General features: G+C 39.1%; 5 protein-coding genes, 4 long non-coding RNA genes and 2 pseudogenes across 29 annotated transcripts; 4 read left to right on the forward strand and 7 right to left on the reverse strand.

The window, feature by feature from the left end:
- Positions 1 to 1,952: 1,952 nt before the first annotated feature.
- On the reverse strand, positions 1,953 to 46,370 carry Mtmr6 (myotubularin related protein 6). Of its 2 annotated transcripts, XM_004854830.4 has the most exons (15): positions 46,114 to 46,370; positions 31,580 to 31,696; positions 28,233 to 28,395; positions 26,791 to 26,948; positions 26,471 to 26,599; positions 17,823 to 17,957; positions 16,929 to 17,042; positions 14,368 to 14,500; positions 13,651 to 13,760; positions 11,953 to 12,078; positions 10,211 to 10,260; positions 9,484 to 9,684; positions 7,378 to 7,509; positions 6,596 to 6,722; positions 1,953 to 5,259 (listed from the first exon to the last, which is right to left on the reverse strand). In XM_004854830.4, exons 1-15 carry the CDS (start codon positions 46,135 to 46,137, stop codon positions 4,999 to 5,001), a joined length of 1,980 nt encoding a protein of 659 aa, XP_004854887.1. In that variant the 5' UTR covers positions 46,138 to 46,370; the 3' UTR covers positions 1,953 to 4,998. The 2 variants fall into 2 exon arrangements, with proteins under 2 accessions (XP_004854887.1, XP_004854888.1); XM_004854831.4 differs by lacking the exon at positions 16,929 to 17,042 and having other exon boundaries at positions 46,114 to 46,368.
- A 17,610-nt stretch (positions 46,371 to 63,980) lies between these two features.
- On the forward strand, positions 63,981 to 133,742 carry Nup58 (nucleoporin 58). Of its 7 annotated transcripts, none has more exons than XM_021236338.2 (16): positions 63,985 to 64,322; positions 69,810 to 69,949; positions 71,112 to 71,147; positions 74,338 to 74,487; positions 75,128 to 75,265; positions 77,757 to 77,867; positions 82,368 to 82,392; positions 84,348 to 84,413; positions 84,798 to 84,972; positions 88,474 to 88,553; positions 90,739 to 90,857; positions 91,542 to 91,624; positions 94,565 to 94,766; positions 100,079 to 100,177; positions 101,734 to 101,829; positions 133,645 to 133,742. In XM_021236338.2, exons 1-16 carry the CDS (start codon positions 64,216 to 64,218, stop codon positions 133,725 to 133,727), a joined length of 1,710 nt encoding a protein of 569 aa, XP_021091997.2. In that variant the 5' UTR covers positions 63,985 to 64,215; the 3' UTR covers positions 133,728 to 133,742. The 7 variants fall into 7 exon arrangements, with proteins under 7 accessions (XP_087055563.1, XP_021091998.2, XP_087055562.1 ...); XM_004854828.4 differs by lacking the exon at positions 133,645 to 133,742 and adding an exon at positions 102,946 to 105,059 and having other exon boundaries at positions 63,986 to 64,322; XM_021236337.2 differs by lacking the exons at positions 63,985 to 64,322; positions 133,645 to 133,742 and adding exons at positions 64,482 to 64,674; positions 102,946 to 105,059.
- LOC106010224 (RNA-binding protein with serine-rich domain 1 pseudogene) lies at positions 78,637 to 81,966 on the forward strand (annotated as a pseudogene).
- LOC110343912 (uncharacterized) lies at positions 128,381 to 142,202 on the reverse strand. Of its 2 annotated transcripts, none has more exons than XR_015446610.1 (4): positions 142,034 to 142,202; positions 132,453 to 132,486; positions 129,064 to 129,399; positions 128,381 to 128,540 (listed from the first exon to the last, which is right to left on the reverse strand). It is a non-coding gene; the product is annotated as an uncharacterized LOC110343912 (long non-coding RNA). The 2 variants fall into 2 exon arrangements; XR_002386171.2 differs by having other exon boundaries at positions 128,381 to 128,575.
- An 11,378-nt stretch (positions 142,203 to 153,580) lies between these two features.
- Positions 153,581 to 163,633, reverse strand: LOC110343911 (uncharacterized). Its single transcript, XR_015446602.1, has 4 exons — positions 163,588 to 163,633; positions 162,765 to 163,103; positions 155,302 to 155,447; positions 153,581 to 153,952 (listed from the first exon to the last, which is right to left on the reverse strand). It is a non-coding gene; the product is annotated as an uncharacterized LOC110343911 (long non-coding RNA).
- Atp8a2 (ATPase phospholipid transporting 8A2) lies at positions 162,983 to 804,018 on the forward strand. Of its 12 annotated transcripts, XM_087199398.1 has the most exons (38): positions 163,492 to 163,617; positions 244,797 to 244,913; positions 251,204 to 251,348; positions 311,762 to 311,861; positions 312,415 to 312,513; positions 313,505 to 313,550; positions 314,227 to 314,267; positions 319,775 to 319,848; positions 322,097 to 322,166; positions 323,248 to 323,375; positions 324,649 to 324,760; positions 329,469 to 329,634; positions 340,101 to 340,228; positions 346,421 to 346,498; positions 350,443 to 350,531; positions 350,878 to 350,922; positions 353,951 to 354,026; positions 365,284 to 365,389; positions 366,106 to 366,188; positions 369,172 to 369,221; positions 376,415 to 376,484; positions 378,365 to 378,449; positions 379,420 to 379,559; positions 381,488 to 381,626; positions 402,058 to 402,122; positions 491,948 to 492,120; positions 556,942 to 557,125; positions 561,409 to 561,519; positions 612,829 to 612,903; positions 618,597 to 618,719; positions 621,208 to 621,286; positions 646,914 to 646,975; positions 647,597 to 647,653; positions 649,906 to 650,013; positions 747,893 to 747,981; positions 754,918 to 755,022; positions 791,816 to 791,907; positions 798,075 to 804,018. In XM_087199398.1, the coding sequence occupies exons 3-38, from the start codon at positions 251,248 to 251,250 to the stop codon at positions 798,170 to 798,172; spliced, it is 3,447 nt and encodes a 1,148-aa protein (XP_087055524.1). In that variant the 5' UTR covers positions 163,492 to 163,617; positions 244,797 to 244,913; positions 251,204 to 251,247; the 3' UTR covers positions 798,173 to 804,018. The 12 variants fall into 12 exon arrangements, 9 of the variants coding, with proteins under 9 accessions (XP_087055525.1, XP_087055523.1, XP_087055522.1 ...); XM_087199399.1 differs by lacking the exons at positions 163,492 to 163,617; positions 244,797 to 244,913 and adding an exon at positions 162,983 to 163,123; XM_087199392.1 differs by lacking the exon at positions 244,797 to 244,913 and having other exon boundaries at positions 163,402 to 163,617.
- Positions 242,214 to 250,454, reverse strand: LOC110343909 (uncharacterized). Its single transcript, XR_002386167.2, has 5 exons — positions 249,447 to 250,454; positions 245,125 to 245,248; positions 244,060 to 244,080; positions 243,675 to 243,774; positions 242,214 to 243,074 (listed from the first exon to the last, which is right to left on the reverse strand). It is a non-coding gene; the product is annotated as an uncharacterized LOC110343909 (long non-coding RNA).
- On the reverse strand, positions 396,922 to 406,683 carry LOC110343910 (uncharacterized). Its single transcript, XR_002386169.2, has 4 exons — positions 406,526 to 406,683; positions 401,080 to 401,396; positions 400,780 to 400,936; positions 396,922 to 397,706 (listed from the first exon to the last, which is right to left on the reverse strand). It is a non-coding gene; the product is annotated as an uncharacterized LOC110343910 (long non-coding RNA).
- A 4,843-nt stretch (positions 804,019 to 808,861) lies between the features above and the next one.
- Shisa2 (shisa family member 2) lies at positions 808,862 to 816,870 on the reverse strand. Its single transcript, XM_004854825.4, has 2 exons — positions 815,584 to 816,870; positions 808,862 to 811,923 (listed from the first exon to the last, which is right to left on the reverse strand). The coding sequence occupies exons 1-2, from the start codon at positions 815,915 to 815,917 to the stop codon at positions 811,370 to 811,372; spliced, it is 888 nt and encodes a 295-aa protein (XP_004854882.1). The 5' UTR covers positions 815,918 to 816,870; the 3' UTR covers positions 808,862 to 811,369.
- Positions 816,871 to 875,205: 58,335 nt separating this feature from the next.
- Positions 875,206 to 876,675, forward strand: LOC101703508 (microspherule protein 1 pseudogene; annotated as a pseudogene).
- Positions 876,676 to 909,794: 33,119 nt separating this feature from the next.
- On the reverse strand, positions 909,795 to 919,650 carry Rnf6 (ring finger protein 6). 2 transcript variants are annotated; one of them, XM_004854823.4, is made up of 5 exons: positions 919,334 to 919,650; positions 918,588 to 918,670; positions 916,737 to 916,947; positions 915,665 to 915,760; positions 909,795 to 912,556 (listed from the first exon to the last, which is right to left on the reverse strand). In XM_004854823.4, exons 3-5 carry the CDS (start codon positions 916,927 to 916,929, stop codon positions 910,815 to 910,817), a joined length of 2,031 nt encoding a protein of 676 aa, XP_004854880.2. In that variant the 5' UTR covers positions 916,930 to 916,947; positions 918,588 to 918,670; positions 919,334 to 919,650; the 3' UTR covers positions 909,795 to 910,814. The 2 variants fall into 2 exon arrangements, with proteins under 2 accessions (XP_004854880.2, XP_004854881.2); XM_004854824.3 differs by lacking the exon at positions 919,334 to 919,650 and adding an exon at positions 919,114 to 919,238.
- Positions 919,651 to 928,618: the final 8,968 nt, after the last annotated feature.

Genomic DNA, 928,618 nt, shown 5'->3' on the forward strand with positions numbered 1-928,618 from the left:
GTAAAAAAGGAACTTTGGGTTTTATATGAAGGATTAGTGCTTTCCCCCAAAATATTATTAGTTATTAAGTGAAAATAAATAATTTTACAGCAAGGAAGCCTGGAATATATCATTTCATAACAAGGAACATGACCAGGAGCAGACTGAATTGAACTATTCTGATTTAACCTGATAGGATGCAAGGAAATGAAGCTTTACTTAACACTGACAAACTGTTCCTGACTGAAGAAGTTAGAGACTTGACAACCAAATTCAACATGTGCTTCTAGATTGAATTTTTTTATTTAAAAAAAGGGGGGGCACAGGCCTGGTGCTGCATACTTGTAATCTCAGCACTCTGGGAAACTGGGGCAGGATTGAAAATTCAAGTCTAGCCTAGACAATTTAGCCACTTAGTGAGATCCCGTCTCAAGATAAAAAAATAAAACAGGGTGGAGGGTTGAGGTGTAACTTAGTGAGAAGGCACTGGGTTCAATCTCTAGTACTGCAAAACAAAGAGTAAAGGTCATTTGAAAGACAAGTGTAAACTCTGAACGGGATCTGAGGATTAGATAGTAGTAATGTTAGCTTCCTGAATGTGACTGTTTTATGTGGTTATATGAAAATGCCTTTGTTTGTAGAGGCTGCAAATATAAAAACATATGAGGGAGATGGGGCATCCTATCAGCATCTTACTCTCAATAGAAAAAAACCAAAAAACTTCAACTCTTTTTACATACTCGAACAAATTCTACATAGGTCAGACAGTCAAATATAAAAAAATAAACCCTCTAAGTATTAGAACATGGGTGAATTTTTTATGACCTAAGACTGGAGAAGTCTAGATGTGATGCAAAACATGAAGCAACAGAAGATTAATAAGACTCTAAAATTGAGTATCCTGCATAGTAAAAAGTATACGAAGCAATAGAAACAATGGGAAACTATTATTTGTAAATATGTAAAAAAGAGTTAATCTCCCCTAAAATGAAACAAATGCTTAAGAAATACAGCAACCACTCATTAGGAAAGCTGACCAAGAGTCACAGATAATTCACAGAAAAATATAAATGACTTTACATGTATGAAAAAATGGGGAAAAAGATGCTATATCCATTAGTGCTACATTATCTTTAAAATGCCTGACATACGGTTTTAAAATTACAATCAGTTTTACTAACATAAAAATAAGAATACTGGGTGGAATTTAAGATTTCCCCAAAGTTCCCATCCTTATAAATATCCTACCAAGAATGTACAGTTAGAGTAATATATTCAAAAGTCACTTGAAATAATTTGTTTGCATCAATAGTTTGATTTGCAACTGAGGTATTTTGTTTTCAATTTTAGGATTTGCTTATTTCTTCCTTTTGGATTTAATGCATGTTTAAATAGGTAAAACAGTTCAACATTCAAACTTACATAAAAATATATGTAGAAGTCTTGCTTTTATTACTTTCCTTCCTGTTTCTTCCCACTACTCCTCCATCCTGACCACTGTAAATATTTCTCTTTCTAGTTTACATTTTCTACTTTCTTTTTGCAAATATATGCGCTTGTATATGTATATGCATAAACATATTTCCTTTTTCCTTAGGCAAAGGATACATACACTGTTCTATACTTTTTTTAACTTAACAATGAAACTTGGAGATTACTAGAAATATACTCACTTTGTGTTTATGACACTCACTTTGTGTTTATGGCTGCATTATACTTCATGGCATGGATTTTATTAAAATGTTCAAATAATTCTGTTTTAAAAATTATTATGCAAGTACTCAAATAATCAAAATGATTATTCATTTGTTCACCCATAGTTGATCATTAATAGCATTCTGCCAATTCCATTTTATTGCAATTCTCTTTTTGTTAGAATACATTAAAACAGAGTTTAGACATGTCATTTTACCTAAATAGTTCAGTGTGTACAAAAGAATATTTTACTTTCCTAGAAATAACTCAAGTAGCACTGTATATTGAAAATGGTTTATTTTGATTCATGGTTTCAGTCCATTGTCAGAGGGCTTCAAGACAGAAATATCAGAGGAAGGGCATGGTAGACAAAGCTACTTATGACAGCTGGGAAGCACAGAGGGCAAGTAAGGAGAGACGATGGACAGTGAGTGAGTCAAGGGCTAGTGACAGAATATATCCCTCATCGCTTCTCGGCCTTTTGGCTAAGATCAAGTGCAGAATATATCCTTTAAAGCCACACTCCCAGTGACCCCCCCCACCTCCTCCAACCAGGCCCCACCTCCTAACAGTACCTTCAGTTATGAACTCACCAATGGATCAGTCCACTGATGAGGTCAGTGTCCCCATGATCTACTACCTTCCAAAAGCCCCACCTCTGAACCTTCTAGGGAACATTTTTCTAAACCATAATATATCAGATAGGTGGGAGGCTGAGACAGGAAGATCACAAGTTCAAGGCCAGCCTCAGCAATTTAGCAAGACCTTGCCTCAAAAATTAAAAATGGGCTGAGGATGTAGCTCAGTAGCAGTGCAAGCACATGGTTGTGGGTTCAATCCCTAGTACTGCAATAAATAAATAAATTAATTAAAACCTGACCTTCTGCATTCACAAAGACTAGACATACCACATTCCTGTCTGTTTTCTTGCCAAATACACAGAAGGAAAAAAAGAGTGCTTCATCTTTTTAACTCAAGATTTCCCATGCTGCTTCTCACCTACCCCCAGCAAGCTCTGCTCCTCTTGGCCGGCCATTTTCTTCTCTGTAGTGACAGCTAGATCTGCCTCTGGAGAGACAGTTCACCTCCGATGCAGGTGCTCACTGACGCTGGCTTTCCAACAGCCAGCAAAGGCACAATGAAGTACTGGCTGCAACATAAGCTCCTGCACCAGGGGCCAAAGGAAAACTTAACAACATTATTAACTGTATCTGCTAAGTCTTTTAGCCCACGCTGCCTATTTTTAAATATTTTTGGAATTTAAAAAAAAATACATATAAGAGGAATTATTTATCAACAATCTTTTGGGAAATGAAATGCCAAAAACTTGCTCTGTTACATTACTGCACTATAAAAGCCCATTTACCTAGGTGAGAAAAAAAGACAACTAGATCTCTTCTCTTTTTTTCCAAAAGAAAACATTCAAAGTAAAATATGAACATTTAATTATCTTTAAATAATACATGAAATAATTTACATGCTATACATTCCCAAACATGATGAACATGAATCCAATTTTATAAAACAAACACAAACCACTTTTTGCCAACATATAACCTATAGGTCCTCAGGATGTTATCTGATTTCTCAGTCCACATGTGAGCACATAAATACATATATGTCTAAAGTTGAAGATTATGACAAAAAAACAAAGGGTTGAACGTAAGAAGTCTGACATAGACAATTCCAAATCCACAGTCTGACTAGAACCAAGGTACAAAAGCTTCTTGTGGCCACAGACATTAAGTTCCTTTCCCAGTGCTTAAATATGCAATAGATTGGTTAATCCCACACTATATTTTATATCCTTATTGTTTAAAAAGAAATACTTTTCTTATTATATAAGATATTACAGAAATGCACTGGAAAAATAAACAGGATCAGATAAGCACTCTTACAATAAAGCATTTTTCATTTGAAAAAGATGTATATGTTCACATCTAGCAGATACAGGTGTAATAAAGAGATGCATGAGGGATCCTATGCAAATTTCCTAGTACTCTTGAATTGTACCTCATGCCAACCATATTACTTACATTTTCAATTTTAAAGCCATTTGGATAATACTACCAAATATGGTGGACTTTTTGTTAATTTAAAGATACGTACTAGTATACAGAGTAAATAGTTAATATAACATGGCAAAATGAAATTCTCCCCCAGAGTTTAAGTTGCTTTTGTTAAAGATTAACGAGGATTTCCTTAGTTTTCCTTTATTTCTTCTATATTTCAGAGAGGAAATATATGTTGCATATAGAAAACACTGCTTTAAAATTCATGCAACCAAGCCAAACCTAAACTATCTACACATCCCTTTTTACTTTACCCAAAAGGTTTTGGGTGCATTGAAAGTCAAATATTCTAGGAATGGTAATTCCTTGAGAGATAAGGCAGTGGAAAAAATATATGTACTATTCATTGTTTCTACTAACAGTTTTAAGAGCTTTAGCTCTTCAAGCTTACAAAGTTATGAAAGGATTAAAGCCAACCACAAAGTAAGAATCAATAGAATGCAGTAATCCATATGTAAGACAGTCAAATATGCTTATACATAAAATCAATAATCTGTAAATAATAAATCATCACACCCAGCACTAAACAAATTATAATCAGAACAAAACTTTCAGTTGCATTAATTTCAAATATGGAAGTGGGCCAGCTAAGCATGAACTAAAATGAGAACTTCTGTGACTGTTTGTACAGGAGTACTGAGGCATGCAACTCCTGCAGTGTGGAAAGTGCAATGCTAAATGAACAAAGCATGGCTGGCCAAAGGAAAACAAGCAAAATAATCTGTTCTATGATATAAAACTTAAGGGTAAAGAATAAACAGAATTTATTTTAAGGCTCTCTTGGAAATATTTTTCATGGCACTTCAATATTCAATATTACTAAAAGGCAAAAAGATGTAAATACTCATAGTTACACAGTTACATAACTGAAAGTACATGCCATATCAATTAAAGGGTCATTTTGTCTGTCAAATTTCACTTTCTTGCAATTTAATTACCTTTAAGAAAGCTGTTTATGTTTGTAATTAACATAAATCATACAGAAATGTCAATTCACTAGTGTAGAGTGCAAAATGTTTTGAGTAAACCTACCAGATACCAGTTATTTCCTACAGAATTGATGTCATTTCTGTCCAGAAATGCAATTAACCAGACTTACTTCTCTTGCAAGAGTACTTATTACCCATTCTTCAACTATTCGCCTACTGTTAAACCCCAAGATCATTATTAGACAAATCCTTTTTTGGTCATGGGCACAGACCATCCTCACTGTAATTTCTTATGCTACACTCGGTCCAGAAAATACTCTGATCTAACAAGTCATTCTTGCCACACCGTACTCTAAGCTGACCACAGTAGGTTCTGATTTGGAAAACTCTTCTGCATAGTCACTGTAACGATTATCTGCTGGGTTGCTGCCCTCTATAGCTCGAAGTGCATCATTCACGGGTAGCAAAGTCTGCTCTTTAAGACACAGGGAGGTTTTGAGGGCAGGTGATTCCGGATGAACTGAATTTAACAATTCCTTAGTAAGAATGTCTTCTGTTTGCTTATTTTTGTGCTGTTTAATTTTCTAAAACGAATAAAAATTTGAAAATAAAATTACAACAGATACTTCATGGTCAATATATATGTTGGGTGAAAAAATATACTTTTGCATGTATGATGCAAAACTAAACCTCAAAAACTTAACAAAATCTAGTATATCTAAAGTAACTGCAAATTCTAATAGTTTACAATTTTTGTAGCAGAAAATCCTTAGTTATGTTTTTATATTTATCAAACAATCCAGTTAGCCAGACTTGACTGCAAATGGCTACTAGGCCTTCACATTTTAAAAGGATACACATGATGTAAAAGTATAACACATAAACATTTCATAAAAAAAGAAATATATTTGAGACACCTTGAAATCATAACTATGTAACATAAAAATCGCACTTATTTAGCTAAAGGTCTTGCTGATTGTAAAGAGCTTTTCTTACAGAGTCTTCCTATAATGGTTCATTAGGGGAACATAACAGGCTTTAGATTGAAACAGAACTTTTTTTTTGGTACCGGGGATCGAACTCAGGACTCTGCACTTGCAAGGCAGGCACCAGAACCACTGAGCTAAATTCCCAGCCCAGAACTTCTTTGTAATACAACAGAATATTTTAAACATGTCCTTTGGCAGAGTATCATGCTTCACAAAGCCTCTGGCTGATCTCCAGATAACCATCTTGTACTACCCATATATTGGACCTGCCTTTCTTTTAACATACCCTTCTATAAGTCACTCAAGCAGTCACTACTTCCTTACGTAAGAGATGACAAGAGACATCTGCCTGAGGAGCAGACAAAACAGCCTCACTGTGTTAAAACATCTCCCTGGGATTTTAAATAAATAAATATATATATGTTTGTAAATACACAAACACACACATACTTACTGATCCTTTTTGGTTATATATGACAGCAAAGAAAAGATTACAGGACAGTCAGGGTGGAGAGGGATCTTAAGACACACGCACTAAATAATACATGAAGATGGATCAATTTGACATGAAAACTTGAAACATCTCTATAAAATATACCATAAGTAAAGTGGAAAAAAGAACAGACTGGACAAAGCTATGTGCAATATGCATAACTGACAGAGAATTACTTATTGTATGGTATATACAGAACCCCTACAAATCAACAAGAACAAGGTAAATGAGCCAAAAGGAAAATAAACACAAGTGTGAATTCTATTCATAGAAAAGGAAAACCAAAAGATATGAAAAATCATTCAACTTCATTTGTTATCAAAGAAATCAAAAAAAAAAAAAAAAAAAGAAATCCAAAACTGAAAACAATTTAAATACAGAAAATTAAACTAATTTAATATTCTAAATATATTACAATAGATACTTCAGAATACTTACAGATTCTAGGTCTTTAATGTCTTCCTCTAACTGTTTATTTTGCTCATTCATATTCATGATTATATTGAATACAGACTGCCTAGGGTGCAATGTTCGATCAAACTGGTGGTACATGTTTCTCCAAAACCTTTATGACAAAATAAAAACTTTTACCAAAACACAGACAGAAGCAATAAGCTCTAGCATTCTACAGTAGAGTGGGTGACTGCAATTCACAGAACCTTTCATACATTTTATTAATCAATAGAGGAGAGAAGCTCAAAGGCTTTAAACACATAATGATTAAGGAGATGGAAACATTAATTACCAATTTAATCACACACACTGTATATGGTACTGAAATATCACATTATCTTTTATAAATATATACAATTATGTTAGTAAAACATTTTTTAAAATATGGAGATACAGAAACACTAACTACTCCAATTTTATCATTATACATTGCGTACATGTATTGAATTATCATGCTGTCCCCCATAAATACATATAATTAAAGTAACAAGGGATTTTTGTTTTGTTTTGTTTTTTGCTTTTTTTTTAAATACTAGAGATTGAACCCAGGGCCTGTGCACATCCCTATTCCCACCCATTTTTTAAATTTTGAGATAGGGTTTCAGTAAGTTGCTAAGTTGTCCAGGCTGGGCTTGAACTTGCAATCCTCCTGCCTCAGCCTCTCAGTGCTAGGATTACAGGCATGCACCACATCACCCAGCTAATAATTAACTTTTACATTTTTTTGAGAAAAAGAAAATATAAACATCTTAACAATACCAACTTACTTAAAATTGAAAGATACTGTATTTGGCTCCAAAACCATAAGCCTCTGAGATTTAGAACTGTAGAGAGGATTTAAGTATTTCTTTTGGTCATCCAAAAGAAATGGCCACAGGGAATAAGTCTTCTCCTCCAACCTTAACATAATGAGAAAAACACAAAGATCTTTCATGGAGCTGCAAAGTATTACTGTTAACACTAATTTTTATAAATCAGGCAACGGTCTCCAAAGTAGATTAGGTTTTAGTTTTTCATTTGTAGTCTAACCTCTTGTCTTTGTATCGTTTTTTCCTTTTTCATTCATAAGCGTGTAATAAAGTCATGTCTCTTGAACACAACATAGGTATGTCATTTTTCTTTTAACTGTACACTTAAGGGATTCCTCTCAATTCACATGATTTCAAAAATTTGATCTCTATTTCAAATTACCACACATAAATGCAGAGCCACGTATGAATGTAGCTCTGTTTGGCCTTAATCTCTTCACTTTGGATCTGGGCTGTGGTGGCAAGTATCACAGGCAGGACCATATGCACGAATGAATTAGAAATGGAAAATGTGGGGCCAGGGATTTAGCTCAGTGGTTCCAGTGCCTGCCTCACAAGAGCAAAGTCCCAAGTTCAATCCCCAGTACCAAAAAAAAAAAGAAATGGAAAATTTAAAGGGAAATAGGCAAAATCAAGGCATTATGCAAGAAGTGCACATGCCAGTTACCCTGCAAGTCTAAGACCTGATGGGAACGGGCAGAATGGTGGTGGAGGGCAATGCAGACTGGAAGTTAGGGAACAGTGGACAGTCTCAGTTTTCCATGACTCTGCAGAGCTGCGTTCTTAGAGAAAGACTGCTAGGAAATACTCCCATTTCTGAGGACTTCTGGCACTAATTTAAAAAATTAGTTTTTTCTAAAATGGTTCCAAGAAACTCCAAGAGAAGTTTCCTGCGCCAAATCACGATAAACAATTGTGAATGACTGTAGCACAAAACTAAAAGCTTGGCGTCTTTTGATTTGTTCATCTCTACCATACTTTCCTCATTTTTGTTTTTGTTTTTTTTTCTGGTACCAAGGATCGAACTCAGGGACCTTGTGCTTCCAAAGCAGGCGGCGGCACCACTGAGCTAAATCCCCGGCCCTCATCTGTGTTTCTTTTACTTACCTTTAGCATTCTCCAAGTGCTCTCAGTTCTGCCACTGACTCTCTTATGAGTGTGAGCACATGACTGTCTCCAAACTACTATGAGATTTAGCTTCTCTACTACATCATTTGCAGATTTTTTTTTTTGGTACCGGGGATCGAACTCTGGTCCTTGAGCTTGCGAGGCTGGCAGCAGAACCACTGAGCTAAATCCCCGGCCCTCTACATCATTTGGATGGTCAAGAATCTTAAACTGCTCTTTACTGCTACTGTAAGAGCTAAACTCAGAAGCCAAAGCTAAAATACATACACCATCTTTCAGTCTTACCCCAGATGTCTCCTGCATCAAAACATAGCTAAACACTCCTACTCTCAGACTGGTTAGGGAAAAACAGGTGAGTTAGGGTTTCACCTGCAACCACACTGCAGCCAACATAGGTACACTTATTTTCCCCCAAAGAACTGTCTGTTTAGGAATATGAGAAGAGCAATAAGGCTCCCTCTCAATTTAAAATAAACCAACAGTTGTAAATCGTTTATAAACTTTAAAACTAATAATCAGTGATTTCTAGGGAAAAAAAATAATATAAAGCTTCCTCTGTCCTGAAATGAAATCTGACAAGTATTAAACCTGAAAAGCAATATGAGGAAGTTTCTAAGGTGCTGGGTTTCTTGTTCTGGATGCTGGTTTCACAGGTATGTGGTAAGATTTATAGAACTGCACACTTATGCTACATGCATTTTTCTGTACATATATTACACTTCAAAATATATTTAAAATGTATTCTTACTATTTCCCTGAGGGGGGAGGTTATGTTAGAAGGGTACTTAACTTCAGAAACACAGACAATAAGATCTACAATAAATTCAGTTCTATTTCATATTGTCAGGACATTTTATTAAGTCGACTACGATTTATAGTTGTAGGACTTTCACTATAAGGGGGGAAGGAGACCCCATTTTCATCAAATCATCTTACTTGAGTTCTTCTCTTTCCTTCTGACAATTTCCAAGGAAGTTTCCAAATTGGCATGAATGAATATGTTCATGGATCTGAAGAAGAAATGCTTCGTTGAATTCAAAGGCTTGTGGAAACTGTTCCGTCAAATGCCACACACATTCCAAGAACTGAGTAAACACTGGTGAGACTTCCTTTGGGTCACCATCCAAATGGCCACACCTAACCCCCCAGAAAGCACAAGCTTTTAAAAATGCTCTGAAAGAAGTCCATTGTGCAGGTGATGCTAAACTTAAACATACTTACAAAAAGTAATCCTAAAACACTGTTACATTAGCAAGTGAAAAACAAAACAAAAAAAACCCCTAGCCTTTCTTCTGTTTAATTGCACCCATGTATAACTGAGTTTTGCAACTAAATTTTTTTTTTTGGTACCAGGGCTCAAACTCAGGACCTTATGCTTGCGAGGCAGGTGGCAGAACCACAGAGCTAAATCCCCAGCCCTGCAAAAAAAATTTTAAAGGATCTGTTGCCTTCTAAATATTACAATCCAGAAAAAAGAAAGGTAATAAATAGCCACAAAAATTACAAAGGTATTAGATTTGAAAGAAATGACAGAAGATTAAATCTCATATTCTATACAGCACAAAATCACAGCACACTCATCTCCCAAGTCATGTGAGTTCATAAAGAATAGATACATAATGGTACTCTAATTGAAAGTCATAAATGTGTAACTGACACTCACCTCTCTGAAAATTTATGTCCAAACGAGATCCAATCTTTTTCTATTAAAACCTTAATGAAAAAAGGTAAAACCCACTTTTCAACATTTTATTAGAATGGATTCAATTCTATTAGCTTAAAAATAGTATTTATGCTTTTAATGTATTGAACTAAACAAAATCTCCCTCTCCGCCCCAAAAAATATATGCAAAAGATGGCCAAAACCTGGGATTAGAGGTGAGGCTTAAAAGGAGTGAAAATATATAAAAAGGAATAGAGGAGTCTCATGACAAAATATGTCAGCTGTACTACATTGTAAAGGAATATGCATGTTATAAATCAGTATTGCACTTAAATTTTTTTGTGTACAAATAAAACACAAAATGGAAGGAAAATGTAAACTAAAATGCTAACAATAATTAACTCAGTAGAAGACGGAGTGAACATTTTAAACCTTTTGGCTTATATGTACAATGCTTATGTAAAATTTTTTCAAGAAAAAAGTCAATGATAAAAATACCAATAAGTCTATATTGAAATCCAAAGTCGATATTCATCCTCCTGAAGTGCACTATCTTTATCTTTCCTCACTGTCACAGCTTCTCTACTTATCAACTCCACTGAAATAACAGATTTCCAATGTTTTCAAATCTAAGAAAAATGTATCTTCTTAGTATTTAATATACCTTTAATTTCATTACATGAGCACATTGTTTTCCTAGTGTCAAGATGATCAGCTTGAGCTTCTCTGGTTCTGTCTTAAATCTCTCTGAGCTGGGCAAAATGCTATATATCTTGATGGTCAAGGATGCAGATTCTGGGTACATGCGAAGGCTCACACCCTGGCATTGCCACTTCTACCCCTGTGTGACCTTGGGCAAGTGATCTTCAGGCTGGAACTGCAAATTTGACTCCGGGTCCTCCATATTCTTCTACATACTGACGTCTAAATTTTAACTTGCATCTTTCTGAAGAAAACTGTTCCTCTGCTTAGGTCAGTACACAGCAGGAAAGGTCCAGGAAACTAATTTAGAAACCTGGAAATCCTCCTGTAGGAGGACCCTCTCCTCTAGGCCATACCCAATCTGTGACCAATTTTCACTCATTTTTATTTTTATGAGTACATGTTTGCAGTAAATAATGATTATATTTGACCTGGGAAGTTGATACAGCTCTCAGCACCACACAAAGGGGGAAAGGGTGTAAATGGAACATTATTTTCTTATTAGCATTATATTCTCATAATTTTCTTACCTCTATTTAGCCTGTCCCAGATTCAACGTTAGTACAGAGTAACAGTGCTAAAAAGGGGCTAGTGATTTTACGTCTCAAGATGATACTGTATTTAAAAATGTAAACACAAAACCTTTCTAATATGCCTTCTTTTACACAGTGAGAGTTAAAATGTAAAGTCTGAAAATCAATCTGATCATATGGTGAAAAACAAATAAAAAACAGAAACCAGGACTTTATCTTCACAAAGTGAAAACTCTGTTCAATTAGAAATTTAATCTTCCTATATAAAACATGCTTAGCATATTATTCACTTAGTAAATGAATGTGTTTTAAACAAAAATCCCTTCTAGAATAACTTTTACGTATCTGTGGCTTGTTTTACTCTGTCACTTAGGATGTGTAGCAATATTCCTGGTCTCTACCAGCTATAGGCCAGCTGCACCACTGTCTTCTAACACTGCAAGGTCCCCTGGGAGGACAAAACCCCTTCTCTTTGAGAACCACTTGCTGGACTGACTAAACCCTTACCATGAATCCTCTGATTGTCCTGTAGTATGAATCCAGTAAAAGCGAACCAAGGGAACAAACCTGGGAAGTCCTATCCCACCCATCAGAGCAATGTACCAGTACACTTGCACTTTCAGCCATTACTGCCTGAAAAGAAAATCACAGACTTAGATTCTAGCAGGACACATGTTGCATAAACCATTTGATCTATTTACTTGAAACCCACAATAACAAGAATTGCACTGTAAAGAGCTATACCTGCAATGATTATGTTGCCATAGCATAACTTAAAAGCAACAACTACAATAAGGCAAACAAACAAAAAAGAAAGTCAAAATTTGTTTCAAAATATTTGGGCATTTCTTTCTAAGTTTCTACATTAAATGAGTATCTTTTTTTTTCAGAGTGAGATCAGTGTTGTTTTTGTTTTTGGCAGAAAAAGCATGAATATGGGCCAGTTGCCCCAGGAATTTTTCTTTTTTTAAATAGAACTTTAATTTTTAATTGATGCATAATAATTATACATATTTATGAAGTACAGTGTGGAATTTAAACACATGTATACAATATGTTGTGATCAACTCAAGGTAACTGGCATATATATCACTTTAAATACTCATTACTTTATACTAGGAACATTCAAAATTCTTTCTAGGAGCTATTTTGAAACATGCAATTAATAGTTGTCAACCATAGTTATTCTACCGTGCTACAGAATATTGGAATTTACTCCCATCCAATTACAGTTGTGCACTAACCATCTTCTCTCCAGAATCCTTCCTTTTACCCTTCCCAGGCCCTGGTAACCACTATTCTATTCTTTACTTCTATGAAACCAATACTTTAGCTTCTACATCTAGTGAACCGTGCAGTATTTGTCTTTCTGTGCCTTATTTTAATTAACATAGTGTTCCCTAATTCTATCCACATTGTTGCAAGTGACAAAGTTTTATTCATTTTTATGCTAAACGATATTCTGCAGTGTATATATACCACACTGTCCTTATCCATTCATCATTCACTGATGAACCCTAGGCTGATTCTATATCTTGGCTAGTGTGAATGATGCTGCAATAAACACACCAGTGCAGATGTATCTCCAACACACTCATTTCATTTAAAGTATTTTGGGATAGACATATCCAGTAGTGGTACAACTGGAACTTTTCGTGTTTCTATTTTTTTTATTTTTTGAGGAACTTCCATACTATTTTCTACAAAAGCTGTACTAATTACATTCCCAACAACAATGTATGAGAGTTTCCTTTTCTCCCCATTCTCACCATCATGTGTTGTTTATTGTCTTTTTGGTAATAGGAATTCTAACTGGGGTGAGATGACATTTCATTGTGGTGTTAACTTACATTACCCTGATGATTAAAGATGTTGAGTATTTTTAAATTAGTGCTATTAGTAATAAAGAAAAACAAGATTTGTTTCAGTATATTAGTACAGGCATATAATATTTTGATTATTGCTACATATCTTTTTTTCCAGTACAGGGAATCGAATTCAGGACCTTGCACTTGACAGGCAGGCAAGGTGCCACTGAGCTACATCCCCCACTGCTACATATTTTTAAAGGTCAAATTAAAGAGAACCTCATTAAAGAGGTAAAGAATAATAAGTTACCTGAACAGAATGGATACCAGTACCCAAAAAGATAAATCCACTCCTTCCCAACCCTATAAACCCCAAAACGAAATATGAGAGCGTTACCTTGGCTAAGAAGATTGCAGCATCCATAACAGCTTTGATGTGGCGAAGCCATCCTGAGCTCTCCAAACCAGAGTAGAAATCACTAACACAAAGTCCCTTGGCACCATTGACTAACAAAAGAAAGAAAATTTTCCATTAAAATGGGGCTAGAGTTACCACCCCTCCTTTTCAGTATCTATCTGATGAATGAACTCAAAAAGAGGAGGATAAAATAAACAGGCAAGACTCTAGATGCTGTTACAGAAGCATAATAATGAATTTTGGGATGCATTTTTCTGTTCTTCCTTATGCTTAAGAGAAATGCTCCAATCTCTTTAAAAAACCGTAGCACAAATGTTTCAAGTCTTATATTTTAAAATTCCACATGATGATACCTTAATATTTAAATAGGAGACTATCATAAATTAATCTTTAATGTACTAACTACTCCATAATCTCTACCTAACAGCTATAATTTTTTGTAAAACCATTAGAATAGTACTAACACAGTAACTGTTATCTAAATGTGGCTACTAAAAAATTGCAATGTGGCTAGGCCAAAGAATAAAATACACCTGATTTCTAAGATTTGATGAAAAGTAAAATATTGCAATATCAATTTTTTTTTTACTGATTATGTGCTTTTACTTTTTAAAATGTGACCAGAAAATTTTAAATTATATGTGACTAACATTATGTTTCTATCAGATAAAGGTCACTAAATAAGCAAAATCATACCTTCCAATAATTTCTGAAGGCTGGACCTCATGACATGAATATTTTCTATTCCAACAAACTGGAATCTAATATTAGAATAGTTGTCTTCATTTTCATAACCTTTTCCCGCTGCTCTGTTGGCCATAGCATTTAGCTGAAATTAAAAATTTTAGAAATTAAGAATCAAAATTCTTTAATCTTTTAAATTAACTTACTAAAATTTCATGAAAACAGTAAGCCATACTTGAGCTAGGAGAGAATGTAAAGGAACTTATCAAAACCGAGTAAGCTGTCATTTTTAATAAGCAAAGATGTCATGTTATTAATAGTAAATGACAGTGATAAAGTAACAAACTAATTGTTATACAGAGGAAAAGTCTAGATAGGAAGATCCCACAGATTCATGAAGCAAATTCATTTATGTTTTTAGTCAGTTTTCCATATGTTGATAATATATTCCAAAATTAAAAAGAAATTATCTCCTATCTGAATCCTAAATGATTCAGAGATGAGAGAGCTACAATTTTCTTTTTTTTCTTTTCTTTCTTTTTGGTTTTTTGAGATAGGGTCTTGCTCTGTAGTTCAGGCTGGCCCCAAACTCAGGGAGCCTCCAGACTCAGCCTCCTGAATGCTGGGATGATAGGCATGCACCACCACACACAGCACCAGAAATTTTCTTTTATACAACAAAACTATGAGATTCACTTCTGAACAAACCTAGAGTGCATGACTATTCAGAAGCCACAGGGACCCTAAAATTCAGTTCTGAAACATGCTTCCAATTACCTGAGATCCTCTGCCTGAGGTCCTCCATGTTAGAGATTACTGGAGGCCCACAAGCCATGTAACACAGTGTACAACTTGCTATCTACCTTCAAGAATTGGGCCCTAAATAAAATGGTCTGCAAAGAAAAAACAGCCTGTTGATGGGCCTATCATCCTTGGTTATTATATCAAATGTTATCAGAGATTAATTTTGGATTTGACAGCTTACTCTTCTCAGACTAGGATTTCAGGTAGCATGTTACTACTACATTTACTAGATAGTCTTTTGTAATGAATTTGGATGAAGGGACATGTAAATTGGAAGAAAAAAATATCTTTTGATTCAGTGGATTGAGTCCACAAGTTGATAGCAAGTATAGTTTAGTTATATCTACTGAGTCATTGGTTACTCAGCACCTATTAGGATTAAAATAAAATTAAGAATTAGATATCAAAGGCACTATATCAGGAGTCTTAAGGGCATTGTGTCAGCAAACTAAAACATTTCTTTTCTGTGCTTTTAATGTATCTCTACATGATCTGAGAGAAGATTCCAGCTTTCAGAGAGATGGCTGAAGAAAAAGGGAAACATCTATGGTGATATTTTAAAAAGAAGGAAATTGCAATGGATTGAATGTATAGCTTTCATATTTACATTTCAATAAATTACCATTGTAACTTGATAAGATGATTTATTTTATGTAAACACTGCAAAACAAGGTGTAGAAGCTCAGCTAGATTTATTACTGTGCATGAGAGTAAATACCTATCAATTATTCTTTTTTTCAATATAAAGTTTGCTGAAGGTACAAGAAAAGTTTATTACTCAGGATATAGAAATTTTTTAGGAGTTGGGGGAGGGGCTCTGTCAGGAAATTGTTACCTATAAACAAAGACTGTCTTGGGCCCGGGACTTAGCTCAGCAGTGCCTCTGCCTGCTTCACAAGCGTAAGGTCCAGAGTTCAATCCCCGGTACAAAAACAAAAACAAAGGCTGTCTTGATTTGATCCAAAAAAAAACAAAACAAAAAACCCACCATAAAACTCTTCTTGAACTAACATAGAAAAATAAAATAGCTACTGTTTTAGAAATGATAGAAATATATTGTTGACAGGATACGAGTTATTTTCTATAAACCGTAATTAATGACTTGGATAATATCTTCATGCTTCTGTACATGGGGGGAGGGGATAATAAATATAATTTCTAACAACAAAAAAGAATTGGATATCAAAAAGGTTTCCCATTACTACTTGACTTTGTTTTTTTGGAGAGAGGTTCTTGCTTTGTAGCAACACACTGGCCTCAAACTTGGGGCGATCCTCCTGCCTTAGCCTCCGGAGTGCTGGGATCACAGGTGTGCATCACCACACCCAGCTACTATTTGACTTTTAAATTTAACTAGTAAAGCAAGCAAAGAAGGATGTATTCTTCTGTTCAAAGACAACTGTATAAATAAAAGATATTAGGTCTTGAGACACAAATAAGAGTCAGATCTCACCTTCAAAAAGTCTCATATTATAATCACTTTTTATTTCTAATATTACCTAAAGAGTTCTAACCAATTAATCAATCCAGATTATACAAAGAAATAGGAACCATTATAAACACTCTCAATGCCTATGAAACTCTTCTATTTTTAACAAAATAAAATATGACTTAATTTCTAATCTTTAATATTTCCTAGTTACTCGAATTAATCTAATCTGTATTCTCTATTATCTTTGGGAGACTGCATAATGACAAGAATTACTTTAACACAGTGACCATTCCCTTCACAAAGCTGCCTAAAATTGCTTGTGTTCTGTATTGCTCACTCGCTTTTTCTCATCGCTTTCTCTTATTTTTTCATCATTCCAGATTTTTGAAGAAATCCTCACTATAATTTTGCCAATGTCCTTTTGTGTAGCCCACCAGCTCTGCATGCGATGCTACAATAAAAAAAGTAAAGTTAGCTATTACATTGAATATTTTAATTACCTTAATTTCAGGATCCTATATGAATTGGCTGTTTAACTGCTCATAAAAAGAAAACAGGATTCTGACTTCATCCCAATGATGTTACACCATAAATGCCTAACAAAACAATAATTTCTTGCCACTTTAATTCTCTAGTTCATATTTTCTAAGGCATAATTTTTCCTATCTTTATGAATATTTCAAACTAACGTCCATTATTTTAATACAAAGTGATCAATTAAAAATTTTATAGAGTTCTAAGAATTTTTATTCACAACACACATACTATTAGGTACTTCTTCACAATAACATAAAACTTATAATACACCATCAAGAGTTTCTGACAGCTTTTCTAAATAAATACAGTGGTACCCTGGTTCATGAACTTAATTTTTTCCAAGGTTCTGGTCACAAACAAAATTGGTCACAAACTGAATCAAATTTCTCCATAAAGTCAACATTCAACCTAACCACTGAATTTGATGTGGTCTGAGACCAATTCAGTTTGCAACCAGAATCGTGGAAAGAATTAAGTTCGTGATCCAAGGCACCAATGTATACATATCAGAAGATATAAGAAATCACCATGTAGGACACTGAGAACTGGTCTTCTAAGTTGGTGTACCTTAAAGAATATTTCCTTTGTATCATTAGCTACAATTGATCTATACACAGAATTCATATATTTTAAATATGGAAAAACTCATCAATTAAAGGTAGTTAATAGAATCCAGTGTCTTTACGATACCTACTTTGGGCCTGGTGTCCACAACATACATGTAGCGACTGGCTGGATTGGCTTTACCAATGGCTTGAAGCAAATGCTCATCCTCCAGGCACCTGGCACTGAATCCTGACAGTGGCTGACTACATCGACAAATGGCAGCCTAATTTTAAAAAGACAGAAAATAGATTATGAAAAATACTTCTCTCTTTGGGCAGGGAGGGTACCTAGGATCAAACTCGGGACCTTGTGCTTGCAAGACTTGAAAAATACTTCTCAAAAACATGCTTAAAAGGAAAAACTCTAGTAAAATCAAATATGTAATCTTTCTAAAAGTTCACAGAACAATTAGAAGGCATTAACATTGAAATCCTATCTGAATTAAATACTATTTCAATATCCTGATGTTCCCTAAATTTTCCCAATATTCTCTTCTAAGAAAACTAAATGCCTCCTTAACTAGTTCATGAAAAAACAAACAAACTTAGAGCTGGGCACAGTGGCTAATCCCTGTAATCCCAGCACTTTGGGCTGAGGCAGAAGGATCACATCGTGGGCAAGTTAACAAGATCTTGTCTAAAACTTTAAAAAATGGGGTAAGGAGTGGGGATGTAGCTCAGTGCAAAGTCTCTGGTTCGATCCCTAGTACTTCCCCTCTCTCCCCAAGGAAAAACACTTAGATTTTTAAGAAGTAGCACTTGGTCAATTCTCTCAAGTAATCTAGACTAAGATACCTACATCTTGTGCTCTACTTGGACTATGGGATACTTTCAACTCAAGTTCAATAACGAAACCGTTAATACATGTAGAACAGGACCTTTAAAAATAGTAATACTTGGAGGGAGAAAAGAAGGGATAAGAAAAAAAATTAAAATAAAAGGAAAAATGGAAACAAAGCTTTTTTACATAGGGAAGGGAGAGGGCTTGAGGGGGAGAATGGGATAAAATAAAATAAAATTTAATTTAAAAAAAGTAATACTTGAACTTTGACTTTTCAAAGGCTTTCAGATTTCTAATTAGAAATCAGCAATCTTTATATAAAATGAGAAAAAATAAGCTTCAATTCAAAATTGGATTAAAATACAGTCAATCGAAGCGGGAAAGAATATCTGTAAGTAGCAAATGGCTAAATTAGGTATTTATGTTTAAAGTCCTAAAACTGACTAAAAAGACTTAGACTCACACCCTTTTCTTCAATCTCATCCATACCATGTCCAACTTAACATCCACCCAAACATTCCAAATACAATTTCATTAAAGGGGAAGAAAGAAAATATAAATACACATTTTGCACATTTTAAATTCACACATAAAGCAAAACCATGAAAATTTAAAATAGCAGAAGGAAATGATTATTTTATTAAATTATTTTCAAACATACTTTCTTATTTCTGGTAGGCTGGTCACTGAATATATATTTTCAGCCCAGTTTTCTAATCAACAATGTATATAAACATGGATGGTAAAACAGGGGCCATAATCAGATAATTTCCTTATGACTTAATTATGAAAAGCAGATTAGAAACTTCTGTTTAAACATCTACCTTTTATCTCCACTTCCTGTTCCAAATTCCAACGACAGGTTTGAACAAATACATTTTTTTTTTTTAGTACCGGGGATCGAACTCAGGACCTTGTGCTTGCGAGGCAGGCAGTGGCACCACTGAGCTAAATCCTGTGAGCTAACTCCCCAGCCCAATAACAAATAAATTTAAGAGGTATAAAGCCAAAAGGACAAAAAGAATGGAAAAGGATACAATGGAAATGGCAATAAAACTTAGGAAGATAATAATAGATTGGCCAGTGATAACTGATGTAGCAGGAGAGAAAAAACAAAAAGTGTCCAATTCCCTTAAGTCAATTAGAAGATATTTTGAACAGTATAATGCCAAGGAGCCTGAGGAGTTTGTTGTACCTCTGAAAGACTGAGCAAAAGCATAGCTAAAAACCGGAAGGCAGGTGGAATGCCTACAAAAGGACTACTGCATTTTCCCCAAAATAAGACCTAACTAGAAAATAATCCCTAGCATGATTTTTCAGGGTGCTTATAAGCCCTACCCCAAAATAAGCACCAGTTAAGATGGATGCATGTAGTCACTGCGACACACAATGGATGTACTGAATTATAAATACTAATATATAACTAAATATAAATAATATTAGACATTAATACTTAAAATATATAACATATATTATAATTGAGTATTTGGAAATACCAAAGTGGGCACCTTTGGGCGACAGGCAAACATCTAAATAAACAGATGAGCTGGAGACTTAATGCTGAATGACAAATCAGAGCATAGACACAATGCACGCATAACATGCCCACTTGATAACGAACAGATGTGGTTGTGTACTATGAATCTTCATAATTCAATGTGTCATGTGTTATAACAGACATACTTAATGCACTCGTGTGAAATAAATGTTTTCTGAATTTCAGTGCCTGGAATTTTTCTATGCTTTTGTTTAGACCATCATTCTTAACTGTCATCGTTTTTGCTGCCACTCCTGTCTCCTAAGTTTTCAATTAACACTTGATTTAATGGAAACTTTGTGAAGCCAGCTGCAAGAGGTTGTAACTTGGGTGAACAATTCGTGGGATAAAATCACTGACAGCTGTGTTGCCAATGCACTGCGAGCAGGCCACATGGATAAGAACTGCTCATCTAAGGAGGGCTCTATTGTTGGACATGAGATTGTGGCCGTGGTTCAAGAGGAAGTGGGGGTTGCCAGAAATCAGGGTTTGGTGAGTATGACGATGTTCCAGAAGATGGCATGACTGTATTTGAATAAATTTAGATTTCTGTACATAAAAAAATGTGGATTTTTGCACATGAAAAAATAAGACATTGCTTGAAAATAAGCCCTTTTCATTTTTAGCAGCAAAAATACAAGACCCAGTCTTATTGGGAAAATACGGTACTTAAAATTTCCAGATTTTCCCTTGCTCTTAAGACAAAGCTTATTCTATTTAGAAGATTAACCCAAAGACTCTGGAGAATAGGTACAGCTGTAAAAGAATGAAGCCACACACCCTGCCCTCCACCAAAAACAGGATTAAATATAGTCTACATAACAAAATATGAGATCCAACCATCCCTCTTGACCATGCTTGGATCACAGCCAGTCTTACTATATACACTGGTAAAAATCAGAAGAGCCCTTTTTAAGGAAACTATTATAGTTTGGATCTGGAATGTACCCCCAAAGACTCATGTGGTCAAGGCTTTGTCCCCGACATGGCAGTGTTTAGAGGAGGAAAATGGATCTTGAGGGCTCTAACCTCATCGGTGCATTAATCCATTGATGGATGCATAATTAGATGGCACTACTCCAAGGTGCTGGAAATTTCAGGAGGTGGAGCCACAGTGAAGGAAGGTCACAGAGAGGGTGCGTTTTTTCCTCAACGCCCCCACCTCGTTTCCTAGGTGTCACGAGGTCAGACCTTTCCTCTGCAACCTTTTCCTGTCATGATGTCTCTGCCTCACCACAGACCTAAAAGTAATGGAGCCAGCTAACCATACACTGAAACCTCTGAAATCATGAGTTAAAATAAATCTTTTAAGTTGATTTTCTCAGGCATTTTGTCAGAGCAGCAGAAGGCTGACTTACACAGAAACCAACTTACACAACAGAAAGAAACCAAAGACAGACAACTGCATGCCCACAAACTTTCCAAAAACCAGCTATTTCAAAGACAAAAGAATGAAACTCTGAGGGGAAAAGATAACTTATGTGGGGAGCACAAGACTTCTTATAAAAAAAATTCTTATCCTCAGAGAACTAAGATACCGCATCCAACAAATGAAAGCTGACTAAAACATTCACAAAAAATAGGAAAGAGCTCTTGAATATGAAAAATAGTGTCACAAAAAAAATTCAAGAGTAGATTGAAGATAAGCTAAGGATCTTCTAGAAAACAAAGACATGGAAAGCAGGAGAGAAACTCAGCAAGAATGGAGGTTTTTCCTAGGAAGCTCGATTGTCAACTAATACAAGGTTTTACTTTTTATACTAAATTTTAACTTTTATTGGCACACAATTACAGTACATAATGATTACATAATAAAACTCAATTCCTTTATTTATCCCATTCTCCTCCTTTTCCTCCTCTCTCCTTCTATCTCTTAGTCCCCTTTCCTTTTACAAAAGATCTATTACCCTATTGGCTATTATCTATATTTCATTTTGCTCTTTAATTACAGTATTTATGCTTTGGGATTCCCATATAAGAGAAACTACGCACTATCGAAGCTTGTACATCTGATTTATTTCACTTATAATTATGGTCTGAAGGTGCATCTATTTTCCTACAGTGACTCAAGTTTATCCTTCTTTATGTAAATAAATGCCACATTTTCTTTATCCATTCAGTTGTTGATTGGCTGCTTCCAAGATTTAACTATTATGAGTTGTGCTGCTAAAAACATGGGTATACATGTATCACTGTACTATGTCTCTTTTGGGAAGATACCTAGAAAGGGCAATAGCTAGGTCACATGGAATTGCTATTTTTACTTTTCTGAGGAATCTCCATACTGAATTCCATAGTGGTTGTAGTTTACATTCCCAAGAGGTGTTCCTTTTTCCCTGTGGCCTCACCAGCACTTGTTATTTGATTTCTCCATGACAGCCATTCTTTCTGGAGTAAGGTGAATCTCAGTGTTCTTTTCCTTTGCATTTCTCTCATGGCCAGAGATGCTGAACATTTTTTCATGTATTTATTGGCCATTTGTACTGCTTCTGAGAAGTATCTATTCATTTCACTTACCCTTTTATTGGTCTTGTATTTTAGGGGGTCTGATTTTTTGTTATTGTTCTTTATATAGCCTAGATATTAGTGCTCTTTGTAATGAACAGCTGGCACTCTACATTGTCTCTTCATTTCCTTTGCTGTGCAGAGCTATTTAATTAGATATGATCCTATTTATTGATGCTTAAGTTTCATTTCTTATGTAACTGGGGTTCAGTTCAGAAAGTTCTTGTCTATGCCTATGTGTTCAAGAGTTTTGCCTATTTTATCTTCCAGCAGATTGTTTCTGTTTTAACATTTAGATCTCCGATCCATTTTGATTTTAGTTTAGTACATGGTGAAAGGTGGGTGAATCTAGATTCCATCTTCTGATTGTAGATAGCCAGTTTTCCCAGCACCATTTATTAAAGAAGTTATCTTTCCTCCAGTATACACTTTTGATCCTATTGTCAAAGATCAGATAGTTGAGTGTACCTAGAGTTGTTCCTGCATCCTCTATTCTGTGCCATTGATCTATATGTACTTTGGTGCTGATACCATGCTGCTTTTATCACTGGAGCTTTACAGTATAACTTTAAGTCAGAAATTGTGATGCCTCCTACTTTGCTCTTGTTGCTCGGGATTACTTTTGCTATTCTGGGTCTCTTTGTGTTTCATATAAATTTTATGATTTTTTTTCTACTTCGGTAAGAACTATTATTGGTATTTTGATTGGGATTACATTAAAACTGTATATCAGTTTTGGAATTATGGTCATTGGTCCTGCCTATCTGGGAACAGGGGTGTCTTTCCATTTCCAGATGTCCTCTTTGATCTCCTTTTTCATAGTACTGTAGTTTCCATTGTAGCGGTCTTTCACTTCCTTGATTAGGTTCAATCTTAAGTATTTAACTTTTTAATGTTCTTGTAAATGGTACTGTTTTACTAATTTCTTTCTCAGTGTATTCATTATTGATGTACAGGATTAATTGTGCATTGATATTGTATTCTGCTATGCTACTGAATTTGGTTATTAATTCTATGAGTCTTTTGGTGGAATTATTCAGGTCTCTTATGTAGAGGATCAAATCATCTGCAAATAATAATTTCACTCCTTCCTTTCCTATACATATCCTTTTGATTTCTTTCCCTTGCCTGATTGTCCTGGCTAATATTTCAAGAACTATATTGAACAAGAGTGGTGATAGTGTACATCCCTATTTTCCTCCTGACTTTAGAGGAAAAGCTTTCAGCTTCTTTTCATTTAACATGATGTTGGCCATTGGTTTGTCATAAATGGCTTTTGTCAGACTGAGATAAGGTTCTTCTATACCTATTTTCTTCAGGGTTTTATCATGAACAAAAGTTGGATTTTGTCAAACAGTTTTCCTGCACCACTTGAGATGACAGTGTAGTTTTGTCCTTATTTCTTTCCTTCTTTTTTTTTTAGTATATTACATTTATTGGTTTGTGTATGTTCAACCATTCCTGTATCCCTGGGATGAAGCCTACTTGATCATGCCGTATGATCTTTTTGATGATCTGTTGCCTTCTGTTAGTATTTTGTTGAGGATTTTAAAATTTATGATGATTAAAGACTGGCCTGTAGTTTTCTTTTTTGTTTGGGTCTACTCTGATTTTAGAATCAGGATAATGCTAGCTTGGAGGAATGACTTTGGGAGTCCGCCTTCCAATATTATTAAAAAGTTTGAGGAGTACTGGTGTTAGATCGTCACTAAAATTCTTATAGAATTTATAAGTACTGCACTAACTGATTGCTATTGGAGACCCAGTTCTTGCAGAATTTAGCAGTGAATGCTACTGGAGACCCAGTTCTTGCAGAATTTAGCAGTGAATGCATCCTGGGCTCTTCTTATAGTAGTTAGTTTTTACTGCTTCTATTTCTTTGACTATTATTGAAGTATTCAAGATTTTTATATATTCTTGGTTTAGTTTTGGTAATTCATATGTATCTAGGAATCCATACATTTCTTCAAGATTCTCCAGTTTATTAGAGTACATCTTTACTATATGCTCTGGCTTTATTTGGGAGAAGGGAATGCTACAGGTTCTATCTGCTGGTAGAGAAGGGTGAACAAAGGGTTTGTCTATTTTGTTCACTGTTTCCAAGAACCAGCTCTTTGATTAACTGGTTCTCTGTATTGTTTTTTACTCTCAATTTCATTAATTTCTGCTCTGTTTGTAATTTCCTTCTTTGTACTAACTTTGAATTTGAATTGTTCTTATCTTTCTAGGACCTTAGTTTTAGGTTCATGATTAGGTTACTTATTTGAGTTCACTTTGTTTTTGTAATGTGGGCATTCACAGCTATAAACCTTCCTCTTAGGACTGCTTTCATTGTGTCCCATAATATTTTTTTATTTCAATTGTCACAATTTAATAAAAAATTGATTTTAGAAAGAGAATGGAGCTGCAGGATACATTCTCAGAAACAGAATGTACTGTTAAAAGAGAGCCACAATATTACTAAACCACTGCTGGCGTTAATAACAACAACAGTAATAGAAGTAAGAGCAAGAATTATTCATGTTTAAGAATGCAAATATAGATGCCTCCCCTAGCTCAGATATTGAGATACATAGTTAAGTGGACTTATTCCCAGGTGGACCTTCTGTGCCAGACACTGGGGCCCATCTCACAATCTTTGGTAATGAGAAAACAAAGTAAGGTATTAGAAGCCTGTGTGCATCCTACTGAGCTGGTTTAACAAGGTAAATATGGCAACTTGAATACATTTTCAATTAAGAAGTATAGGCTCAGTGATTTAAAAATATTCAAAAAAAAATGAAATGAGACAGAAAGTACAATATTATAAACACTTGTATTTTCATTACTACAAACCACCAATCAAGCTGTTACTGCATAATGGGCAGGTATGCTGTACTGGGATTATTATTTGATTCTAGGAACAGTATAACTTCTTCCTTGATTTCTTCTATGACCCACTGATTATTCGAGTGTATTGCTTAATTCCATGCATTTGCATAATTTTTGTGTTTGTCATTGATTCCTAGTTTCACTGCACTATGATTTACTAGTATGCATTGTATAATTTCAATTCTTTTGCAACTTAAGCATGCTTTATGAAAAAAGTACAAATAAAACTAATAGAAGAAAGGAAATTACCAAAGAAACAGAAAAGTAACTTCCAAATACTGAGATCAGAGTTTCCAGGTGGAAGTTTAAAAGTCATTTAAAGCCCATTACTGCAAAATTTCAGAAAACAGGGGAAAAAGAAGATAGTAAAATTTTTGTAGGGAGGAGAGAAAAGTCCACTAAAGCTAAATGTTAAAAATGCCACTGAACTCAACTTCCTTGCTATGAAATATACTTCAGTTTCCCCACTTGAAAGTCACAGGTACTTAGCAGAGCCTTACAGTATGAAGTCACCAAGCTATGCATATGAAGTACCTCTTGCCCTACAGTTAGTAGGTCACAAAGCTAAGTTTTATTATAACATGTGATCCCTATTACATCACCTCAGTATAAAGATCCTTCTTCCACCTTTTCATGTTGTAAAATCCTCATGATTTGAAGAACTTACTATTAAAATGGGACCCTAAAATGCCCTTGGTTCTCTCCCTTCATTCAATGGTCGGCTTGCTGAGCTATCTGGTTTTCCCAAATATAGTCAAGATGGACAGAGGACTACAAAAAAGAAGACTCTATCTGTTCCCTAATCTCATTATTTTCAAGTCACTACTGGAAGGAAGAAAGATAATAAATACAAAAAGTTCTACATTTCAAGGTAGTTTTACTTTAAAATTCTCAAAATGTAATTCTGTGAAAAGCTAGCACATTTCTATTAACATTATAATAATGACACCATAAAGTAAAAGTTAGTATTCTTCTAGGTACTCAAACCTAAAAAAAAAAAGAGTTGTATTATGTTAACAAAAATCAAAAGAGAAGGTTCCTACCTCCTTATCTTGGTGATAGTAAGAAAGAACTGGGAATCTTCCCTTGCTCCGAAATTTGGAACTACCAACAATTATTGGTTTGCTTGCTATCCGGGGAACATAAAGTTCTCTGGGATAAGTTTCACAAATCTGTAAATATCAAAACAAGACCGTTCTATCACAGTTCAAAAGCCATGAGATTAAAATTCACCTTTAAAAACTTTTAAACTTATTAAGTGCGAGAACAGCATACTGCAATACATAGACAACTTGCTGCTATTACACCCTCTCCCCTCTGGTACTAACATTTTCTGAATTTTCCCAAAAAGTTGCTAAATTACCTTGTATTCTCGGTTGGCATCAGACAACTGCCAGTTTGAATTTGGCACTCCCATCCTCTTATATTCTTCAGTGAGGTCAATGAGCTGCCAACCTTGTAGTCGTTCTGAATCATTTTGTTTGGGATTATAAGAGAATGCATAGAGATCTTCATATTTTGCTATAAAATACAACATATAAAAACATTAAAATGCAATCTATAAGACTTAACACACTATAATAAAAGTAATTTTTCCAATTTGCCCTCCATTTTTTCTTTGAAATTTCAGAAGATAGCTAGTATGTGAACATACTATACTTGAACTTAATATTTTCTAAATTCTGTGATACAAATGATTTTATCTGAAAGCACATATATGAATCTGAGATTCAATCTGTCATGAGCAAAAATTAAGCTTTAGACTTAGACTTTAAATCCTCTATTGCAATATTTTCCTAAAAGTTAAATTGTAAAAGCACAGATACTTCCTACTCATCACTTTTTGCAATGACATGTAAAATGGAAAGCACAATGCCATAATGAAAAACTAGAGATAGCGCAGAGCACATGAAATTGCATTACATAGTCCCACAGAAGAGTGTAGACCAAAAATAGCAACCAAACTCAGGAGCACACTTACTTCTGAAGAATAAGGCTGGAGTCACAGAAGCATCTTTACTATATGCTGTGGCTTAACTTGGAAGAAGAGAATGCTGCAGGTTCTACCTGCTAGTAGAGAACAATGAATACAGACCTGCTTCTAAGACCATGCATGCAGGCTGCTCAAGTGAAATCCAGTTCAACAAGTAATCTAAGTCATGTAGGGGGAAAAAGTGTCTCCAGACTCCTGGGGCATAAGCAGGAGAAGATGCCTCTTTAGAGCTTATATCCTTTTCTTAACCATACCTCTACTAAAATAGGATACACTCTCATGCCCCTGTTCATCTGCCTTTTGTCCAACCCTAATCTATTAAATATTTTAGTCCTATTGCTACCAGAGGAACTTGACCATCCTTATCTTTTCATTTAGTAATATCATTTTCCAAGTCAATACCCTTGTTTGTGGAATACCTACTTTTAAAGTGCTCCTTGCTACCAAGAGATTTTTAAACTATAAATATAATTATAACTATAAATATAAATAGATAGTTTCTTCAGTCTACACTGTAAATGTTTTGATTTGGACACCATTCTTTTTTTTGTTTTTGTTTTGGTACGGAGGATCAAACTCAGGTCCTTGTGCTTGCAAGGCAAGGGGCGGAACCACTGAGCTAAATCCCCAGCCCTTGGACACCATTCTTACAACTCAGATCAATAGTTTCTAATTATTTTTAAGGGGGGGGGGGTAGGAAGAAGCAGTCTGGATAACTTAAAGTACAAAATAACAATAATGAGACATTAAAAAGTACCTTGGATAATTCATCTCAAATTGAGCATGTAAACTTCGGTCTCTAAGAACAATACCTTGTTTTGACAGTTGTAGCAGAGAGTTATAAATATCATGGCAATCTCTTTCTCTGGGAACAATGAAATGGACAGTCCTGAAGTTCTTGCACTGAATCAAGAGAGGGCATCCAGAAGTAGTCAAAGGAAGTTTCTCTACTGAGGCAATATGGTGGTGTAATATCTACAGAATGAAAAAATTTAAGTCACCGATGCAGAAAGAACTAAATATTTATTCTCTCTCAGAATGTACGTTAGGAATGCACCCTCAAATAAGGTCTCAAATATTATGTTCTAAGCTTTCAAATATATAATTTTTTTTTTTGGTACCGGGGATCGAACTCGGGTTCTTGTGCTTGCGAAAAATATATAGTTTTTTAAATGACTGCATACCCCTAGCCAGAAATGTAGGCGACATCCCTCATACCTTTGTCCATCAGAATAAATGTTTACTAAGTAAATGAATTAAAATTTATTCTATAAACTCAATACTGAGCTGATTATCATTCCCACGTGCTACTAATACTTTGTTTCTTATTTTTAAAAGTCTGGTTTTTTTCAATACCATTCCTATTTTTTATGGCAGGGTAAGGGATAATTATTATATAATACACAGATATTGTATTACTATGTTAATATCATTAATTATATTACATGTTAAATCTAAAGTTCACATGCAAGATTAAATGCATTCAAATTATCAAAAAAAGCTTGAGAAAGAAGTGTAATGAGAGAACTTATCTTGTGAAAATTAAAACTATACATATCATAGATTATTAACATATACAGTACATACATGTAGCTCCTTTGTATGGCTAAAATTCAGCATCATTAATCTTTATATACAGAGCCTGTGCTAACTTACTAAAAATGATCTAATGTGACATCTCAATAGAGAACAAGGGACAATGCACTATCGTTCTGTGACTACTATGATCCTAAATAAAATCCAAAAGTATCTGCAAAAGAATTATGAAGGGATCTAGCTCTATTTCTACCTAGTTCATGGAACCCTAAAAAAACAGTAATCTGTAAAATGAGACAACAGGATAAAAGGTGAGTAAGGTTCCTTCTAAAGTTAAAATGCTATTTCTATGGATCTAGCACACTAAACAGACTTAATTCAGGAGGAATATACAGGAATGTACTAGTAAGACAGCACTTTAAAGACAACAGTTGGAGAAAATAACATCTTTTACTGCCTTTCTCTCCAACTATGCTCTCAACATCTAATGAATTTGAAGGAAAGACCTACTCATCCTTTCTGAAGGAATGACAAATCTATACTTCGTATGTGTTCCAAAGATGGAAAACACACAGAGAAGATACTGAAGCAGGTATACAAAGGAAGGATACACAGAGTGGATGATGATACGAGTACTGGTTTCACAAGGCACCATTCAGCAAAACTCCAGCCCCAGGGTAGAGAAGGGACCCAATGCCTCTAAGGAATACAACTTACTCAAGCTCACCTCTAGGGTGAGCACCTGAACTTCCTTGCTACAATCATACATCACCTGGATGGCCTTCTGGGGAACTCAAGAGTACAAAAAGAAGGAAGTGCCATAGCAGTGTACCTCAGAGCAATGTGGTTGCTCTAACCTTGACTCTATTGCTTAGAAAAACAGGGCAGCTATGATTTACTGACCCACTACTGTGCTTTAGGCCTAGATGCTGTTCCTATTTTCTCTCATTTAAGAATCACATGAAAACTGATGCTATGCCCATTTTATGGAGATATTAAGCTCAGTTATACACTTTGGCACAGACACTGTGGGTCTGTCATCCTCTCCCTTGTCCTTACAGGCAGTACTCACCTCCCTCAAGAGATCAATGATGCCCAAAATCTGCATTCTATTTTGTGCTACCTATGTGACACTGAACAAATCACTACCTCCCTTAACTTCAACTTTATATATAAAACAGAGGTTACAAAACCTGGCTTAGCCAGGGTAGTAAAGAAACATGCTCAAGCCTGTCTCTCTTAAGCATATACAAATAAACCCCACATTCTGTCCCTCTTTCCTATTTTTCTGCTGAGTACTCATCATGTATCTTATTTGTCTTTCCCCACTAAAGGACAAAATTCCTATTATTGGCTTCTATTTCCAAAAAATATCTAGAATAGCAATATGAGAGAAAATACACAGTAGGTGCTCAATAAATGTATGTGAAATGAATGAGTAAATAAATAAGGGGAAGAATAAAGAGCACAAAACAGTCAGAACAGTTTTGAAGAACAGGCTGAGAGTGGGCTGGAGATTCAGCTCAGTGGCACCCCACCTGCCTCGCAAGCGCAAGGTCCTGAGTTCAAATCCCCAGGACCCCCCCCCCCAAAAAAAAACAAGCTGAGAGGATTTTCTTTACTAGACATTAAAACTTCCTAAAGTACACTGTGGTGCTGGTACAGTATAGTCAATACCAAAAGAATAGAACAGAGAGCTCATACACAGAAGATTTCTTTATGACAAAGCTGGTTCTAAAGCCCAAAGGAATAAAATAGTCAATAAACGGTGCTGCATGTCCATATAAAAAAATAAAAGCTGAATCTCTACGTCACACCACACACCAAAATAGTTCCTAAATGTATTTACAACTTATATGTAGAGGACAAAACTTAAGCTTTTAGAAAAAATATAGAGGGCCGGGGATTTAGCTCAGTGGTTTCACCGCCTGCTGCTCAAGCACAAGGACCTGAGTTCAATCCCCGGTACCAAAACACAAAACAAAACAAAAATATAGAAGAACATTTATGATCTTGACATATGGATCTCTTAAAACACAGAAGAGCACAAGCCATAATAAAATGAAAAATCTCTAATATTAAAAATTTTAATTTAATTAAAAGACATATACAGTGGACCCTCAAGTTACGACTGGCCTGACATACGAATAATTTGGGTTATTTAGGTTAATGGAAGACTCATCTGCCCCTTAGTATCTATAGCCTGTACCCTGGTAAACATCCAAATCTCAGGTGTATTTTTTTTTTTGGTACCAGGAATCAAACTCAGGACCCTGTGCCTGCAAGGCAGGTGGCAGTACCACTGAGCTAAATTCCCCGCCCGATCTCAGGTGTACTGACTTACAACCAACTTGAGTTACAACCCCCTTTACTTGCAATCTACTCCCCCACCACCATGACATGAGCAGCTTCTCTTCCACTATGCCCCTCGGCAGTGCAATCCTGCCTTGGACAGTCAACCATGACTGTAAACTGAGTCAAAATAAACCCTCCCTCCTTTAAATTGTGGGTATTGGGCATTTTGTTCCAGTAATAAAGAAAGGGACTAAGACAATATTCAAATTAAAACACAGCAAAACACTGCTATTGCTACGGTAAGCAGTCTGGCTGTAGTCCTTCTTACCCAGGTTTCTTTTTGATGAGAGTCTATAAATAATAGATGTGTGGCTGTAAGATACAGTGTTCCTGTTAATGACTTGTTGCTGGTACTGAATCGGTCAAGTAATTTTACTTGTTCAACCTAAAAAGAAAAACATGTTAGCTTTCATTTTAAAAGTAGTATAAATCTTTTCTTACTCAAACGACCTATACGCATCATTTCCAATTGTTTTCTTCTCCTGTCCAAAAACATAACAGCTTATTTAACATTCAATATTAAATATCATCTGTCTTCTGGGGGAACACACAAGCCACAAACAAAATAGTTACAAACATAAATAACAAGGAAGAATGTTGTAAAAACAAAAATCAGTACTAATATTGAGAGGAGCAAGAAAAAGCAGTGCAGTATAAGGAAAAACTTTTAATGTCTAAGAGTCCATTTTATCTGAAGTTTGAAAAATCAAGTATATAAAGTTATTATCTAGAGTTCTAGAAGTAACTACTAGGAAAATTGTATCAGGAAACAGTTAAATGTTCACAAACCCCAGCTTAGTTTGTATAACCTCACCACCCCACAGCAGAACAATGATGCTTCTGTGTCCAGCTCTGGGCTATCACTCACAGTGTTCTTTCCTACATGGGTCTCTTCTGCTTACCAGAGTGCTAAGCATCTTCAAGGCTCACTGATACACTGCCTCCTAACACAAATCCTCCTCAGAAAATTAACCATTTATGTTTTAGCTCTGTATCCTTCACACATCTGAATTCCCTAACAAAGACTGTGTCATATGCTGCACTGGTCTCCTGTAGGCAGTGAGATACACACGTATGTCTTTATTAACACACAAACACACACACATTAAGACATACACTCAGAGTTGTCATGGGAGTGAAGACTGGGACTAGGATTGGTCAGGAATGTCCAAGAGACTGCTACTTTGAAATTTAATGTTATCTACCCTGATTGGGGAAAGAAGTACAATAACTACCAATTTTAAAACTTTAATTTACAGCTACAGCAGCAGTAGATAGTCCTTTAAATTGTGTGGCTCTTCAAAGCAAGATAGCTAATCATTATCTCTGTACTTAATCATTAATTCTGTACTTTTCTCTCACATACATTTTCTTTTCCCTTACTAATTGAAGAACAAAATGTCACTTTTATAAAATTATTTCCAAAGTAATCAATAACCACCACTTAAAAGTCTGATTAGCTTCTCTCTCTCCCTCACTCACAGAAACTTACTTCCATGGAGAGATTTTGCTTATAAGAGCATTGTTCAAATAAGTTAAAATTTAACATGAAGCTTTAACGTTTTTTATATAAAACTTAATTCATATGGTTAAGACAATAAATTAACTGTGAATACTTTCTTCTGAAAACTTAAAAATATGATCTAATTTGACATACAGAAACTGTCTGATGATTATATATTGACCTTTTAAGAAAATAAGAAGGCTCAGCTGAGCTAGTGGCACACACCTATAATTCTAGAACTTGAGAGGCTTAGGCAGGAAGTTCGTAAATATGAGGTTAGCTTGGCCTACACAGTGAGACCCTGTCTCAAAATAAATGAATGAATGAATGAATGAATGAAAAGAAAACAAAATATGAAGGAAGATTTCTCTTGGAAGTCAACATTTATTTCATTTTTCCCTTTGCCCTTTAGTAAAAATCTAACTTCATTATACCCATACAACAAATCAAACTTAAATGCTTTTTTAAGATAATGGGATCAACTACTATTTACTCCTCTCCAATGGTGCCAGTTTTGGCTGGAAAGGGCATTTAGTCAACAAACAGCAATATCACAACATAATTCTCACGTATTTTACTTCCTAAGAAAATACTGCAAAACAAAGTTTTAAGTCTCTAATAAAAAAAAAAGTGAACCTATAGGGAAATAATGGATATCCAAAAAGTATCAATACTACTCAAGCTAACAATCTGTGCCAACATCATTCTGTATACTTTGAATAGCTACTTGGAGTATATAAAAAAGTATACTGATGACTAGTTTTCTTCTAATTGATAAATACACTTTATTTGATTATAAAATAAACAACTAATAATCATTACAGCACACAGAACTTGGTGCCCATAGTCTATAAATCAGAAATAGTATGATCTTCTTCCAATCATTTTTGGAAGAAAGCTAAACACTCGTTTGCTTTATATCAAAACAGTCATGAAGTCAGAGAAAACAGTCAGCAGTCAATTGTTTCCCTGTAGCTAGACAGTCCCATCTAGGGTGGTGGGAGACAGTGATACCCTAAATGTGCTGCTTATGTCCAGTCTACTCCATAATCCTGTTTTGGTTGCTATCACTATAGAAAAATGTGTTTCACAAAAATAGGATGTTGGAAATGGAAGTAAGCTTTTCAATGCTTTTGTGGCATCTCAGGAACTGACTTTCATACATTCATTACAGGGCAGGCAGCTCTGATGGTACATGCATAACTGTCCTATCAGGGAGCATGAGACAATGCCATCAGGTGGTACAAACTGCCCAATGAGACAATCCTGCATTTACCTCCCTCTGGTGGTTCAAGGCAATGGGAACATTAACCTAGAATATATGGAGATTAGAAGCTGTCTCAAAATCATCATTAAGGCCAGCAACATTTGTGATCCTTAGCAGTTGATCCTCTTCTAGTATGAACAAAGTTGATTTACCTGGCTTATTACAAATGGATCTCAGACCCATTCCTTCCCAGTTTGGGGGGTCCCTGTGGTTGGGAAGTAATGCTCAAACTCTTTTGAAAGCTGAGATAGGTTATCATGAACCAGCTGGGAGAAAGAAGGCCATGGCCCAGTCTCTTTCAATAGATCTGCTAATGTTTGAAACATGTCAAAAATCCCAATGTTCATTCATTGCTCAATTCTAGTTTGGCTTCCAATGCAGCCACTTTATATGCCAACCTGAACACAGTTCTCATTCTCCCCTGAAGTGACAAATTAGTTTGCTGAGCAAGTTGAACATATCATGTGATTAAGTAGGTTGTATGACCCATTCTGTGTCAATGAAATGTGCTGCCAGTGTGACTGTTTTTCTAAAGAAATCGCTGGAATAGCTCTGGTAACTCAAAAACTCTTGCCAGTGATATGTCTTTAGAAAGCCATGTTTCTTCATTGTATAAAAGAAGACACATGTGCTCTGTATCCACTTCCTCACAGGGCTGTGCCAATAGATGTGAGTTAAGTGAATGTTCTTCAATGTGGCAGATAATTTTAATGACATTCTGCAAAATATTAAGTTCAGGTAACATTTTTGACTAGCCAGTTTTCCCACAGTGCATAAACTCACATCCAGAAGTGACCTCTTTGACCAGAACAGTGAAACCAGAAAGCCATCCAGTCAGGCATATACCAACAGAAAATGATTCTTTCAGCTTCCCTGATAGGTAATCATTCAAATACTTGAATAATTCTGCAGCTGTGATGTTAGATAGCAACAAAAGTGCACATCCTCATGCACATCCTCCTACACAGCATATCACATAAAAACAAGCATTGCTGCCTAGTTGTCAACATCCAGAGACTCATCAATCTGGATTGTGTGCCACAGTAACTCATTAATACTTTCAAACAATCGTGTCTCAGTATCCTCTGCCATTTCGTCAATTCATCTAGTTATGCTGCTAGCCAAGAAAAGGAACGTGTACCACATTTTCAACTGCAGCCTCTCTTAAAAGTTTACAATGGCAAGTTCGATCCCCAGTACCAAAAAAAAAAAAAAAAGTTCACAACGATATCCTTAGCAGCAAGCAAGATCAAGTTCACCAATAGTAAAGGGCTTCCTCGCTTTAACTATGTTGTAGCTACTAAGAATGATGTTCTTAGTGCAGACATTATTGATGAGGCAGTGGCCTTCAATAATTGCTTCTGTTCTTCATGTTCATGTCTTTTCTTTTGAAAAACTCCAAAGGCTTGTCTTTTAATGTGTGGTGTTTGGTCTTCATGTGGCAAAGTAGTATTGAAGGTTTCATGGCTTCAGTGGCTAGCTGCTCACCACATATTATACAAAGTGGCTTGGAAAATGTGAATCACTTGTGGCAATAAATCCATAATTTAAGTAGGACTCTTGGTATTTTCTTTTAAATGCAGCTTTCTTCTGCTGGCAGTCTTAGAGTCTTCTGCTGTCTTACTACTGGCTCTTTCCTCCTTTTCAAAGAAGACTAAAGAAGTGACATTTGTTTTTTACTCCTTTTGGCTAGGGTTAGCCAAGGCTTACCAAAACTTATCAAGACAAGTATACAGTGTGAGAAAGTGGATGGACATAAGTGGTAAATAAAATAATGGGCAAGTCACACACAGACTAAAATAAGTGTCAGATTCTGATTTAAATCTTGCCACCAGATGTAGGTGTTGAAGTACATCAACTCACTTGCCACTATAAATCCTGCCTCTAGCGGCAGCTTGTCAGTTGTCACTCACTGATAGTATTTCAATATGCGTCTGCAAGCAACTAATTTATTACGGTCTCTACGCAGTCAAACCCCTGCTAATGTTAATCTACACTTGCAGCCACTCCCCAGTGCATTACTGCCTCAGCTTCACATCAGATCACCAGGATTAGACCCTCATAAGGAATGTGCAACCTACATCCTTTGCATGCACAGTTCATATAGTAGGGTTCATTCTCTTATGAGAATCTAAGGCCGCTGCTTCTACAGGAGGCAGAGCTCAGGCAGTAATGGGGAATAGCTATAAATACAGATGAAGTTTCATTCTGTTACCTGTCACTTACCTCGTACTGTTTCGTTTGGTTCCTAACAAGACCAGTACCAGTCTATGGGGTGGGGGCTGGGGATCCCCAATTTATAGAAATCTTATCCACTGTCCTTTATTTAACCTATTTGTTAAAGACTCCCAAAAGTGTGTATCTATCTCTGATCTCTCCTGAGTTCACACTGTCTGCTACACATGTAACAGTGATTCCTGACATACAGAGGTTTTACTGTATGCCCAGTACTATGGAGATTAGCATACATCATTTATCTCATTTTTACAATTCCTATGTGGTAGATCCTACCATATTATTATGTCCATACAGCTTGTAGCAGCTAGTGAGAGTGCAGTTATGACTTGGTGTGGCCTACCCACCCTGTATGGTCTGATTCTAGAGATGCAATACCTTTCCTGTACTACAGTGCCTCCGCCTGGATGTCTCAGAGTTGTATTAAACACACTGAAAACAAAATTGATTTCCTCTCACTCTCCTCACAAATAGGATCATAATTCTGTCTTTCAGATGTGAATTAACGTTATTCAATCCCGACTAAGTCACCCACTGGAAATGTGGAAATCATCCTATGACTTTCTGACTCACAATGTTCAATCACCAATTCCTACCAATTTTATCACCTAAGTATTTCAAAATCTGCTCTTTCCACTACTATTAATTTCCATGGCAGAATGTAAGCATCTATTCATGTGTCCATCTCTTTCATTAAAATGTACACATATCTCAGGGTAAGAACTCTTTTTTATTTCTGAATACTGCCTAATGACTATTATAGCATTTGACATAGTAAACGTTTACTGAACTAAGATGAACTATCACAGAAAAATTATTTTCCACAGGGGAAAAATGGAAGGTACCCACAATTATTTTTCTTTGTTATACAGTGGGTAAACTACAGGTATGCATTCAGTAATTCAAGAAAAAATGAGCAGCAAATCTACAACAAAAACTACTAGCAGAACATAGTTATATTCAGCCTAATTATTTATTTGGGCAATATATGTTTGACTTCTAGTCCTTTATAACCACTCCATCACTTCATCAGGGCAAAATCTCTCTTCCTGGAAAACTATACAGTATTACATAGTTCTTTCGGGCTGGGTCTATATCACAATGGGATTCAGGTTGAAAATACTCTTTCCAATATTCTAAGCCTATTTCCTAATGCCTCCTAGTTTTACAATCAAAATGATCTGAAATTTCCTTTATTAGATTATTAATTTTGGTCAGCTCTATTCCAGATTCAAAGCCTGGCTGTTCATCAGAATCATCTCCAAAACTGTAAAGGTACAAGGCCCAAGCCTCACCCTCACTCCACTCAGCCATGTGAGGAGACGGAGGAGGAGATGGAGACCTAGACCATATTTAAGAAGCGTGGCTGCTCATTCTTATGCTGATTTTCCTCCTACTTTAATTTTGAATTAATTCCTCTTGCTCTTCATGACCTAGCCTCCTTCTCTACTTTTAAGGGTTTTTTCTCCAAATATTTAAGGCTCCAGCATGTCCAGTTTTCCCACTTTTCAAGTTTTTTACAACTTTGACCCTTTAAAATACACAACTGCAACACACACACACACACACACACACACACACACATCCTTAAAGAACATGGAAAGAGAGTTTATTAATTCACTCAACAAGAACTTACTGGCTATCAATTCAAGGCCCACACAACTGTGCCTTATTTTCTCATCTGTAAAATAAGATAATAATCTCTACTTCAGTGGGCTGCAGTAAGGTTGGATAATATATATCAGGTATTTTACCTACACTTGCCTAATAGATATAAGTAATAAAGTGGTCAAATGAGTATTTGTAAAAATTAGTATAGTTAGTACAGTAAGTCCTCAATTTATGAACGAGTTCCATTCCATTAGTAAGTCAGATTCATTCATAATCCAACAAAGTGAGTCTTTTACAGTACACCTGTGAAAGTTCTAAACTTGAATGTTCATAATCGGGACTTACTATAATCTGGCATCTTAGTTACTTTCTTGTCACTGGGACACAATAGCTGATATCCACAAATTAAAGGAGAGGTTTATTTTGGGTCACAGTTTGCAGAAGTTTCAGTTCATAGTCGGCAGGGTGGCATGCAGAGGAGGCTGGCTCTTGGTAAGGCAGTCAGGAAGCAGAGAGGGATCAAGGAAGGAGGGAAGGAGACAGAACCCCTCCAGGCCATGCCCCTAGTGACCCACTTCCTACAAACAGGCTTCCCCTCTCAACATTTAGCTATAAACTCATTAGAGGACTACTTCACTGGTAAATATCAGGACTCAAGACTCAATCACCTCCCAAAAGCCCCACCTATGAGCACATGAGGCTTTCAGGAACATCTAGATATAAACCACAGCATCGGGTAAGGGAGCCTGGGCCCTGCCAGTCCTATGTTATTATCCAGTTAAGTTCAAAGAAGAGTGCACATGGAGTTTAAAACACAAATCCTGTATGTGCTGTATATTTTGAGGGAAAAAAACTATTGCTTTTCTAAGGCAAAGTGTGTTAAGCACGGATCAATAAAACTTTCTTCACTAAAAGGAACAGAAAATGCAGAATTCTCAATAGAGGAGATAGAATACACATCTCAATAGCGAAGCCCAGCATTTTCTCAAGCAGAGCAGATGTCAGGGTAGAGACTCTATCAGCAGGAAAAAGGATATAAACAGAGGTTTTTAAGCACAGTAGTTTATGATGGGTATGTTTTTATAAAGATCATCGCAGTGTCACATGTGTAAATACTGAATAGTTTCTCTGGTGTGAGAAACTGAAAATGTAAATAAGGACTAAATGTATAATAGGTAATGTGAAATAGGAAGAAAAGGGGCAAAGGGGAAGGAAGTGGGAGGGCTAGGGGAAAGGATAGAAGGGAATGGGATTAATATGAGAAAATGGAAAAATAGGAACAAAATCTTTCTAAACAGGGAGGACTGGAGGGGTTGAAGGGAGGGCTGGGCAAGGGTGAAAAATAAGAACCAAGAGAGACTATGTGAAGGTGCAAATTTCCAATAATGAATGTCATTATATTGTATACCTAAAATGTACCAATGATTAGAATGAATAATCGATAATGTAAAATAGGAAGAAAAGGTCCAAAGGGTTAGGGGTAGTGGGAGGGACAGGGGAAAGGAAAGAAGGGAAAGGAAAAAATGATGGGAAATGGAAAAAATGGAAATAAAGTCTTTGTAAATAGAGAAGGGTGGAGGGTGTGAAAGGAGGGCTAGGAATGGGGAAAAAATAAGAACCAAGATGCATTATATAAAGGTACAATTCCCAATGAGAAATGTAATTGTGTTGTATACCTACAATGTACCAATAAAAGAATTTAATACAAAAAAAAAAAAAGAAAAAAGATCATCGCAGTGTCATTGTAGAGAAAATGCTAAATTGGTTAGGAGTAACCAGGTTAAGTGTCTAATGGAGCAAACTAGGTGTTAATGGGAAAAATATCAGAGCCTGAAATAAGCTGTGACAAGAGAATCAGTCTGACTTAGGCTAAAAGCATAGCAAACTTGATGTGGAAAAGAAGAAGAAACAGAGGTTGTGAAAAAGAGGTTTTAAGATTGTAAGGTTGGCTGCCATTCACTAACATCAGGGCATAAAGAAGGAAAAGGAGCCAGGGATGGTGACATACACCTTAATCCCAGAATGGGGGAGGCTGAAGCAGGAGAACTGCTTCAAGTTCAAGGCCAGCCTAGGAATCATAGTGAGTTCAAGGCCAGCAAGGCTGCAACAGTGAGACTGTCTCAAAAAACCAAAACTAACTAAATAAATAATGAAAAGAAAGTTATGAGAGAAAAGTATGTCTTTAGTATAATAAACTAAGGATCATTCATTACCTTAGTCAATGCAAAATTACATTCAAATGACAAAAATATAATAGTAGAAAATCATTATATATAACTGCTTTAATAGAGCAATCAGCACGTAGATGCAACAGATAATAAAATTAACCTGAAATTATTCCAAAACATTTACTTAGGACTTAAAGTTCTGGAGAAAACAGGGGTGTTTCTGAAAAATTATATTGATCATTCTGCTCGTTGCTGAAAATCCTCCCCACAAAAAGGAAAAGTGGATCTTTTTTTTTTCTTTGCACAAATCATTGGCATGCAAACTTCAAACCACAGATTTAATCAATTTTTAAAAACCAACAGCTTCATTATATTTCCCATAACAGTTAATATCAGAGGGTGTGGTCATTTTGGTAAATGCCAGTACAAGCTACTTTAAGAAAAACTAAGTGAAACTTGCTAACTTCAGGCCTCACTAAAAGGTACTCTAACTCTCTGTACAGGAAGTTCAAATTTTTGCCAACTGTAAAGTTGAAATTGGAAGACGCAGGGAATTACACATACACAGAATTACATTCAGAAAATTCAGACACCTGTTTATCGCTAAGGGGGAAAAGTGGCCTACTGGTACAAGCAAAGGACCAATGGCCTTCTCCAATCAAACTCCTATGACCAACAGCTATACTTATTCTACAACTACATGGCAACATGAGCAAAAAATGCAGTCACAGATTCTGCGGCTTGTTGTGCTCCCTCCCTATAGCCAAGCACCCACTTGGTACCCGCAGAACCGCTTGCTGTTCCACACTGATATCCTGCCAAGAATTAGCTATCAAAATCAAAGCACACTGGGCCAGGGATTTAGCTCAGTGGTACCGCGCCTGTCTTGCAAGTGCAAGGTCCTGAGTAGGATCCCCAGTACAAAAAAAAAACAAAGCACACCAAGAAGACAAAGCACACTGGGTGCATAAATTATCAACGAAACGTTTATGGACTTAAAAGTAAATTCAAATCAAAGAAATGCAGTGGAAACTTGTCAGTTATATCTTACTTTACCTTTCTGTAGTGTTGAAAATAGCTGATACTCCATCCATGTCTTCCTGCCTAACTCAGAGTAAAAGCAGATTTTACAAAGGCCTTCAAAAGTCTATAGTAATTTGCCTCTGTCCTCTCAACTTTAATCTTCTGTTCCTTTTCAATCCCATCTTGCTAGTTCTTAACAACCAGGCATGTCCCCCAAAATGGTTTATGATCTGCTGTTCTGCTGTGGAGACCCAAATCCTGCCCAATTTTAAGTCTGAATTACCCAATTTACATTTGTCCCTCCAACCCCAGCCAGCCACTCTCCAGAGCCTTTGTTCATTGTTCTGTTTTCTTTTGTCTTGTTTGATAAGACAGGGGCTTGCTATGTAATTCAGGCTGGCCTTAGAGCTCACTATATATCCTCCTGCCTCAGCCTCCCCCATGCTGGGATTACATGTTTGCTTTGGTTTTTTTCCATAGCACTTTTCACCATCTAACATATTGTATAGTTGACTTATTAATTTGTTTATTGTGGTATCTTCTCCAATTAGAAAATACATTTTGTCAGGGTAGGAGTTTTTGTCAGGTTTGTTTACTGCCATTTCCCTAGTACCTAGAACAGTGCCTGGTCCAAGGAAAAGAATGAAGCAGAAGATAGCAAAGGGGCACAAAAGGAAATCACAGTAGGGAAGACAGCTCCTTTCACACCTATGATTCACCTTTCTCAATGTTATACACACTACACTTTTCTCAGTTTCTCTCCCTCTTGTCCCCTTTTCAGACCAGGGCCCTAACCTTCCCACTCTCCTCTATAACATATTCCTTTTGCAAAAATATCTACAACAAAAATTTTCCAGATTATCTCAACCCAGAAGACTCCCAAGTCAGCTTCTCTGGGTCAGATCATTTCCTTAGGGTTAGATCCTTAAAATCAGCTAAATACGACACAAAATCTTACCTCCCTGTTCAGCTCTATTCCTACTCAGACTGCCCAACCTCACTATTCAAATCTCTTGACCAGGTATTCTGTGGTTAAGAGAACCAGGCCTGTTTATCAGGAACACGGAAAGCCAAGAACCCTGCTCCAGTGAGCTCTGAGCTTATCATTCCCAGCAGGCAGTGTGAGCCAGGTCAAGTAATTTAATCTCTACAAACTTCAGTTTTCTCACCTATAAAACGGGATAATACCAGTAACAGTCAATACCACAGTATTTGGGAAAAAAGTTCAGGCAGTCCTCAAAACCCATTGGCTCTTTATTACAAAGACAATTTAAAGAGTTATCAGTTTCTCATTAGTTTTAGATCTCTTTCCCTCTTTGTAACAGATAATCTATGCATGTATGATCTTACATTCTAATTACAAAAGGATAGAGCAAGTTGAAGAACAAGTTGGAGCACTTTTGGAATAACTCAACTGGAGCCCCAGTAGGATCAGATTTTTTAGGGGGATATTCAATTTTACAACAAACTCTAAAAAATGGTCTTTCTTGTATAGCTTAGGAAAATGTTCTTCTATCTCATTATATAAAGTTCTATTCACAGACAGCACAATATATTTGGCCATCAGTAAAGATGTGAGCCAAAGCACTGGAGCCTGGCAGGAAAAAGACAAACAATGCATAAAGAACTGTCTCTACATATTTCTCACTAAGTTTCTTAGTAAGAGCATCTCATTATGGCAAAATCAGAGCTCAAAGTGATAGGCAGTAGCTACCAGTGCATAAGCATAGCTTGAAAATGCTCCTCTGGAAATTCAAATTCAGAAACTTGTCATATTCATTAATGTTATACAATTAATAAACCAAATGTGACTAAAGCAAGATGATATATTTGTTCCTGAGTTTTACTGCTACAAATTTATTTAATTAGTACCCAGCTAAAATTCTAATCTCTAGTGAGAAGCCCATAAAACACATGATTCTAAACAATACAAGAAAACAGTAATAGTGCATTAATTATTATATACTTATAAAAAGAAAATATTTGGGGAAGTATTTTTTCTTTTTTTGAGACAGGATCTCACTATGTAGTCCAGGGTGGGTTTGAACTCACTACATAACCCAGGCTGGCTCTGAATTCAGAGCACTCCTCCTGCCTCAGCCCCTTGAGTGCTGGAATTATAAGCATGCACCACCACACTAGGCAAGTAAAAGCTTTTAGAATTAGTATTTGGATTTATTTTTAAATTAATACAAATTTAGCAATTAGAATAATACTGGAGACACTGGAAAAAGCATACACACTTTTTAGAGTTACATAAACCTTAGTTTAAATCTAAACTAGTCCTCATAAACTAATTAGACAGTCTACTCAAACTCTCTAAGCCTATTTCTTCCTCATCCTCATTTGGAAATGGAACTAAGGAAGCACAACTTACAGAGTTATTTGAAATATTAATGAAAACACTGTATAAATTAACATATATGTGAAATTGTGAACATTGTAAAATTATATAGTTGGCAACTATATTGCTATTTAATCGCTCAATAAATAGTAATTACTACTTTTTACATACACCTGTCTGAACAACATAAAAAAACACTAAATCATCATATGATACAATAGTCAATTCTTGATCATACTGACTAAACTATACAATTCAAAATGGTAGGCCCCACATGGCAGTGCATGCTTCTTATCTCAGCCCTTGGGAGGCTGAGGCAAGACAATCACGTGAGTTCCAGGTCAGCCTGGGCTACACAGTGAGTTCAAGTGCATCCTGAACTACATAATAAGACCCTCCCTGTCCCAAAAAACAAAACAAAAGTTAATAAACTCAAAGCAATCCATTTTTGGTTCTGAAATACTTAATATTATTTCTATATCGAATTAACTATGTCCAGGTAAAAGTTATACATAATGGAAACAAAAAGTTGACTATGTTCAATCTTCTGAAGTTCTTTTCACAACAGATTATTTACCAAAAATGTTACAGTATACACAATTATTAGAAGGCATTATGAGGTCCATGTCTATCTTGCTGTTGTATATGCAGTGTCTGTACAGTGCCTGATACATAATAGATAGTTAGCAAATATTTCTTTAATTACAATCTATATACACCCATTTAAGATGATTCCAAAATAGTGGTCCAATGCTAAAAAAAAAAATACAAATATAAAGTAATAAGCACATTTGAAATGTAATTTTAATAGCAAATTAGTCAGAAATATTTTAATCTTTAAAAAGGCATAAAGAGTGATTATTAAACCAACAGCATAGGCCCACTGTGAAAAGATAAGAATAAATCAGAAAATAAACTGAAGGAAAGTTCATTGGCTGGTAAAGAGGAACATCAGACTAAATGAAAGTCATCAATGACAATCTTCAAGGAGATAGTAAGAAAAGTTATAACTATATGAATAAAAACAAATATATATATTCATCATAAGGTAAGATATAAAATAATAAAGGGCAGTTACAGTGGCACCAGCTACTCAGGAGGCTGAGGCAGGAGGATCACAGTCAGGAGGAAAAGGGGTCAGAGTGCCTGGGATGTAGCTCAGTGATTCAGCACTTGTCTAGCATGCATGATGCCATCCCCAACACCACAAAGAAATTCCAAAAATTTCAATGTTTACTCTTATTATTCACTTAAGAATACACTTTATTTTATTTTATTAGATTCAGTTCACTTTTACTGGTTTTCTATTGTGTAGAAAGCATATGAAAAATGAGTTTCAAACAGTGTAGAAAGAAAGTGTACATGCTACTATATAATGCACATATGGAACCCTGTAATCAGGACAAGAACCTGATCCTATGCCCATTCTAGCCCTTTCATGCACCTTTGCACCTTCTACTAGTTTGGTTATTTAATCACCCTTCTGTTTTCAAATGTTCATTCGGTACTAGCAACTTCAACTTTCAAGTTACTGTACCCTTCTTCTCTTTAAAAAAAAAAAAGATTTTTTAAAAAGGGGTTAGTTTCTACCATCTTCCATTCTACTTAGCATATTGTGTTAAAAACAAGCTCTAATAAAAAATCTATGTGCACCTTAAAACAGTTATGAGACATTTTAAAGACACAAATCTCAAATTCTCTTTGGAACAACAAAGATAAGTCTGCTTATTCCTAACTGAGCTGTAACTTTAAGATGAGCAGCAACTCACTGATGGTTTTGGCTCTAGCTAAACAGGAGAGTCAGCTTTCACAGCGGGTCCTCCTCCTGATTAACAGATTCTTATCGGCCTAAAATGTTACTCAGTTTTTACTTAATTTCTGTTTTTCCTCCTCTAGAAGTTGAAGTTTGACTTAACTGTTGTTAAACAACTAATACTCTGAGTTATTTCCTTCCGTTTTTAAACTTGTAACAAAATCATAAAATAAATGTCTTTCAAACACGAAAGTTAGAATTGGATCTGATAAGCTCGGTTGAAGAAAGTTGCGTCCAACCCTTTACAACATGGTGTAACATTTTCCCTTTTGCTAACTCTTCTGTTAACTAATGACACTGAAGACAGTGCCTAAATTTGACGTACAGATACAGAAACACCAGTTTCCAAGGACTGGAACCCTAGACAAGAAAAAAGGAAGATGGAGCATCAGCTCCCAGAGATCTCCTCCAAAACGTGCATCGTTAACCTGTGGCACCTGACAATGAAGGGGAAGGAACGAGAGAAAGGACCAACCGTACAGCAAAGTTAGCGTGGGGACCCCGGTGTTTCGGTGTCCAAGGCAGCGAAGGGCTGAAAGCCCCATGGTTCAATGGCCCCAATTTTCCCCAAAAGAAAACACAGGGCTAAGAGGGCGGCGACCAATTTTCCCGGTCTTATCCCCCCAGCACCCCGAGCCGCTGAGATCCTGCTCCCACAGCTACAGGCCTCCACCGCACCCAGGACTCTAAATTACCCTGGCCTCTCAGACCAGGCCCCGCCAGGCGCCTCTGCCGCACGGGTCCCCGCCCCGGCCGAGCAGACCAAGCCTTCGTCGCCACCCTCCTCCGCCGGGAAGGACCTCGGCCAGAAGTGAACACCCTCCCGCGCCCGGCTACCTTGGTCGTTCGGATGTGCTCCATCCCGAGGAGACCTCAGCCGGCAGCCGGCCTCACAGGTGTACCATGGGGTGAGAGAAACCGGGTGGCAGCAGCGACCCACAGCCGGCCAGAGCTCCGTCTACCGGCCTGCGCCCCCGTCCGTCAGCCTGTCCCCGGCAGCGTCAGCCGCACAGGCGCAGCCGGTGAGCGTCGTCTCCTAGAAACACTCCCAAAACGCGACACCGGCCAGACTATGCCGGGCGGGCGGGCAGAGCGTCCACCGACTTCCGGGTTCGTCCGCCGGGATTCCACAGCGCCCTCAGCTGGTGGAAGACTGATACGGCTGGACGATCACTCTCGGGAAACCTTTGTCATGCAGCGAGACTAGGAGCAACAAAGCCGAGAGAGGGAGGGGAAGTGTTGAAAACATTTCTGCGTTTGAGAATGGATTCTGAATAAAGGGTATTTGACGGGTAAGGGGATACTAGATGTCTTTGACTCTCATCACCATGCCAGTGAACTGCCTCAAATTTACATACTTTGACTTTAGTTTAAGCAGCAATTATACTTACTAGAATTTATTCTAAGGAAACAATCAGGTATATGAAGTATAGCCTTATTTAAAACAATCAGATTCTTTACTTCTACAGGACTCGTTATGCAAAATATGGTCCATTCACTGTTAGGAGCTTCCATTAAAGAATGGCCTGTATACTGTATTACATAACAAAACTGCTGCTGCTGTATTACAAAGTAGGTGGAAAACTACAGTAGTTATGGTACAGTGAGTTCAACTTGAGCTTTTTTGTAATTTTTATTTATGTAAACAAAAAGTTTACTTTTCAAGATTGGTCGGATTTTTGTAATTCCTCTGATGCAGTAGCTATCAACCTGCAGCGTTTTCTTCCCAGCGTTTCTTGTCTGGTGAGATCTGAAGACATTTTTGGTTGTCCTGCGGTGCAACGGGAGGTATACAGATAGAAAGGAAACAAGAAGCACTGTTTTGGTCTTCCTTATTACCTTTAAACTCTGGGTCTGATTCTTGCTTAGCTCTGCAAGTAGAAATAGTGATTATTTAGGAAAAGTTGGTAAAACAAGATTTATCAACCTTAAATTTACCTAGTCTATCTCACCTAGCTTCAAGACAGAGTAAGGTAAGAGTAACTAATTTCCGGGGTTGCAGGGACACTTGATTGCCAGCTTTTAGGAAGTCCAGTTTCAGGTCTCCCTGGAGCCACACCCAGAAGCCTTCCAAACCTATAATCGCCTCATTCCAGGAGCAGCAGAGCCTAACAGAGCCACCCCATGAGGAGATCACTTACTCCCAACAGAAGCAGTTACCCCATGACAGAACTGAAGTAGCCCTTCTCTCTCGTGGGCAAGGACAATCATTTTGTGGGAAAAAAAAATTATTCCTCAAGCCACAAGGATTTTTTAGAGCTATGAAACCAGAACTGAAATAATGGTCAACTGGACCCTGGACCACCTCAGCTGATCCTTAAAAGTTGGACTCCTGCTTTTTTGAGTGATGAGTCTGAACCCCTGCATTAGAGTGATCCCCTCTAGTTACTCAGCAGGAGTCCTTTTCCTAGTCTCCCTTACTTTCTAACTCTACCTAATAAACCTGCTTGTGCCTCCCCTTGCCAGGTCTTGAAATTCTTTTTCCATGATGCAAGTCAAGAACCTACTCAGCAGGCCAAGGTGAGGTCCTTGTCTTCTCTTGGACATCTTTCTTGGACCTCATGCAGTGACAGTGCTGGTTAGGAGTTGAGGGGATGCTGCTAGCATCTAGTGGGTCCAGGCTGGGTCAGCTGCTAAAATGGACCAGACCACCCCACATAGGAAAGACTTATCCCGCCAAAGCCACTTCCAGTGCAGAGGTGGAGAAAGCCTGCTCCTTGTTTTCTAAGTTCCTCATTTGTAATCAGAAATCTTATTTTTAAAAGATCATAAAAGAAAAAAAATTTTTTTAAAAAGATCCTAAAAGCGGTTAAAAGGTGTAGGTCTGTGGTGGAGCGCTGTGCCTAGCATGTGTCTCTTGGGCCTTGGGTTGACCCCCAGCACAAAAAATAAATTAATTAGAATAGCAGTGTACGTCTATACGGAAGATCTTTTGAGAATAGAGGCAAATTACAGTGGACCTCAAGTTACAACCCACCTAATATACGAACAACTTGGGTTAATTACGTTAATGGAAAATTCAACTGCTTCTTATTATGTATAGAGTATACCCAGGTAAACATCAAGATCTCATCAGTATTGACTTATAACCAACCCTTCCTCAGGAACTGATCAAATTCATAAGTCAAGGGTCCACTGTATGTTATATAACACACAGCAGGACTTTTTCTGTTTTTTTTTTAGAGAGGGTCTCACTATGTAGTTCAGGCTGATCTTGAACTCACTATAAAGCCCAGGCTGGCCTCAAACTTGAGGGAATCCTCCTGCCTCAGCCTCCCGAGTGCTAGGACTACAGGTGTGCACCACCATGCCCAGCTAAGACTTTCTTAATAAAACTTTTTATATCATTTTCCCTCAAATTTTTGTCTTACTCATTCTGTTTCTGTACATGTCATCCTCACCCTTTTTATTTTTTTGACATTCGTTGTTTCCTCTCCCTTACCAATTCTCATAGAGAGATAGTCATAATAATGTTAGCAAACATTTACTAAGTGATTATCTGGGGTCAAAGTGTACTAAGTATAACTGTAATATTATTTTCCTCATCTCAAAAATGAGAAAAATGAAATACAATGAAGTAACCTCCCCAATATCACATATCAGATAAATCTTAGATTATTCACGTAAAGCCAGTCTGGCTCCAGAATCTGTATTCTTAACTACCCTATATTGATTTGCTTTTCAAAATCCATATTAAAGTTCCATTTATGGAAATATGATGGGCTAGAAAATTAACCTTTTTTTTAAAAAAAAAAGGCAAATAATGGACAAAATATAAAATTTAATTATAGAATCAAATAACTAACAAGATATTGCAAGATCTGAAGGAAACTTTATACCTAGGGAGGAAAGGACACTGAAATTGATGCCACAAGAGGACCACTTTCAAATCAGGTGAATTTATTATCTATTTTGATGCCCTCCCACGATACACAGTAGAAGTCACAGTGTGGGGCCCACTTCACAGTGAAAATCCAGTAGGGCCCCTCCCTACATAAAGCCAGAGCCAGAGGGAAACACCACCAATTCAGCCCAAGAAAACTGCAAAGAAATTGCCTTGATGTTGAGAAAAGTGGGGAAGAGGGTAACTGTCTGTCTTGGAGACATTACAACCATGAAGAGGTTGTTGGACAGATTTACATCCTAGATTGACCCAAAACTTTTGACCTGTGAATACAGTTTAGAACATTATTGTACCAGACATATATCTCTTTTGGTTACACATGCTTCTATAATAGGTCTCAATTCTTACAATTCATTTTCCAAGGAAAATTAAAATAAGGTCACAATAAAAATAACTAGCATATAACAAAACAATTCTCAAGATATGTAACTGCATTTTATAGAAGGCATTTGCGCATCCACATGTTTTAATATTCACAGAAGATCCTATAGATACCAAGGAAAGATTGTACAGAAATTAAAATGGACCAGGTGTGGTGGGTGGAGCACACCTATTACACCAGCTACTCCAGAGGCTGAAGAAAGAGGATTGCAAGTTTGAGGGCAGCCTGGGAAACTTACCAAGCCCTTCATCTCAAATTAAAAAATAAAAAGGGCTGGGGATGTCATAGCTCAAGTGCTCACTAGGTTCAATCCTCAGTACCACTCACACACAAAATTGAAATAGAAAACTCATTAATTGGGTTTAACACATACATTAGATAGGAAAGAAAAAACTGAATTTGAAAAGTGAAAGTCACTAAGAAAAAAAGTATCCAAAGAGCAATATAGAAAGGCAAGGAGATTGTAAATATAAAAGAAAAGTTAAGAGAAATGGAGAATATAGTGAAGAGTCTAACATAAATTGAATCAGTTTTATGAGAGAGAGAGAGAGAGAGAGAGAGAGAGAGAGAGAGAGATTGACAGGTTAAGTCTAAGATAATATTTGAAAAGAGATTATCTGTGATTTTTCAGACTGCAGAGAAGACTGTAGAGTAAACCCAACAAATTTCAAGAGGGGTAAATAAAAATAAATTCATATATAGACATATCATAGTGCACTACATATTCAACATGTTGAATTCACTATGGTATCACCAAGGACAAAAATGGAGATTATTTTCATATTTAAGAACTTTATTTTTTTGGTGTTTTAGTTCACAGAAAAATTAAGAAGCAGGTACAAGAAACTCACATATATTCCTTCCCATAACACACTTATAATCTCCCTCATTATCAATATTTTCACCAGAGTAAAACATACTACAATTAAGGAACTTACATTGACACATCTTAATAATCCAGAGTCCATGGCTAACATTGTGGTTTGCTCTTTATGTTGTATATTCTATGGATCTGGACCAATGGCATAAATGATACATACACATCATTATAGTATGATGTAAATTATTTTTACTGCCTTCAAACTCCACTGTGATCTGTTTATCCATCTCCTCTACCAACTAACGATCTCTTTATTGTCTCTGTAGTTTTGTCTTTTCCACAATGTCTTATTGTTGGAATCAAACAAGCTACAGCCTTTCAGATTTTCTTTCACTTAGTAATATCTATTTAAAGTTTCCATGTCTTTTTATAGCTCGATAACTCATTTCTTTTTAACACTGAATAATATTTTATTGTCCAGATGTCTCACAGTTTATCTATTTACCTACTGAAGGATATCTTGGTTGTTTCCAAGTTTTGGCAAGTATGAATATAGCTATCACACACATTTGTGTGCAGGCTTTGTGCGGAGATGATGCATTTTCAACACGTTTCAAAAAGTTCCAAGAACTGTGATTGCTGGATCTGTGGTATGAGAATGTTCAGTTTTGTAAGATATCACCAAACTGCTTCCAAAATTTCTGTGCCATTTTGCATTCCCCTGAGCAATGCATAAGAGGTCCTGTTGCTCCAGCATTTGGTGTTGCTTGGATTTTGGACATTCTAACAGGTATACAGTGGTGTTTCATTTTAATTTGTATTTGTCTGATGACATTTGATATGGAGGACCATTTCATATGCCTACTTTCATTCTGTATATATTCTTTCCTTAGGTGCCTGTTAATATATTTGATCAATGATAAATATGGAATTATTTTTTCTTATTCTAGAGTTTTAATATATTTTTAAAGTTACTTATCAGATGTATATCTTGTAAATATTTTCTTTCATGCTGTGGCTTGTCTTCTCATTTTTCTTCATATCTTTCACAGAGATGAAGTTTTAAATTTTAATTAAGTCAAGCTTATTTCTTCTCTCATGGATCATGCCTTTGGTACTATATCTAAAAAATTATTTTCATACCCAATGTATTCACAACTTACAAGGGGAAAGGTTTAATTTGGCTCATAGTTTGGGGAGATTCAGAACATAGCTGGCTTCAAGGCACAAGCATCATGGTGGAAGGGCATAGGACAGCAAAGCTGCTAAGTTCATGGTGGCCAGGAGGAGAAAAGGGGAAATGCAAGAGAGAAATGGGTGACAGACCATATACAGTACCCAAGGTCATGCTTCCATAACCCATCCAGACCCACCCAGATTTACCTAGGTATGTGCTCTAATAACTTGCTAGGCATTTCTTAATCCAATGAAGTTGATGTCAGGATTAACAGTCATACCCAAGTTCAAGGTCATCTAAGACCTCTCTCTCTCTCTCTCTCTCTCTCTAAGACCTGAAGCTGCTAATTCTAATGAGCTGTAGGAATGGAAAAACTTGACCTCTACCACCTTAGGGTCTCCAGGTGGGCCTGAGAATTAAGGACAAGATGGAATAGCAGGCAGAAAGCACACAGATTCTTTTACATTTATGTACATTGTGGCCCCCAGAGGAAAATGAAGAACCGAAGAACTGATAAACCCTAAATGCTTCTATACTAAATTGAACAAAGAGAAGCCCTCCCAAAGGAATTTTGTCACCAGAATTTGGGAATCAGCCTGGTTTGGGGGATGATCTGTGTTTGTACTGGCATCTTTGCTCTTGCATCTTCCTTGAAAAGATTTGTGAAGAAGTCCTCAGAAGGGACTCAGAGTCAGAAAGTAAAAGTTTTTAGAAGTACCTTATTGAGTAACAAGTAAGGTAGCTTTATTGGAGAGGGCAGTACACTTGGGAGAAACCCAAGCAGGCTGAGCCTAGAGGTGACAATTGCCAGTAATAAAAATATACCCTCAAGAAGGGAGTTTTTGTACTTATATGGTCTTTGAACAAACATAGTGGCCAAAGCTTATAAGGGAGCCAGAACTGTAATGAAAATGTATGTAAATAAGGCCCAAGAGAGTCAACATTTGTCAACCTGGAACCTGGGTCCCCTAGGTAGGCATGCAGGGGCTCCTGCATTAATGGGGTAGGTGTAAGGAACCTGAAAGGGGTATGAGGACCCATTTCAGGAAGCTTTGAAACTTAAGACCACTGTGTCACATATCCATTAACTCACCTATCAGTTTCTGTCTGTGCATAGGTATAGACTTCCTCCTTTAGCTCACCTACTATTTTCCTGGCTCCAGCTCATATCTAGATGGCTACCTGTGGGAAATTGTAGAATTCAGCTATCTAGTTGTAAGAATTGATCATAAGAAGTTTGTTAACTAAGAAATTAAGTCATTTCTGGGAAATTCCACAAGTCTTTTTTTTTAAAAGAATGCCAAAAAACTTTAAGAGACGTTGTAAAAGTCTCACGGGAGAAAAACAGGTTTTCCTAGTTTTCTTATTTACCATTTCCTGGGATCAGAGAACCACGACCCAATGACTCTACGGGTGGTGAGAGAGATACAACTCACTATGCACATCTGTGATGTTTGTGGTGGGCCAGTGGGCTAGATTTTGGCTGAAGTCGCCCTGCTCTCTTGGTACCATCTGATAAGAAGAGGGCTGTGGTGTGCTCTTTGATGTATGGGATTGGTGAATGGAAACAGGGGACTTGTAAATTTGCCTGTAGCTTTTATGAGTCACTTAAAGTCACTGGTTATCATCAGAGGTGAAAATCAGAAAGACAATAGCCAGAATAACTAAGCTGCTTTCCTACACGTATAAAAGCCTTGCTTCTTCCCTTTGTGACTGCCGAGTAGTGCCAGAGAATTAAACTGCTGTTCGTCCCCCAGGCTGTCTCCTTTTCTTTCTTTAAAAGTCAGTGCTTTCCGGGGTCTCAGGTCTCCCTCTAGAAAGACCACCAACAGCTACCTACTCTAACAATTACATTTCCTTTTTTACCTTCTAGAGATTGCCCACATTTCTTGATTCATGGCCAACTTTAAATCTAGAAATCTTGCATCTCTCTAACCATTCTTCCAGTCCTAGCTCTTTGGAAAAATGGAGATTTTTTTTTCATTTTCTGCAGGACTAGGAATTGAATCTAGGGCCTTTGCACTGAGCTACATCCCAGGCCTTATTTTATTTTATTTCATTTTTATTTTGGGGGACAGGGTCTCACTGGTTGCTAAGTTGCCCAGGCTGGAATTGAATGTGCAATCTTCTTGCTTCAGTCTCTCAGAGTCCTAGGATTCTGGCATATACCAGAACACCTAGAAAAAATGTAGATTTTAAAAGCATCCAAAGTACAAGAAAAAATAAATTATCTCCGGTAGATCAACAGTTAAAGTGACAGCTGACTTCTTATCAGCAACAGTGGGAGCCATGTATCATTGGACTGGTATCTTCAATACACTGAAAGGAAACATCTGCTGCTCTAGAATTATTCTCCCAGGAAAAATATGATTCAAGAAATAAAAATAGGAACCAAGAAAATATTTTCAAACAAAAACTGAAAGCTTACCATGACCCATATTAAAGCAAATTCTAAAAGTATACCTCAGGATAAGGACATCGATCACAGATTAAAGAACTAAGATTGGGGCTTGGATTTACCCCAGTGGCACCACACCTGCCTCAAAAGCACAAGGTCCAGAGTTTGATCCCTGGTACCAAGAAGGCCTAAGATAAAAAGGAAATAAGGATTTTTTTTTAATGTAAAGAAATGAGTAAATGTAATCAAACACTGATTACATAAAAGAATAATAAAGTTTGGTGAAGAAATCAAATATGTGAGTCAGAAGTGAGACCAAGTGTCCTAGGATCCTTGTATTGTCCCAGAAGAGTGCAGAAGTGTTGGTTAACTTTTATCTTTAAAAACTGATGTTCCTTATTTCCCCTTTCAGTTTCTCATACCAGAGACAATGTGATATTTACATGTGTCCGGTTTATTTCACTTAAAAGTATAGTCTCAAGTTGTATCCAATTAGCTAGAAATGTCTTCTTATAAATGTATCTTTCTTTATGGCTGAGTCAGTTGATGGGAATTTGGGTTATTTGGGGAGGTTACTTCATTGTATTTCATTTTTCTCATTTTTGAGATGAGGAAAATAGTATTACAAACTATTTCTACTTCTTTGTCTGAGAAATGTTTTCTTTTTCTTATATTTTTTTCCTTTCCCTTCTTTCCTTTCCCCTACCCCCCACACTTCCCTTCCCCTTCCCCATTTTGACTTTTTCTATTTCACATTATCTGTTATACATTTTGGTCCTCATTTAGATTTTCAGTTTCTTACACCAGAGAAACTATTTGGTATTTACACGTGTTCCTACTTATTTCACTTAAAAGTATGGCCCCCATGTGTATCCATTTAGCTATAAATGCCTCTAGTTTATCACTCTTTACGGCTGAGTAGTACTCCCTTTTATATAAAAAAACCCCACATCTTTATCCAGTCACCAGTTGATGGGCATTTGGGCTATTTCAAAAATTTAGCTATTACAAACTGTGCCACTATAAACATGGGTGCACATATATCACTGTGGTATGATGCTTTCACTTCTTCTGGGAAGATTCCCAGCAGGGGAATAGCTGTGTCAAATGGGACCTCTAATCCTAATTTTTTGAGGAATCTCAACATTGATTTCTACAATGGTTACACCAGTCTGCACTTCCATCAACAGTGGAGAAAGTTTCCTTTTGCCCCACAGCCCCACCAGCATCTGTTGCTGGTTCATTTCTTGATAGCAGCCATTCTTTCTGGGGTGAAGTGGAATCTCAACGTTGTCCTACTTTGCATCTCTCAGATGACCAGTGATGTTGAACATTTTTTCATACATTTGTTTGCCACTTCTACTTCTTCATCTGAGAAGTGTTTATGCATGTCAGATGTCCATTTTTGGATTGGGTCTTTAAATTTGGGGGGTCTGATTTTTTTCAATTCTTTGTATTTCTAGATATTAGTCCTTTATCTGAGGGGACTACTGATAAATTTTTGAGGGGTTATCTGTTCACTCTGTTGTTGATTTCTTTTTGTGGTGTAAACCCTTCTTAACAGGATGACATCCCAATTATTGATTCTTTGCACTATTTCTCATGCACTTTTGGTATAATAGGTAATATAAAATAGGAAAAAACTGTTCAAAGGAAAAGAGAAACTGTGAAGGGAAGAGGGGGGAAAGGAAGGGAAAAGGTGAAAAAAATGAGAAAAGAAGGAAAAAACAGAAACAACTTTTGTAAATAAGGGAGAATGGAAGGTTGACGGGAGGGAAGGGGATTGGGAGAAAAAGATGAATCAAGATATATTGTGTAGAAAAAAACAAAAACAAAAACAAAGATATATTGTGTAGGGAGAGGAGACCTCCAGGTTGGTGTGCCATGGCTCCCAGCCCAGAGGAGACTTCCAGGTCAGCACGCCATGGCTCCCAGGCAGGAGGAGGCTTCTGGGTAGGTGTGTCATGGCTCCCAGTGTAGAGGGGGCTTCCAGGTAAGTGTGCCACAGCTCCCAGCCCAGAGGAGACTTCAGGGTCAGCGTGCCATGGTTCCTAGGCAGGAGGAGACTTCCAGGTAGGCGTGCCATGGCTCCCAGCGTAGAGGAGGCTTCCGGGTTGTTGTGCCGTGGCTCCCAGAATAGAGGAGGCTTCCAGGTCAGCATGCCACAGCTCCCAGCACAGAAGAGACTTCCAGGTCAGCACACCATGGCTCCCAGTGCAGAGGAGACTTCCGGGTCAGGGTGCCACGGCTCCCAGCATAGAGGAGGCTTCTGGGTAGGCGTGCCAGAGCTCCCAGCAGAGAGGAGGTGAGCACTGCGGGTGCCAGGAACAACACCCCCGCCCCCCGCATCAAAATGAGAAGGTAGGTAAACAAGCCTCAGAACCAGACTTCCAGAATCACCTACAGCAACCCCAAAGGGAAATGAGATGGAACACTCTGATACTCAACCACATGGACTCTTTGAACTCACCACTAAAGAGGATCTGAAAAAAATGAAATCAGAAATAATTTCTCACATAACAGCAAAGATTGTGCCTATAGTGTAAGACATGATTAATAAATCTAAAGAGGATACAGATTAAAAAATAGAGGAGCTGAGGAACATGATTGAATGCCAACATAGGAAACAAATGGAATCCATAAAACAGATGCAAACAGATTTCCAGATTAAAAGCTCCACTGAAAGTCTATGCAGCAGAATGAGCCAATGTGAGGACAGAATTTCAGATATAGAAGATAAGATTACAATTAGTGAGCAGGAAAAGAAAAACTTCTTTAAAATTTTAAGGGACCATGAGAAATAAATCCAGCAGCTGCTAGATGATGCAAAGAAAAACAACATAAGACTGATTGGAGTCAATGAAGAAACAGGAGAGGTGAAGATGACATAAAAAAACTCTTTACAGAAGTGATGGCAGAAAACTTCCCAAGCAGGGGAAAAGAATTTGACATATAGATAAGCAAGACATATAGGACTCCAAATAGCCTTGATCAAAAAAAATCTACACATAGGCATATAATTGTTAAGATTTCAGAAACCCAACAGAAAAGCAAAATTCTACAAGTAGTTAGAAAAAAGAAACAAATCACATACAAAGGAAAGCCCATCAGAATTACGCAGACTTCTCAGTGCAAACCTTCAAGGCAAGAAGAGCTTGGAGTGATGTGTTTCAAGCCCTAAAGGAAAACAACCTCCAACCCAGATTAATGTACCCTGCAAAACTATCTTTCAAAATTAATGGTGAAATAAGATACTTTCATGACAAAGAGCACCTTAGGAACAGAGGTTAGGTAGAACTCTTGAAGACATTAGGGTAGGAAAAGACTTTATGAACAAAACCTCAGTCGCCGTGAAGAAGCACAAACAATAACAAGTGGGATCTCTTTTTACTAAAAAGCTTCTGCACGGCAAGAGAAACCACAATAGTGTGAAGAGACAACCCACAATGTGGGAAAAAATTTTCACCAGCTGTCCCTCAGACAAAGGTCTACTATCTCAAATCTATAAACTTAAAAAAATCAGATCTCCCAAATTTAAAAACACAATCCAAAAATGGGCATCTGAAATGAACAGACATTTTTCAGACAAAGAAGTGGACATGGCAAGTAAACATATGAAAAAATGTTCAACATCACTGGTCATTGGAGAGATCCAAATGAAAACAATGCTGAGATTCCACCTCACTCCAGAAAGAATGGCTGCTATCATGAAATCAACCAATAACAAACGCTGGCGGGGCAGTGGGAAAAGAGGAACCCTGCTCCACTACTGGTGGGAGTGTAGACTGGTGCAACCACTGTGGAAATCAGTATGGACATACTTCAAAGAACTAGGACTGCAAGTCCCATTTGACCCAGCTATTCTCCTGCTTGGTATCTTCCCCAAAGAAATAAAAGAATCATACCACAGTGATATATGTGCACCCATGTTCATAGCAGCACAGTTTGTAATAGCTAAAACTTGGAAAGAGCCCAACTGGAGCCCATCAACTGGGGACTGGATCAAGAAAATGTGGTATTTTAATAAAATGGAGTACTACTCAGGTATCAAATGAGAAATTGGAGACATTTATAGCTAAATGGATGCACATTGAGGTGATACTCTTAAGTGAAATAAACAGGACACACATGTGTAAATACCAAATAGTTTCTGTAGTGTGAGAAACTGAAAGTGTAAATAAGGACTAAAAGGTATAATAGATAATGAGAAATAGGAAGAGAAGGGGCAAAGGGGAAGGGGAAATGAGAGGGGTAGGGGAAAGGAAAGAAGGGAATGGAATTAATATGAGAAAATGAAAAACTGGAAACAAACTCTTTGTAAATAGGGAGGGATGGAGGGGTTGAAGGGAAGGCAGGGGAAGGGGGAAAAAATAAGAACCAAGAGAGTATGTAAAGGTGCCTATCTACAATGATGAATGTCATTATACTGTACACCTAAAATGTACCAATACAAGAATATACAAAAAAAAAAAAAAGATATATCATGTAGGGTTGGGGATGTAGTTCAGCAATACAGTGCCTGCCTGGTAACGGTGAGGTTCTGAGTTCAGTCCCTTGCACCAAAAAAAAAAGAAAAAAAAAAAGGAAAAAAGAGATATCATGTATAGGTATAAACTCCATTTGATGAATTGTGATCATTATGTATATTTAAATTGTACCAATAAAATTAATTTTTAAAAAGATGTGTAGTACAAATATAGTAATAAAATTTAAAAAGAAAACTAAAAAAAACTTATATTTATGTGTAAGTGTAGAAATAATAAAAACAGCAAAATAAGTCCCAAGTTAGTAGAAGAGAAAAATGGAATTTGCAAAAAATGTTTTTCATGGCATAAAGAAATCAAATGTCAATGAATAAATAATAAATATAATGAAATATGCATAAGATATTTATAGAGTACATTATAGAAATAGGTAGGTAGAGAGAGAGATCACATATACACAGGCCCACAGATGTAGAGCTATGTACTATATTTGTGAGTTAGAAAACTCTTTTTAAGTGTTAATTATTCCCAATATGATCTATCTATAAATTCAACATATTGCCAATCAATATCCTGACAGGCTTGATGTATGCGTATATTGCAGTTAGGGAAGCTGTAATTTCTAGGGTGTTATATATGTGTGATGAGAGGACTCTATTTAAATTCTACATTTGTGTGTGTGTGTGCGTATGTGTGTAAAGAGCCGAGAATAATCTTGAGAAAGAATAAGAAGGCAAGGATTTTTACAGTAGTATTGTGTTAGTTACTTTTCTTTTGTTGCTGAGGTAAAATACCTGAAATCCAAAGTTAAGAGGGTAAGGGGTTTATTTGTCTCACAGTTCGTAGAGGTTTCAATCCATAATCAGTTGGCTCCAGGCAGAATGGTAAAGAGGCAACAATTCCTGGTAGTGGAAGACACCAAAAACAACAAAGGACCTTACGGCAGAGAGACATGGGAGAGGAAAAATAGTTCATGGCACCCATACAGTAGCAAAAGCAACAAAGGACTTTAACAGGCTCTTTCTGCTCCTTTTATCTTATTCAGACTACTGGGATTAGGGTGCTGCCAAACCAATCACTCCAGCGTAGTGGTTTAGTAATCACACACCCTTAATCCTAGCATCACACTCTTGATCCACCCACCTCTGAAAAAGAAAGTTTTACCTCATTTGCATGAGGCTGTGGGGGGAATAGCTAAACACAAGCCACAGCAAGTATCAAGACATTATAAATCTATAGCAATTTAGGTGGTGTATTGCAATAATAGGCATATAGGGCTTCTGGCATAGTATTGCAACAGCAGAAATAGGATCACATAAATCTGATGTCGGATTTAAAAGAAATGCGGTATTTCAGATCAATGGGGAAAAATGTATTTCTCAGTAATAAGGTACTGACTAAATTTGGCATCTATATAAAGAAAAAAGTGAAATATTTGTTCTTACACCACACTATGCATTTCCACATTGATTAAAAAGCGAGACTTGGAAAGTAGCATAATAAAACTTTTGGAGAACATGTGAGAACATCGTCAAACTATTTTATTGTCAACTATTCAGTTAACCAAAGAACTAAATTTACTGAAACTTTCTTGGGGGGGGGCAGTTATTTCTGTAGAAGATAAGAATGTAAGTATTTTCATTCTGCTAATAGAACAGCAGAAGGTATATTAGGTATAAGGTCTTTGAAGACCAGTCTTAGGCTTGGTATATCTAGAGGTGTGTGGTAGAGTGAAATGCTGTTCATCAAATATCCCTAGTTTGTGTCTGCAGTGTTCTCGGTGGGGTTATGGGTTCTGTTATGGCATCTAGATGTCTCCCAAGAGTCTCAAGCCCTTGAAGGTGGGGCTCTTGGAAGGTGATTGGATTATGGGGGTTTATAGCTGACTTGTTATTAGGAGGTAAGGTCTGGTTGGAAAAAGCAGGTCACTGGGGGCATGTCCTGGAGGAGATTATCTCCCTCCCTCCCTCCCTCCTCCTGTTACTCTCTCTGCTTCCTGTCTACCACCCATTAGCAGCTCTCCTTCACTATGCCCCTCTGCATACTGTCCTGCTTTGGAGCCAGCTGACTATGGACTGAAACATGAGCCAAAATAAACCTCTCCCCTTCCTTAAGTTGTGAGTACGGGGACTACAATAGATTTTGGAATTGAGGAACGGAGTCTTGCTTGTTCCTGTGATGCCTTCGAGTCATCTTTTCTATTGTCCTGTTGTAAGTACTTGGCTTCTTTTTAATGCTAATCTTTTCAGCAATCAAGCTCTCCTCTGCTCCAATTTTATAGGTCCCAACTTTACTGGAGCATCCTTTCTGGACAAATTCTAAACTTTTAAAATCACCTGTGCCCTTTGCTCTTGATTTTCAATGTAGAGGTGGCCAAAAGCCCCCCAACAGTATCCATCCCACAGCCTCAGGCTGCCTTGAAATTCCTCTACCAGATTAATTAGTTCACTCCATTAGTCTCCTTCAAAGACTCAGGATATGTACAAAATGTAGACAAATTTTGTTACAGCATAACATATATGCCCTGGAGTTCAACTGCCAGTGGTGTCTTTGTTTTCAGCTGAAATCTCCCGAACTTTGTCTTTGCTGTCTGCATTTCTATCAGCATTCTGGTCTTCTGAGGTCTGGCCAGAATCTCCCCTCAAGCATAGCTTACAACATTCTAGGGGTTCACCAGTGAGCATTTCCAAACCTTTCCAAACTCCTCCCACAAACCACTACCAAAAGCTTCTTAGCTACACGGTTAGGTAGCATCACAGCGACAACTCCCACTCCTCTGGTACCAAAATCTGTATCAGGGTTCACTAGAGGAACAGATTTAATATTCTATATATATATCATTTACACATATATATATGCATATATGATTTACTAAGTAGGTTTACAATGACCACTTGCAGAATCAGAGCTGGGAGTAGGCAAAATGGCTAGTCTGTCTTGTGCTGGAGAGTCAGAGGATACAGTCAAAGGTCAAAGGCCTGGAGCTCACTGCAAAGTCTGGTGTGTGTCTACATCAGAAAGCCAAGAGGTCTGCATTGGTAAGCTGAAGAGTCTGAGCCAGAAGCCTGAAGAAACTGGAGACCAATATCTTAAGGCAACCAGAGCTCCTCCAAAGGAGCAAAAGGGGAGTTTTGTTTTCCTTCCCTTCTCATTCCATCCACATCTGGGACAGATCTTCCTTTCTCAGTTTGCAGCTTACATGTCAATCATCCACAGACAATACCCTGAACTATACTCTACCACTTTTTGAGGTGTTTCTTAATCCACTCAAGTGGACATCACAATGAACTATTACAGTGTCACTTGTTACCACAGCATATTTTAAATCTGCTATATACAAGGCAGCAATTCATACTAAAATTTCTACAGTATAAAGTTGAAAGAATGGTTTTATCAATTTGAATGACTCAAAGTTCAAACTTTTGAGTCAGATTTCCTTCCTTTTATACACTTTTTACATTAAAAGATATAGATTTACAGAATTATTAGTTTCCATGTAGCCACAGCCACTTTGTCCTATTATGAACATCTTTTATTAGTCCCTACTATTTTTTATATACTTTTTCCTTCCTTCTTTACATGTCTTGTTAATATATAATTCTTAAGTGCTAGACATTTTATTCTTATTCTATATTGATATTCTTCAAAAATTTTGGAAAACACTACTAAGACATAGAGAACTGCTGTCTTCCCACAAAAAAAAAAATCTCAAATTATTTTTTTTCCAGTCAAAAGAAATACAGATTTTATACCAACAGTCCTTCAGGTGCCAGTGGGGCTCCACAAGTCCTGCCACGTGGAGTGGGCCTCCAGTGGTGTGCAAGGGTATGTGAATCATTATTGATTGATTGCTCAATTGTCTAGAAGCCAATGTGCTCCCCTTCCTTTTCCAGGAGAGGGCAGTGGCCAACAAAAGCCAGTCCATCCAATTGCCATCCCTGAAAATAATGTTCAACAGACCACTGAAACTTTAAACCTTAACACTCTTGTATTTTTCTTTCTGTTCAATACCTATGAATTTTTTTATATCATAGTTCAAATATGTCTCTTTCCTGTTTCATCATTCCCACTGTGTCTTCCATAATGTTTAAAATACTATTTTAAATTACATAAACACACAAGTGATGTATCAGTTTGCTTGGGCTGCTATAACAAACACCACAGAATGGGGTAGCTAAAACAACAGACATTTATTTCTCACAGTTATGGAGCCTAGGAAGTCCAAGATCAAGGTACTAGATTTTGCTCCTGGTGAGATTCTTCTTCCTGGCTTTTAGAAGGCTCATCTTGCCGTTTTCTCACATTCTAGGGTGAGGAGAGATAGCTCTTTTGTCTTTTTTAAGGGTAACAATAGGAGATCCACTTTCTTGTCTTAATCTAAATTTAGTTTCCTCCCAAAAGACCCAAGAGGGTCAATATATGAATTCAGGGGAATGGTGGGTTTCCACTAATGAATCTGGGGGAGGGTATCAACACCTGAATTTGGAAGCGGGCATAATTCAGTCCACAGCAGGTGGCAATGCCCTGGAGAGAGTGCTGAATTAAGAGGAGCTGTGAGATAGGAGGTCCCCAAAACTGGTCATACGAAGGACAGGAAGTGCCAGACTTAGGGAGCCACTGGGCTTTTCATCAAGGAACTGTCCTGGTGAAAATATGCTCCGAGGGGTTGTTCAAGGGATGGATACCGCCCCCCCCCCCCGCCACATTGTAGTTAGGGCAGTATTGTAACAGTGCCTGACGGACTGGTAAAGATCCACATTACGATTGCAGTTCTCTCACCTACTACCGCCAGGAAGCCTTTCCTGATGCTTGCGGGGAAGCAGCATCTTTTTTCTAAACCCACATTTTACTATGTCGCTCAAAGCACCCTTGCATTTCCACCTTACATTTTACTTGTTGCTTTTGTCACGCCTTCCACTTGGCAGTTCCTCCCTTATTAACACAAGATGATAGAACTTGCGAGACAGCAACTGGGGGCAGCTTTCTGGGCTGGATCTCACGTGATCAGCAGCACGTCCCCAGCTCTTAGCCACTGAGACAGTGGCCACTGCAGACTTGTAGACTCCGTGCGAGGAGAGCAGGGGGCTTGGTCTAGTCTTCACGCAGGGTGCCCGGGCCGGCCGACCGCCCACCAGCGCCTCGGACCATGTCCTAGGCCGCCTCGCCAAGAACTGCGAGAGACTGGGCTCCCGCGGAGTGTGGGTGCATAAATTATTACCGATTGACTGCCCAAGTGTCTAGAAGCCGACACGCTCCCCTTCCTCCTCCGATGGGGCGGCCGCCAATCCAAAGCCAGACACGGCCGCCTTTTCTAGGAGGTTCATCCGGGGATGCTCACTAAGGCCCTCCCCAACTTTCGGGTTCTGAGCGTCTGTTGTGGCAGAATAGAGGCAATAATTGAGATCCATCAGAAGAACTAGGAAAGACGAAAATAGCTGCCTTACGTGTTTTGAACTCTGAGCGCCTACTCCTTTAAGAGAGTAGGTGGTGCTACCAGACCTCCGCCTCCCGGGGTTCCTTGCGCGGCGTGCAGCCCCACGAGTCCCCGCGAGGCAGGTTCACTTCCGGAGTGCCTGAGCGCTCGGCGGGAGACCGGCGTGCTTTTGCGTGATTGCTCCGCCCCTGTGGCCTCTGTTCTCAGGCGCTAGGGGTTGGAGTTCCCGCCAGGTCAGGGCTGGGCGGAAGCGATGCTGCCCGGCCCACCTCGGCTGTGAGGCCAGAGGAGCGTCCCAGACCCCTTTCAGTTTGTCCACGGCTTCGAATCTCGGACAGCCATGGCCACGGGGTTCTCCTTCGGGTCCGGGACTCTGGGCTCCACCACCGTGGCCGCCGGCGGGACCGGTACGGGTGGCGGTTTCTCCTTTGGGACCGGAGCGTCTAGGTAACCGCGCTTCCTTCCTCCCTCCTTTCCCGCGAGGCTCTCAGGTGCCCTCACTCCTCCCTTCCCACCAGCTTCCTTCCCGATGGCTCGGGGAGAAGCGCTCGCCGAGTCGCGGGCCTCCGCTCGCTGCCTTGTCCAGGCCCTGCGGGCGGCCTGCACAAACAAGGCGGTCTGGCCGTGTGCTGTGAGACCCCCTGCATCCACGGTGTCCGGACGTTGTTCTGCAGAATAGGGTCTGCCTGGGTGAAGGGGCGTGGGATTTCACTCCCACGCCTTAACAAAGCGTCAGTCTTAGGCATAGAATGAACGTTGAGTGAATGAATGAAATTATGGCGTATTGGGGGTTAGAAAGGTACAATGGAAAATTTTGAGTTTTTATTGCATTATTATGGATTTGGACGTTACCGCGGTTTTTTTTTTTATGATTTTGTGATTATCTTTTCATGTAACGAGTAAGCTTTTATGCCATATCGGGATCCTGTCTGATTTTTTTTTTTTTTTTTTTTTTGAGGCAGGGTCTCACTATGTAGTTTAGGCTGGTCTTGAACTCACTATGTAGCGCAGGCAGGCTTCGAACTCGTGCAATCCTCCTGTCTCAGCCTCCCAAGTTGTGGGCAGGGGTGCGCCACCATGCGCAGCCTCTTCACATAAGTAATTTCTAGTAATAGTTGGTGGTAGTCATATTAACGTATCGTAGGTACAAATGTGTTGTAATGAATCATATTTTACGAAATGTAGGTACTATGTTCAACGTTTTCATGCAACCTACTGGTTGAGGTGGTGACAAAAACGTAAGCAGAGGAGGTCCAGAAAGAGACAAAATGGAGAGATCGTTTTAATGAGAGATTCAATCTTTGGAACTCAATCTTTTGAAGATAAAGATGAAGGAATTCATAAAATCAAGAAATGTGTATGCCATAAAATCAAAATTAAAGTAGTATTGTAGATCAAAAAGGCAAAAATAACTTGAACATTACCTGTATTTTGAGAAAGGTGGAAAGAAGAAAATTTCTAAAGATGAAAACAACAGTTGCAAATAAAGGGGGTGGAGGCTCCACACTACACAGCCAAGCCAGAAATCTAGATGTGTTCCACAATATTTTTTATTCTTTTATTCAACAGTTTTAATCAGGAAGTCCTAATAATTTTACTGGTGCAATTTCCATTTGTCTTCATTTCGACTGATGAAACACTGTAACATCCAAAACCATAATAATGCGATGGAATTTTTAAAAATTTACCACTCTGCTCCAAGGTATTGTCATTCCTGTAACAAATACTTGTTGGACAATTCCTTTGTTTTGGATGGTAAGATAAATCAGAGCCCAGCTCTCTTGGCACTTACATTCTTATGAAAGTACTTGATTCCTGTCAGGGTCCTGTCTGCCCTTTCTTGTTTTGGGTAAAAACTGCTCGCATCAACTCCTGCATAGATTAGTTCGTGTCTTAAACTCTGTTTTTACACTTTCTAGCCTGTGACTTAAAAAAACAAAACAAAACCATTGCTCTCCCTGCAATCATTTCTCACTGTCCTTAAAATGAAATAGAAAAAGATCCCAAAATCTTAAAAGGCCAGTGTAATCTGGGACATCTCCAAATCCATCTTGGGCCCATTTTTTCATTTTAGTGATCCTGACCTACTGTCAAAGAAATAACATTAATTGCTAAGTACATGTGCATAAATATAAGTTGAAAGTTTCAGAAAAAGATATTCATACTTCATGGGATACATTTTGTTACTTTTTTTTTTTTTTTTTGGTACCGGGGGATCAAACTCAGGACCTTGCACTTGCAAGGCAGGCACTGGAACCACTGAGCTAAACCCCTGGTCCCGATTTTGTTACTTTCTTGGCTAGTCCTTTTCATTTTTAAAAATTCTGCTGTGACTTGCTGAGTTAACTTTAATACTCCTCTAAATGGTCCTAGTCTTAGTTTCAAAAGTACTACCCTAGCAACATAGTCTTTTCTCAGTTCCTCTGTGGCCTTGGCCAGTCCTTCCCCCCTTGAGGGCAGTTTCCTTGATTTACAGTGCCCCTACCTCCTCCTCCCTGTACCTAGCTAATTCCTACTTCCTTTTGGAACTCAGATATCTATAATCTCTTTCCAGAGAGGCCTTTTCTGACCTGCCAATCTAGGAGAGATTTCCATTCTCATAGTACCTGATAGTACTTGGCACATTTACCACATTTGTAACCAGTTTATATATTTATTGTTTACTTGTTGATGGTCTAACACCAGCCTTAGAATGTAATTTGTAACCAGTTTATATATTTATTGTTTACTTGTTGATGGTCTAACACCAGCCTTAGAATGTAATTTGTAACCAGTTTATATATTTATTGTTTACTTGTTGATGGTCTAACACCAGCCTTAGAATGTAAGCTCCATGATGGCAGAGATCTTTTCATACTGGTTTTCCAGTAGGCACGGTACCTGGAGTTTAGTATGTTTTCAGTGAGAGATGAATGATTAATATCTTTGCCTCCAGTTGTCTGGAAGCTTCAGAAGGTAGAGTCCGAGTCTTATTTACCACTCCATTCTCAGTTCGTAGGAACTGCTTGGTATAGAAAAAGATCTTTAATAAATACTTACTGAATGAGTAAGTGAATTATTAGTGATAAAGCAGAATTTACCTAAGCTTTAGAAAGGCTTGGATAAAGTAAAAAGGAGAGACAGTTTAACATGTGTCCACTGGGTGGTGGTTACCTGACTTTTTCAGTACCACTTGGTCATTTGGTTCCTTGAGGTAAATAATTTTGGGGAAGTTACTCTCCATGCTACAGTTCCTACACTTGGGAAAGGGATATAATAATATACACTGTATTTACTTCAAATTTGTTGAATCGTGTGAAGTATTTAGCATCAAGTCTGATACTTGCAAAGTGCACCATAAATGTAAGCTATTATGTTAGTTCCCACATCTACGTTAAGGCAGTCAGGGAAGTTCAAATAATTTGTGACCCCCTGGAGTAAATTTTGCTTTTCTATGACACATTCTATTATGACTTTGGCAGATAACACTGGATTGAGTGAATAATTGGTCAGGTCTAGAGTAGCTTTTGTTTTTCTTAAAGCAGTTATTCCACTTTAGTGTATTCCCTTGGTTAATATTTTCAACTTTAGGTAGCAGAATTATGCCTTCAAAATCTAAAAATACCCACTCTTCTAGCCCACATTATACACACAACAGATACAAAGTAACAGTATTTCAGATTACCACCAGTTAAGACAAATGTTTTTCCATGTTATTTTCTCTTTTTTTCTTTTTAGTTGTCTTCCGTGTTTTTTGAACATACAGCCATTTTATACTATGCTGCTTCTGTATAATTCTATTTTTAGGTTTGTAGTTTTTAAAAATTATAATCAACATCCTTGCTTTGTCAGCGAGACCTTGTAGTCTTACTGTGCCTCTCTGTGCTGTTCTTTTTTTTTTTTATTTTTATTTTTATTTTTTTTGTGCTGTTCTTTATACCCAAGGACTTCACACAAATTTTCATTTTTATTTATTTACTTATATTTTGGTTTTGTGAGATGGGGTCTCATTTAGTTCAGGCTGGCCTCGAACTCGCTACTCATGTAGTCCAAGCTGGCTTCAAATTTGTGACAATCCTTCAGCCTCAGCCTCCCGAGTGCTAGAATTATAGGCATACACCACCATGCCCAAATTCCACGCACATTTTTATTTTGGGGTGGGGACCAGGGGTCGAACTCGGGCAACAACACAGCTAAACCCTGGGTCCCTTCCACATGCATTTTAAAGCCAGTGGTGAACTAATGCAATATAGCATTCTCACTCCCTTTATCTACTCAGTGTTGACCCATCTTGGGTTCCAACTTCTTAATAAACTTCCCTGTCTCGGTGCTAATGACACTGATTAGCTCATTACCTAAAATTTCTGCAATATCTGAGTTCCATCATTTGGTACTTAATTATTTGCCTTATTGAAGGGTTGCATTTCTGCTACTTGAATCAGAGCACTCAATTTAGATGTCTAATGTGTGTAGAAAACTGTCTCTGGGTTGATTATGGAATTGATGGTACCTGGACTTAAGTAACTGTCTGGCTTGGATTGCAGTTATTTGTTATTTTATCCCCCATGCTCCTAGAATAAGAGCTATTTTAGTCAGCTTTGTATCCCTTTGCTATTTGTGGCATACTGTTTTATGTACATTGTGTTCATTTGAATTCATAAGTATTCCCAATAGCAGTAATAACAACATTATTGAATTTAATTTGCCCTGCATAATTTCTTTAAGAATCCTGGTAAGTAGGTATCATTGTGCTTATTTTACAGATAAAGAAATTAAAGCTCAAAAAAAAAAAAAATAATGTCATGTAATAACCAGCACATGGGGGTACTGGTACTGGAAATCAGCCACAACACTTCTGCCTCTTCCATACATTGAAACCTCCAGGGTTTTTAATATATTGGGGGAGGTGTTAATATTTTTAACATTAGGTTCTCTTGTAATGATTTATGTATTTATGGAGGGACACAGGGAATTAATAAATACATGGAATAATAGCATTTCCAATTATGTTGTGCCTGTTGTTGTCTGTTAACTCTCCTACATGATCTTTGAAGTGTCAAATTGTCAAAATTTTTGTTTATTTTCATAATTTATCCATTCCTCTGAAGATAGCAAATTTGAGCCTCTGAGGCTTGATAAGAACAGTTTTAAAGTTGTGAACTTTATTTATATTCACTTGTTTTTAGTCAGCTATCTTTTTAAGCTTTTCAGAAGCTCTCTGCAGAGAGTTTGTGCTGATTAACACATAATCTTGGCAGAGTAATTTTGCTTTGCTTTTAATTTTTGCCAGGATATGTTTACCACTCCCCATCCTTCCTAAAATTTTGCATTGGGGCGAGGCAAGATAGCATACTTCCCACTCCCATTCAAATGGTAATATACAACCGAGGGGTGGGAAAGACAACACAGAATAGCTTTTCTATTTGTTCCTATGTCTTTATATGAGTACTTGAGGGAACAACTGAATTTAAAACTGTGAACTGTACTTGAATAGTTTAAAAGGAAAATGATCCACATGTATAACATTCCTTATGGCCATTTTAAAATATATTAGGCTTTGAACAAATACCTATAAAAGCAGAATGTGTGTGATCCTTGCTCATTAAGTTGAGCTACAGACTGTGCTTTTCTTAAAGCCTGGTATTGTATTTTTTTTTTTTTTCCGTACTGGGGGATCAAACTCGGGACCTTGTACTTGTAAGGCAGGCGCTGGAACCACTGAGCTAAATCCCCCGCCCTGGTATTGTATTTTTTAAAGACTAATTTTACATTGGATTTAGAAAGAAAGATATTATAACTTGTTTGGTTAAAGGCAAATTTATCGTTACTTCCTTTTGGATCTTAGATGTGTTAGATATGTTATATAAAAGAAAACCCTAAAGAATTAAGTTTTATTTTTAAGTAAACGTCAGCTTTAGTAGACTTTACTTTTTTTTTTTTTTTTTTTTAAATAAGCACCCCTTCTTTGGGGCTCAATTTTGGAACTCTTGGAAGTACCACGACACCAGCAACTACATCTGCTCCTTCTGGTTTTGGAACTGGACTCTTTGGATCTAAGCCTGCCACTGGGTTCACTCTAGGAGGAACGAATACAGGTAAAAAGGATTGTCATATTAGGGGTAGACTTGGGATGTTTTTGGTTTCCATCTTATTATCTTCCTGTAAGAGATTGTCGTTAGTATTAGATCTAAAAAGGGAGTGAATACTAAGGTGAAAAGGATTCAGAGATTTGTAAATAAGATTGAATGATAAGCCTAGTCATCTGCCATGATCTATTCAAGTGTAAGGGAAGGAGGCAGTCAGTGTCTGTGTCTCTCTCTGTATCTCTGTCTCTAGCTCTGTCTTTCTCGCCATCCAGTAATTGAAGATCTTTTTCTTTAAATATAGTGATGTAAGGTAATTTACATTTTTTTATTGTATTTAATATAATACAGTGTTTTTCCTTTTCAAACATTGTTTAAGCCAACTTTACCAATTTGGAAGATTAACTAATGTACCATAGGTAGAACAGTTAGCATTTTTTTAGATGTTTTAAAATTCTGTATTAAAACCATTGCTTCAGTGGAAAAAGAGCAGGAGGTAAAGAACACAAAGGTTTCCGGTGGACATTTCAGTAATAGAAAGGGTTTTTTTAGTACTTAACAACTAAAAGAAAATATTTCACTGGCGATAACCATTTAAAAAGTTTGCTTTCTTATTTACATTTTATTCACTGTCCTCCAAGCCTCTTGACCTCTGTTGCCACTGTTGGCATTGACCTTCTGTCTCGAGCACAGCACTTTTCACAGACATACACAGAAAATAAAGAGCGAGCAGGGGAGCAGCTCTTAGAGATACTTCTGTGTGCCAGTGTTCTGTTTGTAGTACCTTTTTTTCCTCTTTGCTTAATTTTGTTATAAGCAATAATTGCTTACATTTCTAAACCTTATCCCCCTATTTTTTTTTTTTTTTTCCATCTTAAGTCATCTGTGGGTAAGGGCTGTATTCAGGATTTGAACTAGAACCATCTGGCTCCAGAGTCCACAGTCATTATGCAGTGTGTCTTCTCAAAATGCCCCTATTCTCTAATAAAACTGCACACAGTAATATGAAACCCAGTGCTCTAGGAAAAATGCTGGTGTGTGGGTTATGGTAGCAGAAGTCATGTATTGATCTTAGTAAAAGCATTATCACTCTCTGAGGGTGATTCCCTTATGATGAATCAAAAGAATGCCATATTCATTGATGTTTAAATTTTATTTCTCTTTTTGTCCCCAGGAATAGCAACAACTATAGCTTCAGGATTAACTCTGGGTAAGAAATTTTGAGGAAAGATCCCAGTGCAAATGAATTGAATGATCCTTCTATTCTTTTCTTTTTCAATATTTCACTGAACTGGGGTATAGAAGAAAGTATATAAAAAATTGAGTATAGATTTCAGATAGTGACTTTTCAAAGAAATTTTCAGAATTGATTAAAGAATACCTTTATATTATACACTATTAATTGAGAGAAGTGTTTTAAACACAGAAATAGCTTTTGATATGGAAGTTTATTTTACATTACTTTTTCAGTCATTTGACATTTTAGAGGACCGGGCACCAAACTATACTCCAGAAGTCTTGGAATTAAGCACACTGGTTGTACCTCTAAAGTAGTTGTGAAGCCTTATAATACCAAGGAGCAAAACTTTTAGGGAAACTTGTAGCTGGGTGTAGTGGCGCATGACTGTAATCTTAGCACGCTGGAGGCTGAGGCAGGGGGATTGAAAGTTTGAGCCCAGCTTGGGCATCTGAACAACTTAGTGAGACCCTGTCTCAAAATAAAGGGCTGAAGATATAGCTCAGTATAAAGGCTGTGGGTTCAACCCTCAGTACCACTAGAAAACAAAAAACACCATTGTAACACTGAGGTGGGGGTAGCTTAGGGAGCATTTGCCTAGCATGTGTGAGACTGGGTTTCATCCCCATTACTGCAAAACAACAAAATTGAGAATATTGGACTAAGTTTTTGGATTCCCATGCAACTCACAAATATGTTTTTGCAGTGGTTTGCTGAAGGAAATGTGAATAACTAGGGTTTAAAGAAAGAATGGAAGGATATTGAAAAATCCTTAAAATTGAGATTAAGGATTTGAAGATTTTATCGATGGATACAATTTGCCTGATCAGCATACCTGTTACCATCACTGAAGTTTTAGACAAGATTGGGTACAATCTTCTTTTCTAAAGTTATTGGACCTGTCTGTGCATGTTTTTGAAGGATTGTGCTCTAGCAGGAACTTCTAGTTGTGATCGGGGCAATCCATCCAGAACCTAGCTTTTGACTGCTTCTCTTTCAGTGATTTCAGGAGAGATTCCAATGTAGGTCATTCATGGTTTTTTTTGAGACAAGGTCTCACTCTGGAAATCAGACAGCCCTTGCACTCATGTGTATCTCAGCTTAGCCTCAAACTCACGCCAATCCGCCTCCTCAGTCTCCTGGGTGCTGGGATTACTGGCCTGTGCCTGGTCCTCATTGATGTTTTATTTATTTATTTATTTTGCAGTACCAGGGATCGAACTCAGGACCTGGCAGGCACGGTGCCACTGAGCCAAATCCCCGGCCTGATGCATTTTTAAACTTAGTATTGCTTAAGCAGTTACTGCTTCCTAAGTATGTGGCTGTGTGCCTACAAAATAGCTTGAACATTCAATATTGGCTGTATCTGCAGTGGTATTGGTGATGAGGATGGTACTGATGATGATGTCAGGACCTGTTAAATGCATAAGCAAGACATTCATCTGTTACAAAGAGAAGGAGTCAGGCAGAATATTAACATGTAATCTATGTTAATTACTTCTGTCCTTGCTGAGACAAAATACCCAGCCCTGGAGATTAGGGGAGAAGGAGCTTATTTGGCTTATAGAGGTTTCAGTCCAATCAGCTGGTACCAAGACAGGGATGGCAAATAGACATTGCAGAAGAGAAACAATATGGCACGCACAAGGTAGCAAAAGTAACGAGAGCTTAACAGCATCCATCAGCCCCTTTTGTCTTATTCAGTGTACCAAGGTTAGGGTGGTACCATACTAATCACTCAACATGTAGTGGTTTAGTAATCACATTACCTTAACCCCAGCATCACACATTCCAGATTCAACTACCTTTGAAAAAGAAAGTCTCACCTATCTGCATGAGGCTTTGGGGGGGCATCTAAACACAAACCATAACATAATCTGATAAAGGACACTAACAGGCATAAGAAAGATACTGAAGGCAGAGGAGAGAGTGAGTTTATTTTGGGGGCAGGAGCCAATCTAGACAGAAATGTAGAAAGTGGAAGAGCCTAGCCACTAAAGCGTCCAGGAGAATATGTAAAATATTTGTTTTTGGGGCTTAAGATTCAGAGATGGAAATGGTTGTAAGAATTGAGATCCAAGGAGTTGGGACTGGACAAGAAGGGAGAATTATGTGCCTGGTGTTCAGAACTATTTTAGGGACAGTCTAGAGCTAAGGGAATTTTATGTTGAGCAGAATTACCAACATTTTATTGTTGTTTTTAAGGTAATTGAGATAATTCTAAGAATAAATAGAGGTTGGAGGACACTGACATAGACCCTGAGAAGCTGTTGTAATAGTTCTTGAGAGAGAGAGTGATGACCCAAGTGAAGGTTTTTGAGAATTTCTGTAATCCACAGATGTTTCTGAAGTAGAAGTGACAGGATTTGTAACTAATGAAATGCAGAGGAAGAGATAGGAAAGTTGTGGTTTCTTTTTTTTTCAGCAGTTGAATGGACCAAGATGGGTTTAGCAAAGTTGAGCTTTTTTTCTTTACTGTTATGTTTTTGTTTGTTTTGGTGAGATAAGTAGGAGTCCAAAGGGATATCAAGATAGAGCCAGTCTTCGGAGATTCAGGTAGATGTAGATTGAGATTCCTGTACTTGTAGTTGGGATGATGAAAGTGGATGAGATCATTGGAGAAATAAAGGAGCAGAAGTAAAACCCAGAAGAGTTTCATTTAAGATAAAAAGAATAGAGGTCGCAGATCTACAAATGAGGACTGGAAACAAGTAATAGGAGTAGGAAGAGAGCTGCCAGTTGGCAGACAGAGGACCCAGAGAAAAGAGGATTTCTAGAAGTAGAGAATGGTTATTTACATGGTCTTGGAGAGGAGGGACAGTTATTCTGCTGAGAGTAAAGAGAGAGAAGAAGTAAAAGAAATGCTCTATTAGGTAAATCTACGTGTAGAATTGAAATTGATCAAAATGTTATATTGATTGGGGTCATTTTTGCTTTTCTTAACGTAAACAACTATCTTTTCTGTATTTCTATATTTTTTTATCTCATCTATACATCCTTCTCTTGACAGAAAATAGAATCACAAATTTTTAGGAATTTTGACAGAAATTTGTGTGTGTGTGTGTGTGTGTGTGTGTACGTGTGTGTGTACGTGTACAGACATACATATATCTCATATATATGCTTAGGGTAAAATGAGATTTTTATTTATTTTTTAAAACAGGAACGCCAGCTACTACATCTGCATCCACCACAGGCTTCAGTTTAGGATTCAATAAACCGGCAGCATCTGCAACACCATTTGCTCTGCCTATCACCTCTACCTCAGCTAGTGGTCTTACTCTTTCATCTGCTCTGACATCAACTCCAGCAGGTGAGACAGAATCTGAGGTTGGATTTCACGGTTAAATTTCAATTTTACTTAGCGAACTTAGGTGTACATTTTTATTAAACATAGCTACATTTTGGGAAGCATTTATTTTAGTCATTCAGCAATTTTGACTTACCAGTTTATTGATTCAAAAGAAGAAAAGTAGGCATTGGTCATTGTGGCAGAAAAGCCTGTCTTGGAAGATGACCTCCTGTCGGAGCAAAACCAGGGCCCAGGGTTAGATAAGTGAAATGTAAAGCTGTTAAATTATTAATAGCGTTAACTTTCAAGGACTGTTTGGTGCCCAGGAAGCATAAAGACTGCGTAAGTATTAAGACTGTGTAAATTTTACCTGGCTTAGGGTTCATTTAATTTTGACAGTGGGTTTGGTACCTGGGTTGAAAATACCTTCTCGCTATCTGGAGTCAGTTACCTGGTACTAGTTTAAGTCTACTGCCCTGTCACTCATGTTCACTTTAAAGTTACTGCTTCTCTGTATTTTTAAGTCTATATGATTTTATCTTTAGCAAGTACTTTTTTCAAAGGTCAATTTTGACATAGAAATCAGTTTTTAAAAAAATTTTACTTGTTTTTTTCTATGGTATATTGCCTTTTTATGGCTTATGGTCTCATTTTTTTATAGCATCTACAGGATTTACTCTAAATAATTTGGGAGGAACGACATCTACAACTACAACTGCATCTACAGGCCTTTCTTTAGGGGGAACCCTAGCTGGTTTGGGAAGTTCACTTTTCCAGAGTACAAACACAGCAGCGTCAGGTAATTGGTAGTATTTATTCTCTAGGATAGTATTTATATTTAAATTTATGTTTATATTGTGGCTTTTTGAGTTAATCACTTTTTAATGCTGTATTTTAGTATAGTATATACAAATATATACAAGTATAGTATATACAAATATATTTGTAATTTTAGTATAAAAATTGAATTATACAATAATGTTTTTCATATATAATTGGATATTTTAGAAATATATTGTTTTCTCAGTATTGACTATTAAAGAGGGGATTAAACCTATTTTGAGTTAGAAAACTATTCCAGAGAAACTTGTCTTTTTAATAAATATCAGGTAAATAGTCTTGGAGGGGGTCAGAGTATAGCTCAGTGGCAGAGTGCTTGCCTAGTATTCATGAGTCCTTGTGTTTAACCCCCAGCACTGGTGGGGAAAGGTCCTAGAATGTTTGTAGCCTAAACTCATGGGAAGGCAACTTGTTAATCCACAATTCTAGGAATACTTGTTCATTATAGAAGTCAGGAAAGGGCACTAGTGTGCTTTTGAAAATTATTTTAAAATATAGACATCAAATCCTTTCATTATATAATTAGGCAAAATACTAAAGTATTCACAAGGCACAGTATACTAAATATTTTAAATCTCTGATTGATTTCTCATTTCATGCTCATTATGGTATTTGCTGCATTTTAAGGATTCTATATATGTTTTGGTATTTTTTTTTTTTTTTTTTTTTTGCTACCGGGGATCGAACTCAGGACCTTGCGCTTTTGAGGCAGGAGCTAGAACCACTGAGCTAAATCCCCAGCCCTATTTTGGGTATTTTCTATGGCTAGTGCCAGTGTAAGAAATTCATATTTTGAAAGCCAGTGGTTCTATGGGAGCTTGAAAAGCTTTCCTGTTATTTGAAGAATTGTATAATTACCTCACATAACAGTGTAAAATCAAAAAGTGCTGTTTAACAGTTTAGGAGAAGTTGATATATTGAAATTACAGAATTTCCAATATTTAGGTGATAGCGGCTATTTACTTTCAGAATTTTTGTGGAATGCAACAATATGTGTCTAATACTTGACCTAGTTGTATAGGAGAGATGAAGCAATGTGACTTAGTATTGTCTATTAAAGAAGTTATAGTTCCTTTTTTGTCCTCTTATTCAGATACGAAGTTGATGAAAATATCCAAGTCATCAGGGATGAAAAGACATGGGCCTGGATAGAAATTTTTGGTGTTCAAATTTGTGTTAATCTACAGATTCTAATTTTTGTCATTGTCTAATTTTGTAGGTACTCAAAATGCCTTGTAATAACCAAATCATGAGATGACTATAATGTACATTTCTTTGCAGGATGAAATTAAATATCTCATAAAAATTCCTATAAAAGCAAAAATAATAGAAAAGAGAGGCAGAGCATCAGTTTGTCTTTTTCTTCAGTTTTTAAATGTACTTGGATTCTTCTTAAACTCGTGACGTAGTATTCAGTGCTTATTTTGTGCTTACATTAATTTAAAGTTGCCATTGATTTTTTTAAAGAAAATTATTGTAAGTTGAGTATTCCTTTCCAGAAATGCTTAGAGCCAGAAGTGTTTCAGATTTTTTTGAAGTTTTTCAATTTTGGTATATTTACATCGATGTTATCAGTTAAGCATCAAACAATATAGAATGCTCAAAAGATTTCCGATTTTGGAGCATTTCAAATTACGGATTTTTTGAATTCGGCTAAACTGGTGTAATAGTAGTTACTTATTTAGCTGTGTTTCTGTCACACATTTTCAGAATTTAAATCTAGTTTTCATTTGTCCCATGCTATCAACTAGTATTTCTTCTGCTTTAAAAATAGGTCACATCATCATGAAGGTGTTATCTAAATGAACAGTCGTGTCGGCTTAGAAATGGTGCGTTTATAAAAATACAGGTTTATAAACATAAGCTCTCTAAAGTTTTGCTACTTAACTCACAAATGCACATTAATGACTTATGATTATTAACTGTAGTCCTTTTGACTCCTTTTGCCAGTGAGGTGAGATTGAAATAAAGGCAATTTCTTTTTTAACTAAGTTTTCTGGAAAGAACTTTGGAGTATTTAATTGTACTGAATGTATATTATACATAAATCTTATAAATTCACACTACATTATTTTAAAATTTGCAGTTCCCAAATATGGTTGGAAAATAACATGTATTCACTAGAAAATATATGAACTGAAACTGCTCTTATAGAAAAAGTTTAAAAATAACAAAAATTGAATATCCCCATTTATCAAATTAACAAATACATCCTGCCCCTTTTAATAATGAAACATCACATCGTCCAGAATACTTATTACCATTGAATCTAAGCATGATTATCAGTCTTTGCCAAAACCATTCTCCAGACTTGCCCCTTACTTGCCTAAATCAAGTATAACGAAACTCTGGGACCTGACTTAAAAGTGTTTGAGTGCTCTAGTCAGTTAGGGAAAATTGTTCATAAGTCTTTCAGTGGAATTGGTAAATGTTGTTTGGTATATTTGCAGGACTTGGACAGAATGCTTTAGGTTTGACTTTGGGAACGACAGTAGCCACTTCAACTGTAGGCAATGAAGGCCTTGGTGGTATAGATTTTAGTAGCTCATCAGATAAAAAGAGTAAGTATATTATTATAATTTTATCTTCTAACAGTACTGTTAGGGAACTTCCAGGTTATTCAAATTTTCTATATCTGAAAGATCACTAGTTATATATTCAATAGGACACTTCACTTTTAAGTTTGTTTACATCATTAATATTTCATATACCGTGTTGAGCATTTAAAGTTTAGTTTTTATACATCCCTTAGATTTGTGTAAGTCTTATGTAGCTACCTTGATGTATGTATTAATATGTATTTTAAAATTGGGATCATGATGCATATATTTTATAATCTGTTCTGTAACCTATCAGATGCATTTGTCAGTGTTAGTAATTTGTGTTAGTAATTCAGTGAGGTGCTTGTTTCATTTGTTTTACTTTGGAAAGGAAAGAGAGTTAATTTCCCTTTTCCTTTGCCTCTCTTCCCATCACCTTGCTTTCATGGTATACATAAGCTGGAGTTGAGCAAAAAGAATAAAGTATACATGCACCACATCCCACTTCCCTTTAATCTCGTAGATCTGACAAAGGAATCTTTGTTAATCTTAGGGCAGTCTCTTTTTCCTACTAGCTGTATCAGTTAACTTTGGACCTGTGGTATCAGTGGGATTTAACCAGATAGCAATAGAAAATAGCATTTGGTAGAGAGGTATAGCAAGGAGCAAGGCCTAGGGATGAGAAGGGCTTGGCCTTTTTGAAAAACTAATAGGTCAGTATAGCTAAAGATTAGCTCCTGCATATAAAGATTATATGCAGAAAGATTAGGTTCCAGGGGTCATGTTTTAGATGACGTAATTGAGTTTTGTCATTGTACTGAAGACAATTGGCATCTGCAAAAAGGTTTTGATGAGATTTATATTTTAAGATTAAGAGTATTCTGAGAGCCATCTGGAAAGTACAATAATTGCAGAAAGGCAAGAATAGGCTTGGGGAACCATTAGGAAGCTTTTGTAGTAGTCCAGATGCAGTACTGAGGCAAAACCAGGTAGATAAATCCAGTGGTCTATGGTACTCTAGAAATATAGGTCCAAGTTGCACACGTTTGTTTGTACATAAATACATAAACATAAAATACAATGTAGAAATGAATTATCAAGAAGATAGTGAATTAGCTTAAAAATGAATTATTTGATAAAATTAAATCTGTTTTTATTACCATGTCCTATCAAATCTCATATATTATTTGTGAGGTTGCCAATTTCAAAAATTTTTAAATAAGGAAAAATTTTAGAATCAATGAAGTATTTCATATTTTTATGAAAACAGTTATAATCTGCTGGAAGAGGTAAAAAAGTGAAACTCCTTGTACAAAGATGAAAGGCAAATGATGATTAAAAGTAAAATACTTGAGCCTGCCTGGCAAGTGCCAAGGCCCTGAGTTCAATTTCCGGTACCAGAAAAAAAAAAGTAAAGTATTTGCCAGACATGGTGACATACCTGTAATCCCAGTTACTCAGAGGCTAAAGCAGAAGGATCACAAGTGAACTAAGTGAACTCTGTCTCTAAAATAAAATATAAAGAGCTGGAGATGTAACTTAATGGTAGAGCACTTGCCTCGCATGCACAAGGCTCTAAATTCAATCCCCAGCAGTGCCTCCATGCCAGACTAAAATACTTCATTTTCAGATGCTTATTTCCTGACATTTCAACATCTTTAAAATCAAGATACATTTTACATGGGCCTGATTTAAAAATAGACGCATGAGATATCTATATGAGACAATTCTTTCACTTAATGTTGAAATAGCTCCAGAAATTAATAAGAAAAAAATCTCAGAACTGTACAGATACATGAGCAGGCTGTTCACAAAAGAAGAAACACATTTATCTGATGAACATTTGAAGAGAATTTTTTACTTCACTAGCAGCATGTGAAATAAGCATTTAAAATTACGACGCCGGACAGGGCCACCTTCCTCTGACGACAGAGCGGCGCCCGCCTGAGAGGCTGAGGGGAGCAGGAGGAGGTGGTGGCGGCACCGGCAGGAAGATGCTGCTCATTGGCGTAAATTGCAATCGATTAGGGATCGTTTCTCAGACTCAAGTTAGAAGTGAGATTTCAGATAAGTGAGCACACCGTTGCTGCTTTGAACACCTCAGAAGGGGAGAATGGATTTATCAGAAGTGAAAAAGGAGCTTGCTAGGAGTCAACGAGAATAATAAAAAGTCCAGCACTAGGGCTCCTTCTACCAAACGCAAGGACCGCTCTGATGAGAAGTCTAAGGATCGCTCTAAAGACAAGGGGGCCGCCAAGGAATCTAGTGAGAAGGACCGCGGCAGGGATAAGACCCGCAAGAGGCGCAGTGCTTCCAGTGGAAGCAGCAGCACCAGGTTTCGGTCCAGCTCAACTTCCATTTCAGGCTCCAGCAGTGGCTGCAGTACCTCTTCAGCATCCAGCCGTTCTGGAAGCTCCAGTACATCCCGCAGCTCCAGTTCCAGCAGCTCCTCTGGCTCTCCGAGCCCTTCACGGCGCAGACACGACAACAGGCCACACTCCCACTCCAAATCCAAACCACCTGAAAGATGAAAAGGAGAGGAAAAGGCGAAGCCCTTCCCCTAAACCCACCAAAGTGCACATCGGGAGGCTGACAAGGAATGTGACTAAGGATCACATCATGGAGATATTTTCCACCTATGAGAAGATTAAAATGATTGACATGCCTGTAGAAAGGATGCATCCTCATCTATCCAAAGGCTATGCATATGTGGAGTTTGAGAATCCAGATGAAGCAGAGAAAGCACTGAAGCACATGGATGGAGGACAAATCGGTTGTCAGGAGATAACTGCTACTGCTGTGCTGGCCCCTTGGCCTAGGCCACCCCCCTGACGATTCAGCCCTCCCAAGAGAATGCTACCACCACCTCCCATGTGGCGCAGGTCACCCCCACGGATGAGGAGAAGGTCACGCTCCCCAAGACGCAGGTCCCCTGTATGCAGGCGGTCCCGTTCTCCTGGCCACCGCCGCCATAGGAGCCGCTCTAGCTCTAATTCTTCCCGATAAGCAAGACTACCGAAGCTCGCTCTTGTAACTTATGTCCCAGTCAGCTCAGTTTTGTCACTTCTGTAGCATAATGAGCAGCAGAAGAGGATCCCTCACTCAGGCAGACTTCAAAGGCAGCAATGGAGACACGTTCTTCAGGCGGGTTCTGGCTACAGAGGTGCTCTTGGTTCAGGGCTGTGCCCATAAATGCACCCTGCATTTTTCTGTCTAGGAAGCTCACCATTCACATCTCATGAGTCTGTTCAATGGCAGAGCCTGTAGGAACAAGCAAGCCTGCAGGTGGCAGATGCCCCAGCCTTTCCAGATGACTTGGGGGCAGTCTGGCAATGTGATCATACCTTGGGGACCAATTCACCATTCTCATTAGACCTGGCCCTTTGATCCCTGCTTGAGTCCTCTTCCAGCCTCTAGGATCAAACACCTAGAAAGACCCCCGTGCCCTGTGTTAGTTGTCATAATGGTTCTGTCTTTCTGTGTTCTCACCTATACACCCACCCCGTTTGTCTTCTTGACTCTCAAATGTTGGTGAGCAATTTGAGAACCAGCTTTGCAGGTCACCATGGAGCCCCCCCATTTCACCTGCCATTCATGGTGGTCTTGCAGGTTACGTGGGCAACATGTACATTGCTTTTTTGGCTTTTATTGTACAGTCAGTGCTATAAAATTTGAGTTTTGTAACTTTGTAGCATTTTAGATAAGGTTGTGTTTGTTCTTTGTTGTGTAGAGTAAAGGAATTGTATTGAATAAACCTAGGATTAGAATGCAGATTGAAAAAAAAAAGAATTTAAAATTACAATGAAGTGGCATTTTTCAGTTACATGACTAGCAAAGATGTATTTTAAAACTATTATGTGCATTGTTTAGGGAGTGCTTCCAGAGGTACTCTTACTCATTGCAGATGGAAAGGTAAAATGGGACAGCTGTTATTAGGGATTGTTAGACTGGAGTTCGGGTAATTTGACATTGTAGTATTTGATCCTGATAGGCCCTTAGATATAAGCTCTCCAGAGTTGAGCTAATAGGCAGGATTATAAACCCCATATCAGATATTTTCTATGGAAGATAGTTGAGAAAAAAAGATTCTTGTTCTTGAAAGAAATAAATGCAGGGCCAGGGATTTAGCTCTGTTTCCACTGCCTGCCTTGCAAGTACTAGGTCCCGAGTTCGATCTCTGGTACCAAAAAAAAAGAAATGAAAGAAATAATTGCAGATCAGCTACATAACCTGTCTACTTATTTATACACATGTCTCCATGATATTGCTGTGTTCTAAGTTTATGACAGTCAAGACATTGCAGAATGTTGTGGGGTTTTTTTAGTACCGGGGATCGAACTTGGGCCCCTGTGCTTACAGGGCAGGCGGCAGAACCACTGAGCTAAGTCCACGGCCCACATTGCAGAATGTTTTAAGAGAGAATTGCTTTCATTTATATTTATACCTTTTGTTAATTTAAAACATATTTAGAATACATTGTTAAATTATCTATTTATTCATGAAGTTTCTTGAATTTTCTAGGTGATAAAACAGGAACAAGACCAGAGTAAGTATATAACGTAATATATTTTGCTTAAGAGTTTTACATATTAAATTTTAGACAGATGTTATAGTGGAAAGTAAATAGAAACGCTGAGCATGGTGAAGCACACTTGCAGTCTCAGCACTCAGAAGGCTGAGGCAAGAGGATCGTTGTGACTTCCAAGCTACATGGTGAGTTCAAGGCCAACCTGAACTACAGAGCAAGACCCTGTCTTAGAAAAAAAGAAAGAAAAGTAAATATAACCAAGTACACATTTAGCAGAAAAACATTTTTTAAACTAGTGTTTATTAAGAATAAAATAAATATGTTTTAGAAAGATTATGAAAGGTCAGATCTTCAATTTTTAGTTATTAAGATTTAAAAACTATTCCTAGGTAAGTAATTGGCATTTCTACAAATAATACAAATAAGTGCAAAATACAGTGTATTTGTTGTTGTGAGGAGGTGCTAGGTATTGAACCCAGAGCCTTGTGCATGCTAAGCATGAACTCTACCACTGAGGTGTACCCACAGCCCTTAGAGCATATGCATATATAAAAATCATGCTGGTATGCTTTTAATTCCTGATGTCTTCAGTGAAGACAGTAGCTTCTGTATATGTTGTATATAAGCGTGAAGATGATCATTATTTTTATTATCAATTACATTTTCTCATCTAATTTGTATTACATTAAATAAAACATGTAAATAAATGATCAAGTTGAATCCTCACAAACATCTTGTGTATGTTGTAGTTTTATTTCAGATTACATCTATTATACAAAATGCTTAGGTCACAAAAAGAATTTCAGAATGTGGAGTTTTTGGATTTTGGAATTTTTAACAATAGAATTTACAAGTTGAGCATCCCTAATCTGAAACCCCAGAACTTTAAAAGTTTAAATGAAGAAGCTGAGAGAGACTGAGAGCTGTCTAGAGTTTTGTATCTTAACTTGTAATTCCATTACAGCAGGCCAAATTTTAGTTATCCTGTTCTCATTATTTGTGATTCTCTTAAACTACATCTCTCAGTCATATTTTTCCATTCCCATGTGTTGAAGAACAAATTAAGGTTACAGTGAAATGTTTTGATCATCTCATGACAAATTTTACAAATTTTAGTACAAATATTCCTCATTTAACACCTATCTTTTCAATAAGTATTTGAACTTATGTTCTACTCCTTGGATTTAAGACCGGTACTCAGACTTAAGACACAGGAACGTGAGCAGCAGTGTGGCCTTACGGTGGCTTCTTGAGTACAGTACAATATGGTACTGTAATTTTTGCTGATTGTCTTGTACAGTACTGTAGTTTTATGTTCTCATATATTACAGTACTGCCTGTAAGAGTTATGCAAATAAAAGCAAAGTTATCAAGTTGGGGTTTCTTTTGACCGTTTCTTTGTTCTGAATATCTTTTGGGGGTACTTGGAATTGAATTCAGGACCTTGTGCTTGCGAGGCAGGCGGTGGGGCACCACTGAGCTAAATCCCCAGCTTGGTTTTGAATATTATAATGTACATACTATATAAAATTCTTCATTTAGCTACTAATTTATTTAATGACCTAGTCCAGGGATGGAACTCGGTCTTTAAACAAGGAATGTCTATAAATGCTTTACTATTTTTGAACCGAAGAAAATATCAGAATCTTTGAGCCAGAGGGAAAACTTAGTTCTACATCTCATTTGTAATGTTTTGATTTTTTTGCTTAGACATTTAGTTAAATGCTTATAAGTGTATTTATAATAAATGTCAGTCTTACATAAGAAATCTCAGTGTCAAATATGTTGTGAAAATTATTTTGTAGATCAAGAAATTTATTTTTTTATAAAGAAATTTGAAATCATCCAATGAAGCTGTGAGTTGGGAATATTTGTTATATTTTCTCATATCTTAACACATACTCTTAATAAAACCGAGTTGTCAACTTTTATAAATCTCACTGGTATTAATATACTTGTGGCTTTTTTCTTAGGGATAGTAAAGCACTGAAAGATGAAAATCTACCTTCTGTCATTTGCCAGGATGTTGAAAACCTCCAGTAAGTGTCGAATACAATTAGATAATTAATACTAGAAGAATTCTAGAATACATTATAGGAGGAACATCTCTTCCTTCTAAACATTTTAACTGGTTAAAATTTTAATTCTTTTAAAAATCAGAAATTAAAAATCAGGAATTAAAATTGTGTAAAATGTGAGTTAATAAATGTTTTAGATTTTTTTTTAGGTTGGTATTATAACATTTATTAAAATAATGCTATGGGTTAATAGAAACAGCAGAGAACCAAAGAATTAAAATGCAAGCTATGTAAAGATTGTTTCTTAAAACACTTAGACTTTGACAAAAAGTATTTTAAATGTTTTTTTTCTGTAGAAGACTGATAGTGTATTTTTTTTTTAAATGAGTTTTATTTTTTTTATAGGAAATTTGTGAAGGAACAAAAACAGGTTCAAGAAGAAATTAGTAGAATGTCTTCAAAAGCAATGCTTAAAGTACAAGAAGATATTAAAGCTCTGAAACAGCTTCTGTCATTGGCTGCCAGTGGATTACAAAGAAACACTCTCAATATTGACAAACTGAAAATAGAAACTGCTCAGGTATACTGACTTACAGCCATTCTGCCATGGGATAGGATTTTTTTCTAAATTGGAAATAGAAATTTATTTAATTATTAAATTTGATACTATAAGAAAACCAGGTACTTCATATACTTTTAAATTGCCATCATAGTTATTAGTTTTTAATGAGTGTTTATTACTCACAAGACAGTATTCTGAACAGTTTATAGCTATTACCTAGTTTAGTTTTCATGACAGCCTTTTGAGATAAGTACTGTTATCCTTATTACATAAATAAGAAAACAGAGGTAGATCTGGGGATTTAGCTCAGTGGTGCCCTGCCTGCCTGGCAAGTGGAAAGTCCCGAGTTCAATCCTCGGTACCAAAAAAAAAAAAAGAAAACAGACAGGGAGGACTTTGTTAATAAGTTGGAAATCCTTAATTCAGATGCTGGTAATCCAGCTTTAGAGTTTATTCCCTTAACTACTTTTGTCTCGTAAGAGTATCTGCTAGCTAAATTGATCTTTTATACAAGAGGAGGGATACCTAGCCAGAAAATATTTTGTAACCTGTCAGTTATTAAATAGAAATTAAATGCTTTATAGATATTAAACTGGATGACTTGGGGTCCTGGATAAGATTTTAGTTAATAAAAATAATAATGAGCCTAGTATCTTCTGTCGCTTGTGCCTACTTGTTTTTCCCCCTCTTGCATAATACATAATATTTACTGAATATAATGTATAGTGAGGAGGAAAAATGATAGATGATTTTCTTGTAATTTATTTAAAAAAAATTTTTTTGTATTGGGGATTGAACTCGGGTCTTTGCACTTATGAGACAGGCGTTGGAACCACTGAGCTAAATCCCTGGCTACTTGTATTTTATGTATTGTAATTAGAAAATATACTTGATCTCATCACAAAGGTATAGACGCCCTTCCCTAAAATTATTCCTGGCCGGGTGTGGTAGCTCAGGCCTATAATCCCACCACTTGGGAGGTTAAGGCAGGAGGATTGTCACAAGTTCAAGGCCACCCTGGACTACATAGTGAGTTCAAGGACAGCCTGAACTACATAGTGAAACCCTGTCTTTAAAAAACTCCCAAAAAGAAAAATTGTTCCTGATCCGTTAATAAATTTGATGTGATAACCCTTTTTCCTATGGGTTTATCAAAGTGCTGTTCTCATCATAAATGAAATGATAATATTTTAACTAAAAATTTTAAAGGCACTTATATGTATTTTTGGAGAATACTCTGATCTCTTACAAATTCTCTGGTTGAATATGAATATCCTCCTTGTTTCCTTCCCACTTATTTTTCCTTTTTCATCAGTATCCTTTAGATGGGAGAATAGGCTCCGATTAAACATTACTTGAATTTATAAATTTCATGTGTAAAATAAGTTATAAATAAATGACAATTAGCAAAATAATGGAGGAGTTAAACTTGAGAGAGAAACAATCACTATATAGGACCTATTGTAACTAAAATTATATTATTCCATTCACAAATAATGAATGTGTGGAGTCTCTAATACGTAGTAAACTTGTTAATTGTGTTTTATAGATAAGAATCAATAGAGGGCAAATGAAATAATAGATTTAGATAGAGCATGAAGGTGGTAAAGAAAGAAGAGGGTTAAGAATCAAAGTATCCTTAAGGAAAAAAAAATTTGATCTAAGATTACTCTTAATTTCCAATATACAGAAGTTGGTACTCTACCCAGAGTCTAATATTGCAAAAAGTGTTGTGAATCCCTTGTGAAATTAATAATCTTATTTAACCACAGACATTTTCTTTAAAGCCATTCTGGGAAATAATAAGCAATATTATGGTGAGGACTGGTGTATACAGAAATCTTATAGAAGCCAAACCTCTTTTATATACCTCATTTTTGGGGTAATTATCTCAAGTTTAAGTAGGAGCATTCATTCTTATTTTTGTATAGAGTTGGTGCCAAATGGCTTAATATGTTATGTGTATTAAATAATGAAATTGAATTTAGTTGTCATGTCATTCAGTGAATTTTTTTTTAAAGCCTATGTTCCAGGCCCTTGAGACATTAGGAATCAAAAGATTTATTCTAGGTAGAGAGTAATGTTCCATTTACAAGGTATGGTAGGGACACAGAGGATTCAAGTGGGCATTTTTTCATCTATACAGAGTAGGGTATCTTCATGTTGAATAGAAACATGTGTCGGCATTCCCCAGCAGGGAGGAAGGAAAGAAGGCTATGAAGCATGTCATAGGTAAGCATTGTAGTATGAAGGGAGTCGGCCTGGCAAGAGCCAGTGCTTAGAGAACTGGGCAGGTGTCAGTCTTGAAAAATCCAGACTTTTTCAGGGCATTTGTATGACGGTTGATGGATGGAAGCTTGAGTTCAAGAGTAAAGAAGGAAGTGCAAATAATAGTAACACTTAGGCAGTTTAACACATTCACGAGCCATAATTTAGCTGCTGGGTGGCTTGGACCACTTGTTGAATATGTATGCTTTTTATTAATTTTATTAGTAAAAAGACCAATAAAAGTGATTAGATCTGTTTATACCACCAGTGGTATAAGCTGTCCAATGGGACACTCATTCATGTACCACCAAGTAGGAGGGAACATGTTAGTGAGGAAAATATGCTTCAGGGCATATAAAGTTAAAGTACTGTTTTTGAAAATAAAGGGTACATAAGTAGAGGTTGAAAAAGCAGTGAAATGATAGGAATGTGGAATGTGAATTGGTAGGCTAGAATATTAGTCATGAAAAACCATTGAGTAGAATTTAGACATGGCATTGAGGAATCTAGAAGGCAATATAGGAATGGTTCAGTGTGAATGCTCTAAAAGAATTGGGCTGCCTCTGTTCAGGTCTTGGGTCTTCTAGCAGCATGGCATTGGGCAGTTATGTCTTGTAACTCCATTTCTTCAGGTGTAAAAAGTAAAACATTTCCTAATGGTTATTATAGAGGGATAGTCAAGATAATGTAAGTAAAGCCTTCAGCCGAGTGCTTAGTACACAGGAAGCACCTGTAGGGTAATTGTTACTGGCATCAGTTTCAATGTTGATGTATCTGGTTGCTTTTTTAAAAAAGTGCTTTCTGCATTTGTATATTAAAGATTTTTGGAGAGTAGCATACTCTTTTTACTGTGGAGGAATTAATTTTGTGAATTTTAAAGAAACCTGTAATTTCTTAAAGTATATCAACCATTCAGTATAGTTTTATCATAGAGTTTGTTAAAAGTTTACTTTGTCGTTTCTTTTTTTTCTTTTTTTCCTTTCTTTTTCTTTTTTTTTATTGCTACTGGGGATCAAACTCTGGACCTTGTGCTTGTGAAGCAGGGAGCGGAACCACTGAGCTAAATCCCTGGCCCAGTTTGTTGTTTCTTGAAAGAAGTTTTAGAGACTTGTAAAAAGTAGCTTTATCCATACTGTTACTAAAGCATAAAATTTCTGCTGGTATTGTTTGAAATGTCAATCCAGAGATAGTTGGCATTTTTGGTATACTCTTAACTGTTTTTGTTGTTTTTCAAACTTTTTGGTATATTAGGAGTTAAAGAATGCTGAAATAGCTTTAAGAACCCAGAAAACACCACCTGGACTCCAACATGAAAATACAGCTCCTGCTGAGTAAGTTACTGGATTTTTAGAAACAAATATTTCTCATTTTAAGATAGCAGAACAAGCTCTAGAAATGTAACTCAGAGGGAGAATACTTGTCTAGCATATGTGAAGTTCTAGCCTCAGAATTTGAAAAGAAACCAGAATGGTAATAATAATGAGCAAGGTAAGAATTTTTAATTACTCTGTGGAAAGGCTTTGTTAATTAGAACTTTACATGGAATTTTAAATTTACTTCTAATAACCCCAAATTGATAGTTTGTTATCCCTTTTTACTAAAGGGTTAGTGAAAGCTAAGAGCTGAACTTTTAACCACTGTTACACAGTTAAACTTCTTAAATATTACTTAGAGGGTTTATTCCATTTATTCCATTTTTTCATATAATAGAAATAAATTTTTACCCATTAAAACTTTCAGATTAATAATTTTAATAGTTCTATCCTTTAAGCATACTAAATATAGTTTAACCCTTTCACTTGTTTGTATAGCTTTTTTTTTTTTTTTTTGAGATAGGGCCTAGACTGGCCTTGAACATACAAGGATCCTCCTACCTTAGCCTTCCCTTGTGCTACCACACTGACTTGCATAGCTTTTATTTACATAGGCAGTACATGTTCAGGAATAAAAGTTAGAAAATGTAGATAAGTAAAAGAAAAAACTCACTTACCATTGCATCACTTAGTTTGTATATCCATCTACTTTCTATATATATGATATAGATTTTGTCTTTCACTTTTGGTGTTTTTTTTGTTTTTTTGGTACCGGAGATCAAACTTGGGACCTTGCGCTTGTGAGGCAGGCGGGGGAACCACTGAGCTAAATCCCCGGCCCCTTGTCTTTCAGTTTTTTGAGACAGGGGTCCCACTATGTAATTCAGGCTGGCCTTTAAATCATGGTGATCATCCTGCTTTAGTACTAGGGTTACAGGCGTTTGCCACTGCATCCAGCCAGCTATCTTTGTTTTTATATCCTTCCATGTTGATAAAGAAGAGATAGCTGATACATGTCAAGTGCTTATTTTTTTCTAAACAGTGTGATCTGTGCTATCATACTTTACCTCATACCTTTTACAACTCCGGGATGGCTGTTTCTCCAATTTTAGCGATGGGGATCCACAAGCATGTAGGAGGTGAGTTGTGAGTGGTAGACATCCGTTTGACTCCTGATTCCTCACATTTTTCTCTTTTAACTTTTTGTTATGATGCTATTTCAAACTTGAAAAGTTTCAAAAATAGAACAAAAATGTCCTGTGTACCGCTCTTCCATATCCCCTACATATTAATGTTTCTACCATATTTGTTTTTCTCTTCATTTATGTATATAAGGATGTTTTTCTACCTGAACAGTTTTGGTTATTTGCAGACAGTGCACATTATGCCTAAGTACATTAGTGTGTATTTTTAAAAAATAAGAGTAGACTCTTATATAATAGTATAATTACTAAAATCAGGAAATCAGTAACAATGACAATCCTGTATCTTATTCAAATTAGCATGGGATGGGCTTCCTTGATGGACTTTGTCTAGTAATTTATCCCCATGTGTTGTTCTTCACACTGTCAGGAGAGCTGATTTTGCAAAAAAGCTTTCACAGTTGCCCATTTCTTACAGGAAAGTGTTCAGATTCCTTTTGTTACTGAAAGAACTGTAGGTACTTGGTTATAAAATCTGGTTGACAGTTGAGTTTTTTAAATTAACTTTATTTCAAACTTTAAACTTACAGAAAACCTTAAAAAATAGTGCAAAGAATTCCCTAATAACCATAAATCTATAGTATAATTATCAACAACAGGAAACTAGCCCTCATATGGTGTTACTAAACCATAGAACCTACTGGAATTTTACTGATTTTTTTTTCACCTATATATATATTTTTGTTCCAGAATCCTACTGGATTGCGCTTATTTGTGGATTTCTTCTTAGTCTCTTCCTGTCTGTAATAGTTATTCAATCTTGTCTTGGATGATCTTGTTACTTACGAAGACTTAATCATGTTATTTTGTGGACTAGCCTTACTTTGGGTTTATCTCCCATGATTGGAATAATGATTTACAATGTTTGGGTTTTTTGTTTCAGTGATAATATCTGTGGCATATGCTCAAACTAATTTGAAGAGTCTACTCAAGATAGGACATTTATTTATTTGGTATTTTGAATATTTTAAAAAATTTGATCTTTTTTGATGTGTTTATAGCTATTTCAGAATCTTGGTTCAGCAGTTTGAGGTACAGCTTCAGCAGTACAGACAGCAGATTGAAGACCTAGAAAATCATCTTGCCACTCAAGCAAATAATTCACATATAACTCCTCAAGGTAACCTGCTTACTCTGATTGGGTTTTCTTTTTGTTTTTTTGGTACCAGGGATCAAACTCAGGACCTTGTGTTTGCGAGGCAGGTGGCAGAACCACTGAGCTAAATCTCTAGCCTATGATTGAGTTTTTGATTAGTACTGTTATTTTATTGGTGAGAGAGATTAAATCATGGTTGTGTAGTAGGTATACAACTACATATAGCAAGTTGTCTTAAATAGCTTTAAGAAAAATTTCCTTAAAAGTCATTGATGAAATCTTTATTTCTTGTAAATAGAAAATGCTTTCTTAAGAAGTTACTGTGGTAACAAGGGCAGAAATCCTAGGCCTTCCCCCTTCTCAGATTACTATTTTAGTATATGTGCTGCCAACGCGGGCACCCTTCTCAGATTACTAATGCAGCCATTCTTTCAGTCTTTTCAGTCTGCTGTCTTCTCTAGCTGGCCATAGGAGCATTGCTGGAGGGTTTTTTGTCATTGTTTTGTTTTCCTCCTACATAATAACTTTTTTTTTTTTTCTCCTACCGGGCATTGAACTCTGGTCCTTGTGCTTGCGAGACAGGCAGCAGAACCACTGAGCTAAATCCCCGGCCCACCTACATATTAACTATACTCAAAATTGGACTTGAATAATAGAAAAGTAAAATTGATTGTAATGTATTTGTGATAATATAATTTTCTTTTATAGATTTGTCAATGGCTATGCAGAAAATATATCAAACATTTGTAGCTTTAGCTGCACAACTTCAGTCTATTCATGAAAATGTAAAGGTAAGTTTTCACTGCCAGTTCATCTATCTGCATATCTAGACCCAAGTATTTGTTCGTTTGGGAACCCAGGTGGCCTTGTACAGAAATAGATCAAATTACATATAAGGGAAAAGACTAAGACTACTACAGTCCATAATCATGCCCCCATACAAATATTGATGAAGTCTATTTTTAAAAAGATCCCAGTGGCTTATACACTCTGTTATTATTTTTTTCATTGATTGTTTAAGCTCACATCCTCTGTTGAACATTTAGATTGTTTCCATTTCATTACCACTATAAATAGTAATACAGAAAATAAGTAGTAGCAAAATCTTTGGCCACTGACTTAATTTTATATGTCTTAAATTTTGACTACTGTATTAAAAAGCTTGATTACATTTCTCCTTTTGTATTTAATACATGTAATTTAAATAAAATAATTTATCAGTGAATATTTTGATCCTCATATAATGTTAGTTTTTAGAATTTTTATGCAAGTGAAATGTTAAATATAAGTACTTTTTCCAACTAACCAAGCAAATGTAACCAAATTAATATTTAATATAGTCCAGAAAAAAACCTTTAAAATTCAAAGCAGCCAGACCTGAGTCTGAATAAGTTAATCTTGCTGGGCATGGTGGCGCACACCTATGATCCCACTACTTGGGAGGCTGAGGCAAGAGGATCACCATGGGTTCAAGGCCAGCCTGGGCTGCATAGTGACTTCAAGGCCAGTTAGCACTAATAGGGAGAACCTGTCTCAAAAAAAAGAAGAAAGAAAGAAAAACAAACTTAATCTTACAGAATAAATGGAAATTATCAGTGTTTTTATGCTTATTTTAATCTCATACACGGTAACAAACATTTTTTACTTAACCATTTAAATTTCATCATTTTTGAAACAATAGCACACTTTTATCCTTTTCCTTTAAATAGACTTTAAACCAAATTTTAAAAATAATTTTTAAAGGAGAAAATTTTATCAAAATTTCTTGAATTTTATTAGTCTATAATGTTACTTTAATTTTTAAAACTGCTAATGATGATTCTGTGTTGGCACTTTGAAATCAGTGTTATGCTGATTTTTTCCCTTAATTTTTATTATGAAAGCTTTCAAATAAATGTAAAACTAGAACACTATCATAATGACTGCCTGTGTACTACCACTTAATTTCAGCCATCATCAAGATCCTGTTGGATTTATTTTACCAATTCTCCATATACAGATTCTTTTCTGAAGTACTTTAAAGCACATCCTAGGTATAAATTTGTATGTTTTTTTCAGCAGACTTTCTCGTCTGTGGTTTGTACTTCTAACATGATCATAAAACAGGCCAAAATTTGCATGAATAAATTTAACATGATCATTTGACCTATTGGTTTTTTTTTAAATGCATTCCCAAAAACCAAAACATGTTCTATAATTAGATTTGATATGTTAGCATTTATTTTCAGCTTAGTTTAATGAGCAAGCCAACTATAAATTCTAGACTTATTCCTTATAGAAATCTTACAAGAGGTGTTTTTTTGTTCCTCTTGTTTTTCATCAATCTGTCGAAACAGACTTAAACACCTTATCCAGCCAGGCTCCAGTGGCATTAACAAATTTGAAAGTTTTAGGAATTATATATCATGGATAATATCAGCTTTTAAAATGTGTTTTCAAATCTCTAAGGCAGGCCATTTCTTCCTTACCCTAAGTAGATGTACAGTTTTTGAGACACTGATGCCGTACTTCCTATGGGACTGTGCACAGGGAAAGAAATGGTGGGTTTGGGGGAGATGAGCAGTGAGGTTTGTTTTCTTACGTCACACTCCCTGTTTCTGACTTCACATTTTCTCCAGTGTCCAGTTCTTAGCAGGTTCACTTTAGCCCATAATAAAGGTAGCAAAGTTTGGAACTTGAGCATTAAATATGGATATCCAGGGCCGGGGATTTAGCTCAGTGGTTCTGCCACCTGCCTCACAAGCAGAAGGACCTGAGTTCGATCCCCGGTACCAAAAAAAAAAATAAATAAAAATATGGATATCCACACAAAAGGGTGAATTAGCTTTAAAACTATAACAAGATTTCTAAGTCTCTGCTGTTTCAGCAAATTATTGAAAATTATTTCTATTAAGAAAGGTAATAGATATGAAAATTCTGCATCTCTTCAAAGAATGATATAAATTTTATCTAAATTAGGCTAATTTAAGTAACATTTAATATTTAACTATTTAATGAAAATACTTAAGAAATCTGGTGTGAAATAGAATCATTCTTTTAAAAAACCTTTGTCAAAGCGTATTTGCACCAGGTAAGTTGGTAATTTTTCTTGCTCTGGAGTTAGAAACTCAAAGTCTTGGAGTAGGGGAGGGACTAGATTTTCAAGTTACCATTTCATCGTACAGCAGTAAAGTAGAAGCCCTCCTTACACTCTTCCACTTCTGTTTGTGTGAGGTGTGCCATTTACTTTAGCATGTGTTTATTTGAGCCTTCTTAAAGAAATATACTCAAGTGTATGTGTAGTGCTGGCTTTTAAAGGTTATAAGAAGGTTGGGCATTTGAGGGAAATTTTTCATGAAAAATTACAGTACTTATTTAAATATTACTCAGTTTGCCTCAGACTTAGTTGAGGCTAGTCTAAACAGTTTCACAAAGCCAAAATATTTTAGGCAGCATATTGTAAAGATATATAACCAAAGTAGGAAATTAAATATTCAAAGGAGTGAGAGAACTCTCAAACTCATCACTTCTCACATAGACATAAATTACTAATTTTTAAACTTTTAGGTTAGGTGGAATGTATAATATTGTAGTGTCTGATCATTGGCAATTTATTTCATAATTATCCACTAATATTCTTAATTTTTAGTTCAGGTGGAATGTAATCATTGGTAATTTATTTTATACTTACACTCATTTACATATTAGGGTCAAAATGGAACTTGATTACCTTTTTACCCCCATTTCTTCAGGTGCTCAAAGAACAATACCTTGGCTATAGGAAAATGTTCTTGGGAGATGCCGTAGATGTGTTTGAGGCCAGGCGGGCAGAAGCTAAGAAGTGGCAGAATACACCCAGAGTTACCACTGGACCCACGCCCTTCAGCACCATGCCAAATGCAGCAGCCATTGCCATGGCTGCAACACTTACACAGCAGCAACAGCCTGCTACAGGTCTGAATGCATTCAAGTTATAGCTTATTGTTTCAAATGCAGAACATTTATGAGCATTTTTATAAGTCTTCCTTTTGTGTGAGCACTGAAGAAATTTCTATGAATAGCTGTTCCAAAACAATCTAAAAATTGTGATGGACACAATTATTAACATACCTGACAAATGCAGGGTAGTCTAGCAATAATTATACATCAGATATAGAATATTGTGAATTTACTTAATGTTATTTGCTGTATTGCTATAGTATTCTTTAGAACATGGTGTTTCACTACTGAATTACATTTAAAAATGACATTAGATTCTAAAATTGTGATTGTGTCATTGTTTTAAGGTCAGAGATCATCCATCCAACCACTTAATACTGATAGATGGTGCATTCTCATTTTCATCAGACAGTGATTGCAAAGTAGCCACATTCAGGATGAGTATGTTTTTACTGACTGAAGATATATTGAGGATCAATAGGTTTGTTTTTATGTACTTTGGAAACAGAGCATGGGCCCTTTAAACCAATTTTTAATGTACATGCTAGAGTATTTGTACCTTTTCAAAATGAACAGTAGCAAGAGCAGAAAAGATATTTTGAGATGTGTATTCAGTAGGAATTGGGAAGTTGAGCAGATGAAAATAATTAGTGAAATACTGGAATGCAGGTCCTTTTGTTCCTTGGTTTAATTCCACTTCTAAACAGAAACATTTTTGTGGTATAGTTCTAAATGTTCTGTTTGGTCTTTTGGAGGTTATTAGTTGTCTTAATACTCCTGCAGTCTCTTGTCAGGCTTGAAGTTGACATAGAAAAATAGTCTTTATGGATACTGATTATTTTCCATGAATCATTTATAAATTTTTGAGTAAAGCTTATTTATTCTATAGCATGTGTCTTTCTGAGAACTCCATATAGTCTACTAGCAAATTATAATACAGAAAGAGTAAAAAACACCAAAAAACAACATGTTTAGGTTGCATTCATGCTGCCCTGTACTGGAGAAGCATTCTCTGGTCACTGTTGGCATTTTAAAGAATTGTTCTTCACATTTGGAGATGACAGAAAATGACTTGCCATCAGTAAAAGGCTGATGATAGATTTATGCCAAATCTTCCACCTTCCGTGGCTGGACCCATGTGAATAGTGGCTTGCATAAGCACTGTCTAGTATCTCTAGCTGGCTTGAGTGTAGGATTGTATTCTCAAGTTGTGAAGGGGAAAACGTCATTATGGGGTTGATTGCTTTGAAGAATCAGTCCCATAATCCTGACCATTAACTCTCATGATTACTTAATCAGCTACTCAAACTAACCCTACTATCAGTTTACTATTTAGAGCCAGTGTTAATCCTAAAATAGATCCTAAAATGTGGGTTGGGTTAAGTGTTAAGTATTTGTTAAATATAATTGATTTCCATACAATAAATAAATAAATGAGAAAAGTCATTTAACTAAATGTTATGCTGTAAGTGAAAATATTCTATGGTGAATAACTAAACTTGAAGTAAAATCACCTGTCAAGGTTTTGTTTTGTTTTTAACTTATGTAGACATTCTAATCTTGAGAATTTCATAGGTTTTCACTCATATATTTTGGGCCCATGGACCTATGAAGATACATGTTCATTCTATGAGTGCTTACTATGTGCTAGGTTTGAGGGATGCAAAGGTAGATGATATAGATATGCTCTTTACTCTCTGTGGTGGGAGAGAATATTACCTTAATTTGATGTAATCATCCTGAGGAACCTTTTGCTCATATGCTTTAATTTGTCTATGACTTTTACCAGTATTTTTTTTTTTTTGGCCAGGGGACATTTACTACTTTCAGTGTTCTTGTAGTTTAGGAGTCTCCATAAGGACTTTCTAATCAGGAGGCAGGAATAGGAATTGATCAACCTAAATAGTCTTTTATAGTGTTTTCACTTTGAGTTGTATGAGTTTTTAAAATTGAGAAGTTAACAACAGTGACAACAATTTTGCATTAGGGCCCTCTCTTCCCTTTTGTCTCTCAAGGTCTCCCAGGCTCTGTAGTCCATTCCTTTATGCTTTCCCATTCAGAAGTGGGTCACTTTAGTCTTAGTAATGTCACTATTGTTTGCAATTTATTTTGTAACAGTTCCTCATTATGCTCTGTAACTTTCATGAAATATTTTAAGTGCCAATTACAAATTTTAAACCATTTAGATAAAGCTAGATGAGCTTGTGCACTGTTTTCATACATCACTGTTAATCTGCACAAGATTTGAGTTACCAGAGAGTTTTTAGTTTTATTTGCATATAGACTTCTTGATTTATTAATGTAAATTAATATGGGCACAGAGCAGATGACTTTTTAAATTTTTTTTTTCTTTCTTTTTTTTTGTATTTTTTGAAACAGGACCTCACTATATAGTCTAGGTTGGCCTTGAGTTCAGTATATATCCCAGGCCGGCTTCCAACTTGTGGCTCTTCTCCTTAGCCTTCAGAGTGCTGGGATTACATGTGTGTACCAACTATGATCAATCAGTTAGCTTTTCTTAGACTGCTACGTTCTGAAGGTAGTTTTCCTCTTGTCTTTCTTAGAGGTGGAGGATAGACTTAAATGACTGATTGATCCTCCATGTGTGTCTGTGTCTGTGCGTGTATTTGTGCTGGGGATTGGACCGAGGGCCTAGTACATGCTAAGTGCACATTCTTAAAAAATACACATGCTTAAGCATGTGTGATTTATGATGTTAGTACTGAAAGCTGAAGGGAATTGAAAAACCAGCAGGCTGTTTTTGTATGAAATGAGCATCAGTATATGGGAGGGCTGGATTTTGCTGTTGTGTTTTGACACTTTTCGAAGTTCTTGATGTTTACATAAGACTTTCTCACATGACTTAGCTGCTGTTTTTAAGGAGAGATGACACATTTTCCTACTTTCTAGCTTTCAATGAAGGTTTGGACATTTAAGGTATAGTGTTAAATAGAAAACTTTGTTTGTCTTTTAGTTTCTTGTGCTTTTGTTGTATTTAATAACCAAAGGAACTTTCCCCATTAAATCAGTTAAAAATAAAACTTTTCAAATTGGGGAAAAGGCAGTTTTGGTTTTTAAAGAAAAATTATTTTAAAAGCCAATTTAGGAGTTACTATACTAATTACGTTAGGTATTTTTAGTGATCTTGGAAAACTATAAAACCTTTTAGCACTTTAGTCCTTTTCCTGTGAATGCAGTTTTAAGAGAGTAGATTCTATTCTGGAAAGTATGAATTACAGTGCTAATCCTGATTTTGTTGTGTGTGAATATATCATATAATTTTTGTAAAATATTACTCTACATGAAGATTTCACTTTGGGCAGTCATTGGTATATATTGCTATTAACTTGATTTTATTTATTAAAGAGCCTCTCATTGAACGACTAATAAGATTTTAAAGCAGACTTGTATTGTTTACATAACTTTTGCCTGAAGGATTTAGATTCTTCTAATATTGAAACTAATGATAGCCAGAGTGTAATATATGAGTCTGATACTTTGGCATGGGAGATATTTATCATGAATTTTTACTATTAAAAATGTTATACATTTGCCTACTAGTTTTATAAATGATGCCTTCAGAATTTGTATGAAGGTACAAAACTCAAAAGTATCATGTATCTGTTGTTCAATGAAAAGTCTTGTCATTGTTAGACATGAGTTCTTGATATCTTGAATATTGATGATTTGAGAATTATGTTCTATTGCTCTTAAAAACAGACCCACACACAACAAAAAGAGTAACTCCTATGACTTGTAAGGCTGAGGGCTGTGGTGTGCATTATTCTGTAGGGTCTTCCACCAGCAGTGCCTCCTAATTACATGTGACACTTAAGTTTCTCAATGTTAAAGAAATTGGACATGTGTTTTTTACATATTATTTTTGTTAGAAATAAAATGATATGCTTGATTTCTTTTTCCTATGGTAACATTTTACAAAAGAGTTACTAGACAATTGTTTTATTCTCAAATTGATCTTAAACTGGATGTAAAAATTTGAATCATTTTTTAATTTATTTTTTTAATAGTAGTATAAGAACTTTGGCTCCTATTAGTTGTTACTCTTTATTTTCTAGATAGAAGCTATTTGAGAAGTCCAGTTTCTGTCCTGTATAGCAAAATGTAGTTTCTCAGTTTTTTGTTTTGTTTTGATGCTTTATATTTTACACTACCTTTGGAATAAACCTCATTCTTCATTGGACAACTTAAAGGCTTTGTTTCTTTAAAAATTTAAATTTTAATATGTATACTACTTTGGCATTCCCTTAATTTTGAGATGCACTGATCACTGTGCTTGAAAAAGACAAGACTGAAGATTGTACTATGAAATTTATTGAGTAATTTTCATAAATTTATCAAATGAGAGATTTTTAGATTTTTGTATTCTGCGTAGTTTTAAAATAATAGTAGTTAAAGAGAGGCTAGTAAGTTTGATGCTGTTCTTGCCAAACAAACTCAGCCAAAATCTTTAAAGTAACAAATGGGAAAAGGATGACTAATCGTTCTGTATCTGAGTACATTTTCCAAAATGTTGGAAAGGAACTTCTGAATTGAAATCTTGAATGTATTGAATCTGTCAAGGTACACAGCTGGTGCCTTTGTAAATGTTCATTATCTATCTTATTTAATCAGGTGATAAGTGGTGTAATGTAGCAAAGCTGAAGAATAGAACTCAGTTGTCACCTTTTGTGAACAAGTTGGAGTTGTCATGTTACTGTGTAATTGGTTTGCTTTAAAATGAATAATAAATTTAATAAAATACAACATTGTCTTGTTTTTTATCTACTTATTGCTATGATTTATACATAAGAAATAATGCCTAGTGTCTAAGGTACTTTTATGAAGTAATATGATAGTTTTTTCATGTTAGTGTCAGTCTCTCGATCAGTTGAGACTTAACACTAAGGAGCTTGTTTAAAAATAAATAGAAATAAAAACCTTTACTTGATTACACTAACTAGTTTTGCCGAAAACAAGTGAGGAGATCTAAAATAACTCTAGAAGTCAATCTAAAAGAACTATAATTTATAATACATTAAAGATTTCAAATTATTTAGTAGATTAAACTAACTTCTTTTATTGTGGTAAGCCTCTTAATTTATAGTTCAGAGCAGGTTAATTAAAAATTTTTTGGTTAGGTGATTCATTTGGGAAGTTAGGTCAGAAAGATCTTGAAAACACAAGATTTAACAAATGGAATTTGTTAAAAGTAATCACTGTTCAATTTTAAAATAATTTCATAAAAAAACTTTATTCTTGAAAGAGTAAGGCAAATTTGTTTTTTTTCCCCCCTCCCATTTTTTTTTATTTATTTTTTTTTATACCAGGGCCACAGCCATCTCTGGGAGTTAGTTTTGGAACGCCATTCGGCTCAGGTATTGGCACTGGCTTGCAATCAAGTGGCTTAGGTTCTTCAAACCTTGGAGGTACACTTTAACTTTTCTAATATTTCATTGAACTATTATACATTTGAAATGATACTAGCCTGTAAAAAGTTTTCTAAGAGGATCTGCTGCTATTTTGGAAGTTAAGATTCCATCTGGCAAAAATGATTCTCCAAACATAATCATTGCTTTCTAGTACTAGATTTAGAACTTAAAGAATCATTCCAACTTCTGTGATTAGTAAATATAAAAAAGTATTAAAATTAAGTGCTAGGGGTGTTCATATTTTCAAATCAATATGATGACATCATGAACTTGAGTTATTTAGTTTTAATAAGTTTAATTTTAATTAAATTTTTAAAACTAGTCTTCGTATTACTTGGAAATCCAATGTGCAGCTGATGGTATACATTCTAATCCTTGTCTTTTTTTTTTCCCTAAAAATGGAGCACATTAAATGGGGAATTCATTATAAAACAGCTTGACTTCTGTTCATTTCTAAGCACTTTTGGCATACTTGCATATATATGTATATATATATACTTGTATACATAAGCAATTGAGCATATTTTATTAGTTTCATAAATTAAGGCAAGTCTGCAAAAACATTAGATAAATACAAATGCATTCATAATTCTTTGGTACTGTTAATTGAAAGTTCTTTGTGTTTTGGCAAATGTATTGTAATATTATGCATAAAGTTCCCTTATTTCCACTAAAGTACATATAATAGGACTTATAAGCTATTATCATTAATTAATATAGACTATTCTATATTAGAAATTACTGGAATCCTGACAGGCAACCTAATTTCCATCATTTATAATTGTTTGCCATCCTATTTCCTAGAGTTATAGTTAGTGATAACTGTAAAACTCAATATTTTAAGTAAGCTATTGCAAAATCTGAAAAGAATTTGAACTATTTATATAGTGCACCTAGGGCTTCAAGTACTCTGAATATCTTCATTTACTTTGTGTGATGAAAAATCCTTCAAATTGTGAAAATTATCACGTCAAAAAACATGATGCCCCGCTGCTAGTTTCTCACTGTTAACATTGATGGTGGTATGACAGGCATCTATTGTTATGGTGGAGTATTATATTGTGAGCTTTTCAATGGTAAGGATTCTTAATGAAGAATGTTTTGGTAAATAGCAGAGTAAAATTATCTTAGTGTTTACATTGTTGTGCATGTTATGCTTATTTATGAAGTTAGTCTTTTTTTGTGTGTTTTGCAAATGAAATACCCATCAGGTGCATATATTTAAAACTCTAAAATCATATTTGAATAGTCAGTAGAATTTCTAACATATCTGGGGGGAAAATATCAATATGACCTTGATTTTTATGGCCTTATTCTTTAAAACTTACTGATGGGTCATAAACTTAGCCTAAATAGTTATAAATAAATGTTTTATTTCAGAATTAATCTGTTTCTTAAAATCTTATGCACAGGAATAAATAGCAGATTTCCTTAATAAGGCAATGTTTTTCAACAGTGTATTATGCCTTTGATACTTTTCAGTTTTACTTGTGAGCATCCTTTAACCTGTGTTTTATGTACCATTGTATATTTCTCTATTACCCTTCCACTAGGATTTGGAACTAGCTCTGGTTTTGGATCCAGCACCACAGGGGCCTCCACATTTGGATTTGGAACAACAAATAAACCCTCAGGAAGTCTTAGTGCAGGTTTGTGTGTTTCTGCCTGAGTTCCAGGCGAATTTAAAGGTGCAAGTTATTTAATTTAAAGGGATAACTCTTGTTATTTTCAGTAATCTAAAAAGGTCCCTGACTCAGTTTCCACTAGGTCCCTGATTCAGTTTCTACTCTCTTAATGGACCATTCAAGGCCTGATCATATAGCTTTATTTCTTAAAAACTAAAGGACAAGTATGTGAAGTATTTTTAATGAGACTTCTTAGTTTAATTTAATAATCATATCCTCTCTTAAAACTAAATACAGATAAATTTGAGCCCTAGTACTTCATGATAAAACAGTTTTCTTCAGTATTGCAAAAATGAACACATTATTACAGAAGTTTAATCCAATTTTTATCATTATTCATTCAACAGAACTATTTTTGTTCCAAAGAAATGTTCTTCAGTTCTAAGTCCCTTTGATTTTAAGAATACTGCCGTCTTATAAGTGATGATTAATTTGGTTTTCTTCCATTTTTGGAATAGTTGTGATCTTTTGACTGCTAGTAGAAAATTTACATAGAGTTTAAAATCAGCAATTTTTTAGTGGAGTAAGATATAAAATTTAGTGGTATCAAAACTATAATACATTAGTTGAGTAGGCAGTAAGAGTGCTTGATCTTTATTATACAAGGGCTCTTATAAATTTAAGTTTAAATACGTACTGCCTTTGGTGTGTTCATTGTCCTAACATTGTGAGTTGAAGCTTTCTTGGAGGATTTAAGATTTCAAGACTGATTCCAAATGTTGTGAAAGTCTCTCTTCCAAAAATTTTTGGTGAGGCTGAGGAGGAAGACGTTTGAAGAGTTTTAATTAATACGAAAGTGTCTGATAAATTCTGTGTTTTCTATAGATTTTATTTAATCTGTGCTGAGGCTTCTCTTTTGGCCTAATTACTAAGCTTATGTGTTTGAGGGTTCCTCTTAATTATTAAATTGTTTTTCTGTAAAATCCCATGTTAGAAATTCAAGTCCCTAAGATATTTGCTATTCTTACAAATTATGTCTTCTTTCAGAAAGAAATTTACTGCTCATCTGTTTTTTATATGATTTGTGTGAGTGCATGTGATTTCACTTCTGATATGAATATTTTCTTCCCTAAACATAAGGGTTTGGCAGCTCAAGTACATCTGGGTTTAACTTCAGCAATCCTGGCATCACGGCATCAGCTGGTTTGACTTTTGGGGTGTCCAATCCTGCATCTGCAGGTTTTGGAACAGGAGGACAACTCCTTCAGTTGAAGAAACCTCCAGCTGGAAACAAAAGAGGAAAAAGATAAACATGGGTGGATGTTTTGAGAGAATCCTTAGCAGCACCATTCATTCTATGAGTCTGTTTTTCTAGGGATGCAGCAGTTGAATTGCATCCCAGGAGATTTATAAAGTTTTGATATTTTTCCCTACTCTGGAATTTGAATGTTGTTTGCCATACTGAATATCTTTTTTCTTGTGAATTTAAAATCTGGCTGTGTTTTTTCCTTGTTATTTTTGATTCTCTATGTAAGAAATGTTGTAATTACATCACTATCAGTAGTGGTAAAAAACCATTAGTCTAAAACCTATTATTTAACCTAATGTTAATAGTAATGTCATTGTTCATAAGGTTTACATTCTGTGAATATATACACATTGGTTTCTTACACAGATAGTATGAAGTCCAGGGCCTATTCTAGAATTAGTTTGTTCCTTGATACAGGCCTTTTAAACGACACTGCAGGGCATCTTGTGAATGAATATATATGTAAATATATACAGAATAAAACAATTGTGTGTGCATATAAAATATATATTTACAGACCTAAAACTTTTGCCTCAGACTGTTCTCCCTTTTCAAGGGTATTCAATTTTTCAACTTTTACACTTCCAATCCTCACTGCTTATAGAATGATGAGCTAGAGATATTTCCTCTCATTTAATATGTTTGCTTAAAGACTTACTGAATGGTTACTGGTGTAGATATGTGACCGAGTCGCCCCAGTCTTTTCCATTTTTGTTTCCATCTTAACCTTTAGCAGCTGCTCCAAATGAGGAATGCTATAAGACTCATCAAACGGATTTTAACAGCTTTTATATGTATTTTCATATTGCTTCTGTGAGATCTTGCATATCTGAGATGGACGTTCAGGAGCATACATATTTGAACTCCAGACTGGTGTTCTGGGGGCAAAGAGCTATTAAGCCAAATTGATTCTATGCAGGTGAAGGATGCACTATTACTTTAAGTGAAAACTTTTCTAACTATTCCAATTCAGAGTTCTTTCTTATAGGGCTATTGATACTGACACCAAATGGAGTGGCTTCTCAGCCTCTTAAATGTCTTAAGTAAGTGCTTAATTTGGAATAGAGAAACAGTATATTTTAAGACAGAAAAATATTCTTTGTAGCAACTCTACTCTCCCTAGTTGTAACAGTGAACAGAGCTCCAGGTACAGGATAGACATGTCAGGTTGCATCTGTGTAATATTTATCTATATTCCCACTAGTGGTGACAGGTGGGTAAAAGAGAATGTTAGTCACAATTTCAAGAGAGAAACCGTTAAGTACACAAGCCAATTTATCTTTCAGGTACAGTTTGCAGATGGGATATAAACACGGTATTTCATTGAAAACAGTTTAATTTTTTATACAGAAAGTTTTGTACATAATGTACATCAGTGACTATTTTCAGAATCATTTTCACCAACGTACCTTTTTTTCTAAAATAGGTATTGCATATATAAATATGTATACACATATATATTTTTAGTATATCACTAGTTGGGTTTGATTATAAAAGTGCTGTCAGATCTGTTTTTATTTATCCGCATACTGCAATGATTGGCTTTTTTGAATGGAAACTTTTGCACCTTTCTGCATTAAAATTAGGAAAATTATTTGTCTTTGAGCACTAAACTTGTTTTATTCTTGCATATTTCTGTAATATGGTTATCTTCAGATCCAGATCATGGGAGAGGTTAGGAAAAAGGGTGTGATTTTGTATCATTGTCAGAGTTAGGACACAATTAGAAAACTTTTTAAAAAGGCATTGCATTGTACTGCAAAAATCTGAATATATATATTTTTTTCTTTATATATTTTACTCTTTAATATGTTGAACCACTGGAAATTTGTAAAAGATTAATTTGTGATGAGTTTAAGTGTTGTCATTGTCTCCATTGTCTTCATTTTGTCTAGAGCCTATTATAGAAACAATAAAATTTATTGTGTCAGTGGCTTTGAATCTTCATAGGTGTCGATAGTTATTCTTGATACATAATTTTATTGTCCTGTCATTCTGTTTGGTTGGTTAGTGTTTTCACTGGTTTATACATCTTCCTCTTTTTTAAACAAAGAACACAAGATAGATAATAAGTTCTTGTCACTTGTTTTTGTCTTTTCTCCAAATTACAAAAACATTAAACATTTTAGTTGTATGGAAGAATATTGACTATAAAGACCCCTTCAGCTCCCAGCCCAACCCCACCTCTTCCCTAGGGTGTTCTCTCTAATGGTTTGGTATATATCCTTGTAAACTTTTTAAAAACACCTTTTTCAATGTATGTGTTTAACCATCATCTTTTCTCTTTTTTCTTTTCTCTCATTTTCTCATTTTTTAACATCTTTCAGATCCTTCCCTTTTCTTCAACAAGTGGGGTAAAATCTACATATTCCACGAGTTGCTTTTTTTCCATTAATGGTGTATCAACATCTTCCCATGTATGGATGTCTCAAGTGTTCGACTTTCTCCTGTTGCTGGCCAGTTAGGTTCTTTCCACTTTGTTAATTTTACAAAAGAAATTCCAGTGCATGTCCTTACACATGGCATTTTGTGCTTATGTTTGATCCTAGAAGACAATTGCTGTGAAAGGGCACTTGTCAAAAGGCCTTCCAAAAAGGCTATATAAGTAAGCAGTCCTACTAGTATGCATGAATACTCAATTCCTAGCTTTCTTTAACCCTAGATATCAATCCTAATGAGTATTTGTGAAGTTGAACTTCTAAATTTAGCCTTCGTCTACTTTTTATACCAGGTTATTTAGGGATTTTTTTTTTTTTTTTTTGGTGCCAGGGACAGTACTCAAGACCTTGTGGTTACCTGGCAGGTGCTGTAGTGCTGAGCTACATCCCCAGCCCTCGGATTCTTTTAAATGATTTGTAGGAGCTCTGTTAATTGACTGATACTGCTATTTTTTCCTGAGATGCCTGGAGCCAGCTGAGTTGACAACCCTGCTTTGATCCTTTGTCTGTCATCCTGTGCAAATTACTTAACTTTTATAGATCTCAGCTTCATCATCTGAAAAATGGGCTTAATATACATGGGTGATTATATTAACAATTCATATTTTAAAGCACTTGGGTAGTATAACCCCTGACATGCTACAGCTTCATGCAACAGTACCTCATTGTAACCATGGTAGCTGGGTGCTTTATTGCAGTGATAAAGAAGCTGTCTTGTCATGTTTATTTTGGGGGATGGGGTGGGTATTTTAGGACACCTTTTTATTAGTACATGTTTGTAATTCATGCAATATATAATCATCTTGGGGAATGGTTACATGTACATATTACAGCTTGTCTTTTTTTTTTTATTAATCCTTATCCCTCCCCTTCCCCCTCCTCCTCTGGTTCCCCAATCACCTTTTTCATACCTGTTGATACTGTTTGTCTTAGTACATGTTATGGCTTACAATGTTTGCATTGGGGTTATTAGGTTCCTGTACATGGCATAGCTTTATTCCTCTCATTTCCCCTTCCCCTCTTCCTTTCCCCTCTCCTGTTCCCTTGGACCACTTCACTATTAGATGAGATCTGTCCCCTTGCCCCTTTCTTGTATCATTTTCTTTTGTTTGTACTTTGCCTCACTCAAATGAGGGATACTATATGGTATTCAAGCTTGTGTGTAGGACACTTACTCTTTATGATGAACTTCGATGCCTATTTTGTCAAGTTTGATTATTCTTTTAAAATTTTCAAACAAATAGTATACTCTGGGGAGAATTGCCATGTTAGTACGTTAAACATAGTATATTCATTTATTGTCATTCCTTTAATTAGGTTTTGCAGTTTTTTTTTAAAGATTGTTAATTCTTTTCCTTAATAGCATCATGATTTTATTTCTGAATTGGGTTTTTATCCAGCAGTAGGTATAAGAATTTGTATTAGACTCTACTTGATATTTTCCAGGATACTGGCCATGTTAGTCCCAGGGTCTTGTCACTTCATAACCCTGGCTTGGTATGTGCTTCAGAAAGTCCAGTGGAGCCAAGCTTAATGTCCTATTAATCACAAGTAGTGGTTATTATTCTATATTTTGGCAAGAAATGAATTTAAACAGTGCCTTTAGAAATACTATAATAGGATATTTTGTAAAAGATTTGGTATCAATGGTTTGTCAGAAGATAATTTGCTTTAACATCCTCTTTCCTCTCTCTTCCTGTGAATAAGCTTGTCTACACTGTACTTTTTGAGTGGAAGGACCTAATTTCAGTCTCATTCACAAAGTCCTTGCCTATCACAACACACCCCGCATTTACTGAGTGTATAGTTGTCCTGGCATGTAGTCATAACTTTTATATACTTCCCTTTCTGTAATCTCAGTGTTATTCTGGGGAGCAGAAATACCCACTTTATAATATAGAGGAACTGAGGCCTAGGTTAAGCAATTTTCTTGATGTCACATGGGTCTTCAGTTGGAGCTGAGGTTTGAGCCCAGATTTGTTGAATTCCAAGCACAGTGTTGACAGGGATCACATACTGATGCTCATGCCTCACCTTGACAAAGGAACTAAGGGTAATAGTGACCATACAGTGATGTGGGAAGTAAATGTGTGGTAGACTGGATAAGGGCAAGGTAAGGTGAGGACCAGGGGGTGTGGGATTTTAAAGAAAGGAGAATGTTATCTGGGGTGTAAAGATGATTGAAAGAAGCAAGAGCTGTATTGTGACCTTTTCCTGCTGTTTGCTATAAAGTGGTTCATGGAGAAAAACCTCTTGTCCCAGCAAAAGGGATGGGTCCCTGCACACATTAGAAATGGTAAAATGAGCAATTTTGATTGAGCCTTAGGAGCTGCCAAAGAGAAGTTTCCAAGAAATTTCCAGCAAAGCTTGTGTGACTCCTGAAACCCACAAGAGCACTTTTATGCTCTGACCAACAGACGAGGTCCCCTCCCCCCTCCTCCCCCTCTCTCTTTCGAGAGGGTCTCACTCTAGCCCAGGCTGAATTCAAACTCGTGATCTTCCTGACTCTGCCTCCCGAGTGCTGGGATTGCAGGCATGTGCTGCCATGTCTGGCCAGACTATGTCTTCTTGCCTATAAAGAGAAAAACTGAAACAGGTCTTTTTAACGAGAATGATGCAAACAGGTGAGAAGCCTCAGGTTTTGAGACAGCAGAAGATGGAGAAGTAGGGATTACTAGAAAAAAATTGGTTCTATCTCAGACTGGTTTTTGCCTTTTCTTGTTCATTCAATTGAATGCATTTTTTCCTCTTCTATTTGTCAGTAATAATTTTTTTAAAAGACTACCTCTTAAAGTTTGCAGTGCTAAAGAGTGTTTAACTTGGAGAGGATTTCTTGTCATTCCCATCCCTCTGAATCCCCTTGTACCTGGTAGCAATTGAACTTGATAAACATTCTGTATCATTCGCTGTGTGTAAGGCATTGCTGGGAAGTTAGGGGACAGACATACAGGCAGGATATTGTCTACACTTAATGTTAGCTAACACTCAGTGGCAGTGCCATTAAGAGCTCCTCATATATTAACTCATGTAATCTTTAGTCTTATGAGACCATTGTTTTTATAGATGAAGAAATAGGCACAGAAAAGTTAAACACTGCCCCTTGCACCCTTCACCACTCCCACTCCATACTGGGGATTGAACCCAGGCCTTTCTGTGTAGGCTCCCTCTATCACCAAGCTCCATTTCCAGCCCCAGCCCCACTTTTTGTGGTACAGGGGATTGAACCCAGGGAGGCACGCTTGCACTGAGCTACTTCCTCAGACCTAATTTTTATGTTGAGACAGGGTCAGAAGTTGCCAGGCAGGCGTCAAACTTGGGAAACTCCTGCCCCAGGCTCCCCAAGTAGCTGGGATTACAGGCACATATCATAGCACTGTCCCCAGCCCTTTCGAAATTAAAAAAAAATTTATATATAGTATATTTTGAGACAGTCTCATTGAATTGCCTAGGTAACAGTCACCTAACTAGTAGTGGATAGTCTGGAATTCAAACTGAGGCACAAATTGCTTTCTATCTGCAAATTATAAAGTGAGACTTAAGTATAAAAACACATATTCTTTTTAAAAAAAAAAAAATTATTGAGATTAGCCCAGCACCCGGAAGGAAGCTCCCCCACTGCCATCCCAAGCTCCTAGGGCAGAAAAGGTGAGCCACTCGGGCGCCAGAAGCACCCCGCCCCCCGCCATGGAAATGAGAAGACACATAGATAAGCCTCAAAAACAGACTTCCAGGTCACCTACAGCAACCCCAAAGGGAAAGGAGATGGAACAATCTGATACTCCGCCACCTGGACCCTCTGAACTGGCAACAAAAGAGGATCTGGGAAAAATGAAATCAGAAATAATTACTCAGATAACAGCAAAGATTGTGCTCATGGTGCAAGACATGATTAATAAATCTAGAGAGGACAGAGATTAAAAAATAGAGGATCTGAGGAACATGATGGAATCTCAACATAGGAAACAAATGGAATCCATAAAACAGATGCAAACAGATTTCCAGGAGATTAAAAATCCATCGAAAGTCTGCGCAGCAAAATGAACCAATGTGAGGATAGAATTTCATATAAAGAAGAAAAATTTCCAATTAGTGACCAGGAAAAGAAAAATTGCTTTAAAATTGTAAAGGAACATGAGAAATCAATCCAGCAGCTTCTAGACGATCCAAAGAACAATAGCATAAGACTGATTGGAGGAGAGAGTGCAGATGGACATAAAAAAACTCCTCACAGAAGTGATGGCAGAAAACTTCCCAAGGAGGGGAAAAAAACGACATACAGATAAGTGAGGCATATAGGACTCCAACTAGCCTTAATAAAAAAAAAAACTACACATAGACATATAATAGTTAGGATTCCAGGAATCCAACAGAAGAACAAAATTCTACAAGCAGTGAGAGAAAAGAAACAAATCACATACAAAGGAAAGCCCATCAGAATCACAGCAAACTTCTCAATGCAAACCCTCAAGGCAAGAAGAACTTGGAGTGATGTATTTCAAGCCCTAAAGGAAAACAGCCTCCAACCCAGATTGGTGTACCCTGCAAAACTATCTTTCAAAATGGATGGAGTAATAAGATACTTTGATGATAAAGAGCACCTCAGGAACTTCATGAATACCAAACCGGCACTCCAAAAAATTTTAGACAATACCCTAGGAAATGACAATGAGGATCACAACCCCAGGAAACCCAGCAGAATGAATCCATTGGGTGTGACAAATTAAACATAAAGGGGGAGAACCCAACAAAAAGAAAAAGTCATGACAAGGCATTAAAAACTTTTAACTTTGTCTCTGTAATGAGTGTATAATTCAGTCTTATTATTGTACTGATTAGTATTTTTCTGATTCTAGAGTTGCACACCTTTCCTTGTGCTATACTGGCTATTTAGCATCTTCTTATGTCTACTTTTTAATTGGGTTGTCTATTAATGAGCTCTAAGAATTCTTTATATATTCTGGTCATAGGTTATATGCATTGTAAATATGGTCTGTTTAAGGACTACTTTTCATTTTAATGATGTCATATGAAGTTCTAAATTTTGATGGACTCTCATTTATCAATTTCTTTCTTTTATACATCATGTCTTTTGTATCCTAGGTAGTTCTTGCCTACCTTGAATTCATAAACGTTTTCCCTTATAATTTCTTCTTAAAGTTTTATACTTTTAGGCTTTCATATTTAGGTTCATAGATCCCTTCAAGTTATTTTCATGTATGGAAAAAAAGGGTTGAGGTTAATTTTTTATATATGGATACCAGGTGTTCTAGTGCCATTTGCTGAAAGCACTGTCTCTTCCTCGGCTCTTGAATTAAGTTTATGTTCTATAAAATGCTAATGTTAAATAATCTTTCAAAACTCAGTGGGCCATATATGTGTGGTTCTATTTCTAGATTCTCTGTTTTATTCCAATGATCTATATGTCTTTCCTTACACCAACACTGCCTTGATTACTATAGCTTTAGAAGAAGTCTTAAAATTAGGTACTAAACATCTTCCAACACTTTTTCTTTTAACTTTTCTAGGTCCTTTGTACTCCTACCTAACTTTTAAATTTCAATATCCAGTTCTTCATTTATAGCAAGTAAACACCGACCTGAATTTTTATATATACCTTGTGTTTTCTAATCCTGCTAAATTCAAATACAAGTTCTAGGGGCTCCTAGAGATTTCTTAGTATTTTCTCTGTAGATGATCATTTCATCTACATATAAAGATTTTGTTTCTGTCTCGCCAATCCTATCCTAATTGCATCATTTTATTGCCAGATTATTTTTGTGGGGCCTAGGTTTCAAAGTTTAATGGACAGATAAAGAGTAAGCATATCTGCCCTTGTTCCCCACCTTAAGGAGAAAGCATTATATCTTCTCCATTCATATAAGGCATTTTTATTGGAAGTATGGAGTACATGTCTTTGATCTGTTGAGAAGGTTCTGTTCTACTTCTAGTCTCCTGATAGCTTTTACCATGAACAGCTGTGGAATTTAGTCCAATACTTTTTCTCCAACTAGTGACAGGATCATATGGCTTTTTCCTTTCCTCTGTTTAAATGATGACTTTTGGGGGTGGATCTTCCAATGCTGAACCAACACTGCCATCCCTGTAACAAAACCACTTTCTACATCCTGCCAGATCTGACTTCTAATAGTTGGTTTTGTTAAACAAATTTCTATCTATGTTCATATTTTTTTCTTCTATTATCTTTATCCAGTTTTAGGATTAGCACAATGTTAATTTCCTAAAATGAGGGGAGAAGTGTTCCTTCTTTTTTCTGCTTTAATTGTTTGATATAATTTATCAGTTAAAATGTATATGAGTCTGCAGTTGTCATATAGGTAGGTTTTCAAGCTAGGAATATACTTTCTTTAATAGGTGCTATTCAAATTTTATATTTCCTCCAGAGTTAGTTTCATTAATTTGTCTTCCAAGGTACTTCTTAGAAGTAGTCAAATTTATTTCAGAACAGATTTTTGTAATATGCTTTCTATATCCTTTTAAATTCTGTAAAATCTGTGGTAATGTCTCCTACATCTTAATATTGTAATTTAAAAAATGTATAACTGATATTGTGTAACAGGAAGAAAAGGTCTAAAGGAGCAGGGGAACTGGGAGGGGTAGGGGAAGGGAAAAAAGGGAAAGGAAAAAATATGAGAAGAGGAAAAAAATGGAAACAAGGTCTTTGCAAATAGGGAAGGGTGGAGGGGGTGAAGGGAGGGCAGGGGAAGGGGGAAAAAAATAAGAACCAAGATACTCATGTAATGGTACAAGATCCCAATGATGAATGTAATTGTATTTTATAGCGAAAATGTACCAATAAACTTAATGGGGAAAAAAATTCTTGAGATTAATTTAGCTTGGAACATTAAAACACTTAAGAGATTATTTTGAGCAATGAGTGTGGATATAATTTATATTTATGAAGTATTTATATTTTAAAGAGCTACTTATTTATTTAATTAAAAACATTTGGGACTCAGGGTATATATAGCTCAGTGGTAGAGTATCCATCTGGTGTGCATGAGGCCCTGGGTTTGATTCCTAACACTGCAAAACAGTAATATAAAATTGAACAACATAGAGGAATTTAAAATAAAAGGCCAATAGTACTTAAGTTTCTTTGTCTGGATACATACCGCTTTTCCTCATTCTTCATACTAGCTGCATTGCAGATATGTCCATATTTTGTTTAGTTCCTTTCAGTGAATGTTTAGGTTGTTTCTACATTTTTTTGTTTGTTTATTTGTTTGTTTATGGTACCGAAGATCAAACTCAGGACCTTACGCTTGCGAGGTAGGCTGCGGAACCACTCAGCTAAATCCCTGGCAGTACTTTTTTGCTATTAGAAATAATTCTGCCTCTCAGGTGATAATTTTGTTGGCATTTTTTAATGAGAGAATTTCTCATGTAGCTATTAGGCCATCTCCCCTCCCTCCCTTCCTTTCTATTTTGGTTTTTTGAGATGGTCTGACTATGTAGTTCAGGCTGACCTTGAATTCACTGTGTCCTCCAGGCTGGCCTCAAACTTGTGGCAATCCTCTTGCCTCAGCCTCCTGACTACTGGGATTATAGGTATACACCATCCTGCCTGGCTTATTTTTAAGACATCTAGATGTAATCATTTTTTATTTATAGAAATATTTGAAAAAATTTTTTTGACCTAATCTTGGACCTTGTAACTTCTTAAAATGAAAAATTTCCTTTTTCAAGTTGCTTTTAGATATATTTAATATTTAAAATATTTGTGTTATGAAATGTTTCACAGTTAATCTTTTCACTACTGCTTATGGAAGTTTTTTGTGTCATCATTTTTTTCATATCCAAAGGTTTATTTGACAGAAATACAAAGTGATATCATGAATAGAGAGAGAACCCTGCTTAGTGAAGTTTAAAGCTTGTCTGGTTTTAAAAAGCTGTCAAATACTACAAATGACACAAAGTGCAGGCCTGGGGATTTAGCTCAGTGGTTTTGCCGCCTGCTGTACAAGCTCAAGGACCTGAGTTTGATCCCTAGTACCAAAAAAACCCCCCCAAAAATAGATATGACACAAAGTGCAGAAATAAAATCACTATATATATATGGTACTGGGGATCAAACTCGGACCTTGCCTTTGCAAGGCAGGCGACAGAACCACTGAGCTAAATCCCCGGCCTAAAATGACAATATTTTGATTAAAAAACCAAAAAATCCTCTAGTAAATTTTATTTTCTATTATCTTTTACTTTGCTCCATATTGATATTTGGGTTTCTCATATAAGAGAAACCATGCAATATTTAAGCTTGTGTCTCTTATTTATTTCACTTAACATTATGCTCTCAAGGTGTACCCATTTTCCCACAAATGACTTAAGTTTATCCTTCTTTGGGGCAGTATTCCATTGTGTGTAAATACCACATTTTCTTTATCCATTCATCTGTTGATGGGTATGTAGGCTGCATCCAGACTTAGTTATTGTGCTGCTATGAACATGGGTCTACATGTATCACTGTAATATAATGTCTTCAACTCTTTTGGAAGATAGCTAGAAGGGAAATAGCTGCATCAAATGGAATTTCTAGTTTGAGTTTTTGAGGAATCTTCATACTGATTGTTCTACTTTAAATCCCCACCAGCAATGTAGAAGAGATCTTTTATTTCCCTTGATGTCTCGCCAGCATTTATTATTATTTGATTTCTTGATGATAGCTATTCTTTCTGGAGTAAGATGGAATCTCAGTGTTTTCATTTTCATTTTTCTAATGGCCAGCAAGACTGAACATTTTTTCATGTGTTTGCTGGCCATTGTACTTCTTTCTGAGAAGTGTCTATTTCAGTTGCCCATTTTTTTGTTTGGGTCTTTTGTTTTGGGGGTCTAATTTATTGAGTTCTTTATATATTGTAGATATTAGTCCTTTGTCCAAAGAATAGCTGGAAAAATTTTTTTCCCAATTTGTAGGTTGTCTTTTCACTCTGTTGGTTGTTTGCTTTGCTATGCAGAAACTTTTTAATTTCATATGATCCCATTTGTTGATTCTTTGTATTATTTATCGTGACATTGGGGTTCCGTTCAGAAAGCCCTTGCCTCTGCCTATATTTAAGAGTTTCACCTCTTTTATCTTCCAGCAGGTTGTTTTTCCATTTTAATATTTAGATCTTTCATCCATTTTTATTTTTGTTTAGTACAGTGATAGATACAGGTCTAGGTTCAGTTTATTGCATGTGGATAGCCAGTTTTCCCAGGAGCATTTGTAAAGTGGCTATCTTTCCTCTAGCAAAAGTTCTTCAATTTCTTTTCCAAATATTGGATTATTCAGGGTCCAGCTTTGGTAGTTCGTATGGATCTAGGAATCTATCCATTTCTTCTGCATTTTCCATTTTATTGGAGTGCAGTTTCTTTTTTTTCTTTCTTTTTTTTGGAGTGCAGTTTCTTAAAGTAGTTACCAATGATCTGAATTTCAATGGAGTACATTGTAATTTCACCTTTTTCATTTTTTTAAATTCATTAAGTTTATTGGTACATTTTTATGTATACAATACGTTGACACTCATCATTGGGAATTTGTACCTGTACGTGATATATCTTGGTTCTTATTTTTTTCCCCATTCCCTTGCCCTCCCTTCAACCCCTATGCCCCTCCTTATTTACAAAGACTTTGTTTTTGTTTTTTCTTTTTCTTTTTTTGAATTAATTTTATTGGTACATTTTAGGTATACAATATAATGACATTCAGCATTGGAAATTTGCACCTTTACATAGTCTCTCTTGGTTCTTATTTTTTCCCCTTCCCCTGCCCTCCCTTTAACCCTCCATCCCTCCTTATTTACAAAGACTTTGTTTCCATTTTTTCATTTTCTCATATTAATTCCATTCCCTTCTTTCCTTTCCCCTACCCCTCCCACTTCCCCTTCCCCTTTGACCCTTTTCTTCCTATTTCACATTATCTATTATACCTTTTAGTCCTTATTTACACTTTCAGTTTCTCACACCAGAGAAACTATTCAGTATTTACACATGTGTGTCCTATTTATTTCACTTAAGAGTATCACCTCAATGTGCATCCATTTAGCTATAAATGTCTCTAATTTCTCATTTTTTATGGCTGAGTAGTACTCCATTTATTAAAAAGAACACCCACATTTTCTTTATCCAGTCTCCAGTTGATGGGCAATTGGGCTGCTTCCAAGTTTTAGCTATTACAAACTGTGCTGCTATGAACATGGATGCACATATATCATTGTGGTATGATTCTTTTAATTCTTTGGGGAAGATACCCAGCAGTGGAATAGCGGGGTCAAATGGGACTTCCAGTCCTAGTTGTTTGAGGTATCTCCATACTGATTTCTACAGTGGTTGCACCAGTCTACACTCCCACCAGTAGTGGAGCAGGGTTCCTCTTTCCCCACAGCCCTGCTAGCATTTGTTATTGGTTGATTTCATGATAGCAGCCATTCTTTCTGGAGTGAGGTGGAATCTCAGGGTTGTTTTCATTTGCATCTCTCGAATGACCAGTGATGTTGAATATTTTTTCATGTATTTATTTGCTATTTCTACTTCTTTGTCTGAGAACTGTCTGTTCATTTCAGATGCCCATTTATGGTTTGGGTCTTTAAATTTGGGAGGTCTGATTTTTTTAAGTTCTTTATAGATTCGAGATAGTAGACCTTTGTCTGAGGAAAAGCAGGTGAAGATTTTTTCCCACATTGTGGGTTGTCTCTTCACACTGCTGGTGGTTTCTCATGCTGTGCAGAAGCTTTTTAATAAGAAGAGATCCCACTTGTTGATTGTTTGTGCTAGTTCATGGGCAACTGAGGTTCCCTTCATAAAATCTTTTCCTACACCAATGTCTTCAAGAGTTCTACCTAACCTCTCTTGCAGCCGATTCAGTGTTTCTGTTTTTATATTTAGATCTTTAATCCACTTTTATTTTAGCTTAGTTCATGGTGAGAGATATGGGTCTAGTTTTAATCTTTGGCAAGTTGAAACCCAATTTTTCCAGCACCATTTATTAAAGAGGCTATCTTTCCTCCAGTGAGGGTGTTTGGCTCCTTTGTCAAAGATGAGGTGGCTGAGTGTGTCTGGCATTGTTTCTGCATCTTCTAATCTGTTCCACTGGTCCTCAGGTCTGTTTCTTTGCCAGTACCATGCTGTCTTTATCACAGTAGCTTTGTAGTATAGTTTCAAGTTGGGGGTTGTGATACCCCCTGCCATGTCTCTGTTGCCTAGAATTGCTTTTGCTATTCTAGGTCTCTTCTTGTTCCAAATGAATTTTTGGATTGTTTTCTCAAGGTCCGTGAATCTGCTGCTGGGATTTCAATTGGGATTGCATTGAATCTATGTAGCAGTTTTGGAAGTATGGCCATTTTCACTATGTTAATCCTTCCTACCCAGGAGCAAGGGATGTCTTTCCATTTTCTGATATTATCTTCAATTTCTCTTTTCAAAGTGCTATAGTTTTCAGAGAAGAGGTCTTTGATTTCTTTTGTTAGGTTGATTCCTAGGTATTTCAGTTTTTTTGATGCTATTGTGAAAGAAATTGTTTGCCCTATTTCTCAGTGAGTCTGTTGTTCATGTAGAGGAAAGCTATTGATTTTTGTGTGTTGACCTTGTATCCAGCCACTTCACTGAATTTGGCTATTAAGTCTAGAAAGCTTTTGGTGGAGTTCTTGGGGTCTTCTATATAGAGTATCATGTCATCTGCAAATAATGACAATTTGACTTCTGTATTTCCTATTTTTATTCCTTTTATTTCTTTCTCTTGTCTACTTGCCGTGGCTAATGTTTCTAAAACTATACAGAACAGGAGTGGTGATAGTGCACATCATTGTCTTGTTCCTAATTTTAGTGTGAGGGGTTTCAGTTTTTGACCATTTAGTATGATATTGGCTGTTGGTTTTTCATAGATGGCTTTTATCAGATTGAGGTAGAGACCTTCTATTCCAATTTTGTGCAGGGTTTTCATCATAAATGTGTGTTGGATTTTTTCAAATGCTTTTTCTGCATCTATTGAGATGATCATATGGTTTTTGTCCTTGGCGCTATTGATATAGTGTATTACATCAATTGATTTACCTATGTTGAAACATCCCTGCATCCCTGGGATGAATCCCACTTGGTCAGGGTGTATGATCTTCTGCATTGTATTTGCCAGTATCTTATTAAGGATTTGCATCTATGTTCATTAGTGAGATTGGCCTATAGTTCTCCTTTTCGATTGGGTCTTTCTCTGCTTTGGGGATCAAGGTGATGCTTGCTTCCAGGAATGAATTCAGGAGTATTGCTTCCCTTTCAATTTCATTGAAGAGTTTAAACAGTAGTGGCAGTAGTTCCTCTCTAAAAGTCTTGTAGAATTCAGTGGTGAGGCTATCAGGACCTGGGCTTTTCTTAGTTGGTAAGTTTTTAATTACATTTTTAATTTTTTGATTGATATTGGGTTGTTTAGGATTTTTAGGTCTTCTTTGTTCAACTTTGGTAATTCATACATGTCTAGAAATCTGTCCACTTCTGTGTTTTCCATCTTATTGGTGTATAGATTCTCATAGTAAGTATTGATGATCCTCTGGATTTCTGCTGGGTCCATTGTAATTTCATTGTTTTCATTCCTAATTGCTTGGATTTGGGCCTTTTCTTACCATTTTCTGATAAGGTTGGTTATGGGTTTGTCAAATTTGTTGATTCTTTCAAAGAACCAACTCTTGGCTTCATTGATTTTTTTGTATCATTCTCTTAGTCTCCATTAGGTTGATTTGTAGTCTGATCTTTAGAATTTCCTCCCTTGTATGAGCTTTGGGTTTGTCCTGCTCTTGTCTTTCTAGAAGCTTGAGATTCAGCATCAGGTTGTTTAATTGGGCTTGCTCTGTTTTCCTAATATGAGTGTTCACTGCTATGAATTTCCCTTGTAAGACTACTTTCATTGTGCCCCATAGATTCTGATATGTTGTATTGCCATTGTCATTTATTTGAAGGAACTCTCTGATTTCTTCTTTATATTCTTCTGTGACCCATTGGTTGTTCAGAAGTGTGTTGTTCAATTTCCATGTGTTTATGAAGCTCTTTCAGTTTCTTTTGCTGTTGATCTCCAATTTCATTGCACTATGGTCTGATAATATACACGGGATACCTTCAGTTCCTTTGCACTTACCTAAATATGTTCTATGAGCGAGTATGTGGTCTATTTTGAAGAACGACTGTGTGCAGCTAAAAAAATGTGTATTCTGATTTTGTGGGGTGGAACACTCTGTAAACATCTGTTAAGTTCATTTGTTCAAGAGTTTGATTGAGTTCTAGAATTTCGTTGCTTGTTTTTTGTCTAGTTGATCTATCTATTTGTGACAGTGGGGTATTGAGGTCCCCCCTACTATTGTATTAGTACTTATTTAATTTTTCATTTCTGAAAATATTTGTCTTATATAGTTGGGCTCACTAGTGCTTGGTGCATAGATATTTATGATTGTCACTTCTTCCTGTTGGATTGTTCCCTTTACAAGAATGTAGTGTCCTTCTTTGTCTCTCTTAATCAGTGTTGGTTAGAAATCTACTTGCTTTGCAAAGAGGATAGCTACTCCTGCTTTTTTTTGGGTTCCTGTTGCATGGAGTATGTTTTCCGCCCTTTAACTTTCAGTTTATGAGTTTCTTTTTGAATTAAGTGTATTTCTTTTACACACCATATTGTTGGATCTTGCTTCTTGACCCATTCTGCCAGTCTATTTCTTTTGGTTGGTGAGTTGAGACCATTAACACTGATGGTTATAACTGATATGTATTGAGTTATCATTGTCATGACTTTTTCTTTTTGTTGAATTCTCCTCCTTTGCATTTAATTTCTTGTTGTGCTTAGTGGATTCATTCTGCTGGGATTCCTGGGGTTGTGATCCTCATTGTCTTTTCCTGGGATTTTGTCTAAAATGTTTCGGAGTGCTGGTTTGGTATTCATGAAGTTCCTAAGGTGCTCTTTGTCATGAAAGTATCTCATTTCACCATCAATTTTGAAAGATAGTTTTGCAGGGTTGTGCAATCTGGGTTGGAGTTTGTTCTCCTTTAGTGCTTTAAATAAATCACTCTAAGCTCTTCTTGCCTTGAGGGTTTGCATTGAGAAGTCTGCTGTGATCCTGATAGGCTTTCCTTTGTATGTGATTTGTTTCTTTTCTCTAACTGCTTGTAGAATTTTGTTCTTCTGTTGGGTTTCTGGAATCTTAACAATTATAGGCCTTTGTGTAGATTTATTTTAATCAAGGCTATTTGGAGTCCTATATGCCTCACTTATCTGTACGTCAAGTTGTTTTCCCCAGCTTGGGAAGTGTTCTGCCATCACTTCTGTGAACTGATTTTTTATGTCATCTGCACACTCCCCTGTTTCTTCATTGACTCCTCTCAATCTTATGTTATTCTTCTTTCCTTCATCTAGCAGCTGGTGGATTGATTTCTTGTGGTCCCTTGGGATTTTAAAGAAATGTTTCTTTTCCTGGTCACTAATTGCAATTTTATCTTCTATATCAGAAATTCTGTCCTCACCTTGGCTCATTCTGCTGTGTAAACTTTCCATAGAGGTTTTAATCTCCTGGAAATCTGTTTGCATCTGTTTTATGGATTCCATTTGTTTGTTATGTTCATATTCTATCATGTTCCCCAGCTCCTCTATTGTTTTTATCTGTGTCCTTTGTAGATTTATTAATTATGTCTTGCACTATGGGCACAATCTCTGCTGTTATGTGAGAAATTATTTCTGATTTCATTTTTTCCAGATCCTCTTTTGATCCCAGGTCAGGGAGTCCAGGTGGTTGATTATCACTCATTTCCCTTTGAGGTTGCTTTAGGTGATCTGGAAGTCTGGTTTTGAGACTTGTTTACATGTCTTCCCATTTCACTGGGGTGGGGGGGTGGGGGTGCTGCTGGCACCTGCATTGCTCACCTCCTTGGTGCTGGTGGGGAGGTTCTGCTCCTCTCTCCTGGGGGCAGTGGTACGGTGGCCCAGAAGGCTCACCTCGGTGCTGGGAGTTGCTCTGCTCCTCAGTGCTGGGGGTTGTGGTACGGCGGCCCAGAAGGCTCTTCCTGGGCACTGGGGGTGGATCTGCCCCTCCACTGTCATCTTTTTAAATAAGTCAGGTGTGTGGCTTTTGCTTTCTTCCCCTTCAATACCCTCAGGATCACTTTTAGGGTGTTGGGGTTTTGGGTGGCAATTTATTTGTCTTGCCTTCTCATGTTTCTATTTTTTGTTGTTGTTTATTTCCATGTTACGTGTTCAGGTTTCTTGGCACTTATGGTGGAATGACTTTGTTGCTATTGTAGTATGGAGATCTTTTTAGTTAGTCTGCTCTTCAGTTTTGTGGTCTGGGCTATGTAAAATCCTTTGCTTCTGCTCAAGATCCAACCAACTCTGTTAATTTAGGAGGAGCAGATGCTGTGCAATTGGCTCAAAACCTAGTTCTCTGAGAATGGACAACAGTATTGTTAGTGTCACAAAGGTAATCTGGGTGTTGGCATATAGAGAAAACCTTTTAGTAGCTGTAATTATGTGACTCTGGAAATAGTAATCAGTAACAGTAATGTTGTCCAAGACAAATTGGATATTGACATACTGTAAGAATCAATGTACTGCTCTTAACCATAAAAAAAAGAAATCCACAATTATAGTATAAACACAAAAGCAACTCAGATATTGACATACAGCAAATATGTACTAAATGCAACAACTATACATTTATTAATGATAGAAAATGATTCAACAGTAATAACATAGAGTTAACTATCTAAAGATTAATAAAACTTAGTGGCTATACTTGAAATATAAAGGTTTTGGAATGGGAGAATGTAAGAGGGAAACTTTGAAAAGGTAAACAGTGGAAGATAAGATACAGGAGAAAGAAGTGAGACAAGGGATCTTATTGAGGAGTAGAAAGATATTTATAGGATGAGATAAAGGTAACATAAAAAGGGAGAAATAGAAGAAAAAAGGAAAGAAGAAAAAGAAAGACCATGGAGAAGAAAAACAAGAAAAATTAAAAAACTTGGACCCATGGGCCTAGTGGAACACTTGGACCCATGTTCTGTTCCCTGAACAACTCTACAACTGTAGAATTCATGCCTTGGCTCAGTCACCACCAACTTGGAGCTGGCTCTGTATTGTTTCCTGTCTGCACGGGACAGCACAAGTGCCAGCCAAACACTGGACTTGATTTTGGATTGATCAAGCAAAAGCCTTGAATAGGATTTCATCATGGCTGACTAGAGGAGTAGGTCACATCATAGAAGCTGAGGAAAGATCTACTGAGAAAGAATGGTCTGGAAGACCCAACATGGCTGAGTAGAGGAGGAACCATGTCAGAGAGACTCAGAGAACATGAACAAGAAACACAGAGAGGAAGAAAATCTATCATAAAAATAAAGAGACATAAGAGATGGATTAACCAAGCACAATGTAGTGACCATGTCTGAATTCTGCTTTGAAGATTCCAACCCAAAGTATAGTATTGAGAGACAATGGTAGAACATTCACAAGGGAAAGAGAAGAACCACATGGGGACTGAGTCTCTGCAGCAGTTGGGACCTACAAGGAAAATGCCAAATACTGCTCCCAGAGTGGCCTTTCACAGTAAACAGTTGGTGAGTGACCTTGGTCCAGTGCCTGCCACCATTATGGAAGAAGAGCTGGCGGGGACACAATTGTGGGGAAGGGCTCAGTATTCGATCCTAGGTCCCAGAGCAGCCCTTTGGCTCCAAGCCACAATCGACACTGTCAAGTTCCCAGAGTAGATGAGGGAAGGACAGCCACAGGAAACAACTGGAGATTAGAGAGCAGAGTGGAGGGAGTCCTGCTGAAGGGCTGGAGCTGGTGAACATGGACCTGGTTCATGCAGTTGGAGGCCAGGTTCATCCTGAGTTATACAGAATTGGAAGTTCATATTGGCACCCTGTTCCCACTGTATGCAAATATCTGTGTCCAGCACTGTTCTAGGGGCAGACTGCCACCTTAGACTTCTAGCGTGAGCAGAGTCACATCTTGGCTTGAACTCTGCTCCTTATTCCTAGGCTGTGGAAAAGAGGCACATGTCCAAAACAATAGAAAACTTTCTTTTTGTTTTTTAATGTTTTGTTTGGTCATTTCCTCTGTTTATTTCCCCAGCACTTTTATTCCATTATTTGCCGCCCTTTTTTTCTTTTAAGATTGTATGTGAGTGTGTATGTGTGTTTCTCTTCCTCTTGCCCTTTTCTTCCAATATAGTTATAGAGGTTAAGGGACTTCTCCCTTTTCCCTTTTTATTTCTTCTACTTTTATCCATATCTTTTCATTTTACCTTTTTCTCCTGTTTCTTATCCTTCCTCTATTTTTCTTTTCTTTCTTCTCTTTTTTCTTTCTTCTCTTCCCTCATTCATTTCTTCCTTTAACTTTTTCTCTCATGCTTATATTAGCCATTGAATCCTTTCTCATCCCCAATTCCCACAGCCAATTTTTATGCCCAGTTTTACCTGTTAGCTTATCTAAGTATATAACATACCACTATTAGGATCCTCTGCCTCTCTCCTGTTTCCTCCTTCCCATACTACATGGCAAAAGATTTTTTTTTAACATGGTTTTTCCTTTTCTTCTTCCCCCTCTGGGATTACTCAGTCCTCAATCATGTGTGCTTTAGAGAATTGATTCTATAAAATTACTGTTGAATGATTTTTTTAACCTTAAGAGGAGACATTGCTATTGCACTTAGTGCATATTAGCTCTGGGCCAATACTTGGGCTGTTCTGATGCTTACACTATAACTGTGGATTTATTCTCTAGGCTAAAGGGAGATCCAAAATTGGATCTCACGATATGTTCTTAACTTGCACAGGTAGATACCACTGTAACTGGTTAGCTTGTTACTACTGTAGCTGATTTGATTACATAGGAATACTCTTGATTCAGTGGCCAATTTTGTGCCAGTGAATCAGTCTGCTGATTCCACCATCACTCCCAAGGAGAAGGACAGCAAGAGTTACTAATTCAATAACTCAAACTGGATCAGATTCTGCAAGAATCCCTGCAACCTGATGGAAAGAAGCCCTGAGTGTGAGTTAGTTTCGGTACTGCAGTGGAAGATTCATAGGAGTTGTTGGGGTGTGATCACTCAGACTCTCTGGCAAAGAAGCTACATGTGAATCTCATACACACTGTCTCATTGGAATATTTAATCTGTGTTTCCATTGGATACCTTATAGGTTAGTTTTTCATTTCTTGATTTATTTAGTAGTATGGGGTTATGATTTTTATTTGTGTGTGTGTTTATTAGATTTTTACTTTTGTGTATTTTTTCTTCTATTGACTCTGGTTTAATAGGTATCTAGGTTCTCTTCCTCATCCCAGCTCCCTAACTAACTTCGTCATCTCAACCCCCCCAAACAGTACTGTTACCATATTTCTTTATTCTTTTTCCAAATACATAAATTCCTCCTCCCAAGTTTTTAATTTGTCACACTTAGCTCCCCAACAATCATTCCTTCCATCTCTAGTATTAACCTTCAGTCTTTCCCTTAGCTCACCAAGGCATATCCTTATTAAATTACCAGATATCTAGCAAAAAACCCAAAATTTAAAAGTAGCCAGAGAAAAACAAAAATCACATATAAAGGCAAACCAATTAGAATCACAGCAGACGTCTCACCACAAACCCTGAAGGCAAAGAGAAGTATTGGAGTGAAGTACTGCAAACCCTAAGTGCAAATAACTTCCAACCCAGAGTAACTAATCCAGCAAAACTATCCTTCAAAATAGATGGAGAAATAAGGTATTTCCATTAAGAAAGACCAGCTAAAAAATATATGACTCCTAAAACTGCTCTTGAGAAAATACTTAAGAATATTCTTGACAGAAATCACAAAATGGACACAGCTAAAAACACAGAGGAAATTAGTAAGATCAATGGATAAACAGCAAAAATAAATATCAGGAAATGAAAAAAGATTCACTAACAGATAAAGAAGGCAATGATAGTAAATAACCAACCCATCTCAGCAATATCTCTCAACATTAATGGCCTTGACTCTCCAATTAAGACATAGATTGGCAGACTAGATTAAAAAAAAAAAACAGAAGCCAACAGTCTGATGCATTCAAGAAACTCATCTAATCCAAAATGATATTCATAGATTAAAAATTCAAGGATGGGAAACAACATTTCATGCACCAGGACCTCCAAAATCAGCCGGGGTAGCAATTCTAATATTAGACACAGTAAAATTCAAGGTAAAACTGATTAGAAGAGACAGAGAAGTCACTACAAACTACTTAATGGAACAGTCTAAAAAGAAGAGATAACATTGATAAACATATATGTGCCAAATACTGGAGCTGGTATATATTCATAAAACTACTACAATTAAAAGATCAACTAAACATTAACACAGTCATAGTAGGGGAATTTTAATGCCACACTTTTGCAAAGAGATAGATCAACTAAACAAACAAACAAAAATCAATAAAGAAATATCAGAGCTGAATCACACCCTTGAACATATGGACTTAATAGATATATACAGAGTATTTTACCCCTCTACAATAGAGTATACATTCTTTTCAGAAGCACAAGTTACTTTTTCCAAAACAGATCATAGACTAATCTACAAAACCAGCTTAAATAAATATAAAAGAATTGAATATCTCCCATGGATAGTATCGACCACTTTGAAATGAATACAGAAATCAATGACAAAAGAAATTTTGGAAAAAGAAAAACCTCCTGGAAAATGAACAACATTTTTCTAAACCAATGGGTCACAGAAGAAATTTTAAAATATCTGGAAATAATAACAATGACTGTACAGCTCAACAAAACCTCTAGGACACTATGTAAGCAGTTCTAAGAGGAAAATTCATCACAATCAATGCTTACATGAGGAAAACAGAGCAAGCCCAAATAAATAACCTATGAGAAATCTTTAGGTACTTGAGAAACTGTAACAAAACACCCCTAAACTGAAATCAAGGGAAATTATAAAGACAAGAGCAGAAATCATGTAATTGAAACTGAAATAACTGTTAAAAATCAACAAATTGAGTTGGTTCTTCAAAAGATTAAATAAAACAGGTAAGTCCTTAGCTAGACTCACCAAGAGAAAGAGAGGAAGTGCAATTAGAAATCAAAAAGGTGAAATTACAAGAGACACTGTCAAAATCCAGAAGACAGTAACTATTTTAAAAAATTGTATTCCAACAAATTAGCAAATTTTGAATGGACAGATTCCTTGACACACACGAACTTCTAAAACTAACTGAAGAAGACATAAATATGTTTAACAACCCAACAAAAAGCAATGAAATTGATACAATAATAAAGAATCTACCAACTAAAAAAAGCCTATGACCTGATGGATTCACTGCTGAATTCTATAAAATCTTTAAGGATGTCATATCATCAATACTCCTCAAGCTCTTCAAAGAAATTGAAAGGGATAGAGTACTTCCAAATTCATTCATGGAAGCCAGTATCACCCTGATCCTCAAACTGGATGAAGACCCAACTAAAGAGAAATATAGGCCAATCTTCTTAATGAACATAGATGCAAAAATACTTAACAAGATATTAGCAAATAGAATGTAGCACATTATCTAAAAAATGATACATCATTACAAGTAGGTTCATCCCAGAGATGCAAGAATGACTCAACATATGTAAGTCAGTAAATGTAATACATCACATAGACAGGAGCAAGGTTAAAAAACAATATAATCGGGCCAGGGTTTTAGCTCGGTGGTTCCACCACCTGCCTTGCAAGCGCAAGGTCCTGAGTTCGATCCCCAGTATCAACAAACAAACAAACAAACAAAAACAAAACAAACAAACAAAAAACAATATGATCATATCAATAGATTCAGAAAAGGCTTTTGACAAAATTCAGCCTCCTTAATAATAAAAACCCTGAAGAAATTAGGTATAGAAGGACCATATCTGAATTTGATAAAGGGTATTTATGACAAACTATTAGCTAGCATCATACTAAATGGGGAAAACCCAAAAGCATTGGCCTCTAAAATCAGGAACAAGACAAGGATGTCCATTATCACCTCTTCTATTCAACATAGTACTTGAAACATTAGTCAGAGCAATTAGGCAAGAGGAAGAAATAAAGGGGCTATATAGAGGAAAGGAAGAACTCATTATTTGCAGATAACATGATACTCTACATAGAAGACCCAAAGAACTCTACCAAAAACCTCTTGGAATTAATAATCAACTTTAGCAGTGTAACAGGATACAAGATCAACACACAAAAATCATTAGCATTTGTGTACACCAACAATGAATGGGATGAGAAGGAAATTGTGAAAATAATACAGTAACTTCAAGAAAAATGAAACCTAACCAAGGAAGTTACAAAGAAAAACTACAGTACTCTGAAGAAGGAGATTGAAGAGGACATCAGAAAATGGAAAGATATGTCCTGCTCCTGGATAGACAAAACCAATATTGTCAAAATGGACATACTTCCAAAAATGTTGTACAGATTCAATGCTGTCCCAGTCAAAATAACAACAGCATACTTTACAGAGCTAGAGAAAACAATACTAAAATTCATATGGAGCCAGAAGAGAACCCAGAATAGCAAAAGTAATTTTGGGCAATAAGAGCAAAGCTAGACGCATAGCAGTACCTGACTTCAAGCTCTACCAGAAAGCAATAGTGATAAAAATGGCATGGTACTGGAACAAAAACATATATGTGAACAGAATTGTGGATACAGAAACCTCCCCAGATATATTCAATATTGATCTTTGACAATGGGGCCAAAAGCATATATTGGAGGAAGGACAGCCTGTTCAACAAGCGGTGGTGGAAAAGCTGGTTTCTATTTGCAGAAGATTGGAACTGGATCCTTATCTCTCACCATTTACTAAAGTAAAATCAAAATGGATCAAAGATCTAAACTTTAAAACAGATACATTAAACCTACTGGAAGATAAAATCCCAGTAGTGATGGGATAAAAGGGGCAGAAAGATGCTGTTAAAGTCCCTTATGTTGCTTTGCTACCATTTGTCTGCCTTGAACAGTTGCCCCTCTGCCACCTTGCCCTGGAGCCTGCCAATTATGGACTGAAACCTCTATGAATTGTGAGCTAAATAAACTTTTCTTCCCTTTAACTTTGGGTGTTGAGTATTTTGTCTCAGCAATGAGAGAAAAGTAACTAAGACATGTGTTATCTATATATAATAGAATACTACTCAGCTATAAGGAATGACAAATTCAAGAATTTTGTAAGAAAATGGATGCATCTGGAAAATACAATGTGGAGTGAAATAAACCAGACACACAGGCTTAAAAACCGTATGGTATCTCTCATTTGAGAGAGGCAAAGTACAAAGAAAATAATAAAAGATGAATAAAAAGGGACAAGGGTATGGATCTCTTGCAATAAGGAAGAGGTCCAAGTGAACAAGGGTGAGGGATAAGGAGGAAGGGAAGGGAAAATAAGAAGAATAAACATATGCCATAACAGGAGCCTAACGACCCCAATCAATGTAAATATTATACGGTCTAACATGAACTAAGACAAACAATACCAACAGGAATAAAAAGTGGTGTAGGAAATTGGAGGAGGAGGGAGAGAGAGGGAAGGGTAAACACGCAGTAATATGTACATTAACCATTCCCCAAGATGACTGTACACTAATTGAACTGCAAACATGTGCAAATAAAATAAAAAATGAAACAATAATAATAGTACATTTTTTAAATTAAAAAAGAAAGGAAGAAAAATCATTAAACATGGAAATAACAAAGGAAAATTCTTCAGACTCCAAAACCAGTGAAGAAGAAAGAGGAAAGTAAAAGAAAAGAAAAGAAGAGAAAGAGTCCAAAACTCAAAAACCTTTCTTTGTATATTTGAATGAGTACGTTTATTTTTTTCTTTTTCTTTCTTTTTTTTCCCCTGGATCTGTGGTTTTGGAGTGCAGCATTTCATGGTTTGCTTTGCTCTTTCCTCCATTCCCTCTGCTTACCCCAGGTAGTGGCAGTGTCCAGGCTGAGACTTGTCCTTGCTTGTGCAGCTAGGGAAGGAAGGCAGTCAGACCCCAGATCTGTGCTGAATGCAGGTAGAAGGGAGAGTGCTCAAGTACTATGAATTGCTGACACTTTCAGACCCATTGCAACTCAAGCTTGCCCTGACCTCCCTCTGCTGGGAACTGGGTTTATGTCCTTCCTGCCCCAAGTTCAAAGACCTCATAGGGTCTCTTTCCAGCCTGATCCCTGTCTGCAGCTGTCTCCTGTGGCTCTCACCCAGACACTGTGGGAGGGTAACACTGGGAAGCCTGCAGTGAACCAACTGTTCCGAGTCGCAGTTAAAGCAATTAACCCCTTCCCAAAATGGCACCCAACCAAGTACCCTCCTGCAATTTGGTGGGCACCTGTGCTGGGATCCCTATCCAGCTGTTGCCTGCTGTGTGGAGGGAATCCCTTTTGGAGAAAACCCCACGCTGTCCCCGAAGGTCACAAAAACCGCAGGCTCTCCCTGGAGCCCACATCACTGGCCCAGTGAGCTGCTATCATTTCTCTGGATTCCCAAGCACTCACCTTGCTTCTGCAGAACCAGGCTCCCCTCCCATTGAGCTGAGAACCAGGAGCCAGGGAGAGCATCCAGACTGTTTCATTTTCCTTCTATGAATTGTGGTCTGTCTCTCGAACTTCTCTGTTGCTCTTAATTTTCCTGTCAGTTCCTTCCCAATTCCCAGCAACCCGCTTCTCTTTTTTTCTTCCTCAAGTTGTTGTTTTCCAGTATCTGGATTCTCAGTCTCAGAAAGGCTGAAATTTGTGGCCTCTCACCATTCCACCATCTTGATTCCTTGTCCTTGTTTTTATTGTACAAAGTTTTAATGTTTTATGCAGTAAAAATGTGTCTTTTACTAGCTTCTGGGAATAAATGAGAACCCAATGGGAAGAGAAAAGAGAGTAAGACATTTTAAGTTTTACAGTTTGTAAAAGCATTTTATATTTAGTATATCATTCTAACATCTTAACTATAAGGAAAGTGTTTTTAAAAGCTTAGGTATCTAGGATCAGACTCATCCTCATCAGAGGAACAGGAATGAAATAAGACTTCACACATACCGCTTCATTGGGTGCTGACTCTAACATAAGTGGATAATCCTTTCCCCCTTACAGATGAGAGAAGAAACTAAGCGATTTGGACAGAATTGCTTAGCTTAGAGTGAGTATTATTATAATGTGTTTTATTCATCTGATAGGATTGAGTTTGAGCCCAGCCTGGGCAACTTAATGACTTAGAGATACACTGTCTCAAAAAACAAAATTAAAAAGGATTGGCAGGGCCCTAAGTTCCATCCTCAGAACTACCACAGAAAAGAAAAGAAAGGAATAAAGAGATAAAGAGAAACAGAGACAGAGTGACAGAGAAAGAGAGAGAGAGAGAGAGAGAGAGAGGAGAATGTATCTGGCCACTTTTTGATTATCCCTTTTTGTTTATTTACACTTTAAAAAAAGCATATTCAACACACATATTTGTCATTGATAATTCCAATATTTAAAGTGATTAAGGGTCTGATTTGTTTTTTTTCTGACATTTTTCAGGTAAACTACTCTTTCCCTCTTTGTGATAATTGTTTGTGAACTCATCTTTGATGGGAGTTTATCTTGCAGAATTCTTTGAAGCTGAAGACATGTTTCTCCAGAGAGAATTTGCATTTGTTTCTATCAGGCACCTGAAAGCAATACAAACTCAGGACTACGTTAAAATAAAACTCACTCTAAGGGCTGTTGGGAGCTAGATGTGATACGAATTCATTCTGCAGTTCCTTCTATGAGCTAGCGAAAAGTAATGAGTTCTCAGGGTGTAGTTATCTTGTGAGAGCCAAAGCTACAACAGGCAACTTTTCTTTGTGAGACATGGTTTTCTTTGGTAATGATATTGGCAGGGAGTTGGCACACTGGCCTATGAGTCAAACTATCCCACTGCCTGTTTTTGTTTTTTCAAAAAAGTTGGGGTTTTTTGGTTGTTTTTGAAACAGGGTCATGCTATGCAGTTCAGGCTGGCCTTGAACACACTGTGTAGCCCAGCTTGGCCTCAAACTTGTGGTATTATTCCTGCCCTAGCCTCCCAAGTGCTAGGAATACAAGCAAAAAAAGTTTTATTAGAACACAACTAGGCAGGCCCCTTTGTTTACATATTCTCTATGATGCTTCTGTGCTACAGTAGTGGAGTTGAGTAGTAGGGACAAAGACTACAACCTACAAAGCCTAGGGTAATCATTGTCTTCTGGTCATTATAGAAAAAGTTTGCTGACTCCTAGTGCAGACCTTTGTTTTTCCAGTTGTGTAGGGGATTCTCTGATCTTGCATGGCTTAAATTACCAAGGATACAAAGCTGCTTTATTGAGAGACTCCAAACACAGTGCCTTAAACAAGATCATTTATTTCTTTTTCATATCATGGTCCAATTCCATGGACCTGTCCAGAGCTGATGGCACTGCTCAGTGGATTCGAAGGCCCAGACTCCTAATTGGGTTGTCTGCCAATGTGAAGTAACAGCCTTATTAGAATGGTTCCGTGTTTTTGGCTTCCAGCTCATGGGGAACGGGAAAGAATCCGATCCAGATGTTGCATCCTTTGCCTCTGCTCATCACACACTGGCCAAGACCTAGTTACACAGCTGTGAGGTGGGCTGGCATGTGTTATGGATAGGTGTCATGCGCTCAGCTAAAATGCCTACTGGTAGAGCAGAAGGGGAGGATCTGCTAGGAGACGGCACAGTGCCCCAGGCTGTCTGCACTTGTCTTCTCTACAGCTGCTAGAATCTTCAAGTCTTGGATTATTGACGTTCTGCTTCTTCACTGTCTCGCTTACTTTTGCTGTCTAACAGTTTACCTTATGTCTTTCCTAAGTCAGCTATATACTTAAAAGATGATTAGAAAATTTTACCCATCATTTTCATGTTTTGTAATAAGACTTTTTTTAAAGGAGATCTAATCCAAGCCAAAGGCTTTACTTTATGACTTATGTTCTATGATGGAACTTGCTTTCTGTGTTTTTATAGGCTTATTAATGACAAAGAGTGACTCTTTTGAATCACTGTTTCCATCTCTGTTCGCTGGACAAAGAATTGACCTAAGAACAATGTTCTTTTAAATAATTGAGCCAAAACCAATAATGTGCTGGCTTTTTATCCCTTCTGGCCTTATAAAGAATTCCTTCTGTTCCTATGTAGTGTTTTATATGCATTTGGCCTAGAACTAGTGACTCACCACTTTTAAAATCCTTTGCTCTTTGAAAATAATTGACATATTTAGTGGGTATTTGCAGTAAGGTAACCAGGAGAGTTTGGCAAGTCATTCTTCCTTGGTTGAGAAATAGTACATTCTATGTTGTCCAGAATGGTATCCACTAACCACACTAAGCACTTGAAATATGGCAAATACAACTAGGAACTGAACTTTTTCTTTTTTGGTACCAGGGATCAAACTCGGGTCTTTGTGCTTGCGCAGCAGGCGTCAAAACCACTGAGTTAAATCCCCGGCCCTGGAACTGAACTTTTAATTTTTTTTGAACTTTTAATTTTCAATTTAAATTTAAAGCTTGACACGATTCAAGTTTTAGGCAGCATTTAAGTTTGTTTGGAACAAATTGCATATAGCAGTCTATTTTCAGTAGTAAATTTTATAAAACCTAAATGCAAATCAAATAGTTTATAGGAAAATTTAGCATCCCAATTGAGAATTATTTAGGCGTAACATTCACATTGGATTTCAAAGATGGTGTGAAAAAAAAGAATGCAAAACATTTTGTTAGTATTTTTATATTGCTGTCACATCCAAATGATATTAGGGGAAATAAAATAAATTAATTTCATGTGTTTAGTATTGTCTTAATGTCTTAGTATAAAATTTAAAATTCTATAAGTAGCTCACGGTATGTTTCTGCTGGGCAATTCTGCTTGCGATGGTACTTACCATGCTCCTGGGATCACTGATGGGTTACATATACCTGAAAGAGGAATAAATCGCAGATATTAAATTTACTTCTTTTAAAATATTTCTTACATCAGTTGATTAAACAGCCCATCACCTAGTATCCCTGCTTTCATTGTCCTCTTGTATCTTTGTTCCTTATGAGAGTTCCTACAGTCATCTTTTTGAAATGCAAATAAGATCAGATGGACTCATCCTCACTGCTCTTCGTTATTCTAAGCCCTTTCACATAAGATATAAGACTTTTGGTAGTCTGGCTCTACTTTCTCTGCCAGCTCTTTCTTCTAACATTTAGACTAGGCTACTCCAGAACACTGCTCTTTTGTACCACTTTGCAGGTTCATTTCATATCATTGGTTATTTCTTTTCTCTGGAATAAATGTTAACCTTTCAGCGCCATCTTATCTTGCCCTTCTCCAACTCCTCCAGTAAAGTTAAATGGATCTGCTTCACACTGGTTGGACTTTTGAACCTTAAGGTACAGGCTTACCATGTTATAGGTTTTGTTATTATTGATAGTGTGTTTGTCAGCCCTATGACGGTGTAATTCCAGGAGGCCTGTCTTGTTATTTACTTATTTAATTTGTGATACTGAGGATTGAACCCAGTGTCTTTGCACTGAGCTACATCCTCAGCCCTTTTTATTTTTTTAAATTTTGAGACTGGGTCTTACTAAGTTGCCAAATTGCCTGGGCAGTGCCTGAATTTGTGATCCTTCTCTCTCATCCTCCCTGAGTGCTGAAATTACATGCATGTGCCACCATGCCCAGCTTGGTTTTGTCTTTGTATCATCAATATTTAGCATCAACTTGTATTCTACAAATATTTACTAACTGGACAATTAATGTAGTGGAAAAAGAGTTGATTCAGTGACTTCTCATGACCTTTTCCAAGGCAGGAATTGGAAACATACTGCTAGGGTTAGGATTTTAGCATTACCGCTTGGTAACTACTTGACCTTGGCTGAGTTATTTAACATCTTTGTACCCCATTAATAAAATGGAGGTAATTACTCATCTTAGAGGTTGATTGTAAGCATTCAAATGAGCTAGCATATGTAAGGTGTTTAAATACGTTCTCTGTACAAAGTAAGCAAAATTAACTCAAATATTAACTTAATAAATGTTAACTTATTGTCAAATACAGTCTAAACTTTTTTTTTTCTTTCTCTCAGGCCACAAATCAAAGATTTTAACTGGATTTCGAGAACCTAGCGTTACGGAAACCAATGAGCTAGGAAGAAAAATCCAGTTCTGAGCAGTCATTGAATAAACAAGTATCTACTTGGCAACAAACTTCTGAAATTAATTTTGTGAATCTCATTATCTAAGAATAACATATGATTTAGAGTGAATTTGGTTAAGATGCTTAGAATTCAGAATAGAAAATCTGACTTTGATGTTAGAGAATAACTTAATGGATCATGTACTGGGAGTATTAAAGGAGTTGAGAATTAGGTCATGAATTCAGGGTGTATAATGAATTATGGAAAATTCAGAGATGAAGGAAGAAAAGCTGATACAAAATAAAACTGACCCAGTATAGTGTATTAAATATTTATTAATTTTAGTTATACAACTCTTTTTAAAACACTTTTTTGAGCTGCAATTCACATATCATGAAGTTCACTTATTTGAAGTCCAAGATTCAATGGTTTTCAGCATGTTCATAAAGCTGTACAATATCATAATAGCTGAGTTTTAAAATATTTTTGTCTCCACAAAAAGGAAGATTAGCAGTCATCCCTCCTTCTCTGCCACTACCACCTTAAGTCCACTTTAAGCAGGCAACCATTTATCTGTTCTCTGTAGCTTTGGCCATTCTGAATATTTCATATAAATGTGACTTATTTTCTTCAATTAGCATAATGGTTTCAGGAGCCATCCATGTTGTAGCATATAGCAGTATTCATTCCTTTATATTGCTAAATAATATTTGATCGGATGGATTTAACAACACATCCATTCATCAGTTGAGGAACATTTGTATTGTTTCTACTTACTGGTATTAGCAGTGTTATTGCTCTGAATATTCAGGTAGATATTTTTGTAGGCAAATTATTTCAGTTATCTTAGGATGTATACCTAGCAGCAGAATTGCTAGGTCATACGGTAACTAACTATGCTTAACATTTTGAGGAACTGTCAACTTTTCAAAAGTTGCCACACCATTTTACATTCTTTTCTTTTTTCCTTTGGTACTGGAGATAAAATCCAGGGCCTCAGACATGCTAAGAGAGGCTTCCACTGCTCAGCTACATCTCCAGCCCAATATTTTACATTCTTTCCAGCAGTATATGAAGGTTCCAATTTCTCCATATCCTGTTATTGTTTGTCTTTCTTATAGCCATCTTAGTAAGTGTAAAGTGGTATCTCACTGTGGTTTGGTTTATATTTCCCTAGTGATTAATCATGTTGACCGTCTTTTCATGTCATGTGTTGTTAGTGTCATTTGCATACTATGCAGCTTATTATTATGCATACATCATCCCTGTATTCATTCTATTAGTCAGCAATTATTATGTTTCATACATTTTTTGAAGTGTTAGAATAATTAAGTGAACACATCAAACAAAATTCCAGCCCTCATGGAACATATATTCTCGTTAGGGAAATAGACAATATATAAAATAAATAAGTTAAATACATGGAATGTTAGGTGGTGAGAAGGGCAATGGAAAGAAATGAAGAAAGAGACTGCTGAAAGTGAAACTCACAAATTTAAATAAAGTAGGTAGAGAAGGTCTAAGGAGGAAGGTGATGTTTGAATATAGACAAGAGGACACAAAGGAGGGATCTGTTCAGAGACAAAGAGAACAGGGATGAAGAAATAATCAACTCCAAAGCTCCAAAGCAGGGCGATCCACTGGCCCATCAGAAGAGCATCTGTATAGCTATAATTGGAAGAAGAAGGAGAGTAAGAACAGGTGGGAAAAGAGAGGTAAGAGCAGACTGGACCATAGTGAAGACTGTGGTTTTCGCTTATGTGAGATCCTAAGGTTTTGAAGGATTTGTACAGAGAAGTGACATGACCTGTTGGAGGTATGCAGTACATGTCTTTGATCTGTTGAGAAGGTTCTGTTCTACTTCTAGTCTCCTGATAGTTTTTACCATGAACAGCTGTAGAATTTAGTCCAATACTCTTTCTCCAACTAGTGACAGGATCATATGGCTTTCTCCTTTACTCTGTTAAAATGATGACTTTTGGGGGTGGATCTTCCAATGCTGAACCAACACTGCCATCCCTATAATAAAACCACTTTCTACATCCTGCCAGATCTGACTTCCAATAGTTTGTTTTGTTAAACAAATTTCTATCTATGTTCATACTTTTTTCTTCTGTTATCTTTATCCAGTTTTAGCATTAGCACAATGTTGATTTCCTAAAATGAGGGGAGAAGTGTTCCTTCTTTTTTCTGCTTAAATGTTTGATATAATTTATCAGTTAAAATGTTTATGAGCTGTTGTCATATAGGTAGGTTCTGACGCTAGGAATATACTTTCTTTAATAGGTGCTATTCAAATTTTATATTTCCTCCAGAGTTAGTTTCATTAATTTGTCTTCTAAGTTACTTCTTAGAAGTTGTCAAATTTATTTCAAAAAAGATTTTTGTAATATGCTTTCTATATCCTTTTAAATTCTGTAAAATCTGTGGTAATGTCTCCTACATCTTAATATTGTAATTTTAAAAACTGTATGTGTAACAGGAAGAAAAGGTCTAAAAGAGCAGGGGAATGGTGAGGGGTAGGGGAAGGGAAAAAAGGGAAAGGAGAAAATATGAGAAGAGGAAAAAAATGGAAACAAGGTCTTTGCAAATAGGGAAGGGTGGAGGGGGTGAAGAGAGGGCAAGGGAAGGGGGGAAAAAAAAGAACCAAGAGACTCATGTAATGGTACAAGATCCCAATGATGAATGTAACTCTATTTTATACCTAAAATGTACCAATAAAGTTAATGTGGGGGAAAAAATCTAATCATCTGTTGTTGGATATACAGGCTGCTTCTAGTATTTTGCTATCATGAATTGTGGTGCTAAACATTGGTATGGATATATCAATGTAATATAATGCACTAAGCTCTTTGGGAAAGAGGCCTAGAAGGGGGATAGTTGGGTCATATGGAATTTCTAATTTTAGTTCTTTGAGAAATCTCCATACTTATTTCTATAATGATTGTGCTAGTTTACATTCCCACCAACAATGTAGGAGAATTGTAAGGGCTTTTTAAGATTGGATTTTTACATCTATAATCCACATTGAGTTAATTTAGCATCTGAAGTGAAATGTTGGTTGTTACTGTTTTTTCATAGATACCCAATTCTTTTGGTATAAAATACCGAACATCACATATAACCTCTACAAACTGTAAACTAAATAAACCTTTCCACCTTTAAAAAAAAAAAAGAAGGACATTGCATCCTTGTAAAGGGGACAATCCAATATGAAGAGATGACAATCATAAATATCTATGCACCAAACACTAGTGCACCCAACTATATAAAACAAATACTAACAGGCATGAAAAGTCATATAGGCACTAATACAATAGTAGTGGGGGACCTCAATGCCACACTGTCACAAATAGATAGATCAACTAGACAAAAAATAAGTAATGCAATACTAGAACTCAATTGAACCTTTGAACAAATGAACTTAATGGATGTTTAGAGAGAGTTCCACCCCACAAAATCAGAATACACATTCTTCTCAGTTGCACATGGGTCATTCTCCAAAATAGACCACATACTCACACATAGAACATGTTTAAGTAAGTGCAAAGGAATTGAAGTTATCCCCTGTATATTATCAGACCATAGTGCAATGAAATTGGAGATCCATAGCAAAAGAAACAAGAAAAATTTCATAAACACGTGGAAATTGAACAACACACTGCCGAATAACCAATAGGTCACAGAGGAAATTAAAGAAGAAATCAGACAGTTCCTTCAATTAAATGACAATGACAATACAACATATCAGAATCTATGGGACACAATGCAAGCAGTCTTATCAGGGAAATTCACAGCAGTGACTACACATATTAGGAAAACAGAGGAAGCCCAATTAAACAACCTGATGCTGAACCTCAAGCTTATAGAAAAAGAAGAGCAGGACAAAAACAAAGCTCATAAAAGGGATGAAATTATAAAGATCAGAGCAGAAATCAATGCAATGGAGACTAAGAGAATGATACAAAAATTTAATGAAGCCAAGAGTTGCTTCTTAGAAAGAATAAACAAAATTGACAAACCCTTAGCCAACCTTATCAGAAAAAGGTAAGGCCCAAATCCATGCAATTAAGAATGAAAAGAGTGAAATTACAATGGACCTAGCAGAAATCCAGAGGATCATCAATACCTACTTTGAAAACCTATATTCCAATAAGATGGAAAACACAGAAGAAATGGACAGATTCCTAGACACATATGAATTACCAAAGTTGAACAAAGAAGACCTAAAAATTCTAAGCAACTCTGTATCAACCAATGAAATTGAAAATGTAATTAAAAACTTACTCACTAAGAAAATCCCAGGTCCTGATGGCTTCACTGCTTAATTGTACAAGAAATTTAGAGAGAAACAATTGCCACTGCTGTTTAAACTCTTCAATGAAATTAAAAGGGAAGCAATACTCCCAAATTCATTCCTGGAAGCAAGATTGCCTTGCTCTGCAAAGCAGAGAAAGACCCAACCCAAAAAGAGAACTATAGGCCAATCTCACTAAGGAACACAGATGCAAAATTTTTTACTAAGATACTGGCCCATAGAATGCAGAAGATCCTCAAGAAGATCATACACCCTGATCAAGTGGGATTCATCCCAGGGATGCAGGGATGGTTCAACACATGCAAATCAATCAATGTAATACACTATATCAGTAGAGCCAAGACAAAGACCATAGGATTATCTACACAGATGGAGAAAAAACATTTGACAAAATCCAACATGCATTTATGATAAAAACCCTACAAAAATTGGAATAGACAATCTCTATCTCAATCTGATAAAAGCCATGTATGAAAAACCAACAGCCAATATCATACTAAATGGTCAAAAACTGAAATCCTTCACACTAAAATCAGGAACAAGACAAGGATGTCCACTATCACCACTACTGTTCAACATACTTTTGGAACATTAGCCACAACAATTAGACAAGAGAAAGAAGTAAAAGAAAAAACATAGGAAACAAAGAAGTCAAATTGTCATTATTTGCAGATGACATGATACTCTATATAGAAGACCCCAAGAATTCCACCAAAAGGCTTCTAGACTCAATAACAAAATTCAGTAGAGTTAGGTGGATACAAGGTCAACACACAAAAATCAATAGCTTTCCTCTACATGAATAACAGGCTCACTGAGAATGAAATAGGCCAAACAATTCCCTTCACAATAGCATCCAAAAAACGGAAATACCTAGGAATCAACCTAACAAAAGAAATCGAAGACCTCTTCTCTGAAAACTATAGCACTCTGAAAAGAGAGATTGAAGATGATATCAGACAATGGAAAGTCATCCCCTGCTCCTGGGTAGGAAGAATCAATATAGTGAAAATGGCCACATTTGCAAAATTGCTATATAGATTCAATGCAATCCCAATTGAAATCCCAGCAGCATTCTTCATGGGCCTTGAGAAAACAATTCAAAAATTCTTTTGGAACAAGAAGAGACCCAGAATAGCAAAAGCAATTCTAGGTAGCAGAGACATGGCAGAGGGTATCAAAATCCCCAACTTGAAACTATACTACAAAGCTACTGTGATAAAACAGCATGGTACCGGCAAAGAAACAGACCTGAGGACCAGTGGAACAGATTAGAAGATGCTGAAACAACTCCAGACACACTCAGCTATCTCATCTTCAATAAAGGAGCCAAACACCCTCACTGGAGGAAAGATAGCTTCTTTAATAAATGGTGCTGGAAAAATTGGGTTTCAACTTGCCAAAAATTAAAATTAGACATATCCCTCGTCATGCATTAAGCTAAAATTAAAATGGATTAAAGATCTAAATATTAAAATAGAAACGCTGAACCAGCTGGTACAGAAGTTAGGTAGAACCCTTGAAGACATCGGTGTAGAAAAAGATTTTATGAACAAAACCTCAGTTGCCAGTGAACTAGCACAAACAATCAACAAGTAGGATCTTTTCTTATTTAAAAACTTCTGCACAGAAAGAGAAACCACCAGCAGTGTGAAGAGACAACCCACAGTGTAGGGAAGAAATCTTCACCTGCTTTTCCTCAGACAAGGGCCTACTATCTAGAATCTATAAAGAACTTAAAAAGATCAGACCTCCCAAATTTAAAGACCCAATCCAAAAATGGGCATCTGAAATGAACAGACATTTCTCAGACAAAGAAGTAGAAATAGCAAATAAACATATGAAAAAATGTTCAACATCACTAGTCATTCGAGAGTTCCAAATGAAAACAATGCTGAGATTCCACCTCACCCCAGAAAGAATGGCTGACATCATGAAATCAACCAATAACAAATGCTGGCGAGGTTGTGGGGAGAAAGGAACCTTCCTTCATTTTTGGTAGGAGTGCAGATTGGTGCAACCATTATGGAAATCAGTATGCAGATACCTCAAACAACTAGGACTGGAAGTCCCATTTGACCCAGCTATTCCCCTGCTGGGTATCTTCCCCAAAGAATTAAAATAATCATACTACAGTGATATATGTGCACCCATGTTAATAGCAGCACAGTTTGTAATAGCTAAAACTTGGAAGCAGCCCAGATGCCCATCAACTGGAGACTGGTTAAGGAAAATGTGGGGTTTTTTTTATAAGGTGGAGTACCACTCAGCTATAATGATTGAGAAATTAGAGACATTTATAGCTAAATGGATGCACATTGAGGCGATACTCTTAAGTGAAATAAATAGGATGCACATGTGCAAATACTGAATTGTTTCTCTAGTGTGAGAAACTGAAAGTGTAAATAAGGACTAAAAGGTATAATGGGTAAATGTGAAAATGGAAGAAAAGGGCAAAGGGAAAGGGGAAGTGGGAGGGGTAGGGGAAAGGAAAGAAGGGAATGGAATTAATATCAGAAAATGGAAAAATGTTAACAAAGTCTCTGTAAATAGGGAGGGATGGAGGGGTTGAAGGGAGGGTAGGGAAAGGGGAAAAATAAGAATCAAGAAAGATTATGTAAGGTGCAAATTTCCAATGATGAATGTCATTATATTGTATACCTAAAATGTACCAATGATTAAAATGCATAACTGATAATGCGAAATAGGAAGAAAAGGTCCAAAGGGGTACGGGTAGTGGGAGGGGCAGGGGAAAGGAAAGAAGGGAAAGGAAATACGATGAGAAATGAAAAAATGGAACCAAAGTCTTTGTAAATAGGGAAGGGCGGTGGGGGGCGGGGTGAAGGGAGGGCAGGGAATGGGGAAAATTCTGATGGGCTTTCCTTTGTATGTGATTTGTTTCTTTTCTCTAACTGCTTATAGAACTTTGTTCTTCTGTTGAGTTTCTGGAATCTTAATAATTATATGCCTATGTGTAGATTTTTTTGATCAAGGCTATTTGGAGTCCTATATGCCTCACTTATCTGTATGTCAAGCTCTTTTCCCCTGCTTGGGAAGTTTTCTGCCATTATTTCTGTGAAGAGATTTTTTATGTCATCTGCACTCTCTCTTGTTTCTTCATTGACTCCAGTCAGTCTTATGTTATTCTTCTTTGCATCATCTAGCAGCTGCTGGATTGATTTCTCATGTTCCCTTTTAATTTTGAAGCAATTTTTCTTTTCCTGGTCACTAATTGCAATCTTAACTTCTATATCTGAAATTCTGTCCTCACATTGGCTCATTCTGCTGTGCAGACTTTCAATGGAGTTTTTCATCTCCTGGAAATCTATTTGCAACTGTTTTATGGATTCCATTTGTTTCCTATGTTGGGATTCCATCATGTTCCTGAGCTCCTCTCTAGATTTATTTATCATGTCTTGCTCTAGGGGCACAATTTCTCCTGTTATCTGAGAAATTATTTCTGATTTCATTTTTTCCACATCCCCTTTGTTGCCAGTTCAGTGGGTCCAGGTGGTTGAGTATCAGAGTGTTCCATCTCATTTCCCTTTGGAGTTGCTGTAGGTGATCTGGAAGTCTGGTTTTGAGACTTATTTATGTGTTTTCTCATTTGGACTGGGGGGCCCTGTTGGCGCCTACATGGATTACCTCCTCTGAGCTGGGAGAGGTGGGACAGGGGCTGGGAGCAGCGGTAGGGATGGTGGCCCAAAAGCCCTTTCCTGTGGGCTGGGAGCAGAGGGAGTGATGGTAGCCGGGAAGCCCCTTCCTCTGGTCCAGGAGCAGTGGGATGGCAGCTCAGAAGCCCCTCCCTCTGGGCCGGGAGCGGTGGGAGGGATGGTGGCCCAGAAGCCCCTTCCTCTGGGCCAGGAACAGCGGGACAGAAGTTGGCCCAAAAGCCCTTTCTTCTGGGCTGGGAGCAGCGGGAGGGATGGTGACCGGGAAGCCCCTTCCTCTGGACCAGAAGCAGTGGGACGACGGCTCAGAAGCCCCTACCTCTGGCCCAGGGACAGCGGGACTCAGTACCTTGGTCTGGTGGTCTAGTGTCCTCTGCGTCTTTGTAGTGTGGAACCAGGTGGCTGCCTGTCTGCAGCGGGGTGATTCGGTGTCTTCCGCGTGACTCAGGACCTCTGTAGGGCGTGCACAGACCTTCCTGTGTGCAGCGAGCCGATTCCGCGTGTGTTCTGTGCGACTCAGGACCTGCCTGTCTGCAGCGGGGTCGAGCATGTTTGAACTTTAAACAGTGACTATTGATTTACTGTTGTAAATAATGACAGCTAATAACTCCCATCCCCTTTCTCTCATTTTCCATTCCTAGTTTTTGTTAGTTACATTATTATTTTTACTTTGAGCACTTACATCTCTAGAACAATACTTTCATAGTTGCGTAATTGCAATTTTATAAGAATTTGAATTTCTGTCTTACTGCCAAGATTGGTGGTATGTATTCTATCTTGTCCCTGTATTAGTTGATTGAATTTTATCTCTAGAATTTTTTAGAAGACTCTACAAGTGCCCAACTGCCATGTGCTTATATTCTAATTGCCTTATATTTCTTTAAACTCTCTGACTTTATTGTTTATTTAATCCCCATATAGAATTGAATCTTTCATATCCCCATGTTTTTCTCACATGCATGCCTCCTGAAGAATTGACCCATTTGCATTGATATAGACAAGTTTCCAACTCTACACACTATTGTCAGATAGGACTTTTCTTCATTATTCTCCTGGGTAGTTTTCTGAGCATGTGAAAACATGATTCTTTTCAAAATTTAATTCCCTATTTTTCTGGAGTGAATTCTATATTCACTTCTCAACCAAAGACAATTTTAAAAGTAAGCTTTATGAGTCATTGCAAGTCTGAAAATTACATTATTTTACCCTTACCCATACTCATTTGAAAGTTTGGTTGAGTATAAAATTTAGGCTAAAAATAGTTTTCCACAGAAAGTTGAAGATGTCACTTCTTGGCTTTCTAGTAGAGGAAAATTATCTGTTTGTCTGAGTCTCATTTCTTTTAAAGTAACATTTGTTTTGGAAACATTATAGCATCTTCTTTTTTCCCTAATATTCTGGAATTTCACATTATTTTATATAGATTTTTAGTAAAAATTACCTGTGTTGGCCACTTGACTGTTGTTCTTAAATAAGAAACTAGAAATTCTGAGCACAACTTTAGAATGTTTTTTTTTAAATTGAAAAAACATTTTCCCCCTATTAATGTTCTCTTCATGAAACTGCCATTAATAACCACACTAGTTTTTTGCTTTTTAACTTCTTTGTTCTCTGTTCTCCTAATGCCCAGCTGCTAGTTCTATACACTGAGTAGGCAGGTGTCTCTGTGTATGTGTTGGGGCCCTTGTCTCAGTTTGTATCTATGCTTGTGTGCGCATGTGCATACACGTGTACACATATGTGTGTACTGTATCTGGTGTGTACACCCATGTAAGTGCACGCCCAGGCATGTATTCGTGTGTGTCCCTCTGTTTTGGCTATTCAGGGTTTCCCTAATTTCCCTGTCTGCAGTGTTTTCACACACCCTCCCTGGGCCTCACACTTTTGGGCTCTGTCCCTGCCTTGGTGCTGGCAAGCAGTCAAGCTCTGTCCTTGACCCCACCCCTGCTTGGCTACCCCAGAAGCTATAGCTTCTTACTCCTGGAAGAGGAGACTTGTTCATGGAGGAAAAGATAATGTTCAGAAATGGACACATCTTTGTGGAAATCCAGGACAGAACAGGGATCGCCACTACAGGTGACATTTCCTATGAGTGAGGAAGAAATGGCTAGTTTAGTTAGCACTGTGGGCATTGCTGCGTGCTATTTGGGAAAACAATAAAACTGCACTTTCTGCCTCTATCTCTAATACAAAACAAAATGGAATTAATTCCAGATGGGCTGAAGGGTCAAATGTGAAAAGGAAAAACCAAGAATGCTCAAATAAATGGATTGTTGTTTAAAAGTGCAATCTTGAGGTGAAGAAGGCTTTCAAAAACATCACAGAATCCAGAAAGCTTGAGGGCAACGCATATCAATAACTGGAGAGCCTGAACAGAAGTGGCTTGTCAGCAAGCTTTGGGCTCCTATGTCCTCTCTGCCCTGTGACTATGCAAACTGGCCTCTCTGTTCTACGCTGGTTCTGGCATCTATCCATCCTTCTGACCCATCCTTTTTCATGAAAGCGGTCCCAAAAGTATGACTCTGGGCCACAGTGGAAGGGAACCGAAAGTGGTGGGGATCCCCCGAAGGCACTGTTGGGTACTGGCCCCTTGGGACACTCTGGAGATTGTGTTCAGGCCTTTCAGGCCTGGTTGCTCTGTTCCACTTTCAGTCATCTGAGAGACCATGTCCTTTCCTAGATTTGATATTGGTCTAAGTCAGTCATAGTCAGTGTCAATTATTTGCATTCTGATAAGTAATGCGTTCAGGGAAAAACAACTTGTACCGTACCTAAAAAAATAGTCTAAACAAACTGGAAGAAAAGTGACAAAATTGGCAAATATTTACATTGAGAATAAAATGTCAATTAGAGAAAAATAAACAACCAGTTCACAAAAGAAAAATGCTAACCACCAATGAACATATGGAAAGATGTTTAATCTTTGTAATGAGCAAAGCTGTGCAAACTTTAAAAAACAGATATTCAGATTTGCCACATTGATATAGTAAGCCATGAGCTGTATTTTGAAAGGCCTGGCTGTCAGGTCTCCAGTGACTCTTCTCAGGTGAAAAATCTCTTAGCCTTTCCGGCTCTTTCTTCCAGCTCCTTTTAGCAGGCCCTCCTGACCTCTCTGACCTTTCCTCTTGCCTCTAAGCTGCAGCGCACTGCACTGATGAGGCCCCCTGGAAGGTCCCACTGATCATGAGCTAGGGGATTCAGTTTCTGGTTTTTTTTTCTTCACAGAATGGGCATCTTAATCTCCAAAATCTGAGGGGAGAGTTTTGCTAGACATATTTAGTAGATTTAGTTTTTCAAAGTTAGATAATAAACCAACTGGTGTATATTGCTATTGTCCTTCAGGAGGACACAAATCCATCCAGACTGACAAATATTCAAAGTTGCTGCATGGAAAGGGGTGCTCAAGAGTCACATAACTGGGGTGCAGTTGAGCAGTATCATGGCCAGGACACACTTAAGTGGCCTTGGCAACCGAGGTCACCCAGTTCTTGGGTGAGCTGCATCCAGGCGGGATGCACAGGCAGTGTAAGGGGCCGGGCCACACCCCATGTAGTGGTGCTTGAGGGGATCCTTTCTTTCTCTCTACTTTTCCATTTGGATCCTTTCTAGAAAAGGCCCCTCTCCTTCCTGACTGGCCTGCCCTAGGCCTGTGCTGACTAGACTTTGTTACTCTGCCAAAAGGCAACCTAAGGCATTTGGTGGTTAAATAATTCAGGAGTAGCACTGGTTGAAGAGTTCATCTTCTTCTATTGCTCCTCTTAAAAGTTGGAAGAAGAAAGAGGAAAACAGTACAGAAAAGATCCTGACAATTAATTCTACAGGGGCATCAATGCACCTGAGATATTTTGAACCCATGGAAGTGATGAAGCAGAAAATAAGCCAAATTTTAGTGTTGATTTCTCATAATATTGCCTCCAAGTTAGTCCAGGTAAGCATTTCTCCAGGAGCCAGGAGCCAGTGTGTCAGGATGGTGACATTTGGCTATTGGACTTAGCTCCCTTTGGTGAGGGCTCAGTGGGTGAAGAGGAAGTGAGCACCAGCCTTTATGTTTTTCTTAACGTGTTTATTGTTTTCAGGATGGCTGCTCCATTAGAGAACAGTGTTTAGAATTTTATTTCCAAGTCACATGAGGAAAATTCTGACCTGTCCTAAATTAAGCTTCAGACAGGACAATGGAAGGAGGAAAGAAATAAGTTTATTTTAACCCACAGCTTCAAGGTAAATCAACAAAGAAAAAAAAAAACTGCTTTCTCATTCCTTTCTTTTATACTGAAGATCAGCCATCAAGGCTGAATTCTTTTTCATGGGGGTGGGTGGGGCAGCACTGGAGATTGAACCCAGAACTGTTCTCATTGAGTTACATCCCTAGAACTTTTTTACTTTTTATTTTGAGACAGGGTCTCTCTAAGTCATTAAGTTACCAAGGCTGGGCTCAAACTCTTGGTTCTCCTGCCTCAGCCTCCCAGAGGGCTGGGAATACAGGCATGCACCACCATGCCCAGCACATTCTGCTTTTAGAATCACCCAACCAAGGAGCAACAAAAACTTTTCTTTATGCACTCACGCCCTAAACCAGGATTCTGCCCTCTTCATAATGCCTGCCCTTTTATCTGTAGCCAGTGTAAGTTCAACATGGACAGTTTATGTTTCCTCTCCCTGGACTTTCATTATAAAACACTCCAGCTCCTTGTGTCCAGTGAACATATTTTTCCAGCTGCTATCTGGTGGTGCTGCTGGAGGCTTAGGGAACTAGTCCCAGGACTGGTCCTTTTACTTTTGACTACCTGGGGCCTTTGAAGGCTGCAGATTTCAGGAGTGCTATTTTTGTCTCCTAGAAGCAGAATTGATGACCCCCACCCCCGCACCCCACACGCAGAAGACAAGACCAGGAGGCAGCTTCCTTTCCTGGACAGGATTCTTTGGTCACTTCCAAACTTAGGCTAGCTCCTTCCTTCCCTGTTCCCAAATCTCTGTCTCCCAGAATGGCAGATCAAAAGCAGAGGATTCACTTTCTTCCTTGCTATTGCCCCAGGGGTTACTGGGTGCCAGAGACGCTGGGGTACCTGGATCTCTAGGGCATCACAGCTTGGCGGGACAGGTGAAAAATTCACGTCCTTGAAATCCTGTCATTTTTTAGCAACATGGAGGAATTGTGCTAAGTGAAATCAGCTAACCACTAAAAGACAAATACTTCATGTTCCCACTTATACACAGAAGCTCAGTATGTTGACCTCATGTGTGTAGAAAATAGAACAGTTGGTTATTAGTGCCTAGGAAGGGGAAAGGGAGGATGAAGAAAGAATGACCCACAGGTATAGGAGTCCAGCTGGGTAGGAGGAGCAACTACTAATGTTCTATCCTATGTAAGCCAGCAGCAATTGGCAATTGTAAATTTCAAAACAAGGGAGAGGATTTTGAATGTTCTTAACACAAAGATATGATAGATATTTGAGGTGATGCATAGGCAGGTTACTCTGATCTGATCAGTAGACATAAACATGTGTTTAAATATCACACTGTGCTCTAAAGTATGTACTGTTACTGTTGTATCAATGAAGAAGGATGACAAAAAGGAGGAAGAGGAGAAGCAGAAGGAGAAAGGAGACGGAGGAGGGGGAGGAAAGAAGAAAGAAGAGGAGGAAGGTGGCTGGCTGCTGGGTCTGGTGGCATAAACCTGAGATGTGACCCCATCTCAGAAGGCTGAGGCAAGAGGATCCCAAGTTCAAGCCCACCCTGGGCAATTTAGTGAGACCTTGTCTCAAAAAAGAAAAGAAAAGAAAAAGAGGGCTGGGATGTAGCTTAGTGGTAGAGTGCTTGCCCTTTGTTCTATCAGCACACACAGAAGAGAGAGAAGAGGGAAGGGGAGAGAGAGGAGAGAGAGAGAGGAGAGAGAGAGGGAGAAAAAGGGGAAAAAAGGTGAGAAATATACAAAAGAGAAATTCCCATTCTTGCCTCTGCCCCACACACTGATGCAGTCACTCAGGAACATGTATTTTAAATGAGCTCCTCCAGGGTACAGTTTGAAGCTTCTGGAACTGCCATCTCAACACAGATTTTCAACTTGGGGTACCTGCCACTTGAGAGGTAAAAAGATTATCTAGAGATAGAAGAAGAAAATATTAGATCATCTTTCATTTATTTTCAACATTTGATATTTCATTTAGAAAATTTATAAATTTAAAATCTCAATTCTTCCTTAAATTTCTTCATAGCATTTTTGAAGCATAAATTACATAGGATAAAATTCACTCTTGTTTGTTTTTGAGACATCTTGGTATACAGTTCAGGCTAGCCTTGAACTCACTATGTAGCCCAGGCTAGCTTTGAACTTGTGGCAGTCCTCCTGCCTCAGCCTCCTAAATCCTGGGATTACTGGCATGAGCCACCAAGTCCAGCTAATTCACCCATTTTGTAGATTCATTGGCTCTTGGTAAATATTTAGGCTTAGGCAATCAGCAGCATGACTCCGTTTGAGGACATTACCACCCCCCCCAAAAGATACGCTGGTCTCATTTATCATCAGTCTCTATCTATCTCAAATCCCAGCTGCACTTAAGTTGCTTTTTGTTTCTATAGTATCAGAGGCTGATCAGTCTTCAAATCTGCCTAGAGAGGGGTGCAGCATGGGATAAAGAAAGACAAAGAGACACACTTTCAAAGTACATGGGAGGCTGGGAGGTCAATGCCAGAGTGGGCAAACACAGACACTCCGAGCTAGCCACCACTTATTGGGTATACACAATAATCAAGGGAGTATGGGGTAACTTATGCTGACAGGATCTTAGGTTCATGAGGATTATTATGTTGATGAGGATGATGAGGTGGGCAAAGCATTCTTACAATAGTAGACGGGACGAGATAGCAGGCTAGTAAGGAATTTGTCCTTTCTCCTAGGCAAAACCTCTCTCTCTCTCTCTCTCTCTCTCTCTCTCTCTCTCTCTCTACTTGGTTCTCAAAGAACCAGGATAGCTTCAGCTGATGTAATCTTGCCCTTGAGCGTCACAGCAGCATCATGGGACCATTGAGTGGCCTCAATTGTGACCAGAGGCACACGGAATTATGATTCCACATACCATAGCCAGCTTGCAGGCAAGAAGACACAGGCTTTAGATGAGTTCTGACCATAATTAATTATGGAATGATCCCCCCCCCAGATTATATAGAATGGCTCTCGACACTATAGGTTTTCCTTTCTGTAAATATCATATACTGTAAATGGAATCACTCAATCTGTGCTAATTCACATCTGGTTTCTTTCACTCAGCATGTCTGTGAGGTTCATCCATGCTGTAACATGAATTAATAGTTACTGCACGGGCCGGGGATTTAGCTCAGTGCCACCATGTCTGCCTCACAAGTGCAAGGTCCTGAGTTCGATCCCCAGTACCAAAAACAAAACAAAGCAAAACAAAACAAAAAACCTACTTTTTTATTGCTGGATCATATTCTATTATAGTGTCATACCATGTCACATTTATCTATTCATAGACATTTGAGTTGTTTTCAATTTGAGGCTATTAAAAATAATGCTGTTGGGGGGGATGAACAAAATATATGCATGTACAAATGTGCCACTATTTGTAATATTAACTAATAAAAAAGAATAATGCTACTATATACATTGGTACAGACGTTTTTCTATGTACAGATGCTTTTATTGCTTTTATTAAACTCTTAGTGAATTTCTGTGTCATAGGATAAGTTTTTAAGAAACTGCTGAAATATTTCTAAAGTGTTTCTACCATTTTACATTCCTATCAGCAGGGTGTGGGGATTGCAGTGCTGTTGAGAATCTTTTAATACACCTGTCATTGGTGAAATGTCTTTTCAAATTTATTGCCTACTTTTAAATTGGATTTTTGTACAGAGTACAAAAATAGATATAAGTTCTCTATGAGATGATTTGCAAATATTTTCTTTCAGCCTGTGGTGTGTAACTTCATTTTCCTAACAATGTTTTTTGAAGTGCAGTTGTTTTTTTGTTTTTTGGGGGGTTTTTTTTGGTACCGGGGATCGAACTTGGGTCCTTGATCTTGTTGCATTGCAACTCATCAATTTTTTCCTTTTTGGATGTATTTTTGGTACCTTACCTAAGAACTCTTTGCATAACTCAAAGTCCTGAAGATTTTCACTTTTGTTTTCCCCTGGAAATTTTGTTTTGTTGTTACATTTCCTTGTTGTATGTGGTAAAAGGAGAGCTCTAAGTTCATCCAATTATCCCAGCATCATTTGTTGAAAAGTACTCTTTTGAAATATATAAAGTAAAAGGAAATGTACCTTATTCACAACTACTGTGTGGACATAGGTACAGTGTCGCTGCTTGTTGCCCATCATGTAATCAGGTGGCTCACCATGTGGTTGTGTGTGTACCTAAGCTGTCCTCTGTTCTAGCAGGGAAGGGCGGCCACTCTTGCCTCTTTCCTGTGATTGCTTCAGCCTATTATAATGGAGTGCAATCTGTGTGTGCTCTGTAACGGGGAGGTGCTGGTCACCTTGCTTAACTACAGTGATCCTCACAAAGTTAATGCTACAGTAAAAACTGGGTGAAGACCGGGAAATCCAGCTGTCGTCTGTAGGTGGAAGTAAATTGCCAGTGTTTCTGCCAACTCTGAAGTAAGGACCCAATCTGCACCACTGTCTGTCACAGCACTCTTTTTTCTGCTGGAACTGCATGCTTCCTTTGTGTACACAGCCTCATCTTTCCTCTAAGCACAGGGGAAGAAGACTTCTCTAAGTTTTCCCGAGAGGAAGCCACAGAGGAAACGGAGTGTCACAGTTGCTTTGCAAGCAGAGGGGAAAGGATGGTGTGAAATGCTAGCTTTATTTCCATTTCATCCCAGGCCCTGCCTTTCTTAAGGCATGATGAGAGGAGTTCAAGCCTGTATCTCCTCGATTTCTCACTAGGGCCTGACACTGGGGAATGCATACCCTAGCCAAGCAAGGTTGTCCCCTGCTCTGCCATCTCCTCTGTGGTGAGAATACCAAGCCTGAGGTGTGCCCACATTAACGCCACTTCCCATGTTGTGTGCTCATGTCCATACACACGTGATCACACCTCTCACAAACTCTCATCTGCTTCCTCTGGGTCTCCACATACCTAGCCAGCTGTCACTCACGAGATCTTTCTGTCTGAGCCCATATGTGGCAATTCCAACTCTCAACTCATTTGAGGGCAGGGCTGTGTTAATAGTTGGCAGTTCAAGAGGTCAGGAGCACATTTGGGCCAGATCAATACAATGTCAGGTCCCTCTGCTTTGTGCTTAGGCAAAACAAAGAAAGCTGACTCTAAAGCAATTTTTTTTCAGAAGGATGCCTAGATCATGTATATTTGAATCATAGGGAGTGCTTGTCAAAATTCAGCACACCCGGACTAGCTAAAGACTTACTAAATTGGGTGGGAATAGGAAGTGGGAGACCTTCTATTAAGTGGCAGCTCCATAAATGCCCCCTTTTAATTAGTGGAGAAAGTCCTCTTACATGCTAAAGTTTAGCATCTATTGGCTCAAGGGCCAAGAAAGAGGAATATATGGATCATCCATGGTAGACGGCTACTGGTGCTACTGCAGCATGAGATATTTTATACCATAGGACTTCATTATTTTTCTAATAATTGAGTACCAGAGTGTGTTAGTGACTTTTCTCTCCTTGCTGAGACAAGATACTCAACACCCTAAATTAGAGGGGAAGGGGTTTATTTGGCTTACAGTTCATAGAAGTTCCAGTCCATAATTGGCCAACTCCAAGGCAGGGATGACAAACAGGCATGGCAGAGCAGAAACAACACGGCACACACAAGGCAGCGAAGGTAACGTGAAATCCTTAGCAGCGTCCCCCTGCTCCTTTTATCTTATTCAGACTTTTTAGGGCAGTAGCACTCACACTCTTAATCCTAGTGCCCTTGAGCCTAGCATTGCATCATGAATCAATTCCAGCTTCACACACTCTAGAACAAGCCTATGACCACGTGAGGCTTTGGGGGGACATCTAGATCCAAACCACAACACAGAGTATGAAGGGGCCTACTCATTCATTTACATATAGGCAAAATAAGGCCAAGAGACACATAGTGATTTGGCCAAGGAGCTCCATTTTCTTTATTCTATATCTCTGTAATGACATGTCCATATAAAGTCTCCCAATGGAACTCTAAGGGCTATAAACCCTTTACTCAATGACAGAGTCCAAATCTGAGAAAGAAAGGCTGCAGGAAAACAGACCAAGGTAGGGCTGAAAGAGCCACGTACCAGTTAGCTTTCACATGCACCAGAAGTGGAAGGTCAGCTTCCTGAGCTGGCATGGAACATTCTGGGATAAATGCAAAATGCTAATGTAAAAACTTGTGTGTGAATTTGTTTTACTCAGTATTGTAACTGAGTTTGGTTTCTCTTCAGATCATTTAAAAGAAATATACAGTAAAACCTTGACCTGTGAGCATGATTCATTCCAGATACATGCTTTGTAATCCAAAGTATAGCAAAGCAAATCATCATACTCCAGTGATATATGCATATTAGTGTTTATAGCAGCACAATTCATAACAGCTAAATCCCAGAAGCGGCTGTATACCCATCAACAGACAATTAGATAAAGAAACTGTGTGATCTATATGTAATGGAATAATGCTTGACTATAAAGAAGAACAAATTTGAGACATGTGTAGGAAAATGGATGCCCCTGGAAAATATAATATTGAGTGAAATAAATCAGACACACAAGCTTAAATATTTGTGTGGTATCTCTCATTTGCATAAGGCAAAGTACAAACTATGGAAAAAATACAGAAAGGATAGAAGGAAACAAGGGGATGGATCTCTTGCAGATAGGAAGAGGTTCAGGGAATCAAAGACAAGGGGAGAGGATGGGGAAATAGGTACAGGGAAGATAAGCCAGTAAAAGGGCCTATTAACCTCAATGAATGTGGTCATTATCAGCCATAAACATGAACTAAGATTAATAATATCAGCAAGTATGAAAAGAGGGAAAGGGGAATCAGAGGATGACAGAGGGAGGGAGGAAAGAAGGGGATTAAAATAAAAAGAGACAAGTTGTATTATGCACATACACCTACTCCCCAAGATGACTGTAAAATGCACGTACCATGAACATATACTCATAAATAAAAACTAAAGAAATAATGGAAACTCAGATGATTTAGGCAATAATCCAAAAATCCATATAAAATGGTTACAGTACTTTAACAGAATGCAAAATAATAAAGAAAACAAAATATAAAGAAAAATAAACAAATCAACCTGCACTTCTTTTTGAAAACCTTTGTGGCTGGTGTGAGGGAGGGAATAGAAAGGAGGGTCCCTGTGATTTTTGCTGCTACCGATGGAATCACTGCTCTCTATTGGCTCAGCGCAATCTTCACCTTTTTTGTGCAACTTTAACAAGGAACCTATCCGACCATACCAGCAATACTTACTTTTGTCTCCTTTTGAGGATTTTGCGGAAACGTGATGCTCCATTGCTGTTAAGCAGATTCATCGCTTGTACGGGCACACCCTTCTTATTTGCTTTTCTACAAAAGTTTGCACCACTTCTCACATTTTACACAGCTCCCTAACCTCATTGGAAGTGAGGGAGTCCTCTGCCTTTTTCCTCTCTTCCTCTGCAGACAAAATCACTATAGCCTGTTGCTGTGGGGAGACAATCACTCATATTCGGAGAGAGAGAGAGAGAGAGAGAAGAGAGAGAAAGAGACAGAGACGAAAGAGAGAGGGAGAGAGAGGAAGAGGGAGATGAGAGAGAGAGGGAGGAGGAGAGAGACAGAGATGGGGGAGCTAACTATTGGCTCACTTGTGATCCTCAGATATTTGGCATCATGTACTACTCGTATTGCAAGACATCACTTGATTTTTTTTGTGAGTTTGAAATATATTTATTAATCTGGAGATACACTTACGTTTAACCAGGAAAAAGACATAAAATGAATCAAAAAGTAGTAACCATCATATATTTGATGTATTTTCATCCATTTTTCTACATTTTTAAAACATAGTAAAAGAACTGTTATAAGTTTAAAATGCATGTTTATATGTTCATAAGAGAAACAAATCAATGTAAATATGATAGCTGTGTTGTAGGTCCAGGAGGTTAACAACGCAAACCACAGCTAACCATTTTATTGCTTCCACCAGTTCCTGAAACTCTATTAGCAATTCTTTAATGCCAACAACATTAAAACAAACAAATACAAACTTTTATTTCTCTTCTTTCTACCCTTTCTTCCTGAGTCATCCCAGGTCCTCTTCTTGGCATCTCTCTGTCAAAGATAAGAAGAATGGATGAGTAGAACAGAACAAACATTTCTCTCCCTTCCTCTCTTCTCCTTATATCCCTGAAAAGACACGGGTCACTGTCACTAGACAAAAGCTGATGACCCATGAGTATACAATTCTACTTGTCTGTGACAGTCCCACCGCTGTAGTTTCAGACAGATAAGATCAGAACTTTTACAGTAATTGCCTAATTTTGGAAAATGGGCAAAATATTACATTTGCTTTTGAAAACCATAATGTAAGACACTCTCGGTCCTTTGTTACAAATGCTAACTTTTAAAAAAATTTAGACATCACTTGTTTATCAAGTTAAAATTTATTAGAAATGTTTGCTTGTCTTGCAGAACACTTGTGGAATAAGTTACAATCCAAGGTTTTTCTGTATTTAAAAGCTTTTCCAATTCTCAGACATTTCTCCCTTGATATTTGAAAATTTATTTCTAGGTGAACGGTTACTGTGTGGCTACTTAGACTCTGAACTCTAAACTTTCTCTAAGAAAAAGAAATAATTGTGAAAATATTTGAGGAACTGTACCTTTACCAACGTTAGGGAGTAGTTAGTGTATTTGTGGAGAATTATATAAATGAAGACATGGGTGGAGAATGTTTGGCCCTATAGGCATTCTTTATGCTCAGTGTGGTCTTGACTGCTTTCCCAGTAAGCATCACACACAAGGAAATAAGAAGGTCCAAATAGATATACAGTACAAGATTAGGGATTTTTCTTTTTCTGTGATGGGACATGACAGCATGGTACACCAGGCAGCTCTTGTCTAAAATGATGTTAATCTGTCACTATTTAAATGAATTAGTGTTTTCTGGGAATGAGAGGTTTATAAGCCAATATACCAGTTGATGTTCAAGAGCACGTTGTTTTTATTTATCTATTTTTTGGGTAGTGGGGATGGAACTCAGGACCTTGTGCTTTCAAGGCAGGTGGCAGCACCACTGAGCTAAATCCCTGGCCCTAGCACATGTTATTTTTGAAGCCAAAAGTATTGAGAAACATTTTGAGGAGCACTGCTGTTGCTTCATTTTAGGTCAATGTCCATTCATTTATACACAGCATTTTTTATAATTCTATGTTCCAGGTAAATTTGATGACAGAGAGGGGAAGAGGTACAAAAAGGAAGAGGGACTTGAATTAACTTGTGGTATTTTGCTTACAAATGATACAATACCTATCTTTATCTCCTGGAAGTGGCTTGGGGGATTTAGTTCCCATTCCCCATTCATCTCTATACCATGAGTGAGAGCACAATGAATCTCCTTGCTAGCTAAGAGAATCTCTCCAAAATGGTGCCAAGACAGCTTCTGGAAGCCCCAAACTTACATGATCCTTATAGTTCATGACCCTCTGTTCTCAGGTGTTCCGCTCTGCCTCTGTAAAGCCCTCTAGTTGGTGATGCTTGTATCATCATGTGACAGATAAAGGTTTCAAGGGAGACTTACTGGTCAGCATGGCTCTCTGGGCCTCTCCTTGAATACAATAGGAGAATTGAGTGTGTGACATTATTGGCCTTTTCCCTGAAGTCACAGAGAGTAAAGAGAGAGCAGTTCAAAAAGATGAAAAAGCCACAAATTCCCCATAACTAGAGGGTGGATCAGAAACTTCAGAACTTAGTAAAATAGGAGTTTTTATTCATTTTGTATAGGACAGTGTAGGTGCTCAAAATTGTAATTGCCTCATTGGTCTTTGGTCAGAGGATGTGAAAGAAAAGACAGACGCTTGATTATATATAAAAAATTTATTTTTCACTTTCTGCTGCTATTATGACTAATGATAAATACTTCCCCCACCCCCACTTCTCCATTGAAAGACTTCTTTCAAGACGGAGGTAAGTAGAATTACTATGAATGTGACACTGGACAGACTGAAGAGTACTGGGGGGCCCTGAAATGATACTGGAAACCTCTGCAGTAGGCTCCATTCTCCTACTCAGTAGACAAAGCAGGCCTGAGAAAAAACCCTAAAAAACAGAACTGAGAGAGAGAAAGCAGGGCAGCAGGATAACCAATGCTGGTGCAGCCAACAAAGGCACTGGCCAGCCCAAGCCACTGATTTTTTCTGGTAATCAAATGGGGTAAAGGTGAGCTATGTCCAAGGGCAGAACTATGTGTGAGGATGCGCAGATGTGCGGTTTCTATGGAAATTAATGTAAGCAAGGCTCCTATTAGAAACGGAATAGACAAAATATATGATTGTAATTAGAACATTGTCCTTTTAGTTAGAACATTTTAGCTGTGGGAATGCAATTTGGGTGCATGTGGACTCCTAAAACAAGCCAATCGTGGGGTTAACTCTTTACGGCCTAACTTCTTACAGCATGCGTTGGGGCATAATCAATATTGTAGTCTTCCACAGATGAGAGCTCACATTCTGACTACGTAGCCGTCTCATCTCCATGGAGATGATTTAACTTCTCTAACCTGAGTTTTCTCATCCATAAGAGATGATATGTACTTATCTATTCGTATTGTCATGAAAATTAAAGGGGAAAATACCAGCTATTCATTTAGCTTACCTGACCCAGAGGAAGCTCTTAAAATGCTAGTTGTTATAATTATTATAAGACTAGCTCATGTGCTATAGACTAGTTCATTTGTCAGCAGGTTTCTGGGTTGGCTGTCAAATTCCCCAGTGTCTTGTGCCTGTATTGCATTTGTTAGAGAGATGTTTTGCTCTTGTTATGACATCGCTTCTGTTCCCCCCATTTGGCCTGGCAGCTGTGCTAGTCCACTTCTGTTGTCAATAACATATTACCACAGATTGGGTAAATTATAAAGAAAAGAGATTCACTGTGGTTTGAAAATGTGGTCCAGAGCCAAGGGGCTGCATCTGGTATATAGTCTTCTTGTGGGCAGACTCCCAAGGTGGCACGAGGGAATTGCATGATGAGAGACAGGGAGCATGCACTGTTTGCTCTGCTTTTGTCTCTCTTCTTATAAAGTGATCAGTATTCAACCCCAAAGGTCCCTTCTTTAAACACATAGCTGGATTAAGTCTTCACCTCTCAATAACTCACAATGGGGATTAAACTCCACTATGAGTTTGGGAGGAGGCAATGTTCAGACCATAGCAGCAACCAGCATTTTGTGGATACTCATCCTGTCTACAAGTTCAGGTGGTGTTCGATGGAAACAACTTTGGGCTGATGGACTCACTGTATTACTCCTACACTTCAATTAAGAAGATACTTTTCTTATTGTGTCGTAAAAAAATACTGAAGGATATGAAGAAGTATAAAGGAAATAAACATCACCATCTAGAGATTATTATTGCTAGCAATTCAGTACTGTATTTCTCTCTCTAGACATGGTTACAAGATATATGGTATGTAGTCTATTACAATTTGGGTCTTACATGTCCCCAGAAGCCATGTGTTGTGTAGGCTTGGTCCCTAAGGCAGCGGTCATCAGACATGGGGTCTTTGGGAGGTGACTGGATCATGAGGGCTCTGACATCATGAATGGATCAATCCATTCACGGATTCATAACTTAATGAGCTACTGTGATGTAGTGGAAACTGCAGCAGATAGGGCCTAGTGGCTTAAATAGGTAACAGGGGTTGGGAAGGGTTGTCCTGGAAGTGGATATTTTGTTTTCTGCCCTTTTACCTCCCTCTTGTCATTTTGCTTCCAGAGCAGCTTTCCTTGGCCACATGTTTCTGTCACAAATGACTGCCTCACCCTTGGGTCAAGCAACCATGAACTGAAACCATTCTTCTTGTAAGTTGAGTTTTTCTGATATTTTGTCATAGTGACAGAAAGCTAAAAAACACATACACATGTATTAATATAAATATTTATACAATTTACATATGTGTATTGAAAATTGGATCATGACATAGCTGTATCTTTTTCTGTATCCTTTCTTCATTAAATACTATAAATATATTCTCAATACACTAAATATTCTTCAAAATTTTGTATTCAAAGAGAATTAGGGTGTTTTGAGAAATAATTTTACCTTACTTGCTCATTCTTTTGTCATTAGGTTTGTTTTCTAGATATTTTACCATTATAAATACCATTCTGAATATCCTAGGACAAATACTTTAAAAATTCACTTCTTTCATTAGTATTTTAAAAAGTGAGATATAAAGTTAATGCATAGGTATGTATAGTTTTGATAGGTTTTTTTTGGTACTGGGGATCTAACTCAGGACCTTGCGCTTTCAAGGCAGGTGGTGGCACCACTGAGCTAAATCCCTAGCCCGAGTTTTGATAGTTTTAACAAACATATTCATCTGATATCATCTCTTTTATCAAAAAATAAAATCTTTCTATCATGGAAAGTTCCCTTGAGTCTCTTTCCAGTAAATCTACCAACCTGATCTTTAGAATTTATATTTGCCCTTTCTTAAATCTCACTTAAGTGGAATCAAACTATATATATCTTTTGTTTTACTTTTGCTCAGAATAATTTTGATGATGAAATGAATTTTGAGATTCTTCTATGTTGTTTGGTAATCTGTTCCTTTTTATTTCTGAGTTACATTCCATTATAGGAATAGACCATTGTTTATCTGCTTATTTATCTGTTGGTAGTATTTGGGTTGTTTCTAGTTTGGGACTATTATGAATATTGTTGCTGTTAGCATTATTTTAAAATATTTTTTAACAGACATATATGTTCATTTATTTTGGGTAAATAGCTAGAAGTGGAATTTCTCAGTTATAGGGCAAGTGTATATTTATGAGAAACTACAAGTTTTTAAGAATAGCTACAATAATGTACCTTTTCACCAGCAATATGTGAGTTCTGGTTGTTCAATGTTCTCTACAATATTTGAAGCTAATTTTTTTATTTTGACATTCTGGTGAGTGTGTGGTAGGATATTATTGTTTTAATTGCATATACTTAACAATTAGTGATTTCGAGCATTTTTTAATGTGCCTGTTGACCTTTCATATACCTTCATTTGTAATGTGTCTGTTCAAGTCTTTTGGCCTTTCCTTTAAAAAAGTTAGATTTGTCTTTTATGCATTGTGAGCATTTACCCTCAGTCTATGGCTTTCCTGTTAATTTTCTTGGTAATATGTTTTTTTAGTAGAAGTTTTATTTTTGATGATGATTAATTTATAAATGTTTTCCTTTATGGTTAATGTTTTCTATGTCCTTGCAGGAAATCTTTTCTCCATTGTTTTCTTCTGGAAGATTTGTACACTTAGTTTTTTACATTTAAGTTTTCAGTTCATTTTGAGTTAATTATCATGCTTGATTAAGGGTTCAAAGCTTTTTTATTTCCTTCATGGCTATCAAGCTGTAAAAGCATCATTTATTGAAAAGACAATCTGTTCCCTATTGCCTTAGGCCTTTGTCATACTCGTTAACTATGTGTTCTTGGGCCTACTTCTGGACTGTCAACCTATTTGCCTATTAATATGCCTATACCACCTGTTTTGATTAGTATTAGTCCAACAGAAACATTTGAAATCAAGTAATGTAAGTCTTTCTACTTCGTTCTCTGGGAGCCCAAATGCTTTGTTTTCAGTGTAAAAGCCTTGCACATCTTTCATTAATTTCTGTATAAGTATAATGATGATGGTGCCCTTATCAAAATTAAACTTGCTCCTTGCTAGTTCTGATAAATTCTATTTCCAAAAGTAGCTGCAACAATGTTTCCAACTCTTATACTCTTCTAGAATCAGGAGACAGAGTCTCTTTCCACCTGCCTTCGGCTGACTGGGCCTTTGAGACGGCTTTGATAATCAGGAGGTGGTGGAAGAGACACTGTGTGCTCCTCAAGGCCAGGTTAGGAAAGGTGACACAGCAGCAAATGACACTGTCTCTTGGGAATCCACCCTGCAACTCACCACCATGAAGTAGGAAGCCCAGGTAGGGAAGCCATGTGTGGGTATCCCAGTTGCCTGCCCCAACTACAGGCAGCTGCCAGCCAGCATTGAATGCCATATATGCATGTTGGTGAGTGAATGAAGTAATTAATGGGGACACGGTCTAGGATGATGGCCCTTTTTGTCTTTGGGAAGAGAAAGATTCACAATTCTAGTAAATATTTCCTCTATATGAAGTTTGAGACACTGCTTTCTAAAAAGTAATGTGTAAAAATAAGAATAATTCAGAGAGAATTTAGGTCATAGAAACAGATTTACAGAATGCTTAGTAAGAACTTCATAGAAGAATATTTTATTGAAATGAGCTTCCTTCTTGGATCTTTTGCCTAATACTGTCAAGGTTGATTTTTAGTTTGTTAGTCTATAAATAATAACAGCGAGAGAGGGGAGGTGTTCTATTAAAAAAGGATAAAAGGAAATTGGTCTGGAGGCACAGGGAAAAAATGGGTAAGGGATGGATATAAAAACACCTTCCACTGTGCCTGTACTGTGATGTTTCTTAAACTGGAGAAATGCTACATGGATTGCTATATGCTCACTTATATCTTTTAACATGCCACAGAAAATGTATGTAAGCATTTTCTTTTAAAATGTTTATATATAATACTTATACATAATATTTATTTATATATATGATGCAGATGCACACAAAAACATTTTTAAAAGAAATGGGGGCCAGGGTATAGTTCAATGGTAGAGCATGAATGGTCTAGCATGCCTTAGAGTCTTGGTACAATTTCCAGGACTTCAACGAAAATAAAGAAAAGAAATAGAACCTTTTTTTTTAGTACCGGGATCAAACTCAGGAGCGTGGTGCCACTGAGCTAAATGCCTGGCCTGAAATAGAACCTTTTTCACTTAGAAGAAAAAGGCTTAGATGACCTGAAGCTTTCGGATGTATGAGAGAACTTTTTGAGAAGGGCGATAACTGTTTTCTAGGGCCATGATGATTAAACAAGGAAGAATGGACTCAAATTCAAATAGAAGTTAAGAAGGTTATAGAAAGGACCTGTCGAGAGCCCAAGTTCTGGGACACTGGAACAGGCGGCCAAGAGAAGCTGATCCAGGTTCCTTCCTTGGAAGTCTCAGAGAAAAACAGTCACAGCTCCTGAGGGCTTGCATCCTCTCCTGGGAAACTGGTCTGTCCTGGCTGAAGGAACTGCTTACGGAGAGGGTCACACAGAACAGTGAAGGACAGAGAAGGCTGTTTCAGAGAAAGACAAGGAATTTCTCTTTGCCTGCACCCCATCTCTAGGGAGGAAAAGGGCTGCTCACGAGGCGTAGTTATGTTCCGTGATACTCGACAACCACCAGGGTGAGGTAGAGGCCGGTGGGTCCTACCTGGGACCTTCCCATTCTTCTTGATTTGGGAACACCTAGCATTATGCCTCTAAGAATTGCAGCAACTATCTTCTTGAGAAGTTCTTCCTTTTATAAGGCCAGAGATACAGTAAATTTCTCAGGCTCTCCCTATTGATCTGAATTTTATATTTGCTCTTCCTCCTTATGGGCTCCATCTTTGGTTCCTAGGCTGCTTCTGGGAGGGCAAAAAGGGTGCCTCTGGGTGATCCATACTGGCATTTGGATTCCAAGCCTAATAATAAATACTGGACATTGCTTGCTTTGGTCTTTTGTGTATACATTTTCCTTGAGCAACTGAAAGATAGGATTGAAGTCTGGATTCGATGGCCAACATCTGTCTATTCTCTTCAGTTTTCCAAGGGGCAGTCCGATTAGGGGAATAACCATGGCAATAACACAAGTTCAAAGGAAATATTCACCCTGCTCTTTGAAATCTATGCTGTGATCTTCAAGGTGTGCCAAGTGAACAACCTTAACATTGCTACAAAGTTGTCAGGCCAGTTTAGGTTATTGGGAGATAAACATATCCACAAGAAATGATCTTGTTTTGTGATAGGATTACACAAAATCAGGGTAGGATACTGGACCTATTTGTGGTGGTCTAGGCGAGTGTTCTACATTTAATATATTTTGGTTTTGTTTTTTTTTTTTTGTGGTACCAGGGATCAAACCCGGGTCCTTGCGCTTGTGAGGCAGGCAGCGGAACCACTGAGCTACATCCCCGGCCCCTTTTGCTTCTTTCTTGTAAAAAAAACAAAAACAAAACCTTTATTCTGTCTGTTCTTAGCTAGTTATGGACAAATATTTTTCTACTATTCTTAAAGTGTAAGGCTAGTAAACTTAAAAAAACATATTTTCCTTTCAAAATTCTGCTCAGTTCTCTAGGAGTTACAGGCAGAAAATGTACCAAACCATTAGTGACCCGTTCACGACAAAATCAAGACTAGGCTTAACCCCAGCTAAGATCCTCCTTAGCAGTGATGAAGACTCACTGAGGAAACATCTCTCACCTGGAACCTCAGCGTGCCACTTTAGAAATTTTCTTTTTTCTCACTTTTCTGCTAAAGATTAATTTCTTATCAGAGATATGTTTGTTGTTATTGTTGTTGTTGGTCGTGGTCCTGATTAGACGGGCCAAAATTTAGAGCAGTCTCTTGCCAGCCGGCAGTTGTCAACACAAGTTTCTCATCCCTCGTGGATTTTTCCTAAGAAAATCTCTGGCCCAGACAGAGGCCAGCCAGGAGCTGGCAGTGGTAGTGCATGCCTTGATTTCCCCAGCACTGCTTCTTTCTGCTGAATCAGTTCTCCTTGTCAGTCCCTCATGTTTACTTTATGGAAATGAAATTTAATGCTCACAGCAGTAAAGGCAGGTAAGGTTCCTCTGTTAATTTTTTTTATCCCTGAGGTCAGAATTTCATCAGATATGATAAAGATTTAGTTTCTCTCTCTCTCTCTCTCTCTCTCTCTCTCTCTCTCTCTCTCTGGAACTGTGCCCAGGACGGTCAAATACAGTTTAAACATTAACTAACAAGTAAAAGCAAACAAAAATACCTCGTGTGACCTTAGTCCACTCACCTTATCTATCAATGACTTGGATTCTGTGGAAGGAGGTGCGACTGTAGGTGTGGATGGGTGTGAATGTGTGTGGTGGCTGTGCTCGGGTGTTCCCTTAGTGTTCTGCAAGGTTTCTTAGGCGGCTGTAAGATGTCCCGGATAGAATTCTAGAAGGCTGTGCGGGTAGCGGGCAGGGGCTGCAGAACCAGGACTTCTGAGCTCCACGCGGCGCATCAGACACTGGAAATAGCTGCTCCGTGAGGAGCCTGCGGAGAGGGCCTCCAGGGGTGCACACGGATGAACAGAAACTAAGAAGGGAAGTCAGGAGGCCCGAACAGTCCCAAGGCCTGCAGTAGCGCCCTATGACAAGTTACAAGCAGGTAAACCAAACAGGTATTAGGCAAGCTCAGACCCCGAGCCACCCAGGCGCGCCGGTCTCCCGGAGAAGCCCCAATGCCCGAGCTAGTTCCCACCCCAGCAGCCCGCGCCGCCTTCCCCCACCTGGAAGCAGCTGCTCCCTCCCCGCCTCCCGGCCGCTCCTCCTCCCGGGGCCCCGCCGATCCCGGCCCAGCCCCCTCGCAGCCGGGCCGCGGGGCCGGCGCGGTCGTTCCGGGCGCTGCGGCAGTGGGCGCTGCGGCACTGACGGCGCAGCCTCGGGCTCCGGGCTCAGGCGCTCCGGGTCCCCGCCAGCCGCAGCGCCGCGCCGCGCCAGCGCGCCCATGGCCCTGGCGCCGCCGCCGCCGCTGCGCTCAGCCTCCACCGCTCTCCCCGGGCTGCCGAGCCCGAGACGCGGCTGCGATGCTGAAAAGTGCCAGCCTGGACAAGGCTCTTAAGATGTCCCTACCGCGACGGGCGAGGATCGGCTCGTCCGTGGGTGAGCGGGGAGGGGCGCGGCGGGGGTGGGCCGGTGGGGGCGGGGCGGGGGCCGCGGTTGGTGACACCGCCCCGCCCAGCTCGCTCCCCTCCCTAGAACGTCAGCTCTGTCTGCGCCTGGGGCTGGGCCCACTCCACCTGCCAGGCCTAGAGACCCGAGGCCCGGGTGAGGGGGTGGTGAGTGTCAGAGACCCCCTCTGGCCGTGGTGCAGGGGTGTGTGTGTGTGTGTGTGTGTGCGCGCGCGCGCGCGCCCACGCGCGCGAAAGCCCATGCACCCCTGCTAGAGAACACCGAGCGTGGTTCCCAAGCTGAAACCCTAGCTGCGGAGGGCATTGCAGGTTGGTGCAGGGAACGTCTCGCCTCCTCTCTGGCGAGGGCTTAGCCAGGAGCGGCATTTTCTGCAGAGCTTTGGGAGCCAGAGGGTCCCTCGAGTGTTTCTTACCACCTGGGGCCCAGAAGCTAGCTCACCGTGCGGCATGGAGGACACACACACACACACACACACACACACACACACGCACACACAGCCTGGGTTAGAAGCCTTTGTTATGTTATGTAACAAATTTGGAAACCGGGGTTCTGTGGAGCTGAATCTTCCGTGGTGATAAAACGCGGTGGGTTACCTGGACTGGTAGTTAATGCGGCATTGGAAGAGGACCTTGCCAAGGACTTAGTCTTAGCTCTGCAGGGCTCTCTGCAAGTGTGTGGATACACCTTTGACATGAAGAGGGTTTGGGGCTGGGGTTTGAAGCTGGAGTCACTTGTCATCTTTGTGTTTTTGTTTGGAGGTAATTGGCGTATTAAAAAATAATTGAATTTTGCATTTCAGTAGTTGAGTAATGTGACAGGGAACCAAGCTCTTTAGGTAATTTTGACCAATATTGGTTAAATACGAGTCACGACGCCTGCACCTTCCTGTTGAGGACTGTCCTTTCCTAAAAGGATCACCAAGCTCAAGGCCAACATTAAAATTTAGGGGGCAAGAAGGACTCTGGGAGGGACAGCAGAAATCTGGGGGAGAGTGCTAAGGTGCCAGCAGAGGAAGGGCATCTCCTGTTTTCCAAGTGGAGCCAAGGGTGTCTGCTCTGCTTTGAATGTGGGACTTGTAAAGGAGGAGCTCCAGGGAGGTTCTAAGGTCACTGAGAAACTGAGAGAATGCATCACTCATAGGATGGGGAGACTTGCAGAGGACCAGGGTTTTCAGGGAGCAGCATGAGGAGATTGATTGGTTTTTACCAGGTCGAATCTGAGGTGCCCTCTAGAGAACCCCATGGAAACCTTCAGTGCAGAGCTGGGTTCATGAACCTAGAGTTCAGGGGAGTGTTCAAGGCCAGAGGTCCAAATCCAAGGGTCGAGGCAGGATAGCCCCTAGAAGGGTCCAACCTGCACGTGCCAGGGCCCTACTATCGGGAGAGCATCTTTTAATGCTCTGCAGTTACTGCCTTCACGACTTCTGAACAAGGACCCACAACTTAGTTTTGTATTTGGCTCTAAAAATTACATAACCAATCCCACTATCAGGGCACATAGATGTTGCCTAGAAAAGAGGGATCTGAGGGCATTCTGGACATTCTAGTATTTCACAATTGGGGGGATTAGAGGTGACACAACGGGCCTGAAAGGATGGTCAGTCCAGACATGGCAGACTGGGAGAGAGGTACATGGAATTCTAGCCAGTAAGACAGGAATGCTGCCCAGCGCCCAAGAAAGACGAGGCCTGGGCACTGGTCCTTGATTTAGCCATATGGAGGGCATATGACCTTCAAAGAGCTGCTGTCATGTCATTGTGGGGACTAATGTCTGACAGAATAGGTGCCAGACAGAAGAAGAGGACAGGAACTGGCAACAGCAAATCCAGAAGACTCCTTAGGGTCAATTTTCCAGAAAAGGGAAGAAGAAGCAGATGGAGTTGTAGCTGGAGGAGGATGTGAGTTCAAGACAGCGTGTTTTAAGACTGATCTTATGGTGGAGTCGTGTGACAGCTTGGAAGCTAGAGTCAGGGTTTTATAGGCAGCAGAAGTCTGGGAACAACAATGAGGAGTAGGGTCCTCAAAGCAGAACAATAAAGACCAGAAGGTCCAGCAGTGTTCAAAGAGATGCGGGCCTGGGGTCTTGTTGATGACTAGTGCAAGTTCCAGAAGACAATGTGAGAGATTTTATGAGATGCAGGACTATTTAGGGGATTTACACAATATATGGACAGAGGGAAGGCCCAGGTAATGTGGGCTCTAGGAGTGACTCAGGGTAAATCCAGGTAAAAGGCCTAGATTCATGTGTTCCCATAAAAATATTAAAGTCATTATTCTCTTTTTTAAATTTTTTAAAAATTTTATTTTATTGGTACATTTTAGGTATACAATATAATGACATTCATCATTGGAAATTTACACCTCCACATAATCTCTCTTGGTTCTTATTTTTCCCCCTTCCCCTGCCCTCCCGTTAGCCCCTCCATCCCTCCCTATTTAAAAAGACTTTGTTTCCATTTTTTCATTTTCTCATATTAATTCCATTCCCTTCTTTCCTTTCCCCTACTCCTCCCACTTCCCCTTCCCCTTTGTCCCTTTTCTTCCTATTTCACATTATCTATTATACCTTTTAGTCCTTATTTACACTTTCAGTTTCTCACACCAGAGAAACTATTTGGTATTTACACATGTGTGTCCTATTTATTTCACTTAAGAGTATCACCTCAATGTGGATCCATTGAGCAATAAATGTCTCTAATTTCTCATTCTTTATGGCTGAGTAGTACTCCATTTTATTTACAAACCACATTTTCTTTATCCAGTCTCCAGTTGATGGGCATTTGGGCTGCTTCCAAGTTTTAGCTATTACAAACTGTACTGCTATGAACATGGATGCACATATATCACTGTAGTATGATTCTTTTAATTCTTTGGGGAAGATACCCAGCAGGGGAATAGCTGAGTCAAATGGGACTTCCAGTTGTAGTTCTTTGAGGTATCTCCATACTGACTTCCACAGTGGTTGCACCAGTCTGCACTCCCACCAGCAGTGGAGCAGGGTTCCTCTTTCCCCACAGCCCCGCCAGCATTTGTTATTGGTTGATTTCATGATAGCAGCCATTCTTTCTTGAGTGAGGTGGAATCTCAGTGTTGTTTTTATTTGCATCTCTCCAATGAAAGATTTTTTTCAATGAAGTTTGATGCTTGTCACTTTGTACAAACTAGCACTGCAAGAATTACAAATTACAGTCCTTTTTTAAGATTAGGTACTGATCATAATAATATTTAGTAAGGCCATTCTTGATTATTATTTTTCATTATTTTTGATGCCTATCTTAATTCTATCCCAACCCCTTTTCAGTGTCTTCCCTGTCCTCTTAATTTTTTTTTTTAAATTTTGAGACAGAATCTTGCTAAGTTGCCTACACTGGGCTTGAATTTAGGATTCTCCTGGCTCAGCTCCCAGAATGCTGGGCTTACAGGGTGTGCCAAAGTGTCCAACTAATCCTATCTTTTTTTTTTGTTACTGGGGATCGAACTCAGGACTTTCCACTTGCCAGGCAAGTGCTGTGTCACTTAGCCACATCCTCCACCCTCCAACTAATCCTATCTTAACCTCCTATATTCTATCTTAATTCTATTATACTTTTGTCAGTTCTACTTCTCCCCAAAGATTTATCTTGTGCCTCTGTGTCTCTGTTTACCAAATGATGAGAATCCAAAGGCTGGTAAGAGAGGTCCTTCTCATGTGGAGCTTATAATCTGTCCACAGTGGACCTTTCAGTCTAGTAAGAGAGACAAAATGAGAATGGAGCCATTGATTTCACAGGTATAGATTAACACCTTCTCTGTGCCAGGCACTGTTTGGTGTGCTGGAGATGGAGGAGGGACAAAACCGTGTGGTCTTGTGGACCTCATGGTCCGGGGGTGGATCATGAAGTATGTGGAGAGAGCTCTCAGTTCTCCAACCTTGAGTTTACACTCCCAGGCAGAGAATGTGGACAAATAGGGATGTTAAGCAGGTGCATGTGCCCACAGGGGTGCAGGGAGTGGGTAGAGGAGACAGAAAGGAAACTCCCCAGCTGTTTTCCAGGGACTTCCAGGGCTTCAGCTCTGTCTGAGGTGGAAGCTTCCTCACTGTCTTATTGTAAGAGTCTAGATTTGGCTAAATAAAAGATCAGTAATAAAGAGCAGAAAAAAAGTGCATAGATCAAATATAGAACCTGGATGACTTCATACGTTTCAAAAGCTGTACTTGTGGTTCTGTTCTAAATCCCAAACCCAGTCCCTCCATCTCTCCTGAAGTCCTGGTAGTTAAAGATGTTTCTGTTCTTTTAATGAGCCCCTGTGCAGACCTAGTTTTTCCAACACCCTGCCAGAAGTTTTCAGGAGAAGTAGAGCAGCTGTAAACTCGAGAAGCTCTGCTGTTAGAATGTAAGTGTTGGAAGATAAGCCAGAGATGGCTTATCTTTCATTCTTTCATTTCACCCTTGAAAAAACAATTCAGAGAAATTCTTTGCTTGCTTGTTAATTTCCAATAGGACCAGCTAATTCCCAAGTCCTTTTTACCATCTGCAGCCAGCCTAGTTCAACATCATATCTCAACTGAACGAAACAAGTCCATTCATTCCATATTGTTACCTCTTCTTGACATACATGAGTCTACACTCACCTGCTTCCATTTTTTGTATTATACAGTTGGTATTCAATAAATGACAGTTTGACTGAAGTCTGTCCTGGGTCATTTTCAGACTTGGTCTAAAGATTTAGGTTATGCATGAAAGTTGCGGAGAGGCAGTATATGTGAGGGCTAAAACACCAGAGAGAATTGAATCCAAATTTTGACACTGTCATTTACTACATATATGACATTAGAAAGATTCCATGGTGGCTGTAGTGGTCCATGCTTATAATCCCAGCACTGCAGGAGGCTGAGGCAGGAGGATCACAAATTCAAGTCCTACCTGGGCAACTTAGGGAGACCATGTCTCAAAATTAAAAAATAGAAGGGGTAGGCATGTATTTCAGTGGTAGAGCATCCTGGGGTCTGATCCTCAGTACCCCCACCAAAGTTTTGTTTACTTCTGTTAGAGATGAAAATAAAAGGTTTGCACTTGATGAGGTGGTTGTATGTGCATGATGTGCCTAGAAGTGCATGCTGTAATTATCTGATACATGGTCAAGCTTATATAGTCAGTATGTTATTATTTCTCGTGCTGCCCATCATCATTCAAGGCAGACTCCTCCACCCACCTAGATATTTATCCTGCATAATAGCAGAAAAGGCAAAAACTAGTTGCCATTGTCTTCCCCTCTAGGAGATGACCGAACAGAGGCATGATGGGAGGATTTAACTGTTCTGATAGCATCATTATTTGGGCATATGTGATTGCAGAAGTTAACAATCACCAGCCACTCTGATTTCAGCATCTTCCTCCTCCAGTGTCTCTGAAGGTCATACCTTTCATTGACAATAGTCTTTCTTGTGCCAGAGGTGGCTAATATGCACCTCAGATGATTCCTTCAGTTGTTCAATAATTGACTTTACTTTTACAATGGAAGCTTTATCTCACAGAGGTGCCCCTAGATAAACAGATTAAACTAAAATTATAATTATTCTCTAAAAAGTTTTCAAACATTTATGCTAGGATGTGTATACAGTGCCTCTGAGGATGGTCTCTGTCTCACTTTGTGGCTCTTTACATTTACTAAATATAACCTGTGGTCGATACCACAGTGATACAAGACATTATTTACATCATTTTAGGCCAGAAAAAGTGCTCAGAGCAAATGTTAACAACCATTAAGAAAGGCCAAAAATAAAAGTGACTTCATGTCCATGTCTTATAGTTGCTCCTTACCATTGTTAAAGAAGACACAAAACAGAATCCATTCAAGGCCAGGAGAGAGCCCTTCTGGGGACAGAGCAGGACTGAAGTGGGGGAAAAGGAATATCATACCCACCAGGCTCCCAAGTCTGCTTGCTCAGATGTGTCCTAAGAGTGCATGTGAGCCTGGACAGGGCAGTGTGTACCTATAGTCTCAGCTACTCCAGAGGCTGAGGCAGGAGATTCACTTGAGCTCAGGAGTTCGAGGCCAGCCAGGGCAATATAGCGACTTTTCTCAGAAAAAGAAAGTGCACATGTGATGTTCATTAAGCAGCTGTGCTGGTGGAGAACTCACCGTGTGGACATATTACCATATGCACACACATGTGTGTCCTGATCATGTGCCTGACTGTTGCTCTGCAGCTCATCTCTTATTCACCTCCCTGCCATTCTGTAAGAACCATAATTTGTTATCTTGTCATATTTCATCCTAAAAAATGGGACCTCATCCCCATTAATTTTGATTCAGAGATTTTGCATTTGGAAGTAAATTTTCCATTCTGGGGAATCTTATGCCAGTTTCATATATTTCAGAGAAGTATTTGAGTGCTACTTTCCCCCTTTCTATCTCTGGAGATACTGTACTAGCCAGACACAGCAGTGCGGATCCCAGGATTACTGTAAATATTTTAAGCACATTACTGAACCTGATTATGTGGGAAACTGGGGTAAGCAAACTACCCCATGAAGTGAGCATTTCTCTAATCTGACATTTGGGAGCTCATTGCAGACCCCAGGTTCAAAGACAGTTACTGTTTTCATGGTCATGACACCTTAATAATGGAGCAGTGCATTGGTATTCAAAGGAGAGGACAGTGGATTGCCTACTGATATATTCCGTTAGTGCAGCCATCGCATCAGGCGTTTTAGCTATTTTTAGCTATATAATGATTATCCTTATTTAAGACTCTTCAATTTTCTTTTTCCTTAAACTTTGAGGAAACATAACTTTGATTTTAAAACTACACGATTTTTTTTTCTGTTACTGGGAATTTCACTTAGGGCGTTTGCACTGAGCTGCATGCAACATCCCCAATCCTTTTAATTTTCTTTTCTTTTTTTTGTTTTTTCACTTGGAGACAGGGTCTCACTAAGTTGCCCAGGCTTGGCTAGAGCTTGAACTCCTCCTACTTCAGCCTCCCAGGGTGCTGAGATTATAGGAACAGGCCACCATACCCATCTTATAAATACATAATGTATTGCCTTTAAATCTTCACAGCAGTAGTTACTGAATATGTTGTGAACAAATTAGGCTATCATCTCTCCTCTGGAATCTCAGGAGACCTGCTCAGCTTATTGCTAAGTGTTTAAGACAGTGTGTCACTTCTGTGGAGAAAATAATAAAAATACACTTTCTGGGTCTATTTCACCTTGCCTTTTCTGGATGCTTGGGGATACATTGTTTTTTCAACTGTGTGTAACTCTTCCACTATCCAATTTTCTGCTGTTACAGTTTGGGTAGATTTTCTAGAAGGAAGGATCCCAATGTGGGCAGGCCACTGAGAAGGGTCCTCCTGTAAGAACAAATCAGGCTACTGCCGAACACAAGTGATAAGGAAGATTACATGAAGTGTGGAATTAGGGCCTGTCATAATACTCCAGGTGAAAAATGATGAGGATTGAACAAGGGCTGTACTGTACCAGGGAAAAGAGTGTGATTTTGCAAAACCACGGTTTGGAAGCAACACACCATAGAAATGGAAACTAAGGAGGTGAGTGATGAGGGAGGAGCTTTTCTTGACCATGGACAAATAGAAAGTGATATTTGTACTTTACTTGCCTAATATTTGTCTTTCAGAGAGCCTGAGATACTTTGTACAGAGTAAGCAGTGCTATATAGAGCCAGAGATAATCAAAGTTGAAGATACTTTCCAGGTCTGTACATCCAGTGTACATCCAAGCCACATCCACATGTGGCTTGAGCAGTGGCGAGTCAGAACAGAGTTGCGCTGTTCCTGTGAAATGCACACTGCTTCTCCAGGACTTAGAACAAAAAGGGAACTTAAAGTTTATTTAGCCTAATGTTTTATGCTTGCTACTTATTGAAGTAATTATATTTTGCATATTTTAAGTTAAATAAAATGCCTTATTAAAATAATTATCTGAATTTCTTTTTAGTTTTTCTACTGTGGCTACTAGAAAATCTTAAGTTGTGATGTGTAGCTTGCATTCTACTTATGTAGAAGAAATATATTACAGATTGTCTAAGTTGTATATGTGGCTTGCATCATATTTATGTTGGAGAAATATATTATAGATCATGTAGAGCAAACATGTTTAATTGATTTTTCATGGGATTGTGTACTTTGAGAAATAAAATGATCTGAGAATCAACACTCCCATTTTTAGGTGGGGAACCAAAAGCCTTAAAAGGATAAGTTATAGGCACTTGCCTGATGTACCGAGGATAGAGACAAATTGTAAGAAACTAGAGCCTGTATTCTTTAACTCCTTCAACATTCTTTTTAGGGTTATTTTGTCTTCCTCTTATCTCATATGATTATATCCTTTGGGTATGATCTAAGATACTCACCTTAAATTAATTTTGAAGATGAACTAGGCCACAGTGCTGTGAAATTATATTCTATTTATCTGAACCTAATCTCTAATAAACTCTAGTTGTTTCTGTGTTTGACTGTTGTCTGATATCATTGGCCATATTTGTGGAAAAGATCTTCAAATACTAGGTACTCTCCGTTTATGACTGCAGTGACTTTTGTCTGCATGTTGCACAGTCTTAGGGAGAGTAGCGACAACTATTCATGGTCAGCCACAAACCTCCTTAAGACCAGTGGGCAACTCAGCAGCAGGTTTTTTTTTCTCGGAGTCATTAATTTGAGTTAAGCTGGGTTCGTTTTGGGGAATACACTTTAAAATGTCTCTGTCTTCTTGCATATCTCCTCATTAATGTACTACTTTCTCAATAAGTGTGTCAGAAAAACAGGAAGCAGGTGTACTCAGATTTTTTTTCCTTATAAAGCCACCTGGTTTCAGTTATTTCATTATAGTGACACAAAATGGGCTAATACAATATTCAAACAGTATTGGGCTCTAGGTAGATCTGAGTCTTGCTGAGAAAACGAAGGTAGGTTTTATTATCAGAATAAATGGTAGACTTTCATTTTTAACTGTTCAGGATTTTGAGTGTATAGGAGTTTCTTTTAAACTGCACTCATACAGGCTGATACTAAGTACAGTGATGGGAACCAAGATGCTTGTGTAATTATTAGTAATGTGTGACGTTGTATCTACAGAGTATGATTACTATGGTTTCTCTTATAATCAGGAAGTCTATATAACAAAGACCTATGCTGTTGTCTGTGATGTGTTTCAGTGGAAATCTTGGCTTTTGAAGATGGGAATAGAGTACAAGTGAAGGTACCCAGCATGGGTGAGCTATCCCATAGTCCTATATGCACCATCAAGGCTTTAATGCAGGATGACATGCTGATAAATTACCACCTACTAAAGGACATTTGATTGCTTCCAGTTTAGGGGAGTTATGAATAAAGTTGCTGCAAGCACTTGTGTGCAGGTTTTTGTGGGGACATAATTTTAAATTCTTTTGAGTAAATACCAAGGAGTGCAATTGTGGACCATATGGTAAGATTCGGTTTAGTTTTTTTTTTTCTTTCTTTTTTTTTTTTTGTTCTTAAGTTTTTATTTAAAACAGATGAAAACACATATTCACACTACATTTGTACATACAAGTTGACTATCTCTTATCTTAAATTCTTGGGACGAGAAGTGTTTCAGATTTTCGTTTGAAATCCACTTAATCTGCAAAGAGGATGGCGACTCCTGTGTCGGTTTAGTTTTATAAGAGATTGTCAGACTGTTTCCCGAAGCGACTGTACCATTTTGCTTTCCCATTGGCAATGATGAGAGTTTTCTTTGCCCCACAGCCTCATCAGCACTTGCCATCATTTTGGATTTTTGCCATTCAGTAGGTGTGTAGTGGTGCCTTGTTACTTTAATTTGCAATTCCTTGATGAAATATGATGTTGAGCATTGTTTGTGCTTGATCATCATGTGTATATCTTCCTTGATGAAACATCTATTCAGATTGTTTGCCCAATTTTGGGGTTGTTTTCTTATTGTTGAATTTTAAGAGCTCTTTATATATTTAGAATTCAAATCCTTTATCACAGATGAGTTTTCTGAATATTTTCTCCCAGTCTGTGATTTTTCTTCATTCTCACTTACTAGTGACTTTTGTTGAATAGATGTTTTTTAATTGTAGCAAAATTCAGCTTATCAATATTTTCTTTCATGGATTATGCTCTTAGTGTTTCAAGTTTTCTTCAATAGTATTTTTTCTTAGCTTTTTGAAAGTTATACATGTATGCTTATTCTTCTACATGATATCCTGAATTATGAATGTACATACTTATTTTTGCCCCTAATGATAGCTAGAGTCAATTAGTGTAGATATCCTTTCCACTGCATAGTGACCTCTCAAACAAAAAGAAGACCTAAACTTTAACATGATTTTATTTCCTGCCCTCTCCCTACTCTGCTTAACTGTCTATCTTGTCATTGTTACCTCAATTGATTCTAGAAAGGAACTAATTTTCTCCCAGTAGACAGATATTTATGAATTTCTGTGCTTACCAGTGTTTGGTGTGTTTCATTTCTTTGAGTGAGCAGATCCCTAGGGGTCTTTCAGTGAGCATCTGTAAGTGGTAAATGGTTTGACTCTTTGTGTTCCTAAAAATGTTTTCATAATGTCTGCAATTAAGCGGGAGTTTTGCTAAATATGGAACTTTAGACTCTAAATCCCTTTCCTTCAGCACTTTACATATATATTTCGTTACCTTTCTCTTAGATTTGCTGATAATCTGATTATTCTTCCTTTGACACTAAGCTATTTTTCATTTTGATTAGTTTTTAATGCTACAGTCTCTTTTGATGTTGTAAAATTCCCACATAATGGTCTAAGTATTTTTTCTGCTTAGCACTGGAAAGCCCTTTCAATCTGAGAATTGTGCCTCTCCTTCTCTTCCAGGGAACTCTGAAGTCTCGCATCTTCAATCTGCCTGAGTGCTCTCTATTCTCTGTTCAGCTTTAGAATGGGACTGCTCTCTCTACTTCTGTCTCTCCCTCAGTTTTCTTAATTTCCCTTTCATAGCCTTCAACTCCTTATACCCCATTTTGGACAGATTGCTTGGCTTTATCTATTTGTTCAGTAATTCATTCTTTAGCTTTGATTTATTTATTATCTTTCTCTCTAGTTATTATTACCAATTCAGTTTTTATTTCAACAGTTAAATTTTATTATTTGAAAGAGCTTTATTTGATTCTTTTTTCAGATGAGATCAGGCATGTTCAGGGTGGTATGGTTGTAGACATTGATTTGTTTTTCGTAACTGTCTAGTTTTGCCTTATGCATTGATGACTTGCTCATTTCTTGGAGGATATGAATTAGTTATTTTAAAAGTTTTTCTGATTGCTTTAGCATTTGAGTGTGAATTCTATTCTGATTCTTCCTTTCCATGGTGTTTGTGTACCTTCTAGAACTTTTTATTTCTTTTCAGTTAAAAATTCTGGAAAGGGGAAGCTACAGGGAGGGACAATGGACAATGCCTTTAGTGAGTGCAGGAATGGGTGGGATGTGCTACTCCGTTTTTGCCACTTTACTGTAGCTGGGACAAAATACTCATACCCACAACTTAAAGGAAGCAAGGTTTATTTATTTTTTTGAGAGGTTTATTTTGGCTTTCAGTTTCAGCTCATGGTCGCTGGCTTTAAGGCAGACACAGCATGGCAGAGGAAAGCTGTTCACCTTGTGGCAGCTAGGAAGCAGAGAGAGTAGAGAGAGGCTGAGGTTAAGAATACAGCCTTCCACTTTACATCCCCAATGACCCCCGCCAACCAGGTCCCACCTCCTAACAACACAGTCAGCTACTAACTCATCAGTGAATTACTCCTCTAATGAGTGTAGCTCCTCATAATCTAGCCATCCTCCATATACAGTATGTCCCTGACTTATGAATGAGTTCTGTTCCAGTAGAATGTTCATAAGTTGGATTTGTTCATAAGTCCAACAAAGTGAGTCTTGTACACCTTGGATACAATTACAATGTAAAGCAGTAAAAACAAACACACACAAAAATACTGTAAGTAAACTATTTTTACTTTTACATACATCTATCATCTTTTTGCCTTCCAATCTCTTAGTTTTACTTTCGTTTCCATAGTTATTGCTTTACACTTCCTAGCAGTCCCCTGTACATCACCACTGCTTTTCCACTTGCTTCTAGATATCCTGGGCTCTGAGTGTACTCAGAGCCACTGTACTGCTGTACATTATTGCACTTTACAGTTAGCACACACCAGTACAACTGTAAAAAGGTCTATCAGACATGTGAGCTACTTCCATGATTTGTTTGTGTCTACAAATGTTCATAATGTGAGGTGTGCTCATATCTGTGAAAGTTTACAACTCGAATGTCCATAAGTTGGGGACTTTCTATAAATGAGACTTTTGAGGGGGTTAGATCTAAATCATAACATTCTGCCCCATACCTCTCAAAGACTTATGTCCATCTCAATATGCAAAATATATTTAGTCCATTTCCAAGAGTCACCAAAGTCTAAACGGTTCCAGCATTGCCAAAAAAATCCAAGCCCAAAAGTCTCCTCTGAGACCCAAGGCAAACTCTTAGCTGTGTCTCCCTATAAAAATCAAAGAGAAAGTTAGATGCTTCTGACATACAATGACACAGAGTAAACATTCCCATTCCAAAAAGGAGAAATAGAAGGATAGAAAGGAAGTGGGACCAAAGCAAGAGCAAAACCCAAGAGGGCAAACATTAAATCCTGTAGCAACTGGGGCAGTTTATGGTGAAATGTGAACTCAAAAGGGACCATATCAGTCTTACAAGGAGTTTATTTTACTCTTTCTTTTGTTTAGATGCATATTTAATGTTTAAATGCATGTAAATGTTAAATAAATAATTTGGAGGGGAAGTCAAACAGACTATGCTATTTAAAAAATTTTAGGCTGTAATTTAGCTAGATTCAGTACTTTCTTTAGGCAAGGTTCTTACCCAGATGACTCCAGGTAAAATAACTTTTGAGTTTGACACTGACAGTTACTTAGGTGTTCTTAAGGTAGTTCTGTAATTCTCTCAGCCTCACTTTCCATGTATTAAATATGGCTGTAATAACTTGCTTCATGGAATTATTGAGAGACTTAAGATAACATGTATAAAGCACTTAACATTACCTGAAACTTAGTAAGTGATACTTATCATTTTAAAATCAATTATTAAAGCAACAACTATTAATATGATATAATTATTTCCAGAATAATATACTAGGGATAGACAGACAGTAACCTCTTCCATTTATTTTGTCTGTAACTAGATTACTAACATCTCTCCATATCTTGAGATCTATGTGGATACAATGTTTTTGGGAAGTTTAATGATCACCATAGTAGGTGCACATATGCAAACACATGGGAGAATTTACCTCTTCCTGAGAAAGAAAACCAGTGTTCTAGGTGATTATGGTGCATTGTTAGTTAGAGGAACCCAGTTGTTATGCAGAGTCCTGTTTACCAGCCTCTCTGCTCTCATCCTGGTCACTAGAATGAATATGGAAGCAGGCTGAGTTGATCCCCATTGGTCTTGCATTTCAGCAAAACTATGCTAAACTGTGTGGTGGGTTGCACAGGAATAGAGATAGATCTCTGGAATTGAGTTTCATATCCTGTACTTAGTAGAGATGAAAGATAAGACCACCACATTAATGCCAGGTCCTCAAACAATTTACTACTGTCATTTTTTTCTGCCTGTACTTCCCCACAGAACACATGATTGAGAGACCCTTTGCCTTCTTGGCTGATCTTGTAAATACAGGAATCAAATAATCTCTGTCTCTCTGGAATGTTGTGGGCATATTTTTCCCACTCTTTAGTCTTTGGAAACAAAGAGAACAGGCTTATTCCGTGCTTAGACTAGAATACCAAATAACCAGAGAAAGCGTTGCTGAGGTGATTCTTCCTAGAAAGCAAATGAGGATTTCCAGGGCTGAGGTGAGCAGCTGGGATGCTCAAACTGCTACACTGGCAGGAATCAGGATAGTGCAGGTGGGTCTGCCCAGCAGGGTCTAAATGAAACTGTTTCCTGTGTTTTAAACTTTTATTTGCTCTCATTTGTTTGTGTACATTTACCACTATAAATACTTGCTTCTACTATTTCAGGCCACTCTCTGGTGGCTGGGTCCTGTTTGCCTCCTGGGTTATCAGTAGCACATCCTAGTTATTGTAGGTGTCAAGCTGAGCTCTTGGTGGTGTTGGCTTCCTAGATCCTGTGTGGAATGGCAGCTAGCATTATTGGTGGATGTGCATGGCAACACTGCCCTGGATTCCTCACTGGTCTCTAAAGTGAGAATCAGTAACAAACCCCTTTACCAAATTACTGTGGGCTTTATCTACAAAAATGGAAGAATTATTTAAGTCATTTAGAAACATAACTTCCTAAAATTGGAATGATAATTTTAAGAGTTTTGGGTAGGTACTTAAACATAAAAGTTTAAAGATCTTTCTTTAATCTATATATTTATACACTAATTAAAAGTTTTTCTCATTACTAATTGTGTTAGGTTCCTGTTACTATAAGCTTATAAAGATAATCAGCTCATAAAGAAAAACGTTAATTTTGGCTCATAGCTTTGGAGGCTCCATTGTATTACCTATTGGCCCCATTGCTTTGATTATACAGTGAGACAGCACACCATAATGACAGTGTGTGACAGAACAAATCTGTTCACTTCACTGCCAGGAAATGAAAAGAGAGACAGAAAGCATTCCACTGTCCCCTTCCAGGGCATGCCTTTACTTCGGGGAGACCTCCCACCACACCCCACCACATAATGCTTCCATGCCTCCCATAGCACTACCTTGGGGACCAAGCCTTTAACACTTGGGCCCTTGGGGAACATTGAAGGTTCAAACCGTAGCATGGTTTTCAGATATTTTTGAGGTCATAGTTGTTTTTTAAATTTTTTTTTTAATGCTTTTTTTTTTTGGTACCGGGGATTGAACTCAGGACCTTGTACTTTCGAGGCAGGCGCGGTGCCACTGAGCTAAATCCCCAGACCTGTAATTGTTTTTCTTGAAGCTACTATGTTATCTTTCTTGTTTAGTGTCAGAATTAAGAAAGGAAAGATGAAAGAGAGGGAGTAAGAAAAGAAGGGCCCTGCTTCAGCGAAAAGTTGGAAAACTGACTGTTGGAGAACAGAGTCTGGTTCCAGTGGTTAGAAGAGCTTCTCTCTGAGGAATGGCCAAACACAGTAACAGATACATGGGCCAGCAATGGATAGAAGGGAAATTTTATGTGAGGAAAGGTGTGCATGCAAAAGAGTGCATAAAAGAAATGTTGTCACACCTGTTTGATAGAAAATTAATACATTAAGAGGAACACTATGAAAAATCTTAATAGGAAACCAATTAAAGAGTCTCAGGCACAGGCCTGTGACACAAAAGGACCACCATTCTGCAGCTACTGAGTAATTAAATGAGCATTGGAAAACTGTCTCTTCCAGAGACTGATAAAGGTTAAATTTCCTCTTAAAAGAATTCGATGAGCCCAGCACCCAGAAGGAAGCTCCCCCACTGACATCCCAGGCTCCTAGGGCAGAGAAGGTGAGCCGGTCCCAGAACTCACAGGGAAGCTCCCCCGCCACCATCCCAAGCTCCTAGGGCAGAGAAGGTGAGTCACACAGGTGCCAGAAGCACCCCCACCCTGCCGTGGAAGTGAGAAGACACATAAACAAGCCAAAAACCAGACTTCTGGATCATCTACAGCAACCCCAAAGGGAAACGAGATGGAACAATCTGATACTCAACCACCTGGACTCTCTGAACTCGCAACAAAAGAGGATCTGGGAGAAATGAAATCAGAAATAATTACTCAGATAACAGCAAAGATTTTGCTCGTGGTGCAAGACATGATTAATAAATCTAGAGAGAACACAGATAAAAACATAGAGGATCTGAGGAACATAATGGAATCCCAACATAGGAAACAAATGGAATCCATAAAACATATACAAACAGATTTCCAAGAGATTAAAAACTCCATTGAAAGTCTGCACAGAAGAATGAACCAATGTGAGGATAGAATTTCAGATATAGAAGAAAAGATTGCAATTAGTGAGGAGGAAAAGAAAAATTGCTTTAAAATTGTAAAGGAACGTGAGAAATCAATCCAGCAGCTGCTAGACAATGCAAAGAACAATAACATAAGACTGATTGGAGTCAATGAAGAAAAAGGAGAGAGTGTAGATGACATTAAAAAAACTGTTCACAGAAGTGATGGCAGAAAACTTCCCAAGGAGGGGAAAAGAACTTGACATATAGATAAGTGAGGCATATAGGATGCCAACTAGCCTTGATCAAAAAAAATCTACACATAGGCATATAATAGTTAGGATTCCAGGAATCCAACAGAAGAACAAAATTCTACAAGCAGTGAGAGAAAAGAAACCAATCACATACAAAGGAAAGCCCATCAGAATCACAGCAGACTTCTCAACTCAAACCCTCAAGGCAAGAAGAGCTTGGAGTGATGTATTTCAAGCCCTAAAGGAAAACAGCCTTCAACCCAGACTGATGTACCCTGCAAAACTATCTTTCAAAATTGATGGAGAAATAAGATACTTTCATGATAAAGAGCACCTCAGGAACTTCATGAATATCCAACCGGCACTCCAAAAAATTTTAGACAATGCCCTAGGAAAAGACAATGAGGATCACAACCTCAGGAAACCCAGCAGAATGAATCCATTGGGCATGACAAATTAAACGCAAAGGGGGAGAACCCAACGAAAAGAAAAAGTCATGACAAGGCTTCTAAAACTTTTAACTTCATCTCCCTAATGAGTGTATAATTCAATCTTGTTATTGTACTGATTAGTATTTTTCTGATTCTAGAGTTGCACACCTTTCCTTGTGCTGTAGTGGCTATTTATCATCTTATGTCTACTTTTTAATTGGGTTCTCTATTAATGAGCTCTAAGAATTCTTTATATATTCTGGTCATAGGTTATATGCATTGTAAATATAGTCTGTTTAAGGACTACTTTTCATTTTAATGATGTCATTTAAAGTTCTAAATTTTGATGGACTCTCATTTATCAATTTTTTTCTATTATACATCATGTCTTTTGTATCCTAGGTAGTTCTTGCCTACCCTGAATTCATAAACATTTTCCCTTATAATTTCTTCTTAAAGTTTTATACTTTTAGGCTTTCATATTTAGGTTCATAGATCCCTTCAAGTTATTTTCATGTATGGAAATAAAAGGTTGAGGTTAGCTTTTTATATACAGACACCAGGTGTTCTAGTGCCGTTTGCTGAAAACACTATCTTTCCCTCTGCTCTTGATTTGAGTTTATATTCTATAAAATGCTAATGTTAAATAATCTTTCAAAACTCAGTGGACCATATATGTGTGGTTTTATTTCTAGATTGTCTGTTTTATTCCAATGATCTATATATCTTTCCTTACACCAACACTGCCTTGATTACTGTAGCAAGCTTTAGAAGAAGTCTTGAAATTAGGTACTAAACATCTTCCAACACTTTTTTTTAAAAACTTTTCTAGGTCCTTTGTACTCCTACATAACTTTTAAATTTCAATATCCAGTTCTTCATTTATAGCAAGTATACACAGACCTGAATTTTTATATATACCTTATGTTTTCTAATCCTATTAAATTCAAATACAAGTTCTAGGGGCTCCTAGAGATTTCTTAGTATTTTCTCTGTAGATGATCATTTCATCTACATATAAAGATTTTGCTTCTATCTTGCCAGTCTTATCCTAATTGTGTCATTTTATTGCTAGACTATTTTGGTGGGACCTAGGTTTCAAAGTTTAATGGACAGATAAAGAGTAAGCATATCTGCCCTTGTTCCCCACCTTAAGGAGAAAGCATTGTATCTTCTCCATTCATATAAGGCATTCTCGCTGGAAGAATGCAGTACATGTCTTTAATCTGTTGAGAAGGTTCTGTTCTACTTCTAGTCTCCTGATAGTTTTTACCATGAACAGCTGTAGAATTTAGTCCAATACTTTTTCTCCAACTAGTGACAGGATCATATGGCTTTCTCCTTTCCTCTGTTAAAATGATGACTTTTGGGGGTGGATCTTCCAATGCTGAACCAACACTGCCATCCCTATAACAAAACCACTTTCTACATCCTGCCAGATCTGACTTCTAATAGTTTGTTTTGTTAAACAAATTTCTATCTATGTTCATACTTTTTTCTTCTATTATCTTTATCCAGTTTTAGGATTAGCACAATGTTAACTTCCTAAAATGAGGGGAGAAGTGTTCCTTCTTTTTTTCTGCTTAAATGTTTGATATAATTTATCAGTTAAAATGTTCATGAGCCTGCTGTTGTCGTATAGGTAAGTTTTCAAGCTAGGAATATACTTTCTTTACTAGGTGCTATTGAAATTTTATATTTCCTCCAGAGTTAGTTTCATTAATTTGTCTTCCAAGGTACTTCTTAGAAGTAGTCAAATTTATTTCAAAACAAATTTTTGTAATATGCTTTCTATATCCTTTTAAATTCTGTAAAATCTGTGGTGATGTCTCCTAGATCTTGATATTGTAATTTAAAAAATGTATAATTGATATTGTGTAACAGGAAGAAAAGGTCCAAAGTTGCAGGGGAAGTGGGAGGGGTAGGGGAAGGGAAAAAAAGGAAAGGAAAAAATATGAGAAGAGGAAAAAAAATGGAAACAAAGTCTTTGCAAATAGGGAAGGGTGGAGGGGGTGAAGGGAGGGCAGAGGAAGGGGAAAAAAAATAAGAACCAAGATACTCATGTAATGGTACAAGATCCCAATGATGAATGTAACTGTATTTTATACCGAAAATGTACCAATAAACTTAATGGGGGAAAAAAAAGAATTTGATGAAACAAACAATAGCTTAAAATGGTGGCACTTAGTGAAGTTTGGTAGAACCTGGGAATGAAAGCAGCCATCAGTTTTAAGACTTGAAAATCAGCAAGTTTGGAAATAGGATAATCTCAGCATTTTAAATGTAAGGAGAATAAAATAAAATTGTTAGGCTCTGTAATATTAAAGCAGAAATGTGATTTTGTTAAGTTTCATGAATTACGTATGCCATATTTTCTCCTGAAAATATTAAAACTCTGGGCTTAGGCCAGTAATTGTCAGCCAAGGAAATAGGATGGTGGGCAGAGGGTGAGGTATCAGTGAGGCATCAGTCCAGACAGTGTCTTACCTCCTGCAGGGAGGCATGTCTGGCTGGTCCAGGTGTCCTTGGAAGTCTTCAGCCTCTTATATCACTGAGAAGTCAACTGGAGGGCTAACGGGGTATGAATATGTGAACAACTGATTTAGATTAGCTGAGAGGCTTTGAGAAAAGTTGTTTTTAGTTATTAATGGAGAAATACACTTGTGAGCTTATTTATTATATCTATCCAACTTTGCACTGAAAAAGTACCTAAAATGCCTTCAGTTAATAAGATCTTACTCAAATCTACAAAGACTTATGGAACATCTCTCATGCCTAAAGTGTGAAACATTGACATAGATACATAGTATGGGAAAAGAAAGTATAATACTGAACAATTCCTCTTTCCAAGGCATTTACCATCTGGTTGAGGAGATAAGAACTGAACATAAAAAAAGAAAATACTGGAAAATAAATTATATCCTAAGACTATCATAGAAGTGTCCAAAGGCATAATCAATTGCTTAAAAAGATATGAGGAAGATAAATGAACACTCAAAGCAGAGAGAGGTCATGGTAAGCTTTTAAGAGGAAGATGTGGGTTAGGGTTTCATTTTTTCACTTTTAAAAAGCCATGACTATTAAGGTATGGTTTGTATGGAATGAAATTTATCCTTTCCAGGTTTATAGTAGGCTTGATGAGTTTAACAAACATGTACAGGTATGTATAGTCAATATGGAATTATTTCCCTCACCTCTAAATTTCTCCCCTCTCCCTCTGTAGTCGGTTCCTCTCTTTTCCCTCAGGCTGTCAACCACTGACTTGATGTCTGTCCCTATAGTTTTCCTTTTTCAGAATGTTATTCAAATGAAATCATGTCATGTGTAATCTTTTTGTGTCTGGCTTATTTCACTTACTATATTGCTTTTAAGATTCAACCATATTGTGGCATGTATAATTAATTTAATTCCTTTAGATTGCTGAGTACTATCCTATTGTGCGGATGCATCATGAATTGTTTATCTATTTACTCTTTTCTTTAAGGTTTCTTGGATGAGTAGATTTAGGTGGAGAAATTGGTGGTGCTGATGGTGGTAGGGATGAGATAGTTTGAAGTCAAAGTAGAGTAGAGGAGAAGGGAAAATCTTCCCCTCATTGAAATGAAATTAGATTAAATAGAAAGGATGTACAACTTAAAAAATATGAACAGAGAAAATAGCACAGCATGGGAGTCATACGCAACTTCTAAGCCTCTCTGATGGGTCATATGATTGAAGCTTAAGTATCTTCCCAAGCTCCAGAGAGGATAGGAAGCTTGCATAGGGAAGGTTTTGGGATATCTTGGAAGGTCATGGGGACAAGCCATGGGAGAGATGAAGCGGGGAATACACACGAACAAAGGTTGTCTTATGTAGATAAAGCCTCTGAGGTCATCTCATGGAGCTGCCTTCAGAATACATGAAAAAAAAAAAATCTGTCCAGGTCGAGTGTTCTGGGCATGGAGAACTTTCTCTCTTCTTTCTCCATGGTTAATCTTTTCTGGTGATCTGAAATTTCATAACAATTGCATTCCTCTGGGAAGGGAGCTTTGTAGGAAATCTTTTCCTGTGTTTTGTGATTCAGAGACATGGTGAGATGGGGGAGGCCAGAGAGAAACCTTGAGGTTGTTCCTTTAGTTCAAAGTCACCATACTTTGAGGTATCTCTTTTCTGAGCCCCCACAGTGGGTTGTGGTAGAATGGAACAAATTATTGAAATATGACCTAACTCTGCTAGAACCAGTAAATCAGAGAGGAAGATTCCTGTATTTGAGGCTTTATCCCATTTTTATTATTTCTCCCTACCCTGAGCTCCCATCCATTGATTATTTGTACATCCATTCTTGCATCATCTATTTTATTTATTCATCATTTAGCAACATTTGTTGAAGGCCTCCAATGTGCTAGGCACTAAATTATGATCAGGTTAAACAAATTAAAACTAACAATTCCTATCCCCAAGAAGGTCTTACAAGTATAGTGAAGGAAATAGCAAGAAACTAAGAATGAACAAAAAGTTGTCATATATAGTAGTAACTGCTTTCCATCATTATTCATTTTCCACATGGGTCCTGTACCTTGAAAATCATTGAAAGTTCAACAAGTGCAAAAAATAGCTCAAATCAAAGCCCTTTAGATTTATTTTGGTTTTGGAGAAAGAAAAGAATCTTATATATAGGTCTGTTGAAGATTTTCCTGTTGGAGGGTGATATTCAGAAATCATGTAGAAGGCATACTGGTCAAGTGGGACTCTTGCACATTGCTGCTTTAAGTGGGTATAGGGTTCAGGGGAGAATGACAGTGTGAATCAGTTATATTGTCCTTATAAAGTATTTGTGGTTAAGAAAATGTTTTGAAAATGCCAACAGGCATGCATCTATTATAATGTACAATAGCTAAGTACATGCTCTGTTAGTGCTGAGGCCCTGCAATGGGAGTGTGGCAGCCCTGGGTCTCCTCCCTGAGGAGCCCAGGTGCTTGCTGCTAACCTTGCAGGCATAGTGGAAGCCAGCGACTGATAGTGACCACCATCCTGTCAAGTGGCTGGTACTCCAGTCAGAAGAAGGGTCTGTTTCTCCTATACACACCATGCCTTTCCTTTGCACATCAGCACAAGTCCATCCCAGCCCAAATGTCCCCTTCTCCTTGGGGCCCTTCCTCAGCCGATCCAGATGGATGAGATTTTCTTTTTTGAGCCACCATGGCAGTTTATCTGTATCACTTTTTCATTTGTAGTTATTTACTTTAACCTTAAACCCATTTGTATAATTTCTGATACCTGTATTGACTTTCATTGTCTTGAAGGAAGAATCTGAGATTTATTTCATTGTGTACACGCCTTGACCATAATTGATGCTCAATACCGTTATTGACAATTTAACCTTAGGCAGTAGGGTTACGTGAGAGGGGTCCAGATTTCCACATCAGGAAGATTGAGGTTGAATTTCCAAATTCTGGCCATAAGATCATGGAAAAACTATGAAACTTCTCAGAGATCAGTCCACCAACTTATAAAACAGGAATACTTTCTCAGGACCACTGAGAGGGACTAGACAATCTTCAAATTGCCTAGTTTTTGATAGTCCTTCCCTGAATGCCATTTTTGTTATTTGTATTGTTCTCAAATATGAATGACACCATGATTATCATCATCTTAAAAATGTGTCCTAAAAACAGGTTGCAAGGGCTGTGAGTGTAGCCTAGGTTGATCCCTAGCACTGCAACAAAACCAAACTTACAAAAACCAAAACAGACCAGGTGATTGAAACAGATTCCAGGTGCTCCAGTGTCAATCCCAGGGAAGATGCAAGCACGTTGGCAACGTTGTGCACTGGTATCCATCCACTTGCGTCAGTCTCTTGAGACAGAACACACCACTACACCGTGAGTGCACACTCGTAGGTGGGTAATGAGGGACAAGAGAAGCTTGGGCCAAGGGTGAGCCAGTGCTCTAGCCACTCAGGAAAGCTGCCCAGGGTCTACCAAGAGTTGGCTACACAGACCCCTCTTGTGCTGTAGCGGAGGGACCTGAAAGTATGCTTATCTCGGGCTTTATGCTTGGGGGCAGTAGGACTTGCTGGGCAAAGTGATGCATAAAACCCAGTCCCAGGATGATAAGAACAGAGCCAGCCTTATCTCAGGTTGCTGCATTCCTTGCATATTCTTCACTTATCCTTCAGAACTACAAGTGAGGAAGAGGAAGAGCTGGCCTCCAGCACCATGCAGGGGCATGCTCTGTAGCAATTGCAGAAAGACTTGTTTCTTTCTTACAAGACCCTAGGGAATCCCACTCAAGTCACCCAAATCACCAATATTCTGGTCTTTTGTATTGAGTTCTTAAGGACAGCCTCTGTTAAGGTCTATTTTCATCTGCTTGCTCTGTTGTAACTGTTATACAATGATTGGAGATTCCTATTGAGGCCCTCCCTGGGGGCTCTGTGGTCCTCACCAATCTTGACTCAGTGCACGCTCATACCCCAGGACTATCTAGCAACTTGCAATATTCACCAGTGGGAACCTATTTTTTTAAATTAAGAATCTTTTTCATATGCTCCTGGAATTTTCCTTTATAAGTCATCATTATGCTTTCCTGTGTAAAATTACCAGTTTGTCACTACTATAGGGCATCAGGTACACAAGGGCAGACCATGCAGTCCCTGCCTCACTGTCATGTCCTGGTGCTTGGCTAGGGACATGGCTGGCTGAACGCCCTGTGCTAAAGGTTCTGGAGATATAAATTTAAATGACACCTGCAATTTGAGGAACTTGGGAGGGAAGAAATGTTTATAGAACTATTTCCAATAAAATATGATATGTTTTCTTAAAAGCTATAGATAAAATCAAAAAGTAGCAGGAAGAGGAGAACGTTCTTTCTGGGAAAGGGCTGAAAATTCAAGAAAAGTTAAAGAGAAAGTAGTGCTGTCTGTTGGAAAGGACCCTTACTTAACTGGTCATTGATCTGAAAAGAAACAAGGCAGGTGACAGACATTATAACCCTTACGCTATACGGGTAGATAGGTGGATAAGTAGGTAGATAGACAGATATTATTAGTATTATTATTTTGCTCCTGTTGAAAAGTCTGCTGCAGTTTGCAGCAGTGATTATAAGACGCTAATGTACAGACTGGCAGAGACACTGTCTTAGCAGGTGGTACCTAGGTCTCTAATCTGCATGCTTAGTCAGCTCCCCAGGGACTGGATGCAATGCCAAGCCTGGGCTTGCTAGCGCACAGCAGGGGATCTCAAGCTGAAGCAGGCATCGAGTCACTTGAAGGCTTGTTCAGTGCAAATGACTGAGCCCCATTCAGGGCTTCAATTCAGGTCTGGGGTGGGATTGACAATCTTCATTTCTAACAGATGGCCAGGTGCTACTGCTGGTCTGTGATCACTCTTTTGAGAATCGCTGGTGTCTAGTAAGATCCCAATTTCTTGGCACTTCTGAGGAACTTAATGTTCTATATAAATGATTACCCAGACAACTAAAGCATATCTCTCCAAATGCCAAACCTTTGTTTCTCTCAGTCATTTGGAGAATGATTTGTAAAGCAAATGTTCCTTTCCTTTTCCTCACCAGAAGGTTCTGAATACTGTCAACCGTTTCTTGATGACTCAGGATTACTGTAATGAGCATCCATTTTGGTTCTGTGCAGAAATGCACACGCGTAGGGTATTGAAACAGTTGAGCTCCCGACTGTATGAGACCACCCCAGGCCTGCCATAACGGAGCCTCCTCTGAGAGGCTGGGGTCTCCTCTGATTTGGCAGACACCATCCTTGCAGTTGCTGGCTGTGAAGAAGACCCTGGGGCTCCTGGGGAAGGGTCTGAGGAAGTTGAACCTTGGTGCGCCCCTGAAGGGTATGGGATAGTGGCTCCTTGCCAGTTAGCACAGATGCATTTCAATATTTCAACCACAGTATGGCTATACTGTGTTGGTTAGCTTTCTGTTACTGTAACAGAATACTGGAGGCAATCAACTGATGAAGAGGAAAGATTTATATTGTCTCAGTTTCAGAGTCTTCAGTTCATGATTGAATGGCTCATGGCTTTTGGGCTTGAAGTGAGGAAGCACAGTGTGCCTGAGAGTGTGGGGTGGAGCAAAACTGATCCCTTGAGGGGAGTTGGAAAGTAAAAGAGGAAAATTCCCAACCACAGTCTCTTTGAGTGCACACCTTCGGTGACCTGAACCTCGAACTGGGCCCTACCTCTTAAAGTTTTCACAACCTTCTGATAGTGCCAAGCTGGGGACTAATCCTTTAACACAAGCCTTTGAGGGACATTATAGATCCAACTATGCATATCCTATGCATTTATACCATAAATATACATTGGTTGGTTCTATGACTGCCTAGTTGAATTATTGGTCATTTTTATTGTCTTATAGTTCTTCATTTCTTATTATCAAGCCCTGAGCTATTGTTTGTTAACTTTTATTCATCCATTAAGTCACTGTCAAACACTCTGTGTTTACATAAAGATGAATGAGGCATACAGGGAACTTGCTGCCCAGCTGGGAAATGATGCAGGTCCTTGGCTTTTCTGAGACTCAGTACTCTCTTGGTGAAATATAAATACATCTTACCCTTACAATATTGCACAGAACAAAAGGTAAAAATAAAGTATGCAAAAGCTCTTTAAAGTGGTTAAATAGCATACAAATGAAAGAGATTATTCTTTTTACCCAAAGCGTTAAAAAGAAGTGGCACTTCTCAAATATTTTCTACCAGGCATATAATAGCCAAAGCTTACATCTATCAAATTACAAATTCAGTCTGAAAAAAGGTCTGTCAGCAATATTCCTAATAAATCCTCACTCAGGATGCAGTGAGGAGACTTACTTCCTTTAAGTGGCGACAAAAGCTTTTTTCTTCCAAAAATAACCATTTCTTAATACTGTTCTCCTGCTTTGAACTGTCTTTTTTTAGCAATGAATATAATGTAGGCTAGATTGTGAGTGACAGAGATAAGTTCTATTTGGCTCAGAAAGGGGAAAAAAAGCAGCAGATCCATATATGAGAGCCAAGTATCAGTCGCAAAAACAGGCTTCGTGGCCACTGGCTCTCTGTAGGTTATGGTGCATGTGTCTTTCTCTGTGGATGGAAAGCATGAGACTGATTTCAAGGTCCTTAAAGAATAGCATCTGTGCTGCCTTGTCCTGGGGCCGACTCCTAGATCAGCATCAAAGCAAGTGTATAACTTATTGCTACATATCATTCTTTCCTCGCCCATTCAGTAAGTAGGGCACAGCTGAGCCAGGTTGGGACCAGTTAAAAAGACCCTCATGGAAATACAACAGCTAGTGGTTTGAGTGTGTTCGTGTTGAAACTTAATCCCCAATGCAGCAGTATTATGGGGTGGAACCTTGACAAGGTGGTTTCATCTTGAGAGTGGGGTATTTACCCTGTCTCAGTGTGTTTAGGATGCTCTAACATAATACTTTAGACTGGGTAATTGATAAATAATAGAAATGTATTTCTCACCATTCTAGAAGCAAGGAAGTCCAAGATCAAAGTCCTGGCAGGTTCCATGTCTGGTGAGGCCCTCATCTGCTTGCAAGATGGCACTTTGATGCTACAACATCACATGTTGGGTGGGACAGAAGAAATAGATGCTGAGTCCTCATACAATGGAAAAGATGTGAGGAAAGGCCATGTGCTTGGTCCCTTGAAGCCTTTTATAAGAGCACTAACCCCATCTTGAAGATGGAACTTTCTTGGGCTAATCATCTAATAGCCTTGCCTCTTAGTGCTCTTATACTGGGAATTACATTTCAACATGAGTGTTGAAGTGGCACCCACAAACATTCAAACCACAGCACTCCCCATTTTGTTCTTCTTCTCTGTGAGGGAGCAGCACTGAGGCACCACCTTGGAGGCAGACAAGGGATCCTCCTCAGACACCGAATCTTCAGGGAACTCTGTCTTGAACCCTCAGTCTTCCAGTGCCATGGGAAATAAATTTCTATTATTAACTACCCAGCCTGTGGTATTTTGGCATAGTAGTGGGAATGGACTAAGACAATGGTTTGCATTTTAACTTCCCCATATCTACCTAGAGGTTCTTCCTTGACAAAGTTGCTCTTGTTCTGTGGATCAGTTCAACTTGGCTGGTAATATTGAGTTAATACAGATATTTCTCATTTAATGACTGAGCTTTGATTCTGCTACTAGGTCATAAAATGAATTGGTATCTACATGAAAAATTGTATGTAATATGTACATTACAATATTCAGGACAAAGAAATGGTCAAGGGAAACTCCAATGTGATGACTTTGCTTTAATTTGCATAACTCTCACATGCAGTACTGTAATGTATAACAGAACATCAAACTATAGCACTATCAGCAAAATTTACAGTACTGTATAAAGAAGGTATGCTGTACAAAAAAGACATTAAGGCTCTATAAACAAGATGTACAGAATTGTACTCAAAAAGACAGGTTGTGAGTCTGAGCAGTGGATTGTAAGTCTGCAAGTTATTAAACAGGTAGATCATTAAATGAAGAATATTTGTAGTCTTGTTAAATTGGGCTGAGGAAGTGTAGCAATATATTGTGCTGGAGAAAAATATAGAAAAAGTCTCTAAACAGAGAATTGAAATTGAATTGTGAATTCTATCTTTAACTTTGCCAGAAACTCACAAGGTGACTTTAAATACAATTTCAACTGCTCTGAGTTTAGATTATTAATTCTATGTAAGGTGATTAGGTGCTTATCTCTATGGATGGTAGCCATATCCTTCCCAAAACCAATAGTAGCACATGATTTGGAAGTATGCTTTGCTAACATAACTTAATTTTTAAGGGAATTTTGTCTACTGCTTTGATTCATCTGGTCTAGTTGCAGCTATGGTACTTTGGAGATTGTGGGTATGAAAAAAATAGAGATCTTGACAATGGGACTTTCTGAAAAAATCTCATGTATAGATGATTGCATGAAAGTTGTCGGTTGCCTTTATTTATCACAGGTAAGGTGAATTCTAAAAGTATAAGAAATAGAGGTCCTGCAGAAAGGAATTTATTCATTTACTCATGAATCCATTCTTTAGAATGTTGATTTTCTTCCCTGCTTTGTGTCAGATACTGTGTAAGTGCTGAAGATATGCTGACGAGTAAGATATGATCTCTGCTCTCATGAAACTTATGGCCTAGTGGAAAACAAATTTTTAAAAAAGTGATAAATGCTATAGCTGGGAAAGTGAAGGAAGTATATGGGAAAGCACCCAGACAGAGTGGCCAGAGAAGGCTTCCCGGAGGCAATGATTTTAAGATTAAAGCCTTTGTTATACAATAAGGGAGCTAGAAAAGGCAAGCATGACCTAGACAAAGGTGGACAGAGAGCCTTAGAGTCCAGCTGGAAGAATTTCAGTATGACTAGCGCTTGTGGAAGGTGTTAGCTTTTTGTCACTGTTATAAAATACCTGAAAAAAACAACTCAAAAGGAGGTAAGGTTTATTTTGGCTCATGATCTCAGCAGTTTCAGTTCATGATCACATGGCTGTCTTGTTTCTAGGCCTTGTTTCGAGGCAGAAACATAACAGAAGGATGTGGTAGAGAGGGAAGATGCTTACCTCATGGTGAACGGGAAGTAGAGAGAACCTGAATTTGAGGGCTTCCTCCATCTTATGACTTTGTTCTATTCAGGCTCCTACACTCTGGGACAATGCTGCCACATTCAAGATGTTTTAAATGTCAGTTAGAAACACCCTCACAGATATACCCAGCATTGTGCTTTACTAATTTCCTGGCATCTCTCAATCCAATCAAGTTGACAATCAAAATTAACCATCACACCAAAGGAGACAGAATTGGCTGGATAGCTCAGCATTGTTAATTAATTTGAACTCCATCTCCAAGGTGGTGTAAAATCCTTTGAAGAATGTTGAAGTGCCACAGTGAAATCTGCATTTGAGAATTTTGACTCTGGCTTCACTGTGGAGAATGACTTGGAGTGCAGGGAAAGCACTAACAGGAGCAAGAAAAGGAGACCAAATGCAGGGGAGCAGCAGTGATGATAGAAGAAAGTGGATGCACGTCTGTGAAACCTTATTAAATATAGGTATCAGAGAAAACAGAGGAAGCATGGTGCTCAGATTTCTGGTATTATAGGCAACTGAGTTTGCCAGGAACATGGGAGGAGGGACAGGGCTTTGTATAGGTAATGACTTTCATATTTTGGCCGTGTTGGCTTGCAATGTCTGTGAGATGAGGAAGGGCAGGTGTCTGGTAGGTAGATGGATGTAACAGAGAGTTGTTGATGGTGCTCAAGGGTACCAAGTTTCTGATGATGGATGCATAGCCCCCAGGAGGAGAGTAGAATGAGGAAAAGAATGTCCTGAATAAAACTCTTGGAAACATCAAAATCTCAAGAACAGGAAGAAAAGGGAAAGCTATGACTTCTGTTCAGAAGTGGTGAAGAATTTTCAGGCTGCTCGATGGTCATGATACCAATGTGGCTATGTTCTCCATTGGCTCCACCCTGTTACCACAGCTTCCAGACTGTGGACACAGTGATGTCGTTGTTGAGAAGATATGCTTATCTGGCTTCCATGATATTAAGGGCCAGTTAAATATATCATGATTGATTTGGATCAAGAACTGTAGAAGAGATTGCCCAAGTGTCAGATGTCATGCTGGTACTCTTCAGTATTAACGCAAGGTGTCACAAGAGAAAAGGGTTTCATCATCAAACATAATTAAGCTAGGAAAACTGAGGAGAGAATGAATGTCCCATCATTCTGAAAGTATGATATTTTTCTTTGTGAGGTCACTTAGGAAAACAAAACTTAGACAATTTTTTTTTAATGAAAGGTGTATTCAAGATTTTTAAAAAATTGTTTCTCTGAATTCTGATATGAAGTTTGTGTCTAGATTGTATTTTGGACAAAGAGGATGAGAAACATATTTGTAGAGGGTAATTTGGAAGGCATGGTATTGCTCATGTCTGTATAGATCCTAGGATATATAAGAGGACAATAAATATTTGTTAAATCAATGAGAGAATGAAGGAAACCCAAGGTTAAGGTTACTATAGTAGTCATACTTTTCTGCTTTTGAACTTAGCCTGGGGCTCAAATAATTCTTATAGAAGCGTAACAAATAAACTAAATAGCAGCTTCTGGCTTTCCTGTTCTAGTTTAACAATGCTTCTCATCTTAGGATTTAGGAGATCTGTCTTTGTAGACAGGATTACTTACCCAGAACTATCTAGAAATCATAGCCATCCAGTGAGAAATCCAGGATATTTTTCAGTCTGTTTACAGATGAAACTATTGCTCTCTCTTACAGGCTTTATTTGCCTGTGCACCTGGGAAGAAAGGAATCACCTTCCTTTCCTAGGATCTTCGGGAAGCCTTGTTATCCAGATAAGGCCAATATCATGATCGTGTGGTACTGGAGGCAGGGGTGAGCTGTGGTTCATCACATCATCCTTTCAGACCCCAAGGTTCCCTACTGAAATGTAAGCACTTCTGAAAGAATCAGTCCCACGTGAGTTGCCTCTACCTTGGAAGGCTCTGTGAGAATGTGTTGCTGCTGAGTACCTGGGGCTCCAAGGAGGGAAGAAAGCAGTGCTCTCTGGGTAAGGTAGGAATGATGAGTTCTTTAACCCTCATCACTGTGCTTCTTTCCAAACCTGTCCCCAGATCCTGAGGGAGAGGAAGCCTAATTGAGTTTATGCTCCTTAGGAAGATCCTTCATCATTACTGAAAGTTTAAACCCAGTAAAAGAGAAAGCAATTTTTAAAAGTCAGACTCTTCCAACTGTATGTCTTTTGGAAAGTATAATTTGTATTAGTTACTGTGACATGGAAGCAATATCCATGAGAAGCTTGAATCTCACATATCCAGGGCTTTAGTCACTTTCTCAATGCTGGGACAAATATCCAACAGCTTAATTTAAAGGAGGAAAAGTCTATTTTGGCTCATGATTTTTGTCCATAGTTGGCCAGCTCCAAGGCAGGAAGGAATGGTAGAGGGCCTGGATGGAGAAAAGCTGCTCACCTCATGGCAGATAAGAAGCAGAGAGAGAGAGAGAGAAGGCAGAAACCAGGGAGGACGATCCACCCGACCAGGTCATACCCACACGGACCAGCCTCTTCCAAACAGCCCCCACCTGTTATCAAGTTGGCTGTAGCACCCCTGTAATTCAAGCACCTTCCAAACACACATAAGGCCTTGAGGAGCATTTTAGATCTAAACTGTAAAATCCAGTGAAATTTCTGAAGAGTAAGAAAAGGCTGTCTTCCCATTGCCTAGAATTTCCTTTCCTGCTGAGTGTAGTAGGGAAACGGTTAGGAGGTTGGCAAACAGAACTTCACCTTAGGGGAGATTATACAGGCACACTATGAGGAAAATGGTAAACAGCTATGAAAGCACTTCAGTGGGCTTGGGGTATAGCTCAGTAGTGAGCACTTGCCATGCATGCATATGAGAAAAGCCCTAGGTTTCATCTGCGGCAGTGGGAAAAAACAGCCTAGAAGAAAGTGGAAGAGGATGTCTGTTGTCAGGAAAGCCTTCTTGCCTGGATTTCCTACATAGATTTTCTCCTACAAAGGAGATCAGATGTCTCCTCCTGTGAATAATTTAAATAAATCAGTAAACACACAAGGAATGGATGGAAGGCATCAGGTCACTACCAAAGAAGGTATGGAGGAGTGCAAGACATGGACCCTGACCTGTGGGAGCCCACAGAGGGGGAGTTATGGAACCCTGGAGTCCAGGGGAACAGACTCCATAGCCTCTCCAAGGTGTCCACTCAACAGAATGATTTACTTTTCTGACAGTTTCCAAAAATGAGTATGGTAAAGAATATTTTACCTTCATGATTTGTGATTGTCTCAGGTCCTATTCGCTGGCACCAGCCCTCTTTTCTCCCAGCCACCTCCATCTCCTTTTCCTGAACTCATGACCAGACCTGGCCATGATCCCATTGTCCTCTTTTTGTTTTTAAACAAAACAAAACAAAACAAAACAAAACTGTATGAAGTATAGAACAAAACTGAGTGGAAAGTGGAGAGTATTTCCTAACTCCTGCCTCTAATCTCCTCCATTATTGTTATTCCAAACCAAAGTGGTACTTTGTAATCTTAATAGATTCGAGATAGTAGACCTTTGAGGAAGAGCAGGTGAAAATTTTTTCCCACATTGTGGGTTGTCTCTTCACACTGCTGGTGGTTTCTCTTGCTGTGTAGAAGCCTTTTAATAAGAAAAGATCCTACTTGTTGATTGTTTGTGCTAGTTCACAGGCAACTGAGGTTTTGTTCATAAAATCTTTTTCTACACCAATGTCTTCAAGAGTTCTACCTAACTTCTGTTCCAGCCAGTTCAGAGTTTCTATTTTAATATTTAGATCTTTAATCCATTTTAATTTTAGTTTAGTGCATGGTGAGAGACATAGGTCTAGTTTTAATCTTTGGCAAGTTGAAACCCAATTTTTCCAGCACCATTTATTAAAGAGGCTATCTTTCCTCCAGTGAGGGTGTTTGGCGTCTTTATCGAAGATGACATGGCTGAGTTTGTCTGGCGTTGTTTCTGCATCTTCTAATCTGTTCCACTGGTCCTCAGGTCTGTTTCTTTGCCAGTGCCATGCTGTTTTTATCACAGTAGCTTTGTAGTAGAGTTGCAGGTTGGGGATTGTGATACCCCCTGCCACGTCTCTGTTACCTAGAATTGCTTTTGCTATTCTGGGTCTCTTCTTGTTCCAAATGAATGTTTGGATTGCTTTCTCAAGGTGCATGAAGTATGCTGCTGGGATCTCAATTGGAATTGCATTAAATCTATATAGCAGTTTTGGAAGTATGGCCATTTTCACTATATTAATCCTTCCTACCCAGGAGCAGGGGATGTCTGTCCATTTTCTGATATCATCTTCCATCTCTCTTTTCAGAGTGCCAAAGTTTTCAGAGAAGAGGTCTTTGATTTCTTTCGTTAGGTTGATTCCTAGGTATTTCAGTTTTTTGGACGCTATTGTGAAAGGAATTATTTGCCCTATTTCTCTCTCAGTGAGTTTGTCATTTGTGTAGAGGAAAGCCATTGATTTTTGTGTGTTGACCTTGTAACCAGCTACTTGACTGAGTTTGATTATTAAGTCTAGAAGACTTTTGGTGGAGTTCTTGGGGTCTTCTGTGTAGAGTATCATGTCATCTGTAAATAATGACAATTTGACTTCTTCATTTCCTATCTTTATTCTTTTTATTTGTTTCTCTTGTCTAATTGCCATGTCTAATGTTTCCAGAACTATATTGAACAAGAGTGGCGATAGTGGACATCCTTGTCTTGTTCCTGATTTTAGTGGGAAGGATTTCAGTTTTTGACCATGTAGTATGATACTGGCTGTTGGTTTTTCATAGATGGCTTTTATCAGTTTGAGGTAGAGACCATCTATTCCAATTTTTTGTAGGGTTTTTTTTTTTATCATAAATGCATGTTGGATTTTGTCAAGTGCTTTTTCTGCATCTATGGAGATAATCATATGGTTTTTGTCCTTGGCTCTATTGAAATAGTGTATTACATTGACTGATTTTCATATATTGAACCATCCCTGCATCCCTGGGATGAATCCCACTTGATCAGGGTGTATGATCTTCTTGATGATCTTCTGCATTCTGTTTGCCAGTATCTTATTAAGGATTTTTGCATCTATGTTCATTAGTGAGATTGGCCTATAGTTTCCTTTTCAGTTGGGTCTTTCTCTGCTTTGGGGATCAAGGTGATGCTTGCTTCCAGGAATGAATGTGGGAGTATTGCTTCCCTTTCAATTTCATTGAAGAGTTTAAATAGTAGTGGCAGCAATTCCTCTCTAAATGTCTTGTAGAATTCAGCAGTGAAGCCATCAGGTCCCGGGCTTTTCTTAGTTGATAAGTTTCTAATTATGTTTTCAATTTCATTGGTGATATTGGGTTGTTCAGAGTTTTTAAGTCTTCTTCGTTCAACTTTGGTAATTCATATGTATCTAGGAATCTGTCCATTTCTTCTGTGTTGTCCATCTTATTGGTGTATAAGTTCTGGAAGTAGGTATTGATGATCTTCTGGATTTCTGCTGGGTCTGTTGTAATTTCACCCTTTTCATTCCTAATTGCATGGATTTGGGCCTTTTCTTTCCTTTTTCTGATAAGGTTGGCTAAGGGTTTGTCAATTTTGTTGATTCTTTCGAAGAACCAACTCTTGGCTGCATTGATTTTTTGTATCGTTCTCTTAGTCTCCATTGCATTGATTTCTCCTCTGATCTGCATAATTTCCTCCCTTGTATGAACTCTGGGGTTGTCCTGTTCTTCTTTTTCTAGAAGCTTGAGGTGCAACATCAGATTGTTTAATTGGGCTCATTCTGTTTTCCTAATATGCATATTCACTGCTATGAATTTCTGTCATAAGACTGCTTTCATTGTGTCCCATAGATTCCGATATGTTGTATTGTCATTTTCATTTAATTGAAGGAACTGTCTGATGTCTTCTTTAATTTCCTCTGTGACCCATTGGTTATTCAGAAGTGTGTTGTTCAATTTCCACGTGTTTATGAAATTTTTCAAGTTTCTTTTGCTATGGATCTCCAATTTCATCGCACTATGGTCTGATAATATACAGGGGATAACTTCAATTCCTTTGCACTTACTTAAACATGTTCTATGTGTGAGTATGTGGTCTAGTTTGGAGAATGACCCATGTGCACCTGAGAAGAATGTGTATTCTGATTTTATGGGGTGGAAGACTCTGTAAACATCTGTTAAATTCATTTGTTCAAGAGTTCGATTGAGTTCTAGTATTTCATTACTTATTTTTTGTCTAGTTGATCTATCTACTTGTGACAGTGGGGTGTTGAGGTCCCCCACTACAATTGTATTAGTGCATATATGACTTTTCATGTCCGTTAGTATTTGTTTTATATAGTTGGGTGCACTAGTGTTTGATGCATAGATATTTATGATTGTCAACTCTTCCTCTTGGATTCTTCACTTTACAAGGATGTAGTGCCCTTCTTAGTCTCTCTTAATCAGTGCTGGTTTGAAATCTACTTGATCTCCAAAGAGGATAGCTACTCCTGCTTTTTTTCAGGTTCCTGTCACATGGAGTATTGTTTTCCACCCTTTAACTTTCAGTCTATGAGTTTCCTTTTGAATTAAGTGTGTTTCTTGTATGCAGCATATTGTTGGATTTTGCTTCTTGACCCATTCTGCCAGTCTATTTCTTTTGATTGGTGAATTGAGAGCATTAATGTTGATGGTTATAACTGAAACGTATTGTCTTGTCATTGCCATGACTTTTTCTTTTTGCTGGGTTCTCCCCCTTTACATTTAATTTCTTGTCATTCCAGATGGGTTCATTCTGCTTTGCTTCCTGGGCTTGTGATCCTCAATGTCTGTTCCTAGGATATTGTGTAAAATTCTTTGGAGTGCTGGTTTGGTATTCACGAAGTTCTTAAGGTGCTCTTTGTCATGAAAGTATCTTATTTCTCCGTCAATTTTTAAAGATTTTGCAGGGTACATCAATCTGGGTTGGAGGCTGTTTTCTTTTAGGGCTTGGAATATGTCTCTCCAAGCTCTTCTTGCCTTTATGGTTTGTGTTGAGAAGTCTGCTTTGATTCTGATGGGCTTTCCTTTGTATGTGATTTGTTTCTTTTCTCTGACTGCTTGTAGAACTTTGTTCTTCTGTTGAGTTTCCGGAATCTTAACAATTATATGCCTATGTGTAGATTTTTTTGATCAAAGCTATTTGGAGTCCTATATGCCTCACTTATCTGTATGTGAAGTCCTTTTCCCCTGCTTGGGAAGTTTTCTGACATTATTTCTGTGAAGAGATTTTTTATTTCATCTGCACTCTCTCCTGTTTCTTCATTAAGCCCAATCAGTCTTATGTTATTCTTCTTTGCATCATCTAGCAGCTGCTGGATTGATTTCTCATGTTTCCTTATAATTTTGAAGCAATTTTTCTTTTCCTGGTCATTAATTGCAATCTTATCTTCTATATCTGAAATTCTGTATTCACATTGACTCATTCTGCTGTGTAGACTTTCAATGGAGTTTTTCATGTCCTGGAAATCTATTTGCATCTGTTTTATGGATTCCATTTGTTTCCTATGTTGGGATTCTATCATGTTCCTCAGCTCCTCTCTAGATTTATTAATCATGTCCTGCACTAGGGGCACAATTTCTCCTGTTACGTGAGAAATTATTTCTGATTTCATTTTTTCCAGATCCTCTTGCTGCCAGTTCAGTGGGTCCAGGTGGTTGAGTATCAGAGTGTTCCATCTCATTTCCCTTTGGGGTTGCTGTAGGTGATCTGGGAGTCTGGTTTTGAGACTTATTTACGTGTTTTCTCATTTCAACTGGCTGGGGGGGGGGTGGCTGTTGGCACCTGCACGGATTACCTCCTCTGAGTTGGGAGAGGTATGACAGGGTCCGGGAGCAGCGGTAGGGATGGTGGCCCAAAAGCCCTTTCCTGTGGGCTGGGAGCAGTGGGAGGGATGGTGGCCGGGAAGCCCCTTTGTCTGGTCCAGGAGCAGTGGAATGGCGGCTCAGAAGCCCCTTCCTCTGGGCCAGGGACAGTGGGACTCAGTATCGTGGTCTGGTGGTCCAGTGTCCTCTGCGTCTTTGTAGTGTGGAACCAGGTGGCTTTACAGAGGAGCGGGTGGGGGTGGAGGGTCCAGTGGATTTTTGCTGGGGCACGGACTGATTCAGCCTGTTCTGCATGATTCGGGACCTCGGCAGGGCGTGCAGAGACCTGCCTGTCTGCAGCAGGCTGATTTGGCGTGTTCTACGCGACTTGGGACCTTATACAGAATAGTTTTACTGTCCAAAAACTTCCCTCTGTCCCACCAGTTCATCTCTCCTTCGCTCTCCACTAAGTCCTAACAACCTCTGATTGTATCTTTGTCTCCATAGTTTTGCTTTCTTGAAATCCCAGAGTGGTACTCTACTGTAAGCAGCCTTTTAAGATTGGCTTCTTTCACTTAGCAATGTGCATTTAAATTTCCTTCATGTCTTTTCATGGCTTGACGGCTCATTTCTTTTCAGTGTTGAATAATATTCCACCTTCTCTTTCAGACCCTTCTCAGCTCCCAGTCTTTGTCCTGGTACAGAGACAGAATCAAAGGAGATATGGTTGTCTGGAGGGTCAATGTCCCATGGGCACTGAACATGAGAGAGTCACTCATGGAAGAAATCTTCAACCCTTTAAGAGCTGTGTCCCATTATGACATTTTAAAAAATATATATTTTTTTGGTACCAGGAATCAAACTCAGGACCTTGCGCTTGTCAGGAAGGCACAGAGCCACTGAGATAAATCCCCAGTGCTTGAAAAATATTTTTAATCCATTATAATGTGTAGATGATCCCCACGTTTATTATCATGATCATGTTGTTTTGGCTTTGCAGGAAGCTGAGACATTTTCCTCTTTTCAGGGTCTGGACTTGCAGATGCTGAGAGACTGGGACATCCTCCCACCCTTGCCTCTCCCCACAGACTCCTTGCTCTCTGCCACTTTCTGTGTCACAGCTCACTGTTGGTCTTGTTGTCACTGCTGCTGCCAGGTTTCACACCACCACATGGCCTCAGTCCCAGGAGTGTGGGCTTGCATGGGATGTGCTTGGCAGGCCTGTTTGTGGGCTCTGGCAGCATGCTGCAGTGTTGGTGTGGTTGGTGCAGTTGGTCTCATTTTATTGATGTAGAGCTGGTGTCTTTCCTGATCAAACATAACACTCTCACTGAAGCAAGAGAGGGTCCTCTCTCCTTGAGTGTTAAAAATCCTAGCCCAGCATCCCAAATAAGTTGGCCTTGTCCCCTCAGGTCCTGCAAGACAGGAGAGAGGGTAGTGGAGACTTCTGCCTGTTTTGCTGTGGCAGGCTCACATACACTGACTTATTCATTAGCTGACAGACGTGTTTATTCTATCTTCTGTCAGTGCTTATGTACCTGGGGACTAAGTTGTAGTACTGCAGTGGAAAAATTTGCAAAGTATTGTGTGTCTTATTAATGAGTGCTATTTATGAATTATCTATAGTAAGTCATTACCTTAAATTCTTCCCTCTCTGAAGATAATCTTATTTTAAAACAGCCTCCTTTTAAAAGGCTGTTTAATTAGGGAATCCTCAGATCTCTTGCACTTTGGGACTTCTGACTTGGTTCCTCGATCAGATAGTTCAAAGAAACTAATTTTGCATCTAATAATTTTAATTTCCAATTATAGATGAAGAACAGTACTATGATCCTCTTGGAATGCTGTGAAAGAAGCAGCTCAAACATAGAAATAATGGGCTTTCTGCATCCATGTGAAGAATTATAATAACATTTAGAGAAATGAAACATTTCTGTGATGCTTGATTTTAGTACCTTCAATTATAGTTTGCAAATTCATATATCATTTCATGGAATCATAATTTCAGACCTTTCTTCTTTATTTTTCTGTACCAATGTATAACCTTTTCTATTTTGATCATCCTATAAAGCTCTTTTTCTGCAAACAAGAATTTTTGGAAATAACACTCCTGGCTAGACCAGCAGGCCTGCTTTTATCTCTTCTAGGCCATCATGCACCACATCTGCTGAGGTATTGACATAAAGCCCGCAGGCTTGGTAATAATGTCTGTTGAGTCTGTTCACAGGAAAGGAATTTCCTTTTGGGGAGGAATGGATGATTATGGATATTTTTTTATCACCTTGAGCATAAGTGTACTGAATCATGAAAAAATATAAAACAAAAAGACAAGATCCCAGACATCTGGCACCCAAGATCTAAGATTTAAAATTCCAGGAACCATAGCAAATAGTCAACTTGAAATAAAAAAGAGATGATAAAATAGCCTAGAAGAGTAAATGGAAAAAAAGTGATTCAAGAGAATGATAATGTCTTATTTCAGGTTTTCGAATGGATTCATGCTGGTTAAAGAAACAAAATGTTAGAGCCAAAATCATGAAACTTGGTCAAATGTGGTCCTTCCTTGAAACAAAGCAAACAAACCTGGTGGGAAGAGGGAGGACAAAGAAAGTTAATTTACAACAATGAAACAGAACACTTTACAATTAGGAGGAATTACAAGCCATTTAAGTTTTATCAAAAGAGGTGTTACTTTATGGCAGTAAGGATCAGGAATAGTCTAACTCCTATTGGCTAAAGAGGTTGAACGTGTTAGCATAGTGATGTTCCAAAATAAATAGAATACAGTGTGCAGATAGCCTTTTGCATGGCTGTTGCTGTAGTGGTTTGGTTCGCAGTATAAGCACCATTAGCTTCTCCTGTCAGCCATGATGCTTACAAGTGCAAATGAACCTGTGCAGATATTCTTTCTGCCCCACCAAGTGCAAAATGTCCTACCTCCAGTTTCGGACTATTGAGTTTATTTTTGTCTCCAAGTCCTTGACAAATTTTACTTCCTCTATGAGGCTTTTCTTCTTTTATTCTACGGAATGCTCCCCCCTTTTTTTTAACTAAAAGCCTCATGGCATAGTTGTATATGTTTCTGCATAGAAGTTAGTTATTGCCTTATACTATCATTTACATATCTCTTTCTCTCGTTGTATTTTAGATTGTTTGAACTCAGTGACCATAGTTTATTCTTATGTGTAGTCTTAATGGCCAAGAGAGTTTATGGTACATATAAATTTGCTCTAAAGAAAGTAACAGGCTGGACACGATTGTGCACACCTGTAATCACAGCTGCTCAGGAGGCTAAGACAGGGGATGGCAAGTTTGAGGCCACCCTGGACACCTTAGTAAGATTCAGTCTCTAAATAAAATTGAGAGGGCTAGAGAGCCTAATGGTCAAGTGCCTCTGGGTTCAACCACTAGAACCATACAAAAGAAAGTAAAAGGACTAGCATCCTTGTACAGCACAGGTCATGTTAAATCCACACAGTTTTTTGGTACATTGCTGTGAGCAAGGTGCTAGGTAAGGGCCAGGTTCTGCCAAGCCCTGTGGTGGGGGGGGAGAGCTTGGGGGACATCATCTACTAAATGGATGACATCATCTGTTAAGTGAGGCTGCGCTGGAGATCCAGCTCTGATGATCCAGTCTCTTGCGTGTTTGGTATCTGACATAAGTGATCACCATTGTTGTCACTTGGGATTTCTCTCTGCTGTGATTTAGCTTCATCCCAGGAATTCCACTTCAGGTATTTCTCTGAACTGGATTCAGTTCCCTTCTGGGCCTGCAGCTTGCTTCCAAAGTCTCATGCCATTCCTTCCATGATTGTGCTGTTGATCTCTTTGTTCCTCCTGAAAGCAGCTCATTACAACGATATTAGCAAAGCACAGTGCCTATTGATAATGTCTTAACACTTATTAATGGTTGTTAGCCCAACATTAGTGGTATACCATACTATTCATACATTTGAAGAAGAGCAATTTCTTTTGCAAAGACTGAAGTTTTTCTTCTAGTGCAGCATGTGCTGTGTCTAGTCAGGCAAAACGAGAATACCCTGTGTGCTCCACATGGTCCCTGGTTACAGAGGGCAGCTTGGATTGGAGGACAGACCTGGACAGAGAGGGAGAGTTTGGCTCTGCCCTCATCAGATGCATGAGTTTTCACACATCACTTAACCTTCTCAGTGTTAGGCATAAAGCAGGAATAATGACCCTTAGCAGCCTCAGAAGGTGTCTGTCTTGTCAACTAAGATGTTCTATCCAATGTTTGGGAAGACTGGTTTAATAAATTGAATATATATGTAAATATATATTTTAAAATAAATTAAATATATAAAAATACATTTATTATAAATTAAATATGTAAAATATATATTATAGGATGCAAAGGTAGAGCTTGATAAGGTTTAATTTATAAATTATACAAAGTCAGAGATTAACAATAAGTAATAAATTATAACAAGTATAACAATGTACTTTATCATAGGGGATCTATATGTAGGAAAAATCAGAGTATGAGATGTGATCCAAATATATGATGGATGTTTAAATTTAAAAATTTGATTATAGTAAAAGACTCATTGCTATTAATCTCCCTTGCTTAGAACACATCCCATCATTCCTGCCACTTTCTGAAGCCATTCTGGAAGTCCTCTTTTGGGTCTCTAGCTGCTGCATTGTGGCTGTCTCCTTGTGGTGTACAAATTCAAAACTTTTAAATTTTAAGGTTATTTTTACTTTAGGGAAGAGCCGAAAGTTGTATGGTGCAATATCTGGTGAATAAAATGGATGAGGACACACTATAATGCTTTTATGAGCCTGTCTTTTCATTGGATGGTACTTGACAGCAGCATTTATTGTTTTTGATCACACCTCGTAAATACACTCATGAAAGAGGATTTTCAGAACTGCTTCAGAAAGTGGCAGGAATGATGGGGTAAGTGTGTTTGAAGTGTGTGTGTGTGTGTGTGTGTGTGTGTGTGAGGTATATTTCGAGAAGGATTGGGGCTATGCGTCTTTTATTGTAATAAACTTTTAATATAACATACACTGTATATTTTGATGACCTCTTGTGTACATAGGGCTCAGTACTATCTGCTTTCCAGCATCAGCCAAGTGTCTTGGAATGTATCCATCATGCCTAAGTAGAGACAGTTATATTAGTGACAGAGGGAACTTGATCATGGAGTCTGACTTTTTCTCTCTTTGGGAAACTGACGCTCTCCATGACCAAAGTCAGAGCTGTGATTGGAGCCTGACCCTCTAACTTTGTGACTACCTTATCGCAAGGTTTATATTTTTAAACAGATAGATGTAAATACTATATAATGGGTCTTAGGAGATTCCACTGGCTGTTTTTAACTCCAGGGCATAGTCTGGAAAGCCTCTAAAAACCAGGCCCTAGAGGTTTTAAGGGTGCCATTTTCCCATAAATGGACTGCTCCATCCACTGAATTCACCACTGAATTCATCTTCCTACATTCTAATAACCCTACATGTAATTGTAATTCCATTCTGCAGAATCTTAGAACACACATTACACAGAACTTCTTTGCCCATTCGTGGTTAATTACCTAATGCATGCTTTGTTCTCAGAGAACTGCCCTGGGTTGTTTTTGTATATTTGCCCTTCCTTTTGTGCTCTCACTGATGAACAGCTGTTATTTGTCTCCTCATTAGATCTTTTATCAGGTTCTGGAGGGAGGGCTTATGTAAAACAGGTGCTGGGTAAATAATTAGCCAGGAGGCAGACATATTTCAGATGTACCAGGCAGAAGACCATAGGGCTTTTGTAGGTCCAAATGATGATAAAGAGACAGTTTCAGAGTAACTGTCACTGTAAGCAATTGAATGCCGTGATAGGGTGATTTCAAAGATTTCTCATTAAATTTGCATTTTGACTGCAATAGGACTTATAGCACAGAATGTTATTCATGTTCATAAGTTTGACTGTGATCCTGCTGGAGTTGTTGGATGTCTATGCACATATTAAATTTAACAAGCCCACTTCCCCCCCGCCTTCTTCCTTGACAGATGGCACCACCTTGCATCCTGTCACAGAGCTCAATGTCTTGCAGCACTGCTTGACTGTCCTTTGTCACAACCACTTTTAGTCCAAGGAGAGACCCTGCTGACTCTGCCTCTGAGATATGGCCCCAGCAGAACCTCCTCTCCCCACCCACACAGCTAAGCCTCTGGGCCAAGCCACCAGCATCTCTTGGCTAGGATCTTCCCTGGCCTGATGTTAGTCAGCTTTTTGTCACTGTGACCAAGTACCTGACACACACACCTTCAAGAAAGAAATATTTATCGTTTCTGTCCATGGGCCGCAGGCATTGAGGCAGAAACATCATGATGGAAGGTTGTGGTGGGGGAAAGCTGCTCGCCTCATGGTAGCCAGAAAGCAGAGGTCAGGGGAAGAGCCAGAGAGGAGGGGCCAGGGACCAGACTGAGTCCCCGAGGTCCTGCCCCTGTGACCCACCTGGACACACCCAGAAGTGTGTTTTACTAATCCCCTAGGGGTCTCTCAAGCCAAATTGACAGTCAGGATTAATCATTACAAGCCCCTAACTTCCACCCTTCTTCAACCCCATATTTTCTATTCTGTAGTCAGATTGAACCCTTTATAATTTAGTCAGAGCAAATGATACTCCTGCTGGAATCTGCGAGTGGCTTTTTAGTTTCACTTAGATATAATCCAGAGCTTGTCCCGGATCAGGTTCCTACATGGCCAGCCCTCAGGGACCTAACTGGCTTCCTTATCTGGCCTCCACTTCTCAGGTTGTGCCCACAGCCTGGCTTCCTTGTGGAGCTCACACTAGACCATCCCTGTCTTGGCCTTTGCTGTTTCTCATTCCCCCATCTTGGATCCACTTGTCTCACAGGGCTTGCTCCTTCATTTCAGTAAATGTCATCTCTTCAGAAAGGCCACTTGGCTACCCCATCTAATGTTGAACTCCTTCGTCCTTCTTGATCTTTCTCTGCTCAATCTATTAAGCATGCATCTGTTTATTATGTGCTTCCTGAGATTACAGGCTCCATTAGATAGGCATAGTTCACTGTCTCTACTACAGAAAATAAATATTTGTCAAGTTAATTATTGGGATTATCTGAGACCTGTATTGCAGGGATTAAATTTCCTTTTAAATCTAAGACTTGCTGCATATGAGGACTAAAAGGACACTGGCTATATGCGAATAGTAAAACACTAAAGATTTTCACCTCATTGTCATTGGAATGATTTGTGTTGCCATTCCCTCCTCTCTGCACTTACTTTTTAAAAATTCATGTGTAGATTTCATACAAGTCTTTGGGAAGATTCCAGGGTAAGTCCTGGCACCAAAGTTGGAAAGTGAGGGCCCTGTGAGTGTCTTTTTGTTTTCAGATGGCAAACACAGACAGCATGTATTGATCCCGGGCAGCTTTGATGTCTTAAGTGTTTATCTGCTTTACAGAAATTTATGAATCTATATTACTTTCTCCAACTCAACTTAAAATGAATAGATTTTAAACCCTCAGGAAACATTAGCCGTGGACCATTACTGTCATTATTTGTTTAATTTTTTGTATCATAAGACTTGTAAGTCACCCAGAAGAAGCATACATTGTCAATAGCTCTTCCAGAATGACTAATATATTAACATTTATGATCTTATACTTTGTCTTTCAATGGTTTCTTTTAGTTTTTTTACTTTTATTCATGGGAGATACTAAAAGCAACTTTCCAGGTTGAAAATATTAAGACATGCACAAATTGAAGGCTTCTAATTTGCGCTTCTAATCTGGTTCCTTGATAGGTGAAGTGAAGCCTTGGGTGTCTTTGCTGGTTGTCCTGTGGTTTAAAACATGGGGGAAAGTTAGGACACTAGTTTCTAGGGTGAGTAAAGCCATTGCTCAATACTTTTATCATGAAATATTAAGGTATTTTGTTTCTTTTCATTTGTCTGAAAAGCTTGTCTTTGTCTTTTGGTGTCTTCTTTTGTCTCTAGCCATCTGTAAACTCTGTCTATTTAGGATGGTGGGTGTGGTTTAGCTTTTCCTCACTTTAAGCTGAACCTGGAATTTTCTGCCATCTTTAGCCTGTTAGTGTAACTGAGTCTCTATTATTCGTGAAGCGGTATCCTCAGTACACAGTAAACCTCTACTCAATTGTACTTTATTTTCTCCCTTTCCTCTGATGCCTGGCTGCTACGTTCTGCCTTCTTGGTCTAGGCTAGATTTTGCCATTGTCTCCTTCTGTGATCTGGGCTGAATTGCTTTACCATATTTTGCTTAGTTTCTTTGACTCTAAGATGAGGCAGTTGTATTGGACAGTCTGTAAGTGCATTCATTCATCAGCAAATGTGTGTGGAGTATCATCTCAGACACTGTATGACTTTGTTAGTTGACCCATTTATTCATTCACTTATATATCTTAATTTGTTTCTGGAGGGAGGGGATGATGAATGGAACTGACACCTGACAGCATTTTCCTGTCCACAGATAAGAATGGTTTTGCTTTGTCTTCTGTTATCTTTAATTCACAGAGCTCAAGGACAATAAAACACAGGAATCAAACATCCCAGAAGGGTGTAAGCTCAACAATTCATAGTTTAGTTTTCCACTGAAGCTCAAATTTTCCCTGCTTTGGCCTTATGGCCTTGTGTTGAACAGTGCCTGTGCAGGAGGGGTTCATTGTGACAGGATACTCTGAGAGATTTTCCTGGGCCCTTGTGTGAAAACAGAACCATGTCCTGTGATGAAGAAGACCTTCTGGGAGTGGACTAGGGAGAAAGGGGAAGAAGGATGTAGCAGAATTACCTGTAGGCCCCTGTTATGCATGTGTGCATGAGTGTGTGGGTGTGTTGTGTGTGTGTGTTGAAAAAGCTCCTCTCACGCTTGCTGAGAAACATGGCTGCTCCAAAGCTTTAGGTTTGCACTGTCTTCAGTCATGCAGTAGCTCCAGTTACTTGTCCACTCACTAGTCTTTGTCAATGACTTTTCCCCCATAGGGCTCCAGTCATATCATTAACTCTAGCTACCTTCGTCTAAAACATGGAGAAACACAGATGGGCCTGTTGTATGGGAAGCAAAGATTTCTTTTCCTCACCTATGACTAGGGTCATGGCTGGGGGCCTTGTAACAGTAGGCAGAATAACAAGAGAAAAGCATGCACATTTATTCAGTATAAATTTTACATGACCTGGGAGCTCTTACAAATAGGGACCAGAAGACACATTCAACCCATGTGATTTTTTTTTATGCTAGATTTGATGAAGTGGAGTCATGAAGAAGTGTAACTGGATAGAAAAGCATGAGGTAATGGTAATAAGCTTGGGGGAATTAGCAAGGCCTGTTTGTTCAGATTCTTCTTGTCCTGGTGTCATCAGAGATAAGGACATATCTTTTCTCTGGGAATAGGGAGAGCACTTCTCACCTGAGGATCTCCCTGCTTCAGAAGAGAAAGGCAGAAGAAGGTGAGAGTAACCTTCCTCCTTCTGCTGTTTCCTCAAAAGCCAAGGTGCCATAGTTTGAAACATTAGGTCCTGTACCCCATCCATATCATATGAACTTGAGGATATCTACTCAGATAACACATGATGAAATATTTTATATGTGGTAATATGTGGTCCTTATTCTCAATATCTTGTGATGTACTGAGTTTCAATTGGATTTCCTTTGTTCTTACTGTTTTTTTGTTTTTGTTTTCTTTTGGGAGGAGTCCTTTTGTTTTATCCCTTCACTCTATAAGAAGTAGAAAGGGCAAGGATGTGGAGTAATATATTACTATACTTTGCAAATTTCCTTTCTTTTTTTCTTTTCTTTCTTTCTTTTTTTTTTTTTTTGGTACCAGTGATTGAACTTGGGTCCTTGAGCTTGCGAGGCAGGTGGAACCACTGAGCTAAATCCCCAGCCCTGCAAGTTTCCTTTCTACTAGCTATGTGAACTTGGACAAGTCATTGAACTTCTAAGAGATTACAATATTCCCCTCCAAGGATCTTGTACAGTTTAAATGAAATGACGTGTGAATAACTTAGTAGATCCTCAACAAATATGAGTTTGCTTCCATTCTATTGCCTACTCAACCCACTCCCACTCTCTCAGCTTTATGTTCACCTGTCATGGAGTGGGAGGCTAAGAGAGGACATATACCCCCAAAACATCCAAATCACAAACTACCAAAAAGTCAAACTAATCTGACTTTTGTGTTATAGAAGGAATGCTGTGATTCAGAAAAGAAACTGCTGCTAGGAACAAATAGTAAAGTTTTTATTTTTGCTCATCAATTATAATGTATTTAGTTCCAGCATCAATCCTGTGGAGATCTCCAAAGAATTATAAGATATAATCCCTTGCCTTAGGAAACATATTTAATGGGAAATATAAGATTCATGGGTAGGAAACAGTAAGAGGAAGAGTGGAATATAATCCAGTGCTACAAAGAGGTGTGGTGTGAATAAATGATAAATGCCATAAGTGGTAAGGAAAGAATGCTCTGCAAAGAGCCCTAGATCTTTATTTATGTTTGCTAATGATCCGAATAATGACAATCATGACTGGAATTTGGCAAACTATTCAAAGCAGTAAAGAATTGAGATAAGTGTGTGACTAGTTCTAGAAAGAATATGATACATAATTCAGGGATAAGTGCACAGATTGGTTGTGCATAAATGATTTTTGCAGAGCTGTAGGCTTTTATCTTGAGCGGTTCCTGTAAAAACTGGTCCTGGAGCCTGCAGATTAGAAGCATCTCAGAATCTAACATCATTTTGAAAGATGGGGAAAGGGCTGAATGGGATTCCTCTTTTTCCTTTCAGATTTATTCCTTTCGTTCTCTAATTTATTTATTCGTATATTTTAAAAGCCATTTGAGAACCCTTTTAAAATTGACCAGCAGAAGAGGGTGAATGCAGACAGGAAGGTAGTCCAGCTGGGGCCATGGCAACTAGAGACAAGGAGCAAGTGAACCGAGAGCTCAGGAGTGGTTGTGTTTGGAAGAGCGAAGGCTTTGGAAAGGGGTTGTGCCTCTCTGATTAGCACCGTAAACAGTTTTTACAAAAATGTGATGTTCCCAAGGTTATTACTTTGCAAGAGGATGTGCTTTTAGATGTGATCTTGCAAATACAAGATAAAATTTTCAGTGATAATTGAATGGGCTTAGTATTTAACTTATAAAGCTAAATATCTAATTAATACAGTCACAGATAATTCTCAGTAAATACTGGTGGAACGCTGTGGTCGGAGTGGCTATCAGGTGCGTGATATGAGCACAGTAAGTACAGACCTTGCCAGGGGTTTGTTCTTTTAGTAAACTCAAGCTTTAAATGGTACCTTGAAGTTTTAAGATTTAGCTGGCATAGGTATACACAGCTCTGTACACACTCTCTTTTTTAGTTTTAAATTATTTCCCTGGGGTGTTTTCCAGCTTCAATCATGGCTTACCTTTATTTCTAAAACTTTGATTCATGTTCCAAGACTCCATGAAGTATTTAGGATTTTGTCTATTTTGTAGGGTGGGACATGACAGAGAGCTCAGATTCTTTGGAAATGTTATTAGATTGCACAGATCAAAGTTCCTTTCACATGGAGTATTCCTTTAACAGTTCTGGCACTGTGCTGGGCACCCAGATGATTACTCAGGAGTATATTATTTTGAGGGGATCTTTCAAGAGGCCAGCTCTGTACCGTGTGTGACACATGGCAACTATTCTTACTTGCATGGAACCAGAAGTACACAGCAGGGAAAAGACAATGAAAATAGTGTGATCTGAATAGTTGTATCAGGCTCTATTTGATGCCATAGAAATCTCTGGAGATGGAGTGAGTGTCTGCAGACACTTGGTATTGAACTCTGGGGCCTCAGGTCTGACAGGCAGCATCTGATTCAAGTTTATTTCGGGATATTTGAGTCTCCTTTTTTTGTTGTTGTTCTAAAATTTGCCATCATTTCCCCCCATATTGCACAGTACCTAGAACCGATCCTCTTGTTGCATCTTTCCCACCCCAGTCCCTCTAGGAGATAAGGAGCAATTATTGGAAAGTGAGCAGGTATAGAGCTCAAACTTTGATTCCTGGTTTTCAGAAAAGACAAAGCAGTATCGCGTAAGTCTGTTTTCTGTTACTGTAAATGAGCTCCCTGAGTCTGGGTAATTTGTTTGGTTTTGGTTTTGGTTTGGGAATTGAACTCAGGGCCTCATCCTTGCCTGGCAGGCACTGTGCCACTGAGCTACATCCCTGGCTTGGGGCTGCGTAATTTGTAAAGAAAGGGGTTTATTTGGCTGTGGCTTTGGAAGCTTCCAAATAGTATGGCCCTGGCTCTAGCTAGGACTGCTCTGCTGTGTCACTTCATGGGTGTTGCGTAATGAGAGGAGCATGTGGAGGAGAAGTGAGAATTCACACGATGGATCAGAAGCCAGAGAAAGACTTGGGTTCCACAAGAACTGCATTAATCCTTTTCTTCCAAGAGCATGCGCCCATGACCTGAGGACCTCCTAGTAGACCCCACTTCTGAAGGATCCCAAGTTTCTAACATATAAACCCTCAGGAGAAAAACCGTATCTGAACCATGGCAAGTATCACCCCTCTTTCTCCCCTGGCTTGTTGCTTAATTATAGTGTTACTTAAACTGACAAAACACTTAATCAAATGAGAACACTCATATGAAGAATTCCTAAAGACTTAATAAATACAAAGAGAGGCATCTTTGAAAGATGTCTTATGGCTCTCAGTAATATATTTTAGTATAAGCACTTGCACAGTAGACTAAGGAATGTTTATTTTTAAAACCATTGACTTGTTTGTAATGCTTCATATGAGGACGTAGGTGACTTTTTTAGGAGCACACTTGGTAGGATACAACAACTCTGTTAAGACGTTTTTGAAAAGTGCCAACAATCTTTAAAGTTGCCGACTTCAGTCAATATATTTTTCTTGTCTTTCCTGCTTTGCAGTTGGCATATTTTTATAATTGCCAAAAGATACTTGAATGCTTGTCATAAGAAAATTCCATTAAAGTTCATAAATAATATATATGTCTGCTGTAATTTTAAAAGGTAAAATATATTCCATAGTATATATAGAATGAAATGTAATGAAAAGTAAGAAAATGTTTCCCCCGTTGATAAATTCTTAAGGTGTCTAGTTTTCACAAAGCTTGCTGAGTGGTCCTTAAACATAGGTATTTTATGTGTATTTTTGAATGTTTTTGTAGGATAGTCTTGAGGATGGAATTGAGCTTTGAGTTTTGTTGTGTACTTCTGTATTATTTTTCCTAAAGGCAATCTATGAGAGCATCATTTCCACTTAGTCATTGCAAAACTGAGTATCATTCATCTTAGACTGTTTCAATCTAAAGGATGTCAAATGTATTCTTCTTCTTTTAGCCTATTTTTATTCTTATGGCTGCTATTAATATAGTAGAGCATCTTTTTATATGTTCATGGATTGGTTGTGCTAGTGGAAGATTAGTTGTTTGACATAGATCTTTCTTTTCAACAAGATAATTTAAGGTTTACCAGTAGATCACTTGCAAGCCAACTTTGGTACTCCAGGGTTCCTTCAAAGTTGTCACATGTCTCTGGCTCAACTGGAAGGGGAAGAAGAGATAGCATCTTGGCCTCATCCCAACTGGACATAATCACATCTGTTCATGTTCTCCTAGCAATAGCTTGTCACATGACTCACCAGCAATGTTGGGACATGTCCTCAGCTAGGCAGCAGGTGCTGACCCCAGGCTGTGGAGTAAAAGACATATAGTTTTGATAGATAATGAGCCCTCCCTACCATACCAGGAAAAGCAGAGTGTTACAGTCTAAAGACATCTCATATGCTCTTCTTTGTAATGAGTCCCCCACTTTGGGCAAACCTGTCCCGGGGGAGAAATGGAGAGGCTGAATGGGTGGTGGAGAGGGAATTATTTTTCATGCTACAGATATTTGTGCTCCTTGCATGTTTCATTTTTCTAATGTGTTAATTATTTCAAAAATGAGTAATCCTTTAGTTGCCAAGTAATTTGTGCTAACCCCTGTGACTCTGCAGGCCTGTCAAGTGCCCTTAGGGATATACAGGTGCTTTACCTGCTGGGATAAAATTGTCTTTGATGAGATGGGAGCCGTGACTTTGAGCCCAAACAGGAAGGACCTTGTCTGGATTGCTGAGACAGTTTGGCTTCTCCTGTAGGCCAGGAGAGCCTGCGATCATCAGGGAGCACTGGCCAGGGCGTGTAGTGGTGGGTCCGATGTTGGTGATGGGGGAGGCCTCCGGGAGGGGCCAGAAAGTAGGTAAGCAATGGTCAGTGCTCAGAGGACAAGACTCTGGAGGAGAGGCAAGACTGTGAGGACTGTCAGGGAGGCCAAGCTTTTAGAGAGTTTGGAAGTAAAACCAGGAAGACCTAGGGACCTGTTGTCCCAGAGAGAGAAAAGAAATCAGTGATGGTTTTGATGATTGTGGCGTGAAGGCTTAGATATGTTGAAAGACAAAATTTAACAATCAAACTGGCTTTTATTTGTAGGTGAGCCAAGCAGAAGTCTTTGGCTTTAATGACAGGAAAGGTTGGAAGAGAGCAAAAATGGGTGACAAAAACAGATCGTTCATTTCAAAGTTCTTATGAAGGTGATTTAGGTAGACTGGAATCTCTTCTTTCAAATTGTTTTTTGACAGCTGGCCCATTCCACAGTTCATTTTATGTGGATCGTACATGACTTAATTCTGTTTTGATTTGGTCTTCTGGGCTTAGTGCAGAGGCTAGTTCTGAAAAATGGCCTCCATCTGATGATGGAAAGATAGCAGATTTGATATGGAAAGGTAAAGAATTCAGTGCTTGATTTAGAAAGTTGGAGAAATATGTGAGACCTCAGGTGGAGATGTCTGGTACTACTAGAAATGTGAGCTTGTGCCCATGAAAAAGATCCAGGACCAAGCCAGGCTTGCAAAAGGAGGCCCCCACCTCAGGTGACTGTGCAGAGGAGAGAGTTGACATGCAACTGTGGGGAAGCTCCATGTAAGGATGGGGGGGCGCCTGTGTGGAGGAAAGGAAGAAAACATCAACTGTAAAGAGAATTCCTGCAATCAATCCCCCTTTCCCCACCACATATCCAAGGATTGTGGCCCAGAAAAGGGCATTGGCTCAAGAAAGGGGAAACCATGTACTTCAGGAAGGTTTTGTAGGAACAGGGCAAACATGCATGGTTGGATGTGGTAAATAGTTGTCACTGATCTTGAGCAGAGCAATTTCTGAACACAGTAGCAGGAGGCTGTGGTAGAGGGTTGAGGAATGAATGGTGGTTGGGCAAGAGGAGAGTTCCAGACATTCTAAGAGATAAATCTGATAGTAGCTCATGGTATAAACTTGAGTATGCTTATAGACCAAAGAAAGGGACTGGTTAGTATTGTCTCTTAAGTGGATATTCTTTCCTGAAATGTATTTTTCAAAGCATACATTCAGTGTATGATGAATATATATATATATATATATATATATATATATATATATATGCACACACATGTCTGTGTAATGTCAATAATAATTATAAATTTGAAAACACAAAAGAATTTATTTGGGGTTTTAGAAATTGTAATTTTGGAGACATAGATTTGGGTAAAACCAAAAGTGTATTCCAAAGAAAGAGCAAACGGTTTGGGTTCAAAAAGGAAAATCTTACCACGTTTGATGTAGGTGACTGCTAAAGGCCATGACTTTAGGACTGACTGATCAACTTGCCTTTCCCCCTGCAGGCAGCTATGCTCTAGCTTCAGGCAGCTCTGAGTTGGCCTTAGTGTGGTCTGGCAGATGGTCTCTAGCTCCATTTCGGTGTGCTATCTCCCTGCCCAAAGTGGTTCCATTCTAGGTGGAATTTTTTTTAAATGATTTTATAGTATACAATCTGTCTTCTGGCTATTTTGACAATATAACCTTTGAATGGATTAGAAAACCTCAACACTGTTATTTATATATGCTTTCTCTAGAAAGATTTTAATTGATGAATTATAATGGTGACTTTTACCGTGAAAAAAACTACTGTAGTTATAGTAGGATAGGAATCGATTTTTTTTCCTGAACTCTAAAAAATAATCCAAGATTACCTGTGACCCAATTTTAGTATTAGCTTGATTTCTTTTAACTAATAATTTTGCTTTAATATGAAATAATTCTCAGTATAATGTGAGCTTGTATTAGATTTTAAAGTTTAACTCTTAAAAATACAGTAAGTTATAATGTTTTCATTTGCTGAGTTATGAATCATATATCTTAATTTACTCTTCTAAAGTGTAAAATTTAGTAGGTTTTAGCATATTCACAAAGTCATTTAGCCCTTGCTGTTATCTAATTCCATGTTTTCATCACATCTGAAAGGAAACCCATGCCCATTAGCTGTCACTCCCCATTCCTTCCTCTCTTAGTTCCTGGCAATGACTAATCAACTTTCTGTCTCTGTGGATTTGCTTATTCTGGGCATTTCCTATAAATAGACTCTTGCAATATACGGTCCTTTGCAGCTGGCTTCATGATGTTTTCAAGGATCATTCATGTTGCATCTTTATTTATGGCTGAATAATATTTCATTGTATGGACATCCCACATCTGTTTAGCCATGTATCCATTGATGGGCACGATTGCTTTTTTAAAATGTTTGCAGTGATGGGGATAGAACTCAGGAGCTCATGCATGTACCAGTACTCTGTCACTCAGTTATATCTCCAGTATGGCCCTGAGTTTTTAATGTTTTCATTTTAGAGATCTGGGGTTTGGTGTATGCATGAAGAACCCAGGAGTCCACACAAGGGCTCCATTATGGGCCTGGCATACACATCCAGAAGACAGGTCCTGTGTTTTACCTGTAATGCATCCTTTGGGAACAGGGTGTTTCTGGGGACTCTGGGATGGAACAGAAAAACCAGGCCCAGCCTGTCAGATGAGTTTTAATGGGAACCTTTAGATTTGCATGAATATGGAGTGGACTTTTCCTCCAGGTATGAATACTGACCACATTACTTTGGGCCTTTTTGTAGCTCCTAGAAAAATTCTAGGAATGCATCGTGTCTGTGGCTGGTCTGAGACCTGGGAGGAACTCTTGGGTGGGAACTTACCATCTGTGAGCTGGGCTGCCCGGAACCAAGGTGATGTCTCCTGAATGGCAGGAAGTGGCTCCGTTTGCTCATTTGCTTCCTATCAACCTTTTCTGCAGATGATGTGATCTTGTTTACACTTCTCAAAAGAAAGCACTCCCGGGAACATCCCCACAGGATGTATCACTAAGAGGACTTCTCGGTATTTACAAGTTCTTAAATGGTAGATGTTCTTCTGTGGCATCTTTTTTTTTTTTCAATGTACGTATTTTATCCCTACCAATATAGAATTCAGGGCAGGGGCATTTTGGGACCAAGGCTTTGGAACATTTGTGTTATGATGACCAAACATTTGGTTTTCTTGGCTCTGTGTGGAATAGTTAATTTTAGGGATATTCCTTATGTACCTTTTCAATTTGGGGGAAATACTGATGATGAGAATTTATGGGAAAGTAGCCACACATACACATTTTCGGGCCTTAAAATATTTTTTTCTTGGGACCGATGCACCTATTTCATGCTGGGGCATTGTTGAATTCTTGTATTTTCATTTTCTGGAGCCTGGTAGACATTTATTATAACTTGAAAGTGAAAATAATGGGAGCCTTTTGAATTGTAGGAGTTCTGAGTATTGGAAATCTTTCATTCTACACTCAATTAAGTGAGATTGTGCTGTATCTACAGGGAGGTAAATAAAACCGGTAAAGTTTATTTTATTTTTGTCAATATAATCTTTGTAGGATGTTTTTTCTGTAATCATCTGGCTTCGAGCTTGATGTAGCACTTCTCTGGCATAAATGTCACCAGAATTGATGATATAGATGACTCTTTGTTTGGTTTGGGACTTTTTGTTCCTTTTTAGCCTTATTTGCACAGTTAATGAATCCTGTGGTTCTCCCCCTACTGGAACATACACTTATTGTATTACATATATTGATTTATGTCTCAGCTCTTAACTTTAAGAGGTCTGCATTAAGAAAATGTAATATAGACTATTAATTTTAGGAACTGCCACTGAACAAATATCTTACTTATTCCTCCCCTAATTTTATCTTAAAATATAGGATAAAATGAATTCATGAAAGATTTTGCATAGTTAAAAACAGCAACTTGTGTATGTGTGTTTCTTTTATGACTGAATCTAAGCTATTGTGGTGACTTTTTATTTTGTTGTGGCTGTAAAACTTGATCTAAACACCAGAGATTTCAAATTAGCCTGAAGTTAAGTTGTGATAACTTTATTTGGAATTTGTGACCAAAACTTTCCAGGTAAGGAAAAGAACTTAGTCCGTTGATGAGTTCAGGATAGTATTTAAATGGTCTTGACACTGCTGCTAATAGCTATTAACTTTAATGAAAACTCAGATGTTTACATATTTTGTTCCTTCCTACCCCAGGAATATATCCTTGCTAAGAAATCTGATGGCTTTTTAACAGACTAAAGCTTTATAAATTGAGTTGTTAACACCTTTGAAATTGTGGTACTTTCAGGAAATTGATGTATATAAAATCAATATGACTGTTTTAAAATAAAGCTTTTCCTGGTATTGCTGTGATTGTGTTTAGCAGGTCTGAAACATTCTTGATCATAGAAACCTTACCATCAAACAGGATTAAAGAACCATTTTATTAAAGCCAGTATTATAAGTAGATTTTAAAGAAAATTTCATTAAGAGAAGTTCTGTTTTACCTCAAGTACCTCCCTGCACCCCCGAAAGAGGGTAGGGAGAGAGGATAAGAGAGCATGAATTGTTTTACAGAAGTGAGACATGTTTTAACTAGTCTGCAATCTTTGTAATTCTCAACAGGATTCTTCTCCACTGGGTAATCTCCAATTTAGAGAGGATACTATCTGATGAAGATAAATTGTCATAATTTATTAAGGCAATGCTAAGAACGGCATTTTGTTTAAAGTAAGATTTAATAGAAAAGAAAACAAGCCTTTCATTTTATTTTTTTTCTAATCATAAAATGTGCTATTTTAAAGACTATGAGAACAGGAGCAGGAATAAAGAAACAAGTCATTGATATTAAGAAATATGGTTGAAGAAGGTAACTACTATTAACATTGTGTTATATGTTCTCTGACGAAGAAACTAATGAGTTTTTATTTTTTGTTTTCAGCAGTGTACTCTGGTATTGTTTACCCACAATATTCTTTTTAAAAATCTTTAATCAGCATTTGTCCTTGGGGAATTCTGTGATCTTCAGTTGACTTTTAACTGCAGGACAGTCCAACTAGGAGGACAGACCAGAGGCGAGGGCAGGGCTGGGCAGGAGACCGATAAATTAGGAAATCCAGTGAATTTTAAGAACAGGAGCTTGCCTATGAAAAACTATCTTCTCTTATTTTCAAAAGGGCTTTTAAGTATGTTATTAGTCTTTGTGTTGCTTTCTATGGGATTTAACTTTCTATAAATAATCAAAAAGAGTCAGAAATGACTTAGAAAACACAGTCTATCTGCAGCTTGGAACTAAATTTGCTAGCAAATTCAGCCTGTTGTGTGCCAGATTTTTATTTCTATACTGCTAATTGTTTTTTTTAAGCTGTTTGACTCTAGTCTTTCTTGTGTAAGAATTTTGATTCCATGTCTCAATATGGCATGGAATATTACAACTGCAAATAAGTGAGAACATAGGAGTGAGGAAGAGTGAGGCAAAATCAGAGGTCAAAGAGGAAAATGCATTTGGCTCAAAGCCTTTGAGCAGACAGTGTCAAAAGGAGGCACGATCCATCATGAGAATTTGTGCCCATTAGGGGAGAAAAAGTCTGCTCCAAGATGCAGTTATTTCTGATACTGAATCCAAAATTGAATTGAATTTCTCTCTTAGCAATCCAAAAAGACGCTATGGGTAGATACGGCAGCCCTTGGCAGTAATCCCAGTACTCTGGGAGTGCTGAGGCACAGAAGGATTGGAAGTTTGAGCCCAGTTGGGCAATTTATCAACTTAGTGAGACCCTGTCTCAAAATTTAAAAAATGAAAGTGAAAAGGGCTGGAGCTTTAGTTCAGTGCAAAGACCTTGCAGTACAGAAAAAAAAAAATCTGTGATAAGAAACCATATCCCTCACCCCCAAATACCCTTGAAAAGAAAGAGAGAATATAATGATAAGTTGCCTGGGGGTATCCAGGGCAGTCACCAGTCCAGTGCTTGAGTGGTGAAGGGGTGACTCCAGCCCAGTTCTGCAAACATCTTAACACTGGTGCTGTTGGAACTGCTGTGGTCAGGGCCTGCTGTGAGGTTCCTAATAGCCAAGTGGCTTGAAATCTTCCTGGGAAGCAAAGAGGCTTCAGGATGGGTCAGCTGGTCACAGAGCTTTGTTCCCTCTCCTGTTGACTTTTTGATATGTCATTGTGTGGGCTCTAGACTCTCTCAAGCCATTTTTCTTTAAATAAGAAGGAGATTTCATTATTTTTCCATCACGCAAAAGGATAGCATTTGTCATTGCCTCTGGATGCCTTGCTATTTGGCAGGCTTTGAAAATGTTGCATGTCCTAAGTTTCTACTGCTTGGATTTAGGTTTTTACCAGACGTGTCTTCCACATACGGTCTTATTAAACGTAGTGAACTGAGTTTGGGCACTTATACATGTTTTCTGTATAAATGTCAACCAAAAGCTGATGTGTCTGATATCATTGTAGGCTACCATTTGTTAAAATCCAGGGGCTGTTTTAGGAGCGAAGTTTAAGGAGGGAGAAAGTCTTTGGGGACACCTGGCATTGGCTTGCCCCTTCCTTATGATGCAGGCTGCTGCTTGTGTGGGTATAACCTGATTCTACACAGAGATGCAGTTAAAGGGAAGAGCTGCACAGAGGTGCTGGGGAAGCCTGGGCCTCTGTGGGGGTCCTGATAGTGCACTTGCACACTCCAGGAATGAATCTTCCAGGTACTGGGAAGTTAAAAACCCAAAGAGGAGTCCTATCCATTTATAAATTTTATTAGGGTATGCCGAGATACAGGACTGAGTATTTTTTTTCCTTTGCTAATTTGGTAGGTGAAAACTTTCGTGTCATGCATTTGTATTGTACAGAATGATTACTAGAGGCTAGAAAGATTAGGAGGAAGGGAAGCCACTGGCTTGAAAGTTTAAAACAATATTGTGACTCTGAAAAATAACATAGCACACTGGTTAAAAACAAAAAGTGAGAATTTATATTTGTTTTAAAGAGGACATATAACGAAATGTTAATAATTATCTTCTACTATTACGTTGACAGGAGAAATAAGTTGTAAAATTCTATGGCATAGTGTGGTGGCTATAGATCACATCAATTTATTATATATTTTATAAAGGCCTAGAAGGAGGAATTTGAAGTTTCCAAACACAAAGATATGATTAATGTTTAAGGAGATGGCAAATGCTACTTTCCTTGATCACTGTACATCGCGTACATATATCAGATTAGCACACTGTACTCCATAAATATGGGCAATTATTGTGTGTTAATTGAAATCAAACTAAAATTTAAAAATTGTTCCTCTTGACCCCACATAACTCTATTTCCAGTCTAAATTTCTTGTGTTCCATGGCAGTTGAATTAGAACAGGACAGTTATAGGCCATAATATAATTCTCCTGGATTATCACAGGATCAGCCCTGAGCTCTCTTAATACTTAGAAACCTGTGAACATTTCTGCTGCTTTGGTCTTCATGTCTTGGTGCACAGGACCAAGCCCCATGCCTCTCATCTGTGGCTAGAGAAGATGTGCTCCATAGGTAACGGACACCAACTGCTGAGCTTTCTAAAAATACCGATGTAGCCTCTGCCAGGCATGAGTGAAAAGACAATGGGGAAAGTGGCAATTTGGGGACAGATGATTACCCTGGGGCCAATAATTCTCCAATCCTATGGCTTTTAGGTGTAGATTATAGATCCAATAGCTTAAAATGAAGCAAAAACAGCCTAGATGATTATTTGGGGAATTCTTTTTCTGTTTGTAAATGTTAGCCAGATTTCTTTAAAATTTGTTGAAACCTTTGAAATAGCTTTTTGCATTAAAATTACGTAGATGAAGATTAAAATGAATAACTGGTACATGATAAGCAAATCAGCAGTCATGTGAAAGTGGTCTAATACTGTTCTGTGGTCTTGGAACAGGGTGTTGCTTAGGTGGTCACCAAAAGAAAAAGTATTGATCACAACTCTAAGCTCCTGATTGGGAACACGATGTTTAGCCTACTTTAAACTACCTTTTCTTGGGACAGGGCTATGGCTCAGAGGTAGAGCTCTTGTTTGCCCTTGGGTTTGGGCAAGGCCCTAGGTTTGAACCCCCGTATCACCAGAAAAAGTTATTTTCACTTCCCCAAAATTTGTTTTAAATCTTTTTTTCTAGTTTGAATATCATGCCAGGTTATTGTTAGGTGCTTCACTTGCTCTCACAGCTTAGAACAATGATGTAATGCCTGCTAAAATAGGAAAAGCCAAAGAACATGAACTGAATTCTGAATTTCTTCCCATCTTTTAAGTGGTAAAAGTTATAACTGATGGAAAACTATAGTTAGGGGGAAGAATCTAAAGCACTGTTTTTCAGAATAGATGAGTTTTGACAATTGAATATTTTTATCTTCAGCACAGAACTGACAGTGATTTACATCAAATCCACGATGTAATCCATGATTTACATCAAATCCCCATGCATGGGGAAATTCATGAGCCTGTTCACAAACCACTTGTAGAAATCTCCCTTTAAACTTATCTTCTCATGTCTTATGAATCCATTCACTGTAATATGTACTCAAGCTTTTGTTTTGTTTTGTATTTTGAGGCAGGATCTCACTTTGTAGTTCAGACTGGCCCTGAACTCACTATGTAGCCCAGGCTGGCCTTGAACTCATGAGGATCCTCCTTCATCTCTGAGTGCTGGGATTGTAGGCATCTGCCACCAAGCCTGGCTATACTCAAGTTTTGTAATCTAGATGTAAATTATGATTATTTCAGACATAAGAACTCTTTTCATGCTGGAAAATGAAATTCTATAGTACCCAGTAAGCACTAACTCTGCCTTCATTGCCCCAGCTGGATAACTACCATTTGTTCTTTTTGTCTCTATGGCTTTGACTACTCTAAGTTCCTCATATAAGTGGAATCATACAATATTTTGTTTGACTGGCTGATTTCACTTGGCAGAGTGTCCTCAAGTTCATCTATGTTGTACCATGTGTCAGAATTTCCTTCCTTTTCAAAGCTGAGTGATGTTCCATTGCATGCATACACTGCAGTAGCTTATCGCCTCATCCATTGTGGACACTTGAATTAATTATTTTTTGTGTTTGGGCTACCATGAATAATGCTGCTATTCACCTGCTGTGATCTTCCTTTCAATTTTTTTGAGTATATACCGTTCCTAGAGGTGGAATTGTTAGATCATGTGATACTTCTATTTTTAATTTTTAAGAACTGCAATACTACTTTCCACAGAAATTGTACCATTTTATATTCCTGACAATAGTTCACCAAATTTTCAACAACACTTGTTGTTTTCTGGGGGGGGGGGGTTGTATTTGTTTTTGGTACCAGAGATGGAACTCAGGACCTTGCACTTGTGAGGCAGATGGTGCCACTGAGCTAAATCCCCAGCCCCTTTTTTTTTTTTGATAGTAGCCATCCTATTGGGTGTGAGATGGCAGCCCATGGCCCCTCTTCCTTTCTTCCTTCCTTTCTCTTTCTCTTCCTCTGTCTTTCCCTTTCCCCTCCCTCTCTTCCTTCCTTTCTTTCATCTTCTCTCCCTCCAATCTTCCTCTCTCTCTCTCTCTGTCTCCCTCCCTCCAATCCTTCTCTCTCTCTCTCTCTCTCTCTCTTCTTTCTTTCTTATTCTGGGTATTGAGCCAGGGCCTTGCATAGAGCTTCATCCCCAGCCCCCACGGTAGTTTTGACTTGTCTTTCCCTGATGACTGATGTTGGGCATTTGCATATCTTTGGAGAAATGTCTTCACAAGTCTTTTTCCCAGATTTGAATTGGGTTGTTTTGTTGATGTTGGGTTTAGCGGTTCTCTATATATTCTGGATATGAATCTTAGCAGATATTTGATTTGTAAATATTCTGTCATTCTGTGGGTTGCCTTTTTACTCTGTTGATACACAGTGTTTAAAAATTTTATGAAGCCCAATTTGTCTATTTTTTTTCTTGTTGCCTGTGGATTTGGTGTCATATTCAAGAAATAACTGCAAATCTTTTAAACCAAGTTCCCTTTTCACAGTTTATTTCATTCTTATAACTCTGGGTTGATTGATATTTTTCTTCTTGTTTTATTATGTGTAGCAAATGAAACTTATGTAGAGTTTCAAGCTCTAGTGGCTATGATTAATCTTAAGATGGAATTTTATATCTTTTGTAAGGTGAAAGTCTCCTGGGGAGCAATACTATCATTTTATTGAGATATATTGAAGATGAAGTATGGGCTTTATAGGCTCCTTCCCTCTTGAGAGCTTTATAAATAAAAGAAACTCCACTTCACAAAGTAAAAAAGGATTGTTATATACTTGTCCAAATATGATAACTGCTAAAGTAAGTCTTACAAGTCAAAGCACATTGTAATACTTGAATATAGCATTGCCTGTTGAGCAGTTTAAGTGGACAGTAAAATTTGAGGTTCTTGAACATTGTAATTATGGTAAATGTTTGCCAGTCTTCTCTAGTTCTGTTTTTTGCTGTGGTGGGGATGGGACCCATAGCCTCACACATGCTTGGCAAGTGCTCTGCCACTGAGCTACCATCTCAGCTCTGAAATTCTGTCTTAAAACAGGGTCTTAAAGAGAGGCTGTCCTGAAATTCTGCTAGTGCCCTTTCTGGGACTTGTACTTCTCCTGATAGTGTGTTGTCTAGTGAGTGATCTGCTATAACGAGACTTTGGAGATGGAGCAAGCTTTTTCCTCCCTCCTTTCCCTCCCTACTCTCCCTTCTTTCCCTTCTTTTGATGGCCTTCCCCATCTCCAGCAAGTCTGTCTCTTCATTTCCTACCATTTCTCCTTTATTTCATTCTTATTTATGCTTTAGGTTTCTCATATAAGAGAAACAGTGTAGTCTTTAACTCTCTGTGTCTGATTTATTTCACTTAACATTATGGTCTCAAGTTCCATCTATTTTCTTTCTTGCAAATAACACGAGTTCCTTTTCTTAAAATGAAGAATAGTACTCTATTGTGTAGATAGACCCCATTTTCATCATCTGTTTATCTGTTGATGGGCATGTAAGATGTTCCCAGACTGGGAGGTTGTGAGTTTTGCTGTTATAAATACAGGTAGGCATGTATCATTATAGTTTGATGACTTTCACTCTTTCGAGCATACACCCAGGAATGATATAGGTAAGTCCCATGCAATTTCTATTTTTTGTTTTTTTGAGGGATTGCTACTGATTTGCATAGTGGTTTTACTAGTTTACATTCCTACCAATAACATAGAAGGATTTCTTTGCCCCTGCATCTTCTTCAGCTTTTGTTTTTTTTGTTATTACCAATCTGTCTGGGATAAGATGGATCTCAGAGTTGTTTAGATTTGCATTCCTCTAATGATTAAAGATGAGGAGCATTTTTTCATATACTTACAGTCTATTTGTACTTCTTCTTTTGAAAAGCATCTATTCAGTTCACTTGCTGATTTTTTTTCATTTGGGTGGGGATTAATTTTTTTTTAGTTCTTTATATATTCAAGATATTACCTCTCTGTCAGAAGAGTATCTGGGAAATTTTTTCCCCCATTTTTCTCTGTTGATTGATTCTTTTGCTGTGCATAAGCTTTGAATTTGTTGTAAATCCATTCATTGGTTTGTTTTTTTTTTTGATGCCAGGGATTGAACTCAGGACCTTGCGCTTGCAAGGCTGGTGGCGGAACCACTGAGCTAAATCCCCGGCCCCATTCATTGGTTTAAAAAAAATTTTTTTTCCTGTGTTTTTGGAGTCTTTTTGGTATTTCTTTTTTTTTGGATTTCTTTGTAGTAATTTTTCATTCTGTATTGAAGTTTCTAGATGTACATATTGCCAATAAATCTTTCATTAGCCTTTGTTTTCTATTTTCCAATTCACTGTTTCCTTATCGTCTCTCTCCTTTGCTTTTTTTGGTTAATTTGCTCTTCTTGTTTTAGTTTCTGAAGATAACACCTTAGCTCATTTATTTTCAACCTTTCTTTTCTAAGCATTTAAAGCTGTAAATGCCTCTCTAAGCCATGTCATGTGACATGTCCGGCATTACCCATTCTCTTATTGTGTGAGCTCTGCTTGGACCATCTTGCTTCCCACACTCTTCCCACGTAATGGTTCCCCATCTCCAGTCCACATCTGCCTCCAGTTTCTCTGTACAAATGCCCCAATGCATACTGTTTCCATTTGAAGGCTTCAAAGAAACCACAACCGAGAAATGTCTGACGAAAAGTGTTCTTCTTTCTCCAGCATCTCTTCTTCTGTTCTCCCCACCCAAATGTCATTTTTGCGAAGTAGTTAATGGTGCTGCCAGTGATGGCCCCTGTCTGGCACTACAGTATCATTCCTGCCTCTGCTTTCCACTCTCTGTGGATCACCTTATTGATTTCAGTGATTTAATATTTTCCCAAATTTTCCTGCTTCTGTTATTTCTGCCACAACCTGAATATGGGGCATTATTTCTCTCCTGTTTCATCCCCACCATGCTTTAACCTGTCCATCATCCTTCTCTAATCCACCTGGTGAATCTCATCACATCCTGTCACCCTGCCGCTTCTTCAGTGTCTCTCAGATGGTTTCTTCAGTCCAGATCACTTCCTTGGACTTCGAGCTCCTTTAGACTTGTGTTTCTGCTCTTTGCTCTCACATCTTCCTTCACACATAATGTACCCCTTGTTTTCTAGCCAGGTAGATCTTTTTACAACCTCTAGAATGTAATGTCCCCTTGGGGACTGTAAGTATATTGCTGCTTTTACCTAGAATGTCATTTTATACCCCCTGCATTCATCTTTCTTTTTTTTTTCTTTCTTTCTTTCTTTGAGACAGGGTCTCCTCGCTATGCAATTCAGGCTGGCTTTAAAATTAAACTCACTACATAGCCCAGGCTGGCCTTGAACTCACTGGGATCCTCCTGTTTTAGCCTCCTGAGTGCTGGCATTACAGGCATGCTGCACCATGCCCAGAACATCCTTTGTTCTCAAAATAGGGGCCTGGATACCTTCTCTGGGCATAACCCTCACCCTGCTCTGATCTGCTCTGGAAGCTACCTACATGCCTCTGTGGACTTCGGTACTTAAGCTCCTAGCAGCATCTGACCTCTTTGGAAATTACTCATGTCTTTGACTCCTTTAGCCTTGCACTGGAGGAGCCGTGAAGGGCAGAAACTCTCTATTCGTCCTTGTTCTAAGTACTTGCACTATTCCTAGCTCAAAGTGGGCAGTGGTTTTATTGACTGAAATGAGGTATGCTGACTTCAGTCAAATATTGATTTTTTAAATTTTAGACAAAAATCTACATCTGCAAGTTTTGGTGTGAAATTGCGCTCTATTTCTTAACTAGAGAGTGTATAATAAAAAGATAATTTAAGTTCTAAAGGGGGCTGCAGAGGAGTTGAGAGAAAGGACTCACTGGTCACAAACAGTGAGTGAGACTCTTGTAGAAGTGGGCAGAGCAGGGGCAAAAGCCTGAAGGTGCTTCAAGGATCAGTGGAAACCCAAGAAGCCTGGTGGGGCAAGGTGGTGGCAGCCTGGAGATGAGAGCCTAGAGATGGTGGCTGTTCCATGTGGGTACTGGGAGGGCAGTGGTGGAGAACTTGATTTTGCCTTCCCTCGCAGCTCTGCCGCACTAGGTACAGTCTCACACCAGCTAGTCCAGTGATCAGATTCAGTCTACAGGATGAGGGTAATGCAGTCCTTGTGGGGTTTAGTAAAGGAGAGAGAGAGAGAGAGAGAGAGAGAGAGAGAGAGAGAGAGAGAGAGAGAGGAGAGAGGAAAGAGGAAAGAGAGGCAGAGACAGAGGAGCAAGAGGAGGAAGAAGAGGAAGGAGACGAAGGAGAAGAAGGAATGGAGAGGGGAAGAGGAGCAGACAGAAAAGGTGGGAAGAAAGGGAGGAGAGGAGGGGAGAAGAAAGAAGGAGTAATAGGAGGAGAAGAGAGAAGGCAGACAGAAGGACAGAGAGGGGTAGAATATGTCCCTGAGCACAGCGAGTGCTCCTAGTGCCAGTGATGACAATGCTGTTTCCTATGCTTCCCTCCCGGCACATGCTATGGTTCTCACTGGACTGCCCTCTGGGTCACTGTCTTAGTTTCTCATTGCTAGGACAAAATACCAGAGAAATACAAGTTAAAGGAGGAAAGGTTTATTTCAACGTATAGTTTGTAGACGTTTCAGTTCACAGTCGTCTGGCTCCAAGACAGGGTAGCATGGCCGAAGGGGGTGGCAAAGGAGAAACAGTCCATAGCAAGGCAGGCAGGAAGCACGAATGATCAAAAGAGGAGGATATACCCTCCCAGGCCATCCCACAGTGACCCACCTCTTCCCAACAGGCCTCACCCTCTAGCATCGCACCCAGGTCTGAACCCATCAGTGGATAAATCGATCCAGTATCACACACCCATGATTCAGTCACCTCCTCAAAGCCCCACCTATGCACTCATAGGGCTTTGGAGGGCATTTTAGATATAAAACACAACAGTTGCTTTCTTCCTGTGTGTGGGCCACCACAGTCTTCTCCTGAGCACCCCACCCTAACACACACAGAGGTCTGGGTAAACTGTTAGGGAAGGCCTGGCACCTCTTATGGCACATGTAGTTCCACACTGAATGTAGATTATTTCATTCTCTTAACCCCCCACCCCCAACGAGAGCAGAACTTGTTCAAATCCTCTTTCTGTATTTCTTTCTCATTTTGTTGCTTTGCCCTGCCCCATTCCCCAAGTAAGAACATTACTAACTGTAGTAGGGAATCAAATATGTTGAGCAAGTGAATTTGAGACTTGTGTAACTAGGCAGAACAAAATGCTTCTGATTGGGGTTCAACATCTGTGTTGTTCATTCCATTTTTTGAAAAAACTGGAGCTGAATGACTTTGCCAACTCCATGTCTTCTAAGGGGACTACAGTACTGAGTCATTTGATATTTTATGAGGTTTCTCATCGAATGAAATATTTATTGTAGGAGGAACATTACAAATTCAAAATTTATCCAAAATAAATCTGTCTCACTACAGCAGAACAAAATTTTTTTTGCTAAACAGAAAAGAATAACACAATTTTCTCATTGGATGCTATGGAAAAAATTTTAGAGGTTCATATAATTTACTTTCTTAAACCTATTCTAAAAAACAGTTGGACAGCTAGACAGTTGATAAGTGATTGTATTAAATGTTAATTTCAAAGTACTTTTTAAGCTAAATGAACAAACTGAAAATTTAATTTTTACTCTAAGTAACCTTTCCTTCTTGTTAAAGCTATACAAATATGTAGGTTTTAATATACAACAATTTTTTAGATTAACCCAGAGTTTGTTTACTAGACTATCCTAACTTTACTATTACTTAAGAAATACTTTAATGGAACATTTTAGAAAGAATTTTCCCCACTTTTATAAATCGACATAGAAATTGTACATATCTATGGGTTATAGTGTGATGTTTCAATACATGTATATGACATATAATGATCTGATCAGGCTAACTGCAGGTTATATTTTTTCTTTTTTTTTTCATTGTTTATTGGTCCATTTTAGGTATACAATACAGTTACACTCATCATTGGGAACTTGTACCTTTACATGATGTATCTTGGTTCTTATCTTTTTCCCCTTCCCCTGCCCTCCCTTCAACCCCTCCAACCCTCCCTATTTACAAAGACTTTTCCATTTTTTCATTTTCTCATATTTTTTCCTTTCCCTTCCCTACCCCTCCCTGATCCCATTCTTTTCTGATCAGTATCCTCACTTTCACTTCAGATACTCTTCAAGGCTAAGCATTAAATTTATTCTGTAATACAGCCAATTGAATTATGAGATTTGGGTTTCAGAAAATTCAGCTCTATGGCTAATGAAGAGAAGATTCTCCATCAGGACACACTAAGAAATCTTTAGATTCCTTTTTAAAAAATTAATTTTATTGGTATTTTAGGTATACAATATAATGACATTTAGCATTGGAAATTTGCCCCTTTACATAATCTCTCTTGGTTCTTATTTTTTCCCCGTTCCCCTGCCCTCCCTTCAACTCGTCCATCCCTCCCTATTTACAAAGACTTTGTTTCATTTTCTCATATTAATTCCATTCCCTTCTTTCCTTTCCTCTACCCCTCCCACTTCCCATTCCCCTTTGCCCCTTTTCTTTCTATTTCACATTATCTATTATACCTTTTAGTCCTTATTTACACTTTCAGTTTCTCACACTAGAGAAACTATTTGGTATTTACACATGTGTGTTCTATTTATTTCACTGAAGAGTATCACCTCAATGTGCATCCATTTAGCTCTCTAATTGAGAAATAAATGTCTCAAATTTCTCATTTTTATGACTGAGTAGTACTCCATTTTATTAAAAAAACCCACATTTTCTTTATCCAGTCTCCAGTTGATGCTCCAGGTTTAAGCTACTACAAATTGTGTTGCTATGAACACAGGTGAACATATATCACTGTGGTATGATTCTTTTAATTCTTTGGGGGAAGATCCCCGGCAGTGGAATAGCGGGGTCAAATGGGACTTCCAGTCCTAGTTCTTTGAGGTATTTCCATACTGATTTCCACAGTGGTTGCACCTGTCTACACTCCCACCAGCAGTGGAGCAGGGTTCCTCTTTCCCCACAGCCCTGGCAGCATTTGTTATTGGTTGATTTTGTGATAGCAGCCATTCTTTCTGGAGTGAGGTGGAATCTCAGCATTGTTTTCATTTGCATCTCTTGAATGACCAGTGATGTTGAACATTTTTTCTTATGTTTCTTTGCTATTTCTACTTCCTTGTCTGAGAAATGTCTGTTCATTTCAGATGTCCCTCTTTGGATTGGGTCTTTAAATTTGGGAGGTCTGATTTTTAAAAGTTCTTTATAGATTCTAGATAATAGACCTTTGTCTGAGGAACAGCTGGTGAAAATTTTTTCCCAGTTTGTGGGTTGTCTCTTCACACTGTTGGTGGTTTCACTTGGTGTGCAGAAGCTTTTTAATCAGAAGAAATCCTGTTTATTGATTGTTTGTGCTAGTTGATGGGCAACTGAGGTTTTATTCATAAAATCTTTTCTTATACCAGTGTCTTCAAGAGTTCTACCCAACCTCTTTTCTAGCCAGTTCAGCATTTCTGTTTTAATATTTAGGTCTTTAATCCATTTAAATTTTAGTTTAGTGCATGGTGAGAGATATAGATCTAGTTTTAATCTTTGGCAAGTTGAAACCCAATTTTTCCAGCCCCATTTATTAAAGAGGCTATCTTTCCTCCAATGAGGGTGTTTGGCTCCTTTGTTAAAGATGAGGTGGCTGAATATGTCTGGAGTTGTTTCTGTATCTTCTAATCTGTTTCACTAGTCCTCAAGTCTGTTTCTTTGCCAGTACCATGCTGTTTTTATCACAGCAGCTTTGTAGTATAGTTTCAAGTTGGGGGTTGTGATACCCCATGCCATGTCTTTGTTGCCTAGAATTGCTTTTGCTAGTCTAGATCTCTTCTTGTTCCAAATGAATTTTTAGATTATTTTCTCAAGGTCCATAAAGTATGCTGCTGGGATTTCAATTGGGATTGCATTGAATCTATATAGCAGTTTTGGAAGTATGGTGATTTTCATTGAGTTGATTCTTCCTACCTAGGCGCAAGGGATGTCTTTCCATTTTCTGATATCCTCTTCACTCACTCTTTTCAGAGTGCTATAGTTTCCAGAGAAGAGATCTTTGATTTCTTTTGTTAGGTTGATACCTAGGTATTTCAGTTTTTTGGCTGCTATTGCGAAAGGAATTGTTTGCCCTATTTCTCTCTCAGTGAGTCTGTTGTTCGTGTAGAGGAAAGCTATTGATTTTTGTGTGTTCACCTTGCAATCATCTACTTTACTGAATTTGGTTATTAAGTCTAGAAGACTTTTGGTGGAGTTCTTGGGGTCTTCTATGTAGAGTCTCATGTCATCTGTAAATAATGACAATTTGACTCTTCGTTTCCTATCTTTTTTCTTTTACTTCTTTCTTTTGTCTAACTGCTGTGGCTAATGTTCCAAAACTATGTTGAACAGTAGTGGTGATAGTGGACATCCTTGTCATGTTCCTGATTTTAGTGTGAAGGATTTCAGTTTTTGACCATTTAGTATGATATTGGCTGTTGGTTTTCTGTAGATGGCTTTTATCAGATTGAGGTAGAGACCATCTATTCCAATTTTTTGTAGGATTTTATCATAAATGCATTGTTGGATTTTGTCAAATGATTTTTCTGCATCTATTGAGATGATCATATGGTTTTTGTCCTTGGCTCTATTGATATAGTGTATTACATTGATTGATTTGTGTATGTTGAACCATTGCTTCATCCCTGGGATGAATCCCACTTGGTCAGGGTGTATGATCTTCTTGATCATCTTCTGCATTCTATTTGCCAGTGTCTTATTAAGGATTTTTGACATCTATGTTCATTAGTGAGATTGGCCTATAGTTCTCTTTTTGGGTTGGGTCTTTCTCTGCTTTGGGGATCAAGGTGATGCTTGCTGCCAGGAATGAATTCAGGAGTATTGCTTCCCTTTCAATTTCATTGAGGTGTTTAAGCAGTAGTGGCAGTAGTTCCTCTCTAAATGTGTTGTAGATTTCAGCATTGAAGCCATCAGGACCCGGGCTTTTCTTAGTTTGTAACTTTTTACTCATGTTTTTAATTTCATTGGTTGATATTGGGTTGTTTAGAATTTTTAGGTCTTCTTTGTTCAACTTTTGTAGTTCATACATATCTAGGACTCTGTCCATCTCTTCTGTGTTTTCCATCTTATTGGCATATAGGTTCTCAAAGTAGATATTGATAATTTTCTGGATTTCTGCTGAGTCCTGTGTAATTTCACCCTTTGCATTCCTAATTGCATGGATTTGGGCTTTTTCTTTCCTTTTTCTGATAAGTTTGGCTAGGGTTTGTCAATTTTCTTTATTCCTTTGAAGAACCAACTCTTGGCTTCCTTGATTTTTTGTATTGTTTTCTTAGTATCCATTGCATTGATTTCTGCTCTGATCTTTATAATTTCCTCCCTTGTATGAGTTTTGGGTTTGTGCTGCTCCTCTTTCTCTAGAAGCTTCAGATTCAGCATCAGGTTGTTTAATTCGACTGGCTCTGTTTTCCTGAGTATTCACTGCTATGAAGTTCCCTCATAAGACTGTTTTCATTGTATCCCATAGATTCTGATATGTTGTATTGTCATTGTCATTTAATTGTAGGAACTGTCTGAATTCTTTTTTAATTTCCTCTGTGACCTATTGGTTATTCAGAAGTGTGTTGTTCAATTTACATATGTTTATGAAATTCTTGCGGTTTCTTTTTCTATTGATCTCCAATTTCATTGCACTATTGTCTGATAATATATACAGGGGATAACTTCAATTCCTTTGCACTTACTTAAACATGTTCTATGAGTGAGTAAGTGGTCTATTTTGGAGAACAACCTGTGTGTCTCTGAAAAGAATGTGTATTCTGATTTTGTGTGGTGAACACTCTGTAAACATCTGTTAAGTTTATTTGTTCAAGAGTTTGATTGAGTTCTTGTATTTCGTTGCTTATTTTTTGTCCAGTTGATCTATCTATTTGTGACAGTGGGGTATTGAAGTCCCCCACTACTATTGTATTAGTGATTATATGATTTTTCATGTCTTTAAGTATTTGTTTTATATAGTATGGTGCACTAGTGTTTGATGCATATATGTTTATGATTGTCTTCTCTTCCTCTTGGATTGCTCCCTTTACAAGGATGTAGTGTCCTTCTTTGTCTCTCTTAATCAGTGTTGGCTTGAAATCCACTTGATCTGCAAAGAGGATATCTACTCTTGCTTTTTTTCATGTTCCTATTGCATGGAGTATCATTTTCCACCCTTTAACTTTCAGTCTATGAATTTCTTTTTGAATTAATTGTGTTTCATGTATTCCGTATGTTGTTGGATCTTGCTTCTTGACCCACTCTGCCAGTTTATTTCTTTTGACTGGTGAATTGAGACCCTCAACATTGATGGTTATAATTTGTACTTATTGAATTATCATTTTCATTCCTTTTTCTTTTTGTTGGATTCTCCTCCTTTGTGTTTAATTTTTTGTTGTGCTCGATGGATTCATTCTGCTGGGTTTCCTGGGGTTGAGATCTTCATTGACTTCCAAGAATGTTGTCCAAAATTTTTTGGAGTGCTGTTTTGGTATTCATGAAGTTCCTCAAGTGCTGTTTGTCATGAAAGTATCTTATTTCTTCATCAATTTTGAAAGATAGTTTTGCAGGGTACATCAGTCTGGATTGGAGGCTGTTTTTGCTTAGGGCTTGAAATCTGTCACTTCAAGCTCTTCTTGCTTTGAGTGGTTGTGTTTAAAAGTTTGCTATGATTCTGATGGGCTTTCCTTTGTATGTGATTTATTTCTTTTCTCTAACTCCTTGTAGAATTTTGTTCTTCTGTTGGGTTTCTGGAATCTCAACTATTATATGGCTATGTGTAGATGTTTTTTGATCAAGGCTAGTTGGAGTCCTATATGCCTCATTTATCTGTAGGTCAAGTTCTTTTCCCCTGCTTGGGAAGTTTTCTGCCATTACTTCTGTGAACAGTATTTTTTATGTCATCTACACTCTCTCTTGTTTCTTCATTGACTCTGATTAGTCATATGTTATTCTCCTTTGGATCATCTAGCAGCTGCTGGATTGATTTCTTGTGTTCCCTTACTATTTTATTTTATTTTATTTTTATTAGTTTATTTTTTTGGTACCGGCAATTGAATCCCTTACTATTTTAAAGAAATTTTTCTTTTCCTGGTCACAAATTGCAATCTTACCTTCTATATCTGAAATTTTGTCCTCACATTGTCTCATTCTGCTTCATAGACTTTCAATGGAGTTTTTAATATCCTGGAAATCTGTTTTATGGATTCCATTTTTTTCTTATGTTGGGATTCCATCATGTTCCTCAGCTCCTCAATTTTCTTTTTATCTGGATCCTCTCTAGATTTATTAATCATGTTTTGTACTATGGGCACAATCTCTGCTGTTATCTGAGAAATTATTTCTGATTTCATTTTTTCCAGATCCTTTTTTATTGCCAGTTCAGGGAGTCCAAATGATTGAGTATCAGATTGTTCCAGCTCGTTTCCCTTTGGGCCTGCTTTAGGTGATCTGGAAGTCTGGTTTTGAGACTTGTTTACTTGTCTTCTCATTTCTTTGTGCTGCTGGCATCCATGTGGGTCACCTCCTTGGTTCTGGGTGGGGCTCTGCTCCTCTCTGCTAGGGGCAATGGTATGCCAGCCTGAAGGGCTCAGTTGCTTGGCGCTGGGGGCCTCTGGTCCTCTGCATTGGGGGTGGTGGTTTGGGAGCCCAAAAGGCTCACTGCTCAGTGCTGGGGGCCTCTGCTCCTCTGTAACTGCAGGTTATTGAAAGAAATTGAAAGCTTAGTTTTTGTTTGAAGAGTTTAAACTAACGGATTAAAATTTTATTAATTTCATAATCTAAAAATACTATATAGTCAATAGCAAAAAATTGAGGGAGATAGCTTATAAGGAAATCATTGTTAATAAGACTACCATCTAATGCTAGTTGTTGATCTTATATCTTTCTGATATTTAATCTGCCCAAAATAGCCTTTTAGAAAACCTGATAGCATCATGTTTTATAACCTGCTTTATTTGTTTAATATATCATCAATATTTTCCCAGGTTACTACATACCTATTTGTAACATTTTAAAAATAGCTGCAAAGTAGTATCATGCAAACAGCATAATTTATTAGAATTCATTCAGTAGTGTAACACAGTAACTTCTTACCTTGTTCTATTCTAAAACAACACAACCAAACATCATTGTGACTTCTATAAGACAGATTTATTGGCAGAAAATAGCAATTTTGATTTTTCTTTGTTGTTTGTCCCTTTCCCTTTCCTTTTCCACTGTTTCTCCTTTTTACTGTACTTTGAGTTTAATTTGCTCACTTTGTTTTTTAAGAAAGCACATTTATTTTAGAACCATTGTACTTTTCTAAGTTATGTCGCATAAATTTTGGTATTTTTATTCAGTTCAATATATTTCCTGATTTCTCTTTTGATTTTTTCTTTTACCCTACAGTTAAGAAATCAGTTGCTTAATTTTGCAAATATCTATGATTTTTCCAAATAATTTTTTATTATTGATTTCAATGACATAAAATCTCTTTTACATCATTTCAGTCCATTTAAATGAAGACACTTGTATGATATAGGTGGGAGATGATCTTTATAATGTAGATTTATCTTGATGAATGGCCCATACATATAATTGGATCTTGTTTTCTTAGTCCAGTATGACAATCTCTGTCTTTTAATGGGCATGTTTGGGATATTTATACTTAGTATAGTTATTACTGTGGTTAAATTTAAATTACCATATTTCTGTGAATTAGTGCTTTCCTACACTGTCTATGTTTGATTTCAGAAAACAATTGTTTTTTCTACTTTTTTCAGTTTTCTAATTATTGTAGTGGAAGAGCTAGTCTGGTCCTCCCTTCACACTCAGATATTTAAAACAGTAAATAGTTTCTTTACCTTGATGAGTAGATACTGAATTAATTGGGTAAAAGTTGATGCTTGAAGATGTTTTGATAAATTAAACATTTAATTTGGGAAACTTTGGAATTATGAATAACTTAAAGTAAAGCATCAGACCCATAGCAAAGTGTTATATAAACTTTTCTTTATGACTCAAAATGGTTATTGTGGACATAAGAGATTACATTGTGCCTGGTTAAGGCTAGCTTTGTGGTTGAGGTTTTAACACTATGCACTGCCTCAGGGTCACTGTTCTTAGTAAACGTGTATGTGTTTGTTGTTTGGGGCCTATTTTTGCTGTAAGCTTCACTTCTAACCGCCTGTCTGTAGTAATTTTTTTCTGTCTCTAATTTGAAGTAAGATTGTATCTCATTCATTCATTTTATTAGAAACTAGCATAAACTAAATATATTGATGTATTCCAAGAGTCTCAGAGTCATAGTATAGAGCCCTGTATATACTGTGTTTACAGCATCAAGCCCTGTGTTTTGTTTTTTCCTATGTACACATCCCTATAATAAAGTTTAATTTATACATTAGGCACAGTAAGAGATTAACAACAACTAATAATAAAATAGAACAATTGTTATAAATATACTGTAATAGAAGTTATTTAAAACTTTTGAATTTTTTATTTCTGGAATTTTCATTCAATACTTGCAGACTTGTGAGTGTTCATGGGGATAACTGAAACTATGGAAAACAAAGCCATGGATAAGCAGGAGGGGGTACTGTGCTAACCTCTAAGGAGACACTAAAGTTCTAGAAAAAAGGGTTTCAGTTTGATGGCGACTTGGACTTTACCACAGGGCTTCTGATCCCTAAATCACAAGTGGATGGATGGGAAGTTTTCCAGAAGGCTAAATCATAGCTTGGTGAGGTGTTAGTACTCACCTTTAGGATGCAGTGATTTGGGGAGAGGCTTGTCTTCTCTGTCGGGGTTTCCTCCAGCTAGTACTGAAGTTACAGTTCCTCCTTTAGATAAAACCTACAGGTTTAAATGAGGGATGGGGCGGGCTGTGCAGGGAAGAGAAAGGATTGGTTTGGTAATTGATATATAAGAAGCAGATTAGGGGTACAATAATTATTAATAATGAATTTGTAACTGCTAAACTAGTACAGTCCAAGAGTAATATGTGAGCATATTTATAATTTAATAGTACATTTTATTGAATTCAATATATCCAGAATATTATTCTATCGTTATCAATATAAAATTAAGACATTTGATATTTTTGTACTGTATCTTTGAAGTCCAATGTATTCTGCACTTACAACATGCCTAAATTGTATATTTAGATTAGCCATATTTTACATGCCCAATAGTCACACATGGCTCGTGGCTACCATATTGGATAGCACAGTATTAGTCTTTGGGTTTTTTTATGTGATCAACATTATTCTTAATATTCAAAATATATACATAAATGCAAATTGAAGTATAAATATTATGTTGATAGTTCACAAATGCCCATTTATTGCACTTTGAACAGCTATAATGAAATGATCTTCTGCAAGTTTTGGTCTTTGGTTACTCATAACTATGTTAACAGTACTCCAGTCTAGGTATTCGTACTTGTTTTAGTAACTGACATAGACTCTCTGTGACCCAGTACTTCTCTATGATAAAAATCTGTTGACAATCTTAGGTACAGTAAATATTTTTCCATGAGAATTGTACTTACACATTAGAAAGAGAACTTCTTGGGTTAGTTAATGCAATATGCAGCTAATTTGTGTGTGTGTGTGTGTGTATGTGTGTGTGTGCGTGTGCATGTGCATGTGTGCATGCATGCATGCAAAGAAAATACTGGGTTCAATTTAGAAGTCTAAAGTCCAGGAGTAATAGGGTAGAAGAGAATGATGGACATAAGGATACTCCTTAGGATTTGAAACAAATTTGAGGCTTGTAAGTGGGCCAGATAGCATTCCTTGGTGAAATATAAGATAAATATAATCAGAGAAATTCTGAGGAGTCTCTTGACAAACTCTGGGACACTAAGGTAACTGAGTTTTAGATATTTAGCAAGTAACCTTGTGCTAGTATACATTTTTCTTTTATCAACTATAATCATAAGTTAATAGATTTTTTAATTTAAAAACTTGTAATTATAAATTGTATAAGTAAATTCTGTAAGTTTCCTATTAACTATTTTCAGTTCCTCTCAGAAATAGATAAGCTTATCAGTGTTTGGAGTCTGGAAGATTAAGAAATAATACTAAGGCCCTGAGGTAAGGGTGAGGTAAATGCTTATGAAGGATGAAGAAAAGGCAGTGTGTCTACAGCAGAGCCTTGTAGCTTAGGGTGGGTGCTAAGGTTTGAGTGTGCCCCCCAAGTTCTTATTGTTAGAAACTTAATCCCAAATGTACTGAAAGGCGGAACTTTGAAGAGATGATTAGGTCAGAAAGTTCTGCCCTCAGGAATGGATTTATTCTGTTATCATGGGAGGTCCTACAAGGGTGAATTCAACCCCCTCATTTGCTTTCTTTTGGGCGTATGATGTCTTTTGCCCTGTTATGATGCAGCAACAAGGATCTCACCAGATGCGGAGCTTGATCTGATCTGGAACTTCCCAGCCTCTGAACCATGAGATGAATAAATATCTTTTCATCATACTTTACCCAAGCTGTGGTTTTACTACATGCTTCTACTATGAACTGGGAACGTCATCGTCATCCCAGGCCCAAATTGGTCATGGATAGAGGTTTCCAGAAATGTGATAAATAAAATAAATAAAATAAACCCCTTCGTTTTCTAAGTTGATTACTTGGCTATTTGTCATGGTGACAGAAAGCTAGCAACACAGGCATAGTAACCTCAACAGTCTGTCATGGTGAGAAGGGCACCGCCAGCCATTGCAGGGTTTCTTTCTATGCACTGTGGTCGAGGTCATGTTTCTCATCATCTGAACAAGGCTGAACAGGATGAGGTCAGAATCTAGATAATGCCTTACGTGCTGAGTAGTTAATGATTTTTAAATGAAATGTGTGTACTTAGAAAGATTTTGTGGCAATACATGTGAAACCATGCACATGAAAAGCATTTGGACTTCACTTGCATTTTTAAAGGAATGTATTTTAACAATATAAATTAAAATAATTTATAATCATCATCATTCTGCCAACCTCCTTTGGTGTTTGAAGCTAATGTGAGTGATTTCCATACATGTAAGGGCTAAAACTCTCAGAACCAAATGATTTCTTTGTGGCATGTATGTTTCTGACATTGCTGTCACTCAGCATTTGAAGAACTTTGCAGGACAGATGCACATGGCTGTGTCCATTGTGTGAGACCGAGAAAGACATTTCCTAAAATTGTTCTCTGTCCGGCCATACTTTGGGGTCCTTGGCATGGAAGAGGGGCATCTAACCCAATCTGAGGATGTGTGGGGACAGCAGGCTTCTCAAGGGAGAGAAAACCTAAGCTGTGTCTTAAAGGATGAATTGTAGGCAGCCAGAGAACAGGGTGAGAGGAAGGAATTCCAAGTGGCAGGAAACACTTCACATTCTGTCTGGGTGAGTTCTTTCTGCACTGGTTGGTTTCTACAGTAGGTCACAAGTTCTTTAAATGCAGAGATGATTTTTGATTTCTGCATTATGCACACAGAATGTTTGGACTTTCTGGTGATCAAATAACTTCCTGTCTGCCATAATCTTTTTCACTTGCCTCCTTGACTAGGTGGCTTCTTTATCATGTCCCTGACTCCAGGATAATTTCCTCTCTAATGACTGGAATTTGGCTTTCTTGGATTCAGCCCTGGGTACTGTCATTGATGTCTGGAGCTTAGAATGGCTGTTGAGACTTCTTTTCTTTCTTTTTTTTAAAGCGCATAGGCTCTGGAATTCTTTTTAAAAGAAGAAGAACAACAACAACCTCAAAACCTAATTAGGATAAAAGAGTCAATTAGCCAACAAATGTTTGTATGTTTTTGTATTTTAGGTAGCTTCTTGAAACTTCTTCTCAAAATTATAATAGTCATACAAATCACTTTCATAGTAACAAATAAAAAATTCAACTTGGATGTTCAACTTGTTGTTTAATTACTTTTTGCCTCATTTTATACTCTAAAATGAGGCTTGTTCTCATGTGATTGTCATAAGCATTGGATATTTTAATGCATATAGAATGCTTAGAATAATAATGGGCTTAACAAAAGATAGTTGTGTTTTTTATCATAATTATTTATGACCCCATAAGTGACATGGCAGAAAAAACAAACTGATATGGTTACATTGAATTTGATGAGGATGTTGGGCAGTCAGAGGATTCCATATACATTTCCTTTTTAAAGATTTTTCCATATTTTAAACATTATCCCTTCTGTATCTGAGAAGAGAATGTGTTACACAAAATTTCAGATCATTGAGAAATTCAGGAAAAGGTATCATGCTGTGAAATGTCTATTTCATGCGAATAGATTTGAGAATAGAGGTGAGCGAGTTGTCTTCCATTTTGACTTGCTGTTGTGCTTGGGATATGATGTGTCCCACAAAAGGCCCATTGTGGTTATTGTGTTGAAGATTTGGTTGCTGATGGGCTTTTGGAAAGTGATTGGATCATGGGGGCTCTAGTTTCATCAGTGGATTCATCTACTGATGAGATCATAATTGCACGGTATTATTGGGATGTGATGGAAACAGGAGGTGGGGTCTAGTTGAAGGAGTTGATCACTGGGATGTAACTTGGGGAGTGTGCCTGCTCCCTGGCCCCTTCCCCTCTGGCTCTTCTCCCTTTCTCTGATCCTTGGCTGTCATGAAGTGCACACTTTTGCTCCACCATGCCATACTGCCATGATGTTCTGCCTCACCTCAGGCCCACAGCACCAGAGCCAGCTGACTCTGGGCCTCTGAAAGCATGGACCAAAGTAAATCTTTTTCCCTTTAAGTTGGGTAAGACAGTTGCTCAAATCTGACCACACAAACTTTGAAGTTTATGTTAATATTGTTGATGGAAGCAGAGGCTAGGTTCCTAAGAAGAAAGTTAGGACCCTATGATAAGCTACCATAAAGGCTGCTGTGCATGTGAAACTGGAGTGGCAGTTGAAGCAAATTAATGTGCCTCTCTCTTGGATGCAAAATTGGACTTTCAGGCTCAGAGCCTTCACTTGCCTGGGAAAGATGAGAAGCAATGGCAAGAAACCTCAGGGCCTTTTCAGCTTATACTTTTCACAAATAGCAGGAAAAAGCAAGTGAGCCTTTTGTTCATAGAACTTGCTAGATTAATCTCCTACCCTTTTATCACATTTATAAAAGCTTGAATGGCTTGATTCTGAGCATTTTCTACATGAAAAATATACTTCAGTGGGATTTCTAGGCATTGTTTGGAATCTAGAAGAAGAACAGTGTTGGGAAATTACATTAAAAATCTTTTCTCTGCTTTTGACTTTCAAGATGTGGGAGGTAGAGAGAGAAGAAAGAAATGTGATGTGTCTTGTTTTTTCCTTCTCTGGAAAAAGAGTCCTTGACCAGAGGTGAAGTATAAGTAGTAAGTGAGGATAATACTGAAGGACAGAAAGTTTAGTTTTTCTGAACTCCTCACTTGTATGTTTGAGGGGCCCTGGGAGCTGATGTGAAAGATACTGGCCCTTGCAAGGGCTCCCTTTAGCAGGGTTGTAGATGATAACGGATGGACAGCCTGGCAGTGCTGTGGTTGCCACAGGCGGGGAAGGAATGCAGGTGAACCATGTAGAAAACATCAGTGCCCTTTGATGCCCAAGCCAGACCGGGCATACACTGGAGCCACAAATCCAAGCAGGGGTATCAGGAAAATCACTTTGTAGAGCAGAGGAGAGAGAAGCAACATCTCACACCTCCGTCCCCATCTTCCACTTACTCAGCACCATTTAAAGGAGAGAAGCAAGAGGAGGACAAAGTATCTTTATTCAAGAGAAACTAAAACTGGTTGCATGAACTTTTCAATTAGACTAAGGTCCAAACAAAATCTGACCTTTCCATTTTTTCCAGGTATTTATTGAGTGGTGCTTTAAGACGTGGTCACATTAGTTGCAGATTAGTTGATTCCTTTATTTATGGAGTTGCATTTTCCTCTATCCACTGAAGCAGAACATGAAATTTTGTGCTCCCTTGATTCCTGTGTTGAGCACATCTATTGAATGACTTGTGTGTCCCATGCCTCTGGGTGCAGAGGTAGCTATCATGAGCATGGGCCCTGCCATCCTGGAACTTAAGTCAAATGTTAGAAGACATAAAATGAATAGAGAAAGACGAATGAGTGATAGATAAGAGCAATGAAAGAAAGGATGTATGATATTAAGGAATAGCTCAGAGTGAGAATTTTGTAGTTAGGGTGAGGCTCAGGAGGTACATCTGTGGAGAAGTAAGGCCTGAGTAATGTGAAGGAGTTAGCAAGGCAAAGATGAGGGAAGAGGACTTTGGGTAGAAGGAAAAGCAGGTGCCAAGTCCTTGATATGAAGCAGAATTGTTTTTTGGGTTTTTTTGGTACCAGGGATCGAACTCAGGTCCTTGTACTTGTGCAGCAGGTGGCAAAACCACTGAGCTAAATCCCCGGCCCCAGAATTGATGTTTTTGAGGAAGGAAGAGAAAGCTATAAGAAGAACAACGTGGAATGGTCACCAGTGATGTTAGTTAGCTATGTGGCTAGATATAGTGAATCCATGTGCCTTTGGGTAAGAGTTAGTTGTACATCTTCAAAGTGCTTAGGATAGGCAAACCACAACTCCCAGAACTCCTGCACCTCTTCTAGAATTAACTTTTAAAGATTGCATAGTCGATTCTCCATATGTGTGGGTTCCACAACTGTAGATTCATTCAATCACAGATGGAAAATACTTGAAAAAATACAATAAAAATAATGTAAGTAATAAAACAACACAGCACAGCAACTACTTCCATGCCATAAAGACTGTATTATATATTATAGGTAATCTAGAAATGACTTAAACTCTGCGGGAAGATGTGTGTATTTTGTATGCAAATATTACATCATTTTATATAAAGGACTTGAACATTTGCAGATTTTGGCCTCCTGGAGTCAGTGCCCTGCAGATGATTGTGTTCATGCATATTAAATTGGCAATGGGATTTTAGAGTTGGAATTCCCACTCTGAGCTCATATTTAAGGTCCTAGGAAAAATGGAGAATATCTTTCCTAACACAGCAAGCTGCTATGGAGAAGTCACTCAGCTTGTATTTTTAACCCTCCACCAAAGCAGCCCATAAAGGAAAATCTCTGAATTGAATGCTTGAAACATAGCTGTTTTTATAGTTGTTTTTATATGTGAAATAAATGTTCCTTAAAAGCAGATTTGTCTTCACTTCATTTACATGATGCATTTTGATATAAAGTAAAGAATGGGATTCGAGGAACAGAAGCCCAGTTCCTATTGCCATGCTTATTGGAAACAAGTCTTCAAATTACTATGGCTCACCGTTTACCCAAAGTACAGGAAGCAGCGAGGTTTAAATAAAGGATCACTGGCATGTTTCTCTGTGCACGTGCAATTACACCTGGAATGTTCCGCTCTTTCTCTGTATGAAAATCAGATTCACTCTTGTAAGCCTAGCTCATCTGCTTCCATAATGAAATCATTCCACTTGTTTAGCCCTCCCATAGCCTGGCAGTCATCTTTATGCTTTGGAAATATTTGAAAAAATATTTCTGGGTCTTTCTTGCCAATAAATATTAGCTTATCCGTCAGAATACATACCTCTTCTTTCTCTACCCAAATGCCTAGTATCTAGGAGGTGTTTAATACTTGAATGAATTCAACACGTAGCAATATTTTAAATCATAAATAGTCTATAGCTTGTTACCTTTTTGGATCTTCTTTATCCCTGTAAAATGAGAAAAGCAAAACCAATAAGCATTTATAGAAATAAGAAATTCTGACCCTTTAGTGTAATTTTCCCTTTGTATTCTTTTATTTGAATTCTTGGGTAGAAGTGGATCACAGATGCTATATTTGGAGAGACACAGTTTGTGCAAAGTGAGGTCTTAAAAAGCCATCTGAATTGCATCTGCCAAGACTAGAATAATCACATTTTGCATTTGCACATTTTGCATTTTCATTGTGTATTTTTGATTAGGAGAAATAATCACTCCAAGTGCTTCTCCAATGGCTGGTCTGCTTTTAATATGTCTGTGTTACTAAAAGATTATGAGACATCTTTGTAAATATAGAACAGAGGCCAGAGTTGAACTTGAACTCTCTGATGAATGGAGTGTGTATGTGTGCGTGTGTGCGCGCATATGTGTGTATGCATGCCTCTGGCTAAAAGGCTCTATAATTATTACAGTGTCTGCCTAGAGATACATCTGGAGCCAGAGAAAACCACCTTTATGTGTTTTTCAAGGACAGTGCATAAAAAAGTAGGAGAAAGACATAACTGACTTTATAATTCATGTAATAAAATTTGAATACCTCCCTATGTAAGCTAGAAAATGTAAGCTTATAAAAATTAAGCTAGTATTTCTTTGAGGTGGGAGTTAGGTTATGCTCAGGTTGTTAACTGTGAAAGAACTCCCTGTATTTATTTTTTTTTGGTACCAGGGATCAAACTCAGGACCTTGCGCTTCTGAGGGAGGCGTGGTGCCACTAAGCTAAATCCCTGGCGAAAGAACTTCCGTTAAATAAGAGATCAGCAAACTGTGACTTGTGGGCTGTAAGGTGAGTTAATTGATTTTGGTTTCCAGGACAAAATTCTGGACACAATTTAAAGGAAAGAAAAGTGTATTTTGGCTACAATTTCAGAGGTTTCAGTCCATGGTCATTTGCCTTTGGGTTATGGTGACATCACGGTGGGAGTGTGTGGTAGAAGAAACTGCTCATCTCATGGCAGTCAAGATGCAAAGACAGGGGAATGGTCACAGTAACTCACCAGGGGCATACTCCCAATGACTTCACTTCCTTCCGCTTGGTCCCAGCTCCTAAAGCTTCACCACTTCCCAACAGCACCATTAGCTGGGGACCAAGCCTTCACACATGGCCTTTGGGGATCCAAACTATAACAAAAGATTTTTTAATATAAACATTTAAAAGTTTAAGGAGAAGAATTAGAAGGAGGAGGAGGAGAGGGGAGAAGGATGTGAGACAGAGACCATATGTGGCTCACAAAGCCTAAAATATTTTCTAACTCATTTTATATAAAAATTTGCCAACCCTTCATTTCTATAATTTCTATTTTGTGGGTAAAGAAATCAAGGCTCTGATGGGAGCTGCTTACCTAAGTTCACAAGAAACAGCCTGATCCAGTAGAAAGAGAACTGGATTCAAGTTTCTTCAAATCTAGCTTATCATTCTACCTTCCCTGGGAGTTAGTATGTTGTGATTCCTGAAAAGGTTTCCCTTTGGGCTCCATGTCATGGAGTAACATCTGCAGTACAATTTTAACAGTAACTGTGCAGAGTTAGGTGATCTTTGTGGGACAACGACACGGTCCGCTAGAAGACTGCACTCCTTTCAGACCCAGCCGCAAGCTCAGAGGCTCCTGGGCCTCCTGCACGTCTGACCAACTGGATATAAATCGTGACTTTTCACTATCCCTTCAAAAATTCAGGAAAATGTTATAAATTATTTTTTTAAAAAAGGATTAATTGAGACTGGCCAAATGGAGAGACACACAGCGTAAGGGCTGGGAAGTATCAAACATGAAGTTTCCATGACCTCAGGACAAGCTACCTTTACAGAACAAAACTGTGCATCGCCAATCTAGGTGGCTCACCTGAGCTGTCCTAGAGGTTGGAAGGTTGAGCTAATTCACCTGACTCCAAAGCCCTTGAATCACATGATTGGTCTTTCTGGCATGGCCACATCCCATGTAAAGCTTGCTGGGGACCCACTGTGAGATCCAGGTGTGGACCAAGGCCCCTGAGGCAAGTTACAAAGACGCTCCAATCACGTGGGAAGCTCTAAGGATCTAGTGACTCCCTCCCAAGAAAGTAGGACAAAGACCAGACAATTTCTTAGTTGTATAATAATGTCTAGGCCGGATCTGCCTCTCTCTCTACGTTGCGTTCTTCTGCATAAGGAGCCCAGAACTGACTTAGAAAAGTCTGTCTGCCCTAGGAAGACTAGTGCATTTCTTGAGATAGTATTAAATGGATGAGATAGATCTTGACCATCTCTTTGGAGTTTTGAACATTTTCAGTTGAGCTGAGGGAAAATATTACAGTTTGGAGTGAAGGATTTTGTTTCTGTGTTAATGAAATACTTTGTAATGATTTGCTTTAACTCTCCCTGTAAGTTTAATTTCTTATTTAAAGTTTTTAACTCCCTGCACTTATTTACAGTTTGCTATGCTAATATTTACTTCTGTATAGCACATACATTTCATAATGATAAATAAAAAGCATGGGATATATCATAATTATTACATTTATTAGGTCTAAAACATTTTAAAAGCCTGTTAGGACTTTTCATTTTCTTTCAAAAAATGATTTCCATAGAAAGTTTATCTAACAAATGGAAATGGGTGTCATCCTCCCTTCTGCCTGCTTACCGGCCTGTGAGAGCTCTGCCATCATCCCCACTTCCTAACGAGGGAGTGACACATCCTCATTGCCTGTGGTGAAGTGATGGCAGATTTGTGTGATGCAGTAAACCGAGAGTGTGACTACCACTGTGCCATGGACAAGCAGCTGGGGGAAGTGGGATTGCAGACGGCTCCAGAGCAGTGGGGTGAGCGCCCTGTCTCTCACGCGCCCTTTGTGCTCCTGGGAATCACTAGGGTGATCAACAGCGAATCTACTCTCCTCTGCCCCCTCCCTGATCCCCGCTCCTCCCCTTCTTCATGGTTTCCTAGTGGGCATTCTCTGCCGTCTCTCTATTTCATAACTTTCTGTCACTTCTCCAACCGTGGCAGAAACTCTGAAGGGAGGATGAGGACAGGAGTGCTTTTGTTTCTTTGGCCATTCCCCTTCCAGATACTTTTCAGTTTCATCCAAAGCAGCACACCAGATGGTATCATGGAGACTTTCCTCTGTGGCTCCAGGGTCTGGGCTGTGACATCTAATGGCTCCTATGCTAGAGGCATCTAAAACCTTGGTACCCCAAGGTGAACAATAAGTGCGTTGCAATTTATCCCTCCTCTTTAACCTTACTTGCTCTACTATCTTACAGGGCAGGATAGATTCTCTGTATGCTCCTTTATTGTTGGCTGAGGTATCTGCTTATGAGTAATAGAATGATAGTGGTGGACCACGGAAACCAATGACCCCAACACAGCTGGGATGGAGGAGGGGACTGGACTCCGAATTCAAAAAGCTGTTGGGACTGTTTCTTTGTCTTTCCTCTTATCTGCTACATGTGTATAGTGAAAGAAATCTTCCTCGGCCACTGGGCTACTCAGTGGGAGGAAGATGGCCCTCCAGGGGAGTCTCAGAGAACACATGGGTGTTCATAGGTCAGCCACAAGTAGCAATGGCCTCCTTTAGATCCTCTTTTTTTCCACTACCAGGGATCAAACTCAGGACCTTGTGCTTACGAGACAGGCGAGGTGCCTCTGAGCTAAATCCCTGGTTCCTTTGGATCCTCGATCAAAGTTCTCTGAAGACAGATTCCTAGTGACCGGGGGAGGTTCAGTAAACAGGGAAGGGAAAATTCACTGGTGCAGCAGCGGTGCAGGTACCTCAAGACACCTACGACATTAGCCTTTTATTTGTCCATTTGATGTATACTTTCACAGTGCTTCCTGCATGTTACCCAGCATTCAGGGCAGGGACAAACTGTGAGCAAGATACAGTTCCTTCCCCCATAACCTGGCCATCAACTATTTTGTCTGAGTTTCTCCTTTGTGGGGGAAAATTTAGTGCTTGTCTGTTTGCCTACTTTGGTTCTCTCAGTTATTTTCTGAGAGAAAATAACTCTGTCAGGCATTTTGCACTTTGGTTTCTTTCTCAACTAATAGATCTTTATTGAACTCCCACTAATTGCTGACACTGTGTCTATTTCTGTGGGGGAGTTGTAAGCATACACCCTCACTTTGTATGGTGACATTTGCAAAATGCATTAACTCATGATTTGTCTCAGGCGTCCTCAGGAAACCTTAGTCAGTACGTACTTTGCTATATATGGTATAGTGTTTTCCTTAAATGATACAAATTTGTGTTCTTTCAAAAATATTCGTGTTTTTCTTCAGTGCAGGGGCAGGTCAACTTGAGGCCACTGAGGAGGATGTTATCTAAGTCTTGGTGTTGGAGAGCTATTATCTATTTCTTACTAAAATGTCCAGGCCTAGCCCTGTTGAAGTATATAGCAGGGTGACCACTGATACCTGCTAGGCATGTGGGAGATGCCACATGGAGAATTATTTCCATTAATTCAGTCATCATTCCTTGTTTGTGTCCATAATTTTTAACCTCAGTATTTGTTAGGCAACATTTAAATTCTTGTTTGGAGAAACTATTTTCATTCTAATTTTTATCAGTGGTATTTTTTTGTTTGTTTGCTTGTTTGCTTTTGCACCAAACTTTTTCAAACCCTGGTTATCTAATATCCTTTCCTTTTCTAGTCTGCATATTCAACTCCCCTCCAACATCTTGCACAGTTTTCTTCTGCGATATTTCTTATGTTTTTGTTTTTTCCCATTCTCCATTTAATTTTATCATCTTGTTTCTAGATTGTAGAATTAACTTTCCCCCTGATCTTTTTAATTTGAATTTTTTTTTTTTGAGACAAGGTCTTACTATGTAGCTCAGTATGGCCTTGAAGTCACTATGTAGCCCAGGCTGTCCTTGAACTCACAGTGATCCTCCTGCCTCAGCCTCCTGAGCGTTGGGATTACAGGCATGTGCCACCACGCCTGGCCTTCCCTGAACTTCTTACCTACAGATTGTTCTTTTTCTGCTGCCAGCACTGCAGGATGCTCTTCTATCCTGCTTGGCTTCTGAGGCTTCTAATGACCTTCATGATGAAGTTTAGCCTTCAGCTGGCATTTGTCATTCACAGTCTGTGTTTTTCTGAGCTTCTTTTCTGTTCTTTCTCTGTTTGGGCCTTCAACACTGATTTGTAAAACTTGGTCCTTGATAAAATTGTGTGTATTTGGCAGAATTTGCTTAAGCTGCCTTTGGCCTCACCCACAATGCCCTCCTCTTTCCTGATACAAACCTTACCCATTCTTTCAAGCTTTTCTATCTGTCCCCAGTGCCCATCCTTGCCACCTTCCCACCCCAACCGAAAATAACCTGTGACTCTCCCTAGTACCTGCAAGCCCACTCTTAGTCACTTGATCACAAAGTGGAGACAGTTGTTCCTGTGGTTATAACTTTGCATCTTAAGGTAGTAAACATTTTAGAGGGCCAGAGCTGGATCTGTTGTTTTTTTGGTACCAGCTGTATCTAACAAGTGCTTCTCAATTGTGGCTCCCCATTCGAATCACTTATCGAGCTTAAAAAATGAGAATCAACCAGTAATGTCATCTGTGAAGGCAGAATCCAGGCACTAGACCATTGTGAGAGCCCCTGGAGCTGAGAGCCACCGAGGGATGAAGAAGTCTGGATAGGGAACTGTCTTGATCCAAACTAGTGTGCGTAGCTTGGGCTCCATGCATCTGTGTGGGGAACTCAATGGCATCCTTTATAGGACTTGGGTAAAGATGATCTCTTTCACCAGCAAACAGGAATGCCCATTATGTGCCAGGCACTTCTGGGGTGCTGAGGTCACTGCAGTGAATTGAGCAAGTTCCTGCTGTCTTAGAACTTATGTTCTTGGGTGTGGAAAGACAGACCATCAATAAGTAATGTCAGGTAATGGTGATAAATGCTACGGAGGAAAACGAGTGGCAGAAAGAAAAGCAGTTCTTTGATATAGGCTGCTTGCAAAAATATTATCCATCTATGGTAAATTGGCAGAAAGAAGGCTGGTGTGACCAGGGACCTGCTATCTATCCCAAGCTTGCACCCATCAGGGACAACTTGGGTCTTAGTCCGCTTCTGACTTACACTTTACCTGATATTCAGGACAGCATGGCCGCTCTTTATAACTGATTTTGTGGTTTGTTTGTCGATATCTTATGCTAAGGATTACAATCCTTATAATCACTTTAAAAAGACTGATTTAGCTAAAACTTTGTCTTTCCAAAGTTCTCTATGACAATGAACAGTATTCTTTGCAGTTCGGGGTTTACTCTAATAAGATGCGCGTTTTATTTTTTAAATGATGGCAACACGTATTTCTGATAGGTGGAAAAGATGGCAGGTTTTAGAGTGAATGCAGATTTGAGGAAAATGAGCCTTCATCTTTAGAGCGCTTGTTTTTCTGTGACCTCTCGTCTCAGGCGCTTCGCTCCAAAGGACAGTTCTCAGGGCGGGTCGCCCTCTCTGACAGGGACATTGCCTTGTGGTTGGAGAATGGGTGTGACTAAGCGTCCGTGCAGCACTTTTAGCAGCGAGTGCATCTTTCGTGCAGACGAAGGGAAGGTGACAGGCTGGCTCCGCCAGAGAGGATTCACTGTGGGGCTAACATAAAATCTTCAGGAGACTGGCTGGCGCGTGGGGTAACCACAGAAACAGTAAGGCGTGCGGGTCCACGGCTGGGTTGGCGAGACTACTACATTTGGGCGATCAGGAAGCCACTCTCTCCCGCGCTGTTTGCCTCTCTGTGACTAAGAACAATCCAAGCAACCTAGAAATCCCGGGGCGAGAGCGCGTCCCTGGGGCTCGCAGTGGCCCTCGGCCGGGTGGGGGTTAGGTGTCCTTTGGCTTCGCGCCCCTCGATTGCCCTGCCCAACGGTCTCCACCGTCCGCCCCGCGCCCCGCCCGCCGGTCCAGTCCCGTCCCGGTCCCGGTCCCGGTCCCGGTCCCCGGGGCTCCGAGGCCGGGAGGGGCGGGGGGCGGAGCCTGCCTCCGGGGCGCGGCGTCTCGGGGCCCAGGTGCCCGGGGCCCTGCCGCGCCGCGCATCCTCCCGCCTGCAGCTGATTTCTTTGTGTTTTGTTTTCTGCCCCGCGCCTGTCTCTGCCGCAGGACCCGTTCGTTCTTCTGCGGGCTACAAGAAGGCAGAGGATGAGATGTCCCGGGCCACGTCTGTTGGAGACCAGCTGGAGGCACCGGCCCGCACCATTTACCTCAACCAACTGCATCTCAACAAATTCCGCGACAACCAGATCAGGTAGGAGAGGCCGGCGGCAGAGGAGTCCTCGCTGGCCCGGGCTCGCTTCCCCGCGGGCAGCCTCGCCGCGCCCCTGAGCGGCCTCGCTACGCCCGCTTCCTCCACGCCCAGCGCCGTGTTCACCCACCCGGAGCCCCGCGCTCCACGCCCGCGCGTCCACCGCCTCATAGAGCACAGCCGCTGCCGCCCTCCCCTTTGCATTTGGGCTCTGCCCAGCCTGTGTGTGGGCCCCCAGGAGGTTTTTAGTCTACTGTCACCCGTGAAAGTCTTTTCATCCCTGGGGCTGCCTTCCAGGAATCCCCCTCCGTCTCGTTTGAATCTGATGGATGTGTCTTAGTTTGCAGACCAGAATGTGGGGAAGTACTTTACAAGGGAGTCCCACGGGCCGTCAGGACCCCACAGCCAGTCCTTAGTGGCATTCGCAAGAAGGTCTTTATTTGCTAGGAAACTTTGCCCACAGTTAGCGGATAGATTGAGGTGAGGCAACATGTAAGTATCTGTACTAATCTGGCTGCAGTGTCAGATGCCTTAACGGTGGCAGTTTTAGTGAATCTGTAAGGCCGCATGAAGTAGGCATTATTTCTTCCAGATCAGGAAACGGCAGTTAGAGATGCTAAATAATGTACCCATGGGCACATAGCTACTAAATGGCAAAACTGGAAATCGAACCCGCCCATCTGACTAGCAAGCCAAGTCTGCTGAACAAAGCTAGTTTTTTGTTTTTGTTTTTTGCATGGATTTTAGTACATTTTCAAATTTCATCAGACTTTCAGGTTTAGACAGTTTTATGCCTGAGAGTGACAGTGTAGCTCTGTGAGCTGCAGAGTATACCACACTCAGGTCCAGAGAACCTCAGTGATTGATGAGGTTGCATAGGGATTACTGACAAACCTGAATTCCAGCACAGTGTACTCTCTTGAATATTTTGGCTAAAGCCTTGTAGTTGTTATGTCTAAGTATCCCACTACTGTGTAGCACTTGTACTGGCTGCTGAGCTTGACATTTTTGTTTAGAAAGGTCTGACTACTGGGCAGTATTGTAGCTTGATAGCTTCTCGGCATTTTGGCTAAGATCAAGTGTAGTATTGTAGCTTGAAAAGATTTGAGATAGAATGACAGCATGTTACATGGAAGTAATGCTTTCAGATTAAAGGGATGCTATCTTGTGTTAGCCTTATTTTGGGTTTGAAGAGTGACCATTGAACATATTCTATACTTCAGAACTGCGTCGTGGAAGACTAGCTGGGTCCTCAATCTAGAATGAGTGGGTTTGTTTTAAGACACTGAGCATTAACCACAATGAATTACTGCTTTACAAATGAAGGTGGCTCTCTTCAAAAAGACAGGTAACAAATGTTGGCAAGGATATAGGGAAATTGAAGCTCTCATACCCTGCTGGTGGGAATAAAAATGATACAACTGCTTTGGAAGGCAGTATGGACTTCTCTAAAGACTCAGTGTAAAGTTATATGACCCAGCAATTTCACTCCTAGATACATTTAACAAGAAAAATGAAAACATACGTCCATATGTCCACACAAAAACTTGTACATAAATGTCCATAGCAACATTATTTATAATGATTGTGGACACAATCAAAATGTCCATCAACTGATAAATGAATAAAGTTTTGTATGTCCATACAAGGGAGTATTATTTGGCTATGAAAAGGAACGAAATACACATACTACAGTCCAGATGAACTTTGAAAACATTGTGCTAAATCAAAGAAGCCAGTTATAAACAGTATCTCACTGCATGAGTGTATTTAAATGAAATGCCCCAAAGAGGCAAATCTGTAGAGACATAAGGTAGATTAGCAGTTCCTAGGGCTGGGAAAGGAGGAAGAGATTGGAGGATTCAATATTAATGTACTTGGGCTTTCATTTGGGGGTGATGGCTGTTCCAATCTGTCAATATGTACTTAAAGCCATTTGGAATCCAGCACTGCTAATCCAGTTCCAGTTCCTTACACATTCTCATATGTTCCCATTGAATTACTTTTAAAAAGGTAAAGATTATTTTTAAAAAGATAAATACTGTGTAAGGATATGGAATTGAAGAGTTACTTTTCTTTTTAAACTTTGATGTGTTTTTAAAAAGTCTTTTTGTTTAGTTCCCATTGATTCCTTTAGTTTTGGTATACAACTGTGCTGGCTTAAAGCTGAGAGAATGAAATAAAGTCTTGGTTTTGTCTACATAGTTTCCATGGAATGTGAAGATTTTTAAGAGCTTTGGCAGTGAGGCTTCAGTACCTGTTCTGTAATCAAGAGTGAAAGATGACTTTTGAGACTTATTTCATTATTGCCAGATTCTAAGTGGCTGCTTGGACAATTTCATTTGTGCTTTTTTTTTTAAAGGCGGACAGGTAGGAGTAGTATGGGAATGAACAGTGAGTTGTTAGCAGTAAAATAAGCATATACTAACTATTCAGTTTAAAGCCTTGTATAAGTATGTAATTGAATTCACTAAAATATATCATGTTAAATACTAAAGTTTATACACTTTCTGACTTCATGGCTTACATTGTGAGTATAAGTTTCTGAATACACTGCGTGCAGGAGGTAAGAAATTACAATGTGGCCTCTGAGGTTCTATTGAGTATTTGATTCACTTTTAATGTGTGTTTAAGTGGGAATCACTAATGGTTAAGAGTGCCCTTTAGTTCATTAGGAATCAATTACAAAGCCTCTTAAGCATTAGAGTTTAAGGATTTTACAGAACATTGAGCCGTAGTAGTTAAGTACTTCAATGATTCTGAAATCCAGTTTTATTTGAAATACTTACTTTTTAAAAAATAACATTTTTTATTTTGACCATGAATGTTTGCTAAAAGTTGATAAAGCTATTAAAGGGAATATTTTCCTAAAAAAGAATTTATGAAGGATTTCTCTTTTTCAAAGATAATTTTCCATAAGAAAAGTTTTTTTTTTTCTTTACTGGCAGGGAGGGTTTATCTAAGTTTGTTTGCATATATATACATATAGGTATGTGCGTCTATGTATATATACACATATATATGTATACACACATTTTTTATTTATTAATTTTATTTTTTTTTGTACAGGGGATCAAACTCGGGTCTTTGCCTTTGCGCAGCAGGCAGCGAAACCACTGAGCTAAATCCCGGGCGCACATTTTTTACTTTCATACTTTGTTTTGTACTGCTGGGGATTGAACCCAGGACATGTATGTTGAGTATGTATTCTAACACCAAGCCACACCCCCACCTGTGCTTGCTTGTAAATTAAACTTTTGGGGAAGAAAGGACCTTGTAGGACAGCTTGTAGATCACACTAGCCTATTAAACCCAGAGTGTCTGATTTATTTAGATTATGTACACTTTAGGAGGCCTTAAGAACTCTTCAGAATAGACGTCTCTCATTCACTTCCCCCACCTCAAGTCCTTTCTGGCTTGGAACCTTACAGTCTTGCAAGTTGCCCTATGCCTGTGTTTTGACCACAGGACAGGGCCAGGGATGGGAGTTTGATGTTGAGGAAGGTTGTTGTTGGGCACTGTGGGGAGGAAGAGTGTGGGCAGCAGGACAAGAATTTCAGGATCCAGAGTTAACAGGTGGAACTGGTGTCATTTAACGAAGAGGCTGGGCCTTGGGAAGGGCCTGCAGACAGAGGTGCACAGGTGGCCTTTGGGATTGACTGACCCTTGGAGCCCCCAGAGAAGTGTGCTACGTGGGAGCTCTGAACTCTCAGCAATGTCTTGAATTTCTGGGAGGGCCTATGCCACATCTGCATTTGTCTCTTCAACCCTTGGTCTTACTCTTGACACTGCAAGGAACACCAGGGTCTGATCCGAGTCCTCATGGTACATTTACTGAAGTTTTCCATTATGGAAGCCTATTAATTTACATTGTCATAATGGTGAGAATTATGAAGTTTTTTACTCCTAGACAGTGATTCTTCAGGGTCCTAAGTGTGAAGACAGTAAGTTTCTTCACTTTCTAGAAATGAATAATAATTCCAGTGTTCATATATGTATGTAGGATTATGTCTGTGTCCACCTAACAAGATTCCATTTTTCTGAAGTGTACAGTCTTGTCTCCTTTTAAGTGCTTAAGTGTATAATTCAGCCATCTAAAGTTACAATTCAGTGGCTTTTAGTATACTCAGAGTTGTGTAACCATCACCAGATTCAGTTTTGGAATATTTTTGTCACCTTGTGAAGAAACCCCACCCCTGTATCATGTTCCTAATTTTGCTTCCCCTCAGATCTAAGCAACAGCTGATCTACTCCATATCTCTCTACATGACATTTCATATGCACAGCATCATATCTTTTTGTGTTTTAAGTTGAAAATATTAAATTTAATTGTGAATCTTTAAATTTTGTATATTTAAATTTTGAAAAATATTTAAACTTAAAATACTTCCCCCCTCCCAGGAAATATCTTGAAATGATTTACTGATTGAAGAAATAATCGATATTTATGTCATCATGATCAGATTATGTATTCTTTCTATGAGATTATCAGTGTATTTGAAGTAGTGAATTTCAAAGCTGTAAGGGATTTTCTTTCATGTTTGAAATGAGATCTTTAAAGCATGTTAGAAATGTTTCTAGATACTCAGTCTTGAATGACTCATTCAACTCAGGTGGGCGTTTTAGCTAGCAAAAATCTTCATTAAAGCAATAGCTTGTGCTCTGTCAGGTTACTGCATTTCTTCGGGTTGATTTGTCTCAGGAAAATTGCTTTATATAAATATTTTTTTGGCTTTGCCAAGGTAAGTTTAAAATAGGATATTACCTTTGTAGAAAAGGGGATGGAGCGCCGTGTGATAGGCTTGTATAGGATCATTGTTTTATACAGGTTAAACATCCTCAACCTGAAAATTCCAAATCTGCAGTGCTCCAAAATCCTCATTTTTGAGGTCTGACATGATACCACGAGTGGAAAATTTCACATCTGTCCTTATTTAGTAAGTCACAGGTAATATTGTATGAAATTGCCTTCAGGTCAAGGTGTATATGAAACAAATAAATTATATGTTTATTTTGGGTTTCATCTCTGGGATCTCTCATTGCACGTATGCAGACATTCCAATGTATTAAAATAAAGAGGAAAAACAAACGAAATCTGAAATACTTCTTGTCCTAACCATTTGGATAAGAGATACTCAACTTGTCCTATTATACTGGGATCTTAATATCTGAAGAATGAAGAGAACAAAATAATCCTCAATAGCCAGTTTGTTTATGGCTAGTGGGTATAGATGATACGTACTAGATTCAGTGTCATCAAGTATTGTTAAGATGAGTCTCCTCAAAGTTTTTTTAAAGCTGTAGAATTTAGATAGGATCTAGTCTTAATGGATAAGCTGTTTATAATAAAAAAAACAATACTAAGATCCTAGTAAGAATAATTTTTTTTTGATTCACAAAAAGATCATTGTCTTACAAAGCAGAGTTTATTTGTCTCAGCTTTGAGACAGTGGTCCTTGGAATTTGACAAAGGTAAAAGTATTCCTTGTGCACAGTAATTGCTGATGCTGAAAGCATTCTATCTTCCTACCTTCAGACAGCCTCAAGATTTCCCTTGGGTATATGCTATTTTTACTCTAGAGGCCTATACACTCTGTCATCTCCAAACTAGGCACCGTATTTTCAGAACTTGAATGTCACGATTGATCATGAGTCCTTATTTTGTACATACCAGCAACAGTTCATGTCATAGAAAAATTGTATAATTAGAAGAGTTACCTGGTTTACACCCTTGAACAGGCTTTTGAACCATCTTGCAGGTGAAAAAAATTGAAATTGAGGGACCCTTATATAATGTATTTCAGGTAACGGTTGAATGTGTGAGCTTTCTTGAACTGTATTTTTAGAAACAGAAAAGCATGTCAGCCTTGGGCTAGTTTTGTATTTGATGTTTCTAAGGAAACAGCACATGCCTGAGAGAATAGACTTTCACAGTGGATTTTCTTAGCAGGTTGACCCCAGTGTGGGTGAATAGTGGAGTTTGAATTTGACCAAAGAAACATTCCCATTCCCATTTTTACAAATAGGTAAAGGCGCATCTGGTTTGATTTTGTAATTTCATCAGTAACTTATTTTCCGGTCTTAACTCTTCAAATTCTATGAACTCTTATTGTTTTCTGTGAACTTGGGGCATTTCTAGTTTTTACTGAATTAAGCATCAAGTACTAATTAGTGAGATAGAAATAAAAGTTAACCAGAATTGGAGTAGACTAAAGAGGCATGGCAACTAAATGCACATGAATCCCTGCAGCAAATCCCAGAAAAGGAAAATTATATTGGTGGAAAGACTGGTAGTTCCTGAATAAAGTCTGTACTGTAAGTATACAACTTTCTCAAGATAAAAATAAATTCTAAAATTAACCAGAAGAACCTGGGGGGATAGGAAATAAATGCCAAACTTTTGTATATCTGTTGGATACATATTGGTAAATGTTTGTTTGTTTCCTTAGAAATGAAGTGAACTCCAAGGGATGGTGGTCAAAAAAAAGGATCAAAGTCTTCTTATGATTTTCACGCTAAGTAGATAGGACAGTACTGGGTCCTGGTGTCAAAGAACCTTCTCTGTGCTCACTAATAACACTAAGAATTTGTTTACCTGACATCTGATCTAGTTGTACAGAAGTTTAAAGAGTCACTAGCAATGTGGACTGGAGAGAATTGATTTTGCTCAGTTTGGTCCTTGCAGCTTCTGGATCATTATCTAGAAAGTAACATTGAAGTGTTTGTCCTCCTACTTATGGCTGACTTACTCAACAGACAGCAAAGACTTACTCAGAAGTAGCAATGAGCAATCCTTTCAAGAGGGACAATGCTTAGAGAGAACAAAAGGAGAGGTCCAGTCATTGTTGCTATGCAGGGATGTTTTTACAAAGCAATTTCCTGAAATCCACGAGGTTGGTGTTAATCATTTAAATGCTGACCCATTCTTTTCTGTTAAAGGAAAGTCAGCTCTTCAAAACCTCAATCACAGGTTTTTAATTACTCTTCCATTTTATAGTAATTGCAGTAAAAGTGATTTGAAGTTGACTTTGGGATACTGTTGCCCATTGTGATGCGTTCTTCTGTGTATCTTCAACACTTTTTTTATATATATCGTCACTAGAAAGGTTCCTGGAGAGATTGGTAGGTTTCAGTTTCCAGGCCTTCTGAAGGTTTGATAATTTTAATTTATGAAGTACACCAACAGCAGACAGATTCAGAGGGGGACAAGACTGTAACAAATTTATTTGTGTGCAGAAAGATGAGGGGCACAGGTGGCTGAACCTTATATACAGCTAAACAAAGGGTGAGGTTTCTGGACTTGCAGGGAAAGAGCTGATGCAGTGGTGGAAGCTTAAAGAGAGGAGGCGTTCAGGATGGAGGGGTTGCTTTGCGATCCAGGTGAAGTGTCTTGGGTTACAGCTCCCTTGGTCATCTCTGTTTGAGTCGGGTCAGACCTCCAGCCTATTTTTTCCTGTGAAAAGATCTTTCCAATGCAGAAAGGGAGTACCAGAAAAGCTTATTTATATCTGCTCACTGTTTCTTTCACTAATGTAGTTTTTCTTTAGGGCACCATAGGGCAGCCTCTCAGAGTTGCTCCTGTTTGCAGTTCTCAGGATAGCCATCTGTATTATGCCCAAGAAATGTACTTTAGGGACCTACACTTTGGGATTCTGCACTGTCATACAAGTTCTCTGTGTCAGTGATCTCCAAACTTTATGGATCTCACGCTTCCTCAGTAAAACTTTTTATAAACCTTTTATGTGGGCATTTAAATATCTTTAGACAGGTACTATCATGTTTAGTTATTATCTCAAAATTCATTATGTGTTTACCAAGATCCCATTTGAGCATTGTGGATGTAAATACTTACTGTTAACAATCTTGGTTAGTTTGAATACTTTTGGCTGACTTATCAGGTTTGATTAAAATTTCCTTATGTTTAGCTTAGTAAAATGGTTTTAAGAACCTTTTATTAGAAATGGAAAGGACAGTTTTGCTGTTTGTAAAAATTTGTTTATAATTGTAGAATTAGTATAATTTTTAGTGTGGTTTCATTTTATGATTCTTAAGCTACTTCTTTTTTGGAAGGGTTAGTTTAGTTGAAATAAAAGTAGTCCATAAATCCACCTATCTGGGACACACAACCTGCAGCCTGAAGTAGTCATAATGAGCAGACAGAAAGACAGGGGAGGGTACTGCTGTTATCTGCATTGGTCAGCCAAGGATACCACAGCAAAGTGCCATAGATAGAGATTTATTTTCTGACAGTTCTCGAGTCTAGCAGTTCAAGATTAGGTTGAAGGCCAGCATGGTTGGTTTCTGGTGAGGCAAAGAGAAAGAGAAGAGACAGAGAAACAGAAACAGGGACAGATGGATGGGTGGAGGGGAGAGGAAGAGAAGAGAAGAGACAGAGGGGAGAGGAGAGGAGAGGAGGGCAGGGGAGGGGAGGGGAGGGGAGGGGAGAGGAAGGAGAAGGAAGAGAGGAGAGAGAGGAGAACCTTTTTGAATTCATCTAGTCCTCCCTATCTCCCAAACATTCCAGCTCCAAACACCATCACCTTGAGGGCTTGGGGCTTCAACATATGAACTGTGGAGCATAGAGCTCACTCGTAGCACACCACACACACTGTCACCCTCCAACTGGGGAGTTTCTCTTTCAGCCACATTACATAAAACCATGTTGGGGCACCAAAGACAAGCTATTCAGTAAGTGTTACTAAAGCTTAATTTTTTTGAGTGTGTTACTGGGCCCCAGGCCAGTGGCCTGAATCTGGAGGACCAAAAGTTGGTCAGCTACTCACATCTGAAGTAAGACAGAAAAGAAGAAGGAAAAAGGGATTTATTCAGTTTGACCAAACCAGGAAGGCAACTTGTCTTCCTTCCCCTGAACTCACAGATGTGGTACTTATAGGAGGGACAATTTGTGTGGAACAAAAGCTAAGAAATATACATAGGTAGATTCAGCCTGGCTGTGGGCAGAGGATTATGTCACAATCCTGTTTTTTGGGGGGTTGTGCAGCACCTTTCTGGCACGAGGGACCTGGGCTTTGGGGGCAGGAAGACTTGGGGCTGGGTGGCCTGTGGGCGGGTTTGAAAGCTGCAGGCTAAGTCAGTCTGCAAGCTAAGGTGGGGAGAGGTGAGGTGGGTGTAGTAGCCAAGTGTCTGCCATTCCAGGAAAGATGTGGAAGAAGGAGGGAGGGCAGAGGATGTGGTGAGGAAAGCTACCCATCTGAGATGGGTCAGCTGTAGCCATCAGAAGATTTTACAGAGGCAAGTGACAAAGTGATCCTTGGGTTAGATGCTGTTCTTGCCTTGGAGAACCATAAAGCTGTAGCCTTAATGGAGGAGGAAGAGTCTCTGGGGTGGTCAGAGGGGGTTGTGAGGTGACAGGGGAATAGACTAATGTGTATCCCAGGGTTCCGGTTTTAATGACTGGGGAAGGCAGTGACACTGTTTCTCTTGATGTGAGTTTCATTTTATTTGGAACTGCTTTGCACAGCGGTTCTGGGGCAAGATGACTAACTTCAAAACAGAAAAACCCCTCTCACTGGGAATCAGATGCACACCAGGTGATCCCTGTCATCACAGCCCTCTCGTGTCTTTCCTCCAGCAGGGTGGGGGTGGCACTTCGATGGAGAGACACCCTACCTTTTCCCTGCTTCTAGATATGTTTGATGCCAGGACACTCCACTTAGTAAATAGGAACTGGAGTAACAGTATACCTCGTAGCTTAGTAAGTAGACCAGTAAGTAAGTAGAAAGCAGTGTGCCTGCAACCAGTGTGCAGCTTTGGTTGTACTATGTGAGAGTGTTTGGTGGTTACTCATCCGCACTAGTCATTGCTAGAAAGGTACTGCTACCATTCATGTTGCTCACTGTCTTAAACTTTGATAACCCAAACAATCAATTGATAAAAGCAAAGCAAAGTGGGTTTGAGTATTACTCTGAGCAAGGTATGGAGGTTGCTTAGCAAATAAACATGGAGGCTAAAGAATAACATGGTAAAGTATGGCTGTGGAGGTATTTTAAATATGTATATAAAGATATGTGGGGGGCTCAAGTGAGGATTATTATTCAGTCATGAAGTTGGTTCCTCCTTTTGTTGTACCTAGAGAACAAAAGTTGCATACAAGTTCTGGTTAAATTCACTGTTACCTCCTTCTGCAACCAAATGTAAACCAAGATTCTGTACCATAGAGTGGTTACAATCTTAAATTCCATCCACATGAGCAACTATAATTTTATTGAGTTGTGAATATCAAGTCTCTATCTTTCTATCTTCTTTTTTTTCCTCTTCCTTATTTGGACTATTCGATTTTTGGCCACTTGCATTTTGTTTGGAATATTTCTAATGACCTTGGAATTGTTCATAATATTTAATTTGAATATGCAGTTGGGATTCAGTGGTATAAAGGAATATTCTTTAAATTGTTGTGTAAAATTACATTTTAATGTTTATTTCAGTAAAAGGTAGAAGTTTCGAAAATATTATCAGCTAGCGTATGAAACTGTTCCCAAGCTCTTAAAATTTTGGAGCTCTTTAAAACAGTAAGATTATTTGCTGAGCAGGATCATAATTACTTCCCTAGTATTCTGTCTTTGTTAGAAGGACCTCATATTAATTTTTAATATTACCTTTACAAATTGGAGTTCATTAATCATTCTAGTGTCAGTGTACCAGAGTAAATTAGATTATCTCATAGAATGAAGATGCTGAGGGGAGGCAGAAACAGTAACTTCTCTCAGTATCATCATTCTGGCTGCCAGGTGCTATACACTTTGATCACCACACCTATTTTAGGGTTTTGTTTGGTATTTAAGCTTAGGCATTCCAGGAGAGGTAATTGTTTTCTTTTGTTGGAGTTGGGGATTGAACCTAAGGTCTTGCCCATGCTAAGCAAGTGTTCTGCCACTGAGCCACATCCTGAGCCCACAAGAGAAGTAAGTAGAGTCATATAGGATGGGGGGGGGGGGAGAGAGAGAAAAGGAAAATGGAGAACTATATTTATTCTCTCCATGGAGGTCTTGATATAGGTTAGCTAAATTTATGAGCCAAACATTGTAGATATTATAAAGTCAAGAAACTTCAAAGCAAAAATATACCATAAGGGAATTTACTTTCCATAAGGGAATCTACTGATAGCTTTGCCAACCTGCCCTACCCTATGTTGTATAAATGTGTGTGTTCATATGCACACACTGCTATTCTTACTTAATGCTTATAATCCATGTGGCCCATACATGAACATCAGTCTCTATGGGGAGCATTTTAATTCTAGGCCATGGTTAGCTGGTGTTCCAAGTTCTTCCTTAACACTGAAGCTCCCAGTGATTCCCAGATGTTGGTTCTAAGTTGTGGCCTCTACTTGAAAAGTAGCAGTGGCTCATAATCAATCATGCCCATTTTTAGTCACTATAACAAAATATTCATTCTATTATCACTTTTAACTAGTGTTTAGGAATTGTCATGCTCGCTTAATGGTTAGTGAAACAGTCTCAGACTCGTTTGTAGAGTAACTTTTCCTGTCACCCTTGGGAGCAGATGTTGGTTCCTCACACAATAGGTCTTTGTATTGCATCCTTGGGCAAGAGTGAACTTTCTTATTTCAGCAAGTTAATGGATGATGTCTTAAGTTACATTGCTACTATTCTTCAATGAAAAAAAATTTTTTTGTATGGGGAATCAAACTCAGGCCCTCATGCTTGACAGGCAGGCACTGTACCACTGAGCTATATCCCCTGCCTTTCAATGAAAATTTTAATGAGGGTTGAAAAATACTTTTAGCTTCTTGCCCTTAAAATTGTACCCCTAACCTTCAAAATTCTGTGTTAATATGTGTGAACTTTGAGGAAAAGTGGCAGGGCTGGAGATGACTGTCACCTAGTGATGGTCATCATATGTTCCATTTCACTGTCATAGGAAGATGGATTTCTAGTTTCATGGTCCACTTGCTAGTATTTTCTTTGGATGGTTCGTGGGAGCAATGAAGTGTTGCAAAACATTGTTTTTTAATCACATGTCCTACACTCTTACTAGACATAAGAAGCTATTTTCAATACAGTGCTGGTGTTTGCTATTGGTCCAAATAAGTGTTTTATAGACATAAGCCTGGGATATTTAAGGAGTTTGGATAGTGGATTGCTTTATAAGAAAATTAACTGAGTTTAATTTAAAATTACAGTCTTCTTATATAAGTAACTTGAAAATATTAATTTAACATTCTTAATAGCTAAGGATGTTTTCTCACATATCAGTTGAAGGTATGTTGATTATGCATCTTTTTTTTTTACTATTCTGCTATGGTACATCATGAATTTTGATGTTTAGAGATACTATTGTTAGAAAAATGAATACAGTAAGCATATCTGGCCTTCTAAGCAAACTTGAATGCTGTTTAATTTTTGAAATATATTGAGTATTTTAAAATGAGGACAGCATAATCGTGGGTCCCCATATACTTGTGGTATAATAATGTTTATAACAGTATGACTAAAGCTGTGGTTGGTTTCTGCAGAAGTAATAGATCTATGTAGTAGCTTCTAAGATGTATCCTCTGCTTATTACAGCTTTATTTTTGTTTCTTTTTTGAAATGTTTATTAGCACATGTTTCCAGTATATAATGATTACGTGTTCATGGGGAGCTGGTACACAATACATCTTCATTCATTTTTACTTCTGCTTCCCTTCCCTTCCCTCCCCTCTCCCCTCCCTCTATCACTTGGTCCCCTTTCCCAATTGCTAAAGATCTATCAGGTAGTCACTGATCCAAGAGTGAACAATTTTGTCTCTAAAATTTGCTGAGGATTATGTTTTCTGTAAAATTATGAAATGCGATTTTGCAGGATCTTTGTAAAATGTTACCAGTCCTCTGCTGCCTGTCTCTTGGTCTTGGGCATGTTTGCACTCCAAGGCTGTGACGTACCTCTTTTCCTGTTGCACACACAGAAAGCCAGTCTGGTTGGTGATTCCATGTAAGGTATTTTAATTGTTACCTTACATTGCATAACAAAAATCGAGGTGCCTTCCGGTCTGGAGCAGGGCTGTGATTGCTGTTTGAAACTCCCCCTCCCTGTGGTTTATTTTTATGTGGCCCTCTTGGGTTGTCATTCCCATCTTATGGTGCATATTCACAGAATTATGGTGAAGATTAAATAAGTTAACATGAACAAAGCACTTTCACCAGTACTAGCCCAGTGCGTTATAGATTTTGATATTTCCCTTGTTTGCATTTTTTATTGTGTTTGAGAATAACCCTCCTACCAGTCTTGGTACACACCATTTGAGGTTTCAAAAACAAGCAAGTTTTGTGTTGTATTGATAGAGATTAAAAGGTAATGTGCTAGTTGAGTAGGATGAGTGTATTCAAGGAATGAACAAGAAACATTTTCTTAATGCAGTGAGCTGATTTGGAAGATTATTTCTAGCATTTGCCTGAGGTTATCAAAGAGAACCTGAAGTTAAATTATTAAGTATGTAATGGAAAAACTTGCAGGGTAAAATTTTTTTTTTAATAGTCCGAGGGGGTGATTAGATATACTACAAAGGGCAGAGCTAGGGTGTAGCTCAGTGGTAGAGTATTTGCCTAGAATATGTAAGGTCCAAGGGTTAATCCCTAGCACCATTACACCAGCATCGGCAGCAACAAAAGAGGACTAAAACACTGTGTAAGTCTGGGCTCTGCTAGGGTTGCCATTTCCACAATCTCTCTGAGCTCTGATTTCCTTGTTAGTTGAACAGGAGGCATGCTTCCCTTGTAGGCTTGTTGCGAAACTAAATGAGATTATAAATGTGGAAAGGTCTAGGATATAATACGCCACAGAAATTGTATTTTTCATCATGTGTGACAGTTAGATAGGCTTATTGTTCTGTTTGCTTCTTTCTAAATATGATAGAATACACATAGCATAAAATTTACTATCTTAATCATTTCTAAGTATACGTTCACTAATAGTTAAGTGTATTTATATCATGGGGCAATCTCCAGAAACCTTTCATTTTGCAAAACTGAAACTCTACTTCTGCCTGTTAAACAACATTCCCCACCCCACCCTCAGCACTTGGAGCCACCAATCCTTCTGTCCCTGTGTACCTGACTAGGCTAGGTCCCTCATATGACAGTCTTACTGCTCTTTGTAATAATGATACTCTACCATTGTAAAGATCACATGATCACTTTTTAATGGTGCCTCTGTCTCTTTTTCTGTGTTTTGTATTGCATCTGCTGTGTTTAATAATAGATACCTAGAAAGAAAATTCTGACACCAAGCCCCCACCCCCGCCATGTTTGGTTGGCTTCACTGTTCTTCTCTTCTCCTAGGATCCATCAGGACCAGGATGGGGACTTTGAGTGCTGAGGAAGAAATGTGGTGGGTTTGGAGATGGAATTGTGAACCAGATGTGCTTTTGGTTGAGTGGATCTCTTTTCTGTTCAGTCTCTAAAGTCTTGAATTATTAGGGACCCCTGCTTCTACACCGCTTCCCTTCCTTCTTCTCCATGCTGATGCTTATCATTCCAGAACAGCTACAAGGCCACTCCTGTTCTGTCCCAGGCTAGCCGTTTCACCTCGCAAGTTCTTTCTCTTCCTGTGTTCTGGCTTCAGCCTTTGATCACACTACTCTCCCTGGAATGCTCTCTCTTCCCTCTGAAATCTTTCCTTCTGGGGAGCCTGCTCTTGTGAGGCTCAGGTCACATCTCCCTCTGTGCTCCACAGTGCTTCACATACTGTTCTGATGAGGAATTTAGCAGGTTGTGCCACGTCTATTTTCACGTGTCTCTGGCTTTCCTGCTCCTAGAGTCTTTGAAGACAAAGTCTTTTTCTCTTTGCATCTTCCCCAGCATGGGGCACAGTTCCTGGCCAATGGGAAGTACAAACTCTGAAACTCTTTGCCAAAGGATTCTGTTCTATAGGCCAATGTCAGAATTGTACAAAAAATAGGAATTGGCTTAATGATACGGGATGACAGGATCTTCTGGCCTGGAGATGACAGAAAGGAGACTGGGCCAAATATTGCAAGTGTACCCACCCTTTACAATCAGAGCTTTATCAGTGGTTGGGGGGGGGATGGAGGAAGGCGCTTCATCTTAATTTGGGCTTCAGCTGACAGGAATGAGCATTGGTTGAAAGAGGGACCAAGCTGCTCTCAGAGCAAAGAGAACAGTAGGTTTTTAGTAATACTCCGGGGTACAGTCTGGTCGTTCCTACCGGCCAGGAGCACAGTTCCAAGAAATGTTTCTTCTTGTGACAGGATTGGGCCACTAGGTAGCTGTGGTCAGTCTATCCTTTTATTATTATTATTATTATTTGAGACAAGGTCTTGCTGTGTAGTTCAGGCTGGCCTTGAACTTACAGTGATCCTCCTGCCTCACCCTCCTCAGTTCTGGGATTACAGGTGGCAACCACCATGCCCAGTTCCACCTGTCCTAAAATCTCTTGAATTTTCATGTGGCTGGCACCATTATCCTACACAAAACATCCCCACCTATGGGCCTAGGACTTGGAATAGGGCTGAAGGATTTCAGGTGCTTCAATTTTTGTGGCTGCTAAAGAAACACAAGGGTGGGGTTGGAAGAGGAGAAAAGGCAAATATACCAGTATACAGGAGCTAGGCCAACTTAACCCCTGTGTTATAATCTTGACAAAATGTTTTTAAATGATCAACAGCTCTGTGCAGAGCTGAGTAGAATCTGATCCAAGGATTGAGACAGCAAAAGAACCAGACAAAATATGAAGACAGGGATGCCAAGTTTTTTTATCCTGTTTTAGTCACCCATCAGACATCTGCAGGCCCAAATGAAAAAACTGTTTTCATAAAAGCAGCCTTTAGATCCCTAGGAAGTAACTAAGGCAACTGTTATTGTCACCCTCATGTCAGAGGTGTTGTCTGCAGCAGAGCTAGAGGGAGACTGATAATGTATTGCCCAGCTGTGTGGCTTTCAAAATTGGTGATTTTTAAATTGACTAATAGCAGGTGAAGCTAAAGAGCTTATTTAGGCTTTTCCTTCTTAACAATTTCTCATCTCATGCAAATATTCTGCTTCTGTGGCTTTATCAGGGCCTTACTGAACAAAGTAGAACCCCCACAGTAATGTGCAGTTACCTGAGCCTCAGAAACTGACATTATGCTTTGGCTTTGATGTTATGCTTTTGTATAAGCTACTCCTAAACAAAGGCCACTGAGGTAAATTCTTTTAATGTCAATTCTTCAGACTTAACAGATTGATGTCTACACTCAAATGAAGGTTTCTTTGGGATTTAATGCAAAAGCTGGCATCCATACACCATTTATATCATTTGAGGCTTAAATTTGTTCATTCAACAAATTTATTTTTAAAACCTAGTATATATCAGTACACACCAAGGACTGATGTGGGGGACACCACGGTAGAAGAACAAGGCCTTTCTTGACCTTTGTGGCTCCAGTCTTGCTGTTTAGCTTTTTGGACAGGTTGAGAGAGGAAGATGGCATAAGAACACATGGGTTGGAGGATCCATTTTTATAGTTAAGTTTTTTGCCCCCCTTTTCTGTTCTGCTCTTTGGCCCAGGTCTTCAGCTTCTTAAAAACAGGAGGTAGCTATGGGAGAGAGAGAGAGATTCAGAGGAGCCTTCCAACTATATGGGTCCTGCTGTTCTTTACACTTTAATTCTCATGGTGCTTTCTTTTTCTTGGGGACCAAACCATACAGACCAGAACTCAGGGTTCTCATGTCCAAACCTCAGTCCTCAAGGAGCCATCAGAAACCAGACAGCACCACTCCCACTGAGTGTCCCTACTGCACAGATGAGAAAATACACCGGAGGGCTGGGGATTTAGCTCAGTGGCACTGTGCCTGCCTTGCAAGCACAAGGTCCTGAGTTCAATTCCCCGGGACCAAAAAAACCTGAAAACCAACCAAACAAAAAAAGAAAATGCACTAGAAAAAGTTACACATGTCACCCAAATTCCCCGAAGTACAAAGGACATGCAAGGTGTAGGAGAGCCACCCACCCAACGCACAAATGAAAAGAGGGTGTAAACCATAATGCCCACTGAAGTCCATCTGCTTCTTATTGTTCCCATGCACCAGCAAGCCTTTGTGATGTCAGCAATAAAATACCAGGTGAAAAACTCATCAATTAGACTAAATCCTCAATGACTGCTATGATTACTACTTAGTATTGAAGATTACATATAATGTGTACATATAAAATATATACACACATTTTGCTTTAATTGAGCACATTTAGTTTCTTTCAAGTGATCACTGCATCCTCTGCGTAAGCCAGTTAGGACGTCCTAGGTACCCTATGACCTAAGTGCCCAGAATGGTGCTGTATGTGTGCCTTTTGAGAGCAGGGTTCAAAGAGATGGGGCTGGTTGAGATCTCACTCTGGGCCAACTGCTCTGTCTCCACAAGTCCCTCGATGCTACAGATTTCTGAGTTTAAACAGCAGGTATAAAATAGTGACTGCAGATCTGTGAACATGAAAAAAATAGAACTCGATTTATTTCAATTCTATTATTAATATTATTATTACTTGCAGTTCTGGGGCTTGACCCAGGGCCTCACACATGCTAGGCAAGAATTCTATCACTCAACTACACTACCAACTCAAGTCTGTTGGTTTATATATCACTTGGAGATTTCTCTGTGGAAAATTTGAAACATGGAAGCAGTATGCCCTGAGGGGTGCCATGTTCTGTTTGGTGATTGCAGACTTCAGTGTACATAAAAGTTCACTAGATTTAATAACTTTCTGGACATTGAAATTTATTGATAATTATTGGAATTAATATGAGAAAAGGAAAAAATGGAAACAAAGTCTTTGTAAATAGGGAGGGATGGAGGGTTGAAGGGAGGGCAGGGGAATGGGGAAAAAATAAGAACCAAGAGATTATGTGAAGGTGCAAATTTCCAATGATGAATGTCATTATATTGCATACCTAAAATGTACCAATAAAATTAACTTATTAAGAAAAGAAATCTATTGATAATTATTTATTGTTCTAAACATGAATACAACCATGAACATAAAATGTACGACTTGTGGTGTGATTTAATAGCTGTTCAAATTATACCTTTTGCAGACATGTTGGTTTTGTTACCTGACAGCTATCGACATAAATATTCTATCAGCCTGAAGCCAAAGATTGAAATTGAAACTGTTACATGGATATGAAAAATATTGAGTAAATAGTTGTGGTTTTCTTTTATTATAAAATGATAATTTTTGATTTTCTTACTGGCACAATCAGATACAATTTAATAAAGTTTTTTTTTGTGCTAAGGATTGAACACAGGTCTTCATGTATGCTAGGGAAGCACTCTGTCACTAAGCTATACTTCAGCTCTAATAAAGATTATTTTTACTCTTTCCTTTTTGCTGAATTTTATCTGTCTTTCATAATTATTCCTAAAAGAATTTTTGTCTCATAGAGCAGGGAAACTGTTAAAAAAAATAATAGGTAGGTCACTACCCACAGCCAATTACTGTGGAGCTCCGTTCTGAATTGTCACCTGCTGGTCTAATCATTGAGCATATGTCTTTCTGTAGTTGTGACACTTTTTCTTTCAAGGCCTGAGTTCCTCCTATGTGAGATAAAGGTGCAAATTAGGTTTTTTAAGGGCTCTCCCAGTTCTGAAATCCTGTGTTTAAGTGGCCCCTAAGCCACAATCTAACAGTGATAAAGGTGTTTGCATTTACCTGCTGCTCAGGAATTGCGATGACCCCTATTCCTGCTGGTCTGTGGCAGGGGGACCCTTTCGGGTTTTCCTTGGGTTTCTCTTGCCACTTGGGAAAGTGAGGAAGTGGTCTGTGGATCTGGATGTCTATCCCCTATTGCTTCCTGCCTGAAGCTAGGAGTGAGGGACTTATTCCAGGCTTCCTTTTGCACTTGGAACGAAGGTGCATTCTCTGTAGGCTCTGAAGTTCATTTGTTCAGACTTTTTAATTGTGTTTTTTGAGTCTATATTTTTAGCCTATCCAGTTAGTCTATTGGATACTAGAATTAGTCAGTTACGACTTTTTCAGCCATTTAACTCATGTATTTTGCTTTACATGTTTTTCTATAAATCAAAATTTACATTCATATAAAATTTAGTTTTATATAAAATAAAATCACAATGGTGATACTATAGTTATAATTTTTATTCTTGCCGTATGCATATCCATTACCTTGGCCTCAAGCTTGATTTCAATGTTAATTTTTTTTTTTTTTTTTTTGGTACCGGGGATGGAACTCGGGACCTTGTGCTTGCGAGGCAGGTGCCAGAACCACTGAGCTAAATCCCCAGCCCCCAGTGTTAATGTTTTAGCTTTTGGTTTCTTTTTGTTGATGTTTGTGTTATATGGCTTTGCTCCTAAGTTTGTTTTTAAATTTTGGACTTGAATAACAAGATCTAAACAGAGAACCATTTTCATTCCATAGGAGTACTTCAGCCTGTAACTTTGATGGTGTGTTCTTTTGTTTTATGCTTCTTTGCCTTTTTTCTAGACTCTGGCTTTGTTGATAAAACTGGGATTACTAAGAAAGGGAGGGGTGCTGGAGGTGATGATACATCGACTAGTTCTGGTGACATCAACTTGGGTAGTGGGACACTTCGGTATGTGCATTCAGGTGGGTTAGATGTAATCGTGGGCCACATAATGTTGTTGTAGCCAATGATGGACTTTAGGGTTCACATGAGCTTGTAAAGAGCTGAAAAAGTTTTGTTGCCTAGAGACATAACAACCATCCTGACATCTAGGGCAATGCACTCCTCACGTGTTTGTGGTGGTGCTTGTGTAAACAAACTTCCTGCACTGCCAGTTGTGTAAATGCATGATGCTTAACATTTATCACACATGGGCAAGGGAGCTGTCCAAGGTTTATAGCACAAAGGACAGAGGTGAGTCCAGAAACCACATGTATTAATGCATGTTAGAGGTCCCAATTAGTATTGCCACGTTGAACAATATACTTTTGTCTTTTGATACTTGACAAAAAGCAACTGTGCTTTTGCTGTGTATTTGCTGTAGTATACTTTTTATTGTCATTTTAGAGTGTACTCCTTTATTTATAAAAATATGTACTTTAAACAGTGTTATGTCAGGAATAGCTTCATAAATCTCACATATACTGCATGTCTTTTTTTTTTTTTTACTGCATATCTTGATTGAATCCTTTTCTCTTGTTCTTGATTAAGTGTTGTGTTGATTTGTTCATCATGGCCCTCCCTAGGAACAATAGGATATACTATGAATGTATATACCACCTAGCCTACCTGTGCAGGAGGCTGCGCCTTCTAGGCTGTGTAAGTATACTTAATGGTGTTTGCACAATGACAAAAGTGCCTAATGGTGCATTTCTCAGAAGGTATCCCCATGGTTAAATGATGCGTGACTGTGTATTAGTCCATATAGAGGTTGTGATATGGTGCAAGGCTGGGGTTGGATTTGATGTCCACTTGATGAGCTCACTTGTGGCCATTTGAGCCATGGGTGGAAAAGATGGTTTGGCACATTGAATAAAGTCCAAAGGAAGAACCTCAGGGATGATCCCTGTTTAAAGATCATGAAAAGGGGCCCGGAAGGGAGATTGCAAAGGAGCCATCATAAGTGAGGGTACCGACCAGGAAAGGCAGGCTGTGGGAAATTATTTGTGGAGGGGAGTGGTAAACAGTATCAGATGCAGACAGAAATCCTTCATTCAGGAAGCTGGATCACAGAGTGGTCTCAGTTAGCAGAGCACGGGAAGCAAGGGAAGCCAGGGGCAGTAGCTTAAAAGATGGATGAGCCACTGGGAGGAGGCTGGCTGGGATTGTCCTGGGCGAACTTGGCAGCGAAGGGAGATATTCTCTTGTAAAAAAGGGTCCTGAGGATGTTCACAGGCTGAGGACAAAGCAGCAGAGAAAGGAGATGGACAGAAGGAAGATGTTATGCACAGGATACTGGATCCTGGAGGAGACTCCTGTGCTCGGGTGCAGTTTATAGACTTGGGCAGCAAGAAGAGAGACTTTTAAAAAGACAGACTGGAAAGAGCCTAGGATAAAAGAAGGTAGTCTGTGTGCTGAGGATATCAAGGTGAATCAAGCCTGGCCAAACTCTTCACTTTACCCCATGAGCCAGGGAGGGGAAGAGAACTGAAAATAAAGTGTGATGAGGGTGGAGAGTTTGGAGAGACTGAAGAGTTGAAACAGCCAGTGTCCTACTTGGGAGAGAGCTGTCTAAGGTCTGTGGCCAGGCAGCCTCTGCCATTGGGCTTTTACATGTCTAGGGACCCACTTAGTATTTCTGTGTTGAATAATGTGCTTTAGTTTTTTTTAAGACTTTGGTGATTAAAAGACAATACAGTCAAAATGTCAGTCTGAGCTTGCTACACACTGACTCTTGTGTGTAATAGATGTGATCTCCAAGTGGGAGGCGTGAGGGTGGTGAGGATGGCTTTGACCTTTCTGCCGCTGTAGAGGTCGCTGGCTACCACTATTGAAATGTTCATAAATATTTGATTAGGTTTCCTGGGAGGAAAACCATGCTGCAAAGGGAGTGAAATTGTGTTTGGCAGGGATGAATGCAAGGAGGATTAAGGGATAAGAGAGGAGACTACAGAGAATACAGCCTGGTTATTTATTTATTTATTTATTTATTTATTTACTTACTTATTTATGGGAGCTGGATCTTTTGTGTCTGCATCCATAGTTTAGACGAGCTTTGTTGTTCTGATATTAACAGGACCTTTGTGTTTGAAAAACTGAAAACATAGACATGAAGTTTGATTCAAAGCTTGTGACATTTTCTTTTTTTTTTTTTTGACATTTTCTAATTTCAAGCACAGCTGACCCCATCTTCCTATTTATTTTGCAGGAGGTCTTCTGTTCGAATCCTTGTCTCTGGAAGCTAGTTTGACATTGTAATGTTATCTGATCGTGATGATGATGTCAGCAAGCCCATGCAGACCTGTAGGTTTTACCCTATATGCTCCACTCTGCTCTTCTAGTTCCCTGGTGGCTCTTCTGCCATTCAGTGTCCTTTGATTGCAATCTCTTCTTTTTACACCTTTGTTTAGCATTTCCATTCTTAAACTATCTAAGTTAGGTATCACCTCCAGATTTCCCTATGGCTCACTGTCTCCCAAACCGAACACCTGTGTGTGGTGCTCCCTTTAGTATTGTATGTAAAGACCTTTTGAGAACACCTTTGAGCAAATACAAGAAGGATGGGAAGTTGAGAAGGTTCCAGTCATATTCTTCCTCTTCCACCCATTATGGGTGGAGTTTATCTAACTAATTTCACCTTCACCCATCCTGGTTCAGGAAAGGCCATTAGCTTGGAAATAGTCTGAGGAAGATTTTAGGAGGGAATTTTAACTGGTCCTGAAAGGCAGTGGGATTGACTTTAGAAAGTTTATCAAGGACTGGACTAGGTGTTGGGCCCAAGTCTCAGTGAGGGGAGGAGCTGGGAAGCGTGGAAGGGGCTGAAGGAGCCTTCTCTGTCTGCTCCCTGTCCTCACTTTCCACCTGTTTTTATAGCTTGAAATCACTTTTTTTCTTCCCAGAGCCATGTTTTAACAGTGTCCTACTGTATGCACCTTGATCTGAGCTGTACAATCCACACCTCTTTGTTTGCTTATGTTTTGCCTTCCCATCTGGATGTGAACCGTTTGAACTCAGAGAGCATGATTTTTGTCTATTTTCTCCTAGGTGGTAACATGCAAAGTTACACTCAGCTTGATTGCTTCCAACACTAGTGTTCCTCCAGGAATCCCCCAACATTAATCAGGTTGTGTTGATTTCTTTGAAAAGTGCTGCCTTACCCTGTGTGGACATTTTTATTAGACTCTTATATTCATTTTTATTGTAGGGGGCCACTCTTACAATTAATGATTTTATATGATTAAAATGAATAGTTTTTGAAGAGGGTGGGGAAGAAAAGGTGGGCACCGTCTCTTCCTGAGCCTGCCTGTCACTGGCTCACTCCCCTCGTGTTGAGTGACTTGACAGCTTTCCTTTGCTTCTGGCTTATTTTGAACCCATGCATGAAATCTAGATTGAAAGGAAGAAATTTTATTTTATTTTTTTTACATTAACTACAAACAGGGACAGTGTTTATTTAAGGAAATTTGAGAAAAGTAAGTGGTGATCTAATGTTAATGGGCCTCAACTGCTTCACAAGAGAAAATGAGGAATTTGATACCTACTGAGAGAGGATTTTTGAAGATTAAGTAGATGATGCAAAAAATAAAATATGCACATGTACAGGGACATGCAGAGTGGAGTGTCTGGAATGCTTTGGATTTTCAGGAAATGCCCTAATGTCAGCAAATTGGGAAGAGAAGTGGCTTAGCAGTTGTCAGATAAAGTGCTGTCCAACAGCTCTTTACACAAAATTCTGCTTTTGAGAAGCACATTTCTATCTTTAAAATCAATGAGAGATGGAGTTTAAGCCTTTGTTTTCTTAGAGTAACAGCCTGTTCATGGGGCCAGGGATGGGGGGAATTGGGCATTACATGTATACAAGTCACTTTTTAAAGCATTTTGATACTTTTGTAATAGGATATTTAATATTATTATTAGGATATCAGCACAAAATTGTAAATATTAGTACAGTATAGGGGGTTTGATTCCAGAACCTCCAGGTATACTAAAATGTATCCATATGCTATATACCTGCATATGTTGACACACACACTGAATACAGGCTGAAGGTTTGGTGTGAGACACTGTACTCTATGATGAATCCAAAGATCAAAAGGGTGAGACTTTCAGTGTGGGAGAGGTAAGCAGATGTTTATACTGTCATGTGATGTTTATTTGGGAGAAAAGTATCAGTAGTATCCAGTAGCATGTATAACAGTAACACTTGTGTGCCTGGTTGGATTTTTAGATGATGGCCTATTGTTAATAGAATTAGAACTTTTATCTTTAAAATTCTCACCGTAAGAGGAAATCACTAAGCTGTGCAGTTTGTAAAATGAGTCTAGTTCTTCAATGATGATAGATCCAACAAAGTGCTTTTTCTACACAAGTATATCCATTTCTGATTGTCACAAATTCTCCAGTGATGGGACAGTCTCTCCAACGGGGGCTTTGCCTTTTTTTGGTACTGATGATATCCTTGGCATTTAAGCTTTTGCTTTTGGTTGTAGGATTGAGCAATGTAGGTAATCCTGGTTCTCTTAATGCTGTGCCTTAGCCTGGTCAGAAGACAGTGTCAGGATATGTGCAGCTCATTTTAAAAGTTTCTTTTTGAACCCTGAAAATACACTGAAGTAAAAATTGGGTGCTGGTATGTGGCTCACTGGTAAAGCATTTCTCTAGCATGAGCAAGGCCTTGAGTTCAATCCCTAGTACTGAAAAAAAATTGAAGCCACATGCTTAAATAAAATTGATCAGTGGCAATATTTATTGAGAATTTACTATGTACAAGCTGCTCTTGTAAACATTTTATTTCTATTAATTTGACTCATGACTGGCATTCTGGATGTGGAAACTGAGGCACAGCATGATTAAGTACTAGCCCGGTGTCCAGGAGCAAAGCTAGCAGTCTAATTCCAGAGCTCCTGCTTTCTACCACTGTGCCACATCTGTTAGTGGCATAGTACTGAGTCCTGAACCCATAGAGAATTCACACACAGGGTAGTACCAAGTTCTGTTCAAGTTAGTACATACAAGGAAATGATACTTTATTCAAGGAGAATGTGACTCTGATGCCTTATGTTTGATAATAAAATAGAATCTCAGCATGGTAGGGGATAACTGTCCCCCAGTGTCCAGTCCTCACCCCTGTGCTCACTGTTGCCACTATATTTTGACATGAGCAGATGGCATTACTCACTCAGGCTTTAGACACAGACCCTACTGTGTGGTAACATTCAATGAACAGAGTCTCAAACATTTAAGGACATCTAGGTGAAGGCCAGTGGCTTACAATACAAAGAGACATGCAGAAGAATATGATTTTTGAATAGGCTTTATGACTCTACTGTAGACATAGTTCTGGGTTCTTTTTTGTTTTGGTACCAGGGATCGAACTTGGGATCTTGTGCTTGCAAGGCAGGAGGAGGAACCACTGAGCTAAATCCCCAGCTCCATAGTTCCTAGTTCTTAACCTGTGTCCAGTAGAATATGTAAAATATGAGTTTTGGAGCCAGACATACTTGGAGTTGAATTTTGGCCTAGTTCTTGATAAGGTATGTGGTCCCTAATAAGTCAAGTACCTTCTTTTAAGGTGGGTAAGTTGGGAACCACCTAATAGATTTGTTTCAATGGTCAGTTGCCTGGCATATATTTATTACTAATTCCTCATCTTGGGTGCCATCCTCTGTGCTACCATTTAGGAACTGTATGTATGTCTGTCATCTCAAACTCTGCCAACAAGTGTACGGATCTTTCTCTGCAGTGTACTCTTTTATTTAATATTGATTTAATTTAATTTTGTTTAGTGTTAATTTAATATTCTTGAGTGTGTACTTGAACTTCTGGTTTAGTTAGAAAGACAGTGAACTAAAGAACTAGACAACTTCAGATTCCAAGAAAGGTTATTAAGAAAATAAACAGAGGACATAAAGAAAACTGAGTGTGAGGTGGAAGAAGATCAGTGAGCACCTCTCTGTGGAATGTTTGTGTTAAGATGTGAGAAAAAGGAGCCAGGTCCCCAGAGCAGAGAGACAAGGACACCAGACAGAGAAAACAGTGAGGGTAGAGGGTGTGAGCAGAAGTGAGTAGCTGAGCCTGGTGAAAGTAGGCAGAAGGAAGGTTTTCCCTTATTTTCCCTGTAAATGTGAAAGTCCAGTACCACTGCTGTCCAGTGTAGCCAGTTCTTGAGGAAGAAGAGCTTTATGGCAACAATCTGTCAGGTGGAAGATGGAGGACTTTCTCCCAGATCCACCTTGCCTGGGGTCACAGGCACAAACGTTATATGGATTTATGGGGAATCTAATCTTACCCATAGTCAGGTGAGCCCTGGAATTGTCACTAAGTCTTGCAGTAACCAATTATTTTTGACATATTTCACTGTGGTCCACAGGTCAACAGGCATTTCAGGCATTTTTGGTTCTTGTACACCTAAGGAACGATTATTGACCAGGGTATTGTATGACTAGTGTTGATCTTTGATGTTATCCCTTATTCTTCTTTTTAGGCAAAGCTGACTTTAATTATTTGTGGAGTGAGACACAGGGGGATGAGACAAAAACAGTGAAAGAGAGACATGTTAGTGCCAGGCGGAGTTAACCTGTTCGTGCGCTACAAGCTGAGAGTGGTTAAGCAGACAGAGGGGTCAGACCAGAGGTCTCACCTGAAGCCTGCCTCCATAGTTTTGAGGACCTTTTCCTTTGAGAGAAGGCTGTGAGGAATCGCTGTCACCCTCAGGGCAGGGTTCATGGCAATATGCTGTCACCCCCACAGTTCTGGGGCAGGATAACTGAAACTCCCCAAAGACGACAGTCGCATAGTTCACTAAGATGTACGTGTCATCGTGGTGAAGAGCTGATTGCTTCCCCACAAATGCTTTATTTTCAAGATATCAAAGAGCCCTCCAACAATGTGCAGCCTAATCCTTTTTTAGTTCAAGGTATGATAAAGATCAACAAAATTCCTGTTTCCCTGACTTTAAAAGGAGGCCTCAACTTGGTGAACAATCACCATCCAAACCATTAGAAATTGCTAGACAGAATATCCAAGCCCATTGTTTGCCCTGGAGAATTCAAATGAACTCGGTTATATTCCGACAGAGCTTCTCTGAAGGGATAATTGAGATATTCTGGTGTAACATCAGAGGATTTCCATGTAAGATTTATCTATTTAAAAAAACCTTCAAACTTGTAAAAAGGCTTTAAATGGCTTAGTCAATTTAAAAACTTCATTCATATTACACTGTTGGCATCCACCAGTCCCATGAGTTTGTGGGGAGTGTCTATGGAGTTCGAGGGATGCAGAGTAAATTGAAATTAAAGCATTGCAGAGTCCATGGGAGTAGTAGGATGATAATTTGAAGCTCCATATACAAATATTGAATTAAAACTATTACTTATTTTTATTTTTTAGGTATATAAATACACTCCTTATGCTTTTTTTTGATTTGTATGGCTTAACTATTTTCTCAGTTCTGAAGAACTAACCCTAATGTATCTTTGCTTCCATCTGTGTTTATATTTCTTTGACAGATTTGATTCTACTTGATGTCTGTGACACTCTTTTAAAAGTGTGTCTGGGTAGAAAGTGGGACTTGTGAAAGAGACACAGTCATGATGGGTTATCACATCTACCTGCCGTTTGTTTGTAATCAGATGTGTGAGATGTGGAGACCCAGGAATGACTGTCATGGAGGAAGATGTTTTTACTCGTAGGTCCTAGAAACAGGAGACAGGGCATACCTCCAGGGCCACAACGAGGGCACTGGGGTTGGCCAGGAGGCAGGGGAACCAGGAAATGCTTGTGCATCAGTTTTCATTTTGGTTTCCACTGGAAAGGCAAGACAACCGGGGTAAACAGATTTAGGGTTACTCATGAGTCATTAGTAATGATGAATTATCAATTCCTTATGACATTAGTTATTACAAATTATTCATTACTATGAATGATTTTAGTGGGCATAGGAATTGTCCAACTTGGCTCCTCTCTAGGCCTAGGGTGATCAGGGCAGGTTTCAAGTTTAGGAGCTGCATAGGTGTAGGGAAGGAAGGGGATGTTACCAGAACCTCTGCAGTAAGTCCTAGTCTCCTGTGAGCCACGGCAGCACACGGCGAATTACAGGAAAGGTAGAAAAATGAGACTGAGAAGAAGCTGAGCTTTGGGTCTGATCAGTGCTGCTCTGGGCGGCAAAGACGAAAGCCCCCAGCTTGCAGCACCTTTTATTCAGTACGTGGAGAAACAGATGTAACAAGTGAAATGCAGAGTTCAGTAGTTCACATTGGGATGAACAAGGTGTAAAAAGACTGGGGGCAGTGGAAATCTAAGAACAATGAGGAACTGTGCAGATGAAGATTTGGTCCCTCCCTGGCATCTCCCGTTGGTGTGGCCTTGCCCTGGAGCATCGCAGCATCACGGAATCACTAAGGTCTCAGTTGGGACTCGAGTCCAAAATGGAATTATGTGTCAGAATGGCATAGCTGGCCTGTAGGCAGAAGAACTAGGCCTAATCAAATGATTTTTCCCTAGAATTACGTAGCATTGCTCCCAGCACATAGGCGGGTAGGCTCTGGATTGAGTGGTTTGCATGTGAAAGATGCACTCCCTAAAAGGAAAAATGATGAGAAATGGAAAAAATGGAAATAAAGTCTTTGTTAATAGGGAAGGGTGGAGGGGGTGAAGGGAGGGCTAGGAATGGGGAAAAAATAAGAACCAAGATGCATTATGTAAAGGTACAATTCCCAGTGAGAAATGTAATTGTGTTGTATACCTACAATGTACCAATAAAAGAATTTAATACAAAAAAAAAAAAAAAAAGATGCACTCCCTAGAGAAGTGGCTTTCCAGAGGGGAGTGTGAATGCAGGGAGGTGGAGGAGGGTGCATGGAGAAGGACTGGTGTGTCAGAGTCAGGGTTGGTGCTAGAGAGGGCTCGATGGTCAGAACAAGGCCTGCAAGCAGAATATTGTACCTTTCAGTTACAGGTCTGGAGCTCAGAGAAGCAGTGTGTGCATCTTAACACTGCAGTCTGGATGCTCTGCCCAGATTTGCTTCTTGACTCTACTGCTCAAGAACAGAGATACAGATAACTCATCAAGTGTCTAGCACATAATGAGTTCTCGAGAACCAGGTGTAATTTGGATCCTGGGCCATTTTAGACGACTATGACATGAGGCATGTCAGAAAGTGCCACATGTAATTATATAGGTTTAGATTGAGGAAAATTAATTAGGAGATGTGTGTTGGTGATAAGAACTTCAACAGGACATGATGGCTCTGGGACTGAAAACGAAGAAAGCTGTGAGAGATGGTTGGCTATGTATCTAAGGAAATCTCAGGCTTTGTGCTTTATTGTAATATGAGCATAATTTTATTGGAAAAATAAATTTACCACTAATAGTGAAGACTAGAATGGTTTCAATGGGTGTATGTTAATATTTTTGATTCCTGAAAGTACTAGATCCAGTAAAAATTATTCATATTCAGAATGTGGGTTCAACAAGAGGGAAGTTGAAGTGTGCATATCGATACTGCTTTTTAGGTGATAAAGCATCTCAGCCTGTAATTGAAAGTTACAATATCCTGCTATTCTGCTTGCAGGCCTTGTTCTGACCATTGACCCCTCTCCAGCACCAGCCCTGACTCTGATGCACTGGTCCCTGTTTTTGGACTCATCATGGGACTTCTTCCCTCCTTTTATTCGCACTCCCCTCAGGGAACTTTTTAAGCTGATAATAGAAGATACAAATAGTAACAACAATGATAATGCTTGGAGAAAAGCAATCAGAATTGTGTTCATGGTGTGCTCCTTCTTCTACCTAGAACACTGACCAATTTACTTCTGTTTGTCTACTGGGTGTAAACAGCACTTTCTCTGGGTTGGTGTACTGTGAGCTTGTTGTGTTGTTCATTGTGTGATGTAGTAGCTTGTCGGCAGATCTCTAGACTCCACATACCTAGAAATCAGCATCATGTTTATTTTTGATACCTGATAGTGTGTGGATAGAGTGTGTTTCCTGGATATTGTTTTGCTATTTCATGTAAGAGACATTGCTGAAGAACCTGAATGGCCATGTTTGTATTGGTTTGTTAGTTTGAGAAGAGTCCACCCGGGGAAGACTTGACTAAGGTTTTGGGTAGTAGAGGTGTCCAGGGCAGAGTATTGTCACAGACCTTTCCACAAGGAGAGAGAGAGTCCAGTATGTGGGGAACCCACATACAGTCTTGGTGGAGGTGCCTCTGTGATGGTAGGTCTCGAAGAGATGTGAGATGACATCTGACTCATTCTTTCCACACCTCTGTGTGTAGCTCAAGGACTTATCTAGAACTGTGTGACAAGTTTGTGACATAGCCCAACTAGACGGAGCCTGGTTCTTCTGTGTAGCTTCAGGACCGAGTCAGAGCACTTCCTTGGAACTCCATACTGGTAATGTATCCAAGCAGAATGCCCTCTTGAGACCTGAAAAGAGGCAGTAACCTCATTAGATATTGGAGAAGAGGTCAGAATGGTGATAAGGAGCAAAGCTGTGAAGCAGTACACAAATTGATGCTTTCCAGTTTTCAGACTTGTTCTGAGGTGGGAATTTGCCTTTTGGCATCAGTGCTGTCGTTGGACTTTTGGAGAATCCAGATCCATAAGAAGTAAACATCTTTTCTACATGGCCCAAGGCAAGGCCTCATTTTATCTGTAAGAGGAAATAACTTCCTATTGGAAGTAGCAAGATGTTGGGAAAATAATTAAATACAATGAATATTCTTTTTATGATGGATCTTTCAGAATTTGAATATGGTATATGCCACATTCCCCAATGCTGAAAAGGATAGCAATAGAGTAAATTATGAAGAAAATTAGGTGAAACTCCCCAAACATGGCAGTCTCATGGTTCACTAGGATGTACGTGTCATCATGGTGAAGAGTAGATTACTTCCCCACAGATGCTTCATTTTGAAAATATCACAGTGTCCTCCAACAATTGATAGTCTAACCTCTTTTACTTCAAGATATGGTAAAGATCAACCATGCTCAGAGTTCCATGGATTGGGAGCCTGTTGCCAGCATTCAGCAGAGGTTGGCATAAAGATGTGCATGTGTGCACGCCGGGTACAATATAACAGCTCAGAGCCAAACCAGGGATGCAGATCTTTAAAAGAAACTTGCCAAGTAGGAGGTTGAGACTGATCCTTGCTAATGATTATCTAGATGTTTCAGAGCACCATGATGCAATGAACTATACCCGGATTCCTTCAGCTGTGAGAGAAGATGCTTATATTGTGTATGTGAGCATATTATCCACTGGAAAGCATGCTAGAAGGAAGCTGATGGGGATTTGTAGCATACTTACACTTCTTTTTACTTCACTCCAAAGGAAAGTAGTTTGTTAGTTTCTGTAACTCTATCACACACACACACACACAAACACACACACACACACAAACACACACACACATATGTACACAAGGCTTTAGACTAGATACTATCAGTATTCAGTATGCTGTATAAAAAGATAAGAGGGTTAGATATATTTGTAGAATTATTTGTGGATTGGTATATAGTTTTAAAAAAATATCTTCTTTATCTAACTGAATTCCATGTTTGAAGTTGTAGCTATTATTCAGAATAATTTTTTAAAAATTTTCCTTTTGAATGATTCTTTCTTTTTGATTTTATGCTGCTTAGAATAAATCATTTTGTAGTCCACTGGGAAAGAACACATATAATAATCTATGGTTCCCTTGTTAGTAATTGCACGCATGCAAATCCAACCATTATTTCATTACTTCTCAAATCTTTGCTAGGGGCAGTGGGGCTTGAGGCCGTCTGAAGCTGTTAACTTTTGTCTGGATTTTCTGAATTGTACTTTTATTGTGGGTTGACAGTGATTGGATGGTTATATTGAGGCAATTATGGTTGTGATCCATTTTCCTGTCGTGTATGGTAATATCCTGATGGTAGTCACTTTATCAAGAATATTATATGTTTTGGTTTAGGAATGATTGGATTGCAAGGGTATGAAATTATCTACCTTGACCCCTGCTGTCAAGTTTTTAGGTGATAAAACATTTTATTAAGTTTGATATCCAGGATTTCTTTGAGTGATGGTGGTGAACTATTTTCTCATCATTGGAAATGGATGTTAACCCCCCCCCCCATTATTGCCCTCCTTGGTCTTTATTTAACCTTAATGAAATGTACAAAATACATACTTGGTAATATATCATATTAACAGACAAATTCTTGTCCTTTTAGATATTCTATCTGTGCATCTTTCTTGTCCTAGAATGATAACTTAGCTATAACTTCACAGGACTGTGATACAGAAAGAAAAAGCAGCCTGTGCTCGTGAGTGTGATGCAGCATGGGTAAGTGGCTCCTATGAGCAGGATTTGGGGTGTGAAACCAGCATTTATTTCTCCCTGACCAGGCCTTTTAATCTTTATTATTCTTTATAAACTAGAGCTGGCAAATGTGTGATTACTCCTTAATACAAAGGACAATTACTTTTAGTTTTGCAGAGACTCTAATTTTGTATCTGCACTAGATAATACATAATGATGATGTCCACAGCTGTTCCTACTCTTATTGCTGAATGTGGTTATTTTCTAATCCAGTGAGGCTCATTTGAGGGAGCTGGCAGAGTTGTTGATTTTTTTCTGAATTTAGGTCATTTATCATATGGATGGTATAATGGACATGTAATTCTTATTCTTTTGTCATGTCCTAAACTGCAGCCATTGATAATTCTGCTCTTTCCTATCTACACAATGCATAGGACGGGTTCAGTTCACCCCTGAACCTTGTTCTAGCTGTTACTCCTTTGTGGCATGGCCCAGGGACCCTGTACCACCTGGACTATCTCTCATACATGAAACCTGGAGCCTGTGCTTGGACATGTGTTGCTTCAGAAAAAGGAATTACGGGCGACACTGCCCAGCAGTTCCAAACACTTTCAACTAGAAATAGCCAGTGAGACAAGAGCTGAGGATCTTGGAATGCTTCTTCCCTAGAGGAGGGAAGGAATCTTTGTCTTCTTCTTGTGTGGATCATGGCTATGAACCTGAAGGAGGAACAGCCATTTCAGGACAGTAATGTAACAGAGCCCAACAGTAATGCTGGTGGAGCTGAAGGAAGACACCAGGATATCAGCCCTTGGGGCACCAGTGCATCAGCACTGGATGGATCACCCACCTCTAGGGTTCCTATCCTGAGAGGAAAGAACCCTCTGGTGGATTAGGATGCTTCAGAGGAATGTCTGTTACAAGAACAAAATGAAATATTAAGAACATTTTTAAAAATTCTAACCTGTGTCTGCTCATTTGTCTAATTCATATGTATCATGAGTTATTTACCTTTCAAATTTTTTGTAGTAGTTCTTCTTTTTTTTTGGTACTGGGGATCGAACTCGGGTCCTTCTGCTTGTGAGGCACGTGGCGGAACCACTGAGCTAAATCCCCGGCCCTGTAGAAGTTCTTCTTAATAGCTTTCAATAAACTAAGATTATTTTATTTATGACATTTTGTCTGCATTTTATTGGAAAATCTAGAATATTGAGAAATTGACCAAAGTACTGTGTAACTATTGTGGATCAGTCTTATTTTTTTCCTTCAGTGCTGGGGATTGAACCCAGCGGTTAGAACAGGCTAGAAAAGGGCTCTACTACTTGAGCTGCATCTCTGGCCCCAGTGACTTTTTTGTTTTAATTATTTCCACAGCCATTTTGCCACTAGCTTAAAATGGCTCCTAATGTCCATTCTTCCAAATATATTTTTCAAAATAGTTTTCAAGCCAAGCATGGGGCATATAAATGTAATCTTAACCCTTGGGAGGCTGATCCAATAGGATCACAAGTTTGAGTCCAGCTTGGGCAACTTAGTGATTTAGCAAGATCTTGTCTCAAAATGAAAAATAATGGGCTGGAGATGTAGTTTGGTGTGAAGGCTCTGTGTTCAGCCCCTAGTACTGGGGGAAAGGTAGCGTTTTCCAAAGCATTACCAGTAATTAAAATTATTAATCAAAATGCAAAACTTCTGGAAAATGGCAGGTGTATATTCCCAAAATGATGACTTAAACAGTTTAAGAAACTACTTTAGAATGAAGAATGTAGTATAAGACTTTTAAAAAATCTTCAGAGGAGCAAGGATAGAACCACTTTTTCTGTATTGTTTCATCAAGTGATCATGTCCAAACCTGAGGTAACTATTTTCAAGTTTAGGAAGTAATCTCTTCCTTTAGCATTCCTTTTATTTGTGGATTTTGTTCATTGGATTTTTGACCTGGTCAAAAAGTACCTGATATAAACAACTTAAAGGAGGAAAGATACATGTTTGGGTCACAGTTTCAGAGGTTTCAGTCCATGGTCAGCTGGCTCCCAGGCAGAAACACAGTGGAGGGATGTGGTGGAGCAGAGCTGCTCTCCTCATGGCATTGGAGAAGTGGAGAGAGAAGGAAAGAGCCAGAGAGGAAGGTCAGAGACAAGATATAGTCTCCATGGTCATACCCCCATGACCCACCCCTTTAACTAGGGCCCTTCTTATTTTCTATCACCTCCCAATAATGCCGTCGAAGTATGATCTTATCAATGGATTAATCTGATGAAGTTAGAGCCCTCATGATCCAGTCACCCACAGAAAGCCACACCTCTGGACACATGAGACTTTTGGGGGCTATTTTAGATATAAACCATAATAATATATATGCAATAACATATAACATATACATATATTTGTATATAAAACATCATACCTTAAAAACTTATAAACAACCAAGTTAATAATTTAATATATATTAATATGTACAATTCAATTTTGTAAAAGAATAATATAAAAGGAGGCATTACTTTACCAAGAGTTAGAATATATATGAAACTACTATAAGTCACTATGACTTTGGATAGGAATCAACAAAAATATCCATGGAACTAGGCACATGGCAGTATGTTAACAAGTGATAGTTCAATTAAGTGGCATGGATAATTGTGCTGGCACCATTTATTAAAAACTACAGCTGTCAAGGTGGAGATAAAACTGGACTCTATTCTTTTTCATAAGAGGAAATAAATTCTAATTGCATAAAGACTGACACCAATAATATTTATAAAGAGAATCTTGGAGATTACGTATAGACTTGAAGGACAGATAAGAATTTCTTACTATTAAACCAAGTGGCTATAGTTTTTTTTGAACGCTTATATCATTCAGTACTAGTTTGTATGTCAAAGGTACCATTATAAGACTCAATATACAAATGAATGGTCTAGAAAACTATTAAATGCAAAATAGAATTTATCAATAATATAAAGACTTCTTACAAATGGACACGGAAAGACCAAAAATTCCAGTGGGAAAATGGGCAAAGTATAAGAGTTCATGATAAAGGGTCAAAGCTCTGTGTCGCACAAATGTATGAAAATGCATCCAGCTATTAGTAATCAAAGAAAAACATATTAATGGGACAATGATGCATTATTTGACATAACCATGAGTACTGTGAAGACTGTTAACACCTGTTGTTCACAAGGATGTATGTATAAAGAATACTTCCACACACTACTAGTAGAAATGTGAAGTTTAAAAATACTTTTGGAAAGTTATCTGCTAATAAAAATGTATAATCCTCTTAGAATAGAAAAAAAGATATTAGGTAGAAACCTAGGAAAGAAGAATGAAGTGTAGACTTTAATACTTAAAAAAATCCCACATGACCATTAGATTCATTAATCCCACTTTAGGTAATCTGTTTCACAAAATTAAGCTCACCAGTATTTCATGGTCATAGTCACATGAATATTTATTGTGACAGGGAAATAAAGTAGCTGTTCATGATAAGAGAATGGCTGAATAAATTATATAATATTATTTAGCCATTAAAAAGAATGAATTGAAAATATACCATTGACCTGCAAGGATTTTGTAGTATTATTGAGTAATAAAATAAAAATTCAAAAAACAGCATATTGCTTCGTGCTTGTGGAATACTGGTAACCCTTTGACTTTGTCTGAATACATATGTGAAATTGTATAAGCTTGGAGAAAAGTATGGAGGAGAGTGTATAGGTTGTTATTAAAATAACCACATGTAGATCACTTACATGTTTGTATGAGATTGTCTATCCATAGAAGCAGATTTACTTGAAGCTCATGAAGCTTAAGATTCAGAGTATCTGCCCATCCTAAGGCCCTGGGAGGGATGCTACACTGTATTTCCATGGCTTGCTCTGATTTGTGCCCCTATAACAAAGTGCCCCAGACTGGGTAATTGATAATGGATGGAAACTTATTTGGTTCCTGGTTCTGGAGGTTGGGAAGTTCAGAAGCGTTGGGAGGAGAGGAGAGGGAACAAGAAAGATAAGGAGTGGCCAGAGGAGAGGAGGGAAAGGAAGAAAAACAGAAGGAAGGGGAGGAGAGAAGAGATGAATATGGGGTCTGAATTAAGTCTTTAAAAGATAAGGAACCCACTTCCACTGTCACAGCATTAATTAATTCCTGAGGTGAAGTTCTCTTGACTTAAGCACCCCTTAAAAGTCCCCACTCTCAATACTTTGCCACTGGGGATTTTGTTTCCATCACATGGACTTCAGGACACACATTCAAACCACAGCAAAGCCCAATTATTTTTGCATAGCTTAGGAGACTAGAACCTTGAATGGGCAAAGATGTTGTCTCCTTTTTACTTAGACTGCCCCTTCTGTTATCTTTCTGGTTCTGTTAGGGAGATTTGGAGTGCCAACTTTGGGGATTTGGGTAAGTGAATGTGCATTGGAGATAAGATTTGCTTTGGATTTAGGGATATATTTATGGGATATGCAGTCACTTTTGTAAACAGGTGAATTATGAACTCAGTGTAGGAGTAGCAGAAATGCATCATCTGCCCATCACTCACCAGGAGTTTTGGTATGTAGGTATGACATTGTTAGGAATAAGGCACCAGAATGCTGTATCTGTGCAGCATCTTCTACTCCCTGCGAGTCATATTAGAGAGGCAGTGTTGAAATGCATGGGACTAGAAGCAATGTGCAAGAAAACCTTCCACATATCAAATCTTATTTATGAAGGAACTTTGATTAAAATTCTCTGAATTTGACAACAGTTATAAAAGTTATATGATTTTTTTGATGAATGGTGGAACAGAAACCAAAAGATCAATGGAAAATAGTTGATGAACCATAACTACAGGAAAGAATGAATTTTCTATTTTTTCTATTAAAAACGACTACAAAATTTTCATGTAAGAAGATACATAAACAGATAAATTAAAAATGGGGGAAGCATTATAGAGTAGCTAATAAAATACTGTTTTTTGGATAATGTAACATTTTTCAGCTTTCATGAATTTGTATAATATTGTGATTATTTTCATTCTAAATATTCACTATTGTGCCCAATTTTGTTTTAGCAATTCTATATTTTTCTTTAAGGTAAGATTCTCAGATTTTATGCATATTGTATACACATTGCATCCAGGCCCTACAAAATCTGATTTTAACTCTGGGTATAAAAATGATAGTAAAGTAAATGAAAAGATGAAACAAATTAGAATTTATCAGGAAAGATTTATAGTATTTTATGTGAAATGGCCATGAGTCAATATAGAAGAACCAAATGCAACAAATCATTCAAACTCTTCTTTAAACATAGCTTCTCTGAGGATTTGTATTGGATAGTTGCTGAAGAACTTGAATTTGGCCTGGCTGAATCTAGTGTGGTTCACATTGTAGAAAGCGCCGCTGTGATTACTGGCCAGCAGAGGGCGCTTTGCCTTTGGTCTGGGTTGTGTGGTAAGCTCTCAGCCTGCAATGTAATGTGCTTAGAGTTAAGAGAACAAATATTTAAAGTGGCCAGTTCAGCAGCTCACTAGATAAGAGAGCAACTGCTTTCTTTGCAGCCTTTCAGACTCTGATTCTATCTCTCGATTTTAGTCTTTGTCTCTCTCTTGCTCTCCTCTTTCTCTCTCTCTCCTCCCTCCCCCAGTATCAAATGGATAGGCGGATGTATGAGTTACACTCTGTACACTTTAGATAGACATGAATAGGAAAAGCTTGCTAAAGAAGACGATCCCTTGGGCTCTTGGCTCAGAAAAGGAGACGGATGTGGTTTAATGAAAGGAAGAGAGAAAGATGTTCTAGGAATTTGGAGGACAATGAAAGAAGTCAGAGAATTTAGTAAGCACTAGTACCCTTCAGAATAGAGTGATTTCTATTCAAAGGGCAAGAGCTGTGCTCTGACTTTCCCTGTAGGGTGAGTTACAGAGCAAGACTCCTGTGCTGATAGCCAGACTGCTCATCTCAAAGGAAGATGTCAAAGGAATTCATGAAAAATATGTACCTAGCGCCATAGTAATCTTGTTAGACTCTCATGGGGCCCAGTAGAATTTCCCCTCCTTTTATTTATGACCTGGGGCTCATTTGTGTGGCCACAGAAGTGACATAAGGAGTATCAGATATGAATGGTTACCAGACCTTCTGTGGTGGAAAGTGGTAATAGAACAAATTGCGTCTTTAGCCTAATGTTATGTTCTCTTACTAGCTCCTTATGACCATTCTTAAAATTAGCGAAAAGAACCAACTGTTCCTTGGTAGTTACACACCTGAATACTACTTATTTTGATTTACAATATTAAATTATTATTAGAACAACACATGTAGGTGGTTAAAATTTCAATTAGTTGTAAGGACTTGTCATGAAAAAAGATCTATAATCTTTAGCCCCTGGTCCTATTCTACCAATACAACTACTTTAAACTGTTTTTGTATTTTTAATTCTCTTGGTGGATTCCACCATGTTTCAAAGTTAAATTTAGAAATGTGATGATACACATGTGTGTGCACGTGTGTAGCTTAGGGGATCAAATCAACAGCCCTTGCATATGCTAGACAAGTGGTCTACTACTGAGCTATAACCCTAGTTTTTCACTTAGAAATAACTTTCTGAATTCTCTTATAGATAATTTAACTTTCTAACTTTAGAGTCAAAGACTGAAGTGATAAGTCATGTTTGCTTCATCTCCAGTATAACTTACTTTTCCACCTCATTTTTCAACTTACACATTTTTGCATATTAATTCTTATTTTGTCCATCAGATAAGTGTGTATAAATTATTTTTAAATTACTTTTATTGGTACATTCCAATGACATTCATCATTGGAAATTTACACCTTTACATAATCTCTCTTGGTTCTTATTCCCCTGCCCTCCCTATTTACAAAGACTTTGTTTCTATTTTTTCATTTTCTCATATTAATTCCATTCCCTTCTTTCCTTTCCCCTGCCCCTCCCACTTCTACTTTGCCCCTTTTCTTCTTATTTTACATTATCCATTGTACCTTTTAGTCCTTATTTACACTTTCAGTTTCTCATACTAGCGAAACTATTTGGTATTTACATGTGTGTCCTGTTTATTTCACTTAAGAGTATCGCCTCAATGTGCATCCATTGAGATACAAATGTCTCTAATTTCTCATTTTTCATGGCTGAGGAGTACTCTGTTTTATTTTAAAAAACCACATTTTCGTTATCCAGTCTCCAGGTGATGTGTAGTTGTGCTGCTTCCAAGTTTTAGCTATTACACATTGCACTGCTATGAACATGGGTGCACATATATCACTGTGGTATGATTCTTTTAATTCTTTAGGGGAAGATCCCCAGCAGTGGAATAGCGGGATCAAATGGGACTTCCAGTCCTAGTTGTTTGAGGCATCTCCATACTGATTTCCACATACTGATTTTTTCAGTCTACACTCCCACCAGCAGTGGAGCAGGGTTCCTCTTTCCCCACAGCTCCGCCAGCATTTGTTGTTGGTTGATTTCATGATAGCAGCCATTCTTTCTGGGGTGAGGTGAAATCTCAGCCTTGTTTTTATTTGCATCTCTTGAATGACCAGTGATGTTGAATATTTTTTCATATGTTTATTTGCTATTTTTACATTTTTATCTTAGAAATGTCTGCTCATTTCAGATGCCCATTTTTGGACTGGGTCTTTAAATTTGGGAGGTCTGATTTTTTAAATTTCATTATATATTCTAGATAGTAGACCTTTGCCTGTGGAACAGCTGGTAACATTTTTTTCCCACATCGTGGGTTGTCTCTTCACACTGTTGGTGGTTTCTCTTGCTGTGCAAAAGCTTTTCTAATAAGAAGAGATCCCACTTGTTGATTCTTTGTGCTAGTTCATGTGCAACTGAGGTTTTGTTCATGAAATCTTTTCCTATACCAATGTCTTCAAGAGTTCTACCTAACCTCTGTTCCAACAAGTTTAGTGTTTCTGTTTTAATATTTAGATATTTAATCCATTTAGATTTTAGTTTAATGCATAGTGAGAGATATAGGTCTAGTTTTAATCTTTGACAAGTTGAAACCCAATTTTTCCAGCACCATTTATTAAAGAAGCTATCTTTTCTCTAGTGAGGGTGTTTGGCTCCTTTATCGAAGATGAGGTGGCTGAGTGTGTTTGGAGTTGTTTCTGCATCTCCTAATCTGTTCCACTGGTCCTCAGGTCTGTTTCTTTGCCAGTACCATGCTGTTTTTATCACAGTAACTTTGTAGTAGAGTTTCAAGGTGGGAGTTGTGATACCCCCTGACATATCTCTGTTGCCTAGAATTGCTTTTGCTATTCTAGGTCTCTTCTTGTTCCAAATGAATTTTTGGATTGTTTGCTCAAGATCTATGAAGTATGCTGCTGGGATTTCAATTGGGATTGCATTGAATCTATACAGCAGTTTTGAAAGTATGGCCCTTTTCACTATGTTGATTCTTCCTACCCAGGACCACGGGATGTCTTTACATTTTCTGATATCCTCTTCAGTCTCCCTTTTCAGAGTGCTATAGTTTTCAGAGAAGAGGTCTTTGATTTCTTTTGTTAGGTTGATTCCTAGGTATTTCAGTTTTTTGGATGCTATTGTGAAAGGAATTTTTTCCCCTATTTCATTCTTAGTGCATCTGTTGTTCGTGTAGAGGAAAACTATTGATTTTTGTGTGTTGACCTTGTAACCAGCTACTCTACTGAATTTGGTTATTAAGTCTAGAAGACTTTTGATGGAGTTCTTGGGGTCTTCTATATAGAGTATCATGTCATCTGCAAATAAATGACAATTTGACTTCTTCATTTCCTATCTTTATTCCTTTTATTACTTTCTCTTGTCTAATTGCTGTGCCTGTTTCCAAAACTATATTGAACAGGAGTGGAGATAGTGGACATCTTTGTCTTGTTCCTGATTTTAGTGTGAAGGATTTCAGTTTTTGACCATTTAGTATGATATTGGCTATTGGTTTTTCATAGATGGCTTTTATCAGATTGAGGTAGAGACTGCTTCTTCCAATTTTTTGTAGGGTTTTTATCATAAATGTGTGTTGGATTTTGTCGAAGGCTTTTTCTGCATCTATTGAGATGATCATATGGTTTTTGTCCTTGGCTCTATTGATATAGTGTATTCCATCAATTGATTTGCATATGCTGAACCATCCCTGCATCTCTAGGATGAATCCCACTTTGTCAGGGTGTATGATCTTCTTGATGATCTGCTGCATTCTGTTTGCCAGTATCTTAGTAAGAATTTTTGCATCTATGTTCATTAGTGAGTTTGGCGTATAGTTCTCTTTTTTGGTTGGTTCTTTCTCTGCTTTGGGGATCAAGGTGATGCTTGCTTCCAGGAAAGAATTTGGGAGAATTGCTTCCCTTTCAATTTCATTGAAGAGTTTAAACAGTAGTGGCAGCAATTCCTCTCTAAATGTCTTGTAGAATTCAGCATTGAAGCCATCAGGACCCAGGCTTTTCTTAGTTGGTAAGTTTTTAATTACATTTTCAATTTCATTGATTTGATATTGGGTTGTTTAGAATTTTTAGGTCTTCTTCATTTAACTTTGGTAATTCATATGTATCTAGGAATCTGTCCATTTCTTCTGTGTTGTCCATCTTATTGGCGAATAGGTTCTGGAAGTAGGTATTGATGATCCTCTGGATTTCTGCTGAGTCTGTTGTAATTTCACCCTTTTCATTCCTAATTGCATGGATTTGGGCCTTTTCTTTCCTTTTTCTGATAAGGTTGGCTAAGGGTTTGTCAATTTTGTTGATTCTTTCGAAGAACCAACTCTTGGCTTCATTGATTTTTTTTGTGTCATTGTCTTAGTCTCCATTGCATTGATTTCGGCTCTGATCTTTATAATTTCCTCCCTTGTATGAGCTTTGGGGTTGTCCTGCTCTTCTTTTTCTAGAAGCTTGAGGTCAGCATCAGGTTGTTTAATTGGCCTCGCTCTGCTTTTCTAATATGCGTATTCACTGCTATGAATTTCCCTGGTAAGACTACTTTCATTGTGTCCCATAGACTCGGATATGTTGTATTGTCATTGTCATTTAATTGAAGGAACTGTCTGATTTCTTCTTTAATTTTCTCTGTGACCCATTGGTTATTCAGAAGTGTGTTGTTCAATTTCCATATGTTTATGAAATTCTTGTTGTTTCTTTTGCTGTGGATCTCCAATTTCAATGCATTATGGTTTGATAATATACAGGGGATAACTTCAACTCCTTTGCACTTACTTAAACATGTTCTATGAGCGAGTATGTGGTCTATTTTGGAGAACAACCTGTGTGCAGCTGGCAAGAATGTGTATTCTGATTTTGTAGGCCAGAACACTCTGTAAATATCTGTTAAGTTCATTTGTTGAAGAGTTTGATTGAGTTATAGTATTTCATTGCTTCTTTTTTGTCTAGTTGATCTATCTATTTGTGACAATGGAGTATTGAAGTCCCCTACTACTATTGTATTCATGCTTATTTGATTTTTAATGTCCATTAGTATTTGTTTTATATAGGTGGATGCACTAGTGCTTGGTGCATATATGTTTATGATTGTCATCTCTTCCTCTTGGATTGTTCTCTTTACAAGGATGTGGTGTCCTTCTTTGTCTCTCTTAATCAGTGTTGGCTTGAAATCCACTTGATCTGCAAAGAGGATAGCTACTCCTGCTTTTTTGAGGGGGTTCCTTTCCCCTGGAGTATTGTTTTCCACCCTTTAACTTTCAGCCTACCAGTTTCTTTTTGAATTAAGTGTGTTTCTTGTATGCATATTGTTGAATCTTGCTTTTTGACATATTGTGCCAGTCTATTTCTTTTCATTGGTGAATTCAGACCATTAACATTGATGGTTATAACTGATACATATTGACTTATCATTGTCCTGGCTTTTTCTTTTTGTTGTATTCTCCCCCTTTGTGTTTAATTTCTTGTCATGCCCAATGGATTCATTCTGGTGGGCTTCCTGGGGTTGTGATCCTTGTTGTCTTTTCCTAGGATATTGTCTAAAATTTTTTGAAGTGCTGGTTTGGTATTTATGAAGTTCCTAAGGTGCTGTTTGTCCTGAAAGTATCTTATTTCTCCATCCATTTTGAAAGATAGTTTTGCAGAGTACATCAATCTGAGTTGGAGGCTGTTTTTCTTTAGGGCTTGAAATACATCACTCCAAGCTCTTCTGGTCTTGAGGGTTTGCATTGAGAAGTCTGCTGTGATACTGATGGGCTTTTCTTTGTATGTGATTTATTTCTTTTCTCTAACTGCTTGTAGAACTTTATTCTTCTGTTGAGTTTCTGGAATCTTAATTATTATGTGCCTAGGTGTAGATTTTTTTTTTTGAACAAGGCTAGTTGGAGTCTTATATGCCTCACTTATCTGTATGTCAAGTTCTTTTCCCCTCCTTGGGAAGTTTTCTGCCATCACTTCTGTGAACAGTTTTTTTATGTCATCTGCACTCTCTCCTGTTTCTTCATTGACTCTGATCAGTCTTATGTTATTCTTCTTTGCATCATCTAGCAGCTTCTGGATTGATTTCTTGTGGTTCCTTACAATTTTAAAGAAATTTTTCTTTTCCTGGTCACTAATTGCAATCTTATCTTCTGTATCTGAAATTCTGTCCTCACATTTGCTCATTTGCTGCGTAAACTTTCAATGGAGTTTTTAATCTCCTGGAAATCTGTTTGCATCTGTTTTACGGATTCCATTTGTGCCCTTTGTTGGGATTCCATCGCGTTCCTCAGGATCTCTATTTTTTTAATCTGTGTCCTCTCTACATTTATTAATCATACCTTGCACTATTGGCACAATCTCTGCTGTTATCTGACAAATTATTTCTGTTTTCAGTTTTTCTAGATCCTCTTTTGTTGCCAGTTCAGGGAGTCCAGGTGGTTGAGTATCAGAGTGTTCCATCTCCTTTCCCTTTGGGGTTGCTGTAGGTGATCTGGAAGTCTGGTTTTGAGAGTTGTTTAGGGGTCTTCTCATTTCAGTGGGTGGGGGTTGGGGGGATGTGTGCTGCTGGCACCCTTGCGGCCCACCTCCTTCTCACTGGGGCTGGTGGTATGGCATCCCAGAAGGTTCACCTCCTCTGTGCTGGGAGCAGCTCTGTTCCTCAGTGTGGGGGCAGTGGTAAGGTGGCCCAGAAGGCTCCCTTAATTCTAAATTTATTTGTCCAGGGAGACACGGCCAGGGTAAAGCAGCAGAATTGAGAACCACATGGAGAAACTCATTTCCAAATTCTCAGATGTAAAAGCACATCTGATGACTTTTTCAAGTTGTCACCAGGCTTGGGTTGTATATAGTCTGTAGAAGTTTCAGTCCATGTCAGCTGGCTCCAAGGCTGGGTGGCATTGCAGAAGGGCAGGGCAGATGAGAGTCAGCTCATGGGATTTCCCATAAGATCCACATTAGTTTGTAGAAGTTTCAGTCCATAATTGGCTGCCTCCAAAGCAGGGTGGATGGCAGACAGGTGTTGCAGAGGAGAAACAACATGGGGCCCACATAGTAGCAAAAGTAACAGGAGGGGAGTGTATATAAATTATTATGCAACCTCTATTTTTAAACTTTTTGAATAATCTTTCAGTTGTACTATATTCTACCCTGGATAATGCCTTCCCAGATAAGCCGGTTGTTCTGTAGTTATGCTGTAAAGTGGTCATCCCAGAACATTTTTTTTTTCACTACTGAGGATTACAGTACTGGGGATTGAACCCAGAGCCTTCATACTGAGCTATGTGCCTAGGCCTTTATATTTTTTATTATGAGACAGGATCTCATTGAATTGCTATGTTTCCCAGGCTAGGCTTGAATGTGTGATTTCCCATCATTGGGACAGATTTCCTATCACTGGGACAAAATACCCAATACCCATAACTTAAAGGGAGAGAGGTTTACTTTAGCTTGTGGATGTTAGAGTAGTTAATTGATTGGCTCCATGGCACAAATATCATGGCAGAAGGGCAAGGCAGAGGAAAGCTGCTCAACTCCTGGCATCTGGGGAGCAAAGAGCTGGGCAAGAACTCAAGATGAAGGACCCAGGAGCCAGATATAGTCTTCAAGATTATTTTTTTCATGACCCACTTCCTCTAACTAGGCCCCTGCTAACAGCACATTGAGCTCCTGGGCTCATCAGTGGATGAATTCGTTTATGAGTATAACACCCCATGATATGATCACCTTCCAAACACAAAAGATTTTAGGAGGACATGTTACATATAAATTGTAACACTCTGTCTCTGTCTCCAAAAGGCTTATGTCCATCTTATTATGCAAAATGCATTTTGTCTATCTTTAAGTGTTACTGAAGTCTTAACAATTCCAGCATTGCTGAAAAGTCCAAATTCAAAGTCTCCTCTGAGATTCAAGGCAACTCTTAGCTGTGAGCCCCTGTAAAAATAAAAAAAGAAAGTTAAATTTTTCCAACATACAATGATGCTGAGTAAACATTCCTATTTCAAAATGGAGAAATAGGGGTATAGAAATAATTTGGCCAAAACAAAACTAGAAACCAGGAAGGCAAACATGAAATCATTCCTTTCAAATCTTAGTGGAAGTTTCCTTGTTCCCACAATGCTTGCATTTTGCTTGCCCCAAAAACCAGCACTGTGTGGACAATACCATGTTCTGTAGCCAATTCGAGCAGTTGGCAGTCCCCTATGAACAATGGCTATGGTGGCCTCTGAGTGCCTGGATGGCTGAACTTGGGGAAGCAGCCAGAATGAGCAAAGTACCTTGGTATCTTATCTCAAATGAAAGGTTTACAATTTTGCCTTTTTGATCCTGGAGGATGAGATCTTTTAGATTTCTCAGATACTGTCAAGCTATTTTTCTTATTGTCCTGATGCAAAATGTTTGGCTTCTTTTTTAGTGTTAGTCTTTCAGCAACCCTCTCTGTGGTCCCAACTTTGCAGGACTTTCCCTTCTGGTCAAGCTGCAAATTTTCCAAGTCCTTCAACTCTGCTTTTTTTTCTCCATGATTCTTAATATAGATCTGGCTAAAAGCAACCAGAAGTACCCATGTCACAGCCTGAATGTTAGGCTGCCTTGAAATTTCCTCCACTAGATGAATTAGTCCACCATCCTTAAGCTCAGTCTTTCATGAAATGGGAAACGGTAGAGAAACTCTCTGCCAGAGAGTAACGCCATGACCTGTAATACAATTTTCCATGGATCCCTTGTTCCCAACTGAAACCTCTTGAGCCTGACCTTTACTGTTTGTATTGCTATCAGCATTCTGATCTTCTGAACTTTGACTAGAACTATCCCTCAGACTCTACTTGCACCATTCTAGAGTTTCTGTAGCCTACATTTCCAAATCCTTCCAAAGTCCTGCAAACCAGTTTCAAAAGCTTCTGAACCACATGGTCAGGTAGAGTCATACAATAACACAATCCTGGTACCGGTTTTCTGTATTAGGTTTCTGTTCACTAAGACAAAACACTCAACACCCACATCTTAAAGGAAGAAAGTTTTACTTTGGCTCATACTTTTTAGTGGATTCAGCTCATGGTTGGTTGTTTTCAAGACAGACATGGCATTGTGAAAAGGAGTGTTAAAGGACAGCTACTTACCCCATAGAGCCAGAAACCAGAGAAAGAGACAGGAGGAGCCAGAGAAAAGAATATACTTTCTCAAGTCACACCTCTGAGGTGACCCACTCCCAACCAGACTCCACCTCCTAACAGCACATTTAGGTACTGAACTCAATAGTAGATGAATCCATTGGTTTTGTACCTGATTATCCAATCACCTTCCAAATACATGAGATTTTGGGGGTACATTTTAGATTTAAACCATAACATGATTTATATGGGTACACACACACACACACACACACACACACACACAACACACCCCTCCTATTGGTTCTACTTCTCTGAAGAACCCTCACCTAATATAGGGATGTTCTTATTAGAACTACATGACTCTCTCTTTCTCTTTTTAAAATTTTAATTTATTGATACAATTTAGGTATACATAATGATCACATTCATCATAGGAAATTTGTACCTGTACATGATGTATCTTGATTCCTCTTTTTTCCCATTCCCTTACCCTCCCTTCAACCCCTCTTCCCCTCCATACTTACAAAAGCTTCAGTTCTATTTTTTCCTTCTTTTCTCTTTTTCCTTTCTTCCCTTCCCCCTCCCTTCTCTCTAGTTTCCCCTTCCTTTTGAATAGTTTTTTCTTATTTTACATTGACTATTATACATATTGGTCCCTATTTACACTTTCAGTTTCTTATACTGGAGAGACAATGTGATATTTAAATACATGTCTGATTTATTTCACTTAAGAGATTTATTTCCTTTCACTTAAGATTTATTTCATTTATTTCATACCTTTAAGGTGCATCCATTTAGCTATAAATGTCTCAAATTTATCCTTCTTTATGGCTGAGTAGTACTCCATTTTAAGTACTCCATTTTATAGAAAAACCACATCTTGTTTATTCAGTTACCAGTTGCTGAACATTTGGGTTGTTTCCAAGATTTAGCTATTACAAACTGTGTCGCTATAAACATGGGTGCACATATATCACCATAGTATGATCCTTTTAATTCTTTTGGGAAGATACCCAAAAGAGGAATAGCTGGCTTAAATGGGACCTCTAATCTTAGTTTTCTGAGCAATGTCCACAATGATTTTCACAGCAGTTGCACTAGTCTGCACTCCCACCAACAGTGGATTAGGGTTCCTTTTTCCCCACAACCCTGCCAGCATTTGTTATTGGTTGATTTCTTGATGTTAACCATTCTTTCTGGAGTGAGACATTATCTCAGTGTTGTTTTAATTTGTATCTTTCAAATGACCAGTGATGTTGAACATTTTTTCATATATTTATTTGGCATTTCTACTTCTTTACCCAAGAAGTTTCTATTCATTTCCGATACCCATTTTTGGACTGGGACTTTAAACTTGAGGGGTCTAATTTTTTTTCAATTCTTTGTGTGTCCTCGGTATGAACCCTTTGTCCAAGGGACAACTGGCTACAATTCTTTCCTATTCTGTGGGTTGTCTCTTCACTCTGTTGGTGATTTCTTTTGCTGAGCAAAAGCTTGTTAATATGATGAAATCCAAGTTGTTGATTCTTTGTCGTATTTCCCATGCAGTCTGGGTTTTGTTCATGAAGTCTTTGCCTACTCTTATGTCCTCAAGCATTCTACCTATTATCTATTCCACCAGATTTTGTGTTTTTGTTTTAATATTTAGATCTTTGATCCATTTTGATTTTAGTTTAGTGGATGTCAAAAGACAGTGGGTCCAGTTTTAGTCTTTGGCATGTAGAAAGGCAGTTTTTCCAGCACCATTTATTAAAGAGGTTGTCTTTCTTTCACAGACCGTGTTTGGACACTTTGTCAAAGATAAGGTGGCTGAGTGTGTTTGGAGTTGTTTCTACATCCTCTAATGTGTTCCGTCAATCCTCAGGTCTGTTTTTTTTTTTTTTTTTGCCAGTATCATGCTGTTTTTATCATAGTAGCTTTGTAGTATAATTTCAAGTCAGGAATTATGATGTCCCCTGCCTTGCCTTTGTTGACTAGAATTGCCTTTGCTATTCTAGGTCTCTTATGTTCCAAACAAATTTTAGGATTATTTTCTCTAATTCTGTGAGATATGCTTTTGGAATTTTGATCAGGACTGCATTAAATCTGTATAACAATTTTGGAAGTATGGTATTTTCATTATATTGGTACTTTCTACCCAAGAACAAAGGATAATCTTTCCATTTTCCAATATCCTCTTCGATCTCCTTTTTCAGAGTACTGTAGTTTTCAATGTAGAGGTCTTTTACTTCCTTCGTTAGATTGATTCCTAGGTATTTCATTTCTTTCGATGCTATTATGAAAGGTGTTGTTTCCCTAATTTCTCTCTCAGTGAGTTTTTTATTTATGTACAGGAAAGCTATTGATTTTTGAGTATTGACTTTATATCCAGCTACATTACTGAATTTAGTTAATAAATCTACAAGACTTTTGGTGGGGTTTTTGGGTTCTTCTGCATAGAGTATCGTGTCATCTGCAAATAATGGTAATTTAACTTCTTCCTTTCATATCTTTAGTCCTTTTATTTTTTTCTCTTTTCTAATTGTTCTGGCTAATGTTTCCAGAACTATATTGAATAAGAGTGGGAACAGTGGATACCCTTTTCTTGTTCCTGATTTTATTCATTTCCTATTTTTTTTTTTTTTTTGGTACTGGGGATCAAACTCGAGTCCTTGTGCTTGTGCAGCAGGCGGCAAAACCACTGAGCTAAATCCCTGGCCCTTGTTCCTGATTTTAGAGTGAAAGCTTTCAGTTTTTGTCCATTTAGTATAATGTTGGCCATTGGTTTGTTGTGATGGCTTTAAGCAGGTTGAGATAGAGACCATCTATTCCATTTTTCTGTAGGGTTTTAATCATGAGTAGGTGTTGGACTTTGTCAAATGCTTTCTCTGCATCTATTGATTTTTGTCATATGGTTTTTGTCCTTGTCTGTTGATATGGTGTATTAGATTTATTGGTTTGTGTATGTTGACCCATCCCTGCATGTCTGGGATGAATCCTGCTTGATCATGGTGTATAATCCTCTTGAGGATTTGCTGCATTCTGTTTGACACTATCTTATTGAGGATTTTTCCATCTGTATTCATTAAGGAGGTTGGCCTGTAGTTCTCTTTTTTGGTTGAGTCCTTCTCTGGTTTTGGTAGTAGAGTAATATTTGCTTCCAGGAATGAATTTGGGAGTATTTCTTCACTTTCAATTTCTTTAAAGTGTTTGAGGAGTAGCAGCTTTAGATTTTTTCTAAATTTCTTGTAGAATTCAGCAGTGAAATCATCAGGACCTAGACTTTTCTTTGTTGGTAAGTTTTTACTTACATTTTGAATTTCAATGGCTGATATTGGTTCATTTAGAATTCTAATATCTTCTTGTTTCAGCTTTGGTGATTCATATGTATATAGGAATGTGACCATTTCTTCTGTGTTTTCCATCTTATTAGAGTATAGTTTCTCAAAGTAGGTGTTGATGACTTTCTGGATTCCTGCAGGTCCTCTTGTGATTTCACCCTTTTCATTCTTGGTTGCATGATTTTGAGTCTTTTCTTTCCTTTTTTTGATAAGGTTGGCTAGGGGGCTATCAATTTATTTAATCTTTCAAAGAATCAACTCTTTAATTCATTGATTCTTTGTATTGTTTTCTTAGTCTCAATTGCATTAATTTCTCCTCTGATCCTTATAATTTCCTCCCTTGTACAAGCTTTGAGCATGACTTGTTTTTCTTTTTCTAGATGCTTGAGGTTCTACATTAGGTTATTTATTTGAGCTCAGTCTGTTTTCCTGATATGAGAATTCACTGCTCTAAATTTCCCTCTTAGGACTGCTTTCATTGGATACTGTAAGTTGCCGTATATTGTATCAATATTTTCATTTAATTGTAGATACTGTTTGATTTCTTCTTTAATTTCATCTGTGACCCATTGGTTATTCAGGAGGGTGTTATTTAATTTCCATGTGTTCTTGGGATTTTTGTGGTTTCTTTTGCCAATGATTTTCAGCTTCATTGCACTATATTCAGATAACATGCATAGGATAATTTCAATGCCTTTGCATTTACCTAAGCATATTGTATGAGCTAATATGTGGTCTCTTTTGGAGAATGTCCCATGTGTAGCTGAGAAGAATATGTATTCTGAAGTTTTGGGGTGTAGACATCTACTAAGTCCATTTATTCACAAATTTGGTTCAGTTCTGACATTTCTTTGTTGATATTTTTGGCTAGTTGTTCTATTTGTGATAGTGGGGTATTAAGTTCCCCCTTTACAATTGTGTTAGTGCTTATTAGATTTTTCATGCCCATTAATATTTGTTTTATATAATTGGATGCACCAATATTTGGTGGATATTAATTTATAATTGTTATGTTCTCTTTTTGAAGTATTCCTTTAACAAGTGTGTAGTGACCTTCTTTGTCTCTTTTGATCAGTTTTGGGTTGAAGTTTATATTATCTGCAAAAAGAATAGGTACCCCTGGTTTTTTCTGGGGTTCTGTCACATGGAACATTGTTTTCCATCCTTTAACTTTCAGTCTATGAATTTCTTGAGTCAAATGTGTTTCTTGTATGTAGCATATTGTTGGATCTTTGTTTCTTGATCCATTCTGCCAGTCTGTTTCTTTTGGTTGGTGAATTGAGACCATTTACATTGATGGTTATAGTTGATATATATTGGTTATCCTCTTCATATTGTTTTCCTACTGTTGGTTCCCCATCTTTCCTCTCTTTTTAATTACTTGCCCAGCCTGGTGGTTTCCTTCTATTGGTGTTCTTGGAATTGTGATTTTCATTAGTATTAGAACACATTGTAGAGCTAGTTTTTTGGTTGTGAATTTCTTCAGTTGTTCTTTGTCATGGAAATGTTTTATTTCTCTGTTGATTTCGAAAGATAGTTTTGTTGGGTACATTAATGTGGGTTGGAGGTTGTTTTATTTTAGGGCTTGAAATACTTCACTCCAAGCTTTCCTTGCCTTAAAGGTTTGTGTTGAGAAGCTGCTGTGATTCTGATGGGCTTTCCTTTATGGGTGATTTGTGTATCTTCTGTAACAGCTTTTAATATTCTGTTCTTGAGCTGAATTTCTGGAATCTTGATTATTATGTGTCTTGGGGTGAATTTATTTTGGTCATGGCTAATTGGAGTTCTATGTGCCTCACTTATTTGTATGTGAAATTCTTTTTTCAAGTTTGGGAAATTTTCTGCCATTACTTCTTTGAATAGCTTTTGCATGGCATTTGCACTGTCCCTGGCATTCTCATTGACTCCGATCAATCTTATTTTTCTTTGCAATTGTTGGATTGATATTTCATGGTTTCTTGCTATTTTTAAGAAATCTTTCTTTTCATGGTTGGTAATTGCAGTTCTGTCTTCTTTCCTCACCTTGGTTGAAATGTTATGAATACTTTCGGTGGAGTTTTTAATCTTTTGTATATCTGTCTGAATATGTTTCATGGATTCCATTTCTTTCCTATGTTGGGCATTCATGGTTTCCATCATTTTCCTAATCTCCTCTATATTTCTGTTTGTGTCTGCTCTAGCTTCATTGAGCATGTCCTTCATTTTAATTGTCATTTCTTTTTTTAACCTGAAAGATTTTGTCTATAGCCTCATCTATTTGTTTTTTCACCTCTGCAGCTATCAATTTAGAAAGTTCTGGTAGGTGGCTTCTGATTTCCTCTATCTCATTGTCCTCTGATCTTATCCTTGGTGGGCTGGAGGTCTGGGGTTGCATTTTTCTTCTATGTCTTCTCATCTAGTTTTTTATTTATTTTGTTTTCTGAGTTGTTGTTCATTGTTTTCTTTTTTTTGGTACCAGGAATCAAACTCAGGACCTTGCACTTGCCAGGCACACGTGGTGCCACTGAGCTAAATCCCCAGCCCTCTTTGTCGATTTCTTATGATTTCTTATCACTTATATCGAGTTTTCTCTAGGAAATGTCTGTTTCTCAGGGATATTTTTTTGGTATAGGTGGTTCTTGCTGTTTCTGTCTATCTCAAGATTTTACCTTCCCAATTTGTTAAGGTTGTGAGGTTGCTATCTATTTAGCTTAGCACCTAGTCCTTTGGTACTGGACTCCAGTGATGGTTGTGACCACATACAATCACAGTGTTGTCATATAAGGGAGAACACCTGATTACAACAGGTATAACTTTCTGGCTAAAGTAATACAGTTAGCACTAGCAATAACATCAAGCACAGACTAGCAACTGACAAACTTCGGTGACTGTTAGTTTGGTATCTTTAACCATATAAGCAAGTTCTACTGTTATATAACAAAATCAAACCTAAACCAGGCACTAGTATGCAATGAGTTTCCCCTTAGTAGAGTGATTTTATCCTGTGGGGGAGAATTTAAAAGAGAAAGGGGATGAGAGAGAGAGAGAGAGAGAGAGAGAGAGAGAGAGAGAGAGAGAGAGAGAGAGAGAGAGAGAAAGAGAGATAAGTGAAAAGAAATACAGGAGAAGTGAGGCTGGATCGCACAGGATGAACACCTAGGCTTTGGGAGACTGGAGAAAAGGGCAGGAGAGAAAGAGTAGAGGAGAAAGCAAAAGAATATGAGCGGAACCAGAAAGACAAGAGACATTGTTCACTCACATGAAAATATCATGAAATCAAGAGAGATAATTGGAGAGAGAAAAAGGACAAATAGAACAGAGCAAAAATTAAGGTAAAAACCTAAACAACCACACACACACACACACACACACACACACACACACACCCAAAACCCGAAAACAAAACAACCAGACAGATAATGGAAAGCAAATCAAGCAAAAAAAGAAAAAGGAAAATAATAAAATTCTTCTGGTATCCACAGTTCTGTTAGTGTCATCGACAGATTTTACAGAGCCCCAAATTATCCTGTGTGACCCCGCCAACACCGCAGTTGGTGTTGGGTATGGGGCTGATTTTGGCCTCCAAATGTGGGTGCTGTGGTTCTTCAGCCAGCAACCTTCCTGGTATTGCTTGGCTGACTGGCCCAGGTCTCCCTACCCGGGCCATTTCCATGCCGCTCTCTAGCTGTTTTGGCGCCCCCCAGTGGAGCCAGCCTGAGGCTGCTTTCAGGTCGGTGCACAGCCCCTCCGGGACCCTGCTGCTTCCTCAGTTCCACTCTGTTGACTAATTTCGCACGCGGTTGTAGGGGAGGTAGGCGGCTCCCTTGTTAACTTTTAGTAGGCAACTGCATAAACATGTTCACTTTATGAAAATTTGAAGCTTGGCATGGTGGCTTGTGCCCATAATCCCAGTACTCTGGGAGGTGGAGACAGGAGGATTGTAAATTCAAACTCATCGTGGGTAATTTAAGAACTTACTGAGATCTTGTCTCAAAATAAAAAATGAAAAAGGGCTGTAAACAGCCCAGTGTGAAGGCCCTGGTGTCATCCCCTATGCCCTAAAAAAATTGGGCTGCATACACTGGTTTTATGCATTTTCTTATCAGAAAAATAACCCATAGCTTGCCTCATATTTCTGCCATCTTTATAAACTCTTCTTATAACTCTTTTCTACATGAAGGCCTTACAGATATTGCTTTCTACCTTTCCCTAAATTAAACGTTTCTGCTTCCCATATTGGAGATCACTATGGACCAGTCATCTCCCTCCTGCTCTTCTTCCCACTCCTGTGCACCTGTCTAGCTCTCCATCCAGACCTTTCTCAGTGTTGCAGTTCCTGATCCCCATCTGCCGGGGAAGGGGCCATTTTGAGCCCCTGGGGTCTCCTAAACTAGAAGCCAAGACTGTGAGGCACGAGCAGGTATGGGCATTTGTGCTTTGGTGACCCATGTCAGAGTCCTGTTCCATCAGCTGATGTGAAGCCTGGGCTACATCATGAGTGCAAGCCCAGCCCGAACTACATAGCAAGACTCTGTTGCAAAAAAACAACAAAATTCAGATTTTGGAGCATTTCTGATTTGGAATTTTTGTATTAGATGTTCAGTATGTTGTTGATATCTGGCCTGGATTGCTTTTATTTTGAGACAGGGAAAAATCAGGCCTGAAGCATGATAATCTCTTGTTTTTAAAAATATCTTTGTTTATATTATTTGTCAGATATTTTCATAACAAAAATATGTTGTTTCTTTTTATTAAAAATAGATCACTTATGGAAAAGGATCCACACTTAAAATGATCCCTTGAGCCTGGTAGTACAAAATTAAATCTCATGACTTATTCTTATTTAATCTTATATCATAAAGTTGTCATTTTTCTTATAAAGCACTCGAGTAAAGCCTACTTTTCAGTGGTGTCACATTTAAAGATATTTGCTATAAATGTCTGATATCTTGCATTTGGAATTGGTTATCCTGGCATTATGCACATTAGAAGATTTGCCTGGCAGCCAGATCAGTGATCAAAATCCTATCTTCTCAGCTCATGTTTCCATGAAAGTGTTGAGGTAAAATCCAAATGGATTGAATGAGAGAATAATTTTAGAAGTCAGACAGAAACAGGCCACTTGCACTGTTTAACAGTAATTAGAGGTATAGTCTGCACTTTATGAACTTATGTTCAAAGATGCATTATAAGTTGATTAGCGGCCAACACCTATTTTTCTCAGTGAATGTGTTTTATAACAGATAGGGTAAAAAAGCCTATCTGAGCTATGATAAAGGACTAAGATTTTTACTAGTCCTGGACCAGTAACATTCTGGGAACAGGCTATGAGAACAGCTAGTAGATGGCAATTTTCTTTTACCTGCTATGGACTAAGAAATAGGAAAATGGAAGTGTTAATGTTCTAAAGTGAGCTAGGTGGTATTTTATTTATAACCAAATAAAAAATGTAATAAAATGAAGTGAAAATTTCTAGTAAAGTGATCATATCCTAAACCAGTAAGAAATCTTTGAGATTTCTAGAACATAATTTGGGAGGGATGGATGAATGGCAAAGCCTCAGTGGTCACTGCCAGATGGGAAAGGCCATGGGCTTTGCTGTCCACTGACATTTCCTTGTGGATGACTCCCAGACATGCAGGTGATGTTCATCATCCATGAATGTGGCCAAAGACTGCCTAGGAGGGCTGTGGTGTTTCGTGCCCCACTCTTACCTCTTCTCTGGAGTTGTGTCAGTGCACTCTTAAGAGACGAATAGAAGCGTTTGTGAAGACATGAACAATCTTCTTAGGAAATTCATTGTTACCTTATGTTTTTCAATTTCCAGTAATCCAGACTCCTTGTAGAGTGACTATTCTAGAGGAGGAAGGTGACTGGTAACTTACGGGGAGCCAGGTGGGATGTGAGGCTTTCATGGCTCAATTCACCAAGTTAGCATGGTGTGGGGCAGTTCCGAGGGCCCTGGCACCCTTTCAGTGACTATTCAACCTTTCCTTTACACTGAGCAGACACAAGAAACATTTTCACACATGATTAAGGAGACTAGGTTATTGTTTTTGGCTGTCTTTACTCATTCATGTGTGTTATTTACTGTTCACATTCTAAAGATGAGTGCTAAGTGAGTTTAGTTTCCAGGTTCCTGGAGGCTTGCTTTAAGGGGAACTTACACTTTTAGCACCGCTGAAATTTAGATTTGCCTTTGGAGGGAGAGCAGTTGTCAACTTCAGTTCTCATCACTAGAAAATTAGACTCCAGTATTGTCTGTGGGTTCTTGGTTTTTGCTGCATTCTGGAGGTCAGACTCCTGTGGTACTTTGTGATTTGTGACACACTGATGGCCTTAGACCCATATTTCTGGGAGGACCCATTTTCTACTGGCTTGTTTCTCATACTTGCTAAATACTAAGAACTGCCAAGAGGATTGTGTGCAATCTAGATATAATAGGTTCCAGCCACAACAAGTCATGTTTCTCAGAGTAGGGGCTGCAGGTTGACATCATTGCTGAATCAAATCCTCCCTCTGATCCCTTACAAGGGCTCTGTTCTTGAGAGAAAAGGGCCAATTGGTGGGCATGAACTGCAGGGCCCTCATTATCACTTCAGTTCCAGCATCCTTCATACTTCTCCACATTCAGTCACACAAACTGGCCTCTTTGTTGTCCCTGAAGCGGGAGAAACATAGCGATTCTCTTGCCTCTGTGCTTTGGCACTTGCTGTGCCCTCTGTTGTACTTTAGCGATGAAGCCCTCCCAAACTCCCATGTGTTCAAAGATGAGGCTGTTGGAAGGTGCCTGGATCATGGGGGTGCTCTGTTCATCAGTGAATTGATCTGCTGAGTAGGGCTGATGAGTGGAAATGGGGCCTGGTGGGAAGAGCCGGGTCACTAGGGGTGTGGCCTGGAAGGTGTGTTCTTGTCCCTGGCTCCTCCCTTCTCTCTCTGCTTCCTGGCTGCAATGGATTGAGCAGCTTTCCTTCACTACGCCCTTCTACTGTGCCATTTTTGCCTTGGAGCCAGCCAACTTCAGGGTGAAACCACTGGAAATCATGAGCCACCTAAACCACAAAAACTCTTTAAGTTACAGGTATTCAGTATTTTGTCCCAGTGACAGGAAAGTGACTAATAGAGCCTCCATCCACGAAGCTCTTCTGGACCTCATGTGGCTCTTTCTTGCTTCTTCACCTTCTTTTTCCTATTTAGAAAAACAGTGCAGCTCACTGCCAGCATTTATTTAACTTTTAGCAATAAAAACTTACTGTATTTTGTAAATAGAAATACCACTACTAAAACATAATCATATAAATAGAATGATGTCTTTGTTTCCAAAGACAGTTACTATATATGATATGCCAAAATAATAAACATGAGATATTTCATGACAACTTTGGGGGTAAGGGTAGGACTGTAATCTGTGCGTTACCTTGGGAAAAACACTGAAGCCACAAGCTCCACGAGTATTTGCAGGGCAGACAGGAAATGGGTTAAGGCTTAGCTTCCAAGGCACCTTCTCAGCGAAGCCTTCCCCGATCACTTTCCTGAAAATAATCTCCTTCCCCACCCAACCAAGATGCCCTGCTCTTTCCACCTTGTGTTTCCCCTCACAGTATTTATCACCAACTGTTCTGTCATGTGTTTTATTTAATTTTTAAATTCAATTTCTTCTCTAGAATCAGTGTTCTCCTGGCATAGTGGTTGTCCACTCAGTTCACTATAGTCTTCCAGAGCCTGGCACTCAGAGCAGCTATGCTCAGTGTGCAGTTGGGGCTCAGCAAATATCTGTTGAGGAATGCATATTTGGATAGAAGTTCAGAAGGATAGGTAGTTGGATGGTTGGATGGATGGATGGTTGGATGGAAATGTGGATAGATGGATGGTTGGATGGAAATGTGGATAGATGGATGGTTGGATGGAAATGTGGATAGATGGATGGTTGGATGGAAATGTGGATAGATGGAAGTGTGGACAGATGGATGGATGGATGAATGGATGGGTTTTTGACAAGCCCTGTCATTCTTCACATAACCCATGAGTCTAATAGATGTTTAAAGTGAGCATGAGTGAACTGCAGGAAACGTCTGTTTCGTTAAGTTATTTCTCTCCAGTTCTCAGGCCCTAAGTATTGCCAATGCCTGGCACTCACATGCATCCATGGCTTCCTTGCTGCAAACAGGAGGTGAGGATAGTGACACTTGCATGGGTAGGAATCTTTTGGGTGTGACTTCTTTACATGGACAAACACACTGTTCTACTGGGAAGCTCTTTCATTTCCCCATTTCACACTATAGATTTTCTTGCCCTGGTGCAGTGATTGGTACATCTTATTCTGTAAGAAATCTTGTAGCATAAGATTAAACTTTTAAATGTTACAAGCAAACTATTTTGGAAGAAACTTTCTACACTCTTACCTTAGTGTGTGAATATTCATGTTTCCTTTACTGATAACTATTGGTTGCTTTCTGTCAATGGTCAGTACTGCCATAAAAGGAACATGTGATGATCCATTTGAATTTGTCTTCTAAGTGGTAAGTAAGACTTTTATACCAGAAACTATTGTGTACATAAGTTTGATATATTTTCCCTACTCTTTAGTGACCTTAATATCAGATATTTTATTCTGTCTGGCAAACTTACAGAAATATCCTGACACGCCATCTGACACCCCAGAAAGGCTTCCTGTAAGCAAATTTTCTGTCTAATTTAGTGATATCTCTTTAAGCATCAGGTTTTAAAAAAGTTTAAATTGTTTTGGAAGTGGTTTTCTTATAGTTTATCATATGTCTTCAGCACCCAGGCAGAAGGCTATTAATAATTTTGTCTTTAAGAACAACTCAGGGCTGGGGATTTAGCTCAGTGGTTCCACTGCCTGCCTCGAAAGCACAAGGACCCGAGTTCAATCCCCAGTAACCCTCCCCCACCCCCCGAAAAAGAACAACTCTGACCAATGTGTCTGTGAAATACTGGACTGTTGTACTGGAGGGATGATTTTCTCTGAGGCAGCAGCAGTAAATGCAATATGGGACTCCTTCTTGCTCCATCAGATGACCTTGAGATGTTCTGTTTTTTGAGTTGTCAGCTCTGGTTTTATTTTGTCTTTCCAGGACTGGTTGCTTTCTGGCATGTGCTGCCTCTTGAGCCTTTTACTCTTCTATTTCAGTGCTTCCAATTTGCTTTGCATTTGGAACCTACTAGATAATCCTGCAGGAATATATTTCACTTAAGAAAATGCTCAGAGTCTTACCTTCTGAGAGTAACTAGGAATCAAGATAGTACTATACTTCAGCAAATCTGGGAGCAGTTTAGGGTGGTATAGTTCATTTGCCTCATAAAGTTCTCTGTTTGTGTATTTCGTTTATTTTACTGTTCATTGATTACTAATCAGTGTGGTGGTGTGTTGTGTTAGGAACATAGGGAATTGAAGTGAACATTCTCACTGTTTCCATAACTATTCTGTGGATAAAGAAATAGATATAGTTAGTTCTCAGTGTCTCGGATGCATCAATTCCAGGACCTCCTGTGGACTCCTTAATCCAAGGTTGCTTAAATCCCTTATATAAAATAGCATAGCATTTGCACAAAACCCATATACATCCTTTTGTATTATTTAAATCATCTCTGGATTACTTATTACCTATTGAAATGTAAGCGGTATCCAAATAGTTGTTGGTTGTTTTATTGTTTTGTTTAGGGAATAATGACAAGGAAAGTGTCTGTATATTTATTTTATTTTTATTTATTTTTATTTTTTGGTACTGGGGATCGAACTTAGGACCTTGTGCTTTTGAGGCAGGTGGCGGGACCACTGAGCTAAATCCCTGGCAGGTCTACATATTTAGTACAGATAGAATTTCCTTTTTTTCCCCCGAATATTTTTGATCCATGGTTGCTGGAATCTATGGATGTAGAATCTGCAGATATGGAGGACCAGCAATATAATACAAGTCAAAGTAGAGACTGTATGATGTAGGTCTACTTACCATACTGTGGGCTTGAAAGAAGAAGAGCCGTTGTAAATTTGACCAAACTTAATGGAAGACAAGATATGGGAGGGTAAGATGGAAAGAACAGTTTACATGTGGGAATACATGCAGGGTGGAAGGGACTGGATGTCTAAGGTGAAGCAAAATGTGAGCAAAGGTGGCCAACTTAAAGGTGTGTGGAGGGGATGGAATTATCTGGGAGTGGTTGAAGTATAAAACTTCAGCAGTAGTGAGACATAGTAGCTCACACTTGAATCCTAGCACTTGAAAGGCAGAAGCAGGAGGATCAGAAGTTTGAGGCCAGCCTGGGCAACTTAGTAATATCCTGTCTCAAAATAAAAAATAAAAAGTGCTGGGGATGCAGCTCAGTGGTAGGGCACTTTACTAGTATCACAAAGACCTGAGTTCTCTCCCCGGCATTGTGAAAAAGAAAACAAAATATCAGTGGTACTTATCCATAGCACTGGTTGAATTATGATGCACATGAGGGTTGTTTGTAGCATAGAGGTCCAGATGAGGGAATGTCGCTCCCTATGTTACACAGAAACTGAACTTGCTGCTCAGATGAGCCCTACTGCAACATATAACTCTGTAGGAGATGCTAGGCACAGCAAGTTCCTTATCCTGAGTTTTGAAACATTCTGTTTTAAAAACTAGTCATAAAGTTTTTTGAAATCTTTTGTTTGTTCTTGTTTTTTAGGGTTCACATCTATAACTATTTTTCTTTCACTTACAGTACAGCCAAGTACAGCGTGTTGACATTTCTACCTCGATTCTTGTACGAGCAGATTAGAAGAGCTGCTAATGCCTTCTTCCTCTTCATTGCCTTATTACAGGTAATGCTTTTAAAAATTACTGAAAAATCTCACCCTTAGGCCAGGGATTTAGCTCAGTGGTTCTGCTGCCTGCCTCGCAAGCACAAGGTCCCGAGTTCGATCCCCAGTACCAAAAAAAAAAAAAAAAATCTCACACTTAGCTACATTCAAAATGAGATTTTGTTGACAGGTTCCTTAGCTGAAAAAAAGTTAAAATATTTGTATAGAATTTGTTCTCTTCATCCAGTCATAGATAGCACAACAAACATAACCTTTGTGTTCATGGAGACTTTTTATATCGCCTTAAGGATAATTGTACTTATTCAAAGAGACATGGAAATGGTTCTTGAGGGTCATATTTTAACATTTTTTCTAATCCTTTTTTTCACATTTTAACATGTGATCAATATTGGGTGATTTTAAAAAAAAAGTATGTCAAATATATAATTAGTTTTAAAAATAATTGTGTGAAAAAATGGACCAGAGCTGTGCAAAAGTGAGCAGCATGTGCTGTGTTTTCTTCTTCATGGCAAGGACTTTAATGTGCCAACTTCCTCCTTGTGATCTCTTGCAGCAAATTCCAGATGTATCTCCAACAGGAAGATATACCACCCTGGTGCCATTGATCATTATTTTAACAATTGCGGGCATCAAAGAGATTGTAGAAGATTTTGTAAGTTTTTGCTTGTGGATAATAAAAACATTGTATGGAACATAACTTATAATGTATGTGTTGCTTTCAGTGGTATATTTAAGACAGGAAATTAGGTTCTAGCTTAAGCAGCTCCTAGACTGATAGTAATTTTTGGGAGGGAATGTGCATGTACCCAGAGTGTCTTACACTCACTCAGTGATCCGGAAGCAGTTCTGACTGTTCTACCTTGCTTGAGTCTCGAGACCCCCTCTGATGTCTATCATTGTTGTTTCTTATATCTTATGCCAGAGCCTCTAATTTATGTAGCAAATGAAGCAGTGTGCTTGCTATGCCTGAGATCATTTTACAAGAATGTTTCTCCTCACCTTCACCCTGGACTATCTCCAAATTCATGGGCTAAAACTGTATCCACTCCCCTCCCCTTCCCTCCCCCTGCTTTCTCTCACATACACTTATTCTCCCACACATATTACATCTTTTTGGGAATAGGTAAATAAGTTAATTGTAAATTGAAAATGAAATCAGCTATTTGTTTTGAGGCATATTATATTGAATCATTCTTTTAGTTTGTTTGCAAATAAATGAGAAGTGAGCAGCTTCATAGTTGGAAGTGTAAGCTGATTATTAGAACCAAAACATAATAATCTAAATCAGAATAGATTACATCTAAATTTAAAGAATAATAGATTATAGAACCATCAAGTAGAATTTTACCGCATTAGTGTTGTTAGATTTTTATTTTCTTCTTTCCTTTATTTTTTTCAATTTTTATTTTATTAGTGCATGCTTGTAGTACATGATGATTACTTCGTTGTGGGGAGTTGGTACATGTACATAGCACATCTTAATTTATTTTTTTGTCCCCTTTCCCTGGCCTACCTGTCATTTAGAGGAACAGTTAGTTTCTTTGCTCCCAGTATTTTTCTGATCTTATTGTTTACTATTTCACTTACTCATTTGGAACTTTTGAATGTAAGTCAGAAACATTTTTTTTTTCTTTCCGTAACAGAAACGACATAAGGCAGACAATGCAGTTAACAAAAAGAAAACAATAGGTAAGATACCAGTGTCAATCATTTTTCCCCTATAGCTAAGAGTAAGACCTGCATTTACGGAACTCAAAGTAAATAGTAGTATTGAGATAAACTGAAAAAATAACCTGAAAGATAGTTTAAAGAAATCATAAAATAATATACAAAATGTTATCCCTGATAATTAAGATTTGAACAGGATTTGTGTATTTTAGGATTTTAGAAGGTTGTATTTTTCAGGAACTAGACAGTATTTGTGTACATACAAAATTCAAACATTCCTATCCTTGGTTTATAATCTCACCTTGCCTTTTCTTATTTCTTGTTGTTTTGGTTTTTATATTACCATTGTTATGTTGTTATTGTTATAATTGTCTGACATCAGGTTTATATTGTTGTTATTGTTATGATTATCTGACATCAAATTTTTTTTAAACTTCTGAGCTAAATATAAATAGATTTTAATTACATATATACATAAAGAGTTATGTACATGTATGAATGTTTACATGTGACAGAGATATATAGATCAGGGCTCCATTTGGGGGGTTGGTGCTGTTATACATTTCTGTCAAAGGATATGATAGTTGTAATTAATAAATGAAAGTTTACAAGAAGTCTTTTGGGTTTTTAGAAAGCTAATTTTTAAAATATTGATTATCACCAATATTAACTAGTACATTGTTTTTTTCTGTTTCAGTGTTAAGAAATGGTATGTGGCACACCATTGCGTGGAAAGAGGTAAAAACTAATTTTAAAGATAATAACAGAAAGTGTTGTTTTGGAGAATTGTAATGAGTTGCTGCTATTGATCACAGTATAGTTTGCCTTAAGGCCTATGTCATCTGTTTTATATTTGTTTTTCTGTGAGAGGTGCCTAGAACTGACTGTGTTTCCTCTGCTCTTGGCTGCTTGTCGAATGTGTACCCACTGTAGCAGTTCAGACTGACATTTATTGCTCTCGCTGGATAGTTCTCAATCTCAAAGCATTTTCTAATTTCTAAATCCAATTTGAGAAACATTTTCCTTGGTCTTCTGTTAATCTCTTCATCTAAAGTCAGATGTTCAATGCTGTTTTGTTTTTTTTAATACTTTTGAGATTTTTTTCACTTCTCATATTTTTGGTGGAGAAACTATCACTAAGCATAGAGTTTGAGTAGGAAATGCTGTCACTTCAGCTTTTGAGGCAAGGGAAGTTGAACATGACCAATGTGTGAGGTATGATCAAAACCATGATGAATTCATTATAGTAAATTCATTATAGTACAAGACGCTGTTGCTATTAATCCCCTCTCAAATACTCCTCCTTGCTTCAAACACACTTATTTCGTTGATCTTGCAACTTTCTGAAGCAGTTCTAGAAGTCCTGTTTTGTGAGCGTCTTTAGTTGTGCTGTCATGACTGCCTTGATGTCCTAAATCAATCCAAAATGTTTACCTTTTATGATCATTTCGACTTTGAGGAAGTGCCAGAAGTTATGTGGTGCCAGATTCAATGAATAAGGTGGATGAAGACACATTATAATGTTTATATTTGATAGAAATTGCCATAAATATTTGATAAATGAAGGGCGATCAAAAATGTGGTGAAGGCTTAAGTTTAAAATGTGTACAGTAAATGACACACTGTCAATTAATCTTCCCTAAAATACTCAAAATAATTCCCTTCACTTTGAATACACTTATTCAATTTTTCTTCACAATATTTTTTTTCTATAATAAATATTTTATTTAAACATGGACTGTCTTTCCATTACCCCTTGTAGTTACTGCTGTTAACATTACAGTAGCAAGAAGGGTTTTTCTTTTGTATGACTGGAGATACGAGATGTGCAGGTTTGAGAATAGTGTTTTTCTTTGGTTGTTTTAGTGAGGCACACACAATTTAGAAAAAAATCGTTGTGCCATTTCAGTATTTTTTTTATCTGATAAAATTAGCTTTGAAGTGGGTCTGTTTTAGCTGGGCCTTTTTTTTTTTTTTGGTACCAGGGATTGAACTCGGGACCTTGTACTTGCAAGGCAGGTGGCAGAACCACTGAGCTAAATCCCCAGCCCTAGCTGGGCTTTCTTAATGAGATGTTTCTTAGGGATGTCTCTCATTAGTCCCACATTCAAACTGATGATTTCAAGAGAAAACAACTGTTTTGAAGGGCACATTAAAGTAGTTTTTCTTGCTAAATACTTAGCAAACTCTTTCTTAAATGCCTCCTAGGACATTTTATATTTGAAAAATATTTCTGTGATAAGATACCTGGTAATTTACTTTAGGTTTTGTTTATTTTGCTTTATTCTAGGAGAACCACGTACCTTTAAAGAAGTTTCCCTTTTGTCGGTACTTTTGTTATAACACTTGGCCATCTAGAAGGCCTGTACTGCAGGGGTTTTTGGTCTGTGTTTCATTTGGAAGTGAAAGGTGGTGGATCTTGGTCAAGAGGTTGGGTGTTCTTGACTCCCCAGGGGAGAAATGCTGCCAGAGCTGTAGGGAGTCAAAGGTTCTCATGGCCCTGGGGCATTGCCCCTCCAGTTCCCCTGGGCTCTTCTTCCCCATCCATCACCAGAAAGGCACCAGTATTGGCCAGTGTGCAGAATGATTTAGATCCAGAGTGCCTGACACTGCTTGAAACATCAGGAGATGGAGTGATGTCAATGAGTTCTGGGTTCAGGAGTTGATGGCCTCCAAGACTCCCAAAGCTCATTACCGTTTCCAGCACACATTTGGGAGAAAAACACCAGCAGCAGCAGTACATCTGTATGTGCCTGGTCACATGCATTTTTGTTTCAATTTAAAATGCGTTTTGTGTGCTTATTTTGACAGAGCTCTTAGTGTGTGCCAAAGACCACTGCAGGCTGGGATTCAGGGTAGACCAGGTTCTTGCCCTTCCGAAGTTTTGGTGTATAGCAGTCCTCAAGCCTCAGCAGGCATCCCAGTCACTCATGGGCCGGTCACACACGGATGGGCCCCAAACCCAGAATTTCTGATGCACTGAGGCTGCTGCTAGTGATCTGGGGAGCACACTTAAGAGCCAGTGTAGCAGAAGACACAGGCAGCTGGCTATAGCACAGGGCCCCTGCTCAGCCGCACAGGGTGCCCTGGGGACATCTGGGAGGGAAGTTTGTCTGGATACACTGGTTTAGCTTAGGAGAAGCCTTACTCAAGAGGTGTTGTTCAAGACATAGGGTGTGGGACTATGAGGTGTCTGGACAGCCAGGCACAGTGTGTCACTGTGAGTTCAGGAGAAAGGGGAAGACACAGAAGAGGACAGGGTAACAGGTGTGAGGGCCGAGCCCCTGGGTGGACCAGCGGGTGAACCTGAAGGCAGCCCTGGGTAGCTCTGTAGCTTTGATGGACCTTGAGACTTCTTTTCCATTGTTTCACTGTTAAGAGATTTGAGGGTCTTCCCAAGGCTGGAGGGGATTCGAACCCATATGAGGACAGCAGATAGAAAGCCATCTTCAAACAAAAGTAGTTTCGCATATACAGGAAACCTCTTAGTACTTGGTTGCTGGGATATAAGTATTTCTTTATTTAGAAAGTAGAGATGAGAGAAAGCCATAATTTCCCTTGTCCTCCTACTTTGAATTAGAGAAAAAAAATCCTCTTCTTTTTTTTGAAAACAAGACTGATTTTTTCTAATGCTTTTTAAATTAATTGCTTCTACTGATATTTCTGTGTAATAAAACTATTAATGTAAAATATTTTTACTTGGAACATATTCATTTTATGTAAGTATTCTTTGCTTTTGTACTGGTGATTGTTAAAATGGTTCTGTAGCATTTGTTCTTTAACTTCTCTTTATTATGGAATATGTTATAATTATATGTTTTTTGCCTTAAATTGGACACTAACTTGTACCTTTGAACTGAGTGCTAACTTCACGTGCACATTCATTCTGGAATTTAATTTTTACCACCTCTCTCTGTGTTGAGTCCAATTATTTAGACGTTCCCATGTACTTTATGATAAGCAATTCACAGCACTAGTAGGACACCTTTCATAAAAGTCTCTTTTCCCAACAGAAAATTAGTGTTTGTGTGTTTGCCTGCTTGCTTGTTTTTGTGGTGCTGGGGATGGAGCCCAGAGCATTGCCCATGTTATGGTAGTAGTCTACCACTGAGCTATCCCCAGGCCCCAACAGAAAATTAACCCAGGCACCTGCTGCCTTATACAATCCAGTACTATTGTACCACTTGAAATTCTTGGATTCTAAGAGAATAGGAATATTATGGTTAAAATAGGAAGCACAAAACATTAAGTGCTCATTTTGTACTTTGCAGTTATTGTTAAGAGTGGTCTTTCTTCATATGTATCAAAGAATGCTGATGTCCTTCATGTCCATGCTGATAGCGTCCATTCAGTTGCTCATGCTGAGGAGGCCTATAGCTCACACCTCGTTATGGTTTCTATCTAGATGTTCCTGCAGAGCCTCATGCACTCATAGGCAGGGCTTTGGAGGGTGATTGGATTGTGGGGGCTCATAACTGACATGCTGTTAGCAGGCGGGCTCTGAGCAGAAGAGGTGGGTCCGTGGGTGTGGCCTGGAAGGGTTTATCTCCTTTTCAGCCCCTTCTTTTCACTCTCCCTGCCTCCTGGCTGCCATGAAGTGAGCAGTTTTTCCTCCACTCTACCTCACTGGAACACTTTTCTGCTCTAGAGCCAACTGACCGCAGACTGCAACCATGGCCAAAATAAACCTCCCTTTCTTTAAGTTGTGGGTGTCAGGTATGGTGTTCCAGTGACAAAGAAATTGACTAAGACACACGTGGTGTGTAGATGCCAGGTGCTGCATATGCATCCTTAGTCACAGTAAGGACCTTGTGAGCCAATAGTATTGTTTTCCCATTTTAGAAGTAAGGGGTCAGGGTCAGCATGGTAGTACGTGCCTATTTCCTAGCTACTTAGGAAGCTGAGGCAGGAGGATCACAAGTCTGAGATGAGCCTGGGAAATTTAGCAAGATCCTATTTCAAAATAAAATAAAAAGGGCTAGGAAGAGGGCTTGGTGGTAGTGTCCCTGTGTTTGATCCTCAGTGCTAAACAAAATGATGAGAGCAGTGGGGCTCTGCAAAGCAAAGCCGCAGTGGGGATCACAAAGCCATGTGGTGTCTGTGAAGCTGGGATGTGAACCCGAGCTTGCTGGAGTGAAGCCTCTATTTTCCTCTAAAGCAACAGTGTTGAAAGGACTCGGAGACATAGCCATGGGGCTCTTTGGAAATTAGGCCCTATTCCCTTGGCTTGTGGTCTTCTCTCCCGCAGGATCAGTTTCCCAAGGTGATCTCTGACTTTGGCCATAGCTTGCTTTTCTGGCAATTCCTTGAGGCTGCACAAATCTCCCCTTTCATGTGACACATGTCCAAGAGGCCTCTCAGATGCCTTACTCATGGGTAAATGCTGCAATGCCTTTGACTCTTCGAGAGGCCTTCTTGTCAGTCAATTTTTTCAGTGATCCCATGAAACACGCGGCATTATTCTCAATATATAGATGACAAAGATAAGGCGTACACAGTTTCCGTAAGTTTCTTGTGGCTATATAGCTAGTTAGGGGTGTAATGGGGACTCAAACCCAGGAACTTAGGCTGGCCTCAGAGATGCGTGGATGACTGCTCAACCCCGCCACATGCATCTGTGGGGACATTTGCACATTTGTAGATAGACAGATAATTCTAAGAAAATGGAATCTATGTACATGTAGTGGTTTGGACTTATCTTCTCTCTCTCGCTCTCTCTTGCTCTCCTCTCTCTCTCTTTCTCATTTCTTTTTCATGAAATGTCACTGAAAAAGCAACAGAATTGCCCCTCAGCTTCCTCAGGGATTGTTTCAGGATGCCTCACAGATACCAAAATACATGGGGGTTCAAATCTCTGTATAAAACAGTGTAGCATTTACGTAGGATGTCTGTACATACTTCCACGGACTTTGAACCCTTTCTGTAAGACTTTCCTAATGCCACGACTGTAAATGCTATGCAAATAGTGTTCTACTGTATTGTTTGGGGAATAATGATGAGAATAACATCTGCACATGTTCAGTACAGGCACAATTTTTCAAAAATATTTTCAATCCTTGGTTGAATCGCAGATGTGGAGGCCTTATCTGTATTACAAGTTGCATGAATTGGAAACATTTCAGTTTTGTTCTTTTAAGGCATGGCTTAGTTATATGAGTTTTCTTCTTCCCATATTTAACCACGCTTATCCCATCGTGCTTATTCTTTTTCTTTCATACCTTTCTATCCTGGTTCCTGCTCTCCAGGTGGCAGTAGGAGACATCGTGAAAGTTCTCAATGGACAGTATCTTCCAGCAGACATGGTCCTGTTCTCCTCCAGGTCAGGTGTGCTAGTGGGCACATTTTTTTGAATTGAATGTTAAAAACAATAAAATGTTAAATGACAAATGCAGAAATCTTGAGCCACCTTTCTGTTCTACCCTGAGTCACCATCCTTCTCTGACCATCCCATTTTCCTACTACGAGCTGGGTGTCCTTAACTAACTGTAATTTTGGAGCACTTTGTATTTCAAAATTTTAGATTAGGAGTTTTCATCTAATACTGCCTACAAATATTTCAAAATCCAAAACCATCCAAAACTGAAAATCTCAAGCACTTTGGATAAGGGATGATCATCTCTACTTTTGTCACTTCCCTTCTCCTGCTTTGACCCTTCACTTTCTTTCTCCAATTTGTTGTTTTAAACTTTTTCTGAACTCTACAAATACTGCCTTCTTTAGTTTATGACCATTCTGGGGCATTCCTCATAGATTGAGTCACCGCTTTAAGGGCAGTGGAGTGGTGCACTGAATCACATCCAGGTTGCAACATATCTGAGGCTTCAACGCCTGGCTCTGGTGAGTCCAGTCAGTAGTCTGTCCTGCAAGCCAGTGCTCCCAGTATTCATGGAACCACACACATTTTCTCAGTGTAGACATGACCAGAATACAGTGTTTCTTCTCCATTCTTCCACATTTCCCCCCTTTTCTGCCCAGTTACCATTGTCATGTTCTCTAATTTTGTGCAAGGAGGTTTTCATTACTTAATGGTGTACATGATGAGCCAACAGAGCTTTTGCCCTTCTTGGGTTGATGCTTAAAAGGTATATAGCAAAGAAGGAAAACCAAAATCAGGGTGAGAGTAACTCCAGTTCTTTAGTCCAAGATTAGATTATAACGTGTTAAGACTACAACTTCCTATATTTATATGTCACTGAGAACCACAGATGCTTGTACACTTTGCATTTTCTGTGATTGCAGGCAATGTTTCTTCTATTGGATTTGATCATTGATCATTAGGTTTAAATCCTTAACATTAGTTTTCTGCTATAGATAAAAAATTTTAAAATAGAACCTAAGGTTGATGGAAGGGAAAAGCTCTGTAAACATGGATCGAGATTTAAGTATGCCCATATTGGTTGGTAGCAAAGAAACTTACAGAAATATGAATCACTTGATAGTTTGAGTGATAAGTCTTGTCTGTGACCCTCAGAAAATGTGGCTTTGTTGTGGGAGGGTTTGCTTGAAGTGAGGTCATGTTTTCAGGATGCTCCTTGCATCTGAGTGTGTACTTTGTGCTAAATACATTATCCCATTTAGTCTCTTCAACCAGCTTTGATACTCTTCATCAGTGCGTGAGAAAACTGAGATATAGAAGTTCAACAGCTTGCCAGGGCCAGATAGCCCTAAAAGGCAGTGAGAGGGCATTTTAAATTAGACAGTGAGTGGCAGAGCTCAATCTCTTAACCATCAACTATGCTGACTCTCCTAAACTGGAAGACTGAAGTGTGAGTCTAGTACCTGATATGATTATTTTTATTCTTTTTGAGTATTCTGTCCTTAAAAGTAGGTGTTTTGATTAAAGTTTCCTTTTGGCATAGTAATAAATGCAGGGAAGCAAAGGCTTGCCAAGCTTATCCCTCAATCCTTCAGTTCCTGTGGTTGTAATTTTCTTCTAAAGGTGTGTTTGGCTGAGTGTGGTAGCACACACTTTTAATCCCCAGCCACTCAGCAGGTTGAGGCAGGCAGATCACAAGTTCGAGGCCAGGCTGGGCAAGTTAATGAGAAACCCTGCCTCTAAATAAAAAATAAAAAGGGTTGGGGATGTACTTCAGTGGTAGAGTGAGGCCCTGGGTTCAAACCCCTGTACCACAAAAGAAAAGGAAAGGAAAGATGCTTGTTCGAAGTTTGGTTTGGCAGCTTTTGTGGTCAGGTGTGGACCCAGCCTCAGCCTTTTGAGGGTCACCTCAACCCAGCAGTTGGGTCTTACCTGGAACATCAGGTGTTTCAGACAACTTGCTCACCCTTTTTGGTTCTTCCCCAGTCATTTGTGTCTGCTTGAGGCCAAGTGGTCATTATTTGGGGGCTCATAGGTGGATAATTAGTGCAAGCAGCTTTGTATCACTGTTGTGCCCTGAAGATAAGTGTGCCTCTTCCTCCTAATCAGTCACTAGGCTTTTTGTTACCAGTTGTCTGTTGAAGGGCCCATCAGCAGGGATATTTCCCTAGTGGAGAGTTCATGAGCTGTGAATTTGTAAAGGAGGACTTTACTGACTGCTAAACTCCCATCCCTTTTTCTCTCTCCTTAGTGAACCTCAGGCAATGTGTTACGTTGAAACAGCTAATCTAGATGGGGAAACGAACCTTAAGATACGGCAGGTAAAGTCACCTCTATTATGACTCGTGGTGTTATAGATGCCTAAGTTGCAATTATGGTCCCCTTGTGTACCAGTCAGTATCTTTTGTAGAGAAAACATTGTTCATTCATGAAGGTTTAGGCCTTCACCCTACTGGAATCTGTGGAACAATGTGCCTCTGATTATGAGGCGAACTGGTCCCGAGGGACAAGACATCTAGAAAAAGTGGGCTTTACTGAACTGTAGGTCCCACGGGTGTCATGCCTTCATTTGTGTCTTACTGCCTGTGTGTCTGTGAAGCTGAAGAGAGGGAGCTATGCTGGGCTGGGCACTGGACAGCACACCAGCTCCAGAGGTCAAATGGAAGATATGCACCCCAGGCCTCTTGATGTATATCACTGTTGGAATTGAGATTCTATTCTAGAGAGTGGTACCAGTATATTAGACAGAAAATTTCCATACCTTAAATAAAACTCTTCTTACTATATATTTTATTCTAGCATGAAGTATAGTTTTTAAAATATAAAAATGTTAACCATTTTGACACATAATTTTTGTGGCTTAAAGTTAATCCAATAATTCCGTCCACATGTCTTCCTTTTCTTCTAGAGATATTTGATTTAGGCTTTTTTCTTCTATTTAAATAAGGGTCAATGAGGTTAGTTTTGTTATTCTGTTTTTATGGGTGTTTGAAAAAGTTCAGAATAAAACATTTAAAATTTTTTAAAAAAGTTTACAAGTGCTAGATGGTGTGAAATAATGAGGAGTTACTATATTTTTTTAGAGGACCATGTTAGAGGAGAGCTAACAGTGTGTGCTTTCTGCAAGGGATTTGGGCGTGTTAACTATTACTGAAACTTAATGTTTCCAGTAGAGTAGAGGAATCTTCACTTTCTACTCTACTGAAATCTTTTGCCATTTTCTCATCAGATTGCTGGAGTAAAAGGTGTGGTAAAGGCTATCTTGCGGGGTGGTGGGGGCCTGGCAGTTAATTTACCCAGTTATTGTAGATGGCTCCTGATGTCCCTAGGACGGAATGCTGAATGATGTCCCTTAGACACAGAAGAGTGCGTTGAGTTTCTCTTGCGGTTTTGACATTTTAGGGCTTGAGCCACACTGCTGACATGCAGACGAGGGAGGTGTTGATGAAGTTGTCTGGAACAATAGCATGTGAAGGGCCCAGCCGTCACCTCTATGACTTCACTGGGACCTTGAACTTGGATGGGAAAAGGTATCATTCTTCCTTCTCTTCATTTCCTTTCCTACTTTTTTAGTGCAAATAAAAATTACTGGAGCTTTGGAAAATAGGTTTGCCTTCTATTTTCCTAATATTTGGAAATAGTAAAAAAAGCAAACAAAAAAAATAGTGTGTTTTCTTCATGTTTACTTAGCTCTGGGCTACTGAGTTTTTCTTGAAACACAATTTCAGTCCTTTTAAAACTTCCCTTCAGTTTAATGAAAGAAATGGCTTTTACCAAGAAAAGCCTCAGAGGAGGTTCACAGCAGGTGGCCTGTCCTTCTTAAGCAGGATAAATGGCTTTGGCTGCATCAAATGGTGGAGAAAAATAAAAGAGAGGTGTGTCTGAGGAGGACAGAACCTCATGTAAAAGACATGTGTCCCCTTTTTGAAGATTTCTTCTGAGTAGCTTTTGTTTTCACTTTATTTATTTTTTTGGTGCTGGGAATAGGACCCAGGGCCACTTGCTAAGCAAGTGCTCTGCCATGGAGCCACACCACCAGCCCTGCTTGTTTTGGCAAAGCAGAACAAAGTGAACATAACTCTATAGAATGTTCAGTGTGGTATTGTCTGTATTCTGTTGTCTTTGGCTCTTGGTGTTTGTTTTATTGTCTGAGTAATCTTTCGTCATGATGTTGGAGTGCAGTTTCTATCTGCTGCCCACCTTTTATCCGCATGCCTCTTATTCGTGCCTCCCACAACCTGTCTTGGGTCCTTTATGTTTTGAATAGACCCATGGCTTGGGAGGACCTCATCATAAGAATCCACCCGAAACGAATGTGAGAACCAAGTGCCACTGCTTCTTGGTGGTCACGCAGTCTGCATAGCCATTCTATATGTTCCCCATTTTAAATTTCTCAATTATCTAAATTAACTCATCTTTGGCAAATTTGATATGATAGGTTTATACTTCTATTTCCTTTTTTTTCTTATCAGAGCCCATACAATATATTTGGCTTCCTAAATGAATAATCTTCTGATTGTTATTTTAGCAATTTCCTATGTAGATATTGACTTTTATAATAGGATTATAAGAGATACAGTTCCCTTTAACATTTTATAGAAAAAACTTCTTTTGCTAAGGCAATGAGTAGTTAAATAGACATGTTTGTGGGTTGTTTCTTGATAGGCTAAGCCAAGTTTAACCTTTATTGCTTAAGTTTGACTGAAGGAATTATTTGATTTATTGTGGGTTTGTGTGTAAGGGGAGAGCTCATGCTTATTTGTCAGACTGTCATTAAATATAAATATTGTTTCTTATTTTTAGCCCTGTTCCCCTTGGGCCTGACCAGATCTTATTAAGAGGTACACAGCTTAGAAATACTCAGTGGGTCTTTGGCATAGTTGTTTATACTGGACACGACACCAAACTCATGCAGGTAAAATGTTTCTATGCTGAAAAACAATACTGACTTTAGCTCTTTTTGTTGTTGTTATTTTCCCCTTTCTGTTTTTATTGAGTAGAGGGTGGAAAATTAAGATACTGTACTTAGGAAGCTCAAGATTTTCTATGAACTAAATTTGGAAAGAAAATGTCCTTTTTTAGTTCCTTGGGTAGTTTCTTCTGGATTTTTGTTATGTCAGTCATTTGTTACCTCTTACCTGGAATATAAATGGACTTTGTCTTCTAGATTTAAGAGGGACAATTGATTCTAACTTATTGTGTCTTCAGAACTTAAAGGAGGATTAGTTTTAGTTTAATTTCCCTATCAACTTCTCTTCCCCCCATTAGTTATGATTTTATAGTAAACTGTTAACCAAATTCTAGGCCATTTACAATGAGTTATTTTTGAACTAATGTTTATTCTTCATATACTAAAGAAAAGAGTGTTAATTTACAATGATTTTTCTCTCTTTTCTGTTAGTTTTTTTGTGTTTGTGAATTTATATTCCACATTTATATTGTAACATATTTAGACAGACAGTTTTTGAAATTTTACGTAAAATCAGTATCCCTTTGTGTAATTACTTACATTTTTTTTGGTATCACTTGGCTTCTTATTTTGTAGTGGTAGCTATTAATGAGAACTGACTTCTTATATGATTTCTGAAGTACACATTTAGCTCTATTTCTTAATTAAGAAATAGTTAAGGATCACCATGCATTACTTCCTGGGATATGCCCTATGGATACAGCTATGAAAGGCCCAGTCCTACCCTTTGAATGCCGGGTAGACCAAGGAGTAATATGGGATTACAAAGCAGAGCTATAATTGTTGTAAAATGTGTCATTACTAAGTCCTAAAGGGTCACACAGTGCAAGAGTGCCAGTAGATGGGACACTATGAACAATCTCTTGGCAGATGCACATTTTAAATCCTAAGTTGGAGGAGGGAAACTTCTGTTGACTGCCTACTTGAGCCCAGATGATAGTAAGATGAGAGAATTAAACATTAGAACACATGAAATGATGGACCTGAGGGCCACATCCACTATGTGAAGTAGTAAAGACAGGGAAGAAAGTCAGGATCGGAAGAGTTGAGAGATGCACAGAAGGTGAAGAGGCTTGTTGGTGCCATCGAGCGACAGGCTGGTAAGTGTAGGAGCCCAATCTTGGAGTTTCTGAAGTTGAGGGTTTGTAGCGTGCTGAGACCTAGGGCTGAGCCATAGGAGCAGGGAGCTGAGGGCAGAGTTGCAGAAGCCCATTCAGTGCTGAGCAGCAAGAAGATGAGAGGCTAAGGCAGCTAGTGACGGGCTGATGCTGTGATTTTGAAGGTATTATGGGCACAGGCTGGGACAGAGAGTACTTCTGTGAGGTGGTTGCTCAAGTCCCCAGGAAGGGAGAGGGAGTGACTAAAAGGCCAGTGCCCCCTGATGAGGGGAGGGCAAAACGAGTGTGGCCAAAAGGCAGAATTTTATGAATGACTTTTAAAACACAGCGCAAGGGAATAAAGGCTAGGCAGTACTACAGTGTCTTGGCTATATATGCAGTAAAGCTACTCCCAGATACCAAGAGATGTGAGTTTAGGAAGCACTCTGCTATGTCTTTTACCAAACTCTAGGTCCCTCAGTTCATGCTTAGTGTAGTTATGTGTAGAAAGCTTCAAATCTATTATTTCTGTTGGTTGATTTAATAGGAAAGAGAGATTTCATTTTAAATACAGCAAGCATTAATTAAAACAAATCATGCATTGCTCTAAGTGGTTCACATATATTAGCTCATTTATTCCTCAATTACTGTTCTCATTTTATAGATAAAGGAGCTGAGGCATATTGCCAAAGTATTCCAACCTTAGAGATGGGGCTCCAGAATGATTGTTCCAATTAACATTCTGGTCCCTACTCTCTTAGGAGAGGATAAAATGTGTAAAATTCAGGTCTGAGGTCAGCTTTTTCAAAAATTGACATTTTGGTCTGTTTCTGTTTATATCAAAGAAGTGATGCTCTATGAATGTTATAGAAGAACTTAAAATTTCAATAGGAACTTACCAATAAAAGCTCATCACTACAAGTAGAAATCTTCAGGGGACGAGAGTGAGTGGGCAGAGCTTGGGTTTCCACAAAGTGCATGTGCTGAAGCCTGAAGTTTTGGGGTCATTTCTGTTGTCTTGGACAAAAAATAAATTTTTCTAACCCTGCTGATTGGCTGGAGTTCAACCACTGAGAATGATCAGAAGTCAATCACTAGTGGGGTCATGGAAGTAGGGCTTATTGTAACTTTTTTCCTGCTTGTGCATTCAATGAATGTTTTTTTTAAAATGATAAGATCAGCTTTGCTTTTTAAAAGTTAGGGTAAACAGTCTTGGAATAGGTCTTCTGGCTCTTGCTATGAGACCAGATGTGGATGTGTTGTCCCAGTCAACCTTTATGTGGTATTTGATTGATAAGATGGCCTTTACTAATAGACTTCCATTTACATTTGGGAGGGTTTTTTAAAAAAAAGCCTATAAAGTATAAATGATTTGAGAACTCAAAAGAGGAAAAAATATATAGAAGAAAATTCTGGTGTGTTACTTAGATACCTAAAGGACTTAGCTTCCCAAAATTTCCACTATAACAATTCACCATCTTCTCCAACTCTTAAAAAGAACAGACATGGTGATAATGGTACAGGACTTCTAGGTTTGGTGATAGAATTTATATGCATTTTAGTGACATTGTGACATGAGATTCTCTCTGAAGCTTAGGAATAAGTTGTCTCTCATTTTAGCTCAATTATATGTCTTGTTGTGACTTTATTTGTATTCTTAGTTTTGGAGATATTTCAATCCTAGCTCTTTAATAAACAGATAAATTCGAATGTTGACTTATGTTTGATGCAAGGTAGCATTTCTGTGGACAGTTAGTGCCTCACAAGCTTTCATGTGGCCTGAGTTTGTAAATCAGTATGGCCTCTGAAAAGCCAGGGCCCAAGGTTTATGAAAAGAGACTCGCAGACTGAAGCTCTGTTTATCCAGTACCTGGCTTCTGATTTAATTCGGGAATTGCCTCACCTTCAGGAATGGGTTGTCATAATTAATTTTCACCTGGCTTCCTTCTCCTGGTCTTCTTCGACCATCTGCTGTATTACTATATTTGCTTCCTATTGCTGTTTAGCAAATTTCCACAAAATTAGTAGCTTAAAAGTGCATAAAGTTATTATGTTGTGGTTCTGTAGATTGGAAGTTGGATATAGGTCTTACTGGACTAAAACTCAAGGTATGGACTGTTCTTTTCCGTGGGCCCTAGAGGGGTTTCTGTGTGTTACCTTTTCTGGCCTCTGGGGGAGCCTGCACTCCTTGGCTTGTGGTTCCCTGTCTCCATCTCCAAAGCCAGCAATAGTGCATCTCTCTGTCCATTTCTCTGTAGTCACCTCTTCCTCTGACCACAATCAGGAAAGCTTCTGAATTTGGAAATCCCTTGTGACTAGATTGGGCCCATTTAGATAATTCAGGATAATCAAATCCTCAATCACAAGGACAAAGTTGCTTCTGCTATATAACATAATCATAGGGACCAGAGATTTGTATGTGGGTAACATTGAGGGTCCATTATTTTGCCTATCACAGCTACCTTCACGAATTTTTTATAAAATGACTTCAGGTCCATACTTGTGTGTGTGTGGGTGGGTGTGCATGGGTGTGGGTGTCTGTGGTACTGGGTATTGAACCTGGGCCTTCACACCAAGCTACATATTTAGCCCCCCTTTTTTAATTTTTATTTTGAGATAGCATTTTGCTAAGTTGCCCACACTGGGCTCGAACTTGTAATCTTCCTGCCTCAGTTTCCCAGAGTCCTGGGATTTATATAGACCACCATGCCTGGCTAGGTACATAACTATCTTGCTCAAACTATTCTGCTGGCTTTTTCACTGCAGAGAAGACCTAGTTTCAGATTTCCAGCTTGAATGAATTGGTCCTTGAGTCCAGCTGTTGTGAATTTTTCTGTACTCCCCTCCAACATTGACTTTGGTTGTGGCTGGTCTAGTTTATCCTCCTGTAGTGAGACTTTCTTCTTCTGTTTTATTTTGTGTTTATATTCTGCCCATGACTCAGGTTTCTCTTGTCCACAAGTCCTTGCCTGACTTTACCTGCTCATTTCTTGTCCACAGTTTTCCAAGTGCATGTTCATTTATTTTGATACCTGTTAATGTTCTATTTTGCATCATTCATGTGTATGTGTGTCTATTTTCCTCAAATTTTCAGCTACTGGGGGTAAAGTGTATACTTTAAAAAATCTATTTGCATATTTATTATAGAGTTGTGTTATTACTTCGAAGTTTCTCTCTGGATGTTTACAATTTAGAGCCTCCAAGTTTATCATGAATCCGCAGTATACTTACTTCTTTTAAGTTGACATATATTATTTACAGCCTGTTGTGTTCTAAGATGAAGTGGCTAAATTAATGCTAAAATGTAAGCATGAGAAGTGTATAAGAATCAAGCAAAGTTGAAATGTGTTTTCTAAACTGGTAGACGGTCTTCTTTACTGAAAACTAGCTGTTGTTTCAATTATCTGATACATTTTTAAATTTCATGGGTTATTTGTAAAAGAAATATCTTTTTAGTTTTTTCTTGGTGAATTTGGTTGTCATACCTCCTTTTCTCCCTGTCCTTGGCCCCCAAATCTGATATATGACCTTTATTGATTTTAAATGCTGTTTTACAGAATTCGACCAAAGCACCTCTCAAGAGATCGAATGTTGAGAAAGTAACCAACGTACAGATCCTGGTGTTGTTTGGCATCCTCCTGGTCATGGCCCTGGTGAGCTCCGTGGGGGCCCTGTACTGGAACAGGTCTTACGGTGGAAAGAACTGGTACATCAAGAAGATGGGTGAGTGCAGCGGTGGGTGTTTGTTGAGGTAGGACAAAGCCTTCTGTGGAGAGCACTTCCACACGTGGTTTCCTGGGGTGGCCATTCCATCCTTCTCTTCCCTTTTACGTAATGCTTACTTTTCAGGGAGGATTAGGAGGTTGAGAATCACATCATGCTGTGAAAATGAGCTTATTTGGGAATTGTCTTATGCACAAATGATTATATATTTTTTAGCCATTTCCAAGGTATTTTTTTATGGTTCCTCTAGGGGTTACAACACTAGAATCCACTTTGGATGAATGTTTATTCCAGTAAAATACAGAAACTTGGCTCCAGCGTACCTCTGTTTTCTCCCCTGCTCATGTTATTGTTGTCATAATATCATATCTACGTTATCTCCTATAATGCTGTTATAGGTATATTGTTTTATATAATTGTTGTCTCTTAAGCTAAAAGGAAAAATATGTTAATGGAGTTGTTTTATATTAAACTACTTATTTACCATTTCTGGTACTCTACATTTCTTCCTGTGGATGAGTTACCAGCTGGTATCATTTCATTCCTGTGGATGAGTTACCAGCTGGTATCATTTCTTTCTTTGCCTCATGTGTCTTTCTTCTTTCCTATATATTACTCCAACTATTTTGTAATGAAATTTCATCATTTCTTTTTTAAATCTAAAAGGATTAAAAGCATATAATTATACTGTATTTTATAAGTACCTGTATAGTTTTCTTTACTGGTGCTCTTTTGTTTTTTTATACAGATTTCAATTGCAGTCATGTGCTATTTCTGTCTTCCTGAAGAATTTTTTTTCTGGTACCGGGGATCAAACTCAGGACCTTGCACTTGCCAGGCAGGCACAGTGCCACCGAGCTACATCCCCGGCCCCCTGAAGAACATTTTAATATTTCTTGAAGGCCGATGGACTAGCAACAAATTACTTCTGTTTTTATCTTAGAATGTCTTAATTTCTCCTCTGTTTTTGAATGATAGTTTTCCAAAATTCTTATAGAATTCTGATTAACATTCTTTTTTCCCAGTACTTTGAATATGATGTCCCACTGCTATGAATGAGAAGTCTGCTGTTAATCTTATTGCATTTTGTTTGTTTTGGTTAATGTTTGTGAGTCATTTTTTCTTTTTTTTTTATATTAAATTCTTTTATTGGTACATTGTAGGTATACAACACATTTACATTTCTCATTGGGAATTGTACCTTTACATAATGCATATTGGTTCTTATTTTTTCCCCATTCCCTGCCCTCCCTTCACCCCTTCTACCCTTCCCTATTTACAAAGACTTTATTTCCATTTTTTCCATTTCTCAGCATTTTTCCTTTTCCTTCTTTCCTTTCCCCCACCCCTCCCACTACCCCTACCCCTTTGGACCTTTTCTTCCTATTTTACATTATCGATTATTCATTCTAATCATTGGTACATTTTAGGTATACAATATAATGACATTCATCATTGGAAATTTGCACCTTTACATAATCTCTCTTGGTTCTTATTTTTCACCCTTGCCCAGGCCTCCCTTCAACCCCTCCATTCCTCCCTATTTACAAAGATTTTGTTCCTATTTTTCCATTTTCTCATATTAATCCCATTCCCTTCTATCCTTTCCCTTAGCCCTCCCACTTCCTTCCCCTTTGCCCCTTGTCTTCCTATTTCACATTACCTATTATACATTTAGTCCTTATTTACATTTTCAGTTTCTCACACCAGAGAAACTATTCGGAATTTATTCATGTGTGTCCTATTTATTTCACTTAAGAGTATTGCCTCAATGTGCATCCACGTAGCTAAAAAGGTCTCCAATTTCTCATTTTTTATGGCTGAGTAGTACTTCATTTTATAAAAAAAACACATTTTCTTCATCCAGTCTCCAGTTGATGGGCATTTGGGCTGTTTCCAAATTTTAGCTATTACAAACTGCACTGCTATGAACATGGGTGCACATAGATCACTGTGGTATGATTCTTTTAATTCTTTGGGGAAGATCCCCAGCAGTGGAATAGTGGGGTCAAATGGGACTTCCAGTCCTAGTTCTTTGAGGTATCTCCATACTGATTTCCACAGTGGTTGCATCAGTCTACACTCCCACCAGCAGTGGAGCAGGGTTCCTCTTTCCCCACAGCCCCGCCAGCATTTGCTATTGGTTGATTTCATGATAGCAGCCATTCTTTCTGGAGTGAAGTGGAATCTCAGCATTGTGTTCATTTGTATCTCTTGAATGACCAGTGACGTTGAACATTTTTTCATGTATTTATTTGCTATTTCTACTTCTTTGAGAAATGTCTGTTCATTTCAGATGCCCATTTTTGGATTGGGTCTTTAAATTTGAGAGGTCTGATCTTTTTAAGTTCTTTACAGATTCGAGATAGTAGACCTTTGTCTGAGGAAGAGCAGGTGAAGATTTTTTCCCACATTGTGGGTTGTCTCTTCACACTGCTGGTGGTTTCTCTTGCTGTGCAGAAGACTTTTAATGAGAAGAGGTCCCACTTGTTGATTGTTTGTGCTAGTTCATGGGCAACTGAGGTTTTGTTCATAAAATCTTTTCCTACACCAATGTCTTCAAGTGTTCTACCTAACCTCTCTTCCAGCCGATTCAGTGTTTCTATTTTAATATTTAGATCTTTAATCCATTTTGATTTTAGTTTAGTGCATGGTGAGAGATACAGGTCTAGTTTTAATCTTTGGCAAGTTGAAGCCCAATTTTTCCAGCACCATTTATTAAAGAGGCTATCTTTCCTCCAGTGAGGGTGTTTGGCTCCTTTATCAAAGATGAGATGGCTGAGTGTGTCTGGCGTTGTTTCTGCATCTTCTAATCTGTTCCACTGGTCCTCAGGTCTGTTTCTTTGCCAGTACCATGCTGTTTTTATCACAGTAGCTTTGTAGTATAGTTGCAGGTTGGGGATTGTGATACCCCCTGCCATGTCTCTGTTACCTAGAATTGCTTTTGGTATTCTGGGTCTCTGCTTGTTCCAAAGGAATTTTTGGATTGTTTTCTCAAGGTCTGTGAAGTATGCTGCTGGGATCTCAATTGGAATTGCAGTAAATCTATATAGCAGTTTTGGAAGTATGGCCATTTTCACTATATTAATCCTTCCTACCCAGGAGCAGGGGATGTCTGTCCATTTTCTGATATCATCTTCAATCTCTCTTTTCAGAGTGCCGTAGTTCTCAGAGAAGAGGTCTTTGATTTCTTTTGTTAGGATGATTCCTAGGTATTTCAGTTTTTTGGATGCTATTGTGAAAGGAATTATTTGCCTTATTTCTCTCTCAGTGAGTCTGTCATTGGTGCAGAGGAAAGCTATTGATTTTTGTGTGCTGACCTTGTAACCAGCTACTTGACTGAATTTGGTTATTAAGTCTAGAAGACTTTTGGTGGAGTTCTTGGGGTCTTCTATATAGAGTATCATGTCATCTGCGAATAATGACAATTTGACTTCTTCATTACCTATCTTTATTCCTTTTATTTGTTTCTCTTGTCTAATTGCCATGGCTAATGTTTCCAGAACTATATTAAACAAGAGTGGTGATAGTGGACATCCTTGTCTTGTTCCTGATTTTAGTGTGAAGGATTTCAGTTTTTGACCATTTAATATGATATTGGCTGTTGGTTTTTCATAGATGGCTTCTATCAGTTTGAGGTAGAGACCATTTATTCCAATTGTTTGTAGGGTTTTTATCATAAATGCATGTTGGATTTTGTCAAGTGCTTTTTCTGCATCTATGGAGATAATCATATGGTTTTTGTCCTTGGCTCTATTGATATAGTGTATTACATTGACTGATTTTCATATATTGAACCATCCCTGCATCCCTGGGATGAATCCCACTTGATCAGGATGTATGATCTTCTTGATGATCTTCTGCATTCTGTTTGCCATTATCTTATTAAGGATTTTTGCATCTGTGTTCATTAGTGAGATTGGCATATAGTTCTCTTTTTTGGTTGGTTCTTTCTCTGCTTTGGGGATCAAGGTGATGCTTGCTTCCAGGAATGAATTTGAGAGTATTGCTTCCCTTTCAATTTCATTGAAGAGTTTAAACAGTAGTGGCAGCAGTTCCTCTCTAAATGTCTTGTAGAATTCAGCAGTGAAGCCATCAGGGCTGGGGCTTTTCTTAGTTGATATGTTTTTAATTACATTTTCAATTTCATTGGTTGATATTGGGTTGTTCAGAATTTGTAGGTCTTCTTCGTTCAACTTTGGTAATTCATATGTATCTAGGAAATCTGTTGATTTCTTCTGTGTTGTCCATCTTATTGGTGTATAGGTTCTGGAAGTAGGTATTGATGATCCTCTGGATTTCTGCTGGGTCTGTTGTAATTTCACCCTTTTCATTCCTAATTGCATGGATTTGGGCCTTTTCTTTCCTTTTTCTGACAAGTTTGGCTAAAGCTTTGTCAATTTTGTTGATTCTTTGGAAGAACCAACTCTTGGCTTCATTGATTTTTTGTATCATTCTCTTAGTCTCCATTGCATTGATTTCTCCTCTGATCTTTATAATTTCCTCCCTTGTATGAGCTCTGGGGTTGTCCTGCTCTTCTTTTTCTAGAAGCTTGAGGTTCAGCATCAGGTTGTTTAATTGGTCTCGTTCTGTTTTCCTAATATGCGTATTCACTGCTATGAATTTCCCTCATCAGACAGCTTTCATTGTGCCCCATAGATTCCGATATGTTGTATTGTCATTGTCATTTAATTGAAGGAACTGTCTGATTTCTTCTTTAATTTCCTCTATGATCCATTGGTTATTCAGAAGTGTGTTGTTCAGTTTCCACATGTTTATGAAATTTTTTGAGTTTCTTTTGCTATGGAACTCCAATTTCATCACACTATGAGTCTGATAATATACAGGGGATAACTTCAATTCCTTTGCACTTACTTAAACATGTTCTATGTGTGAGTATGTGGTCTAGTTTGGAGAATGACCCATGTGCAGCTGAGAAGAATGTGTATTCTGATTTTGTGGGGTGGAACACTCTGTAAACATCTGTTAAGTCCATTTGTTCAAGAGTTTGATTGAGTTCTAGTATTTCATTACTTATTTTTTGTCTAGTTGACCTATCTATTTGTGACAGTGGGGTGTTGAGGTCCCCCACTACAATTGTATTAGTGCATATATGACTTTTCATGTCCGTTAGTGTTCATTTTATATAGTTGGGTGCACTAGTGTTTGGTGCATAGATATGTATGATTGTCATCTCTTCCTCTTGGATTCTTCCCTTTACAAGGATGTAGTGTCCTTCGTCTCTCTTAATCAGTGTTGGTTTGAAATCTACTTGATCTGCAAAGAGGATAGCTACTCCTGCTTTTTTTTGGTTTCCTGTCGCATGGAGTATTGTTTTCCACCCTTTAACTTTCAGTCTATGAGTTTCCTTTTGAACTAAATGTGTTTCTTGTATGCAGCATATTGTTGAATTTTGCTTCTTGACCCATTCTGCCAGTCTATTTCTTTTGATTGGTGAATTGAGACCATTAACATTGATGGTTATAACTGAAACGTATTGACTTGTTATTGCCATGACTTTTTCTTTTTGTTGGGTTCCCCCCCTTTACAGTTAATTTCTTGTCATGCCAGATGTGTTCATTCTGCTTTGCTTCCTGGGGTTGTGATCCTCAATGTCTGTTCCTAGGATATTGTGTAAAATTCTTTGGAGTGCTGGTTTGGTATTCACGAAGTTCCTAAGGTGCTCTTTGTCGTGAAAGTATCTTATTTCTCCATCAATTTTGAAAGATAGTTTTGCAGGATACATCAATCTGGGTTGGAGGCTGTTTTCTTTCAGGGCTTGGAATATGTCACTCCAAGATCTTCTTGCTTTGATGGTTTGTGTTGAGAAGTCTACTGTGATTCTGATGGGCTTTCCTTTGTATGTGATTTGTTTCTTTTCTCTGACTGCTTGGAGAACTTTGTTCTTCTGTTGTGTTTCTGGAATCTTAACAATTATATGCCTATGTGTAGATTTTTTTTGATCAAGGCTATTTGGAGTCCTATATGCCTCACTTATCTGTATGTCAAGCTCTTTTCCTTTGTTTGGGAAATTTTCTGCCATTATTTCTGTGAAGAGATTTTTTATGTCATCTGCACTCACTCCTGTTTCTTCATTGAGCCCAATCTGTCTTATGTTATTCTTTTTTGCATCATCTAGCAGCTGCTGGATTGATTTCTCATATTCCCTTATAATTTTGAAGCAATTTTTCTTTTCCTGGTCTCTAATTGCAATCTTATCTTCTATATCTGAAATTCTGTCCTCACATTGGCTCATTCTGCTGTGTAGACTTTCAATGGGGTTTTTCATGTCCTGGAAATCTATTTGCATCTGTTTTATGGATTCCATTTGTTTCTTATGTGGGATTCCATCATGTTTCTGTGCTCCTCTCTAGATTTATTTATCATGTCTTGCACTAGGGGCACAATCTCTGGTGTTATCTGAGAAATTATTTCTGATTTCATTTTTTCCAGATCCCCCTTTGTTGCCAGTTCAGTGGGTCCAAGTGGTTGAGTATCAGAGTGTTCCATCTCATTTCCTTTGGGGTTGCTGTAGGTGATCTGGAAGTCTGGTTTTGAGACTTATTTATGTGTTTTCTCATTTCAACTGGGGCAGGGGGCTGTTGGTGCCTGCACGGATTACCTCCTCTGAGCTGGGAGAGGTATGACAGGGTCCTGGAGCAGCAGTAGGGATGGTGAACCAAAAGCCCTTTCCTGTGGGCTGGGAGCAGTGGGAGGGATGGTGACCGGGAACCCCCTTCTTCTGGACCAGGAGCAGCGGGTCAGCGGGTCAGAAGCCCCTACTTCTGGGCCAGGAGCAGCGGGACTCAGTACCTTGGTCTGGTTGTCTGGTGTCCTCTCCTTTTTTGTAGTTTGGAACCAGGTGGCTGCCTGTCTGCAGCAGGGTGATTTGGCGTGTTCTGTGAGACTCAGGACCTCGGTAGGGCGTGCACAGACCTGCCTGTCTACAGCGGGCTGATTCAGCGTCTTCCCCGGGACAGTCATTTTTTCTTTTAATTCATTATGTTTACTAGTACATTTTAGGTATACAATATGATGACATTCATCATTGGGAATTTGTAACTGTACATGATATATCTTGGTTCTTTTTTTTTTTTTTTTCCATTCCTCTGCCCTTCCTTCCACCCCTCCACCCCCTCTCTATTTACAAAGACTTTGTTTCTGTTTTTTTCCTTTTCTCATATTTATTCCTTTCATTTTTGTATTGCTGCTTTCAAGATTTTGTCTTTGGTTTTTGACAGTTTTGTGTTTATTTTGCTTCGACTTTTATGGAACTTCTTATATGTGTAAATTATCTTTTTTCATACAATTTAGGACATTTTCAGGTATTATTCAAGTATTGTTTCTGTCACTCTCTTGATCTTTTCTCCTTCTGGTACTGCCATTGTGAATTTGTTTGTACACTTGGTGTGTCCTACAGGTGTCTGGGCTCTGTTAGTTTTTCTTTATTCCTTTTTCTTTCTGTTCTTCAGGTTGGATAATCTCACTTGACTTCTCTTCAAGTTTACTTATTATCTCTTTTGCAAACTCAAGTCTACTAGTGACTTTTTTTGGTTTGTTTCACTTACTGTACTTTTCAAGTCCAGAATCTCCATTTGGTTTTTTTTAATTAACAAAAACCCTTTTGTTTCCTTATTGATATTCTTTTTCTTTTTTCTTTTTTTTTTGGTCCCGAGGATTGAACTCAGGACCTTGATCTTGCAAGGCAGGCAGCCCAACCACTGAGCTAAATCCCCAGCCTTCCTTATTGATATTCTAAATTTGAGTTGTAATTATCATCATACTTTTCTTTAATTTTTCAGTTTCCTAAAGGGAACTATTACATCTTCGGTTGGCCCTTATCTGCGTGCCCCTCAAAAACAGCTCCTATTGACATTTTTCTGGGTTTTTTTTTTTTTTTGCAAGTCTCATAACTTTTTTTTTTGGTTGAAAACTGGACATTCTAGATAATATGGTAACTCTGGATTCTCATTTTTTTTTTTCACTGTAGGGGTTGTTGTTGCTTTCTGTGTTTGTTTGCTTATTTGTTTAGTGATTTGTCTGGACTAATTCTATAAAATCTGCTTGCTTCTGAAGTATGTAGTCAGTGACATTACTGATTAGTTTTATTTCCTTGCTTTTACTTCTCAATTCTTCTTAAATGTACAGTTTAGTACACACGGTGGTTTAGTACATTCACAGATTTGTGCAACTTTTACCTCTACTTAACTTTAGGACATTTTCATCATTTTGCAAAGAAACTCTGTCCTCATCAGCAGCAATTATTTGCTTTTTTTTAAAGTCAGTAGATGTTGGAGGTTAGCCCATGATTGGTCAGAGGTTGTACATAAACCCCTCCAGCAACTCAACTCAAGGTCCTACATATTATTGTTTGGTCTCGGGGTGACTTGAGGAATGCCTTCGATGTTTGGGGAGATTTCTTATACTCCTGAAGATGTTCCAGTCCTTGTGCCCATTCTACTCTAGGGTAGCAGCCTGCCTTACCCTGAAATTGAGTTTCTGAAGCATGGAGCTGGAGCAGAGGGGAGATGAGTCCCCTCAGTCTACCTCTTCTACATCCAGAATGGAATTTAAGTGATACAGCCTTGGGCGTGGGAGGGAGGAGCAGCCTCTGGCTTAAATGCCAAGATTCAGTAGATTTTCTCAAATATATTTATTTGTATATTTATATGCTTTATGATACGTTTCCTGAGACTTTAAAAGCTTTTTAAAAAAAATTGTCCCGTTTTATTGCTGCTGTTTTTTTTTGGGGGGGGGGATAAGAAAACCTGCCAATCTCTTTATATGGCAATTATAGAAAATAAATGAGATTTAATGACAAAAGATTAAATGATATATTTAAATATTAAAAATTTGGAGGGAGGGCTGGGGATTTAGCTCAGTGGCACCGAACCTGTCTTGCAAATGCAAAGTCCTGAGTTCAATCCCTGGTACCAGAAAAAAAATATTTGGAGGGAATTTTCCTGGGGTTATTGTTATTTCCATCTTTCACTATATTTTGGTTAAACTGATTAAAACACTTTTTTAATGTTTCTAATTATTTCAGATAGGAATAATTCATACATTTTGATCTGCGACCCAAGGAAACTTAACATTGTCACTTCATAGATGTGAGAAATATGACTAGGACTTCACTTGTAGTTGGATCAGAATCCCTCATTTCGATTTTTTTTTCTTTTTCCATTTCGATTCTTAACATTTGAATTTGTACCATGTTATCTAGCTTCAAATGTGAAGACTGACACTAATGTACACATGTAATTAGTTCCACAGTATCACAGTCTGAGAAATATACAGTATTGACATTATCTTGGTATATAGGATCTGTGGAAACAGAATGACATTTAAATTGCTAAGTTAGTGTTGAACTCTAGTATGAGCTATATGATTTACAGTGGATCAGGTATTTTTGTCCATCCATAAGGCTGTCTTGTCCTTGTAAGAAGAATCTGAGTAGCTCTGGTCAAAGCCATCAACTTCACATTTGCATTGTCACTATTGGAATTTTGTGTTTTGTCTGTCTTTGCTCATCTCCTCTTGATTATTATTATTTGGCCAAATTTTTTAATGTAAGAATGGGTCTCTCTTTTTTTGAATCAACTTCTCTTATTTCCTGGTTTTAGACCAGAGCCTTCTACTTGGGCTTGGGTTTCCTTCAGTGCACTCTACTTTTTGATACTATGATATGAAGCATTTTTGGCTAGGTTTCAAAAACCAGAAAATTTTAATTTTTTAACACATACTATAATTTTAGTTGGCCAATGTTTGCTTCTAAACAAATGCTATACCTTACCAGCATCTGTAACTGTTGACCTTTAGAGATCTTGTTTAGTGACTCGTTCATTCTATAAGAACAAGATACCCAAGAAATGTATCAGGAAGGAAAGCCATCAGCTGAAAAAGCAGAAGGCTTGGTAGTGAGTAGAGAATGAACAGATGGCAGAGAGGGGAGTCTACTGGCTGGCTTGTGCCCACTCACCTTATTCTTTCCCAGCACCTTGTTTTCCTATCACGTTACTATCCACAGCTCCAAGTGTGAATCAAACTACCACCATTTGCCTTCACCTTCCTTACGAAAAGCTCAATAAGTGTGGTTTGGAGCCACTACAAATTCCTAATATCCAGCCCTAGCCTTCTGCTTTCTTATTAAAAAGCCTGTGGTTTGCTTCCTGTAGTGGCCATTTAATAGCTCTGTCCCACTGCATGGTCACATTAAGAGACATGCTGTCTCTGCTTTCTGCACCCCCAGTCTCCTAACAGATGCCAGCTCTCTGCAGAGACTGTCTGGACAGTCTTGGTTGTCACAACTCCTGACACATAGTAGGTATTCAGGAACTTTTAAAACTTGAATCTCTAAATTAACCAACAGGCTTTTGTTGTGAACATCTTTTAGAAAAATCTGAAAGTAACAAAATAGAAAGAAAGGGTAACTAAAGCTGCATGAATATCTTGGTTTTCTTACACAGACACAAGCTCAGATAATTTTGGATACAACCTGTTGACGTTCATCATCTTATACAACAATCTTATTCCCATCAGTCTGCTGGTGACTCTAGAGGTTGTGAAATACACACAAGCCCTCTTCATAAACTGGGTGAGTATCCATACAGAGAGAAATGCCTATCACTACTTTCCAATACTTTCAGAGCCTTTGTCATTGAATTGAACTTCTAAGAAAAGAAGAATAGAGAACATTTATGATTAGGTCTGAGAGTTAAGCTGACCAAACAGATAACTGGCTTGAGATGCTGGTGAGGGTGTATCTGAGAAATAGAGAAGACAGTATGCCTACCTGTTCCAGAGGTGGTTGTAGAGACAGTATAAGATTGTAGAGGTGGGATGCTCAGTGGATGCTTAGCTATGGATGCGTCTCATGTCTCACCAATGCAAGGATGGCCACTTTGGGATGTTTGCTATTGTGTTCATTATATATAAAAATTCATTGTGACAATAAACTTGTATTTGACTGTAAGAATAGAATTGGGATATTTTTATGTTGGGAATTGAACCCAGGGCATCATGCATGCTAGGCAAATATTCTACAGTTGCAGTGAGTGACCACGAACAGTGTAGAGGATGAAAAAGATTACTCGGAGAGGATCAGAGGAGCAATTTCTCACCCAAGAGTGCCAAGCCATTAGGAGGACTCTCTGGAGAAAAAAAAGCCACTGAGCTGAGAACTCTCTGTTTTATTTAGACTATCGATGTAAGAGAAAAAAAACAGAAAGCAATTTGGGGTAGGAGCTATCTCAAGGCTAAGCAGTTTTTCTTGAGGAAAGGGGCAGGACAAATGGCCAGGCACAACATGTTTCATTTAATTTAAACTTTTTGTTGCTTGACCATTTGATTCTCACATAGCTTCTGTACTTTTGCCTTGTACTTTAACAATTCACTCCTCATAGGGCCTATGTGCTTTTGTCCTGCAGTTTAATCAGTCAGTTTAATCATTCGCTCCTGGCCAGGTCCCCCACATTTCCCTCTTTTTTGTTTTATAAAATCAGGGATAGGGAGAAAGAGAGAAATATAGTGTAGATGAGTATTTGTTTTGATGTAGGAAGGTCATCATGGCCTCGGCATGGAGCGTCTGCCGGAATAGTATATAAAGGGCCTTGAGGACGGTAAGAAAAAACAACAAACAACAAAAAGATAATTCCAATAGTAATGAGAATCCAAATGTGAAGGTTGAGGGCAGAAAACCAATTTTGGGGATTTAGCCAGTAGGCAATATCATTAAGGTGAGTTAAGGTGATGTTGCCAGCTTTCACTTGTAATTTATGAAGTTGGGCCTGTAGTCAGCCCTGGAGATTAGTAATATCTCCATCCAGATTTGTATGAAAGACACCATGGAGAAGTGTTGAACTTCCTCTTAGGACTATGAATTGTTAAATGGGATAGATATGATGCACACAGAACAGTAATCGGTATCACAACTAAGTTGACTGTGTGTCCAAACAGCTTGCTGATGTTTGTTGAGCCAGCCAACTGTCGCTTTAAGGACATCAAGTTACTATAAGATTTTTTATCAGTGTTGGTCTGAGTACCATAATATGAATAATGTTTGAGAGATATTAAAAATTATTTATATATCATTGGGGGAGGAAAAGGAATACAATAACTACTGTTGGTGATATTGGAACTATATATAGTGGAATTTCTTTTGTCAAGCAATAGCATTTGTGAGGTAACAGGTGCCAAATATTGTAATAACCAGAGTGGCTACACTCCCTCCTATGGTCCCTTAAGGGGCCAGGAGGTGGCAGTTAAGTTTTGTTTGTATATGAGGTATCATTAAAGGAAAGATGATTTTGGACCTTTCCATGTAACTATATGTAAGACAGGTGATGTAAGAACATGAGCCCAATAAACCATCTCATTTACTTGAGGTGCATATGTCAGCAAACTCAGAAAGATAAGGAACCTTTTTACCTTTGGAGTTGTAAGTCACTTATGTGATCTTTGTAAGAAACAGGCTTTCAGAAGTGAAAAAATTCTTGTGCTTTGCAGCATCTGTATAGCTTGAGTGGTGAGTTGCCTTTTGTACTGCTGTGAAACCTTCTGAATCACAATCTAGAAAATTTTAAATCTTATTAAATTAAATTACAGTCTTGGTCGATATATTGATCCATATTCCCCCTTTTTGTTTTACAAATCAAGTTCTGAGGAGCTCATTGGCTTGTTTTATAATGGCTCATCTCGTAAGGTTGTGAGGGATATTGGTGACATATTTAACATGTCAGAGTTGGAGGAAAGTTTATAAGGAAATTGGCGTTCCCCTCTATTAGAGGGCTAGGGAACATATGAAAGAGCATCTCATCATTTTTATTATGAATAAGGGCAGTTTTAATCACTTGTAGAGTCCCCACAAAATAGGCCAAATCAGCAACAATATTGAGAGGTTGAATCAGGGAATTGTTATTTTTTATCAATTATGGTTGTCTTAGAAGTTGAATTCCTGTAGAATGTTAATAGATAACAATTATAAAGTTTTATAGAGAAAATTTGAGGTCAGGGGTAACATGACACAGTTTCATAACAATCATGATGACATCGTTACATTAAATGATATGAAAAAATTTTATTCAAATTTGTCATTTTTCAATAGTGTCATAAGAAGAATGCATTAGTACATAGATGTATTTCATGTGATATTGTTTGGACGGTACAGTGTTTGAGCATTTTTAAGTGTTGTAACATAAATATATAACATACACATAATAATCATTTAGGCATAAATCTTGAAAAACTATTTGTATCTTTGAAGACCTGTACATTTGGGAAACAATATTTAATATATTTAATATACCATGAAACTAGCAATAATGAGTGTCACAAATTAGGCTGGAACTTCCCCAGGAGGCAGCTTTGTCTTATTTTTTGTCACTGATCAGTCTAAGTGCCTCCGTTAGTCGTGCAGAGAAATTCGTGTTTAATATTAATTTTGGAAACCTTTGTCAACCAGAGAGGAGAACTGAGACCTGGGAAGGAGTGAGTGATCGGACCAGGGCTATAGCCCCCTAATCTTTGAGCAACAGGGAGATTTCAGAAGAAATAGTCTGGGCTCCACCAAACTGACAAGCAAATATATATATTTCTTTCTATAAACTGCATACCCCACAAGATTTTTCTCGACATATTTGAGCTTTCTAGTTCTGTCATTATCTCTCTCTTTATCTTCCTGGCAAGGCAAAACTTTTATCATACAAAATCCTTTCATATCAAAGGTATATCTCTTATACTTATAGCCTTCTTCATATATTTTTCTCTGTCCTACCTACTACGAACTTCTCATGACAAACTTGGCTGTGGACACTTGGATTTTAAAGTGTTCTTCTCTGTCTCCCCACCTCCTTTGGTCTCAGATTGTTACCTTTTTAGATCTGACTAGCTGCCAACAGACTTTCAAATAATCTTGAATCAGTACTCGTTATCACCAGCAGAGAGCAGGGAGAAAAGCAAGTTAACATTGAAATTGTAATTTAAGAATTTATAACGCAGGGCCGGGGATTTAGCTCAGTGATTCCGCCGCCTGCCTCGCAAGCACAAGGTCCTGAGTTCGATCCCCCATACCAAAAAAAAAAAAAAAAGAATTTATAGTGCAAAAGAAATATTTTAAGCATATTAATTAAACAAAAATACCAACTTAAATTAGAAGCCAAAAGTAAATGTATCAGTTAGCTAAGATTTGTAACAATGGGCTCTCATGCCACAGCATGAACATTTTATGATTGACTCCCTGTTTTTATTGAGGGGTTGGGGAGCTGTGCTTTTCTTTCTGCTTTTTTTGTAAGAGGGTTCCCCTCATTATCAGATTTGGCATTGATTGGCTCAATGATATCATTTTTAACATTTAGGACATTTTTGTTTTGGCTCAGTCTCTTTATCATGCTCGTTTATTTTTATAGTCCTTTGAAGATGTCTCTTCTTGCCACAAGTATAACACATTTGAGGCTTTACAGCAGCAGCAAGCACCTGTGTCTTATAGATCTTGGTTCTCACACTTGATAAACCGTAATCATTTTAGCAATATTTAAAATTTTTAAAGGATGTTAGGACTCTTTGACAATCAGCATTGGCATTTTTGTATGCTAGTTGAAGTAGGTCTTGACCATCAAGAGGGAATGTCTATATATTAATATTATGTTGTGGCTCACAGATGAGGTCATTTGGTCACTCTATGTTTGTTTTAGTTTTTCTTTCTTGTGTTGGTTTTGTTGTTTTTAAAACAATGGTTGCAGGTGTTCTATAGCTTTTGCGTGGACGGAGTATCTAGGTGGAGCATACTTTTGAGGCCACTCAAAAAATGGGTGGGACACATCTCCCTCCCTCCTAGGACCAGTTACATGCAGGCACAGAATTTCTCAAGCAAGCCCCAGATTGTAAAAGAAATGAATTTATTTGTCTAGATCCAAATTGGATTCCAGAGGCAGCGAAAGTGAGGCCTTGGTTAATATTTTTGTGAGAGCAGTGCTGCTAGGCACACCAGAGTTGAGAAGCTGTGTGTGTTTTTATTTTTAATTCATAATGGTTTGTCCCTGTATTATAGGCTTTTAATCTCATTTTTATGTTAATCTCTTGAATACCAATGAAAAACACCTTTAAATTATTGCGTATAGACAATAGGCATTGTATCCATAAAACCAATTTTGATATCATTTTCATTGGCTAACAACCTGAAAAGAAACATGTCATCAACTTTAATGGCATTTTTACTTTTACCAACTAATTTAAATTACCCCACTGTTAAGCTACGTAAACCAAAAGGCATTGGGTTAATATCATGAGTCTATTTACCGATAAATCAACTTAGGTAGGACTTTTTGGAGGATAATATATATCTGAAAGTTAACCCTCACACACATGGAAACATATATATTAGCCTAAATCACATATAAGCTTTATATTGCCAAACTTCAAGGCTTTTATTTGTAAGTGCCCTTTAAGTCTATTAGTTGTTGCTCTGTAATGAGTTTCATTTTGGCTCATTCTCTTAAAAGCCAGAAGTATATAAGGGCGAAAATAAAAGAAAAAGTAAAATTGATATGAGCTCAAAAGTCTTTACTGAAGCAGCTGTAGGTGCCTTATCAGTTATTAAATCAGATTAACAGGCAGATGAACAGGCAAGATAACATACAGAACACATAAAACAGTTATACTACTTCAGAGTGCACTTTCAGATGTTTATACCGTGGCAGTGAACCTTAGTAACAATACTGATACGAGTTTTTATTTTTTTCATAGATATGTCCCAGTTTAGCATATTTTATGGCTTGATTTTCGTTGTCTTTAGCTTTTTTGGTTTTCTTTTCTTTAGTTTTTATTTTATTCTATTTTTTTGCAGTCAGATGTTTTTAAGAGACATTGTAAATGTTGCTTACATTGTTTTTCCTTCTTAAAGTTCAACCCATATTGTAGGGAAAGCAGGAAAAATGAAAAGTAAAAGAGCAAAGTGAGAAACAAATGAACTTTCCCCTCTCACTTAGCAATTGGACAGGTAAAAGGCCTCTGGGCTGATAAACCTAACCATTGACCTCAAAGTAGCTTACCAGGCTATTCCGTGGCTGTCTGTGTTCCCTTATGCGGGAGAAGAGTTGGAGGCATCCTTGTTCCTTTTCCATGCTTGGGAGGTTGGTCCGCTTCACTGATCTGCAGCAACATGTTTTGCCTCACAAGGGACACCACTTATTTCAGTGAGCGACCAATGGCAGCATAGAGGATGAAAAAGATTCCCCAGAGACAAGGCTTAGTTTAGTCACTGAGAGGCCCAGAGAGGCCTTTATCTTCTTCCAGAGTCTCCCTGATGGCTGGGCGCTCTATGCTGAGAAATAGCTCCTCTCCCAGTAATCCTTTTCACCCTCTATGCTGCCTGGTTGCTCACTGATACACTCTACAACTGAGCTACAGCCCTGTCCCTATACCTGGATTTTTAAAAAGACTGTCATGACCTTGAAGCACTGGACTCCAGCAGTCAGTACTTAACAGACCAGGCACAGATACATTCATCTTTATTTGATCTTTCTAGCAGTTCTGCAAATGATATACTAAGTACAAAATCAGGAGTTAGTTTAAGTTATGAAATGATGGTCTTGAAACCAAATCTTCTGTGTATAAAATACTGTTTCCCCTCTTATGTACACTGTATTTTTACCCCCAAATAAAAAAGCTAGCATGTATATTAATATGAAAGGTTTTAAAAGTTACCTGTTCTTAAGCTTCTGTGTTAATCTGAATGAAGCATCAATGATACACATTTTCTAAGGTTCTCTTTCTTTCTCTCTTACACTCTTAGGACACAGATATGTATTATATAGAAAATGACACTCCTGCAATGGCAAGAACATCAAACCTTAATGAAGAACTTGGGCAGGTGAGAACCTCTTTGGGATCATTGGCAACAGTGACATAAGCAGGAGGGGAGACGGGTTAGCAGAACTATGGAGAGATTTTGCAAGAATAGTTATCCATGAACGTAGTTATAATATCCGAAGAGCTACATGGTATTTGCAAGTATTAATAAATATAGATGTCACTTGCTTTTGGCTTGCTTTTTGAGACACAACTACATCTTATCATCTAGAAGTTACCTGCAAAAAACGTAGTACAAAAATATGGTAGAATATAATTTTGGACCCTTTTAAAAAGTGCTTATCAGAGGCAAATGGCAGGGAAAGCAATGCATAAGGTTGTTAGATATCGGGTAACTTCACAAAATGTATGGGGCTGTCAGAAGGACATGTAACCTCAAGATTTTGTCTGTATTCCAGGGAACCAGTGATTTTAGCACCTTTACTCCAAACTCTTCTTGACTCTCCCGAGTTATACTTGACATTAAGTCTGCCTCTTCTGTTAAAATTGCTGCAGGGAATAATTTCTTTTAAATACATTATAATGAAGATTAGGATTTCATTTTATACATCTTAAACCTCCAATTACCCTATGAGGTGGGTGCTATAACTTCAATGTGTAGATGAGAAATGAGTGATTTACCCCAGAATACCTGGCTAAGGAATGACAGATTGGGGACTACAGATTATCCAAATCTGGCCTTATTCTTCCCTTACTGTTGTAGAAATGTCTCCCCCATCCTGTGTCCCTCTGTGAAGATCAGGTGAAATGTCTCATTCACCTGAGGATTAGAAAAGTATCATATGGAGGTACTTTATTTCTTTTTTATTTTCTTTTTCTCTTTTTTAAAGAAATAAATATTTCTTTATTTCTCTTTTCAAAGATACTGATTTATGTAGCATTGATGAATTTATCACTAGAATATTGAAGTTCAAATTTGTGTACCAAATTGTGTAATGAAATAGAATTCTATAGGCAAAAATGGTTGTGAGTCTGTTTCTTTGATATTATTTTCCAAATCTTTTTAGAGTTAATAGTGAATTTTTTTTTCTGTGTTTTCCTGAACTGTGCACATTTGCAGAAGTGCCCTTAAGTTTGTAGAGTAACAAGTGGATTGTGACTAGAGATCATTCCTAGCACAAAGCACAAATCCCAGCAAGGCCAATGTCACTCCAGGTGCATGGGGCAAAGGACAGTACCCAGAGCAGGCCGTGGACTTCCACTCCTTGTTGCTGTTGCTATTTTTCCTTGCATTTTCCTTTCTATAAAGATTTCATCATTTATAAAATCCTACTCCTATTAAAATTTGTACATTCTTGTTAGGTTTCAGACTGTATTTGCCTTCTCTAGTTTTCCAGGCAAGATTAACTTGCCTGTCTTCTACATTCCCATAACAATCTTCCCAAACATATATACAGTAAAATAAGAGATGGCACTAATTATCATACATCTGTTTTGTTCCGAGGACTTTTGAGCTCAATGGAGAGCAAGGATGTGCCCTGCATAGCTGGCCCTCTGTGTCCGTGGGCCCTTCATCCACAGCTTCAGCCAATGCTCCATTGAAAATGCAGCTGGGCCTATGAAGGTTACGTCAGTAACAAACATGGACAGACCTTTTCTTGTCCTTCTCCCCTAAACAACACAGAATAAGAACTGTTTGCATAGCATTTGTGTAGCACTAGGTATTATTATAAGTCATCTAGAGATGTTTGAAGTGGTACAGAAGAATGCACTTCGATTCCATGCAAATACTACACCATTTTGTAAAGGGACTTGAAGCACTCACAGGTTTTGGTACCTTAAGGGATTTCCTAGAATCAGTGTCCTGAGGATACTAAGGGATGACTGTATGTGGTGTGTGTTGCCTTTTTAGTTGCGCACAGTGCTCAGCATATAGTCGCTCTCAGGTGCCACTGCACTGGGCCTGAATAATTGAAGACTGAAAGTACTCGAGAAGCCCCCCAGATGAAATCACTCCCCTAATGGGATGTGGAGAAGTGTATTAGTCAGTTTTCCTCTTGCTGGACAAAAATACCTGAATCTGCAACTCCAAGGAGGAGAAGTTTATTTTGGCTCACACTTCGTAGGTTTCAGTCCATGGCTCTAAGGCATCATGGTTGAGCAAATCTGGTTCCTCGTAGCAGGTGGGAAGCAGAGAGCAGGGAAGGAGACTGAGAGGAAGGAGCTGGCAACCAGACTCGGTCCCCCAAGGTCATGGCCCCATGACCCGCCCAGACACATCCAGAAGTGAGTCTTAGTAATCTCTAGGCAACTCCCAAACCTCTCAAGTGGACATTTGGATAGATTTGAGTTGAACTTTAAGGATGACCTAAAATAAAATTCAATAGAGAATTTGATAGCAAATCTTGATAATTTCTTATTATAAAATTTTCGATTTTAATATTTGGATATAACCTTTTAATTCTTTTTTTCAAAAGGCAGAAGAAACCACTGCTTATTGGAAGGCAGATTCTACTGCCTATTTATGCCCTAGATTTACTCTATATAAAACTTACATAAAATGTATTAACATATAGTAATGAAACATTAATTACCTTGATTTAATTAGTGTGTGTTTTGTACATTTTTTGAAATTTCACATTGTACTTCATTAATATGTGTAACTATTATATGTTAATTAAAAATTATAAAAATATTTAAGGAAATAGATATGCTGACAACCCTGATTTAATCATTATACATTGTATACATGAATTGGATTATCATACTATACTTCCTAAATATGTACAATTAAAATAGAATAAAAATTTAAAGAGATTATTAGTAAAGCATAAATTACCCCTAGCATACTAATTTTAAATTTGTATGTAATATTTACCTTCTTTAGCAGCTTTAATAATTTTTCTTTACTTGGAAGTCCTTTGATTGCTTTAAAAATAATTCTCAGTGTATGTGTTTACATTATTTTATTAAGAAAAATTACACAGTAAGCAATTCATGTTATTAATCTCTTCTATAGGACTATAAAATACTGTTTCCTTAGACCGGTTCTCTAGGCTCTCTGGAAGTTTTCTAGCATACATCTTGATTCCTCTCTAGAAAACTACTAAGAAACTGAAGTTTTCTCTGGGACAATCCTGTAATCACCATCCCTTCCTAACCCATACCATGACATCCAGATGTGGAAGGATGGTACATATCTTCTAGCCAGACCCTTTAGCTCACCATGGTGGAAACTGGGGCCAAGAAGGATAAGGAGAATTTGTAAGCGTCTGCATGACTAGAGGGGTATGAGCACTAACTAGTCACTTTCCTCATAAGCCTGAGTTCTTTCCTTCTTCTTCACTATATTATTGATATGAGAGAGCATAATTTTCCCACCACATTTAGATTTGGAGCATGGCTCTTTTCTATTCAGCTAATATTGTCAGGATGGTTACTTTTGGTCTACTCATTGACATCCTTTTTCACCTTTGTATATCAAGAATGTCATGTTTTTAATCTGTTTATCTTTGCATCTTGAAAAATTGTATCACTTATACCAGATCCATTCTATCTTTATATACATTTTATCTGTGCAATCACTCTCTTCCCTTTTGTGCAGTGCTGGGGATCAAACCCAGCCTTTGCACATGGTTAGGCAAGTGCTCTACCACTGAGCTATATCCCGTGTCCTCAAGTGGTATCTTGAGGAATGAAATATAGCACTGAAATACCATTTGAAAGGACTTAATGCTCTCACTTATAGATAGTTCCAGGGCTCCTATGAAGCTTTCTTTGCATATTCCAGGACAATTTGACTGTAGAATTAGCTACAGAAACAGGTTTGTAACTGACCTAATAATTAAAGTATTTTTGTTGTTGTTGTTACTAACTTTACTTTCAGGAAATCTACTAATCTAAATTTAATACGGATTTTGAAAAATACAGAAGGAAAAACTTCATTTATTGATCTTTGCATCTTATTACACTCTTGGTGTGAATTTCTTTTATTCTTTGATTTAGGTAAAATATCTGTTTTCTGACAAGACTGGAACTCTGACATGCAATATCATGAACTTCAAGAAGTGTAGCATTGCAGGAGTAACCTATGGGTAAGTGTGTTTATGTTCATTACTTACTGGAAATTTCACTTGTATTTTTCCAGCAAAATAAATTTATTTTTAGCTATTTCATCAAGTATCTTGATTTTTTGATGTTTATGAGGGCTATAGATATATAGTTATGATTTAATGTATGTACTACTTAAATGAGTCCCAAATGGTAACTTTGAACAGTTAAAATACAATTTATTTCTACAAATACTAACTTAGTAAGAAATTCCAGTGAGTCTATAAATTCATATAGCTAAGCTAATGCTTGTAAATTTCTTACCTGTGTCTTGATCTGAATGCCTGTCTTTTGATCCATTTGTGACCAGTGCATTTTCCTCTCTGGCAGACATTTCCCAGAACTGACAAGAGAGCCATCCTCAGATGACTTCTCGTAAGTAGATTCTCACACTTCTTGCCATGTTAGTGCAAAAGGCTTCAGAATAATCGTATATTAGCATTCCTTATCTGAATATTTTATATGTAAATAAAAGTTGCATATATGTTATTTTGAAAGAAAATCAGAATAAGATTCAAACATGAACACAGTTTTTAAAGTCCATACTGCACAGCTTTTAACAAAAGTAGTCTGCCCGTGGTCTAGTGTTTGCCATTTCCTGGAAGCACCCGACTTTAACTTTTTGACTCTTCAAAAAATTTATGCCTGTATTTCCTAATTATATGTTGCCAATTTAAACATGTTTTAAAGTTGTAGACATTTATAGATTTTTTTTAGCCACAGAAGAAGTTTTAGCATAAGCTCCTCTATGTGTGACCTGTCCCTTGGCCCCTGGTCCCCCTGTGGCAGCCCTGTGGAAGCATTTAACATTGTTCCCATGTCCTTAGCATACTAACTTGCAACCATGACCCTTGAGGTTTGTTTTCCTTCACTGTGTTGAGCATTTAGTGGACTATTAGTGAGTGATTTCTGTCTGTAAATTTCTCTTATTAATTTTGGGGAAATGTCCTTACACTATTTTTATGACAGTTTTCCCTCCCCTCAACCTCCCTGTTTTGTCTGGGTCTGTTGTTAGGCAAATATTCAGTCTTTGAGATGATCTTCCAACTTCATTAACTTTTCCTCTCACTTTTCTTTTTTGTTGTTTTACTTTCTGATATTTTTTCCACCTTTTATCCTTCATGAGAATTTTCATGTTCCCATTTGCAGCTTTCAAAAGCACTTTCCTAACCTTGCACGCTCTTACCCTTTCCATTTCTTTTGCTCTACTCTCCTACCCTCAACTCCCACCCCGTCCCTCACTGTGTTGATTTGTTAATTTTATAGGCTTCTTGAAAAGCCTAGTGATCATTGGCTGTGTGTACATATATATTAAAATTATTTTTCTTTGTGGTAAATACACAAAACATAAAATCGACCCTTTTAACCATCTTTCATGTATTCTTAAGGAGGAATTTTAGCGCCATTACAAATTAAGAAAGATGCAGAGATTTTTTTCATGTGATCTGTGCCAACCCCCACACCTTTCCCCATCTATCAAAATCCCCCATCAGAGTGGTGTGTGTGTTACAACCGGTGAACCTGCACTGCTACATCACTGCCACCCAGAGTCCACACTTAGCACAAGGCTCACTCTTGGCACTATCTGTAGGTGGTGTGTACACATCATTATCACATCATAGGGTATTTTCACTGCCCTAAAAATCCTCTGAGCTCTGGTTGTTCAAGGTCCCAAACCCCAGTCCTTGCCAACCATTGATTTTTTCAGTACTGGGGATTGAACCCAGGACCTTCATACTGAGCTATATCCCCAGTCTTTTAAAAATGTTTTTATTTTTATTTTGAGACACAGTCTCACTAAGTCGCCTAAGTGACCCTCTTGGCTCAGCCTCCCAAAACTGGGATTTAAGGCATGCATCACTATGCCCAGTTCGTGACCTGATCTTCTTCTCACTGTCACCGCAGCTTTGTCTTTTCAAGAATGTCTTTGTTCTTTCCAGTTGGAATCATACAGTAGAGAGCCTCCTTTTGTGGGCTTCTTTCACTAGTAATATGCATTTAAATTTCCTTCATGTTTTTTTCATGGTTTGTTAGCTTAATTCTTTTTAGTGCTGAAAATACACCATGCTGAGGCTACTCTGGTTTACCCTCTCTAAAGGATGGGACTTCCCCCTGTATGGGTGTGGAGAGTCCTGTTGTCTGGATGTGTGGGATGAAGGAGAGTTCTTGCAAGCTGAGGGTTCTGTAAGTGGACTTGGAAACTATCTTGTCACGTGCTTTCCCTGTATATGGAATTAGCTTTCTGTTGCTGTGACAAAATACTGGCATAAATCAACTTGAAGGAGGAAAGGTTTACTTTGGCTAGTGGTTTCAGAGGTTTCTGTCCATGGTCACTTGGCTTCATCATTTCTGAGCCCGTGACGAGGCAAGACACATGATGGTGGAGGAAAGTTGTTCACCTCATGGCAACCAGGAAGCAGAGACAGAGAGAGAGGTCCCAGAGAGGAAAGGTCCAGGAACAAGACACAGTTCTCAAGGTAACAAACCATGGCCCTCTCCCTTCAACTAGGCCCCGCCTCCTAAGTTTTCATCTCCTCCAAGTAACATCATTCAACTATGATTTTACCAGTGGATTAATCCACTCCATGAAGTGAGTACCCTCACAATCCAGTCACCTCTCCAGGCATTTCTTCATCCAATGAAGTTGACAACCATGATTAACTGTCACTCTGTACCTCAAAGGTGCTTCATGTACCTCCCAGGTACCTCATGATGTCATTTCCTCAGTCTCTATGGGGTTCTGTGGGGGCATCAGCTCGAATTTTTAAGTGCTTGCCTTTAAAAGCTGTTGGGTGCTTTTTTTCTGTCCTGTATTACTTGTTGATTGTATTTATTCAGAATTAAAACTGACGTCAGCTATACTACCATCTTCTCTTTTATTCTCTCTGTCTTGACAAAGAATTTAAGGAGAGAGTAAAGATAAATGAATATACTTACTCTTTACATTTCTTCAGTATGGTAGCACACTGCCATTACATCAAGTTTCCTTTCTGGCCTTAAATGATTACCCATATACAATTCAGTAATTCCTCTTGTCTGCTCTGAGAAGACCTTCTTGGATTTTTTTTTTTTTCTGGTAGAAGTGATGCAGGGACCAACTGAAATAACAAAGTCATAGTATCAGTCATTGGCTTTTGTTTCTTTCTCTTGTAACTATGCTGTTGTGTATAAGAACTTATAAAGTATTTTATTTATAGTAGGAGTAAGGTTTTACTATCTTAAGGTTTGAAATAACACACAGTATTCCAAATCTTTAAAAGTTAACTACAAATCTATGGAATTATTAGATGTGGCTCTTGAAGTCATATTCTTACTGGGTCTGAGATACTATAACAGGATTCTTACTAGGTTTGAGTTATGTATTATATTGAATTGAATATATATTTTTTGTTTTCTCTTGCAGTCGGCTGCCTCCCCCCCCTAGTGATTCCTGTGACTTTAATGATCCCCGGCTGCTGAAAAACATGGAAGATCACCATGTGAGTCCATCACTTTACTTCTAAGACATCAAATAGCTTATAGTTCATGGTTATTTATATAACATATATGCATTGTCTTGAAAGTGGCAATTTTGGAGCCTGGGAAAAGGGACCATTTCAATTTTTATTGTGTTAGTCCTTCAGGCAGGTGATTCACAAAAAAGCTTTGTTGTGAGCACTACATAAATTAGTGTAAAGCTGAATTTAAGTAGGTGGTGAAGTTATAAAGTGGCACACCAAGGTCAAATCTCACCACAGAATCCTGTGATAGTTCAGATTTCTGTTGCTTTGTAAGATTATTGCAGTAGCATTTCTTTGCAGCTGTTAATCTAAGAGGCCATGTACCTTGAAATATCACTAGATAGCTTTTGACAAAGATACTTTTAGGAAACAAAAGCAAGATATAACAGGTAACATTTACTGCATTCTACTCTATGCTAGACACTCAACCTGTGTTTCCCTTAGCATTTGAGTCTCCCCTGAGAGGTAAAAAGGAAGGTGCATAAAAAGAATGAATTGGTAAGCTTACAGCCTAGATCTGTCCAGTTTATGAATTTACTTAGTTTTTTACAGAGATGAATGTTACTGTGTTGCCCAGGCTGCCCCTGAACTGTGGAGCTCCAGTGATCCTCAGCCTCAGCCGTCCAAGTAGCTAGAACCGCAGTCACATGCCACCGTGCCCAGGTTATGGAAGAGGTCTAACCCTTGTTTTCCTCCAAAGGGAGGAATTTATCTACTGCAGAATTTTCATTTTTCTGGGTCATCATTTCTGACTTTCTTGGCCCCTCAGGACTCTTTTAAGTTAATTTGAACTGATAGCCACAACGGGATTTGACTCTTAGAGATTCAACCTCTGGAAAATTTCAAAGGACAGTTCGTATAATCCTTCAATTGCAGTGTACACCAGTGACTTTGTGTTTGTGGATACATCTCCAAATTGCCAGAAAGCAGAGATAGCTTTCTTTTGAATCATTATGCGTAGGACTTTTGAACTTCAGTGTTTTTTTTTAAATCATTTGTATCTATATATTACTTAGATCCTCTGTAGCTGCAGTTTGGTGAGGCATGTATAATTTTCTGCTGTATTAAGTTCATCAAATGGAAAATATTCATTTCTAGGTATATAGCATTTTGGGCATATTAAAGACTGTAAAATGAAAGACATATTATGTGATTTCACTTGTATGAGGTATAAAGAATAAGTAAAATCAGAGTCAGAAATCAGGGGAAAGGCTACTAGAGAGAAGAAGGGATAGGGAATTATGATTTGAAGGGTATAGAGTTTCTGTTGGGGATGATTAAAAAGTTTTGGGTATAGATCATGGTGATATAGCATTGTGAATTTATTCAGTGCATTGAATTGTATATTTGCAAATGGTTAAAGCGATAAATATTGCACGTACATTTTACAACCCCCCTACTTTTTAAGATATGCATGTATGCACATGTCCATATACAGATATATGCATCATTCTCCGATAAAAAACTAGTTCTTCCAAGTTATAAAAAATGTTTGTTTCTGGAAGTTACATAAAAAAGTTTACTTTCAAAAATGGAAAAATTTATTTTCAAAACTGGCTAACATATATTACAAAGATCTTCAGATTAATTTTGTCTCTTTTCCTTAATTTATTATAGAATGCCAAGTTAGAGAACTTTTGTAACTTTTATAACTGTCAGAAAATGTCACTATTAAGTTTATTTTTTTCCTATAAAGTCAAAAAGACTCCTTGTGTTGCTTCACCATGGAACAAGTGTAGTTTTTAGATGCAAGGGAAGACAATCCTGAATCAAAGCCCAGTTCTCAAATTAAAGTGCTTTGGAGTAAAATGTTTTGCAACAGTGGGCTCTGGGGAATTTGTGAATCCTCTAATCTCACTTATTTGACTTCACTGACTAGAATTTAATGTGTACTTTCTATTCATGTAGGCTGATAAGAAGTAGCCATGTGAACAGTGGTGATTTGCTTTCATGAAATTGCCCTTAAATCATAATAACAGAGAAGAAAGTAAAATCATTTCTGTGGCAGTCAGCATCTGTTTATCACTTTAAAAACTTCCCTGAAAAATAAGGAAGCATCTATGTGCTTGGTAATGTGAAAATACAAATTATCTCAAGTTTATAGCCAATTGCTTCTTTAAAAAGGTCACATTAAAGACATGAAATAACCTTGGGAAAAGGAAGCTTGTTAGCACTTTTGTCTTTGAACTTCATTATTAAAGTGCTAGCCCATGCAGATAGGGAAGAGCTGAAAGAAATATATATGGAAGAGATGGTATGTGGATGATAACATTGCCTTAAGAACCTTGGACAGTCAACTGAAATTCACAAAGCTGGTAAGAGCTGTTATAACTGCAGATTAAATTAACCTTAAAAAGATCATTTTTATGGTGCCACCACCTGCCTCGCAAGGGAAAGGTCCCGAGTTCGATCCCCGGTACCAAACCAAACCAAACAAAAAAATCATTTCAAAAACTTATTTGGCAAGAATAAACCACTGTGAAATAACAATGGAAATCAGATTCCCTTCATAGTATAAAAGCGACAGAAGGTTGGGGCGTAGCTCAGTGGTACAGTGCTTGCCCAGCATTTATAAAATCCCAGGTTCCATTCTTAGCACTGAGAAAAAAATGTAGTTTATTAAAAAAAATTTAAACAATAGATTAAACATGTCATACAATTGTAAAAAGGAAAATTCCTTAGCCCAATTAAATTTAGTAAGTCTATTTGAGCAAAGAAAAACAAAATAAGGCATATAAAAAAAATTGAGGGCTAGAGGTATAGCTGACTCACAGATCCCTTGCCTAGCATGTATGAGTGCCCAAGACTAACCCCCAGCATAGGAAGGAGGAGGGTGGCTTATTGAAAATCAGGCATCTCTCAGAACCAGGGCAGGTGCTATGAACTCCAACTAACAATGTAATCTGACAGCATTTATAGAAAAACAGAAGTGAGGCATAGAAAAACAATCTAATTGGCTACATCTTAGTCAATCAACCTATCTTTCCAGATTAACTAGTTATTTGGGTACAGCCTAATATTAGCTAATTGGCCACAGGGCTTCCTGCAACCTGCTAAGGTTCAGTCAATATGATTAAACTCAATATTGATTTGATCTGTTGGTGCTTAGTACAGGTACCCATGGCAAATTCACAGCCAAATTCATGGCCCACTGTTGTATTATTGAACACAGTGCTTCATTGACAGCCGTTACTCAAGTATTTGTTTTCTTTTTTGAAACTTTTATTTCAATGTAACACAAGTAGATATTAATAAATAAAATATTATTAAAACACTCTTCTTACCTCTATGAAAAAAAGCAAAATTTCATAACAAATTAAAGAATAACATTAGTTAACTAATAACTGTGCACCATAATCTTAAAAGAATTGCCAAAATGTTAGAGTTCAAGTATTTTTTAAACAAATAAAAATTAATAAGATAATACTATGTCTTACTACAAGATTTAGAAGCCATTAGTGAATAGGAAGACACATTGTATTCTTAGATGGGAAGGGCAGTGTTAGATCTTCATTTTCCTGCTTATTATATAAATAGTCTAATTTCAATGAAAATTGTGGGATTATTTCTTTCTGAGGAAGATAGGCGCAATCAATTAAATCCATATCTAGGGCAATTTTGGTTGTCTTTTTTTTTTTTTTTTTTTGGTACCAGGGATCGAACTCAGGACCTTGCACTTGCAAGGCAGGAGGCAGAACCACTGAGCTAAATCCCCGGCCTTGTCATTGTTTTTTATAGTAATGCGTGAGGGATGCCCTGCCTTACACGTATTGAGATTGTTAGGAAAGAGGAAAATAAATAGAGGTATGAGCTCAAAGGACAGGTTTTATTTCACAACAAACTAGAGAAGGACCACTTTAGCACTAGAGACTAGACAGGCTACTCTCATACAGGCTGTAGAGTTTTTATTGGGTCATGGGCATAAGTGTGGAGGTTTCAGTGAAAAGGACCTATGGTTACTTGTTAGGGACAAGGCTTTCGAATGCACAGGGAGTTGCTTTTACTTGTCAAGCGCAGGGCTGAGTAATGAGGGGAGTTATGGATTACATGTCTGGTTACTGGGCCTTATCAACTCATGCTTTGTAGCAGATACACAGGCACAAGTGTGTGTGGGGAGGTTAATGTGATCTCTGTTCAGCTCAGAATGGCAGCGGTCAGATTCTCTCAAAGATCGTAAAGTTAAAGATCAAACATGTTGTAGAACAGATGTCCGTGAGCAGATGGAAAGACCAGGAGTGTGTGTGTTTCGGTGATCCCATGTAGGCTCAGTGTCTTCTGCTTGCTGGCATTGGGGATACATCTGTGGGGCAGGCAGATAACCTGCTTGCCCAGCACCTTACAGAAGTGGGGAGCATGAACATAGGTAGCAGGAACATGGGGATGTGGGCCATGAAGGGGCTAGGGCTGTGGCAGTTGCAGGGAACTCACTGCTGCTCTTGGTTCTCCCCTGGGGCCATAGGTGGCACTCAGCTGCCAAGTTCTGAGACTTAGAACTGATGCAGTGACTGCTGTACTGAATCCACGGGATGAGTGTATGGGAGAACCAAGTACCAGCTCGGGAGGGCTGCAGCAATGGGGCAGTGGGAAAGGACATCTGACCAGAGTGACAGGAGGTGGAGTAGATGGAGAGCTGGTGTCAGGTCATGGGGAGCATGGGGTCCCGTTTAGGATCTGGGCCCTGTGCTGGGACAGCAGGGAACTATTACTGGATTTAAAGCAGGGAATGACTTGCATCCAGTCCCAATGTACGAGGTGTGATTTTAAAAATACAGTGAATGTTATACTCCCCTTCACTTGAACACTTATTCCATCACCTTTGCCACTTTCTGAAGCAGTTGTGAAAGTCCTTTTTCATTAGTGTCTTTAGCTGTCCTGTTATGAATGCCTTGATGTCCTGAATCCATTCAAAATGTTTACCTTTCATGGTCATTTTTGCTTTAGAGAAGAGCCAGAAGTCACACAGTGCCAGCTCTGGTGAGTAAGGTGAATAAAGACACACTGCAGTGTTTTTGGAGCCTGCTTTTCTGTTGGATGGCACTGGGCAGTAGCATTTTAATCACACCTCATAAAGATACTCACAAAAGAAGACTTCTAGAACTGCTTTAGACAGTGGCAAGAAGGGTGGGATAAGTGTGTGTAAAGCAAGGGGGAGTATTTTGAGGCAACCATATGTCTTTTACTATAGTAAGTTTCTTTTTAAGAGTAGGAAAACTTTATTGGGAGAAAGAAAGCTTCTGCCTAAGAGAGACAGAAGGGGGACCGGAAAGTGGGTTGCCCACCCACCCTACATTGCAAAGATGTTTTATACAGCAAAGCCATGTGGTGAGGCGGGTACAAAGTGGAACAAAACTATAAGACCCAATGGAAATTTACAAGGTGGGCATGAGGTGGGACAAAACCACAACTAACCAATAAGATTACAAGTACAGTCACCCAGGTAATACTGACCAAATGAGGATCAAATGGGGAAGCAAGTCATGTAGCAAGCTTACAAGAGTTTTCAGTAAGGGTGCGGGTCGGGGATATTTCCTGGAGAGGCTGGGTTAAGACCTTGGCCCCCCACCGAGGTGATTGACACCTGTTTAGAATATCAGTCACTGCTATTCATCCTACACGGGTGTGCTAATTTCTCTCCTTTTACAATGCTGGCCTTCAGTGAATATGTCTTCACTGTCCTCCATTTTGGCTGGTTGTGGGCTGGCCCTGTCTAACTGCCTACAAGATATCTAATTAACTTACCTATCTGCAGTATTCCCTCCTCTGAAGAAGGACCCCTAACTGCTGTGAGGGGCAAAGGGTGAAGATGGTTCTGGCTACTTACAAGCTGAAGAGGGTCGTAGTTGTGATCAGCAGTCAGAGTTACTCTACAGAAAGTCTATCTAAAGGCCTTTGACAGGCGCCAAGCATTGTCCTGTTGGTAGCTGTATAGCTTTGAGTCTGGAGGACACAAAGCCAATGAAAGATTCCCCATATTATATATAAACAACAATATGTACTGTATTTTTAAAACCAGTTGACATTATTTGGATCATTTGGCAACCTGGGGGAAGCATGTCTTTAATTATATTTCTTTATAAACCAACTTGAGTTACAGACAAACATCTTTAAAAATCCAAAATACCAAAGGAAAAAAGCTCAAACATAACAGCTCTATGTGTTGTAACAAATTGAATAGACAGATAGACACATAAGACAACTTGTTTATAAACCAGAGTGCACTCAGATGAATTTGGCCAAGTTGAACTAAATAACTTATAATTTTTAGGTTTATAACTATACAAAAGACTAGTCAGAACTTTGTAGATCAATTAACAGAGATCTCTTATAATAAGAATCAAAAAGAATAAAAATCTTTTGCACCCATGAAAGCAAAGACCATTTTAAGATGGGCCCTAACCTGATGGTTTATCTGACTGGAATACCCAGCTATACAGGCTTCTCATGGTTGCTTTTTTTTTTTTTTTCCTTAAATTCTTTTATTGGTACATTTTAGGTATTCAATACGTTTACATTTATCATTGGGTGCTTGTACCTGTACATGATATATCTTGGTTCTTATTTTTTCCCCATTACCTGTGCTCCCTTCACCCCTCCACCCTTCCCTATTTACATAGATTTCATTTTCATTTTTTTCTTTTCTTATAATTTTTCCTTTCCCTTCTTTCCCCTTCCCTTCCCACTTCCCCTACGCCTTTGGACCTTTTCTTCCTATTTCAAATTATCAATTATTCATTTTAATCATTTTAATCCTTATTTACACTTTCAGTTTCTCACCCTAGAGAAACTATTCGGTATTTACACACGTGTGTCCTATTTATTTCATGTAAGAGTATGGCCTCAATATGGATCCATTTAGCTGTAAATGTCTTTAGTTTCTTGTTCTTTATGGCTGAGTAGTACTCCATTTTATTAAATGAAACACATCTTCTTTATCTGGCCACTGTTGTTTGACAGCCTCATGTAATTGTTTCCTCTAAAGGGGCAGACCATTAAAGGTATTTTACCTATCTCCAGTGGGGGTCTGCTCAGGCCAGGTTTGCATGTAGAAGAGACTAGGTGACACTCTTTGGAGCTAAGTATGAATTCCATGCAGTCAGGGAAGAAGGCCTGCCAAGGCTCCAACCTGCTGTGCTGCAGATGTCTACCTAGGACAGTTTTCCCCATTTCGAAAAGAAATAAAGGGAAAGAAGGCATCCCTGTCTATCCCTCTTGTTCTGTGCCCAATCTAAGGTGCCCCTTAGACTTTATCTCATCCAGTGCCAGTGGCAGCTGACTAGAGGTGAGGAAGTGGCCAGAGCCAGGTTACCTGTTGTTCTTACCATTCTCTAATTTTGCCTGAGGGCTGAAAGGCAGATAAATCTGGACTAAAACTGTACATTTATTTCTTGAGAGTTTCAGGATTAAACCTAGACCAGTTTTCTGTATGGCCCAGAGATAAATGAAGGTCAGCTTTACTCTGGAGGGATTCCAAGGAGGGGAGACTCACCATTCTGGAAGCTTTGTCTTGAAATCCAGCAGCCACAGAAGAGGGAAGTGCCTCGAACCAAACACTGTTGAAAAATGTGTTATTTCTCAGGGGCAGGGCAGTGGAGAAGGGACAGAAGAGTGCCTTTAAGTGTGGCACAAGAACAAAATCTTAACCATCTCAGGTGTAGAAGGACATTTAACATCAGGAGCTTTTCCAGAGTGGATCTGCAATCCTTAGCAAAACATGTTTCTAGAGACAAAAGCTATGATTGACTCCAACTGAATTAGCAAGCAGGAAAATCAAACCAATAATCAAAGAACTCAAATGGCTGCTTTTTTGCCTCTTGAGAGAGAATAAATGTGTTCTAACTATATTGTTTAGGGCTTTTTTAAAGTAAATTATTTTGAATCTATAATATCTAATTTACAACTTAAATACCCTGCAGGCTGTTGAGCATCTCCCTGATGTTGTAGAAACACTCCCAAAGCCACGTTTCACCTTTTATTAACATACAGACTGAAATGGTGTCCTGTGGCAGGCACTTAGAAGTGCTTGTTTGAGCTTCTGGAATTCGGTCTGGGAACTAGGTTCCCAGGTTAAAATATGGCTGTCTTTTTTTTTTTTTTATAAGCTAATAGAGGGGTCACGCAATCTCACTATGTCCTGTTATCCGAAGGCCACAAAAGCCTGTTATTTTTAGAATCTCCTTAACTGTTTTAGAGTCTTGGGCTGTGGAAAGGAAAGAATCAGTTTAATTCTTTTTTTCCCCAGTCTTTGGGTTCCCTTAGATATAAGACCTAAATATTTTACCTCAAGGCCGCAAAGCTGTGCCTTAGATCTAGAAACATCATAACCCCTGTCTGTTAGAAAATTCAGCAGAGCAGATGTCTTGGCTAGAACGCTCTTCTGAGGGGGCACATAACAGCATACCATCTACATATGGCAAGACTGTGACTTGGGAAAAACTACAGTATTTCCTTTTATCAAATCAGGATCCTGGGACATTCTCAGCTTTTTTCCTGATAAATAGTTGACAATTTAAATTAACTGAAGGGCTTAGTTCTCATGTTTCTTAGACCTTCAAGAATACATGCCTGAAAATGTCTTCTATTTAATCTCCTATCTGATTGGCAGGCCAGTGGGGGTCTTATACAGGAACTGCTTTTGTCCCAGTAGGAATCAGTTATTCCCCTGGCTGCCTGTCTTTTGAGCTTCCAAAATTAAGATAATATTTGTCCCTACATGTCATAGCAGCTTGTAATACTACTTGTCTCTCACTAGAAATCAATATTTGATTTAAGAGCAACGTTATATCTTTCTACTCTAGTCCATAGGTCTGAATAAGTCCTCTAAAGACCTCAATGTGCATATCAGGGCAATCTGAAAACTTCTTAAATCTCATTTGATCTGTCTTAGATCACTGAGAGAAGAGACACGTGAACACAGGTAGTCCCATATGTGACATTTACTTCCTGCAAGGGATGTTGTCTTTGAGGGACCTGAAGAATTTAGCTAAGAATAGATACAGCTTCATGGAGGTTTTAATTATGGCTGGCCTAGAAACTCCACTCTCCGCACCTGGTGGTCAAGGTTTAAAGTTGTCTTGGAAACTTTGTTTTCAGGTTCTAAAGGGCGAGGAGTAGTCTCAGGCTTAGAGGTACTGAAGGTCTTAAGGGTGAGGTGTCTCTCATTTTTCTATGGCCCACATTTACATTTGAACACAAGCAAGAATTACTTCATAATGTAAAGAAAATCTCAACATAAGATGATTTTGACCATTTTCTCTCTTTTACAGTATAATTCTAATCGTGAGATAGCATCATAGTGCTTTCCTCTGTGTACTTGGCTTTAGGAGGTAGGCACATCACGCGAGGGTGTAGAGAAATACTAGATTGTTCCTTAGTACTTTCTAAAGGAGTAAGAGGTTCAGATACAGAACTCCTAATCTGAAACAAGAGAAAAAAATATGGCATTCCGTAAGTCTCTGCTTGATTCCTGTGCCCCCTAGGGTGTCCCCAGGACGTCCCCCAAGGTTTATACCACTCCAGGGTAGGTAGCTACTGTCTGGAGAGAGAACCAGAAAATAAAACTGGACTGGACTATTTACCCTTTACCAGCACACGATCTTATCTTCCTCAGGTAACTCATATCTTTATTCCAGTAGGTACTCTTAAAGTACAAGTTACAATTGACTTCAGCCATAACAATCATGTTTAGAGAAGGAAGTATTGCTAGCAAACCAAGAGATTTAAACCACTATTTTCTAGTTCCTTGAAAGAGAGAGAGGAAAATAAGTCAACAGTCAAATTAGGGCACTTTTTCTGCAAAAGAAATCAACTCCAGAGATGTTAAGTCAGAGATTCTGCCCTGGGCCCTAGGGCAGACAAAGCTCTGAGACATTTCTGTTGTCTATCCAGCCATTTAGGCAACTTTTATTAGCAGCATGACAAGCCTACTCCTTTAGGGTCCATTTTAAATTCATTCAGTATTTGAAACTCATAGGTCCTCCTAGCGGCCACAATCTACATAGTAAAGGCGCCTTTATCAACTTCCTATCCATGAACGAAGAGAAAGGCTGACGAAAATAGTCCCCTATCCTAGTTAGCATGTAAACATTTGTCTAGAGGTCTTACTGGTAGTAGAGAAAGCAGTCCAAACCTGTAGCTCAACTCCTAACAGAGGCTTAAGAAAGGGCTCTGCCAGCATCGTTTCAGGCCACTCTGAGACAGAGGATATCTGATGATCACTGACAGAGTTCCCCTTTCACCTCACTGAGGAGTCCAGATAGGAACGAGATGTGGAGATTTTCTGCTGATTACCCAGACGGGCTGTCGGGAGCTAGGTTCTTCTGCGGGACCTTTGGGTATTCGCCAGAGAGCAGCCCTGGCCACGACCCCTCAGTTGTTACCTCTGTTTCCCCTAGTTCCACAAATCCGAGATCTGTCTCCCAAAGGAACCCAATTGCCTTTCCGGTCAACATCCCACCCACCATGAGTGTTAATGGGAGTGAGGATTCACCAGAGGGAAACTGGAGAAACCCTGTCCTCTGCTTTGAGAGTGGCAGCTGCCCTAAAGGCAATTACTCGCTGGCAGAGTAACCACTGTTTGGCATTCTATAAGGGACAGATGAAAGCCTGAGCTGTCTTTGTCTGAGACAATTTTATAAGAGACCCATTTTACAATATTTTTAAGCAACTAAGTCCAAATGCAACATATACAAAATAAGAATAAAATGTAATTTTAACAAAAGACAATGCATAAGAAAAACAAGAAATGCAAACATTTAAAGCACACAGCTTAAAATTAAGACACTTTTGAAACAAAAATAGAAACATAGGCCAGAATTTATGAAACAAAAACCAGAATCTGTGAAATAGCCAGAGCCTATGAAATAAAAAATTACAATCTATGAAGCAAAAAGACCAAAGTTAGAACCTATGAAAGAGAACTCTTACCTCTGACCAGTAATCTCGGTGGAGGACCTCCAAAATGATATAGGGGGAAGAGATCTAACTCCCCAACCTACTAGACATCCGAAACGCAAGTTTGTGTTCTCTAAAATCAAAGAACGAATTCTGGGAACAATGGAGGTTAAGAGTAGGAAAAATTTATTGGGAGAAAGAAAGCTTCTGCCTAAGAGAGACAGAAGGGGGACCGGAAAGTGGGTTGCTCCACTGTAGTAATCATTTAAGCATTTACCATATATTTTGATTACACCCTGGACATCAGTATTGTAACTGAGGGGCTAACATGGTCTCTTGCTTACAGCCTACAGCCCCATGCATACAGGAGTTCCTTACCCTGCTGGCTGTGTGCCACACTGTTGTTCCCGAGAAGGATGGAGATGAGATCATCTACCAGGCCTCCTCCCCAGGTGAGGGCTCTTGGTGGATACGCCCTTCCAGCCCCTACCCCGGAGGTGAGGGTGTCTGGTGATTTGAGGGAGAGGAAGTAAACAGCGCCGTGCCCCCCCAGGGGCTGCTGGCCCCACACCATTTCCAGATTGGGCTGCAGGTGTGAAACTTGCAAGAGCTAGTTCTGGGCTCTCCTGACTTTCTTGAAGACACTTTGATGGCAGGAAGGACCCGAGCCATCTGGCATTTCCCAGCAATAGTTACTGGGTTTGGCAGAGCTTTCCAGAGAGAAAGGGTTGCATAGGCCACATGTCATGGATTTTCCAGCCACTGGGGAAACTGTGTATTGGAGCAGTTGCTCCTTGCCCACTTCTGAGTCTCTGAATCCCACAGTACTACAACTAAAACATGGCCTTGCTTGGAAGAGATGTTTAGTCAGTGTGAATACAGTATCAGGTTGATTAGAAGAACTTGACGCCACTGAAAGCAGCAGGAGTGCAGATCACTCTTCTACTGGTGATTTAGCTCTCAGCCCATATCTTCAAATCCTGTGGAAGGGCTCACTTCAGGCCCAGGTGGTAGGAAGAGCAAGGGTTCTTGCCCCTTGAGTACTTACTACTGAATGGTAACACGAGGCTTCCTTAGCCACCAGGAGTTTTAGTTTGAAAAATGGTCTTTAACAGAAGCCTGTCACAATGCAGGATTAGTGAGTGTTTCACCAACTTCTGCTTGACAGATGAAGCTGCTTTGGTGAAAGGAGCTAGGAAGCTGGGCTTTGTCTTCACAGCCAGAACACCATACTCCGTCATCATAGAAGCGGTAAGAGCCCGATCTGTGCACATTGCAGATCTCCCACTGTTTGGAAGATTGTACGTTTGAAATCGTGTGTCTGTTGTGAATGTTGTGGCCACATTTTTCTTTTCCTTTCAGTGAAAAAATAAACTCAAAATATTCAATTGTTTGATTTTATGTCATTGTATGAGCTTCTATCTATTTTGCATTGCTATAATTTCTCCCTTAAAGATGCTTCCCTACAAGTCTTCAATACACTGATGTAACATTGTGGCAAAGAGCTTTGCAAATCTTCTCCTCAAAAGTTGGGAAAATGACTACATTTCTGAGGCAGGTTCCATGTTTCTCTGTAGCTGCAGCACCCACGAGCTCGTATGCAGTGGGGCCCTCCATCCAGAGGGCTTTGTCTCTCCTTGTGAGAGATAAAGGTTAAAGCTTAAGGTCTTTTTTATTTATATTATTATGTTTCCCTACAGATGCCAAGGGGTTTCTGTGTTTTTTATTTTATTTTTTTATTTTTCCTCCCTGAGGACTAGAGGAAGAAATTTAGTGATAGGATAATTGAGTATCTATTATTCAAAATGTTTGGAACCAGAAGTGATTCAGATTTCAGTTTCTTTTTCAGACTTTGAAATATTTGCATACCCATAAAGAGATACCCTGGAATGGGCCCCAACTCTAAACATGAAATGCATTTATGTTTCGTAGATACCTTCTCCACGCATTCTGAGAGTCATTTTTATAGTAATTGTAGTGTGCCCGTGTTGTGACTGTGACTGCTCACAGGAGGTCAAGTGTGGGATTTTTCACTTGTTTTGGCATGTCAGTCCTGAAAACATTTTGGAGTTTGGATCTTCATATTAGGGATGCACAGTCTGTATCAAGAACAAAATCAAATAGAGACCCATGGGATGGGCAACAGGTGACAGTGGTGGTGAGGACTGGCACAGCACCGGTGTTACTGATGACCAGTGAAAACGGCCGTGCCACTCTGGCTCCTGAAGCCCTGCTGATGGTCACTGTCTTCCCTTGCTCTCCTTTCAATTTGGGGAAAACTGATGGATTGTTACAGTTTTTAGCTCATGCATTCCTAAATCCCTAGACCTTTTTAATGCACTTGAAGTTTACTTCTAAGTGGTATAATTGGTATTGTCCTGAGTTGACAGTAGTCAGTTTTTTCCTTTTACTTAGAAAATATCAAAACCTATACTATATCGTACCTTATACAAAGTGCCTATCTCCTGGCATCTTCAGTTTCTTTTGGAGTATGGAGACCAGACTGTGTTTATTTTTACTTTATTTCAATCAGCAGAGGGAATTTAGCTAAAGGAAATATGCAATCATTATTAGTGGAATGAAGTACTGATTGAATATAGAATTTCCTTCATAGTAACTTAAAAAAAAGTCTTTTTCTCTTTTGGGTTGAGCAGACTTTTAGCCCTGGTGGTAGGATTTTCAGGTGTGGGGTGCTCCTTGCATGTCCCTGCATTGCAGAATTGGGGTGTGGGAAGAGGGAGGGCTTTGGTAGTCTGAGCGTGAGCAGAAGAGCTGCTTGTGCTCGGTTCGCAGTGCCAGAGAAGCATGGGAGCAGAGAGCCTATGACATGTTGTCACAGTGTTAGATGCTGGACTGGCTCCCCTTTGCTATTTTAAAGTCTTATGTCCTATTTCTGGGAGTAAAAAAGATGGCCTGATTAGTTGGGTCTCACAAATAATAAATAAAAAATTCTATTCGACCTAATTCTGGGATACAATTGATCCATAAATTCTCCAGTTGATCACCAGCCACTTCCACAGAGGGCCCTTGCTGATCACTGTGACCGCTGACAAACGTGCTGCGTGTGTGTGAGACTGGTGTGACAGTGGGGCAGAGAGGAGGTGGCTGGTGGCAGTGAGCAGGGAGGGCTTTTCTGAACAGGAACTGACAGAGTTGGGACGGTCTGGGGAAGCAGGGACCTGGGACATTCAGAGGTGAATGAAAGACTGACACAACTCTGTTAAATGGACTATTAGGAGTGCTTTAGGGTCAGTGAGATGGGGTGCAGCACTGTGGTGGGAAGATGTTTATTGGTTCAGTCATGGACTTGATAATTTTTTTGTTATTTCATTGATTACTTATGTTAAGCCTAAGAGATTACTGTTGTCACCATTCATAACAAAGTCATCAGCTAGGACTGGGGATTTAGCTCAGTGGCACAATGCCTACCTTGGAAGCACAAGGTCCTGAGTTTGATCCCTGGTACCAAAAAAAAAGAAAGAAAGAAAAAAGTCATTTACTTAGTAGCAGGAACCAGATTCAAACTGATTATGATGTGTTATGAAATTTAAAAATTTGAAAATGGTATGCACACAATCTAAAACTTGTTTCAGATGGAAAAATTGTGAATACTGATGTTCTAACCTGAGAGAATCCAAAGAAAGAGGGCATTTAATTTGTTAATTGCCCTAAGACCAGATGCGTATTCATAATCCCTTATCTGCAACTCTAAATCACCAAGTCTTTGAATTCCAAGTTTTTTCTCTAAGTCTGAGGAACAGTCATTTGGCATTAAAACCTAATAAGAACTCACATGAGCCTATTTATGATCATTATGACTCTTATTCAGTTTAATAGTCTTATGTTTTCTGGCAGAAAATTGAGCGCTCTCATCCTTCTGGGGACATATGCTAATAAGATATATGCATAGACTTTTATAAAAATGTATAAAATCCTGGATTCATTAGCATCACTGGCCCCCCGGTTTCTGAGGGTGCTGGGTCTTTTAGCGTCATCACTTTGTGGCTGTCCCAGCCAAATGTTGAGCCATAAAGGTAACTGAAGAAAAAGAAACTTCTGCTGTACCAGAAGAGGGCGCTGTGATCCCACCAGATTGTTCGAAAACTACTCTGGGTGAAGAGGTAGTTACAAGAGGCTAGAGGGTGGGAAGAGAGTGTTTATGATTGAGGGCAGATGTGATTTTACTGTTTTGCACCTCAGGTAAAAGCCTTTTTTTTTTTTTTTTTTACTGCAGATGGGACAGGAACAGACATTTGGAATCCTTAATGTCTTGGAATTTTCCAGGTATGTTTTTCTTTCATACACTTAAAATTTTAACAACTCCGTCTGCATATTTGCATGACTGTTTGATATAATTAGTGCAAAAGCATTAAATATGGTAAATATACCTCCATCAACCCCTTTCTCCTGGGAATTTGTGACTTCAATGAAAGAAAGTGAAGTCGGTGAATTCTCTTTATTTTTTTCCAAAGGGTTACATATACTTCCACGTCCTCCCTTCCCCTTAGCACTCCAGGGCCTGGTGATCTTGCATAATCAGGGAGGGACAGGCACATCGACATGGATGGAGTGTGTGAGTGTTTCCATCCTCGTTGAGCAGATCCCTTGAGATCATGCCTCCTGCCACCTGAGAACTTCTGTGGGCCTGCAAAACAGACAAATGATGACAACTCCCATCAGTTTGTCCCATCAGAGACCTTGTCCATGTAGGGTGGTTCTCTTGGACATATTCCAGAGCATTCTACTCAGCTCAGTTTTTTTTAAGACCTAGAAATATCTGTTGGATTCTTTTTAAAAAAATTTCAATATTATTAACTATATCATCTTTTTTTAAAAAAATTAATTTTATTGGTACATTTTAGGTGTACAATATAATGACATTCATCATTGGAAATTTGCACCTTTACACAATCTCTCTTGGTTCTTATTTTTTCCCCATTCCCCTTTCCTCCCTTCAACCCCTCCATCCCTGATGCAAAGACTTTGTTTCCATTTTTCTCATTTTCTCATACTAATCCCATTCCCTTCTTCCCTTTCTCCTACCCATCCCACTTCCCCTTCCCCTTTGCCATTTTTCTTCCTATTTCACATTATATATTATACCTTTTGGTCCTTATTTACACTTTCAGTTTCTCACATTAGAGAAACTATTCAGTATTTACACGTGTGTCCTATTTATTTCACTTAAGAGTATTGCCTCAATGTGCATCCACTGAGCTATAAATGTCTCTAATTTCTCATTTTTTATGGCTGAGTAGTACTCCATTTTATAAAAAAACCCCACATTTTCTTGATCCAGTCTCCAGTTGATGGGCATTTGGGCTGTTTCCAAGTTTTAGCTATTACAAATTGTGCTGCTATGAACATAGGTGTGCATATATCACTGTGGTGTACTTCTTTTAATTCTTTGGGGAAGATACCCAGCAGGGGAATAGCTGGGTCAAATGGGATTTCAAGTCTTAGTTCTTTCAGGTATCTCCATACTGATTTCCATAGTGGTTGCACCAGTCTACACTCCCACCAGCAGTGGAGCAGTGTTCCTCTTTCCCCACAGCCCCACCAGTATTTGTTATTGGTTGATTTCATGATAGCAGCCATTCTTTCTGGAGTGAGGTGGAATCTCAGCCTTGTTTTCATTTGTATCTCTCGAATCACCAGCGATGTTGAACATTTTTTCATATGTTTATTTGCTATTTCTACTTCTTTGTCTGAGAAATATCTGTTCATTTCAGATGCCCAAATTTGGAAGGTCTGATTTTTTTTAAGTTCTTTATAGATTCTAGATAGTAGACCTTTGTCTGAAGAACAGCAGGTGAAAATTTTTTCCCACATTGTGGGTTATCTCTTCACATTGTTGGTGGCTTCTCTTGCTGTGCAGAAGATTTTTTAATAAGAAGAGATCCCAGTTGTTGATTGTTTGTGCTAGTTCATGGGCAGCTGAGGTTTTGTTCATAAAATCTTTTCCTACACCAATGTCTTCAAGAGTTCTATCTAAGCTCTGTTCCAGCCAGTTCAGTGTTTCTGGTTTAATATTTAGATCTTTAATCCATTTTTATTTTAGTTTAGTGCATGGTGAGAGATATAGGTCTAGTTTTAATTTTTGGCAAGTTGAAACCCAATTTTTCCAGCACCATTTATTAAAGAGGCTATATTTCCTCCAGTGAGGCCGTTTGGCTCCTTTGTCGAAGATGAGGTGGCTGAGTGTGTCTGGAGTTGTTTCTGCATCTTCCAATGTGTGCCACTGGTCCTCAGGTCTGTTTCTTTGCCAGTACCATGCTCTTTTTATCATAGTACCTTTGTAGTATAGTTTGAAGATGGGGGTTGTGATACCCCCTGCCATGTCTCTGTTGCCTAGAATTGCTTCTGCTATTCTAGGTCTCTTCTTGTTCCAAATGAATTTTTGGATTTTTTGCTCAAGGTCTGTGATGTATGCTGCTGGGATTTCAACTGGGATTGCATTGAATCTATGTAGCAGTTTTGGAAGTATGGCCATTTTCACTATGTTGATCCTTCCTACCCATTAACAAGGGATGTCTTTCCATTTTCTGATAGCCTATTCAATCTCTCTTTTTAGAGTGCTACAGTTTTCAGATAAGAGGTCTTTGATTTCTTTTGTTACGTTGATTCCTAGGTATTTCGGTTTTTTGGATGCTATTGTGAAAGGAATTGTTTGCCCTATTTCTCTCTCAGTGAGTCTGTTGTTCATGTAGAGGAAAGCTATTGATTTTTGTGTGTTGACCTTGTATCCAGCTGTTTTACTGAATGTGGTTATTAAATCTAGAATACTTTTGGTGGAGTTTTTGGGGTCTTCTATATTTTTAGCATATGTGCTGCCGAAGTGAGCACATGAGGTCTTTTGCATAGTGTATCATTTCATCTGCAAATAGTGACAATTTGACTTCTTTCTTTCCTATCTTTATTCCTTTTAGTTCATTCTCTTGTCTAATTGCTGTGGCTAATCTTTCCAAAGCTATATTGAACAGGAGTGGTGATAATGGACATCCTTGTCTTGTTCCTGATATTAGTGTGAAGGATTTCAGGTTTTGACCATTTAGTATGATATTGGCTGTTGGTTTTTCATAGATGGCTTTTATCAGATTGAGGTACAGACCATCTATTCCAATTTTTTGTAGGATTTTAATCATAAATGCATGTTGGATTTTGTTGAATGCTTTTTCTACATCTATTGAGATGATCATATGGTTTTTGTCCTTGGCATTACTGATATAGTATATTACATTGATTGATTTGCGTATATTGAACCATCCCTGCATCCCTGGGATGAATCCCACTTGGTCAGGGTGTATGATCTTCTTGATGATCTTCTGCATTCTATTTGCCAGTATCGTATTAAGGATTTTTGCATCTATGTTCATTAGTGAGATTGGCCTATAGTTCTCTTTTTCGGTTGGTTCTTTCTCTGCTTTGGGGGTCAAGGTGATGCTTGCTTCCAGGAACGAATTTGGGAGTATTGCTTCCCTTTCAATTTCATTGAAGAGTTTAAACAGTAGTGGGAGTAGTTCCTCTCTAAATGTCTTGTAGAATTCAGCATTGAAGCCATCAGGACCCTGGCTTTTCTTGGTTGGTAAGTTTTTAATTATGTTTTCAATTTCATTGGTTGATATTGAGTCATTTATAATTTTTAGGTCTTCTTCCCTCAACTTTGGTAATTCATATGTATCTAGGAATCTGTCCATTTCTTCTGTGTTTTCCATCTTATTGGCGTATAGGTTCTGGAAGGTAGGTACTGATGATCCTCTGGATTTCTGCTGTGTCCATTGTAATTTCATCCTTCTCATTCCGAATAGCATGGATTTGGGCCTTTTCTTTTCTTTTTCTGATAAGGTTGGCTAAGGGTTTGTCAATTTTGTTGATTCTTTGGAAGAACCAACTCTTTGCTTCATTGATTTTTTTGTATCATTCTCTTAGCCTCCATTGCATTGATTTCTCCTCTGATCTTTATAATTTCCTCCCTTGTATGAGCTTTGGGGTTGTCCTGCTCTTCTTTTTCTAGAAGCTTGAGATTCAGTATCAGGTCTTTTAATTGGTCTCACTCTGTTTTCCTAATATGAGTATTCACTGCTATGAATTTCCCTTGTAAGTCTGTTTTCGTTGTGTCCCATAGATTCCGATATGTTGTATTGTCATTGTCATTTAATTGAAGGAACTGTCTGATTTCCTCTTTAATTTCCTCTGTGACCCATTGGTTATTCAGAAGTGTGTTGTTCAATTTCCATGTGTTTATGAAAGTCTTGTGGTTTCTTTTGCTATTGGTCTCCAATTTCATTGCACTATGGTCTGATAATATACATGGGATAACTTCAGTTTCTTTGCACTTACTTAAACATGTTCTGTGAGCACGTATATGGTCTATTTTGGACAATGACCCCTGTGCAGCTGAAAAGAAGGTGTTTTCTGATTTTGTGGGGGTGGGATACTCTGTAAACATCTGTTAAGTTCATTTGTTGAAGAGTTTGATTGAGTTCTAGTATTTTGTTGCTTATTTTTAGTCTAATTGATCTATCTATTTGTGACAGTGGGGCATTGAGGTCCCCCACTACTATTGTTTTAGTGCTTATTTAATTTTTCAAGTTTGTTAGTATTTGTTTTGTATAGGTGGGTGCACTAGTGTTTGGTGCATATATGTTTATGATTGTCATCTCTTCCTGTTGGATTGTTCCCTTTACAAGGATGTAGTGTCCTTCTTTGTCTCTCTTAATCAGTGTTGGTTTGAAATGCACTTGATCTGCAAAGAGGATAGCTACTTTTGCTCTTTTTTTGGTTCCTGTCGCATGGAGTATTATTTTCCACCCTTTAACTTTCAGTCTGTGAGTTTCTTTTTGAAATAAGTATGTTTCTTATATGCAACATATTGCTGGTTCTTGCTTCTTGACTCATTCTGCCAGTCCATTTCTTTTGATTGGTGAATTCAGACCATTCACATTGATGGTTATAACTGATACATATTGACTTATCATTGTCCTGGGTTTTTCTTTTTTTTGGATTCTCCCCCTTTGCGTTTAATTTCTTGTCGTGCCCAATGGATTGATTCTGCTGGGCTTCCTGGGGTTGTGATCCTTGTTTTCTTTTCCTAGGATATTGTCTAAAATTTTTTGGAATGCTGGTTTTGTATTCATGAAGTTCCTAAGGTGCTCTTTATCATGAAAGTATCTTATTTCTCCATCAATTTTGAAAGATAGTTTTACAGGGTACATCAATCTGGGTTGGAGACTGTTTTTCTTTAGGGCTTTAAATATGTCACTCCAAGCTCTTCTTGCCTTGAGCGTTTGTGTTGAGAATTCTGCTGTGATTCTGATGGGTTTTCCTTTGTATATGATTTGTTTCTTTTGTCTAATTGCTTGTAGAATTTTTTTCTTCTGTTGAGTTTCTGGAATTTTAACTATTATATGCCTATATTTAGATTTTTTTTTTTTGATCAAGCTAGTTGGAGTCCTATATGCCTCACTTATCTGTATGTCAAGTTCTTTTCCCCTGCTTGGGAAGTTTTCTGTCATCACTTCTGTGAACAGTTTTTTTATGTCATCTACTCTCTCTCCTCTTTCTTCATTGACTCCAATCAGTCTTATGTTTTTCTTCTTTGCATCGTCTAGCAGCTGCTGGATTGATTTCTCATCGTCCCTTGCAATTTTAAAGCAATTTTTGTTTTCCTGGTCACCAATTGCAATCTTATTTTCTATATCTGAAATTCTGTCCTCACATTGGCTCATTCTGCTGCATAAACTTTCAGTGGAGTTTTTAGTCTCTTGGAAATCTGTTTACATCTGTTTTGTGGATCCCATTTATTTCCTATGTTGTGAGTCCATCATCTTCCTCAGCTCCTCTATTTTTTTAATCTATGTCTGCTCTAGATTCATTAATCATGTCTTGTACTATGGGCACAATCTCTGCTGTTATCTGAGAAAGTATTTCTCATTTTATTTTTTCCAGATCCTCTTTCGTTGCCAGTTCAGGGAGTCCAGGTTGTTGAGTATCAGATTGTTCCATTTCATTTCCCTTTGGTGTTGCTGTAGGTGATCTGCAAGTCTGGTTTTGAGTCTTCTTTACGTGTCTTCTTATTTCAATGGGTGGGTAGGTAGGTGGGTGGGTCGGAGAGTTGTGTGCTGCTGACGCCCATGTGGCTCTCCTCCTCTGCACTGGGGGTGGTGTTATGGAAGCCTGCAAGGTTCACCTCCTTTATGCTGGGGGCGGCTCTGCTCCTTGACTCTGGAGGTGGTGGTACAGCCTCTGTTGGTTTCTTTTGTTCTCCTTAAGCATTCGTGGTTTCTTATGAGGAACCACATCTTAATGCTAGTTTCCTTCTCCTATTTCAACATTAATAGTTCATGCTAGAGCAAGGTTTTGTTGTTACCTCAAAAGGTTATTTTCCTGTTATTGATATTAGAGGGTTTTTCAAAAACCTTTGTTAAGTGATTCACAGTTTGTCCTGTTTTATAAGCTGTTTGATGAAGGTCAATTTTTATCTCATTATAGGAAAGTCTTTCCAGTGCTAGTCTTTACTTTTAGGACTTTAAGCTTTAATTTGGTGGGTCAGTAGCCCTTGAACACTCAATGAGAAAGACAGGATGGGTAAGAACAGGAATAGTTCATGTAGGAAATGTGTGGTCAGAGACATACTACACATCTCTCTAGACTTTATGCTGCTCCCCAAAAGTTTCTTGTTGGAGACCGTGTTGCTTTGTGGCTGCATTATCTGGAACTATCAGTTAATGGTCAGTATAAAGGGAGTTAGATAAAAACAAATGGATATGGATAGAGATATGAGAATGTATTTTAAAAAGACCGTGGGAGAGGAAGAGGGAACAGATATATCATTTGTGGTTATAGTGGTGGTTCTGTCTTAATCGACTCATCATTTTCCTGATACCACTTAATCCTGTGATATCCTTTTAGGGTAGTTGGTTGGTAATCAATTTATTTATTGAGAAATTGAAACACAAGTTAGAGAATTTTCTAAGGTAGCTGAGGAAGGATTCAAATCCAAGTAAGAGAGTCCTGCAGGTCAGGATGGTGGAATTTATGCAGAGCTGAAGATCTAATGTCCCCATTCTTTGGAGCTTATAGTCCAATGGGAATCATCAAATGAAGCGTCCGTAAAGATTGGTGTCTGGGTCCCACTGGGGTTGGCATATGTTTCAGAAGGATGAAATGACAGGGAAGGTGTAGCAAGAGTGGTCAGGAAGGAAGAATGATGAGTCTTGTGCACGGTGAGCCTGGTGGTGTATGAGAGGGCTGGTGGGAGATGAGGCCAGCCTGCCAAAGTGGGTGAAAGCAAGAAGAGGAGGAATTTGGGCAATAGGAACCATGGAAGCCCAGAGAGTGGAAAATGGACCATGATGAGAGATGTGTGAGGAAGTGAGAGAAGAGGACAGAAAAAGACCCCAGGCTGAACTGGCACCTTCTATTCATTTATAATTTCTTCCCATAAAACAGACCAGTGACTTTTTTTTTTCTTACAGTGACAGAAAAAGAATGTCTGTAATTGTCCGAACTCCTTCAGGACAACTTCGACTATACTGTAAAGGAGCTGTAAGTATCTGCATAGCATTCCCAAACCATAGGGTTGTTGATTACTTCTTAAATCTGCTGTTTTTCCTAATTGCTGATCTTCTCACCCTCTAATCATTTGGTCAAAGTTGAAAAGCTCTTTCAGGCCTGATGTCATAGTGACAAGGCCACAGAATATACTGTGGTTCGAGGCAGCATGACAGAGGCAGTTAGTGCACAGTGAACACCCAGGTGGATGTTGGTTTCAGAAGGAGCAGTTTGGCATGTGAGACAAACTCTGTGGAGGATGAATTCTTATTCCAGTTTTACCCTCAATGTCTTGTGACTCCGTAAAGTACAAGAGTCTTTAAGTCATCTGGTAGATGGTGGATCTCTAGCAGCTATTCTTCCCAATCAATGTGATTTTTATTTTATTTTATTTTTATTTTATTTTATTTTTATTTTTTTATTTATTTTTTATTTTTTAATCTTACTTGTAAAATTATATCCTGTTAAATGGTGGTCATATGGGTTGAGGGAAAGAACTTTTAAACTTATTTTATGAGACTATGTCAAGCATATAATACTATCCCAGGGTCACTATTGGTTGAAAATCTCACTAATCTTTACCAGTTGTGGGGGAAAAGGTGGTTTTGTTTTAGTACACTAAGACTAAGGATTTTAAAGAATGAGTAGTGCATGGGACTTCTAAAGGCATTGTATCTGGACCCATAAAAGAATTCTGATTTTATGATAGCAACTTCAATTAAAATCACTGAGATGTGTTCTGTGATATATTTTTTAAAATTAGTATTTATTTTCCATTGTATTCTCAGTATCCCAGCAAGTGAGGTGGCAGAGAGACAAAGGCTGTAAATACAAAACAGTGCAAATATGAAAACGCTGCAAGGGTTATTTTATTTTTATGGAATTTAATTATCATATCTCCAAACCTGTCTCCTAAACCAAACTCGTTTTTTAAATCAGTGTCCTGATACTCTGCAATGTACAGCATATTTGATGGATTATCTGTGCATCCAGACCTCCACCCCTGCCTATCAGTCATGCAAATGGTTACAGGCGATGGGCTCTATGCACTTGTGTGTTTCTCGGAAGGAATGGGTTCAGTTGTGCCTTGTGTGTTATGCTTTCTCCCCTACCCCCCACCCCCATTAGGAGGACCCCAGCATTGTCAAGCATGGGTGTACTTGAGTAACTTAGGATGTGTATTTTACTCCTTCTGTTTCTGTAGGAAAAAACCTCTAATATTTTTATATCAACATTTTTATTTTATATTGTGAGCATCTCTAATCCAAAAATTCAAAAATTCAAAATGTTCCAAAATCTTAATCTTTTGAGCATTGACATAAGTGGAAAGTTCTACACCTGACCTCATATAAGTCAAACTGCAGGCACAGTAAATGCATTGTATAGAATCACCTGCAGGCTGTGTGTACGTGGAACATGAATGAATTTTGTGTTTAGATGTGGGTCCCAACCTGTAGATGTTTCATCATGTATATGCAAATCCTATTCTAAAATCTGAAAAAAAAATCCAAAATCTATAATACTCCTGGTTCCAAGCAACTCAGACAAGGGATACTCAGTCTGTACACGCTTTAGGATGAGGGTTTGCAAATTGCGTGTGAACCTAAGCACTGTCATGTCCTTGATCATTCTGCTGGGTCCTAGGGTGTTTTTACTTGCCTTTTAAGGTACATAACAGCTTTTGGTTTGTTGGACATGTCCAAGCCCACTTTTTTCAAAGCTCATGCCTCAGCCAAAGAGTCTAATATTACTTACTCACTCAGATATTTTCATGTTCATTAGATAAACAATTAAACCAAGCCATGTTTAGCATGCTGACTGGGAGATTTCCTGAAGGGTCTGCCGGTCACAAGCAGTGTTTCCCTATTTTATAGGATAATGTAATTTTTGAAAGACTTTCAAAAGATTCAAAGTACATGGAGGAAACATCATGCCATCTGGAATATTTTGCCACAGAAGGTAAGCAAAATTTGGAAAGGTTATTTTTGAATCTTAAAGCTGTACTTTCAAGTGTTTATGGCTGATGCTTGGGTAAGCAGTCTTGTTCTGAATAGACATATCCTTTTAGGACACACTTGGCTTATTTCACAGGAGTATATTCTTCAAGTGCCTATCCTATCCTGTCCCCTCTCGTTGCCACATTTTGTGCCTATGGCAGTGACAAAATAAGTGTGCACAGACCAAACTCAATTACCTGATGTGACTCTGCTAACTCATAGCCAGGCGTGCAGCAGGAGGGGCAGGCTAGCTCTGGACATGTAGTATCATTTTGACCCTTTTCTAGACAACTCATTGTCATTTCCCCGTGCCTCTCCTATTATCCTTATGATACTGGCTTATCCAGGATTTAAGGAAATAATTTACTGAACCCACAGAGAGCAGGAAAGGCTCTCTCTAGAAGCCTTGAAACAACACTGAGGTCGGATTTTCCTGCTGGAGGGTGTGTTGACAGCTGGAGCTGTGCTTCAGTGCTGCTGCTCTCTCTGCATGGTGTGTTCCTGTAGCTACACAAGAGTGTTCATGTGAATTAGCATGCACACCTACATGCTTACCCATGGGCATGGCTGCTTGAAAACTTGGATCTTTAATGTGATTGCATGTTGAGGTTTTTATTGTTGTCTTGAAACACACTTCCTGCTTTCTCTACTTGAAGATTCCTGCCTCAAACATGTGCGCTGTGCATGGCTCCTGCCCCCTCTGCTGTGAAAAATTTACAAAATTTATAGAAGAGTTGGCTTGTTTTAGAAAATAGTAGAGCCATCTTTAAATTCCCTCTGTAGATGTGTGAATGGTGAATTAGAGTGGCCTAAAAACCAGACTGTTTCTTTAATTATTTGAGCATGCTGATGTAAGAGAAGCCACATAATGTCTCTTAGGATGTAAATTACAGTATCCTTTCTGTCCCCATTCACTACTGCCTGTTTTGCAGGCCTTAGGACTCTCTGCGTGGCCTATGCTGATCTCTCAGAGACTGATTATGAGGAGTGGCTGAAAGTCTATCAAGAAGCCAGTATCATATTGAAAGACAGAGCTCAGCGGTTGGAAGAGTGTTATGAGATTATCGAGAAGGTAACCACACACAGAATAGTCTTTCTGTTCCTACTGAAGAACTTTGCCTATTGAACAACGTCTTTGAATAGGAATATGTTTGCTGTATAGTAATGCTTTCTTTTTTCTAAATGAACCCTTATCTTTGAATCATATCTTTGTTTTAGAAGCACTTGGTATTCAAAGATCTAGCCAATGTTGTCTTAAGAAATATCAAGTGAAAGGGCCAGGGATTTACCTCAGTGGTTCCACCACCTGCCTTGCAAGCGCAAGGACCTGAGTTCGAAAAAAAAAAAAAAAAGAAAGAAATATCAAGTGAAAAACTGCATCAGTTTCTTTCTGGGTTTGCCTAAGATTCATAAGATTAGGTCACCCTATTGAGAATGTTGTATAGTAGGCTGGTTAGACATTGTAGACACTTATTCTAATAATATTTACACGTTACTATTGCTATTCCCTATTGCCTACTTTGATTTTTTTGTTGTCATTATTTTTAGTTCAACTCAAGGCATTAGGTCATTTTTACTTATTTGGATTCCCTCAAATTTGGAAGCTAGATTTCAACTTTTCCCCTTTGATGTCAGCAGCCATGGAAACATCTATTTTCCAGGATCTGTACTTCTAAAGCCATCATTTGTTTGCTGTATTTCATTCCTTCATTTTTTTAAAATTCCCCTTTACTTTTTCTGAGTTTTTGCTTGGGCTTTATATTCAGTTGTTCACATTCAGTCATTTTAATGGAATTTTAACAGCAGTGATACTGAATTCAAGCATAGGTTTTGCCCTGCTTTACTGGTTTAAAAAAAGATGAGTAACTTCGTCAAAGTTTGCTTGAGCAAGGCAAACTTCTAAACAAAACAGCATTCCCGATGGAAGATGATGCCTAGAGCACACCTCATGTGCAGGCTGTATTTATGGCAAGATAAAAGAGAGTGATGTATAGAAACCACTGGATTGGTTTTAGTCACCATTTGCCATGTATGGACGTTTCAGTCCCTGATTGGCTGGAGGCCCAGCTTCTGTAATTGATAGAAGTTGGTTTCTTGGTTCCAGAGGTATACTTTTTGGTTGAACTACACTTTGCTTATCAATCTAGGTTACAGTTCTCTACCATAGAGAGTTCATTTGGGGCCAAATTTGATAACCCAAGTACAGAGACAGTTTTAGGCCAAATTTAATTTAACACTAGAAATATCCAAAATTAACTTTAATAGTCAGAAAAAAGTAATTAAATGGGTACCATGTCCATGTAGTACTAAGCATGTGGTGTGTGCTCATGAGGTAGCTGGATTTTCCCATGGTCTAGTTATAGAGAGCTAAAGTGCTGTGTCATAGAGAGACACAGGGAAGGTCAGTGAGGGATGAGTGGGCCATATGTGCAGCTTCCTTGGAATTGGTCAGACCAGTAGGCCTAGCCAGAGTACCTAGGGTTTTAAGCACATCGTCACCCATCCTCAAGATACTAAGATACTTTGATGTTTTCCCCTCTAGCTATTAAATGGTGCTGGGGATACAACCCAGGGCCTTGGTGCATGCACGGGTCTCTTACTGTTATTCCTGCAGATAAGAGTATCACTAGAATCAGTTCTTCTCTAAGTTAAATGCGGCTTGATGCTTTACTTATCAGAGGAATGAGAGGAAGGGCTTATGCACTGTTAAGTCGCCATAATCACTTCCATGTGCACTCGGGATGGTTTCAGTCCTGACATGCTCAGAACCAATGAATGAAAGATGTGTGCTTAGCTGCCTGTGTGTGTGGAGCAGTCCCAGCCTGGTGAAGAGTTTGGAGTGCCCCACACCGAGATATCATGAAGCATCTGTAGACTAGGGCTTGGTGTAGAGGATTAAGTTAACTGTCTCAGAACCTTTTGGTTGGCATTGTCAGAGTTGTCATTAATGCTGCTCTTGACTGTGAATTAATATCTAATTGAAGATGTTTTTCAACCTAGAATTTACTATTACTTGGAGCCACAGCCATAGAAGACCGCCTTCAGGCTGGTGTTCCAGAAACCATAGCAACTCTGTTGAAGGCAGAAATTAAGATATGGGTGTTGACAGGAGACAAACAAGAAACCGCAATTAACATAGGTAATCAATTTTAATATGATTTCTTAGCACTGGTGTTCAGTTTTAAATGTCTTCTAGACATACCTAAGTGTTTAGATGATGTTATATAGAAATCTTCACTTATAGGGTCACTGAGTTTGCCCAAATTCAGTAGTGATGCTCATTTGCATGCTGTCTGCCTGCTGCAAACACTGGGACCATCATAGCCTCTTGAAAAGAGTGAAACACACGTAGAGTATAGAATCTAAGTTGACAACCTTGCTTTTCTTATTTCTTTCCTCACAAAGTTTCATTCTGAGAAGCTATTTTTACTAGATTTAAATATGCATCATTGTTACAATTATAACCAATTTTAATAGTTTTACCAATGGATGTGTTTTTCTGTGAGTAGTTTCATGTCTTTCTCATCCCCGTCTTGGATGACAGACAGCCTTCCTTGCTGAGCTTCACAGAGGTGGAAACTGAAGAAAGGCAACTTAACTCAGAATCACTGTGTTAAAGAAGCACAATTGAAGCTTAAAAAGGAGTTGAAGCTACTAATTTTTTTTAAAAAATCTAACTTTGATCATTAGAAATATTTTGAAATTATCTCTACTTGGGTCACCATTATGATATAGGACCTGGTACACAGGTGATAAAATGAATACTGTTGTGTAATATAATGTCTTTATGGAAACAGTCTCTTGTTATTGGTGCTTTTAGAAAAAAGCATATTGGATACTCTGAATTTTAGTGACTGTAGTTCTGTTCACAGTAGATTCCTTGGGTTAAATATTTGGGTTTTGAGGCAACCCTTTTCTCAAAACCTGCTCTTTTGAATCAGTAACCTCAGTTATAGATAATACGTATCCTTGGGGTGAATTTCATTTTTTCAAAAAATGGACAAATGCCATGTAATCATTTCTTATGGATAAAGCTAATTAAGTGCAAGTCAGGTTACCAAACAACAGAAGTTCAAGTCACAGAGAATGATATGGGTTTTCAAGAACAATCTTGAGGCCTCAGCTGTAGACTTTGTCTCTGATTTGTGTTGTTTGTCACTCAAGTGCATGGTTTGGGACAAGAGTGTGATGATAACTCAGTGCAGACTCATCATTGCTGCTAGGAAATAAAAAGCCCCAGGTATAGCCCTTTGATGATATGTGAGTACTATCTTCCTAACTGAAGAACAACACATTTACTTTTATGTGCTTTCTGTATTTGTGTATAGGTTGGCCGTTCAGGTGTTGTTTCCCATGTAAATTTGGCCTAAAACTATGGCCCCTGTTATTCATAGAAAGCATGACTGCTGCCCTGAAATACTTACCTAAAACTTACTTAATATGATGTGCTTTCTGCCCTCTTCAAGGGATGTGAAATAAGTGGATATAACCCCTCAGGTTAAAAATGAGCAATAGTGATAACTTTTTAGTTCCCCAGATCTTGAGTGTTCCTACTGGACTAGTGCTGTATGGAATCTCCTTGCCCCAGACTTATCTTCCATAACCATTTGACCATGTCTGCTGTGGAAGCTCACAGGAGCACCTGTCAGTGGCATCACACTGTCTTTTGGGAGCACACATGCTCCTTTCCTTGCTTTGTTGTGTTACATCTGAGCCTATCAGTTGAGCTCAGTTGGAATAAACATAAGGGAAAGCAGAGGGCTGAAAATCAACCCAGAAAACACCAATGGGATTATTACTTGCAAAGGAAAGTTTTGCTTGCATTAATAAGCCTGCACTGAGCCTTATGCAATAATTGACAATCATCCAAATAGTTATTAGAAATATTGATTATTTTATACTTTATCAAAGAGGGTATGGTAATGTAACATGTGTGATGTTGGTAACAGAAATAGTCACATCCATTAGCTTTTTCTTAATTGATTTTTCATAGTGAATCCTCCTCAAGACCACTCAAAGATGATGCCTCCAACTTGAAAGCTGATGACATTGCCAAAGTCTTTAATTTATGATGGAAATTTTATCAAGTTCTATTTTATCTAGTGTTATCATTCACATTTGAACTCTTCTTTGATGTTAGTCAGTATGTTTCTAACAGCTAGGGAATCAGAGTTCCTTGAAGGAATGAGGTCTAAATTATTTTATTATTATTCCACCATTAGAACTCAAGCTTGTAACATTACTCAAGCTTGAGTAATGTTGAGGGATTAAGTGTCATTTTCTCATTTAGGTTATCTGTTGAGCCTACAAAAGAGCAAGAAGGCTCAGGAAAGTAGATCTGTCTGGACGTTTCATTAGAGTTACTGTTGAGCCACAAGTGGCAGTATCAGCAGCATGAGATCATTCTCTGGATAGAGTATGGGGTTTTGGATTGTTTTTAGTTGTATAGTCCTTTTTCTTCTCGTAATAGGAATCATATTTATCTGTCTCCTGGAACACTGTATATGTTAGTGCACTCTGTGTATGCTTTAGGGCATCTAAAAGCTAATTGAGAAGAGCAACACTTAAGTACCTGACAGTTCTGCTTCTAGGTAGAGGGAGAGGGAGAGAGCAAATTAGTAGTGTCTGGCTAGTGCCAGTTATGATTGCTGCAAGTATTCCCTGAAAACTCTCTTTTCTGTCTTTACATGTGAAATCTGTTAAAGGTCACAGAAAAAAATCGGAGTTTTTCAAGGTTTTACTTTACTTAGAAACTAAACTAGCACAGATTGAGCATCCATTGTGTCCCAAATGCGTGGGACCAGAAGTCTTTCAGGTTTTTTATTATTTTGGAATATTTGCATAGACATTACCAGTTGAACATTACTAATCCAAAAATCTGTAATCCAGAATGCTCCAAAATCAAAACTGATCAGATTTTGGAGTATTTATGATTTAAAATTTTTGGATTAAGGTGCTCCAACCCGTACTAAATCTAAATCTCAGTCTTCCCTTGACTCCTGATGCAGGGATTATTTAAAAAGAGTCACATAATTTTCACAAAAACTGTTATCTGAAATTTGAATTAGAAGACTTGGAAGAATTGTACTGTATTTCATCCATTTTAATATGCTTATTTTTTTAACCTTCTAATAGCCCTGAAATTGGGATATGTTGAACCATTGACCCTTACACTTTTAATTGGCAGCATTTGCTACTTGTCATACCCAAGAGTTCATCTTTAGATTTGGTGGGAGTTATGCTTTGTTTTGGGGGTTGTTAGCTCTCTTTATTATTTGCGTACACACATATATAACATAGTTCGAGAATTTCTTTTTAATATATGACTTTTCCTTCACATTTATATATACGTAGTCAAATTAAGTTTCAGGATATTTGTGTCTCCTGTGACCCAATGAGTTCTATGTAGATAGATGGTCATTTTGCCTATAGATTTTACTAGTTTGAAACTATCATGTTCTCAGATTTGTGCAGTGCTGGACTTGAATTTATGCTAACTCATTGTGTTTGGGGGAATTGGTAGTTTTCTTTTTTAGGTTAAAAACTTGGCACCAGCTAGTCTAATGTGAAATTTCAGGTGTGGCCTTTGTGAATCACTTGGTTGTCATTTCCTTGTTACAACCAGATAAAACATCTGTTAATAAGTTTTATACTACATGTGAAGTTCTCAGAGTTGATAGTTTTTTCTAATGGGTATGGAATGAGCAAAAACAAAATCCTAGTGTGTATTCCATCTTAAAGTTATTAAACTGGAAATTGCTATCATCTCAAATCATTTCTGAGTTGCAAATTTGAGTCCTTTGTGTCCCTGAATCTTACTATCCATCAGTCGATACTTTTAAAGCACTTTTTAGAACAGTCTTACAAATTTATTTGAAATATTTAAAAAATCTAGTTATGTATTCTAAGGTATATACTATAGATGATGTGAGTTACATGTAGGTGATCTCAGCTTACTTTTGAAAAGCAAGTAAACATGGCGCTTGCTCAGCCTTTTGCTGCCTATATACGTTGCCCTGTTCCTGAAAAGGAAGACAATTCCCCATTCTCAGGTGACGCTGGCTGTACCAGTTACAAGATTGGTGATATTCTCAATGTTATTGTTGCTTTTCATGGAAAATCCGGACTAGTATTGTTGCCAGATACCCCACAGAGGCTTGGGTTACTTTCATTCCCCGATTGGAGTGTGAGTTAATTGCAAGAAAATTAGCAAATGATATAGATGAGAACATTCTAATTTATCTGTCTTAGTTCCTATTTTTCTCATTGCTGAGACAAAATACCCGACACCCATGAGTTAAAAGAGGAGAGGTTTATTATAGTTCATTTTTTGTAGAGATTTCAGTCCCATATAGTCGGCTTTGCTTAATCCTTGCAGCTTTCCTCAGAGTCCATGTCCCTAGTTTCTCCAGACTTCTGGGGTCTCCACTGCAACTTCAGCTTCACATTCACAACTTCACACACACACACACACACACACACACACACACACACATACTTCACAAACACAGCTGCCCCCTCAGAGGCACATCGTCTGGCCGGCCTCCCAGGCCTTCTGAAATCTGGGTAGAATCTTTCCTGATGCCACAACTCTTGTATTCTCCATGCACCTAAAACGAGCACCTCATAGATGATGCCAAAGTCCAACACCAGCTGGATCACTAGCCAGGCTTCCCTTTCTCTTGGTTGTAAGGGCAGAGTGCCTGGACTGCTGAACACTATGGACCAAATCCTGAGAAACAACTTCCCTAGGCTGCTGCCATTTTGGAACCTGGTGTTCTGGGGGCTTTCTTCTCAAAGCAAAGTTTTTCACCTTTGCAATTGTGAGGCTGCAAGGGGTGGAATCCTGCTGATTCTTTTGCAGCCATCTTTTCTATTGTCCTCTTCCTTCTTAGCAACCAAGTTCTCCTCTGCTCCTTCTTTGCTACTGGAGCTTCCTTTCAGGCCAAACTCAAAATGTTTTAAATCATTTTGCTGGACTCTTTGCTCATAGATCTGGCTCAAAGCCCCCAATAGTAGCCATGCCACTGCCTCAACATTAGATTGCCTTGAAATTTCTTTTGCAAAATTAGTTAGTTGACAGTCCTTAATCTCAGTTTCAGGCAAAGTCTCTGGACAGGAGCAAAATGCAGCCAAATTTTCTGCCAAAGCATGATACACGTGGTCTGGAATCCAACAGCTAATGCAGTCCTTGTTCCTAACTGAAATCTCCTGAGCCTGGTCTTTACCAGCTAGATTTCTATCAGTATTCTGGTCTTCTGAGCTCTAATCAGACTCTCCTATCAAATTTAGCTTAGAGCATTCCAGGGCTGCTTTTTCAGCTGGCATCTCCAAACCTTCCCAAACTCTTTCTGCAAGTCAGTTCCAAAGGCTCCTGAGCCACATGGCTAGGTAATGTCACAACAACAATCTCACTTCTGTGGTACCAAAGTCTGTTTTAGTTACTTTTCTTACTGAAAGAAAATACCCGTCTCCCAGAAATTAATGGACGAGAGGTTTATTTCAGCTCACAGTTTGTAGAGATTTTAGTCCCTTGTTGGCTGGCTCCAAGATAAGGTGGCAGGCAGAGGGGTGTGGCAGAGGAAAAACAGCTCATGGCAGAGCCAGCAGGAAGCAACCAGCTGGCCTTTCCCTATTATTCCATACAGGCTACGAGCCTTTTGGGTGATGCCACCCAAAACTATGCTAATTCTAATCAGTGGACTAATTTAGTACCACACATCCTTAATCCCAGTATAACATGCCCTAGATCCAGCCAGATCCCAAAAGCCCCAACTATGAGCACCTGAGGTGCGGGGGGGCAGGGGGAAGATCTAGATACAAGCCGTAATAGCATTTTATAGGTATTAAGCATGATCAGTTCTTGTAATAGTTACTAGTAAATGTTATCTATTATGTGCCCAATACTGTGCTACTTCCTGTATACAGGACTGTAACTGAATTCCTATGTGGGTAGGCATTATCCCCATTTTAAAAATCAAGCTGAAGTGAATAAGCATATTAGGAAACAGAACGAGCCCAATTAAACAACCTGTTGCTGAACCTGAAGCTTCTAGAAAAAGAAGAGCAGGACAGACGCAAAGCTCATACAAGGGAGAGGAAATTATAAAGATCAGAGGAGAAATCAATGCAATGGAGACTAAGAGAACGATACAAGAAATCAATGAAGCCGAGAGTTGGTTCTTCGAAAGAATCAACAAAATTGACAAACCCTTAGCCAACCTTATCAGAAAAAGGAAAGAAAAGGCCCAAATCCATGCAATTAGGAATGAAAAGGGTGAAATTACGACGGACCCAGCAGAAATCCAGAGGATCATCAATACCTACTTCCAGAATCTATACGCCAATAAGATGGAAAACACAGAAGTGGACAGATTCCTAGATACCTATGAATTACCAAAGTTGAACGAAGAAGACCTAAAAATTCTGAACAACCCAATATCAACCAATGAAATTGAAAATGTAATTAAAAACTTATCAACTAAGAAAAGCCCGGGCCCTGATGGCTTCACTGCTGAATTCTACAAGACATTTAGAGAGGAACTACTGCCACTACTGTTTAAACTCTTCAATGAAATTGAAAGGGAAGAAATACTCTCAAATTCATTCCTGGAAGCAAGCATCACCTTGATCCCCAAAGCAGAGAAAAACCCAACTGAAAAAGAGAACTATAGGCCAATCTCACTAATGAACATAGATGCAAAAATCCTTAATACGATACTGGCAAATGGAATGCAGAAGATCATCAAGAAGATCATACACCCTGATCAAGTGGGATTCATCCAAGGGATGCAGGGATGGTTCAACATATGCAAATCAATCAATGTAATACACTATGTCAATAGAACCAAGGACAAAAAGCATATGATTATCTCCATAGAATCAGAAAAAGCATTTGACAAAATCCAACATGCATTTATGATAAAAACCCTATGAAAAATTGGAATAGATGGTCTCTACCTCAAACTGATAGAAGCTATCTATGAAAAAATAACAGCCAATATCATACTAAATGCTCACAAACTGAAATCCTTCACACTAAAATCAGGAACAAGATAAGGATGTCCACTATCACTACTCTTGTTCAATGTAGTTTTGGAAACATTTGCCATTGCAATTAGACAAGAGAAAGTAATAAAAGGAATAAAGATAGGAAATGAAGAAGTCAAATTGTCATTTATTTGCAGATGACATGATACTGTATATAGAAGACCCCAAGAACTCCACCAAAAGTCTTCTAGACTTAATAACCAAATTCAGTAAAGTAGCTGGATACAAGGTCGACACACAAAAATCAATAGCTTTCCTCCAGACAAATAACAGACTCACTGAGAGAGAAATAGGGCATAATAATTCCTTTCACAATAGCATCCAAAAAACTGAAATACCTAGGAATCAACCTAACAAAAGAAATCAAAGACCTCTTCTCTGAAAACTATAGCACTCTGAAAAGAGAGATTGAAGATGATACCAGAAAATGGACAGACATCCCCTGCTCCTGGGTAGGAACGATCAATGTAGTGAAAATGGCCATACTTCCAAATCTGCTATGTAGATTCAATGCAATCCCAATTGAGATCCCAGCAGCATATTCATGGACCTTGAGAAAACAACCAAAAATTCATTTGGAACAAGAAGAGACCTAGAATAGCAAAAGCAATTCTAAGCAACAGAGTCATGGCAGGGGGTATCACAACCCCCAACCTGAAACTATACTACAAAGCTACTGTGGTTAAAAAAACCAAAAAAACCCCAGCATAGCACTGGCAAAGAAACTGACCTGAGGACCAGTGGAACAGACTAGAAGATGCAGAAACACCACCAGATACACTCAGCCACCTCATCTTCGACAAAGGAGCCAAACACCCTCACTGGAAGAAAGATAGCTTCTTTAATAAATGTTGCTGGAAAAATTGGGTTTCAACTTGCCAAAGATTAAAACTAGACCTATGCCTCTCACCATGCACTAAACTAAAATTGAAATGGATTAAAGATCTAAATATTAAAATAGAAACGCTGAACGGGCTGGAACAGGGGTTAGGTAGAACTCTTGAAGACATTGGTGTAGGAAGAGATTTCATGAACAAAACTTCAGTTGCACGTGAACTAGTGCAAACAATCAACAAGTGGGATCTCTTCTTATTAAAAAGCTTCTGCACAGCAAGAGAAACCACCAGCAGTGGAAAGAGACAACCCACAATGTGGGAAAAAATTTATACCTGCTGTTCCTCAGGCAAAGGTCTACTATCTCAAATCTATAAAGAACTTAAAAAGATCAGACCTCCCAAATTTAAAGACCCAATCTGAAAATGGACATCTGAAATAAACACATTTCTCTGACAAAGAAGTAGAAATAGCAAATAAATAAATGAAAAAATGTTCAACATCACTGGTCATTCGAGAGATGCAAATGAAAACAATGCTGAGATTCCACCTCACTCCAGAAGGAATGGCTGCTATCATGAAATCAACCAATAACAAATGGTGGTGGGGCTATGGGGAAAGAGGAACCCTGTTCCACTGCTGGTGGGAGTGTCGACTGGTGCAACCATTGTGGAAATCAGTATGGAGATACCTCAAAGAACTAAGACTGGAAGTCCAATTTGACCCAGCTATTCCCCTGCTGGCTATCTTCCCCAAAGAATTAAAAGAATCATACAACAGTGATATATGTGCACCCATGTTCATAGCAGCACAATTTGTAATAGCTAAAACTTGGAAACAGCCCAAATGCCCATCAACTGGAGATTGGATCAAGAAAATGTGGTTTTTAAACAAAATGGAGTATTACTCAGCCATGAAAATGAGAAATTAGAGACATTTGTTGGTCAATGGATGCACATTGAGGCGATACTCTTAAGTGAAATAAATAGGACACACGTGTAAATATCGAATAGCTTCTCTGGTGTGAGAAACTGAAAGTGTAAATAAGGACTAAAAGGTATAATAGATAATGTGAAATAGGAAGAAAAGGGACAAGGGGGAAGGGGAAGTGGGAGGGGTAGGGGAAAGGAAAGAAGGAAATGGAATTATTATGAGAAAAGGAAAAAATGGAAACAAAGTCTTTGTAAATAGGGAGGGATGGAGGGGTTGAAGGGAGGGCAGGGGTATGGAGAAAAATAAGAACCAAGAGAGATTATGTAAAGGTGCAAATTTTCAATGATGAATGTCTTTATACTGTATACCTAAAATGTATCAATGATTAGAATGAATAATTGATAAGAAATAAGAAAATAAGAAATAAGAAAAGGGGTAGTGGGAGGGGCAGGGGAAAGCAAAGAAGGGAAAGGAAAAATTATGAGAAATGGAAAAAATGGAAACAAAGTCTTTGTAAATATGGAAGGGTGGAGGGGGTGAAGGATGGGCTAGGAATGGGGAAAAAATAAGAACCAAGATGCATCATGTAAAGGTACAAGTTCCCAATGAGTAATATAAATGTGTTGTATACCTAAAATGTACCAATAAAAGAATTTTTAAAATAAAATAAAATAAAATAAAATAAAATAAAATAAAATAGTCCCCCCCAACAAAATCAACCTGAAGGGCTGGGGATTTAGTTCGGTGGTTCCAGTGCCTGCCTCAAAAGCACAAGGTCCCAAGTTTAATCCCCGGTAAAAAAAAAAAAAAAAAAAATCAAGCTGAAGCACAGAGAGATGAAGTAACTTAGCCTAGGTTACACAGGTGTTAGGATGCTTAAAATCTGAACACTTAACCATGACATTTAATATTCCCTTCCCAGAAAAAAATATATGAGTTGCAAAAGACCAGGGGAAGCTTCATGGATGAGACAGGTTTAAAACTTGAGCCTTCAAGAATTTCTAAAAAAAATAAGAAATAATCATGGCATAGAGTGGGTCAGGATGACCCAATTTGGAGAAGAGCTTAAGAGATAAGGGCCAAGTCAGGGTGTTCTTTGATATGATGACGTTTTCTGACAAATGCCTGCCTCTAGAGGGAAAGATGCTCACAGATGTGGTTCTGTGAATGAATCTTCAGCTCTGTGATCTCTGGTGATGAAGACACTGAACTATATCTCCTGGCCTTCACCTAGAGCAGCTCATGACACAGCCTTTTGCCATCCATTCCTGGTATCTGCCAGTGTTTTTTCATCCATTCACACTGAAACATGGATTGGCCAGAATTTCTGTGAAAATATTTAGAACCAACACACACTTACTGAGGGTGGGTGACATGTGCAATTATAATAGTGGGTAGGTGGCCTGGTTGATGTGATCTTAAAATACATGGTAAGGAGAAGTTGTTCCTAATCTTTTCTAAAATGTCTCCAGAGAAATCTGGATTCAGATATCTTTGGCTCTATGAATTTGCCAAATAAATAAATAAAGACACTGGCTGAAAAATCTCTAGTTTGGTAATAGCATGAGGTATTATTGTTCTGTCTTAAAATCAAGTCCTGCTCTAAATACCATAGACTCTGTAGTATCTAGGTTTCTTTGAATATTGATTATACTCAGGTAGTAGAAAGACTAAACACTCTTGTAGTGTGTGCTCTTAATTTCAGCTGTAGTAAAAAATAAAATCCCAGAGATTCTCTTCTCAGTCATTATATGGCTGACCTGTTAGATTGCAAGATTAAAGAACTAGACCTCAATTTACAAGTGTGGATTGACTTTCCATGCCTGGCTCTTCTCCAAGAGTTGATCTCATTTTATCCAAAAACATTAGAAATCAAGCACACCAAACTTGGATTGACATAATTTAATTTGCCACATTAGTTAAGTCACAATTAACTAAGCTAACTTCTATGGTTTTTCTAGGGCCAGTGTTCTATGTGATAATTCTCTAGGCAAAAATCTCACTTCATTTTCCACATTAAAAAAAATCTGTTTCTTCTCGGAAGCTTTCAGCTTTGTGTACTTAAATTCATGAAAATGTCAGTAGTTTTATTTATTCCCCTCCTCCTGCCATGCCTTGAAAAAATACTTAGGGTTTCTCCATAATATCTTTGCATAGCTTCAGTTGTCAAATGGCATTTTGCTTAAATTGCAAAATATAAAATAAAGCAGAAAGCAAGGGCTTAAAAATTACAGCTTGCTCTGCAGCTGTTGTTCAAATAAAATACTACCAGTAAATCCTTTTGCATTAGTTATACTAAATTTGTAACAGTCTGTGTGGCATGAAGTTGCTGGAAGTCTCTGGGGATGAAGAGTAAAGCCCAATGTAGAAGAAAATTATTAAAGTTCCAATATCCCCTTTTGTAAGTGAAAATAAAATGTAGACCTCACTTCTGGACTTAATCTAAGGATTTATAGGAAGGAAGAATGCATTTTCAGAATCTCAATAAGAAAAATTCGTCATTCCATTTGGAGAGCATCTATTACTCATTATTACTGTTAAAATCAACTTTAAAATGTTTGAAGAATTATTTCTTGTTTACTTGCTCTTTTTAAAAACAAGAAATCTAGCAAGAATTTGCCTTTGTAGCATTGTGATTTTAAATTATTCAGTTTGTTTTAGTTTTTTTATTTTAAAATATTTATTATAATAAAGTATACATTGTCATTAATCCTCCTAAAAATACTCCCCCTTACTTTTTTTTTTTTGTATTAAATTCTTTTATTGGTACATTGTAGGTATACAACACAATTACATTTCTCATTGGGAACTTGTACCTTTACATAATGCATCTTGGTTCTTATTTTTTCCCCATTCCTAGCCCTCCCTTCACCCCCTCCACCCTTCCATATTTACAAAGACTTTGTTTCCATTTTCTCCATTTCTCAGCATTTTTCCTTTCCCTTCTTTCCTTTCCCCTGCCCCTCCCACTACCCCTACCCCTTTGGACATTTTCTTCCTATTTTGAATTATCGATTATTCATTCTAATCATCGGTACATTTTAGGTATACAATATAATGACATTCATCGTTGGAAATTTGCACCTTTACATAATCTCTCTTGGTTCTTATTTTTCTCCATTCCCCTGCCCTCCCTTCAACCCCTCCATCCCTCCCTATTTACAAAGATTTTGTTCCTATTTTGCCATTTTCTCATATTAATCCCATTCTCTTCTATCCTTTCCCTTAGCCCTCCCACTTCCTTCCCCTTTGCCCCTTTACTTCCTATTTCACATTACCTATTATACATTTAGTCCTTATTTACACTTTCAGTTTCTCACACCAGAGAAACTATTCAGTATTTATACATGTGTGTCCTATTTATTTCAGTTAAGAGTATTCCCTCAATGTGCATCCACTTAGCTATAAATGTCTCTAATTTCTCATTTTTGATGGCTGAGTAGTACTCCATTTTATTAAAAAACCACATTTTCTTTATCCAGTCTCCGGTTGATGGGCATTTGGGCTGTTTCCAAGTTTTAGCTATCACAAACTGTGCTGCTATGAACATGGGTGCACATATATCACTGTTGTATGATTCTTTTAATTCTTTGGGGAAGATCCCCAGCAGTGGAAGAGTGGGGTCAAATGGGACTTCCAGTCCTAGTTTAGAAGAAATATCATTTCTTCGAAATAACTTATTAAAGTGTTCATATGGCTTTAAAAAAGAGTATTTGGATTAAAAGCCATAATTTTGTGCCTTAAAATATGTGTTCTGAGGTAATGTACAAAATATTCCAAATAACAATCATGAGTGAAGACCATATTTTGTATATTACAAGAATAAACAAAAGCATTTATTGTCATCCCTTCCACACAAACAAAAAAGTAAATTTTTCTTGATACTCATGTTTGCCTGGCTTGAGATCTGCTTTGTGCTTTCATTAGGATTTCTTAATGACGAAAAAAGAACCTGTTGGGTAGAGAGGAACATAAATGCAGAGCCCTGTTTTTTATCCTTCTGTACAATGCCTGTCACCTTTGCTATTTCCACTAACATATGTGAGAGGTGATGTTCAAACTTTAGCTTGCCCGGGCTGCCCTGAAGGAAGAGGAATTGTCTTGGGCCAAGTATGAAAGACAATTAATGTATATAAGTAGCAAAACTTTGTTTTTTTGTATTATACTATAACATTAGCATGAATTAATACAAGCCTAGAATTTAATAAACAAGAAAGCTTTACATTTCTGCTTAATAACAAAAAACTCCTGTGTTCATAAGCACACACACATGCAGGCAGGTTGAAATACCGTTATCAGTAAACACTGAGTACAGGAAGTTGCACAATGGCATGCAACATCTGATACACATGGATTTCGACTGGACTGTGTGTGGCACAGAGGTGGAGTTAGCACTGCACTGTGGCCTTGTTCAGTTGTTGCCTACACTGTCCACACAATGAAGACATGAAAATAAGGCTAAACATATTCAACATAATGTTAAAAGCTTACAATTTTATAGGGCCACGTTACTAGCTGTCCAGGGCCACAGGTTTTAGACATCCCTGTTTTAGACATTCTGTGAGGAGTCCAGGCTTCTCTGCACTTCAGGACATTGTTGCTTAAGGTCATTCTTGGAGATTATCCCATACTTTCTCCAAGGTTAAGATTTGACACGTTGATGCTTTATTTCATTTTTCTTTAATCATTGACCTGTTATTTTGAGGTGCTGAGGAAAACCTGGATGGGAAGACCAACTTTCTAAATGGTTGGATTCTTTTATTTATTTATTTTAATGGTAGAAAAGTTTATTTGAAAAAATAAAAGTGAAGAGTGGAGGAGAAGCTGGCTCTGCAGAGTGAGCTCAGGCCTTGTAAAAGAGGAAAAGGCAAGATAGAAGTACACCCTGGAGGACGCAGGGTGGACTGTTATGAAGAAAGCCATGATAATGAGCTTTTCTTGGCATCTGTATCCTTTTATATTGTCCAAACTCAAGGAAGCCTGTGAAAACTTCTACATACAGGTCCTGAGAGGCAGTGTTGCAATCCCACACCCCAGGGTGATGTCAGGTCTGGGCCATCCTATTGAAAACCCACTTAAGTTCTTGAAGGGCTTTGGGAATTGTGCAGTGTCACACCTACTTCCCCAGCCAGCTTTGGCATGCCCTAATCTATTTTATTTCCCCTTGAGAGACACAGATCTCCGTAATTCTTAATGGGGGGCTGAGGATGTGGAGATCTCGGTCTTGAATAGCTTCTTCAAGCTGGAAGTGACTGTAGATTCTACCTAGATGGGATTATGTGCTCTCCAACTACCTCAGGGTGCTGGGGCTCACTGGCTGGGTTGAAGAAAGAAAAACCTATCAGAAAACAATGAGAAAAGTTAATAACCATTGAGCTTCACTGTTAGCCCAAATGTGAAGAGGAGGTCAAACTTCTGTGCTTCCTGTAGCCGCACTGGAGTTTTATATTCTGAAGAGAAATCTCTTCCAGAGGCTCACTGGAGTAGATTTCTCCTTTTGGGTGATCTTGTTTTTTTCAGACAGTTCTGATGGGACTGGCTTTATTCTAGAAAGATGAATGCAATTGTCTGTCTCTGCCAACCTTACTGCAGTGGATGTGGTAAGCATTACTGAGAGGGCGCTGTCTTAGTTCCTTTTCTCATTGCTGAGACAAAATACTCGACAGCCAAAGTTAAAGGAGGAAAGATTTATTTAGCTCATAGTTTGTAGAGGTTTCAGTCCACCACTGGCTGGCTCCAAGCCAGGGTGGCCTTGCAGAGGAGAAAGTTCTTGGTGGGCAAAAGGTAGCAATGCAGCAAGGGGCAACCACAGTTCTTTCTATCCCTCATATGTTATTCAGGCTACTTAGGATGGGTAGCACTCATAACCTTAATCCTAGTGCCCTTGATCCTAGCATTATACCATGTCACTTCCAGCGTCATACACTCTAGATCCAGCCACTTCTGAAAAAGCCCCACCTATGACTACATGAGGCTTTGGAGATTTAAACACAAGCTGTAATAAGGGCCCTTCCATTTTGGCTGGTCAGCAAAATGACCCCTCTCTCCAAGTTTTTAGGAGCACTTGGTCTCCAGAACCGATAGGGTGGTCTGTCTGGGGCAGGATCTGGGAGGACTGTGTGCCCATACATTTGGATAGCCTGTTGTACTTAGACTAGATTAATGAGATACTGTAAGAGTCTTATGGCTCTGGATCCACTATCATATTAGAGGATAGAAATGGCTTCCATGTAACATCTCAAGTGGGCTCAAACTTAACCCAGTTTTGGGCATGTTGTGAACCCTCGTGAGCAGTATTGGCAGCAGTCAGAGCCAGGACTCAGACTTCTCTTAGCAACATTTTGCCAGAGCTTGCTTTAGGGTCTGCTTGGCTCTCTGTACCTTTCCAGAAGAGTGAGGCCCACTTCCCATGTAGGATTTTTATAGCTTCTCATTATGTCCCTTGAGAAAGGACCAAAATAGATCCTTAAGAACTGGGAATAAAGCCTTCTTGCTTCCCTATCAGCTTTTTGATTTCCCAATGAATTTTTAGACATTTCACTTTTGTACCCTTTACAGTGAATGACCGAAACCTGCCCGGGAAGAAGGAGCCAGTGCTTTTAATAGTTGTACAATTTTCTGCCTGTGCTTTATAGATGATTGACAAGGCTACTTCCACCAGTGAACCACACCTCCTCAGGATTTTGAAGGGGCAGGTCACTGATGTCCTGCCCTCTTGCATAGGTCTGGGAGATAACTTGTTCACAAAGAGTGGCTAACAGAAATGGTTCACTTCTGGGGCTGTAGGCATCAAAGAATCAGGGTTAATAATAGTGTGGGTTTTTATAACAACCTCAGGGGTATTGAAGAGCATGGATCAATACTTAGTGAGCTGTTTCCCTGTTAACCACAAGTAACTTTGTCTGCAGAATAGCTCTGACCTGATGGGAAGTTATGACTTCTAGTTTCTGTCCCAAAATTAACTTTGCAGCTTCTTCTGTTAGTAGAGCTGCAAAGAATCTCTGATTAGGGGTCCCCTCAACCCCAATTATGGCTATAGATCCAAAGGAGTGTTTTCTATAGAAGTAAGTCAAAATAGAATGAAGTAATTGAATTGGTTCACCCATGAAGTCTAAGATGATCCAGGGTTCCTCGGAGGAGATGGTGATGTCTGTGGATGCAGGCATTACAGGTTCTTCTGGGCTTCTTCAGTCATCAGAGCAGGAAATAAGGGTTCTGGGTGATCTATCCTCTCTTTGGGAGTAGGGACAGTCAGACCACAAGTCAGGCACATTTACCTGCCTCACATATGGAGCAGGGCCCAGGCAGAGGGTTGGTACAATCTCATGCCCAGTTTCCAATCCTCTTGCACTTGAAACAGGACCTCTTTCTCCAGCCATCCCTGAGTTTTTCCTTGGACCACCTGGGTAGATTTAAACCATCACTAATTACAACAGCCATAATCCTAGCCCTTCTCTTTTGTTCCTCCTCTGGGTCCTGATTGTTGAACACAGAAAAGGCCATGTCCAGAAACTGGACCATAGGTGTCTGTGTCCCCATATGAAGTTTTTTAAACTTATACCACATATCTGGGGCTGATTGACAGATGAAATATTGTCCCACTAGTGCTTACTCTCTCTGGAAGATGGATATATAGTAGTATATTTATAAAAGACTTCTACTAATCCGTTATGGGAGACGGCTGGATTTCCTTTGCACCCTGTATGATCCCACTCACTGTATCATAATGAACAGACTTTAATGTACCTCTTTATTCCCGTGGTAAGAGCAGCCAGCATATTGGACATCATTTCTATTTCATGACCAGCCTTATAGACCCAGTTTGGTTCTGTTGAAGGGAGAAAAAGCTGTTCTAAGGTAGTTTCTTTCCCTTTTCAAAGCATATTGCTCATCTGCATAGTTCCTACCCTCTTGTAGGATTCTTTGTCTTTCATCTGGGATATAGCAAGTGGTCAAGATGAAATGGCCATCTAGTTATGATAAATCAAAAGCAAGGATCAAAGTTTGAAATCCAGCTTCAAACTTACTAGAGTCCTCTGACAGTTGCCTTAGTCATCCTTTGCAGTACAGGACATTGGCAACTGAAAAACAGATTTCTCTTAGGGGCAGAATAAGTTGTGAAGTTGAGTCCAGTGGCACCTGGGTTCACAAATTCAAGCCCCTCCACAAATCTGGTTGCAGAACTCACTCCATGACTCCAGCTTCAAATGAACCACAAGCATAGAATATGTGTGCTTGCAGTTCAGTTGCAGCCAGAATCATGGAACAAACTTTGGGACCAGAACCATGGAAAGAACCAAGTCCATGAACTGAGGCACCACCATAGTAAGAAGCACCACTTCAGGTTCAACCTGCATTGCTTAAAGCTGTCTGAGAAGCATGATAAGGGGGCTGAGGAATGCTGAGTTCCCCTGAGGCACTAGGCTCTAATGGAGTTCCTGAGTCACTTGGAGGGGATGGACTTGATTTATTGACCTGAGGACTATAAAAAGAAGGTTGAGAAGACCTCCCAGTCCCATCAAACAGCTCAGAGAGACCCACATCCCCCTGAGACACAAGTGGGAGGTCTTAGGACCACGTCTTCCAGTATATCTTTCTTCTCCTTGGGGGCCACTCTAAACACCGTATCTGAGCATTCCCTTTGATAGTCACAAAAACCTGAACATAAGGCATTTCATTCCACCTTGTATGTTTTAAGCAGAAACGCTATAAATGGAGAATAGTCTCATAGTATAAAACAATTAAGTACCATCACATACCCATCTCTAACCACCACCCAATTTGTACTGAACCAAACCATGTTGCAATAGTAGATAAGTTGTTCCTGTTTTAGATTGTCAAGATCAAACCTTTCCCACTCATCAAGAATATGGCCTAATGGCAAAGGTGGTGAAATCCATGTGGTAATGAGGTTCAAGAGATTTCCCATTGGCTTGGCTTGGAGCCTATAGAGAGAAGGAGTCAACTAGGTCTTGGCTCCTTCAGATGGCATCCCATGAAGAAAGAGGAGACCCCAGGGTTCCACAAAGCATCCCTTGTGAGACCCTAACACAGACTAGACAGATGTCTCTGTCCAGGTGATGCCAGCATCATTAAGCACAGAAGAAACCCCCTGATTGCTTTTGTCTCCATATTTGTACCCATTAACTCATTAGGGAAAAGGGGGCAAAGTCAACTTGTTGCCCTTACCTAGTCCTTTAACTCCCATGATGTAAGGGCATAACTTCCCCACGCCAAGTTCCCTTAGCCAGTGATGGTCCAACTTGCATTTTGAGTCCTTTGACGATTCTACTTAAGCAGAATGGAGCCAATTGGGAAAATTGTTTCTTGTATTTACTCTGATAGTAAAAAGGCTAAGAAAGGGGATGGCTCTGTTTTTGTGTACTCACAGTTTTTTCAATTAAATTTTAAACGTTGTCCATTCTGCTCAGGTTATCAGGCATAAGGTTTTAAATTGCCTGCACTTGAACATGGAAGAAATCCAGCCAGGATGCTGTAGCTTCAGATGGGATTTAGGACATGGAGAAAGTGGGTCAGCTAAAGCTGGCTTGAACAGGCCTTCCCCGCTGTTGCCCTCCTTCAGCCAAAGCCTTGGGTGTTTCCTTTTAAAACATACAGACTTTTTCTTTTCCATGTGGAAAAGACACATGGCAGTGGCAGTTAAAGTAAATAAATAAAAAAAAGAGCTTCCTCCTACTTGTTCTCCAAAATCAGGGACTTGGCTCATAAGGCCATTTAGAAGAAAGAAAGAAAGAGAGGGGGGAGGAAGGAAGAAGAAAGAAAGGGAGGGGGAGAGAAAGAAAGAAAAGAAAGAAGAAAAAGAAAGAAAAAGAAAGAAAGAAGGAAGGAAAGAAAGAAGAAAGGAGAGAGAGAGAGAGAAAGAAAGAAAGAAAGAAAGAAAGAAAGAAAGAAAGAAAGAAAGAGAAAAAGATGGTGGCAGTTGATGTAAGCCCACATCTAGATGTGTGAATCTATGCAGGCTCTAAGCCTGTTTATTGGTGCCACCCACACACAAGATGAGTCTCCCTTAATCCTACTGTTTTACCCTTAATCCCAGCATCACATAAACTGAGAAAGAAGCACCCAGGGTGGGGCATCCCTAATCCTAGCATCATACCAAAACACAAACTTAGAAGAAGAAAAGCCATTTACAAAACTGGAGTAAGCAGAGACCAGGTTAATCCCCCCCCCCCCCCCCCGCAAGGATAACAAATAAATGCAACACAAACCAAGAAAAGCAACTTTGAAAAGTGGGGTAAATGGAGAACAGGTTAATTTAGTGCAAGTAGCTAGAAGGAAAAACAACAGTCTACATTCCCTTCCCCTATCCCCATGGCTGGGCCAGGAAACCCATCCCTGGTACCTTGAGAGGAGTCCCTGGATTCCTGGCTTGGGGGAAAGAGTGAGGGCAAGAAGGAGTGAAGAAAAGAAGCCTCACCAAGAGAAACAAAAATTGTGCCCAATATGGGCCTTACCTTGACTTTGGTCTCCAGTTCCTGAGCTTTACTCCTGGCTAGCTGTGGCAAAATGTTTCCTGGTGGTCTCTTTCTAAAAGCGACTCATCAAATAAACGTTAGCAGGTTTTGTGGTGCTTATGTCTCCTTTTGGAGCTGGTTTCCAGGTTCTTCTCATCTTGAACAAAGAATTGGACAAAACGAGTGAAAAATAGTAGCAAAGTTTATTTGCAAAAGGAAAAGTGAAGAGTGAGGGAGAAATTGGCACTGCAGAGAGAGCTTGAGCTGAGTAAAAGAGGAAAAGGCAAGATAAAAGTATACCTTGGATGATGCAAGGTGGGCTATTGTGAGGAAAGGCAAGATAGCTGGTTGAGTTCTCTTTTTTCACCTTTTCTCAGTGAGAGAAATGGAGAGGGGATGAAAGGCCCTGTCCAGGCCAGTCCTCAGTGGGACAATGAGGTGATATGGGACGATTCTGAACACTGGAGCCCCGGCAGCCACTGTAGGTCTTCACAGTCACAGGAGCTGCCTCCTTCTCTGAGTGGGTAGACTCGAGGGACAGGAGCCAGGGTACTCTTGTCTTGATGTCTGAGTGGTCACCAAGTAGGAAAGCACTTCTTTGAAAACCTGTCCCCTTCCTGAGAGGGAAAGAAGAAAATATCTGTCTTAGCTTATAGAAATAATTTTATTTAAAAGTGAGTTGGAAATTGTTGATATTAATTGGGAATACTTCTGTTCAAAACAAACCTTTTTATTAAAAAAAACCCCTCAGATTTAATTCTTGCAATAGGGATTACTTTGAAGTTTTGGCAAGAAAAGTGAGTTCCACAATACAATAATACTCCTCCAAAACTCGTGTGAAATACCTGCTTTCAAAAAAGCAAACAAGGGTTCTTGCTATTCTAGTAAGCACATTTATGCTGTGTTAGGAGAGCATTGTTGGATTCTGGTCGTCTTCCTAAAGTGTTTGCTGTTATTTTAGATAATCCAAAGCTTATTTTAATGTTATAGAAGGAGAACAAGGATAAAGAAAGAGCCACTGAAATTTGACAAGTATTTATTTTAGCCTTTAGTTATAAAGCCCTTCTCAACCAGTTCTGTTCACACTGTCTGAAAAACTCAAAGTCAGTTTAGACTTATGTTTCCTGCACCCTTGTCCTATTACCCTGGGTGAATCAGTGGGCTTAAAATGGTAATAAGGTAGACAGAAGAAGAAAGGTTGAATTCCATTAGCCATTGATGGCATAGAGACTCATAGGTGGAATGATAAACTCACAAGTTGTACCTTCTCCACTTTAGGATATTCCTGTCGATTGGTGTCACAAAATATGGCCCTTATCCTCCTAAAGGAAGATTCTTTGGATGTAAGTAGTTTATCAAAAACTGTGTCTTAAATAGCTGTATTAAACCCTTTGATTGTACTATGATTGTTAATCAGAAGATTTTTGTCGGCTACAAGCTTATTATAAAACCAGTATGTTTATATTCATGTTATGAATGGCTATTATAAAACTTTATCCTTAAAAGTCAAAATACTAAGCTTGGACTACTGCCTCATGACAATATTTTACTCACCTACAATTGTGTATTTTAAATGTGATAGTATTAATCTGGTTTAGCTTTCATCGTAAAATACAAAGCAATTTACACAAAATAATGAGACTTATTATAATTTGCATTAAGTGAAGATGGTAATCCCCAATTTTACATTACTAAGGAGACAGAAATTTCATTCTGGAACAAAGCTCAAAATAATGACAACACTCAAGTGTTAGGAGTTGAATTAAGTACATATTCTCTTAATTCCCCAACACCCAGATACCACCAGCTCAAGAAGGGAGACTTGGACAACATGGTTTCCATGTATTTTAGAGACAGATTACACCCCCCACCCCACCCCGCCATTGTGGCCTAGAACCAATGATGAGACCAGGAGCAGAAGCTGACTCAAGGGTAGCCAGTGACCTGTGAAATTGTTGGATATGATAGTATGAGAGAAGTATAAGACTCCATTTGTCAAGACTTTTAACAAGTTCCTGGCAGTACCCAGAGCCTCCCATCTAGACAGGACATTTTGTACAAATGCTAGGAATAGATGACAGGAGTGGTTACACTTTTAAAGGAGGAAGATTCGATACAGAGGTTTCTATTTGTACAAATTGGGAGGCCATGAGTCCAGCTATGAAAACCAAGATGTTCTCTATCCCTTCACAACCCCAAGGGCAGAAGTCAAGGAGAGAGCTCTTGACTTTGTATATCTCCTAAGGTGCCACTGCTAAGATGCTGCCTATATTAGTCACTTTCTTGTCCCTAGTAAAAAATACCTGACACTTGCATCTTAGTGGAGGGGAGGTTTATTTTGGCTGACAGTTTCAGTGGATTCAAGACTCCAAAGAAATGGCACAGTGAAAGGGTATGGTGAAGTAAAATTTTTTACTACATGGTTGCCAGGAGGAAGAGAGCCAAGGAAGGAGCCAGGGATGAAAATATACCCTCACAAGTCATGCTTCCAGTGACTTGCCCCTTATGACTAGGTCCTACCTCCAGTCTTTGGAGGCCGTTTTAGATCTAAACCATAACAATATGCTCCTAGCCCCCAAAAGACTCAATTCTATCCCATTATACAGAATATATTTAGCCCATCTCTATGAGTTTCCAATCTTAACAGATTCAGCATTGCTGAAAAGTCCAATCCAAAGGATCCTCTGAGACTCAAAGGAAACTCTTAGCTGTGACCTTTTGTACAAATCAAAAAGAAAGTTCAAATATTTCCAATAAACAATAGCACAGGGTTAACATTCTCATTCCAAAAGGGAAGAATAGGGGGACAGAAAGTGATCAGACCAAAGTAAGACCAAAACCCAGTAGGGCAAACATTAAATCCTATAGCTGCATACAGGGCAGGCTGTGGTGAGATGTAAGGCCCAAAGGGTTTGGGCAGTGTTGCCCCTTTGCAGCCCAGATGGTCTTGATTTAGACTGGCTCCACTCATTGCCTGTGGCTTCCTGCAGCAGATGTTCCACGTTCTTGGCATTCCCAACTTCCTGGGTCTCTAGTACACCTTTGGCTTCACTCTCACACCTTCACACACTGCCTTCTCATGGGCTTCGGCAGGGGCTGTGACACTGTCACACATTTTCACTTGGCCTCTCAGGTGGCCTCTAGGTGAAAGCCTCTGTGACTCTATAGCCCTTATATTCTGCAAGATCAAACCAGCACAACATGGATGGCACTAAGATCAGTTTAAGCAGTAGCCAGGCCCCCTTGGACCATGACTGCTGTGGCCTCTGAGTTCCTAAATGGCTTAACTTGGGGATACACTTCCCTGTGCATCCCAGGGACTCTCTTCTTCCTAGGCCTGTGGTAGGTGGAGTCTCGTTGATTTCTGAGATGCCCTCAAGGCATCTTTTTGTTCCCTTAAAAGTACTTGGCTTCTTTTTAAGGCTAATCTTTATAGGAATCATGCTTTCTTTTGCCTCCTCTATAGGAAGTTCTTTTCTGGTGAAACTGAAAACTTTTCAAATCATTTAGCTCTGCTATTTGCTCCTAATTTTTATTGTGTATCTGGCTAAAAACAGTCAAAAGTACCTATGTCACAGCCTCTATATTGGGATATCTTGAAATTTTCTCCACTAGATTAATTAATCTGCTGCCTTTAACATGTTTCCACTGGCTTGAACCACTGGGGCTACATGCATAACTGTCCCATCAGGTAGCTTGTACCACTAGTGGTACAAATGGATCTAATCACTTTTATTGGTCTTTTTACTAATAAAATTAATAAAAAGTGTATAAATAGACTGAATCTAGTTAGTTTCTTGCATTTGAATAATTACTACCCAAATATAAATACTAATTAATACTATTCATACCAATTAAAATTATTACAATAATCAACAAATTTATTTCATTAAATTAAAAGACATTTATTATATTCTTGTATTTCTTTAAAACATTTTATACATATAAGTGGCTGATTTGTGCTGTGTGCTAAGAATGTCATATGTGTTTGGCCTTTTTTGTGGGCACAGCAGCAACCATTTTTTCTGGTAATTTTTGATAACATGATTGCTTATGTGTGTTTCTTGCCAATTCTAAATAAGTTTCTATAAAGTGAATGGTTTTTCAAGTAATTTGTGCCTGTGGCATTTCTTTATGGGTTAATAGTTCATCAGTAATTAATTCCCTAAATTTTAACATGAAAATCATACAAATACCCCATTGCTGGTATATATAATACATATGTACAGCTGCTGTACCCCAAATTTGCTGTATTACAATTTTTTATACCATTTTAATATTTTCCTTAAGGAAATGTAATATGATGACATCTGGTCTGCTAAATTAACACCTTTCTTTGCATTATTGTAATCAAAGAAAAGATCAGGTTTTATGTTTCCAAGTTTTCCTTCAATCATTGTACATGTATAATTTTTATAAGTTGGTAACATACAAATGGTTCTTTTATCAGTCCATTTATACCAGCATAATTTTCAAAGCTTATGATTTCACCATATTTTTGCTTTGTCTTTACTTGTACTGATAAAAATTTTCAATTTGGCTTTCTGTGCCACAAAAGTACATTTCTTTTTGTAGAATTTCTTATGCTAGGGGTATGTTTGAATAATAGATATATGCAAATAATGTACAGTGTTCAAATGATAAGCTATTCAGTAATTTCAAAATAATATCATAAGCATGCCCATGCATCCAAGGATTTTCACTTTTTCCAGCACAGACATGTAAATCATAAACATGTGAATCATAGACATGTAAATCATGTTTACATAGACATGTAGACTATTAGGCAAATATAATTTATAAAATTTTATGCTGTATTTGTGTCCTTTTATGTATTGGCAAAGATGCAGGTCTCCTCACTATTGAATCATATTTTCATCTATCACTGAATCTTTTTCAGGTTTTAGTGCATTTTTGAAAATACTAATAATTTCTTCCATGATTTTTCTAAATTTATTCAAGGGACTGTTGGTTCTGCATGTGATATTGTCACAGTAATGTGAACAGTTCAAAATAGCTAAAAATCAATCACATTGCATGGTGTTCTTTATATGTCTATTGGCAAGCATATTATTTTCAGACTAATGCAATCTAATATCTGGTAATGGTACTATCTCTATAATTAATAATACAGCTCTAAAATTTTTCATCTCATTAATTGTAACAGATTCCTAGCATTGCTGATATTTTCTTAAAGCTTCATTGAATGGCATATCTGTTTCTTCATCTGTAATTTTGAGTATATTATTTGATATAAATAATTTATACAATACAAAAGTATCACTGCAATTAATATTTACTAGTAGTTCTGTGTTTTGAAGTTCCTTGTGCTCACGTTTTATCACATTTCTTTCTATTATTGGCTAACATACTTCCTTTTGATCTTCTACATTCATTTCCAAATCCGCACTATGTTCAATGAATGTATTATTCACAAAATTACATTTGTCTACCTCTAATGCATCATCATCTGAAGACTAATACATTGGTTGTGAATTTTTCCTTTCATGAGATATAATTGCAGATTTATCTGACGAGTCATCCCTTTTCTGTGTTTGATACTTGCGTGGGAAAAATTTTACAAAACCGAAATACTCTTAAAATTGAAAAATTAATAAGCTATATTATACATATGCTTACTATTATACATATATGCATATAAAAATTATATTTTACTTACAAATGAAAGTCCCAAATGAAAATGAGAACCATCAAGGAACAACAAAGGAATAAAAGAGAAATTTACCACTGAGCTTTATCAGAGCCCCCTGCAGCAAGTTCCCATCTCCTGCGCAGTGCTATGGTGTAAAATTAAAAGAAAAACTCAAAGACAAAATTAAAGAGACAGAGAAATGGGGAGCCAGGATGACCAAAGCTTGTGCAAGCAAAGTTGAATAAACAAAAGCCCTAAACATCCAGAGCTGTTGATGCTTATTGGTGACATCACAATTGGATTGAGGTAAAATGGCTACATGGAGGGACTATGTGGAATTTCTACAGATACATTTCTGATTCAGGCAATACTTATAAAGGAAGAGACAAAGCATTCTTGAATTAGGAACAGAACAGAAAAAATATAGGTTGTCTTTTTAGTAAAGAAGGTTTTAATTTTGGGAAGAGAATTTGAGTCACTCTGACCTCAGCATGTAGGCTTTGGCCAGACTCACTTCTATAAAGAAGCCAGTTGCAGGGTTAACTCTTTATAGCCTGCACTGCTTACAGCCTGCTTTGGGCATAATCAGCAAGGCCATCCCCCACAGAGCTTGATAACCTAGCCATGAAATAAGAATGACTGTTTTTATTTTATCATATTATATTAACAAAAGAGCATACACAGATTAGCCATATAACATCAGATGATTGAATTCAAACCAGCAGTGAGACATGTGAATTAAATCAGAGACAACTGGCAATGAGACATATGAATTACGGCTCCATTGTGTGTGTGTTAATCTTAGTCTTCCACAGAGTCTCAGAACATGGGTAAAATTTTCTGCCAGAGCATAACACAAATGGCCTTTCATCCAACTGCCAGTGCAATTTGTACTTGTTCCCAGTACTGAGACTGGTCTTTACTATCTGAATTCCTATTAGCATTTTGAGCTCTCATCAATATCACACATGAAGCTGTTCTTACAGCATTCTAAAGTTTCTCTAGCCCAAATCTCCTTTCCAAACCTTTCCAAATTCTTTCCATAAACCATTTCTGAAGGCTTCTGAACCACATGGTCAGGTATAGCCGTAATAGTATATGTGCTGCTGAAGCAAGCACAGGTATAGCCGTAATAATGGCCTCATTCTGGATTAGTCACTTTCCCATTATTGGGACAAAGTATACAACACCCACAACTTAAAGAAGGAGAGGTTTATATTGGCTTACAATTTTGGTGAATTCAGTCCATGGCCAGCTAGCTCCAAGGAAGAACTGGCTTAACAGCATGGCATGGTGGAGGAAGGCTGCACAACATCATAGCCAGGAAGCACAGCGAGGAAGGAGCACTTGAGGATGAGGATATACCGTTTCAAGTCTTAACCCCCGTGACCCACCCTTTTTGGCCAGGTCCTGCCTCCAAATGTGAAAATTTTAGGGGAAATTTTAGATTTCAACCGTAACAGTACTTTTGGTTTAGGTGCTTTAGGATTTATCTCAGTGTAGCTCGTATCTTTGTTCATGTCATTGCCTGGACGTCAACTTTCTACCACTGTAAAAAAAAAAATACCTGTGATAATCAACTTGTAAAGAGAAAACGTTTAGTTTGGCTCGGCTTTAGGGGTTCCAGTCCATAATTGGTAATAATTGGTTGGCTCCGTTGCTTTGGGCCTGTGGAGAGGCAGCACATCATAGCAGGAATGTGTGACAGAGCAAAACAGCTTATCTCATGGCCAGGAAGCAAAAATAGGAAGTAGAACAGGCAGGGTTCCTATGATTCCCAGGTTGTATCTCATCTTCTGTACTCTACTGTTCACCTGCTCTGCAGTACCAAGGAAGCCTCACCTGTGTCCTAGGGTTCTAGTTTCCCAGCACTCCCTCTTGCACTTATTTTTCTTCTTCTCTGTAGAACTATTCGTCATTGGAAATATCACGTATGTATATATTCACTGTGATCAATACCACCTTAGCCATCTTGTCATCATCTCTGATTATTTAGCTATTATGAATAATGCTGCTCCAAACACGAGGAAATAAATATCTCTTCAAGAGCTTGTTTTCAGTTTCTTTGGGTATATACCCAGAAGGTGAGTTGTTGGATCATATGATAATTTTTAGGTTTCAATTATTTTTAGCCATACTGTTTTCCACAGTGCTTGGAGCATTTTACATTCCCACAGTGCCGATGAGGTTCCAATTTCTCCACATTCGCCAACACTTTTTGTTGTTAACAATTTAAGAAAATTATTTCATGATTTTGATTTGAATTTTCCTAATAATTAATGGTATTAAACATCTCTTTATATGCTTGTTGGCCATTTGTATAATCATCTTTGGAGAAATATTTTTTCAATTCTTTGTACAATTTTTTCAATCAGGTTATTTATTTGCTATTATGAAATACTTTATATTTTGTCTGTCTCCCTTTAGTCTCTTAGGATGTAAAGTCTATACATTAAAATCTGATTTTTGTTTAAACTGGGGATCTCCACCTTCAAGACAGTGTTTTCACATATTTGGAACTCAGTAAATGAATGAATGAATGAAGAAACTTAAGGGTAAGTTTCCCACTATCAAAAAGAAATTGTTTAAAAGTAACGCTAATGAGTGAGTGGCTACAGTAGCCATGATGGGCCAAGTGCAAGCTGAGGGTACTAGGGTACAGAAACTGAGTATGCCAAAGCAGCCTATTGGTGGAAAGCAGAGTAGAGTGCTGATGGAGAGAGAGTCCCAGTAGCTGGGGGGGGGGGGGTGCCTACCCAGAGTATTTGGACCTGAGGCTCCTTTGTTTCCTGATTATTGCCCAGTGTCAAGGAGCCTAAAACTTTAGATTACGGAGATAACTCAGAGATGGACATGTATTTTCCCTTCATATAAGGTGTCTCTGGAATCCAAGAGATGGACTGTCACTCTGCAGAGCTCCATCAGACTCGAACAGTTTTAGTCTTCTGGTTTACCTGACCTAAGTGGTGTGTGATGCCACACTAGAAAACTTTGTGGGTGTGTGCCTGACTTTCTTAAAGGACAACTTGTTCAGAATGATTCTTCCTTAACCAGTTTTGAACTTCATCTTTTAGTATAATGACATTAATATATTCTGTTGAGCAAAGATGAACTTTCTATGTATTTTTTGTTCATTGCTCAAACGGTATCAAAAATTTCAGTGTCCACTGAGGAGAATCCCCACCCCCCTGCTATTTTTTAGCTGTGTTAAAGGCATCCTTTTTCCATGAAAATTTTATTTGCTAAATGTGGAACGAGGCAAAGTCCTAAGACATTAAGTTAGATAAATAGCAGATGCTTAGTGAAGCTTGCAAGTTGAGTATTAAGATCTTAGGCCTCTGATGAGGAAGTAAACAGGACAGAGACAAAGGAAATGGCCTGAGAATGGGAAATTTTGGGGCCAGCCTCTTTGCATTTCTTCTGGAGGTTTGGCCTCCAGTGCAGCAGTATTCAGAGGTGGGACTTTTGGGAAGGTAGTTGGATCCCGAGAGCTGACCTCATCAGTGGATTGATCCATAGATTCAGAATTTGGAAGGTGGTGCTTACTCAAAGGGCATAGGTACTTACGGACTGTGTCTTGTGCCAAGCTCCTTTCTCTGTTGCCCTTCCATACTTTCTTTGCTTTCTGGTTGTCAGGAAGTAAGCTACATTCTCCTCCTTATACTCCTGGGCCCAAGTTATTCTGCTTTAGGCTCAAAGTAATGGGGCCAGCTGACCATAAACTGAAGCTTCTGAAACGGAACCAGAATAAACCTTTCCTCCTTTGGGTTGTTTATGTCAGGTATTTTGTCACAGGGATGAAAGATGAACTAACACAGTCTTTCATATAAGTGTGAGAAAATAAGAAGCTTATCTCAGGAAGATTGAGCTGGCGTGTATTGCCTTCGCTTGATCAGGAAGTATGTCCAGGTAGGACATAGGTGGTAAAAACAATTAGAAATCATCTCTGTTCAGAGTTTTTCTGTTGCCAACAAGATGACATTTAAGTTATGTAATATAGATGACATCAGTTGTCTTTGAAATAAGGCAGAGGATGGTGTTCACGCTGGGGGTACTAGATGATATGTTAGGATGCTAGCAAAACACTGCTGTGGTTTTCTTTGCTTTTCTTTTCTTTTTTTAGGTTGAGAAAAAAGCTCTGAGAGATTAGCTTTATTGAATTCCTCCTGGCACCTTTGACCCTTGTTTCTGGCATACTGACCAGAAATGGCTCTGGGGAGAATGCGTAGGAGCAGGAAGGTGTGCAGGTCCAAATAAGAAGGCTTGTCTCTGGCGCTTCAGCTCTTTTGTTTGTTTTTAGCCCATTGTGAGATATTGTCATTTGCATGTACTGCTTAAATGGAACTTGCACAGATACTGGTTTAAAAAGATGAGAGAAAGAAAAAGAAAATTGAATTGAGGGTAGGTAACAGCAGTAGTGTAAGCAAGAGCTACAGTGATGTGTCATTGTTGGTACTTGGCTGGTTCAGGCCGTTCTTCAGTTACTTGATGAGTTAAAATAATGATCAGTTTGGACAAATTTTAAAAAATTCATAGCTAAGCTCTTGCCCTAAATATATGGCATATGATATCTTAAAATGTTAGCTGTTACAATATAAAATTTTAAGAATTAGTGAGACTTTTAAAGCTGAAATTCTGAATATATGAACAAAAAGCAACAACTTTACTAGCAATTTGTTTAAAAAGAAATCAGTTACATTCCAAAATTTCACAAAATATACTATTAGTTATTGAATGATAAATGTCTTTTGATATTTATTAGTAAAAGACAAAAAGCATCAACCTATCTAGGGGACATTTGTTTTGCCAGCTGTGATGATACAGAGAATACAATATAACAACAATTAAATTGAGTATGGATGGAAGACCTACGAAAATATTGCTAGGAATTTCTAAGAAATAAATAATTGAACTAATTATGAAATATAGGGGATTTGGTATATTTTTAGATAAAAGTGCAGCTGATTTTAACACCTGTTAACTTATAGAATATATCCAATCTGCTATTTTTAACCAACCATCAAAAAAGGATATATTGTCAAAGATATATTTGCTCTTCATCAAGCATTACTTTCTTAACACAAATGTTTTAGGAAATAAGTATGTTTATCAGTGATACAAAGGCTGCTTAGGAATGAAAATGGAATCATGTAAAATTAAAGGCATTGATGAAAGAGGCTTCATAATCCAGTATCCAATATCCATATCCCAATTGCTGGACACGGCCATGAGTTTAAATTTTCAATTATGGAATGTGAGAAGTGAGGCATGAAACTTCTGCAGTACCATTGAGAGGAAAATCCCTGGCCTGAGTTCCGTGATTCTTCTGTTTTTCTGGCTGGAAATGGCAACTGTTTGAGCTACTCTGGAAACAATATGTTGAGGACAGTGAGTGCTCCCCTAGCTTAGGTCCCTCGACCTTGAGAAGCAGAACCTGCAAATTCTGTGTTTCTTGTTATGTAGTATGAAATACTGCGTGGAGAAGATCTCTGTTTATTCTGCTGATAATATAGAATCTGATCTAAAACTAGGGTCAATCAGTATAAGCCCTCCAAACACAGCTCAGTGCAAGCAAGATCTGCATGTGCTGGGCAAAGATGAGTCAATGGAGTCTGAAGATCAAGGTATCTAGGTTTTTTCACATCAGTACAGATGTCCTCATTCTGTTTTGTAGGGCCCTACTCTTACATCAGCCCTAACAGCAGTGACCTGCTGAGTCTCTTGTTGAATTTAGCAAGCTGGAGAAATAATTTTTTGAGCTTCTTGAGTGGTGCTGCTGCAGGAGAAGCAGTTCTCTGAGCCTGGCACAGGCACTCTCTGCTCTTCTGACTTTGTCTTGAGCTTTGATTGTGCTCCCGTTTGTAAGAAATGACCAACATATCCATCGTTTTTATTCTTCCTGTGCTATTGGTATAGTTCAGCAACTGCTTGATTTGCCAAAGACCTGGCCCTAGTAGCCATCTCTTACAAGTTGGCCATAGGTAATGATTTTAAATCAACTTTGTTGAGGTATGGTTTGCATACATGCAATAAAGTATAACCATTTAAAATGTAGTTTTGATGGGTTTTGACAAATGTATATACCTGTGTAACCACCAGCCCGTTCAAGATGTTGAACATTTCCATCATTCCAAAACGTTCCTCCACTGGTGACTACTGACCTACTTTCTCTAACACCATGGATTTATTGAACTTATCTTAGAATTTCATATGAAGAGAGCCAAACAATAGATTCTGCTATTGTCTGGCTTCTTTCATTCAGCATATTTTTACATTCATCCATGTTGCCTGATGTATCAGGAGTGTATTCCTTTTTATTATTAAATCTTTTACTGTGTGGATATACTACAATTTGTTTAACCATTCACCCATTAAAGAACATTTTAAGCAGCATTATCTCCTTTCTGTCTTTCCAGTCTTAAGCAAACACGTCTTATTATAGAATCCATCTAGAATCATGGTGCAATACGAAAGTCTGAGCAATGTGGCTTTAAGTTTCTAGTCCCTCTGAAACAGATAAAAACTTGGAAAAGGGGGCTGGGGATTTAGCTCAGTGGTTCTGGTGCCTGCCTTGCAACCGCAAGATCCTAAGTTTGATCCCCGGTACCAAAAAAAAAAAAAACATGGAAAAAGATGAGAATGGATCCAGAGAATCACTGGCTTATAGATAGATGAGGAATGGGAATCTGGGGGACACAGAACACTACAGGACCTCTTTGACAAAAGTCAACAAGCGAGGCCTTTGCCAAACAGTTGATTCTCCACAGTACTTTGTAATGGCATGTGAAGTGACTTAGGGACAACATAGAAGTTTACTGTTTTGTTCCTGTTCTTCGCATGGCAAAGAACTTTAACAACTGCCAGGTTTTAAGGTGACAAAGGATAGCAGAAATGGCTGGGAGGAAGACTTCTGGATGTCTTTTATGGCTCAAAGCCTACTCTCTGTCCTTAGAAAAGTCTTTGGCCCATAACAAATTCTCTTTGCAAGTCATAGTTACTAGTCTTTAAATTTTTATTTTCCAAAAGCCCTGTTTTCCAGTTTAATCTTTCTCTAATGACAAGTGGCTCCCTGATAAGTTACCTAAAATATGTTTAAAATATATAAATACATAAAAATGTACTGAGGCACAGGCATATTGGTATTTGCTGCTTCAGGATGAAGAGATACTTTAACATGTGATTTGATGAGGACTTTAATTTGGGGGTTGGAGAGAACACTTTGAATAGAAATGTTTAGAAATGCTTGTATTGTCATGTGATATTTAGTGCAGAAAATATAGGGCTCATATTGTAAGTAGTATACTAAGTAGCCTCTAAAGTAACAAAAACACATGTTTTGAAGCTACTTAAATTTAAAGGATGGAGACACTGCTAACCATTTTTTCTTATACGTTAGCAATGAGTGTTATTGAGGAATAAGAATCATGGTGAAGGGCTTGGACAGCAGGAAGTGTAGAGGTTATATTCTGTGGAATGACTGAGAAAGTCCTCTCAGATCTTGATATTTGTGCATCCTGCAGGAAAGGAGCTCAGGGGTGTGGATGGGAGGTTCATTCTCCTCTTTGCATGGGACAGGCTCAGTTTACACCTACTGTCCTGGAATAATTATAAGAGCATCTTTAATGACTTCCCTAAGTGCTCTGGTTTGCATGGTAAATAATATCATTACTCTGTATCTGAAGAAACCCAGCTTCAGGCAGATGGCTCAGTAAGTGTAAAGGCCCAAGACTGATATTTCTTACTTCTTTGAACAACCTGGGGCTGGAGAATCATAGGTTAGGGGGAAAGTCACGGGGAGAAGCTGAGAAATAACCTGATAAGTCCACGCTGTTGGTGGGAATGTAGACTAGTATGACCACTTTGGAAATCTTTTCTCCAAAAAGTGAAACTAGAAATTCCATTTGACCCAGCAATTCCTCTTCTAGTATCTTCCTGAAACAGTTAAAGGCATCATATTACAGTGATATATAGCCATGCTTTCAGCAGCACAGCTCATAATAGCTGAATCCGGGAAGCAGACTATATGCCTATCAGCAGACGAATGGATAAAGAAAATGTGATATTTACACATGATGGAGTACTACTCTGCCATAAGGAAAGATAAATGAATCACTTGTAGGAAAATTAATGCACTTTGAAACCATATTGTTAAGTGAAATAAATCAGATATATAAACTTAAATGTTGCAAGGTCTCTTATATAAGAAACTAAATGTATAAAGTATAAATCTTTATCCTTCTTTGTGGCAGTATACTATTTCATTATATGTATCTGACACACAAATTAAAATATCACATTGTTCCTCTTGTATGAGAAACCTAAAGGAGCAAAATAGAGGATAGATATTAGGAAATAAGAAGAACTTTTTCAAATGGGAAGTAGAACAAGAGATGGGGGAGTGAAGGAAGGGAAAAGGATTTAAACAAAAAAGAATTGAAGGAAAAAATGAAAATAGGGCTTTTGCAAATGGAAAGGGGAAGATGGTTTGGAAGGAAGGGAGGGGAACAGGACAAAAAAGAATTAAGATGCATTGTGTACATGTGCAAATTCCTCATGATGAATGTGATCATTATGTATTGCAAATTTGTAGTAATAAAAAGTATAAATCCTTATACTTGATGAACTATAAAGCTAGATAATAGGAAGAAGGGAAGTAGGTCTTTCTCAAAAGAAGGAGATCAAGAGATGGAGGGTAGGGGTAGGAGGGGAGGGCAAGGGGGTGAAAAAAAGGAATTAAGGTATGCCATACACATGTGCCAGTTCCCTACAAGGAATGAGGACATCATGTACTAATAAAAAATGAAAATATTCAGTAGGGCATCACTGATGGAATCTGAGAAGAATGACACGACCTGATGTGCCTTAAGTGGGTATCTGGCTGCTGGAGCAAGTATACACTGCAAGGAGGCGGGGGCAGCACGAGGGAGCCCACGAAACAGCTCTGCCCAAGATGGCGGAAGGCAGGGTCAGGTAGTATTGGTATGAAGGCGAGTGCTGGTAAGATTCTGGGTACAGGCTATTTTGACAGTGAAGCTGATAGGAGTTGCTGATAGATTGAGTGTGGGATAGAAGAAGGATGAGACTCTTAAGAGTTTGGATCTGAGCAGTTAGAAGGACCAAGTTACCGTTTCTGAGGTAAGGAAGACCATAGGCAGAGCAGCTATGGTGGGGAAATTGGAAATCTGTTTTGAGCATTTTAGGGTTGAGATTATTCTTAGATATCCCCAGAGCAGTTGAATGGTTGGGTCTGGGATGGAGAGAAATACTTGGGAATAGTCAATGTGGCATTTTAAAATCTAGGAGACTGAGATCCCACAAGTGACTAGAATTGGCAGAAGTCTTTAGAATTCAGCTCTGGGGGTTCAGTGAAGAAAGTCCAGAGACAAGAGGTTGGCCTTTAGAAAACCAACGAGAACAAAGTCTTTTAAGAAGAAATGAAGGCATAGCTGTATTAAATGTTGCTAGGGGTGCAGTGAGAAGTAATTATTGGGTTTAGCCATGTGGCAGTTGTTGGTGACCATGTCAAGAGCTGTGTGTGGGACATTGTAGAGATAAATGACTAACCTGGATGCAAGGGTGAAGAATGGAGAAAACAAAGTTTTCAGCAAGTTTTGATGAACGTTTTCTTAAGTCATAAGTTAATGTGTTAATCAGTTTCTGTATCCTTATGAGCAAGTTAATAGGTAACTTTTTCTATAATGCACTGTGAGCCATAATTTTTAAAATAATTTAACCAATAAAGTGAATATTATGTTATTACTATTTCTGTCTAGTTGAAAGTGAGATATTGCTAATGAGCTTGAAATAATTAGCTGAATCAATTCCAGTTTAAACTGAATGTATGCAACTCTTTATAATGTAACATGATTTTACTTACACATTCCACAAAACACAGGTGGTGTTATGTTTTAGATGTAGAGTGTCCCCCAAAGGCCTCATGCACTCACAGGAAGGTGATTGAATCATGAGGGCAACATTGCCGACTTGATATTAGGAAGTAAGATCAGGTGGAAGAACAGGACACTGCGATGTGACCTGGAAGGACATATCTCCCTCCCAGCTCCTCACTTCTTTTTCTGTTTCCTGCCACCATGACCTGAGCAGTTTTCCTCTGCCCAGGCCCTTCTACTGTGCCATTTCTATGGTTAAGCCTGCTGAACATGTACTAAAACTAAAATTACTAAAACTGTGAGACAAAAGAAACCTGTCCACCTTTATGTGTGCTGGGTATTGTATCTCAGAGAGAAGAAAGTGACTAAGACAGGTGGGCAGTAACTTTTGTTCTCCTACTGTAGCTACCTAATAAATCCTTCCTATCCAAGGGGTTATTTATAACAGATAATCTTTGTGGAACCCAGCCTTGGTGGGGAGGGGTGCTGAACTCAGAGGTCTTTGTGCCCCTCAGGGACTACTGGTGTCTTTGAAAGTTCTCAAATCATAGAGAAAGATGGCCGTTCATAACTGGCAGGGAGGGTGTCAACCTTTGACTTATCACTGTTGCTTTCATAAGTGAAGAAAATCAGTAGTTACATGGTGTATCATAAGGGTATATCATAAAAAATGGTTAATGTCCACAATGATGGTGGTTTTTAGGCTGAAATAACAAAATGCTTTGCTGTGGCCATGGAGCCCCAGGGAACCGTAAGAGTGACTTATTACACCAGAGGCCTCCGTCTGCGAAGTTTCCTCATCAGTGAAGTTTATTCTATGGTCAAATTTCCAAGCACTGTTGTTCCTCCATTGGTCACTTCAGTAGACCTAGACATGCTTTATGTGGAATGCTCTCCAGGATGGTGTAGTTCACTGGATTAATGGGATGGTAGCCATCAAGCTTTGTTCTGAGGATAATTTAGATTTTTTTATTTTTTGGTACTGGGGGGATCGAACTCGGGTCCTTGCGCTTGCGCAGCAGGCAGCGAAACCACTGAGCTAAATCCCCGGCCCTAATTTAGACTTTTTGCCGCTTAATAGATTCAAATGTCACTTATCCCTTATAAAAATGACCAAATCCATGGAATGTTTAAAAAAAATTATAGATGAGAAAAAAGAAAACTAAAAAAATTGTTTGAATCTCACTACCCAGAGAACTTAAATGAAAAATATGTCGAGGACTGAGAATTTTTTTTCTGGACAAGCCTATAGTTACACACTTTTAAATCCTCATTCACTAATATAATTGTGTGTACATGTATACAGTATATATGTATGTATATATATATGTATGAAGTAATTTTTTTAAAAAATAGAATTATATGCAGTTCGATGTTCTTGTTAACCTAGTTTTTTTTCTCTTGACTTGCATTCTATCTCTAGATAGAATAGAACCTCCAAATACGTAGTTACAGTCCCATTTTAGAGGCCTACATAGATTCTATTATATATTTTTGTGATTTATTTAATCCTTTATTTTGAGGCATTAAAGTTGTTTCTGACCCTTCACATGTAGGAAAATGCCTTATTTTGTTTTCTTCTGTGCGTTCCTAGAAGACTCCCAGGTCAAGAGAAATATATCTTCTTACATAAAGATTATTTATGTATATGTGTATATACACACACACACACACACACACACACACACATTCATCTTCTTCTTGCCTTCCAGGTAAGTTCAACCAACCTATCTATAGTTTATTACTGACAAATGAAAGAGCTTACCAAAATTTTATACAAGCAGTATAAATATTGAAAATATAAATGCTGTAATTTCACTCATCTATGGAACCTTTGAAAAGCTGAGCTCATAGAAGTAGACAACAGTATAATGGTTACTAGGGGCTGGGGAGGGGAGGGACTGGTGAGAGGTTGGTTAACAGTTATAAATCGAAACCAGGTAGGAGAAATAATTTCTGTTGTTTTTTATAAGGTTGACGGTAGTCAGCAACATTGTATCATATAATTCAAAATAGCTAGAAGAGATGATTTTTAAGTTTTCATCAGAAAGAAATGATGTTTATATTCAATCAACAGATACATTGAGTGATGTCAGTAGGTAAGGCACTTGCCAGGATTTAGACATAGGAATAAATGATAGCATATTCCCAACTATTCTACATGGAGTGGTGGCCATTAAATCTTCATTATACATTTAAGTTCCTTTTCCAACATTGCCCCAAAGGGAAAGTATATGATGCTAAATATATAGTTTAAATCATCACAACTCACATAGTAAATTTTTAAAATACTACAAATAATTCTGGAAAATATTTAGAACATAATGATTAAAAAATACTTCACATCAGAATTCCTGGGATATTGCCTGGGTGTGGTGGTGCACATCTGTAAGCCCAGTACTCTGGGAAGCTGAGACAAGAGGATCATGAATTTAAGCCTAGCCTGAGCAACTTAGTAATGTATCAAACCGTTGTATCAAATGCAAATTTTTTTTAAAGGTTTAGGGATATGGCTTAGTGCAAAAGTCTTAGATTTAATTCCTAATACCTCAAGAAAATTTCACAGATTATGAATACTGAAAAGGGTTTTAGCCTCACTAATTATATTATTTTAAATTCTTAAAATAATGAGTTATACATACACTTTAAGATGTTAGTAAATGAACAAGGAAAAAAATCAACAGAACCAAAAGCAGAGTCTTTACAAAGACTAAAGCAATAAACCATAAGCAAGCTGGGCAAGGGGAAAGACGGTAAAAATAAACTGTTTTAGGAATGAGAAGATAGAGCAGTGATTAGAACAATAGGAGAACAATGAACATCTTTAAGCAGATACTGTATAAAGCTTAGATGAAATGGGAAATTATTTTTGAAAAATTTGTAACTTTCAGAATTGGGTTTGAAGAAATAGAAAATAGGAGTAAATCTATAGTCTTTGAAGAAGTTGTGTCATTACTTATACGTTTTCCTACAAAAAGAACACCAGAAACCCTGTGATGTCTGTAGTTTAGTTTTTCAAGCACTAAATGAGCAGATATTCCAATTTTTCAGTGTTTTCCAGAAAATAGGGAAAAGTCAACCACTTTTCAATGTAGTTTGATACTAATGTAACCCTCAGACAGAAAGCAGCAGACACAATATGACAAAGTAAATTTATAGGGGAAATTCTTGAATGAAACACTGACAAACCAAATCCAATAATGTGAGAAAGCATACATTATTTTTTCTTCAGAAAACCCTGTCAATATATTTAACTTCATTAACAGATAAAAGGAAAAATCATGCAGTCTTCATTAGGCACAGAAAATACGTTAGCACTTATTTATCATCAACCACCACCTTCAACAAATGCTGTAATTTCACTCAGTAGATGTGGATTATATTAAACTGATAATGTACATCTACCAAAACCTGTATCACTCATCATTTTTCATGGTGGAGTGATAGAAATACCTTTTTAGAAAGTATGAGTTAGAGAAAGTAAGTATGAAGCAGACACACCCCTGTGCCGTTCCTTTTAACATTGTACTGATGGCGCGAGCTCCAGCATGCCCAGAGAAGGAAGCAACAGATAAAAGCTGGGAAGAGTAAAATAGAAAAGCATCATCTGTAATAAATAACATGATGCTACGATTGTCTACCTGAAAGATACAAGAGAAGCAGCGCACGAGTCATAGGATTTAAGGCAGATTGCTAAATATTCCATGAAAAGCAGAAAACCTTGGGGATAAGTGAAGCCCCCTTTGTTTTCCACTGTCCCATTGTCTTGGAGAAATCCACTATCCTGTTTTATACCTTTAGCATGTTGTGTTTTATACCTTTAGCTGGGTTGTGTATGTATCTGTAAGCTACTGATAAAGTTGTTTTGGATATTTTGTCTTCATGTTAATGTGATCATATTTTATCTTTGCTTTGTTGTTGTTGTTGTTGTTGTTGTTGTTGTTGTTTTCTGCACTCTGGGGATTGAACCTGGAAGCACTGAGCTACATCCTCAGCTTTCTTATTTTGATATGGAGTCTCCTTAATTTCCCTGCGCTGGTCTAGAACTATCTTACGATCCTCCTGCCTTTGGCTCGTAAGGACCTGTGATTACTGATGTTTGTCACTACCCGTAGCCAGTTTGTATTTTTTTATTCATATTTTTGGCTTTTATTTGAACAGGTAGATCAGCTTAAGATAATTGTTTGGCATTTTACCTTGGTAGTAGACATTTTGGTTGTCTTTCATTTTTTTATATTTTCACAAGTGTTACTCCTTGTGTACACGTAGGAGATGATGCTCAGAGGTAAACCTCGAAGCAATACTTGAGCCCCTCACTGCATTACATCTTCAGTGCTACTAGGTATTGCCCAATTTCTATCCAAAGTGGCTTCATCATTCTCACTTTTGCCAGGAGTGAGTGCAGGTTTGCATTGGTCCATATCCCTGCTAATACACAAGGCCCAATCCTTAAGGTAATAGGAAGAAAATTGTCAAGATTCTCTGCCATGTGCTTGCATCATCTTTTAATTTAACTTAATGACTCTACTTCCTGGCTGCTCAGGGAAAAAGTGTGCAGCAGGTAGCTTCACTCTGATATTTTACAAGTCCGCTGGGGGCTGAATGAAGAATTATGCTGTTAATGCTTGAAGCATGATTTCCTTTTCAGGAGTGTTGGACCCAGTATGCTTTACATACCTTTTCGCTGACCTGCCCATTGTTTTCCTTTATGGATGAAGTGGTTTCTAGGTGGTTGAACATGAATTCTTTATTTCCATACGTTAGTGACCATTTAAAGGAGTCTGAATTTTAAGAGCAATATTTGTGGCAGCTTACCTTGTCAGACTTTCCATGTCTCTAATAGTGTCCTATTTGATGATCTAAAGGGCTGCTAGTACTTCTAGAATGCTTTGATTCTGAATCATTTATGAGTACCAGGGGTCACCCTTTGTCCCTTAACATTTTCTTTTTGCAAAATCGTATAGGTTGAATTAGGTCATAGGATACAAATTGTTGGGGTGGACCAAGTCCATGTGACTCCCATTGAACATAATAACAGCCCTTTGACATGCATGGCAGCTGCTGCCAAAATTTTCAGCCAGGATCTGGGCTAGAGGGTGGTGCAGGTGTAATTTAAGCAATAACATGGAGATTAAATAGGTAATTGGAAATGATTTTGCAGAATAAAACTGAAGTTTGGTGTACCTTGAAAAGGAAATTATTGCAGACATATAAATAGCTTACTGTAAGGTTTAATTAGAGTTTAGTAGTTGGCAGAATTCAATTGATAAATCTCCACAAAGAGATTCAAAGAGGGAAAAATCCTGCTGCATTTGTATGAAAGGGCAAAGACTGTAGCACCAAACTGAAAAAGTATAAAAGCTTCATTTCCTTACCATATATGATTTGTATCATGGTGTAATGGATTCAATTTAAATCTTTTCTTTAATATTCACATCACATTTACAGGAGTCAGCTATTAGCTTTTGATTCTCGTGGTTATTTTTATAACTGAATTTATTTAAATTGTGGGATTTGCTATTCTTCTGAATCCACGAGGGGTGATGCGTGTTCTGTATTTCAGTTCTCTCCTTTGAGAATTGACAGGTTCATTTTGTGAGTAGGAAATTATTTGGAGAGTTTGGTCAATAACACAAAAATCTGATTTATCTGATAAAACTCTTTGGTCCAGTCAGAGATCAAAACTAGATACTGTGCTCATTTGTGGACCTGATTTTTACTTGGTGTTACCTCGGGTTGGTTGTTTATTGTGTTTTCATTTATGAATTATTTAATTTGTAATTTTTGAAAGAGTTCTATCATAAAATGTACCCAATTACTTAAAATTTTTTCCAATGATTTTTGTTTGTAAATGCGGAGCTAGAAAAATTAGAGTTGTTCTGGGAAGATTATTTTAAGAATCACAGCTCCTCTTTTGCTTTTCCTCTGAGCTTGTCCTTATCAATCTTACAATTTACCTTTAAAATACACACAGTGGGTAAGAATGGATATAGGGTGGGAAGGAAGAAGGTTTCTTGTCATTGTGCAAGGTAGGAGTCAGTGGTGTGATGCTTATGTACAGTTAGAATTGAATATGCTAAATCTTTTCTATTCAATTATGACTGCTGTGACCTAATGACTCGCAGTATTGATACTAGCTAATTTACGTGTTTCTTATTTTAGGTTACAAGTTTAGATGATGTGGAAATTGATTGTTGGTCTGAAAACTGTGTACATGTTCCCAACATGTAAGCATGTTACATTCATGAACACAGTGCTGAATTTCAGGGCTAAGTGTCCATCTTATTGAAACATGTTTAGGAACTGAACGGTCATAAGCATGTGGATGGATACTGAAGTACCAATTTGAAAGGAGATTTTTTTTAATTTTTATTTTTTATTAGCATTAGTACTTGTTTGTGGTATATAATGTGTATTCCCTCATGGGGAGTTGATACATGTGCATAACACATCTCAATTCTTTTTTTCATCTGCTTAGCCTTCCCTCCCCCTCTCTCCCTCCGTCTCTTGGTTCTCCTACCACTGGCAAAAGATCTGTCTTCCTATTTCCTATTATCTGTCTTTTGTTTTTATCTTTAATTTATTTATATGTTTGGTTTCTCATATAAGAGAAATCATGAGATATTTAAGTTTGTGTTTTTGATTTATTTCACTTAGCATTATGGTTTCAAGGTGCAATCATTTTCCTACAACTGACTCAAGTTTATCCTCCTTTATGGCAGAGTAGTATTCCATTATATATAAATACCACTTTTTTTAATCCATTCATCTCCGTAGACAGATGCTTCCAAGACATTTCTTGACATACTTAAGTACTTAATATGTTGATGGTATAAGTCTTGTGTTAATTTTATTTAGATTTATTATCATTTTGCTCCTCTTGGTATATGGTGTAAGTGGCATTATTTTACAGCCTGAAAGTCTTCAGCAATTTTTAAAATTTAAAATAGAGTAGGAAGGTGGAGAGTGATGGACTGCAGTTACCAGACCAGAATAGAATCGTTCAGGAGTGTTTGCTCATATGTGTGAGGGACAGTTGTGTGTGTGTGTGGGGGGGGGAGTTGCTCTCTAAACAGTGAGGAACAGAGGAACATGTAGGGTGGCCCAGGAGAAGGAGAAGTGGAGGAGTATCGCATAGATGACTCTTCATGGAAGGTGTGGTCAATGCCCTGACTGATTTGTCATCTGGGAGGAGAGACAAGCGGGCAGCAAGGAGCTGGCCCTCCAAGTGGACAGATTGCAGCTCACCCTATGTTGATATTAGTGAGTACCGTGTTTAAGATTCTTGAAAACTATCTCATCAGGAAATGTGTCTGTTTTCAGTTCTTGAGCAGTGAAGAAGAAAATGAAACCATGTCCTTCTTTAGAAATTATAGGATTTAAAGTTGTATTAATAATTAACATTTCTCTTTCAGCAGAATCCCTATGTAGTATAGGGAAATTTCAGGCTGTTGGGAGAAAGACAATCCTAGACATAGTTATGATTTCTCAGGGACACGTAGAAGAGCATGTTCCCGGACCACATCCTCTGGTGCCTTTTGTTAGCTTCTTGGGTAATCAGCCTCTCAGTAGTGACAGGAAAAGAACTCCAAGTTCTCTAAATGGCAACAATGTAATTCAAAACTTGAACTTGGATTTGTTTTCCAGTAATGGTAGGCTAGATTACCTTCCTGCTGAAATAAATACCGTTATTGAATAAGCTGTTTGAAAACATATTTTAAAAAGCATCAAAGGGAAGATGGGTGAAATGAAAGGAGGGCAGGAGCTTGGGGCAGCAAAAGGAGGAAACCTGACCACCGATGCACTTGGTGTAGAGGATGCTGACTGTTGGGGCTTCTCAGCTTCCATCCTGACAGGGGTGCAGGGAAGGGCAGAAGCTACAGCTTGGGTGTCCTCTCATGACCTGGTGGCCTTAAAGGGCCTCACCCGCAGGGTAAAGTGGCTCAGCAGCTAAGCTGGCTTCCTGCGGATTTGAGGTCTGGCTTCTCCTCAGCTGCGTGGTCCAGGGACTCTCCAGCTCTGCATGTATCAGAAGCTAAAGCAGATAATCTTGGTAGAAGGTGCTTTTATTCTAAGTACAAATGTTGAATTTACTTTCACAAATAGTAAAGCACAAGAAAAAAAGCCACCTCAAATAATTAGCAAAATAAGGAAGAATGCTAGGCATAAACAGTAAAGATTGAAGATACTAGGATAACTAGACATAGAGTATCAAACAACCATGCTGATTGTATTCTTTAAAAATAGACACGAGACCTCAGGGTATCTGTAGGGAACACTGAGCTATAAAATGTAGCACCGTAAAGGTGGGACGTGACTAAATAGAATTTCTGAATATTAAAGATATTATAACAAATACAAAGTTCGAAGAAAGGATGGAACTGCATATTTGGTAGCACCCTAGAAAGATTTAGTGAAGAAGATGAGTAAATTAGAGCAGAGGTCAACACACACTTTTCTGCACAGTGAATATTTTAGGCTTTGTGAGTCTCATGGCATAATTGCCCTTGTTTTCAGTTTGCTTCTATACACTTTTGAAAGTGTAAAAATTATCTTACATTATAGGCCATTCAAAACCAGTTCATGCGTTAGGTTTGTCTGGTGGGCCACGGTTTACTCATGCCAGCCTCTACGGTGTATAGTGTAGAACAGACCAATGAGAGAAAATATACAAGAGAGATTGAGGTACAGGGGTAGAAGGAAACATTACCATTTTCTTAATTAGAGTCTGAGAAGGGCGAAGAAAAAAGAATAGGGCAGAGGAGATGTTAGAAAATACTGGCTAGAAAGTTTCTACAAGTGGGGCCGGGTGCCGCCACCTGCCTCACAAGCTCGAGATCCTGAGTTTGATCCCTGGTACCAAAAAAAGAAAAAGAAAAAGAAAAAGAAAGTTTCTACAGGTGATAAATAGATACCAATATATAGATTCACAAAGCCCTGTGAATGGTAAACAGGATCAGTATAAATATCCTCACTGAGTGTATCACAGTGATCCTGCAGGACACTAAGTACAAATAAAAAGTTTTGAAAACAGGTAGGGAAGGACAGGGGTGTAACTCAGTGCTAAAGCACTGGCCTAGTGTGTGAGGTCCCCTGTTTCATCCCAGTAACCTCCACCCCAAATTCTTGAAAGCATATGGGGAGGGGGAGAAAGGCACTGATTACATCTGCAGAAAGACAGGTGGTGTCTTACTAGCAACAGTGAAATCAAAACACAGCAACATGGCATCTTCAATATTGAAGGAAAATATATGCCAATCTAGAGTTTTTGAAGAATGATATTAAAACACACTGAAGCAAGAGCCTAGAAATATTCCAAAATGAAATTTTGAAAATTGAATGTTGTAAAGACAGTGATTCTGGATGGAAGATCTGAGCTGTTCCAAGGGATAAAAAGCAAAAAACTGTGGTCCAGGGGTGGTGAAACTGAGATTAATATGGAATATATTGAACAATGTCTTGAGGGTTTAAAAAAATACTGACAATAAATACAGTGCAATAATGCCTTCTTCTAGTCATTTTCCTGTCCCTGGAATGCAATACCCAGCACCACAGCTGAAAGGAGAAGAGGTTTACTTTCACATGATCAGTTGGCTTCAAGGCAGAAACATCACAGTGGAAGGGCATGGGAGCAGACAGCTAGCTGCTCATCCTGTGGCAGCCAGGCAGCAGAGAGAGAAGGGAAAAGCCAGGCGTAAGAACACACCTTCCAGCTTTGTAACCAGGCCCCACCTCCATTCAGACTCCACCATTTAATAGCACATTCATCTACTGAACTCATTAGTGGATGAACCTGCTGATGAGTATAGTGCCCTCGTGGTGCAATCACTTTGCAAACATGTGAGATTTTTAGGACGCTCTTGTTTCTAAACCATAGCATGTCTGTAAATTGAGAAAAAGTGGGAAATAAATATTAAGTATGAAAATTCTTGGATTGTCTAGAAAATATTTTCCAGCACAGTTTTAACGTTGATGGGAGTCTTAAGACAAAAACAAAAACAACAGCAACAAAAACAAAACAAAACAAAAAAAGAATTCGCTCCATTTTTAATGAAGTTCTGGCTGGCATCAAATGTTAGAAGTAGGTGTGGTGAGGCATGTTGGTTGATTCCTGTAATCAAGGGGAAGGTGCGAATCAATGGACCAATGGAAACATTACTTTTTATTCAGTGAAATTGTATACAAATGGAGGGAAGACGACACTTAAAATAATATAGAAAACCTCAACAGATCTGTGATCATTATGACAGGGAGTTATTTTGAAGAAAGTTGAGAATTGAACACCTTCTCTGGGGACAAGATGAGAAGGGTTATTAATATCCCCATTTTGCATCTATAATATTGTTATTGGCCTAAGCAATTTCTTCACTAGTTCAGCATCCTAGGGAAGTCATCTCATCCTAGGGACCTTGATGTCTGTTGGCTCCTATGCACAAGAAGGTGCTTTGAAATACATGAAAGATGTTGATAATCAGGAAAGGTGCTCTTAGGATAATTCATTTTGTGAAACAATATGTATGAAATCTACATCACTATGTCAAATCTCAGGTTTATACCCTGAGTTGAGTGTTGGTGGGAACATTGGAGAGCAATTTAATGATATTTGTCCTATTGTGATGGAATATATATTTCTACTTCATTTTTGTGTTTTTCAGCTCTTTCTGCAACATGATGCTTTCGTGTCATTGTCTTGGACTTTTAAGAGTCAAATATATTTATTTTGTAATTAGTGTTCTTCCCAGTCAGAGATGTTATCTATAAAGATTTTCATTTCTTTTGTGGATATAAGGCGAAAATCATCCTACTTTTCAAAAGTGAGCCTATTTCTTTTTTACTCTGCCTAATCTTGATATTCCTGATAGTCCTGAATGTGTGAAAAGTTTTGTCACTGAGAAAACTGTGCAGGGAGTGGGTGGGTAAGATTGTTTATTAAACTAGTAGTCCCCATAAGGCTTGAAGATGTCAACATTGAAAGATGTAGAAATCAAATTTGCACTAAATCTGGACTAAATTTATCTCCAAATTTGATCCCTTTAAAATGCACAATGAGCCCAGAATTTTGTCCTATGCACGTGAGTCAGTCATACCTGGACCATGTGTTACTTTTATGAATTAAAACCTTCAGGAAATTTATATACTAAAGGGAGATACGTAAATAGAACCAAGTGGATTTTTGGCAGCTGCCAAATTTAGTTACTTATGAAGAGGAAAAAAGAAGAAATGAAAATAGAATGAGATAAGCAACAAGAAGGATGATGGCTAGCAGAAAGAAGGAAAAAGGTGTCAAAAGACTGTGGGAATATTGAAAGTTATTACATTTTGAGTGAGTCTTAAATTAAATAGTGAGTCTTGTCTCTCTCTTCACCCTCCCTACATACTTTGGCAAAGGATAAGATAATCTGAGACAGAAGCGTTTGTAGTACTTATTGTTGGATCATTACAGTTCTGTCATCATATGAAAGTGAAAAGTTGCTTCGCAAAAATCTGATTATTTTAAAATTAATAAAATTCACTAGAAATCTTGTAATTTAAATCTTTGAAATAGTCATTTGTAAGCAACTAAATCTTAAAGAATATACTCTTAGATTCACCTTTTCTTAGAAAATAGTTGAACAAATAAAACAAAGATTATGGTTGTTTTAAGAGTTTTTAGTATCAAATCAAAAGTATGAAAAGTTTTTTTAAACTTTATTTCTTATTTCACTTGTATTGTAAAGAAAAAATTTAAAGAGGTGAATAGAAAACTCCTATAAATTTACTATACATATGCATATATAGAGAGGCGTATATATTACACAGTAGTTTTTCTAATTAGTCTCATTTTCCAATTCTATCCTTATTGCCGATTTCTCTCTCTTTGCTCTGGATCTATCACCTTTGTGTACTTGTAGATAACAGGAGGTTTTAACCTTTTTGGAAATAAATCTACACTGACCTTGCTTAAGTTGTAGAAATCTTCTCAAAAACTGGTCTACGCCTAACATTTCCTCATTTTTTATCTACAGTTCTACATGGAAGTGTTACTAAAGAAATCGCTCCACATCTTATCCAGAGCATGTTGCACAGCACCTAACATTATCATAGGTATCAGGAAATTCAAAGCATGAATTTCCTGCTTTTTAAGTCTTATTCTCTGGTTCTCACATCTAAATAGCCCTAGCTCTGTTCGTGTGAACTGCATTTCTACCTGATCTTTTGGGACTATGTGCCCTATTTCTCAAATTCGATTTAGATCTCCATAATATATATTTCTTTTGGGAGTATATTCTTCCCTATGTCAATGGTTTATATAGTGGAGTGCTTGCTTTATTGCCCTCACTGGGCTGTAAGCTAGATATTTGTTTGTTTGTTTGTTTGTTTATTTAAAGACATTGTTTCTAGGTGGTGGAGACTTTCTCCATGGGGTGAGGAGGGATGCTGGGGATTGAACCCAGGCCCTCATATCTACTAAGCACACAATTTTTACCACTAAGCTATATCTTCAACCCCTCATCTTTAAAATAGTTTTTACCTAGGCGGTACTTCAAATAGTTACTAAATTGCAATCCCTAAGAAGGGTACTTCCTAGTAGAAAATCATGTTGCTTTTTCTTTTATTTCTTTTGTGCATAAGTAGTTGGTATCAGGCCTGTAGACAAGGCCTGTGGACTTTTTTGCTCTCTCCTTGTCTGTGCAAGCCATTGGTAATGGAGCCATAGGTTAAGTCAAAGAACTAAAACTCCTTAATCATCAACTGATGCTTTGTAGTTTACAAATATAGAAGAGAGAGACAGATTGGAAGGAAATTAAATTATAGAATTAGCCTCGGAGTGATTGAGTTATAACCTTAACTCTAATTTTTATAACTGTGGGCACATGCTTCACCTCTTTTATTTCATCTCAATAATTTATGTTAAGTTGTTAGGTGACTCAGTTAACCTTAAAAGATACTGTACTTAATTAATTAATTAATTTATTTATTCATTTGGTACCGGGGAGGGGATTGAACTTGTGTCCTTGCGCTTGCGAGGCAGGCGGTGGAACCACTGAGCTAAATCCCCAGCCCAGCTGTACTTAATTTAATGTGAAATAGCCTTTGTGGATATTTCAATGGCACAGATATTGTAGAATATTGGATAAAGGTTGAACAATGTACTTTCCAATCACAAATTAGAATATTTCTCAAAATTGTATGTTCTAAAGGCAATTCAGTTATGCATGCAAGTATGTGTTTATCAAGTTAGTGATTTGCTATTAGTTGGATAAGTACAAGTTGTGCAAATTACACTTGTCCAGGGGTGGTCTTTTCTCTGAGCTGCTTTTCAGAAAAGTACTCAATTTACCCAAATAAAGTAATTAGTGCAATTATCCTGATGACTGGCCCTCTGAGTTTTTCATTTCTATTTCAGCTCCTGTAAGTTTAACGAAGGATATCATTTTAAAAGAAATTCCTTCCATCTGCAGTGGTGTGTTGCCACTGCTGTATTGAGTCAGCTGAGATCTATAGGTGCATATAAACTGGCTCTAAATGTACTAAAAGATTTTGTTTTTCTTTAGTAGTGTAGAAAAAACCTTCAGCGTAACAGTGGATTATGCCTTATCATTTTTATGTGGTCACATTTTGGAGAAGAAGAACTTTAGATAGGCAAGGGTGGGCAATGAGAAAATGTACATTTCATGGAGGGAAGAAAGCAGGATCATGAGCACAACTAAGGACCGTTTTGGCCTCAAGTAGAGAACTGGAGGTACTCATTATTGACAGTGACATACAAGTTTGAGTCCAGTCATCAAGAGCCATGAGAAGTGCTATTTAATGAGGAAAAACCTTTTAACTTGGTCAGATCCCTTTTTGAGGAAGAACAATTGCAGTCTTTGAAAACATCGTGTTTATAAAAGGGTACAGAAATGTAGTACAAATGTGCCTTAAAATACACAGCCCTTTAGGTCCAAAGTTTCCACACAGGGAAAGTAATTGTCTAAAATTACAAGTGCTACCAGAACGATTGAACTCTAGTTGCTAATTGAACCTTCAGGTTTAAAAATACGCAGGCCTCAGCATTCAAAGATTATTAAATTACACCTTCTTGTGGGAACCAACATCCATGTGTGGGAGCAGTGAGCAGTGAAGGTCTTCTGAGAGGGAGGGGAATGGGTGTCTCATTACAGCTTTTGCCCCTACTACCTCTCAGAAGTTACTAAGGCTTTATTCCTTAGGATATTTTAAAAGGTGGACGTCTCTTGCAGTATACTTGACTGTTAATTCAAGTTTTGTGTTGATCTCTGCATAACTGAAAATTAAATACAATAACTTATGAACCAAAAGGCATGTATTGGTATATGACTCATTTATTTTTCTTTGACCCTCACTGTCCTATGGAATGACTGTAACACGTGCTACAGCATGACTAGCTGTTTCCAAATTTTACAGTGTAAAATTTCTGTTGGGCTCAGAAATGACTTATCAAAGGTCACACAGCTACATAGAATTGTTGAGACTAGACCTCCTGGCTCAAAAATGGTTGGTTTCCCTGTGTCTTGAGCATTGTGTTATTCCAAATGTTTTACAGTCAAAATTGATTCTAAAGTCATTTTGCTTGGCTGTTCCAAGGTGGAGAAGTGAGACTGGATACTGATTAAACAAGCAATTCATTCTTGGGTTTAGCAAATATGCGGAGCACCTGCTAGATGGTAGGCATGGTTTGGGGCAACTGGGAGTCAAGTAGAATTCACAGGTTAGTCCAGGGGAAGGTAGACAAATGAACAAGGCAGCAGAAGTGACATGAAGGGCAAGTGAGAGGATGGTGTGTGAAGGGGTCTTTAGGGATGAAAGAGATCATCTTGATTTGGGGTGTACAGGCAGCTCTCTGTGCACTCTCTTTGCAAACCCGCACCACCGCCACCACCACCACGCAGCTCCACAAACCCATCAGGTGAGGGCCCAACAAAAGTTCACTGTCTACAAGCCAGGAAGGAAGCTCTTACCAATAACTGAACCTCCTGACAACTTGATCTTTGACTTTCAGGCTCCAGAACTGTGAGAAATGAAGATGTGGAGCCAGTGGCATTTTGCACTGTGGTCAAATACCCGAGATAGAGGAAAGATTTATTCTAGTTCACAGCTTCACAGGTTCAACGAGCCAGCGTACAATGGTGTTATTTGACAGTGAAAATTTCATCTTAGGGGAACTGAGGATAATGACTTGTGCTGGCCATATTGTCTAAGAAGGTATGCTCTCTACCATAAGGTCATAAGGTCACTTGTTGAATTTGAACTCAAGTGGAAAGACACTCTGTTCTACAATTTAAATATTTAATGGCATCAGATAATGGCTATGTCTCCGTGACAGACTTTTGGGAAACCTGGCTAGTCACTCCCAGGCCACCCTCACTGTTGCTGCCTTAAACACCCATGGTGTCTGCCTCCAACACTTCAAGTAGTCTTTCATCTTTGACTGCCCTTTCTCTGGTCTATGTTTTTCTTTTTTCCCTTCTTTAATGTTAATTCCTGGATTCAAATTGTAGTTGAGGTACACAGGCCCCATAGCCATTCTTCCTCTTTAAGATGATGTCACACAGGGCCAGGGATTTAGCTCAGTGGTGCCACCGCCTGCCTCGAAAGCACAAGGTCCAGAGTTCGATCCCTGGTACCAAAAAATAAGATGATGTCCCACCGTTTCACATTGGTCCTTTGCATTAATTAATCTGGCTGCATTTTCTGGATCCCGAATAGCTCTCCAAGTAGCTCTCCACTCACTACCCTGAGCCTCACTTTCTTCAGTCCACGCTTGCTGTGGTGTCTTCGTTCTGATCCCTGTACCTAAATGCCCTCTGTTTTCCTAATTCATGCTGGACAGCGTTGCCTACATTAGCCTGCCGAGGAGTCCAAGACAGAAAACCATGCACAGTGTTTTCTTTCTTCACTCTGTCATCTGTCTGTGTCTGTGAGTCTGTCTCTCTCTCCCCTGCTTCTTTATTTCCTCTTCCTCCTTATTGTTCTCTCCCTCTCCTTCTCCCTTTTCTTCTCCTCTTCCTCCCCCAGTTCCCCTCCTTCTTCCCCACCCCTTTCCTTCATCTCCCCTTTCTTTTCTTCTGAGGATTGAACCCAGGCTCTTTACCTGAGCTACGTTACCAGCCTTTTACATTTTTTCCTTTGAGGCAGAGTCTCGTTAAGTTGCCCAGGCCAAGCTCAAACTTGTGTTCCTTCTCCTCAGCCTCCTAGAGTGCTGGGATTACACGCATTGAGCTACTATGCCCAGCCACTGGCTGGTTTTAACAATAGAAAGTTATCATCTCATAACCTGGAGCTTGGAAGTCCAAGATCAAGGTGTGGGCCGCGTTGCTTCCTTGTGAGGGCCGTGAGGGAGAATCTGGCCTAGGTTTCTCCTCCAGCCCTTCAGGTGGCCTCAGGCACTCTTTGAATGTAGATGGTCATCTTCTCCCTCAGTTTTGGCACTCTTTCCTCTGTACAAGACTTTTCCCTTTTTAATAAGAACACTGGTCATATTGGATTAGGACCTCCTCTAACCTTCCTCTGATTACCTCTGCAAAGAGCCTGTCTCCAAGTAAAGCCACATTCTGAGGGAACTAGAAATTAGAACTCCAGCATATCTTTTATCATGGGACATAATTGAACTTACATCACTGTCTCTTCCCTCATAGCTCGGTGTAAACATTGTGTCACAAATATCCTGAGCTCTTGTTTGATCTTTGGTGATGGATCACTGTAAGAGAGCATGATTAGTCATCTGTTAGACTAATAGGTCTATTATTCACTCTCCCTGTCCTCTGACATACCTCTCATGCTCCTTAGCCCTTAGTGTCTCTGAGGACAGGAACCAGGTGCAGCTTTGTTATCCTTCCTCAGGGCACCTAGAAAGGGTTCACAGAGTGAATGCATGGGTGCTACCAAGTGGACATGTCTGAATTTTTGGAGCCTGTAGGCCTCATTTGACTCAACAAAATCTTTTTTTAGAAAGAGTAGCAAAATCTTATACCATAAATTAAAAGTATACACAATGTGAGTAAAAACTACAGTGTGTTTAAATTTTTAAAAGCTATGATAGTAAAGCACACATGGCTATTGCTCTCCCTCAAATACCCCTCCTCACTTGGAACACACTTATCCCATTATTCTTGCCAGTTTCTGAAGCATCTCTGGAAGTCTTCTTTCTTGAGTGTCTTTAGGTGCCCTAAAATGTTTACCTTTCATATTCGTTATGACTTTGGAGAAGCAGCAGAAGTCACGTGGTGCCAGATCTGGTGAATAAGGTAGATGAAGACGCGCTGTAATGGTTTTATTGGACAGAAATTGTCATCAATGTTTTGAATTGATTTATGACATTGAAGCAGCCACGACAGCGCAAATAAAGACATAGACAAAAAGGGACTTCAGAACTGCTTCAGCAAGTGGCAAGAATGATGGGATAAGTGTGTTCCAAGTGAGGGGGAGAATTGTTAGGGGAATAAATGACAGTGTGCCTTTTATTGTAATAGATTTGTTAATTTAAACATTGGCCACGGTATTTGATCACACCTTATAGAGATTAAGTTTTTTATTAAGACTACTTAAAACACGGTAAGGAAGTCACAGTTTCCATAAGGTCTATTTTCTTGGTATAAAAGATAAATTATTTTCTTTAATCAATTTTTTAACCTCATACATAGTCCTCATAAACTCCTTCCAATCTTTTAAAATTTTTAAAAATATTTTTTATTTTTAAACAGCTCAAAGTATAAATATCTTTATGCCATTGGATATTTGAAGAGCTGCCAAATATTTAGCATTAGGTAACATGATGCATATATGTTTCAATTTTCTATAGCTTTTGGAGAAAATGTTCTGTTGTGGCAGGCGAGAATTCTACAACTGAACCACCAATGCTGATTAAAATGTTCTGTTGTGAAGGATATAGTATAACCAGGTGGTAGCATCCAGCAGAATGTCTTTCTTTCTCTTTCTGTTCTCTCAGTGGTCATCCTTCCCCTCCTCTCCCCTCCATCACCCTTACCTTTCCCTGCTCTGTTTAGACCCATGTGGCTCTATTTCCCAGCATAAAACCCTTTTTTCCTTTTTCAAAGGAAAAAAAATACCACTTTAACATATAGCATGAATTATTATGCTTTCTATGAAGTTTATATTAATATTTTTATTCTGATATTTGAGAGAGAATGTAAGATGTAGGGGAAAAGAGTAATATAATATTGCAGTTCATATGGCAGCCACTGTTTAATTTTATGGCAAAATCCATGACTTTAGAAGTGTTGCAGTGTGTATAGTACTAAAAGCTTTGTGTTGGCAATTGCTTTCAAAGAGAATGATTCTTATTACTCTACCCTGGACATATACGCTGCCCTCATGCAGTGAAATTCACTTTTTCTTCCTCCCCATAAGCAAGGAATTGGAAGGGAAAGCCAGACCTAGGACTGGTGTGTGCTTGCTTCTAATATTTTATTGCTAAGCGAATTGGGACCATATGGTCCCAGAAACCTGAAAGCTAGGTGATTCAGGAATTTAATGTTTTGGCCTTGAAGTGTTTCTAGTTTTCCTTGCAATTAGCAGGAAATAATGCATTCATAGAACAATTTATAACTTATGTGACCTGTCTGGCAACAAAACCCACTCCAGCGACTGTGGCATGTCCAAGAGAAGTGGCAGTACTGGCCTCTGCAGAGGTGACCAATTAGTTGGGAAGAAGCCCATCCCCTCTTTCCTATGACAACATTTATTTGTTGTGACACTGATTTCACTGTCAGTTTTCCCTATCAGTTACACTCCTGTCCTAATCCTCATTTCACATGCATCATGGTTCCTCCCCTCAGCTGATGAAACTTGGCTTGAGGCTAACAATTTTAAGTGATGGAGCTGTGGTTTGCTAAATGCAACTAGCTGATGCTCATGTACTCTTGTGAATAGGGAGACTGTCCAGATCTTTTCTTGAGGATATGGTTCCACAGGAAATCTTGAGACAGCTATTATGTTGATACATGTGAAACATGCTTCTTAATAATACATGTTGGCAATAATAAGATAAATGGAGTGTTGAATGATAACTTGAGCAATTTGATTGGCTAATGAACAGGATGTTTATTCTGTCTTAATACTCTGTACATACCAAAAGCAGCTGCATCATCTACTGAAAAAAATTCAGAGTCCTAATTCTCATCCTTCATTTTAATTTACTAGAGCAGTTACTGCTTCTGGGGCTGACTTGGAGTATTTTCTGGGGATTAAGTCTGGTTCAAAGGCCTTTGGCTATGCTGGAGGCAATAGACTTCATGTGTGAAATAAATGCCCAGGGGCCTCCGTTGTCCAGTTTTCTTAGCTTAATTACAGAATTTGCATCTCCAGTTGATGACCAAGTTTTTCTAGGACTTTGAGAATGCTAAATGTGATGTGCTTTTTATTTTCTGGACCAATAAACAAATAAATTTTCCCAGGTAATTGCTAAGTAAGAAAAACCAGATCTGTGGTTTTGGCTGGGTAAAAACTGGCCTTCGGAATTGACAGTAGCACTGTGTAGTGGACATTCTTAAGTGATGGCAGCATTCAGCTCTGCTGGCCCAAATGGCAATCTCTGGTCACAAGTGGCAACTGGGGAACTGAATTTTTCATGTTATTTAATTTAAGTGCAATTAGCCACATGCAGCTGGTAGGTACCATATTGGATGGAGTTGATTGAGAATATTTTATGACTAAAGACAGGTGTAGCTGATGCTTCAGAATAAATTTAATATACTAGGTTTAAGCCAGGATAAATTTATATTTTTGGTCCTAGATTGATTTGAGGGGAAGCTTTTGTTTTTGAAGTCATGTTATTTGTCAGGTGCTGGATAATGATTATATTTTCTCTAAAAGCAAATGCTTGTAGTTTATATGTGAAAAGAGTGATCTGGAGGGTACCAGTTTCATTCATGAGCTGGAAAGCACGGATGTTATGTCTGTTCAAGGTACTATACTTTCTCAGTTGACACTAATCTACCCTTTAGTCACCCACACAAGATTATTACATGGTTCTCCAGGAGTATGTGAGAAATGCTGGTACCATCTATATAGGTATATTCCTACTTCTTTCAGCTTTATGTATTCTGAGATATGGGAGAAAGCGCTTTTTTCTTTTCATATTTTCACCCTCATATTCAATGTGATACTTCTAGTGCCAGATATGTGACACTAACCAAGCAATTCTCTAGCAGTGGATACCAATTTGTTGTCTTGTTTAACTCAATTCTGACACTATCTACCTGGAGTCAGAGTCACTTCCCATAGGTTCAGGGCTCAGTGTCCAAGTCTGCCCCTCTCTACCTTATCAGGTATCAGGCACAAGCCTCAGGTTATGACCTGTATTTCTGACTGACCAACTATTTATAAATCAGTGGATTCCCACCACCCCATCTCTGTGTTGGTACTTTTCCAGGACAGCTCACGTGACTCAGAGAAATATTTTGTGTTGACTTGCTTGCTGTATAGAATTCTACAAAAGACATAGATGAAGAGCCAGATTTGGAGATGAAGCCTAGGAGAAGGGGCTTGGAGCTTCCCTACCCTCTCCAGGTGCAGGCCCTGCGGGAGCTTCTGCATGTTCAACCGTCCAGAAGTTCTCTGAACCCAGTCCTTTTGGGGTTTTATTACACAGGTAGGAGTGATTAAGTCACTGGCATTGGTAATTGCCTGAGGCATCAGTTCCTCTCAACTCCCCACAGATTGAGATTCAGGTAGGGCTGAAAATCTCAATCCTCTAATCATGCCTTGGTCTCCCTATTCTGAAACTATCCAGGGATCCCACCCAACTGTCATCTCATTAGCATAGCAGGCAGACTCTCAGCACCCTGGAGATGCCAATAGGTTTAGGAGCTGTGTGTTAAGAAGTGGAGATGAAGACTGCACTGCATTTCACAGTATCACCACATTGTCCTATAACTCCCTTGTTGTGTGCCCTAGAGCTTTGCTCTTTCACCTCAAGCTCCCTGTTACCTGGTTGATTCCTGCAGGCCTTGAATGAAATAGTGGCAAGAGAGTAGCTTGTTGGGTAGGGTGTGGGTGAGATAGAAGGAGGAAACCTGAGGTGCTGTGTGGGCTGGCTCCATAGGGAGTTTCTGAAACTTGGTAGAGACCCTGAGGCGAATCGAAAGTCTGCTGAGGGTACCTTTTAATTTTCCAACTAGCTGGGAAGCTGCTCTGTTCTGTGGGAGAAACTGAGCTCTGCTCACCCTCCAAGTTTGTCCTCACTTCCCCAGCAAGGAGACTCTGGAAGGTGCTCTGAAAGTCACATCATTGTTTACTTCTGGTAGTTTGGTTATGTACTTTGGCCTTTTAAGTAAACGTACTGAGTCACAGAAGCGTAGTTTGTATGGAAGAATGCTTGAGCCTCAAAGTGTTGAAAAAGAAGGTCCTGTTCATTGGCTTAGTTCAGCTTCTGTTTTATCCACATAAGCAAAGAAAAATGAAGTTATGTTTCTTATGTGCTTGGTGATATGCTTTATAATCATAACTGGAGATTGTTATAGAGCTAGTCAAATATGTATTTTACAAGTACTGTTGTACACCAATCAGCAACCTCTCTTTTCAGAACAGCATGTCAAGAAATTCATCATCTATTCCATATGCACTGCTCCCAAGTCTGCTTTTAATGTGAATGATCTTATATAGTAGCATCATTTCTAAGACTGTAAGGGCAGGTAATACACATCATCAGCCTCAGAAGAGCTTATTTGAATTCCAATCTTACCCTCTTTTTCAGAGAGAGAGAGAAAATCACCTTGTTGTCAGTTTAGAAATCTTAGATGTGGACACTAAAATTAGTTTACCATCTTCTACCGTGCTCTTCAGTAATAGCAACAAAATAATCATGATGACAGTAATAATGATGACAATGACTTAGTAGCCACTTCTTGTGAGTTTGTCTATGGGACAGTCTTGCATCCCCAAAATTTAAGTGTGAGATAAGTTGATTGTAAAATAACATTAACTAAATCAAGGCCACACATAAGTAAAGACTATCTTGAACACGTTTTTATTGTCGGAAAACCATTGAAAAGTGAGAGGATAAATATAAACTTTAATGTCATACCTAAAAATTGCCTGAAAACTTCACTGGAAAAGTGTATGAATTTTAAGTAGATTAACTCAGTCCAGCTTGCCAGATGTGAGCAGTCTCCACTTGCAGTTAAGAGCTGTTTCAGCAGACAGCATCTCTGAGTGAGTTTTCAGAAAAGTTGTCAGGTTTTGTGGGAGGACTGAGGCTGCACTTGGGAATTGTGCTTCTCATGGAGCAGGCATCAAATAAATCGGACCACTGAATATTAATAACTTCCTAAAAGCAAATACACTAACTCTAAATCACTAGCCCTCTAAAATGAGGATATCATGTCCTATCTTGGGTAGGTACAATTAGGGTCCACATTGTAATCATTCCTGTACAGTGCTCATCTAAAAGTGAAAAATCTCTTGCGTCATAATCTCAACCCCAAACTAAGCTATATGACAAATCAAAATCTAATAGTTCAGCTTAATTCATTTAAATCATGACCTACATGATTTAAGTCCACTCTTTTCTAGGAAGTTTGAACTGATGAGGTTTTCTTTTCACTTCTCCTTTACCAAATACCTTGAAAATAAGTCCGCACATCTTGGTCTGCCTCTGCTATTGCCTCATGCAGTTGCGTTTTGTTTATTTTTTTAAATCAAAAATGAAAGAAGACCTGTACCAAACATCTCTCCCATTTGTGTCCTCGACCTCTATTCACTTTTATTCAGAATTATAATTTAAAATCTTTGGTATCTAACCAGAGCATAGGGAGATGAGAACAGTGAAGGCTTAACCCTATGACACCGTAGGGTTTAGACATTAATTTGGAAGTCCTGAAAGCATTTAGCCAGTTCATTAGCCAATGTTTTCTTTCTTTTTTGGAGAAGCCTGTAAACTATCTCCTGAAATTGCTTCTAGGAATGTTCCATCTAAAGAAAAGGAGTGAAACCAGTGGAAACACATTTGCATTCCTGTGTGTGCTGTTTGGTGTCACAGTTGGAGTTGAGCATGTACAGCATGCCAGGAGCTTTGCTCTGTGCTGGGGACACAGGATCGATGTTCCTTTGCTCACAGAGTCCAGTCTCCTGGAGGATGACCCACCACATAATATTTTAAAAGCGACAACTCATAAATAGATTGAGAGTGTTGTAGAAATAAAAAGAAATTTAGGGCAGGAGTGTATTCAAGTTGAGCTTGAGAAATGAATTGAAGAGAAAGCAGGGGAGGGGATATGAAGCATGAAAACTACTCCTTAAGGGAAAATGCCATTGTTTGGGGAATAGTCTGCTATTTGCTCTAGGCTGTGTATAGAAGTATTCCGTGTACACACGTGCGTGCGTGTGTGGGTTGATTATGGATAAGGGAGTTTCAGGATGTGACATCTAGAAACCCCTTTTGGTGATTCTCAAGTCACATAACCATAGCAAACTCTCTGAAGTGTCCTCATGCCAAGAAACCAAGCAGACCACTGAGGTCCAGTTAATACAGGGTTTTCCGAACTTCAGTAAGTGTGGCATTCTTGTAGTATTCCAAGGAACTGAACGGTGGGGAGGGCAGCATCTCTCCTGAGGTGAAAGGGTGACTGGGAAGGCTTGCCGGGGCCAAACTGCAAGCCACACAGGCCACTCTCCAGATGGGAGTTTCTCTTCTGGATAAGAAGTTTAATGTCTTCCCTTTCCCTATTGGACAATGGATTGCTGCAATTACACTGAGGCTCTCTGCTTTGGAGAGACATAAAAGGACCTGCAAGGCTGTGGTCCTCAAGGCAATCATTGCATACTAGGGTGACAAAATGCAAGCTGTTGTGACGTGTGAGATAACTGCTTAAATTCCGCTTTTTAGGATGCTTCCACAAGAAGAATGTGCCCCCTGGCCTGCTATGGGAATTGCCCTGTGGGGCCCAGGTGAAGCTTCCAGGCTGGGTGTGCATGTCTGGAGGAAGGATGGGGTGGCCTCACGGGGCAGGGATGCCGTGTGTGCCAGGATCAAGAGATGATGAGTGCCCAGGGCCAGGCTGTAGCTGGCTGGTGTGGGAGATATACACGGTGGAACCAGCAGGACTGGGGGATGGATTTTGAGGACCGTAAGGAATGCCTTGGGATTCTGAAAGCTTTTTGTATCAAACGATTTAATATCAGATACTCTCCCTGGGGGCAGGGCTTTCTTTTAACCCTCCCTTAAGAGGAAATATGTGTTGACTAATTAAGTTATATTTTACAGTGTGCAAAGTCATTATACTACTGAGTTTTAAGCCCTATTTTTAGTTACCATAATAACATAATTTTTATATGCACCTGGGAAATGCACAAGAGAACCCTATGGTGAACACTGTCATTGATACCCCAGATCACACATAAATTGTAAATTCTTGCTTTTAGGTATTTGCTGTCTCTAATTTACAAAAACTTCTCTAGTTTTCCGGAAGATAAAAATCTTGTTATTGTTTTTTTTTAAATTCTTTTATTGGTACATTGTAGGTATACAACACATTTATATTTCTCATTGGGAATTGTACCTTTACATGATGCATCTTGGTTCTTATTTTTTCCCCATTCCCTGCCCTCCCTTCACACCCTCCACCCTTCCGTATTTACAAAGGCTTTGTTTCCATTTTTTTCATTTCTCATCATTTTTCCTTTCCCTTTTTTCCTTTCCCCTGCCCCTTCCACTTCCTCTACCCCTTTGGACCTTTTCTTCCTATTTCACATTATCAATTATTCATTCTAATCATTGGTACATTTTAGGTATACAATATAATGACATTCATCATGGGAAATTTGCACCTTTACATAATCTCTCTTGGTTCTTATTTTTTCCCCCTTCCCCTACCCTCCCTTCAACTCCTCCATCCCTCCCTGTTTACAAAGATTTTGTTTCCATTTCTCCATTTTCTCATATTAATTCCATTCCCTTCTTTTCTTTCCCCTACCCCTCCCACTTCCCCTTCCCTTGTTATTGTTTTTAAGAGACATAATATCAACACTGCACAAAGTTGATACAAGCCACAAAACATAAACAGCCATGAACCTAACATTCAAAGTGGGGACTCACGTGTGACCTTGCTGACCACAGCCTCTTTCTTCCTTTACTCTTGTCTTGAATTGTGTGTGCAGTATTCCCTGTTGTTTAGAAACAGTTTTATCTGCGTATGTTTTCATAAACAATTATGGCTTAGTTTTACTTGCTTTTAAGCTTTAAAAAAATGTTATGCAGGGCCAGGGATTTCGCTCAGTGGTTTTGCCTCCTGCTGCGCAAGCTCAAGGACCCGAGTTTGATCCCCGGTACCAAAAAAAAAAAAGAAAAATGTGAAATCTTCTGAGTTTTACTTATTTTCATTCAACATTATTTGGGGAAATGTATAATAATTATTATTATTATATTTTTGGTACCAGGGATCGAACTCGAGTCCTTGCGCTTGCGGGGCAGGCGCTGGAACCACCGAGCTAAATCCCCAGCCTGGAAATGTATAATCTTTAATATACATGGAGCTCCCCTTCACTGCTGGGTGTTGTTAGGTCGTAGGTCCTGTTTTCATCCTTTCTCCTCTTCACAGACAGTTGGGTGACTTCCGAGATTTTGCTGTTGGGGACAGTATCTTTGAGAACATTCTTTTCTGTTGCCCCAGTCGTGGGAAGGATTCTCGGCGCACAAACTCAGGAATGGGATTGCTTAGTCTTCAGGTTTGAGCACATTTGACTTCATGAAACGATCCCACCTGCTTTTTAAGGTGGTTATAGCAAGTTGTATAATATTGGTGTCATGGGACTTTCTGTTGCTCCACCTTCTGCCCCGCCCTTGCTATGGTGAGACTTCCGGATGTTTGGCCACCTGATTGTGGATGGCTTCACTTGCATTTGATTTTCTCCTGTGTGAAGAATCTCTTGGTGACTTTGGCTGATTGTTCTATTGGGTTATTGGTAATTTTCTTATGAATGTGTAAGACCTCTTTCTATATCTCAAATATTAAACTTTTATCAATTCATATTGTCAAAGACAGCCCAGTCTGTGGCTTGTCTTTTCAGTCTTTCTGTAGCTTCTTTTATTGAAAGGAAACTTGTAATTTTAATGCAGTGGTCAATTATTTTTCCTTTTCTGGTTTGTGCTTTGTGACTTAAATACTTTTCTTGCAATCATAAAGATATTTTCCAATATAGATTCTAGATTATTTTGTTGGGTTTTGTCTTTACGCCTGAGTCACAGGTTGAGTTTTGTAGAGTATGTAAAGTAGCAAAAGTAGCAGCAAAAGTCTACTTTTTCCGTGGTTATAAGTCATGGTGTAGTGCTGTGGCTGGCTGATTTTCATCCATGCCAGTTCTTTTATCAGCCAAATGCCCACATATGTGGGTAGATTTCTGACATTTCTGTTCTTTTCGTCAGTCAGTTATCTCTTGACTCATTGCACTCAGTCCATGGTGCTCCAGTGTTATAATCAGTCACTGCTTCTTCAGGAGGGGCTTGTCTCTTTACTCTTCTGTGTAAAAACTGGGGAGATTTTGAATATAATCATATTAAACATATTGGTCATATTTAAAAACTTGACATTGCTATGATATTAAGTCATAATAACCCACATGATCTATTTAGCATTTCCATAATGCCTTTCAAATAAAATTTTATATTCCTTCCTTAAAGGTCTCGCACATAGTTTTAGATTTATATCTGGGTGCCTCATCCTTTGCTATGCTATGATAAATTTTTAAAATTGAGTTTTCTACTTGTACACAGCTGGTTCATGTAAATGGAATTTATTTTAGTTTGTTATTTTGTAATCCAGGAATCTTAATAAACTCATTAACTAATATATAATTGTAGAAAATGTAAATAATGATCTCACTTCTGATGGACATATCTTTCCCACTTTTATAGTTTATTTCCTTTTCTTTTTTATCTTGCTGAGTAGGACCTTTAGCTCATTGTTAAACAGGAGTAGTGATCAACTCCTTTTTCTTTCTTCTGATCTGGATTCTTCTCATTTTATCTTTAAGGGTCATGCTTGTTGTAGATTTTATGTGGATAACCCATGGATGGATATTGAATTATATTAAATACTTTTCCTGTATTCAGTTAATATGATTTTGTGGTTTTTCTCCTTTAATCTTTTAATTTGTAAGCTACTTTTATTAGTTTTCTAATATTCAACCAGCTTCTGGCTTTCCTGGACATTTCCAACTGGATTATGTTGCCATTTTAAAATTCATTGTTGGATTTTGCTTGTACATGTTTATTTAGAATTTTTATCTATACTTAAATGTAATATATCTACAGTTTTCCTTATTAGACATGATATTAGAATTCCACACACAGTTTTTTAGGGAAATATTTCCTCTTTTTCTCTATTCTTGACTTAGTTTACATAAACCTGGAATTATTTCTTCATTGAATATTGATTGGGCTCACTTGTAACCTTTGTAGAAAGATTTAAACTGTTGAGTCATTTTATAACGTCATTATATAGTTATTCAGGTTTTCTTTTTCTTTGGAAGTCAGACTATTATGCTATAATTTTATAGATATTTGCTTATTCATTAAATTTTCAAGTTTACTGGCTCAAAATTGCCCACAACTATTATCTTTATGACTGTAGCGTCTCTCATATTCATCCAATTTATTGTTTATTTCACTCAGGTTATTGTTTATTTTCATCCAACTCACTGTTTATTTCAGATCTTATTTATTAGGACAGTGTGATAAGGGAGGGTCATTAGACTTGTCAGAGAACAAAATTTTGATAGTTATTCTGAATATACAAATTTTACACATCCATTTCTCTCTGTATTAAAATTTTATCTCTTCTAAATTGTGTCTTTATATGTTGAAGGTGTTCATCATTTAACTAATACCTTCATCATAAATAATTGTTTCTGGTTCCCTTTAATTTTGATTTTAGGTTTTGTTTGTTTATTTGTTTGTAATTTCTGCCATTACTTTTAATCTTAAAAGTCATCTTCTATCTAGAAATTTAAGATTTTAAATTTTTTTCTAATTTTAATTTCAGTTGAATTTCTATCTCTAATCAAATTCTAACTCACTTGTAATCTGGACTTTTATTCTTACCTGTGCTATGAAATAGGACTCTAAATCAGTGATTCTAAATTCCAACTTCATTATAGAATCACTTGATTCTATATTAGAGACCTTTTGTCCAATCTCTTTCTAGATTTACTGAGTCTTAAATTTAGCAGTGGGATGGTGAGGCTTCCGAATGTTTGCTCTTAAAAATTATCACCAGTAGTTCTCGATGGGCACCCAGGGGTTGATGGTCACTGCTTTTTTTTTTTTTTCTTTGTTCCTCATTTTTCTTTTTCAGTACTGGGAATCGAACTCAGGGCCTCACACTTGCCAGGCAGGTGCTGTGCCACTGAGCTACATCCCTGGCCCTGGGATTGCTGCATTTGTTTTTCTAAATAGCCTCATGATTGTTCCAGAACTATTTATTGAGAAATGTTTTTTCTCCTTTGCTGGATTGAGAGTCCTCCCTTACCATGTGTTAAACCTCAGGGCTTGTGAGGCATTATAATATGGTTCCTTGGTTCTATTGGCAATTGGCTTTTGTACCAATATCACAGACCTACTGATTATAGGTCAGTAACATGCTTTAGTGCCTATTAGGGTTAATGGTCCCTCTTCCTTCTTCTTATTTTAAAAACTATGTCTCATTTTTATTAGAAAATATAGCGGATGTAAAAAGGCTCAAAATGCGATATATATATATATGCATTGACATATATAAATATATATCCACACGATGAATATATTTACTATCAATTACAAACATATTAATGAAAATTTAAAAAAGAAAATACAGGATGTTTTCCCTTTTAAACGTGTTTTTAAAACAAGGTCTGTTGTATATTATCACCTGTTCTATGTAATTTGCACTCCTGTTTTGTTGATTATTTCTTCTGTATATGGATTTTAATTGCTGTGTAATTTTCATTTTTTAGTTTGAGTTGGTGAAAAGGATGTCATGTCCTTGATTTCTAACTGTCTAGTATTGGTGTATAGGAAAAATAATTGATGATTTTTCAGTAGAGTTTTGGCCTTTTGCCTCTGTTAAAGTTTGTTGGGTTTCCAGATTGTGCCACTCATCCTCTTACTAATTGTGCAACAATTACGTACATCCCTGCTAGACTCTAGGCTCCTTGAAGGCCAGGAAGATTTTAAGTTGCTTTTTTCTTTGCTGCTTCTCCCCAGCCAAGAGAGCAGATTGACATAAGTAGTACTCAATAAATTGGTGGAAAGAAGGCATGAATATTTGTTTTTGAGCATCACTGGCAATGTGGAAGTTGTAGTAGAATAGAAGATATGGAGAAAGCAAATGAAGTTTGTCTAGGCAGGAGGATGAGCATATGAATAAAAGTAAATCGACTCAGGATGGAGAAACAGGGATTAGAGAATTAGGAGTGAAGAGGGGATTGATGTGATTTAGGTGCCAATAGCATGCTGGTGAAAAAGAGAGAATTGGGTGAAAGGGATACTCTAGAGAGCTGGTTTTGGAAAGACAGGTGGGGAAAAAGTGACATTTGCCTTTCCCCTCTATGCCACGAAAGCAAGTCTTGAGAGATTCCACTTTACAGGCAAAGTGGCATATGCCTGTAATCCCAGCACTCAGAGGCTGAGCTAGGAGTATGACAAGCCTGAACTGGGCAACTTAGTGACTAAGTGAGACTCTTTGTCAGTATAAACAGTTAGAGAAGGAGTAGGGATGTAGTTCAGTGTGAAGACCCTGAGTTTACTCCCCAACACTGGAAAAAATGTCATTTGCCTCAAAATCCAACAAAATTGTTTTGGGATGTGAATATAGAGCAGTTCTACCTTGCCAATTCATGCTTTCCAGTGAATTGTTGCTAAGGACTGTTGTAGAGTTTTGAAGATAATTGTTATGATGTTAAGCAACTGCAAGAAGTCACTAGGCTATCCTTTGCCTTCTGAGACATAAAATGTGGAAGTTTTGTCTGGTGGCTACAGGATTTCCTCTTGGGTGGACAATTTTGTAATGGAAGAGTTAATTTCTCTCCTTAGTCTGTGCCCTTGGACTATAGATAAAGAAGCCATCTTCCCTTATTTTGACTTTCTGCCTTCTTTGTCACTGGGTAAACAGCATCTCCACTTGTCTCTCTGCAGGTGATATTGTGCAGGTGGTTCAATGAAATGCTCATCAGTGATGTGCACTTTGATCATGCTATATTCCTGAGAATTTTTCTGCATGTGTGCATTCTCACAGGTGCACTTTTAAGCACCCCACTGTGTTCAAGAGAAGCTTTTAAATTGGCACCAGCCCAAGGTTACTTTAACTTCCTGTTTTACTGACTGGTGGAGTGCACAGTCTATGAGTTGAAGTACCAAGAGTTTTAGTGTCCGTAGTGTTTAAATGAGTCTCATCCATGGAGAATGGTCTAACTGATGAGCAGCAGTCAAATGTCTCTAACTGGAGACAGAATCATCAGAGTCCTAAAAATTGACCATAAACATCAACATGTTGCTTCCCAAACTCATGGCTCCAAAGTAAGTCTCAAACGAAATAATATCCTATTAAATCTCATAATGTAATTACTTGACTATTCTCTGCAGTTTACATAAGCAATTGCTAAAACTTTACTATAGTGAATATGACATATACCTCTATGTAATTTATATTTTGCTTCAGAAATACTTGTGTGGAGAACTTAAATTAATTCATATTTTCTCTCTCTCCCTTTAAAGATTCCACCAAAAAACTGTTAGAACTAATAAATTCAGTAAAGTTGCAGGATAAGAAATCAACATGTAAAATTCAGTAGTGTTTCTAACTAACAACAAACTATCCTAAAATGAAGTCAAAAAAATAATTTACAACAGCATCACACATTTATGGTCAACTAACCACTGATAAAAGTGCCAAGAATGGGGAATGGAGCCTCTTAAACAAATAGTATTTGGGAAACTGGACATCCACATGTGGAAGAAAGAAGTTAGTCCCATAACTCACACCATATAAAAATCAACTAAGAATACAATTAATTTTATTGGTGTATTTTAGATATATATTATGATCACATTCATCATTGAGAATTTGTACCTGTACGTGATATATCTTGGTTCTTATTTTGTCTCATTCCCCTTCCCTCTCTTCAACCACTCCCTATTTACAAAAGCTTCGTTTCCACTTTTCCTTCTTTTCTCATTTTTTCCCTCCCTTCCTTTCCCCTGCCCCCTTCCCTAGTTCCCCTCCCCTTTGAACATTTTCTTCCTATTTCACATTATCTATTATACATTTTGGCCCTCATTTACACTTTCAGTTTCTCACACCAGACAAACAATGTGGTATTTACACATGTGTGTCCTATTTATTTCATTTAAGAGTATTGTCCAAGGTGCAACCATTTAGCTATAAATGTCTCTATCTTTCTTTATGGCTGAGTAGTATTCCATAAAAAAAATAATAACTTTTTTATCCAATCACTGGTTTATGGGTACTTGGGCTGTTTCAAGATTTAGCTATTACAAACTGTGCTGCTATAAACATAGGTGTACATATATCGCTGTGGTATGATCCTTTTAATTCTTTCAAGAAGATAACCAAGAAGGGGAATAACTGGGTCAGGTGGAACCTCTAGTTTTTAGTTTTTTGAGGAAACTTCACACTGACTCCCACAGTGGTTGCACCAGTATAAACTCCCACCAATAGTGGAGAAGGGTTCATTTTTCCCCACGGCGCCCCCAGCATTTGTTATTGGTTGATTTCTTGATAGCAGCCATTGTTTCTGGGGTGAGGTGGAATCTCAGTGTGGTTTTCATTTGCAGCTCACAAATGACCAGTAATGTTGAACATTTTTCATATGTTTATTTGCTGTTTCTAGTTCTTTGTCTGAGAAATGTCTATTAATTTCAGATGCCTATTTTTGGATTGGGTCTTTAAATTTGGGAGGGGGTCTGATTTTTTTTTGAGTTCTTTATATATTCTATATACTAGTCCTTTGTCTGAGGAATACCTGGTAAAACATTTTTCCCATATTGTGGGTTGTCTCTTCACTCTGTTGGTAGTTTCTCTTGGTAGGCAAAATCTTTTTAATAATGTATAACTAAAATGTACCAGAAAACTTAATGAATAAAAAAGAATATATTTTCAAAAGTTAAAAAAAAAACATTGAATTTGATAATTTTCCAAGTATCCTCTCCTTACTGTCACGGAGAAATGAATTTACTTAATGATTTAAGAAATCCTGCTCCCTTCCAAGAATTTGTAACAGTACTTCTTATGGTTATTCCAGGCCATTTTAAAACCACCAACGTTAATCTTTTTGAAAATTCAAAAAATTACTCAACTTGACTAACAAAATCAATGCAAATTCAATTAAAAATTGCAGTGCTGCAATTCTCAATCATGAATCTCCAGCTCTTTCCCATATGACTTCTGACCCTGGGCTCATTTCAAATACTTCTCAGATTTACTTGTTTTATACTGGGATGGACAACCTATAGTCCATGGTCTGTTATTCCACTGCCTGTAAGCTAAAAATGTTCTTTAATGTTCTTAAAAGATTGTGACAATAAATAAAGAAAAGGAAGATGAAAAAAGGGAATATAATGAAAGACCTAAATGTAAGATTGAAAACTGTAAAATTACTAGAAGAAAACGTAGGGAAAAGTTTCTTGACCTTGGCAATGGCAGAGAGCTTTTGGATAAGATTCCAAAAACAGAGACAACAAAAGGAAAAACAGACAAATGGAATTAAATCAAACTAAAAAGTTTGTGCACAGCAAACAATGAACAAAATGAAGATACAGTCTACAGAATGGGAGAAAAGAGTTGTAAACTGTATACCTGATAAGGGGTCAAAATTTAAAACATTTAAGGAACTCAAATAACTCAATAGCAAGAAAACAAATAACTATTTATAAATAGGCAAAGGACCTTAAAAGACATTTCTCAAAAGAAGGCATACAGAGGGCCAAAAGTATATGAGAAAATGCTCAGCATTGGAAAGTAAGCACATTGGAACCACAATGAGATGTTACCTCATACGTGTTAGGATGCCTGTTATCCAAAAGACGAGAGTTAATAAGTACTGGTGAAGATGTGGAGAAAAGAGAATCCATATTACACTGTTGTTGGGAGTTTATGTTAGTACATCCATTATCCAAAACAATATGGAGGAGCCTCAAAAATTAAAAATAGAATTACCAATTCTGCTTTTGGGTATACATGCAAAGGAATGAAATCAATATGTCAAAGGTAAGTCTGCATTCATATGTTCATTATAGTCAATTCACATTAGCCAAGATACGGAATCAATCTAGTGTCTAACAACAAATGAATGGATAAAGAAAGTGTAATATATAACAATGAAATCCTATTTGACCTTTTAGGAAAAGGAAAATCTTGTGATTTGCAGCAATAAGGATGAATTAATGAACATTACACTATATAAAATAAGCCATACAGAAAGGATGATACTGCAGGATCCCAGTCGTATGTGAAATTTAAAAAGTCGAACTCCTAGAAAGTAGAGTGGTGATTACCAGGAGCTGGGGGAAGGGAGGGGGAAGAATTGGGGATATGTTGGCCAAAGATACAAAATTTCACTTTGAGCAAAGATGTTCTAAAGATCTATTCCACAACATGGTGACTTTATTTCATAATGATATACTGTGTGAGGTGTGATCAAAAAATACTATGAGTGTTTCAGTAGTTCTAGAAGTCCCCTTTTGTGAGTGTCATTAGTCGAGTTTTTGTGTGGCTGCCACAGTGTGCTAAATTGATTCAAAATGTTGACCTTTCGTGGTCATTTTGACTTTGGGGAAGAGCCAGAAGTTGCATGATGCCAGATCCAGTGGATCAAATGGACAAGGACACATGTAATGAATTCATGGGCTTGCCTTTATTTGGATGGCACTCAGCAGCAACATTCACTATATTTTTTATCACACCTTATAAGAAAGAGGACTCTCAGAATTGCTTCAGAAAGTGCCAAGAATGATAGAATACATGTGTTTGAAATGATGGGGGAGGATTTTGAGGGGGATTAATGGCAATGTGTCCTTTACTGAAATATTTTTTTATTTAAACACTATACTTTTCTATCAGCTTTGTGTATTTGAAAATCACTGAGAGTAGGTTTTGAGTGTTCTTACCATACACATAAAAATAAGTATGTGAGGTAACAGATATGTTAATTACCTTGATTGTGTCATTCTGCAATATATAGATCTGTCACATACTGCAAATACAGACAATTTTTATTACTTTAGGAAAAGAACATTTATATGTAAACGAGGAACTCAAGCCACTTCTCCAGCTGGTCCGACATCACTTAATTGCAACCTATGTTGATAAACAGGCCCTTCTTGTCAATGGCAGCAGCACTTGGTATTTCTGAGTTTTGGGGTGAATGGAAAGGATCTCATCCTCATTGGCAGAGATGGTCTGAGCTGCATGTAACTCCCTGCTGTGTAACCTGGGACTCAGTACTTAAACTGTCTGTGCTCCCGATTCCCGTGTGTATAAAATGAGGGCAACAGTGGGACTCTGGTTGATTATGAAGACTAACTGTCTCTGTATGTGTGAAAGCCCAGAGAACAGTAACTAGTAGAGCATAAACACTCAATTCCTGGCCTTCATTAATTGTGAAGTAGTTCTGCAAATGTAGCTTTATGATCAGAATGCTAAGAAAATTACAGGATTCTTTGTGAATTATATTATTACTTATAGTTTGTTATTTTTTTATTAAAAATCTCATAGGATTCAGATCACTGAGACTCATAATTTGTTATGAAAATATGTTCTCCTTGTTTGGGATATAAATTGTCCAAGGGAGTTGGAAGAAAGCCTAGACACGGGAGCTAAACTTGCGTCTTTAACTCTAGAAAGACACATGAAATAAGAGGAGGATTGATCCCTGGCACTCAAATCAAGAAACCAAAGTGTGAAACAGGAGGTGTTGGCCGTGTCCTCCAGGCACCTCGCATAGAGGGTGTGTGGTGCTGAGGACAGTGAGCACTAGAAGTGGTGATGTAATGAGCACAACACAGTGCATTGGAGGAGCGCTTCCCCCGAAGCCTGAGAAGCTGACTATGTGGTGCTGAATCCTTTTCTGTGAAGATGAGAGGTACATGTTCCAGTGCCTGGAGAGGTGAGACAGCAGCACAAAGACTACGCTAGGTCAGGTCAGGTGGGGACGGTCCTGTCAGGTGGCACCGCTCGTTGCCTTCCTTTTTTTTTTTTGTATTAAATTCTTTTATTGGTACATTGTAGGTACACAACACAATTACATTTCTCATTGGGAATTGTATCTTTACATCATGCATCTTGGTTCTTATTTTTTCCCCATTCCTAGCCCTCCCTTCATGCCCTCCACCCTTCCCTATTTACAAAGACTTTATTTCCATTTTTTCCATTTCTCATCATTTTTCCTTTCCCTTCTTTCCTTTCCCCTGCCCCTCCCACTACCTCTACCCCTTTGGACCTTTTCTTCCTATTTTGCATTATCGATTATTCATTCTAATCCTTGGTACATTTTAGGTATACAATATAATGACATTCATCCTTGGAAATTTGCACCTTTACATAATCTCTCTTGGTTCTTATTTTTCACCCTTGCCCAGCCCTCCCTTCAACCCCTCCAGTCCTCCCTATTTACAAAGATTTTGCTCCTATTTTTCCATTTTCTCCTATTAATCCCATTCCCTTCTATCCTTTCCCCTAGCCCTCCCACTTGCTTCCCCTTTGCCCCTTTTCTTCCTTTCTGCAGGGTTCAGACACTACTTCGTACCAGTTGTTTCCTATCTGAATCTAGGCCCAGGGTCCCAAAATATCTGCTTTTTAAAAAACAAATGTAGATTTTTGTCTGCATATTCCAATTTTGACATGTTAAAAATTCACTCAAGATTTAAAGAGTAGTGCAAAGCCCAAATCATTAAATTAAATCTTAGATGAAAGGCCACAAGGTTGCGGTCTCTACCATGGGAACAAAATAATTTTATATAATAAATCTTCCCTTAAACAAATTATATCCTAAATGAAGGAAACATTTTAATATATAATATGTTGGAGGTAGGTATCTATTTTACTAGGATCTTTGAGTGAGAGTTATTATGCCTGCTTTCGGTTATCTTGGGCACACCTTCTGTGTGTGTTAACACATGCTGTGTTCACATTTTCCCTTTAGAGGAAGCAATTGTTATGAGTGAAATCTGGCCCAGAAGCAGCAATTTACCGTTCAGTAAAATATTTGAAATACCTGTCTTTTGCCTTATAATTTTGTTAATCTGGCGATGATAACATTACTTTTGGCACTTCTTTTCTATCAGATTTAATTAACAGTATCATTTTCTGTGGAGTAGAGTCTCAAATTCAGTTTAGGAGCTAACAGAGACATTTGGGTAGATTGGCCCGCTTGGCACCAAGCCCACTGCTCTGGACGTACAAAATGTTGCCTTAATAAGTCACACTTGACTAGATTACTAAATGATTGTTTCATTAGACAGATATTTAGCTTTTGCTATAAAATTTCCAAAGTTGGCTTGCTTGAAAAACTTAGAAGAATTTAAAATTTCCTGTAAGGCAGATGTGCATCTAGAATTACCTACATCTACGCCACAAAAAAAGAGAGCAAACATTCACCTTGCCTGCCAAATATGAGTGATTCTGCTTCTTTACCCATTACTGGGTTAACCTCACTTTGGTCTTTCCTTTTCTAGTTAAAATCATCTGGATACATAGTCACAGACTTGCCTCTTGCTTTTGGACACCGTCATGCTCAGAACAAAACAATGCTACTGTGAATATTTTGCAGAATTACTGAGCAATCCCAAATCTGTAACAAGTCCCTCCTAATTTTCCTTCACTTTGAGCCACCCCACACATCCCCCATAGCCTGCTGGCTCCCTGATTGCAAAGAGTCAATAAATAAAAATTTGTTCTTCTGCAGTCTGCTCCCAGTAACCTGTGAATGAATATCTAGATACCTCATGAGATTTTGTAATATTATGATGTGCTTACTTACTTTGGTGCTTGTGAAAAATGAAAAGTAGCAGGACCTACCATAAAAGACAAATTTATAAAGGAAGGACGATGGTAAAAACAGGAAGATTCATTTAAGTAAAAGCTATTTAACAAATAGTCTCCCTTAAATGTCACGTATGTGCTGCTTCTTCAGTGTCTGAGAAAGCCTGTAAGTGATTCTAGGCAGATTTTCAGATAGGAAAAAGAGATGACCCTTTGAAACCTACTTAGAAAAAGTTCTTTCTAAAAGCTATCGATTGCAGTGATTACAATCACAGCAGGTTTCAACCTGCTGTCCAAGTCTGGAACTTTAGACAAGTTAAAATCAACAACCATTCTGCGATCAAGTTTCATTTAATTAGAGTTTGCTGCCAAGTCATGGTTTTAAGGCCAACTTCCATGCCAGGTGCCTTTCAACAGAGGCCCGTGTGAGCTGGGGAGAGCCTGCAAGGATGGATGCCCTGGCCTTTTGTCAGTGTTAGTTTTAGACCAAATCCCAGAGGCTAGCCCTCAGATAAGCTATCTCTGTGCTTCTGGAAACAGAACGCTTTGCTGCTAATGCATGAAGGCAAAGCTAGGATATGAGACTGTGGAAGTGGGAAATCCAGTTTGGTAGGCTTTTCCCAAAAGCAAACGAAAAGCATTTGTAGTCCTTTATGGAGGAGAGGGGAAAGTGAACTTTGATTTTTTTTCAGGTCATTTTTCTAGTAAGTATGCAAGGACTTTTCTCAGCATTGCTCTCTTTTTGGGAGACAAACCTGAAGCTTTCCCTTGCCAGGTTTTTTTTTTTTTTATGTCATTGAATTAATAATGTTGTAAAGACCAGATCAGAAGTCAGTTTGGCAGCTGTGCCCTTGGGGAAATTTTTGGGAAAGTGACCTTCCATTTCTAATAAGCATGTTATTGCATTTAGAATTAAATTACTGAGAGCCAAAGTACTCTCTTGAATTTGCTATTAGCCATTTTTCTCCTTTCATTTTTAATGAAGCTGAACAAGTTGAAGCCAGTTGTTTCTAGCAGTACACAGTAAGAAAGTGGCTGAAAATCTTTTACTAACAGCCTCTTTATTTTGGCTCTTAACTCTTCTAAATGTGAAAATTTGTAAAAGTCTTCCACAAAGTATCTACCTTTCTCCACTAAGGATGGAACCCAAGGGCTTTGCACTGAGTTCCTTATTGATTGATTAATTGTTTTCTGAGACAGGGTCTGGCTAAATTGCTAAGTCACCCAGGCTGGCATCGAACTTGTGACTCTCCTGCTTCAGCCTCTCAGTATGCTGGGATTACAGATGTGCACCAATGTGCTGATTCAAGCATTCCTTTCTTTCTTTTTTTTTTTTTTAGCTGAAGTGGAATGAGAGAACACACTATATTACCTTCACCCATTTTCTGTTTGGATGCCTCCTCATACTTGAATTTTCTCCCTTTAAATCAACCCAGTATATTCATTGCAATCTCTTTGTGATCCCAAAATTTATGCGGACTATTAATGAGCCAGAAAGTTCAGTAATATATTCTGTAACAACAGACCTGGGAAGAAGGCTTAACCCATCACATCTTACAACCCCATGGAAAACACCCAGACTGAAGGCATTGTGGTGCTGGGACCCACATAAACTGGTAGAAATCTAGAAGGCAATTGAGAAATAGCCAGCTAGCAAGTTATATCTGTTCCAGTGTCAAATAACAATTCCAAAGAAGATAGAAGAATGTTTTAGGAATGATGTTGGCCCAGACAGATGGCAAATGGGAGCCAAATATTTAGATTCCCCACCCTAAGTCTAAAACAGACAAAAAAGGATATTGTAACTTAACTAAAGGTGACAAATTATCAAACTGTGGAAAACATAATACAAAAAAGCAAAATACGTTCATGTGTGAAGCAATAAACCAAGTCACTAAACTGCAAATACCCCCTTAGTTTAACAAAAACTCCTTGAGAGTAGGGCCTGCCAGTGATCTTTTGGTTTTTGGCACCTACTGTACCTACTTAGGAAAATCCTATGAGTTTGCTAAGGTGGTTAATGACCACTATCGATACACATGCCAGTGTGTGCACGAGCATGTGTGACTGTGTAAGAGAATATGCAGAAATAAAACTAAGTGTGCTAGAATGTGATATTGCGGATACCTCTTCAGAAAAATCCATTTAGCATATTTTCAGCAAAAGGGGGGGAGAATGGTGCAAAGAAAAGCAAGAAATATCACGGGCAGGTACAAATTCCCTGTGGTAAATGTTATTATGTATATCTAAAATGTACCAATAAATATTTTGCTTCAAAAAAATTAACAACAGACACAACCACATACGGTTTTTATCTTATGTGTCTTTTGACTCAGCAATATATTATTTTGTTACACGTTTCTCAGGTTGATGATAATGATGTTATCACAATAGACCTGATTTGTTGAGTGCTTATCATGTGTTGGATTTTTTAAATTAGTTTTTAGTTGTTTTGGTGATTAAATCAGATGGATTTGCATTATTTGAATATCCTAAAACAGCAAATGTAATTATGTCTAATTTTTGTCTTTGTACAAAGCTGGTTTATGAGAAACACTGAGTTAGCTCTATGGGTAGGTATGGTAGTTACAATCTCCTACTAGAATTTGAGTTTGTAAAGTTCAAGGACATTGGTACTCACCGGTTCTCTGATTTAGAAACACAACCTGGTTTACTTATCAGTTATTCACTGCAAGAACCATCTCTTCCACTCTTCCCTGTCCAAAAATCTGCCGCTTCCTATGGCTACCTCTACCAAGTCTATGTGTATGTATTATCTTAAAAGAACATGGAATTAAAGATTGAAGTTATTCTATTTGTACCTTTGTTGATTTGATAATAATCATTCCTTCATTTTGTTTATTGGTATATTGACTAGTCTTTTAGTTCGGCTAGGTTAACTAAATGATTTTTGCCTGTCAGTACTAATATAGACCATTGAAAAGAGCCTGAGATTGGTCTTGTGACCTAAAATTTATACTAAATAAAATGAAAATGCTTTAAACAGTGAAAAAATTATTAAGAATTTAAAGATTAAAAAAAAAGAATTTAAAGATTAAACCAATTTGGATAGCTCTGGAGAAACCCTCTTATGTTACGTGGTTAAAGCAAAATTTAAAAGATATGATATAATCATGAATGATGTGACCTACTCAGAGTGTCTATTTCTAATACTGCAGGGGGGACTGAAGTCTGATTCAGCACATTCTTATGGAATGAAGAATACATTTGCTATTTATATAAAGATATTTCAAACACAAGGCATCAGCTTTAAAGGTGAACAGAAATAATGAAAAGACAATTGAAGTGTTTGTGTGAAACTAGGATTTGATGAAATCATTCACTTGGAGATGAGTGGTGAGAACCAGTGAGAACAAAGAGGATTTTATTCATTGAGGATTTTTGTTTCTCAGGAGACTCAAAGCAGCATAAGGTAGCGATTAACTCAAGAATTCTGAAGTCAGACTCTCTAGATTTGAATCCTGGTTCTACTACTTCCAAGCTCCCTGACCAGAGGCAAATTATCTAGGTTTTCAATGCCTAGGTTTTTCTATCTGAAAAATGGTATTCATAATAAAACCTACCCACACTGATTATTGTGAGGATTAAAGAGAATTAATATATGCAGATGTCTTAAAAGAGTGAATAGCATATTGTAAGCACTGTTAATAGGTGGTTTGCGGTCATTGCTTTCTGTGACTATTGGGCAGAAGTTCAGTGAGACACAAAGGAAGCTCACAGAACCATAGATGGTTGTTTGAGGAGATCCTTCCTTGGTAAATTTTTATAGGCTCCCCAAGATGTTTTTCTTTATTTGAAGTAAAGAAGTCATAGGCCAAATATGTAGTTGATTTCAGCCTAAAGATTCTATATGGGATTCTGTTTTCCTGATTAACTTTAATATTCTAGCTTTACCTTCTGAATGTTTTTTTTCTTAAACTTATCAAACAGGAGAGAGATGTTACTAATTTTTGGATTATTTGGTATAAAAATAAGAATGTTCTTGGAAGGGTCTGTTTGACTAACAAAAATATGAGTGGAAATTAACAGTGAGCCACAGCAGACTGAAGCAATTATTCAGTGAAGTATGAGTTCATAGTCACTGGGCCCAAAATGAATTAGCAGTTAATCTGATAGGGGAAAAAATGAGCCTTTGGCAACAAGGCTTCCTCTTCAGGATACCTGTGTGGGGTTTTTTTTAGGCTGTAAATGGTCCTTGAAATTATCTATTAGCTGGTAGATCTGAGAAGGTACCCCTGAAAGATTTAAAGCCATGTGGTTCTGTACTGAAGCTATCTTTGGATGAAGAATCACAGCTGCAGGCAGTACCCTTTTATAACGTAGAGGAAAATCCTTATGTGCAAATACTCGCTGATTTCCAGGCACCTTATCAGTGAAAAGATGGATAGTAACAGCCTGGATACAAAGGAAAAGGGATAACCTAGACCTTAAATAGCAGAAGGGGGCAAGAAGATGGACATGTAACTCCCCACCTTGCCCTGTCCATTGTGCTGAGTGCCACGAGGGCACCACCTCTGTGAACATACACAGACATCTAAAAGAAGATGCTCTGCCTTGTTTGGCAGGTGGAGGACATTAAGCCTCAGGGAAGATAACAACAGTCTTGGTCAGGATCACATAGTAAATTGCAAAGCCAGGATTCAAATTTATTTTTGAATAATTCCAAAGCTGATGCATCTCCTGAATGTATCAGATGAAAAGGACTCAATATAATGCTTATAAAAGTTAATTCAGTGCCAGAATGATTTTGCATCACTAGTAATTCAAGTTTTTACTTAGAAGTTATTTCAAGTTCATTGTATCCCTCAAGTGTGAATGGAACTTTTTATTCTATTGCTGAGCAAGACTCATGTATGAGTTTGCACAACACAGGTATTCTTCAAGTTAGTTTTCATTTGAAGTTGAGTAATAGGTAAGCATGTCTCAATTAACCTTGTTACTTAAATGCAATATTCAAGTAGCTTCATAATCCATCTTCTTTTATATTCACTGAAGGTAATTTGGCTGCTGGCTTTTATCCCATGATGTCTGAAGTTACATCCCAAATTCTTTATCAAGGATCACAGACGAGCTGGGTTTTCAGGACTAGAATCCACTTTGTTCTAGCCCTGTTATTTGGTGATACAAAGAGATAAAGCATCTCTGACCCAATTAATATCTGGCAGTAGAATTTTAGCACTGCCAAATTGGAAATTTTGCCTCTACTGTCATCATTTGCTGAGAACACACAAGGTTTGGCGATCTCTGTAATAGGAATCTTTATTAATCATAAATTATTTAAAATCATTGTCAAACCTATAATGTTTAGAAGTTGTTGTGGTGCAATAAGGAAAAAATATTCTGAAGTTTCATTAGAAACTAACTATAGAAGTTAGAAGATGAATAATTAAAACAGTAGTTATTTACTATTACCACTCCCTTCAACTCAACCCTGCCTCCTGAAGCCCATTCAGTGACCCTGAAGGATCCAGTCATTTCCCAAAAGTCAGCTTGCCTTTGGGGGACACTTTAGGTCCACACTCTAACAGTGTCCCAGAGACAATTGGAGGTGCCAAGAAAGAGACTTGAAACCTTTATTCACATTCCCATTGCTGCCACCAGCTAATTCCCGGCCTCCTGAGACTTCGTTTTGATTTTCTCCCTTACATCTAGTGACTCTACGTCTTTTTCCTTTAGGTAGCATGTGACATCACCAATTTTATTGGATGGTAAGGAGTCATTATTAACTGTATCAGTAGGATTCACCAAAGGAACAGATTTTACATATGTGTATATATATATATATATATATATATATATATATATATATATATATGAAGGATTTGAAAAGTAGGCTTACGATGGAGTCAGGGGTAGAAAAATGGAAAATGGCCGTCTCAGTACTGGAGAGCTGGAGGATCCAGTTGAAAGTCCAAAAGCTAAAAGCCAAGAGCTCACTTTAGAGTCCAATGTGAGTCTGTATCAGAAAGCCAAAGGGTCTGTGTTGGAAGGCTGAAGGTCCTGGAGACGAATGGCCAAAGGTGATGGCAAAGACCAGAGCTCCTTCAAAGAAACCAAAGGGCCGACTTCCTTCTTCCTTCCCTTTTAGTTACATGACCAGGCCACAACCCTATTGGTTGGTGCCACTCACATCCACGATAGGTCTTCCCTCCTCAGTTTGTGGTCTGCAGACACAACGAGAACTGTGCTGCACTAATCTGATAGCTATTCGTTAATCCATTCAAGTTGACATCATAATTAACTATCACATTAACTGAGAGAATTTTGCCACTCGAAAATATCTATTGATATATTCAAGAATATGCACACTTGAGTTCAGAATATTGTAGTATTAAGAAAACAGTTTTCTATGGGATTGCAGATAAATGAAACCTTTAAGACCAGGAGCAGTGTGTCCATGAATTCTTGAGCTCAGATATACACGACAGTAGGAATAGCAAATGCATGGCCAGCAGAGCCTGGGTGGGTGGAATTCCCAATTCCCAGTGCACGGCATGGTGTAGCAGTAAATGCAACATTTCCTTCATAGGGGAGAGGAACATTCCCGATAAGGACTGGCTTTCAAGTTAATAACCCTCACTAATCAGGATTATACCAACCTACCTGAAATTAAGACAAAGCATTCATTTATGTACATGAATTTTGCAATATGTAGGGCAGAACTGGGGGGATGTGTTATTTTTCCCAAGCACAGAGCTGCTGTGGGCAGACTTTCAGTCCCTTTCAGACTTTCATTCTGGTATTAGCAACTTGTGTAAAATGTAGCCAAGGATATGAGGCTCATGGGGAAGAATGCTAATACATGTTTGTACAGTTGTGCCTCTGCCAGGTAAGGACTTAATCTGAATTAGTCCTCCTGTTATTTGATCTTGAATTTTGGAAACCATGGATACATACAAGAAGCATGTTGGCTGAAAACTTAAATCATAGTTTGCTTTTTAAGGCTTATGTGTCCATAAAATATGTGGTAGAAATGTTAAGATTAAGAATGCTGTTTCTCTCCCTTGGTTTTTCTTGGCCAACAGAAAGGACATCAAGGGTTGTTAAGCCAGATTTATAAAATGTTTTCCCAACCCCAGGCAGGTTTGCTTTCTTGTATCCAAGTATTGTCACAGTATGACACAGGTACTTAAACTTCATGAGGATCTATTCTTTGGAACATTTTAATTGTTAAATTTAAGGACACATTTTTAAATCAATGGTTCCAAGTTAAAGTTGGCTATATGAAATATAGGGTGAGGTTATAAGGAAAAAACCAAACTCAGTTTCACCTACTATACTTTAACAACAATCAACACAGAATACTTTACCTTTGATCACCAAAAAGTGTAAGGGGATTTCTCCCCACCAGGAACAATCATTTCTGCAACAAATACAAACTGGATATCCTCTTACTTAATTTATTTCTGATGCTATGTATCAGAGGTAAAGTCATATCCCACAGGTTGAGAGTTCAGTCCCACAAGACTTCCCCATCTCAGATGCCAATCCCAAATCCTAGGTTATTACCTATCAATTCTGGCTGATACGCTAAATTAGAGTTCCCACAATCCCCTCTTTAGGTTCAGTTGATTTGTTCACAGAACTTGAGGAAACACATTTACTATTTTATTACAAAGATGACTAGCCAGATGGAAGAGATGAATAAGGCAAAGGTATAGGAGAAGGGTGTAGAGCTTTCATGCCTACTATGAGGGAACCTGCACGTGTTATGGAAGTTTCATTACATAGGCATGCTTGATTATGATTAGATCATTGGCTATTCATGATCAATTTAGCCTTCTGGCCTGCTCCCTTTCCCAGGAGTTTGGAGGGTGAGTGAGACTGAAAAATTCCACTTTCTAATCCTGACTAGGTCTTTTGGTAACCATCCCCCATTCTGAAGCTATCTGGGAGGTGCCAGCCACAGTCGACTCATTAGCATAGGAAAGCCATCACTTTGGAGAGCTCATGAATCTTAGAAGTTGTATACCAGGAAGCAAGATAATGACCAAGTATATATTTCACTATATCACACAGAGATTGATTATTATAACAACTATTTGATTTGAGGAGGAGATTAAAAGTGAGTGTTTTTGGTGTCATCCTTACTATAGATGTTAAATTGACAACACCAAAAGGGCATATGCCAAATGAACATGCATTTAACTCTGCTTTAAGGGTAAGTGGGTCAAGGAAGTGAGCTCCAGAGTGAATGTGCAACTGATTAAAGTTTTCTGGGTAGAAGCAAGGTTAGATGATCCAAAACATGTCTGCTTTTTCTTTCCTTAGATGGACTCATTTTATTCAGTCTGTTCTTATAAGGAATAATCTGCTTATTTTCCTTTTACCACTAACAGAATGAAAACAAAATTAGAGGTAATTACTTCTTGCTAGCTTTTTGTTATTGGGGTGAAATTCATGTAACATAAAATAACCATTTTAAGGTGAACAATTCAGTAGTGATTAGCACATTTATAACACAATGCAACCACCATCTCCGGTATCAAGCTTTTAAATTACTGCTTTGATTTGATCAATTTTAAAGAACTTCACTTTGATCAGTTTTAATAACTTCAAAAGGAAGGCTCAGTTTCTGAAACTCACCTTCAGGAGCCTCTCTAGTCCAGCTGATGTGCCTTTGCATTCTTATTTCCCACCGATTCCCATTATAGTCCTTTCTTTTTCCACTGGATTAAGCTAGCCAGTGTTTCTGATGTAGAGCCAGATGTCCTCGTTCTGTGGTTTCCTTTATTCCATTGTCCTCTTCCTCACCTTCTTTTCATCCAAAGTCTATGTTCTCAAAAGCTAGCCTAGATGTCAACTCTTCCAGTTGTGAGAGATTGGAAAGGAAATTACTCTGATTTTAGCATTATCCAATGTACACATGTATTGAAAAATCACACTGTACCCCATAAATATGTACAATTAAAAGCAAAATAAAACTTTAAAAATTCCTTATTAATTAACTTTACCGCTGTCTTGACTCTTAAAACTTTAATACAATGTATTGTAGTTATTTTTTGGTACACATCCTATCACTTAGGCTTTAAGATGTATAAGGACATCATACATTGTTTCACTTCTGCATTCTCTGATTTCTTGGCATAAAGCCATACTGTCTTAAATGTTTACTAATATTTACCAAGTAAATGAGCTTTTAAGTCTAAATACTATTGAAAGAGTGGTTTACCATTTTTCAGAAGAGTGGTTTACCAGTTTGGGTTGGCTCACCAATGTAGCAAGCACAAATATTGTTTTAAATTTGAATTGATTTTTAAAAAAATTTGAATGAATTTGTTGAGTTTGTCTAGGTTATTAGTTACTTTCCCATTGCTGAGAAACATACTTGATACTCACAAGTTAAAGGACAAAAAGTTTATTTTAGCTTGCAGTTTGTAGAAGTTTCAGTCCATAGTCAGCTAACTCCAAAGCAGGGCAGCATGGCAGGGGGCATGGCAGAGGAGAAACAGTCCATGGCATAGTAGGCAGGAGGCAGCACAACTTCTTTCTTCTTTCCCTTTTTATTCCATTCAGGCTGCAAGTCTGTTGGCTGATGTCACCCACACCCAGGGTAGGTCTTCCCCCTTCAATGAATCCATCATCCAAACCCAGAACTAAACCTATCACACGCTCATGGGACACATTAAACCAATCACACACTCATGATCCAGTTATCTCCCAAAAGCTCGGCCTACCATATGAGTGCACGAGGCTTTGGGAGGACATTAGGAAAGCCCTTCCTGGGAGAAAAACAAGGTAGGACCACCTCCTGTCTTAGTGGATATTTTTGATGCCTTAATAAAAAACTTGCAGATTTCCTTGCAGCCTAGCCATGTGCTTGTATGCATTATTTGGTCTAAAGGTTTTGCCTTGAGTCACAACTGATTGTTGTCCATTTCACCCTGGGCCATCACAGCAGGCTTAGCCCATATTTGTAATCAGCTGTTTTGTTACTGAACAGACTGTTTATGTTATTTCCTGTTTACGGTTCAGTTATGTGCCCTGCCTCAGCTGCGCCTGGGTCTGTGGAGAGGTACAGAGGAGAAGAAGGTATATCTTGCCTGGTGAGGGATGTTGTTGCCACAGATCTACCTTGGATGGAACCAACGTGGAGACAGTGCCTGCCTCTCTGACATGTCCCTTTTTTTGCCTGTCTCTTTGTATGCTTCTGTCTTATTTGAAAATTATACTTTTTCCTAGAAAGACAATGCAAGATACTTCGGGGTACTCTGATTTGATTCTGACTTGTCTTGTAAGATGTCATAGAGAAGGAATCATTGGTCTTTGGGATTTTCAACCTGTGACAACATCAGCTTTTCTCTAAGTACAGGCTGCTTATCATGGCATCACCTCAGTGTATTGTTATGCTGGCAAAATCTTTCCATTTCTTTTTCTGGTGGGAATTAAGGACAGAAAGATGTTCTTTTCTAACACATTTGGTTAGGGGAGTTCAATTTCCTAAGTCTAAGGAACTGGTTTTCCACATAGGTGCCTTCTTTTATAAAACACCAAGAGCACTTCCCCTCACTTCCAAACTTCTAATTCAGGCTGCCATTTGTTTTCTTCATTCCCCAAATTCATTTCATCAGCAGCTTTTCTGAAGCCGCTTCCCCTGGTTGCCAGGTGCTGGCTTCACTCCCCTCAGAGTAAAGATGAATTTAACCTCAGGACAGGGTCAAAGTCTGTACATTGGGTCCCAGCTCTGCCTTTTTGGGCTAATGTATGCCATTTAATTTACCTTGCATATGATAGCTATTAAAACATTTTAGGACTGTGAACATGCTTATTTAAGACCGGAAGACACTGACTTACAGAGGAAGAAGGAGGCAATTACAGAGTGCGCATCGACAGGCTTGAGTGGTTTGAGAGAGCTGAATAATATAAGTCATTGGAAAAGAGGCAAGGAACAGGCTAGCAGCAAGCAAATCTTTGTTCAGCCGGTAGTTTTTATGGTCAGTATTCCCTGGAAATCTCTGCAGCTTTCTTTTTCAGAATGAAAATATAAATATGCATTAGATTGGAAAAAAAATTACAAGATTCCCAAGTTAGTGGTGACTTACAATTCAACCTTCCCTCTTTCTACCAGGATGAAAGATGGTAGGGAAGGAAGAGAGTGTTTTCTTCTCTACCTCTTGGTCTTGTGTTTTCTTGCTCTATTAGCAGAGTTCTGTATATACTAGAGAATACTGATGATCTTTTATAAACTTGTATGAAATTCTGTTTTATAATTCTTAACTTCATAAAGATCCTGGAGAGGTTACAAGAAGATTACCATACTGTAGCTATAAGGCTAGGACTGATTTCTATATACCACACAGGAAATTGAGTCTCATTACTCCAGTCCTATCTTGTATAATACTTAGGTAATTATAGGTATAAAAGTAAAAACTATTTTAACAAATCATGCAACCCTAGTAATTTAATTTAATTTTGTAATATTTTACAAATTGGCACTTATTGCTCCCTAGTTTGTTACTCTAATTTCCAACCCTAGCTACAGATATGACTGTAGTATTCCATATGCCTCTATTGGTGAATACTATTAGTGAATACTGAAATACTTTTGGTGAATAGTGAAATGCTTTAGGCTGATAAAAAAGTTAAAAAATGCTTCACACTATTGGAAATGGAAGGAAAGAAGAAAGAAAGGAAGGAAGGAAGGAAGGAAGGTTGGTTGGAGGGGAGGGAGGAAAGTAGGGAAGCCATTGAACTAACTTACACAAAGAATCCAGAAATGCAGAAGAAACATTTAGAATTTTATTTGCTTGGGTCCTAGTTATACTTGCTTGTACACAGGTTGGGTTTTTTTTCCCCACAAAAGAGAAAATAATGAGGGGAAATGATCAAAAAATATTTGGTGGAAATTTAAACAGTCTATACACTGTTTTATCACCATTAAACAAAAGTTTTAAACAAGCTTTTTTTTCTCTTTTTTTCATGGCTCGGCAGAGGAAACTCAGCTGCATGGTTGTGGTTACAGAATTCTGTTTGGTCCTGGCTGCACCTTGGCTATATGCTGCCGCAAGCATGAGATTTAGGAATGGTCTAGGAATTTTCATGGCGTTGGTGTCATAAGTTAAAATCCAGCCATGCAAGGATCTTTCATTTTTCTGGTCCGAAGTAACATTTCTGCAACCAGAGAAACGGCCAGCTCCTTGCCCCCTTTTGGGTTGGCCTGAACATTCATGCTGGCTGTGGCACCTTTCCAGAACTCCTATTGAGGGTCCAGATGTGTGCCCCCAAGGAGCTCAACTTGTTCTAGGAAGACCTGTGGTGTTCCCTTAGCTGCTTTTTCTTGTCTTTGACCATGTGTGGGAGTAAGTATACAAATTAGATCATTTTATTAAGTATGCATCCTTAAATAAATGCTATTTCCATCCCAGTCATTTTCAGGCTGACAGACAGTCATAGGGCTCTGGAATTGGTTGAGGCCGCCTGGCCTTTGGTGTGTCTGGTGGCTACTGACCCCATCCTTTGAAGAATGAGAAGGTTAAGATGGTTCCCTGTGAGGAACCTCTCCATGTTTGCTTTTCTGAGTAGGTAGTGTGTTTATTGATTTATAGTCCCTGCAATAGACTTAAATTTGTAATTCCTCCTTTCTGTGAAGAGTGAAAAATTCTCATCAAAGTAAATGAAATCCAAACTTCAAATCAAAGAGTGTTCTTAGGCATGTTCTCTTCGCTTCTAACTTATCAGCGGTACAGTTCCTCTCATTTATTGGCCATTAAGAGTGAAATTGAATAATTTTCAAAAATTATAATTATTTACTGTATAACAGTAAATACAGTAGAATCAGAGATGATAGTGAAGTGAAATGAAAGTATGATTAAGCTATATCCAAATCATTTCTCATTTGCCTTCAGAAGATGCTTTAACTGGTGACCTTTTGAACCTACCAGCTTCACAGTCATGTTTCTGAGTCGTTTGAGAGCAAACTGCAGTAGCTACATGAATATAAACTTGTCATAGCCCCTATTTCCTTTTACTCTTCCTTTCTTCTCCATTTTCATGGGAGCATCCTGCTTTTTCTCATTCTCTTTGATCCTAAACTTTAATTGCTTGCCTGAGTGTCAGACTGTTGGTATTCGCTTTTGTGTAGGTGAACATATGAAGTAGACAGGGTGGAGCCTTGAGGCCCTAGCAGGACAGACTCTTTGGAATGGCAACAGTGCATGTCCATGGAGGGGGTGTTGGTTATAGGATTTGCAAGTGACCTGTAATGCCAGGTGGCTGAGTGGGACCCATGTTGAATTTTTCTGGGGCCATTGTTCAGCAGTTGTCATTCTGTAAGTGCATAAATACACCTAGCATTCTTCCTTTCTAGAAGGCATCCTGTGTTTGCAGTTAAAATCAAACCTCGAGAATGGTTGAACGGGACTGACAGAATATAATCAGGCCAGGAGGAAAGTGACTCCATGGAGAAATAACCTCTAATTGTTTTCAGACACTTGTGAATATGTGGAAGTTGTGAATTTTATCAAGTAGCTTTTCATTTTAAAATTTTGGGAAACATGACAACACAACATTTTCTCACCAGTACCTTTTGTGTTTTTGATAGGAAGTGAAGTCATTCCACCGTAATTGGGAAAGGACTCGGGAAGAAGAGCATGTAAACACATTTTGAAAACCTGGGCTTTAATTTTGTTGTAATGAATGTATTTATATAAATCAAATTAATATAGTTAGATATAAAAAATTATACAGTCATCCCTCAGTATCTTTGGGGATTTGGTTTCAGGAGCCCCTTGGATATAGAAATCCACAGATGCTGAAGTCCCTTATACAGTACATATCTGACTTGTGAATTTTGGAGTTTCAAACTTTTACAGATACAAATGGACTTTGCATTATGAATATTTGTAAAAGTGAACAAATCACAGAAATAGATCACATGTGTGCCAGACATTGTCCCAGTTGTACTGCTGTATGCTTACTGTACAGTGTGATAGTGTACAATAGTACAGTGCTCAGTTAGAGCCCAGGATGTCTGGAAGTGTATCAAAGATGTATAAGACTCACTTTGTCAGACTTACTTACAAACAAATGTGACTTAGAAACATTCTCCTTAAACAGAACTCGTTAGTAAGTTGGGGACTATATTGTGCACTATTTACATAGAACCTACTTACATTTGCCTGTATACTTCAAACTGTCTGTAAGTTATTTATAGTACGTCATACAATGGAAATACTATGTAAGTAGTTACTACACTGTATTATGTGGGAATAGACAAAGTCTATACATGTTCAGTGCAAGTACGGGTTTTTCTCCTAATATTTTTAATGCAAAGTTGAGGAATATAAAAATCAATGGATTCAGAGGGCTGAGTTTATATGTGTGTATTCATTATTGATTTTTTACATGTAGTATACATGTGGGTATATGGTGTTAATGGCTTTATTACTGATACTTACAAAATCAGTAATGCTGTGAAGGATAAGTATTCTGACAGGAAGGTAGTTGTTACAAGCAAATGATTGGATTGGTGGCACACATCAGAGAATTGAATTTCAAATTAAGGAGTTTCTAACTTGAAATGTTCTTAATGTTCACAGGCATTTGAAGAAAGATAGGCTAGACTGGTTTTTGTCCTGTTTAGCTTAGATATTTTTGTTTGCTAGGCTCAGTAGCTCTTCCCCAACTGGAGTTGTATGGAAGGTGCAATTCCTTCTGAGAAGAAGAGGATGGTAAGAGTGTAAGCAAGTCATTTCAGGGCTTTGTTCAGAAGTATGAGAACTGATTAAGTTCACAGTACACACGGGATATTCTAGTCACTGTGTGGCCCACATTCCATTTTACATGAGAAAATCCTGCCACCCTTCTACTTCCAGCAGCCTCACCATACTTCATACTTCACCAGATATCTGTGATCTTAAGTGTATCTAAGTAAAAAGTTTGAGTTTTGCAGAAAGGAAAAGATAGGCAGCATATTAAGTGATTGTTTTTCATTTTGTATATTCTTTCTGGAAATTGCTTTGTGTTTGCCATGATGAAAGTATGCACATGTTAATAGGGATCAGAATCTGCCCAATAGAGCTTTTCAGTAGGAAACTCCCAGTTTGACAAGTTAATACTCTCAACAAAAAAGCACCCCAGGTTTGGCCTTTTGAAGGGGTTTAGGAAACTCCCAGTTCCTTGTTTTGTTTTTCTTCTCCTAGGGGCCTTGGTGATAGGAAGAGTAATTTCTTTGTTCTCCTTTGCAGAGAAAGGGCTACCTCTTGTCCACGTCAGTGCCAGGGGCTCCTACCTGGCTTTATCTGCTGCACCTCGCCATGCTGTCTGCCATTCTCCAGAGTCAGACTTACCCTTGTAAAATCTTTCACAATGTGGCCTCAACTATTCTAGATCTCTGCTTCCTACTATAGTATCCACTGGCCACGTGTAGCTTTTTAAATTTAATTGAAGTTAACTTAAGATATTAGTTCAGTAGAAGCATTGGTCCTGTTTCAGGTGTTCAAAACCCAAGTGTGGACAGTACAGAACATTTCCATTATCACAGAAAGTTCTACTGCACAACACTGGTCTAGACCCATAATAATTTTCTCGTTTTTTTTACAGACTTGAAAAGTGAATTTCTTACCCTGGCTTCCAAGCCTCTTCAAATCTTGCCATCTGTAAGGATTGAATATAGTATTAAAAGATACAGTATTAGAAAGAATGTAGACAATGGTCAAGGAGATCCACGTGCTGTAGCTCTATGATAGCAGTGACACATTCAATTCCCTTCTTGAAGAATGAATGGTGCTGTAATAGGCAAGAGGTCAGAAAAGGTGGTTCTAAAAAAGTGTATAAATGTGAAGATCAGTTTGGGAATTATGGAGAATCTTAGTTTTGTGAAGTATAAGCTGAATGAAGGGCACCTGGAGAAAGGCAGGTGGCCTGAATTCTCTGGTAGGGTTTTAGGAAAGTAAATGTCTTCTATAGTCCTCAATTTGTCTTTGTTTTGTTTGTTTGGTTGTTTGGTTTGGTTTTTTGGAGAAAGGGTCTCACTGTGTAGTTCAGGCTGGCCTTGAACTCACTATGTAGGCCAGGCTGGCTTCGAACTCCCTGTGATTCTCCTGCCTCAGGCTCCCAAGTGCTAGGATTGCTGACATGCACCACTACGCCCGGCTTCAGTCTATATTTTCGATCTTCTCTATCCCAAAGAAAAGACCATGAAAGAGTGTATTTGGTAGCTGCAACAAAAATGGGAACAAAGATGTCAGTGATAGTGTGGACTTCAGAGGGAAGACAGATGATGATTGCATCAGATGTCAGTACTATGATGATCTGGAGTAAAGGAGAAATGTGGGGGTAGAGGAGGAAGGGAGACAGAGCTATAGAGGGCTATGAGACAAGTGGATATCATTAGCAGAAGGCAGATTTTAATGATGTTTTTAATGATTCTGAGAATGCAAGAATTTAAGAAGCTAAAGATGATCGGGAGGTTATTCATGGTAATCAGGGATCCTCTAGACTACAGTGAATAGTTTACCGGAAGCCCAAGTAGGTTTTGATAGTCACCTTGATTTTTCTTCACAATGACCACCTTAGTTTCACAGCCCTCATTTATTCATTCATCCCAAAGAATATTTACAAATGTTCAGTGTGGCTAATAAGCATTGGGCGTATCTTCTGGACCCTATGGTGCACAAGAGTAATACAGTCCCTGTGCTCCCAGAATTGAAGGTATGTTAGGAATATGAGCAATTAACATGTAGTTGTAAGTATAGTAAGTTATCTGGCCATGATGCAAGCAGGTAAGGAGATTATAAATGTGTCAAGAAGACCACACCGACCACCAGAGGAATTTAAATTGCGTTATCTACTCCATGGGTCTTTCTTGGCCTCTCCTAATGCTGCGCTTCCACCTCGATGATAGCATTCGCTGCTGAAATCTCCAGTACTGCTTCTGGTGGGTGGTTCACTGCCCCAGCCCCAGTGTTTCCTTTGTGTTCATAACCAGACTTTCCTCTGGCCATTTTCTATCAGGACACAGTAGTACCCAGAAGTTACCAAGTCCGAAACAAAGGATAGCCTTTCCCTGTACTCCTCACTCAGTTAATTTTCCTGTCACTCCTACGTAATTCAAATTCAGAACCCTGGTATCTTTCTCAACTCTTCCTTCTCTTTATCTCACGGTATTCCCATGGCCACCATGTGTTATTTCAGAATTCTAACTAGAAATCTTTTTCTATCTAATGCCTTCTTAATTTTCTCATTACCACAACCTAGATTCATGTTGATTGGGTTCTCTTTCTGCAAATCTCTGCCCACTGAAGGCAAATTTACAAATAACTTGTGATTTTGTAGCACAATGCATTTTTTAAATGCTTTCATTACATTACTTTGTATCTTAATGGCAGCCTGTCATGACAGAGAAAACAACAAGCTTGGAGGTTATGAGTGACTTCCCAAGGTCACACAGGGAATGACACGGGTACAATTCTGTTCCAGGTCTGTTCCAGACTGTAGAGCTTCACACTGTAGTTCTGCCAGAATCATCTTCCCATAAAACATTTTGGATCCCTATTTTCTGCATGAAATATGCCTTTGGAAGCAAACCACCACATCATAAATGTCTTCCAGAGATGGCTATCGTGGTGGCTTTTCTACTTGGCTCCACCAGCCCTGGCCTCCTACCTCAAAAGCAGCCTGCCCACAAGTGCTGCTCTGGGGCCAGGTCTGGCTACAGGGAAGGGCTGCCAGACACAGATCCAGCAGCATTTGCTTTGGCACTTTGTGTCCAGGTAATTCAATCAACTCAGTGCTCCCCAGTAGAGCATATGATTTCCATAAAGCCAGCAGCAACTCCTGGTCACATCCTCTTTCCACTGGCAGCCCAGTCACTAAGGACTTAGACCTTTCTCCCCAGCCTACCCTCTGCCTCCTGTGTTCCATTGGTGAAATGCTCACCTGAGGCAGAAATCTGTTCAGCACCAACCTCCATAAGTATCTAACTTGATGATCCTAACCTTTCCAAGGGAAGTAAATGTTTGATACCATCTTGGTCAAGTGACATAGTATCACTTGAGATGAGATGAACCCATTGACATTGTGAACACCTCTCTTCTTTGGTGTTCTATAGATTAAGAACATGAGTTGTGACTTTAGACTGTTGACTTCAGATTCAAGAAAATGGACATGACAGGAAGTCAAGAGGATTATGACAGTATCAGTATCCTTGAAGCCCAGCATGGCTGGGCAGAGAGGTAAAACTGAGAACTACCTGGCTAGATGGTGAGCTGGCAGAACACATTTTTCAAAACAAGACAGGTGATATTGAAGAGGGGCAGAAAAGGAGAGAGCAAGCAAGAAAGCTCGTACTGTAGGCTCTTGTGTGTGACCATGATAATTGTATGGCTTTTGTGAGTTAAATTGATTGTCTCCCCTAAAAGATATGTCTAATTCCTAACCCATAGTACTTTAGATTATAATTTTGTTTGGAAATGGGGTCATTGCACATTAGTTAAAATGAGGTCATGCTAGAATGGGATGAGCCTATTATCCAATTCCTGGCAACCCTATGAAAGAGAGATACATTCAGAGAGGAAGATTGTTATGTGATTTCCCCATGATGACAAGCATGTATTGAAGTTAGTTGCAGCTGTACCTAAGGAGTTGGTGTGTGGCTAGGAACACACTTATCTCCCCTTTGTGTCTCAGAGGGAACATGGCCCTATGTTCGGAATTCTAGCTTCAAGAACTGAGAGAATAAGTCTGGTTTTTTTTAAGCCACTCTGTTTGCGGTACTTAGTTATGGTAGCCCTGGTACTGATTGTTGCTCAAGGGGAGAGGAAGTGAAGGTTGTAGAGATGGCAGTGGTGTAAGTCATGCATGCAGTACGGGAAGTTCAGAGAACCACATGGAACTGTGAAGGCAAGAAAGCAGAGGACATTGTTCTGGAGCCTCCAAGCCTGACTGGTCCTGTCCTCCTATTGTTAACTGTCTTTGCAAGCAAATTCATGGGCTTCTTTCTTTGTCATGAAGGTGCCTGCGTATTCGTGGTTTTATTCATCTCAGTGGGTCATACCTGTTTGTTCCTGAAATTTGAGTTTAGATTGTACTTGGTGTGTGTACTTGGTTGCTTTGGACGAATTACAAAAGGGCATCTGAACATCCCAGTAGCACTATAGAGTAAGGCTGGATTGGCTCAACGGGCCTGCAGCTTCCTAACCTCCGATTATTCTCATTGCAGGCACCTCAATTAAACAGTCCACCCTGACACATTTTTCTGAATAGAGGGTGTTGAAGTGACTAATTCGTTTTACAAAGTTCTTTAGGAAAACAAAATTTTAGATTGACTCTGGAGGAAAGATTCTTGAAAGATTGGGAGGCCATTTAGAAAAAAGAAAAAGAAAAATTTGTGTCCGAGAAACCAGGCTTGGTTATATTAAGGATGTAGAGAATGGGCCAGTGCCTAGTAGAATTCATTGCCTATCTCTCCCACATCTTCAGACAGTTTGGGTAAGATATTCATGAAAGTAAATGTCTTCAATTTGTTATTCTGGAGTTCCTGTGGGTGAAAAAGAATTCAAGTCAGTACTAATGTTTTGGGGGATTTTCCCATATTGAGTGCAAAATTAAATGTTTGTGGATTTAGTGTTTAATTTTTCCGTGTTCATGATTCTTTCAGAGGCTGACAGGTTGTATGTATTTTGGGTGATAGCATGAGTGAGCTGTGTCCTGAGGGTTGCAGGGCCCAGAGAAGAGCCTCTGGTTCTTGGAAATGTGGCAGCAGGAGCCAAGCTGCTCAGCCCACACTGTAGTATCCAGCAGTAATAGTTTGCTACTGGTGAAAAACGAGAAATAGAGCCAGTATGAAGTTGTGCACAAGTTTGTCTCCTCCTTCTTAAATATGAGTATTTAATTCTTCTCTTTCTACCTCCTTTCATTCCCTACCAAAACAAAGGGAACAACTCTTTTAAAATACCTTCCAAAGATTTACTTGCAGAAGAGGTGTGAAAATGGTGATCTTAAATGTTTTTTAAAAAAGGAAAGGATGCTCTGTGGCTTGTTCCGTTCTTGTACACTTTTTAAACTAGGTGGGACAGAGGGAGACTTGGGGCTGACAGCCTTGGAGTAGATGAGATCTGTTTTCTGTGTAACTGAGATAGAGGCATGTTACTACTGAATGAAAATGTTGGAATGTAATCCAGGCCAAAAAGAGCACTGCTCCTTGGCTGATGTGTGAAGTGTGTCAAACAGAGGCAGGAGGACCATATCTCAGTTTCTGTGTACAGCTGTACTTAAGAAAAACAAAATTTTAAAAAGTGTTCATTCATCCTTCTTTCTGATTTTGCCTCTTCATGAAAGGAAGAGACTCCATGTGGCTCTAGCAAAGATGCTGATATAGTTAGCCACGTTGCATTTCAAGGGCTGTCTCCTCAACATGGCTTTATTCCTCCCCGATTTCCCTTGGTAACTGGATCCTTCCTCCAGCTTCTTCAGCAAACCCCATGGAGTTTTGAGAAATACTAATCAGGAATAAGATCTCTTCCTGTGTCTAGCTTGGGGACCCTAGACTGAGAGACCCAGGTAGCCTGGTGCATTCTCTGCCTTTATTTTTCTTTGTTGTATTGCTGCTTTCAGTGGCCACAGTTCTCCTCATCTGTCATGAGTTCTCTTAAAAACTCATATGAGAGTGATTTCCTGCCCTCTTTACCACGGGTAATTTTCTATGGCCGGGGCATGTGGCTGGCCCTCTGGCGGACTTCTTGGCTGGCTTTTTTCTGAGCTCTGCTATTTGGTGAGTTTCTGCAGGCCACTGATTGAGTTACACCCTGAAGAATGTTGAGCTGGTTCTCAGCTGCAGAATGTCTTTTCCCAAAGTTCTTGCACTGGGAGGCTGGCCCTGAGGATTCACATGTGCATATTGGTTTACAAGAACATTAAAGCGCTCTCCTCTGATCGGTGGGTAAGTTACTTTAGGACTATGAGGTAGTATTCTCACAGGGCTTGGAGCTCAGAGTGGGTCCGGGATACAAGCCAATACCCTTTTGACCAGTTTAATGTCTAGCTACAGCTTTCTTTTACACCTAGAGTCTTGCTTTGGGTTTTTAAGAAGAAATTCTTCACACGGAGATTCTGTAGTCATTTGCCTTAAAAGGTTGAAAGCTCTACTAATGAAACACATAAACTGGGAAAGTAAGCATGAACTGAATCTCTAAATATAGCATTTGATGAGGCATAGTGAAAGACTATAAATAGAAAAATGACTTGCTAATATGCCAATTTGAATATTGTATATTTTAACAGTCCTGAATTATTTTAGTAAATGTGTAAGATGAAACAGACAAGGAAACAGCTCACAAGGAAGGAGGCCAGTACTGAAACACTGCCCTTAGGCATTACTCTGGTTGCAGCTGCAGTATCTAAGGTGAGGCTCTGGTTGGGATAGAGGTGAGCGATTTTTGTGCGTTTGCTACATCAGCACTGTCCCTAGGGCTGCAGTTCATCCTCATGGTTTTAAGTGTTCTAGATGCATACGATTCTCAAAATGCTTGATTGATAGTAGAATAATATACTTCTACTGGATTTTACATGTACATGTGTGTGTATACACATTGGTAGGTTTACTTATTGTTTCAGCCTACAGATTTGTGTTTTATTCTTATCATTAGAGCTCTGACATAGTTTTGCACCCGAGTTCACATCTCAACAGAACTGTCTAAGTGTCACTGCTTTCCTCTAGCCTGGAGGACAGGTGAGAATGAGTAGAATTACAAATAGTGGCTTCACACGAAATGTTGAAAGCATATTGAAATGTTCAGGGTTTTGAAAAAAATGCTATATGAGTTTTTTTTAGGTTTCTGATCATGCTTAGTTTTGTGCCAGATTGAGGGTTAGCGGGTCACGCTTAGCTAGCTGCAATGTGGTTGTGGTTGGAAGGCACCGTGAAGGACATTATGTTAGGCGGGCACTTTGCAGGTAACCATGGACCCCCACCACCCTTTAGTGTCCCAGCAGTACCTTTATTATCCATGTTGTGCTCTGAGATCATTTATCTGCGTGGTACTCAAAGTATATTTTTAAATGTCTTCCCCAAAGAGAAGCAAAGGGATAATAAGCAAGACTTCTATTTGATCTGTACTTTTGTTTTTTCAACTGTCTTGTGATTTAAAATGAACAGTGGAATGCTCAAAAGGCTCGAGAGGAAATAAAATTGCCAAGGAATAAACTAAAAAGGCCAGGATGCTATATTACTATTCAGCACCTGTGGCTGTGACATTGATCTTTGTGACTGAGTACAGCAGAATGTGAAGCTTGTGTGATCAAGTTTATTGTGTGAACAGTTCCAATATTGAATGATTTTGGCTTGCCTATTTCAGTCCGACTGGAAACACTTTTGCTCCTAGCTTTTCTTCATTGCCCAAATGTTGCTAAATTAACACGGACTTTGAAAAGCCCTGAAAAGTCACCTTCCTTTCACATACATCTCTTGTTTTTTCCATTGGAAGTGTTGATCTCAAGACAAGCTGAAGTTTGAGACCGGGTGCACTGATCTGATTGATTCTGCCCTGCATGCTGCTCTATGGCTGGGGCCTTCTTCTGGAAAGACCATATCGAGTTCATCCACTGTTGTGAATGAAAATAATCAGTTGGTGAAAGCACAAAATTAGAAACCTCTTGGTATATTTATTTCAGTGTCTCAAGAATTCTGATTTAAAGCAGACTTTATTTCAAGTAATGTGAACAGTAGGTCGTTCAGGAGTCTCGGATGAATCAATGTTTTCTTCCCTTCTCTCCAAGAAAACTATTTAAAGCAAAGGTCAAGTCTGTGCTGTGTTTAGAGCCTATTAAATGTAAGTCTGCAGAACAGAGGCACTTCTTTTTTATTCTCTACATAGTTTTGAGCACTGGAGACACTCTGGTCTTCTACAGATCATCATTTCCTGCACATTTCTGGCATCTGTGACTCTTCTTTTTTTCTGGAGTGTGGTGTAGAACCCACAGTGTATATAATGCATGAATCTGAGCCCTTGTGGCTCTTCCAGTTTATTAAATTTAGCCATAAGTTAAGCCGTGAAAATTATCTAAGAAGAGTTTAATGGGCTTTGAATTAAACCTAAGCAGAACATGTTAATACGCTTCATTTAGTTAACACCCTCAAAAATCAAGCTCATCAAGTCCACCCCTCCTTTCTCTCCCCTCTCATCTCTTCTTACTCCGGCCTTTCCCATTTCTATGACTTGTCAACCCTTGTCTCAGTTGTTAGCCCTGACACAGCCCCTCCCAGGGCATCCCATGCAGCCACCCACCCAAAACTCTGCTCCTGCGAAGTCTTCAGTTCTGATGTTCACTCTGGTTCAGGCCTTACTAGACATGTGGGTATTGGCGTAGTCTCTGAACTCAATTCCCTGACTCCCATTATGCCTTCTCTAAGCCATCCCTTCATTCCATAGACATTTGAATGTATTCTGTGACCAGGCTCTGCTGGGCCCTGACAACACAACAGTGAAACAAACAACCAAGAAATCCCTAAACCCCAGGAGTTCATATTCTACTGAGCAAAAGACAGAAGTAAATGATGCAGAAGACGGAACATGATAACTTCCCCTACCACAAGGGAAGAGGAGAGGGAAATAAGGATCATGCATGGAGAGATGTGATTTTGCACAGGGAAAGACAGGTCCTCCCTGGGAAGGTGGCATCAAGGAAACACCTTGATTGTCCAGATTGTGGTTGTGGGGCCTTACAGTGCTTTAGTGCACTGTGGTCAGGGTCTGGACGCATTTTGAAGCACAAGTGACATGATCTGGAGAGGGATTACATAAATGAGGTGTGAGACAAAGGAAGAAGAACGTCCTTAATGTTTTTGGCCTGAGTACTGGGAGGGATGGAGTTGTCCTGAAATGACAGATGCTCACTGTGGTGTGCCCATGGTTGGTGTTCCCTAACTGTCCTGAGCAAGAGAGAGCAGGCTAGGAGGAAAGGAATCAGGCCCTCAGTTGAGAACACACTGTGCTTGGGATGGCTTACTAGACAACCACATGGCGGGCAGATTAGGTGGTTGGATATTTGGAGCTGGAATTTGGGGGAAAGATTATACCTGGAAATAGAAATTTGAGATCTTAACATATTTAAGTTCAGACCAGATGAGATCCCCAAAAATAGAAATGGGAAAGGTCATTGGACTGAGACCTGAAACATTTTTCTTCAGAAATGCAGATTTCTTTTCTCATCATCTTTCCCTGTTGTCAGCCTGGCTTTCCAGGACTCTCATGCTCCTTCCGTATAGGGTAAACATATTTGTTAAGAACTGTTAAGTGATGGGAACTTTGCAGAGTTGTTTGTTGTGCTAGCATGCCTTTTTGTATATCCTCAAATCTCCATTATACTTTCTTGTATCACTCCTCTGCAAAGATAGTCTTAATTATAAACTAACCTTGAGCATTTTGGTAGTTTTCTCTTCTTCCTGATCCCTCCCCTATTAATAGTTATTTCTTCCATTTATGTGATTATTCTTTTTTAAAATCCTGTATCATAGCACTCGTCCTGTTTTTATTTTTATTAGTACATGTTTGCGGTATGTAATGACTATGTCCATCATGGAGAATTGGTGTATGTACATAACACATCGTAATTCTTTTTCTGTTCCCTCTCATCCTCCATCTTTTGTTCTCCTTCCCATTTGCAAAAGAGCTATCTCCTTGTTTCATATTATCTGCTTTTACTTTGCTCTTTAATTTATATTTTGCATTTTTCATATAAGAGAAACCATGAGCTATTTAAGCTTGTGCACCTGATTTATTTCACTTAACATTGTGGTCTCAAGGGGCATCCATCTTCCAACAGATGACTCAAATTTTTTATGGCAGAGTAGTACTCTATTATGTACAAATACCACATTTTAAAATCCATTCATCTGTTTATGGACATATAGGCTGCTTCCAAGATTTAGTTGAGTTGTGCCGCTATAAACAGGGATATATAGCAGTGTATCATTGTGATATGATGTATTTAACTTTTGGGGGAAGATACGTAGAAGGGGAATAACCAGGTTGAATGTCTTTTATTCCTGTGTCTTTGGTAGAAGATGAGCACCTTGAAGATTCAGGTAGGGTGGACAGGAATCACTCTGTCTTTACAGCTTCTGTTACATGCCTAGTAGCCAATATCACCTGCATGTGACAGTGTTGTAAATGTTTGTTGAATTGAGTCTTATGTTTGCAAAAGTAGTTCTATTATATATAATTTTTAAAATATATATTTATAAACATATATGCATGTATGTATGTATGTATATGAATACCCAGAAGGTTATGCTGAAAATATCGAGATGATTCTTCCTTTCTCTTTCACTTTTATGTATTTCATATAGATATCTGTCTATACATGTGTGTGAAAAATTATTCTCACATGTAATTTTTTTTTTGGTGTTACTGGGAATTGAATTCAGGGGTGTTTTAGCACCAAGTTACATCCCCAGCCCTTTTTAGTTTTTATTTTGAGACAGGGTCTTGCTAAATCACTAAGTGGCCCAGGCTAGGCTCAAACTTGTGATCTTCCTGCATCAACCTCCTAGCGTGCTGGGGTTACAGGCATGTACCATCACACCCAGATATTTTCACACATAATTTTTTAGCTTTTCTCTCAAGCATTTTGGGACTAAATCTTGAGGCACCCAAAATGTATATATAGGAAGAAGGAAGTTTTTTTAAGTACCCTAGAAATTGCTAATTCCATTCAATTTTCTACCCTATTCAAAGTTTTAAATAATAGCAGTGATACTTTATTTTTTCCCATAAAAATTCTGGCTATCTATAGAATCATGTGTGTTCATATATGTGTATGTATGTGTGTGCACATACTTGTGTTAGAAGATGAAATCCTTCCATAAACCAGCTTATATCTTCCTAAAATGACTCACAAGAAATCATACTTGTGGACACTGTTTTGGTTTTTATCTGGACATTTGATGCCCTCTCAGAATTACAAGTTTAATTTTGGAGGTGGAGCCTTCACACACTAGGCTAATAAACAATCTGCCATGGTGCCTACATTGGAAACCGTCCATAGCAACCCTGATAGGAGCAATACAGAGTCCTTGGGAGACCTAGTTTTTGTACAGGTTTTATCCCATTAGAAACTGAAGAACATGACACCCACAAGATGAGCAAGTACAGCACAGGGCTGTGGGAGTGGGAACACAATAGGGTACCCCACATAGACCCATGTCTACACACCAGAACCTATGACCACCTTAGAGAAGTGCTTACAGAGAAACAAATACAGTACATGCCTAGTGCCAGTGAGACTGTGACCCATGTCACTGAGGCAAGGGAAACTGGGAGATGTATAGTAAGCAAGCAGGCAAGATGAACAGACTGCAGCCTGGTGGGAATGTGGGCCCAAGGCTCCCAGATGGTTTGTAACTTTTCAAGAGAAGCTAGATATCAGAGTTTTTATAAGAAATTTTCTGGCTTCTAAATTTTAACATTGGCTAAGAATCTTTTCTTAAGATGTGGGATGGGTAATTAACCTTTCATCAAACTATTGATTATATTCCTAGCCATTCAAATAAATTGTCAGGATTTGTGCATCTTCTGCACCCCAGGCATAAACTGTTGCACTCCTGTCCCTGAGGTAGCCTCAGTCTTCTTCAGCACAGCCCTAGCTTTTCACTCTTCCAATGGGCTCCCACTTGTGGCACAGTGCTTATGATTTGTGACATTGCATCCTGCATTAGTATAATAGTGTCTGTATCCTCACTCACCTGGGGAGCGGAGCCCCCGGAGTCTGGGGGATTGCTGTGTCCCCATAGTCAGTATTCCATAACCACTTACTAAATGTATCAATGGCCCCTCAGGCTAGTATCTCAAATAATTTTTAAACTTCAGTGGAAGGCTGCTGTCTCAGCACAGAAGCAGAGGAAGTGACCAAGAGGAGCACATGGCCTGCAGCAGCCTGAGTTCCTCACCCTGGCAAGGTCAAGAGTTCAGGAAGCAGCAACTATTCCCCCAACTAGAGGTGGCAAGCACCTTTTCAGCACCTGCTGTTTGCTGGGTGACTTATTTGTTTGCTTTTTTCCACCCAGACTGAGTGGTAAGGAAACGAAGGAATAACTGACTCCTTTTTCTGTTCTTCTGCCAGCACTGATTGAAAGGTTATGTGATCCACAAAGTGACAGCTGCCGGATGTCCAGTTGGAATTTCCAGACGTTGATGGAAGCACAGCATTTGGAGTGAATTTTCCCAGGCTATGCTTCTGGATAGCAGCATCCCTGGAGGACAGCCCTGGGTGGTCCAGTCCTAGAGAGGCTTCTTACCACCCCACCCACCTCTGCAGAGCCATCCACCATCCTTGGTTGGGATCAGTAGTTTGCACTTTTTTTTTTTTACCTCTTTGAGACAGGATCTCCCTGTAGGTGTAGTCTCTACTGGTCTTGAACTCTTGATCTTCTTACCTCAGCATCTTGAGAGCTGGATTTACAGGCATGTACAACTACACCCATCTTAGCAGGTTGCCCTTAAAGCAGAGAGTAAGCCCTCTCTCTACCAAGGGAAATTCAGTATCCTCTGTTCTCTAATCACACACTATTCACCTCTCCTCCAGTTCTTCCCACACTTCTTTTCTAGGGATCATCTGCCTCCATCTACCTGGCTAGGGATTTATGACTTGTACCCATTCCCTCTATGGTTCTCTGACCACTGACCAAGCACTGCTGACTCTTTTTCTCAAGTGTGTTTCCTAGTTTTGTCTCTTATGGCATTAAGCGTTCAGCTAACAGCATCAGAAGCCTTCTTAACTGATCTGTGACAATTTTCCATGCCATCTTCCATAGTGTGTGGGGGGGATCTTCTGCAAATAAATATCCGAGTGTGGTGTTTTTATACACTCGAGCTTTCACAGGTTCCCTATAGGCTGTGGGATGAAGCCAGGAGCTTCACCCTGGCCTGCCAGGCTGCTGACTTCTGGCCCTTCTTGACTCTAGCCTGTGGTTCACCTGCCTTTCTGGATGCAGATATTGGCTTTCTGAACCCGCCAGACATGCAGTGATCTCTGGCTCTTGGTGCCTTTGCCTGTGTTGCTTGTTCTCTGTGGGAATCTCCAAGCCCTATAATCTTGTGCACCTAATAGGCTCTTACTGGCTAAAAGCTAATTCCAGGACTCTTTTTTTTCTTGTTCTATATTTTAGCATAAACTTTTATCTCTGTGATTTTGATTTCATGCCAGTCTGTGTAGAAAAAACAGCGAGGAGTGTCCTAGCCTACCCCAAAGCCCATCCTTACCTCCCCTGGTTGTTGCTTCTGCACAACTGAGGAGCCTTCTGGCCAGGGGCATGTGTCAGGGGACACTGTCCTCTCTCTCCCTTCAGTGTAAAGGATCCAGGAGAAATGAGACTTTTAAAAAATGCTTTGTACTCATTTATTTGACTTTGTTTATTTGTTTGCTTATAACATTTATATGTCATAGAATATTCTGCTGCCTTTACCAATTACAGGCCCAAAATAAAGTCAGCTCTCTGTAACTGCAGGTTCTACATTTGAGGATTCAGCCAGCCATGAGTTGAAAATATTTAGGGAAAAAAGTGCATCTGTTCTCAACATGTAGACTTTTTCTTGTCATCATTCTGTAGATAATATGGTATGACAACTATTTACACAGCATTTTCATAGTATTAGGTGTAAGTCATCTAGAGACTATTTAAAGTAAATAGAAGGATATACATGTGTTAGATGCCAGTACTGTGTCATTTTATAAAAGGGACTTGAGCATCCACAGATTTTGCTACCTGTGTGTGTATGTCGGGTAGCTCTGGAAGCGAATTCCCCAAGGATACCACAGGATGACTGTACTTCCAATGTTAGTGGCGGTAACCATGTAAACATGAAATAGTTTCATAACAGCAGAAGGCTTGTATCCAGCTGCTTGTTCCTGACACATAACTCTCTCTGTACCCCTAGCCCCCACTGGTGCAGCAGCAGGAGTTCCATCAGCAGGTGCTGCCCAGTCCTGGGCCTGTGGGTGGCAGCCCAGCCCCAGGCCTTTCTGTCCTGTACCCCTGCCTCACTGGGTACCAAATGTGAGCCTCTGGTCTCATGCTTTTATGTGGCTATGATGTCCTGTGCCTGTCTGCCACAGGTGCATTTGGAAAACTTTTTTATGATTTCCCTTTAATGTTTCTCTTTCAGAAATTTTTTGACCACTTTCATTTGCTATTTGCACAAGGCTGAAAACAGCTTAGACATATAATTACTGTGAGAGCAAGGAGACTTTAGAAATAAGGGAGCCACCTGGCTCTGTCTTTGAAATATTAAAGTTAAAAGTTTTAATCCCCAAGGGACAGGAATTTAAATAATTAATTTAAGATGACCACACTGGACCCTCAAGTTATGACTGGCCTGACATACAAACAACTTGGGTTATGACCAGAATTTTAATTTTAACTGATGAACAGAGTCTTGTGTTGTGACCCAAATGCCAGCTGCTTATACTTCTAGATGGTCTCAGAAACATATTTAACCTTTAATGAGCTCTGGAAGGAACATTACCATGTCCTTTCCTGTGTGGGGTTAATTGAGAAATCCTAGGCCAATGTCTCTCTAAGGACACTGAGATCTGCCTGGAAGAAAGTGTGGCCCAAAATTATACAGCAGAGAGACTTCGAAGGCTGTTGACCAACTTGAGTTACAACCAGCTCTCAGCAAAGAATTGAGTTCGTAACTCAAGAGTCTACTGTATGATCATTTTCTTATATGGCATCAAAGTTAGTGTATGTTTTTTGAGAAACCCATTTTATCATAAAGCAGATAAGTATATCAGGCGTTGAAATGACTTCGCACTGTGTAAGAAGTGCTGGAAGCCAAATGCAGATCTTAAAGAGGTTAATAATGCTCTGTCTTCCTCTGCTAAAATGTACCTGACCTACTTAATTGCATAGCTTAAGAACATTCTGCAGAATGTACTTGTCTATAAATTAATCTCTACGGTAGTTTATTTAATTTGTAAATTCAGTCCTTATTGTATTTGGTTTGGGCACTTGGAAATGCCTTCAAGAAGCAAGGAGCCGGGCATTTAGCTCAGTGGTTCCACTGCCTGCCTTGCAAGCACAAGGACCCAAGTTCAATCCCCAGTACCAAAAAAAAAAAAAAAGAGAGAGAATTAAGGAGACTTTAGAAATAGTGCAGTGACTGTGTGATTGATGTGTTAAAATTAAAAATTTAATCCCAGAAGGCTGGGAAATTGAGTAATGAAGCTGTAGTTGATAGTGAAAGTATTCCTAGTTAGTACGATGACATTAAAAGTGGCAGTGATTCATTGTGTCCCCAAAGTATACAGTGACTTCCAGAGCTCCAGTCTGGGCAAATGTGTGACAAGCAACTGTTCCATGGAATTAGGGAGGTTCTTTTATTTGTAGCTAAGTGACGGCTCACAAGTGCTAATTTCACATTCTTCCTGCAGGAGGGTCACACTTTGAAATAATTTTCTTGTAGAACAAAAGTTTCTCTAAAAAGAATTCCACACTAACAAATTACAGAAAAGATCTGTAGTCTAGATTCAATGAGTTGATGCTTCTTAAAGCATATAAATTATTTTTCAGATTTTATTATATACAGCTATTCAAGAATATATTTATCTAGCATGTAAGATGATTCCTAGTACTGAAGTAAAATTCTAGTTTGGGGGAAGAAAATAAATTAAACATACAAGGTTTGCTATTTATTATCCTTTGAGAAGTAAAAAGAAGTGCATATTTTCAAGGGGTATTTTTAACCTCGATGATTTGAGCTCTGTCAAAACTGTTAGTCACATTTTCTTTCAAGAAATAGTGATGGTTGATAGTTTTCAAACTTTCTAGGCTCTCAGCATAAATGAATAAATAGTCTCTTTCTTATACATGATGCTCATTAGTAGCCACTGCCAGTTTTCTTCCATACGTCTACTTCCCGCATCTTTCCTCTAACACTGTCTGGGATGCCTTTTCAGGAAACTATGGATCTTTTAGAGTTTTGAGTTGTAAAAAAAGATGAAGAAAATATTGTCTCAGCAAGCCTGTAGCTTGATTCTTAGGTCAGATAGGCCTATACAGTATACAGTTACTTAACCTACACAAAAGCATCCCCAGACACTACTTGAATGACCCCACTTGCCCTCGGTGCACACCTTAAAATCCCAGCAAGCAGAAATGCATTTAATTCAGTAAGCATTAAAAGAAATTTGGTAATGCATATATTATTTAGCTTGATTTCGACAGTCTATTATGTATATATACATATTTCAAAACATCATGGAGTACATAAACATATAATTTTTGTAATTTAAAATATTAAAATCTAATAAAAATGTCAAACACTGTTAGTCTAGAAATGTGAAATTAAACCATAAATTTTATCACTAGATACTTGGTGGAATGACTAAAATTACAGACTGAGCATGCAAGTACTGGTAAAGATGAAGAATAACTGGAAAGCTCACACATGGCTGCCAGAAACCCTGAACAGCAAAACTGCTCTGGGAAACAGTCTTGCAGTTTCTGTTGAGTTAAACCTGTACTGGCTGGGGCCGGGGATTTAGCTCAGTGGTTCCGCTGCCTGTCTCACAAGTGCAAGGTCCCGAGTTTGATCCCTGTTACCAAAAAATAAAACAACCTGCACTGGCTGCGTCTGTATTGTATGTATGGTGTGACTGGATAATTCCAGTCTTGGGTTTCTACTTAAGAGAATTGAGGACAGAGGTCCACATAAAGAGTAGAACACAAATCTTCATAGTAGAATTATTCATGATATCCCTGAGCTGTAAACAGCTTAAACATATTACAGTGAATGAATGCATAAACAAATTGTGGTATACTCATACATTGGACTATTACTTAGCAATAAAAAGGAATGAACGATTGGTGTATGCAGAAACATCAGTTGATCTCAAAACCTTAGGTGAACCATGGGTTTGCTGTATCAGAGTTGTGTATTAAGCTTTACAAACTTGCATTACATTCACTAAGTTCCATAAATGCTAAAGCAGTGAGCATATTAGTGCAGTGGAGAAGGAGGTGTGATTATATTGGAAATGAAAGTGATATAGTGGACCCTTGAGTTACGACTGGCCTGACAAACAAACAACTTGGAATTTTAGTTTTAACTTATGAACAAAGTCTTGAGTTATGACCTAAATGCTGGCCACTTGTGCTTCTAGATGGTCTCAGATACAGGTTTAACCCTTAAAGAGTTTTGGAAGGAACATTATAACAGCCTTTCCTGTGTGGGGCTAACTGAGAAATCCTGGGCCAGTGTCTCTCTAAGGACACTTGTATATGGGAGAGAGACTTTGAAGGCTGTGTAGAGGAGCCTGAGCCTTCAGTTGATCAACTTGAGTTACAACCAACCCTCATGAACAAATTGAGATCCTAAGTCAAGGGCCCACTGTACTTAAAAAATGAAAGAGAGGAAAGCAGCAGGGAAATGATAACTACAGCTGTTCTAGTCTGAGTGGCTGGGCAGTGTGAATGATCTGAAGAATGGGAGGGGAGATGGTGAAAAAAGATGTGGCCAACAGTTGGCAAGAGGCAGGAAAAATAGATGGACAGGATGGGAAAAGCTCAGAACTGCACCTGTGGGCTGGAGGATGAGCATTGTCATTAGATACTCATCCACCCAGGGTTAATTCAGGAGTGGGGCGTCTGCTCCTGGAACTTGAGGGCTTTGAGCCTTTGGTTTGGTTGAAGTGCTGCTAATGAAACCTGAACCAGCCTGACTTTCAGCATGATCAGCTTGGAGCCCCTTGGAATTTTCAGAACATCAAAGCAAGGGCTGAGGCAGCTGCTGCTACTGTGGCGTCCATGAAATCCTTTATGGCACTACTGAGCTCATGGAAGGTGGGCCTCCTGCCCTGACATATGTCACTGTCTTTGGAATGAAGAAAAGATTCCTGTCTTCTACACATTGATAGAATGTATACAGGTTCTAGAAATTTTCATTTTTCCTGGTTTGTTTATTAAATCCAAAGATATTAGCAGTAGAACCATCTTAGGGGTTCTGTCCAGAGATGGAGCAAATCTCTGCCCCCACTGTACCCCAGGGACCAGCAGTTGAATCTCAGAGCAATCTCTCTATAGAGCAGATGCACAACCATCCCTTGAGATCACAGTGTGCTGTCAATGTGTTTATGAACATATTTATTTTAAACACTAGTGCTTCGAAGGCAAACACCAACCTTGAGATAAAAAATAGAAAGTTCACTACAGAACACAATTGGAAAAAAAGGCAGACTTTGTTCAGTGTGTCTGAGGGGACTGTCATCAGTTATAGTCACTCATTTTTAACATTATAGTATGTTTTTTACTTACAAAAAATAAAATTGTAGAACATGAAAGAACTGGAAATATATAATTCAATATTAACACCTAGAACACAGATTCTAATTAAGGATTTCGGAATGTTTCTTATCTTTCTGGGAATAAAACACCCAGCCCCAACTCCCTATGCCCCTCATAACAGCTAAGTCTATTGTAACTTTCAGTAATTGGTTTTTTTTATTAAAATAGGAGATGCAGTATAAATTTTAGCAACTGGGCTAAATAGGTATTAACAGGCCCTAGGATCCAACCACAATTTGTAACATCATTCCTTTGGGAAAATGGATTCTAAGTGTCCAGTAACTACCTTACAAATAGACTTTTGAATCATAGTTCATTTGAGAATAAGGAACTGTTTGTGATAGTAATACCTTCCATCAGCTGGTGTGAGAACTGCACAGAAGGGACCTATATTCCTCCACATGCATGTGGTGAGCCCAGCTCGTCTGGGTTTGATCAAAGATTATTGCTGAGTGGCATAGAAAGTGCAGGAATTAAAGCCAAAGTAGAGGCTGGAGACAAGTCAAGGGAGAAGTTGGAAGGATGGATCTGCAGAGGGTTTAGTAGTAGCAAAGGCTTTCAATCTCCCAGGAAAAAGTGGGATTTTGAGCAGATCGAGTGAGGAAAGATTGGAGTGGAAAGTAAGGTAGGAGTAGAGGAAGCTGAAGACGAAAAGGCCAAGACATAAGCTGAAATAAGAATTGAGAACCAGTTGAACTGGGAAGGTGGACTTCTACAAGGAAGTTAGAGATGGCCCTCAAACCCATCAGTGATCTCTCCTAGATATTATAAGGAAATGTTTAGAACCAAGACTTAAATTGATTCATATGTGAGTCCAACATATTTACGGAGCACCTGACATGGGTTAGCACGATCAGAGGTTGGCAAAGGGAGTTTCTGTCTTCAGATTTACACCTTAGTATAATTCCAGCCAACCACAAAAATGAGCCAAAGCAGGCTAGGCTATAAAGGTGGTGATGTCTAGAATCTGCTCATAGAAGAGTATTAAGTTTGCCTTATTTCATCTTTAATTTTGTATATTTGTCACTTTGATTGTATTGTAAGATTTATGAGAGTAGACTACATGAAACACATATGCTTGGTGTTTTATTACCATTGGAGCAAGCTCGCTGCAATAGCTGTATCTTAGTTGGCTGATTAAAATAAGTGGGACTTATATAACTATTTAGTTGAACTAACATGTGACTGCTTAATTTTTTGCTTAAGAAAACTTAATGTTCCATATTTAAGAAAATCCCTGGTCAATGGAATAGAAATGTGAATTTTTTTTATTGTTATAGTGTAACTTAATAATGTTTGGCTTTCTCATTGCAAGGGGAGCAGGTGGCCACTATATACATACGGATTGCAGTTCATGCCTGGGGTACCACTCACGCCCACATGCCTTGTCTTGCCTCCTGCTGCTGTGCATTAGTGCTTGGAGGGACTGCTGTGGTCTGAGTGTGTCCCCCAAAACTTATGTGCTGGACTCCTAATCCCTAATGATAGTGATAGTAGGGCCTAATAGGAGGTTATTAGGTCATGAGGACCCCACCCACATGAATGGATTAGTGCCAATTACAGAAGAACTTAAAGCTTCAAGTTTGATATCTCTTTCCCTCCCTTTGCCCTTCTACTGATGGGTGACATAGCAGGAAGGCCCTCACCAGATGGTAGCTTCCTTTTTTTTTTTTTTTTTTTTAAGTACCGGGGATCTAACTTGGGACCTTGTGCTTGCAAGGCAGGCAGCAGAACCACTGAGCTAAATCCCTGGTCTCCAGATGGTAGCTTCTTAATCTTGGAGTTCCCAGCTTCCAGAACCATGTCAACAAATTTCTGTACATTATAAATGGCCCAGATTCAGGGATTCTGTGATAGTAGCACAAACCAGATTTAGACAGCAGCCTTCTCCCACATTTCCATTCGGTGCTCTGTGTGCATCTGTACCAGCAGTTACTACATCATGTTAGAAACTTATTCCAGACACCGAACATGATAGAAAGCATTGCGTTCACCCTGTGTGCTTTCTGTTGCTGTAGACCCAAACCACGTCCTTTTATCTAAGAGTCGTGATCACAAGAATAGTGCTGTATTGCCAGGGACTCAAATGGTTGCCTTTTGCCTTCCCTCCAGCTGTTATAGCAAAATATTAATGACTCTGTAGCTTCAACAACAGAAATTTATTCTCCGTGGTTTTGAGCATTGGGACCTCAAGATCAAAGTGAGGTCATGCTTTGGCAGATGGCTGTCTTCTTGCTGTGTCCTCACATAGTGGGAGAAAGAGAGAAGCAGAAAAGGAGAGAGGAACCTTTCCTGTTTCTCCTAAGGACGCTAATCTCACCACGAGGGCTCCGCCTTCATAACCTAAACACCTCCCAAAGACCATATGTTCTAATGCCGACACACTGGGGGTTAGGGTTTCAACATAAGAATGGAGGGGAGGCTCACATAGCACACTTTGTGGCTCAACTTGAAAACTCAACTTAGTGTGACCTTGGTTTCCCAGGCTGTGACGGGCAATGAGATGGTAGGAGGCTCTCAGAAAGAGTGGCCACAAATGTTTCCCTGTGTCCATCCCCATGCCCCTGCTTAAAAATCTAGCTGCCTTTTGGGCTCTTCCTACATTTGTAGGGGAGGGGATTCTGTACATCTCAGGAAACTTTCTCAGTCTTTGCGTCTTCATTGGTTTTGTGCTACTGTAACGGAATACCACAAACTAGGTGATTTACAAGCAATGGGAGTTAATTTGGCTTACAGTTCTGGAGGCTGGGATGTCCAAGATGAGGGAATCCATCTGGGAAGGGCATTGGTGCTGTGTCATCCCGTGGAAGAAGGGTAGGATGAGGGAAGAGAGAGCCAGTTCACCAAGCAGGGAAAGCCTGAACCTGGTTTTATCACACACCTACTCCAGAGATAATGGTATTAGCCCTCCATGAGGGCAGAGCCCTGGTGCCTTAATCACCTTTCCTAGGCCCCACCTCTCAGTGATGCTATATTGGGGGTGAAGTTTCCAACACAGGAACTTTGGGGACACATTAAAACCACCCTATTTCTGATGCTCAGGGACCCCCAGAATACAGTCTATCCTAGTGCATGTTACTGAACTATCCCCAGTAGAGATGATCTTTCAGATATGACTGTGGGTCTCCACTCATGCTATACGTGCTTTAAAAAATATAACAACAAGAACCACAAGGAAACACGGGCATGATCTCTATCTCAGGGTCTTTTATTCCTCGACTTTTTCCCCACTGAATCCAGGCTTAAGCTCATGAGGGAGGTAAACAAGGGTGAAAAGCACTGGCCTACACCAAGTGCTGTTACAGCATCAGGGTGGTCTGTGAACCAAATCTGCCTCCCCAGTTCCACCCCTTAATGACACATTTCTCAGGAGATTTTTCTTTCCTCAACTCATTGGCCCCTAGCAGAGTTGTCCAGACCTGAGTTCCCAGTGAGACAGATACTAAGTGGGAAGAATTTCTTTTCTCCAAATTTTAAAAGGCAGGAAGTTTTCATTGATAAGCCTAGATGTTTTCAGGATGTTTGTCTGATATTTATAACTACATAAGTACGAATAAGAACTGTAAACATCTTCATTTTTAATAAAAGCCAACTTAACTTTTACTCATAATTCATTTTGTTCTATTAATTATTCATCTATTATTACATCTACAAAGAAACATTGTCAGTGATGGAATTCATTCTGCTACATAGAAGTAGAATGTATGTGAATTTTCTTTAATACAGGAAATTATTTTTTCCTTCCTTCCTTCCCTCCTTTCTTTTTGTAGTATACTACTGTACCTACGACCTTCTCACTGAGCTGCATTTCCAGCCTTTTTAATTTTTCATTATGAGACAGGGTCTCACTAAATCACTAAGTTTCCCAGGCTAAGCTCAAACTTGTGATCTTCCTGCCTCAGCCTCCTGGAGTGTTGAGATTACAGGCGTACACCACCACATCCAGTTAATATAGGAGATTCTTAATGCATAGATAGTAAGAGAGAAAAGCATGAATGTTATTGAGTGTTTATTGTGTGCCAGGCCCGGTCCTAAGCATTTGACACTGATTAGTTCATTTGTTCATAACAAAAATGCTATGAAGTGTTTTTAGCCCCATTTACACATTAGAAGATTGCAGTTTATGTTAAGAGGCTAAGGAACTTGCCCAAGATCATAGGGGTAGTAAGTGGAAAGTTAGGACTAGACCTTAGGTTTTCTGGCTACAGTACAGGGCTCTAGACCACATCCTTCTTAATTGTGCCTAATTGTTGTCAAACGTTTCTTGTTGAGAAAGAAAACTGAGCAGTAAATGATGGAACCTGTTTTTCACTTTTCAAGAGCACCTCAGCTTCATTTTAAGTAAAGGAAGACTTTTGTTCATTAAACACATTGCTTTAAGACCACAGTTCATGTAATCATTTGATAAACTGTATATAAATGTAACTTAATAACCAAAGGACAATCATCTAGACAATAATTTCAGTGGACTTTTGTGCTTCTTGATAGCATAAATTTGGGTTTTTTATGAGCCAAAATTAAATTCTTATATTTGAGCCAGATATCCTATTTATAGTTAAACATGCCTAGGGAAGATGCAAATATCGTTTTATCTTAATCCTTGAGTGTTGTTATGGTTTAATTCCATGTGACAATAGATACCATACCAAGGTATTTGCTTAAGCTGATAGCAGTGTCTTGGTACATTCTGGCAGCTTAGTTTGATTAGATATTTTCTGTAACATGTGCAGTTGATCAGGTCCTTTCTTGTTCTGATCATAAATGGAGAGAATGCTGTAATCTGAAGATCTCAGGAGGAATAGAAATGAATCCCCTTCGTGTTGTTTTTATATCTCTTGATGCTTTGGATGCTTTAAAAATTACCCTATGCAAACTAAAGACAAGCTAGTGCTTGCCATTCAAGTTCCCTAACACTACATTTTCCCAAAAAGGACCTTATGTTCCCTATTTCAGAGGAAGCAAAATGTGTGTGTGTGTGTGTGCGTGTGTGTAGTGGAAAAGAAGGGAGAAGGCAGTCTGTAGATCCTTAGCAGTTAACGTTCCAGTGGAGAAGAGTTGGGGACACTAAATCAGCCGTGGACCATGACCGTGGACCCCAACTAGAGTCAATTACTGTGAATGTCAAATGGGTCTCACAATGAGGAAGTTTTTACACATAAAACAGCTGCAGCAGCATTCCAGTGACTTGTAATGCATGAGTGCACCGAATTTAACTGTTTACCTATTTTAACTTAAAATGGTCATGTTATCACTTCAAGCAACTACGTGGGATTTGGATACGAGTTTGATAAAGTAATCACACAAAACCATGCTCCTCCCTCTGCTCTTGTTTCAGGCAACAAGAGCAGCCATCACCCAGCACTGCACTGACCTCGGGAATCTGCTGGGCAAGGAAAACGACGTGGCTCTCATCATCGATGGCCACACCCTGAAGTATGCGCTGTCTTTTGAGGTCCGCAGGAGCTTCCTGGACTTGGCGCTCTCCTGTAAAGCGGTCATATGCTGCAGGTGGGATGGTGTGGGCTGTGGAGATGTCTGTGCCTGACACACCTGTGGTCCGTGCTTCTGTGAAAGAGATTGATGCGTGAGAATTCTTGGCTTCAAGTTTTGTATTTTAAAAAGAAGCTCTAAACAAAAATAGAAATTTATTTTTGCCTGGTGCTTCACAGATTTTGCAGAAGGCACTTGCAGCTTTTACATGTTTGTTTTGTTTGCTGTCTTTTGGGAGACAAAATAAATTGGAGGCAGGGCTTCCTTCAGTATTCACAATGGGAAGTAGATTGAAAACAGCCTCAAGCTAAAGTGAGAAGGTACCAGGGTACCTGTGTGGCAATGTGTCCTGGGCATCTGAGCTCAGCTTCCACGACTTGAGGTCTCTGATGCTTCTTTCCTGATGGCTCGTGGGCATTTCTTTTCCATCAAGGAAGAACTTTGATTGGGTCTCAGTTTTTGTGTTAGGTTCCAACCAGAAGTCTCAGTTGGTTCTTCATGGAGTCTGAGAAGGTTTTATTAGGACATTGTTACATTCTATTGACCATTGGCTCCAGTTCTGATACAGATTTGAAAGTCAGACAGAATTATAAAGAAAATTAGTTACTACAGAAATGAATGGCCACCAAAGACCAAGAACATGCACATAGCAAGAAGGGAGAGTGGTGGGAAAATTCTTTTTTCCTTCATATTTTTCCCTGTGTGCTGAATATGATATAAAATTTCTGAGTGGGTGGGACCTGGGTTTTTATGAATTCCTCAACACTGAAGGTTGTCATTGTACCATCTCAGGGCCACCAGTCATGGTGAGTAGTCACTCCTCACCAACCACCATGTTGGTCAAGGAGCTTCCCTCCTTATTGGTGGACAGAAATGAACAGCAGCACCAGCGACAAGAAAGAATATAGGAAAATCTCATGAACTATAATTCAAAGCACACATGCTAAAACTTTATAAAGTTTTCAAAGGGGAATCAAAATGCATCCGTTTGGATTCTCAACAGAAAGCCAAGAATGCCTTCAGGCTTTACAGAAACATGCTCTTTTCTTGCCAGGTGCTTGATACTAAAGAAAAACATCTTTTTTCCCTTCTTGCTTTGGTTGCTTTCTTGGTGTTTTGTGTGTCTCACAAGGCTGTGTGCTTAAGGACATTGCAAGTAGAAGTTCAAACTGCCATTGGCACAGAAAGAGGAAACTTCAAATTAAATACTGTGACTGTCTACAAAATAGAAACATTAATTGAAAAAGTGAATCTAGGATGGTACACTATTTTCCTGCTCTCAGAAATGTTTCTTGGCTGATTTCATACTTAAGATGAAAACAAATCAACATGTACTTAAAAAAAGAAGAAAAGTACTCATATACTTTATATGTACTTACTGCTCATTGAGTTTTTAAACTTAAACTAAATTTAATGTGTGGCTTCGACCTTATCACTTTTCATACTTAAAATGTAACAGTTACCCCTTTCTCTAATAACAGAAGAAAAAATACTTTAAAAAAATGACTTTTCTATGAACTAATTATACATTTTCATATCAATATTGATTCATAGATCAGTGAATGTTGTATAAAAATTGATAAATAACTTTAAAGCAGCATTTTAGGCAGTAGAAAGAGGAAAATGTAAGAGTTTATTAAGTGTTTTGCTGAAATGAAGATCAAATAGTTTTTCTAATCATATATTGCTGTACTCATATTTTGCATGTAGTTAAAATCCTAGAAAGATCATAATATATAGTCAGTAAAATAGTTACCACTTAATGCTCTCCCACAGTTTACTGTTATTGGTGGCAGAGATTTTGACACAGTGTTTCTTAAAGTGTTAGCTGGTCAATCCAAGATTTTGGTTATGGGCTTGATGTTTGCATTGTACATTCTTAGGTGTCATGAGAGAATAAAGGGAAAAGATGTGGTCTTTGCACATAAATGTAAATAGTGAGTAACAGAGTATATTATAGTATGGGTCTCACTTCTTAGTATTTCATGTATGTTGCGGTTCTTAGGAATGAGGTCCTTGGCGAGGCCAGTGTACCTGACCTTTCCTCTTGCCATATGCAGTACTCTCTTTCAGTTCCTTTTTTGATTCCCATTTCCTTCCAATGTTTGCTATTGATGGTTCCTCCCTCGAGGAGTTCTCTTTTGGTGGACATCCCTATTTCACCGTGTTCTTTACAGGCTTTGACAACTTCTGGCATTTTGTTTTCACAAGGTTTTACTTTTGCCCTTTCATGTTCCCACTTCATGTCTTCTCTTTACATGATTTCCATCTGTTCTTACAGCTTTATCCATCTTATACATTAGTGATTCTCAATATAAGCTTCATATAGAATCATATGGAGAACTTCACAACAAGTATTTCTCCCAAAAAGTTAAATATAAGGTACCCTATGACCAAATAATTCCATTCCTAGGTATATACTCAAAAGAATTAGAAACAAATATTCAATATAATATTTGGACATGCATATTCATAATAGCATTGCTCGCAGTAGCAAAAAGGTAGAAACAAGCCAAAAACCCATCAGTTCATAAATGGATAAACAAAATGTGGCATATCCATAGAATGGAATATTATTCAGTCATAAAAAGAAGTAAAACAGTGATACATACTGCAACATTGATGAACCTAGAAGGCCTATTTAGTGAAAGAAACTAGTCACAAAAAAGGCCACATCTTGTATGGTTTGGTTCATATGAAATATTCCCCACAGACACATCCATACAGCCAGAGAGCAGAGGATGGGAATGAGGCATGATTGCTTAATGGGTACAGAATTTCCCTTTGAGGATGATGAAATGATGTGGAACTGGGTGTAGGAGATGGTTGTGCAGCATTGTGATGATACCAAATGGCACTGAATTTTTCACTTTAAGTGATTAATTTTATGTTATGTGAACTTTACCTTAAAAAAACACATGCACAAAAGAATTCAAGTACTTAAATGAAATTTTGTTGAATTTTAAAAAAATATTTGACCTAAATATATTGGTCAAGTGAAAATAAATAACAGATTGACTCCCAGGCCTTTCCCTGGAACGATTAAATTAGGACTCTAGGAATCTTAGAAACACTGTCGATTCTGATGAACAGTTAGGAATGGGGAAAATAACTCACCCAATTGGTTTCCCGGTTGAGCCCCAGATCCATAGGTCCATGTGTGTCCCTGACTTTCTGGCACCCGTGCTCATTGGGCACCTTAAATTCAAACTGTGTCTGCAGAATTTATCAGAGTCCACTGTCTCTCCTACCCGGCGTTCACTGGTCTTACGAGTTCACTGTCCTGTGGACAGCTCTACTGTCCTCTGAGTTGAACCTTTTGATGGCAGCAGTTGGCATGACTTTATAGGAAAGGGGCCTTAGGAGACCAAACGACATAAGCAATTTATCAAATTGACCGCAAAACTTCCAGTCATTTCATTTGTTGATCCTTGATAAGGATCATCTCTGTTTTTACGTAAGAAGTAAAGGTTTCAAAAACTTATATCATCTTGGCCTTATCCATGTTATCAGCTAGTAATGGAAGAGTCAGCATTTCATCCTAGATCTCATAATGTCAGGGCCCATGCTCACCTAGTTAGCTGTGTCAGCTAATCCAGTCCTGCTGATGCCTACAATTCATATGAAAGTTTTTGCTTTTACCCTGTTTTTCAGACTGTAGGATATTAGACCTTTTCGGCATTAAATCTTAGAGGATTTGTTATTCTCCAAGTGGGATAAAAGTCATGTAGAAAATGTGTAAACCATTTTCACTATGTACAAGAAAGAGTTCTCTGTTTTCTCTTCCCCCTTTTCTCATTTTTCCTTTTTCTTTGAAGCTCTTTCTTTTTGTAAAAATGGAGATAAATTTTGTAACACAGACTATGGGAGCAGGGGTTGACTTCTTGAGAACATTCGGGAATCTTAAGTGACTGTGTCTCGTCAGGAAAAGAGTCATGAAAGAATCATCAGGGTCCCCCATGTGAGGAAGTTGGCAATGGCCCCTCCACATTCCCTGCACATCCAGATGATGCTGGTGGCCCCAAGTGCTGCCTTGTTAGTGGACATGATTTACGGCTTTGCCTCCCAGGGCAGAAGATGGAGTAGGAGGAAAACGTCGCAGCAGGGATTTCCACTGGATGTGCAAATTAAGGGTTGCAGAAGGCATCATTTATTTTCCCAGATGTGTTTAGACTTGTGTCTCTCAAGGTAGATTGAAAGATAAACATGCAAATACCTATGATACCATGAAAGTAAAGACATAAAGAAAAAAAGGCGGTAGACTTAGTGGATGCTTTAAAAAAGCTTCTGGGTTTATATTCCTAACTCTAGGAATGATTTATTTTTCTTGTAAATGAATTTGAAAATACAGATAAGAAGAAAGAAAATGATATTCACAATGCTACCAACTCATGGTTCACTTTGAGAACTGATGCTAAAATGTCGATCTTTCTGTGAAAATATATTTTTATTGGAAGAAGTGTCATACTGTTCACAATATACAAATCAAAAGATTATAACAGTTTCTGTCAAATAATACATAAAAATTTTAAAAAGCTGTTCTATTGTAGGAAAAAATAAATAGTTTAATCCATTTCTAGTTGCTGAATATTCAGGTTGATAATTTTTTATTATAAATAGTACTGTGAAGATTTTTATAGCTAAATCTTTATAAAGACACTTAATTTCCAAAAAATAATAAGGAATTTAAGGGTAAGCAACAGAAATACACAATGGAGTTTGCACCCTTCCCTTGAAATGAGATGGTGAAGGTACTTGACTTAGTGTGAGAGAGAGATGGGAAGCCACTTTGTCCCTGCTGGTACAAACCTGTTTCTCTCCATTTGGTACTCTGACCCTCGTTTTGGTTAGGGTTAGTCTCACCAAGAAGGGAGCAGTTGGGAGATTATTTGATAACACTAGATAGACAGACAGACAGACAGAAAAACATGAGATGTGGTAAAAATAAATGTAAAGTTTCCTTTCAATAAAAAAGACATATCGCCATTAAATCTCCTCAAAATACTCCCCATCACTTTGAACATACTTATCCCATTATTCATGCTACTTTCTGAAGTGGTTTCCTGGAAGTTCTCTTTCATGAGTGTCTTTTTGAGGTATCATCAAAAATATGATGAATGTTGCTGCTGAGTACCATTCAGCAGAAAGACGGAGTCTGAAAAACATTGTGGTGTGTCCTCATCTACCTTATTAACCAGATTGGGCACCATGAGACCTCTGGCTCTTCCCCAAAGTCAGAATGACCATGGAAGGTAAACGTTCTGAGAAGACTGAAGAAACTAGGGCTGTGAAACAGTGGACTAAACATACTCTTGAAAGAACACATCCAGAACTGCTTCAGAAAATGGCAAGAACAATAGAATAAGTGTGTTTGAAGTGAGGGGAAGCATTTTGAGGGGGATTAATAGCATTGTATCTTTTATTATGATATAGTTTTAAAAATTTAAATACATACCATTTTTAAAATTAATTCTTCTATACAAAAGCAGAACCCTCCCCTAAAAGAAAAGTCAGCATAGACTGACTTACTAAATAAAATGCCCAGCATTTTATTTTATTTTATTCCATTAAGTTTATTGGTTTATTTTAGGTACACATTATCATCACATTCATCATTAGGAACTTGTACCTGTATATGATATATCCTGGTTCTTCTTTTTTCCCCATACACCCCTTTCCCTTCCACCCCTGCACCCCTCCCTATTTACAAAAAGTTTGTTTCCATTTTATTCCTTCTCTTCTCATATTTTTTCCTTCCCTTCTTTCCTTTCCTCACCCCCTCCCTACTTTCCCTTCCCTTTTGGACCTTTTCTTCCTATTCTACATTATCTATTATACATTTTGGCTCTCCTTTACTCTTTCAGTTTCTCACACCAGAGAAACTATTCAGTGTTTACACATGTGTGTCCTATTTATTTCACTTAAGAGTATGGCCTCAATGTGCATCCATTTAGCTATAAATGTCTCTAGTTTATCATTCTTTATGGCTGAGTAGTACTGCATTTTATGAAAACAACACCTCTTTATCCAGTCACCAGTTGATGGACATTTGGGCTATTTCCAAGATTTAGTTATTACAAGCTGTGCTGCTATAAACATGGGTGTACATATATCACTGTGGTATGATGCTTTTAAATCTTTTGGGAAGCTACCCAGGAGAATAGATGGGTCAAATGGGACCTCTAATCCTAGTTCTTTGAACAATCCCCACACTGATTTCCACAGTGGTTGCACCAGTCTACACTCCCACCAACAGTGGAGAAGGGTTCCTTTCTGCCCATGGCCCCGCCAGCATTTGTGGTTGGTTGATTTCTTGATAGCAGCCATTCTTTTTGGAGTGAGATGGAATCTCAGTGTGGTTTTCATCTGCATCTCTGGAATGACCAATGATGGTGAACATTTTTTCACATTTATTTTCTGATTCTACTTCTTTGAGAACTATTCATTTCAGAAGCCCATTTTTGGATTGGGTCTTAAAATTTGGGAGGTCTGATTTTTTAATTTCTTTGTATATTCTAGATAGTAGTCTTTTGTCTGAGAAACAGCTGGTGAAAATTTTTCCTGCATTGTAGGTTGTCTCTTCACTCTGTTGGTGGTTTCTCTTTCTGTGCAGAAGCTTTTTAATAAGATGAGATCCCTGTTGTTGATTCTTTGTATTAGTTCCTGTGTGACAGAGCTTTTGTTCATAAAGTCTTTTCCTACCCCAATGTCTTCAAGAGTTCTACATAACCTATCTTCCAACATGTTTAGTGTTTCTGTTTAAATATTTAGGTCTTTGATCCATTTTGATTTTAGTTTAGTACATGGTGAAAGCTATGGGTCTAATTTTAATTGTTGGCAAGCTGAGACCCAGTTTTTCCAGCACCATTTATTAAAGAGGCTATCTTTCCTCCAGTGAGGGTGTTTTGCTTCTTTGTCAAAGATGAGGTGACTTAGTATGCTGGAATTTTTTTCTGCAGAAAATCTGTTCCACTAATCTTCAGGTCTGCTCCTTTGCCAGTACCATGCTGTTTTTGTAACAGTGGCTTTGTGGTAGTTTCAAGTTGGGGATTGTGATACCCACCATCTTGTCTTTGTTGCCTAGAATTGATTTTGCTATTCTGGGTCTCTTTTGGTTCCAAATGAATTTTTGGATTGTTTTCTCTAGTTCTATGAAATATGCTGTTGGGACTTCAGTTGGGACTGCATTGAATCTATATAGCAGTTTTGGAAGTATGGTCATTTTCATTATATTGTTTCTTCCTACCCAGGAGCAAAGGATATCATTACATTTTCTGATATTCTCTTTGATCTCTTTTTTCAGAGTTTTCAAAGTAGAGGTCTTTTACTTCTTTCATTAGATTGATTCCTAGATATTTCATTTTTTTGGATGCTATTGTGAAAAGAATTGTTTTCCCAGTTTCTCTCTCAGTTTCTCTTCTCAGTTTCTCAGTCTTCTGTTCATGTACAAGAAGGCTATTGGTTTTTAAGTGTTGACCTTGTGTCTGGCTACTCTGCTGAATCTGGATATTAAGTCTAGAAGACTTTTGGCAGAGTTTTGGAAGTCTTCTATATAGAGTATCATGTCAGTTGCATATAATGACAGTTTAACTTCTTCCTTTCTTTCCTTATCTTTATTCCTTCTATTTCTTTTTCTTGTCTAATTGCTGTTGTTATTGTTTCCAAGACTGTATTGAACAGGAATGGTGATAGTGAACATCCTTGTCTTGTTCCCGATTTTAGTATGAAAGATATCAGTTCTTGAATGTTCTTGAATGATGTTGTGGAATGCCCAGCATTTTAACATAGCAACCTCATTGCCATAGCCAATCCAGTCCTCTCGCCATGTTCTAGACTCAAGCCTGTCACTCACTCAGCCAGCTCACAAACCCCTGTACATCTGCAGATTGACCTCTGGTCCACTTCATGTAGAAATGAACTGGCTCTTCTAGTTTGATCTCTTCCCCAGCCTGCCTTTTCACATTAATTAGATGCAATGGATAATAGGAAATCAAGACATTAGGCATTTTGTGTGTTGTGTGGTTCAGCCTGAAAACTGCACACAGAATTATATTAAAACAGAGTTAAGACACAGTAATTAGAACTGTACCACCACTTATGTTTTGGTTGGCCTCCATATTGGTAGGGATCCAATTGTACACTTGCAAAAATAAAACTTTTCTTTAGTTTTTTTCATGATGTGGCTTCTCAGCATCGTGCATGTTTAGTTACAAGCTAGCTTCCTACATGGACATTTTATTCCAGGGAGCATTATTAACTTGTCAAGGTTGTAAGCCTATTTTGGGGCTGTTTATGTTATGGCTTAGAATATGTTTGCACATATGTTGATTAAATGCAATTAAAGCAGAGTTCATTTTTAGACAGATTGTATTTTTTCCATTTAGCTCTAAAGAATGCTATTATTTGAATAATTAAGGCAATTTTCTTTGATCCTCTCTGGCTCTCTTGTTACTCTGCTGAGATGAGTGTACTCAGATGTCATGGTTTTTTACCATTGTCTTGAATAAAAAAAATTTCTAAAATCTGAAAATTTTTAAACTATTTTTCTACCCATAGATTCCATAGAATGGAAATTAGATTGATGTGTACTTTTTTAGTATATTAAAAAAAAATTCCTTTTAACCATTGTAGGATATGTTGAGATTTAGGGTTTTAATCCAACATGGCCAAAGAAAATAATTTCTAACTAATTATAGAAATAATTATCTTAAAAATAAACATTTTATTAAACTTATAAAAAATCAAAGCTTATTTTGAAGATATGTTTATTTGTTTGTTTGGTTTTTGGTACCAGGGATTGAACTCGGGACCTTGTGCTTGTGAGGCAGGCAGCGGCACCACTGAGATAAATCCCCAGCCTGATGATATGTTTAGAAATGAAGGGATGTTTTCATCTTAAATAACTCTTGCAACAAATAGTTTTTATCACCCTATGAGATTAACTTTGACTTTTATAGATTTCTGACATTTTGATTCACTCCAAGTAAAAGTTATGGTTTTTCTGTTTTATTCTGGTCTTTTTTGTACCTGGGATCGAACTCGGGACCTTGTGCTTGCGAGGCAGGTGGCAGAACCACTGAGCTAAATCCCCGGCCCTATTCTGTTCTTTTTAAAATTTTACTTTGCTTTGTTTTATAATGCTGACAATTGAACTCAGGGCCTTGTGCCTAATAGGCAAGTACTCTGCCACTGAATTACAACCCCATACATAACTCAGGAGAGAAATAGAAAGAAAAAAAAGTAACCTGTCAGCTTTGTTGCTTGTATTCTGAAAAGATAAAATAATTTGGTGGGGAAAGATCTAAGTTATTTGATAAAACTGTGGACAATGTATATTGTAACATTGAGAATATAGGAAATTCTTCTTTTAGAAAATCGGCTGAGCAGTCCAAATGAAAAGAGATATCTACCATCAGATATTCAATAATAGGGCTTGCTCTACAATATATACCATGTATTTGGAAACACAACACTTAGGAAAATTGAGGGGCGGTTATAAGATTGTTACATCACTTTTTTCTGAATGATTTTGAAATGTGGTTTATGTGGCAGAAATTCCCTCCATTTGTCTGCCATGCTAATGACAGGTAGCTCAGTTACATATTGGACAATGGAAGTGACAGAGACCTTTCCTCTTTTAGGAAAGTTTGAGAATTGTGGTAAAAGGGTCTTTATGAACTCCCATCCATCTTCTCTGCTTTTCAATGCAGTGGGACTCACGTGAGACACCAGAAGAGCTCATAGACATGTCACTTTTCAAGTGTGTTCCTGTGTTTTTTCTCTCTGCCAGTTTTCATGAATGATTAATTCATTGGTGCATGTCATTCTTGACAGTACTGCTTGCCAAATGAAACAGGGTGATATGAAGCCAGACTGTGGTCCAGAACTCTGAAGCAGAAGCTCATAATATTTGGCATCTGTCCTACTAGAAAAGCAAACCAGAAAAAAAGAGTCAAGAACAGAGCCTAATTAAACATGTGGAACATGTCATGAATATTTATGCCTCCAAGTCTTGCCTTGTGATGGTATTTGTACTTCTCTTTCCTATGAAGTAGTTCAGAATGTGTTTCATTAATATAAGAAAGTGTCATGTTAACTTTCATTAGGAAAAAACTCTCTTTTGCCTGACAGTGCTAACACCCTTCTGATTGAGTGGATGCAAAGTAGTTCTTACATTAATTGGTCCCAAAGAAAATTATGTTTTTCATTTTCCCAACTGTACATCTGACACCTTCCCTCATTTATCGCCTTCTGAATTATCGATGCTTTCCCTTTCCTGATTTTGACAGTCAGGTGCCTCCTGTGACTTTGAAAACCATACGGTAACACTGCATCCCAGAAACGTTGAAGTCCAGTTTGAATAAGACACCCAGGAAGTGATGTGTAGCTGGGTCAGCTCCGCACAGACCCCATGCTTTATTTTATGCCTTTCTGCTTCACTTTCTTGTTTAACTTTGGAGAGGAAACAAATGACGAGCAAAACATCTAAATCTCTTGTTTCCCAGAATTCTTGATGGTCTAATTTTGTCCCATTTAAAGCCACAAGTGAATTATCCACAATTGGCTTCATCAGATTGATGGAGCTAACTAAAGCTGCCAAATTTTGGAAGCCTGTGCTCAGCTTGAGTTTTATGATTGGTGATTTCTAAATTGTATTCCCTTTGTCATCTGCAGAACTCCACAGGATCAGCAGAGACAGAGAGCCTCTGCTGAATGATTTGGTTTTTGTTGTTTCTTGTTAATCAGTTGAATGAGCTGTGTCCCAGGGCTGAATCTCTCCAGTGATTTTGTTTCTGACAGGTCTGCAAATGAGAGGGAGCCAGACAGAGAGACAGACAGATACCCGCCCTCCAGTCCAATCAAATTCTTGACACCTGGGTCATCAGAGGAAAACAGATCAAGCATTTTTTCTTTTTCTAAGCAAATATTCATGGTGATGTCTTTCACCACATGGACACACCAATCATTAAACACCAAAGTAAATACACCAGCTTGAAGATAATCCTTTCACAAATACACAAGCGGCAAGTTAAAACCATCTGCCAATTGTTTGTGCATGTTTCCTAACTTTTATTTGTTTTAATGGATGGGTGTTGTTGGAGAATATTAGCACTTGAGAAATTAAAAGTCCTATATTACCACAATACTTTGCCTTTTTACAGATACTTGAACCTTAAGTTCTTATTTTCTCCTTATAAAATCATGATGAACATATATTTAAGTTTTTTTCCCCAAAACAGAAAAAGGTATTAAGAGAATGAAAGTTTCTATGTAGAAACATGAACAGAGCACATGAGTGTACATTTAGATTCAATATTTTTCTAAACCATAATGCTTCACGTTAAGGTATGAATTTCAAATTATCAAACATGGGAGCAAACAAATTTAAGATTAATGTAGAACAGGATGAAACATTGTTAAAAGGGATAAAGTAAAGGGTGAATGGTGTTTATTTTTCCTTTTTAATTGACACAGTATTTTTACATCTTCTTACAGTATGGTACAATAATCTGATACATGTATATACAGGACAATATAAAATAAGTCAAGTAACGAACATTTCTACCTTATTTATCCTTTCTATGTCATAAGAACATGCAGACACTTCTTTTCTGGTTAGTTTGAAATGTATCATAAGTTGTTATAGGCTGTAGTTACCCTACCATACTGTGCAATGCAAGGGCCAGGGGTGTGCTCGGTGGTAGAGCTTTTGCCACCATACGTTAGGCCCTGGGTTCAATCCCTAGCACTGCTAATGATGACAAGAATAATAAATAAAAATTGAATGCTTGAGGGCTGGAGATTTAGCTCAGTGGCACCACGCCTGCTCGCAAGTGCCAGGTCCTAAGTTCGATCCCCCATACCAAAAAAAAAAAATTAGAATTCTTGAACTAATTCCTCCTATCTAACTATATTCTGGTAATCTTTATCAAACTTCTTTACCCCTGACTCACACTTCCTAGTCTCTAGTGACCACTATTCTACTCTCCTCTTCTATGGGATTGACATTTTTAGTTGCCACAGATGAGTGAGAACATATGCATTTGTCTTTCTGTGCTAGCTTATTTTACTGAACATGATGCCCTCCATTTCCATCCACATAGCTGCAGATGCTAGGATTTCAGCCTTTTTCATGGATGTGCAATATTCTATTGTGTATGTATGCCATATTTTCTTTACCCATTCATCCCTCAATAGGAGCCTTGGTTGGTTCCATTTCTTGGCTGTTGTGAACAGTGCTGCCATGAAGGGAATGAAGATATCTTTTTGATGTGATTTCATTTCCGTTGGATATATACTAAGTAATGAGATCGCTGTGTCCTATAATAAATACACTATAGATTCCATGTCTTCCATAGTGGCTGCTCACTTCATATTCTATCAGGAGCATATGAGAGTTTCTCTTTTTCCAAATCCTCACCAGCATTTGTTATATTCTTATTGGTATGTGTTTGAAATATATATAAAAACTACATGCATTTTGGAGAATATATACATATATATTTTTTAAGTTCATGAATTTAATTCTTCATTATTTCCATGATTCTAGTCACAAACCAAATCTTAATGATTGGCTGAAGTGTTTGGAGCTAAGAGGACTGGCACAGGGTTTGGGCTGAGAATCAACATAAGACAGGCCCTACCAGAGGGGGTCCTAGAGGAGGAATTCAGTTTCAGCATTTTGAGGTGCTGCATAACCCCCAGAAGCTACTGGGTGCTCAGTGTGGGTGGAGATGGGAATCAGCTGAGTCTCTACTCTCCCAGAAGCAGTCTGCCCATTTGTTTGATTCTATGGAACATACTTCCACATTTATTTACTTTATGCCTATCCCTTATGAAATCCCCATTTGGGGTTCATTTATGCTGCTGCAGGAGGAAAGGAGAGAGAAATAAAGACTCGAGGATATGGTTTCCATTGTGGACCAACTTGTTTTGCTCCAAGGTCAAATGTATTTTCTAGACTGCTGTTGATTTCAGGTTTGTGACCTAGCCTTGTTCAGGCAGTTCCTCATTAGAAAAGGATTCTTGGTTTGCATAGAACCATGAGGGTTTTCATCTTTCAAGTGTTGAAGTGGTCCTTCTCTATCTAGGTACATACTCAGGTCAGGGGGAAATATCCAGAAGGTGAAAGATTCTCCCATGATCCCTCTGGGAAGGTGACCAAGAGGCAGGGATTTGGGTGAGGCTAGACTTCAAACATCCTTGGTGAGTAATTAGCCTATTTGGTGTAGGATCCACATGCAACTAATGGCAGGAGTGATCTTTTGGGCTCTTATGAGGGACCAGATACAAATGAAAATAATATAAATGATTCTGCTAGTGCTCAGCACAAGACAAAAAACTTAATGAAAACAAGCCAGATCATTAGCTTAAGGTTTCCATTCTGCGCAGGCTAATTAATAAACTTTCTAACTGTAGTTATTTTAATCAGCTGGAGTTGCCTTAATAAGCTCTGCTTTTAGTATGTAAAAGGATTGAAAAGTGGTGTGGGGAGGGAGGGGGAAGATGGATGGGGAGAACTGCATGAGTCAGAGATAGTAGCCTTAAAAACATTTCTCTACAAAATATACATAGAAATTTTTTTGTATTTTAAACCATGCCATTCCAACAAAGATAAATTATTTCATTTGATCAAAACAAAAGTAAAGAATAGCCTGATGGAACTAAAAGCCTATAGCATTTAGTTTACTATGCCACATCTTCCATTAAATCTACTCTAAGATTAACTTGATTTATTTTGTCTTAGTACAAGTTTAGCAATTTAATCTTTGAAAATATAGATGGTGTTTATTGTATAGAATTCCCTCCCTTCTCAAAATGATGTATGCTTCTCTTTGACTAAATTTCTGTATTTGTTAGACCATTCCATCTTTCACTTTTGATTTCTGCTTGAAAAAGCAAGAATTGCTTCTTCTGTTTTCAACTTGAAAGGCATTTTTACCATTCTGTGTAACAAATTTCATTATTTTCAATAAGTCTGCTGTTTCTGATAGTGCTGAGAGCACATTTCATTGGCTTAGAAATTTTCACCAGTTTATGTACATTATACTGTTCAAATTTATTTTTACATGTGTACCAACAGATATTGATTTAGAATAAATTTATATTAGCCTATTTTTTACAATCTTAAGGTCAATCAGCGTTATTCTTAGTGCTTCAACTTTTGTGTATATTGTATTAACAAACCAAGAAATCTATCGTTGCTCTGGGCTGAGCCTCCTAGCCAAGATTTTACGGGCAGTGCTTGGAGCTGGTGCCAGGGATGATGCTGCCGAGCTGGTCTGCCACTCTTGGGTGTGGCTGAAGGATAGCGAACGTGCAGGTGGCCGTGAAGATGCTGCCCCTCAGCAAGAGGGAGACCAAAGAAGGAGGAAAAATTATTGTGGAAATTGATGACAAAGTGGCAAAAATCAGAAATATAAAGGTGGATAATCGACCTGATAGCTTTGGAGACTCCTGGGAGAAGGTTGTGGCATTCAGCTTTGATTACTGCTACTGGTCAGTCAACCCAGAGGACCCTCAGTATGCATCTCAAGATGTGCTTTTCAAACAAAGAGGACTAAGCAACTGGCCTAGAAAGGACAAATATTTGCCTGTTATGTTTCCATAAAGGTGGTAGAGGCCCTTCCCTTGCTCCGTGGTGGCTTTTGCTGTCTTCTGCCGCTATGGTCTTTTGCTTCTCTGGCACCCTATCTTGGAGCCAGCTGATTATGGACTTAAACTTATACAAACTAGAGAAGAAAGAAAGAAGAGGAAGGGGGAAAATAAAGAAGAGAGACGAGAAAAAGTATTTTAAACTTTGATTTTTATGAGGTAATAGCAGATATACATCCAAAAGGAGAGTTGCTAAGACAGATAATGCTGAAAGCATCTCTACCACAGGAGCAAAGAAATGAGGCTAACCATTCATGGCCTGTAACCTTCAAAAGGATGATGAATGTTTGAAATAGTTGTCAGCATCCTCCTCCACCAAGTGGCCAATAAGATATACAGCCAACTTCAGTTTTACATGGATACGAGATAATCTTCCAACATCTGCCTGTATCTGTAGCCAGAGGAAAAAAGAAGGAAAGATAACACCTATGGTTGGAAGGCAGGGCATTTATGGAAATCTCTGGAAGGCTTCTACTTGAATCCTGTTCATTTCATAATTAAAGGACGAAGCATACAGATTTTTTCTAACATACCTGTTCTCACTCAAAACAAAGAAAAAAATCAACTAACCAACCAACCAGCCAAACAAACAAACAAAGAAGAAACTCCTCAGCTCTTCCTGCTAAGGAAAAAGTGGAAATGGATGTTGAATAGGCATCTAGTGATATTTTCTCCAAATGGTTTACATATGCTGGTGATTTATGAAGACATCTTATATCTCTGGGATGATCAAGAGAGTAAGACTCAAACCATGGGAACAAGAAAGACACCAAAAAAAAATGTAGGGTCATTCTGGTACAAACACGATTCTCACTATATGGCACCAGTATTTCACTCCAGGAGGACTTGCAACTGCTCACCCTGCGTTGGCTGCCCTTGAGCTGGACCCCAGCAGGCCTTTCCTATGATTTACTTTCCTGCCAGAATTATTTTTTTTTTACATTGATTATCTGCAAAACTTATTTCCCTACTTGTTTAACCTAGTGAATTCAATAAAACCTGAGTGTTACTGACTGAAAAAAAAATAAAGGTGATAGAAGAGTTGCATTCAGCAGAGAAAGGATGCTTTAGAATTTAACACCAGTGAAACTCTACATTCCTCCCTGGCATCCCAACCCTTTCCTAGGTGAAGGATGGTCAGGGATAGTGATTTTAAAAATGTAGTTTATTTCTCAGATTCACAGCTTACTGCCTGTGGTTCTGGGCAAGTCCTCTTTATGCCTCAGTTATCTATAGAATGAGATAATAAAATTTACCTTAGAGTTGATGTGAGGGCTGAACTAATAAATAGACAAGAATTTATAGCATTTCTTAGCAGATAATGAATTCTGTATAAATGTTGTCTGTCACTATTATCATTGACTTCTTTGATATCAGAATCCAAAACTTTATCCAGCATCTATAATTTCTCCAATTGCTTTTGCATTCAAAATAATGTATTCTAGGGGCCTGGGATTTAGCTCAGTGGTTGCACCACCTGCCTTGCAAGCACAAGGTCCCGAGTTCAATCTCCGGTACCAAAAAAGAAAAAATGTATTCCACTGACCTGGATTCTGTGGCAATAAATAGCTAATATTTCACTCTGTGCTATCATAGCTTTTTATGTTAGGCCATGCAGTGTTTTCCAGATGCAGCGTGTACTTTTATCTTTGTTCTTACCCATTATTTCTATTTACTCAGCCTGAGCTAGCTCTGCAGAGCTAGTTTCCCTCCTACTCTTCACTTGTACTTTTTTGAATGAACTTTGCTACTGCTTTTTTTTTTTTTTTTTTTTTGGTATGGGGGATTGAACTCAGGACCTTGTGCTTGCCAGGCAGGCATGGCACCACTGAGCTAAATCCCTGGCCCATGCCACTGCTTAAAAAAAACTTCATTAGGGAAGCATGTATGTATATATGTATATGTGTGTGTGTGTGTGTGTGTGTGTGTGTGTATTTGTTTTATTTTGTTTTTTGAGACAGGGCCTTGCTATGTAGTTCAGGCTGGGCTTGAACTCACTATGCGGCCCAGGCTGGCCTCAAACTCACACCAATCCTCCTGGCTCAGCCTCCCAAGTGCTAGGATTACGCATGTGTGTCCTATTTATTTCACTTAAGAGTGTGGCCTCAATATGCATCCATTTAGCTATAAATGACTCTAGTTTCTCATTATTTATGGCTCTAGTGTGAGAAACTGATAGTGTAAATAAGGATTAAAAGGATTAATAACTATTAATTGATACTTTGAAATAGGAAAAGGTCCAAAGGGGTAGGGGTGGTGGGAGGAGATGGAGAAAGGAAAGAATGGAAAGGAAAAATTATGAGAAAAGAAAAAAAAATGGAAATAAACTCCATGTAAATAGGGAAGGGCACATAGGTAATGAGGAAAAAATAAGAACCAAGATACATCATGTACAGGTACAAGCACCCAATGATAAACGTAAACGTATTGTATACCTAAAATGTACCAATAAAAGAATTTAAGCAAAAAAAAAAATACAAAGCCAAGTGCTGGGATTACAGGTGTGAGCCACCACGCCTGGCACCTCTTGTGTATTTTAACAGAGTACTTTAAAGGTACAGCCAGTTACTCTAATAGAATTTCTCATACTCTCCAGGGTGGTGGGGGAAATCACCTAGAGCATGTTCTGTCAGGAGGCTGGAGAATCAGAGAAAAGCACATGCTCAGAATAATTGGAAAGATATGTTTGGTTGTGTCTCAGCTTTCTTCCATTCCTAGCCTAAAAGCTGTAGCTGTCAGCTGGCAGTCAGTGCCTAGAGTACAGGGGAGGCCTTAGGCTTTGCTGCAGGTCCAACTGAGGAAGCTGGTATAGAACTGCGTACAGACCCAGGAGCTCTTTTGGAACGTCCGGAGATAACGTTAGGATGCATAGTCTCAGGAAATTTTGGTATGAGAGGAAAATTGACATTGGTCAATGAGTTAAAACTTATGCCCACACAAAAACCTGCATACAGATGTTTATAGCAGCTTTATTCCCAACTGCCAGAACTCAGAAGTGACCAAGATGTCCTTCAGTGAGTAGACAAACTGATATGTCCACACAGAAGATTAATGTTTGGTGCCAAATAAGCCACTAAGTTGTGAGAAGACACAGAGACACCTTATATGCATAAATGAAAGAAGCAAATCCAACTATCTGGCACTCTGAAAAAGGCAAAACTACAGAGACCGTCAAAAGATCAGTGTTGCATTCTGGGGAAGGGAGGAAGGGATAAATACTACGTGGAGTACAGGGATTTTTAGGACAGAAATTGTTCTGTATACTACAATGATAGATCCATATTATACATTTTACATGTCAAAACCCACAGCATCTACAGTACAGAGAGTGAGCTCTAAACAATGTACTTTAGTTAATAATGTATCAATATCGGCTTATCAATTATAGCAAATATGCTACACTATCCAAGATATTAATAATAGAGGAACACTGGGCATGGTGGTTCACACCTGTAATCGCAGTGCTCGGGAGGCTGAGTCAGGAGGATTCCCATGGGTTTGAGGCCAGCCTGGGCTACCTAGTAAGTTCAGGGCCAGCCTGAACTACATAGTGAGACCCTGTCTCAAAAAACAAACAAAGAAAATTTGAGTAGTAATGATAACCTGAGTGCCAGAAAGGGGCTAGACTTTTTACTAAGTGCTATCCATGCATTGCCTTATGTGGATGCTCAAAAAAAAAAAAAAAAAAAAAAAAGAGAATCTACAAGGCAGACAATTTACCATCAGACAAAAATCAAGGCTTAGGGAGATACTTATGAAACTAGGAAACTTGATTAACTAATTTCCTTTTACTATTTTAATGAACACCTTTTACTTTGTTAGTTGTTTTCAAATAGTATCCAAAGAGTGAATGAAGAACATACAATAGTTCTAATAAAATGTGGAATGAAGAAAATGTGAGAGGGAAAACTAGGTAAAGTAAAATAACTTTCCTATAATCTCAGACGGTATATGACGTGTGACTATGCTGCAGAGGCTTTGCTTCCTCTCTGAGAGATCAGCATTAACCCGCCCTTCCCTTGGTGCAATGGACCCTAGGCTTGTGGCATGTGTTTGACATCCAGCTGCTAATGGAGTGGCAGGTCCTTGTGCACACAGGTGGATTTAAGAATTGAAGCAGAGCTTGCCACTGGCATTTTAATTTCCTTCCTGTAACTACATGATGTGTTTTTTATGATAGTGCTTAAAAGTCCAGGCTTATAAGGAACAGAAAACTATATTGTACCTAGGTACCTGGGGGTCTGATGGAGCAGCTGTCAGTGGGCCCCTGGCCATCCCATGTTTTGCCTGTTCTAAAAATTATACCATGTGCACCCAGTGCTTTCTGGTCTTGATGTTGGTCCTGGGTAGGTCATTGTCTTTTGGGGGTTTTTTGTGAGGCATTGTGGAGTTTTTAGGGCAGGATAGTAATATTAGGAAAGGTGGATTGAGATTACTTTTTATCATAATATAATAGGGCAATGTGTAAAAACTGTGTGTCCACATAGATCCTTTGAGTTGGAGCCAGTCTCAAATTATTAAATTAAAGAATATCTTACTATCTCAGAGACTCATGGTCAGAAAAAATTTAAATTGACTGTGTATAAATAGGATTTTAATTTATTATTCATTTTTTTCTTTTTTCTCCTAGCAGTCTGAATCTCTTGGTTCTTCCTTACCTGTATATCATTTTTTTAGTGGATGCTAGTGGATATACAAAGAGTCTATTTGATGTTACTTTGCAGCCATTCTATTGTGTTTAGAGAAATACTGGGGGTTTTTTTGCCTTCTTGATGAAATGCTGAAGTTAGTATTGTAATTGAAAAGATAGAAGATGCTAAAGAGACAGTGACAATCTAGGAAACATCCTCCAGTAATACCTCCGGAGACAGAACGTGCATCTAGAAAAGGAAACCAGAAATTTTTTTAGCCAAGAATAACAAAGATGAAAACACCAGTAAATTGCCATTTTTAATTGGTCAAAAGCACAGGCTTACACATACGTCCTGTTTTATTGAATGACAGTGAAGCTGTCTGTCTGTTATAATTGGCTTTTGTTGTTGACTAGAACTGGACAGATGGATAGACAGACAGAGCTAGTGAACAAGGCAGAGAGGGTGAAAGGGGTGGGTCTCTGTGTGGCAACGTCCTGCAGGCAGGAGCACACCTCAGGGACAAGTTCTGAGCGTTTCAGGGTCTCAGCAGCCTTCTCTGCCTTGTTCCACCGCTGTGAATTAGGACAGAGGTGAAAACTTGTGGGTAGGGTTCTATGAGTACCTCTCTCTCTGGGCTTTTTCAACTAAGCACACCAAGCCCACAGGTTGGGTTCCCTGAAGAGAAAGGCTTTGTGACTGGACAATGGGCTTTCATTTTGAAATATCTTCCCACTTTATTTCTGCAAAACTAAAACAGCTCCCCAGCATCACAACCCTGTGCTACCCAAGCAGCAGTTGTTCTTCAGGATTGCACATTTGAATATTAGTTGATTCTCAGAGGAGAAGGGAAATCAGATTATGTGTGGCTTTGGCACTTTGAATGGATTTTTCTAAAGGGATTGCAGCCTTCCTGGATCCATGTGGGCAGTTAGTGACAGAAGACACTTAAATTGAAAAAAATTAGTGCGTGAATAGATAGATTGATGGATGGACAGATGGATGCATGGATGGAGGGATGGACGGATGGATAATTCCCAGCAAGCATTTCCAGAACATTTGTTACTTGCCTTACTGAATTTCAACTGTTGCTGTTATGAGATGATGTGGAAGATCAAGTAGACAAAATCCCTTAACATCCCATTCAGCCTGTTTGGTATCCCTTCCTATATGGTGGAATCCAGAAACCTAAAAGGCGTATTTCTGGCAGTGAGGGTTCTGGAAGTGATTATTTAGTCAGATTCACTTGTTTAAGACTTAAATAGAACAGAATTAAGTGGAGAGAGAGATGGTATAGTCACAATGTCGGTTTGCTGGCCAACTGGCAGTGAGCTGTGCCCAGAGCTAGCTACCATTTGAATTTTCCCTAGTGACCCAGTGATCTGGTGCTCAGAGGCAGTGTGAGGACAAGGCGTGCCTGGTGGCCGAGTCACCTGACTGTGGTAGGAATGTCAGTTGATGTGGCAGCTGTACTGGAGTTAAGAGTCCCTGGGCATCTTCCTGGGTGCCAGCACAGTGGCTCTTCTTCTAGTCCTTCCACTAGTTTTGTAAGATTCTAATTTCTGTATAAATTTACCTTTTGGTTGTATATATCTGTGAATATATTTAAAAACACTGAACCGCACACTTTGGTGATTGAACTGTATGTTACTAGACCTGTTTTTTTTTCTGTTTTAAAAGGCACCCATTTCTTGGACGAGTCAGAGCCGGGGTCCTCTGACCCCAGATCCACATAGATACTTACCAGGGTTTCTGTTATCTGTACTTGAATCTGATGAGCAGTCCTCATATGGGCATTTTTTCAAGAGTTGAAAGTTGTCTCACCTTTGTGGACAATGGGAAATGTCATATGAGATTCTGCCTTTCCTTCAGGACATCTCCTTCTCAAATGTGATAACCTCTCCCTATACACAGGAAGGATGTTCTAGAATATGTCTAGTATCAGTCTCCATTTCCCAGTCCTTCTGGTGTGAATTCTCAAATTTTTTTCCATTCCTTTGCCTTCTTGGCCTCAGTCTGCATTCTCCTAGATTAGTTCCTGCTTCTTGATGATTGTTTCTTTTAAATCTAACTTCATTCAGCATTTACCGAACGCTGCACTATGGGGCCTCTGTAAGAACTTCACCAACTTCTTCTTATTAAGTGCTCATAGAAGCCCTACAGGGACAGGTTAAATGCGTCTCCAGACTGGACCCAGTGCTAGGTCTGGGGCCACAGTGTCCAAGTGATGGTTACCTGAAAAAACAAACCAGCTTTATTAAGATATAATTCAGCCTCTTAGGTATATAATTCAGTGGTTTTTATATATTTGCAGACATATACAACCATCATCACAATCAGTTTTGGAACATTTTCAACACCTCAAAAAGAGACCCAGGCTAGGGTTAGTAGTGCATTCTTGTAATCCCAACTACTCAAGAGGCTCAGGCAGGATTGCAAGTTCAAGCTCAACCTGAGCAATTTAGGGAGACCCTGTCTCAAACTTTATTTTGTATAAAATTTATTGTGTAAAAGGCTGAGGATGTGTGTACCTCTGTGGTAAAGTGCTTGTGTAGCATGGGCAAGGCCCCATATTCAACCCCTAGTACCACAGAAAGGAAGGAAGGGAAAGAAGGAGAGAGGGAGAGAAGGAGGCAGGCAGGCTATATTCTTTGACAGCCCTAGCTCTAGGCAGCTACTTACCTACTTTCTGCTTCTGTCGATTTCCCTGTCTTGATTATTTTATGTAAATAGAATCCTATAACATGGTCTTTGTAGCTGGGGTTTTTTTCACTTAGCATAGTGTTTCTGAGACATGTATCTGCTTTATTATTGATATGGCTGAATAATACTCCATTGTACAGATCTAGCACAGTGGTGGCGAACCTATGGAACGCATGCAGCCGCAGACTGTTTGTATCATTGAAAGCTCTCAAAGGTTCCCCATCATCAATTTAGCACATTTCATCTGTTCACTCATCAGGTGGTGAACAGTGGGCTGTTTTTGCCTTTTCCTGGCTATGATTAATAATGCTTCTATGAACACCTGTGAACAAGTTCTCATGTGGATCTGCATCTGTACTGCTGCCAGGTACCTATTCAGGAGTGGAACTGCTGGCAGTGGAGCTTTTCCAGAGCTGCTGCCCCCTTGACATTCTGTCAACAATGGTCAGGTTTTGATTTCGCCAGATCCTTGCCAATGGTGGTTAGCATGTGACTTTTTGTCTCTGGGTGTCCGATTAAGTTCTGTGATTCTGGTTGCAGCCTTTGTGGTGGGTGGATGTCAGCATCTCCTATGGGAATCATGGCTTTGAATATCCTTACAGCAATGTGCTTTGCTCCTGAGGTCCCTCCTCTCTCAGTTTCCCCTTTCTCCTTGATGGCAGTAGCTGGCCTCTTTTGTTTCCAAGGCCTTTGTCAACTAGTTGCACTGCAAGAGCCTTGTAAAGTACTGTGTGGTCCTAGGGCTTCTAGGACCCAAGCCCTCAACAGGTTCCCCATTTCCACAGGACTGTCTGCATTTTGCTGGGCTCCTTACTGGCCTCAGCCTTGTGTACTACTTTTCTCCCAGTCAGGCTTTCTGACCAGTAAGACTGCTATGTTTTTGCCCTCTGCACACGCTGTGTGCTCTGACACATCTGAGTCTTTGTTCTTGCAGTTCTGCTCTTTCATGAGCCCCTTTCTGCCCAGACCAGCTGGAAAGAGTTTCTCCCTTGCTCTTACAGCACTTATTATTAGTAACACAAACTTGGCACTAATTTATTGCTTTGTATATATTTGTTTGTATGTACAAAAATGCATATAATGTAGAAGAGCAGCAATAAAATAAATACTTCTTTCTCATTCCTGGCCAAGAGATGGCCACTAAGGTTGGTGAAAATCCCTGAGTACCTAGATCATACCTCACTTCTATTTCACAAAGTCAACTACGCTCATTAGTTTTATTATTCACTGACTTTTCACAGTCTCTACCTGCCTAACTGATGCTGCTTTCTGTGTGGTGGAATTGTATTGTACTGTTTTCTGTAATATGGCTGATTTTGTTCAAGGTTGCTTGAACTTAATCCATGTTAATTTATATAGCTGGGATATATTCATTCTCACTGCTACATTAAGTTCCATTATATGAATATTACCACAACCTATTTTATTATTCTCCAGTCAATAGATATTTGGCTTATTGCCATGTTGAGACCAGTGCATACAGTGTGGCTACAAAAATATTAAATGTCTTGGGCAAATATTTTTCTAACATATAATACTTGGGACTGGAGTTGCTTAGTAGTGGGGAATGTACATTTTCAACTTCCGTAAATAATGCAAAATTATATCCTTTGGTGAATTCCAAGGGGTTTGTGATATTTTCTTTAGAGCTATATCCTTGCCAAGACCTGTATTTCTAAGGTATTTTAATCTTTTCCAGCCTTGCAGTTGTGAAATGGTATGTCCTTATTCTAATTTTATATTCTCCTATTTGCTAATGAGATGATCTTTATTGCTGGAAATGTGTTTTTGCCTTTGAATCTCTTATTCTGTATTAATTTGGCTACAGTGGGTCTCCTAGTTTGCATTTATTCTCCATTCTTTCACTTCGGGCTTTTCTGTATTCCTTTTAAACATCATTTATCAAATATTGTTTGTTTATTGTTTCTAACTCCCAAGTGGAGGCTCTGTGCAGATAGAGAATTCTGTCCATTTCCACGGAAGCTATGGTAATTGTGGTTTGGGGTGGATGGAGAGATGAGAGATGAGTTTGCTTGTAGCTATGGTGCTGGGCAGCCAACCAAGATGGTGCCAGGGTTGCTGCCCTTCGGTAGTTACCTTCTGCATAATCCCGAGACTGCAGATATGATGGGACTTTACCTATTTAATTGGTTCTGTTACACGGCACTCTTGACTTTGTGAAAGAGAGATACCTAGTGGGCCTGGCCCATCACACAAGCCCTTTAAATCCGAGTTGAGAATATAACTCAGTGGTAGAATACATACTTAGTATGTGCAAAACCCTGAGCTTGATCCCCAGCAATCAACCAACCAACCAACCTTGGTTGAGAAAACAGAGCTTTTAAAAATAAGTACTAGATGAGCTTTTGCTCATTTAAAAAAAGGAAGAGGCCACATAGCAAGGGATACACGTGACCTGTAGGAGCTGGAAATGGTACCACATGATATCCAGTGTGAAAATGGGGATCTCAGTTCTATAACTATGAAGAGCTTAATTCTACCACATGATGTGGACTTGGACAAAGGTCCTGAGGTCCAGATGAGTGCACAGTTTGGCTAATACCTTGATTTTAGCCTTGGGAAACTGAGGAGGAAACCCAGCCATGTTGGACCTGGACTTCTGACCTATACCACATAAGGTCACAAATAAATGGGTGGTGTCATAAACTGTTAAGTTTGTAATAATATGTAATGCAGACATAGAAAAGAAATAGTCATGTTGCATTTGAGAGGGCCCAGTGATGATATTCAGGGATTTCTAGAAGGTAATTAGATGTATAGATACTTGGCTTTTGGGAGACAGATCAAGCCTGGAAATAGATTTGCAATGGCTGGCCTTAGAAAACTTTCTCTTATTTCTTCCAGTTTTCTTTAGCTGTTCTGCTTTCTACTTCCTGTCCACTGAGGTCACATGTCTGGGTAAATCGTGCCGAAAGTTTCATCAGTTAACAGTGAGGAAGGGATCAGAGGTTGGGCACAAAGCGTGAGTGTCTCACAGAGCAGGGTTAGGGATAGTGATAGTTGACCATGATAAGATCTAACCCCCAGTTCAGTCTGTGTTGACCTTGACCCAGACCCAAGAGACTACAGATCAGTAGCAAGCACAACAGAGAGCACTCTGTCACGAGCTAGCCAGGTAGAGGTGGCCAAAGCCACCTCAATCTCTGGTCGCTTCCTGCTGTGAGTATAAAGTTGTCTGTCTGGTTGAGGTGGCCAGGCCCCTAGGAATAGCTCTCAGACATTTCTGGCTTGAACAAACTGGTGACTTCTCTAGACCTTTGACCAGACACTGTCAAGTAACATGGTACTTTAGCTGGCCTTAGCTGTGGACATGCTGACTCTTGACTTGCTGAGTGCTTTTCTGGTTTATTCCAGGAACTTTGCACCATTGCTCAGCTAACTACAGGATGTTACTTCTAACATGGCTTTCTCTTTGCCTCTTCTGTTACTTCCTTCCCCCTGGTTTTGTTCCAGACATTCATAAAGGAGCAGTTGTTCATTACTATTTAAGTTCCTGCACTATAAATTACTTTCTTGTTTCTGTTATCCAGCCATAGCCTCTCATGTTGATAACATTGCCTCAAGAAGTAACTGACCAGTTGGAGGAATGGGCATAAATACATAGGAGGTAAGACTAGTGAGGAATCAGACTGGTTTCTTTTCTGGTTTATAGATCAGTTTGGGGGCTTTCAAATCATATCTTCAAAGGGACCACAAAAGATCAGTCTGATAGCCTTATGGCTAGATGTGCATATGTCAATATTCATACCAGCATATATTCAAACTTGTTATGTCCAGGACTTATACTAGGAGTTTTATATATGTTATTTATTTCATTCACATGGCAGCACCATTTTTTTCAGCACCATTTTTTCATTTAAAAAACCTGAAACTCAGAAAGGATGAGTAATTTTACAAGTGAATATTCAAATTTAGCTGAATGCATATTAATCTTTACCATATAGACAGACACACTAAGTTGAAGATTAAGTTGAAGCATGTTGGGCTTGTTCATTTGAAATGCATCAGAGGTATTTATCATCTAAGGAAAACTTCTAACGAGAGATATTTTGTAAAGAGAATAATTTTCTAATTTATGTTAAACAGATTGTAATGTTTTGTTGTGGAGAACCTAAGGGTACATTGTGGTAGTGAATATGAAGCCACAGCTGGTGTCATTGTAATGTGTCCAACATGTAGAGGTGGAGCGGTGAGAAAGGAGCCAGAGTGTGGTGTATTGGATCTCTATCGCCACTGCCTCAACTAATCACAATCTTTATGGCTCAAAACGGTATAGAGTTATTCCCTTACCGAAGGCTCCAGGGTAGAATCTATTTCCTTGTGTTTTTCAACTTCTAATGAATACTGAATGCTAAAGGATTGTTTTAAATCATAAATTCTTTGACTTGTGGCTCCTTCCTCCATCTTTCAAACACCTCTCACTGGTTTCTGCTTCTCTCATCACATTGTCTTCTCTTCTGTAGTAAAATGCCCTTTGCGATTGCATGTAAAGCCCACCCTGATAATCCCAGATAATTTCCCCATCTCAAGATCCTTATTCAATTATAGCTACAAATTTCTTTTTTGCCATTTAAGGTAACATTGACAGGCCAGAGATTTGGGCATAGATATCTTTGGGGACCATTATTCAGCCCATCATGGTTGGCTTAGAAGTACATAGAAGTGATTCCATCAGTTCCAAGGGGTCCTTCTCATTGGAAGAACCCTAGGTTTACGAGAGATTGCAGGAAAAATATCCTACAAAAGGACAGAAATCCTAGGAGGGAGGCTTGGTAGGAAAACCAATTGAAAATCACTCCAAAGTAATGAGGGAGTAGATGGACACATGCACGTGTACATTTCAACTCTATTTTTCTTTGGATTAATTTTCAGTTTAGTACCTTGCATCTTTATTATCACATCCCCATCCCTTTCCAACTTGGGTACACATATCATAAAATGAAGAGCTGGATGAGCAAAGTCACCTGGAACATCTTGGGGAATACAATTCTTAGCTCTCAGAGTACAGAATTAAGTAGCTCTCAGAGTACAAATGAATGCAAATGTGAGATGTTGGAGAAATCATAAGGCTTTATAAATATTTAAGCTTGACTCTTATGTGACAAACTCTGAGAAGAATTGCTTAGCATATTGGAACACTACAGAAGAAAGTTTGGAGCTTCTCTAGTGCTGTTTTGTGAAACAAAATATTAACTTTCACAAAATGCCGTGGATAACTCGAAAAGTGATTTTGGCAACAATACTACATATGTGTTCTCTTTTGTTAAGGTCAAAGGAGCCACTGCATGGGAGAAGTATATTTGCAATTTTACAAAGCAAATATTGCGGGCCTTTGGACAACATGATACACCCTCGCATGCCCATGAGAACCTGTCAGAGACGATTGGAAATGCTCATGGTTAAAGTCAGCCTTTATCCAGAATAAATGTCCCCAGGGGGAACTTTTCAGATCCATGCCACAGACCAGTCATAAAACACAAACTATAAAGTGTCCTCCAGCCACAAAAACACATGGGATGTTTTTCTGTATAATATTTCACATTAAATGTAATTGTAGATTAACTTTTATAGGGAAAATATTTATTCAGGCCAGATATGCTTAAATCCTTTCATTTCCTCAAGTATGACAAAGCACTGGGAATATACTCTCCTTTGTAATTTCCTACCCATTTGCCCCAGTTATGGACAGAACGTTAACTCTACAAAACCTACCCACAGAGACTATCCCAGATGGAAGTCTTATAGAGATCAGAACCCTGGCTCTGGAGTTGAGGGCTTGTGACTCCTGGCATTGCACCTCAGCCAGGAGTCACATGGCCTTGCTCATCTCTGGGTTCTAGGAGGGGCATGAGGATCAGGTTACCTGGCAAGGTCCTTTCCTGCTCTCAACTTGCACACACAGCAGTCTTTTAAAAACCCACATGCTGTGTCTGATTTAGTTAAGACAGAAACCTGTCTCTATAATCTTTATCAAACATTAAAATTTAAAATAAATTTAGCAACATCTGCCTTCTCAGTATGAATAGACTCAGAAGGTATACATGATGAAGGTAGGAAAGTTTGAAAGTGGAACACACCTGTGGTGCAAATAGCATCCGCCTATGTCCTCGCTCCTGCATTGTTTCCAGGACCATGGGCTTTCTAGCAGACATCCTTCCTGTATGCTGAGCATTGGAAAAATTTGGAATTAGCATATGTGTACCTGGGAAAGTGTGTGCCTGAAATCGTGCGGTTAGTTCTTGTACAGGTTCTCCTTGGAAAGTGACTGCTGTAGATAACTAATTCTGAAAACCCTATTTTTCAGAGTGGAAATGTAACTTCCTTCCAGGCCCTATCAGATGGATATTCTTCCTGTTGGGGTCATAAAAACTCAGAAGGAGTATTAGAAATATGTGTCTGTCTTTCTCCCTCCCTTCTTATGCTTTCCTGGGTTACCCTTATGTGACTTTAAATTGTTTTCTTGGTTTATCTTGTGCTCCTCCTTATTTTCCTTTTCTTTGCTTGAGGACAACAAACTAAACATGCCTAGTTATTACCGTGGGATATGGAATCAAGAAGATCTTTGCTGGGCCAGGGATTTAGCTCAGTAGTTCTGTCGCCTGCCCCACGAGCACAAGGACCCAAGTTCAATCCCCAGTACCAAAAAAAAGATCTTTCTTTGGTTTCTGAGACTCTCCTCTCCTCCCTGTTTTCTGGCTTCTCTCGAATTTCATCCCCACAGCCCAACCAGCAGCAGTCGTAGGGGTATTTGTAAGTTGTCTCAGTTAATTCTAATTAGTATCCTTCACAGATGGCCTTGATGTTCTTATTTAATTGGGGTTTCAAGAAGGTGAATCACCATTTGTAGCTTGCTTCCAGGTTAGCCAAATCATCAAAAATAAGAGAAAATAGCAATCAAACAATTGTCCAGTCTGTCACACTTGGGAGTTTTACAATCAGGATTTGCACTTGAGACCAATGATGGTATCATTTATTTGAACTCTATAGTGATACCTGCCTCTTTCTCTGGGTTTAATATCATTATTAAGTTGTAATAATAATAGCATTCCCCTAGCAAGGATTGCTCAAGTCATTCTGGCCTGACACCTGTTGGTTTGTTTTGTTTGATTGCTATTTCCTCTTTTATTTTTGATGATTTAGCTAAAGTAGAATCAAGCCACAAATGGTCATGAGATAGAAGCTCTGCACATGACGAGGCTCTCAGCTACTCTGGCACTTCGTGAACCCTAGTCAGGGGGGCTTGTGCTGGATCCTAAAAGAGGACCATGAAAAGAAGAGACTCCCTGTATAGAGAGCAAATTTAGCAGTTGCTAAATTTCATAGGTTTCTTAAGTCTTTAATTTGCTAATGTGCACCCTGCCAGAAGGGAATGCAGTACACAGCCCCTCCTAAACTAATTTTTGTTCATATTACACTTAATTTGTTAGAAAGCAAACACTAGGTGAAGACAAGTTTGTCTTCAGCACTGTCAAAGTGACTTTAGTTTTGAAGAACAGATGGGAACAAATAGAGGTTGGCAGATTTAGCGGTGTAGAGACTAGAGATTATTAGACCATGTGCTCCTGCTTCTACTTCTTGTGTTTAAAATATAGTAGATATGTGAACAAGGGCTTAGCTTCTACCCTTTTTAGTGTTTATAGCCTCAAGTGGCAATATCTGTCACACTCACAGGTAGTTTATAGTGCTGATTTCTCCTTACGAGTTGTACATCTTTATTTTGGTCTATATTTTTACTTTTTATAGTTTTTCATGTTTAATAGACCCAACATGAATGTTGTAAAGAAGGTCAGATATAGAATCTCTGCCCAATTTACTTGTTCTGGAAAAGCTTTCTGTGTAAAGTGGATGTTGAAGAGTTCTTGGATTTTTATTCTGCTTAATTGTTTAAAGGAGGAAGTTAAGGATTAAAGTCATAATAATTTAATGAGGCTCTTCTGACTTCATTTTTTCCCATCCTTTTCCTAAACACTTTTGAGGGTGCTTATTTTTAGGGGAAATTCTGGCCAGTCTTGAATTTTCATTTTTCTGGATAAAAATACAGATGTCCAATGATCAAGACCATCCAGCTGGTTAGTGGAATGTGCCTGTTGGTGTAATCAAATTCACAGAACATAGAAACTAACACTGTCTTTGGTTAAAAGAAAAATAGAGGAACATAGAGTGGAATGCAACTGGGAAGTAAAGAAATGGTGCACGTGTGGTGACTGGCACAAAGGTGTCTCAGAGAATGGGGACAACTCATTGTCAGCATGGCCAGCAACAGGCTTCTCTGCTAGAGTCCACCACTAAACTTGTGGATTTCCATGCCTGGGAGTTTGTCATGTCAAAGGTTGTGAAATGGAAGCAAAATAGAAGCAGCCGATTTGACTATGACAGCATAAAAACTGGGACTGTAGACTTTTTCATGGTGGGCCCTCTTTTCTCAGAACTTAGGCTTCCTGAGCAGTCCAACACCATGTTCCAGGAATGTGTGAATGACCAGTCTTTTCCTCCTAGCCTCTTGACTTGCCCTCTGCTTCTGCACCTTCCATGGATTGCTCCAGCTCAGTGAGTAACCAAGCTTTTCTCTCCCTATCCCAAAGAACTAGGCTATTCCACATTCTCCCAAAACTCAGTATTTGGGAGTTGGAGGTACTGATGATCCTTTCCAGGCTCTTACTTCCAATGTCCTTGATAGGCTAGGTTAGCAGCACTGGGTGCTGGGAAGGGATCTGCCTCAGATCCTAGAAGATGCCCACACGGGGACTCTGTCACTAACCACCTAACTGTTCTTTGGGCAAACAAATGTACCTTTGGCCTCCCTTTTCTGTCTCTGAAAAAAGGAGAGACTGCATGATTTTCAAGGAATCATTTTTTGTGCTCCAAAATTCTGTATATTACTTAAATTTTAACATGTCAGATAAATAAAATGTCTCCTGCATTTATTTTTAATGTGTAGTTTGTGGTAAAAAAATAATACTGGTATAAATGGATTATTTAAAGAAGTAATTTACTATGTGATTGCATTTTATTTAAAATATTTTATGTTCAGTCCATTGTGTCCTTTGTAGTATATTTCAGCTTATCTCTGAACTGAATTGGTCTCACACACTAAGTGATAACAGAAATGATTCTATGTTTTATAAATCAGTTGGTCAACTCTCCAAGGATATATTTAAAATGCATCATTTAACCCAGTGTAAGAACTAGCCTATTTCTTTAAAAGAATGTATCACATTCTACATTATTGCTATTTTTGCCCCACAGGTGTGAATAAACCTGGAAAGCATGCACATTTGGAAGTTATTGAAAATTTATTGAAAATGTTATATAAAACTCTCACCCTTGCTTTGTTCTTACCCCAAATGTAGAATTATTAGAGTTGGCTAAAGTTTTTGTTATACCTCTCTGGTGTAATTTTCTCACAAGTAAGAAAATTGAGTGTGTAAGATCTAAGAATAATAAACTGCTAAGCAGCAATTTCACATGCCTTTATGATGAAACGTTGAAGATGGAAGCCGTGTGTCATGGAAGTCGTCATTGCCCAGTGAGGAACTAATCTGACTGGCAGCAGGTGTTCTGATTAATAGAAAAGTTAGTTTATAGCATAATACAGCATGTCATGAAGGATTATATTGTCCCAGAAACCATGCCAGATATTTTTGCAGAGAGGGGGTAATTCCCCATCCCCATCTGTAAGAGTAATAGATGCTTATTGTAGACGCTGAAAAAAAAAAACATGAAAGAAATCCAAGTCACCAATGATGTCACCATTCCTCAGATGCCTGCTGTTACTTTCTTACAGGAACTTTTTGTTTGCATCTAGTTATGTGTGCATGTGTGATCCCTTCTTCAGTGTGCTCTGTGTGTGTCACAAATGGCTGAGAGCAGATTGGGAACCTTGGCCATCAGGCCTCCATAGTTGTACTCTTCTCTCTACGAACCTCTGCCTTTTTCTTTGTGTCAATATGGCAGTCATTTCTCATTTATTCTGTTCTTTATATGTCACATGTCACCAGCCATCCCACATGCTGGATTCTAATAGTTTTTCAAAAGGAGATACTATATAGGAGTTAAAAATACTGAATAACTTAATCTATTTTATATACATGTTTAAAAAATTGATCATGGTTCAAAGATATATTATGAGAATTTATCAGTTCCATCTCCTACTGCCCTGGTGCTTTCAAACTGTTAAAGGCCCTCTGGAAACAAAACTGTAAACCGCGCGTAATATTCAGAACCCTTTGATGCCAGCAGCACATTTCTTTTACCTAACTGCATGTCTGATGGCCCACCACAGCACAATTTCCTTTTGATTTCTCTTCATTGGCATTGGGGAACAGCTGGATACTTCTTTTATAAAATTACCTTTTCCAAGTACACAACCAAGATCAAATTGCCCTTTACCTTTCTCTTCATGTTAAATTTCTCCTTCTCTTGGCTTTCTCTTTTACTGTGAAAAGCTTGCTGTGCATACCATGAACATAATGCCAGACACCTGATAGGTATTTAATACTTTTGATTGAATAAACTTCAGTAAGGATTAATTACTGTGTAAATAAAGCATCACCTTCCTTCCTAATTACCTTCTCCCCATTTCCATCCCCATTTCTGTCCTGCTTAGCACCACTGGAACAGGCCTGAGTGTCCAGCTGAGGACAGGAACCAGGCCCGTTGCTGGGACAGCACTTGGAAAGGCTGTTTGCAAGGGCATGCAAGCCCTTCGCCAACAGTGGTTCCCATCTTCAGCACATGTCTGGAGGATAGAGCATAGGAGGCTGTAGTAAACCAAGCACAGATCACTGGGTAGCCTAAGTTTATCTCCTTTTGACTGATACTTATACTATGTAGCACTTTGCAGTTTACAAAACATTTAGTGTCTTAGCAAGAAGTTATTAAGTGCCCAATGTGTGCCACCAGTAGAAAAGTACTAGAGCTTCAAAACTGCTTAAAGCAACTTTTGCCCTCAACGAGCTTATAAATTATAACCCTCTAGAGGAACAGAATGTAACAAATAATCATGATGCATTTTGATAAGATGTCTAATTGAAGTGAGATCAGGGAACAATTGGGGCAAAAAGGAACAAGGCTTCCCGATGTTTCCGATGGAGAAGGGATATTCCAGAAAAGGGGATTGAGTTTGGGCTGTGGCACAATGGTTAAAATATAAGTGATTTAACCCAGTTTCATTCTTTCCTCTTAAAGGTGAGTACTGGTCTTCCATCTTAGAAGTCCTAGTGCAGGTGGCTGGCTACCTAGAGTGTTGGGTGTCAAGGAAAAAATGATTTTATATGTGGCTGAAGAGTTAGGGGCCATGTCTTAAGATTACACTGAGGAAGAAGTAGGAGTCCAAAGTTTTTAGGTAGGACTGTAACTGACAGCAGAGGAGGAAGATGAGTTGGGAGAGAAAGGGAAACGGGGTGCTTTTGCGGTATCCCAAGAGCAAAAGATGGCAGTGGGAGGAAAGGCCGGAGAGGCAGCAGGATGGAGCCTAGGAAGAAACTTAGGAAGTAGGAGGTAGGATTGGCCAGACTTTGTCCCAAATGCATGGGGTAAAAAGAAGGCTGTGTCTGGAATTAACCCCACATTCCTAGGTGGATGTCACATTTCCATTGATTCCAAATGTGACACTGGGAGCAAGATGACTATTCGTCAGTTGGGCCTGTGAGACATGAGGCTGTCAGTATTACTTGGAGGCAAAATGACAAGTGTGACCTGCGACCCACATCTACATAAAGAGTTAGCAGGCTTTACCTACAAAAGGTCAGTTAGTATCTGAGGCTTCGTGGTCTCAATGCAACTACACTTTTCTGTCACTTCACAGAAGCAGCCAAGGACAACACATATTTGAATAAATTGGGCTGGGTTCCAATAAAACTTTATTTACAGTCATGGGCAGTGGGCTGGATTTGACCTGTGAGCTAGTTTTTTGACTCTTCTCCAGATGATTATCAGTAGATAGGCTGTGGTTAATCATGGGGGTGGATGTTATACCTGAGCAAAGAAGAACCCCCAGGAATACTACCCAGCAGTGTAAAATAAGACAAGCAGCAAGAGAAAGGAGGTAACTATCAATTGGGAGAAGACCAGAAATGGGGAGAGAGGTTTCATTGTCAGGTGGCATATGTATTGAAGTCTGCTAGTCCAGAGCTGGGCTATGTGTGGAGGCCTGACTCCAGTACACATAGGATTATCTGTAGGCAGGAAGGTAGTTTTAGTGGAGTAGTTTGAAGAGTGATTAGAAGGAAAGGAAGTGAAGACAGCAGCAATCCTAGATCATGTTCCATGTATGTTATATCATTCAGGATGTTATAACATCCCCACCAGGGAGGAGAGTAGGAATTTTTATAGCAGGTTTATAGCAAAAGAATGGACCCTCGGAAAGGTAAACTACTCAAGCCTGAGCCCAAATCCAAACTCAGATGTTTGCATCTTATGTTTGTGTTGCTGTCATTACTATTATTTTTTAGTATGCCCACCTGGCTCCTCAGTGATTTCCTTGGAAGGATGCCCTCCAGAGTAAATGATGGCCTGGGTTTAAGTTTCCAAGTACTAAGGATGTCTCATAAGCAGAGTGACACTGATTACAAATTCTGAAACCCAAGTGTAATATGTTGCCTCTTGCCTTATTTGATCGTATTGTCGCTGCCTCCCCCTTCCTCCTTTTCCTGGTAATTGCTGAAGCCTAATCTTTAAGAAGGTTATGGGGCTCTGGAATTTTGTTACATCCTGTATTCTCATTCTGAGGTCTACCACCATGGCTGGACATGTGAACTCAGCCAGAAGTGAAGGATAAAAATATGTTTTGTTGGGAGGGAGGCAGGCAAGGGAATGCAGGGTAGGAAGTAGAAAGAGATTTGTGGGGAAGGGTGAGAAGGGGCCTGGGCTTTAGGGGGCCCCTGCGCATGTGTCTGTGTACCCTAAACACTTCTGTCTTCAGCTGGCCTGTTTCTGCTAACAGTTTCTCAATTTACATATGTAAGAACTGCAGGCAAAATGACTGGAATCAAGGGCACATGCCACTTGGGTCCTGGCCAGCTTTTATTTCAGGCTGACAACTTTTTGGATGTAATACAAGATTTATGGTTGTTTGTTTTTTTCTAATGAGGTGGCAAGATAAGTCTGCATCTGTTACAGCTGTTCAGTGCAGGATATCTGAATATTGATTTGTTTTTTTAAAAAAAACATGAAAACATAAAACTTTCAAAGTCCAAAAATAGCATGCATTATGGTGCTGGAAATTGGACTTATCATAAGTTAACTTTCTGTACCTTCTTGGTGAGTGCAGGAGAGAGGCATGGCTGAAACACACATGGGCATGTGAAATTGGTGAATAAAGGCTTTTTTTTTTGGACTTCTGGAGCAGAAGAGTCACATCATGCATTTGAAGAAGGGGAGGAAATCTTTGGTGCTTCTCCAGGTGTCTGTATAATTGAACCTCAGGCACACAGCACACAGCCCTCTGTGACACTTGCTAGATCAGGTCCCAAGGCATTTTGGGGGTGCTGGGAAGTACAGGAGGAGCTGCTGTTTATTCATCAGAGGCTTTGAATATGTGTCTCTGAGCCCCTTCTTTATCCTAAATGGAGCTTGATGACCTTAGGCTTGTGTTTGTGGAGGAAATGCTTTTCCCCATCCATCGAATTATACTGGAACAAAGTGTGGAGCAGAAAAGCTTCAAGACTGGGTCCTGTGTATTTTAAATTGTTTGCTGTATAAATGACTCAACAGAGAGATGAGAACAGCCTTGATATAGTATAAACAAAGGTGTTTTTCTTTCCTTTTTCTTAATTGAAATTTTCGAGCCTGTACAATTGTAAAATAAATTCAGCTTGGCTTGAAGAAGAACTGTACAAATGGAAAATAGTGGAAAGACAGTAAATAAAATGTAACATAAATGGCAGGGCAAGCATCTGTAGCTTGATGTTACGGTTTTTGTATGATGCATCTTATTTTATTTAAGGAGAAATAAACTTCATATTGATGAGGCTGGCAGATGATCCTGAATCAAGGGTGATTTCCAGAATCTGGAAGGACAGAAATATTATAATTATACCTTAAGGAGATTAGAATATAGGCAGGAAATAACAAAATGAGATGCAGCTTGGAAAATGCAGACTAATACAACTGGGGAAAAATAATGTAAAACACAGAACCCAAGTGAACAGAAGAAATGTGTGCCAAAATACCACAGAAGTGCATTTGGAAGTATATATTGGACTCTCAGTCATGCATTATAATGTGCTGACCACCGGGACTGCCCACATTGCTCACCATCTAGAAAGAAAGAGATGATTAATTTTGCAGAAGGATGGTCAACAATGTTTATTTTAGCTTCCATAATTTTGCTGTTTAAAAGATAAAGAGATTGTAAACAATCATTGTCAAAAATTAACCTAACAAGGGAGAGGAAGGAAATGTACCAATAGGTATGATGAAGATCTGAATTGAGACAGTCACTGCAGTGATGGTCTAACAGATGGATCTGAATTAAATGTAAAAGGCAACATCAACAGGCTGACAACCTAAAAAGGCAGAAGAGAAGTTGAAGATGATTCCACTATGGTGGCTTCGGGAGTGGGTGGTCATTATCGCTGCTCTTGAGTTGGATTATAGGTGGAAATTCAAGTTAAGATTAATTCCATATTGGTTGAGTTGCAGGTGCTCAGAGGATATTCAGCTGCAGTACAGTATGTGAATGGATATTAACTTCCAACTGGGTTGGTCTGTCAGCTAAGTTGTACAGACCTTTAGCATTTTATTCCAAAAGGCTGAAAAATGTGAGAACCTCGTACTCTTTGGTCAAACAATGAAAACCAATTATTTCACCATTCCTTTTTTTAAAAAAAGAAATAAGACCATGTTTGCCCCTCTTTTTTAAATATAGCTAAATTACATGAGGGTATTTAAAAACACATTTAGCTTTCTGTATACACGAAAATAAGTACTTCTAATAAAGCTATAAGGTCTCAAATTTAGTTTTCTTGTTTAATCATTGTTTTGGCTTTGTGTATGTGTGCCTATGGTGCTGGGGGTAAACCCAGGGACTCACACATGCTGGGCAAGGGCTCTGCCCCTGATCTAAACCCCCAGCCTGTCACTTTTAATTTTATAGGAAAGATCTTTGTCTAAAAACATAAGTTTAAAAATCATCAGCCAGTTCTCAAAAGTCATGGAAATTTTGGTGAATACTGGATGCAAGTCTAATATTCTAAGGATGTCGATGATGTATGAGATTGAAATCAGATTGTTGTTTAGTCTTTTAAGACATTGGACTTAATTATCTTTCTGACTAGTAATTAGCAAAAATGAGTGTGATACTCCAGCTAGAAATATTCCTCAAGTAGCTGAAACATGCACTCAAGCCAAATTTTAGTTAAATGTAAAACCTTAGAAAGTTGCATTATTGGCTTTCAATTAAAATGTAACCTTTAAAAAATTAGGCTTTGACATTGTGACTTTTGGGAGAAGGTGTTGGATCCAGAAATTGGAAGAAGTTATTCTGGGGCTGGATCTTTCCCCTTGGGATGTGTCAGCTTGACAAGAGGTATCTGAGTCTGATTCTACAATGCCTGAGGGCAGGAGCCAGGCCTCCTCCTTCTGATCTCCGTTACAGACTTTGAGGAGACATCAGTTGTTATTGATTGAAATCTCAGCAGTTTTCTTGCAGGTATTTGTGAGAATCAAATGCCTCAATGTGCATGCACAGAAGGTGTATGAGATGATTACACATGCAAAATGCATTGATAGTGTTAGCAGAAGCCATCTCCTAACACAGAAAATAGGTTAAGATCTCGTGTCTGTTTTATCAAAAGAAGGTATTGTGACAAGTTAGGGGCTAATTAAAAACTGAGGTTCTGGGTCAAATGGGACCTCTAGTCCTAGTTCTTTGAGGTATCTCCATACTGACTTCCACAGTGGTTGCACCAGTCTGCACTCCCACCAACAATGGAGAAGGGTTCCTTTCTCCCCACACCCCCGCCAGTATTTGTTGTTAGTTGATTTCTTGATAGCAGCCATTCTTTCCGGGGTGAGGGGGAATCTCAGTGTTGTTTTCATCTGCGTCTCTCAAATGACCAGTGATGTTGAACATTTTTTCATATGTTTATTTGCTGCTTTAGTTCTTTGTCTGAGAAATGACTGTTCATTTCAGATGCACATGTTTGAATTGGGTCTTTTCTGCTGGGTATCTTCCCAAAAGAATTAAAAGAATCATACCACAGCAATATATGTCCACCCTTGTTTATAGCGGCACAGTTTGTAATAGCGAAAGCTTGGAAACAGCCCAAGTGCCCATCAACTGGAAACTGGATAAAGAAGATGTGGGGTTTTTTTTTATAAAATAGAGTACTACTCAGCCATAAAGAACGAGAAACTAGAGTCATTTATAGCTAAATGGATGCATGTTGAGGCCATACTCTTAAGTGAAATAAATAGGACACACGTGTAAATACCGAATAGTTTTTCTGGTGTGAGAAACTGAAAGTGTAAATAAGGATTAAAATGATTGAAATGAATAATTCATAATTTGAAATAGGAAGAAAATGTCCAAAGGGGAAGGGGAAGTGGGAGGGGAAGGGGAAAGGAAAGAAGGGCAAGAAAAAATTATAAGAAAAGGAAAAAATGGAAACAAAGTCTTTGTAAATAGAGAAGGGTGGAGAGGGTGAAGGGAGGACAGAGAGTGGGTAAAAATAAGAACCAAGATACATCATGTACGGGCACAAGCACCAATGATAAATGTAAATGTATTGTATACCTAAAATATACCAATAAAAGAATTTAGGCAAAAAAAACACCCCAAAAAACCTGAGGCTCTGTGCTTCTCAAAATGTTTTGTGCTTTCTACTAGCCATTTACTATGGTTTAGATGTAAAATATCCCCCTGAAGCCTCCTGTGTTCAGAGGTGGGACTTCGGGAAGGTGATTAGGTCATGGGGTTGCTCTACTCATGTGTAGATTAATCCACAGATGAATCTGTAGCTGAATGTGCTGTTAAGATGTGGGTCCTTGTCAGAAGAGGTAGGTTACTGGGGGTGTGACCTGGAAGGGTGTATCTCCCTCCCCAGCTCTTCCTTCACTATCTGCTTCTTGTCCACCATGATGTGACCAGCTTTCTTCTGCTCAGGCCCTTCTGCTGTGCCATTTCTGCCTTGGAGCAGCTATTTATCGACTCAACCCACTCTAAGTGTGAGCTAAAATAAACCTCTTCTCCTTTAAGTTGTGATTGCAGGGTATTTTGTCCCAGTGACAATAAAATAATGAGATACCATCATTAAAGTGTCTCTCCTTTTAGCACTGTTTATTTTTAATTTTCAGAAGAGGGATATGTACTAAGCAGTGATTCCCAAACATATTTGACCTAACTGATTTTTCCCTTTCAGTGGAGAATCTTTGGGACCACTCATTCTGAGAAATATGTATCAGGAACTCATTATCAGGGATTTTGGAGAAGATATAGAAAGAAATGGTTGGGACATGGGCCTTGAAGGTCTAAGAGAAGGCTGACACCCTTTTGAGTCTGGCAGATGGTGGATATGGGGCAATGTGTCGTGTATACAAGTGGAAGAGCGAGGCCCGTTCAGCATAGCCCTTCCTGGTGAGTCAGGTTCCACTTTGAGGGGTGAGGGATTCTTTGAACTGGTAGAAGATACGGTAATGTTCCCTTATCTATAGTTTTGCTTTCTGAGGTTTCTATTACTTGAAGCCGACCTTGATCAGTACAGTAAAATAAAATGTTTAGGAGAGATCAACAATCCATATAATGGTTTTATATTATATATATATTACACATTATTATATAATTGATCTATATATTAATTTTTGTTCATCTCTTACTACACCTAATTTATAATTTGCCATATATTATATATGTCGAGAGACAGAGAGAGAGAGAGAGAGAGAGAATAAAGCATGGTATAGATGCTCCTCAGCTTACTATGCTTGATCTTAGCCTAAAGGCCGAGAAGTGATCCTCAGCTTACTATAGCGTTACCTCTCAATAAATCCATTATAAGTTGAAAGTGTTGTCAATCAAAATTTAATACACTCATCCTATGGATCAGCCTTCCTTACCTTAATTGTGTGTGTGACACCTCCATTAGCCTACGATTGGACAAAATCTACTTTATAATAAAGCACCTCAAAAATTTATTGAGTATTGAAAGTGGAAAACGGAAGGATTGTATGGTTGTGCTTTCTCACCAAGTTGAAAATAGTAAGCTGGGGATGGTCTGCATTTATAGGGTTGGGCATGCTCCATAGTTGCAGGCATCCACTGGGGGTCTTAAAACATATCCTTTGTGTAGAAGAAGAGGCTACTGTAAAATGCCATTTTGAGTTAAATTGTATCTCCCCCAAATTCTATGTGGAAGCCCTTAGTACCTTGGAATGTGCCCTCATTTGAAAGTAGGGTAATTTCAGATTTAATAAGTTAAGTTGAGGTAATTAGGATGAACCCTGATCCAGTACAACTGGTGCCCTTATAAAAAACAGATATTTGGACACAGATAGGCACACAGGGAAAATGCCATGTGAAGATGATGGCAGAGGTCAGGGTGATGTATATTTTAAAGAACACAAAAGGCTGCCCACAAACCACCAGTAATGAGGGAAGAGCCCTGAAATAAGATGCTCCTTTGCAGCCTGGGAAGGAACCCACCTTGCCAACATCTTGATCTACAACTTTTACCCTGCAGAAATAGACAACACATTTTCAGTATTTAAGCCACCCAGTTTTATGGTACTTTGTTACAGAAGCCCTAGAAAGCCAATAGAAGGGGCGATGACACCGCAAAGGGGAATTCCAGTGGAGTGGTGGATGGTCCGGCCAAAGGAAGGAAGATGATCGGAACTGCTCCTATTGTGGGTGCTCACAGCCACCTGGGAACAGAGCTTCGCTTTTGCACATGGAAACTACCAGGCACATTTTTCATTTGTAATGGTAGATGCTACATCAGGTTCTGGCATAGGTGGGACAGGAAAAGCTCAAAGAATATTAGACAGATGTGGCCTGAGGTGTTGAACAGTACCCCTGAAAGAACTCCACAATGATTTGTTCAACAGCTTTCAACAAGTTGATCAATTTCATCCATTTCACCTGTTGCTATTGCTGAGTTTTCCTCAACCTTGGCAAGAATGCTAATTAGTTCTGAAAACGTATACTGATGAATGAGGTGAAAGCCCTCTGAGGAACATGCATACTATTGGTTAACAGTTGATTTATTCATTGACAGACTGACTGTGGAAAGAGTTTTTCAGGTTACAAGGAAAGTATTTTGAAATGTTGTAGGATGTAAGTTAATCCTATGACTACATCTATTACTCATGAAAGAAAAGATATACTGTCATTTGTTACAATATGAACATTTAGTCATTAATTATCTATTAGCAAGAATCTGTTTTAGTAAGTTTTTATAAACCAACATCTTCCAAGCAGTGCCTTGATCTTGTAATAGAGAAGAGACTGAAATCCAGGTAGCCTGAGTGTGGTTTTCTTACACAGTTGTCTGATTCTTTTTAGTTTTTCAACTTATGTATAATATAAATTATGTACAATTTATTTAACACTGAAATTGCAGGCAGCATATTTTTCTTCATTCACTTCTGTTTCTTCGCTAGTAAAATACACTCTGATTCTTGCGCCAGCTGTTGGGCTTGCCCGTTCCTCACCTTTATGTGTTCATGTCACTGTTTGTTAAGTAGTGGTTCACACTGCTCAAATATGCAGGTTTATGAGTCAGAGATGCTGCCGGGAAATGGGAAATGCTACAAGCTGCTGTACATTTCATTCAGAATGGACCTTTCTCAGTCCTTCCAAAAGAACTAGGATGACAGAAGGGGAGAGCTTAACCTTTATACACATGGTTTTATATTTTGAAATTCTAACAGTTCTGTTGCATCATATTGATAGAAAGTAATAGTGGGGGAATAATTAGATTGGGAATAAAGATAGTGTCATTGATGCTACTTAACCTTTGTCCTTACTGTGTGATATTGGTTAGAAATCTCAAAAGCCATTGTGGAGGACCGTGGGAGTGTAGCTCAGTGCTAACCCCAGCACCACAGGAAGAAGAGTTCATTGCGAGACATGTGGAGGAATTCCTGCCTTTTTTATCATTATCATTTAGACATAGGTTGTATTTTCAGAGCAAAGGACCTGAGGCATATCTTCAGAGAATATAGTCGTATGCCCTACTGATAGTAAAAGGAAAATCAGCACCTTTGGAGAAAATTAAGGTGTTTTATAGTTGCACTGTTTGATTAAGGGAAATATGTAGGAAGCAGTAAATTGGAGGCCCAGCTACCCTGATTTGTGTTTGGAATTCTCGGGATGAGGTTGGGTGCCGACGGTGTATCATCTGCCATCCACTTGTTTTCCTGAGGCTAACATGAAGGGCCATGTGCATTTCAGGGCAAGCTGATCATTGTCAATAGGAGGGGGAGCCAGCATAGAAGTTAAAGTCAACTTTCAATTAACTTATTTTTATAAGCATGTTTTGCTTCAAAAAACTGGACGTGGACATTTTATTTGGCATCATTTTCAGGATTATCTCATGAGGACTCTTGAACTATGTCTCTTGTTTGGTCTATGTCCATCTATCCTCTGGACTATGTATTGTGACCAAACATGGAATTTCAGGGTGACTAGGGATGTGCTGGGGTATTTCCATGTACACAAGAATCAGCCAAGATATAACTGATACAAAGAAAGGATAGTGAAAGACGTGAAATGAATATTGCAGGAATTAAGTTCCAGTATTTAATTGCTAATGAGAGAGGAACTTTGAATTAAATTAAGTTCCAGTATTAATTGCTAATGATAGTGGAACTTTGAATTCTTATTTTTTTAAGTAACACTATTCTTAAAGGAGCAAACAAAACACCTGAGTATTTTGAAACATTCTCCAGTTCTGTTACCTAAGAATATACTTTTTAAATAATTTTTGGTAAAAGAAGAAGAGCATAAGAGTAGATCTCCATTGTCTGACAGGATAATGCAAAATGCTCAGGATCCTAAATCCTACCATGTTTGTGCTCTGTTCAGTTTGTTTGTTTTGTTTTTTAAAATCATGCTCTGGATGCCAGGTGGGGCTGACTTTTCAAACTTCTGCGGTGAGACTTTGTAAGGATGTTCTGGGCCCAAGAGATCCACCATTGCAGGTAATCCCTTTCAGAAAGGATTTAAAATTGAAGTAAATGTAATTCATAGAAATAATTTTTCGAGCAGAAGTTGGCATTGTCAATGGCATTCTCATTGTCATTTTCACTGAACTGATAAGGAAACCAACCTAAGACCAGTAAGACCTAAAAGCAAACCAAGACTCAAATAATAAGAACCAAGACTTGTTCATAGCTTTCCGGCTCTCTGTAGGACTTGGACGGAAGTGTAAATCAGGATGTATGGCAAGGCCTGAGTGTCTCATTGAATATTTAACTCAGAGAATGAGAGAAGTGAGTCTTGTACATAGATAAGTTCTACAGGATCAATTAATGAAAGAATTTGAATTTGAACTTGGAAGGCCATTTTTGGTGTGTGGAATGGGCTTTTTAAAGGAAATACTTGCAGTCACTTTGTGTACTGTAAATGTTTAGATATTTGTGAGATTGTAATATGGTTAGAGAAATAAATCAGCCCAGATCGAGGCTATTATGTTCCCTGCTCATTTGATGTTTAGATACTGAAAGGAAACTTCACCGGTGCTTTCCCCTGGACAGATGTTATTTATGCCATTATACATAACTCATTGACTCAACAGCTAAAAATTTGACAGGTTTGGCTGAAGAGTGGAGAAAAGGGCATCAAATGCTAAACCATATAAACAAGTCATAGAAAAAAATAATTTTTACCACAGTGAAAATCAGTGTGGAATAACACATGGGTCTTTTCTTAATTTTTACTTTAAACATAATGATTGAATCTCCGGCTTTTTGGCCCGTGCTTTCAAAATACCCCTGTGGCTGGAGTGTTTTCGATAGAATACATTTAGCTCTATTGTAGGGAATTACAGAGTCTGCTGAGGATCATGTTCATGCTTTGCTATGTTCCTGTTTCCTCTGTAAGATGAGAGCCCCTCTTCCTTGTACTTCCTGATCTCACCCAAGAGTTTTAAAATTATTTTAAAATAAAGGATGGTGTCACCATCTTTGGAAAGACTTAAGATAGCAGATTTAGGCTGTTTTATATACATACAAGAAAATTCAAGTAGGATTCAGTACAAATCTATGCTCACCCCATCTATAAGCCTCTTATTCCACCCATTTGTAGCAACAGGGATTAGAGTCTGTTAGAACCTAGCTCTTGAGCAGGCAAACGTCCCTATGCGTCTGGCTTTCTGGGCTCAATATATTCATAAAGGGGACAGTTCATGGGAAGGTCCGTGCAAGACTCCATTTTCAGGTTTGCATCTCTAAATTTGTATGGTCTTTCTATATATGAGTTTAGAAATATAAAGAGATTCAATTCAGATTGTTTGACAGATGTAGCAAAGAGTATCATAAAAGGCCTTTCATTTACATGGTTTTTAGTGTCTTACACATACCTGATAAGCCTTGCAGAACAATCTCTGCCCACCAGGCTACTTGTGAAGTGGCCTTTATGGTACTGTGCGATTTGTGCTGAAACAGAAGTGATGACACTTAAACATGGAGGAGAAAACGGTATGAGCAAGATGCATTCTAAATAGAGGCAACACTCTGCAACTACTTAGTATAGACTAGGTATAGATAACCTACTTACTGCAGTGTCACTTTGTGCAGTTTCAGCTAATCACCATCAATGTGGTCCCAAAATATTAATTAGAAAGTGTCAGAATTAAACGATTTACAAGTTTTTAAATGTATGTGTTTTGATTAGCATGATTAAATCTCTCTCCATCCTGCCCAGAAAGTAAATCATTCTTTTATCCCAGAATATCCACAATCTATATGTTAGCTGCATGTTAGTTATTTAGTAGCCATCTCAATTATCAGATCCACTGTTTCGGTATGGAAGTGCTTATATTTGATTAACCCTTATTTTACTTAACAAAGACAAGACCAAAGCACAAGAATAATGATACTGCTGACTTGATTATGCTAAAGAGAAGATGTAATGTGCCTCCTTTTTTGTTGTTTCATTTTGTGATTCTAGGGATTAAACCTAGCCTTGTAAATGCTTCCTTTAAGTGAAAAAGTGAAGGTTCTCAATTAGAAACAAATCATATGCTGAGGCTGTTAAGATCTATGGGAAGAAAGAATCTTCTATCTGTGATACCATGGAGAAGGAAAATGAAATTCATGCTAGTTTTGCTGTTGTACCTCAAACTATAAAAGTTATGGCTACAGTGCATGAAAAATTCTTAGTTACAGTGGAAAAGGTGTTAAACTTGTGTGTGTGTTTAAAGAAAAAAGCATACCTTCTACAGCATTTGGCACTACCTGTGGTTTTAGGTATCGCCTGGAGACACCTTGGAACATATCTACTGCAGAGAACAGGGGGAGGGATGGAAGAAAAAACTGAAGATTTATGCTTTACAAATTCATTTAATCTTACAAATTCTATAAAGTATGCATCATCATTTTCATTTTATAGATTAGGACAAAGAGTTGTAGGACTTTCCCAAAGACATGCCAATCTATTGATTAAAATACAATAATATTGAATTATCTGAGAAATGAAATCAGCCAAATTTCACTTTTAAGTAAGCTGGCACTTTTAGCTATCTTTTTCAGATATTTTTCTCTAAACATGTAAATTAGTTTTTGTTGCAAAGAGATTTATTGAATTTTTAAAAACCAGTTCTGCTAATCATTCAAGAAAACCAATAAGGATTCTCTGCTAAGAGATTTATATAGTTCATTCTGATTTGGGAATCATAATATGATTTTAATTTCAATGTGAAAAAAATTACTGACTAGAGGCACATTATATAACTATTTGTTTTTGCTCTATGTTTTCAAAAACAATATATAGTAGTGAACATTGTGAATGAGCTAAATAGTCTAAGAAAATTTCACTCTCAGTAGAAAGAGTATTTTCTGACTCAAGAGTGAGAAGATTTTTTTCCCCTATGTAATTTCATGTTGAAGATATTTCAACAAACTGGTCAGAGTTCTGCCAAACTGTTTTGAATGTTCTTTAGAACTGTTTTGAGTGAACTGATTTTTCTCTTCATGGCACATCTGAAATTTCTTAAGCTTTTTGGAACTTTTTATTTCTATTTTAAATGTTATATAAACTCTTTGGTCCTACCATTGAATGAAATGTTATGACATTTAAGGGCAAAAATCCTATAAGCATTAATCAATGTAAGATATTTGTTGCTTTTTCATTCGACCCCATCCAGTTTTCATCCCAGTGTGCACCAAACTGGAGGCACTGGCCGCGTGTTTAATTGTTTAATGCAGTACATGGTTTGATGTCTTTCTTGTGCTTTCAGTACTGGTAAATTAATCAAAAGAAGTTACTGCTCTGCTGGGCATTAACATGGGTTTATAAGTTTCTGCTTCGGGGCCTGTTCATCAACTAAAATGCTTTTAAGCCCCGAGTAGAGTGTAAACAGTGTGGCTGCGGCTGCTTTGAGGTGAGCCATTACTTGTGACCCGCTTACATTTGGGAAGGGGCCTGTTTGTATTAGCAGTTACTCTGGCTTGGGTTATAGGGTTTCCAAATGGTTTTTCTCCTTTTTATTTTAATGTTTTTAGTATGGTGAAGAGCCACGTCCACCATTACCACCACATATACATACCATGGACATTTCAATAACAATACTTGAAGTTAAAATAAATGAAGATTTTCTTTCTAAACATTGCAAGCTGAAATATGTATAGCAAGCAACTGATGCTTGTCATTAGAGCACAGTAAAAGTGATAACACCAGTTGAGATATATCAGTTATCAGAATAGTTTTTATCAATATGACATTGTGGGTTCTTAGGATTATTTTTGTCTTTTGTTAGATAAGAGCTGATACTTCTATTACTCTTTTATTACCATTTATGCCAACCACTGTGCCAGGCACCATGATACTACAGGACAAAGTGTTTGCCTTGCAGGAATTAGTCCTGGAGGAAGACAGGTGCATAAATGGTTATTTCAAGGCATGCGGGGTTCTGACTGACAGGATTCCCATGGCGGCTTTGGGGAATTACAGGAGGATGGGGAAGTTAGGTCTGTGAGGTGGACAGAGAGCCTGAGATAGGGAGGTTTATCTGGGGAGACCTCTCCTAATATGAAGGTGGCATCAGGAGTAGTCTTCAAAATTGAGTTGAAGTTCGCTAAGTGGATACTGGAAACTACAGAATTGGAAGTGGAGATTTTATCAGGAGAAAAGGCAGAGCAGCAGGAATGTGGGTGGGTAAGTGATGCAGGCAAAGGTTTTAATTGTCTTCATGTGGGTGTTATCACAGAGGGGCGTGCAGGCCAGAAGTGAGTCTCACTGGGCAGGGCATGGTCAGAAAGCCCCTTAACTGGAAATCTCCTAAGCTTAGACTGGTCCTGGAGGGAGCCCCTGAAGGATTTCAGAAAGAGGCAGTGGGTAGCTTTGCCTTATGAATAGATCAAGAAGGCAGTATAGACAAAGGAGGGAAAGGCAGAAAACTTGCTATTGTTCATTCAAACTTTTTTTACAAACGGAGAGGAAACTTAAATGGGACACTCTGGTCCCTATTTCATAGAATTAATGAGTCATAAATTAAGTGTCATGTTATGCCCTTTGTTTCTGATCATTTACATATAAGTGTACTTTAAAAATAATTATTGGCACCTGTATGATCTCCCACTTGTAACAAGTTTATTTGTAGAAATAGTCTGACTGCATCACTTACTGACTTATCTGTGTCCCTGTAAAGTTGCAGTAAGGGGACCTTGATGAATTCCTCTCTAAAGGGTCAAGAGTGGAACACCTGCCAGTGTCAGGCAGTGCTATATGACCCAAACATAGTGGCCTCCATTTCTCAAAGGGCTGTTTTCTGGGGGCAGTCACTAGACTTTTCTTGAAACCCAGTGGGTAACATTCTCGTTGAATATAGATGTTCCTTGAATTACCATGAGTTGTGTCCCAGTAAACCCATAGTAAATTGAAAATGTCCTAAGTGAAAATTGCATTCAATACACCTAACCTGCAGAACACCTTAGCCCCGCCTAGTCTACCTTGAACACTCTCAGAACACTTCTGTTAGCTCATAGTTGGATAAAATCTTTTAACAAAAACCCTGTTTTATAATAGTGTTGAGTAATAGCATGTGATTTACTGAATACTGTGCCTCAAGTGAAAAACAGAATGGTTCTAAGGTTATACTTTCTGTGCTCTCATAAAGTCAAAAAAATCTTAAGTCCAGGACCTGCTCAGTCAGACATGTGACCACGAGGGTAAATTCCACAAGCTACTCAACACTTTATTATAAAATAGGTTTGGTATTAGATGATATTGCCCAGCTGTAGGCTAATGAAAGTATTCTGAACACAATCAAGGTAGATGGGCTCAGGTGAGATGTTCAGTAGGTAAGGTATATTAAATGCATTTTCAACTTGTGATAGTTTCAACTTACCATAGGTTTATCATGGGGCATCTGCAAAGCCAAATCTAGAGGTAAATTTTCCCTCTGGTTCAGTCTCCCCTCTTCCTAGCTCTTGTCCACCTGCAATTCTCATCCCTTTAAGCTGGGCCCAAGCTCCACAGCTATGTAGCCCAAACAATTCCCCTGCCCTCTTTGTGTTTTCAGACTACTTTGCCCACCTCCCATTCCTGAGCTCAGATGGTCTCAGCTATGTCAGGAATACCGTGTGGATAGTTCCAATTCAATGGGACCTTTTTTTACCACCGTGTGATACGCTTTTAGAAATCAGTGTATTCAGATGGTAGAGAGGAGGGGTTGGGAATCTAGGTTCCCTCCAGAGGTGGCCTCATTCACGGTAGTGTTGACATCATGGTTATAGTGGTTCAGAGGGATGGAAAAATCTCATGAAGAAAAATCCTTTTCTGCTCAGGATATATAAAATTTCTATTTTGCTTGTGAGAAGAAATAGAATTCTTTCTGGAATTATGTTGATCCTTTTGTAAATTATTCCTGGTGACAATGTAACAATTTTTAAAGCCTGATAATTTGTTGTTATATGTGTCCAGGGTCTAAAACTGAAGTGGTTTTTTGACTGCATTGCAGGAGCATTAACAACAAAGACACCTGTGGCTTATGGCCAGTACTGCTGTCTTCAAGGAACAGAGGCCCCCATTTTCCTGGGAAAATTTAGCTTACCATGCAAATGTGATTTATTTGGTGGGTTTCCTGATTCTCCTACAACATTCTCTGTGGTTAGTTGAAAGTAACTAAGTTAACTTCCCACACCCTTGGCTTGTTTTAAATTCAACCTCATCAACAGATGTGTAGCAAAAAATATATATATAAATGCATCTATATTGTATATGTAAACACCGATACTATGCAGCATTTTTATTGTACTAGGAATTGTAAGTCATCCTTTTTGATGTTCCTGGGGAATTGGTTTCAGGAGCCCTGGTGGCACTGAGGGACAACTATGTCTATCCATGGGTGGTATATAAGGGTGCTTGTTTGTGCACTTGTTAGCATTATATACTTGTGGCCTATTCATTCTTTCCCAAACTCTGTTCAGAGTGTTCCCTTGACCTGAGCAAATTTCTGTAGGTTTTGACCCCTTGTCTCTACCATGCTTTCAGAACTAGTTCAGAGAAAAGCATTTACGATTTTTCCTAATTCTCCTCCTCCTCTGTCCTCACCTCCCTGCAGTGTGTCTTTGGCTGAGGTGTTTTTCCCAGCAGTCTTCACTTTCGACCTGGCTGGAGCAATTTATAAATAGGTCCTGTCTTCCTCATCAGAGCGTGAAATATTATGGGGCACCCCAGGTCTATAGTTACCCAGGGGTCTTTGGGCCTGTCTGAGGTGCCCTTTGCCAAGTTGGCTTTAAGCCATCTGCTGCAAGAAGGGACAGACAAGGCAGAGTGGAGTGGTGGATGCAGGCACCACTGGGGGCAGAAAGACTGGCCTGACAGCCTCCATGTGTCCACGAGCACTTTGTGAAAGGTGACAAATCTGGGAAACAGCCCACAAGCTGAGCGTGAACCTCAAGCATGTGAGCCCACAGCTGCCACTTGGTTTCATCCACACATGCGTTTGAAGCCATTTCCAGCTAGTGTCCAGCTCCCAGCTTGGGATCCATATGTGTTGGGCAGATGCTCTAGGCTGTGGTTACTGGCCTCCCTCTCCTTGATGCACTCAACCTTTCTTTGCCTTTCCACAGACTTAGAGCAATGTGTGGCTGTAAAGGTGGAGAATCTCTTTTTAGTGCAGTTGGTCAGTCCATAAATACTGTCCAGTGCCAGCTCTGTGCCAGTCACTGAGGAGCACATTGAAGCTGTGTTGTGAGCACAGGGAACGAGGTGCTAGCATCTGGGGGAAGTGAGGAGGAAATGATCCTCTCCAGCTCTGTGACTTTGTTTCCCAGATTCTCTCAGAGCTGTTTTCTCACTGGACCTGGCAATGATGTGTGAATCATGTGAGAATGCTCCCAGTTGTGTGACGGGCACAACCTTATTCTGTGTACTTGGAGTGTGTGCAAAAGACAAAAAGCCACCTGCATCAAAGCTCAGGACAAGTTAACTCCCCAGAGCTAAGGAAAAGCCCATTTCCTTCTCCAACAGCATCTGGAAGACATAGAAATAGGCTGTTTCCTAATTACCGTTAAAGTGCATTAGGCCAACATTCCTGTATATTTTTCTATCCTTTATTCACCCAAGCACTTGAAAAGAAATCACTCCCCATGCACAGCATTGCGTCCACGTACCTCACCCAGTGGCGCTGGGCACTGCAGATCCTGCCTGCCCTGGTAGGGACTGGTGGCTGCCCTCACGGTCGGCCTCTCGCTGCTCTGCGGGTGGCACTCAGGTGCCTGGTGCCCTGATGTCAGTTGCCTGGTTCATTACGATCTGAATGAATGACTAGATTGTTTACCATGCAGTATTTCCCTTTGTTCTGTGACTGACCTGAGCTTCACAGCATGCAGATGAAGTCTTGAAATGCATAAAGAAAACTGACGAAGAATATCAGCTCCTTACTAACTTTTTGGCCCTGGCCTCTGCTTTGTTCCACTCAGATCAGTCAGAAAGAATGGGCTTGTTCCCTTGCTGGCTGCCCTCTTTCTAGAAAGCAGGGGCCTTTTCTATGCCGCCAAGAAAATTCCACCTTTTAAACATTTCTAATGGGAAAAACCTATGTGATTTTTTAAAATGTTTGAGTTTTTGCTGATAGGACTTGATGGGCTGCAGCTCACTTCTTGGAAGCTGGTCAAAACTGGGTTGTTGTTCTTTTTACAATACTGAAAAGTCTTTTCCTTTGACAGACAATTATTAACTTCAATTTTAGAAGAACTTTAGTGAAAGATGTGTAGCTCAAAGAGTGTCTCCTGTAAATGAGAAGTTCCTAGAGACTTGTCTGAAGGCAGAAAACAGGCAACAGGGCCTTAGCTCTTAAAACTTGTTCTACTGGATATAAAGAACAAATTCAAATTTTAAATTTCTTTACATAATATTAATGAAAAGTACTTCAGACATGAAGTGCTTCTGTGTTCTGGTTTTTTGTTTTGTTTTGCAGTGCTGTGATCAAACTCATGGCCTCATACACACTAGGCAAGTGCTCCACCCCCAGCCAGGTTCTGTTAGTTTTTAATATGGCAATAAGCAGATCATCCAGTGTGAGAATAACTGTCAGGGTTTTTGGTTAACCAAAGTGGCCATCCATTGGAGTGGGTACTTCTTTTGTTTACTTGTTTTCGCCTAGTATTGTTTTACGTAGTTGACTCTTTGGACATTTGTTTCATATCATTTCTATCCATTTTCTTAGAGGAAAAACTGGTTGTAGACTTCCACTTGTACTAACTGCATGGTAATTGGTTTATGTGCTGTTATTTTGGGTGTGTTGTTGTGTTTTAGTTATTTTCCCAGTCCTGCTTGTAGTAAGAAGCAAAATTATTCTAGTATTTGAATGGAGAAGAATCACTCTACTGTGATTGCTGTTGCTAGAGGAGACGATGGCTGTCATGGTTATGGGATTGTCAGATGCTTGCAGTTTATTCTACTAAATAGCTGACACTGCTTTTGGCCATGAGAACAGATTGAGATAATTGGACAATTCCAGTCATTCAAGGATACTATTGCACCTCAAACCCCAGATGCAAGTTGTCTCTCTGTTAGCTCCCAGGTCCAGCCAGGGACAAAACTACTGAAAGAGAAGTGGATTGACAAGTTCTCTTCCATCCCTAATAAAACCCTGCCCAAACTTACCTGTGTACTATTTTCTTCATGCTCTATCAAAACTGCTCCCATTACGGCTGCAATCTGATTGATACAGGCACAATTAGCAGTAGTCACTGTATGCAAAGAACTTTGTTGGACGTATGAAAAATTAAAAAATGATGTCTTGGTGGTACATGCCTGTAATTCCAGCACCTTTGGAAGCCAGAGCCAGGAGGATCATAGTTTCCAACAGAGCCTGACCAATTTAAGTGACTTAGTGAAACCCTGTCTCAAGGTGGTGGTGGTGGGGGGGATCTGGGGATGTAGCTCAGTGTGAAAGCCTGAGTTTAACCCCTAGTACTAAAAAGACCCCTAAGAACTCACAATCTTGGTTGCATTTATTTATATTCATTGTGTGAGAATAGTAAGTATCTTTTATTAAAATACTGATATGAGAAGTGCTCTGGATTTGGGATTTTTTTCAGATTTTAGGATATTTTCATATACATGAGGCGGTATGTTTCAGATAGGAGCCAAGTCTAAGAAAGAAGCTCATTTGTTTGATACACACCTTATATACATAGCCTGAAGGTAATTTCATACAATATTTTTCATAATTTTGTGCATGAAACAAGGTTTCATATGTACAGTTTTTGTTTGTGGCTTCACGTTGGCACTCAAAAAATTTCAGAGGCTGGATTTCAGATTTTTAAATTACAGATGCTCAGTTTGTAGATTTAATATGTTATACAAAGGAACAGGTTGATACATAAAGAAAGTCTGTATAAAATTATACTTGAAAATAATCTTATACAAGATTTAAAGGAAAAAAATAATTCTAACAGGAACATGTCGATCAAAACTTCCTTCTCTTCCCAGTTCTCATCCCATCTCCATCCTGAAGACCTTTCGAGGCCTGAAGCCGGGAGCTTAGGAGGGAAGGACATTCCCAGCCAGGACTAGCCCAGAGCCCAGAGCCTGGGTGGGTCCACAACAGAGAGGGCACCGATGGTACTTGGGAATAATACACATCAGAGATGCTTGATCTAGGAGTCAAGTAGAAATCTAGGTATTTTTTTCCTACTTTTCAAAATACTTGCCCACCTTTAGCATTTATTCAGTCTTCACAAATATCTTATGACTCAGATGGCAGTGCTGATGTCCCCATACTGCAAGCAGAAAAACTGAGATTTGAGGGAAAAGTAACTTTTTTGGGTTCTTACAGTGTTGAGCAGCAGCAGTCCTGGCAGTGTTCTGTGCCTACTCGGCCGGGATCCAGGTGCTCAGCAGAATTGGAAAAGCATCCAGCTGTGTATTTCCATAGAAACTGAGAGCATAGCACCATGGTTGGGTATGCAAAGCCCCAAGCAGGATGGCTATGTTTAAGTGCTGTCTTGTCCCCTTAACAATCTGTGGCTTTGGGTACACTGTGTCACCCTTTCTGGGCTGCATTTTCTCACCAGAGAAATGGAGATAGTAGTTACACTGATGTTGAAAGTTGTAATGAGAATTGAATGAGCCAGTGCGTGGAAAACACTGAGCCCTGTTCCTGATGAAATAAACAGTGTGCTACTCAGCACTTCCCACTATTCCTATTGTTATTATTTACATTATTATTATTATTATTGTTATTATTATTATTATGTCAAGATTTTGCTTTCAACTTAAAAACAGCTTTTAGAGCTGGAGGGACTTTCACAGTCCTTTTTTTGTTTGTTTGCTTTTGGTACTGGGGATCGAACTCAGGACCTTGTCCTTGGCCCCTCACAGTCCTTCTTGTTGGGATTTTCAGAGGATTAGCAAGAAGACCAGAGAGGAGGTACACACAGATAAGTGGAAGCAAGGTGCCCCTTTACAGCCCATCATGTGATTCCTGCTCACTCGGTGTATTCAGTCCCCACTGGTCCTCCTTGTTCATTTGTTCACACACTGTGTCCCCTGAGCTTGTCCTCCCTTCTCTACAGCTGTGACAATAGGCACACTGGAGACCTCCATGGTGGAGCACTGGCTCTCCGAAGTCCACTGGCTCTCCGAAGGGTGAGGCAGGAGAGGGAGTGGACCTTAAAGGCCTTCCCCACATGTTGGTTATCTACATTTTGGACTGCTGCTGCAGACCTTGCCTGACTGAAGAAGGATGGTCATGTGACAGAAGCCACATGGGAACAAGTATAGTGTCATCCCCATTGTGTCACTGTAGCCAAAACAGACTTAGCATGCACTTGCCACCAAGCCCTGGGAACTGGCTACTTTACTCTGAGAGGCTAGGAGGTCATTCATTACAGAGATTACATCACCAAATCTGTGACTGCTTCAGATTCTGTCTGAATGCCAGTTGTATTTAACAAAATGCTATGTTTCTGAGTGTCTGGGTGTGTGCATCTGTTTATATGTGTGTGCATGTGTGTCTGAATGTGTGTGTATGCCTGTGTGTGCCTGCATGTGTGTACCATGTAGGAGTTCGGCTATGATCACTTGGACTCCACTACATTAGCAGCCACCTCTGTCACATTTCCTTGTTTGAGGCTTGGCTTGGTTGATGACTGTCATGTTCAGCTGAGGAGCAGGTATGCTTGTAAGTATAGGTGTGATATTTCAAGACTATTATGTGGTATTTCAAGAGGTGTGATATTTGGCGTGAAAAGTTAAAGCCTTTTCTCACTAAAGCTGGTGACCCCTGCTTGCTGTTTTGTTCTTGAGCACTGTGTCCTCCACATACATCCTATCAATTTCTCCAGTGTGTTTGAGGGAACTTTTTGCATTCTTAACTCCCCCTCTGGAACTACCTCTAATCCAGGTGGTTCTGTGCCTGGCTAACTCTGGACAAGGTCTCCTTTCCAAGCTCTGTGATTTGTCTCTGTTCAGAAGGCAGCACGTCTCCCTGGCTCCATACTGCAGCTGCAGCTGGCAAGCCCCAGTGAATGTGGCAGTTTTTGGCAGTACCAACCCCACCCATCAAACCATGTCAACAGTCAAAGACTTTATGAACAAAACCCTGATCACACAAGAAATATCACAAAATATCAACAACTGGGATCTCATCTTATTAAAAAGCTTTTGCACAGCAAAAGAAACCAGCAACAGAGTGAAGAGGCAATTTTTGCCAGCTGTTCCTTAGACAAAGGACTAAAATCTAGATTATATAAAGAACTCAAAAAAATAAGGCCCCCCAAATTTAAAGACCCAGTCCAAAAGTGGGCATCTGAAATGAACAGATACTTTTCAGGTGAAGTACAAATGGCAAATAAATATATGAGAAAGTATTCAACATCACTGGTCATTCTAGAGATCCAAATGAAAACAATGCTGAGATTCCATTTTATCCCAGAAAGAATGGCTATTATCAAGAAATTAACCAATAGCAAATGCTGGAGGGGCTGTGGGATAAAAGGAACCCTTCAGTGCTGGTGGGATTGTAGACTGGTGCAACCACTGTGGAAATCAGCGTGGTGATTCCTCAAAACAACAAAACTAGAGGTTCCATATGACCCAAGAATTCCCCTTCTTGGTATCTTCCTGAAAGAATGAAAAGTATGTCTAGAATGTTCAAATGAGAAAGGAAACGAGGGAGGGGGTGGGGGAAGGAAAGAAGGGGCAAGGAAAAACATGGAAACAAAGTTTTTGTAAACAAGGAGGGGAAGAAGGGTTGAAGGGAAGGGAGGGGAATAGGAAAAAAGAACCAAGCTATATCATGTACAGGTACAAATTCCCTATGATGAATGTTACCATTACGTATATCTAAAATGTACCAATAAAATAAAAAAGAAATAAAACCCATGTCAACAGCTAAGTTAATTTTTAGGTGGTAGCTCTTATTTATAATAGATGGCAACCTGAGAAAACATAGCTATGGTGTATTAATTTACTCTGAAAAGTATAGCTACCAGGTGAACGGGAAGGTGGAGATTTGAGCTTCTCTGAATAGGGACTTTCCTCTATCCAGAGTCTTCATCTTTCACTTACTTTGGTCAAAACTGCAAGACTGTCATTATTTATTTGACATAATAAGGATGTCCTTGAATGTAAAATGTTTTGAAACAACTGTAAATAAGGAGAAGGAGAAAGAAGAGCAAGTTAAGTTTGAGTCCACAAAGCCATTATAAAAATACAGGTAAATTAAACAAAAAGGTGTTAGCTATGATACTTGGTGTTAAGGGATCCAAAGAAGAATAAAACAAATCCCAAACCCCACATTTATAGTCTATTTATGGAGACAAGACACAGCCACCTACATTCAAATGAGATTTTTGTCCCAAGAATTAATGAATTGAAGAAGCAAGTAGCAAACTACACTTTGCACAGGTTACGCTAACTACCATTATAGTCAGTGTTGTAATTTCTTCTGTGGATATGCAGTGTCTTGGGGTTCATGTGCTGTCTGGATGCAGACCCTCAAGTGGTTGATCTCTGTGTTGGCATCCATCCCACTCACCACAGTGTGCCCCCCTCCTCATTTGCCTGTCCATCTTTGTCATTCTTCAGGACTTAGCAGGTGTACAGAATCCTTAGGAGTCACTTTCGGGTTTTGTTTTGAAATTAGCATTTCAAAATACTGTGCCTTTTTAAAAAATATTTTTTACCTATATAGTCATGAAAAAGAAAAGCATTATCATTTCTTGCAATTGAGCTTGAGTTAGCTGGCTTGTTAAACACCAGCTTCAGGTTTGATTGTTTATCCCCCTGGTAACGAGGATCGAACTCAGGACCTTGTGCTTGAGAGGCAGGCATGGCGCTACTGAGCTAAATCCCCAGCCCCTTCAGATTTTTAGAAGGCATGTGTATGAATGCTATTTAGAAGAAAGAACTTTGTGTGACTTACCTCCATTCTCATCCAACAAATTCCACTCTCTAAAAGGAGAAAGGAAAAACACACATCAATCTGCAAAGTAACTGGCCCCAGGTGGAAGTAAACATACTGTTGCCTGCTGCTGTCCCTGTGGCTCTGAGGGTTGCTTGGATTAGGACTAGGATAAAAGCTGGAATTCAGTGGGGCTGCCCCTTTTTTTTCCCCTCCCAGAGTTCAGGTAGTTGCAGTTTGGCCCATAAACTGGACTGGGAATCAGGTGACCTTCTGTTCCAGGCACAGGTGATGGGTGAAGCTCAAGTCTAATTAAAATCCCTCTAAGCATCTCAGTCGTCATTCATTTTCAGTGGTGCATGAGCTCATGAAGCCTGGTCCTGTAGGAGCCATAAGCTTGCTATGAAATGTCAAAACTCAAACACTTCTCAGCTTTCCTCCCGGCTCTGTTTCCTATTCCCAGCTTCCCCACAGCAGAGGTCAGGCACACTGGTTTGAAATACTAGTGCAATTGGCAGTGGGGAACAATATGTATATGTTAACTTCAAGGAAGGCAGACACTCTTGAGAGGGGATCAGGGGCCTTCGTAAAGCATTTCAAGGAAGCAGAGTATCGAATCAATGCTTTTTGTGCTAAAAACATTAAGGTATTTAAATGTGTTATTCTAATCCCTGCTTCGGCCTGGGAACAGAGGGATCTAATATCTTTTGTTTAAATCCCAGCCTTCCTAGACTCCGTTCTTTTCAGCCCAGCACAGGAAGAGGCAGGCTGTAACCAGTTGCTTTCAGTGAATACAAAACTGTATGTAATTCACAACATACATCTCATTCAATTTTTACATAAAATACAGCTGTCCAGATCTTAACATACTCCGTATCATTTCATGGACATGGTAAGTGGTCAGAAGCTAGGCTCCTGTGTGAGCGTGACTTTAATTGTTCTGATTCCTGGAGATGTGATAAAATTGTCATAGACACAAGTACAGATGCATAAATTCTGAACCCCCAAGTAGAGTATCTTTATTTCAAAGTGAGCCCTTAGCCAGTGGAGAAGTAAACTGATCCTGAGCAGACAGGGAAGATATCCTCCCTTTTTCTGAGAGCCCTTCTGGAGGTCTCAGCTACCAAGGCAGCATTTATGGCTGTAACACAGGATCGAATTGTAAGGGCTTGTTTGGTTAGTAAAGAACACCAAGTTGCCCCAACTGCTCACAGTGGTGCAGTGGACTCCTAGAAGTAGCAAATGCTCATGGGTCAAGGAAAACACCATGAGTCATGTAATAATTGAGATCAATAAGACAGATAAGACAGCCTCATCTTTAAACCAGGTTTAGGGCTTTTCACTTTTAAATTCTTGTGTTTTTGTTGTTGTTTGTTCGTTTTCCACTGGACATTGAACCCAGGACCATTGCACTAAACTATATTCCCAGCCTTTGTTTTTCTTTATTTTGTTTTTTTAATAGAGACAGGGTCTTGCTAAGTCACAAAATTGCCCAGGATAGGCTAGAACTCGTGATCTTACTGCTTCAGCTTCCCAGAGTACTGGGATTATAGGTAATGTGTGACCATGTCCCATTAAAATTCTTGTTTTTAATGGAAATTCTTAGAGTTTCAAATCAAGATTTAGATACTATATAAGAGTAACTTCAGTTTGTTAGACGAGAAAGTCTTAAAATTCTTCATACTTGAGAGAATGAGTATTAGCTTAGTGGTAGAATGTTTGCCTCACATATACAAGGTCCTGAATTTGATCCCCAGCACTGCAAAGTGAAATAAAATAAAATTCTTAATATTTGAGCTCTGGACAAGTCATCCAAAGTGAGAAGTGCAGTAACTTTTAGACACTATCAAGGAAAGGGCTTACAGCAGAGCCAAGGCTATGTTTTGGGTGGGATATGTGTTTGAAATAATCAAACTTTATGTTATTAAATATTGAAAAACTTAAATGCATCATTTAAATATTGGTCAATGTTAATATAATATAAAGAATATTTATTCAAAGCTGTGTTTCTTTTTTTGTGGAGTGCAAAGGAGACCTTAAATTCTGTTTTTGAAAGTTAAGTTATACCTGCAAAGTCTATTCTGGAATGTGGAAACATTTCACCTTAATATCTTTTAAAAATGAATACTCTTATATGCGGTTGAAAATAACTTCTGTCCTTCCAGAGTGCTGTAGGAATGTTAAGCTTTCCGCAGCTTGATGTGAATATATGCCCAGCTCTATCTGTTACATTTCTAAAATCACCATGGAATTGTACTACCGAGACAGAAAGCAAAATACTTGCCTGACTGCCTGCTTCTGCCTCTCCTTTGCTTTCTTCTCGTACTACTGTGACCACAGAAACCTTCAGTGTAATTCGAGAAAAAGACCTTACAGCTGATAGTAGAAAAATATGGAAATGTTATCACAACCAATATTGACTTGTACACAGAGGTGATTGGATTGCATCAGGGTTCATAGTTATTTTATGCAAATTTCTAACATTGATAATGGTATACGTTCATCGTCTTACTGGGTCCACAAGTTAAAAGCTTATTCTTCTAGACACTGCATTGGATAGTTGTTAGTAGCACAGAGGCACTACTGAAGCATTAAGACTGCGTTTGAATTTGATTTGAGGCTTAAATAATTTTTCAGAGAGCAAATATCTGGTGAGTTGCTTAAACATAAAGACTGGAGAGTTTGCATCACCCAACATTGCTGAAACCATTTGAAAGACTTAGTGCTTGGTGAGTTCCTGTTAAGCCCTCAAAGTGCTTATGCAAGATGATATGCAGGGACTAATAGTCAGTTTATAATAGTCAAAGCATGATGGCCTAAAGCAGCAAGGGGGAGGAAGATGAAGCTCCTGTGTTAGCCTTTCCCAGGAGAACAACTTTGTGAAGCCAGAGATTGTTGCCAACCAATTGTTATTAGAAGTGGTCACAGGTCACATAAGGCCTTGAATGGTTTTAAGTACATTAGTAGGAAGGAGAGTCAAGACTACTGGCACCTAGATAATAGGAACAATGGAGTGTTTCACCTCCTTTTCATGAATTACAAATCTGGATCTCATAGAAGTGTCCAGATAATCTTGTCTCCCTTTCATTCTCTACATCTGTGAGTAGTCTTTCACAATGGCCCACCAACAGCGTGTTCCTACCTCTATTACTTATGTAGAAGCCAATATATTTTTTAAGTAGAATTGTATTTTTTTCATTGTCCATAGTTATTATTAGATATGTAATTAGTCTTGGAATAATAATTTTGATAATCACCATTTATTGAATGTCTACAGTACAAATCCTTGAATTAGATATTAGGATAGGGTGAGGAAAAGGATGGATGGAAAAGGAATGAAAGATGACATTTCTGTTTTTGTGAAGGTTAGAAAGATAAATATACTCCCATAGGATGGATACAACCAGTTGCACTGGAAAAAATAGAGTGCATAAAAATAAATATATCGCTTAAATAATTTCAGAGTCAATTCTTAAAACTTTAGTAGTCGACATTATCCTTGCCATGTATCATCCTGTCTGTCCTTTTATAATGCAACTGATGAGATTAGGGAAAGAAAGGAAAATTCGGTTATAGGGCATTTTTTATATTCCTAATTTGACCAAAAATCAAGTGTAGTTTAGAAAATTTTGGGGGGGGAGTGTACCAGTGATTGAACTTGGGACCTTGCCCTTGTGAGGCAGGCGGCAGAACCACTGAGGTAAATCCCCGGCCCTGTAAAACATTATCTTTAATAGGAAAATTAGCACTATTCTCAGCAAGATCTGATATGCTGTAGCACTTTAACAGTTAATTACTATGTGTTTTAAGCTTCTTATAGGTAAATTGGTTTCTGCATCATTATAAAAAGAGCATGAATTCTTGTATGTCTTACTTTGATGAGTATTTCCCCCTACTACCTTCTTGTATGAGGCACCCAGATTAGAAGTCTGTTTTAAATGATAAATGTAAATTTATACTTACTAGTAAGGTTTTGGTTTAAAAACAAAGAAGAACCTATGTGTATGTGTGGCTTGAAATAAAAGAGGACAAAATTCAGCATTTCTGCGAAGTGTCGAATCATTATAAAAAGTTTTATATGTTTCTTGTGCTATAATTTAAGCTTAAATGGGAAAACTTTGAACTGAAAAGAATCATCTAAGCCAGCTTTAGCTACTTCAGTGTGGTGCCCAGACAAGCAGAGTCAACATCACTGGGAGCTGGTTCAGAATTCACATTCACAGGCCCCACCTCCAGCTTTCTGCGGCAGAGTGTCTTTACATGCTCTCTAGGTGATCATAATACTCATAGAAATTTGAGACTCATTTGTTAGGCTGGTGGTCTTCAGGCTCCCTTTTAGCCATAAGGACTGTGTGTCTGGAATAAAGATATTTGGATGTCCCATCAGTGAAAGCTTTTAGTGAATCTGGTTAGTTGTAAGTGTTTAGGGGGTCTGATTGACTTTCTCTTGGATGCTCTTGGGTGGAGTTCCTTACAACCCCTTTAGCTCAGGTGAGCTCAGTGTTCAAATACGTATTCTATGTCCATCTGCTTTGGCAAACTGAGCAGCTGAGCTTTGAGAAGGTAAGGAATTTGCTTAAGTTTGCTCACAGTATGTTGCAAAATCAGAACAGGGAAATTCACCCTGAGACCAGGCTTTTGTATATCAGATACATTAATGCATGTCTATTACTTCTATAAAAGTAGTTGCCCATGGTTTTACTCAAATAAAGTTTTATTTTAAATACATTTAAACTAGTTTTTAAATATTAGGAGCACATATCCCATGAAATGAGATACCCCATGATTCTGAGATTATTTTTAAATCACAAAAGGGGAACTTCTCATTTTAGAATCTATTGTGTTAGCTAGTAAAGTGGAGAGACTGCCCCTCCTCTTGATTGAATTCTCTTGAATTTATATTTTTATTCAAAATATATCCAGATAGATTATAGAAATGGCTCCTGTACCTCACTCAACTCAGATGAGGTCTGGAGTTCTTATTTTATGGGATGAATGCATTATATGCTAGGAATGCTTATTAGGGGTGGCATGTCATTCCAGGTCACAAATTAAGATTAAGAAACCCAGTTTGTGCTTTGTAGTAATTTGGCATACTAAAGGCTGTTGATGTAATTATGGAGAGAAGTGATTTCTGTAGATGCTTCCAGCTTTTCCTATTCCATTGTCCTTAGTGTCTCCATAATTCTCTTGTAAAACTCCTAGGCCAAAGAACCATTTCAAATTCTGAAGTAGGTAAGGCCAAATAATTTAAATATTTATGGCCTAACGACTTGGTAGACATTTGAGACAATAGTTCATTGAATGAAAAGGTATTTATGTCCTCCATTCTTAAATAATTACAGCCATTTTCCAATGGTGTACTGTGGTGGGCCTGTTGAACAGTACACAGCTTCTCAGAGTAGCACACTACCTCTCTCATTGCCTGTTCCACATTGACTTTCATAAAGTATTTGTTTCTTATCATCACAACCGCAAGAACTCAGTTTCATGAAGATATGTCATGAAAAGAAATGTAGCATGATCTAATGTTGAAATTTTCAGCTACTTTCAGCTAGTATTTTGTACTATTACCCAAGAGATACCTCTGTTTCCCTTAATATTTTAAATTTCCTCCTGCTGCAGCACCATCCCCAAAATACTACACACACACACACACACACACACACACACACACACACACACACAGTGGGAACTCTGGGTCAGATGCCATGAATTTCTCAGCTGTCCATTTTTTTCTTCAACAAAGATTCTTCAGGTAACTCTATGCTAGGTGGAGTGGAGGATGACTTCTGTTTCATCTTGGTAGTTAATATGATGATTTCACATGGATACATCAAGACTATCTCATGAGGTAGGGGCTTCTCATTTCCCTCATTCCATCAAGGAAAAGCCAGGGACTCAGGATCTCTACCCCGCTTGCCTGGTTAGATGGGGCACAGGAAAAATCACACTCAGGTATTTTATTCTGATTCCTGGGTTGTTTTCTGCCCAACATATTTGATCCTTAATTCTATTGAGTTAAAAATGGGAATGGGAATTATGCAGCATCTCTGCCAAAAGGATCAACTGTTGGCTCCAAGTGACAGTTGCACAAACTCAGGGAATAGATACAGCTTCGTATTCCTTCTGTTAAAATGGCTCATGTGATGAGTGGCTGGGATAAATAGTAGGGCTTCCCAGGACTTTATTTTAGCCTACATAAAAAGTCAGTCTGAGATCCACTGTTTTCCTTACATCTATTTTTAATTTCTGAAACATGCCTTTTAAATAGTTTTTGAAGAAACGGGGGATATTTAGTTAGCAGAAACTGAACTTTAAGAGGAAGAATATGACAGGTGTCTTTATATTTAATCTTCCAATTATACAAAAGAGGGTTTATACTTATCCTGGTCTAGCCCAAAGAGTAGAATTGGTACTTTTAAGTATGCTCATCTACTCCAGGGGTCACTGAATTCCTGCTATTACCAACCCTTGTGAAATTGATAAAGGGGATGGTGGATTGTACAACATCCTTTCTCAAGCCCTTTTAGATTGTTTTTCTAATTTTTATATATTTGTCACTGAGTAGAGCAAAAACTGTGTACTGCATTTAGCCTACTGTCTCACCAAACACATTTGTTTCCATATTAGTAAAATGAAATGTAGGGTAGCACTGAAATTTTCTTTTGGGAATGGGTATCTTTGTGAGTGGAGGCCATATGAACAGTCAGACTTCTTACTGGACAAGTTGTACATTCTAGTTTACAAGTACAATCTATATTCAAGTGCACCAGTATACCTCTGGGAAACTGGAAAAAGGTTCTGTTCTCTCTCTCTCTCTCTCTCTCTGAGTTTATTTGTAAATTTCCCAAATCAAATATCAGTATACCAATTCAGAATTTAAAATAAATGTCCTGAGACACTAGGTTTTTTTTGTTTTCCTTGGTACTAGGGATTGAACTCAGGACCTTGTGATTTCAAGGCAGGCGGTGGAACCACTGAGCTAAATCCCCAACCCCTGCGCTAGTATTTTTCCCGCTGTTGAATAGTCTGGATTAAACACTTCATCATAATTAGCATTGATGCTCTTTAGATGCACAGATTAGGCCTTATAGGACTTTGTCTCAAGCTGCTGGAGGAATCACGAAAATCACACTGCCTCCTTCAGTCACTGGGGGACACAGCCCCTCTGGATATGGGCTACTATTCTCTTCCCCTTTGGGGCTTTGCTTCTGCATGGTCCAGCTATGCTAGACATGCACCTGGGTCTTTTGGTCCTAAATCCTTCTGCCCTCGTTGCCCTTCGAACACATCTCTACTTCTTGGTGGAGATGGACGAGTCTTCTTTCCTCTTTCTCTGGCCCTATTGCTGCCCTTTCTCAAGCCTCACCAATTTTTTTTTCTTCTGTAAAAGCAGAATTGATACAAAATTATTTGCCAGCCCTAGGTTGTATATGATGTACAGACAAGGACAGATGGGGTCCGTGCTAACATTCTATTTATTGGGAAGACATTTCTGAAGACCCCTGTAACTCTCTTAACCAGCTTTATGGTTGTGCAGAGCACACGCACCCTGAAGGGTTTGCTTGCAAGGAAATGGCAAATGGGCTGTGTTTTAGGTTTTGAGTTGTGTATTTCATCTGTGAAGTTGGCAAACACTTGAAAGCCACAGCTACTGTTTTCTAAAAACTTCTTTGCACATGAGCATAAAACAAATGTATTGGATTTGGAGATTATCCAACAACTGCCCTTTTTACAGCTGAATGTAGGTCACAGCTGTTTCTTCTAGAAAGATGCACATCATCGTCGTTTGTTTTCTTCTCTCACAGAGTGTCTCCTCTGCAGAAGTCTGAGATAGTGGACGTAGTGAAGAAGCGGGTGAAGGCTATCACTCTCGCTATTGGGGATGGTGCCAATGACGTCGGGATGATCCAGACAGCCCACGTGGGAGTAGGGATCAGTGGCAATGAAGGCATGCAAGCCACCAACAACTCAGATTATGCCATTGCACAGGTCAGTTGTTTGAGTGACCAGCTGTCTGGTCTTGTGTCAGCTATGGTAGCCAGGCATGAAGGCCTGGTGCTTAACCTACAGACCAGCCCCAAGGACTTTGCCACCCTGTCGAGGTTGCTATCTAGATGAAGCTACTGGTGCATTTAGATTTCTGTTTTGATCTTCTGGAGTCCAGAGGCCCCATGCTGCCAGTGTAGTTTCCTCTGGCCAACCATGAGGCTACTCCATTTCTCTGTCATCTAGACACTGTGCTTTTGCTGGCAGGGAGGTCCTTGGTCCTATGAATATTTCCTGTCAGCCTCCACTCCTTATTCTGCTGCACCAGCTGCTCATACATGTTTCTTGCTGAAGAATAGCTGTGCTAATAGCAGTCATTCTCTACCATCACCTCCTGGGGCCTCCCCCCTTCCTGAAGGTGCTGGCATACACTGGCCAGGTGTTTACGTCAGGGAAAAGCAGTGATTTACAGCCCTGCTCAACAGGTGTGACTGAGGCACTGCCCAAGCCTGCTGCTGCGAGGTGACTTGCTGAGCACATGAGCCAGGGTAGGGCCATCATGACCTCCTGGTCAGTAGTAAACAAACCCCTGCTGTCAAGCCAAGTTTATTCCATTCCTACATGAACTGAGTTGTGTGCAGAGGCTCCTGGTACACTTTGTGGTTATTGCACAGGTGACTTGAGGATGAAAGACTTGCCCATTCCTTATTGACAGCTCAGAGGTGAAGGACAAAAGCCAGACTCCTGACCCCTAAGGTGTACATCTAGATAACCCAAGCTGCTGAATCATCCAGATCCTCTAGATTCCTATCTCCTATCTTCAGATTAAAGTGTGTTGTGACTCAGTACCTGGACGTTCACTGGTTAGCAAGAGCTCCCACCTATTTCTGTGTTTAAGATGTAAAGAATGTTTTAATCTTAATCACATGAACACAAGGAATAGAGGTTTTGTCCCTCATTAGGCTGAAATCAGGGTCTGCATCTAGAAATCAAACTGGGATGGTCCTGTGTGGGCTCACTGCTCCTCCTTCCCAAAGGAGAGCTCTGTGTTAGATTACCTCTCAAGTTCCCTCCTACTCCATGTTCTGCACACAGGGAGGAATTTTTAAAATCCACATGGCTCTGAAAAGTGCACAACACCAATCTTATTCCTTTGTTGTTTTCAAATATATCTTAAGGAGAGTTCTTGAAATAGATAAGAAAAAGGATTCTGATTTTATAGTTGGGAAAGCCAAGGTTCCTTTGTATCAGGTAACCTGCCTCAGGTCTGAGCACAGCCAAGGTCAGAGAAAGGCAGACCCTGGGCTGCTCTACACACCTGCCAGGTTACTTCCCTGGGTCAGCTGCTCAGAGCCCTGTGGGACTTGTGCTTCCTGCATGCTGTCAGCAACTGTGCATGTTATACATCCCAGCATTATTAAATACTTGAGTTATAACATCATATGGCTGGAAGGGATCTTAAGAGGTTTCCTAGGAGTTCCAGGCAAATATTTGTCTGTTGTTTTTTTCTTTCAAATGTCCAGGGAAGAGAGATTCCATGACTCGCTTTATTGAAACTGCATATTAATAGGTCATGGGATCTTCAGCAATTATGCTCCTCAAATTGAAAGTATCATAGAAGGATAGACCATGAATTATGCTCCTCAAATTGAAAGTATCAGAGTTATAAAGGCTATTCTTGCCCCACTGGGTAATAGTCAACTGTGCTAAAGGAATGGATGGTGCTACATATGTCTGTGGGCCCTTGTTTCTCCTGTCCCTGGTCATATTTGTGATTAGGAGAGGATACTGTTATTTCAGGGCTGAGTTTGTGCCAATCTTACCACTTCTTCACCCACAACTATGCTGCTTGTACCTTAATTACTATACCAGAAGTGCCACAATTGGATGAATCCCTTTACCTCATCCAAATGATAAATATCTCTGGTTGAAGTTAACATTGTGTGCTTTATCTGTTCATTTATATGTGGGGAAGTACATTTTTATTGGGTTTTTGAGGAAGTATCCTGTAAAATGACATATGGAAATCAAAAAGTATTTAGCTCTGAGATTTGCCCTAGGAAAGCTGTGAAGTAGACAGAGCTCTGGTTCTGTTTCTCTCCTGCCTGCCGCATGCTTTTCTGCACAGGGGCCATCGAGACTGACGACCACATCTGTGTAGTTGCCTGTCCCTGGGGGGCCTTGGCTGCCATGGGTGTAATGCGGTGCCTGTGGCTTCAGCTTCCTGTTCTCCTCCAGAGAGAATCATTCCTGCCCCCTGCCTTCGTAATGTCTTTTGAATGACCTCATGAAGACAGGATTTTGATTTAGGATATATATTTTTTTTTCCTGAAAACAAATCGTCATAACACTCAGGTTGAGACCTTCAGGATGACTCAAGCAGATGTTCTGGTGCCCATTGAAATTTAACACCAGGGGGTCCATGTCAAATGCAAACTTCTTTTTTTATCTGTTTAGCTAGTTGTTTTATGATTTCCCCATTCCCCTTTGGAATCCTTAATGAGCCTTTATGAGGAGTTTTATTTTTCCATATGCACCTACTTCTGCCACTTTGAAGTTGTACCTTCAATTCTAAAGTGCATGAATGAGCAGCTCTGCCCTCCCTGTCTTCTGCAAGAGCTCATTGAAATGTGACTTTACCTAGGATGTAGTTTCCTTTAGTTCTAATGGGAATTAGTGTGTCGTTTCCTCTTGAAATTTTTTTTTAAGTATTTTATTTTCACTCAGGGTCTTTCTTTTCTACAGATAGTTAAATTGAATTTCAAAAGTTATTTAATATTAGTAAGAAATTCACAATAGCAAAGGAATTTCTAATCTTCTGAGAAGTTCTCAAATAGGCCTGATTGTCTCTTGTGGTAGCTTCAGGGGTTACAGTTTGTAGATTGCCCAGAGGCAGGGATGCTATGACCCTGAATGGAAGAATTAAGATTTTCACTCAAGGCAACTGGGTCTGGAGAAGGCCCTCTAGCTGCAACACAACATGGAGAGCAGATAACATCATGATGAGAGCTCATGTGTTTCGGGAAGACGGAGAGAGCAGGGTGGAGCCGGGCCCCTCTTATAGTAAGTAACTAGGGTCCCGTGAGAATAAGCTCCTTCTGAAGACAGTTCCCTTAATGACCCTGTCACCTCCCAGTAGGTTCACCTCATAAAGTCCCCACGCTGGGACTGAACCTCTAACACAGGGAGCCTTGCAAGACAAACTGTGCAGCCACCGCAGCAGCCAGGAGGAATGTCAACCCAGGGTGAGGCAGTTTGAATGTATTGAAGTTATGAATTCAGACAAAATTTCTCCTCACACTGTATTCTCCAGATCTCTAAAACCAAAGGTGGAAGGAAGAACCTCACTTCCCTCTCTCCACCTCGAGGTTCACACTTTTTAGGCCTCCTGAGAGGAGGACACAGAAAGAGGCCAGCCAGGATATGGGGAGGCTGAAGAGATATGCATCAAAGGCCCCGTGCCCCACAGAGGATTTATGGCTTTTATTGGCATATTGCCAGCTCCTATGTCAGCCTATAGGGTCCATTATGTCCCTCTCCACATATGGCCAGTTAGCTGCCCCAGTAGCATAGTACTCTGGCAAGGGGTCCTTATTGGAGGCAAAAAGGGATACCAGTCAGAGGCCCCCAAAAAGGAGAATAAAATGGATGTAGAGGTGGAGGCAGTTTGTGTGTGTTCTATCTACATGCCTGTGTGTACCTGTGTGTATGAACATGTGTGTGTGTGTGTGTGTGTGTGTGTTGGTGTCTATGTCTGTGTGTGTGCCCGTGAGTGTGTTTGTGTGCCCCTGTACCCATATGCCTGTGTGTGTTGCTGTATGTAACTGTTTTTAACGTCCAGGCTGACAAGGAGAACAGTTTATATGTACACTTGTGTATCTTTTTTTAAAATGCACTATTATATGAGTGTCCCTGTGTCTTGCTCCAATTGTCACCATAAAAATCTGTGACTGGAGTGCAGATAGGCATATGATTCCCACTAGACTTTTCTTCTAATTCAAGTCATATTTTTAATAATTAAGACCCTGAAAAGCATTAACTTTAATAGAATCCCATGAGTGTTGCCATGAGAAGCCCAGCAGCATCTTGGGGAAAGTAAGAATTAGGGTGGACATAAGAGATTTTAGTTGTTCTCCTGTGGCCTGAAAACTCCCCTCACAGGGAATGGTTTTCTCATGTGCCTTGCAGAATCTGTTTCCTCTAGGTAGAGGAAACCATGTTTTCTGCTCATAAGGGCATTTTGTGACATTTCTGAAGAGCAGGCTCTGAACTGTGTTTTCTTTCAGTTTTCCTACTTGGAGAAGTTGCTGTTGGTTCACGGAGCCTGGAGCTACAACCGGGTGACCAAGTGCATATTGTACTGTTTCTACAAGAATGTGGTTCTCTACATCATTGAGGTAAGGAAGAGGAAATCTAAGAGCATCTTTAAGTAGAGTTGTCTCAAGGGAGGGTCACAGATGATAGTGTATAGGGCTATTAGAATCCCTGTTCCTACATGCCATCCCAACTTTCACAGTGGGTTTTTTTTTGTACCAGGAAATCAAACTCGGGAACTTGCACTTGCGAGGCAGGCGGCAGAACCACTGAGCTAAATCCCCAGCTTTCACAGTGTTTTGTGCTCTTGTAGTTATTGGCTTTGGAAATTTTCTTAATAATCTGGTTTTCCTCACCATCAGCAGATTACAGATAGTCTAGACTGCTTATTGAGACATTCTGCATGGAGCTACCACGCCTTTCACTTTCCAGAGCACTCCTCAGGGGCCCTTCTTAGTCATTTACACCTACTATCTTGCCTTTTTATTTTTTTTAACTTCAAGTGGGCTGAGTCTGACGAGTATAATTTTAGTTTGTCTGAAAAATTCTATTTGGAATGAGTCCCCAAAGGTGCCATTAAGTGTCCAAATTAAGTTTTTGATTATAGCTGAGCAATAATTGTTAAATGGTCTTCAATAAATGGCTTTTTCAAACATTCTTTTTAAAGTTAAAAAAATGCAAAAAGACTCCACTACTCTGCGCCTAATTTTCAATTTCATATTTCTAGAAGATATTAATTTGGAAACTAAGAAAATAAAACCCTTGACTAAACCCATGTGGTAAGAGCACAGACTCAGACAGTGCTATTATTGCACAATTACTTCCCTGGCATCAGCACACACTTCCAATAAAATTTAAAAAATACGAAGGTATTACTTGCATACTATTTTAATGTATTTGATCTACAATATCAGAGACTGTTATAAGTTGATTTGCTTATTTGCAAAAAAAAGTACTAAAGGTAACCTTATAATTAGTTACTTAAGTGAAAATAAATGAAATACATTACTCATTTCTCTTAAATTGTTTTCTCATAAGTCAAGGAAAGGCCTTTTACAATAGCCAGTATGTTCTCATCTTAAATATTCCCTGATACACGTAATACCAGTCACTTAAAAAATACGTTCTAGCTGGGTATGGTGGCACACACTCGAGATCCTAGCATTCTGGGAGGCTCAGGCAGAACAATCACAAGTTTGAGTCTAACTCAGGCAATTCAGCAACTTAGCAAGACTCTGTCTCAAAATTTAAAAAATAAAAAAAAGAGCTGAGCATGTAGATCAATGTGAAGACTTTGGGTTAAATCTCCCATAGCACCCAAAAATATTTTGGTGGGGGGATTAAAACACACATACTTCATGGCCTTAGGTCTAATTATGAGTTGTCTCATTATTATATGATTTGAATTACCAATGAAAACTGTAGGTAAAACCTGTAAGCCTATGACATTATTCACTGTACTTACTTGGTATTCTAACCTATAAGATGGGTTTCTCTACAGGGATGCACGGATGTATGGATGTGTTCCCATTGCTACACAGAACGTGCACTGGACGTTTCCTCCACTCTTGTCTTTCCCTCATGTATTATCTGTCCTGATCTTTTTCTCTGCAGTCACTGAGACATTAAGCAAATGTTTTAAGATAAATGTCATCAAATTGCACATTCTGCGATTCAAAAAGTGTCTTTCAGCCAGGGATTTAGCTCAGCGGTTCCGCTGCCTCCCTCACAAGCGCAAGGTTCCAAGTTCAATCCCAGGTACCAAAACAACAACAACAACAACAACAAAAATCCCCAAAAAGTGTCTTTCTGAAGCCATTCGCAGTTCATATGTATAGCCCTAGCTCATGATATTTCACTGTACAGTCTCCCACCATCTGTTTACCCACTTTCTGCATTGATAACCACTCATTTCATCTCCAATTTCACCCAAAAGGAGTCTTGTGGGATAACAGCTTTATGTCTACACAGATCATAGACATTCTACCAAACTGATGTTGAACTAATGAAACCATTTTTATCGCAGTGCCTTGAATGTAACATGTGCTCCATTTATGTACTTTTATCTGTGCAACAGATTCTTTGTTGCTGATGGATTTTATCTAATGCTTGTTGAATGCGTCTCATAAAACTTATTCAGGCCAAAGTAGCCATTAGTTCAAGTGATTTAAAAATGAATAAAACAAAATAAAATCTGCGTTTTCATGGCGGGCCGGTTAATAGGTAAAAGCGAAATTCTATACAGTCCTTGTCTCCATCTTGTATGCTGCTGTCTTAATTTAGAGTTTTTTACTTTTTACAAAACCACTAGTTGTACTTTCTCAGCCATCTCTAATGCAGCCAAAATACAATTTCTGAAACATAGTCAGTTCTAGGAACCAACACAGTGTCTCGAAGAGAGATGCTCAGGACATTGGCAGTGAATAAGTCATGAGTGCATGTCTGTTTTCCACCTGTGCCCAGGAGCCCTGCATTCTCACAAAATCCCCATCTCCCTCTCACACATCTGCTCCTCTACAGTGTGGGACCTAATTGTCAGCAGCTTCATTTCCCACTGCATCCCACCTCTTTGTTTTTCATATGTTTTATTGATGTATAGTTAACGTACACCAAGATGCACCTCTTTAAATTATATAATTCTATGAGTTAAAACTGAAATTTATCAAGAGAAACAAATTGGCAATATTGTATCTGCCTCCCATAGGCAACGATGATAAGATGTCAAAAAGAGTTCCAGAGATGGACAGGATGATGGTTGCTCAGTGCTGTAAATGTACCGGAAGTGTAGTGCAAATGTGTGTCCTTAGAACTGTACACAGAAAATGGTTAAGATGGTGCTTTATGTTCTATCTATTAAAGTATATGCATTAAAATCTAGAAAGAAAGAGAGGGAAAGAAAGAAAAAGTGAAGGAAGGAAGGAAGGAAAGGCAAAGAGTATCACAAGCACTTTGCTGCCTTATCACCTTGAAGGAGAAAACATGTAAAAGCAGAATATATGTTTTGGGTAGCTTATTGGAGGTTTGAAAATCAAATTTTAAATGGAGTTTAGTTTTGTATTAAGCCAATTAAATGGTAAGTTTCATGGCTGTGGTCAGGTGGATCATATTTCCCAAAAGGTGAAATCTCATGGGGGCTTGAAGATGCAGAACTTCAGAGCCTGGCCACGCAGATAGGATTCCTGAAGCCATTTAGGTGAGTGCGCCCCTTGCATGTCTGCATTAGACAATGGGAATGGGAATAAAATTAGCAAAAGCAAGGGATCTGGCCAGACAGGATATATGAGTGGCCAGTGAATGGGATCTAAATAACTTAGTAGGAGTCCTATTGCCATTTCAAGCTGGGATTGATTCCCTTTTTCATTTTGGAATAGGCAAGTTACATGGTAAAAGTGATTTCAGAAAATTAAATATGTAGGACAGAGAGTAAGTAGAGAACTTAAATGTAATTTTGCGATTTTAAGCCTGGGGCATAAATCATGACCCATGATCATTGTGTAACTATCTGACCTTGTAATTTATAGGCAGAACGCAAGGTCTGATTTCTCTGAACTCTTTGATTTTGACAATGGGAAGACTTTTCCTTAAATGCAAAATTGGGGATGAAGAGGGTAGGTAAGGATTTCTATAAATTCCTGAAGTCCTGATGTGAACTCTTTGTTCAAAAGAAAAGGTTGACAATGAATTCTTTAAAGTTTCTACATTAGTCAGTAAACTTGGAGTTAGTTATTCAGTATTTCCTCAACAGAATACAGCTTGAAAGCACAGTAGCAGAAGCAGTAGCATTTTAAGCATTGCCTAGTTTTGCATTCATCCAGGGACTTTAAGAACCCTAGGAAAATGTCATTTTTAGTGGTAGTATAGCTTAAATAGAAAACTTGAATTTAATATATATTTTGGAAAAATCCTGATATGGATCTCTTGTAAACTTTGGTATAACATAAACATGTTATGCCAAATTGTGTTTGAAGTAGAGATGAGACTTTGAAATTATCATGGTGATTATTACTCGGTGATTTGTACATAGAGAATAAACACATTATACAAATACTTATGTGAAAATACAGAAATAATATGCTACTTGGAGTGTCTTCTTACTTTTGGCAACCTGTATAATAAATTTTAGTATTTTCTTAACATCATTATAGTATTTTCTTATGTTATGGCATCTAGGCCAGGAAAAGGGAAGCATAATTTGCAAGGAGGTCTGGGAATATTATCACTGAATGGAAAATAAGGATTTTAAGTCCGTAGCAATTTTGGGACCCAGCATAACCCAAGCAACAAAACTTAGTAGACAGCTATTGAAAATTTGTCAACATCTGACACATTCAAAACAAGCAAAAAACTTCTCTATGATACTGCAGGATGTGAAAAAGGGCTTACCAACATTTTGTTTCTTGTACATTCAAATTTTAAAAGTATGATTAATTATAGTTTATATATAAATTACCACCATAATCCAAAATATTCTCACCAGATGAGTTCTTGGAATTTTTTTATTTTTGAAAACATAGTCAATATTCCCTTTAGCTGTTTTTATACCTTTGTAAAGTCATTGATTTTGGAGTGGATTTTGCTTTAAATGTTAAAATCCATAGATAATTGATGTTCAAAACCATGATAAAAAAATTCATGTAGTGACCCCCCCTTAAATATAATGTATGACTTAAATATATCTTCTCAAAATATGTTTCACTCTTGATTTGTGAGAGATTTTATTATAGTAACAAACAAAATTCCTAAGCTGAGCTTTCCTCCTATATCTGGTGTCTGATTTGGAAGAGGTGGCTTTATGTTTCCAATATGATTTGAAGGGCTAGACTGGCATGGGAACTTAATGTTCGTATGTTAATATGCAAAAGACAGGTTAAAAAGGCCTTTTGGCAAGTGCGGTGGCCTCATCAAGTGTGCAAAGCATTCATTCTCTGTGAAAAGCTTTGATCAGATATTGGCCACCTGGTCTATTGCAGGTGCAGGGAGTAGTAAGACTGGGGATAAGGGGACAAGCTCTGAAAAACTCCTTATCTAAGGGAGTGGGAAGGGGTGAATATAGTATAAGGGGCCCAGTATTTGTGCACATGGAGAACTCTCCGTGCATAGGTTGGATCCAACCCCATCCCAATGGCATCTCTACTTATGGAATCCATGATTCCCTGGGTGCTTTCTAGTTTGTGCTGATAAGAGTTAAGCAATAATTACAATTTTTAAATGTTGGGGAACCTATTTAGAGACACTTGCCACTGGGCAATTGGGAAATTAACTTGAAATAGAAACATGCAGAATTCTACTTTTCTTGCCTTATTCTCAGGTCAGGCTCTGTTGGGCCATGGGTACAAGTTGAACAGGATCCTTCCTCTTTTAATAAAGTGGAAATGCCGATAAGAAGTCCCACAGTTACAATCCAGCATCGTGGCTGCTGCTTGGCAGCTTGCAATAGGGCTTGTAGAAGTGGCACTTTACAGTGGGGGTAGGTTAGGGCCTCCACGTCCCAGGATGAAGTGAGTTAAGATGTGAAGGATGAGTAGGAACTGCTCAGGTGAAAGGGCCAGAAGGAGAGGGTCAGGTCAGTGTGCCAAAGAGAGGCCAGCACCTGTCTTTCCCATTCCACACTGTTTATTCCAGCTCTGTGATAAATGTCAGAAGTTAGCGGAGCCCTCAGTAAATAACAGGGAAGGGGTTTTATATTTCAGTCGGAAGATGGCTGCAGAACTAGTTAGACATGTGCTTAGGAATGTTCTCAGAGGCCAGTTGCTTGCTGCTAGTGGATAGCACTGGCAGTTTATTAGGCAAAGGTGGAGGGGAGCAGGAGGAGATGGTTATAAAGCCAGCGAAACACTAGCAGTCTGGAGGGATTCCCCTGCAAGATTCACAGTCACTTTGAACTTTATAAAAATAGACTCTTAGGCCTTTTACGTGTGATAATGTATGCTCTTTTTTTAATAGTGTTTTTACAGCTGCCTTACTGAAAAGGTTCATTATAAAAACTCAATATTTAAAAAAAACCATGTATTAGGCATTGATTGTTTAAAAATTGAGTCTTGTGAAACTCCATAAAATGTTTAAGTGTCCTTGGAATAAAAAAGTACAATTCCAAAAAAACTAAGTCAATATAAAAGACCTATAGGACTACAGGAACTATGATGTGGGCTAGCACTATGCATTTACCTCTGGGCTGCCCACAACCTAGTTACTGTGGCAGAAATGAAATAAAACCCTAGCATGGGGGCCTAGCTCACTTCATCTCCTGCGTTAACACTACCATATTCCAACTTGCTTCCCTTCCTGTTGTATGCCTAGATCACACTCATATAGCTTAGGACTGATTACTTGTAAGGGTTAATTTTATTTTCTGAACTGTCTCTGACTTCGCTAAGAATAGGGACCATTTCTTTACTACTTTATTCCTATGGGACTAGATACACAAGGTTTTATAAACAGAATACTCTATTGACTACATTACAGTTGAAGCAAACTTCTGAGAATCTTTAGGGGGATATCTTTTTTGTTTTTGTTATTTTCACTTTTTAACTTTAAAAACACAACTTTGGTAGCATATTACTTGCTTTTCCTTTAGGAAGTGACTTTCTAATTTAACCACGCCTCCAAGTATTAGAAGATGAATTTATATTACATGTTATCTCACCACACCTTTGAGAGAATAAAGAATAATTTTGATTACATACTTAAAACATATTCTTGCCTTCATCTAAATTTTATTTCAGCTGAAACTTTTTTTTTTTGGTACCAGGGATCAAACTCGGGACCTTGCGCTTGCAAGGTAGTTGGCGGAACCACTGAGCTAAATCCCCAGCCCTTGGCTGAAACTCTTAATGGATATTCATTCTTGTGATTCTACCAGAAATGTTTTTTTCCTGGTGATTTTTGATATTTGGTTTGTTTGTGTTATTCTTCTGCATCTCTTTATAACCTTCATCTGCCAGTACTGCCCAAAACTTTTGACATCAGATGTCCTCCAACTTTTAAAATTAATTTTGTGACAATATCTTATCTGAGCACAAATTCACTTTTCATGACTGTCAATCCATTTTTATCTCCATGTGCCCAAATAACACCTTTCTGAGCAAATGGGTTTCAGTGGCACTTACTTAACATTCTTACTTCTAATATTAGAAGGTCCACGATCAAGAATGGGGATTCATTTTCAGGTTATAGGAAAAGCCCATGTGACAACGGGAAAAACACCTTCTGTAGCAGACAAAGATTATGGAAAGGGGGCTAAAAGGATTCATATTGTATCATTTCCATGGTGGAAAGTGATTGTGTTGGCTTGACAATCATGCATTTGTTAGCAGAGGTGCAAGATGCCTTCTCTTCTGCTCCTTTTCTCTAAACTGGTAGAAATGAGCTGTAGATTTTAGCCCACAGTTTAGAAACATCCTTATGGATACAAGTAAAATGGAATTATTCATGTTAATGCAATTTGTTTTTCTTGTACTTAAAAGAGTTTGTTGACTTTTACCTCTAGGTCAGGTAGATTGTATTTATACTTACCACATTTGTACTCATCTCTCTCTAGTAAGCGTCTGTGCTTTTAGGTGGTAAATAATCTCCCCTGCCTTCTGATGACTCACTTGAGCAGCTCGATTGGTTTTCCAGCAGATGTTCTAGGCATTTAGAAAGCTCTCCACTTTTCAAGTACAGGGTCCTGGCAGACCAAGCGAACTCTTTAGAAAAGGTGCAAGAACAGGAGTGATGTGTATCTTGCCTGGTTTTTCAAACCTAGGTGTGGCAAAGTAGATTCACCCTATTAGATACTACTTGTACCTCCAGCATACCAATAAAATATTGATTGAAATATTGGCCTCTATAGTCTAGAGATTATAGGGTGAAGTTTTATTATTCATCCTTTAAGCTGCATTCTGTTCTGGTAATCTTTTTGTCAGTCCCTTACCAACTTCAAAGTTGTTTTTTTTTGTAACCTAAGTTTTTACCTGCTTGGTGGCCTCACCTGAGTGGGTTACTTTACTCTTTCCAAGGTCTTTATTACTATAGTAACCACCGTCTTAGTTGATTTCCTCATTGCTGAGACAAAATACCCAACACCCAAAGTTAAAGGAGGAAAGGTTTATGTAGCTCCCAGTTTGTAGAGGTTTCATTTCATGGTCAGCTGGCTCCAAGGCAGGTGGCATGGCAGAGAAGAAACAGTTCACAGAAGGCAGAAGGTAGCAAGCACAAGTCACAAAATGGCAATGAGCAGCTTCTTTCTGTCCTTTTATATTTTATCCAGCTATTGCCCTCTCTCAAACCAGTCCGTGGATTAATTTAGTAATCATACACCCTTAATCCCAGCATCACACATTAGATCCAGCCACCTCTGAAAAAGTCCAACCTATGATGGCATGAGGCTTTGGGGGAACTTCTAGACACAAGCCATAACAACTACTTTCTTTTTTATAAGGTATAATTTACATGCAATAACATTAACCTTTGGAGCATACAGTTCTCGGAGTCTTGCCAAATGCATGCAGTAGTGTTGCTGTCACCACACTCAGGTGCAGAACTGTGTGTCATCTCTCCAGAAATCCCCCAGTCCCCACTGCCACACACAGCCCCTGGGAATGACAGGCCTATGTTTTAACCCTGTAATTCTGCCTTTCTCAGAGTGTCATGTGAATGGAATTATATCACATATGGTGTTCCAATTCTGATATAATAGGCTTGAGATTCATTGATGCTGTTGTGTCAATAGTTCGTCCTTTTTGAAAAATTGCAGAGTAGTCTTCCATTTCATGAATGTACCACCATTCATGTATTTATTCACCTGTTGAAGGATATTTGGGCTATTTCCCACTTTTTGCAATTATGAATAACTCCTTTATTACACACTCATGGTTAGGTTTTAGTATAAAGATAGTTTCTTTTCACTTGATAAATATTAATAGTGAGTACATATCCATTTTATTTCCTTATTGTGCATTGTTTCCCATGATCTTATTTGCTGTTGGTATTTGTTGAAGTATCTCTTCACATCTGTTATATTATTGCATATTTTGGACAATATATTCATTCACTCATTACAAGTCCAGAATTTCCCTTAAGGTGAGTAGTCTGCTTAATGTGTGAATAACTAATAGATTCTCCCAGTTAGCCTCCAAATTTTCCTTTCTAATTGCACTCCTACCCGCACCCTACTCTCTTGTGGTTATAAAGGAACTTTCAGAAACAACTAGGTCACCTTGGAAAGCAGGAGTTAAAGAAGATCTGTCTCTCTGTGTCCCATCTGGTCCCCATCTTACTCACTCAGGTCCCAGGAGGGAAAAGTCAAGCACAAACTTTTTGGTAAGGGCATTTGGTTCCATGTCACTATTGGCCAGGATTCTCTGCCTTTCTGCCATGGGTCTTCCAGGATTAATGGGATCTGGAAGCTCAACTCTCTGGGATCCTGTGAACCAGGGACTAGAAAATTATCGCTTTAAGGAATATCATATTTTAAGGAAGGGCCTGAGAAAAGTTTGACTAATACACCTGGACAGCGATTGTCAGAGCAGTGAGTTGCCTGGTGCCCAACTCCTGCCCACCCTTCCTAGGGAAAAGAAACACCAGGAGCCCTTGCCATGGCTTGGCCTCTGCTAAAATGCTCTTCCCTTGATGGTCCCACTGGTGACACCTGGACCGGACTGTAGCATGGTCAAGTAAGGTTTCTACCAATTCCTATGGCTTTTGCACCATCATTAATGTAAATAATTGTGAGTCAAATCATCATAAATCAGGGACTGTACAGATTTAAGGTATCCTTGAGTTCTGTCAGCCACACCTCCTTTCAGTATTCACTTATATTTCACCATTCTGGAGCATTACATGATAAGAATAAGCAACAAAGAGGTTTATCCCAGCCAACAGTGTTCATTAATTTGAAGATGGAAAATAAATGTTTCTAGACCTTTATTGCTGTTCTGGTTGCTAGGTAGGCTTTAAGTCTATAAAGCTACCTTTTATTTTGAGAGAGAGAGTCTTGCAAGAGAAATCTGCCTCCAACAAAAGCTGGCTTGTTTGCAGAAATGAAGCACAAATTATTTTATATGTTAATTGATATACCAGAGTCAACTTGCTCAAATTTATAACTTTTAGAGCATTATCTAGACCTCCATCTGTGCCTATGATTAAAGCTAATAAATTCAATTTTAAGAAGCAGAAAGTAAAATAAATTAGCTATCACTTTTGAGCTACAAAAGCTGCAAACCTGAAACCTCAAGTAACCAGTGCAGTCATATCAGGTATTGATTATGATCTGAATATATTTGCTGTACAATTCGAGTATTAAAGCTTTAGATTTTGGCATCCCAGATAATAAAGGAAACAATATAATGCTGTCTATTCCTTTTTGGCAGCAGTTTTTGTCAGCTGTATGCAAACAATACATTAGTGTTTAGCCACAGAAACCGAGGACACATCCTGCAGGCAGCTCCTGCTTTGGATGTGTCTCATCGAGCCTTGGCAGGTACTTCTCTGTTAGCTGCCTGTTTCTCAAGACCCAGGCCAGGTTCCTTGGCCTCCCTAGAATCTGTTCTAACCTCTTGCTCTCAACCTCTGCTTCTGTGAACTTCTTAAAATCAGCAGGTTAGAATGCACCAATTCATTGAAGCATTTCCAAAGTATTTCTTAATCCATCGAACTAGATCATAAACTCCTTTAAAAGCGAGAAATGTACCTTTGATTTCATTAATTTGCTTCAAATCAGTGAGGAAAATGGCAATCAGTAAATAATAGGTACTTAGTCTCTATTAATTTATCCAACTGCTTGCTGGTTTCTGGCAGTCCTTGGAGGAATTTGTCACATCTTTTATTATTAGGTCTTTGCTGTTCTATGTTGGGGCCTGTTAGGAAAGGCACAGCACTTCTTAGAAAACCATTTCAGTGTGAAAGCCATCAGTTCAATCACCAGTACAATAAAGAAAGCAGGGAGGAAGAAAGGAAAGAAAGAAAGAAAGCCTTTATTATTAAAATCAGATTAGTTGAATGAATTCTTAAAACTAAAATTAAAAATTAAAATTATATTTAAATTCAAGTGTGTTTGCCTACAGACAACGTTGAGTTAGAAAATAAGGCTTGTATATTAAAGAGTATGACATTTAGTGTGAATTTAAATGTATGAAAACTATACTATGAAAGCTATCACTGTAAAAGTTGTATGAATAAATAGAAGACCTATCCCATTCTTAGGTAGCAAGAAATCTATACACATACACACACACACACACATATACAAATTTGTGTACATGTGTATGCATTCATTTATATCAGTAGAAGTGTCAAAAGGATTAAACAGTGAAAGTCATAAGAATATAGATACAAGAAAATAGCTCAGAAATCCTAAAAATCAAAATGTTAAGAGGAATTTGACATATACCAGGTGTTAGATACAGTCCAGAGCTGTAGTACTAAAAACACCATGGAACTGGTACATGGACAGATCAGTGGAACTGAATAGAGAATCGAAACACAGACCCAAATACAACTAGATCTGTGGTTATGATAAAGATCTCATTTAAAATGAGAGCATAAAAGGTTTTACATAAATAGCTGTGGTAAAATAGAGGGTCATTTGGAGAAAATACAAGATTAGATTTATGATTCCCCACTTCCCTCTTTTTACAAAAATTAATTCCAAATGGATTTGAGGTTGGGGTGGTGTCTTTTGGGAGAGGCATCTGCTTGTTTTTTGCTTGTTTCTTTAAACCCCATGTTGTCAAAGGGCCATGGGTAATGCATTCACATGGTTTAAAACCTGAAAATACCATAAGGAGTTCTATGTAATAATGTCTGGTCCTGTCTCTGGCTGTGTCCACACCATGCCCTCTAGTAAAATGTACCTGATTTGAAGGTACAGGCTGGTGTGAGCTTTCCTTGTCATGCCTTCCTCTCTTATACTGAGGGTTGTATGCCACACACCTGTAATACATGTGACGTGTGTGATGTAGCAACACATCCCAGCAGTCTTTCCTGATCTGAGCTAGTGGACCTCCTCATTCTTTTTCCAGTTGCAGAGTGTTCAGTGAGTGGTGTGTTTATCCAGAGCCTTACTGATGTGCACTTAACTTTTTCCCAGTGTTACCTTTTTCCTATCACAAACTATGCTGCAGTATTGAACTGGCTGAAGTAGGACTTTCAGGTCAAACGATTACATGAATAGTTTTGATGAATAATGCCCATTTCCCCTCAATTCTTAGGAGTTCTTTATATTTTGGGGAGATGACCCATAGTCTGTGACATGAGTGGCGAGCATTTTGGGTTACCTTATTATTTTTACTGTTACAATGAAAGGTTGGAATCCTGAACTGTTATTGTAGTTTGGGTTCCCTGGGAGGGAGGTTGAGATGTTTACTGAGGGATGTTTACTGAGGGGATCCCTGGAGCTCCCTTGATGGGAGAGAAGGAACATGAAGAACCCGTGACTCAGGCAGATAAACCCTTGAGCAAACAGGTGTCCTGGGAGGACCCGAGTGCCTACTTCTGCTGCAGTGCAGCTGTAAGCTGCTTCCTTAGGAGGGGCGAGAAGCCCAGAGGAGGTGGTCTGATTCAGGAGAAGTGATTTCTGAAGACATGTGAAAATAACCAGGAAACAAAGAAGCAGGAAGAAGGTGTATGAGTCTGGAACTTTGCAGATAGCTCTGGATGGCTGGGAAGTTAGGTATAAGAGAAGTATCAACAAATTAGTGGGGACAAAACTTGTGTTAGGCCCTGGATATGGCACTGTAGAGTAAGAGTCGTGCCATTTTAAGCAGAGTGGCCATGATACAGTGCTGATATGCATTTCTGAAAGACATTCTGTGGTGCCTCATCTTGGTAGCTTGCGACAGTGGCGGGTTATATTTTCCAACAATGACTATACCAGTTTATAAGTCTTGAGTGCTCCGTGCAAAATGGCTTTGATCCACTGGGGTGGGGGTCCTGTATCCTATCCCATGGGGTCTGGGTGGGCCTTAGAATCAGCTTCAAGCATGGCCCTAAGCAGGACTTTAGGTAAGAATGGAGTTTTCTTCTATTCTAGTTCTCATTCTTGAGAGATTAGATGATCAAAGCATGTTAGGGCAAGGATCTTTGTTAGTACCCATTTAGCCATCGGAAGTTCATATTTCTCATTAATTTTGAGTTTTAAGAGGATGGTGGTTGAAATACTCGTGTTCCTATACAATTCCTTAACCTTCACAGATGAGTATTGCAGTGAATCATAGACAACAATCCCTAAATGCAAAGACCTCCATGCCCATGTTTATACATTTAGTCAATTTCCTCTCCATATCCACTCAGTGACAGGTGAATTTCTTTAGGATGACAGATTGTCAGCACATTGACAGATTGTTTTAGATATATATTTTTAGGAGGAATGAATGATTTTTAAGTGAACTCTTCTGAGAAATATAAAGGGGAGAATTGTTATTATATGTGTCAAATTTACAGAATTTTTTTCTTTTGGGGGATGGTCAATTTAAATAGTAATTACGAACATGTATCTTACAAAATTAAAAAAATTCAGAGTTTGCTGGAAAACATTCTAATCTCTATTAGAATAGAGCTGCTATTAGACAGTAAATTTATCTCAACTCTACTTGACACATGAGAGAAGAAACTTAACTTAAAAGAATCTCTTTTTTTTGGTCTTTCAATGCCCTTAATTAGTTAATCAGTCTTTTTCTGATCAAAACTTGGAAGATGGAGAAGACATTTCTTTATGTGTGAGATTTCAAAGTAAAATCTGTGGTCCACAGGACAATATTTTCATTATTATACAATAAACATAATTACTCTAAAACTGTGATTACTATCCTGGCTTCCTAAGAATACTTTATTAGGATTAGGGACTAAGTTGTGTGACTGTGACCTAGTTTCTATAAATAGTGGGAATCATTCAGTATCAAGGCTGTGTATGTTGTCTTCTATCTCTGAACTTTTGAGACCTTCTCTTTGGTATAGGATTTGCAAGGACTAGAGGTTGAATGGGAGAATAGTACACATGTTAAATTCCTTTTTTAAAAAATACCTCTTTTTATTTATTAGTACAGGTTTGTAGTACACAGTGTTTATATTCCTGGTGTGGAACGCCCAAGCTAGTTCCCTGGAGGATGAAACTGGGCGAGGACCTAACTGGGAAGAGCTATTTCCAGACCCAAGAGACCAGGTGTGTCTACCTAAGGGACTGCTTAAATCTTCAGCATTGGCCCAGAGATATTTGTTTCTTCTAGCTTGTCCGAAGTGGTCATTGTGTTACACGGCAGCATTACCTGCTGGAACTCTTCACTTGATTCCTTTTAAAGATTTTTAGTTTTATATAGAGATGAAAGCAATTTTAATTTTTCTCTGGAAAAAAATAATAACTGCCAGGTCCATCTTCTTGCAACAGAAGGGCCCCTGATCCTTGGCAGACTTGTTCCAGATAGACTCACAAATACCTCTGGCACCATGGGCCTAGGAGGACTCAGAGTGCCTGCACAGGCACAGGCCCTTCAAGATACCTGTACTCCTATTACTTGTCCCAGCCAGGCTGCTGGGCACCTGGCTGTCAAACAGAAGACAGTTGCCTCCTGCTCAAAGGGAGGAGGCTCCCGGGCTTTATTACCATACTTGTGGCAGGAAAAAGAGACTTGGAATGATCATTTTAAAGTAAAACTATTACAGCATAGTTGCAGATACAAACGCCATTCACAGCTTTGCTTTTCACGCTAAAACTGCACCCCATGACTGGGCCACTCTAAGGTTGTACTTAAAAATATGATTATTGAGCAATTTTTAATGACCAAGAAAAACTCAGCTGTGCAAATACATGTGCATATAAAAAGACTAGAAAGACAAAAATAATATATTAGCATACATACTTATATTTGGGTAGCAAGTTTATGGATAATATTTCCTGCATCTTTCATAGAGTTTTTAAAAAATGTTCTGCAATACTATCATATTTCCCTGAAAATAAAACTAGGTCTTGTATTAATTTTGCTCCAGAAGGTGTAATAGGGCTTATTTTCAGGGATGGTCTTACTTTTTCATGTACAACAATCTACATTTATTCATGTACAAAAATCTACATTTCCTCAAATACAGTCATGTCATCTTCTGGAACATCGTCATAACTCCCCAAATCCTGGATTCTAGCTTAATTTCGTGCAACTCCATCTCCTGTAGAAGCATTGGCTCCAATCTCATGTCTAGCAATAGAGATCTCCTTAAATGAACACTTCTTGTCCACGTAGCCTGCTCATAATGCATCATTACAACACACAGCATATTGCATTATGAAGATTCATATTAGATAAATCCATGTTTTCAAGTGTACACATTATTTGTGCATTGTGTGTATACTCTGATTGGACATTAGGCAATATGTCTCAAGTTCTTCTCTTTGCATAGGTGTTTACCCCTCCTCCAAAAGCACCCACTTTGGTATTTACAAATGATTATAATCTATATCATCGTTTATTTTAAGTATTAATGCCAATAAAATTTATATTTCATCATATATTTAAATTATTTTATAACTCAATATATCCGTCCCATGTTGCAGCAGATGTACTAAATGCATCTATCTGGCTGATGATCTTAACTGGAGCTTATTTTTGGGACAAGGCTTATACTACAAGCATCCTGAAAAATTATGCTACAGCTTATTTTCTGGCTAGGTCTTATTTTGGGGGAAATATGGTACATTAATTTTTATAATCAGAAAAATACATTTGTATATAAATAATTCATGTATATTTGTAAACAAGTGGTATAAAGAAGGGGGTTAGAAGAAAACCATGAGAAGTTATAGCTGGCATGCCTACTAAAAATAAAATGATTACCCTAAGAACCCATAGAAATAAAATGGCCCATTGCTCCAAAAAATAGTATATTAGGAGAAAGAGTATCACTTAAAGTATTAAAACCTTCAAGAATATTAATATTTTCCTTACAGGTAGTTCTTCCTCTATAATAAATACTGTAGTTTTCCAAAATGATAACCCAATCACAGCGTTTCATGAATTATCTCTTCACTAGTCTCTCATGGTATCAGGTAGTTTATACCTTTACATAAATTAGGTTTTTTTTGGGGGGTGGGCGGTATCGGGAATCGAACTCGGGTCCTTGCACTTGCGAAGCAGGCGGCAGAACCACTGAGCTAAATCCCCAGCCCTAAATTAGGTTTTAAGGATACCAAAATAATAAAAGCCATGATACAGGGTAAACAAAACAACTCTGTTGTAAAATCTGTTTGAATCATTCATTTTATTTGACTTTTTTGTGTTTAAGACACATTGTTCATCAAATACAGACATTGTGCACTTCCCACTCTAGTCTACTATATTTTGTTGCTGTTTTGTTTTGTTTTGTTCTTCTATATTATTTCCTTCTTGGTTTAAAAAATGTGTTTGACTGGGCTGGGGATGCAGCTCAGTGGTAGAGTGCTTCCCTAGCATGGCCAAAAAAAAGTGACTATCATAATTTATAAGCTTACACTTAAGTGATAATTGGACATAAGTGACATCGATGTTTAAGAAAAAGTTTAATCCCAATTAAGCTTTGTGTTAATCAAGTGAACATGAAGGAAGTTGCTTCTTCTGCCTCCATTTAAATCAGGCCCATGTGCACATTTTATTAGGAATTTGATTGATAGGATGTCTTTTTTCTATAGGCAGTATTCAGTTCTATGCCTATTTTTTATTATATCTTTAGGTTTGGGGGCACCCAAGCTAGTATGTTTAATGTCAGGACTGTATAGGTAGAGTCTCCAACGGCTGTTTCAACACAAGGTTATTACTGATAATGGCACATTTTTCATGTGTTAAGATTTTGTTAAACATCCCACACTAAATTAATTACTATGTCATTATAATCAAAAGGAAGAAATGGAATAGAATTAGGACACTGATTCAGTTTAAAGGGTGAATAGTTGTTCACAGGAAGGCTTCCTGGGTTAATCTGACCTATTTTGAGATATGTGAGTCTTAGATGCCTAGAGAATTTACTCATGTTGGATCAGCATCAAATAGAAATTAATTCCTTTTTGTATTTGGCATTTAATTTTATTTGCAGAATTCTGTTCACACCCATGCCGTTTTTCCTGTTTAATTTTGTGGAGGTCATGACTTTCTCAGCACACGTTTCTTTCACTTTGAGTTATCTTCTGTTACTAATGGCCACCATGTGTTACATCATGATCCTAAGCCCTTGTTTGGTGGTCACTGCCATTGTTCCCATTTTACTTGAGGACACCACGCTGGTTTCATTTGCATTGTAGGAAAGGCAGCGATTCTACTGCAGAGACACTTACAAAGTGATCAGTGATTCAAGTAACTGAAAATCCCCTAGAGAAGCATCTGTTACTTGTAGAAAATGTCCCCTGGATAAGAATTTTCTCTACTTTCTTTGTAACTCAGGGAGGGGCGCGGGAACATTGTGGTGTTGTGTATACATTTGGTGACTTGGAGCATACAACGTGCGATAATGCACCTGGATTTAAGGCTTTGGGCCAACTGGTCTATTGAAGCTAAAGATTGATCTTTTTATAGATTAAAAAAAATAATAATTGGGTGTATCATCCATCATCAATGTGGAAAGACTACTTAAACAGATTTAAATGCTTAGTAAGAAATGATATCAAATTGCTGTGCATTGAAATAGGTCTCAAGGGGAGGAAGAGGTGTTATCGTGATGGATCTTTAGAGAGAAGGAGCTGGAAGACAGGACTTTCACAGTGCAAAGGACATAAGCTTTAGATCTAAGTTCTAGTTGCATCTTTCTGCACTTCGGGATCTAAGTATAACGTGGATCACAGTTAACCACCCCCAACCCCACCCCCCCACCCCCGGTGATTGTGGCAGTTAAAGGATGTAGGGGAGGCAAAGCTCAACCTTCCTGTCCTTAAGGTCCCAGCTGAGCCTGAGAAAGAAATTGACAGACGACAGATCAACAAGAGGAAAGCATACACGTGTATTTCATACAAATTTACACAGCACAAAACCCTCATATGGCATGAAGACCCAATGAAACCCTTTGTATCAGTTGCTTGATATGGGTTTGGACAAAGAACAGTGAGTTGTGACATGTGACAGTGCAAAGGGGCTTGGATTGGGGAGTTAATTAGATAGAGAAGTGAGTAGGAAGATCAGGGGTGGTTGGTGGTTTAACAAGGATGGTTTTTGCAGATTTAGCTTGGGATCTACTTTGCATTCTTAGTGATAAGAATATTACTTTCCCAGCAGGAGGATCACAAGTTTGAGCCCTGCCTGGTCAACTTAGCAAGATCCTGTCTCAAACAAAAACAAAAGGGGGGAGGGCGTCATGGGGATATGTCTCAGTGCAAAAGCCCTGGGTGCAATCCCCAGTACAAAAAAAAAAAAAAAAAAAACCCAAACAAACAGAGAATGTTAGGGTATGGAGGATACCTTTCACATGAGATTTTCATCTGCTTTTGGGAAACAGAAGGTCAGGATGATCGTCTTACGCTTGCTGTTTTTTTAAGCGTCTTTCACTCAAAATAATATACTGGAACATAGTTTTAGTTCCTCCAGTGGCATTAATGTATGAGCTCCTACCAGACTAAATGCCTACATATATGCCCTCCCAAAGCACAGTCATTGTGACTGGGATCTCACAGAAGCCTGTCACTTGAAAATAATGTCACGTAAATCTGCCTCTTTGGAGGGCAGATGTGGGCTGAAGAGGGAGTCCCCTCAATTTTGTATCTCTGTGTGTGTTTAAGGATACCTCTGGAAACAGGCATTTCAGGTGCTTTAACCGATGGCAAGTGAAGCCAGTTCAAGGCAAGGAGATGTTGTTAAGCACCAAATTACAACTTTTCTCTTTTAACCTAGGAGAGAAAATCGGTGAAATCAATTACATTTCCTAAAGAAAGATAGAGGGTGAAACGTTTTATGATAACTCAATATCTTCTCTAATAGTCATGACATTAGTAGCTAACTAACATTTATTGGGCTTTTGTATGTACTGTCCATTGTTTAAAATGCTTCACACATATGAACTTAGGTAATACTCACCAATTCCTAAGGCCCTGATTGACAGTCACTGCCATAATGTTCCCATTTTACATGAGGGAGCCAAGATACTCATGGGTTAAGAAACTTGCCCACAGTCAAATGGGGCCAGGCAACATTTTACATCAAACATTCCAGACTGACAAATGCATGGATTGCATCTAAAATGAATATCCTTGAGAACAGTGGGAGCAAGTGCAAGGAATCTAGGAAGAGTAACAAACATGGTTACAAACACAGATACATGGTTATAAATCTCAAATTGGTGAACAGTTCCATCCTAAAATGTCACACCAATCATTACTATGCAGTATCTTCAATCAGGCCTACATGTCTAATGAAAGACTCTTTGCAGTGAGTTTTCAAGAATTTTGCACATGGTTTAACCTGCACAAGTTGTTTTGACTTCAGAGGAGTTGTCTGCAAGGTTCCTGATCACCTGGAGGCACACTATGAATGAATGTTTGCCTAAAAATCTGTCCCCAGTGAGATTTGCTGCACTGAGAACTGAATCTCACCAGGAGCACATATGTGTCAATGCTAAGAAGCCATACTGCAGTGATCACAGCTGTCCTGAGCTTTCCCACCTCCAAACTCTGCTTCTGCCTGCCTCTCCAGCAAGATTAGTGCTTGGGAATTTTAACCTTCCTAAAACTCCCAGTAAGCAATAGTAGGAGAAGGTCTCAGCAGCCAAAAGGCACTAGTGATCCTAAGATCTTTCTTAAAAACATTCAATTGTCCAACTCTGTATCAATTCTGGGCTGAAATAGCAAAAAACCTCTTTCAGGATCAAGAATGACTGAGATCTTGACCTTCAGATAAACCACACTTTCAAGTTGGGCATGGTGATAACGCACATGATGTCCCAGCTACTTGGAAGACAGAGGCAGGAGGATCATAAGTTGAAGGCCAGCCCCAACCCGACCTCAAAATAAATTTTCTTTTTTGGTATTGGGGATCGAACTCGGGACCTTGTACATGCAAGGCAGGCACCAGAACCACTGAGCTAAATCCCTGGCCCCTTAAAATAAAAAATTTTTACAAGGTGGGTGGCTAGGGATGTAGCTGACTGCTGGAGCACTTTCCTGGTATGCTTGAGGCCCTGGGTTCAATCCTCAGTACAAGGCAGATGTGATACAGGGAGAAGCAAACAAACAAACAGAAAAACCATGCTCCCATTCAGTCACAGTACCTGAAATTTGAGCCCTAATCTTGTTCAAGTTTCTGACATCTGTTTGTAGACCGCTGGGCTATTGTCTAAATAACATACATCCAAGTTACAACCAGGAAAGAAATCTGCCTTGTGGAAAGCAGATATGCTCCTCAGAGTTTATGCCTGTCTGAGTATTCCACCCTCTGAGCCACAATTACTTTTATAGGTTCTTATGGAATTTGGGCTCCCTCTTCTGGGATGGCTGTGGAGCCAGAGCATCTCTTTGTAAAGCTTTGTCCATGTCTAGTAGACTGCCTAGGCATGCTCACTCGGAATGGGTTCCTGTTCCTGTCCTGACAGAATCAAAAATCCCCTTGTTTCTCAGCTTCAAGCCAAGTTCTGTAAGGCTCCAGTATTGCCCCATTGCCAAACACTTAACTCATTGAGAAACTCATACAGGTAAACTTTAGCCAGTGCTACTTTTACAGTCTACCTCCCACTCCCCTGTCTGTGGGTGGTACCCTTCTGAAGGTGGCAAGAAGTTGCAGGTTGGTCAGAGAATTGCTTCTAGGTACTCATCCTTCCCTTTGCCAAAGAGCTTGTCTTTGCTATTTGAAAGTAATGAAGTGGTTGAATGTAAATGAATTTTACTTGACTCTAAATATTAAAAATGTGATCTAGTTTGTAATCTACATTAATTAGAGATTCATTATAGGAATAACAGAACATTAAACATTTTTCCTTGTGAACATTTCTTGTTATTGTTAAATGTAAGCATACGTCATCTTAGAACTTGTCTTTACAAATATATGATGTGACTAATTACAGTGAAACAAGTGATTATGATTCAGTGATTAAGAGACAGTTTCTGTGGTGGTAGCCTTGTGGATGGAGACTTTCAAAGCCAGCAACTGTGTTCACATTCAGTTCCTCTAGGGGTCAGCAAAAATGTCCAAGGATGAGGTGTTCCATACCTGTTAAATACTTGCCAACTTTTTAAAAAGTAAACAAGTGAACTTTAGTATTACAAGAAATGAATTGAGTGTTTTCATTAGAAAATACAATAATCCAATGAGCATCTTATTTTTCCTACATAAAATGTAGGGAGATAATGAATGTTCACTGTGCCTGAACATTTTCTCAAGTTGAAGGAAAAAGGTAGCCTGGAAAACCACAGGAAATGGACCCCTTGAGTCAGTTATCAGTAAGCAGTCAGTTTTGATTTACAATTATAAAAAGTGGGCTTAGAGTCTGGATATTAATTTAGCAATTAATAAATCTGAAAATCTACTTACCTTTAATTTCACCAAAAAAGTAAATGTCCCTCTTTCCATGTTTCAACTTCTCACATCGCCTCCAAAAGGAAGAAAATTGAAGTTCTCTTGCCTTTTCCTTCCCAGGCCACTGCAGTAGCTATGATCTCACTCACTCGTAGGGTGCGCCGTCAGGACCATGCACGACGAGCTATTACATACAATGATGAAATGCAGGTGCAGAAATTCTTTTTTTACTGAAAACTAATCTGTATATTTTGGAAAGACTCAAAAGTGAGGATATTTTGGCTGTTTGTTTCTTTAACGCTAATTAGATATAGGTAAGACAAATGTGGAAAACTTTTTAAAATTCATGAAAGGTTTGTACTCTACTTGCCTTGGAAGTTTACTCTTAAAAAAATTAAAACCTGAAACTGGACATTTTGTAACAGAAACAGCATTGCTACATTGTAGTATGATGGAGAATGTTTGGAACAGGAAAGCAGTTCTTGGCTATAGAATCAAGTTTTGATAAATGAGTCTACATTTATCCTTTCAAATTAAATGCAATATTTATGTATCAGGTTTCACTGCTTTTTCAGCTAATTAACTTACGGAAGATCTCAACTAAATCATTAGATGACAGGGTTGTAATAGACTTATAAAATGAGTGTAATCTAAATGCACCAAAACTATAATCTCAGTGTTTGGGGAATAGATAAATCTACAACACAGTAATTTAATAGAAGTTCATTATGTCAATTTGAATATTTCATAATACAACAAATATACATCTATGTTATTAAATAGTATATTTGTAAATATATAACCTAGATAGAAGCTTTATATAGCTCCAGTCCTTTAATAAATGATCATCACACAGATTATATGTACTGCCCAGCTTTTCTGCTTTTACATAACTACAGGTGAAATTAAAATGCCAAATCCCCTATCCCCATATTTTAGTATCTGGTCCACCTTTCAAAAACTTACTCATATGTTCCCTTTACCTAAAGGCTTTGCTATGTTTTCCATAGGAAGTTGGAATTCCCTCATGAAACTTAATTGTTAGTAATATATTGGATTATGACCAGTGCATCTGGGAGCTATGCTTGCACTTGTGTTTGTTGGGACTCAGAACCCAATCTGCAGTCTTTCCCCAAAACCAGCCCTTTTGCCTAACTGATTTAAGACAGTACACGCTGAAGTACCATAAAGAACAGCAGCAATAGCTACCATTTGCATATCAGAGGAAATGACAAATGATTATCTACACCAAGGATGGAAAAAGAAATGTTTAGAGAATAAAACACGTGAATAATATTCTGCTACTGAACTATTACTTATGTGTCTAGTGTGTTATATACTTTGGCAAAACATCTTGTTTAAACCTAGAAGAACTTTTAGTTTTTGCCAGTATATATAAAAATGCTTACGTTAACTTTCAATCATTTTCTGGGGAAGGGAGTGATATGAGGAATGGCCACTTTAATGGTATTAATGTACAGTGGATTCCTGGCTGGAAGGAAGTGTTACTGAATAATACAACATATTAAAAGTGTGAAGGTAGAAATAAACTGCTTACTTGAAAAACTGTAAAAGGTAGCAGTGTATCTAATCTGGTGAATGATAGGGAAGCTAATTTTAATTCCAATGTGTAACCTCTCTGTGTTTTTCAGTTTTTAAGTTATTAACCAATTTCAGGTATTGCCTTTTGTAGCTCTGTGGCATATGGATCTAACACTCAAATAGAAACAATTATCTACAGAACTAGTGTGTGTGACTAGGTTCTTCATTTATTGTAGGGTCACAAAACCTGTCAGGAGCTTTTTGTAAATACATTGCAAATTTTAAAATGTCTCTTAAAGTGTTGTTTCTTTGTTTGTCTTTGGTTTCTTTTTGAGACAGAGTCTAAGTATGTAGTTCAGGCTGCCCTTGAACTCACTATGTTCCCCAGGCTGGCCTCAAACTCAGTCAACCTCCTGCCTGAGCCTCCTGAGTGCTAGGATTACAGGCATGTGCCACCATGCCCGGCTTCCCTTTTCCTTTTAAGAAAGACTTCCAATAGAGTAGACATTGTTTACCCTAACAGGACTCCTTGGTGGGAAGTGTGCTCTAAACCTAGTGTGACCCTGCTACCAAACTACTTGCAGTAGGCTGAACAGGGAGGCTGCTAAATGACTTCTGGACTTAGTGGGCAAAAACATGAACTCTGAATTTAGAAATTATAGCTCTTGTCCAAGGGGACTTCTAGTATTAAAGAAAAAGCAGAAGGTACATGGGCTTTAAGAGGTGTTTTGGGGAGAAAAATGAGGTGTTAAACAATTAGATTCTGCCAACAGATTGTTAGCATTGTTTAATAATTTTATATGATTGAGTACAGAGTGTAACAGTTTTCCAACTCACTGACAATCAACATTCAGTTGTCGGCTTCTGTTTTCTAGGTTTGAAGCCACCCTAACAGCCACCCTACCAGGTTTGAAGTGGCATGCCATTGGGTTTCCTTGGGGTTTTCCTAGTGACTAATGGTGTCAAGAACCTTTTCATGTGTTTATTGGCTATTTCTATATTGTCTTTGGAGCAATGTCTTTTCAGATCCTTTAACCTCTTTTTAGTCCAGTTGTCTTATTAAGCTATAAGACTTCTTTATATACTCTAGAAACAAATCCTTGATCAGAAACATAACTTGTATTTTCTCCCACTCTGTGAGTGGTTTTTTTCACCTCCTTGATTGTATCCTTTGAAACACTTTTATTTTTTTCTTTTAGTTCCTGTTTTTGGTGTCATATCTAAGAAGCCATCGTCTAGCCCAAGATCATGAAAATTTATTCCTGTATTCTCTTCTAGGCATTTTCTATGTTTACCTGTTAAATTTAGGTCTTTTATCCATTTGGGATGAATTGTTGTAAATGGTATAAGGTAGGTACCCAACTGCATTCTTTTGCATATCAATGTCCACTTCAGCCGACACCATTTATTAAAAAGTTTAGTCTTTCCCCCATTAAATTGTCTTGGCACCCTCAGTGAAAATCAAAAGACCACAAATGAGAAGATTTATTTCTGGATTCTTAGTTCTAGTCCATTGATCTACATGTCTTTCCTTAAAAAATATTCTAATAAAAACAAATAATTTTTAATTTAGATACTTTACTAATGTGGAAAATAGAGAATGGAAATTCTCTATTAATTATCTATAACCCTGTCGCTGTAAATGTTTTGGCATATTTCCCTTGAGCAAGACTTAGACCATTTAATTCATTTACAATTGTTATTCCTACCTGGTTTTTAACTCACCCTGCTCATGTTGCTCATTTATTTTCCTGTGCATTGGAAAGAACAAAAGGAATGTGGCTTGCTAATAGCATGACCCCTGAAATCACTTATATGTCTCACACACATGCAAGGAAAGCATAAACTTCCTTTAAATATTTTATGTTTTGTTCTTCCTCTTTTCCATCATAAGGTATTAATTTACTGTGTGTAATACTGAGCTTCTATAATAGCTATGTGCTTTAGTTTATCTCTTAATGCATATTAGAGATATTTTAATTAGCACTAGCCTTACAAGTTGTCTTGCTTTAAGGGCAAGAAAGAACAACAGTCTGAACAAAATGTAAAACTTTTTGAATCCAAGTTCCAAATGGTTTCCTTGCTCCTCAAAACTTTTTTCATAGCTGAAATACCTATTTAAATCATATTTCTATTTTTTAAATAAATCTTTCAAATATACTTTAATACCCATGACTTAACATTTTAGAAATCTCTGTGGCCATATGAAACAAAATCATTTGACAGTCAAGAATCTGTATTTTTTGAGAGTGTTATCAGTCAGCTTTCTCAGTGCTGAGACCCAGTTCCTGAGACCTGCAACTTAAAAGAGAAGATGTTTATTTTGGATCACGGTTTTCAAAGGAGCCAGCTCATGGTTAGCTGGCTCCAATGCAGAAGTACGGTGGAGGGCATGGAGAAGGAAAGCTATTCACCTCATGGCAGAGGAAGTGGAGGAGAGGGGGAGGAACCAGGAGCAAGGCTCTACCTTTCCAGGTCGCCCTCAGTGACCTGCCTCTTCTGCCAGACCTCACCTCCCAGCTGTATGTGCAGCTACCATCAGTGGATGAATCCACTGATGAGAACAGTGTACCCAGGAGTCAATCACCTTTCAAACATATGAGAATCTTGAGGGGGCATTTCAGATCTAAAATGAGAGAGATTTAAAGAGATCTAGGGAAGGATTGTGTCTCACTGAAGAGCTGGACATGAAAAGCATGTAATTTTTTAAAAAATTCTTGCGTGGTTGGCTAGTCATGTGCTACATTTTAATTTATCTGATTCTGGTGACTTTGCTCATATACGAAGCATTATCATATGGTGCAACACTGCTTTAAAATGAAGTGTCTCATTTAGGGTGAAAACCTGTATCATTTTGCCCTTTCAAACTTAACATCTCCACAATAGAGCTGTTGATTGTTTTGTCTTAAAACCCATTCTTGGTGCTCTGTCTTCCCCAGTCCCTTACCTCATCCCTTGGTGATCTATTTCTGCAGCCTTCCAACCTGCTTGAACCACTGCCCTCTTTGTGGCCCTTTTCCTGAATGCCCCTCTTTACTTTATGGCCCTCTTTACTCTTACCTGAGCAGACAAATCTCCTCTTGTGTATGCTGTTCCCCATTGCTCTGTCCCTCTCTAAGAGGTGGGTTCTTCTCTCTTCCAGCTCACACTACCCTGTTCCTGTTCTTCATAGCCATGACCCTCTTATTTGTATGTTTCCCTCTGCATCAGATCCTTGCATTCCTCAGGTGCCAGGATCTTATCTGTCTTTATGCCTCAATTTCCAGTACCTCATATAAAGCCCAGTCCATAACTGATGCTCATAATTACGTGCTCAATAAGTGATCAAACAATACAGCCACAGGCCAAAGCCCTGGGGCATTTGAGGAGATGCACAGGTTCACCCAGCCATAAGGCGTTCTGAGTGGGCCTTTGTCAACCACTAGGTTCCTAAGGAGCTGACTTCTAGTAGGTTAAAACACTTGAATGCAGTAAAGGAGAAAGTTCAGTGTTGTTTGTTTTTGTTTTGCCATTGGGTTTTTAACCTCAGAAAAGAAATGGCCATAATAGCTTTCCTTCAACTCTGATCGTCTGTGACCCTCATTCAACACTGACTGCTGGAGAAAAGCGCTTTCTCTGAAGGAGGCTTATTTCTGTTTCTAAATTTACTCATTATTCTAATCTTATTACCAACTGATTCATACAAACATCCGATTCTTTCGATAGCAAGGCAAGGCCTGCAGAGTGAAGGGAGGGTGCTGCTCCGACCCATCTCTCAAGTCCTAGCTTTCCTACATGAACCTTCCTGCAAGTCTATAGCACTACTTCCTCTCCTTGGAGCCATTTATCACATTCAGGGTGAAAAGAATCAATTGTGCAGTCTGCTGCTGGCCACATTCTCAGTCTCATCCCCTTGAGGGCAGAGAATCTCTTTCCTTTAAACTTCTCTATTCTCTAGCACTTGATATAGTGAATATCCAATAAAGATAAGTTGAATGAATTTTTTCCACCTTTGCAGTTCTGATAATTCTGATTCATGAGAACATTTTCCAGGGGAAGTAATGTGTGACTATATGTCTGTAATACTAAATGAATTTCTAGAAAGCTCAAACACAGGGACAGAAGGAGGAGAACATAGGAGAACCCAGCTTTAATCTTCAATTATAGGCCAGTCATTTGTTTCTTGGATTTTTTGAAGTTACTGATGTGGTGATGATGGTATATTAGTTTATACCATCAAATCATTGAACTTTACCAGTTTTTGGAAGGTAAATATTAAAGAATAGAGTCATGATCATATTTACACTTAATTTCAGTATTTTGTTTTTAGCCTTATAAATTTTGTTCATGATGTTATGGTTAAGGATCTTAAAAGACTAAAGTATACAGAATTGTACAAAATTTTTATCATTTGCTTCCCTTAAAAGAAAAATATTGTAATAACTGTATTCAAAGGCCCTGTCATCTCAATAAAGAAGCAGCTGTTTTCCTGGTTTTTTCCCCTCTTAATTATATAAACTCTGCTGACAGGAGGGTAATAACATTATTTTAAACTGATAATTAGTGTGTGGAATGCACTCGTAAGAATAATCCAGCAATATCAGTGGCATAGTTTTGGCAGTAGAAGAATAATAAATATAATCCAAATGTCAATGTAGAAATAAACAGTGTCAAGGCATCAATGATTTATATATCTTTGGTAAAATATAATCAGTTACATTGAAATTTTCACATCAAAATTCAACTATATAAAGCATAATACCTGGAGACATAGTATATGAGTGTGTCATATATATACTGTTTCAATGTATTTATTTATATAACATTAAAATCAATAATACTTCTAGTCATAACTTGGAAGACTCTTCTAGATGTTTCTTCTGGAAGTTAATCTTCATATCTAAGTAATGTGCATGTTCTGCTATATACTGATTTGTTCAATTGAGACATTGTCTGCTTGTTTTGGTGAATCGAGTGTTTCTCTCTCATACACTACTGTCTGACCTTCCACCTTCTCTCTTCCAATCTTGTTACACGTCTGATTTTAATTAATTCAGAAATTCATGTTAGCTTCTTTAAAATTATGTCAATACTATTCATTGCAGAGCCAAAAGTATGTTGTGATTATTTTTCCTTTCTGATTTAGGTAGAGTTTTTGTCCGTAGTTTCTACTTGCCTTTGTGTGCCGTGCCCTGAGTTTCACATACGCTCAGTGCTCCCCACGTCCCCTTACAGGGTGCGTTTTCGGGAGTGTCCTGCCTGCCTCTCCTTCTCAGGCCTCTCCTCTCCAGTCACCACCCTCCCTGCTTCTTCGGTTGGCCTTGGTCTGCTGCTACCTTTTGTTTCTGTGATGCTGCCCAAGAAGACAGTGCTTCTGGGAGTCCTCATTTTCCCTGCTCTCGGTTTTGCCACTCATTTTCCTGAAGGACATATATTAGTAGATTTCTAAGAAATGTTACATGGGTGGTAATTATTGAGACATTGGGTAATTAAAAATATCATTATTACATTTTATTGGTAGATTAGTGGAATATAAAATTTGAGGCTGAAATTTTTTTTCTCTCACAATACCATGTGTCCTTTAGCTTCCTTCTGGTTGGTTAGAGAAACAATGCAGTTTTGATTTTCAATCCATTAAATTTAGACTCAGGAATTTTTTCCCTGCCTTCCCTTAGTGTTTAGTGTTCTAAAATTTGCAGTGTGTTTGCATGGTTCTCCTTTTTCCAGTGCGCTGTTTTTAACCTAGAGACTTGTTCCTTCAGTCTAGAAAAATTTTTACATAAATTTTGGTAAAACTTCCTTTTGGTTTTCTACATTCTATCTTTCTGCATCTTAGTCATATATTGAACTTTCCAGATTTACAACCTAAACTACTAATATTTCACCTGACTTATCTCTTTATCTTATTCTTTTATTCTCTTGGCTATTTCCTTGTGTTGTCCTCTAGCTCTGGATGAAGTTTTCTTCTGTTTCTTTGTTTTGTTTTTTTTTTGTACTGGAGATCAAACTTGGGTCCTTGAGCTTGCGCAGGAGGCAGCAAAACCACTGAGCTAAATCCCCGGCCCCTGTTCTGTTTTGAATAGTATCTTTCTTTCTAATTTCCTTCCTGTAGCTGGGGATTTAACTCAGTGGTTCTGCCACCTGCCTTGCAAGCGCAAAGTCCTGAGTTCAATCCCTGGTACCAAAAAAAAAAAAAAGAAAATCCTAATTTTCTTCCTGCTTATATGGTAACATCCTCATCTTAGTGTATGGATATACTATCTTTCTATATCTATTAGGGCATGAAATAAAATGTATTGGAACTTTTCTTTCTTTTCTCATTTATCTCTATTTTTTCCTTAGTTCCTTTTTCTATTTTTGAAAGCTCTTCTAAGAAGTCCCAATGTATATTTTCAGTCCTTTAAATTAGCTTTTATTTTTAATTACACAATATAATATTTATCTAATAATGCAAACACTGAAATACTGAATAGTTCACACATTTCAGATGCTAATAATATTAATATGTTTACAGTGATTTGGGCCTGAAATAAAAGGTGAGAACTTTTTTGAACTTTTTCCATTGTTTATCACATCTATTTTCATCTCCTAAAAGAATTTCCAGAAGGGTCCTGAAAATAAAAGAACAAACTTTGATAGCAGATCTAGACAATGGTAAGTACCATGCCTGAGCCTTCCAAGCATGTTGTGAAAGAGTTTTGTATTCTGCAATTAAATGGAATACCTCATTATAGCTACAAATGTATATACATACTTTGATAGTAATCAAGGAGACCTTTTAGGCAATGAATTCTGGATTTTCCCCTAGGTGTTTATGGTTAATTGGTAATATACTATATTCAAGTTAATTTATACATTAGCTCCTTCAGTGGAAGTCTAAAGTGCAGGTATCTGTTGCAAGGAAGGATATTTTGAGAATTTAACTCTTCACGAAACATACAGCATACTGCAACTAGTGCTCTCAGCAGTTGCTATATTAGTATTCTATATTAGTATTCTGTCTATGTTAGTATTCTCAGACCTTTCAGTATGATTGAAAAACATATTTCTAATAATTGTTAAGTTGATATATCAATACCTTAAAATTGTTTTCAATAAATTATGTTGTTTTTCAAATAATAAGGTCATAGTTAGGATAAGGCAATAAATGGCCATAATAGTAGCTGTATCACTGGGAATTTAAGACAGTATCGCTTGTTCCTTCTGATACCAAGAGCTAAGAGCAAAGCAAAGAGAAAAGGAAAAAGAGGACATATTTAGGAATAATTTTCCATGCAAAGCTCTGAGTTGAGTTTCACCAGCATCAGTCTGTTCCAGATTCACAGCTTCCACTGAGAGAAGTCATGGTCTTGATGATACCTCCCATTTTGGTTGTTTTGAGATTGTAAAGAGCCACCACACCTCCTGAAGAAGGTCCCAATTGGGAACCTTTGAGGAAGCTGCCACTTCTGAGTATTAGAAACTAGTACAGGTTGAGCATCCAGAATCCAAACCTCTAAAATCCAAAATGCTCCAATATCCAAAGTTTTAGAGTGCTAATATGACTCCACATGTGGAAAATTCTACACCTGCCCTCATATGGCAGGTCATGGTGACAAAATTATATAAAATTACCTTCAGATTATGTACATGAGATATATATGAAACATAAGTGAATTTCCTGTTTAGATTTGTATCCTATCCCCAGGATATCTCATTATGAATGTGCAAACATTCCAAAATCTGAAAAAATCCAAAACAGTTTAGTCTCAAGGATTTCAAATAAACATGGTCAACCTGTGGCTGGGATTTGGGGGTATAAATGTAGGAATGAAAGACAAAATAGGTGAACACTTTTAAAGTCCGTGATACAGTTTTGGCTTTTTCTCATCTCATGTATTTTTTTTTTCATCTCATGTATTTTTGATCTGGTGGCACAGACAGGAATGTTGGGCTGACTCAACCTCGCCTACCACCTCCTTCCCCACGTTCATTTATAGGGATTGTTCTAGAGGTGGCTGTTGTCCTTGTTCTGGCCACTCATGTATAAATAGAAGCCTCCGCCTATGAATATTTACTAAGAGTAAATGAACTATAGATTTTGAGTACCATTTTATAAAATTGATAGGAAAGTACCTTTTCTTGACTTGTTTCCAGCCTTTGATGGGTTAATGTGGCTGTTCACCCAGAGGCTTTCTGCTTGCCTCTTTGCACAGAATGATTCACTAGGTAACTTCTGCTGATGTGATTATTGCCCATTTGCTAATGTTGCAAACTTTTTTTTTCTTATCTGAATCTCTCTGAGCATCTCTGAATTTCTGCCTGGACAGCCTACATTTAATGTACACCCTGAACAAAGCTATGTGGTCCACTGGGCTCTGGCACCAGTGAGCTCTTCCCTCTGGTGTGGTCATTTCTGCCCCTGGCAGTCTCCTTCCAGAAGACTGCCAGAGCCATCATTTGCTGCCAATTCTGCATATTTGTTCCATGGATAAAGGCCTCAAGATCTCTCTCTAAGACTAATTCCCTCTGAGATTCCTGCCTCTCTCCCCTCTCCTATGCCCTCTACACTTTTCAGCTAGGTAAATGTCCACAAAAGTCAGTGGATCCTACCTCCTTATCTAAGTGTGGTTGCCCTGAGCTCTGAGGTGCTTTGAGGCAGCCAAAGGCACTTCTGGGACAGAGGGACTTTCCAGGGGAGCACTTATATAGCCCTGCTCGTTTGTGACACTCCTGGCTCTTCTTTTCTTCCTCCCTCTTCACAGTCCACAGTTCCCACTTGACCGAAGGAAGAAATACATTTTCCTTTTCAGAAAACTCAAAGACAGGGGGCCAGGGATTTAGCTCAGTGGTTCCTCTGCCTACCTCGCAAGCAGAAGGTCCTGAGTTTGATCCCCGGTACCAAACGAAAACAAAAACAAAACAAAACAAAACAACAAAAAACATGAAGACAACTGTTCCCAGTTAGGATTCAGCAAATATTTTTCAAAACTAGAATGAACTAAACGTACAACTTTAGGGTTTGGAAGAATACCTAATGCATGTGACACATACTCCAGAGAGCCTTATTTGCAGAGGTTACAATGTGAGTAAGGTAGTCCCATGTGATGCAAGGAAACTTTTATCAAATAATTATTATAGAAATAGGGTGTTAAAGATGAAACATTTTTATTTTCCTCCACGTTTAGTGAAAAAGATGCATTTAAATGGAAACACGCCAAGAATAATTTGAAGTCATTGGAATTTTCTTGGTGCATACAGCCCCTAGGTATACTTTGCAGAAGTTAAGAAAATAAGTGATTCTCCTGACTAATTCACAAATACTTTCATAGGTCAGTGCTTTCTGTTTCTTTGCATTTAGAAAACTTTAAGAATGACCTAATCGCAATGTCAGCAGAGAGACAATTTCAAATAACCTTAGCAGTAGAACACAATATTACTTTTGGTGCATGGTCCAGAAGTCATCTAATGTATTGGTGGGCTTTCTCTAATGAAAAGTTACATTGCCTCTCATTGTGTCATCTAGATTTGTCAGGGCTCAGATCTATAGAATAAACCCCATGAATGTAAATATGTTGGACCTGTGTTAGTCTAACAATTGGTAGAATTCTTCCGCAGTTCTATGTATGATCCATTAGGCGAGGAAGAGTACAGTTCCATCTGTCTCATGAAGAAATGCATTTCTAACAAAATTGTACTTACTATTCAAAAATTACCAAAATGTGTTATTTTGTCATTTGTATAGCACTAATATTGTGGATGAAATCCTAATCCAGATGAACTTTTTAATAGTAAAAGTTGTATAGCCACAAGAAAACAAAGAAAATTAATCTTAATTTCTATTCACCATTTTTGTGAAGTGCAATAGATCAATAAAAGACCTTCAAACAAAATACATTTAATTAAGGTAAAACTGTAAGAGTCAAGCTGAATGTAAGACATATTTAAGATGAAAGGAATGATAAAATTTCTGACTGTTCAAGAAGTTTTTGTTCATCTTTCTGAAAGTGGGTTTTCTGAGTATTTAGAATCCATTGTCTACATCAAAAAGTAATGCACATTTATTTTAAAATTCAATGTGCTGTATATTATAGTTTTGTAACTATGTAACCTTATTGTTAAAATTTTTAAATGTTACCTTGAATTAGTTTCCTCAAACCACTCTATAGATTCAGTGCAATCACTATAAAAATCTCAATGACTTTTTTTTTACAGCAATAGAAGAACCTATTCTAAATTCATGTGGAGTCTGAATGGATTCCTAAATCTCCAAAACAATTTTGCAAAAGAAGTACAATGTTGGAGGACCTATATTTCCTGATTTCAAAACTTACTACAGAGCTACACCAGTCAAGACAGTATGATATTGCCATAGAGACCGAGATATACAAAGAAATAAAATAGAGAGGCTAGACAACCCTTCCATATATGATGAAATAACTGTCAACAAGGGTGCCAACACCATTCAATGGGGAAAAGATAATCTTTTCAACAACCAAAGCTAGGAAAACTAGATAACCATATACAAAAGAATGAAATTGGACCCTTATTAAGCAACATATGCAAACATTAACTCAAAATGGAAAAAGAACGCCTAAATCTAAGAACCAAAAACAATAAAAACTCCTAGAAGAAAATATAGTGGAAAAGTTTCATGACACCGGATTTTTCAGTGATTTATTGCATATGACATCGAAAGTACTTGCAACAACAAAAAAATAAATTATACTTCAAATTTAAATATTTTTGTACAAAGAATACTAGTAACAGAGTGAAAAGGCAGTTGATGAAAATAGGAGAAAATAATTGAGAATTGTATATCTGATAAGGAATTAATATCCAAAATATATAAAGAACTACAACTGAACAAAAACTGGATTCAAAGGGGATGACTAGACATTTCTCCACAAAGACACAAATGAACAATAAGCATATGAAAACATACTCCCCATCACTAATCATTTAATTAAATGCAAATCAAAAATCACAAGATCTCATTTCATACCCATTAAGATGGCTACTAACAGGAAACAAGTGTTGCTGGGGATGTGGAGAAATTAGAGCCCTTGTGCACTGCTGGTGGAAAATAAAATGATAGTCACTGTGGAGGACAATATGGCTGCTCCTCAAAACATTAAATATATAATTCCATATGATCCATCATGTTATGGTTTATATTTGGTGTGTCTCCCAAAAGTCTCAAATGTTTCAAAGCGATTGGATCAGGGAATGCTATATTCATCAATGGTTTAGTCCACTGATGAGTTCGTAGCTGATTTGCTGTTGGGAGGTGGAACTTGGTTAAAGGCCTGAACAGCTTTCCTCCACAGTGCTCCTCTGCCATGCTGTATCTGCCCTGGTTCCAGCCAACCTTAAACTAAAAACATGAATCAAAATAAACCTCTCCTCCTCTAAGTTGTGAATGTTGGTTATTGTGTCCCAGTGAAGAGGAAATTGACTATGACTCTCAATAATGCATTTTGAGTATGTACCCGAAAGAATTGAAAATCTAGGCTAGAACAGATGTTTTTATACCAGGGGTCACAGCAACATTATTCACAATGGCCAAGAGAAACAAACAGCCCAAATGATCACGGGTAGATGAATGGATAAACACAATGTGGTATATACATATGATGGCAGCTTAAAAACTAACACAGTTCTGATATAAAACTTTATGCTAAATGATATAAGCTAGACAAAAAAAAGCAAATACTATATGATTCCATTTACATTAAATAACAAGAATAGCCAAGTTCGTAAGAGTCAGAGCATTAAATGGTGATTACCAGGGAGAAGATGATTGTTAGTAAATGGGTACAGTTAATAAATGGAGGGAGAAGATGGATAGTAAATGGGTACAGTTTCAGTTTGGGGTGATGAAAAAAGCTCTGGAGATGGATATAGCCATGATTGGACAACATTGTCAGTGTATTTAATACCACTGAACCACACACTTGAAAATGATAAAAATGGTAAATTTTATGTTATATATATTTTGCCAAAGTAAAAAATAAATAGTGAGATAGTTCTTCAGATTTTCAGATACATAGATTTTCAAATTTCTCTCAGGGAATATGCGCACAGCTGTGTTTGGAGAACGCTTGCTACAATCCTTCTTTCCCTTCAGTTTCCTTGTTCTATCCACCTGGCAATTCACACTGGCTATGCTATTATCCAAGTTGCTCTCGCTGCTTTCAGTGTCCATTTTTCCTCCACCCAGGTGATGGCCAACATCAACCCTTCAGGATCCATCCCAAGTACCCAAAACAGATAGAACCAATTTGTTCCTCTTTGATATCCCCCAAAGATCTTTACACTCTTATGATATATCCTATGCTTGTCTCAAGCCAGACTGATTTGTTTAAGGACCAAGGTAGCATCTCCTTCACCTTTATACCTCCTACTCATAGCATAAAGCATAACTTAAACGGAGTCTAGTAGTTCAATAACTACAGTTTTAAAAATACACACGTGATCATTTCCTTATAATTCTCCTCTGAGAGATTAAACAGACCTTTCTTTCCACTTTCTTTAATAAAGAAATAAGACCAAAGAAGTTCCACATCTTGTCCAGGCTCCAGGTTCCTGGAACTGATGGGGTAGAGGGACAGCATCAGAATTCTTCTCTCTTCTGATGACGATCCTGCTATGTGAAGCCAGGCACTAACTCTGTCAGTAAGTTAAGAGCATTGCTTTATTGGTTATAAAACATGTGTTCTCAAATATTTGCCATAGGTACTTCCCATAAATGAAATGATCTTATGCATATTTCTGCTACCCCATGCATAATAAGCCCCCTGCCACTGTTCCAACACCAGGAGGTTAGAAACAGCTGTGTAATTAATGAACAATAGCAGATCTTAACCAATGACCTCCAGATGTAAAGCTCATTATTTCCTTACTGGTCTCCAGAGCTATTTGGGTCCCCTAGCAAGCCAGCATGGGATTTAGACTGAGGACTCTAAGCCTTGAACTATAAAAAAAATTTTACATAGTCCTTGATACAATTTGGAGTGATTACTTTGTATTGTGCCAAGAATTCCTTATTAAAAATCAATTTAATTGTTCATACTCCATCTGGTTGGTATTATGGTCTTTTATGGAGGAGGGGGCATAATTTTCTATTTACCTGATGTTCCATAGTATAAGCATATAATTTTGCAGAAACAGGCATTTTGTAAGGGCTGAGAAATTAGTAAAGGAACAAAAAATGTTGACCAGACTTTCTTTTAGTAACTTGTGACTTTGGGCTATAAGATTCAGCTTCTTGCATCATTTGAGATTTTAATGGAAAAGAATTTTTATAAGCCTAAAGAGATTTCTATATGCATATCCTATACTACATTTATTTGCATGTAGTAATTTCTCTTTTATTTCATACTTTTCAGATTGAAATTCCGGTCTTTTAAAAATGTAATCTAGATTGTTCCATTCGTATTAATTTGTGGGTTTAGGGAGTGTTGTTTATTGTGAGTCTGATGATCAAACCCAGAGCCTTGCATTTGTTAGGCAAGTGAGCTACCACTGAGCTACACCTCAAGTTCCTGTTTGTATTTAATTCAGGCAATTTAGATAATGAAAAGTGAGAAATTTACTTTTGATTGCCTACCAGGTAAATCTGTAAAATAGTAGCAAAAGATTTCAGTGTGTTAGCTTAAAATATTCCAGGAAAATATTTTAAACTAGAGTGATTGCATTTTATTGTTAAAAAATGAGGCAGATATTTGTAGCCTTCTTCCTAAAGCAATTGATACCATCATCTAAAAAGGATCAAAGCTTAAGTAGCATATAGCACCTCTCATTTGAGTAAAGCAAAAGGTAAATAAAGAGAAAAATAAAGGTTCAGTAGAAGGAGACAGAGAGATAGATCTTTTGCAAATGGGAAGGAATCCAAGAGACCCTAAGGGCAAGGGGAGGAATGGAGGAAGGGGAAGTAAATGATTTAAGATGTGTTGTGTATATGTACCAAATACTCACAATGAATGTAAACATTATATGTCATAAACACAAGCTAACAATAATAATATTAACTATATTAATGGAAATGGGGAAAGAGGACCTAGAGATAGAGGAAAGGAAGTGGGTGAGGATGGGAAGGGAAATTTTTAAAAATCAAGATACGTTACATACATGTATCTACTGCCTAAGATGAATGTAAGCTTCAGGTATTAGAAACATGTACTAATAAAATATAATTTTTTTTAAAGATCCAGGGTGGGGCAGTATAGGTCAGTTATAGAACACATGCTTAGCATGTATGAGGCCCTTGGTTCAACTCCTAGCACCAAAAATAATAAACAAACAAATAAATAAGTAAATAAATAAATAGGATTCTTTGACTTCTTTAACATAGCATTTATGAAAAATTTGGATAATTTTAAGTGTTTTGGTTTGTTTACGTACTTACCATGGAAAAGCGTTTTGTTCACGTAACAAAATATCAGTAACATAGTAAATTAGTAGCCATAAATAATTGATTTGATTTTGAATTGCCTTCAGAGAAGATGTTTAAAAAGCTACTTGTATGTTACGCATCGTTTACTGTTAGTAGCTGCTGTCTGTTCAGCACCTATTTAATAGGAGCTCCGAGCTCCAGCCTTCTTCCTCTTCTCTGTGGCCTGCTTTTCACACTCGGGAAATGGGAATAACTCCTCTGCCAGGACGTCGAGATGCGATAACCCATTTGGAGTTTTACAAGGTTCTTGGAAAAGAGTTAGCAATGTATATATTTTTTATTATTTTATTATTATCAGCAAAAAGAACAGAAGCAAGAATTCTGCAGAGCGATTTTCTTTCAATTTGTTCATTTAAAAGTGAAAAATAGGAGCATCAAAGAAGTGGCCTGTCTTCATACAGTTATTCAGAGCTTGGACTAACAGATTTTGTGCTCACCTTTGTGTGAGCTTTTCCATTTAACATTAAATATGAATATTCTATATGCATTCATTTATTGAGTACCTATTGTGTATCCAGCTCTGTGCTATATCTTAGGTGTCCGATGGTGATTGGAATCAGAGTATAATCTCTGCCACTTGGGCTACAGTACAGCAAAACTTAAGAGTGTGACAAGCTAAGAGGAAAATGAGCATGGTACAGTGAAAAGTTGTTTTCTTCTACATATTTTTAAAAGTCGAAGTAATGTTTATTGTTTGTAATAATAACAGTGGTGTACGAAGCAAAAATAATTTCCCCTCATCAACCTCCACTTCCGCTCAGATGATCCCTAGGAGCAGGTGGGCCAACCTTCCATATCTGTACACTCATGCAAACATACATAAGCATGTAGCAGTTTTTGTTGTGGTCTCACAAAATATGGACCCTATATACATTGTGTGCAACTTGCTTTTTTTGTTTGCCTTTGAAAAGTCCTTAGAAATATTATGAGTACATTGTGTTTGCTGATAGAATTTTACCAGTACAAGGCAGATTCAGCAAGAAAAAAACTATGCAAAGATTTTATAGATGAGGCCCTGCCTGTTTATTACAATATCTTGATCAGTCACCATTTAATTCTAGCCATTCAATCTCATAATTTATTGGATGAAAAGTACTTGAGGGGGACTTTTTAGAGTATGTTACTGCTAAGGTTATTAGTAGGATCATTTCTGACAACCTTTGCTCTACAACACATCCCCATTTCCCCTGGATCTCCTGGCTGTCCACCTATTTGTCTGTTTATTTTAACTTTTCTTTGTCAATATCGTACTATTTCTTGAGCATGCCTTCATTTCCATGCATGAAGATTGAACATTTTAAAAGGTGCCCATTATTTTGCAGATTTTCTACAGTCACTCCCGACTAAAGAACTTTAGGGTGTTTCTCTATGCCTTCTCTTTGGTTTTGTTTTCTATCAATATTAACACTGTAAACAATACATGTCTTATATATCAATGCCTTGGTTAATGATAAATTGATTTCTAGAAATAGAATTTCTTTTAAAAAAATTTTTATATTTGAAGGAAGATTCTATTTTTTATTACTGTATGTTTGTGGGATGTAATGATTGCATTTATTGTGGGGAGTTGGCACCTATAAATAATATGTCTTAATTCTTTTTCTTTTCTTCCCTACCCCTCCTCTCCCTCCCTGCTCCTTCCAACTCTTGTTCCCATTCCCATTTGCAAAAAGTATACTTTCAGGGTTTTTTTCTTCCCAGCTCCTTTCCTTCCTCTCCCTACCCCTTCAACTTCTAGACAAATTACGTTTACTTTCTACTCAATACACAGGGCCATATTAATTTTCAAAACTTTGTAATGCTTTGATTTATAAATATCTTTAATACCAGTTAATCATCTCAGACCTGATGTATGAATTAACAGATCATGATATTATTGCCACTTTGGAAAACTCCGTGTGGCGAGATGTATTTAATTATTCTCTGTAGTCTACTTTTCCACTTCAGTCCTCTTCCAGGGATCCTGAAAGAGGAGAGTTAATGGAGGAGCAGGCTGTCCCTTCCCAAATGAAACCATGGTCTCTTACGTGTGCACTGTTAGTTGAGAACCTGATAGCAATGACAGGTAACAACCGCTAACACTGTACAACAGTGGTGGGACTTCCAGACAGAAGCCAGTGCTATTAGCCAAGATGGTTACTGCGTTTTTGGCAGTCAAGCAGCAGTTAAAGCAAAGAAGGATCTTTTTCCAAGAAGGAAAAGCCATTTAATAAATTTGGGCCAGTTTGCTCATAACAACACTGTATTTGAGGACCAAAACCCCAGGAGCTTGGCAAGCTGCACTGCTTGGCACTTCTCCTCACCAACCCACCAGGTCTGAGCCATCCAGCCAGAACCTGGCTTTCTGGGCTTTAACTGTATTCATTTAATAGCATTTCTAGTTAACAAGAAAGTGAAGGCAGAGGAATATTTTCCCCCATTAATTCAAAAGAGTAAAATTTAGTGGCTGTAAGAAAGCCGCCATCCAAGTAACTGCAAGTCAAGGGGGAGGGGACCTTACAGGCCATCTGTCTGCACTGCAGGCTGTGTGTCTGGTGGTTGCAGCTGGGAGTTCATGGTCCTCCAAAAATGACCTTCATCTTCAGGAATTGGGTGGCACTGGCTCTTTGTATATAAATTAACATTTTGTATGACTAACTAGTGTGAAAGTCTGGTTTTATAGCTATAGCGTGTCAGGGAGGTATCGTATACCTGTTTCATGAATAAATAAAATAAAAACTAAGTACATTTGTATGAATATTTAAAAGTACACTGCATTCTCCCACTTTTTCCATTTCACCTATGGAAATCTTGGCAAAATGAAATCAAGTTTGAGTATTTACAATGGAAGAAAAACCACCTCCTGGATTTTGAAATGAGGAGGTGGATTTTTGTTTGTTTAGATTGTTTATTTTGTTTCTTTTTCCTCTACCAAATAAATAGTTCCAATCAAATAAACAGGTCTGATCACATAATGGTGGATGAGTTGAATGCAGATCAAAATTGTACTGGAAGTGTTGGGAATGAGCTTGTTTATACTTTTCAAAAAGCAGCAGCACCTGCAACTGATAAAAATTAGTGCAGACATATCAAGGGTCTTTGAAGAAATGTGGCCATGCCAGGACCAGCTTGGACAGAGTCAGCAGAGCACTGACTGCTTGGAGGAAATCAACCAATGTTTGGCTAATCAAAGACATTAAGCTGAAATAAAGGGTGAAAATTTTTATATGGTTCAGGACTGTTTGGAATTAGGTCAGTGTCCACAAGTTCAGTTCTGGGAAAGAGATGCTAGATTTGTCAGCATTCTTTTCCTCCTTGTGGAGTTCTAACAACTTGGGTGTCTTGCTTATACAAAACTTACTCTAGGTCTTTAAAGTAATTTCTCATTATTAATTTACAAAAATGTATCCCTGGTAAAGTTATGGATGGTAAAGTTATGGATTCACTCCCATTGGTACTCTAGTCTCTTAAGATTCAAGCCTATGGTTCTGTGTGTGAGGTGAGGCTATGGTGGAATAATTCACAAATAAGTGAAGCTTTTTGAACCATACACCCCTACTATAAACATTGTCATTGCTTTGCGCAGTAGGCACACAAGCTTTCTAAGTGTTATCTGCTAACTTAATAAATTCTTTTCAACCCATGGTTTTTAGTAGGGAGTGACATGTTCAACCAGATAATTCTTTGTTATAGAGGACTGTCCTGGAGGTATGGAATGTTTAGCAGAATCTTTGGCCTCAACCTACTTGATGCCAATAGCATTCTCCCTCCAAACATGACGATGAAAAATATCTTCAGACACTGTAAAATGTCTCCTCAGCATGAGACTCACCCCCAGTTGAGAATAACAGCCTACAACATACGTGTGTTTCAAAAGTTCAGAACAGCTGGGGGTTTAGCTCAGTGCTGCCACCTCCTGCCTCGCAAGCACATGGTCTCGAGTTCGATCCCCCATACCAAAACGAAAAAGTTCAGAACAGTTGAGGCATAAGCAAGTTCTTACCTAGAGAACCCTTTTTACATCCTAGGAATAATGAATATTAACCATATCTTATATGTTCCAGAAAGTTGAGGTATGGATGAGTTTATATAGTACATTGGTGATGCACAAGCATGACCATTCAACATCTACCTTGATTTTTTTCATTTTAATAATATACTGGTGAGCATTTTGTAGGGTGCTGTGCACGGATGTACATTACTATTAAAATGTCTATTACTGTTTCATTACATGGGTAAACCAATATTTATATATATATATTTATATATATATTTATATATATATATTTATATATATATTTATATATATATATTTATATATATTTATATATATATATTTATATATATATTTATATATATATATTTATATATATATTTATATATATATTTATATATATTTATATATATTTATATATATATTTATATATATTTATACATATATTTATATATATATTTATATATATATGTGCATGTTAATAATACCCAGTGATGCAGTTTGTTTTGAGAAATTGTTACATATATTTAAGACATTTTGATCATTTTCAATCCTACTGTCCTCCTTTTCCTTCCTCCCTGCCCTTGGTCTGTTTCTGCATCTGCCAAAGTCTACCTTGTAGTTTCCTGTCGTCTCTCATTTATTTGTTTATTGGTTTCTCAATTAAGAGAAAACATACAATGTTGACTTTCTGAGTCTGATTTATTTCCCTTAACATAATGATCTCCTGTCCTATCTGCTTACCTGAAAATGACATAAATTTGTTTTTTTATAAATTTATGTTTCTTTGTGGCAGAATAATATTCCACTGTGTATATATACCACATTTTTGTATCTGTTCATTTGCTGATGGACATCTAGGCTGTTTCCAGCAGTTTTCTCTTATGAGTTTCACTGTTATAAACATGGGTATGCATGTATCACTGTGGTGTACTGTCTTTAATTCTTTTGGGAATATACCCAGGAATTGTATTGCTGGATCAGATAGTATTTCTGTTTTTAGTTTTGTTTTTTGTAAGGAATCTCCATACTGATTTCCATAGTGGTTGTTCTACTTTGTATTACCATGGTGTATGTAGAAGTGTTCCTTTTTCCACTCATCCTTGCTAGCATTCTTTTTTTTTTTGTATTTTTGATGATAGCCATTGTGATAGGGCTGACATGGAATCTCAAAGTAGTTTTGATTTGCATTTCCCTAGTGGCTAACGCTATTGAATACTTATTAGTCATTTGTACTTCTTTTTTTTGGTACTGGGGATCGAACTCAGGACCTTGTGCTTGCGAGGCAGGCAGTGGAACCACTGAGCTAAATCCCTGGCCCTGTACTTCTTTTGAGAAGTATCTAATAAGTTCCTTAGCCCTTTTTTTAATTGAGTTGTTATGTGAGGGTTTTAAAAATTTCTTCATATATCATAGATATTAATCTTATATCAGAAAAGTAGCTAGCAAAGATTTTCTTCCATTCTTTATGTTGTTCTCTCTGTTTCATTTGCTGTGCAGAAGATTTTTAGTTTGATATAATCTCATTTGTTGATTCTTGGTATTACAGTACTTCCTGTGCTATTGAAGTCTTATTCAGGAAGTCTTTCTTGTGCCTGTGACTTCAAGTTATCTATGTTATCATCCAGCAATTTAAAGGTTTTGGTTTTATATATCTAAGTCTTTGATCCATTTTCATTTGATTTTAGTACAGGATGAGAGATAGGGATCTAGTTTCAGCCTTCTGCCTATGGATATCCATTTTTTCCAGTGCCATTTGTTAAAGAGGTTGTCTTTTCTCTAACATATTTTTTTGTACCTTTGTCAGAAGTCAGATTGCTGTAGGTGCATGAGTTTGTTTCATTGTTCTCTGTTCTATTCCACTAGTTAATGCATCTGTTTTTGCGTCAGGATCATGTTGCCCTTGTTGCTGTGTACTTTGTAGTATAACTTGTAGTCTGATATCATGATATTTCTAGCACTACTCTTGCTCAAGATTGCTTTGGCTATTCTGCATCTTTTATGATTCTGTATGAATTTTAATATTTTTTTCCTAGTTTGGTGAATAATATTTTGAGTATTTTAATAGATATCACATTGAATCTATAGATCACTTTTGGTAATATGGATATTTATTACAATATTAGTGGTACCAATCCATGGACAAAGGAGGCTTTTCCACTTTTCTAATGTCTTCTGCAATTTCTTCCTGCAGTTCTGTAAATTTCGTTGCAAAGGTCTTTTACCTCTTTGGTTGTGTTGAATCCTAGGTATTCAATTTTTTTAAACTACTGTAAATGGAATTGTTTTTCTGATTTATTTCTCATTGGGCTCATTGTGTACAGGAATGCTACTGATTATTGTGTGTTGGTTTTTATCCTGCCACTTTGCTGAATTTGTTTTTCAGATCTAAAAGTTTTCTGGTGGAGTTTTTCAGATATTCTCTGTAAAGAATCATGTCATCTGCAAATAATTTGGCTTTTTTCTTCTTTCTTATTCATATCCCTTTTATTTCTTTCTCTTACCTACTTGCTGTGGCTAAAGTTTCAAGTACTGTATTGAACAGGGTTGGTGAGTGTGGGTACCCATGTCTCATTCCTGATTTTAGAGGAAATGCTTTCAGTGTTTCCTCTTTCAACGTAATGTTGCCAGTGGGTTTGTCATATATGGTTTTCATCAATTTGAAGTAAAATCCTTCTATATATATTTTTATGCTTTTTTTTGGTACCAGGGATTGAAGTTAGGACCTTGCGCTTGTGAGGCAGGAGGCGAAACCACTGAGCTAAATCTCCAGCCCGCTTCTGTATATATTTTTAATCAAGATTTTTAATCATGAAAGGATGTTGGATTTTGTTAAAGACGTCTGCATTTATTGAGATGATCGTATGATTTTTATCCTTGATTCTATTTATGTAGCATATAGTATTAGATTTATTGATTTACATATGTTGAACCATCTTTGCATCCCAAGGATGAAACGCAGTCACAACGTATGATCTTTTGAGAATGCTTTTGAATTCTATTTACAAGAATGAATCTTATTGAAGATTTTTGTATGTTCATCAAGGATATTGATCTGAAGTTTTCTTTTATTTTTTTTTTCCTTTTTTTGTGACTCCTCTGATTTTGGTATCAAGATAATGCTGACTTCACAAAATGAATTTGGAAAGCATTCCTTCTCTTTCTATTATATGGGAAAGCTTTAGGAGCATTGTTGTTACTTCTTCCCTAAAGATCTGGTAAAATTCATCAGTAAATCCATCAAATCCTGCCTTTTGTTTGTTTATTTGTTTTTGGTACAGGGGATCGAACTTGGGCCTTTGCACTTGCGAAGCAGGCAGCGGAAACGCTAAGCTAAATCCCCGGCTGGGCTTTTTTTAGTTGGTAGAGCTTTTATTGCTATATCAATCTCATTGTTTATTATTGAGCTGTTTAGTTTTTAAAATATCTTCTTGGTTCAATTTTGTAGATCACCTAGATCTAGGAAAATTATCTGTTTCTTCTAGATTCTCCAATTAATTAATTAATTATTAATTCTATAATTAAATTCTCAAAATAAATTTTAATAATCCTATAGATTTCAGTGGTATCTGTTGTAATTTCTTTTTTTTCATTTCTAATTATAATAATGGGGGCCTTCCTTGTCTGTCTTTTGGCATTTTGACTAATAGTTCATCAATCTTGTTTATCTTTCCAAAGAACCAACTCTTTGATTCATTGATCTTTTGTGTTATTTTTTTTACTCTTTAATTTCATTAACTTCTGCTTAGGTTTTTATTATTTCTTTCCTTCTACAAATTTGGTATTTTTTCTTTTCTTATTTTTCTAAAACCACCAAATACACCATTAAGTTATTTATTTGCCATCATGCTATTTTTCTATTGTGGGTACTCTGGCTCAGAACTGCTTTCATTGTGTCCCACAAATTCTGATATGTTTCCATTATCTTTGATTCTAAGAATCTTAAAATTTCTTTCCTGATTTCTTCCATAACCCATTGGTCATTTATGTGTATTATTTAATCTCTATCTATTTGTCTAATTTATGTGGTTTTATTTTTGTTGTTGATTTCTAGTTTCATTCCATTGTAATCTGATAGGATGCATGAGATTATTTCAATTGTTTTACATTTATTGAAACTTTATGGGCTAAAGCATGATATGTTTTAGAGAAAGTTCTATGGGCTGCCGAAAAGAATTATATTCTGTTGTTGGATGGAGCACTGTACATTTCTGTTAAAACCATTTGATCTACAATATACTTTAATTCTTATGCATCTTTTTTACTTTTATTTTATTTGGTGGACCTATTTGTGAGAGTGAAGTATAGGAGAAAACATGCCACTATAATTGTATTAGTATCTGTCTGTCATTTTATGTCAAATAGTACTTGTTTTATGAAATTGGGTACACTGCTGTTTGAAGTGTACAGTGTATAGTACTTATCTCTTTTGGTATACTGTTCCTTTTAACAATATGTAGTGGCCTTGTCTCCTGACTAATTTTAACTTAAAGTTTACTTTGTTAAATATAAGTATTACTACTCCCACCTGCTTTTGGGTTCCAGTTGCTTGAAGTATCATTTACCGTTCTTTCACTTTGAGTTTGTGTGTATCTTTAAAGATTAGGTATGTTTCTTGCAGGCAACATGTAGATAGGTCTTATTTTTTTGATCCAGTCTGCCAGTCTATGTCTTTTAATTGGAGAGTGGAGACCATTTTCATTAATTATTTGTTTGTAATTGCTTCTACTCCAGCATCTATAGGATCATATTTTGGGGAGTTAGGAATTTTTGGAGGCTTTTTGTCACCTTGTTTTCTTATGGTTGTGTTTCTTTGTTGAGGTTTTCAGGTCGTTTGGGAAGGATGGCTCTTCCACTGTTGTGTGTGGGACTTTTTAGGAAGTGACTTTCTCTTTGTAATGTGCCCTGGGTTGTAGATATGTCTCCTTGTGAAAGTTTCTGCTCAGCTTTGGGAGTAGAGAGTAGCTAGTACTAACATCAACAACTAAGAAACTAAACATATTATCAGGCAGTGAAGAACTTTTTTAAAAGATCTCTACTATTTTGCTAACCTAAGACAAGAAGAATAATAAAATACGATAGACTAGAAAAATGAAACACTAATGATATTCAGACTAATGCCAATAGTATCTATGTAAAAGGGGGGAAAAGAAAAAAGAAGGAGTAGAGCAGAGAGACAGAAGAAAGTATATGAGAAAAATAAAGAAAGAGAAAGGGAATATAAAGAGGAGGTGAGAGAAGAGATAAGGAAATTATATTCAGTTGTTGAACAGTCAAAATTAGATATCTCTAGGAAGAAGTCACTGATTTGGGGATATATGACAAAATAACATAGGATGTTATTGAAGCAAGAGAAGAAAACAAATTGGCATAATTGTCTCCACACACCCAAATGTGAACTAAACTAATTAAGCAAAGCAAAATACCAAAAAACAAACAAGATAACGATGACAGTCATTCCTGCTCTTTTGGTTAGGATGACAATCTCACAGCTGTTTGGCAATGTTGTTGGGGTTAATCTGCCATGTTCAGGACTCTCTGGTTTTCTTAGGATGTACTCATGCTGTTTCCTCTACTGGATCTCAATTTGGGCTCCCAGGCTGTGCTCCTGCTGCATCAACCACTGAAGCTGGGTCCATCCCTTCTCTCTCTGTTTCCAGCACTCTCAGCTCCCAGTGGTGCCCCGGCTCTCCCAGTCTATCCAGCCTGTGATTTTCATGGCATCCAGGGTAACAGAGTAGATAGCTCCAGCTAGTACTTTCTAAAATATCTTCTTTCTACCTGTGGTGGTCACAGGTCTCTGCTGCCACAGCCATCTGAGGCTCTTTCTGAGTCACAGTTCCCATGGTACCTAGAGCCAGGGAGATCATATCGCGAGTCAAAAATGTCTGTCTGTCTGTCTCTCTCTCTCTCTCTCTCTCGGATTCTCATGGTATCAGAGTTCAGGAGGCCCTCCCAGGTGAATATGTCAGACTCCAGACCCTCCATCCTGGTAAGAAAACCACTCACCTCATCTAGGCATAGCATTCACCCTCATCAGCTTCCTTACCTGGAAGATTTTATACACTTCATACAATGGCACACTCTTCAAACCCGGGCTGGGGTTGGGCAACAGCTTCCCCTATGGTTAGATTTCACATGCTCCCCATCTCATTCAATTTATAGTCACTGGTTGATCTCCCTACCACCCATGTAGTCTCCCAAACATGAGAGAATATCTCAGTGACCAGTGAGAGCTGCAATATCTAGCCCACTGTAATGGATACTGTGCTGCACCATGACTCATTCCACCAGCTAGAAATGTATGTTCATGCCTAATTTTTCATTTCTCCAAATAATGCCACAGCAAACATCCTTATATTTTCGTGTTGCATTCTACATGAGTACAACTATAAGGTATAATTAAGAGTACATTCCTATCACTAGAATCACTGGGTCAAAAGAAGAGTACATGAAACTATTCGTAGACAATGCTGCATTAGGAGCTGGCATTGGAGCACATATTTCCCCAGGTGATCAGAATTAAATCTTTGACCATATGATAAGTAAGGAATGATATCCCTTTGTGTTTGTAATTAAAATGCGATGTCCTGTATTTCAAGTGTGTTCCCACTCCGCTTTGCAATCACACTGTCCAGACTCTTTGCCCATTGTCCTAGTAGCTATAAACTGATTTATAAGAACAGTTTATATACTAAGGAAGTTAGGTCTTTATTTTCATTGAGCTGTGTTTGTATTGTCCAGCAATTTTCTTCAACTTTATTAACATTTTCTCTATAAAACTGTGCTGTTTCAATTTATCCTTTCTGACGTCTTACTCCCATTTTCACGTATAACTTTCTTCCTATTTTCCTCTAATGCTTTCAAACTTTGGTTTTTTTATCCTTCAATATTCAAGCTGTCTCTACTTAATATGAACATCTAGTGACTGAAGTACCATACAATTTTGTGGTATTATGGTGATTTGTTATATGATAAAGAGCAAGTGAGATAAAGATGACTTATTAAACAAATGTCACTGCCATAACCGCCTGAAATTTGGGTGCAAAACAGTGAAACTAGATCCATGCTTGATACTTCTGAGAATCAGTACAAGCCACTGTAGCTTAGTGGAAGAAAGGCAGTATTGTCCATGTGGTAGGCCTAGTCAGCAGGACTTTACAATGCATAAAAGACTCCACCAAATGACTTTTAGATTTAATAACCAAATTCAGTCACATAGCTGGATACGAAGTCAATCCTTAAAAATCAATGTCATTTCTGTACATAAATATCAAGCTCACTGAGAGAGAAATTAGGGAAACCACACCTTTTACAATAGCACCAAAAAAATTGAAATACTTAGGAATCAATTTAAGGAAGAAAGACCTTTACATTGAAAACTATAGAACTCTGAAGAAGGAGATCAAGGAGGATATCAGAAAATGGAAAGATATCCCTTGTTCTTTGGTAAGAAAAACCAATATAGTAAAAATGGTCATACTCCCAAAATTGTTATGCAGATTTAATGCAATCCCAAACAAAATACGAATAGCATATCTCACGGAATTAGAGAAGACAATCCTAAAATTCGTTTGGAACCAGAAGAGACCTAGAATAGCAAAGCAATTCTGGGCAACAAAGGAAAGGCGGGAGACATTCAGAATCCCCGACTTGAACTTAAAATTATACTACGAAGCTACTGTGGTTAAAACAACATGAGACTGGCAAAAAATAAAATAAAATAAAACACAGACCCAAGAATCAGTGGAACAGATTAGGAGATGCAGAAACAACTCCAAACACACTCAGCCACCTTATCTTTGACAAAGGAGCCAAACACCTTCACTGGAAGACTCTTTAATAAATAATACTGAAAAAACTGGCTTTCCGCATGCTGAAGATTAAACCTAGACCCATATCTCTCACTATGCACTAAACTAAAATCAAAATGGATCAAAGATCTAAATATTAAAAGAGAATCACTAAATTTGCTGGAAGATAGACCAGGTAGAACTCTTGAAGGCATAGTGGATGAAGACTTTATTAAAATAAAAAACACTGCTCGCACAGCAAATATTACACAGAATCAACAACTAGGATCTCATCTTATTGAAAAGGACTTTGTCCTCTGTCTGTCTTGATTTGATCTAATCTTATATTTATCAGCATTTATTCTATGTTATATGCAGTTTTAGTTAAGGCTGTCTCACATGTTATTGAAAATGGGCTGTCTTTTCTGCTTTAAATTATTTTTGTTATTTTCAATTGATGAAAAAGATAAGAAAGCCCTAGAAATACCACTACTGTTCCACCTTCAATGAGACAAATTGATTGGATTAAGCAGTACAGTGAAAATGTTTACTAGGTATCTACCACTGTTGGCTTAATTGTTGAAAAGGAAAACACAGAAGTGTAACACAAACTTGAGAAAATTATGATGAACCCCTTGAAATAATTTACAGATCTGTTTGAATCAGATGTGGATCCAAGTTCTCACTGCATTAAAAGTTTAGTTCAGGAACTGATTGCTGAGGTCTCGGATGGGAAGGAGGCAATGAATGAAACTGTGGGTTTGGGAATGTCTAATATTTGCATAGATGCCACAAGAACATTCTGAATGCAGAACATACCATGAAATTTTGGTTATTAGTTGTCCCCCATTATTTCTTCACCAAGCCTCTTGGAGATCTCTCCAGGTGAATGTTGAAATTAAGAGTAAATAGGATTTTTGAAAATCAGCAGGCTTAACTTGGATTTAGGAAGATATTCTAGTGATCTTTTAAACTACAGAATGATGTGATGATAACTGTGTTTAAGGAAAACTTCTAGCAATTGTGTTGAAGGATTTAATTTTACCTCACTAGTACCTGGTAAGTCTGTGTACTAAGTATCATAAATGGGTATAGTTGTGTACAGAGCACTGCAGGTTACAGTTCCTATCTGAAGAAAGTTTGGTCAGGAGGAACTAAGGAGGTGATTTTGAAAAATCCAACTAAGTCAAATTTTGATGCTAGAGTTGATTTCTATGCGGGTTGTTGTAGTCAGTTGTTCTCTGTTGCCAGTTAAGTTCTATCATAGTAATGGATTTAGTTTGTCAAGATTTTTACTGACTGAAGTAGATTCTGTGATTTTGGGGAGATATTTAAAAGTCTATCCCAAACCACCAGAATCCTGTTGTATTGTATAAATTTAGCTTAATTTTAAATAAGTAATATTTCACATTTCATATTTCTGTATTTGCATTCTTCTGAGTCTGGCTTCTGTCCACCTTTCTGATGGCTGACCCTTCTTCTACTCCACTCTTACTGCCTCTGTGCCTTCTCCTAATCATAACTGAGTAATCTTTCCTTCTCCAAAATTATTTTATGCCCTTATCATGTGACACTAATTATACTCTTGGCAGTTTGCTGTGCAGTTGTTTTTAATATCAGACTTGTCATTTTGGTTAATTAGAATTACAGACCACTTGAAAACATGAATAATAGTCTGATATTTTATTTACTTATGCATCCTATGATACTCCAAAAGATGACGAGCATGTTTTTCTTCTACTATTGAATTTTGACATTTGCTGAGGCAGTAGACATCCAATTAAAAAGGGTCAGTATTTTATGAACTAAAAACATGCATAATCAACATAGGAGTTTTTGTTGTTTTTTATTTATGATTTTTATGTACTTGAAAGTTCTACAAAAACAAGTCTTACATATCATATCAACTTTATAGGAAAGAAAAATATGAAGTTGAGACTCTTCCTGTCAGTGAGAGTGTTGATATAAAACATATTAGATAAAATTTAAAATGTTTTTCTGTGTTCGTGTCCATATTACTTCTTAAAAATGAAATGTCTTAAATAAAAATTTTCCATAAAATATTGATATTTGTGATACTGAGAATTTATATTCCATAAAAGAACAACTGCTTCGGTCCTCAGGTTCATGATTTCTCAGCAGCTGTGTCCAGCTGGTGGTCCACATTCCCTGCTACTTCTTCAGTGAATGGAGACATTTAGGTCAATATTGATATAAAACTTCATGAACTTTTCTTGTCTTTTCAGCTTTGGTTCGCCTTTGTTAATGGATTTTCTGGGCAGATTTTATTTGAACGTTGGTGCATCGGCTTGTACAATGTGGTAAGCATTCTCCATCTTTCTGATAGCATGCAGAAGTTCAGGGGCATTCCTTCACTGTTTATGTCTGCAAAGTGTATCTAAGTCAATCATCTGTGTACTTAGTGGCAGCACAAATACATCTTTAGGCCCTTTGTTGCTGCAACACATCCTGCAGAAGCCCAGCTCTCCACACATGGTTTCAATCACAGCACATCTTTCTTGAATAACCCCATGAAATTATTAACCCATATATCTGGGTAATAGACCCTTGTTACACCCTCACTAAATGCCTGCACAACAATTTCATGTTTTTAGCTACAGTTCAATTTTCTGAGCTACATCGAAACTTACTCTACTTCAGAATTTTATTTCTGGATTCTTAATTATAGATATAAATATACAATATATGGTCTATTGTCTTTTCTGTTCTTCTTAAGAGTATCCATCCTTGTGGAAGAATCCTTTCCGCTACAGTTAGTGTTCAAACAATGAATTTTGATTTTCGGCACCCATGAAGAATGGTAATCAGCTTCTTTGCTGTTATTTATGATTTTCAAGTTTTTTTATTACTTGACTGTGATGAATTCAAAAGCTACAAATACATATAAACTATAGCTGAAATGGCTCAGTAACTGCCTAGCATTTTCATTTTTGTTTTACTGGCAGAAAGAAGTAAGGTGCTTGTAGCTGAGTCCTTTAGATACTCCAGAATCTTTTCCCACCTACTGAGTTGCATTCTTTCCCTTGCTTTGGATCCTAACCCTGACAGTCTATGCTCTGTGGGAGTTTACCTTTTAAAGCAGCCATCATAAATTTATGCAGATGGAAGTTCACAGATGTGGTAAGATAGCTGGTGCTACTGTAAATATATACAGCATAGATAGATAGGTAGACAGATAGATAGATAGAGACAGTCACATCATCCACGGACTCAATCCTCTTTTCTGAGTAGCTTTTATACTTAGTTCCGTGTGTAAGATGTGCTTAGTGCTGAAATGCATCCCATGCCTTGTTCCTGTGTAGCTTACATGTAAAAAGGGTCAGTTTTGTGGGTTCAAATGCTAGAGAGGCTGGACTCAGATCTTGACTTTGAACTATGATGGTCAATTAGTGCCTGTGTTACCTGCTGTAAAGTACATTACAGATTTATGCTGATGACCTGAAAGACAATGATGACTGGTGGTGAGTGCAGGGTTCAGCCCATGTGCTAGAAAAGTCCCTTTGGCCATCTGCCCCACAGACAGGGATTTCAGGGCCTGCCCTGTGTGTACTGTTACAGGCTATAAAATTTTTAGCTATGCAGGACTTGAAACTACTTTGAGTAGGTTCAACTTACACAACTATTTGGGGAAAAGATGCTGATTGCTCCATAGTGATTCACCACTGGAAAGGGCCAAGGTTGTAGAGTTGTCACATTATACAAATGCATGCCACATACCTATTTTATAGTAGGGCACTGAGCTCTAGGAGACATTGCTTTAGAGCTAAAGGCAGGGCTGGAATGCATGCCACCTGCCCATAGAATGGATGGAGTTTAGTCCTATTTGCATGTCAGAGCATGAGGGCTAAGCTTTTTTGTTAACTCCTTGAAGTCTTGGAGTCAGGAAATGATGGTAAGGAAGACATTTATGGTTGAAATGGTCAAGGACCTGTGAAGTGGCCTCAAGTCTCCCGAGTTGGAAGAGTCAAACGTCATGAGAACAAGGAGGTATATAGATTGTTTTGTGTTGCTACAACAAAATACTAGAGGCTGAACACTATTAAAGATAAGATGTTTAGTTAGCTCACAGTGTAGGAGGGTAAAAGTCCAAGATTAGGCATCTCTATTTGTTCATTTCTGGTGAGGGCCCCCTTAACTGCATGCTAACACAGGAGGAAGGAAGCAGAAAGAAAAACAACTGTGTGAAGGAGAGAACAGATGCATAGGGTAGACTCAGTCTATGTACCAGTCCACTCTTAGGAGAACTAAATGACTACTGCAAGAACTACATTATCTATGTGAATCACTTTGGAGGGTGAAACCCCCAACCCAATCACCTTGTACTGGGCCCTGCCTCTTCAAGGTTCCGCACTTCAATACCACCGCACTGGGAACCATGCTTCCAGCGTGTGAATAGCTAAGGATGTACTCAAACCATATCCAGACCACGGTGGGAAGTTTCCCCATGGAAGTTGTTTTGGTAGCTTTTATATGAAATCAGTTGAAATTTAAAGAAATGTTGCAAAAAAGAGTACAAAGAACTCCTCTATATATTTTCCTCAGATTCACCAGTTATTAGCCTTTTGCCCCCATTTGCATTCTCTCTGTACCTTCATGCACTATGTGCATTTGCACACACATGTGCACACACACACACACTTGCACATACACATGCATGCACACTTATTTCTAAACTGGGTGTGTTACAGATACAATGCCCCTTTACTGCTTAATACTTTAGTGTATGGTTGCTAAGATCTTTCCTTGTGTAACCACAGTGTAATGAACAAATTAGAAAATTTTAACATGGATGCAGTACTGTTCTCTAATCCATACTAGTTCAATTCCAAGCTTGCCAGTAATGTCTTATTTATCAATATTTTTCTGGTCATGACCATTCCAGAGACTCAGTGCAAAAGGCAGTTTGTGATATGAAAAGCATTTGCCAAGAGCCTTCTCTTCTGGACTGGATTTTTCCTTGCCATTTTCTTTAAGCAATATTTCTATTTTACCTTTTCTTTTTCTGTGATTCTTTTTTCTGTTTGATTCCCCAAGGGAGTTAAAATAGCAATTTACTGGTTTGTAATTTAATTTTCATACCAGGTTAAATAACATTAAATCAGAGTTGGAAATTTTTCGTGTTCCCCAACAGTGAATTAATACCATCATATTAGATTCTCATAACATTAGTTCCCCTTCTCTGCAATTTTATTTCCCAAGGTTTTGGTCACCCACAGCCAACTATGCCCTGAAAATATTAAATGAAAAATTCCAGAAATAAATAATTTATGTTTAGCTTTTTATATAGCATATTATTATAATTGTCCTCTATTAGTAGTCTTTTTATTAACCACTTACTGTGCCTGATGGATAAGTGAAACTTTATCATAGATATGTATATATAGTCAAAAATGCAGTATATACAGAGTTTGGTACTATCTGAGATTTTGGGAATCCATGAAGGAACAATTCTATGTCTAATTCACATTTCTGTGTCATTTAATTTTGTGCAAAGAATGACACTAGAAGGCCACCCAAGGACAAAAGCTACCAGTATCAGAGGGATTTCAGCTAAATTTTATACATACTGTGAGTGAGGAGACACCTCTAATGTTACTTAAACTAAATTTCCAGGAAATCCTACAAACCAGCCTAATTTGAAGAAGGAATCCTCACTTAAAAACACAAAAAAAATTTTAAAGAAACTATCAACTAATGGAGTTTAACATTGTGTTAAAAGAATAAAATATTTGACCAAGTAGGATTTGCTCCAGAAACACAGAAGGTTTAAAAATTTTTTAAAAGCTTTCTAAATATTCTGTATCACAAAATGAAGAAAAATACGGTCTTATCAGCAGAGGAAGTATAAGGGTGGGTAAGAGGATGCATGAATATGGTCAAAATACATTATACACATTGAATCTTCCCCCAAAATAAAATGTAGAACTAGGAGGGGAATGGGGAGAAGGTGATTAAAAGTATGTTATGTGCATTTACAAATCTGCTAAAAGGAAAACCATTAATCTATATCACCTCTATGTACTAATAAAAATATGAGGGAAAACAAATAAAACTGGCGAAGAAGTACCTGAAGCAATCGAGCTACCATTCCCAAAATAAGAACTTTTAAAAAGATAGAAGTAGAAACCAATTAAATATATTTAGACTATATAAAATTCGGTAGCATGTTGCCATAAATGTTAAAATTCTAAAGCTGCCTCATTCTATGTAAGAAACCAGTCAAGTGATAGCAAGTCAATTAGCCTGCCAGCACAGTGCAATTCAACATTATTCTGGAATTTACAGTATCTGCCCAAAAGATTAAATAACTACTAATACTGGAAAAATAACGATCACTTTCTATGGTTGTACAAATGTGCATACAAAAATATGATCATGTACATGTATCCATATACAACCATTTTTCTAGAAAACTCAAAAGAAAAACACTATAATTATAAGCAGATTTGATAAAGTAACTAGATAAATGATAAACACACAAAAATCAATAGCTTTTTTCTATTCTAGCAATCAGTAGCTTTTTTTTCTTACTGTAGCAGTGGACACCTAAAGGTGCAAGAATAATTCCTTTCAAAATAAGTTATATATTGCATAGACATAATTGTAGACTACCTATCTGAAAACAACAATTCTGGATCTTCTCCCTGAACTCTATAACACATTGAAATCCCAGGGCTATTTTCTATCTCCTCTCAGCTGGAAGAAGAGCATGAGAGTTTGGCCTTACTACACCTCTCATTGCTTGATTCTAACAGGCGTGTGGAGGGCTCATTTCTCTGGACTCACCCTCCAAATAACTGGGCTTCAGTATTCTTTCAGAGATGCACCTCTGGTTCCACAGGCTAGAGAGCTTCCTGGTTTTGTGGGTAGGGACTCAAGTGACACAGATGCTAAGTAGTGAATGACCCATCCTCTGTGAACCATGCCAAAACCAACTAGGAGAATGACCCCGGGGACCACAGCACGTCCCAGACTGAAATCTTTCAAATCTCTTCTTCAGCACACAAATGTGTAGGTATCACACTCCCATAGAGTAAAGGTAAAAGTTGGCTTGAGAAGGCACCATCTGCCCAAGAACCCCAAAGGCCGGGAGTTGTTTGCTTTCCCTCCTGTTCTTAAATTATCCCTCCACTGGCCACTGTCCTGTGTCTCTTACATGCCCCCTACACACATACCATGTGCTGATGGATGCCTTCAAACTCCCTCTTCTCAAGGAAGACTTCCCAGGGCACCCTTCATCCTGACAAATCCTTTCGCATCCTGTGCAATCCTACAGGTTTATTACTGTACAGGTCACATATTCATTGATGCAAGAATCATTTCTTGGCTCTTCCTGTCCTTCTCCATCCTCTCCCTGCCCCCAGCACATGAGTAATTGTGCAGAGCCCTGTGTTTTATATGTTTATCTATGTATCTGTTGTGCTCTGTCCCCTTCCCCTACTTCTGCAGTAGACAGAGTTCTGGAAGTCAGAGGCCTGCTTCCTCTCCTTCTTTTGTTCTGTTTTAAAATCTCTGTATTCCTAGAGCTTGCCACAATAACTGTGCCATAATTCATTCACAATAAATGTCTCTTGGATGAATAAATGGATGAGGAACCTTGTGCTTCCTGAAATTTGAGAATAAAACAGGATGGGAAGTTGTAAAATTGTGCCTCAGCCCACACTAACAGAAAATCCGACACTTCCCAGAGCTAACTGTGTGTGATTCTTCATCACTTGCACTCTACAAAGGAAGGTAGTTGTTATTTAACAAGATTTCTTGGCTCATCGAATATTTATGTTTTTAGTTCTCAATGTATTCATTTTACGCAGATTAACAGTAATAAAATGGTCTTTCATTTATTTTCTTTGTTTGGAAGGTTTCAGGGGAGTTATGAATCATGAAGCCTCAGGTTTGGACTTGACTGGAAGTTAAGTCATCATTTCAGAGGGCTGAAACACGGAGCTGTGTAAATTGGAAAGGCCTCTCTTAATGGCTCTTTGTCTCCACACAGATTTTCACTGCATTGCCACCCTTTACTCTGGGAATCTTTGAGCGGTCATGCACTCAGGAGAGCATGCTCAGGTTTCCACAGCTCTACAAAATCACCCAGAACGCCGAAGGCTTCAACACAAAGGTAAACAGGGTGCAGTTACAGAGCTGCCACCTCGAAAGGGTTGCCCTGCCTCCTGGACTTGACTCTCATCACGTCTCCTGCCTGTGAGATTCTGGATGCTTGAACATCGGAGAACATGGGAGAAGCAACGAGACTGCCACATGCCCTTCAAGAGCCCATTGCCTTAGAGATGCCTTTCTGAAGTAGATCTGTGTCGCAAGAGCCTTCAAGACCCCACTTGCTGACTCCCTGAGTGTGGGTGGCAGCCCCCATGGATTTAGGATTAGCCTCATGCTACCGTACAGCCCCGAGATGAGGCCAGTCAGAAGCTTGCCCAACGCTTGCTGGAATTTTCATTTTAAAGAAAATGTTTTTAAGCTACGCAATAAGATTGACTAAATACACACAGGCATAGCATCACTCATGGGTGTTTTGTTTTGTTTTGATTTTGATTTTCTCCAGACTGGAGAACCAGAAGAAAGATCCATTTAGGTACAGGTTTATGAGCATCCCATATCTGAAATGCTTGGGACCAGAAGTGTTTCAGATTTCAGAGTTTTTTTGGAGTTTGGAATATTTGCATGTACACCATGAGATATTTTGGGAACAGGATGTAACTCTAAATACAAAATTTATTTATTTATGTTTCATATACACATACCTTGGGGTAATTTTATACAGTACTCTTAATAATTTTGTACATGAAACAAAGTTTCATGCTGCGGGAATTTCCACTAGTGAGATCACATCATTGCCCAAAAGCTTTCAGACTTTGGAGCGCTTTGAATTTGGGATTTTTGTATAATGGGTGCTCATCCTCTATAGGTAATTATAAGAAGAACCAAGCAAGAGTTGGGATGGGTGTGAGAGGGAGCAAATGGTCTCAGTTATTGTCAAGGAGGGCCTGTCACACAGCCTGTAGTCACACCAAGAGTGGCAGAGTAGTTAGTTGAGTGCTGATTGCACAAAGGCAAGACATGCATCCCACTCACAGAGGAGGGAGGATGGCCACATTTCTGTGCAAGAGAAGTTAGGTGATTTAAACAGAGGTCTGTTGCCCAGTTTGGTTATAATACTGTGTGCTGGTTGTGGTCACCATCTGCATGAGTAGAGCTACTGGGCCTTGGTAAGGAGAACATAGCAGGCCACCTCTCTAGGCCTCATGGCGTGAACCCCCACTAAAGGCTGCCTTTCTGAGCCAGATGTTATGATAGTTATACTCCACAGCTGGCTTATACTTGGGCAAGTTTAAGAGACACATCTCACGTTGAGAAAAAATAAGAGACATCCTGCTGACTCTACTATATTCCATGCACAAAGAGACCTAAATGACTAATTCTATCAGTATTTGCTTGCTATGTTCTATTCATGGGAAAATGTGACCTGTTGTGTCTACATTTTTACATCAATTATTTTCTATAGAGTTTTAAACCAAAAGCCTTTTGAGGTAGGAAGTAGGTAGGAACAGATCTGTGTCAGGTTTCCAGACCTCTACAAAATTTCCTAGAACTTGGCTATGCCTTGACACTTAGTTGTGAGCACCTTGAAAACTTGTTTGTTTATTGTTGGTTTTGCTTATTTACTTTGTTTATTACACAGAGGTCAGGGAAAGGGTAAAACAAACATGAACGTTTAAAATGGGAAAAAAGATCACATTGTCTTCTAATACTGTTTTTCAGTATTTTCTGTTGTTCTACCTCTACTTAGGACCGTGTGACAGTTTCCAGAACAAATTTAGACTTTTAAATAAATTTAATCTGAATTTAAAAGTTCTGTCATCTCAGTACTTATGCAAATGATTGAAAGAGCTGGGGTCTAGCCCAGCTGGCCCATGGGGTAGAGCCCAGGCTTAGTAGTTGAGAGGCCCTGGGTTCAATCTCCAGCTCTTTACAAAGAAAAAGGAAAAGAACAAATGCTTGAAGTACGTTAATGAAACTATAGTTTAGAATAAATTAAACTTTACATTCTTTTAAATAAACAAGTTTTTAAATGTGCATGTATTAATTTAAAAACTCAAATATGAAAGAAAAAATGAATGGGAAAGATTTTTAAGGAGTAAAGAGTAAGAATGACATAAAAGAACTGACATGTGAAATAGTTTTTAAAACTTTCAAAAAGAACACGATTTTAGTCTATTAATATTTTGACCTAATTCTCTTCTTCTGGATGACTATAAAGTATAGTCTCTCCTATGACACTGCAGAGAACTGATTGTAGCTCACTTTTCAGATATGAATGGATTAGGTGTCGGTCTACATATGGGTGGGTATAAATTTATATATATTTAGGTCTATGTAGTAAAGTATTGCTACCTGGAGAAAGTCCAGTCATCTATATGTAAAAAGGAAATGAGTGTTTCTAGGGACGTTTTAAAATTTGAAACTAACGTGTGTCTCGTGGAACTGCGTAACCACTGCCAGGAGCCCGCACAATGCGGGATTTGTTGTGAGTTGCACACAGAGGTCAAGAGTTCTGGCAGTGCTGACTTCCTCGGTTTGTTTTCCTGCAGGTTTTCTGGGGTCACTGCATCAACGCCTTGGTCCACTCCCTCATCCTCTTCTGGTTTCCCATGAAAGCACTGGAACATGGTAACAACTTCATGATTTCAACTGTCAGCAAGTAGCTTTGCAGTCCTCTGCTGCCAGTGTGTCCACAACTGTTTTCCCAGTTCTGAACGAGAGGCATAAGAATACATTTTAGAAGAAAAAAAATGTACCTAAAACCAAATAAGAGCTGGCGCCAGATTTATAGCATGTAGTTTTCATCAGCTCTGACATCAATAACCTATTTTCTTTTGGGTTGACTAGATGGTTTAGATAATAGGAATTCTAAACATGCTTTATAATAACTAGTTGAGTCATTGACCTTAAGAAGAGTGCTATCCTATCAGGAAACACAGATGCCTCTTGTCCTTCAGTTTGAAAGTCTTTGTAATCATTTGAGCTTTTGTTTTCCAAGACTCTCATACCCGTATGTAGAATCACGTAATGTTGTAAGTTTAATCTTACTACTAGTTTTCTAAGAGTTTCCTTTCCTTCATATATGCCATTTGAAGGTATAATTGTTTGAGGACTTCTCCAGATTTGGCTTTAGTCCTTTTCCAAAAGGTTCATGAAGATGAATGAGGATGTGACAGCCTCTGGTTGCTCACACTTCTTAATACATCCAAAAACATGGCCACTACATCAAGGGAAATATCTTGAGTTTCAAAAAAGTTGAAAATGTATTTTGAGAATGCTACTGTTTCATTCCTGTCAAATAGTAATAGTGCCCCTGGGAAAAATTACTTCAAATGTTGACCAGACAAGACCTTTGATTGGTCAAAGAACCAAAGAATATGAAGTTTCCAACCATCTTTGTTTCTGTGTCAGTATTTCTACGCTTCACACAGAGATGATTTATCCTTCGCTGATATTCTTTGACCTACCAAACACTGACTGGAAAAGGCACACATACATGTTATTGTGTTTGCTGACCTATTCTTTCAGTTTCATCAGAGCTCCCTTTCTTTCAAAGGTCCTGAAGTCTTTAGATAAGAAAATAAAATTTTCTGCTTCTAGATGCACCCCCCCAAATGGACAGTCTAGTGAATTCATGCTTTTATAACTCAAAGGCTTTTATGGGCTTCATTTTAACTCATGGTGGGTTTCATTTATTTAAAAATGGTTTTATAAGTAAAGGTTTGCAATTCCAAGAGCATTGAGTATGGTTTTGTTCATGAAACTGTGATATGTAGAAGTAGCCATGATCATGACAGGATAGACTAGTGAGGGGCTCTGTGTATAGGTAAAAGAACAATTTTAGCGATTGTCCTCTGAAACCTAAACCCAGGGGTTTGCACATAGGAGGAGACTGACTTTTTTCATGGATTGGCCACAGTAACTATCTCTGGAGCCCTTGTCCTTATTGTCCAAGGCATCACTGTCTTTTAAACTAAGAAGCATTTGCTTTTGGACTTTAATATGTTTTACAAGATGATCATTTACTTGCCTGCTTTAAGAGGATCAAATGTATCCTCTCAGTGGATTTGGTAGCTCTCCAGTCCTGAAGTTACAATCACGTGTTTGGGCACATAGCTTGTAGTTGATGGCATAATTGCCATAGTGTGCCTAGATCCCTTTATGTAAACCCATTCATTCAATTACTGTGGTCTTTGTTTAAAAGGTTTTAGACTCCCACCTGTTGCTAATGTCCCTGATAGATATTGCCAACTGAATTTTATTTATTTTATTAATTTTCTTGGTCCATTTTAGGTGTACAATATAATGGCATTCATCACTGGAAATTTGCACCTTTACATAATCCATCTTGGTTCTTATTTTTTCCCCATTCCACTGCCCTCCCTTCAACTACTCTATCCCTCCCTATCTACAAAGACTTTGTTTCTATTTTTCTTTTTCTCATATTAATTCCATTCCCTTCTTTCTTTTCCCCTGCAACTGACACTTCCCCTTCGCACCTATTCTTCCTATTTCACATTATCTATTATATCTTTTAGTCCTTATTTACATTTTCAGTTTCTCACACTAAAGAAACTATTTGATATTTACACACGTGTGTCCTATTTACTTCACGAGTATTGCCTCAATGTGCATTCATTTAGCTATAAATGTCTCTAGTTTCTCATTCTTCATTGCTGAGTAATACTCCATTTTATTTAAAAAAACACATTTTCTTTATCCAGTCTCTAGTTGATGGGCAATTGGGTTGCTTCCAAGGTTTAGCTATCACGAATTGTGCTTGTATGAACATGGGTGCACATAGATCACTGTGGTATGATTCTTCTAATTCTTTGGGGAAAGACACCCAGCAGGGGAATAGCAGGGTCAAATGGGACTTCCAGTCCTAGTTCTCTGAGGCATCTCCATACTGATTTCCACCGTGCTTGCACCAGTCTACACTCCCACCAGCAGTGGAGCAGGGTTCCTCTTTCCCCACTGCCCCGCCATTTGTTATTGGTTGATTTCATGATAGCAGCCATTCTTTCTGGGGTGAGGTGGAATCTCAGTGCTGTTTTCATTTGCATCTCTCAAATGACCAGCGATGTTGAACATTTTTTCATGTATTTATTTGCTATTTCTACTTCTTTGTGTGAGAAATGTCTGTCCTTTTCAGATGCCCAATTTTGGATTGGGTCTTTAAATTTGGGAGGTCTGATTTTTTAAAGTAGATTCTAAATAGTAGATCTTTGTCTGAGGAACAGCAGGTGAAAATTTTTTCCCACATAGTGGGTTGTCTCTTCACACTATCGGTGGTTTCCCTTGCTGTGCAGAAGGTTTTTAATAAGAAGAGATCCTGGGCCAGGGAATTAGCTCAGTGGTTCTGGTGCCTGCCTTGCAAGCACAAGGTCCTGAGTTTGATGCCCGGTACCAAAAAAATAAAAATAAAAAAAAGAAGAGATCTCACTTGTTGATTGTTCCTGCTAGTTCACGGGCAACTGAAGTTTTGTTCATAAAATCTTTTCCTACACCAGTTTCTTCAAGAGTTCTACCTAACTTCTGTTCCAGCCAGTTCAGCGTTTCTATTTTAATATTTAGATCTTTAATCCATTTCAATTTTAGTTTAGTGCATGGTGAGAGACATAGGTCTAGTTTTAATCTTTGGCAAGTTGAAACTCAATTTTTCCAGCACCATTTATTAAAGAGGCTATCTTTCCTCCAGTGAGGGCGTTTGGCTCCTTTGTCAAAGATGAGGCGGCTGAGTGTGTCTGGAGTTGTTCTGACATCTTCTAATCTGTTCCACTGGTCCTCAGGTCTGTTTCTTTGCCAGTACCATGCTGTTTCTATCACAGTACCTTTGTAGTATAGTTTCAAGTTGGGGGTTACCTATGTCTCTGTTACCATGTCTCTGTTACCTAGAATTGTTTTTGCTATTCTAGGTCTCTTCTTATTCCAAATGAATTGTTGGATTGTTTTCTCAAGGTCCATGAAGTATGCTGCTGGGATTTCAATTGGGATTGCATTGAATCTATATAGCAGTTATGGAAGTATAGCCATTTTCATTATGTTGATTCTTCACACCCAGGAAGAAGGGATGTCTTTCCATTTTCTGATATCCTCTTCAATCTCTCTGCTCAAAGTGCTATAGTTTTCAGAGAGGAGGTCTTTGATTTCTTTTGTTAGTTTAATTCCTAGGTATTTTAGTTTTTTGGATACTATTGTGAAAGGTATTGATTGCCCCATTTCTCTCTCAGTGAGTCTGTTTTTCATTTACAGAAAAGCTACTGATTATTGTGTGTTGATCTTGTATCCAGCTACTTTACTGAATTTGGTTATTAAGTCTAGAAGACTCTTGGTGGAGTTCTGAGAGTCTTCTATATAGGGTATCATGTCATCTGCAAATAAATGACAATTTGACTTCTTCATTTCCTATCTTTATTCCTTTTATTTCTTTCTCTTGTCTAATTGCTGTGGCTAATGTTCCCAAAACTATATTAAAGAAGAGTGGTGATAGTGGATATCCTTATCTTGTTCCTGATATTAGTGTGAAGGATTTCAATTTTTGACCATTTAGTATGATATTGGCTGTTGGTTTTTCATAGATGGCTCTTAGCAGATTGAGGTAGAGACCATCTATTCCAAGTTTTTGTAGGATTTTTATCATAAGTGCATGTTGGATTTTGTCAAATGCCTTTTCTGCATCTATTAAGATGATCATATGGCTTTTGTCCTTGGCTCTATTGATATAGTGTATTACACTGATTGATTTGCATATGTTGAACCATCCCTGCATCCCTGGGATGAATCCCACTTGGTCAGGGTGTATAATCTTCTTGATGATCTTCTGCATTCTGCTTGCCATTCTCTTATTAAGGATTTTTGCATCTATGTTCATTAGTGAGATTGGCCTACAGTTCTCCTTTTCGGTTGCGTCTTTCTCTGCTTTGGGGATCAAGGTGATGCTTGCTCCCAGGAATGAATTTGGGAGTATTGCTTCCCTTTCAATTCCATTGAAGAGTTTAAATAGTAGTGGCAGTAGTTTCTCCCTAAATGTCTTGTAGAATTCGGCAGTGCAGCCATCAGGGCCCGGGCTTTTCTTAGTTGATAAGTTTTTAATTACATTTTCAATTTCATTGATGTATATTGGGTTGTTTAGAATTTTTAGGTCTTCTTTGTTCAACTGTGGTAATTCATATGCATCTAGGAATCTGTCCGTTTCTTCTGTGTTTTCCGTCTTATTGGTGTATAGGTTCTCAAAGTAGGTAGTGATGATCCTCGGGATTTCTGCTGGGTCCGTTGTAATTTCAGCCTTGTCATTCCTGATTGCATGGATTTGGGCCTTTTCTTTTCTTTTTCTGATAAGGTTGGCTAAGGGTTTGTCAATTTTGTTGATCCTTTCAAAGAACCAACTCGTGGCTTCATTGATTTCTTGTATTGTTCTCATTGATTTCTTGTATCATTCTCTTATGGTTCTCATTGCATTGATTTCTGCTCTGATCTTTATAATTCCCTCCCTTGTATGAGCTTTGGGTTTGTCCTGCTCTTCTTTTTCGAGAAGCTTGAGGTACAGCATCAGGTTGTTTAATTGGGCTTGCTCTGTTTTCCTAATGTCAGTATTCACTGCTATGAATTTCCCTCATAGGATGGCTTTCATTGTTTCCCATAGATTTTGATATGTTGTGTTGTCATTGTCATTGAACTGTAGGAACTGTCTGATTTCTTCTTTAATTTCCTTTGTGACCCACTGTTTATTCAGAAGTGTGTTGTTCAGTTTCCATGTGTTTATGAAATTCTTATGGTTTCTTTTGCTATTGATCTCCAATTTCATTGCACTCTGGTCTAATAATATACAGTGGATGACTTCATTTTCTTTGCACTTACTTATACACGTTCTATGAGCGAGTATGTGGTCTATTTTAGAGAACAACCCTTGTGCAGCTGAAAAGAATGTGTATTCTGATTTTGTGGGGTAGAACGCTCTGTAAGCATCTGTTAAGTTCTTTTGTTCCAGACTTTGATTGAGTTCAAATGTTTTATTGCTTACTTCTTGTCTAGTTGATCTATCTATTTGTGACAGTGGGGCATTGAGGTCCCCCCTTACTATTGTATTAGTGCTTATTTGAGTTTTTATGTGCGTTAGCATTTGTTTTATATATTTGGGTGCACTAGTGTTTGGTGCATAGATATTTATGATTGTCATCTCTTCCCCTTGGATTATTCCCTTTACAAGGATGTAGTATCCTTCTTTGTCTCTCTTAATCAGTGTTGGTTTGAAATCCACTTGATCTGCAAAGAGGATAGCTACTCCTGCTCTGTTTCAGGTTCCTGTCACATGGAGTATTGTTTCCCACCTTCTAACTTTCAGTCTATGAGTTTCTTTTTGAATTAAGTGTGTTTCTTATATGCAGCATATTGTTGGATCTTGCTTCTTGACCCATTCTGCCAGTCTATTTCTTTTGATTGGTGAGTTGAGATCATTAACATTGATGGTTACAACTGGTATGTATTGACTTATCCTTGTCGTGACTTTTTCTTTTTGTTGGATTCTCCCCCTTTGCATTTAATTTCTTGTCTTTCCCAATGGATTCATTCTGCTGGGCTTCCTGGGGTTGTGATTCTCATTGTCTTTTCTTATGATATTGTCTAAAATTTTTTGGAATGCTCGTTTGGTATTCATGAAGTTCCTAAGGTGCTCGTGTCATGAAAGTATTTTATTTCACCATCAATTTTGAAAGATAGTTTTTCAGGGTACATCAATCTGGGTTGGAGGTTGTTTTCCTTTAGAGCTTGAAATACGTCACTCCAGGCTCTTCTTGCCTTGTGGGTTTGCACTGAGAAGTCTGCTGTGATTCTGATGGGCTTTCCTTTGTATGTGATTTCTTTCTTTTCTCTAACTGCTTGTAGAATTTTGTTCTTCTGTTGGGTTTCTGGAATCTTAACTATTATATGCCTAGGTTTAGATTTTTTTTATCACGGCTGGTTGGAGTCCGGTGCCTCACATCTCTATGTCAAGTTCTTTTACCCTATTTGGGAAGTTTTCTGCCATTACTTCTGGGAACACTTTTTATTATGTCGTCTGTACTCTCTCCTGTTTCTTCATTGACTCCAATCAGTCTTATGTTATTCCTCTTTGCATCGTCTAACAGCTGCTGGATTGATTTCTCATGGTCCCTTACTATTTTTAAGAAATTTTTCTTTTCCTGGTCACTAATTGCAGTTCTATATTTTATATCTGAAATTCTGTCCTTGCATTGGCTCATTCTGCTATGTAAACTCTCAATGGAGTTTTTAATCTCCTGGAAATCTGTTTGCATCTGTTTTATGGATTCCATTTGTTTCTTACATTGAGTTTCCATCATGTTCCTCAGCTCCTCTATTTTTTTAATCTGTGTCATGTCTAGATTTATTAATCATGTTTTGTACTAGGGGTACAGTCTCTGCTGTTATCTGAGAAATTATTTCTGATTTTATTTTTTCCAGGTCCTCTTTCATTGCCGGTTCAGGGAGTCCAGGTGATTGAGTATCAGATTGTTTCATCTCGTTGGCCTTTGGGCTTGCCTTAGTTGATCTGGAAGTCTTGTTTTGAGACTTATTTATGTGTCTTCTCATTTCAACAGATCCAGCCTGCTGTGCTTTTGTTGAGGTGACTTTTTGCTCACCCAGTGGTCTTGAATTCTCAGCAAGCCACCGAGCAGGCTTTACTTTGCTGCTCACCAGTACACCAATTCCTAGGTTCAGAGTGGTGGCCTTCTGGATCCCTGACCTGACCTGTTGTCTAGGCAGGCTTCTGGCTGGGGCCTGTGCGCACTTGGGATGGTATCTAAGCATGCTTCTTGCTGGGCCCACTATGTAGCTGTTGTCTGGGAGGGCCTTTGGCTGGGTGCTGTGCACTCCAGTTCCTGTTGTCTGTGCAGGCTTTGACTAGGGCCTCCACAGACTTGTCAAAGGTATCGGAGTGAGCCTCTGGGTATTGCTTGTGTGCCTGTGTAGCTATTTTCCAGGTGGGTCCTTGGCTCTGGCCAATGGTATGTCAGGCCTCTGGCTCTTGCTTGTGCACCTGTGCAGCTCTTTTCTGGGTGGGCCTTTGGCTTTGGCAGGTGTGCAGGAGCCTCTGGGATCAGGGCGAGCCCTGGCTGGGATCTGCCTGCAGCCACGTTGGTCTGGGCCACACAGCTCCTCCCCAGGATCTGTGCACACTTACCGATGGAATGGCAGGCCTCTGGCTTGCCAACTGAATTTTAAACTAGCTTCTGCCTCCCTTATCTTTTTCTTCCAAATCTTACAATTTGTTCAGCAACAAGATGACAGAATGATGGATCTTTTGTTGTCTTAATTGTTGTCATGGAAACTATCAGTGCCATTATTTCATTTTATTTAGTCACCTTTCAGCATATGATCTTTCTTTTAATTGTGTTGCATGTAACCTGTGAAGTAAAAGCTTTAAGGTGAAATAGTATATTGCCATGGAAAGCCAATTCTTTTTGTTCATTAGTTGACTTTCTCTAACAAATTGTGTGAATATTTTAGAAATAATTTCTAAATTTCCCCAATTAGAGTATAGCAAAAATTATTACATTATTACTCACAGACCTTATTTATTTATTTATTTTTATTTTTTTGGTACCGGGGATCGAACTTAGGTCCTTGCACTTGCACAGCAGGCGGCAAAACCACTGAGCTAAATCCCTGGCCCTACAGACCTTATTTATTTATATAACATTTATGTGTAATCTACTGTGGACTCCAAGCAGATGATAAGCAGATATGTCTATGTGAGCCTTACTGTCTAAGAGTTTGTCATCTGGTAAGGAATCCTGGTTAACTCTAGTATGAGGTAAAATATAACTCTCATGTGAAATACACATAAAATGTTATTGGATATCCAAGGGTTGGGAGATGCTTTTCATTTGAGATTATTAATGGCTTCTTTGAGGAGATGGCATTTAGGTTTACCTGTGAAGTCTATGTAGGATTCAAATGTATAGGACCGGCAGTAAGAGCTAAAGAAAATGGAGAAATGGACTGAATGATTGTATCTACTTCCAATTCTCATATTGAATCTTAATCCCCCAAATGATGGTATTAGAAGATGGGGTCCTTGGGAGATAATTAAGTCATGAGGGAGGGGGGACTTTTCTTATAAAAAGGACTCCTGAGAGCTCGTTTGCTCCTTTTACTATGGGAGAACACTCCAAGAAGGCACCCTCTGTAAGGAACAGGCCCTCACCACATACAACATCTTCCAGCACGCTGAGCTTGGACTTCCCAGATTCTGGTTGGTTACAGTCCACCAGTCTGTGGTATTTTTCCATAGCAAATCAAATGGACTAAACCACCCCTCTTTCCCTATCTTTGTGGCAACTGTAAATTAAAACATGTTTCTACACATTGCCATTGTCCCCGGTGTGGTGGTAAGGAGTGAGGAGATGACTGTAGCATAAAGGGTCAGGGAAGGAGAGGGACAGTGGCTGGACAGGGGATAAAGAGTGGGGCAGATCACTAACACCTGTGGGACTTTTCTCAGTAAAGGGCCGGAGATGTGACCATTATTGGGATACACAGGGTGGTGGGAGCATTCCCTGTGGAGACTGTAAGACTGCTCTGTAGAGAAACACAAAGGATTTGGCAAAAGCATATACTGTTGGGCTCTTTGTGGCGGGGAGGGCTTGATGGGGAGTCAGAGGTGGAAATTAGGAAAGATCACAAGATTGAGAGGCTAGGGATATGTCAACTGATTGGATTTCTTGTTTATGTTTGCTGGTTAACTGTCCTAAATACAAGTAATTTCTTGCCACACTCTTAATTGCCATTTAGAAAATGTATCTACTCTAACCCTGAGGGATAGGACTGTGGACCTGATTTGAGAAAAACAGGGGGACTTGTAAAAGCAGAGTAACCCCAGTCTAACACAAGAACATGTTGAGGCCTCCCCAGCCCCCTAAGTGCTGCCTGAAGCCACAGCCACCTGTCCATACCACAGTTTTGAAAATGTTCTGCTTCATCAGGGCTGAGGTCTCTAGAGTAACCCCGTGTCTTCATTTGGTCTTATTATAGATTATGTCTCAAAGACAGTGTGTTTTATTATACAGTTCTCTCTGACATCTGTGAACCCTATCAGTACTGTTCACTTCAGTCCAGGCAGCATGACCATTAGGAAGAAACATTCTTAAGGAGATGTGGGCACATTGTTCGTTCCCTAGAATGCTTCCAAGAATCTTGCTTTGCTTATTTTTACATGGTTTTGGACAGACTTTTCAAAGCACTCTTGCTGATGAAGTTTGTGATGATTCATTTAGAGTTTCAAAATAAATTTTTCCACTGAAGCAAGTCAGTAAATCAGATTTCTCCCAACCATCGCAACCTCCCACCCGTGGTTCTGTCTACAGTCCCCATACTTTGATGGGAAAAGTGACTGTGGATGTCACCTTCAGAGGTACAGAAATTCATCGAGAACCTTAGTGTCAGGCCACACTCAGGTTTTCCAGTGGCATTTTCCAGTGTGCGTAGTTTAACAACCCTCCCTAAAGGGGAATGTGGTTATTGGCAAAAGAAGGTAAAGTCAATTTTTATTTGGGAAAGAAATTCTCATATTTTTCTTGATGAAAATTGCAAGGGGGGTAGTGGGAAAGAAAATATACTTACCAGCAGAGAAATGTCCTTTAAAAAAATTGATCTAGAGGGCTGTTGGTGTGGCTTGGTGGCTCACTGATGTTGTCCTTGCCTAGTATTCAATCCCCAGCACCAAAATAGAAAACAAACAAACAAACAAAAAAAACACCTCATGGTGATTCCTTGGAGTCCACACTGTGGAAAGCATTTTAAGAAGAAAACATGCTACATGGATGCTTAACATTTCAGCACTAATTAAACAATAGGATCTTTCAAAATTCTTAGAGAAGGCAATTTAATACTTTTTAATAATCTGCTAATATATAATCAGGCAAGTTTTAAATATTAATTAAACAATATTATACGTGTATAAAATAAAACTGGGCATACCTCTCTCTACTCATGGCATTGTAGAGTTATACTAACTTAAAGTATTTATAACCTACACCTTGTTACTGTGAACTTGCAACTTTTTAAACTATATTCTTCACTCATTTGAAAATAAAAAAGAAATGAGCTTGTTCTGCATGTGAGGGCTTTCCTGGGTACTGGTATATGGTAGTGTACATACCAGATGCATTCCTTGCCATCTTAGAACTTACATATAGAGAAGGTGGGACTTGAACAAGAATTGTTATCAAAGAGGAAGCTCAAGGTCAAATGGAATGCTTTCCAGGAAACCCTAACCTGAGCTGGTCCTTAAGAACCCCTTCCCAGAGAGTGTAGCAACAGAGTTGAAAGATAAGTAGGAATGAGGAAGGACAGAAGTAGACAAGAAATGATTCAACTTTCAGGAATAGCCAGGGTAAGAGTGGTTCCAAAGGAAAGGTATAGTGGTTGGGGTTTGTGGTGGGACTGTGAGGTACAGATTGCCTTGAAGTGATGAGGATGGAGGCAGAGATATCAGACTTTTCTGCGCCTTTTGGAATAACTGAGCCTTTTAGACTATTAGTGTCATGGAAGCCATTTGAGCTAACTTACTTTGACATAACCACCTTGGCAAGGATCACTGCTGGAGTCCAGTCGCTTAGCCACTGCATGGTCTGGTACAGTGATGATGGTGGAGAGAAGTGGTTGGATTGGAGGTAGAAATGGAAGGCACCAATATTTCTTTAGTTAATACTTCCCTATTCCGTCCTATCAGACTGTATGCTAAACCTGCAGGAAAAAGTCCTATAGTAGCCACATATACCAGTGAAATACTTTATGTTCAAGTGAGGTCTGTGAAGTGGTTCACTGGCACGATAACTTTAAAGGCCACTAATAAGGGCCAGGGATTTAGCTCAGTGGTTCTGCCGCCTGCCTCGCAAGCGGAAGGATCCGAGTTCAATCCCTGGTACCAAAAAAAAGGGCCACTAACAATACTGTGTGCAGTTTAGGAAAGTTCTGAAGTAAATGAAAAGATTCAGACAGACATCAAATGTTTAATGGGACAGAAAGGGGAAGTAGTAAGTCAGTGTGGCCTCTGCCATCTGGGAATGACTGGTGAGAGCAGAGTGGTGGAAGTCCATAAAACCCAGAAGCACGTAAATGCAGAAAGTGGAACTTGCTCACTAAGAACTGGAAAGACAGAACATTCTGGAACCCTTTTCCATTCATACAAATGAAAGTACAGTTTATAAATCTGAGAAACTCATTTGTTACTAGCCCAGTCATGATATATTAAGAATATAACCAAGTTTCTAAATTCAAATATAAGAAATTTATTATGTTTCGGGTTTGTTTTAAACACAGTAATGAACTATCAGAAAATGCTTACTTTAGTTAGAAATAACTTTTCCATGGAATTCTGCCACACACAGACGTAGGTTAGAAGACTTTGTTTTTCATTCAGTGAAATTTCTTTTTTTTTTAATTTTCTGTTTATTCTAGGTATTTTTTTCCCCACTGGAAACATCACATTCATTGTTTTAAGATGCATTCTAAATTCCAAATAAATTCTCACATAGTCACCCATTTTATAACTATAAAAAAGTAACAAAAATTTGAGAATTATCTTTAATATTTTTTCTTGAAACAATAATATGGCATTGGAAATCTGAAATATACAGAATATATATGGAAATAATGAAAGTATCATTAAAATGTTTAATATTTTTTTTAAAAATGTATAGAAAGCTTTATAGAAATATGAATTGTCAATTATTGTTCTGTTTAAATCGTATCTTGTATTTAGTTTAAAAGATCATGTAAATAAATGAAATATACTAAAAAAAGGAATTAAACATAAAAATGAATGAATGAAACATTTCTTTTGCCTTTTCCGCCTTAATGCTTACTGTTAGGAATCAAAGGAGATGGAAAGAAATATAAAAGGTTCTGTCTTCAAGGCCATTACAATTTAATGGGGAAATATAATATGTAATGTTTGTATAGGTATTCCGACTAATGGTTTACTTATTTATAGATATGTGCATATTTATATCATCATCTTTGGTAATGTTTAAAGATTATATTATTTTATCCATGTATTGCCTGAACACCTATTTTTTTCATGTTTTAATATAAATTTTAATAAATGCTCTATTACATGTATTTTAAACACCTTGGTTTGGTATAATGTTGTAAAAAGATGAGCCAGGATTTCCAAACCTCACTCATGAAACTTAGCAGGCAGTTCAATGTGGTGCATTAGCTGGGCTGGGCCAGCGGCTGCAGCCACACCCCAGGTTCAGGAGGATGGCCCACAAAGCTTCACTTCTCACCCATGTCACCATCCAGTGTTGGTCATGGGTGTCTTTTTCTCTCTTTCTTTCCTTCCCTTCCTTCCTCCCTCCCTCCCTCCCTTCCTTCCTTCCCTCTCTCTCTCTCTCTCTCTCTCTCTCTCTCTCTCTCTCTCTCTCTCTCTCTCTCTCTCTCTCTCTCTCTTTCTTGTGTGCTCTGGTGCACTGACCTTGTTTCCAGGAGAAACTGCCCCTCTCAGGGCCATCTATTTCTTAAACATGGCAAGTGACTCCCCTGAAAGCATGCCTTTGGTATACCAACCAACCTCCAGGCGTCTCTCCATCAAGCTCTCACATACCAAACCAATGTTTTTCCTGCCTCATCACACCAGGCCTAGCATTCAGACAGCTAGGAACCACCATATGGCCCAGAGCCTGCAAAAAATTATTCTAGCTACTCAATCCTCACCTTGTTCAGCATGCCTACCCTTCCTTCACCATTGTTTCCTTCAAGAACCCCAGTAAAGTCTCTGATCCGTGCTCCATCATCTCCTCCTCCTACCTCCTGACCACACTGACTGTGGAGCATTCTTGAATAGCCCTGCGTGGCACATCTGGCCTCTTGTTTCTAGTCACAAGGAAGTTGAAGATTCATTCTTTTCCTTCTGAAAAATGGATAATCCCAATCTATCAAATAGACAACAGGAGAAAGAACATGCTCATTTTATTGCACCTAATCGTGGGAGCCACATACATACCCTGTGGAACTCCGGGGGGTAAGATGGCCCAGCTCCATGTAGAGTTTAAGAAAGGGGGAGGGACTCGAGCTTCCAGGGGAAGACAGGCGGTGCTGGTTGTGGAAGTATGCAGAAAGGATGTGCACAGCCAGCAAGGTTATTTTGTAGTGCAGGTAAGGTCTCCCAGGTAACAGCCTCTATGATCTTGTCTGGACTGGGTCGGACTCATAGGCAGATAGAGGTTATCAGAAAAGGATCTGCCTATATCTACTCTTTACTAATGTAAATAAGAATAAATTTCTTTTTACAAAAGGACATCTTTACAGGGCCATTCCTGTGTACAGAGGTCTGCAATTTCTCTGACAATGCCAAAGCAATGTATTTAGGGTGGGCTGTTTTGCTCCCCCATATAAGGAGACATCATGACTGCAATTTCCATGTGTGCATGTCTTACCATACCCGCCCCAGTGTGATACAGTGGGGCCATGGTTAATACCCGACCCCTGAGTTCACCCTCAGTCTCAGCACTGGGAGGAGAGTCAGGAGAAGGGCCATCTGCTTTTACCTGTCTCAGAGAACAAGGGAGTCACCACCTTTGCCCATGTTTGACCAGCAAGAACCAGTCACAAGGCCCCACCCCGGTGTAGGGGGCCAGGTAATGCTACTTAGTTCTGAACTCAGGAGTAAGAAACACGTTTATGGCCTCACTAGGGGACTGTATGGCCTTGGCAATCAAGTTTACTTTCCCTCGTTTTAATTTCTTTTTTCAAATCTATTTTTAGTAAAGAAAAGTGAAAAAAGACTGAAATTTGAGTGTCATGTCTTTTCATCTAGCCGAAGTGGCAAGAGAGAAGACAAAATACAGCAAAAGGCTTATATAACCAGGAACTTATCCCAGCTCTGGTTATAAATGTAATTATAACTGCTAACACTTGTATAAACCCTACTTTTTATATTTGCCAAGATTTTATACCACTCTTTACAAAGAAAAAAAATTAAACGTTCTCTTCATGAACAAATAATAGTGGATCTGAAATAATAGCGTCAGTTATAGTACAGTCATGTAAGCAGGTTAGGTTCTAAACATTTATTTGTAAATGAGTTCTCTGAAGCTTGGACACATCTTCACCCTTGATATATATCTGGGTGTAGCTAGCTAGTGTTTTGTTTCCTCTGAGCCTTGAGAGTCTTTAAGAGGCCAATAAAGTTAGGCAGAGGATGGGGCCAGGTTAATATTCTGGAATTTGGGTTGCTCTGAAATTGCATTGCTGAGTGGTGCTGCTCAAGCAGATTGAGTGACGGGAATCATGCACTTGGCATCTGCTCTCCAACCAAAACACCTTGACAAAAGCTTTGATGTCAAGGGATTGTGCCACGTCCTCCTGAAATCTCCCTACTGTATTCTGTGGCAGTGAGATGCCTGCAGTTGTCAATTCAGCTCTTCTCTGATTTCTACTCCATCAAAAAATATACATATAGATTCCTCCATCTGTTTTTATGATTTTTAAATCCTGGTTTTCTTACCATACAGTACTATGCACACTTTGTCTTCTCATTTTGCCTTTTGTCAGAGCCATTCCTGAATATATTTTGTGGTTTTGCTGGGTAATGATGTCATGTTTTTAATGAGCATTTAATTGAAATGGCATCTTTATAAAATGTCATCAAGCTAACTCTTTGGAATATTCTGAAATAAGTTCCTTGATCATTGTGTTTAGAAAATGAGACATACTTTTCTTACAAATTGTGGCTTTTCCCGCAAATATTTTCTAAGAGGTTTTTGCATGCAACATTTTTGGGGCTGTTACTATTAATGCGGAGGCCCTCTGTGGTTTTTCTCCCAATTGTTCACAACAGTCTGTTTTAGTGACTGTGTTTCCAGACCTCATTTGTCTAATCCTACATCATGTCAGTTCGTGGATCCAACCAAAAATTGCAAATAATGTAAGTCTGGAAGAACAGGGTCAGTGCATCTTGAAGCCACAAGACTGTATTGTCCCTAAGGAATGTCCTGCTATCCCAGACAGTGCTGCTCTTTATTTTTCTGATGCTTTGCATGTATGTAAGAAGCACCATTATATTAGATTTCATGTCACATATAAACACAGGTCATTCTAAATGTGATTCGGGGCGGGGGGGGGGTCCTTCTCTCTTTTTTTTTCCTTTCCCCTGTGGAAATCATCCTCTGGACTTTTGGGACAGGTAATGAATGTCCACCTCTCTCTGCTCATCCTCATCCATGGGTCAATCTGACCCTGGATTTGCACAAGGCTCACTGATCTCAGGCTGGTTCAGTTAAATGCCAGCTGTTCTGATGCAGTGAGCAGGTTAATTCTTCTCACCTTTCCCCTTGCTCTTTCAAGCCTTTATGTGCTAATGATGGGTTTCTGTTAGAGAGAGCTCAGCTCTGCTGGTTAGGACAGGAAAACAAAGGTTGGGTGGGATCACATCACTCCATGTGCACTTTTTGATGGATCTCTTTCATAGGGACCTTTTCAGAGCTTTGCGTGGCTTGACCCCCTCTGACCTTGCTGTTCTGCCCTACCCCCGTTCACCACTCACCATTCAGCCCTGAGTCCAGCTCCTTGCCTCTGTGCAGGCTGATTTTTCTTTTGCCTGAAATGTTCTTTACCCTCTCACTGCTCCCACACTCCCAAATATCCATCTGTACCACTCCATGCTGCTTTGTTTTAAAGAATGCTCTTACTATGGTTGACACAGATGGTGGATAAATGGCGTTGCAAAGACTGGCTTGGGGAACTCAATGATCCCATGGGTTTGGGAGTTTTTTTCACCCATTTCAAAATAAATTCACTTAGGATTTTAAATATCTGATTAAAATAAAAACAGCAAAATGAGAGGAAAGCTGTTTTATTTTTTTATAAGAGTGGGAGAATCAGACCAGTGATATGACTAAGCAAAATGGGAAAAAATATTTTGTCAGGAACCTGCATCAAGAGTAGATTGGACCACTGAATTGGGCTTTTCCAGCCTTGAATTGTTAGCAAGCTGTGGCTCACAAGTGTGTTAATCTACCAGAACTTTCCCAGCCTCCTCTGTTCTTCATTGGTAGCTGACTGTCAGGGTTCTAACGTGGCATGGCACCCTTGGTGTCTGCCTATACAGCAACCATCCATCCCAGGGGGATTTTCTATACAGGGTGCAGGGTTATGACTGTGGCTTCTTTGGAAGACGTTGTCTTTCAGAGGTTCTTCGTGAGTCCTTAAATCTCAAGTTGCTTGTGAGTTTCTCCTCTAAGGGAATAAATTCTTTCCAGATGGTATTAGTTTTGTCAGGGCAATGAGATACTCTTGCCTAAGCTGAGAACTAAACTGCAATGTTAAAGTATTCCACCACAATGAGCTGAAATATCAGGTTTATCCTATCTTCACTAAAGTTTAATGTCCAGATTATGTTAAGTGTAAACATTATATTGGTTGCCAGTAGTTTTCACTCACAAGTTAGACATTAAAGCAATGTGAAACTCCAGAAGCTATGCTGGAAAACTCTCCCTTAGGTTGCCATATCTAATTTCTGCTCATGCCACATTGGCGGCTTCCTGTTCAGTAGTTTCCAAGCCCCCCCTTCATGGAAATGTGGTCTCCATGGGCCTGCACTCATCCCAAGGTAGTCAGGTGTGCCCCTTGGGAAAGCCATTAGCTTCTTGAATTGCTTCACTTTGTGTTGTGCCAAAGCCTCACTCAGTCTCGCTCCTGGTCACAGGGCTGATTGTGCCATTGCACTTCCTCCTTGTCCCACCTGGAGAGATTTTCCCTCTGCTCATTTGACACTCTTGCTTCAGAGTGAACTCTTTCTATTTATTCTACCTCTTCTTTTTTTCTTTCTTCTAATGCAGTGATTCTCAACGAGGGATAATTTTACCTCAAGGAGACACTTGGCAATGTCTGAAAATATTTTTGGTCTAGGTGATGAAGCTATTGGTGTAGAGACTAGAGATGCTTCCAGACAGCCTACAAAATATCACACACACACAAACACACACACACACACACACACACACACACACACACACAGCTAGAGAATTAGCTGGCAGGCCCTTAGAGATGGGTGCTGCATGTTCTCTCATGTGTGGAGGCTCAGTGGGTACAGGCCTCAGTGTGGAGTGCTTGCTGAAGGCTGGGAGAGAAGGGTGAATAGGAGAGGCTGAATGATTTCATGTTGTGTGCCTGTGTTGGGGTACCATGCTGAACTCCATTGATGTGTAAAATTTGTGCCAACTGATCAAATTAAAACGTCATTATTGCCAAGGTTGAGAAACTAGACTAAGGGAATGCCCCACACTGACTCAGTAAAAGTCAAGTCTCAGGGAGTTCTGCTGCTCCCCTGAATTGTTTGTTATCTATAATTCCTTACTGGACACAAAATTTATATCTTATGAATCTAACCCTCCACCTACTTCAATTCTCTCCTAGAAATCTCCTTCACATCAGGTTTTAGGCTGGCTTGCTGGCTTGCGTGCCTACCTTCTTCCATGTCTCCCTCCCTTTCTTCCATTCCTCTTTTTTTCTTACTCTTTCTAATGTCCTCTCACTATGTTGCTCAGGATTGAACTCCTAGGCTCAAGTAATCTTCCCCCCAGCTTCCTAAAGAGCTGGGCATACAGTGATGTGCCACCATGCCTGGCTAAGTGTTGGTATTTCAAATGAATACTTCTTAGTTTAATTACCTTCCCCCTTGAAGTTGTCCTCTTTTATTTCTTGGGGTCCATGTCGCTAATTCAGTTAAGGAAAACAAACTCTGTCGGATATCTTCAGGTTTATATCAAATTTTGAGACATGTTATTTCATTTCTCTTTGTTGTACTGCTTTCGTCATCTGAAATGTGGCGATCATAGCATTCAGTCCTGAGTCCATCTTCCTGTATCTATGCAATCTGATTTCCCTTTTGCCTAAAATGTTCTTTACCCTCTCACTGCTCCCACACTCCCCAAAAATCCATCTATACCATCCTATGCTGCTTTCTTTTAAAGAATGCCCTTATGATGGTTGACGAGATGGTGGATAAATGGTGTTTTCAAAGGCTGGCTTGGGGAACTCATTGAGTCATGTAGTCAAGCATTAAAGGAGATAATGTAGATAAAGTGCTTAGAACTGTTCCTGTCAAATAGTAAATGCTTATAGAAAGTATATCTCCACACAGGAAATATAAAGTCTTATATTATTCTTAATAATGTCTAACAACTTTCTGTTTGTTGTGTATGTATGAAATATTACTCTAAAATATTAAAATATTACTCTAAATATTACTCTATAAAATATTACCCTACAACACATTCTAAGCCCCCCATTTTACACATTTTATATGTTTGATTTCTTTTAAATTCATGATATTTCCAACATTGGAAATATTGATATTAAAAGGAAATTCAAAGCTGAGGAGTACAATGCCCTGGGTTTCATCCCCGCACCACAAAAAAATTTAAAAAAGGAAATTAAAGCGTTGTCAGAACATAACTGCAGACTTAGATTTTCAGTTCATTCTCCCACCCTTTGGAACTCTGTGATCTGACCAGAGTTCTTCCTCGACAGGCAGAAGGTGCAAGGCATTCAGACCATTCCTCTTCTCAGTTGACATGGTTCTCTCTACCCATGAACACACTAGATAAAACAACACTAGGAAATTCAACCTAAACTTACTTGGGGAGAATCCAAGACTCAAGTTTCTGCCTCTAAATGCATGGGGCAGATTTAGCAGCTAACGTGCCCTTGAAATGTCCCATCTGAAAAGAACCTTGAAGATAATTTAGTCCTCATTATCACTGTCATCGTTATCATCTGTGCCTGATATAAAACCTCCATTTTTATTCAGATTTTCAGTTTTTATTAGTGTAGGTTTCTAGTACATGATAATCACTTTCCCCGTGGGGAGCTGGGGTGTAACGTGTCTCGATTCTTCCTTCACCTTTCCTCTCCTTGCCCTCCCCTTCCTTCCATCTCTTGGTCCCCTTCCCATTTGCAAAAGACCCATCTCCCTACTTCCTACTGTCTTACCTTTTAGTTTGCTCTTTATTTATATTTTGGGTTTCTCATATAAAAGAGACCATGGGATATTTAAGTCTGTGGGTCTGATTTATTTCATTTAACATTTATAGTCTCAAAGAGCATCTACTTTTCTACAAATGACTCAAATTTATCCTCTTTATGGCAGAGTAGCACTCCATTGTGTGTTAATACCACATTTCATTTAGCCATTCATTTATTGATGGATATATAAGTCTCTTCCAAAGTACAGTATATATATATTATGAATTGAGCTGCTGTAAACATGGGTATGTATGCATGTATCATTGTCATATAATGTCTTTAAATCTTTAGGGAAGATACCTAGAAGGGAAGTAATCAAACGGAATTTCTAGTTTTAGTTTTTTGAGGAATCTCCATACTGATTTCCATAAAGGTTATAATTCCCACCAACAATATAGAAGGGTTCCATTTTCCCCCACAGACTTGCCAACATTTGTTGTTACTTGAGTTCTTGATGATAACCATTCTTTTTGGACTATGATGGAATCTCAGTATTGTTTTAACTTGCGTTTCTCTAATGGCCAGAGGTGCTGAAAATTTTTTCATTCCATTATTTTCCTATTGCTGATTTCCTTTTTCTTCCTCCTTCTTGTTTAACTGATCACCCTTACTGGTATATTCATTCTATTAGACTTTTTGGCATTGTTGACTTCATTGTCTCTTTCTTGGATATCTTTGAAAATTTTTGTAGTGCTGGTTTAGTGGTGATGAATTTCTTAACATGCTCTTTTTTGTGGAAAACCTCCATATTACAGATGAGGATCCTGGGACTCAGAACCCAAGACTTATTTTTTTAAAGTGAATAATGGTAGGACTGGGATTAGAGGGCAGGATTGAAACAAGGCCTTCTAATTAATTATGGGGATTTTTTTTCCTCTAACTTGAGTTCCTTCCCCCCCCCCTTTTAAAATAAATATCTCTTTTCTTATAATGTAGTCATATTTCACTGTTAGGGGTTCTTCCTATTATGAACTTAAAATATTAAATGCATGATACCAAGTCTTCATGAACTATTCTTTTAGTCAGTATCCCAGTGCTAATATGACCAAAACCACTGTTCTTCATGGTAAGCAAATGACACCGCTGTTTACCTTAGTACTCAGGCCAAAAACTTTGGCATCACCCTTTATTCCTAACATTTTTTTTTCTACCTGATATCCAAATCAGAAGCAAATACTAATATGTTAGTCAGGTTTTTTGTTTGTTTTTTTTTTTGGTCACTGTGGCACAGCTGAGAAAATCAATTTAAAGTAGGTAAGATTTATTTGGGCTCAGGGTTTCATGAGCCATGGTTACTTGGCTCCCTTAGTTTCTGGGCTGTGGTGAGGCAGAGCATTGTGGCAGAAGAAATCTGCTCATCTCATGGAAGCCAAGAAACAGAGAGAGGGGGAAGGACCAGAGATGAGATATACCCTTCAAAGATATGTCCTTCCTCACCCCCACAAACTACTTTCTCCACCTGGGCCTACCTCCTAATAGCCTGGTCAGTTATTAATTAGGGATAAGTCCATTAATGGTCCATATTATCTAGACCTCTGTAGGTCTTCCTAAGGCCCCACCTCTGAACTTTCTGGCACAGGCGAGCAAGCCTTCAGTACATGAATCTTTGGGGTGTGCTTCATATTTAAATCATAACAACTATCATTTTTACCTTCAAAATAGTTGCCACTATCCATCCCTTCTTACAACCTCACATGTAGCCATTCTGGCTCTGGGTTGTCCAGTAAAACTTTCAGGAAGATGGAAATGTTTTATGCCTGTGCTGTCCTATCCAGTGCCTACCAGCTATGTGTGGATATTGAATATTTGCCATGTGGCAAGTATACTGAGGAACAAATTTTTTTATAAGAGCTTTTTTGAGATGTAATTTATATAACCTTATCGCTCACCCATTTAAAGTACCATTCTTTGGTTTTGAATATATTTACAAAGTTGTATAAGCCTTATCATAATTAATTTTAAAACATTTTCATCACCTCCAAAATCTGTCACTTCTCATTTCCCTTGAACATCTCCCAGCCCCTGAACAACCACTGATTTGCATTCATTCTCTATAGATTTGCCCAATTCTGGATATTTTATATAAATAGTTATATGATATGTGGTCTTTTATGTCTAGCTTCTTTTATTTCGCATAAGGATTTCAAGAGTCTTCCATGTTATAGCATGCACCAATACCTCATTCCTTTGTATTACTTAACTGTGTGACTATTGTATTATACACCATTCACCAACTGATGGACATTTATTTGCTCATTCACCAGTTGATGGACATTTGTCTTATGAATAGGCTATTGTGAACAATGAATAATGCTATTCATCATTTTAGGCTATGCAGAGCATGAGTAATTATGAATAGTGCTGCTATGAACATTTGAGTACAAGATTTTGTGTATTTTGTTCAGTCTCACTTTTCTTGGGTATGTACCTAGGTCTGGAATAGCTGAGACACAATAAACATGCATAATCTTTTGAGGAAATACTGATAATTTCCCAAAGTATCTGCATGTCTGCAAATTTTTACTTTCCTATCATCAATGTGTGGAAGTTTCAGTTTTTCCACATCCTCATCAACTCTTGGTATTATATTTGCCTTTTTTATTATAGACATCCTAGTGGATATTAAATGATATTTCATTATACTTTTGAGTTTGTATTTCCTTGGTGCCTAGTGATATTCAGCTTCTGCTCATGTACTTATTTATTATGTGTACATCTTTTCAAAAATGTTTATTAAGATACTTTCCCCATTTTTAATTTGAGTGGGGTTTTTATGGTCTTGTTATTGCTTGGTTTTAAGAGTTCTTTATCCTAGATGCAAGTTCCTTATCAGATATATAATTTGTAAATACCTTGTTCTTCCTTCACTTCTTGAAGGTGTCATTTGAAGTGCAAAAGTTTCTAGTTTGGATGAAGTCTGATTCATGTAGTTTTCTTTTGTCAACTGTGCTTTTAGGCCTATGTCTTGGAAATCATTGCTAAATCAAGGACAGAAAAGTTTACTGCTATGTTTTATCCTAAGAGTTGTATAGTTTTGGTTCTATGATCCACCTTTGTTAATTTTCTATTATGGTAATATGCATAAAATAAACTTTGCCATTTTGACTGTTTTACATGTACAGTTCAGAGGCATTAGTTACATTGAGCATGTTGTATAATGTCACCACCTAGTTTTTCATTACCTCAAACTGAAACTCTACTCATTAAGCAGTAACTCCTCATTCTCCTCCCCAGCCCCTGGCAAAAGCTGATTCTTCATTATATTTTATTTTAAATAATCAAATATAAACAATACAGTTGTGCCTCTGTTCACAAACACATTTGTTTGTGAACAGTTTGGTTCGCAAACAGAACTATTTGGCAAAATTGTGTTTCTGTGTTCAAACTCCACATCAGATGACAAACATGACCTCAGCCATCTTTCTCACACAAACATGAATGTGGCCATCTTTTCCAAACTTGTGGAACAAACTAAGTTCAGGAACTGAGACATCACGGTAAATTCAGCTTGTGGCAACCACACCAGACCACATAGCTCCAAGGCCACCATTATCAGTCCCTTTGATGGATCGCTACCATTGGTTCCAAGCTGGCATTGCATTTGTGATTATTCCATTCATGGCATTCAATGACCTTCTCTGCTAAGACCCTATAATCTATTCTCACATAAAAGCTGCACTATTCTTGTAAGAGCTTAACTTGTACCATTTCATTCCCAGCCTAGAATCCTACTGTGGTTACCAGTCACAATTAACACAGCTATTAATTTCCCTCTCTCGTTGTCTGAGTACTCTTTTTCCTTTCCTTGCTGTCTCCACCCAGACTGGCCTTCATGATGATCTTTGAGTGCATCAAGTTCTGTCTACATCCAGACGCTTAGCAGCTTTTCTTCTCTCTGCCTGAAACATTCATCCTCTTGATAGCTATTTAACTCACTCCTTCACACCATTCAGATTTACTCAGCTCTTGCCTCCCTATCTAAAACAGCAGCCCCTTTCACTCTGTGCTCTGTTATTCTGCCTTCCATTTTTTCATAGCACCTGTCACACCTGATGTTGTATTGTATATCAATTTGTTTATGTATTTGTTTCCTGTTTCCGTCGCTATAATGCAAGTCTCATGAAAATAGGCACCTTCTCTCTTCAGATCCTATAATAATCCCTTGCTTATAGTTGACTTTAAGGAAATCTTTGTTGATTATATAAAAAAGATAGCATTAATCCTTTCAAAGCTATAATCTGTTAAAATCAAGAAATGGGCCCATCTGACCTCAAGTGTCTCTTTCTTGAGGATGTCTTTAAAAGTGTTGCATTTATTATTAAAACAATCCAAGGGCCAGTTACTAAAAAGCAAATCTCAACAGCTTTGAATAGCTATTTACTAATACAAATTGAATATCCCTTATCCAAAATGCTTGGGGCCAGAAGTGTTTCAGATTTTGGAGTTTTTTGGATTTTGGAGACTTTACTAGTTGAGCATCCCCAATCCAAAATTGAATTGTTTCATCTAGTGTTTGGAGTATTTTAGATTTTGGATTTTTACATTAGGGATGTTCAACTTGTACATGAGTTTGTTATCTTCTTGAGATTAATTTAGCCTTTCTCTTTTTAAATTTTTCCTCTTCTTTCTCTTTTACTGCAACCCTATTTAACCTTCTTGTATCACTTTACTACTTCTCCCCTAAGCTTTGAGATCATTCCTTCTGAAATCCATAGCCATCTCTTTCGTTTTCCCTAGTGTAACTTTTACATGACCCAGTAGAAATCTCTCAGTTTAGGGCCACCTTGACGCCACTTTGCTCTTTACTCCTCATTTATCCACAGATTTATAGCCCAGGAAAAAATGAGCCCCAGTGCTGGACCCAGGGACCCACAGTGACCAGATTCTACATATGAGTCCATTTACATTGTTTTAGGAAAACTAACAGCTCTTGATTGTTTAATACGGGTGGGATTCTTCAACAACTAGATGAGCAAATCAATAATCCCAGATATGTGTGGATATCGGCTACTGGGTTGGAAAGTCAAATACAAAATCCCTATACAATCATACCTTGGTAGTCCACTGCCTTGATACTTAAATTTGATGCTTGATCCATTTTTCCAGGAAAATTTTGTCCTGGTACTTGTCCTTTTTTCAGTACTTCCTGTTTCTTTGGTACCTGACAGACAAGCTGGAACTTGCTGCTGTCAGTTGCCTCATGACTCTCTTCCCTTTCCAGCCAAAACAGTTTGGTACTCATCTTTTTGGTACTTACTTGCCATGCCTCCCAGAATCTATAATCACAAGTACCAAGGCATCAACTTTATACTCAACCTGTAGGCCACAGATCTGTATTTGAGTATAAAGGAGATTAAAAAGAGGTTGGCAGTATCATCCAAGGAAACAACCTCTGATTCTCAGATAGGCTTTCACCTCTCAGGATAAGATCTAGACTTCTCAGAACTGGTCTAGCTGAATGAATCAGACATTTCTACTTGAGTTCTGCTTTGGTAGATATTATATACCTTATAATAGCCATCTTAGCAAAGAAAGAAAAAAAATGACTACTGAAGCTTCAGCGTCCCACTTAGATTTCTAAACATCTCTCACTGCATTCCCTGCATTCTCCTTATAGCTTGACCCCAAAAGTTCATGTAGCTGAAAATGAGAACAGGAATAGTGAATATCCCCCCAAAATACAGTTCAGTCATTATAAATTGATTGTGAATTCATGTAATTATTTTCTTTGATTGGTGCACAATTCCAATTTAGCAAAAATTAAAGATGAATACTTGAAAAACTTTCATTGCTGGTACTTAGTTAAGATAAATCAATGTGTTCTTATTTCTGCTGTTTTTTAAAGCCAGATAGAAGTTATACTCTTTATAAAGTATACATTTCAATGTAGATCAATTATTAGGTTGTTTTCTGGAAACCTTATTTTGTTTGCTTCATTGGAAGAGAATATAAAATGAAAAAGTGAAGTTGCAAAGAGAATGAATCTTTAGAATCACACAAAATGGAATTTTGAAATGCTTCCCATTTTGATAGATGTTTCTAAAGTTCCACTTTTATAGTCTGAATAAAAGAGATTGCTATCTCAGCCCCCTGGAAGTTAAAAGTAACCTCTTTGGGGTTTTTTTTGTTTTTGGTACCGGGGATCGAACTTGGGTCCTTGCGCTTGCGCAGCAGGCGGCGAAACCACTGAGCTAAATGCCCGGCCCACCTCTTTGTTTTTCAGATACTCCCTTGTCCAGTGGTCATGCTACAGACTATTTGTTTGTTGGAAATATTGTTTACACGGTAAGTTTATCTCTTTGTATTGAGCCACTCTTAAATGGCGGATGTGAGGGTTATACTTATCCAGTCCCTTTATGTAAGACCTTTCTCATTATAATTATTTTAAATCTGTGTATGTTATAGATTCTTTAAAGTTCAGAATGGCTGTCCAGGGCTCACATCATTGTGTATCAGAGATCATGCAGAGTCCATGTTTGTGGACAGCTGGTTAGCAGATTTCCTCATTCTTAAAATGAACACTTCCATCCACTTATAAAAGTAAAGAGCATTTAGGAAAGTGATTTCTCCCAAATTGGCCAAGAATGGGCTTTTCTGGAAATAAACCTACCTGTTCATTCCCTTAAAATAAGCCTGAGAAATGTAGCTACAGAGATGACCCTGTTTTCATATGGTTTTTTGTTTGCTTGTTTGCCTTTTTACTTTGTGTTTTCAATACATTGCATTTACATTCAGGTGGGGTTATTGATCTATGTATCTATCAAGACTCGATCATTTTTGTTACTCCTTTGAAAGCAGGGTGGCCATGAAGGAGCCAGCTTAGGAGCAGAGAGCCAGGGCTTTTGCAAAATGAAATTAATGCACTAAGGATGACATATTTTTCCAAACTCCTCTTTCTTTTCACAGTATGTTGTGGTTACAGTTTGTCTGAAAGCTGGTTTGGAGACTACAGCATGGACTAAAGTGAGTTTTCTTTGGAATTGCTTCCCTTTCCAGTATAGATATTTTTTAAGCTATGATTTCTTTTTAAGCCTTGGCAAAACAACAAAAAATATCTCACTGCTTTATTTTAAAGTTTGTGTGTAAAAATTGTACTTTGATCTTTACTAGAACAAATTTATAATCCAGCATTTCCTGGTGTCTCACTTACTTGTCACCTAATATAGCTCAAAGCAATTGAGAGTCTCCTCATTTCAAGTGTATGTGCTCGTTGTTATCCATACACACCCACACACCTATACATATTTGTGGAAAATACAGAAGGACAAAAAACAAAATTTGTATTTTCATATAATTTTACTACTAAGACACACTATTAAGCCTTTGCTGTGTGTACATATGTGTACGTTTTTTAAAGTTGATGCAGTATAGAATAGTTTTATTATCTTTTTTCCCTAAAAATGTATCAGGAACATTTTCCATTCCTTAAAGTGTACTTCTACAAAAAAAAAAATTTGTTCAGGATTAAAGAATATTAAGTTTCCTAGATATTCCACCTTTATTTTATCGGTCCCCTATTTTAAGTGTTTTGATATTTCCAAGGTTTGAGGGATACAGCATATGCTTCATGTTTGTCTCTGAGTTTCAAGTCCTGACTGTTTTTCATAGAGACTTACCTCATGCTCTACTAAGAAGATGGGTGGGTATGGGCGGTCAGCGTGGAACCAGGGAATCTGTGAAGATCAGTGGCGATTATTCCAGGTGAAAGATGATGGTGTCTTAGCCAGGAATGTTGCATTGTAAATAAATTCTGGAAGTAATTTTTTTTTAAAGCAGGTATTTTTAAAAAGTAGAACTTGCTAATGCATTGGATTGTGATGAATTGATAAAACAAAGGAAGAACTCAAGGATTATCATATTAAGAACACAAAGGAGATGGGCCAGGGATTTAGCTCAGTGGCAAAGCGCCTGCCTCAGAAATGTAAGGTCCTGAGTTTGATCGCTGGTACCCCCCACAAAAAAAAAAAAACACAAAGGAGGAAAAAATTAACAATTCAGTAGATACTTACAAAGGCATTAAAATATGATATCCAAATTTATCTCAAAGAAGTAGAGAATAGAATAGTCGTTGCCAGAGCCTGGGAAGAATAAGGGAAAGAGAAGGAAAGGGAGGGAATAGCCAATGTGTAGGAGTGCAGTTGGATAGGTGGAATAATTTCTGTTGTTCTATAGTAAGTACAATAACTATGGTTAGCAATAATTAGTTGTATATTTCAAAGTGACTGGAAGAAAAGTTTTGAATGTCCCCAACACAAAGAAACAATACACTGGACCCTCAAGTTATAATTGGCCTGACATATGAACAACTTGGGTTATGACCAGAATTTTAGTTTTTACTTACAAACAAAGTCTTGAGTTACAACCCGAATGCCAGCTGCTTGTGCTTCCAGATGGTCTCAGATACAGATTTAATGCTTAAAGAGTTCTGGAAGGAACATTACAACATCCTTTCCTGTGTGGGCTTGAAAAATCCCGGGCCAATGCCTCTCTAAGGACACTGAGATCTGCCTGTATACAGGGGACTTTGAAGGCTGTGCAGAGGAGCCTGAGTCTTCAATTGACCAACTTGAGTTATAACCAGCCCTTGCAAACGAGTTCGTAAGTCAAAGTTCGATTATAAATATTTGTGATAATGAGTATGGCTAGTAGGCTGATCTTATCATTATACAATGTATACATGCACTGGAATAGCCACACTGTACCCTATTAACATGTACAATTAGAATATCACTTTTAACATACATTAATAAAATTTTTAAAGACTTAAAAAGAGCAATATCCATTTCAGTTTTTAAAAAACGACTTTGCCAAATGAACAGAGAAATAAAAGTCTCCAAGTGATAAATGAAAGCATCTTTTTCATTGTCTGTTCTGACACTCACTCACTAGAGCCATGTGCTCTTGCCTTACACAGCCCCAAGGTAGAGCAAACCTTGAAGGGAGCTGAGCAGGGCCTGCCGGAACGAGGACCTGAATCACAGAGGAAGGTTAGCTGTGACACAGAAGAACTTTGACCTTCAGAATGGTCTGGGGCCACGAAGTACTCAAATTCATTGCCAAAAATTTAGAGGCAAGAAAATTAGAGAAAATTCTGCGATAGCTAGGGGCTGAAATCTTTCCATCAGGAAATCTTTCCACAGCTTGGACGCTGGGATTCTGAGCAGGTAGAGTTTAGGTGGATCTCGGCCCTGATCACGCATCTGTTTCCTCCACAGTTCAGTCACCTGGCCGTGTGGGGAAGCATGCTGATCTGGCTTGTGTTTTTTGGTGTCTACTCAACCATCTGGCCCACCATCCCCATTGCTCCAGACATGAAAGGGCAGGTCAGTACTGAGAACTGTGAGTGTGCCTCTGTGTCTGATACCGACTGTGCCTGCACATGTGTGAGTGAGTGGGTTTTACAAGTCTTATAATAGTGAACTCCAGAAAAAGCTGTTGTCACCTGTTCCCATTAAAACTTATCAGGAGGTCAACAAATCCAAGCACCTGGAAGTGGTTGTCCAGTCCACAAAAATGGCATTGGAAATTTTAAAGTATTGTGAAAATTCTCAGCTGAACTTCTCTGGCTTTCCCAGCAGGTCACTTTTCCATTATAAGTTACGTGTTAATTAAATGATGTGTACCGTTTATGGCCCTTGGAAAATCAGAGCTGTTTTGACTCATTCATAATCCAGTCATTATGTGGATTACAGATTCAATGTTAACTGAGGATTAATTGCCTCATTGGTAATTTGTCACCTGTGAAAGATAAACAGCTCTTAATCAGATTGTGTATGAACCAGAATCTCACATTGTTCATTCTTTGAACTAGAAAGCCTAAAATTATAGGCCTTTCTGCTCATTTGAATATTTGCTGCATTTTCTTTTATAATATCTTTGTCCAGTGTCTGAAATTGGACCACCAACAATGACAACATGGATCATACAATCCTCTGTATTGGGTGTAGAAAGAAAGGAGCTCAGCCACCCTGTGATCCAAGACTCTTCAGTTCACAAAAGCTGTGCAGGCCCAGAACCTCCAGGCCTACTCCAAAGACCTCATCCTAGGGTCACCACACCCTTAGGCCCCCACTAAGGAATTGCCCCAAACCTGGAGCTCTCGGGGGATTCTACTTTACTAGGCCTTCCTGGCTGAGCATGTTCCTCTTTGCCAACTGAAACACCAAAGTGTGCAGGGCCAGCCCCCATTTCAGGTCCATTCTCTGGCTCCCAGGACTCTGAGTTTCCTTCTCAAAGCACCAAAATCCCACCAGTCAGGACTTCCATGCCCTTCCCCAAATACAGGCCAGTGTATACATCTGTAGGTCTCAGTCAACAATGAGACTGTCATTGCTTATGGCTCAGTTTCATTTGCTGCCAAGGTGTGTGCACAGCAGGGTGGGTATTTGCACCGATCTGTCCACCTGTGCTTGTGGGAGCATGCTTATGTTGCTGGAGGACCAAACCAGAAGTAGGAAGAAAAGAATTATGGGTCAGGGATTTCCATTGTTTTCCTGCCCACAAAGTACATATATTAGGGACAGGCTGTAGACAGCACACCTGGTTGCTGTCTCTGGCTAACTGTGCAGAACTGAACACAATTCCTGGACCTCCCCAAGTCTTGATTCATGCTCTCTAGTAGTTTCACCTGAGAATCAGTTTGCTAATACCCCAAAGTATCCAGGACATCCATGCATGTGGGAGCTGACCAGGCTAGCCCTGTCTTGCAGGAGTGGGCTTGCATGTTCCCAGATACAGCTTTGCTTTCTGTAAGGAGAAAGGACAAATACAATGTGCTTTCGATTCTTTTTCCAATCTGGAATGGCAGAGGAAATTTTAGGGCGTTAATTAGATGAACCCACAAGATTGTTGGGTAGCAGAATGAGCATTTCTCAACAAAGGTATTTTGTGAATTTAAAGAAATCAATTCTATTGAAAAGAAATGTGATTTGTCCCCACAAAACAAACCATGGAAAATATCCCTGCCCATATAGTAAGGCATGGAAGCTTAGAATAGCTGCTTGGTGTGGTCTCCCTCTAAGAAAGTGTGGTTCTCCTCAATTTTATTTGGAGAATTTTACAGAACAAAGAACAGGGCTGCAGCCAATTGCTATGGACAGATTTCTAAATTGGAAAGTGACAGCTGATTTGGTGGGGTCAGTTGGTGTGTGACTGGCAGGCAAAGCCATTCCTTTGAAAGACCCACTGTGTCCTCAGCAATGCTGCTCTAGTGAGCCCCCTCTGTGTACATTTGCTTCAGTAACTCTGATTCTGACATGCATGGATTAGGCTGGTTGCTGACTGTCAATCCCTTCACACTACCAAGGGATAAGCTTATCATGCAGTCACTAATATGCCCACCTTACCACTGGACCAGTCACAGAAGCTTGCAGGTCTGTGTAGTTCCAAGGCTCAGCTTAATGGTGACATTCACATACTGCCATGCCATGCATAATGACATTTCAGACAGCAGACAGCATGCACTTAGAGGCAGAGCCATGAGATTATATGGTGTGGTGATGTGATAGCCGTCTTAGTTTGTGTGAGTGCCCTCCAAGATGATTGAGCCTCACCATGTATTACTCAGACTGTACCCCTGTCCTTAAGTGATTTTGCCTAACCATCTTTGTGGGGTTTTTTAAACAACAGAAATTTAGTGAGCCCTTCCCCCCATCCAAGAGTAAAGAAGTGATCATATTAAAATACATTTCACTTTCATATAAAAACTTGTTTTGTTTGATTGGTTTCAACAGGAGGCAAATGACGTTGTTTTAAAACACAACTTAGCCAGGTAAAACTAAGATTTTTTTCATTAGGCATGGAATGAGAGGATGGATGCAGATTTTATCAGTTAAAGAGCTGGTTATCATTTCTAGTCTTTCTCTATAGGGGAGCCCTGAGTGGGGAAAGGGTGTGAGAAAACAACATGTGTCTTCCATCTCATAGCCAGCTTTAGCAATTTTTCCTGCTATTTGCCACTCTCTTCTGATTCAACAGTTTGTTGATTCTTCTTTGAAAATGGCAGGGTGGTATTAAATATTTTTTAACATTTTGGAAGAATCACTTGTGTGGAGAACGGGCAGGTAAGACCAACCTGACATTTCAGAAAAGCTTTCTGCTAACCCAGGAGGAACTAAATACCATCAAAACAAAGATAGCAACTAGGCTCAGTAAAAGGAATCAACTCTTGTAGGGGAGACTATTGAATTTATGCCAGTAGGTGTGGTCGGCCTCACCTGTGATCCCAGCACTCTGGGAGCCTGGGCAGGAGGATTGTAAGTTTGAGCCAAGCCTGGGCAATTTAAAAACCTAGCAAGACCCTGGCTCAAAACAATATCTTAAAAAGGGAGGGGATAGCTAGGATGTAGCTCAGGTACTGGGTTCAATCCCAGTACCATTAAAAAAAAAAAAAAAAAGTTCTTTCTATCCCTTGGGTTCTGGGTTGGTTGGTGCTTAGGAGTGAGGAGGAATGTTCTAGGGTAAACTGCTTTTTAAAAACTACTATGTTGAGAATGCTTCTGGTAGTTTTTATCACCAGTTTTGTGTAACTGACTATGCAAAAGATTTTTGGCAAATGAGCATGGTTCTTTGAAATTCCAGAATTAAGCTAGGGTCTAATTGCAAACAGCATTCTCACCCCACAGCCAAAGATAGATTTGACACACAATGCATTCTGTCTCTTCATAAGATCTTAGACTGTTGAAAAGATGCATTGTTTCTGCTGGGGTTTCCTAAACCAATGTGGCTAAGTATTTCTTTGTCTAGTCCATTATATTTGGAGTTTTTCTCATGGGGCAGAATGCAGGTTTTCCCTCAAGGGCAAGTGAAAGGAAGGACTATAGAATTAAAGAGTTGTTGTCTACTGTCAAAGAGTTTTTATTTTTCCTAGGGCACCTCATGATATGATATGTGAATCCCTACCAGAAAAGAAGCCAGAAAGTCACATTCAAAGTTTTTAAAATCAAAGAAGTCATGTGCATACTTCCTCCCCTGAAAATATGCAATATTCACAGAGTCTTAAGGGATACCCTGTTTTTCCATTTTTCCAGGCCCACACTTAGGCCTACAGTAAATTAAAAATTCAGCTCATGTCCTGGTTAATGCTAAGACCCTCAGCTACAGACAAGAGGTGATGATATTTTTCCATAAGGACCATGTGTGGTTCTTCCCCCAGTAGCACAACCACACTATATAAAGCATCTTCTTAATGGTGCAAACTCTTGAAAGTGGAAAGTAACAAGGTTCTTTTGGTTCACAACTTCCCCACAGTGGCCTGTTGACATAGAGCTTTAAATTACAGAGCTGAGGGAAACTAGATTGAAAAGTGGATCAGGAAACGTGCTTCTTTTTATTTAAAATGCACTTCCCAGGGCTTCTGACTTCAGGGGTATCTGAGGGATGCCATCATACTCAACTTATGCTCCCAAGTCAGACTTGGGCTCAAGCCCCAGCTAGAGCCACGTAGCTTTGGGAAAATTACTTAACCTGTGATATTTCTCAATCCAAAATCAGAATAAGATTATCTACCCTCAAAGGATTGAAGTGAAGATATAAGTGAAGAAATAATGAGATAAGCTGGGAGAAATTGTAAACAAGCATGCCATTCATTTTTCCTGGAGTGACAAATGATTTTTGAACCTTTATACACAGAAATGTTGCTGTGATTTCAACTCCCAATTGTTTTGGCCAAAAAATTTTAACATTATAAAGTTCTAGATGAGATGTTTCTTAGAAAGGTCCATTGACTACTTGTATTTGAATCATCTGGGTTATTTGGTAAGGTAATCTCCCCCCACCAAAAAAAAAAAAATATGTGCATGCAGACACACACACTGAATCCAAATCTCTGGGTATGGAGTCTCAGCATCTGAATTTTAATAAATCCGCAGGCCATTCTTCCCTGTAAAGTTTGGAAACCACTTCTCAGAAATACTGAAATATGCTGTTGCTATGTTCTAGCTTGTGCTGGATGTGATAGTGATAGGAAAAGATGGTCCACTGAAAACATCCATGATGGATTGAATTCTCATGGGCAGAGCTAGTATACAACACAGCCAGGTACTGCTGGTGAGCATCTCAACACAGCTAGTTTTCTAAACAGCGAATTACATTGAAGACATTACATCATACCATGGAAAATGCTTCTCACCAACTGTGGTGCTTTTTCTTTAAAGTTCTTTTCATTGCTAGTAAAAGGGAAGAAAAAACTCTTTCACTTCAAAGCTTACAAACTGCTAACTGTGGCTCCATTGCCAAACTCCAGGCCCCAGCTAGTTTCTGGCATATGCCAGGCTTTTATTTTATCCTAAATACAGGAGTACTTTTGAGTTTTATATACATGCTTGTGAATACTCAGTGCAAGTCCCAGTGGACTAAAAGCAAAAACAGAAAAGGACTGCCATTTTGTTGTTGTTGAGGCAAAGTAACTTTTTCCCAAGAAATTGTCTTCCCTGGTTTTCACAATCAGTCTAATCACAGCCCTAGGTGTGTCCGAATGACATTTGCTTCTGCCTGACGTGTGCTCCTAGAGATAAGCTGAGAAGGCAACAAAATGACCATATGGATGGCCACCTTGCTCAGCCACAGTTCCACAGTGTCATCATAACACATAGGATGGAGGCATAAGGGTGAGATTCCACCTAAAATCAGTCAGGACTTGTCTTCTGCTTAATGTCTGTGATGTGGGGCATGGTAGGTTGTCTCCAGCATCCAGCAACAGCCCTTTCCCAGGGGTGCCCAATTTGTATTCACTTAGGTATCTTGGCTTGTTCAAGAGGCCAACCACAGTAGGGTAGCTATTTCCTCTCCTAATTCCAGCAGAAGCTCGATTCTGTACCCTCTGCTGCAGTTAGTGCTTCAAAAGTTTGAAGGGGATACCAAGAGACCTTGCTGGAGGTTTCTGAGATAGAAGTTTGTTTGCTCCAAAAAAAAAAATCCAGCAAAGAAAACCCTTTCTCTTCTGAATGATGTGGTTGAGACTGACTCTGCTGTAGTTTGGATGTTAAATGTCCTCTGGTGGTGTAACCTTTTAGAGGTAAGGCTAATGGGAGGACTTTAGGTCATTGGGGGCATGCCCTTAAAGGGGACTGTAAGACCCCAGCTCCTTCTTCTTTCTCTCTTGTTTCCTGGCTATGGTTTTGTTCCACCACACACTCTCTCCATCCTGACTCACCACAGGCCCAAAGCCACAGGGTCAACTGAATTAGAACTTCCAAACCTGTAAGCTAAAATACACCTTTTTTTTTTTTTTGTACCGGGGATTGAACCTGGGACCACCTTTTGTTTTTATAAGTTGATTATCTCAGGCATTTGTTCAGTAGTAGAAAGCTAGCACAGACCCCAAGAATTGTTCAACTACCAAAAGGAAAACCATCCTCAGAGTTCTACTGCTTATGTAAATGAAAAACCAGAAAGACAAAAAGAAAAAAGAAAAACAAAATGCCTTCCATGCAGTCACTGAGGTTCCAAATGAAGCCTGCCTTGACGTGCACCCCAGGTCAGACTCACGAAGAACAACTTTTGTGTGATGCCTGGCTTTTGTGTGTAGATTATGTGAAGGAAAGAGTCCTTCATCCAAGTACGAAAGTCATTTGGGATGTTTTCCTTATTTTCACAAGTGTACTGTCAACCAAATAAAAAGATTTTTAAAAAATAGGCTTAAGGCTTTAGCATAACATACACTGTATTATGATTTCGCTATACTCAAAGTTGTAGGTTGATGTAAGGAATTGGTAAAGAATTACATTAGCAGAAGAGGTGAGCTGCTCCCAGCACACAAGAGGAGGCTTCTGGGGTGCCGTACCACCCTTGCGAGCACAGAGGAGGTGAACTGCTTGGGCACCAGCAGCACCCCCACTCCATTGAAATGAGAAGACACATAAACAAGTTTCAAAACCAGACTTCCAGATCACCTAAAACAACCCCAAAGGAAAATGAGATGGAACATTGTGATACTCAACCACCTGGACTCCTTGAACTGGCAACAAAAGAGGATTGGAAAAAATGAAATCAGAAATAATTTCTCAGGTAACAACAGAGATTGTACCCATAGTGCAAGACATGATTAATAAATCTAAAGAGGACACAGGTAAAAAAAGAGGAGCTGAGGAACATGATGGAATCCCAACATAGGAAACAAATGGAATCCATTAAAACAGATGCAAACAGATTTCCAAGAGATTAAAAACTCCATTGAAAGTCCATGCAGCAGAATGAACCAATGTGAGGACAGAATTTCAGATATAGAAGATAAGATTGCAATTAGTGACCAGGAAAAGAAAAATTTCTTTAAAGTTGTAAGGGACCACGAGAAATCAATCCAGCAGCTGCTAGACAATGCAAAGAAGAATAACATAAGACTGATTGGAGTCAATGAAGAAACAGGAGAGAGTGGAGATGACATAAAAAATACTGTTCACAGAACTGATGATAGAAAACTTCCCAAGCAGAGGAAAAGAACTTGACATACAGAAAAGTGAGGCATATAGGACTCCAAATAGCCTTGACCAGAAAAAATCTACACATAGGCATATAATTGTTAAGATTCCAGAAACTCAACAGAAGAACAAAATTCTACAAGCAGTTAAGAAAAGCAATAAATCACAAACAAAGGAAAGCCCATCAGAATCACAGCAGACTTCTCAACGAAAACCCTCAAGGCAAGAAGAGCTTGGAGTGATGTATTTCAAGCTCTAAAAGAAAACAGCCTCCAACAAAATTATCTTTCAAAATTGATGGAGAAATAAGATACTTTCATTGCAAAGAGCATCTTAGGAACTTCATGAATACCAAGCCAGCACTCCAAAAAATTTTAGACAATATCCTAGGAAAAGACAGCGTGGATCACAACCCCGGGAAGCCCAGCAGAATGAATCCGGCAGGCGTGACAAGAAATTAAAAGCAAAGGGGGAGAATCCAACAAACAGAAAAAGTCAGGACAATGATAAGTCAATATGTATCAGTTATAACCATCAATGTTAATGGTCTCAATTCACCAATCAAAAGAAATCAACTGGCGGAATGGGTCAGGAAGCAAGATCCAACAATATGCTGCATACAAGAAATACATTTAATTCAAAAAGAAACTAATAGTCTGAAAGTTAAAGGGTGGAAAACAATACTCCATGTGACAGGAAACTGAAAAAAAAAACAGGAGTAGCTATCGTCTTTGCAGATCAAGTGGATTTCAAGTGAAAATCGGAAACACTCTGGTCCCAAGAATTTCAGATAAGGGATAGTCAACTTGTATGTACAAATCTATTGTGAACATCTATTTGCATTCCTCTCAAGTTAAAACCTAAGAACAGGACTGTTGGTTCTTTTTTTTTTTTGGTACCAGGGATTGAACTCAGGTCCTTGCAGTTGCGCAGCAGGCGGCAAAACCACTGAGCTAAATCCCCAGCCCCAGGACTGTTGGTTCTTAACAGTAATACAAGAAATTTCTATATTGTTTTCCAAAATGGTTTTGTCATTTTACATTCACATTAGCAGTATTAGAAAGTTCTAACTGGTTCACACCTGAGCTGACATTTGTTCTTTTAAAACTTTTAACTTCATCTCCCTAATGAGTGTATAATTCAGTCGTGTTATTGTACTGATTAGTGTTTTTCTGATTCTAGTGTTGAACACCTTTCCTTGTGCTGTACTGGCTATTTATCATCTTCTTGTGTCTACTTTTTAATTGGGTTGTCTATTAATGAGCTGTAAGAGTTCTTTATAGATTCTGGTCATAGGTTATATGCATTATAAATATGGTCTGTTTAAGTACTACTTTTCATTTTCTTAACGATATCATTTAAAGTTCTAAATTTTGATGGAATCTCATTTATCACTTTTTTCTTTTATACATCATGTTTTTTATATCCTAGGAAATTCTTGCCTACCCTAAATTTATAAACATTTTCCCTTATAATTTCTTAAAGTTTTATAGTTTTAGTCTTTCATATTTAGGTTCGTAGATCCTTTTAAGTTATTTTTATGTATGGAAATAAAGGGTTGAGGTTAATTTTTTATATACGGATACCAGGTATTCTAATGCCATTTGCTGAAAACACTATCTTTTCCTCTGCTCTTGAATTGAGTTTATGTTCTATAAAATGTTACTGTTAAATAATCTTTCAAAACTCAGTGGACCATATATGTGTGGTTCTATTTCTAGATTCTCTGTTTTATTCCAATGATCTATATGTCTTTCTTTACACCGACACTGTCTTGATTACTGTAGCTTTAGAGGAAGTCTTAAAATTTGGAACTAAATGTCTTCCAAATGTCTTTTTTTCTTTTTTACTTTTCTAGGTCCTTTGTACTCCTACATAACTTTTAAATTTCAATATCCAGTTCTTCATTTATAGCAAGTATACATAGACCTGAACTTTTATATATACCTTGTGTTTTCTAATCCTGCTAAACTCAAATACAAGTTCTAGGGGCTCCTAGAGATTTCTTAGTATTTTCTCTGTAGATGATCATTTCATTTACATATAAAGATTTTACTTCTACCTTGCCAATCCTATCCTAATTGTGTCATTTTATTGCCAGACTATTTTGGTTTGGACTAGGTTTCAAAGTTTAATGGACAGAGAAAGAGTAAGCATATCTGCCCTTGTTCCCCACCTTAAGGAGAAAGCATTGTATCTTCTCCATTCAAATAAGGAGGTTTTGCTGGAAGTATGGAGTACATGTCTTTGATCTGTTGAGAAGGTTCTGTTCTACTTCTAGTCTCCTGATAGCTTTTTACCATGAACAGCTGTAGAATTTAGTCCAATACTTTTTCTCCAACTACTGACAGGATCATATGGCTTGTTCCTTTCCTCTGTTAAAATGATGACTTTTGGGGGTGGATCCTCCAATGCTGAACCAACACAGCCATCCATATAATAAAACTACTCTCTACATACTGCCAGATCTGACTTCTAATAGTTTGTTTTGTTAAACAAATTTCTATCTATGTTCATACTTTTTTCTTCTATTATCTTTATCCAGTTTTGGGATTAGCACAATGTTGATTTCCTAAAGTGAGGGGAGAAGTGTTCCTTCTTTTTTCTGCTTTAAATGCTTGATATAATTTATCAGTTAAAATGTGTATGAGCCTGTTGTTGTCATATAGGTAGGTTTTCAAGCTAGGGATATACTTTCTTTAATAGGTGCTATTGAAATTTTATATTTCCTCCAGAGTTAGTTTCACTAATTTGTCTTCCAAGGTACTTCTGAGAAGTTGTCAAATTTATTTCAAAAAAGATTTTTGTAATATGCTTTCTATATCCTTTTAAATTCTGTAAAATCTGTGGTAATGTCTTCTAGATCTTGATAATTATGATTTTAAAAATGCATAATTTACATTGTGTAATAGGAAGAAAAGGTCTAAAGGAGCAGGGAAAGTGGGAGGTGAAGGGGAAAGGAAAAAAGGGAAAAGAAAAATATGAGAAAAGGAAAAAAACGGAAACAAAGTATTTGCAAATAGGGAAGGGTGGAGGGGCTGAAGGGAGGGCAGGGGAAGGGGAAAAAAATAAGAACCAAGATATATCATGTATAGGTACAAGATCCTAATGATGAATTTAACTGTATTTTATACCTGAAATGTACCAATAAACTTAATGGAAAATTTAAAAAAAGAATTACATTAGCAGAACAATTATTAGTATGTGAGGTAGTAACATCCCAGAAATATCTAATGAGAATATCTGAAGTTTATTGGTGTTCTCTTTAACGTGAAATAGTGAAGAGAATCAGTCCTGTTTTCTTTCCTCCAATGCCATTCATTTAGAAGCCTGATGCCCAGCTAGTGAGTGGCAGTTAGCCTCAGGAAACAGGAAGTCTGAATAGAGACTTACTCTTAGTTTGAAGCAACATCCTAGCATCTTTGTAGTTTTCATGAGCATTGAACTTGGCCAAAGTATTTGTTGACATCTAGTTTGCATTTTAGGTTTTAACCTTGTACATTTTGTAGAATAATAAGAAGGAATATGCTATGTTTTTGGATAATGTTGTTATCTGAAAAAACAATAGCGGTACAGGTAACATTGGGAGGACACTGGCATCGTAGTTTCCCATGTACTCTGATCATCCCAGGTACCTCAGGTGGGTACCTTTGCCTTCTTGGAAGGCTCCCACACCAATCCTTATGGGAGGTAACCACTAAAACCAAAAAGAAATTAATTAATAACAAAAAAAAATCTTCATTCATAATAAAAAGGAAAATCACAAAGTTAATTTAACCAGAGCTATCTAAATGGGTTCTTCCAGGCCTATGAATATGTGAACTCTAAAATTAAAAAAAAAAAATTCAGAGATCTATCCAGCTTACTTTACCGTAGAGAACGCACTGTGGAGAATGTACTGTCAGAAAATGGCTCCCAGCTGTTACATGGAATGCCAAGTTGTTTTTGTTTTTCTCCTGGTTCAGAAATGAAGGGGAAGAATATATGTATATATAGAGAAGCTTCTGAAAGTGGTTTTAGATCTTCCCATAGGCAATAATCCCTTTATCTGATTGCCTTTCTGTGAGGCCTGCAAGAGCCACAGTGTTAGTCCAGATTAAAGTAACCAAGTCAGACATTTTTCCTAACCCCAAAAGTGGGATGTGAGTTAAATAACCCATGCCTGAGATGTTTACAAAGCTAAGTATGTTGTTTGTAATATCCATACTTGTGTGAATCTGAACTTCAATTTTTGTCAAGTAGGTGAAGTCAATAGTATATGACTTTGGAAGATAAGGAAACTCAAGAAAATAAGACGTGAATAACAATAGGTAATGTTTATTGAACAATTCTATTTTTCAGACAAAGTATAGTCATATCATGGTAGAGACTGGCTCCAGGGTCCCCCACAAATACCAGTATCCCAGGACATTCTTGTTCCTTATATTAAGTGGAGTGATGTTTGCCTAAAACCCATGAACAGGGCTGGGCGTGTAGCTCAGTGGTGAAATTACTTTCCTAAGATGCACAAGGTCCTAGTTTCTGTCCCTAGCAGTACACAAAAATAAAATAAAGCAAAACCTATCCACACCCTCCTGCATACTTTAAATCATGTCCAGATTTTTTATAATAGCCAATACAATGTAAATGTTATAGAAATAGTTGTTACAGTATATTGTTTAAGGAATAATGACAATTTTAAAAGGCTGTACATGTTCAGTACAGATGCAATTATTTTTTAACATTTTTATCTGCCTTTGATTGATTCCACAGATGTAGAACCTGCAAATATGAAGTACCAACTGTATGCATTCATATACTGTATGTCTGCAATCACATGAGTAATGGGTTAAACATCAGCTCGTTCAGGCATTGGCACCTATATAAGGGCTAAGGCTTAAAGAGAATTGATTAGTTCCATGGTCAGGCTGGGAGTAGAGGAGCTGGGATTTCCCCTCAAGTTCATTGGATTCCAGGGGATCGATCTCCACACTTTTTCCCTATGAAAGACACCCACAGGGGTAGTGAACCAGTTGTCCAATAAATGTCAATCATTAAAATTTAGCTTTTATAAGACTAGGGTGTAGCTCAGTGGTAGGGCACTGGGCTAGCATGGACTAGGCCCTGGGTTTGATCCCCAACATGCAAAAAAAAAGTGCTTTTATTCAATTTTGTGTGAAGCAACTTAGCCTACAATATAATCAAATGTTCAACACATGAATGTCAAGGTAGAAAGCATAAACAGACTTCAGGTTTGAGCCAGAGTATCTAGCAAAGGGCCTAGTCTTCTGTGCAAGAAAGCAAGTTGCAAACACCAGGATTGTTTTAAAGTTATAGAAAGCCCTAATATGGGGAGACCTGGTACCCCCTCCTTCCGTACACAGTTCTTTCCTTTTTGGCAATTTATTTTACTCTGGTCTCTCATTTCAAGGGTGCCCCGTGTTAAATAGAGGCCAGGCAGCTTTGATTGTAATTCTTCTCTTTAGTTGGATGTTTTGTTGTGGTATTGCCATTTGTCATTCATTCTGATGTTAATTTTTAAAATATCTGTCAGCAAATTAAAGTACACTTTGCGTGCTGATTTTGTTTGTTTGAAATATTTACGCTCCATGGCCAGAGACTATGTTTGATGTGGTTTTGAACTTTTCCTTTCTCACAACATGTGGAAACGTGTGTGGGGGCCCCTCTCAGAACGCATGCGGTCTTCCTCGCCAACATCTGCAGAGTGAGGTGACCTCTGACGGTGGCTCACCATTGCTGTGGTCCCCACCCCACCCCAGCAATGGCAGGGGTCTGTCGGTTTGCTCTATTTGAGAACAGAGGTGCTGAGAAAGGCCACTGAATCAAAGATGTATACAAGAAAATACAACCAGGGTGGGTTAGATGACAAGGGAGAAAAACGATCACAACCAGGATTTTATGATTTGTATCAGTCATGGTGCAGACCCATTGTTTATAGTATCTAAGGGCAAATTTAGTGAATATGCTTTAAGATTTTCAGTCACTGCTACTTTTGCTAGGGCCACCGTAAAATGTTGACGTGTTCATTGTGGAAGTTGGATGCTTTTGGTTGACTGCTGTCTTAAGTAGTTAGCCTTCCTTTGGCTAAATGCAGGAAGATAGAGATCTTGGCTGCCTGTGTTTGTGGTTGTGTGTGTACCTTGATTCTATATGTTTGTATGTACGTATATGTGTTATTTGTGTGTTTATAAATGACTGTAACCTGATTTTGATAAAGGATACAAACTGAAAAGAGGCATATTTACATGCAGACGCTTCCCAGTGTACTCTTGAGGGCAAACCTCACCTTCTTCACTCAGTCACATGGTGTGCAGAGTGTAGCAACATCTTGTGATGCTTGCCCTGCATCCACTTCCCCTTTTTCTGGTCATAGCCCCCAAGTCCCTCCCCTGGTCTCAGAATGTGCATTCATAGTACTGGGTCTACTCTGCTCCACCTCTGAGATGTGGATCTGCTGCCTGGGACTGTTCAACCAGGCCTCACAGCTCATTGACTGCAGCAATTAATTCAGGAATGGGTGTGGTGCTGTATGCTGGGCTCCTCAGAGCCAAGTCAAGGATGCAGGGTGCTCTTCTGCTGCCAGGGTTGTGTTATGAAGTGGGAAGCTGCCGGGGGTTCCACATGTGAAGATGAACCGAGCACAGAGGAAAGCCCTTGAGAGCTGACAACACTGAGTGTGCCCCTGGATCCAGCTTTGCTTGAAAGTAGAGCCATCACTGAACTCTTTGATAGCCACAAACAAATTACCATTTCAATTTTTTTTGTAAGTTGGGTTGCTGTTACTTGTGAAAGGTATTCTAATTAGTGGAAAAATTAATCATTCAAGGTACAGGAACAAGAGGAGGTAAAATCTTCTAGATCCAGTTAAGATAGAACTCTCATATTCCTTATGAAAACTTGGCAGTCATTGTTACATAGTAGAAAAGCAACTGGCTAACTTTCCTACTTGATCTTCCAAGCTGATGTAGAAAAGGATATAGACCTTTTTTAGCTTTCAGCATGTCTCTCCCAGCTCCCCCTTCCCCAAAAGAGACAGGGCTAGTGTAGAAACTGTTTTAAATAGTGGTAGAAAAAATAGGAGCTTTTGTCTTTCTCTTGGCAGCCTGGAGTTGACAGTGGTTTGAAATCAGATAGTCTCGAGCAGCACTGTCTGAGAGAAATACGGTGGGAAGTATGTATAATTTTAAATTTTCTAGTGGTTCCCTTATAAACAGAAAGGTATAAGTGAATTAGTTTTAATAATATATTTTATTTATCCCATTCCCAAAATATCACTTCAAGTTGTAATCATCATAAAAAGACATTGTTAAGACATTTCGCATTCTTTGTCTCTGTAGCCATCCATGTGTGTCACATGTACAGCACTAGCCTCAAGTCTGACAGATCTCTCAAATGCTCAGTAACCACACCTAGTCAGTGGCTGCTGTGTTGGACAGCACAGCTCTTGACCAACTGAGATTTGGTGCTTCCAAATCCAAAGCTCAAGTTAGTACAGAAGGCATCGAGAGGTAGGAAATCTGTCTCAGCTAAGACTGGGATCCGGGAGAAGCCAGGTTCCAGGTTCCTCCCACACACTAAAGGTATGCATTGCCTGATTTATATTTCAGTCATTTTCCAATGAAAGGCTCTTAGCGCTTCCACAAGACTTTCCCTAAAAGTAAAATCTAGGAACAGCACAGCTGTTAATCTATAGGCTTATTAATTGTTTTAAGAAGAATTTTTAAACCATGATTTATAAAGTATAGATCTGACTTCCAATATTTCCTCCAGAATATTGGCTAATATCTCAAGCTTTCTCCCCAAATGGTAGTAGGAATAGGTCAGGGTCTGGAACTTTGGTAACATTTATGTCATGCTACAAGCAGCTGATCAATGATAATTCCATACCACTGGAAATAGGTTAGGTCTGTTCCTTCCACATAGTTTATTCTATGAGTAGTGATTTCTAAGCAGGATTATTTAACTCCTGAGATTGTGTAAATTCCTTGTCCTTTTGTCTTTGTCAACCTCCAGACTCCTCTCTCCCTCCTTAGGATGATTCTAAGCCCTGCCATTTTTACTTCCTAAACCTCTCTTAATTGTATCTCCTTCCATCCAGTCCTCATCCCATCCATTCAGCTTGTGCAGCATCCATCCTTGCCTGGACCATTTCAGTAGCCTTGGGACTTGCTCTCAGCACCTGGTCTATATAGATATAGTCCTCTTCTGGAACCAGTTTTTTAAACCACAGATCTGACATATGTGTTGCCTAGTGTCCTCTTGCCCTTGAAATAAAATTTAGTGTCATTAACCTGGCCAGACCCTGCTCTTGTCATAGGCTTGTGTGAATATTTGAAAGAAGCCTAAAAAGGATGTATACATAAGTGAGTGATAAATTATTAGCTTTCTTTGGGGGGGCACTACTGGAGATTTAACCCAGGGCCTTCCCACTGAGCTATATGCTCAGCCCTTTTTTAAAATTTTGAGATAGGATCTCTTTAAATCACTAAATTGCTTAGGCTGGACTCCAACTTGTGATCCTCCTGCTTCAGCCTCCCAGTGTGCTGAGATTACAAATGTGCACCACCACATCTGATGTAATTTGGCATTTTTCTTAAGAGGAGTGTGCTGTGCCTAAGAGACCAGTGGCATATAGCAGGTATTTTTCTTTTTTTATTTTTTTTAATTTTTTGGTACCAGGGGTCACTCGGGTCCTTCCGCTTGCAAGGCAGGCAGCAGAACCACTGAGCTAAATCCCCAGACCTCAGCAGGCATTTTTCTTACTCAAAGAATGACAGAACATTTTTTACTTAAATTATAGCCTAGCTTTTAACTACTTGATTATTACCTGAGGTATGATATTGGATATTTGTGTTTGGAAAGAACTAATTGTCACATTTCATTACTTCATGGAAAATGTTTGGAGCTGATATTAATGAAAAGATGGATTTTTTGAGGACCTAATTCCCGAGGCACAATCTATTATTCATTATCTGATGATGTTGTGATGAGATAAAACTCAGGAAGGCTTTCGGTCCCGGGCAGCGCTAGCAGAAATATACATACCCGTAAACCAGCATGCCATAAGGCAGCATTTTTGTTATGATGTTCAAGGAATTGTGATGTTTGAAATAATAAATATAAGCACATAGCTGTAAATCTGTGATGCTTTCATGGAAGAAATGAGCTTCCCCGGAGAACTGCTACTTAGTAAATGTGGTTGTAGGATCATCCAAGCTGACAGTTTCGAGATGGAGTGGTCTGGCCCTGAGAGTTGAATTGGGGCACAGTATTTTACTGTCAAGTAAAGTGAAAAAAGAAAGCATTGAAGATAACAAAAATCTATACCCAATACACTATATTATTTAAAGGAAAGAAAAGCAGCAAGTAATACAACTGTGCGTTCTGTAAGAGCAGGTGCAAGGGTGGGGAACGGGAGAGAGGAAGGACACGGTGGCTGATAATGGGGAGCCACAGACCCTGTGTGCCTCAGAGAAGGCCGGGTGAGGCTGTGTGGCCTGGAAGGAGAGGCCTGAGGTGCTGCACGCAGGACCTGACTGCCTGTGACGGTGGCCTGGGCTTGGCATCAAGAGAGAGTGTGTGGGCAAGGAAAAAAGGCTTGGTAACCTAGTAAGTTTGAAGTTTGCCTTTTTATGTTAATGTGGAAAAAGTAACTTTAGGAAGAGAAGAAAATAGAGAGAGTACAAGTGTTATTTTCTGTTATCTTCTGACTGCAGACTGTTTAAAACAAATCCTTAACAAAAGGTTATTGTTGTAAAAGAATCCATCCACTAGTCAAAGAGAATTGCACCTTACATTAGGATGTTACAGTGGTTTTCTTTGATGTAAACTTGAGACTTTCAAAATCTGAGCCAAACCTGAGTTGGGAAAACAGCTCATTATTGCTGAAGTGATTTGTTTTTTACAGGAAATGCAAAATCAGGAAGCAACTCTAGATAGCCAAGTAGTAGCCCTGGGGGTTTATTCATTTCATTAAAAGAAAAACTAATTCTCCTCCCCCAAAGATTTTCAATGGTCCCAATTTAGTGAGATAAGCTTAATGAAGCAGTATTCTCATACATGGCATGAAAATGATTTGGGTCAAGCCCTTTACATAGTCCTTTTGGCTTACGTCATCTTAGTCACCGAGTACCTTATACCAGATTTAACATCATCCCTCCCCTCCAAAAAACCTTTTTTTTTAATGGAAAGTAATTATTCTTTATTCCTGAGTGTCCTTTTTATAACTGCTAGAGTTAGGAGCTATTGTTCTTAAAAGTTGTAATTTGGGTCCAGCTATGCTAGAGAGCCCACCTTTTGATTCTTTAAAATTCAGAGGCAGTGAAGTGATCTTCCAAAACTCTAAACTTTGAACTTTTGAATAGGACAGCTGTGTTACTTGAATTCTCCATATCATTCCTCCTCCCATTTCTTCAGCGCTGTTTATATGCATTCTTGCAATCTGTACACTGCCTTCTTTGCTGTTTGTTCTCCGTTTTCTGTCCTTCTGATGTCCATCCTTCTTGACATCCCCTGCTCCTCCCTCTGACTCATTCTGCTAAGGGCATCTCCCACTCCGATCCTTAAAGCTAGTGCCTCTGGAGACATCTATGCACTGCTGTGCTAGCTTGCATTTCAGTTTTGGTTGAAAATTTTAGTCAACCCCATTTTTGTCAAAAGACCCCTCTCAAGCTGTTTACTACCAAAATCACCATGGATTCTAAAGCCATTTTATAAGCCCCCGAGCCTCCAGAGATCACTTGGAAAGTAACTTTGCTCATTAAGGACTCATTAAGGCTATTACTTACTATGTTCAATTGCTGACAAAGGGAAAAATGCTCCTTGTCTAGCGACTTCCTTATAGAGCCTCCACTATATGCAGGAGAACCCTGGAGACCTGAAAAGTATGTCAGTCTTAGAAGATTGCCCAAGAAAATAGCTGATTTACTAAATAGATTGTAAATGAAAAGTTAACTGTTTAGCCACTAGTTTCCACTTGACATTGAAGGAAAACATGTTTTCTTTGTTTTTTTTGGTGTCAGGGATTGAACTCGGGTCCTTGCGCTTGCGAGGCAGGCGCCGGAACCACTGAGCTAAATCCCCAGCCCCAGACATGTTTTCATTTATCCCCTTTAGATAGCAAACTTCTTGTGGACGTCCTGCCCTGCTGGATGCCAAGACAGTCCTGGGAGCATTTAAGCAGTGGGTGGATAACGGGGGTACAAGGACAAGGTGCACAAATAAACCAAATGAGCCCTGTCTCCAACATCACCAGTCATGCTTCACAGACATACTGGGTTACTTGCAATTTGTTGTATAGTTTATATCAGAACTAATGACTAACATACTAGTGGGTGAATCTAAATAATTTGGACTAACTGCCTGTCATCCATCCAAGAGAGTGGCCTCCCAGTGCCTCTAACTCTGAACACTTAATGCATAATTCTTCTCTCTTTTTACCCTGTTATGTTCCTCTCGTGTTCCTTCTTTGCCTAATGCCATCCCTTCCACAGTCACAATTGCAAAAACTGTCTAGCTTCTCTTCCTCCCTCATCTGCCTCATCTACAACGACCCAACATCATTAATTTTCACTTTTGCGGCTATAGTATTTGTATGTGTGTCACATGTATACTATTATCCCAGCAACCTGTACATGTATGATCTACAGGGCATGTCAGAATGACAAACATTGGCATTAAGAAGAATTTCAATGAAATCAGAGTCAGGTCTCTGGATATTGTGTAGCCTTTTGTGTAGCTTATGTCCACAAAAGGATATCTTGAAACTGAAATTCATTCACCACTCGTGTCTCTTTGAGAAACTTTATGTGATACTCAGGATGATATCTCTAGTGGTGTCACTAAACAAAGGCTGAGAAGAGAGCAGGGTGCTCTGCTGGCATTGGCCTTGGCTTTACAAGTTTGGGGCTATCTTCAACAAGCTAAGCTTTATTAATTATGCCAGTCAGAATCTTTGAAAAAAACTGACTTTGACTTCATAAACAGGAAAAAAAGCATTGAAAGTTACTATGCAGCAATAGTGATATATGGGAAGACAGAAGAACCTAAGAAAGCTGGTGGGACCTAGGAAGTGGCTCGGACCACCTGGGCGAGATGCGGATCTGTGCTGCTGCCGTTGGCGTGCACCTCTTCTGGTTATGGGTGTGGGGTGGTCTTTGAGCATGGGCAGGAGCAGCCAGTGGACGAACCCAGGTCTGTTGCCATGTTTGCCTTCTGCACGATTCTTATGGCACTGGCTTATGTGCACTGGCTCAGATATGTTTTAGGATGATCATGGTAATGCTCACATTCTCTTGCAAAGAGCAAAAGGAAAAAAACCTTTTCAACTTGGCTTCCATAAGGGCAAAGAGTTAGGAGGAGCCTTCTAGAGACCTTTTCTTGATAGCTTTTCCCAATAAAAAAACAAATTTGCCTAATTCAACAAGTAACTGAAATACAGTTTAAAGGGAAAAAAATCAGTGATGCATATAAACAAAGGAAAGGAATTGTGCATGTGTGAAAACTTAGAAGGACTAGAGGTTGGTGAAAAGCAGAGTAGTAGCACTTAGTACACTTTTAAAAAGTAGATAAAGTAGGTAAAGAAGAGGTGGCTTCCCAGATGATAGCCAGGGGACACGTGCCTGTCCTTGGGATGGCCTGTTTTGGGAAGAGGGGTGGTGAACAATCAGATCATCAACAATTAATTACATATAGTTATCCCTAGCTTATCAGTGTCTACAGCAATTTGACTAATAATTTTTCTTGTCCTTCAGGGAAATCCAACAGCCCCTCTATTGAGAAGTGTGTCTTAATAAACTTGCTTTTTAGGAAGTAGTCAAATATTCCATCACAGTACAAAGTGTAATTTTTGTTTATTTTCTCAGGATGCTATCAAGTCATGAGCAATGAAAAGACTTGATTAGCATGATTACATTGTACGATATCAATGAGACGCTGTTAGTTTCAATTTGAGTGAGTTATTGTAATCAAGGGAAGTTGCTTCCTTTTCTATAGTCCTTACAGAGAGGTATAAGGAATAGCTAAAGTTTGAGATGAGTTGTTTTTGCAGCAAGATTCAGGCATTATAATGCCCTTTCTAGAACAAATTTAGGTCAATTCATGTAAATCTGCTGGAAAAACCTATACGGTAAGGAAGTGGTATCTATAAACTACTATTTTTTTCATTCCCAGGAGCTACTATTTATTGTTACAAGTTATACACTCCTTAATAGAAATGCCAGTCTCACCTATCTTTTTGTGCCCCCAGAGCATGTTAATCTTCTGGACAGAAGCAGCCAACTTTTCCAGTGAAGGAATTTGCAGTCTTTGTGGTTAGGGTAAAAAAGTGGGTTCATTTTACTGGTTTCTCAAAGAAATATGTTTCATGATAAATTCAATCTTTCCTCAAAAAAAACCCCTAAATCTACATTTCTGTGCAAAATCCAACATGAAAACCTTTTTTATATTGAAGTAGCCAAAGCGGTTATGTGTACCCAGGCAAACAGTTTCAGGTCCAGGGTTAGAGTATTTATTGCTGGAGGTATTATTGTGTTTGTTTCTAGGAAGAACAAAATCCAAAACATGGATTTTCAGTGTATTAATTTATTTTTTTGTTGTCCTAAGAGAAATTTTTTCTCCTTGCCCTCTTTTCCTTTTCCACACTTGATAGAATGTAGAAGGATCTTTGCCAGGGATAACTAGGAAAGGTATACAATGTGTTAATACACAGGAGATCTGCTGATTTCATTGCACAAACTTCAGAGAAAGTTACTGCACTCTGACTTTGGCATAGCTTGCAGGAAATTCCTCGTTGGTCTGCCCAATGCAATAAACAGACCTCCTGCATCTAACCACATCCATGCTGAAGTTTCTTATGTGGGGTTACTTTAGCCTTTTGTGTAAAAGTTAAGGGTCCCAGCATTCCTGTTCCACGATTTCTTTAGCTCCTATGCTTTGGAATTTGTGTAGAACTGGGTTTAGGGGCTAAAAGCACTTATGGTTTGGCTTTGCTGAGCTCTTTATGCACACAATAGAGGTAGACAAGGTAAACCATCCCTTGGGGAGGGAGAGAAAGATGCTTTCCATATACAACTGGCCCTGCATATCTTCGTCTCGATCCAGGATTTACTCAACCACTGCAGATTGCAAATATTTGGTGGGAAAAAAATTGTATCCATGCTGAACATCTGCAGACTTTTTTTCTTGTCATTATTCCCTAAACAATACCCAATATATAACAGCTACTTACATATTATTTGCATTTCATTAGATATTATAAAACATCAAAGATGATTAAAACTGTACAACTGTACATAGCTTCTATGCAAATTCTATACCGTGTTACATTAAGGGGCTTGAACATCCAATGATTCTGGTATCCATGGGGTTCCTAGAACCAGTCTTCCCTGACTCTCGCTATAGATACTGAGGGACAGTAATACCTTACATTGCATCAGCTTGATCAGAAGTCACCGTTTGTTTTATATTACTCATCAAGAACATTGCTTGTTTTATCCCTGCTAGTGAGTTTTTCAAGGGCCCCTGCCCTGCAACTCAGTCTGACCCACAGATGAGCAGCATCAATGAGGCTTCTTAGAAACACTGAGTCTTGGAACCAAACCCAGAACTATTCGACTAGAATCAGTTCATTTGTGTGTGTGTGTGTGTGTGTGTGTGTGTGTTACTGAGGATTGAACCCAAGGCCTTCATACTGACTTACATTCCCAGCATCTCTCCCCTCTTAAATTTTATTTTGAGGTAAGATCTCCCTAGTTGCCCAGGCTGGGCTTGAACTTTTGATCCTCCTGCTTCAGCCTCCCAGAGTGCTGGGATTATAGGCATGCACCACCGCTCCCAGCTTAGAACCTGCATTTTAACTAGATTCTCAGGTATTCATAGAACATTAGATATAGGGGCCCCCTGAGTCACATGCCACACCACCAGTGTGCCTGAGCCCACTCCAAGAAGACCACCACAAGAGAGTATGAAGGGAAAAGCAGGCCGGTGGTGGGGCCAGGAAGGACATCGCCTGAGTTAAATTATGCTCATTAATTCAATTTGAGGCAGGAATGTGTGTAAATAAACGCTGGCAGCTGCAGCAGCTCCGTTTCCTGCAGGGCTCAGGCAGGAATGCAGGGGCCAGTGGATGTAAAAGCCTAAGTCCTCATTGACAGATAGCGCTGCAACCACGAGATAATGATGGCCAAGATGGTATTATCATTATCGTATTAGGAGGTCTTAAACACAGACTCAAGCGCCAAACCAGTGGAACTGGAGAGGCTGCCCTCACATAGATAAAATCTTCATTATTGGGAAAGATTAAGCTTACTTAACTGCTCCCTCCTCTTTTTACAAAAACCAATATGGATAAGATTTCCCAGGCGAGGCCCTGTCTCCAAAGTAAAAAAATTTAAAAAACAACCAAAGAAACTCCGGAATTCTCAGGAGTCAGAACGTATAGGGCAGTGCCTTGGTCATCATAGCTTGGCAGCAATACCAAACAAATAGCCTGTTCACATTTACCTTTTCCATACAGAATTCCGTCCAGAAAAAAATAGAAAAACAGTGAATTCTATGGACTGACAGTTCCGTTGTGCCATAAATCTGTGGCACAGGTTTAATTTTTGGCCCTTCCTGTTTATTAACCATTTTGAGGGCTAAACAATTCCCATCAGTTAATATTTATTAAAACCAATATGGCATGCTGGGCAAAGAGACTAGCCTAAGCATGAGAAGATAGTTCTTGTTTGCACTGTCATTTTAGCACCTCATTCAATAGTATTTATTCAAAAATGATGTCTGTTTTCCAATGTAAATATTAGCCACAAGCCCCTTGTACCTGCCATTGATGGAATGGCTCTAAATGAAGAACCATATTCTTCTTTAATTTTATCTGGAATCGTTGTCCTCATTGCCTTTATGCCTGCTGTGACGGCGATAACGGTGATGATGTTGATGATGATGATGATGATGATGGTGATAACTAACCAAGTTCTAGACAGCTTACTGAATGCTTTTTTATATTTAATCCACACTACAGTTTCTTCTCCAAATGAGAAGCTGAGTCCTAGTGGAAGTTAAGGGACCTGCCCATGGTCACATTAGGCAGGGGGCTGAGATTTGCCTCTATTTGTCTCTAGGGCCTCTCTTGAACTTATGTCCAACACTGATCCCCAACGTGCCTCATATTTTGTGCTCTTAGAGCCTGCTGCATGATTTCTTTATGGAAGACATTATATTATTATTATCATTATTAAGGTTGATGTACGCATAAGTCCCTCATCCACTGGGTGGTTAACAATTTGAGAAGTGACTAGCAGAGAATAGGCCCTAATGAGCAGTGATGCATCCCTCCTACATGCGGACAGCCAGGCATCTTCATTGCCTGGCCTCTCGTAGATTTTATGGGGTGACCTGAGATGTGATCTGGCTCTCTAAGCTGGGAGTGGAAGTGCAGGGAAGAGTGGCGAACACTGTCCGCTATCCTTTTCTTAGTTTCTTCACATGACTAGAGAAAGTCTTCCCTTGTAGGTGCCTGTGAGTAGAACTGGAGAATGATCAGCACCTCATGTTTGCTGAACCGCTCCTTGACACTGACATGGCCTATGTGTAGGAGTCAGGGCAATATGCCAAAAACTCCTGCAAGTCCCTGATCCATCTTATTGGTAAACACACTGCTTGTAGCTTAGAGGGTACAATTTAAAATCTGACTGAGCACTGGGCATCTAGCTTAGTAGGAGAGCACTTGCCAAGCATGTCTGAGGCCCTCAGTTCTATCACCAGCCCCACAAAATATATTTGGCTGAGGATGACCGGAAGCAAAATGATGTACTTTGATGTTTTTAGTCATTTCATCCCTATTGAGCACATGCCTTATCCCTTCAGAAGAAAGGGAGCCCTTGGGGTCCAGCTCAGTAGCTTGTTGGGGCCTATCCATCTAGCCCAGCCTCAGCATTCCTCACTGGTAGTGACATCTTGGAAATATGGTTACTGGAACAGCAGTAAGGCCTTTCATGCCTACCTTCCATGAATGTCCACCCTTGGAAGGGAGCAGCCTTCAGCAAATCAGACTCATCAAACTCTGTTCCCCTCTGCATCATAGCAGTGCTGCAGGGGCCAGCAAACCTGCCAATCCTTTGGAATTTAGGGTGGCAGCTGTAGAGTGTTGGGAGAAAGAACCATGTCAGGATTTCATTCTCTGTTGTCAGCCATCTACAAACCCAACTCCCATATATTCAGGGGCCCATTTATTGGTGGCTAATGTTGCTCCTCTGTCTTCCTGCCCTCTGTTCTTGCTGGTATCTTCCCACTTCCTCTGCTTGTTAGCAGGCTATCAGGAGATACGCTGTGGAAAGCAGCAACATCATTCTAGAATCAGAATCTGCTTTGCCTTACATTTCAGTTTACTTCCTTGGGAAGACACAGGAGTTTCGTTTTATTTTGTTTTTCATTACTAGGGATCAAACACAGGGCCACTTGCTAGGCAAGCACTCTACCACTGAGCTACATCTTAAGGCCTTTTTTAAAATTTGTCCTTTAAATAAACCAACAACAAATGCTGGTGGGGGTGTGGGGAGAAAGGAACCCTTCTCCATTTTTGGTGGGAGTGCAGACTGGTGCAACCACTGTGGAAATTAGTATGGAGATACCTCAAAGAACTAGGACTAGAGGTCCCATTTGACCTAGCTATTCCCCTGCTGGGTATCTTCCCAAAAGAATTAAAAGAATCATACCACAGTGATATATGTGCACCCATGTTTATAGTGGCACAGTTTGTAATAGCGAAAGCTTGGAAACAGCCCAAGTGCCCATCAACTGGAAACTGGATGAAGAAGATGTGGGGATTTTTTATAAAATAGAGTATTACTCAGCCATAAAGAATGAGAAACTAGAGACATTTATAGCTAAATGGATGCACACTGAGGCCATACTCTTAAGTGAAATAAATAGGACACACGTGTGTAAATACCAAATAGTTTCTCTAGTGTGAGAAACCACAAGTGTAAATAAGGATTAAAATGAATAATTGATCATTTGAAATAGGAAGAAAAGGTCCAAAAGGGCAGGGGAAGAGGGAGGGGAAGGGGAAAGGAAAGAAGGGAAAGGAAAAATGATGAGAAAAGGAAAAAATAGAAACAAAGTCTTTGTAAATAGGGAAAGGTGGAGAGGGTGAAGGGCACACAGGTAATGGGGAAAAAATAAGAACCAAGATGCATCATGTACAGGTACAAGCACCCAATGATAAATGTAAATGTATTGTATACCTAAAATGTACCAATAAAGGAATTTAAGCAAAATAAATAAATAAATAAGTAAATAAATAAAATTTGTCTTTAGATAGAGGAGTCTCACTCAATTTTCCAGGTTGGCCCCAAGCCTGCAGTCCTTGTGCCTCAGGCCCCCAAGTAACTGGGCTTACAGGTGGTGCCTGCTAAAATAGAGTTCTGCACCATGACTGCTTGAGCTGGGTCAGCAGTGACCCCTCTTTCTATTGATCTCTCCTGGGTGCAGGCAGTCCAGGGTGCTTTGAGTACGTCAGCCGTCATTCTCACCTTGGCCTGAGGCTATCCTGAGTTGGATTGCTGAAAAGCACTGCTTAGGAGGAGGGCCCTAATCCAAGCACCTGAGTGAGAAGTTGATTTCCTTACAGCCTCTGGTTCTGTTTCACCTACTGCCCTCTGGCCTTGCCCTCCCTAAATCCATCAGATGAGGTCATGGTCCGCATGCTAGAAACTTGGTCCCCAGGGTGGTATTATTAAGTGGCAGTGGAACTTTCAAGAGATGGGAACTGGCGAGAAGCAATGGGATCATTGGAACACAGTCCCTGGAAGGAATTGATGTAGTTCTTGTGGGACACTGGTTTAGTTCTCACAAGAGGATTGACAGCAGAGATCAAAACCTGTCTTGCCATGTGACCTCTTTTGTATTCACTTCTGCCATTGTGAGGCCATCATCATGGAGCTGCCCTTCCTCCCCAGAGGCGGAGTAAATGGGGTCACCTGATCTTGGACTTTCAGCCTCCAAACTGGGAGCTAAGTAATCCTCTTCCTTATGGGTTAAACAGCTGAAGTATGTTGTGATAGTAATGGACTAGAGACTAATGCAAGGCCTCTCCTTTTTCACCACTAACATTGACTCTGACCCCTGCCCCTCCCTCTACTGACTGTTAGCTGTGTGGGGAGCAAGAGAACTCTGCACAGAGATGAGAGGGACTTGGTAAAGTGTGGCCTTTGCCTATATCGCCTTCCTGGCACATCATTTTGTAGCAAGGACCACAGTGACAGGCCACACTCTCATTTTCACATCCACTTCCTGCTACGCCGAGGAAATAGCCCCTCCCTCCAGCCTAATTGTCCCTTGGTCTCCGTTCTTCATTTGCCTTTCCTTTCCTGTGTCCTTCCTGACACAGTCCTCCTCTCCTCCCATCCCTCCATCCTGCGTGACTGCAGTACTCCTTAAAAGGTGACATAAAAGCTCAACACTAGGTGTGGTAACTAAGGTGTACTGTGTCCCCTCCCCGGCATATCAACAGGGCAGAGGTGGAGAGTCACCAGCAGCCTAAAAGAGATCAGTCCTGACCCAGAGAATCTCCACGTCCCACTGTTTCTGATTATACCATTTTCTTCCTACTCTTAAGCCTTGTTTTTTCTTAGAATTAAACAGTCATGGCCCGATATGTGGGAAATCTGATCAGAGCAGGTATTTGTGGATCCAGGGCCTTTATCCTCTTTTAAAGCTGGTCTTTGCAGCCATAGGGGTTGTTTTCATGCGTTATGCCTTAATGGTGTGTTTATTTACCTAGACTGACACAGTGCTCTTGGACCCTGAGTAATTTGATATTAACTTGTAGTAACCAGGATTCTTATGGAAGGAAGGCACTTTTAAAAGAAAGCAAAGGGAATTGTGGGTTCAAATTTCCACTGAGAGACTGAATGAAACCCTCCCACAGAGGAATGGGAAGGTACCTGAGTGGAGAGTTCTCTTCCAGTAGGAGTGTTATTGGCTACCACCGATGAAACTTCATTAGTTCCCAGTTGCTTTTGGTTGAAGAACTTTTTTTTCCTGGGGATATTATAGTAGCTAGTTCTGAAACTGGCAAGCTTAATAAGGTGTATATTTTTATATATACAACTCTTAGATAAGGTATGTATTTTTAGATATCCATCACTAATTAGTAATGACTTTAAGCTTTCTAAGTTACCTCACATGGCATTTGCTCCCCCTCCAAAGGAAAAGTTGGAATGTAGGGGTGGTGATGGTTGAATGAAGTATTTGATGCTGAGATTAGATCATGAATCTAAATTAGCTCCTGTTCTGAAAGACTCTCAATGTGAGGTGGTAGTGGTCAGGGGCTCTTTCTGGGTCTGACCTCATATGTTTTGTGTATTTTTATCAGTGGGAGTAGACTGTGAGCTTCTCCTGTGTGTACTCTGTGCCAGAGGCTGCCCTACCTGTTGGCTTTCCTGTGTTAGGCCGAATCTGCAAAGTGCAGTTTGCATTTTGTAAACAGCTCACTGCCTCTAGACTCTGGGTGTGAAATACAGCTGTTGCCACACGTGGCCCTACGTGCTGCAAATACAGGTCACAGACGACAGCAAACACGGGGAGGCCTCTGAGGGCTTGACCTGAAGGGGCAGAGCATCACCCAGGGCCACTCCCAGAAAGTCTGCTCCAAGTGGCAGCCCAGAGCTTCATTGTGCCAGATGGTATCTGTTCAGTGGTATATGAGAAACACATCCTCCAGAGGCATTGTCTGAGATTTACTGCCAAGGGAGTGGGAAATTGTGAAACCAACATGCTGAGGCTTCCAATCCCCAGGCTTTATTGTTTCACAGACTTTACATGGTATTTCTTGTTGTTCATGATAGCATTAGTTTTTCAAAGAAAAGAGAAATCAGCACTGCACACTAATGACAGCTGGCCAGTGAGGGGCACAGAACACATTTCCATATGTACACTAGTCAGTGATACATAATGTTTGAGAAGTCTCCAAAGGTGATTCATTTATATGAAGTTCCAAAACTTGAAAACTAATTTGTGGTGTTATAGGGCAGGGTAGTGGTTACACTGAGTGGAGAGAGGATGAGTAAGAAGTGGAAGAACATAAGGAGGCTTCTGCTAAGTTTCTTTTTTTTCTTTTTTCTTTTTTTTGTTATGTGAATGCTACATCCATACTCATTTTTTGAAAAGGCGAAATCATCTGAGACCCACATATATGACCCTTAAACTTTATATTTGTATTTACTTCAATTAAAAGTTTAGGTGAAAATGTGAGGGAGGAAAAGCTTCTTTGTTTAGTCCAGCTTTTATAAATTATAAATTCAGACAAGAGCAAAAGCAGTGTTTTGAGAGTGGAACTCTTCACACCTCCACCTGTAAGCTACTGAGCTTTTAATAGTTCTCATTATGAGTTGTGCTTTGTCTGTTGAGAGTTGTCAGTTAGGCTTTTTTGAAAATAGACCAATAATAAGTGTATCTATCAATATGCTTTTGAATCCCAAGGAGATATTATTGAATAAATTCTTCACTTGGCTACTTATGCAATGAATAATCTAAAACATTCATTTCAGTCTACCGATCTAGAAATTATCACCATTTGTGTGACATTTAAGGTCACAGAAATAGATGGCATTCCCCATCAAGACTAGACAAAAAGGGCCTGGCAGTCGGGCATGGTGATGTGCACCTGTAACGGCAGCGCTTAGGAGGAAGGTTAGGCAGGAAGATTACAAGTTCAAGGTCAGCCTGGGCAACTTAGCGAGAATCTGTATCAAAATTTTTTTTCAAAAAAAAGAGGGGCTGGAGATGTACCTAAGTAGTAGAGTGTGTGGCTAGCATGCACAAGGCTCTGGGTTTGATCTCTAGCACTATCAAAAAAGAAAGAGTGGGCAAAGAGAAAAGAAAGGAACAGAGTCAAGAGACACCAGCAAACTGGCATTTACAGAGCAAAAAAACAGTTTTCTGTTCACCAAAGGTAGCACAAATTAACTGCATCTGGTACAGTGATTGCTCTTCAATCTTGTTTTCTCTTTATAAAAGTGAAATGGCTATAAAACGTTGTGAAATACCCTGTATGAAATGTGTGTATAGGCCCAAAACAGTTTCCTGACTGAGGATTTAGCAGTGCCGTAATTTTCTTCTTCATTAAAGATCTTTAACTAAAAGATGTCTGTAAATATTTTGTATAAAATTTCTTAAACTGGCTGATGAGAATTTCTTTTTTTTTTTTTCCTGAATCAACTTAAGAGGAAAGTAAAACAAAAGAGGAAGCAGCTAACTATGAACAGTGTGTACAGTAACTATTCCAGAGAGCTCATGTGGCTGGGAATATACAGTGAGCTCCAGTGTTCTGCAGCTGTGTTATTCCACCAGGTGATATATAGACATTTGCAAGGTTCATGGAGTTATTTTGTATAGATGGAAATGTTACTTTTCTCTTAAGTTTATGTAAAAATACTATTTCTGATGGGGTTTTTTTCTCTTCTTCACTAATATAGCTTTTCTTTCTTTCCTTTGACCTATCAAGGAGTATGACAGGAAGCAAATAATGTTAAATTCCACCACACAAGGTAGATTTCCTTTTGACCATCTCTGCTAAGGAAGGCATAAATGTTATTTGTTGACCATCTCCAGACAATAATTTATTTTTTTTGCTATGTGTTGTTATTGCTTCAATCCTTATCTTTCCCGTTTCCTGAGACCAATACCTATTTGTTGGTATTAAATTTGCTTTTATCACATATGTCATATATTTAACAAATGATTTATTTAAAAATAAAAGATTTTATATTATCATGAAGTTGAAAACTCTCCAGGTGAGGGTCCTGTGGCCTATTAGAAGCAAGGCCAAACAGCAGTAGGTGAGCTTCTCCTATGTGATCACTCACAGTACTACCCTAGCTCCGCATTCTATCAGGTAGCAGGAGCATTAGGTTCCAGTAGAAGCATGAATGCCAGGAATCTGGGTTGTGCATTGCTTATGAGAATCTAATGCCTGATAATCTGAGCAAGAGCTGGGGCAGTGATGCCGGTCCAGGGAGCAGCTGCAAATACAGATTAACATTAACAGAGATATTTGACTGCACAGAGAGGGCAATAATAAGTCAGTTACTTTCAGGCTTATATCAAAACTCTATCAGGGCCGGGGATTTAGCTCAGTCGTTTCACCGCCTGCTGAGCAAGTGCAAGGACCTGAGTTCAATCCTCGGTTCAAAAAAAAAACCTCTCAGATGGAGGCTATAGGACCCGCTCCATCTAATAAGGGTTTTAGACTCCCCTCATAGTTGCTTAGTAAATGACACATAGAGAATTTTTCTCACTTCATATTATCAACCTGTCAGAGATCATTTGGGAGCATTTCAAAACTTCTATATTTAGTCATGCAACACGAATTCATGCATGCCTACAGATATAGGGACTGTGCTAGCCAGGCAAAGACTAAGGCACCTGTTCTCAGAAGCCATCTTTTCTAGAGAAGTCAGGCAGATGTAAATGAATAATATGCAAACAGGAAAGTAGAGGACAAAAGCCAGTGACTGTGTGCTACCTCCAGGTGACATGGTCATGGAGGCTTCTTGGAGCAGCCAGCTTGGCTGAAAGCTAATGAGGAGCAGAGCACGTGGTGCTGAGGATGTGGAGTATGGTGTTTTCTGAGCCCAGTGGAGAGTCAGGCAGGGGCACAGGAGAAAGGTGACGGAAAGGAGAGAAAAGAGAGGGGTGTGTAGTGGCCAGGTCATGGAGGTCTTTGTAAAGGACAGAATATGAAATTTACTCTAAAGGGGTAGATGTTCTTTGGAGAGTTTTAAGCAGGATATACATTTTAAAAGATCATCCTGAGCTGGAGGTGTAGCTCAGTGATAGACCATTTACCTAGCACACATGGAACCCTGGATTCTATCCACAGAACTGCCAAAAGAGAGAGCTGGGGGCGGGGGCGGGGAGAAGAAGGAGGAGGGGTAGGAGGGAGGAGGAGCGAGGGGCAGGTGGAGAAGATGAGAAAACCACCCTGCTGTATAAGGAATAGATGGTACAGTGGCAAGGAGACCAGGGTTGAGAATGAGGACTTGGAGTAGAGCAGCAGGTGCAGGTAAGGGAAATGGTTGTATACAGAATATTCAGAGCTTGTGCGTGAATTAGATTAGGAGCTCAGGGAAAGATAAGAATCCAAGACACTATGTAGAGTTTTGGCCTGAGGTCATGAGGGTTGGGGACATAGTAGAGCTGTTTGCTAGGATGGAAAACACCAAAAAGAGAAAGAGTATGTATGTGAAATCGGCACCTCCATTTCAGCCATGTCAGGTACTGTGTAGAAATACATAGGAGAAGCAAGAGGACTTGTGAAAAGTCCTCATGGAGTTTGGATCTAGGTGGGAGAAATTACTAACTCCCCATTTGATATAGGACAGTGTCTAAAGCATGACTCATTCTAGAATTTAAGATGTGTAGTCTTAGTCCAATTTTGCAATTAGAAAAGAATACCTAATACTGGGTAACTTACACAGTAGAAGTTTCTTTTGGCTCATGGTTCTAGAGGCTGGGAAGCCTAAAATCCTGGCACAGTATCTGCTTAGCATTGGTAAAGGCCTCATGCTGCATCACAACATGGTGAAGGGTGTCACATGGTGAGACATGGCATGTGTGCTAGCTTGGGCTTCTTTTCCTCTTCTTATAAAGGCAGTAGGGCATCAAGGGATCCCCCCAATCATGACCTCATCATGGAGTTGGAGGTGATGCTGGGACTGCAGAGCAACTGGCTAAAGGGTAAATGAGCCTGGTGAGAGATACTGAAAATTCCACACCTGGAGAAAAAACACTGCTGCAAGCTTCTGCCAGCAACCTGGGTGGTACTGGAAGTGGCTGGTGGATAATGTTGGGTCATGGGTTTTGCAAGTATAATTGTTAGTAAGGAAACCAGAGTTGGTCTGAAGAAGAGAGAAAAAAAAATGGCTTGAACTGAAAGGGCCTTGAGAGTTTTGTGGGATTGGGGAATATTTCCTAAATAAAGAAATGCTTACGTTCAGGTAAAAGAAATATCACATGTGGTACTTGGATTTAAGAAACATTAGATGCATCTGTTTGCCTTTAAAAGAATCTAAATTTTATGCATATAGAGGTATATTTTAATATACAATGATATTTATAGCTATATTATATGTTCGTCATTGAATCTGTGATTTTTTTTCCTGTGGTTCTGGGGATCAAATTCAGAGCCTTGCGCGTGCTAAGCAAGCAAGCGTTGCATCAGTTACATTCCCAGCCCAAACACCAGGCAAGCATTACAACAGTTATATCCACAGCCCAAATTTGTGATTTTTAAGAAGAGATTAAGTCAGCTAGGAAGAACAACAAAGGTTTTAATTATATACCTGCTTTTTCATTGTTCTTATATGCATAGAAACAGGAGTGGAGTAGTTGCGGAGATCAATTTCAGAAAGGAGTAAATAGGCATGCCCTAAATTAGTGTTGATAACAAAGAGGCTACTATGGAAGGCTGAGGTTTCAAAGCTATATTAGATTTCAGTCCAGAGCTTATTAGCTAAGCTAAGAAAACCAGGGAGGCTTCTTCTAGTCTGTTGGCTTGGAAACTCTCTAAACAGGATATGGTGATTATCTGTAAACGCTCATTGCTCATTCTGACAACAGAATCTCACTGGATGCTCAAGGGAAAGTCTCCTTTTTAATATGCATAGCAAGATGATTTGAGCAAAAATAACATATGTGCCGCATATAAATACAGGCAAATTTGAAGATGCCTAAGTGAAACTAATTGACAACAATTGAGTTACATTACCTTAGATTTGAGATCTGTTAAGGAACTAGCCCCTGTAGTTATATGAAAAATAGATACATTTTTGTTTTCTTTTTGTCATCAAGTAGAATAAGAATGTGGAATTTACAAAGCACAATGAAAAACTTGACTGGGTGGGAAAGGAATGGAAGATTCTTCAACAGATCCTCAGGAAATGGTTCCCTTTACTGCTATCTCTGCATTTCAAAAAGCATATGCAATTACAGTCAGAAGACATTCTCTGACTCCTACAGTGAAGTTTGAGTTATATCTTCTATCCCCTGCCCAAAGTCTTGAGGGACAATAGAGATTTCTCTGTACAAGCAGATTGGGTTATCCAAATGACTGCTGTTTTTCAAGTAGGCCACCTAGCTTCTACCCAAGGAAGAACCATCTCTAGCAAGCAGAGAATAGAGTATGTGTAAATATTAAGTATCTGATGTTTATGCTTTGGACCATAGTTTTAAAGCAGTCAGTTATATCAGTTCACTTAGAACTCCTGGTCACATCCTTGCCGCAGCGTCCGTGTTTTTAAAAGTGTATAGTAGTTCTCACTCAGTATATCCACGTGCATGTGCATATGGGAGCAGGGGCATTTTGAACCATGCTGAAAACAGCCCTTCTCCCTCTGTTTGCCCTTAAGTGTGGATCTCTCTGGGCACAGGTCTTTAGTGTCCTCTGTCCCTCTGCTTTCCATACCTGCTCCAGTTCCCATGCCCAGCCCAAACACCTCCTGAACCTCAGGACCATTATTATTGAATGAATTTATGAATTTATGACTCAACAGAACATTTCTTCCTGAGTGGCTATAGTTTCTAAGGCCACTGAAAATCAACATATCAAAATATGCACTAACTATATACATCACCAACACATACACACATGCACACTTGTGTGTAAATGCATGCAGCTAGGTGGAGGGACAAAGTAGATAGGAACTTGTTCTCTGCTATCAGTCCTGTCTTGGTTTTAAGTTACACCTTCTTAACTTATCCCATATGGAAATATGCCCCCCCAGGGCCATTTTATCCCAGCTGTTGCCTTCAGGTATTTCCTTTCTCTGGTGCTTCACTTCCATAGCAAAAGCCTCCTGGCTGGCCTGACTGCCACTCCTGTCTTCATCTCAGCACTCCAACAGTTAGTATCCAGACTCCTTCACTTCCCACTAACCCCACCAGGTGTCCATCCTGGTCCCTTTAAGTCTTTCTCAACTGAAGTGATCATTTTGGAACCTAAATCTCTCATGTCAGTCACTTCTCTATTCAGAAGCCTGCAGTGGTTCCAGCCTCATTGTGAGTATAAGTCCTTTCAGTGGCCAGGACCATTCACAGTCATCCTTAGCAATGACCTCCCTCATATATTCTTCATTGCTCTTGTTACACACAAGGTAGGTTCTATCTTCAGGCTTTGAACTTGTATTTCCCTTTGCCACTGGTCTCGTCATAGAAATCCTTACTTCCTCTAATACATCACTCAGATTGTCAACACTGCACTTCCTGATCGTAATGATAACATACACACACACACACACACACACACACACACTCATGTTTATTTCCATAGGATCTCTTACCTAATACACCATATATAGCTGTCACCCCTTATCCACTGTTTCCATTTCTTTGGTTTTAGTTACTCATGATCCATGATCAAATGTGATCCAAAAACATTAAATAATAATCTCCAGAAATAATACTTTATGAATTTTAAATTGCTTGCCATTCTGATTGGCATGATGAAATCCTACTACATCCCAAGTGGAATGTGAATCATCCCTTTGTCCAGTGTATCCATGCTGTATATGCTACCTGCCCAGTAGTTGCTCAGTAGTGGTCTTCATTATTATCAATTGTCACAGTGCTTATGTTCAAGTAACCCTTATTTTATTCAATAATGGCCCCAAAGCACACAAACAATGATGTAAAGGAGGTAATGGGATGAAATACATTAAATGACAGATTAAGTCTGGTACTTTGTGGCAGCCCTACAAAGTATATGGGAAAATTATAGCATGTGTAGGGTTTGGTACTGTGCAGTTTCAGACAGCCACTGGGGTCCTTGAGATGTATCTCATGTGGATAAGAGGGGAATGCTGTAAGTTGCTTCTTTAGCTGTTTTCCTACACACATTTACAAAATATATAAGCTATATGAGGTTGGAATTTTGATCTTTTTTACAGTTAAGTCCTCAGTTTATATTAATAGGAACTAAAGAAGTAATTTGTAAATAAATGAATGAGAATCAGCTACAGAACATTTATAAAATAGTATTGTCCAAATCCTCCCTCAGACCCATGGAATCAGAACCTCAGGGTGTAAAGTTCATAAGTTTGATCTGCTTTTACAGGGCTCCCAATAATCCACTGCCTTGCCCAGGTTGAGAGATTTCTTAAACTGAGGATGGCATCCTAGCATAAAGACCCTGAGCAGCTCCATTTTCTTATAGAGTCATGCTCAGGTTCCTCAATGTGACATTCAAGACCTTGCACTGATTGGGTCCTGGGGGACTTTTCAGCTTCAAGATCTATATCACTCAAGGTGAGCATGATGGCACATCCCTATAACCCCAGCACATGGGAAGCTGAGGCAGGAAGATCAGAAGTTCAAGGGTGGCCTGTTCCCTCTTGCTGCCTGTGGAAGTATCTGTCCTTCCTAGTGTGTTAGGTTGCTTTGTTCCTTCACCTGCCCTTTCACATCTGTTTCTTTTTCTAAAATGCTTCCTTCTCATTTTCTATTGGGTGAATTATTCATGACTTGATTTGAATGCAAGCATTTAAGTCTAAGGTTCCCTTATACACTCCATTTTTTTGTTGGTTTTTTTTTTTTTTTTTTTTTTTTTTTGGTAGTACCAGGGATTGAACTCAGGTCCTTGTGCTTGTGAGGCAGGCAGCAGAATCACTGAGCTAAATCTCCGGCCCATATACACTCCTTTTTTCTATACCCTCCCCATGATTGCTGGTTGCTTTTGTAGCACATCATATATCTGATCCATATCAAATTACATGACAATTTGCCATTTTCACTTCTGCCCTTCATTACCTCCTACACTCCTAAAGGATAATGAGAACTTTATCCTCAACATCTAGCAAATTATTAAAATATACTACACTTATCCCAACTCTGCAATTTTTATTCTAGCACCAACCTGTGTTTGCCTACTGTGCCCTGAATATATTGACTTTACCTTAAACTCTACATGTCTAAAACTCATCTTTTTCTCTTCCTTACCCCTTACACATTTCCCTCTTCTTCTCATTCATGTTCTGATTCCAGTGTCCCAAGTCTTGGTCATCTCTTGACTCCATTATTTGCCCTTCACACCCAATCACTCTTTGCAAGCTGTTGACTTTCTCTTGCCTGTCCTGCCATAGCCCTTCCATATCCTCCATTGCTTCCTACCTTGCTGCCTTTAGTCTCCTGTGTTACAACTACAACCTTGATCTTTCTAAAAATCAGTGTTCATTATGACCCTCTGATCAGAATCTGCAGTGATTCCCTTGCTTGTCTCCCAGGATTACCTGGCTCTTCCCAGTCTTCAGATGCTTCCTCGCCACATTACCTTACTGACTCCCAGCAACCCCCAGGCTGCCTGAGAACTGAGGCCCCTCTCTTCCCCTCTGCCTTTTGATGAAAGTTTTCATTCATCCTTATGAAATATTCCCTCACCTGTTCTCTTCTCTTCCCCTAGCTCCCCTTTCTTCCTATTCTTCTTCCTCTGACTCTGCACCCTACTTCTGTGCCTTCTCTTGCTTCTTCTGCCCAATTATTGAATGACAAAATGAGACCCTGTGCATAGGGATCCTTGTTTCTAGTGTGACTTATTAAGTCAACCAAGAGGCACTGGGACAGACCCCTGATGAGGTAATGGGTCTTGCTCAGTTCCTCCTTGTGATTAACTCAGTGACTGGGACAGAAGACCTTAATAAATATGTGGCATTGATGAGCAGTTAAAACTGGCTAGAAAACACAAATGAAACTGCCATATTGTTGCATTCCAGCAATGACATCTTTGAAAATGAATGGAGTTAAGTGCAACGTCCCAAGTTTGATCCCTGGCACAAAAAAACCACAAAATATTAATGGAATTAAAATCCAATGCCTAGTGGGATAACTATTAACCAAAAATTATTAAGGTTCTTGGCTTCTTTAGGGGTTTTTAAATTTTATTTTCAATTGACAAATAATAATTTTAAGTATTTATGGAGTACAATGTGATATTTTGATACAAGATGATTAAAATATCCTTCACTTCAAACATTTCTCATTTCTTCATAATAAAAAAATTCAAAATCTCCTAGATCTTCTGAAATTGACATTATTTTTAACCATAGTCGCCCTCCTGTGTGATGGAATAGCAGACATTATTCCTCCTAACAGTAACATGGTGACCATTGACCAACCTGTTCCCATTCTCCTCTTCTCTGCTGGTCTCAAATTCCATAAGATCAATTTTTTAGCTTCCACATAATCTTTCTGTGCCTGGCTTATTTCATTAAACACAATGACTTCCAAGTTCATCCATGCTTTTATAAATGGCAGAATTTCCTTCTTTTTTCATGACTGAATAATGTTCCATTGTGTACATATATTTAGTGGGGTTTTTGGTGACAGAGGTATTATGCCTCTATCTCTAACTTTTCTTATTGGTACAGTAAGAGTTTATTGGCTCAGCCACTCAATAAGCCATTTCATGAATAGCTAGAATGGGGACATATTGATCTCTAAGGGCTCTTCCAACCATAAAATAGCAATGACATTTTCTGAAGATGACCAATCAAAAATCTTACTTGACTAGCAGGACTTTGGGGATTTTATTTTTCCATTTTCTTTTTCCTTCACAGTCTTTCTTTATAGCTCCTCTGTGACTGTTGTTTCCCTTTAATTTTATTTCTACTCCAAGGCTAGAACCCTATGCTTTTAGCTTTCAAATACTATACAGCAGTCTAGAATAAAGACAGTCAAATATAAAATAAAAAAGAAATCCTCTAACAATTCTGTGATGGACCAAAGCATGAAGTAATAGTGCTTGCTCGACATAGAAGTGTTTGTTTTTGTTTTCTGATTTTGGTGGGGTTTTCTTGGTCCTGGGTATTGAACACAGGGCCTTGAGATATGCTAAGTATGTGTTCTACAAATGAGCTATACTCCCAACCCCTAGAAGCAGGATCTTGAAGGTTCTTTTCAGGAATTAAACTGTTCCATTGCATACTTCTTCATTTTAAAACTGCCTTAATTCTGTATCCTTGACAGATTTTGTTTTCAGATAAAGGCTCAGTAATGACAAATGAACCCTGTGGTGTGGCATCTCCTCTCCCAGATGATCAAAAGTGAAATAATAAAATAAATATCATTTGAGACAAACTTCAAAAATCTCATACAAATGTAGCCTGTCAGTGCCTAATGGTTTTCTTTGGAGACGCACTTGCTCTGCTCCAGCTCTGTTATAGCAGGCTTTTAAGGAGACAGTTTCTGTAGTTTTCTCTAAAGTCAACCATCAATTTGTGCTCACAGTGTGTGCAGCTCTATTCTGAGCATGTGAAGTCTGTGGTCACCATGACTTAGGTGTGCTGAACAGAGCTCGTCAAGCCTGTTTTGCCCGGCTGGGGTACCAGAGGAATTGAGAATTTCCCAATAAGTCAGTCCTTACACTGTTCTTGGATGCTTTCATCTTTTCAGCTTCTTGTCTTGCATGAAAGTCATGAAGCAGTGATTGTGCTCCCAACTTAGAATAGACAAGGGTGTCCTTGAGGCCTGGAGCCCCTTGTAGGTGTCTTGTAACAGCATTCCGCAACAGCTGTTCTGTTTTAAGGCTCAGTGCACTCAAATTCCAGACGCCCCATGGCTGCTACAGTTGCTGAATGGTGACTTCAGGCTTCACTTGGTTCAGGCCTCAAGGGAGCTGAGCCAAAACTGACATGACTTACTGTTCGGCAGCAAGTTCCAAACAGAAAAACATTTCAAATACCAACTGACTGCTGCTTTCTTCAAAAGAAGTTAACTTCAGACGGAAGACTCTTCCGTGCAATCCTGACCCTGGTTTCAGTTACTTCAACAGCATTTTAGTTTCCTAGCCTGTTTGTCATGAAGACAGTTGACCCTGTTATTTTGACAATTACGGAGTGTGATACTTAACTTTTAAATAGCAAGCCTGTAATGTGGTAAATATTATTTGGATGGTAAGGGGAGCAAACAAAATTAAGGAATATAAAAAGCTAAATTTCTCATGGCTTTAAATTGAATCTTGGTGCTAAATTTTTTTGATTTCATGATGTATACCCTAAATTTTGGGGATTTTTATTTGCCAGTAATATTCATATATTGAATCTTTGTTCACTCCTGATATGTTTTAATGAGTATGAAATCTCTACAAAGGTAGTTGGAGTTAATTGATTGTTTTTTCTTCTAATATTTACTTCCTTGAAAAGGAAATCCTGAACATGTATTTTTTTCCTTTTTTCCTTCTTTTCTAGATTTGTTAGTATGTGTTTGTTGTACATAATGATTGCATATATTTAAGTTACATAGTAGTAATTAAATTATTTCAAGGTAATAGTTTCATAAAGTTAATGACCTGAGCCCCCAAAGTAATATAGCTGGTAAAATAGCTATGTCATATTTTACATACATCACATTTTACTTAATCCATGTCATATTTTATTTTACATTAATTTTCAACCTTTTTAACCATATAACTCAATGCCGTTAGTACATTCACAATATTATGTAACTATCACAGCATCCATCTTTATAATTTTGGAATAGTACCAAGCAGAAAATCTTAATCTATTGAACAATAACTGCCCGTCCATCCCCATTGTAACCTCTACAAATGCTTCCTGTCTCTGTGGATTTGCCTCTTCTATGTAACACATATAAGTGAAATCGTATAACATCATTATATCTGGCTTAGTTCCCCTAGCATTATGATTTCTAGGTTCATCCATGTTATAGCATGTGTCAGAATTTCATTCCTTTTTTTCTTTTTAGAATTTCATTCCTTTTAAGACTGAATAACATTCCACCACATACATATTCCACATCTCTTTCATCCATTCATCTATTGCTGGAGGCTTGTGTTGCTCCTACCTTTTGGCTGTACTGAGTAATGCTGCTATGAACATTGGTGTACAATTTTGTGGTTCAGTGCTGATTTATTTTTAAATGTTTCTCACCATCTTTTTTATGATTAGGAAATACTTCTTGACAAGAAATACTAAATATTATTACAAAAATGGTGCAGGATTGGCCTTTGCTGTTTTCTACTAGAGAAATCTTTTTTTAAATTTTATTTTATTGGTACATTTTTGGTACACAGTATAATGACATTTCTCATTGGAAATGTTTACTTTTATATAAACTCTCTTGGTTCTTATTTTTCCCCCTTCCCCTTCAAGCCCTCCATCCCTCCCTATTTACAAAGACTATGTTTCCAGTTTTTTATTTTCTCATATTAATTCCATTCCCTTCCTTCCTTTCCCCTACCCCTCCTACTTCCCCCTCCCCTTTGCCCCTTTTCTTCCTATTTCACATTATCTATTGTACCTTTTAGTCCTTATTTACACTTTTCAGTTTCTCACACTAGAGAAACTATTCAGTATTTACACGTGCCCTATTTATTACACTTAAGAGTATCACCTCAGTGTGCATCCATTTAGCTATAAATGTGTCTAATTTCTCATTTTTTACTGTTGAGTAGTACTCCGTTTTATACAAATACCACATTTTCTTTATCCAATCTCTAGTTGATGGACATTTGGGCTGCTTCCAAGTTTTAGCTATTACAAACTGTGCTGCTATGAACATGGGTGCACATATAACACTGTGGTATGATTCTTTTAATTCTTTGGGGAAGGTACCCAGCAGGGGAATAGCTGGGTCAAATGGGACTTCCAGTCCTAGTTCTTTGAGGTATCTCCATACTGATTTCCACAGTGGTTGCACCAGTCTACACTCCCACCAGCAGTGGAGCAGGGTTCCTCTTTCCCCATAGCCCCGTCAGCATTTGTTATTGGTTGATTTCATGATAGCAGCCATTCTTTCTGGAGTGAGGTGGAATCTCAGCATTGTTTTCATTTGCATCTCTTGAATGACCAGTGATGGTGAACATTTTTTCATGTATTTATTTGCTATTTCTACTTCTTTGTCTGAGAAATGTCTGTTCATTTCAGATGAACAGATTTTTGGATTGGGTCTTTAAATTTGGGAGGTCTGATTTTTTAAAATTCTTTATAGATTCGAGATAGTAGATCTTTGTCTGAGGAAAAGCAGGTGAAAATTTTTTCCCACATTGTGGGATGTCTCTTCACACAGCTGGTGGTTTCTCTCGCTGTGCAGAAGCTTTTTAATAAGAAGAGATGCCATTTGTTGATCGTTTGTGCTAGTTCACAAGAGCAGCTGAGATTTTCTTCATAAAATCTTTTCCTACACCAGTGTCTTCAAGAGTTCTACCTAACCTCTGTTCCAGCCAGTTCAGCTTTTCTATTTTAATATTTAGATCTTTAATCCATTTTGATTTTAGTTTAGTGCATGGTGAGAGATATAGGTCTAGTTTTAATCTTTGGTGAGTTGAAACCAAATTTTTCCAGCACCGTTTATTAAAGAGGCTATCTTTCCTCTAGTGAGAGTGATTGGCTCCTTTGTCAAATATAAGGTGGCTGAGTGTGTCTGCGGTTGTTTCTGCATCTACTAATCTGTTCTACTGGTCCTCAGGTCTGTTTCTTTGCCAGTACCATGATGTTTTTAGCACAGTAGCTTTGTAGTAGAGTTGCAGGTTGGGGATTGTGATACCCCCAGCCATATCTCTGTTACCTAGAATTGCTTTTGCTATTCTGGGTCTCTTCTTGTTCCAAATGAATTTTTGGATTGTTTTCTGAAGGTCCGTGAAGTATTCTGCTGGGAGTTGAATTGGGATTGCATTGAATCTATGTAGCAGTTTTGTAAGTATGGCCATTTTCACTATGTTGATCTTTCCTACCCAGGACCACGGGATGTCTGTCCATTTTCTGATATCATCTTCAATCTCTCTTTTCAGAGTGCTGTAGTTTTCAGAGAAGAGGTCTTTGATTTCTTTTGTTAGGTTGATTCCTAGGTATTTCAATTTTTTGGATGCTATTGTGAAAGGAATTGTTTGCCTAATTCTGTCTCAGTGAGTCTGTTGTTTGTGCAGAGGAAAGCTATTGATTTTTGTGCTTTGACCTTGATTCCAGCTACTTTACTGAATGTGGTAATTAAGTCTAGAAGACTTTTGGTGGTGTTCTTGGAGTCTTCCGTAAAAAGTATCATGTCATCTGCAGATAATGACAATTTGACTTCTTCATTTCCTATCTTTATTCCTCTTATTTCTTTCTCTTTTCTAATTGCCCTGGATAATGTTTCCAGAACTATATTGAGCAAGAGTGGTGATAGTGGACATCCTTGTCTTGTTCCTGATTTTAGTGTGAAGGATTTCAGTTTTTGACCATTTAGTATGATATTGGCTGTTGGTTTTTCAAAGACGGCTTTTATCAAATAGAGATAGAGACCATCTATTCCAATTTTTTGTAGGGTTTTAATCATAAATGCATGTTGGATTTTGTCAAATGCTTTTTCTGCATCTATGGAGATAATCATATGGTTTTTGTCCTTGGCTCTATTGATATAGTGTATTACATTGATTGATTTGCATATATTGAACCATCCCTGCATCCCTGGGATGAATCCCACTTGATCAGGGTGTATGATCTTCTTGATGAACTTCTGCATTCTATTTGCCAGGATCTTATTAAGGATTTTTGCATCTATGTTCATCAGTGAGATTGGCCTATAGTTCTCTTTTTCACTTGGGTCTTTCTCTGCTTTTGGGATCAAGGTGATGCTTGCATCCCAGAATGAATTCGGGAGTATTGCTTCCCTTTCAATTTCATTGAAGATTTTAAACAGTCATGGCACTAGTTCCTCTCTAAATGTCTTCTAGAATTCAGCAGTAAAGTCATCAGGGCCTGGGGTTTTCTTAGTTGGTAAGTTTTTAATTACATTTTCAGTTTGATAGTGGGTTGTTTAGAATTTTTCAGTCTTCTTCATTCAACTTGGTAATTCATACATATCTAAGGAATCTGTCCATTTCTTCTGTGTTTTCCATCTTATTGGTTTATGGGTTCTCGAAGTAGGTATTGATGATCCTCTGGATTTCTGCTGGCTCCATTCTAACTTCATCCTTCTCATTCCTGATTGCATGGATTTCGGCCTTTACTTTCCTTTTTCTGATAAGGTTGGCTGAGGGTTTGTCAATTTTGTTTATTCTTTCAAAGAACCAACTCTTGGCTTCATTAATTTTTTTGTATCATTCTCTTAGTCTCCATTGCATTGATTTCTGCCCTGATCTTTATAATTTCCTCCTTTCTATGGGCTTTGGGTTTGTCCTACTCTTCTTTTTCTAGAAGCTTGAGGTTCAGCATCAGTTTGTTTAATTGGGCTCGCTCTGTTTTCCTAATATGAGTGTTCAGTGCTATGAATTTCCCTCGTAAGACTGCTTTCATTGTGCCCCATAGATTCTGATATGTTGTACTGTCATTGTCATTTAATTGAAGGAACTGTCTGATTTCTTCTTTAATTTCTTCTGTGACCAGTTGGTTATTCAGAAGTGTGTTGTTCAATTTCCATGTGTTTATGACATTTTTGCCGTTTCTATTGCTATTGATCTCCAGTTTCATCACACTATGGTCTGATAATATACAGGGGATAACCTCAATTCCTTTGCACTTACTTAAACATGTTCTATGAGCAAATATGTGGTCTATTTTGGAGGATGACCCATTTGCAGCTGAAAAGAATGTGTATTCTGATTTTGTGGAGTGGAACACTCTGTAAACATCTGTTAAGTTCATTTGTTCACAAGTTCGATTGAGTTCTAGTATTTCATTACTTATTTTTTGTCTAGTTGATCTATCTATTTGTGACAGTGGGGTGTTGAGGTCACCTCACTACAATTGTATTAGTGCATATATGACTTTTCATGTCCATTAGTATTTGTTTTATGTAGTTGGGTGTACTAATGTTTGGTACATATATATTTATGATTGTCATCTCTTCCTGTTGGATTATTCCCTTTACAAGGATGTCGTATCCTTCTTTGTCTTTCTTAATCAGTGTTGGTTTGAAATCCACTTGATCTGCAAAAAGTGTAGCTACACCTGCTTTTTTGGGGGTTCCTGTTGCATGGAGTATTATTTTCCACTCTTTAACTTTCAGACTATGAATTTCTTTTTGAATTAAGTGTGTTTCTTATATGCAGCATATTGTTAAATTTTGCTTCTTTACCCATTGTGCCAATCTATTTCTTTTGATTGGTGAATTGAGACCATTAACATTGATGGTTATAACTGATACATATTGACTTATCATTGTCATGACTTTTTCTTTTTGTTGGATTCTCCCTCTTTACATTTAATTTCTTGTCATGCCCAATGGATTCATTCTGCTGCGCTTTCTGGGGTTGTGATCCTGATTGTCTTTTCCTGGAATATTGCCTAAAATTCTTTGGAGTGCTGGTTTGGTATTCACGAAATTCCTAAGGTGCTCTTTGCCATGAAAGTATCTTATTTCTCCATCAATTTTGAAAGATAGTTTTGCACGGTACATCAATCTGGGTTGGAGGCTGTTTTCTTTTAGGGCTTGGAATACATCACTTCAAGCTCTTCTTGCCTTGAGGGTTTGAGTTGAGAAGTCTGCTGTGATTCTGATGGGCTTTCCTTTGTATGTGATTGGTTTCTTTTCTCTAACTGCTTGTAGAACTTTGTTCTTCTGTTGAGTTTCTGGAATCTTAACAATTCTATGCCTCTGTGTAGATTTTTTTTCATCAAGGCTAGTTGGAGTCCTATATGCCTCACTTATCTATATGTCAAGTTCTTTTCCCCTCCTTGGGAAGTTTTCTGCCATCACTTCTGTGAACAGTTTTTTTATGTCATCTGCACTCTCTCCTGTTTGTTCTTTGACTCCAATTAGTCTTATGTTATTCTTCTTTGCATCATCTAGCAGCTGCTGAGTTGATTTCTCGTGATGCCTTAAAATTTTGAAGCAATTTTTCTTTTCCTGGTCACTAATTGCAATTTTATCTTCTATATCTGAAATTCTTTCCTCATATTGGCTCATTCTGCTGTGTAGACTTTCAATGGAGTTTTTAATCTCCTGGAAATCTGTTTGCATGTGATTTATGGATTCCATTTGTTTCCTGTGTTGGGATTCCATCATGTTTCTCAGCTCTTCTCTAGATTTATTAATTATGCCTTGCACTGTGAGCACAATCTCTGTTGTTATCTGAGAAATTATTTCTGATTTCATTTTTTCCAGATCCTCTTTTGCTGCCAGTTCAGGGAGTCCAGGTGGTTGAGTGTCAGTGTGTTCCATCTCATTTCCCTTTAGGGTTGCTGTAGGTGATCGGGAAGTCTGGTTTTGAAACTTGTTTATGTGTCTTCTCATTTCGATAGGGGGTAGTGGGGGTGTGCTATTGGCACCCAGGCGGCTCACCTCCTCTGTGCTGGATATGGTGGAACGGTGGCCCGCAAGCCCCTTCCACTGCACTGGGAGCCTAGCATGATATTTAATATATGCCTGTTATTTGAATTTTTAGGTTGAGTAGTTAGAGAATTCTGTAAGTCTTCATGCCTCATTGTGAACTCCATTTTAACAAGCTCATTCACAACACCTATGAATGATTAAGTAAATGTAAAGAGAAGATTAATTATCTGCCTTTAGATAAATTTGGGTGACTTGTGAGTGGTGTTTGTGTGCCTGTGATGTTTTGCATGTGAGTGAAGAAAGTTTTCCTTCCAGACCCCTTTCAGTCATGAATCTTTTTTGCCACCTCAGCCGCTTGAGGTAATGAGCCCAGGGTGTGGTGCTGTCAACTAAATGGACCCTGGGAACACATGCACATGGTTTCAGAAGTTCCGTGCCAAACTGCTGTCTTGTTTAAGATGGAATGCTGAATCTCTAGCCTCACGTGTGAGCCTAGCTGGTGTTGGGGGCCAGCAGGACAGGAAGACAACAGATTCGATTTTATCTCTTAATTTCTCTGTTTGAAAAATATTGTCTGATATTTTTAGCTTGTGCATAGATCTGTGTTAAGACCTGATTAAATGTTTTTGTTTTTAGGAAAAGTTAGGAAAGCATACTATTCCGCTCACAAAGTTAAATGAAGGTGGTGGTCTGCTCAGTATCATCGAATATGAATACATTAATAACAGTTGAGCCTATAATAAAGAATTGTGACCTTTCAAATGATCTGAACTGTCTGCTGCATGTCACATTTTACCTTTTTAGAGAAGTGCTAATTCATGTTACGTCCGCCTGAGAGATTTGTTTAATGAGCAGATTAAACGGATGATTATCCCTCTCTTAATTTTTTTTTTCTTTCTGTTTTTCTTTTCTTTTCTTTATTTTCTTTTTTTTAAGGGAGGGCTTCTAGTGATGGCCCTCTGCTATTTGGCACAGGAACACAGAGGGGTCTTTTTTAAATTACCCCTGCAGGGTCACTGAGACCAAGCTGTTTGCTTCATTAAACCCGGGTGGCTTCTTCAGAGCCAATCCCTCCAATCCACCCTGACACAATTGTATCTAAATTAGCATCTGACTGACCCCCCTTTCTCTCCTCTCTTCAAGCCCCTGCTGACAGGGATTGGCAAAAGATGTTAATTGGTTGGGCCTGGCTCCGAACAATAGACTTGCCAAGTTGACAAAAGGACTAATGTTTCTTTCAATATGCATCCAGATTCACATAAGTACCTCTTTTAATTACCAGGAATTATTGTAATGCCTGGTCAATGGAATAATTGACCCTCAACAGCTAGCACTTATTCCATAATAAATAATGGCACAGGCCTCGTCAGAGTAGCAGGTAGGAGAGTGATTTGCGGAGACTAAAAAGCGATTTTCTCAGCTAGCGTTCTCTGATGTACCAAGACTGCCCAGTGGGAGTCCAAGAGAGGGGACTAATTTGGGCTTGACTGGGAGAAATGTGCTGAGAGCTGCTAGAACTTGTCCTCACACTCATAAAGGAGTTGCATAAAGAGTGAGAGGAGTGCTTGAAAGGAATGAGTTCCTAGCTTGGCAGTTTAGGCTCATTTGGCTGGTGGTAGGAGTCCAAGGGCTTTAGCAGAGGTAGAAACATTCCAAAGTACAGTGGATCCTCAAGTTACAACCAGCCTGACATACAAACAATTGGGTTAATTAGGTTAATGGAAGATTCATCTACCTCTTGTTATATATAGCATGTACCTAGGTAAACATCCAGATCTCAGCTGTATTGACTTACAACCAATTTGAGTTACAACCAGCCCTTGGGAACCGATCGAGTTTGTAAGTCAAGGGTCTGCGGTATTTGCTTCCACCTGGGAAAACATAGGGTTCACGCCCAGCTTATACTTCACCTTCCTGTTTTTACAAAAGGGCATTTCCATTTTATATGTGAGGTTAAATGAAACCCTGAACCCGGTCTCAACTTATCCTTTATCACCAGTCATTAGATATCTTATCCTTTATCACCAGTCATTAGATATCTTACAAATAATTTTGCCTGGTATTGAGGCTCTTGGAGAGTTTGTGTTTTGTTTTGTTTTTTTATGATACCGGGGATCGAACTTGGGACCTTGTGCTTGAGAGGCAGGCGCCAGAACCACTGAGCTAAATCCCCGGCCCTTGGAGAGTTTGTTTTGATAAATTTAACTGTGGATAAAAGGGACCCATTATATACCATCGGCAGGAGTATGTTATTTTTTGAATAAATTTTATTGTTTGTATTTGAGATTTACAACATGATGTTATAGGATACATATGTGTGTGTATATATATATATATATATATTAAAATGGTAACTGTGGTAGATTAACAGCTATCATCGTACAAGTGTTGTTTTTATAACATAAGCAGCTAAAATCTACTAATCTATCAAAAATTCTTAATACAATTTTACTAATTTGAGTTCTCATTAGATCTCTAGAGTTGTCCATCCTATATATCTTTGTGTGTGTGTGTGTGTGTCTGTGTGTGTGTGTGTGTGTGTAGTTTGTTTGTTTTGTGTTATAGATGTAACCCAGAATCCAGGGCCTTGAGAAGGCAAGCACTCTACCACTGAGCTACATCCTCAGTCTTTATATCTTCTATTTTGTATCCTTTGGTTTAAATCTCTCTTTTGCCCCCCCTTTTTTTTCTTTATTTCTTTTTCCTTTTTTCTTTCTTTGCCCTTTTTATTTCATTTAGCATAATGTCCTCTAGGACCATCCATGTTGTGGAAAATGGGAGGATTTCCTCCTTTTTATATAAATAATATTCCTATGTGTGTATATACATGTGTGTATACTATTTTCTTTATCCCCTGGCCTGTCAATTTATCTTGGCTATTGTGAATAATGCTACAATGAATAGGAGTGCAGATATCTTTGCAAGGTAGTGATTTTATTTCCTTTGAGTATATAGCAAGAAGAGAGTTTACTGGTTATAAGGTGGTTCTATTTTTAATTTCTTTAGGAACTGCCATACTGTTTTCCATTTGTCTGTACTATATAAATGTAAATTAATACAGCCATTATTGAAAACCATACGTAGATTCCTCAGAAAGCTAAAAATAGAATTACTGCACAATCCAGCTATTCCATTTCTGAGTATTGACCCGTAATATTTGAAATTGATATGTTGAAGAGATGTATATACTACCATGTTCATTGCAGCACAATTCAAAAGAGCAAAGCCATGGAATCAACCTAACTGTCCGTCAATGAATGAGTGTGTGTGTGTGTGTGTGTGTGTGTGTGTGTGTATCACAATGGGGTATTATTCTACCTTAAGAAATAAAGAAAATATGTCATTTACAACAACACAGATGGAATTGAAGAACAGTATGTTAAACAAAATGAGCCAGATGTAGAAAGAAAAATGCCACATGTTCTTACTTATATGTAGAATCCAAACTGTGAAAGTCACAGAGCAGAGTAGAATGGTGCTTACAGAAGATGGTGGGTGACAGAAATGGGGAGGTAATGGCCAGAGGATGCAACACATAATTAGATAGGAATACATTGTTTTTCTTATATGTTATACAATATGATGAGATGAATGTAGAAAATAATGTACCATACATTTCAAAATCACTGAGTAAATTTGAGATGATAGATACATTAGTTTGATTTACCTGTTGTATTCATGAATCATAGGATCATATATACATGCATCTTTAATTTACAACTGAAAATAATTTTTGAATAACTGTGGAAGTGTGGTATGATATGCTCTATGTAGTTAAATTTGCTTTGCAGTTCAGCTTCTAATTCTAATCAAAGTTAATATTTAAATCGACCCCTAATCGCCTTCCCATTGTGATAGGATTTGACACTCAATAATAGGTACTGTTTCAATGGAAGCATTCATTCAGTGGTTATAACAACCCAGTCTAAGCAAGAGATGTTTGTGAAACCATCCAAATGCCATGGTGGATTGGTTAACAGTGTGGACTTTGAGGTTAGAAAGAACTGGCTCTCCTTCCCAACTTAGCTACCTATGTAATCGTAAACATGTCACTAAAATGCCTACACTTAAGCTTCCTCTTCAAAAGGAGATAAAGAGCTTGCTGTGTGTCATTCAGATGTGGTTTGCTGTCCCCTCTACACATAGCAGGGCCTTGAGTTGAGAGCTTGGTCCCCAGGGCAACACAATGGGAAGTGGAAGAAGCTTTAAGAAGCCAGGGCTCTCAGAAGCCTGTGGATTATAGAAGGTGTGTCCTTGAAAGGAGTGATATTCTCATGGGATACTGGTCTTATAAAACCTCAGTTGGCCCCATCCAGCCTGTCTCTGTGCTCTCTCTTGACACATGATTTTTCTCATCCACACTCCTGCATACATGAGGCCCAGGCCAGAGCTTGCTTATACTGCATTGTTTGCACTTTTGCTCCCAAAACCATGAGCTAGATATTGAGCCATACTCTTAAGTGAAATAAATAGGACACACAGGTGTAAATACCGAATCGTTTCTCTGGTGTGAGAAACTGAAAGTGTAAATAAGGAGTAAATGATTAAAATGAATAATTGATAATTTGAAATATTAAAAGGGCCAAAGGTATAGGGGTGGTGGGAGGGGAAGGGGAAAGGAAAGAAGGGAAAGGAAAAATTATGAGAAAAGAAAAAAAAAATGGAAACAAAGTCTATGTAAATAGGGAAGGGTGGAGGGGGTGAAGGGCACACAGGTAATGGGGAAAAAAATAAGAACCAAGATTCATCATGTACAGGTACAAGCACCCAATGATAAATGTAAATGTATTGTATACCTAAAATGTGCCAATAAAAGAATTTTTAAAAAAACAAAAAATCTATGAGCTAAACATCTTTTCTTTATAAAGTTAGCCAGCTCTGATATTTCAGGTATTACAGTGGCAAAACACTAATACAGGGTCTAAAGTGACAATTTCATCAAATAATTGCAGAGATAAATGAATTAATCTAATATTTAATACTTGCCAATTATGTATCTAGTAGTCCTCCATATCCTATCTCTTGGCATTATTCCCCAGGATCATGCAACCAGGAGATAAGGGAGATACAATTTTTGCTGATCACTGTTTGACTTCAATACCTACATTCTTTCTGGTGTCTCATTTAGCAATTCAGCCCTAAAATTGGAGGGAAAATATTAACACAGATCTCAACAATGGTAAAAAATGAAATATTAATATTTATTTCCATCTTTTTAAATTATCAGGTGAGAAAAAATATCATTTAAATACAATAGAATTCTTCAGTGCCATTGTGATCTTCTGTGCCAGGAAAGAATATATAGAATCAATGTTTCTTTTCATAGCCAAGATGTATTTCTAGTAGATATTAGTGAAGAGAAGGAGACCATTTAGGCAAGATGTTGACGGTTTGTTCTCAATCTAGTTGTTTTCTGCAAAGAAAAAGGTGCAATTTGTAAACTAGAATACAGGACTAAATGCTAATGCCTCAACATGGTATAAAGGTCTTTCAGGTATTAGGTATATCAATCAAAAGTTCATTTTGTTTTGGTTTGGATGCCTGATCTTATAAATTCGACCTTTTAATAATTAAGTTATGTCATGTTAATGTAAATAAACATTAAAAAGATGGGTGAGAAAAAGTATCTTTTGATGTGGCTTGAGTTAAGGAATTAATGGAGAGTCCTGAAACTGATTCTCAAAACGGAAAATTAAATCTAGTGGGAGACATCCTATGTGACCCTCAGAAGCCAGATTCTAGTCCAGCTTCATTAGTAAACAGCACCTCACCCATCACTCCACCCTCTGTTTTCTCCACTGTAAAATGATGGACTAAAACCACATGGCCTTGTATGACTAGTCACTTTCAGACCAAAAGACACTCGTCATCATCTCACTTGATGTCTTGTTAGGGCTTGTATCTAGATGTCCCTCCTAAACCTCATGCAGTCATAAGTGGGGCTTTTCAGAGGTGGCTGAATTCACAGTGTGTGATTGATTCATGGTTCAACGCTAGGATTAAGTGTGCTAGGGTTAAGGGTGGGTGATTACTAAATCAGTCCACTGATTAATTTGGTTTCACCCTAATCCTGGTAGACTGGATACAAGATAGGGGACAGAAAGAGGCTTGTCTTCGCTCTTGCTTGCTTTGCTACCTTTTGCCTACCATGAACTGTTTCTCCTCTGCAATGCCTGTCAGCCATGCCACCCTGCCTTTGACCCAGGTGATTATGAAATGAAACCTCTACAAACTGTGAGCTAAATAAACATTTCCCCCTTTAACTTTGGGTGTCAGATATTTTGTCTCAGCAATGAAAGAGAAGTAACTAAGACATCTGTGACCTTAGATACTCGTGGCTACCTTTGACTTCTTGAAATTTCTTTGCAGACATACAAGTTATTTCTTTCTAGTTTCTTCCTGTTCGTCTCTTCCCATCTCATTTTCTGGTTCTTCTCTCCCTGTCTTCACTTTAGGTGTGTTGTTCCTTAGGTTTCAGTGCTGCATGATGACCATCTCTCCCATTTCCAAGCTTTGACTATCTAGTATGTATGCATGTATGTATGCATGCATGTATATGTGTATGTGCAAAATATAGACATCTAGCCCTGACCTCTTGTATTTCTTGAGTACTAGACTTGCATTCCTATAAACCTTTCATACTTTCCAGCTATATGTTCTCATGGTCACCTAAGATTCAACATACTCAAAAACCAGATTCGTTATCTACAACCTGTGCATTTGTGAACATCATTATTCATCTCAGTGCTCGAAGATGGAATGTAAAAATTTCTTAAATTATTACTTCTGTTTCCATTCCTCTCCTTTCTTTCACCAATGTGTCTTACAAATCCACTCCCCCTCACATTCCCAGTGCTCCCATGTTGCTTGTGGCTTCATCAGCACCTGCTCAGGCAGATCAGTCACTTTGAATAAATCCTGTGCCAGAATCTTCTTGATCTGATTCTTCATCTTACAGTACAACCTGTCACAGCTTTAGTCACTTGGTCAGGATCACAGCTACCTGCAAAGCAAATCCCAGTCTCCTTAGCAGGACTTCCAAGTGCTCTGTGATGGAGCCATTCACCCTCAGCCATGCTTTCTTTCGCTTCTTCTGTGTTGGAAAGGTGCTGATCAAAATGTGCTGGGAATCGCTGTAGAATACCCTTCCTCCTCCTGCTTCACCTGTTAAGATTCAGTTCACCTTTCAAGCACCAGCTCTCATGATTTTTCAGGCTTTCAGCATGGATGGTGCTACTTTCTCCCTGGATCATCTCCAAATTTCCCAACTAAATTGATGCTTCTCTCTGTGCCTGCCCATAGATATAGATGTCAAACATTTTTGTTCAAACTCCTGCAGAAGCAGCTATCATACTATATTAGCATAAGTGAAGATACATATCTTCGGTATAGGTTTAGTTAGAGATATAGAATCCAGGCTAATTATTTAAAGTATTGGATGTTAATTCAAGAAATTATTTGCAAAGGTGATAGAGGGGACTGATGGAGAACCCAGAGATGAGTGAACAACACAATCCACCACCCTCTTAGACTGAAAAGATACAAATGAGGAGCAGTATTATCAGAGCCCAGTAGCTGGGTCGCTCCACAGACCTGGAGCCCTGGGCCTATTAGAAGGAGAAGGAGGCCAGAAGTAAATCATGACCACTTCTAGAGACCTCCAGGCACAGGGAGAGCAAGCCTAGTTCCTCCCTTTTTACCTCCTTCTAATCTCTTCCCAGAGCCCCCACTGACAGGTCCCAGTTGGAAACCTCCAGAAGGATAGCCTGCATGAGTTGGCCCCTGCGGAGACTGTGCGGAACAGTTTGCAGTGCAAAAAAGACCAAATGTAGACCCAGGTTGTATCTGTCTCCTTAATATCTTTTGAGCTGCTTAAAACCAAGAAACTCATCTTACCCACTTTTGCAGCCACAGCACCTAGCACCAAGTAAGGTTTCATAAATATTTAATGAATTGAAATGAACACTAAGATTTCCTTCGAAGACTAAAATTACATTGTTCTCTACCAGTGTGTGTGCTCCATCTATCATAATGTTAAAACAAAACCATGAAACACTTCCATGAGATTTTTTTCTTTATAAAAATCATAGCTGTTGTATAATTATTTACTTAAACCCTTGCTTTAGTTCAGTGCCAACCTTGTCCCTCTATTAACATTAAGCCAGTGCTCTTTGTCAGCTCTGGCTTGGTTTTGAAAACATTTTCTACCAACTGTGTGTCAGATTAAATACAGGAAGGGAAATGGGGACAATGATTTAATAAATGCAAACATTATGAAAGAAAGAAGGAAAAATGATGTCGGCAATTTTCATATTACTCATCCTGAGTACACCTTTGAAAAGCCTCCTTGCTTGCTTTCTGGCCTGATTCCCCTGTGCCCCAGAACAAACCTTGAGCCATGTGGCTGGTGTTGCTGGGAGCAGAGCACAGCAGCCCCAAGGCGGAGGGCTGGGTCACCACTCCGGTCCTTCTCTCTAAGTTGTCTTGCTCTCCCTTAGAGGGAATGTTCCTAAGAGAAAAAGCTGTCCTCGCAGTGGTACTTGTGATGCTGGCTTCCAGCTGCACCCACTTTTACAGTCACTGTCTTTCTTATGAGTCAGCTCTGCGTTACTCTTCCGACTTCACCTGGCCACTGCAAAATGTCATAGATTGCACTGCTCAGAAACAAGTTTGCAGCTTCAATGTGCCAGGAGATTCAATGTTTGAGACACATGACCCAACACATTGGAGGAAACCTTAGAGAAAGTTCTAGGTCCTCTATTTACACACGAAAAAGTTAAAAAGGTGACAGAATAGCTCATAGCTGGCGCAAGCCAGAACCCAACTCATTTCCAGCCCATAGTCATTCATATTTTGCTGCTCAGATTCCCAAAGTTGTTTTAAACCTTAATTAGGTGGGCACTCTAACCCTGAGCTACATCTCCAGCCCCCTGATATTTTATATACCTTTTTATTAGATTATTTTAGACTTGAATTCCAAAATCATGTATTGGGCATTACTGAATTCTAGACAGCACCCAGAATGCATATTTCTCTCCTTTTTTCCCTAGCACTGATATCTTTCCTATCAGTTCAATTGCTGTTGCTCTAAAGTCTTTAAAGCTCACCTGTTTTGTTTCCTTAATGTATAAACAGATTTGAAAGACTTGGATCTAGCCACACATACCTGGAACCAAACTCTGCAGGTAGAAAGAACCTTAGAGGCTTTTAACTCAGTCTCCAATTTCCCTCCTGTCCAGGGTATTGGTCTCTTCTGTCTGTCCTGGATGTGGTCATGAAAACAGTTACCAAGTTAACCCTAAACATCAAGCATAACGACATTGCCACGGTTTTCTTCTTTCCCGTAATTCTTTTGAAGACTTTGTAAGGTAGAGATATAGCTCAGTAGTAGAGTGAATGCTTAGCACATGGAAGGCCCTGGATTCTATCCCTAGAACCAAAAACAAAAGAAAAAACAACATTTTAAAAGACTTTATAAATCTGTAGAGAAATAATTCTAACTTACTTCTGCAGGCCAGATAACTGAGTACATACCTAGCTTAAGCCAAATATTATACTTTATATTTGTTTTATGTTGATTATATCTGTTCCTGACAGTAACCCCAAAGTGCCTATTTTAGTGTCTGCACTTTATAAAGAAATAAAAGAGATTAGTAATTCACTCAGTGTCACAGAGCTGTTAGGCTATAAAAAGCTAAGTTAGTCCTGCCTGCTGTACTATTCCACACTACACAATGTTAGGATATACATAATCAACTGGTGACTGTACTAATTAGAATTCACATAAAATAGAATTTCAGGAATAATCACTAATTGATGTTGACATAAATAATGTACTATAAAATATATTGGTGAAGTTTGCAATTAGCATGGCTGTCACTGTGCTAATAAATAGTTAATGAAAGACCTAAGTGTGGTGCCTGGAAATGTAGTTCAGTGGCAGAGAACTTGCCTAGCATATGCAGGGCACCAGGTTTGATCCCCAACTCTGGAAAGAAGAGAGAGAAAAAGACATGTTTTTATTTTCTCCTATTAAATATAATAGTTTCTTCATATTATCTTAAAATGTTAATAGATATAGCATAGATATGGACTGTAATAGAATAAGAAACCTTCTTTAATTCTAAAATCTTATAATACCAGAGAATGTATTTTTATTCTTTGACCATTTGGAGCTCCCCAAATTGTTGACCACAAAGAAAGATGATGAGAAAAAATAAGAGAAGGCAGTTGTTTGAAGAGACTAATTTTCTGTAGTGGGACATATGCTTTCAGATTCAGTGAAACACATCTTTTATGAAGTGGAAATCCTAGCCAAACCACATAAATGGACTTGAACTGACTGCCAGATAAGGGCCATGTTAGATACACGGTTACAGCAGCCTAAAGGAAGCTTTTTCAAAGCATTCAGATAAAAACAGAATACTTGAAGATGCTAGAAGTACATGAGTGAGAGAGGGAAGCTTTTCTTGGAAAGTACATCATTTCCTGAAGTAGAAGGGATGGAAGACCATAACAGGAAATAAGCAAGCCAAAACATCATGGCAGCTGGCTGGACTGCACATGCCTCCAGCTATGTGAGAGTGTAAGCATGAGGTTACTCTTTGCAGGTGGTATTTTGTCCCATAAAGAGCCAAATCCACAGCAAAGCAAAGGAAAAAGACAGTGTGGTAAGAGCGTCCAGAAGGAGAAGAAGCATCTCTTACCTGTGACATCAAAACAAGTCAATCCAAAGGGGGTTTTCATTCAGGAGGGAGTGAGTAGAAGTTCATGTGATAAAATATTGCAATAGTTTATCCTATGAAAAATTTACTCTAACTTGTAAAAGTTGCAGTGTCCTCCTCCCCCTCCAAAATGCATGAATAGGTATGCAGAGAATTAGGTTACAGTAAAAGCAGGGATAGTCAAATGATTGGCACGATTGCCTGTCCCTCCCAACACCCCTTGGAGGCTATACATAGGTTCTATACAAATACCATGCCATTTCATTTCGTTTTGGACACCCTTGTAACAAGTTCAAGGCCAGCCTGAAATACATATGGAGACCCTGTCTCAAAAAAAAAACAAAACAACAACACAGTGTTCGTGTTGTGTAATTGTTACATTGTATTGTTTAGGGAAGAATGACAAAAACTCTATACCTTTTTGGTGTAAATGGTGTTTTAAACAAATATGTTTGATTCACAGTTAGTTGAATCCATGGACAAGCAATTCATCATGAACTTAGAATACAGATTATATATTTGTTATGATTATGTAGGTAAGAAAGGTAAAGGAAGTTAGTCTATCTCCTGAGAATATAAATGTCTTTATATGTATTCACAAAAGGTAGTCAACCACATGAGGCTTCCTGTGCCCTAGGACATCTTGTTCCCAGCCCACTAAGATGACACCTGAATTAGTTTGAGACCTTGGAGGTTTGGCCACAAATACAACGGTGTCGTAACATGCACTTCCACAAACACTTAGTGAGTATCTAGCCTCTGCCAAGCTCCATGCTATGGGTTGATTATTCATACTTGTGGTTTACTTGTCCAGAAACTGGTTTTAAACTATGAAATTTTATCTGATTATCATTGTCACTATTACCTTGTGTACAAGTTTCTTTCTATAGCTTAAATTTTAGTTTTAAAATGTTTTTAATTTGAATACTTAAGCATGTATAATTTAACATATATCTTGTTTAGCTATACTATATTAGGATATATATAATCAACTGTTTAATTATGTTCCAAATAAGTATAATTTCAGGAATAATCACTAGTTAATATAGACATAAATAATTTACTAGGAAATCCTATCTTGATGAATTTTAAAAACAGGATGAGATTACATATCATATCTATCACACAATGTAGAAATGACACTGAAGTCAGAGTCACAGCTTTTAACGCTGGGGATTGCTGTGATTCTTACCCAAGTGTACCACCTCCTTTTTGACTCTGCTCAGATCACCCAGGAGATTGGAAGTGTTTGGGTTGGGGTTTTTTGCCTTTAGGCTGTAACAGTGTACACTGTGTGTGCTGAGGAGAGTGTGCCCTACAGGCAGTGCTTCCCGTGTCCTAAGTTAGCAGGGGGCTGTGAGGTGAGCAGAGGCCTCTCCATTTGCTGACTCTCCTCTAGCCCTGATTAGAGCTGCCACAGTCTCACTTTTAAGGAGCTCTATCCTTGCTTTCCCTCCCCGTAACCCAGATGTCGCTGTCATTGTGCCTCTGAAACGAGTCTCTTCCAGGTCTCCAACCAGCTCTGCACTCCAGTTGCACAGTTTCTCTTTCTTACAGACTTGTCACTTTATTTTGAACTTACTGCTTTTTTTTCTTGAAAACCCTTCTCCCAGGAGTCTTTGTACATTTCAGATCTGCTTAACACTGGCTCACGTTTCCTAAATGGTCTTATCTGCCTTTCTGCTCTCCACTGGCTCCTGTGTGTTGATAACCTCCACATCTAAGTCTCTAAAAGGTTAGGTCACTCGGCTAATACAGCATCAATAAAAATTCTCCCCACTCCAAAATTTAACCAGTGGGTCTATCAGCCTAATTGGTACCGTGCATTTTTATTTTGTGTTTGTTTCAGTAAACCTGGTAATTTTAAAATGACATTCAAAGTTGGATAGTCTTAGTGAGCCTGAACAGGGCCCCATGTCAATTTCTAGGCATTTCAAATAAAAGAATGATTTTATAAGAATAAATGTCTTTAGCCTTATTATTATAACATTGTTTCAAACATGAACCCTGGCTGGTGACAAGATGATGAGATCTTTAGATCCTGAAAGTTCAGTGAACCACAAATAGAAGGAAGTAAGTTGACAACCATCACTTCATGGAATTGCAGCTATTCGCAGAGATGATAGAAAGGAACATCTGTTTCCAGTCAGTGGGCAGGGCAGTTGGTTTCCTGGAGGCAGCTGCCTGTTCCTTCAGTGGAAGGCCACCAAGTGCTCAGAGGTTATAAATACGTGATTATCGACATCCCCTCAGAGAGCACTGAGGGGAAGGTTAACACTCTTCTTGCATTCTTTTTTTAGCTTGTTTTTAGAATTAGCAGGCCACCTCTAATTTATCCAGATGCCCTGCATGGGCCTGTGGGCTCCCAAAAAAGGGGAGATTTGGCAAGAAGCACACATTTGTTCCTCATCTGTTCCCATCTCAGACAACATGGACTGAGACCCAGCCGTATGACAGGCACTAATTTTAATACTTGTGGCCTCGTTCCTGTGATGTGTTACCTAGAGCTCTGCCTGCCAGTAAGCCCAAGAAACACTTTCTTCAGTGGGAGATCAGTCTTGACTGTCATTTTGGTCCAGGTTCTAGGGTAGAGTCTTTTTGTCATCAGCTTCATAGGGAAAGAACAGGTGGGGTTAAATAGCCAAACTCAGCTACTTTTTACTTCAGAAAGCTAAAGACATCTTAGAAGCACACTCTGCTAGGTACTAAGTGAAAAACGGCACCCTTTCTCATGTCAGACAAGGCTTGGAGAGTCTCCTGTTTGGCTTCACAACAATAGTAAGATTTTCCCATAAGCAGATCCTCCAGACAGCCCTGCCAACAGCAGCAGCATGTCCTTGCCAGTTCATGAAGTCTTTTAAAAACACTCTTCTATTAAAGTCTTGTATTTCACTTACAGCAAACAGTCATTGGTTGTCTACTGCAAACCAATGCTGTGCCATGCTGGGGACAAAGAGGCAGGCATGGTCTGTGGCCACAGAGGGCCAGCTTGGGTACTCAAGAACCTATGAGGCATAATGTCTAAGGTATTTTCCCACTTTTTACCACTACCCTTTTAACTCAGGAAAAATTACTCTCTTCATGTTGGTAACCATCCAAGCTAATGTTTAATTTTGGAAACTGTCAAGATCAAAATTGCAGTTATCAAAATCTGGTAGCCTAGGGATAACTCAGCTTCTTGCCTCTAGTTTTCTTTTGTGAAAAGAGTGTGATGGGTCACCTACAAGTTACCAAAATGACGGCTCCAGAAGCTTCTTATTAAAGAAGCTGTCTCCATCCAGGGTGTCTTAGTTACTTGTTTCATTGCTAAGACAAAACACCCAACACCCAAAGTTAAAGTAGGAAAAGCCTATTGAGCTCACACTTTATAGAGGTTTCAGTCCATAGCCAGCTGGCTCCATGTCAGAGTAGCATGGCAGAGGGGCATTATAGAGGAGAAACAGTTCATGGCAAAGCAGGCAGGAGGCAGCAAAGCAGCAAGCAGCAACAGCAAGCCTGCTTTCCCTTTCTCCCTTTATGTTCCATCCAGACTATAAGGCTGTTGATTGAGGCCAATGCACACCCAAGGTGGCCCTTCCCACTGTCCACACCCAGAACAACTATGCTAAACCAATCAGTGGACTAATCTAGTACCTCACACCCTTAATCCAAGTATCACATACCCTAGGTCCAGCCATCTTCCAAAAGCCCCACCTATGAGTGCATGAGGCTTTGGGGGGCACATCTAGATACAAGTCACATCACAAGGTAGGAATACTTTATGATGATTTTGGTCTGCATCTTTGTATCAACATAAGATTGAACAGTTTAAGTCCTTTCTAGATTTTCTTTTCCAGAATTTATTTGAAATGCTGTGGCTGTATAAGACATTACAGAAAAATAGTAATATAGTCACAGGATCTGTTTTAATTAACTGATAAACTTTCACATTTTCAAAGGATAATTCTCTCCCAAGTAGCTGACATTGATGTCAATAAGCTGCCCCTCATCCTGCTTTCTTTGTCTTGGCATGAACAAGATAGGCTGACATTGTTCTACAGTTCCTACTACATAAAAGAGCCCTTTTGTTCCCCAGTGGTTTTCCATGCCTCTGCCACTCAGAGAAGAGCAATTGAAGGCTTGAGCAATTGTACTATGACTGATAGGCTCCTGGGAAAATTCTGGTTCATCTCCTAGGGCTGTTGGTAAGTAGCACTACAGACAGAGCAGCTCTGCCAAGGGAAATTGCCTCACACTCTGAAGGTTGGAAGCCTGAGACCAGGGCTGGTTCTCTATGAGGGCTGAGAGGCAGAACCTGTTCCAAGTTTCTCTCCTAGGGTCAGGTGATTTGCTGGCATCTTTGGAGTCACTTGACTTATTGAAGTATAGTATGTACACACCTTTACCCAAACTTCCCCTTCTTCTAAGGACACTGATCACATTGGACTAGAGCCTAACAAATGACCCCTTTTAATTTAACTAATTATAACTGCAACAACCTTCTTTCCCATTAAGGTCACACATTCAGAAATACTGAAGGGTGAGGATATCATTTGATTTGGGAAGTTTTTGTTGTTTTGTTTTTGTGATGCTCAGGTTTGAACCCAGGGCTTTGCATATGTAAGGCAGGTGCTATTGCATTGAGCAGTCCAGTGTTTGAATTCTGAAGGGACACAATTCTATACTGACATCTTAATTGATGTTTTCATTGAGGCGTTTGTGGTTCCTACTGTAAATAATTCTCACTAACTACTCACCAAATGAAAGACTGGGTTGTGCTTTTTTTTTCTTGAAGTGGTATAGTACTGTACTTCTATTTCACAGAAAAGTCTTCTCTCAGCTATACAAAAACACAGGGACTTTCAGATGCTTGCTGTTTTTACTGAGTTCAGGTTTAAAAATAAATTATCCATTGAATATTCTGCCAGACACTGAGCTAGGTCCTGAGAATATGAAAATTCAGTGGTTGCTCATTTTCCTCATGGAAGAAGGAAAGGGAACAAACCTACAGTACAGCAATGCATCATGTGTTCATGATTGAAGTCTGCACACAGATTGAAGGATCTGCTTGTATTTCTGTGAAAAATACATAGAGGCATAGTCAGCTGTGAGGGTAGAGTCAGGGCAATTGTGAAGTCTTCTCAAGAACAATAGTGACAGTGATGCCCTGCCCCTCGGTAAGATCTTTAGGGAAAATAGAGACTTTTCTTCTAGTATCTAGGCAGGCAGATAAAACATTTCAGTAGGAGACAGCAGCATCCTTGAGGACCAGAAGAAGGAGATGAGCACAGTGATTCCTGCCTGTAATCCAAGCCACTCAGTAGACCAACATGGGGAGTAAGGTCACTTGAGCCCTCCTGAGTCTAAGGTCAGCCTGGACAACATAGTGGGACCTTCTCTCCAAAAAAGAAAATAAAGAGAAAGAAACCAGAAGAGATGGGAGGCATGGTGATAAAGGAGTGGCTTGCAGCAGGAATAATTAATGGACATAAAAAGAGAAAGATGTGGAAACAGGTGTTCAGGATAAAACAATAAGATGAGAATAGATAAGATGATGATATGGATAAGATGAGAAATACCTCATCCAAGACTTCAATGAAAAGAATGAATATAGATGATATTCATCTATATTGATATATAGGTACATTTGATAGGTACATTTACAAGCATACATTTTACACTTTAAAATTGTAAATTTAAAAATATAAAATTGTAAATTTAGAATGAAATATTTCAGGCTAAAGTTATCAATTTTATGGGAAACTTCTATTATATAATATCTATCCTATAATATAATATACATAATAGATACATAAATAATATATATATATATATTTGTGGTACTGAGAATTGAACCCAGGGGTATTCTACCACTGAGCTATACCCCCAGCCCTTTTTTGTTTTGTTTTGTTTTTATTTTTTGAGGCAGGATCTCACTAAGTTGCCAGGCTGGCCTTGAACTTATAATTAATCCTCTTTGCTTAGGTCTCCCAAGTAGAGAGATTACAGGTGTGCACCACTGTACCTGATTAAGCATATATTTTAAATTTAAAACCATTTGTCATTTTGTTGTTTAAATTTCTGTGATAGCTGTTAGTTAACATTCTGCAAGAGTTCAGGATTCCTAACAAGATGTTTACAACGTCCACAACTCAGTTCTTATCTGTGGCAGCTATCCTGCACTGCTCTGCTCAGTTAGCTCCTGGGCTGTTTCAGGCTCTCCTTCCACCTTCTGAAGCTTTGTCCACACCTAGAAGAGGATTTTCTACCCCCTCAGATGCTGTTGCCCCCTCCTACTGTGATCAACTCCTACTCATATTTCAATCAGAGAGCCTTTCCTGATAACTCCCCTCTTGTCCCTCAACCACCATCTATTCCTACAGCATCTACCTTATACCGTTTTTTATTTTTTATTTTTATAGTCCATGTTTGCAGTAAATAATGATTACTCTCACCATGGGGAGCTGGTACATGTACATAACACATCTTAATTCTTTTCACATCCCAACCCCCCCCCCCCCGCCCCATTGTGGCTTGCATCTAGATGTTCTCCCAAAGCCTCATAGGTGGAGCTTTTCAGAGCTGGCTGGATCTAGGGTGTGTGATACTGGGATGAAGTGTGTGTAGTACTAAAGTAGTCCACTAATTGGTTTAGCATATTCTGGGTGTGAATAATGGGAAGCTCTGCCTGTGAGTGGCACCACCCAAAAGGCTTGCAGCCTAGGTGGGATAAAAGGGAAAGTGAGACATGGCGTTTGCTGCACAGTTTGTTCTGATGCAAGTACACTGGCGCTAGGTCAACGCAGTGCCCTCCTCACTGTAATGCAAGGCTGATCCCTAAGCTCAGGAACTCTCCTGCCATCATATTACTTCTCCTTGGCTGCTCAACACATTGGAAAAGGCATAATAAAAAGTTAGGGATTGGGGATGATAGAGAGCATGTTTAGCATATAGGAGGCCCTAGGTTCAATCCTTAACAAGGTTAAAATATAATTAATTAATTTTAAAAGGAAGCCAAGCCTAGGCAACTTAACAATGTAGAAAGATCCTGTCTCAAAATTAAAAAGGGGAAAGGGCTGAAGATGTAGCTCAGTGTGAAGGCCCTGGGTTCAATCCCCAGGACCCCCACACCCATAAACACACACTGATTAATCATCTCTAAGCCAAACAATCTGAAGTTTGAGATCTCAGATTTGGATTTTTGACTTAAGAATGTTCAGTTAGTCAAGTACATGTAAATATTCTAAAATCGGAAAAAATCCAAAACCTGAAACACTTCTGTTCCCAGGCATTTTAGATAAGGGATATTGAACTTCTACTTTACCACCTTTGTTTAACAAAAGTTATCTTCCTTTCAAGAATGTTCAGTGCTTGGTTTTTCTCTTAAATAATCAAGTTTGACTTTTGGGCACCCCTGAATCATCCCAAATCCAAAATAGGCCGGTAGCCGCCTATGTCAGCATTCTGAAGTTTATTTTTTCTTTTTGTCCTGCTGCCAGTTAGTTTCTCCAGTCATAGGGCTGCTGTTGGGCCAGTAGAGTTTGAAAAGGAATAATAGGATGCATGTTTGTTGGGTTGAGAAATATGTGCTTCCACACACAGAGATTAAAAAGGTTTGAATATTCATAAGGTCTTATCTAAGCCACTCACTAGTTATTAGTTTTTCACATTAAGTTAAAGATATGTAAATCCTCAGAGGATGATAGTATATCCAGGCCAAATAAATCTGAACTTTTAAAAAAGAATTGGCACACTGAATTTTCAGTAGATGTGCTCTCATTCTTTCCAAATAACATCACTCACTGTTCTTTCTCATACTGTCTCCTTCTCAAGGGTAAGGCAGAAGCCCAGATATAAGTAGGATCACTCCGTCTCCAAAACTGTGCTTGATTTAACTTCATGTTTACACCATTTATCTTCTTTTGCTTCAAACGTTTTACATTGACGAAGACAGCTTTGAGAGCAGGACACCCACATTTGGTATCACTGTGTTCATTTTTCTTACATTTTGGCTTCAATTACAGTGCTATTAATATTCATGAAATTTGAAAAAATAAACATCCGAGGCTATTTCCTCCAAATGGAAATGTTATGGTTTCAAACCCCAGAGAAAACAACTGGACAGTTCTGCACACCCACGTTTTCTGTCTGTCAGCCTCAAAGTGGCTCCAGGATGACAGAAGGAGCGACCTCCTTGACACTAGGTTCCTCGAGCAGAGGTCCTTGGGGGCTGCTCTAAGGAGGAGGAAAAGAGTCAGCTTAAAGGCCCTCTGTGGAGTGATGGATACTAGAATCATTTCAGTTGATTTAAAATTACATCATTGCTGTCATTGAGGAGCGTAGAAATCATTTACTTGATTTCTCCACATTAAATGAACATCACTGGAAATTTTTTTCTGCCCTTTCCTTACTTGACATTGACCTTGTATTGATAGACAACCTCTTTATTTTTTTGTATTAAATTCTTTTATTGGTACATTGTAGATATACAACACAATTACATTTCTCATTGGGAATTGTACCTTTACATGATGCATCTTGGTTCTTATTTTTTCCCCATTCCTAGCCCTCCCTTCACCCCCTCCACCCTTCCCTATTTACAAAGACTTTATTTCCATTTTTTCCATTTCTCAGCATTTTTCCTTTCCCTTCTTTCCTTTCCCCTGCCCCTCCCACTACCCCTACCCCTTTGGACCTTTTCTTCTTATTTTGCATTATCGGTTATTCATTCTAATCATTGGTACATTTTAGGTATACAATATAATGACATTCATCATTGGAAATTTGCACCTTTACATAGTCTCTCTTGGTTCTTATTTTTCACCCTCCCCCTGCCCTCCCTTCAACCCCTCCATCCTTCCCTATTGACAAAGATTTTGTTTCCATTTTTCCATTTTCTCATATTAATTCCATTCCCTTCTTTCCTTTCCCCTACCCCTCCCACTTCCCCTTCCCCTTTGCCCCTTTTCTTCCTATTTTACATTACCTATTATACATTTTAGTCCTTATTTACACTTTCAGGTTCTCACACCAGAGAAACTATTCAGTATTTATACATGTGTGTCCTATTTATTTCACTTAAGAGTATTGCCTCAATGTGCATCCATTTAGCTATAAATGTCTCTAATTTCTCATTGTTTATGTCTGAGTAGTACTCCGTTTTATTAAAAAATCACATTTTCTTTATCCAGTCTCCAGTTGATGGGCATTTGGGCTTTTTCCAAGTTTTACCTATTACAAATTGTGCTGCTATGAACATGGGTGCATATATGTCACTGTGGTATGATTCTTTTAATTCTTTGGGGAAGATCCCCAGCAGGGGAATGGTGGGGTCAAATGGGACTTCCAGTCCCAGTTCTTTGAGGTATCTCCATACTGATTTCCACAGTGCTTGCACCAGTCGACACTCCCACCAGCAGTGGAGCAGGGTTCCTCTTTCCCCACAGCCCCACCAGCATTTGTTATTGGTTGATTTCATGATAGCAGCCATTCTTTCTGGAGTGAAGTGGAATCTCAGCATTGTTTTCATTTGCATCTCTCAAATGACCAGGGATGTTGAACATTTTTTTCATGTATTTATTTGCTGTTTCTACTTTTTTGTGTGAGAAATGTCTGTTCATTTCAGATGCCCATTTTTGGATTAGGTCTTTAAATTTGGGAGGTCTGATCTTTTTAAGTTCTTTATAGATTCGAGATAGTAGACCTTTGTCTGAGGAACAGCAAGTGAAGATTTTTTCCCACATTGTGGGTTGTCTCTTCACACTGCTGGGAGTTTCTCTTGCTGTGCAGAAGCTTTTTAATAAGAAGAGATCCCACTTGTTGATTGTTTGTGCTAGTTCACAGGCAACTGAGGGTTTTTTCATATAATTTTTCCTACACCAATGTCTTCAAGAGTTCTAAATAACCTCTGTTCTAGCCAGTTCAGTGTTTCTATTTTAATATTTAGATCTTTAATCCATTTTGATTTTAGTTTAGTGCATGGGGAGAGATACAAGTCTAGTTTTAATCTTTGGCAAGTTGAAACCCAATGTTTCCAGCACCATTTATTAAAGAGGCTATCTTTCCTCCAGTGAGGGTGTTTGGTTCCTTTATCGAAGATGAGATGGCTGAGTGTGTCTGGCGTTGTTTCTGCATCTTCTAATCTGTGCCACTGGTCCTCAGGTCTGTTTCTTTGCCAGTACCATGCTGTTTTTATCGCAATAGCTTTGTAGTACTTGCGAGTTGGGAATTGTGATACGCCCTGCCATATCTCTGTTACCTAGAATTGCTTTTGCTATTCTGGGTCTCTTCTTGTTCCAAATGAATTTTGGGATTGTTTTCTGAAGGTCCGTGAAGTATGCTCCCTGGATCTCAATTGGAATTGCATTGAATCTACATAGCAGTTTTGGAAGTATGGCCAGTTTCGCTATATTGATCCTTCCTACCCAGGAGCAGGGGATGTCCGTCCATTTACTGATAACCTCTTCAATCTCTCTTCTCAAAGTGCTATAGTTTTCAGAGAAGAGGTCTTTGATTTCTTTTGTTAGGTTGATTCCTAGGTATTTCAGTTTTTTGGATGCGATTGTGAAAGGAATTATTTGCCCTATTTCTCTCTCAGTGAGTCTGTCATTGGTGTAGAGGAAAGCTATTGATTTTTGTGTGTTGACCTTGTATCCAGCTACTTGACTGAATTTGGTTATTAAGTCTAGAAGACTTTTGGTGGAATTCTTGGGGTCTTCTATATAGAGTACCATGTTATGTGCAAATAATGACAATTTGACTTCTTCATTTCCTATCTTTATTCCTTTTATTTCTTTCTCTTGTCTAATTGCTGTGACTAATGCTTCCAAAACTATATTGAACAGGAGTGGTGATAGTGGACATCCTTGTCTTGTTCCTGATTTTAGTGTGAAGGATTTCAGGTTTTGACCATGTAGTATGATACCAGCTGTTGGTTTTTAACAGATGGCTTTTATCAGATTAAGGTAGAGACCATCTATACCAATTGTTTGTAGGGTTTTTATCATAAATGTGTGTTGGATTTTGTCAAATGCTTTTTCTGATTCTATGGAGATAATCATATGGTTTTTGTCCTTGGCTCTATTGATATAGTGTATTACATTGATTGATTTGCATATGTTGAACCATACCTGCATCCCTGGGATGAATCCCACTTGATCAGGGTGTATGATCTTCTTGATGATTTCTGCATTCTGTTTGCCAGGATCTTATTAAGGATTTTTGCAACTATGTTCATTAGTGAGATTGGCCTGTAGTTCTCCTTTTTGGTTGGGTCTTTTTCTGCTTTAGGGCTCAAGGTGATGCTTGCTTCTAGGAATGAATTTGGGAGTATTGCTTCTCTTTCAATTTTATTGAAGAGTTTAAACAGTAGTGGCAGCAGTTCCTCTCTAAATGTCTTGTAGAATTCAGCAGTGAAGCCATCAGGGCCCAGGCTTTTCTTAGTTGATAAGTTTTTATTATGTTTTCAATTTCATTGGTTAATATTGCGTTGTTTAGAATTTTTAGGTCTTCTTCGTTCAACTTTGGTAATTCATATGTATCTAGGAATCTGTCCATTTCTTCTGTGTTGTCCATCTTATTGGGATATAGGTTCTGGAAGTAGGTATTGATGATCCTCTGGATTTCTGCTGGGTCTGATGTAATTTCACCCTTTTCATTTCTAATTGCATGGATTTGGGCCTTTTCTTTCCTTTTTCTGATAAAGTTAGCTAAGGGTTTGTCAATTTTGTTTATTCTTTCGAAGAACCAACTCTTGGCTTCATTAATTTTTTTGTATCAGTCTCTTAGTCTCCATTGCATTGATTTCTGCTCTGATCTTTGTAATTTCCTCCCTTGTATGAGCTTTGGGTTTGTCCTGCTCTTCTTTTTCTAGAAGCTTGAGGTTCAGCATAAGGTTAATTGGGCTCTTTCTGTTTTCCTAATATGTGTATTCACTGCTATGAATTTCCTTGGCAAGACTGCTTTCATTATGTCTCATAGATTCCGATATGTTTTATGGTCTTTGTCATTTTATTGAAGGAACTGTCTGATTTCTTCTTTAATTTCCTCTGTGACCCACTGGTTATTCAGAAGTGTGTTGTTCAATTTCCATGTGTTTATGACATTTTTCCTGTTTCTATTGCTATGGATCTCCAATTTCATCTCACTATGGTCTGATAATATACAGGGGATAACTTCAATTCCTTTGCACTGACTTAAACATGTTCTATGTGTGAGTATGTGGTCTCTTTTGGAGAATGACCCATGTGCAGCTGAGAAGAATGTGTATTCTGATTTTGTGGGGTGGAACACTCTGTAAACCTCTGTTAAATTCATTTGTTCAAGAATTTGATTGAGTCCTAGTATTTCATAACTTATTTTTTGTCTAGTTGATCTATCTATTTGTGACAGTGGGGTGTTGAGGTCCCCCACTACAATTGTATCAGTGCATATATGACTTTTCATGTCCCTTAGTATTTGTTTTATATAGTTGGGCACACAAGTGTTTGGTGCACAGATATTTACGATTGTCATCTCTTCCTCTTGGATTCTTCCCTTTCCAAGGATGTAGTGTCCTTCTTTGTCTCTCTTAATCAGTGTTGGTTTGAAATCTACTTGATCTGCAAAGAGGATAGCTACTCCTTCTTTTTGGGGGGTTCCTGTTGCATGGAGTATTGTTTTCTACCCTTTAACTTTCAGTCTATGAGTTTCATTTTGAATTAAGTGTGTTTCTTGTATGCAGCATATTGTTGGATTTTGCTTCCTGGTCCATTCTGCCAGTCTATTTCTTTTGATTGGTGAATTGAGACCATTAACATTGATGGTTATAACTGAAATGTATTGACTTATCATTGTCATGACTTTTTCTTTTTGTTGGGTTCTCCCCCTTTACATTTAATTCCTTGTCACATCAGGTGGGTTCATTCTGCTTTGCTTCCTGGGGTTGTGATCCTCAATGTCTGTTCCTGGAATATTGTGTAAAATTTTTTGGAGTGCTGGTTTGGTATTCATGAAGTTCCTAAGGTGCTCTTTGTCATGAAAGTATCTTATTTGTCCATCAATTTTGAAAGTTAGCTTTGCAGGGTCCATCAATTTGGTTTGGAGGCTGTTTTCTTTTAGGGCTTGGAATATGTCACTCCAAGCTCTTCTTGCCTTGATGCTTTGTGTTGAGAAGTCTGCTGTGATTCTGATGGGCTTTCCTTTGTATGTGATTTGTTTCTTTTCTCTGACTGCTTGTAGAACTTTGTTCTTCTATTGAGTTTCTGGAATCTTAACAATTCTATGCCTATGTGTAGATTTTTTTTTGATCAAGGCTATTTGGAGTCCTATATGCCTCACTTATCTGTATGTCAAGTTCTTTCCCCTGCTTGGGAAGTTTCCTGCCATTACTTCTGCAAAGAATTTTTTTATGTCTGCACTCTCTCCTGTTTCTTCTTTGACTCCAATCAGTCTTATGTTATTCTTCTTTCCATAGTCTAGCAGCTGGTGGATTGATTTCTCATGTTCCCTTACAATTTTGAAGCAATTTTTCTTTCTTTTCCTGGTCACTAATTGCAATCTTATCTTCTATATCTGAAATTCTGTCCTCACATTGGCTCATTCTGCTGTGTAGACTTTCAGTGGAGTTTTCCATCTCCTGGAAATCTATTTGCACCTGTTTTATGGATTCCATTTGTTTCCTATGTTGGGATTCCATCATGTTCCTCAGTTCCTGTCTAGATTTATTAATCATGTCTTGTACTAGGAGCACAATCTCTGCTGTTATCTGAGAAATTATTTCTGACTTCATTTTTCCCAGATCCTCTTTTGTTGCCAGTTCAGAGAGTCCAGGTGGTTGAGTATCAGAGTGTTCCAGCTCGTTTCCCTTTGGGCCTGCTGTAGGTGATCTGGAAGTCTGGTTTTGAGACTTATTTACTTGTCTTCTCATTTCGAGCTGGGGGTGGAGTGCTTTTGGCACCCGCGCGGCTCACCTCCTCTGAGCTGGGAGAGGTTGGACAGTGGCTCCGAAGTCCCTTCCTCTGTGCTGGGAGTGGCGGGACAGATGGTGGCCAGGAAGCCTCTTGCTCTGGGCCAGGAACAGTGGGACAGCGGCTCAGAAACCCCTTGCTCTGGGCCCAGAGCAGCAGGATGGACGGCGGCCCAAAAGCCCTTTCCTCTGGGCTGGGAGTGGTGGGATGGATGTTGGCTGGGAAGCCCCTTCCTCTGGGCCAGGAGCAGTGGGACCGTGGCTCTGAAGCCCCTACCTCTGGGCCGGGAGCGGCGGGCAACACCCTCTTTAAAGCAAGCTCTGCTGGCCTTTAAACATTTTAAACACTATTTACTTATTTAAGAACTTCACACAAATTTGAAGGCCAACCTTTTAAGAAAAAAACAAAATGATTATTCAAAATCATTTTTTAATCCCTCATTTCAAAAGTGGTATTTCAGTGGCAGAAGGCCATGCCCAGTAGGTTATACTTCTTGTTGGCTGTCTATCATAATTGTTATCCCAGGTGACAGCCTCAGGCTATCGATTTCTTCCCCCTTCCCTATCTCTCTTCTATCTTCATCCTTACCTTGCTCTTTCCCCAAGGACAGGCCCATGTCCCAGTCTGATGGACAAGCTGCCTCACACACCTTTTGTTTCATCTTTCTCAAACTTCTCTGTATCATCTGCTCTTTCTCTCTGTGCTTATAGCATACAACCCCCTTCCCTATATTATATTCTACAGCTCTGTGGCAGACTCAAAAACTTCTGTGAGTCAGTTTCCATCATTATAGCCAAATACCTAAGATAATTCATTTATAAAGAGAAAGTGGTTTATTTTGGCTCTTAGTTTTGGAGATTCTAGTCCATAATGAATGGGCCCCATTTCTATGGGCCTGTGACAAAGGTAGGAATGTGTGGCGGAGCAAGGCTGCTTGCTTCATTGCCAGGAAGCAAAAGACAGAGAGAAAGAGGCCAGAGTCCCATAGTCCCCGCCAAGGGCAGCTCCCAAAGTTCTAAGTACTTCCCATAGGCCCTACCTCCTAAAGGTTATGCCTCCTTCAAACGGTTTCACCCTATAATCAAGCTTTGACCATTTACACTTCAGGAGACACTCACCTAAACTACAGAGGTGGCTTAGAATCTCTTTCATTCCTACCATTTCCTACTAAGGATGATGAGAAGTGTGGGTGTCTCCAGACTCCTTTGTAGCCTTCAGGACCATGTGTCTCAGAATTGTCCAGTGAGCACTGAAAGAAGTCAGCTAGGAGTTCTAGCATGGGTAGGGGTACCTTCTCTTCCTTACTTGATGCCAGATAGGATGGTGGCTCCTGTAGCAGCCATCTCTGCTGCTCTGATGACTCTGACTTCACAATCAAGGGGAATGAAAGAAAGCTAACACTGAGCAGGTAGTGCCAAAGAACAAAAAGGCCTGGGTACTTGATAGAACAAGAAGCAAATACCTTTCCCAAATTATTTAGGGAGGAAAATCAGTCAACACTTTTTAAAAAAATCAGTCAACATTTGAAATAGAATTAATATGAGAAAACGAAACAGTGGAAACAAAGTCTTTGTAAATAGGGAGGGATAGAAGCATTGTAGGGAGGGCAGGGGAAGGGGGAAAAAAATAAGAACCAAGAGAGATTACGTAAAGATGCAGATTTCCAATGATGAATGTCATTATATTGTACACCTAAAATGCACCAACAAAATTAATTTAAAAAAAGGAAAAAAAACATTAGAGCCATCGTTAGTTGAATTTTAGTTATGTACAGAAAAATACAACTTCACTGACCCATCCCCTCCCCTTCAGCATCAGAACAAAACAAAAACCTTGCCTAATTTTGAATTTCTTGTACATTTTTCTCATCTCCATTGACTTTTCCCTGACACAATGGAGCCTCCCTAACAGGACCTCCCAGAACACCTTGTCCTTGGTTTTTCTTATTTTAAATGACTCCGTACACAGTTGCTGTCTGCACCCTCAAGCTTGTTGCAAGGTCGTATACCTTGCTTCTCTGCTGCTCTCACATTCCTCTGCCTCTGGTGCTGGACTGAAACCATCCCCCTTAGCTTTTTCTCTCACAGCCATAAGCAGCTTCCTAGTCTTCAAGACTCATGGGTCTCTGTCTTTTTCCCCTGAGCCTCTCTGTGACATTGGATGTTGCTGTGTCCTCCAGCCCCTGACTTCACTTACTTGTTTCTCATCCTCTTTTGTTCCTGGAGAGCTGAGAGTTAATTAAGGTTCTGTCACAGTTCTATCTCCAGTTTTACCCTGGCTAACCCCATCTACTCCACATTCAACTTCAAATATTATTTCCATGTGAATAATCTACACTTTGTTCCATTTTTGTCCAGTGTTGAAATTAGTCTGTTTCCAGCTGCTAGATTACAGATCGCTAAGTCTTCTTGGATCTTCCCCATCCTCTTCCCTCAACTCTACTTCAAGCATCGAATCCTATGAGTATAGCCACATTCCTCATTCCTTTCCTGCATTTTCTGTTTCCAATGCCACCTCTCCAGTAATGGCCCTTGCTTTCTTACCTAGGAAAGTGTAGTAATAATCAAATGGATTTTCCATTTCAGTCTAACATGGTAGAGCCCACCATCGTGGCACTTCTCCCTGACCACCATTCTTTGTTGCCCCTGCTTAGGGTTTGTATCTAGATGTCCCCCATAGCTTCATGTGCTCATAGGCTTTTGCAGAGGTGGCTTTGTCTAGAGTGTGTGTGGCTACAACTGATTCATGGTGAAATGCTAGGCTCAAGGGCTCTGGATTAAGGGTGTGAGTGCTACCCACTCTAGTCTGAATAAGATAAAAGTGGCAGAAAGATCCTGTTTAGGTCTCTTGTTGCTTTTGCTGTCTTCCACTGCTATGAACTGTTGCCCCTCTGCCACCCTGCCTTTCAGCCAGCCGATTATGGACTGAACTCTCTACAAACTGTAAGTCAAATAAACCTTTCCTCCTTTAACTTGGGTGTCAAGTTTTTTGTCTCAGAACAAGAGAAAAGTAACCAACACACTCCCAGCATAGCCTTCTGCTTCTAGTCTTGTTCTTCCTTTTTCTGTTTTCCACAATGCACCTGGAATATTCTTTTAACAATGTAAGTCAAATAATGAGCCCTTTCTTTTTCAAACCTCTTAATCAGTTTGAAGTGTATTAGAACCAGAATCCTTTACATGGCAAACAGGTCTCAGAATCCTTTACATGGCCACCATCTTGTCAGCTTCCTGGGGAAGCGCTCTCCAGCCACCCCTCATCATCCATCTTCCGGTTCATCACATTCCCCAAGGCAGATGTGTCTAACTGGTGGCCTGCTGTTTAATTGCCCTCATTTTTTGAGTGAGGTGAAATTGTTTTGGGCTATATATAAAATATGTCATGTACTTAATTTATATAGATGATAAAACTTTCTCTTAAAAATTACTTATTATAACATTTTTTAAAAGGGACAAAAAAACCTCAATGTCAAGCCGCAGTTTGGACATACCTACCATAAAGCTTTCCCCAGTCAGAGCCTTTGCATGTGCTCTTCTGTTTGTGTGCAGCACTCCAAACCCCTTGCTCAACCTCTCCTGTCAATTTCTACTCTTCTGGAGGCTCCTCTCAAACTCTGCTTCTTCTGAGAAGCCCTAAGTCATCTCATTATTCTCTGTAACGGCACCAAAATGTCCGCCTTCATTACTATGATTGTAAACCACGTTATGAATTTCGTGTTCTGTTTCTCCCCTCTTCCAGACTGTAAGCATCTTAAGATAATGGGCCTTATGTGTTTCCTTTTTCTTCATTGTGTGCCCAGCATCATGCGCAAAAGAATTTTTTTGGAAAAGTAAGAAAGGAAGGTCAGTGCTGTCTCTCTGCTCACTGAATAGAATTGCTGCTGTTCTACCTGTTGTTCAAAGGTGTCTGAATCTAACTAGAGCCAATCTTCCCCCTCCTCCCGCACAGCTCCTGGCTACAGTGTGTGGTGACCCTAATGGCACTGGTCATCGTTGCCACTTATGCACCTTGTTGCTGCTGCCCACCACCTCAGTTCCTTCCCATTGCTCTTGTTATACCAAAACCCTACTCATCCTTTACAAGTTCAGCTGATGATACCTTATAATGCATTTTGGATTTGTCTCCAACCTTTCATAATCTCTGTCTCCCTTGCTCTCCACTGGACATCGCTTCACCTTCATTATAGCTCTTGTCCAGTGCTGAGCAGAATTTGTGCGTGTGTGAGTTCTCCCTTCTGAACTAGAATGCAAGAAGCTAGGGAAGCAAGTGTACCCTGTGGGCCTTGGTGTCCCCCACATGGCTGAGCACAGAGCCCTATCTGATAGGCATGTCGCACAAATGGGTGGGCTGGGGCTGCTGGTGTTCTGTGTGCTGTGGAGGCTGGGGAAGAGCTTAGCAACCTGCTCAAAATGCCAGAACCAGGTGAGGTCAATTGGAAAAGGCTCGACGTGAGAGTAAAATCCTGAAGTTCATTGTCAATCCTGGAGGCAGAGATACTTGCTAAGAAGTGCAACATGGCATTTGAGAAAAGGTAGACCCAGAGAGCTGAGGTTTTGGGGCCTGTAATAAACTTAACGTGCTGTAGTGAGCCTGACATGACTTCATCCCCCTAAAGTAGGAAAAAGGTAGCTCTAAACGTATTGACTCAGCTGCCTGAGCAGATGTCATGCTGCATACAGACGTCAGAGAGGAACAAAAAGTAAAGGAGCCTCTGATGTGGTCATTGGAAAGGAGCGCCTACTCCTGGTGTCCTGAGATTGGTCAAAGAGAGAATTCCAGGGAGTCATCTGCTGGGGATTCCCTGGTGCCTATTTGGTCTCAGCATCCCACAAGAAAGAAACCACATATTTTTTTGAGTAGTCACTGTCCCCTCTCCACGAAGGAAAATAAACAGAAAATTTTCCCTTTGGGTCAATGCTGAGTATCTGCTGCAGCTGCTCTCACAAAAGATCAAACCAGAATACTTGCACCTTGTGGTCATTGGCATCAAAGGCTGCAGGTTTTCCTTCCACCTAATTTTAATACACATGTGAGCCCTGGGAGGCTTAATTAAAACTGCAGGAGAGCCAAAGTAAGTGTATAAAGGAACTGTTTTGATGCTTCAAAAACCCCAGCAAACAAAATCTGGATTATTCAATTAGGTATGCTTATGGGATTTGTCTTGGGTGTTTTGATTGCTCAAAGCCTGCTAGAGAAGTCAGTAATGGGGTTTAGAACTGAAAGGATCCATAGTTAATGCCTCCCCCCAAAATTTCACTTTTCATCTTCTTGTTTAGGCTTTGCACTACCAGTATGGTATTGTGAGCTGAACCTGAACTTTCACTCCCACTTTTGTTTACTCAGCTTTTCCTTCCACTGATACCAGATCACAGGGCAACACTTACCTAGCTGCCTATCTCAATTTTTCTGCCTGGTTTGACAGTCATGCTGTTGAATTCTCTTCCTACTTTTCAGGTCTTTGCCTGAGAGGCAGAATAAGCAAGGTAGTTCCAAGCACAGGATCTTCCAGATGGACCTCTTTTTGTTTGCTTGGCTTTAGGCATGTCAGTAAATGTCTTTGTGCCCTGTTATGTCATCTGCAAAACCGAGATCAGAGTGGTAGGAATTGCACCCATATCATAGGATTCTCTGTTAATTCAGTTTTTTAAAATTCACGTTTGATGCTTGACTCAGGATGAGTGTTCATTAAATGGCAATGATGTCCTGATTGCTCAAAGACATAAGCAAACCGAATTAGCTGCAGCCAGTGGACCAAGGAGGATGGGGAGGGTTGTACCCTTGACCTTCTCAAAACAATAGGGTAGGCCTGAATTCAGAGCCAAGCACAAGACCAGTCTAAGGTGGCCGGCAAGGCAATGAGACAGACTGCACACACAGGCTGTGGTCAGTAGAGTGCCATACATAGGATTAGCTTACCCAGCAGGCAGGGTAAATGATGAGGAGGCTTGTAATAAATTTGGTTATCACAAACTATAGATGGAATTCAGTTCCATTTTCTTGGTCTCTAGTGAACCCACTGGTGTTTGTCTGTGATAACAGAATCCTCTGAGAATACAGGGACCTGGAGGCTAGCAGTCCAGTGAAGATAAATCAGCAAGCCTGGCATGGAGCATCACACAAAACCACAGGGCAGTGACAAGAGCATACACTATAAAGTCCATGAATGTGAATCCCAGTAGTGGTTCTTCTCCCTGGACAGCAGGTATAGCAAAACTGACCTGTCTCAACTAAACTGTCTTCCTTGATCAAATGGAGGATAGCACTATTGCTGTAGGGCCATCTGTGTGTACTAAAGAAAGGGAAGGAAGGATTATCACTGTGCCTGACAAATGACTGTCATGCAACAAATGGCAGCTATAGAATTGTCACCATCATAGGGAAATCCAGGGGAGAAAGCATGGCATTCTGCCAGAAAAGGCTGAGTGGGTACATGTGAACTGAATCTGAAAGGAAGGAGAATTCTCAAAGTCATAACACTGGCAGAGCAGACTGTGAGCCAAGTGAATACCAATATGGGCAAAGACAAACAACAAGAAAATTGAACTTTGAAGAAATTTCAACAGTTCAGCATGGCTGGAGTGCAGGCTGCTTATAATGAAGAGCCACAACTGGAGCCCTGAACAATCAAGGCCAGACCATAAGTGGCCTCAAATGCCATGGTCAGGGGGTTAAGCTTTGCCATATTTTGTAAGACTGTACTAAAAATCCCAGCTGTCCTTTAAATGCCATGTACTCTAAAACTATATAAGTTACTGAATGCTCAACAACCATTGCACAAGAATAAGATAGGACCATTTTACAGATGGTGAACGGGGGTTCATGGAGATTAAGTTACTTAATCATCAAGCTCATCCTATCAAGTTATGGTGAGCTAAGCCAGGTGCCTACTTAAAAGATATATTTTCTTATTTGATAGTTCATGGTAAATTCTGTTCCCTTATTTTTTGATTGCTATTTACTCGTTGCTATTGGCTAGATCTGGAACAAAGTAATCTAGCAAATAAACTCTCTCCACTGATGCCAAACTTGAAGGAGTTTGATTACCTTCCCCAGCTGGGCTGTTGACTAGGTAGATGGGGCTCACTATTATAGCATAATTCAGTGATACAATGACTCATATTTCCTTTGGACCGAATGAGTCTCCCCATGTACATAAAGCATTATATTAATCATTTTATACTCTATTTTTACTTTTTCATGATTAATTTATTAAGCTTGAATCCTACATAGATAACATGGCACATTTGGTGAAGACTAAAGCTATAGGTCTCATGAAACTTGCCATGTCACCAAAAAAGCAATAAGACTGAAACCAAGATTGGAAAAGTACATATTAGCATCAACCCTAGAAATTTGAGGTCTATAATACCCCCAAATGCCTAAAACTCTGAATCCAAACTGCCATTGGCTACCTCAATCCCGTAAAATGCTAACAACCGCTTACTCTGGATGAGTTCTAAGCAGGTGTTTCCTCTGTGTTCCTGCCTCGGCCTCACTTGTACACAGCACGTTCAGCTGAAATCACAGGCCCAAACTGACATCCTGAGCGGACGTTTGTTCATCTGACAGCCAGCCGGTCCTTGCTGATTTCCACACTGGTTAGTGCTGGACAAAGAACAGATGTTGAGGATTATAGGCAAGGACTCAAGGAAGCTGTAGGCCTGAGAATCTGCAGAAGTAATTCATTGTAGATACCTGGAAAGGCCTGCTGAAACTTCAGTGAGAATTTCGATGAAATAAACTTCAGTGGGCCTGAGTATTAGGACTCAACAAATATTTTCCTGCTGTCCTTTAATTGAAACAAAAATAGCAAGGCATCATCTTTGAGTCAACTGAATGAAAAAAAATCCCTACCCTTCAAATGTTCGTTTAAGTCCTAATCTATGAATTAGTAGAATCTTCTTACTGATTCTATGGTGATTCACCAAAAGACATAGAATGTTGGAAGGTCCTCTGCCTCGCCTGGGGAAATTCTTTTTGAGACCGGGCCCAGTTTTCTCCAATTTAATATTTCTTGTTCTGGCTAGTTCTGGTTGTCCTGGGGTCTTTTTGCCTAGCCCCTGCACCAGTAGTATTGTCTACCCCTCAGCATACTGTCCACATCACTGGCAGAGGTTGGAAGCCTCAAATCCCCAGGGTTAGGACTGGGGTTGACCGTCTTCTCAGTGAGCCACAGAGAGCCCGTGCTATGCTCTGAAGAAAAGTCAACCAAGGTGGCTTTCTGGTTTCTGAAATGTTTCTGAGTAGTACTCTGTAGGTTTAAGAAACCTAAACTGTATGTTTTTCATGGTGAATGAAATGGATCAGTAATTTCAATGGGTGCTCTTAGCTTAAACAAGACTATTTAAAGAGCCACAAAGAGATGACATGATAAGAATTTTTTTGACCAGTAATGGTCATAATCTAATATAAATTTTAAAATGAAGACAAATATTTAAGTAGGGATTCTAGGAGGAACAGAATTTAGAAATCATCTTTTGCAGATTTTTCTCTTCCACTGGTTCCATTGCCAATTTATTTATAGCCCACTAAGGATTTCAGTAGGAAGAATGACAATTAAATATGTGTGCTGCTCAGCTGTGAGTGCCTTACAATTGATTTGATGCTTTGAGATTGTTTTCTTTTTATTTTTTTTTCCTTAAATTCTTTTATTGGTACATTTTAGGTATACAACACATTTACATTTCTCACTGGGAATTGTGCCTTTACATGATGCATCTTGGTTCTTATTTTTTCCCTATTCCTAGCTCTCCCTTAACCCCCTCCACCCTTCCCTATTTACAAAGACTTTATTTCCATTTTTTCCACTTCTCAGCATTTTTCCTTTCCCTTCTTTCCTTTCCCCTGCCCCTCCCACTACCCATACCCTTTTGGACCTTTTCTTCTTATTTTGCATTATCGATTATTCATTCTAATCATTGGTACATTTTAGGTATACAATATAATGACATTCATCATTGGAAATTTGCACCTTTACATAGTCTCTCTTGGTTCTTATTTTTCACCCTTGCCCAACCCTCCCTTCAACCCCTCCATCCCTCCCTATTGACAAAGATTTTGTTTCCATTTTTCCATTTTCTCATATTAATTCCATTCCCTTCTTTCCTTTCCCCTCCCCCTCCCACTTCCCATTCCCCTTTTCCCCTTTTCTTCCTATTTCACATTATCTATTGTACGTTTTAGTCCTTATTTACACTTTCAGTTTCTCACACCAGAGAAACTATTCAGTATTTATACATGTGTGTCCTATTTATTTCCCTTAAGAGTATTGCCTCAATGTGCATCCATTTAGCTATAAATGTCTCTAATTTCTCATTTTTTATGGCTGAGTAGTATTCCATTTCATAAAAAAACCCCACATTTTCTTTATCCAGTCTCCAGTTGATGGGCATTTGGGCTTTTTCCAAGTTTTAGCTATTACAAATTGTGCTGCTGTGAACATGGGTGCACATATATCACTGTGGTATGATTCTTTTAATTCTTTGGGGAAGATCCCCAGCAGGGGAATGGTGGGGTCAAATGGGACTTCCAGTCCTAGTTCTTTGAGGTATCTCCATACTGATTTCCACAGTGGTTGCACCAGTCTACACTCCCACCAGCAGTGGAGCAGGGTTCCTCTTTCCCCACAGCCCCACCAGCATTTGTTATTGGTTGATTTCATGATAGCAGCCATTCTTTCTGGAGTGAGGTGAAATCTCAGCGTTGTTTTCATTTGCATCTCTCGAATAACCAGTGATGTTGAACATTTTTTCATGTATTTATTTGCTATTTCTACTTCTTTGTGTGAGAAATGTCTGTTCATTTCAGATGCCCATTTTTGGACTGGATCTTTAAATTTGGGAGGTCTGATCTTTTTAAGTTCTTTATAGATTCGAGATAGCAGACCTTTGTCTAAGGAAAAGCAGGTCAAGATTTTTTTCCCACATTGTGGGTTGTCTCTTCACACTGTTGATGGTTTCTCTTGCTGTGCAGAATCTTTTTAATAAGAAGAGATCTCACTTGTTGATTGTGCTAGTTGATGGGCAACTGAGGTTTTGTTCATAAAATCTTCTCCTACACCAAATGTCTTCAAGAGTTCCACCTAACCTCTGTTCCAGCCGGTTCAGCGTTTCTATTTTAATATTTATATATTTAATCCATTTCGATTTTAGTTTAGTGCATGGCAAAAGATATAGGTCTAGTTTTAATCTTTGGCAAGTTGAAACCCAATGTTTCCAGCACCATTTATTAAAGAGGCTATCTTTCCTCCAGTGAGGGTGTTTGTCTCCTTTATCGAAGATGAGATGGCTGAGTGTGTCTGGCGTTGTTTCTGCATTTTGAGATTATTTTCTAAAAATTCAGTATATATGCCCTTTTTCTGGGGCAAATGCAGAAATGTAAGTATTAATAAGGAGAACAAAGGAATTGGCAATAATTAATAAATATTTTAAAGAAAAGCAGATAAAGGATACTTTTTTTAAGGATACATTTTAAAACAAGCACAAAAGAGATAAATGAGACATTAATGTGTGTATTGTTGGGATTAAATATCATAGTGTATAAGCAAGTAAAAGTGAGGAAAACAAAAATATACATTTTCAATGAATATTCTACAAATGAAAATCTTAATTTCACTCACCTAGCTAAGGTTTTTTATTATTTTTATTTTTTTGAGCAGCAACTCAAAGTTGTTTTTGGAAGAAATGCTAATTATTGGATTTTGCTTCCTTTTCTCTGAAAATATCTTCATTTACTCAAATGTAATAGAGAAATACAAGCAAAAGAAATACTTCAACGGGGGGGTGAAGATTTAAGAAAGATCTGAATGTTTTCATGAAAGAGCATATGGTATAAAATATTATTTATATATTAACACAAATTTAGAATGGGACATACCACAAGCAGCAAATTGTATGGAAGGGTCACTCAAAAGTATTCATGTTTGATCATATCTAAGAATTTTAAAACTCAAGAAGATATATAGCAAAGATAAATCAAAATAAATTGGAAAGGGAAATGTAACTAAGTGTTTCCATTAGGGTATGATGAAAAAAAAGTGGATCTGTTTTATGTAAATTTTTTGAGTGACCCAGTAAAGAAAGTCAGAAGCACATCAATTAAATTTACAGAGCCAGGAAAGGTGAAGACCCAGGAGGTTAGATGTAAAATATACAGATAGAGTGAGCGAGATGAGAGGAAGTGAACAAACTTTTATAACATGATATTCTGCTTGGAAATACGCAAGCTAATACAATGGGAAATACTGGCCAAAAGACAGATAGCTGGTTTAAAGAAAAAGTTAATAACATGTTGAGTCTGAAAAATGGTACTGACCAAAGCCAGGAAATTGCAGAGTTATGGATCCCACAGTAACAGTAAATTAACCCCATTGCACATATGTAGTATTTCACAGTACTGTCTGTGGTGTTAACCTTCACACCTAAGCATGCCTATGTGTATGTTCCACCTGAATTACAGTTGTAATGGGAACAAAGGTTCAAACAGGACATGGAATGGATCACCTGCTCTGGTGCCAGGTCATCTAGGAGCGTGCTGCACCTTGAAACAGAGAGAGCAGGAAGACAGGCTTTGATTCAAAATCAAATTGTTCTCCAAAGGAGCTAGAAAGACATACACATTGCTTGGTGATTGCAAGGAAGTCAAGAGCATTGTGGGTAGATGGAAGGAAGTCTGTAATGCATTCCAGAAACAACACATTGGATTTAAAGACATCTCCACTCCTGATCTCTCTGGTGAACTGTTCCACATTTCACTAACTTGATCTTCTTACCTGTGCTTCTTGCTCAGTCATCATACTATTTTTCGTCTCTGTGAACTCTTCTTTTAGTGGGCTCATTGCTGGAGCTTAAATAGAATGTTTCCCTTAAGCATCCAAGCCACTGATCTGTTTCTTCAACTGTTCTCTGTTCTGTTTTGTTATCAGCATTCTTCAGTTAACTTTCATGGTTCAGTGGACCCTTGAGTCATGACCAGCCTGACATATGAACAACTTGGGTTATGACTGGTATATTAGCTTTAACTTACAAACGAAGTCTTGAGTTATGACCCAAATGCTGCCTGCTGTGGTCTCAGATACAGATTTAACCTTAAAGAGCTCTGGAAGGAGTATTATGACATCCTTTCCTGTATGGGGTTAATTGAGAAATCCTGGACCAATGTCTCTCTAAGGACACTGAGATCTGCCTGTATACAGGAGAGAGACTTTGAAGGCTGTGTAGAGGAGCCTGAGCCTTCAATTGACCAACTTGAGTTACAACTGCCTTTGGGAATGAATTGAGTTCATAAATCAAGGGTTCACTGTATATGTTCCAGCACATCTCTCTCTTCAGACATGGGACCACAATGTGGAGTCACAGACTTTTTCCGGAATCATTCTTCAGTCCTTCTCTCTCCTACTCTTAGTAGTCTGACTACTAAGATTACTTACTAAGACTTACTACTAAGTCCTACTCTTAGTGTCTTCTGCCTTCCTTTGTCATAGCAACACACAGATTTCTCACTCTCCTTTCTGACTGCTGCCACATCACTGGGACTCTTCTACCTCTATGGCTGCTCCTGTATTAGCACATCTTCGGAATCCTTGCCTCCTCAGCTCCTACGGGGTTCCTTCTCCACTTCTACCTCTCTCTTCCTGGCAAAGATACTTCATGACCTGGTTACTGGCATCTGTCTCTTCTACAAGATATTGCAGCCAATTCTCTTCAGCTCACAAGGATCCCTTTTCCTTCTGTTACCTCCAGGCCCTTGTCCCACTGATCCTGCACTTCCCCTTCACTGTCTTCACTGTCTTATAGCCTATGAATAAACTCTCATCAGTCCTCTCAGGCTTTCATCTTCCTTTTGCCAGCAGGCTCTGAAATCAATCACTCATTCTTGTCCTTGCCTCCTTGCCCTTGCTGGTTCTACCCTACCATCCCCCGATACAGATTGCTTAGCTCTGTAGGCTGAAGTTGTTCAACACTTTCATGGGAACTCCAAGGAGTTGTATCCTAAACACATCCACATGTTCATGCTCCTTGTTTGGTTCTTTATCTCACTTCCCATTTTTCAGAAGTGGTTTCAAAGGCTTCTGGTCCTCTGATGCTGTGCTCCGAACATGTGACTTTGACTCTCCCTGCCCACATTGATCTAGGTCACTTCCTAACATTTTCAGCATCTTCCGCAGCACCCAGAGATCACCTCATGGAATCATCTGCTGTTGTCTTCCTGCTGTCTCTGAGTTAAGAACCGGCCCTTGTATGCCCAGATCTTCTTCCAATTTGGCTTCTGATGTCACTGTTTTCACTTATCATAGGCCACTCTTTAATGGTCCCCTCTTGTTTTTTTACATTGCAGGATTCTTTCCTCCTCTTGCCTTCTTTCCCAGTTCCACCTTGTCCTTCTGGCAAGCTCCTGCTACTTTTACTCCCAGGCTCACACATGTGTATTGCTGCACCCCGACACCACCCTCTCCCACTGTCTTCCCTGAAATTTCCTTCTCTTTCCAAATAAAGCTCCAACCAAGATCTTCCTCCTCCCTAAGACTTCATTGAGGTTTTCTCCTTTTCTCTCTGATAGTACAGTTATCACACTGATTCCAGCCTCAAGTCTTTTCTTAGTATGCATTCCCTTTCCTCATAATCGTGTGTTTTGAAGGTTCATGTGAAGCATGGTACAAATAGGACATAGGACATATGACAGCCCACCTCTTCTGTGAGAGACTGAGAGCTTGAATTCTAAGGTGAAATCCTGACTCTACCCTGTCTTAGTACATGTCTCAGCCAGTCTATTTGAACTTCATTGTCCAAGGAACCTCATCTGTAAGAGAAGACTTGCAGTGATACCTACTTCTGGGTTGGTGGAAGGGTGAAGTGAGGTAATTTACGGACTAGGCTGGGAATGTTGTCTGGCTTTTGGTGAGCACAGAGCCCCTGTGCAGTGGTCCTCCCTTGTTCGCAGTTTTACTTTCCCAGATTTCACTTATCTGAGGTCCAAAAATAATAAATGGAAAATTCCAGGAGTAAACAATTCATAAGTTTGAAATTGCATGCTGTTCTGAGGAGTCTGATGAAATCTCACACCATCCTACTCCATCCTGCCTGGGAGATGAATCATCCCTCTGTCCAGTATATCTATCCTACGTACAATGTCCACCGCACCCATTAGTCACTTAGTATACCCATCCTGGTTATCAGACCAACTGTTGCAGTAGCATAGTGTTTACGCTGAACTAACCCTTCTGAGAGGGAGACCACATTCATATAACTTTTACTGCAGTATACTGTTATAAAATTATTTTGTTGCTATGTATTGTTAGTCTCTGATCCTAATTTATGGATTAAAATGTATCCTATATATGTATAGGAAATAACATAGCATATATGTTACCGGAAGCCCCTGCGGTGGGTTCCAATCTTCTGCTCAGTGCTACAGCGTAAGGTGAGAAGAAAACCTCAAAGAAAAAATTTAAGAGAGAAATGAGGAGGCAGGATGGCCAGTGCTGAGCAAGCAAAGACCCAACCAAAGCCACTGATATTTATTGGTGACATCATAGGCGAGAGTAAAGGAGCTACATGTAGTTGCTAGGGATATGTTGTCGATGCAGGCAAGGCTTGTAAAGGAAGAGATAAAGCATTTTTGAATTAGGAACAAAATAGACAAAATATAGGTTATGGCTAGTCAATGACCTTGTCCTTACAGTTAAGGTTTTAATTTTGGGAACAGAATTTGGATGTGGCTTTTCTTTTGCTTCATTTGTGGTAGCTTCAGTGCACAAGTTTTCTATTTTAATGGTGTCAAACATCTCTTATACTTCACTATTTTTTGCTCTTTTTATATTTTCTTACAGGCAATCAAGATAATAAAGGTATTCTCCTATATCTTCTTCTAAAATGTTTAAAAATACAGTCAGTCCTTTGTGTCCACAGGTTCTACACCCATGTAATTAACCATCTGTGTTAATCAAAAATATTCAGACAGAAAAAATTGTGTCTGTACTGAAAACACATTTTCCCCTCATCCTTGTTCCCTAAACAACACGGTATAAGTATTTACATCGCATTTACATTTTACTAGGTTTTATAAGTCATCTGGGATGATTTTAAGCATATAGGAGGATTGTGTAGGTTCTTTGCAGGACCTGAGCATCTGTGGATTTTGGCAACTAGCCTACATGTATGTTATTTGGGGTGGCCTTCTTGGGAGTGTGGAGTTATTGCAGGGCACGCTAGTGAATCCTATCTGCCCACGGCTGCGTGTGAATGTAGATGAGTATCTAGTCTAACAACAGGTGCCATATTCTGTCAAGTGTGTGCAGATCCCCACAGATGAGGTCTCAGGGAATGCATTCCCTTCATCTTTGTGTCTCTTCTAAGTAACTGAGAAAGTGACACATAATGAGAATTCACTACTGGCAGAAAGGAGGCAGGCCTTGTTGTTGTGAAGTTATTAGTTTCATGAAAGAAAAGTGAACTTTAAAATCAGGAAAGTTTCTGTCTGTCTGTTTGTGGTACCATGCTAGGATGGAACCCAGGGCCTCATATATGTCAGGCAAGTGCTCTGAGCACCACTGAGCTACACTGCCAGCCGAAGCGTTATTCTAGTTTCTTAGCGTGGTGGCCGGGATGGATATTTTACACTCTTCACTGGGCTGTCATAAAATCTTTATTAAGTTCTTTTTTCCCAAAAAACATTTTTCTATTTAAAAAAGAAACATAAACTTTAGTGTGGAGAAACAGTAAAAAGAGAGAAATAGAAGTATGCGGCAGAAATCCCTAGGGGGCTACAAGCTGCTGCTAAATTTCAATTGCAGTGTCAGAGTTAAAGAAAACATTGGAGAAAATGTCTCATTGAGGGGTCCCCAGATTGTTCTGCTCTGGGCAGGCCAGCTGAGGGCTGGATGGTGGCCAGCTGGCAGGGAATCAGACGCCTGGTACTGTGAGCCAGCCACTTAGCTCATTTGCTCCAGCTAAGTCATTTTACAGTTAGGGCTGTCTCAAGATTAGCATGAGGCACTGTCCAGATGCTTAGGGGAAGGGGCGAGGTAGAACGTGAGGATGGAAGAAGCAAATGCTTATTTTTGAAGTTTCAGTACCAGAGCTTCTTAGGGTTTGTGTAGAATGGAACATGTGAACCTGTGAACACAGCTAAGTGTATCTGAGACACAACATCCTTGGGAGGTGGGCATTGCTGCTCTCTTTGTTTCACAGGAGGAAACTGGGGTACTGGGACGCTAATGAGCCTCTTTGGGTGTTTTGGCCTCAGAGGTGCAGTTTCATCCTAGGTCCGTCTGAACCCCACGTTCTCATCCTTCACCACCCTGCTGCCTTGCCAGTATCATCCGTGTGAACCCCACAACTCTGCTTTTAGTACCTGTCCTCTGTTACTTATATGCGGCTCTGTCCCCAAGGGGAGCTCTTCCCCCTCCTGAGAGTTCTTTTCCCAGGTCTGTATCCTGAAAATCAATGGGGAAGCACCCTTGAAAATTCAACCACATGGAAAGAAAAGCAACCTTGATTCACAACAGTCAATTTGAGCCCTTTCTATGTCCACTCCAGTTTGCTTGTCTCCTGCTTATACCACCTCTGAATGTCTAGTGCCAACCTAAAGGCCACCGAATGTTTAAGTTATTTTCCAACCCAGGTGTGCATTCTTGACTCTGAATTCCACTGTCCTTAAACTCCGACAGTATAGGAGAGAAAGGACAGAAGCCCGGGAAGCCCATGTATCTATCCTATGGCTTTGTGTCTCACAAGTGAGTTAGTTGAAGGCTCCGGTTTTAAGTAAAAAGAAATCATTGTCCAGATCTATTCTGAAAGTGCTACTGGTTTTATTATGAAATGAGCTGTTTCCTCAATCTGCGGATGAGATTGGAGATCAAGGAAGATGCATCTGGTTTATCGTGTGGCTTCGTGTAACTACCAGCACATTCGTGTTCTAATGTAGGACTCTTACAGGTCATAATTATCTTTTTTATGGGTATTTTGAATTCCCAAAAGAGTGATTGATAGGGGCTTTTCAGTAAGATAAAATACCTCACGTTTGGGGTGTGTTTGTATGTATGTATATATGTTCTGTGCATGATGTGATTTCCACTGTGTACATCTCCATTCCAAGTGGAAAAGTAGAAGCTAGGGGATCATCCATGGCAGGGTCATTCCTGACAGGCCACATGGGGGGCAGCTTGCCTTGAGTACCTAGAAGTCCAGCTCTCTGGGTGGCAGATTCACTATGAAGATCAGAGATGATGATAACTGCCTTCAGCTGGGGTTTCTGTCTGCAGAAAAGCCTAATGGTCTGCAGCTCTGAAACCCCTTTGTAGTTACAATAAGGACACGATATGCACATATCAGAGGGCTGGTTGCCATACAGCAGTGGAGTCTGCTGGCAGAGGAGACTTCACTCACTTCTGAGCCTGCAGTGCAGCCTAGGCTGTGGAACACAGCTCAGGGGAATTCCCCTCTTCTTCCTGGGATGTACCTCAGGCAGGTACTATATAAAGCCTTCTGATATGCAGCTATGTGGAAAACACTTTTCATGAGCAATTATCACCTGCTTATTTTTTTCTTTTTTTATTTGGGCACAAAATTCTTGGTGAATATCCTTCATCATCATAGAGTGACATCTGAGTGTGACTCTGCACGTTGTCCTACAGAGATAAGAAGCAGATCTTGGCATGATAGGATGAGAGGACATTCATCTTTTCTTTTTTTTTTTTTTTTTTTTTGTGGTACTGAGGATCGAACTCTGGTCCTTGCGCTTGTGCAGCAGGCGGCGAAACCACTGAGCTAAATCCCCGGCTCCATTCATCTTAATTAGTAAAAATAGAAGGTGGGGGTGGGAGTGTAACTCAAGGATAGAGCACTTGCCTCATGGGAATGAGGCCCTGGGTTCCATCCCCTACACTGTAAAATGGAAAAGGAAAAAAATTTAAAATGGAAGGTGGTAATGAGCATTAGCACAAGAAAATAGTGCTTATACTTGCACATAAAGAACAGATTTTAGGGCCAGGGATTTAGCTCAGTGGTTTCGCCACCTGCTGTGCAAGCGCAAGGACCCGAGTTCGAGCCAAAAAAAAAAAAAAAGAACAGATTTTAGCTTTCCATTTGCACCCCCATCACTATTAACATTTTCAGCCTGTCACCAATAAGCAACTTGTTCACAGTACAATTTAGGAATTCTGGGCCGGGGATTTAGCTCAGTGGTTCCACGGTCTGCCTCAAAAGCGCAAGGTCCCGAGTTCAATCCCCGGTACCAAAAAAAAAAAAAAAATTTAGGAATTCTACCCCATGTACCTCAACCCTTCTACCTACTTGAGGATGGCAGTGGGTAAGGGTTTTCCTGATAGGTTGGAAGAAATAATAATCTTTTGAACCATGTTCCCTGTCAAAACTCATTCAAGAATCATTATACATTGCTGTTAACCACTTCCAGGATGTCTAAATAAGATTTGTAGTTATAGTCAATAATGTAAAAAAAAAAATCAGTTATAGGGAATTGTATGATATGTCCTATGTGCCCAGTTCTTTTTATAGTGCTTTACAGTTATTGATTTATTTAAGCCTCAGGGAAGCCCTATGTGGAATTATATTTTCCCAAATTGCAGAGAAAGAAACTGAGATGTGGTAGTTAAGTAACAAGTAAATGCAGAGCTGGGATCATAGGCTGGGTAGCCTGACCCTGTGTGGACTAATTCAAAGATTGAACCCCCTCTGGGATTGTATTAAGATATGGGACCATGCACAGATTATTTGTGTTAGGTGAGGTCATTAGGATGGGGCCCTCATAATGGGGTTAGTGCCCTTAGAAGAAGGCACAGCAGAGCCTTTCTCACATGACCACACTGAGATCAAGCTATCTTCCAGCTATGGAAATGATCTTCATCAGAACCTAGCCCTGCTGGCACCATGATCTCAGACTTCAGCCTCCACATCTCTGAGAAAAAGAATATCCATTGTTTGAACCACCCAGTCATTTGTTATGGTAGCCCAAGTGGGCTCAGGCAGCACTCTTAAAGACTGTGCAGTCCAGCCCTTTCCTGGAAATCTCCCAGACCCTGGACTTCCCTGAGACGTGTGCCTGTCACTCTCTTTGGACCTTTCCAAATGCCTTCCTCTGAGATATATCCACCAAGCTCTTGTGGAGAAGGGAAGGCCAGTTTACCTCTGTGCACCACATTGGAAGTCTCATAGATCCATAGATTGTACACTAGGTGTGATTCAAGTACACAACTACCAGAGCATGAGTAAGAGTGGCACCATCTGTTCCAGCCCTTGACTGCAGGGGACAGAAGAAAAGCTTCAGCTGTGCCTAACTCAATCACTGTCCTGGGCCCTCCTGCTACAGCTAGCACAATCCCAGGAGGGGTTATTCATCTTTCTTCCGAGGGCTCAGGGCTCAGATGGTGACAAGCAGATAAGGTCATCTGCCCTATCTTCATTAGTATCTGCCCTAAAGCTTATGCTTTCATGAGAAACATATTCCACATTACCAGGGCTTTGTGACTATTAGACATTTCATTTTTCTCTTCAAGTTGGTAGACATTGCCTCTTGGTTTTCTGCATATCCTGGAAATATTGATTGTTAGAATCGCCTGTAAGTATACAATGTACACAATATGCCACAGTTGCACATGCACCCTGCTTGTTATCTAGAAGCTGTAGTCTCACCCCTACTAGAAGAGAGTCACAGCGGGTGTAAGAACAGAAGAGAGAGAGACTACATATATGTAGTCAGTGAGCATTGCTGTTTTTATGTTGTTCTTGAAACTAGAAGAGAGCAGATTACTTACATTAAACTACCCACTACCAGTTTTAAACCTTCCCTGTTTTCACCTTGGAAAAAAGGGCCACATGTCCTCAGAGCAGCAATATTCTGTTTCCCTGCCTTAATTTTCCCATCCCACTTAACACTGCAGTATTAAGAATTGGTACAGTATTAAGAATTGCTGTGTGGCCGGGGATTTAGCTCAGTGGTTCTGCCGCCTGCCTCGCAAGCGCAAGGTCCTGAGTTCGATCCCTGGTACCAAAAAAAAAAAAGAGAGAGAGAGAGAATTGCTGTCTTTACAACCACAAAAACTCAACCCTTGATAAATGTAGCCACAGTTCTGTTTCTCGTATTCAAGCAACTGTGGATTGAAAATTTTGGAGAAAAAATAGTACATCCCTACTGAACATGTATAAACTCTTTTCTTGTCATTATTGCCTAAAGGATGTAGTGTGACAACTATCTCCATAGCATTGACATTATTTTAGATATTATCAGTTACCTAGAGATGATTTAAAGTCTACAGAAGGATGTATATGGGTTCTAAGCAAATACGATACCGTTTTATATAAGCATCATTGGATTTTGCTATCTTGGGGATCCTGGAACCAATCCCCATGAATACCAAAGGGGGATTGTCACAGTTTAAAGAAGTCACTGGAAATCAAACAAATACACATAGATGTTTGGTTAGACTAAATATTTCTTCTCTAAAATTAAGTCTAAAGAGAAAATGAAAAATTTAAAATGACCACTACTTGTAAAAGAAAAACAGATTAAGAATCGGAGGAGGGCCAGGGATTTAGCTCAGTGATTCTGCCACCTGCCTTGCAACCACAAGGTCCCGAGTTAAAAAAAAAAAAAAGAATTTGAGGGATTTGGGGTCTCACCTTTCTCTGTTGATTATAGTTCACACCACTCTGGGTCTTGGCACCCCGTTTGGGTAATGTCTTCTCCCCTGTCTGAGGAAGTTAAAATGTTATTGCCAGTTAAAAACAAAGGCACACCCCATAGTACATGACCTGGATAGGGAAGGGTCCTTATTTGCTTTAGCTTTTTCCTCCCAGAGCTTTTAGCAGCCTGGGCTCCCCTGCAACTCAGTGGAGAACATGCCCCCTCTTTCTGAGACTCTTAGTAGTCCCTAGGATGGTGTTGATGTTTGTCATTGTATTACCACCTCATGTATGATAATATCACCCACTCAACTTCTAGACTGGCTTAAGTAGAATGTTAAAATGCCAGTACTGAGGACTGGCTAGGACATGGAGCAACTGGAATGGTCACATATTGCTTTGTTCAAACAGCCACTTTGGAAAATTCTCTGGTTGTTTCCTGAAAAGTATATCATACACTTCCCATGTGACACAGCAGTCCCACTTCCAGGTGTTTACTTAAAAAAAAAATGGAAACATATGTTCACAAAGGAAGACTTGTACAAACATGTGCATAACAGCCTAATTCTCAGTGATCGGCCCAAACTGGAAACAACCCAAACATCCATCAACAAGAGAGCAAATAAACAAATTGTGGAATATTCACACAATGGAATACCAAAAAATAGAAAGAATGAGTTACTGATCCATGCAACAACATAGATCAATCTCAGAGGCATTATGTTGCCTGAAAGAAGCTAGGCACAAAAAAACTCATAGATTGTCATTCCACTTAGATGGAGGTCTAGAATAGACTGCTCTTAGTTGTTGTGGCAGAAATAAGCACAGCAATTCCTTCCTGAATGTGGACGTGGACTGGAGAGGGTACAGAAGGACCCTCTGTGGGAAGTAGTTACCCAGAGGTAGACAGTTGTCAAACCCTATGGACCCTTGTGCATTTTGGTGCATATATATTGTCATCCCTAGAAAGCATTGCCTCATCCTCTGGGAGGGTGAGTGTGATTGTCCAGAGCATAGGGGATGCTTTTAGGAAACTCCCATCATGTTGTGTTAATGAACCACCACTAATGTTTGGGATTTCACAATAGCAAGGTCTGTTGATAAAGCCCCCTTATGATTTGGCGACAAAAACATGAATGAAGCCCACTGTCAAAAAGAGTGTATTTGTTACGTCTTTTGCTTTACACCCCTAGGTATATAGGAATGGCATCTTTAGACGGACTACTTGATCTCACTCACCATCCGTCACAGTTGATGGGGGGGGGGGGCGCGGATTTTTGTGCCAGAAGCAATGGAGAGTGGTTTTTGAGTTGTCTTGGGTGTGAGGATGCTTGATTACTTAACAAATGCTTTCACATTCACTCAGGGCTTCTGAAATGAGTGCTGCTGCATAGGATCCTCTTCAGAGGAGGTTGCAAAGTATTAAACAGAGAAGTCTCCCCATTTGTAGTAGGTCTAAGCTTGGCACCGGGCTAAATAGGGACTTTGTGTGGGCAACAGTGGATGTGAATGATTATGGGAAATGAAGAATTGGATTTCAGTCTGGAATTGGCTTCCTCCCTTCTGTGGAAAATTAGTGGGGTCTCACTGAGTGCTTTACCTAACTGTAGTTTTTTCTTTTCTGCTGCACTGCAGAATGAAGGCTCATCTGTTCTTCCAAGATTGCTCAGGGTTTGCATTCCCAGCAAACGCCAGATGTGTGCACCACACCTCCCTCAGCCCAGACTTTGGAGGATGCACAACTTGCAGCGGTCTGAATGTCACACAGCCACCCTGAGCAGATAGATTTGGAACTTACTTTGCCACCCTTCCTAAAGCAGCTCACAGGAAAAAAAGAAGTTGTATTTAAACTTGGACATACACATCATAGAAAACAAGGGTTTTGGAAAGCTTTACCTCAAAAGAAAGCTATGGCTCCACTGGCCTTTAAATGGAAAAGAATTTTAGGATGAAAGATAATAAGTAGGGAGGCAAGAAAGGAGCTATGGATTGCAACCATGAGTGTTCCTACCAACTTAATTATCGATTGTCATTAAGGGATTTATTTTATTTTGGTTCTGTATTATTATTGCTTTGTGAGAATGGACTGGAATTTTTTCTCTACTTTTTTTTGTTTGGTTTCTTTTTTTGTTTTAACTTAAAATTTCAAGTTGGTGCCTGGTGTTTTGGGTGTTAAGTGGAAGTTAAACTTCTGACACTCTACACCTAGATGCCTTCTCTTCCCTCTCTTCTGGAGATACAGATGAGGGGAAGGAAGTTCATTCTTCCTTAAACTTAGGGAAGGGAACAGGTTTCAAGGGAAGACTGAACCTCAACTTGAATCTGTATATCTCCGCACTCTGGCCAAAGATGCTTGGGGGAAGTGCAGATGGTATTTTCTGTCCTTAGTTTGGGCCCTGTGAAGGGTTGAAGGCAGTGCTTTATAGGACATCTTGGCCCATCATGATACATGAAGAAATCTTAGTCTCTTTCTTGCAAGTAAACTGTTGCCTTCTTGCCTCTATCACATCTTGTCAAATTCACTCCACATTGAGAAACTTTACCTAGCTCCAGCTACTCCAAGCTCCTTTTGAAGCATTTTCTTGTTTGTGGCCATGTTCATAGTCAAGGCTGGTCTTGGGGTACTATGGATAGATATGTGTGTGACTCTTTGACCTCCAGGTTCCTGTGTGTCCTTAACTAATAAGTTAAGCTTATTGTCCAGCTGAAGGCAGTGTTGCCCAGCTCATTGGTCTTGTCATCAGACAAGCCTCCAGTTCTGTGTCCGGCTCTCACCAGCCTGTGTTGTGATTTATCAAGTAATTCTACCCACCCACCTCCACTTTCTTCTAGTTTACCTTTTGGGTTCCCAAATGTTTGACATAGTTACTAATCAGGTAGTAGCTCCTAGTTAGGTCATCTTACTTAAAAGTGCCTTCTTCTCACTGGGCCTTTTAGCACATCATAAGATGTCTTAAAACCTCACTTATTAGGATGTGGAAAGGGGTATAATTAAGTGCCATTTGTCACCAAGTCCAGCTCAATAATTTTTTTGGCGGGGGGGGGGGGGACAGTACCAGGGATTGAACTTGGGACCTTGCACTTACGAGCTCAATAAATATTTTAAAGCTGTGGCCTTAGAAGGGATTCAGGACCCCAAATCTCAATCTGTGAAAATCAGATCAGAAAGCTTTAGGAGACACACCTATAAAAAGTTATATGCTATTCATAGGTCCTAGTTTTAAAACTAAACAACCGAACAATACTTCCAAATGTCAATCCAATTTTAGTTCATTTGGAAGGGGGCTTTGTTCTTACCGAGTTTCAGAATCTGTTGTAAATAAAGCATCATTTTTGTGAAATGACTATATTCTTTGACAAATATGCCTATTAGAGATCCTGCATTTATTCTCAAAACTCAAGCTTGAACAGGTCCCCTTTCCACAGCCCAAGGATCAGCCTGGGCATCTGTGGCAAGAACAGAATCCCAGATTCTGCTAGACTCTGCAGATTCTTCCACCAAGCAGGCTAATCCAAGCCTGTTCTTACAGTATTCCTGGTTTTAGAGGGGAAGTTGAGTTTTTTCTACCATTTAAACAAAACATGTTTTCCCCAAGAGAAATAGGAAGTAGAGATGGACAAAGAAGTATGAGACTACAAATCACTAATTGTGCTTCCAAGACACTAATTTGAGATCTGTTCCATGTGTTTTTTGGAATATCTATATTTGAGGGTTGATTAATAATACTCTCAAGTCCATCAAGACTGGAGCTACCTCCCTGTTTTTGAAGTCCTGTGATGCTTTTTAAAGATGAAGGCATACCAAACCAAGATTATACATATATGATGATAATATCTACTCATGCATATTGGCATATGTGTAATGACTACCACTTAACACAAAGAGAGTAACCTGTGGGTATAGTGGGTGAGCAAAATTTCTCCCTGCCCCTTTGGAAGGTTGTAGTATTTCTTGAAATGAACTGGAGTAGACATATCAATGGGAGAAAAAGCATATAAATTTATTAATATGCAGGAGGCTTCAGAGGAAGTCAAGTACCCAGTGAGATCTAGAGGCTTAGAAGCTTATATACTCTGTATTAGTCAGTTTTTCCATCACTGGGACAAAATAGCCAACAGCCACACCTTAAAGAAAGAGAGGTTTAATTTGGCTCATGGTTTTACTGCTTCGGTCCATGGTTGGCTGGCTCAAGACAGAAACAGAATGGTGGAAGGGTACTCTGGAAGAAAGCTGCTCACCTCATGGCAGTCAGGAAGCAGAGAAAGAAGGGAGAAGGCAGGGACAAGAATATATCATTTCTGATCACACCCTCAGTGGCTTGCCTCCAACCAGGCTCTACCTCCTACAGCTCATTTAGCCATGAACTTATCAATTGATTAATCCACATATGACTACAGTACCTCCATGATCCAATCATCTCCCAAAAGTCTGACTTCTGAATACGTGAGACTTTTGTGAGACATTCTAGATCTAAACCATAACATTCATTCCCTGACCACCAAAAGGTTCACACTAGCTTATTATACAAAATGAATTTAATCCATCTATAATAATATCCAAGTCTTAACATTTCTAGCATTGCTGAAAAGTCCAAGTTCAAAGTCTCCTCTGAGATTTAAGCTGGAAGCTACAGGGATGGCAGGTTATAGCTTGATAGCATCCAGGAAGCAGAGAAAGAAAGGAGGAGCCAGGAGCAAGACCATATCCTTCAGGTCATCCGCAGTGACCCACCAACTAGGCCTCACCTCCTAACAGCAAATGCAGCTATAAAGTCATCCATAGATTAATCCCCTGATAAGTATAACCCTTCCCATGATCCAAGCACCCTCCAAAAGCCCCATCTCGGAACACATGAGACCCTCAGAGGACTTTCTATTTCTAAACTGTAACATACCTCCCCCCATAGACGAGAGAGAAGAGGCTGCAAGCAATTTTAGAGCAAGAGTAAAAGACTTTTAGGGGAGAGAAGGAGCTGAAAGAGACAAAGTTTCTCTGGGCTTTGAGGATGGCATTTGATCTTCAGTCTCTTCCTCTATGATTTTGTATGTTTATTTGTTCGTTTGTTTTTGCTATACTAAGGATCAAACCCAGAACCTTGTGTTTCCTCTGTGATATGAATTTAATCATCCTTGGTTAATGAAATTTAAGTAAAAAGATTGAGTGCAGCTGTGTTCTTCATCGGTAGATCTGGTCTTTAGGTGGATAGGGAACTAAAAGCCACATCTAGCATCTGCCAATCCCAAGGGATAGGTTTAAAATGGTCAGCATATCAAAGAATCACATTTTAGGGTGACTTTCCCTGGCTCACTTTCTGTAGCCGGAGAGAACATTTCAAATTTAATTTCAATGCCTGGTCCAATTGCACTTGTTTTTGTCAACACCACAATAGATTCCCTAGGAGATGTTGTCTTAGAACCCATATTTTTCATTAGCAATATAATATTACATCTCTATGTCAATATATAATTCTCTTTAATGCTGAACAGAGTGCAGTGTGTATAGGTACTACCATGTTTAATTAGTCTTCTTCTTGGATATTTATTTCTAATTTCTTTGCCAATATAGCACAACCCTGAATACTCTCGATTTGCTTCTTTACTCATTTTCCTCCTTTCCTAGGATGAATTCTGAGATGTATAGCTGATGTGGAAAAATGTACTCACATTTTTAAGGTTTCAAGTTTTTCTTTCTAAAGCTACTAATCTTATTTTTAGGAGAGGAAAGCAGCCTTCCCATGCCAGGGTCAGAGTTGAGCTCTTTTACCCCAAACCTCATTGTCAGTTCTCAATTGTCATAAATGCCAAGAACCACAAGCACAGCTATGTGATGGACCTCGGAGGCAAAGGACTGTGGTTAGGCATGGCCATAGCCAGACAGGCTGGAGTGGGTCATGGCTCAGGACTGTAGGTTCAAGAGGCTGTGAGAGACCCTGCCAGGCAGACAGAGCATCCAGGGCCACAGAATGTATAGAGTCAGGCTGGAGCAAAAGATGGAAATTAAAGAATGAGCTGATGCTTGCTTGCCAGGCTGAGGCCAGGGTGAATCCAGCCTTCCCCCAACATAAAGGGAGTCCCCCTTGGGTCCCTCTGATTCTCAGCCCTTCCAAGTCACTACCAGGGTTCCTGGAGTTTATCATGTCTCCATCCCTCTATTCCTTTCTCCTCTGTAAGGCTTGCCTCACTGTGTACCAGCTGTAGCAAAAGATATCTATTCCAGTAGGGTAAATGGTTTCTGACTCCAGAAAAGCAAACGAGTAAGCATGAAGGGCCCAGTCACCCTTCACTCTGGTCACTTTTCCAGGTGGCCATCCTGCAAAGCCCCAGGTTGCAGTTGTCAGCCAGCTCCATGTTCCCAGATTGTGCTCACTCATAATCAACATGTGAGGAATCTGCACTCCACTTCCTTCTGCTTTTGTCCAAAGTCTCTCACCTAACATTTAATTTAACCCTGCAGCTCTGTCCCTCAAAACCCTCTCTCGCATTACATCCCAGACCATCTGTCACTCAGCTTGTCAGGAGCAAGAAAGTCCCATGAGAACTGTGCTCCTCCTCATTGCTCTTCCTTGTCATTCATCCCTCCACCTTGAACTTTTCCCTTTCTATCCCTCCCAGAATGTTGAAATCCTTTTTATGTTTCAAGCACATCCCACATTCTGTTTTCAAGAGTTCTTCCCAGAAACCCAATAGGATAGCTTCTCGATATATACCGTGTTCTAGTATGTCATGCAGATCACACCACATGGTTTTAACTTGGATGAAGCCAAGGATTCCAACCTATGAATCTTCCTCTTCTGGGTAGGGAGGATCACTAGCCTCATACCAAGCAGCTGAGATTTGAATGCCGGTCCTTGAATAAATGAGCTGTGAAGGAAACTGAGCGGACGAACAAATGAATAAAAGAAACTAGTGAAACCAAGTTTATTCCATAGGGGTTTTTCAGCTCCAGCATTTCTCTCTAGGAGGGATTTAGAATAGCATTCTGATGGGAAGGGGGCTGACGCACTTTATAAAACAGAAACAACATGGGTCACAGTAATAGAATGGAGGTGAGAGCCATTAGAGATCCAGAGTAAAGCCAACCTCTCTGCCCCTCTTAATGATCTCCCTATGTGTACATTTTACCTTTCACTGAATTTAATACTTTCTATTGCTTTTGTGTTGCACAGTGTTTTACACTGATTAAATTATATCACACTGTTTTTGAAAGAAAATGTTTTACTGTATTTATGACTTCTGTTTATTTCAGGCAACTATGGTCCTGAGCTCTGCACACTTCTGGTTGGGGTTATTCCTGGTTCCTACCGCTTGTTTGATCGAAGATGTAGCCTGGAGAGCGTAAGTGGAAAATCAGTTGTAGCCCTAAGTCTTGCTCATCTGTCCTTGCAACTGTATCACATGAGCCCTGTCACAGGGTATTAAAGACATGGGATTTTGAAGAAACAGGTCTCCTGCCACCTGCCAGAGAAAGTTTTGTGTTGTGCTTTTTTAAAAACTTTTTTCCAATATGAAATTCATATAGACAGAAAGTTCTGAGTTCGTGAAGGTGAAAAGGGTGATTATCTTGTATATGACTATAAGGAACAGTTTTTAAATACAAAGTCATTCCTTCAAGCTTAGGAAGTATGATTCAAAATTTATTTTTAACTTTTTTATTTTTTAAAATAACTGTTTTTTTTTAAACTGTGGATGCTAAGTGGTCACAAGTATAACCCAGCTTTAAATTGCATGCTTACAGGAAAATCATGTACATGTAAGTCATCTCAAATGACAACAATGAAAAATTCTTCATTTTTTCCTAAACAATTCTTGGAAGGACTCTTTCCAATACAGTTCTTCCACAGAGTTAATTTACAGGTTCATGAGAAAGTCAAATCACAAAGATGAAATTATAATGTAAGTTAAGAAAATAATTCATACTCAACTTTTTTTTTGGTTCTGAAATATATCATTTATAAAATGTCTGCTTGCAATGTGAAAAAAGAAATAACTAAGTCCCAAGATAATCTAAATTTTAATTTCACCCAGGAGCAAAAGAGATTGCTCCAAATGAAATAATCTTGGTTTTGGTTTGAATGGGCCCAACTACAATTAGTTTCCAACTTCCCTGAACATTGAGAATCCTATCTTGGCTTTACTTTGGGCAAAGCGTAATTATTTTAAGGCCCTAAGGTAGAGAATTGAGACTTTAATCTAAACTTTCCAGGAAGAGACATCAAATTTCATTTTTATCTCCCCATTCCTCCCACACTCCATGAAAATTGTTCCTGGTTGACAGTTAAGGATGTCTTTTGAAAAAGTCCTCATTTCAGCACTGTCTTGACAACCAACCACACTTAATGCAGAGAGAAATGGGGGGAAAATTTTATAGCATAGATTTTGTTTTTGTTTTTCTCTGCAGCTCATTTAATTTTTCAATTGTTAATCAAAAATAATTACAGTTTCTTAAATGCTTCCATTTTATTTGCTGAGACTGTGTTCTGTAAATAGCGGAACCAGAATCTTGGAAAATGAAACATAAATTGTGGCCAAGAAAGAATTTTCTTAATCTGATAACTGCGCTATAAAAAACATGTGAGTTCTGTCACTTGCTCCTTGAGCCAGTAGCACAATATACTTATTCCCTATCTGAATTTGTTGAAGTTTGCAAACATTAGTTAGTTTTAGACAAATACAACATGGCCTTGACCACATCAGATGCCTTTTCAATGTTTAGTGATTAAGAAGTTGTAACATGCTTATAATTTAGTCTCAAACTGTCTTTATTCAGCTATCTTAAATTAATGTCATGAAAACATCTTCTATTGAGGCTACTTTTGCCAAGTGAGACTTGAAAATTATTCTTTCTTCCTAGAGGGTATAGATTATGCAGTCTGTGTCCCCTGGTCTATTTCTGGATGTTTTCCGAGTACAAGTTCCCTGTCAATGAAGCAAATTATCATTCCCTCCAACAAGACTTGATTTGGGTCCTGTTGTAGGGCCCACACTGTAAAATTATCACCATGTACATTTTAACAAGAATAAATCAAATGACACTGCTTCCAGCTCCACCAGATGGAAAGGGTAAAAAGTCGCTTCCTTTCCAAAGCTTGCTAGCTAGGTTGGAGCAGAAAGCACGTCCATGCATAGGAGGTGTGGGAGCAAGGAGCAGAGAAGGTCGGCCTTGTGCATTTCCTGTGAAGCCTGCAGTTGCAGGCTGCTGCTTGCTGCCTGGTGCCACAGCCCCAAACACAGTGCTGAGATCTCTAGCTCTCCACTGAGCCAGAATGGCCTCTGCTGACAACCAGAACCGCTTTCTGAAATGCATTTTTGTCTTGTTTTATTAGAAGGACTAGGAAAGATAGTGCATATTAGCTGTCATCTGGAATATTTGCCCGAAACAGATGCCCAGTCTGCAATAGTTATTTAATATCTAGAGTATAGTCACCCCTCTCCTCAAAAACGAATCTCGTGACTTTATTTGGACCTTGCCCCTCTGATCATGGGGCCCATATTCTATCTAAAATTATGCTTTCAATAAAATTCTTATAGAGTTTATAAGTCTATAAGGAAATCAGCCACAAAGAAGAAATTAAAATGTAGATTAAATAGGAAGGAATTCATATTCAGTTTGCTTTTAGGTTTTAAAATATATCATTTTGGCCTGGGGTTGTAGCTTGGTGGTGGACCATTTACCTACCACTACCTGTGTCCTATACCCAGCACTACTAAAATGAAATATATCATTTCCAGCTGGGTGCAGGGGCCTATGAGACTGTAACCCCAGCTACTCAATAGGCTGCAGGAGGACTATGAGTTAGTTTGAGCACAGCCTGAGCAACATGACAAGATCCCATTCCAAAATATATATAATTATAATATATGTATAAGTATAATAAATATGATTTCCATATGTGGTGTATAACAAAAGAAACAGCTAAATCCAAAAATAATGTAAACTTTAATTTCATCCATAAACATGCGAGAGAGAGAGATTTCTCCAGATAAGATAGGATAGGAAAAGTCTGAAATATTTGTTGGAGCAAGTAGATTTGGAGGCACTTTCTAAAGGGATAAAGCATGTAATAAATTGATCGGCTTTGGTGAGGCCACAGTGATTAACTGTGTTTTCTGAAATGCAGCTTTTAAAAATGTGTTGTTTTTATTTTTTTACTGCACATTGAATAATCAGTTGGTTTCTGTTGTCTGATATTTATTGAGGCATGATCCACTATAATGTACCCTGAAATTATCAGAAGAGGTTTAGATTAATGAATAGGAATTAAGGAGCAGCTGAAGAATAACGTTTTGGGGGCTGGGGATTTAGCTCAGTGGTTCCACCGCCTGCCTCACAAGTGCAAGGTCCAGAGTTTGATACCCAATACCAAAAAAAAGAAACCAGAATACCTTTTTTTCGGATTGGGGGGTAGGTGCTAGAGATTGAACCCAGGACCCAGAGTACTTGCATGTGCTGTAATCACTTGAGTACATGGTCCTGAAGAATTCGTGTAATTAACAGGAGCCTGTGGCAGTGATGTTGCTACAGTACTTTAATCTTGCCTTGTGTCAGTTATAGGGATGTTTTTTGTCTTGAATTTTGGTCCTTATGCTATTTGTTTTCTTTTGTTTCACTTTTTTTTCTTGAGACAGGATCTCCCTCCCTATGTTGTCTAGGCTGGCCTCAAATTCCTGGGCTCAAGCCATCCTCCTGTCTCAGCCTCTTGAGTAGCTGGGACTACAGGTGCATACCGCCACACATGACTTGGTCATTCCTGGCTTTTAAAAGGGTTTTTAAATTCCAGCACAGGCCACGCCTGCCTTGTCAGACTTCTGAGAGTGCCTAACAAAGCAAGTTAGTTGCTCTACCTTGAATTTTCCCCTTTTTCCTAAGTCTCTTACTTCCAATTCAGGACCTGGGCCATTAAGAGTAAGAAAAAAAGCAAAAAAGAATGAGATAATTCAGTCACTTTTTCCATGAAGTTTGTCAAGTTTGTGGATGAAGATCTATAAATTAGACTATCTTAAGTCAGATTTGGAATGCTGTAAAATGCATTAAATGCTGTAAAATGCCCTATACCCTGTTCACCAAAATTTTTATGAGGGCCCAAACTAGCCTATATTTTATTAAAATAATTGATTGATTATATGTGATACCTGGCTAATGTAGTGTTATTAGAAGTATGAAGTATAAATTGCCCAGAACTATTTTAATATCCTTTAGCTTACACTCTTCCAAAATGTTTACCTGTGACAGATGCTTAGGTGAGCTGCCACATACAAATTTTCATCTAGGAGAAATTCTTTATGCTTTGTTTTATAGAAATAATAGAAAGCTCAAGGCCATGGAGCCCAGAGTAACCAGGCTCCTCTTATCAAACTGCATCTCTTTTCTGTTACCAGGCATCACACAGTACATTCGCCAATTCCAGAATGACTTCATTTCCTTGTTATAATCCCAGATAGGCAACTAAATGGCAATAAAAGGTAATAAGCAACTTCCACGTACAAATGAGCCTTGGTTACTTTTTTAACATTCTAACTAAACTAATTTCTCTTGAAGCCTATTATTTCCATTTTTATCCACAATTAGAATGTAACATTTCTTTTTGGCTTGCAAGCAAAAGGAGCCCAGAAAAAAAATTTAGAAACAAAAAGATAAAAAGGTCAAGATCCTAAATGAAGATATTTCTTTTAGGAGTCCCTAAGAGCCTGGAGACAGCATTCACTGCATCAGAAAGCTCACAGTCGACGCCTCTGTCCGTAGCCAAACACCCCAGCTCGGTCCCTTCTCTGGTGACCTGGTGTCCTGAGTGGGGTGAGATGAAACAAGCTGACCCACTACAGCTGAGCCAATTCTAGATAATCAGACTTACTCTGTCAAAGGTGTGACCCACACCTCAGCTCACGGCCAGACTACGTTACAGGCCAGGGCCTGATGCTTAAAAGGCTGAGTTGATAATAAGCTATAAATACAAAGCTGTAGTCCATTCACATGCAGCAGACTTTCAGGGACATTTTAGACCCCTTTTTCTAATTTAGGCCTTATTAGGTAGAGGTGCTTGAGAAAATGGTTTCCATTGCTAGCATCCCTTCTACTTAAGTGCTGCACACAGAAAGAACAGCCGAATCACCAGCGTAGCAATCCAGTGTTCTCAGATAGTGCCAGCGTTCAGGCTAGCTCACAGGAGCTAACCTAGTAGAGAGTCTACCGACTTACCTGATAAGTCTGATTCTGGATTCAGTTTCACCCACTGAAATGCCCAGGAGCATAGAAGTCCTCAGGTCACTGCCCTCTTAGGCCACCTAGTAAATGGGTAAAAACTGGCAGCACCAGTGCCCTGGGTGTCATGTTCTTTTTTACTTCTCCTAGGTTATAGATTTTCAGTCCCCTGAGCCCAGACCTTCCAGTGACTCCTTCATAGCAACTCCCTTGCGTCCTGGTCTGCACTTCGAAGTGGGAGCAGATCTAGAAGTAACCACCTGTGCAAGAGGTGATGGGATAGGGCAGTCCCGGAAGAGTGAGAGAGCTTGTCTCAGTCACTTCTGAAATTGCTGTGACAAAACTCCTGGCACCCACATCTTAAAGGGGGAGAGGTTTATTTTAGCTCACTGCTTTAGTCCATGGTCGACGGGGTGCAAGGCAGAAACAGCACGGCAGAGGGGCCTGGCAGAGGAAAAGGCACTCACACCACGGCAGCCAGGAAGCAGAGAGACAGGGAGGAGCGGGTGCAAGGGAGGAGCAGGTCAGAATACCCCTTCAGGTCACACCCCTAATGACCCGCCCACTTCAGACCAAACATGAGAATCCTGGGGACAGTTGAGATCTAAACCGTTATAATATCCATCCTTCGAAACCAGCCCCACATTCTCCTGGTACCTGTGTATGTGGGGTGCATCTGAGTGGGTGGGGCATGCCATCAGTTAATTTATTACCAATAGAGCCCCATAAGCCCTTGAGATAAAAAGTAAAGCTTACACAGAATATCCAGTAATAATGAATACACTGAACAGTATACATGGCAACATCCTTTTTCACTATCTCTAGCAAAACATTGGCCTTTCTCGTTTATTGTTTAAATTAAAATTCCACAGTCTCTGCTTTGAACTGCGGTATTTTATCAATCCTGAGTTTCAGGACACCATTTGAAGTAATGAAGGCATTAGGTGTTAAAACCTGTACGGCTTTCTCTTGTTTACTTTATGGGAAAGGATGACAGGCACATATACAGTGCCTTCCTGCTGATAACCCATTCCAGATTAACATGGAGTGTTGGATGACTCGGCCTTATCTTAACAAGCTTTCTGTCTTTGAAGCTGGAGGACTGGAGAAGAACACAACTCTGTGGAAAACACCTTCACCCTTGGAGTGTCCCATGGAGACGCTTTTCTCTTCTATGCAGATGTGCTCAGCAGTTGCTGTGTCTTTGAGTCCTGGTATCTACTGGGCTCCTCACATGTATTTTTAATGAAATGAAACTGATGCAAAGCTTTTCATAATAAAGAAAATGGCCAGTCTTGCTAATATATGAGCCTCCTCATTTTATAGTGTTTCTTTTCCCTTATCTAACTTATACCTTGTTAAATGCCTTTTCTTCACCTACATTCTTCACCTATTCTCCATCCAGTAGTTCAGTGTTGGCTTTGTTTAGTCTCAATTGTTTTTTAACTGTTTAACACAGACACAAGATTTATTTAATGAGGAAATAGAAGACAGCACTCTGAGTGCATCCTCTGGGGCAATGACTCTTTTTACACTAAAGAGGAAGGGAGGAATCTGCTAGCCTCTAGGTTTTCTGTCTGCATTTGGGCAAGGACTACAATATGTTCACAGAGGCAGGATTTCAGACATCTCTTGGGCCTTTGGGCTCTGCAGTACAAAGCTTTAGGACCTGACTCCTGGATCTGCACGGACCCCTCATGGTCTTTTTTTTTTCTGGTACCAGGGATTGAACTCAGGACCTCGTGCAGCGCCACTGGCCACGGAGCTATATCCTGGTCCCCTACTTGGTCTTTAGTTGACATGGTGGGCATCTCAGCTGGGTCTGCAGACCGTCATCCCTCTGGGGGATGACTTCTGACATGCATGGTCTGGGCCTCATCTGCAGCACTCTGGATGCTTGTGGGCTGTGCGGCAAGGCTCGTGTTAGTCACAGACACTGGGAGTGCTTCATGATGGCCCATGCCTCAGCCTTGCCAGAGGACCTCTGGGTGTGAAGAGGCAGGATGACCAGACTTGACAGCTGCCTCAGGTTTGTGTGTCATGTTTCTTTCATTTTTCTTCTTTTCCTGATACAGGGCCAAGCACACCTACAAAAAGACATTGCTGGAGGAGGTGCAGGAGCTGGAAACCAAGTCCAGAGTGATGGGAAAAGCGATGCTGAGGGACAGCAATGGAAAGAGGTGGGCTGTTGCATGCAAGGAAAGGACCCAAACTCTCCCAACTTTCTCCCTACTTTTCCTTCCCTTCCTTCTGCTCATCCTGGTTTTCAGTGGAAGCACAGTATGCTCAGTTTTAATCATTTGGGGTATTCTCTAAGAATGTCATCATGGCAAGGTTTAAACTGCACTTTCTCCACAGCCACGTGAAATCTGACTTCCTGGCTCACTGGGCCTGTCCTGAGGTCAGACTGCAACTGTGCTTCAGTGTGCAAGTGGCAGGGCAGTACTGTCATTTTCAGGTAGGAGAGTCCAGATTTAGCAGTATTACCAGAAAGGATCTAAAAGCCATGTCTCTAGATTGCAGACCCAGTCACTGTACCCAAGGATAAATGTCTCCTGTGAACATGTGTGCTGAAACACGCGTGTTTTAGTTATTCATGTAAATCTCTTACCATCCACTTCAGTGTACCTGGGATAGGAATTAATGAATCATTACTTTCGACTGGAGCTGTGAAAGACTGTGGGAACTTCTGCCACAAAAGCTGCTAGTTGCTGACCCTTATCTCTCATAGAGCATTTGCCTGGTCTTCCCTATACTTAACAGTTGGGTGTGTGAATAATGTCTGTTTTATCACATATATTAAAAATGTTCGTAGAGTGCATTTGTGCAAAATCTATGTGCTACCAAAGATTTCTCTGCGCCTGAGAACACTTACAATAACAGAAAATCATTGCTGTATTAGGGAAGGGATATGGGATGTCTAGACACCTCTAAGTGCTTAGAAGAAATCCATAGCTAACTATGCATGAAACAAACATCTGCAAGTGGAATACTTCTAGAAACTCCTCCTATGTGTTGCTTGATATTGTATTTACTTGGGGCATCTTTTAAAGCAGTGATGATAAAGCAGTTTTTTTGGTTTTGTGGGGGTTTTATTGTTTTCTTTTGTTTTCAAGACAGGGTCTCACTATGCAGTTCAGGCTGTCCTTGTACTCTTTAAGTAGCACAGGCTGGCCTCGAGCTCATGGCGTGCCTCAGCCTGCCAAGTGCTGAGATTACAGGCAAGTGCCAGCATGCCCAGCCCAAGCAGATTTTTATTTTTTTTATTTTTTAATTTTTTTTTCATTTAAAAAAAATTTTTTTGGTACCGGGGATCGAACTCGGGTTCTTCTGCTTGTGAGGCAGGTGGCAGAATCACTGAGCTAAATCCCCAGCCCCAGATATTTATTTTTAAAAGAAGAATGATTCAAACATTTGAAGAAGTTTTAGGAGTATCATTTCAAATAACTGTTGAAATTTTAGGAAGGGAATCTTGATCGAGAATCTATGTAATTGAAGTTTTGGTGTTTGGTTTAATTTATGATTTACATTTTAATGAGCACATTAAGCATTCATTGTATGGCAGCCATGCTAGTTGTATATAAAATTATCTATTAAAGTGATATAAAAAATTATCAATCAACAAGACAAAAAAATGTTGTGTTCATTAAGCTTAAAATCATGGCTCTGTGAGGCTTGGATATTCAGGTCAGAGTAATTGCTATACTAGGCAGTGCCCCCTGAAGCATGCTCAGGACTCTTATCTGTCAGAGGGTTTAGGCACAAGGCTTAGCACCTATTAGCTTTTCAAAGACCTGCAACATTTTCAAGTCCTGACAAAAGGCATATTTATAGGCTCCAAATTAGACAGTAGGGAACCCCAGCAAGTTGAGATTAATAAATATTTAAAACTCTGAAAAATGTATATCCATCTTAATACCTATTAATAAGCACAGTAGGTTTTATCATATTCAGAAGCAACCTACAGACTTTCTTATAACTCGCAAATTCTCAAGTATACACAAGATTGCTAAATAAGCATAAATAATTTCTAAATAAAGTGAGAATTTTTTTTCTTCCTTTTATTTTTTTTCAATGCTGAGGATCAAACCCAGGGCCCTTGCAAATACTTGGCAAGTGCTCTACCCAGGAGCCATAGCACCAGCCCTCAAATGAGAATTTCAAAGCAAAACTCTAAACTCCAAATATTTCACAGAAAAGCATTATTTATAAAGTGATGTGAGAATGCTCTTTCACATGTTTTCTGTGACATGGGGCACCATCCCCTTCTGGCCTCGGAGGTTCTTAAACAGGCCTGGCGCTGGGGTCAGTCACATGGTCATTCAGAAGAGGCAGCAACCCAGGAGACACATGGCTGGAACAATCAAGAAAGGCTTTGTGTTGGAGACAGGATGGACACCAGGGCTATGAGGGTCCACGGGACTTGAGCAGGCAGTGGGGATGCGGTTGCAGCGGCAGCATAGGGGAGACGGTGTAGGAGCAAGGCTACTCCGTTGGGAGGGCCACAGGCTTGTCACAGAGATCTGGAGCCTGGCTTTGCATACTGACTGACTCACTTAGCCCTGTGACCTTGGCCAAGACATTCATATAATGAGACTGTCTCTTCCTCTGTCATAAAAGAAGGCTAATACTTTTTGAGGTTGGGGATAGGGCTTATGAAATAATACATACAACACAGCATGCTATGCTGCCTCAGCGACTGCAGGAATGCAACATGTTAGTCATGAGTTATTCAGTTTAGCCAGGGTCATGGTGTTGAAAGGAGTCATGCACTGTCAGCCCTGAAACCTCTATCTCTGCCTGTTGATAAAAAGAACATTTGTGTGTGTGTGTGTGTGTGTGTGTGTGTGTGTTTACTAGAGATCCACACAGGCCTCATACCAGTGGCCAAACGCATAACAGTAGGTGCTGTTTCAAAAATCAGCTTTTATATTCAGTCTTTAGTATTCAAATGGAAATCAGAAGACAGGGTTTAAATATCATTTTTACCTGTTTCATGTAAAGATCTGTTTGCTTGACCCTTTTCAGTAGGTGTGACTGAGTGTGTGTATGTGCATATTCGTGTGTGCACACCCCGCTTAGTTACGCTGTTTCTCTTGTCTCCTGGCCCCAGCTGCTTCCTGCCTGCTGCAAGGGACAGGGAGCCAGAAAGAGTGGGGCTCAACTCTGCAGCCCATCCAGCTCCCCACCCTTTGTTTTCCCTCCTAATTGCTCCACATTTTCTGGGTGGTCCCTCTGGGAACTAGATAATGGAGGCATGCTGCTCTCTTTCAGAGACAGTTTTGTCCTGCTTGGCCTCTTGAGAGCTGCCTCGCAATTGTTCTTTTATCACTTTTGTTTGCTTCTTTCACACCTGCTTGGATTTCTATGCACCTCAGCTGGTGGGGGCGGGGGGGGGGGAGAAACTTCAGCTGGGTTCTTGCTTTTGAAGATTTTATGGATTCCTTCTTTGAGATCCTGGGTTGTTTTTTGGGTTTTTTTGTCCCCTATCACATTGTCTTATCCATTCTTTCTTTCCCACCCCCATCTGATTCTTCAGTTTACCCCTGTAGCTCTCTTACCTCTTAGCTTTACACATAGTGGCAGCTGTGTAGGTGTTGGTTCACTGACTAGCTGGATATGCCAAACTCCAGCGAAGTGGCAAGGAAGAAAGGAAGGTGCCTGGGTGCCTGATGTGCCAGCTCATCCTGAACAGGACCACAGGGAGATTCTGAGAGAGATGGGGTCACTTGATCTCCAGGGAGAGGGTGATAATGTTATTGCTTAAGAACAGAGTTAACAGGGGCCAGGATTTAGCTCAATGGTGCCCCTGCCTGCCTCAAAAGTACAGAGTCCTGAGTTCGATCCCCAGTACAAAAAAAAAAAGAGAATAGAGCTAACAGAGTCCTGAGTGGAATGGCACTTGTTACACCAGAGGCAGATGTGACATTAGCACCATGATCCCTGTGTAAAAATGTGAAGGAAGGCTTCGAGCTGGGCCTTCATTCCTGCCCCCACCCAGCCTCCATCTGAGGCCACAGCATCCTAACCATGGAGACTCACTCAGCTCAGCTTTGACACCTTTCCTAGGGCCCAAGTCATAGCATGTGTGTCCAAGTCACTAGCAATTATTCAGAGCATTTTCTCTTAGAAACATTCTCATAGGAAACAGAACAAAAGTCTTTAGGCATTAATCTTAGAAAAGCCACTTATGCCAAATTTACAGTTATAATTTTGACATGGTGGCTAGGAATTCTGTTTCCTGCCAGGTGGTATTCATTCAGTAAAATACTTTAACCAGACATTTTAATGAATTTATCTAAGCCCCAAACTTTATTTTAATAACATGTTAAGTTCATGTTCTCATTTACATGCTCCTACACTTTCTTACTAGTACACCTTGTCTTCAAATTAACTTGTGAAAGCTAGGTATAAATAAGCCCTATTCTTATGATTTTGATAAGACAAGCTGACAATGAGAAAAACTGAAGCAGAGAATCAGAGATCCAAAAAGTATGGTGAAGTAAGAAATTAAAAAATGCTTCAGTTAATGAATAAAAAGACATATTTTGACTTTGGCATAACCTTTTAGAAAGAGGCTTTGTTTTTGTTTTGATTTGGTTCCAGGTTGTTGGGGTTTTTTTTGTGGTTTATGCACCTCATAGGCACTGGACACTTAGTAATATTTGGCTTGGTCAGGATACTTTCTAAAACCATCCTCCCTGGAATCCTTCCTGAGTGGAGGTTGAGAAGCCTTACTGCTGTGTGTAGTAGAATAGCCTACTCAGCATATCATTATTTTGAGTGTAGCTAAGAAATGAAGAGTTAAATGGAAGAATTCCTCTTTTCAACATTTTGATAATATTCTTCTATGTTGATTCCTAAAGTGTAACGCATGAAATTTTTTCTTCTAGTAGAAGAAAATCTATCCCTGACCACTTACCCATCTAGATGCACTACAAACAGATGTCCAAAATGTCATGTAAGAGAACAAACTTTCTTATCCTTTTTCTCCTTCCTTGGCATGAGGCAAGGGGTGCTGCATGTTTTAGGTGTTGTAGCAAGCAAGAAAAAGGTGACTGTATTTCGTAGGAATATCTAGTTGTTCAGCTCTGCTTAATCTGAATGAACGAGACCCTTGCTTTGTTCCAGATTATCTTTCCCTCCATTCATCATCGTTGATGGGTGCAGAGGAGGGTGGGCCCAAACTCATTTTTTCCAGTTTCAAGGTCAAAGAGTGCTGATTGCTGCCCTACATTTGCCAGGAAGGGATGGATTTTCCTTCTGTCCGTCAAGGGCTTCTCCCATGTATGGCTCACGCAGTGCCTTAGGTAAAGGGAGCAGTGTGGCTGCCATGAGCCTCCACTATCTCTCTTTGGTTCTGTGTGCTCTGTGGATGCCCAAGTGCGGCTCCATAATGGGGCTCAGGCCTGGAACATGGGGTAACCTAGACAGACAGCTGCTGGGGACCTCTGGAGGGAAACCTGACCCCCTCCCCTGCCTGAGCAAAGAAGCCTTGTGCTCTCCCAGCTTCCATTTAGTCCAAGCTGCCTCGAAGTCAGCAGGGACCTGGTCCAAGCCTGGGCTATGATCTGGGAATCCTAATGGAGTGTTATCTACTGAACAAGACAGTCAGCACCTGAAACACATCAGCAAGATTTCAAACAGACCAAAGATTATTCCTCCACTCCAGACACCACTCTCCAGGTGCTGTTTTTAAAACCAATTATATGTATGTGTGTGAGTGTGTGTCTGTGTGTGTGTGTGTGTGTATGTTTAAAGCAAAAGAACAAAACCTCTCCAATACACTCAGAATGAGTACTCAACTCAACAATATCCATTATGCTATGATCTTGAAACAGAAATCCTTTGATCTTTAAAATGTTTAAGGACTGGGGGCCAGGGATTTAGCTCAGTGGTTCCACCACCTGCCTGGCAAGCGCAAGGTCCCAGGTTCAATCCCCAGTACAAAAAATAATGTTTAAGGACTAGGGCTGTAGCCCAGTGGTGGAGTGTTTGCCTAAAATGCAAGGTCCTAGATTCCATTTTCAGCACCACACACACACACAAAAAAATGTTTAGAAGCTGTTTGAGGGCCACAGATCTAGCTCAGTGGTGCTACTCCTGCCTTGCAACCATAAGGTCCTGAGTTTGATCCCTGGTACCAGAAAAAAATAAAAAGCTGTTTGGCTTTGTCACCGCTTGAAGTCAAAGCTGGCACAGCAGTGGAAGAGCAAGCTTCCCCTCTGGGCACATTGGGTCACTGCACAGCTTCCATCTGATACTCACTTGGAATTTATATGAGAAAAGGAAAAAAATGGAAACAAAGTCTATGTAAATAAGGAGGGGTGGAGGGGGTGAAGGGAGGGCAAGGGAAGGGGGAAAAATAAGAACCAAGAGAGATTATGTAAAGGTGTAAATTCCCAATGATGAATGTCATTATGTTGTACACCTAAAATATGCCGATAAAATTAATTTTAAAAGAAGAAGAAGAAGAGGGGTTCCTTGGAGTCCCTGTTACCAGCATGCAGAGCTCTGCCTTCTCTTCGTTTCCCCCCCCAACTCTACCCACGCTTTTCTCCCAAAATGACTCTTCAGTTTTTTATTGGCCAGAAGGATAGGAAATTATGGCATCATTTCAGCAAACTTTTCCAGGCCAGGTGGCAAATGTCTGCTTCCAACACCTGGTTAAGATGTTCTTGCCTCCCAGCTGCAGCTTTTCCATGCCTGTGTCATGAAGCAGAGCAGTGAGCCCTGACGCTGAGGTGGACAGGCCCAAGTTGGGCTTCGGGCCCTGCTGCTCACTTAGCTGTGTGACCTTGGTTGGGTTATTCACTTCTTTGTACTTTCATCTTCTCATCCTAAGTTTGGTTTTGAGGGTTAAATGGAATAACACATGTTGAATCTATAGCATATGTAGATTTTCAGAAAGTGTCAACACCCATCGCGTCCCCTGACTTGGTTACCAGTTGTCCTCAGCCATGGGTTTTTCCTGGGATTCCATGGGGAGAAAGTGAATACAGTAGGTGCTGTGTGCCTTCCTGACCCCCAATCTAAGGGAAAAAGCAGAAATCTGGCTGAATCCCAGATGCATCCGAGGAGTGGTAGCAGCCCAAGTGATGTGAGGGCTGGGACCCAGGGGCTTGCATGTGACAGGCAAGTGCTCTACCGCGGAGCCGAACCCCAGTGCACAGAGTGAATTTTGAACAGGGATCGTGGGGACAGCTAGCAAGTTCAGAATCCTGGTGCTTTCCCAAGTCAGCCTTTGGATTATTGCTTCCAGGAACTCCTCTCGGCAAAGAACAGTGTGCACCTCACCCAGGCTCCCTCCTGCCCTGCGGGCTTTCCTTCCGCCACCCCTCAGCCCCAGCCCTTCCTTCATCACCCTCTGCCCTGTCTGGGATCAGCCCCCCACCACCACCACAGACTCCCTCTTGGTGGTGTCACTCCTCGCTCCTCCTCTTCGCATTCAGTGCACCAGGCCTTCCTCGAAGTGGGCGGCCTCCAGCTCCCTTGGTAGTCCCCGTCTACAAGGCAGCAAACACTTCCCTCCAGGAGGGCCTCCTCCTGCAGTCCTCCTCGGCCTCTTGGCAGACTCTGTTCCTGAAGCATGGCCCTCCTCAGGGCCTCTTCTGGCTCAAACTTCAGAAGGTCCCCTCATCCCTGAAGGAAATGCGGACCAGGGCCCAGACCTGTTTTACCTCTCTTCTTCCTTTTGGTGGATTTAGGGAAGAAAAACCTCAGTGATTTTGACTAAATACACTGACGAATCAGCAGGAGAAGACATGAACACATTAGTTACATACACACACAAAGGAGTTCCACCAAGTAAGAGCCCAGATCCTCTCCTTGTGCTTTAGGGGAGAGAGAGGGACAGGAGAAGGTCAGGGAGGCCTTAGTTCTATGGTTCAAAGTACTCCACAGGCTAAGTGACGTACTTTGGGGTATCATTTTCTGAGTCCCCGTCTTCCCATTGTCCCCAAGCTGTGTACCATACTAGACCAACTGCTGGCTGCCCAGGGACACTGGGAGACCATTGTCTTGAGAAAACTTCCAGTCCTGTGGACAAATGCCATCCACTGCCACATACTCTTGGGGACGTCACTCACTTGTTCCTTACCTTTCCCCCACTCTGCTCTTGTCAGTTGAGCTTCCTTTATAACACTTTCACTTTAAAATGGTTTATTTGTTTCTTTGTTCAGAACTGGGAATTGAACCCAGGGTCTTTACACTGTGCTACATTCCCAGCCCTTCTTTATTTTTTATTTTGAGACAGGGTCTTGTTAAGTCATTAAATTGTCCAGCTTGGGCTCTAACTTGCCACCCTCCTGCCTCAGGCACCCAGAGTGCTGGGATCATAGATATATGCCACCATATGTCTGGCTTAAAGTTTTTTTTTTTAAGTATTTAAATTGGGCGCCTTGGCACATGCCTGTAATCCCAGCGCTCCAGAGGCTGAGGCAAGGGTATGGCATGGGCTCAGGAGTGTAAGGCCAGCCAAGGCAACATGTACACAACCCTGTCTCAAAAGAAAAAAAAATGGGGAAGGAAGGAAGGGAGGGAAGAAGAGGACGGGAAGAAAATGAAAAGAAATACTCAAATATGCAAACATACAATACGGAGGTTGGCACAGTGGACTCCTAGTCCTCATTGCCCAGATCTGACAATTCCCAAGACTTTGCCACAGTTGCTCATTTAGTCCCTTTTGCCCTGATTTTTTTTCTTGGCTAGAGCATGAAATGCAAACCCTGGCTATCACCGCAGTTCATCTCCCCATACTTTAAGCTGCAGCTCCAAATACTGCAGTACATACATAGCATCTGTGAGGATGTGTGTTACACTTGTGTATCTTATCAAGTAAAAATATCGTAACTGCCATGCCCATGAGCACATCTAAGAGTTAGCAGTCCTTCCTCAGTTGTGGTCCAGGGCCAGCAGGGCAGCAGGTGTTCCAGGTGGCCTGTGCCCACCTCTTCAGGGCTGACTGGTTTATATTGGGATCTTCACATGGTCCACACTCACATCTGGCTTTTGTGCTTCTCAAGCCTCGCCTCATGTAGAGCAGCTCCCCTTTTCTTATTTTTAATGATGAATTTAATAGACACTATGTCCCCATTTTTAAAATTTATTTTTGTGATGCTGGGGATGGAACCTAGGGCCTTGTGCATGCTAAGCAATGAGTCTACCACTGAGCTACATTCTGAAACTCTTGTTTTTAATCATAAACCCATCAACATGAGCTGCCAATGAGAGAGAGGGAACCAGGCCTCTAAGAGGAAGGAAAGAGTTGAAACCGTGTCCTCTTACACCAGCCCTCTTTGTACGCAACCAACGTATTGAGAGTCAGCGAACCACTTCCATTTGAATTTTCATCTTTATCAAAGTAGTCAGAAAGCCACAGAGACCCAAAGTGATGCCAGCCTGCCAGCAAGGCCTGATGAAAAGGGTCAAAGTCTACTGGCTCAATTACAGCCACCTCACCTGCAGAGGTTGAAAGAAGCTGGGGAATACAGTAACGTGCAGCTAACTTTTGAGTCCCTACCTGTAGGAAAAACATGGTCCAAGTCCAGAAACCATCCCCTCCCCCCAAGGAATGCTGAAGCCAGTGATCTGACAAGTTCAGAGCAAATAAAGGTGAAGGAGTTCATGAAAGCTGTTCAGTGTTTTGATATGGTTTGGAAAAGAAAAGCCTGATTGAGGAAGATAGTTTCCATCCAGAGTCACTTGCATGGAGTCTAGTATGATCTGCAAAAGAAATTAATTAAATGCATTTAATCTTGTAGGGAGAAGAGCCTTGGGCAAGACCTAAACATTTTAAGACAACACATTTAGGCAACAAAGAGCGTTCTTAGGAAAACAATCCCAAGAGAGTCATCAACAACACTCTCAGACAAGACTAGTTAAATCCCTAGCTGACTGACAAATACTCAGAACAGGTAAGGAAGCGCATTAGTGGAACAAAGGGAATAAATGTCCAGGAAATTACAGAAAGACTGGCTGGACTACCCAAAAGGGGATTTCTGAGTCTGCACCCTGGGCACAGGAAGGCAAGAGGAGGAAAATAAAGTCTTAGGGAAGTAGAACAATTTATTAGCATTTAGTTAATCCCTAAGCTGCCTGTGTCAACCAAAAATAATTGATTCTGTCTTATTTTATGGGTGTTAAATCCCAGGAGTCTTTGTTGTTATGGAGTAGTGTTTTATAGGTTTTTTTTTTTTTACCTATGCACTTGATTACTGAAGCAAGAGAAGGACTTCCAGAGCCCAGGAGCCAGGATGTAACCCAGTGATCCCCATACCTGCTCCGAAAGCACAAGGTCCTGAGTTCAAACCCCGGTATCGGAAAAAAAGAAAGAAAAGAAAAAGACGTCCTGTTCACCTTTAAGATGACACATAAGTTGTGTTAGCAATCTCATCAGGAATTTAGTGACAGCCCAGTGCTGGGATACAGGCAGAGCATCTTTAGGAAATGCCTGGATGGATGGAGAACGGGAAGGAAAGGGGTCTCTCCTCTGCAGCAGGGAGGGAAGTGTGCAGGTCAGTGTGAGTCAGTGGTTGTTTTGCAGTGTGGTCTCAGATGGTATTTCCAGGACAACAAGATGTCTTTTCAAGAATCTTTTTTAGTGGGTAGAGATGTAGCTCAGTGAGGGAGTGGCTGGTTGCCTTGTATGTAGAAGGCCCTGGGTTTGGTCCCTAGCACACGCAAAAGAATGACTTAATAATGAATTTACTGTCAATACTAAACTTAACCACTGCTGGTGATTGGTTGCATCCTTTCTAATGAAACATTTTGATCTTTTTTTTTCTGAAAGTTGGTTTTATTCAATTCACTTGAGCAGCAAGAGAAAACTTTTATTTCCTTGCAGAGGTCCCATAGTTTGAACAGTGATATGGCACATTCCAGGCAGGGATTACTTCTTCAGAATGTTCTTAGAAGGTCTCTGCTAATCACTTTTCTATTTCATTATCAGTGAATTGTTAGCTTTTTTGTTTGACTTGCCTCTCCCCCACCTCCAACTGTGATAGCTCTCTGACAGTAAAACCTTCCAGCCAGCTGCAAATAGATGACTGGTACACACATTCTGAAACTGAGTCACAATCTGTGTAACCAGACTTGGCTGCTCATTTCTCAGGGCACTGCTCCCTGAATCTTCAGGGAGGCTGAGGAAAGAAATGGAGACCCCCTGGCATCCTAGAGTTCAAGGGTAAATGATTTTTTGCAGTACATGTAAGGTCATTACTGAATCCCTGGGATGTATTGGATTGCAGGTGGAAAAAGAAATTGAGGGGGAATGCTGACCATTTCTGGTTTTTATTTGATGGCTGTCTTCATCCTATAATGCAAAGCATATCTGCCTAGGCTCCTGGCATAGTCTTTGTCATAAGGTATGGAAGATGAAAAGCCAGGTAAGGTCCAGCTTAGTAACAGGTGAATATAACAAGATCGACCTTGTGGTTGAGAAGAACTTAAAAATTACATAAAAGTTGTTACTAGAAAACAATCATTGTAGCAGTAGTTGACGCACTTAACAATAGATTTATTAGAATTTTAGCAGGGCCGAGGATTTAGCTCAGTGGCAGCGCTCCTGCCTCAAAAGTGCAAGGTCCTGAGTTCGATCCCCGGTACTGAAAAAACAAAACAAAACATAGAATTTTAGAGAATGTATTTTTTTCTTAATAAAAGCAAAAAAGAGAGATGGGAGAGGGGGAGGAAGGAGGGAATGCACAGAGGGAGAAAAGAAGGGGAGGAAATCCTCTTCCTGAGTCTAAAAAACACTAGCATGGGTCTCCTGTTCTGTAGACCAGGACACAGGAATGTGCTTATCACAGAGTCTTGATTGTTAGCCATTCACCAAGCTCCAGTTAAATCTTCCCTTTCTAACAGGGCAGTGATGACATGATTACCCAGTGTTTATTTTCTTTCCCTGGCAATTAGGATTGGCTCAAGGCACCTTAGGTGGTGGTAATTGGGAATTCACAGTTACTAATGAGTAAACATGTTAGCTTCGTAGCAAATGGAGCCAGCTATTGGCCTAATACAGGCCAAGTCATTTATTCATCCACGGAAGAGACATTTATTGAAAATGAGGAAGCACCAGGCCAGGGTGGGGTCCAGAACAAAAGAGACAGGTTTGCACTGCGTTGGAGCTCGCAGGCTAGTGGGAGTAAAGACAGGTAAATAAGTGAGGACTGTTTGGAGGGAAATGGAGCAAAAGTTTGCAGTGAGGAGTAACTGAATGGGCTGGAGTGCTCAAGGCAGCTTCTCAAGCTAACTGCAAGAAGAGGGAGAAAGTCCTGTCCTTTCTTCATCCATTGTAAGGTTCACAGCAGACACCCCTGCAGCAACTATGGCAACAGACAGATCAATAAGAGAACAACACAACAAACTTCTTAGTTAAAGTTTTACATGACCTAATTGCCTTTAGGAATGAAGGCCCAGAGATCCAGGAGAACTGTGTGTTTTTATGCTTAGGTTCTATGAAGAATGGACAGTCATGAATAAATATGATCTGATGAAAGGGGGTTTGGACCTCTGCCTGTTCAGAGTCTTCTGGGCTTCTTGTCCTTCCTGGGTGTAGGGCAGGGCCCCTCTAGAATGAGAGTCTTATTATCTACAGTCAGGAAAGGTAGGCCAAAGAATTCTTTCATGACTATGCTTCCCCCAGAAAGGTGGGTAAAGGTCACAGTGACCTTGCTCCTAAAGGCCCCCACATCTCCTTCAGTTCAAAGGACTTTGGGGTAGCATTTTCTGAATCTCAGCACTACTTAACCTGAGTCCTAAAGAAAACATGTAGATGGGGCCGGGGATTTAGCTCAGTGGTTTCACCACCTGCTGCGCAAGCGCAAGGACCCAAGTTCGATCCCAGGTACCAAAAGAAAAAAAAAAAAAAAAGAAAACATGTAGGCAATACAGATGGGCAGAAGGAGCATTCTAGGAGGCAGAGAGAGCTGGGGAAGGAGCACATTTGGTCTGATGGGCACTGAGGAAATATTCTAAGAGCCAGTAGGGGCCAGACCACTCAGGGCTCTGTGAGCAAGCATGAGGATCTGGATTTTAGCCACCAGCAAATGTCCATGGGAAAAGTTTAAACGAAGAACACACATGACCTGGGTTTCTAGAACTGATGACTACCTTCCCTGTTTAAAACCATGGAATCCCATTTGCAAAAAGTTAAGTTAAACATTTCAATGGATGAAACAGAAAACGTTAGTATGGATTTATTATATATGTTCAAATTAAGACATTTATTTCTTTTCAAGTCAGTGGTAACAGTGCAATGATTTTTCAGAAAACAAAAATTGAAATTAGTGTTACGGGGAATGGGTTGTCTTGTTCATCTCTCTATCCACTTTACTTCTGTTTTCTTTTATGTTGTGTTGAGAAATGCCCTGATGTTTGAAGATTAGTTACCAATTTTACGTGATTTCATAGTTCATCTTGTATCCACAGACTGTGTTTTCTTTTTGTTCTTGACCTATCTAACTGCTGCTTAATCTTATCATAAATGTTCAAGTAATAAAGAAGCAACCAGGGCAGGGATGTAGCTCAGTGGCACAGTGCCTGCCTGGCAGGCGTGAGGGGCTAAAGGTGTAGCTCAGTGGTAGAACACTTGGCCTAGCATGCACAAGGCTTGAAGTTTCATCCCCGGAACCACAAAAGAGGAGAAGAAGGAAACTACAGTTTGTGTGACACACTAAAATCTCTGAAAGAGCATCGTGTGACAATTTTTTTGTTATATAATTGACTTATATAGACAAGAACATGGGGCAAGTAATGCACTTCGAGCAGAACAGCCTAATTCCCAATACTATTTTATACAAATGAACATATAAGAATGCTTTTTCGAAAAGTGGTACTGTATAATCCCAGACTTTCTAATCAGTGACCTATTTGTAAGATTAAAAGAAGAGGTCTGGGGATATACCTCAGTGGCACTGCGCTTGCCTTGCAAGCACAAGGTCCCGAGTTCAATCCCCAGTACCAGAAAAAAAATATTAAAAAAATAAGAACCTTTAACTGATATTCTTACAGAAGCAAGTTACTTTGAAATGGTTTTCAATACATTAAGATTTGTATTATATGAAACATTTCTATGTCCTTATGTTAAACATTTTTGTTGTATAAAAAATACAATTTAAAAATTAGTGGTTGAAAAACTACTAAATGGTGCTTTAATCTTAAAAGCATTTATTATCTTTATATTTAATTAATTTAGTCACAAAGTCCAGATGTATACATTCCTTAAAAACTTTAAGTCTTCGGTTTAAAAATACACTTTAAAGATCTGTAAACTACGTCAATTATTTTAATATTATATATTTAGCTCAGGAACATGAAATGAATAATTTTAAACTCTGGTATTTAAATTCAAAGGTATAATTTAAACAAGAGTTTTACATGTGCTCATTTGATTTACTGGCCAACGTAATTTTTTGCTATTAGAGGGATCAAGCATTTTACATTTTGGCAGGGCACTGGCAATAGTTCAGTTTAGATGGAAGAAACTTTAAATATTCAAAATATTTCTAGAATGGTAGTTGTTTTGTTTGTTAAAGCACTGATCTATCACCCAGACCTTTTGTACCCCTTTTGTTGTCCCACCTATTCAGAAAGCATTTGCTTTTTTAAAAGAAAACTGAGGACAGGAACTTGCTGAAAACACTTTTGTCATGTGGCACATTGGGCTCTGTGAATAAGCTATCATAGTTTCGCTGTCCTCACAAATCTATTGAAAACCAAGGAATTGTCCAAGTTGTCACAGGCTGTAGACAAAGCCCTTTTGCATGTTCCCCATCCATGCCCAGGGCCTTTCACATGCTGCAGGAGAGAACAGGCGCTGAAACATTCAGAAGCTAAGATCCACCCGGTGGGATTCTGAACAAACAAGCTGCCATGCTGCTGGACAAATTAGTTGTATTCTGGGGCCACACTTCTACAGATATTTTGTATTCTGGAGCACTAGCGACATAGGAATTTTGAAATAAAATCCAAATGAGTTTTTCATTTCATAACCCAGAGAACTGCCACAACCACACTGTTATGCCATATTTTAGCCTCTTGTTTCTTAGACTGATAAACTGTGCAGTTCAAATGCAACCAGCTACAAATATTTCTGCTGCTCCTCAAAGTTTTTCACTTTAATTTTTTTCAGCATTTGGAAATGAAAATACACTTATGTCCTCAAAAACAATTGATTTGTGTCCGTCCTCTTTTTCAAAGAATGTCTACAGGCAAAGTGCATCCTCTGATTCCAGATAAAGAAATGTGTTAAGGATCTTCAGGGAATTCTGTTAGGTCCAGCAGACAATCCCATCTAGGGACCTCACATCCTTTGTTCTTATTTTTTCATATAGGGTGACTTTCTTTCTCTTCCTTTTTATGTAATATTCTCAAAGGACATAACCACATCATTCCATCAAGTTTACTTCAGAGTCTGTGTCACTGCTTTATTCTTTGCATTTGTTTCTTGAATGCAGCAGTCGATCACGTGTGCACGTTTTGTGTTTTCTGACTTTTGTTCTTTTGGGTCTGTTGGAGCAGACCCAACTTCTGTCATCATTAGCAATGTGACAGAGGCTTGGGACGCACCTTCTCTGTGTCTGTTCCAATTTTCTGTGCTGTTTGCATGTTAGTGTCAGCAGAAAAGATCCCATTCCTAACAACTGACAGTGATTCAGCATCCTTTCTCTTGTACTTAGCAGGAGGCAATCCTGATGACACAGTGATAAAGGGCTATATTTTGTCCTCCCAAAGCATTGCCCATTCATTTGGGAGTGGCACTGGCCTAAATCCTACCTTAATTATTTTTTCCGATATAAACTCTTCCCAATTTCCATCCTAATTCATACAAAAATTTTGAGCCTAAACACTTACTCGAAAGGTGCCATCATGATTTTTGAAAAATGCCCATGACTGGGCATACCCTGTGGTAGATGATTGTGTTCTACAAGTAGTTTTCTCTTAGTGAGTCCTCTTTCTAAAATTCAGGGGCCAACTCGGATAAACTTATGAGAATTTTCAGTACATCATTCCTTATGTAGTTGTTCATTTAAAGATACAAATGTTGTTAACCCTGCCCCTGCCCCTTCTGTGCCCCGGGTCTTTTGAGTGCTAGGTAAGCACTCTACCACTGAACTACATCCCCAGGCCCTGTTCTCATACTGTATGATGATACGAATCCAGGCAAGTGCTATATCAGACCTTTAGAATTTGCCAGATATTGATCTCGGTAGAAAAGAAATAGAAAAAGAGAAAGTAGTGTTGGGAGAGGAATAAATAATTGGAATGCAATATGAAAAGTGTTTTAATAGTGTGATAGAAAGACTTCCAGGACAGCCTAGGGCAAATAGAATTTTTTACCAAACAGTGAGGCAGGGGAGGGGGACCAGCTGCAGAGACTGATTCAGTAGATATGACAAGTTATCTGGAAACAATGAAAAGTCCAATAGAATGGCACTGAGGGTTGAGAAACATGGGAAGAAGTTAGGTTAGGTCAATAGATAAATGCCAAATCATAGGACCTGGGATGAAGTTTGGGCTTTATTCTGTAAGCCACAGGGAGTTAACAAGCTTTGCTTATAAGAAATAGCTACATAATGTGATCTTTTGATAGAGAATATTAGAAAGAGTACCTTGGCCTTCCCTTTATCAAGGTCTCTGCACTTTGTCCCTGCAATAAACAAAGTTAGGGGTCCACAGGATTTTATCCCAAGCAGGGTCATATTATGATAAGCATATTTCCTCTAAGGGTTACCCCCCTCAAGAGCAGTTGACATTATAGAAAGATTTTCTAATAGCAGCCTCACATGCTTTTGAGGTGAAAAAAATTTGAGGTAACTAACTCCTCACTTAGCACATCTACTATGGAATATCCTTTAGTTAATAGCCCTTTATTTAGTGGCAGTAATATGTGATGGTTACAAGAATGGCAAAGATGATAAAATGAAGATTGCCATTAGGAATTACAACCAAAATTGTGCTTTAAAAAATAACTACTGGGTAATTCTCAAGGTCAGAAGGCCAAGAATAAATAGCCAACTTCCATCTTTTTCTACTCTGTGTTCTTTCTCTTCACCCTCTCTGTTCTCTCTGCTGGGCAGATGTACATTCTGGGTTCCATAAAGTCTATCCCTGGACCACTTGGTTTTTAATTATTTTGGAACAAGAACTCTTGTGTCAATACAACTTGCTCTCAAGTGCAAGTAACAGAGACCCCAGTCCAAACATCTTTAGAATGTGAGAAGTTCACAGCTCATTTAATTTAAACATCCTTCTAGAGGCAGTCGTGGTTAATAGACACCCAGAATGTCATCAGAGGTCCACCATTCCTTTTCCTTCTTTTCATTTTGCCCCTAAGGCTTTATGCTAAGTCTCTTCCTTGGGCACTGTTATGATCATAGGGAAGTTACCGAAAGAGGTGGGGGTCGTAGGCATCTTGTTCACTCATGGGAGATGGAGAGTTTGCCCTTGACCACCAGTTTTGAGAAGTTCCAGATGTCCTTGATGGAACCATCCTGAGCCAATCCCTCCAGTCAGGGAAATGTCACGATGGGTTGGTTCAGGCTTGGGTTAACAAAATCCATCCATGTAAGGAAGGGTGGGGTGGCAGTGTCACTCTATGAGTGCTCCTTAAGGGGAGAGAGAAGACATGGACATTAGGAGAATATTAGCATGTCTACTTCAGACCTCCAATTATCTGATGGAAGTTGGGCATCATCTCCCTATATGTCACTTTTGCATTAGATTTTTGGAAGATTCACTAACCCCTAAGAACTATCTTTTCAGCTTTTGAGCTATAATTGACTCTCTCTATATATATTTTGACTATATTTTTTTTTCTCAAGGATATTTTGTTGTCCTTATACATTGTGAATGATTACCACCAGCATGGTTGTTAATGTTTCCATCACCCCAAAGTTAACTTTTGGGTGTGTATGTTTGTTAGCCAGCTTTCTATTACTTCAGCAAAATACTTAAGATAACCACCTTAAAAAAAGAAAGATTTATTTTGGATCATAGTTTGGAGATTTCAGTACATGATTGGTTAGCCCAATGGTTTTGTAGCTGTGGTGAGGGAGCATACCATGGGGGAACACATGGAGCAGGACGCCCCCTCTTATAGCTAGAAATGAGAGAGGAAGAAGGAGAGGACACGTCTCCAAGGACTGAAGACCTCCCATGAGGCCTCACTCTTAAGGGTTCTACCACCCCTCAATAGCTCCACAGGCTGGACCCAAACCTTCAGGGCATGGGCCTTTGTGGCACCCGTACCCAAACCACAGCAGTGTGGTAAGAATTCTGTCTTGCACTCTCTTGTTCTCTCTCTCTCTCTCTCTCTCTCTCTCTCTCTCTCTCATATGTCTCAACTTTAGTGTCTCTGTCCCCTTCTCCCTCTTCCTCCCTCTCTCTTCTTTCTCCCTCTCCTTCCCTCCTTTTAATGTGGTGCTGAACTTCATACTCAGAACTTCATACATGTAGGCAAGCTGAGCTACATCATCACCCCAAGATCTATTCTCTTAGCAAAAAAGAAAAGAAAAGAAAAAGTACAAAGCCATGGCTTTATGCCTGCTAGGCAAGGACTCTACCACTGAGCTATACCCAGAGCCCCTAGCATTATTATTAACTATAGTCACCACGTGATGCATTAGGTCTTTAGAACTTATTCATCTTCTAATTGAACATTTGTACTCTTTGGCAAACATCATCCCATTTCCTCCATTCCCTGAACCCTGGAAACTGTCCTTTTCTCTGAGTTGGACGTTTATAGAATTCACATAGAAGTGAGACCATTCAGTATTTTCTTTCTATGCTTGTCTTATTTCACTTAATATAATGTTCCTCGAGTTCATTTGTGTTGTCACAAATGGCAGAATTTTCTTCTTTTTTTTGGTACCGGGGATCGAACTCGGGTCTTTGCCCTTGCGCAGCAGGCAGCGAAACCACTGAGCTAAATCCCCGGCCCTGAATTTTCTTCTTTTTAAATGCTGAATAATATTCCATTTGCATATATATTACATTTTCTTTATTCATCAATTTATGAGCACTTGGTTTAATTTCATATCTTGGCCAGTGTGACTAGCATCCCAATGAGCATGGGAGTGTAGATTCTCTTTGTCATACTGATTTCATTCCCTTGGGACATATACCCAGTTATGGAGCTGGCAGATCATCTGGTAGTTCTATTTTTATTGTTTTTTGAGGACCCTTCATACTGTACCCATAATGGCTACACCATTTTACACTCCCACCAATACTTGTAAGAATCATTCTTTATCTTAGAAAAATAACCTTGTTTTGCAGAGGCAGAGATGCACCTAATTCCTAGATTTCAGCATCCTCCCAGACTGTTCATCCATTCAGGAAATACAGTGATCTAACACTGAAATTAAATTGTAGCTTTAAATTCTTGTGTCATTATTTCATGGATGATCTAAAGAAAGGTTAATATGTGAATAGATAATTTCAAATACTTGTAATTTAAAATGTTTTAGATCTCACAGGTCTTCTTTTTCCTCATTGGAAAAGGAAAGGGAGACATGCTTTCCCTCTCCTGTGGCCCAAATCCTTCTATTTTTTTCCATATCTTCCATCACACCATCCTACCCTCAGTTGTGATGAATCTGTCCACAGACTGGGAGGTACCAAGCTTAAGGTAATGCACACAGATCTGTCAGGACAGCCTTGCTTCTTGGGGCACAAGTGAGGCCTTTCTTTTGAACTTGGGACCTTGCACTTGTGAGGCAGGCAGCAGAACCACTGAGCTAAATCCCCAGCCTAAGAATTTTCAATAAGAACTTTTCTCCTAGCTGGAAAATATGAGCAAACAATGATGCAGGCAATCATGTAATTTTGACATTTTAAAGAAATGGTTTGCCAGAAATCCTGGGTAGGTTCAGCATCTCTGCCACCTGGAGGAAGGCAGGTCTCTTACCTCTGAGGAGACTGTTAACACTGTCTATCCATGCATTGATCTGTTTTAAGTAAACCCTGCTTTAAACGCATTGGAAGAAGAGGCTGGCAAACTCAGGCTGCTCTTGCCTTACTCGCAATCACTACTTTGAAGCCTTTTCTTTAAACATGAGTTCCAGAGAAGATTCGAGACATTACCAAGACCACCCTAGCCACCAGCCATGCAGGGCTGGGGGAATGTTCTTCAGCCCACTACAACCCAACTGCAGGCGTGGTTCTTGGTTAGACATCTATTTGTCCCTGTCCATTTACCTTGTTTTTATTTTTAAATATTTTTGTGCTACTGGGAATGGAACCCAGGATCTCATGCACACTAGGCAAATGCTCTACCACTGAGCTATACCTTCAGCAGGTCCACCTACCCTAAATTTCAACAGCAACACAACTGAAAATGAAAGAGGCAGCCATGGTGGGAGTCCTGCTTGTTCCACTTAGAATTTGACCTTACTTGAAAGATTGTTGCACACTTGCTCTCTTCCCATTGCCATTTTGAAAACCCACTGTTCACATTCACCTTCATCTAAAGACTTTGGCTTGGGTTTTCTTTGAGGGAGGGGAGTACAGACATTTTTGAAAGAAAGCTTTCAGATGTTTAGAACAACTCTGGCCACAAAAACACAAGTCATAAGTATCCATCCAGGATTATGGAAAATGAAAATTTAGCCCCCAAAACAAAGTAACTCAGTCCAGTTACTGGAGATCTGGCAAAGCTTGGTGACTGAAGAGCCTAGTTGAAACACTTGCATGTCCCCCTGTGCCTGAACATGGCGTGGGTATCATCCTCTGCTGAAAGTGGTCTCCTCTTGGCCGTGAGGCCATCTCATGGCTCAGATGACATTTTGGCTTTGATGTGATGATACTGGGCCCCAGTACCTGCATGGGAGCTGGTTAAATTTCTCCAAGCACAAGTGATGAAGGTGGCAGCCACACACTATTTTCCAGCTCATCCTCAATCTGCAGCGCCATAATTACGACACTGGAATCCCTGTATCCATGTTGGATCCTGTCTGCAATACAGTTACTGGAAAAGCCAGGGAAGCCCAGCTGCATGTCACCACCTCTGTGGTTTTTTTCTGCATCCACCTAGGACTGAACTGCACATACTGCTTTCCTTCAGCTGAGATGAGTTGGGACATGGATAATGGGATGATGTTTCCAAGGGTTTACTGTCCATCGAGAGAGCAGCCAGTCTCTAATTTACTCCCCGTTCATCACAATTTATTTATCCACATCTAACCATGTTCCAGAAAGGGCTCCAGTCAGCTCAATCACATTAATAAAAATAATTCTAAACACAATTTCTCAGAATCCTCTCCTTTCTGCATAGGCTGAGCTGGACTTTTTGAGTGGCTCACCCATCGTCTGAAGTCCTGTGAACAAATACCCCTGGCTGCAATCTGGAAAATATCTCATCTATAACTCTTACACAGAGAATTCTTGTCCCCCACCCCCACCCCATTGGGCAGTGTGTTTTCCCAGGGACTGACATGGAGCAGGCACCTGCATCCATTTTATCCCCTTCATCTTTGTGAGTTTTGCAGGGCCACCAGCCTGCTTGTGAACTCTGGCAGGACTTGCAGGTCAGGCTGTACCAAGCACCTTGAAACCGCATTATCTTTAATTAGTGTTTAGGAGCTTAATCGGTGGCAAAGCTCATCTTTCTTGAATTACTTCAACAATTAGGTCAGGGGAGGGGGTTCCTTGTGGCCAGCTTTGAATTATTCTGTTTGGATGCTTATTTGAATTTGTGAAGTTGGATGTTTACTGCAAGACCAACACAACACCCTGTGCATGGAAGGGGGTGCTAGGCAAAGGAGAGAGACAGTCTAAGAAAGTTATTTTATTGTAATTAATTGCAGGTTAATGGGTCTAGAAATTTGCTATTTTAAAAGAGTATAATAGTCATGAGAGGATATGTAAGGACAATTCATAGTCATAGAATTTAATTGATTAAAAATAGCTCAGTGGTAGAGTGCTTGTCTAGCATGTGTGAGGACCTGGGTTTGATTTTCAACACAGAAAACGAAAAGGAAAATGCTCACTAGGTTCCTACACCCACTTTTTCTTTACATAGTAGGTGCTCGGTCAAGTCATATTTAAATTTCAGTGTTTGACATGATAAACACTGTCATCTTCACCCTTAGGAAACTATATTCCAGCCCAATACTACTTAGCTTGTGACTCCCTCTGCATCTTCTTTAAATTTTTATTTTATTTAAAATTTTACTTATTTTTATTTTTGTTTGTTTGGCAGCACTGAAAATGGAACCCAGGGTCTCAGGCACACTCATGCTAGGCTAGTGCTGCACTGCTGAGTTACCTCTCACATTGCAGTGAAGGGCAGATTTTGGACCTAAGCTGAAATCACACTTCCCACTGAGCCAGAAAGTAACCCTTGGTCACCTGTCTGGAGGTCTGAGGGATGGCTCCTCTTCGGCATAGTTAAGATGTCGACTTGGTAGTAATGGGGACCTGAAAATTTTCTTTTAAAAAAGCTTCCCTATACTGGATCATGGAAGGTGAGCAGGCCACTCTTGCCTTCCCCTCTGGGCAGTGAGTGAGTAGAGGATAGGGCTCTTGGAGAAAAACAGGGCCCTGTGGTATGGGGAACTGCCCCATTGATCATGCGATCATGCCAAAAGCAGGCTGTAAACAGAGCAGGCTGTAAAGAGTTACCCCACAATTGCCTTGTTTTAAGAAGTGAGGTCAACCAAAGCCTATGTGATTCATAGCATTGCAGATGGCACACAGGTGAATATCAGCCCTCCCTACCAACAGCCTTGGTAGAGAGAGAAATGGCCCATGAAGCTATGGGGCTTAGTATGAGATAACACCAGCCAAAGTCAGAGTGACTCACACCCAAATTCTGTTCCCAAAATTAAAACTTTCTTTACTAAAAAGGCAAGGTTAATTATTAACCACAACCTATATTTTGTCTGTTCTGTTTCTAATTCAAGAATGCTCTCTCTTTCTTTACAAGCCTTGACTTATCAGCACGATATGCATAGCAACTTCACATAGCCCCTTCATGTAGCCCCTTTACCCCAATTTAACTATGATTGTGTCACCAATAAATATCAGTGGCTTTGGCTGGCCAGGGTCTTTTGCTGCTTGCTCAGCACTGGCCATCCTGGTTCCGTTTCTCTCTTTAATTCTGTCTCTGAGTCTTTCTTCTTGCCTTGCTCCATAGTACCAAATGGGAGATTGGGACCCACCTCAGGGGTCTCCAATACTATGGTCTTGCATTTGGTTTATCATCATCATCTTTGATTTTGGGGCTTTGGCCAAGCCTGCATTTGTTCCTTTGTCCCTTTCTTTCTACATCCCTTCAACAAAGAGTTCATTTTGTTTGTTTGTTTTTGTTTGCTCTTTGTTTCATTTTGCTTGTTTTTGCAGTGCTGGAGATGGAACCCAGGCCCTTCCACTTGCTAGGCAAGTGCTCTGTTACTGAGCTACTCCCCCAGCCCAACAGATGATTCTTGAGCATCCTCTATATACAGGCACTGTTTCTGGTGCTAGAGATACAACTGTAAACAAAAAAACAAAACTCTTGTCCTATACAACTTATTTTTTAATGGAAAACACAGGCACTAAATGCAGATTATGAAGCGAAAAGCATGATACAGAAAACAAACTCAGGACAGGGTATGGAGAGTGCTGAGGAAGGGAAGGTTTATGGTTAGCTGGTCAGGAGAGGCTGGTCTGAGTGAACAGAGGAACCAGAGGGCCATATCAAAAGGAGGAACATTCTAGGCAGAGGAAAAGACAGTACAAAGTCCCTGAGACAGGGAAACATTTAGAGTGTTCCAGGACCTGCATGGAAGGCTGTGTAGCTGGAGCAGAGTAAGGAAAGAGAAGCAGAGTTGGAGACTGCATTGGAGAGGAAGGCGGAGTTCTGCTTGTATAACTGTGTGATTTTGAGCAGGTAAGTGGCATGGTCCTATTTGTGGACATAGAATTGTAACAGAAGTTTCAGCTTATGATGCTGCATCTTCATGATTAACTTAATGCTGTACTATGATTCTGTTGTTTTGTTTTGTCCTTTCCCACAAATCCTTCTCTTGGTGCATTCACATTCCTCACACACCCTTCAACCCATCCCACAGCATTTCACCTGGGGCTCTCCAGGTCAGCCAGGTGTCCTGCTAGTTTATCTGTTCCTAGCAGTCCCATGACTCCACCCTGACCTCTCCCTAGGCTTACCAACTGTACCTTGGAGCTCAGCCTTAGTTGAGAGAAAGAAGCCTCACTACCTCATTGCAAGTCATGGAATGAGGTAATGGTTTTCACATGTGCTGGGGCTGTCATTCAGATTCTCCTTTGCCTGCTTCTAATGAGGTCAGAAGGCTGCACCGGGCAGAGAGCCTCCCCCTCCGCCGGGTGCTGCAGGATATGGAGAAGGGAGCCTCTGCCCCCTTGACATGAAGCTTGGCACTGCTAAGAAAGGGATGACTGCAGACAAATGTGAGTGAGATAGAAAGGAACATAAAAAAACAGACAGTGATTTTTTTTTTCCGGTACCAGGAATCAAACTCAGGGCCTTGGGCTTGCCAGGTAGGCGTGGCACCACTGAGCTACATCCCTGGGCCAAAAAGTGATATTTTTAAACTTTTTATTTGGGGATCATTGTAGCTTCACATGCTCTTGTAAGAAACAATAATAACCATTTTTGTAGTGACTTCCCCCCCGCTCGGTGTAATTCTCTGGAGATTCATCCAGGTTGTTTACTGTGTCACTAATTTTTTCCTCATACTGCTGAGCAGTGTTTCATGGTGTGGATATACCATACTGTGTCATCATGTACTGCTTGATAGATATTTGGATTCCCAGTTTGGGGTTATTACAAATAAGGCTCTTATAACATTTGTTTACAGGTTTTGTGAGAATATTTTCTTCATTTCTCTGGGACAAATGTCCAAGACTACAATAGCTGTGTTTGTTGTTATTACATATTTATCTTTTTGTTTTTAATAACAGCCACCATGTTTCCCCGAAAATAAGACCTAGCCAGAAAATAATTAGCCTTGAAAACTAGAGATCAAAAATGCCAGCCCCAATCAGGCTTACCTGCTTTACAGAGTAGCCACCAAGCAAGAGAATAATAATGACAGGTAACACAAGGATAGGCTGATTGGAGCTGGCATTTTTGATCTCCAGTTTTCAAGGCTGATTATTTTCTGGCTAGGTTTTATCTTCAGAGAAACAGGCTACATTTATTTAACCCACGATTCTGTGGGTTGGCAATTTGTGCTATACATTAGCCACACTTTTCTGATTTTTTTGAGATATAATTCAAACACAAACTTTAACATCTTAAATAGATTTTATTATTTTTATAAGGCTGTATTATATTTGATTTTAAAGAAACTGCCCATTTTTCAGAATGGCTGTACATTTCATATCCCACTAGTAATGTGCGAACAATGCAGCTTCTCCACATCCTTTGGTGTTGTCATTTTCCTATTATTTAAGCCATTGTGATAACTGTTTAAAGAACTTATTATAGTTTTCATTTGCATTTCCTAGTGCTCATAATGTTAAACATCTTTTCATGTGTTGACTTGAACATGTAGACTCACATATGTGTATTCTCTCTGGTAAGATATCTCTTCATATCTTTTATTCAGTTCCTAGAAATTCTTTGTTTTGTTTTTCTTTCTTTGTTTTTTTGTTAAACTTTGAGAGATCTTTACATGTTCCTGTTTGTAGTCTCTGGTCACATAGATAGTTTACAGATATTTTCTCTCACTCTGTAGCTTATCCTTTCAGACTCACAATAGATTAATTTTCAAAGAAATGTTTTAATTTTAGTGGATTTCAAATTATCATTTTTTCCTTAAGGAACATGTTTTTGGTATCAAGTGTAAGAACTCTTTACATATCCTTAGATTCTAAAAGTACTGGGGTTTTTTTTCCCTAAAACTTGTATGGTTTTATATTTAACTCTCAAGTCTGTGATCTATGTTAATGTTTACATATGGTATGACAGTTAATAGAAGGTGTTTTTTATTTGTGTTGTTGTTGTTTTGTTTCATTTTGTTGAAGTACTAGAAATTGAACCCAGAACCTTGCACTGAGCTACATCGCCAGCCCTTTTTATTTTTACTTTGACACAAGGTCTCACTAAGCTGCTTAATTTTCCTAGACTGGGCTCAAATTTGCAATTCTCGTGCCTCAGCCTGCTAAAAGTGCTGAGATTGTAGGTATGTACCACCACACTAGGTTTAATAAAGGTTTTCTGTTATTTTGTTTTATTTAGTGCCTATATGTATAGTTTAAACATCATTTGTTGAAAAGCCTTTTTCCATCGAGTTGCTTTTGCTGCATCAAAAATTAGATGATGGGCAGAGGTGTCACTCAGTGATAGAGTGCTTGCCTAGCATGTGTAAGACCCTGGGTTCAACCTCTAGCACAGAGAAAAGAAAAGGAAAAGAAAAGAAAAGAAAAGAAAAGAAAAGAAAAGAAAAGAAAAGTGAGGAGTGGAGGGGTGGAGAGGGGAGGGGAAAGGAAGGGAAGGGAAGTGAAGGAAAAGAAAAACTTAGGTGGACATTTGCGTAGAGCTGTTTCTGGGTTCTCTCTTCTGTTCCATTAATCTATGTGTTTATTTTTCCACTAATGCCACACTCTCTTGATCATTGTACCTATTATAGTCTTGATAATTATAGTCCTTAAGTTAGGTAGACTGATTCCTCCATTGAATAGTTTTAACAATGTTCTTTGCTTTTCCATATGGTTTTTCAGGATAATCTTGTCTATAATTATAAAAAATATGATTGGACTTTTGACAGGAATTGCATTAAACCTATGCTATATCAATTTGGGGAAAGTTAGCATATTTACAGTGTTGAATTTTGCAATCCATGAAAATGCCAAGTCCCTCTATGTATTCAGATCTTTGATTTCTCTCATGGGGCTTATGGAGTTTTCAGCTCGCAAGTCCTGTAAACGTTTTGTTAGAGATACATATGTATTTCATATGTGTCTTTGAGCAGTCATAAATTGAGTGCATTTTTAATTTCAGAGTCTATGTGTTCATTGCTAATTTATAGAAATATAACTGATTTTTGTATGTTCATTTTCTATCTTGCAACTTGATGATCTCGCTTATTAGTTGTACAAGTATTGTGTTTACACACTAATAGATATTTCTTGAAATTATCTATGTAATCCTGACATCTGCTGACAAGGACACTTAGTGTTGCCCTCCTGATTCTAATGCCTTTTACTTGCTTTCCTTGCCTTATTGCACTGTCTAGAAGTTCTAGCTCTATGTTGAATGAGGGTAAATTCTTGGGCCTACCTGCCACATTCCCAGTCTTAGTTAGAATCCATGCAGGCTTTCACCACTGAGTGTGATGTTAATGCAAGTTTTCTGTACACGTTTTTTGTCAAGTTAAAGAAATTCCACCTCTACTCCTGATTTGCTAAGAGGATTTTTGTTTGTTTTTGAATCATACATAGGCATTGGATTTTGTAAAATGTTTTATCTGCATGAACTGATAAGATGGTGATTTTTCCACCTTCTTTAGCTTGTTAACAGGTATAATGATTATCTTGGGTAAATTTGTTCCTAGCACCAGGTCTCACATGCAGTAGGTGCTACATAAGTGCTAAATGAAGGAAAAGTTGGAATGTCAGACTTTTAAAGTGGGATCTATATGGTTTGGCAGAAAATGGGAAGGAGAATCATGAACTACCCTGCAATAGAATAGAATTTCTAAAGCATGCCCAGCTCCCAGGTATGCAAAAACCTGATTAAACTCATAGGCTCTTTGGTTTGCATTTGTTATTTTCTCCCATTATACAAATGTGTTTGACTAAATCAGGCTTTTTCTTTCTTTCTTTTTTCTTGGTACTGGGGATCAAACTCAGGACCTCATGCTTGCCAGGCAGGCATTGTGTTGCTGAGCTAAATCCCTGGCCCAAAGTCAGGCTTTTGATTCTACAAAATATTTATTATTAATATTCTAGATAGTTCTGGAATATAGTGGATCCCAAAAGGTTCTCATTTCTTTATGTTCAGATTGTAACGAGTAAACTAAGTTAACTGAAGGAGGCTCTAAAATGCCATTTTCTAAGTATCCTTAAAAACAGGTTAGACACAGGTAATGGGGATAAAAATAAGAACCAAGATACATCATGTACAGGTATAAGCACCCGATGATAAATGTAAACGTATTATATACCTAAAATGTACCAATAAAAGAATTAAAAAAAAAAAAAACAGGTTAGAATTTCAGCAGTCTGGAGGCTTGATGGATACTTGGCTTTACCAAGAGGAAAAGGAACACGGAACTAACTAGCTTTCTTCTTGAGGTGCCCATAACATCTATGTTTTTGCTGTTGTTTGTGGTGCTTGGGGCCTGAACCCACGCCTTGTGCATGCTAGCCAAGCCTCTCTAACAGTGAGCTACATTCTCTGCCTATGCTTTCCAAACTGCCCAGCAGCTAATTTAAAAATTAGTTTCGAAAAATCCTTATTTGATTTGGCTTTGTGGTGGTTTGATCCCTCTCGGCTGTGGGATTTGCAGTCACTGCTGGGCATTCCCTGCTCCTGCCTGTGGTGGCCAAGCATATGTGAATTTTGCAGGAATAGGCCCCTTGCAGAAATGTGGACTTGAGTTTGTTTTTCCCCAACATAACCCTTCTTAGACCTCTGCTCCTTCCTGAAACTACTCACTTTTTGGGACAGGAACATAACACCTTCTTTAAGGTATGTCAAATTCTAAAAAGAGCCGTTTGTAAGAACTTGTGTGAGATTGGATTTCACCATCATTACTGGGGAGGCACCAAGACTGTGTGCACCTCTGGTGAATTTGTGTTTACCTAAAATCTTTCATATATGTGAATCCCAGCTGGTTTACCAACTTATACCAACATAGAAAAAAAATCAGCGAATGCACTTTTATTCTAACACCCCCCACCACTGGAGAAATAACACTGAAGATGACATCATTGTTGGCAGTTTAGGTGGTAGGAAAGAATTTACCTTGATTTAAAACCTATTCCTCCATCTTTTTAAATTGAATTATTTTTAAATTATGCCAAAACTTGCATAACATAAAATGTATCACTTTAGGGGGATTTAGCTCAGTGGCGCTGCGCCTGACTTGCAAGCTCAAGGTACTGAGTTCGATTCCTGGTACCAAAAAAAAAAGTATCATTTTAAAATATAAAATTCAGTACCATTTAGTGCATTTGCAGTGTTGTACAACCATTACCATTGTCTAATTTCAGAATATTTTCATCTCCCAAATGGAAATCCCATATGCTTGAAGGGATCAGTCCTCCTTGTTTTCTCCACCTTCCTCCCCTGCATTCTCTGGAAACCACTAATCCACTCTCTGTACACATTTGCCTGTTCTGGGATTTTATATAATTATAGATGGACTTCTTGGGTCAGTATCCTCCTTTCATAGTTTCCCCAGGTTCTCACCTTTATCACGGTTGAATTCCTTTATATGGTTGAATGATACTCCATTGGGTGGAAAGAACACATTTTGCTTCTATTCATCCATTGACAGGCATTCAGGGTGTTTGTACTTCTTGGCTGCTATGGATATTGTTTGGTATACACATATCTATTTTAGTCCATCTTCAATTTATTTGGGAATATTAAAGTGGAATTTCCAGGAGATATGGTCATTCTATACTTAACTTATTGAGGAAAGTAGTTGCACAATTTGAGAGACCCATCAGTCATGTGAGAGGGCTCCAGTTTCTCCACACCCTTTCCAATACTTGCTCTTTTCTGTTATTTTTATTTTGGTTCTTATATAAACATCTTAGGAGATGTGAGATGGTATCTTTTTGTGGTTTTGGTTTATATTTCCCTAATGACTTAAATGTTTAATATCTTTTCATGAGCTTATTGGTTGTTATGTATTTTCTTTGTAAAAATGTCTATTTGAGTCCTTCCTCCATTTTATTAATTGGATTGTTTATCTTTTTGCTGTCCGCTTGTGGGGGTATTTGTATATTCTAAATAATAGGCCCTTATCAAATATGATTTTCAAATTTCTTAATTTCACGGTTGTGTTTTCACTTCCTAGATAATATCCTTTGATGAACAAACGTTTTTGTTATTTTTTTTCTTTTTTGAGAAAGGGATCTCACTATGTTGCCTGGAAAGCCTCAAAATCCTAAGATCAAGTCACACTTCTGTCTAGACCTCCAGAGTAGGTGGGATACAGATGCATACCACTGTGCCCAGCTCAAAAGTTCTTAACAAAGCCTGACTTATCTATTCTTTATTTTGGTCACTTGTGCTTTGTGTAATGAGAAACAATATAGACATGGAAAATGTTGTAATTTAAAATACATTGGAGAATTTAAAAATAGTTTAGGTAAGTGTGGTAGAAATTTAGGGATATGAAAAATATAAAGAGACAGACAGAGGTATAGATGTGGACATGGGTCCGTACAAAATAGAAGCTCTAGGACAAGCAAAACTAGAGAACGGGGCAGAAGTAGCTTTCATAGTTCCGTCCGGAGGAAAGATAAACCTGCAAGTTATTGTAGCTTTCTAGGCCTGTGCAGCTGAGCAGGATATAAAAGCATGTCTACACCTTGTCATGTTATGCAATTGTGAAACTGCAGAACATCAAAGGTAAACAGAATTATTGTAAAAGCAACCCGGAGGAAAAGACAGATCACCTGAACAGAGCAGCAGTCAAATTAAGTAAGCTTCAGTGCTGAACTCAAACAGTCAAGAAAAATCAGAATCGGGTATTCTAAAGTTTCTTTTTTTGTTTCATACTGGGAATCAAACCCCCAGATTATTGAACTATGCCTACTCCCAACCCTCTTTATGTTTTAGTTTGAGACAAGGACTTGCTAAATTGTTCAGGCCTGCCTCTTGTGATCCTCCTGCCTTAGCCTCCCAAGTAGCTAGGATTACAGACGTGCACCACCACACCTGGCAAGAGTTTGGATTTGTTTTTTTAATGATTATTTTTTGCAGTACCTGGGGATCAAACCCATGTCTAGCCCAAGTGCTCTACCGCTGAGCCACATCCCTCCTTCCATAAAATCTTTGTATTATTTAAGAGGTGAGTTAAATTGTTTTCTAACATTTGACCTTATAAACAGGTTCGAAACTTAAAAGTTACCAATAAAATAGCTAATAAGGTTCCCTCTAAACCAGTAGATAAAATATGAGAGGAGAAAAGAACCAAAAAAAAAGCATGGATAAATAAATAGCAAGTATGAAATAAATGATACTACATATTTGTATTTTAAAAGACAATTGTCTATTAATTGTGAATACATATAAACTTAGGGATGTAGAGCAAAAACACAAAATATGAACAGGGAGGTTATTTCCAACTTTTGTTTATAGAAGGCAGAAGAATGAGATCAGGGAGGAGTATAAGGACACTTTATATTTTATTGTTTATCATTTTGTTAAAATCTATAGTAACGAGCCAGGGATGTAGAGCACTGAGCACATGTTCAGTGTTAGAACATGTACTTAGCATGTGCAAGACGTGGATCCAATCCCCACACTAAAAGCACAAAACAAAACAAATGAGGTGATGCAGTTAACACAACCAGGCCCACTCCTGACATTTGCAGGCCTTGGCGTAAGAGTGTAAGTAGAGACCATGTGTAAAATCTAAGTATCTGAAAGTTACTTAGCAGGCCAATAAATAATACATAATTCTGTACCCTGCTGATGATCCCATCATGAAAACTGGAGCGCTTTGTTTCCCAGCCACTCGGAAGGTCTGAGCCAGAGCTCCCTTCCCAGCCTTGGCTCAGTTCTGCACGTGTGGGGATTTGCTCACAGGTGTCCATGTCCAGCTCTGCCCATACCACATGTGAAAAGCACCCTTTGTCCATCCCTGAAGGCATGGGGCATGCACAGTGGCTGTATGGTCTACTTCTAGGGGACAGAGCTTAGGAGGAAGTCAGGTTAGGCTTGGATGCAGATTTAGGGGTCACTGAGCAGGGGGTAGTAAGGTCCCCAATACTTGAGGTGTGGGGCAGGGATGAGCCATGGTGGACACCTCTTCTTGGCCCTCCAGACCCCTCCTCATATGAGTGGAAAGGGCTGTGGCACAGAGTAAGTCCCTCAAAAGCCCGGAGTCAGATTTTTAAATAATATTTCATTAAAAACAGAGAAAGAAATCTTTTCCTACACCGATGTCTTCAAGGGTTCTACCTAACCTCTGTTCCAACTGGTTCAGAGTTTCTATTTTAATATTTAGATCTTTAATCCATTTTGATTTTAGTTTAGTGCATGGTGAGAGATACAGGTCTAGTTTTAACTAGTTTTCAACTTTGGCAAGTTGAAGCCCAATTTTTCCAGCACCATTTATTAAAGAGGCTATCTTTCCTCCAGTGAGGGTGTTTGGCTCCTTTGTCGAAGATGAGATGGCTGAGTGTGACTAGCGTTGTTTCTGCATCTTCTAATCTGTTCCACTGGTCCTCAGGTCTGTTTCTTTGCCAGTACCATGCTGTTTTTATCACAGTAGCTTTGTAGTAGAGTTGCAGGTTGGGGATTGTGATACCCCCTGCCATGTCTCTGTTACCTAGAATTGCTTTTGCTATTCTGGGTCTCTTCTTGTTCCAAATGAATTTTTGGATTGTTTTCTCAAGGTCTATGAAGTATGCTGCTGGGATCTCAATTGGAATTGCATTAAATCTATATAGCAGTTTTGGAAGTATGGCCATTTTCACTATATTAATCCTTCCTACCCAGGAGCAGGGGATGTCTGTCCATTTTCTGATATCATCTTCAATCTCCCTTTTCAGAGTGCCATAGTTTTCAGAGAAGAGGTCTTTGATTTCTTTCGTTAGGATGATCCCTAGGTATTTCAGTTTTTTGGATGCTATTGTGAAAGGAATTATTTGCCCTATTTCTCTCTCAGTGAGTCTGTCATTCGTGTAGAGGAAAGCTATTGATTTTTGTGTGTTGACCTTGTATCCAGCTCCTTGACTGAATTTGGTTATTAAGTCTAGAAGACTTTTGGTGGAGTTCTTGGGGTCTTCTATGTAGAGTATCATGTCATCTGCAAAGATTTTATGAACAAAACCTCAGTTGCCCATGAACTAGCACAAACAATCAACAAATGGGATCTCTTCTTACTAAAAAGCTTCTGCACAGCAAGAGAAACCACCAGCAGTGTGAAGAGACAATCCACAATGTGGGAAAAAATCTTCACCTGCTCTTCCTCAGACAAAGGTCTACTATCTCGAATCTATAAAGAACTTAAAAAAATCAGACCTCCCAAATTTAAAGACCCAATCCAAAAATGGGCATCTGAAATGAACAGACATTTCTCAGACAAAGAAGTAGAAATAGCAAATAAATACATGAAAAAATGTTCAACATCACTGGTCATTCGAGAGATGCAAATGAAAACAATGCTGAGATTCCACTTCACTCCAGAAAGAATGGCTGCTATCATGAAATCCACCAATAAGAAATGCTGGTGGGGCTGTGGGGAAAGAGGAACCCTGCTCCACTGCTGGTGGGAGTGTAGACTGGTGCAAGCACTGTGGAAATCAGTATGGAGATACCTCAAAGAACTAGGACTGGAAATCCCATTTGACCCCACTCTTCCCCTGCTGGGGATCTTCCCCAAAGAATTAAAGGAATCATACCGCAGTGATCTATGTGCACCCATGTTCATAGCAGCACAGTTTGTAATAGCTAAAACTTGAAAAAAGCCCAAATGCCCATCAACTGGAGACTGGATAAAGAAAATGTGGTTTTTTTTATAAAATGGAGTACTACTCAGCCATCAAAAATGAGAAATTAGAGACATAGCTAAGTGGATGCACATTGAGGCAATACTCTTAAGTGAAATAAATAGGACACAGATGTGTAAATACCGAATAGTTTCTCTAGTGTGAGAAACTGAAAGTGTAAATAAGGACTAAATGTGTAATAGGTAATGTGAAATAGGAAGAAAAGGGGCAAAGGGGAAGGAAGTGGGAGGGCTAAGGGAAAGGATAGAAGGGAATGGGATTAATATGAGAAAATGGAAAAATAGGAACAAAATTTTTGTAAATAGGGAGGGCTGGAGGGGTTGAAGGGAGGGCTGGGCAAGGGTGAAAAATAAGAACCAAGAGAGATTATGTGAAGGTGCAAATTTCCAATGATGAATGTCATTATATTGTATACCTAAAATGTACCAATGATTAGAATGAATAATTGATAATGCAAAATAGGAAGAAAAGGTCCAAAGGGGTATGGGTAGTGGGAGGGGCAGGGGAAAGGAAAGAAGGGAAAGGAAAAAATGATGAGAAATGGAAAAAATGGAAATAAAGTCTTTGTAAATAGGGAAGGGTGGAGGGCATGAAGGGAGGGCTAGGAATGGGGAAAAAATAAGAACCAAGATGCATTATGTAAAGGTACAGTTCCCCATGAGAAATGTAAATGTGTTGTATACCTACAATGTACCAATAAAAGAATTTAATACAAAAAAAAAAAAAAAACAGAGAAAGAGAAAAAAGCAAGTGCCATTCCACAAGGGAAGTAGGCAGCAGAAGCTGGCCCCAGGAGTCCCACCAGAAAGTGCAGTGGGCCCTTGGCCAGGTTATTTGGCTTGGCCCAGTCTCTTTTCGCTCACCTGCCCAGTAAGAGACTGAGTGGTGGGATTTCAAAGATTCCTCCCACCGCTGTAGTTCGGTGATGTCTATAAACCCCATCACCAGGAGGAACTTCTGAGATGGCAAGGATGGAGGAGGGGCATGGTGGCAGAACCTGGCCCTGTATCACCCCCGGATCTAGGGAGAGAGCATCAGATATCTGTATGCCCCCACACAGGTCCTACCTGGCAAGGCTGCACTGCTACAAATAGTGACCTAAGTAGGGCCTGTCAGTACCCTCTGTACAGAATTTGTGGCAAGTGGTGGGCAAGGCCCAAGAATGGACAAGCCCTTTGTCACACTGGCTATGTCCTGAACCCAGCTTGGGAGCTGCTGACAGTCAAGGACAGAAGCTACACAGAGAAGCAGGTGTATTCTCAGGTACCTGCCTATCCCTGCAGTGCAGGGGAGCTGCTCACCTGGCCCCAGTGAGATTAATTTGTCCCACAGAAGAAAAAAGAAAAGGGCAGGGAAGAGAGAAAACCATCGTGAAGGGCCAGAGAAAGTAATCTTCCTCCTTAGCCTGCAGACACTCTGCCAAGTAAGCTGGCTGAGGCACACCCTTAACTGGTGATGAAGGAGGTGGCATTTCAGCCAAGATCATCAGAAAATGCTGTCTTTAGATGTTCACATGTATAAGAAATGTCAGCCCAAGAACACCCAGGACCCCCTCCTCTCCTGAAGTCCCTTGGAAGAGAGATGAAGGGGTTGTGGTCAGGGACAGGACTCCTGAAACTCAAGGCCCGTGGGGGTGCCCTCACCCCCCGTGAAGGAAATTGGGGGCATGGAAGTCTGCACAGGTGCTCCGGCTGCCATAACAAAGGTGCTTCCACAGCATAGGTTTATTTCTCACACTTCTAGAGGCTGGAAGTCTAAGGTTAAGGTATGGACAGGACTGGTTTTTCCTGAGGCCTCTCCTTGGCTGTAAATGCCCTCCTTCTCTTTGTGTGTTCACGTGGCCTCGTGTGTGTGCAGCTGTGTCTTATTCTTCTTTTCTCATAAGGGCTCCAGGTTCTTTTTCTTCTGAGGACACCAGTCAGGTTAGATCTGGGCCCACTTGTATCATTTATTATGGATTGAATTCAAAATTTTGGGGGGGCCAGGGATTTAGCTCATTGGCACCCTGCCTGCCTCACAAGCGCAAGGTCCTGAGTTTGATCCCTGATACCAAAAAAAAATTTTTTTTCCAACCCATAATAGAAGGCATTGCCAAACTCCTGTATACCAGAAGCCTCTTTGGGGGGCAAACAAATGACATCCTGGGATGAAAATCAGAGGTTACCCACAAGGGATGTGTTCAAAGACCCCACGGGACACATAAAACTATGGATGATACCAAACCCTGTGCATACTGTTTTTTCTTATATAAACATGCTTGTGATAAAGTTTCATTTTTATTTTTGGTACCGGGGATCAAACTTGGTTGCAAGGCAGGCAGCAGAACCACTGAGCTAAATCCCCAGCCTGAGTTTAATTTCTAAATTAGGCACAGTAAGAGACTAATAGCAGTAACATAATAAATTAGAATAATTATAATAATACACTGCGATGAAAGTGGTATGAGGTGGTCTCTCTATCAATCTTATTGTACTACAACCACCCTTCTTTTGATGATGCAGATGATACAATGCTTACATGATGAGAGGAAGTGAGTTGAATGACGTTTTCAGAATGGTATCCACTTTATACCTATGAATTGTCCATTTCAGGAATTTTCCATTTAATATTTTCCCACTGCAGTTGATTCTGGGAAACTGAAAACAGAAAACAAACCCCAGGCTCTGAGGGCAAGGGGCAGGAGTAAAGACAGAGGCTGGGGACTGCGGAGACCACTGTACATACCAGCCATCTTCTGGGATTGTTCCATATTTCTTCAAAGCAACCATGGAGGGAACGCTCAGGAAAGCCAGGGAGAGCTCCTTGTCCTTGGGCTTTAGAAGAAAATGCCTAAATTTTCATTAGCAATCAAAGCAAGCATTGCTTCATACAGCCACGAGCAGTGCCCCACCAGAGCCCTGCAGCACCAGGGAGCAGGGCTCTTCCCTGGGGGTGCACTGGCTGGGGAAAGGGGCAGCAGCCTGGAGGGAGGCACTGGGGCATTTGCTGTGGAAACATCCCTCTGGGTTCTGCTGCCGGTGGAAAAGGTATCTTGGTGCCCCTCAGTGAGGGGGAAGGTGGTATGTGGCTTTGGGGACAGGAGGGACTGAAAAGGGGCAGTTTTTGAAAGAGAGCTCTGCACTCAACTTGGGAGATAGCATCTACAGTAAACAGCAGGGCAGCCGGGGAAACTGAACCTTTCGTTGGATGTGGGGAGCCCACCCCACTTCATCTCTCTGTTTGATCTTACAACCTGAAGTCACCCACCAGACTCTTGGAGATGTGCTGGGGTGACCTGGACCCTGACCCTGTTTGCTTTCCCTGCAGGATGAATGAGCGCGACCGCCTCATCAAGAGGCTCAGCAGGAAGACGCCCCCGGCCCTCTTCCGAGGCGGCTCCATCCCGCAGTGTGTCTCACGTGAGTAGCTCTGCCTCCCCGGCAGGGCCGTGAGACCTCGGGCAGGCGGGAAGGGTGACCGGCTGCGGGTGGCACTGACAGGGGTGGAATCCTCCTGGGCGTGGGATTCACATGTGCCACCCCAGGCGAGTGGGGCATAAACGTAGGCGGTTCCCTTGCAGCCAGTCAAATACCTCAGTGACAAAATCCCGATATGGTTACATCCTCCTGTCGGCCTCACAAGAGAATGTTTTTAAAGCTTGAAGTGATAGTACTTTTAAATTCTGCTCTCCAAAGACAGCAAAATGAGTAAATTTATTTAAAATTAGCATAGTAACTGAAACAATGGCAGTCCTTGGAAAGAATAATCTCCATGCCTTTCCCTGGAAGGCTAGCTCATGTGTAGGGTTGCCATCCCCCCCTCACCAGCCCCATTCCCAGAAGGGTGGTGACTGAGAGCCCCACTTCGGAGCTCACAGGGAGATGCGACCTTCTTTTCAGCAATCCAGCCATTTAGCTCCCAGCTGACGGAGTCCTGGCTGCAGTCCCCAGGGCCCTGTGGACCAGCCTCCTTCTTCAGCCTGCCCTTCCTCTCCTCTGTGAGCACGGTGCAGCTTCTCCTCCTGTCCTCCACAGGACAGGGGTTTAGGAGGCAGTATCTAGTAGAACAAGAAGACTTATGAACATGAAGAATCTGTGCACACATTGTATGGGTATTACAGAGCTGCCCGGAGGCCAGTTGAACTCTACCTGTCATCAGGGAAAGAGCCATCACTGTCCTATAATCCACTCCCTCTCCCCATTCCCCCTTCTAAAACATCCGTATGGGGCATGCCACCTGTCCTTGAATGCACCACCACTCCAGTGGGTAGGTGGCACTGGTCCTGAGAACACAAAGCAGAGGCCCAGGTCAAGAGGGTGACTGGCCCAGCCATGCATAGTGCCCCATGGGGTCTGGTCAAGCTAGGTTTGGTGGGATCCTCCAAGAAGTGCAGTCTGCAGGGCACTCTATCTGGAGTCGGGCTGCTTATCTAGGTTCTTGTCCCTGCTCTGCCACCTTTTTTGCGTCTGTGGGCAAGCTCTTTAATCTCTGCACCTATAAAATGGGAATAATTTGAGAACCTAGCTGGAGTTATTGGGAAAATTAAGTGAGATCATGTAACTAAAGTATATCAAACAGTGCTAGACCATAGGAGGAGTCCAGTAAATGTTAGGCATTGTTATCATTATCATTATTATCATCATTAGTATTATTGGGCTACAAGCTGAGCAACTTTTGGAGCTTACGTATTTCTTTAAATTTCTATTTTCTTTCCCAAGAAAGAAAATAGAATTATAATAATCTACATTCTTATGCATCCTCATGGTGATGTGTGCAAAGCACCTTCTGTGTGCCAGGTTCTCTAAACCATAGCCTTCATCCTGTGGAACCATGCTGCTTCTCTAATAAATGTCTCAAGGTAACCATGGAAAGAATATGGGCAGTGCATACCCTGAAATCAAAGGCCCACTGAGAAATTCTCTGGGCAGTCATAAATGGCTTAAAGCAACTACTGTTTTTCTTAAGTTACATTTTGAAAGCAAAAAAAAGAGGAAAAAATCTACTGAACTAATACAAGAAAAATCATAGTTTCCAAATCACGCTACAATTTTAAAATAACCAGTGTCTAGTAACCTGGTAACTTAGGATGGTTCTAAGATTAATAACTAGACAAGACCATCGAGTGGTCTGAACTCCAGGGTGCAAGAAGGTCTGTATAGCTCCTCCCAGCCCTTGTATGTCTCCCTGCATCTGTCCATCCACCGTTTTAGGGCTCACCCTCCCCAGGAAACTGGAAAGAAACACGAATCTTGGTAGTACTCTTTAGTTTCTGCTATGGTTTTGATATAGTCTGAATGGTGACATTTAATCACCATTGTAAGGTAGTAAGAGGGTAAAAATTTAATCCAGCTATGGCATTCAAAAGTAGAGCCTTTGGGAGGTAATTAGGATTGCAGGAAGTGATCAAGGTAAAGCCCCCTTGATAGAATCCTGGTGGCTTTATAAGAAGAGGGAGGGTTTCTTGTCTCTTGCCATGTGTCCCATGTGTGCCTTGTGCCAGCAAGAACGCCATCACCAGATGTAGCACCTTCCACCTCCAGAACTGTGAAGCTTTGGTTCTTTATAAAGTACACAGCCTTGGCTATTCCATTATAGTAACATGAAGGAAAATAATGTAGTCCCTGTGAGCCACCAATGTACAATATTGATAACTAGCATCCATACTGCTTTCATAGTCAAGTTTCCCCGTTATTTCCATGGCCTTTCTCATTTCTGTGGATATGAGCTTTGTCCAGGCAGAAACTACTTCTTTCATTAAGGAGCTATCAGGGCTTAGATTCAAAGAATGCCACATAAGGGAAATTTTATTGCAAAATAATGATAAAAAGGACATTTTGTAAACCTCACCAAATGTTCTGCTTAGATAAAACAAAATAACTAAGAAGTTTACTTACTCTCCCATCTCCTTCTGCTTCCCCAACCCTCACCCCAGATTTTAGCTGTGACTGAGTATTTAGGAAGCAGATGCTTTAGGAAGCCCGCCAGGGAAAGTTCACAAATTGGGTCCATGGAGCACATCCTCCAGGCCCCCATCAGGACTTTCTGGCTATCAGGACTTCCTGAAAGATGAGTAAAGTGGGAAATGAAACTGTTGAGGCTTCCTCTGAGCTCCCGTTGGATGTAAATGGCAGTTAAATGTTCACCAGGCAGAATCTGATTGAGCAGATCCTGCATCTTTGTCAGGCTGTGGGCGGAGGCCCAGCAGGTGGGGGCCAGTTGAGTGGTTCTGGGATTTCTTATTCCAGTCAAACAGATTACAGCTCTAACTCCCTCTGGGCCTGGCTTCTAAAAGGACCGTATTTAGGAGACCCCGGGGGACTTCACCCTCCTCCTCGAGTAACCCTATCAGGCCCTCTCCCTCTCATTCTTGAATTTTAGAATCCACTTGAAATCTCAGGTAAGGTCAAGAAAATCTTGAGGCCCAACGTTCTGGAATATAATGGTAGGTACAGCAATGGGAGCACAGGAGGGATATTTGGCAGTGACCTTGGGACCCTCTGCTCACCTCAGAGCAGGCTCGGTGGCAGGATGAGGCGCTCCTATCTGCCTGCCCCTCTGGAAGGAAGCCTAGAAGTCCTTCCTGCCCTTGTGTGGCTGAGTCAGCCCCCACCAGCCCATTACAAGGCTCTCATGGCAGAGGCCACTTGCGCCATTTGAGGAATTCATACAGCCACAAGCTGAAAAAAACCCTGGAGTTGGGTGCCCAGTGAGCACAGACGTGTTACGGGTAGGAAAATGAGGTAAACACAACAGAGCTTTTATTCCCTCTATTTGAACAGGGAGGAGACAATCCTAAAAGCTAAAATATCTTTTCCAAAAAGACAACCCCCAAAATGCTTCTTTTTAATATTTCAACAAGTCCCTTTCATTCTCCATCTAACCCCCTCCCCGCAAAAAGTGACCAAAAGAACATTGGTAGCAGTTTTTCTAATGGATTCACTGTTGAGAGGGGCTCTTCTGTATCTTGGATGCCGAGGCCTCCTCCATGGATACAGAGTCTAAACTAAGCCAAGACCCAGGAAACTCAAAGAGTTCAGGGTTACAAGGCCAGGCAGCGGCCAAGATGAGACTGAACTTCTTTCCTTGCCCCAGTTCTTCGGCATCTTGGACCCCTGGGTCTAAGAGGGAAGCAGAGTGAGTGGAGCAAGCTCCCTCAGGGTAGAAAGTCCGCGAGTCCCCTACCTGCCACAGAAGTGTTTATAAAGAACACGTAGAATTACCTGCTGAGAGCAGTCCTTGATCAGACCAACTGCAGTTAGGCTGAGGAGCCTCGCCTTGAGCAGCAGCTGTAGCCGTGGTGGGAGGCAGGACCACCATTCCCACACACATCCCATCCAGGGACAGCTGTTCTGTGGCCCCATCAGAGACACATCAGCCATTGTTCCCTTGCAAAAGACCAAAGAATGAAAATTGTCCAAGTTGACCACAGTAGACAGCCTTGTTATGAAAGGACAAGGTGTTGTTTGCTAGCTTTTGCTTTGAAATATCCCAGGCATAGGCAGGGCCTCTTGGACTGCAGTGAGAATGCACCACAAAGAGCACCTTGTGTGGGGCTTGGGATGGGAGGTGTGTGGAGGAAGGCAGGAGGCTGGAGCAGCTCCTCCCAGCCAGCAGCAACAGTTTCTCATCCCTGGTGACCTCTGATCAAGCAGTGTGGCAAAAACCCAAAAGGTCTCAGAGGAACAGAGATGAGAGTCAGTACTGGTTCTTCAGGGCTCAGAAGCAGATCCTAAGAAGACTGAGCAGCTGTGAGAATCAAAGCACAGACACCTGCATGGAGAGCTCCCTAAGGAAGTTCAAGTGCACTGCCTGGGCTTTGTGCCTGGGGCCGGGAGAAACAGAGCCTCCTCCTAAGGCTGGCTCCAGCTCCAGTCTCACGCTTGTGCCTGGCTGTGTGAGGGCTTACACTGGTCTGGAAGCTGCTACCCCATGGCTGCCATGTGGTGAGACTTCTTGGCTTGTAGATTGTGTTTTGTTGGAAGTCCACGTAAGCAGGCCAAGGGAAGTCCCCTAGAGAAGACTCCTTCTCTGACCTCTCAGCTCCTATTGGGCTAGTTCTGCCTTCACGGAGAGACAGTTCTTCCCAGTTGGGGCCTCCAGGTGCCAGCTGTCCTCCCTGCTGCTCAGCCTCTGTGTCCTCAGTTGACCACAGGCCACCTCCACAGTCCTTGTCCCCGGGGTGGCCCACCTGAGCTTGAGCTTTCTTTGGTGGTGTCTGGTAGGCATGCCCTGTAGAAGGGCCAGGAAGCCACAGAGAAGAGTTAGCCAGCCAAGGGAGGGTGAGTCTGGCCAGTGTCTTCTCCATGGGAAGGAACAATTAGAAGAAAAGCCCTGCTTTGAGCTTGTGAGCACCAGATCTCTTCCAGAGCTGGCAGTGCAGTAAGGTGCGGGCCCACTGTCCCCACTCCTGGGTTTGCTTCCCAACTCTGCCACTCATTCAGCCTACGACCTTGTAGAAGTCACAAAAATACAGTATCTGAGCCTGTTTCCCCATCTGTAGCACATGTCTCAGAGGCTTGCCGAGAGGATTGAATGAGCTACCTGCAAGCAAAATGTAGAATAGTGCTTTGTACACACAGTACTTAGAGGGGGCTGGTGATGATTGACCTTATTGCCACGGTGTGAGCTGATTGTACGAACTGGTCTTCCCGTGACCACACCTCCAGCTCTTAAATTCTTTGTCTTTCTTTACATGGAAATAAACCCACTTCAGTTACTTATTACCAGTCCAAATTAGTCTAATTTAAAAACAGCAATGCTCCAAACATCATACGGATGCCAGCTGTGCCAGATTTCACTATTAACATTGTGGGTGTTTTCCTGATGCTTCATAAGTTAGTGGGTCAGCTTGCAGCATGAGGCAGGTGGAAGCATCATTTCCTCTTGATTGGCAGTGGGAAAACGGAGACAGGGACCAGTGACCTTCTGCCAGTGCTGCCCACACAAAGCTCAACTGCAGCCTCCCAGAAATAATAAACCCACCTGCTATGATGGGAATGCCCCCTCTAAAATTCATGTTGAAATATAATTGCCATTGTCACAGTGTTAAAAGATGAGGGGCTGAGGATTTAGCTCAGTGGTTCTGCTGCCTGCCTGCCAAGCGCAAGGTCCTGAGTTCAATCCCTGGTACAAAAAAAAAAAAAAAGAAAAAACGATGGGGAACTCAAAGAGGTGAGTAGGTCACGAGGGCTCTACACATGCTGCCACCAAGGGAGTACTCTAGTCATCTCAGGAGCCTGTTGCCACTCCACCATGTTACAATGCATAAAGACCCTCACGGTTTCAGCCCTTCAATCCTGGACTTCCCAGACTGCAGAACTATAAACCAAATAAATTTCACTGTTCATAATCTACTCAGTCTATAGTATTTGTTATGGCACCAGAAAACAGGCAAGGCCCTCCCTGAGCGCCTTGCCACCGCACCCCCACTGCCCAGGGGTCCCCTGTATGGTCACAGCTGTCTTCCTGTTAGACCCCTCCACCCAAGGCTACATGCAGTTCAGCTGTGATCGTCACTCAAAGTGCCTGGCCTTAAACCTAGAGTTCTTTGCCTCATCACCCACCTCCTCCTGTGTGTCTCTTGCAGATGGGTATGCCTTTTCCCAAGAAGAACATGGAGCTGTTACTCAGGAAGAAATAGTTCGAGCTTACGACACCACCAAAAAGAAGTCAAAGAAGAAATAAGATGCAACTTTTCCCAACTGGCCCAAGGGAGGAGATACTGTCTGTTGTATCCAGTGTTAGCACTTCTTTGTCAGAAGGGACTGGTGTCCACAGCCAGAACAACCCGAAAACACATTTCTGTGGCCTTAGCCAACCAGTTTGTTCGTTATATATTCCTTTGCAAGCCCTGAGCACAGACCGCAGGGAAAGCCATTTTTTTCCCTCCCAATTTGTCTTCAGCGCTTGGCCTAAACTTTTGTTTATGTTGTTATGAAGCATTCAGCTGTGCTCTGCGAGGTGTGAAATTAAAAACACTATGTTTCACCAATATTTAAACATCATTACTAGTTGTTCTGGGAGAAAGAGAAAGGGGTTTGATGTTGCATGAGAGATCTGTCCTGTGTAATTGGATTGGGGCACACTTACTTCCTGTTTGTTAACTCACAGATTAGTTCCAAGGGTCAGCAAGAAAACCTCACCTTAGGCAGGTTGCTTGCTTCCTTGCGTTCCTGTTTTGTTTGTATGAAGCGGCATAAACTTCTTGATTGCAGTGAAATCACAAAAATCTCTGTTTTGCTGGGGGTAAACTTGAGAACATTTCTTTGGACCTCTTAGCCACATTCCCAGGAAGGCCATTTAGCTGGTGCCCCATAGGGTCTCCTGCACCTTTCTAGGTGCCAGCTGGCTAATTGGTCCTGCCGCTATTGTCTGGGTGCCCCTCATCGTCAGTCCTTCTGTGTGTCTGGCCACTGGGCTTGGTGCATGCAGCTGGCGTGAAGCCCACCCTAAATTGCACTTTCCCTTGTTGCGCTGCAGATTCAGATATGGATGCCAGAAATCCCCTCCTCCATCACTCATTTAATTCTGTAACTAAAGAGGAGAAACATTGCTATTTTACACATATCCTAGACATTTACCCCTTTCTGACCAGGGATCCTGAGGGCCAGGGTGGTGGGAGGATCCCTCTGCCCTGCTTTGGCTAGGAGTACTCATCTCTCTCCCTGATCATTGGGTCTTAGAGCCACCTCAGAACCATGCTTGTTTCCTGGGGTGCTCAGAGCACATTCTAGAATTTCACTGCTGGGAAACAAATGAATTTATAACATGCTTGCAAGTGAAAGGAGATACCTGTCACTCTCTAGCTCTAGAATCAGGAGGCACAAACCCAGAGGGAGAGTAGAAGGCCTTGAGACTCTGAGGAAGATGACCACAGACGTCCTCAGAGGCAGTGCAGTGCGCCCAGGATTGGAGGCAGACACAGAGGACATTTCCGCCAAATCTTCCCAGTAGATAGTCTCACACAGAGGCCCGGACAGTTGAGATGATCGGCCACCTATGGACAAGACCTTGCCACACAGTTTTAGTGAAAAGAATTCCAAACATCTCAAGGAAATGCCCATTTTTAAAATACTTCTATCCTTTCCTTTATTTATCCAGTCAGCTTTGGCACAGGCTTCTCCTGAGTTCTGAGACAAGGAAGGGGAACACAGGTCACGGACTTCCCCACGTTCTGGACTGGACAGAACCCACAGGCAGGCATGGGAGAACCTGGAACCCTCAATAACTGACCCCTGGAGGTACGTCGCCTCCTCTTTGGTAACCCAACCAGATTTCTTGGTGATTTAAATACATCTGGGCAACTGTTACTGGTTAAAATGGCACAATTCCTTGAGGAATAGTGTGCTAACTTGGGAAATAAAACAATAGTGCACTCTGTTTCCTAACCCTTTGTTTTTGGAACATTCACAGCTTACTGGATGTTGAAATAACCTAGAATCCAATTTGCACTGACTTAAGCAAACTAATTCTCACTTGTGAGGTGACCAGGATGCAGAAAGGGCTGACAGAGCAGTTAACAGAGTGGCTCTGAAGGTTTTCTTCCCTTCCTCTCTAAGGCAAATAAAACATGTTTAAAAACTAGAGCACTCAGCGATTTGAATCCCTAAAGACTGCCATGCGGGGATGCGGACAGGAGATTAACACAGCAAAGCAAGGTGTAATTCTTTACTGCACGTGTAGAAAGGTAAGGGCCCATATACAGAGGAGAAAGGGAAATTAGAATTGAAAGTGCAATAGGCATCTTGACAATTTCTTTTCTTTCATCTGGGGACAAAGCTGATTTGGAAAGATTGAATGAAAACTCACTTATTCGTCAAACAGCCCTTTCTTGCACTTGAAGCCTTTCAAATCAGATTTGCGGAGGAAATGTGTTTGTGTTTAGAGGTAGTTTTTGTCTGTGTTTTTGCTTTTTATTTTATATTCTATGTTAAAGTACAGTTTGCATTTTCTGGGATTGAAGTACATTTTCCTCTTCTTTGTGAAGTAGACTAAACAATCAGCACAATAATGAGGTTTGTACACAAAAGAAAACATTTCTAGAAGGGATCCTTTCTATTTATTCTCTCATGTGATCAAGCTTTCTTATAGACCAATGACTACACTGGGTTTCTAGGCAAGGCAGCTGTCATGACGAGTGATGTATAATATTTGTCCCGGGCCAGCTAGGGGCTGTGTCATTTGTCCTATCTTGTAAATTGAGGTCAGAGTGTCACACACAACCCCTCCCCAGGGAGCAGAGTGGACTGGACTGGGTTGCATATCTGGTTGTCAGCTCAGTGGAAATGTCACATGGGACTTATCGTACTCCCACACAGTAAGTGACTCCCAGGCCAGAAGGTCAGACTCAGTCAGCACTTCAGTGCCTGCCGGTAGGCTGGACTGAGTTAGAAGAACCCACCCAGGCAAACCTTTAAGCTGTATGCAGACAGCTGGCTCCTGTTTGAGGCTGTCCTGTTCTGGCTGACTGCAAACAGGCAAGACAGGTCATTCTCTGAGCTTAGTTCTGAGCCCTGCCACGCTGACACCCATTCCCATCGGTGGCTATAGAAAACACATGGTGGAGGGAGAAAGGGACCGGGAGAAGCTACTTGTTTCTGCCCAGAAGTCTGTATAAACACGACTTGCTGCTCAGAGTGGGCTTTGTAATAATTTGGAGAGTGTAGCTGATGTGTCTGTCCTGTCTCAATGCAGAATATTCCAGGTTTCTTGACCAGCATTATTTTCTCTCATCTCCCAATGCATATGTATACACACAAAAACAAAAATGTGACTTACTTGAATCGGGGTACCACACAAAATCCAAGTTTTGGAGAAAAGGGATGGCATTTCTTTAACTTTGTAGAGAAATATCTTTAAAAAGTGTACTAGGATTCAGCAGAGCTTGGCTGAGAACTCTGTTGATAATTTCTCTTCCGCAACAAGGCTTCGGGTTTGCTATAGGGAGCTGGAAGCAAAAATCAGCCATAACTCATCAAGAAGTAGTGAATGATGAAAAGAAAAGCGAGTCTAGGCAGCTAATGTCTGAAAATGCATATGACCATTTAGAATACAGGCTTCAAGTTTGAATATTTAAAAAAATTATAGCCTATAATCTGTTTGTTATAAAAATGACCTCCCCACTTTTTTAGCCGTAAGAGAATTTTCTATCAGATATTCCTGTTCCTAAGGATGCATGTCTTAAACTGTAAGTTGAATATAATGTATGCAAAATTCTGCTGTAAGATAAGGTATTCTTTAGTTTTGAACCTGTGAAAGGACTACACCCATTTCAGTCAGGGTTTGGATTACTGCCCAGGGTCATCGTCGCAAAGTAACTCAAGGAGTGATTTAGCTTCAGCATTTGAAATGTAGCCTTCATCTCCTGGGATCCATAAAAAAAAAAAAATGTGCACAAGGAAGCTGGCTAAGCAGAGCCTAAAATAATAACTTGGCAAAGAAATGAGTTTATCAGGTGAAGTCAAAACATGGCATTCCCTGTTACACTCATTACTTTCTTCAAGCAAATGCTTAAATGAGCAAATAGAAGAATAAAGGAGATATTTAAAGGGCCCTCCTTTCAAAAAAAAATACGTCGGTCAGTTTTGTTGATGTTTTTTTTTTTTTTTTTTGGTACCGGGGATCGAACTCAGGTCCTTGCACTTGCGAGGCAGGCGGTGGAACCACTGAGCTAAATCCCCGACCCAGTTGATGGTTCTTCATTGGCTCTAGGCAGTTAGTTATCTGTCTCAGGATAGCCTAGGGGGACATTATTAACTCATATGAGCAATTTCTCCACTTGGAAGGGCAAGGAAGACGGAAGTGGTCCTAGAACTGAGCCCTAAAGACCCCATAGTGACACTATTCAGTATTCTTAAAAGGAATGGACTAGCGACACTCAACTTGGTGTATGTCCTTCATTTGTTCACTTTTTCTCAGCATCCCAAACTGTCCAACAGTCCACCTTTCCATGCCCACCCCCCTCTCCCAATGAGTATGAATGATTTCTTCAGTGGAAGAAAAAGGGTATGAAATCAACATGAATCTAAGCTGTCAGAAGCTACAAACACATGAGAGACAAGAAGGGCGTGCTCACCCATTACCTCATCCCAAGTATGATCCTCCATTGTCAACCTAGGACAAACACCTCCACACTGCCGAGAGAGAGAAGACGAAAGGGTGATTCTTTTTACACCCAGGCTGGCTTATTCTCCAATGACAGTCTCTCTCTCTAGCAGCCTCCAGATACGGTACCTACTCTACGTTTTCTCCCAGACATCGGACCAAGAAAAACATGCTCAAAAGATTAGCCCACAGGCCTTTCTTCTGACCTAGCTAAAGAAAGAAAAGGGAATTGTTTGTTTTAACAGAAACAAAATGTCAGGTGGTTATGATTTATGGAAGAAATAAGAAGAAGAAAGATGAAATAATAGCACTATCCAAATAACCCTGCCCAGGAAACTTAGGGATCAAGAGAGCTTATCAAGACCCAAGTACAGGTAACCTCCTCCATGCAGAAGGAAAAAGCCCGGAAGACAGAGAGACAAAGAGCAGATTGTCAGCCTACTTGCCAAGCAAATGGATACAGTAGTGTTCCTAGAAATAACTGGGTGTACAGTTGCAGGTGAATCAGTAAACAACAAATAACAGAAAAAGAAAACCTGTCCCGTTGTAAGAGTCTCCTTCCAACAAGATCCCTGCACCATACCTTATAAATATGTGTAATTGTTATGTTTTTTTAAAAAAGAGCCCCATTGGGTGGGGTGAGGGGGCTCTTGCTGGAAATGTGAAAACCCCTGGGTTTGATCCCCAGTACCACACACACACACACACACACACACATATACACACACACCAGTACTCATTTGGCTCATTTGGTTTCTCACTAAAACATAAATATAAAGTCGAAAACTGCTCCCTCTGCTCTCCTATTCCCTCTCCTGTTCCCTCTCCCGTGTTGCCAGTGATGGCCAAGTCTAGAGACAGGCCAGGCTGTTTCCGTGCGGGCCTCATTCTCCAGGGAAATCCAGGCAGCTACAGCAGGGCTGCCAGCTGCAGGGTGAGCCCATCGTTCTTGCATGCCTGCACATCATTACATTGCTGTGTTTGAATGGAGCGTCTTTGTGGTGTCTTTCTCATGCAAGGAGAGCCATGTGCTCTCCTATCCACTGTCACATCTGTGCTAGAATTGCCTAAATATTGTTTGGGATGGGGAGGTTTCAATCTGGTTATGCAGAGGGAACAGGCTGCAGGGGCATGGTTAATTGGCTCCCAGCAGAGCAGTGAGCGCTTCCAAGGCTGGTGGGGTTTTTTGTTCCCTCCCTCTAGAAGTGTAACCATTTTCCCGACCTATTAATGTCCTCTGGTTGTTAACTTAGAGCAGCACATAGAAGTGGAGCTACGTTCCCTCCTGCAGTGAATACAAATGAAGGACATCTCCTTGTATGTTTAAAGGTGTTTGGAGAATTTAGTGATTTGTGGCTTTGATCAATCCTGTCAACTGGTATATGTCTGCACAAACCTGTTTCAAATAAATCTTTTATTAAGGTAAATGATTGGACTGTGTTTTACTTTGGAATTTCCTTTTCCACCTAATAAGCAGTTACTGCCGTAGGGACTTGGGACTGTCACACAGGGTTTTGTCAGCAGGTATAGAGCTCCAGAGCTGAGGGCCGGGTAGCACTGGGCACTGGCAGGGGTCCGATTTGCTGGTGAACTGGAGCTCTGCGCTCCTGTGCCAGGACTGTCCATGAGGAGAGGGTCTAGGAGGTCACACCGAGTTTGGCTATGCCCAGTCAAAGGAAAGAATTGTGTGCAGACTCTTCCCTCGGTCACTTCCCTCATCCTGGTGCAAGTCAGTATCTGTGTGGACCAAGATGGGGCAGTACAGACTCCTTCACCAGGCATGAAAGCATGACATGAAGCAGTTATTTTACCCTCTTTCTTCAGTGCTAGTTATTGCACCTAGGGCTTCGCGTGGAGTAGGCAAGTGACACCCCAGCCTTAAATTATTAAAGAAAGAAAGGCTATCTCTGTCCACTTTCTGTATTTCTGTATGTCTATAAATACAGATCGAGCATCCCTAATGCAAAAATCCAAACTGTTCCAAAATCCAGAACTTTTTCAGTACCAACATGATGCCACAAGTGGAAAATCCCACACTGTGAAACTATATTTCATGCATGAAGTTAGTAAAATATTGTATAAAACTATCCTTAGGAATAAGTATAAATGCATTTGGTATTTAGACTTGGGTCCCATCACCAGGTAACTCATTATGTACAAAGTTCTCAAATCTGAAAAGATCTGAAATGTGATATATTTCTGGTCCCAAGCATTTCAGGTAAGGGATATTCAACCTATATTACCAAAGGAGTCAAATCCATTCACCTATCAAAGCTATGAGCATCAAATACATATAGTCCAAGCCAGGTGTGGCAGTGTATGTCTATAATCTCAGCACTCTGGGAGGCTGAGCCAGGAAGATGCCAAGTTTGAGCCCACCCTGGGCAGCTTGGCAAATTAGGAAGACTCTGCCTCAAAACTAAATTTTAAAAGATGTGGGGCGGGGGGGGTTGCTGGGGATACAGATCAGTGTGAAGTCCTTAGGTTCAATCCCCAAGACCAAAAACAAAAGCAAAGCACATCTAGTCCAGCTCACAAACATTAGGCTTTCATATATTAAAAGTAGGCTACATGTCCAAAGACACTTTTTAATATTCTTGAAGATTGGCCTCAATACTTTGTCTTCAGCCACAATTAACTGCACTTGAGATTCCCAAGTGATAAGGTATGCTTTTGTTTGTTTGTCTTGTGTTTTGTTTTTGTGCTACTGAGAATTGGACCCACAGCCTTTGCATTGAATTACACCCCCAGTGGTTTTGTATGTTTTATTTTTTGAGACAGGTTAGCCCTATGTTGCCCAAGCTGGGCTCAAGCTTGCCATCCTCCTGCCTCAGCCTCCCAGAGTGCTGGGATTATAGACATAAGCCACCATACCTGGCTTCAGAGTGATAGATATTTAAAGGCAGGGTGCATAGGCTATGCTCAGAGCCACAGCCTTGACCTGAGCCTTGAATTGGAATGTTCTGTCCAGGTAATTTCTAGATCATTGTTATTAGTGCTACTTACAAAATGTAGTGCTGCTAGTATTTCTCCAACACACACTCCAAAAAACAAATGCTTTCTGATTTGAAATTCTAAATTAATTGTAGACAAAAGCTTCCTGGGTTTTCCTCAATTTTCCCAACAGTTGGTGTGCATACATTAAACTCTGTGTGATTAAAAGCTTTTCTGCTGGGGGAGGTGGTGTAGCTCAGGGGTGGAACCTGCCGTGCAACAGACCCTTGGAGATCCCAGCACTGCAAAGAATAAAAACGCTTCTGCTGACATAACCCATCTGCTGACCCAACCCTCTGAGAGTTGGCCCCAGTACTTTCTAAATGCCCCTGAATTGAGGGAGTGACCAGTACGCCCATCTTGAAAACTTTGGTAATCAAAGAAAGGCCTGTGACCTGGCCTATACAATGCCCACTGATACTCGATGCTATGTTTACATAAGTGCAGTATTGCTTTAGCCTAGGGGACCCTTCTTTTGAAATTCTTAATATTCTAATTCCCAAATATTTTTCTATCCCCACAAATATTAGTGGTGAGTATACTGTATGCAGGCAGGTACTAGAGGCCAAGGAGTCATTTAGGCATGGCAAAGTCTTGATTTCTACCATCAAAGACTATACTATCTAATGGGGACATATACAGAAGTAGATATGCTATCAAGCCCATTGGTGTAAGGACATGAGCTAGTGCTATGGGAATGAGAATAAAGAGGAATAATGTCAAGTACACATGAAAGAACCGGAGGCAAGGCTGACTGCCATCGATGCTGCTTCTCATTCCGGTACTCTGAGGGTTGGTGGATAACAACATGGAAACCAAGTCTGTGAGTCGGCTTTCTGTCACTGGAACAAAGAGCTGAGGCAATCAACTTATAGAGAGGAAATGTCTGCTTTGGTATGCAGTTTCAGAGACTTCAGTCTATGTAGTAAGTCTGGTTGCTTTTGGGACTATGACAAAGCCATACATCATGGCGGGGAGCACATGGCAAAGCCAACCATTCCACCTCATAACCTCATGCCAGAGCACAAGAAACAGGAAGAGGAAGGGCTGGGGACCCAATATGCCTTTGGAGGGCACGTCCTCAGTAACCTATCACCCTTCCACTAGGCCCTAGCTCTTAAAGTTTCTACCACCTCGGAACAGCACCAAGCATCTCTTGCTGTTTCAGTTCAAAAACTTATTTAACCAACTGTTTTGAGAGAGGCTTGCAGTTTTGTCATGGGCTCAAAGGATTCTCCTGCCTCAGTCTCCAAAATAGCTGAGACTATAGAACATGTCAACACACATGGTTCAAACCAATTTCTTATACAGAAATGGGGGTGATGACGGCCATGTCTACTCGGGTAAATATACCTACTTCCTATGACAACAGTTCCCTTCCTGAAATCCCATTTGAGAGAACTGAGCACTTACACTCACCAGGAGGCAGGTTAAAAAATGTTCCTGACAGCACAAAACTGAGAAGAACCCACATGCCCACGAACAGTATAGCAGATAATCAGTATGTCTCTTATAATGGGATGCTACACATTAATGAAAAGAACAAGCTACTATCCACCCCACAATAGCCATAATGTGGAGTGAAAGCCAGATGAGAGTCCACACTGTGTAAAGACACTGTGTGAAGTTCAAAGCCAGGGGAACAAATCTATGCCAGTGGAGCACTTACCTTCCAAGGGAGCTTTCAACTGGATTTTTCCTATCTCTTGATCAGAGTGATGTTTTCTCAAGCTAAACATTATGTATAGTTGTAATGAATTGAGTAGAAAAATAAAATGATTCAGTGTACGTCAAAAAGTAAAATTAAAATTACCTGATAAGGTATAAAGTATGGTCAAAATATATGAATGTTGAATTTTTAGAAACTTTATTACGGTGAAATACTCTCCTTCACTTCAGACTCTTATCCTATCGCTTCTGTCACTTTCGGAACCAGCTCTGAAAGTCCTTTTTTGTCTCTTTATGAAGTATCATCAAAAGTAGACTGATGCTTCCGCCAAGTCCCACCCAGTGGGAAGGTAGGCTCATAAACACACCATTCTGTCTTCTCATCAATTTCACTCATCGGCTCTGGTGCCGCGTCACTCCCAGCAGGTGGCGAGGACTGAGGAAAGGTCTTCTTCCGTGTGTGCGTACTGCATTCCTCCTTGTAAAATGTGGGCTTCTCCATGTAAACCTAAAAGATGCTCCGGAAGTTGAGCCCAAAATTAGGCGTCCCTGTGGCCAGGCCCAGCCAGTACTCAGGTCTCCCTGCCCCTTCTCCCATATGCCCCAGGAAGTGGCACACTGGTATGTTTTTAATGCCAATGCCACCATCCGCTCTATGCCTTGAGACTCCTCTGCTCAAGACAAGAACCCTGTGACATCATGCAGCTTCCTCCCAGGCTTTGAGCACTCTCTTACTCAAAAAGAAAGAGAAATAAGCACCACGGGGAAGTGACCATGCTTCCTCAAATTCTAGAAGTTTCACTGAGCCATTGCTGCCAAGACGTTTTTTACTTAGCAGCAATTCAGTTGAGTCCTGTGGGCCGCCAGGAGCCCAGGATACTTGTATTCTGCTCAGTTTTTCTGGCTGCCATCGTCACCCTTTGTTCTCAGATTCTCACATGCTCTCCCATGCACAGACCACAGACATCTGCCCTGGAGATGGCAGTAAGACACATTTTGCACATTTTAATGACACCATTCTGAGAACCTCTTATTCCAAATTCTTTCCCATCTTATCCTTGACTACCATAATCAGACTTTCTCTGAGTTCAGTCCATTTGTGACCATCTACCCTGGCTGTCATCATGAATCAAGTTCTAACTTTCCTGGTTCTACCACTAAGCTACACTCCCAGACTGATACTGCTATACTTTAACTTCTTCCTGCAACGGCAGAACTTGTGGAAATGGGTAATTTCCACTCTTCAGTAAGCACAAAGAGCTAGTTAGTTTCTTCTTCCTTGCAATGAAAGGCCTAATTTTCTCTCCTAAAAATAGAGACTACCCGAGAACCACCATGAACCAACACAGTTTAAATACTGCAGAAAATGTACAACAGCAAACTACTTTTTTATCTGTAAATGCTGTTTTTTCAATACACTGTAAAATATTTCTACTGAGTGCTAATTACACATTATAGGATCAGTTTTTTGTATTTTATGAGAAGGAAAGTGTACTTAAACCAGGTATTTGACCTTCTATTTTACCAGATTTCTCCAGTTCTTATCAAAACACAAAAGTTTATCAGTTGTTTGTAATGATGTTATATGTTTGGAAAAACCAAACAGTATTCAACGTGGTAAATTTCATTTTATTAAAATGCACTTTTACTTTAATTGTGGCACTTTTAATTACCATGTAGCAAAAGGAGGAAAAAGTAGATATTTTCAAGCAAGAGAAGCAAGCACTCCCTGTTTTGCAAAGGCTGCCAAGAACAGCACAGAAGTGACACCTGCATGGGAAGGAGCTGGCACAGATGAGGGCCTGGCCACTGAGAGCCCACAGGCCAAGTCCACCTCACTGCTTGGTTCTGTACAGACCTAGAGCTTCCGGTGGGTTTTACCTTTTGAAATGGTTGGGGGAAAGTTTGGGGGGTTTGGGAAGGGGGGGTTGGTACTGGGGATCAAACTCAGGACCTTGTACTTGTGAGGTAGGTGACGGCACCACTGAGCTAAATCCCTGGCCCAAAGTTTAAAAAATAATACTTTGTGACATAGGAAAATTTTGTGAAATTCAAATTTCAGTGTTATTGGAACGTAGGCATCCCCCATTGTTTATGGATCATCGAGCTGCTTCTGTGCTACCTGTGTAGCTGAATAGTTGCTAAAAGCCCAACATTTACTCTCTGAGGCTTTACTGAAAAAGACTGCCAAGCCCTGGGATACATGATTTCTAAGGTCCCTTTCAATTCAAAGGTGCTAGGAATTTGACTTCCTTGGGTAAGTAGGACTCCTCCATTGAAACCGTATAGAGAATACATTAGCTTGATGATATCATGATAGCAAAAGAACTGTCTCTTTTGTGTTGTCCACATTTTCCACAGAATAAAAAATAATACTCATTGGCTCAGAGAACACATATTTAAACTTCCTAGACCGCTTTCTGCAGTGCTCTTGGCCCTAGAGTGCAGTATTTATGATTTTTAATAATTGTGTTCTATCAATAGATCTACTTGACCATCTGAAAAAATTAACAAATACATCAGAATTTTTTAAAAACCCACTCCCCTAGGAATTCATACCGTAAAATATTTATTAAAAAGTAAAATGATTTTCTCCTACCTTTGGTTATTAAACATTTTTGATTATCTTCATTGATACCATTTTCCAACAATGGTTTAATATTATTCAGTCATGAGACAGATGATAGATGATAGAAGAACAGGTGACAGACATAGATATAAATGTGTGAAAGACCATATCTTACAACAATTTGTTTTAATTATAAATCTTGCTTTTGCTAGCAATTAGAAATTTACTTGCACACACTTAAACATTTTCTGTAATGCACAAATAAATTCACTTGAATTTGGTAATCCAGAGCATTGGTAATGAATACAGAGCTTGTTGAGGTCAGAAAGAAAAAAAATGAGCTATTGGAAAGGAAAGCCAATATCCCTTTGAAATACTTTTCTCTTGACTTAATAGTCACTACTGCCTGAAAAATGAGTCATTTTGATAATGAGAGTATTAAAAAAACATAATTTACAAAGTAATTCATGCCTGAGGTTTAAATTTCACCCCGTGTCTCAGTTTACGGCTGAGGAGCTATACTAAGTATCTTTATAACACATTTCTTTGAACTTTTATACTTAAAACAAGTGTCTTATCAGATCTAGGTAGAAATACTTTTCTTCATTTATAACTACAGTAATTAACTGCCCTTGGCACTATAATGGACAAGGGATCTGAAAACCAAACAGAACAAAATGCCAAGTCATATCACATGGCAAAATTATTGGTAACTCAGAGAAGTAGCAGGTGATAGTTTATGATTTCATTGTAAAAAATCTGATTACTTCTCAGATGTCACTGTAAAGCCAGAATATTACAATACCATCAAGTTTGATTACTATACCACCCACTACTTCAAGATTAAAATAATGCCAGAGTCCTGAAATGTCCACCTTCACTAACTGTATAATTTCTTTCAGTCTCTTTTAATGTAGAAAATCATTTTGTAATAAGATCTCTACACAAGGTTAAAAAAAAGCACAAAATAGGCCCCCCAAAAGCACAAAAATAGACTATATATATATCTTTTTACAGCAAAACTAAGATGTGCCTGTGGAATACTGAGATTCATGCCTAATCTCACAGAGTTCGAACAGGTTTCTTTTTATAATTGTATTATTTACATCTTCCCTTCAACCTTATTGTGCTAATTTTAAAAAAGAAAAAGTGGCCCAGGAAAAAGGGAGTTAACAGGTATTTCCACTCTTGTATAATTAAAAACAAAAAAATAATAATGATATAATAAAATCCCTTAATCTATCAGTTTAAAAAATTCTGACAACCACAACGCAAGGGCGCTTAAGGGCTCAAGCAGCTGCCACCTACTCAATAACAATACAGGCAGCAACTCCTGTGGATATTGTTTTGCATCATGAATCAGTGATACACTGAATGAAACATACCCAGAAATGCTAATTCAGAGATGTTTTCACACAGTTTAGGGGCAAATGAAGTCATACAAAAGAATCGTGCCATGAATACCACCAACAGGTGGGAAATTCCACCTCAGAAATCCAGCCCAGTTCTCTCCAGTCTCGTGAAGGAAGCAGCAGGTGGCCTGTGAGCTATACCGTCACTGCAGGATACATCTTCTGATCACTGTTGGTGTGTGGGAAGGAGCCCTGGATCTGTCTGTAGCCAGGCTGCAGGCCGTCCATGAAAGGGGGCACTGGTGTCATGGGCACAGAGTCGTGCTGTACTGTGTATCCTACGTAAGGTGGATGCAGGTACTGCCCTTGATGAGGCACAATCTGGGTGGCCTGCTGACAGTTCAGCACGGAGAAATTTGTGGGCATGTTGACATACACGTTGTTCATGGTTCCCTCGGGCAAACAACAGTTGGTCTGTGATCTTGTTGGGGGTGCCCGGGCTCCCGAGTTGGCACTGGAGCTGGAACTGGCAGCCGTGCTGGACTGGCGGGAAGATGAGCCCCTGGAGGTGCTGGCACTGGGGATCATGGGGATGGTCTCCATCAAGCGGTTCCCTCCCGGGGCTCGGCTCTGCTGGGGCTCCTGCTTCGGCCGGAGGCATCTGCAACAACAGGCCGCCACGAGGGATCCCAAGATGATAAAGGCAACAAACACGGAGCCAACGATGAGGAATGGCACGTAGATGGGGACTGGAGAGAAGGCCAGAAACACGTTATGATTTACTCTAAGAATGCAGGAATAAAAAAACAAACAGTGACTGGCAGTGCTAATGGGTAAAGGAGAGCACTGAGACCCAGAATCACAGGATTAGGCTGGGCTGGCTGTTCATGTTAACAATGCCTAACTTGACCAGGGATTTAGCTCAGTGGTGCTGCCACCTGCCTCTCAAGCACGAGGTCCCAAGTTCAATCGCTGGTACAAAGAAAAAAAAAGCCTTTAACAATGCCTAACTTGAGCTAGGCTTTATTGATTGCTTGGGAAAGGGTCAAGACCCTATAGGTGTGGCAGGTCAGCCCAAGGAAGCCAAACTGCTAATATTTACCATTACATTCACCTACTGCAATGTCAGAGGCAAATATAAGAGTTTTGGCAAAATATGGGGTTATTGTGTTAAAACTGGTATGGTTCTAAACCTTCCTACAATAATTGAACTGCCCTAGCAGATAGTTACAGGATCTGCAGAGTAACAGGGAATTTAAGTTGCTTAGATTTTTTTTTCAGTAAGTCTTTTACATTCCTTGAAAATTTCTCTCTTCTCATTTATAAGCAAGTTCTTTTTTAATGGGCAGATAAATCAATAATTTAACTGAGACTCTGAGATGCCATAATTTTCTAAAAGGGTATAAGGCATAGGAGATCAAGGAAGGGGAAAAAAATTTAAAAACCTCCACAAATCTAAAAAGTTGGTATAGAATTTGAGAGTAGAATAATGGTTTTCAGAGCCTGGGAGTAGCAGGGAAGTAGACATAGGAAGTCACTGGGTATAAAGTTACAACTAGCTAGGAGCAATAAGTTCTGGTGTCCAACGGCTCAGTAAGGTGAGTACAGTTAAGAATATACTCACTTTAAAGAAATGATACAATTTTAAGGTAATAGATATGCTAATTACCCTGCATTGATCATTACCCAATTGATATATTCATCAAACCATCACATCATCATCTGTAAATATGTGTAATTACTGTGTATCTGTCAAAAAATAAATGCACAAGCAAAAACTCAGTGATGGGAAGGTATATTGAGAACAAGTGTCAGGAGTGACAGGATACTTGTTCCGTGGAGTGGCCTGCAAGAACCAAGAGGGCATGTAGGGAAGATCTGGGTGACTGGCAGTGAGGGTATGCCCGAAGTTTTGTGAACAGAACTACACAGGGAAGTCTGCAGTGTAGAAAGCCATGATCATCATATTGAGCAAGCAGGGTTTGTTCTGAAAAATAAAACCATAAAATGCAAATATAAAAACCTTATAGGAACACCAGTAGTGAACTCCATTTTTAAATTATTTTCTTAAAAGGCTCTGGGAGCCACTGGGATGTTACTACAAAGCTTTAGAATACAGACATGGGCCTTTGGGGTAGAGGTAAGCAAGGGGAGCCTGCAGAAAGCCTGAGTCACTGTTATGAAATTCCACCACATGTTAAAAACCTGTCCTGCGTTTTGGTGTGTTCTGTATTTCCCTGATTTTTTTCTTGGTATTAAAGATTGAACGCAAGCTTTGGGCATGCTAAGCAAGCACACAACCACTAAGCTCCAGCCAGCCCTCCCTGACTATTTGATTGGCAAATACATGAGGATAGGACTCACTGGTCCTGCTGGCACAGTGGCAGCACACAGTCAGATGGGATAGCCTTTTAGGAAGGAGCCCATCCGACCCTTTGAGATTAGAGTTGCAGATACTGACTGTCCTGTAGAGCCATGTGCTTTCTTAATTATGGTCCTTTGACTGTGTCCCTGGAGTGCAGATTTTTAGAATCCCAGAGAAATGATGCCTTGTAAGTGAACCGTTCTTTAGAGGTATATACTTAACCAAAGGTTGGCAGCAGAAGACCATCCTGAGCTTTGCTGCTGAACACAGCCAGTTCTCTCTCTCTATATATATATAGTGCCCTGTTGGCAGGTAGAACCTGCTGCAGTCCACAGAACTGCTGGCCCCGCACCATCCTTATTCTAATTATCCTATTTCTACAGGCTAACTAGGGCAGACTGGAGCCATGGGTGCGTGCTTTTTTCCTACACATGCTATAAATAGTTCAATCTCTAAATTCAGATATCAGCCCCAGATTTGTAATTAAGAGGTAAACAAACGATAGTAAGAAAAAAATGTTTTATCCCTAACACTACAGCAAAAACTAGCTGACAGCAGTCTCAGTCTGCATAATGAGTACAGGGAAGAAATTACTGTTCTCTTTCCAGGATTTTTAATTGGAAGTGTAAATAACTACACAGGGGTAAAGAATGCTGTGCAACTATAAGCCCCACCCCCAGCCCACAGGCTTAATTAGGCATGTTGTCCTTCACTGTAGAAGCCATCTGAAAGGATTTTTTTAAGGGAAAAGATTTAAATGCAGAATGAAGATGGCACCCACAAACAACACAAGCGTCATAAGTGTGCTGCCTACTGATTTGTCCAAAGCCATCCCAACTTTTTAGAGATCGTTAATGAGCCCAACTTAACAGACACCTTAATGTAGCAGTTTGGGCTCTGGTTGATTTTTTCAGGCTTTATTCAGAGCCCACACACTCTGCAAGGCTGAGTGTGCATTTTAAGATGGCACCTTTACTAAAATTCCAGAGTTCTCTTCTCCCAGATTCAAAGCAGCCCGGGACAATGGGAATAGCATGTTAATAAAACGCTTGACTGCAAAGAAAATAGCACTGGAAAGTGCTGACTCTTACCAGGCCCCAGAGACAGTTCTATAAACACAGAAACCACAAGATGCCTGCACTCAAACAGCTCCAAGCCTGGGCTCAAGGTGCTGGTAAAAAGTTATCTACTTAACTAACAGTGGCACAGAAAAGAGGAGAAGCCCCCTCTGGGACAGGCTTGCATTTTACCTCTACCTCTCCCAATCCCCTAAACACACACACACACACACACACACACACACACACACACACACACACACACGGTGTAGACTTTCCAGTGGATGCAGTCTGGGAAGGCTTTGAAGAGTGGAGGAAGTACAACCTAGCAATTGTTCTTCACAAGTTTATTTTTCAACTGTAGCTTGCACACTTTAAAAAATATGCAATAAAAAAAATCAAAGCCACAAAGAGAAAGGTTGGGCACAGCTCCGATGTCACACTTATTAAGTCTAACCTGGTGAGAGGCAGCCCACGTGGCCAGGAGGGGTTGAATCTCTAGGGGCTTGGTAAAGTCCATTACCGGAAAGCCCCTCAGGAGCTGCCTGCCTTCTGATGAACGTTCAAGGAAGTGTCCGTGTCAGGCTGTCTCAGAACTGGGCGCTAGCCATGTCTTTGGGTATCCTCAAGAAGTTAAGTGGAGGCATGGGACATAGCAGGGGCACAAGGTGCTAAACAGAAAGAATCTGGGAGCTGTCTGTGGCCCACACTGCCTTAGGTGTGTGATTTTTCTTTGGAAAATCCAAGCCATGCCACCCTTTAGCTGTCAGATGGGGAAACTGAGGCCCTGGTTGGCGAACTGGTACGCCACTTCGCACAAATTGGTGGGTGAGAAAGAACACAGGTTCCGCCTCCTGGCTGGAGGCCCTTTCCTGAGATCTCAATGCTCCCAAGTCCGCCCCCCCCCCCGCCCGGTCTCCCAGGTCCGTGCAGCCCAAACAAAGCCAACGTCCTCCCCTTTCGCGCTGCGTCCGGGGCCGCCCTACCTGCCGAGCCATCAGGGCCGTCTTTGTCCGCCCGGCCAGGCTCGCTCGCGCCCTGCTGGTGGTCGTTGTCGCAGCCGCCTTGGTCCAGGCGCGCCTCGGCGCTGGAGCAGCAGTAGCGCAACGCGCAGCTGCCGCAGCAGATGGTGGCGTCGCCGCCGTCGAAGCGCTCCGGGCACTGGAAGCCGATGCGCCAGACGCCCTGCGCGTCAAGCCAGCCGTGGCAGTACTCGCCGCTGGCCCGTGCCCCCGCCGCCAGCACGGCAGCTAGCAGCAGCGGCAGGAGCAAAGCGGCGGCGCGGGCAGAGGCGGGGGGCGCGCGGTGTGCGCCCCACATGGCACCACGCTGGGCTCGGGCGAGGCGTCTCCAGAAGACGCAGAGTGGTCTGGGCGACCCAGGGGCCTCTTCGATGACTGTCCTTTGCGCGGCGCTTTCCCCACGGGACACTCCCTTCTGCCAAGGCAGAGCCGCGGACGCCCGGCAGCAGGGTCCGGGGCTCCTAAGTCATCCCCTTCCTCTGCCTGGTGGCTCCGTCCCCGGTAGAGGGTGCCTTGGCAGAGCAGTCTCGGACAGACCTCTCTCGGAACGCAAGGTCAAAGGGCGTCTCGGGCTGCGGTCCCGCAAGCCCTGGAGTCTTCACCCGCGCTGGGACCCGGCCCGCGCATCCCCGAGGGGACGCTCGCTAGAGCCAGTGACCACTGGTCGGACCGCTGCCGATAGCTGCAGGAGGGGTTCGGCCTCCGGGTCCCGCGCGCGTGGGGCGGTCTCCCCTCCTTTATTCTGCTCTCCAACGGCGAGAAGCAGCGCGGCAGGCGGGCAGAGCGCGCAGGACTCCCGGCAGCAAGTGCAGCGGGCAGCCGAGCTCAAGCGCTGGGGCTCCCAGCTGGGTCCCCATGGCTCCCGCCGCGCTCACGGGCGGCCCTTGGGGTGCAGCGGCCAAGTTCCGCTCCGCGGGGCCGGCAGTCACTCCTCCAGCGCACGCCGCCCGGGGAGGTCCAGGGCGCAGGCGAGGGTCCCAGGAGCCCGCCGGGCTAGCAGCGGCCGCGATCGCTGCTGGGCGCGGGTCTAGGAGGGCAGCCCGGGTCCCTGGCTGCAGGCGGTCCCACCGTCCCCTCTCTCCGTTGCTGGTGCGCCCTCGGGAGGTGCACACCACTGGGAGCCTCCCACGTAAGTTTCAGTCCTCAGGGCTACGGGCGGCAACCGCCCTCACTCTCGCCTCACCGGGTGCCGGACCAGCTCGGACTCCGCCCGCTCGGCGCGGCCGCTGCGCTCTTAAAAACCGGCGCCCCGGCGCGCATGCGTGCTGCGACGCCTCGCCTCCACCGGTACTCCCCGGGGCGCCCTGCAGCCCTGCTTTCCAGTACACCGGGAGGTGTGGCCTGGGCAGGCAGCCGCCGGCGCGGAGAGGCGCTGGCGGAAACATTTAACCAATCCAGGCCTTACCAGCACAATAACAGTCATGGTAACAGATGCAAACTAAACTAGGTTTGGTTCTCGAAACTTCCCAAAGGGTTATAATGGATTTCCATTTCACAGAGGAAGTCTCTAGCTCCCAGCCACTGGAGTCCTGGCCGCCGTGGGTCCCAGACCAGGAGAGGAAGAACTCAGAGGCTGGGGCAGCGCTTGCCACACCTGCGCTGGTGGGCTGAAGCTTTGGCCACATGGCCGGATGGGGCGAGGTCAGTAGGGCATCCCGAATTTCACCACTGTCTGACTGATTGGTGTCACTTGAGCTTTTCTTGTAGTTGGGTGGGGCGATTTGTCGGATTCTAGCAGTGTGATGCCTCCTCCAACATTTAGCCTCCGTGGCTTTGCCGCGGTCAGAACCATACTGATATTCATACACTTCAGCAGTTCAGCTTTGGTGAAGGAGAAATTAATAGCTGCTCTCTTGTGGAAGCTGAAAGAACAGGTGCTCGTGCTATTAAAGCAGCAGCGATTATTTTTAAAGGAGCTAGTGCCTCTTCCCACGGGACCAGAGGCAGTGGATCCGAATTCTAAGCCCAGCCCTACCAGAAAGAATCACTCCATGTTGCTGTTGCTGATCTATTTCTTCATCTAAAAAGTGGAGCATAGGACATTGATGAGTACTAAGGTCCCTTCCAACTCCACAACCATAGAGCCCAAAGCAGTGTTACGCACAGCAAAGAAACTCTGGCTCAGAGTTAGTGTCTAGTGTTTACAAATCCAAAAGTTTTGAATATATTTCTTTCCCCAGTGCAATTGCCTAAGTACTACAGTTACCTTTGAGAAAGAAAAAAGAAAAGATTCAGAGTATACAGAGTATGCTCTGGTAGTTTTGGATCCCAGGATACAGAACTTTCATTCAATAGCTGTGGGTCTACTCTTAGAATATAGTAAGATCAGGACTCTCTATTTTTTCTTATAGTAATTCAAGCCAGTCCTCTGTTTACCATCAGGAGCTGGGGATGGTGGCAGCTGGCATCCCAGTATTCTGGGGCAGGGGAGGGGGAGCTCAGGCAAGAGCACCGAAAATGCGACCCCAGTCTGAACAAGTTAGTGAGACCCTGTCTCAGTAAAGGGGGGGGGCGTGGCTCAATGAAAAGGTCCTGGGTTCAATCTCTAGTACAAAAAAAATGATCCCCCCCAAAAACTACACAACACCCACACACAAACACATACACACACAGTGAGTACTTAGTGGGAAGTCTCCAGCATTATTCTTCCACTTGTCCTCAGCAAAATCAAATCAGTACTGCAATAGCTGGGAATGTAGCTCAGCAGTAGAGCAATTGCCTAGAATCACAAGGCCCCGAGTTTGAGTCCTAGCCCTGCAAAGAAAAAAGCAACTCTACCCTGCTTCCACCTCCCTAATAAGTGCCTCATTCTTTCCACTTTACCTGTCTCCAAGTATTGCATTTTATTTCCTTTCAGGATTTTTGTTTGTTTGTTTGTTTGTTTTGGTACTGGGGATCGAACTCAGGACCTTGCGCTTGCAAGGCAGGCGGCAGAACCACTGAGCTAAATCTCCAGCCCTGTTTTGTATTTTTAACTATATAAATGTATGTATTTTAAATGCACCTTTCACCAACTTTTCTTAAGCTAATAAATTAACAAAATATCAACATCAATGAATAAGTCATTCTCTAAATACACGCTAAGCACTGACAGTGTATTGTGTTCTGTGTTCAGTACTGGGGACTCACCAAGCAAGCCAGACATTATGGCCATTTCTTTCAAACAGCACTAGGAAGTCAAAAAACAAAGACGATATAAGCCTAATACAAGTGATGAGTGGTGATACACAGGGCCAGTTTAAGTTTATAATTCGGGGTTAGTGTGAGGAAGAGCCCAGGAAAACCATCAGAGAACTGGTACTTCCAATTAGAACCTATCTCTGGGAGGTGCTACTGGAAGATATTAAGATGATCTTGTTCCTTCCAGAGGAAATAAATGTCCTCATTGTTCTTTTCTCTCTTTTTTTGGTACTGGGAATCGAACTCATGACCTTCTGCTTATGAGGCATGTGGCGGAACCACTGAGCTAAATCCCCGGCCCTGTCCTCACTGTTCTTAACAGACAGCCTAAACTGTTTTATTAGTCTCTTCTGAGAAACTACAGTATTCATAACATATAGATCATATAGGTGGTAGCAATAATAATTTATTACATTATAATAAAAACTAAATGTCAGGCAACCTGCCAAAATATATTTAAACAGATAGAAAGTGTGCCCCCTCTCTTTTACAAAGTACAATTCTATAGGCATTAAAAATATATTTTCAGGTTATTTTGACTTTCAAGAAGTGCATATAAAATCGAATTGACTTAAAAACAAACTTCTGATATCTTCACTGGTACGGTTCAAAAACCATATATCTAAAGAAATGATTCACTGTAACTTTGCTAACTGGAGTTGATACAAATCATATGGCAGTAATCATATTTCATTTGGCTGGCACTTCTAAAAGCTGCACACTTTCTCGTGTTTTTCTTCTGCAAGTTTCAGCAAGACCAGAAGGTTTTTACCATCTGCATACCCACCAGCAGTCTGTGTATAGGTTCATTCATATCATCCCTTTTTTGTAAGTAAGAACAGTATTGAAGATTCATACTTAGTTTACCAAAAGTTATTTTAAATTCAAATATCTGTGTTGCCAATTAAGACCTCAAACTCAAACAAATAAGTTAATTTATGTTCCTTTTAAGTTTGTCTCATGATTGAGCCCATCTGAAATAAAAATGGTCATAAATTTTTGGGAAAAATTGTTCTTATAACTTTAAGATTTTTTTATTACTTTTCATCCTCCTTATTTTTTCTTGTAATTAATGTATTTAATTCCAGGAAAATAATTTCTATATTTTTAATGTTTTCTTCTCATCTAGCATCAATTTTAAACATTTGACATGATTCCCTTTCCCCCACCCCTGCAACTTGCCGCACTGTTTCACTTAGCTCCTATTTTGATGTTTACATTGTTGCATTTTCTATTTGGAAATACGGAGTTAAAAACTGTCTAACACAAGGTCCTGGCTTTGTTCCCCAGCACTATAATAAGAAAAAGGAAACCTAATCTGGGACTTTTAATATTGCCTTCGTATAAAAGGGTAGCATAAACAAAATCAATATGTTAAGTCAAAAGACTGCTGCAAACACAGTATCTTCAAATCATGTGTATAATGAATTTAGTATTCAGAATATGTAAAAACACACCTTGACAACAAAAAGACAACTCAATTATAAATGACTTGAAATGACATTTCTTCAAAGAAGGGCTAACAATAACGTGAAAAGACATTCACTGTGCATCATTAGTTATTAGGGGAATGCAACTGAAAGCCCCATTAGTAGCATAGTAATAATAACCATAATAATGGAGAATAATGCTGGCGAGGATGTGAAGTTGGTGTCCTCAAAGACTGTCAGTGGGAATGTGTACAATGGCTCAGCCATTGTGCAAAGACACTTCAGCAGTTCTCCAGAAAAATTTAGACTGAATTACCCTGTGACCTCACAATTCCTCTCCTTGGTATATATAACCAAAAGGGTGGAAAACATATGTCCACACTAAAACTGCTAAACAAATGTTCATGGTGGCACTCCTCACAATAGCCAACAGGTGGAAACAACTAAAATATCTGTTCACTGATTAATGGATAAACAAAATGCAGTGCATCCACACAAGGGAATACTACCCAGCCATAAAAAGGAATGAAGCATAAATACTGTACATGGTACCACAAAACCAAACCCTGAAAACACTGTACTAAGTGAAAGAAGCCACACACACCCCCCCCCACAAATATATATATATATATATATATATATATATATATATATATATAGTAAGATTCCAGTTATATGAAATGTCTGGAGTAGGCAAACTCATGGAGACAGAGGGTAGGTTAGCCGCTGTCAAGCATTGGGGGAAGGAAGAATGAGACATGGTTGCTTAATAGATCTGGAATTTTCTTTAGGGTTGAAAATATTCCTGAATTCCATAGTGGTGATAGTTTCTCACGTCAGGAGTGCTGTAGATGTTACTGAAGATACATTTTATATTCTATATGATTTACTATTTCGAGGATATAGGATATACTCTCACAACACAAAATTGGTTTTTGGTGTCATACTCGTGGAGTTAAAAAGTTTCCCTATACCACGCAGGTGGTGCTCCTCGGGGTCAGACCCGGCTGATGTCTTCCAACTCAATACAATTCCAACACTTTCTACTCAGAGAGGGCATCAGCTCCCATAGCTGAGGCTCAGACCCCATGTATCCATGATAATTTAATAACTTAGTATAGTTAGAGATTAACAATAACTGATAATAAGGTGGAATGCTTATGACAATGTCTGGGATAAAATTGCCAGCATCAGTACTTTTGTGCTTTGGGACCATTATTAAATAAAATAAGGATTACTTGAACATAAGTGCTGCTTACCATGCCCACGGATCTGATAACTCAGATGATTCCTAAGTGACTAGTGGCCAGGTCCAGTACACAGCCTGGATATCCTGGCCACAGGTGTGAATGGTGTTCTGTGCTGGACAGAGCAGGGGAGCATGAAATTTCATCATGCTACTCAGAAAAGCATGCAAATTTAAAACATATGGCTTGTTGATTTCTGGAATTTTCCATTTCATATCTTCAGATCACAGTTGACCTTGGGTAACTGAAATGAGAAGTGGAGACTACTGTACTCTGTCCCCACAGACCTATATTTGAGCTTAAAAGTGTGATAAGAGAAAAATTCTGAGATGCCCTAAATTTAATTACCAAGGCCTGAGGGGTGGAAGGGAGGAAGGTGGGGGAAAGTAACAAGCTATAGGCCAACAAGGACAAAAGATTGTCTTACACTGAACATATGTTAAAACCTCCACTCAGATTCCATCTTGGTCCCCTAGGCACTACCAGCTCCTTGCTCACAGCCCCAAGCAACGCAGAAGCAGCAAGTACTTCCTGTCTTGTAATTCCGTCCCTCTCATCTAGAGCCAGTGTAGGATCAGTGTAAACATGGTATGCCTTCCTTCCTCAAGCACTCATGATAAAAAATGCTCTCAGGTCCTGGTGGACATTTTTCCAAGTGCTACCCCTCTCCCTGCTGCTGAGACCTGTTACAGTGATGGTCTGTCCTTTCTGGCTAGCATCTGTAAGGTTCAGGAAGTCTTTTGGTTCAGAAATCTCTGTCTCCAGAACTCTGGTATAACAGACCAGTGATGTTGGTGAGGTAGAGTAGAAAAAAATAAAGATAGGTAGAAAGGAGACAAGGATACTGCAAATCTAAGCTTGGTATCTCTGTCCTCATTTTATGTCTCCCTTATTCCTTTAAAACCTGGGGTCCAATCCCTGGTCAGCTCTGTTCTCAGGCATGTTAATCACTTAAAGAGTTTTAGTATTACAAGGTTTATTAGCTCTAAATATACCTGGCCTATCTCATACCCTTGCAAGACCGAGTAAAGTAGCCATCATGGTGGTGTAGGCCTGTAATCCCAGCAATCTGGGGGCTGAGGCAGGAGGCTCATGAACTTGAACCCACTATGGGCAACTTAGTGACTTAGCAAGCCTCTGTCTAAAAAATAATAATAATAATAAAAAGAATGGATGTAGTTCAATGCAAAGGCCCTGGGTTTAATTCCCAGAACCCCTCTTCCAAAACAGAGTAACTAATTTTCTGAATCTGCAGATATATCCAATTGCCAGCTTTTACAACATCCAGTTTCAAACCCCACTGAAGCAATGCCTAGATGTCTCTAGCCATTGTACTAAACTTGTAACCACCTTTGGGCTCTGGAGAAAGCAGAGCCTCATGGACCACGCCACAATGAGATCACCCCTCCCACACAACAACAGTCACCTCATGGGAACTGAACACACGAGACACAAGGGTTCCCCAAGGTGTGAAACCAGAACTGAGACATTGATTCACTGGATCTGACCGACCTGCTTTGATTCAAGAAACCTGGCCCCATGCTTTCGTGAGAGGCCAGTCTGAACCTCTTCATCAGAGAGGCCTGCGTCCAGTTGGGGAGGCCTTTCCTAGTCTCTGTACTTTCTAACTATGCCTAAAAATCTGCCTATACCTGTCACTGACAAGTTCTGAAATTCTTTTTCTGTGATGAGAGTCTATGAACCTCTGGGGCGGGGGTGAGTTGAGGTCCCCAGTTTCTGTTTAGGGGGCCTCTTCTGACTCTGTCTGGTGACAGTTTGCAATAAAATATGGAAAAAGGAACTAGCTGTATCCTGGATATTGCCATGTGAAAGCAAAACATAAGCCATCATAGACTGGAGCCAACAGCTTCCTAGGTGAAGAAGACCTCTGTGCACCGCCATGGCAGTCTTCACTGTGGTCCTCAGCCTCCTGAGCACCTGTTTTGGCAGCCAACTGTGTGGCCCCTGCTGCAGCAGGCACCACCCTGGCCCCATCACCCTGGGAACTCAGCCCCCATGCCAGGAGCCACTTTTGAGAGTTTGGTGGTCACCAGAAAGACGCATTTGGAAAACAGGTGGGGATACTCGGCTGGGATTCTTACAATGGACAAACATTTCCGGGTGTGTGAGACTGGTCCCTGCACTAGAAGAGGAGGGGGAGAAAATGTCACTGTGTAGTATGAAACCATGTTGTTTCGTGTCCAGGAAGAGAAACTGGACTGCTTGAAGATCACTTCATATTTATATTAAAATAATTCAGAAGGCCCTTTTGGATCATAGGTTCCTTGGGACTTCTCATTAAGATCATTGTTTTTCTAGGCCTAGGTCACAGAAATTTTTTTAAAAGTCTCCTTTGTCCTAAGTGTTTAGATTTGATATAAGTAAGAATTTCATTTATCAAAGCAGCCTCACCAGCCTTCTGGTAAAAGTATAAAAAGATAAAAGGACCCTTTGTGCTGCTTACCTTAACAGGAAGCTATGATGGAATTCACAGCACAGCCTCACAGGGGCAGTAATTACCCTTGTCCAAATACGTTAACTTTTCCAAACCAAGTTCCCCTCCTCCGGTGTTATGGTCTCAACCTTATTTTTTGTATCTTTTGGATTAGTAAAAGATTTTCTTTGGCTTTTACAAGAAGTCAGTCTCTGAGGAAACAATTGAATTAAACTTTATGCTTGTTTTAAAGAATCCTTGGAAAGTAACCCACACTTGCATTTCCTCAAAATGTCTCCACTGGAAGAACAAAAGGAGAATGTTCTGCATTGTGTAGAATTCAAATGAGCAGGAAAGGAATTAAAGAATTCCATATCCTAAAAACGTTAGTGTCCCAATAACACCTTAAGATTTGTTAAGTATTTTAGATCATTTCACAGCTTTCCAGCATCCAGGACACTTCTTGCTTCACATTGTAAACTCTTTTAACATATCAGTTATCTGGAGATTCTCCAACTAACCTCATTACCTAATTAGGGAGGTTTTTGTGGGTTTTTGTGTTTCTGTGTTAGAAAATATACTTGAATAGACTGAAGCTCAATCAGTTAATAACTACTATTAAGCGTCTGCCATGTCCCAAGCATTGTGCTAAATTCTTGGACATCATTACCAGTTGCTCTTCTAATAAGGATGTTATTAAGTAAGCTAAAAAAAAAAAAGTTTTGAATTCATCCACTTTTCTAAAATCTTTTAATAAGTTAAAATTAAATTCTCAATTCAGAATGTCATCCAAGTAATTTGAATACAAGCATTGCTGGTATTCCTTTTCCAGTTTTTATTTCCAACTGGCTGTGTGCAAATGTGATCCAATGAGATGCTATGTCCTATCAGGAAACATAAACAAATCACTAGCACTCTTAATTTCTATAATCAATTTCCTTTTTGGTACACAGCAGTTTGACTTTATAGAGTACACATAGTTTTAGTTATTTTATTCCTAGAAGTGGGTCAATTTATTTTGGAAACATGAGGTCCTGAAGAAAATATAGAAAAACATGGAAAGGAGAAAAGTATAGAAAGATTTAAGATGATTTTCAGTAAACATAAAGAAAATAAAACTGGCAGCAGTGGAAATGGGGAGGCTGCTTCAAACCTCTCTTTAATAGTGTTGTGGCTGAATGTGCTGTTGTAATCCCAGCACTCTGAGAGGCTGAGGCAGGAGGATTGTGAGTTTGAGCCCAGCCTAGGAAATTTAGGAACTAGTCAAGACCCTATCTCAAAAAAAAAGAGCTGACAGTGTAGTTCAGTGTGAAGGTCTTGGGTTCAATCCCCAGTACACACACACAAACAAAAGTGATGGACTGGGCTGGAGGTATAGCTCAGTAGTAGAGCACTTGCTTAACATGCACATGGCCCTAGGTTCTATCCTTGGCAGTGCAAACGACCAGAAACTACATGAAGGAATTTGCAGGTATAGGTGTGTGTGTGTGTGTGTGTGGTGTGTGTGTGTGTGTGTCTGTGTGTGTGTAGGAATATTTTAAAGAGGACCCTTAGCTTCTTATCATCCAGTTCAGAGAAGATAGACAGGAAGATGTTGAGCTAAATCACGGAGGTGATGCTTAAAGAACACTCTCTAACTAATGTAAATGAAGAAGCAGTAATGCAGAGGGCTAGGAAAGTCATGAAATCCTCTAATCTCTAATGTTCATTTAAAGCATGTTAAATAGGATCTGGAAGTGTGGCTTAGTGGAAAAGACCTTGTCTGGCATGTGCCACATCCTGGATTTGATCCCTAGCACCACAAACAAAACAAAAATTGCTGAATAATCTCTAGCTTTGGAAGGTGAGGGTGAGCCATGAGATATAACTGTGATTTGACAGCCCCAGATCTAGTTAAATGCTTAAGATTCCTCACTAGTGTTCCTCAAATGATACTATACAATATAAAATCTTTAAGTTAGCAATAAAGAAATCAAAACATATGGCCCGTGCTTATTCTCCTGACACTGAGTAAACTTGGTGAGTTTCTCAAGTGAATAAAAAACTTTAAGACAAGGCAAAATCGTAGTCCAAATTAAATTTATCTGACAATTGATTCCAGTAGTATTTTAACTAGAGTTTTGAAATAACATACATTTTCATCCATTTTTTGTGGTGGCGGGAATCAGACCCAGGGCCCTGCACATGTTAGGCAAGCACAGTACCATTCAGCTACAATTTTCAACTCTGCCTTTTTAGTGGAAAAACAGAAAAAATGAAAAGGTAACTTACTTCCCAGGAGCTACAGGTGACCTGACTGATTTGTAGGAGTTGTGGTCCATCTGTAAAAGTCATATAATTCTGGCTCCCGCATACCCAAAAGCCATCCAGAGTCTGTTTCAGACATAGGCAATTTACATTTACAGACTGGGTCAAGCAGATTGGACAGTTTAAGTGAGCTCTGAATGAATAAGGACATAAATATGTTGGGACCAATAAATGATCATATTTATGGAGTGTAGAAAAACCTCTATCTCTGTACTTGGAGAAATCTTGCCAACTGGATTAAATGCAGTGATCATGATATTGAGTGATGAAACCACAGGCGAGGCAAAACTGAAATTGAACTTCCAACTTTTGTAGTACTATTTCAGGTGTGCCTAAAGAGTCAATATTCCCATGATACAGAATGGATAATAGGTGCTAAGAAACAAAAGAACACAATCAAGAAAATAAGCAAAAAACCACTTCCTCTTGAAGCCATTCATACATTTCCAGAATCTGTATGAAGCTGCCAAATTCTATCTAATTTTTGAGAAAATATTATCCATATGTAGCTTGATAGTAAGAGAAGGACTAAACTAAACTCTGAAGTAGCAGGAGACGGGTAACCAGTGGCATGGCACAACACCTCCTGTCACTTCACTCATTACAGTGGGTCCTGATAGTAGTGTGGAAGGTGAAGTTGAAGGTCTCATTATAGTTTACTTTAAAGTCCAAACATGCTCACTTCGGCAGCACATATACTTTAAAGTCCAAATGTTAGCAGGGTATAGTGGTGCACACCTGTCGGCCCAGCTGCTTGGGAGTCTGAGACAGGAGGATTGCACATTCGAGGCCCACTTGGGCCATGTATGAGACCGTGTCTTAAAAATGAAAGGTAAAGTCTAAGTGTTAGAATAATTTAGTCTTCTAAATTCTGGAAGCAGGACCCTGTGCAGGCTGACAGGGTAGCAATTACAGTGGCTGAGGCATGAAAAGGAACAAGCTTATTAAGCCAAGGAGATTAAAAAAGATCCTCCTAGGGCCGGGGATTTAGCTCAGTGGTTCCACTGCCTGGCCCACAAGTGCAAGGAACCGAGTTCAATCCCCAGTACCAAATAAATAAATAAATAAATAAATAAAATAAAAAAGATCCTCCTGAGCCACCACGTGTCACAGTAAGTCAGTGCCACTTCCTTATGGAGGTATTGTGAAACTATTTGCTGTGTCTTCAACTCACAGGAGATTCTAAGATTCCTGAGGCACATTAAATCTTCACACTTTTAAAATTAATATCAATTGTTTTTAATTTCACAATCAGCTATAGATCTTAGCAACCTTCAACTTCCACTGCTTTTCCCTCTAAGAATTAGGTTATGGGCTCTAGTTTTTACCAAATAATAAAATTATGCCATGTCTGATTGTCCAAATTAAACTAGGAATTTTTTCCTTGTTTTTAGTTTTTTTTATGTATCCTTTTATTGGTACATTTTAGGTGTACAATATAATGACATTCATCACTGGAAATTTGCACCTTTACATAATCTCTCTTGGTTCTTATTTTTCCCCCTTCCCCTGCCCTCCCTTCAACCCCTTCATCCCTCCCTATTGACAAAGACTTTGTTTCCATTTTTTCATTTTCTCATATTAATTCCATTCCCTTCTATCCTTTCCCCTACCCCTCCCACTTCCCCCTCCCCTTTGCCCCTTTTCTTCCTATTTCACATTATCTATTATACCTTTTAGTTTTTACTTGCAAATAATTTCAAACAGAGGGAAAAGTTTGCAAAAATAAGAAGAGCATAACGAACTCCTGTATACCCCTTTACCAGATTTACCAACTGCTAATATTTGGGGCAATGTGTTTTATGTCCACACAGTGACTCATAAAAATGGATTAGCCCCTCTGCTTCTGAGTTGGAACTGTCACATAGACATGTGGACAAAAGCACCAACATTACTACTTGCACATGTTTGGTAGACTAGAACCCAACCCGTTCTCTCACACTAGTCATTGATTTATGTGTTTTGCCCATTTTCAACAAATTATTAAATCTAAATCACATGCTTGTTAAAACATTACTTGGGTAGCCCACTCCTAACAGCTTGTCTAACTTTACACATATTATGAGGCTGAATTTTGGGCTCTAAGTGCTAAATTGAAGAATAAAATACCAGGCCTTTTAGAACCCAGAAAAATACATGAAAACTCCTAAATGTCCCCAGATTTGCTTGCTCTGACTCTTGCACTCCATCTTCTGGCTAAACATTGGCAATGAGACAGCTACATCAAACACACTGATTGTTTAAATCAATTGCTTAACACAGAGCTTCTGGGCACTACTGTGAATTTAAACAAAAGAAAGGCACTGAGATGAGACCATTGAAAAAGCAACTTACAAGACCAGAAAGATAACTGCAGAACGGAAAGGACATCTTCTGCTTACCTTTGAAATGTGGGACTGAGAAGCTGAATTGTCCAGGAGGGGTGGTGGAGCCAGGAAGAGGAAGTGGTCCTGAAGTTGACAGTCAGCCACAGAGGACAACCATCTGCTAACCGTGATTTTTCTTTAAATCTTAAGTATCCTTTCTTGAAGTCACACTCCTTAGATCTGGGCTCTTTTCAAGGCAACAATCATGTCCCATTTATCTTTTATTGTCCATGGCCTGCACATTTTCTTGTTGAATTCATTAAGAATGGGCAACTACAACATGAGAACTACAGATAATCAAGTTGTACTGTAACATGAGAATTCATACTGAGTAGATTTTAGCCACAACCCCCTACCAAAAAGGAGGGAGTAACTATGTGAGATGATATATTAATTTGTTCATTACAGTAACCTTTTAATTATATATTTGTATCCAGTAATGTCGTGTTTTACAACCCCAAATAATTCTTTTTTTTAATAAAAAAAAAAGATACCCAAGGGAGAAGAAAACTGAATGGGCAAATAACTGGTCCTCTTTAACATGTACAACCATGCTGTTTAAGTTTAATCTGAAATTAAAGTAATAAATTATTACAGTACACATATAGCAAAATACCTAGGAACTACTTGATTTCAGTAGCCAAACTTAATGACATCTTTCTAAATTCTCACATTTTTTAATTCCCAAAATCCAACCTATTTGAAAAAATAAATCATTAACTTAGAATCGTAGTATTATAGACGTGGAATGGGTTACTTTATATCCAAAATCAATAGTTCATTCAGTTTTTAAATAACCTCCTAAATAATTCTACAGATTCCATCTAGAGACTATACACTTTGGGAGCCTGCTCCGGATTTAATTATATTTGCAAGACACAAAGAGGGGAATACAGAACACGACAGGAGGGAGCGGTGGAGCAAAGCTGTTCATCTCACGGTGGTTAGGACAAGAAAGCGAGGGAGAAGGATGGAGGAAAGAGAGAAAAGAATGTGTTCTTCCAGTTTTGTTCTACCAGGCTCTTGCCCTGTTGGACGTTGCCACCTATTTCGAGGGAGGTGTCCCCCCCTCCATTTCCTGTTCCACATGTCAGTTGTCCTGGAAACACTCCCACACATGCTCAGAGTATGCTCTACTAATTTCCTTAGCATTTTCCAGTCCAATCAAGTTGACACACAAGATTCACTATCACAATTGGTATAAACATTTGGACTTGTTGTTAATATTGAAATATATATGGCATTACAGTATTCATTTTCAAATAAAAGCAAGCCTTGTACATGAAACTCAGAGTCAAAAAAATTTTTTTAATGTGTCTAGTGGTTGGAATTCTGTCCGAGTTAAAGTATGAATTTATATTTATTACTGCAAGACTGTATTTAGTGTGAAAGTCATTAATTTTATGTAAAAGAAAGTATGTTAGCTTTCGGATATATATCCTTTTTTTTGAGCCAATAAGTGTTGACCCAAATTTCAATGCTAACATATGAGAGGATGATAATGATTAAGAGATTGAATCATAATTCTAGACTTTGTGAATTGTTTTGGTGTACTAGCATCCTTAACACTAAAGTGACATTTCAGAACTGCATTTTAAAAAAATGTATTTAAGCCAAGATCCTCACAAAGAAAAATGCTGCTTGGAAACTCTTCAGTTTTTTAAATGGAGCCAGGGCCTTGAGCATGCCAGGCAAGACTCACACTTCTGAGCCACACCCCATCTCTCACAGTGTGCCCCTAACCACTGGACTCATTAGCATACTCATCTGGCCACTAGAAGTTCACAGGGAGGAAGGATTCCCAAATCTCTCTGTCACAGGCCTGGGATAAATCATCTTTGATCTAAACCCAATAATGAGTCAAAGGAGAAAAACAGAATATTTAGTTTAAGAACTATTCAAATACATCATAGTTGAAAGTAGTCTTACCTATTGACATGTAGGTGACTACCAGAGGAGAAATCTATTGTTTCCTCCTCATAATGTCAAACTTACAACATTTGACTGATAAAACATCTTTTTGTTTTGATGCTGGGGATAAAATTCAGGGTCTTACACATGCTAAGCACACACTGTACCAGGAAGCTACAACCCTAGCTTTGACAGATAAAATTTCAAAGATAAAAGCATGTTAATATGGTAGGTTGCCTTTAAAAAGGGCTCTAACTCTCTACCCATAAATCTATTTATAGGCTTTTAAGTATGACTTTGAACCTTTTCCTATCAAGAGGTTGAGTCTGCTTGAGACTGTGCATGCCTGTGATTACAGTACTCTAGGAGGCTGAGGCAGGAGGATCACAATTTTGAGCCCAGCCTGGGCAACTTAGGGACTTAGCAAGACCCTGTTTCAAAATAAAAAATAAAAAAGTTCTGGGGATGTAGCTCAGTGCAAGGGTCTTGATTCCAACCCCAGTACCACACACACACACACACACACACACACACACACACATACCTATGCATGCAGAAGATGAGTCTGTTTCCCATACTTTGAGTCTGTTTCCCATACTTTGAATCTGGACACTGCGGTTTGCTTCAGCAAACAGAATATATCAGAGGTGATGGATGCGCTGGTTCTGGGCCCCACCCCCAGGAGGCCTAGCACACCTCCCCTCTCTGCTTTATGGCATTATTGCAAGCTAAGTTACCTGCTGGAGCATGAGTGATTTCATGAAGCAGGTAGCCAGCCTCCAGCACACCTGCCAAGTGACTGTAGCCACAGAGGCTGAGCAGCCCCACCCAGATCAGGGCCCCCACCCACGTCAGAAGAACCAAGAACCTGGCCTAAGGATGTAAAAGCAACATTTGTCATTAAACACCACTGAGGTCTGTGGTTACTGGGACACAGTTAGTATGGCATTATCATCGATGATTACTTTCTATAACAATATCAGAAGTCTGTGTTATGATGGTGATATCTGGGTTTGACTTTAGGAAGTTTAGCACTTGGCCATTTAGAATTTAGCCAAAGTTTGGATATGCTACATTTCTATGTGGTAGGAGTTATTATCTCCAATTTGCAGTTACACACATACACCCAAGGCTGGCTCATGAGGGTTTGGAGCTTTCTGAGTTTGAATCCTGGGTCTATGTTCTTTTTTTGGTTTTTGCAGTGCTGGGGATAGAACCAAGGCCTTGTGCATGCCAAGTAATTGCTCTACACTGAGCCACACCCCAGCTCTCCGTACTGTGTTCTTCACCACTGAGCTACATCCTCTGCCTAGCGGTTTCTGGAATGATCTCCAGAGAGAATGAAGATGTAATTCTATCGTGTGATGGACAATTTCTTCAAGGGAGGAAATGAAGAAAGTCACTTCCATTTGAAAACTAATATCTGTGTATTATGATTTGGGGGGCAAAATGGGTCTGGATAGCAAAATCTCACCACATTCTGGCACACAGGTGCTCAGAAAAAGCACAATGAATTAGTGGAACACTTATCAATAAAATATGTTACACAGTTTAAAGAAAGAAAATCTCTGAACATTATTTTTATGATACACACCTTTCTGTTACTCTCCTGAAGGATTTACTCTAAAATTAGGCAAGTGCAATAATTCATCGTGTGGATCAATAAGTCATCTCCTCCCCTCCTTGGATTAGGCTCAGGTGCACTTGCAGGTAGCTGATGGGGAAGAAAGCAGTGGGTTTCTAAAGAAACAAAGAAGAGGGGCTGGGCTGCGGCCTAGGGGTAGAGTGTTTGTCTAGCCTGCACGAGGTCCTGGGTTCAATCTTCTACATCATCAAAAAAAAAAAAAATAGTGAGAGAGAAAACAAAGATTACAGTAAGTATTTGAGCAAAAGAAAATCCTTGATTGGATCTCTGAGAGTGGTGGTTCCTAAGGGAAAGGTCAGGGCCAGCAGCAGCATCTGGGAAACCTAGGAACTTGTGAGAACTCTCAGATGTTAACCCAAACTCAGAATTCTGTGGGCTTACAAATTGAGGGGGGCGGGCACAACGAAACTTGGGCCTGGTCTTGTGTTCTGAGAACATGTTCCACATGCTCCATCACTGAGCTATAGCCACAGACCCCAGCAATCTGTGTTTTACACACCCTTTCTTTATGTAATTCTGAAACCCTTTTTTTTTTTTTTTTTACTCTGTGTCTTGCTTTCAGATCAGAAAGCTGGAATCGCGCAATACTTACCTTCCTACATCTCTGCTCCTAGAGGTTCCCAGAGAAGCTGAGTTTCCTTGTTTCCTGTCTCAATTTGTTAACAACGAAAGTAGAGAAGGAAAACAAGGCAAAGAGCAGGATAAGGCAGCCAGCACCTGAGCTGGGCCTGCCTGGGGCTGCCTCACTGTCCTGCAGGGCTTGGTGGCAGGCCAGGAGCCGCTCCTGCTCCTTCAACGCTCTGGCTGCCTGACAAGGTCAAAGCACCTTGTACATATGTCATGTGCAAAATATTTCAGCCAAAGTGCTTTGCCTCCAGCTGTGAAATTGATTAGTGGCCTTAAAATCCCTCAAGAGTGTCTACCAGCAGCTGGAGTTGCTATTTTAAAACTGGGCAAGAAAAGAGTGTGTGAAAGGGGAAGGAGCTGTGTATTACGTACAGGAAAAAAAGTTAGAAAAACATTTTTTTTCCTTGAAATTGGGCAGCAGCACACACAAGGGAAAAATGTATAATTTTACTTCTTATATTAGAATTCTGTTGTTCGAATAGCCTGAACTTTAGTTCATTGTGACAAAGTTTCTTCTGAAATCAGTATCAAGAAATTTAGCTTTAGATGTAGGAATCTGTGCAGTTGAAACATGAAATCAATCCCCAGGCCTCGAGGGAGGATGTGACTTTTGCTGATTGCTTAGCCTGGGTGAACTGTCTGCTTGTATTTAGGAACACTCCCAGAAATAAGCAATGGAAATCAAAAGTGCCATGTAGCACAGACATAACAGAATCTGGTGATTATTCAGGTCTGGATTTTTTGCCCTCCAAGTTCATTGCCCTCTGTAAGAAAGTTTTAAAGGTCCAGTTAAAATTTACCAATCATTTATTGCCCAAGGACACAAAGTCACAAAAACAGTTCAGCCATGGCTCAGCTCATTCCATTAATATGGCCAGAATTGATTTATTTGGCAAAACATATATTGATGAGGTAGATATGTGATAGATATTGTGTTAAACACCAGGGATATAAAAACAAAAATGCAGTTTACTGAAAGGAGACAAATGTGATAAATGGAGACTTAAATAATAAGTGGTGAATGCGCAGGGGTAGAAAGATGTAATCTCTTTCTTTCTCATTCCAAGGATCACAGCTAACACTCCTGTAACAAAAGGCAAGTTAACAAGAGAAAAGCATAACAAACATATTTAGTCAAAGTTTCACATGATGTGAGAGCCTTCAGAAACGAAAACCCAGCAAAGGAGGCTTCCGGGTAGGCATGCCACAACCCCAGTGCGGAGGAGGTGAGCCGCGCAGGGGCCACCAACACCCCACCCCCCACCCCCGCTGAAACGAGCCTCAGAACCAGACTGCCAGGTCACCTACAGCAACCGCAAAGGGAAACTAGACGGAACACTCTGAGACGCAACCACCCGGACTCCCTGAACTGGCAATGAAACAGGACCTGGAAAAAATGATATCAGAAATAACTTCTCACATAACAGTAGAGATTGTGCCCATAGTGCAAGACATGATTAATAAATCTAGAGAGGACACAGGTGAAAAAGTAGACCTGAGGAACATGATGGAATCCCAGCATAGGAAACACATGGAATCCACAAAACACATGCAAACAGATTTCCAGGAGATTAAAAACTCCATTGAAAGTCTATGCAATAGAATGAGCCAATGTGAAGACAGAATTTCAGATATAGAAGATAAGATTGCAATTAGAGATCAGGAAAAGAAAAATTTCTTTAAAATTGTAAGGGACCACAAGAAATCAATCTACCAGCTGATACATGATGCAAAGAAGAATAACATAAGACTGACTGAAGTCAATGAAGAATCAGGAGAGATTGCAGATGACATAAAAAACTGTTCACAGAAGTGATGGCAAAGGGCCAGGGATTTACTTCAGTGGTTCTGCGGCCTACCTCGCAAGCACAAGGTCCTGAGTTTGATCCCTGGTACCAAAAAAAAAAAAAAGTGATGGCAGAAAGCTTCCCAAGCAGGGGAAAAGAACTTGACATACAGATAAGTGAGGCATATAGGACTCCAACTAGCCTTTATCAAAAAAAATGTACACATAGACATATAATTGTTTTTTTATGAATTTTTTTTTTAGTTCTTTTATTGGTACATCTTAGGTATACAATTCATTTACATTTATCATTGGGGGCTTGTACCTGTACATGATGTATCTTGGTTCTTATTTTTCTCCCCATTACCTGTGTGCCCTTCACCCCCTCCACCCTTCCCTATTTACATAGATTTCATTTCCATTTTTTTTCTTTTCTCATACTTTTTCCTTTCTCTCTTTTCCTTTCGCCTTCCCCTCCCTTCACTCCTTCATCTTTAGAATTTTTTCCTATTTCAAATTATCAATTATTCATTTTAAGCATTTTAACCCCTGTTTACACTATCAGTTTCTCACACTAGAGAAACTATTGGTATTTACACATGAGTGTCCTATTTATTTCACTTAAGAGTATGGCCTCGATATGCATCCATTTAGCTATGAATGACTCTAGTTTTTCATTCTTTGTGGCTGAATAGTACTCCATTTTATTAAAAAACCCACATTTTCTTTATCAAGTTTCCAGTTGATGGGCACTTGGGCTGTTTCCAAGCTTTAGCTATTACAAACTATGCCACTATAAACATGGGTGCACATATATCACTGTGGTATGATTCTTTTAATTCTTTTGGGAAGATACCCAGCAGGGGAATAGCTGGGTCAAATGGGACCTCTAGTCCTAGTCCTTTGAGGTATCTCCATACTGACTTCCACAGTGGTTGGACCAGTCTGCACTCCCACCAACAATGGAGAAGGGTTCCTTTCTCCCCACAACCCCACCACCATTTGTTATTTGTTGATTTCTTGATACCAGCCATTCTTTGTGGAGTGAGGTGGAATCTCAGTGTTGTTTTCATCTGCATCTCTCGAATGACCAGTGATGTTGAACATTTTTTCATATATTTGTTTGCTGCTTTTACTTCTTTGTCTGAGAAATGTCTGTTCATTTCACATGCCCATTTTTGAATTGGGTCTTTGAATTTGGGGGTCTGATTTTTCTCAATTCTTTATATATTCTAGATAGTAGTCCTTTGTCTGAGGTACAGCTGCTAAAATTTTTTTCCCATATTGTAGGTTGTCTGTTAGCTCTGTTGGTGGTTTCTTTTGCAGTGCAGAAGCTTTTTAATAAGATGAGATCCCAGTTGTTGATTCTTTCTGCTAGTTTCCATGCTGCTGAGGTTTTGTTCATGAAGTCTTTTCCTATGCCAATGTCTTCAAGAGTTCTACCTAACTTATCTTCCAGCAAGTTTAGTGTTTCTGGCTTAATATTTAGATCTTTAATCCACTTTGATCTTAGTTTAGTGCATGGTGATAGGTATGGGTCTAGTTTAATCTTTGACAGGTTGAAATCCAGTTTTTCCAACACCATTTATTAAATAGGCTATCTTTCCTCCAATGATGGTGGTTGACTCCTTTGTCAAAGATGAGGTGGCTGAGCATGTCTGGAGTTGTTTCTACATCTTCTAATCTATTCCACTGATCCTTGGGTCTGTTCCTTTGCCAGTACCATGCTGGTTTTATCACAGTAGCTTTGTAGTATAGTTTCAAGTTGGGGATAGTGATACCCCCAGCCATGTCTCTGTTGCTTAGAATTGCTTTAGCTATTCTAGGTCTCTTATGGTTCCAAATGAATTTTTGGATTATTTTCTCTAGTTCTGTGAAGTATATTGCTGGAATTTCAAGTGGCATTACATTGCATCTATATAGTAGTTTTGGAAGTATGGCCATTTTCACTATATTTGTTCTTCCTACCCAGGAGCAAGGGATGTCTTTCCATTTTCTTATATCCTCTTCGATCTCTTTTTTCAGAGTGCTGTGGTTTTCTTTTGCTTCCTTTGTTAGACTGATTCCTAGATATTTCATTTTTTTGGATGCTATTGTAAAAAGAATTGCTTCCCTAATTTCTCTCTCAGTGAGTCTGTTATTTGTGTACAAGAAGGCTATTGGTTTTTGAGTGTTGACCTTGTATCCAGCTACTCTACTGAATCTGTCAATTAAGTCTAGAGGTTTTTTTGTGGGGTTTTTTTTTTGGTACCGGGGATCGAATTTGGGTCCTTGCGCTTGCACAGCAGGCAGCAAAACCACTGAGCTAAATCTCCAGCCCAACTCTAGAGTTTTTTAAGTGGCAGAGTTTTTTGGGTCTTCTATGTAAAGTATCATATCATCAGCAAATAATGACAGTTTAACTTCTTCTTTTCCTATATTTATTCCTTTTATTTCTTTCTCTTTTCTAATTGCTGTCGCTAATGTTTCCAGAACTATATTGAACAGGAGTGGTGACAGTGGGCATCCTTGTCTTGTTCCTGATTTTAGAGTGAAAGTTTTCAGTTTTTGACCATTTAATATGATACTAGCTGTTGGTTTTTCATAGATAGCCTTAATCAGGTTAAGATAAAGACCTTCTATTCCAATTTTCTGTAGGGTTTTTATCATGAATGGGTGCTGGATTTTGTCGAATGCTTTTTCCGCATCTATTGAGATGATTCTTTGGTTTTTGTCCTTGACTCTGTTAATATGGTGTATTACATTTATTGATTTACAAATGTTGAACCATCCTTGCATCCCTGGGATAAATCTGACTTGGTCAGGGTGTATGATCTTCTTGATGACCCTCTGTATTCTGTTTCCCAGTATCTTGTTGAGGATTTTTGCATCTATGTTCATTAGGGAGATTGGCCTGTAGTTCTCTTTTTGAGGTGGGTCTTTCCCTGGTTTTGGAATCAAAGTAACAATTGCTTCCAGGGATGAATTTGGAAGTATTCCTTCCCTTTCAATTTCCTTGATGAGTTTAAAGAGTCATGGCATTAGTTCTTCTTTAAATGTCTTGCAAAATTCAGCAGTGAAGCCATCTGGACCTGGGCTTTTCCTTGTTGGTAAATATTTTATTATATTTTCAATTTCACTCATTGTAATTGGGGTGTTTAGAATTTCTATATCTTCTTCATTTAGCTTTGGCAATTTGTATGTATCTAGGAATCTGCCCATTTCTTCTGTGTTTTCCATTTTATTGGAGTATAGGTTCTCGAAGTAATTATTGATGATCCTCTGGATTTCTGTTGGATCTGTTGTGACTTCACCTTTTTCATTCTTAATTGCATGTATTTGTGCCTTTTCTTTCCTTTTTTTGATAAGGTTGGCTAAAGATTTATCGATTTTATTTATTCTTTCAAAAAACCAACTCTTTGATTCATTGATTTTTTTTGTATTGTTCTCTTAATCTCCATTGCATTGATTTCTGCCCTGATCTTTATAATTTCCTCTCTTATATGAGCTTTGGATTCATTATGCTCTTCTTTTTCTAGGAGCTTGAGGTTCTGCATTTGGTTATTTATCTGAGTTGTCTCTGTTTTCCTAATATGGGCATTCACTGCTATGAATTTCCCTCATAGAACTGCTTTCATTGTGTCCCATAGATTCCTGTATGTTGTACTAGCATTTTTCATTTACTTGTAGAAACTGTTTAATTTCTTCTTTAATTACTTCTGTGACCCATTGGTTGTTCAAGAGGGTGTTATTCAGTTTCCATGTGTTTGTTGGGGTTTTGTGGTTTCTTATGTTATTGATCTCCACTTTTCTTGCACTACGGTCTGATAATATACAGGGGGTAACTTCAGTTCTTTTACATTTACTTAGACATGTCCTATGAGCTAGCATGTGGTCTATTCTGGACAATGACCCTTGTGCAGCCAAAAAGAATGTGTATTCCGCTTTTGTGGGGTGGAACACTCTGTAAAAGTCTATTAAGTCCATTTGTTCAATAGCTTGGTTCAGTTCTAGAATTTCCTTGTTAACTTTTTGTGTAGATGATCTGTCTATTTGTGATAGTGGGGTATTGAGGTTCCCCACTACAATTGTGTTAGTGTTTATTTGGTTTTTCATGTCTATTAATATTTGTTTTGTATAGTGGGGGGCATTCATATTTGGTGCATATATATTTAGGATTGTCATCTCTTCCTCTTGGATTGTTTCCTTTACAAGGATGTAGTGGCCATCTTTGTCTCTCTTAATTAGTTTTGGTTTGAAATCTACTTTGTCTGCAAATAAGATTGCTACTCCTGCTTTCTTCTGGGTTCCTGTGGTGTGGAGAACTGTTTTCCATCCTTTTACTTTCAGTCTATGAGTTTCTTTTTGAGTTAGGTGTGTTTCTTGCCTACAGCATATTCTTGCGTTTTCCTTTTTAATCCATTCTGCCTGTCTATTTCTTTTGATTGGTGAATTGAGGCCATTAACACTGATGCTTATAATTGATAGATATTGATTTATCGTTGTCATGATGTTTTACTTTTGTTGGCTCTTTTATTTCTTATTTTTTTCCCCTTTCCCTTTAGTGTCTTAGCTTGCCTGGTGGCTTCCCTCTGTTGAGCCTCATGGAGTTGTGGCCTTCATTGCTTTTTTGTGAGGATATTGTTTAGAATTGCTTGTAGTGCTGGTTTGGTGTTCATGAAATTTCTCAGGTGTTCTTTTTTGTGGAAGTATTAATTTTCCCATTGATTTTGAAAGATAATTTTGCAGGATACAACAGTCTAGGTTGGAAGTTATTTTCTTTTAGGGCTTGAAATACTTCACTCCAGGCTCTCCTTGATTTGAGGGTTTGGGTTGAGAAGTCTGCTGTGATTCCGATGGGCTTTCCTTTCTATGTGATTTGTTTCTTTTCTCTAACTGCTTGTAGGATTTTGTTTTTGTGTTGGGTTTCTGGGATCTTGACTATTATATGTCTAGATGTAGATTTTTTCTGATCATGGCTAGTTGGAGTTCTATATGCCTCATTTATCTGTATGTCCAATTCTCTACCTCTGTCTGGGAAGTTTTCCACTATTACTTCTATGAACCGTTTTTTTATGTCAATTGTGCTTTCTCCTGTTTTTTCATGGACTCCTATCAGTCTTTTGTTATTCTTCTTTGCATCATCTAGCAGTTGTTGGATTGATTTCTCATGTTCCCTTACTATTTTTAAGAAATCTTTATTTCATGGTCTCTAACCATGATCCTGTCTTCTATATCTGATACTCTATCTTCAGATTCCCTTAATCTGCTGTGGATACTTTCAATGGAGTTTTTGATCTCCTGAATATCTGTTTGAATCTGTTTCATGGATTCCATTTCTTTCTTATGTTGGGTGATCATGGTTTCCATTTCTTTCTTATGCTGGGCATTCATGGCTTCCAGCATGTTTCTGAGCTCATCTATTTTTTATCTGTTTCTGTTCTAGATCCTCTAATCATGTCTTTCACTCTGCTCACCATCTCTGTAGATATCTGGGAGATTATTTCTGCTTTGAATTTTTCTAGAGCCTCATTCATCTGTTTTGTTACTTCCTGTGCTATCAGTTCAGGGTATCCAGGTGGTTGGTTATGGGACTTTTTCATCTCATTTCCCCCAGGATTAACCCTTGGTGGAGTGGAAGTCTGAGTTTGTGCCTTGCTTAAATGTCTTCTCATTTTTGTTTTTGGTACTGTCCTTGGTTTAACTCCTGGGCTGATAGTTTGAAATTGCTTATTGTAGGTATCTTTGTTCCTTGTAATTACAACCCTTATGGAATGATTGCTTCTCAGAGGTGACTTGCACATATAGCTGGTCTTTAAATTTTGAATCTCTAATGACTCTAAGGCTATCTAATTTTCCTTATACTAGAAAGGTTCATTGACTAGATCAATACCCACACCTTAGCCCAAGTGATACAATCAGCAACATCATTGCATCAAGTACATCTTCGAAAATGATATTTTGTGGTAGTTATTAATCTATCACCTTTAGCTGTGTGAATTAAATCAAGATCAAGGACCAATCCAACATACAGTGAATAAACTCTTCTTTATAACAACTTTACCCTTTGGGATGGGGAGTTAGAAGGGGTTGGGGGGGAGGGACAGATGGGAAGAAGGATAGGGGAAGGTTAGCAGTGTGGGCAGAGGAGAAAGGTGAGAAGGAAAAGAGAATAATAGGAAAATAAAGAAGAACTCTGTATGAGGAACAAAACAGGGACAAAAAGGGAAGATGAACAATGTGGGAGAGCAAGAGAGTGAGTGTAAGAGAGAGAGAAAGGAAAGAGAAAAGAAAGAAAAGAAAAGAAAAAAAGGAGAGAAAAACAAATATTTGCAAAGAGTAGGAAAAAAATTAAAGATAAGAGGAGCAAAGGAAAAGAAAAGAGAAAAAAAACTAATAATACTAATTTTGGGAATAAAAAATAACAATGAAGATGAAGGGCCTCTGCTGTTACAATAGACAACGTGTGTAGCAGTGTGCAGATATAAGTCAATGAGTCTCAGCAAGCTAGTCGCAGACCCGTGAGATTCAGGCAGATTTCTGGCTGCAAGTCCCAAGTTGAGCTCCCTGTCCTCCTGTAGGGTTGAACTCTGCAGAGTTGTATTGCAGGTTCCAGCTGCCCTTCCCCTGAAGATAGTGCCGATCCTGATGGGAGGTGAAGATGACTCCAACTTACCCAGTACAGTGGTCTGGTGGTCCGGTGTCCTCTGCATCTTTGTAATGTGGAACCAGGTGACTGTACAGAGAAGAGGCCAGAGGAGAAGGGGGTGGTGGTTGTGGTGGTGGCAGTGTCCAGTAGATTGCTTCCGGGGCACGGGCTGATTCTCATGACCTTGGTATGACATCCACAGATCTGCCTGTCTACAGCAGGCTGATTTGGCATGTTGATGCCACTCGTGACCTTGGTAACCATAGACATATAATTGTTAAGATTACAGAAACACAACAGAAGAACAAAGTTCTACAAACAGTTAGAGAAATGAAAAAAATTACATACAAAGGAAAGCCCATCAGAATCACAGCAGACTTCTCAATGCAAACCCTCAAGGCAAGAAGAAGTTAGAATGATGTATTTCAAGCCCTAACAGAAAACAACTTCGAACCCAGATTGATGTACCCTGCAAAATTATCTTTCAAAATTGATGGAGAAATAAGATACTTTCATGACAAAGAGCACCTTAGGAACTTCATGAATACCAAACCAGCACTCCAAAAAATTTTAGACAAAATCCAAGGAACAGACAATGAGGATCACAACCCCAGGAAGCCCAGGAGAATGAATCTACCAGGCATGACATGAAATTAAAAGCAAAGGGGGAGAATCCAATAAAAAGAAAAAGTCATGAGAATGATAACTCAATACATATCAGTTATAACCATCAATTAATGGTCTCACTTCACCAATCAAAAGAAATAGACTGGCAGAATGGGTCAAGAAGCAAGATCCAACAATATGCTGCAGACAAGAAACACATTCAATTAAAAAAGAAACTCATAGACTGAAAGTTAAAGGGTGGAAAACAATACTCCATGCAACAGGAACCTGAAAACAAGCAGGAGTAGCTACCCTCTTTGGAGACCAAGTAGATATCACACTAAAACTGATTAAGAGGGACAAAGAAGGACACTACATCTTTGTAAAGGCAACAATCCAACAGGAACAGATGACAATCATAAATATATATGCACCAAACTCTAGTGCACCCAGCTATATAAAACAAATGCTAACGGACATGAAAAATTATCTAAGCACTTATACAATAGTAGTGGGGGGAATCAATACCCCAATGTCACAAATAGATTGATCAACTGGACAAAAAACAAGTAACGAAACACTAGAACTCAATCAAACTCTTCAACAAATGAACTTAACAGATGTTTACAGAGTATTCCACCCCACAAAATCAGAATACACATTCTTTTCTGCTGCACATGGGTCATTCTCCAAAAAAGACCACATACTCACTCATAGAACATATTTAGGTAAGTGCAAAGAAATTGAAGTTATCCCCTGTATATTATCAGACCATAGTGTGATGAAATTGGAGATCAATAGCAAAAGAAACCACAAAAATTTCATAAACACATGGAAACTGAACAACACACTTTTGAATAACCAATGAGTCACAGAGGAAATTCAAGAAGAAATCAGACAGTTCCTTCAATTAAATGACAATGACAATACAACATATAGGAATTTATGGGACACCGTGAAAGCAATCTTATGAGGGAAATTCATAGCAGTGAACACTCATATCAGGAAAACAGAGAGAGCTCAATTAAACAACCTGATGCTGAACCTCAAGCTTCTAGAAAAAGAAGAGCAGAACAAACCCAAAGCCCATAGAAAGGAGGAAATTATAAAGATCAGAGCAGAAATCAACGCAATGGAGCCTAAGAGAACAATACAAAAAATCAATGAAGCCAAGAGTTGGTTCTTCAAAAGAAATAACAAAATCAATAAACCCTTAGGCAACCTTATCAGAAAAAGGAAAGAATGCAATTAGGAATGAAAAGGATGAAATTACAATGGACCCAGCAGAAATCCAGAGGATCATCAATACCTACTTCCAGAACCTATATGCCAATAAGAAGGAAAACACAGAAGAAATGGACAGATTCCTAGACACATATGAATTCCCAAAGTTGAACGAAGAAGACCTAAAAATTCTAAACAACCCAATATCAATCAATGAAATTAAAAACATAATTAAAAACTTACCAACTAAGAAAAGCCCGGGTCCTGCTGGCTTCACTGTTGAATTCTACAAGACATTTAGAGAGGAACTACTGCCACTACTGTTTAAACTCTTCCATTAAATTGAAAGGAGAGCAATACTCCCAAATTCATTCCTGGAAGCAAGCATCACCCTGATCCCAAAAGCAGAGAAAGACCTAACCAAAAAACAGAACTGTAGGCCAATCTCACTAATGAACATAGATGCAAAAATTGTTAATAAGAAACTGGGAAATAGAATGCAGAAGCTCATCAAGAAGATCATACACCCTGACCAAGTAGGATTCATCCCAGGGATGCAGAGATGGTTCAAAATACGGAAATCAATGAATGTAATACACTATATCAATACAGCCAAGGACAGAAAACATATGATCATCTCAACAGATGCAGAAAAAGCATTTGACAAAATCCAACACACATTTATGATAAAAACCCTACAAAAAATTGGAATAGACAGTCTCTACCTCAATCTGATAAAAGCCATCTATGAAAAACCAACAGCCAATATCATACTAAATGGTCAAAAACTGAAATCCTTCACACTAAATTCAGGAACAAGACAAGGATGTTCACTATCACTACCCATGTGCAATATAGATTTGGAAACATTAGCCACAGCAATTAGACAAGAGAAAGAAATAAAGGGAATAAAAATAGGAAATGAAGAAGTCAAATTGTCATTATTTGCAGATGACATGATATTCTATATAGAGGACCCAAAGAACTCCACCAAAAGTCCTCTAGACTTAATAACCAAAGGCAGTAAAGTAGTTGGATACAAGGTCAACACACAAAAATGAATAACTTTCCTCTACACAAACAACAGACTCACTGAGAGAGAAATAGGGCAAACAATTCCTTTCACAATAGCATCCAAAAAACTGAAATACCTAGGAATCAACCTAACAAAAGAAATCAAAGACCTCTTCTCTGAAAACTATAGCACTTTGAGAAGAGAGATTGAAGAGGATATCAGAAAATGGACAGACATCCCTTGCTCCTGGGTAGGAAGGATTAACATAGTGAAAATGGCTATACTTCCAAAACTGCTATATAGATTTAATGCAATCCCTATTGAAATCCCAGCACCATACTTCATGGACCTTCAGAAAACAATCCAAAAATTCATTTGGAGCAAGAAGAGACCCAGAATAGCAAAAGCAATTCTCGGTAACTGAGACACAGCAGGGGGTATTACAACCTCCAACTTGAAACTATACTACAAAGCTACTGTGATAAAAACAGCATGGTACTGACAAAGAAACAGACCTGAGGACCAGTGGAATAGATTAGAAGATGCAGAAACAACACCAGACACACTAAGCCATCTTATCTTTGATAAAGGAGCCAAACACCCTCACTGGAGGAAAGATAGCCTCTTTAATAAATGGTGCTGGAAAAATTGGGCTTCAACTTGCCAAAGATTAAAACTAGACCTATATCTCTCACCATGCACTAAACTAAAATCAAAATGGATTAAAGATCTAAATACTAAAATAGAAACTCTGAACCAGTTGGAACAGAGGTTAGGTAGAACCATTGAAAACATCAGTGTAGGAAAAGATTTTATGAACAAAACCTCAGTTGCCCGTGAACTAGCACAAACAATCAACGAGTGGGATCTCTTCTTATTAAAAGGCTTCTGCACAGCAAGAGAAACCACCAGCAGTGTGAAGAGACAACCCACAATGTGGGAAAAAATCTTCACCTGCTCTTCCTCAGACAAAGGTCTACTATCTCAAAAGAACTTGAAAAGATCAGACCTCCCAAATTTAAAGACTCAATTCAAAAATGGGCACCTGAAATGAACAGACATTTCTCAGACAAAGAAGTAGAAATAGCAAATAAATACATGAAAAAATTTCAACATCACTGGTCATTCGACAGATGCAAATGAAAACAATGCTGAGATTCCACCTCACCCCAGAAAGAATGGCTGCTATCATGAAATCAACCAGTAACAAATGCTGGCAGGGCTGTGGGTAAAGAGGAACCCTGCTCCACTGCTGGTGGGAGTGTAGGCTGATGCAACCACTGTGGAAATCAGTATGGAGATACCTCAAAGAACTAGGACTGGAAGTCCCATTTGACCCCGCTATTCCCCTGCTGGGGATCTTCCCCAAAGAATTAAAAGACTCATACCGCAGTGATATGTTCACACCCATGTTCATAGCAGCACAGTTTACAATAGTTAAAACTTGGAAATAGCCGAAATGCCCATCCACTGGAAACTGGAGAAAATGTGTTTTTTAAAAAATAAAATGCAGTACTATTCAGCCATAAAAAATGAGAAATTAGACACATTTGTAGCTTAGTGGATGCACATTGAGGCAATACTCTTAAGGGAAATAAATGGGGCACACATGTGTAAATACCGAACAGTTTCTCTAGTTTGGGAAACTGAAAGTGTAAACAAAGACTAAAAGGTATAATAGATAATGTGAAATAGGAAGAAAAGGGGCAAAGGCGAAGGGGAATTGGGCGGGAAAGGAAAGAACCGAACGGAATTAATGTGAGAAAATGAAAAAAAGGAAACAAAGTCTTTGTAAAGGGAGGGATGGAGGGGTTGAAGGGAGGGCAAGGGAAGGGGAAAAATAAGAACCAAGAGAGATTACATAAAGGTGCAAGTTTCCAATGTTGAAAGTCATTATATTGTATACTTAAAATGTACCAATAAAAGGGTGTACAGTTAAAAAAAAAAAAAAGAAAGAAAGAAAGAAAGAAAGAAAGAAAGAAAGAAAGAAAGAAAGAAAGAAAAACCCAAAGATCCAGAGAAAACCTTCCATCTTGATGCTTAGATTAGATGAGGAACAGACAGCCATGCGGAAACAAAATTGGATGTATGGACTGAGGGGAAGCCTAGCCAGGCTGTGCAGATTCTTCTGGTTTCTCTGTGTGGTGTTTCATATTCATACATATGAGCCAAAGTCCTTCTGGAATGAGGGTTTTCAGGGAAGAAGGGAAAAAGGAGAAAGCGACCTTTCTGGATTTTATGACTTGCTTTGGGAGAGAGGGGCTTGGTTTTATGAGCTGCTTTGGGGAAGAGGAATTCTAGTTTCTATGACTTTGGGGAAGATAGTGGAACCAAGGGTAGGATAGGAGGTCAGAGAAAGCTTGCTTCTGTTGTCCTTCCTATCTCTTTGAATTCAAAGAACTCAGCAAGCCATGGCGCCATACTTGGGGCGTCATGGTCTCAACTCCAATAAATGCTACTGTGAATCTAGTTCAGCCAGGGCACGGAAAAGAGGGCCAGAGAAGAAAGCTCTTCTGGAGAGAAGACTCCGAAGCTAGGTGATCAGGCCGGAAACTCAGAGAGAAGATATGCTGCCGCTGGGAGCCGGCTGGAGGGTGGGGCGGGGCGGGGACTTAGGGCCAAGTCGGCCCATACAAAGGAACCTGGAGTGGATCCTACAGGCAGGCAGGCAGCGTGTGGGGTAATCAGCTCCCTAGGACAGTCACCCAAGGTTATATGGAGTTGGAAGATCACTCTATGGGGAGGAAGCAAACTGGGCATTTTCATCTGTCTCCCACTAGTGGCATGATAAATCTTAACTCTCCCAACATCAAAGCTGATATCCAACCCAAATGGATAAACACTTCTGAATCTCCTCAGAATAAAATGTATTGTTATTAAATCACTATGTGGAGAATGAAACTATCCAATCAAACAACAGCTTCTTTTGAAATTCCCCTATCATTCAAGAATGAATGGAAACAACATTTTGAGTTATTGGGTATATGTGGTTCAAAAGTGTTGAAAGCCGCTGATGGTAAAACACCTTTTAACGTCCTAATATTTGAAGTAGAAGGATATTGCTTGAGACAGGAAGCAATGTGTCCAGTGCTCAGCCGCTGTATTGGGAACAAGTTTCATGAAACATATAAATTATATTCTTTTAGCCCAGATGTTTATTTTCAGCCAATGCAAAATCAATTATGTGCACACACAGTGCAGGAAGAAAGTCAGTTCACAACAGAAAAAAATATAAACTATGGAAAAACAAATACAGGTGTCACCAGTGGAAGACCTTGGAAATGTGCGCTGTGGTAGTGAAGCAGGAGATGATCAGAGGGGGAAAGGTCTCTGGCCCCCCCTGGTGCCCATTGCCTGACTTGCAGTATTTCACAGTGTTGTAAAGGTTTTGAATCATTTCAGAGAAAAGATTCCTGTCGATTTTTCCTTAACCTAGAATACTTACCATCCCATGAATGAATACCTTATCCTTATTTATGGAAACTTTATCAATTTAAAATAAGCTTTACTGGGCTGGGGATTTAGCTCAGTGGTTTCACCGCCTGCTGTGCAAGCGCAAGGACCCGAGTTTGATTCCCGGTACCGAAAAAAATAAATAAATAAATAAATAAATAAAGTAAATTAATTAATTAAATAAAATAAGCTTTATTGATTGCTATAATAACAATTCAAATATCCTAGTTTGGGAGACAAGGAGGCCTGGTATTTGCTGATGGCTGTGTCACTGTGTTGTCTGCTGGTTAGAGGACAGGACAAGACAGCTGCTATCAGTGAACAAATCTATGAAGACAGCTTTTGAAATAATTACTGAGAGGAACAGGGCAAGGCCTTCGTGTCTATAAAAAGCAGTAGAGTTTGGGGAACTGAAGACAAGTGCTGAACAAAGACACCACCACCAAGGAGAAAGCCCTGAGGACAGGAGACACACAGATGCAGACCAGAGCTGAGTGGATGGGGAATCTGAGTGCGACTCTGCTGCAGTTCAGACCACATACATGTCTTGGAACACTCGGGAAAGGAAAATCCCTGTTCAGAGAAGTAATCAAACCATCTGCTCAAAAAAAGTGAAGAAAATGGTTTATATACATTTGCTCTTACCGATTGTATTTGATGCTTCTGAAACTTGATGGTAAACGTTTTAAAAAAAAAATCTAAAGAGCATGAACCAAATTATAAAATAGATGACCAACTGGGAGAAATGTTTCATGCGTGTGGTTTTTGGTGGGCAGAGGACATTGAACACACAGCTCAACAAATCCTGCTACCAAGGCAGAATGACACAGGAGTTAAAGAGGCATCCTGGACACAGAATAACGGTAATTCAATATTCAGTAACTCATTTAACAACATATTGGATATTTCTAAGAAGCTGACTACTTCATGGGCTGGAGTAGTCTTGCTTTTATGATAGTTCTGCACGAGTGTTGTAAGGTCAGTCCCCACCTGCTGCCCCTTCCCCACAATAAGAGGCATTTCCAACATTTCCAACGTCTGCTCTTTTCTGCACTGAATGATTACTGAAGCCTCAAAGGCACTCTTCAAAGAACACCTGCGTGGCTGCTCAAAGCGTCTGCAAGGCTTAACAGCTAACAGAAGCCATCTCACTAATCAGCTAAAGTACTGCACAAAAGGGAAGCAGTTTTAAGCCTACAACTTCCTGCATGAGATTTTCCTGGTCCAGGGAAAATGCACTCTTTCTTCCTGTGATGCTGGTTATCAAACCTAGCGCCCAAGGCCAGCTCGGCAGCGCGAGACTACCTTCAGAGCACGAGTACCTTCACATTTGTGATTTCATGGCTATCTGTGCCTGTAGCTCGGCCACACTCGGTTCTGTGCTGAGCTGGGAAACTCTAAGAAGGAAACTCCAGGAAGCGTGACTATCGTGGCTCTGTGTGGAAACCCTGCGAGAGCACTTCACCTTGGTGAAGCATTAAAATTCAGAAGGCTCTGCGCTGGGGCGCGGGAGCAGATCTTACCCCTGCCGCTCCCCGTCCCTCCCCTCGTGGGCATCGGCCTGGCCTGGAGCAACTGTAAATAAACACGGAGCTGGGAGCCGCCACTGCCAGTTCCAGACTCGGCGGCTCTGGACCCAGGCAACAACTTCTATTTGTAACCATTTGCGCCTTAATGAGGACCGGACTGGCCCACACTGAGAACAGCGGCTGTGGGGTGCGGGGACTTGAGATTTGTTGGGCGTGGAGGGAGGCAGCTGGCGGGGCCGGGGTCCTCTCCGCGGTGCTGCAGCTCCTCGGCTCTGCAGCGCACCGATAGGGCTCACCCGCCCCTAGGCCGCTGAGAACAAGCGACGACCAGCGCGGGACTCAAGCATTTTCCCCCTTTGGCGATTCCCACCCCGAGCCTGCCCGCCCGCCCTCTTCCGGGTGCCCGCCGCCTTTGGTGCCTCTGCTTAACCGCGGGGCAGCCCCGGAGTGGGAGGAGCGAAGCGCGCCCGCCCTCGCCTAGCCCCGACCCCAGTGCGCCCCCGTTGGCCCGCTGGGGCCGGAAAGACGGAGACGTCCGTGAACTTGGAAGGTCTGCGGGAGCCAGGGCGCGGAGCGGCGCGTTCGAGGGCGCAGCTTGGCCAGGGCGCTTTAGAGGGCTTGCTTCCTGCGCCCAGAGGAAGTTTTGGAAGCACGAAGGGAGATCAAGGAGGAGCGAGCAGCAGCCCGCTCTGTGCTGCGAGGATGGCCTTCTCCCTCTTGCCTGAGTCCCTTCTCCCGGAGGCGCCCTGCCCCGAGCGGGACTCCTGGCTGGGTGACAAGGAAGAAGGGGCAGGACCGCTGCGGTGATGGGGAAGGTGGAAAGGCCACAAGATCAGGGCCTGTGTAAGGCTTCTGTACCTAATCCTCAAGGCTGAAGTTCTAAGCCAAAGAGGGTTAATATAAATTGAATAAAAACTTTCACAGATTCCTGGACTTAATTCCAGCACTCTCAGATTCAACTGGCTGGGAAAGCCAGACATCATAGGCTGGGTCAGCAGCAGTAGCACCCCCCCACCCACCCCCGCTCTTATGAACTGAAAAAACACTGGGGTTTACTATAAAAGTGACTCATTCACAGCAGGCTAGAGCTGGAGAAGAAATTTAGTGTAGCACCGGTCATATTGGTGAGTTTAATCAGGAGCCATTTTGGCAATGGGTTAATTGTATAAGACTGAGCCATAGAACAATCAATGAACAATTTCATTTCAAGATTTCCAGTTTTACCCTACCACAGTGACTGGGTGATAGATGTAGTGACAATCCCAGACTGGATGAGGGCTAGACATAGACACCTTAAAAGTTTAAACTCAGGCCGGGAAGGACCTAGAAACTGACTCTATCCGGTGGATAACTAGGCCCAGCAAATGTAACTTGCACAGCCAGTGGAATCTGAGAGTGCTGCAGTTAGGTCCAGGAATCTGTTTGAAGCCCCGCCCGACTGCCTACATCCAGTAGAGACCAGTGCTCTGATTGCTTTCTCCATCCACCAACATAAGCAAGGTCATGCCTTGGTTAGGGTGTTTGCCAGCCTGGGAAGTGTGGACAGAGGGCCTCTGAAATGGGTGGTGGCAACTCACAGCCCCACGGGCCATAAGGCTAGGTAGAGACAATCATGATTTGCTGGATTTCAAGACTGCTGGCCCTACAAAGAAACTACTCACTCAAAAATACAGAAATTTTCCAGGTGTTTTTTGGTTTGTTTGTTTTTTATTCATTTTTTCCCCCCATTGGTTTGGAAGGGGGTTAAGTTTTTCCTCTTTTTCTTCTCTTTTCTCTTTTTAATTTTTTCCTTCTTATTTTTCTCTTTATCATTTATTTTACACTCTAATGTTTCTTTTTACTTCTTTTTCTTGTTTGTACTTGCATGTTACTTTAATCTAATTCTATTAATTTCCTTTTATTCCGAGGCAGGCGGTGGAACCACTGAGCTAAATCCCAGGCCCCTTTTATTCCTTAAAAGGATACTTTGGCTCACTTTTCTTTCATACTTCTCATCTTCTATTGATTAACTTTTAAAATTTTATTTCATGCTCCCATTCTCTGCCCTATCTTTTCTAGTATAATTATTAAGATTTATAAATATTTACATAATTAACTGTATGCTATTACTGTACCATTGTTAGTGGAAGTATAGTTGATGCATTTAACAGATATTAATTGTATGTCAATATTTAGTTTGTCTTAGTGTTTGTACTTTAATTATAGATCTCTTTTCTGTGTGTAAGGGTGGTACATTATTGGTTCTTAGAACATGTCTATACCATTTTGTCTTTGATGCTATTATTGCTGCTGGTGTTGTTGCTATTGCTAGGGCAGCATAGTTGTTACTATTAGTTGATATTGTCTGTATGCTAATATCTGGAATGTCTTTGCATCATTAACAATACTGAAGCCCATTCTTGGAGAACTTAGTGTTAGACCAATTACACTGCAGTCTCTCCCAAATTATTGGTAATGCTTGGATCTTGGGACAGAGGCAAAAGCCTATATTTACCCATGCCAGAGTGTATCACTGAAAAGGAAATTCTAACTAAAGAGGTCTCCGTACTAGGAACAAAGCCTTTCCAATATAATCAAACCTCAGCAAAATAAATAAACAATAGAAAGATGAGAAGATTCAACAAAATGGCTTCAAAAACTCCCAACTCCCCCTATACTGATCCATGGGGCATCAAGGGAGAAGAAATCAAATGCCATACAGCTGAATTATTAAAAATGATAAAAGAGGAGATTTAAAAATGGTCAATGAGGTGCTCAATGAGCTCTAAGAAAATATAACTAAATAGATTATAGACTTAATAAAACAATTGAGGGAATTTAGAGAAGACACTAAACAAGAGCTAGCTGAGCTAAACAAAATGATACAAAACATGAATGACCAGTTTAGCAAAGAGTTAGACTCATGAAAGGTACCAAACAAATCCAAGAGATTAAAATTTCTGTTGAAAGTATGGGCAGCAATAGTGAACAACAAACACAAGGACAGATTATCAAAACTAGAAAGTATAGCTGATGTTAGCGACCACTTATTCAGAGACGCCTTATGAACAAGAGAATATGAAAAGTGGATCCAACAGCTGCTAGATCACATAAAGATGACTAATCTAAGATTAATTGGAATTAGTAAAAATCAGAAGACAGTACAAATGGTATAAAAAACCTGTTTACAGAAATAGTAGCAGAAAATGTTCCAAATCTGGGGAAACATTTTAACATACAGATAAGTGAGGCATATAGAATCACAAATACCTACTATTAGGAAAGAACTTTACTTTTATCATAGAAATTTATTTATTTATTTATTATTATTTATCATAGAAAAATACTCATAAGTCCAACAAAAGGACAGAAGGTTAAAAGCTGTTACAGAAAAGCAATGAATCACTTGTAAAAGTAAACCTATTAGAATTACAGTATACTTGGAGTGAAGTGTTTCAGGCCCTAAAAGAAAACAAATTCCAGCCCAAATTGATATAACCTACAAGATTATCCTTCAAAATTGATGGATAAATAAGGTATTTCCATCACAAAAGCACCTTAAAATATTAACCACCAAACAAGCACTCCAAAAAATTCTCAAAGATATTCTAGAAACACACAATGAGGCCAAAAGTTCTAATAGAATGACTATATCAGACAGGGGAATAGTAAAGCACAAGGGGGAAAAAAGGAATCAGCAACAGGAAAACAATAATGACAGGAATAAATCAGTACCTTTCAGTAATATTTCTCCATGTAAATGGTCTCAATTTCCCAATCAAAAGACATAGTATGGCAGAATGGATCAAGAAACAAAATCCAACTATATGTTGTGTACAACAAACACATTTAATCCAAAAAATTCATAGACTAAAAATAAAAGGCTGGACAACAATATTCAATGAAATAATCACCAAAAAAAAAAAAAAAGCAGGTATACTATCCTATTTTCAGACAAAGTGGACTCTAAACCGAAGGTAATCAGAAGAGGCAAAGAAGGTCACTACATACTGGTTAAGGGAACAATTCAATAGGAAGAAATAACAACTATAAATTATTCACTGAACACCAGCACAACCAGCTTCATAAAAGAAATACTTTTGGACATAAAAGATCAGATTGGAAAATTTCAGATTGGAACCAAATTTTCAAACAAATGGACTTAATAGATATCTACAGATTATTCTACCCAACAACACAGAAAGCACATTCTTCTCAGCAACATATGGAACTTTCTCCAAAATAAACTTCATACTAGCCAATACAGCATGCTTACATAAATGCAAAAGAATTGAAATTATCCCATGAGTATTATCAGATCACAGCACAATGAAACTAGAAATTGATGGCAAAAGAAACCACAGAAATTATGCAAACATATGGTAATCAAACAATACATTCTTAAATAATACATGGGTCACAGAAAAATTTAAAGAAAAAATTAGTTCCTCAAATCAAATGATAGAGCTAATACTAAATAATAGAACATATAGAGAACAATGAAAACCATCCTCAGAGGGAAGTTTATAACCATAAATGCCCATATCAGAAAAACAGAAGCAAGCCCAAATAAATAACCTATTAGTGCACCTCAAGGTCCTAGAAAAACAAGAACAATCTAAACCCAAAGCTTGAACATGGAAAGAAATTATAAAGATCAGAGCAGAAATTAATGAAGTTGACATTAAAAACAATACAAAGAATGAATGAATTGAAGATCTGGTTCTTTGAAAGAAGAAACAAAATAAACAAATCCTTAGCCTGTCTTACCAAAAAAGGAAAGACATGAATCAATGCAATTAAAAGTAAAAAAAAAAAAAAAAAAAGATGAAATCACAAGAGACACTACTGAAATCTAGATTATTAACAACTGCTTCACAGACCTGTTTGCCAATAAATTGGAGAACTCAGAAGAAATGGAGAAATTCCTAGATACATATGAATTACCAAAACTGAACCAAGAAGACCTAAAAATCCTGACTAATTCAACAACAGCAATGAAATTGAAACACTAAGAAAAAAAATCTACCAACTAAGAAAAGCCCAGGACCCAATATATTTACTACCAAATACTACAAAAATTTCAGAGAAAATCTAACACCAATACTCTTCGAGCTCTTTAATGAAACTGAAAGGGAAGAAGGACTCCCAAAGTCATTCCTGGAAGCTAGCATTACTCTGGTTTTGTATTCCAAAACCAGACAAGGATCCAACCAGAAAAGAGAACTACAGACCAGTCTGTCTAACAAATATAGAAGCAAAAATTTTCACTATGATAATGGCAATAGAATGCAACAAATCATCAAAAAGATCATATACAATGACCAAGTATTCAGGTATGCAAGGATGGTTCAACATGTGCAAATCAATAAAAGCAATCCATCACACAAACAGAAACATGGAAAAAAATCGCATGATAATCTCCATAGATGCAGCAAAAGCTTTGAACAAAATCTCAGATCCACTCATAATAAAAATCCTGAAGAAATAGGCACAGAAGGCTTATCTCAATCTTATAAAAGCCATTTATGATGAACTTACTGCCAATATCATATTAAATGGGGGAAAACTGAAAACTTTCCCTTTAAAATCAGGATCAATACAAAGATGTTCATTATCATGATAACTGTTTCATATAGCACTCAAAACATTAGCCAGAGCAATCAGGCAAGTGAAAGGAACAAAAGGGATATATTTAGGAAAGGAATAAGTCAAATTATTATTTGCAGATGACATGATCCTCTACCTACAAGGTCCAAAGAATTCCACCAAAAGACTTCTATCATTTACAACCAAATTCAGTAGCGTAGCAGGATATAAAATCAACAGACAAAAATGTTTATTTTAAATGTTGAATTTAATGTTCTTAAATTCCAATCAAAGTACCAACAGCATTCTTCACAGAACTAGAGAAAACAATCTTAAAATTCATATGGAACAAAAAGATATCCAGAATAGCAAAAGAAATTCTTGGTAACAAGAGCAAAGCAGGAAGCATCACAGTCCCATGTATCAAATGACATTACAAAGCTACAGTTATAAAAAAAATAATCACCACAGTACTGAGAAAAAACAGGCATGTGGATCAATTGAACAGAACAGAGGATGCAGAAACAACCACCCCAGACACATTCATCTATCTGATCTTTGGCAAAAAGGCTGGAAGCATACACTGGAGGAAAGATGACTTGCTACACACAGAGAAGATTGAATCTAGTCCCATCTCTCCCACCATATACTAAACTAAAATCAGAATGGATCAAAGATTTAAATGTTGGGCTGGGGACTTAGCTCAGTGGCACTGCATCTGCCTTGCAAGTGCAAGGTCCTGAGTTTGATCCCCAGTATAAAAAAAATCTAAATGTTAAAGCAGATATATTTAAGTTGCTGGAAGACAAATTAGGTAAGACTTTGGAGACAGAGGCAGAGGCAAGAACTTTCTGAATCGAAACCCAGCTGCATAAGAAATAATATTAAAAAATCAGCAAATGAGATCATATCAAATTTAAAAGCATCTGCATAGCAAAGGGCACAACCTACAGAGTTAAAAGACAACTTATGAATGGGAAAAATATTTGCTATTCCTCAGACAGAGGACTAATATTTACTATATATAAAGAACTCAAAAAATTAGATCCCCCAAATAAAAGAACTAATAAAAATTGGGCAATAAAATGAAAAGACACTTCTCAGAAGTACAAATGGCCAATAAATATGTTAAAAAATGTTCCACATCTCTGGCCATCATATATATGCAAATTAAAACAACATAGATTTCTTTACTCCCGAAAGAATGGCCATTGTCAAGAAATAAAATACAGTGGTACCTCAGTTCATGAAAGCTTTTGTTTGCAAACAATTTGGTTTAGAAGCAGAAGTGTTTGGCAAAATTTTGTTTTTGTTTGTGAACTCTACATTGGGTGACACACATAACCATGGCCATCTTTCATGCATGAACACAAACATGGCCATATTTTTTCAGAATTGTGGAACAAGCCAAGTGTGGTGATGCATCTGTAATCCCACCACTTAATAGGCTGAGGCAGGAGTATTGCCAATAGTTCAAGGCCAGCCTAAACTGCATAATGAGACCATGTCTCAAAGAAACCCCACAAAAAACAGAATTGTGGAATGAATTAAGTTCATGAACTGAGGTACCATGGTAATATTAAATGCTGGTGAGGCTGTGGGGAAAAAGTAACCCTTAAAAAGTAGCTACATTATTGGTGGAAATGTGAACTAGTATAACTACTATGGAAATCAGTATAGTGATTCCTCAAAAAGCTAAAAATAGAAATTCCATTTGTCTCAGCTACTCCCCTTTTAGATATCCTCCCAAAAAAGTTAATGACATCATATCACAGTGATATATGCATACTCATGCTCATAACAGCACAACTTATAATATCTAAACCTTGGGAACATCCTATATGTCCATCAACTAATGAATGGGCAAAGGAAATGTGGTATTTATACACAATGGAGTACTACTCTGCCATAAAGAAAGGTAAACTTGAGGCGTTCATAGGTAAATGGATACACCTCGAGACCATAATATAAATTGAAATAAATCAAACACACAAGCCTAAATATTGCATCGTTTTTCTTATATGAGAAACACAAAATATAAATAAAGATCAAAATAGAAGATAGTTAATAGGAAGTAGGGAGATTTTTTTTTTTTTGATGTAAAGGGGAACAAGAGATGAAAGGAAATGGGAGAGGAAAGAAAGGGGATGGATAAAAAGAACTGAAGAAAATAAATAGAAATAGTGCTTTAACAAATAGGAAGGGGAACAAGGATTGCAAGGAGCAGGGAGGGATGGGAGAGGAATGAGATATAAAAAGAATTAAGATGTGGCACAGATCCTGGTGAGCACAGTGTGGACCAGAGTGGCACAACTGCAGGCAGATCCAGCCAGGGCCTGCCCCAACCCCAGCCACTTGGGCACACAGGCCCAAGCCAAGGGCCTATCTGGAAAAGAGCTGCACAGGCACACAAGCATCAAGCAGAGGCCTGCCCCAAAGTCTTCTGTAAGTGTGCACAGATCCCAGTGAGCATCAGTGAGGACCAGAGCAGCACAGCTTTAGGCAGGTCCAGCCAGGTCCCCACTGCAACCCCAGGTGCTTGGGCACACAGACCCAATCCAAAGGCCTGTCTGGAAAAGACCTGCACAGGTGCACAATCAACAGAGAGGCTCACCCTGATACCACTGGTAAGTGCGTGGAGACCCTAGCCAAAAGCCTGCTCAGACACCAGAGACTGGGGTATACAGCCCCCAGACAAAGACCCTCCCAGACAACAGCTATGTAGGGGGCAGGCCCTAGCCAGAGGCATACCTAGATACCATCCTAAGTGTGCATGGGCCCCAGCCAGAAGCCTACGCAGACAACAAGTAAGCTCAGGGATACAGAAGGCAACCATTATGAACAATTGGTCCACTGGTGAGTGGAAAGAAAAGGGCCCTTGGTGGCTTGCTGAGAATTGAAGTCCTCTGGGTGAGCAAAAAGTTGCCTCAACAAAAGTGCAGCAGGCTGGCTCTGTTGAAATGAGAACACACATAAACAAGTCTCAAAACCAGACCTCCAGATTAACTAAGGCAACCCCAAAGGGTAATGAGATGGGACAACTCAATACTCAACCACCTGGACCCCCTGAAATGGCAATGAAAGAGGATCTGTAAAAAAATGAAATCAGAAATGATTTCTCAGATAACAACAGAGATTGTGCCCATAGTGCAAGATATGATTAATAAATCAGACACAGATAAAAAAAATAGAGGAGCTGAGGAACATGATGTAATCCCAACATAGGAAATAAATACAATCCATAAAACACATGCAAACAGACTTCCAGCAGATTAAAAACTCCATTGAAAGTTTATGCAGCAGAATGAGCTGATGTGAGGACAGAATTTCAGATATAGAAGACAGAATTGCAATTAGTGACCAGGAAAAGAAAAATTTCTCAAAAATAGTAAGGGACCACCAGGAATCAATCCAGCAGCTGCTAAATGATGGAAAGAAGAATGACATAAGACTGATTGGCATCAACCAAGAAATAGGAGAGAGTGCAGATGAATGACATTTAAAAAAAAATCACAGCAGTAATGGCAGGAAACTTCCCAAGTAGGGGGAAAGAACTTGACATACAGATAAATGAGGCATGTAGGACTCCAACTAGCCTTGATAAAAATAAAATGTACACAGAGGAATATAATTGTTAGGATTCCAGAAGCCCAACAGAAGAACAAAGTTCTACAAGTAGTCAGAGAAAAGAAACCAATCACATACAAAGGAAAGCCCGTCAGAATCGCAGCAGACTTCTCAATGCAAATCCTCAAGGCAGGAAGAGCTTGGAGTGACATATTTTAATCCCAAAATGAGAACAACCTTTCATGGCAAAGAGCACCTGAGGAACTTTAAGAATACCAAAACAGCATTCAAAAAATTTTTAGACTATATCTTAGGAAAAGACAATGAGGATCACAACCCCAGGAAGCCCAGCAAAAAGAATCCATTGGGCACAACAAGAAATTAAATGCAAAATGGGAGAATCCAAAAAAAAAGAAAAAGTCATGACAATGATAAGTAAATATGTATCAGTTATAACCACCAATGTTAATGGCTTCACTTCACCAATCAAAAGAAATGGACTGGCAAAATGGGTCAAGAAGCAAAATCCAACAAGATGCTGCATACAAGAAACATACTTAATTCAAAAAGAAACTCATAGACTAAAAGTTTAAAGAGTGGAAAACAATACTCCATGTGACAGGAACTCCCCAAAAAGCAGGAGTAGCTATCCACTTTGCAGATCAAGTGGCTTTCAAACCAACACTGATTAAGAGAGACAAAGAAGGACACTACATCCTTGTAAAGGGAACAATCCAAGAGGAAGAGATGACAATCTTAAATATATATGCACCAAACACTAGTGCACCCAACTATATAAAACAAATACTAATGGACATGAAAAATCAAATAAGCACTAATACAATAGTAGTGGGGGACCTCAATACCCCACTGAAACAAATAGATAGATCAACTAGACAAAAAGTAAGCAACAAAATACTAGAACTCAAACTCTTGAACAAAAGAACTTAACAGATGTTAACAGAGTGTTCTACCCAACAAAATCAGAATACACATTCTTTTCAGCTACACACAGGTTGTTCTCCAAAATAGACCACATACTCACTCATAGAACATGTTTAAGTAAGTGCAAAGGAATTTAAGTTATCCCCTGTATATAGATATATTTTTTTGGTACTGGGGATTGAACTCAGGTCCTTGTGCTTGCGGGGCAGGGGGCAGAACCACTGAGCTAAATCCTCAGCCCCATCTCCTGTATATTATCAGACCACAGTGCGAGGAAATTGGAGATTAATAGCAAAAGAAATCACAAGAATTTCATAAACACATGGAAAGTGAACAAAACACTTCTACATAACCAATGGGTCACAGAGGAAATTAAAGAAGAAATCAGATAGTTCCTCAATTTCAATGACATTGTCAATACAACATATTGGAATCTATGGGACACAATGAAAGCAGTCTTACAAGGGAAATCCATGGCAGTGAATATACATACTAGGAAAACAGCAAGCTCAAATAAATAACCTGATGCTGAACTGCAATCTTTTAGAAAAAGAAGAGCAGCACAATCCCAAAGCTTATACAAGCAGGGAAATTTTAAAGATCAGAGCAGAAATCAATGCAATGGACACTAAGAGAGTGGATCAAAAAATCAATGAAGTGATCCAGCTGCTCCTGGCCCAGAGGAAAGGGCTTTTGGGCTGCCACCTGTCCTGCCACACCCGGCCCAGAGGTAAAGACTTCTAAGCCACTGTCCCACTGCTCCTGGCCCAGAGGAAGGGGCTTCTGGGCCACCATCCAGCCTGCCACTCCCAGCCTAGAGGAAGGGGCTTCTGGGCCACTGTCCTTCCCGCCACTCCCGGGCCCTGTCCCACATGTCCCAGTTCAGAGGAGGTGAGCCGCACAGGCACAAACAGCACCGCCCCCCACCCCTCGTCAAAATGAGAAGACACATAAGTAAGTCTCAAAACTGGACTTCCAGATCACCTACAGCAACCACAAAGGGAAATGAGATGGAACACTCTCATACTGAACAACCTGGACCCACTGAACTGGCAACAAAAGGGGATTTGGAAAAAATGAAATCAGAAATGATTTCTCAGATAACAGGAGAAATTGTGCCCCTAGTGCAAGACATGATTAATAAATCTAGAGAGGAGCTCAGGAACATGATGGAATCCCAACATAAGAAACAAATGGAATCCATAAAAACAGATGCAAATAGATTTCCAGGAGATGAAAAACTCCATTGAAAGTCTACACAGCAGAATGAGCCAATGTGAGGACAGAATTTCAGATATAGAAGATAAGATTGCAATTAATGACCAGGAAAAGAAAAATTGCTTCAAAATTGTAAGGGACCATGAGAAATAAATCCAGCAGCTGCTAGATGATGCAAAGAAGAATAACATAAGACTGACTGGAGTCAATGAAGAAACAGGAGAGAGTGCAGATGACATAAAAAAAAAAAAAACTCTTCACAGAAGTAATGGCAGAAAACTTCCCAAGCAAGGGAAAAGAACTTGACATACAGATAAGTGAGGCATATAGGACACCAAATAGCCTTGATCAAAAAAAAATCTACACATAGGCATATAACTGTTAAGATTCCAGAAACTCAACAGAAGAACAAAGTTCTACAAGCAGTTAGAGAAAAGAAACCAATCACATACAAAGGAAAGCCCATCAGAATCACAGCAGACTTCTCAACACAAAGCATCAAGGCAAGAAGAGCTTGGAGTGACATATTCCAAGCCCTAAAAGAAAACAGCCTCCAAACCAAATTGATGGACCCTGCAAAGCTAACTTTCAAAATTGATGGACAAATAAGATACTTTCATGACAAAGAGCACCTTAGGAACTTCATGAATACCAAACCAGCACTCCAAAAAATTTTACACAATATTCCAGGAACAGACATTGAGGATCACAACCCCAGGAAGCAAAGCAGAATGAACCCACCTGATGTGACAAGGAATTAAATATAAAGGGGGAGAACCCAACAAAAAGAAAAAGTCATGACAATGATAAGTCAATACATTTCAGTTGTAACCATCAATGTTAATGGTCTCAATTCACCAATCAAAAGAAATAGATGGCAGAATGGGTCAAGAAGCAAAATCTAACAATATGCTGCACACAAGAGACACACTTAATTCAAAATGAAACTCATAGACGGAAAGTTAAAGGGTAGAAAACAATACTCCATCTGACAGGAACCGCCAGAAAGCAGGAGTAGCTATCCTCTTTGCAGATCAAGTAGATTTCAAACCAACACTGATTAAGAGAGACAAAGAAGGACACTACATCCTTGTTAAAGGGAAGAATCCAAGAGGAAGAGATGTCAATCATAAATATCTATGCACCAAACACTAGTGTGCCCAACTATGTAAAGTAAATACTAATGGATGTGAGAAGTCATATATGCACTGATACAATTGTAGTGGGGGACCTCAACACCCCACTGTCACAAATAGATAGATCAACTAGACTAAAAATAAGTAATGAAATACTAGAACTCAATCAAACTCTTGAACAAATGAACTTAACAAATGTGTTTACAGAGTGTTCCACCCCACAAAATCAGAATACACATTCTTCTCAGCTGCACATGGGTCATTCTCCAAAATAGACCACATACTCACTCATAGAACATGTTTAAGTAAGTGCAAAGGAATTGAAGTTATCGCCTGTATATTATCAGATCATAGTGCAATGAAATTGGAGATCCATAGCAAAAGAAACCCCAAAAATTTCATAAACATGTGGAAATTGAACAACACAGTTTTGAATAACCAATGAGTCTCAGAGGAAATTCAAGAAGAAAGCAAATAGTTCCTTCAATTAAATGACAATGACAATACAACATATCGGGATCTATGGGACACAATGAAAACAGTCTTACAAAGGAAATTCGTAGCAGTGAATACTCATGTTAGGAAAACAGAATGAGCCCAATTAAACAACCTGATGCTGAACCTCAAACTTCTAGAAAAAGAAGAGCAGGACAAACCCAAAGCTCATACAAGGGAAGAAATTATAAAGATCAGAGGAGAAATCAATGCAATGGAGACTAAAAGAATGATACAAAAAAATCAATGAAGCCAAGAGTTGGTTCTTTGAAATAATAAACAAAATTCACAATCCATTAGCCTACCTTATCAAAAAAAGGAAAGAAAAGGCCCAAATCCATGCAATTAGAAATGAAAAGGGTGAAATTACAACAGACTCAGCAGAAATCCAGAGGATCATCAATTCCTACTTTGAGAACCTATAGGCCAATAAGATGGAAAACATAGAATAAATGGACAGAATCCTAGATATGTATGAAGTACCAAAGTTGAATGAAGAAGACTTAAAAATTCTAAACAACCCAATATCAATCAATGAAATTGAAAATGTAATTAAAAACTTACCAACTAAGAAAACCCCAGGCCCTGATGACTTTGCTGCTGAATTCTAGAAGACATTTAGAGAGGAACTATTGCCACAACTGTTTAAACTCTTCAATGAAATTGAAAGGGAAGCAATACTCCCAAATTTATTCCTGGCAGCAAGCATCACCTCGATTTCCAAAACAGAGAAATACCCAACTAAGGAAAAGAACTATAGGCCAATCTCACTAATGAACCTAGATGCAAAAATCCTTAATCAGATACTGACAAATAGAATGCAGAAGATCCTCAAGAAGATCATACATCCTGACCAAGTGGGATTCATATCAGGGATGCAGGGATGGTTCAACATATGTAAATCAATCAATGTAATACACTATATCAATGGAGCCAAGGACAAAAACCATATGATCAACTCAATAGATTCAGAAAAAGTGTTTCACAAAATCCAACATGCATTCATGATAAAAACCCTACAAAAATCAGAATAGACAGTTTCTACTTCAAACTGATAAAAAGCCATCCATGAAAAACCAACAGCCAATATCATACTAAATGGTCAAAAACTGAAATCCTTCACACTAAAATCAGAAATAAGACAAGGATGTCTACTATCACCACTCTTGTTCAATACAGTTTTGGAAACAGCCATAGCAATTAGATAAGAAAAAAAAATAAAAGGAATAAAGATAGGAAATGAAGAACTCAAATTGTCATTATTTGCAGGTGATATGATACTCTATACAGAAGACCCCAAGAATGCCACCAAAAGTCTTCTAGACTTAATAACCAAAGTCAGTCAAGTAGCTGGTTACAAGGTCAACACACAAAAATCAATAGCTTTCCTCTACACAAATGGCAGACTCACTGAGAGAGAAATAGGGCAAATAATTCCTTTCACAATAGCATCCAAAAAACTGAAATACCTAGGAATCAACCTAATGAAAGAAACCAAAGACCTCTTCTCTGAAAACTATAGCACTCTGAAAAGAGAGACTGAAGATGATATCAGAAAATGGACAGACATTCCCTGCTCCTGGGTAGGAAGGATTAATATAGTGAAAATGGCCATACTTCCAAAACTGCTATATAGATTCAATGCAATTCCAATTGAGATCTCAGCAGCATACTTCACGGACCTTCAGAAAACAATCCAAAAATTCATTTGGAACCAGAAGAGGCCTAGAATAGCAAAAGCAATTCTAGGCAACAGAGATATGGCAGGGGGCATCACAACTCCCAACTTGAAACTGTACTACAAAGCTACTGCGATAAAAACAGCATGGTACTGGCAAAGAAACAAACCTGAAGACCAGTGGAACAGATTGGAAGATGCAGAAACAACTCCAGACACACTCAGCCACGTCATCTTCAACAAAGGAGCCAAACACCCTCACTGGAGGAAAGATAGCCTCTTTAATAAATGGTGCTGGAAAAATTGGGTTTCAACTTGCCAAAGATTAAAACTAGACCTGTATCTCTCACCATGCAGTAAACTAAATTGAAATGGAGTAAAGGTCTAAATATTAAAACAGAAACACTAAACCGGCTGAAAGAGAGGTTAGGTAGAACTCATGAAGACATTGGTGTCGGAAAAGATTTCATGAACAAAACTTCAGTTGCACATGAACTAGCACAAAGAATCAACAACTTGGGCTGGGGATTTAGCTCAGTGGTTTGACCACCTGCCTCGCAAGTGCAAGGACCCAAGTTCAATCCCCGATACCAAAAAAAAAAACAAGAATCAACAAGTGGGATCTCTTTTTATTATAAAGCTTCTGCACAGGAAGAGAAACTACCAACAGTGTGAAGAGACAACTCTCAACATGCAAAAAATTTTCACCTGCTGTTCCTCAGACAAAGCTTTACTATCTAGAATATATAAAGAACTTAAAAAAAAAAAATCAGACCTCCCAAATTTAAAAACTCAATTCAAAAATGGGCATCTGAAATGAACAGACAGTTCTCAGACAAAGAAGTAGAAATGGCAAATAAACACATGAAAAAATGTTCAACATCACTGGTCACTCGAGAGATGCAAATGAAAACAACTCTGAGATTCCACTTCACCCCAGAAAGAATGGCTGCTATCATGAAATCAAACAATAACAAATGGTGGGGCAGTGGGGAAAGAGGAACCCTGCTCCACTGCTGGTGGGAGTGTCGACTGGTGCAAGCACTGTGGAAATCAGTATGGAGATATCTCAGAAAACTAGGACTGGAAGTCCCATTTGACCCAGCTATTCCGCTGCTGAGTATCTTCCCCAAAGAATTAAAAGAATCATACCACAGTGATATATGTGCACCCATGTTCATAGCAGCACAATTTGTAATAGCTAAAACTTGGAAACAGACCAATTGCCCATCAAGTGGAGACTGGATAAAGAAAATGTAGTTTTTAAAACTAAAATGGAGTATTATTCAGTCATAAGAAAAGTGGAATTAGAGACATTTATAGCTAGATGGATGCACATTGAGGCGATACTCTTAAGTGAAATAAATAGGACACACATGTGTAAATACTGAATAGTTTCTCTGGTGTGAGAAACTGAAAGTGTAAATAAGGACTAAAAGGTGTAATAGATAATGTGAAATAGGAAGAAAAGGGGCAAGGAGGAAGGGGAAGTGGGAGGGGTAGGGGAAAGGAAAGAAGGGAATGGAATTAATATGAGAAAATGAAAAAATGGAATCAAAGTCTTTGTAAATAGGGAGGGGTGGAGGGGTTGAAGGGAGGGCAGGGGAAGGGGGAAAAATAAGAACCAAGAGAGACTATGTAAAGGTGCAGATTTCCAATGATGAATGAATACCATTATATTGTATACCAAAAATGTACCAATAAAATAAATTTTAAAAAAGAGTAAAAAAAAAGAATTAAGATGTGCTATGCACATATACCAACTCTCCAGGACAAATGTAATCATTATGTACTGCAAGCATGTACTAATTAAAAGATGGCATGTGGATGCAGGGGTGTGAATAGTAACAAGTATAACACATCAGTAGGGGTGTTGGTCATGGGCAAGGCTGTGCAGTTGTCGGGGAGGACATAAATGGAAATCTTTGTAGCTTCTGCTCAATTTTTCAGTGAACCTAGTACTGTTCTAAAAAATAAAGTCTATGTTTTAAACAAGCCTGCCAAGAGACAGTACCTCCTATTTCAAAATTGAACAAAAGGGAAATCAGAAGATTATGTCTTGTAAACATGTACTAATAATTGTTTTTTTAAAGAGCAGGCATAGGGCTTAGAATTAAAAGCAAAAACAACCAAAAAAAAAAAAAAAAAAAAAACTGAAGCAGATTTGAGAACTCTTATCTAAAAAAATAAGGGTGTTTTTACGTATTTGAAGAATCAATTTGTTTTGCAAAGTAAAATATGAAGAATTTTTAGTTTGTTCAGTATTCTAAGAAGTAGAACTCAGGAAAAGAGGAAAGCTGAGTTAAGAACAAGAAACAGGGAGACAGAATGGGCTGAGTTTGCAGTTAGAAAGTTGGAACCCAAGAAGGGAACCAAATAAAAGCTTCCATTGGCTTCCATTTAGAAAAGCCAAAGCATTTATAATAATAAAAGCACATAATGTTTTATATATTTGTTTCACCAGATGTAATATGGACTGTGAGGCTGAGTTCAGCAGACTCAGAAGTCCATCTCAGCCATTTTACTAAAGTGCTTGGTCAAGCAGGATATGTCCTAATTGGCCATGGGTCTGACCACTTCGTACCAGCTTGTCAGACTTGTTGGAAACAAATAATGACGACTTGGGTCGGGGATTTAGCTCAGTGGTTTCGTCGCCCTGCTGCACAAATAATGACGACTGACTTACACCTACCTTGTGGTAGCGACACATCCCTGGCTCCCAAGAGTGCTCTCACCATTGGGACAGTACTTCCCTGTAGGATTTGGTGTGTTTGCCCTTATTATAATATTTTTAAATATAAATGACACGTACAAAAGGGAGAAGTTTCAATTTTTCCAAAGTTTAGGTATTATTTTACCTAACAGCAAACAAAAATGGTGATTGAATTGACTTGTTGAGGTCCTTTCTGAGTCTGTTTATTTTATTTCAGAGATGTAAACTGGTTGGGATAGCCTTCTTTTTATTTTCATTTTGGATATCCAATAAACTGGGTGTCCATAATGGGAAAATTATGTTAAAAACATTTAAATTCCTGATAACTCCTTAATCCTGGTCCTTTTGAGTAAATTTGGATGAAAATAATCTATCTTCCAAAAGTGAGTTGAGGGACATAAAAAAGACAGACAATTAAATAAAGCAACCATTCATGTAAAAAAAAATACCAATCAAGATGGTAAACAAGATAGTTTAGCATTTCTAAGAATGATCAGTTACTTAAAATGCCATTGGACACAGTGGTAGGCAGGGAGCAAATACTCTCCAAAACATGATTTTTAAAAATTAAAAGCAACCTGCCTGGGTATATTACTCTTTCTTGTTAATTCTTTAGATCAATGTGTGACACTACACTGAGGTGCTAGAAGAGAAGGATCATTGGTGGCTCTCAGCAGAAAATATGAGTTTAAAAATTTTTTTGGTGGCCGGGAAAAATGTCAACTTGAACTTATAAGAAGAGATTTGGGCTGGGGATGTAGCTCAGTTAGAACACTGGCTGATAACATTTTTGCTTTGGGGGGGGGGTTCCTTATTTGTTTTGGTGCTGGGGATCAAACTCAGGGCCCCCCACATATTAGGCACATGCTCTATCACTGTGGTGCAGCCCTTTTAAAAAATATGAATTGGGGTTTTCTACCTTATCTTCCTTCAAATAGATGTCAGGCTTTTGGTTCATTTCCTCAGAGGTGTCATTTTGCCAGTACAGAAAATAAAGGGAGGCTTCAAAATTCCTCATGCTTATTTCTAAAAATATCTAAGTTGAATAGGGTCTGGGAGAGGAGACTTTATCCTGGACTGGAGAAAGGATGTGAAAGACATTCTCTGAAGATGCACTGGGAATATGACCCATGAGAGGAATGGTTTTGCTAGGCAGATGCTGCCAGTTCTTCATACATGGTACAAAATCTTCATAGAACTGCCTGACCAAAAGGAATCATACTTCCAAGTGGTGACATGTGTGGACTGATGACAGAAAGCAGAAGATGTCTCAATGTTTTGCACCATGTAAGACCTTGGAGAGTTGGTGTAGCTGGAGGCAGAGCCCTGGGAATGACTAAGGTTGATTTTCCTACTAGACCTCTTGAATAGGAGAATCAGAATGGAGATTAAACTGATTTATAGAAAAGAGTTAAATTTTTTGATTCTCATGAACCTGATTTTGAGAACTGACAATATAATCCCTATATGAGTTCACTGAAATGAAACATTGTGTAAATTTCATACAAATAAAATGTGACTCAAAGTGACAGGACATCCTTCTTAGAGGAATGTTTTACATGCTGCCTTCAACCTGAGTTTTCAAAATATGAAGATTCTGCATGACTCCTTTTCTGTTAGGCATGATAGATTTATTAGCAACATGACATCTTTACCTTTTCCCCAAAAACAACTTGTACCAAAGTTTAAATTTTGCTGAAACAGACTGTCTTTAATTTTATACTTCAGACTGAGCTAAAAAATTATCTCACAGCCACAGAAAAATAAATATATTGGGTAAAACACTGAAAAAGAATTAACAAAAAGTAAGTGGTGTTTCTCCATTGTTTATTCCTCTGAATCAGTCTGTGGTTGTCAAAGCCACAGAAACCAGCATTTGGGAGTCTGGCTCATTCTACCAGCCTCAGGAAAGGATACAGTGATCTGGATTTTACACACTGGTGAGATTTATAAAGGCTGATCTCTTCTATGACCCTTTCTTTCACTTACAAGAGTGTTGTAAGAACAGACTAGTTCTTGAGTGATCACAGCTCCTTCTGTTTGAGAAAATGCATAGCCACCTAGAGGACAAAGACAGGGAATCCGGAATCCATTAGAATCATAAGGATCAGAGGACATTCTGGGGACAGAAATCAAGATTCCAACTGGACTGGGGAATCTTCACCTTGGTCAGGTAGGGATGAGGGCATAGTGATAGGAGGAGGGTTGGTGATGGAGCATGCATGCAGTTCCAAACCTGGCTATGTCTCTTTCTGGGTCCACGGCTGATTTGTGGTGGGGAGGGCTAGATGTCAAGGTTTTTTGGTTTCTTTTCTTTTTTTTTATCGTGCTGAGGATAGAGCCGAGGGCCTCTTGAGTCCTAGGCAAGTGCTCTGTTACTGAGCCATATCCCTACCCCTCCATTAAGCTTTGATTTGTTTATTTTGTGGTACTGGAGATTGTACCTCAGGCCTTCATATTGAGCTAGTCCTCATCCCTTTCTAATTTTTTTTTTTTGTTTGCTTTGAGACAGGGGTCTCTCTAAATTGATAAGCTGCCCACAGGCTCAAAGTTGTAATATGTCTGTCTCAGCCCCTCAGCATGCTGGGATTACAGGCACACTCCACCCTGCCAGCTTGCCAGTGTGCAAAAAGCTCTCCTGAAGGTTCTAAAGTGCATGGTGTTCTACAGAGAAACTGCCATTCTATGGGATGCAGCCTTGCCAGAGCTATGTCAGTCTTGCTAATTTGATCATATTCAGAACTTGGTGAGGCTGTGAGCTGGTGATCGGTACTTTTACATGGGGATGTGGGTGAGTTCAGTCTGAACAATTCAAACACTGACACCTTGGGTCCCTGACTTAGCACCATACAAGTGGAGAGGCTCTGCAAATGTCTGAACCTTAAGGTGGTTGCCTGCAAGTGAAATCAGGAGAGTAACTTATGAAGCTGAAGATGTGCTGGGGAGACAACACATGACATTAATATTCAATTCAGTAAAGATTCCATCATGCTAGAAACATTCCTGTCTTAAAATGTAGCTTATTTGAATGGGTTTATAAGTGGTTTACTCCCTGGGGATTTAGCTCAGTGGTTCCCCTGCCTGCCTCCCAAGCGCAAGGTCCTGAGTTCGATCCCTGGTACCAAAAAATAAATAAATAAGTAAATAAGTGGTTTACTATATTTGAAATAAATAAGATCACTAGAAAAGATTCCTAGAGGAATGAACTAATTGATCAGCACTACATCCCTGGGAGGACCACTCTTACAGACTTTCTGAAAGTTCACCTGGCACTCAATTATGAAAAGTTACTAAATATTTCTATTCCTCTTTAACTCTTGGCCTTGGTAGGTTGGATAACAGAGCAATCACACACCTGAATAATACATTCAGACTAAAATACACAGAGGTGGGCAATCACTATTTGCTCATTAGTAATGGCAAATTTACTAGTGAGAAACCATGCTATAAAAATAAACTATAAATGGAACTTGTGTCCTTGTGTTATCTACTGATTATTAATTAGATGCAATGTTTCTGTGTCCAAGGAAAGATATGCAGTCCATAACCTTCTCTTCATTAGAATCACCTGAGGAACTGGGGGGACCCCTGGTATCACGCCCAAAGGCTAGCATACTGGCTCTTCACTAGTGTATACCTGAATTCACCTGATGATGGATGGGCCCCACCTCTGGAGCATCCAATTTAGTGACTTTGAACTGGCATTTCTAAAACTTTTTATTAGTACTGTACATGTTTTTGATACATAATGAATGCATTCATTGTAGGGAATTGGTGCATAACCATATTGTATCCTAGTCTTTTTTTATTTCTCCTTTTCCTCTTCTCCCTTTCCTCTTCCATCATTCCTTGATCCTCTAACCATCTCCAAAAGGTATGCTGCTCTGTTTCCTATCATCTGTCTTTTGTATTTTGGTTTCTCCAGCAGATGCTTCTACTGCTGGTATGAGGACTGTTGAGTTTGCCCTATAGCTGCCTCCATATGTTTTATGTTTGCCTTAAAGGTTCACCATATTTAGTGAACTGCAATCTAACCTGATATATAGACCATTGCCTACTCTTGAAACAACTGCCAGAATCTCAGACAGTCACAAGTACCCAACTGTTCAATGTGTTTTAGTAAGATAGACAGGGCTATAACCAATTGGACAGCTCCTCACTCCTACTTCTCTTTTCTACAAGTCACTTCCTTTTCTCTGGTTATTAATTTAACCTGCACAAGTGACGGGGAGGAATTCTGAACCATTTTTGGTCTTGGTTGATATCTCAAGGACAATTAAGATCTGCAAAACTAGATTTGTTGCAATTTTGTCATTTTTACAGGACTATGCATGAAGTACTACTATTTTTTTTTGATGCATCTTAGTTTTTATTTTTTCTCCCATTACCTGTGCACCCTTCACCTCCTCCACCCTTCCTTATTTACACAGAGTTTGATTCCATTTTTTTTCTTTCTTATAATTTTTCCTTTCCCTTCTTCCCTTTCCCCTTCCCCTCCCACCATCCCCTAACCCTTGGACCTTTTCTTATTTCAAATTATCAATTATTCATTTTAATCATTTTCATCCTTATTTACACTTTCAGTTTCTCACACTAGAGAAACTATTCGGTATTTACACATGTGTGTCCCATTTATTTCTCTTAAGAGTATGGCCTCATTATGCATCCATTTAGCTATAAATGTCTCTAGTTTCTCATTCTTTATCGCTGAGTAGTATTCCATTTTAGAGAAAAACAACATCTTCTTTATCCAGTTTCCATTCGATGGGCACTTGGGCTGTTTCCAAGCTTTAGCTATTACAAACTGTGCTGCTATAAACATAGGTGCACATATATCGCTGTGTTATGATTCTTTTATTCTTTGGGGAAGATCCCCAGTAAAGGAATAGCTGGGTCAAATGGGACCTCCATCCCTAGTTCTTTGAGGTATCTCCATACTGATTTCCACAGTGGTTGCACCAGTCTACACTCCCACCAACAATGGAGAAGGGTTCCTTTCTCTCCATGCCCCTGCCAGCATTTGTTATTGGTTGATTTCTTGATAGCAGTCACTGTTTCTGGGGTGAGGTGGAATCTCAGTGTTGTTTTCATCTGCATCTCTCAAATAACCAGTGATGTTGAACATTTTTTCATATATTTAATTGCTGTTTTTACTTCTTTGTCTGAGAAATGTCTGTTCATTTCGGATGCCCATTTTTGAATTGGGTCTTTGAATTTGGGGGGTCTGATTTTTTTTCAGTTCTTTGTATATTCTTGATAGTAGACCTTTGTCTGAGGTACAGCTGCTAAATATTTCTACCCACATTGTAGGTTGTCTCTTAGCTCTGTTGGTGGTTTCTCTTGCAGTGCAGAAGCTTTTTAATAAGATGAGATCCCAGTTGTTGATTCTTTGTGCTAGCTCCTGTGCTACTGAAGATTTGTTCATAAAGTCTTTTCCTATGCCAATGTCATCAAGAGTTCTACCTAACTTATCTTCCAGCAAGTTTAGTGTTTCTGGCTTAATATTTAGATCTTTAATCCACTTCGATCTTAGTTTAGTGCATGGTGATAGGTATGGGTCTAGTTTTAATCTCTGGCAGGTTGAAATCCAGTTTTTCCAACACCATTTATTAAATAGGCTATCTTTCCTCCAATGAGGGTGGTTGGCTCCTTTGTCAAAGATGAGGTGGCTGAGTGTGTCTGAAGTTGTTTCTGCATCTTCTAATCTATTCCACTAGTCTTTCAGTCTGTTTCTTTGGAAGTACTACTATTTTAGGACAGTGTAATCACAATCTTTGGCTGGATGCCAGTATCAGTATTCTCCAATCCTTGAGGATTTCTTCCTGCCTCTCTTCTTTCCCTTCTTCCTCCCTTCCCACCGTAGGCAAATTCAATTAGAATCTCAAGGTGGAACTTGGATTTTAAAAAAATGCTCTGTTGATTTCAATGTATAGCTGTTACTGAAAGGTTAAAATGGATCTTAAAAAGTTAAAAATTTTTTTGAAAGAGAGAGATATGCTGCTTCTCATGCTGAGCGTAAACTGCCACCATGCAACCCTGATGCTAAGCAAGATTCAAGACTTTCAGCTCTCTGGGCCAAAGCTTGGCTAAATCTACACATAGGTATTTCCTAGCTTTTCTTCTATCCTTTCTATTAATTGGAGTACTTCTGTGTACTCAAGGCAAGGGTGAAGAGAGGCTGCCCTCCCAATTTGGTCAAATTATAAATAAATTAATTTTTCTATTCTTATGGGCTTTTCATGTAGCGTGCTGGCAGGCAGGCAAAAGACCCCAGATTGCAGGGCACAAATTCAAGTCTGACAGCCATCCCAGTAACACACACAGAGGGAATGAATGGTTCTAAGGAAACATGAGGGAATATCCTAGGGAAGAGGGGATAGGACACTGGATTGAGAAAGGTTTTACGAATTTTCAGCAGCCTCACTGTTGGAGCACAGGCCTATGCTAAATCAGCCATGCAAATAACCAAGGAGGCAAAACACCATCCGTTCTCCTATTTTTACATGTTCTGATCACACATACAAGAGGACTATAAAAATGGACACATTAAAAAATATCTCCACCTTACCTCAAAGAACTAGGACTGGAAGTCCCATTTGACCCCACTATTCCACTGCTGGGGATATTCCCCAAAGAATTCAAAGAATCATACCACAGTGATATATGTGCACCCATGTTCATAGCAGCGCAGTTTGTAATAGCTAAAGCTTGGAAACAGCCCAAATGCCCATCAACTGGAGACTGGATAAAGAAAATGTGGTTTTTTTATAAAATGGAGTACCACTCAGCCATAAAAAATGAGAAATTAGAGACATTTATAGCTAAGTGGATGCACATTGAGGCAATACTCTTAAGTGAAATAAATAGGACACACATGTGTAAATACTGAATAGTTTCTCTGGTGTGAGAAACTGAAAGTGTAAATAAGGATTAAATGTATAATAGGTAATGTGAAATAGGAAGAAAAGGTCCAAAGGGGTAGGGGTAGTGGGAGGGGCAGGGGAAAGGAAAGAAGGGAAGGGAAAAATGATGAGAAATGGAAAAAGTGGAAATAAAGTCTTTGTAAATAGGGAAGGGTGGAGGGGGTGAAGGGAGGGCTAGGAATGGGGAAAAAATAAGAACCAAGATGCATTATGTAAAGGTACAGTTCCCAATGAGAAATGTAATTGTGTTGTATACCTACAATGTACCAATAAAAGAATTTAATAAAGTGAAAAAAAAAAAGTTGAATCTGCAATACTGTGAAAAATTCTAGATCAGAAAATCTGTTGACATTTGCAGCTTAAAACAAATTCACATTTTTTGGAAACTTTAAATGTACTCTAAATAATTCAAGTTAAATGAGAAATTAGAACATATTTAGAAGAATCATCAGTCAACAAGAATTCCTTGGCATCCAAACCTGTGGGAGGCAGCCAAAACAATCTTCAGGGGATGAGGGTTACCACAAAAAGTAGCAGGAAGAAAAGTCTTCAAAGAGAGGGTGGGATTTGGGCTGGTTTTCTCCAGATAAAAACTACCAAAACCCCAACCTGCAGAAGTCCTCCTGCTGTACCAAACTGAGTCCGGAAAAGAAAGACACCCAGGGAGGCAGGAGGCAGTGTACAACTCTTTTATTACATCGACGGACCTGACTGGGATGGTTTCCAAAGAAGTCAGGCCCAGAATATTGGTGGGCCGGCAGTTTTACAGGGTTGCAGGCAGGAGTTACAGAAGCAGAGTTTATACAAAACAGAACAGAGGAGGAGGGGCGGAGCAAAGAGTTCTAGCAGGACTTTCCGAGTTCATCACGCTTCTGTGGTGACAAATGACAGAAGTTGTCATGGCTACTCAGGTACATTTTACAAGAGCATAGATACCTAGTTAACCCTTAGTTGCTTAATAACACAGGTAACTCAGTTGTCTAATTCAGTTATTTTTGTTAGAAATATATCCGTCTGCCTAAAAATTGCCTTTCACTCCCTTTGTTTCACCAGGGTCATTCAGAATAAGGATATCTAACACTGAACCTAGGAAGGACAGAATCTAGAGTTTGTATTGGCATCTCAGGCTGTGACATTAATATCATAATAAAATCAAGAAGGACACTTGAATTTATAATGCATAACAAATGCACTTTTTCACTGCTTTTAAATGTATATCTACTTAATGATGATTAGGGATGTGTACTTGGAAATGGACATGCTGTGTCCAAATCCCGGTTCAGCCACTGAATTTACAGGTTTGGTCACATTTTCTCAGATTTTTTTTTCTCAGCCTCACGTTTGTCTATACAATAAGCATGCCGTTTATTGCTATACATTGTTACAAAGATGAAATGAGATATGTGGAGAGCCCTTAGTCTAGTTTGTGGTACATATCATATATTTACTAAATAATATGCCCATTATTATATTTCATGCCATTTCATCTCCCCAGAATGGGTAAGTACATTGTCTAATGCAGAAAAGCCAAAATTGGAGTTCCTAGGCTCCTGATTTAATCTTGACTTTGGGGATCTGTGTACAACACAGATTTTTTTGTTGTTGTTTTGGTACTGGGGATCGAACTCGGGAACTTGCACTTGCAAGGCAGGCAGTAGCACCACTGAGCTAAATCCCCAGCCCCAACAACACAGATTTTGAAGCCTATTCAACTCTCAGTGCATGATGAACCAAAATGGGCAATTATGTAACCCAGAAGTAGATGTACCTCACAGAAGCCGGCTTTGGCCCTGCGGCTGCTGCTGTCGCCAGGGAGAAATTGTTGGAGCTGGCAGCCTAGGAATGAATCTCCTTTCAACCTCTAAGCCCACTTGGTCAGTATCTTTGGACAAGCCTGTGGGACCACTCCTCCTAGGCCTGTGGTTTGGAGCCAGTGGCTTTGGGACTGTAAGAGGATGGACAAAGATTCTCAGGGGCTGCTAGATTCATCCCTGATGACATCAGGTACTGCCAGCCTCTCAGAGGATGAGGAGTCCCTGGCAGGGCAGAAGCAAACCTCCTCCCAGGTCTTGGGTACCATTCCTAAATGGAGAAGCTCCTCCAGGTTCATCAAGAGGAAGAAGTTCGATGATGAGCTGGTGGAGATCAGCCTGGAGAAGTCCTCTACTCGAGCAAAGGGGGCCACTGGGGTGGAACCAGGGCCCTGTTCAGGGAGTGAACCCTCCTCCAGTGAGAAGAAGGTATCCACAGGCCCCAGCACTCCTGTACCTCCCAGTCCTGCCCCAGCGCCAGGACTCACCAAGCGTGTGAAGAAGAGCAAGCAGCCACTTCAGGTAACCAAGGATCTGGGCCACTGGAAACCTGCAGGTGACCTCCTGCTCATCAATGCTGTGTTGCAGACCAATGACTTGACATCAGCCTACCTGGGTATGAAATTCAGCTGCTGCTTTACCCTCCAAGAAGTCCTGGAGTGCTGGTACACTGTGCAATGTGATCCTGTCATCTCCAGGCTGGCCTGCCAGGTGATGAGGCAGCTGCACCCAGAAGCCACTGCAGCCATCCAGAGCAAAGCCCTGTTTAGCAAGGCTGAGGAGCAGCTGCTTAGCAAAGTAAGATTGACCAGCCAGCCCACCTTGAAGACCTTCCAGGAATTGCTGCACAGACACCCCGATGCCTTCTACTTGGCTCGCACTGCCAAGTCTCTAAAGGCCCATTGGCAGCTCATGAAGCAATATTATCTGCTGGAAGACCAGACAGTGCGGCGCTGCTCAAGGGGGACCAAGTGCTGAATTTTCCTGCTGCAGAGGACCTACCTGATTGATGAGAGTAAGCCCAAGGACATGTGGGATGAGGTGCTGGAGCATGAGCCGACTGTGGCTGACCGGTGCCGGAGGCGAGAGATCTGACAGCTGGAGCAGGAACTGCATAAGTGACAGGTGCTAGTGGACAGCACCACAGGCATGAGCTCTCCGGACTTTGACAACCAGACCCTGGCAGTGCTGCGGGGCCACATGGTGCAGTGCCTGATGCGCTCACATGAGATCGCCCTGGGCAGAGCAACCAAGGATAACCAGATTGATGTGGACCGGTCTCTGGAGGGTCTGGCCTGGAAGATCTCCTGGAACCAAGGTGTCATCAAACTGAAGAACAATGGTGATTTCTTTATTGCCAGTGAGGGCTGACAGCCCATCTACATTGATGGACGGCCTGTGCTGTGTGGCTCCAAATGGTGCCTCAGCAACAATTCTGTAGTGGAGATTGCCAGCCTGCGATTTGTCTTCCTCATCAACCAGGACCTCATTGCCTTCATCCGAGCAGAGGCTGCCAAGACTATATATACCACAGTGAGGAGTGGGAGCAGGAACCTGGGCTTTCTCTGGCCTTGGTTTCCACTGTCATTCCAGCCCCCTGGAGCTGGGAACTAAGGCTTCGAGCAAAACCTTTTGCTTAGAGCGGGTAGCAGAAGGCCCAACTGCTGGCCCAGATCTGGGACTGAGGGAGGGTGGGGATGGCCATTGGGAAGCCAGGAGTGACTGGGACCCTTGTGTTTTCCTACAGCCAGAGCCCTGCCCCCTCCTCCCTGCAGCCCACCTTCCCTGTCCTCCCCAGTTACCACTGTCACTCCTGTCTCCAGCAGATTAGCTTCAGATTCATTTGTTTTGGGGGAGTTTTTTTGTAAATAAAAAGCACTACTATGTTCCAAAAAAAATGAGCAATTCATTTTAACACTAACATTCTAAGCCCAGTCTTGACACTGAAATGCTGATATTGGCCTCATAGCCATCTCTGGCAATCCAGATCAAATAAAAACACCAGGATGGATGGACTGTACCATCAACCAAACAGTCAAGAGTCACAGAGGGAAAATAGGACAAAATTAATATTAAAAACTTCTTTGTTGTGTCGATTCAGTTCTTTTTTTTTTTTTTTTTTTTTTTTTGGTACCAGGGATCAAACTTGGGTCCTTGAGCTTGCATAGCAGGCGTTGAAACCACTGAGCTAAATCCCCAGCCCATATATCTATTAGTTCTGTTAGTTATATATTAATACTATGTTTCCTATGGAACTTGTAATTAATTACCACTAAGATTAAAACAACAAAGATGTATTCCCTCAGAGTTCCGACATCTAAAAGTCAGTGGCCCAAAATCAAGATGTCAGCTGAAAACTCTAACAAATAATGTTTCTTGTTCCTTCCAACTTCTGGTGGCTCCTAGCATTCCTTGGCTTGTGGTCATGTTAATCCAATCTCTGCCTCCACCTTCACACGGCCTCCCCTTCATTTTTTCTGTGTCCAACCTCCCTCTCCTATTTTGAAAGGACACAAATGATTACATTTAGGCCCACCCATATAATCCAAAATAATCTCCCCTTTGCAAAGGCTCCTTTTCCATATAAGGTAACATTCATGGGACACAAATCTAAAACATGGGTGTCATTTGAGAGGATCACTTCTCACCCTACCACAATGGTCTCACTTTTTAAAAGCACAGTAACTATGTGCTCCATCAATCTTATTTCTAATATGTAAAATGGCTCCCCTGTTCACAAACGATTCTTTACTATGATCTATCAAGAAATGCCTAGACTCACCTGTGACCCCTTAATATAATCCAACGTTGCTTCCTCCCATGTTTCTTCATGCAGCAATGTTAAGACTTCCCCACTGCCCAACCATCTGATGTTCCCCTTGAGAAGTCTTTCTCGCACATATGCACCATTGATTAACTTCATTTCCCCTACCATGATACTTAGTCAAAGTCATACATCATTGAAAATATATTTAATGTCTTTGAAATGTATAGAAGAACAGAGAAAGGACTGTAAGCATAGCTCAGTGGTAAATCTAGTCCATGAAGCCCTGAGTTCAATCCCCAGTACTATAAAAAATAAAAAATTTTTTTTAGAAAATTAAACAGAAAAAGTCCCATAAATGACCTCTCTAGGAAAATAAAGCCTCTAAAAGCTTCTCAGACAACTGCTTAGTGGAGTTGACATCTGGGCCCTCAGTTTCACCAGCTACTATAGCCATGATTTTCTTCACATGACCTGTGCCGCTGTCCATCACATATAATTTTGCAGGTCCTATGAATTTTATAGCTCTGTCTACATTTTAATGGCTGGCATTATTTATAATTAAGTAATCAGGCAACTAGATTCTGCCACAAATCTAGTCCAAAAACATGAACAGGAATTTCAATACACATAGGGTTGATATACTATAGGAGGAATAATAAATTTTAGGTTCTATCCAAGGAAGTTTCTTTCCCAATTTAACAGAAAGACAAAAGAATATAAGAATTGAGTCATCTAAAATGTGCTTGTAAGTTGTTGCTGTTTTAGCAACCAGCAGCCCCAAGCCTAGAAGCAAAATACCTTCTTTCAGATCTCAGCCAGCATTGCCATTCACTAGCCTGTGATCTCGGGCAACTTTCTTCACCTCCTTGTACCTCAGTTTATTCATCTGCAAGATGGGGTTAATAACAACACTCCCCTGAAAGGGTAATTGTATTAAACAGAGAACTATACGTAAGTACTTTTGAGCACATACACATATAGTGTTATATTGCTGGGTTAATAATACCTTAACTTCTCAAAAGCTTATCCTTTTCCTGTGAAAGAGTGATCGTGTTGGACTGAGTAAGCACGTTTATAACTCCTGAAAATTCATTCAGTAAATATTTGGACTAAATAATCTTTAAGTCAATGCCCAGGTCGACAGGTGAAGACAGATTGAGTGCTGCTTAGCTGAAGGGTGCTGAAAACGAGTTCTCTCCACTGGAAGCCAAGTTGTCCCGCACACAGGCACACAGGTCTGTCACTATAAGGTGGCCCTTCCTTAAGAGCGCGGTGTGTTTTGCCCAGGCTTGAGATGCAGTAAGACATGCCCTGTGCCTCTCATTCTTCCCCAGTCTTTTTACTTTTCTTTTAAACACTTCTAGAACACATACTCTGTCAGACACACTCGTCCCAGTCCTTTGCACAATTTACCTCATTAACCCTATGAAGTAGATCTCACAAATTAGTAAATGTCGCTGGCCCCGGGTCACGTGACCAGTAAGGGCCGTGTTAGGCTTCCAACCCAGGCCTTGGTGGCTCCTTTACCACTGCCACTGTCTAGTAGTTCTGGGCTCTTCCGTGGTTGGAGGAGAAGCCTGCTCAAACTGTCCACAGTCGGCTTGCATTTCACCCGCAGGGTAGCCCGAGCAGGGTAGAGCCGCGTAGGCTCAGAAAGGCGTGAATGTAGCAACGCTGCCCGCTGGGGGGAGCCCTGCGCCTTCGCCGTCGACAAAGTCCAGGAAATTTTCTGGGCTGCGAAGAGGTGCCCAACTAGGAGGTTAGAGCCACTGTTTCAGCACTGTTACACTCCACTTGTACAGATCCCCGAAATGAGACTAGAGAGCCCAAATCAACCAGTTTAAAGCGCCCCAGTCAGGTTTCAACCCCAGCATTAAAATCAGATCTGTCTTCCCCTGTTCCTAGATAGGCAGAATCAGTCTGGAGTTGCCTCAAAAATCTAAAAATAGAAATTCCATTTGACTCAACTTTTACTTCTCCCGAGTTAACGTCATCAGACTGTAGTGATACATGCATATACATGTTTATAGCTGAGCAATTCATGAAGCTCTGGAATTAGTTAAGCTCTGGAAACAACAGGAAATAAAATTTTTAATAACTCTGAAGACTCAGTGCCTTTGTCTTCGGTAACTAAGTATTTCAGTAAGTATTTTAGAGAATATTTTTCACTTATTTTTTATTTTGGGGTATGAGTGTTTGGGGTTAAAATCTGTCAAAGTCAAATTGCTCAAAAATTAAAGAAGTGAAGCCAACAAATAAGATGATCTTCAATTGCTTACAGAGTGAAGGAAGTCAGCTCTTAATCTAGGTTGCTTTCTTTACAAGAGGGGAAAATCTTCAAAGCAGCTTCAGATGACCAACATATAGCCAGGCCCACAGGGCTCTAAAGAGCCTCTCTCAATGTAAATAGCCCTGAATGATGAGAATTAAGTTGTATTTAAGCATCCCAAAGAAAATTCCATAAAAGTCTTGGCGTTTCACTTAAAGTGAGAAAAAAATATCATACTATTACTACTAAGAAGGATAAATATTAAAAGGGAAATTTTAGGGCCGGGGATTTAGCTCAGTGGCTCCACTGCCTGTCTCGCAAGCCAAGGACCCAAGTTTGATCCCCGGTACCAAAAAAAAGGAAAATTTTAGATTGGATGACCTTATGGATATGAACAATCGCTCTGAAATACTGGCTTTTTTCCATTGGAGTAAGGACAAGTTGTTGGGGTTTTTTATGCACAGAAAACTCAAGAGTACATTTAGCCTAGTTTAGTGTCAAGTTCTTTAGCCTTTGGTTTTCCAACTTGACGATGCAAGCTACAGATTTTGGACCCAGGACGTTACTTCCTCAGTGACAGCAGATCTCATCATATATGATTCTAGTTGATTCTGATAGCTTCCAACAGCTTAGCCAGAGCACCTTTGTCTTCTGAGGCAACCTGCATGAAGGCAACAGTGGTGCACATTTTCCTGCGGACTAGATACCCCAGCCTGGCCCTTCCCCTTGATGATACAGTAAGGAGTCCCCATCTTGGGATGCATGGCAGGCAGGAACACAGCTAGCAGGAGAGAATTGGCTGGAGAGCATGTTCTGACTGAAAACAATCATCCATGAGCTATCTTGGTAGCAGCTGTGCCTCTGAAATATCAGGTATATGTTTTCCTGTCATCATAGAGCTTGTCCACGTCTCTGCACACTGTAGCATAGACATGCCCTGTCTGAACCCAGCTGGGAAGTCAGAATGTGATTGTTACAGACATCTCTGTGTGGATCATGTTTCCCAAATATGAATCCATGTATGTGATTTGCTGAGATGAGACGGCAAGGGCTGTGAAGTCTGTCAGAAGGGTGAAGTGCTGGTGGGAGCTTTGTTTGTTTGCTTTGGTAGATGAAAGGGAAAGAAGATGAAGAGTAAAGGGATGGATAAAGTTCCAGCCCTTTGGATTGACTTGGTGCCTTTTAGAAAGGCTTTATGGCCAGGAAATAACCTAGCAGCTTTCATTCATTCATTCCAATTTATTGAGCAACTGCCAAGTACAGGCACAGTTCAAAATGCTGGAGGTACAGCATTTAACAAAACAGACAAATGTCCCTGCTCTAGTATAGCTTACATTCCATTGAGAGTGGAAGAAGGATAGGGGTGTTAGAGAAAATTCAAGTAAGAAGAATAAAATGCTTTGGTATGTTCTGAAGAAATCACTGCTTGGAAGAAAACAAAGGACAATAGGGAATAGCGAAGGAAAGCTTCTATGAGAGGGTTATGTGGTAGTTAGATAGAAGCTGGAGGAGATGAGAAAGCCACGTGGGAACCTTGGGAAATGCTTTCCCAAAAGAGGGAACAGAAAGCACAAAGGTCTGAGGTAAGAGCCTTAGGAAACTATGAGCAGCTGGCTGAGGCTGACTGAGGTGGAGGACGGCTGGAGGAAGGGGCAGAGAAGAAATGGCGCCATGCAGGGCATGGTAGGAGGACTCTGGTTTTACTCTGAGCAACTCAGGGTACTACTGTGGTTCTAGCAGAGGACAGCTGATTTCCACTTCACAATATCATCCTGACTGCTGTGGGAGAAATGAACTGGAAAGGGTAAAGGCAGAGCAGGAAGACCAGTTAGGACCCACTGCAGTAACCCATGCAAGAGGTATGATTTGGTCCAGGATACCCAGTTTAGGGATTGTAGCTCTATTTTTTCCTAACATTTTATTTTACAATATTTAAAACCTACAGAAAAGTTGAAAGATTAGTACAACAAACACTCATCTATTTTTCACCTAAATCGATAGTTAAACATTGACCATGTTGGCTAAATCTGCATTAACATGACCATACATCTATATAATGGGATGCATTGGGGGAGAACACTAAACCATTTGAAATAAGTTACAGACATTACAACACTTTGCCCCACAAGTATTTAGCATTTTTCCTCTAAGACATGTGGTCAGCCTGTGTCTCTAACATATACACAGTATTATTTATTACCACTCAAAAGTGTAACCCTGATAAAATAGTAGCTAGTGGGGCCTGAGCTTTAGCTCAGCGGTGCCACACCTGCCTTGCAAGTGCAAGGTCCTGAGAATGATCCCCAGTAACAGAAGAAAAAAAAATAAAAGGTAGTTACAGAAATATTTACATTCCAAATTTTCTCAGTAATTGGCTTTCTCCTATCTTTACTGAGGTGTAGTATAAGAACTGTATATATTTAAAATGTAAGAATTATATATATTTAAAGAGTGTGACTTGATGTTTTGATATACGTATACATTGTGAAATAATTGCCACAGCCAAGCTAGTTAACATATCCATTGCTTTGCTGTTGTAGTCTATTTGGTCAGCTGTAACAAAACTACCTTTAACTGGGTAGCTTATAAGCAACAGACAGATATTTTATAGTTCTGGAAACTAAGAAGTTCATAAAGACACCAGAAAATTCAATTTTCACGGGACCCCATGAGAGAGCCTACTTTCTGGTTCACAGATGGCAACTTCTGGCTGTATCCTTACATGATGGAAGGAGCAAGGAGTCCCTTTGGGGCCTCCTTTATGAAGGCACGAATCTCATTCACAGAAGGTAGAGCCCTCGTGACCTAATCACCTCCTGAAGGCTCATCTTCTAATACCATAACTTTGGGGGTTAGTATTTCAGCATAGAAATCTGAGGAAGGACACATTTAGTTCATGGTGCTCATCATTTTTTTTTCTGTGTATATATGTACACGTGTGTGTGTGTGTGTGTGTGCATACACATTTAAAACCTACTGTCAGCAGATTTCAAGGATACAATATTGTTAACTATAGTCACTATGCTGCTGTACATTAAGTCTCCAGAACTTACTCATTTTCATACCTGAACCTTAGTGTCCCTTGAACAACATCTCTTTGTTCCATCTTCCTTCCAGCCCCGGCAACCACCATTCTTTTTACTTCTTGTATGAGTTTGACTATTTTAGAAGCCACATGTGAGTGAGATCATACAATATTTGTTTTCCTGTGTCTGGCTTATTTCACTTAGCACATTTTTCTCTAGTTTTTCACAAATAACAGAATTTCCTTCTCCGGAAGTACTGAATAACATAGCATGGCACATGCTGTTAAGCAGAAATACCATGTGCTAGTATTCATCCACACAAAGGGAACACTATACCAGTTATTTATCCCAGGAGAGGTCTGTAAACACCTCACCAATACCTCCAAGGCTTTTAAATACCTCACCAATTTCTAATCAAGTTCCAAACAAATTGTCCTCTGGATGGAGGCTTTTCACAAATCAGCTGCCAGAGTTCCATAGGGGTTCAAGGGAGGCCCAGTTGCTGCCTTAGTCACACTTCCAACACCTGCATTCTTAGGTCTAGTCCAGTAAGACAGCATACTTTCATAAGCCAGGCAAAACAAATTTATTACCCATAGACATGCAGCAGGAAACAACAGAAGCCTAGAACCTGAGGTCTCCCAAGGCTCAGGAGAGGTGCATGGGATGGATGGAGCCTAATGTGTGTGCCCCACTTTACACTGCAGTTGAGTGACCCTGAAAGCACTCTGCCCTGGATTTTATACCTGAAAGAATCTGGGATCATTGAACATAAGCATTGCAAGACATGCTATTCTAGGAAGGCTAAGGTCCAAGCCTGGGCTATTCCAGGTGGTTCCTCCTTATCTTAGAGACCCTCATTCTCACCATATTGTACAGTTACCCTGAGAACTGTAACTGGGAAGGAGAGCAGATGAATCAGCCAAGGCCATTCAGAGCCTAGCCTCCTGCAGTCCACCTACCCAACCCATGTATCCCCTTTGCAAGGTGGTCCATATCATATGTCTGTCAATCTCCTTGGATCTGGAAGGAAGTTAGTCTCCTCAGATTGATGCAGTTCCTTTGCTGACAACCTCAGCATGACATCACTGACTTAGGCAGAATACATTTCCTAGTCCCAGGAGGAGTGTCACAAGCAGGATAGCCAGGCCTTCTGACACAGTGACCTGGGATAGGACCCTAGCCATCCAGGAAAGGTGTTGCTAAAGAGAGCAAAGAAAAGTCCTTCATGTGATTCCATTGCCTGCATCCAAAGAGCCTGTGAGCTTGCTTCCAGATCTCTTTCACTCATGCCTTTACAGTACCTGAGGTGTTTATTCAGGTACAGCAGGAAGCGTTGGCAAATCCAAATACCACCCTGCTCTGCCCGCAGATAATCATGTTCAATGATCTAACACAACCTTGGCTGGTAAGTTCACCAAATCCTGCTGCTCCTGAAAAACTTTGATAGCAGCGTAACCTACCTCTGCCATAGTTAATGACAAGTTGTATACTCCAATGCTGAGTATGAGGACACTGTAACATAGTGGAACCAGCTGTCAATTTGTCTTCCTATAAGTGTGTCTCGGGCAATCCTGTGAGATGCCAAAGTGTGAGGCCTTCCAGTTTAGAACATCCCTTTGGACAAACACCTGAAGACCTTACATTCCGAAATAGCATGCCTCATCTGAATATAACAGGCACTCCATAGCCCAGTATGCCCCACACAGAAACATACAACCCTGAGGAGCACATGCATGCAGTCCAGTCGAAGAGCAGTTGTTGTAAGGTCTCAAGTTCAAATGTACAAAGCCTGGGTGTGGCTTGACCAATCATTAGATGTCAGAGTAAACTTGCACTTTCTCGTGTCATCATTTCAATAAAAATGCTATATAGAACAGATAATGTTATCCTCAATGCATCATATCAGAGCCATGAAATATCAATGCATCTTATTATTGGTGATGATAAAGTAGTGTCCTACAAATTGTCCATCACAATGGCACACATTTAGCATTTGTAACTAATAAGTACAATTCTGTTTTTGGAAACCCTAGTGTTATAGCTGGTATCTAGATCTTCTCCCAAAGCCTCATGCAGTCGTAAGTGGAGCTTTTTAGTGGTGGCTGGATCTAGGGTGTGTGATGCTGAAATCAAGGATGTGATTCTGGGATTGATTCATGGTGCAAGGATAGGATTAAGACTGCCCCTTAATCCTATGAGTGTTACTTCCCTAAGGGTAGCTAGCCTGGACAAGATATAAGGGACAGAAAGGTCATTGTTGTCACTTGTCACTTGCTGCTTTGCTTCTTCACTACTTTGCTGCCTTCTGCCCACCATGTACTGTTTCTCTTCTGTGATGCCCCTCTCCATGCCACCCTGCCTTGGAACCAGCCAAGTATGAAGTGAAACCTCGAAGAACTGTGAGCTATAATAAACTTTTCCTCCTTTAACTTTGGCTGTTGGCTGTTTTGTCTCAGCAACAAGAAAAGTTACCAAAGCACCTGTTTACCACATACAGCTCAGTATACCATGAGGAGATCCAAAAAAGAATTCCTTTGATGACCTTAAAAGGATGGGAATCTTGGATTCAAATGTAGACTTTGAGGTCAGAATTCTAGACGATTTGAACCCACTGGATACTGCATTTGCATGTATCTGCCTACGTAATATTTGCCTGACATTTTTATGGAACCAAAGTGGAAAAATGCAATAAATTATGAAGAAGTTTCTATCCAGTGTGAGGAGCTCAAAATCAATTCTACTTTGTCCTTTTTCCTTCCTTTCCTTACACTGCCTACGTATTTTGAGGCATTTATGTATGTTTGCTGATGAGTATGTTATTTGTGGAAGAGAATGAAGGATTTGGACTCTTATTTGATTATGGTCATTTGTCTTCCTGCCTATGTCCCTAACATACTGAGAAACCTGAAGATGGGGGTAGCTTTGACAAATTCTGAAACCTATTAGTTTTTCCAGTAGTAGGACCAAGAAAGTAAATTGAATAATTGATCATGCAGTAAAAAATAGGTTTGGACTAATAAATAATAGCAACTAAATTATATACCTGCTCACTGGCAGATTAGTAAACAATTTCATAGTTGACTACATTCTGTGCTACACTTTTAAGTCATTTTCACAGAAAATGTAACTGGTTTTATTGGAAATTCATGCATGGATCTGTAATGAATTTCTAGGATTTTATTATGATCAGTCTTTCCCACTTCACCCCTTGCATAAACATGTTCAAATAGTGATAGAGTCACATCAGAATAATGGAAAGAAACAAATTAAGCATGAGTTTCTTGAATGATCAAAGAAGTATGGTTTGTATGGTGATATCTTACATTCTTCACTAATTATAAATAAGTATAACTGAACATTTAGGAAATATAGAGGATTGTGGTACATAATATTCATTCCATGTTATCAAATGGAGTGAGAAGCACTGACTTATCTGATGTCTTATTATAACTAAAAGAATGATAAAATCAGCTGGGCATGGTGGTGCATGTCTGTAATCCCAGTACTTCAGGAAACTGAAGCAAGAGGATCATAAGTTTGAGGCCAGCCTGAGCAACTTGCTGACATAATGAGAACATGTCTTTTTAAAAAAAGGATAGAATTTCCTTGTTCAGAACCTGATTTTGCTTCTTTTATTTCAAATGGACTATTTAATATACTGCTTCTTTTTTTTTTTTTTTTTTTTTTTTTGGTACCAGGGATCAAACTCGGGTCCTTGCACCTGTGCAGCAGGTGGCAAAACCACTGAGCTAAATCCCCGGCGCTATACTGCTTCTTTGATGAATATTTTTCTGTTTAAATTTTTCCCACTAGGCGAAATCAACATTGCAAGTATTTACTGTACTTGGTCCTACACGACTTCCAAGCCACCTTCCTTCTCCAATTAATTGTCATTCAGTTGTGCAAATGATTCCAGTAATTTTTCATGTACATTATTAGCATCACATGCTACCTTTATTAACTACCTTTATTCATTTATTCATTTATTTATTATTAGCTACCTTTATTTATTAGCATCCTATGCTACCTTTCCTTTAAAGTTCTTGAAAAATTTCTCTCAGGTTTTTAATCTGATTCTGTATTTGGTCACATATTAAATGATGGCATAGCTAACTTTTAGCCTAAAGGATTTTTTTATTAATTTTATTGGTACATTTCAGATAAACATAATGATAACATTCATCATAGGGAATCTCTACCTGCACATGATACATTCCAATTCTTCTTTTTTTCCCATTCCTCTCACCTCCCTTCAACCTTTTTTCCCTCATTTATAAAAGGTTTGTTTCCATGTTTTCTTCTATTCTCTTTTTTTTCTTTTCCTTCCTTCCTTTCCTTCTTTTTCCTCTCTAGTGTCTCTTCCTATTTGAACATTTTCTTCCCATTTCACAATATGTGTTATATATTTTCGTCCTTATTTACCCTTTCAGTTTCTCACACCAGAGAAACAATGAGATATTTAAACATGTGTGCCCAATTTATTTCACTGAAGTACATGGTCTCAAGGTGCATCCATTTACCTAGAAATATCTTAAATCTATCCTTCTTTACAACAGTGTAGTATTCCATTGTATTTTTTTTAACGCATCTTCTTTATCCATTCATCTATTGATGGAAATTTGGACTATTTCCAAGACTTAGCTATTACAAACTGTGCTGCTATAAACATGGATGTGCATATATGGCTGTGGTATGATGCTTTTAATTCTTTCAGGAAGATACTGAGAAGGGGAATAGCTCAGTCAAATGGAACCTCTAGATTTACTCTTTCATGGAATCACCACAGTGATTGTACCAATCTACACACCCACCAACAGTGGAGAAAGGTTCCTCTTTCCACACAGCCCAGGCAGCATTTGTTATTGGTTGAATTCTTGCCATTCTTTCTGGATTGAGATAGACTCTCAGTGTTGTGTTAATTTGCAACTCTTGAATGACCAGTGATGTTGAACTTTTTTTCATATACTCGTTTGCCTTTTCCACTTCTTCATCTGAGAAATGTCAATTCTTTCCTGATTTTCATTTTTGGATTGGCTCTTTAAATATGAGGGATCTGATTTTTTTGAGTTTTTTATATATTCTAGATGTTAGTCTTTTGCCTGAGGAACAGCTGGCAAAAAAATTTTCCACTCTGTGGGTTGTCTCTTCACTGTTATTAGTTTCTTTTGCTGTGAAAAAATCTTTTTAATAAGATGAAGTCCCAGTTGTTGATTCTTTGCAATATTTCCTGTGCAATCAGGATTTTGTTCATAAAGTCTTTATCTATACCTGTCTTCGACAGTTCTGTCTATTCCATGTTCCAGCAGATTTGGTGTTTCTGTTTTAGTATTTAGATCTTTGATCATTCAATTTTAGTTTAGTGCATGGTAAGACACATGTGTCTAAGTTCAAGCTTCAGCACGCAGAATGCCAGTTTTCCTAGCACGATTTATTAAAGAGGCTTTATTCCAGTGAAGGTGTTTGGCCCCTTTGTCAAAGATAAGGTAGCCGAGTGTCTTTAGAGTTGTTTCTGCATCTTCTAGTCTGTTTCATTGATTCACAGGTCTGTTTTTTGTTTTTGTTTTGCTTTCCAGTACTATGCTGTTTTTAACATGTCAGCGACTATTAAGTCCCCGGCCTTGCCTTTGTTGTCCAGAATTGCTTTTGCTATTCTAGGTCTTTTCTGGTTCCAAATAAATTTTAGGATTGTTTTCTCTAGTTGTGTGAGGTATTCTCTTGGTATTTTGATCAAGATTGCATTAAACCTGTATAACAATTTTGGAAGTACGACCATTTTCACTATATTAGTTCTTCCTATCCAAGAACAAGGGATACCTTTCTATTTTCTGATATCCTCTTCAATCTCCTTTTTCAGAGTACTGTAGTTTTCAATATAAAGGTCTTTTACTGACTTTCTTAGATTGATTCCTAAGTATTTCATTATTTTGGATGCTATTGTGAAAGGTGTGGTTTCCCTAATTTCTCTCTCAGCAAGTTGGTTATTTGTTTGTTTTTTGTTTGTTACTTTGGTTTTTGGTTTTTGGCTTTTGGTTTGGGGCTTGAACTTACAGTGATTCTACTACCTCAGTCTCCCAAGTGCTGGGATTACAGGCATGTACCATTACACCCAGCAATGAGTTGGTTATTTATGTACAGGAATCTTGACTTTGTATTGAGCTATGCTACTGAATTTGGTTATTCAATCTAGGAGTCTTTTGGTGGAGATTTTGGGGTCTTCTATGCAGAAAACCATGTAATCTGGAAATAATAATAATATAAATTCTTCCTTTTTATCATTATTCCTTTTATTTCTTTCTCTTATCTAATTGCTCTGGTTAATGGTTCCAGAACTATATTGAATTAGAGTAGTGACAGTGGGCATCCTTGTCTTGTTCCTGATTTCAGAGGCAAAGCATTCAGTTTTTGACCATTTAGTATGATGTTGGCTATTGGTTTGTTATAGACGTTTTTATCAGATTAAGATAAAGACCATCTATTCCAATTTTCTCTAGGATTTTTATCATGAATGGGTCAAATGCTTTGTCAGATATTTTTTTGCATCTATTGAGATGATCATGTGATTTTTGTCACTGGCTCTGTTAATGTAGTGTATTGCATTTCTTGAGTTGTACATTTTGAATCATCCCTGCATCTCTGGGATGAATCCAACTTGGTCATGGTGTATAATCTTCTTGGTGACTTGCTGCATTCTGTTTGCCAGTATCTTACTGAGGATTTTTGTGTCTATATTCATTAGGGAGATAGGTCTGTAGTTCTCTTTTTTGGTTGGATTCTTCTCTGGTTTTGGTATCAAGGAAATGTTTGCTTCTGGGAATGAGTTTGCGGGAATTGCTTCTATTTCAATTTTATTAAAGAGTTTGAGGACTAGGGTCATTAGATCTTCTCTAAATTTCTTGTAGAATTCAGCAGTGAAGGCCAGGGATGTAGCTCAGTGGTGCTGCGCCTTCCTGGTAAGTGCAAGGTCCTGAGTTTGATTCCCAGTACTAAAAAAAAAAAAGAGAATTCATCAGTGAATCTATCAGGAGCTAGGTTTTTCTTTGTTGGTAGGTTTTTTAAATTAAATCTTCAATTTTATTGACTGACATTGAATTATTTAGAATTTTTATATCTTCTTGATTCAGCTTTGATAATTCATATGTATCTAGGAATCTATCCATTTCTTCTGTGTTTTCCATTATATTAGAATATAGGTTCTTGAAGTAGATATTGATGATCTTCTGGATTTCTGCAGGATCCGTTGTGATTTTATCCTTTCATTCCTAATTGCATGAATTTGAGTCTTTTCTTTCCTTTTCTGATAAAGTTGGTCAAGGGTTTGTCAATTTTATTTAATCTTTCAAAGAAGCATATGTTCGCTTCCTTGATCCTTTCTATTGTTGTTTTTATTCTTGATAGCATTAATTTCTGCTCTGATCTTTATAATTTCCTCCCTCCTGTGACCTTTGAGCTTGACTTCCTCTCTTTTTTCCAGAAGCTTGAATTTCAACCTTAGGTTGTTCATTTCAGTTCACTCTATTTTTCTGATATGGGAATTCACTGCTATCAATTTCCCTTATAGGACTGCTTTCATTGCATTCTATAAGTTCCAGTATGTTGTATTGGTTTGTCATTTAACTGTAGAAACTGTCTATTTTTTTCTTTAATTTCATCTGTAACCCATTGGCTGTTCAGGAGGGTGTTATTTAATTTCCATGTGTTTATAAGGTTTTGTGGATTCTTTTGCCATTGATTTCCAATTTCATTGTACTGTGGTCTGATAATATGCATGGAATAATTTTAATTCTTTTACATTTACTTAAGCATGTTCTATGAGCTCATATATGATCTCTTTTGGAGAACATCCTGTGTGCAGCTGAGAAGAATCTGTATTCTGATGTTGTGGAGTGGAACACTCTGTAGACATCTATAAAGTCCATTTGTTCAAAAGTTTGATTCAGTTCTGATATTTCTTTGTTGATTTTTGTCTAGTTGATCTCTATTTGTGATAGTGGGGTATTGAGGTCCCCCATTACAATTGTATTAGCACTTATTTGATTTTTGATGTCCATTAATATTTGTTTTATATAGTTGGGTGTGCTGGTATTTGGCACTTATATATTTATGAATATCTCTTCCTCTCGGATTGTTCCCTTAACGATGATGGAATGACCTTCTTTGTCTCTCTTGATCAGTCTTGGCTTGAAATCTCCTTTGTCTGCAAATAGAATAACTACCCTTGATTTTTCTAGGTTTCTGTTGCATTGAATATTGTTTTCCATCCTTTGGCTATCTATAAATTAATTTTTTAATTAAATATGTTTGTTGTATGCAGCATATTGTTGGATCTTGTTCTTGATCCATTTTGCCAGTCTGTTTCTTTTGATTGATGAATTGAGACCATTTACATTGATGGTAATAACTGATATATATTGACTTATCCTTGTCATGTTATTTTGTTGTTATTGGGTCCCTTTATTTCTCCTCTGTTTGATTATGTGCTTTGCCTGGTGGATTCATTGTGTTGGGATTTATAGAGTTGTAGTCCCCATTTATATCTTTCTAGAGTGTCCTTAAGAACATTTTACAGTGCTGATTTGGTGGTCATGAAGTTCTTTAGGTATTCTTTGTCATGAAAGTATCTTATTTCTCCATTAATTTTAAAAGACAGTTTTGAGGGTTATATCAATCTAGGTTGGAGGCTATTTTATTTTAGGGCTGGAAATACTTCACTCCAAGCTCTCCTTCACTTAAGGATTTGTGCTGAGCAGTCTGCTACAGTTCTGATGTGCTTTTCTTAATAGGTGATTCGTTTCTTTTCTCTAACAGCTTTTATTTTTTAATTTCAATGTAATACAAGTAGATATTACAAAATAAAATATTTTTAAAACAGTCTTCTTACTTCTGTGAATCAATAAAGCAAATTTTCATCACAAATTAATTAAAGAAGAACACAAGTTATACACGGTGTACCATAACCGTAAAAGAATGGCCTCAATGTCAGAGTACAAGTCATAGACAAAAAAGACTCTTACGAAAAAAAACAAAAAACAAATACATAATTTCACAAAACTTCCTTTTCAATAAACTAAGAATCTAGTGGTATAAATGAAAAAAATTAGCACATATATTGAAATATTTTTAAAACCACAAAATATAAAAAAAAACCCCACAAAATATATACTTTGGAGAATTATTAGAACTCTCTACTTCCTATTTCTCTATCTTCTTTTCTTATGTTTCCTTTAACATTTAATAGAAATTGTGTACAATAAATTTAAACTGTATTTTACATAAGATAGGCAACACAGAAATTTTCATGGATTAGAAGGAAGATAGACAGATAAGAAGGGCCCAATCCTATGGGATTTTCTCAGAGCATGAAAGTCAGAGTTCAGTTGGGGAAAAAGGTTCAGACCGCCAGATTAAGTGGATGTTTACAAAAGCTACAATGCAAGCTTTTGGGTAGATAACCAGATGCTGAAACTGCCAATATTTCAAAGGCACCATTCTTTCTTTATTATTATTAATTTCATTGGTACATTTTAGGTGTACAATATAATGACATTCATCACAGGGAATTTGCACCTTTACATAATCTCTCCTGGTTCTTATTTATTCCCCCTTCCCCTGCCCTCCCTTCAACCCCTCCATCCCTCCCTATTTACATAGATTTTGCTTCAATTTTTTCCATTTTCTCATATAAATTCCATTTCCTTCCTTCCTTTTCCCTACCCCTAGTACTTTCCCTTCCCGTTAGCCCCTTTTCTTCCTATTTCACATTATCTATTATACCTTTTATTCCTTATTTACAGTTTCAGTTTCTCACACCAGAGAAACTATTCGATATTTACACATGTGTGTCCTATTTATCTCAATTAAGAGTATGGCTTAGATGTGCATCCATTTAGCTATAAATGTCTCTAATTTCTCATTCTTTCTGGCTGAGTAGTACTTCTTTTTATAAAACAAGAACACACTTTCTTTATCCAGTCTCCAGTTGATGGGCAACTGGGCTGTTTCCAAGTTTTGGCTATTACAAACTGTGCTGCTATGAACATGGGTGCACATATATTGCTGTGATATGATTCTTTCAATTATCCTGGGAAGATACCCAGCAGGGGATTAGCTGGGTCAAATGGGACTGCCAATCCTAGTTCTTTGAGGTATCTTCATACTGATTTCCACAGAGGTTCCACCAGTCTACACTCCCACCAGCAGTGGAGCAGGGTTCCTTTTTCCCCAGCATTTGTTATTGGTTGATTTCATGATAGCAAATATCCCCTCCAGCATTTGTTATTGGTTGATTTCATGATAGCAGCCATTCTTTCTGGGATGAGGTGGAATCTCAGTGTTGTTTGCATTTGCAACTCTCCAATGCCCAGTGATGTTGAACATTTTTTCATATGTTTATTTCTTCTTTCTACTTCTCTGTCTGAGAAATGTCTGTCCATCTCAGATGCCTATTTTTCAATTGGGTCTTTAAATTTGAAAGGTCTGATTTGTTTAAGTTCTTTATATATTCTAGATAGTAGATTTTTGCCTGAGGAACAGATGGTAAAAAATTTTTCCCACATTGTGGGCTGTCTCTTTGTGCTGTTGGTTGTTTCTCTTGGTGTGCAGAAGCTTTTTAATAAGAAGAGATCCCACCTGTTGATTGTGCTACTTCATGAGCGCCTGAGCCTTTGTTCATAAAACTTTTTCCTATGCCAATGTCTTCAGGAGTTCTACCTAGCCTCTCTTCCAGCCAGTTTAGTGTTTCTCTTTTAATATTTAGATCTTTAATCTATTTTGATTTGAGAGATATAGGTCTCATTTTAATCTTTGGCAAGTTGAAACCCAATTTTTCCAGCACCATTTATTAAAGAGGCTATCTTTCCTCCAGTGAGGGTGTTTAGCTCCTTTGTCAAAGATGAGGTGGCTGAGTGTGTCTGGAGTTGTTTCTGAATCTTCTAGTCTGTGCCACTGGTCCTCAGGTCTGTTTCTTTGCCAGTACCATGCTGTTTTATCACAGTAGCTTTGTAGTATAGTTTCAAGTTGGGGGTTGTGATACCCCCTGCCATGTCTCTGTTACCTAGAATTGCTTTTGCTATTCTGGGTCTCTTCTTGTTCCAAATGAATTTTTGAATTGTTTTCTCAGGGTCTGTGAAACATGTTGCTGGGATTCCAATTGGGATTGCATTGAATCTATATAGCAGTTTTGGAAGTATGGCCATTTTCACTGTGTTAATTCTTCCTACCCAGAAGCAAAGGATGTCATTTCATTTTCTGGAATTATCTTTGATCACTTTTTTCAGAGGTCTTTGATTTCTTTCATTAGGTTGGCTCCTAGCTATTTCAATTTTTTGCATGCTATTGTAAAAGGAATTGTTTGTCCCATTTCTCTCAGTGAGTCTGTTGTTTGTGTACAGGAAGGGTGTTGATTTTTGTGTGTTGACCTTGTATCCAGCTACTTGACTGAATTTGGTTATTAAGTCTAGAAGACCTTTGGTGGCGTTCTTGGGATCTTCTATATAGAATATCATGTCAATTGCAAAAAATGACAATTTGACTTCTTCATTTCCTATCTTTATTCTTATTTCTTTCTTTTATCTAATTGCTATGGCTAATGTTTCCAAAACTATATTGAACAGGAGTAGTGATAGTGAACATCCTTGTCTTGCTCCTGATTTTAGTGTGAAGGATTTCAGTTTTTTGACCATTTAGTATGATATTGGCTGTTGGTTTTTCATAGATAACTTTTATCAGATTGAGGTAGAGACCGTCTATTCCAATTTTTGTAGGGTTATCATAAATACGTGTTGGATTTTGTCAAACGCTTTTTCTGCATCTATGGAGATAATCATCTGATTTTTTGTCCTTGGCTCTATTGATATAGTGTATTATATTAATTGATTTTTGTATATTGAACCATCCCTGCATCCCTGGGATGAATCCCACTTGATCAGGGTGTATGATCTTCTTGATGATCATCTGCATTCTGTTTGCCAGTATCTTATTAAGGATTTTTGCATCTATGTTCATTAGTGACATTGGCCTATAGTTCTCTTTTTCGGTTGGGTCTTTCTCTGCTTTGGGGATCAGGGTGATGATTGCTTCCAGAAATGAATTTGGGAGTATTGCTTCCCTTTTGATTTCATTGAAGAGTTTAAACAGTAGTGGCAGTAGTTCCTCTCTAAATGCCTTGTAGAATTCAGCAGTGAAGCCATCAGGACCTGGGCTTTTCTTAGTTGGTAAGTTTTTAATTATGTTTTCGATTTCATTGATTGATACTGGGTTGTTTAGAATTTTTAGGCCTTCTTGGTTCAACTTTGGTAATTCATATGTATCTAGGAATCTGTCCATTTCTTCTGTGTTTTCCATCTTACTGGAGCATAGGTTCTCAAAGTAGCTATTGATGATCCTCTGGATTTCTGCTGGGTCCATTATAATTTCACCCTTTTTATTCCTAATTGCATGGATTTGGGCCTTTTCTTTCCTTTTTTGATAAGGTTGGCTAAGGGTTTGTCAATTTTGTTTATTCTTTCGAAGAACTAACTCTTGGCTTCACTGATTTTTTGGTATCATTCTCTTGGTCTCCACTGCATTGATTTCTGCTCTGATCTTTATAATTTCCTCCCTTGTATGAGGTGTGAGTTTGTCCTGCTCTTCTTTTTCTAGAAACTTGAGGTTCAGCATCACGTTGTTTAATTTAGCTTGCTCTGTTTTCCTAATATGAGTATTCTCTGCTATGAATTTCCCTCCTAAGACTGCTTTCATTGTGTCTCATAGATTCTGATATGTTGTATTGTCATTGTCATTTAATTATAGGAAGTGTCCGATTTCTTAATTTCCTCTGTGACCCATTGGTTATTCAGAAGTGTGTTGTTCAATTTCCATGTGTTTATGAAATTTTTGTGGTTTCTTTTGCTATTGATCTCCAATTTCATCACACTATGGTCTGATAATGTACAGGGAATAACTTCAATTCCTTTGAACTTACTTAAATATATTCTATAAGCCAGTATGTGGTCTATTTTGGAGAATGACCCATGTGCAGCTGAGAAGAATGTGTATTCTGACTTTGAGGGGTGGAAGACTCTGTAAACATCTGTTAAGTTCATTTGTTCAAGAGTTTCATTGAGTTCTAGTATTTTGTTGTTTATTTTTTGTCTAGTTGATCTATTTGTGACAGTGAGATATTGAGGTTCCCCACTGCTATTGTATTAGTGCTTATTTGATTTTTTATATCCATTAGTATTTGTTTTACATAGTTGGGCACACTAGTGTTTGGTGCATATATATTTATGATTGTCATCTCTTCCTCTTGGATTGTTCCCTTTACAAGGATGTAGTGTCCTTCTTTGTCTCTCTTAATCAGCGTTGGTTTGAAATCCACTTGATCTGCAAAGAGGATAGCTACTCCTGCTTTCTTTCAGGTTCCTGTGTCATGGAGTATTGTTTTCTACCCTTTAACTTTCAGTCTATCAGTTTCTTTTTTAATTAAATTTGTTTCTTGTTTGCAGCATATTGTTGGAACTTGCTTCTTGACCCATTCTGCCAGTCTATTTCTTTTGAATGGTGAATTGAGACCATTAACATTGACGGTTTTAACTGATAATTGACTTATCATTGTCATGACTTTTTCTTTTTGTTGGATTCTCCTCCTTTGCATTTAATTTCTTGTCATGCCTGATGGATTCATTCTGCCGAGCTTCCTGGGGTTGTGATCCTTGCTGTCTTTTCCTAGGATATTGTCTAAAATTGTTTTGGAGTGCTGGTTTGGTATTCATGAAGTTCCTAACATTCTCTTTGTCATAAAAGTATCTTATTTCTCCATCAATTTTGAAAGATAATTTTGCAGGGTATATCAGTCTTGGTTGGAGGCTGTTTTCCTTTAGGTCTTGGAATACATGACTCCAAGCTCTTCCTGCCTTGAGGGTTTGTGTTGAGAAGTCTGTTGTGATTCTGATGGGCTTTCCTTTGTATGTGATTTGTTTCTTTTCTCTAACTGCTTGTTGAGTTTTCTTCTTCTGTTGGGTTTCTGGAATCTTAAAAATTATATGTCTATGTGTAGTTTTTTTGTTTTGTTTTGTTTTGTTTTTTGGTACCGGGGATTGAACTCGGGTCCTTGTGCTTGCATAGCAGGTGATGAAACCACTGAGCTAAACCCCCGGTCCTGTGTAGATTTTTTTTGATCCAGGCTAGTTGGAATCCTATATGCCTCACTTATCTGTATGTCAAGTTCTTTTCCCCTGCTTGGGAAGTTTTCTGCCATCACTTCTACGAACAATTTTTTTATGTCATCTGCACTCTCTTCTGTTGCTTCATTGACTCTGATCAGTCTTATGTCATTCTCCTTTGCATCATCTAGCAGCTGCTGGATTGATTTCTCATGGTACCTTACTATTTCAAAGAAATTTTTCTTTTCCTTGTCACTAACTGTAATCTCATCATCTATATCTGAAATTCTGTCCTCACATTGGCTCACTCTGCTTTGTAGGCTTTCAATGGCATTTTTAATATCCTGGAAATCTGTTTGTGTCTGTTTTATGGATTCCATTTTTTCCTATGTTGGGATTCCACCATGTTCCTCAGTTCCTCTATTTTTTAAATCTGTGTCCTCTCTAGATTTATTAATCGTTTCTTGCACTATGGGCACAATCTCTGTTGTTATCTGAGAAATTATTTCTGATTTCATTTTTTTCCAGATCCTCCTTTGTTGCCAGTTCAAGGAGTCCAGGTGGTTGAGTATCAGAGTGTTCCATCTTGTTTTCCTTTGGGGTTGCCTGAGGTGATCTGTAAGTCTGGTTTTCAGGCTTGTTTATGTGTCTTCTCATTTCGAAGGGGGGACGTCCTGCTGGCACAAGCCTCAGCTCACCTCCTTGGTGCTGAGAGGGGTGCTACGGTGGCCCAGAAGCTTCTTCTCTGGGCTGGGAGTGGTAGTATGGTGGCCTGGAAGCCTCTTCTGTATCTCAGGTTTATATCAGGAACCTCCAAGCCACAGACAAGCTACTCTTCCCTGTTCCTGACCAATGGACTGATGAAAGAGAAAAATAACCCCATTCTTTTTTGAGTCCCCTACCTGGGGACTGGCCAAATTCTAGAAGCTTACTCAGTGACTTTGTGGGTAGGTTAATGGTTAGTTATCTGAGGTAGCATTGCCTACAGGTGGCAGAGTCAGAGTTCAGACCCAGATCTCTTGGACTCCAGGGGCTGTGCCAAGGATGAAGATGCTAAACTTCTCTCTGAAATATTTAGCCCCAGCCCTAATCAAAGCTAGCTTAGACCACAGTGCTAAAGAATAAAGCATGCCAGACACTGAGAATCAAAAAATAGATGTAGAACTCAGTAAATGATCTAAGTTAAGACTGTCTCTGGGCTTCAGTTAACTTGTCTAGATGAAATCTGTACCTCTTGGTGCCCAAGATCCCTCAGCCCTAAAAATGTTAAGAATTGTAGAGAGTATAACTGGTCATTTGCCCTAAGTTCAGTCATGTAACAGACCACTCTGACCTTAGTCTGTCCTTCTGTCTTTCTCTTTTCCCCTACATGAATTCCTACACTGACATTCTTCCTTTGTCCTTCAGCCTTACTTCCTGGTTCTATCAATAAAAAGCCACAGAAGCTTCAGGTTGGGGCTGTCATTATGAGAGTTTCTCACACTGAGGAGTCTGGGTTAAGGGCAGTCCCTCTAGGCCTTCTTGGAGTTTGAATTAGACATTGACTCTGAGTAATCTTTCGTCCTTTATGCCATGCCACAATCATGAACTGTGACAACATGTGATTACATTAGGCCCATTTTTATAATCCTAGTTCATCTCCCCTTTTTAAAGACTTTCTCTTAATCACATAAAAAAAATCTGTTTTCCATATAAGGTAACTTGTTCACAGGTTCTATGTATTAGAAAGTGGGCATCTTGGGAGAGAAGAACATATTTTGCCTACCACTGTTAACTCTGCAATTCCTTTTTCAGATCTGGAATCCTCTGTACAGGACTTCTGACAGATGCTTGTCTTACTCCGAGTATTGCCAATAATAGGGCAGTTGCTGCTTCGTGGGACTGCTAAGGGTAATGTTGAACAACTCGAAATGTCAGAGTATTCTTTAATGTTCAGTCTCAACAGTTCCCATACATGGCTGCTTGTATTAAGAAGCACAGGGAAAAATCTCACCCCATATTCCCATCTACATACTCACCAGATGAAGTTCTTAAAATATTTAAAGATAGTGAGATTTCCTTTTTATTCATTAGTTGACCATTTTGAGCAGCTATTCTATATGTGTACTATTCTAGCCTCCAGAGACAGTTATTAGCCAGGCATGATTTCTCATTTTCTTTCCAGTGTCAGAAAGAGATGGATAATCCAATAGACAGTGCTGTCAATCAGTGTACTAAATGATATTTTAAAGAATTTTATTTTTAAAAGTATAACATATATGGAGGGAATATATACATGCCAGCAAATACAGGAGAAAAACCTATTATGTATTGAGTGTATGTGTTTCCCACAGTTTGTACCCCTAATGTTATAGTATTAGGAAGTAGAGGTTCTTTGGGAGGTGATTAGGCCAAGTGAAGACACAGCAAAAGACAGCCACCTATAAACCAGAATGTGACCCTTACCAGACACCAATAACAAGCAGATGAATAAGGGAAAGGGGAGTTATAGCAAGAGGGGAAGAGGGAGGAAAAGAGGTGAGAATTCTCTATTACAGATGGCAGAGCTCAAATTTAAGATTCCTGCCAAGACAACTGTTTGGTTCAAGTCTACATTAAGACTCTATCTAGAAAAAATAGTTTGCATATACAAAGAATTGACTTGTAAATTTTACCTGAGAAAATCAAACAAGGATTAAATGGGTTTGTTTGTTTTTTTTACCACATATAAGACTCTGAGCCCTAGGATTATAGAATAATTGATTTTGCCTAAAAGTAGCATAACAAAGAGGCAGGGCCAGATTCAGATTCCTAAAATAATTCATGATTAACATGAGGCCCAGTCAGTGCCTGAGATTTTTTCTTCTAAACAAGTTTGGTTTTAGCCCTTGAAAGCCAGATGACTGATACCCAGTGTCTCAGCTGCACACCTTTCTGGATGATGCAGGAACTGTTCACTCACTACTGGGACCAGAGAGAGGCTGCTACAGAGGTGTGGGGGCCTAGTCCCCAAAGACGGTAGAAGAAAGAGAGATTGGAGCATTGTGTCCCTATTCTGAGTGGGTAGCCCTATCCTGCTGTACTTAACAATCTGACTACTGAAGAGCCTGCTGTTGTAAATTTGGAGAGCAAATCATTTCTGGCACTGTCAGTGCCCTCTCAGGTGACTTGGGCAAATTATTTTGGTACATCACTTTCTTCCAAAATAAGCACAGTAAATCTTGCTCAACCTACTCTTGAGTTGGTTTGAATAGCAGATAAGACAATGAGCATGAAATCTCTTTGGGAAAAATGAAATGACGAAAATCAAGATGTTGTGCTGGCAATTATTAATATTCCTGAGGTAGGATGGAAACCTCTGATCTTCTTGATTATTTGCAGTGTGAGAGGATCAAATTAGGGTCATAATCATGTGATTTGGGGGCTTCACATTACCTTTTAGTATATTATTTTTCATGAACAAGGGCCATTTTGTAGCTGTGGCAGTTTCCTAAAAACCTAGGAATCACTATGAATTTAGAAGTTGGGCTGTTTCAACAATGACAAAGGCAGCTCACAGTATCATACACACACACACACACACACACACACACACATACACACACACACAGATGAAGACAAACTAAAATATTTTTTAAAAAAACTTTTAATGGATTCCCAGAACAAAGTCTTTCAGAAAAGCTGTCGGGGGGGGGGGGGTTAATGAGCAAGAACAAAAATAATATGGTACACTTATAAAGGAAAAACCAAGACACTATCACACCCATACTTACTGTGAACAAGTCAGGAACAAAAGTATCTCAAGACTAAGGCCAATGGGCCACAACTCAGATATGAGTCAGCAACAAAAGTCATTTTATTAATTAGGCTCAGGAGTGGGTCCAATGCTAATACCTTATGCTGATATTCAGTAAGCATTTACAATGTTCTGCCAATGCCTTTTATTACATATAGGCATTATCTCATTTAACCCTACTACATCAGTGCTATTGCTATTTATATTTTATAAGTGAGGAAAGTGATGCTTAAAAATATTAAGATTCTTGCACAAGAATTTGCCACCATTAGGTGGCAAATTTGGAACTTGAGCTGACATCCGTCACCAAAGTCTATGTTCTGGTTCTGAATCACTACAACAGTAAGTTGCTTCTCAGAGAGCATCTTACTTACACAAAGTGCAAGTTGCAGTTGTGCAAACCTTAAGAGGACTCAAAGGAGAGCAGTGAAGGAACAGAATTATCTAACCTGGAGAAGAGAAAGCTGAGATGTGATCCAAAGCAATGTTAAATTCTGTGATGGCAATTAGGATCAAGGAATAGGAAATTGGTGAGGGTAGTTTGGGAGAGCAAAGGAAGATTTACAGTAAACCAAAATCAGACTGAAATTGTTTCTAGAAGTGAAGGCTGCTAAATATTGGTGATAGCCTCAGAGGTGCACTACTTAAGTGAACCTGCTGTGGGGAGCATAATGGACTGGCAGGCTCCAGTTATCACCCCTCCATAAATCTTTAACACAGTGCAATTTCCCCCAAAACTCTCTTACATATATAGTCCTGTCTTGATATCTGCTTCTCAGAAAGCCAAAATGACACGATATTGGATGTGTAGTGCAAGGGAAATCATACCACCTTTGGTCTTTACAAGCAGGTTTGGCAACTTACCAAATGAGTTATTTTCAGTGCCAGCTCTCAGGGCCCCAGGGAGACTGTCCATCTTCTCCTAGGCTGAGATTTGATGAGTTTTATACAGTATTAAGTGCTGAAATAAAACAGCTTGAATGTTCCTAGCTTATTTCAGTGCATAAAGTACTCATTGTAATAAGGCCTGAGAAGTATGACCTGAAGGCATTGGTCTGATAGGAACTCAGCACGTATTTATCATAATGAGAAAATAAGAAATGCCTAAAACGGCTTGTTCACCACCCTTGCCACCATCTCTGATCTGAAACCTCCACAGTTCTCAATTCCAATTATGACAGGAGCAAACATATTCCTTTGTAGCACATGGCTGCAGACCCGAGGCCTGCACCGTCCCAAGCCAGCTTTGGGAGTATACTCAGGACTCCTGCAGCAGCATAATGAACCAGCTCAAACTTCCTCACAGCCCAAGAGAGCCAGACGGCCCATGGCTCAGACTGTTTACCCTGAATATATTAGCAGTCTGCCTGTATTGAGCCTGAGTCATTAGCTTTATAAGACCAACAATTAGACATCTTCTGACAAAGAACACATGGAGTCAGAGATTTGAAAAATTCTTTGTAGACAGTAAAACATTAGAAACAAAATACAACAGTATTTTGCCTTGCTTTTAAGTAGCCACATGACTGTGAGTAAATTATTTAAACTCTGTAGATTATGTTAAAAAGTCTTTATGTTGAGGCTCAACATTATAAAGTCAGTAAAGTTATGGTTCTCAGCCTTGTCAAGGGACCAAGGTTATTTTTTGTTTTCTCATGAGGACTGGACTAGTTCAGAAAATACCTTTCCATGAGGATTTGATATATTTTCCTTATGTGCATATGGTAATTGTCTCTCTCTCGGTATACTGGGTCAAGACAGTGAAACCCTTGTCCTCACAGGAACAATGTAAAGAGCTCCATGGTAATGTGACATTGAATTAGAAGGCATTTGCTAAAACATCAGCTCCAGAGACACAAACAACTCTACAACCCAACGGTCACAGACAATGAACACTCTAAACCTAAATCCTTTTCCTGTACAAAAAACAAAAGTCTGAACACAGTGAATGATGAAACACATACTACATTGAGCTGTAAAGGGTTAGCCTGCTCGACTGAGCTTCCAGTGGCCACTAGGCTTCTTTCCCACTCTGCTCTCCGCAACCTGGAGGCCCTTTTCCCTCTGCTGGCTGGGGACTTAGCAGAAAGATTAAGTGTAAGCAGTGAGAGCCAAGACAAGGCAGAGAACATACAAGCCAAGCCACCATTTGCCAGGCAGAGTGGCCTAAGGCAGATTCAAAACCTCATATAGTCACAGTGGTAGGCAGACTGTGTAGTAAGTGGATGAAGATAGGCCATGTTGAAATTTGAGAAAGGCAGGCTTCACAGAGTCTCAAGAACTTACACTCAGGATAAACTTTTAAAATATCTCTTCAGGAGCTGGAAGTGTGGCTCACTATTAGAATAGAAGCAAGTATGAGGTCCTGGGTTTGACTGAGAGAGAGAGAAAGAGGGAGAGGGAAGAAAAGAGGAAAAGAAAGGGAAGAGGGAAGAAAGAAAGAAAAATATATTTCTTCATTTTCATTCTTGTTCTGTTGCAGGACTATTCGATTTTCCTGCTTTTTACTGCTCTTGAGTGGTATTTACACAGCCTTGTGGGTTATATAAATTTTTGTAGGCTTGTCCGGGAGCCTCTCTCCCATTGCTTCCAACCATGAACATATTCTTTCTGTGGTTAGAAAAAATCTTACAAACAAGATTTTAATGCATAAGCTAGTTGTATGCAGGAATCTACCTATATACGATGCTAACACTTCTACACCTTTGCTCATTAAATATATATTGAGTGACCCACATTATGTGCTGAAAATCAAAGCGTTCACCGTTCTTTGGAGAAGACAGGTGAAACACACAAACGGGGACATAGGCAGGGTCACATTATGACTTCCATAACCCTCAGCACCTTTGCTTTCACTGTTCCCTTTTCCCCGAAAAATACTAAAAATTACGTAAGTGTGCCAGCATAAAGATAAATGGAAGCCAGACTGGATTATATTCTCTTTTGGTATATAACTAGTTTTAAAAGAAAGTAAAGCGTTTTCATGACCCATCAGAGAATTGTGGACTCCAGGCATGGTGTAAATTGTGCCTCATGTTGGTAAATCAGCCCTGGAGTTAAGGGCATTAAAAGGATTTGCACAAATGGTACTTGAAGTGACAATGAAAGGATTGGCAGGAATTACCAGAAGAGCAAGAGGGAAAAGACCATTGCAGTGAGCAAGAAAGAACAGGCAAGACTTTAGAAGAATGAAGACCAAGGTGCAAGGCCTCACGAGGGACACTGAATGGTAAAAATGAATTTAGAACAGGTAAGCAGAGGCCACAGAACAGGTATGAAGACTCTTGTGTGCTGGTCTAAGAAAAATGGGGAATTCATAGGGACAGGTGGGGAGCTTGTCCAAATACGCCTTACAGAATGATTACACTGGAGTTACTAGAAGGATGTGGGGCTACTTAAGAGACACGGAAAAGAATCTATGTGAGAAATAATGACACCCCTAAGGCAATGCAAATGAACACGAGGAAGATTCCAACAGACATAGCTTGGTCAATTGGATAGGAAAAAGGAGGCAGAAGTCTCACTTCTTATTTATTCCCATCTTAGCCCTTTAGTGCTTGACTATTCATCATACAACAGATCAAAGCAACCAGCCAACTCAGACATGGTAAGCAGCCACTGTCTGCCATATTTTCCCAGATCATGCTATTTTTCTGACTGGACTAATTGCTCTTGACATTTTGCCCTCGTCTGTAATCTCTCCTGTGCTGATATCCTGTCTAAATCCAGTTCTCCCCCTTTGAGACTTATCAGTATCTTGGTTACAGTTGTGTACTTGACCTCTCACTCTCCACCCACAGTCAGGAACACAAAGTACTCCTGCTGCTCCTTCTGCCCCTTGGATCCAGCCCAGATCATCTAGTACCCTCTGACTGCACTCAGGGGAGGGTATCAGGCTTTTCTGTCTTGAACTGGCAAATAAGGCATTAGCAGAGATAGGAAAAAGAAGGTGAGCAACAGCTCTAGGGGAGATAATTCCTTCAGTTCTGAATATCTTGAATCAGGTTTTATGAGGCAGTCCAAGAGACATTAACCAAAGCATTCAAAACACGGTCCTAGAATTTAGCAGAATGCTTTGAGTTAGGAAGGGAGATGTATGCACAGAAAAGAATGTACACAGTAGACCTCAGCCTAGCCTCAGAAAGACCTCCCTGCAAAGTTGGCCCTTGAATGCCATCTAGGAACCTGACGGGGAGTGTCCCAACTATTCTCCAACTGATAAGCATGCCCCTCTTTGCCCAAACTTCTTGTGCAAAGAATGTGGTCTGTGCTGAATACCAACTTTCCTTCTGGGATCTGGAATTTTTATACTTGCTAAGCAATACTAGACTCTATTAAAAACCTTGGACCCCTGAACTGTAAGGAAGTGTGTCTGGTAGACAACTCTTCTTTCATGTTGTCACAATCAGTGCTGGAGGAATTAAATGTGTCTTGTGTGACTTCACTGTGACAGGGCCCCCGGAAACTTGCCAGGCTTCCTTTTTTTGTTCCATGCACCTTTCCTCTTTGTTGATTGTGTTTATGTCCTTTCTCTGTAATAAATCTTAGCTGTGATTACAACTATAAGCTGATTCCTGTGAGTTCTAGTAAATCCACCAAATCTGCTGGCAGCTCTGGAGATGCTCAACACAGTAATTTTTACTTCCAATTAATTAACTTTGGTAAAAAAGAATAATCAAACTTATGCTAACATCACAACACCTGCAATTCAGTATTAAAAATGAAAATGTAATTGAAGCCAGGCATGGGCGCATACATCTGCAATCCCAGCACTCTGGGAGGCTGAGGCAGGATTGCAAGTTCAAGCCCAGACTGAGCAACTTAGCAAGACCTAGGCTCAAAATAAAAAACAAAAAATGGCTGGGGATGTAGCTCGGTGTGAAGGCCCCTGGGCTCAATCCCTAGCACTGGAAAAAAAAATGTAATTGACTGTCTCCCAAGTTTCAGTTAAAGTGGGCTAGTAGGGTAAACTGATCTCAATTTGTTAGAGTAAAAATATTCTCCCTTACCCAAAGACAAAAATGAAGATACCTTCTTCCTATGGCAAAAGCACACTGGGATAATAGGAAATGCAATCAAGGGACAAGGGAAGATTAAAGAAAGGCTCCCAACTATACTAGAAACAAAATATATTTAGTTAAGAGTCAATGAGAGCCCTGGATTTAGCTCAGTGATTCCAGCGCCTGCCTTGAAAGCTCAAGGTCCTGAGTTCAATCCCCAGTACCAAAAAAAAAAGTCAGTGAGAGCTAGGAATATGGCTTAGTAGTAGAGTGTTTGCCTATGCATGCTTAAGGGTTAGGGTTTGATATCTAGCACAGGGAAAAAAAGAGTGATAGACTTTCCTGAAAACAAAACAACAACAACAAAAAGAACTACAAATAAACAATAATAATAAAAACAGAGGTGTTGTGAGGATTATGACAATTTCCTTTGTAATTAAGAATATAAGATTTTTGGCATTGGATATAGACCTGAAATAACACTGTTAAGAAGCTAATGATTTAAGGAAGCTGTATGTCCAAAGCAACACTTGGCCTACTGTAGAGACCTATGACTGTTCAGCATTATGACAGTCCTTGAAGCAAGTACTAGCAACATGTGAAAATCAAACCATTCGTGTGCATCCCTCAACCCTCGACCCACCATCACAACTACCTGTACCAGCTTGGAAACCCTCCCTCTGTGCCTTTCTGAAGATGGCCCTAACTCAGAATCTGAGTCAGTCAAGTTGGCTGACCAATTTATTCTACATTCAGATAAATCAACAAAGAGAATGCTCATGAGACTCACTATTTCTATTATTCATCCTGCTAGGCTTGTTCACTGATATATGGCGTACATTTAGTACCAGTAATCAAAGCATAACAGCGCTTCTTTCCCTCTTTATGGTTTGATTTTTATTCTTCTTCACTGGAGGTGAATAGAAACTTCTTTATTGTTATCCCATAAGCTGCAGGATGGTGAGGAGTCACAATTAAACCTAATCAAGTCCAAGCTAATGGAAGATTACATACTACTCAGAGAACCTGGACATAGTAGCTGAATCATGGTATTTCACAATACATAAGTTATATGTGATTTTGGATTGCTTTTCACGGAGAGAGTGTGAACTTGTTTGAAATTGCATAGAAAATAGTCGGGTTAGGTTAAGTAGGAACATTTTTACAATTACATGTATGACAGGCAATGTATATGTACTGACAGCCAAGAGGATTACTCCATCTTCAAATGAAGTATTAATAGAAAAAAATCCCCAAGCACATTCAAAGTGTTTATTTTTCAGAAGAAATGTGAGGATGCTATCTAAAAAAATAAGAAGAAAAATATAAGGGCCAATTCAGTCTCCAGGGATTTAATCAAAACTTGCTAAAAGTAATTACAGACCCCCCCCCAATTATAAGGGCAATATAATGAGGGATTAACATATACTCACTGAAAAGGGCTCACAGTCTGTCTCCGGAGGCTGAGGAAAGAATCATTGCTGACACTCATCATCCTGTCCATTGGAACACAGAGTGATACTCTCAGTAATAGACAGATCTGGCTTCCCAGGAATCGTGTTAGGACACAAACACTCAGGCCTCTGATTTCCAGCGTTAGATTGAGGGAGAGGCTCCAAGTGGGCCTGCTACCTCCATGTAGAGTTCTGTTTCTATAGATTCCTTCTCCCCTAGCCAGAGATTATTCAAATAGAAAGATACATGGAGATCAAAAATTGATTAGATGCTCTCATCTAGGAGGAATACACATGAAAATGCCTCAGACTCAGCTTATTAATTCATCCTTAACAGCATCTTCAGATGCTGGATTCATCCAGACTCTGCTTTATCTTTCAGACACAGCCCTTTTGTCCATTTATGAGACACGGAAGATTATTTGCATGTAGAAATTATGTAATTACAAAGACATATTAAAACAAAGTTTAAAAATTTGAAAAATATCTTCAGGAAGAAGTAAATTGGACTGAATTTCTACTTCTCCAAAATGCAGAGTAGTGAGAAAAATGCAAGCTTTGGAGGTAAATGGCTACATAGTAACTTATTCTCTTAACTGTGCCAATTACTACAGTGACAATACTTCAAGGAGATGTTGGGAGGTTTAAGGTATGAATCCACATTAAATACTGAAATAAATATAACCTAAAAATGATTATAGCAAAGGAGTTTACTAGTAAGAAATGTAAAACAACATTAGCTGCAACCAAAAACAATTGGGAAATAAGAAAAAGAATATAAAGATAAAAGAATATAAATCCATGGGAGAGCAGCTGGGAAGCTGGGAATTTCAAAATAGAAGTTTGCAAGATAGTCACACTATAAAGAACAATCTCTATGGACCTGACATGGAACATAATATTCAAGTGAAGCATTTTAAACCATTTGTTCCTTCCTATATTAGAACCACAAAGGGTACAATCATTGTTAAATAGAAGCTACAAATAGATTAATGGGCTTTTGTATCTATCAGCCTTGTTTACTGGGAAATGAATGAATACATTAAAGAAAACCCTTCGTTGTTCTCAACTGGGATACCAATTTACAAAATTCATTAAGCTGCACTGCTGCTGTCAGGGAATTTTCCATGTAGTACCCATCCTAGTTCTGTTTCAAGTGCCTGTTTGGGATCTCTTCTCATGTTGGTAACACTATCATTTTTTATAAAGTACCAAGTCAAACAAAGAATCAATATGCTTTTATTTCTTACCCTTACTTTATTTGCATTTCCTTCTTTATGTGTTCTCTGAATTTTCCTAACTGACTAGACCAGGTAAAGTAAACTTTTCTAAAGAATATCCCATATAAGAAATAAATGCTAAATTTAGTTGCTCATCATACTGGGGACAAATGGTAACACAGAAACATGTGCAAAATGTACAGATTAGGCCAGGCCTAAAATATTTAAATTGGCATACTTTACACTATGATTTGTGTCAGCACTGCCTCCTCCACTCAGGTGGCTCTTCCTTTGTGAATATATAACTTTCTACCTCTTTATACTGGAGACCAGAGATCCTTTATTAAAAAACATTTTGACATTCAGTTTATTCTTCCAGTTTCATTGTCATCATCCTGTTAAGTAACTAATGATGATGATGATGACTGATAATAAAAATGATAATGTTTAATCACAATAGTTCTTTTACCAGATTCTTTGCTTCCCATTTTTCTCCATTTCATTGTGCTCAGTAGGCTGTACCAGACCAATCTTCCTGAAATATGGAAAATGATCTATTTGCCATTAAAATCATCAGTGAATGATTTTAATTACATAACCTCTGTATAGTAAAATAAAAAGTCCTTAGTCTGGTGTGTAAAACCATCAAATCAGGCCCAAATCAAATTGTCCTGTGCTCCAAAACTGACCTATGTTAATTATTTACCCCGAGGTTATAACTCTTACAGAAACCTTTCATTTGGTGTTAAGTGCGCCCCCTAACAACTGACTTTTAATGAATTAAATACATAATCGCTAATCAGAAAGAAAGACTAAATGGGGAAATATTACTAAATCTCACAGAATCTGGCCTTGAAGTATTGTTCTTATGATTTTGCCCAATTGCTTCTTGGCCTTGTGGCTAAGATCAATTGATTTTTAACTTCTAAGAGCAAATACACCTTTTCCATTAAGACAGGGACTGTCTGCCACTGGAGGAAACCTGAACACCCACAGAACCTACAATGCCCAGTACAGAAATAAAAATTTAAGGAATGCCACAATGAAGCAACAACAACAAAAAAATAGCTCACATATAGTCTTTGTTTCAATATTTATTGGTAGAAATAGATCTTCAATTTATATTTTGTGTTTAAATAAATTCTACATTCTCTTAAGGTTTTCTCTTTCATATTATGTGGAGTTATTTGGCCTCCAAGTGAACTTAACATATTACCTATGTATTTGATTCTGTATATGCCTTTTATTAGATGTTTTAAACTAAATTTGAGAAACCATGAATACTGTATACCTTACTTAATCCAAAGAACTGTTTGCACTTCCCGCCCCCAAAAAAAGGCTGAACTCAAGTTAAATAATCTGTATGTCCTAAATTTCCCGTGTTCCACTTCTGAATAAAGAAATACTTGTCCAGTATTATATATTGCTTGCTAATAAATCAGATTGTCAGAGACGCTTCTGTAAATTATTTCTATTTTAAAATTATATCTTAATCTGCTTTCAGAGATGATCTTGTAAATATTAAACATTGTGTCATATGCAGTATTAGCCCAAAAGCTTAAATAAGAATCAAGGTTGAAGTTTTTAAACTAGATTATTTTAACCTTAAAATTATATATCTATATATACACACATATGGTATGCTGCATATTAAATTATCGTTTCAGGTAACTTAAATACATAGTAAACATTCAACCAAACATTCTTTGAAAGGCTTAGACACCAATGTCTAGACATAGTACTAAGCTTATTAAACTTAAAAACCCAAGTAAAATCTGCTATAATATCAAGAAAAGGAAGATTTTTAACTCATTGAATTGTGCAGATACAAAAGTGCTTAGCATGACAAAATTACCAAAATAAAAACATTTTAAAGGTTATTTGGTTCTAGCAATATTAACTATTCTGTACTTTTGGACAATTTAACATTTTTATTTTAAATTTATATAAATTCTTCTCTTTTAACAAGTTAAAAAAGCACACAAAAAAATAGTTCAAACTATAATCTTATTTTCCCATCCTGGTTAGCTCATCACAACTCAACAAAAGAATGTTTAAACACTCAGCTCTATTAAAATACAGTTTTTGAATAGATATCATTTCACCCATTGTTTGCTAGTCCAGATCCTAAAACAGGCTGCCGACAGATTGGGCAAGTGCAATTCTCTGACAGCCATCGGTCAATACAGTGAATGTGAAATTCATGCATGCAAGGTAACTGCCTGAGCTTGTTTCCAGTTACATAGTCACTGATACAAACACTACAAATTTTACCTAGTTCACTGTCAATACCACTATGCTCATAGTTCCGGGTGGAAAGATTGTCAATCTGTTCTTTGGTTAAACCACATCTTTGATCATCCTCACTTTCATTTAATAAAAAGAAATGAGCAAGGCGGAAAATAGGTAGTGTTCTGGTTTCTACAAAATTGTTTGAATTTTGCATCTGCGGACTACTTCTACTGTCACTGCTTCTGTTCTGAGGCTGGGTGATCTCATTTTCACCTAGCATTTCAGTGCTGTCTTCTTGGGCTCGCCTGTGTTGAGAAGAACTTTCACTGTGCTGGCCACTGTCATCAACTGTACCTAAATTACTCAGGTCTGGCAAATGCTGACCATTTCTCTGAATCTCTGACTCTGACTCAGCCTCCATTAGAGAACTTAGTTCTCCAAACCCAGTCATGACCTGCCTAAACATTGACCGAAGAGCCACTGAGGATGGCTCAACAAGCTCATTCTCAGAAATCCTCTGAAGAGGAACTGTTACGGCACTAACATAGGTTCGAATACCTGACCGCTCTAAACGAGAAATAGTTCTGTGAAAGCCCCCACTATTGCTTTCAACAGTGATTGTGTTTTCTCCTTGCCCTGTTCTAGATCGAGTTCTATTTGCAATACTATCCTGATCTCTATCTTCTCCAGGACGGATCCTTCTTACTTGAAGGTCCAGTGTAATTGTTGGATGCCGTTGTGCAGCAAGTGACGATGTATTGGATTCTTCCTCTTCTTCTGTTATTCTTGACACACGTCTTGAATTAGAAAATCGGGAATAGGCAGTGCCTCTGTGTTCTCTATCTGGCTCTAAAAAGACCTGAGTTATACCTCTTCTCCTCGCAGACCTCCTAATGGTTTGCCATGAAGGTCGACTTTCCCTTTGGGAGTTATGAACAGTTCCACTCTGTCTCTGAATTGGTGAACGGCTTCGACTACTGAAAGTAGACCGCAATCTTATTGGCTCTAATCTTTGGTTTGTATTCCTCACTGTAACATTAGTTCTAGCCCCGTTTTCCCAAATATGTGCTGCTCCAAATCTCTGCCCCTCCCTTTGCCTGAGTTCACTGCCACCTGATTGACTTGTTTGACTACTAAAGTTATTGCTTGAAGTACTAGTTCTAGGAATGCCAACTGCTCTCCCACTTCTATTTCTTAACCTTCTCAGTGTTGAGAGTGATCTATCAACTGAATTCTGCCTCCTTGAACTAAGCCTGGCCCTTGGAATGTTGGAATTATCACCACTGAAATTCACTGAGGTTTGGCTTCTTGTTCTCCTAGCCACAGGACTAGTAGATCTTTGTTGCCTATTTATAGTGTGACCTCTGTTAATACCTGAAAGTGAAATGCCTGTATCATCTTCCTCACGAATTTCAAATCCTCTGTTCTCATTATTTATGTCGATTTCCAGACTAAACCGAAACTCTCCACTGTTTGGGTTTGTTCGATTCACAGCTCTCCAAGTTTGGTTCCCAGTTTGTCCACTTCGAGTCGCATTGCCAGTAAGATGAAAGGTGTGCAGCCATGCTAGCAAAGAATCTTCATTTGAACTTTCTCTAGGGACTTGTGAGCCTGGAAACCAAATCAGATGAATTTAAAATCAATTCCTAAAATCTGTTTTTAGATCTTTATTGAAAGCTTGTAAGAAAAACAGAGTTTGTAGCAAATTAAAAAACATTTACGCATTTTAATGAATGAAAAATGGCAAAAAATCCTTGAACTTTCTAAATGAAAAGTATGCTTGATAAGCATATTCTAAAAATTAAAATACTGGTTATATAATTATAAACTTTACTATTTATGCAAAGTTGTGGAGAAATCCTTGCTCCTACTTTCTGTTTGTTATTGACCAAATATTACTGCAAATGAGAAATATATCCAATACCATATTGTATATTTATATTGTTTTATTCACATACTACTATCAATACAGTGGCAAACTTTATGTAAAATTCATCCTGTATCTGTGGATGAACCAATTCAATCAATAATTTTGCAACACAGTATTTTTTATAAGCCTAGGAATTTTATATCTCAGGAACTAACAAAAATGTACATCTCAAAAAATCTAGTTTATGAATATACTGTTAGAACCACATTAGTTATCTTTGTGTGAAGTTGGAAGACTACAGCAAGTTACTTTACTTTATCTATGACAATCTCATAGGGTTCTCATGAGGATAAAATAAGGCAATGCATATAAAATAATTAGCATAGTATCTGGCACATAGAAAACACTCAATAAATGTTCACTATTGTACAAAATAAATAAATTCTCTATTCACTTACAGTGTAAATTCCATGAAGACAAATATTTTTATCTTTTTTTTTTAATGGTATGGGGGGATCAAGCCGGGAGTAGTCTACCACTGAGCTACATCCTGGTCTCTTTGTTAAATTTTTAAATTTTGAGACAAGATCTCACTAAGTTGTCCAGGTGGGACTTGAACTTGCAATCCTCTTGCTTCAACTTCCCAAAGGGCTAGAATTATAGAAGTATGCCACTGTGTCCAGCATTTGTTATTTTACTCATTAGTAAATGTCTAGCTTCTCTAATAGTATCTGGTACAAATCATACTCTCAATTAATATTGTTGAATGAATCAATTTGGAAATCAGTGTGTCCAAGATAAGATATCTTCATCTTTTTTGTTGTTGTTGTTTGGTACCAGGGATCAAACTCAGGGCCTTGTGCTTGCAAGGCAGGCACGCTACCATTGAGCTAAATCCCTGGCTAGGATAACTTTCTTTGACTATGATATGGACACTGTGCCAAGCCTAAAGCTTCCATTTATATATTTGTAACTAACTAACGCATCATATAAAGTACAAAACATAATAAAAAGCATTTTGATGCACATTAACTATAGACCTCAACTTTAGAGTTTGTTTTTCTCAAAAGTAACTATTAAATGAGATTTCTTTGGTTTCAATTCATTACTGAAATCACTCTCATAAACACTTTTTAAAATGGTGAAGTTAAAGCTATAAACTGTGTCAGTAGAATAAGGAGCAACTTTAGCTATATTCTAAAGATAAGGGAGAGGAAAAAATATGAAAAAAGAAAAAAATGGAAACAAAGCCTTTGCAAATAGGGAGCAGTGGAGGGGTTGAAGGGAAGGCAGAGGAACAGGGAAAAAATAAGAACCAAGATACATCATGTAAGGTACAAGTTCCCAATGAGAAATGTAAATGTGTTATATACCTAAAATGTACCAATAAAAGAATTTAAGAGGAAAAAAATTTAAAGAAATAAAGATAATGAGCTATTTTACATTAAGTATAATGTCCATTAAAACATATTCAAAAGACAAGTATTATATCAATATGGTTTATTTACATATCTGAATTTAAAAAGTGGGTCAATATCCAATTTCCTTTTTAGTTTGGAAAAGACATAAGTAAAAGGAGGGTAAATATTAATGCTGAGTGTGGTGGCGCACACCTATAATCCCAGTACATGGGAGGCTGAGGCAAGTGGATTGCTGTGAGTTTAAGGCCAGCCTGGACTACACAGTGAGTTCAAAGCTAGAGACTCTTTTTCAACACCCCCCACAAAATTAATCAACCTAATTGCTACTTTCCTCTTTAATTAACTAGAATGTAGTGATGATGGTGTGTCTGAAACAGTTGAGCTCTATCTGATCTTCTACCATTGTAAAAACATTATAAATGGCCATGAAGACAGCCTGGCATGTAGGTGCCTGGGGGAACCTAGCTGTGGTTATAACCTAGCATGATCATGCTGCCGTAACATTCTCATAAACCTTTCTGCAATAATGGAGATGTTCTGTATTTGTGCTATCCAGTAGGGAAGCTACTGGTACATGTCACTATTGATCACCTGAATGTGGCTAGTATGACTAGTATCAGTATATTTTATTTACAAGTAGCTAGTAGGTACTGCACTGAACAACACAGCTGTAGACTCACTCAGCTAGCTTGGTGGGTCTCAGGAAGATGTGTGAAACAAAGTGCATCTGCCCTTCTTGGGCTGTTAGAATAAGCAAGGAAGAAATTTCTTACATCTTATTGAGCCATTGCATTCTGAAGGTTTTGTTTCTGTTTTGTTTTTTTGGTACTTCACTATAATCAATACAATGATTTGATAGGATATGTGAGATTACTAAAAATGAATACCTCTGGGTAGAAAAGTAGAACTGGTTAGAGAGACACAGAAGTTGGGTTCTACTTTTTTTATTTTTATTTTTGACAAGTACTCTCCTTTTTATAAGAACCTTTTATACTATGGCTTAGTGTTTGCTCAGTAAAATAACAGAAGAAATCAACAAACAAAGAAATAAAAATACATTTCCTGATTCTCAGTCTTTCTGTAATGTTCTATATATAAATTTTAGGAAGCTAAGCTTAGCTACATGATGGTAGAAAAAGTAATGTGTACACTCTAAGATAAAAATGAACTACGCTATATATAATATATATTGTCTATAATAATATAGCACACATATATATTTCTTGAAGATAATCTGTATATGAAATCTTTTATTCATTTTTCTGTACTGTCCAACAAGACTGCTTTGCATATAATACATAAACATTATCTGAATGAATATCACATCAAAGCTGGAAAACATTAAAAATAAACATGTAAGATATAGCATTTTCATTCCTACAACTGTTCCAGTCAAGCCTGCTCCTTAAGGAAAGGACTCCACAGTACCTCTGTTATTTGTCCCATTTCTCAAGTCAGGCTGAGACATTAGCTGCTCCTTCACTCCATCCAACCGCTGTTGTAGTTCTTCTGATGTTATTTCTCCTGAAACAATGAAATATTGCTTATTTAAAACTTTTAAATTACTAAGTTTTACGAGAACTCATGAAGTTAAGACTAATCTTTAACTACCTATAAAAGACTGTCTTAGTATTATCACATGTTCTGTAAATTGAAGACAGATAAAATTTTCAACTGACATAAATATACATCTATTTGGTTAAGCATTTATTACTATTTTATTAAAATTTACTACAATAAGAATAAATTTGAATAATTGATAAAGTACTCTCAGTTCATACATACAGGATCTATGAGCTATTAATTCTGTGCATTTTTGTCCCAGTTAAAAATTAAGAAGGGAATTTTTCTACAGAAAATTTTACTCCAATATTTCATTATATGGGCCATCAACAAACAAACATACAATATATAAAGGTACAAGTTTCAGTTAGTTTCATTTATAAAATGAATCTGTGAAAAATCTATGGAACATATTGAACTTGGGGGTTATTAATCTAGCTGAATAAACACTTCAAATAGGTTACAACTGGGGCTTAAATATCTTATTTGTACAAATCACTGAAGAGAGCTAGGACTACATATGTGAATATTTAATACTATTATGCACATCAATTTGCTATTTTAGCATTTATATATCTAATATTCTTACTTATTTATAAAATACAGAAATAAAAAAAGTAAAATAACAGAAGTAAGCCAGTGATTTTCTACTTTGTTATAGTAAAGTTTGTTTTTTATTAGTTCATATTTGCAGTATGCAGTGATTACATTTATTGTGGGGAGTTGATGCATGTACATAACACATCTTAACACATTTTTTTATCCCCTTTCCATACCTTCTCCCTCTTACCTCCCTTCATCTCTTGGTCCACTTTCCTTTAAACTCACAAAAATACATATTTTGAGAGAGGAAAGAGTATGTGCAGGGGAGTCTCCTTATTTTGAACTTTTACTTCTTATCCATTAAAAAGATGTCTCCTCTTTACCCATTTCTTACCAGGGGTGCCTAACAGATTGTGGTCTCTCATCAGCCGATAATCTTCATCACTGAGCTCATTAATAAACTGATAATAGGCTTCTTCTCTAAGAAGGCGCTCTTGCTGCCATCTTCTCCCATTTTCACGATGATTATGGTCTTGAGATGAGGTTTCTTCACCACCACTACCTGATCTAGATCCAGACTGATTCATACTGAGGCTCTTGGCTTCCTGTTCAAACAATATATACAAAATTCAAGGAGTTAGTTATGACTACATATGGCTTTGCTTTTTTTTTTTTTCCTGGCACCAGGGATCGAACTCAGGACCTTGTGCTTGCGAGGCAGGTGGCGGCACCACTGAGCTAAATCCCCAGCCCTGGCTTTGCATTTTTAACTCATAGTTGTTTTTTTTTAAATGTGTTCCCTACTCAAATACTTCATTTGCCAAATCTTAGTGTGTGAAACTTACACATAAAATGAAAAACAACTTTTAGGACAGAGAACACAATTGGACCTACTACTTTGCCTAAAGCCATTGTTTAATCAGACAGAATTTGAATTGAGCACACATTTCTCACATATGAATACCAAAATGGTTCTTTTTTTTAAACTTCTTTAACTCTCTGATAAAGTTGATCTAAAAGCCCTCGTTTGTTTTAAATATCTGAGTACTTCATGTCAAGAAATTTTAGGCTTGAACTATGCATGTTCATTATGTAATAAGCAAAGGGTTACTGGGAAAGAATAATTTACATTTTTTTTTCTAGCAAGATATTCCTTCTAAAATAAGGCTTATAAATGCAATAATACAAACTACCCCATTACACTTTGTTAAAGTTAAAATAATTAAGCCTGTTATATCTACCGCAGAAGCTTTGAGGTGATTTCTCCTTAAAACCTAACAGGAGGACTTGGAAACCCAGCAGGGAACAATATATCATGCACAATTGCAGGCTCTGAGGATTGTGAAGTGCACCAGAGTACACTGTGATTCATCACATCAAGCCTGGTTCCTCAGGCTGGAATGGTTACTTCCAGGGGTCTTGAGTGCCAGTGAAATTTTCTGACATTCTAAGCAAATGTTATTTTTGGATTACATTTAAATATCATTCCTGAGATACTTACTTTTAAATTATAAGGAAATCAAGGGAGAAAATTGTGCCATAAATATTTTGGAATGTTATAAACAGACCAATTTAGTAAGTCACTGGTGAAAGAGTTGTCACACTCACTTGAAGAAAAAAAACATTTTTAATCCAGATGCCCAGATCTCATTCCCAACTCTTGGTTAGAATTTTCCAGGGCAGGTCCTGGTTTATCATCACTAGCTAATCTGCGTGATCTGTGGATCTAATAAACTATTCTTTGAAAATTTATCCTTTGTCACTAAGGGGCATGTGTAGTGAAGCATCTGACTCAATAGAAGCTGGAGCTCAAATGACTAGGTTGCCAGGAAAGCAACTGTTCCAATTCTACCTCTACAGTTTACACTAGGAGTTTAATAAGCAACCTGCTGCTGGGTGAAGTTCACCCCAGAGTCTAAACCAGGAATAAGCAACTATTTAAGTTCACATGTAGTCTTACATTAAAGGACAAATTCAAGATTTTTATGGTGGTTATTAATTATAACTTTGAAATACCTAGTAAGAAGGTCCCCTCAAATGCTAAGTGACATTATTACAAACTCAAGATTTTCCATTTCCAGAACAATCAAGATCATAAACGAACAAGGAACATATTTGGTAGGCATAGCAGTAGGATGACTTTTGTATTAAACTGCTTCAAAAGTCAAAACCTAACACAAAATCTAGCTATCTAATATTACTCAAAACTTTTTCTGGTACATTTAACCACAATTAAAGTGAATACCTTATTTTCCTCTCAACATGCTTCTAACAGATGGAATGGCATCCATCCTTCAGTTGTTTGTGCCCTTTTTGAGAGCTCCCCATCTGAAGCAATAAAGAGAGATGAGTTATTCAATAAATTGACTCTGAATACCAGGAACATCTGGTAGTCTACCAACTCTGCTGCAAAGCCAAAGTGAATTCTCCGTGCTTTTTATCTCACACCTAGAATAACACCCCCATACAATTAGGTCATGAAAATCTCCTGCAGGGCCTTTCTCACACAGCAAATTCAGGGCTAGCCTCCTACACTGTCATTGTTACTGGGATTACAACTCTCGTTCTCGCAAAGGCCTTCCTTCCTTTCACGTTCCCATTCGTAGGTAGCTAGGGTTAGGTGATTCAAGTTTACTTCTAAACCTTCACTTTCTTGCCACCCCCGCCCTCTGTCCAGCTACTGGTTCTTTTCCTGGGTGCTGCAACGTAAGTTTCAGCTGGGAGATGATTCCCTAGTACAATAAACAAACTGGACTGGGAGCCCAACCAACCTCTTCTCAATGGAGACTCAAGTAACGCTTTCCTAAACGACCTAGATTTCCATAGGGAAGCAGGTGACAGTGGGCACGTCTGAACCAATCACCAGCTAGCGCAGCTCATTAGCACACCAGTTAACCAATCGGAAGACAGGCAGGACCCCTAGGATGGCCTGCTTTCTGTGACGTCTCCCGGAAGTAGTGGGAAGATCCAGAGCGTTATCCCCAAGCCCACCTCGTCAGGAGCCCGGCTGCCGCCTCGTCCGCGGAGAAGAATCTTCGGTGGGCAGCTGTCCTCTCCCGTGCCAGAGCTATCGCTGGGAGGCCGTCTTATCGTCCACTCAGGAGATAAGCCGAAAGATCGTGCTGCATCTTGGGGTTGTCCTGCTGGAGGGGAAGCTGTGGCAGAGAAGCTGTGCAGGAGGAGCGCCAGGCCTCAGCTTTTCTCTCAGTCTCCCTTAGCCAGGCCGCCTCTTTGGCAGGAGGGAAACTGAGAAGCGGGCCGGGAGCTCGCGAGTGCGTTTGGAAACTGCTTCCGGCAGGAGGCGCGGTGCCTGCGTGCCACGTTCCGCCCTCCCAAGGGCACTGTCACAGAGCCACCTAGAGTCCAAATACCTCGCTGCTCCGACAGCGTGGCAGCCGCGTGGTCAGCCTGGTTTCCATCCATCTTTGCGCTCTGGTGTCGCGTTTTGCCCGAGCCTGGCGACAGTGCAACCCATCGGCCTGATCATCTCTTTTTCCTGCCTGGTGTAACGTACAGTCCTTACCCTTATTGCTCGCTGGGGCCTGGAAATTACAAACCCTAATAATTTCTAAAGCGCTTGTGTTTGTGTTTGTTTTGTTTGTTTCGATTTTCTTGTAGAGAAAGCTGTTAAAGCTTCCCAAAGTTCTCCTTTCTGTTGTTTTGTTTTGCTTTTTTGTTTTGATGAGATGTGAGACTTAGTACAACTTGCCTTTGTTAATATTGTGACTAGGTCTCTGCCCATTCTATATAGAACCTCTCCTGACACCCCCACCATGGAAATGACCTAATCCCTGGACAGTGCTCACACGGCTGTTACACTCATCCTCTGTTCCATCATTCATGCTTGTGGTGGTTTTTTATATGTTTGTTTTGGGGTTTTTTTTTAAATACTAAGAGATTGAATCCAGGACTTTTGCACTAACCCACATGTGTTTGTTTGTTTGTGTGAAAGAGACTCCCTTAGTCACCAAGTTCTCAGGCAAGTATTGAAATTGCTACCCTCCTACCTCAGCCTCCCAGAGTGCTTTAATTGCAGGTATTGCATTAATTTTTGAGGACCTGCTACATCCCCATCATTATGCTGGGTGCCAGGGCAACAAATAAGAAGCAGGCCTTAGCATCAGTGTAGAAAGGGTAATGTGTGGACATTTTTTAAAAATCAGAATATTGATACTGATGTTAAAACAGAAATGTGTAAGTAAAGTAATCTATAAGATCTGTTAAACTCTCTGTTACGTACTCCTTGCTGGTTCATCTTGCACTGTGGAGCTACTTGAAGTTCCTCAATTTATGAACTCAATATATGTGATGGTTAATGTAATTCTCAACTTGATTGGCTTTAGAGATGCCAAGGAGATTAGTAAAGCACACTTCTGAGTGTGTCTGGGTGGGTCATGGGCACATGACCTTGGGAACTATATCTGGTCCCGGCCCCTTCCTCTATGACTCTTCCTCTGCTTCCTTGATACCATGAGTTAAGCAGCTTTCCTCTTCCAGGCCCTCTCACCATGATGTTTCTGCCTTGGAGCTAGCTGACCATGGTCTGAAATCCCTGAAACTGAGCCGAAACAAACTTTTTCTCCTTTAAATTGTGTGCATCAGGTATTTGTCCCAGCAATGAAAAGCTAATTAATACAAAGATGATTAATTAAATAAGTATATGACTAAAACTGGAAGTTAGTGAAGGTACTGCCAAAGGACCACCAAAGTTTACTTATCACCAGAATAATAAGAGCTATAAAATAAATGTAAAAGCTTTGCCGGGCATGGTGATGTACTCCTATAATCCCAGCACTCAGAAGGATAGGGCAGGAGAATTGCCATGAGTTTGAGGCCAGCCTGAGCTACACAGCCAGATTCTGACTCCAAAAACCAAAACAAAACCTGAAGCATAACTAAGGTATTAAATTTGGAGCTGATGTATCTAATTCATCCATTAGTCATCCCCATTCCTCCCCCCGCCAACCAAAACCCCTAGTAATTACTAATCTACTTTCTGTCTTTACGTATTTGATTATTTGAACATTTCAAACAAATGGAATTATGTACTATATGGTCTTTTGAGTCTGGCTTCTTTCATTTAGCATAATGTTTTCATGGGTCATCATGTTATATGTTATACCATGTCTCACGATTTTAGTCTTTTTCTATATATAAAACTTTCCTCACTCTCCTGATAACCAGTCTTGGGTTGCCTGTTCAGAAATAGGACCTAAGACAAGAATTGTTGTTCGAGTGTCTTATTAGATGAGGGCTCTCTAGAAACGGAGAGAGCAGGATTGGAAGAAGACAAAAAATAAGGACCCTCTACCCATCATATAAAATTCACTCCCAGGGGTTGTCCATAAAGGCCAGCTTTTGTTCCTCCATGCCAGTCTATTATTGAGTGAGATCTTCAGGGGCAGGCAGAGGTCAATCATAGACTCATGGGTGAAGACGCTCCTGTTTTAGCTAAGAAAAATTCTCCAGAGAAGGAGGCAGCTGGAACTGCTATCCAACACAGCACCTGGAATATAGATCCACAAAGTGCATATAAAGTGGATATGGGCAGGGCTCAGAAACACTCTGGCCAGCTCAGTATTGCTTAGCTCATATGACGTTTATCTGACATGTTTCTCCAGAGGTCCTTTTTTCTTCATACTGTAAATTGAACCCTGGGCCTCACTTTTGGACTACCACTGAGCTACATCCCCAGTTAATTTTTATTTTGAGACAAAGTCTTGCTACATTCAAGCTGGCCTTGAACTTGTGATCTTCCTCAGGCTGTCAAGTAGCTGGGATTACAAGAGTGTGCACTGTGCCCAACCTCTCCAGAATTCTTGTTTTGTTTTGAGACAAGTTCTCAGTTTTGTAGTGCAGGCTTGCTTTGAACTCACTGTGTTCCCCTGGCTGGCCTCAAACTTGTGGCAATCCTCTTATCTCAGCCTCCCAAGTGCTGGAATTCCAGGCATGTGCCACCATGCCTGGCTTTCCAGAATTCTTATTAGCCACAATATTTGGGAAGGTTTTATAAGAAGAGGGTAATGGGATGAGCTATATTCCCCACTGCTGCAGACGGTCCCAACACCATAGCTGATATTCATTATCTCCGCTACCCTTCCTAGATTTCCCTCCACTTCAACTAGCCTTTCCGCACAGTCAGTGACTTGAACTAGGCACTCATCCATAAGGGACTCATGCTCTTATCAAGCTGTGATGGCTGCACTTTCCCTGCTTACATTTACAACGTGCCTAGGGAATACCAAGGTCTTTCAGTGAATCTCCTGAGTACCCAATATTTCTTCTCTCCTCATTACATAGCAGCAGCTTCCACCTCCTTCTGAGAGTTTGCATGCTGATCTTCTGTCATTAGGAGCCCACAGTTACCAGAGAGCAGCTACAACTCTAATCTCTTACTATGTTCTCTGATGGGAGTATCCCACATCGATCAGGACCTGCAGGCTAATAGGGCCTAAAATTGATGGAAAGAAACCCAGATTCTCCAAATATATCACTGGGGGAGATGGTGAGCAGGCTACTCCTACTTTTTTTTAAAACTCAATCCAAGTATCTATGTACTCTGTAAACTGTGGAGACAGCACCATATAAAGGTCAGTGGCTTAAGGAGTTAACCACAAGGTGTTATTTCCAAGGTGGAGTCTCATTTATGACGTTGACAGTTCGTTGCTCCACTCTTACCAATTTGATAGCTTCCAAGTGGTGCGGTATGTCCAGTGGATCCTCTGGTTGAGTGCCTTCTTGCTGGAAAGTGAGTCTCTTGGTGTGAGGCATCAGGATGGGAGATCCTATGTCAGAACATGAGTCATGCTCTGAATGTTTTGACAGTGATGCTGGGTAAAGCACTGTGGACAAGAAAAGCAAACCCATACTTGTCAGCCCCAGTCCTGTGAAGGATACTCTGCAGTTGGAAGGAGCTCAGTATAATTGAGCAGCTCTTTGGCCTTGTTGAGAGCCCGTATGTTAGTCTCTGTTGCCCACAGGTCAGTCAATAGCAGCAACATTATATCAACCTGAATTGAGTTCAAGCTGTTTGGCCCAGCCCTAGCCCCATTTCCACCACCCATACTACTGCATTCATGAGCCCATTGTGCCCATTGTGCGAGAACCATGGAATAAAGGCTGCCTGATATCTGCCGGCCTAGTCATCTTGTCTATTTGGCTGGTTAATGCTGCATTTACGGTGGAAACTGTAATGGACATTATGTACCATAAAAGATCTTCACATCATATGCCCTCCCAAAGGTATGTCCAGCTACTTACTCTCCAGCCTTTCCCTATCTTCTTCCAGACCACTGACCAACAAGCTAGGTGGGCTGACACTTGTCACCATCCACGAGTATACCCTTATCTTGGCCACTTCTACCTCCAAACACAGTTGATGACTAAGTGCATTGCCTGCAATCCTGCCAATTGGGACGATTTCCCTTCTGAATCTCAAGCTGACCTACCCATGAACCAAACTTGATTTTTTTCTTTCTGCTCACTGGTCATGGAGAACCACCCTGAGGCTATAGCTTACAGTTAAAGGAGAAGCACTGGGGCAACAGTGGTTGATGACGTGGGGGTTTCAGCCACCTGTTTGTAAATCTACCTTGCATGTGCTCTGATCCTGATTGTACCTAATTGCAGAGATACTGGATTCCTTACAGAAGATGGCTGCATCTACCTGAATTTATGAACACAACTTGTGATCACTTAATGGCTGTATGGTCACTTGATGTCCCATGGTCAGATGCTCAGTGATTTACCTGGGCCTAGTATCATGACTGGAGCTGTTATGTAGTTCTCTGCAGCAGATGGCCATGGCCTTGCTCCAGAATCCTGTGGTCTGTGCCATGACTTGTCTACTGGGGCTTGCCAAAAGCACCACATGGCATGTTTATGCAGTATCATGGTATCTGCTGACTCATATGGCCAAGAGACAGGGCTGCTTGTACCACAGGATGTACTTACTAGTGAGCTCTTTATTGTTCTGGCTTCACCTTAAGGCTGGAAGCTCTCCAAACCAACTGATAAATGTATTTCCAAGTACTGTCAGTATGCTGCCTCCACAACCCTAGGAACCCTACCAAACATTATGCTTTTCTGGTGATAAAAATGGAAGTTACAAGAATTTGCCTTGCACTTTGGAGGGGATGTTCCAGAATACTCAAGACCACTGGATCCTTAAAACTTCACTGATATGGCAAAGCCCCTAAACTTTGGTAACTTTATCTCCCACCCCCTAGAGCAGATATATCTCACCAACATACACAAAGCACTTGCTAGTTACTTAAGGACTAGTTAACACAGGTGCCATCAGTATAACAACTAATGCAGCACTCTTCTGGATCTCCAGGATGTCTAAGTGCCTTTGGACAATAAATGACAGAGAGTAGAATAATTAACATTGCCATGGGGCAAGGGTATATATATCGTGTCCACGTGGGTGCAAACTGCTTCTGATCCTTCTTCCTGGTGGATACAGAAAAGAACACATTGAAATCCCACTCCCACACAAATTTGTCTATTTGAGAAATGTGCAAGTTTTGTCCTTTCTTTGTAGCTTTTAGAGTCCATAACTTTTAAGTGTATCATTTGATAATTTCTTAAACACATGCATACTCACATGGTACCACCATCTCTATAAAGAGATAGAATATTTTCTGCATTCTGGAAAGTTTCTGGTCTTGCTTCTGGTAAGTGAATACCTGCTAGTGGTAGCCACCATTATGAGATGTCACCATAGAGTAATTATTTTTGCTTGCTTTTGTATTTCATAAAAATGAATTATTTTGTGTCTGGCTTCTGTCATTCAGCATCATGTCTATATTTTGTTCATTTTTATTGGTGTGTAGTATTCCACCACATTCCATAATAGTTGTCTAATTCTACTGTTGATAGATATTGGGGTTGTTTTCTTTTTACTCTTATAAGTAACCTGCTCTAAACATTTCTGAGCATGTGCTTTGTTTGAAAAGAAACACATTTGCAAGTCAACAGCTGTATGCCATACCAAAGCTATAATAACATGCTCTAGTAAAGATATGAAATCTGGCAAACCAGCTATGATGGGGACAATATTTGGTTAAATTCATAGCAGTTTACTATTGTCCTACACTACGATCCACACAGTTTTGCAGAGATCAGACTGGAAAACTAAATGGTATTACGATAAGCATGAATACCTGCATTCTTTAAGTGTCTGAGGATGGTGTTAATCTCCCTTCTTCTAGCCTACATTATTATTTTTTATTTAATATTTTGGTAGGAGAGAAACAGTTTTAAGGATTACTACTTAGATTTCTCTACCACAATAGCCCTTGTTCTACAGCCCAAGGAACCAATGTGAGAATTCTGCCACCTGATAAGTCTTCCCATTTTCCATGAAGGAACCAGGGAGATAACCACAGGCTGGAGCCAAGAACTCAGTGAACCTGCATTAGATGAACCTGGGTCAGAACTCTAGTTATTACCTGGCTCTCATTCAGTTCTTGCTAATAAGAATGCAGCTTCTCTTTCAGTTGATGAGTTGAGTTTAGGAAATGACTCAGGTCTGGAAACTGGACAAGGGATCATGATTTTCCTTTAAGATGGCTGTCATTAGCCTTCTACTACCTTTGATTAATTATGAGTTATCTTCTACTGTATATACATTTAGCGCAGTTCTTTCTGCCTGCTCACCTCTTTTGTCCCTAGAAGAACCATATTCTATTAGTTCTCTCCATATGTTCACAAAGGTTGGTCCTCCTGGTGAACACTCTGACCTAGCTGTCCTTTAGGGCAATTAAGTGGTTCTCATAGTGCTATCACCCATGCTCACATCTCCTTTACTACTGGAAGCCTGACTGTGACAGCATCTGTTATCATCAGCATTAGCTGCAGAGGGCAGCTTCTCAGTGACGCTGATGCTCCTTTTACCTGTGGATTTCTTGCTGCATTAGTTACCTTAAAACCTCTTGAGGAAAGTAACCTCTCATGGACTTTGTGGTTGTATACAGTAAGTCCATTTTGACAGGCCCTTGTCCCTGAGCTTTTTGATCAGTCAGCTTTCTGTCACTATGACAACATACTTGACAAAATTAATTGACAAGAAGGAAGAGATTCATTTTGCCTCACATTTTCAGAGGTTTTAGTCCATGATCACTTGGCTCTGTTGCTTTGGGTCTGTTGCAGCACAGCACATCCTGGTGGAAACCTGTGGTAGAGGAAATTGCTCATCTTGGGCGGCCTGGTACCAAAGATAGAGAAAGGAAGTGGCCAGGGTCCCAATAGCCCCTTCTAGGGCACACTCTGATAATATAGCTTCCTGCACTAGGTCCCACCTCCTGAAGGTTCCACCACATCCCAGTAGCACTGTAGGTTGGTGACCAAGCTTTAACACATTTAAGATACAAACCATAGGGCTGAGGATTTAGCTCAGTGGTGCCACCATGTACCTTTCATGCACAACATCCTGAGTTCGATCCCCAGTACCAAAAACAAAATAAAACAAGATAAAAACCATAATAGAGCCCTTCCTCCCCCAGCCTGCGTGGCAATTCTGACCTCTCTATTTCTTTTAATATAGGCTATTTCCAAATCCCAACAATTACCCAGCTGCAAAATGGAAACATTCCTTAAGCATTGTATAGGGAAATAACTCCTGTGTCATGGGAGCATAGCCCCATATTGATGTTCTCCTTTAGCTACCATGGTGGTCCCACACCCTCATGCTTCCCTCTGACATTTTCTCTGGTTTGCCTGGTGTAATTTATGCAAGTCCAATAATATTTTGGCTTGGAGCCCCTTTCTACTTTTAGCATGGGAAGCATTACCCCAATTGAATCATGGTGAAATGTGACCCCCTACTTCAATCTTGGTCTGGGGTACAAAACTGGGAAATGGAAGGAATAAAAAGCATTGTCTTATAAATGTCTTTTTCATTTGAGACTTTTACATGGCAGGGTATATTAGTCTTTCCATTACCATAACAAAATCTCACAGGCCAGCTAACTTTATAAATAAAAGGAGTTGATTTAAATCACAGTTTTGGAGACTGGAAGGCAAGATTAGATGGGGTCCCAATTTATTCAGTCTCTGGTGAGGCCCTGATGGCAAATGATATCACAAGGGCAAAGATACATGTGGGCAGAAGAGATCACATCTTGAAACAGGATGCCAGAGAGAGATTCAGGGATCAGGCTTAGGTTCATGAGAACTCACTGCAGGAGATTAGCATTCCCTTCTGAGGCCAGCACCTTCAGTAACCTCTGGACCTCTTTCTAGTCCCTATCTCTTAAGGGCCCCATCACCTCCCATACTGCCACACTGGAGACCAAGCTTAGAATACGTGAACCCTTAGGGGGCAAAATGCATTTGAACCAGAGCACAAGAGAAGGAAAACATTATCTTCTAGTCAAAGGAGGGGATCGCTTCTGCAGGTCTATTGCTTCTAGGGTACATGGGGATTCCAAAGCTGCATCCACCCAGCAATGAAATACATTCACATTTCATAGCTGAAGGTCTCACTGCTTTCCTTATAGGGCTCTGCCTTTACCCTAGAAGATCTGCCTTAACTGAGATTTAGTGTTTGCTGTAGATCTTCATTGCAGAACAAGTTGGACTTGTGCCTGTTCTTCAGCCTCATCTGTTCTCCAGTAGCAGGTAATGAGTCTCTTTTAACTCCCACACTTCCCCTTTCATTCACGATCAACTAACACAAACCTGAAGTTTTCTCTCTTAAGAGCACCAGTGATGCCTGGCAGCAGTCATATTTTTATGGTACCTTCAGTGACTGGTCTCCATTATCTCTCAAACACCAGCCCCACTGCACCAGCCACTGCAGTCCCTTCTACCCACAGTACATTTCAGCTTGCCACAGGTGGAAAGTTGCTGTCACATACCAAGAACCCTTGGTAACCCACCGAAGTGCTCATGGCCAATTGTCCAATAGATACTTCAACTCTAGAAGTCCATTCTGCCTCCTGGAATTCCTCTGGGGAACAAGGAACTTAGCTCAGACTCTCTAGAAACAGAATCTCAGTCAATGATTCACCACTGATGGCATAACCTTTTAGTGTGCAGGAGGAAGGACAAGATGGGGGAAAAAGAGCACAAGAATTTGCTTAAGTCTAGCATGGGCTCGATTCTCAAAATATTCAGATTTAATTGGTTTGGAATGGGGCCTGGGAATCAGTAAGTTTTTAAAAATCCCCCAGATTTTCTAATGTACAGTGGGATGGAGAACCATTGGATTGCACCACGATGTCTACAGTGCAGATCCCTAGTTTTATTCCTTTTTATATATATTCCCAG

The sequence above is a fragment of the Heterocephalus glaber genome, unplaced genomic scaffold, assembly GCF_053883595.1.
Source record: "Heterocephalus glaber isolate CG9 unplaced genomic scaffold, H.glaber_assembly_v1.0 deba00001719, whole genome shotgun sequence".
NCBI lineage: Eukaryota > Metazoa > Chordata > Mammalia > Rodentia > Bathyergidae > Heterocephalus > Heterocephalus glaber.

What these genes read in the sequence shown, in the direction of transcription:
- Shisa2 (XM_004854825.4), bottom strand. Translation starts at nt 815,917, where the DNA reads ATGTGGGGCGCACACCGCGCGCCCCCCGCCTCTGCCCGCGCCGCCGCT. An exon ending in CGGCCCTGATGGCTCGGCAG is followed by an intron (nt 811,924 to 815,583) that starts GTAGGGCGGCCC and finishes CCTTCTCTCCAG; the next exon opens with TCCCCATCTACGTGCCATTC.
- Atp8a2 (XM_087199392.1), top strand. Translation starts at nt 163,542, where the DNA reads ATGCTGAAAAGTGCCAGCCTGGACAAGGCTCTTAAGATGTCCCTACCG. An exon ending in CCATCCTCAGATGACTTCTC is followed by an intron (nt 350,923 to 353,950) that starts GTAAGTAGATTC and finishes TTTCTCTTGCAG; the next exon opens with TCGGCTGCCTCCCCCCCCTA. An exon ending in CATCCCGCAGTGTGTCTCAC is followed by an intron (nt 791,908 to 798,074) that starts GTGAGTAGCTCT and finishes TGTCTCTTGCAG; the next exon opens with ATGGGTATGCCTTTTCCCAA.
- Rnf6 (XM_004854823.4), bottom strand. Translation starts at nt 916,929, where the DNA reads ATGAATCAGTCTGGATCTAGATCAGGTAGTGGTGGTGAAGAAACCTCA. An exon ending in CAATCTGTTAGGCACCCCTG is followed by an intron (nt 915,761 to 916,736) that starts GTAAGAAATGGG and finishes TCATTGTTTCAG; the next exon opens with GAGAAATAACATCAGAAGAA. An exon ending in AAATGGGACAAATAACAGAG is followed by an intron (nt 912,557 to 915,664) that starts GTACTGTGGAGT and finishes TTTGGTTTCCAG; the next exon opens with GCTCACAAGTCCCTAGAGAA.
- Mtmr6 (XM_004854830.4), bottom strand. Translation starts at nt 46,137, where the DNA reads ATGGAGCACATCCGAACGACCAAG. An exon ending in CCTTCAGAAATTATTGGAAG is followed by an intron (nt 13,761 to 14,367) that starts GTATGATTTTGC and finishes TTCTTTTGTTAG; the next exon opens with TCAATGGTGCCAAGGGACTT. An exon ending in ACAGTATCTTTCAATTTTAA is followed by an intron (nt 6,723 to 7,377) that starts GTAAGTTGGTAT and finishes TTTGTCATAAAG; the next exon opens with GTTTTGGAGAAACATGTACC.
- Nup58 (XM_004854828.4), top strand. Translation starts at nt 64,216, where the DNA reads ATGGCCACGGGGTTCTCCTTCGGGTCCGGGACTCTGGGCTCCACCACC. An exon ending in AGCTTCAGGATTAACTCTGG is followed by an intron (nt 71,148 to 74,337) that starts GTAAGAAATTTT and finishes TTTTTAAAACAG; the next exon opens with GAACGCCAGCTACTACATCT. An exon ending in TCTGACATCAACTCCAGCAG is followed by an intron (nt 74,488 to 75,127) that starts GTGAGACAGAAT and finishes ATTTTTTTATAG; the next exon opens with CATCTACAGGATTTACTCTA.